Source organism: Ambystoma mexicanum, chromosome 1p, assembly GCF_040938575.1.
Source record: "Ambystoma mexicanum isolate Mex_15411 chromosome 1p, UKY_AmexF1_1, whole genome shotgun sequence".
Classification (NCBI taxonomy): Eukaryota; Metazoa; Chordata; class Amphibia; order Caudata; family Ambystomatidae; genus Ambystoma; species Ambystoma mexicanum.
Genome location: NC_090921.1, coordinates 312,357,724 through 313,393,992, shown reverse-complemented (window position 1 = coordinate 313,393,992; position 1,036,269 = coordinate 312,357,724). Strand labels below are relative to the sequence as shown.

General features: G+C 46.9%; 1 protein-coding gene, 1 long non-coding RNA gene and 1 other non-coding gene across 3 annotated transcripts; 2 read left to right on the top strand and 1 right to left on the bottom strand.

Annotated features, from left to right (window-relative positions):
- Nucleotides 1-62,160: 62,160 nt before the first annotated feature.
- MED16 (mediator complex subunit 16) lies at nt 62,161-882,670 on the bottom strand. Its single transcript, XM_069647616.1, has 15 exons — nt 882,596-882,670; nt 829,876-830,063; nt 805,263-805,370; nt 784,553-784,722; nt 783,771-784,202; nt 736,491-736,596; nt 616,411-616,566; nt 523,315-523,526; nt 506,591-506,797; nt 408,311-408,521; nt 335,397-335,530; nt 270,503-270,695; nt 146,228-146,444; nt 67,764-67,847; nt 62,161-63,569 (listed from the first exon to the last, which is right to left on the bottom strand). The coding sequence occupies exons 2-15, from the start codon at nt 830,009-830,011 to the stop codon at nt 63,443-63,445; spliced, it is 2,493 nt and encodes an 830-aa protein (XP_069503717.1). The 5' UTR covers nt 830,012-830,063; nt 882,596-882,670; the 3' UTR covers nt 62,161-63,442.
- Nucleotides 882,671-882,792: 122 nt separating this feature from the next.
- LOC138569541 (uncharacterized) lies at nt 882,793-921,179 on the top strand. The gene is made up of 4 exons (XR_011303258.1): nt 882,793-882,878; nt 917,921-918,091; nt 918,590-920,612; nt 920,644-921,179. It is a non-coding gene; the product is annotated as an uncharacterized lncRNA (long non-coding RNA).
- An 11,506-nt stretch (nt 921,180-932,685) lies between these two features.
- LOC138461657 (U6 spliceosomal RNA) lies at nt 932,686-932,791 on the top strand. The gene has a single exon (XR_011264270.1). It is a non-coding gene; the product is annotated as a U6 spliceosomal RNA (small nuclear RNA).
- Nucleotides 932,792-1,036,269: the final 103,478 nt, after the last annotated feature.

Here is a 1,036,269-nt window from a genome sequence, read left to right as displayed (position 1 = left end):
TTTTCACAATTGAGGTACAGATAGACGACTTCCAGGCCCTAGTGAAAAGAGATTCCTAGACTTTATCTTCCATTGGCTTGGTGAAGTCCCTATGCCATTTTGCCCTATTATTACAGTCATTTGCAGTAGAAAGCCCCCACAGGGCCCAGTGTATTTTAGCTATAATTCCAATAGCGGACTTCCAGCTTTAGATATTTCAAGACCTTCAGATAATGTAATTTAGTTGGGCTGTGGTGCATCATAAACCCCATGAGAAATCACAAACTACGTAAGGAATCGAGGAGCGTCTGCTTTTACCCGAGGGGGAAGAAGCCAATCTCAAGGTATTGGTTGGTTAGAAATAAAGAAATTACATTGCTTATACAGCCTTATAAGACTTCATTTTGGAGCCTAACCACCTCATTATGGTTCTTTTTTCCCAGCCAATGAGGTATTAGGCCTTTAGTTAGCTCCGCCCCAGGCAGCCAGCTTCAGATTAGATCATAAAGTCAAGTGACGGACTGCCCAACTCGAGTAGCCTCAGAAGGGAGGTGGGAGGGCGCATGTGAATCTATGACATTTATTTATTAATGTGATTTAGTTTAAACATGAAACTTTACACATATTTACATAAAATCCAAATATAAAATATACAAAGTACAATTTTTTACAGGAAGAAAAATAAAATGATTTCTAATCACAAATGATAATGGAATGTGCTATAATAATAATTCATTCACAAATCACCCCATTTCTACATGATGTTAGCACTACCAACAAGATGGTTTTTAATGTTAGTAGTTTTAAGGGACATGAGCCGGTCAAATAGCACAGCGAGTAGAGCGCTCACTTTGGTATAAGTGCAGAGCCTGCTGGCGCAGGTTGGAACCCCGGCAGGGCCAAACTGAGCCTTTCATTCTTCCAAGGTCGATAAATGAGCACCACACACCGTGGGTAATAATAAGCAGCGCTCAGATACCTGAGGGTTTGTAGCGCTATATAAATGCTAAATTATTATTATTATTGTTATTATGAATGGAGAGGTTCAAATGGTGCACACATGAGAAACTTTAAAACAAGATTAAGGTCCTAAACAGGAACCTGAAAAGGAGATTGAGGGAACATGTTAGTGAGTCTCTTTAGAAATTGTATCACCAAAGGTATTTTAAAATAGGACGTTTCCTCAGACACGTGCTGGAAAATGGAAAAACGCTGCCAAATAACCTATAATTACAATTTATATAATTATAATGGTCCCAATCCGGCCTAGATTGATTTTTTGAGTTTTGGTTTATACAGAATACACTTGAATACAAGAAAGTTTATACCTGCGTCCTACAAACTATGAACTCTCATATCCCTAGTTGGGTACAAACAGAGAGCGACTGTGTGGCTCGGTACGGTTATCCATACTTTTGCTAAACAGATTTTTTGAGTCAGAGTGTCTCCTGACTCCTCACAGTCAGCTCCTGAACACTCCAGAGTTAATTTTGAAACAGTTTTTTGATCAACTCTACCATTTTTGAATTCTTTGAAAAGAGATTAACATTGTGGTGCCCATTCATTTTTCGCTTTGCTACTTTTTCTCCCCAATCTGTAACCCCAGACTGGCCAAGTCCAGCAGAATAGATAACACCTCTGGTGTTTTGCATAGCAAAGGGTCCACATTGTTGTCCAGCTGCAGAATTTGTTTCAACGGCAGCGCTACCAAGACTTCGTTGTTGGCCTTCTGGCAAAAGCAAAATCTCCATTATGTCATCCGCGAGTTCCCAATCCTTGTACCTCAGCCTCTCAGAAACCATGCATGAAGGCTGAGTGTCTTGGCCTTTGGATGGAGAACACATCGCTCCTCTTGCTGAAAAGGTCCTCTGTTTGTGGAAGATGTATTGGAGGGCAGATGGACATGTCCAGAAGGTCTGGGTACCATGTCCTCCTGGCCCAATCCGGGGCCATTAGGATCATGGGTTTCCCGAATTTTCTCAACTTCATGATGACTTGCGGAATGAAGGGGACTGGAGGAAACGCATACAGGAGTGGAAACTCCCAGTCCACTACAAATGTGTCTCGTAGAGCTCCTCTTTGGGGAAATGCCCTGGAGCAGTACAGTTCACACTTCTGGTTGACACTGGTCGCAAACAGATCCACTTGAGGGGTTCCCCAAAGGGTGAAGATCTCTTGAAGGACTTCCTGAACTAGTCCCCACTTGTGGGAAACTGTGCTCTGCCTGCTCAGAATGTCAGTCGCTGTGTTCTCCTCCCCGGCTAGGTGAACTGCAGACAGGGAGATTCCTTCTTGAATTGCCCAGTACAAGAGCTGCATTGCCTCTCAGCACAGTGGTAATGACACTAAACAACCTCTCTTATTGAAGTAGTACATGGCCACTGTGTTGTCCATCATTATCAGGACATTCTTTCCCCATACAGAGGGCAGAAAAGCCTTCAGACCAAGTCTGATTGCTATCAGCTCCAAATGATTGATGTGTAGTTTGGAATCTAATGGAGACCAATGATTGTCAGATTGTTGGCGTGGGCCCCCACCCAATGAGTGAGGCATTCGTAACTACTGCTATCTCTAGTCATGGTTGCCAAAAAGGTTCTCCCTTCAGAATGTTGTCCTTGCAGGTCCACCACAGGAGATCCTGTGCGACCCTGTTTGGAACCTGATGTAGGTCTGACATGTTGTTCGAGAATTGAGACCATTGTGTCCTGAGATCTCATTGAAGGGATCTCATTCTCAGGCGAGCCTCTGGCATCAGGAAAACGCAGGATGCCATGAGGCTGAGCAACCTCAAGAAGTCGAAACCCGGGAGACGCTGGGCACTCTGAAATTTGGTGACCATCTACAGAATGTCTTCAGCCCTCACCTCGGGTGGCAAGGTGTTTCCCAAGGATGTATCCAGTACAGCCCCGCCGAACTGGAGCTAATCAGATAGTATCATGTGGGACTTCTTTTATTTGACGGAGAAGCCCAGTCTCTGGAGAGAGTAGCAGGTCACACTGAGATGATCCAGGACTTGTTCGGGAGAACCTGCCCTGATAAGCCAATCGTCCAGGTAGGTGTAGACGTGAATCCCTGCTCTCCCGAGACTCACTGCCACCACCGCCATCAGTTTGGTGAAAACCCTCGGGCGGATGTCAGCCCGAATGGCAGAACTCAAAAGTGAGAATGAGAAGCGCCAACAGCGAACATCAGGTACCATCTGTGCTTGAGATGGATTGTCACTTGAAAATAAGCATCCTGAAGGTCCAATGACACCATCCAATCCTGGAGCTGGAGGGCCTGAAGGATCTGAGAAAGTGTGACCATCTTGAACTTATGCTTCCTGAGGAACTTATTCAAGTATCTCAAGTCCAAATGGGTCTCAGTCCTCCGTCCTTCTTGGAGATTACGAAATATGGAGAATACCATCCTTTGTTCTTCTCCTTTACAGGTACTGGCTCTATAGCACCTTTTTCTAGTAGGGTCAACATTTCCTGCACAAGGAACGGATCTGAAACCTTTAAAAAATGGCTCCCCGGTGGATGTTTCTGAGCCGCAACATGGCTATTTACTCGTGGTGAGAAGATAAGCAGTTCCCAGTGAAGCAGAGATGACTGACACATGCGTTGCCCACCAGAAATTGCAACCTGAAGGCACTCTCTCAGGCTAGGTGATCAGATCAGTGGCAATAATGGGGACACACAGGCCTTCCCATTACCTTGAAAAGGTACATTGAGCGCTGAGAACAGAACAGGTTCCCATGTCTGCGAGGACCCGCTTTAGCAAATGCTCTGATCATGGGGTGGTGTAGAATGTTGCACAGGCCAATGGTCTTCAGGCGATCCTGCAACAATGTAATAGATCGTTTTTTGTTGAACTCTCAGGTGAAGCCACCTGACATGCTAGACCAATGAGGATTCAAATGTATACTGGCTCTATAAGTAATAGACTCAAGCTAACCCATTGGGATATCCCTTAGGTTTTTTGGGATGGAGTTGAGGTGTGTGACGTCAGTAGGGTGCAAAACCGTGTGACACCGGCTCAGGAACTGTGATTGCCGGAGATTTGTGATTTACGGTATGATCCCTGTCTATTGGAAAATAAAACACAGTAAACCTTGCCCCATGGCTGAGTCCTCCGTTATTGCCAGAGGAGGTTCTGATGGGCCTTAGATACTCTGCTGACTTGTTATATCATTTATGCAAGCCCCCATGTTTTAGGGCATACTATACAAAGTGGTAGCAGAGGACGGATAGCTGCCGTCCCAACATCTCAACGAGGTCCTCAGGTACCGCCTTGGAGAATGTCCTGCACACTTTCCGTGGGGCGACCAGCAGACCGGAAAGGCAAAGTGGCAGGTTGTTGGAGAGCCGGTGGCCGAACGACTTCAGCTGATCACGAAGTGTAAGCATAGACTCAGCCATATGGCAATCAGGGGAAGGGATGGACAGATGTTGGTTGCTGGGTGCTGTTGTGCGATTTGGGGGTGGCAAGAAGTGGAGTTGGATGTTATTTGTTTGCGGTTAGGGAATATTTGATCTTGGGGTGATCAGTTTTGGCAGCTGTCCTAGACGATTGGCTTGAGGGTACGGATGGCAGAAGTTATGTAAATGGTGGATTTCCTGTGGGTTGGGCGCTGTAGCTCGAGTCATGGATGATGGTATTCCCATGTATAGGGCTTTGCAGGTGAAACTAGGTTGTATCGCGGAAGGTGTTCTTCTGGTTAAGTCTCGAGGAGGCGTTTTATCTACAAGGCAACGCTGTAGGTACAAATTGAACACAGGGATTATTGGTTTCCCCTGTTAGGAGGCAGAAAGACGGGCATGTACATGTTGTTTGTCCCTGTTGGGGTGTTAGCGCAGTTTGGGAAATGTTTTGGTAAGCACATTGAAGGGGCAAGTATTGGCAATTTGTCTTTTTCTCCAGTCGTCACCAATCAGGTTGTTGTATAGGACTTGGAGTGCGTGAGGGGTGCAGAGATTTTTGGATGGGTGTGAACGGTAATCGAGGCTTGAAAAAGTTGTGCTTTGGGGGCAATGCGCAAAAGGTGCATGCGCAGGACTGTTGGTTGCGCCTTTGAGGCAGCAAATTGCATAGGAGGTGGGGTGCGGAGCAATCCCAGGGTATTGGTTGCGAGCCAGAGAGGCTGGTGATTTTTGTGGCTTTGAGAGCTATTTTGACATTTGGTGTTAAGGTGAAATAAAACAAGTGTATTTGGTAAAGGTGGAAGTGTGGAAAACCTGGGGTCAAGTATTGAGATAATGTATTCAAGTAAAGGTATGAGGGACACAACCCTACAACATGTGTGCAAGCCCCTCCACGCTATAAGGACAAGATTTGTAAATATAGCGTGGAATAGACATGAGGTACAGAGGGCAAACTGTCGAAGCCACGGCCAAGCGAGGGGAGCTTCTCCAAATGTGTGCAGCAACCATTACATGCATATATACACAAGGCTTTCAGTGGAAGAAGTTTAGCAAAAAAATGGCTACATTTGAGTTATGGAAAATGTTTCAGGATGATGAGAGGGAATTGGCGCTGCAACACTGGATGCTGAGGCAGCAAGAGGTTGCAGACGAAAAGCTCTCGGCCCTTCCTCCTCCCCCTAAATGCAAAAGCAAAGGTGCAGCAGCGAGGGCCCAGGGACTATACCCGGCGATGGAATTAAGAGCAGCGGCAGGTTATACCAATCCCATATTTGCATCTCCAGCATATAGCAAAAAGGAGGGGCAAGACGAGAGCGAACAAGCGACTAGGGGAGCGCAAAGCGCAGGCGGCAAAAGCTAGGAGCGCAGCAAGATTCAGGCATGATTGAAAGAAAATGACACAGGGAAAGAGGGAAGCATGGAGGGACAGGAACCCATAGTTCCAAACAAGTGGGTAGGCTGAGAGATATTGCTTAAACTAGATGGGGAGGTAGTGTGAGGAACTCATGGTGGCAACAGTAAAGACAGACACAAGTGATCACAGTTCAAGGGTGTTTATTAAACTGTATGCATGGGTGAGAAAAACGCCCATTATAAACCTAAAGCTAAGAGGTGAGCAAGTTACGACCATCACAGGTTGTCTTGAACCTACTGGTCTGTTTGTCTCTGGAGTCAAGGACGGTACCACAGTAGCTAGCGTGCCTCCCCGCCTGTGTTATCCATGCGGGAGGCCCCCATGCAACGTTGACACCTGTCACACCACCCGCCAGCTGTACTCCCCGGTCTTGTAATTCCTTTATGGAAGGCTTAGCGATTATGAGTTGGCAAGGGCAACTCCCTCCTCGTCGTCCTTTCAGTTCTTGATGCTTTTCTCCCCCTCTTCTACTGCCGGTCTGGAATAGCTGTCCCTTTGTGCGTTTCGGCTTTGCTCGTTATGTGCTCTCGTGCTCCGCCTTTTATCCCTTTGGGGAAGGTAAAGGGTTGTCAGGTGTGTGTGGTTCTGGTCAATTTCCTGACTCTGCCTGATACTTGTGTTGTGCCTGACCCTTGTGTTGGGACATGTCAGTTAAACTGCTCTGGTGTTAGTCCGTTGTCTTTCTCTGTGCAAGAAAGTGTTTGTGTCGGAAAAGGTTGAGTGGGGTGGAGCTTCTCAATGTCCTACCGGGTAGGACGGGGAAAAGGTGTTACAGGGAATGGGGTACTGCATCTCGTCCATCTGTGTCTCACTTCCACTCCCCAAAGGCTCCCCTCCAGGTGATCCTCCCCCCACTAGTCCACCCCCAGGAACTGGATCCAATAGCGATGGCCGTGTCCTGGCCACCTGGATGACAGATCTCTGGGGACTAGCGGGTGAGACACCTTCAGGATTCTCACAGTAGCAGGAGAGACGGGAGGCACTAACAAAGAAGCTGCAGGGTGTAAAGACACAGATGAAGCGAGAAGAATGGGAAGCGATAATCGAAGAAGCAGAAGAGAAGGAAGAGAACGAAAGAGTGCATATGGAGAAGCAGAAAACAGAGGCACGAGAGGAGTGGGAAGCATGGAGACAGAGAGCTTGAGGACATGGCAAGGAGAAGGGAAAGGCAAGTGCAAAAAAAAAAGGACAGGAGAAAGTTGGAGGTAGAGCTGCTGAAAGAGCAATGGAGCACAGAAGAGGATAGGCGTGCTATAAGTGCAAGTAAAGATGGGTTTACCACGTTTTAGTGACGTCGACGAGAGAGAGAGAGAAGCAAGGGAGAGGAGAGCGAGATCGAGGCAGGAAATTCAGCAGGGCTACCCCCAGGATGGACAGAGACAAGATCGCTTCCTCCGTGAGGGGGGAGTGCAGAAGTATAGGTCACTTAGAAGAGAGGCAGCAGGAAGGTGCAGTGTTGAGAAGGTTTAGTTTCCAGGAGAACTTTGACAGCACTGTTGGGGACACAGGATCCGATAATGACTTATTGGGGAATGAGGACGAGGGAGAAGGCAAGCCCTTCCACAGTTCCCGAGGGAAGAGCCCGGACAGAGAGACAATGTGGTGAGACGATAAAAGCATGGGCGGACTAAGGGAGGACAGAGGGAAATATTGCAGCGCTCTAGGGACATATCGCCCAGCACAGACAGCATTACCCCATACACACAAAGGCTTAGAGATCTTCCAGGATAAAGGAAGGGAAAAATTACCAGGGCATTTATTGCCACCAAAGACAAGGGGAGACAAATGGAGAGATAGGACTGACACAGTGCCCACTATTAGAGAAGGGCAACCTCAATATAGATCATGGCAACAGACCGGCAAGGATAATTTGAGGTATAAGTTACCATCATTGAGCTGGGAAGTGGATATATGAGATAGAAAGGTTGATAGCAAGGACGACATTAGCGGTGAGTGACATGAAGAGCTTACTTTCAGCCATTCTTGGGGAGGTTGCAGACGATGTGTGGAAAAGGGATGGTTACCCAGGAGTAACCGCACACAACACGGCACACAATTGTACGCCATTCAACAATTGCTGAGCGGCCATATGGCCCACTCTAAGGGTACAGTATCCAGACACTTCGGACATTAGCACAATTATGGCATGCAAAATGGGGGAAGACAAGAACCCCTTGAATATATTCAGGCTATCCAAGAGAAAGAGACATGGGACGCAGGATCCGTGGGATGAAACAGTGGGATTATTCTATCATATATTATGTCAGGGGTTACCTGAACAGGTGCAAAGACAGCCTAAGAGGTTTGTGGGGATGAAGGCCAAACTGTGCTGCGAAATTCAATTTACTATAGAACACAATTGTAGACTAATTGATTGATTGATTGATTTATTGAGCGCCTTTCACCAAGGCGCTGTACAATGGAACAACAAATACAAAGAAATAATAACAATTAACATTATGAGCCAGATTACAACTTGAATCATTCTACAAAACAGAGCAATTAACTGAGAGAGGGTGGGGGGAGTGGGAATAGGAGTGTTCAGGGGGGCAGGGGAAAAATAGAATAAGTGTATAAGGAAGGGAGAAAGAATGTAATGCGAGAGGGGAGAGAGGAATTAAAAGAAGGGAGAAACAGGGGGGAGTAGAGAGGGTAGGGGGGGCTTCAAGGTGGGGAATGGAGAAGGAGGGATTTAAGGGAAGTGCGAAATGAAGTGAGGGTAGAGGAAGAGCGGATTGGGAGGGGGAGATTCCAGTGCAGAGGAGCAAGAAGGTGGAAGGAGCGGAACCGGGAGGAAGCGCAGGGGGAAGTAGGCACAGTGAGAAGGAAGTGGTCAGCGGAGTGAAGTGAGCGAGAGGGGGAGTAGAAGGAGAGAAGGGAGGAGAGATAAGGAGGAGCAAGACCATGGAGGGATTTGAAAACAAGGCAGAGAAAGTGGAATTTTAGTTGTAGGTGGAAAGGTAGCCAGCCAAGGTGAGAGAGCGAAGAGGAGATGGAGTCCCGTGAGGTAAGGAGACAAAGGGTACTAATGGCAGAGTGGTATATGGTTTTAAGAGGGACAAGCTGAGAAGAGGGAAGTCCGAAGATTAGAGAGGAGCAGTAGAAGAGGCGGGAAAAAATGAGCGAGGAGATTAGTAGTTTGGTAGCGTGGAATGTGAGAGAGGGGCGGATTTTGCGAATATTGTAGAGGTGGTATCGGCAGGTGCGGGAGGTGAGTGAAATGTGTTGCGAGAAGGAGAGAGAGGAGTCAAATAGAATGCCTAGATTGCGAGCATGGGTGGAGATAGGTAGATCGGAGGGAGGAAAGTGGTTAAAAGGGGGAGGGGAGAGAGGGGGGAGAGTATTAGAGGGGAAGAAAAGGACTTCGGTTTTAACGGTGTTGAGGGAAAGAAAGCGGGAGGACATCCAGTTCTTGATGGCTGTGAGACAAGAGGAGAGTTTAAGATGGAGGTCAGGTGTGAAGGAGGAGAAAGAGAGAAAGAGCCGAGTATCATCAGCATAGAGATGATGGGAGAAGCCAAAGGAGGAGATAACAGGGGCGATGAGGGAGGTGTAAAGAGAGAAGAGGAATGGACCAAGTACAGAGCCTTGGGGAACACCGTAATTTAGAGGTAAGGAAGGAGAGGTCTGGCCTCCCCATGAAACAGCAAAGGAACGGGCAGAAAGGTAGGAGGATAGCCATTTTAGAACAGGGCCATAGAACCCAAAGGAGGAGAGAGTGAGGAGCAGGAGTGGGTGATCGACAGTGTCAAAAGCTGCAGAGAGATCAAGGAGAATAAGAATAGAGGATTGCTTAGCGTGACGAGTAGAGAGGAGTGAGTTGAGAATATAGGTGAGAGCAGTTTCAGTGGAATGTTTGGAACGGAAGCCTGATTGGAAAGGAGGAAGGAGAGAGGAAGTAGAGACAAAGGAAGAGAGTTGCAAGTAGGCAAGGCGTTCAAGGAGTTTAGAAAGGAAAGGCAGAAGAGAGATAGGTCTGTAGTTAGCAGTGAGCAGTGGATCAGCAGATGGTTTCTTAAGAATAGGAATAATCGTTGCATGTTTGAAGGCAGAAGGAAAGGTAGATGAGGAGAGGCAGGAGTTGAAGAAAGTGGTAAGGTAAGGGATAATGAGAGGATAAATCTTAGGGAGAGCGGAGGGGAGAGGGTCAGAGGGGAGGACGTGGGGTGGGCTTTGGAAAGAAGAGAGCCGACATCAGAAGGGGAAACAGCTGAGAAAACAGACATGATGGAATAGGGAGGGGAGAGGGGACGAGAGAGGGGAGGAGGAGGAAGGTAGTCAGAGAGGGGGTTAATTTTTTGCCTGAGTGTGATGATTTTGGAGGAAAAGTAGTTGGCCAAATCAGAGTGAGAAAGTGTGGAATTGGATGAGGGATCAGGGGTGCGAGGAGATAGAAGGCGGGAAAGAGTTTGAAAAATCCGACGAGGATGGGAGGCTTGAGATTGAAGAAGGTTAGAATAGTAGGAGGATTTGGCCGTTGCAAGGCAAGAATTGTAAAGTGCGTGGTAGGAGAAGAGTATTGATTTGAAAGCGAGGGAGCTTTGAGCCAGAGTCTCTCTAATCGTCTGAGAAGGCATCGCATAGAGCGGAGATGGGAAGTAAGCCAGGGTTGAGAAGGTTTCTGAGTATGGCGGAAGAGAGAAAGGGGGTAGAGATGGTCAAGGGTAGCGGTGATAGAGGATGAGAGGGAAGAGAGAGCGTCATCAGGAGAGAGTAGTGCAAAGTCTTGGAGAGATGGAAGAGAAGAGCAAGTGTCAGAGAAGAGGGTAGTGTCGAAATCACGCAGGTCGCGACGTGAGTAGATCGGAGGAAAGGGATTAGACTTAGTGGGGGTGAGAGAGGAGAAAGGGAGAACGAGAGTAAGGCATGATCAGAGAGATAAACAGGAAGAGAAGAGACAGGGGAGGAGGGATAGGAGGAGTTAAAGATGAGATCAAGTGTGGAACCAGAGGAGTGCGTCGGGGATGAAGGAAGGGAGGAGAGGAGGTAGGAATCAAGGATGGAGAGGAGGGGAGAAGATTGGGGGGGAGAGGGAAGATGAATATTAAAGTCACCAAGTACAGTTAGAGGAGAGGGGGAGGGAGAAATCAGTGAGAGGAGGTGATCTAGGTCATTAAAGAAGGAGGAGAGAGGACCAGGGGGACGATAGATGATCATGAAGGAAATAGGGTGGGGAGAGGAGAATGACTTGTATAGGAATTCGAAGGAAGGGAAAGAGGGGAGAGTTGGGGAAGAAGAGGAGGAGAATGGAATGGTACAGGAGACCAACGCCACCACCACAGCCAGAGGGACGGGTGGTATGGAGGAAAGAGGAAGAGGAGGTTGTTAAGGAAGCAGGGACAGAGGTGTTATTAGGAGGAATCCAGGTTTCAGTAAGGCAGAGGAAATGAAGGTTGAGACGGAAGAATAGATCAAGGGTAGCCGCTGTTTTGTTACAGATGGATCTGGCGTTCCAGAGAGCAATGTTCATGAGGGCAGCGTAGTAGGTAGTGGGGGGCTAGAGAAGGTAAGGACGGTGATAAGGGGAAGGGGAGAGGCTGGGGGAATGGGGGAGAGGATTGTGAAGGGGACTAGGCATAAGGAGGACAGAGGAGAGTAGAAGGGAGAGGAGGAGGGGGAAGGAGAGGTGGCAGATCGCATAGGGTCAGTCGGAGCAGGTGTAGGGGATTCAAGTTGGGAAGTCCAAATTGGGGATGTCATCCAAGGTGGACTAAAGACAGTGGTGAGAGACAGCTTGGAGAAGTCAAACGAGTCCGAGGGTGTAGGTTCTCTAGATTGTGGTTGGAGGAGTCCAGGTGCTTGAGGCCGGAAATGAGGTGGTAGTTCTGAATTGTAGCAAGGTGGTCACAGGCTCAGAGCTGAGGGATGATCGGCGGGATACAATAGGGTCAGAGGGAGTAGGCATTCAGGTCGTGGCTGGAGGAGGAGAGGCGCCTGAGGTAAGAAAAAGAGTAGCTGATACGGGCCGATGTGCCTGTGAGTGAGCAAACAGGTTACAAGGTTACAAGGTGGTTACAGATCTAGTGCAGAGAGACGATCAGCAGGAGCTCAGAAAGTCAAAGGAGTAGGTACTCCTTTGCAAGAGAACACGAGAAAGAAGCATAAGAAAAGAAAGCAGGTAGATGCGAAGTTAGTGGAGAGGAAATTGTCAAAATATACTATGGCAGGGGCGATGTTAACAAGCGCAGAATGAACATGTGTACCGCATGCGCAGTACAGACAGCAACCCGTGGGAGGAGGCTTCATGCACCAAGAGTTCAGAGGAAGAGGAGGAGCACCTAGGGGAAGAAGTTATGGCCATCAGATGAAGCAGGGCCCAGAGGAATTTTCAAGGGGCTACCAGAGATCAATGGGAGGACCACTTCAGTGTTGGGTGTGTCGACAGATAGGGCACATCTCTCGAGTATGTAGAAGGAGAGCGGGGATACAACAGAATGGGGGAATGCAATACCAATCCACATATCAGGGTGAGCGGACGACTATTATGCTCAAGACCAAACACAGCAGCAGACACAGATTCAAGATTTACACATGCATTCATACCAGCCTATGGCGCAGACACCCCAGGAGCAAGGGCCCACACAGCCATACCCGCTGGCAAATGCCGATGCAGAGTCACATGCAGTCACCCACAAGTGGCACAGCAGAATGTCAGGACACTGACACACGCAGATTTAATGGGAGTAGCTCCCATTCGAAAATTGGGGGGGTGAATGTAGTGGGGGGCAATCCATTCACAGGGAATGGGGTGTCATTGTACCCACAATAGGACAGCCCACAGACGGATCTGTTGTGTTCTATCCTATCGATTACCCCCAGTTCGGCAGAGGAACCACATATAGAGGTGACAATAGGTGACTAGACTTTTTCCTTTCTCGTGGACACAGGGGCGACTACGTCCTGTATCAGGGAGGGAAGATATCCAATGTCAGGCAACACCATGAATGCGCAGGGATTCTCTGGGGCGACGGATTTGGGTCCTTTTACAGACAAACTTCAACTTTCTATATGTGAGCATGACTTAGCTCTACCACTATTGTATTCCCGACAGAGACACCAGTGAGCATGATCGGAAGAGACACCATGAGCAAACCTAATATGACTATTTCATGTACAGACCAAGGGATAGTGTGTTCCACACCTGGGATTCATTTCTTGAACGTAACGGAGATTATTCAGGCCTATTGTGGGCACATGGTACAGAGAGGGATGCCAGTAGATTTAGCAATTTCAATATGGAGTGGAAGTAATGATAACATGGCTCCCGGGGATACAGGGAAAACTATGGTGTCTTCCCAACAAGTACATATTCAGACCAGAACTACCACTAGATGAGCCAGACGGGAAAGTGATCTCATTAGAACTTGAAGCAGTGATAGTGAGAGAGAACAGAATACCATTGCATGGGAGAGATGACACAGGACAAGCTTGGAGGACAGTATTGCAGTGGGTAAGGGTTACAGGTTGACTGACGTGACCGACGAGGAACTGTTCCAGGACAATCTTTCAGATCACAAAATGGTGTTTGACATTAGCATCACATATTGGGTGAGAATACAATACAGGGAAGTACTACAGAGAATGGCAATGATGCTGAAAGCACCACCACCATTTCTCGAGGAAGATTTGGCAGAGGTAGCCAGTGTCTTATGGACAGAGAGCCCCTGTGACGTGGGGCTCCTGAAATGGATAGGGGCAGTGAAGATCAAGCTCAAACTAGGAGCAATTTTATTGAGGGCAAGGCAATATCCTCTGTTGAGAGAAGCAGATGAGGGCATTTATGAGACAATTGTGGCATTAGTGAAACAGGACATTCTGGTACCATCAGAATCGCAATGTAATATTTTGGTATACCCTGTGAAAAAGGCAACAGGGGGATTGTGGCTTTTTATACAGGATTTGTGCCTTTTGAACCATATTGTAGAGGCAGACTATCCTTTAGTTCCAAATCCTGCAACAATTTTATGTAGCATTACCACGGAGGCTACCCATTTCACAGTCATAGACTTAAAGAAAGCTTTTTTCTCCATACCACTTCATCCAGAGTCACAAGACTTAACTTTGTTTCTGTATAGAAATAAAAAGTGGAAACAACTCGGCTACCACAAGGGTACTGTGAGTCCCGTTCCATATTCAAGAAAGTCCTTCAAATGGACCTAGGCAATGTACAATTGGAAAGCGCCATTATACAGTACGTGGACATTTTGATCTGCAGCAAATCAGAAATGTAGTGTAGAAAGGACTCAGTGCACATGTTGATCGTACTAGCAGAGAAGGGATACAAAGTAGACAAAGCCAAATTACAGTATTGCCCGAAAGAGTTGCTATACATTGAACAGTTGGTATTGCAAGGACGATGAAAAGTGACACCAGAAAGGGCAGAGGCAAACCCCAAGACACCCATAACAGTGAGACAAATCCAGCAGTTTTTAGGTCTCTACAATTATTGCAGAGCGTGAATATTTGATTACTACACATACATAAGGCCTTTGATAAGCGCACTGAAAGAAGCGCAAAGAGGGGAGGGCACGCTACAATGGATAGAAGAAACGACTGGTGCATTTGAGGAGCTGAAAACAGCGATATGCAAAGCTCCAGTATTAGGGATCCCAGACTATCAAAACAAATGTTATTTGTTCTCGCACTCCAATGGAGTGGTAATGACCGTGGTTCCCACATAGAAAACAACGATGGGCCAAAGACCATCAGCTTACTATTGCAGGATATTAGATCCAGTCATGAGAGGGCACTACTCTTGTGAATAGGCACTGGCTGCTGCTGCATGTGAGGTAGAGTCAAGCAAGCATTATCATGCGATGCAGCAACACTCTCTTTGTGGAGCAAGCTCTCTTCGTAATACTCGAATGACCCAAGAGCACAATGACCACACAAAGGGCTTTGGGGTACGAGGGGATATTATCAAATCCAGCTATAAAGTTAGTGAGATGCAGCACTGCGAACCCGGCAAAATTCGTCACCAAGCCCATAGAGGAAGGAGACTATGTAGACGATTGCACCACAAAAATAGAAAGTCTTGACGACATTCCGACACGAGACTGAGAGAGAAGCCACTTGAGGGGGGAGAAGTACTATATTGACAGGCCATCACCAATAGACCAGACCACGGGAGAAAGACATACTGGGACAGCACTGGTGAGGCTAAAAGCGGATGGGACAAGTGAAGTAGTAGTAAGCGCCTGCTTACCGTCACATTTCTCAGCACATGCTGCAGAGTTACTGGCTCTTATATGGGCATTGGAGTGGAGTAAGAACCAGGAAGTGACACTGTATTCAGATTCAGCCAACGTGACATCTACAGTCCTCTGCGGGCTAACACCCTGGCTGAGGAGGGGCTTCCGACGTGCTGATGGCACGCCTGGTGCAACGCGCACTCTTATTGTGTAGCCTAATAGAGGCGCTCAGATTCCCAATACGCATAGCAGTCGTGAAGTGCAAGACCCACACGAGGGGGGAGGATCCTGTCTCCAGGGGCAACGAAGTAGCAGACGCAGAGGCGGAACACCCGGCATATTTCGAGGATATCCTGGACATGGATATCCCATCCCCAGCGCATAATTATGCACCGACTATGGTACTAAAGGAAGGGTAAAATGCATTAAGAGTGACACAAATAATGGAGTTGCAAGAGAATACGCCAAGGGAACAAAAGGAGTTAAGGATGAAATGGGGGTGTTCCATATCCCCCCCGGATGCCCTATGGCGACAGGAAAGCACTGGCAAACTAGTCATGCCATTGTCATTATTACAGACTGCACTGAAACAATTGCACCATCCTACCCACATGGGGAAAGATGTACTTGCTGTTCACATTGGAGAAGATTGGTTTTGTCCCAATATGGCGGAACATCTGGCAGAAAGTTTGGCCAATTGCATTGGTTGTAAGAGTTTCACAGCAGGCCATACATTAAGGGTAGTGAGAGGAGCTATAACTCGCCCACTGTGTCCATTCCAACACCTTCATGTTGACTATGTTGTCATGCCCCAAGTATGCCAGGGCTACCGCTACATTATAGTGATTGTGTGCCCATTTTCCTGATTGATCAAATCTGGTCCTTGTCCCCATCCTGATGCCCTTAGAGTGGAAAAATTCCTGGTTAGGGAGATTTTCCCAAGATGGGTGTATGTGAGGTCCTGCGGTCTGACAATGTCCCTCACTTCACCAATGAAATGTTTCAACCTATCGCAACCCTATTAGGGATTTAACACAAGTTCTACTGTGCGTATCACCCGCAAGCGAAACATGTGTGCGAGCGCCTCAACAGGCTGCTTAAGGAGACTATTGCAAAAATAAAAGCAATATTGAACAAAATTTGGCTCCATCGTTTGCTTTTAGCTTTGTTCACATTACGCAATAAACCAAAGTCCAACCTCCACTTAACCCCACATGAGGTGGTAACCGGATGGCGCATACAACTTCCCCTGGCTCCTCCCATTAGGGCATTAACTGATGCAGTCTGTGTCTAATGTATTGGGGAAGGAAATGTATGATTTCACCGCTGCCTTGATGGCTAGTGCGTCTTTTATTTCTCACCAAATGCAGGTACCACGGGAGAGGTCCAAGAAGAACGAAGAAGATAACCACAGATCAGTGAAAATTGTCTCAAGCCACCACAGCTCTACCTAGGCAACATTGTCCTGCTCTGAAATGTTCTCCAGATTTACAGGTGCCAACAATGTAGAGGAAGTGACTGACAGAGCTGCGAAGATACGTGGAAAGAAAGCTTGGAATTTCCAAGGGGATGTGAAACCCTGTCAAGCACGGGCCTCTCCTAGCAGCGATGAGGAGGGGGCAAACGGTGTGCAAAAAGAACAAAGCGCTCAGTAAAGACAATCATAACCCGACAAAGTTCGACCAAGATTCACATGCTCTAAAGCAAAGGAGATAGGGAAAGGACTTCCTACACATCCAGAGTAGAGGCACACTGTCCTTTTTCACACATTGCTATTCATCGTCAAAGTGGCGATTGTGGTTTGTTTTGTGTCCCATGATTCCCAAGGATCCCCAGCCTACAACCAATCAGGGTCAATTTGTTCATTTCATTAGAAGGTCCGAACGAGAAAGAAGACCATCTCCCAGTTTATTATTTCGTGCCTTTTTGATCCACATGGCCAGGGTCGGACTGGGACTAGAAATAGGCCCGGACACACAAAAAAAAGTGGCCCACCCCTCGCCTCAGAAAAGTGGCCCACCCCTCACCTCAAAAAAGTGGCCCTCAAACCATCATCCGTGAATCGCGTCAATTCACAACTTAACAGAAAATGCTACTTATGGAGGGTTCATGTGTCTGTTGCATGCTATGTTTTATGTAAAACGCCTGGGAAAGACTTGCATGCGGTAAACTTGAGTGGCAAACATTACATCTCCTGTTTGAAAGTAATCAGGCCTCAGGAGATGCACAAAGTTCAGCTACGGGTGCGCACAGACTTCCGCTCCAAACTAAACCTACAAAGCTGAGAAGAAACCTACAGTGAACACTCCGGCTTCAAGCCAAAGACCAAGGGCAAAGTGTAATTGCAAGCGAGAGAAATTGCAATTGAATGTAAAGACATGGGTTTCTTTTGCTTTCTAGAAATATGCATTTCCAATGATTTACTGGACTCAGTATTTGGCGCAGCGCTTCGGAAGTCGATAATCGCAATTTGCAAGCTGCGAGGACTGTGCTCTTAAGCGGCCGCCTGGTCTAAGGACTATGGAGTGCTTTCTAACATTCTGGTTATTACAGTAGATGTGTTGTTCGGCTATGAATGAAGGACTGCAGGTACCAGGAAGCATGCAATGGCATCATCACCACAACTGGATGAATTATGTTCACCTCACCGAGGACCTCTTACAATCTCTGAAGATACATAAAGCCTAACTAAAAAATAGTACGTTTGTCGAGGAGAGCAACTACACACGCTCACCCCTCCTGCCAAAATGCCCCCCTCCTTGCAATGTCCATCGTTTCCAAACGTAGCGTGAGAATGATAAGCGCAAAAACAAGCGCAACAATCGTTGTTACGCCTGTTTACAGTTTTGTTTTGCAAAACATATGAATGCCGCGCCTGTCATGTATTATGCAGACGGAAAGCATTGATAATGTATTCCGAATCCTCCCGGCTCTTAGTAGATGCAAAAAGCTGACGGATTACATGGGATTCGTTGTTTTTATACCGGCATAAGATGCCATGCATACAGTCACATAACCAAATGGTTTTGAAGGAATTTAATTGTAAAAGGCAGACGGGCACAATTAGTCTGTGACAGTGACACTGCCCCCCCTTTCAAAAATAAAGAAAATACCCAGTGTGAATTTGAATAATGATGGCCAGCCCAGCCAGGCCCCAGAGCACATTCATTATTGACATTGCTAGAAATTAATCTCTCGCCTGCCTGAATTTCAATAATTCCTGCTGGAATTAATTCTGCTTTCTGCGGAAATAGATTGCTCGTGTCCAGGCAGAAGGAGACACAACAACCCTCTTGGGTGAAGATAAATATGCAATTTGGAAAAGTGGTGCTCCGTACTTTTTTATATAAGAAACAATATACTTGAGATTTGATTAGTTCTGCATTTATCACTCGTACAACACTACATAAGCTTAAAGGTGCAACACGCACTCGCTGATGTTAATGCGATTATTCGACAATCATGTTTTCCCCTGGGCCTGGACCCCCTGTGGAATGGATGATCAATCTTACCTGATTTTTGTCACATCCGTCGTCGAGTAGTGAAGTGTGTAGCTGCAGCGCCGGTCAACAAGTTGCTGCCTGCAGGCTGCAGCCTGGCTCAGGCTGCCTCAGTGACTCTGCTTGTTGCTGCAGACTGCAGGGCTGGTCTGCTCACTCACTTCGGTCACGGACTGTCACTGTCTTCGTGCCGGCCAGGCCCCGGGGCCCGGGCACGCTGCTGCTGCTGCCTGCTGCTGCCCTGCCTGTGGCTTAGTGCTGCGGTGCGTGTTTCCTCCTGTCCTCGTCGTCACTCTCACGTCAGTCTGAGTCTGGCTGCCTGCTGCTGCCTCGTTGTGGTGGGGTCCGGTGGGGAGACAGGTGGCCAAAAAATAATACCAGGGTGAGGAGGGGAGGCCCTCTTTTATCCTCACCCTCAGAGAGAGAGTCACCATGTCCTATCCAGTGTCCACCAATTTCATTGTAGCGGCACGGAGTCTGTGTCGACCCCCACTGCCCCAGGCACAAGTTTCTTTCAACTTTGCAGGGCAACCGCAACAATTATTTGTTGTTGTTAGTTCCTGCAAAGTTGAAAGGAACTTGTGAACTTACTAAGTTCAGCCCGGCGCCCCCAGCCCAGCCCTACAGGCGAGCAGCCTCCCCCAGCCAGCTCTGCAGACTGTAGATAGCCAGCAGCACTAGTGCTGCCAGGCCCAGCGGTGTGCGTATTAACACTTGACTTACTTCAATCAGAATATCACAGGAGCACGCATGCACTCACGGCCACCGCCGGCCTGGCGGCAGCCGCCCGGCCCTATAATGCATCATGCTGATTTATGCATGCATCTGCAATTTGCAATTGCAAATCATCAAAGCAAGGTAACAACGACACATGCGTGTTGTTGTTACCTTGCTCTGATGAATAATTATGCTCCTTCCTCCTCAGGTCAGCAGCCCGAGGCAGCTCATCCAGGCTCCAGCGCCAGCCCCCCTTATCCCCCCCAGAGACAGTGTGTCAGTTTCCTTTCCGGGCTGACGCCTGGCCCCGAACCTCAAGCGAGCTGCTCGGGCTGCGCCCAGGCTCAGCCCCAGAGGCCGCCACGGGCGGCGCACACACACTGTCATGACATCTTCAAAATTACAGTGAGACATCACATCAACTGTACAATTTAATTAACAAGAAAAAAAAAGGCCCAGCTTGGGCCACACGGCACGCCGCAGCAGACACTGTGAGTCGCGCTGCAGCATAGATATGCATATGATATGTATTGTTTACTTAAACATTTTACTGGCAAAAAAAACGGCCCTGGGGTGGCCTCATGAAAAAACTGGCCCCCCAGGTCCTCAAAGGTCATCGGCCACTGGCCGATGGGCCGATGCGGCCAGTCCGAGCCTGCACATGGCCCAAATATATCCACCACTTTGCTGAGGAAGTCTCTCAGTACTTGAAATCCTCTGTGATCCTACAGTGCGCATTTTGTTTTTTTTAATCGCACTCACACCGTATTATACTTGCAGAGCTTGAGGTAATACGTATTAACAACATAATAACGCATTTCTGGTGAATTTCAGGAGGGCTCATCATCATCACACTTGAAACTACACAAGGGTCCGAAGCGGAGTAAATTATGGGTACCAGTATTAAAATTGTGATGGTTTGCGTTTTCTTTTCTCGCTCTAAATGTACTCACATTTTTTGTCAAAGAATCTTTTTCATAGACGGGCAAGCTGTGACCCCCTCCAAAGTGTCCCCAGTTCCAGCAGGTATGGCTACTATGTCTGGTCAGGCGATAAGCACTGCCAAACCAGTAAAGAGAAGTAATGGCAGAGCTGATGTAGATATAGGAAGGGTTGATTCCTATCTAACTGATACAGCCCGGGTCGCTAATAACATGTGGTACAAGCATGTGACCAAAGTATGCAAACAAACCACTGGAGAGAGCTGTTATGTCTGCTCTCTCATCTCCTATGCCATGAGTGCCTCCAGAACGTTTGTGGCAACTGAAATTCCAGCAGCAAGAGCACAGTGGCTCATGTACCTGTCAATGTGCACCAAAAGGGGAAGATTGCAAGAGGAACAATCAACCTTGATTTGGATTTCTAAGACAACCTTTCCATATGAAGACAACTACATAAAGAACCTAGACATGATGGACGATTACGGAAAAATGATCAAGCCATAGGATACATAACTAAAGGCCCACAAAAGCGAGAAACAAGAGCAATAACATTAAAAGAGTGACCCTGTCCCAAGAAAGGACCAGCAGAAATAGGGGGAGAACTGGAATGCTGGGAAAGATCACAGATGCTGGTGTAGGGTCAAGTATACACAGCTGACGGATGGAAAGAAGGTATGGTTGGGAGCAAGGCACATACGCTCCTAACAGTTCCAATTCGTTTAGTACAAGAAGAAAATTACAAATGCTTAAAAGAATGGGAAGCAAGTACGAAGTTACTAATATTGGTAGACAATGAAGCTGGGCCCATGCCCATAGTATCAATCAAAGGGGCAGCATTATGCTTTCAGAACGATGGTCCATTAAAAGTTGGAGAAAACAAAGAATGCAAGCAGACAATGATAGTTCCAGGAATGAAAGTTGGAACATCAGTATTAACGGATCACCCTTGGGCCTGCGGAGCAAAGGCGTATGAGAAGTTACCACCCAACTGGAGAGGAGTGTGCTCACTGGTGCACATCATATTATAACAAAGGGTGTCCTGCCCTGGTGTTTTATACATGCATCAATATTGCATGGTTATGAGTCTAGTGTTTATGGGGTATTTCAATTCTATTTACCTTCCTAGAATGACTCCTAGTTTTTTCTTGTGTGAAGGAATACATTGCAATTTGTGATCCTTCTTTTTGGCCTTTTTTAATTGCCATTATTTTTTATTTTTTTCCAATACATCTGTTGAACATCTCTATATAGGATGCTCAAAATGCTTTCTGATTCGTAGTGCAGTTGATAGCTCAATCTTTGTACATCAACTTACTGTAACAAGACATTGAACAAAAACATTTGTGAACAAAACATTTGTGCAAATAACACTGCAAATAAATCTGAGTGCTATAGCAAATATCGATATAGTTAATTCAATGGTTCCTCTTGTCAAGAGCATTTCTTGACCAATCCTTGGTCGACGTCAGTATTAATAGTATAAAACGTGGAAAGAGATTATGATTTGTCCTAGACCATAGACCATAGTATTAATAGTATTAATAGTATAAAACGTGGAAAGAGATTATGATTTGTCCTAGACCATAGATGTTCCGACTGGTGTCAGCGCCTTCATTTGGGCCTTTGATTGGTTAGCTCTGCGTTAAGAGGAGAGATGAGTTCATACGTATGACCTACCGGCTCACGTATTTGGTGTGCTCATAGTTTTAAAATAAAATGTGTGACCAGGGTTCCTGGTTCTAGAGAGGTTAAAAATTGCTGAGTTTCTTTTTGAGTGCCCTCTTGGTGCCACTAACCTCATCTGTCCTCCCGTGTCTGCGGCTGGGCAGTGTTCAGGGGGAGGGCTGTGTTCTCATCTGGTTGGCATTTTTGAGCACTAGTGGGTCGCATGGTATTGCGTGTACCTTCTGGCTAGAAAGACTTGTAATGGGCTAACATTAGTATTTGGTATATGGGGCTCTGTGGCAAGCAAAACCACCGCAAGCCACCTGTTTTACCTGAATGGAAGCATTTGAGGGCAGATCCGGTCCTTCCTACATTCGCAATTACATAAAGATCATGCAAACTTTGTTCTGCTTTTTATCCCGTCATTTCTGTTGGAGCAAGAGGAGAGCGTCACTTGCAGGTGTTGTACAGACAGGGTATCATATCTCGTGAAAAGGGGGGTACACTTCTGTTAGTCAGTGCATGGGTATATTACGTCTTGCCGTGACTCCTCTGTGCTCGGACATCTCTGTGGCAACACATCTAGTGTTGCTGCTTGGCGCATGCGTATTTGGTGAGTTATCGTTTCCGATGCCGTATAGTTGCGCATACGCGTATAGTGGAAGCGCCTGTGGGCAGAGTTAGTACAGTGTGTTTTGGTTGTCCGGGGAATGTGCTAGGGTTGGTGTTGTGTTTCCATCTCCTTGTCTAAAGTGTCCCTATAGGTATGTACATATGCATTGTTGTGCATGTAGGGAAGAAATATGGATGTTCTAATCTTTGTTGCTGGGCATGGACCTTAATGCACTACAGCATGTCAATGAGCTGCAGAGACCATAGAATGGGTATCCTGCAGATGTAAAAATGCAGAGTCCGAAATAGAATGGGTATCCTGCAGATGTAAAAATGCAGAGTCCGAAATATGGATCACCTGCAAATGTGGGTAGGAGCTTAAGGGTCCTATTGCTCTCTTCGTGCAATGTTAGAATAGTGGCCTTAGCTGGTATATTGATTGCCATTGTATCAAATCTGTGTATGCCGGAGAGGTATTCTTAGAGGCTGGTGGTATTGTTGGATTTAGCGACCTGTGAATGCTTGTATTAGATCATTTAGCCTATTAGTGGTGGTTTGTAGTTTGTGGATCCACCAGGCTTCTTTATGTGATAAAGCATTGCTTGTGTTAGTGTTGTTTCTTACAAGGTCCACTATCCACCACTAGAAGTCATCTGGGCTGTGTTGTAGTTCCATATAGTGTGTAACCATAGGGTCGGTGTGGATTTTACATCTGATACTGGAGCGATGCTCCCCAATTCTTTTGTTCACTGCTCTTGTCGTTTGTCCTAAACATATGAGTCTGCGTGTATATTCGATTATGTAGATTGCATTTTGGGGTTTGCAATTGGAGAAATTCTTCAGTGTCCATTCTTTATCTGCCATTAGGAAGGTTTTGGTCTTTTTTGTAAACCTACAGACTGAACATGTACCGCATGGGTGGTGACCTGCGATTTCTCTTAAATTCCATAGTGAGTTTTGGGTCTCTTTTTTCCGAGTCTGGCATGGGTAAGGTGTTCTTTCAAATTCTTGGCAGGTTTCAGAGCCATCCTGGGCATTGGTTCTCCTGGTGTGCTTAGCTGCACTAGTGGCCAGATTTGCTTAATTATCTTTTTAATTTTGCCATTGTCTGGACCAAATGTAGTTACAAACGTTAATATGTCATCATTTGGTTCTCTTACGTTGGGGCTTAGTAAAGCTTCCCTTGGTGTGTATTTGAGTAGTTTTTTGGGGTATCCCCTCTCAGACAATCTTTGTTCCATGTCTTGAGCATGATGTGTGTATTGCATCAGCTCTGCACAGTTTTGCCAGATATTTACAAATTGTCCATAGGGCAGGTTTTCTTTTAGATTCTTGGGATGGTTGCTCTGGTAGTGGAGTAACATATTCCTGTCAGTTGATTTCTTATAGAGTGTGCATGTTAGTTTACCTTCTTTGTTGGTGATAGTAAGGCCTAGGAAGTTAATCGACCTTGGGCTGCTACATAGAGTGAATCTCTGTAGTTTGATCATTTAGCCACTGGTGGAGTCTCCGTCCCAGATGAAGATGATATCATTAATGTATCACTTCCATTTGCTGATTCTTTGTAAGAAGGGGTTTGTGTCGCTAAACACATAGTTCTTTTCATATTCTGCCATAAAGATTACTGCTAGGGCTAGGTTCAAAGGCCGCTCCCATGGCGGTACCACATGTCTGGAGGTAGTAGGTATATTTGAAAAGGAAGAAATTCCTAGATAGAGCCACTTCCAATAGCTCGACTAAGAAGTTAATTGGTACTCTTTTCTGTGTCATGTCATTTGTGAGGTGGTTCCTTATACGTTCGATTGCTGCTCCTTGTGGGATGCTTGTATAGAGGACTTTAATATACATGGTAACTAATAGCTGGGTTGTAGGATCACATGGTGTATGTTCATATTTATTGTTTGTTGTCATTTCTTTTAGGCATGTTGGTGTTTCTTGACTGAGGTTTTTAGAAATGGTCAATAAATTTGCAGATGGGTTCCAGAACTGATCCACATCCTGATATTATGGGTCTTCCTGGTGGATTTACTCGATCTTTATGAATTTCTGGAAGTGCATATAAGGCTAGAGGTATGCCTTCTGAGTTGTTGAGATATTGCTCTTTGTTGGTGATCCAGCTGAGTTCCAGGGCATATGCTGTTATTTCTTCAATAGCTCTCTTAATTTATGGTGTAGGCTCCTTCCTTAGTTCTTTATAATTTTTGCCATCTTTTAGTAGTTCTGTGGCCATCTTCATATATTGGTCTATACTTTGAACAAGAATACCTCCTCCTTTGACAGACTATTTTATCACTATCTTTTTGTTGTTGGCAAGTTTGGTGAGGGCTTATCATTCTTTGTTGGTCATATTTTATCTCATTCGTTGTTTAGTACCTTCCAGTTTGTTGATCTCTTTCATGACATATTTTTCTAATGATCTTTCTTTGGGTGTTTTGCTCTCATTTGGGCTGAAGGTCGATTTAGGTAGACCTTTATCAGCCTCCTGTTCTGTGTAGTTATTGTGCTGAAAAATGATTTTAGGCAGATTTTACTGAAGAAGTTCTTCATCTCGTTTTCTAGTGAGAACCAGTTAGTTGGATTCAAGGGTACAAAGTTATCCCATTTTCCAGAACTGATTTTCTTTCTTTTATGAAATGGAGATTTGAGAGGATGAAGACTCGCGCCTTGAAACACTTGTGTATAGGCGCATTATACATGCCTTATCATATCATGGCTATTCCTCTGTTGACATCTATCTCCTCTGTGCACATAACACACCAGCACTGGAAGTGCCACAGGAGGACATCAATGTGTGGTGGCTGACTTCTTTCCTCTCTGACCGACCCTCCCAGGTCCAACTTGGGTCCTTCCTCTCTGCTATCTTTTTCTCTCCCTGTGGTGTACCCCAGGGGTCTAAGCTCTCTGCCTGGCTGTTCAACCTATACCTGGCACTTCTTGCCCACCGCATTGCCGCCCTCTGCCCCAACTTTCAGTACTATGCAGATGACACTGAGCTCATTTTCAGGCTACCTTTGGCCACCTCTTCTCCGTCTCTCATCTGACTGTCTGTCTGCTATCCAGGAGTGGTGCACCACCAATGATCTCTGCCTTAATGCCAGTAGTTGACATCTATCTGTAATACCCCCATGATTTAACTGTGGGATTCATATGCAAACAAAGCATTTTGTGTCTGTTTGCACCCCCGTGTTCCATAAGTACTTTTACACCTTGTTTTGTCATAGTGAAACAAAGTTTTTTTAAACAACCTATGTCTTGTTTAATTGTTGAATTGTGTCATGTTGTTTGTAGGGCATTTGTCGCCCCCTGCTTTTATCCACACAAATATTAAAAGTGAATTTATTTTTTCTAATTAAGTGCCTGCATTGGGTTCATGATGTCCTATAGTAGTAAGATGTGATGTTTCTAGATTGTGAGCGTTACGTTGACACATTAGGGCAACGGAAAGAGGGGTAATCGGACCCACTCTCTGTTATTTCTTAATGCCAGTAAGACTGAGATTCTCCTCATCGGCACACCCGCTCCCTCCTTCCCTGTCGCTCTCTGGCTGGCCTCTCTCGGCCCTCCTCCTGCTCCTACCTGTGAGGCTAAAAACCTCAGGGTCATCTTCGACTCCACACTCTCCTTACATCTCTGACGTCTCTAAGAAGTCACACTACCAGCTGCACCTCCTCAGAGGTTTTCTACCTTTCCTCTCCTTCACCCAGAAGCTCACTGTCTCCAGAGCTCTGGTTCTCTCTAGGCTGGACTACTGCAACAGCCTCTTTCTAAATCTGCCTGCCTCTACTCTCCGCCCTCTGCAATACATCCAGAACAGGACTGCAAGACTTGTCCTTGGCCTCAAGCCCAGGGATCGTATCTCTCCAGGACTGAAATCTCTGCACTGGCTCCCAGTGGCTGCGAGGATCAAGTTGAAAACCCTCTGCATTGCCCACAAGGCCTTCTGGGGCCTCAATACCTTCAACCCTCTCTTCCTAAATATCTTCCCTCTCAAGCTCTTCGCTCTTCCGCCTCCAACTCCCTTAGGGGCAGTCGCCTCTCCAAGCAATGAGTTGGTGGTAGATCTCTTTCTTTGGCTGGGGCCTCCCTCTGGAACAGCCTCCCTGAAACTTGAGGAGAACCATCTCCGGTTCCGGAAGCACCTCAAAACCTTTCTCTTTGCTTCTGCCTTTTCTCCTCCTCTCCCCTGCTGACCTCCTGGCTGAAACAATCTGCACCGGTTACCTGGCCACACTCTGTTCTCGGGCCCAGGTCCCTCCCCCGCCAGCCACACACTCCTGCACTACCTGCCTGGCAACCCCCGCACTTGGGGACTGTTTCTGTATCCCTACAGTCCCACTACCAGCACTTGACACCTGATGTCTGCACTTACCTTTGCACTTGCCACCTGCTGGCCGCTACCTTACCTATTGTTATTAGTCTATGCCATGTACTGCACTGCCCCTTCCCTCCTCCCCCTGCACTTTCCCTTCCCCCATCCCATGCACTTGCGCAATCTGAATGACACCTGGCCTGGTAGGATCGTTGTCTGTCATCCCTTTGATCCCCCTCCCTTGCCTGGTCACGCCATAGCACACTTGTGTATAGTGGCGTTATAAATGCCATATCATATCAAGGTGGATGGGTTTCCTAAAATGGAATCTAACAGAAGAAAGAAGAGATCTGTAGAGCTAATAAGCAGGAAAAGAGGAAACTATGTATCATCGATAACAGAGGAATCTCTGTATGCGATACCACCAGGCATAGACAGCTCAGCAGAACAGAAATATTTTTTGCATCCGTTGTTCCTGCAGTGCAGACGAGCACAAACACCAAATCATGAGATGGGAGTTGATGCAGACAATAAATTCAACCGTCAAGTGGTTCAGTGCAATAAAGGAAGAGCTCTGAGCAGTGAGGTTGATGGAGCTCCAGAATAGATATGTTCTGGACCTCCTGGCAGCCATGGAAGGAAGAGTTTGCGATATTCTTGCTGTACATTAGTTCCAACAAATGATGAAGACAATGGGACACCCACTGAAGCAGTTACCAGATTATCAGAGATGCATGCCAAAATGGAAGCAGAGACGAATGCTGCAGGAAAATATAAAGGTTGGTGTTAGGCAGAATCCTGTGCAGTTCCCTTGGGGACCACTGCAAAAAGATTAAGACTACAGGAGTAAGCAGTAAACCCAATTGGTAGCAGTCTGTACCACCCAGATTTACCTGGTAGCTGTGGCTGAGCAGTCAGACTTCTCTCAAGAAGAGTATATAGAGTATACACAATAGGGCTAAAAAAACAGTGGAACAAGCAAACACTGACCAGAGCTTTGTATCAAAAGTATATAATTATTTATTTAACACACACTTTAGAAAGCACACTAGTACTATAAGTCAAAGCAAGTTCAAAACACAATCAGAAAAGTATTTACACCTCCCCTAGCAATTACTAGACAAGTCTAAGTTAAAATACCAATTTTTGTCAAAACCGAGGTGAGCGCGTAACTTAAATGGCACTCCAATAATTAGGTTAAAGGGGGAGAAAAAGGCCGAGCATAAAAATAAAACCGTTCCCAACACTTTTCTAAGGCCAAAGCAAGTCAGTGAAGGCAGTATACACTGTAGAGCCAAAGTTCATAGACCAGGCCCACTTTAAATGGAGCAAAGCGAAATCTGCCCAGGATCACAGGGTTTAAAATGCACTAAAAGTCTTTGCAGAGTGTTCAAAAGAGGATGGGGTGATTCGAGAAGTAAAGTTAGAAGGTCTGGAGCCAACCCAGTTGGAAAGCCAAGGATTTAAGGGTCACCTTTAGCAATCCGAAGAAAGGGAGGCCAGGTGGAACACAGTACCTTAAAGAGAGAGGAAGCTCCAGCGGTGGGAGTTGTTCCTGGCAGTGGATGCAAGTCGTGGATTCGACCAGGGGAAGAGAAGATCTTGTCGAGGAGGAACCTTGTAGTCGTTGCACTGCCCAGGGAAAAGACCAGCCGCGGAGTTCATCAGTAAAAGGTGCGTTCCTTTTATTCGCGGTCAAAGTATTGAAGCTTGGCTATCCGGTCGCCGGGGTGCTTGGCACGGGCGAGTCGACCAAGAGACGTCTTTGGAAGGCAAAGCAGCAAACTGGTTGAGCCCACCAGCTCAGAGGGAGAAGACTCTTCCAGCAGAAGATCTCCTCTCGTCGTCGGGAAAGTGGTGAGGTTGTTGCAGCAGGGCTCCACTGGTGGTGTCGTCGTTGCAGATGGCTCAGCTTCTTACCTCTTCGGATTTCTTAGGTCCTGTGGCGACTTCTGAAGTTCCAGTCCCAAAGGCCCTGCTTTTATGCAGAAAAACCCCCATTCATCAGCCTAGCTGTCACTCACACATGCTAAGTGGTGAGCCGAACGGCTCACCACTGGGCCAATCAGAGTAGAGTGCGACTTGGGTTGCGAAGGCAACGCAGTCCAGGGTGCCAATTCCCCCCTCCACCCTTCCTGTGGAACCCAGACAGAGGGGCACCATTTGGAGGACTTCTGTGGAGAAGCCCGCCTAAATAGTGGAACAAAGGGCTCTACCTTGGTCAGAGTTACAGAGACGGACACAAACGCCATTTTAGAATCGAGTTCTGGCAAAAAGACCCAACCGGTGATTTAATATTAAATAAATAAACCGGCGGTATCTTTAACATTGCACCAAAAAGTGGTGCGTTTAAAATCGATGGGAAAATCCCATAGAGAATATTCCGGTGGAATATTTCGCGTGGTAACCACTGCCACCAGCCAGAAACTCGACGAGGGGGGACGGGACAGTGCCCCCTCGAAAAACAGACCCAGGGGCAATCGAATTACCCCTTACCAGTATTTCCACAATATGATGGTTTGTATTGGTTCTGTTCACAATTTTGGACTAGTAAAGCCACTGGTGACTTTACATGCCCTGGGAGACAGTAGTCGGTCCCAGGGTATGGAGTCTATGTTTGGGGGTCACTGTGAAACCCCTGTGGTACTGCACTGAGGGTGCTGTGTACCACACATACAGAAAAACAGATGATACCATATGGAGTAAAAAGAAACCCCATAGCCCATAAGCACATAACAAGTCGGAGACATACCTCAAATCATGCCTAAGAGTGGGAGTAAAAGAGTCTCACTCTTAGCAGGAGAAAAAAACAAACTCCAAAAATCCAGCAAAGCTGCTGGGGGACTCACTAGGTTTGGGAAATTAGCCTTATAAGAGAATTCCCCCTAACAGTTGGTTATCATACATCTCCTCATGGATACCAACATGGATGGCCAATGAACTGAAAGTGTTAGTTGGAGCATTGGTACTGGTATTGCAGACTCTTTGCGTCATCAGAATATGCATCACACAATGTTGAAAAACAACGGAAAAGACTGTAGGAATGAAAGTACTTGTGAATACGAGTTCAGAGGACGACAATAGTAGCTTGAGAAGCCCACAGAGCCTAAATAACAGATAGTCCTCTGTTCCAGGCTGGGGTAGTGTTCGAAGACCCCACTGAACACCAGAGAGTTTGGGGGAAAATGGGTTTGGTGCAACACTGGAGGAGATTGCTGTTATGTGACACAGAGTTTGGATGACCATGCAAGATTCTATGGACACCTAGGGGGAGTGATGAAGATTTGGCCAGGTCAACCAGTGGGGGGACTCAAGAGAGAGTCCCTGGAATGGCCCTCAAGTATGTAAATGCAAATGTCAACCCACAGAATGAAGGATGAAAGATGTAACTCAGTGTTCAGTTCTGCACCAACTGCACCAATGTATCCTACAAGAGATATTCTCTCAGACGACATTTCAAACCATATCCAATTGACGGCTTTGAGGAGTCAGGTGTCTCATTGATGGATCAAATTGACTGATTACAAATTCCACAACCGTGACGACATCACAACATAGCAGCGTTAGTCATGAAGCAAATGTGAACTCCTCTATGAAGATATGCAGACACACACCAGTATACATGAAGAACATGCTTATACCTTCAGAGGACAGATACATTTACATATTGCCAAAAGCTTTTCTTTTCTTTAGCCAAAGGCAGAAAAGCAAGAAAGCCAAACATATGTGGACCAAGCTTATAACCGCTTTACTGCAATGAATCATAAGGAGCTACGGGAACATATAAGGAACCTATAGGGCACTATTGCGACTAACCTCTAAGAAGATATAGAACACATAGGGAAACTATAGAATGACTGTAGTGAATACACGAGACCACAGGCCTCAAATACATGGGGATGGAGAGATACAGACTCTGCAGCACAAAGCACAGAGACAGTGTTCAGAGCCAAGGACAATGGCGGGTGGAAAATGATTCCCGAGGCAGTGAGCCACCTGCAAGAATTCAGAATAAAATCCTCATAATTGCAGACAGGAGAGCTTCGTTTTGCGGTCATCCCACACGTGACCCAGCAGAGACGAACAATGGCTATTTACTCGTGGTGAGAAGAGAAACAATTTCCAGCAAAGCAGAGAAGACTGACAGATGTGTTGCCCACCAGAAATTGCAACCTGAAGGCACTCTCAGGCTAGGTGATCAGACTAGTGGCAAGAATGGGGACACATAGGCCTTTGTATTGCCTTGAAAAGGTACATCGAGTGCTGAGAACAGAACGGGGTCCCAGGCCTGGGCGAACCCGCTTTAGCCAATCCAGACGCTCTGATCATGGGGTGGTGTAGAATGGTGCACATGCCAATGGTCTTCGTGCGACTTTGCAACAATGTAATAGATTGTTTTTTGTGGAAGTCTCAGGTGAAGCCACCCCGACAAGTACACCATTATCAAGCAGGACAGAACATCTGCGAAAGGCGGGTCGTAGCCTTCAATGAAAAAACCTCCTTAGGCCTTATACATATCCCCACACAAACCGTCCTCTCTGGCAAACTCCTTTCAATCAAGCTACTCATGTCGCCTACGAGAACTTTAATGGTCCACCTTATGTATAGACCTCCAGGCCCACTATCATCCTTTGAGGAATAAATAACCCTGCTCCTCACAGCTAATTCAAAGCGAGGCTCAAAAGTCGTGCTCCTGGAAGACCTCAACCTAGGACTGCACAACCCTAAAGATATCAACGCTTTAGCCATCGCTAACAATATTGCAAGCCTAGGTTTCTCACAACGGGTACTCCAACCCACTCATAATAAAGACAGATTATTAGACTGGATTACAGACATCAAATGTGACATTAATATTCTCTCTAACAAACCCTGTGTCTGATCCAACCATCATACTATTCTCTTTACCATACAAAACGGCAAGCAAACTAACCCTGACATACTCATGGCACCCCCTAGCCTAGCCAGAAATAAGCGGAACATAACTGCCCATAAGCTACTCCTGCTTCTTCAAACCTTCACCAACCTCTCCAGTTCCAATGATGACCCAACCTCTCTTGTGGACCTCTATAACACCACGATTCTCAATGCTATCAATGAGATCACATCACAAAAAATGCGAGAAGCTAAAACTCGTTCACATCCGAACACCTGGTTTACCCCGCCTTTGAGACTCCTACGTAAAAACAAAAGAGCTGCTGAATCCATTTGGAGAAACATACCTTAAACTTCCAACAAAGATAACTTCACAACAGCATCATCCACCTACAAAACAGCAATCTTCCTAGCAAAATGTGATTCCTACAATGACCGGATCACCAAAGCTAAATCCAACACAAAAGAACTATTTAATATATTTAGAGTGTTAGAATACCCTACAGCACCCACTGTATCCTGTATTAAAGACCTCACTTGGTGCAGTAACATTCAGAAAGCTATCTCCGACAAAATGTAACTCCTCCAAACCAAAATAGAAACAAAAAAAATCAGTCTTGACATTAACCCACCGCAACTTGCAACTCAAGTACCCCCACGAGAATAGCAAGAACTATTAAAATTCTCCCCCCTTGACATTAAGGAAGTCGAGGATATAATTCTAAGCCTAAGACCTTCTAGATGTTTGGGCGATGACTGCTCAACGTCAGTTATCAAAGAGACAGCTAAGGATCTTGCAAATTTAATTACTGCAGCAATAAATGCCTCATTTGCTACTAATATAGTACCTACCAACCTCAGAGACGCCTGGGTCTTGCCACTCTTAAAAAAAAACAACTTCTTTTGACTCTAAATCCCGAGCAATTATAGACCCATCACCACAGTACCTTTCCTCTTAAAAATTCTGGACAGGGCTGCCTACCTCCAGATTCTGCACCACCTACAAAGTTAAAACCTACTAGGGCTCCATTTGGAGGACTTCTGTGGAGAAGCCCGCCTAAATAGTGGAACAAAGGGCTCTACCTTGGTCAGAGTTACAGAGACGGACACAAACGCCATTTTAGAATCGAGTTCTGGCAAAAAGACCCAACCGGTGATTTAATATTAAATAAATAAACCGGCGGTATCTTTAACATTGCACCAAAAAGTGGTGCGTTTAAAATCAATGGGAAAATCCCATAGAGAATATTCCGGTGGAATATTTCACGTGGTAACCACTGCCACCAGCCAGAAACTCGACGAGGGGGGACGGGACAGAGCCCCCTCGAAAAACAGACCCAGGGGCAATCGAATGACCCCTTACCAGTATTTCCACAATATGATGGTTTGTACTGGTTCTGTTCACAATTTGGACTAGTAAAGCCACTGGTGACTTTACATGCCCTGGGAGACAGTAGTCAGTCCCAGGGTATGGAGTCTATGTTTGGTGGTCACTGTGACACCCCTGTGGTACTGCACTGAGGGTGCTGTGTGCCACACAGATGATACCCTATGGAGTAAAAAGAAACCCCATAGCCCATAAGCACATAAGTCAAAGACATACCTCAAATCATGCCTAAGAGTGGAAGTAAAAGATTCTCCTCTTAGCAGGAGAAGAAACAAAAAACATCCAGCAAAGCTGCTGGGGGACTCACTAGGTATGGGAAATTAGCCTTATAAGAGAATTCTCCCTAACACTATATAAACAATACAATACAATACAATACAATACCTGACATGCTAGACCAACGAGGATTCAAATGTATACTTGCTCTACAGGAAATAGACTCGAGCTATCTAATTGGGATATCCCTTAGGTTTTTTGGGATGGAGTTCATGTTTGTGACGTCACCAGGGTACAAAACCGGATGACACCGGCTCAGGAGCTGTGATTGCCGGAGATTTGTGAATTCCTGTATGATCCTGGTCTATTGGAAAATAAAAGACAGTAAACTTTGCCTCATGGCTGAATCGTTATTGCAAGGGGAGGTTCTGATGGGCCTTAGATACTCTGCTGACTTGTGACATCATTGATGCAAGCCCCCCCCCCCCCTCCCCCTGACCTCTGGCATACTATACAGGATCTTTCAGAGAAGTTATTAAGAAGTTGTTGATATGTACATAGCCATTTGTCATCTTACCTGCTGGCCGTGGCTCTTTGTGATCTTTTATGGAGGATGTAGTTTTAAAAGATTCCAACACACAGTGTGGGCTCCTACCCAACTCATTTTCACAAGCACTTGATAGATAGGAAAACACAGTCTTGGCAAACACATCAGGGGCAGGATGGGTGCACTGTTGCTCACAAGCTCGCTGCAAGCCCCATCACAGGTATTCCACTAAGTACTAAGGCACCATCAAACCTCTGGATTCCAAATGGGTCAAGTCACAGAATTAGGGCTTTTGCAGGCAGACGTTTCATTGGGGTTCCATCTCCTCATTGCCACTGAAACCTCTATCAGTGTGCACAGAGGCTCTTACAAGCATCCTCTTGCAAACCAGAATAGGGCCCACGAAACTAACACTCCCCCACCCTGCACTGCAGCGAATACAAAGGTCATGTGACGTGTCAGCACGAAGTACAGCTGCTACCATGTTCAGCTCACAGAACAGCTCAGATCAATGTATAGTGTCGGTATATGACTGTCACTGCAGCGCTTCCACAACTGCCATTGGACAGACATTTCTCCCTTTGTACGTGCCACTGTGGGGCACACAACCTGCCGAATTGGAGATCTAAATTTCAGGGCACAAGACATCCACTCTTGTTGCCCCAAGGGGCCGCCAAGGATTTCTCAGCATACGAGCTGATCACAAAACTCCTTTAAAACTGGCGCCTAGAATGCAGGGGCTTGATATCCACTCTGGGCATATTGGCCACGCCACTTCCAAGATGGTAAGATAGCTCAGTGGGCCAGCAGGTAAAGCACTTGCTGTTTGAATCCTAGCAAGGCCTACTCAGCCTTTCATCAATCCAGGGTCACAAATTGAGCACCAATGTTTGTTGGGTAATAAAAGTTGTATATGCAAATACTCCATTTGAAGCAGTTTGCCAAAAGTGCTATATAAATATTTATTATTACTGTAAGGAAGGCATGGTATCAACAGTAAAACACAAGTGACCACAGTTCAAGTGTGTATCGGTCTCCCCAATTCAGCGGCCGTGTTGATTTCAATGACACTGCTTTGTTGTTGGAGCCAAGGACAGTACTAGGGCAGCTAGCGATTCTCATCAGTTTTGTACGATCGGACCGAAAAAAAAGGTCTGACCGTACACAGCAACAGAAAAATGCTACCACCAAAGGTTCGAACACCAAAAGTTCAAAATACTGTGTGGCATAGTGAGCGGGGTGTTGCGGGTGACACCCCTGCAGCACATCCGAGAAAAAAAAATAAGAAAAATGAGGAAAAAAAACCGAGGGCCTACTTTACAGTATAGTGAGCGGGGATTGCGGGGGAAACCCCTGCAGGCACCGTAGTATGTAAGTGTGTTCACATGAGAAAGGTGAAAACTTTTGGTAGTTCGCACCTTTCTCATGCAAACATTCGAGCCGTGGCAAAATCAGCCGTGGTCGGATCACTTAGAATCCTTCTCCCCGTCTTGATTATCGCTGTGGGAGGGCCCCGGGTACCTCTGACACACAATGCACAATTCCTCAGCCTGGTTTCCTGGTCTTATGCATTTTATTCTCGAGGCTTAGTGAAAGTAACGGTTCCTTGTCGAAAAGGTCAAGGGAACTTCCCACCTGGCAAACCCCTTCTGTTTCGGCGTCTTTCTCCTCCTTGTTAAACTGCCATCTTTGAACTTCTGTTTCCTTGTGTGCTTTGCCTCGCTCAAAGTGTACTCTTGTGCACCGCTTTTTATCCAGGGAAGTGTAATGGAAGTCAGGTGTGTGTGATGGTCAGTAATTGCCTGACCATTGTATTGGGACACTTCAGGTATACGGCTCGGGTTTTAGTCTGTTTTCTCTGTCATAGCGGGCTGTCTGCGAGAAAGTGTTTGTGTTATAAAGCTGGGTTGGGGGCCCCCCCCCCCCGAGTTCCTAAATATCCTACCTCGGAGGATGGGGTAGAGGTGTAACAGGGAAGGGGATACTGCTTCTCACCATCCGGTGTCCCACTCCCAAGCACTGAAGACCTCTCACCCTGGTGATTCTCCCGCACTGGTCCACCCCCAGGAACTTGATCCAAAAGCGATGGCCGTGTTTTCGCCACCTGGATGACAGATCCCCGGGGACCAGTGGGTGAGACACCTTCTGATTTCTCATATTACATTATTGTACTGTCAGATGGACTTCTACTGTGGTCTCTGGAGTTGCAAATGCATTTTGATGCGCTTCTTAAGTAGTCCATATTAGTAGTCGCAACACAAGCGCTCTCAGAATTTGTTATATTGGGTTAATCTTCCCACACAAAACATGTTTTCATGAGTAGGCTAGTGCCAACTACATGATACACATTTGGCTAATGATTGGCCATTTTATTTAATGGCTGAGTGTTTGAGTTCGAGAAACGGGTCAAATTGCCATTTTTGCAGATCCTGCTTAAGCACTTGTTTGTGAGTAAGATAAGGTTTACACTAAGTGTGAGTCTTCGGGACTTGCCAGCTGGCCTGTTGCGCCTCTAACTGGGTACCGCACAGGTCTCTACATTGGCTTCTCAGCTCCATGCCACTATTTGGGACACAGATTGCGAAGATAATGCCTTGCGGGGTGCCTTTACCCATACTAGCACCAATTAAATTTGAATGAATTTGAGGGTATGGTGAACCTGACCTACCAGATTCTTGCCCTGACTTTCTGTTCCTTCCACACCCTTATTTCAAGGGCAGTGAAGATATTCGTCTTGCTTCCCGAAGAACAGAAAAAGGAAGGCTTCCTATATCAGCACAAGGAAACACACCTGGAAGTCTGTACTCTCCGTTCCTGTTCTCCATGACATTTATTTTATTGTTTTTTTTATAACACGCATAATACCATACCCGAGTTCGGTTTCTAAGCGCAGATCCGGGATTCAAACCACTGTCGCTCTGCATGGTCTTGCTTCCAAGACCAGTGCATTGCCCCTGTGCTATCCTCCGTTCATCCGACATCTGGGAGGATGGTCTTCTGACAATGACAAACCCCTTCACAGTCTTGCCAAAGAGAGACCCAATTGAAAAGAAATATTTAAGGCACTCGGTACAGCTCCTAAGTGTCTCCATACACAGCCTAGCTCGAATTCTGAGTATCTGCTGTGTCTTGTAAGCACTCCGCTAACCAATCATTCATGTATGGTTCCACCCAATAAGGAGGGGAAACAACTTGACACCTTTTGGAAAGTTATTATATCCATTTTAGCTAAATCGATCGAAGCGGCCATCTCCATGGCGATCCTGTCCTGCTATGACAGTTATGGCATAAGATTGGATCCCTCCTGGATATCTTGCCAGTTCACAAGAAGGAAGAAGCCTTCTAGCTCCTTGAGGAAGGGGAAGCAGCCTCAGAACATGCAATCTCTGGTGTAGTTGATATTGCGGACACTAACTTCTCTCAGATAGGAATGGTGCCGTCATATGCTGTCAAGGGTGGCTGAAAAGGAAAGGAAGAAAAAATGAGCAGAACCCTCTTTTTTTGGGGGCCTGACTCTAGAGGGTTGAGAGGTACAGAGATAAAGGGGAGTAGAGTCAACGGCTACCCAGGCCAAAGGCGTGATAGGGGGGGCCACAATACTCCTTGCAGGAGAGCTAGGAGAGTACTAGCTCGAAAAAGAGATCACCGTAAGGTACAAAAAACAGGAAGGTTTATTTTAACAAGAAGGCATATTTACAGAATTCTTTATGTGCCGTGGCACATAATATATGTATACTGAAGTACATTTATAGTCTGCATATCGGTTGGTTAGTAATAAATAGTGACAAACTATTCCATGTATTGTTTACATTCACAATACATTAACATTGTCGACACATTAATTGGTGTTTCTGGTTCGGTAGGTTGATGGCAAAGGACAGTGGCTGGATGAAATGGAGCAGCGCTGCAAAGTTGTACCGAACTGTCTTCAGGACATAGAGTCGTGGTCGGACTTGGTTAAGTGAGATGGGCGTCATCCTATAGTTTAAGAATGGAGAACGCATTTAGATACGGTGATGCAATAATTGCCAGATAATGAAAGTAGAGCTGCAAGGAGTCGACCTACCATGTGCAAGTAAGTTGACGCCATGGCGGTGGTCTTGTTTTCCCAGTTGTTGAATATTACGGCTGGGGGGGGGCAGTCTGTGGAAGTCAGATGCCAGAATCTAATTGGAAGGGGGTCAAAAATGACAATTTGGTACATGGCGGTGGCACGCCCATCTTACTTAACCACGGCACATAAAGAATTCTGTAAATATGTCTTCTTGTTAAAATTAACCTTCCTGTTTTTTGTAGCTTATGGTGATCTCTTTTTCGAGCTAGTACTCTCCTAGCTCTCCTGCAAGGAGTATTGTGACCCCCTGTCACGCCTTTGGCCTGGGTAGCCGTTGACTCTACTCCCCTTTATAAGGGTAGCTGAAAGCAACCAATTTGGTGCAAGTAAAGGTCATTGATATGCCCTTTGACGGGGATTACCTTTTCGGTAGGAACGTTTATTTATTTATTGTGCATTTGTTAGGCGCTTATACAACAAGTAAATTATGCTTCAAAGGGCCCACAGAGCAACAGGGAGGGAGCATGGGATTATAACAATTCAAACACTGGAGGATTAAGATGGATTTACTAGGTCTTTTGAGCATTCATAGAGTCCATGTGCAGAGAGAGAGGAGGGAAGAGGGAGTGGAGGGTAAGTGCGGAGGTGCCTGGGCTCGTGGGTGAGCAGCATATGTAAGTGCTCAGTGTAGTAAGTGCTAGGGAGCGTTGAGCTACAGTAAGGAAAAATATACTTACCTATAACTATTGTTCTACATGGGTCAGGAATGGATTCCCATGCTCATGAATATTCCCCATCAGGATGGGAATCCTCTGTAAATGAAAAAAAAGTTTCACTTTCAAACTGTCTTTCTCCTTTAAACCAATCACTGTACTCTGGGTCATACTGCCCCCATCCAATGAGAGTCCTCTCCCTAAGTCCCTCCTCTGGCAGCCATCTTCAGATTTGGTAAGCACAGAAAGTAGCAGTATGACCAGAAGAGCCGTAGAGGGGACGGTGGGAGGGTTCGCATGGGAATCCATGCCAGACCCATGCTGTAGAACAATAGTTACATGTAAGTAACTTGTTCCTTCTCCAGCATTAGGTCTGGCATGGATTCACATGCTCATGAATAACGAATACATAGCCATACAACATTACACAACTACAGGAGGTGGCAAGGCTCAACAGAAGCGATTACTCTTAGCTCTGGAACAGACTCGCCTCAAGCGAACTGGTTACTTAGCACTGTTTGGCCGACTCTGGACTTCTTCCTGGAATCCTTGTCGACGCAGTAGAACTTTGTGAAGGGGTGTGTGGACCTCCACGTAGCAGCCCTGCAGATGTACAGAAGGAGCACAGCAGACAGGAACGCATCGATCGCTCTGGTGAGTGGGCTCTCGGATGGCCCGGTAGCGGTCGGTACGCCAACCAATGACAAGGCATGATGCAGCCAGAGAGCCACCTTGAGATGGAAGCCTTGGACAAGGCCATCCCATGGGCCACAGGACAAAAGTTCCCGAACCGTCGTGAAGTCTTCCGAAACCTCTTTGTGCGTGTCACGTCGAACTTTAAGGCACGAGCAACGTCCAGCAAGTGCAAGGCCCTTTCAGCCAGTGACAAAGGTTTCGGGGGAAAAAACAGGTAACACCAAAGGCTTGTTGCGGTGGAATTCCGACGGAACCTTCGGCATGAAAGAGGGGTGTGTGCCCAGCACCACCCTTGATTCATGGAAAGTCAGGTGTGGTTGCTTGCAGGATAGGGCCTGGATCTCACCCACCCTCCTGGCAGAGGTGATGGCCACAAAGAAAGCCGTTTTCCACGAGAGGAACTTGAGAGGAGCCTGATGCATAGGCTCAAAGGGGCCCCCCCATGAGCCTCGTCAGAACCACGTTGAGTTCCCATGCCGGGGCAGGAGCCTTCACCAGCGGGTAAGATCGAAAAGGTCCTTTGAGGAACTCCTTGACGAGATGATGAGTCCACAGTGAAGATCTACCTGGAGACCTGTTGCAGTGCCACCAGATGCACCTTGATAGGAGCGTGTGCCAGGCCGTCCCGGGACAAGGAGAGAAAGTATGGAAGAATGTGCGGGGCCGTGACCCTCTGCGGGGGAATCTTCTCCGACCGGCACCACTTAGCGAAACGCTTCCAATTGTGACCCTAGCACTTTAAAGTAGACGAGGCTGCATAATAGTTCAGCGATCCTAGGTCGTGATGCATGATTGCGCCTCCTTCCCTGGTAAGAAGATCCTGAACTACTGGGGGCAACGCTGACAGACTGATTAGGTCCGGATACCAAATCTGCCTTCCCACAGAAAGGAGAACGCGTGCTCGAGTCTCTGCGGATGGTGTAACCTGCTGGCAAACTTCTTGCACTTGGAGTTCGTCACCTTCGTAAACAGATCTATCTGGGGCAGGCCGCACTCGGCGAACAGGCGGTCAACCTGATCCTGACAAAGCTCCCACTCATGGCAGGAGCGCTGTTCCCTGCTGAGGGAGTCTGCAATGGTGTTCTTGACACCCGCCAGGTGAAGAGGGATGAGGAACATCCCATGTCCGACGGCCCAATGCCACAAGTCCTGCACCTCCTTGGTGAGTGCTGAGGATCGAGTGCCCCCTTGTTTCCTGATGTAAAACATTGTGGTGGTGTTGCCCGTGAAGATCCTTACCACCTTGCCTTACAGGGACAGGAGGAGCGACTTGAGGGCCCAGAACACTGCCCGTAGCTCCAGGATGTTGACATGAAGATCCTTCTCCTCTGGAAACCACAGGCCATTGGCGTAAAGCCGTCCGGTGTGCACTCCCCTTCCGTCTAGGGAGGCATCCGTGGTGACCGTTTCCTGGTATGGCAGGTTCTGGAATCCCGTGCCTTGGGCAATGTTGGAGCGAACGCACCACCATACTATCGGAATTCCGGGAGGGGCTGCATCTGTAACCTGAAGAGCCAGACGAGGTAGATGCAGGACAACATAAGGCCCAGCAACGACTTGATGGCTCACACCGTGGCCGTCCTCATCGACGACAGATACTGCACCTTCCCCAGAATGGCTGCTATCCTCTCCTCCGAGGGAGACCCCAGGCAAGACACCGTATTGAGTCAGGCACCTAGTAACAGCGTGTTCTGCAATGGCGTCAAGCAGGATTTTGGATAGTTGACGGAAAATCCCAGATTTCTTAGTAGCCAGGCAGTCGTCTCCGTGTTTCCTTGGGCCAGCTCCTGCGAGTGGTGCGCGAATCAGCCAGCCATCCAGGTTTCGGTATACGTGTATGCCCTGTAGGCGTAGATGGGCCACCACTGGTGCCAGGCACTTTGTGAACACTCTGGGGACCGACTTCGAGCCGAAAGGTAGGGCCTTGAACTGGTACTGCTGTCCTTGCACTACGAAGCGTAGAAACATTCAATGTTTCCTCTGAACGGGGACATGGAAGTAGGCATCCTCCAGGTCCAGCGAAGTCAAGAAGTCTCCTTTTTCCAGTTGGCAGAGCAAGCGTTGCACGTGACCATCCTGAATTTGTGGGACTTGAGGTATTTGTTCAAACGTCGTAGGTCTAGAATGGGCCTCCAGCCCAGTCTTCTTTATGACCAAAAGGTGTCTGGAATCGACTCCGGAGCCCGAGAGTCGCTGGGAGGCTAGCTCTATCGCCCCTTTTTGCAGCATGGCCCGTACGTCCTCTAGGAGCTGAGGGATGTGCTGCCCCTGACGGGTCACCGGAGGGATCCGAACACCTGTGCTGAAACTCCAGGGCATGTCCTTGGGCGAGAGCGTCCTGCACCCATCTGTCGGTGGTGATCTTTTTACCACAGGCTGATGAAATTCGTCAGCCGGCCTCTCACTGGGGTGCATGGGTGGGGGCCTGACATCCTGGTCAGTTCAGGCTTGCTTTGGCGCTAGCGTCCTGGCCTATGGCAACAGTGATGCTGTCCCCGCTACCGTAGGCCTGGAAACGGCCTCTGTAGGCTTCCCGAGTCATGGATCTGGAAGACTGACGGTATGATGAGGAGAAACCTTTGTAAGACCTGCTCGACTTTTGTCTGGAGGAGCGAAAAGAACAGCAGTGCTGCTGGAGGGTGCCCAGGGAACGGGCCGTCGTCCTATTCGTCGTTCAGAAGGGGTACTGCCATGACTGTCTTCCTCTTGGCCTCGCGCCTCTGGTACAAGAAACCCTCCTTCCTGGTTCCTTCGGGCACAAGCTGGAATAGCTCGGAGGCTCTGGCTATCATTGAATGGAACGATCCCACCTCATCCGGTGGGGAAGCCCTAGGTGGCGTATACAAATGCAGACCTGCCGCCCTCTGCAACGGTATCCTCGTCATCATCCGCCGTGGCCTTATCCGTCCCTGCAACCGTATCTGGGTCTGCTGGGGGAGAGGGAGCCTGACGCGGATGTGAAGGCTGATATGGGGGCGATGGATGACACTTCCTCTTCTTCGCTGGTGGCTGATCAAGGGCATGGGGGACCATTGGTACCGGCCTGGTGGCATCCTCTACTGGATCTCTGACACCAAGGTGTGGAGGGTCGACAGGATGTCCAGAGACACATCCCTTGGCTGAGCTAGCAGGATCGAAACAGTAGGTCCTGCACTGTCGTCGCTGTCCTCCTTTTCCTCGTACTCGTGGACAGTGTGCAAGGACTCCAGGTCCTCGTCGTCTGTGGACGAGACCTCCATGGCTTGGGCCACAGTGTGGGAGGGCTGTTTCAGGGCCTCCTCGCCCACCCCTGAGGGGATGGAACTGGGTACTGAGCCAGTGTTCCCTTTTCCGGTGTGCCAGCAGACTTTGCCAAAGCCACTGCAGCGGTTCTGCACCTAAGGTGCAGGGATACCTTCTGCACTGTGGGGGCTACCTTCACAGGGGCAGCCCCCTTAGCCGTCGTGAGAGCAGCCACCACCAACTCCATCGTCGACAAAGTCTTATCCAGTGCCAATTGGGCCTTCTTGGGCAGTTTGGCATTCTTCTCCTCCGTCCGCGGCTTCTCAGGCTTCTCCCGCAGTTTAGCCGGGTTGGATGATTTCCTTTTCGAGCAGAAACTCGATTGCCAGCTGGCAATGGAGGCGGAGGGTGATGTTGATCGCGCCCTGTCCACCTTGGGACCCGCTTCGGCTGCAAACCCGGTGGACTCGGACTTGCAGTTCTTGGCCTTATCTTGGGCCCACATGGATGAGGCGCCCTCAAAGGATTTGGACGGCCGCTCCTCGGACCGGCCATTAATGAGTGAGGCATGACCCTGCTCGGAGCACAGGGTAGAGACCTTGGCTTTCAGCCACGCCGTCAGTCTACTGTGCCTATCCTTCGTCGTCTTCTTGGAGAACCCGAGGCATATCTTGCACTCCCCTTCCTTGTGGTCTGGATGCAGGCAGTAGAGGCATTGCAGGTGCTTGTCCTCAACAAACACATTCCGTAGCCCGCACTTGGAGTAGAGTTTGAAGAGGGATCTTCCATCCTTCTCCTCTGTCATGGTCAGAGGGCGCGAAATAGGCCTAGCAGCCTTCTGGAATTTTCGATGATCTTCGCCCTTGAGAGGCGCCAAATTCATTGACAACGGATCCCAGTGTCGGAAGATGGAGAAGAGAGCACACAGGTTCTTTCAAAACAAAAATAGAATCTATTTCTGTCGAAAACACAAAAAAATGTAGAAGTAGACTACAGAGTAAACTCGAGGACTCCAACACTGAACCGTGCAGTAAAAATCTGAAAATGGCTGCCAGGGGAGGGGCTTCAGGAGAGGACTGTCATTGGATGGGGGCAGTATGACCCAGAGGACAGTGATTGGTTTAAAGGAGAAAGACAGTTTGTAATTGAAACAGTTTTTTCTTTTACTGAGGATTCCCAGCCTGACGAGGGGGAATATTTATGAGCATGTGAATCCATGCCAGACCCCATGCTGGAGAAGTAGGTAAGTGCAGGCCTACAGTGGCGTAGGCTAGTGAATACAAGGAAAGTGCTGTTTGTAGGCAGAGGCTGAGGTGCTTGGGTGTGGAAGGCCAGGGTCCAGAGGACACATAAGGGCCCTGGTCACCAATCACAGTGACTGTGGGATTAGCAGAGGAGGGAGGAAGGGAAGGAGGAGGTGAACAGTTAAGTCTTGAGGAGTTTCCGGAATTTGAGGAGGTCTGACTCACTCCCAAAGAGGTAGGGGGAGGCTGTTCCATAAGAGGGAGCCAGCTGAAAAAAGAGATCCGCCTCCGGCCCTCTGTTTTGCGAAACGCTTTACACACAGAGAGTTGGTACCAGAGGAACGTAGAGGTCAAGAGGGAGAGTATTTAGTAAGAGCAAGTGGTAGATAGCGTGGACCCTGGCCCCAGACTGCCTTATGGATGATGCAGAGGGATTTGAATTTAATCCTTAAAGCAACCACGAGCCAGTGAAGGGTTTTTAGGGCAGGAGAGATGCGGACCCTGTGCTTGAGGACAAGAATAAGTCCTGCTGCCCTATTCTGGATTAGCTGGAGAGGTCACAGAGAGGAAGAGGGCAGTTTCAAGAGAAGGCTATTGCAGTAGTCAAGCCTAGAGAGAACCAGAGCTCGGTATCATTGAGCTTCTGGGGTAAAGTGAGAAAAGGGAGAATTCCTTTGAGAAGGAAGAGCTGAAAGTGGGACTTCTTGGCAATGTCCTGAATGTGATGGAGGAATGAGAGAGAGAGAGGAGTCGAAGATGACGCCAAGGCTTTTGGATTCAGATGAAGAAGGGGGAGAGCCCATAGCGGATGGCCAGAGTGAGGGGAAAAAAGAGGGAGCAGGGGTCCCAATAGGAAGGATCTCAGTCTTGCTGACATTGAGGCAGAGATTGTTGGAAGTGCACCAGGACTGGATGGCAGATAGGCAATCCGGGATGATGGAACAAGTAAGAGGGTCAGTGGGGAGTTTGAAGAAAAGTTGAGAGTCATCTGCATAACACTGGAAGTTAGAGGTGAAGGTGAAAATGAGGAGTGCCAATAAGGCAAGATAAGTGTCAAAGAGCCAAGGGGAGAGGTTGGAGCCCTGGGGGACAGCACTGCCGGAGAAAGAGGTAGGGGAGGAGAAGGTACCCAGAATAACCTGGGATGGACAGTCACTTAGGAAGATCAGCCAGTCCAGGGCACGCTCCGAGATGCCCAGGGTATCCCAGAGCTATTTTATGAGGATGGAATGGTTGACCTGTCAAAGGGAAAGGAGAGATCAAGTAGGATGAGGACAGCTGGAGAATTAAGAGTGCAGAGATGCAAGCAGTTCTTCACGGGTGTTCAGGAGAGCAGTTTCCACGCCTCTGGATGCTCCGAAATCAAGATTGATGGTTGTGGAGACCATCAATGTGTTCAGCATGAGAACTGAGAAGGGGGAAGGGAAGGCCAGTTCCTATAGGAGTTTCCCGAGGAAGGAGGTGATAGAGATAGGGCGGTAGTTGGTTGGGCAGGTGAGGTCTGCTGAAGGGTGCACAATGGAGTGCTTGAGGGAGAAGGGGAACGATCCAGTTGCAAAGGAGTGGTTGCAGAATTCAGGAAGTGCAGGGGCAAGCAAGCCAATGTTGTCCTTAATGGTTCTAGAGGAGCAGGGGGAAACCTGTTTGGAGGAGACTTTCACGGAGCGGGCAACTCTGGCAACCTCATCAGGTTCTAGCAGTGGTGGAGGAGGAGGAGGAGGAGGAGGAGAAAGAGGAGGGCGGGAGGCCATAGGGGGCAAAGGAGCAGAGGAGGGGTCGGGGGACAGGAACGCAAGGGTGCTCAGGATGTCCTGAGTTTTAGTAGTGAAGTCTGTGGGCAATGGGTTGCAGAAGGCTTGGGAGGGGTGAGGAGGAGACTGCAAATGGGTTTTCTAGTTCCCTGCAGAGTTCAGCCGAGTTGTTGGATGCACCAGAGCCCTTCGTCTGATGTGGGCCCTTTTCTTGGCATGGATGGAAAGTCTGTATTGTCTTTGGAGCTGGCGACAGGCCAGTTTGTCCGAGGGTGAGCCAGAGGACTGCCACTTCCATTCCAAAGCTCTGCACTTTCGTTTCAGAGCTGCAAGTTCAGAGTCGTATCAGGTTTTATGCTTAGAGGCAGGTTTCAGGCAGATCCTCGTGACTCGGCCAAGAATGTCCAAAGTGTTAGCAATGGCCAGATGGAGGTTGCTGAGAACAGAATCATAGGTAGAGTCTGGGGTGGGGGGAGAAGGGGATGAAGGTGGAATCGAAGGCAGGGGCTGACACATTCGTTTTATCGGACAGATGTTTGTGAACAAGGTTGGCATGGCTGGGGGAGAGGGGGTCATGTTGAAATCGCTTAAGAGAAGGAGTTTAGAGGTGGTTGAGAGGAGAGAGGAGCAAAAATTGGCCCATTCAGCGAGAAATAGGGTGGTAGAACCAGGGGGCCTGTAGATAGTGGCAATGGTCAGAGAGGAGGAGGGAGAGATGACCAACTTGCACACCAGGCTCTCACAGGAGGAGTAAGGCTGGGTGGGTATGAGGGAAGAAGGGACCCACTCGGAAAATTAAGGCAACCCCACTGCCAGCACGGTTAGGGAGGGAATTGGAAATGATCTTGTAGCCTTCGGGGAGAAAGGAGTCAAAAGCAGTGACTGAGCTGGCATTGAACCACGTCTCAGTAAGAGTGAAGATGTCAAGGTCAATGTCTCTCCAGGCCATCAAAGGCGATACTGACACAGCTCGCTCTCTAGGCATATTTCAGCAACAATGTCAGTCCTTTTGTTCCGGAAGGTCATGCTTTGCCTCCAAATATCCTGCAACTATATATAGGCCCTCCTATCGGTAAGTTGTACCTTTCCAATATGTACCTAGAGCGGGAAGTACCTAGCCTACAGTGGCAGCCAGCGGTGCTGCGGTTTTTCTCAAAGCTGTGGCCAATCTTCCAAACAGACCTGACCAAGTCTCTATTTTGCACTTCCACATCCACAACCCGGTGGGCGGGCCGTCTCTCCAATTTCATCGACCAGTGGCTCATCATCACCAACGACAAATGGGTGCCCTTGTTGATTTGGCACGGACACAAGTTCATTGATCTGCCAACCAAGGTTCCTCCAAAAAGTGGAAAATATCCTTCTGTTACTACAGCGCAAGCTTTAGTCTCTCCTTGCAAAAGGAGCAATCAAGAAGGTCAACCAGCGATACTTTCTCGAGATGCTTTCTCATACGAAAGAAATTAAACAGCTCTAGGCCAATATTGGACCTACACCCACTCAACAAGTTAATTTGGTCTCAAAGCCTCCAGATGGTTAAACTACAGTACATCCTAAGCCAACTACAGGAAGGGGATTTCCTGTCCTCTCTGAACTCAGAAGATGTGTATTTTCATGTTCCCATTCATCGATTCCACAGAAGGTTCATAACATGGAGGTGCAGCATTATCAGTTCAAGGTATTACCCTTCGGCCTTAAGTTTACACTGAGGGTGTTCACCAAATATCTCGCTCTGGCAGCGGCTCACCTGTTCTGGGATCCACATTTGCATGTACTTCGACAACTGGCTGGATAGAGCCCCCACTCTCGATCCTGCCCTCTGACACACAAACTACAAATGTTAATCCTCCCTAGGATTCTCTGTCAACTATGCAAAGTCCTGCTTAGCCCCTTCCCAGCACTTTCTGTTCTTGGGATCCCATCTAGACACTCTATCCTGCGGCGCTACCCTGCCATATAAGTCCATCCTGGTGAAAACCAACTTGCTTTCTCAGACAACGGTTGCGTCTGTGCCAAACTGAAGTTCTTCTTGGGAATGTCATGCCACCCCCTTGGCCGTCCTCCCTAGGGCCCCACCTCCAACACAACCTTGATGGACAATTGACGCGGATCTGACACAATCACATCAACTCTGTGTCAAAATCCTGCTGTCTACACCTATACATTCTTCAATGTATCTTCCCTTACCTCACATTCCTTGACAGAGTAATGCAATCACGACTATCGTTCTTGCTCACCTAGACTATGCCAACACCCTTTACCTGGGCGCCCCCTACATCTCAACTCTGAAAACTCCAATGGGTCGAAAACACTGCAGCCAGGCTCCTCCTGGCCTTAGGCCCCAGAGAGCACATCACACCCGCCCTCCATGTCTTGCACTGGCTCCCAGTCGGGAGACGGTCCACCTTCAAGGCTATGTACATCACCCACCATGCTCTGCACAGCACAGGCCCAGAATATCTAGAACACAAGCTCACCCCCTACAGACCCAACAGAAACCTGAGATCAGGCACAGCTCTCCTTCTGTCAAATCGACAAGAATAGGGGGAGATCATCCTTCTCCGTCCAAGCACCCACAATATGGAGATATATCCCTTTAGCATCCACAATATAGAGGATCACCTGGCACTTCCTGTCTGCATCACAACTGACTTAATCTGCCTCTTGGCTGAATTTCAAACCCAGACTGGTTGTTGGGGGCACTGATAAGTCACATGAGGAGACTCAGAGATAGTACAGAGCATGCACAAAAAGGATTCATTCATTCATCAGCAGAAGCTGGAGCTCCCCCTCCACTGCAGGGGCAGTGGACTGCCAGAAAGCGCATTAGATATGCACGTGGATCTCTACCTGGCTGCCCGCCTATCTGTGCCACTTCACGAGGAGCGATGCCCGATTCCAGTAAATAGAATCTAAATGTACTGGCTACCATCTACTTCATTTTGCACCCGTCCGGATGCCCTTTACAGTGTGCAGACAGCTCCATAACCAACTGCACTGCTATGCTCTAAGATCTCCCACCACAAGGAAAAAGCCATTTTAAAATGGCCACCTGCATTTGTACCTGATGGTTCTGTTTTGATTTAGTGTACCTAGGCTCACACTCCTTGCCTATTGGCCATCAGCCCTTTTTACACATCCAATTGTGAGCCGGCAGGCTCGAGAGCCGGTCCACACTAAGGCACTCACAAAGGCACAATGCCTGTCGTGAGCCTGGAGGCCACACAGCATTGCCTTCATCAGCAGGAGCTGGAGCTCCCCCACCACTGCAGGAGCAGTGGACCGCCGGAAAGTGCATTAGATATGCACGTGGATCTCTACCTAGATGCCCACCTATCTGTGCCGCTTCACGAGGAGCGATGCCCGATTCCAGTAAATAGAATCTAAATTTACTGGCTACCATATACTTCATTTTGCACCCCTCAGGAGGCCCTTTACAGTGTGCAGACATCTCCATAACCAACTGCACTGATATTCTCCAAGATCTCCCACCATGAGGAAAAAGCCATTTCAAAATGGCCGCCTGCATTTGTGCCTGATGGTTCTGTTTTGATTTAGTGTACTTACCCTCATCCTCCTTACCTATTGGCCATCAGCCCTTTTTACAAATCCAATTTTACACGCCTGTCGTGCGCCGTCTGGCCCCAATGACCGTCACCTATACGGTAAGATTTGCCCTGTCTCAACTACAACAGTAGGCTTGATTGCTCCCAGACTATATCAGACTACTAGCCTACCCGATATATTTTGTATTCCATATCGTATGTACATTTCCTCAAACTACGCAGTCTGTAGTAACGCTGCCTGACAGCCCTTTGAAGGACACTACTCCGCCTGAAAATACGCAGACACCGCCACTCGCTTGTTTAGCAAATTAATTGGAATCCCTTAACAAACATTCACTCACTCGTTGCTTTCGCCAAGAACTCTGTGACCATATATGCTCCTACTCGGCATAGGCTTCAGCTCTACCTAATATCCGCAAAGACTTGGATGCAGTTACTCTGTGCCATAGCCCTAGGTTATCGCACAGACTGTGCTAGTGCCCAATACTTGTGATCTTAACTGCCGTGTACACAACGAATGTCCCCAGCTATCTCTGCCTATGTTATATTAGCTAGTACCTGCTTACCTCCTGTACCATTACTGACTTTGTTGTTCGTCCAGCATTCTCCCCAATACCCATGCCGATCCTAACTGACTTTGTATATACTGTATCTAGTTCCACTACTCTTAGGCGTTTTGCTCCTGCTGATTTGCTGCCTGAACCTTTGTTGATACTGTTGCCCATGCTCTGTTAACCCGTTTTGTAAATCTTACTGCCTGAATCTTCCCAATTTTGCCTGTGCACTGCTAATCAGCTGTGCTAACCTGTTTGCCTGCACCTTTTATTGATTCTTCCGCCTGTGCATTGTTAACTAGCATTGCGCCCACCCCCCAGCACCTAAGTTGATCCTATGGCATATGTCGATGTTACACCTAGCTCCATTGCTCTTAGGCATTTATGCTTCTGTTGATTTGCTACCTGAACTTTTGTTGTTATTGCTGCCTCTGCTCTGTTAACTAGCTCTGTTGATCCTACTGCCTGAACCTATTGTTAATATTGCTACCGGTGTACTGACAACTAGCCGTACAGACCTCTTTGCCTGAACCTTCTGTTGATCTTGCTGCCTATGCACTGCTAACTAGCATTGCGCCCACCCCTTAGCACTCATGCTGATCCTAACGGCCCATGCTTACATCGCACATAAGTATTACTGTTCCTAGCTATGTATACCTGTTGATATCTCTGCCTGTGCCTTTGGTGACTTGCTGCCCTCTCCGCTACTTGAAGTTCAGCCATTGCGCCAGTACAGCCCTAGTCATTTGTGCTCTCTCTATTCGCGTCTTTAGTGCATATCCTGAATCTAGCGACCCCATCCAGCTTGACCCCTGTTGCTTTATTCTACCAACTCTATATGGTACCCACACGTCAGTAGCTAAATACCCACTTACAAACCATATATTTGCCCGCGATCTGCACCATCCTACTGAGGACTATCCTATACTTATTTAACACACTAGAACTTACTATGTTACATACTCTGCTTCCACCAGTGCACGCGACCACCTTTAACATACCCACTAACCACTACAATTTGGTCACACGGCCATGTAACCTTTCCCAGTGAAACCTGAAACTCTGTGCTAGACTACCCAGAATGTATGAACCTCCAGCCAAATCACTTCATCCTATTTCCAATAATGTTCCCCGAAACCTAAAAGACCTTCAGGCCATCACCACAACCTTGCAACATAAAAATCACCAACACCCAGCATCTACTCAAGCTCAACAGCCGTCTCACTCGAGGCCCTACCATTCCCCCGAGAAACTACCACAGCTCCTAAACACCTCCAACTGTGGCCACACAAATTGGTTTAAGAGGAGCCTTAATAAATGCCCGTTCCATGGAGGCACACGCCACAGAAATAGCCGACCTACTACTAGCTGAAAGAATTGACCTCCTCGCCATCACTGAAGCTTGGCTCCATTCAGCAGCTGGCCCAGCGATTATGCTAGCCATCCCTGAGGACTACACCCTCTTAAGAACAGACCGCACCTCATCCCGAGGTGGCGGCCTCGCCATAATTGCCAAAACCTGCCTAGCATTAAGACTTACACCTCCACCTAATGTTGACTCCTGCGAAGCCCTGACTGCCAAACTGACTATTTCGGATACTTAGACCATATCCTTCCACCTCATCTACAGACCCCCAGGTCCTCTAGGATCCTTTGAAGAAGATATCACCAATATCTTATCTAATAACCTTAAAAATGCCACTCCTTGCCTTCTCCTAGGACACCTTAAGCTAGGCTTCAAAGAGCCTACGGATCCTAACGCCTCGTTGATTAATGATTCCCTTGAGGAACTAGGGTTTACCCAAAAGGTACCTGGCGCCACCCACTCCAAAGGTAGAACCCTTGATTGGATAGCGGAGCATAACTGCCAGACCTCCATTACCTCTATAATACCTGTGCCCTGGTCCGACCACCATATGATTTCCTTCTTCTTAGAAGCCACATCCCCCCCAACCTGTCGACAGTAAAGCTCCCGCCATCCCCACTAGAGTCAAAAAGAACATTACAGCCGACAAACTCATTCCTTTAATCCTTCCTACTCTCAATTCTCTCCCTGCCCTTACAGACCCTTTCACACTGATTGAAGAGTACAACAAAGTAATGCTATCAGCTCTTGATACTATTGCACCGCTGAAAATCAGAAAGTGCAAACAGAAGAAACATGTGAATACTTGGTTCTCTCCCCACCAAAAAGCTATTAGATTAGAGAAACGCAAATGTGAACAAATTTGGAGACTGGATCCATCCAATACCAAAAAAATAACCTCACTAAATTAGCCTCACTGTACAAAAAAGAAATAATCCTAGCAAACCAAGAATCCTACAACCTTCGCATCTCCCAAGCTAACTCTAATACCAAAGAACTGTTTACCATTCTGAAAGAAATAGAAACACCTATTCTAGCCCCCGACACCTGCCTCTAAGTCTAAAACTGGTGCACAAGCATTCAGAGCGCCCTAGCTAACAAGATAACCCTTCAAGTGAAAATCAACAACAAAAAAGACTCTCTCCTCCTGGCCTAAAAACCTAATACAATCATCACTTCTACGATCCCAACCCCTTCACCTCCCGCCCATCCTATGCCATCTACACCCCGCTTCAACTTCAAGAAAGTATCCACTTTAGAAGTTGAAAAAGTTATCTTAACTCTCAAACCGTCCAACTGCCATGGAGACCCCTGTCCAGCACAAATCATAAAAGATGCGGCACGGGACCTTTCCCCATTCATCACCAAGCTCATAAATGCTTCCTTCTATACTGGCATCATCCCCGACAACTTGAAACAGTCGTGGGTCCTCCCACTTCTAAAAAAACGAACACTTGACCCAGCCATACCTACTAACTATCGCCCCATTACTACAGTTCCGTTCCTGTTGAAAATTCTAGACAAAGTGGCATATCTACAAATACAACAATACCTGGAACATAACCACCTTCTAGGAGTACGCCAATCAGGCTTTAGACCACAACACGGAACGGAAACCGCACTGATCGACCTTAAAGCACAAATAGACACCCTAAGAGATAACAGTAAAACAACACTCTTACTGCTACTTGACCTCTCAGCGACGATCGATTTGGTCGACCACAAGACTCTCTGCCATCACTTAGACTCCTCAACAACAGAACGATGCAGGTCTTCTCACCCTCTGCAGCTGCCGACCCAATACCCATTACTTGCGGTGTTCCTCAGGGTTCCTGCGTCTCACCCACCCTGTACAATATCTTCACAAAGCCCCTTTTTGATGATCTAGATGGCCTGGGTATCGCCTACACGAACTATGCAGATGATACACAGATCCTCATCCCGCTGACGGGAGACTACAACAAGGATTTGGCCTTTGTGAAAAGAGTGTATCTCATCATCCAGGCATGGATGGCTTCTCATGGTCTATGCCTGAATGATGACAAAACGGAACTCCTTATTGTCGGCACCACGGCTAACCTTAACAAACTGGGCCACCTCTACTCGAATTTCATAATTGACAATAAGAATATCACAGCAGCCAAGGAAGTCAAAACCCTTGGATTCTACTTAGATTCTACTCTCACCTTTAAAAAACAAGTCAACTCCATGGCTTCAGCTACGGCCTATACTTGCAAGCTAATCAGAGCAGCTAAGCCCTTCCTTTCACTTAACAACTGTATTCCCCTAGCAAGAGTCCTTATACTATCGAAATTAGACTACTGCAATGCCTTATATGCAGGGAGCAATAGATACATCACTAATAAGATTAGTATCTTACAAAACAATGCCCTGAGAGCATCCCTAAATATTCCCAAGAAATCCCACATATCTGATCTGAGAAGATCGGTCAATTGGCTTTCCACAAAAGACAAAGGCCCTCATTACGACCCTGGCGGAAAGTGACTGACCGGACCGCCACAGCGTAACTAGCGTTTCCGCCATTGCACGAAGGAGCAAAGTGCGGCCCATTCCGACCCATCGGGCACGAGCACCACGGCATGGCGGAAGTGCAAAGTCCGCGATGGCGGAAATGACCCCAAAACGGCCCACACCGCCGCCGTACGGCGCCCTAGGTGCAATACCGCCACCCATCTCAGCGGACACCGCAGTGTGCGCCTACCGGAAAGTACGGTGACCGGAAATATACGGAAACGGAAGTTAAAACATGGGCCCGGAACGGGAAACATCCCGCCGTACACCCATAAAACCACGAAATCCACACAACCACTATAAACACTACCCTGAGACACACCCGAACCCGTCATCCACCCTAGCGAAACCAAGAAAAATGGGAAAAGTAGCAAAGAAAGCGTGCGACCGCAAGCGGCAGGTCCACTTCTCCCGTGAGGAACTCACCGTGCTAACAGAGACCCTCCAGGAGAATGCCGCCGCCGTCTTCTCCACGCAAATGACCAGGACGGCACTTGCGAACAAGAAGGCCATATGGGCTCTGGTGGCACAGCGGGTAAGTGCGGTGGGGACCGCACCCCGCACCCCACAGCAATGCCGTAAGCGATGGGACGACCTGCGGATACGCGTCCGCAGCGTACTCTCTGCCAACCGCAACATTGCCACAGCCACCGGGGGAGGTCCTGAATCACCCATCAAGTTGACCCCCTGGGAAGAAATCTGTGCCTCCAATATCGGAATGGAGAGCATAGAGGGAGTCGGAGGGATGGAGAAAGGAGTGCAGACATCCGAAGATTCAGGTAGGTGGCCCTAACAAAACAATGCCAAATCCACAATGTCCAATCATGTGAAGTACCATGCGTCCACATAGTGCAACAGAAACACATGTCCAGGAGAACGTCCACACACATCGGCCTGATAGCGCACGTTAAAACCCACAATAAATACATAAATAATTAAAAACCCCTAATACACGCACTACACGTGCAGCAGGCACACCCTAACTGCAGGCTGCCACACAACTGCACCCTCACTCCACACACAAATGAAACCACCTCCAAGGCCCCGACCCAAATCACCCTCAGGTACCACACCAATGCATGTGATACAATGCCATTCCAATTCCCACAGACCCATCAATAACCCTCGCCCTCCTTTACTCCACCACAGGGTCCGATCCAAACGACGAGCTCCAGGACACCCCTACCAGCACACCTGCAAAGAGGGCCAAGACCAACGGCCAAAGACCCTCCACCTCAGCTGCACGCATCAAGACACGGCAGCAGCACAAATCAGGTGGCAGCACACAGGAGGGAACATCAACAGGCACCCCAGCAGCCAGCATGCCCACACCACCACCACCACAGGTCCCCCCAACGGATGCCACAGAAGGCACTGGCTCCGGTGGCAGCAGCACCATAGGTGACACCCCATTGATGGCAGCATGCTCCGACACAGAAGACGGGGATGTCGAAGTCAGATCCATCCATGACCTCTCCCAATCCCCCTGTCTGTCCGATCCCGTACAACCTGAGGATACCACGCAGGGGCACCCACAAGACGACAACCGGCCATCCCCCACAAGCCCTGTGGCAAGGCAACATGAGGACAACAGCCCCTCTGTGACACCCCCGCAAATGGCCATGGCCCAGCAGAGGCAACAGTCGCTCGACCAGTTAATCGTGCAACAGCAGCAACTGGCCACGCTCCTCAAGGATCATGCCGATGAATGTGGGGGCACTAAGGCAGACATAGAAACATCAACTGAGACACTTAGGGCACAAATGGAGAGTAGCACCGAGAGCCTGAGAGTCCAAATGGAGAGTAGCACCGAGAGCCTGAGAGTCCAAATGGAGAGAAGCACCGAGAGCCTGAGGGGGGAACTGCATGAGACGTCCAAAGACGTATGTGCCGAACTAGCCGCAGTGCGCCGTGTGCTCACTGAGCTCTCACAAACCCTTAGGGACATGCATGGACGTGAGCAGGCAGAGACATCATCCGTTGCAAGTTCCGTCCAGGGCAGCCCCCAACGTAGATCTGGGAGGAACCTGCGCTCCACAGGCAGGGGTGCCCCTGATACCCGCAGAGGGGGCTTGCAATAGCGACTGCCCACTGACAATGAGCATCTTTGGACACTGGTGTTCGGGGGGGAGGTAGGAGGGTGGAGGGGGTGTGTTGGGCTCACTTGGGTGGCGGGTCGATAGGGTGTTCAACATGATATCACATATGCCATAAACAGTGCACGATCAACCAATGAGATGTGTGGACATTGATCTTTGTGTACTAGGCCATCATAGGCGTACAGTCCATATTGTGCATGTCCCAGACACACACAGTGCCACGAGTCCCGTGTCCATGTATCAGCCACCAGGCGTGAGTGCTAGAAGCATACATCAATGAGATGCTGACGAATTTCACGGGCCTCCTGTGCCTCGCCGACTCCTTGAGGTGCTGCCACATCCCCACCCTCATCCTGACCATCTTCAGGTGCATGCAGTTCTGCGTCAGGGGGCATGGGCACATTTCTACGTACGCACATGTTGTGGAGCATGACACATGCCATGACCATCTTTGCAACCTTCTCATGGCGGTACAGGAGTGCCCCGCCAGACCTGCTGAGGCAGCGGAAACGACCCTTCAGTAGGCCGAATGCCTGTTCAATGACTACACGGGTACGTGAGTGGGCATGGTTGTAGTCCTCCTCATGCTGGTCCCGTGGGTTCCGGACTGGTGTGAGGAGCCATCTCTTCAGTGGATATCCAGCATCCCCTGTATGTGGATGAGAAACGTATGATGTGGAATGCCATTGCTACGTACGCACACCCCCCCCCTTCCTGCCAGGTCATTGCCGAATCACATAGCCCACATTATCATGCATGTAATGAGACTCACCGAGTAGCCAGGATCTGTTCCCTGCGTGTCGCTCCATGTAGCGTGGTATTGTAGAGTTCCTCAAGACCATAGAATCATGGGTTGATCCAGGGAATCGGGCACAACAATGTGTAATGATCCTGTTGGAGTCACACACCATTTGTACATTCAGGGAATGAAATTGTTTTCGGTTGCGGTACTGGGCCTCCATGGCATGTGGGACGACCAATTCCACATGGGTGCAGTCGATGGCACCAATGCAACCCGGTATGCCGGCAAGTGCATGGAATCCCACTTTTGTGTTCGTAATTTCCTGCTCCGAGCGTGGTAGGGAGATGTAGTCGTCTGCGTGCTGCAGGAGGGCATCGAGCACTTGCAATAGTGTCCGTGAGAACAGTGGCTGAGAAATGCCATGCAACTGTCCGACTGTGTGCTGGTAGGTGCCTGTGGCCAGGAAGTGTAGTACAGACACCACCTTCAGTAGGGGTGGGATGGCGTTTGGGCTATCTATCATGCTGACAAGGTCAGTCTGTGTCATGTCCACAATGGCGGCTATGGTGTCCCGGTCCAGACGGTAGAGGATGTGGATCTGCTCATCAGTGAGGTTGAACGGATGTGCTCGGAGGCGTGGGATTGCGGGCTGCCTGCGTGGTGGTAGTGGCTGTGCTGGCGGCCCTTGCTGGCCCTGCCTTGGCCTCCTCCTCCTCCTGCGTCTCCACCGTGCGGCCGGTTGTAGTTGGTGTTCGTCTTCTTCTTGGAGTTGGAGTACTTGCAGTGCTATCAGGTCCCCCAGGGCCAACATCGCGAGTCCTGCCGGTAGCATTTCGGTGTGGTTGTGGGAGGAGACTGGGTGTGCAATTTATGTGTTTTCAGGCTGTATGGCCTCCACCTGTGGTGATTCATTCCACCTGTGCAAACTGCTCTCCCCTTTGGCCGAGCACGTCCCGCGCACAACGCTGCAATTCGGGGAATGGCATCTTGCTATTGCAATCATGTATTTGTACCCGATGGCCGTGTAACATTGGTTGACATGTTCATTCTGCTGTGGTCCCATTGTTTCACATACTATCTGTGCAGTCGCGAACAGACTTGTGAAGGGTCAGTGGAACGTAGTACTCGAGTAACGGTGGGCCCTCATGCATCACTGTACCGAGTTGCAACGACGGGCGGGGCGTCCCATTTGTGGGTGAAGGCAGTTGCCATTTTCACACACAGCCGCACTCGATGGATTAATTAGTGATTTCAAGCGGCCACAGATGCCTTTTCGCCGTGATGTTGCAAATGAGGAATTCGAAGGGCGGCGCTTTCGGTTATCAGCTAGCGGCGAGGAGATGCCCACAGGTCTGACTGCAAATATAACGTTCTATTGTTCAATGTCCTTGAGACAGGGGCCATGGCGAGGATGCAATGATTGATATGAATAGTTTGGGATGCGCAATAGCGACGTGGGCGATGAGGCCGGCCGTTCCCAAATACATGTTACTTCACAACACTGGAATTACGGGCTGGGGCACTGTGGATTTTGCAGGCTGCATAACGCACAGACTCAATGGATGTTTCTAATGTTATGTGAGTAATTATTCAGGCGTTTTGATCCCGGGATGAGGGAATGATGAATGGATGCATGGGCAGGTGATTTGATACAGAGTTTGCCATGTACAGGGCTTCTTGGGATCTATCCGCCTCCCCTACGCTATGTGATGCAGGGCTGCCATAGTGGGACCATCGTCTATCTGGCCTTGTTGAGCCCTCCCTGTCTCGACGCGCACTCAGACACTTGTGTCCATGCACGTCAAAATTCCCATCTGATGGATTCTGTTTTGACAGACGCATGCACAGGTACACTCGTTTGTGATGGTGTTTGCACCTCGATATAGATGGTTATGAGTCGCTAGTGGTTTTGGGGTGGTGATGATCCTTTGGAGTGGGCTAGCATGCATATGGCTGTGGATTTAGTGTGATCATTGAAGTGAGTTGTTGGAATGTAGTTCTGATGGCCATTCTGTTCTTTTTCTTTTCTTTTGGTTGACAGGTATCTCCTCCCCTTTTGCCACTGCCATCTGTATGTCACTCCTGCAGATGGGTTTTACTCCCGACACCTGCTGCTTCGTGTTAATCAGTGGAGCAGCATTACGATCTTATGGGACGATCGCCAATGGGCCACATGCCCTTACGCAGTACTGGTGGCTCGGAGCAACATTTCGGCCTTTCAGCTGGACTAGTGCCTCCCCATTGGGACGGCCCTGCGGTTCTGTGCGCTTCCATGTTGCCTTTTCGTACGTGAATGTGGCTCTGTGTACCATGAGGGAACAGGGCGTCACACAAGTAGTGGCTGGTCATTTCTTGCGGATGCAGCCCACAATGGTGAAAAGTGTTTTGGAGTTCATGGCCTGATGGCTGTATGGGCTTGGTGATTTTGATGTGCATTAAATTTCTATTCTGATTTGGCCCGTGTAGCGTTCTTCTTTGCAAGTGATGTGGCATATGCCTATTTGGGGGGCGATGTATTGTGAGGAGATCTGCATTGGGTTCCAGCTTCGGAGTTTAGTTGCGTGGTACTGTACTGGGCGCGTTTGCCTACGAAGCCCGTGAGGTCAGGGATGGGGGCTGCCAATATGACAGTTTGAATGTTGTCATGCTCAGGGGCGGGGGATTGGGTTTTGTGTAACAGATGCCGGTCAGCCAGGTGGACTGGTGGAATGATGTGATTCTCGGAATATTGCTGGTCACAGGTGCCTGTGTTTGCGTGCGTTTCTTGGTGGGGGACTGTGGTCATGTCCATTGGGATGGCTTCTGTATTCGTGCCATCTGTGCCCTGCAGCTCCCATTGGCCCCTCTTGTGTTTCTTTTGTTCGTTGCCATGCATGGGTGACTTGTACATTTCAATGGTTGCATTGTGACTTCATTGCACCTACGGGGAGTTGTACTTTGTGGGCAGGGAGCGGTGTACAGGCACTCAGTGGGCCGTTTACGGTTGGTTCGCGATGCCGTACTTCTCACCATGGCGGTATGGTACATTCCGCCATGCTTGATGGCGTTAGGTACATGTCCGCTAGGGTCGGAATTGGCGTACCCTTGCACCATGGTGGTTTTTGCGGTTTGGCATGGCGCGCGCGCGCGTACTTGGTGCAGTTAGCGTTGGCGTTCACTACGGTGTCGCTAATGGCTTCGTACTTTGCGGTGACGGGTCATAATCGCACCGAGCGCTATTCGATGGCGGTCTTGCATTTCCGCCATCGTTTTTCGATTTCCGCCAGGGTCGTAATGAGGGCCAAAATCTTCCTCAAAACAGTCTCCCTAACTCACAAATGCTTACATCAAGCCGCACCACAATACCTTACATCCAGATTTATGAAACAATCCTCCAACCGCCCTTCTAGAACAGCTACAGCTAACCTCCTCATAGTGCCCAGATTCAAACGCATAAAAACAGGTGGAAGTAGTTTCCAGGTCAAAGCCGCTCAGAATTGGAACTCACTCTCACCTTCCTTAAGGGAAGTCCTACCCTACCTACGCTTCAGCTCCAACCTCATCCACTGGATCAAGGGAAACTACATCTAACCCGACTAGTCCCTACCTATGCCTTTTGCTGCTATCTGTTTTTATTGTACATAATGTTCCTGATTATTTTGCCTGATATGTCTAAATTGCATGTATATGACGCCACACAGCTTCATACTCTGACGTATTGTAATGGAATGGAATGTATTTTAACATATACCTTACAGCATTGTAACCTAAGCTGAACAAATGTCTTCTGCGCCCTAATACCTACAGGTCTGGCGTGCATTATAAATAAATAAAACAAACAAACCTGCATTACTGGACCTGCACTCCGTCATCGAAACAAGTAATCGGCCATGACGCACGGGTATGTATCGCGCTCCATCTCAATGGAAGATAGCTGTATCCCTCCCAAGGCATGGCCACCCACCCACACCCATCTGCATTCATCCACTACTTGATCTCATATCGCACATCACCACTGCTACTACAATGCAGCTAAATACCACAATAGAAATTCAGTCAAGCTGGACACAATCTGCCTCCTTGACTCACATTCTCTCCTGACAGCCCATCACAGTACCCATCTACAAGCCAGTTTGCCATAGGCCGCTAGCAGGGACTTAGCCACCCCTACCTACCTTTGTTCTGGCTAAAACACACACACACACATTCTACAATCCTCTTACCAATCACTCATACATCAGGCTTCGGTCCTCCAAGGGCGTTCACCTACAGAGCTTTGAGGGCGTACCAAGCACTAGCTGCTATACAAATGCCATATTACATTAATCACATCACATACCTCAATAAATCTCTGTCTGTGTATGCCTATGGATAATGGAGTTTTGGATGGCTGCCAAAACTTTGAAGGGTGCATGGCTGTGGATTAGTGGGCCGGGATAACACGCCTGCTGCAGACATTGGGCTTTCTGGAGATTTGTGTCCTGAAACTTACATGGAAGGTAGAGGAGCGATGGGAGGAGATATGAGACGCCCCTCAGCAGTCTTGAGACTAGCTGCACTGCCTTACTACTGATCCCCATTCGTGGAACTAAGCCTCTCCACCTTACATCAGATTCTTTTTACTGAAACATCCATCTCTGAAGTCATCTGGTGCTCCCCTGAAGCTTCCGTGACCAGTGATCTGCAATACACCTGAGGTTGGAGTCCCTGATGGTTAATTGGAACTAGAGTAGCTTGGAACTGCAGCACCAAACCTCTCAGCTCCTACAAGAGGCATTCTTGTTCCGACCTCTGCAGCTGCTCCTCATCAAGGGACCATCTTTTGTCCTCACCAGAGAAACATGTCCTACGTTAGATGTCACCATTCGTTTTCTTCACGGTTGCTGTCATGACTTCAACATGTAATTTGCCTTAACAGAGTCCTCAATGTTGCTGATCCAGTTTTCCTCGCACTCCGATAACCCAGGATCTCGATTGCAGACCAGGCACCTGCAACAAAACCAATCCCAACCTTAAAAGCAACCTCTCAACCAGTGAATCCTAGGCTGCCTATACAGCCTGCATCGACCAGACCCGCTGTCCTGGGTCTTCGAACCACCAATCCATTGCTGGACCTCTTCTTCAGGGTCTGAGCTCCATGTGTAATCCTTCTTCAAGCCCCATCTCTTACCAAGGACTTCTGGTCCTGCTTTGCAAGCATCTGTCTCTGGGCCTATGGTCGTCAAATCTTGGTCAATGTCTCTGTTTTGGTGGCAACCTTAAGCCTCTCCAGATTGATGCCTGTGAACTCTTCAACTCGTGTGACTTGCATATCTAACTTTCATTATAACCAGAGACGACCTGCAGACTTTGGCCACTTTTACTCTTTGGACAAACATGTAACTTAGCTTGAAAGTTGTACCTCACATGTGTTTAGTTAGGTAGTTTGTCATTTCTAGGATTAAGTAACTACTATTTTCTAGAGATCTCTGACTATATGACTTTACAATACAGTATATTTTTCTGAAAATATACTGTGTGGACGTACCTTTATAGCCTTCTTATGCGTAATTCCCTGTACCTTAGTACCACCACTCCCTCCTTCTAAGAGTAAGACAGACTGTTCGGACATGTTTACCATTGTGAGTTTGAATTAACTTACAGTGAATCCTGCATACCAACTACAGATTTGTCTTACTTAGCCCTCCCTAGAGGACTTCAGAATAAGCGCTAAAAACTATGAAGAGCATGTGAATCATCAAGAGCCCCAGAAATTCTGTTCCAGTATCACACTCATATATGGAGATATTCATGTGTTTATAATTATTATGGAACATTCCATGAAGGGATACACAACATAACATACATAATTCGACATGTAGAAATACACATTTTCAACCAAAGTCAGTGAAATACCAATATTTAATTCCTAAAAAATAAAAATATTTCTGTACACAGGCCATGAGCCCAGAGATTGCTGCACAGTTTTGGCAGAATGTGCAAAAGGACCAGGGGTCTGCTCAAGCCGTTGCTGCCAGTTTGTCTTGCCTGTATCATCGGAAGAAGAGAAGATTGTTAAAAAGAAAATGGTCAATGGAAAAATACAGACAATGAAATACAGCTGCTTGCAAGTACCCATACCCATAACATTTTGGGACTGGATACATTTGTACTCTCCAACTCCAGACTTGGAATACTTTTTGGGGGAAAGCAATTGTCACTGGAGTTTTGCCAAGCCATGTAGACAAATGTAACTGCATGCTTAGTAAAGGTGAAAAGCACTGAAAGGTTCACATAACATTGGCTTTAACATCATTCGAGTGCAAAGGGAGGGTCATCTTCCTCACCAAGTCAAAGGTGGATACATGCAGCAAGTGCCACACAAATGCCTCTTAAGCACTTGAAGGTTTTCTTCAAGGCTATGCTTCTTCTCAAAATAGTACTTGTATCTATTCAGCCCCATGCAAAATGAGAACAATCATTATTCTCCTAGAGTCTTCTCTGGACAACATCTGCAGTTTCCTCTGCTAGAATATGGAGAAAGCAAGAGTTTACACCCATATTGTTCACTTAACAGGATCTCACATAATACCAAGTGCGCAAGGGCAGGTCTTTCGTATAGTCTTCTTTCCTGGATTAGATATATGAAAAGTCTCTGGATATTTTCCTCAGGTTATTTCCTTTACCAATCCTCAAGAATTGCTAATAGGAGAGCTGTTTCTCTTGTTCAATAATTCCAGGTTAAAATCTCCATAAATCTTTAGCAATGGTGCATACAGGGCAGACTTTTCCTACAGTTCTCACCTGGATAAAATCTCTGTAGACACTTACCCTAGTAAATGTAGAAGAAGAATTTTCCATGATTTTCTCCGATTATTTTTTCTGCAGATTACTGCCCAATGCGCTAAAGGCATGTCTCCTCAAGAACCCTCGAGTATTTCCTTTCCCTGGAGATAAACACAATTTAAAGTATGTCCCTCAATCCTAGCTGAGTATTTTCTTTAGAATGGTGCACAGAAGGAAGGAGATTTAGATCGTCCTGATAAGACCAGATCAGGAGACGCTGCATGGCTCCTACAAAGGCATGTTCCTCCTTTAGAATTAGTGGAGTGGTCTGAAAAATGCATGAAGCGCTCCATTCCCTTTAGGGCACTTCTTCACCTCCGACCTTACCCACCCTGGGAGGTCATGAGTAGCTGAGGGGCATACGCCTCCAAAGCCCGCCGCACAGACAGTTCTTGATCCAGCGCTGCTCCCACTGCTTCACAGCTGTCATCTTGTTGGGAGACTTGAGCATGGTCACACATCCACACCTGCAATAAGGGAAAGATAAAGAGCTTGAAGACCAGAAAGCGATGTGCAAATTAACTCCAGCAATATCAGACTGTCATTCAGCACTCCCCAGATACATTGGAGTAATCAGTACAGCTTTGAATACACAAATTAATGCACACAGCCCAGCACAGTCTAAGTTCCATCTGACACAGTCATTAACCCTTTTATTTACACCTTTGCAAGGTTCTTTCTGATGGATACAACCATTTCTGAGATTAGGACGTGGGAAGAGAAGTACCCTGAGGGCAAGGAAAGAACACCTGCTATGTGAAGTCCCCACCCAACCCCACACCCATATGTTAAAGGTGCCCCATTGCATGAAGGGTTTATTAGAGATTTGACCAAGGGCTTTTAATGTTTCATGCCCTTTTTTTGTCATTTCCAGTGCACCAGCTATTGATTTCTCAAAAAATACTCAATAAAAGTACCTTGTTACCTAGCATGTGCCTTTTAGCACCACAAAGTGCATCAAAACAAGATTGAGAAAAAGACAACGCACGCTTGAACTTGTACAATCAACTAACCTGTGTGGTTTATTCAGTATTAATATAGTTGGGTAACCCACAGTTGGAAATCCTCAAACAGTCCCTCCCCTCTTGTGTTTTTGTAGACAATAATTTCACACAGTGGGCCTCATTACGAGGTTGGGGGGTAGCCATGACGTTATTAGCGCCATGGCTGCCTCCAAAACCCTTCCAACTCCGGTCTGGTGGATGGAGCAATTACCTGTCCATTCCGAGGTCGGCGGGACCGGTAATTCCCCATTCACCAGAGCAATTCCCCATTCCCATTTGAGCCCACATAGGGCTCAATGGGAAGGCGGCAATAACGGTACCGTAAATTGCGGTACCATTATTGACCCCGGTATCCCGGTAAAACCAGGCATTAAGGAAGGACCCGCAAAGGGAACTTGAGTAGGGCGGTAAGGGATTACTGGCACTGGTGCCCTTACCGGTGCCGGTAATCCCTTACCGCCCACCTCGTAATGAGGCCCAGTATGTGTGTCTTCCACGGAAATTTACGGTTGCACTTAGGGCAGAATTTAAAGGGTGTATTTTCCATGACCATGGATCAAGGCAGCTTGACACAGAGTGTAAAAGGTCAGAAAAAGAACAGACATTCTCTAAATGTACAAAAATATGTCCAGCCCACACACTCACTGGTTTGAGGGCAGAAGCCTGATGTAGGCTGTAGCCTGATGTAGGCCACAAGGAGGAAACAGGAGTTCAATCCGCAAGCCGTCGACAGACATGTAGCTGATTACTGAAGAATGTTGAATGTCGATGAGAGCATTGAGTTGCGGTAGCAATTATACAAAGTAATTATAGAGAATATGGCATGATCTCTGCTTTAATGTCAGTAAGATTGAGATCCTCCTCATTGGGACTCCTGCACCTTCCTTATGTCCAACTCTCTGGCCGCCCTCACTGGGCCCCCTCCCTTCACCCTTGTGTGAAGCCAAAAATCTGGGTGTCATCTTCAACTCCTCACTCTCTCTCCTTCCCCTCGTATCACTGACCCTGCCAAGAAGGCCCACTTTCAGAATCACCTCCTCAGAAGCATTCTCCCTTTTCTCACCTTCCCCCCAGAAACTCAATGTCTCCAGAGCGGTTCTAAATGATCCGACCGCGGCTGAATTTGCTGCAGCCGGAACGTTCACATGAGAAAGGTGCGCACTACCAAAGGTTTGCAAACTTCTCATGCGAACACACATACATACACCCACACACACACACAACACGCCCATAACACACACCCCACCCACCCACACCACCAACATAAACAAACCCCACTTACCTTCTTCTTCACGCTGGGTCCATGCAGCGCCAGTTCCCTTTCACTTCCGTGATCGGGAACCGGTGCTGCAAGGTCCTTTTCTTTTCTTTTTTTTACGGAAGGCTGTGGGGGTGTCCCTGGCAAGTATAGTGTAGAATAGAATAAAGTATAGTGAGGGGGGGACACCCACAATGTTTACAATGCTACCACCAAAGGATCAAACTTTTGGTGTTTGAACCTTTGGTGGTAGCATTTTTAGACCTAATGGTTCATGCGAACCATTAGATTCGGTCACACCGACCAATACCTCCAGAGCTCTGGTTCTCTCCAGACTGGATTACTTTAACATCCTCTTCCTTAATCTTCCACTTTCCTCCCTCCGACCTCTTCAACGAATCCAGAATAGGACTGCAAGACCTATCCTTGGTCTCAAGCCCAGGGATTGCATCTCCCCAGCCCTAAAATCTCTCCAATGGCTCCCGGTGGATGCAAGGATCACATCCAAGACCCTCTGCATCATTCACAAGGCTTCTGGGGCCTGGGACCTCGCTACATCCAACTCTCTCTCCCGAAATACCTTCCTGTTCGAGTCCTTTGGTCCTCTAGATCCAACTCCCTGCAGAGATAAACCCTATCATGCTGCAAGTCCCCTCAATACCATTGCACCTATGATATATGTAACGCTGTGCTACAGAACATCCTTCTTATATATGTAATGCTATGTTTCCAAATATGAACCCAACCTGCCTCCGGGCACGGCTCTGATATATGTACGTCATGCTTCGAATATGATTCGAATACTTGCAAACGCTATGTTTTTGAATATGTACTTTATCTGCCCACAGGCCACATGTAACTGGTTTCCACAAACGCCCAGATGCCTGAGGGTTTGTGTGCGCTATACAAATGCAAAAATAAATAAATAAAAGAAATAAATAGATCAGACATTTCTCCAAGCAGAGTGTGCAGGAGCTTCTCTTCGGCAGGAGTCTCCCTCCCTCCGAAACAGCCACCCTGCCACCATCTGACTTGAGCCAGATCTCCTTAAGTTCCGGAAACATCTCAAGACCTTCCTTTTATCCTCCTCTTTTCTTCTCCCCCTCCCTTCCTAGTCTCCACTTGCCGCTGCGACTGGTTGCCTATGTCCCCTATGAGCCTTACTGGGGCAAGGCCCTCGTTTGACCAGTCTTCCCCCTTTTACCAGCACCTGCCCTCGGGCACCCTCCTTTGACTAGCCTATGTAGTCTGGTCCTCCCTTGTCCTCTCACTAGTTGACCCTCACCCATGGATTCCCCATGCACTGGGCCTCCTGGGCTCCCCTTAGCACTTGCCGAGCCTCCCCCCTGCACTTCTCCCTCTTCCCCCTTCCTCAGCCCCAATGTTCCCCCTCCCCGCACTTCTTGTTACGGCACATGCACAATCCGAAAGTCACAAGGCCTCCTAGTAGGACCGTTATTGTTCTCTTTCTCCTCTGTTCCCCTCCACCCCCCTTTGGACCTGTGGTACCAGGAAACACTTTTTGCTGTATAGGTGTCATAAAACTGTTCAATAAATGAATTAAATAAATAAATATTAATCTCACGCTAGCTATAAGCAAACCACTCCACGAAAAGCAACCGACTTGGATGGCTGAAAGAAAACTATCTGGGGACCTCAAAAGCAAGTCATGCAATACTCTGCAGCAACCACTAGATGTCAGCATATGCAAAGCATGTGATTCTAAGAAGCTCCACACGCCTCAAACTTATTTATAAATGACACTGATCATTAAGCTAGAACACTACAAGTTAAGTAAAGCTATACAAACATACACACTATTACAACAATGGTGTACAATTGGGCAGCTACAAAACTTTATATAAAAATACAGTTATTATTACAAATACAAATAAAGAAAATACAAAGTAAGTAATACACTGTTGTAAGGCTGAAGTGGATGTTGGAGAACATCATCAACCTTCTAAATTGATAAGGTACACCAATACTTTAAAAACAAACTTAAGTGGTCCAACACTACCCTACGAACAAATGTTCAACCAGAGTTCAAGTTAAACGGCCAAAAATGATTATGCATCCTCCTGAGATGGCACCTTTCCACACATCAGGCCATTTAAGCCTTGCTCATCCTCAGTGGAAGGGCTCTCACACTTTTGCATAATGTATTTGTATTGCACTACCTGATGCTTTATGGGTGTTTTGTCCAAACAATCAATGCTGACGACGATTAAAAGCAGAGTGAAGGATGGTTACTGCTGTAGATTTGGTGAGGGAGGCAGATCCAAAGTTGAGAGGCAATTACTATTTTTTAATAATATTGTATGAAAGCAGTGGTATGTCAAATGAGCGGAACAAGGACCTAAATAGCTTTTTGTGAATCTCAGTGTGGTGGCACTCACCTGGTACATGATTTGCACTCTTCAGTTGGGAAAGCCCCAATGTGGAGCCGCCGGAGGTGATCTATCTTCGGCTGACCTGGTGCCCTGGATGGGTAGAAAGGGAGAGAATAATCAATGTGATGAAGAAGTCTTATCTACAATGCCAGTCATAGGCAGTTGTAATACTGAACAACACACGATTCACCCTATGCCCTGATGTTAGACACCCTGTATTGTGAAGTGACCCACGCTTGATTTGCTTTTTTCCACCTGTAGCCGATATGCCAAAACACATAAGGTTTTTTATGAGCCTAGAGCAGTGGTCTTCAAACTTTATTTGTCCTGGGCCCCGCGGAGCAAAATGCGGGTAGACGGGGGCCCCCCGCAAAAATGTCAAATGGACAGAAAGTTCAAATGGCTATGAACTATGGCTGCACCCTACTGCCAGTATAGTGCCTGGGCTCCTCCACCTGCTCCCATCAGTCTCTGGTTTCCCTCATCCCTCTCCTAGCTCAGTCTCTGGTCTCTCCCCACCCAACCACAGACCCTGGGCTCTTTCCACCAAAGTCCCTTTGCTCTCCCCACCCTGCTTCCACCACTATGCCATGGCTCACCCCCACCCTGCTCCCACTACAATTCCTGTGTGCCACACCCGGCTCCCAGCATAGTCCCAAGGCCAGTGCGGCTGGTGAATTTTTTAAGTGCAGGGGCATAAATATTTCTCCCAGATATGCCATAGCAACAGAGCATAAGCGAGGAAGCCCGAGCCAACCGACGGGAGTCCAGGGGGGTTCTTCCCCACCTGGGCCATTTTTGAAATAATTGGTTAAAATGTTGCATTGTAGAGCATACTTTTAAAAAACATTGAGTAAAAATCCAAACTGCAATTGTAAAAAGATGCCATCCCTGTCCCCACGCTCACACAATCAATGTGATTATGTGTGTATGTGAGGCGCTGGGGGGCCCAGGGTGCAGGCATGGTATTTTTCACTGGACATCCATGATAGATGTCCAGTAAAAATATATCACCTCTGTCCCCTGGTCCTCACAGAGCCTAACATACGCACAGAATCAAAGCGATTATGTGTGTATGCAAAGCGCTACGGAAGCCAGAGGGAAAGCATGGTATTTTGTACTGGAGATCTAGGACAGATGTCTAGTAAAATAATACTATCCCTGTACCCACAGCGCACCTGAAGGAGAGCTCATTTTGGCAGGTGGGTAGCGGGGTGGTTGTACAACCCCTGCCCTCGCCAACACACACATTCATACAGCAAGCACTCTTTCATTCACATGAGCACCCATCATCATACACTCACTCATAACACAAGCATACACGCATTCATGAAAATAAACTTACCTTCTGTACTGGTCCGGAGGTCCCCCCCCCAGCACTCCAGCTCCTGTATCATGAACAGGAATCGGAAGCAAGAGCTCCCCATAATATTCAACCCTTGCCTGGTCGTCCAGTATTTGTATGTCTGGATCTTCAGCATACGGATGGTAAGGTTGAATAGTGAGTGGGTCTGAAATCAGGCCATGAACTGGAGTCTCAGTACGAGGTCTCTTACTAGGAGGCTGAGGGTCTTTGGATCCAGAAGAAGTAGAGGTAGTAGGGGTATTCTGATAGCTCAAAAAGTGATCAGGATTCTTCTCGTAAAAGTTAGCCAAAATAGACATTCTCCTCATCACTCTGTCAATGTCTTCAGAGCTCCATTCCTTGGAACTGGCAATGACCACCTCTTGTTGAGGTTCATCTTCCATTCCCATATCCTCCGGAGTGGGAGGGACAACCTTAGGCCTAGTGACAGGGTCAGGGGTCTTGGTTTTATCAGAAGATCTACGTTTGTCCTTCTGAACCTGGTGTTCAGATGGTTTTTTCTGTTGTTTGTCCCTCTTACCATGTGTGGAGGCATGTTTCCCTGACTCCTTGGTCTTCCCTGAATCTTTCGACACCTGGCGTCGAGATCCGGAGGTGGGTTCCGTAAGGTCTAGAGGTTTAGAGGGGGGGATGTCGAGATTCAGAGGCAGACGTAGAACGAACTGCCGGAGCCGACTTTGAACGTGCTGCTTGGGGGTGGAGGTCGGTTTCGTCTTCTGACGACCATACCTCCGTGACTTTAGGAAGGGTGGCACATTTAGCAATCGTAGGCAGTTGCTGTGTGTCATGAGGCGATCGAGACCTGGAACGCCCAGAGGACACCGATTCTGCAGACCGCTATCTTTGTGCCTTTTTCTGCCGATCGCTCGACACGCGTGTTGAGTCTCGGGAGGGGTTAGTGTGTTTAGATGTAGGTGTATGGGTAGCGCTCATGCCGCTGGGTGTGGTCCCCATAACTGCCCCGCCGGACAGTCCTCCGAGGTCGGGGGCTCACGCTTGGGTGTCTAACGACACTCCAGTGTCCTCGCCATCCGAAACGGCGGCGTTGCTGCCATCACTGAAGGAACCCACAGCGTCAATGACCTCGAGTTGCCTGGCGGAATGGGCCCAATGTTTGGTGGAACGGTCCTTAAGTGTTTTAGCTTTAAAGAGCTTACATGCTCTGCAATTGGCTTCGGGGTGCTCCCTAGGCAAACTGAGATTACAGGTGTTATGCTTATCTACCCAAGGGAACTTCCGGTTGCACTTGGGGCAGAATTTAAATGGAGTACTCTCCACGTTATAATATGGCAGCGGGCGAGTGTATGCAGGAAATAAACGAGTGTGAGCATATCCACCCCCCACTCTCCCTACTTGCAGGGCCGAGGCCAGAGGCCTTCCGATGCCCAGGCCGAGGCCAGAGGCCTTCCGAGGCCCAAAGTCCGTCGTGCAGTCTCGACGGCTGTTTGTTCTTCAGTACCGGTGTCGATATTCGGAGTCTCGACGTGGGATAAGAGGAACGGGGAATTTTTGAATAATTAATGACAAATGGCTGAAAGCCAGGGAACTCCGCAACTATGCTTCCGACAAGTATGGCAGAAAAAAACAATCTGAGGGTCCTACACGCGTGAGGGATAATGGGTACAGTGGACGTCACACTAGGGATAGTATTACAGGCACGCCCTATGTCGACACCCATTTTCGAGTTTCGAAAAACAAACTGTAATACTCTGCATCTTCCACTAGATGTCGGCCTATGCACAGCATGTGATCTAAGCAGATTCCACAAACCTCAGACATATGTAACAATTGACATTCACAATTCAGCCATTCTCTAAATGGTGGGAGGAATATTCACTGCAGAATTATTTGGACATTGGTCGTGTACCACGTGGTTTACGCATAATGACAATGCCATCTTTTGAGGACCAGGACCCACTTATGCTCCAGGAATGGGGAGAAGGCTGTTCTGCTAATTTTTTAACCATTTTGGTTAAATATGCTAAAACTGATCAGGCAGTGGCACTTGAAGAATTGGAAAAGAAAGAGGCAGAACTTATCAAAGTCCCTTGTACTGAGGAAGGCAATAAATTACGCACTAAAATCAATGAGGGCCTGCTTGCCAATGAAGAAGAAATAAAACGAAAAGCGAAAACACAGAAAGTTGATACGGGACAAATCAGATTATGAGACAGGCCGGGTCTTCACCTTTGCCAAACGATTCGACACCCTGCGCAAAAATCCTGCGACTCAGCCGGTATCCATTATACCCCGTGACTCTGGCGCCATCTCGTCCGAATTGGATGTCTCAGCTTCCGAAAATGAGGAACCTGTAAGTTAGGCTCAATTCTTTAGACAAAATGCGACTACTGTGCCAAGATGGGAAGAACCAAAAACAAGGCAGCAGTCACGGCAAGGGATGAGGAAGAGGACAGAAACAACAAACAGGAACACAATCCGCCGATGCCGACGTGGGAAACAGCTTGGGGGTGCATCAACAGAGCAGATCAATGCGCTCTGGAGCCAAACAGTAACCACCGATACCATGAAGCTGTGTCAAATTATCAATTTGTCCTCACATGTCCTCAACACTCCGTCCTTTCCCTAGGCCTTAATGTTTGCCCCACCAAAACTTTTGACTATGTACAAGCACTTCTTCATTTAGACAAATTTCTTCGCAAGATCAAGCTCAAGAAATTCTTTTCCATCAATTCTATAGCAGTCAAGCCCTCCACACCTCGGACTGGCTGCACTGATCATCTCATTTCTGACATTCCTTCATTAGTGGATTTGGCCTGCCTCGATGATGCCCAGATTGACCCCTCTGATTTCAACTTCAACGATTTTGACATTGAGCCTAATTGGGATGTGTGTACCAAGTTAAAAAATAAATCTAAATTTAATCCACAGTTCCCGGTGGGTGGATGCATCGTGGCCTTTTATGACCTCTGCGTCAGTGACCTGAGAAAACTATGGAGAAAAACCATCAACACCAAACAGAACCTCACTACCACTTAACGTTTGGCTATTGGCGAACTAAAAATGTGCCCAATATTGTCATCAAACAGGCCGATAAAGGCACTAATTTTGTGATTCAAAATAGAACCCACTATGTGGCCGAAGCCAATAGCCAACTACGAGATCGACTGTGCTATGCTAAGTTATCCAAAAATCCATTCTCAGAAATACAGTCTAAATGTACTAGTCTCTGTGCCAAGTGGGCTGACAAGGGACTTATTGAGAATGACCTGGCTAAATTTCTTGTTCCCTCAGGTCATACCATACCCACTTATTTATTTCTTACCCAAGACACATAAATCCCTCACCCATTCCCCGGGGAGGCCCATTGTCACTTTACGTGGTTCCCTATTGGAGCACTTGGCACAGTTCATTGATGAGGTATCGTTTCCTTTTGTTTCTGTTTTACCTTCCTACTTGCGGGATACTAAGGATTTCTTACACCACATTACCAATACACCATGGGAGGATGGTCTTATTCTGGCAACCCTTGATGTGGTTTCGTTGTACACCTCCATTGATCAGGTGAGAGTGGGAGCCTGCAAATATTTCTTGGATACTCGATCTCTCAATCATTTTGGTCACAGTTCTATGATTTTGGACATGTTATCTTTTTGTATGACCAACAATGTTTTTTTATTTGAGGGCTCCATCTACCGGCAAGTGAGAGGTACTGCCATGCGTAGTACCTTTGCCCCGTCGTACGCAAACTTGACGATGGGGTGGTGGGAGGCAACTTTCTTATCCGATTTGCTTCTATTCAGTTTACCCACCCAAATTGTTTCTTGGTGGCGATACATCGACAGTTTTATAATTTGGAAGGGTACAGAAATTGACTGGCAATCATTTGTGAAGAGCATTAATACCAACACGGCCAATCTACGCTTTACAGAATGTCACAGCAGCATTGAAATTATTTACCTAGACGTCGTCGTGACCCTGGAAAGGTCTGGTTTCCATACGGCATTACATAAACAACCCTCCAACACAGGATAACCTTTACATGCAACAAGCTGTCACCCTGTGTCATGTAAAAAAAAGTATTCCCTACAGTGAATTTATTCGCTACCGGAGGAATTGCACTGATCTTGCTTGCTTTGATTATAATTGTGCAAAGGCGGCCACTGACTTTTTGAAACAAGGATATGATAAAAGAACAATAGAAATGGCCTTCACCAGGGCACGTGGATTGTCCAGAGACAAACTTCTGTATGGCGCCAAGTTCGATAAGACTCTCACTAATGATGAATCCAAACTTATTATTTCCTTTGACAATGCCTCGAATGATGTTCGCAAAATTGTTGAACGACATTGGCGTTTTCTCATCTTAGACAGTGATCTATGTCCTCTCTTATCCAATCATCCTACCATCACTTACAAAAGGGCACCATCACTGCGAGATAGGCTAGTTTCCAGCTTTTTGCCTCCCATGGATAAAAGTCCCTCCTTGACCAATTGGCTTTCTGTCTCCCCGATAGGATTCACAAAATGCCTTAAATGTAAAGCTTGTGCCCATGCCACTGTGCTAAAATCTTTCATACATCCTGTCACCAAACTGAATCAGGTTATTAGATGTTCAATGAATTGTGATACCACATTTGTTGTTTATGTTCTCTCATGGCCCTGCACCAAGTGGTACGTTAGAAGTACGACATGTAAACTCAAACTGAGAATTTTGCAGCATCTCAGGGCTATTAAAAACTCTGATCCTGCGTACCCCATGGCCAAGCATTTTAAGCAGGAACATGAAAAAATGTTCATTTGCTCACATTCTTTGCAGTGGCACATATTCCTATCCATCCTAGAGGCGGAGATCGTGTCCTAAAACTGAGACAATTGGAAACAAGGTTTAATTTGGACTTTGACACCAAGTTTCCAAATGGTCATAATTTGGACGAGGAGCTATATACATTTTTGGGCACTTCATTTAGTCATGTTTCCTTTCTCCTCAATGTTTTTCATGTTCTTTAGGTTTTTCATGTTTTGGTTGTTTACTTCATATTTGGGGTATGCCTTTCCTTCAGCTATGTTCCTGGCCTGTTCTGACCCACATTATGCCCTAATTTGATTATTTTCCTTTTGGGTCTATTGTGTTTTTTTTTTGCTTGGCTGTTTTTGTCCAGGACTACATGGGGAATTAGCACCGTGCTATCTATTTTGGTTTTATAGACGTAATCCTCTTTTTTTCATCCTTGGGTATTCTCACCTCATTGTATGCTACTATATAAGGGCGGGAATTATTGTTTCTTGTTTTATTATGTACATTCAGGTTTAGTTACCATTTTTATGGCATTGTTCTTCTCCCATTTCATACCCGTGGTTTTAGGTCCTCTTTAACTGTGATCCATTACAGGATTCTTGGTGCTATCCTTTTGGCTCTGCTAATATGTGGCTACATCTGTCACCATGTCTGCACTTTATCGCTGAGCTGCTTTATCCTGAATGCTATTGCACTTTTCCATCAAATTGGTCCTCAGGAGAACTGCATTTCCTGTTGGCATTGATGCCATCTAGTTATATGCCCTGGTAACTGACCGGTAATCTTAAATTCTAGTAATTGAAATTATTCAAGCCCCTTTATTCCATTGTTGCCATTTCCTGCCACTATGGTCCCACTTTACCTTCAGAGTTGCTACTCTGACCATGTTTACATCTAGATGCTGCTATTTTTGTTTGCATTTGCACTTTAGTCATTTAATGGATTCAGAACCATGTTTACATTCAGATGCTGCTAATTTTGCTTGTACTTGCACTTTAGTCTTTTAATGGATTCAGAACCATTCTATTCTCAGTGGTCTCTGTAGCAGACGCCAGCACTTGTTTAGATAGCATGTTTGCTTTATCTTATTGCATCCTAAGCACCATTGACTTTATCAATTTATTTTTTGATATTTATATTTCCATGTTTTTATGCTGTTTTAAATCTGCAGCCCTGTATGCAATTGTGGAAGTATCTTATTGCCTCAGCTTGCCATCTGCACCTTGCCTTTTACTTTATAATATGGAGAGTGCTACATTTAGCATCATTACTATGCTGTTTTTCCATGCCAGTATTATTGCTGTCATTGATGTGTCTAAGTTTGCATTTCAACCATGTATTTTCCTACGTTGACAGCTCTAGCATATTTTTCTGTTTGTGCACTAGGATTTAGGCATACTGCCAGATGCGCATAGTCTTTCGTATTATTTCTGGTGAACCGATTTATGCATACCAAACTTCCATATAACCTGCACGTCTATATTATGTCATTCATACGCCCTTTATCCATTTGTGCATTCAATGTAACCATTCTATGTGCGATCAATTTGACGTCGGTGTGCAGCATTCGTATTTTGCTTTGTTGGAATGGTCTCATGCTTCTTTTTTTCAACTGGGTGCACTACGCACGCCATGCCTTCGTTGTATTTTGGGGCATCTTGCACGTCTCTACCTCTGTCTCTTGATTGCCCTTCTCCATTCCATCATGGCTGCCACACAGTACACACCGTGACACACACTTGGTGAGTGGTATCAACATAGTAAAAGGACTACACATTGAAGTTTTTGTTTATATAGTGCTTGTATACACTTTCCCCTTACGTGAACAAGCGCTCAGTTGAGCGCAAAACGCGTTGTGTGTCGGTGGCTATGCCCCATGGCGTCCTGCTGCTGTTTTTTGTTGCTGTCCTAACTGTGGCATTTTAATTTAATAAATTGCTTTCACTCGTATCTATTCTAGATGTGAGTACGCGTGTTTTATTATTTTGCTGGAGTTCCATTTGGCCCGCGGAGAGTGTGATTTCTTTTATGTATATATATATATATATGAAAAGACATCACAGATGAGACGAGATGCAGCTGTTATGCCAAGACGGGGAGAATCAAAAACGTGGCAAAGGTCAAGGCAGGGGAAAAGGAAGAGGAAAAGGACAGAAATCGCGAGGAGGAATACAACTCGCCGAGGCCAGCGTGGGAAACGGCTCAGGAGCGCGTCAAGAGAGCAGATCAATGCGCTCTGGAGCCAAAAAGTAACCACCGATACCATGAAGCTGTGTCAAATCATTAATCTGTCCTCTCATGTTCTCAACAAAGCTCAAACTTCGGTCCTCTCCCTTGGCCTCAACTTCTGTCCCACCAAGTCTTTTGACTATGTACAGGCACGTCTAGATCTAGACAAGTTTGTCCGCAAGATCAAACTTAAGAAATTCTTCTCTATAAATCCTACTGCGATCAAGCACTCCGTTTCTCGTACAGCCCGTACTGACCTTCTTATTTCCGATATTCCATCTCTTATGCATTTGGGCTGTCTTGAAGATTTCCAGTTTGATCCCTTAAATGCTGATCTCACTGATTTTGACATCAATCCTAACTGGGACTTTTATACCAAACTCAAGGATAAATCTAAATTTAATCCACAGTTTCCGGTTGGTGGATGTATTGAAGCATTTTATGATTTGTGTGTTAGTGATCTTAGAAAGTTACGGTGGACTGTCTTCAGTAATAAACATAATCTGACCACTTCCCAGCTTATGGCAATTGGTGAACTGCAAAGTCTATCGAATATTGTTATTAAGCAGGCCGATAAGGGGTCGAATATTGCGGTTCAGGACAGGGTCCATTATGTTACCGAGGCTAATCGTCAACTTAAGGATCGACTGTGTTATGCCCAATTATCAAAACATCTTTTTGGTGATATACAGTCTGAACTTAATAGCCTCTGCACTAAGTGGGTTGATATTGGCTTAATTGAGGATGATACAGTTAAATTTCTTGTTCCCTCTTACCACACTGTACCCACCATTTATTTTCTCCCTAAAACCCACAAATCTCTTACTCATCTACCTGGTAGACCTATTGTTACTTTATGTGGTTCTTTGCTTGAGCACCTGGCCCAGTTTATTGATGAAACCTTATTTCCTTTCGTTTATGTTTTGCCTTCTTACTTGCGGAACACTAAGGATTTTTTGCAACACATCACCAATACACCTTGTGAGGATGGTCTTGTTTTGGCAACCCTCGATGTTGTTTCCCTCTACACCTCGATTGATCATCAAGTGGGAATGGGAGCCTGCAAATACTTTTTAGATACCCGCTCATTGAATCATTATGGCCATAGTTCCATGATTTTGGAAATGTTTTTTTGTTTGACCAACAATGTTTTTCGGTTTGAGGGTTCCTTTTTCCGGCAGGTAAGGGGGACTGCTATGGGCTGTACCTTCGCCCCATCATACGCAAACCTGACGATGGGGTGGTGGGAGGCTACTTTTCTCAGTGATTGCTCGCATCCCGTTTTTCCACACAAATTGTCGCCTGGTGGCGCTATATTGACAATGTTTTTGTTATATGGAAGGGTACTGAAGCTGACTGGCAATTGGTTGTGAAATGTATAAATATTAACACGGTCAATCTACGCTTTACCGAATGCCATAGTACCACTGAAATTGTTTATCTTGATGTGGTTGTGACCCTTGAAAGATCTGGTTTTCACACAGCACTACACAAAAAACCCTCTAACACCGGTCTACCTCTGCAGGCCACTAGTTGCCATCCAATGTCATGCAAACGCAGTATTCCTTATGGCGAATTCATTCGCTATGGAAGGAACTGTACAGACCTGGCATCTTTTGATTATCACTGTGCTCAAGCAGCTCTGAACTTTGTGAAACAAGGCTACAAGCGCAGAACTATAGATATGGCCTATACCAAGGCCCATGGACTCTGTAGGGATCAACTATTGTATGGCACTAAGTCCGATCGGACTACTACTGATTATGAACCTAGACTTATTGTCTCGTTTGATAATGCCTCCAACCATGTCCGCAGAATTATTGAACGACATTGGCGTGTTCTCATTTTAGATAAAGATCTATGCCCACTACTTTCTAAACGTCCCACCATCACATACAAAAGAGTACCCTCGCTTAGAGACAAACTAGTATCTAGCTTTCTGTCACCCATTGACAAAAGTTCTTCTCTCACCAATTGGTTGGTGGTCTTCCCCATAGGCTTTACCAAATGTTCTAAATGTAAAGCCTGTGCTCATGCCACTGTATGCAAATCTTTCATACATCCAGTCACCAAATGCAATCAGATCATTAAGCATTCTATGAAATGTGATACTGTTTTTGTAGTCTATGTTCTCATGTCCCAGCATGAAGTGTTATGTTGGGAGGACCACATGCAAGCTTAAATTAAGGATCTTGCAGCACCTTAGGGCGATTAAAAACTTGGATCCCGCATACCCCATGGCCAAACACTTCATGCAGATACATGGAAATGACCTAAATTTGCTCATATTTTTCGCAGATGCACATGCTCCTATCCATCCAAGGGGTGGAGATCGTGTTTTAAAGCTCAGACAATTGGAGGCGAGATTTATTTTGGATTTCGATACCAAGTTCCCCAATGGTCACAACCTTGATGAGGAGTTATATACATTTTTGGGTACTTGAGGTCCACCATTATACCTACATGGGTCTGCCTTCCCCCTTTTTCTTGATATTTCATATCTGATTCCACTGCCTGTTTTGAGTTGTTCTTTCCCCTTCTACTTTTAAAGTGTTTGTTCACTGTTCTATCCTTGGCCATCAAGTATTACTATTTTTCCACCTTATTTCATTGGTGGCTTTACTAGTTCAATTTGTTTGAGACCCGCATTGGTCTCACTTTTCAGCTGCTGCAGTCACAACCTTCTATGAAATTAGCTATTAAATTAGAAATATTACCTGTAGTCCTTGGTTTTTAAAATGTTTATTCATTATTTCATTTCCTTTATTGTGATTTTTTGGTCGAATTTCATTGACAGTGAACCACAGCTCATGCACATTTTTTGAAATTTTGGGTTGTACCTTTGAGATTGCCATTTAATTTTCAGTTGTTCTGTCAGGTTGACCTTTGCTGTTATCTCCAGTTATCATGTATGTACTGTATAGGTAGAGTTGTATTTTGCCTACTTTGCACATGTAGCTATTGCTATTTTGGCTTTGCTTATTTGCACATGTTGCTTTTTTCATGTACTGTACTGTTAAGAGATGCGTTTTGCAATTTTTGCACATGTTTAAGCTGCTATTCTGCTTATTTGCACAAGCTCATGCTGCTAATTCTGGCTTGCACTTTATGCCTTCCATCTCTAGTCCCAGTATGACATATCGCCTGGGTTTTAACTTTTGTATACATGAATCAGCTGTTTTTATCCTGAGATAGATCTGACCCAGTGTGGGCTTTTTTTTTTATACCATCCATGTATTTTATTCTACTCTACGTGCAACCCTCATCTAACTTTTTCAGTGCACTATGTACTTATTGTGTGTGTAATTGTCCTTTGTTCAACCAGGAATTCACAATGGAACTTGGGGTGCATTTGGTTTGGTTCATGTGGCTTAGCCCATTCTTTTGGTCGGCTTCCTTATTATTTAAGGGCTGCCTTTATATTCTGTGCACTTTGCACTTCATTTTTTGGCTTACTTTCCTCATCCCGCATTTCTTGTTTGGCTTCAGTATGGGTTGATTTCTGCCCCCCCATTACAATATGGCTGCCATTGAATCCATGCCTCCGTGCACCCTTCGTTCCATTGACACAGTGAAAGGACTACATGATTTTATAACTATGCTTTGGCCCTTTTTTCCTTTACGTGACCAAGTGCTCAGTTGAGCGTGAAACGCGTTGTCTGCAGGTCGTGCTTACGGGCGTCCTGCCTCTGTTTCTGCTGCTTTCCCAGCTGTGTTTTTTACACACTTTGTGTTTGTTTCATTAAATTCTGTTATGACGTTCCTCGTGTGAGCTGCGCTTTTTTTCTTTTTGGACTATGCCATCGGATCCGCGAGAGTGCGGTCTTCCCTCTCTCCTCTCTTTTCCTTTGAATATATATATATATATATATATATATATATATATATATATATATATATATATATATATATATATGGTTTTGGTGGGGGTTTTTGCGTTCGGTGCGGGTTTGCGTGGGATTTCCCCACACACACGTAACAATTGACATTCACAATTCGGTCAATTGTGAAAACGTCAATTGTCATTCGAGCAATTGTGACTCGAACAATTCGTATACAACTGAAAAATGTAGGATGCCATGAGGCCAAGCAACCTCAAAAAGTCGAAGGCCGGGAGACGCTGGGCACTCTGAAACTTGGAGGCCATCTGCAGAATGTCTTGAGCCCGCACCTCGGGTGGCAAGCTCTTTCCCAAGGATGTATCCAGTACGGCCCTGATTAATTGGAGCTTTTGAAATGGTGTCATATGGGACTTCTTGTAATTGAGGGGAGAAGCCCAGTCTGTGAAAATAGTGGCAGGTGATGTTGAGATGATCCAGGACTTGTTCGGGAGAACACGGCCTGATCAGCCAATCTTCCAGGTAGGGGTAGATGTGAACCCCCCACCCCCTCTCCTGAGACTCGCTGCCACCAGTTTGGTGAAAACCCTTGGGGCGGAGGTCAGCCCGAAAGACAGAACTCTAAATCGATTATGAGATCCGGCAACAGCGAACCGCAGGTATTTCCTGTACTTGAGATGGATTGGCACATGAAAACAATAATCCTGACAGTTATGATATGATATGATATGGCATTTGTAACGCGCCTATACACAAGTGTTTCAAGGCGCGACGAGGCAGGGGGGGGGGGGAACAAGGGGAGACAGACAACAATCCTACTAGGCCAGGTGTCATTCAGAACGCGCAAGTGCAAGGGTAGAGGGGACTGGAAAAAGTGCAAGGGGAAGGGGAGAGGGGGAAAAGTGCTGTACATGGTTAGTAGAATGCAAGATAAATAATAGGGCCAGCTGGTGGCAAGTACAAGGAAAGTGCAGTACATGGTTAGTAGAACACAAGTTAAATATTAGGGCCAGCTGGCGGCAAGTGCAAGGTAAGTGACCCAGAAGCAGATTCAGTGCAGGTTCAGTGATTTTAGCAGGGGAGAGAGGGAGAGAAAGCGGAGGCAAAGAGGAAGACACTATCAATGACACCATCCAATCCTGGAGTTGAGGGCCTGAAGGATCCGAGAAAGTGTGAGCATCTTGAACTTGTCACTCCTGAGGAACTTCTTCAAGTATATCAAGCCCAAAATATAGAGAGTACCATCCTTTGCTACAGGTACCTAGCATGCTATCTAGAATGGCCAAAATTTCCTGCACAAGGAGCGGATCTGGAACCCTCAAAGAATTGTTCCCCGGTGGATGGTTCTGAGGTGTCTGAATGAAGGGACGGCAGGAACCCTGGGCTATGGTTTCTAATACCCAAGCATCCTTAGTAATGTTTCCCCATTCTTTCAGATGCTGTGACAGTCAGCCTCCCACTGGGGTTTCGTGACTCAAGTCCTCAGAGATTTTGAGGCAGCTGAAGCAGTAGCTGTTGGTAAAGATAACACTGCTTGAGCGGGCTTTGCACCTCTCCCTCAACCACCACAAGGGAATCTTCTTTGCGCTCTTCCACAAGCCATTCTTCTTGCTCTTCCAACTGAGGAGTAGTAGCGAAAGGATCTACCCCTCCAGCAAGGGCCACTGGGGCAAAAGAGCGGAGGCTGCCTAATGACCGCACCTAAAGATTTGATTGCCGCCTTCGAGGTCTGCAGCTTCACAAGGCTTTCGTCAGCCTTGTTGCCAAAAAGATGAGACCAGTCAAAAGGCATGTTAGGGAGTCTAGATGGCACATCCGGTGCAAATCCAGGCTTCCTTAACCATGCAAATCTGCAAATTACGGTGCTTGTCACCATGGCTCTGCTGATGCTGTCAGCAGAATCCAGACTCGACTGAAGAGACTCACACATGGCTTCTTTGCCGTCTCTAATAGGCAAGAAACAGTCTCTTTTCTCCCCTTCGGGAATATGCTCAGCCGCCAAAGAGATACAGTCCAATACAGTGAATGAAAACTTTGCTAAGGCACATGTGGAGTTGGCTGACTTAAGAGCCATGCTCCCCGCAGAAAATAATTTCCTTGCCAATGCATCCACTCTTTTGTCATCCCTATCCAGTGGGATGGTTGGATAATCTGCCTGTTTTGAAATTGCAGTAGCTGCCTGCACCACCAGACTTTGAGGGGTGCAGCATTTTGATAAGTAGTTGGGGTCACTACTAGATGGGCGATATTTTCTTGTCAAGTTCTTACTTACTGCCAGACTTGATTCCGGCGTCTACCAATTGGCAGACACTCTTTTTTGAAGTGCAATGGGGAAAGATAAAATGGGATCCTTTTGCAGACCCTTATCAAGGATGTCTGTTAGATCCTCCTGATCGAAGGGTAGGGTAGGCATACTCCATCCCAAGTAATCTAACCTTACACCAACTGCCTATATGATGCATCTGCATTTTCATCAGATTTAGGCTTACCAAATTCTACTCTGGTAAAGTGTCTACTCCACTGGCTGTTTGTAAATGTTCATAAAGATTTTTTAGCCTGGATTCATCTGATATAAAGCTATCAGGGACATTTGGTGTACCATACTGTAACCCAAATGGCACATTGTTATCCACTGGCTCATTGTCCTCATAAATAGTGGTTAGTGACTTGAAATGATCCTTTCTAGGTAAAGGAGTTTTATCTGGTAAGGGCGTCGAAGGTTTTAAAAATGTTTAACCCGACGCTCGAGGAGTTGTCGATATTTTCAAATAAAGTTGTTTTCGACTTTGATGTCATCGATGGTGTTGAAGGCGCCATTGGTGTCGATTGCGCAGCTGCCGTCGTTGGCATGGCTGGTGTCGACAACCTCTACTTTTTCTTTGACTTGCGGCTTGAAGGATCTTTTGATGATTCCTCATCTCGTCGAAACCTCGACGGCTCTCGATGTGGATCTGGCCTTTGTCCGGGGCACGCAGGATTTGGCTCAAGCCCTTTCCTTACCGGCTTTATAAGGCGCAGTAGTAGCATGGCTAGTCGAGGGTTTTTGTGTTACAAAAATGTACAACATTTCTAACCTGAATGCTTCCCATTCGGCATTAGTGCAGGCATTTGTGGGACAAGATATAGTTCTCTCAAGAGAGGAGTCAGATGAAGAAGTTGAAGTGGGCGACTTATGGTACCTCTTCTTTGACTTCTGGACGACGAGGAGGATGGTGGGAGCCACTCCTCAACCTGGACCTTTTCACCTTCTTCCTTCGAGGAGTCGCTTCTCACATGGTCCAAAGAAGGTTTCTTCGACAAAGTAGTCAATGGGGATTTCTTGGGGTTTCTACCTACCGCCAATTTCCCCTTTCGCTCCTTCAGAGCTTTTCCGGTCATCTTTTGGCATTTCGAGCAGGCCATGGTCTTGTGCTCCACACTGTGACACCACAAGCATACTCAATGCGGTTCAGTTATCGACATCTTGGAACCGCAGTCTTGACACTTTTTAAACCCGGTCTTCGGGGTAGTCGTGACGAAGATGAAGACATTTTCGTATTTTGCAAATTAAACTATTTAAGCGTGCCGTGGTTCTCGAAGCATAAGATGACTCGGAAAATCTGAACTGAAGCCAGCAGGCGCTGGGTGTGCTATATATACCTTCAATTACCTCATCCTCGTGACAGGGGCCATCAAGGGACATTGATTCGACTGCATCGACGTACATCGCCCTCTGCCAAAATTATTTTCCGAAGCAGCTGAAGCTGGATATTGAATATCAAAAATGAGGCATACGTGGGAGGACACAATCCATTTGAAATGTCTCCTATGCTCGCTTGTGGCCTAGGTGCATAAATAGAGGGTGTTCTATTATCATTTATATGATTACCAGAAGCTCTGAAGGCAGTATTGGGTAAGGGTGTGGGTACCTTGACATTTTGTATGAACACCTAGCTTTTTATGGCAATAGTTGGTATGCGATAGTAATACATCTAATTTAATGTGACTAATAGAGCAAATAATGGTATATGGAAAAATACACAAAGCCCAAACTAGCTTTGGCGCAGCTTGTTTGTGTTGGTTTTGAAACAGTATAAATGGAAACAGACACGCTAAGAGTGACAATGACCTTGGCAATGAGCTTGCTGTAATACATTACAGGGAAATGTCATTGTCACTATTTACCAGAGTGGATTGTGACAAATGGAGATAGACTGGGGCTCTACTTTCATGTACATTTACAGTAGCAATTAACGTTGTGGCTTGGTTGGCCGAGGGGTTCTCTGCACTGACTTGATAGCTGGAGATGGTCTTTCCATATATATCTAAATGCCCAGGGTGGGTTATAATAATCCATCCAGAGATCAAATAGCACAGGTTGTGGAACCACTTGACAACCAACATCGTTTTTTGGGTAAAATAATATTAATCACAAGGGTGTATCTTTTTTGTGACATCTTTATTTAAATGTGGGCAGAATTTTGAGCTGTCTTTTTTCTTTTCTTACTTTTTTTTTTTAAGTAACCTTATATTTTGAGTTTTGGTGGCTTTGGGATAGAGGCACTTTATCTTCCTGCAGGGCTCTTGATACTGGCTTGGGTCACTTGCAAGGTGTTAACATCCTGCACATATTGAAATGGCATTCTGTTGCTGCCAGGAGTTCAAGGCTGGGAGAGAGGGATGGGGAAGGCCTGTGAAACCTGAGCTGAACAACGCTTTTGAATAAGGTGTTGGAGCGGGAGTTTATCAAGAAGCGTACTGTAGTTTGTTTCTGTTGTGTTGTATGTAGTGCATACTAATACAGTTTGATCCATGCATTCAATTTGTACTGTAATATGTACTGCAAAAGCAAGCAGGGATAAATACTAAACAGGTAAAAACTGCACACCTCAGGCAGTGAATTTTTGAATATTTCTCGTCCTTATTTGTCAGACCCAACTAATTATATTATATAAAACACATGCAAAAAAGGCTCGTTATGAATAAAAGAATTCACAAAAGGTCTGGGAGGCCTTAAAGAGAAGGAACACGGCCAAATAAACTGTTCGCTGGGTAGATGCCCACTCGGGAGGGTCTACAACCTTATTTTAGCACACTGTACCTTTCACAGAGGAGAACTAGCCTGCATATCAGTCTTGCTCACAGTGGTACAGCTTCACTTCACTGATGCGGCCCAACAAGGCTGAAACACATGTCTGGGGTCCCTATTGGAACTCTAGTTCAGAAAGAAATTGCCTAGCATTTCGGTGCTGGACTGCCCAAGTGGGTGGGACCAGACTGATATCCAATTGGATATTTATCCTGCGCGAAAGGTACAGCGAGCTAAGACGTGACTGTAGCCCCTCCCGAGTGGCTACCTTTGCAAAGAGCAGGTTATATGGCTGTGTATGTTCTCGGTAGAGGGGCTCCCAGACCTCTAGTTGTATGACTAAAAGAAAAATTATAAATTATACAGGTGTGAAATGTACATTTTACACAACACTTTAAAAGTAATAATGCTGAGGCAGATTGAATCCAGAAACCACGTTGACGTAGGGGTCACCCAGTTGATGAGGCTCCCACTAGTTCCGAGCGCTGTTCTCAAACTATCACAAGTGCACCAGTTAGGCTGTCAAACCAAGAGCCTTCACTATTACCGATAGTGACAAGCGTTTGAATGCCTATGTGCTTGAAAGTAAGCCTACATCAAACGCACCTCCCATTTGCAATGAGCATCTGCCCATGACCAGCCCACTAAGGTGCTGGTGCTTCCACCCCTGTTGAATGGCATGGAGCCACCTAGTGGTGAAAAGATAACCAGTGTCTCGAAAGGATGAGTAGGACTACTTTCAAAGATACATGGGAAAAAGACAAATGTTGAGATGTTGGCATTAAATAAAGCATTATGTACAAATGTTGCGCTCAGGTATTGCATAGCTTGTCGTGGCAGAGTGTTTCATTGTAATTGTGTTGGCATGGCAAAAGCATGCCAAGCAGCGCTCACAATGAAATGTAAAGGCTGCCTGGAATGCCAGGCAGCATTTACTCACTTTGCACTGCAGAGTGGAAATGTGAAGGGCAAATTCCGACACGCTTAACACCTTTTGACCTTTACATTTGCACCCTGTAGTACAAATAACCAAAATCTGGCATCAGAAACCCGCTTCTGTTACAGTGTAAATGCGACGGGTCCTTGATGTCAAACTACATTACATTTGAAAATTAGCCCCAATAAACCTTCCCTGCCCTATACTTGATCTTGGAAAGGGTAAGTGATAGGCTTAGGAAAAGTGGCATCAAGCTAAATGGTTCCAAAACTGACGTTGTCCTCCTTGGAAGATAATGTTATCAATGACTTGTTATGTGTACAGGGCTTTCGCCAAAGCTCTGTACATAGAAGGAACAAGTTACTTACCTGTAACTGTTGTTCTCCAGCATGGGTCTGGCATGGATTCAGATGCTCATGAATATTCCCCGTCGTCAGGCTGGGAATCCTTGGTAAAGAAAAAATCAGTATCAGTTTTGTTTCTGATCTGTCTTTCTTAGTAATAACCAATCCCTGATCTCTGGGTCATACTGCCACCAGCCAATGACTGCCCTCTCCCTAAACCCCGCCTCCGGCAGCCATCCTCAGATTTGGTAGCACGCCAAGTGGCAACATGACCAAGTGAAGAGCCGCAGAGGGGTAGGTGGGAGGGTTCGCATGTGAATCCATGCCAGACCCATGCTGGAGAACAACAGTTACAGGTAAGTTAACTTGTTCCTTCTCCAGCATGGGGTCTGGCATGGATTCACATGCTCATGAATAAAGAATACATAGCAGTATACACATGCACAACCACGGGAGGTGGCAAAGGCTCAACATTAAGCATTACATCCAAAACTCAACATTAAGCAATTCTTACCTCCTCACCAGGCTCACCTTAGGCAAACAGGTTGCGCAGCACTGCTTGGCCGACCCTGGACTCCTCCCTGGAGTCCCCATCGACGCAGTAGAATCTTGTGAAGGTGTGTGTCGACCTCCACGTAGCAGCCCTGCAGATGTCCAGCAGGGGCACACCAGACAGGAACGCCATGGTAGCAGCGATCGCTCTGGTCGAATGGGCTCTCGGACGGCCGGGCAGCGGTCGGTTGCCAACCGGTGACAGTGCATGATGCAGCCGGAGAGCCATCTGGAAATGGATGTCTTCGAGAGAGCCTTCCCTTGATTCACAGACCCAAAGTTCACAAACAGTTGTGACCTCTTCCGAAAACTCTTCGTGCGGTCCACGTAGAACTTCAGCGCTCTAGCTACATCCAGCGAGTGCAAAGTCTTCTCGGCTGGAGACCAAGGCGACGGGAAGAAAACTGGTAACACCAAGGGCTCGTTGAGGTGGAAGTCTGACGGCACCTTGGGCATAAAGGAGGGGTGCGTCCTCAGCACCACCCTCTTGTCATGAAAAGTCAAATATGGAGGCTTGCAAGATAGGGCCTGGATCTCTCCTACTCGTCATGCGGAGGTGATGGCCACGAGAAAAGCTGTCTTCCATGACAGGAACTTCAAAGGCGCCGAATGCATAGGCTCGAATGGGACCCCCATGAGCCTGGTCAGCACCACATTAAGCTCCCACGCCGGGGCAGGAGCCTTCACCGGCGGGAATGATCGGAATAGTCCCTTCATGAATTCCTTCACCAGGCGACGAGACCACAAGGACGCCCGTCCCGTAGTCCTGGTATATCGGGAGATGGCAGCCAGATGTATTTTGATGGAGGCTTGAGCCAGTCCAGCTTTGGCCAGCGACAGTAGGTACTGCAGTACTTGAGGGGCCGTAATCCACAGAGGGTTAATCTTCTGTGCACGGCACCAGAGAGAGAACCTCTTCCATTTATGACCGTAACACTTGAGAGTTGAGGACGCCCTGGCTTTTGCAAGAAGTTCTCAGCAATCAGCCGGTGTATCATACCCTCCAAACTCTAGCGCCGCAGGAGCCAGGCCTGCAAGTTCAGCGACTGTGGGTCATGATGGAGAATGGCACCTCCTTCCCTGGAGAGAAGATCTGCGTCCGCCAGCAGCTTGATTGGTGGGGACGTTGACAAGTGCAGAAGGTCCGGGAACCAGATCTGCCTCGGCAACGCTGGTGCGACGAGGATCATCCTGCACCTGGACCTCTTGAGCTGGTTGATGAGGCGGAGCAGCAACGGCAACGGAGGGAATGCGTATAGAAACAGGCCGTCCCAGGGGAACGAGAAAGCATCGCCCATGCTCCTCGGGTGTGGGAACCTTCTGGCGAACCTCTGGCACTTGGAGTTCGTTGCCGTCACAAACAGGTCGATCTGGGGTTTGCCCCATCGTTGGAAGAGCCGATCCACTTGATCCTGTCGCAGTTCCCACTCGTGGCACGAGCGCAGCTCCCTGCTGAGTGAGTCGGCAATGGTGTTTTTTATTCCTGCCAAGTGGAAGGGAACCAGAAACATCCCCTGGGCGACGGCCCAGTGCCACAGATCCTGGGCCTCCTTGGATAGGGCTGGGGATCTGGTGCCCCCCTGCTTCCGTATGTAGAACATTGTGGTGGTGTTGTCGGTGAAGATCCTCACCACTTTGTCCTTGAGGGACGGAAGGAACGACTTGAGCGCCCAGAACACTGCTCGGAGCTCCAGGATGTTGATGTGGAGAGACCTCTCCTCCGGGAGCCAAAGGCCTCTTGTGCAGAGATCTCTGTTGTGGGCCCCCCAACCATCCAGAGAGGCGTCCGTCGTCACCGTCTCCTGAAACGCCAGGGTTTGAAAGTCCGTGCCTGCAGTGAGGTGAGCCCGAGTGCCCCACCACAGGATCGCCCGACGGAACTCCTCGTCGAGAGGGATCCTGTCCTCGAAGCAGCCCGTCGCCTAAAACCAGCGGGTGTCGAGGAACTCCTGTAGCGGACGTATCCGAAGTCTGCAAAGGGCTACAAGGTAGATGCATGAGGACATCATCCCGAGAAGGGACTTGATGGACCTCACCCTGGCCACGTCCGTGGCTAACAGGCGCCGCACCTTGCCCAGGATGGTCTTGGTCCTCTCCTCTGAAGGGGAGGCCAATTGCCCCACTGTATCGAGCTTCGCTCCCAGAAACAGCGCTACTTGCTCCCAGGTGGGATTTGGGGTAGTTGATGGCGAACCCCAGCTCCGTGAGTAACCGGATGGTCCTCGCCGTATGTTCGACGGCAAGTTCCCTTGTCCTTGCCCGGATTAGCCAGTCGTCTAAGGTAGGGGTAGATGTGGATCCCCTGCAGGCGCAGCCGCGCCACCGCTGGTGCCAGGCACTTGGTGAAAACCCTGGGTGCCGACTTTAATCTGAACGATAGGGCTCTGAATTGGTAGTGGTGTCCTTGAACCACGAACCTGAGGAACTTCCTGTGCCTTTTTAGAATGGGGATGTGGAAGTAAGCATCCTCCAGCCTTCCTCCAGCTTTTCCAGCACGTGCCTGAGGGTGACCATCCTGAATTTCTGCGCCTTGATGTATTTTTTTAACCGACGCAGGTCCAGGATGGGGCGCCAACCGCCTGTCTTCTTTCTGACGAGGAAGTACCTTGAGTACACTCCGGAGCCCCGGAGCCTCCTGGGGACGAGCTCGATGGCACCTCTCTTGAGTATCTCCTTTACCTCCAACAGCAGTTGAGGGACGTGATTCTCCTTCCTGGCCACAAGAGGAATGCGAGGGCACTTCTTTTCGAATTCCAGCGAGTGCCCGTTGGCCAGGGTGTCCAACACCCAACGATCGGTGGAGATGGACTCCCACACTCTGACGAACTTCGTCAGCCGGCCTCCCACTGGGGTGCTTCGGTGGGGGCGCGACAACCCGGCCGGGTCAGTCTTGCTTGGAGGCGGCCTTGCCGACGACGGCGGGATCCCCCTTGCTTGCCGCAACCTCTGTAGGCCTCCTGGGAAGAGGAGCGGGCTGCCTGGCGGTAAGTGGAGGAGTCACCGCTGGATCCTTTGGAGGCACCCTGTCTGCCTCCGGAGCTCCGAAAGGGCCGTCACTGTTGAAGAACCCCAAAGGCCCGGGCCGTCTCTGAGTCGGTCTTGATGGCCTGTAAAGACCGCCTTACCAAAAAGGTTGTTGCCGTCGAACGGCATGTCCAACACTCTGGTCTGGACGTCCTGGCGAAAGTCTGTCTTTGAGCCATCCTCGTCGTCAGAGGCAAACTCCGTTGCCCAGTTGGCGAAATCAGGTATCGGCAATGTCCGTTGCCACCGTTATGGCGTGATCTGACGCCACCTCGCCTTCCTGCAGAATATCTAGGGCCTCCGCCCTTTTGTCATCAGGCAGGAAATCTAGCAGGGGAGCTATCTTGAACCAGAGCTCCCTGTCGTAGCGGGCCACGATCGCTAAGGCATTGGCCGCCTTAATCGTCGTCGTCGCCGACGAGATGACTCGTTGTCCCATAGAGTCCAACCTCTTGCCCTCGCTGTCCGGCGGGGAAGTGGAAGTCTAAGCCGCCGTGCCCGCTGCCTTCTTCTTAGCTGCTGCCGAGAGGACTGAGTCCGGCGTGGGCTGGGCCCTGAGGCACAAGGGGGCGGCATCGGGGACTCAGTACTTCTTCTCGTACCTGTCCCTCTTGGCGGGAGTCGTGGAAGGGTTCTTGAGGACAGCAAGGCCCCCGTCCCAGATGTCGTCGAGTAAAGGCACTGCGAGGACCGTCTTCCTCTTGGCCTCTCGTCGTTGGTACAGAAACCCCTCCTTTTTCTGTTCTTCAGGGCAGAGCTGGAAGAGCTCGGATGCCCTGGTTATCATGGCGTGGAAAGAACCAACCTCGTCGGCTGGAGAGGCCCGTGGGGGGGTGGGGCGGGGTGACGACAGGATGTCCGCTGTGTCATCGCCGCCGTCATCGTCCATCCCCGTCGCTGTATCCTCTCCGGCGAGGGGGATGAGGGGTCCACCGGTCTCGCAGGCACGAAGTGGGAGCGGGTTGGACTCTGCTCCGCTTGTTCAGAGGGCTTCCCGACAGGCCTGGTTCTGGCTCCTCCGTCGGGGTGCGTGGTAATCTCGTCCTTATCTCGGTGCATAAGTATTGGATTGCCAACAAAATGGCGGCCGAGCTATCCTGGGGCTCGGGCAATGGCTGCGACAGACGGGATGGCCGCTCCACTGGGCCCTGTTCGTCGTCATCGTCGCTATCTTCGATCTCGTCAGCAGGGACCGTCCCCTGGGATCAAACCTTCTCGAACCTCTCGTTGAGGCTTATGAACCTCTCGTTGAGGCCTATGGACCTTTCGTTGAGGCCCTTCTCGGTTTCCACCAGTTCCTCCTCAGAGGCTGATTCCGAGTCTGTAATGGCCACCGGCCCCCCGCCCACTTTTTCAGCCGTGGTCTTCACAGGGGATTTAGCGATGGGCTGGAAAGAGGATTCCCTCCGCGGTGGCAGGGATACTCTGGGCCCACAGGCCATTTCCACTAGCGTAGTCTCAGCCGGCTCCGCCAGGGTCGCAGCAACCACTTCGGTAGAGGCCTTAGCCGGGTGGATCAAAGCCCTCACCACCTTAGGTGCATCCTGGGCCTTTGCCTTGGGGGGGAGGGTCAGCGCCTCGCTCCCCCTTCGAGATCGACCGGGTCCGCTCCAGCGGCTTACCCGGGTTCTCGGACTTCCTCTTCCCAGAACCAGAGTGTTGGCTCGTGGTCGAACGTGCCGGGGAAGTAGCGCCCTGCCTGGCAACTGAAGAGCCCGACCTTTCGGCGCTCCCGGTGCCCGCGGACTCGCGGTGCTTGGCCTTCTGTTGGGCCCCCGTCGCCGGGGTGCCCTCACAGGACTTCGAAGCCCGCTCAGACTTCTTCTTCGCCTTCTCACCTGCTGTGCCCTTCTCCAGCCAGGTGGCGAGGCGGGAACGGCGATCTTGTTTGGATCCAGAAGGCCGTTATTTGATGCTGGGGGGGGAAACTTATGGGCCAATTAGTAACTCTGATTTCAATTTACGCCCCTTACGAGAAACAGGACCACTTTTTACTGAACCTACTACCCAAAGTTGCACAATGGGGAATTGGGAAAATCCTAATAGGAGGCGACTTTAATGGGGTAATGGATGCAACAAGGGACAAAACCCTACCGGCCACCTCCAAAGACCATACATTCAGACAAGCCTTTGCCAAATTTTTAAGGGAACTACACCTACTGGAGTCCTGGCGATTCTTTAATCCACAGGATAGGACATATACCCACTACTCGGCAGTGCACAAGGGGTACTCCCGTATCGATATGATACTCATCTCTGAAACAATTGTTCCACAAGTTACACGTTTAGAAATCGGAGTATGTTGCCTATTGGATCACGCTCCGGTTCTGCTAAAAATAGGATTAAATCCCCCTCAACAACAACCCCACAAACCGTGGCGATTAAATGAGGTAATTCTGAAAGACCTATCGGTCTGGATAAGTATAGAACAAACCCTACAGAACTACTTCTGAGAAAATATGACATAGGGAGTTGACTGGTCGACCATTTGGGACGCCAGCAAAGGGGTAGTACGGGGGGAGTTTATTGCACAAACATCAAATTATATTAAAAGTCGAGAAAGAGTGAGACACAATATGGAAGCCAACATACACAAGGCAGAGGTCGAATATAAGGACAGGGGCTCCCAGAAGGCATGGCGGGAACTAAAAAAGGCTAGAGCAATTTTAGAAACTCACCTAGCAGATGATCCAGCATGCCTACTGGTACAAACTAAACAATTTTACTACATACAAGGGGGGAAAGCTAACCGACTCCTAGCTGCTAAATTAAGACACCAGAAACTCCGGAATCGCATAACCCGACTCCGTAACGATGCTGGGGAAATGGTGCGGGGGGAGAAAGAAATCGAAGAGGTGTTGATCTCATATTACACCAACAACTTAAGAGAAGAGAACTTAGAGGGGGAGTCACTAGTCACATTCCTAAACCAGATAGAATTACCATAAATCAGTGAGGCAGAAAAGCAACAACTGGAAAGCCCTATAACAGCAGAGGAAGTAGGGGAGGCAATAGGAGCACTAAAAGGACACAAAACTCCAGGCCCAGATGGGCTAAGTAATGCCTATTATAAAACGTTCAGGACTATCTTAACAGCCCCTCTAACACACCTATTTAAATTCATTAGGGACAAGGGGCGTACCTCCAGTGATATGGGCACAGCAACCACAATATTGTTGTTGAAACCGGACAGAGACCCAACTGATTGTGCAAGCTATCGCCCGATCTCCTTATTGAATGGGGATGCAAAAATATATTCCATGGTACTGGCCCGAAGACTAGCAAAGGTACTTCCTGAAATAATTCACCCAGACCAAGCAGGCTTTGTGAAAGGACGTCACACATATGACAATATTCGCAGAGCCATAGACACAATAGACTGGGGACGGAGGTCTGGACAAAGATTTTCAGTGGCAGCTCTACACGCTCCCAGAGCCTTCGATAGCCTGCACTGGGGTTTCCTACGTCTAACCCTTGAAAGATTCGGGTGCGGACCAACTTTCATCCGCATGGTGATGGCCAATTTTACAAACCTATCCACAAGACTAATGGTCAATGGAAAACCTACAGGGAATATCCCCATTCAGAAAGGCACAAGGCAGGGGTGTCCATTGTCGCCCCTGATCTTTGCCATGGCTATGGAGCCATTTGCATGTAAGGTCCGCAACCATCTAGGAATCCAGGGGGTTGAAGTAGGCACTGCAGGACCCCAAAAAGTGGCCCTTTACGCGGATGACATTCTTTTGTTCCTAAAGGACACCGCAAGCTCCTTACCAGCAGCTATACAATTGCTGGGGGAATTCGCGAAAGTCTCAGGTTTCCACATTAATTACCACAAATCCAGAATGCTTAATATTAGAACAAATTCCGGAATGGGAGAATCAATATCCCCTGAAATGGGAACTTAAGGCAGTGAAATATCTCGGGGTACAATTGACCCCCAGATATGATAGGCTTTACGGGGCCAATATCCCAGACCGCCTGAAGACATTAGCAAGCGATCTAAAATGATGGCAATTACAGGAACTGTCCTGGCTAGCAGGTATCATATTGGTTAAAATGACTCTTCTCCCTAAGTTCCTATATGTAGTTGGTGCTCTCCCAATAAAAATCCCAGGCCCAGCCATCCAAACACTACAGAAAGAAGTGCTGAATTTTATCTGGGGGGGGAACGAGAATCCCTAAAAAAGTTCTATTCAGACCACAAGCCCTGGGGAGACTGGGGGTTCCTGAATTTCGTAGATACCTATGGGCAGCACAAATAACCCTGATGCTACAATGGACATCTGGAGCAGACCCGAACCAGTGGGTCACATTGGAAAAAACAGTGACCAAAACGCCCCTTAAGAATCTGGGCTTCCTTGCCACACGTCATAGAGAAAAGGGAGGTCAACTACTGGAATCAACCAGAACTACTCTATGGTATTGGGACAGGGTACTGAGAAATAAGAAAATCAAAGGGGGGAAAGGGCCACTTACCCAGATTGCTCATAACCCGGAATTTACCCCAGGAATGCAGGCTAACTTCTGGACACACTGGGGGGGCAGGGAAAATAATATGTTCCTGGGGGATCTCTATGCAGATGGGTCCCCTTTGACGTTTGAGGAATGCAAGGCCAAATTTGTCATACCGGAACGGGAGCGATACCATTATATTCAACTTAGACACTGGGTCTCAAACGCAAAAGTGAAAGAAGAACCAAGTAGGAGCCCCACAGGGCTAGAGCTGACAATACAAGAAGGCCAACTAGATAAGGGAATAACTAGATTATACCGATTAATGGGGGCGACAGACCCTGAAGAGAAACTTACCTACATGCAAAAGTGGGAGACAGATATAGGGGAGCCAATCTCTGGAGATACTTTGGGCCGTATCTGGGTTAGAACTGCCAGGACTTCTAGATGCACCTCAATAAAAGAAGCAGTTTACAAACTCTGCCTTCGCTGGTACATGACGCCTGTGTGAATGCATGCTATCAATCCGGAATATCCTGCTGCTTGCTGGAGGAATTGCGGTCAACCTGGGGATCTTATCCACATGTGGTGGTCCTGCCCACTAGCGGAAACCTATTGGAAAGAGATCTTAAGCCACATTAAAGAAATTACAGGTGTGGGGCTCCCCTCTGATCCACTGGTGGTGCTCCTGGGGGAAGCGGTTGAAGGATATTATGCAACTTCAGGGCCTACAGCCTCGCTCATCACTCACATGCTGAGCGCGGCCAGAATCACGATCGCACAGTCATGGAAGAATAAGGATGGACCAGTAGTGGCCATGTGGTGGGTGAGGCTATGGGGAGTGATAGCCATGAAAAAGTAACAGCAATGGCTCACGGCTCCTACTCAAAATATCTGAACATTTGGCTACCTCTCCATGAATTTACAGACGATAAACAATAGATATACTTTAAACCCAGGTTGCTTCGTGCAATATCCATCATCTGAGAAATACAAACACTAACTGATAAATGACACTACCGGTTGAACTTTTAAAATAAGAATAGAACACTTTTTCATCCACAAGTTGGGAAATGGGTGACGGGGGGGGGGAGTGATAGTTTGACGGTTATTCATATGGTTAATAAACATGAGCAATGGAATTGTAAAGTATTGAAGCCCCAAGATGGGGCAAGAAAGAGTTGGCATGAACAAAACAATGATCATTATTTGTTTATTTGTGAATACATATCTATGTTGCTCAAAAACTTAAATAAAGTTGGTAAAAAAAAAATAATATCTGAGGATGGCTGCCAGAGGCGGGGCTTAGGGAGAGAGCAGTCATTGGCTGGGGGCAGTATGACCCAGAGATCAGTGATTGGTTACTACTAAGAAAGACAGATCAGAAACAAAACTGATACTGATTTTTTCTTTACCGAGGATTCCCAGCCTGACGACGGGGAATATTCATGAGCATGTGAATCCATGCCAGACCCCATGCTGGAGAACATATTTACATACAATCATCACCCAACTGAAGTTGGTACTCATTTATCGAACTGGGAAGGATGAAATGTTGACTTGGACTTGCTGGCCTGCATATCACACACAGATCGCAGCAGAAAGCGTTCAACATGCTGAGCTATATTCACTTATGATTTTTCTGAGTCTTAGGGGTACTTTGTGTCCCCTAAAGTTTTTACTTTCTTTTTGGTGGCTTCCTTGTTTTTTTTTTACTTGATCCTGTGAGCATAGGCACCTGGATGGCTGGTAAAAGCTGATCTTATCCCTCAGATAATCAGGAGTTATTCCATTCAAGCATTTAAATACAAGACATGCCACTTTGAACTTAATACATTCTTCCACGGCCAGCCAGTCGAGGGCTTGGCGGGAGGGAGATACATGGGCCGTTTTACTGAGCCCACAGACCAGTCTAACTGCTGCATTCTGAACCCTTTGAGCCCTCTGAAGCCTATTGAGTTGTTTTGCTGGAATACCCATAAAACAGACTATTACAGTAGTCCAGATGGGCATTAGATAGAGCCCCAACCACCAGAGCATGATCCTCTTCTGGGATATAAGGGAGAACCTGGCATAGAAGTCTCAGTGAGTAAAGAATTGCTTTTACCTTGGCCCCAACCTGGCTTTCACTGCCCAGGTTGTCCTGCCACATACAGCCCAAGTTCTTTACTTTGAAGGCAAAGTTCCGCTCTAAACTGAGAGGCGACAGAGAGGACCCCAGCTTCACACCACATCCCATAGTAACGGGGTCCGAGGTAAAACCTCCAATTCGGACACATTGTTGGCGGTTCTCCAGGAATGATTTAAACAACTTAATGGCATGCTCTGATACTGTGCCAACCGACTTCAGCCGATCAAGCAAGATGGTATGGTTGACCGTATCGAAGGCGGCAGGCAGGTCTAGCATTACTAGAAGTGAAAGTTCACCTTGATCAGCAACCTTCAAAATCTCACCTTGAACCGCCAACAAAGCTGTCTCAGTGCCAAACTTTGGGCAAAACCCAGATTGAAAGGGATCTCGAAGTGAGGCCTGCAACTGCTGGGTGACCATTTTATCCAGGATTTTCCCGAGCCAGGGAAGTCCTGCAATAGGTCGATAATTCTGGAGCACCAAATGATCTAGATTAGATTTTAACAATGGTGTTAGTACTGTGTATTTCAGAATCAGAGGCACTAAGCACCGCCTTGGGGATTTGTTAACAAATACTGTCGAGAAAGGGGAGATTTCGTCAGCCAAGCGCTTTGCTACCACTGCAGGCAGTGGAAATAAGGAATCATTGGTGGGCTTCAATGCTTTAACCAATGAGCATATATAATTTAGGTAAGGGTATTAAGTTCTGTGTAAACCACGGCTTTGAGACCGTCGTCCTCTTGGGTTTCACAGGTGCAAAGTTAGTGCATACGGTATTCATAAACTCAGCCCCAGCAGTGAGAAATTCCTCACTGTGTAAAGTAATGTCGACTGCAGCTAACAGTTCCCTGAACTCTAATCCAGGGATTTTATCTAAATCTTTACCTTAACATGCCAGGAATATATTTGACACATGGATTGTTCCTCAAAGAGGCCATCAAGGTAAATAACTGGACAAAATGGTCTGACCAATGCACAGGCATAGTGTCTATAAGGGTGGTATGATTACCTCTCACAATAAGTACGTCCAAACAATGGCCTTTAGTATGGGTAGGTGAATTTCCCAATGGGCGAAGGTCATTATTTTCTAAAATGTCCCCAAGTTCTTTGGAGCCTGAGTGTTTAGGGTCCTCTAACCAGATGTTCCAGTCTCCCACCAATATAATATCCCTGTATTTGCTACCTGAAGTGGTTAAAAATAGATCTAGGTTTTCTAAGAATGTTCTATGGGGTCGTTTGTGTCTGCATCCCAACACCATATGAACGGCTGAATTTGAAGACAATGCAATGGTCAATTGTCCCACTTGTGTGTCATGATCCCATTCAAGAATATTTAAATGGGAGATTTGCAGTAGATTTTTATAAATGACTGCATTACCCCCCAGCCCCACACGTTTACCAACATGGTTAATGTATTTGTACCAGAATGTTTTCTGGTACCAGGTCATGAAATAAGGCCTGTGAGGTGTCTGAAAACCATGTTTCAGTGATTAGGAGGGCATCTAAATTGCACTCCTCAGTCAGACCTCTGTTGCGTGGGCAAATGCGGATCTAGCATTAATTAATGTTGCCTTAATACTCAGGTGGTTATTTCCACTATGGCTCACCTCATTAGAGCGGTAGATACCTAGATCTCTAGCTTTAAAGTTCTCAATGTAAAAGTCCCCATATTATGGTCCAATGCCCTTAGGGTAGGGCCTTCATAAATGTAGCCTCCCATGACTAATGTTAAAGTTTCCACTATACTGAGCAAGAAGACCCACCTGGTAGACAAAATATTACAATCATGCCGCGGGATATTGCAGGAAGTGGAGTTCAACTCAAATAGTTATGTGCATTCAGCTGCTCGGCTAGTAATGCGCAGGAACTGCTCATATGAGCATACAGATTTAAAAGTGACAATAGAGCACGATGCTAATAAAAATAGAAATTATCCTAGCTGACTGTAAACCACCCCCAAATCAACACACATAAAAATCAAAGATAAAAGCACAATCTGTTTAGGAGCTGTTAAAAATATATAATCAAACAGTCACGCTGTCTGATGGACAGAAAATGCATGGGATGTGCATCCATCAGAAAGAACATTACCGAGAGATAAGGATTTTTTTCTGCTAATGGATTGCTTCCTCCCATGGATTCCTCACATATGATAACCTCCCATTTGGGTAAGCAGATCTGGAGCAGGGAGGCGAGCGAGACGACATCACATATAACAGAAAATCCTGGAGAACGGCTCTGCCGAAGCAAGAATACTGCCCTGATAGGCAATCAAGTAGTCATTTTTGGCAAATTTGTGCAACAAGGCCTACATCGCTGCCTGGCAAAAGCCAGCAACAGGAACCCCTTCTCTGCAGGGCAGAGGTGACAGCCAGCCCTCTGGTTGAATGAATCCTGTGACCCTCAGTCACATTTTCCCAGCTAGATGCAGAGATCCATCTTGGCAGGGTCTGTTTAGTCACAGCTCTGCCAGCACCCCTTGTCTGAGGGGCGTAGTAACAGAGGGCCTGCACTGTTCTTCTGCCTTAGAAGGATGAGGTGGAGCAAATAACGCAGGTAGGTCGATCTTTTGAGAGATGGAAAACAAACTACTTTAGGAAGAAAGGCCTTACTTCTCAACGTCATCTTCTCTTTGGAAAAATCAAATGGGGAGATTTTAGAAGACAAGGCCTGGAGCTCGCTCACCAGTCTCGTGAAAAGATAGATGAGTTTAAGGGTGAGCAATCTTAATGAACATGAATGCAGGGTCTCAAACGGTGAAACAGTGAAATGGCAGCCAAGTATCCCTTCACAGTGCCAATATGCAGGGGTGTTCGGGCCAGAACAAGCAGATAATCGAAAACAGCAGAGGGTGCACAGGTAAAGGAAAACCTTCTCCTCTCCGGAGACCAAGCCGAAAATGTATGCCACCTGCAGGTATAAAATGTTTTTGAGGTCAGCCTCCTAGCTGAAAGTAGTACTGTAGGATGTTGTTTGGCAAATCCAACCATGAAGACTCAGGCTGCTGAGGTTCAGATGGAGCAGCCGCCCCCGCCTGGGAGAACAGGTCCACCCTCGATGGGAGGACAAATATACATGTCCAGAAGATCAAGGTACCTTGTCCTCCTGGACCAGTCTGGAGTGATCAGATTCAACGTTGACACAAAAAGGCATAGTCTCATGAGAACACGGTGTATGACAGGGATCAGCGGGAATGTATAAAACCCAAGGACTTTGCTGTGGTGTGGAAATAGCAATCTCCATGTGTGCACCCACTGCCAGCCTTCAATTGCATTTTTTACTGTGGGTTTTCTGTTTTACCAATGTGTTGCTTGACTTTTCATTTTCTCAAATGTATTTTTCACCTTGTACTGTATGTGACTGTACATTGTGGGGGTTGTGGAACTCTGGGTCCTGCTCCAAGGCCTGGCCAACCAGTTCCATCTGCCCCCTCCCCCCAGAGAACTAAACTTGTTCCTACCCCAGCAAACAGCGGTCAGTATTTAAGGCAAGCATAATCATCTCTTCCTGAGAAACCTCCTCCCCTCGCCAGTGACAGCATCTGTTGTCCCTGCCTGTGTTTGCCCACCTATCCTACACACTTTGAATTCCTGCTCCCTTCCTGTCACTTGGACCCTTGAACAGCTGTGTTCATCATGGAAGTGGGTGTGGGCAGGTTCTGGAGGATGTAAGCTACAGCTGTGGTGAGGGCACCGGTCTCTGAATGGGTCTGCCTACACCCTGTGAATTCCTGCCCCTTTCCTGTCACCTGGATCCTGGGAATAGCTTTGTTAATCGTGGGTGTGCACGGACTCTGGAGGAGGGAGAAACAGCCTTATAAGCGTGTGGAGAGGGGTTCTCTTTTTGGTTGCTGGCCGTGAGGGCAGAGAAGCTGCAGAGGCCCTTCTAGCATATCTCCTTCCCCCTGTCGGGCCGCTGCCACCTTCTTTCCCTCTCCCCCTCTCTCTTTTTCTCTTTCTCGCTCTATCCTTTCTCACTTTCTTTCCCTCTCAATCCTCCTCTCTCTTTCTCTCCTTGTCTTTCCTTTTCTCTCTCTTCACCCCACTGCGTGCCTGTTGCCCGTCTTTAAGCTGTCCTGGGCCCAAGACTATTCCCCCGTCTCTCAGCCATCACCCTCCTTACACGGCCCTTCTCTCCCCTCTCCCACTATATTTCCACTGGCTATTTTCTTCCCTCTCTCTCCGGCTGCCCATTCTTTCTTCTCTTCCATTGTCTCTCACACTTTCTCCTCCTTCCCAGCAGCCTCCCCACTCAAACTTTCCCTCTCCAAATCTTCCCTTCATCTCTTAATGTCCCTTCTCACCCCCTGCATCTAAGGGTACTCCCCATGTCGCTGGGTCTCATGAAAGTAGGTGTGCCTAGCTTGTGCCTGCCATAAATGCTCGGCCTTATGCCCACAGCCCAGTGTGTTCAATGTGCATAACTAACTCTGCTAGCAATAGGTGTACTTCTCTGCCTGTAATAAATCTGTTCTGCAAAGACTTTGTTGCATTTTGTAGTGTTCCCACTTCTCGGTGTAGGCTGCCTCTTATTGCCATAGGGGGGACGCAGTCCATCTGTCTATCCAACGCACCATCACCGGGTTTGTTGATCCCCGGCCCAAGACTGTGCCTGGGTTCTCCCACACAGCCTTCCCATTTTGTTCTGCCTCCCACGTCCACACTGGCCTTGGCTGACAAACATTTACCAGCCCCAAGAGGTTGTGCCCATTAAAAGGCATCTTCAGGAGTTTCGACTGGATGTCTGGTACGGACCAAGAGATCATCATCCACAAGTGCCTTCTGAGGACTGTGCCCGTAGTCATGGCACATGCCACACAGCTGTGTCCAGGCCAGACGATAGGTTCTAACCTCTTTGCCATCCTGGGACATGGGCGTTAATGTCCAGCTCAAACAGATCCTCTGCTTCCGCACAGAATTCCTCTGTGAAATCTTGCAGCTGCCTTGAGTCAAGAGACTTCAACCAAAAAGGAATGGCGTCTCCCTCGTCCAAGCTCGGTGTGTACCATCAAAGCAACTGACGTCGAGGCTAAAGTCACCATCGCCTTGGTAAACATATCTTTACCCCCAAATGTCTCCCATGCCTCCTCAGTGAAGCATTGGGTAGGAAACAATACACGATGGTCCGAATCCCATGAGGAGTCGCTCTTCTTCAAAAAATAATGGTGTATGGAAGAACAGCTCAGGGGATCGAGACATCTTGCAGTGCTGCTGCTTCTCTTCCTTCAGGCCTGTAGACTTGTCTTCCTCCCTGACCCATTTTGCACTTGCCGATGTCGAATGATTCCTCTTATCCTTGTGTGCCATGTTTCGGATGCATGTGTTGACACGATCCACAATACTGCATATCCTATTTCACCCCCAGGCATTTATGACAAATCCTGTGAGGGTCAGAGAGAGAGTCTCTACCAACATGCACAGGGTTTACACCCAAGGCCTTACCTGAGTGGGACATGACAAAAAAGCTAAATATTTAAATGGCGTTCCCAAAGAGTACTCTGTGCGCCGAAAAAGAGAACTGATGTGCGTGACTTGATATATATTGACCCTGACGCCATGTCCCGCTCAGGGTACTTAAAGGTGTCAAGCAAAGTCGACACATAGCTGCACTGTACCTCCAGTTGGCGAAAGAATATCTGATTGACAACTGTGCTGGAGATAGACTATCATAGATGAGGAATCGGTGGGAGTAAGGAATACATTAGAAATTCCAATACCGGCCTCCTAGGGGTGTGTACATGGTGGTCACCTGAGTCTAAAGCTCTGTCTCCCAAGGGTTGTGAATGACGTGAGCCCTCCCGAGTCAGACCCCCCCATACAGGTCACACTGGACCGTCAGGCTGTGAAGGCTTGAAGAGCAATGGGAAGCCCAATTGTGTCGGGCTCCGAAGATAGAGACATACAGAAAGCAGTCTTGGTGAGCGGCATAGCGGAATACGTGCACACTCGTGGTGTCCTCGCAGCACCAGCCTGGGGGAGCCCCTGTGGAGAGGTGCTGCCAAAGCCCTAGTGGTGACTGCAGGGCCGCTACACATTTACATGGAATTCTAGGTCTGCAGGGATCGGCAATCCCACAGACCCGAAACAGCAGAGAGCACCCAGTGAGCTCCGATTTTGAGTCAGAGTCTTCAAAGGAGGAGGAGCGGCACTGCGAATGCCTGGGCCAGTATTGTTATTACATCAACAGACTTGCGTGGAATGAGAGGCAGCGGTGTGACACTTGGTGTGGGGCCGGGGCACTCCCTGGGGCACTGCTCAGAGGCCTTATTAGTGTCTCCCAGGTGACGGTAGGAGTACAGGGGTCCTACGCCGGCTCCTGTGAAATACGAGGATAAAAGCTGCGCTGCAGCGTTAGACTCCCTGAGATAACCAGGAGCGGGGGGTCAGGCCCCTCATAGCAGGAGCCATGTGGGGCTGGCCTAGAGCAAAAGTCCTTCCCCTGGAATTGTCCCTCAGGGTGTGTGGCAGCCCCTGGTGACCCTGCCTTGTAGTCACAGCAGTTTTGATGTCCCACTCCTGGCATGCTGCAAACGATGGATGCAGCAGCTTGGCAACTTGAGTGCCCTGAGAGTAGACAGTGGGTGATCTTTGGTGAAGGACCCACTGTGACAGGGTGCCACCCGGCTTTGATTGCCAGCGAGACCCACCGGGCTGGTTTGGTCTCCTGAGGATGGTGGTGAAGTGGGATTCATGATGACTTGGTGGCCCAAAGAAGGAGCAACTATTTTGGGGCATAGTGGAGGGGCTTGAAGCAGAGTGTCCCTGACCCAGAGCCATCCCTCTGTGTGGAGAGGTTGTGGATACGGTTGGCCTAGCCCTGGAGGGCTCAAGCGTCCTCGTTAACCCCAGTTGATGCATATGGCGGTGGTTGTAGATGGTGCTTGCCTCATGGTGCGATGAGGAGCTCCCTGCAGTAGTGCAGCCCTGACCCCCTGGTGAGGGCGTTGTTGAAAACTGTGCCTGTAAGCCTTTTTTTGCATGTGGAGGTGGACTGTTCCCCGGGGTCTGCAAGTCGGAGTGCAGGGTTTATTCTCTCATGTGCCCCTGTCCTGTATGGACAGTGGGGCTCCCCTATGCTGTAACATTTTCCTGTGGTAAGGAATTGTTGTTATCGCTTGCGGATATTCAGCTGGGTCCTACTCTCGTCTCAATCTGATGGACTGGAAGTCCTACTTGCAGAGGATCCATTTTGGTAGCTCTCCCACACCTGCTCTGGGTGGGTACAGGTTTGGAGAGAATGGCAGAGTCTGTTCTTGACCCAGTTTCCACCAAAAAAGACATTTGCTCAAGGAGATATGTGGTGTTTGTGTTGGTATTGGGATGCGCATCGACACTCTTGGCAAGAGAGTGGACAAAATCGTGACAGATTGCAGAACTTGGGAAACAATCAATACTAAATAGATATGATAGAAATGCACATCTACATGCAGCTCTCTGAACTCGAGAGGCGTGAATTGGATATGACACTCAGAATGGACTATTTTGAGAATCGTGAAAGGCGGAATAACCTGTTTTTTTCGTGATTCAGGAGGAGTGGGAAACAGAGAGAAGTATCAAAAAAGTTATCTACGAGGTGGTAAGGCTCTTGTTTGGTGGAGATTCCACAGCCACACCTACTATTGACAGAGAACACAGGGCGGGAGGTCGGTGCTGGCACGCGTCCACTACTAAAAGAAAATGAGGATTCTTGACAAGGCCAAGGTGCCAGTGTTTTTGGGTGACTCGAAGATGACAGTTTTTCAAGACCTGGCGGTCTTCACACTGGCTAGGCGGTGTATGTATGCCCCCTCACCCAGTGGCTCAATGAGAAAGGGGTCTGGTATCGCTGGGGGGTTTCCTTTCTCCCTCTCATTTCAATATGATAGTCACAAATATAAGTTAATTACGGAAGACAACATTCAAAGTCATGGGTGAGGTGACAGTCCTTCAGGTGAGCAGCATCGAGAGGACGATGGACCCCAGAATGTTAAGGGGGCAGGCAACATACAGTGCCAGGCTCCAGAAAGTTAAAAAAATTGAACACCTCTCGAGGGGCGACTCTTGAAGGATATTCGCCATTAGGGCTTCTGGGTTAAGTGTTTGAGCTGCAGTTGAGGAGCTATTGCACAAGCTGTAGCTGGTTTACATTTTTACACAAAACTAGGGATGGAGTTCATAGGAGAGGCACTATGCACGCTATGCCCTAGATTTGGGCGATTGAGGTAGAGGGGGAATGGGTACATTTCTGACTTTCCGTTTGTATACAGAGTGTTGATTACATGGAGCTGGTTGCTCACTATAAACTGGTAACAGTGTATATAATATGGGACTAATAGACAGTACTGTTGCTTGGGGAGGGTGATTTGTCTCCAGAACTATGTTGCTATAGGTTGATAATGTGGAGACTTGTAGCTCGCCAGGGCGCAGTTGTGTCGTGGCAGCGGGGACGGGGACTCTTCAGAGTTTGAGTGTACTTGGTATGACCCGATGGAACAATCTTTTCCTGGTGGGTCAGTCCGAAGTCAGTGATGGTAACTTGGCTATTGGTTTGGGATAGGGGAGCTTGCAGAGCTCGAGGTTTCGTTCATGTAGAAAGTTTTCTTTTTTCTTTTGGTAAAATGTCAGATGACCAGGTGCAAATGGGGAATGTATTGCTTTATACTGGCTGATGTGAATGTTGATTTGGTGGTGGGGTCACTCAATGTCCGGGTTTAAACTCCTCCACAAAGGGCTCTCTTGTACTCTGTGAATTTAAGAGAGTCAAACTAGACCTGCTTCTCTTACAGGAAACCCACTGGGTTTGGAGGGGTTTGTCAGGGCTGATGTCCAGGGGTATTGGTGGGGGTGTTCCAGGCCTCGGCCACAGCTAAGTAAAGAGGGGTGGCCTTTGTTGTAGCAGCCACGCTTGGACTGTCAGTTTGTGATGTGCTGCATGACCCGGAGAGGAGGTACATCGCAGTCAATGGGTTGCTGAGGGGTAGCCCAATTACTGTGGTGTCAGTCTACGGACCCAATGACGGGCAGATTTTGTTCTGGTCCATCCCCAAAGAGGAATTAAACTGTTTGTTGAGGGGCAGCTGTTAATTGGGAGTGACTTCAATATGGTGGTAGACCCACAGAGGCAAAGGATATGCCCAAAGGGGGAAGAGTGTATCACATGCTGAGCGGTCCCGGGCCAAGAAGTTTCACAGCATTAATGCCGACCTAGGGGTTCTAGACGCCATAACGTTAAATGCAGAAGAGGAGATCCCCTTCACTTTTTATTCACGAGTCCAGGACTCTCATTCCAGAATTTATTTAGTCCTTGTTGATGCAGCCCTGGAGGGATTTGTCAATTCTGTTACCATCTCTCCGGTTCCGTGGTTGGATCACAACTTTTTTCTGAGTCTGTGTTTGGGAAGGGATGGGCCTGCAGGCCCCCTGGGAGTTTGATGTGCAACGATTTGTTGCTGAAGGACAAGGTGCTAGCGCAGACGCTTCAAGCCCACATACAAGAATACTTTGAGTTCAACGATGGAGAGGGGGGGTACCAGTCCACGGTTTGCGTGGGAAGGGGTCAAGGCAACTATTAGGGGGGTGTTGATAGGTTTAGGAGCGCAGAAGAAGTGGGAGAGATGGAGGGAAGAGGCGGATTTGAGACCAAAGATTGAGAATCTTAGTCCGTGGGTACTAGAGCGGGAGGTCAGAACCTGCAAAGGGCAGCACAGCTGCATCTATATAAAACCCGGCAAAGAACCTGCTGATCCAAGATATGGAAAATAAGTTTACCTTTTTGAGGCATAAGTGAAAAAGGCGACAGGGCAGATAGAAGTTTGGTATGGTGCTTACGGGAAGCCCAGAAATGTAAGTTAGTACATAGCATTAACAATCCGGAGGGGAGAGATCTCTTCGATCCGGGAGCAATAGAAGAGGAGTTTTGTATGTTTTACGAGGCCTTGTACTTGTCTGAGTCCTCTGCAGACAGTGGGATGGTGTCCCACTTCCTTGGCTCGCTACAGATCCCGTGTTCGACCGCAGGGAAGTCAGTATAGATAGCCCGAATAATTCGGAGGAGGTAGCCCTCACAATCAAGGGATTAAAGCCAGGCCGGGGGATGACAGATGTTTGGTTAAGTTCCACAAGGCGTTTCGGTCTCTATTGTGCCCCCCACACCTCCTAACTGGTCAAGAGCTTTAACAGGGTGTCAGACGGGGAAGCTCTTCCAGGCTCAATGCTTAGCACCATAATAGTGGTTATCCATAAGCCGGGGAGGGACTCTGGGGAGTGTTCCTTAGATAGGCCTAGATCGCTCCTAAATACTGAAGTGAAGATGCATGCTAGAATTCTGGGACAGAGACTTGAGGTATATCTTCCAACACTGATCTACTGGGATCAGGCTGGCTTTATTCAGGGATGACAGGGATCGGATAACATTAGAAAAACTATCGACCTGGTGCATGTGGTGCAGGGGGCGGACCTAGATGCTGCAGTGATTTCATTGGACCCAGAAAAGGGATTCAACTGCGTTGAATGGCTGTATATGTTCCAGGTGCTCCAGTGGTTTTCGGGTGGGGCCACATATGCGTCAATGGATAGCTGCCCTATATGGCTCCCCGAATGCCCGGGTACTAGTTAATGGAATCCTTACTGCTTCCTTCCCACTGACAAGGGGGACGTGGCATGGATGCCCCCTTTCACCCCTGCTGTATGCTATGTCACTAGAGCCCTTGGCGATTGCAGTCCATGCTAACCCGATAATTAAAGGTATAATTTGTGGGGAAACGTCCTTCAAGCTGTCCTTATTCGCTGATATTTTGTACACTCATCGGTCCCTGAGCTCATGCCTCTTATTACGAATTTTGGACGTTTTTCGGAACTCAAGAACAACATTCACAAATCTTGTAGTACGCCGATTCGACTTGAGAACTCCTAAACACTTACGTACCTGGGGTTCCAGCTTTCCAGAGACCTAACTGCTCAGTTTCCCCTGAACTATATCCCGATGCTTGCGACACAAAGAAAGGATTTGGCGATGTGGGATCCCCGGGTGTTCACGTGGTATGGGAGGATGGTTTCTGTTAAAATTAATGTTCTGCCTGGACTGCTTTATCTCTTCTTGAGTGTGCCCACGGTGGCCCGCGAGGAGTATCTTCGGGAGTTGATGTCCATGCTGGCCCGGCAGAACAGGGTCCCCAGTATTAAACATTCGATTCTAACATGGCATGGAACTGGAGGGGATTTGCTTACCTGACTTTCATATCTATTTTAAGGCAGCTCAGTTGAGGGTAGAGTATTTGAGGGATGACCTGGGCAACTACTGGACCTTCCTCGAAGACACTGCGGCACACCCAAAAAAGGTTAGAGATCATGTATGGGCCCTGTGGTGGAAGATTCCCTTATCGATACAATCTCACCCTAGTTTAGGCATCCTGTGGGCACTATGGAAAGAATCCAAGACTAATTGTCACCTGTTCTCCGGGCTGTCTCTGCTGTCCTTGATGTGGGGGTCCCAAATTGATCTAGAGAAACAGGGTTTTCAACACTACCAGATCTGGTCAGACAGGGGAGTGGAGCGGGTGTGTCAGTTGTTGTCAGAAGGTACCTTCATAGGTTACGAAGCTTTACCCAAGGTTGTACGGAGGGACTATGCCCATTTTTGAATATCTGAGGTTAGAGGGTTGCTCACTGTCAGGAATTGGGAAGGTAACTGGTCTAGGAACTTGACACAATTTGGGTTGGTGATGGCTTCAGCAGAGGGTCGGAAGGGTAACCTTTTGCGACTATATAGGGCTATGATCACGGCATAGACTGGGGAACAGACAAGACTTCAAGCAACAGTCGGAGAACTTGCTGGGGAAGGAAATTCCTGAGGAGACGTGGTCCAGGATTTAAAAAATTGCCTTCCATGGGAACGTCCACAATAGAGCACAATTTTAAAGTTCGCCATGGATGGTATAGGGACCCAGTTAAGCTCTCGAGGATGTTTTGGGGCTCCTCCCCGCTCTGCCCCCGGGCTTGTAGACGCCGGGCCACGTGGTTTCATATGTGGAGGGACTGCCCAGTGATCCATATGTATTTGTCGGAGGTCCTTAGTTGGATAAAGGATGTGTCATGCCTGCCAGGTTTGCTCCAGTTGGTTATTGAAGCTCTGGTTGCTCTTCACCTTCGGCCTGAGCAAATGGCTCCAGCGGCTTTCCATTTCCATTTAGGAAAGCATTTGGCCTTCATTTCCTGTTCGGGAGCCGCAGTGTTCTACCCGCAGCGTGCTCCTATTGTCCTCAGCTGTTCTCTCTGCAGCGCTCTTCGGCTGCACCCTCTAGCAGCGTTCTGCAGCAGCGCGCCTCTGCCTGCAACTACATTGTGTTTCAGCTGATCTATCCGCAGCCGCCCTGGCTGCAACCTCTAACAGCATTACACTCTGCAGCGCGTCGCCTGCAATCTTCACTGATCCCAGCTGTGCTCTCTCGCAGCGCTCTTCGGCTACGTTCTCCAGCTGATGAAAGATCTTCCGTACAGCTACAGTGACAGTTAAAGATTCTTTCCGCTTCAGCTTCACAGCAGCTAAAAGTAACGCACAGCGTTCATGTCATGTAAATATACAGCTGCTCGTTCTCTGTTTCCTCTCTGTTTCTCTGTTTCCTAAATCAACCGCGCCTTCCTGTTGCACTGTGCATGGTCTGCGGATGTTATTGTTAATCCTACTATCCATGGTTTGCTACAACATTACTTGTAAGGACAGAACCAACAGTGAATTCCCACTTCATTCTCCACTCATCAGCGGCTTCTGTTTCTTTCCTTGAACTGGATTCTGCTTTGCTTGAAATCACAGAACACTGGGTTGCCACATATTGGACCGATCTGTGTCTTCACAACGTGACTCAAAAGACGCTTTGCAGAGGAATTGGTGCACCAACCCGGACTCTAGTGCGTCCCTCGTGCGGTGCTGGTTAGAGAACCTTACTAACCTCCCTTCCTTATTTGTTTCCCTGGATGTCTCTCTGGTGATTGAACTTCAGCTACTTCCAGTTAAGGTAGTTGACATTTCCTTGGTTACTAATGCGAAAAGGAAGGTTGTGGGTTAGCTGGCTTAAGCCTTACCTTACTAATTTGGTCCTCCTCTTTTAGGAGAATCAACAATCCTGCTGAATGCACTACCGCCAAATCCTTGCTCTCCCCGTAATAAGTAAGGAACAAGTTACTTACCTGTAACTGTTGTTCTCCAGCATGGGTCTGGCATGGATTCACATGCTCATGAATATTCCCCGTCGTCAGGCTGGGAATCCTCGGTAAAGAAAAAACCAGTATCAGTTTCGTTTCTGATCTGTCTTTCGTAGTAATAACCAATCACTGGTCTCTGCGTCATACTGACCACAGCCAATGACTGCCCTCTACCTAAGCACCGCCTCTGGCAGCCATCTTCAGATTTGGAAGCACGTGAAGTGGCAGTATGACCAAGTGAAGAGCCGCAGAGGGGTAGGCGGGAGGGTTCGCATGTGAATCCATGCCAGACCCATGCTGGAGAACAACAGTTACAGGTAAGTAACTTGTTCCTTCTCCAGCATGGGGTCTGGCATGGATTCACATGCTCATGAATAAAGAATACATAGCAGTACACACATGCACAACCACGGGAGGTGGCAAAGGCTCAACATTAAGCATCACATCAACTCAACATTAAGCATCTTACCTCCTCACCAGGCTCACCTCAGGCGAACAGGTTGCGCAGCACTGCTTGGCCGACCCTGGACTCCTCCCTGGAATCCCGGTCGACGCAGTAGAATTTCGTGAAGGTGTGCGTCGACCTCCACGTAGCAGCCCTGCATATGTCCAGCAGGGGCACACCAGATAGGAACGCCGTGGTAGCTGCGATCGCTCTGGTGGAATGGGCTCTCGGACGGCCAGGCAGCGGTCGGTTTGCCAACCGGTGACAGTACATGATACAGCCGGAGAGCCATCTGGAGATGGAAGCCTTCGAGAGAGCCTTCCCCTGATTGACAGGTCCAAAGTTCACAAAGAGTTGTGACGTCTTCCGAAAACCTTTCGTGCGGTCCACGTAGAACTTCAGCGCTCTAGCTACATCCAGCGAGTGCAAAGTCCTCTCAGCCGGCGACGAAGGCGACGGGAAGAACACAGGTAACACCAAGGGTTCGTTGAGATGAAAGTCCGACGGTACCTTGGGCATGAAGGAGGGGTGCGTCCTGAGCACTACCCTCGTGTCGTGGAAAGTCAAGTACGGGGCCTTGCAGGAAAGGGCCTGGATCTCTCCCACTCGTCGTGCGGAGGTGATGGCCACGAGAAAAGCTGTTTTCCACGATAGAAACTTCAACGGGGCCGAGTGCAGAGGCTCGAACGGAGGTCCCATGAGCTTGGTCAGCACCACGTTGAGCTCCCACGCCGGGGCCGGAGCCTTCACCGGCGGGAACGATCTGAACAGTCCCTTCATGAACTCTTTCACCAGACGATGAGACCACAAGGACGTCCGGCCCGTGGTTCTGGTGTATTGGGAGATCGCAGCAAGATGAATCTTGATGGACGCGTGTGCCAGACCAGCTTTGGCCAGCGTCAGCAGGTACGGCAGTACTTGGGGAGCCGTAATCCGTAGAGGGTTAATCTTCTGTGCGTGGCACCAGACAGAGAACCTCTTCCATTTGTGTCCGTAGCATTTAAGAGTCGAGGACGCCCTGGCCTTTGCAAGAACCTCTCTGCAATCGGCCGGTATGTCGTATCCTCCAAACTCTAGCGCTGCAGGAGCCAGGCCTGCAAGTTCAGCGACTTCGGGTCGTGGTGGAGGATGGCGCCTCCTTCCCTGGAGAGTAGATCCGCGTCCGCCGGCAGCTTGATTGGCGGGGACGCCGACAAGTCCAGAAGGTCCGGGAACCATATCTGCCTCGGCCACACAGGTGCGACGAGGATATCCTGCACCGTGACCTCTTGAGCTGGTTGACGAGCCGGATTAGCAGAGGCAAGGGAGGGAACGCGTAGAGGAACAGGCCCTCCCAGGGGAACGAGAAAGCATCGCCCATGCTCCTCGTCTGGGGAAACCTGCTGGCGAACCTCCGGCACTTGGTGTTCGTCGCCGTCGCGAACAGGTCGATCTGGGGTGTGCCCCACCGTCGAAAGAGGCGATCCACCAGATCCTGCCGTAGTTCCCACTCGTGGCACGAGCGCAGCTCCCTGCTGAGTGAGTCGGCGATGGTGTTTTTTTTTATCCCTGCCAGATGAAACGGCACCAGAAGAATCCCTTGGGCGACGGCCCAATGCCACAGGTCCTGCGCCTCCTTGGACAGCGCTGGGGACCTGGTTCCGCCCTGTTTCCTGATGTAAAACATGGTGGTGGTGTTGTCGGTGAAGATCCTCACCACCTTGCCCTTGAGGGACGGAAGGAAGGACCTGAGGGCCCAAAACACTGCACGGAGCTCCAGGACGTTGATATGCAGGGACTTCTCCATCGGGAGCCAGAGTCCCCTTGCGTGCAGATTTTCGGTGTGCGCTCCCCACCCTTCTAGGGAGGCATCCGTGGTCACAGTCACCTGGTGGGCTGGGGTCTGGAAGTCCATGCCCGCCGTCAGATGCGCGCGGGTGCCCCACCACCGTATCGCTCGTCGGAAACTCTCGTCGAGCTTGATCCTTTCCTCGAAGCTGCCCGTCGTCTGGATCCAGCGCGCATCCAGGAATTCTTGCAACGGGCGCATCCGGAGCCTGCACATGGGAATGAGGTAGATGCAGGAAGACATCATCCCGAGGAGGGACTTGATGGACCTCACCTTGGCCGCGTCGGCCACCAACATCCGTTGCACCTTGCCCAAGATGGTCCTGGTCCTCTCCTCCGACGGGGAGGCCAGAAGGGACACTGTGTCGAGCCTCGCTCCCAGAAACAGTGCGACTTGCGCGGGCACCAGGTGGGATTTGGCGTAGTTCACGGAGAATCCCAGGTCCGTGAGGAGTTGGACGGTCCTTGCCGTATGGACCACGGCGAGCTCCCTCGTCTTGGCGCGGATGAGCCAGTCGTCCAGGTAGGGGTAGACGTGAATCCCCTCGCGGCGCAGCTGCGCCGCCACCGGTGCGAGGCACTTGGTGAAAACCCTGGGTGCCGACCGTAGTCCGAAGGGAAGGGCTTTGAACTGGTAATGACGCCCTTGGACCACGAATCTGAGGAATTTTCGGTGCCCCTTTAGGATGGGAATGTGGAAGTAGGCATCCTCCAAATCCAACGACGATAGGAAGTCTCCTTCCTCCAGCTGACCCAGGACGTGCTGGAGGGTGACCATCCGGAACTTCTGCGCCTTGATGAACTTGTTCAGGCGTCGCAGGTCCAGGATGGGGCGCCATCCTCCCGTCTTCTTCTTCACGAGGAAGTATCGCGAGTAGACTCCGGAGCCCCGAAGCCTCTTTGGGACGAGTTCGATGGCGCCCTTTCTGAGCATCGCCTTTACCTCCAGGAGAAGTTGAGGGACGTGAAGTTCTTTCCTGGCCACGGGGGGGACGCGCGGGCACCTTTTTTGAAATTCGAGCGCGTGGCCCCGGGCCAGGGCGTCCAGCACCCAACGGTCGGTGGAGATGGACTCCCACACGCTGACGAAGCCCGCCAGCCGGCCTCCCACCGGGGTGCTTCGGTGGGGGCCCGACCCCACGGCCGGTTCAATCCTGCTTGGACGCGGCCTTGCCGCCTTGACCTCCTTGGCGACGACGGCGGGGTCCGCTAGACTTGCCTCGTCCTCTGTAGGCCTCTTGCGACGACGAGCGGGCCGCTTGACGGTAGGAAGCGAAACCGCCGCCGGAACCTTTGGAGGCGCCCTTGCCTCCGCCGCTCAGAAAGGGCGTCCGCCGTTGCTGCAGTACTCCAAGGGCCCGGGCCGTCTCAGTATCCGCCTTGATGGCCTGAAGGGAATCGTCCACTGTCTTCCCAAACAGGTTGTTCCCGTCGAAGGGCATGTCCAGGACCCTGGTCTGGACGTCCTGCCGAAAGTCCGTAGCCTTGAGCCATCCACGACGTCGAAGGCAAACGCCGTTGCCCAGCTGGCGGAACCCAGTGTCGGCGATGTCCGTCGCCACGGTGATGGCGTGGTCCGAAGCCACCTCACCTTCCTGCAGGATCTCAAGGGCCTCCGCCCTCTTGTCGTCCGGCAGAAAATCCAGCAGGGGAGCTATCTTGTACCAGAGCTCCCTGTCGTAGCGGGCCACGATAGCCAAGGCGTTGGCCGCTTTAATCGTCGTCGCCGCCGACGAGATGACTCTACGTCTCATAGCATCCAATTTCTTTCCCTCGCCGTCCGGCGGGGAAGTCGACGTGGAGGCCGCACCCCCCCCCGCTTTCTTCCTGGCTGCCGCGGAGACGACGGAGTCCGGGGTAGGCTGCGCCCGGAGGCATAGGGGGGCCGAGTCCGGGACCCGGTACTTTTTCTCGTACCGGTCTCTTTTCGCTGGCGTCGTGGAAGGGTTCTTGAGGAGGGAAAGGCCCTCATCCCAAATGTCGTCCAACAGAGGCACTGCGAGGACCGTCTTCCTCTTGGCCTCGAGCCGTTGGTAAAGGAAGCCTTCCTTTTTCTTCTCCTCAGGGCAGAGTTGGAAAAGCTCGGATGCCCTGGCGATCATTGAGTGGAACGATCCAATCTCGTCGGGCGGAGAAGCCCTGGTGGGAGGCGACGACGGAAAATCCTCGTCGTATGCCTCGTCGTCCGTACCCGTCGCTGCCGTGTCAGTCCCCGTATCATCCCCTCGGGTGGACGGGGAGGAGGGCTGGACGGGGCGCGACGGTTGAAAAGGAGGTGGTGGATGGATCCTTCTTTTCTTGGTAGGGGGAACACCAGAAGGTCCCGGTTCTGGATCCCCCGACGGGAGAGGTTCCTCCGTCGGTAACGGTAGTCTCGTCCTTATCTCGGAGCATAAGGACTGTATAGCCAACAAAATGGCCGCTGAGTTGTCTTGCGGCGCTGGCAGAGGGGAATCCGACGGGCGAGCAGGGGCCCCGTCGGTATCCTCGACGATGTCGTCGTCGTCACCTGCGTCGGGGCCCATTCCGACGGGCTGGTCTTGTTCCACGCCTAGGCCGTGGCTTAAGACCTCGATCAGCTCCTCTTCTGAGGTTGAGGCCGAATCTACGACGACGCCCTGCCCCCCCTTCTTCTTCCCCACGGAGGGTTTCACGGGGGTCCTATCGATGGGCACAAAAGAAGACTCCCTCCGAGGAGGCAGGGAGATTCTGGGCCCCGAGGTCGCCACCACTGGTGCAGCCTCCACAGGCTGGGCCAGGGCCGCCGCGACCGTTTCGATAGAGGGCTTGGTCGGATGGATCAAGGCCTTCACCACCTTAGGTGCGCTCACCGCCTTATCCTTGAGGGAGGGGGCACTGCCACGCTCCTCCTCTGCCTTAGAGCTCGACCGGGGCCTCTCCAGGAGCTTCGCCGGGTGCTCGGCCTTCCTCTTACCCGACCCAGAGCGTTGGCTCGTGGTTGATGGTGCCGGGGAGGGTGCGCCCTGCCTGGCGCCCGTAGAGCCCGACCGTTTGGCGCTCCCGGTGCCAGCGGACTCGCGGTGCTTGGCCTTATGTTGGGCCCCCGTCGCCGGGGCGCCCTCAAAGGTCTTAGAAGACCGCTCGGATTTCTTCTTCTTCTCGCCAGACGGGCTCTTACCCTCCAGCCAGTTGGCGAGACGTTGATGGCGGTCCTTCATGGTCCGTTCCGACATGTTGCCGCAAAACGCACAGTCCTTCTCCACGTGCGTCTTGTCCTCATGAAGGCAGTAAAGGCAGAAAGAGTGTTCGTCCTCCTTGAAGACGTTCTGCAGCTGGCATCCAGGGAGACCCTGAACAGCTTTCCGGGCGTCGAGCTTCCCTTCTCCTGGGCCATCTCCGAGACCGGGCCTGAGAAGCTTCTGGAGTCCTCCGAAGTGTAGCTCGACGAAATCTTCACCCTTGAGGGGCACAGATGAATCCGACACGGGTCCCCGTTGATCGGATGTAGGATCGGTGGAGCTTGAGGCTCTTTTGACCGAAAGAATCGAAGTTTTTGTGAAAAAGCGCGAAAAAATAGCACTAACGCTCGAGAGCAATAGCACGAGGATCCCAACACATGAACGTGCGGTAAAAATCTGAAGATGGCTGCCAGAGGCGGTGCTTAGGTAGAGGGCAGTCATTGGCTGTGGTCAGTATGACGCAGAGACCAGTGATTGGTTATTACTACGAAAGACAGATCAGAAACGAAACTGATACTGGTTTTTTCTTTACCGAGGATTCCCAGCCTGACGACGGGGAATATTCATGAGCATGTGAATCCATGCCAGACCCCATGCTGGAGAACGCTGCTCCCTTTCCGGTGATCCACTGCACTGGCTTTAGGTTCTTTTCAGCCAGCGGAGGAGATTGCTAGGAAGGTTTCCAATCATCATAGGACCTCCCATCACCTCAGGGCCCAGTACTCCGGATAAGTACAAGAGTAGGAGTTCCGGTAAGTTTCTGATTACCGTAACTGGTTGTATTCTGTGTGCCCAGTGTAACAGGATGTCACAGGGATCCCACCAGCTCTAGACCCTCTTCAGCACTTATTGGGAGTCACCACCCCTGGCAGAGGGTGGTAAGACGAGGTTTCCTAGACTATGGAAATCAATGCTACGAGTGGGTAGGATTGCGCTTGCGCAAAAAATGGAAGTCACCGGGAGCCCCCGACATGGCGGTCTGGGAAAACAAACTTAGGGACATCTACATGACGGAGAAGCTATTGCCATTGTGAATGACCAGGTGTGACTGTTTCATGAGAAGTGGGGCCCACTGATTGGTAAATGGGGATTGAGTTAAGAGGCGGGGATTGGGGACCCGGTGAGGGAACACAAGATGGCGGTGTGGGGATTGAGTACTGGTGCCCTTGGGGAGGGTTAGGGGCACGGTTTCACCACCTGAATCACAGAGCTACTTAAATGTATGAGTCACAGGTTTTAAGTTGTAGAGTTGGTTCGCACCTGGTCGCCACGATACAGACATCTGTTTATTGTTAGTCTCATACATTGTATTTTTGGTTGTTTACAGAAGCAAGCATCCCAGGAGTTTTGTGGGGCTGAGGAGTGGGAGGGAGAGACTTTCAGCTGTTTCTGTGGTGGTGTTGTAATGAGTCATATATGCTGTAACTAAAATAATTTGTTGAAATGACAATAACATGTAAGTTAAAACTAAAAAAAGAAATGTCCAATACACATCTTGTGCGGGTGTACCAGAGTGTTCACATATTTCAGGGCCAACCTGATTGGTTAGCCAACACAATGTTTGTGTTTTGGCTCGGTTGTGAATGAAGCCCTGGCTTAAGCCAGCTTCCGTGTTAGTGTGCATATCTAGGGGAGACACTGTGTGTTGCCCAGATGAGTAGATTCTTACCTGAATTCCTGTCGGTCGGAAATAAAGATGTGCTGCTGCATCGGATGATTTTGTGTGGCTGGACCTTGGTTCCTTTGTCCTTGTTCCAGTTTCTTCTTAAATCCTTCAAGTGTTTTTCCTTATTTTCCCTCCAGTCCTTTTTGCTGGCTGGACTCGCTTGACCATTTTAGAACAGATTCTGAGTAGTTGCTGTGCTCCCTCCCCGCAAAAGCTTTTGGTCTCAAGGAAGGGAGTCTCTCTAGCATGGGTGAGTGGTGGCTCACCACTACTCCGCGATTCATTCTTTCTTGGCTACCCTGTATCTCTTCCATCCATTGCCCCCGTTGTGGGACACTCTTATCTGGATTCCCATCCTTGCACCTCTGGCTGTCTGGATCCCTCATGTCAGGTTGTTCCATCGTTTGGTGCCTTCTGTCACTGCTGCTGCTTCTGCCTGGTGAGAGGTCGTCCTGGGTAGACTGGTAGTTCTTCTTTTCCATCTGTCTCGTTTGTTGCTGGTCCAGGGTCAAGTCCCTGGATACTGGATCCTGGACGCAGCCCTGTACAAGAAGACCTTTACTTGCCGGGTTCTCCTGCCGCTACCGAGCCAAATCCTCAGTGGGTGGCAACATGAGTACTTATACCCAGGTTGTGGGGATCAGTTATATTCCTTGGAATAGTCTTCTGGGGTCCCTTTTTGCAGGTAGCATGGGGGATTTTCAGGCCCCTTCTACTGTGTTTTCAATTGACTGCCATTGGATGGAAACCTACTTTGCTTTCATCTTTCTCTAGCTGGCTCGGTCCCAGACCTGGATCTGGAGCTTTTCAAGGCAGTATTGTCTGGCATTTCCTGGGGTTGGATGCCTTTTGGCTGCACCTGTGGGGTAGAACGTGTACTTATTCCATAGCTGTGGCTTGCCTATGTCCCATTATTTCTTCTGGGGAAAACGTCTACAAACTTTTGAATTCCTGTAAAGAGACCAAAAAAGTAAATTACCTAACTTTAGTTTTTTTTCGTGTGTTCTCCAAAGGCCCCTTGAGTTTTTCACTAAAGAATCGAGTTAAAGTACTTACCTGTGATGTAGTAGAAACTTTAAAGTAATAAAGCACTGCATTATACTCCTGTACATTGAAATATGTACTGGAAAACTGTTTCTAAACTTGGTTATTTTGTTTCCAACTATTTCTAGGAGCATACTGAGACCATTAAGGTCTGGCATTATACATTTAATTATTATCTACATTTTTGTACCTGCATTTCTTAAAATTGTTCAACCTCTTCACTCGATCTAGCTACTACAGTTAAGTATAAGGTTTACTCTATGATTTATCTTTTTTTATACGGTTTACTGGAGGTTGTGGAGAATACTGTGACTATTCACCTATTTGCTGTTGTGAGTCCAGGTTACGACAAAGTAATGCATGTTGCCTATTTGAAGGAATCAGTTTTTCACGCCACCCTTAGTGTTATAACACTCTGTGTGCCAGCTGACATAGGCCTGGTATTATCTGTAGGATTGGGAAGAGTCTGACCTACATAAGGCCTTAACTGTTTTATCTACACTGTGCTAATATTTATGTTCTAAATGACAGTACTCATTTGCAATTTGTGACCAGTGTTTAACTATCTAATAAAGTGCATCATTTATAGTGTACCTGTGCAGTCTAATCCCTTGGGTTACCTATTGGGACCAACTGTACCTAGCCACCAGACATATGCTCTCCACAAGTGAAGCCAAGACTGTTCTGCTAGGTGTACCAATAGAGAGTTTGGGCTAATATATGTGGTTACCCTTTCTTTTCCTTAGGAGAGATAGGTTCACAGCCCTAATCAAAGGTTTACTGAAATATCTCCCTTACATATTCCAACATATCTGAAAATCTCTCCCTATATCTTTGGTTTTCACCATACTTTTGTTTATAAAGCCAAGAACCTCAGAGTTTATTAGGAGGCCAGCCTTAGCCTGCACTCCCAGATTAGCGCAGTTGTAACAAGTGTCTTTTTCAAACTCAAGAAAAAAGCCTACTTTCCATCACAGGCGAGGTAATAATAAGTCTGATGTTAGACTAGGCTAACTCTCTGTATGTGGGACTACAACATTAGCATGTACAATGCCTACAAGGTGTGCAAAATGCATCTGTCTAGCTGCTATTACTGTAAAAAGGGCTATTTTTTAATCAATTTAGTAGGCCCCTACAGTGGCTTTTGGTGAATCAATGCACTGTCTTCAAGATCCTTTGCCACTCCCTATTGCCTCCCACAATGTAGCTGGCGCCACCCTGGAAAGGGCTTCGGATGGCTGGAAAATGCAGACGTAAACTGTCGCCCGCATTTCCAGCCACCTGATTGTCTGAGCGCACTTCCCCGGGTGCGAATACTAATTTCATGACTTTCACAAAGCAGTCAAAACATATCAATGCCTGTCTGGCCACCAGGGGGCGCACGGATGAGTTCACCCTCCATGTGAGCTCCACACCTAATGGCCCCAAAAGCGGTCTGAGCCCCTGCTTCTTGAACCCCCAACCAACCGGAGAAACTTGGTGGAGCATGTATGGGAACATGCACCCCTGGAACTGATCCAACATTTTTGAGAAAACGGGACCATGTTTGCCCAGAAAACACGGTTCCCAGTTCCAACGGCAGCAGCCCAGCCTGGCCTACGTCGCTGGCAGAGAGACCGCCACGGGACCCGGAAGCACGCTGAGAGACTAAGGAGGGGCTGTCACCCAAACCAGCTCTGCGGAAACACTCAAGGCTTTGCACAGAGGCACAGAGCTACGGCCGCCCGCCCTGAGAATACCCTAGAAAACCAGGTACTTTGCAAGTGACCCCCATTGTCCCCCGCCACCGACTTGGATCTGAAGTGACCCCAGGTGGGAGCGGAGAGTGTTCCCTCCTCCCGTTAGGAAACTAACGAGAACCCAAGCCCCACCGATCCCATCACCGGCAATCCCTAACCGGCACATATGCCGGCAGAGAACCCACCAGGCCTTGTGGATAGCGGACCAAAGGAATAGAACGCCGTAGCACTGTTTGGCTGGCAGCTCTGTTTTTACGCTACATGCATGGGCCTATGATGATGAGATTGAACCCATCTGGTCACATGGAATGAGTCTCGAATAGTGAGTGGAACGCACCCCACTCAATGAAAGCAACCATCTACCACAGTGCACGGACGGGCTCATTGCCCCGCTAAAGCTCTTTCACCTAATGCCGGTGGCCCGAGGGCACTAGTATGAACTTCAGCGCACCCTAACTTTCATCTAGACGGCGATCCGCACACCATCCAGAAAGCGGCAAGCTCATCACACACTACAGTCCTCCGTGTATGCTGTCAGGAGCGCAGTGGCATCTACAGAGTCCGGGTCTGACTTAACCCAGCAAATTGAAGGTAAAGGACTGCATTATAAGCGATAACCGCCCTCACTGGCGCGCCACAAACTGGACTTTCGAGGGGATTGGGTCCTTCGACGTATTCCATATCTATGACATGTAATCACCACAGCTGTGCTGCTTCGGAAACTTTTTCGGCGTCTGCGTCCTGCGTCGATGACGTCGATGCGCCGCCGTCGAGGACCTCCTCCGACGTCCGACGTCATCCGATGTGATAAGTAGGACGCACGACGCCAGTAGCCTCAGTTCCGTTTTTTCCGCGAACGTGTTGCTTCGTGTTTCTCGGTTCTAGCCTCGACTCTTTGGAGTTCTGTTCTTTCTGGTTCTTCGAACCTGTTCGTTTGTGAATATTCCTTCGACGATGTCTTCCACTTCGTCTTCAACCCCGCGTCCGGGCTTCAAGAAGTGCGGGGAGTGTGGGTCCAAGATGTCGGTGACTGACTCGCACGACGCCTGCCTCTGGTGCCTCGGGGAGGCCCACGACACGGATGACTGTGTCGACTGCCTGTCGCTCACGTCCAAGGCCTTACGCGAACGTAAGAAGAAATTGTCGGTAGGTCGGGTGTCCAAGCCCCGGAAGTCGAAGTCGGCGGGGCTTTCGACGGATGATTCGAGGGGTGACTCTCCGCGTCATCGTCGGAGGTCTCGTCGGTCTTCTTCTAGGAGTCGGTCTCGCCACTCCTCAGCCTCTTCGAGGCATTCTCGGAAGCGCCGTCATCGGTCGCCTTCCAGGTCCTCTTCCGAGGACTCTGCCCGGCACGTCGGTTATCCCACCAGCCGTGCGACGCCGGAGGAATGGGCTTCCTTCGGGAAGAAAATGTTGGCGATTCTTGAGTCGCAGGGTACTCAACCGTCCGCGCCCCCGAGTGGGGTCGGCCGTGTGAGGTCGAGAGACACCGCTCGCAAGAGTGGTCGGCACGAGTCACGGGAGAGGTCCCGTTCGGACAAGGAGGCTCGTTCTCGCCGTACCCGTTCCAGGTCCCGGTCCTCGACGCGTTCGAGACCGTGTGCGCCTGTGCAGTCTTCGAGGAAGACATCGACGTCTGAGGCGTCGAGGGCGTCGACAGGCTTTCTCGTGGCTCCGGCTTCGAGGAAGTCGTCGAAGCCGTCGACGTCCAGGTCGTCGAGGGACACGCTCGGAGCTCCGGCTTCGAGGGCTGTGTCGACGCCGCCATTACTGGAGGCGCTGCATCTGACGTCGACGCCGATTTCGTCGACGCCGATCCTCTCGGCGCCGTTGCCGGTTTTCTCGACGTCGGCGCCGATTCGCTCGACGCCATCGACGCCTTTCGTGTCGGAGGTGCCCCGTGTCTCGGGTGTTCCCCCTAGGAAGGCTCTGGTTAAGAGCATGCACTCTCGGGTGCCTTTCCACCACTTGGATTATATTTCAGAGGCGGATGAGGATTCGGATGGCCTGGTTCCTAGTCAGGTGCCAGATGACATTGTCTCGGGCCATAGTCAATTTGACGATTTGAGGCAGTCGCTGCATGATGCCAGTGGACTGGACACCTCTCCGGAGGTGGAATTTGGTCGGCCTGAGCCTGGCTCCCATGCCGATTCCTCATACCGGCGCCTTATGGCTAGGGTGTCTGAGTATCTGGGATGGTCTGCTCCCCCAGGGGAGTTTGTGCAGGATGATCTGACGGACATCCTTGATGTTGGTCCCCCAACTGACCCGGTACTGCCGTTCCATATGGCTTTACAGCGTAGGGTGGCGGCGGCTTGGACTGCTCCGGAGAGTCTCCCGGCAGTGGGCAGATCCTTGTCGCGAAAATACCGTCCAGCCAGTGGCGACCCCTGCTACTTGACCAGGCACCCCACTCCGGAAAGTTTGGTGGTGCAGGCGGCCACGGCCCCGGCAAAGCAGGCGTCGTACCCTACCATCCCTCCTGATAGGGACGACAAACGTTTTGATGGCTGGGCGAAGAAGGTGTTTTCTTCTGGTGGTATGGCGCTTCAGGCGGCCAACTCCATTTGTGCCTTGTCGCGTTTCACGCACACTCTGTGGAACTGTGTTGCGTTAGCGGCTGAACATATTCCCGAAGGGGACGAACGGGATGGTTTCCTTGCTATGGTCCAGGATGGTAAGGATGCCATGTGTGAGTCCGTTCAGTCGGGTTTGGACTTAGCTGAATGCGTCAGTAGGTCCATGGCGGCGAGCACCGTGATACGCAGGTTTGCGTGGTTGCGGAAGTCGGGGTTTGCTCCTGATGTGCAGTCCCGGCTCCTCAACATGCCCTTTGATGGTGAACATCTTTTTGGCAGCAAGGCTGACGAGAGCCTTGAGAGGTTGCAGACCTCAAAAGCTGCAGCGAAGTCGTTGGGCGCTGCAGTTCGCCAACCTCCGCCTTTTCGTCCTAGGGGACAGCAGTGGAGGGGTGGCTCCTTTCGCTATTACTCGTCCTTTGGTAAAGCAAGAGGAGCTGGCAGTCAAAGGGGCCAACGCAGGGGTACCAGAGGTGGACGACAAGGTACCCGTGGTGCCAAGGCCGCTCGGGCAGTTGCCTCTTTGTCCTCAGGTAACGCCGCAGCCGCTCCTACTCAGTCATGAGGCCATGTCCCATGGTTCGCCGGTTGGGGGAAGGCTGGCGCTGCATCTTGTAGAGTGGCGTGCCATTACTTCAGATGTGTGGGTTCTGGAGATCATAACCCACGGCTACTGTCTTCCCTTTCGGCACAGGCCTCGCGACAATCCACCGGGGAACCTCTCTTTGAAGTGTCCGGATCCGCTCCTTGCGCAGGTAATTCAAGCCCTGCTGGAGAAAGGCGCCATAGAACTGGTGCCTGTAGCGGAGAGGAACGAGGGATGGTATTCCCCTTATTTTTTGATTTCCAAGAAAGACGGGGGATTGAGACCCATCATGGACTTGCGCGGTTTGAACAAACTCCTCAGGAAGGACAAGTTCAAGATGGTTACTCTCTCTCAAGTCCTCCAGGCCCTTCAGCTTCAGGACTGGTTGGTGTCACTCGACCTCAAGGATGCTTACTTCCATGTGCCGATCCATCCCAAGCACAAGAAGTACCTGAGGTTCGCGGTTGGCGACTCGCACTTTCAGTTTCGGGTCCTGCCGTTCGGTTTGACCTCCGCCCCGAGGGTTTTCACCAAGCTCATGGTGGTGGTGGCAGCGCATCTCCGGCAAGGGGGGATTCACGTCTACCCCTACCTGGACGATTGGTTGATCAGGGGGAGCTCTCCCGAGCAAGTCCTGGATCATCTGTCCGTCGCCTGCCACTCCCTTCACAGGCTGGGCTTCTCCCTCAATTTAAAGAAGTCCCATTTGACGCCAACACAGAAGCTCCAGTACATCGGAGCAGTGCTCGACACTTCCCTGGGGCAGTGTTTTCCTCCCCAGGTGAGGGCTCTTCACATTCAGCAGATGGTGCACAAGTTTCAGCATGCCCAGACGCTCCCGGCGTTCGAGTTCTTGAGGTTGCTCGGCCTCATGGCATCCTGCATTCTTCTGGTGCCAGAGGCTCGCCTGCGGATGAGATCTTTGCAGTGGGCACTCAAGATGCAATGGTCGCAGTCCTCCGGCAGGATGTCGGACCCGGTTCAGGTGCCGCCCTCGGTCACCCGGGACCTTCTGTGGTGGGCCGTCGAAGGCAACTTGATGAAGGGGGCTCCATTTTGGCTACCCTGGCCGGAGGTGACGATCGTGATGGATGCATCCCTCACGGGATGGGGAGCTCATGCCAACGGGCTGACAGTCAGCGGTCGTTGGTCTCCGTCGGAGTCCAGACTCCATATCAATCTGTTGGAGCTGAGGGCCGTCAGGCTAGCCCTGAAGGCTTTTCTGCCGACTGTGCGAGGAAAGACTGTCCTGATCATGACGGACAACACTGTGGCCATGCACTACCTCAACAAAAAGGGGGGGGCAGGGTCACTTCCTCTGTGCAGGGAGGCGATGCAGCTCGAGTTCTGGGCCATCCGGCAGGAAGTTTCGATCTCGGCAGTTCATCTGGCCGGAGACGAAAACGTGACGGCGGACGCTCTGAGCAGGCAGAGCGCGATCTCTCACGAGTGGGAGTTGGCTCAGGAGATTCTCCTGGAGATCTTCGCCCTTTGGGGGACCCCTCAAGTGGATCTCTTCGCCTCCAGTGTCAACCGGAAGTGCGAGAGGTTTTGCTCGCGGGAATTTCCTCCGAAAGGAGCCTTAGGAGACGCGTTTGTGGTGGAGTGGTCATTCCCGCTGCTGTACGCGTTTCCTCCAGTCCCCGTCATCCCGCAAGTGCTGCGGAGGTTACGGAAGTTCGGTTCCCGGATGATCCTCATTGCTCCGGCGTGGGCTCGGAGGACGTGGTACCCGGACCTTCTCGACTTGTCCATCTGCCCTCCACGTCGTCTTCCCTACCGAGACGATCTGCTCTCACGGGAGGGGGGTCAGGTTCTCCATCCAGAGGTCGGATCCCTCAACCTTCACGCTTGGCTTCTGAAAGGTTGAGGTATAAGGATTGGGACCTCCCTGAAGACGTGATGGAGGTGTTGCTTTCGGCCCGAAGGCCCGCAACTAAGTCTCTGTACCGTTGCCGTTGGCGTAAGTTCTGCGACTGGTGCAGAGTTCAGAATGTGGATCCTTTTGCATGTGACATCCCCATGGTTCTGTCCTTTTTGCTTTCTTTGGCCCACAGGGGCTTGCAAGTGGGTACCGTTAAAGGTTACCTGGCGGCGCTGTCCATCTTTAAGCGCTCATCTGAAGAATGTTCTTACTTTAAAATCCCTTTAATTTCACAGTTTCTGAAAGGGCTCACTAATGTGTTCCCTCCGTCGCCTTTCCTGGTGCCCGGTTGGGATTTAAACCTTGTTCTTAGGTTTCTTATGGGTGCTCCGTTTGAGCCTTTACATTCTTGCCCTTTGAGGCTGTTGACTTTGAAAACTGTGTTTTTAGTTGCGGTTACTTCCGCTCGCAGAGTGAGTGAGTTACAGGCACTTTCTGTTAAGCCACCCTTCACTGTATTTCACAAGGACAGGGTTGTCCTTCGAGTTCGTCCTTCTTTTCTTCCTAAGGTAGTGACGGAATTTCATTTGGCCCAGAAGATTGTTCTTCCGGCATTCTATCCTCCTCCGCATCCTGGTAAGGAAGAGGAGAGGCTCCATAGGCTTGATCCTAGGAGAGCTTTGAGCTTTTATGTTTCTCGCATGTCCCGGGTCAGAGTGGACGATCAACTCTTTATTGGTTACGCTGGTAAGCGCTTGGGGCAAGCTGTGACGAAACAGACTTTGTCCCGCTGGATTATTTTGGCCATCTCGGAGTGTTACCGCTTGGCGGGTAAGGACCCACCGGCTGGCTTGCGGGCCCATTCTACCAGGGGCATGGCTGCATCTACTGCCCTGCAGAGGGGTGTTCCTATTCGCAACATCTGTGATGCTGCCACCTGGGCTTCAGTACATACATTTGTACGGCATTATTCCCTCGATTCCATCAGAGGGCAGGATCTGGCCTTTGGCAAGGCGGTCCTTTGCTCTGCTATTTGATTGGCTATTCTAAATTTTGTTTCTAAATTCTTTCCCTCCTCCTTGATTTGGTACTGCTTTGGGAGTCTGTCATAGATATGGAATACGTCGGAGGACCCAATCCCCTCGAAGAACAAGTTACTTTCTTACCTGGTAACGTTCTTTCGATGGGATGGTCCGACGACGTATTCCATATCGCTCCCGCCCTGCCTTCCCCGCTGCAGAATTTCTGTTGCGATTGCAGCTTACGTTCCGCAAGGCTTTGTGTCGGACTGGCAGTTGACTACTGTCACACGTTCTGGGGGAAAAAACTACAACTGAGGCTACTGGCGTCGTGCGTCCTACTTATCACATCGGATGACGTCGGACGTCGGAGGAGGTCCTCGACGGCGGCGCATCGACGTCATCGACGCAAGACGCAGACGCCGAAAAAGTTTCCGAAGCAGCACAGCTGTGGTGATTACATGTCATAGATATGGAATACGTCGTCGGACCATCCCATCGAAAGAACGTTACCAGGTAAGAAAGTAACTTGTTCGTTCCCCTGAACCCTGTCAACAGGAGATGGCTGTACAACACTAGTGGCGCGGTTTGTTCCCTCTGTGCTCACAATAACACGCATGCTCCAGTAGCACCCTCCATCTGGCAGACTAGGATATAATCCTGGAATCATTCTGAAATCACAGGACCATAAGAGTGACCCGGATACACAGACTTGTGCCCCTGACGGCCCCTTCCACATCTCAACGAGGTCAGTCGGACACAGGGAAGGTAAAGTGAGAATCCCATTACAATCTACGCAAACTCTTTGGGCCAATAATACAGGGTGCATTGGATAACTGGTGAAGGGAACACGACAGACATTGGCATTTTATGGGATCGACCCATATACCAAAAATAAGGAAACCACACCGCCCCTGACGGATCCTGACCCACCCCCCGGCGCAAAGCAAGGGTGGGATACAGTCCCTTAAAACAGGTGTGGATGATTCCAAGATGGCCGCCGGCGCAGCGAGACGTGAGTGAGACTCGCTCCCGCCGGCCTTTCAGCAGCACCGTAATTAGCTACGTTCCGGAGGGTGGCTGATCCTATACCCGGCACCGAATATCGTCCAAAGACACAGGACGCACACGGAAGACGTCTGCCCGACCCCCGTCATCCAGAGACGCCACAGAGAGGAATCCACCCCTTCCCCCTCCGTGCCAACGATCCATCCGACACGGCCCAGGGCAGGGCCGGAGCGCAACGAGGGAACGGAGAGAGGCGGTTTGCCGTGCAGCACAGAGGAGGCTGGTGACATGGACTGCCCGGGCGGGAGTGAGCCCCAACACAGCAGAATTGACGCCACCAGACACCAGCGAGCGCGCGGAGGGATCGGGGGAGCAGCAAACGAACTCAACCCGATGCCCAGAGGTGAGGGGCGCCAGTAGTAGTCCTCCGCCTGGTGGACTGGAAGGTGAGCCCCCCAACTGCCAGATCTCCCCCCCCCCTGCGCGGACCCTGAGAGCGCTAGGGGGAATCCTGCATCCCCCCCCCACAAGGCAAGAACTGGCGAGAACCGCAGGACACCCTGACCGCGAAGCGCAAAAGGGAGAGTAAATCCCCCCCCCCGAATCACAATCGGCACAACTTGACGCAGTAGGCCCTTCCTAACGCCGCGCAGCCATCAAAGAGAGAGGGACAGTCACGGACAAAATTGCCGGTACTATGTCTAGAGCTAAAGTGAAGGGAGGGGGATCCCAACAGAACCAGCAATCCGCTAAGCAGGACTCCAACCTGGTACAGATGTGGGCGGTGGAGACCCCGGTATCGACGAGAAGCAGGCCTCCGGAGGCCATCCCGTCATTGCCTGCGACGGAAGCGGCCCACATCACCTCCAGCGACCTACCCCCAACTAAAGAAGATATGCAATCCTGGTTTAAAGAATTACAAGACAAGCTCATGTCGACAGTCCAGGACCAATTTGCTGCAATCAAACACGACATGCAGCAGGCTATCCATGATGTTAAACACGACATTGCGAACCTGGAAGAAAGGACAGACACCTTGGAAAAAATACTGCAGAACGCAGAAGAGGAGGCACTGCAAAACAGCGAAACCCAAGAACACCTTGTCCGCTTGACCCACAACCTGGAAATACAGTGCGAGGACCTACAAAATAGGTCCCGCAGATCGAACATTCGCATTAAAAATATGCCAGAATCGGTCTCGGACAGGGATCTACGGAAAGCGGTGCAGGAGGTCTTCAGAGATATCATAGAAGCACAAGACTCAGAGGCAGTGGGGATTGACCGCATCCATAGAGTGGGCCCAAAGCACACTGGAGCACAAGGGGAGAGACCCAGAGACGTGTTGGCAGCTATATCCTCCTACCCGCAAAAAGAACTCATACTATGGAGAGCGAGGCAGTTAGAACAAATCAGGATGAACGGGGTGGAAATTCAGCTGTTTCAAGACCTATCTGCCACAACACTCCAGAAAAGAAGAGAAATGACCCCACTCACTCGAGAATTGGTCAAGAGAGAGATAAAATACAAATGGACATTCCCTTTCGGTCTACTGTTCGACTGGGAGGGTCAGCAAAGGAGGGTGACCACCATGGGAGAGGGGCTGAGCATCATGGACATCCAGATAGATGAACCATCGACCAAATACGAAAATAAAAGGGGGGGAACGGCAAAGCAGACCAGGGGGATGGGAAAGGGTCAGCCAGAAAAGGAAACGGCAAGGAAGGGGAAACGAAGCGTCAAATAAAACAACCGAACGGACGTGAATCCACAGCTCAAGATACTCGGTGCCTCAATGCGGAACAGCACCCGATGATGGAACCCGGACTGAGCAGTATCATTAGGCCCGGTGTGGTACCGGAACGACCTGCATCAAGGCCAAGGGATGACGAGGGGTTTAGGACTCCCCGCACGGTTCGCCTCGAGCCTACAGAGGGCAGGGAGCGACAGGCGGAACGCCAGAGCTACCTTAGGTACCCAGGCCCTCCTCAGGAGCACAAGTTGGACTACAGTTAAAGGTTGGGGACATTCTTACAGTTTGGGGGGGAGGGGTGGGTGGGACGTTCCCGTTCCGGAAGAGAGAGGGGAATGGTCAACTCGGGCGAAAGGAGCACCCAGAAAGGGCATATGAAATGGGGAAGATAAGATTCGTAACCTTAAACGTAAGGGGTCTGAACTCTCAGTGGAGAACATGTTAAGGAAGGAAAAGGCGGAAGTGCTACTGCTCCAGGAGACACATATCAAAGTACAGGATAGGGGGGAAAATTCGCCTCAGAGGCTACGAAATATTGGCACAATCCAACGCAGCGGAGAAGAGAGCGGGAGTGATGATTGCTATTAAGGAGGGTCTGGAAGCAAGACTGATTGACAAACTATCTGACAAAGAAGGCCGGTTCGCCTTTGCCAATATCAAACTCCACAACGCCACACTGACACTGGCCTCAGTATATGCCCCTAACACGGGCCAAGACGGCTTCCTGAGAGACACGATGGGGAGGCTGGAGGAGTACGCGAAAGGTGAAATAATTATAGGAGGGGACTTTAATATGGCCTGGCATCCTCAGATTGACAGGAGCACGGGTGGGCCCCACCACCAAGGCGCCCCGTCGGATCGACTTAGACGACGGATGGAGGGTATGGCATTGTGCAATGCATGGAGAAAACACAAGGGTCAAACCAGGGGATACACATATTACTCGCACGTCCACAACACAATGTCAAGAATTGACTACTTCTGGGTGTCAGTGGGGAAACTGGGTAAAATTCAAAACATGGAACTGGGACCCATCTCTCTGTCAGACCATGCACCCCTTTGGATGGACTTGTCGACCCCAAAGAAGGAGAAAGGAATTTGGAGGTGGCAACTTCCTCAGGAGATACTCTCAGACCCAGTGATGGGAGAATCCATTAGGGACAAGATCACAGAATTCTTCGAAAATAACGATACAGGGGAGATAGCCCTGAGTACGGTGTGGGAGGCGTTCAAGGCGGTAATTAGGGGCCTCTTAATAGCCCTCAAAGCAGCGAGGGATAAACAATCACAACAGTGGGAAACTGAACTGGAAGAGAAGCTGTCAAAAATCCGGGGAGAACTACTGGCGAACCCCACCAGGAGCTTAAAAAGATCACTTAAACACACAGAGGGGCAACTTGACCTCCTCCGTAGTAAGAAAGCCCAGATCCCTCTTATACCTCAAACAGAGATATTATATAAAAGCTAACAAGGCCGACCGATATCTAGCCCGGTTACTCTCGTCAAAGCGGAAAACAATGACCATTCGGAGTATTAAAAATACACAAGCAGATCAGCTGACGCGCACCGAAGATATAGGAGACACATTCAGGGAGTTCTACCAGGGCCTATATGAAACTAAACACACAGATGAGACAGACCAAAACAGATTTCTGACATCGATCCCCTTTCAAAAAATACCAGAAAAGGCCAGAACGGATCTTGAGGCCCAGATAACGGAAAGTGAAGTGAAGAAAGCAATAAAAGATCTCCCTCTCAACAAAGCGCCAGGCCCGGATGGCTTTACTGCCCCATTCTACAAAAAATATGAAGACCCCCTTCCTCACTAGACTACTAAACACCTTTAGAGATAGTGGGAACATTACTCCATCCATGAATGAAGCTAAAATACTGGTATTCCACAAACAAGGGAAAGATCCCACCCTCCCAGGCTCATACAGACCGATCGCCCTGATCAATTTAGACTCAAAAATATACACAAAAATCCTGGCCGCCAGACTATCCCCACTGCTTCCCTCCTTAATAAACCCGGATCAATCGGGATTCATACCAGGGAGGCAGACGCACGACAACACAAGAAGGCTAGTCCATCTAACAGAAAAAATTAACATAACCCGCACCCCTGCAGTCCTATTATCTTTAGATGCAGAAAAAGCATTTGACCGGGTTGAATGGTCAATGCTCTTCAAAACTATGGCACATATGGGATTCGGGACCCAATATATAAATATGATTAAGGCCAACTACTCCTCCCCATCAGCTAGAATAGCGGTAAATGAGGTGGTCACGGAGAGGGTGGGAATCTCTCTATCACCGCTCCTATATGCGCTGTTCCTAGAACCATTACTAATTAAAATTAGAGAATCGGACCAAATCAAGGGAATCGAGATGGCGGGTAAACAACATAAGGTAATAGCCTACGCAGATGACATGTTACTGGCACTCGAACGCCCAGCCCAGTCCATCCCCGCGGCACTCCACCTACTTGAGTCATTCGGGGACGTATCGGGTCTAAAAATAAACAAAAAAAAGTCAGAAATCTTACTCCTAGCCGGGAGCAGGGAATCACTGAATAGAGAAGCAGGGCAGTTTGGCCTAAAAGTTGCAGAGAAAGGTATAAAATATCTGGGTATAACACTCACACAGAAGGTAGAGGCACTATACAAAAGTAACTACCCCCAACTCCTGGCAAGAATACAAAAAGAGCTAGAACGGTGGTGCCCCCTAAATATCTCCTGGTGGGGAAGAATCCAATCGATTAAAATGAACATCCTCCCGAAACTGCTTTATCACTTCCAATCCCTCCCGATCGTAATCCCTGATTCCTTCTTCAAGACACTGACAAAATCAGTCTCATCTTTTATTTGGAATAGAAAACCCCCCAGAGTAGCCAGATCAGTTCTCATGTCCCACACTAAAGAGGGGGGCCTGGCGCTCCCACACTTTAAGAACTATTACCGAGCGGCACAACTATGGATCCTGAAAGAATGGCTGGGAGACAATCAGCGAACGATCTGGGTGACCCAGGACAGAGCGGTCGCAAGAACACCACTGGAGGACTTATTGTGGAAATCAAAACAGCATAGGCACCCGAACCTGCGCATCAGCGAGATCATGAAGGCCACAATGAATGCCTGGGACGAGCAGACACGGAAAGGGCACATTACCACCGCTCCAGCCCCGTTCACTCCAATCTGCAGGAATCCGCAGTTCCCACCAGGAACTGAGCACGGCGCATACGAGAACTGGGAGGAAGCAGGTTGTAGAAAAATTGGGGAAATGTTCGTAGACAAGGAACTGAGATCCTTCGCAGACTGCAAAACACAATGGAACCTCACAAATGCGGATAGATACAAATATGAACAACTAAGACACTGGCTAACACACGCAGCGACGAGGGAGCTTACCGCCTTTGAAAAGTTTCTCCTTACCAACTCAGGAGACAAAAAGCTAGTCTCCACTCTACAAATTCATAAATACACAGGAGGAAGACATAAAGTGGGCATATATTAAAAAATGGGAAAAAACTCTGGGAGAGGACATCACACCACAACAGTGGCAGTCGTTATGGGCCGATATCCCCAAACTAACCCGGGCTGCCCAAACCAGAGAAATGTGGACAAAAATTATTACACAATGGCACTACACCCCAGAGAGGCTACATAGCATGTTCCCACTTTCTTCTAACCAATGCTGGAGGGGCTGCACAGAAATAGGCACATGGAGACACATTTGGTGGGACTGCCCAAAGGTCAAAGGCTTCTGGACAGAATTAATATCAGAACTAAAGAAGATATATCCAGAAGCGGAACATTTTCCAGAAAAACTATGGCTCTGCGGACTTAAAGGGCAACACGCCAAAACACTCACTAAGGCGCAATGGAGGAGTTTTATGGGCCTAGTCATTGCGGCCTGGGCCATGATCGCACAGGGATGGAAGAAGAAAGATCCACCATTGCTATACACATGGATATATAAAGTCTGGTCCCAAATGACCATGGAAAAGATAACTCACAATATCCAAGGAACACAAGGCACCTTCACAAAAGAATGGGGAGGAGTACTAGAATATCTTCAATCAGATTATATGGCACAGTGGTGCCCGCACTATATAAAAATAACAGACTTTTTCACTTCTTAATGGACACCGAGGACATTTGATCATGGACTTCTCTTCCGAACGGGATGGGTGGGGGGGGGGGTGTGGGTTGGGCAAGTTGGGGAATATTCACTTTTGTACTATCTATGAAAACAATAAAATATGTTTTAAAAAAAAAAAAACAGGTGTGGAATCTACTCACGCAACTTATGGACCAACGCTGAGGTATAGACATAAAGTAATCCCACCACAAGTGAGTGGAGAAGCGCAGACCACAAGCCCATAAGCCTGCTGGGTCGCTATCCACGACTACCGCACGCTGCCCTCCCTCAGGGGATAGGCTTAACATTAATACACAATACCTCCTGCGCTCGTGGACACAGAGAACACGACCCGAAGCATAGAGTTAACTGGTACTTATCAATCGCTCAGCGAATAGCCTAGCGAGAAAACCTTGACGCTTGGGCCCTCACAGTTGGGGCGTGCGCCTTCTTCCGGCGTACTCGACATATCAAGACGGCAAGAGGGGGCTCCTGGGGATCTGTAGCAATCGCACACAGAACATATATTCTGAAAGTACCCACCCTCCAGCAGGTGTCATCATATCCTGGGATCCCTTAGGGCCTCTGATCAGGAGATTCTTATACTGGTGTATGAGAAGCTCCTTGGTCCTCCAACTGAGGCAAGCCTAGTTGTGTTCAGAATCTGCCCTGCCTACCATCCTTTCATATTAAGGAATATCATCAACGTGTGCTGAGTGCACGCCGAGGCTGGATCCTGGAACCATTCTCGAACCATCCAACCCGTGATTGCAACCCCATGGGAATAAATAGCACCGGGAAAATTACCACAACTGGAGGCATTGTCCTGGCTTAAGGGAGAATCACCTGAAGGGTTTGGCCCCCAAAACCGGGGCGTGTGCCCTCCTTCGATCTACCTGCAACAACGGATGCCAAGTAGTAGACTACATCGGACTAAGTAGACTCAGGCTGGAGTTCTGGCTCTGGAGATACCCAACTGGCCGACCAAACTCCTACCGGACACGGGACCAAGGCCCTCCATAGCACGGATAACCTCCCACGAATCAATGAATCTCAGCCCTCACCCACGAGAAGGCTGGCCCCCCACTCTTGGGGCATGTGCCCTCTTCTTCAGCTGAGGGGATCACATACCCCTCTTGTCAATACACGGTATGGAGGGAAGAGATACTGTAAAGAGTATACTCAGTTGAAGTTCCCGGTGCTGAGATCGTATGGACATCAGGAAGAAATTTGCACCATACAGGTTCTCTACACAAGGCACTGACACAGCCATCTCCTCAGCTTCCAGCATGACGACTCCAGGGGCAGACGCAGCCGCAACCGCAACCAAAACGGACATTGCAGACCTATTAAACGAAATGAAAAGCATAAGAGCCGACATAGGAGGAAAAGTAGACAAAATAACACAAAGAATAGACAAAATGGAGGAGAGACTTGAGGAGGTTGAGCATTACCAATCCTCTCTTAGCACACTGGAATCTCAAATGCACCAGAGAATCACGGACATCGAAGCTAGGTAAGAGGAGTTCCGCCTAAAAATGGATGATCTAGAGAATCGTGAGCGGCGTAACATATGAATTTTTGCCATTCGAAGGCGAGACTGACCTTGACCTAAAAAGGACATTAAATACGGTCATGAAACTCTTGTTCGAAGAGGACTCTATTGACAAGCCCAAAATAGAATGCATACACAGAGCCGGAGGTGCTGTAGGCGGACCAAAGACAGTACTAGCATGGTTCCACAACTACGCAGATAAAGCCAGGGTCATGGAGAAGGCCAAGCGTAGTGCACAGATCACCTTGGATACAGCGACAGTGTCGATCTATCAAGATCTGTCGGCTCCGACACTAGCAATGAGAAGAAAGTGCATCCCGCTCACTAAATGGTTGCAGGAGAAAGGCGTCCGATATCGCTGGGGGTTCTCCTTTTCACTAATATTAGAATGGGAAGGGAGTACGATTAGACTCAAATCGGAAAGAGATATCCAGAGCTGTACATCCGATCTGCTGGGTAACCAGGGAGAAGAAGCAAACCGTGAAGTAAGAAAGGCGGATAACAAAGAATGGCAGATCAAAGGCCTAAAGCAGAGGCGGATATCAGGATCGGGGAAATTAGGAAGGATGAATGCATCCACCGGATATGGAACACTGAATACTATAGAAGCATATATGCCTGGAGCGCAAGGATTTATGTACACAGATCTGTTTCGACAAACTATCAAGCGACTTCGGGGCACACATGAAACACCGGAGGAGGCGCATCAAGACTGCCGAGGTGCTAGCTCCACGAGTAGAAGAGAACTAACAACAGATGTTTGCAACTTTGTAGGACTCTGTCCAGAGGTCCCGATCTTGAAAGACGAGAGAGGTCGCAGCCCATGGCACTGAGGGTGAGGCATTTTGTATTAGACTCGATTTGTTATGAGACTACTGAAGGGAGGGGGTGGGGGGTACAAAGTTGGGGCTCAAGGTTAAGTTGAACATTATGAGATGGGGCCTTAAGAGGTACGGTCTCCACTGGTGGTCCGAGACTGGACAGGTACTGATGATCCGGTTGGATCAGACGCAGACGGCGAGGGGGGGTGGGAGGGGAAAATTGAGGGGGGAGGATGAAACTGGAACATGCCTCCTCAGAAGTGGGTTGTGGCCAATGAGGAACATCGAAAGTGATAGCGGCATTTGTTCATTTTGTGAAGGGTACACGTGGGGGATAAGAAATGGCAACAACACTTGAACTCTTGAGGAGAGGACCTTTCAGGGTCGGTACGCTCAATGTAAAGGGCCTGAATTCGCCCAGGAAGCGAATGCTGGTCTGCAGGGAGTTCAAGAGGGCACGATCGGATGTGCTCTTTCTCCAAGAGACCAAGTATATACAAGGAGAGGAACGTAGGGTTCTACACTCCAGGGTGGGAACAGAATATTGGGGCTGTGGCGCTCTCCGAAAAAGCGCGGGTGGGAATACTGGTGAAAAAGAGGTTAAAGTTGTACAAAATCAGGATGTGGGCAGACACAGAAGGGAGGGCTCTCGTCGTGGTGGGAAAAGTTTGCAATAGAAAGTGCACATTTGCAATACTCTATGCGTACAATTCCACAGAGAATGTTGGAGGCTACGGGCCACGTAATATTAGGGGGAGAATTTAATCTATGGGTGGATCCTGTGTTGGACAGAAAGTCAGGCAATCCAGAATCAAGCGAACTGGCAGATGGTGGCTGAACAGGGGTGGTGGATATGATGAAAACATATGGATTGCAGGACATTTGGCGAGCATTTCACCCTAACGAGATGGGATACACCTTTTATTCTGCACCCCACTCAACGTTCACCAGAATAGACTATCTATACCTCTCTGAGGGAGTGGTGCAAGTTGCAACTGCTGCCGAGATAGTACCAATCTCATGGTCAGATCACAACATGGTTACTGTCGATATGAACTTACTAACTCTACCACATAGGGGGGTGAAATGGTGCTGTAACGAAACTCTGTGAAAAGATCATGTCTTCCGTGATGAAATTAAGAAAGGGATATAGAGGAATATTTTGAGCTCAAAGATACAGGGGAAGTACCTAGGAGAGTATTGTGGGAGGCTGGTAAGGCAACTTGGAGGGGGATACTGATCAGAGAAGGAGAGAGTAAGAAGCGGGAAAGGGTGCTGATAGAGACTGGGTTAAGGGAGAGGATTACACAATTGGATACCGCCGCCCGCAAATCCAACGAGGAACGTGCAGAGAGGATAGCTGAGGCTAGACAGAAAAGAGAGGAGCTCAGGCTCTTGGAGGAGGCCCAGGTTATTCGCAAATTGCAGTTCCTTAAACAAAAACACTATGAAAAGGGAGACAAAGCAGATGCTCTACTCGCTGCTAGACCAAGACAACAACGTGCAGAATGATTGATTGTTAGCATAGAGGGGCAGAGGGGCGCGTTAACAACAGATCCGAAGGAAATTCCAGAAGTGTAATAGAACAATACTTACAAGGCGTGGACATGCCACGGCTCTGCCACGAGGAAATGGAGCTACTAGATATCCCAATTACAAGCGATGAGATCGAGAAAGCGATAAAGAGGTTACCACTGGGGAAAGCACATGGTAATGACGGATATACAGCCGGCTTTTAAAATATGTTTATATCCTCTCTCCTCCCCTTCATAGTAGACTTATTTAATGACATCCTTTTAACAGGAGCAGTCTTTTAACAGGAGCAGTCCCAGAATCCTTCTCAGAGGCACTCATCACGGTTATCCCCAAGGAAGGCAGGAACCCTAATCAATGTGGGTCCAACCGCCCGATCTCACTACTGAACATCGACGCCAAAATCTACAGTGCTGGCAGCCAGAGGTCCATATGCCCCGATTAATACATTCTGATCAGGTTGGATTCATTTTAGGAAGACAGGGAGCTGACACCATGTGCAAGAAGCTATATTTAATCCATGAGTCTGAGAAAATGGTGGGGGACCCCAGTCTATCAGTGGACGCAGAAAAAGTGTTTGACAGGGTGGAGTGGGGCTTTTTAGAGGCGGTACTAGAAAAAGTGGGGCTGGGTCCTATATTTAGGAAAGGGGTCAGAGTGGTGTACACATCTCCCAAAGCATCAGTAATCGCTAACTCCGAGCACTCGAAGTGGTTCCAGCTGGAAAGAGGTACAAGACAGGGCTGCCCACTCTCAGCAATACTGTTTACACTTTCCCTGGAACCCCTCGCTCAGGTGCTTAGAATGGACCGTCAGGTGGAGGGCCTTCAGGTAAAGGGGAAGGAATACACTGATGATCTCCTCTTACACATAAAGAACCCCATGACATTGATACCAAGGGCTATACAACTAATAGAGAATTACAGAGCGCTTTCAGGTTTTAAAATAATAGATCCAAATCAATATTATTCCCATTACGAGAACCTACCCCTGAAACCACCAATAGATTAGCTACTCTTGGTCTCAAAATTGGTGGCACCACCCTTCGATACCTAGGGATAAATCTAATGCGGGATTTGAACACACTATATGCAGCCAATTACCCCAGTCTCATAGCCAGCTTCCATGCAGATTTAAAGAAGTGGCAGAACCTCACAATATCGTGGATCGGAAGGCTCAATGCAGTCAAGATGGTGTGCCTCCCGAGATTTCTCTACCCATTTCAAATGCTCCCGCTGCGTCTCCCGGAGAGATTCTTTAGAGAAACCAAAAGGGCCATTTCGAGATTCCTGTGGCAGGGGAAAAAGGCAAGTATATTCTACGATACTCTTGTTTTACCCAAGGAAAAGGGAGGAGTAGGTCTCCCCGACCTGAAAACATATTATCAAGCCGTCCAATTAAGGGTTATGGTCTCCCACTTGAGAGGGCTGACGGAGTTGCAGTGGGTGCACATCAATAAAGAGAACCTAGCACCTGCCACAGTCTCAGAGTGGCTATGGGTTCTGAGAGCAAATTGGTCATACAAGTACTCACACTATATATATATATACAGATATATATATATCTGGGCCTGCGATAGCGGCCCAGTAGTTATGGTTAGGTTGCTAAACCCATAGGAAGAGCACTTTTGGGTGGCTTATAACTTCGCTCCCCCTGGACGAATTCTCACCAAACTTTGCAAAAGAAGTAGTTGACCCGCTCTTCATTTTTCTGCCAAGTTCGTTGAGGTTTCGTCAAGGGGGGGCAAAGTTATAGGGTGGTCCCAAATTATTTTTTTCCATAGACGGCATGGGCAAATGTGCGGCAGGAGCGGCGGCTTGGTCCCGAAATCGTGCTTTTGTTAATTTGGTGTAAATCCGTCCATTAGTTTTTTTTTTAACCACCAAAAAGTAAGTCAAAAACATTTGCATTACAGGGTTGGTGAAAAGCAGTTCTTGGATGGCTTATAACTTTGGCGCCACTTAATGAAACAGCATGAAATTATGCAATTATATTCCTGACTTGATGCCAAATCAGTTTTCCAGGTTTGGTGGGATTCTGTCAAGAGGAGGTAAAATTAGAGGGGGGTCCCAAAATAATGTAAAGGCTTATAAATGTGGTGCCATTTACAAATATACACAAAGGTTTGCAAAAAGATTATAGATCTAGGTATAAATGTTTTCGTAAAGTTTGAATGGATTTTGTCAAGTGGGGGCTAGGTTATATGACTATTGTATGTGCATACATTTGACACTATTGAAAAAATAAAACGAGGGTGGATTTCCTGCAAACCTGTGTAAGGAGCATTGGCAAGATCCTGAAAGCATAGTTTTGCAAATGTGCCCGTGTTTTATTTTTTGATAAGTGTCATAATGTAGGTACAAAAAATAGTGATATACTTTGGTGACTGAGGTGTAGCCTGTGGCCATGGGCAGTGGCCAGATTGTCCGAGTCATGGAATAAGGTCATGATCCGGACAATCTGGCTACTGGCCATGACCACGACGGACAACACATGGGTTAAAGTGCCCATGTCTACCTGGGACTGGCTTTGTGGTAAAGATATTCGAAATTGGGATAGGTTTGAAAGGGAAGAAAAATGTGCTTGTGGTAATATGGTCATAGGGTTCTCTTTTCGCCTTCTGCAGGCTGCCATGGCAAGCGAAGAGGGGCCCTTTATGGAACCCCTCCTTCCCTTTCCATGGTAGCCATCTTGGAAAAGGATTTTCCTTCCTACACTGGAACGCCGCAGGAGTCCTGGTGTAGGAAGACAACTCCTGTTTTTTAGCACCCTGGGTTCCCGCTTTGGGAACCGGGGTGCTAATGGCCTTCATCCCCCATTACAGGGGCTGGAATGGGGGGATAATGGTTCGGAGACCTCATTAGCCACCCTTGCTACGCTTGGGCTAATAACTTGGGCTACTGGGCCGATATCCACTGTTCCAGGCCCTGGAACGGGGGATGAACGCCACAATATTCCCATTAGCATAACACAAAATGCAAATGGAAATGTTGGAAAATCTTATTGCGTCTATGTACTTTAGTTAGAAATGTAAAGTAGATGGAGTATATACGTTTTTTGTTTGTTCTATTTTTAGTTCTGAAATGGCGGTAGAAGTTCGCAAAGCCCAGCATGCTTTGTACCCCTTTCAGAGACGTCAGTGAAGGCCAGTTCAGAATGGCATCTACCTTGTGCACGTCCATTCCGATGCCTCTTGGAGTAAGGATAAAACCAAGAAATTCTACTTCGGTGACGTGAAAAAAGCATTTTTCAAGCTTTGCAAACAAGCAATGTTGACAGAGCTTGGTGAGGACCGAACAAACGTGCCTGACATGATCTTGTTCCGAGGTTGAGTATACTAAGATGTCGTCTATGTACACTAAGTCGCACACATCAATTAACTCCCTCAAGACGTCATTCATGAAATACTGGAATGCCGCAGGAGCGTTGCATAACACGAAGGGCATGACTTGATATTCAAACAAGCCGTACTTAGTACGGAAGGCGGTTTTCCATTCATCTCCTTTTCTGACTCGGACCAGGTGGTACGCTCCTCGAAGGTCCAATTGGGTATAAATCTGGGCATCTTTAACTTGGTCTAGCATCTCAGGGATAAGTGGCAAGGGGTAACGATTCTTCACAGTGATGTGGTTCAATGCGCGGTAGTCAATACAGGTTCTCAAGTCTCCTTCCTTTTTCGGTACGAAGAACAAAGGATGGCTGCGGGGGACTTCGAAGGATGGATAAATCCTTTTGCAAGGTACTGGTCTAAATAGGATTTCAGATGAAGGTTTTATGGTTCTGTGAGAGCGTAGATCCTGCCGCAAGGGATTTGTGCACCAGGAACAAGGACGATCTGACAGTCATAGGGCCTGTGCGGCGGCAATGTATTGGCTTGGTCCTTTCGGAAAACATCCTGGAAATCATGGTATTCACTTGGCAAGGTATTAGTTGCTCCCAGGGTTGATACTGTCACTCCGGGAGTCATGGGGATACAGACGTCGGGTTTCTCCTCTTGGTAATAGCAGGCAGGGGAGCAGTCACCGGGGAAGGTACATTTTCGTGCCCGCCAGTCTATCAAAGGGTTGTGAGCCACCAACCATGGCATCCCTAGTATTAGCCTGAACTGAGGTGCCTTGATGAGATCGAATGAAATACACTCCCAATGTCCGTCCTGGCACAGCAAGGTTACCCTGGCTGCGCACTGGGTTACTGATCCGGAAGCTATTTCTGTCCCATCCCATGGTTACCTTGACCATAGTTGGTGTCACATCTCCTAGGTTTCCCATCCCAAAAGTCTCTCCCGCTCACTCACCTGCAGAGGCAACTAAGTCAGTGAAGCCGTGTCGGCGGATGAAAACGCTGCCTGGCAGTCCGGGTGTCTTTCGCCCCTCTGCTTTTTGGCCATTATCATGGAGACTTTTTCGCGGCCGACATCGTCCCCGGCTTTCATCCTGGCACCGTACGGTGAGAGCCCCACAACAACCCTGATGAACTGCATCACGTGACTCGAATCACGTGACATTCCTCACGCCGCACGTTCCAGTGTTTTTTCCTCACGTGACAGCCCTGAATGAGTCATAAGCACTCGAAAACACGGAAGCAGTGCCTTATAGCTGTTTTCACGTGAGGTTTTGGCGTTTCTTGTTGCTCCGGTTGACTTCATCCTTATTTCGACTTCGGACTGCTTCACGGACCTGCCTTTGCTCTCTCCTCGGATTCTGGTACAGCTCTTCAAGACCTCGGATAACTTGACCTCGGACTGCTCAACGGATTTGTTTTTTTTTGGCTTTCTTGGAATTCTAAGTACTATTAGGCAGGGCTTTGGACTGCTCTCTTGGACTCGTTTGGAACTTTCCCTTAACCTGGTATCCTCGGAACTTTGGACCTGTTGCTCCTGTATTTTGCACCTTGTACCTTTGGATCTTCACCATCCTGATCCCGGGTGTTGCCTGCAAGTCAGATTGAACCCTATTCCTGGCCCCCCCGATTCACTACTCCTTCATCATTCCTGTCACCTATTGGGTGGTATGGGGTTCTTCCGGTGTTCCCGGTTCCTGTCTGACGGCTACAATACCTGTGGCCTCAAAGACTGCGCAGGCAGTGAGTTCTTGCCTGTGCGGTACTTGGGGACGGAGGTGCAATAAATCTGCACGACCATCAAGATCAGGACAGATGGCTTAGAACACAAAGGAAGCCCCATCTCTGCTGCCAGTTCTTGATCAATATAATTTCCAACTGCTCCGCTATCGATGTATGCTTCAACGGCATGCATTCTTGATGACTGCTGGTGGTTAATTAAGATCACTGGTATTGCAAAGTGCGAGGTCAGCAACTCTTTCTTCTCACTCGACAAACTGACCTCTACATTTGTCGAGCTTGGTAGTTTTCCGATTCCTTAGCTTCATCCTTCTCTGTGGCCCCAACTGTTCTTCTTGGGGGTTTTACCGGACAGTCCTTCAGGAAATGTCCTGGTTTCCCACAATACAAACAAAGCTGTTGTTGCCTTCTTTTGTCCTGCTCTTGTTTTGTTAATGGAGGCCGTATCCCTCCAATCTGCATGGGTTCTACAGCATTTTCAAGTACACGGGGTGCGCTTTCGCTTGGGTGAACATACACAGTCCGCGGGTCCGTCTTAGACCGGTCTGCTTTTCGGTCCTGCAACCGGTGGTCTAGCTGCACGACCAGATTTATTAATTCTGCACAGTCTCTGGGTGGATCAACCACCTGGGCTAAGACGTCCTTTAATTCGCCTCGTAAGCCTCGATGGAATAACATGGTTATTTTGTTTTCTGGCCACCTAGCTTTGGAAACCAGTCTGTTGAAGGTAGCAATGTACGTTAACAAGTCCTGATTCCCCTGTCGGAGGGACAAGAGTTCATTGTCTACTGCTTGTTCCTGGGTATGGTAAATTGGGGTGTGCATGTATGTGCTCTGTAGGTATAACGCACACAGCGAATCCCCTTCCATTATTTAATTTTTTTACTTATCTAGCGCATATTCACAAGAAACCGGGCAGAGGCTGCATCTGAGCGCAGATGTTACATCAAAAGCGACCTAACAGAAAATAATAATCAAAGACTGTTATTGAAAAAGAAAAGTTTTCAATCACTTTCTGAATTTCCGAGAATGGTTTAATTTCACAAAGGTCAGCAGGGAGCCAAGTCCACGATCGTGGGCTCGCAATAGATAAATATCTGTCGGCCCATTACACGTATTGGGACGGGGTCACCATAAGCAAATTACCATTCATTGAACGAAGAGTACGAGTTGGTTGGTAAAACAAGATTTTTTATGAAAGATAACATGGGACAATCTTGTGAACACACATGAAAACTAGACAGAGGGCTTTGAATAAAACCCTTTGCTGAAATCGAAGCCGGTGAAGACTTCCATGAGCCTGGATTATGGATGTATATCTAGGCAGAAAAAAACGAATCCTAACAGCCACCTTCTGCAGAGCGTGTTGGCACTGCATTTGGTAGATTGGAATGCCATATAAAGAGAGTTACAATAATCCAGCTTTGTATCTTGCTAGGACTTTCGTTGGTTGTTTTAGTCTGACATATTTGGGTGTGGTCAGCATAAGAGTGGTATTGCAGATCAAACTGCAAAACATTTCTATACCAATTCCTTTCTACCTGTGAGACCTACAGCACGTTGTGCTGTACATGTGGACCCTTTTTTCTTTCTCTCCTAAATGAGGGAAGTCTTTTCCCCCCCAATTCATTTTTTTGGCTCATACCAGGGTCCCCTGTTCATTGTGTTTTTACTTTGTTTTATAGAGTCACAGTTTCCTTCATACTTTTTAAAGGCATCTGTGTATCCCTTTAGCAGCACACAGCACCCTTTGTGCAGTGTTGCTATAAGCCTGCAAGAACTTGCAACCTCGGTTGCACTCCATCTTGGAGTCTTCCCTAGAGATTGAGGGTCTCGCGCCAATCTGGACTATAATCCCAAGCAACAGATGGGGTACACCGTGCTCCTACAGCAAGATCGCTCCATGGTCACATGATGCCTTTGGAACGTCACAGACTCCGAGCCGCCTGGAACTAGAAAAGCCGCCGTTCAACACTGTTGAGGGCTTCTCAGCTGTTCTCTTGCGTCACAGCAAGCTGTCTCCTGTGATTCTGTTTTCTGGGTGTTCAACCTTGTGTCCTGTTGCGCTCTTCAGACTGATATGTACCTGGACAGCCTAGCATATTGATTCTGCTTGCCTGTTATTTCCATGAATTCTTGACCCTGCTTCTGTACCTAGACTGCCTTTGGATTATCCTATTTTTGATCTGGTGCTTGCCTTTAGACGCTTGGACTTTTCAGGTCCTTTGAATTTTGGATTATTTCTGCATCCTGAGTTCTTTTTTTTTTACTCAATTTTTCTCCTGTTTTTGGAACTGTGGTTGTGTTTTAGGATTTTTTTTGTGGGTTTTTCTTTTCTTCACCTTGGATTGAGACTTTGCTAACTAGCATCAATACTTTTGTACTCTGGCTTATTTTTTTCCCTTCTTTGGATTTTGTCTGGATTGCTCTGTATCTATTTTTGTGCGTCCTACAAGATTTTGATGTTAAACCGACTATTGCTCCAGGCAACTAGCAACTGCCTATTGGGGATTAAGGCGGTGGCCATAGATATATCCTTTATCTAATTTTGTGCTCTCTCGTTTCAGCCTGGTGCTTCTGATGGTAGTCCTCCACCCTTCCGCTCAAACATTTGGCTAATAAGTGTGCTCTTAATTCTTATTGGCTAGGAGATTGGGAGGAAGGTACTCTTGCTCCACCTGAGATCTGGTAAATGTCATGACAGAGCCCTTTGATTGGATAGCCACCCGCCCCTTTCTTTAAACTCAAGGGAGAGTTTGCAGAGGATGAATGTGAAATCCTGATAAAAGCGAGGATCCTGAGGCAGAAGGCAAGTCGACCACGGGAACAGAAGAGCCAAGGAGGACCAGAGACATCTGAAGCCCCTTCCAGCAACCGTGAAGAGACCACTACTTTCCTGGCCCTGTTTTCAAATAGACAGAAGAGCTCAGAAGAGTACAACTCCTTCCATTTGGCTGATGGAACTAACTAGTCATAAGACGACCTGCAAGACGAGCTATCCCACAACTTGCTGCAACCTTCCTGGGCTGAAAACCGCCAATACCCTGGGACCTGCAACCATATTGCAGTGCAACGTCTTCCTGCGAGTGAATCCTCTCAGAGCTTTGGTGAGCTCCAGTTGGACATGCAGAGACAAGATCACCCTCCTTGAAGTACCCTCACCAGAGTGCACGACCAAAGAAACGAGGCGGACTGACCAGGCAGTAAACGTTCATCCTTGGAGCCTGTGAAAAGTCATCGAAACTGCAGACCGACGTTGGAGAATGTAAAATCCTTTGTGAGAGTTCTTTCTCTCGGCTGCTGCATCCCTTCCAGAGTCCCTCTTTTAGTCACCACAACCAAAGAACAGGAGACCGGGTCCACCGCTGCTGCATCGTGAAAGAATTCAGCTGCATCATCTTCATCGCTCCTAAACTACTGATGGACTTGTGGTAGTACATACCTCAAGTTAGTTTGTTGTTCCTGTGCTGCTGGAGTGCTTCTTCCGGTGTTTGGGTGTTCACCCATACCGTTCTCCCAGGCCTTGTGCACCTATAGGTGCCTTTCCAAGTTCCCCGACACCTTTTTGACCCACCAAAACAGTTTACTAACATGTAACAGAAGAATAATCTGGAACGTTGCCTTTTCTACTGCTGTGCCGTATCTGCTTTACCTCCAATCTGACTTTGAAGACCTCAAAGTTCTTCTGAAAAAGGCGCCGACTGTGAAGCTAAGTCAGGTCAGCCGGCAACACGAAGCAAAACAAAAGGGTCTTTGTGAACTAAAGTGTACCAGAGTTTCGTGGCCAGCATAGCGTTGAGGATCCTCATTGTTCCTTGCAGAAATAAATAACTAGGACTAGTGCAACATTGCTGGATTTTAGCGGTCTTGATGGAATGTAGTGCTGGAATTTAATTCTGAAGGATAGCAAGTCTCTTTAGTGGTAGGAGCGATGGGCGCTGCACAGAGGTTTGAAATGACCTGCAATGCAGTCTCCATTACATTGGGTACTGCTCCAATGACTTTGACAGTCTCGGTTGTGTTTTTGTGACATTACTGCAACATGCTTTCCACATTAGAATAGAAGTCGAAAGCATAAATGGTGACATCTACTAGAATTCATGAATTTATTATCTATGATAATGTGAATTATTTTAATGGGAAGAGATGCTAAAGGAGCTTGACACTTTTTTAGATGATGTAATTAAGGAATGAGTTCCTTACTTATGATTATGTGGATGAATGAGAGTACATCATTTTGGCCTCAGAGGCCGCAACTAGGTTAATATTTAATTATGATAAATTGACAAACATTTTATGAGATGATTTTATGTAGATGTATTTGTACTATTGTGAAAGTTCAACTGAAATAAAAACAACAATAAATAAATAAAAGTCGATACATGTACAGTGAACATACCAGCAGTAAATTGTGCAATGCCTATGCAAGTACAGAGGGAGGGTCTGCAGTACCTTTCGCATTAAAAACATTTGCAGTGTGAACAAAGTTGTGAATAGATGTGTCAACTTTAATGGGTATGTCTACAGTACTCATGACTCTGGGTGTATGTCAGCCCTGCCCATAGCTATGTGACAAAAACTATGTAAATAGTTTGTTGTGCTAGGAGCATGAAACAGTAGTTAAGCAAGGTCATACATCTCTCTTTCTTTCCAACAGAAGTAGGTAAGCATGCCTTCTTCATGGCAGTGGTACGGAGGAAGCTATACATGATTATCATTTTTATCTTAAGACCACGTACCTGGAAAAGACATCAAGCTGTGAAGGCACGACATGGCTCATCAGACCAGGGGACTTGCCAAACTGTAGCCTTAGGACTTGCTTGCTCGGCAATCTGCTGATCAGACCATCGCTGATAGGCAGCCAGTCGATGCTTGGGATGAGGAGCTGGCTGGGTAAGAGGCAGCATTCGTCGATCAGGATGTCATCCGGCTCCATTGGGTGAGTCTCGTCTCGAACTGCGAGAAGGAAATATAATGAGACACGTAGGTTAAAATAGGTCACAGAATGTAGTCCAGCTTTATCGAGCAATACATATAAATCCCTGCAGGCACCTTCTGGAGTCACTACTGTGTGCTTAAGAGCAGAAGAGGTAAATGCTGCTAAGAGGCCAAAAGGTCAAACAGTCACATGTCATCAACTGACTCTGCCCAGCCCAGCTGACCATTCAGGGGGACTACTGTACACCTATGCTCATGGATGTGCCATTGGGAATCATACACATACCACAACAGCAGGAACCCACAAGTATGGATCTTTGGAACATTTCTATTTAAGCAGTCCTACCAAACAAATGTAAAAAGTGAAAGCGCTCACACATTTTGGTAAATGTATTGCCTAGGAGGGATGCCAGATTGATAATAACAACAAATCATATATTAATATGTCAAACATATGGAACAGAAGGTGTGAATGCAGTGCAATAATTTTTTCAAACAAACTATACATACAGTTCCAATGCAAGCTTGGACTACTTCCTAGATACATCAGTAACAGCAATGTCTACAGGACGTGAAGTATCCCTTACACACAGAACAGGTGCTTCACAAACAACAGAAGGGGGCTCAGAGGGCTTTGCTCAGCCTTGTGTGCAGAGGTTAAAAAAAAAAGACCAACATACAACTACATTAGGCAATAGGGTTTCCCTCAGGTCCACCTGACTCACCTAGTGGTACACGTAGCAGAGCAGCCAAGAGCAAACTGTCAGGAGGGAGGCGCGGTGTCAGATTAAAGGTACAGAATGCAAATGCAATATATCATTATTAACTTATCTTCCTCTTACTGTGCAGGAGAAAATGGCAATGCAGGTTGCAGGTAAACAATAATGTAAAATAGAGTTCTTTAAATATATTTTTTACGTGACCCTAACAATAGAGCAGAGAAGTTAATTGTCAACCGGGCCCTAGGGGCTCTGTTAAGATGGATTTACACAACCAACCCTTTACCCTGCCTTATACGCATGAGGCAGAAAACTAACTTAAGCAGTTCTTCCCTATCTGGTAAGTAGGCAATCTCAAGATTTCTCATGCACAAACTTTGGCAAAGTACTCTTTTCTAAGAGCACTATTGTATTAAAAAGGTAAGACTTTTAGGGTTACACTGTCAATCCCATCACACTTGAGCAGGGTTGTCCAACTCCAGGACCGGAATCCAGAAAGGTTTTCAGGATATGTCTCATTAATATTCATTAGACAAAATGTGCATTGATTTAGAATCATTGTTTGCAAATTCATCGGGGTACCCTGAAAATCCGACACGCTTCCATCCCTTAAGGCCTGAAGTTGGAGAACCCTGCATTGGAGGCTGCCCGGGAGGGTCATTTGCTAGAACTCTACTAATTACAGCCGGGTGAGAGTGTTATGGAGTATGCTTTGCACCCATACAGTCCCCATGGCAGTAGGGGGGCATGAAAACAGGTTAGTACACTTTCACCCTTTACTCTGATTTTCTGGGTGACCCCCCCCTAGAATTCTCAGTCGATGAGGACACTTACACTTGCAATAGTCCTGCAGAGGCAGGTCTAGAGGTCACAGGTGCAAAGCCGGACAATGGTGTTGGGTTTGGATTGAGTTACACAGGAGGTTCCAATCACTAATTCTGGGATGGCTCGAACAGACATGTGGCTAGATACCTCAGAACGGCAGAGTCGATGAATGTGAACAGACCTCCAGGACGCAGCAGAAGTAGGGCAGCAGGGTACAAAAATCACATTCGGGTATAAACAGGCAGAAAGAGTGGCTGTGTTCCGGCGTTCCCTCCAGAAAGGCCCCTCCAGGAGTGCAACATCAACACATGATTTTAGACCACAAGCTAACGACCTAAAGAGTCGCAAGATTCAGGTTGGAATGGTGACCAATGCAGCAGAGATGCTTTTGCAGAGTATGGGATGCCCACAAGATGTTGCTCAGACACCTCGGACGTCTTACAATCATAGACTTCAGGTGCAGGGGTCTGGACTGATTGGTCCAAGGATCGAAGCACCAGCGAGGGTCTCCTGTGTTCGTAGCAAGTGCAGAAGGGCTTCACCAAGAGATGACTTTGGCAATGCTGGTTGTCTGCAGTGTTCCTGGTCTTCAGTGCGGGCTTTGTTTTTTGGGGTCTTCACTCCAAGTGGACAAAGAGGAATGGCTGTAGGACTCCCTCCTCTTGTCCAAATTTCGTGCTGATCCAGCCCACCAATGGCAAGGGCCAACACTATTCAAACATGTAAGGCATGTCCAGTCGTGGACAGCCTCTAACCCAAGATCTGACACACAAGAAAAGTCGGTAGAATACAGTTCACTGCAACCAGCCTGTCCAGTGCAAATTCCAAAAGGTAAAAAGATGTTACTGTTAGAATGGATTTCTAATCTCTGCCCTGGTGAACAGATGTTTAGGAGCCTACCCTTGTTAGATGAACAGGGGGGGAACACTTCTGGGAGGATAGCCACACCAATTTACGGTAGCTTGGAGGCCGCTCCAATGAGCACACACAGTGAAACACCAAGAATGACTATTAGACAGTATTATATGAAAATATACTATTTATTATAGTCCCAATAACAATACAAAGGAATCATGAAATGCAATAGTAAAATACCACACATGCGACGCAGTAATATATATACATATATATATATATATATATATATACACACACACTCATGTGAGTTAATTTCTCCAACAATACATGAAAAGGAAAAGGGTGAATACATTTAGTAGCACCAACAGTCTTCAGAGATGGCAACCTTAACTTTATAAGTCGAGCCCTAAGATAAATGTAGCCTTGTGCAAAATGTTCAATGCACGCGTAAAAGCACACAGTCGTGTATAACATTCACAAAGTACTTCTTAGAGGGCAGGAAAAAGTTAGGGGAAGAATTCTGAAGGGGTGAAAGGATTGAAAACGTCAGGTGAGGATCGGCTATGATGAACAAAGCTGTTCCCGACTTTCGGAGGGCCTTAGGGCCGGGAGGATAGCTCAGGGGCAACTTGTTTATCTTCGAAGCAAGACAATGCATAGCAAACCAGGTATGAATCCCACTCTCACGCTAAGAAACTGGTATTAAGCCCGTTATAAAAGAACAATTATTATTATTTTTATAATAGTACCCAAGCCAACAGAAAGGTCAAAAAGAACATTCAATGTGTAAATGCGTTTGGATGAAGAAAGAGGCTCCTGGTAAGTGACTTCACTATTCATCGCCCTTAGCTCGGTTTTGGGCCAGACTTGGCAGGACTGGAGGTGGTCATCACAGGTATAATTTCACACCGTCATTTCCATTTCCAGATGCACAGGTGCTTCTATAAGGGAGGGGATCCCCTCCACAAGTCCTACTTTTCCTTATGTGTTTCAGCCCACCCTAACCCCCTTGGTGCCCATTTATCCCTATACCCCACCTCCTTTTATGTTTCCACAAAAATGTGGTGCTTTTTTCGCTGTTTTTGTTTCGTGATAAATTACCTCTCTGTAATTGTTTTCGCTGTAATCACTGAATACCAGAAACACCAATTCAGCAGGCCTCTGAGCACTGCAAGGAACGTGGGAAAACTGCCTTCAGCTACAGCTACTGCCACTGTTGCTGGGGAGCGTAACTCTTGTGGTATGATGCAGCCTTCTATCTTATGGCCCAAAGGTGCTGGGATGAAGGAAATCGACAGAAGGGTGCATGTTGTATAACCTTGATTCCCCAAATTCTTGGGTTGAAACTCAAAACGGCAACACTTCCTGCACATCAACCAAGGATTCAGCTGGACAGCCTACTGAAAGGCCCAAGGACTCTTCCGAACAGGCTTACTTGCAGGGTTACCAGGAGACGTCGAGAGTGACTGGTCCCACCACAAGGGTTCCTTAACAGGTCTTCTGAGATCGGACACAAAGCAGGGCTCGACCGAGACAATATCGTGATTCGGGTGCCAGTCCTCTTCAAGTGCGTCTCAGGATCTTCCTTTGTTCTGCTTGGCTCCTCAGGCTACTTGACTCTTGCTTCAAATTGTTTCTGATCTGTTGCTAATGTGCTGGAATAAATGTGGGACCCGTCTTCTTAGCAAAAGTCAGGTGAGTGCTCGCACCCAGCCCACCAATGGCAAGATCTGCTCCAGGCATGCACAAATGCAGTGGTGCAGTCAGGGACCACTGGGGTTCTCATGCTCTCATGCACACCAGACACCCTGGCACCAGTAATATGGATTGGGACCAGACATACCAAGACCACTTCCTGGCTACCTACACACTTGACCTGCAAGGAAACCCGAACTAGTGGCACGGCCATTCTAGACAATAGCCACAGTCATGAGCCAAACACGGTAAACAAAGAAGGGCTCAGTAAAGAGTTACCAAAAGACAAGAACATGCTACTGCTGCCACAAGTCTTTTCCAAGGTACATTGTACAATCACCAAATGTTCTTTAGAAGGTGTCTAGGCCATAAAACACAATGACCCGATTGCACAGGTCTGTAAGGTACTTTGTGCATTGATAATAAGTTAACAACAAGCAACAAAGTCGAAAGACTAAGAAAAACAAAGTTTCTCACTACAGACAGCCTGATGGACGTGTTAACAATGAGCTAAAGCCCAGTGGAGTGTGCTGCAGGGTAAAAAGTCACGTTATGATACAGAAACAAATGCAAAATGTTTAGGTGTCCATGGATTATGGAGGAAAAGTTTCTTCCAGAGACATCTATTCTAACCATTACACAAAGTAAAGGACTAAGGGACACAAACGTCCCTTTCAGCATTTTAGTGTAAAGTGATGTGTGCTACATTAAAAACAAAATACAGGACTTACAAAAGGAGACACATCCCTCTGCACTGGTATACAGAAGGGCTGTGCCACAAAATAAATGAGTTTAGCAAGGTAAGTGAATCAAAAATGCTCTACTTATCTAAGGTTAGGGTTAAAGACATCACAAAATAGCTGGGGTTCTATTGATACCACTGGAAGGAAAGTTGCAAAAAGGAAAATACATCTTTCCTAATGAGCACCAATATTGACCAGTTCAGGGTTAGAAATATCTCAAAGCAAATTTTATCTAAATCAAAGAAAGGTTTTCCATACTGTTCAATACGAACGGTAAAATGATAGAAGGCCTACCCTTGATCGCAATTACGAAAGATCAACTGCAAGATGTCACAACTATGCAGGCCCTTTCAGAAATCAAAGTTCACAAGCAGCAAGGACAGTCTCCAGTTTGGAGTTCACAGTTCCAGTGATGAAAACAATGATTTCCACGTATTTAGGTCGACTTTGGAGCTGCAGTAGATGCTGAGTAAGAGTTGAAGTTACTTGATACTCAAGCAATTACAAGTTACTCACCATAGTGACTAACATACTCTCAGTTCATAGTCCCCTTTCCTCCATACTGTATGGGCGTCCCTTCCAAGGGACGGGAGACGGAACCTTTTTCACCAGAAAAAACCTTCTTCCCCTTTCAATTAAGAGGCGCGCTAGGGTGCGGCCTAGGGAGCATGCGCTGCCTGACTCCACCCTCCGGTGTCACACCTCAGTCCCCATTGATGCGTCGACAATATATTTAACATTGCCTAATGACACCAGTATTATTAGGGGGGAGGTTGGTAGGACGTATGGAGGAAAGGGGACTATGGACTAAGAGTATGTTAGTCACTACGGTGAGTAACTTATAATTACTCTTACGTCCAATCGCTATCCTCCATACTGTATGGGCGATTACAAATGATTGTAGCCCCTGGGTGGAGAGGAGACCCTCCTTAAGCAAATAGGTTCCTGAGAACCGCCTGTCCCAAAGCCGCAACAGATCTAGAGCCGGCATCCAAGGGACATGCCGCTGGAATGCGATGGACGTTGCCTTGGCCCTGACTGCGTGGGCATGCATGTTGGCCGGGTGCGGCTTGTGCTGGCCCTCATACGCTTCTTTGATGGCAGAGACCATCCATGCGGGATATGGAAGCCTTAGAGGCCTGATAGCCTGGTCTTGAGCCTCCGAAAGTGACAAACAGGGCGTCCGATTTGCGGAAGCCCTTGGTCCTGTCCAAGTAGAATTTCAGGGCATGCCGGATATCCAGGCAGTGCAGCACTCTCTGTGCTTCGTCCTTGGGATCGGGGAAAAAACATAGGAAGCACTATTTCCTCGTTCAAGTGGAAAGCAGACGGAACCTTGGGCAGAAATGCCGGGTGTATTCGCAGGACTACCTTGTCCTTGTGAAAGGCGGTATATGGCTCCGTGGAGACAGGCGCCAGGATTTTGCTGACGAGCCGAGGTAAGGTCGACCCTAGGCGTCGTTCTTGACGAAGAACTTTCTATGAAGTCCCATGTCTCCAGCATTAAATCTAGCTGCAGTCTTATAAATAAAAGAATAGGCTAAATTCGACCATTCATCTCGGAAGAAAACTGTGCCCTTCTGTCCACTGCACTGATCAATTCTAGATTGGATTATTGCAACAGCCTCCTAGCGGGCACCACAGCCTCCAATATCCAAACATTACAAGTGGCTCAGAACAATGCTGTTCGTAATATCTTCAATCAGTCCCGTCGTACACACATTTCCATCTTTAGGAAAAAACTTCATTGGCTTCCCGTTAAACATCGGATAACGCACAAGATATTGACCACAACCCACAAATGCCTCAGCCTCTGTAGCCCCACTTATTTGTCAGCCCGCATTAGCATTAAATCTAACGCAAGGAACCTTTGTTCATCCTCTGCTACTATTCTCAAGCATCCAAAATACAGGACAGCCAAATTTGGAGGTACCACTCTTGACGCTCAAGGTCCCCTTCTATGGAACAAACTCCCAGCCCAGATGTGGCAGATTCAGGACTACACTGCATTCAAACGTGCTGTAAAAACCCACTACTTCAATCTGGAATAACTCTTTGACACCTCTTTCTTCTTTGCCATATGTGTTTGTTTGTTTGTTCAGTTTTATGTGCGCCCTGAGGCCTACGAGCATGTTGGCGCATTACAAGAATTAAAATAAATAAATAAATAAATGGTGACCAGCCTGATGTCCACAGACGCCATTGGCTCGAACGGTTTGTGCGTCATGTGCACCCAAGACTATGTTAAGGCCCCACACAGGGTGCGGTCCCTTGATGGGCGGATAGAGACTTTGCGAGACCCGTCAGATGTTTGACAATAGGGTTGGAGGAGGAGAAAATGCCCTCCTCTGAGTTCCTGTAAGTCCCAATGGCTGCAAGGTATCCACCTGCACGCCCGAATGAGTGAGGTGCACCGAAAAGAAGAGCACGTCGTCCAAGGTGCACGCCAGGGGCTCGATTCCCTTGGAGTCTGCCCAGTGGCAGAATCTGGTCCATTTACTTTTGTACTGGGTCGTGGTAGCTTTGCTCCTGGCGCCTTATATGATCTCCAGATTGGCCTGTGATAGGCTAAGGTGCCAAAGCATTACCTGCTCAGGTACCACGCTGTGAGGGCTAGTTTCCCTGGTGCAGGGTGGATGACTCTGCCCCCCTGCTTTTCCAGAAGATGTGCTGGGCCTGTCGGGAGGTGAAACGGGGGCACCTCCGAGAGACTGAGCAGCTCCGAAAACCATGGCCTAGCCGGCCACCATGGTGCTATTAGAATGATGAGCAGTTGGCGAGTCTCCTTGATTTTGCAAATTACCCTGTGGATCAGGGGAGTGGGCGGAAAGGCGTAGGCTTTCATGTCGGTCCACTGGAGGTGAAATGCGTCGCCCAGAGAGCCGGGGCCCTGACCTTGCCAGGGTGCAAACTGGGGACACTTCCTGTTGTGCCAGGTGGCAAAGAGATCCACCTGGGGGTGACCCCACCTGTTGAAGATCTCCTGAATAACGAGGTTGTTTGGCCGACACTCGTAATTGTCCGCTCCCAGCCTGCTGAGCCTGTCCACTTCCAGGTTGGATTCCCCCGGGAGGTGGACTGTCCTAAGGTAAATATTGTTTTCCAGTGCCCACTCTCACATGCTGATCGCCAGTCTGCACAGAGGAGGGGATCTGGTGCCTCCCTGCTTGTTGACTTAGTACATGCTGGTCGAGTTGTCCGTCTGGATGAGGACAACCTTGCCCCTGAGAAGTGGTAGGAATGCCCTGAGCGCCCGCCAGATGGCGTTCAGCTCTAGGCAATTGATGTGGCATTCCTGCTCCTGTCGAGTCCAGGTGCTGTGGACCGGTAGATCGTCCAGGGTGGCTCCCCAGCCCTCGAGCGAGAAATCCGTGGTGATGGTGGTCTGCAGAGTGAGCATCTGCATGTTTTAGTCTCTGGACCACCAAGTCAGGTTTAGGAGGAGAGATTGAGGAACGATGATCATCTCGGATTGAGAGCCTGGTTCCTGGTTCCATGAGACCGCAAAGTGGAGCTGAATCTTCCTCTACCTTAGTCTTGTGTGCGGAACGGCTAATAAGACCGCTGCCAGAAGACCAAGGAGATGTTGGTAACACAATGCCGAGGTCACTTCTTTGCTATGGATGTGGGCGGTGGCCCTCTTTATGGCTGAGATTTTGTCCTCCGACGCAAATACCTTCTTGGAGCACGTGTCCCGGATGAGGCCCAAGAATGTCAGAGTCTGTGTAGGCTGCAGCTGTGACTGCTTGAGATTGAGCGTGCAGTGTGCTCATTAGGGCATGGGAAGAGTGGTGGACCGCTTCAGGAGATGTAACCCTGACAAGCCAGTCGTCGAGGTAAGGGTAGATGTGGAGGCCCTGTGCTCTGAGGAGGGCCGCAACGGCATTCATGAGTCTGGTAAAGAACCTGGGGACTGAGTTGAGGCCAAAAGGAAGGACCTTGTATTAAAAATGGTAGCCCATGATCCTGAACCTAAGGAAAGATCGATGGGGCTGCCAAATCGGGACGTGTAGGTACGCATCCTTCAGATCCAGGGAGCACATCCGGTCTCCCTTGTCCAATGTCTCTGCTATAAAAGCTGGCGTAACCATCTTGAATTTTTGCAGTGGTAAGGAGAGGTTGAGGGTGGAAAGGTCCAGCACAACTCTCAGGCCCGCCTGGTTCTTCTTCTGAATGGCAGAAATCCTGGAGTAAAAGCCAAAGACTCGCTGGGAGGCTGGGACTTCCTCCACTGCCTGGCTCTCTACGAGCGACCGGATCTCTGCTAAAAGAGTTGCTGTCCCAACCTGTGGGAGTGGAGGGGTAGAGGGAGGGGAGGCTGGGATAGGAAGGCGATACCCCATTTAAACTACGGATAGGATCCAGGGGTCCGTGAAATTCTGGCACCAGAAATGTGCATGTAGAGCGAGCCTGCCCCCCACCGGAGACACGTGAACCCGAAGGGGTGTGTCAGGCTTTCTTTCCCTATGAGGCTGTCGCTGAGGAGGGGGACTGGAAAAAGCCCTTACTCCCCCACCCCCCTTTTTGTTGCTTGTGCCGGCTCTGAGACGATGAGCAGTCCGGCTGCCTGGATTTGCGTTCCTGGAAGCCGCGGAACCCTCCATATGTACGACCCTCTCTGAGACCTGCTGAGATTGGGTGTACGATTTGAGCTCTTTCTGATGGATAAAGACTTAGCTGTTTGTGAGCTGTTTTTCTTTTTGTCCAGCTCTTCGTCCGTAGAGTAGTGGAAGAGGTCCCCGCCCTTGAACCGTAGATCTAGTATGCGTTCCTGGACATCCGGGTTAAACTTTGTTGCCCGGAGCCAGGCTGTTCTTCTCATGGCCATGGCAATACGAGGACGAGGAGGAGGATCCGGACACGCCATCCTCAGCCAGGGCCTTCCACGAACATCTTGCTGGGCTGGCGGAGTACCTGGGCCTACCCTAACCCGAGGTCGAGCAGCCGGCAGAGGGGGTTCTGGCTGAAGTCCTCACGCGACTCCTCTCTGCCAAATCGGGGATTCCTATGCAGACCGATGTAGTCTCACTGGCCAAGAAGGGCTGGCTCAAACCCCACTCGGCCCAGCCGGTCAATCGACGCCTGGACTCCAAGAACAGGCAGGTAGAGGGGGGATACACTCTTGCTTTCGGCCCATCCTCAGCCACACTCTTCGTGGAAGGCCCTGGCTGAGGATGGCGTGTCCGGATCCTCCTCCTCGTCCGTATCCTGCAGATCAGGAGGATCTTGTGGAGGAGGAGGAGTAAATGGTGCCAGAGGCTGGGGTACAGGGACCGTGGCCAGAGGCTGAGGAGGCGGCAGAGGCTGGTACGGAGCCCCCTGCAGAGTCGGCTGGGGAGCCGGAGGAGGTTGCTGCGCCGGGGCCTAGGCAGAGGCATCTGTGATGCCACTAGCATTGGAGGAAGTACTTCCCTAATGGTGTCTTTGATGATAACCCCCATCTGAGGTGACTTCATGAGGCCGAGGAACTTCTCGAAGAGCACCTCCTCGCTGGACCAAGAGGTGGCAGGGGGTGCCGACAAGGTAGCGGGGAGCTGCTGGAGCCGCTGCGTACCCTGTCCATATGGACGCAAAGAAAATCTGCCCTGCGCAAAAGAGGCCAGTCCCACCTTAAAACTTGTTCTTTGCCGAATTCCTGGAATGGCGTTGGACGGGTGCCTCCGTCTGGCGCAGCAGCCATTTTGTCGAGCATGCCTACCACGTGCCTGCGACGTGTTGCTCGGCCCGCTGGGCCCGGCCTCCTCCAGGACTCTTGCGTGTGGATCACAAGGCATACACTGCTCCTCAAGCCTAGGCCCGGTATGTGTGGCACCCTCGACCCGGGGGTCGGTAGAGCTGCGTTTAGGTGCCCCCTCAGACGTATTGCCGGTATTAGGGCGTAGCCCCTCGGGCATGGTGCCGGTAAAAGGGTGGAGACCCGGTAAAAGAACCTTCCGGTCCCTCAACACTGCGACCAGGAGGATCCAAGGACCCGAAGGCCGATAGCTCAAGCAGCCTTGGTGCACGTGCTGGTAGAAGGAACTGACTGCTCCCCCCCTCGTGGGAGAGTCCCCGGGACGGAGTCTCCCTTGCGGGGTGCGATGGAGAATATCGGCCCTACCTTGGGTCTGGTTCGATGTTTCACGAAGTTCTTGAGATCCTCTGGAGGCGACCTCTGGAAGAGCTCCCTCCACCTGGCTAGTCTGTTCTTCAGAGCCAAACATGAATGCCAACCGTGGTCCGGGCAAGGCGTGGGGGTCTGAAGTTGGGAAGAGCCTGTTGCAGGATGGACACCTGCTGGACCCTGTAAAAGTCGACATGCGCCGGGGAGGAGCGTGACGCCTGAGGACTGAGTACCCGAATGATAAAAAAGACAAAAAAGACAAAGAGAAGAATTATCCGCGCGTGGAATTACATGGCCGAAGCCAAACCCAGTAGCGCTGCTGAATTCGGCCCGTCCCCGGCGACGCAGAAAAAGGGACTGAGGTGTGGCGCCGGAGGGCGGAGTCAGGGCAGTGCATTCTACCTGGCATGCACCCCCGTGCGTGCCTCTAAATTTAAAGCGGAGAAGGTTTTTTCTGGTGAAAAAGGTTCCGTCTCCCGTCCCTTGGAAGGGACGCCCATACAGTATGGAAGAAAGGGGACGGGACGTAAGAGTATGGCGCACATGTATGGTAGCTGACGTTGCAGGTATGGTTACCAGTAGCGGAAGGCACTGGACCAGCAACACAGGTTAACCAAGCCCTGGGTTCATTGGAGTCTCCACAGTTTTTCATGAAAAATCTCTGCTTTGTAGATAAACACAATGGGGCTCTAGCTTAATCCGTTACCAGCCTCAGGTTGTCCACAGCTCACACTTCTTTATGTCAGGGTCACACACGGTCAAGCATCAAAGTCTCTTCTAGGAGCAGGGGGATCCTGGAAGGTGTAAGCCAGATTTGCCTTCCTGGCCTGAGGGATGGTGCACAAGTTCTCTTTTGTCTTGAAAATGTTAGTTCCTACAGATCCCAGCAATGCTTCGCTGGCAAAGCATGATCTTGAACAGATGCAGTAATAGAGCTTCCCCATGGTTCTCTTAGGGTTTCCGTATTGAGTTGTCCATTCGTATTTTAAGGTTTAGGTGCAGATTGATCTATCTTGGAAGCATGCTGGAAGCAGAGTATGAACACTGCTTCCAATCATAATCATGAATCCTTTGGATCTTTTGGCAGTCACCAAATCATTAGGGGCCCACTTTCAAATTTTCGTTGGATTCTTCCCAGGGAAACACAGGATGGGAATTAACCTTTGAGCCCCAGGCATACATTCATACAGGCCAGATACTGTTACTCTTGCTCTGGGGCAAGCCATGGCCTGCGCAATTTATTCTCACATTTGTATTCTTTCTCACAACGGAAACTAAGTTTGATTGTGAAACTCAGACAGGCCTCCACACACAAGAATGCCCCCTTGGGGTTCTCTTTCTGGGAGCAGGCTACTGTTTCCCAAGGTGAGAATGTCGCAAATGCCTTGTAAAACAATATTGCTGCGACCAGAAATACCTCTGGGTAAGGTTACCCACTCAAGAGGAAACAGGGTACCTTTTACAAAGGTACTCTAATGAGGGCCTAGGATGATCTACTTGGTAGCGGAAGGCATGGTCAACCTTAAGTTATTTCTGATTCTCTCAGCGGTAGCTTGCAGAGCAGTGAATGCTTCACTCTCAGATGGGTAGAGTGGTGATACCAAATACAGTTCACACTCACATAAGCACACAACAAAGGTACACAAGACAACAATTCAAACATGTAATAAACATGAATTTGTTGTGTGAGGAATCTGATGGTGTCCTCACTTCTTTCCCCAATATAATCTACTCCCTGGGGGCAAGGGTAAGGCCATCGATCCTGGCCCTGTGGGTGGATATGCAAGGGGGGGGGGGGATTACCTGGGTGTAGGAGCCTTGGGAGTTAGGGATGAGGCACACTTGGGTGAAACGCAGTATCCCACATTTCCATTTTCGAGTGAACCTAATGTGCCAAAGATGTCTGAAGGTTACTGCCAATCCTGTCCCTATTTTTCACCTAAATCCTCTTCCAGCCAACAACAGTCAGATGCTGGGACGAGGAAGAGACATCAGAGTTATACCTCCTATCTTTACTGACTCCTACACACACAAACATCACTTCGGTACTGGGACGTGGAAGGAAGAAGCATCAAACACTGAAGAAAGAATGTTAGTTTACATGAAGCGGTCCAGACTTTTTGAACCTTCAATTGATGCCGGGAACATTAAAATGAGGAAACAATGCAAGACAGAGACTTCGTTTCTCTATGGGAAACATGGCAGGACACGGGACGAGAGGCGGAGACCCGGAGGAGCAGGAACCAGAGAGATGCCAGGTTGAGACTCGTGGGTGAGCCAGAAGAAGCAGTACAGACATTGCGGAATGGTGCAGAGACACCGGGAGCGCAGAGAAGCTCCTTGGGCATTCACAGCTGCCGGACCGCGAGGACAGTGCTTAACAGTGCTCTATGGAATGCAGCAGGTTGAAGCAGAGTCCTTTAAAGGGGCCTGAGGCCGTGGAAGGTGGCATGAAGCAGCGAGAACCAAAGGAGGTTCTCCAGCGCCACACCGAAGCCGACAGACGCGCAACTGGAGGCCGTTGAGTCTACCCAAAGGCAATGTGACCCCAGGGCGTGTCAATTGTTTGAAAGAAAGCTAAGAAGCATTGAGCAGATGAAAAGTCTGAGAACTGGGGACCGTTAAAAGGCAAACGAGCATTGCCAAGAGACAAGTTTGTGATGAACATTGCTAAGAGGTGAATAAGTATTACCAGGAGTCAAGTTTGGGATGAACATTGTCAAGAGGTGAACACGCCTTGCCAAGATTTTAGCAAGCCTTGCCAGATATCAATAAGTGTTATTGAAAGTGTGAGAAACCCGAAAGTGTCTCATCCGCTAGTCCCCAGAGATCTGTCCTCCAGGTGGCCAGGACACGGCCATCACTATTGGATCCAGTCCCTGGGGGTGGACCAGTGGGGAGTGATCACCTGGGCGAGGGGTCTTCGGGGAGTGGAAGTGGGACACTGAGGGTTGGGACACAGTATGCCCTTCCTTGTAATGCCTGTTACCCATCCTACCCTGTAGGATATTTAAAAGCTCTACCTCCCTCTACCCCTTTTCCCATTTTCCCACACAAACAGTTTCTTACACTGTAACAGACCACGGACTAACACCAGAGCCGTTTACCTGATATGTCCCAATAGATGGGTCAGGCAATTGACAATAATCATGCACACCTGATGCCCCTTACCTTCCCCAAAGGGATAAAAGACAGAGCATGAAAGCACACTTCGAGCAAGGCCAAACGCACAAGTAGACAGCTACACCAAACCGGCAGTTCAAACGGAGGAGAAAGGCGGCGAGACCTGGAAGGATGACGAAGGTGGAATTACCCTTGCCCTTTTTCGAATCAGACCTGCAAAGTCTCAGAACGAGAAAGTATAAGATCGGGAGTTTCAGCTGGCGTGCGGAGCAGCAAATGTTGAAGGTACATAGGGGCATCCCGCATTGACATCGCAGGTGGGGAGGCAAGCTGGCTACTGTGGTACTATCCTTGACTCCAGAGATCAGAGAAGTCAATGGGTTCAGCACAGCCGTTGAGTCGGAGGAAGCTGATAGCAAACCGAACTGTGTTGAGCCCAAGGTTGCAAGTAGCAACATTGTGAATGCAAGCAATTCGTAGGAGAAAGAACTTGTGTGTGTTTGAACTTTAAAGAAAGCCCAGTTGAGGTCCAGGTGCAGAGGGGTCCGGTGCCATGTGTTAGGCAGAAACCTGTGCAGTTCCCTTAGAGAACACTGCAAAAGATTTAAGACTACAAGTGTTGGCAGTAAACCCACTTGGTAGCAGTCTGCACCACCCAGATTTACCTGGTAGCTGTGGCTGAGCAGTCAGACTTCCCTCAAGAAGAGTTAGGCAGTATGCAAAGTATACACAATAGGCACTCAGGCACAATAATACAAGCAAACACTGACCAGAGCTTTGGTATTTATTTAAAAACATACTGTTTGAAACACTCCAGCACTCTTATTGTAAAAGATTCTAAACACAGTTACTATTGTAATATATACAACCCCTTTTTCCTTATCATATAAGTCACAGTAAAACACCACTTATTTTCATACAGAGGTGAGCATTTAACTAGATGGCACTCCAATAAGTTTGTGAGAAAGGGAGGGAAAAAGACAGAATATGGAAAGGTACACCACTCTAAGATTCAGGAATACTGTTAGCAAGGCAGAAGAGCAAAAGTCACTGGTGAGCCAAAGTCCAAAGGCTGGGCCCACTCTTAGAGAGAGCAGAGCACAAATGCGCCCAAGATCACACAATTACACTAGGCTTTGAAAGTCTTGCAGAGGGTTCAAAAAGAGTTTAGAGAGGCTTAGGAAAGTTTATCCAGGGTGTCCCAGGCTAACCCAGGTTCGAAAGCCGGGGGCTAAATCTACTCTGTACAGTCGGTGGCAAGGGAAGCCTGGCGGGACACGGTACCTTAAGTGGGAAGGATCCTCCAGCGGTGGCAGTTGTTCCTGGCAGTGGGTGCAAGTCACGTCATCGTCCAGGGGAAGAGAAGATCTCGACTTGGAGGAAAGATGAAGGTCGTTGCACTACCAGGGAAGAAACCAGCCGCGGAGTATTCCGGTTAAAGGTGGTACCTTTGTTCGCGGTCGTGGTAAAACGTGGTATCCCGGTTGCCGGGGTGCTTGGCACAGGCAAGGCGGCCACGAGGTACGTCGGGAAGGCGAAAAGACGGTGAAACTGGTTATCCCCACCAGTCAAAGGAAGAAGACTCTCCGGCGGGAGATCTCCTCTGTCGTTGGGAAAAGTGGTGAGACGGTCCAGCAGGGCTCCACCGGTGGTGGTGTCGTGGCAGGTTGGCTCAGCTTCTCCCTCGTCGGATTCTTAGGTCCTGTGGCGACTTCTGAAGTTCCAGTCCCCAAAGCCCTGCTTTTATGCAGAAAACCCCCATTCACTCAGCCTAGCTGTCACTCAAACATGCTAAGTGGTGAGCCGGCCGGCTCACCACTTGGGCCAATCAGGACGGAGTGCGACATGAGTTGCCTAGGCAACTCAGTCCAGGGTGCCTAAATTCCCCTCCACCGCTCCTAAGTACCCCAGACAGAGTGGCACCACTTTGGAGGGCTTCTGTGGAGAAGCCCGCCAAAAAATGGAACAAAGGGCTCGACTTGGGTTGGAGTCACAGAAGAGAACACAAACGCCATTTTAGAATCAAGTTTTGGCGAAAAATACCAACCGGAGAATTAATATTAATTAAATAAACCGGCGGTATGTTCGAGGCTACCGTAAATAATTAAATAAATAATTAAATAAAGGTAGTAACAATGGGAAATCCCATTGGAAAATATTCGCGGTTGAATATAAAAAGTAGTATCCACTGCCGCCAGCCAAAACTCGATCAGGGGGGACGGAGACGTGCCCCCTCGACTAACAGACCCCGGGGCAATTGAATTGCCCAAGCCAGTACGTCCACAATATGATGGTTTGTACTGGTTCTGTTCAGAATTTAAGACTAGTAAAGTCAATGGTGACTTTACATGCCCTGGGAGACAGTAGTCAGTCCCAGGGTATGGAGTCTATACTGGGGGGTCACTATTACACCCCTGTGTCACTGCACTGAGGGTGCTGTGTAACACACATCACAAAAACACATTAAGCCCTATGGAGTAAAAGACCCCATAGCCCATTAAACACATCTAGATTCAAAGAAACACACTCAAATCATGCCCACGAGTGAGGGTAAAAGAGTCTCACTCTTGGCAGGAGAAAAAAAGAAACCCCAAAAATCCAGCAAAGCTGCTGGGGGCTCACTAGGTTAGGAAATTCAGCCTAAACAGAGAATTCTCCCTAACACCAGGTGAGTGTTCATTCGAAAGACTTTGACCAGGAACTGCTTTTGAAACTGAAAGAACCAGAATGCCCTAGGAAAGGGTGGCATAAGGCGTCAGAGTGTTCCTACAAGTGTCATGTCAAATCCCTTGTACAATTGAAAGTCTCTGACCCGTTGCCAAAGGAAAGCTAGGGGTAGGGTACCCCGCTTTCCAATAAAATTGTGAACTGTGGAATAAGGCAAGTGTGAACCCGACAGAGAGACGCCGAAAGAAAGCTAGGAGGAGGGAACCAACGCTTTCTGATAATACTGGGCAAACGTGAACCCGACAGAGGGATGCCTGCGAGTTGTGGTCAACAGTAATACACCCGTTTGTTTGTCATTTTGAATCAGCGGGCCTTCTAAGGCAAGAGACTTTTGCAGGAAAGAAACTTAGCCTCTGAAGGTTTCGATATTGTTGAACTGGAACTGTGAATCTTGTGCTGTCGAGGCCAAGGAGTGTGCTGTGCTAGGGAGTCGCACCTTGTCCCGTGCTTAAAACGTGGGTAAGGGAGAACCAGCCATAACATCCTGACTTATTATTTTGTGAACACTCTTTCTTTTCTGGTGAACATTATCCCACACTATTTTTGTAATTTAGCAGTAAGGACTGGGAATAGGTATTTTCAGTATAGGCCCTTTTTATTTGACAAGATGCCACTATGGCTGCCTTATTATTATTTGAGGGTCTTAGCTTGCTCCCATCTTAGATTTAGGTTTAGATTTGTCGTTTATCACACCCATTATAAAAGTTGTATACACGAGTAAAGTACAAAAAAACCTGGAAAAAGGGCACCAGATGTTTTGGTCAAAGTGATTTATAGGTTTCCTAGCAGGAGAGTGTACTGGAAAGCTAAAGATGGCGTGTGCAAAATAACTGTAAATGGAACTAAGTTTTCTAGCAGGAGAGTGCACTGGGAAACCTACATGGATGTTTCAAGCAAAGCCACTAAACCAGTGAATGGTGGCAAAATAAAGCATCAAGAGTAGAACTGTGGCTTGAAGCAAACTCAAGTAAGGTGTGTCGGTTGCATGACCTGTAATGGGTGGACCGTGTGGTCCAACAACTGCGCCTAGAACGAGTACACCCACCTAAGGAAAGTCGCTTTGTGATTGAACCAAGAAAAAGGTACATGAACTGAAATAGAGGAACTGAACTTTGATGAGTGGTAACTGAACCTGAAGAGCTGGGAAGTGTCCCACGTAGGTGAGTTATTTTGGAACATTTCAAGACTTGAAGGTTTGGGGAAAGGAACCCGTCTTCGATAAAATGAACTATTTGAACCTAGTGGAAGGGAAACACCTTCTCCATCCAAGAGCTGGAAGAAGCTCTGAACTTTTTGAACAATTTGCATTTGATGCCGACATCCCTACACATTGTATATATTTAGATGTGAGGGCAAGTATAGGTTTTGGACACAGACATTTTACTTTGGACTTCCTGACACAGACTATCATTAGTTTCATTTCCGTAGGGAAATCCTACCTTGGTATATGGCCAGTTAGGTCTTTTTCCAAACCCTTCTTAATTAATAAAGGTTTGCAATCAAAACGCTATTCAGTTGTCTGTGTCTACTTCCTGATGCCTTCCACAGTTGGTAAGTAAAACATTCAGATACTTAAGAATGTTACTTAGGGAGTTCCCAGTTATAGTCTAAAACTGTCAAAAGTTACTAACTTTGGAGAGAAGGCGAACTGGGCAGATGTCACCCCACTAGAGAGAGCGAGACCAAGAGTTGAAAAAGAGGCCCTGTAAACAAGTTTGCACAGGTGGACCAGAGCTCCATCACAGATAAGGTTCAGAATGGAAAAGACTGCAGGTGAAGCCCCTAGGCATTGACAAACTGAACCAGTAACAGATTAGGAGTCAGAAGACCCAAACGTACAATTAACACTGTTCGAATGCGCTGAAGAAGTAAAGGGGATAATAGTGCGCAAGTAAGTTCTGGTAGTAGATTTTCCACTGTCCCAGGTAAGTTGCTGTGCTGGTTCCAGACAGCAGGGTCTGTAACTAGAGCATGTATCAATGGCAAGATGGAGGTAGGTGATGTCAGAGGACCCAACTAACCAACTAACTACAGACCTATCACTACCGTACCCTTCCTACTCAAAATACTTGACAGGGCAGCATACCTGCAGATTCAGAACTACTTGGAAACTAATAACCTTCTTGGCTCAAGACAATCTGGCTTCAGACCCAAGCACGGGACTGAAACAGCTCTTCTTGACCTCAAAATGCAAATTGAGGACCTTAAAGACAACAGCAAACTGGCCCTTTTACTACTACTGGACTTATCCGCTGCCTTCGATTTGGTCAACCACCAAATACTATGTCGGCACCTGAAGTCTGCTGCCCACTTCTCCGACAATGCATCCAACTGGATCAGGTCATTCCTCGACAATAGACACATGAGAGTTTTCTCACCTACCTCATCGGCCGATCCTACACCAGTCCATTGTGGAGTCCCTCAAGGGTCCTGTGTCTCCCCAACTCTCTACAATGTCTTCACCAAACCACTATTTGATGTGCTTGACTATCTGGGCGTCACCTACACAAATTATGCTGATGACACCCAGATACTCATACCTATCACTGGTGACTACATTGTTGACTCCAAAGCCCTTAACAACATCTACCTTGTCATCCAAGCCTGGATGGCCCAGCACGAGCTGTGTCTCAACGATGATAAGACTGAGCTTCTCATCTTAGGTACGCAACAGAGACTTAACAAACTGAGTCCCCTGTTCGGTTCCTTTAATATTGACGGTAATCTAATTAAAGTATCTAAAGATTCCAAAACTCTGGGTATCTACCTTGACTCCTCCCTGACTCTCACTAGACAAACCAATGCAGTGGCCGCTGCGTCTGCTTACACCTGCAAATTGATCTCAGCCTGTCGCCCATTCCTCACTGCGCAGAACTCCATCACCCTGGCCAGGACCTTGGTTATGTCCAAATTGGACTACTGCAATGCATTGTACCAAGGCACTAACCATGGTAATCTCAACAAACTTCAGACTACCCAAAATAATGCCATCAGAGCGGCCCTCAATATCCCCCGATCTGCCCACATCTCAGAAACTAGGAAGAACCTCAATTGGCTTTCAGTCGCCCAAAGGATCTCTCTGAAAGCACTGGCCCTCACATACAAATGTGTAAACCATCAGGCCCCCACATATCTAGCCTCACGATTCACTCAGCACATACCATCGCAAGTACTTAGATCTGCACAATCACAAAGTCTTGCAATCCCTAGATTCAAGCTCCAAACAGCCGGGGGCGCCAGCTTCCCAGTCCTGGCAGCCAAGCTTTGGAACACTGTACCACTATCTATTAGAACTCTACCATCATTTAACCTATTCAAATACAAAGCCAAGCTTTGGTTAGCTACTTCTCACTAACAACCGTTCTTCTATTCTTGACGGGCCACCTTGCACCCTGTTTTGCTATGCTCCTTCACTACTGCTCTGCTTGTTGCCTTGATTTGTAACGTCAATTGTATATTTTGTCTACAATCTGTTGTGACCACTGTGATTATATGTCATACCTGGAACGTTCTACTAAGATATGCGCCTGGTTGCCCTCGGTCCTGGTCTGCGCTATACAAATACAAATACAACTTCAAACCATCCCTCTGCAAAGCAGACATTTGCCCTCCCAAAATCATCAAGGAATGCGCCAATAACCTAGTACCCCTGATTACTGCCTTCATTAATGCATCTTTGCAAACAGGAATTGTCCCAAACAATCTCAAGGAAGCCTGGGTGCGGCCACTCCTAAAAAAGGCCACACTTGACCCAGCGCAACCCAACAACTACAGACCAATAACAACCGTTCCTCTTAAAAATCCTGGACAAAGCAGCTCACATCCAGATCCAATCATACATAGAGGCTAACTCCATACTAGGCAAAAGACAATCGGGCTTCCATGTCGGGCATGGAACAGAATCTGCCTTATTAGATCTAAAAAATCAAATCTCACAGATCATGGAGAAAGGCAAACCTGCCTTGCTCCCCCTACTCGATCTATCAGCTGCTTTTGACCTGACAGATCACCAAACACTCACCACCCACCTCACCCATGCAGCCCATTTCATTAATCAAACAGCATCCTGGATCACTTCCTTCCTTGAAGGAAGAGCCATGAAGGTCTACTCCGACACAGCTAACGCAGATCCTACCACTATATACTGCGGTGTCCCCGAAGGATCTTGTACAGTCCCCAACCTCTATAACCTCTTCACAAAACCCCTCTTCAACCTACTTGACTCCATGGGTGTTGCATATACAACCTATGCAGACGACACTCAAGTACTTATACCCCTATCTGGACTCTATCACCAAGACGCCATGGCCCTTCACAACATCTATGCCACTATCCAAGGTTGGATGGCCTCTGTCTTAACAGGGAGAAGACTGAAATTCTCATCCTGGGCCAGACAAACACATTATCGAAACTAAGCCCCCAATACAACAACTTCAACATAGACAACTCAACCATCTCCGTATCATCCTCTGTCAAGACTCTAGGTTTTCACATTGATGCAAATCTTTCGATGAACAAACAAGTCAGCGCCATAACCTTTGCATCAGCGTTCAGCACCAAACTCATCAATGCCATTAAACCCTACTTATCCACCCCCAACCGCTTGGCCATAGCTAGAGCAACTATAGGAGCCAAACTCGATTATTGGAACGCCCTCCTAGCTGGCACCTCCGCCAAAAACATTCAGACTGCAAACCACACAAAACAATGCCCTCAGAGCCGCCATGAGCATCCCTAAAAGAGACCATATATCCCACGCCAGAGGTGAAGCCCGGTGGCTCCAGGTCAACTCTGAAAATCCTCACCATCACTCACAGATGCATCAACAAAACAGCTCCAGCATACCTATCTGAAGCAATATCAAGGACCACATCCAGTCGCCCCACCAGAGCTCAGTACACCAACCATCTACACATACCACGCATAAAGAGAGCCACAGCGGGAGGTCTAGGCTTCTCCTATATTGCACCGAAACTCTGAAACTCACTCACTGCCACCCTTGGAGCTGAAACTTCCATCTCTGTCTTCCGCAACAACCTCAAGGCCACTCTCCTCAAATAGCAAGTGGAGGACTGCCTCCCCCACTTCTGCCATGTATATTGTAATATAACACAAATGTAATATAACTATATTGCAACCTGTATATATAATGCTAATGACCATGTAACTAAGTAACTAAGCTGTGTATTGTAACAAGTGCCACGATGTCCTCGGCCTGTTGTGCGCTATATAAATATGAATAAAACAAACAAAAACAAACCATCAATCTGTGAATACAGACACAGCAGCATCAGTAGGTTAGTACAATGGTGACCCTTCAGACAGATGATGCTCATGTCAGCACCGTGCACTACAGGACAGGACAATAGAGTTCCCTCGGAGTACGGACAGCAGCACAGTCTCGCTAGATGAGTAAAGATTGAGAACGCACTTAAGGACATCAGAAATAATGTCACCAGCTACAAAAACAGTGCTCCCAATTCTAATAACACATTCAAGATCTTGCGGGGGTTACACAACAGCAGTTGAGAAGGAGGCTCTGCTGGGAGGATAGCTCAGGGTCAATGCACTCTCTTTGGAAGCAAGGTGATGCGGAACACCACAAGTTTGAACCCCGGGTCCACGCTTAGAAACCTCTGGGTAGTAAGCGATGTTATAAATAACCAATTATAAGTATTTACAAGTATACTCGCTGGATTAAGGGAAGATCGTGCCACGGATGTTTCCTTTGGTCTGAGAAGGTTGCTTGTTGCCTTTTGGTGGTCTTCTTTGTGTCCAAACTGCTTGCAAGATCCTATGTGCAGAATTTCTACCTACCCTCACAGGATGCCATTGTCACATTCATCATGTGCGTTACCGGACAAAACATTGGGACTTGGGGAAAATTGTATTTCTCAGGCTGTGGTGCCTCCGAAAAAGTTAATCTGGACTTCTTTGGACTTCTGTTACTTCTAAGAACAGGATATGCAACATCACTGACTGTATTTGTAAACATAGTCTGAAAAGTTACTTACCTTTATGTTTTGTAATTATTTCCTATTTTATGGAAGGCATGTTATCAAACAATGAAGGCAGACACATGTGATCACAGTTCAAGGGTGTTTATTGAACTTCAATAGGTTGGTTGAACACCTATCTAACTTTAAATCTAAAGATGAGAGCAATTTAAGAGCATCAAATAATAAATAACGCAGTCCTAGTGGAGTCTCTGTCAAAGAAAAATGGCCCATACTAAAAAACCTATTGCCAATCCTTACCACTAAGAACAAATAGTATGAAAAAATGATGTATGCAAAAGAAAAGCATTCAAGAAATAATATGTCAGGATAGTTGAGCAGTTAGCTTCCCTTGCCCACGTTTTCAACACGGGGCATGGTGGCACACACACTGGCTTCTCTAACATGAGGATGCAGTTCAGAACATAGATATCCGGGCCTTCTGCACCAAAGTCTCTTTCCCAATAAAAGTCTTTCCTTTCTCATTAGGTTTTTCAAATTCACAAGTTCTCGGGTTTACTGTTCATCACAGGTCTCCCTCAGTGGGCTCGGACCCCCTCAAACACAAGTTCACATCTCCCTCGGCTGGGCTCGGTCCTTGTAATTTCACTTTCCTTGCTTTGCACTCTTTATCAAAAATCGAAGACTTTCGAGTGTGCAATGGATTTTTCTTAAACCGTTGCAGGACCACTTTGATTGACTTTATTCATAAGTTTCACCTTTAAACTTTACTTTCGCTTCTGCCACTTCTTGCTGGAAACCTCAAACAGAGACCTTCAATTGAGCACACCTGCGGTGCCGGACCACTCTGTTACTTTGATTCGTACCTTCTCCAAATCATAATAAAGTTCAAACATCCATCAGCAATTCATCTTTACTCGCGTCTTTCATCACACACGTTAATATTCTTCGCTTTTAATACAGTGTTGCCGCTTGCATCCTTGACTTCAACACATACCGGTCTTGGATCGGTCTCCCCAACTCACCAGCTGTGTAGATTTCTCTGGCACTGTTTTGATCCAGGAGCCAAGGACGGCACTACAGCGGCTGCTGCTCCTCCCCGACTCGGCCAGTCATGCAGGAGGGCCCGTGTATCTCCGACACACAATGCAGGATTCTTCAGCTTGGTTTCCTGGCCTTATGCCTTTTTATCTGCAGGCTTCTGGAAAGTAACGGTTTCTCACAGACAAGGTCAAGGGTATCTCCCTCTTCGTTCTCCCTTCTCGGTTTGCCGCATTTCTCCACTCGTTCAGCTGCTGCCTATAAAACGCTGCTTGCGTATTCGTGTATTTTACCTCGCTCAGAGGGTACTCTCATGCTCCACCTTTTATCTGTGTAGGGAAGCTTAAAGGAAGTTAGGTGTGAGCTGTCAAAAGTAATTGCTTGACTTTGTCTGACCATAACAGTGGGATATGTCAGGTGCATTGCTCGGGTATGAGGCTGTTTTCTCCCAGAGAGGGCTGTCTGTGTGAAAGTTTTCATGTAGGGAAGAGAGGGGTTATGTTCCCACGTATCCTGTTAGGATGGGGTAAAGGTTTTGCAGGGAGGGGGACACCATGTCTCGCCATCACGTGTCCCACTCCCCAAAGTACCTACACACAGGTGATCCTCCCGCACTGGTCCACCTCCAGGGTCTGGATGCAAAGGCGATGGCCGTGCACTGGCCACCTGAGAGAGAGAGAGATACCCGGGACTCATCATTTTTTACAGATATAATGTGCAAACCTTCCTTTATTGTGATAATTAAAAGTAGCTACTACACCTTTTAACCAGCTCATATCTTCTGGAGGTTTGCCTCAATTACTCTGATCACACTACCACTTGAAAAAAAGAATATCACAAAGTAAATACAATGTGACCTAAGTGGGTTGAAACAAGTGGGCCCGAGAAATAGAGCCTAAGAAAGACTTCCCTAACAGGCACAGAGCTCCTTGCTTTACTGATGAAATACAATTCAGGGAGCAGGTTGTTGTTACCTGTAACTATTGTTCTCCAGCATGGGTCTGGCATGGATTTAAACGCACATAAATATTCACCGTCGTCAGGCAGGGAATCCTCTGTAAAAGAAAAAAACATTTTCACTGTCACTTACAAACTCTATTTCTCCTCTAAACCAATTACTGTACTCTGGGTCATACTGCCCCCAGCAAATGACTGCCCTCTCCTTAAGCCCTTCCTCTGGAAGCCATCTTCAGATTTGGTAAGCACGTAAAGTGGCAGTATGACCACGAAGAGCCGCACATGGGTAGGAGGGAGGGGTCGCATGCGAATCCATGCCAGACCCATGCTGGAGAACAATAGTTATAGGTAAGTAACTTGTTCCTTCTCCAGTATGGGGTCTGGCATGGATTCACATGCTCATGAATAAAGAATACAAAGCAGTACCACATTACACAACCACGGGAGGTGGCAAGGCTCAACAGAAGCAATTACTCTTACCTCCGGAACAGGCTCACCTCAAGAGAACAGGTTACGTAGCACTGCTTGGCCGACTCTGGACTCCTCCCTGGAATCCCTGTCGACGCAGTAGAATCTTGTGAAGGTTTGTGTGGACCTCCACGTAGCAGCCCTGCAGATGTCCAGCAGGGACACACCTCACAGGAACGCCATTGTTGCAGCGATTGCTCTGGTGTAGTGGGCTCTCGGACGGCCGGCAGCTGTCGGTTCGCCAACCGATGACAGTGTCTGATGCAGCCGGAGAGCCACCTTGTGAGGGAAGCCTTGGACAGTTCACAAACAGTTGAGATGTCTTCTGAAAAAGCTTTGTGCGTGCCACGTAGAGCTTCAGAGTACGGCAACGTCCAGCGAGTGCAAGGCACTTTCAGCCGGTGATGAAGGTTTCCGGAAAAACACAGGTAACGCCAATGTCTCGTTGAGGTGGAATTCCAACAGAGCCTGCGGCATGAAGGAGGGGTGCGTCTACATCCTCGACTCATGAAAAGCCACATATGGTTGTTTGCAGGATAGGACCTGGATCTCACCCGCCCTCCTGCCAGAGGTGATGGCCACAAGGAAAGACATTTTCCACAAGAGGAACTTGAGAGCGGCCTGATGCATAAGCTCAAAGGGGGCTCCCATGAGCCTCGTCAGCACCACGTTCAGCTCCCATGCCGGGGCAGGGGCCTTCACCAGCGGGAAAGATCGAAACGGTCCTTTGATGAACTCCTTGATGAGACGGTGGGACCACATAGAAGATCTACTTGGAGACCTGGTGCAGTGGGAGATAGCCGCCAGATACAACTTAATAGAGGCGTGCGCCAGCCCTGCCTTAGCCAAGGACAACAGGTATGGAAGAATCTGGGGGGCCGTGACCCTCAAAGGGGTGATCGTCTTATCAGCACCATGTAACGAAACACTTTGACTTGTGACCGTAGCAAGGGTTGATGAAACTCTGGCCTCGGCAAGGACCTCCTTGCAGTCTGCCGGCAACTCATATCCACTAAACTCTAGGGCTGCAGGAGCCAAACCCACAGGTTCAGCGATACTGGGTCGTGATGCAGGATTGCACCTCCTTCTCTGGTTAGCAGATACGTGACCACTGGCAGCTTGACCGAAGGCAACGCTGACAGGCCGAGAAGGTCCGGGTACCAAATCTGCCTCGGACACGTCGGGGGGACGAGCATCATCCTGCATCGGCATGGTTTGAGTTGACTGATGACTCGTAGCGGAGGGAATGCGTACAGAAACAGGCCGTCCCACAGGAAGAACAATGCAAATGAAGTTTGCCAGCAGGGTCCCCATGCTCCTCAGCTGGTGGACCCTGCTGGCAAACTTCTGGCATTTGGAGTTTGCCTCCGTCGCAAACAGATTGTTCTCGGCCTGCCCCACTTGATGAACATGCAGTCCACCTGGTCCTGCCGAAGTTCTCACTCGTGGCAGGAGAGCAACTCCCTGTTGAGGGAGTCGGCGATGGTGTTCTTGACTCCTGCCAGATGAAAGAGGATGAGGAACCTCTCTTGTTCGACAGCCTAGTGCCACAAGTTATGCACTTTTCTGGAAAGCACCGGGGATCACGTGCCCCTGTGCTTCCTGATGTAGAACATCATGGTGATGTTGTCCGTGAAGATCCTCACCACATTGCCCTTAAGGGACGGAAGGAATGACTTGGGGGGGCCCAGAATACTGACTGCAGCTGCAGGATATTGTTGTAAGATCCTTCCCCTCCGGCAGCCACAGGCCTCTGGCGGGCAGACGTCCTGAGTGGACTTCCCATGCCTCCAGAGTAGCATCCATGGCTGTCTCCTGGTATGGGGAGGGGGGATTTAAAACTCTGTGCCCCAGGCGATGTTGGAGCGTACGCCCCACCAGCTCGCCGCCTGATGGAACTCCTCATCGAGTGGGATCCAGTCCGTGAAGTTTCCGGACACTTGATTCCAGCGAGTGTCCAGGAACTCATGAAGGGGTCACATCCGCAAACCTGCAGAGCCTGATTAGGGAGATGCAAGACAACATCATGCCGAGAAGCTACTTGATGGTCCGCACCATGGTGGTCTTCAGTGACAACAGCCATTTTCCCCAGCACGGCTACTATCCTCCAATCCAAGGGCGACGCTAGGCAAGAGACCGTGTTGAGCCTGGCTCCAATAAACAGTGCGCTCTGCGATGGTGTCAAGCAGGACTTCAGATAATTGATGAAGAACCCCAGATCCGTCAGCAGCTGGACGGTCGCCCCTGTGTGTTTGACGGCCACCTCTCTTGAATTGGCCCGGATGAACCAGTTGTCAAGTCATGGGTACATGTGTATCCATCGTAGACGTAGATGTGCCGCCACTGGTGCCAGGCACTTTGTGAACACCTTGTGAGTCGACTTTAGGCCAAAAGGGAGGCCTTTAACTGGTAGTGTCTCCCCTGCACCATGAAGCATAGGAACTTTCGATGTTTCCTGTGAATGGGTACATGGAAGTAGGCATTCTCCAGATCCAACAACCCCAAGAAGTCTCCTTCCTCCAGTTGGCCAAGCACGTGCTGCAACATAACCATCCTACATTTTTGGGACTTGTTGAGACATTGCAGGTCTAGAATGGTCCTCCAGCCCCTGGTCTTCTTTCTTACGAAGAAGTATCTGGAGTAGACAGACTCCGGAGCTCTATCAGCCCTTTTTGTAGCATGGCCCGTAGCTCCTGCAGGAGCAGAGGGATGTGCTGCTCCTGTCGGGTCACCGCAGGGACCCGGGGGCACTTTTGCTGAAACTCCAGGGTATGTCCGTGAGCGAGAGTGTCCAGCACCCATCTGTAAGTGGAGATATTTCCCCACTCATTGACGAATCCCGTCAGCCGGCCTCCCACCGGGGTGCATGGGTGGGGGCCTGACGTCCTGGCTGGTCCTGCTTCGGTGCCTGCATTCTGCCTTGCGGGCGAGGACAGCAGTGACCACCTCCACCGAAAGCCTTGGAACGGCCTCTGTAGGCCTCCTTGGTCGTGGACGGTACGACGAGGAGCCTCCACCAAAACCTTCTATCGATCTGCCTGACTTTCCTCTGGAGGAGCGAAAGGAAGAGAGTTGCTGTCGGAGAGTACCCAGGGAACGAACAGTCTCCATACTCGTCTTGATGGCCTGCAAGGACTCGTCAACTGCCTTCCCAAAGAGGTTATCCCCATCGAAGTACCCTTGTCTGGACCTCCTCACAGAAATTGGTGGCCTTCAGCCAGACTCAACGACGGAGACAGACACCGTTCCCCATCTGTCAGAAACCGGTGTCGGCGATGTCCAGGGCCACCGTGATGGCATGGTCCGAAGCCACCTCACCCTCCTGAAAGAGGACGATCACCTCCAGACGCTTGTCGTCGGGCAGGAACTCCAGAAACGGGGCCAGTTTGTACCACAGTTCCCTGTCGTACCTGGCCAGGATTGCCAGTGCGTTGACTGCCTTCACGATCGATGCCGCGGAGTAGATGACCTTTCTCCCCATGGCGTCAAACTTCTTCCCCTGTCCGGAGTGACTGAGGACGATGAGTTAGACAATCGCTTTTTCGCAGCCGCCGCCGACGGTTGCGACCGTAGGCACTTGGGTGCGTACTACGGCTCTCAGTGCTTTTTCTCCAGCCTATCCCACCTGGCCGGGCAGGATTCTTCAATAGGGCCAGGCCTTCCTCCCACACGTCGTCCAGGAGTGGCACTGCCATGATGGTCTCACGCTTCTGGTATAGACCGTCTTCCTTTTTGGTCTCCTCGTTTGTCAGCTTGAAGAACTTGGAAGCTCTGGCGACCATGGCATGGAACAACCCCACCTCGCCCGGTGGGGATGCCCTCGGCTGTGGCGATCCACTCACTGAGGATGTTGTCATCATCGTCCGTCATCGCCGTGTCTGTCCCAGTGTCCAAATCCCTTGGGGGGGGGGGGGGCACCCGGCATGGATGAGGAGGTTGATGAGGGGGCATTGGATGCCGCTTCCCCTTTTTCGCTGGGGACTAATCCTGGGTCACAGGGGCTAGGGCCTGCGTCCTCCTTTTCTGGATTTCTGACACTGTGTGTAAGGTAGAAAGGATGTTCAGAGATGCATCTCTCGGCTGAGCAGGAGTAGTAGGCATACTATGCCCCGTGCCATGGTCGCTGTTTCTGCTGTCATTATCCTCCACGTCCTCGTGGATCTTGTGCACGGATTCCTGGTCCTCCTCACCCGCGGACGAAACATCTGTATCTTGGGGTACGGACAGTGGCTGGCCTGGGACCTCATCGCCCCCCCCCCCCCTTTGCACCGATGGGTTGGAGCCATGTTCAGTGACTGTATCCTCTTTTCCGGTGTCTTCGCCACCGCTCACGCTGAGGCGTCCCGCCTCGGGGTAGGGAAACGCTGGCTACCTTCACAGGGTCAGTGCCTTTGGCCATTGAGAGAGCGGCTGTTACCATCTCAATCGTCAACGACGATTTGTCCTGTGCCGCCTATGCCTTCTCCTGCAGTTTGGCCGGGATGGGCGATTTCCTTTTTGAGGAGGAGGTCAATCGATGGCTGGAGATGGAGGCAGACGGTGAGGTTGATTGCGTCCTGCCCATTGTGGGACCTGCTTGTGAAGCGATCCTGACGGAAACGGAATCACAGTGCTTGGCCTTGTCTTGGCCACCCATGGATGGAGTGCCCTCAAAGGACTTAGAAACCAGCTCGGAACGCCCGGTCCTGGGTGAGACATGACCCTGCTTCGGGCACGGGCAGAGGCCTTGGAGCTTAGCCACGTCACCAGTCTACTGTGACGATCCTTCATCGTTCTCCTGGAGAACCTGAGGCAAATCTCGCAATCCCCTTCTTTGTGGTCCTGGTGGAGACAGTACATGCATTAAAGGTGTTTGTCCTCCACAAACACTGTTCCACAGTACACCTCTGGAGCAGAGCTTGAAGAGGGAACTTTCCTCCTCCTCTACCACGGTTGGAGGTGCTGAGTAGGCACAATGACCTTCTTGAAACTTTGATGAAAACTCGATGATCCTTGCCCTTGATAGGCGCTGACATTCACTGACAAACGGATCCCCGCTTGTTGGCTGATGAGAAGAAGAGCACACAGGCTGTTATGATAAAAATAGGACATTTTCCGGAGAAAAGCGCAAACAACGTAGTATAGCTCACGGAGCATAATTCAAGGACTCCCAACACTTGAACATGCGGTAAAAATCCTCAGGTCGCTGACAGAGGAGGGGCCTTAGGGAGAGGGCTGTCATTGGCTGGGGACAATATGACCCAGAGTACAGTAATTGGTTTAGAGGAGCAATACTGTTTGTAAGTGAAAGTGAAACTGTTTTTTTCTTTTACTGAGGATTCCCGGCCTGACGACGGAATATTCATGAGCATGTAAATCCATGCTAGACCGCATGCTGGAGAAGGAACAAGTTACTTACCTGTAACTGTTGTTCTCCAGCATGGGTCTGGCATGGATTCACATGCTCATGAATATTCCCCGTCGTCAGGCCAGGAATCCTCAGTATAGAAAAAATCAGTATCAGTTTCGTTTCTGATCTGTCTTTCTTAGTAGTAACCAATCACTGGTCTCTGGGTCATACTGCCCCAGCCAATGACTGCCCTCTCCCTAAGCCCCACCTCTGGCAGCCATCCTCAGATTTGGTAGCACGTAAAGTGGCAGTATGACCAAGTGAAGAGCCGCAGAGGGGTAGGCGGGAGGGTTCGCATGTGAATCCATGCCAGACCCATGCTGGAGAACAACAGTTACAGGTAAGTAACTTGTTCCTTCTCCAGCATGGGGTCTGGCATGGATTCACATGCTCATGAATGTAAGAATACATAGCAGTAGACACATGCACAACCATGGGAGGTGGCAACAGGCTCAACATTAAGCAATACAAAAAACTCAACATTAAATATCTCTTACCTCCTCACCAGGCTCACCTTAAGCAAACAGGTTGCGCAGCACTGCTTGGCTGACTCTGGACTCCTCCCTGGAGTCCCGATCGATGCAGTAGAATCTCGTGAAGGTGTGTGTCGACCTCCACGTCGCAGCCCTGCAGATGTCCAGCAGGGGCACACCAGATAGGAACGCTGTGGTAGCAGCAATCGCTCTGGTTGAGTGGGCTCTCGGACGGCCGGGCAGCGGTCGGTTTGCCAACCGGTGACAGTGCATGATGCAGCCGGAGAGCCATCCGGAAATGGAAGCCTTCGAGAGAAACTTCCCTTGATTCACAGGTCCACAGTTTATAAACAGTTGTGATGTCTTCGTGCGGTCCACGTAGAACTTCAGCGCTCTAGCTACGTCCAGCGAGTGCAGAGTCCTCTCAGTCGGCGACCAAGGCGACGGGAAGAAAACTGGCAACACCAAGGGTTCGTTGAGGTGGAAGTCTTACGGCACCTTGGGCATGAAGGAGGGGTGCGTCCTCAGCACCACCCTCGTGTTGTGAAACGTCAAGTATGGTGGCTTGCAAGATAGGGCCTGGATCTCTCCCACTCGTCGTGCGGAGGTGATGGCCACGAGGAATGCTGTCTTCCACAACAGAAACATCAACGGTGTCGAATCCATAGGCTCAAATGGGGCCCCCATGAGCCTGGTCAGCACCAGGTTGAGCTCCCACGCCGTGGCAGGGGCCTTCACCGGCAGGAATGATCGGAGCAATCCTTTCAAAAATTCCTTCACCAGCCGATGAGACCACAAGGACGCCCGTCCCGTAGTTCTGGTGTATCGTGAGATGGCGGCCAGATGCATCTTGATGGAAGCGTGAGCTAGTCCAGCCTTGGCCAATGACAGTAGGTACGGCAATACTTGAGGGGCCGTAATCCGCAGAGGGTTAATCTTCTGTGCACGGCACCAGACAGAGAACCTCTTCCATTATTGTCTGTAGCACTTGAGAGTTGAGGACGCCCTGACCTTTGCAAGAACCTCTCTGCAGTCGGCTGGGATGTCGTACCCTCCAAACTCTAGTGCTGCAGGAGCCAGGCCTGCAAGTTCAGCGACTCTGGGTTGTGAAGAATGGCGCCTCCTTCTCTGGAGAGAAGATCCGCGTCCGTCTGCAGCTTGACTTGTGTGGACGCAGACAAGTCCAGAAGGTCCGGGAACCAGATCTGTCTCGGCCAAACCGGTGCAACGAGGATCATCCTGCACCGGGACCTCTTGAACTGGTTAATGAGCCGGAGCAGCAACGGCAGCGGAGGGAGCGTATAAAGAAATAGGCCGTCCCAGGGGACCGAGAAAGCATCGCCCATGCTCCTCGGCTGGGGGAAACTGCTGGCGAACCTCCGGCACTTGGAGTTCGTCGCCGTCGCGAAGAGATCGATCTGGGGTTCGCCCCATCGTCGGAAGATTCGATCCACTTGATCCTGGCGTAGTTCCCACTCGTGGCACGAGCGCAACTCTCTGCTGAGTGAGTCGGCGATGGTGTTTTTTATTCCTGCCAGATGAAAAGGCACCAGAAACATCCCTTGGGCAACGGCCCAATGCTACAGATCCTGGGCTTCCTTGGATAGGGCAGGGGATCTGGTTCCGCCCTGCTTCCGGATGTAGAACATCGTGGTGGTGTTGTCAGTGAAGATCCTCACCACCTTGCCCTTGAGGGACGGAAGAAAAGACATGAGGGCCCAGAACACTGCGCGGAGCTCCAAGATGTTGATGTGGAGTGACTTCTCCTCTGGGAGCCAAAGGCCTCTCGCGTGAAGATCTCCAGAGTGCGCTCCCCAAACTTCCAGGGAGGCATCCGTCCTCACCGTCACCTGGTGAGCTGGGGTCTGAAAGTCTGTGCCCGCCGACAGATGAGAGCAGGTACCCCACCACCGGATCGCCTGACGGAACGTCTCATTGAGTGGGATCCTGTCCTCGAAGCTTCCCGTCGACTGGACCCAGCGGGCGTCGAGGAACTCTTGTAAGGGGCGCATCCGAAGCCTGCAAAGGCGCACCGGATAAAAAAATGCAGGAGGACATCATCTCGAGGAAGGACTTGATAGATCTTACCCTGGCCATGTCTGTGGCCAGCAGACGCTGCACCTTGCCCAGGATGGTCCTGGTCCTTTCCTCCGACGGCGAGGCCAGCCGCGCCACTGTGTCGAGCTTGGCTCTCAGAAACAGGGCGACTTGCGACGGGACCAGGTGGGATTTTGGAAAGTTGATGGAGAACCCCAGGTCCATGAGCAGCTGGACGGTCCACGCAGTGTGCTCCAGGGCAAGCTCCCTTCTCCTTGCCTGGATGAGCCAGTCGTCCAGGTAGGGGTAGACGTGTACCCCTGCAGGCGCAGCTGCGCCGCCACCGGTGTGAGGCACTTGGTGAACACCCTGGGTGCCGACTTCAATCCGAACGGGAGGGCCTTGAACTGGTAGTGCCTTTCTCCTGGGCCATGTCTGGGGTAGGCCTCGGAACTTCTGGAATCCTCCAAAAGCGTAACTCGATGAAATCTTCACCCTTGAGGGGCGTAGAAAATTCCGAAATGGGTCCCCGTTGATCGGATGTAGAAACGGTGGAGCTTGAGGCTCTATTTAACTGAAAAATGAGAAAAATCTCCTGAAAAAGCGCGAAAATGCAGCAAAAGCTCGAGAGCTACAGCACGAGGACTCCCAACACTTGAACGTGCGGTAAAAATCTGAGTATGGCTGCCAGAGGCGGGGCTTAGGGAGAGGGCAGTCATTGGCTGGGGGCAGTATGACCCAGAGACCAGTGATTGGTTACTACTAAGAAAGACAGATCAGAAACGAAACTGATTTTTTCTATACCGAGGATTCCCGGCCTGACGACGAGGAATATTCATGAGCATGTGAATCCATGCCAGACCCGATGCTGGAGAAATGGTAATACAACACAGTATCCTCCAAAATGTGCAAAGCTGCAATCCAAAAATTGTTTGGGCGTGAAAACCTACAAAATAGGACACTTTTGTAGTGCCTTTGTCTTAGTAAGTGTTAGGAAAAAATTATTTTTGGGAGATATCCATTCACAGAAATTGAACATAAATGGAACTTTTGCTAGGTCATGAACCCTGTCATGACTTTTGGAGGTAAGCAAAGCCATTTTGCTTTACTATTCTGGCTCAGCGCATCTCTTTTGGTGGTTGCTGGTCACAGCATGAGGCTACAAATGCAGGGGGACTTCCCCTTTGCGAGATTCCTTTGTTGTTTTACTGTGGCAAACATCTCCTTACATTGAGGTGCTGTTTTTCGATGGGTTCATGACGGGCTGGTGGCCACGGATATTTTTCTATCATGTCATTATTTTTACTGTGTGCACCTTTATTTTTTTTACTGCTTGATGCCATTTTCTCAGTTCAGGAAATGCCACATATGGTAAGCCCTTTCTCAGGAAAAACGCTCGAGTTTCCAGGGCAAAGCAGCAGTGTGTGCATACTGGCCTTGTGTGATGTTGGGACTGTCTTGTCACAATCCTCATTCTAGCCAGGGTATGTCTGTTTATAGGCAGATGTGGGGCAAGAAGCTAGTCGTGTATGGATGTCCCTTGCCCGTTTTAATGGTGCAGATATTACCATTGGTGAGCTTGGGTAACCCCCAGCTCGAATTTTGGATAAAAGGAGTAGTCCTGCAGCCATTGAACAGATAGTCGTTTGGAGCCTAGACCCTGACAAACGGGAGCTGTTCGCTGAAGACCTGAGGACTGCCATTGAAGACAACCAGAATTTCTTCTCTGCATCCATCTCTCCAGTAGTCCCTTGTTGATGCTTTGACTCTTGGGCCGATGGGACCAGCCAGTCCGGGCCCTCTGCAGAAAAATCCTGCCATTTGAAGCCTTTTGATGTATCCCTGGACCATCCGGTGGGCTGACCAAATTAATTCAAGGAATCTCTGGAGCTTTGGTCCAATTTCTGAGGTTCCGGCAGTAATTTTGTAGGTTGTCTACTTGTAGCCCAAGACCCATCATCCTGCATTTGCTGCTCTAAAACACGAAGGGGGCCTTCCTGGAGGTGCCTCTTCATTGCCCAAGTGTCTCCTACACATCTCAATCATATCCTAGGAGGTCTCCTGTCATCATGGGATCTGTGGTGGTAATCGACCTGAGGTACATGGCCCTTCCTGCTTCAAGAAATTTGGAACAGTCTTGCTGCAGCGCAGAACTGCCGTCAAGCCGGACCCAATCTGAAAACTACTACTGCACCCCTGGCCCCTGGAGCCCATGCAACCGGACCAACGGCTCTCCCAGTAAATGGGCCTCACAATTCAGATATATGTGGTCCCTCAGAGAATCGGAGTAAGGGGAAGAAACATGCATACCTCTTTCTACCCCATACTTCGCTATAGGGTTTTGTATGGATGTAAAATCCACTCCTTAACTCTCCCTCGCCTGGTCGTGATCGGTGGAGTTCTGGCCAATGATCTACCCCAGGTTAACCCCTAATGGAGTTGGATTTGGAAAGCACCCCTAAACAGATTTACTTACATTCATATTCTTTTTAAGTGATTGGACATTTGCACGCCCGTTGGCGTTGCCAAAACCTCTTTGATGCATATAATCACTTCCAACTTTCTGCAACATGTACTTACCAGGGGCTTTTGACTCTTTCCGAGGTACTAGGCTTACCTAATTAGCAGGAAATGTTTTCTGAAGTAGTAGGGACATTCTTGTAAGGAAGGGTGTATGTTGTAATTGCTTTGCATTGTGTTTCATCTCACTTTACAGCCTACAATCTACTGTTAATCGATTAACTGTTCTACCATTTATAAAAGTGTGGGTGACCTCTAGTAAGATCAACAAGTGTGTGTATGTGTATATATATCACATACAATACTCACCGTAATCGTATTCCTGAAGCTTGCATCTACTTAGATTCACATGCTATGCATGCATAGGCCGACATCTAGTGGTAGTCGCAGAGTATGACATGACTTGTTTTTTAAACTCGAAAAGTGACGCTGAGTGGTCGTGTTTGTAATGCTATCCCTAGTGTGATGTCTACTGTACACATGGTCCTTCACGCATCGAGGTCCCTCAGAATGTTTCATTTCTGACATGAGGGTGCATGAAGTGTTTGCGTGAGTACAAGAAAGGTAAAGATGGAAACATCTGTGCACCTTCAAACTCCATGAAGGGGCTAGGGGGGGTGACTGCATGGGAATCCAAGCAGATACAAGCATCAAAAATATGATTAAAATGCATAACGTATGCCTTCTGAGGCTTGTGAATCTGCTTAGATCACATGCTATGCATAGATTAGCGAGCAGTACCTGGAGAAGGTGAGTTGTGAGAAGGTACTGCAGAAAATAGATGTTTTAATACTGCTTGCCCTACCTGCGAATCTGTTTAAGAGTGTACATCTAGGCAGTAATGCGGAGTCAAAGTATGAATGGAACTCCAAGTAGCAGCTTTGTATATTGCATCTAAAGGAAAATTTGCAATAAGCGCTAAAGTAGCTCCTGTGCCACGTGTAGAGTGCACTCTTGGTGTAAAAGGGTAAAGTCTTTTTCGACAGTGAGTAGTAAAGTTGGATGCATATGCCTATCCATCTGGAGATAGCGTTTTTAGAAATATGATCTCCTTCTCTGCCAACTGCTATGGAAACAGAGTAGATTTTTTTTCCTAATTGGTTTATTTTTGTTTATGTAGTACAAATAAACCCTCCTTACCTCTAGGGTACGGAGGCTTTTTTCTGCTGAATTTGAAGGATTTTGGAAAAAAGTAGGAATTTCAAGAGATTGGTTAACATGGAACGTCGAAAAGAATTTGGGTGAAAACCTAAGATGTGTTCTAAGAACCACCTAGTCTTTGTGGGTGATAGTGAAAGGGTCTTATACTGAAAGTGCTTGTCGTTACTGATTCATCTCATTGAAGTGATAGCCACTATTAAAACAGTTTGTAAGTTAAATGCTTCAGACTGGCTGTGTGCATAAATTCAAAAGATGTACCCAGGTGTTTTGTAAGAATCACATTAAGGGCCCAACCTGGTGGTGGATTTGAAATGGAAGGGTATAGTCTCGACTCCTTCCATGAATGCTTTGATAACTGGTACTTTCCACCCAGATATTTTGTTTTGAGAAGTAGTGTAAGCAGACAGAGCTACTAAGTGTACTTTAATAGAATTGAATACTAAACCTGAGTCTAGTAGGTAAAGCATATAGTGAAGTATGTGTGATGGTGAACACAACTGGATTTATGTTTTGTGATCAGCACGAAAAATGACAAATCATTTCCACTTGTTAAAATAACAGTGTCTAGTGTTAGGCTTTCGTGCTTCTTTAAGAATATCCATACACCTTTGTGGAAGATTTAAATGCCATAATTCTAGGACTTCAGGAGCCAAACTACCAAAGTTCATAGTCTGAGGGTATGGATGGAACAATGTTGTGCACAATTGTGTTGGGACAACATGCTGAATGGGCATGGAAGCTTGACTGGTTTGCACATTGCTAGTTTGAATAGGTGGTGCCCACATTGGAGCTATCGGGATTAGCGTAACCTGTTCCTGGTGAATCATGTGCACTATTTTGTTCAGGAGTGGTGTTGGTGGAAAAGCGTACGGATCAAGTTACTCTCCTGTAACTATTGTTCTCCAGCATGGGTCTGGCATGGATTCACATGCTCATGAATATTCCCTGTCACCAGGCCGGGGTTCCTCAGTAAAAGAAGAAACTGTTTCACTTACACTTAAAACTGTATTTCTCCTCTAAACCAATCACTGAGCCCTGGGTCATACTGCCTCCAGCCAATGAATACCCTCTCCCTAAGCCCCTACTCTGGCAGCCATCTTCAGATTTGGTAGCACGTAAAGTGGTAGTATGACGAAGAGGAGCCTCAGAGGGGCAGGAGGGAGGGTTTGTATGTGAATCCATGCCAGACCCATGCTGGAGAAGAATAGTTACAGGTAAGTAACTTGTTCCTTCTTCAGCATGGGGTCTGTCATGGATTCACATGCTCATGAATAAAGAACACATAGCAGTACATCATTACACAACCACGGGAGGTGGCAAGGCTCAACAGAAGCAATTACTCTTACCTCCGGAACAGGCTCACCTCAGGCGAACAGGTTGCGTAGCACTGCTTCGCCATCAAAGGAGCTCTTATCAATGCACGTTCACTGGCAGTTCATGCACCTGATATTGGAGATCTCATCACCTCTAACCACTTAGACTTCCTTGCCATTACAGAAACCTGGCTGCTTCAAGCAGCAAGTGCAGCCCTCTCTCTAGCGCTCCCAGAAGGCATAACTATCATTCGCTCGGACCAAGACACAGGTAAAGGTGGGAGAGTAGCTTTCATTGCCAAAACTCTCCTTGGCCTCAGAGTAGTACCCCACACCTGCCTATTGAACGCAGAACTCCTATCAGCTAAACTGCCTATTTCAGCTACCCAAACTATCTTATTCCACTTAATCTACCGACCACCGGGTCCCATGTCTCCTCTTTCAAGGAAGGCATTACCTACCTTTTGACCCAAAACACCAATCCAGGCTCTCAAATGATATTGCTAGGAGACCTTAATTTAGGCCTTCACGACCTGAACGCCATTTCTGTCGAAAATTCCATCTCTCAGTTTGGCTTCAAACATTGTATCCTTGAGCCTGTGCGCAATAAGAGTAGAACATTGGACTAGTTGGCAGATTTCAATTGATGCACAACCACCATCCTTCATAACGAGCCTTTTGCCTGGTCAGACCATCACTGTATCGTCTTCTCCATCCAGGGAAGTGCTCCACTGACGGCCAACTCCACCCTTGCCCCACAAACCCTCTCTAGAAACAACCGGAACATAACACTAGAGAACCTCCACCCCTTGATCTACGCTATCCTACACCCACCTAACTCTTTAAACACAGATCCTTCTAACCTGGTTGACCTGTACAACAGCACCTTAGAACAAGCCTTAGACAACATTGCACCGGTCAAACCAAAAAAAGCCAAACCAACAGCGCACCTCAATAAATGGTTCACTGCTGATCTAAAAACTCTCTGTAACCAAAAGAGCCGCTGAAGCCGTTTAGAGAAAATCACCATCCCCTACTAACAAAGAACCATTTGCGTCTGCAGCTGCCTCATACAAAACAGCCATTCTCAACACTAAGAAAGCGACCTTTAATCACAGAATTCTAAATGCAAAGTCAGGTACGAAGGAGCTCGTCTCTCTTCTAAGGGAACTGGAGTCCCCAGTACCACCTACAGCAGCCTGTGCCAAAGATGTAGCTTGGTGTGCCAATATTCGGAAAGCCGTAGCTGACAAAATAGCAATGCTACAATCCAAAATAGAGACGAGAAAGAGCAGCCTCGCCTCTAGCACCAGAGACACTACCGTACCTGATGCTCCCCATTCACCATGCATCCCGTTCTCCTTCTCCGCTGTCACTCCTGTAGAAGTGGATAATATCATCCGTGGTCTCAAACCCTCTAGACAACAGGGAGGTCAGCCAGCAGTTATCAAGGAAGGAGCAAAAGAACTAGCCCCATTCATTGCCGCCCTGATCAACTCCTCTTTCAACAGTAGCTCAGTCCCTAACAACCTCAAGGAGGCTTGGGTCATGCCTCTCCTTAAAAAACAATATAGATCCGACATACCAACAAATTATAAACCTATCACAACAGTCCCCTTCCTCCTAAAAATTCTGGCTAGAGCAGCCTATCTTCAAATCCAGAAACATTTGGAGGACAATAACATCCTAGGTCTTCGCCAATCTGGCTTCCGACCTAGGCATGGTACTGAAACGCCCCTTCTGGATCTTAAAATCCAAATGGATGAAGCCAAAGACAAAGGCAACTTGGCCATCCTTCTCTTATTGGACCTCTCAGCAACGTTCGATCTGGTCGACCACCAGATCCTTACCGAACACCTGACATTCGCCACTGCATTCTCCACAGAAGCCGCAAGCTGGATCCAATCCTTTCTCTCTGACCGAACAACGAGGGTCTTCGCACGTTCAACTTCTGCTCCACCAATCTCCATTCACTGCTGAGTTCCACAGGGTTTGTGCATCTCACCGACTCTTTATAATATTTATATTAAGCTCCTCTTTGATTGTCTTGACAACCTGGGTGTCACCTACACGAATTACGCAGATGACACCCAGGTCCTCATCACGCTCACAGGATGCTACGACAAGGACTCCAAATTGATTAATGAAATCTACCTTGAAATCCAGGCTTGGATGGCTGTCCACAGACTCTGCCTAAATGACGACAAAACGGAGCTCATTATAATCGGTTCACAAGCACGTCTAAACAAACTCGACAAACAGTACAAGACTTTCAACATTGACGGAAATACCATCAAAGTGGCGAATGAGGTAAAAACCATATATGTTGCTTAGTCACCACACTCACACTCAAAAAACAAGTGAACGCCATAGCCTCTATAACAGCCTACACAAATAAATTGATCAACATTTGCAAACCTTACCTGTCCATAAACGTCCGCCTTACATTAGCCAGGGCTCTGATCCTATCGAAGATGGACTATTGTAATACGCTCTTCCTAGGCTCTTCAGAACGGAACCTCAACAAACTCCATGTCCTCCAGAATAATGCCCTGAGATTAGCATTGAACATCCCCTGCTCCCAGCACATCTCAGCCATTAGAAGGGACACCCATTGGCTCCCAGTGCGCGACAGAATCTCCTTGCGCTCTCTTGTCATCACACACAAATGCCTGTCCAATACAGCCCCCAAATACTTGGCGGACAAATTCTCTAGAAACTTACCAACTAGACCTACCAGGTCCTTCTACACTTGCCTTAACATCCCAAAATACATACTAAAAACAGCAAGTGGATCCAGCTCTTGGAAGGACCTCCCTGCAGTCCGCCGGCAACTGGTATCCTCTGAACTCCAAGTAAACCATCAGGTTCAGCGACACTGGGTCGTGATGCAGGATTGTGCCTCCTTCTCTGGTGAGCAGATCCACGACCACCGGCAGCTTGACCAGGGGTGACGTCGACAAGCTGAGAAGGTCTGGGTATCAAATCTGCCTCGGCCATGCCGGTGTGACAAGGATCATCCTGCATCAGCACCGTTTGAGTTGATTGATGACTCACAGGAGGAGCGGCAATGGAGGAAATGCGTACAGGAACAGGCCTTCCTACAGGAAGGAAAATGCGTCCCCCATGCTCCTCGGCTGGTGCAACCTACCGGAATTCGTCGCCGTCGCAAACAGATCGAGATGGGGCCTGCCAGACTTGAAGAAGGGGCGGTCCACCTGATCCTGTTGCCCATTCGTGGCAGGAGCGCAGTACCCTGCTGACGGAGTCGGCGATGGTGTTCTGACTGCCGCCAGGTGAAAGGGGATGAGGAAAATCTATTGGGCAACCGCACAGTGCCACAATTCCTACGCCTCTGGTGCCCCACCACCCCCCCAGGCTTCTTGATGCAGAACATAGTGGTGGTGTCAATGAAGACTCTCACCACTTTGCCCTTGAGGGACGGAAGGAACAACTTTTGGGCCCAGAACACTGCCTGTGGGGGGTGGCGCTAGAGAGCCAGACGAAGATGGCCACCGGCCCGTGAAGCTCTCCCGCACCATAACAATCCGGTTTGTCATCCAGCGGTCCCCGAGGCGGAATCATTGTTCACGCCAAGTGTCTTTTTGCCTGGAGGAATTGCGGTCCTGGAGACGATATTCTCCGTCGAAACTGTGCTGTAGGAGCCGTGATCCGGAGTGGTGGAGCTGAAGCGGCGGGCCGCGCTGCGAGGAGTGGGGGAGGTGCGTCCCCGGCACGTGCCTGGTGCGGCGGGCGCCTATCCCGGTTGCGGGTGCAGGCAGCTGCCCCGTGGGAGTTGTGAGTTGAGGCCCCGAGGAGTGTGTGCCCCTTGTCTGAGGGGCCGTGGTGCGCTGGCGTCACCCAGTGACGGGTGGTGTGCTGGAGGAGACTGAGTCTGTGCCGGCTTGGAGCTGCAGAGAGAGCAGGAGGCTGTGGACTGGCCCGGCGTCTGAGGAAGGAGCGCGCCTTGTGCGGCTGCCCTGCTTGGACGGCTCCTGGGCCCGTTGCCTACCCCTGGAGGTTGGCACGGAGGGGCAGGGGCGCTCCTCCCCTGGAGTGGAGGCTTGTTGGACTGTGGAGACGGCCCTCTGTGGGGGCTGGAAAGGCGGGGCCCTGGAGGGAGGTGCGGGCCCTTGGCAGTGGCTTGGTGGAGGGGACCTGTGGTGGGTTCCGGGTCCCGCAGCGGCCCCTTGGAAACGGGCGCAGTGAGCGGGCGGTGGAGTGACGGCCCGGACGCGGGGATTGCCTGGGGCTGCCTCCTGCGGCAGCTGGTCTCCGGCTTGAAGTGACTGTGTGTGGGCTTAGCAGGAGCTACAGCCGAAATCCTGAACTATGGGTGTTACCTAGCCTCTGGGCGGACTGCGGATACTGCGAGGCAGCGAGGGACCTGCAGCCAGAACTCTGGGATTTGGGGCACTGCCTGGCTCTTTCATATGGGGGCTTTGTGCCCTGGAAGGCGTACGATATCCCCGGAACCTGGGTACACCTCTGGTCACCTGCTGCGTGGGCGGTGGGAGTAGGCCGCTGGGGGTCTGTTTTGGAATCGTTGACGCCTGCTTCTCTGAGTGTAAGGATACTGAGGGCATCTCCCCCCCCCTTGCCTGTGTCAGCTGCAGTGGATCCGGAATTGGCCGCGGGTCTGAGCCGGGTCTTCCCGAGTGGAGTGGGGTGGTCACTACTGGGGCGCAGTTGTTTGGCCCGCTCCATTTGGTGGTTGGCTCGATCCACCCGGGTGTCTCGTGGGCCATGTCTAAGTCGGGCAAGGGTGGTAAGCAGCAGTCGAAGCTGCACTTCGAGATGGCCACTCCAGGCAAAAATAGCGGGACAATGGATGCTACGGTGGTGTCTGAGCCCTGCGTCTGCTTTCCAGGACATAAAGGCCATGTTTACGCAGCTGCAGTCCGGAATACAGTCCCTGGATGGCAAGCTTGATACTTTGACCTGCAAGGTGGACCATATGCAGATCTGCCTGGACAAGCATGGGGAAAGACTGGATGAGGCGGAGGGGTGGATATCCTGAGTCGAGGACATGGCGGCTTCAGTCTCAGGGGAGATGTCTGCGGTTCGGAATGCCCTACGAGAACGTAAGGAGAAGTAGGAAGATCTCGAATCGAGATCTCGAAGAAATAACATCAGGATTGTGGGGCTGCCGGAGTCGGAGGGCCAAAGGAACATTGAGGTCCTGGTGGAGGACATACTGCGTGAAGCGTTGGGGCCTGATTGCTTTTCCTCGATGTGTGTTGTAGAAAGAGCGCACAGAATCCCGAGTGGAAGGAGACCAGTCCCGGGTGCCCCCCCGCGTCTGCTGATTGCCCGGTTACTGAATTATCGGGATAGAGATATGGCGCTCAGTAAGGCTAGAGAGAAGGGGACGGTGTCCTAGAAAGGCGATGTGATCCGGTTCTTTCCGGACTTTTTAGATAAAGTGCAAGCGGCCAGGAAAACATTCTTGGAGGTTAAGAAGAGGTTGCGGGACAGGGACATAAAGTATGCTATGCTATATCCAGCCAAGCTGCGGATTGTGTATGAAGGGAAGTAATTGTTTTTTCAAACCCCGGAAGAGGCTGCCTCTTTTCTTGACACGTTGCCAAAATTTCCCAGGTCAAGAAATAATGATGGTTGAGGTTACCTATGCATGGGTATAACATGTGGGGTGTGATGTCATTGTATAAGGTGAACATATATCTGCGGGACGGAGACGCTCCTGTATGGTGCAAGGGAAGGTCGGGCTCGTAGCCGCCCCTTATGCGGAAGCCAGCTGTTTATATGCTAGAGTTGGTGGGAGAACTGGAGGGTTGGAGTTTCCAGCGAGGGTGGGAGGGGGGTTTTGTTGGGGATGGACAAGGGGGTTGGGTGGATGGGGTGGAAAGTCACCGACAAGTTGGGGTGTTGTTGGTTGGGATGGGGGGGCGCGGTGGGGGGTGGGGAATACCGGTGCCGAAGGTGTGAATATGCAGGGGGGCAGGGGGTGTCGGGTCAGTGTGTAAGACGACGTTCCTTAATGGCGATGTTGAACTTATTGACGTGGGGGCCTTAATTGCCAGCCCAAAGCTCGGAAGTTGCTGCAATATCTGAGGCGGCATCGGTTAGAAGTGGCCTTCCTCCAGGAGACCCATTTGACAGTAATTACAGAATCTAAATTCGGTAAGAGCTGGAGGTGCCATAGGTACTTTTCCTCCTATTCCAGGGGTGTTTGTATTTTGGTACATGGATCAGTGGGGTTTCGACTGACTAAAGTTGTGAGGGATCAGGAAGGCAGGGCTCTGGTGGTGCAAGGGGTTATACGAGGGAAGCTTTACACGTTAATTTGCTATTATGGCCTTAATGTGGATATCACAGACTTGTTGATTGGGTGGAGAGGCAGTTGGCTGAGCTCCCGGAAGGGGAGATTATATGGGCAGGGGATTTTAACTCTGTTTTAGATCCGCTGCAGGACCGTGTGGGCAGTTCAGCACGACTGAGTAGCAAGAGCTCTGAGAAAATCCGGGGCATGCTCACGGTGTGGGGCATTGAAGACATTTGGAGGTTGAGGCACCCGGGGATGTGCCAGTTTACGCATTACTCCACGCCACATAACTCAGCTGCCCGGTTAGATAATTTTTTGGTGTCCCAAGTGGTAATGGGTCGGTCCGCGGCGGTGGATATCATGGCCCGCACTCTCTCGGATCATGCCCCCGTTCTTCTGTCTCTCCGCATGGGGGGGGGGTCAAGGGACGGAGAGGCCTCTGTGGCGATTTAAACGAGACAAACTCCTGGATGGGGTCTTTAGGGAGGAATTAGCGAGGGCTATAGATGGGTATTTTGAGGTCAATGACGGATCGGTGGGGTCGGCTGGCATCTTATGGGAAGGATTCAAATGCGTGATATGGGGGGAGTGCATAGTAAAGGAGTTGGGGATTCTGAAAAAGATACGGAGGGATCTGGCTGTTGTAGAGGGGGAGCTGCGTGCACTGCAAGAGGGCCCCCCCCTCCGTCCAAGGAGCAGCAGGGGGACATTATGCGGAAGTTGCAGGAGTTTCATGGTTTCATGTCCTGGCCCAACGGGAGGTGAAATATATGTGGGACAGGGCAGCCCCCCGGAAGTATGGGGCAGGTCAAGCCCCGGGGAGGTCGCTTGCTAGGGCCACTTTCTTTCTACCCTGTAAGAAAACAGGGTAGCGATGATTACGGATGAGCAAGGGGTGGATCATTTTGAGGAGGGGATAGTTCACGAGTTTCAGAAATTTTACACTCACCTATACGCATCACAGTGCCAGGTGGCGCAGGCTGATATAGAGGGTTATCTTGATCAAGTGGGGCTATACTGGTGCTTGGAGGAACATAGGGAGTGGTTGACGGTAGAGGAGGTGGTTGAGGCTATTAAATCACTGCCGGGTGGGAAGTCCCCAGGTCCAGATGGCTTTACGGCGGAATTGTATATCTGTTGCGAGTATATCAGGAGGCAGTTGCTACGGGTTGGTTACCAGACTCTCTCAGGGAGGCGGTTGTGGTTGTGTTGTTGAAACCGAGAAAGCCGGGGGGAGACTGTTCGTCGTATCAGCCAATACCGCTTATCAATCTCGATAATAAAATCTTAGCTAAAATTCTCGCGGCAAAGCTTGCGCCGCTGATGTCGACTATGGTGAGGGCCGATCAGGCGGGGTTTATCGCTGGTCGGTCGACCTCAATTGGGCTGCGGAGGGTGTTTGGCTTGATGGCGGCATTGCCAAGGGATGATCCTTTGGTGGCTATCATATTGGATGCCACTAAAGCATTTGATTCTATTGAATGGCCGTTTTTGTTCACTGTGCTACGCAGAATGGGAATGGGCAGCTTCTTTCTCTCCTTCGTGGAAATTTTGTACACAAAGGCGGTGGCTAGGGTAAGGGTGAATGGGCGGTTTACCGGGTTGATACCTCTCGAGCAGGGGACACGCCAGGGTTGTCCATTATCCCCTCTGCTATTCGCCCTGGCAATAGATCCTTGGGCTGAAAGGGTGCGGGAGCTGCACCTACACCTGGGGGTCCTGGGGGTCCAATTGTTTACTCAGAGTGGTGATTTCGTTGTATGCGGATGACATGGGCCTCTTTGTTCGCCATCCGGAGGTCAATTTGGACCCAATTATGGAAGATGTTCAGCAGTTCGGTTGATGTGAATACCAGCAAGTCAGTCATATTCCCGTTGACGGGAGGGGTGTGTCAATTTCGGAATTCATGGGGATTCCAGTGGGACCTGGGCAGCACGCGTTATCTGGGGATTATAGTGGCCCGGGAGGAGGAGGTGGTCTTTCAAAGTAATTATGGGGAAGCCCTTGAGGCGGCCAGATTGGCTATGTTGCAATGAGATTCCCTTCCCCTTAATCTATATGGTAGGATCTCGGTAATTAAGATGACCATCCTATCCAGGTTTCTGTATGTGTTTCTTAATGAGCCTATAAGGGTGCCCAAAAAATATTTTCGGGCCCTTCGCTCGCTGGTGACGAAATTTATTTGGGCCGGTAAGGTTGCTCGTGTCTCCTGGGACAAGCTCATTGCGCTGGTTCAAGAGGGGGTTCTTGCATTGCCGGATTTTTAATTATACTACACGGCAGCTCAGGCTAGTTATCTCCGGTATTGGTATGGGATGGCGGCGGAGCGTCGGCATGTGGAGATAGAGAGGGCCATCGCATCGCCGGCGTTGCTGAGGTTGGTTATTCTGACAGCCCCGAGCCGCTTGCGGAGGCCGCAGAACTTAGTGGAATTGACATGCAGGGCCTGGTCGCTCTTGGAGCGTGTACCCATGGGTGGTATTCTCTACTCGCCGGAACTCCCGATTATATTTATCCCTGGTGTTCCCCTGTCTAGCGAGGCAGGATATGTGGCGATAGTAAAGAGGTTGGGTATTACTAGGTTTGGCGACTTGTTCCCGAGTGGAAGGTTTATCTCACTTGACCAATTGCAGGAGAAGGGGGCCCTCTCGGGGTTGGATATATTCTTATACTATAGGATGCGGGTGACATTACAGCAGTTGCTCCCATCCTTTCCTGACTCGCCCCCAGTGGGTGCATTGCTTGATAAAATGATAAGGGGTGGTATGGAGCAGCGAGTCTTATCAGAAGTGGCTGAGAGATAGACTCGGCGCTGCAGCATCATCCCGGGAACTGTGGGAGAGGACATTGGATAGGGAGATTCCAGTCGACATGTGGATCTATTGCTGTGAAATGACAAGGAAGGGAGATGTCAACACTAATTTCAAGCTGATCCATTTTACATCTCTGCATCAGTGTTATTATACTCCGGCTCAGTTGAAAACTTACTTTCCCCATAGGTCGGGTGCCTGTATTCGATGTGGGGTGAGGAGGCGGGGTTTCTGCATGTGGCCTGGAAATGTGGGGAGTTGGAGCGCTTTTGGGCACAGGTGTTTGCGGTTCTTGGTGACATTGTGGGGCACCAGCTCGCGCCTGATCCCATGCTTGCTCTTTTGGGATATACCAAACGAATATCTAGGAGCATCAGGAAGTTGGTGGGCCTCCTCCTGATCTTGGCTAAGCGCTGTGTGGCCATGGGGTGGGGTAGGAAGTGAGGCCCGACATTTGTCCAATGGTCTGAAGATGTCCTGTACTATCATGATATGGAAACGAGATGGGGCACAATGAAAGGGAAGTGCTGGGGTGATAGGCAGATGTGGGATGCTTATACGCTATATCTTCTCAAGAAGCCAAATGGAGGGGACTCCGGGCTCCTACCGTTGCAGGGACTTTGCCCTGATTCCCCCTGTAGGAAATAGCTTGTTTATTAGCTGATGCCCGCTCATGAACCACTGCGGAACCATGTTGAAGCACGGATTTGGGATGCAGCGGAAGTTGAGGTTCGTCTGGGTGATCCTGGAGGTGCCACTTGGGGAATGCTGGACTTGTCGATCACAATGTACTGGTCCTGGTCTGCCGAATGATAGGGTGTGTCCAAGTGTCTCCTCTCTTCCTTGAATTTTATTTATTTATTTATTTTTCTCATAGCTGGAAAGATGTGTTGTGGTATGCTGTCATGCCTTTGTGAAGCACCGGAGGGGGCGTGGGGGGGTGGGAGGGGGGATGGGCAGGTGACGTTTGGTGTTTTTTGTGCTGTTGAAGTAAATTGCCAATAAAGAAAGTTTAAAAAAAAAACAAAAAAAACCACTGCCTGCAGCTCCAGGATATTGATGTGGAGATCCCTTTCCTCTGGTAGTTACAGGCCTTTGGCATGGAGACGTCCGGTGTGGGCTCCCCAGCCCTCCAGGGAAGCATCTGTGGTGACAGTCTCCTGGTACGGGGGGCTCTGAAAACCTATGCCCCCGTATTACTTGACAGAACTCCTCGTCGAGAGCAATCTTGTCTGTGAAGCTTACTGGAATTCCTGAAGGGGTCACATCCGCAAACCCGCAGAGCCAGATCAGGTAGAGGCACAACAACATCATGCCGAGCAGCTACTTAATGTTCCGCACCAAGGCGCTCTTCAGTGAGAACAGTCGTTGCACCTTGTCAAGTAGTGCTGCTATCCTTGCCTCCGAGGGGGGCGCCAGGCAAGAGACTGTGTTGAGCCTGGCTGCCAGGAACATTGCGTTCTGCGATGGTAACAAGCAGCACTTTGGATAATTGACAGAGAACCCCAGATCCCTCAGCAGCCGGACGGTCCTCTCCGTGTGTTCGGCGGCTACTTCCCTTGACCTGGCTCAGATGAGCCAGTCGTCGAGGTACGGGTACACGTGTATCGCCCGCAGACACAGATGGCCCACCACTGGTGCCACGCACTACGTAAACACCTTGGGTGTCGACTTCAGTCCGAAGGTGAGGGCCTTGAATTGGTAGTGCCTTCCCTATACCATGAAGCACAGGAACTTCCAATACTTCTAGTGAATGGGGACGTGGAAGTACGTGTCCTCCAGATCCAGCGACATCAAGAAGTCCCCTTCCTCCAGTTGGCTGAGCACGTGCTGCAACGTAACCATCCTAAATTTCGGGGACTTGCAGTATTTATTGAGATGCTGCAGGTTTAGAATGGGCCTCCAGCCCTACAGTGGTCTTCTTTACCAAGAGGAATCTGGAGTAGACTCCGGAGCCCCGCAGTCACTTTGTAACCAGCTTTATCACCCATTTTCTTATCATGGCCCGTATTTCCTGCAGAAGCTGAGGGATGTGCTGCTCCTTCCGGGCCACCAGTGGTATCCGCAGACACTTCTGCTGGAACGCTAGAGTGTGTCTGTGGGCGAGAGCGTCCAGCACACATTGGTCGGTGGAGATGATCTTCCACTCGCTGACAAAGCCCGCCAGTTGGCTTCCCAGCGGGGTGCATGGGTGGGTGCCCGATGTTCTGACCAGTTCAATCTTGCTTCGGGGCCTGCATGCTGCCACCTCCACCAAAAGCCTCGGGCTCTGTAGGCCTCCAAGGTCATGGGCCGGGAGGGTTGACGTAACGAAGAGGACCCTCCGCTGAAAACCTTTGATGATCTGCCAGACTTTCCGCTGGAGGCACGAAAGGACAGGCGGTGTTGAAGAGTGCCCAAGGCAAAGGCCGTCTCAGTGTCAGTCTTAATGGCCTGCAATGACTCGGCGACTGCCTATCCAAAAGATGTCCCCATCAAGGGCATGTTCAGTACCCTCGTCTGCACCTCCTGATGGAAGTTGGTGGCTTTTAGCCAGCCACGACGACAGAGGCAGACACTGTTCCCCATCTGCCAGAAACCTGTGTCTGGAACGTCCAGGGCCACGTTATGGCATGGTCAGATGCCACCTCCCCCTCCTGGAGGATGGAAAGTGCCTTGACCCACTTGTCGTCGGGTAGGAACTCCAGCAGCAGGGCCATCTTATATCACAGCTCTCTGTCGTATCTGGCCAGGATTGCAAGGCCGTTGGCTGCCTTGACTGTTGATGCTGCTGAGTAGACTACTTTTCTTCCTATGGCATCTAACTTCTTCCCGTCGCTATCCTGAGGGACGCAGGACGAAGACGAGGGGTTAGATGACTTCTTTCTCGCTGCCGCCGAGACCACTCACTCAGGGGAAGGCCGTGAAAGTAAGTCCAGGGAAGGCTGTGAACGTAGGCACTTGGGTGCGGACTCGGGCGCCCAGTATTTTTTATCCAGCCTATCCCTCTAGGCCGTGCCCATGTTTTTCATCAAAGCCAAGCCTTCCTCCCAAATGTCGACCAGGATAGGCACCGTCAAGATGGTCTTCCTCTTGGCCTCGGGTCGTTGATATAGGAAACCTGCCTTCCTGGTTTCTTCTAGTGTTAATTGGAAGAGTTCCGATGCTCTGGCGACCATGGCGCGGAACACCTCATCTGGTGGAGAAGCCCTTGTCTGCAGGGAACCGCCCGCTGTGAGCATGTCGTCGTTTGTGTCCGTAGTCGTCGTTTCTGTCCATGTGTCTTTAGGGGGGAGGGCACATGTGGATGTTGATGTGGTGGTATAGGGTACCACTTCCTCTTTTTCGCCAGAGGATAGTCTGGGGCACCAGGGCAGGTAGTGTTGTAGGCATCCTTTTTTGAATCTACGACACCACGGTGGGCAGCGTCGAAAGGATGTCCAGCGATCCATACCTCGGAGGGGTCGGGCAGTAGTCTTACTGGGCCCCGTGACGTCGGCAGGTCCGCTGTCGTCACCTCCGTCATCATCCCCACTGAGATTTCCGCCTTTAGTGTCGTCGTCGACCCCCACGTCCTCCTGGAGCGTGTCTACGGACGCCTGTTCCTCCACGTCTGAGGAAGACATTTCTGTGCCCTGGAGTGCAGTTGTGTCCCCCCCTTTTTTGCATCCCGAGGGGTCGGTTTCGGGCTGAGGGATGGCATCCTCTTCTCTGGTGTCCTCTCCATCAGCATGGCCAATGCCTCCCATCTTGGGGGCAGGGATACTCGGGGCACTGCCGGGGCTACCTTGGTTGGGTCAGCCCCCTTGTACTCGAGAGTGCGGCAGCCACCAACTTGATTGTCAAATTCACCTGGGCTACCTGCGGTAGGTTGGTCACCTTCTCCTGCGAATTCGTCTTCCCTGGCTTTCCCTGCAGCTTCGCCAGGTTAGCTGATTTCCTCTTCGAGGAGGAGCTGGAGCAATGGCTGGTGATGGAGGTAGATGGTGAGGATGAGCGCGCCCTGCCCATCACGGGACCCGCTTGCGCAGCAACCCCAGATGAAAACGGACTCACAGCACTTGGCCTTGTCTTGGGCCCCCACAAAGGACTTAGCAGCCTACTCTTTGGACCGGCCGGTCCTGGGTGAAGCATGTCCCTGCTTGCTGCACGGGGCAAAGGCCTTGGCGCTCACCAAGCCGCCACCTTTCTGTGACAATCCTTCACGGTTCGTTTGGCGCTTCCCTGTGATCCGGATGCAGACAGTAGAGGCGCTGGAGGTGTTTGTCCTCTACAAACACATTCCGCAGTCTGCAGCTGGAGCAGAGCTTGAAAAGGTAGCTTCCTTACTTCTCTCTCCTCCTGGTGTAGAGTGCACAGTAGGCCCAATGGCCTTCTGGAATCTTCAATGAACTTCGACGTTTCTTGCCCTTGAGGGGCATTGAAATTCACTGACAAAATGTAACTTTTTACTGAAAAAGCGCTAAAAACAGATCAGCTCATGGAGCCAAACACGAGGACTCCCAACACTTGAACCTGCGGTAAAAATCAGAAGATGGCTGCCAGACGAGGGGCTTAGGAAGAGTGCAGTCATTAGCTGGGGGCAGTATGACCCAGAGCTCAGGGACTGGTTTAGAGGAGAAATACAGTTTCAAAGGAGTGGTCAGCTGATTGGTGCTGTCTCTCTGTGTTACTGTGGAGAGACGCTGAGAAGCTGCATTTTTCGCAAATTGGGCTGAACTTTCCTGGGTAGGCGAGCTTCATGATTCTGCTCTCTTTGCCTGGAGGACTTTTGGCACTTTGCCAACTCAGTGACTTGTGTTTGTGTCTTTTGTGTTTGTTTCAGCCCGCCCCTGTCGGAGCCAGCCCCTCCCTCCCACACCAACGCTTCCTTTATCATTACCGCGCGTGCGCGTTCAGGGCGTGCGTTCAGAGGAGTGGTCAGCTGAGTGGTGCTGTCTCGCTGTCTAGCTCTCTAGCGAGCAGCGTGGCCCCTCAGCGTGACCGTTGGCACTCCCCTTGCCATACCTCCACAATACGGACCAAAACAACCTTAATTGGGCTCTATTCGAGCCGAAGATGCAATCCCGGCTCCCCTCTTTGAAAACAGGAATGCCGGCAAACTTACTACCAGTCCACAGCAAAGCTTCCCTAAACACTATCTTGGCAAACTCAGAAGAAACCGTTGCTGGCTTTATGTTTAATGCTGGTAATGGGAAGAGGGTGTAAAGCGTCGAGGGTTGGTCTGAAAGCTCCTCCTCTGCCTGACATTCGTCATTTCTACAAAGACCCTCTCAAAATTAGTCTGTTAAATCCACCCAAAATCATTCCTGTCCCCATAATTGATTTGCATGTGAACTCAATACAGTCCAATTGTGTATCACCTGAAACTGGGAACGAAAGACTTTTGCCACTGCATGATGTTATAATTAACACAATGGACGTTGAAGCAACTGTTAAAACTGTAAAACCGTCTCACTTTGATTCTGTAACCCATGTTTCAGTATCGGATAGTGTGTTGTTGCATAATGTGCCGGCTTCCAATCCTTTAAATGTAGAGATTAGTGTGGAGTCACATGTGCAGTCTGACATTGCAATAATCGACTTGAACTCGAGCAAATCAGGTTTTTCACAACATTTACTCTCTGACAGCTTGCCTCAAAACTTTTCATATTCACCAATAATGTTCTCCGACATCGAACTAAATTGTTCTGCAATTGAGGTGTTGTATCTTGCTCTGACCCCCTGTTGCCCCCAAAGCTCCCCTCTTTTACCTTGTAATCGAGATGCTATGGTGGCCGAAAACATCATAGTCAATACAACTCTGACTACCATGAATGTAGCACTGCAAACTTTATACAACCTTTTTGAATCCTTAAATGATAAATTCTTTGAGCAAACAAGACAACTGGACAAAATTATAGCTTGGCAATCAGATGTAAGCTCAGTACTACAACAAAAAATATTTGGGTTGTCCTCTATTGTTCCAACTCAAAGGACCCCAGTCTCGACTGTGACTCGTGGCGCGCAAACTTTAACAGATGAACAGGTAGTTCAAAACAGTCCAAATGACCACCTTATACCTCTCAAAAGCCCTCTCTAAATTCGGCAGTTCCGCTAATCGAAGGAATCATCAAAAATGATTCAGTTCCACCTACCCACTCTGTGCCAAAAGCTCTTTGTTACCGAATGTTGGTCGGACATGTAAAAAACCCAAAAATGTCTTGTCTGAGCGTTCGATTACTGAGCTACACCGTCTCAAATTCGACGGGCGGTTGACTCCTACATGGCAGGTCATTGTGTGTCCGACAAGAGACCCAGTGATTCATCTAAAGCTGTATTTAATATGGTCGTCCCCTCTAATGCACAACAAAAACAGGCTTTGAAAGCTCCCCAGCTTGTCATTCCTATTGTTGATCAGCCAGGTTTAATAAAAAAGCAAACAAAGCGAAGAAGTCTCTCAACATCACCCGGATCAGGTGATCTCCCGGGAATAAAATCGAGCTTTGCTAGCAGAAGTTGCCCCTGAATTGTTTGAGTTGATACAAGCTGCCTTGCACAAAGATGTTAAACAAGTACTGCCTAACACAACTGTCCCCTCTGTGTCTGGGAAAGGCAAAATTACCACACTCCCTAAAAAAAAACGTCCAGCCAACTATTCCTTAATGTTGAAATGTTGACCTGCTCCAAATATACAATATGTCCTAAACCGCAATTCAATTTTGTCTAGTTTTTCAGATGTGCCTCCATTAGATGACATCAATTCAAATGACCTAGCCTTGGTGGAGTTCTTTAACAAATCAAACCTTCATGCTGTTAGAATCTGGATGCACTCCAGAGTCATCCAGAATACTTTGTGATCCTCAAAAAAACTGCTTTTTGATTTAGGGTTTGAGTTAACACTGGAAGCTGATTTTAATGATCCGGCCCAGTTGCAACAAAAGACTTTCAAGGTGCCCCAAAAAATCACATATGAAAGTCTATCCAATGGTGAGAAATGGAATTGGTTTGCAAACAGCACAAACAATCAACAGTAACTAGTCCTAGCCTCTGCATCAAGAGATTTTGCTCTAATTAGTTGGAACACTAGGGGCCATACTCATTTGTTAAACAACAACAACAGCTCCTTGGGTAGATTCAACCTAATAATGTTACAAGAGACGTGGTTGACATCTGTCCCTATCTGGGATGATCATGATGTTCTTGTAATCCCTGCCGAAAAAAGCCAACGTGGAGACACACTGCAGATCTGCTAATTGCCATTCAAGCAAATGGTAACACCAGTATTATCCCGTGGGCTTCCCCTAATGCTTATATTCAAATGGTTCGTTTGTAACTGCACGTAACAACGTATGCCATTGTAAATGTATATTGGAACCCGGTGGGGATCACAGTCGAATGCTTCTTAAAAGATCTGGGCGAAGTGTTAAATTTAATCCTATTGGATGCTTCAGTAGAATTTTCTTTGATTGCTGGCGATTTGAACCTTGACTGTATCACTACTAGTAGGATTAAAAAAAGGAACCAATTTGTGAAACATCATAATCTGCTCAGATTAAATGGAGCCTTCAAGCCTGATATCCCCCCCATGTTCGACATGGCGGAGAGGTATCTCCTCGTCCATTATCGACTACATGTACACAAAAGCTAATTTCTTTTCTGATTTCATGGATTTTAAAATTGTTGATTCAATTGCGAGTGATCACAAACAACCAACCGCCAAATGGCTGTTCTAAAGTGTTCTTTCCTCGGGGAGAGACAAACTCTCTCAAGGTCATCTCATTTTGAATAATGCGGGTAATAGACTATGATGGTCGGAAAAGACATTGGGCAACTTTTACACGTTTGAATTATGAAGCCTCAAGAATATGTTCTAATACTGGTGCTAGCACAGTTCTTTACACAGACATGATGCAAGCCTTCCAAACAACATTGTATGCCCTTTCCTTAAGAAATGGTAATAGAGCACCAAAAATGCATGTATTTGATCTTGAATTAAAAACATGCAAAAGTCTGTATAGATCGCAGAAGCGAGAAGCGATAAATCTCCGAACCAACATCAGGTACAGAACCCTAATAAACATCAGAACAAGATATACAAATTGGCTCAAGTTTAGGCGTGCTAAACTCTTTCACACAGATGGTCAGCTTCTATTAAACGCTGTCGAAAATAAGAATGTAGCCAAAATTTGGACCTTACTCAATCAAGCTAGTGTTGGTTCTCAAGTAGCGACCCAAGCAAATGAAGTATCAGAATGTGCTTGGATTGAGCACTTCACAAATAGGAACCATCAAAACCCCCTCCAAGTTCCATTTACATTTCGACTTAGAGGACATCAGATTACTTATTAAAACAGCAAGTCAGGCAAGTGCTTGTAGCCCCGATGGGTTGTCTAACAAGATGCTGAAAGAACATTAAGAAATGTGGGCGTAAATCCTGTATAACATTTTTTCCATCATCAACAAGACGCAAACTTTACCACCTACTTGGAAACATTCCATTATAGTCCCCATTTATAAAAAAGGGGACAGGAAAGAGCCCTCTAGTTATAGACCCTGACGTGCCGGGGAAAATATTCTCTCACCTAATTCTCAGAGATTTGAACAAGTGGTCCGCGCAAGCACAGTGTAATGATCCTTTCCATTTGATTCCTTTACTGTGCCTTCCTGCGAAAATGTCTTTTATCTTTAAACCATCTAAATATCTTAGGAAAAGTGGCCAATCATTTGTTGACTCGAAATCAGTTATTCTCTCAAACCTGGTGTAAATTCCCATTGAATTCACTGGCGGATGCCTCGATAGATTTAGAACTGCTTCTAATCAATCAAGGACGTGCCAAAATAAAGATCCATCAACACGATTGGTGCAGTAATTAAACTAAATGCCTAGGGTATAAAGATTTTGACTGCAAATTATTTGGTCACAAGCCATATAGAACAATGGCCGATTATTTGGTTCAATTTCCTTCATTTAAGTTGCAATACAAGTTCCTACGTTTCTGTTTGAATCTATGGCCAACATTCGATGTTTTGGCCCGTAGGAAACAAATATCGAAAGAGCTAAACGAGTGTTGTTTTTGTAAATACCAAATCAAAACGAGATTTTGGAACATTGCATAGTTCACTGCCCTCAATTGAAGTCAACCCGAAAGATCTTTACAAAAACTTTTTTGAGGAACAGAACTTGTATATGCAGACGGATATTTGGCACCAAATTTTTTCATGTCGAACATTAGCCATAAAAGTAGCAATAGTGCAGTTCTTGGACGCCTTATTTCCAGAAACATGATACTACAATTAATTTGTTGCTTATACATTTTTATGATTTTGTGGAGATATGCCAATGGTGTGCCCTACAGCATGTTATATAGGCAAGTAAATTACATTTCATTGTATCTTGTACTTAGTTGAAGTATGACATTTTATATTTTATAGTATTCATTTATTTTTATATCCTTTTGTGTTTTGGAATCTCTCTAACTTTTAATTTAAAATTGTTCGACTAATTGTTTTTGTAACTAACTGTTTTGTAATTTGAAAGGTTGATTTTATCAACTAAACAAATGAAAAAAAAAAAAGAAATACAGTTTGCAAGTGAAAGTGAAACAGTTTTTTCTTTTACCAAGGATTCCCGGTCAAAGACGGGGAATATTCATGAGCATGTGAATCCATGCCAGACCCCATGCTGGAGAAGCAAAATTCCCTGACTAACGCATCCACAGGATGTTCCCCTTGGACCTTGGTTGGAGAAACCTGGATGCAAAGTCTGGGCATTGTGCGTTTTGCTTTGTTGCAAACAAGTCTCAAGGTGGATGTCTTCATAGGGTGAAGATATTGTCTGAGAGATCTTGGTGGATTTGCCACTTGTGTTCGCGGGTAGTTGTAGACTTCGGCTCAGTGTGTCTGCTGGTGAATTGTGATCCCCTGGAACATGTTGTGACACCAGGAACATGTTTCGTTTGAGCGACCACTTCAAAATCTTTTGGAATAACTTGTACAGATTTAGAGAGCGTGTCAATTCCAGTTTGTTTAGATAAAACATGGCAGTGGTGCTGTCTGTGAGGACTGGCACTGTTTGTCCTGCCAGGTGTTTTTGAAAAACTTGCAGGGCTTTTGCTAGCAATTGCTAGCAAATCCAGTAGGTTTGTGTGTTTTTTTGCTATTTTTTACTCCCCATACTGAGAGTGAGGCATCTGTTTTAAGAATGGCTTTTACTGGTGGGTTTGCGAAAAGGTTTCCCTTTTAACATGTTTTCTTTTGTCCACCAGCGTAGAGCCTTTACTAGTGTTGGCAAAACCACCATTCGATCGTCCCTCTGACCGCTTGCCTGAGACAATTGTTTTTCTAGACACTCTTGCATCGAGCGCATGCGCAGCCGTGCGTGTGGATCAAGATAAACGCATGAAGCCATCATCCCTAGTAGGTGCATTGCCTTGCGCACCATTACCGGACGACCAATGATGTACTTGAAATAGCATGTTCTGTACTCTCTCGTTTGAAGGAAAGACTAATTCTTCCGGAGTCTTTATAATTGCTTCCAGGAATTGTTCAATTTGACTGGGGACTAGACTTGATTTCTTCTCATTGATGGAGTACACCAATTCGAACAACAGATTGATTGTCCGTTGGGTTTTGCGTTTGGAAATGTGTGGCATTTACCCTGTTATAAGCCAGTTGTCCAGGTAAGCATACAATGGGATTGATTCTCTGTGTAGGTGCGCTGCTAATACTTTTGTGAACTTCATTGGCGCTGATGCAATGCCAAAGAAGAGGCCTTTGAATTGGTAATGATCTTGTGTAATTTTGAAGGGCAGGTATTTCCTGTGCGCTGGCAACATTGAAATATGAAAGAATGCATCTTTCATATCCAATGTTGCCATGAAATCCCTGTCTTAAAAAAGTCATTACCTCCTGCAGCGTTGTCATGCAAAACTTTTGAGGTCTGACATATGTGTTTGCTGGACACAAGTCTAGTACAGGGCGCATAAAAAAAGTCTTTCTTTAGCACAAGGAAGTACGTTGAATACATACCCTTGTTTACCTGGTCTGCTGGGACAGTTTGATTGCGCCTTTTTACAACAGGGACTTTATTTCCTCTAGAAGAATTTCGTTTTCCTTTTGGCTACATCTTTCGATGTTTTGGAGGATGACTGTTTTTTTTTCTAGAAACTTGATGCATTATCCCCCTGCCACCGTGGATAACACACACTGATCGGAGGTGATCCCCCCTCCCATACATGGGTTATCTGGCGGGTCGGGAGGATAGTTCAGGGGCAACACATTTGTCTTGGAAGCAAGACAAAGCATAGCTGCACAGGTTCGAATCACAGCCTCTCTTAGAAACTGGTCACTGGTATTAAGCATGTTATAAAATAATCATTATTATTATAATAACTAACAAATGCAGCCTCCGACTGGAGTTGCCTGGGAGGGAACCTATATTGGGGCATCATTGTTTAGAGGCAGGGGAGCCACTGGTGGCAAAGGCTCTACCAATGCTTCCAGATCTTTTACACCCTCTTTGAAAGTTGGACTGGTAACCAGTTGACTGACCTGGTGTGTTGCACCAGGATGATGATTGGCCTTGGTTATATCCCACAGATCGTTGCTAACCTTGTCCATGAAAGGAGCGTTGGGTGCTGAACACCCCTCGTTCAACTAAAGGTTTGTTAGTTACATTTTAGAGTCTCATGCTCTTCTTTTGCACTCCTTAGTGCATCATCAACAGCTTTGCCAAATAACATGTTAGGTTCTATAGACATATTTAAGAGTGTGGCCTTGGTTTCCAGCTTGAAACTTGTCATAGCCAAGCGTGCCGTTTGATCAGGGTGCCTTCTGCAATAAGGTGCCCAACAATATCTGCTGCATCTAAATTGTTTTTTAGAATACAGTTGGCAACCTGTTTCTCCTCGCAGATTGTTTTAATGAGCTGAAATTTTAAGGGCTATGGGACAGCATCAATTTGTTGTTGAATTGTATCCCAGACATGGCAGTTATAACTGGCAAGTAGGGTGGTGTTATTGGCAATCCGGGTTTGGCATGCAGGAGAGGATGCTTCCTTCCTGCCTAGAGTATAGATCCTTTTACTCTCCTTGTCTGGAGGGGCCTCTGGGGAAGCTAGCAGTGTGCCAGCCCTCTTTCTGGTTGTAGTTACTACTAAGGAGTCAGAATTTAGTAGATCTCCAATATAAAGGGGGTCTGTTGGAGCCGAATTAAATATGTTTTCAATGCAGGGGTTTACCGCTCTTGTCAGGGTAGGTGTAAGTAGAGATGGTTGAATGCGTCTCTGTACTGACTGGAGAAGTGCGATAAACTGAGTTATAGATTTGTTTTTTTAACCAGTATACAATCCACAAAATCTGTGTTATGTTGGGCCTCCTGTGTATCTTGGATCGGCGTAGTCATAGAACTGATCCTGATTAAATTGGCCACCTTGTGATACTTGGTCCCCTTGGTGGGAAGTGTCAACAATGTACAGGTCATCCGAGGAATCTTGACTGAGAGAAGTAAAGGGTTGGGTTGTGGAAGTGCTGGGCTGTGAAGTGCTAGGGTGTGAACTGTCCAGTATTTGAACTTTTGTAGGTGATTCCCCACTAGTACCCACACTACCCTGTGCACCCAGAGGGTGAGTGAACTCTTTTGGATGCCTATTCATAAAATAGACAAAGCAAGAAATCCTTTTCATTACTTTTTTAACTTTTTCAGTGGTCCACTCAGTGAACTTTTGGAAAGGGTTCTTGGAAAGAAGCCTGTCTCTTGTGATGTAAGGCCTCTCATAAGGTGTCTTCAGAGGGTGTATATAGTCCTTTTCCTGTGATTTGTGTGATTTTGGCATCGAAATTTGCCACGTTTGATGAACATGTTCTTGAATAACTTGCTGCATTTTCCACGTGCCTCAAGAGTGCGTCGAAGATTTCTATTTCGACCTGAACGCGTGCAAAAAGAGGGCCTTTTGAGGCATGGTGTTGGAAATGGGCTTACGCAGGGCCTGTTTGGAGATCCATCATGTGGCAAGGGTGAGGGACCAGAGGACAGAAGGCATTTGGATTTTTCCTTCTCCATCGGCACAGCATGGCCGTGTTTTACCAACGGTGTGGTCGGCGTTCGGCTGGGTGTTACATCTTTAGTGTGTTTGTGAGATTGTATGCTTTTGCCGGTGGGTGTATTCTCCATGACAGGACCGCCAGCCTGCTTATGGGAGTTGGGGGCTCTCACCGGGGGTCTGTAGAACCTTGATCATCCTCTGCGTCACAGTGAGCACCGTATCTGCCTTGGCAGGATTCACCCGCCACGTCGATGGAGGCCACGGCCTGCATTGCGTGTGTGGCCCAACGTTTAGGCCTTAGGTATGAAAAGATTGCAGGATTTGCAATGTTTTTCGCCATGATCCCGTAGGAGATAATGGTTGCACACACAGTGCGTGTCCTTGCAGGGATATTTTCGACCGCAAGAAGTGCAACATTTAAGAAGAGTGTTTTCCATAGTAGTAGGGAAAGGCAGCACAATGATCAACGCGAAGTGATGTGAGGGGGTATAAGAGTTTAAGACCCCCGACCGCCGCTCTCCCTAATGTAAAGGGCCGAAGCCCGACATGGGCCTGTGTAGGCCATAGTCACTGTCTGTTGAACGAGGGTTTCTCTCGAAGCAGTTAACTGGAGCCGTCCGTATGTCATCCCCAAAGATTGCTTAAAAGCAGGAGGCAAAAGAGCGATGGAATAGCAAATATAATATTAAACTTAGTACTAATAAAGGCATATTGCCAGGAATCTCTGCAACATGCAACAGACTATGATGGCGGCAAAAACAATCTGAGCGACCTCGACGCGTGAAGGACCATGAGTACCGTAGACGTCACGCTAGGGATAGTATTACAAACACGCCCAGCCGACGTCACTTTTCGAGTTTTAAACTAAGCAGATCCAAAGCCTCAGAAATATATATATACATATATATATATATTTATATTTATTCACAGAAAAAACATTCGCAAAAATGTAGTTAAGGTGCCGATATTTATCCCAACAAAACCCCTGAAATTCAGGGCATTTGGGAAGTCATGAACGGCTTAACTCAGCAAGCTCCTGTTCATGTCCCCCATAACGTCATGTATGTCATTGTAAATCCCTTCTCCTGTAATACATATGTTTTCACGTGCTTCACAAAAGTGAATGTGCCGAGTTAAGCCGGTCATGAATTTTAGGGGTTTTGTTGTGATAAATCTGTGCACCTTAACTAAACTATAGCAAACGTTTTTCAGTGAATTTGAAGGATTTTGTTACACCATAGATTTTTCCGTGCCAATGGCCACAGCCTTTACAACATTACCAAGCCACTGGCCAGGGCCTTTAGTAGCACCTTCTGTATATTTTACAATACGACAAAGTCACTAGCCATGGTCTTTGGCCACGGCCTTCGACTGTGTCCTTTGCATATTTTTACAACGTTAGCAAGCCACTATCAATGGCCTTTTACCGTGCCCACTGTATGCTTTACAACGCTACCAGGCCACTGACCGTGGCCGGTCACGACCTTGGTTCGTGGTTGCTATACATGTGTATCAGGCTCACTAGCCAGGGCCTTCAGCCATGCCCACTGTATATTTTACAACATTACCAGGCCACAAGCCATGGCCTTTGCTCATGGCCAGTTCCCATGCCTTCCGGGCGTGCCCACTGTATGTTTTACAACACTGCCAGGCCACTAGCCATGACCTTCGGCGAGAACCTTGGGCCATGGCCACTATACATGTGTATCGGGCCCTCTAGCCTAGCTAGTGAGCACAGGCCTTTGGCCATGTCCACTGTATATTTTACAACATTACTAGCCATTACCTTCGGCCTTGCCCACTGTATATTTCACAACATTACCAGTGCACTAGCCATGGCCTTAAAAAAAAAAGATGGCAGCTTTTTCATTTTAGAAAAGCCTGTCTTCTGCAATGCACCATGGAAGATATATCTATAATTTTGGGAGAAAGGGTCCCCCCCTCTTCTCCGTCAAATATTTTAAAAAGTACTGGACACAATAACCCCAGACTACCAAAGGATTGGGAGTCAATGCTTCGTGCCCAAGTCGTTTTGGACCTGGTTCAATTCCGTTCATCGTTTTTCACTGTGAGGTTCCGCAAAAATGGACTTTTATTGTCTATGGGAAAATGAACGGGGACAAGGACGACCAAGCTTTTTTTGTTTTCTTAATATCTTTATTTTCTTTTTTAACGATTCTTTCCCACAATTTCCAGTCTCGAGGTAGGGGGTGTGGTGGGATTTCAGCTAAATTCATAGTACGAGTCAAAAGTTATCAGCAATTCCTTTTTCTGAATTCCTATGGAACTCACCACTCCTTAACTATAGTGTGGCAGAAATATGTGTATAGGATTTCTTTAGAAATAGTTACTTAACTTTCATTTTACCTCTCTAGAATGGCCTAGTATATTGTTGTACTATGAAACTGTACTTTTTGTGAGCGCTCTGTGTGTGGCTCACACTATTACACCACCCCAGCTCCTGATGTCATGCCTTACGCCTCTGCTACACTACCTTCATGTAGTTTGTCTAGACCCAAGAGTCTATTAAACTGCTCCTCAATTAGGGTGGTATCTCAGAATCCTCCCAAGGGCTGGTTCTGAAAATCCATCAAAGCAGTAATCTTACAGGCGTCTAAGGCAGCACAGATAAAATGTGAGCAGTAGTCTACGAGGGGGGCTTTGGATTAAGCCTCATTGGTCTATCACCTATGCCTTATTTGGCAAAGTGGGCTGGGAGCAGGCTATCACAACTAAAAGAATGTCCAATGTAGGTTCTATAGAGAATTTTAATTAAACAATAAAAATGCAATCAAGAATCTAGAAAACACTAGAAAAACGCACCACTGTTAAAAACAAAAAAAACACAGAATGCAGACGTTTGAGAAAAGGCACTCTGGGTAGATGAGCCGGGAGATTCTTGGATGTTGTCACTTCCCGTGAGGGCACAGAGCTGAGGCTGCTACCAGATAGTCGCCCTCAGGGTGGTACTCATGGGGAGGGATTCCCTCTGTGGGAGCAGGGACTTTCTAAGGAGAACGTGGTATCCTACACTCCAACCCCCTCACCTACCCCACTCTTGCCTTGTAACCCCATGTACATGTGTCATGTAGCCAAAATCATAAGTACTGGGACGAGGAAGAACCTAGTCAAACCAAGGGAGAAGTATAATATATATACTGGGACAAGGAAGAGTCTAGTCTTCCCAATGGAGCACCATAGGGTAGGCACTGAGACGAGGAGGCAATGTGGAAGAATGAAGAGCACTCCTGAAATCACCAGTGAACATTCTAGTGGTTCCCGAATTCCTATTGGTCAAGTCACATTCAAAACAGAAGAGGGAAAACCAGAGAGAAAGTTTCAGCCCTGCCTGCAGCAGCAGCCAGGAACCTGGCGGTGCGGTAGAGAAAAGCAAAGCGGATAATATGTGAAGCAGTACAGGTGTGGGACCCACAAGAAGGGAAGTTCATCAATAATCTTCATAGTAACAGTACCTGGCAGGTTAATGAACCAAGTCTGCCACACTAGCAGCAGAGAATCCTAAGGGTCAGGGACCCCACACCCACAAGACTGGCAGCCAAGTGTACGTTGGGGAGAAGCATACAAATCATACAAAGACCCCTGGGGAAGGGAGCCATCCCCCCTGGTGTTATGAACTGTGATGTACGCCTGAGTAAAGGTGAGGGGAAGGGAGACATTCCCTCTGGTGTTGTGCACTTTGAAGTGTGAGACATGCATGGTATCAAGAGAAAGGACACAGCCAACAGAGATATATTCAACCAAAGCATTATTAATAATCAGGATGGTGTAACACCTAACTAACCCTATGCTATTGCGGGATTTCCCTGCCTGAAGAAATTTGTGTCAAAAACCTATGCTTGTTCTCACAACTACAACAAAAATAGTGGGTTGAATGCTCTCAACCAAATAGGGGTGTTCCAAAGTAAATGTTCAATGATTGGTCATTTAAGTTGTTCTAAAGTTGTCCGTCTCAAAATCAATACAGTTCCAATGTAGTTTTGGGCCAATAAGGACTGATCAAGTTCCTAGGTTACCTTCTGCAGATTCACACACATCACAGTTAACATCACTTGCCGGTCTCGGTTTTTCCTTCCCCAAGTTCCAGATGTAACACAGTTCACACCACACTGTGTCCTGGGATTCCCCTCCCCAAGATGAATATTCTCCAAGTTTTGTTCTCAGTGTTACCCTTCCGCAAGATTTACTTTCAACGATGTACTAGTTTCTTCGGCTTACCATTTCACAAAAAGATCATGGAGGGTACTTGACCCTTCCTTTGGTTAACTTCACCAATGATTCACCTCTTTGCTGCTTTCCATTCTTTAGTGGTTTTTGGTCTAGGCGCAGCTGTCGGACCACATGGTCCACCCATCACAGGTCATGCAACCAACAACCAAATGTTCCTTGAGGCTTGATGTTGGAAATGTTTGTACTAGGAACCCTTCTGGTCTAGGGGCAGTTGTCAGACCGCACAGTCCACCCATCGCAACTCACACAACCATAGGTTTCCCAAAGCTGACGCTTTATAGTTCACAAGAAAATGCTTTCACTTCCTTGTATGATTTTAATATGACTTCCAAAGTGTGTTATAACTATGGGACACTTGATTTCCCCAGACTGTTCTTATAGCTTTTTACACTTTGTAGTCTTGTTCAAGTAGCAGCTTTCTTATCACTTAATATATCCAGCATTGCAGCAATCAGTTGGTTTCATCCTCACCATGCTTTCTTTTTATCCAATATTCAAAATGCATAGCTTTGCATTGTGTGAACTCGAATAATCTCTTTCCAAACAATCCAATATTCAATCTATGCACGTTTTAGTTGTATGTGCTCAGCAGTTCCTTTAATCAAGTTTGGCATTCAATATGTGTTACTTTTACTTGTATGTGCTCAACAGCTTGTTTCATCAAGTTCGGCATTCAATATTTCCAAGGTTTACTTATGCAAACTCGACAGCCCCTTTCATTAAGTTAGGTATTCAATATGAGTAAGGTTCAATTACATGGGTTCAACAGCTCCTCGAAGAGCCCCGGAGTTCCAAGTCTCATTGATAGCCTTATCGGGTTACTGCTGCTCCGATCGGCAGCTTTACCCCTCCACACGGGACAAGCAACTTTCCTGGATCTTCAGCGGGTGACTTAGCATCTTGGATTCCAGCCCCTCAGCACGGCACAAACTTGGCTCAGTTATCTTTCTGCTCCTGCACCACCTGCATCTCTCGCACCTCTCATACCTCTCATTAGGCATCCCTGACTTCCACATTTTAAACTTTAATTCATTAATAATGGGTTGTAGGTGAAACAAAGTGTTCCCAATTGCCTGACCTTGTTTAAGCCCATTATTGGGACATGCCTGACCTCTCCTCTTCGTCATTGTTCCAGAGTGGTGTTGAAAATAGGAAATCTGCACTGCTCCTAGTCGCCTCTTCTTCTTCTCATTACTTAAAGGAAAAATACAGGGGATGATAGAATGAGATTGACAATAACCCATAAAGGCTAAGGGAGGAGAGGGTAGGTCAGTATTAGAAAAGGGGGTATACCTTCAGGTACCCTCTCTCCAATCCCCAAATACCTTCCACTCAGGTGATCTTCCCTCGCTTGTCCACCACCCAGGGTCTGGATTCAAAAACAATGGTCCTTCCTTCACCAACTGAGCATAAGATCCAAAGAAAGTAGACATGAGAATAGCTTCAGGTTTCTGACAGAAGTAAGCCTGAGAAAGGCCAGATGAATGGAGTAATTCCCCCTGCTGTTGTGAACTATGAAGTAAGTCTGAGAAAAGGCGAGGGGAAGAGAGACATTCCCCTTCGTTTTGTGAACTGTGAAAGTAAAAGCTAAGAACGTGTGAGAACAAAGCCAACAAAGGCGAGGGGAAGGGAGTCAATCCCCTGGCATTGGGAAAACACAGAGCAAGATACCTGGAGAAGAGAGGCAATTTTTAGGAACCCAATAGTGAAGAAACAACTATGGGCAACAAGGAATGTTGATGTTTGAACTGGAATTTTACTTTTTGAGTTTGAACTGAGGACTTTACTGCTTTTTAGCATGACAAACTGGAACTTTGTTTTGTGCCTTGGAAAAGGATGAAGACCTGGGGAAGGGATTAATTCCCTCAAGTAAATATCCCACCTAACAATCTTCATGCTTTTAATACCTCGCTTTTTGCCTCTTCGTGCTTTGCCAGTCTGTTTTCTTTCCGCGCTCACGCCCGATGAAGCGGCCACTGTCCTTTCTTCTCTCTTGATTCTCCATATCTAGTTTCTTCCTTTTCTCTTTTTCAGAAGCCTCTTCAGCCGTGGCTAACTTCTTATCTTTGCTCGAGGCGTTACGTTTTTTGTCATCTTAAAAGATGCTGGCACAAAACTTTGCTCACTTCAGATCTCCCATCTTTCTCTTCTCACCATGTAATGTACAAAAACGCTCTTCTGGCAGCAAAACGGTCGTACTATTTTGATCTCCTATGCGCACACGGTGCTCATCCTCGGCGCTTGATTCAAACACGTTCTCGTCTTCTTGCTCCTTCCTCGCCAGATTGTTCCCTTAAATCTACCTTATCTGCTTCGGATTTTGCTTCAAAAGCGGCCACTCTTCGAGCTGCCATTGTTCCATCTTCTCTTTCTTCATCTTTCCCCCTTCCCCACTCTATGCCAATTCTAACAATTTCGTCATTCTCACCTATTTCTAACTTTGACACCTTGTCTATCCTAGCCCGTGCCCGCCCCACAGCCTCTCCTTCAGACCCTATTACTTAAGCTTGTCATATGTGTCACACATTTACTCATTATTGATGTTATTATATACCTGTTGATCATTTTTAAACTGTAATCACGTAATGTGTTATACATGGAGTCATAAGCAGGGTTACCATATACCGGTTGATAAAATACACAAATCGATGCGTAGAGTCACATTCACCACACCACAGTGTTTTACAGAGAGCAAACATCAGCTTTAACACATATTAGTAGTTTAAGTAACATGAATTATTCATAGTAACTTCAGAATTGAAGTAGTGTTAAAGTATGATACACACACGTATCTGGACATTAATAAGTAAATAAAATGGTGGGTAAAACTCTGGGTGAGCAGTGAAAATCTATCTTGAAAATCTGTGACCTGTATAGAGAGATTCATTAATGTGACAGTGTCATGTACGGAACTTTAAAATAATCCTACTTTTAAGGTTGAATTGATTAGGAAATCTATCTCCACATACTTGCTTCTAATAACGATCTCCACAGGCTAGAAAGGGATGAAAGATATGTAATAGGAGTAACATTTGAAGTCGACGGCGAATATACGATAGTATACTCTACCGGCATGGCTGACCTTTTTGCCGAGGTTCAGTAACTTACTAGATGATTGTCAATTTAGGAGAGTGGCTGCCTAGCATCACAGTGATGCGGTACAGACCCGCGTCTGCGAATGACGCAGCGTACGAGCTGAGAATTTCAGAGGTGAATGTAAGTAAGATCAGGATACAGAGATTATTTATGGCGATTGCCAAACTAGACAGATACTATTCGGGTGAAAGTAATCACTTATATTACTCTTAACTACACAGATCGAGTGAAGGGCGATATAAGAATGCCGGCAGCTCTTTTTCTAAAAAAACGTTGGGTTATAGATACACAACGGTCACGTTGGAAGCCACTGAATAACTAGATTTTGCCAGTCAAGGTAAGATTGTCAGAGCTTGACATATTTGAATTATAGAAGTTCAAATCCGCTCAAATATTGGGCTCGATTTAACTCAGACAAACATATATTCGCTTTATGACAGATTGTCAATGCATGAGACAAACACAGTCCAGAGCTTACGTCCTGAGCAGGCAACGGAAATATGACTCATGGCAAAGCTATGTGCATTATGCCACAACGTAGTAACTGAAGGTATGTTACAGGAATTAGATAAATCTCAAATTGGAGGTTCACTCAAGACTGTATGAATCTCTAAGAGAATGTTAATTGATTTTGTTGCAGAAACCCGAACAATAAATAAGGGACTCTAACTGCCGCACATAGACATTCAAGTCCTTCGAATCCATATCTGACCAGACTCATACAGATACTGCGAGGTGAGTTTACTATTTAAAAAAATGATTGTACATATAGAGATAAGAAGGAAACAGGTGGTCTCATAGTGGGACACAGCGCGTTTTAGTGAGTTTACCCACACAAGATCACTCCCAAGGCGACACTAAAACATCCTTGTAACAAGAGTGTTTTTGTTCACAGAATTGGCACATGAAGAGTGAATGGCACACATCAGTGGACAGGCCCACTTACAGGTTAGTGCAGTGACACAGAAGGGTCCATTATTGAGAGTATTTCAACATAGAATAGTTGATTAAAACTTTGTTTAGTTTGATTCATACCCACAGAATTCAACTATCCAGATATCTATACCTGAAAAAGAGCATGTAATAGCCAAAAACATGTAGTAGCTGATAGGGATACCTATACACCTCCTATCAAGATATCAGGAATTTATTACTTACGAGTTGGAAAAGTGTGAATGTAACAGAGAATCCAACTAGAATTACGTAATTGTACAGGTCACAGTTGAATATTATCATGAATTATGGATTAATAATGTAATGATGATTAATATTATGTTAAGAGTTTGGATTAAGTAATTGCATTTGAAGAAGAAACACATTTCTCATTTCTATTGACAATTGAAATGTACAGTACATTGATATAAAGGTATCTTTTATGAAAAGTTAATTGAAACAGTGATCATTTGTTTAACTTGTTAGTTATTGTGTGTGCCCCTGCTTGTACCTCGATAGTTTCGAGGTGCACACTCCCTTTCTCACTGTTCTGACACGGAAGCATGGGTCCAATAGGGAGCACCCAGAAGACAGATTCTGATATATTTACCTGCTACTCAAATCCAAATTACTTGATAAAATTGAGTGCCCCTGTCAATGTTCCCTGTAATTATTTTTCCCTAAGTGCGGAAAAGAATGGCCCTTGTGCGCACATTCTTTTCCATGTGCGCAACTGAATAGCGATGTAAGCCACTATGTGAGCATTCATAGTTAGTTAGTGAGGTATCATCTCCTTAGAGTTTTGAAGGACATTTCCCCATCCCAACCACTGCAATTCTTTACAAATCAGTGTAAAATGAGCATCTTACAGCTCTTTTTCCAAACATATAGGCTAAAAAATGATATATTTTATATTTGATTATAAGGAGAGCTCCTCAACCAGTCCAAGACTTCAAGATATGCCAAAAGTACTCCTGCGCAGAGAGAAAAACGTGTGTGCACAAAAAAGCTTTGCATGCTCAGAATAAACAATAGGCTTAGTTGTGGCTATTCATTTGTCTACACTGCGCAGAGACAATGCAGAAAGTGTTTAATGCCATTGGGAAAAAATTCACACATGCAATTTTTGCAAATGGAATAAATGCAACTGAAAGGAATGTGTCAGAAATCATGCCAAAAGGAGTTCATGTGCCACTTTAATGGAGTAATTCAAGGGCAAGGAGAATATGCCTCTCATTTATGAAAGGATGATAATTGCATTTGAATTCCTGGGCATATGCTTACTATACACATTATGTTGTTCTGTTAGTTGTGACATTTACTCAAAACCAGACTTACAGCTAGGAGGCATATACTATTTCACTAAAAACAGGGCAATGTACCGGACAAAAACGGGAATTCATGAACATATATGAATCTACCCCCTGCTTCTACCCACAAAGTTCCACTGATCTCTTTTCGAATCAGTGACCAGCAGAGCAGTGTCATTGGTAGGAACTCGAATAATATTACTGCCTGATCTCAAGAGGAATTTTAAGGGGAAAGAACATATTTTAATAAGCATGAAATATCCCTACTGGCAAAGCCAATTACTTTATTCCCTGAAAAATCTTTTGATTTCAAGTATGGAGTAAAATCGTATCGGAGCCCTCATTGTAACCCTGACATAGGAAGTGAAATTACAGGGCATATAATACAGCCTATAGTTTTGCCTACCCTTGATCACCACAGCATAGACAAAAATCAACAGGGTTTCTTCTGACGCCCCGTTGAAGAAAATCACATATATTTGCCCTTTAAGTCAACAGCAGCAATTCTCACAGTTGCAACATATTGAGTACCTTCTTCTTTAACTAGGGACCCCTCTTCTGAAATTCACTATTATCAGTTGAACAAGATGCATGGGGATGCTAGAAGCAATAAATGCAAACCCATGAATGTATTGAAAAGTCCTCAGCAGCTGAACATAGAAAGAAACAGAAGGTGCCATTTCCTATGCTATAACTATAGTTGCCTATCCTTTCGCAAACAAACATTTCCTTCACTGTACTGTACTGTACTGCCAAAACATTACTGCCAAAACATCTGATTTGTTTTTTGAAAGTTGCTGATTTGTTCGTCACCCCGAAGGAGTGTTCTCCTGTTCCCTTCCACCCGTTCCCCTCCCGGACTCCTGTGCTAGCCTTCAATATTAGTTGACAGGGCTCTGTAAAAAATGGAGGGATTGTAGGAGTAAAACTGTAACTGGGATATTTGCATACCCACAATACTTTGCAAGCAAATACAATTTAAAGCCTCATGATGATATTATGTGCAGTTTAAGAAAATGTCATAAATCTGCATGTGCACAATTACTATGAAGTGCATACACAATTCTTTGAAACATACCCCACCTTTCAATTGTTGAGTAGGTTTCGAGCAGTGCTCAGTGAAACCATTTTTGTATAGGAGCAAGTTAACATATATTTTTTTAAGTTCTATTCCCCATGGAACTCTGAATGTTTTGAGGGAGAGTCCATACCAATTAAACCTTATAGGCCAAGTAAATGATATTGCAATGTTGCCCTACACTCATAGGGTAATGTTAGCAATGCTAAAGTAGGAGACGCTGAGCATGACATTTGACTGCTCAAAATCCTTAGAGGGCAAATGAGTATTTGAGTTTTATAATGCATTAACTTACAAGGGCAGGCTCTTCAAACGGCTTTTGTGACATATGAACAAAGAATAGGAAGCATGGGATGAGGTTAAATATCCTAATAGCCTGCTTACTTACAGTCAGTGCCCGATGTTTGAGCTGACACTCAGGCTACATAATGTGGGTAATGCTTTTACTAAGGCACCATGAGTAACAGAAATTATTGTGCTTGAACGTCATTCATATTATAACCTAAACCATGACTTGTGTATCTAAGTCTGGTAACGTTTTGCTGAGCTAAGGTAGGCAGAGTCAAGGTTGTCTGGTAATCTCTGAATGTGGCCTGTAGCAGACTTCGAGTCATACGGTATAAATAATGTAGGGTCAAGAATAGGATCCTGGGTGATATGATATAGGATATGATATTTTATTTATATCGCTCTCGTACACAAGTGTTTCAGAGCACAACAAGGCAAGGGAGGGGAACATGGGAGAACAAAACAACGATCTTACTAGGCCCAATGACATTGAGAACGCGCAAGTGCATGGGAAAGGGAAAAAGGGGAAAAAGTGCATGGAAGGGGGGAGAAGTGGAAAATGCAGAACAGATGAATAATAAATAAAATAAATTAATAATTAAAGGCGATAAACAGTGGTAGTGCAGCCAGCGAGTTGCACGTGCTGGGTTTAGCAGACAAGGTATATCTGATAAGTGCAGAAGGAAAGCAGGGTGGGGAACTGTATGGTTACAGATACAGACCCCAGTGCAAGGGGATGCCCGGAGGCAGTGCAAGAGGGTGGCAGGGTGAGCAGGTACCTGGGTCCAGGGGACAGAGGGTGGCCAGGTGCACAGTGCCGAGAGAGAAAGCAGATCAGCAGGGGAGAAGGAGGGAAAGGCAGAAGCAAAGAGGAAGGTCTTCAGGTGCTTTCAGTAGGTCAGTAGGTTACACCAGAATATCAAGAATAGTTAGTATAATTTCGCTTTATTTTGAGAGAATATTAGGTACCTGCTGTGGCTTGTGCCTTATTAAATCTTATTTGAATAGGTGGGAATTGTCTGTGTGCTGCTAAAATCCTTCTGAGAGGCAGCCAGAAGGAAGCTGGGCAAGCGCACATGCGCACAGCTTAGAGGGAACATTGGCCCCTGTACACCCTACTAATACCTATTCCTTCCTCACTCATTCCCTCGCTGATTTCCTATCTAACTGCTCTTTTCATTATCTCTCTCTCTGTACATCTACTTTTCCCTCTTCTTTCAAGGATGCTATAATTCTCCCTATTCTGAAAAACACTTAAGTTAGATCCCTCTTTCTTCATTTTTTTTTTAAATTGCTCAAATGTCTTGTTTGTTCTCAGGTTTCTGTCATTGAAAATTCTATCCTCCTTTGTTTACAATCAGGTTTCCGTTCTTTTCATCCTACGGAAACTGCTCTTCTTTCCATTTGCAAGTCGCTTCTTGCTGCTGTCTACTCTAAACATTCTTCTCTTATTTTACTGGATTTATCGACTGCTTTTGACATGGTGGATCATACTCTGCTCATAACTTCTTTCTTCCTTTGATTTTTTTGCATCTGTTCTTTCTTGGTTTTGTCCCTATCTTTCTAATCGCACGTAGTCGGATTTTTGGGCAGGGACATCCTCTAATACTCTACCTCTTCTTCATGGTGTTCCCCAGGGCTCTGTTCTTGGACTCTTTCGCTTCTTTCTTTTATACTGTTGGTGCATATATGCTCACCTTTTGGTATATCCCATCATTATTATACAGATGATAACCAACTTTTTCTGTCTTTCTTCTCTTTCACATCTTCTATTCACAATAACTTACTGCTTGTCTATCAGCCATCAAGGCCTGAATGTCAGATCACTTTCTTGTTCTTAACTCTTGCAAAACTGAAGTTCTTTTTCCTGGCTAATACACTTCCTTTTCCTTCTCCCCCTTACTTTTTTCTCTCCTTCCCGCCCTCCTCTCTTTCTATTGCTGACTCTGCCCATAATCGTGGTCTTTATCTTGACACTGACCTAACTTTTTCTAATCATATCTTGATTGCATCTCGTTCTTGCCAATTTCATCTTTTCAATATCCGGAAAGCGTGTCCTTTTCTCAAGTTTAACGCTACTAAACATTTGATTTCGTCCTTAATTTTCTCATGTCTCTTGTACTGATAGCTACCCTACTATTTGGTCTCCCAGTTTCTCGTCTGACTGCACTAAAATCTGTTTTTAATGCCCCTGTTCGCTCTTTATACCTACCTGTTTTTCTCGTGGCTCTGTTTACTGGCACTAACTTATCTCGGATGATTATCCTTTTATTCACGCCTTAAATGTAACTTTCTTTGTATTATATTTAAATCTCTCTACAGTGTTACCCCGTATCTCTGTTGTCTTTTGTCCTTTTATATGCCTTCCTGTGTATTACGCTCTCAGACTCAATTTTTGCTATCAGCTCAACGACCTTGTTCTCAGTCGCGGTGTCGTTCTTTCTCACTGCTTGTCCTTTTCCACTGAAACTTGCTTCTGCTCCCTCTGCGTTCTATTACTTCTTATTCTCAATTTTGTTCTTCTCTTAAAAGCTATCTTCTTCAGTCCCAAATTGAAATTGTATGTACTATGTTGATTGAAATGCAAGTGTATCATTTTCTAGCGCTTTAGTGTAAAGCTCTATATAAATGACAAATAAAATACAAAAAATACAATTGGAACTGTGATCCATTGCCCAGAAGAAGGGAGCCATTCTCCTGGACCAAGACGATCCACTACCTCTTTAGTTTAGTTAATAGTGTAACGGAGAGAAGTAGGTTTTTGACTCAGGACGGTGTACTCTGATTTACACGGACATCCTGGCCGAATCCTTAGCATTTTAGTTGAGGTAGGGAAACCCCTCTTAGGGTAGGGAGCAATAGGTTTTCTTTTATTTCTAGTATATTAAAAGTTCATGCCAACAGCCATGCCAGCTGCGTGTCAGTCTCCTCCTTCTGCACTCTTACAGTACATTTATTCTTGTTTTTGGAAGCTTGACAGTATTCAGCCAGCTTCTTTGAGCTTTAGCTGTGGTCAAGCTGAGGTTGAGATGTCTCTGGGATCCCAATGACGGTCGGCGTTGAGTTGGTTCCATGGTGCAGGCACCCAAAATGGATGAATCAGCATTTGGGACAGCCAAATAATGTCTTCCAATGTTCCTATATTATGGCAGCGGTCGATTCAGTGGCGAGACAATGGTTTCTGTTAAGTCGAATCAGCCTTCGTGACTGCAAGTTCGATGGCTTTCAGCAGGTCGAGTTGGCACTCAAATAAGTGTGTTCCCACGAAGGTAGTTGTATTGCTTGCGACGATCCATCTCATACCTGCTTGCCTCCCTTGGCCACCCCGCCTCCTCCTTCAACCTGCTCTTCCTTCACCCCGGTCACACCTGTAGAAGTTATCAGAGTTGTCCGCTCTATGAAGGCTTCCTCCGAACATGTTCCCCCCCTGCTCGTCCAGAACTTTCAAGGACAACATTATCTCTTGCCCCACGCACTTGCCCATTTCTGCAACCACTGTTTCACCACTGGCTCTTTACCCTCCTCCCTCAAGCCTTGAGCAGACCCTACCTGTCGATCCAACTATTGCCCCATTTCAATCACCCCTTCTTGGGGAAACTGCTGGAGAAGCTGGCCTTGCCCCAACTCAACTTGAACACTGACCTTGTCGGTGGTCTTCATGATCATCGATCTGGATTCCGAGCATTCAGAGGCACAGAAACTGCTCTTCAGAACACCTGTGAAGAACTGCTCGTATCTCTGGACACCTCTCCCCAGCTACACTCATTCTACTTTATCTCTCCTCTGCCTTTGACAGTGTCAACCATTCCATCCTCATACAAAAGCTCCATACCACCTTTGGTATCTCGGAACGGGCATTGGAATGGCTGGCTTCTTCCCTAACTGACCGCTCCTCACATGTCATCCTGGGCACCTTCCCCTCTCCTACTTCCGTCCCCACCTGTGGTGTGCCCCAGGGATCTATCCTCTCTCCCAGGCTCTTTAACATCCACCTTGGACAACTGGCATGCCTCATCTCCTCCTTTTCCCCTCAACTTCCAGTGTTATGCAGATGACACTCAAATCTGTTTCAGATGCCCTGCTGACTCACTCGATTTTCCATCATCCTTGACTGCTAGTCTGCCATCCAGGCTTGGTGCTCTTCCAACGATCTCTGCCTTAATACCAGCAAAACTGAGTTCCTTCCAGTTGGAGCCCTTGCTCCCTCCTTCTCTCCTTCTCTCTGGCCACCCTACCTGGGCTCTCCCCCTCCCTTCTCCTTTCGAAGCCAGAAACCTTGGAGTCATCTTTGACTCCTCTTTATCCTTCCTCCCTCACACTTAGGACATTGCCAAGCAGTCCCACTTCCAACCCTGTCCCTATCATGTGTGGTGTACCCCCGGCTCTTGTGTCTCCCCCACCCTGTACAACATATTCACCAAACCTTTGTTCGATGATTTGGACCTTCTGGGTATCACCTATACTAATTATACAGATGATACACAAATTCTCCTCCCTCTTTCTGGGGATTATGGCAAGGATTTGGCGCTGGTGAACAGGGTATATCTCATCATCCAGGCATGGATAGCCACACACGGACTATGTCTGAATGAGAAGACAGAATTGATAATCCTGGGTACCCTCTCTAACCTTAACAAATTAGACCATGAATACTCCTCATTTACCATAGATGGAAATACCAAAGTAACCAAGGAGGTAAAAACCCTTGGCTTCTACCTCGATTCAACTATGTCCTTTGACAAACAAGTGAAATTACTGGCTTACAATACCGCTTACACTTACAAGCTTATCAGGGCAGGCAAACCATTCCTCTCCAATGACAGCTGTATGATCCTGGCAAGAGCACTAGTTTTTTCGAGATTAGATTATTGCAATGCTCTATACAGTGGCGCTAATAAAGCTATCATCCAGAGGTTACAAACACTTCAAAATAATGCCCTAAGATCTGCACTAGGCATCAAGAAAAGAGAACATATCTCCGCTACTAGAAGGCAATATAAATGGCTCTCCATCCACAATAAAATCCTGCTAAAAACTGTCTCCTTGACTCACAAAGCATTAAATAATGCTGCCCCAAGTTACCTTTCAGACAGATCGAATAGAAGAATGACCTTCAGACCAACTAGAGTTGGCAATACCAATTGTCTCTTGGTTCCGAGATTTAGACTTACCAAGATAGGCGGTAATAGCTTCCCTGTGAAGGGGGCTAAACTTTGGAATTCCTTGCCACACGAGCTCAGAGCAGACCAACCATATTTACACTTTAGAAAAAACTATATCAACCTGCTCAACTCTACTGATCAATAGTTTGTACTACCTCTAGCTATACTGCATTAGCCTACCTTGTAAATATACTGCTTTCTTGAACTCAACTTGTTATAATATGTACACCTGTCTATACTTCGCTCTGTACTCATACTTGTAATTATAATGTATATTCTGTCTTGACTGTAATACTGTGACCTATTTGTAACCTTGTAAATTGTGTATCTCCCTATTGCTGCGCCCTGTTACCCTCGGGTTTGGTGCGCATTAGAAATTAATAAACAAACTGTACCGTCTCAAAGGAATTCTCCCATTTGTCACTTTCCCCCAGAAGCTCAATGTTTCCTGAGCCCTGGTTCTCTCTAGGCTTGACTATTGCAACAGCCCCCTCCTCAATCTACCTTTGTCCTCTTCAGCTAATCCAGAATAGAGCAGCACGACTTATCCTGTCCCTGAAGCACAGGGACCACATCTCTCCTGCCCTAAAAAGCAGTTGGCTCCCGGTTTCTGCACTGATCAAATTCAAATCCCTCTGCATCATCCACATGGCTGTCTGGGGCCGGGGAGCAACTATCTCTTACCAAGTATTCTCTTTCTAGACCTCTATGCTCCTCTGGCACCAACTCTCTGTGTAAAGCGATTTGCTAAACAGAGAGCAAGAAGACGCTCGCTTTCCTCAACTGGTTCCCTTCTCTGGAACAGCCTCCCGAACACGCTGTGTCTTGAGTGGGACCTTCTGAAGTTCTGAAAACACCTCAAGACTCTCCGCTTTTCCTCCCCCTTCCCCTGCTAATAACACAACTGCTGTGATTGGTGTCTTGGACCCTTGTGCATCCACTGGGCCCGTGACCATTCACACCAAATCGCCATAGCATACGTCTTCCTTCAGCACTTGCCTCGGCTCACATTCTGCACTATAGATTTGCACTTTCCACCCAACGCAGCTCCTGGGGAATAGCACTTATATACCATGCACTTCATCTCTGGCTCACCCTCGTGCACGGACACCTCAGCACCCACCCCACTGCCCTCTTCCTTCCTGCACTTCTGAATACTCATAAGGCATAGTAGGTTTGGCCGTTCCTTCCCCCTCTAGATTTATTGTATTTTTTGTATTGAATTGTACTGCTACCCCATGTCCCCTCACATCTGCCATGTGGGTGCTTTGAAACAGAATGTTATTTCCTGTATAAGCACCTAACAAGCAAACCAATAAATAAATCAATGGCTGAGGCCCAGAGAAGGCACATATATACACTATAACACTTTGGCAACTAACATTTATGAAATGGAGTCCGATTAGCAGACTACCTTCTCAGCAACAGAATTACCTCCACCATCCCTCTGAAGGAGCAGGAACTCCCCTTCTCACACTGCAGGAGCAGTGCCTGCCATTGGAGAAGCTGGCCAGGCACATCCTGATGCAAGGTAAGCCTTAAGGCTGATTGTGCTGGCCAACAGCTCGAAAATCACCAACTACCCCTGAGGCCAAATTTATGCTGAAATCTGCTGCCACAATTGCTCTACCTGCATACAAGAGCTAATTATATCTGGCCATCCGTTTTTACTGGCCTTAACAACTGTTTTCTGCAAGTGAACCTCCATTGATGACCATGAGGCTTCACCTTTCCAAGATGGCCGCCCGTCGAAATTTATGATCACCAGCACTTTTGTCCTCCTGTGCTGAGCCCCACACAGCCACTGATTGGCTGCAGCCCTGCTTCTAAGGGCCAATAGGAAACCGGGAGGCGAGAGCTGGCACTCCCACGAAGGCAGGACCACAAAGGCTTCCTGTCCCAAGCCTGTCCTCAGCCTTCCTCGCGTTCGCCAGGTCCTTTTTGCCCATTTTGCACCGGAACTGTTACCTACACCTGGCATGAATGAACGAAGCCGAGCCTTAACGATCGGCGAAACGATTCCGATACAGTAAGACTATCTGTCATCCATATTCCTTTGCCAGCTGCAAACTTCTATATTGACATTTTAACCATTGCGTGACTTGAGGTTGTCTATAAACTTGAAAGCTTTGCATGCCACGTCGTTTACCGTGCAAGTCTACACTATGCTCCTACCCTTTTGCATGTGCTAAACATGCCGTAACCTTTATGTCACCTTGTATGCCTTCATTATCAGTGCTGCCGACGCATATATAGCATTAGGCGTCTCTTTACTGCTACTCAATCCGTTACTGACCACGCTCCTCACCTCAACGGGTGCATTTAACCTTGCTACAGCCGCCGAGACTGTTACAGTGGCGCTTCGCGACCTGCTGAAGGAACGCACATTGACCTCCCGCACAGTCGCCCACTTAGACCGACTATGCAACCACTCGTTATGCATTTTCTTGTTCTATGCTCATGGCTGCACACCAAGGTTTCGAGCTCCTCCTAGCTCTGCTGCGACCGTATGCAGCACCCTTGTAATTTACTGGGCACTATACTGATTTGTGAACGTTACCCCGTGAACGCTCCATCACATTGTTTGGTCATTTGTTTGCAACACCTACGTGTACCCTTCTTGCACTGTACGGATTGCCCTGTGGCACCACCATGTGAACACCTTACCACGCTGTTTGGTCATTTGTCTGCAACACCTACGTGTACCCTTATTGCACTGTACTGATTTGCCCTGTGGCACCTTTTCCTTCAGGAAACTGTTATCACTCGAACTATCAGCGACTCTACCTCTCTCAAACCAGATGGAACATCTTGAAACTTTCCATAATTCCCAACAACCCAACAAGACACAGATAATGCAATACCCTGAACGACTGCTAGAACCGCGCACCATCACCCCTTTGCAGGCCTACTGTATCCTAACTCCTCATATAGCTGAAAGCACCTCCCCCCAATATGTTACCTCACTGCATCCTGCCTAATAAATATACATCTTGCCCCCTGGAACTGCGTTAGCCTTAAGTGTATTGCCATCACTGCTGCCCATTGTATTCCAGCCTAACAATGTGCCCACATATCCAAATGCTGCACTAATGTTTTTAACAGCTCAGAGTGTACTGCCAATGTTGCTGCCTACTGTATTCTAGCCCTATTGCTTCTAGCAGCTCAGAGTGTACGTCCAATTTTGCTGCCTACTGTATTCTAGCCCTATTGCTTTTAGCAGCTCAGAGTGTACTGCCAATGTTGCTGCCTACAGTACTCTAGCCCCATTGCTTTTAGTAAGCTCAAAGTGTACTGCCAACGCTGTCGCCTATGGTATTCCAGCCTAACAATGCGCGCACACTCCCAATTGCCGCTTTATTGCAGCTCAGCCTAAGTGTAATGCCAACGCTAGTTACTGCCTCACTGCACTTCAGCCCACCAATGCACTCTCAAATCTAGGTACTGCCCCACCACCACCTGCACCCTAACCTAAAGTCCATTGGTCCTACACTGCGCAACCCTGTGACTAGACCATGTTCATCTGGCTCACTCTAACCATGTTCCCCTTTTGTGTCATACAGGAGAATGTTCCCTGTAGTGGCAATGCCTTCATTGCCTTCAAGGATGGCCTAACCAACCTCGGATGCCCCAGACACTACCCCATCCCCTGCCCCACACCGTTCCTACCCTCCTGGCGACCCTTCTCACCGAACGGACTCCATCACCACACCTTAGCCAAAAATAATAGCCCCCCAGCCAACACTATCTCCAACAAAACCTCCAATCACTTCAGACCTAATGTCCTAGGCAGCGTCCCGGACACCACCAAGCCTAACCACACTAAACTCGACACTAAGCCCCCCATCCCAAAGGCTGCCCAAAAAATCCTATGCACCGCTAACCCCAACATCATAGCACGCAACAACAGACTTGCCACAAGACTCCATCCGAAAACCAGCAGGCACTCTGCCAATTACAACTCCACAACCCAGGAGCCACCAAAGACCCTCAACAAGCCTGATCCACGGCCCCTTAAAGGAGCCCTGCTCAATGTCAGATCCCTGGCGGCACACCCCACTAAAGTGGCCGACACCATTTTAACTAATGATCTTGACTTCCTGCCTTAACGGAAACGTAAGTACATGAGGCATCAGGATCATCCCTATCTAGAGCCATCCCTGCCAACTACTTCATCCTCAGAGCTGATAGACCTAACGGTAGGGGAGGTGGCGTAGCATTCATCTCTAAATCACTACTTGGCTGCAGATCAGTCTCCTCCTCATCACTTAAACTGAGTTACTCACAGCCAAGTTACAAACTTCTCCCACAAGTACAATCACACTTCACCTTATCTACAGACCACCAGGCCCACCTGGAGTCTTTGAAGAAGATATCACGTCGCTCATTGCCGAAAACTCCAAGCCGCTAGCACAATCTATTCTCCTCGGCGACTTTAATCTTGGCTACAACGACTCAAACGACGCCCCAGCTACATCACTAGCAAACGCTCTTACCGAGCACGGTTTCACTCAACACAGTACCCAACCCACTCACCAGAAAGGCAGAATTATAGATTGGATGGCAACACTCAACTGCAACACCCCATGCAGCGACCCTCAACCCCTCACATGGTCAGACCATTACCTTATCCATCTCAAAATCAACATCTATCAGGTAGCTCCCAAAAATTGCCCTATGGCACCTGCCTGCACGACCAGAAACGAACGTAACATTACGGCCGAGGTCTTGCTACTACTGGTCCTACCAGCCCTAAACGCACTACCGGCCAATGCTGAACTAAACCTACTGGTTGACACCTTCAACAAGTCCATGGCCAATGCCATTGATACCATTGCCCCCCTGAAACTACGCAAAAGTAAACCAATAGCCCATTTAAATTCGTGGTACACCCCAGAACTTAAACTACTCAGGAAACGGAAAGCTAAACTAGAACTCATATGGAAAACTAACCCATCAGTGGAAAACAAATCCAACCTCAGGAATACATCCGCCCTATACAAAAAAGAGATAATTTGCACCAAAAAAGACGCTTACAACATCAGGATAGATCAGGCAGGCTCTTCCACTAAAGAACTTTTCAAAATTCTAAAGGAACTAGAGAACCCAAATCCACCCGCAGACACCTGCATAAAAGACAAGCCTTGGTGCACCAGCATCCAGAACGCCCTTAACTCCAAAATCATAGGACTCCAAAAGAAAATGGAGGACAAACGCCAACAACTCTTTAGTAGTAAGTATACCAGCCCAAGCACATCCTCACCCACCGATCTTAATACAGGCTTCACCTTTAAAAAAGTCATTACTACAGAAGTCCAAAAAATCATCTCCTCCTTAAAACCATCTAATTGCAAAGAGGACAGCTGCCCCGCCCAGATAATAAAAGATGCAGCCAGAGACCTTTCCCCTTTCATCACTAAACTTATCAATCTCTCGCTCGCTAATAACTCAGTCCCTAGCAACCTAAAACAATCCTGGGTACTCCCCCTGCTAAAAAAACAATCACTCGACCCAGCCATACCAACTAACTATAGACCCATCACAACTGTCCCATTCCTGCTAAAAATATTGGACAAAGTCGCTTACCTCCAAATTCAGGAGGATCTAGAATCCAACCAACTCCTAGGAATACGTCAATCTGGCTTCAGACCTCTACATGGTACAGAAACTGCCCTTGTGGACCTCAAAAGCCAGATTGATGAAATTAAAGACAAAGGCAAGGCAGCTATCCTACTCCTACTAGACCTCTCGGCAGCCTTCGATTTAGTCGATCATGAAATCCTTTGCAGCCACCTATCTAGCGCAGCACATTTCTCCCCCTCCGCCACCTCCTGGATACAATCCTTCCTAGCGAACAGAACCATGAGAGTCTTCTCATCCACATCAGCAGAAGACCCCATCCCCATCACATGCGGAGTCCCACAAGGCTCTTGTGTCTCCCCGACTTTGCACAACATATTTACAAAGCCACTATTCGACAAACTGAACCGTCTGGGTGTCACCTACACTAACTATGCAGACGACACCCAGATACTCCTCATTATCTCAGGCAACTACAACACAGACGCCACCCGAATCAATGAAATCTTCTCCATCATTCAGGCATGGATGGCCACTCACGGCCTCTGTGTAAATGATGAGAAGACAGAGCTTCTCCTAGTCGGCTCTCCCAGCAACCTGTCCAAACTCAGTCCTCACTACAAAAACATTATTATCGACGGTAACACCATCCCCATTGTTAATAGTGTGAAAACCCTAGGCATTTACTTTGGTGCCAACACCAACCTACACCAACCTGGATGTTGGAGGATGAATTAATGCAACTCGCTAGCGGCACGGCACAGGAAGCGACACCGGACTCAAGTTTAACACAGAGCCAACCATTGGAGACCTTGCGACTGACGTAGGGCAAACAAGATTGATCGTCGGCTAAGCTAATTGTCGCGGATGTGCACCATTTAAAGAGACGCCGTGACATGGATATATATAACGACTTATCCATGAAGTCCTTCATGTTTGTGGGAGCCTTGACACGCTACCCACTAGCTGCTTGACACACCAGTGAGGACGCCTATTTTGGGGTACGAGTAGGACACAGCTGCTGAACCTCATTGATTAACGTTCTCCAGATGGATCAATTGTGGAGTCTTCAAACAGGACGGGGAACCACCTGTTGATGCTTTTGTATGATGAATCCAACGTAATCAGACTTTGGGAACCAAGTGAAACTGACACATTGACAGTGTCCATCTGAATTTCTCTTTTTCAGAAAATTTTATGAATTTCTGCATCTATTATATTTTCCCACTTTTGATATTGCCCCTGAAGAATTTCCATGTAGTAAACCCGTAATAGGAAAGAAACATGTTGGTTTGGTTTTTATGCAATGTTGAAATTTAAATGTTGTATGAATGAATGAACAATGTTTCACGAATGAGGATGATGATTGGTATGAATGTCACAAGTGGGTGGGTATTCTAATGAAGAACTAATTCTGGTTGTTTTTCATTATATAGATTTTGATTTGTTTTGAATCTTCTGTGTACTGGTCCAAGCTATGTAATCACACTGTCTTGGCCTCGCACGATGTGGTTGTTCTCGAATGTTTTGTCTATAGCCTTTTAACTATAGAACTATTTCCCTCTATTGATTACATCCATGAGAGATTAATTAACTTTGTTATTGTATCAAACCAATATAATGCAAATGAGTTTGAAATAAAAATCCTTTTAAGTAAATATATATTTAAAAAAGTATTTGTTTGGTATTCCTTTCCATAGGCTGCCCTTAAGTTGGATATGGGTTCATCAACTTAAGATCGATGGTTGGTTCAGGTATACCCTGTTGAAATAACGGTATATTTTTGGAGTCAAAAGCTCTGTTGTTTGCTTGACAAGGGTTCCGACCTTAATGTGAGGGTCTGCTGGCAACTCATCTTTTCCCTCAACCTCTTCGTGTTAGGATATTAGCCAACACCAACCTCACCAAACAAACTAATATGACTGCATCAGCCACCGCCTACACTGGCAAACTGATAAGAGCCTGCAGACCTTTCCTCTCGCCCCATAGCTGCCTCACACTTGCCAGAGCACTCATACAGTCCAAACTGGACTATTGTAACAGCCTATACCTAGGTGCCAACCAATCAATGAAGTAACTCTAAGTTCTCCAGAATAACGCATTGCGTGCAGCACTCAACAGCCCAAGACGAGAGCACATTTCCACAACTACGAAAGCATGCAAATGGCTCTCAATACAACAAAAAATGGGCCTCAAAACCATCTGCCTCACCTACAAAGCCTTAAACAATCTAGCCCCACCATATATCACCAATAAATTCACTATGAAATCCGCTCCCAGAATCACCAGGTCATCCAACTCCTTATGCTTGGTAGTGCCTAGATTCACATTAAATAGAGCAGGCGGCTCCAGTTTCACAGTGGTTACCTCACTTCTCTGGAACTCCCTACCCCTCAATATCAAAACCATTGAGTCCTTCCCAAGCTTTACGAAACAGGTTATTCGCTGGCTACTGAACTAAGAGTAGCAATCACCTCTGACTCTCCAATGAACCTGCTGAAGTTTTGTAAATGATGTAAATTGCTGTCATTTGTAATTTTTGCACCATGTATAATGCATACCGCATTCCTGTAACTGAACTCTCTATGCGCACATCTACCCACGGGTCTGGAGCGCTATACAAATAAAATAAACAAACAAACAAAACCTGCATCATTTTATGTACTAAAACCCCAAAAAGCTCAGGATACCCCAACCCTCACCAAATAGCCATTCTGCCACACGACCCTACAGCCAAAAATGTTGAACACTACTCTTCTAAGGGTCCTGCTCATCCCCATGGCTGAGGGCAACTGCATTGAACAGCTGCGAACCAAGTTTATGCTGGATGTACATATTCAGTCCTTGTTGGTAAATAGCCAAGCAGAACAACCTGGGATTCTCTCCCTGCATAGCCATTAAACACCAAAGAGGCCTGTGGTCCATTTGGGTTGCAAAACGAGACCCAAAGATGTAGGGTTTCAGCTTGCACACGCCTCAAAGTACCTTAAATACCTAATTTTGAATTGTGGCCCAGTTGTACTCTTGGTTTATCAGGTGCCTGATAATGTATGTGTATGGCTGCTCCAAATTTAACTGCGCTGGCACTGCTCCAATTCAAAATTCACAGGCGTCTGTCTAATGATAAATTCCTTCCATAATCAAGGATATTTAGAACAGAAGCCCCGTGCAAACCATCTTTCAAGTCATAAAAAGCTGTTTGACAGGCAGATGTCCAAGTGACCCTCTGTGGCATCGTTTTGGAAGTCAATTCATTCCAGAGAAGAGAAATGGTCCCATAACGATTTGTAAAAGACTGTAGTATTTGTTGAGGCCTAATAGGACGGCATGGGGGTTGGGGGATCTCCCAATCCTTCACTGCTTGATTAGTTGCTTAGAGAGAGGCTGTTTCTAACCATCACCAACTTAGTGTCCTAGGTATGTTACAGTTATTTGCGCTATCTAGCACTTAGAGACCTTGAATTAGAGCCAGCCTTATGCCTGGTTTGAAGCACCTGTTTCTGGTGGGTAGATGGTTTTCTCAGGTGCAGCTGAAGAAAGCAAAGTCACCTAAGTAGGCAATGCTGAACCCAGACAGGATCTAATTCACTCTCCTCAAAGGCGGCAGGGGATATTTTTCAACCCAAAGGGCATGCCAGTAAATGCGCATTGTCCTTCTGGTGTGGAAAATGCAGAACTCTCCTTGCTCTGTCAGTCTGGCCATCTTGCCAGTACCTAGCCAAATGGTCAAAGGTACTCATGTACTTGGCATAGCCAAACTTGTCAATCAGCTCGTCTGCACAAAGGTATAGGGTGATCATCTGTCTTTTTGACAGAAATGAGCCTTCTCGCTTTAAAGGAAACATTTCATAGGGGATTGTTAAAGCAAGCCTGCTGTAAGGGTTCCAAATCCAGGTGCTGAAACAAGTGTCCTTTGCCTTATGACAAACAGAGTACCTTTCCTGTAGGACATGGAGTAGTCAGAAAAAAGAAAGGGCTCAGGGACATCTGATCATGCTAGTCTTCTTGCTGCATTTTTCACAACTTTTTTTAATGGGGTGGCAGTTTCCCATTACCCTGCGCTGTGGTGGATCAGAAGGAGGACACACGCTCTGAAACTCCATATCACTAACAAGTTTATAAAACAAAGGAGAAAATACTTATCTTTCCCTATGCTATGGGGTTTCCCTACCTAACAAAACTAACTAAGGTGCTCGCCAGTTGTCAGTGAAAGTCTTAACAGAACCTGTCCACTATGCAAAATAACCCTTTCTGACTATGCTACTATTATAACAACAAAGGAAAGGAGAATGACTCCCTTCTCCTGATGGCTTGTTTCTCACAAGGTACGATACAGAAGACTATCTTTAGGTAGTTCTTCGTGACCACTTATCAACTCGTACAGTTCTTTTAAAAAGGTATTTAACCTCTGTCTCCTCTGTAATATAGCAAAGTGCCATTCCATTCCTGTTCTTTTCTTGAACTATTTGGCTTATAATGATTCTTCTCTTTTCAAAAGGTAATAGACCAATATTTAGGATTCTCTCTTTTGACTCTATGTATTTCTTGATATGTAATACACAGTCTTTGGTTTCTTTCTGAAACCAGTCTTTATTCTCCTCTTTTATTTTAAGCTTATCTTCAGGTTTCTCTGTCCATTTCTGCTGTTCCTCTCCTTAACCTTCGGTTATCTTGTAGTCTCTTACCTATTTCTCCCTCAGTGGGATGAGTATGTACACTTTCATGATAATTATCATTCATTTGTTATATTTTATCTTGACTGGCACGAGTATGATCAATACAATAATGATACTCATTCACTTCCATGTGTGTCAATTTCTTATCTTGACTGGGACAAGTACAATTATTCAAATAATGATATACCGTCCCCCTACTGGGTCTCCTTTTTTCCCGGTTATCTGTAGTTGTTAGGGATAATGTCACTGTTACCATTCGGTTGATGTCCTTTCTCTGGTCTGTTAGGTTGGCTTCTTGTATTCCTTTTATTCTTTTCTCTTTGTATTGCCACACAGAGTTCTTGTTCAGTACTTCTTTGATAGGTTCGGCTGTTGCAATAGCGAAGTGGTATTGGTGTTGTTCAAAGAACCCCTGGTCCACCACAAGCATGTGGTGGTCATGCCACCACTCTGCCATCTCTCTCTCTCTCTCAGGTTTCGGGCGCTGCGCGTCCGACTTGATTTCACTCTCCTCTTCATGTCCGTCTTGTTAGTTTGCTTTTTTGAAGCCACAGGACACCCCACATCCAGCCTCTCTTCCGAATAAGCAGGCACAATGATTCATAACTCGTGGGCCTCCTCTACATCTCCAGTCTCCTCTCCTATACTGCATAGCCGTGGGACTTCCCAGCACAGTCTCGTATTCCTTTCTCTGTGTTTGTTTCCCATTCTTTGTTCCTCCATAGGTCAGCCTCCTAGTCCCAGTGAGAGGTGTCTTCTTTTCAGGGTTATTTACAGTTTTCAGCTGACAATAACACATGCTGGTAATTTCTTCACATACTTCTTTATTGGATTGAGTTGAAGAGGTCTGGTTGGAAGGTTTTCTAGGGATGTCCTCACAGTGACAGGAGGCCTTGTCTCCAAAGGAGGAGTCTCTCCCGGGTAGGCCCCACTTGCCTTGACCCCTATGGAGAATGTTGTGGAGAAGTCTTGCCTACTTCGCCTCACAGGGGGGAAGGGACTCCCCCTTGGGGAGAAGAGACAAAATCCCACGATTTGTCAGAGCGGCCATGCCCCCAGCACTCACCCACCCAAACATTTAATATCTATTGCCCCTAAAAAACACAGCAGAAAATGCAGCGAATGCAGTGAAACGGCTGTGATAAAATTGAAGGGTACCAAAATTAGAGTACTTTATCAGAGACCAAGATGGTAGGAGGATTCTCTCAGCACACCAGTGCTCCCTAGCTACTGTAATTCCGCCCTTTTCCTATGCCCGCTGACTTCAAAGAGTCTCCAGTGGTCAGCACCCTGGTGTGAGTGTGCCTTTTCTTATGTCAGTTCTGCCTTTGATGCACAGATTCCCAGGAGGCCTCCTGTGAGAAGCTTATCTGCCCTAAGGTAGGCGTTACCCTTCCTACAGGACAATAAAAGGTGGTGCATTTTGGCTATTGTTCCACATGGTTTTAGTGGAGGCAGTCAGACCAGACACCAATGTCATAGCTGTAACAGCTCACAGCAATGTACATGACCTATGCACCTTACCTGTGCCCCTACAGAGCTGAGGCGGAGGTCACCTCAGGAAAAACAAATGTGTGAACTATAATTTTGGCTTGGGGCATTATGAAAGAGGGGTTTGTTTGTTTGTTTATTTTATTTATTTATATAGCGCTCCGGACCCAGGAGTAAAAGGGCGCTTTACAAGAACAGGTTACAGAAATACAATATATGACAGTTTTGCAATTAACAATTATGGGGGTAATATACAGTATATACAACAATGATAGTAGGAGCAGGGGGTTCAACATTTGTGAGGTATGTACAATATATGCAGTTAGTACTGTGCTTAGTCTATCTTGGGGTTGGTTTTATCCAGTAGCCAGGTAATGACTAATTTCCTGAATAGTTGGGAGGATTTGGTCGATTTGATGTTCAACGGCAGGGTGTTCCAAAGTTGAGGGGCAAGGACCGTCAAACTCGAGCCGCCAGCTCTTTTGGAGGTAAATCTGGGCACAGTGAGGCAAAGAGTGTTGGAGGATCTAGTAATTCTGGTGCTCGGCTTTAAAGTGAGTTTGTTAGTGAGATAGCGGGGGGCTAAGTGGTTTAGGGCTTTGTAGGTGAGGCAGAGGGTTTTTAAGTCAATTTTTTGTTGAATGGATAACCATTTGCAGGAGGTTCTTATGTGGGAGATGTGCTCTCGCCTAGGGATGTTTAATGCTGCTCGCAGCGCATAATTTTGGAGGACCTGAAGTTTATTGATTATAGCTTGGTTAGCGTCTAGGTAGAGACTATTGCAGTAGTCAAGTTTCCATTGTATGAGAGCTCTGGCTAGTGTGAGGCAGCTGTTTGTGGATAGGAAAGGTCTGCAGGCCCTGATTAGTTTTCCCGTATAGGCGGTGGCTGAGGCGGTCATGTTGACTTGCTTGGAGAGGTTGGTATTGGCGTCAAGGTAAAAACCTAGAGTTTTCACATTTTTAATAACTGGGATGATGTTACCATCGATGATGAAATTGGAGTAGTCAGGGCTGAGTTTTAGAAGGTTGTTGGGAGATCCGACTAGGAGGAGCTCAGTCTTCTCATCATTCAGGCAGAGGCCGTGTGTGGCATCCATGCCTGAATGATAGAGAAGATTTTGTTGATCCTAGTGGCATCGACATTGTAGTTTCCAGTGATGGTGAGGAGTATCTGGGTGTCATCTGCGTAGTTGGTGTAGGTGACACCGAGATGGTCCAGTTTATCAAAGAGAGGCTTTGTAAAGATGTTATAGAGGGTAGGGGAGACACAAGATCCTTGTGGGACACCACAGGTAATGGGGATGGGGTCTGCTGCGGCCGTGGATGAGAAGACCCTCATGGTTCTATTGGCTAGGAAGGATTGTATCCACATGACAGCGGCGGGGGAAAAGTGGGCAGCTGATGAGAGGTGGTTGCAGAGTATTTTGTGATCAACCAGGTCGAAGGCTGCTGAGAGGTCTAGAAGGAGTAGGATGGCTGCTTTGCCTTTGTCCTTGATATCATAGATCTGACTTTTGAGGTCAACAAGGGCAGTTTCTGTTCCATATTGAGGTCGAAAGCCAGATTGACGCATGCCTAGCAATTGATTGGACCCTAAGTACTCTTGAATTTGCAAGTAGGCCACTCTGTCGAGGATTTTTAAGAGGAAAGGGACCGTGGTGATAGGCCTGTAGTTGGTGGGGATGGCGGGGTCAAGGTATTGTTTTTTTAAAAGTGGGAGAACCCATGATTGTTTCAAGTTGTTAGGTACCGAATTGGATGAGAAGGATAGGTTTATAAGTTTGGCGATGAAGGGGGATCGGTCCCTCGCAGCATCTTTGATGATCTGGGCGGGGCAGCTGTCCCCTTTGCAGTTAGAGATTTTGAGGGATGCTATAATTTTTTGGACTTCGGGTATAGTGACCATTTTGAACGTGAAGCCGGATGTAGTAATGGTGGGGGTGGAAGAGCTAGCGGTGGCGTTACTGTTGGATAGTTGTAATCGTTTGGCCTCGATTTTGGATTGAAGCCCAGTAATTTTGTTGGCCAAGGCATTTTGGATGCTGGTGCACCATGGCTTGTCTTTCACGCAAGTGTCGGTCGGTGGGTTGGGATTTTCTAACTCCTTCAGAATGGTGAAAAGTTCTTTGGCAGATGATTGTGCATTGTTTATTCTAACATTATAGGCTTCCTTTTTGGTGCGGATTATCTCTTTCTTGTAGTTAGAGGAGGTGGTCATGAGGTTGGTTTTGTTTTCCGCTGAGGGGGTTGTTTTCCATAGGGTTTCCATTTTAGCTTTCTCTTTTCTGAGTAATTTGAGTTCAGGTGTGTACCAAGAGTTCAGAAGGGCTCTTGGTTTACCTTTGCGTAGTTTTAGTGGGGCAACGGCGTCAATGGCATTATTCATGGCGTTGTTGTAGGTATTAACTAGAAGGTTGAGGTCAGCAGTGGCTGGGAGCATGTTTAGGAGGGGGAGAACCAGTGGTGTCAGGGAACGGACGGGAATTTCCTCAAATATGCCAGTAGTTCATTTACTTTTTTCCGTTCCCATTAGATGTTGGTACAAAGTTTATTATTACGTTTCAATTCTATGGTTTCTTCACAGTCCTTTTCTTGCAGGGTCTTTTTGACCTTATTGGGGTTTCCTTTTAAAGTTTCAATCTCAATGTTATATGTCTCTAAACATTCTTTACATCGCACTTTCCACCTCAGCAGATTTTTATCCTTTGTTGTCGAGGAGTTCATTAATATCTCAAAGGGTACAGGCAGTGAGTCTAAGACACATTCTGCGAAAGAGAGAGATGGATTTCCACATGACTATTGATGTCCGTGATTTAAGTCTAGGTTCATGGCTTACTATGTTTACTGACATGGAGTTCGGTAACCTCAGAATCTTCCTCCAGAAAAAAGCTTTGCATACTCCCCATATTTTGCAAGAGAGATTTAAGAGTGCCTCAACTCCATACGTTAAGACTGCTACTACCTTCTACTTGTAGAAGGTGAGAGTTGGAATTAAGGAGAAGGCCCCATATCGACGATGCAGCGCTCTCCCCTGGTTGATTAATTTCAGTAACTTTTCCCTGATCAACAGGTAATGGCCTAATTCGTTTGTATTTTTATTAATCCTTATTCCAGGGTAAATTATTGAATCAACCACTTCCAGAGGTTGGTTTTCAATGGTCCATTTAAAGGCTTTTCTGGTTACCACATGCTGATTTCATTATTAAAACCTTTGATTTCTTTATGTTGATCTTCATGTAATTCCCATCTAAGTAGATTTTAAATGCATCCAATCGCCTCTGGAGTCCTATTGCAGTCAAATCAATGAAGACCAGATTGTCTGCGTATATATAGGATCCACGGGATCTCTCCTTCTTCCATCTTTGGTGGAAAGGCCCTGATATTCTTTTGAGATTCATTCATATCTGCCAGGTAGATTACAAACGGGAAAGGTGCCAGGGCGCATCCTTGTTTTACCTCCCAGAAGGTGTGAATCTGTATAGTCATGTCCGTATAAAGGGTGTGTATGGCTTATAAGCAGGTCCACCGGCAACTCCATCGCTTTAATTTAGCCCATAATAGTTTGCGGCTTACGCCATCAAACGCTTGTTCTAAATCTATGAAACCAAGATAGATTTTACCATTGGATTCCAGGGCTCGTTGTTTCAACAGATTCAAAATAAATAAATTCAGGAATGTGCCCACTCCACTTATGAAAGCCGTTTGCAGTTTATCCAAAATGTCCGCCTTCATTGCCCAACCTTTAAGATCTCGTAGAAGGATTGACGCAAAAAGTTTGTCACTAGAATCAAGTAAGGCTATTGCCCTGTAATATCTAGGTTCGCCACGATCCTCCTTTTTAAAAGATCCGGACTATGAATGCGTCCTTCCAAGATGATGATACAGTTCTGGTTTTCTTTACTTGTCTGAATAGTAGATATATCGGATCTGTCCAGCATTCACTATTTTCTTTAAGCATCTGGTTCTAGATGCCATCAGGCACTGCTGCCCTTGAGGAACTGAGTTTTTTAATCATCCATGATATTTGTGCACAGTCAAATTCTATTGACCATGCGTTCAGATTTTTCCTCTTTTCTTGGTTCTTTCTGGCCTCCTTCCCCTAGAATAGGGTTGTATAATAATTGACGCAGCGTTCCTCTAAAACTGCTTGGAAGTCATCCCCCTTATTAATGATATCCCATAAGTTCCTTGGGTTACATGCGTGGACGGCTGCCAGCATTCTTTCCGCATCACACTAGGCTTTTTTTGCCCTAGTGGACCTGAGCCACTTCTTATATTTGTTTGCATCTTCTTATTGCCTCCTCTTTATTGAGACCATCACTCCTTCGCAGTCATAGTAGTTGGGCTCTGTGTTTTTTCCTTTTTCGCAACCAGATCTTTATCATATGCATGTTTCCTACTTACCATTGTAATCTTACTTGGGTCATTTTTTTATTTCAAATTCTTTCAATAGCCATCTGTATTCAAACCCTTGAGGGTTGCAAGCAACATGATTTCCATATTGCCCTACTAATTTCGGGAGGACCTGTTGCTTTATTTTTAATTTATTTTGTCCTCATGTTACTTCAATTGGGGTTATTTTAGTCCTTTCAACCTTCCCTACTAGCCATTCCATTTCAATTTCTAGTAAGGCATGGTCGCTGACTAGTTGTTTTTTTTAATACAAAAGATTTGATCCATTGCAAGGTGTTTCCTGCCACAAAACAGTAGTCTAAACACGCACTGTTTATACCACTGGACCAAGTGTCAGCCCCATGGAGGTCCCCCACAATCGAGCCATTTAGCATCCTCATGGAGAGTATTTACATTTCATTTTTCCATCGCCTCTCTTTATCTCCCAGAAGTACATTCGTCTTTGGCTTCCCTTCTTTATTAAGCAGTTTGATATTGAGGTCACCACAAACAATTATGAGTTGATTTTTGTCTTTCATCATAGACTTAACAATTTCCTTCATGATATAATTTATATATTTTTCCATAGGGCACTTATTTTCACTCCAGTAGGTATTAATTAGGAGGATCGTCACCTCCTGTTTCTCCAAGCATTTCTTGATTTAAAAAATGTGTAAAAAGTGGTTTGGGATGTTGTGCGCCAGTACTTGCAGTTCACTGTTAATTTTTACCATGGTTAGTAGACCCACAAAGGGCCTCCCCTTTTCACCTTTCCTTGCAGGGTTTATATAAACTTTGTATCCATCACACATCGGTTTCTTCCTTACCCATGTCTCTTGCAGGCAAATGATTTCATACTGCCCCAGAAAGTTGTCTTCCCCTGTGTACAGATGTCCTTTGTCGCGGCTAACACTCCGGCTATCCACGACCAATCTGCATCCTTTTGTTCCCTTTGCTGTGCACTTTTTATCACTTTTAATTGCTTTCTAGAATTATCGATCGTAAAACTAATCTTTTTTCCTTCTTCCCTTGATAATGTAACACTTTATGGGACTTCTTCTGTTTCCTTCTGACGCTCTTGTTTGTCTTTTTTTCTTTCTACATTTTCTATCTTTATCAGGCAGAGGTCTTTCCTTGCCATCTCGGGGCTTCTCTTCCGTCCTTCCCATAGATCGATCCCTTTTAATTAGCTTAAATTGGCCTTTTTCCTTCGCAGGATTCAAGGCTTTTTCTAACTTCCTTCCATGGCCTTTGAATTCACTCAGCTCATAACCCAATAAGGCGAGTTAGTTCTTCATCTTCAGTAGAGATTCTTTGATCATTCAGAGTTCTTAAATGCAGGACCACCAGGTCTAGCCTTCTTTCAATGACAAATTCCACAATTTAAATATTATCTGATGAGATGAAGCGCAAGGCAGGAATCTGCCTAAAGAGAGTCATCACTTTTTCACGGTTTAGTAGGACCTTCTTTGAATCCATCAGTAATTTCTGTAACTTCACTTTGTATCCTTTTTCAGCTCTTTTTACCTCTTCCACACGCTCCACCACGTTTCTCGGTGGTATGGGATCAGACCTGTCTTGCCATTTTTTGGCATCAATCTTTTTCTTCATCTCTTTTATATTCGATTTTGATCTCATTTCTTTTTCAGATCCTTTCCTTTACTCTTCTCTTCTAATGTTCTGAAATCTTCAGAATTTTTCCTTTCCTCGTTTCCTACCCGACTTTTACATTGTCCCTTAGGGCCGGTGTTCGTCTTTTTCCCATCGTTATTGCACTTCTTGCTGCTTGTCCAGAGAGGATTCTCACTGTTATATTCTACTGGCAATTCTCATACCCGTTTTTCAATTTCCTGCCATTCTGACACACTGGAGCTATCCCACTCATCTTCATCTTTGTTTTTTTTCCATGACTTCAATGAGATCACTCGGGCAAGCTTCAGAGACCAAAGAGTCATCAGCTTCTGTGCTGTTATTCATCATACAGGATTCATAGAGTGAAAATCTCTTGGGGATTTCTTTCGATTATCATTTCTCTTCTGGACTTCTTGGCATATTGTGTTTCCTCCAATCTTCGTGGTGTTCTTATGTTTCTTAGGAAAGCCCTTCATTCATTTGTCTTCCGATTAGTTACTTGATTTTGAGATTTTTTTTCCCTCGTTTGCCTTCTGAACCAGATGGTTACCATTCTCTCGCTCAGTCGGGGGTTTCCCTGCTAAGTGGGCACCCTGGAAGATCGGGAAGCTTAATTTAGCTAGATCATCAGAGATTTGCTTCGGTATGGATACTGTTTTGTCTTGGTCCTTTGACTTTCCTCTGCAACCACTCCCTATCGGCATGCTAGAATTGCCTTTTACCAGTCGGAGTGGGACACCTTCTGGTCTGCTATCGGTCTGGCTCTGATTTCTCACCTCAGAATTTCTCCCATTGGCCACAGGGTCCCAGGTTTCCTTTTCCCCGGAAATTTCTCCCAATTAGACTCCCGCACTCAGAACTTGGATGCTTCGATCTTTTTCTGTTTTGTATAGACTCCTCATCCACTTACAATCTTCTACCACCGCCTCCATTAAGAGTGATTTGTCATTTCACTCTCTTCTCGCCAGATCACTTAGGCGGTTTTGCCATGTACTCGTTTGTTCTGCTTCTTTATCTGTTCTTTGTTCAATCCTTTTCATGAAGCTTTCCAGCTCCCACATCTGATGCTTAGATTTAACATTGATCGTAAGTACCTCGTGTAGGGAATCATTTATATTTTCATACAGTTTGAGGAAAGGGGTGACCGCTATGGTTAGCGCTGCCATGGCAGTAGTTTGGATGTGAGCTAATTCATCCATCCTATCCTTTCTATACTTTTCCTCTGTTTTCAATGACAAGTCCTCATCTATCAGTATTTCCTTCGACGCTTGAGTAGCTTGATGCTTAACCAAGTTTAGAGTAGGGAAAAATACTTCTCCACTAGGTTTGGCACTCCTTTTTGCATCCCCTGTTTGTAGCGTAGAACTACAGTCTATGTCTAGTGCTGCAATCTTGTCTTTAATCAATGATAGACTTTTCAGTTTCTCTCTGGCTATTTTCCCTGCCCTGTAAGGGCTGAAATATCTTGTATGAGTTTTTCCGCCAGCATTGAATTGCTTAAGTCCTTTTTTTTCTGTCCACAGATCTTATCGACGGATGTATCCACTGTCTTGTTTAGGGGTCGCTCATTTCCACCATTATCCTCACTTCTCGCCTGGCCCGAGTCCCCCAAGACTCCATCTACAGCCACTACCTCTTGTATCCGTTTGTTCATCAAGGTTTGGATTGTGTGGTGGTGAGTCACCTATGATTATACTTTCACCACAGTCTCTCTGTTGTCTTCTCCATTCTCTAGTTCAATAAATTCCAGGTTTCCTGTCAGTGAGTTTTCTTTATCCGGCGCCACAATCCCGTCGGTCACCGACAGGGATTCCTCAAAAACCTCCCAATCGTCAGCATCCTCACAGGTTGAGTTCACCAGGTCCATGGTATTGTCTTCGTGTTCTTCATTTGCTTTTGTGCCTGGGATTGATGCTTGATGGAATTTTTCCTGCTGGTTGCATTTGTGTTGTTCTGTTTCCCTGTCCGAAATTCCCTCAGCAGCTTCTGTTGGATTATATCTTTAGATGTTACCATCAATATAGACTGATTTAAGGACTGCATCGAATGAATTAAGTTGGCAGTTCCTTTTATTGCTTGCATCTGATTAGGCAGAGTCAAAGCATTTCCTGGAGTAAGGGGTAGCATGATTCACTCTTTTACCACTCCCTTCAGATATAACTTGCCTCTTGGATACCTGCAGAGATAGCCCTGCGGAGGCCAAGCAAAGGGGGGATGAGAGGGAAGATCTTCACCATGCCTTGCCGCAGGTTTCATACCTGTCCGGTAGACAACACCATTACCTCCATTACTCACCTCTACAGTTTTCGATTGGTCTCCAGGCTCCCACTCGGGTAACTCCTATGATAGCAGGGCTGCTAGGGTGGGAGACAAGTTGCTAATTGCCCCTTCTTCATTCTCTCCCAGCAGCAACTCAGTTGTACTAACCGAGGAAGGAAGGTCAGTTATTGGGTTGGTACCCGGAAGTAGCGAGGGTAGAAGGTGATCCTCGGTACATTCCTCTGTTCCTCCGACCCCTTGTGTAGTTCCTTCCTCCAGTAGATTAGACGGTACACTTATGGCAGCAAGTTCAGGGGTCCCCACCTCTCTTTTTCCCACACCCTTGTTCGATGACTGCTTTCTGACAGCCCTCATCATATTAACCATGTTCCTCGCTGTATTTTCAAGGGAGGGTGAGTCATTTGCTTTCCTTAGCTTACGGTCTTTTATTAGCCTGGACTTTCCTGTTGGTGAGTTTGATTCCACGGCCAAGCTCCCCTGCTCTCGAACACTAAAAGGAAGGCGCAATTGTCTTAAATTCATACTAACAGTTTGTGAAGGAGATAGTGGAGGGGACAGAGACCTTCGAATGACCACCCACATGGCGCCGGTCCGCTCTGTAGATGGCATCTACCTTGGTTTCAAAAGTTCAGTCACTCCTGCGATATTCAATTACATTTGCGTCGCTCATCACATGCGCCTCTTACTCTGTTCTTTGTAGATTTCTTCATACAATGTTGCCGCTTGCAACCTTGGTTCTAACACAGACCAGTCTGCTATCAGTCTCCCCAACTCACCGGCTGTGCTGACTTTACTGGAGTGGCTTTGTTCTAGGAGCCAAGGACAGTACCATTGCAGAAATCGTTCCTCCCCGCCTCAGCTATCAAGGCGGTAGAACCCCGGGTACCTTCGACACACCATGCACCTTCAGCATTAATTCCCGGTCTTATGTTTCTTATTCTCGAGGGCTTGTGAAAGTAGCGGGTTCCTTCCTCTGAAAAGGCCAAAGGCAATTCCCTCCTTGCAACCCTTTCTGGTCTTGCCATCTTTCTCCTCGTATTAAACTGCCATCCCAGAGTGTGCTTTCGTGCTCCGCCTTTTATCCGTGTGGGGAAGTATGCTGGAAGTCAGGTGTGTGTAATTATCAGTAATTGCCTGACTCTGCCTGACCCTTGTGTTTGGACATGTCAGGAATACGGCTCGGGTGTTTGTCAGTTTTCTTTCACAAAAGCGGTCCTTGGGAAAGTGTTTGTGTCGGGAAAAGGAGTTGGGGGTTGAGTTCCTAGATAGCCTACCTGGTAGGATGAGGAAAAGGTGTTATAGGGGGGGTAGATCTCTGTCTTCGGCTGGGGCCTCCCTTAGGAAATGTTTCCCCGCCACCTTGAAACTTGAGGAGAACCATCTACGGTCCCGGAAGCTCCTCAAGACTTTCCTATTTGCCTCTGCCTTTGCCCCTCTTCTCCCCTGCTGATCTGCTTTCCCCCTCAGCGCTGCTGCACCTGGACACGCTCTGTCCTTCGGGCCCAGGTACCTGCTCACCCTGCCACCTTCCTACACTGCCTCCTGGCCACCCCTTGTACTGGGGCCTGTATCTGTAGCCATACAGTCCCCCCCATTCTTCTTCTGCACTTATCAGATACAACCTATCTGACCAACCTTGCACGTTGCCACTCACAGGCTGCAATAACATTGTTTTTGATCACCTTATTGATGTATTTATTTACTTATTATTTATCTTGTTCTCTTCTATGCTCTGCACTTTCCAATTTCTCCCCCTCTTATGCACTTTCCCCCTTTTCCCTTCCCCATGCACTTGTGTGTTCTCAATGTCACTGGGCCTAGTAAGATCATTGTTTTTGTTTTCTCTCCTGTTCCCCTCGCTTTGCCTGGTCGCGCTCTGAATCACCTGTGTACGAGCGCGATATAAATAAAATATCATATCATGTCATAGGAAAGGGGATACTGCGTCTCACCCTCCAGTGTTCTACTCCCAGAGGACCCCTCATCCAGGTTCTCCTCCAGCAATAGTCTACCCCCAGAAACTGGATACAAAAGCGATGGCCGTGTCCTGACAACCTGGATGATAGATCCCTGGGGACTGGTGCGTGAGATACCTGCAGGTTTCTCACAAACCTATCTTAAAGCACTTGCCACTGCAGTGGACACTGTCACCCCCCTGACACTACACAAGGCCAAAGCGCTCTCCCACACCAACTCCTGTTACACAGTTGAACTTCAAGACCCGAGAGCAAAGAAATGGCAGGCTGGGGCAGCCTGGAAGAAATCTCAAACAGACTCACATAGGGTCCTATTAAGTCCACTACCAGGACCTATAAACAGCCTATCCTTCAAGCCAATGCTTCCTCCTATAACAGAATATCGAATGCCAGCTCCAACACCAAGGAACTATTCAACATTCTTAAAGAACTGAAAGCCACAGCCTCACCTCCCCTAGACATCACCAAAGATGGAACATGGTGTGTAGATATCCCAAAAACCCTACTAAACAAAGTAGCCACCCTACAGGACAAAATAATCTCCAAGCAAGCCTCAATAAAAACCCCTCCTCCATCCCCCAGGACCAAGCCATCTTCCATTTCCATCAGGTATCTTAAACAGAAGTTAGAAGTCAAGAGACTCAAGCCCTCCAGGTGCAAAGGAGACACCTGCCCAGCCCCCATCATCAAGGACTGTGCCGAAGCCCTCATCCCATTCATCACGAGCTTCATTAACGGTTTATTAACGCCTCCTTCTCCTCCAACACAGTCCCCAATCCCCTAAAAGAAGCATGGGTCCTCCACCTCCTAGAAAAAAACAAAAAACACACTAAACCTGCTATGTCAACTAACTACCATCACATCAAGAGGGTCCCATTCTAATCTATTAAAAATCTTAGACAGGGCTGCTTACCTGCAAATTCAGCACTATCTAGTATCTAGAAACCAATCAGATCCTAGGTCTACACCAATCAACTTTAGGCTAGGCCATGGAACAGATTCAGCCGTACTGGTTTTAAAAAACCAACTTGACTCACTCAGAGACAAAGGCAACCCCGGCCTCCTACTCTTACTAGACCTCTCTGCTGCCTTCGATTTGGTTGACCACAGAATTCTGCGCAACCATCTGACTTCAGCAGCAAACTTCTCAAGAGAAGCCACAGCTTGGGTAGCGTCTTTCCTGGCTGAAAGATCAATATGAGTCTTCTCCGAAGTTGCTTGTGCCCCTCCCTCCCCCATCTCATGTTGAGTCCCTCAAGGCTCCTGCATTTCCCCAACACTATAAAATGTATTCACCAAACCCCTTTTTGCCCCTCCCGCCCCCGGACTCCATCGGCATCTCCTACACAAACTATGCTGATGGCTCGCAAATCCTGCTACCCCCCCCCCACCGGCAACTACAAGGAAGACGTGCACGCTCTAAACACGATCTACTCAACCATCCAAGCATGAATGGCAACTAATGGCCTATGTTTAAACGATAACACTGGTCGGCCCCCCGTCAGTCATCAAAAACCATTGCCCACAATATGCTAACTTCTGTATAGACATCCTGCAGATCCATGTCTCTGCATCTGTGAAGACCCTGTGGGTCTACCTAGACTCCTCTCTCTCCCCGATACGCCAAGTGAATGCCATTGCCTCATTAGCCGCATACACTAGAAAACTAATCAACGCCGCTAGCCCATTCGTAGCCCTAGTCAGCTGCCTTACTATTGCCGGAGCCATCATTGGAGCCAGACTGGTCTATTGTAACGTCCTCTTTGCTAGCACATCGGTACAAAACATAAAAAAACTACAAGTAATCCAGAACAATGCTATCTGCGCAGCTTTCCATATTCCCAAAAGCAAGCATGTATCCAAGGCAAGGCAAAACACCCACTGGTTGCCAATCAAGGAAAGGATCATGTTCAAAACACTATTGATCATGTATGACTTCCTGTCCAATGCTACTCCATCATATCGGACGCAATGCTTCATGAAAGCCCAGTCCACCAGACCAATCAGAAGGGCCTACATCCACAGACTTATATTGCCGAAGTCCAAGCAAGCTAAAAGTGGAGGTGCTAGCTTTCCCTACATGGCTGCCAACCAATGGAACTTACTCCCACCCCGTCTAAGATCGGACTTTCGTATTGGGCTTTCAGAAAAGCTCTGAAAACAAATGTGGCTCTTCACATAGACCCTTGACATTGACTGCTCCCATTGTCCCACTGCTGTCACCCCCTTCAAGTTTAAGTGTACCTGGTCGTAACAGTGCCCCGATTCCTGAGGGTTGTGTGTGCTTAATAAATGTAAAATTAAATAAATGCGTTTTTTCGCAGGGAGGGAATGTTAGTAGGTGGAAATGGCCATAGGGATCTGCGTGGCCTTGGGTATTCAATAGGCGGGTACATAACTAAAAAATATCCAGAAGCTGTGTATCTCTCCTCACATCCAATCTCCATTCTAGCTATACCCCAATGCTACAGTGTTGGCTTAAAGCACCACCAAATATAACAGTGTATATCTGTTTCCACAGAGAAGAACAAATGATGTCAGGATTTTCTGGACATTTTCGGTACAACCCGAAATCTGTAAAGCCTACATCTTGTAGGCTTATTCAAGTGAATTGCAGTCAAAAAGAGGCTCACAGGTGACAAAAGTGGGGCAAGAAACAGAAAAAGCCAGCACAAATATCAGGGTTCTCACAGAAGTGAGTTAAAAGGACTTTTCTGTCGCAACATTCAGCATGACATATGCCTACTCAATGCCCAGGGCTGGCCAGCTTGTGGACAACAGAGTTGCTTCCACATTTCTCAACACTTTTGACTTCAAAGCATGTTAGCAAATATCTCTGACAGACGTGTGTCGTTAAAGATCAGGTGGACATCAAATAGTAGTCAAAGGGATAATAACTTCTACGATTTACGACTCGGCTCCTCGCCGGCATTTCCCCCATTATCTAGCTATGCCTAACACAAGGCTACAATCCAAACTTTGCATGGACAGGGATACAGTCCGCTCCTTAGTAGCAGACTTGATATCCACTCCATTACCATACCATGACCAAGTCGATCATGGGGAGAATGGAGAATTCCCCATTAAACCCTGCACCTTGTATACCTTGTACACCGCAGGAATATCAGGGAAGAAGCAGCCGCTTTTCTGAGGTTTTAGCGCTCAGCACTAAAAGGAAGCAGATGCTGCAGAAGGAACAGCGCCTTCTCTCCGAACTCCTTTGTAACACCATGACGCTCAGTACTGATATTAAGAATGGAGCTGAGGTGCTATGATCCTCCGTTACCTCTGCTATGTATGAACAGCCTTCTTCACCAGAGTTTCTGCAAGAACACGGAAGGAGAAAAAAGGGGTATCTGTTGAGAAGAATGACAAGGGATTTCTTACCCCGAAGACCAATCAGAATTGGGCGCCCTATAAGGATCAGTAGATGCAAGACTTGGGTCTTGCTTAAACTTTGAGGATTTCCGGCGCTGAGTGTTATCGGTGGTTCATAAATTCCTCAAGTTCCCCCAGTCTACTGCACAGAATTTAGTCATCTCAGAAGTGAAAAGAAGTGAAAAGTCCTCTCAAACTTCACGTGGCCAGTATGGGCATCACAAAGCCTGCCAAACAACCTCTACGGTACTTAATAATCCGACTCCAGCAGGACAAGATAAATTTATGAGGTTGAAGCTTCATTGGTGGGGTCCTTATCTTCCACCAAGTCCGTTATACTATATTCCACTCACCAGAAGGACATACGACTTAATAAATCAACAATGGCAAAAATCATAGACCCTAACCTTAGGAGTTTCGTTCTGGATAACAGGCATTTTATTATTACAAACGTGGAGAAACCGGACCATTTTGAATCCAAGGAGGCCCTAAAAATCAAAGTTCTTGCTTGGCTTAACCTAAAAGTGGTCCCTAACTGCATCAGTCCACAGGATATTAGGGTCTTCCGGGAAGACTCAAATTGAGAACTGGTGCAGCCTTGACGATACTAATTGCATTGTGGTGGGGTGCGGATCTAGCAGTCTTCCCCAGTTCTTGCATAGATCAACTAATCCGAATATAGTACAACTGCACTCTAAGCTGAACATTGTCGTGAACTAATCTGATTAATCAGACCTTGTTTATTTTTCCTAGTTTTAGAATTCTAATTTTCTTGATTTTAGGTGCCCATTTATGTTTTATGTTGTACTATTCTATGTTTTTGTGTGGCTTGTATGCGCCATCATGCCTGCGGGTCTATTGAGCACGATATAAATAAATGTAAATGTACATAGAAGATCTATCCATAGTTTCATCCTGTAGACTAATCAGATGGGACTTGGAGAAACAGAAGTGATTGCAACACCATTTCATCCACACACACTCATCGCTAATTGATAAAATACTTAATCACGAAGCCATGCATGGGGACTGTTGGGGAGAATTCTCAGAAATGTGCTAAATTCCTTTCTACCTTTGAGACCCCCAGCACTTTTGCTGGAATTTAGGACTTTTCATTTCTAACCTGGAGAGAGTGAGACCTTTCTCCCACTCTCTCATGTATTTTTTCATTGATTTGAACACTGTGTTTCTTTAGATTTTTGGAGTCTCTCTATAGGCATCAACTTTTTACATTGTGTCACACAGCACCCTCAGTGCAGTGACACGGGGAAGTCTTACAGATTTCCCAAAGGTCTAAATACATTCTCTTGGTTAAAATACTGTTTCCGAGAGCAGTAAAGTGAAATTGACTGTACTTACATTGTAACTTTCTAGACCCAGCGTACACTATCTTACAATAGGGTGCTGAAGGGTTTACTTAGTATCCCCTTTGTCTAGTTTCTCATGTAAAATTTTTATATTACCCTTTCTATAATGAATGGCTGGTGGCAGAGGTTTACGTTTTCCTACCATTGTGTGTTTTTACTACGGGCTGCAATTGCAGCTGCAGTAAGATGCCCATGGGAGCCCATTTTGTCAAAATGGCCCGGTCTTCTTTTTTTGTCATTTCTTGTTGGAAAAGTCCTTCTTGAGATTTACTATGCGCGCCAAACCAGGTTTGGTCCCATTGTTTATTTTGTCTTTGCCGGGATTCACTGGTGAAGCCCGCCTCTGGCTCCAGCGTGTCTGGCAGGGCGAAAAGAGGCAGGTGCCCGAAACTCCCTGTGCCTAATCCCTTTGGTTACAGGAATGCACCCTGCTGTGCAGGACAGCCACCCTGCTGTGTGAGTGACAGCTAGGCTGCGAATGAATGGGAAAAACCTGTATAAAAGGTGAGGTTTTTTGCTTGAAAGGCAGAGTCGACCACTGGATGAAGGAATCTGAAGAAGAACTTGGAAGAGACGCTTGCTGCAACTCCTGGACCGTTGGTTTGCCCGGTGAAGCCCTGCTGCACTGCTGAAGCTCCGAATTCGCCTCGACTAGAGAAGCCCTGTAACAGACAACTTCTCCCCTTGGGTTGGTGGGACCAATCAATCCCAAAGCAAACTCGTCTGGACATCCTCTCTGAGAAGCCATGTAACAGACAACTTCTCCCCTTGGGTTGGTGGGACCAATCAATCCCAAAGCAAACTCGTCTGGACATCCTCTCTGAGCTGGCTGCACTTCAATTGCTGCTGCAGGAACCGATTGCCAGGGAGAGGAACACCAGAATCGAGTGTCTCCTTTTTTTTAAAGAATTTTATTTTAAATCAAGGCAGGTTACAAGCATACATCGTAAATAGTAGCAAAGACGTGTTAACCCCTGAACCCCTCCCCTCGGGCCAGTTCCCCCTCTTCCTCCACTCCCCTGCCAGGCATTCACTCTCCGTGCCCTCCTCTCTGCGGCCCCACAGTTTATGTGTCCCCTTCGGGTTCTTCCCAGGGTCTATCGGGCATTGATAGGCTTATAGGTCAGGGCAGGAAATCGCTGGTCATATTCCAGTACCGGGCCCCAAATGTTCTGGAACTGGTGAAGGACCCCGGCCTTCGCCACCGTCACCTTTTCCGCTATCAGTATGTCCCATAGTTTTGTCCACCAATGAGCTAAGCAGAGGCCGTCCGGGGACTTCCAGTGGCAGGCCAGCACCGATTTCCCGGCTAAAAGGCTTGGGTCAACAGTTTCGCCTTGTTCCCGAAGCGTGGGTCGATCGCCGGGACTGGGACCCCCAGCAGAATGGGGCCTGGCTCCAGTGGAATCATTGCCCCTGTGATTTGTGTTATTGTCCCCAGGCATTGTCTCCAAAATCGCTGTATTTTCGGGCACGTCCAAAACATGTGGAAAAAGGAGCCTGGGTGGCCACATCCTCTCCAGCAGGAGGAGTCCACCCTGGGGTTCATGTGATGGAGCCTAAGAGGGGGGTAGTACCATCTCAGCATGATTTTATATGCACATTCCCTATTGGTGACACAGGAGGACGAGGAGTGTGCTCGGGTCCAAATGTCTATCCATGTTTGATCCTCTATCGGGTGTCCCAGGTTGGCCTCCCACTGGGCCATGCAGCGGGTGTGTTTGGTTGTCCGCAGGAGGTCTTCCCCAATGTGTCCTGAGGGGGGCCGGGATGTGTGGCAGGAATCGCAGGGTTAGGGGCAGCCGTGACTGTTCCAGTTCTACCCATCTGGGCCGGTTTGTGAGTGTTTACCATGCGTGAATGTGTGCCAATTGGGCCGCCACTCTGTAGGCCTGCAAGTCCGGGACTCCGAGCCCTCCCATTTTGGAGGCACCCAGTAGAGTTTTGTAAGGAATTCTAGGTTTTTTACCCCTCCATATGAACTTCACCATTTTCTTCTGTAGGTCTCGAAGGGCTAGTGTGGGGATTGCCACTGGGAGGGAGGAGCAGGCATAGAGAAACCTCGGGAGAAGGTTCATTTTGCAGGCTGTTATTCGCCCCATTACGGAGATCTCCTGGGTCGTTCAACGTTTCAGGTCTCCCTCCAGTTCTTTAAATAGCCGGGGAAAGTTGGTCTGGTATGGTTTTTTTTTGGGTTCGCCGGAATGTAGACCCCCCAAGTAGGGGATGGCTCTGTTTTCCCACTTGATCGGGCTCATCTTGATCAGTGTCTCCCGCTCCTCCGGGGGTAGACCAATGCTCAAGGCTGTTGATTTAGCAAAGTTAACTGAAAAGCCGGATACCTCACCGTAGCTGCTTATTTCTGCCAGGGCATGCTTCAGGGAGGAGCAGGGTTCTGAGATCGTTAGCAGGACATCGTCAGCATATAAGGCGATTTTGTTTTGGGAGGGGCCGACCTGCAGGCCTGTGATCTGGGTGTTTTGTCTTATTTACTGGGCAAAGGGCTCCATGGCGAGTGCAAAAAGCAGAGGAGATAATGGGCAGCCCTGCCTCGTACTGCAGGACAGCGAGATCGGACCGAGATGGATCCGTTGGTCCTCAGGAATGTTTTGGGTCCTTTGTAGTTGGCCAGGACCATTGTCTGAAAAGCTGTTCCAAAGCCAAAGTCCACCAGGGTGCGTTTCATGAATGGCCAGTCCACCTTGTGAAATGCCTTGGTGGCATCCAGTGCCATCAATACTAGTTTTTGGGATTTTCGGGTGGCGATGTCCACCAAGTTTAGAGTTCTCCGGATATTGTCCCCTGCCGACCGATTTAGGAAGAAGCCTGCTTGGTCTGGCTGGATTATCTCCGGTAGGATGCGACCCAGACGATTCGGGAGGACTTTGGAATATAGGTTTGCGTCTATGTTCAGTAGTGCTATCGGTCTGTAGGAGGCTTGGTCTCTCGGGTCTTTCCCTGGCTTGGGTAGAAGAACAGTGGTTGATTCCTGCATCAAGGGGGTCACTGAGCCAGAATCTCTAAAGGAGTTGAAGAGAGTTACTAAGGGGGGGTTAGCTAGTGCTTAAATACCTTGTAGTACCTTGTCGAGAATCCATCTTGGCCTGGGGCCCGTGTCTTGAGCGATTTGATGGCTTCCTCGACCTCTTCTTCTGTGATCAGTGCCTCCAGAGATTCCCTTGCCGAGGCGGAGAGTTGGGGCAGTGCTGCGCTCTGCAGGTATTCCTTCTGTTTGAGCCGGTCTCGCGGAGTAGCCGTCATAACATGCGCTAAGTGGGCTACCGCCAGTTGCTGTTTATCAGATTCTGAATATTGGACAACTCCCTGGGGTGGGGGTCGCGCAGGCCGGAGATGGTGTTAGTTGGTTTTATTTTGGCCAGTTTGGCTACCAAGAATTTGTTTGCCTTATTATTCTTTGCGTAGTAGGATTGTTTGGCCTTGGCCATTAATTGTGCGGTCTGTTCTGCGTAGTGGGCCTCCAGCTTCTTTCTGGCCATGCGTATGGCTCGCTGCGTTTTGGGGGACCAGCCTTTTTCTTTGTGGATCTCCTCTGCCGCTTTCAGTTCTTCCTCCAAGGTTGTCCTGGTCTGCCGCCTGTTCCGATGATAGGCTACTCCCTGTGCAATCAGAACGCCTCTGATCACTGCCTTCATAGCTCCCCAGTTATTCGCTGGGGAGGTATCAGAAGCTGGGTTTTCTTCAAGAAAATTCTTGATCGCCTTCGTGATTCTGTCTCTCAACAACATGTCATTGAGGATCGGGTCGTACAATGACCATTTACGGGGAGCGTTAGGGATGGGGTTCTGGGCCCGGATCTCCATGATCACTGGAGCGTGGTCAGATAGAATTCTTGAACCAATAGACACTTCTTTGACGAAGGCGAGAGTTTGAGGGGACGCCAGGAGGAGGATGATCCGTAAAAAGGTTCGGTGGACATAGGAGTGAAAAGAGTAGTCTATTTCAGTGGGGTGTAGGACCCGCCATGAGTCCACTACTTCCAGGGATCTGAATAGGTGCAGGAGGCTCAGAGCCTGGGTGAAGTTGTTCGTAGTTGGAGGGTGTGACTTATCTCTTATTGGGTCTGGTACTCCGTTAAAGTCCCCTCCTATTATCACCTGGCCTTCTATGAAGCGTGAAAGAGACGTGCTCAAAGAGTTGTAAAAGTTTGATTGGCCAGAGTTAGGCGCATATACAGAGACGAAGGTATATAGGTCACCAAGGAGGAGGCATTTGACTGCTATGAACCGGCCTACTGAGCATGTTTTAGTGTCCAGAATTTGAGGGTGTAGGTCTCTCCTGAAGAGGATTGCATTGCCTCCTTTTTTAGACTCTCCCGCGGCAAAGAATTGGAGTGGATACATACGGGAGCGGAGACGCCCAAAGTCTGCTCGTAGCAAGTGGGTCTCCTGCAGCATGGCCACCGCGGCCACCTCATCTTGGAGTTTTTGCAGGATATTCTTCCGTTTGGCGGGAGAGTAAAGCCCACTGACATTGAGAGAGAGGAGGCTTAGGTTTTGGTGATCCGGGGCCAGATTCTCCCCCGTTGACAGAATTGGGGGGAGGGTGGGTCAATGGCGCCTGGGTCAACAGCCATCGCTTGTGAGAGATAAGAAGGGGTCAACCTGCACTTGGGATTTTAACACGAGCTCCCAATGGGGGGGCCGTAACTTTAACTAGCGGGTGGGCCGACATTGTGTGAGTGGTCCCACCCTTGGCCAACGGGTTAACAAGCAATACAGTACTGTGAATTTCCAAGGACTCAAGAGTTGGAACGTTTCTTGGAATGGGCATGCGCCGTGGATATTGCCCGCTGCCGCAGTTAATAGAGCATGTTCCTTACCCCAAAGATGATGGTTCCTTGCGGGGCAGGGCCAAGCGGTTGGTGAGAAATGTGTGGTGAGCGTCTATATCTTCAGTTATCTCTTCCGGTTGTTCCGCTGCACCTTTGACCATGATGGCCGCCTTGGCTTTGGGGGTGAGGGGGCCGGGTCTGGGCCTCCAGTTGGCTCTGAGTTTGGTGAGGCGGATTCTCTAGGTGAGGTTGGGTGCATGATTTTATTCGCATCTTCCAGGTGACTGATATGTCGCACCACGCCTTTGAATGAGAACTGCAAGGCCGTTGGAAATAGCCATTGGTAACGCACCTTTTGTTCTTGAAGAAAGAGTGCCAGGGGTCAGAGCGCCCTTCTTTTCTGGAGGGTGAGCATTGAGAGATCTTGATAAATTTGGAGCGGAGAGCCCTGGAAAGAGAGTTTGTCCCCGGTACGGCTGATCGCCGAGATGGCCTCCTTTTAGTAGAGAAGAAATGGACCATGGTGATGACGTCTGGGGGGAGATCCGAGTCTATTCCCTGGCGTGGGCGCAGTCTATGGGTGCGGTCTAATACGAGTTGGGCTTCATCGAGATCTGGGAGCAAGGACCGAAAGAAGTCTCTGACGTATTCCGCCAGGCTTTTGTCGGGTACAGAAGACGGGATTCCTCGGATCCGGAGGTTGTCCCGACGGGCCCTGTTTTCGAGGTCCTCTTGTTTATACTCTAGGATGTCGTATTTATCTTGTAGGGCTCTGACTGAGCGCTGCACCTCCCCTAGTGCGGTCGTATGTTCTAGTGAGCGATCTTCGACCTCGCCCAGCCTCTGCTCTACCTCAGTCACCCTCTGATTGGTTTGTTCCACTTTGGTGGAGAGTTCTGCTAGGCATGAGCGGAATTCGGACTTGATGTCCGCCATAAAAGCCACCAGGTCTCCCTTGGTAGCGAGGGCTTCTTCTCCTCCTCGGGGTGTTTGCGGGGTAAAACTGGGAGGGTCCTGTTTCTTACCCTTTTCTGTCGTCGTGAACATAGTAGCTATGTCCGAGTTTTTGCCGGCCTTCGTTTGTTTCGTCATGGCGGCTGCGGCGCAGGTTCTGCAGGCAATGAAGTCGGGCAGGGATGTGGGCCGGGGCGCCCCAGGAAACTCACGGGAGGCAGGGCACGGCGGGGTCGGTGGCTTACACCAGCGGTTTCGTTGTACAGCCAGGAGGACCTTATGTGGGGCATGGGTTCTTAGGGTGCTCCCAGTCCACAGGTGTGGGTCTGCAGCTGAGGTTACCGCCCGCTGGAGTGGGGTCCTGGTGTCCTGGTGTCTTCCGGCGAAGTAGGCTGGTGGGGGAGCCCTGGGTTGTCTGTGTCCAGAGTCTTTCTTTTTCGGTGCCCTGCAGCTGTGGGGCAGGCGGCACTCGCCTGCCGGCTCCAAGATGCTTATGGAGTGTGTGCTCGCCGTGGGCTCCGCCACCGCGCGTCACGCCTGGGCGACCGGGGGTGCTCCCGCCGGCTAAAGCTCCGCTGGCCCCCTCACCGTTATGTTAGATCAGGGTCGCGTTGTGCATCCGGCTTCGGGCTGCAGGCTGCACTCGGGCTCTCCTCTGTTTCGAGTCCTGGGTCAGCATAAGATCCGCCTCCATTTCTTGGCTGCGTCTGAGCTCGCGGGTGCGGCCGCCATCTTGCCTCTTCTGAGGGGTGCAGGGCGCTATGTTTCAGACGACGAATTTGGGCGCAGAGCTTCCTCGCAAGTTCTTCATCTTCGGACCGCCTGTGCTCTGGCGGTTCCGCTCCTTATTGCTAATGTCTGCGAGTCATTTCAGCCAAGGGAACCGCATGAATTCTGCTGCGGCAGCGGGCAATCCACGGGCGGCTTCAGCGGAGTGACCACATACGGATGTTGTTGCGCCTGGCGCGCCCTTCGGCCTGCTCAGCTCTGACGTCCAGATTGCCCACCCGTTGCACGAGGGCATGGAGCTCCTTAGCATGCGCGGTACACGCCTCTGTGGTTGGGGCCATCTCCTTCTCCAAGGCCCCTGTGCGCTCCGCAATCATCCGCACATCCTGTCTCAGCAGGTTCACCTCCTCCTGGACCGCTCCGATCTTGAGGTCCAGGCCCTCCTGCAGCTCTTTCATGGCCAGGCCCAACTTTGTCTCCCAGGCCACTTTTAAGTCGGCGATCGCCGCCAGCACCTCCTGGATCGTGCCCGGTGTTCCCGCCGCTACCGCGGGGGTCTCCTTACTTTTGCCCCACTCCGCGCCCGGGGGCGACTTAGTATAGGCCTCCACCGTGGGCTGTTTGTTCCTGGGCCGAACAATCTTGGAGGACATCGTGCACTCGTGTCCTGGTAGAAGCCAGCTGCGTCACCCCACCCTCAGCCGTCCGCGTGTCGTCCGGCCGCTGTTTGCGGGACTATTGCAATCGTGTATAGATGTGCCTTTGTTACTCTTCCCCACCAGGCGTGGGTCACGTTCTTTTAAAAAATCAGTGCTCCCGCAGTCTCGTGTCTCTGGGCTCTCCGTATTCTTTCAGTGTCTCATGGGCATTGTCCACACTTGCTCCTCACTTCCCCGCCACAGTATTCCGCAGGAAGCGAGGCCAGCTAACTCGCAATGTGGCCCAGGATATTATGTACTCACTCCCAATGCGAAGGGGGCCGCTCCGTCCACCAGCCAGGGGCCGACAGTTGCCACAAGTCAGTTCCCCCTTTCCTCTATTTGCTTCCTTAGTTTTATTTTATTATTCCCCCCCCAATTTTAATATTTATTATGGGGGGGCGCAGAGTTAGGCCCTCCACAACCCCCAGTGCCGTGTGGAGGCAGCAAGTTGAAACAGGCTTATTACCGGGCTTATTGTCAAAGATTCAGCACTGGCCGCCTCTTCCTTCCCTGGCAGCCCAGCTGGCAGTGTTATTATTCGTACGGGGCTGCGGTCTGAGCCGCCGTCCGTTCCCCTCCACCAGGATACTTTGTATCCGCTTGTTGTTAGATATACGAGCGGAGCGCTCGTCTGTGTCCCCGCCGGTGCAGAATGTCCCTACACCGTGCGGTCGCGCTGCAACGCTATGCCAGCATCCGCCGGCTGTCGGCTCGTTCTCAGCGGGTCCCGTCAGGCACCCATCCTGGGCGCCCGCTTCGTCTGGGCTCTCCTGTTTGTGAGTCCGACTCGCGGCCCGGGCTGCCTACCTCCTTTCACCGCTCCGCAGCACATCCACTGCTTAGCCGTTGCCTGGAGCAGGATGCAGAAATGGGATTGGGGTCCCACCGGGCCCTCTTTTCGTCGCCGCTGCGGCGCCCCTCTGCTATTCCTTTGTTCTCCCCGCCATCTTGTATCCGTTCCGAGTCAGGGCTCTCAATCTTCAAGGAGCTGCAACTTTGTTTCTGGGCATCCGCCATGCATCAAAAGTTCAGCGAGTGTGCTCGCAATGTTCATAGTTAGGTGCGTTTAATATAAGCGCTGACTGGATTCCGGGCACGCACTTTGCCACAGGATCATAGACGGATCGAGGGAGCCTCTCCGGAGTGCTTCCTCTTACATGGCCGTCCTAGTCACGCCCCCATCTTATCAATATTTGGTTGACGGTTCTTAGGATGTCCCATGTAGAGGTGGTAAGTTCATATATGTGCTAACTAAGCAGATGATACTTTTAATAGCCAGAACACAGCTAGCACTGCAAATCCTGATATCTGCATATGTTGATTATATGGAAAAATATGGATTTTGTAACTAATGTTTCCAAATCAGCCATAATGATCTCAAACCATAACGTCTTATGGTGATGAAGTCATCAACATCTGCTTGTTTTACAAATATTTAAGTTTTACTTTAGCTTCTAGACTAGCGGGCACACAACATATTGATAAGTTGCATAGAAAAATGTTCCAGTGTCTAAGTGGCATCAATAGATTTGCTAGGCAATTCAAAGCCTAGCCGATACGAAACCTACACAGAACGTATACAGCAAAATCCAAGGCTATAGTAAAATATGGGTCTGGTCTATGGGGAGTTTCGAGGGCATCTTGACTACAGGTAGCAGAAAATTCCTATCTTAAAGACCTTGCTTGGGCTACCACCTTCAGATGCAACATACTTGGTACATGAGGAAGTGAGGAAATCGTCAACCCGTGAAACTGGATTAAAATATGGACAAATGTCAAGGCAATTTTATCCCAACTAATTTTAAATCATGTACGTTCATGTGCAAAACATTGTTTATTAATTCTGTGGCTATGTTTTATAAAGAATCACATGGCCGTGATAATAGGAAGTGCACATTTGACAACCAATGGTCAATAACCAGTCCAGTCAGTGCAACTATTATGATAAATGTAAGACAGGTTTTTGTTAAAGAATGTGAACAGAGGGAATGGACAAGGTAATTCAAACTCGTATTACTTTGTCAATAAGATTTCTGATCATTTATTATGGATCAATTTTAAATATGAACGCACACCGATTACTAGGGCAAGGTTTGATGTACGTCCTCTCATGTATGTGACAGGCAGATGGCAGAGAAGTGAGGCACCTAATGTGAGAGATGCAAATTGCCTGCTATCTAATGCAGCTGTTGATGACTTGATGCACTTTATTTTTTTCCTATTTATTGAGGGGGACGACCATCAACTTTATTACCCCTTGTCCAGATTCCACCACCACAGTTAATGCAATAGTGGCTGCAGCATAATGTTAGCAAATTGGGAGCCTGGGAATTTCACAACAGGTATGAAAACCAGCTCTGCGTCCACCGAGCTGGGTCTGGCAGTTCGGCGGTTCAGGTCTCTGTCAGTCACCATTATGATTCTGAAGGGCACCAAGGAGGAAAGAAGGTGCTCTGCTTTTAATCAAGGATGGCACAGAGGAAATAAGCTGTTACGATGAACCTGCAGTGGAGTGATTCTGTAGACATGGTGGCTGTGAATTAAATTTTGCTACGCAGAAGTACAAGGATAAGTAGAGGCTAAAATACCCACTCGGCCCTCACACTTCTCCAAATTAAGAGCCAAGACAATCAAAGTTAAAACAGGCACAATTAGGAAATATACCTTATTCGCCTTTTGTGGGAACGTGGGAAGACGGAAAACGGTGTTCTAAAGAGAGGTGGGAGTGTGATTCAGTAGTGACCCACACAACACAGTAATACAGTCCAAAATAAAGGGAATGTCCAATCAAAGTTCTATAAATATATATATACTTAAATCAACCACACTATCTGCAAGAAAACTAAATAGAAAACACTGTACAAAAGAACAGAGACAATGCAACACATAGGAGAATGTAGCACTCCGATTATGAATACAGGGGTGATAGGCAAATTATTAACTATAAGAAAAGTCTCCAGGTCGCAAAATGGACCAAGGGGGCAGTTATTTGTTGATAGTACCTTCATTCGGGTCTTTGGCGGCAAGCATGACTTCGAGACTTGGATCATGTGGGCCCAAGCAGCAAGCAGGCGACAAGCAGATGCAAATGCACAACCTCTCACCCCAGTGAAGGAGGCTTTCGGCGTTTCAGGTTGGGGTGCTCAGCAGGATCTTTTCAGGGTCGAGCCGGGTTGTAACCTCTATGGAAGGGTCGATAAGTGAAATAGCAGTGGTTCAAGTTGGCAGGCAATATTGTCGAAACGGTATACTGTTGCTCCGATGTGCAGTTTGGCAAAGTGGCAGTTCGAGGGCAAGTCGGGTCAAGTCTTGGCAAAACCCCTGGTTCGAGGCAGCAAGTAACTCTTCAGCGGTTCGAGTCAGGTCCCGGTATTGAGCAGTAGATTCGAGCCTATGAGGTGATGGGCTCAGCAAGAGCACGATGCAGCATGAGCAGGCTCAAGATGCAGGTATTGCAGTTAGAAAGGGTGCCAAGAAGCAGCACCAGCGAGTTACATCAGCTTCGAATGCAGCTGGATGACAATGCAACCGGTGTCGAGGCAGCATCACACTCAAAGTGGTTTGTGCTACAGGACGTGGAGGGGACAGAAAAGGAAAGGTAGAGGCAGAGAGTAACAAAATGGAGAACCGTTCCCCAACTGTACAGACCTCTCCCTGTCTACCCTAACCCGGCTCCCCTCCCTTCCCAATAGGATCAAAGACCCCGTTTGCATGCAACACCCTGGTGTGAGGCTCTCTTTGGGTGTGCTGATTTGATGCCTAGGCCCAGAACAGCTTCCTCTGGCTGCCTCTGTAGGAAGGTGTTAACTACCCTCACAAAGAGATCAATGACGATGCATGGCTATTCAGGTTCCTGTCCTGTCACTTGGCAGGACCAGCTTGTCTGGTTAAAATACAGATAACCTTCCACAGCTGAGTTGCTGACAACTGCAATATCAAATTGGATGTGGCTGAAATGATTATGAGCAGTGCAATGCACCATGCCCTAATTGAGGCATAGTTTATATTAAGAGCTTACTTGAGTTTAGTTTAGTACTACTCATAATCATGATATTTCAGAACAGAAGTGCCACCCCCATGCTGCAGTGACTTTGGCTGTAACTTCCACTGTCAAGAGGGCACCTGTGACCTGAACCTGCTCTGTGCCACTGTAGAGCAGGTGCTGCAATCAGGATACTAATGCAGCAGCGAACAGGTGTGTACTATGCTTTTGGCATGAGATTCTGAAAGGGGAATCTGATCAGAAGATTACCCTTTCATTGATTGAATTAACTGCATCCTTTAATTAAATTAATATAAATAAAAAAAGCCACGGCTATGACTACCGGCGGCCTCCACAATACAATGGAAGTCAGCCATCCAGGAGATGCAGGTATTAGCAATTTTGAAGTAACTGTGAAGAAGTCAGCGAAAGACAAGCATGAGGGGCAAAGGTCCTAAGCAGAGACACTATCCCTGGCACATGCACCAAGGCCCCAAGCTGAGCCACTTCTCCAGACAAATACGTGGTGCAATGAAGTCTGCGAAAGACAAGTCAGGAGAGCAAAGGCCCTAAACTGAGACGCTACTTCTGCTGCATGTGCAGCACGGCGAGAAGCATCTTCAATCAAAATTGCTAATGAAGATCGACGTTGCAGACTCTTTTTTTCGTAACAGTACTTATGGAAATAAAGCAAAAGGAGTTTCTTAAGCAAAGGATTTCTTAAGTAAAACCATAGAAGCAGTACATTGAAGTCAACTGATGTATAAAATTCTTCTTGTTTAGAAGCAGTGGTCGAAGTGTAAGTAAAAAAGTAGCGGAACAATGTTTCCTGCTGGCCTGTCTTCGCTCCCCACAAATCCCATCACCATGCACCCACTCACATGCAATTCAAAGCCCCAAACAAACACAACAGCTGTTTCAGGGAGTGTTCAGTGAAGTGCAAATTTAAACTTGTTCCAGCTTTTTTGTTTGAAAAGCAAACCTTTGCGGGACTATTTAAAAAAAAAAAAAAGTATATGAACAGCTAAACATTTTTTTATTTTTTTATTAAAGTAGAGGAGCACATCTCCCGCCCACTTCGACCACTGTTTAGACTAGCTGTGGTACCAGGCGTTGCCCAGATTGGTATCTCATGTGACCTGGAGGATGTTGCTCTTGTCCTCTGGTCGGCAAGTTTGCCGCTGTTTGTTGCTGTGTTTCAGAAGCTCTTGATGTTGATTTTCGCTTTGCATCAGATGGAGCTTTTCCAAGTGATGTTCATTTTTTATACAGCATGTTTCAATCGCTTAATGGATTCAGCACATTTGAGAAAATGTCCAAGAAATATTGATTGATTGATTGTGCTCTTTTCTCATGAATGAATTTAAGTAAATTGTAACCTTGCCATTTCCCATATTTGGTGTGGCGTGATTAAAAAAAAATATATATCTTTTTTTTAAAACTCCCTTTAAAAACACTTTCGAACTGTATACAGTACTAATACATTTTAAAGGAATCACCAAAATATCTAACATTTTGCTTCAGACACTTCCAAATTTTGCCTCCTTCTAGTACCTACTGTAGTGAATCCGGGTGAGCATCAGTAAATGAGGGTGTCTACGGAGTATATTTTTTGCATCCAAACAGACTACAATCTTGCCCCAGACAAATGAGGAATTCATGCAAAAATTGGTAGACGTGGGTTCAACAATGTGGATTTGTATAGCTGGACAAACATACATTCAACTTTATATATAAAGATAGGGACAGTTAGTATTAGGATACGAGTTACATAAGAACTCAGTTTTCTGAATGCAAGTGCTGCTGAGTTATAAGAAAACCAAAGAAAGTTCAGAAATAGCAGAGAACACACCTTGGTTAATTAAACATCCAAGCTCTTAGAGGAGGTGAACAGATAATGTTTAAACTAGAGAGGGGGAAGATCATAACGAGAGTCAGGAACACTAGAGTGTGCATTCATGTTGTGTTTATTGTTAATTCCTGCCCTGCAGATCTCAAGCGAGCTGAACAAGAGGATCTGTTTATTATTTATTCCACTACCCCTTTCCCTTTCTTGGGGTATTTTACTCAGCTGATATTTATTGAGTTGAGGAAGAGACACACGGACAGAGTTTGTGGGATTCAGCAGCACCTCTGGATTAAGCAACTCCGCCCTGACAGACCTGACAAGCTGTAAACCACAACTCTTCAGAGCTCCAGGACAATGACCTCAGTGGTGCAGAACTCCAAAATGGTTAGGCCCACCAGTACGAAGGAGGGGGGACATAGTGGAAGGTCATCCGTCGATAGAGCAGCAGGGATTCACCTTGCAGTAGGTGGCTTGGGCAATGTTTATTCCAGCAGCAGTCTTCCAGCAACCCTCTGTGCGCTCTTGCTCTTCAGATCCTTGACTTCACATCCTATCCAGAGACACAGACCTTTTCACTGAGTGGACCCTAGACCACCTATTAGGGTACCTGCAACATTCAAACCTATGGCAGCTGTAAAATTAGACCGTCACCTCAGGAACAACCATGACCTCATATTTGTCCAGGATGTGTATTGGGGCCTCTGCAACTCTATACCCAGCGAGGTGTAGTGTTATAATAGACACAAGTGAGACAGGGCTGCCCTGCGCCGGTAACCTTACGGGCTGACTAATGGCCCCTGTAATGGTAGCCTTAAAGCTTGATCACTGCCCCACAAAAGGTGTTCGGTTTAGTCAGGGAGAGTGGTTTAAAATGTCCTCACTCCCAAAAATAAGTTCAGGATTTTTCCTAACACATACAACGTGTGCTGACCATGTATCCAACAGCATGCAAAACCCGTGTAAAGAAACTCCAAAAAACAAAACAAAGAACAGTTCACTCAAGAGTACTGGGCAGGTGCTTTTCAGGCCTGGGGAAAAGGCTGCAAATGTGTGGCCCACCGGTTAGATGGGAGCATGACAAACTCCTTTTGGCAATGCAAAATATAGTTTAGATTAGGGGAAAACAGGATGCTCACTTGTCAATTAAGCAGAATACAGGCTGACCTACTCAGGGACAATACCTAAAGCTTGATCTCTGCTTTGTATCAAATAATGAGGATTGGCTTATCAAAGAATGGTGTATTTGTGGGACAAGTACAGATTATCATTGTTTTTGGGATATGTGATTTCTGTTTTCCTTAGGCTCTTTGTTTTACCTTCTCTCTACCCCTTTTCCTCTCCCAGAAGATGCAAGATGAAGTGACTAGTTGCGATTAGGATTTGAAGATCTAACATGCAAAATTTGACGCTCATAATTCTTTTAAGCTCGAATAAACACACTGAATGAACTAGAAAAAAAAAGATTCAGTCCACCTGCTAATCATTTCTTTTAATAAAGTGTCTTTACATGGACTGTGTGAAAGAAATACCTGGAACACTGTCAACTCAAGTGACTGGCTGACATCTGAGAATTTCTCGGTGAGAATGACTTTGGGCCATGAAACGGCCTTGACCATAAATGTGGTTAGAGTTTTACACAGATAGGTTTTATTTGAAACTAATAAGTTTGTCTATTTATCTGGACTGAAATTGTGAATTGGAAAATGTATTCTGTTTATTTCTTTTGTTGGTTGGTACTTGTGAAAAAAAAAATATGTTCGGTTTATAACACAAAAAAAAAAATTATTAAAAAATAAAGTGTCTTTACACAGTACCTAGATGGGAAGGATCAAGTTACTTACCTGTAACTGTTGTTCTCCAGCATGGGTCTGGCATGGATTCACATGCTCATGAATATTCCCCTTCGTCAGGCTGGGAATCCTCGGTAAAGAAAACATCAGTATCAGTTTCGTTTCTGATCTGTCTTTCTTAGTAGTAACCAATCACTGATCTCTGGGTCATACTGCCCCCAGCCAATGACTGCCCTCTCCCTAGGCCCCGCCTCTGGCAGCCATCCTCAGATTTGGTAGCACGCCAAGTGGCAGTATGACCAAGTGAAGAGCCGCAGAGGGGTAGGTGGGAGGGTTCGCATGTGAATCCATGCCAGTCCCATTCTGGAGAACAACAGTTACAGGTAAGTAACTTGTTCCTTTTCCAGCATGGGGTCTGCCATGGATTCACATGCTCATGAATAAAAGAATACATAGCAGTATACACATGCACAACCACGGGAGGTGGCAACAGGCTCAACATTAAGCAATACAACAACTCAACATTAAGAATCTCTTACCTCCTCACCAGGCTCACCTTAAGCGAACAGGTTGCGCAGCACTGCTTGGCCGACCCTGGACTCCTCACTGGAGTTCCGATCGACGCAGTAGAATCTTGTGAAGGTGTGCGTCGACCTCCATGTAGCAGCCCTGCAGATGTCCAGCAGGGGCACACCAGACAGGAACGCCGTGGTAGCAGCGATCGCTCTGGTCGAATGGGCTCTCGGACGGCTGGGTAGCGGTCGGTTTGCCAAACGGTGACAATGCATGATGCAGCCGGAGAGCCATCTGGAAATGGAAGTCTTCGACAGAGCCTTCCCTTGATTCACAGACCCAAAGTTCACAAACAGTTGTGACGTCTTCCGAAAACTCTTTGTGTGGCCCACGTAGAACTTCAGCGCTCTAGCTACATCCAGCGAGTGCAAGGTCCTCTCGGCCGGCGTCGAAGGCGACGGGAAGAAAACTGGTAACACCAAGGGCTCGTTGAGGTGGAAGTCCGACGGCACCTTGGGCCTGAATCTCTCCCACTCGTCGAGCAGAGGTGATGGCCACGAGGAACGCGGTTTTCCATGACAGGATTTTCAAAGGCGCCGAATGAATAGGCTCGAATGGGGCTCCCATGAGCCTGGTCAGCACCACATTCATTAAGCTCCCACGCCGGGGCAGGGGCCTTCACCGGCGGGAATGATCGGAATAGTCCCTTCATAAATTCCTTTACCAGGCGATGAGACCGCAAGGACGCCCGTCCCGTAGTCCTGGTATATCGGGAGATGGCCGCCAGATGTATTTTTATGGAGGCGTGAGCGTGTCCAGCTTTGGCCAGCGACAGTAGGTACAGCAGCACTTGAGGGGGCGTAATCCGCAGAGGGTTAATCTTCTGTGCACGGCACCAGACAGAGAATCTCTTCCACTTATGACCGTAACACTTGAGACGCCCTGGCCTTTGCAAGAACCTCTCTGCAATCAGCCGGGATATCATACCCTCCAAATTCTAGTGCTGCAGGAGCCAAACCTGCAAGTTCAGCGACTGTGGGTTGTGATGGAGAATGGCGCCTCCTTCTCTGGAGAGGAGATCTGCGTCCGCCGGCAGCTTGACTGGTGGGGACATTGACAAGTCCAGAAGGTCCGGGAACCAGATCTGCCTCGTCCACGCCGGTGCGACGAGGATCATCCTGCATCTGGACTTCTTGAGCTGGTTGATGAGGCGGAGCAGCAACGGCAACGGAGGGAACGCGTATAAAAAAGGCTATCCCAAGGAAACGCGAAAGCATCGCCCATGGGTACCTGCTGGTGAACCTCTGGCACTTGGAGTTCGTCGCCGTCGCGAACAGGTCGATATGGGGTTTGCCCCATCGTTTGAAGAGTCGATCCACTTGGTCCTGGTGCAGTTCCCACTCGAGGCACGAGCGCAGCTCCCTGCTGAGTGAGTCCGCAATGGTGTTTTTTATTCCTGCCAGGTGGAAAGGAACCAGAAACATCCCCTGGGCGATGGCCCAGTGCCACAGATCCTGGGCCTCCTTGGATAGGGCTGGGGATCTGGTGCCTCCTTGCTTCCGTATATAAAACATTGTGGTGGTGTTGTCGGTGAAGATCCTCACCACTTTGCCCTTGAGGGACAGAAGGAACGACTTGAGAGCCCAGAACACTGCTCGGAGCTCCAGAATGTTGATGTGGAGAGACCTCTCCTCCGGGAGCCAAAGGCCTATTGCGTGGAGGTCTCCGGTGTGGGCCCCCCAACCCTCCAGAGAGGCGTCCGTCGTCACCGTCTCCTGAAACGCCGGGATTTGAAATTCCGTGCCTGTCATGAGGTGAGCACGGATGCCCCCCAATAAGATCACCCGACGGAACTCCTCGTCGAGAGGGATCCTGTCCTCGAAACAGCCCCTCGCTTGAAGCCAGCGGGCGTCGAGGAACTCCTGTAGCGGACGCATCCGAAGTCTGCAAAGGGGTACAAGATAGATGCATGAGGGACTTTACCTCACCCTGGCCACGTCCGTGGCTAGCAGGCGCCGCACCTTGCCCAGGATGGTCTTGGGTCCTCTGAGGGGGAGGCCAACTGCCCCACTGTATCGAGCTTCGCTCCCAGAAACAGTGCTATCTGTGATGGAACCAGGGGGGGATTTGGGGTAGTTGATGGCGAACCCCAGCTCCGTGAATAACCGGACGGCCCTTGCCGTGTGTTCGATGGTGAGTTCCCTTGTCCTTGCCCGGATTAGCCAGTCATCCAGGTAGGGGTAAATGTGGATCCCCTGCAGACGCAGCCGTGCCGTCACTGGTGCCAGGCACTTGGTGAAAACCCTGGGTGCCGACTTTAATCCGAACGGTAGGGCCCTGAATTGGTAGTGGCCTCCCTGAACCACGAACCTGAGGAACTTCCTGTGCCTTTTTAGAATAGGGATGTGAAAGTAAGCATCCTCCAGGTCCAAAGACGATAGGAAGTCGCCTTCCTCCAGCTGTCCCAGCACGTGCTGGGGGGGTGACCATCCTGAATTTCTGCGCCTTGATGTACTTGTTTAAGCGACGCAGATCCAGGATGGGGCGCCAACCGCCTGTCTTCTTCTTGACGAGGAAGTACCTTGAGTACACTCCGGAGCCCCGGATCCCTCTGGGGACGAGCTTAATGGCACCTTTCTTGAGCATCGCCTTTACCTCCAACAGTAGTTGAGGGAAGTGATTCTCCTTCCTGGCCACGGGAGGAATGCGAGGGCACTTCTTTTGGAATTCCAGCGAGTGCCCGTTGGCCAGGGTGTCCAACACCCAACGGTCGGTGGAGATGGACTTCCACACGCTGACGAACTTCGTCAGCCGGCCTCCCACCGGGGTGCTTCGGTGGGGGCCCGACAACCCGACCGGGTCAGTCTTGCTTGGAGGCGGCCTTGCCACCTTGGCCTCCTTGGCGACGGCGGCGGGAACCCCCTTGCTTGCCGTGACCTCTGTAGGCCTCCTGGGAAGAGGAGCGGGCCGCCTGGCGGTAAGTGTAAGAGTCACCGCTGGATCCTTTGGAGGCACCCTGTCTGCCTCCGGAGCTCCGAAAGGGCCGTCGTTGTTGAAGCACCCCCAGGGCCCGGGCCGTCTCCGAGTTGGTCTTGATGGCCTGTAGGGACTCATCCACCGCCTTACCAAAAAGGTTGTTGCCGTCGAACGGCATGTCCAACACCCTGGTCTGGACGTCCTGGCGAAAGTCTGTCGCCTTGAGCCATCCTCGTCGTCGGAGGCAAACTCCGATGCCCAGTTGGCGAAATCCGGTATCAGCAATGTCCGTTGCCACCGTTATGGTGTGATCCGACGCCGCCTCGCCTTCCTGCAGAATTTCTAGGGCCTCCACCCTTTTGTCATCAGGAAGAAGTCGAGCAGGGGAGCTATCTTGAACCAGAGCTCCCTGTCGTAGCGGGCCACGATCGCTAAGGCATTGGCCGCCTTAATCGTCGTCGCCGCAGACGAGATGACTCGTCGTCCCATAGAGTCCAACTTCTTGCTCTCGGTGTCCGGCGGGGAAGTTGAAGTTGAAGCCGCCGCACCCGCTGCCTTCTTCTTAGCCGCTGCCGAGACGACAGAGTCCGGCGTGGGCTGGGCCCTGAGGCACAAGAGGGCGGTATCGGGGACTCGGTACTTCTTCTTGTACCTGTTCCTCCTGGCTGGTGTCGTGGAAGGGTTTGTGAGGACAGCAAGCCCCTCGTCCCAGATGTCGTCGAGTAAAGGCACCACGAGGACTGTATTCCTCTTGGCCTCTCGTCGTTGGTACAGAAACCCCTCCTTCTTCTGTTCTTTTGGGCAGAGCTGGAAGAGCTCGAATGCCCTGGTTATCAAGGCGTGGAAAGAGCCAATTTCGTCGGCTGTAGACACCCGGGGGGGGGGGGGGTGAAGACGGGATTTCCGCTGTGTCATCGCCGCCGTCATCGTCCGTCCCCGTATCCGTCGCCGTATCCTCTCTAGGGTCCGGCGAGGGGGATGAGGGGTCCACCGGTCTCGCAGGCACGAAGGGCGGAGCGGGGTGGACTCTCCTCCGCTTGTTCGGAGGGCTTCCTGACGGGCCTGGTTCTGGATCCTCCCTCGGGGTGCGTGGTAATCTCGTCCTTATCTCGGTGCATAAGGACTGGATTGCCAACAAAATGGCCGCCGAGCTATCCTGGTGCTCGGGCAATGGTTGCGACGGACGGGATGGCCGCTCCACTGGGCCCCATTCGTCTTCGCTATCTTCGATCACGTCAGCAGGGACCACCCCCTGGAATCGAACCTTCTCGAACCTCTCGTTGAGGCCTATGAACCTCTCGTTGAGGCCTAAGGACCTCTCGTTGAGGCCTAAGGACCTCTCGTTGAGGCCCTTCTCGGTTTCCACCAGTTCCTCCTCAGAGGCTGATTCCGAGTCTGTAATGGCCACCGGCCCCCCCTCTTTTTCAGCCGGGGGCTTCACGGGGGTCTTAGCAATGGGCTGGAAAGAGGAATCCTCCACTGTGGCAGGGATACTCTGGGCCCGGAGGGCGTTTCCGCAGGCGTAGTCTCAGCCGGCTTCGCCAGGGTCGCAGCGACCACTTCGGTAGAGGCCTTTGCCGGGTGGATCAAAGCCCTCACCACCTTAGGTGCGTCCAGGGCCTTCGCCTTGGGGGGAGGTTCAGCGCTTCGCTCCCCCTTCGAGATCGACCGGGTTCTCGGACTTCCACTTCCCCGAACCAGAGCGCTGGCTCGTGGTCGAACGTGCCGGGGAGGTTGCGCCCTGCTTGGCAACCGAAGAGCCCGACCTTTCGGCGCTCCCGGTGCCCGCGGACTCGCGGTGCTTGGCCTTCTGTTGGGCCCCCGTTGCCGGGGCGCCCTCACAGGACTTAGAAGCCCGCTCAGACTTCTTCTTCGCCTTCTCACCTGCTGTGCCCTTCTCCGGCCAGGCGGCGAGGCGGGAACGACGGTCTTGTTTGGTCCGTTCCGAAAGGTTCTTGCAGAACGCACACTCTTTCTCCACGTGCGTCTTGTCCTCATAAAAGCAGTAGAGACATCGCGAATGCTCGTCCTCCTTGAAAACGTTCTGTAATCCGCATCCAGGGCAGCACCTGAACAGCTTGGATCCGGGCGTCGAGCTTCCCTTGTCCTGGGCCATGTCCGTTGAGGTAGGCCGCAGATCTTCCGGAATCCTCCAAGAAGTATAAACTCGACGAAAACTTCACCCTTGAGGGGCGTAGAGGAATTCCGAAACGGGTCCCCGTTATCGGAAGTAGAAACGGTGAAGCTTGAGGCTCGATTAAACCGAAAAAATGTGAAAATCTCCTGAAAAACATGAAAATACAGTAAAAAAAACTCGAGAGCTAAACACCAGGACTCCCAACACTTGAGCATGCAGTAAAAATCTGAGGATGGCTACCAGAGGCGTGGCTTAGGGAGAGGGCAGTCATTGGCTGGGGGCAGTATGACCCATAGATCAGTGATTGGTTACTACTAAGAAAGACAGATCAGAAACAAAACTGATACTGATTTTTTCTTTACCGAGGATTCCCAGCCTGACGACAGGGAATATTCATGAGCATGTGAATCCATGCCAGACCCCATGCTGGAGAACATCTGGTAACAGTCACAATTCATGAACGACCCCCTAGTTCCTCAAATTGACTAATTTGTTTTCCCCTTTTTGCTGAATATCCATTTTAAAGTGGAAACTTCAAGAGAATGCAGATCCTTACCACATAGCCAGAGCTTGGTGAGCAAACGGAAGAGCAGCGACAGGCTGTCCTGGGTGTCTGATGTGGCCATGTAGATGGGGAGGCAGCTGGGCTTCAACAGGCCCCAGATACGGATTACAACCATCAACTCACGCAGCATGCCCAGCGAAGGGCCATCTCTCAGAAAGCTGCTGCCAGGGCGCATCATGGAACCCTATAGACAAAGAGGAGGCAGACAACAGCATGAGACAGGCACAGACAAAAGAGTCAGTAGAAGCAATAAAAGCAGTGATGAGAAACAGCAGCAGGAGACAAGGCATAGAGAAGGGAGGCATTATTACGTCACACAGCACAGATAAGGGAACTAGCAACCCGAGATGAGGTGTGATTGGGAGTTTGAAAGTCCGAGTCTGTGAAAGTATGCGAGTCCCCCTGATATTTCTGTTTGAAATACTCTTTTTTTTCTTCATAACTCAATCCCGAACCAGTGCCTCATTAGGGATTTAATATGCCACTGGAGTCCCTTTACCTTTTCAGAGAAAAAAAGTATTGTTCCCTACAGATCCCCTTAAAATGTCAACCTGCTTTTCTAGTATGGCGAGATGCCACTACGAGGCTCTGTTTTTCGTGCAAGTAAGAAAACAAATGTGTTATCATATAAGCTCATGGCCTTCCTGAGACTGGAAACCCACAAAAGCCAAGATCAGCTATGGCTAGCTGGATCAATGATGTCTGGGATACACTGCTGTATTCACATCGCTAGTGCTTACCTAGAAAGCTGCACATGAAGGTTTGAATGTGGTGACCATCCCTAATTTGGTGGTCGCCAAATGTTTGAATGGTGGGTCCAGTGAATTTAGGTGGAAGCTGGATGTTCACCCATCTCCCAAAGCAGCACCATACCTTTGTCAATAACTGGGATTTGTCCAACTTAAGAGGAACATTCCTGTGAGACACTTGGAAACCCTGCTATTGCATCGTCCCTGAACCTGCAACAGACTGGGAAGCACTACTAGGCTCTAGGCAGTAAGACCAAGGTCCTGGTTGTGGGTACTACATCTCCCCAACATTTCTGGACCTCGCAATTCTGCCTATCGAGTTTGGGCCCTCTCCCCCTTCCGGTCCAATCAGTCCGGAACCTGGGAGTAAAAATCTCTGCTTCTCTTGCCCTTGATGACCAGGTAACTAGTGTATGTTGGTCCGTGCGTTTCAAACTCTGCATTTTGCGGAAAGTCCTGCCCTTCATTCCCGCCAAATGTCAGGCACCTGTGGTGGCTGCGCTGGTCCTTAGTTCCCTTGAATATTGCAACTCCCTCTATTTGGCCCAAACACGTTATCTGATAAACAGGTTCCAATTATTGCAAAATGCGGATGTCCGCTCTATACTTCGCGCCTCTTTTAGATCCCATCTTTCACCTCTACTGAGGAAACTGCACTGGCTTCCTGTGGTCAGCCGGATCCAGTATAAATCCATGAGCCTGGTGCACCGTGCCTTCTATGGCATGGGTACTGAGTATCTTCAGTCCAAATTTGTTCAATACATCGCAACCTGCTTGTTGAGATCTCAATCTGTGCTTCTAGTAGCTGTCCCTCACTACCGTCTGTCGCGCAAGGGTGGCCGTGCCTTTTCTGTGGTGGCTGCACGGTCTTGGAATGACCTTCCACTTGCTCTACGTGCTACTGCGGATCATCTCGCCTTCCGCCGACTTCTTAAAACTACTCTTTTTTAATACGGTTTTTCAGTCGTGATTATGTTACTGCTCTCCAACCTCACGTCAGCGCCAAGATGCCCTCGGGTGTAGTGCACTTTATTAAGTTTCCTTAACATAACATAACATATGCGATTCTGGATTCTTCAAATGACCCCAGGGAAGAGAACCAGCACTCTCGTCCCTTAACTGCAGGGGACCAGCTGCATTACTTACCCGCAGGACTCCTTGTTCTTGAAAAGCACCTGCAGGACCCTGCACAGCTCATTGTGTGGCCAGAGCAACACATCTCCCAAAAGCACTGGCAATGGGCAGTATCTGCAACCTACAACTGCTCATCTTCTGAAGCTTGGAGGAAACCTTGATCTACATACTTGCAAGCTGCTGAGCCACTACTTGGTCACTGTCCAGGATACCGAACATTCAAACATTTGCAAGTCACCAAATCAGGGATATACCATAGCATCAGTTTTGCCATGCCACACTCCAGCGGAGTCAAACCGGTCTCTGAGTCATCATCGGCCGGGGAACACTGACTCCATACCCTACGTCATCTTTGTTGAATTGGGATTCAACAAAGATGACGTAGGGCACTTGTGATGTGCTCTTTTTGACAGCTATTTTGCCCTACAACAACAAGCCTTTCCATGCATCTTTGTCCCATGGAATAACACTGGGCTCTAGAATGGGAACAATATGTGTTCTAAATGGGACTTGTGCTAGCTCTAGAAGATATAAAGGTAAATTGAAATTTCAACCTGGAACAATAAATGCTGTCCAACAGTAGGATACTAAATAAGAAATACACCATTTGTTTTACAATTCATGTGGAGGACAAAGTTGAAAAGTACATACAATGACAACAAAATATATATACAAATTAAGCGACAAATCATTCAACCTCACACACATTACATCCAGATACACCACATGCACACAATCCACTCGACAATTTACTGCACATATGGACTAACTAAAGCAAACAGGGAGTTATGTAAATGATCGCAACCACAACTGCCTAACTAAACTGGATTAAAGAATTGCCTAACTAAACTGGATTAAAGACAGCTAGATCGGGACAGAAGGAAAGGACTATTAATCAATAGCACCCTGGCCTCCAAATTACACACAAGCACCAATAGACCACCGACAGAAATAGATAGCAAGGGAGTAGGTGACTGCTAATTACAGCACCAATACCAGATGGGAGTGGGGGGACTAGATACACCCCATCCCATTACACTATATTCAAATACAACACAGCTGGGAACGCGCCAGGCCATCTCTCATAACAATTAGATGGACAAGAAAGAAAAGTGGAAATTAAGCCTACATACAGGACAACTGGTTACATAGAACAAGATCTGTAAGAACTAGGATATATAACCCACTAACCCTAAACTAAAATCTCTGCATACCTAATTCAGCCGAAAATCCACACAACCATCTTCCCGCTCAGCAAACCCCACACACTTCACCACACCCCAAAAACAATCAAACACATAAACCACACCAACAGCACACAAGATCTTGCATCGGTCTGATACTCACACCAAAGCTCAGCGCACAGTGAAAACTGAACTGAAGCCGCCAGCAGCACACCACTTCTCTCACTTTCCTGGTCCCTCTTTACCCGACTAACCTAACCCGCTGCCTTCTTTACAGTCCCGCCCTAGCGCATGGGGACCAATTCCGTTGGTGATGGTGCGCGGTATAAATACCTTTAAGATTTAATATTACATTTAAACCAATTAATACATTAATAAAAAAATACATGTAGCCAAAGGGAGGACTTAATTAATAAATTGTTATATATATCCTCCGGCTACTTCCATAACACCATCTGTTTGCGGCGTGATGAATTAAATTCCAGACGTCTTCATCAGGTGTAAGGAACTCATGGTGGCAACAGTAAAGACAGACACAAGTTATCACAGTTCAAGGGCGTTTATTGAACTTTATAATGGGTGCGATAAACGCCTAATCTAAACCTAAATCTAAGATGGGAGCAAGCTACAACCATCAAATAATAAGGCAGTGCTAGTGGCGTCTGGTCAAATAAAAAGGGCCTATAGTAAAAAAAAAACAAAAACACTATTGGCAATCCTTACTGCTAAATTACAAAAAGAGTGTGGGATAATATTCACAAGAAAAGAAAGAAGAAGTGTGCCCCAAAAGAAAAGTCAGGATAGTATGGCTGGTCTCCCCCCACGTTTTAAGCACGGGACAAGGCAAGACTTCTGAGCACAGCACACTCCTAGGCCTCACCAGCACGAGCTTCACAGTTCCATTTCAATGATATCAAAACCTTCAGAGGCTAAGGGGGTCATTATGAGTTGGGCGGTAAGGGATTACCGTCACCGGTAAGGGGACCGGTGCCGGTAATCCCTTACCGCCCAATTCCGAGGTCCCTTAGCGGGAGCCGCAAAGAACGTGTGGTCTGACCAGACGTCCTTTACGGGTCCCGCTAAAGGACCAGGGCGCTAATAACGGGCCTGTTATTCACGGGCCCATTATTAGCGCCTTCCCCATTCCCATTGAGCCCTATGGCGGCTCAAATGGGAATGGGAAATGGTTGGTTCAATGGGGACTTACCGGTTCCTCCAGGGTCGGAATGACCCGGTAAGTCCCCATTGAACCAGACCGGACTCGGACACGGTATTGGAGGCAGCCATGGTGCTAATATCACCATGGCTACCGCCCATCTCGTAATGAGGGCCTAAGTCCCTTTCCTGACAAAGTCTCTTTCCTTAGAAGGCCTGCTGGTTGACAACGACAAACAAACAACATTTCTCTCTGTGACCTTGCACCTTGGGCGATTGCTCTTCGCCCGCAGGATCTCCCTCCGCCGGGCTCGGATCCTCTTTGTAGTTTGTACCTCCTGCTGTTGGGTTCACTAGTTTTCCTTCTCCTAGCTTTCTTTCGGCAACCCTCAGTCGGGATTACACTTGCCTCATTCCACAGTTCACAATCTTATCAGAAAGCGGGGTTCCTTTCCCTCAGCTTTCCTCTGGCAACGGGTCAGAGACTTTCGATTGTACAACGGATTTGACGTGACCCTTGTAGGACCACTCAACGCCTCTCGCCACCCCTTCCTATGGTCTTCTGGTTCTTGTAGTTTCCAAACAGGTCTCGGTCAAAGTCTTCTGAATGACCGCCCATGTGGTGCTGGACCCCTCTGCACCTGGACCTCAACTGTGCTTGCTTTAAAGCTCAAACACACAAGTCCTTTCCATTTCAATTTCCCTGCATTCAAAATGTTGCTAGTTCGGTTTTCTATCAGCGTCCTCCGACTCACCGGATGTGCTGAACCTGTTCGCTTCTTTGATCTCTGGAGTCGAGGATAGTACCATGGTAGCCAGTTTACCTCTCCGCCTGTGTTTTCAATGGTGAGGCCCCCATGTACCGTTGACATCTGCTGCTTCGCATGCCGGCAGTAACTCCCGATCTATCGATTTCCCTTTCGGAGGCTTTGCGGGTTTGAGTTGCAAAGGGCAAGGGTAATTCCCCCCTTTGTCATCCTTCCAGTTCTCACGCCTTTGTTCTCCATTTGAACTGCCGATTTGCTGTAGCTCTATGTATCCTTTGTGCGTTAGGCCTTGTCGAAGTGTGCTTTCATGCTCCACCTTTTATCTCTGTGGGGAAGGAAAAGGGCTGTCAAGTGCATGTGGTTACTGTCAATTGCCTGATCCATGTGTTGGGACATATCAGGTAAACGGGTCTGGTGTTAGTCCATTGTCTGTTACTGTGTAAGAAAGTGTTTATGTGGGAAAAGGGGGAGGGGCGTAGAGCTTCTAAATATCCAACAGGGTAGGATGGGCAAAAGGTGTTACAGGGAAGGGGATACTGTGTGTCAACTCTCGGTATCCCACTTCCACTGCCTGAAGACCCCTCGCCCAGGTGATCCTCCCCCACTATTCACCCCCAGGAACTGGATCCAATAGCGAAGGCCTTCTCCTGGTCACCTGGACGACCAATCTCCTGGGACTGGCGGGTGAGACACCTTCAGGTTTCTCACACAGGGAAACGGATACATCCTGGAAAAAAACATATTGGGGGTGTATAAGTTAAAAGGCTGAGGCCAAGATGCGTTAAGTACTACAAAATATTTCAAGCCATACTCACAGTCAATTGAGGCTGCACAATTCGAAAGGGCCTGTAAATGATCAGGAGACCTGCATTAGTTGGGAAACCTGATCTGAAATGGGGTCATGAAATATTGCTAACATCAGAAAAGAAAGTGTGTATCCTTTTCTGTCAGAGGATTTTGTCTTCCAACAGAATTGGAAATGTAATCAAGGCCAAAACTTTCCAACTGGAAAGAAAACATGGGTTACCGTTTCGGAAACCTCTTCCAGCAACTCAGCAGAAGAATTACATAATTTACCTGGTCCCAGTCACAACCCTCGAGAACAATCTTTTTGAGGTAGAGGCTGCCGACGTTGTCACAGGTCCCTCCAGCAGGCACCAGCTCCACAAGCATCTTTCCAACTAAGGGGACATTTTAGAGATTTCCAAATCTGCAGGATAGCAGACTTAGAGGAGGAATTGGATTATTGCATTTTTGATACATCTCGGCCTCTTAGTAAGGATGGAAGGGTACAGTCCAAAGAAGTGATTCAACATAGTGTTGTACCCAGAACCAGTTTTTTAAGCCACTAGAAATCTACATCCTCCACAATGCCAAAGGTATACCAAAAGAAACGACGAACATTTGACTTCTCCTATCCCATCTGTGTCTAAAAAAGTTGAACCCTATAATTTCTCTTCCAATAACATCAAGGAAGGAAAAACATGTTTAAACTGTTTAAAGAAGTAAGAAAATCAAAATTCTTAAAAATGTACTACATGTCCCAGAATCCCTCACGGACTGTGTAGAACAAAGTTTAATTTTCACAAAAATAGAAATGCACCAGCAAAGCACGCCACTGCCACAGAACGTTCTGGCAAAGTTAGTACGAGCAGTACCTTATGAAGGCACACATGGATATCACTGAAGAAATTACATAAGGTACAAATCCGACTGGCTGGTTGGTGAGACCCTATGCATAGACTATCTGGCTCCATAAGGGATGCCAGGCCATAGGTTACAGCCCCATCTGTAAATCTTCTACCACATGGGTTCCTCCTTTCATGTCATCAGGCATGAATCTATGTCTAATTGGTAATTATGTGAAGAAAAACAATAGATGCTCTAACATAATGTGCACTTGGTACTGCAGACAAGGGTAAAGAGGATACTTTGAAGTCATATCATCCAACACACTATCTAGATTACAGAAACGCCGGCGCACATCCAAAGTGCCCTACTCTCATTTTGGCTATGTTGTTTTGACCCTCCCGGCGGCACCTCACAGCACAAATCACGTGACCTATGGTGAAGGAAACTGGTCCCTGCTTTCTGATCTATTGGAAATGTAACCGTTTTTTGGTCGGTGGTCTGGGACTGACTAGTACCTTGGAATGCCAGAGGTTCTGGGATGGGGGCAACTGGGTGCTATTACTTAGAGCTGGGACAGGGGAGGTTGGAGGTTCGTGCCCTCCTTTTCGTGGGATCGCGTTTCGCAGAGAGCTCTCAACCACCTTGTGGCCTTGCAGTGCGCAGTCCTTCTGGAATACAAATGCTGGAAACATTAGACAATTAAAGGTTTATGAATATCTGCAGCTCACCGGCGCCCATGCTACAACTTATTCCCCATTGTCGCATGCATACACTTTTTTTTCCATGTGTGTGGCTTGGGCTCAATTTCAATATAGCTACTATCTAAAATGGCGTTTACTTCCCAATGTGCGCTGAAGCTAAAACATGTACCACCCTCCCTGAGTCATAGCCCCTGTCGACAACCCTTTCCCGATTTTGTCTCCCCGAACTCCTACTGCTCTACTGCTGTGAGAATCCAGCAGGTGTCTCACCTGCTAGATCCCAGGGATCTTTCTCTCAGGTGGCCAGGGAACGCCATCGCCTTTGGATCTAGACCCTGGGGGTGGACCAGTGCAGGAGGATCACCTGGGTGAGGGGTCTCCAGGGAGTGGGCGTGAGGAAGCCAATGGTGAGACATGATATTCCCCCCTTTTTTGTTGTATTGTATTGTATTGTATTTTATTGATTTATAAAGCGCCTTATGCCAAAGCGCTGTACAAATACCCCATCCTATTTTATAGGATTTTCCGAAGTCCCAACTCCCCCCACCCCATTTTCACAAACACTGGGCTGAGGATGACAGAGCAACCAGGCTAACTCTCTCACATCGTACTGGAGGACATGTCCCGTTAAATGGGTTAGGCAAAGTCAGGCACTTTACACTAAGTGCATACATTTTATACCAGTTAGCACTCCTCACACGACTAAAAGGCAACGATACAATCTGAGGAAGGAGGAAAACAAGCAGAACATCCGGGATGAGGGCACACCTACTGGAGCAGAGCAACAGACCAATGGTTGAGAGCAATGGGCCGGAAACCCCAAGGGTTCACTACTGGAGGTTGTTGCCTCCGACAAGCTGCGAAAGACACGTGGAGAAGGCCAGATCACATAGGTGAAAATTGGATTGTGTTCAAAGGACTCCAGCGAACCTGCCGGGTAAGCGACAGAGTTGGGGAGGCGAGGCAGAGCCTGTGGTACCAACTTTGACCCGTGAATTGAAAATAGCAAAACAAGAAAGAAGCGCACACAGTTGGTGAGTTGGCAAGCGACCTGAGAGACCGGTGTGTGTTAAAGCGAATGAAGTAGCAACATATCACAAGTGAAGGCTGCATGCGTGTGGATGAGATGCAATGAAAGGCAGACCTGTGAATGTACTTTGAAGTAAAAAAACTGCTGTGAGATCAGCGATACTAAGTAACGGAGTGGTCAGGCAAAAGGAAGTAGCCCAGTCTAAAGTCTCTGTGAAAGGTCCATTGTTTTGAAGTTATAAATCAGTCAGTGAAAGCAGGTTTGTGTTGAAAGTAACTGAGTCGAAGTGGCGCTGCGGTGGTCTGGTAAAAGCGAAACGCACATTTGAAAGTCTTCGAAAGGGGTCCCAGCCCGATTGAGGGAGACCCAAAGTACAATAAACTTGGGGAAGGGAGCCCTCTGCAAGTTTGTGTTGAACTGTGATGTGAGAGGTCTCAGCCAGGCAGAGGGAGACCTTTGTGAACTGTGTTGGTAGGAAAGGACAGTGAATGTCCTGTCTGGAACCACTCCTTTCAGAGCAGGGATGTATGTGAATTGAAGGAGACGAAAGTGTGACTGCAACCCCATACTTCAAAGGAGGCCCATGTTGTGGTCAAGCGCTGCATAGGGCTCAGTTAATTAGGGAGACCCTTTGATGTACAGCAGACTAGAAGATTGGTGGGACTTCTGACGTATCTGTTGTCATATTTCCCCTGTCTGTTGCCATGCGCCCTGGTTCTGACCTGAAGCATCACTGAAGATTGTTGGTGGAGACCCAGGATTGGCTCAATTATGTTAGGCTTGGCCAACACCAAATCCTGGGCCCCGTTTGGCTTTAAAAGAGGGCTGAGCCGCTCACTGATCAGATCATCTGAAGACTTTGCAAGGATTGAGAAGGACTCATTTGGACACAAGCTGACGGTACAGTCTACCTTACATCTTCTGCCAGTGAAAGAAGGCCAGAAGTTGCAAGAGACTAGCAAAATCCATCCCTAAACATCTCCCAGGGAACAGAGGGAGAAACCTGACTCAGAGGACCAGTCCAGCAGCTCCAGAACCAAGCCAGCACACACAGTGTCCCGCTATGTTATGACCCCAAGCTTCCTAGGCGGGAAGTGCCGGAGAGTCGCTGGACAAAGGACAAGGCCGTTGTCTGCCAACACCCTCCTGAGCTTTCGGCCAGCCGCCTTGAAAGGACACGAGCCCTGCAAAGAAGCTAAGAGGAGTGCCACATGAGCATCATCCAGAGTCCATCTTTTTAAGGACAATTTCGAGACAGCCGAGTCCTCAAACCGCATCCGGCTGCACCGCTGACTGTGGTCACGCTGCAGTCGCCACAGCCGTCCGAAACGCTCAACCAGCATTCCAGATCCGCCAACCAGCACAGAAACAACAATTCTTGGACCCGAGCCGCAGCGCCGGACAGCCTGCAGACATCCGTCCAGCCTCACTTGCTGAACTGCCTACCGCTTGGTACCCACAGCTGTCTCCTGCCAATAACTCTGTCTCACAGGCTGCAAAGTGCACCAGAACCGCCTCAACGCTGTTGAGCACCAAGAACTTCTTCAGCACCAGGTACATTGTGGTTCTGCCCCCCTAGTCCTTCTCTGAAGGCCCCTAAAGACAGTTATGACCCTTTGCCCCTTTTGTGTTGAAACGAAATAACCTTGAACAGTAAGACTGATTGCTTTACCAACTACCCTCCGTTCAGTATCCAGAGTGCATCCCTTTCCTTTCTGAAACTGTCTGTCCCCTGTGTTCCTTTACAGTGTGGGTTGTAATTGTAGTGTGCTAGAACTGTCTGTTGGAGCAATAATAAAGTAGATATTTTTATACAACTATGACTGGACAGTCCCTTTCATTATTGGGTGATTGTATTTCTGCAGTGTTCCGCCCACATTGCCAAAATTCGACACGAAGGTCTTATAATTCACTAATATTTCAATATATTCGGAACCCTTCTTGTACACTAGAGGTGTGGGATTGACTGATGGTTTAGAAACCGATATTCATCCCTGGACCACTGGTTCCCCCGGAAGTTGATTTGTCACAGGGGAACCTTTATGAACTGTGTGCTGTAAGGTCTGAACCCAGCAGAGGGGGACCTTCGCTAACTTTAGGTTGGAAATATAATTTTGTAAAGTCAATAAAAGGTCTCGTGGAAGGCCAGGCGGGCCTCAATCCACAGTTTGGAACTGCTTAGGAGTGTTATAAACCAAGCCAGAATGTGTCATCCTGCCTACAGGGACAGCCTTACTCTGAGAGGTGTAACGTGAGGAGGAGAGCTGGTTCAACTACCTTTATTCTTTTGAACACTGATTTTTCTTTTTGCATACATTTCTCCTTTTACAATTTTTCTACAAGAGATAAAATAGGGCAAGCATTAGGTTTTGCTAGCATAGGCCATTTTGATTTGACTGATACCACTAGTACTGCTTTGTTTATCGTTTGATGGTCGAGACTACTCCCATCTTAGTTATAGGGCAAATTAGGAGTTTCTCCGACCCCAACATTTTCAATAAATGTTTTACAAATTGTATCCATTGTGTCAGTGTTATACTTGTGATACCATGCCTTCCCTACACTGCATACTCCCTGGCCTTGGTCGCATTCGAAAGCACTTGGGGGTCTGGGATGAACATCCCCCCTGCCCAACATTCCCCCCTTTCGTTAATACTACATTAACAAACTCCTGTGGAATCTGCTCATCTTCCTTTATCCTTCTTTCCCTTTCAAATCTTTCAGCTTCCAAGTATGACAGAGACCCATCCTTTGGTACCCATGCTTTACAGACGGACCGTACACTTTCTCCTGCTTGTGCATATTTCTCGGGAGTACAGGTCATTACACAGCCACAGTAGTGGCTGTGTAGTTATGGTTAAGTTGCTGTTTCCATAGGAAGAACACTTTTTGGGCGGCTTATAACTTCGCTCCCCCTGGACGAATCCTCACCAAACTTTGCAAGCATATGGCCCACTCTGAATTTTTTTGCAAAGTTTGGTGAGGATTCGTCCAGGGGGGAAAAAGTTATAGGGGTGGTCCCAAAACTTTTTTTTTCCCTTAGACTGAATGGGAAAAAACTTTGCGCACGGCTACAGCCCGAACCGCTGGACGGATTTACACCAAATTTACGGCAGGAGCGGCTGCCTGGTCCCTAAAGCGTGCTTTTGTAAATTTGGTGTAAATCCGTCCAGTAGTTTTTTTTAAAATGACCAAAATGTAAGGCAAAAAAATTTGTGATATATGTGTTCGCTTCGCGGACGGACTTCCCTGTTCGCTCCGCGGACAGCACCCCGATTGGCCCATGGCCTTGCGTCATGTCTGCGGACATGCGACGTGTTCGCTGATTGGACGGCCAGGGGCTTGGAGCGCGTCAGATTTTCTGTGGCGCCCGCCATCTTGTATTCGCCGTCGACCGCGTACAGCACAGTGAAACGTGGATAAAAAATTGTATTTAGTGCCGTGTGTTGGTGTGTAAGAGTGTTTGGGGAGGGTGGGGGAGTATGAGATAGGTTCAATGTTTTGTTTTTTTATGTGCTAGACGTTTTTGTTGCATTCGATTTGTCCGCGGAGAACACGGCTGTTCTGACATTTTGTAAATAAACTAAATGGTGGGGTGTTTAGAGGACGGAGTATGTGTCATTTTTGTTCGCAAGGAAGGTAAAAATGAGCTATGAACACTCGCGGTGTACTTAATTGTTCGTAAATACACAAACTGGGGGTGTCCTCAGGACGCTGTCCGTATTGTAATCTGTCTAGTTGAATGTGTTCTAAGAACACTCGCCGTGTCCCGAAATGGTTGCAATTACACAAAATGGGGGTGTTCTGAGAACGTTGTTTGTATTGTTCGTTGTCAGGGTGAAAGTGTTTTAAGACCACTCCTTTTGTCCGCTAATAGTACAATTTCCTATGGGCGTCAACCGACTTTTTGTCCACTAAAGAAACAATAAATCCGGCTGGTGTGCGCCGACATTATGTGATAATCCTATGACTGGCGCTATTGACCTGGCTGACTTGCTTTTGCGACACTAAATCATATCTCCCGCCCCTAAACCTGATATTATCAAAGCATTCATATTCCACGCCTCTCTCCGTGACGTTACAGGGTGCATCATCAAACGCGCCCAGTTCTCTGCAGTCCTAAGTGACTTTACACAGAACCCGGAAGACAACACATATTATGTCACAACACAGCGTGCCACAATTCGGAATATGAAACAGTGATTTAAAAGCAAACAGCAAGATTGTAAATTTTGTAAAGTACATTTATTTGACATCAAATGTTTAGAGAATATTCAGCAATTTGCATTTGTCTTTGTTGTCGATCCGCAAAAGTTCATGTTGAGGCACGCGATGTTCCTTTGCGGTACAGAGGGTGTTAGATCAGCTTACAACTCAGTGCGCCACAATTCGGAATATGAAACTGTGGTTTAAAAGTAAACAGCAGGATTGTACATTTGGTAAAGTACATTTATTTCACATGAAATGTTTAGTGAATATTCAGCGATTTGCTATTGTCTCTGCTGTCGATCAGCAAAAGTTTATTTGGAGCCACGTGTTGTTCCTTTGCGGTAGATAGGCTGGTGGTTTATGATAAAAGCAGTAAATGGTCGCTCTGATAATCGGAAGGTTGCTCCAACAACGAGCCATTAGACCACCCTATTGGTTGGTATGTTGTTTGTAGCCGCTAGTACTGCGTAAGGGCATCCCTGGCGATTGTCCCATAAAATGGTGAGGGTCATGAAGTTGGATATTTGGACCTGCACCTGGCAGTTGAAGACCCCATCCGCTGGAGTCTGTAAATCGTGACATAGGCAAAATGGGGCCACATACCTGTTTTAAAAAACAAATTAGTCTCACCAGCCGATCTTCATTAAAAATTATCATTTTATTTATTAGGGCGTGAAACTATTTGCTATCGAAGATAGTGCAACGGAGTATGTTAATAATAAAATAATAATATTTTCCCATTCATATAGCGCTAAGAACCGTGAGGTATCTAAGCGGTGCTTATTATTAACCACGGTGTGTGGTGCTCATTTATCGACCACGGAAGGATGAAAGGCTGAGTTTGGCCTTGCCGGGATTCGAACTTGCGTTAGCAAGCTGTGCACGGATGTCAAAGCGAGCGTTGTACTCGCTGTGCCACTTGACAGGCTACAGTGAAGTGGCACAGCGAGTAGAGCGCTTGACCGCCTATAGACCAGTTAAATTATTTCTATTAACCCACCCTGTGTCGTCTGCCTTTTTCAGAGCCCTCTAAACGACAGGGGATCAATTTGGCGGTGATAGTGCGCGGTAGAAAACATTATACCACTTTCAACGAACAAGTTCAACTTGAGCGGTCTTTAATGCTACGCTATTGTAATTATATTTGGTATAAAATAATCTAAAGGGTTACTTACAGTACAATTGCAATTTCCATTGTCTACGAGTGGTGCAGTCCCAAAATACGACTCCGCGTGTGCGAACGATCTTTCGCATAGTGATATAATATATAAAAGTGGTTTCGTTTCAGAAATTTCATCTTTATCTTTTCTTACGTTTTAGCAACACTCCTTCAAGAGAAGTCTTTCATCACAATCTCTGTCTGTCGAGGTCAAAACACAATACAACCTTATAGTCCGCTTCGTGAGCCTCTCCGGGGCCCGAGAAAAAAATGGAAGCAGCTGACCTTCACTGTGAACGAGCATAAATTCTTACTTTGCAACATTCTGTGTAAAGCCATCTGTAGAAGTTGGTTTTTGCACGCCATGTTTGTATATTGTTTGCGTGATATTAAAAAAAGTTTGTTTAAGGGACGTTATGGTTCCAAGTACAGCCGAAAGACCTCTGAAAACCGCAAGTTATGGTAAGCATGAAAAATAACTCGCGCCACCACCGTGCACTGCTAAGACTAACACCCAGGAGATAAAAGATGACATCGCAAATGTCATTGATGAAATCACTGATGACATCACATGTGTATGTACTTTTCATGGAATTTGTGTACTAGGGATTTTTATTATAATGTTGCGAAAAAAGTGTCAAGGATATTGCAATAAATATCATACCGTTATTAGTGCTTTGAACAATGCATTGATATAAATAGCATTGTATTATGGGATTCTATCTAGTATACTGAGCTACTAATGGAGAAACATAGCATTGTGTGCAGAGTACAAGATGAAAGTATAATATTTGTAATGTTAATATGTTGAATAATGAAATGATAATTGTCCGGAAATGTTCGAAAATTCACAAAATGGGGGTGTTCTGAGGACGTTATTCGTATTGTGTGATTGCTTAGCTGTATGCAATGAGGGAATGGCACAGAGAGTAAAGTGGACGCCGTCCACGGACACCGCGGATGTTCGTGGACAGGGCGCGCTACATCCAGGTTTTTCCAGGAAATCCAACTTGGAAAGAAGACTGTACGGATCAGCCAATCAGATGTCGAGGTTGTGGATTTGTATTGAAAGAGACTGTGTGGTGAAGATGGCAGAAGTAGAGAAAGTCAGGGTGTTGGTGCTTGGTGATATGTTTGTGTATGGTTTACAACAGTACGCTCAATGCAGGCATGTTGCAAAGAACTTTGATGTGAAAGGAGTGGAGGTGGTTTGGAGCACTTTGCCTGATTGCAATGTACAGGGAATTGTACAAGTTTGTGAGGATATGGCCACGATGAACAGTCCGCATGTGGTAGTTTTGCACTATGGTGCTTTCCATTTGGGCAACGTCAGTGCCCCTACTTTGTTGGCTGATTTGGAACGCTTGGTTCAAGCCGTAATGAAGATCCTTCCAAATGCGAAAGTAATTTTTTCTGGATTACTACCTAAGGCAATATGGGACAATAGTTCAGTTTTTTGTCCTCAGCAAAACATTGCTAGGTGTGTCATCAACCGAGGCATGTGTGCCTTCATGCTTAGAGCTGGTATGTTCTTTTGTAATAATGAGAATATTGATGCCAGTAATGCTGTTAATTTTAAAGAAGATGGCATTTCTTTATCTTTTACGGGAAATGCCTTTCTATTTTGGAATGTAAGGGTTGCTTTGGAGAAGGTGATGTGTAGATTTTAGGAGTAAAGTAAGAAAAAAAACAAGAAAAAAAATACAAAATAACAGGTGTCTGTCAAGCATCTGTAAAAAAAACAAAAAAAACGGCTCTTTTCAGAGCCAAATTCAAAGGGGAAATGGGGCACACTATTTAAATTTACATTCACCACGCTCAGATTTTCGATATGTCCGCGCACATGGCGGTAGTCCGCGGACATGAAAATCACTACGAGGGGGTTAGTATGTTCTATGTTCCATGTATATGAAGTCAGGGATATTATGGTTAAGTTGTGCTACTAAAAACCTATGAAATTCAGTAAAAAAACTTTGTTAAAGGGACGTTATGGTTCAAAGTAAAACCGAAAAACCCCTGAAATTCGGCAGTTATGGTAACATAAGCAACCATAACTCGTGCCACCGTGCACTGCTAACACTAACACCCAGGACATCAAAGATTACATCACAAATGTCATTGATGACATCACTGATGACATCGCATGTGCATTTACTTTTCATAAAAACTCTGTACAAGGGATTCTTATAATGCTGACCAAAAACTGTCAAGGATCATTGGGATAAATATCATGAGCTAATTAGTGCATTAAGCTATGCATTGATATAAATAGCATTCTATTATGAAGTTCTATCCAGTATACTAAGCTACTGATGCAGAAATATAGGCAGTGTGTGCAGCATATATAATGAAGGTGCCATATTCATAATCTTGCCATGTTGAATACTGAAATGATAACTGCTTTCTTATTAGAGTTTTGCGTACTGTGAAACATGTAAAAAGTAGATAATAAAACCCATTTAATACATAATTATTACAGACAAAACACAAAGAGACAACAACACATACAAATATGAGTATATACAGGGACAGCAGAAAGAGTTCATAACCTAACTGATTGTCTTTATACAGAGAAACTATTGCTCTGTTTCAAAGCTGCTACTTACCATATGTGTGTGTATCACATGATGTGACTGCACCCAAAGGAAAGGAGAGTGAGTATAATGTATACAAATATGAACATATACAGGGAAGGTAGAGTAATAAAAATAAAACTATGAGAAAGTGCTGATAACCCTAATGATTATCTTCATGCACAGAAAGGATTGCTCTCTTTGAAGCCTGTGTCTTCCGCTATGTATATGTTTCATATGATGTGACCTGACCCTAAATCTACAGATATAGTACCTTTTCAATTTTTATTTCCTGACTGTTACTGAAGAAAACTATGTGGCTTCGATATGTCAGTAAAGGATAAAAAGGGAGAGCCAGCCATGTGATGTCATCAGTGATGTCATCAATGACATTTGTGATGTCATCTTTGATGTCTTGGGTGTTAGTGTTGGCAGTGCACGGTGGCGCGAGTTATGGTTGCTTATGTTACCATAACTGCCGAATTTCAGGGGTTTTTCGGTTTTACTTTGAACCATAACGTCCCTTTAACAAAGTTTTTTCACTGATTTTCATAGGTTTTTAGTAGCGCAACTTAACCATAACGTCAACCATGCGTGTTTTGTACCACGAGGTGCCTCCTATACCCCAAATGAGACCATCATCACTGCACTGCTAGGCACTGCTTTGGCACAGAATCGAAGCCCCAGCTGGCAGGTGCTGATCACCACCAACACAAACACAATCACAGGAACCAGCATCTTCCCAATAGCCCCCATCTAGGATGGTGCCCAAGAAATAAGGTTGTCAAACCAATCAGTCTCTTTAATGCCAGCTTTTGTTTGCATGCGAGTGCCGAGAATGTGCAGGGTGCCTACTATGTTGGTGAGGGACCTGTTTTCTACATCATTAGGAGGTACGTAGGTGCTACATGAATCGCCAATATTTTTAGAGACCCCTCCTTCCATGGCCGTGAGGAGGTCGAGGACGTAGCGATTCTGCAGCATCATCAGCCTGATTGCGCGCAGTTCTATCTTGATTGCGTCGAGGACTTGTTCTACATCATTGGCCAGCTAGATCACTTCCCAACGCACAATCTGGAGCCATTTGGCATTTGCAGCAGTTTGCACTCCTGGTAATAGTAAAGATGCAAAAAAAGGTTTCTTCTTTGCTGTATAGCCGATATTCGTCTGGTATTTCTTTCAGTAGCTTTGAGGACTCTCGAGACAGATAATTGGACCTTTTCCGCAATTTACCTTTACGTTATCACAGGACATACTAGAATGCCTCTGGGATACTGCGAAGGGCCAAGCATCTTTAACAGAGTGAGACAAATGGACCTGAGCAATTTACAGGTTGCGGGCACAGTGATACAATACATTGAAGACTTAATGTGCAGCAGAACAGAAGAAGGGTGTAGAAAGGACTCTGTGACACTACGGACACTGCTAGCTGACGAATTGCAATACTGTCACAAAGAAGTGGTGTACTTGGGTCAGATTGTGTCGGCAGACGTGAGAGAAATAACACCAGAAAGAGTAGAGGTCATACACAAGTCTCCATGACCAAAAACAGTGTAAGAGGTGCAGCAATTTATGAGCTTCTGAAACTATTGCAGAGCATGGGTTTTTGATCACTCACATACTCTAGGCCATTGTTGCAAGCACTAAAAGAAGCACAGAAAAACAAAACACAAATAAAATGAATGGCCGAAGTGGGCGAGAATTTTGACAAGTTGAAAAATGTTCTAGCGCATGCACCAGTGTTAGCAACTCCCAATTACAAGGAAAAATGTCACCCCTTTTCACATTCAGATGGAAGAGTTATGACAGCAGTACTGACTCAGTAAAAGGGTCAGCAACGCAAGCCACTCGCATATTACAGTGGGTCATTGGATGCAGTTATGCAGGGATAATTACCATGTGAGCAGGCACTTGCAGCAGCTACATTTGCTATTGAAAAGGCTTCCAAAATAACCACGGAGTGCCCAGTAGTTCTGTGCGTGGAACATGCATTATTTGCAATACTGGAGAAAACAAAATCGGACCTGACTACCCAGAGGTCTTCAGGATATGAGGTAATACTAACCAACCCAGCTATAGAAGTGGTGAGGTGCAGAACAATAAACCCAGAAGAGTTCATTGCAGAAAAGTAGAAGGAGACTATGTGCATAACTGTTGTGAGAAACCAAAAGGTGTCTCACCCGCTAGTCCATGTGGATCTCTCTCTCAGGTGGCCAGGGCACAGCCATCGCCTTTGGATCCAGACCCTGGTAGTGGACCAGTGCGGGAGGATCACTTGGGTGAAGGGTGTTCGGGGAGTGGGACACCGGATGGCAAGATGCAGTATTCCTTCCCCGTAACACCTTTACCCCATGCTATGAGGTAGGATACATGGGACACTTACCCTCCACCCCCTTTCCCTTCTTCACCACTTCACACGGACGCTCTGGGAGAAAACAGACTCACGCCTGTGAGAAACCTGAGGCGTTTATCCCAGGTTATTACCAGGGATCCTTTGTTCATGTGTGCCTGGGGAGGGCCATCACTCTTGGATCCCCAACCCTGGGGGCAAACGAGCAATGGAAGATTACCTGGGTAGGGAGTCCTTGGGGATTATGGGAGACACGCTCTTGTGTGAGACATGGTATTCCTCCCGTTCCGATACACCCCTACCCGACATGGGATACTGTTAACAGAGTCCCATCATACCCCAGTACCTTTCTGTAAAGAAAAGGCAAAACCATCAGGGAAAACAAAGACCATCCTTAAATTCCAACATGAGTTTTACCCCTCTTTCCTCAAAACCCACTTTTCAACAACCCTACATTCAAACCCATTTTCCTGACAAAAATCCACAACATCTTTATCCTTTATTTGTAGAACACCATAATTCCCATAATCCCATTACTCTATTGAAATACCCAAGGACTGGGATGAAGAAGAGGCAGATGAGAATCATGAGGATTACCCATAGGAATCCACGGGCAATGGATTCCTATGGCCAGTCTCCATGTTGTCCCGATAATGAGGTCAGGCAGGGAGGGACAACTGCTAACACCTGACTTCAATCAACTCTAGCTGGCAGTATAAAAGCAGCAGCCAGAAACAGCATTTGGAGCGAGCTGGGGATGCTGGAAGGTGCAGAGAAGCCAGAGGAAGACCAAGTGAGTTTCAGAGACCATGGGAGACCTGGAGGAGGAGGAAACCGCCCATACACTGGACCTTTGAACATATGAGGCTGCAGTGTAGAGAGGGAACTGTACCTCCAGGAGGCAAAACCAAGGGCTGCTGGGGTCTCTTGGCGAGCCCAGGTATCTGAGGGGCAGGCGGTGAGATCCTGACCTCAATACACATCCCCATTGAAACTCTTCCAGTTCCCAAAGTCATGGATGGCATTTTGGGGAGCTGTGAAGTGGGAGGAAAATACATAACTATGCATTCTGGAACTCAAAGTCCAAAACTGGTTCTTTGTGGAAACAGAGGGGTCCGAGCCCAGCTGAGGGAGAACCCTAAGAACTTTTGGGGAGAAGTCGCAAACACTGAGACGATGCGGAAAGCCAGAGTGCATAAAAAGAAGCCCTGAGAGACCGAAGAAGAATGCGAAGCCAAGATGCCGATTCAGTGTGAGAGAGAGGCTGTGGCATGTCGAGGGAGATGAATCTCCAGGCAGTCAGTGAGTTGAGAGAACCTGTGCAAGGCCGAGCTGTGGTGAACAAAGGTTGCCAGCGGCGAGTGTGTCACTGATGAAAGATTGGTGAAACCGCGAGTGAGGGGATCCAGATAAAAGTGGAACATTGGGGAAGACAGAAAGAAAGACCCCCTTTTCTACATTGTAGAGTGGTTCGGAACCACGTGGTGCCCAGTTGAAGGATCTCTGCCAGGAAGGTATACTGCAAATATAACTTTTGAAATTGGATAGAAAGATCAAAGTGGCCCTGCAAGGGTTTAAGAAAAATCCCTAGCACAAGTGAAAGTCTTCGATCCCAAGTAATACCCAAGGGTATGTAAGATAGGCCTTGCCCGGTCGAGGGGAGCCTGCGACAGTGACACATCTATTTATTTTATTGTTTGCTTGTTAGGCACTTATACAATAAGAAATACTGTTTCAAAGCGCCCACAGGGCAGGGAGGGAGCAGGAGTGGGAAATACATTAAAAACTCAAAATATAAGGAGCATTGGGTGGGGAAGAGGAAAACGGGACGAACCTACTATGCCCTGTGAGTATTTAGAACATGCAAGTGCAGCAAGTGCAGCAAGGAAGAAGGCAGGGGTCAGTGCTGTGGAGTCTGGGCTCACGGTTGAGCCACAGATGATGTGCTAGTGCTACACGGCCAGGAGCCATGGAGGGGGAAGGGGGGCGGTCTAAGTGCGAGCCACCACGGAAGAGGGTGTAAGTGGAGATAGACAGGAGCTGGGCCGATTGGGTGAGGGAGGTCAGGGCCCTGAAGATGCATAAGGGCCCAGGACACAAATTGCATCAACTGGGGGATTAGCAGGGGAGAGAAAAAGGGAAGGAGGTGGTAAAGAGGAGAGTCTTAAGGAGCTTCTGGAATTTAACAAGATCCTGCTCAAGCTGCAGGGGGAGACTGTTCCATAGGAGGGAGCCAGCTGAGGAAATCGAACGAACACCTGCCCTCTGTTTAGTAAAATGCTTTACACAGAGAGAGTTAGAGCCAGAGGAGCGCAGTGGTACAAACATATAGTCCCGGGAGGATAGCTCAGCGACAACGTGCTAGCCTTGGAAGCAAGACGACACAAAGCAACACAGGTTCGATCCCCGGGTCCGCGCTTAGAAACCTCTTGGTATTTAAGCGCATTATAAATGCGCAACTAAGACAAAAAACAATTACGCAACTAAATTTAAAAGAAAACACAATTCCTGTAACAGCGCCTCGATGCCCGCGGGCTGTGTGAGCGCTTTAAAAATGCAAAATAAATACATAAATAAAATAGTATTGAAGTCACTCAAGTCAAAGGACATTACGATAAGTGAAAGGAAGTTCTGAGCCTGAACGAAGGGGGCCTACTGTGTCTTTGAAAGCGAAGCGAGTCCGAGAACGGCTGAAGGAGACCGCCGGGGTGGATGATCCACTCGGTGTGTGCTACAAGCAAAAGGAAGAGAACTTTAAGTTGTTAGATCTTTTTGAACAAGACTTTCTTCGACCGAGAGACTGTTTGTGCTGTTAAGAGACTCTGGGCCTCATTACGAGTCTGCCGGTCTGGGAACTATGGTAAGGTTAAGCTTGCTGGTACTGTAGTTCCCGGACTGGCAGACTACGAGTTGTGCTTGTGGGTGGCCAATGTGCCCGCCAGGTTAAACCTGGCAGGCACACAGGCACCCGCGAGCAAACACGTCGGGGGCACCGGCACCATTCACGGATGGTGCCGGTGCATCCAGTTTCCCCATTCCCATTGAGACCTATGGGGCTCGAATGGGAATGGGGAAGAATTTTTTCTGACAATCTGGAATGGGCAATTACCGGGTCCACCTGGGTTGTAATACCCCGGTAATTGCCCATTCCAGGGCACCAGAAAAAAACGACTCCGGCGGCAGCCATGCCTGTATACAGGCACAACTACCACCAGGGTCATAATGGGGCCCTCTGTCTTAGATGGTCTTGCCGTGCCTTAGAGACTGCCTCCTCGTGCTAAGAGAAGCAGGAGTGTGCTATAGAGCCCGAGTGCTCTACCTTACCCCATGCTGAAAATGTGTGGAAGGGAACTTTATTGCAGTACCATTCTGACATATTATTTTGGACACTGTTCCTTTTTACATTTCATACCCCTTTCACATTTTGTTGTATTGAGAGGTAAGGTTTGGCAATATTTTATTTTTTAGTATAGGCCCTTTTATATTAACAAGAGACCACTAGGACTGCGTTATTATTTGATGGTAGTAGCCAATGTTCCCTCTAATTATTATTCTCTAGGTGTGGAACCGATTGGCTGTCGTGCACCCATTATTTTCCATGTACGCAACTGACTAATGAGGTAAGCCACTTTGTGAACAAGTGTATATAGTGAACTACCATCAAAGAAGAGAGTTTGGAAAGGAATTTCCTCTTCCCAACCACGCAATTCTTTACAAATCTGTGTAAAATGTGCATTTTCCAAACACATAGGTTAAAAGAAATATGTTATATGTTATAAAGAGAACTCATCAACCAATCCAAGACTTCAACATCTGCCAGAGTAACTTCCAAACGTACTTCTGTGCAGAGAAAAATGTGTGTTTCATGCCACTGGAAAAACAGAACAAGAGATATTTGTTTTTGTAATACACATAACGATCTGGCTGTCAATTAATTCGGACGGAATACAACATTTGCAGATGGATTAAAAAAAAAATGCCAATATGAGTTCCAGTGCCACTTTAATGAAGTAATACAAGTGCCAGGAGAACATGCTGCTAATAATGTGTGTAAGAATGATAATTGCATCAGAATAACTGCACCGCTGAATATGATGATCACAATTCCTGTGCCTTGGCTTACTGTCCACATTATGTTGTCCTGCGAGTTGTGATAACACCAGTCTTACAGCTAAGAGAAATATGCACACTACCCATTTTACCCCTCACCCCAAAAAAGGAAAACGTTACTGTTTAGTGCAGTACAACCGATGTGGGACTACACAAGACTTATCTCCTTGGTATTAGGTAACCCACCTTTTAATGTAAGCCTGTACTACACAAGTTGGTAGAGTGACTGAGCAGACAGGCTTAAGAGGGGTAATGTGAGCTGCAGAGCTGTACAATGAAATCAGTAAATACAAGTATCCAATTAATGGATAGTGTCGGAAGCGGCCTCAGTCGGAATCACTGGAGAGAGGTGCGGCTTGACACACTAACCCGCGCAGACCCACGTACGTGAGGTCCTTTCCTCAGATTCTGGATCCGGGAGTGCCGCGAGTCCTGCGAGCGAGGCGAGAAGTTGTGAGGAGTAAGGAAAATAAGGAAGCTGAGCCGCGATATTTCTCCCGCTGCACCGCTGTACGGCGGCTCCCTGTGGCGCCAGCCCCCTGCGTGGCCGGCTACCGGTGTGCCGTTTCGTGGCGTCCCCCGAGCGAGGAGTCTCCCTAAGGGGCGGGCCTCTGACCGGATAGGCTGAGCAGTGCTTCTGCTTAGAGTAAGCCTGCATTATAGCGTCTGGTACTCACTTGGCTCCCGCATCCCTGCAGGCTTTGTCCCTCAGGAGGGGGAGGCGAGCAGGGAGCAGGAGGGGGGGCGAGTGCCTTGGAGGTGTGGCCCCTGAGCTGGGGATGAGTGTAACACTCTCCGGCCAGGCCTTTTGAGTTGGTGGTGGCCCCGCCAACCTAGCACGGTTCATTGCTTCTGAACCGATCCTGAGCTAACCCTGAGGAGAAGGGGAACCAGTGAGCACATCCCGGAGACTGCGGTCTTCGGCCTTTGATCCGGGCTCGTAGTTCACTGGTCTCCTACATTGGTGTTTGGGGGTGCCGGAAAATGGTGGGAAACCTATTTATCTCCCCAGTGTGGTACATGGGAATAACCATTTCTCCCTATTAACCCCAGTATTTATTAATACATTTGCCTTGGTAGCCCCCCACTATTTGGATTAATAAATAATTGAACGAAAGTGAGCCACAACGTAGATATGCAGCGGGGGAGAAGAGCTCCCCACTCGATCTATAATCTACGAAAAACCAAGTCTCAACCTGTAAAGGAACCTAAGGAGACCCATAAGAAAGGGGGTAAACCCAAGAAGAATCTTAAATATGCTCAACCGGTGGCGCAAGGGGCTATCACTGAGTTCTTCCCTGTGAATCCTCCCCCCCGATACTAATTCCACCATAATCGAGGAAACTGCAGCACCGGTACAAGTGGTGAAAGTAATGAAAATAGCATGAACACTGCTGCGGGGGTGCATAATGCAGTGGGAAGCAGTGGACGCCTATCTGCTTCTCCGAATCTTGCAATGGCGTCGATGGAGGATGAGCCGGATAATGAGATGGAAGATAACATCAGATTACATCCAAGCTCAACTCAGATAACTGAGCTTCAATCATCGGTGGCTGCCCTCCAATTTACCCTTAAGATACTCCTACAGATGTCGGGACGTATCCTGGCAAACACCAACTCTATCACTATGGCGTTAGATCTGAAGGATCTCCCGCGAGAAGCAGAAGCTAATCTATCCGATGCTCTACATATAGCTGAGGAGGTTGAAGAGCAGGAAACCGTGGTGGAGGGGGGTGCGGCGCAATCCGTATCCAACAGCAACATCCTAACTGAGGAAACCCACGTGGAGGCAGATGATCAAGAGCTGGAGCAAAGTCCTAGGGTCCCTCTTTCACAGAAACAACGCAGATTGGCAAAGAAGGCACTTAAAAATAAGCCAGCCGCAACGTGTGCCCAACCACCTACAGCAGGGCTCAGACCTGTACCAGAAACTTGCTAAAAAAAAGCCAGGAAAAGACTGGTGAGAGCAGCCTCACGGGCGGCAATGATAAAAGGCCCTCTAACAGACTGGTTGATACCTGAAGAGAAGTCCACTGGTGTGGACTTAAATGAAACCTCAGTGGTGGACTCAGAACTTGATTTTCAATCCAGTATTCTTACACATCCTGAGCACCTTCCCGGGACACAGGCGATGGATGAACCTGCCGAGCACACACCGCCGGACCAGATGAGGACAGCGAAGGACATAAATACGAATCGTATCTGTTTCATCAAGAATTTGTACCCCAGTGACAAAACTTCCTGGCTGGCACGTTCTGAGTTACAAGCCTCTACCATATACCTCAACTCCGTGTCTTAAAATCTGAGGATTTCATATTCATCGAACCCCTCTCGGGCCCTAACCCCAACGTCTCTGCCGTACGCTGTACTTTTCTGACCACGGCGCAATTGATTAGAAAATATAAAGAAGAACTGAGAGCAGTGGACATTGATATTTACGTGGACCCGCAGGAGAAGGATCTTTCTGCCGATTCAGAGGACACTGTCACACCAGCTCCTCCGGAAAATGAGCTTAAATCTGGGAGAGGAGAAAATCCCACGTTGGCCGAAATACAGCAAGTACTTAAGTCACTGTTGGAATCCCTTCCGCAACAGTTACAGAAACATTGCTGCTTCTCATTACTTTCCTGGAACTGCAGAGGTTTTGCCCATCTCCTGAGGTCGGAGGGCTCTGCAGACTTACTGTCTCAACATAGCTGCATATGTCTTCAAGAGACATGGTCACTGGACCCCCTACTGCTAGATGGCTTTGTTATACACCAATCGCATGCTAAACGGGGCAGCAAGGGTCGCCCCTATGGTGGTTTACTCACGGGGGTAGTTAATACTACCAGGTCTCAAAAAATTCAGTGTAAAGCTGAGGAACAGCTCTTGGCAGTAGAGGTTGAATACCATGATGAAAGTGGCTTAGGTAGGTTTCTTCTTATTAATCTTTACAACCCCCCAGGAGCGGCGGCAAGAGACACATTACAAGAGGCATTACAGGACCTACTGTCTTCTTGGTTGTTAAGAACTGGCAATGTCGCTGTTGTTATTATGGGGGACTTTAATTTCCATATGACAGACGAGGCACTTATTCCCTCCAATTCTGATCTTAGTGCAAGCTGTCTGATGACTCATGGAAAGAGGGAGGACGAAGGACTAGGCTGGCGGCAATTATTTGAATCTTGGGATCTTGCGATGATCAATGGCTGTACCCTGGGAGACCGGCCTTGGAAACACACTTGGTCTAATGGATGATCGTATAGCACATTAGATTATATATTTATGTGCCCCGAGATGCAGACTAGAGTAGTTGATATGTTTGTCAAGCCTAACACATGGAGCGACCATGCGTCGCTGCATTGCACAATCCGCATTCCGATCCCATCCACTCCATCCTTGAATATTGGTAGCATTCAAGCCAACTGCACAGGATCAAGAATAGTGTGGTCTGAGAAGAACATAAGATCGGCCACTGAAGCTCTTAAACATGTTGCCTCAGAAGGCTTTTGTGATTTCAATCTTATGACGGTAAATGAAATAGAAGACTGGATATTGGGATTTTCAGGTCAGCATGCCACGGTCAAAAAGGGACATATGCTAAAAACTGGGGGCACTATTCTCCCTTATAATAGGGAAATTAGGGATGCCAAGAGAGGGTTAAGAACGGAGATTCGAGGCCTGAAATCTCTGAATTTACCTGGAGTCCTTTACTGCGAGAAATTAAGAAAAATGAAAAACCGATATAGAGCTGATATTAAGAACATAAAGACAACAGAGAGAAATAATAGATATCAGCGGCTTGTACAAACTATTTGCTCTAGAAATTCCCGCAGTATCTGGACACTCCTAAATGAGAACAGAGAAAAGGTCAAAGGCCCACTAATTAACCCAATAAGTGAGGAGATATGGGTAAAATTCTTATTAGGCCAAAATTCAGGGGAAGTGGAGACTGAGTAGACTTTCGGAGAAGGCCTCCATCCATCTGCCTTTTGACGTTTCAGCAGAGGCAATATTGAACAAAATAGTTGCCCTTAAGTCCTCTAGAGCCCCCGGCCATAATGGGCTGGCTAATGTAGTGATCAAGAACTACCCTTTATTTTGGGCTGACCTGTTCTCCCTACTCTTCAATAAGATCCTAGCACAGGGGATAATCCCCCGATCCTGGCAAACAGCCATTCTCTTTCCAATATTTAAAAAAGGTAGTCGTACTGACCCTAATAATTATAGGCTTTTGTCCATGCTTGATATCACAGGCAAACTTTTTGCCTCGTTACTGCTCAGTGAGATGCAGAAATGGGTAGAAAACACCAAAATACTCAGTAGATTTCAATGGGGTTTCAGGCGGGACTTTTCCACCTCTCATAATCTATTGGTCATGGATATACTACGTACACAGGCACTTAGTAGGGGGCAGCTCCCATTGTATGCCCTTTATATCGATTTAAAGGCTTCCTTTGATTCCATCCCTCGAGCGAGGCTATGGACTAAGCTTGAAACACTGGGATGTCCGTCAGGTCTATTATACTACCTTAGACTGCTGCACCAAAACACCTCGGCGTGCCTCAGATTAAACCAGGAAGGCAACATGACCAGAAACGTGATCCAAAATAGGGGGGTAAAGCAGGGTTGCGTCACAGCACCCCTCATTTACAAGCTTTATGTGTACGACATCCCTGCAGCATTAGCTGAGGTTGATAATTGCCCTCCTAAAATTGGTGAAGCATCGTGTGCTGTATTAGCATACGTGGATGATTTGGTTGTTTTTGATAATACCATAGGCGGCCTTAGGCGTTCCGCTTCTATCCTATGGGACTATGCCAGGATTAATGGTTTGACCATTAATTTAGATAAGACAAAGGTGCTTACATTTACCAGAAAAAGAGTATCCCGAGTGAATCCGATGGTACAGAAAAACCTCATACTCTATGCTCCATCATATCGCTATTTAGGAGTGGAAATTGAGCCCCATGGCGATTATCTACTTTGCAGACAGGGTCGCATTACTAGGGCAATGCAAGTCACCTCATTAATTTCTTCTTTTAATAATAAGCAGGGTGGCTTCACTCTCTGGGGGACTCGCCATTTATATATTCAAGTGTTTGCTCCCATGATCATCTATGGCCTTGAGTCGCTGCTTACATTGGACCTAGCATGGCTTCAAGTGATGGAGGGCAAGTTTTGGCGACGAATACTGGGGCTACTCCCGGGTGTTCCGATTGCCCTGATCAGACTTGAATTGGGCCTTCCCTCACTGAAAGCGATGGTACTGAAAAGAAGAGCACGGTTCTACCTTAAGATGATGATAAGTAGCTCTCCCAATCCCTTATTGACTGTGAGTCATTAGGAATTGACCAAATAATATACCACTTCGTCCCTACATAAAGACATGACTACATTTTTTATAGACATTGGTTGGACACACAGAGGGGCTACTGTCACTAAGGAAACTCTAAATGCACTCGGAAAAAAGTGGACCTTTGGGATTGGCTTGAGAATTTCTCTCATTTAAGCAGTCTTAAGACCTATCATTTCTTGAAATATAGATTGTATAATTTCATGAAACCTCAAGCCTACCTATACCTCTGTCCCACTAGAAGGCTTAGACGCTTCATCATCTTGTTCCGATTGGAGCAATTGCCTACCCTGCATACTGTAGAAGCTTGGGAAAACATCCCTGCTGAAGGGCGAATATGCCGTCTTTGTAAATCCCCAGAATATCTATAGACAGCCAGACATCTTCTTACTGAATGCCAGACACTGAAGGATACAATCTTACACTATTTGGGTGAATTTGTGCGTGATCCTTTAACTATATGTGAAATGTCATTCTGGCTTTATTGCACCAACACCTGCACTATGCACTTATTCATTGCATTATATAATGTCTGGCAACAGGTTGAACTAGGTCTGGCTCTCTGATTTGAACTATTTTAGCATTGGGGACGTCAAGGATTTGATTGGGCACCTTATTTGTTATAAGAAGTGGTCTTCCATTAATTATACTCATTTCAACTCAGACATAAATTGTCGTATGCAAAAATATTCATGTATGATTGTGTATACATTTTATAAGGAAAGTTGTTGAATTTTTCCTTTTTAGTTGTTTTTTATACTTGCTGTTGATTTATGTTTATGTATATTCATGATTTGATATGAATGTTTGTAAATTGTAATATGTGTAAAGTTTGAATTTATTTTCAACCTATATCACATTAAAGAATTATTATTATTAATTATTAGTATCCAATTAAACACTTAAAGTTATATAACAAAAATGTATTGATTTACACACAAAGATATGGAAAGCATTCTTTAAAAAGCAGTAATTAACTGTAACATTGATCCCAATTTAGGATTCAATTCAAACAGTGAACAATAAAACAGGTGAATAAGTCATTCATATGTTACACATGTTCCAGCACCCAGAGGTGACGTCATTTGGGGTCAGTATACCATTTATATAATATCACCTTTGCAATATTGAGTTTTCAAAGGAAGGAAAGATTAGGGTTAGATCAGAACAGACTGACAGGTTATAAGAACAGTTAGATTATCGCAAAGGGATGCAGGCAGTCAATTATCCTAGCATTCAAGCGTTCAACATTTAAACAAGAAAGTAGGTTTAGAAGGACGCCTTAAGGGAGCCAGGACAGCCAAAGTCAATGGACAAAGTGAAGGTTCTGATGCTCTTCTTCTTAGAAAAATGTTCTTAAATAGTCAATGTTCAAAAGAGAAATCACAGCAACTCAAGGGGATACACCTTTAGAAAGCACTGGCTGTAAAGCCCATGCTGGTAAGTTGAGATCAACTTAGTGTAGGGTTAAATCACAACCCCAAAGATAGGAAACACCCCAAATGGCAAAAGGATAAAATACCCCAAGTCCCACAGCACCTAGAGAGTGTTCTAGCTGGTTGACTTCACGATGCAGTGCAGTAGACCCTTGTTGCTGGTCTTTGGTCATGGGGATGAAAGGAAGGATGTCTGGTGGGCTTCTGCAGCAGCAATTGAAAGAGTGGCTTGGCAGCAATGGATTTCCATAGATTCAGTGGCTATTTGTGGTTTTAGTGCCTTTTTCTCAGCACCAATGAAGAATGAAAAGATCTGTTTAGGATTTCCTTGATCCCTCGATCAGCAGCACCAAAACTCAATCAGTCAAACCTGCTACCAGGACCCACAGGTTAGGGGACCCTGCGACAAACCCAGATCAAGCTCTCTCTACCTCGCTAGAACACCTGTTTGCGCTCTCTCCAAATACATCACTCGTGATTGACCCACAGCAAGAAAGCTCCCCCTCCCCTCCCACCATGAAATCCCCCCAAAGCTGCCAACCACAGCGGCTAAAACACGACATTGCAGAATTATAAACAAAGATTGCATCCTACAAAAGCCCTCAAGAGTGGCTACCTCTGAGCTGAAACTGGAGCATAACATAACAAATGAGTCCGCTGAAAACCTCAAGACAAAAAGGACTCCTGCCACTCAACACAGATCTAGACCCAAAACAAAAATCAACTGAATGGACCCCTTCGCAGCCCAAAGCCCAAAACAAGAGGCTGCGAAACCCACAATGAAAGAATATCACATGTAGAGGCATCTTACTCACTTACCTCAAAGGAAGCCTATCCTCCCTTTCCCCAGGAGGATAGCTCAGCGGCAACGTGTTCACCTTGGAAGCAAGACGACACGAAGCAACACAGGTTTGATCCCCGGGTCCGTGCTTAGAAACCTCTGGGTATTTAAGCGCGTTATAAATACGCAACTAAGACAAAAATAAACAATTACGCAACTAAAAAACAAAAACAATTCCTGTAACAGCGCCTCAATGCCCGCGGGCTGTGTGAGCACTTTAAAAATGCACAGAAATAAAATAAAAAATAAAATAAATAAATGCCAGTCTGACAACTCTAACTCAAACCTCACAACCCCTAGCTATCAACCAGATCTACTTGGGGGAAAGAAGACCTCCCAATTGAAGCAACCAAGGAAATGAACAACCTATCACCAGAGTCACTGGCAGCCCTGCAGGCAACCATCATGGCCGGCCCACCTTTACGATCTCTGTCACTCCGTTCACCAAATTATACAAAGCCCTCTATGATGCCCTAAAAGGCCAAGCGACGCTCCTCGCAATGACCCACACCAAACTGATTGGTCTAGAAGTTTGAATATCCAAAGTATACGAAAGATTGGACAAAGAGGCCGAATTGTCACTGATGTGGCAAAACAGATCAAGCAAACTTGTGCGCCAAGAAGAATATGACAAATCATCACTGATAACTGCTATGTTGGAAAACTGCAAATGGATGCACAAATTCCACCCAATAACAGAGATGACCCCCGATGCTCAAGGTAACCCTGTCGCCTAATCACATGCAGAACCAGGTCTCCAAACCTGCGGAACGCATGATAAAGATGACAAGACTGTCTACCATACCAACCGTCCCCTACCCCCTCGGACCAACACTCAGAGATGAGCCCCTTTGCAACAAGAAGAAACGACAAAGCGGCCCCCAAACAATGCATGAGCCCTACGTAATGAAGGCTCATGCCCAACAATTCCTCTCAGCGATACCACCATTGTACAAGCAAAGGATATAATCACTGCCCCTCTAACACAGTCTTTAATCCAATATGGCCCAGAGAACAACCAATCAGATGCTGTCTGGAAGTCCAAACAATTTGCAATCTTTAGTCGTGAAGCCACAAAGAGTAAGCAACCCTGTGTTCAAACAAATAAAAGGAAAAACGTACCACCAAATAAAAAAAACAAATCATAAGGCTCTCGTGCCTTCCCCAGAAATATCAGAATCCCGCTAACAAAGAGGGCCCTTACAACCTAAGGTGTGCATGTCAACAGATCCAACGGTGGAGACCATCAACTACCCCTTATCTGTGCTACATCCTGAACCAACGAGTCCAATCTTCGATGATTCTATAAATCAAGACATCTTAAGTGACCTAGTCGATGCCAGACATGAACAGGACAAGAGACGGAGATCTCCAAACCAAAATAAACCCCTCGGGAGACTTTTAACTGCCTGACATAAACAATGAATTTATGTACTAACTCTAGCCCAGGAGACTGACTCTAGAAGAAAAGCGCAAGCGCGCAATAAAAACTGGCCTACTCACTCCACCTACGCAAAGACCACAAGACCGGCTGTAAACAACTACACCCACAGAGATACCCACCCAAGGATCAAATCAAACCTAATCAGGGTGGAGCAAATATTCCAAGAAAATAATGCCTTCATCCTAATCGCAGAGCTGTGATGAAACTCCTCGACCTCAGTCCGCACCTGCCAAAGACATCAAAATCGTACAGTTTGCCATGAAACAAGAATGGACTGGGTGATTCTACATCTGCATTCCAGCCTTGTGAAAGAGGCACGCATGGAACGAGCAGAAGATTTCCCCAGACTGGGCTTTGACATCTTAGATCAGAAAGCATCAATACTAAAAACAATCAAAAGCAATCGGAATCACCATCCAAAACCCATCATCATAGAGGAGCCGGACATGTACCTCGCAAGACCGGCACTCAAAGACCCGGGAACATCAAACTACATACCTCTAAGAATCAGCATCATGCAAGCCACGGCCCAACCTATTACACCCCTTGGAACAAAGAACCAACCAGCAAATGAGTACAGGGCCGAAGACTTGTCATGGCTGGCAAAGGCACTTTTGCCAGCACCCCTATCCATCTACTAGAGCCAAACCTGCCAACGAAAGAACTTATTGACAATCGCCTCATGGAACACCGGAGGGTTTGCGCACCTTCTGAATTACCACAAATTGAGGTTAGCAAAATATGATATAATATGCCTACTGGAAAAATGGCTATGATCGACCTCAATATGCGATGGATACGACTGCTACTTAAATCCAGCCATGAAAGGCAATAACGGCAGACCCTACTCCGGTCTGCTGACGCTGGTACAAAGAGACATAGGCCCTCATCATAACTTTGCCGGTCCGGAATTCACAGTGCCGGTAAGCTTACCGACACCGTTGTTTCTGGACCGGCAAAGTACAAGTCTGGTGGGCGGGCCCACAGACTTTCAAGGAAGCACTGGCACCTATATTAATGGTGGCAGTGCTTCCGTGTTCCCCATTCCCATTGAGTCCTGCAGGACTCAATGGGAATGGGGAACAAAAAGTTACCAGCACCTGACTTCCCGGCCGCCGGGATTGTAATGTTGTAATGTTAACGGCAAATCAGGCGCCGGAACTGTTTACGGGGCTTAGACTTTTCAGTTCAAAAGATACAGAGCCCAAACTCCTATGCCCAATTAATATCCTTAGGACAAACATTGAATAACAACTGCAAGCAAACAATGATTTTATGCAGCATAGGCCCCAGTACCAGCTTGCATAATTGCGCCCACGAGATTTTCGGAGCTAATCCTCGCCGTAAGATGGCCGCCATCTACGACGCGCCTGCAGCATCTACATTGGTTGCCTAGCAACCAGCATCACATCCGCATATTATACTGCACGGAAAACCGGAGGCGGAAGCCATCCCAAGTCGCCTAAGGCCTGTGAGCCAAAGGCCCCTTCCTGTCCACACCTGCGCTACGGCGCAGGACAGGTCCGATACTCTGCACACCAACCTCCGCACTATCCCTATTCGTGGAGACTGCGACCCCTCCACACGTCTACCGACATCCAGAGTCGACTAAACATTCATGGATGGACACTTCTACTCGAACACTGCGCCCTCCAATGCTTAAAGCGCGCATAACCCTGCCTGAAGTTACTGACACTGTCCTTTCTACTTTTCGCATACTATATGTCTGAAGGTATGTTAAGCTTTAGTCTGTTGCCAAACTAATCATGCTTAGTGAACAATCTTATGTACTTAATTCATTACTGCTCTACTCTTGTGCATCTGCGCTAGCGCCATGTCATGTTTAGGTTTGTCTACGCCAGCACAGATGATCTGCTGTTTTGCCCTTCACTGCACTTCGCGTCATCTTCCTGTCTTAACTTGCTAAGTCATTTTAGGCACGCTCAACTGTATTTCAGCCACCTGCTTGTAGCTTGTCTCCAGGTGCTGCCCATGTGCATCCTTAATCTCTCACGCTAGTACAGCACGGCTAATGGGTGGTTAGTGCCCCTATCTCTGCCTGCCCTTCTGCTATTGCTTCTGCATGTATCCCAAGCCATTACGATATTGAGTTTGAACCCTACTCCGCTACTTATTTGACTGTGGTTAGCGCCTCCCCTGCCTTGCGTTACGCCTTCTGCCTTGCTACTGCCCAGCCCGAATCTGCTCGTCACACAATTTGTCTGCTGCTCCTCGGCCAGTACCACTCATTTTATGTGGCCTGAGCCCTCTCTGCCACACCCCACCTTCAAGGATTCACCATGACATATTTTGTCGAGGGAGAGCCCAACTCTGCATCGGCCTAGGCCCGAGCACCTGCCCTAGCGTTAGGCCAACCACCCATATATCTAATACATTTGCTATAAGTACTTAGCATGTGTCCCTTGATCACCAGCCTGTTCGCCTGCCTCCTGCTCTTCAAATACCACAGCACTGCTTAGCATGTCACCTCACTCACCTATCACTATGTACTCGACTATGCTTAACATTAAATCACCTAGTAGTTCACCTCTACATATAAATGACTTACAGCCATTGCTACCTACCAGCTTCCCCCGCTCTACCACTGACAGGAATTTAGGACTCAGAGCTAGATTAGCTAAACTTTATGAGCCCCTCGCCCGTTCTATGCCTACTATACAGAGACTAAGAACCACGACTGCCCGGCCTAGCCTAACTACCCTAAAACCTAACTCATCCGAGAACTCCAACCCCACACCTCCACATAGTCCCTCTAATCAGGACAATCCTGAATTAATACAAGACTACCCCCATACTATACCTATCAAAACCACTGCAAGCCCCCAAATCAAGGGAGCCCTGATCAACGCCAGATCGTTAGTAGCTCATGCAACAGAAATTGCAGACTTGATCTTCAAAGAAGACCTCGACCTCCTTGCTATTACGGAGACTTGGCTACATCTGGCAGCAGGCCCTACGCTCATGCTTGCAGTCCCAGATAATTATTCCACCTTGAGACAAGACCGACCCAACTCCAGAGGAGGTGGTGTTGCTATTATCCACAAATGTAGTCTTACCATGAGATTAGCAACCACTATCAACATCCTCTCTTGCGAACTACTCTCAGTTAAAGTCCCTCTTACCAATGCCCAAACTCTCAACATCCACCTGATCTATCGCCCTCCAGGCCCAATAGGCACTTTTGATGAGGACATTAATAATATATTATCCAGCAACCTTAAAAGTTCCACTCAAGTACTCACCCTTGGGGACTTTAATATGGGCTTCAATGACCCGGAAGACCAAATTGCCAGTACTACACTTAATACCCTCTCCGAATTAGGATTTACCCAAAGAAGTATGGAACCCACATATGCTAAAGGCAGAATACTCGATTCGGTGGCTGACTACCACTGTCTAGCTAACATCACCGACATTTCACGATTAGCCTGGACTGACCACCATCTAGTATCGTTCATGCTCTCTACCATCCGACCCCCCACCCCTGCCGATTAGCAGGGCCCCACCCACACTCACGAGAAACAAGAAGAGTATCACTGTGGAGAGACTCATCTCGAACTTACTCCCCACGCTCAACACACTCCCTGACAACTCGGATCCAGAGACTTTGGTTGAAGAATACAATAAAATCATGTCCACCTCGCTGGATCTAATCGCCCCCCTCAAACTCAGACCAAGTAAGCCCAAAACGCATCTGAACAAATGGTATACACCATTCCTCAAAAACTTAAGGCAGCAAAAAAGAAACTGCGAGGCCACCTGGCAAAAACTCCCTTCAGCAGCCAATAAACTCAAACTTACTAAACTAGCTGCCCTCTACAAAAAATAAATCTACCTTGCAAAAAGAACCTCCTTCGACTCCCGTATATCCCAAGCGAAATCAAACATGAAGGAATTATTTTCCATCCTTAAAGAAGTAGAAACCCCTATAACACCACCAAAATGCCTTTGCCAACAAGACTGCTACCCTACAAAACAAAATCTCCCGCAAAAACAGCCTCCTTGAACGACCCTCTCCCTTCCAAACTACCTGAGAAGCTTACTTTAAGAGAAACCACTCGCTCCAATTTCTCTAAAGTCACCACACTTGAAGTAGAAAAAATCATCTTGTCACTGAAACCTTCCAACTGTCAGGGAGATCTGTGCCCTGCACAGCTCATTAAAGATGCTGCCCGTGACCTCTCCCCTTTCATCACAAAATTAATCAACGCTTCCTTCTCCACCGGATCTATCCCCACCAACTTAAAACAATCCTGGGTACTTCCACTACTAAAAAAACCCACACTCGACCCAGCCACGCCTACAAACTATAGACCCATAATGACTGTACCATTCCTTCAAAGTTTTTTGGATAAGGTTGCATACGTACAAATACAGAAGTACTTGGAAGAACATCACCTAATAGGAGCTGGACAATCAGGCTACCGTCCTCAACATGGGACTGAGACTGCTCTCATTGACCTTAAAGTACAGATCGATAAACTTAGAGACAATGGCGAAGCAGCCTTTCTCCTCCTCCTTGACCTCTCTTCAGCATTCAACCTGGTCGATCACTCTGTCCTATGCACATCAGCTCACTTTTCTGTTGAGGCCATCACATGCATTAGATCATTCCTTAACGGCAGAACCATAAGGGTCTTTTCACCTACAGCTGCAGCAGACCCTATACCTATCACCTGTGGTGTGCCACAAGGCTCTTGTGTCTCCCCCACATTGTACAATATGTTTACCAAGCCCCTTTTCGATGATTTGGATCATCTCGGTATCACCTACACGAACTACGCAGATGATACCCAGATCCTCCTTCCGCTTACTGGAGATTATGGGAAGGATTTGGCCATGGTGAATAGTGTACATCATCATCCAGGCATGGATGGCCACACATGGACTATGCCTGAATGATGATAAAACTGAATTTATCATCCTAAGTACTACCACCAGCTTAAAGAAATTAGGCCCTGCCTATTGTTCTTTCACGATCAATGGCAATAGTGTCAAAGTAGGACAAGAGGTTAAAACGGTAGGCTTTTACTTGGATTCTAACTTCTCCTTCAACAGACAGATGAACTCCCTAGCCTCCTCCACGGCTTACACGTGTAAACTGATCCGTGCAAACAAACCCTTTCTGTCCGACAGTAGCTGCTTGACCCTTGCTAGAGCCCTCATACTGTCCCGCCTGGACTATTGCAACGCTCTCTATCTTGGGTCTTCTAAAGCCACCACCAGCAAACTACAAACTCTTCAGAATAACGCTCTTAGAGCGGCATTGGGCATCTCAAGAAGAGAGCATAACACAGTACACAGCCAAAAGAATATTTGGCTCCCTATCAAAGACAACATTTTCCTAAAAACTGCGTCACTCACTCACAAATCTCTCAATAACGCTGCCCCGATTTAATTGATCGACAGATTTCATAGACAGACCTCCCTGAGACCCACAAGAACAGCCTATAAAGACTGCCTTTCTGTCCCCAACTTCAAACGTCTTCCCAGTGAAAGCAGCTAAACTGTGGAGCTCTCTACCACCAACTCTCAGAATGGACTTGCCCTATCAAAACTTCCGATCTAAGGTCGTTTTATGGTTGAAAACGTAGGCCTTCAAACACATCCAGGTGCCAAGTCTTTCATACTCCTGCCATCTGTACATATTGTATTGCCTATTGCCTGTACATATTGTTGCCTATTTGTATATATGCATATAATCCTGCTATTACTTTTACTGTGTGTATGTATATATTTTTGTTGTTGTAACTAAGCTTCGCAAATTCATGTAAATGCTGCGCCCTGTTACCTGAGGGTATGTTCGCGCATTACAAATAATAAAACAAACAAACATCTACAATAATGTTGATAAATTCAACTATGACCAACTCCTCGACGTAATCACAGATTACATTGATACCTCCAGATTAACCAATACCAACACCCATATCCTTGTATGTGGCGACCTGAATATGAGGTTTGTAGATGACCACGGAATAATAATTAATAAAGAGGCTCTATCCAACAACGCCCACAAATGGCTCAGCACTATTACCGCCCATGATCTACATATGCTAAATGGCCAGACGGCTGGAGATATACCAGTGAAACATACCTGGAAAAATGGCCAGCAATCAGCATGCATAGACTATGCCTTCACTTCACTTCACGTTCTGCAAATCATATCCATTTTAGAAATCAAACAAATGCTGGCTAGCGACCACAATCTTCTTGAAATAGCATACAAGATTTCAATGAAGAGACAAATTAACATACTTGTTCCGAAACTCCAGACTGTTACACATTGTGGAAGGTGGTCTCTGTGGGCTCGCAACCGGTTGTGTGGTACTCTTCACTACGCGACTCCCGAGAATCCTTCTCAAGATGACTTCCGTGCTGAAGGTAGCGGTCTAGTCTTTTCACGTCTCTCCGAGACGCTCTTGCCTGCTCACGTGATCCTTTATCAAACACGGAAGCCGACAACTCCTCGCGTCGCTTCTGTTTCAACAGACGCTCCGTGAGTTCGCTTCTAGGAATTCCAATATTTCTGCCTCTCCTAACTGACTTCTCCGACTAACTCTGTAACCTTTTGTCTCTCAAGCTCTCGTCTCCAGACTCCCCCTTCCATTCCGGTCTTCCCTTCTCTCGGGATTTCTCGCCGAGCCCAGATATCCATCGGCGTCACAAATACGCCAACCCTGATTTCGTCTCTTCTGAGATACCCGATAGCCGTAAGTGCCCTTCTACCAGAATTCCTTTCCTTCTCTCCCGATTCTGATTCTGACCTTATTATTTCTTTTAGAGCTCTTGTCTCCCATTCACTTCTCCCTCGAGGCCCTAGATCAATCATCCTATTCTTCACTCCTACCTCTGCTGGTGAGACCTCTTTATTCTGTCATTAAATTATCACTCCCATTCCCTCCTTTACGAACTTACTCTGACGATTTTCCTTTGTGCATCCAGACGAAGCCTTCCTGCCTGCCTTCCACTGCCACTAATAGAAGACATTCATCAGCCATCCGGATCCACGACACTTCCAGATTCTACCAGGGTTTTCTTCCCTATCGAGGGTTTCCCTGGCGACCCTGTTCTTTCCCCTGGTTACTCCCACTCCGGGTCGGAGAGGACAGGGCCGTCGTAGGGGAGCGCTCACTGCTGCACTTGGTTGTTCTCTGGTGGTCTACTCAATCTGTCAAGGTGAGATTATTCACACTTTCTTAATTATTGCGGGAAGCGGTATCGAATTAACAGTCAAAATAACACAGACGACTCGAGGAAAAAACAGACTGTGGATCAGCGCACATGACATTAATATCATGACCCAAACATTAGACAGCAACATTAAACAGGAACTTGCTAATATGGATTACACATTGCTTCTCGAACTATTCACTAGGCGCAGGAAAGAAAGCGTCATCCCTCTTTCTAAACCATGACACTCATACAACCCTCAGGTCATAGAAGCATAACAATAACATCAAGACACAGAGGGCAACAGGAATGTACTAACAAATAAAAGAAAGGAAACAAAAATAAAGAAATAGGTTAATCGCGACTAAAGCGCTTAGAGCTCAACATGATGCAGAGTCAATGTTAAAAGCATTAAGCAACAAAAACACCAGAGGGGACCTACTTAACAACGATGACAACTTCCCACCGGACGCCCAATCTACCAATGTCTCAGAAGAGTCCTGGCTAACACATTTGTGAAACCTTTTTGCCCCTCCTCACTCAGATACTCCAATGACAGCTGCAACAAGGGACAGACCATGGTTTTTCAAATGCTCAATTTCCGACATAGAAACAGCCATCAAACAATTAAACCCTTCCCGCACCCCAGCCCTTATGGGATCACAAACAACATGCTAAAAGCACACTGTAGCGAATGGGCCAATCCCATCTTCACCTTTCCCATCAGATCAAATATCTAAAATGAATTCCCTCATCTTGGAAACGAGCAATGATCATCCGCATTTTCAAAAAAGGAAATTGGGAAGATCCTCGAAACTACTGTCCGAAAGCCCCGTTAGACATCATAGGCAAAATATTCAGAACCATTCTTCTATGCCATCTCACCAAATGGGCGACAGAAAATGAAAAGTTTGATTGGAGGCAAACCGGTTTCATGAAGGGGGGTATGGGTACATCAGTGAACCTTTAAAATAAGGTTAATAAAACCTTTGAATACATTAAAACTTCAAGCCATCACCCAAATAAAATATGACTATCTGGCATTCATCGACCTGGAACAGGCATTTGACTGTGTTAACAGAGAAACTATGGGCTCAATTAGATGCATGTGGCTGCCCACAGGGTCTATTGAACGCAATCACAGCTTTATATTCTAACGCCTCCATTGAAATCAGACCATCGAAAAAGGCGAATTGACAAAAAGTCCCACATACCGAGGCCTTAAACAAGGCTGTCCCATGGCAGCAACACTATTTGATCTATACATATTAGATCTCCAAGACAACCAGAAAAATGTAAGAGCGTTTCCACCAAGAATCCAAGACAAATATGTCCCCTGGTTCCTCTAAGCTGACGACCTGTTTTTTGCAAATAGAACCCCAATAGGTGTACAACGAAAACTAAATAAGTTCCTAGAATATACTACGGCCAACGACTTAATAATAAATGTGCGCAAAACCTTTCTTATGGAAGTGACTAGCCTTGCCAAATAATCACGGACGAATAAAACTGGATTCTCATGGAAACTTGCGGATGAAAGAAATCACCAAAACAAACTTGTTAACATACCTAGGTGTCTTATTCAATAAATCAACAATCGACATACATTGGCAGACCCTACTACGAGTCAAAAACTAAAATATCTGCACAAGCAAAAGTCATTCTCAGCTGTCACAACACTTACACAATAACACCAGCTATCACCTTTTATAAACAAAAGGTAATTCAGATTGTCACATATGGTGCTGAGACAGCCCTAACTCTACCATGGGAAATCTGGACGCGCCTGGAAGGCCTATTTTGGAGAGACCTACTACATCTACTGAATAGCTTACCCATCGCCTTGATCCGCTATGAGTTTGTACTCCGATCATTGGAATCAATCGTCCTATGGAAAGGTCTCTCCCTCTACAGAAAGACCATGATGATTGACCACGTCCCACAATTGGAAATGATCAGAAACGCGAACACCGACCCAATAATTTAAGATTGTTGAAATAAATGTGCGCTCCGTCTTGATACCATCGGAACCAAACTGATCTGTAACCCTGATGCGGTTAAAAAGAAACTAAAAGAACTTGACTGGTTTCTAACTCAGGCAAAAAGATATAAATATAAAATAACAATGCATTACACTTTGGAAAGGAGACTGATCAATTCAGTCCCTGCTTACCTGATTAAATTTCCATCTCGACACTACAGAAACCTATTTCTACGTTTCCGGCTCAACATTCCACCTACAGCTGAAGTCCCCCATCAGAGGAAACAACTTAAAGAATCCTCTCAGAGGTGCCGATTCTGTAATGATGGTTCAACAATTGAATCACTATTTCATTTGATAAAAGAATGTAAAACTCTCTGCAAAAGCCGAACCAAGTACCTCACCAAATTTGTTGAAGAATCGAAATCCCTAAACGCCATAGAGTGATGAGACGTGCTTTGTCTCGGAGCACACGCCCCCAAGATCCTAGCAGCAATGAAGTTTCTAGTAAACCCAGTAAGACCCAGGAATCAGCCTATGTTCTATAGGAAGTGCAGCACACTCCTATATTGTACAGTGTATGATAAATCAACCAATAAAAGCAAAAATAAATAAATGTCTGAGGAGTGTTCAATTCAGTTTAAAAGGCAGCTACTTATTGGTACCAATCTTTGCTGATACCCTTTATATGACAATGCATTACTTACCGTAAAAGCATTTCTGATGGTTGTATCTGCTTAGATTCACATGCTGTGCATAGGTCCGCCATCCAGTGGTCACTGCGGAGTATTGCATTTTGTTTTTCGTAGTCGAAAAGGGGACGTCGACAAGGCGTGTCTGTAACACTATCCCTATAGTGACGTGCGTTGTACCCGCAATCCCTTACGCGTCGAGGTCCCTCTATTTGTATTTTTTCTGCCCTGAGGGAGCCTTCTATACGTGAGCGAGTACAGAAAAGAGAGAGATGTAGAAAGATGTCTATGTTCCTTTCATCCGAGCGGGGAGGAAGGGTGGGCGCATGTGAATCTAAGCAGATACAACCATCAGAAATGCTTTTACGGTAAGTAATGCATTGTCTTGTTAATCTGCTTAGAATCACATGCTGTGCATAGACTAGCGAGCAGTACCCGGAGTTGGCGGTGGGTTATGAGAAGGAACAGTAGAGAAAAGATGTCTTAATACTGCCTGTCCCACCAGGGAGTCAGATCTAGAGTGTGCGTCTAAACAGTAGTGTTTTGTAAAGGTGTGCACCGAACTCCAGGTTGCCGCCTTCCAGATGGACTCAAGGGGAACATTTGCAATGAAAGCTATGGATGCCCCAGTGCCTCGAGTAGAATGTGCTCTTGGCTTGAAGGGTAGTTCTCTCTTAGCAAGAGTGTAACAGAGAGTGATGCATTGAACAATCCATCTAGATATAGTGGACTTTGAAACTGCATCTCCTTCTCTTCCTGCTGCCACCGAGACGAAGAACTGATTAGTCTTTCTCAGTGGTCTGGTTCTTTCCATGTAAAACATGACAGCTCTGCGCACATCGAGTGTATGCAGACTTTTTCCTCCCAGATTTGAAGGGTTTTGAAAGAATGTTGGTAGTTCTTTTGACTGGTTCACATGGAATTTCGAGATGAATTTCGGTGCAAACCTTGGGTGTGTGCGTAGAACCACCTTGTCTTTGTGAACTGTTACGAAGGGGTCTAGAACTGAAAGAGCCTGTAGTTCACTTACTCTCCTAATGGAGGTGATAGCTATTAGGAAAGCAGTCTTAAGAGTGAGGTGCTTAAGAGTTGCCTTGTGCATGAGTTCAAAGGGCGAGCCCATGAGTCTGGTAAGTACCACATTTAGGTCCCATCCGGGAGCTGGGTTAGCTATCGGAGGGTGTATTCTCTTTACCCCCTCCATGAAGGCTTTGATAACTGGGATTTTCCACCACAACACTTTAAGTTGGGAAGTGGTGTATGCAGAAAGTGCCGCTAGGTGGACTTTAATAGAATTGAACACCAGACCTGTGTCCAATAGGTGGGTCAGGTACAGAACAATTTGTGTGGGGGAGCAGTCAACCGGGTTGATGCTTTTCCCTCTACACACCAGATGACAAATCTTTTCCACTTACTAGAATAGCAGTGACGAGTGTTAGGCTTTCTAGCTTCCCTGAGGATGTCCATGCATCTCTGCGGGAGTTCTAGATGTCCAAACTCTATGATCTCAGGAGCCAGGCTGCTCAGTTCATGTTCTGAGGGCATGGATGCAATGTCCTGCCCTTGTTCTGTGACAGCATGTTGTACGGGTAGGTAAGTTTCACTGGGGGAGATAGGGACATCTCCATCAAGTGAGCGAACCATGGCTGCCAGGTCCACATAGGGGCCACTAGTATCATGGTGACTTGTTCCTGGTGCATCTTGTGCACGATCTTGTTGAGAAGGGGAGTCGGGGGGAAAAGCGTAAACAAATCTCCCTGACCATGGAATCGACAGACCGTTCCCCTTGGACTGGTTCTGGGGGTATCTGGAGGCGTAACTTTGGCATTGCGAGTTCTCCAGAGTTGCAAACAGGTCTATTTCTGGGAATCCCCATTGTGTGAAGACGTCGAAAACGATGTCTTCTTGCAACTGCCATTCGTACTCTGAGGGCAGAGGGAAGTCTCTGCTGAGCTCGTCTGCTAGCAGATTGAGTTCCCCGGGTAAATGTCGTGACAGTAGGAACATGTTGTGTCTGAGAGCCCACTTCCATATATTCTGGGACAGCTTGGACAGTCCTGGAGAGTGGGTGCCCCCCTGCTTGTTGATGTAGGACATGGCTGTGGTGCTGTCCGTAAGGACCATCACTGTCTTCCCCTGTAGGCGTTCTTGGAAGGCTTTTAGTGCTTTGAACACCGCCAGTAGCTCCAGTAGGTTTATGTGCTTGGATGCTACGCTCGGAATCCACACTCCGTGAGCAGTCTGATGGGATAGGTGAGCCCCCCATCCTGTGAGGGATGCTTTTGTGGTTAGAGTGGCTGCCACTGCAGGTGTGGCAAAAGGTTTCCCTATTACCAGGTTTTCATTTGTCCACCACCGTAGCGAGAGAACCAAGGCCTGCGAGACCACCACTAGATCGTCCCATTGTCCGCTGGCCTGACACCACTGGCTGTTGAGCCACTCTTGCATTGGGCGCATGCGCAGGCGCGCGTGAGGTACCAAATAAATACACGACGCCATCATTCCCAGCAAGCGCATCGCTTTGCGCACTATCACCTCTCGACCTGCCACATATTGGGGGATCTGAAACAGCATGTTTTGAACCCTCTCGTTGGAGGGGGAAGACGAGGCCGTCCCTTGTTCGAATTAGAGCCCCTAGGAATTGTTTGACTTGGCTGGGGTCTAAGCTGGACTTCTTCTCGTTGATGGAGAAGCCCAGTTGGAACAAAAGGTCTACGGTCTTTTGGGTGTTTAAAAATCCCCTGTTATGAGCCAGTCGTCGAGGTAAGGGTATACTGGGATGGATAACCTGCGCAGGTGGGCCGCTGCCACTGCCAGTACTTTTGTGAATACCCTTGGTGCAGATGCTATGCCGAAGGGTAGCACTCTGAACTGGTAGTGTTTGCCCTCTATCATGAACCTGAGGTATTTTCTGTGCGCTGGCAACATTAAAATATGAAAGTATGCATCTTTCATGTCCAGTGTTGTCATGTAATCTCCCTGTGATAGCAGTGGGATCACTTCCTGTAAGGTCACCATACAAAACTTTTGGGGTTTGACAAACTTGTTCGCTGGGCGCAGATCTAATACAGGGCGCATGGTTAGATCCTTTTTGGGTACAAGGAAGTACACTGAATAAATACCTTCCGTTACCTGAGATAGAGGCACGACCTCTATAGCTCCTTTTTCCAGTAGCTGATCCAGTTCTTGGAGAAGGATGGCGAGGTGTTGTGGTGTCATGCGTCGTCCCCTAGGGGGTCTGTATGTTGGGGAACTGTTGAACTCTATACAGTAGCCGCGGGCTACGGTGGATAGTACCCAGCGGTCTGAAGTTATTCCCTCCCATGCTGGAAGAAAGGATGTTAACCGGCCCCCGACCAGCGATGCATGGGAGGGGACCCGAATCTTCGCGTCACTTGGTGTTGTTGGTGGCCTCTAGGGCTGGAACCCCGGCCTCTCCCCTTGCCATGGCGTTGGCCTCTCTGATTGTACTGGCCACTATTACCTTGGTAGTTGTTGGCAGAATACTGTTGATGCTGATTTTGTTGCTGGCGTTGGCCACGAAAAAAGCGCTTGTTACCAAATCCCCGCCTGTTAGGGGGCTTTGAGATTTGGTCCAAGGTCTTTATGGTGTCAAATTCTTTTTTCGCATTCTCCAGAGCGTCGTCAACTGCCTTACCAAAGAGGTTAGACTCTTCAAAGGGCTTATTAATGAGGGACGCTTGCGTTTCTGCCTTAAACCCAGAATTGCGAAGCCAGACGTGACGCTTCAGCAAAATTCCCTGTACCAAAGTACGGCCAGCCGTCTCTGCTGCATCGAGTGTATTCTTAACGATGCTTTGGTTGACCAGAGAGCCTTCATTAATTGTAGCCAATAATCGAGTTTTAAGGGGTTCAGGGGCCTCTTCGATGTCCTGCTTAAGCTTTCCCCATTGAGCATCTGCATAGCTTGCCAATAATGTATTATTATTGGCAATTCTGGTTGAGAATGCTGCAGAGGGGTTGATTCTCTTGGCCAGGGCATAAAGCTTCTTCCCCTCTTTATCTGGGGGTGCCTCGCTGGTAGACAGTGGGACCCCAGCCCTCTTCCTAGTGTTGGTCACCACTAAGGAGTCCGGGATTGAATGACCCCTAATATATAGTGGGTCTGACTGAGAGGGTGAGAATAATTTCTCAATTCTCGGATTGACCCCTCTCACCAGTGCCGGAGTGGACAGTGAGGGGGTAATACGTCTTTTAACTGAGGCGAGGATGGGAACTGTTTGGCTAGTGGGAGGTTTTTCCTTGATAATCCTTTCCACGAAGTCAGTATCTGGGGTGACCTCCCCAGTTTCGAGTTCGAAATGTGCTGCTGCCTTCTTCAGTAGCGCATTAAAGGTGGGCTGATCATCAACAGGCGAAGGGTTCCTGACTGGTATAGTTTCAGTAGACCTGATGACTATACTGTCTGTTTCTGTAGACCTAGCTGGTGACTGACAGGGATTTGGGTCACCCTCCCCTGTGTCCTCCTCGTACCCCTCCTCACCTATGTTAGTGTCCTCATGAAACCCTTCTTCTTGTTGGACATCATTAATAAACTCATCTTCCTGCTGGAAGTGAGTGTCCTCCTCAGTGATGTCGTAAGAGCCCATGTCTTCGTGTATGGGGTTAACGAACCTTGGGTATTTTAGCATTGGACTCTCCAGGGGTGCCTCCCTTGGTCTCTTGGGTGCCCTATTTTCTGGGATGGCCATGAACCTGTCTATCTTATCCATACAGGACTGGAACTTCTCTAAGGTCCACTGAGGTAGGCCAGAGCGGTCTGGGAATGAAAAAGGATTTTCTTCTCCCTGTAGTTGCCTGGTTCTGTCCCATAACGTCGAAGAAAGTGAACCTTCGCCTTCTGACAGGCTTGGGCTTTCCGTCGACGGCGGGAGCTGTCCTGACCCGTTTTCCTGCGCCTTCGGCATTTCTTTGGCCTTGTGCGCGGTTTTTCGGCGTATCGCTCGCCGTCCGTCTCTGGGCGTCTTTAGTGGATATACGCACAAGGCTTTCGGCGATCATTCTCTCTGCCAAGGGATTGGTCGCCGTCACTCTAGGTAAGGTCGAGTCCTTACTGGTAACGTGAGCACTCTTACGAGGCGCGTTGCCAGAGGATTTGGTGTTAGCGCCCTTATCTTTAGAATGCCCGGACGCCTGTCGCGGAAGCGGTGGCGGGGAGGGCTGACGACCCTTACGGTCGGCGGAAGACGCCTGTGGACCCGACGCCCCCGCTAGCGCTATGGCTGCCTTCGTCTTTGACGAATGCGTGCCAGGGGTATGTATTTTTGTGCTTTTTTGTGTGCATCCTTGTCGCCGGGGTGATCATCCCCATAAGCTGGCCGTGAGCCGGGCTTGTCGGGGCCAGGGACGGACGACGAGGAGTGTGAACGCTCCTTTGAGAGGTCTACAACCTCCGTTACGGGGGCCGTGTAATCACTGTCCTCATCACTTCGGCAGCGGGCGAGGATTCAGGCCTAGACATGGCATAGGCCGCCCACCTTTTGACCTTGCGGCCCTTTAACGTTTTGGGCTTCAGTAACTTACAGGCCACACAGCCGTCCTCCTTGTGATCGAGGGGCAAGCAACGGTTGCACCGTTTGTGCTTGTCTTTCCAGGTATATTTACCCTTGCAAAGCGGGCAAAACCTAAAGGGCGTCCTCTCCATAGCTGAGGGCCAGAAGTGTGATTACGACCTCGGAAGAGAGGGAGGGGAAAGAGAAAGGCATTCTCAAAGAGAAAAGAAAGACCACCCAACCCCACTCTCCCTACTGTGTAAGGCCGGCGAGGCCAGGCCACGTGTTCGGCTGCGCCGAAGGATCTCCTCTGTCGTCCTTCCGTCGAAGATCTTGTTTGGCGGAGAAACAGCTCTGCGTCGAGGGAGGGATCTATGTTATTAATATTAATAATAAACAACCAGAGATCGAAGGAATGATTTGGCAATGTCTCTCGAGGAGCTCCGCATAAAGACGACCAGTAACTGGGCGGAAAAAAACAATCTGAGGGACCTCGACGCGTGAGGGATTGTGGGTACAACGCACGTCACTATAGGGATAGTGTTACAGACACGCCTTGTCGACGTCCCCTTTTCGACTACGAAAAACAAAATGCAATACTCCGCAGTGACCACTGGATGTCGGACCTATGCACAGCATGTGATTCTAAGCAGATTAACAAACATCGGAAATTTGTTTATATATGTCAGACTTGCCTACTATGTTAACTACCTACACTGCTGGACTAGCCTACCATGTTACTCTGACCTACCTTGCCTTGTAGATGCACTCCACCCATATTATGCTGGCCTAGCCAACTGTCAAGTGTTCTAGTTTGCAGTAATTTGCCAAAGCAAGTCTAAACTATACCCCGCTATCCACCCTAATGTCGGATCATCCTACTTTGTCTATGCTTAGAGGTCCCTTTCTATTTGCATTAGCTACTACTAAAATATTTTATCACAACATGCACACCAAAACCCACAGCCTTTACGATGTTAGCACACTACTTATATTTAGCTTCCTAGTGTGCTGCACTTGGCTTCGTCCTTTTGATGCACGAGCCCCCCCTAACCAGACCAAAATGTCAGCATACGACCATCCTATCATCCACTACACTACATCGAGCTTACTCGCAAGCAACACTTGCACCTTAAGCCTCGGGAACTCTAGACTCTGCTCCAGACTGACCAAACCTTTTGAACCCCTTACTAGATTACAGCCCATGACAAACAAGAAATCTAACCTCCCTTTCAGCAATAAGTCTAATAGTGCCAACCCTGTCTCTAGCCCGCCTCGCCGTTATGCCACCACTAAGCACCACACTATGCACAATCCTAATAAAACAGACTCTACCTTGACTAATTCCATCTCTGCCATAGCCACGACCACTGCCCACCCATTTAAAGGAGCTCTAAAAAATGCTAGGTCCTTGGTTGCTCACGCTACAGACATTTATGATCTGATACTGGCTGATAACCTGGATTGTATGGCCATTTCTGAATCATGGTTGCATGAAGCGGCAGGACCAATGCTTTCACTAGCTGTCCCAGACAGCTACACAATACTTAGACAGGATAGAGACAAAACATGAGGCGGAGGCATTGCCATTATAGCAAAATCATACCTCTCGCTGAGACTTGCTCCCTCCCAAATCACTCAATCCTGCTAAGTCCTTACTGCTAAACTCCCTTTAACTAACTCAAAGATCCTTACCATTCACCTAATCTACAGATCCCCCGGCCCACTTGGAAAGTTTGAGGAGGACATCTACACTCTACTCTCGAATAACCTTAAAACTACCTTTCAACTATTATTATTAGACGACTTCAATTTAGGATTCAATGACCCCTAGATAAGCAGGCCATAACCACCGCCAATATTATGTCCGAACTCTGCCTATCCCAAAATATTAGCAAACCCTTCCATAATAAAGGGAGAACCCTAGATTGGGTGGCTGACTACAACTGCACAGCCAAAATCACCTCCATCTACCTGCAACCGTGGACAGACCACTTCCTCGTGTCCTTCACACTTCTTACTACTAGACCACTCCTGCTGGTCACACCAATTGCCCCATCTTGCTTAACAAGGAATAAAAAGATCATCACAGTGGACAAAGTAATCCCTGCCATCCTTCCGACCCTCAACTCGCTTGCTGACAACCTAGATCCAGGTTCATTGGTCAACGAGTACAATACAATTATGTTAACCGCACTCAACAATATTGCCCCACTTAAACTGAGACCTAGCAAGCCTAAATCTCACCTGAACAAGTGGTTCAACCCACAGGTAAAGGAACTACGATTCCTAAAGAGGAGTTGTGAAACTTCTCCCAAGAGAAGTCAACAGACCTAAACTAACTAAAATCTTGTTACAATATAAAAAGGAAATCTGCCTGCCTAAACGCAACTCATACAATGAACGTATATCTCACGCCAACTCTAGTATGAAGGAATTATTCACCATCTTAAAAGAACTTGAGTCTCCCATCCCTACACCCGATATCTGTACTAAAAATAAAACATGGTGTTCAGATATTCAACAAGCACTATCTAACAAAGTAACCACTCTTCAAAATAAAATAGCCCCAAAAAAGAAGAGTCCCTCAACTCTCTATCCCAACCGATTAATATTGACCCCCCCCCCAGCGAAACACTATCTGACTCACCTGCCAGATTCTACTTAACTAAAACATTCATTCTTGAGGTAGAAAAGGTCATTCTCTCTCTTAAGCCTACCAACTGCCAAGGCGACCTTTGCCAAGTCCAGATTATAAAAGGATGCTGCAAGAGATATTGCCCCCTTTATCTCCAAACTGATCAATGCCTCATTTGCATCTGGCATTATCCCCACTAACCTGAAACAATCCTGGGTGCTCCCGCTGTTAAAAAAGCAAACCCTTGATCCACTTATACCCACAAACTAACGTCCTATTACGACAGTTCCCTTCCTGCTGAAAATTCTTGATAAGGTTACATACACTCAGATTCAAAAACATCTGGAACTCCATAAACTCCGAGGAGCGAGACAATCAGGCTTTCGCCCCCAACACGGAACGGAAACCGCCTTCATCGACCTGAAGAGACAGGTTGATGAGCTAAGAGACAAAGGGAAAACAGCCCTCCTCCTACTGCAAGTCCTCTCGGCTGCATTCAACCGTGTGGACCATAAGGTATTATGCAGCCACCGACTCTGCTGTCCACTTCTCCAAAGAGGCCATAATCAGTATAGAGTCTTTCCTGAGAGACAGGACCATGAGGGTCTTCTCCTCCTCAGCAGCGGCTGACCCGATCCCCATCACGTGCAGTGTAACCCAAGGCTCATGTGTCTCCCCCACATTATACAATATATTCACCAAACCCCTGTTCGATGATCTGGACATTCTGGGTATCACCTACACCAATTACGCAGATGATACTCAGATTCTCCTCCCACTTTCCGGGGAATACCACAAGGATTTGGCCATGGGAAATAGAGTGTATCTCATCATCCAGGCATGGATGGCGACCCATGGTCTATGCCTGAATGATGACAAGACTGAGCTCATCATCCTGGGCACCCACACAAACCTCAAGAAACTAGGCCAGGAGTACTCATCCTTCATAATTGATGGAAACCTCATCAAGGTGGCTAAAGAGGTAAAGACCCTAGGCTTCTACCTTGATTCCACCCCCTCCTTCGCCAACAAGTGAATTCCTCTGAAAGTATTTATTGACATATGTAATGTACCTGTGTACTTCTCTCGACATATGCCTGTCATGTATCTGTATTATTCCTGCATATAACCTGTAACCGTGTAACCGTGTAACCTACGCCTTGCATATTCTGTAATTGCTGCGCCCTGATACCCCCCCGGGTCTGGTGCGCATTAGAAATGAATAAACAAACAATTGAGCTGAGAGAATGGTTTGGAACAGAGTGTTTTTGTCCTTGTAATATTAATGTTTTGGCTGACCTTATGCAAAATTTTTCTGTCCTATATCTCATAACCATAGGGCAGTTGGTCAGTAGGTATGATATGGCATTTGTGATATATGATATGATATGGCATTTGTAACGCGCCTATACACAAGTGTTTCACGGTGCGACAAGGCAGGGAGGGGGGAACAAAGGGAAGACAGACAACGATCCTACTAGGCCAGGTGTCTTTCAGATCGCGCAAGTGCATGGGTGGAGGGAAGGGAAAAGTGCAAGGGGAAAGGGGGGGTGGAAAGTGCAGTACAGGGTAAGTAGAACAACAAATAAATACTAGGGCCAGCTGGTGGCAAGTGCAAGGTAAGTGCAGACAAGTGCTGGGAAGAGGAGCTGAAGGGATACATAGACAGTCCCGCAGTGCAGGGGTTGCCAAAGAGGCAGTGCAAGTGGAGAGTGGCTGGGCCAAGGACCGAGATCGGTGAGAGTAGCCCAGTTGCAGATTCAGTGCAGTTTCAGTCAAGAATTTAGCAGGGGAGAGGGGGAGAGAAAGCAGAAGCAAAGAGGAAGGTTTTGAGGTGCTTCCTGAACCAGAGATGGTTCTCCTCAAAGTCGATCTAAGTCACATGGCCTAAGCCCTGCTCAACCGTCAATCACTGCTAATCTGTTGGTGCCCTCTTTCTTTGCCGTCGTTTTTCCCTACTTAAGTAGCCCTCCAGCCTCTTTTCCTTTGCAGGTGGTGAGCAGGTACAAGTGGATCAAAGTCCCGTGGGCTCACCTTCTTAGCCCTGCTTCTTCCTTTCTGCTCTTAACCCTTAGATCAATGGTGTCTCGCACCCGGGTGTCCAAATTGAAGGGCAGCCGAAGAAAGGGCAATTCCAGTGTACCGGGAAGAACCAGGACCAGAACCCCTACCCCTCTTAACATCAGATAAGCTCCCTTGGATAAGTGTTTCATTCCTCTCTCCCAAAAGCCCATTCATACCATCCCCACTCATTGCCAACCACGCCACTCACCAAGAACATCATGGACACCACATCGCAGCAACCTCACCCATGTCACCATACACCCCATCACCACTCCATCATCCACCTCCACCCACACCCTACATGTCCCCAATCCCAACGGCCACAGAATCCTAAAACAAGACCGTTCAAGCAAGATTGGCAGAGGCCTTGCCATCAGGAAACATAATGTCCATGCACCTAACTGGACGTCACCACCACTGGCTCTTAGAAAAATATATCCTGCCACTTCCTGCTCTCCCCAACAGACAGTCACTTTTCATCTCATCTGCAGACCACTGAAGCCCAACACCTCCTTCATCAAAGATGTCACGACCAGGTCTCTCACGCATGCCAACATCTTCCTCTGCAACTTCAACATCCCTAGCAACTCAAAAACCTAATCAATGCAGAAAGATCTTCACTGCCTACTGGACACACTGAAGCTCACATAGCACACAAAAGAACCAACTTACAGGAAAGGTAATATCCTCAACCTCATCATCACCACACCGCCCACCCTTCAACACAGCTATCCTATTCTGCTCGACTGGTCGGACTATCTGGCAAGTCTTTGAGATTAGTCACACCACACCTCTCAAGCAAAGCCATTTGAAACCAAGCAATGAAGCCATCAGATCCTTTAAGAACTTCCCAGCAGCGGCTCTCACAGAAGGCCTCACCAAACTCACCAAATGGGCTGATGCACCTCTGACGAAGCAAGACTGCAACTTGCTTCCCCAAGAACTCTACACCACCGTCACAACATCAACCACCATGCCCAAGTGAAACAGCTCACCCTCAAGTCTAAACATTCAGCACTGTGGTACATTCAAGAACTCAACCTCAACAAATAGCCATTACAAAACAAGGAACTATATGCAGGCGTCTGATTAACACTGCCAAGGCCAACTACTACCAAAACACCATAGCCAAGGCCAACAATTAAAGCAGAGCCCTCCCCTCAAAGACACAAGCACTGCATCAACCCCCTGCCCGACGCACCCGTAGCACACTCCATCGGAAAATCCAATGCCATCAACTCTTTCCTCATCAACAAGATAGGCCAACACATAGACAACACCACCACAACAGATGGCAAACTACACATCCCATCTAGCAAAACCACAACTATCTAGCAAAACCACAACTTTCAAGACAATAACTATGGAAGACCTAACTGCGACCTTAGCATCCCTCAAGGCAACATTGTATGCGGATGACATCCCCTCTGTCTGCTTACGCAAGACCCTTCCGACTGAAGCACTCCTCCCTTACCTGACAATCATCAACAGCTCCCTAACTCAAGGCACCTTCTGCTCGACCCTTAAGACCGGATAAATATTCCCAGTTGTTAAGACACCAAAACTGGACGGTTCCATGTGTTAATATCCAAGCAAAAATATTGCGATACAAAAATATCGCCTTATTTTTGCAGCGATATTGACCCATGGACCCTGCGGGGGACACCCCCGCAACCCTTGCATTATTTTAAAATGTGTGGGGGACACCCCCGTAACCCCCGCTCCCACGAATGATCTCCCTCAAAAATATCGCCTATGGCGAGACAAACAGCCATATGTACGCCAATATTTTTGGTGGGGATATTTTGTAGGGATACCAACTGGACCCTGACAATCTCAGCAACTACCAACCCATTACCCATCTTCCCTTTATAGGTAGGATCCTTGAGAAATACTGCTTTCTACTCCTACTGCCACACAACTCCTCCCACACATCGTAGCCAATAACCTCCTTCAGTCCTACCTAACTGGCTTCAGACCCAGATGCAGCACAGAAATGGCTACCATCAAGGTGATCAACGATGCCCTGAAAATCCTCAATGATGGCCATTCTTGCCTCCTAGTACTCTCAGCAGCCTTTGACACAGTAGACCACCAGACACTCACTGTCAATCTACAACGCTGCATGGGGATCAGCAAGATCGTCCTCAGCTGGTTCAAATGCTACCTTGTTGAACCGCCAACAGTTTGTACAAATTGATTCTTCCAGATCACCAACTCTACCCATGACCTGTGGAGTCCCGAAAGGATCCCTCCTGTCCCCGTGATCTTCAGTGTTTACATGGAACTGCTCGGAACCCTCATCTCACCACACAAGATCCACATTCACCAATATGCAGATGACATGCAGATCTACATCAAGATATCCTCCATCAAAGACATCCACAGGCTCAATGCCAGCGTGACATTGATACAGACCTGGATGACTAGTGCTTACCTGAAGCTCAACCCCTCCAGGATCGAATTCCTACAGCTGACCAAAAACACCAAACACCCCGACATCCAGACCTGGCTCTCTGATATGTGCCAAGTCCCTTGGGTTCAACATCAACAGACACCTCACGTTCAAACAGCACATAGCGAGGAAGACACAAATGGCCTGGTACCAACTTTCTCTCCTTCAGAAAACCAAGCCCACTTCAGATACGATGTCCAAGCTTTGGTCTTCTCCCACCTGGATGGTGGTAATGCCCTTTCGGAAGGCCTTATGGCGACTACCCTAACACTCCTGAAATCGGTGGTGTATTTACAATTAGGCCGACTAGGGCTTAGCCTAGAGTGGCAAATTGCCACTATAGATACATGTTTATGTGCAATTAATTCACTACTTGTCATCTTTTAAATGCAAGGCCATTTTATTTCTTTTGGGAGGCTGATCTACAAGAAACTGTGATGCTTGCAGTGAATGTTTCTTCTCCCAGCATGAGCAGAGCACAGGCAGGAGCCCATTCAGAGAGCCCTCTGCACACAACAGGTCTGCACTGGCTCCAGCTGCCTTCCAAGACACTTGTGATATGATATGATATGGTATTTGTAACGCGCCTATACACAAGTGTGGAGAAGGGAACCCACAGATACTCAGAATACAGCAGGCCCAAATTAAAGTGATTACATAATTTGAATTCATGCCTTCTCGCATCCAAATCATTTGCTTTTTCAAACATATATATTTATAGATATGGCTCATCTTTATAAAAGCCTTATTGTTAGGTTGACTTTTGCAATAAAGAATAAAAAAGGAAATGAGCACAACACCCAGTGTGCATTAGCCGTTAAGTTATTTAGTCAAACAACTCTTAAATCACAGTGATTTGTCAGCTAAAAAGATTACTGGTCATTCTAATGTTGCGAAAATGCTCTTGGTTATGCCAAGCAGTCAGAATGCTCACTGGTTTCATTTACGCCCCTATCCATTCTCAAAACCACACACTATGGTAATCGATAATAATATTCAAGTTCAAGAGTCATCCTGGCATGTTTTTTTTTAAACCATTGTAAAAATCAGTCATTTATCCTCCGAATAATGAAGGTTACAAATGATGTACCATTCAACAATATTAATTGAAGGCTTAGAGGTCCCACAGGTGGGGAGTAAAATGTTGTTTAGAAAGAAGAAATATTTCCCTTCTTGGACCCATATTTCGGAGGTCTGTGGCCTCCCAAAAGGAGAAAGCATGACACAGATTGTGTAGAACTTAAGATGCCGAAGGGAAAATCTAAATGCACAAGAGCATCAAGAAACATGTGAAATGATTTGCAATGCTAACACAACAGCAGTAAAGTCTCAGTAGAAAAATGAGAAAGTGGTTTGTTCTTTAAATCAACATTTTGTTTTAAATTTGCCTTTATCTCCTCATATATTTCATTTGCAAACTTTACATTTGACAAGATCAAATGTAAAAACTGGCAGTTATGCTGTCTGAACAATTCAAATTACAGACCAGCAAATGAGCTTCCTACATGATGGAAGCAGGTGACCTCACTAGGAAGTAGTATTAGCACTGACACTGAAAAGCTACGTTCCAACCTTCCCTTACTTGTGTCCAGTTATTATAGTATACGGCATTTATAACGCGCCTATATACAAGTGTTTCAAGTTGGCAGCCAGCTTATGTTCCAGTCCCTTCCTCTAAAAGAGGATTATCTGACCTAACAAAAAGTAGCTAATTTGGCATTGCACATTGCTCTGGTGTACTCAATAATAGAACACCTCTTAGGCATCAGAGAATTGGAAACACACTTACATTTACTTTCTAATCCCTGCAGCCTTAAAAATGACTTCAATGAGTTATGGAGCCAACCTGTAACAAGATAGGTGTGAAGGGGTATAATTTGTTCGGGGAGGATTCTGGCAAAGGGACAGAGTCTAGTGAAGGTACAGTGTCTGGCAAAGAGATGGCGTAATGTTGAGGGGGGTGGGGGATGCTCTTAGTTGGGCCTAGGGCAGCAGAAGGCCTAAATACACCACTGCCTGAAATGTGCTTTGCATGCTGCAGCAAGACTCATTAAAGGACTCCACAAATTCCACATCACCCTGACCCTCATCGAATTGCACTGACTCCCACTGCAAGCCTGTATCATCTTTAACTCCTTTTTCATCATGTACAAGGCTGTCCTCCCGAAGCCCCAAGCTACCTCAGTGAGAAACTCAGCATCTCCGGAGGCCTGTGATCCACCAGAAGTAAGGAAATGTGCAAACTTGAATTACGATAGTTATTTTGCATTTATATAGCGCCTTATATACCATTGGTATGGTCTGAAGGCGCTGGTAGGTTGAACGCCCTTGGGAACCGAAGTTCAGATCAGTAGAGAGATTAGAGAGAGTCAAAAGGTGCGTGTGAGCACCGTGTATGTGTGCAGCTTGTGCAATATCAATGTAGTAGCTGCTTCTTAGCGGTAGGTGTGGTGATTGAGATCAGGAGAATGTGTTCGTGCAGGCAGGTTTTATCCAGAACGGCTGCAGCTGCGTTAGGCCTGAGGAGAACGCCTGGCTGGGGGGTGTGAGACAAGCAGTATCAACATAGAATGATGTGGAGTGAGCGGCGGATGTTGCTATGAGAACAGTTATACCGAATGGTGTCATAGTATCCCTGTGTTCTAGTTGAGTGGTGATGTAAGGGAGAGGGTAAGCATGGTGGTGTGCTATGATGAGCTGTATGCTCTTTCAAGCGTTCTCTGCATTCTAAACCATACTATATACGTCACGCAATTCGATGCGTTCTAGTCCGTACCGTGGATGGACACCTATCCATTCTATGTACTCCAGTCTGGTCTAATGCACTCTGGTTCGCGGTCTAGTTAACTCTGTGCTTGTGCTCTTGTCCGCCACACGACTGTCCACTTGTCTACCCCACGCATGTACTCTTAATAGCGCCAGGCATGCACTCTTGACAGCGCCAGGCATGCACTCTTGACAGCGCCAGGCATGCACTCTTGCTTGCGCTAGGCATGCACTCCTGATTGCTTCATGCTCTACGCAATTTATTAGTTCAACATACTCATCCATTCTACGCACTCATCAGTACTGGATGTATCAGTGCTCATTCGTTCTACGTACTTTGGCTCTATGCGACGCGTCGGTTCATTCTGAGCACTTGTTCGCTCCAGGCACTCATTCGATCCAGGCACTCATTCGTTCCAGGCACTCGTAAAAAATATTCTTTTTTTTTCTCTCGCGCATGTTATGCATTTTACGAGTTTTACGCACTCACCCCCTCTACGCACTCACCCCCTCTACGCACTCACCCCCTCCACGCACTCATCATCTCTGCATGATGTTTGAATCTGTTTTAATTACTCGTGATTTTCACGCATCCAGCAGTAATATCTTGTTCTATGTAATCATCTCTACACACGCGTGTCATATACCTTTGTTTACTCTGAATATACATCCACTTCATATATTCATCTGTTCCATACGCCTATCCGCTCCATGTTCCCCTCGGCTTCATACACTCAGCCTCTCCATACACACAACCAATGCGTACATTGATCCATTCCATTAACCCATCCGTTCCATACACCCATCCGTTCCATACACCCATCCGCTCCATACGCCCATCCGCTCCATACGCCCATCTGCTCCATACGCCCATCTACTCCATATGCTCGTCCGCACCTTACGCTCGTCCGCTCCATGCTCTCCTCCGCTCCATGCTCTCCTCCGCTCCATGCTCTTATCCGCTCCTTACGCTCATCCGCTCCTTACGCTCATCCGCTCCATACATTCATCCAATCTATACACCTAAGCGCTCCATACATCCACACGTTCCATACACCCACGCGCTCCATACCCCATGCGTTCTATTCACCCATGCGTTTCGTTCCACGGTGCGCTCCAGGCACTCATCGGCTGCATGCACTCATCGGCTGCATGCACTCATCGGCTGCATGCACTCATCCGCTCCAGGCACTCATCCGCTCCATGAGCTTATCCGCTCCATACACCCATGTGCTCCACACATCGATCCACTCCATACACTCCATACACTCCTCCGCTCCCTACACTCATCCACTCCCTACACTCATCCACTACCTACACTCATCCACTCCCTACACTCATCCACTCCCTACACTCATCCACTCCCTACACTCATCCAATCCCTACACTCATCCACTCCCTACACTCCTCCACTCCCTATATTCCTCCGCTCCCTACAATCATCCCCTTCCTACACTCATCCACTTCCTATATTCATCCACTTCCTACCCTCATCCAGTCCATACCCTCATCCGGACCATGCCCTCATCCGCTTCCTACACTCCTTTACACCATACATTCTCCGGGTCTATACAGTCGTCCGCTCAGGCGATAAACACACTCTCCGTTCCGCACTTCCGCGTTCATCAGTTATCCAGACTCGTTGGCTCTACTTACTCATCTGCTCCACATACTTATCTGTTCTACACATTTATCCTGTTTTCGCTTATCAGTTGTGCTCATTCATCCGGCCGGTTTGCGCATTCTTGCATTCTATTCGCTTCTCCTGAAATTTACACGCTCATTCGCGTTACGCACTCACCTCACTATGCACTCACCCACTCTGCGCACACCCCCATCTGCACATCTTCGCAAGGTCTGCAGAGTCGTCCGTTCAGGCAATAAACACACTCTCCAGACTTGTTGGCTCTAATTTAATCATCTGGGATTTACGCGCTCATCCGTGTTACGCACTCACCTCACCTACCCCTCTATGCACTCAACCCCTCTGCGCACACGCACCCTCTCTGCGTGCACAACCCCCTCCGCGCACACACCCCCTCTGCGCATGCATCTCCTCTGCGCACATATACCCCCTCCGCGCACACACCCCCTCCGCGCACACACCCCCTCCAACGTTCTCATCCGCTCCACGAAACTGATCCCTTTTCTGCACTCATCCGCTTTCATTGGGCTGTTGTTAGTCTGTTTTGGGATAGTGTGGTGCGGGTTGGGTTTATGGGAAGAGCCAGGTTTTCAGCAGTTTGCGGAAAGACGTTAAGTCCTCAGTTAGGCGGATGTGGGGTGGGAGTGAATTTCATAGCGTGGGGGCCAAGGCTGAGAATGATGCTCCGCCTAGCCTGACTGAGTTTATCTTTGGTATGATTAGGAGGCCTGCTGAACTCGATCTTAGGGTGCGTGGAGGGTGATAGGGTTTAAGAGTGTCTTGAAGATATTCAGGTCCGGTTTTATGCAGTGCTCGACGGGAGATGCATAAGGTTTTGAAAGTCACCCTTCGGGCTACTGGAAGCCAGTGCAGGGTCTTAAGGGCCAGGGAGATGTGGTCTCTTGGGCCAAGCGCAAGTAGTAATTTGACTGCTGCGTTTTGTGTCCTTTGGAGTTTATTCAGTTGGTACGCGTGGATTCCGAGGTATAGGGGATTTGCGTAGTCCAGTCTTGATATAACGATTGATTGGATGGCAGAGAGTCTGTTGGAAAAGGAGAGATATGTAAAAATGCATCTAATGGTTTTAAGGTGGTAGTGGCAGGATTTTGAGACGTTGTTGACTTGGCGCGAGAGAGTTAGGTTAGAGTCAAGGGTGCACCCAAGATTTTTCACTGATTTGGAAACGGTCAGAGAGTTGCCCATGGTGGATGGCCATGGTAGTGGGTGCGGAAGAAGTTCGGAGTTGCCACATACCATGATTTCTGTTTTGGAGGGGTTTAATAGGAGGTGGCTTTGGGTCATCCAGAGTTCTATGTCGAGGAGACAGGAGGCGAGGTCAGGTCGGAGATTGAGATCTGAGTTCATGAGTTTTAGAATTAGCTGGGTGTCGTTGGCGTAGTTGTAGCACAGGATGTTGTGCGAAGAGATTATCGGTGGGAGGGTGGTCAGGTAGAGGTTGAACAGGAGGGCGGATACGCATGCTCCTTGTGGGACTGCCCTGTCGACTGGTCGGGCTTGGGAGGTATAGGTGGAGAGTATTGTTATTTGGTACCTATCTTTGAGGAATGAAGCAATCCATTTAAGGGCGGTTCCACGAATTCCTAGGGAGTGGAGGCCGTCAAGGAGGATTGCGTGGTTGATCGTGTCAAAGGCGGCAGATGGGTCGAGAAGGATTAGCGCAGCGCATCCCGCGGAGTCTGTCGTTATTTTAAGGTCATCCCAGATTGAGGTTAGGGTGGTTTTGGTTCCTTGACGGGCTCTGAAACCTGATTGGACGGGGTCTAGGAGATTGTTGGCTTCGACAAAGGCATTTAGTTGGGAGTAGGCGGTTCGGTCAATGAGTTTGGCAAGGAACCTGGCGTTTGAGATGGAGCGATAGTTTTTGGGCTCTACGGGCTCGAGCAAGGGTTTTTTAATTAGAGGTTTGACGTGCACCGTTTTGAATGCGTCGGGAAAGATACCAGAGGAAAGGGAGGCATTTATGATGGATCTTGCGTGTTTCCCTGCGCAGGTGGATGCGAAAATTTCTTTGAGGGTTGTGGCTGGGCAAGAGTCGAGCGGCGATCCAGATAGTTTGCGGGCAGATAGAAGTTTGAGAAATTGCTCTGGTGATATTGGGCTAAAGGATTCGAATGTTGGTTGTGTAGAGGTCGCAGCTCGTGGGCTGGCCGTTACGGGTGAGGAGATGCTTGGTGGATGTAAGAGAGCCAGTTTGGTGGTTAGGATTTTTGTTCTTTCGAGAGCCGTGGGGTAAAAGTGGAGGGAGAGTGAGTCGCACAGTGATTGTGAGGCGGTAGGAACGGTCGTGGAGCAGGCCGGATTGGTGAATACGGAGATGATTCTGTGGAGTTCTTTGCTTGGGTTTTTGCAGTTTAGGATTTGTGAGTTGTAATGGGCTTTTTTTGCTTTCCGGTCTCGGCCTTGTACAGATAAAGGTGGCGGGCCAAGGTGGCCCTGTTCTCCTGAGTTTTGTCTTTCTGCCATTTGCGTTCTAGGTGTTTATATAGTTGTTTGGTGATCTTCAACTCAGGAGTGAACCATTTGGGAAAGAGGCCACAGCGGGCTGATGGTTTGCATGGAGGAGTGAGGCGCATTAGAGGTGCGTTGAGCCATGAGTCAAAGACGTCAGGAGTTAGTTGTTTGATGAGAGGGTTGGTAGGTGATGGAGACTGGAGGAGTGCCTCGGCTAGGTCCGGGGTGATTATTCGTTTTTTCCAGAATTTGCCTAGATTCGGAGGTTCAGATTCGAGTACAGGAAGGGGGTCGGGTGAGCGAAAGGTGAACGAGAGAATAATGTGATCAGACCAGATGATAGGGGTGGGTGGTTTTAAATGAATCAGAGTGTTGGAGGTAAAGATGGCATCAAGAGTGTGTCCTTTATAGTGAGTAGGGCCATTTATGAGTGGTTGGAGGTTGATTGCGTCTAAACCGTCAACCAGAGAGTGTGTCATAGGGGTTGTGGGGATGTCGAGCCATATGTTGAAGTCTCCAAGAAGGGTGAGGTTTGGATGGTTTAGTTGAAGGGTTGCAATAGAGTCGCAGAGGTTGTTTGCGAATTGTCCATCGTAGCCAGGAGGCCTGAAGAGTATTAGGAAGCTGTGTGAGAGCGATGGGGAGACGGATAGTTTAACGAGGAGAGATTCGCAGGCAGGAATGGAAGGTTGGTTGTCGATGATTGAGGTGTGGAAGAGAGACTTGAAGACGAATACTATTCCCCTCTCCTCTGCAGGGACGGTTCAGTTGGATGATTGAGTAGTCTGGGGGAAAGGCTTCATTAGCGATTGGGGCGTAGTCGTCAGAGAACCAAGTTTCAGTGATGAAGACAAGGTCTGGTTTGACAGAAGTGAGGAGGTCGAAGATGCAATGTCTGTTTTTTGCAACGGATCGGGCATTAAATAGGATGCAGTTCACATCGGCAGACGCGGTTGGTCTCGGTGCAGGAGCAGTAGGGGGTGGTGGTGGAGAGAGTGCAGGAGGGAGGGGGGTAGGGTGGGATGGGTGGCGCTCGATGGGAATAGAGGGCGAGCAGAAAAATTCAGGTGGGGTTGGGTGGCTGCATGTGTTGGGATGATTGGGTTTGATTCGGAGGAATTGAAGGTGCTGTGTGGGCGGTTAGGAGTTTCAGTTGCGGTTGATGAGAAATCGAGGGAGAGGGGTTTCAGGAAGGGCGAAGCTGCCGGTGAAGGATGTGAATGCGGGAACAAGCTGGTGGGTCGAGACAGGTGAGGCGGAGAGTGCAGAGAGATTGAGGGGGACCAGGAACGTTTCCTCTTTAGTTTTCTTGTTGCGATTGGGGTGTGTGAGAGAGTAGGGGGGCCGGAGGGGGAGAGGGATGCAGCTTCGGTTCTAGCAAGGGCTAGGCGTGCAGTTTTTAGGGAGGGGAAAGGGTGCGGGTGGGAGGGAATGCTGGCAGGGGTGTGAAGGCAAGGCAGGGGGTGGGTGATTGCAGGGAGGGGGGTGCCTGGTGTGATAGTGAGGGGAGCGGGCATGGTTAACGATGGGTGGTCGGTGGTGGTGTTCAAGGGAGGAGAGGTCTTAGGTTGGTTTGCATGCCATTGAGCCCCTCTGGCTTGGTGTTTGGAGAGGGGGATGGCAGGGAGTGCGAAGGAGGGTGAGGTGGCTTGGGAAGGGGGACAGGAGGGAAGGCAGATCGGGAAGTAGGGGCGGTCCACGGGGGTCGCTTCCGACGAGCTCTGGTGACGTGGGTGCACGCATGCTTGGAACACGCTTTTAGGTGGATTTTCGGAGGGCTTTCTAATTGTGGCTCTTAGGTGCACTTCACCTCAAGGTTGAATTGTAAACAGATGATATTATGCTATTAGGTATTAATTAGGTGCACATATAAGTTCACCTGTACATATAGAAGAAATTAAGTCTTCCTCTATATTCAATTTTGCATAGAGGGGATCTTAGATTACTAGGCACATTTGTAAATTTTAGCTTACCCACTTCAAAATGCAGTTTTCACAGAGAAGCTATTGGGAAAGGATTTAAATGAAGCCTTCACAGAGAGGCTATTGGGAACCCTTCTATGTACCACTTTCACAGAGAGGTTATTGGGCGAGTTTCTACATTTGCAGAGAGGCTATTGGGAACACTTCTAAAAGCAGCTTTCACAGAGAGGGTTTTGGGAACACTTCTAAATCCACAGAGGTGTTATTGGGCACGCTTCTAAATTTTACTTTCAGAGAGGCTATTGTGGACACTTTCTAAATGCAACTTGCAGGGAGGCTATTGGGAACACTTCTAAAACCACAGAGGTGCTAATTGGGCACACTTCTAAAATGCGACCTTCACAGAGAGGCTATTGGGAACGCTTCTAAATGCGACTTTCCCAGAGAGGCTATCGGGCACACTCTACATTCACAGAGAGGCTTCTGGGAAGACTTCTAAATGTAACTTTCACAGAGAGGCGATTGGGAATACTTCTAAAAGCAACTGCCACAGAAACATTTTCAAAATGCAACTTTCACTTCTGAATTCAACTTTCAGAGAGGCTATTGGGACCTCTTCTTAAATCACAGAGGTGCTATTGGGCACACTTCTGAAATGCAACTTTCACTGAGAGGCTATTGGGAACACTTTTGAAATCATAGAGAGGCTACTGTGAACATTTCTAAAATATACTTGCACAGAACACTTTCTAACTGCTACTTTCACAGAGAGGCTATTGGGAACACTTCTAAAAGATACTTGCATAGAACACTTTCTAACTGCAACTTTCACAGAGAGGTTATTGGGAACACTTCTAAAAGATACTTGCACAGAACACTTTCTAACTGCTACTTTCACAGAGAGGCTATTGGGAACACTTCTAAATGCAACTTTCACAGAGAGGCTATTGGGAACACTTCTAAATGCTAAATGCAACTTTGCATGTATGGAATACAGTTTCCGAATGTGAATATATTACAGATAAAACAAGTTTACAGTGGCAATGTTTTGTCCCGCCTTTCCCACCCTTACTTATTGTTGGCTTCTTGCTTCTCCTGCGGATACCTGCAGATACTGCTTGAAGCCGTCTCTGTAGGAGCCGTCCTTTGCCTCAGGTCTGAGGGCTGCCCTGGGAGGACTGGCAATGGAGTGGAGTCCTCTCGACTTGGACCAATCGGAGCGAGGGGTGGGCGGGATGGGAGGCGGGAACAAGGGAGGGAAGGCCCGGTGGAATCAGGAAGTGGGGAGCAGGGATCTAGCGCTTTCTAGCGTGGGCACAGGGAGGCCCCGAGCGCTAAATTGAAATTAGGTCTGCCTTGGGTCTGCAGAGATTCTAAAGTGCAGTGCAGGAAGGAAAGAACCAGAAGGCAGGCTTTCTCTGTCTACGCACCAAGATTCCAAAAACTTATGCTACCGGCAGACCAAAGAGGTGGCAGCTGCTGGATATATGTTTTTAGAAGGAACAGTGCTGCTGAATGTGAATCCTCATCGGAACAAAACTGACGTTTCAAAATGTGGGTCTTAGATTAGTATTGTTGTAATCATGTTGTATTTTGCATAATTTATGTTGGTATTATGGGTATTGATCTGAATTATGTCTTTTATGATGGTTTTCAACCTTCGAAATAAAGATTGTTACATGCATTACAAATGTCTCTGCTAGATGGGTGTGCAATGTCAGTTGGGCTTACCTGGTTGGGCAGGCTCGCCAGCAGGAAAAGCACAAAGTCACCCACCCACTGGATCAATTGCTGAAGAGACTGCAGAGTGCCCATCTCCAACACAAACTCTTCTGTCTTCAGGTTAATCATCACCTTGTCTATGTCTATAGAGAGAGAAAAGGTAGAGATGCATTAACTTTGCGGCAGCACGAGGTGCCAAAGGTGTACAAAGATCAGGCTGGTCAAGCACGCATAACCATAAGCAGCAGTAAAAACATGGGTGTGTGACAAGGGCCTCTCCCTCACCCTAAGGGAGGATAATGGAGTAGTGAAGGGGGTCGGGTGTAGCCCTCACTGTGTGATGCTATGCATCGAGGCAATGTCTGAGGATTCCCTGGCTGGCACCACCATGCCACGTGTGGGAAGCAGGGGTCCTTCACATTGAAACACTTGGCATCACTGTCCCTTTAAACCAGATTGTAAGCCCCAAATAAAACTTGACTATCTCTTCCTGGGAAACAATGTTGCCAAAAGTAGTCAGGACTTCTCATCTCAAAGCATGGGTACACAATCACATATTAACATTAGCAATTAATAATATAGAAAATGTAGAAAGCTTATAAGAGTGAAAGCCAGCGCCTAATTGTGCTGTATCCTCACCGTAGCCTAGCATAACAATAAGTCCTTCCATGCAAAGCGAGGAGACATAGTGGATCAAGGGGGAAAGCCATGAACTGCTTTGTGCGATGGAGTTATGAAAAAAGTCCAAGGAGGTGACTGTTAGGATAGGCATCTCTTTGTATATTACACTCTTACAGCCTGTTCTAGGTATTTACATGTCATGAGTGTCAGCCTTTGTAGTGCTAGTATTTACATCACATTGCCTTCTGTCACCCATAGCTACATCAGAACTATCATAACTGTATTGCATGGTGAGGGTTCTGGTGTGCTGGGGGAGATGAGAAGGTTGACTGAAGGAGGACTGTTGTAAGCCTCCTGCTGGGGGTCGTCTCATGTATACAGCTGTACCTTCTTAATAAAGGTCCCTGTGGTAAAACACCAAGTGTCGGCAGTCTACTTGGCATCATAACATTTGGCCACGAGGATGGGATGGGCAAATCAAAAATGGTTGGTGTGGATCTAGAGAGTGTGAAAAGGAAAATGTTTGATTCTGGAGTTAAATCCAAGGAGAGGTATGATCAGAGAAATTGTTGTAGGAAGCTCAAAGTTGAGGAGGGTGACTGGATTAAAGTCAAGCTTCCTACCAAAGTTCGCAAGGGAGCATCTTTGTTTTCTGAACCCAAACAGGTCATGAAGGATTTGGGTTCGTCAGTATTAGTCAGGGGAGGAGGTATTTGGAATAAAGAAAGGGTGGCTCGTTTCAGTCAACCAGGATGAGGGGAGAGGAGAAGCATGGGACCAGGTGAAGGTTCTCACTTCTCACTTGCCGCCCATCAAATATACCTCTCTCATCTCTTCTTACAGCCAATTTTGATTCATTGGTTTCTAATCAAGTTATGGTGGTTGCATGTTTATCTGTATTTTTCCTTGCAGGTTTTAAATTATTGGGCAACTACCCACAGCAGTTACTTGTTCATGTTTAAGGAGGATAGGTGTTATGATAGGCATCTCTTTGTATATTATACTCTTACAGCCTGTTCTAGGTATTTACATGGTTGTTCTAGGTTGACTGAAGGAGGACGGTTGTAAGCCTCCTGCTGGGGGCCGTCTCATGTATACAGCTGTACCTTCTTAATAAAGGTCTTTGTGGTAAAACACCAAGTGTCGGCAGTCTACTTGGCATCATAAAAGTGACCACCATAGGTAACTCCTCTGCCCATGGACACATCTGAGAGGAAGAACGTCACATTTCCGCTTAACCAATCTGGAGATCCCACAGTATAGTCACACAGGTGGGAAAAACTACCCTTGTATGATTATTGGCCAGCCCCTTCAGGGTTATAAAAAGGAGGAGAGAAACGAGGGAAGTGTAGTAGTTTGGAGACATAGCAGAGCGAGAGGCCGGGGAAAGTTTGGGGTCACGAGTGGAGATGAAAGAGCAGGAGGCTTTAGGCAGGGTAGAAGTATTTTGGAAAGTGAAGGAGATTATGCTGGAGGAGGGAAGGAGGTGTGGAATGATTGTGACACAGGGATGGTGGTAGTAAAGGAATTGTGGTGAGGAAGGTGAAATAACAGAGGAAGAAAGGAGATTGGAGGGAGTTCTAAGAAGTAGCAGGAGGTGATAGAAGAAGGGAAGGGAGGAAGGTGAAGGAACAGAGGAATTAAGGAAGTTTGAAGCGGTTTTAAGAAGGCAACAGTGATAAAGAAAATTGGAGGGAGGTGGTGCAAGTACAGTCTAAAGAGGATGAGAAAATAAGGGAATCGTACCATAATGTCGCCACAATCGTGCCAACATTACTACAACTGCGCTGGAACGCGGTATGAAAAACCCAACCACCATTACTGTGCCTAAGCAGAGCGGGGGTTGCGGGGGTGTCTCCCGCTCTCCTTGGACACAGTAACTGGGGTTGGGGGTTGCGGGGGTGTACCATGCTTACTTTTACGGCAAGCAGGGGGCTATTTAAAAATAGAAAAAAGGACCCTGCGACATCAGCACAGCCTCACGTAAGTGGGAACGGCTGACGCTGCAGGGGTACAAAGATGTCGACGGCGCACACAGCAGTGTGCCGCAGTAAAGGTAAGTGGGGGAATTGCAGGCTGGGGCAGGCAGACAGAAGCAATATATCTGATCACTGAATCGAGCCACAATTGCAGTTGTCATTTTTGTCGGCGCAAATAAAGGAGGCGCAGTGATCACATAGATTTGAAATAAGAACAGCGGTAGGAAGTAGATGATACACAAAAATGAAGAACAGGAGTGGGTAGTGGACCCAGCAGAGAGAACATTCCCTATGACAAAGGGAGTAGAGATACGAGCATGCTGCATGGCATCAAGGAGGTGGAAAAGAGATAGGAAGAGGAGAGGAAGAGACGAAATTGAAGCCCCATTAGGACAAGATTGTTGGTTCGTGTTAGGGAAAATGCCTTTTTGCTTCACTTACAAGCTGAACTCGTCCATTGTGGTGGCACTGATCATTGCCTAGGGCTGCCAAAGAAGGAAGACTGCGTCTCCCAATTATGTTGTCGTTTGTGTAACACACACCACCTTAAGTTAAGTGTTAAAGGGGTACTTCATATCTCTTTTTCTCTATTGTCTGGTGTGACCAGTTGCTAAATGAGTCAAAAACAATTCTAATACATTTTCAGTTATTAGAAACATGTACAAAAACAAGTAATTTCTGATTTGCAGTTTAGGTAGGATCCATGTGCCTTTGAGGGGTTCCCATCTCTTTGGCCCAGTATCCCTGCTCCAACAGGTTGCAGGGTAAACACACAAAGTGTGGGGTCTATCCTGATCTATGTTGGTCCTAGAGTAAGGGCATTCTTTCTCTCCGAGGGACTCCTTAGGTGACCTAGCAGGGTAGTTTTTGTCCTGTGGCCCTTTCGCTTCTAAACACAGGTCTCCGAACCTTTTCCTCACTCACCACTCTCTATGCCAGTTGGTGTTCTCGTATTCTCTCTCTCTTCCTGTTCTCCTGCCTCCCCTCTACAGTATTCTCCTGATCTCCTCTTTCTCACTACACTCCATCACTGGTTCTCATCTCTCCAACTTCTCCTGTCTCAACCTTCCACTGCATCCGGATGCTAGCTACTTCTCTGAAAAAGTCACTCCTCCCAAAACGACTCTGCTTATGCCCTCCTTCACCCTACGATCTCTCTCACTTCCCCCTCTTTCTCTCATATACACCTACTCTCATTCCCCTCCACCAACTTATTTATGCTATATAAACTTTTCCATATACAAGATAAAGGTTTAAAAGGTTTAAGGAAAAAGGAAAAAGAAAAAAAATGAAACAAACCAATCAACTCAGTTAAAAAAAAAAAAAACAAAAACAAAGTATTCTCTAACAATAAAACACACTGTTTAAAAGAAATAGTAGCAAATGGCTTAGTCCAGAGTTAATTCATCTCGCGTCCTGTAGAAAAATAAGTAGTTCTCTACTTCGCAAGTTTATCAAGAATGTCCCTTGAAAATGCCAATAATGCCAGTGTCACAGAAATTCTTTTTTCTTGAATCAAGATTTCCCATCCATACTTCTTTGGGTGTCCTACTAGTTAAATCATTTTCCCCAGATGTTTGAATCTTAGTTCACTCAATGCCTGACATATGGAAAGATGGAAAGATCTATGGAAAGATACAATGCTGGAGTAAAACTCCATAGCTGCTTCCTAGTCCATAAACAAAAATCACCTCCCCACACGAACATGCAGTAAAGAATCTGAAGATGGCCGTCAGGGGATGAGCTGAGGGAGGTGTTCATATTGGCTGTGGGCAGTATGACCCAAAAACGACTGTAAATGAGCATAAAAGTGACTGAAAGGTTTTAGTTTAAGTTTAAACGGCTGTATGTTACCGAGGATTCCCAGCCTGAAGACGGAGAATATTCACAGCATGTGTATCTATGGAAAGATCCAATGCTGGAGAACTCCAGAGCTGCTTACTAGTCCATAAACAAAAATGTCTTCACCTGGTGAGTAATCTTCAATTTTGCCAAAATCGAAACTGAAGTAATCCTCCCAGAAACATCAATTCCTTTCTATACTCCAACATCTTCCTACATTTCACTGAAATCTCAATGCACAAATGTAGGAAAAAAAGAGCACACACCAGATTATGCATAATTCTTTGACCGTAGCTGCCTTCTCAAAAATATCATCTGGGTCATGAAGTACCACAACGGCAATGTCCAACCCCACCAGCTTTGAACATCTCACTTTTCTGGACAGCATCAGAAGCAGAATGATGCAGAATGGTTCCTTATCATCCTTCACCACATGCTCATTAACGCAGACTTGCACATTCAGTCGATTCGCCTTCCAGTTTAGGAACTCCCTGGACACGGATATTGCCTACTCTCCGGTAGAGATAGATAGATAGTTCTCATATTTCTCTATTTTCATATGTAGGAGCAAGGTAGCTGGTGGGGTTGGACATTGCCGTTGTGGTACTTCATCACCTTTTTTAAAAGGCATAATAGTATTGAACACCAGCCTCTGTCGTTCCCAGCTTTAATTCCAATTTCTTCACTTGTTGGTGTACAGTCTGTAGACCCATCTCAAGTTTCTTTGACTCAGGTCACCATGGACTCGATTCTGGCCTGCATGGAAGTCAGTGTTCTCTTCACCTTATCTATGTTTTGGTGAACGGGTGAGATCGATCTCCTTAACATCACCAGCTATATCTTCCTGATCAATTCCATAGAACTTTCCATGATCCTGTGTTTTGAGTGAATGTGACTGAGGCTGTGTTAGGGAAGATTTGCTTTTTGCTACTTTCCCTCCATAGACATCAATAGAACACCTCCCTTTTTCTATTGTTTTAAAACGTTCCTACCTTTTGGATGCCAATTTGGGTGCACTGATCAGTCCCTATGGCTTATCAGTGCAGGGGAACTCTGGTCTCCATAGTAAAGTTATTTTCCTTGCACGCATCACCTATTGTGAAGTGCAGTAGGGACACTGTGTCCCGGTAACTAGGCTTTTAGCAACTTTGCGGTTACTTGCATGGTGTGTCCAGGATAGGCTGGTGGCAGCGGATACTTTTACAGTGTTTTCTTTGTGTACTCTCGTGCACTTTTGCATTTTATTGCTTAATGCCAAATAGATTACCATTTACTCTAAAATAGCTGTGTCAAGAAATGTTTGCTTATCTTTTGGCCATCTTATATTTTGACATTGATCCTGCCCTGGAGTGGTTACATTTTCCATATACGGCAAGTCTTTTACTGGGGAAAGCTCCTGCTTTTGAGGGCAAAGTGGCGGACTGTGTGTGTATCTAGATGTTGGGGGCTGGCTTTGTCTGGAACCAGTCCACATCCCTGCTAGATGTTTCTGTTGCAGGGCAGATGCAGTGGCCAGAGGCTGTCCTGAATGAACAGCTGACAGGTTTGAATGGTGAAGATCCTTGCCATTGGTGGGGTGAGGGCCACTCCATATCATTGGAGCCAAAACGAGAGAGAGCCCACATAAAATCCAGGAAGAATATTGATCTGATAAAAAGATTGAAATAACTTTACAAAAATTGGCAACAAGCACGGAAGTCTGCTCAATATCAGATTGATGGCGAGAGAATGATGAGCCAGATTGTAGCCAAATCATCTGGTGCTATATGGTCCCTGCTCAACGAGGCTTCTTCCTCGACCCAAACTGCACTACAAACGAATCCAATTCTTGAAACAAAGTGGTCTGAATATTACGCTGACCTCTATCGGATCCCTTTCCACAAATTGAGCTGAATTGGGCAGCTCCCAAAATGCATCATCACTTTGGCTTTGATACGGATGACATAATGCACTGCATATCAATACTAAGCAGATCCAGAGCGGCCGGCCCCGATGGCCTCCATAATCTAACGATAAAACAAAACCCAATAATGTGGGCATCTTTCTTGCACAAAATCTTCAAACATGTACTGCAAGCAGGTCAGATCCCTCGGTCGTGGAAGAAATCCATAATAGTTCCGATATACAAAAAAGGAATTAGGGCTGATTCTAGATCATACCGACCCATTGCCTTGCTGGATTGTCCTGGCAAGATCTTTGCACATCTGCTACTAACTGCATTTAACATCTGGTTGACTAAAGGAAACTTAAGGGACGAATTCCAAACTGGGTTTATAGCGGGTCTTGGCACGTCAATTAACTTGATCACCCTCAACTCACTCATAGATGCGCACAAACAACGCAAACAGCCAATTTTTGCAGCCTCTATTGACTTTCTGTCATGAATTGTTCCTGAATTGATGCTGTGCCTCGAGAGTTGCTTTTCAAAAAACTCTTGGACAAGAGTTGTCCATGGCCGATTCTAAAATGGATAATCCAGCTGCACAAGCATTCAAGTTCGTTTACGTAGAGATGGATTATTATCCAAAGATATCAAAACAGATCGTGGCTTGAAACAGGGATGCCTACTAGTGTCCGCAGTATTTAATTTCTTAATCTCTGATATAGGTTGCAGCTTCAAGGGTCTGAACACTAATGCACCAAAATTTAAGGGAAAGCCCATAACTTGGCTACTGTATTCCAATGATATGGTCCTCCTATCAAAGACACCACAGGGTCTCAAAATAATGTTTTTATTTTTTATTTAATTTTTTTATTTGTAATGCGCCGGTAACGCGCAATTTTCCGGGCGCAGAAACATGGACACGAAGACAAACAAAAAAGGGACGAGACAATTCCTAATGAAATGAAAGGTTTAGTGGGTCAAGGAAAGCGAGGTCAATTGAAGAGATGCGTTTTCACTAATTTACGAAAGCGTAAGTAGTTGGGTTCTTTCCTTATGCGGACTGGCAGATTGTTCCAGGTAACTGCTGTAATAACTGGGAAGGATTTTCCCAGTCCAGACCTACGTTTGTGTGGCATCACTGCGATCCTGTTTTGATCCGAGGATCTTAAGGCGCGGCTTGGGACATAAGGACGTATTTTAGATTTTAGATAGCCTGGTGCCTTCCCGTGGATGCATCTGTGGGCTATTGTAAGCGCCTTGAAGTGGGTTCTACTCTCCACTTTAAGCCAGTGTAATTCCTTCCTGGATTTACTGATGTGGTCTGATTTAGATTTATTTATTTATTTATTTATTTGCATTTTTAAAGCGCAGCAGCTGCCCTGGGGCATCGTGGCGCTGTTACAAGAAGGTTTACTTGGCATTTTGAATCGGTTACAGGAATGGCTGTGGTTCCAGGGTTACATAGGAACCATAGCCATGATACAGTAGTAATTTACAGACAATATTGCATGCAATACAATTGGAAACTGGGTTTCACTTAAATAGAGTGGTTTTCAAGGCTTTTCTGAAGGCTGTGTGGGATGTTTCCGCTCTTAGCTTGGGCGGAAGGGAGTTCCAAGCCTTTGGCGCTAGGACTTCGAAGCTCGAGCCGCCAGCTTTGACTCTGGTGAAGTTAGGGATTGTAAGTTGGTTGGCATATAGGTCCCTTTTGGGTCTGAGTGATTGGACTGGTTGTATCCGTTCATTGAGGTAGCTAGGGGCGGTTTGGGCTATGCATCTATGTGTGATTGTGAGAGTCTTGAATTGAATGCGCTCTTTAACTGGGAGCCAATGGGCATTTTGTCTTGCTAGGGAGATGTGTTCTCTCTTTGGTATATTGAGGGCTGCTCTCAGGGCATTGTTTTGTGCAATCTGGAGTCTGTTAATGTTTTTGGCCGAGGTACCTAGCAGGAGGACGTTGCAGTAGTCTAGTTTTGCGCCTATAGTCGCTCTGGCGATTTTGAGGCGGTTTGTGGTGGACAGGTGGGGCTTTACTGCATTGATTATCTTGGTTGTAAGGGCTGCTGAGGAGGAGATGTAGCTGACATGTCTGTCCATGGACAGGGTGGAGTCTAGGTATACCCCCAGAGTTTTTACAGCTGGGGATACGGAGATTACTGAGTTCTTGATGAGGAAAGTACTGTATTTCTTGTCTAGCTTGTTGAGGGTTTCTTTAGGGCATACTAGTAGGATCTCTGTCTTGTCTCCGTTGAGACAGAGGCCATTGGCTGCCATCCATGCCTGGATAATGGCATAAGTATTTTGTAGGGTTTTCAGGTCTTGCTCATAGTCACCAGTTAGTGGGAGAAGGATTTGAGTGTCGTCGGCATAGTTGGTGAACGTTATGCCGAATTCTTCTAAGTCGTTGAATAGTGGGAGTGTGAATAGGTTGTAGAGAGTCGGGGAGGTGCAAGACCCTTGTGGAACTCCACAGTTGATTGGCGAGGGGTGGCTGACGCTTGGTCTGAGTAAACTCTCATAGCTCTGCCTTCCAGGAAGGATGAGATCCAAGCTGTGGCATTGGATGAGAAGTAGGCCGTCCTGGTGAGATGTGTACTTAGTGTTTTGTGGTCGACTAAGTCGAACGCGGCTGACAGGTCAAGGAGTAGGAGGATGGCTCATTTGCCTTTATCCATGTTTTTTAGGAGTTGGTTCTTAAGGTCGAGTAGTGCTGACTCTGTGCCATGGCGTGGGCGGAAACCAGACTGTCTCTTACCTAGGATGTTGTGAGATTCAAGGTAAACTTGTTTCTGTAGGTATGCGGCCTTATCGAGGATTTTCAGCAGGAATGGCACTGTTGTGATGGGTCTGTAGTTGTTGGGTCAGTCCGGGTCTAGCGTAGGTTTTTTTAGTAGTGGGCGAACCCAAGCTTCTTTGAGGGAAGAGGGTACTGTGCCGGTGGCGAAAGAGGCATTAATGAAGGTAGCAATGAAGTGGGCTAGGGGTTCAGAGCAGTCTTTGATTATGTTTGCTGGGCAGATGTCCCCTTTGCAGAGTGAAGGTTTGATTTGTTTCATGATGCGTAGGACCTCAAAGGTAGATACATTTCTGAAAGTGAAAGGTGGTGGAGAATTGTTGTGTTTGTTTTGGGGGGAATGCTTGGGGCTGGGGGCAGTTTGTGTTTTGTGTGGAGACTTTGGTAGATTGTCGAGGTTGGCTTTGATTTTCTTTTGGAGTAAGTCAATTTTGTCTAGCATAGCTTTTTGGATGTCATTACACCAGTTCTCATCTTTGATTGTTTGGTGTTTGGAGGCTGGCGGTGTGACTAGTTCATTGAAAATCGCGAATAATTCTTTTGAATGTGATTGGGCATTGTCGATTCTAGTGTTGTATGCGTCAGCTTTGGCTTTGGCTATGGAATTTTTGTATTGCTTGGTAATAGTTGAGTATGAGTCGCGTAGGGGGGTGGAGGGGTGTGATTGCCATTTTTTGAGTGCTTGTCTGTGTTTTTAGGTCACGTAGTTCTTGGTTGAACCATGAGTTAGCGTGGAAGAGTTTTTTTGCTTTTTTTGTTTCTAGTGGGGCAATGGTGTCAATGATCTCTTTAATGGTGGTGTCGTAGAGTGCTACTAGTTCTTTGGGGTCGTTGGAGGTGGATGATGCTAGTGCTGAGACTTCTAAGAGTGGGCACATCCTTTCTTTGGAGAGTAGCTTTTTAGATCTGGCTAGAGCAGCTGGCATAGGAAGGATTTGACTAATGGCTGTCTTCGTTGGGATGTAAAAATGGATAAGGTGGTGATCGGTCCATGGTTGTGGTGTGTTAGAACTGATGTCTACCCTGCAGTTATGGTCGACTAGCCAGTCTAGTATGCGGCCTTTGGTGCGAGTGGCCGAGTCGACTCTCTGGATGAATTGTAGGTCTAGAAGGGCTTTCGCACGGGTTTTGCTGTGTTTGTCTTTTGTGTCATTAAAGCCGAGGTTCAGGTCTCCTAAGAGTAAGGCTTTAGTGTTGGGTTTGAGATTGTTCCCTAGTAGGTGTAGGATGTCGGCTTGGAAGTTCAGGAGTGGGCCTGGGGGTCGGTAGATAATGTGCATTGTAATGGTGTCATTAGGGGAGAGGGAGATTTTTACTGATAGGGCATCGAAGTCGTTCTCGGGTGAGATAGATTTGGTTTGTCTAGCCTTTAGTGTTTCTTTGATTATTAGTGCCACTCCTCCGCCTTTGTGTTTTGGTCTATCTTGCCGGAGGATGGTGTATCCAGGGGGGAGGGCCTGGCATATGGCGGGACCAGAGGCTTCATGTAACCAAGTTTCTGTAATGGCTAGGGCGTCTAGCTCGAGGTCAGAGATTAGGTTGTGTATTTCTGTGGCGTGCGCTTGTAGGGATCTGGCGTTGATGAGGGCTAGCTGAATTGGGGGGGTTGTCTGTGCTTGGCTTGGCAAGGTTGTGATTGTGTTTGGTGGTGTTGGTGTGGAGATTGTTGGAAGGGTGTTGGGGTGAGGTGGGATAAGAGATAGAGGGTTTGGTGTGTGGTTGCGGTGTGAGTTTGTGGTGGTTATTATTGTGAGCTGTGGTGGTGCGGGCTCCTAATCTGGCGTTTCTTGTGTGCACTGGTATCGTATGGGCTGCGCTTCTAGCTGTGGGTATGGGGTTTGGGATAGTGTTAGTGGATGGGTACTGGTTATCCTGGTTGCCTTTGATTATCCTAACTGTGTTATTTTGGATAATCTGGAACTCCTGTAGAACAAGTTACTTTCTTACCTGGTAACGTTCTTTCAATGGGATGGTCCGACGAAGTATTCCATATCTATGACAAGTAATGTCCACAGCTGTGCTGCTTCGGAAACTCTTTGGCGTCTGCGTCCTGCATCGATGGCGTCGATGACGTCGATGCGCCGTCCCCGAGGACCTCCTCCGACGGCCGACGTCACCCGATGTGATAAGTAGGACGCACAACGCCCATAGCCTCAGTTATAGTTTTTCCCAGAACGTGTGCCACCAGTTTTCTGCCAGTCAGACACACAAGGCCTTGCGGAACGCAAGCTGCAATCGCAAAAGAAATTCTGCAGCGGGGAAGGCAGGGAGGGAGCGATATGAAGTACGTCGTCGGACCATCCCATCGAAAGAACGTTACCAGGTAAGAAAGTAACTTGTAATTCGAGGTGATTGGGTCCTCTGACGTATTCTATATCTATGACAGACTCCCAAAGCAGTACCAAGCAAGGAGGTGGGAAAGAATTTAGAACACAAATTTAGCATGCCCAATCAAATTGCGGAATAGAGGGCTGTCTTGCCAAAGGCCAGATCCTGCCCTCTGATGGAATCGAGGGAGTAGTGACAAACAAAAGTATGTACTGAAGCCCAGGTGGCTGCATCACAGATGTGACGAATAGGAACTCCCCTCTGCAGGGCAGTAGACGCAGCCACTCCCCTGGTAGAATGGGCCCGCAAGCCAGCCGGAGGATCCTTACCCGTCAAGCGGTAACACTCGGAGATAGCTAAAATAATCCAACAAGACAAAGTCTGTTTCGTCACAGCTTGTCCCAAACGCTTTCCAGCGTAACCAATGAAAAGTTGATCGTCCACTCTGACCCGGGACATGCGCGAAATATAAAAGCTCAACGCTCTCCTAGGATCAAGCCTATGGAGCCTCTCCTCTTCCTCACCAGGATGTGGAGGAGGATAGAATGCGGAAGAACAATCTTCTGGCTCAAATGAAATTCCGAAACCACCTTCGGAAGAAAAGAAGGACAAACTCTAAGGACAAACCTCTCCTTATGAAACACAGTGAAGGGTGGCTTAACTGAAAGTGCCTGTAACTCACTCACTCTGCGAGCGGAAATAACCGCAACCAAAAACACATTTTTCAGAGTCAACACCCTCAAAGGGCAAGAATGTAAAGGCTCAAACGGAGCACCCATAAGAAACTTAAGAACAAGGTTAAAATCCCAAGCGGGCACCAGAAAAGGTGACGGAGGGAACACATTAGTGAGCCCTTTCAAAAACTGTGAAATTAAAGGAATCTTAAAATAGGAACACTCTTCAGACGAGCGCTTAAATATGGACAGCGCCGCCAGGTAACCTTTAATGGTCCCCACTTGCAAGCCCCTGTGGGCCAAAGAAAGCAAAAAAGACAGAACCATGGGAATGTCACATTCAAAAGGATCCACATTCTTAACTCTGCACCAGTCGCAGAACTTTCTCCAACGGCAACGGTACAGAGACTTTGTTGCCGGCCGCCTGGCCGAGAGCAACACTTCCATCACGTCTTCAGGGAGGTCCCAATCCTTATACCTCAACCTTTCAGAAGCCAAGCGTGAAGGTTGAGGGATCTGACCTCTGGATGGAAAACTTGACCCCCCTCCCGTGAGAGCAGATCGTCTCGGTAGGGAAGACGACATGGAGGGCAGATGGACAAGTCGAGAAGGTCCGGGTACCACGTCCTCCGGGCCCCCGCCGGAGCAATGAGGATCATCCACGAACCGAACCTCCGTAACCTCTGCAGTACTTGCGGGATGACGGGGACTGGAGGAAACGCGTACAGCAGTGGGAATGACCACTCCACCACGAACGCGTCTCCTAAGGCACTGTCATGATCTCTGCTTCCAAAAGGTCAGGGTTTTCCCAACTCCCTTGGAAGCAGATCCATAACCCAGGTTCCGAGTGCCAACCAGTCCCAATTGGGACCTTTTGGACCCAGTCCTGGCGCCAGTGGCACCAGGCTCATAAATATGCCCAGTCCCAGCGCTGGAAGCGCCGGGCTCATAATGCTTGGGTGGACTTACCTGCAGCAGACCATGCTGCTTACTTGCCTGCCAGTTGAGCCTCTGATCCTCTTCTGTTTGGAACTACTTTTCCTGTTGGGTGGGGCAGGAGCCACTCCCTAGATTCAGAACACTGGAACTCTTCTGGAAAGCAGGAACTCTTTTCTTACCTAGGCGTGGCTGTGGAAGGAGACACCTAAGCACTACAGGAGGCTATTTAAACCACACCCGATGGATGAATCTTGCTTTGCGTTATTCTGCATCCTCTGCAGCAGAACGCTCATCGTGTCTTCTGCATCTGATCCTGGGCCTAAGGAAAAAGGCTTTCCATCCTGAATCCAGTCTTCAGCAACACCTATAAAGAAGAAGAAAGAAAGAACAGGTTAGCATTACGGTCTTCAGTGACAGCTGTTCACTTACCTGGTCCATCGGCTGTCACCAACGCCTCGCGCTGCATTCCGGCATCTGAAAGACAAAGGCTTACCTACTCTTCGTGCGCTCCGGAGGTCTTCACACTGCATTCCGGCATCTGAAAGACAAAAGCTTACCAACTCTTCGCACGCTCCGGAGGCCTTCGGCGCTGCATCCCGCATCTGAAAGACAAAACAAGGTGCGTTTAAAGACATTGGGGAACTTTAATACTCACGTGCCATTACTCCTTTCCACATCTAACCCAGTGGGTATTCCGGCACCCTGCAGCCGCTCCGAACTTGTACCTGCAAAATAAAAAGACAGTTAGAGCGCATCGTGAAGCAGGCAACAAGCGCTTACTTACGTGCTTCCAGGCGCTTCTATTCATCACACGGGCTCCATCTTCAACTCACTTCAGCCCGTCATCCGCCATCGCCGGAACCCTGCAAAACAAGAAACATCATTACTAAAGACTTTAAAGACATTAGAATTACTCGAAACTTACAGTTCGTGCAGTAAACGACGGACAGCAGTCCTCTGAAGTCAAGAGGCCTGCTCCCCTTATCCAGTGAAGAAACTGGTTACAGCACCCTGCCCCGAGGCAGATGGAGAGCACGGCGTTCACTTACCTAAGGTGAGAGCGTTAACCTTTGGGGTTCTACAGGAGAAGAGAAAGGGAAGAAGAGAGAGACATTCAATAACCCAGTTCCTTAATCCCATATTTTCTATCTGCAGACATCTTACCCTTCGAGTCAGGCATACAGTGCACAGAGGTCCAGCCCAAAGAGCCAGCCGTGTGTTACACATCACCTTTGAAGATACGGTATACTCCCAGTCAAGACCGGCGCCTCTACGGGAATCAGGTGAGCGTTACAGGCTCCTTTTGGAGGAAATTCCCGCAAGCAAAACCTTTCGCACTTCCGGTTGACACTGGAGGCGAAGAGATCCACATGAGGGGTCCCCCAAAGGGCGAAGATCTCCAGGAGAATCTCCTGAGCCAGCTCCCACTCGTGAGAGATCATGCTCTGCCTGCTCAGAGCGTCCGGCGTCTCATTGTCGTCTCTGGCCAGATGAACAGCCGAGATCGAAACTTCCTGCTGGATGGCCCAGAACTCGAGCTGCATCGCCTCCCTGCACAGCGGAAGTGACCCTGCCCCCCCTTTTTGTTGAAGTAGTGCATGGCAACCGTGTTGTCCGTTAGAATCAGGACACTCTTTCCACGCACAGTCGGCAGAAAAGCCTTCAGGGCTAGCCTGACGGCCCTCAGCTCCAACAGATTGATATGGAGTCTGGACTTAAACGGAGACCAACGACCGCTGACTGTCAACTCGTTGGCACGAGCTCCCCATCCCGTGAGGGATGTGTCCGTCACGATCGTCACCTCCGGCCAGGGCAGCCAAAATGGGGCCCCCTTCATCAGATTGCCTTTGACGGCCCACCACAGAAGGTCCTTGGCTACCGAGGGCGGCACTTGAACAGGGTCCGACAGCCTGCCGGAGGACTGAGACCACTGGAGCTTGGGTGCCCACTGCAAAGATCTCATCCGCAGACGAGCCTCTGGCACCAGAAGAATGCAGGATGCCATGAGGCCGAGCAGTCTCAGGAACTCGGACGCTGGGAGATCCTGGGAAAATTGAAACTTGTTCACCATCTGCTGAATGTGAAGAGCCCTCACCTGGGGAGGAAAACACTGCCCCAGGGAAGTGTCGAGCACTGCTCCGATGTACTGGAGCTGCTGCGTTGGTGTCAAATGGGACTTTTTTAAATTGAGGGAGAAGCCCAGCCTGTGAAGGGAGTGGCAGGTGACGGACAGATGATCCAGGACTTGCTTGGGAGAGCTCCCCTGATCAACCAATCGTCCATGTAGGGGTAGACGTGAATCCCCCCTTTCCTGAGATGCGCTGCCACCACCTCCATGAGCATGGTGAAAACCCTCGGGGCGGAGGTCAATCCGAACGGCAGGACCCGAAACTGAAAGTGCGAGTCGCCAACCGCGAACCTCAGGTACTTCTTGTGCCTGGGATGAATCGGCACATGGAAGTAAGCATCCTTGAGTTCGAGAGACACCAACCAGTCATCAAGTTGAAGGGCCTGGAGGACTTGAGAAAGAGTCACCATCTTGAACTTGTCCTTCCTGAGGAGTTTGTTCAAACCGCGCAAGTCCATGATGGGTCTCAATCCCCCATCTTTCTTCGAAATCAAAAAATAAGGGGAATGCCATCCCTTGTTCCTCTCCGCTACAGGCACCAGTTCTATGGCGCCTTTCTCCAGCAGGGCTTGAATTTCCTGCACAAGGAGCGGATCCGGACTCTTCAAAGAGAGGTTCCCTGGTGGATTGTCGTGAGGCCTCTGCCAAAAAGGAAGACAGTAGCCTTGGGTTATGATCTCCAGAACCCACACATCCGAAGTAATGGCTTGCCACTCTACAAGATGCTGCGCCAGCCTTCCCCCAACCGGCGAACCATGGGACCTGGCCTCATGACTGAGTGGTAGCGGCTGCAGCGTTGCCTGAGGGCAAAGAGGCAACTGCCCGAGCGGCCTTGGCACCTCGAGTACCTCTGTTTCCACCTCTGGCACTCTTACGATGGCCTCTTTGACTGCTAGCTCCCCTCGCTTTACTGAAGGACGAGTAATAGCGAAAGGAACACACCCCTCCATTGCTGTCCCCTGGAACGAAAAGGAGGAGGTTGGCAAACTGCAGCGCCCAACGACTTCGCTGCAGCTTTCGAGGTCTGCAACCTCTCAAGGCTCTCGTCAGCCTTGCTGCCAAAAAGGTGTTCACCGTCAAAGGGCATGTTGAGGAGCCGGGAAGGCACATCAGGAGCAAACCCAGACTTCCTCAACCACGCAAACCTGCCCATTACGGTGCTCGTCGCCATGGACCGGCTGACACAATCTGCCAAGTCCAAACCCGACTGAACGGCCTCATACATGGCATCGTTGCCATCCTGAACCATGGCAAGGAAACCATCCCGTTCGTCCCCTTCGGGAATACGTTCAGCCGCTAATGCAACACAGTTCCACAGAGTGTGTGTGAAACGAGACAAGGCACATATAGAGTTGGGCGCCTGAAGCGCCATACCCCCTGAAGAAAACACTTTCTTTGCCCAGCTGTCAAAACGTTTGTCGTCCCTATCCGGAGGGATGGTAGGATACGATGCCTGCTTTGCCGGGGCAGTAGCCGCCTGCACCACCAAACTCTCCGGAGTGGGGTGCCTAGACAAGTAGCAGGGGTTGCTACTGGCTGGACGGTATTTTTGCGACAAAGACTTGCCCACTGCCGGAAGACTCTCCGGAGCAGTCCAAGCCGCTGCCACCCTTCTCTGCAAAGCCATATGAAATGGCAACACCGGGTCAGTGGGGGGACCAAGATCAAGGATGTCTGTGAGATCATCCTGAACGAACTCCCCTGGGGGAGCAGACCAACCCAAGTACTCGGTGACCCGAGACATAAGGCGCCGATATGAAGAATCGGCATGAGTGCCAGGCTCCGGCCTACAAAACTCCACCTCCGGAGAGATGTCCAGTCCACTGGCATCATGCAGCGACTGCCTCAGGTCATCAAACTGGCTATGGTCCAAGAGAAGCTCATCTGGAACCGTAACCGGAACCAAGCCGTCATCAGAGCCTTCATCACCCTCTGAAATGTACTCCAGGCGGGGAGAGGAAGACCTCTCGGGACCAAAGCAGTGCCTGACCTTAGCCAGAGCCTTCCTAGGGGCTAATCCCGTGCCAGGGGGCCCCTCCGAAACCACCGCCTCGAAAGGCGTCGAGGGTGCTGAACGAGTCGGCGCCGGCGTCGACAGAAAAGGCATTGACGTCGAGCGAATCGGCGTCGACGTCAGCTGCAGCGCCGCCAGCATCGGCGGCGTCGACACAGGCCTCGAAGCCAGAGCTCCGAGCTTGTCTCTTGACGACCTAGGCGCCGACGACCCCCTCGGAGGCGGAGCCTCGAGCGAAATCGTCGACGGCCTCGGCGCCACAGGCGTCGGCGTCTTCTTCGAAGACGGCACAGGATCACGCGGTACAGGATCACGCGGTCTCGAGCACGTCGAGGACCGGGACCTGGAACGGCATGGCGAGAACGGCTACCCTTGTCCGAGCGCGGACAAACCGGTGCACTGCGATTCAAGAATCGCTAGCATCTGCTACCCGAAGGAATCCAATTCCTCCGGTGTCGCTTGCATGGAGGGATAAGCGACCCGCCGATGGGCAGAGTATTCGGAAGAGGACGGGGAAGGTGACCGATGCCGGCGCTTCCGGGAATGCCTCGAAGAGGCGGAGGAGTGGCGAGACCGACTCCTGGAAGGAGACCCACTGGACTTCCGACGATGACGCGGAGAGTCGCCCCTCGAGTCATCCGTCGAAAGCCCCGCAGACCTCAACTTCCGGGGCTTAGACACCCGGCCTACCGACAGCTTCTTCTTGCGTTCCCGCAAGGCCTTTGCCGTGAGCGACTGGCAGTCGACACAGTCGTCCGTATCGTGGGCCTTCCTGAGGCACCAGAGGCAGGCGTTGTGCAAGTCTGTGACCGACATCTTGGACCCACAGTCCCCGCATTTCTTGAAGCCCAGACGCAGGGTTGAAGACGAAGTAGACATCGCCACGAACAGGTCTTCACAAAAAACCGAACAGGTTCAACGAACCGAGAATTGAAAACAGCAAACTCCAAAGAGTCGAGGCGTACCGAGATTCACGAAGCGAACACGTTCGCGGAAAAAACGGAACTGAGGCTATGGTCGTCATGCGTCCTACTTATCACATCGGGTGACGTCGGCCGTCGGAGTAGGTCCTCGGGGACGGCGCATCGACGTCATCGACGCAGGACGCAGACGCCAAAGATTTTCCGAAGCAGCACAGCTGTGGACATTACCTGTCATAGATGTGGAATACGTCGGAGGACCCAATCCCCTCGAATGCTTTTTTTGTTGGGGAGCAGGAGCTCCCTACGCCCACTGCAGGAGCAGTGCCCTGCCAGGAGGCAGCTCCTTACATCAAGGTAGGCAATCTGCCTTGTGCCGATCTGCCTGGAAGCCCGATGCATTTTTTTTAAAAAGTGCCCTTTATTCATCTGAGCCCCTCCACATATTGCCACCATAACTAGCGGGTGCCTAATGACACTCGTTCTACATTGTGCTTGTCTGCAGCACTCCGGAGAGTATCACCGCCATAGCTGACCACGAGGGCTTTTACCATTCAAAAATGGTCGCCCGCCACATCGTTTGGGAGCTTTCACAGGAGGAAACCTGCTGAGCCCAGATCCACACTCCGATTGGCCCACAGCCCCTATTTCTGGCCAATAGCAAGCCGGCAGGCAGTTTAGCCGGCCCACCTCCAAAGGCACACTGCCTAAGGCTTCCCTCTGTCAGGAGCCGGGAAGTTACGAGTGCCAGGACCGCTGCTCCTCTTGAGACCCATCTATAACATCCTGCTCATGCATGCACTTATATTAGGGTAAGCAGTTTACCAGTGCCTATGCTCAAACCCTTACTGAAACCTTTGCTGTGCTGTGTATTTGTCAGACTGCTGTTTACACGGCTGCATGGAACTGTTCAAAAGACACTCTTTTCTGTTGCCCGTACGTGGGTCATTTGCACTTGTGCACTGCTGCCTGACTTTTTGGGGCCTCTCATATCGTATCACGTATGTCAGACTATGTTGAAGCTGTTTCACCACTCTCCACTAGCGAATTATCCACCTGAAAATGATATACCTACACCTATAGTACTAATGCCATGTATATTACAGTAATGCTATATGATTGAGGCGTATTGCTGCTGCTCCCACTTTATTATAGCAATTTTAAGTGACCACTGAAACAATACCACTGCCAGTTGCCTTAGTTCTTAGATGCATAACGCTTCTAGCCTAATCTATAATTGTCATACCTAGACAGACCCTGCTACCACACGGCCTCCTACTTACCTGTATAGTGTTTTTAGCCTAATCTGTGATTGTCATACCTAGACAGACCCTGCTACTACACTGCCTCCCACTTACCTGTATAGTGTTTTTAGCCTAATCTGTGATTGTCATACCTAGACAGACCCTGCTACTACACAGCCTCCCACTTACCTGTATAGTGTTTTAAGCCTAATCTGTGATTGTCACACCTAGACAGACCCTGCTACCATACTGCCTTCCACTTACCTGTATAGTGTTTTTAGCCTAATCTGTGATTGTCATACCCAGACAGACCCTGCTACCATACTGCCTCCTACTTACCTGTATAGTGTTTTTAGCCTAATCTGTGACGGCATTTGACCTTGCCTTTGCATTTCATAGCATAGCTGTACCTGTCTATTCAGCCTATGTCCAGTAACTTGCCCAATCTGCATTTGTCTAGGACTTGGTAGCTCATAGCATAATTGCACGTGCCCAGTCCACCCTACTTCCAGCACACTGTATAAACTACAAAAGTCCATGCAGGGCCAGGTCCTAGCCTAACTTGTACTAACAAACCTAGTTACTCATTGCCCACCACTATAATGAAAACCTCTCAAAAGTATACAGTACACCTTGCATTGAGCCTCCTCACTATCATGGCACTTGCACTCATTGCCTCTTGCCCACCTAAAGATAGAAACATGAGACTAAGGGCCAGACTGTCCTATCTACATGAACCATCATCCTACCACACATTTACATTTAAGGGCTATACCAACCTAACTAACCCAACGAACAAACGTTCACAACACCCCAAGCCTGCTCCTCTCCCTCTAGGTGTCTCACCGTCCAAGCAGATTATATCTCAAGTAGCTACTTCAACCAAAAAGATGCAACCCCCCACTACCATACCAACTGCACCCTTTTGCTAACTGGGTCCCTCATTAATGCTAGATCTATGGTAGCCCATGCCACTGAGATTTCAGACGTCCTAACAAATGATAATCTAGACCTGCTGTTCATAACTGAAACTTGGCTCCATGAGGCTGCTGGCCCTGCTATTATGCTAGCAATACCAGATGGCTACCAACTGCTAAGAGCTGACAGACCTAATACCAAAGGAGGTGGCTTAGCTATCATCCACAAAGCTAACTTGCCTATTAGACTAGTCACCACTACGACATCCCAGTCCTGTGAACTCCTTACTGCCAAACTCCAACTCTCATGCAACCGTACTCTCACCATCTATGTGATCTACAGACCACCTGGCCCACTAGGAACTTTCGAGGACGACCTAACTAGTATCCTGAATAACAATACAAAAGACCATGCGCAAATCCTACTATTAGGAGACTTCAACCTTGGCTTCAATGACCGTAATGATAAACATGCCACATCTGTCGCCACACTACTGCATGATTATGGATTAACGCAAAAAGCCACTACCCCCACACACTCTAAAGGTAGGACCCTAGACTGGGTTGCTGACTTGAACTGTAACATCAGTATCACCAGCATAACTCCTCAAATATGGACAGACCACCATTTAATCTCATTCTCTGCCTCACTCGACCTTACCCACCCTAAACCTATAATTATGGCCCCGCCACTCCCCACTAGAAGTAAAAAAGACATTACAGCAGAACACCTCCTTCGACACCTTCTTCCCACCTTTAGCAACGTAGACAACATCACAGGCCCGACCTTACTTGTGGAAACCTACAATAGCACTATGACCAAGGCGTTAGATCTGATCGCCCCTACCAAAGTCCGTAAAAGTAAACAACTCTCACACCTGAATAACTGGTTCACACCTCAACTGAAAGACCTTAGAACCCAAAAAAGAAAATTGCAATCAATCTGGTGACATTCGCCTACTGAGGAGAACAAAATCAAGTTAGCTACCCATGCCAAACGGTACAAAAAGGAAATTATTAACACTAACAAGAACACTTACAATGACAGAATAGCTAAAGCCAAATCTGATACTAAGGAATTATTCTCCATCCTCCGGGAAATGGAATCACCCATACCGCAAACTGATAATACTCCTAAAAATAAGCTCTGGCGCACTAATATACAAAATACCCTTGCAGGAAAAATTAGCTCTCTTCAAACCAAAATTGCCATCAAAAAAGCTGCATTGCTATCGCCAGTGGAGCCTATTCCTAAGGCACAGCCCTCCCTAAAACAGCCCAATAACACCCCTCACCCCTTTAGTTTCAAACAGATAACCATACTAGAAACAGAAAAAATTATACTCTCCCTAAAGCCTTCTAATTGTAAAGGAGATAATTGCCCCGCCCAAATTATAAAAGATGCTGCGAGAGACCTATCTCCCTTCATTTCCAAACTGATTAACGCCTCCTTCAAGACTAACCTAGTGCCCAATAACCTTAAACAGTCTTGGGTCCTACATTTGCTAAAAAAACAAACCCTCGACCCTTCCATCCCGACAAATTACAGACCCATCACCACTGTCCCATTCCTACTCAAAATCATCGACAGGGTAGCTTACCTGCAAATTTAGGACCATCTTGAAACTAACAACCTTCTGGGCTCACGACAATCCGGCTTCCGCCCCCTTCACGGCACCGAAACAGCCTTGATTGACCTTAAGACTCAAATTGACGAGTTGAAGGACAATGGAAAATCAGCTATGCTACTCCTCCTTGACCTCTCGGCAGCCTTTGACTTGGTAGATCATGCAGTTTTATGCAATCACCTTGGATCCGCTGCCCACTTCTCAAGCGATGCCATAAGCTGGGTACAATCCTTCCTTGCTAACCGGGCAATGAGAGTCTTCTCCCCCCTAGCAGCTGCCGATCCCATACAAGTCTCCTGCGGTGTCCCCCAGGGATCATGTGTATCTACCACTATGTATAACATCTTTACCAAACCTTTGTTTGACAAGTTGGATAGACTGGGTGTCATCTACACTAATTAAGCAGATGACACTCAGATCCTTATCCCCCTTTCGGGTAACTTCTTGGAAGACTCAGCTCTGGTAAACAAGATATATCTCCTCATTCAGGCATGGATGGCATCCCATGGCCTCTGCCTGAATGACGACAAAACGGAGATCCTGATCCTCGGCACAGAGACAGCGATTACAAAACTTGACCCGAACTATGCCTCATTTAACATCGATAACAATGTCATCAAAGTGATGCCTGCAGTTAAAACCCTGGGAGTTTATCTGGACTCAGCACTCACCTTTAAGAAACAACTTAACTCCCTAGCTTCCTCCACCGCCTATACTTGTAAACTGATCCGAGCTTGCAGACCATTCCTAACAGAGGCTAGCTGTATTACCTTAGCTAATGCACTTATCATATCCAGACTGGACTATTGCAATGCTCTATATGCGGGATCCAACAAGTATATCCTTAACAAACTCCAAACACTCCAAAACAATGCTCTTAGAGTAGCCTTAAACATTCCTAACAGAGCCCATGTCTCTACCTCCAGAAGGAATATCCACTGGCTAAAAATAAAGTCAGAATCACCCTCAAAACTCTCTCGCTCACGTCGAAAGGGCTTAACAATATAGCTCCCCCCTACCTAGCAAACAGACTTAACAAGAGAATTTCGAACCGCCCCACAAGAATGACCAACGCTTATACCCTGATGGTGCCTAGATAAAAAAAAGAGTACAGCTGGCGGCGCCAGCTTTTCAGTCATAGCTGCCCAAACCTGGAACAAACTCCCCTTAGAACTTAGAAAGGACCAACCTTATCCAAGTTTCAGGCGTAAGGTTCTTTCAGGGATAGGATCAAATGACATCTAACGGGATCACCCTCTTCTACTAGAACCCCTCGTCCTGAGTGTCACCCCCCGACCATGCCCTTTGTTAACTTGACCTCCTTTAGGGACCCGTCCACCGCTGCCAGCATCTAGGAATTTCACTGGATCCGTCCGAGACTACAAAACTGTGGCTGATTGTTACCTAGCACTGTATGCCTCCGACACATGGCATCATCTGTATACGTATATTCAGACTGTAACACTGCTGAACTGCCCCACTGCCTATTTTTGTGTGTCATTGCATATTTTTGCTTGTCATTGCAACTAAGTTCTCAAGTCTCCTTGCAAATGTTTGCGCCCGGCTACCTGCGGGTTTGGTTTTGCGCTATATCAAATAAACAAACAAACAACAAACAAACATAGTCTAAACAAGAGAGGAAGGTTGCTCTGTCCACTGTGGCGCAGTTGTTCTCTGAAAGATACGGTCTAATGGCTCTGAGGAGTCTCAAGTAATAATTGCATGGTTTTTTTTTATGTACTGTGTCTGGGCTTCTGCTCCTAGGGATGCTTCCATCATCATGCCCAGGGTTTTTACCTTCTCGAGTACTTTGATGTTGACGTCTTTGATCTTAAAGTTTGTGTAGTCATGGGACAGTGAGTTTCTGACTTGGGTGGATACGAAAACCATCAAGTGTTGAAAGCACTTGATGAGTATGCACAAATTAACTGCATATCCATTAATGCGACTAAGACTCAGATCATTCAATTCTGCAACCCGACTCAGAGATGCCGCACATACTCTTGGATACTGCAAAACAGTCTTCTGAGTGTGTTAACAAGTTACTTATATTTGGGTATCGTAATAAATAATCATCCTGCTGATTTACCCTATGAAGAAGCTAAACAAATCAAACTACACACTGCTATATCACAAGCCAGGATTATTAGAACCAAATTCTGTAAATTCTCAATACATCCTTTAATAACCTACTATAAAAAGAAGATGACACCAGTATTATTATGTGGCACAGATACCAAAAAATTCCACCCTTACAATTATTGGGCCAAGATTGAAGGAGCCTATTGGAAAAAAATACTACAACTACCTAAGGCAGAGCCTCTGGCATTGATTCGATATGAGCTAGGCTTAATATCACTACATGGTAGATATAAGTGGCAATGATGTTCGCTATATCACAAGTTGCTATTGGGTGACCTTCAAAATGGCCTAGCTCGATTGATAGCTTCATATGTCGTTCAAGAAATGCATGATGAGTTTATAAGAACATGGAGGCTGAGAGCACTTAAACTGCTTTGCGAAGCAGAAATATCACTTAAATTGTTAATCAATAATCCAAATAAGGCCAAACAAAAAATGTGGGAGCATGACTGGAATTTAACAAATGTCCAATGTACACAATATAAAAAATGCCAAGAGAATCCCTTTGAACTGAAAAAATATGGACAAACAGCACGCTATTTATTAGTGTCTCCCTCCCCCCAGCATCGCCTGGCGTTTTTGCGTTTCAGACTCCATATATGTCTAACTACAGATCTTCTACGTAAACGTAATATGCTGTCTCAAGACCAACCAAAATGCCGTTTCTGTCACATCGGAATTGAGACTCTGAGACATCTATTAGTTGATTGTGTCAATTTATTGGCGCTGAGATGTCAATTCTTTAAGCCTTTTTTTGAAGGACATGTGAATGTCACGCATGAACAACTATGGCTTACCTTATTTCACACGAACAAGAAATCTAAACAATATGCAACAATTAACTATTTAAATGTTCTAAAACTTTAGAAAATTTAACCAGGAAAGACTGCGTAAAGTGACTTTTACTCACGACTTGTAATAATTAAGATCATGAATTTGCATACAGTCATGCTATTATAATGGTAGCCACTCACCTAGAATTCATTTCCAAACGATTTGATGCTTAATATATTAACAAATAACTGAAAGCAGATAATTTAATTTTTGAAAGAAAGTATTTGACTGTTTATTTTTTCATTTTTATTGGTTTTATAAATTCTAAAATGTTGAAAGGTTGGAAAAATTATTTTTCTATAACCAAAACAAAAATAAAATAAATAAAAAAGATTACGATTTACTCTAAAATAGCTGTGTCAAGAAAAGTTTGCTTATCTTTTGGCCATCTTATATTTTGACATTGATCCTGCCCTGGAGTAGTTAAATTTTCCATATACGGCAAGTCTTTTGCTGGGGAAAGCTCCTGCTTTTGAGGGCAAAATGGCAGACTGTGTGTGTATCTAGATGTTGGGGGCTGGCTCTGTCTGGATCCAGTCCACACCCCTGCTAGATGTTTCTGTTGCAGGGCAGATGCAGTGGCCAGAGGCTGTCCTGACTGAAAAGCTGACAAGTTTGAATGGTGCAGTTCTTCATATATCGTTGGAGCCAAAACGAGAGAGAGCCCACTGAAGATCCGGAAATCATTATTAGAATATCTCCAGCAGTCCTTTCTTTACTTGCCCGGCAAAGCCCTGCCTCTCTGCGGATCTCAACCAGACCTTCATCAGTGCTTCTACCCCTGGACTTGTGGGAACAACCAGTCCCAACCTCAGGTCAAATACCCAGTCGCTGCAAGCACACGTTACAGTCCCAGAACTATCCTGTGGGCTAGCCAGATATCCTACTAGACTACTTTGCTGTCCCGTGTTGATCATTGTGAGAAGAACCAGGAATGAGACGCGGACACAGAGGACTTATGGTTGTTACTACAAACTTTTATTTGAATAATAAAGGGGTTGGAAAACGCCTTGCTGTCCCTACTCTCAGTGGTATTTCCCTACCTAAACCAAAACTAAGGGTCTGTCCTTTGTCAAGATGGCCAAAGTAAAAGTGTCCTATACCCGAAATCCTATCCTAGCCCTCTCATTCTAAAAGTAACTCTAAGGTGCTACGGGTATTATCTCTGACTTGAAAAGTGCAGAAAATGTTCAGGTTCCACACAAAGGTATGTATTCAACAAACAGTTCCAAATGGATAATGTTCAGAGTTCCAGGGGTTTCTCTCCCATAAACAAAAGATCAAAAGAATAACCAAGTTCTTTATAGTCCAAGAGGATAACCACCTCCTCTTAGTGTTGCAATTCACTCCAAGGGAATTCTTTCCTTCTCCAGGTCTTTTCCACATTCAATGCAATTGAAAATCCCAAAGGGGATGAGTCTTCCTTGGGATTCTCTTTTCACAATACCACAAAAGAGTGATTTAAAATGCTATGGGTATGGGTCTTCCTTGTGATTCTTCTTTCAGCATAACAACTTGAGTGCGGGACCCAGACCTGCAAAAACGCCGGTGTACTCTCCTGCCAGGTTCTCTGTTCAGCTCTTTAACACACCTTAGGTGAGTGTACCGGACTCACAATTCGCCTGGTGTACTCTCCTGTCAGGACTTATATTTTACTATACATCAACGTTAAGGACAAGGAAGCAAGTTCGCTTCATTACTTGCTTTCAATTATTCTCAAATACTGTGACTGTCAAGATGACACTCAATTCGATTAGAAGTATCTTGCAGGGACGTCATTTCACCAAAATGCCAGGGGTAGCGGAAGTGACATTACATGACCCTTGACCACTGATGACATCACAGGAAGTGATGTAATTTGACCTCACCCTGAAGTCACATCAAGGGGAGCGATGGAACACAACCATTCACCACTTGACAAAACAGGAAGTGGCACCACATAGCATTATTTCTAAGTACCCTATGAAAAATATGGTTATATCACTGTAAAGTGATACACATTTCATACAAATGTATCCACCATATGTATCGTTAATAGCGTGTATAGTCCCATTTACCAAATTACTGTGACTGCAAGCAGACATCCTAGGCCAAACGATAATGATGTGTTATTGCATAGCACTTACGCGTAAGCGCTTCATATACACCAAATATACATACAATATCACCCAACCTGTGTTGGTACTCATTTATCAACTTCAGCAGGATGAAAAGCAGAGTTGATCTTGCTAGGAGCCGAACCAGCAACCTGCAGAGCACACAAACATTTCAGCATCGAGCGCTCAACCCACTGAGCTATCTTACCGGCTATAGCTATCAGAAAAGGAGGCACTCAAGAAGCACAGGCCACAGGCTACATCAAAGAAAAGATGTTTTTGATTTACTTTTTTATAATTTCTTTTTTTTTTTTTAGAGGTAGCAAGAGAGACCACAGGGATAGCAAGGGAGACTTCAGGGGTCGCAGATGCGACCCCTGGCTACACCTAAATGACATCCCTGGTATCTTGCTCCCATCTCTTAATAATTAGTTCACTCTTTTTCAGTCTCTGTAATTCAGTCCGGATTCCCATCCCTCCACCATGGGCTCACCAGTATTTTATTCTTCCATTTTCTGCCGCCGCTCTCATTCGAGTACTCCCCACTGTTTCTGCAGAGCTCGGGAGGCTTCTCCCTGATAGCGGGACTGAATATCCTCACTCTCCATGCCGGAACAAAGCCTGTCTTGGCTTTCCATTCTCGCTGTGTGTCTCTCTCTCTCTGGCAGCTTTGCTGGCTCCGGTGATGCTCTCTCACGTAGCCGGTGCAGAGCCTGTTTCTCCTCTGGCTGGAGCTCCTCTTCGGTCATGGCCTCGAGTCCCTTCTGCTTCTCGGCTCACCCAGCTGGGTCAGAGTGTCTCATTGGCTTCTTCTCACGCCACCACTCCCGAACCCTCAGGATACCGCCCCAAGTTGGGATGCCGACTTCTTCCAGTCCGTCGCTACCGCACTTCTTGTCACGCCTGTCGCCAGCTTCCAAGTCAGTACCTGGAAGAGAACTCCTTTTATTTTCAGCTGTTCCATCTTTAAATTTCCGCTCCAAGGAAGGAAGTTGTACAGAGCAAATCAGCCTCCTCCAAGGACAAGCCTGCTCCTTCCGGTTCAGCCTAGTAATCTTCATTTGGGCAGTCCTCTTTCCCGTCTCAGTATTTATCTTTTGGCTTGCTGCAGAATATTGAAAGATGCTATTAGCAGGCTTTGCGGGTTGTTAAGGGGGCTAATCACAGTATGCCATTAAGGCAGAGAAATGGAGGGGATATCCCTAAAAGGGAAAGGGGGGCTACTGCGTCTCACCTGATGTGTCATCCCTTTGAGGATCACCTCTTCTGTGTGGTGATCCCTCCTATAGCCACCCCCGGGGTCAGGATCAGGTTGAGGCTGCCGTCCCCTGGCCACATAAGGAGAGGCTACCTCCAGGAAAAGAGTGATGCCATCATCAGATTCATCACATACCCATCCCCTAATGCTGACGGTTCTCTCAGGTTCTATTGGGAAACAGGAAAGAAAGTCTACATTTCCCAGATCTCTTCCTTTTCGATGTTCTACCATGAAGCAATAGGGCTGCATCGCTATGATGCAGCAAATTGGTGTCTTTAGGAGGGCTAATCCATCTTAATGGAGAATGATCTGTGATCAGCCTATACTTTCTGCCAGTGAGATAGTATTTTTAAGCATGTAACGGCTCACTTTATGGCTAGGGCCTCAAGCTCAATTGTGGCATAGTTCTTTTCCCTAGGATATAATTTTCGACTAATATAAAGAATCAGATGTTCGAGGACACTGTGATCTTGGAAAAGAACAGCTCCTAACCCCACATGTGACACGTCTGCAAGATAAAAATTCTTTGTTAAAATTACACACTTTTAATACTGGCTCACTGTACAGAATGTGTTTGTCAGAAAATGTTGGTCTTTTGGACCTTCTTAAGCTTATCAGTGAGGCAGGAGGTAATAGAGGAATAACTGGGAATGAACCGTCTATAATTCCCGACCAACCCTAAAAAGGCTCTCAAATCTTTCTTTGTTTTGGGCACTGGGGTTTCTTGCGCAGCCTTCACCTTTGAAAACATTTTCAGGTTTGCAGTGAGACCGGCTTTACTTAAGGCTCTAATGACTAAATAGAGATGGTGCATAGGTTCTTTCCACGTCCTACTATAAATGATAGTATCATTGATATAAACCCCACAGAAAGAGGAGCACGGCCCGCGGACTTGGTCCATTAACCTTTGAAATGTGGCTGGTGCGCCCTACCTCAATTTGGAAGAGTCAAATAGGGAAGGCGGTTTTCTCCTTGTCCTCCGGATTGACGGGTACTTGCCAGTAACCTTTCGTCAGATCAATCATGGAGAGGAAAACAGAGTCTCCCAATCGATCAATTAGATCGTCTATCCTTATCAAAGGATAACTATCGAATTTGGGATACTGCATTCACCTTGCTGAAATTATTTCAGAGTTAAACATCTTGTCCACTTCCTCTAAGACTATTCCTTTTCTTGCTTCAGGGATATGATAAGGTTTTAAATGGACAACGTTCCATGGGGGTGTGCGGATATAGTGAAAAAACTCATTTACTCTTTCTCGTTCATTTTTAAAGACATTTGGAACCTGTTCCAGTAAGTCTTGTAGATCTTGTTTCTGGGTCTGTGGTAGGTGAGAAGTAATCAGGGTGTTTTAATCTGTCTTCTGTTAAGAGACTAGTTAATACCACTGCAGTTGTTTCTACAGGATCCTCTCTCCATTCCATAAGGAGGATAATGGCATACATAACTCACCGTAATCGTATTCCTGGTGCATGCATCCGTTTAGATACACATGCTGTGATATAGTCCGACATCTAGTGGTAATCGCAGAGTATTGCATCTTTTTTACGAAGTATGAAAAGGGATGTCGACCTAGGTGTGTCTGTAACACTATACCTTCTGTGGCGTTTAATGTATCCATGATACTTCACACATCGAAGTCCACCGCGGTTGTTTTTGTGCCACCATGAGGCAGCATGAAGAGAATGCATGAGTGAGTACAGAAGAAAAGAAGGTGTACGTTGTCTATGTTCCTTCAACTGCAATAGGGGAGGAAAGGTGGGTGCATGTGTACTAAGCAGATACAAGCACCAGAAATAAGATTACAGTGAGTAATGTATGTCTTCGATGCTTGTTAATCTGCTTAAAATCACATGCTGTGCATAAACTAGCGAGTAGTACCTGAAGATGGAAGTGGGATGTTTATGTTTTTTTAACACGTCTAATACCGTACCTGAGATCCAGTGCAGATCCAGGATTTGAAACTCTGTTGCTCTGTGTTGTCTTGCTTCCAAGACCAGTGGGTTACCCCTGTGCTATCTCTCGTTCACCGTTTGAAGGAACAGCAAGAAAGTGATGGCTTAACACCGCCTGACTCACCTGAGTATCAGTCTTAGAATGTGTATCTAAGCAGTAATGTTTTGTAACGATGTTAACAGAACTCCAGGCAGCTGCTTTGCAAATAGAATCTAGAGGAATATTTGCAATGAAAGCTATAGTAGCCCCTGTGCCTGGAGGATAATGTGCTCTAGCCATAAAAGGTAAGAGTAACCCATTTGGAAACATTTAACAATCCATTTAGAGGATGCAGACTTAGAGACAAGTCTGCATCCTCTAAATGGATCCCCTTCTCTACCAGTGGCAAAGGAGACAAACAATTGATCAGTCTTATGAAGTGGTTTTGTCTTATTGAGGTAATACATCACTGCTCTCCTAACATCTTATGGAGGCGTCTATCAGCTGAGTTAGTAGGATTCTGAAAGAAAGATGGAAGTTCAATGGTCTAGTTTACATGGAACTTGGAGATTAATTTAGAAGAGTGGATGTGTGCGGTAAACCACTTTGCCCTTATGAATAGTAACAAATGGGTTTTGAACCGAGAGCACCTGCAGTTCATGAACTCTCCTAATGGAAGTACTAGCCACCAGAAAAGCAGTCTCATAGGTCAGAGCCTTAAGACTAGCTGTGAGCATTGCCTCAAAAGGATTACCCATACGTTTAAAAAGGACAACATTTAAGTCCCATTCGGGAGTTGGTTAGAAGTAGGTGAGTGAAGTCTTTTCACCCGTTCCATGAAAGCCTTGATTGACTAAGAATGTCCAGCCATCTTTGAGACAAGTGGAGATGCCTAAACTCTATGACTTCAGGAGCCTTGCTGCTAAATCGAGAGTCTGAGGGCATGGTGCAGCGTTGTCCTCTGATCACGGGACAGCATGCTGTAGGGGCAAGGCAGTTTCACCCGAGGGTAAAGTGACATTCTCATGTGATGCGAGAACCAGAGTTGTCAAGCTCACATTGGTGCTATTAGGATTAGTTTAACTTGTTCCTGGTGCATCTTGTGAATTATCCCGTTGAGGAGTTGGGGGAGGAAGAGGGGGGGTGGACGTAAGCAAATCTCCCTGACCATTTGATCCAGAGACAATTCCCCATGGACATTGTTTGGGGATACCTGTCGGCGCAGTCTGGGCATTGTGCATTCTCCAGTGTTGCAAAAGGTCAGCCCCCTGCAAAGATATTGTGCAAAATGGGTTAGTGTAAATGCCACTAGCGTTCTACTGTAAATATGCATTCGTTTTAGTACTGCAAAGGAGGGTACAGTGTTATATTGATCCATCTGATGACACATGGTCATAAGGCTTCATTAAAGAAGTTTCATTACTGTAAACAGGAAGTTGCCTATTTAGGCTATCTCCTGTCGAAGGAGGGTAGACGCCTGACACCTGAACGTATACAAAGCATCTCTGGCAAGTCTGTTCCAAATACACAGAAAGGGGTCTGAGCTTTTATTGGCATAACTTCTGATTGTAGAAAGTGGATCCCGAATGTTTTTTGATTAAACCAATGTCGGCATTAACAAAGAAAGGATGTTCCTTTGCCTTTGCCCTGGGACACGAATTGTCAGGGCGCTTTTGATCTGCTTAAGGCTGCGCTATGTTCAGCGCCAGTACAAGGCACACCAAATTACGGAAAGGTTTTGTCCTGTTTGTGCATGAAAGAGATGGTTGCGCTATTTTTCCTCCACATTAGACCTTGTTGCATGCACGTTGCCGAAAGTTTTGAAAGCTGTAGCTGCTGCTGCATCTCAGTAAAACAAAGTGAGGGTATGGTTCTTGGTCACTCTTTAACCGTGATGGTACCTCACTCAGTAGATGTTCTGTTAATCAGAACACAGACTCAGCATCTCACATCTGCACAACTCACTACGTAGGTATGAGTTGATTCTATTCGTACCTCACATTCAAATTAAGAGATGCTGTTGCTTGAATGCAGCTGAACTTTTTCCGTCTCCATGCGAGGAGGACTGCACTAATGACTCCTCCCACGATTGCCTTTACGTCACTGAACAAGAGACGAAAGGAAGAGTCGATTTGAGTGATACACCTTTAAAATCTCCTGATGGGGAGCTATTTTGTGATGGTTCGTGTTTCAACCTGATGGCACTTCCACTGTTGCCTATGTAATCACAACCTTAGACAATGTCATAGAGAGCATGCGGATACCGCATAACTCTGCACAAGCAACCGCAATTGTTGCTTTAACTACAGCCTGTGAAATAGCAGAGGGACTTAAAGTAAATATATTCACCGATTGCCAGTACGCCTTTGAAGTAGCTCACAATTTTGGAAGGTTATGGGCGGAAAGGGGCTTTTTAACATCTCATGGTACTAAGATTCAACATTGTCTTTTAATAATAAATGTACTGTCCGCATTAGCACTTGCTACACAACTAGCGATAATGAAAAGCACCGCTCACCAGAGGGTGACTGACGACATAGGAAAAGGGAACACTTTTGCCGATAAGATAGCCAAACAAACTGCCACCGATCCACACTCAAAAATGTATGTATTGTATTGTATTGCATTCGACTAGATGGGTTGCTGAGACTGGGATGATGGCGGAAGGGATTAACAGCATGAAAGAGATTCAGGCTGAGGCAACCGCAGAAGAAATAAAACAATGGGGTGATGGTCCACCGGGTTTGGATAATGAGGGTAGTTGGGTGGACAATGAGAAGCAACAATGGATGCTGCCTAACGCTTATGTGACTGCTGTGGTTATTATGGCACATGGGCCAGCACATATTTGTGCGAAGAGCATTTGCAAACAATTAGACCCTGTATGGTACAATGACAACATTCCAAAGATTGCTGAACGCCTGGTTCAGAATTGTATATGTTTGCAACACAACATTGGAAAGGGAACACCAACACCAAAGGGTAGTTTTGGACCTCCCTCTATGCCTTTTGAAGTGATTCATTTCAACTTCATCGAGATGGAACGTTGTCAGAACTATAAGTATGTATTAGTAGTGATTTGTGCATTTAGTAAACGGGTAGAGGCTTACCCACTGAAAGATAATACTGCTATATCTACCGCTAAAGTGGAGGGAGTATTTTCCAAGAATCGGGTTGCCTAGAGTGATTTGGTCTGACAACAGACCACATTTTGTAGCCGCAGTTCTACTGCAAGTATGCGCAGGATTGCAGATAGACAAACACTTTCATTCAGCGAGACATGCTTAGAGTGCCGGTTTGGTGGAACGCTCTGAATGACACCTGGCCTAGTAGGATTGTTGTCTGTCTTCCCTCTGTTCCCCCTCCCTTGCCTCGTCACACCTTAAAACACATGCTTATAGGAGTGTTATATATGTCATTTCATATATCAAACTAGCAAAGGTGTGTGCACATAGCAAGCTGAAATGGCCTGACGCTTTACCACTAGCATTGCTGTCAATGCGAACAACAGCGCAGACAAAAACAGGACTTTCCCCGTATGAGATCGTAATGGGGAGGCCTGCTAATTTATTTATTTATTTAAATTTGTATAGCGCGCAAGCAGCCCAGGGGCATTGAGGCGCTGTTACTTGCATGAGCTTAGTTACAGGCATGGTATCAGTAAGAGGCAGATTACAGATAGGAACAAGCAAGGTTATCATTACAGCTTATGCGGTTGGTCAATACAACTTAAGCAGTGGGTCCTATGGTTGGTATTCATGCTGCTGCGGGGGACCTTATGAGAAGAGGGTGGTTTTCAATGCTTTGCGGAAGGCTAGGAGGGAGGGCTCACTGCGGATGGTGGGAGGTAGGGCATTCCAGTGAGTGGGTGCGAGATAAGGGAAGCTGGATCCACCTGCTCTGGATCTTTTTACTAGTGGCACAGAGAGCATGTTGGTGTAGGGTGATCTTGTTGGTCTTGTAGAGGCGACGGAGTGGATTCTTTGTGAGAGGTAGTCGGGGGCAGTGATATGGATGCATTTGTGTGTCAGTGTGAGCTCTTTGAAAATTATTCTCTCCTTTATTGGGAGCCAGTGGGCTAGTTTTCTGGCTTCCGAGATGTGGTCCCTTTTGGCAATACCTTGGGCTGCTCGGAGAGCACTATTCTGGATGACTTGTAGCCTCTCCAAGTTTCTTTTTGAGGTTCCTAGGAAGAGTATGTTGCAGTAGTCTAGCCTGGAGCCGGTGATGGCTCTGGCTATGTTTGTACAGTACTTTTTGGTGAGGAAAGGTCTGACTGCGTTGATCAGTTTAGCATGATATGCGGCTGAGGAGGCAATGGCGTTGACTTGTCTGTCCATGGAAAGGTTAGAGTCTAGATAGACTCCAAGAGTTTTGACTGAGTCTGAAACAGCTATTTTGATGGTGTCGATGGTGAAGTGACTGAATTGGGAGTCAAGTTTTTTTAGCTTTTCGGGGGAACCTACCAGTAGGAGTTCTGTCTTGTCAGAGTTGAGGCATAGTCCATTGTCTGCCATCCAGGCTTGGATGGTGTTGTAGAGGTTGTTAAGGGTCATGGAGTCAGTGTCGTAGTTGCCTATGAGGATAAGGAGGAACTGGGTATCGTCCGCGTAGTTAGTGTAGGATATACCCATAGCGTCGAGGATGAGGAAGAAGGGTCGTGTGAAGATGTTGTAGAGTGTGGGGGAGAGGCATGAGCCTTGGGGCACGCCAAAGAGTATGATAGTGGGTGAGGCAGAGGCTAGGTCGGAGAATACTTGCATGGTTCTGTCTTGTAGGAAGGATGTGATCCATGCTGTGGCGTCAGGGGAGAACTTGGCAGTGGAGGAGAGATGATGGCAAAGGACGTCATGATCTACGAGATCGAACGCTGCAGATAAGTCAAGGAGTAGGAGAAGAGCTGGTTTGCCCATGTCTCTGGCATCGTCCATTTGGTTTTTCAGGTCAAGTAGGGCGGTTTCAGTCCCATGTCTAAGGCGAAAGCCAGATTGGCGGAGTCCCAGGAGTTTGTTTTCTTCGATGAAGTGCTGAACCTGCAGATAGGCTGCTTTGTCCAGTATTTTGAGGAGGAAAGGGACAGTGGTGATGGGTCTATAGTTGTTGGGGGAGGTGGGAACGAGAGTTGGTTTTTTTAAGAGGGGGCGGACCCATGCTTCCTTGAGAGAGGTGGGGACTTTCCCTGTTGCGAAGGAGGCATTAACAAATGCTGTCAGGAAGGGAGCAAGCGCTTCAGTGCAGTCCTTGATGAGAGTGGCTGGGCAGGCATCACCTTTACAGTTGGATGCTTTGATGTTCTTCATTATGTTAATGATGTCCTTTTCCTTTATGGATTTGAAGGAGAAGGGTTGGGGAGGGTCTTGGGCTGGTGGTGGGACAGGGATATGAGTATTAGGCAGGGCTTGTTTGGTAGCTAGTATTTTGCTTTGGAGGCAGCTCAGTTTTGTTAGCATTGCCGTTTGAATTTCGTCGCACCAGGCTTTGTCTTTGGTGAAGTTCTGGGGGGTGGGAGTAGGAGTCTCTAGCTCCCTAAAAATTGCAAAGATTTCTTTTGTGCTGGATTGGGCTTCCGAAATTCTGGATTCAAAAGATTTGGATTTTGCCCGGGTGATAGCTTTTTTGTACTCCGTAGAGCAGGCTTTAAAGATCAGCTTGTCTTTGTCAGTGTGGGACGTTTGCCACTGAGTAAGTGCTGCCTTTTTCTCGTTTCGGAGTGCGAGCAAGTCTGGGGTGAACCAGGAGTTAGAGTGGGTGGTGGGTTTGTATTTACGGGGTTTTAGTGGGGCAATGGAGTTGATAGCTGCTTTAATGGCAGCATCGTAGGTTGATGCAAGAGTTTCTGGGTCTGTGGAAAAAGGTGGTCTGAAGGCTGGGCCTTGGAGGAAGGGCAGTAGTCTTTCCTTAGTGAGCTGGCGGGGGCTTCTTGTGAGGCAAGGTGGTAGGGGTTGGGGTGGCGGGGTAGAGGAGCTGGTGGTGAGGATGCTAAATGTGATGATATGGTGGTCAGACCATGGGGTAGGAGTGTTTCCAGTGATGATGAGTGGGCAGTTGTGCTGAGCAATCCAGTCGAGTGTTCTGCCCTGAGTGTGCGTTGGGCTAAAGATAGTGTTCTTATAGCCTAGTGTTGTTAGGGCTGAGTCAAAGGATTTGGCTGCTGGGTCCTTTTTATCCTGGAGGCCTAGGTTGACGTCCCCAAGGAGAATGGCTTTCGAATGTTTTTTGAGGTTGTCAGATAGAAGATGGATGAGGGAGGCTTGGAAGTCTTCTATTGGGCCAGGAGGGCGATAGACAATATGAGCGGTAATGGTACAGTTGGGGGAGAAGATAATTTTGACTTGGCGGTAGTCGTTGTTGCTGTGTAGGGATTTTTCTACCTTTCTAATACTATAGCAGTCCTTAGCGATGATTGCGACACCTCCACCTTTAGAGGGGCGATCTTGTCTGGTGATGGAGTAGCCAGAAGGGAGTGCCAGGGAGAGCGCAGGGCCAGAGGCTTCGTGTAGCCAGGTTTCTGATATCATGAGCAGGTCAAGGTCATGGGTGGTTATGAGGTCGTGGATGTCTAGAGCGTGGGCGCTGATGGATCTAGCATTGATCATGGCGCATTTGAGGTGGGGTTCTGTGACGACTAGGGAGGGGTCTGTGGGAGGAGAGGGTGAGGTGATGGGCATGGTCGATGTGGAGCTGGGGGCTCCAGTGGTGTTGTGGTGGGGGGCAGTAGAGGAATTGCATATCATACATTTAGCACTGGGGGCGCAGTTTTAGAAGTGGTGGGCACATGTGAGATCACATTTGGCACAATAGCATTCACAATGGGGGTAGAAGATTTGCATATCACACATTTTGCACTGGGGGGCGCAGTTTCAGTGGTGGTGGGCACAGGTGAGATCACATTTGGCACAATAGCATTCACAATGGGGGTAGAAGAATTGCATATCACACATTTTGCACTGGGGGGCGCAGTTTCAGTGGTGGTGGGCGCAGGTGAGATCATATTTGGCACAATAGCATTCACAATGGGGGTAGAAGAATTGCATATCACACATTTTGCACTGGGGGGTGCAGTTTCAGTGGTGGTGGGCACAGGTGAGATCACATTTGGCACAATAGCATTCACAATGGGGGTAGAAGAATTGCATATCACACATTTTGCACTGGGGGCGCAGTTTCAGTGGTGGTGGGCACAGGTGAGATCATATTTGGCACAATAGCATTCACAATGGGGGTTGAAGAATTGCATATCACACATTTTGCACTGGGGGGCGCAGTTTCAGTGGTGGTGGGCACAGGTGAGATCATATTTGGCACAATAGCATTCACAATGGGGTAGAAGAATTGCATATCACACATTTTGCACTGGGGGGAGCAGTTTCAGTGGTGGTGGGCACGGATGGGGAGAAATTGCGGGTAGAGGTGGTACAATTTGGGGTGGAGTGTATCATTTGCTACTGTATAGGGGGTAATTGAGAAGGCTTTAGGCTTTGTGGTTAACCGTCAGAGTATGGCCATGTAGGTGGGTGGGGTGGGTTGCGAGATACGGGAGCATAGCCGCGCATTGCGGATGTTAGTGGGAAGGGGATTGGAGCTGATGGTGGGCTCTATAGTGCGAGCACGTAGTCTGGAGCTCCTGGTGGCCAAGTCTTGGTGTAGGAGGAGGCAGTGGGCAAGCTCCTTACCTTTGTGAGGTTGCATAGTATCGTGGCAAATGGCAGACGAGCAGCGAAGAGCTGCAAAGAGGAGTGCAGGCCTTGTCCTCTGGCCTTCTCCTCGTGGCTTCGCCTGGCGGTGAGCCCCGTCTCCCTTTATGGTGGGGGGGGTGGAGCCGGCAGGGCGGGAAGCCGTATCAGGCTGCGGGCTGCGGGCGGGAAGCGGCATCGATTCGGCGGGAGATTCGAAAGATGCTTTTTTAAAAGCATTGTAGGCGGTGATCATGCCTTCCATGGTGGAGGCCTTTGCAATATGCGCGAGACGCGCTGGATCAGCTGGGGCTCCGAAATGAAGATTAAAGTCAGCAGACAGCTGATCGAGCACAGCTGATGGAGGCACTCGCAGCGGAGCTGCAAAGAGGAGTGCAGGCCTTGTCCTCTGGCCTTCTCCTCGCGGCTTTGCCTGGCGGTGAGCCCCGTCTCCCTTTATGGTGGGGGGGGGGTGGAGCCGGCAGGGCGGAAAGCCGTATCAGGCTGTGGGCTGCGGGCAGGAAGCGGCATCGATTCGGCGGGAGATTCGAAAGATGCTTTTTTCCTTTACTTGATTCACTGTCCATTCCATCATGCACGCAGTAAAAGACTGCTCAGTGAACCTTTCTGACACTCCCGTACAGGAATGCACAAACTTCTGAACACATCGTTTGTCTTTCACAGTAAATCTGTAAATTAGGTGCCATCCTGTCAGGCTGTGTTTTTCTCTCCACTGTTAAATGCAATAAAGTACCTCTGAAACGTGCTCCTTTAGAGAAACCGTAGATACAGATAAGTAGCACGAGGAATGTTCCCTTGTACTAGAGAACAAGATATGCTCCCACACTCCGTTTTGCCCTGTTCCCAGACAGTAAATTGTCTGAGACATGATGTGCAGGTTTTAGATATATGTGCTATGGTAGTTGTCCACGTCTATAGATCACGAACCCTAATACATGAAGGGGTAGGACAAGCTTGGTATATGCTATCCGGAAGGTATAATACGGGCCGTTGCCCAGAGTTCTGGGCTCACTCTACGCTATGCCGGTGTACATGCATACCTGAGACTTTCATACGAAATGCAAATAAACGTTGTACTTTGCTCCTCATGACTGGTGTGTTTTCATTCCTTTGTCGTAGCCTCATTTTTGTACTAACACTATGGGTAGCTGAATGTCTCTGCTGAGCACGTCTGCAAGATTATGTTCCCCTGGAACATGTTGTGACAGAAGGAACATGTTGCGTTTGAGTCCCCACTTCCAAATGATTTGTAATCGTTTGGACAGCCCTGGAGAGTGAGTGCCTCCTACTTGTTTATGTAAAACATGGCTGTGGTGCTGTCTGTTAAAACTAGAATGGTCTTCCCTTGGAGTTGTTGCTGAAAATCTTTCACGGCTTTGAACACTGCTATTAGCTCTAAGAGGTTGATTTGTTTGTTCGCTACAGATTGTGACCACGTGCCGTGTGCTGTCTGGTGGAGAATGTGAGCTCCCCACCCTGACAGGTTTGAGTCTGATGTGGAAGTGGCCTCTACTGCGGGGGTGGTAAATGATTTCCCCCTTCAGAAGGTTGTCCTCTGTCCACCACTGCAGTGATAGAACAAAGGCTTTCGAGAGAACCACTAGATCGTCCCACTGACCGCTTGCTTGACACCATTGGCTCAAGAGCAACTCTTGCATAGGATGCATGCGCAGACGGAAACCAGGAAAATGCAGGATGCCATAATTCCTTATAGCCGCATGGCGCTCCGTACAGTCATCTGACGACCGACAATGTTTTAGACACTCTTGTTGGAGGGGAAGACAAGTCCGTCTTCTCTCCGAATTATGGCTCGCAGAAGTTATTGCAATTGACTGGGGACAAGACTTGATTTCTTTTCATTGATAGAGAATCCCAGATGAAATAGTAGGTCTGCAGTATTTTGGGTATTCTCTAGGTACGCCTGGTGCGCGTCTCCTGTTATGAGCCAGTCGTCTAGATAAGGGTGCACCTCAAGTATACGGACTGTCTAAGTATACCCAGAGCACAGTTGGATTTAACTATTTGTTTGTATAATGATCTTATGTTATGCTGCAGATGTTAGGCAAGATTGTATGAGGTAACCCTGCGGGAGACTACACCAGCATTGTCCTCTTGGCAATAGGTAACCCAACTTTTGAAATAGGCCTGTACTACACATGTTGGTAGAGTGACTGAGCAGCCAGGCTTATCTGAAGAGGGGTCAATGTGAGCTGTAGGGTTGCAACATAGAGTTTCACAGTGACAAGTATTCAAATAACACTTATACGCAAGGCTTCTTGATTAAATAATTATTTATTAATTTAACAATCAGTTTTAAAATAAGCCTTCTTTAGAAGGGAGCAATTGGCAACAATAAAAATACACTTCAAAATACACTCCTTCAGTTCAATAAAGTAAGTAGATCCCCTTTTTGGGGAGGCACACAGATTTCCTACACCCTGAGGTGACTTCAATAGTTAGGACACTGTGGACATTAATATGTCACTTTTCACACTTAAATAGTAATACTGAAGTTGTGGCAAAAAGGAAAAGTTAGGGAAGGAAACAATGGTTAACAAGTTTCTCAAACAAGTAAGCACTTTTTAACACCCCCATGCAATGTAGGTTAACCCTTTCCTAGCTATACAAGTAAAGTAACTATGACTTTTTGGAGGGATAGTTAAACACAAAGTCAGAAGTTAAGAAGAGTCTTCACGGACAGCCACTGTCACTTGAGCAAAGTCTAGGGGACCTGTGGCACTCCTTGAAGGTAGGCAACAGTCTTGCACAATGTTTTTTTTTAAAAACACTTTTTATTTGCATTTTTCATAACAGACAAAAAACAAATATGGATTCAACATTTTCCTCCCCCAACCCCTCTTGTTCTGGACAGAGTCCCCTGAGACCTCTTACCCAATCCACCCAGTCGCTTCCTCCCGCCTCCCCCGTCACTTCATAGTAGTCAGCCTTCCATATCGGCTGCCCCACCCCTCCCGAGGATCACCTTTAACCCGGTCATATCCTTGCTCTTCCTTCCCCTTCCCTCATCCTAACCCTTCCTCCTCATCCAGCCCCTCATGGTGATTTCAGGTCATTGGACTTTGCCAGGTCATTGAGCAATTGACCCCAGTCTGCTGTTACTCCATTCCCCTCTACCTCCGCTCCCGCTCCCTCTAGTGCTCCCAATTGGACCATCCCCCATCTACGGGCATCTGCCTGCCACATCCTTATTGCTGGACCGTGTGGGTGTTTCCACGCGATAGCCATTCGGCACTTGGCTAATATCAATAGGAATCGTATCATCCTGTTTCGTGTTTTGTGTCTCTTACCCCCCTGGGAGGGTCCCCCAAATGCATATTCTCATGTTGCATTCCGTTTTGTCCCCTGCAACTCGTTCACCCCTTTGATTACCTTATCCCAGTATACCGCTATAACTCTACAATCCCAAATCATGAAGTCTTGCACAATGTTAAAGAGAGTTTTGTTGTAAGAAGAAATCACTGTTGGGCCACAAGCTGGGAGGCTTGTGAAGGGCAAAGCTGCAAGCAACTCTGCAAAGGGCAGCCAATGCAGGTCTTAACTGAGAGCAAGCAAGCTACACACATAAGAGGTAAGTACCCCTTAGTTCATAGTACCTTAGTCCTGAAGAAATGGTTCCAGCTGGCATCTGTTCCTGTTGTAGTTCCTGCAGATCCTGTTGTTCCTGGGTTTCAGTTGTGAGGACAAGAGGGATGACGTCTGGGGACTCCTGCCCTACAATTTGAAGATCGCCGGCAGCAATGGGCACAATTCAGATCAGCAGCATTTTGAGGTTCCAGCTACTCACAAATAGCACCACCGCAGCTGGACACCTTGTGGACTGTCCTGCTTCTGGGGTCCAGCACTCTGTTGAGGTGGCTCAGGCTTGGTCAGCCCTGCTTCGAGGGAGTTCGGAGGATCTTCCTGGGGCTCGGATCCAGCTTAAAAACGATGCACTCGATTCTGGTGTTTCTTCTCTCCTGGCACTCGGCTCCTGCAGCAGCAATGGAAGTACAGCCAGCAGAGAGAGGGGTTTCAGTCGAGTTCGTCTTGGGGTCGATTGGTCCCAGCAACCCAAGAGGAGAAGTCGCCATTTCCGGGCTTCTCTAGTCAATGTCGAAATAGGAGCTTCAGCATTGCAGCAGGGCTTCACCGGGCAAACCAACGGTCCAAGAGGTGCAGCAAGCTACTCTTCCAATTTCTTTCTTCGGTTCCTTCGTCCAGTGGTCCACTCTGCCTTCCTTTCAAAAGAGCTCGCCTTTTATGCAAGTGTTTCCCATTCATTCGCAGCCTAGCTGTCACTCGCAGCCAGCCAGCCAATCACCTTTGTATGCATTCCTGTTACCAAGGAAACTAAGCACAGGGAGTTTCAGGAACCTCCTGCGCTTCCTGCCCTACCAGACACGCTGGAGCCAGAGGCAGGCTTCACCAGTGAACCCTGCCAAAGACAAAACAAACAAAGGGTCCAAACCTGGTTTGGCGCACAGAGTAAATCTCAAGAAGGACCTTTCCAAAAAGAAATAGCAAAAAAAGAAGACCGGGCCATTTTTACAAAATGGGCACCCATGGGTGCTATACTGCAGCTGTGAACGCAGACCCCAGTAAAAACACACAATGGTAGGAACAAATAGACTACTGTATCATGCATCACCCCAGTACTCACGTGGTCTCTCCACACACCGCCAAAGCACTGTTGCAAGGTCCTCACGCTGGCGCCAGTCAGGATCGCTGACTCCGGGCCCCGCTACCTCTGGGCGGTCAGCATACCAGCGCTGGCCCTCGTGGCTTCTGCTATACGTGCTTCCCGAGTTGCACGTAGAGCGCGATCACAAATGCTTCAAGGAATGCATCTTACAGCTCACGTGATCGCTGCATCATGCTTGAAACGCCTTCATGTGACTCAACACCGGCACCATAAAGAGGCTCCATTCACACAGCACTTCGCTTCTCCGCTTTTGTTTTTTTGCAGCGTTTGGCGTGTTATCCTACTTTTGGACCTGGCTTTGTTTTTTCTGGCTTGTTCTTGGCGATTCCCTTGGATTTGGCGCTCAGTACCGGACTGATCAATTGACCTGCTGTGATTCTGCTAACAGACTCCTGGATTGCCTCTCTCTACATTTTGCTTTGGATTTTGGAATTTGCTGCTCTGGTGTTGAAACCTTTTCTTGCTCCTGGATTGCCTTGTCTGGTTTCTGGACTGTCTTGGACTTCTTGCCTCACCTGGCGTCATCTAAACCACAGTGGCACCCCTATTGTCGTCTTGGTTGGGAGACCACACTGTTATTCTATTCCACTTCATCACCACACCACACAATAAGGCGAAACCGACCAACGACCATTCCTTCTCTGGTTTCTCTGCTGGTAGGTGCCCCCCACATTTAGGAGGGTGTAAAAGTAATTTGTCTATTTATAACTTACCTGCCTTCATTTGCAGTCACCTGGGATCCGGAGTCTTGTTGTTCCTGCCACCTGTGGCCTCAATAATCGCTCAGTGAGTCACTTGATTCGTCTCTTACTGGTGCTTGGGCACAGAGGTATTTTTAATCCACATGGACTTCAGTTCTTGACACACTGCCACCAGGCATTAATTGTAGAAAGGGTAGCATAAAAATGTTACACGAGAAGTTAGACAAAGGGGATACTAAGTAACCCCTCCAGCACCCTATTGTAAAATAGTGTGTGCTGGGTTTATAAAGAGGAAACTGTAAGTAAAGTCAATTTCACTTTACTACTCTTGGAAACAGTAGTTATCCAAGAGAAGGTATGTAAACCTTAACAGAAATCCAAAGGATGTCTCTGTGGCACTGCACTAAGGGTGATGCCTATGGAGTTTGTCATACTCCAAAACCAAAGAAAACACAGAATCCAAATCAGAACAAAACACCTGGGTAAGGGAGAAAAAGGACTCACTCACTCCATGGTTAAAATTTAAAAGTCCTAAAGTCCAGCAAAATAACAGCAGATTAAATCAACACAAGGTGTGGCCCTTCCCCCAGATGTTCGCAGTGGTGAACGTGTGTACAAGCTGACACAGTGACCCGTAAACAGACAGTTTAAACATTAGGGACAATGCAACCGCCATAAGGAGAAGAACAGGTTGCGCCACACAAGTAGGGCACATAGAAGCTTAGAAAAGGTTGCAGCATACCCAGATAGGGTTACACAAAGCAGCACAGACATGAGCATAGTAGATGACAGCATACATGGGCAGGGAATAAAACGTATGGTGCTTGCAACCCACGAAGAACATTAATGGCGGAGAATGAACCAGAGTACCGCCATTTTAGACAGAACTGTGAAAGGCCTTTATAATGAATCGTGACATCAAAACTGCTTTATACACTTTCCGTAGCCACGCAATATACAGACAGACACTTGGGCGTAAAGGCCATGAAGCAAGGGGGAGCCAACAGGGAATCAAAATCACTAGATAACATTTGCCAGAAGTGCACAGCATGCGACTCTAAAAGGTAATTTGTTTCTATTGGTAGCAGTGAGAAAATACAGGATGACCTTAGGAGAAGCCATCAGTTAAAGAATATCCAATAGTAGTAGCATTCGCTAATAGGATGTATTGTCACTATATCTCACTAACCAATGAGGAAGATGCTTTCTTATAACTAACCAGGATCCCATGCATGACGTATTTTGTACTTAAAAACGTTTTTTGCATCTTAACCCCTTTAGTGCCAAGGGCGAGGTATCTCGTCCTTGAAATTGCATAAGCAGTGCCAAGGACGAGATAGCTCCTCCTTTTTGGCACCTTGTTTTGAGCGATCCCTGCAAAGCAGGGATCGCTCAAAACTCTAATCCAACCCCCGGATTACCTTCAGTTTCACGTCGGCGTGCGTAAAGCTAGTCACCAGGGATCCGTTTGTGACGTGGGGGGGGGGCTGCTTACAGTAAGCAGCCCTCTCCCCCCCCCGGCCCCCAAAGCATGGGGACACATATATAATGACTTCTGGGGGCAGACAGGTGACCATAACAAAAAAACAAAAAAAAACAAATAAGTGATGGGAAGGGGGAGGGGGTTTCGGGGCTCTAGCCACCAGGGATTGTTTCGGAAATGGTGTCGTTGGAAAGGGGAGATTCTCCCCTTCCCAATGACACCCTTTGTGACAGCATTGCTGGGATTTTGTTGGCCTCTGAAATGGTGGTGGCCCTCCCCCTACCACACCAATTGGAAAGGGGGGGGGGCAGATTTATGCCCCCAGGCAGGAGTACATGAGGTGGCCCCCGCATCCAATCGGGGGGCGGGGGGAGGACCTCCAGGACCAAGTGTGCAGGCCCCCCAAATGATGGGGCCTGCAGATTAGCTCCCCCCTGGGGGCTGGTGGCTGATCATCTGCCCCCAAGGAAGGGGGCAAAATAAAAAAATAAAAAACAAAAAAACAAAGACAAAAGGGAATTTTGGGTGGGAGTGGGGGAAGCCACTAGCCACCAGGGATATATTTTACAGAAAAGGGCGGTGGCCCTCTCCCCCTAACCCCAAGGGGAAATGGGGGCACCCCTTGTAGCCCTCACTGGGAGCAGATATCTGCTCCTAGGAAGGGGCCTCTGACCCCAGGGAGGGCTGAATGAGATGCCCCCCCTGCATTTGGTGTGGGGGGTAGATGGTCACCCCCCATTACATTACAAAATTACCAGGCGGTTTAGGGTGCCCCTGAGCCGGCCCTAAAGTGTAGTGTACCATTTTCCATTTTTTTCTTTGTTTACGAAACTTGCCTTGGCGCAGAGGGGCCATTTGGTGTGCCAATCTGGCCCCAGGGTGCCAAACCTTACTGCCCCACCCACCGGGGGGTCTGTCCCACACATTTTTGGTGGCCCTCTCCCCCCAACCCCAAATGGAGGGGGATGTGCCTCACGCAGCCGTTTGTAGGAGGCCCAGGGAGGCCTGCATGAGGTGCCCCCGCCACCCATTTGGGGTGAGGGGGGAGATGGCCATCAGAAATTGTGGGACAGGTCCCCCAGTGGGTGGGGCAGTAAGGATGGGGCACCCTGGGGCCAGATTGGCACACCAATGTGCCCCTCTGCGCCAAGGCAAGTTTCATAAAGAAAGAATAAAATGGAAAATGGTGGAACGCATTTTAGGGGGTGCTGTGGGGCACCCCAAAGGGACGGGGAATTTTCTAATGGGACGTGGTGGTGACCCCGTCTCCCCCACTCGCAATGGAGTGGGTGCCATGTCATGCAGTCCTCCCTGGAACCAGATATCTGCTCCTAGGAAAAGACGCCTGAGCCCAGGGAGGAGTGCAGGACAGCCCCCCTTATCTTCCCCCGGGGAGGGCTACATGAGATGCACCGCCCCTCCAATTGGGGTGGGGGTGGAGAGGTGCACCCCCCTTCACATCAGAAAATTCCCCAGTGGTGTAGGGTGCCCTTCAGCCCCCGCCAAAGGGCAGGCTGCCATGTTGAATTATTTTCTTTGTTTACTAAACTTGCCTTGGCGCAGAGGAGCACATTGGTGTGCCAATCTGGCCCCAGGGTGCCAAACCTTACTGCCCCATCCACTGGGGGGCCTGCCCACACATTTTTGGTGGCCCTCTCCCCCAACCCCAAATGGAGGGGGGTGTACCTCACGCAGCCGTTTGTAGGAGACCCAGAGAGGCCTGCATGAGGTGCCCCCGCCATCCATTTGGGATGAGGGGGGAGAGGGCCATCAGAAATTGTGGGACAGGCCCCCCAATGGGTGGGGCAGTAAGGGTGGGGCACCCTGGGGCCAGATTGGCACACCAATGTGCCCCTCTGCGCCAAGGAGAGTTGGGTTACCAAAGGAAAAAAGTGAAAATGGTGGAACGCATTTTAGGGGGTGCTGTGGGGCACCCCAAAGGGATGGGGAATTTTCTAATGAGATGGGGAGTTGGCTCCCCAAGCCCCCACCCGCAATGGAGTGGGTGCCATGTCATGCAGCCCTCCCTCGGACCAGATATCTGCTCCTAGGAGGGGACGCCTGAGCCCAGGGAGGAGTGCAGGACAGCCCCCTCCCACAATTTTTGGGGGCCCTCTCCACCCCACCCCAAATGGAGGGGGGTGTACCTCACGCAGCCATTTGTGATTGGACACAATGTTCGCTTTGTCTGGGGTTTTGAGTAATAAATTCTGGGTCGATTCGCGCAAGTCATACCTCTGCGGATTCCCACGAGTGTCCTCTTTTCGGAAATGCATGGGGTTCTCTGTTTTCCTTGATGGCTTGGACACCCGAGGTCCATATCTGTATGGTGTGCCCGTCTGCCGAAAGTGTGAAATTCAGGTGTCAAAACAGACTTGGGGCTACCTGTGTTTTAGGCTTTCCCATTGGCGCCCAGGTAGGTGCACCCACACATGTGAGGTACCGTTTTCATCGGGACACCTGTGGGAACGCAGGACGGTAGGCCATGTGTTGTTGGCGCAGTGTTTCGATGGGTGAGCCGAGTGAAATGTGCGGAAAATGCATTTCTTTTGCCACATTTCGGACTTTGCGGGGGTGTCTGGGAAATACATTCTGGGCCGATTTGCGCAAATCATTCCTCTGCGGATTCCCACAGCCTTCCGCTTTTCGGAAATGCATGGGGTTCCCTGTTTTCCTTGGTGGCTTGGACACCCGAGGCCCATATCTGTATGGTGTTCCCATCTGCCAAAAGTGTGAAATTCACGTGTCAAAACAGACTTGGTGTTAGCTGTGTTTTAGGCTTTCCCCTTGGCGCCCAGGTAGGTGCACCCACACATGTGAGGTAACGTTTTCATCGGGACACCTGTGGGAATGCGGGAAAGGCATAACATTTGTTGGGTTTGTGTGGTTCTCATAACGTTTTGACCCATTTGCTGGTGCCCTTTGTCACACAAACCTTTAATTTCTCAAATGTGCCCTACATTTAGTCGCTGCTTTAGGCACCATACACTTTTGTAACCTGCACAAGTCACCTACCCTTGAAAAGGTCTGCCTGTGCTCTTTCAAAAAAAGTATGCTTGCCGTTCCTCACCACATTGGTTTTCCTAATTTATACATGCTAAGTGCGTCTGTTCAGGACGCAAGCATAAAACTCCTGTGTACCATGGCTCAGTGTTTGGCTTGTGGTATTGCTTGTTTTGGAAAACACTAGACAAAATGTGCGCTTTCCTAAGTGCAAGGGTCGGGGGAATGTAGCGGAGCATTGCTTTTCTCAAAATTCATAGAAGCCATTGCCGTACCAAGCCAACCATGTCCACCACATATCTTTATTTTTGGTCATTTTCCCGCTTTCCCCCCAATCTATGGCATTTTCCCCTACCTAGTTGTTGCCTGACCTATGCAAATCACTCCTTCCTCAACTTGTAATTTTGCCTACTTTTCAGAAATATATGCCTTTCTGTCCCCCAATTCGGCTTTCCTACCCTTTTCTTCATTCCGTCCATGCATGTCCAATTGGCAAAAAAGGCCAAAATCGCCTATCTCTCACAAAACAGTTGATAACCACATAAAAAAAAAATGTTTTCTTTCCACTCAACCTGTTCTTGAAAGCCAGGAAACTGGGGTATTCAGCACAGCGAACCATTTGTTCCTAGCTCTTATAAGGAAAAAACCAAGATATCTCATGTAACAAAAATGTTAGAAGCCATTGAATGGCCACATAACGAAATCACCAAAAAAGGCCTTGGCACTGGGGGGAAATACCCAAAGCACGTAAATGGTTAAGGTTTGAGAATGTTTTTAAAATGTTCCCAGCCGTTCACATTTGAATAAATCTGGGTGTTCCCGAGCACTTGTAGTTACTCAATTTTCTTGAGTTTTGTTTTATTATTGACTATCAACTATTGATTGGGACAACCTAAACACTTCACAGTTGGATTAACAATTTCACTGCCAGAGAATTGCATATTTTACAGAGCTAGATAAGAGATGGATTTCTCACCATAATAGCATTTCTAATGATTGAATCTGCTTAGATTCACATGCTGTGCATATAGACCGACATCTAGTGGCAATCACTGAGTATTGCATCTCATCTTTCGAGGATCAAAAGGGGACATCGACATGGGCGTGCCTGTAACACTATCCCTAACGTGACGTGTAGTGTACCCAAAATCCCTCACGCATCGAGGTCCCTCTGATTCTTATTTTTTCTGCAATGAGGGGGCCTTATGACTATCGTTAGTGAGCACAAAAAGAGTACAGAAAGAGAGAAGTAGTTGTAAGAGGTCTAAGTTCCTTCAGTCATCGCGGGGAGGAAGGGTGGGTGTATGTGAATCTAAGCAGATAAAATCATCAGAATGCTATTAGGGCGAGTAATGCATGTCTTCTGATGCTTGTGAATCTGCTTCGAATCACATGCTATGCATAGACTCGCTAGCAGTACCCAGCGTTAGAGGAGGGAGGTGAGAAGGAACAGTAGTGAAGCAATGTCTTAATACTGCTTGTCCCACCTGAGAGTCAGACCTAGAGTGAGTATCCACACAGTAGTGTTTTGTAAAGGTGTGTACAGAACTCCAGGTTGCCGCCTTGCAAATGGACTTGAGAGGGACATTTGCAATTAATGCTATGGAAGTCCCAGTGCCCCGAGTAGAGTGTGCTCTAGGCTTGAAGGGCAGATCTCTCTTGACAAGGGTGTAACAGAGTGTGATTGAAAATCCACTTAGAGATGGCTGATTTAGAGACAGAGTCCCCTTCTCTACCAGCCGCCACTGAGACAAAAAACTGGTTGGTCTTTCTCAGTGGTTTAGTCTTTACCAGATAATATATGACTGCCCTGCGCACATCCAGTATGTGTAGGCTTCTTTCTGCCACGTTCGTGAGGTTCTGGAAAAAAGTGGGTAGTTCTATTGATTGGTTGACATGTAACTTTGTAATGCATTTGGGCGCATACCATGGCTGAGAGCGCAGAACCACCTTGTCTTTGTGGATAGTGACAAATGGATCTAGAACTGACAGGGCCTGTAGTTCACTAACTCTTCTTATAGAAGTGACTGCCACCAGGAAGGCGGTCTTGTGAGTGCTTGAAGACTAGCCTTATACATTGGTTTAAAGGGAGATCCCATAAGTCTGGTCAGTACGACATTTAGGTCCCATCCGGGAGCTGGGTTTGAAATGGGGGGGTTGAAGTCTGTTAACCCCTTCGATAAAAGCTTTGATTACTGGAATCTTCCACCAGGGCACCTTCTGCTGGGAGGTGTTATAGGCTGGAAGTCCAGCTAAGTGGACTTTCAGAGAATAATTAAGACCCGAGTCAAGAAGGTGACAATATGAATAGGAGAGCAATCTATGGGATAGATACTCTTGGAATTACACCAGATGATGAAGCATTTCCACCTATTGGAGTAGCAATGTCTGGGGTTAGGCTTTCTTGCTTCTTTAAGTATATCCATGCATCTCTGTGGAAGGTGCAAGTGCCTGATCTCAGGAGCCAGGCCGCTAAGTTGAGAGTTTGCGGGCATGGATGAAGTGTTTCCCCCTTGTCCTGCAATAGCATGTTGTATGGGCAAGGTAGTTTAATCGGGGAGGAGATTGGCATCTCGATCAGATGAGAGAACTAGAACTGGCAGGCCCACATAGGGGCCACCAATATCATGGTAACTGCTTCCTGGTGCATCTTGTGCATTATCCTGTTGAGTAGGGCAGTTGGGGAAAAAGCGTAAACAATTTCCCTGATCATGTTATCCAGAGACCGTTCCCCTTGGAGCGGTTCTGAGGGTACCTTGAGGTGTAATCTGGGCACTGTGAGTTCTCCAGAGTTGCGAACAAGTCGATCTCTGGGAAGCCCCATTCTGCGAAAACGTTGGAGACAATGTCTTCGTGTAGTCGCCATTTGTACTCTGTGGGTAAATGGAAGTCTCTGCTGAGCACGTCTGCCAGAAGATTAAGTTCTCCTGGAACGTGTTGAGACAGGAGGAACATCTCGTGTTTGAGAGCCCACTTCCAAATGTTCTGGGACAGTTTGGATAGCCCTGGAGAGTGTGTGCCCCCATGTTTGTTCAGGTAGTACATGGCCGTGGTGCTCTACGTGAGGACCAGCACTGTCTTTCCCTGCAACTGTGTCTGAAAAGCCTTCAGTGCTTTGAACACCGCTAACAGCTCCATCAGGTTTATGTGGTTGGATGCCACTGCTAGGGACCAAACGCTGTGCGCCGTCTGCTGAAGAAGGTGAGCCACCCACCCCGTGAGAGATGCGTCCATAGTAAGAGTGCATCTACTGCAGGGGTGGTGAAAGTTTCCCCTTTCCAGAGGTTTTCCCTCGACCACCACTGCAGAGAGAGAACGAGGGCTGCCGATACAACCACTAGATCATCCCATTGCCAGCTGGCCTGACACCACTGGCTGCTGAGCCACTCTTGCATGGGGTGCACCATGCGTGAGGGACCAAATAAATGCAGCATGCCATTATTCCTAACAGTCGCATGGATTTGCGTACCATCACCTCTCGACTGGCTACATATTGAGGGATTTGAAGCAGCATGTTTTGAACCTTTTGTTGGAGGGGAAGACGAGGCCGTTTTCTGTCTAATCTAGGGGCCACTAGAAATTGCTTGACTTGGCTGGCGTCTAGGCTGGATTTCTTCTCGTTTATGGAGAATCCCACACTGAAGAGTCGGTCTATCGTCCTTTGGATGTTTGACAGGCATGTTTCGTAAGGATCCCCTGTTCTGAGCCTGTTCTGAGCCATTCGTAGAGGTAAGGATAAACTGTGATGGATTGCCTGCACAGTTGAGTTGCTGCTACTGCCAGTACTTTTGTAAATACCCTTGGGGCTGAGACAATGCCGAAGGGAAGGAGCTTGAGCTGATAGTGTTTGTTCTCTATCATGAACCTTAGGTATTTTCTGTATGCCGGCAATATCGAAATGTGAAATGTCCAGTGTTGCCATGTAATCCACTGTGTTAGTAGAGGGATTACCTCTTGCAGCGTTATCATTCGAAACATTTGTGGTTTGACAAATTTGTTCGCTGGGGGCAAGTCTAGCACAGGGCGCATTGAGAGATCCTTTTTGGGTGCAAGATAGTACACTGAATAAATACCTTGTTTACCTGTAGAACAGTGCCCTTTTGCTGCAGGATTTCGACCTCTTGCAGCAGGATTTTCAGGTGTTCCGATGTCAGACGCCTGATCTTTGGTGGTCTGAATCGAGGTGGCCGGCTGAACTTGATGCAATAACCGTGGGCAACGGTCTTGATCACCCACTGGTCTGTGGTAATCCCCTCCCATGCATGTAAGAATGATGTTATATGTCCCCCGACCGGGGAGGCATGAGAGGGGACCTGGATCTGCGAGTCATTTCTGATTGGAGGCCGGGGATTCTCTAGGGTTAGCTCTGCAACCCCTTCCTTTGCCATGGCGCTGTCCTCTAGGCAGATACTGGTTTGAGGCAGCTGACCCTTGTCCTGAGGACCATGTGCTACCCGTTCTGTATTGGTTATGTGGGGAACGTGGGTAGGATTGTTTGCGAAAGGAGCGACGAGTACTTCCACCTTGCTGTTGAAAGGGCCTTTGAGTTATCGGGTTTAAAGATGTCAAAATCTCATGTTCTTTTTTTGTAATTTCTAGCGCCTCATATACAGCTTTACCAAACAGGTTAGCTTCTTCCACCAGTTTCTTCATGAGAGACGCTTGTGTTTCTGGCTTGAACCCTGAGTTCATTAACTATGCATGCCTCTTCAAAAGGGTACTTTGGCCCAGAGTCCTCCCTGCTGTCTCAGAAGTATCTAGGGCTTTCTTAAGGATATTATTATTTACCTGCCTCCCTTCTGACACAACCGCGAGCAAACGTAACTATATGGTTCGGGGACCTCCTGCAGGCCCTCCTGGAGCAGGTTCCACTGAACATCGCGATAGCTGGTCAACAGAGTGGTATTGTTGGCAATCCTGGTGGAGGAGGCTGCCGCAGTAGTGACACGCTTTCCCAGGGCATACAGTTTTTTGCAGTCCTTTTCTGGCGGTGCCTCACCCGTGGACAAGGGTACCCCTGCTCTTTTTCTAGTTGTAGTAAGATGAGGGAATCTGGGGTGGCATGTCCCCGAATGTAGAGAGGGTCTGTAGGGGCGAAAAAGTTTCTACACCTGTGGGTTCACAGTCCTTGTTTGTGATGGTGTAAGTAAAGAAGGGGAAATACGCCTTTTAATGGAGTTTAGTAAAGGTATAGCCTGACTGGCAGGTGGCTTCCCCTTCAGAATATCCTCCACGAAGTCAAAGTCTTGCACTGCTTCTTGCGTGGCAATTTGGAAATGTTTGGCAATTTTTTTCAGAATGGCTTTAAATGCCATCTGGTCATCTATAGGAGATGCTTGTCTAAGAGGTGGAGATGCGGAAGGATCCATACATATTGTGTCTGGGTCTGGGGTATGGGTAGGTGACAGTCATGGTGGGTTGTCAACTGGTGGCTCATCCCCCTGCAAAAAGTGGTCCTGAGGAATCTCTTCCTGATCCGTCAAATCAAACATCTCCTCATGAAGAGGACAGGAAGTCCTCTGAAATTTTGACACAGTGGGGTAAAGTTCTTCATCACTAGGCCTTTAAGGTGTGGTAAACCTTTCTGAAAAGTCTACGCATTTTGCAAGCCTATTCATACACCCCTCAAACCTATCTCTGGTCCATAAGGAGGGGCCAGAGTGGTCTAGAGGGGGAAAGGGCTCCTCTTGGGGATCTACCTGCTTAGACCGTCAATATTTATCTGAGAAGGGTCTTAGATAGTGGCTGAGGGCACTCAGAATAGTCTTCCTGCCTTTCTCGCGTGTGGACGTGTCTTTCGACCTGTCTTTGGGCATATTGGCCGCCAAAACAATCTTTGCAGGACTCTCCCGGATTTTCGGTGTCTCTGGTAGGGGTTTCGGCTGTTCTAGTGGCTTTGCCGTAGCTTTCTACGTTGCCAGAACTTTTTGCGTCTGCACGCTCTTAAGAGGCATCTCAATGACCTTCTGAATTTTGGTGGCGACACCCTCGTCAGTGGAATACCCAGACGCATGCTGCTTACGCGGTTGCTTTGAGGGTTGCCGGCCATGTGGATTGGCGGGCTCCGTCGAAGAGATCGGCATGCACGCGGGGGTCTTGGAATGTCCCAACGAATCCGTCGAGGCAGTATGGAGGGGTGTGTGTTTAGCCTTGTGTAAAGTGGGTGTGTCCCTGTCGCCGGGTTGTACACTCCCCATAGCAGAGCCGTTGGTCTGCCTGCCGAGGCCAGGAACGTACAACTCAGAGCGTAGTCGCACGGATGATAGGTCGATGGCATCCGTATCGGCGACACGGCCGTCATACAACTCCTCATCACTATTGGCGCCTGTGACGGCGAGAGAGCTACCTTTGGCCTGCATCATGCCGTAGGCCACCCACCATCTAAGTTGACGCACTTTAATCATCTTACGATGCAAGAGTGGACAAGACTGACAGGACGCCTTGTGTCCTCCAAACCCAGCGACGTTAGGAAGTCCACTTCTTCCAGTGGGCCGAGCACGTATTGTAACGTGACCATCCTGGATTTCGGGAACTTGAGGAACTTGTTTAGTCGCCGCAGGTCGAGAATGGGCCTCCAGCCCCCGGTCTTCTATTTTACTAAGTATCTGGAGTAAACTCCAGCGCCCCAGAGTTGCTTTGGAACACGCTCCATCAGTCCTTTCTGTAGCATGTTCCGAATCTCCTGCAGGAGCTGAGGGATGTGCTGCTCCTGCCGGGCCACCAGTGGTATCCGTGGACACTTCTGCTGGAATTCTAGAGTGTGTCTATGGGCGAGAGCATCCAGCACCCATTGGTCGATGGAGATCTTCCACTCACTGACGAAGCCCGCCAGGCGGCTTCCCACTGGGTGCATGGGTGGTGGCCCGATGTCCTCGTCGGTTCAGTCCTGCTTCGGGGCCTGCATGCCGCATTGGGAGCGACGACGGCGGCCACCACCAAAAGCCTTGGAACAACTCCTGTAGGCCTCCTGACTCGTGGAGCGGGAGGGTTGTCGGTACAAGGACGATCCACTGCCGAAACCCTTCCACGATCTTCCAGATTTGCCTCCTGAGGCACGAAAGGAAGGCCGATGTTGTTGCAATGTGCCTAGGGCCCGGGCAGTCTCTGTGTCGGTCTTGATGGCCTGCAACGATTCATCGACAGCCTTCCCAAAGAGATTGTCTCCATCGAATGGCATGGCCAGGACCATCGTCTACACTTCCTACAGAAAGTTGGTGGCTCTCAACCAACCACAACGAAGGAGGCAGACACCGTTCCCCATCTGGTGGAACCCTGTCTCTGCGCTGTCCAGGGCCACGGTGATGGCATGGTCAGATGCCACCTTCCCTCTTGGAGGATCTCCAGAGCATCGACACACCTGTCGGGCAGGAATTCCAGCAACGGGCCATCTTGTACCACAGCTCCATGTCATACCTGGCCAGGATCGCAAGAGCATTTGCCGCCTTGGCTGTCGGTGCTGCTGAGTATATCACCTTTCGGCCCATTGCGTCCAACTTCTTCCCCTCGCTGTCCGGGGGAACGGAGGCTGATGACGATGGATTGGAGGACATCTTACTCACAGCCACCGAGATGATCGAGTCCAGGGGAAGACTGCAATCGCAGGCACTTGGGTGCAGACTCCGGCACCCGGTACTTTTTCTCCAGCCGGTCTCTTTTCGCCCAGGGCTGAGGCAGGAATGTTCACTAGCGCCACGCCCTCATCCCAAACGTCATCCAGGAGAGGCACTGCCAGAATGGTCTTCCTTTTAGCCTCTCGGCACTGGTACAGGAACCCTTCCTTTTTGGTCTATTCTGGCGCCAGCTGGAAGAGCGCAGACGCGAGGGCAACTGTGGAGTGGAAAAATCCCACTTCATCCGGTGGAGACACACCGTCGCTGTCCGTATCTGTCATTGCCATATCCATCCCTGTATCACTAGGAAGGGAGGGTATGTGAGGTGGTTGATGAGGCTGCGTGGGGTGTTGCTTCTTCTTCATTGCTGGCGGTGGGCCTGGTGCCACCGGTGCCGGGGGTGCCGTCGGCATCCTCTTCTGTATCTCCGACACCAGTGTGCGGACAGTAGACAGGATGCCCAGTGATATGTCTCTGAGAGGGGGAGTAGGCTTGCTGGGCCCGGCACCTACGCCTTCTTCATCGTCAGCTCCGCCGTTGTCGTCCCACTTGACGATTTTACCATCTTCGTCGTCTTCCTCAGAGTTTCTGCCGTCGGCGTTCCCCACGTCCTCCATGACCGTGTGAACGGACACCATATCCTTGTCAGCTGATGAAAAAACATCTCTGCCTTGGATAACCGTAGAGTCCTCCAATGACCTCCCCCTGCTTTGTGTCCTGAGGAGTCAGAGACGGGCTAAGGGCTGGCATTTTCTTCTACAGCTTTTTCTCCACAGGTTTGGCCGAAGCCTCCCACCTGGGAGGAAGAGCCACTCTGGACGTAGTCGGGGTCCCCTGGACTGGGTCAGCCCTTTTGCCTTCGAGAGGGCGGACGCCACCAGCTCGATTGACGAGGACGACTTCTCCTGGACCACCTGGGCCTTCAGGGGCAGGTCAGTCACCTTAACCATAGCCTTGGCCTTCTCCAGCTTCTCCTGCAGCTTCCCGGGGTTAGCCGACTTCCTCTTCGAGGAAGAGATGGAGCAATGGCTTGTGATGAGGCAGATGGTGATGTTGAACCGGCCCTGCTAATCGCGGGAACCCGCTTGCGCGGCAACCCCGATGGAAATTGACTCACAGTATGTGGCCTACTCTTGGACCTCCACGGATGGGGCGACCTCAAAGGATTTAGGCCACCAATCTGGTGTGCAGATCCTTCGTGGTGCGCTTGGTGAATACCAGGCAAATTTGGCAATTTGCCTCCTTGTGATCGGATGGAGGCAATAGAGGCACTGGGAGTGTGTGTCCTCCACAAACACATTCCTCAATCTGCAGCTGGAGCAGAGTTTGAAGAGAGAACCTCCATCCTTCTCCGACATGGTCCGGCGTGCAGTGTAGATCCGATGGCCTTCTGGAATCTTTGATGAAAACTCAACGATTCTTGCCCTTGAGGGGTGACGAAAGACGGCAACAAACAGATCCCCACTTGCTGATCAAAAGAACAAAAGCATTCCAAGATGGCCGCCGGCACAGTGTAGACGTGCCGACAGCACTCTCCGGACCTGTCCGATGAAAGGTGCCCACCACCCTGGCTGCGGACCCGCTGTGAGCACTGAATGTTTCCCTGTGGTGTCGCTGGGAGAGGTGTTGAGTGGAAAGACCCACGGCTAGGGTTGAAAACCGTTCCGGAGCATACCCCATCGGGAGCCCCCTGGGTCTGTGGGGCCTTTGTGGTGTGAAGGCGGCCATCGCTCTTGAAGTGTGTGGAGGAGGGGGTGGTGCGCCCGAAAAAGACGGGGTCCTCCGGCGCTGCAATCTCCCTGGGGAAGTGCCTGTCGGCAGCTGCGGACCTCCGCGGAAGGGGGGCCAGCGGAGCAGCGGCGGTTGGTAGCCCGGCTCCCTGCAGGAGCCCTGGTGAGCGCAGCGCCGGGAGAGGTTCAGCGTCGAGCCCGCGGGGGATCGGCTGCGCTGGCAGAGACATCAGCAGCCACAGATTTGATTGTGGCGCACCGCTGGCGATCCCCGCGCGCCAAGGAGCACGGTGGCGGCGGGCCCCCTCCGGGGGGGCTGAGTACCCGGCGATGTTCCGGGGGCGCTATATTACGAATTGTTGGAGGAGCTGAAGAGTGGAGCGGGTCCCGGCAGGCTCTCCTTATTTACATGCTGCATCGAGAGACATCCTGACTGCTGCGTGGGAAGGTACACGGGCAGGGGAGAAGGTGGGTGGCCCCTGAGCGCAGCGTAGTTTACCCGGTGGTACTCTACAGCTACAGAACTGACTTGCACACATCCCTCTGCCCCGAGACTTTGTTGGTGCAGTAGGTAGCCACTGTTTGGGCTGCTGGAGTCCTTTTGGAGCGGAGGGGCTCAATGAGGAAGGAGGAGCAGGCCGGCCCGCGGGACTGGAGGAGCGACACGGGCACCCCTGATCATCGAGGGTGCTCTCCCCCAGGTGCTGGCAGGAGCCATACCGACCCCGCACAGTGGGTCTTTGGAGGAGTAAAACACAGGGGCTCATCCGGTGTGACTGTGGGGTTTGTCAGGGGGAGGGACGCCCCCAGACCTCTAAGAAAAGTGAATAACGCCTGCATCGTGCCCGTTCTCGCCGAGTGCTGAGGAACGTTGGGACGGGGCGAGCAGACTGAGATCCTTCACGTAGAGGAGAAGTAAGCAGTATGGCCACGAAACTTAACGGGAAAGGGGGGAGAGCTCCCACTGTTTGGGAGAAGCACTGGGCACCCTTCAGGCGATGTGGCCGGCTCAGGTGGCGGGAGTAGGCTCCGGAGCCGTCAGAGGGAAGACGGGAGAGGACACCATTCAAGGGGAGGTGGAGGATCTGGCACCCTTGCCCAGACAGGAACTGCACGCCCTACAGGCAAATCTGGCGAAGACCTTTCAGGAACAATTCCAGCTAATGCGCAACGACTTGAATGAAGCCATTGGGGAGATGAAGCAAGAGATGCACCAGCTGGGGGAGAGGACGGATGTGTTGGAGGAAGGCCTGCAGGAGACGGGCAACGATATTTCGGCTAACAGCAAGGCTATAGAAAGGCTGGATGTAGCCACAAGAAATCTTGAGATTCAGATGGAGGACTTGGAGAACAGATCACGCAGGATCAATATAAGAGTGAAATCGCTGCCGGAATCAGTACCAGACAAGACTTTGAAGGCAGTGCTTCAGGGCATCTTCGCTGATATTGTGGGGGAGGATAACCCTGAGGCTGTGGAGCTGGATCGGGTGCATAGAACTGGGCGATTGAACAAAGGCCAGTCAGCGAGACCGAGAGATGTGGTGGCAGCGTTTGCCAGATGCGCCCAGAAGGAGGCGGTCCTCAGGGCAGCAAGACCAAAAGAACCCATAATGTACGAGGGCCAGCAGATTGCTCTTTTTCAGGACCTGGCGGGCATTACACTCGTGAAACGGAAGCATATGGGCCCACTGCTGAAGGTCCTCAATGAAAAACGAGTTGATATAAATGGACCTTTCCGTTTGGCTTGACTTTCGAATGGGAGGGAGCCCAGCGACGGGTTACTTCCTTACAGGAGGGGGCAGACCTCTTGGGATTAGACCTGGAGGAAGCCTCTGCTACCACGAGCCAGAAAAGTGGGCACGGCCGCCCTAGGCCCCGACCATGGGAATGGACAACTGTCGGCGACAAAAAGCGTAGAGGATCAAGACATGGTGAACTGTAGAATAAAGGGAAGTCGGGCTCACCGAGCTGCGAGAATAAGTCAAAGCCCTAATTTGTGCTGGGATTGTTAGAGGTGGTGGGCCTCAAAAAGGAGGATGTAAGCTGGCAGGTTACTAGGGGAGCAAACATGTTGGAAGCTGAAAGGGCGTTGATGCCCGTATTACGAATGGGGAGAGAGTGGGAAGGTGTTATCCTTCGGGGGGTGGGAGGAGGGAGGAGAAGGGGGAAGGGGGTGGAAAGGGGGCGAGAAGGGGGGATTAGTTGTGGGATGCTAACTAGCAGTCGGCTGAAGCGAAGGGCAGGGGAGCACTCCCAGGTAGAGATAACTACCTCTGTTGGGTAACATTTCAAGTGGCTAACACATAATGTGAGGGGGTTGAACACCCCAGTTAGAAGGAAAGAATTAGAGCATTTTACACGGAAAGAAAAACCAGACTTTATGGGGCTCCAGGAGACGAATTTGAAGCGCACAGACCAAGGTAGATTAAAACTGCGCGGCTTCGACCAGATCCTCCATGCCTCCGGCCAAAATAAAACAAAGGAGGTGCTTTGGCTATCAGAAACATGGTGGATTTCAGGGTTTGTGACGTGATTAGAGATAAGGAAGGGAGATATTTAGTAGTCAGGGGGAAATTCCAGGAGGCCCCATATACTTTGGCCGTAGTGTACGCTCCCAACTCCGGTCAAGAGCTATTTCTACAACGGTTCCTAAAAGTGCTGGAGGAGCAAAGTTGGGGTCAGATTGTCTTAATGGGGGATCTTAACATCGGCTGGGACGGGGAGAGGGATAGATCTGGGAGGCGAGGAGGAGGGGGAGGGCAGTGATGTCGGCAGACCTGAAGGAAAGGATTGGCAGGATGGGGCTGCGAGATGTCTGGAGGGAATTGAAAGGGGAGGAGGACGGTTACACTTTCCTGTCGGGAGTTCATGGGTCACAATCCAGGATTGATTACATATGTGGGGCCTTTGTGGTGTGAAGGCAGCCATCGCTCTTGAAGTGTGTGGAGGAGGGGGTGGTGCGCCTGAAAAAGACGGGGTCCTCCGGCGCTGCAATCTCCCTGGGGAAGTGCCTGTCGGCAGCTGCGGACCTCCGCGGAAGGGGGGTCAGCGGAGCAGCGGCAGTTACATATGGGTGTCGGTAAGCTTGTTGGGGAGGATACGGGAGGTCGTCACCGGGCCGATTGGGATAGCAGACCATAAAACGGTCTCCCTGGTGATGGGGCTGGGTCGGAGGGCAAAGGGTTTGTGGGGCTGGAAATTACCAGAAGCCATACTGAGAGACCCAGATGTGCGGGAGAGGGTTGAAGAGAAAATCAAGGTATTTTTTGAGAGTAACAGAAAAGAGGACACCGACGAGGGTATAAGGTGGGATGCGTTCAAGGCCACTCTCAGGGGGGAATTTATAGCTTTATCAGCCCACCGGGTGAAACAGGTAGAGGCTTTGGAAGCGGAGGTGGAGGCAGCTAGACAGACAGCGGGTGACACCCCCTCTCGAAAAGCAATGCGAGAATACAGGAAGCCACTGGGGCAGCTGAACCTCCTGCATACAAAAAAGGTGGAGGGAGCCCTATTAGCCATCAGGCAAAGGTATTATGCTAAGGCCAATAAAGCTGATGCTCTATTGGCACGTCTACTACAGGGCAAAAAGGCGAGAAACGCGATTACAGCATTGAAGACAGGCTTAGGGGCCCGGGTCACAAGGCAAGAGGAGTTACAGGAGACCCTATCGGAGTACTTTGGATCCCTGTACGTTTCACAGCACCCCGATATTGACCTGCAGGAGCAGTTCTTGCGAAGGGTGCATTTGGGGGAAATTAGCAGAGATACGAGGGAGGCCCTAAATCGGGAAATTTCGGAGGAGGAAGTAAGGGGGATAATAAGAGGCCTTCCAGCACATAAAGCCCCTGGTCTGGACGGCTTTACTGCGGTCTTTTGTAAGCTATTCATTTCACTTCTGGTGCCGCATTTGGCTTCATTATTCAACTCCTTCCGCCGATGTGGCAGGATTGCCCCGTCCATGGAAGAGGCTAGGGTCACCCTTATCCTCAAACCAAACAAAAACCCAGAGGAGAGAACGTCTGTCACCCTTATCCTCAAACCAAACAAAAACCCAGAGGAGAGAACGTCTTACCGACCCATTGCCTTGATTAACATTGATGCTAAGGTTTACACTAAGATTCTGGCGAATAGGCTCGACTCTATCCTCCCATGCTTAATACACCCCGAGCAGGCCGGGTTTATTAGGGGAAGGCAAACTGCTGATAACATCTGACGAGTGGCCCATATAATTGAAAAAGTCCAGAAAACAAACACTCCTGCAGTCTTGGTGGCTTTGGACGCGGAGAAGGCTTTTGACCGTGTGGAGTGGACATTTCTGTTTCGGGTTATGGAAAAAATGGGATTTGGTGGGGAGTTTATGACAATGCTGAGGGCCAATTATCAAGCCCCTACGATTAGGGTGATGGTGAATGGAGCTGCCTCTAGGCTAATACAATTGCAGCGGAGAACAAAACAGGGATGCCCGCTTTCCCCAATACTTTATGCAATCTATCTAGACCCTTTATTGCAAGCAATCAGGGACTCCACAGAGATCCGGGGCATTCCTTTTGGGAGGGAGCAACAGAAAGTTGCGGCTTTTGCTGATGACATGCTGCTTATGCTGTCGGCACCGAGGGATTCACTCCTGGCGAGCGTGACTCTACTAGACGCCTTTGGGGCAGCCTCGGGATTAAAAATGAACACTAATAAGTCAGAAATTCTGAACTTAACGGTAAGGGCAGTCGATCGAGAGAGCCTAGGAAAGAACACTTCCTTTCAGTGGAGCCCGGGAGGGATTCGATATCTGGGGGTGAAAATCATGGCAACTTTAGGAGGGTGGTATGCAACGAACTTCCCTCCGCTCCTCAAGGTAATTAAGGGGCACTTTCTACGATGGAGGAACCTGAGGGTGTCATGGATGGGGCGGATAGCCGCGGTTAAGATGGTCACGCTCCCGCGCTTGTTGTATCTTTTTCAGGCGATCCCTCAACCGGTCCCGGCTAGTTTTTTCAAGGAATTGGGTAAGTTGACGAGAGAGTTCAATTGGGAGGGGAAAAGAGCCAGGCTGGGGGCTAGACTGCTGATGGCACCTAGGGATGAGGGGGGGCTGGCATTGCTGGATTTTCGGCAATATTATGAAGCTGCACAATTGCGCATCATAAGAGAGTGGGAGATGAAGGAACGCAAGATAAATTATGGGTGAGGATGGACAGGGCTGTGGCACACCAGAACCTAGCTGAAGTATTGTGGCTCCCTAAGGAGCACAGACCCAGGCATCTCTACCAGAGCACTATTACTAAACTGATGGCCGATATATGGGACAGACTGTCGGGTCCTAGGGGAATCACTACTTTCCCATCCTCTTTAACCCCCATTTTCGGAAATAGGAATTTCACCCTGGGTTTCGAGAGAGGGGCATTTGCAAGGTGGTTGGAAGGTGGCTGCAGGAAATTGTGTGACATGTTCCGGGGTGGGGAAGTGTTATCATTTAGCGATTGTAAGAGGGAATTTACCATACAAGAGAGCGACAGATTCCGATATGCACAGATACGTCACTGGGTATTACACCCGGAGGCCAGATTGGCGGCTTCCCGGGATCCAACCCAATTTGAGAAATTCCTGCTCACTAACGATGGCACGAAAGGGCTCATCTCCAACATTTACAAAATGTTGCATGCAGCAAATGCAGGAACTCCTTGGGCTTGTATGCGGGAATGGGAACGGGTCTTGGGGCGAGAAATAGGTAGGCTGGAATGGGAAGGACTGTGGAGGAGAATACCCAAATTAACCAAAGCTTCCCAATTACAAGAGGCATGGTACAAGATTTTATTTGGGTGGCATTACATCTCTGACAGGCTACATAGGATATGCCCCTCAGTATCGGGGGAGTGCTGGAGGGGATGCGGGATGGCAGGCACGGCGGAGCATATTTGGTGGAAGTGCCCGAAGATTCGAACTTTCTGGGAAGAAGTACGGGAGGCACAGGAACAAGCCTTCGGTCGGAAGGAGGTGGGAACTCCAGTCCAGATCCTCTTGGACATACAGGGTGCCGTGGGGGCATGGGAAACCAGAGGGAGGGAGAAGGCGAAAGCAATCTTGACCTTGGCAGCAATGTTGTTAATTGCGCAAAGATGGAAAGGCCCGGAGGTCCCTAGATGCCAAGACTGGCGCCTGAAGTTCTGAGTAGTAAAAATCTTGTGACAGACAAACATGATAACGAAGCACATACCGACAGTTCCACCTCACTGTCCTAATGATCCATTACATAGAGAACAAGATAATTCGAACCAAGCAATCAGAACCAAGGATTGTTCGCTCTCAACAGAGCATGATGAACCAGGTGCTAACCCACGTACACCTTCACAAGCGAATTGTCAGGCAGTAAGTACAATTGATTTAAGATGCCCAACCAGAATCGTCACAGAGAAAGATGGAAACAACTATTCCATTTTTCAGAAAGGCCAAAGAAAAAAGCAGCCTTTGAAAGAAAGCAAAAATGCACCAAAAAAAAGTTTTTAAAAAAAATCTAAAAACATGGTACAAAGTAAGCAGTCGAAGTCCAATGATTCCCGAAAAGGTCTACGCAACCTAAAGATGAACTGAGCTGAATTGAGGGCAATACCGCTAGAGGAACGAATTATAGCAACAAAATAAATAGAGGATGATCAAGAACCATCGACATCCAAAGATGTCAGACAACCCGCTTCCCAATTTAATACCTCTGAAGAGGACATGATGAACATGACCACACATGATGAAGAAGTATATGAAGAAAAGTGGTCAGCAAGTGGAGTGTGCAAAACCACCAATTAATCCTGAGTGAGATTGCGACACAGCACCATCAGAACAAAGGATGGTAACACAAAAGGAACCTTTACAGATCCCTTGTGAACGATTCATGATACTAGCTGAAAAAACATTGAAAATAGATGTCAAATTTCGTGAAGAGGCCTGCCATAGAGGCTTGACATTTGAGAAGCGTGGATCATATAGAGAACCATCTTTATACGAAGACTGAAGCGGTCAACAAGTAGAGTGTGTAAAATCACCAGCTAACCCTGAGCGAGATTATGACAGATTCATCAGAACAAAGGGTGGTGGTTAACACAAAAGGAACCTTTACAGACCCCTTGTGAAAGATTCATGATACTAGCTGAAAAAAAGTTGAAAATAGATGTCACATTTCACAAAGAGGCTTGCCAGAGGGACTTCACATCTGAGAAGCAGTGTTTACACAGTCAACCATCTTTACAAAATCCCGCTCTCCAACAAACTATTGTGAAAGCAAACAATGTTTTGGAGTTACCTAGACAGTTGGAATGAACCAAGAACGTTACCCAAAGATCAGATAATAGAGCTTGGGTAAGCAATCAACTGCTACTTGAACGCCTTCTATTGATGAACAACAGATTGATATTGAACCGATTCAATGTCTTACGATTGCTTCATCACATCACAACGCTTCGTTTAATCGACTCGGATGACATTGCAGTGGTATCAATGAACAACAATGGGCCTCATTACGAGGCTGGCGGCTACGGAATGAACGGTGCCGGTAAGGGACCGGCAATGTTCATTCCGGGCCGCCACATTACGAGGTCTGCAGCGGGTCCCGCTCTTCACACCTGGTCAGACCAGACGTGCAGAGCGGGACCCGCTAGCAGACCAGAATGCTAAAACGGGCCCGTTTTAGCATTCTCCTCATTCCCCATTCACAGTGAGCCCTATGGGGGCTCAAATGGGAATGGGGATGTACCGGATCCGGGTCCCGAGAATGGGAATTGCCGGGCCCACTACGTCGGCATGGCCCGGTAATTCCCTATTTTTGGGACCTGGACCCGATACCCAGTTTGGGGGTAGCCATGCCGCTAAAAGCATGTCTACCGCCAAACTCCTAATGAGGCCCAATGTGACCGCATACGATTACACATTCAGTCGAGGATGATACTAGATCTATTACTTGACGCTTCTCCTTCCTTACTGCCCTTGGGTTTTCACAGACTGTAAATGCGAGATTACAGATCAAAGTAAGTTCAGGAGAGATATGGGTGTGACACGGATATCGTGATCAGTGAAGGAATCACTTGTCAACTCAAGGGCAGGAGAAAATCATTAGATCTCTGAGATAAGATCTACAAAATCCATACCCAAGCCGAAAATGACTTACCAAATACCTTCCGTAAGAATTGAAAAACTCACACTAAGAACAAGAGAGGATGTCGAGATGAACAAACCGTTAAAGATCACCATCAATTGCGTTAAAAATACTTCCAGGATGATCAAGGAATCTGTGTGAGAAAAGAGCAAGGAACTTAGTCTCATGGTGCAGGTTGGCCGGAGCCCTAGGTACTAAAAATGAAAGATAATGTCAAGACAATACCCAGGGGACGACAACTTTAATGGGCTCCTGCAGCATGAGGGGCTTTGTTCATCAGTTTGCGAATGTAAACTACAATGTTTTGATATCCTGTGTCTTCAGGAAACATGGACACTTAAATCTCCAATTGTAGACAGATATAGTGTCCATCTTAATCCAGGAATAAAAGATGCAAAAGGGCGTCCAACGGCTGGTCTATTAACACTCATAAGAACGGTATAGATCCGACAGTGAAAGAAGTACAAAATCCAACTCTGTACATTCAAGCACTAATAGTAGAAGTTGTCAAACAACCATAAGAAGCTGCACCTTTGCTTTTTATAATAAATCTATAGTGGCAACCGGAAGCTATGGGCACAAGCAAATTTGTGGATGATAGAACACCATTGATCGAGGAGTTTAACAGCAATGGCAGATCCTTTCATCATTTTATGTGGTGACGTGAACATCGATTGCCTGGGATCAAGTCAAGGTGAAGGTAGAGTGCCCAACGGTATAACTTTGGGAAAAGAAAACAGAACACATATATGGCTTTGGGAAATGGACTAAAGAAATGTATTTATCCTGAAGGGACAAACCGTGGAAGACATCCCTGGAAACGCCACATGGTGAAGAGACAAACAACAATCAACATTGAATTACTTCTGTGCCTCAAGAAATATGATTCAAATAGTTATGTCTCTCGTAGTAACCCCATGAACAATAGCCCTCATGCTCACTGAAATGCCAGCTCCCGAATCATTCAAAGAGAGAATTCTGGAGAGAAGAGGCCTTGGTAGAGCCAGGCAGAAATAGGCTCTGTATATCCCCTGCCAATATTTGTGTGTTGACAACAAAATACCAAGTTGCAATTGAGAATCAAATCAGAGGAGTTGCTTATACATTTATGCTCTCTGATTTTACAGAAGTGTGGCAGGGAAATCACAAATCTGGTTTCAAAACAAAACACACTTATGATATTGAAGTATGACCACAGAAAAGAACATTGCGGAAAGCCATTAGAAACATGACTAGTCTATCGACGTCGGAAAAAGCAGAAAAAGCGTACCCAACGTTATAAAAACAGGCTTATGTCTCATAAGAATATCACTCATCAATGTGATGCAGAAACAATGCTGCAAACAGAACAATTTGGCAGACCCTGAATCACATGACCGCTTCTCAACAAGCGTTACAAAGCAACATAGTACCAGAGGCGGAGTGGATAAACTACTATGGTAAACAGTTAAAAGAAAAGGGACAAACTGCTGCCCCGGTAATCCCAAATCAAAATGATTGGAACAATCACTTTGACCGAGAAGATATTCTAATGATGATTCAAAAGGCCAGTAACTCGAGGGCCCGCGGCCCAGATGGACTAACAGTATGTTGAAATCTGCCCCTGAAGGATGGGCCAATTTCTGTATAATTCTGTTCACATAAATATTAAAAACAAAGGAAATACCACATACTTGGAAAACTGCAATTGTGCTACCGAAGGGCTAGAGCACAAACCCGAAGAACTATTGCCCAAGCTAATGACACGATTAAGAGACTGGGCTCAAGAGTTGCAAAATGTGGACTGTCGACAAACAGGCTTTGTCAAGGGTGTCGGATGTAACCTCAACTTATTGTTGCTTAATCTGATAGAGAACAATAAATAATGGAAAAAAGGTCTACATAGAATTTATAGACCCCAAGCCGTTGATAGCATAGACAGAGAACTACTATGGACAAAATTATTGAACTGGAAATGTCCACTAAGTCTTGTCTTAGCTATCAAGGCCCTGCACACTAAAACTTGAATCAAAATACGGCTGAATCAAAATGGAGTCCTATCAAAAACGACAAACACACATAGAGGTCCATAGCATCCCTGTTGTTTAACCTATATATATCAGAGTTAAGAGAGGTGTTGGATAATCTAGACCCATTCTCAGCCAAGATCAATGGCAAACCACTGGCAAACCACTAGGATGGATGTTATACGCTGATGATCTAGCCCTCTTGGAGCCAACCCCCATTGACTTGCAAAGAAAATTAAACATACTACATACATATGTGGAGCGCAATGGGCTTGCAATTAATGTAGCGAAATCCGAGATTTTAATTCTACACACTCTAAAAAGAAAGAAAAAGATGGAAACTGGGAACAGAAATGTTGAGTTGTGAATTAACTCTAGTGCGAATAATGCTCCTTTGGCTTCTAAGATAAAGTGCCTTACTGCTCAGGGTATTGCAATGCACAGAACATTTGGCAAATTCTCACTAGTTCCAATGATAACTTTCTACAAGCAGAAATTAGTCCCCCATCCTACTTTATGGGGCCGAATGCGCATTGAGCGCTTCATGGCAACTTTGGATAACCTTCTAAAGCGTATTCTGGAGAAAAATGTTGCATCTACCAAGTCCGTTCAAACAGTGATCATCAGATATTAACTAGCACTGTTATCAATGAATGCATTTGGTACATGGAGATCTCTATCTCTTTTTAGAAAACTCATGATAGACTCGACATCTATAAAGTTTGAGATACTTCAGACAGAAAAAAAAGATAATGGTGAATGGATCCTAAAGAAGTGGACACACCGATGCAATGACACACTAGAAGAACTTGCAGTATCGATGTATACACTAAAAACAAACCCGGATGCAGTAAAGAAAAAACTGTGGTCCAGAGATTAGATCAGAACCATCAAGCGGAAGCAAAAACACAGGCTCTATGAGCATTTTTTTAAAGAAACAAAATCCTTGAATACACTGACGAAGTACCTGGAAAAATTCCCTAGTCCTTACCATCACAACATAGTCATGAGATTTCACATTCATTTATTCCCTACAAAGGAAATATTAAATAGTCAAAGAAGAAGCATCAATTAACACGAAAATTGCGACAGAAACCCTGAAACTTTTGACTTTATTTTGCCCTGTTTTGAGGAACATGAGAACATGTTACCTAGGAGCCTTTATAAGTGAAACACTACTCCTAAATCAAGAAGATTGATGGCAACTCTTGTGTCGCGGTCACAAACCAAAATACATTTTTGCCTTCACTAAATTTCTGGATGAAATTTGTAAACTATTTGTAAATTAAACACAAATAGAGAGGCCTTGTTTGCTCATTCTTAACAAAGTTATTAAGTTCATATATGATGTGCTTATCTTAAATATGGATGAATGCTTACCGTTTTTTGTAAAAGTTTGTAATAAACTAAAAACAAATAAAAAAATAATAATAAATGCCAACAACATTCCACACATAACCAAAGCAGCAACTTGCCTCTGTCACAAAGCAGACAAATCAATCTTAGAATATGGAAAGAGAGCAGAACCAGAGCAGAAGAATGAAAGCTTTGAAACATTTCATGACAGCACCCATTAATCAATCAACGAGGATGACGGGAGGCACACCTCCCCTTCTCACCAAATGACCCATGACTGTCTTCCTCTCCAGATACCTCCTCAAACAACCAGCGTTGGCAACAAAAAAAACGCTTCACCTACCACATCAGCAACACAGTTCAAGAGGATGTAAGCAGAAACAATAACAACCACACCAATCACCAAAAAGGCACCTCATTTACTACAATATCTACAACCCCCCCCGTCCCAATTTGTAGAAATACCTTACCCCTATGGTCACCACTAATGAAAACCTTCATCACAAACTCACCCCAGAGTAACCCTTTGCTGGAAGCAGGAAGCCCACCCGAATCCCACAAAAACCCTATCAACCTATTCGAGGAGGAAGGCCAACACCAACAGCTCTTGTATGACTCTAGTACAAACAACGCACAAGTCTTCTAATGGGCACTTTCAGCACTAAATCATTTGTGAGCGGTTGGCTCTTAATGTCTCCCCATTAATACATCTCTACAGTAAAGCATCCCGCCGACATCTATGATCTACTAAGCAAGGACGTAATAGGCCTACTCTTTATCGTAGAAACCTGGATGGTCCCTCCATTCTCCATCACTGGAAACATGGATCTCTTAAGAGGGGGCGGAACTGCGACGTTCTATGGATATTACATCAAAGTCACAACTCCAAACCAAAATAACATCCTGGAAGTTGAATCAGTTTTTAACCTGCTCGATCTCACCAACATCTCACCATACTAGGATATATCAACATCTGGCTTGAGAAGGTAGATCTTGCAGCTACAAAATAATACACTGCAAGCCTCTTTTCAAACAAATGGTCGGAGGCCAGAAATCCCTTGGATAGCTTGGACAGTAACGAGAAATCCATCAATTACTTTTCCCCAGCCTAACTACATTTACGGAACATCCTCTCTATCCCATTCACCATCGTCACCGAAGCTCTAGCCTGGGAAAAGCCCCATAAAGAACCCCCAATGTTAACAAGCCCTTGTAAAAAAATAAAAGTGGCTCTCATACTGGAACTCACACCCACTAAACCCTACTTCCTGAATAAACGCCCGACCGCTACATCAGATTACCTACTCAAAGACATTTACAACTAGAGAGACCCAACTCTTAACTGCATAGATCTCATAAAAGTTCAGAACCTTGTAGTAAAAAAGCAAGCTTCCAAATGGTTGACCACCAAGCTCATCTCATAAAAAAAGCAAAGCGAAAAGTCTAAACAAATTGGAGAAGCAACCATCCAACAGACAAACTAGCCTGCCACAATCAACTGCCAAATTACAAAGCAAAATATCTAAATAAGAAAGCAAACTATCTACATTGAACAATACAGCCAAAAGGAAGACTTTAAAGAACCCCATTAGCCGACTGCTAACAGTTAGCAACAGTTAGCAACAAAATTCAACAAAGCCAATACCACACCTCAATAGGCAACGACCAACATTGCCGTACACACACATAGAAGAGACACCTGCAGTCCCAGACATGACGTCATTAACTGCCTTTCCCCTTTTCTCCATTGAAGAACTGCTTTCTGCAATCACCTCCAGTAACCCAGCAGACTGCCAAGAAAACCCATGTCCCTCTGCCCCCCCACCAACTATAAAATGATATCCAAACACCCAGGTTTGGCATCCAATTTCCTACAACTCCTCAACACCTTCACCAAACACGGAACAGTACCACTTGCCTTCAAAACCGCTGTCGTTAAACTCCTACTAAAAAAGAAATTGCAGATGTAAGTGTACTACGGCAACTGCTGCCTGATTTCCGAAATCGCATTCATCAGTAAAATCCAGAATAAATGTATCTGTTTACAGCTTTGTGACCAAGTTGAAAACAACAACCATCTGAATCAGTCAACACGGATGCAAGCCAAAGAGAAGAACAGAATTCACACTCTGGTACATGCTAAAGAACAATGACACAAAGGGTATACTCATCCTACTGGACATCCCAGTGGTTTTTTACACCATTGGTCATGAGATCCTTTAAAAGAAAAGTGTAGGGATTTTGCTCTATCCTATACTTCCCTAGAGGAAGCAAACCACCAATCTACTCCACTGACACGTGCACCTTACCACTGATAATACCGCCTTCCTCCTTATACTTGTGTCCACTACAAAGGTCAACCCCTAACTAACCAACCTCCCCCTAAATCTCAATCTTTTTACAAAACAAAAGAACACACCCCACTGAGGCCATCGTAGGCCTATACAACAATAAAAGCTAAACAAACTATGAACTACACTCCTCTCTTCAACTCTAACCCACTCCCCTACATTGGAGAGCAACAACACCATAAAACATGCTCTACACTTTCAGCCTTTAGGGATAACATACCCCCAATGACTACAACACCTACATAGTAATCGCAACGCCACACAGGAAAAGATTACTTCCAACCTGCACCCATCAACACCATAGATTTCGCATTTGTCTCTCCCGCTTTCCCACTTTTTCTGTTTTGTTTAAGAGCCATGTGCAGCAAGGGCCAGCAAAATGGGTGCTTTACAACACCACTTTGTTAATATTATTTGTTGTATTATGCTCTTTGCATTGTTCAGCGATCAGCTGCTAAGAAAAGAGCTCTATAAAAAATATGTTGTTAAATAATAACCTGGAAGACAGCAGCTATACATGTCACATCCACTTGATCTTTCTATTAGCCTGCACATTCAGCCTATTTGATCTTCCAGGCCCTACTGCAACAAAAGCCTTGCAAATAGAATGAGAAACTTATCTCAAGACCCACACCCCAAAAAAAAAGAAAACAGCAGGCTACCAGCCAGAACAGCTTAAAAAAATTATATTAAGACCTTGAGCCACATGATAGATTTCAAAACCGTCATCCCAGGACAGGTCCTTTCCCACTTGGACAGGACAAGCCCACCCTTGTTGGAAGGAATACCAACCCCTTTCTTGGACCCACTAAAAGCTGCGTAATATGCTGCACTCTGTCTCATCACAGAACTGAAGAAATACAAGGACATCACTGCAAACCTAAGAAATTACAGAGGTTTTCCTTTTAAGCCCACATCACCTTCAAAGTAGCCAGCTCCTCATATAAGGCCACGACCAAAGCAATCCTTTACAGGTAGAGTAATCCTCAAATTGTCTTACTACAGTGGTAGGAATAATTTTGCCTTTCCATTAACTAGTGCACATGCATAGAATACCCCAGAAAATGAATCATTCCTAGGCAAACAAACTGTTTAAATAGCAAAAATCCAAGATAGGATGGACACACAAGACTCCTCTAAAATCACAGTCAGGCTATGAGGCACTCCCTTCTGAAATACCAAAGCACAGACAGGGACTCTCCCCCCGAAATGCTAAGCAGGGACTCCGCCCATGAAATCACAGGCAGGGACTACGCCCATGAAATCCCAGGCAGGGACTCAAGAGCTGATAATTCAAAGCTATGTTGAAAAAGTAATTTGGTGGGATAAAGGGTGAGTAATCAGACTGGATACAGAACTATCTGAAAGACATGCATTCAAAATGTGTCAGAGGTTCTAGTTATGATAAGAGACCGACTCCCCTTACTACCAGTGACTGTTGGTAGGAAGCAACCAGGGAAGTCAAGCTTGCTGGACGAGGCAGGGGACGAGTTGCAGAGAAAGAGACTGCAGTAGAGACAAAGCATAGGCAGGTACATTGTAGAATAAGGGCAGACACTGGAATGGAAAGACATTACAGAGAAACATGCAAAGAGTCAAGGGAGGGTGGAGATAGTGCCTTCGGGCTAAGAGAAGTGTAGTCGTAGAACGGAGAGTGAAGACAGACAATGCACTTTAAGGCAGGTGCAGGAGATCATGCAGAAATAATTCACCGAATGGAAAGTGTAGATGGCTTTGCCAAGTCACCCACATCATATTTTAACAACACTAATGGCTTTGCATGGCTGAAATGGGGAACTATTGTACATTAGCGCCGCTCATGTAAATGCAGAGAAGCACTTTGCAAATCCCACATAAAATAACACTGAATTCTGGAATGGAAGATAGGAGATAAATAGTTGAAAGAACCTTGGAAGAGGGAGAAGTGGAGAAATATTGCCAGCCACCCCTATAATAGCACCAGAGAAAACGTACCTATATCTGTGATTTTGGAGCAGATTTCTGTCAGCCGGTCACCAGGGCTCTTGTCTGGGGTATTCAGGATAGTTGGCCTCAGCAAAGACTTTAGTGTACAGCTGACTGCTATGAGGAAAAGCTTGGCATGGTAGTCGCAGACGCGGGCCACCGTGGCTGGGGACAGTTTGCACAGGGATGCCTTCATTGCTACGATCCGGGTGGACAGAACCTGGGTGAAAAATCAAAAATGGCATAGTAAATTTTAGTCCAACAGATGCCCAAGTTAACCCTACATGACCTGGATAGGAAACCAAAGAGGCAAAGTGAGTATATCCCTACAGATGCAAAGGTGAATCATGTCTGTGAAACCGTCTCCATTAAACCACAGACAACAAGCTGCACCACCACCATTGTTAGACCACCATCTAGTCACCCAATCCACCTGTTAATACATTTTATTTTGCCCAATCCACACACCCAATCCCACTTCTTAACCTAAATACTCACCACCAACACAATAACCCACTCCATTAAACCCATCAACCCATCTAAACTATTTTTAATTTCTGAACTTTCTGTCCTGTAAACATCATTTTCATTGGCCATTAAATCGACTCAAACAAATTACTGTCATCTTGTCATGACCCTGCCTATGTATCTTCCAACATCATTTTTCCACCCTTAATAAGATACTTGATTCTCCTCCGGAGCCATCTCTCCCATACACTGGCAGGTAAGAAATGGTGTGATATGGGTATGGGAAAGATTGAGGTGGAAAGTGGCTTCTTTTTTTATAGTTGGCCAGAATCTTTAAAAATGTAACCCCCATATAAGACATTTAAATTCTCTAGTAAGTCATATTCCCACACTGTTTGATCCATTGCCTGGTTTCCTTGATTAAATCTATGTTTACTCTCCTTTTATCCAATTTCGCTATTTTGTTCAATGTTTCAATCAGTCCTCAAGTTTACTCTGGGCAACTAGTAACCATTAAAATTCAAAGTAGTAAATGAATAAACAGAAGGTACAACTCATAATTATACTATCATGAAAAAATCTTTCATTAATAAATAGCAAATAACTATAACACATCTTACATTTCAAAAATCAACAAATGAAATGGATAAACAAACCATATATACAGACCTATTCACCAAGACTAAAGCCATGGTTACAAAAAGGCAAGCCTCAACAAATGGCAGCAACACCAACAATGTTTCCTTTGCCACAGGGCCCACTTTAAGATGCCAGCCAGAGCCCAACTCGAGGGGACAGAAAAGATGGAAGGATGGTGACATTGTCTAAAATGCATATTTTTTTAAAACCATAACAATTGTTTTTTTTCTAATGGCCTACTGGACAGAAAATTAAAAGGGCATTGTGGATTCTATGGCCTGAGGACTAAAGGGACAAGGGCAAGAATTCAAGGAGTTACTTTCCCAACAACCCATCACTGAATTCGAACAACATAGAATTTGCCCATTGTCAACAAAGGATGATTTTTAAAATACCGGGACCAGATTATATAGGGTTGCACAATGCTAAAATTGAAGAAATTGACTGCCCTGATTCTCCGATTAGAATAACATTTTATAAGCAACAATGCTGCTCCATCCAATGCTAATCTGCTCAATCAGGGCAGTTCCTCCACAAAAAAAGTAACTTGGATCTTCGCTAAATCAAAAATCCTGTGTCTTGCCTGCAGGATTTCTGACCTCTTCAAACTAGCATATAAATCTACCAGAAGAACTTGTGTCAAGACTTGTATTATACCACATTTTATAAAATTAGGCGACAGTGCTATACTTAGCTTACAGTATCTTCTGAATGTGATGGCCTTAGGTTCTTGTAGATCCTAAATGAAGGCCCAAAAGGAGGGAAGGCCTCAACTTGATTTACAAAACTGATTTCAAAACCGATACATTGTCCAAACCCCGAATACATGCTCCATAAAGACCCATGGGCCTCGGTTTTGCCTTATAGGCTCTAATCCGCAGTTCAATGGGCTAGACCTGATACCTAGCTGCAAGCGAGTGGATCCCAATGATCGCTTGAAAAAGGTCAACTGCACTGTTCAAGAGATTATCCATACCTCTTACATTTTTAGACAAATTCACATCCAAGGAATCAATGTGGTCCTTCTAAGAATAATATCACTCACAATAGTGAAAAGGGGAACGTAATACAGTTTACGGGACAAACTGCACAAAAATAGTGTATATTTAGCCATGTTATTCATAGCTTCAGCACCGGCGCTTCTACGACTAGCCGGTCTGCGCCAGACATCGGCGAGAAACTCTGTGCATATTTCTTAAGCCCAGGTCCCTCATAAATGCTGAATAGCTCTCCAAGGAAAGCTGTAATGCAGGTGGGGTCATAGCAATTAAAGCCAGGTCATCGGCATAAGCCAAATTTGGTATGGAAATCACATTAAATATGGGGACATCTGCCTCTATGAGAACCAAAGTACTATAAAGAGCATTACTAAAAAGATTAAGCAACATGTGTGCAAACAAGCAATCTTACTGTACACTGCATTGAATTGACAATAGATGCATGGATAACTATTTCTACCACATAAAACTAACACCATATTATCCAAGTGAAGATCAAATACTGTACAAAGAAAATCGTTGAGTACCCCATATTAAGTAATATTCTCCATAATGTCAATGTTTTTCTTCATTCAGTAAGCTTAATGAATAATATAAATCATACTGTCAGACAACCCACTAATAAAAAAAAACATTTTTCATTTGCAACTGTCTACTTATTTTAATTCTTACCATCCACTGCAATCAGTTATTCACCCGGTTTATTCCTTATGTAAGTCATCAGAAGCTTTCTGAAATTTAGATCCGTCTGCTGCTTTTGGTACTATTGATCACTCTATGCTCCCAGTTTCTCAGTCTTCACTTCACATGAGGTAAGGAACTGTTGGCTCAGATGCTGTCACGCTGCAGCGCCACAATGGAACATTGAAAATATTGTAATTGTAATACTGAACACTGTGAAGCTTTGATCCATTGTTTGTGTTTTGCTAAGTTGTAACATCTTTTTTGTGAATAGAGCTTATATTGTTGAAATTGTTTACATTGCATTATTCCCGGACTCACTATTGTCTTGATTACTTTGACCACAATACTCCAGTTCTAAACGTGTGTAATTATGTGTAACACGAGTGTTAGAGGATCTTTTCAACTCTAGCACTCTGTTGAAGGTAACTTGCTGAATTGAGACCTTTTACTCACTTGGAAGGATTGCTACGCTCTTCCTTGCCGGCAAGCTCTGATTCCCAGGCTTGCACGCATTGGAAGCAGTCTATCCTTCTTGGCAACTACAGTTCCCAGCATTACCAGCATCACACATTAGGAAACTCCAGGCGCTTAACCAAGACTAAACATAGGTATAGGCTATCTAAAGATTTGTTAGCTTTTGACCCCAGTGAAACAACTGCACCAACTATCCTTAGTGAAGCCCTCTATAGATGCTAGGCATGACACACCCAATTCTCCCCAAACATCTAACTCACTTGACCTCCCACCACATCGAACTCCTACTCTCATCACCACAGAGGCGGAACATAATTCAAGCCCCCCCCCAAAATAAGGAAGAAAACATCATAACCACGGAGACACCCGCAATCCTACCGGTTGAGCCTGTGCCAGCTAAACTGGACAATGCTCAAATGAAGGATACATTACTTCCACCAGCTAAATCACTGAAACTTAAAATAGGACTCTTAAATACGAGATCTATGAACAATCATGCACAAGACATCCATGATTACATTATCCAGGACAAATTAGACATATTATGTCTTACGGAAACCTGGTTACAGGAACCCACAGGCCCTACCATTGACATCGCTGTACCAGAGGGTTATAATAACTTCTTTAAAAATAGGGAGATAGGCAAAGGAGGGGGAGTGGCTATAAAAGCCAAACAAGACCTGAACATCGTTGCCTGACCCATACAATGTAATGGATGCAAAATACTTATGCTAAAAATGACAACTATAAAAAACAGCAGTGTCAATCTCATTACCATCTACAGACCACCCTCATTGATCTCCGATTTAATTATGAGCTAACCCACCTATTGAACACCCTAAAGGGACCCAACACAGGGACAGTACTGCTCAGTGACCTCAATGGGTAGAGAGGGAATCCCCAAGACAAGGATGCCATATCCCTTGAGAAAGAACTTAAATCTATAGATTTTCACGTAATAAATACAGAGCCTACATCCAACAAAGGGAATAAACTCGACTGGATTGAAACCACAATGCTCGGTACCAACCCTTGCATATGGTCTGACCACCACAAAATTGAACTAAAGCTTGACCAATTATACAGAGAAACACTGAAAATAGCAAAAAAAGACTACTATAATGAGCAGATCACTACAACCTCCAATTCCACAGGTAAACTGTTCCAGATTCTAAAATCAGTGTAAAAACCAGCAACCCTGTCCACCCCTTTTCAACCTTCACATGGAGACTGTGAGACAGTTAAAACGGCATTCTCTAATAAAATCTTGAAGGCCCGAGAAACTATAAAAGCCGGCACGACAGTCAACCAGCCTCCCCAATCTGACACCACATCTGAGCCTGCTCATCCAGAGAAAACGAAATTTCATTTCACTTCAGTCTCATTAGACGAAATGACTAAAATTCTTCCACCAAATTTACTTCTTATTTGGAAAACATCCTACCCCCAGAGTTCATCCTCGACAATGCTGAGTTGTTTGCCCCTTTTCTCTGTTGAATGGTCAACTTGTCATTCAGAGACCACAAGGCTCCTACATCTATCAAAACCGTAACTGTGACACCCCTAGTTAATAAACCCGGTCTAGACTAACGCGACCCTGTTAACCTTCGCCCCATCACGAATTTCAATTTTATGCTCAAAATTCTGGACAAAGTTGCCACAGGCCAACTGCAAAAATACATTGATAAAAATGACCTACTACATTCCCAACAATGTGGCGTCAGAGGCGCACATGGAACTGAGTCGGCCCTACTGGACCTCCAGACCAAAATGCTACACATAATGGAAAAAGGTAAAGCCGGATTACTGATCTTATTGGACCTCTTGGCAGCATTCCACTTGCTGGACCACCAGAAGCTCCGAGAGGCCCTAGATAAATCAGGTAATTGCTTCCAGGAAACCATCGAATGGATCTCCTCGTTTCTAGGAAATGGGAGTTCCAAGATCCAATGGGGCGACTATTCCTCACCCCCCCCGGCCTTTTGATTGTGATGTGCCCCAAGGAGACAGTTTTTTACCCCTCCCATTTGATATTTACATACGTTGTCTCTGCACCCTCCTGCCCAACATGGGAATATTTTTTACACATTTTGCAGATGACACACAGCTAGTAATGGAATTAACTAGCCTGTCACACCACAGACAACGATAAGCTTGCTCACATTTACAGTTCCATTAATGCATGGATAAAGACCAACTGGATGTGCCTCAATGGAAGCAAGACAGAGCTTATGGTCTTTGGATCTACACAGATCAGAGCCAAACTCGACCCGGTTTATTCGACATTTAACATTAAAAGTTCCATGGTCAAGACATCAGAAAGGTTGAAGACCCTTGGCGTCTACTTACAGGCTTTCCTGGGAGCAGACACCAAGGTTACACACCTAAAGAAAACCTGCCAATACCACCAAAAACTGCTTAGACAAATCAGACCCTACCTAAGTCAGCAAAATAGTTCCATCATTGCTAGAGCCATAATCCTCTCTAGGTTGGATTATGGGAACTCAGTTGTTGGGGGCCAGCAGTAAATGCATTAAACAGTGCCGAATCATACATAATAATGCCATAAGGACAATCACTGGCAACTCTAAAAAGGAACACATCACAAAGAAAAGAAAAGCCCTTGACTGGCTGTCGATAGAAGACCGAATTGCCTTCATGTCAACGTCCCTTGTCCACCACTGTTTATACGGAATTGCTTCCGAGTATATAAAAGAGTATATAAAAAAGCAAATCAGCCCATATGTACCTGGCCGGGCCTAACAGTAAAAAAACCAAGGACCAGTCAAAGCCTCGTACACAAAAAAAGCCAATGGACTCGTTCAGGCTTTTCCCACCAGAGCCACTACCAAATGGAACGAACTTACAGTCCACCGCAGACTAGAACCAACTGTGCTGTTCAAATATGCTAGGAATGGTTAGATTTATCCTGACCTTTGTACTTCCAGACTGTCCTATCCTCACTCTGTTCTATTAGTGTCTATGTGATGCGCTCTGTTGTCTGCGGGCTACGGCGCTATAAAAATAAAAAAATAAATAAAAAAATGTCAGGCATTACCTTAACTTGGGTTTCTTATGATCTTCATATAGTTCTTTTCTGTTTCTTGGAAAGGGTCTACTTCTCGATCTATTTCTCTGCCCTACAGGGCTCAGGATTTGGTTCTCGTCTCTACTTTGTACTTGATTAATTTGGCTTGATTGATACTACCTTTTCAAGCATTTTTTATGCCGATGATTTAATTTTCTTTTTCCTCCTTTATCGATTCTCTTAACCAATGTTTGTCTAATTGGTTAGCTGTTGACTATTTATGCTTCATCCATGGTTACTTATCATTTTTTGTTTTGCTTTCATCATCTTTACATAGCTATTGCCTTTTTGATCCGTAATCAGTGTTATTTTGAATTGCTCTCTTTATCAGGATAACATTTTGTCAGTGACTTTATCTTGCCATGTTCTATTATATAACATTAGACACATCTGTCATTTTCTTCCACTAAATTGTAGCGTGGTTCTTTCACGACTAGATTATCACCTTTTCGAAAGTTTTTACAAATATGCTTTACTTCTATTTGTAGTCCATTATGCATTTCCGAGTCTCTCGAGTAGGTTTTGCATCTCAGGTTTCATCATCTTTGGCTCGTCTTCTAGAGTATCTGATTATTCAAAGATTTGAGCTAAATATTTTATGCATCGCCTTTACTTGTTTTCAGACCCTTGTCCAAATATATCGTTCTGACCATATTTCAGTGCACAAGCCTTCTAGGCAAACACACTCTTCTGCCCAAGTCATACTTTCAGCAACCTCCTTTCACTGTGGCTCATTTCAATTGCTAGCGCGTAAACTATGAACCCTTTACCATTGGCCATACATTGTGTCCTCCTTTAACATGGTTGAAAAATAACGCCCTAAAAAATATTTGTTGTATATTAGATTCCATCTTTGAAAAGAAATTAACCGCTTTGGTGAGGGGTGTGAACAGACCTATCCTGAGTGGAAGAGCAGGGTACTACCAAGTTAGATCAAACCTCTCTCAATGGGTAACATAGCGGAGAAGTCAGGCTTTGCTTTCAGGAGAGAAGGAGCTGGTAGCAAATGTGTCCCATACACAGACACAATAAGCTACACCACACATAAAAAACTGTAAATACACACAAAAATGTATTTAGAATTGCATTATGATTCAAAACACAGTCCAAAAGGTTCCTAGGAACATACACCACAATGCAGCAGTATATGAGAAATTCTACTTTACTTCATTCACTACAGGTCAAACAATATAGTGGTCTAAGCTAACAGGAGAGTACTGTGCCCATAGAAGATATAGGAATGAGGTAAAAAAAGGAGTTAGAATATTTTAGAAAATCTCCGCTTAAGGTCCAACACAATAGAGAGTAACATTAGAATTACTGTAATGGGCCTGAATAGGTACTGAGAAGGACAATGCAGATATTAACAACAGATCGCTAGTCGCAACCCCCTGTATGCCTTCTCCCTCCCCCCCTCTCACTCTCCCTTCCCTCCAGCACCCAGCACCTCGAACATGAAACTATCAACGGTTAGAGCTAGCTTCATTTCCGTTGATTTCCCTCCCCAGTTTGGTCTGTCCATCCAGTTAGCTGCCACATTTAGCAAAACAGGGTAACCACATCTCTCCAACCTTTAACCTTGACTCATTGAGGATATGCATCAAATATTCAATTTCATAAATTCCACTTACCTTCCTCAACCATTCCTTTTCCGTGGGGGTTCTGTTCCGTTTCCAAAATTGTGCCCCAAAAGACCTGGTTGCCACCATCATGGTGCGGGTCATGCGATTTCCCTGGTCTTCCCCTTCATTTTCATCCCAAACCCCGAAACAAGAGCCCCAATGGGGGCAGTTTTCATGAAATCCCATCAATCCCCTTAATCCATGAGAGGACCTCCCCCAATAGATCTGTATGTGGGAACAACCCCACCACATGTGATAGTAATCTGTGCAAGGGTTTCGGCATCTCCAGCTCCATGAATCTGCACCTAGGTACATTTTATCCAGGAGGGTGGGCGGGTGGTGCCACCGATGAAGAATTTTGATTGCCTGCATTCTATATTGGAGGGAGGCCGTGGAGTGTGTAAACCTTTTGCACGTAGGTAACCATAACTCATCAGGTATGGCTCACTAAAAATCCCTGGCCGCTGGACCCTGTGTGGGGTCAGCCCTTAGCAATGCCTTTTCGAGGTTAGCTATAAGACCCATCATGTCTCGGACCTGCAAAAGTAGTAATTCAAATGTTGTGAGAGCCCTCTGCAAATTGTTCCCCTATCTTGTGTCGTGTAGAGCGCCCTTCAGTTGTAAATAGCAAAATGGGGACAGCCACCCTATCTGGAGACAGTTCTCCACTGCCCCATAGTTAGGAACTCCCCCTTCTCCCACATCTGAAACGCACTACTGATGCCCACCTCATACCATTTCTGAAATTGCAGGGGTTCTGCTATCAGGTTCCTTAGTGGGGGGGGGCCCAAATGCAGTACAGCGGGGAGGACCATGTCGTGATCCACCTCTTACTACTTCCCTCCTTCCAAATCGACCACATCACTGCTATTAAGGGATGCTGCAACACCCTATTCGGAATCTCCTTCTGGGGCACCCACAGCCATTCACCCAGGGAGGCCGTGTTGAAAATCGAATTGTCTATGGCCACCCATTGCTTCTTAGATTGGTCAATGGGTATCCGTAGCTGGGCGACTTTATAGTAGGTCTCCAAGTCCGAAAGCCAGACCCCTTCCTTGTCCTTCGTGAGTTTAAGTATCTTATATGGTAGCCTGGGCCTTTTCCCTGCCCACAAGAACTGCAAAAGTATGTGTTTGACCATCTCCAAGAAGGCCGGTTGAACCATTACCGGGGGCATTTGGAACAGGAAGGGAAATTTCGGGAGGACTGCCATTTCCATACAATTAAGTCTAGCCATCCAGGACAGGTTAAGCCTGGACCATCGGTCGAGATCTGTCTTGACTTTATCCCTTAGGGGGGAACCTTTTTACTAAACAGATTACCAAGGTCCCTCTGGATCTCCACCCCTAAGTACCGAAACCCATTGTGTCTAACATTAAACCCCAGTCCCTTTGTGTACTCTCCTGTGTGGTCCCTCTCAGGTCCCACTGGGTGGGCCGCTGATTTATTGATATTCACTTTGAACCCGCATAGTTGCCCATAGACTTCCAGCCTGTGTTATAATCTCGGGAGGGACACCTGGGGGTGTGTTATGTACAGGAGGGCATCATCTGCGAAAAGACTACGTTTATATTCCATCCCACCCACCCGGACCCCATGGATCTGGCTATCCGCCCGAACATTCATCGCCCATGGTTCCATTACCAGCGCGTATAGGAAAGGTGACAAGATGCAGCCCTGTAGAGTGCCTCTCCCAGCCCGGGCAGTCATGTTTCTACCGCATTTACCACCACTTTCGCCCTGGGACTTGAATATAGGGCCGAAAACCAGTTCACCCATTTCTCTCCCATTCCTACCAACGACAAAACCTCCAGCAGGAATGACCAGCTAACGCAGTCAAAGGCCTTTTCGCCATTGAGCGAAAGTATCCATGCTCCTTGTTCCTTGACCGCAGGCGAGTGCAGCACCTGGAGGGTTTTTTAGAGGTTGTCTGTCCACTGCCTGTTCCAGATAAAACCTGTCTGATCGGGGTGGATCAGCTTCGGGAGGTATCTTTCCAACCTTGTTGCCAATATCTGCACGAAGAGCTTGACATCGACACTGAGGAGCGAGATGGGCCTATATGCCCGACAATATGTCGGGTCTTTTCCCGGTTTCGGTACTACTACTTTTCTTGCTTCTAGAAAGAAGGGGAGAACCTTACAGCTATCACTAATGGCATTGAAGACCTTCGCCAGCTGTCCTACCACTAATTTTTGAAATTGCTTATACAAATCTGCAGTATTCCTATCCTCCCCGGGGGCTTTCCTGGCCTTCAATTTCCCTATTGCTCTCACTACATCCTTTGCCATGATCTTGGCTTCCAAAACAGCAATAGCTTCCGTGGAGAGCTTCAGGGTATGACCAGGTATTACCTAACATCTTCCCCTGGATCTGGAACTTTTCTGTATAGTGCCTCATGGTAATGCGCATAACATTCAGGTATCCCTTCCTGCTGTCCCACCAGTCCCCCATCTTTGTCCCTGATTTTTTCCACCAACCTATCCCCTCTACTACCACGGACCCTGATGGCCAGCAGTGACCCCCGGTTCCCTTTTTCATAATACCGTATTTTGGCATCCCTCATTTTCTTGACTACCTCCCCCATTAGCATAGAAAGTAATGACTGTCTCTTGTCTTGAATATCTTGCAATAGGGCTGTCCTGTCACCGGACCTCCCAGTCAGCCTTGCCCCAAGCACCCGTATTTCCTCTCATAATCTGTTTTCAATGAGCCCGCTTTCCTGCTTTTTCCTTGCCCCCTCCGCTATCAGCAGTCCCCTTATTGTAGCCTTGACAGCGTCCCACAACAGGTTGGGGTTGACCTCCACTGTATAATGGGTCTTGAAGAATTAGTGGATCTTCTTCCCCAGAAATTCCCTGAAAACTGCGTGTCTAAGCAGGGCGTTGTTACACCGCCATCCTGGGGGGGGCCTTCTTTTAGTGTCGAACTGCCATAAAGCAATGACCATCTTGTTTTCTGACCACATGGCTGTTTCTGCCTTAGGGGAGGCAATGTCCCTCATCTGCTCTTTTGGGATGAGCAGGAGGTCAATCCTAGTATAGGTCATGTGGGGTGGGGGAGAAAATGTATAGCCATCTGCTTGAGGGTGGGAAGCCCTCCAAACATCAACCCAAAGTGATCTAAGCTCCTATTCTCTTTTGCCACTTGCTTGGTCACACCTCCTCTCACTGACCACCAATTCAACCTTGGATAGGCCACTAGGTTAAAAATACCCCCTTACAAGCATGTGTCCCTACCCCCATTCTTCTAACGTTACTAAGATAATTCTTAAGAAGGGAGGCTGGCCCACGTTTGGTGCGTATACCGTGGCCAAGGTGAACATTACTCCATCTTCCCCCAAAGTTCCTCTTAACCTGGAGCCCTTTCATCTGGAAGGATCTTGCCAATACAATCGCCACCCCTTCCTTTTTATGGTCTTCATTAGAAGCCCAAAACATTTGCCCCACCGCCCCTCTCCTCAATGGCCTCTCCAACCCTTGCCTAAAGTGTGTTTTTTCTGCAGAAACACGACATACAGCTGGAGGCTCCGAAACATGTTATATGTCAGTGACCGTTTGTTTGGGGGGGTTAGACCCTTAAGATTAAACCCTTAACATTAAGGGTTGCCACTTTTAGATCAACCATTTCCTTTCCTTGGAAATTCTTCTATAACAGAAGCCTCCACCCGCTTGGGGAACCCGCTGCTACCCGTGTGTGTGTGCTGGACTCCCCATCCCTAACCCTCCCTTTCTCCCTTCACCCCACCCTTTCCACCCTCCCTATCCATGATAACACTCCCACAATCAAACCATGACAACAGTCCAACTAGGTAGAGACATCTGGATAGCGGTGGGCCTCGCCTCCTCTACCCAGACTAGTTGGCGGGGGGACAACAGTCTTGTTCATGGCCCCTCCATTGAGTCATATTTTCATTGTACCCGTTCATTTTGGAGGTGATAACTGCCGCACCCTGAGCTCCCCTCCTTCCTGTGTTCCTTGGGCTGGTCGAATGCACCCTTGAAAGGCTCCCTCAGCTGGCGTTGATTTTCCCTTTCTGGCTGCACTTCTTCACTCTGCAATTCCTTAAGGAGGTTATCCGCTTCTTCTCCCTGGTGGAAAGACGTAATTCTTCCCCTTCAACTCGAAGCCCAGGGCAAATGAGTAGCACCAGCGATATCTCACCCCCTTTTCCTGAAGCCATCTCGTCAGGGATCTACATTTTCGACGTTGCTCCAGGATATAAACCGATAGGTCTTGATACATTTTTACCTGGGTTCCTTCCCATTCGATTGCGCCCAGCTCGCGCACCAATATTTCTTCCTTGTCGCTATAATAGTGGCACTTTGCCACTACTGAGCGCGGTCCCTCGCCAGACCCAGTGCTCCGGTGGACCCTATCAAATTGGATGTCTCTTGCTGTTGGGGCCCCCAGTAGCTTACGCAGCATCTGCTGTAAGGACTTCTCTAGGTCTTGTGGCATTTCCGTGTCTCTGCCGGGGAGCCCCCAAATGCGCAGGTTGTTCCTCCTTTCACTGTTTTCAACATCACCCTGCACCGGACCGGTGTCCCTACGTTCAAACTCCTTTAGCCTCATCTCTACCTCAACGTCCACAGTGTCTGCTGAGCATTGCATGAGCCCCAGTGCCTCCATGAGGACAGCATGGATATCCTGGTGTATGCCACCCCGGCAACCCCTGCCATGGTGCCCTCTCCAGTGGGGTTTGTATTTTGGCACTTGCCTCCATCTTGCTCTGCCTTGTCAGGTATGCGGGCGTCTTCACTTCTCTGGGTGCCAAGGCCACACCAACCAAGTCTTTTCTGGTGCCCCCCTAGGCGGATTACTCCTCCCTCTCATAAGACCGCTGCAGGCTTCCCAGGGCTTCACAAGGATATGGACGCATTGCCTGGAACTTGGCCCGGTGGGCTATCCCGGTGGAACCGGGCCACTCCTCCCACTCCTCTGGGCTTGGGTCCTGTCTCACCTCTCACAGGCCCCTGTGGGCCCTTGTGCTCGCCTCGGTTCACCCCAAGGTCCATACGTCTTGGTGCAATGTTACTAGGGGCCAGGGCATACTTTCATCTGGTCCGGGCAGCACTCCCCGGTCCTTCTGCAGAGGCCACTACGGGCCGGGGGCCATCACCGGACCTGAGGCGTATCGGGTCTACCACTTTTCTCCTGCCTTCTGCTGCATTGTATTGGGGGGAGGGGAACCCCACCGGGTCCTCTCCCTGTCGCCTCTCTGTCGGGTGCTCAACGGTGCCGGTGCTTCTCATCAGCTAGGCCGGGGGGTTTTCCCTTCCAGCTCCAGTCTTCCCTGCAACACCGCTGCAGGCCTTTCGGTAGGTAGGCCTGCAGGTTACTCTGCTTAGTGGTTCGCACTCCCAAGACTGCGACCTCGTAGTGGTCCGGGCACTTGATCTGTCCCTCAGTGTTCGCACCGCAATTGGGTCTCTAGGGGTGGGGTATCGACACCTCCACACTCCGGGAACCTTCCAGGTGTCCCCCCTAGTTACGTGAGGTCCACAATAATACTTTGTTTCAAGGCCAAGCGTGGAGCTTCTCTCTCACACAGCCATCTTCATCCGCGCCACCTGGTGATCTCCCGACACCTTTCTTTTTGCTATAGTTGCTGACCTGAATTTTTGGAGGGAAGTAAAGCACTCTTCTTTACTTCCTTGGGCTCATTTTAATGCTAATTTCTATATGGAAACTGATCAGTCCCTAAGACTCCAGCACTGGAAGAAGTCTGCCTTAGTGAATTTAGCTTTTATTTTTAAAGCTGCACACTTCACCTTAAAGTGACGTGGGTTTGGAAACTTTAAATCCCTATAACATATCTTTTGTAACTTTATTACAATTACAATGTGTCCATGATGGACTGGTGGCACCGGATATTTTTCTACAGCATTTTTGACTTTTGACTCATGCACGTTTGCATTTTACTGCATAATGCATTAAGTGTACTATACATGCTAAAATAGCTGTGCCACAAGATTTTTGCCTGTCCTTTGGCCATTCTGTTCTTTCGGCCTTCTTCCAGCCCTCTTGGGTCTGGAATTGCCATTCAACTAAAGCCTTTTCGACTGGCAAATCACCTGCTTTACCAGGCAAGGTGGAGATCTGTGTGTGTATGTTGCCGAATGTAGGGGCTGGGACTGTCTGTCCCCAGTCAAGATCTGAGCCACAGTGTCTGTTGTTGGGTGGAATGTTTGGCAAGTGGCTGTCCTTGAGCCAACACCCCAACGAAGAAGTGCAGCCCACTGAAGACCCGAGGACGACCACTGCAACTGACCAACATTGCCTCCAGCCAAGTCTCTGTGAATCCCTGCTCCTCTGTTCTGATCTCAAGAAGGTCTGTGCTTCAACCCCTGGACCAGCGCGAACAACCAGTCTCGACCTCTGCTCCAGGATCTGTGCCTTTTGAGACTTTGAAAGTGTCCCCGAACCACCCGGGGGACTGCCAGCTCTCTCTTTGACTACCTTGCTGCAGCCACAGCTGTTCCAAGTGCATCCTTATAACTTTGAGGACCATCAGCTTATGCTACAACTCGCCTGCTGCTGCATTTTCAGCCTTCCAGTCCCAACAGAAGTCATGCATGGCCTGTTCCTTGTTTTCACCAACAGAATATGACCTGTAGCTGTCTGACCGTGTTGACTCCTGTTAAATCCAATTTTCTTCACTCCCTGGAGGTCTCCTGAGGTCGCCTGCTCCACAGAAGTCTTATTCCTTTCATATCAAGGGTGACCAGCTGGCTAGTTTCTGGAACCGTAATATAGATAACGCGACCGACTAAAACTAAACGAGTACCCATAAAGGACCCTTTGCATGCAGGGCCCTAGAATTAAGTGGGCCCAATGGATTTCGGATCCTCTGAAGAAGTTGCTGGGAAATCGGAGGAAGATGGACCCTGCAGTAGTGCATGCCTTTATATGTCAGTTTCAGTCTTGAGAGGGCAGGAAGATATACAAAATGGTCAAGAAACAGGACAGTCTGTACTAGGCACATCATAAAATCATAACAAATGTTGCCAGACAAAAGAGAAAAAGGGATACCATGTGCACCTGTACTGTAATGTTCTACATAAGTTGGTGTGTATTACAAAATGAAAACACAGGAAAACACAAAAGGACTAGCCAGTGCACCAAAACAAATGAGCTGAGCAAGTCAGTGAAGCTAATAGGGTTCACTTAACTAAAAGAATCTGCCAGGATTCTAGTGGTAGTGGGCTTCAGAAGAATTCCCTATGGTAAAAAAAACTATGGAAGCCAGCAAAACTTTTAATTTACCTAGAAAGTTAGTGAGCGAGAACAGCAAAAATGAAATTCTACCATGGTAATTCTATGAACTTGGATTGATTTAGGTGGATAAACACATCAAGATGGTGTTCAAGAGCATTCAACAAAGAAACGCAGTCCTCTTAAGTATGTATAGTCGCTAATTGCTGTTTGATTTGGCTTGCAGGAATCCACCTAAACAGAATTATGTCCACATGTAAAATGAACAAGTTACTTACCAACTGGTAACGTTCTTTTGACTGGATGTTCCTTCAACGTATTCCAAATCTTTGACATGTAATGTCCACAGCTGTGCACTTCGGAAACTTTTTCAGCAGAGGGCGTCCTGCGTCGATGACGTCGGGTTGATGTCCCTCGAAGGCCTCCGCCGACGGCGACGTCACCGGATGTGATAAATAGGACGCATGGCGCCCGTAGCCTCAGTTTACGTTTTTTCCTCCAGAACGTGTGGCACCAGTCTCATGCCTGCTTGACTGCACATAGTCTTGCGGAAACATAAGTTGCAATCGCATATGAAATTCTCCAGAGGGGCAGGCTGGGAGGGCGATGTGGAATACGTTGGAGGAACATCCAGTCGAAAGAACGTTACCAGTTGGTTAGTAACTTGTTCTTCAAATGGATTGTGTCCTCCAACGTATTCCACATCTTTGAAAGACTCCAAAAGAATTACCAGTAAATGGATGAGGGAAAAGAATTTAGAGTACCCAATTGGATTGCAGAATAAAGAACCGCCTTCCCAAAGGCCATATCCTGACCATGGATTGTACCCAGGGAATACTGTTTTTAAAAAGTGTGGATTGAAGCCCATGTAGCAGCATCACAAACATTCCTAGTAGGAACACCTCGCAGGAGGGCGGTGGAAGTAGCCACGCTCCTAGTGGAATGCGCTCACAACCCTTCAGGAGGTTCCTTACCCGCCAATCGGTAACACTCCGTAATGGGGAGGATAATCCACCTGGACAAGGTCTGCTTCGTAATAGCCTGGCCCAAAAAGTGCCCAGCATATCCTACAAAGAATTGATCGTCCACTCCGACCCTGGACATCCTAGAAATGTAAAAGCTCAGAGCTTTCCTAGGATCCAACCGATGCAGTCTCTCCTCTTCCATACCAGGATGAGGGTAGAAAGAGGGAAGAACCACCTTTTGACTCAAATGATATTCAGATACTACCTTAGGTAGAAAGGCGGGACGTACCCGCAGTACAACCCTGTCCCTGTGAAACACAGTAAAGGGTGGCTTAGATGAAAGTGCCTGCAATTCACTCACTCTGCGAGCGGAAGCAACCGCAACCAAGAACACAGTCTTGAAGGACATTAATCTCAAAGGACAAGAGTGCAAAGGTTCAAACAGGGCACCCATGAGAAATTTCAAAACCAAATTCAAGTCCCAAACTGGCACCTGGAAAGGGGACGGCGTGAATACATTGTTCAGTCCTTTAAGAAACTGAGAAATCAAAGGACTCTTAAAGTAAGAACATTCTTCAGACGAGCGCTTAAAGATAGACAGCGCCGCCAGGTAACCCTTAATGGTACCCACTCTAAGGCCAAAAGAAAGGCCAAAAGAAAGCAAGAAAGACAAAGCATAGGAATGGAGCACTGAAAAGGATCAACATTGTGACCTCTGCACCAGTCGCAGAACTTATGCCAATGGCAACGGTACAGGGATTTTGTTGCAGGCCGCCTGGCCGAAAGCAACACCTCCATCACGTCATCCGGGAGGTCCCAATCCAGATACCAAGTGTGAAGGTTGAGAGTCTTGACCTCTGGATGGAGAACCCAACCCCCCTCGCGCAAGAGTAGATCCTCTCGGCAGGGAAGACGGCGTGGAGGACAGATGGACATTTCTAGAAGGTCCGGGTACCACACTCTCCTGGCCCAATCCGGAGCAAGGAGGATCATGTGGGAACCGAACCTCCGCAACACGTGAGGAATGACGGGGACTGGAGGAAACGCGTACAGCAGTGGGAAGGACCAATCCACCACGAACGCGTCTCCTAGGAAATAAATTCCCTTGAGCAGAATCTCTCGCACTTCCGGTTGACACTGGTGGCGAAGAGATCTACTTTCGGGTTTCCCCAAAGGGCAAAGATCTCCTGACTGACTTCCTGAGCCAACTCCCACTCGTGAGAGATCGTGCTCTGCCTGCTCAGAGTGTCCGCTGCCGTATTTTCATCTCCGGCCAGATGAACCGCTGAGATCGAAATGTCCTGCTGGATGGCCCAGAACCAGAGCTGCATTGCCTCTGTAAGATTAATTAGCGTGTTTTGGGAACACAGAGCACAGCACCAATGCACAGGATCAATGTATAGCATGTTTTTGAAGTGCAGCACCATTGCATGGGTTTGGTGCATTGCTATGATGCAATTGTTTCAAGATATGTGTTGCCAGTGCAACCTATGGACATGTAAATGAAGACAGGCTACACAGGTAAAAAACAAACCATTTTCTCATTTTAAAAGCACACATTTTTCACATTCAAAATGCACACCATTTTATCACCTGAAATTCCTCTGTTGCAAGAGACACATTTGAGAATTAATAAACTACCCTCATTAACAAAACTAACCTGATCTTAACTTCTTAATAATATAATGTGTTCTCCACTGCAAAATGAGGCAGACTCTGAAAGTCATTTTAAACGCGCATCCAGATTTTTTTTTTTCTCTGTGCTGCTTTGTCCACAGTATTTGCAGGAAGCAAAGATTCGAATAAGCAGGAAATCAGTTTTGTTAGAGTTGCTTACTGTAAAAGATTTCTATTGTGTGCAGGAGGAGGATAGGACCTAGGGGATTCTTATTGGACAAGCATCCTATTAGAGGCTGTAACCAAGTTTTCCTGTAGAATCTGGGGGAAGGAGAGAGGCAGAATACATTTTAGACAGCTCGGAGAAAGACCCGACTGGTAGCTGTGGAGTTCCTGATTGAAAAAGCAGATCCCAGCTGCACTGCTCCGGTTTGAGTAACGGCATATGCCTGTTCTCACTCGGGGTGCTTGAAGAGGGAATTGCCACATCCAGAAGGCGACCAGCCGAAGAATTTCACATGCTGAACAGGTTAGGTAATTATACATTGCAAAGTACGGGGCAGTGTGCATGAGTGTGAAACTATTCAGTCAGTGTAGGAGAAAGAATTCCAGTATTTTATCAACAAGTTTAATGTTGTGACTGTTCTCGTCGCTCTCTTCTCATTTTGTTACAGATAATGTTGACTGTGCTATTTCATTTATTTCTGTAAAAAGAGTAAGATCGTGTTTTAATGCAATTTTTATAATACACAAAAATATCTGAAAGCAGACGGGTAGTGTGTTTTATTTTCTCTTTCCTTTGTGCATTTACCATTACAGTGCTGATGATGTGGGGAGATGTTTAGACAGTGCAATTGTCATTTTTAAGGTAGCTAAAAATAAGACTTGGCTGCAGCTGTGTGCACGATTTTATTCAGTATGAGCAATTATAAATAACTGTGTGTGTTATAGCCTACTGAAGGTAAATGAGTCAGCAGAAATAGAGACCCGGGGCATAGTTCACTATTGTATATAATATAGTGAGTGTTGTACCACATGTTAGCTCGCTGTTGTAAATAATTCAGTGAGAATTGCCCATGGTGGCACACTAAAAATGAAAATGTGGTATTTCTGAAATGTAGGCCTGAGGTCTCTCTAGTGATCACACGAACAATCTAAACAAAAATAAGAGGTGCTGGATATTGGGGCCACAAATAAAACAAAGCAATTATGCTCACCAAAAATACCACCAACCACGCATACCAACCATGCATACCAACCACGCATGTCTGTGTACTGAAATAATGCATATCCACCGTGTTATTATTATACCCAACCTAATCTGAGTACGAGTAGTGATTGTTGCCAAATTATTTTGGTGGTAAGAAAATACCGCCAGGCCCCAAATCTACACAAAATACCAAACACCTCTCTGCACAACAGGAGTGACCCTACCCCCCCTTTTTTTGTTGAGGTAATGCATGGCCACTGTGTTATCCGTCATGAATAGGACACTCTTCCCCCTGCCCCCCGAGAGGGCAGAAAAGCCTTCAGAGCCAGCCTGATGGCCCTCAGCTCTAAAAGATTAATGTGGAGTCTGGACTTCGACGGAGACCAACGATCGGTGGTTTTCAAGTCGTTAGCATGAGCGCCCCATCCTGTGAGGGAAGCGTCCCTCGCTACAGTCACCTACGGACGCCAAAACGTTTCCCCCCGCATCAGGTTCCCTTCGTTGGCCCACCACAGAAGATCCTGGGAGACCGAGAGTGGAACCTGAACGAGATCCGACATCTTGCTGCAGAACTGTGACCACTCATCTTGAGGACCCATTGCAGGGATCTCATCCGCAACCTGGCCTCTGGCACCAGAAAAATGCAGGATCCCATGAGGCCGAACAACCTTAAGAATTCGGAAGCCGGGAGACTCAAGGGCATGTTGAAACTTGTCCACCATCTGTACAATGTGATGAGCCCTCACCTTGGGAGGCGAGCACTTCCCCAATGACGTGTCTAACAAAGCCCTGATGTACTGGAGCTGTTGGGAAAGTGTCAGATGCGACTTCTTGAAATTCCGGGAGAAGCCCAGCCTGTGGAGGGTGCGGCAGGTGAGACCGAGGTGATCCAACGCCTGCTCGGGAGAGCGAGCCCGGATCAGCCAGTTGTACAGGTAGGGGTAGACGTGAATCACCCCCTCGCCTGAGGTACTCTGCCACCACCACCATTAGCTTGGTGAAGACACTCGGGGCAGAGGTCAATCCGAATGGCAGGACCCGAAACTGAAAGTGATGGTCGCCAGCCGCAAACCTCAGATACTTTGTGCTTTGGATGAATCAGCACATGAAAGTAAGCATCCTGCAGGTCCAGAGACACCAACCAATCCTGAAGTTGAAGGGCCTGGAGGACTTGAGAAAGAGTGACCATTTGAACTTGTCCTTCCTGAGAAGATTGTTCAACCAACGCAAGTCCATGATGCGTCTCAATCCCTATCTTTCTTCGGAATCTAAAAATAAGGGGAATACCACCGGGGGGTGGATTGTTGTGAGGCCGCCGAAGGAAGGGAAGACAGTAGCCATGGGCAATGGTATCCAGAACCCACGCATCTGAAGTAATGGCTCGCCATTCTTCGAGATGCTGAAACAGTCTGCCCCCAACTGGCGAACCATGGAACATGGCCTCATGACTGTTTGGAAGCGGCTGCGGCAATGCCTGAAGGCAAAGAGGCAGCTACCTGAGCGGCTTTGGCACCATGATTTCCCTGACCAGGACGGGTACCCTTTCGCTGGCCCCTTTGACTGGCGGCCCCTCACATTCTACCAAAAGAGGAGTAGTAACGAAAATAACCTCCCCTCCACTGCTGTCCCCTAGGACGAAAAGGCAAAGGTTGACGCACAGCTGCGCTTAAAGATTTAGCTGCAACTTTCGAGGTATGCAACCTCTGAAGGCTCTCGTCAGCCTTGCTGCCAAACAAGTGTGCGCCATCAAAGGGCATGTTGAGAAGACGGGCCTGCACATCCGGATCAAAACCCGACTTCCGCAAACACGCTAATCTGTGTATAACGGTGCACGCCGCCATGTATCGGCTAACGCTGTCAGCCGTATCCAAACCCGACTGAAGGGATTCGCACATGGCATCCTTGCCGTCTTGCACGAGCAAGGAATCCATCCCTTTCATCCCCCTCGGGAATATGCTCAGCCGCTAGAGAAACACAGTTCCACAGAGTGTGTGAAAACCTTGCCATAGCACAAGTGGAGTTGGCCGATTTCAAGGCCATGCTCCCAGCAGTAAATATGTTCCGGGCCCAACCATCGAAGCACTTGTAATCCCTATCCTGAGGGATGGTAGGGTACGGCGCCTGCCTCGAGGTGGCCGTAGCCGTCTGAACCACCAAATTCTCGCGAGTGGGGTGAGTAGATAAATAGCTGGGGTCGCTAACGGAAGGGCAGTATTCCGTTGTCAAAGATTTATTAACAGCCGGAATAGACTCTGGGGACTGCCAAGCAGCTGCCACCCTTTTCTGCAAGTTGAGTTCAAATGGCAAAACTGGGTCAGAGGACGGACCTTGATCTAAGATGTCCGTTAGATCATCCTGCATAAAGTCTTCAGGAGGACTGGACCAGCCCAGATACTCCGAGAACCTAGCCATGAGTCTCCATTATGAAGACTCTGCATGAGGCTCAGGCCTACCAAATTCCACTTGCGGAGAATTGTCCAACTCACTGGCATCATGGAGGGTCTGCCTCATCTCCTCCAACTGACTGTCTCCAGAAAACATCTGGGCTTCATCAAGTTCACCAGGGTCCTCAAATTCAGACCTTTCTTCCTCTTTATATATGTCAGCCAGAGGGAGTTGAAACCCGGGCCTTGTGACAGGAGAGGGCTTAGAGTCCAAAACTGGCCTCACAGGCTTCGCCGTAGCCTTCGTAGGAGGATCCACCACATCGGGGTACTCCAAAGGCAAATTTCAGGAAAAAATCCCAGAAGGCGCCGATGGCACTGAGAGCGAAGACAACCTCGATGTCGTGAGTGCCGAAGGCTTCGACGTCGACACAGGTGCCGACGGCACCGCGGGCTGATACGACAGCAAAGTGTCAACATCCAAGTCGGACGGACACGGCGCTGACCAAGTTGACACCGGACTCGAGCCCTCAGTAGGTTGCTGCGGTCTTGCTGGGGATGAGGACTGAGACCTAGAAACACGTCTCTTGCGACTTTTCGAATCCTTGTCCGTACGGGACCTCGAATGCTCCCGATGAGAGTCGCGTCGCAGACCCGAGCCCGAAGGCGTGCGAGTCACGGTACAAGACTGATCCTGGCCGGCTTCGGTAGAAGGCGCGACCGGCCCGTGCCCTGCGATTTAAATATTGCTAACATTTGTGCTCTTTAAACGCAGCCCATTCCTCCGGAGTCGAGGACTTCATCGGGCATGCAACCTTCCTCGAGACACCATCCTCCGAGGAGGACGGGGAAGGCGACCGGTGACTGCGCTTCCTAGAGTGCCAGGACGAGGAAGAAGAATGGCGGAACCGGTCCGGGACCAAGAGCCCCGGCACTCTTTCCGACGCGGAGAGTCGCCCCTCGAGTCGTCGGTGGAAACCCCCTTGGACGATTTGGATTTTCGGGACTTAACAGGCTTAGAGCCCCTACCTACCTGGAGCTTCCCCTTCCGCTCCCGCAACGCCTTGGCAGTCAGCAAATGGCATTTCGAGCAGTCGTCGGTGTCGTGCGACTCGCCCAGGCACGACAAACAAATGCGATGCGGGTCAGTGATCGACATTTTGATAACACACGAGGCGTGCCGAGATTGACGCGGAAAAAACGGAACTGAGGCTACGGGCACGTGCGTCTTATTTATAACATCCGGTGACGCCGCCCTCGACGGAAGCCTTTGTAGGACATCGACCCAACATCATCGACGCAGGACACTCTCTGCTGAAAAAGTTTTCAAAGTGCACAGCTGTGAACATTACATGTCAAAGATGTGTAATACGTTGGAGGACACAATCCATTCGAAAAATATTTTCTTCTGAACATTCGTCCTTATTAAGCTTCTGACCAGATAACGTCTGCTCCGCAATTAAGATTTTAAGACTGCCTGGTGGAAAACTGAGAGCGTCACAGCTCAACTCTTCAGGAGAGGTCAAACTCACTGATTGATGGAGGGTATAAGAGGCACCTTCAGTCAAGAAAGCGGACTACTCCCAGAAGCACAGTAAAAGGGAAATGGAGGGGAGGACACAAATACACATTTGCATGAGATCAAGGAACACACATTTATTTTAACCTTTTATTTTGGTTAGGATCATGTACAACTGCTGGCGAGTCCTACTGAGCAGCTGCAGATAAAAGGTGAGAACCATACTCTCCGAATATATCCCTGGCCTCGGTCTACGGATGAGCAACGGGAAACCTTCATATCATCAGAAATCAGTGGGGGAACAGAGGAGTAATTTTGCTAGGGGACTTGTTCAGAGGGAGTATTGAGGGAATTCACAGAGCTGGTGGAAGAACAGGAGTGTTGGCCAGTTCTTGACGTACATACAGATGATAAAAGGGGGCCAGGGCCAGATGGCACTCTTGCAATAATGTATGATCTGTCCGAAGGGGGACATCAGGTGTCGCAATTAGATGGTGAAATGCCAAGCAGACCACAGAAAACAAAACTCAGACTGAAATCAAAATAGGAGGCGGATCTTGGAAGGGAGTTTACGGAGGTGGAGTAGGTCAATGCAATGTTATATACCAGGAGAGTATTGAGGAATGCCAGGTTCAAGCGAATACAATTGTATGTGCTCCACAGAGCATACATGGCACCAGATAGGATAACAAGGTTCAATGTGGCGACACCACATGCCCCATATGTGCATGATGACAAATCGGACATGATACACATGTTTTGGAGGTGCCCGGTGATTCAACGGTTCTGAGCAGGGATTGCAGGAAGGGTGGAAAGGGGGGCATAGTTAAACACGTATGGACCCCAGATGCTTGCTTACTGGGATTGGTCCACTGCCGACGCACAGTGGCACACTCCACTAAGATGATAGATCTGGTCTGCCTACTAGCAAAGCGAAGGCTAACGATAACGTGGGCATCGTCTACAGCCCCATGGATGGAAGCTTAGTGGAGCGACCTGAAGCCTCAGTCTTACATAGTGCTGTGCGCAGAATGATGAGAGAGGTTAGAGAGAACATTAAGGCACTAGAATGCCTTGATGTAAAAAATGTTTGTCTTCTCAGTTGAAATGCCCCTGTGAGGGGAGGACAAATGATAGTATATGTAACGTAACAGGAGGGGACAAGGTTATCAGTTGTGGGGACTGGATGGGCAACACTGTGCAGAGCAGTAGGCAGGAACAGACATGGTGTAACACATCTGGTTGCCTGCACGTAGGGAGTGGCAATAAGATTAGTCGTTATGGCATATGAAAGCAGTTGTTGTACGTTGCGCTTTGTTATACAGTTGGAAAAACAATTGAATTTTCAGATAACATGTAACAGTTTGCATAAGATGTATTGTATTTGCTGCTAAACTGTAGTAAAAATATATTGTTTTAAAATAGTTGTGCGAAACACAAATCATGTCTTGCATAGGAAAAGTGAAGTGCCAAAATTAGGCTTTTATTCCCCATACAAGAATGGATAAAGCAAACCAGAATTAACTACCATGCCAATGGCCCACCTCTTCAGGTGATGCCCCAAAACAAGTATCAAAAGCCAAAAACCTGGGAGCCCGCTTTCACTTTTTTTGTTCCTTGGTCAAGCAAACACCATGACTAGCAGCACATATATCAAAAGGCATATGATCAGTAAAATCAACCCTAAATATAGGTGTAATATATATACTCCTACGCCCTGTCCCCTTGCCTCCATAGGGACGGGAACATAACCTTTTTCACACAAAAAAAAGCATTTCTCCTTTAGATTTAGCTGCACGTGGAGGCGTGGCCACGGGAGCATGCGCTCCCTTGACTCCGCCCTCTGGCGCCACACCTCAGTCCTCTTTTCCGCATTGACGGGAGCTGACCTGCTTCACCTGCGCTGGCAGTTGAGGCCTTTTCCCTCCTAATTCCATGCGCTTCACCTTCCCCTGTGAGCTTGGTCCCTCTATTGTAATTTTCTCTAACCTGTCTTGATATAACCACCATACACCAGCCTTTGGTGCATTCCCTCATCTCGGCACATATTGGTCCCTACAGGCTTCAGTAGATGCCTGTCCTGTGATGGATCCTTTCCGGTGTAGGACCTGTACAAGTTTTGCCTTCAATGTCTTTGTGAAGATCACGGCTGGGGTGGCCTTTTGGCGTGCACCGTACTAACTCCAAGGTCACTTAAGAACCGGCTTGCGAGGTGGTGGGAGCTCTCTGCCCCTAACACATCAAGGAGTGCTTGCGCAGGAAAACTAAGGCCAAGGTAAGTATTCTCTTTTCCAAAGCACACTGCGCTTGTCGGTACAGGACAAAATGGCCGCTCCGACAGACAAGATGGTGCCACTCGCAGAGGCACACCCATTGTAGTAAGAGGAATCCCAGGTGGTACTGCCTCCAGCAACCAGGCACGGCAAGAGTAGAATGATCCCCCATGCTTACACCACAGATACCATGGTGTACCACCTACCTGGTGCCCTTATTGTCTGTGCGTTACACTGAGGCGAGTTACTTTCAGGGCAGGCACGGCACTGGAAGCGCTCTGCCTTCTGCAACGCTACCCCGGCTATGCCCACGGGCCAGGAGCACGTATCTCCACTTCTTTGACAGGTTCCTGACTCTAATGAAGATTCCACAAATGGCGGGCATTTTGAGAGGTATAATAAAGGAGGAGATTCCTCCTGCGCCTCCACAACCTCAGGTGCTCGCAACGGTGCAGGCTCTCACCGGCTCCTGCACAGCCTATCATCACGGCATAGTTTCCACCACTTCCTACTCTGCAGGCCACGTAGATCCCACAGGCAACATCGCCCAGTGATAGTGCAGATCAGGGAAGTGTGAACCCGATGCCAGTGACCAACGGGCCACAGACCAGGTGGAAACCGACGAGGATGAGGATGCAGACATATCATCGGCGAGGGCCTTCAATGACAGGCTAGCAGGATTGACAGAATTTCTCGGCATCCCACAACCTCAGAAGGAGTTGCCAGAGGTGAGGTCCTAACAGAGGCGGTAACCATCCATGCAGCGACCAGATCAGACATTCCTCTGCAGAAGGATGTGGAGGCTGTGGCGAAAAGGGGCTGTACTAAGTCCCACTCCACCCAGCCCACCAACAAGCACCTTGATGCCAAATACAGGCAGGTTGAAGGGGACAAGCTACTGCTATCTGTCCACCCTCAGCCACATTCCTCTGTGATTGCGATGGCTTCCATGCATGTCAAGCTGCAGGCATCCACGTCGTCCGCCTCAGCTGCACCGCTACTGGTGAAAGAGGAGAAAACTCTGGAAGCTTATGGCAAGAAAACGTACTCAAACGCCAGCGTCATCTTCGGCAGGCAAACGTAGACGCTATACTGGCCGCGGCCAATCAAATGCTATGGAGGGAGACTGCAGACCTTCTGACAGATCTACCAGTTCACAAGCAGGCTGTCTTCAAAGCTGGCTTAGCTGAGGCCAAATTGGTGGCACGAGAGGTAATGGAGTTCACTGTGGCCCATATTGACATGGCCGGCAGGACCATTTGCATTGCCACAGATATGAGGACGACGGCTTGGCTTAAGGATACCAGGTACAACCCAGACGTACATGCACGCATCCTTGATTTCCCCTTCGAGGGTGGTGACTTGTTCCATTCATCCACAGACTAATTAAACAAGAAGCAGAACAGCTCTCAGACTGCCAAGTCATTGGCCATCCTGGAAAAGCTCACCTCCAAACCTTATCGTCAGGGGCATGCAAGAAACCCAAAAGTGTCTAAGCCGCTAGTGCGCAGAGATCTGTCGTCCAGGTGGCCAGGACACGACCATCGCTATTGGATCCAGTTCCTTGGGGTGGGCCAGTGGGTGAGGATCACCTAGGCGAGGGGTCTGCTTGGAGTGGAAGTGGGACACCGAGGGTTGAGACGAGGTATCCATTTTCTTGTAACACTGTTCCCCCATCCTACCCTGTAGGATATTTAGAAGCTCTACCCCGTTCCCTTTTCCCACACAAACACTTTCTTACACTGTAACAGACAATGGACTAACACCAGAGCCGTTTACCTAACATGTCCCAACACGCGGGTCAGGCAGGATCAGGCAGTTGACAATAACCATGCACACCTGTCGGCCCTTTGCCTTCCCCAAAGGGATAAAAGGAAGAGCAGGAAAGCACACTTCAAGCAAGGCCGAATGCACGAGGAGACAGCTACACCAAACCGGCAGTTCAAACGGAGGAGAAAGGTGGCGAGACCTGGAAGGACAGCAAAAGGGGAATTACCCTTACCCTTTTCAACTCAGACCTGCAAAGCCTCCGAACAGGAAAGTATAAGACCAGGAGTTTCAGCTGGCGTGCGGAGCAGCAGATGGCGATGGTACAAGGGGGCCTTCCGCATAGATAACAGAGGCGGTGAGGCAAGCTATCTACCGTATTACTATTGTTGATTCTAGAGATCAGAGAAGCCAACGGGTTCAGCACAGCCGGAGAGTCAAAGGAAGCGGATAGCAAACCAAACCTTTTTGAGCCTAACGTTGCAAGTAGCAACATTGTTTACGCAAGGAATTTGTGATAGAAAGAACTTGTGTGTGTGTGTGTGTGTGTTTGAACTTTAAAGAAAGCCCAGTTGAGGTCCAGGTACAGAGTGGTCCGGCACCACATGGGCACTCATTCGAAAGACTCTGACCAGGATCGGCTTTTTTAAACTGCAAGACATAGAGGGCGTCAGAGTGGCCCTACAAGGGTCACGTCAAATCCCTTGTACAATCGAAAGTCTCCGACCCATTGCCAAAGGAAAGCTAGGGGAAGGGAACCCTGCTTTCCAATAAGATTGTGAACTGTGGAATAAGGCAAGTGTGAACCTGACAGAAGGATGCTGAAACAAATCTAGGAGAAGGGAACCAACGCTTACTGATGAAAATGAGTAAAACATGAACTGTGTTGAAAATACATGAACTATATTAAAGAAGGCCGTAGTGAACCCGACGGAGGGAGGCCCATTTTCCAAAGAGGATTGGCCCGACAGAGGGAGATTCTAGGGGCAAAAGGCAATTGCCCAAGGTGCAAGACCACTGAGAGAACTTTTGTTTGTTTGTTGTTTGTGTATCAAGAGTAATACACCTGTGAACATTGTGTCGACAAGAGCGAACCCAGTTGAGGGTTGTCCACAGTGGGAAGTTGTTCAAAAAGACATTTCGAATATCACAAGCAATATTTGAAAGGCCATAGTGAACCCGACAGAGGGCGGCCCAAGTTGCAAGAGGGCTCGGAGCCCGGCGGAGGGAGATCCAAGCGGCAAAGAGCAATCGCCCAAGGTACAGGAGTACCAAAGGAACTGTTTGTTATTTTGAATCAGCAGGCCTTCTAAGAAAAGAGACTTTTGCAGGAAAGAGACTTAGCCTCTGAAGGGTTTGATATTGTTGAACTGGAACTGTAATCCTCGTGCTGACCAAGCCAAGCAGTGTGCTGTGCTTGAGAGTTCCAACTTTTCCTGTGCTTCAAATGTGGGGAAGGGAGACCCAGTCATACCATCCTGAAATGTTTAGTATAGGCCCTTGTTATTTGACAAGACACTAAGACTGTCTTATTATTATTTGATGGTCGTTGTTCTGACTTGAGTGTCGTGTAGACCGATGAAACCTCCGTCCTCAAGTGACGCACGGGGAACTAAAAGAAACCCGCTGTGCGACCTTTGGGGCCACAGGTGGGAGATGTTACTTCCCGGATCCACGGAATCTCTGGAACACTGATGCTGCTGTCAAAAAGAACGAGGTTAAGTACCAGGCAATTACAATATATCACAAGAACCAAAGGATCTGAATAGTCTTACCTATCTGGTGTTTGGAAAACCCAGAAAACCTAGGAAGGAGGTTCGAGACTCAAATGATGCGGTCCCTAGAACAAGAGGACCGCAGACAAGCGTGGATGCAGGATAAGCCACCTGTAGAACTGAAGACGTGACTTGAATCCCAAAAGGGAAATGGCGTAGAAGTTCAACAAGGTACCACAGGATAATCCGAAGACAGGTTAGGGCCGTGTCAGAAATCCAGCAATAGGTAAGCAGTTCCAAGCAAAGGTACAAAAGGGTAATCCGAAGGAGTCCAAGAGAGAGTTCCAAGATCAAGGTAAACCAGTAGTGTAATCCAAACGTAGCGCCAACCAGGGTCTGAAGACAGCTGAGAAGCAATGAGTGTTCCGTGCATCAAGCCTTATATACTGTGCGTTTCGGGGTCATGTGACGTCCACCAAGGTCACGTGGGAAACGCCACTCTGGATCACGTGAGCAAGTGAACGATCGGCGTGGAGGTGTAACGCCGCCCCTTCTGCTGTATGTTCTCCATGGCAACTGCCAGTGCAGGAAGGGCTGCAATCGAGCCCGTAAATCGTACCTGGTACGGAGCTTTCGGTCCTTTGGGAAAACCGAATCACATGAGCCTCGAACCCTGGAGGGAGGTGTTGGGGAAATGTGAGCAGTGTTCTGGTGTGCAGTGGATCGGTGTGCAGAGGATCGCCTAACATAGTCCCCCCCCCCCCAACGGCCCACGACCCCGTGGGCAGGACGGGTGATCCTTATGGAACCGGGCTACCAACCGAGGAGCATCAAGATCCAAAGCGAAAACCCAAGAGCGCTCCTCCGGTCCATAACCCTTCCAATCCACTAAATACTGGAGCCTACCCCTAAACCAACGGGAACCCAAAATGCCGACACTTCAAAAACATCAGGGGAGGCCAGGGACACCGGGGCTGCTGGGGCCCGAAGGCGGGAAGAATCAGGACAAGGCTTGAGGAGAGAGACATGAAAGACAGGGTGGATTCGCCAAGAACTCGGGAGAACCAGACGAAAAGCCACCGGATTCACAACCTGAGAGATCACATACGGGCCAACGAAACGAGGCAGAAGTTTCCGACAACCCACCAGGCGAAGGTGACGGGAAGACAACCACACCCTAGAACCCACCACCAGGGGAGGAGCAGCCAGGCGTTTGCCGTCAACACGAGCTTTCATAGAAGCCTTTGCTTCGGTAAGATGGACCAAAGTACTAGCATGAACAGCAGACAGATCCCTAAAACAAGCCGTGGCCGCAGGATTCAAAGAGACAGAGGCGTCAGGGACAGGCAAGACCTTGGGGTGTTGCCCATAGAGGGCGTAAAAAGGAGAAAAACCTGTAGCAGAATGAGCCACGTTATTGTATGCGAACCCGGCAAGCCGTAAAGCACTCAACCAGGAGGCCTGTTGCTGCAAGATAAGACACCGAAGATACTGCTCCATAGATTGATTCGTCCTTTCAGTCTGCCGATCAGTCTCAGGGTGATAGGCCGAAGAATACCTGGCATCGATGCCAAGTAATTTAGTCAATGATCTCCAAAAACGAGAGGTAAACTGTGACCCCCGATCGGAAATAATGACCGAAGGAAGCCCAAATAACATGAACACATATTCAAAAAACAAGTCTGCCAAGACTGGGGCCGAAGGGATTCCCTTACAAGGAACGAAACGAGCCATTTTTGTGAACGTGTCTACTACCACCCAGATGGTGTCAAAACCTCGTACCTTGGGGAGATCGGTCACGAAATCCATCGTCAATGTATGCCAAGGTCTTGGAGGTACCGGAAGCAGTAGCCCAACTGGACGTCCTCTTCGATGTTTGGCCTGAGCACAAACAGCGCATGAATTGACATAGCATTCCACATCGCGCTTCATAGAGGGCCACCAGCACCAGCGCTTCAGGAGATCCATAGTGCGCTCTTGGCCGGGATGGGCATTAAAGGGAGCATCATGAGACCACTCAAGGGCCAGGTTACGAGTGTCAGGCGTGGGAAGAAACAGACGCTCATGCACGAAAGGCAAACCATCACAATAAACGGGATCCCAATCCCGCAGTTGGTCGGAATGATTGCTCGTCCAGGCTCGTACAGAATCCAACAATGACAGAGAGGGAGTGCAGAGACAAATCACATGACTCCTACCAAGTACAGTATCGGGGAAGGTTGGCAACTCGACCCCACCCGGGGAACGTGACAAGGCGTCCGCCTTTCCATGAGAGTTTCCAGGACGATGCGTAATGTGGAAATCAAAAGCGGAAAAGAAAAGATGCCACCGGACCTGTCTGCTATTGATGCACTTTAAGGAGGCCAGATCCTGTAGATTTCGATGATCTGAGTATACAGTGATTGGATGCTTAGCCCCCAGAAGATGATGGCGCCAGACACGAAAGGCGTCCATGACAGCCAGAAGTTCCTTCTCCGTTACAGTATAATGGATCTCAGTATTGGAAAACTTACGAGAGTGGTATGCCACCGGGTGCAACTTGCCTGTTGTAGGACATGTCTGAGACAACACCGCACCAAGGGCAAAAGAAGAGGCATCCGCCTCAACTATAAATGGAAGATCGGGATTGGGGTGCTGGAGCACCGGTGCGGTGGTGAAAGCGGTTTTCAAAGCCTCAAAGGATTCTTGATGTTCCTTCTGCCGCCGATAGGGTACCTGAGGGCTGGTCAGGGCCTTAAGTGGGGCTACAATCGTGGAAAAGGATGAAATAAAGCGTCTATAAAAGTTGGCGAAGCCCAAAAAGGCCTGCAAGGACTTGAGTGTCTGCTCCATAGATTGATTCGTCCTTTCAGTCTGCCCATCAGTCTCAGGGTGATTGGCCGAAGAATACCTGGCATCGATGCCAAGTAATTTAGTCAATGATCTCCAAAAACGAGAGGTAAACTGTGACCCCCGATCGGAAATAATGACCGAAGGAAGCCCAAATAACATGAACACATATTCAAAAAACAAGTCCGCCAAGACTGGGGCCGAAGGGATTCCCTTACAAGGAACGAAACGAGCCATTTTTGTGAACGTGTCTACTACCACCCAGATGGTGTCAAAACCTCGTACCTTGGGGAGATCGGTCACGAAATCCATCGTCAATGTATGCCAAGGTCTTGGAGGTAGCGGAAGCAGTAGCCCAACTGGACGTCCTCTTCGATGTTTGGCCTGAGCACAAACAGCGCATGAATTGACATAGCATTCCACATCGCGCTTCATAGAGGGCCACCAGCACCAGCGCTTCAGGAGATCCATAGTGCGCTCTTGGCTGGGATGGGCATTAAAGGGAGCATCATGAGACCACTCAAGGGACAGGTTACGAGTGTCAGGCGTGGGAAGAAACAGACGCTCATGCACGAAAGGCAAACCATCACAATAAACGGGATCCCAATCCCGCAATTGGTCGGAATGATTGCTCGTCCAGGCTCGTACAGAATCCAACAATGACAGAGAGGGAGTGCAGAGACAAATCACATGACTCTTACCAAGTACAGTATCGGGGAAGGTTGGCAACTCGACCCCACCCGGGGAACGTGACAAGGCGTCCGCCTTTCCATGAGAGTTTCCAGGACGATGCGTAATGTGGAAATCAAAATCGGAAAAGAAAAGATGCCACCGGACCTGTCTGCTATTGATGCACTTTAAGGAGGCCAGATCCTGTAGATTTCGATGATCTGAGTATACAGTGATTGGATGCTTAGCCCCCAGAAGATGATGGCGCCAGACACGAAAGGCGTCCATGACAGCCAGAAGTTCCTTCTCCGTTACAGTATAATGGATCTCAGTATTGGAAAACATACGAGAGTGGTATGCCACCGGGTGCAACTTGCCTGTTGTAGGACATGTCTGAGACAACACCGCACCAGGTGCAAAAGAAGAGGCATCCGCCTCAACTATAAATGGAAGATCGGGATTGGGGTACTGGAGCACCGGTGCGGTGGTGAAAGCGGTTTTCAAAGCCTCAAAGGATTCTTGATGTTCCTTCTGCCGCCGATAGGGTACCTGAGGGCTGGTCAGGGCCTTAAGTGGGGCTACAATCGTGGAAAAGGATGAAATAAAGCGTCTATAAAAGTTGGCGAAGCCCAAAAAGGCCTGCAAGGACTTGAGTGTCTGAGGAACTGGCCAATCTAGGACTGCTTTAACCTTGGATTCATTCATGGATAGTGCCCCAGGGGTAATGTGGAAGCCCAGAAACTCAACAGACGTTTTATGGAATTGACATTTCTCGGGTTTGGCAAATAGGGTATGTTCCCTCAGACGGGATAAGACTTCCCGGACATGTTTTACATGGTCATCAAGATTCCGTGAAAAGATCAAGATGTCGTCCAAATAAACAACCATGTATACGTCCAGAATGTCCCTGAATATGTCATTCATAAAACGCTGGAATGTTGCCGGGGCGTTGCATAGACCGAAGGGCATGACTAGGTATTCATACAAGCTGTAACGGGTGCAAAAGGCAGTTTTCCACTCATCGCCTTCGCAAACGCGCACTAGGTTGTATGTGCCGCGAAGATCCAGCTTGGTGAAAACAGAGGCATGGGATAAGTGGTCCAGAAGAGGTGTGATCAAAGGAATTGGATACCTATCCTTTTTCGTGATGGCATTAAGACGCCGATAATCTACACAAGGACGAAAGTCCCCCTCTTTCTTAGGTACAAAAAATATGGGACTTGCAGCTGGTGAAGTAGAGGGGTGGATATGTCCTAGTCGTAGGGCGTTCTGTACATACTGTTTCAATGCTTGTTCTTCTGAGGGGGACAGAGAATAAATCCTGCCCGAAGGAATGGTAGCATTCGGGATTAATTCGATCAGGGAGTCATATGGTCTGTGTGGAGGAAGTACCTCGGAAGAACCACGATCGAAAACTGATTTGAATTCTTTATACTCAGATGGAATCCCGGAAACCACCCCTCCAACGGTGTGGGAATTCACAACCTCTGATCCATCATCATTCAGCGTGAGTTGAGCAAGAGCTCCCAAGGCCCAAGAAGGGGTATCTGTTGCTAGATGGGTTGGGAGACAATAGTTCTGACAAATATCAGACTCGAAGAGCACCGTGCCTGATTGCCAATTAATCAAAGGATTGTGTTCACGTAACCATGGTATTCCTAATATGATACCGAATTGAGGTGTAGTGATCAAGTCAAAACTTAGCGTCTCTGTGTGTATATCTTGTATGGTCAATAATAGAGGAGCAGTTTAGTGTCTAACGGGACCAGAGACTAGTGCAGTGCCATCTACGGCCTGAACAGGTTCAGGTCGGGTTTTTACCACTAAAGGTAGATTGAGAGAACGGGCTAAAGCAATGTCTATGTAGTTCCCAGTGGCACCTGAGTCAATGATGATCGTGACTGCATGAGAGATACCTGTAGAGGGACAAAGAGTGGCCTGTACAAAGATGGGCTGGACACGAGCAAAAGCAAGAGTGGTACCCGGAGATGAAGACTGGACACTCGACCTGGTCTCCGGATCTAAGGTCGAGCTGTCCGAAAAACCTGAGACTTCTTGGGACGTCGAGGGCATTCCTTCACATAATGTCCCGTGGTGCCACAATAGAAGCATGCATTATCCACCCTCCTACGTTCTCTCTCAGATGTCATGATAGGACTACGCAAACCTCCTGCTTGCATATGTTCTTCAGTACTAGAAGAAGCAGGGGTACTAACAACTGTAGGATGGGAAGAAACCCCCAACTCAGCTCTGCGCTCTGATCGACGTGCATCTACCTGCAGGGCAAGATCCACTAGTTCCTGATACTGAGTGGGCACGGAAGGAATCACTGCTAAGGCATCTTTCATTGCGTTATTCAACCCCCTATAAAATATAACCGCCCGCTTGCTTTCTGGCCATGATGTCTCGGCGACCAATTGGTTGAACCGTGTGATGTAATCTATCAAGGTTCCTCTGCCCTGGGTTAGTTCTAACAACTCCAAATCCCTAGACTGTGCCTTGTGCTGGTGTCGAAGACTCAAGACATCTCTAAAACTAACAAATCAAAATCAGAGAACCGGGCTATTGTTCTCCAATAAAGGGTTAGCCCAAGCGGCAGCTGTCCCAGCCAGATGGGAAAGGGCAAAGGCGGCTTTAGCAGTGGAATTAGGAAAGGCCAGAGGTCTGCACAAGAAATGTAACTTGCACTGATTGATGAAGGTCCTGAACTTCTTGGGGTCACCTTGATAACGTTCAGGAGCGGCCAAAGGGGAAGGGGTTGGGAGGACCACCGGAGTTGGAGCTGGGGTACTTGCCAATGGAGGAGGTGTGGTTGAAGTGCTAGCATCCCCGAATTCAGGGTCTGCAGGAAGAGAATGCTGAACACTCTGTATGGAATCTAACCTTTGGTGAATCACCGTATTAGCGGCGGCCATATCGGCCCTTAATACTGTAATCGCCTGAACTAAAGCAGCTATGGGTTCTTCCGTGGATCCCTGCATTGTCTATGTCATGATCTCTGCTTCCAAAAGGTCAGGGTTTTCCCAACTCCCTTGGAAGCAGATCCATAACCCAGGTTCCGAGTGCCAACCAGTCCCAATTGGGACCTTTTGGACCCAGTCCTGGCGCCAGTGGCACCAGGCTCATAAATATGCCCAGTCCCAGCGCTGGAAGCGCCGGGCTCATAATGCTTGGGTGGACTTACCTGCAGCAGACCATGCTGCTTACTTGCCTGCCAGTTGAGCCTCTGATCCTCTTCTGTTTGGAACTACTTTTCCTGTTGGGTGGGGCAGGAGCCACTCCCTAGATTCAGAACACTGGAACTCTTCTGGAAAGCAGGAACTCTTTTCTTACCTAGGCGTGGCTGTGGAAGGAGACACCTAAGCACTACAGGAGGCTATTTAAACCCCACCCGATGGATGAATCTTGCTTTGCGTTATTCTGCATCCTCTGCAGCAGAACGCTCATCGTGTCTTCTGCATCTGATCCTGGGCCTAAGGAAAAAGGCTTACCATCCTGAATCCAGTCTTCAGCAACACCTATAAAGACAAGAAAGAACAGGTTAGCATTACGGTCTTCAGTGACAGCTCTTCACTTACCTGGTCCATCGGCTGTCACCAACGCCTCGCGCTGCATTCCGGCATCTGAAAGACAAAAGCTTACCAACTCTTCGTGCGCTCCGGAGGTCTTCACACTGCATTCCGGCATCCGAAAGACAAAAGCTTACCAACTCGTCGCACGCTCCGGAGGCCTTCGGCGCTGCATCCCGCATCTGAAAGACAAAACAAGGTGCGTTTAAAGACATTGGGGAACTTTAATACTCACGTGCCATTACTCCTTTCCACATCTAACCCAGTGGCACCCTGCAGCCGCTCCGAACTTGTACCTGCAAAATAAAAAGACAGTTAGAGCGCATCGTGAAGCAAGCAACAAGCGCTTACTTACGTGCTTCCAGGCGCTTCTATTCATCACACGGGCTCCATCTTCAACTCACTTCAGCCCGTCATCCGCCATCGCCGGAACCCTGCAAAACAAGAAACATCATTACTAAAGACTTTAAAGACATTAGAATTACTCGAAACTTACCGTTCGTGCAGTAAACGACGGACAGCAGTCCTCTGAAGTCAAGAGGCCGGCTCCCCTTATCCAGTGAAGAAACTGGTTACAGCACCCTGCCCCGAGGCAGATGGAGAGCACGGCGTTCACTTACCTAAGGTGAGAGCGTTAACCTTTGGGGTTCTACAGGAGAAGAGAAAGGGAAGAAGAGAGAGACATTCAATAACCCAGTTCCTTAATCCCATATTTTCTATCTGCAGACATCTTACCCTTCGAGTCAGCCATACAGTGCACAGAGGTCCAGCCCAAAGAGCCAGCCGTGTGTTACACATCACCTTTGAAGATACGGTATACGCCCAGTCAAGACCGGCGCCTCTACGGGAATCAGGTGAGCGTTACAGTCTAACACGACTATACGGCTTCTCAGTATGTTCTGACTTGAGTGTCGTGTAGACCGATGAAACCTCTGTCCTCAAGTGACGCACAGGGGAACTAAAAGAAACCGGCTGTGTGACCTTTGGGGCCACAGGTGGGAGATGTTACTTCCCGGATCCACGGAACCTCTGGAACACCGATGCTGCTGTCAAAAAGAACGAGGTTAAGTACCAGGCAATTACAATATATCACAAGAACCAAAGGATCTGAATAGTCTTACCTATCGGGTGTTTGGAAAACCCAGAAAACCTAGGAAGGAGGTTCGAGACACAGATGATGCGGTCCCTAGAACAAGAGGACCGCAGACAAGCGTGGATGCAGGATAAGCCACCTGTAGAACTGAAGACGTGACTTGAATCCCAAAAGGGAAATGGCGTAGAAGTTCAACAAGGTACCAAGGGATAATCCGAAGACAGGTTAGGGCCGTGTCAGAAATCCAGCAATAGGTAAGCAGTTCCAAGCAAAGGTACAAAAGGGTAATCCAAAGGAGTCCAAGAGAGAGTTCCAAGATCAAGGTAAACCAGTAGTGTAATCCAAACGTAGCGCCAACCAGGGTCTGAAGACAGCTGAGAAGCAATGAGTGTTCTGTGCATCAAGCCTTATATACTGTGCGTTTCGGGGTCATGTGACATCCACCAAGGTCACGTGGGAAACGCCACTCTGGATCACGTGAGCAAGTGAACGATTGGCGTGGAGGTGTAACGCCGCCCTTTTGGCTGTATGTTCTCCATGGCAACTGCCAGTGCAGGAAGGGCTGCAATCGAGCCCGTAAATCGTACCTGGTACGGAGCTTTCGGTCCTTTGGGAAAACCGAATCTCATGATGTAACGCTCACCTGACTCCCACGGAGGCGCTGGCCTGGTTTGCGCTGCTGTGACCTCTTCTAAGGTGATGCGCAGGGTTCGGAAGACGGACTGGACCGGGCCCCCAAATCTGGCTTGTCTGGCTCGCAGAAGTATCCTTCTGTAGGCGAAAATAGGGGATTATCTGTCTGCGGGGTAATGCAATCAGCCTCCCACTTTCCCCTCTCACCCTCCTCGAAACCCTTCTGTGATTCCTCGTAGCGTCTCACCTTAGGGTCTGGAAGGACGAGTTCTCCATCCTGCTTCTGATGCAGGGGCGCATTGGTATCCGGTTACTTCACTGGATTTTCGGATTGGTGAGAACCAAACTTGCTTGGCTTCCAAGTAAGTTTTTTGATAAGAGGTTTCCCTTGTGTCCATGCATTAATGTACTAATGCTAGTGTCTTTTTCCCCATAGGGGCCGGGGTACGGAATGCCGGGAACAGGCACCGACCCGAGATGAGAGGTGAAATCCTTGTAGAAATCAGGTAAGTCTTTAATGAGCGTTTTTTGGTAATGTCTTTTCATTCGCTCATTAACGCTAATGTCTCTTTTTTCCCCTTAGGGGCGGGTCCGGAAATTCCAGGATGCGGCGCGGACCCGAAATGAAGAGGGAATGAATCAACAGGTAAGTCTTAACATGGAGATGTAGCTTTCTTTATTCCCTTCTCTCTCTCACCTTTTGTTCTGGTCTTTTTCTCCCTAAGTGCTGGGGCGTGACTGCAAATCCGGATGATCGCTGCTGAACATGGAGGCGCCCTGTAAAGATGAGTGGAATGCGGCGCTGCAGCGATCGACGCGATGAGCTTTTAAATAAAAGTCTTCCTTTTCAGGATTGTCGGCGAGATGTCTCCGGGATGCGGATTTAGCAGGTAAGGACTTTTCCTTCTTCTGTTCACTTCTTCTCTTCCTTTGCAAGTGATCCATGATGCTGGCAGGCGTGGCAGAAGTCAGGATGCAGGAGCAGACACGGTGAGCGTCCAGCTGCTAGATGCAGAACAACGCGAAGCACGTGTGGCTGTTCGGGTGGGGTTTAAATAGCCTTGGAAGAAGTTCCAGGTATGTATCCTTCCTCCAATCAGGTATGTATCCTTCCCCGACCACGCCCGGATGGTAAATTAGTCCCACAGGTAAAGTAGTTCCTTTCAGGCCTCAAGGAGGCCGGGATCCTGCAGCATGGTCTGCATCAGGTAAGTGCACCCAAGCACTTCCATAATGAGCCTGGCGCCTATGACGCCAGGACTGATGTCTTTTATGAGCCTGGCGCCATAGGCGCCAGGACACTGTCAAAGGGCCCCTATATGGGGTTGCTGGGTCCTTCCTTGGGGACTGGATGTCCGCTTTCGGGGACGCAGGGCTTGAACCGGCTCCCCGGGAGCGGGCATCATGACACATGAGCCTCGAACCCTGAAGGGAGGTGTTGGGGAAATGTGAGCAGTGTTCTGGTGTGCAGTGGATCGGTGTGCAGAGGATCGCCTAACAGTCGTAGCTTGCTCCCATCTTCGATTTAGGTTTAGATTAGGCATTTATCTCACCCATTATAAAGTTCAATAAACACCCATAAACTATGATCACTTGTGTCGGTCTTTACAGTTGCCACCATTATTTCCTTACAGGCAGGCACAGTCAGACAGAGGAAGAACGTTCAGGGGTTTCCAGGAGCATAGAGCGTGACAGCCGGACAGATCCCCAGCCTACACAGGCAAAAACAACAAAGTACCTTCCACAAAAGGTTTCTACCATTCCCCCTCCCAGGCACCAGCCTCGGAGGTAAAGAAGCAATGAAGGATGCATCAAAATCCAGTTTTCCAATGTGGGTCAGACTTGCTTACCACATTCAGTCTTGACGAGCGTACTTCATGGGTCCATGAACTTTATCAGTGGTCTCCCGTGAGTTCCGCCTCCCTGTCCCTCCAGCCCCCCCCCCCCCAACCCCAATGTCTCCCCTCACAACCCTCAGATCGGGACACCTACTCTCCTTGCAGAAATCTGTACACTTGTGCTAAGTGGGGCAGTGGCGGAAGTACCCCTCTCCCAGAAAGGCTCAGGATGTTACTTGTGAATTTTCGCAATAAAGAAGAACCACCAGGCAGGCCTGCGAGCGGTTCTCTATCAAGTACAAGATGGTTAGGCCAGATCTGACTGCGGAGTCTCTGAGTGGGGGGACTGGACGTGCTCCCTGGACCTCAAAGATGCATATCTTCACGTCCCAATTTGGCAACCTCACCGGGCCTTCCTACGATTCCGGGTGATGGGTAGCCATTTCCAGTACAAGGTCCTTCCTTTTGGCCTGAACTCGGACCCACAGGTACTCACAAGGCTAATGAACGCTGTGGCCGCAGTGCTTAGGTCGGAGGGCCACCATGTTTACCCGTACCTGGATGATTTGTTTGTCTGGGTGGGCTCCCCAGGGGTGGTTAAAAGTATGTCTAGGAGACCTATGGACTTCCGCTTCATACTGGGTTTCCCCATCAACCAGAGCAAGTCTCAGCTCCAACCGACAAAGATTCCAGTCTTCCTTGGACTGAGGTGGGATACCAAGGAGCAGAGGATTTTCCCCACAGACCAGAGTGTGGGGGAGCTAAAGGCGGCTACTGGACATTTTCTCAGCAGACTGACAACTTAAGCTTGGTGGTTCCAGCATCCGTTGGGCATTATGGCAGCGTGCCTGCTGGCAATCCTTCATACAAGGCTCAAATTGAGGAGGATCGAGCTACACCTAGCAGCCTCCAGGAACCAGGAAACAGACTACCAGGCGGCGTAAGTCGCCATTCCAGTGGAACACCACCAGGATTTACTGCGGTGGAGACAGGAGAGCAATATCACGATGGGCATGATGTTCAGGCAGCCCCTCCATAATTGGACTATCACGACAGACTACTCCCTGGAGGGGTGCAGTGCCACTCTGGGTGACAGTTTGTGGTCGGTGGAGGACAGGGAGCATCATATCAACTTGCCTGAGCTGTCAAGTCCTTCCTACCTGTGTTCAGGGACAGTGCAGTTTGTATTCAGACAAAACAGCTCCACCTGCCTGTACTACATCAACAAGCAAGGGGGCACCATGTCCCCTTCCCTGCGCAGGCTAACGATCAGGATCTGGGAATTGCCATCTCGCACAAAATACGGCTGTCTGCGATCCACCTTCCGGGGAGTCCAATCTAGAGGCGGAAAGAATCAGCATACTGGGGGTGGACAACTAAGAGTGGCAGTTGGACACACAATCAATTCCTACGGGAGATTTTCCAGATGTGGGGCCAACCAGAGATAGACCTAGTTGCCACAGAGCAGAACAGGCGCTGCCATCAGTTTGCCTACTGGATAGGCATGGGCAGAGGTTCTCTGGGCGATGTGCTACACCTGTAATGGGATGGGATTTGGGCTTACGCCTTCCCTGCAACCCCCCCAATACACATGGTCATCTGCAAGATTAGGGAAGCTCGGGGCTACAACTAAATCTGATAGTGCTGCAGTGGTAGGCCAGACCATGGTTTTCAGAGCTGATAAGACTGATGACCCAGGGCCCCGTGCCACTTTCAGTCAAGGGATCCCCACTCCTGTCACAGCAGGGGGATGAGGGGAGGCAGCGGTTCACCTAGCTCCGAAGGAATATGCCCTAAGCGGCCTGGTTCCTGAAAATGTGACCCTGCAGCAGTCTCAGGACAACCTTACGATCATACGGAATGCAAGGCGTGACACTACCAGGAGTCAATACAAGAGCAAATGGTCCAGGTTCGGCTTCTGGGCGAAGAAAATAGGCATGGACGCGTTGGCTTGTAACACTCGATCGGGTGCTTTCTTTCTCGGCACAACTCTCAGTCAGGCGTGCAGGTTGACAAGTGCCGTACCTATCTAACGGCAATAGAAACGTACCAACAGACTGACAAGGTGTTGTTCTCCACCTCCAACCCGGTGGTCAAAAGGCATCTTACAGGGCGGATGAGGTTGTACCCCGCTGTCAAGCGCCAACATCCGGTCTGGGACCTCAATGTGGTGCTGGGCCCCCTTGCCCATAAACCATTTGAGCCCATGGCGATGGCAGACATCAGGCTGGTCACCGGCTCTTCTAGTAGGCCTTACATCAGCCTGCAGGGTTAGCAAGATTCCGGCCCTTGTGGCTTCGGCACCCTCCACCACGCTCCATCAGGACAAGGTGGTGCTATGCACTAATCCTTCGTTTCTAGTGTCTTTGTTTCATCTCAACTGGAAAATAGTCCTGCCGACTTTTTTTCCTGAACCAAAGCCACAGGCAGATAGGGTCTTGCATTGCTTGGACGTCAGAAAGACCCTTAAGTTTTATTTGGACAGGACGAAAGACGTAAATCTGTTGCCTTGTTCATCACCTTTGGTGATTCCAAACCATGATGTCAAGCTACAAAGGCCTTGATAGCTAGATGGATGGTGGCGGCCATTCAGGAGGCCTACAAAGGGCAACACAAAGATTTACCAGCAAATCTTCACGCTTATGCAGTCAGGACCAAGGCCAAAGCGGTCGCGTTCCAGAGGTATGTGCCTAGGCAGATCAGCACGGCAGCAACTTGATCTACCCCCTCCGCATTCTGAAATCATTATTGTCTAGACAGCAGTGCACGTTCAGATGCGGCCTTTGGGCAAGCAGTTCTGAAGAACCTTTTCTCTTAAGGCTATCAACATCTCACCTCCCTAATGGCTTATAATCAGTGGTAATCGCCATGCAGTATGGAGGAAAGGGGACAGGAATTACAAATTACTCACCATAGTAACTGACATTTTCCCACTCACACCGACTACAACACAGCCGTCATGCGAATTCCCCCTTCGCTGGTCACCAAAGGGCATCAAATATCTCGGGGTGCAAGTATCCCTCACCAAGTCTTCACTACTGGCAGGCAATTTCGGGGCTGTAGCGCAGCTTGCCGAAGCTCAACTGTTGAGATGGCGTAACCTCCCGCTCTCCTTGTCGGGCAGGCTGGCTCTAATTAAAATGATAACTGTCCCCAAATTGCTCTACGTCTTCGTCAATGTGCCGATCTGGCCTGGAAGGCGATACTTCAGGAATCTGCGCTCTCTCTGCGCTCAATTTTTGTGGCACTCTGGTGCGGTCCAGAAGAAATGGCAGCATATGACCCGTCCATACGAGGAAGGGGGCTTCACCGCTCCTGACTTCCCAAAATACTGGACTGCTGCACAGGCCCAACACGCCACATACTGGTACACGTTCACTGACCCCCCCCCCCCCCCACATATGAAGCTCGAGAAGCTAGCTGGCGATGGGGTTAACGCCCTCTTTCATACTCCACCGCACATTTCACACTGATGCCCAGGCCGACCCCGTGGCGGCTACAATCATGGCGTTGAAAAAAATACTACACTCACAACCCGGCCTTCACCAGTATTATAAATGGTTGCCCATTTGGCAATTCCCAGGCCTCACCCCCACACATGATAAACTTCTAATGAAACACTGGGAAGACTTGGGATATCGGGCCTTGACCGATTTCTATCCCGATGGGAAGTTCATCACTCCACAAACATGGCGTCGGAGCCACTCTGGTACTGCGCTAGAACTACTGCAATATTTCAGGCTGAGAGCAGCGTTTCGAGCCTACTGGACCTCATACCCTGATGAGCCCCCAGACGCACTGGAGATACACTATATATCTAACTCAGCCGGGGCTAGAAGGATCGTGTCTTCCCTATATATAATGCAGATGACCAACCCCACAGAGCTGCCACGTGCAGCGCACAAGCTATGGAGCGACGAATTGGGACACCCTATCACTGACGCAATATGGAAGAAGATGTGCGTACACACCCGCCCCACTTCCTTTAATGCCAGATACAGATGCATTTAATATAAGCTCCTAAATCGCCTGTACTACACTCCGCACAGACTGGGCAAATTTACACGCACTCAGGCTCACCCCTGCCCTAGATGTAAAGCTTTAGATGCGGATCATATGCACGTTTTGGTCCTGTGATGCATTGGGTCCATACTGGAAGGCCATAATAGACGCCCTCACTGAAATCACAGCGCTCCCCAGAACCGTTAGCTGTATTGTTTGGCCTCTGGGATAGCCCTGAATTGGGGAAAATGTCCAGGTTTCTGAATGTCGCTACTATAGTGGCAAAAAAATGCATATTGCAATGTTGGAAATGCCGCTCCACCCCCTCATTTGAAATGTGGCTGAGGGCCCTCACCTGGACTCAAACGTGCGAAGAGGACTACATCAACACCCTCCCGCAGACCGACCGTCCCAAGAATGTGTGGTCAGAATTTTGTACCTACCTGAACAACAAAGATGATCTAGAACTGTTGTCTCCCCCCACCCCTCCTGGTGAGGTAAACTAGTCCTTCCCTGAGCCGTATATGTCTGCTCGATTGGGCACTTGCCCCCGCTTGTATCTACCATGCAATTTGTGGTTGCTCATGTACCTGCTACCATATTCACCATGTACATTTTGCTGATTGCCTGTTCTTTCGCTATGCCGATAAAGAAAATAAAAAAAAAAAACTAACATACTCCTAGTCCATAGTCCCCTTTCCTACATACGACCCTCCATCCTTCCCCCTAAAAAGAATGTAGTTAGGCAGTATTAACCTGGCTGACATGTAAAAGGGGACTGAAGTGTGGTGCCGGAGGGCAGAGTCAAAGGAGCGCATGCTCCCGTGGCCACGCCTCGCGTGCAGCTAAATTTAAAGGGGCAAGACATTTTTGTGTGAAAAAGGTTCAGTTCCCGTCCCTAGCGAGGGAAGCCCATGCAGTATGGAAGAAAGGGGACTCTGGATTAGGACTACGCTAGTAACTAGGGCGAGTAACTTGTAATTCCTTGGTTCCTTACATAACATAGGACAAGACATACAAATATTTTTGGGAATCTAGCCTAAACCGGCACAATCTAAATAATCTGTTGTCCTTGGCTAATCTGGATCAAAACCCGCATTAAAACTAATAGTGATAGACATAACTGAAATTTAAAGAAAAATGTAAGATATATAGCAGAAAGAATATCCAACAGATATTTCATGGGGGAGAGGATTCCCAATCAGGATAATCCTTCCGGAATGCCTACTAAGTGAATAAACAAGTGAGTTTTTAAAATTCTCATTTACCTTCACACCATATACAATCTGAGTGGTGATTTTAGCCTCTTAGATATTTAACAGAGGGTGGAATGAAAGAGCCCCAACCTTACCCATTCACTTAGCTACTGCCCCCACTCACAGACACTTTAGATTAGATTAGACTCAGATTCTCGTTTTAAATTTACCAACCACAATTTGTATTGGAAAACAAAATGTCTAAATGCCAAAGAGTCTGCAGTCTCAAATTTAGTAGTTACTGCCCATTAAATACATTTTGCACCATGACTACAACCAAAGGTCACGCTCTTTGTCAATGATCTAATAGTTAACAAAGGCAAGACTGTGTTATATTTTCCTAGTACATCAGTTAAATGTTGTAGCTAAATGTTGTAGCTCTATAAGGGCTTAATTTATCTTTGTACGGTCATCAGCATATGTAATTTGCATACCTATTTCTGGCAGAAAACAGCATGCCTTATTTTTTGTTGTAAATGGGGCGGTCCACGTGAGTTTTTAAGAAATCTGGAATCTAGCATAATTAATAGAAGTATCAATTTGTGCAATTATAGCCAATGGGATATCAGCACAGTCTGTAGCAATAAAAGACTGGCATGGATCACCAGAACAATTTGTGTTTTTGAGGCTTCTAAGTAGATTTCTCATGTTTTCATATGTTAATTCCTGAAAAATGAGCGGACCAACAGGCATTGAAATATCAGTTACGGATGGATTCAAATTCAATATCTTGACCATCAGGAACGTTTAGGGGAGGCAGGGGGACCATATATATCAGCAATTTTATCATAGAAAGAAAGTTTTAAAATGTCACACCAAACATCCAAATAATGTAATGGGTGGACCATAGACGAGGGTGTCTTTGTTACCCAGGGACCACAGTTCATATCCTTCCAGAAGTTTAAGATGTTGACGTTTAGTAGGATTAAATGTTTTCAGTGACCTCCAATCGGTTGATTGCTTTTATAGCATTTTTTACTGTTTACTGCTGAAAGTTAGATGGTGGGTTGGGGTCACGCAATAATGAATGGGGAGAGTAAGAGGGAGTGTGCGAGGTCGCTAAATGATTCTGGTAGTAAAAATAAAAGTAAAGAAAGTGTGTTATAAAATTTCAAGCAGTTATGATTCGGTGAAAACACATGTAAATGATTTAGTATTGCATTCAGAGCATAAATAAGCCAACAGGGTAGTCTCTGACTTCACAAGGCAAAGGAGTCCTACATCAGAATGCAGTTCCTGGAAGAATGAGATAAGTTAAGGAGCTCAGACAATCTTCTGACATATTCCTACTAGTTTGATAGCTAACAGCTCAATGTTCTGAAAAAGGGCTTAATTTGAGAGTTTAGCTTACTAAACTGAAAGAACAATCCCCACCCTGCTTCTTGACAAACCATTGTTGAGGGACTCCGGGAAGCTGCCCATTTACACACAAGCTTTTTTTGCCCTTAACAGAACAGAGATATGCAGATAGAACCTTATAAATAGGCTCCTCTTAAAAATCCAAGACATCATAAAATAGCTAACCAGATCTAGTCTTGGCTTCCCTCATCCTCCGTTTCCAAAGCAGGTAGAAGCCATGACCCTGTACTGCTCCATCAGTTTTCTTTCATACAAAGTAAACCCGTTTTAGCTGAGGTGCATCTAGGATTACAGCAAGCTGATTAACAAGGAGCAATTAATTACCTGTAACTCCTGTTCTCCAGCATGGGACTAACATGGATTCACATGCTCGTGAATATTACCAGTCATCAGGCTGGAAATCCTCTTTAATATTAAAGCAGTTTTGCTTTAAACCTACAAGTGCTAGCCGCTCCTATCACCTATTGCTGTCATGTTCGGTCATACTGCATCAGCCAATGACATTCATGCTCCTAAACTCCACCCCTGTTGGCCAACTTCAGATTTGGTCACGCATTTAAAGTGGCAGTATGAACCAAGAAGGGGAAGGAGGAAAGGTTTGCATGTCAATCCATGTAAAACTAATACTGGCAAACAGGAGTTACAGTAACTTGTTCCTTCTCCAGCATGGGGTTTTACATGGATTCACATGCTCATGAATACGATTACACAGCAGTATATATACAGAACCACAGGAGGTGGCAAGGCTCAGAGAAGCAATACACTTATCCCTGGAACTGACTCACCTCATGCAAACAGGTTACGAAGCACTGCTTGGCCGGCCCGGGACTCTTGGCTGGAATCTTTTTCGACACAGAAGAATCTTGTGAAGGTGCGGGGAGACTTCCACGTAATAGCCCTGCCAGACGTTGAGCAGGAGAACACCAGAGGGAAACACTGTAGTTAATGCAATGGCTCTGTTGGAATTCTTCTCCAAACAATACCTTTTTGCCGAGGTTGTGCCAGGGGTCTTCATGACCAATATGCCATCTTCCCAAATGTCATCTAGAAGGGGGACTGACAATAGTACTCTTGGAGGACTCCTGCCGCTCGAAAAGGACACCTTCCTTTTTTATCTCCTCAGTCATAAGGTTGAACAGATTTGGCGTCCCTGAGATCATTGAATGAAACAAATCGAACTCGTCTGGCGTCGAATACCTGGAGGGCACCTCAACGTCAGGCGGCTCCACATCTGCAGGAACGTAGTCATCAAACTCATCAATTTCCTAAGTATCCTAGGTCGTGACAGTATCGGTGTCCGTCTGGGCTGCCTCTTCCAACACAGGAGGTGCAACTGGCAATTGTCAAGCGGTAGCTGTGGCTGGATGAGACAGTGTCAGCCGGGCTCAGGAAGGCTTTGGAGAGCTCCTTGATGGAGCTGGTATGGGTGTAGTCGGTAGACATTGCAGATTTTCTGACACCAGCATACAGAGAGTAGTCAAAATGTCCATTGACATATCCCTTGGTGCTGCAGGAGACCGTGCTGGTCCATGAAGCAAAGGGCTAAGAGGCCGAGATGGCTGGTAAAATGGTTGAGCCTCCTGCAGAGTCACTGCCAAAATGCAATCAGGCTCCCCCTGACCACTATTGTGGTAGGATTAAAAACCTTCTGGCGGGTCCTCCTCAGAAGGACTGGAGGAGTGAAATACTGGAACTGGTGATGACACTCTAGGTGGTCGCAAGGGAGATAGGGTGAAGAGTGTTGCGGACTTGGTGGGTCCAGGGAGAAATGCGAGAGCTTAAGGCATATCTCTCTCCAAATTTGAGCCCCAAGGAAAGGAAGCAATCACCGTAAGGATGATGTTGTTGTTGGTACTGTTGACAGAGGCCTAGATGGCAAGGCCACTCAGGGAGTGGCAATCCTCGTCATGGAAATGGTGACTGTAGAGGACAGGCCTCTCAACGGGATTGAAGTCATCGACAGAAGACTAGTCTTCGTGGACGAAGTCATCTATGGAGCAGTGGCCTTGGCAGATAAGTTCATTGACTGGGTCTGTGACGACAACGAGGTTAGAGGTTGTCGACGGTTAAGCCGCTGATGGGTTCTTTTCATGGAGTCCAATGTCGACAAGGTCATATGCTTGGCATCTGGAATCAGCGATTTTCACGCAGAAGGAACATGGCCACTTGAAAGATAGACTACCCGTTGACGGGGAGAGTGACAATAACCAGTGTGTCTCATACCCGGGTTCCGCAGCCACAGTTACCGTTGGCAAAGAAGTCATCAGAGTGTGCAACGACTTAGCACTTTTCAGTATCTTACCCCGGGAAGTGTCCTCAAAGGATCTCAACCTCTTTTTGTCAGAGAGAGCAAGCCCTTTGGGTATTCTGACCCTGGAAGAGGCATGACTGCACACAGAGGCCGAGTTAGAGGCCTTACCTTCATCAATCCACGCCACTAACCTTCTATGGTGGTCTTTCAGTGTCTTTGTGGAGAAGGCCTGCCATATGCACATCCATCCGGATAGTGTTTGGGATGTAAGCAGTCGATGCACTTGAGGTGCCGATCTTCAATAAAGAGGCTTTTCAGGCCGCAATGTGCGCAGTCCTTGAAGATGCTTTTTCTCATATCATCTGCCGCCATGGTGTGAAGAAGGCCAAAGTCTGGGTGTGCGGCCGCCCACATCTGGCAATGGGTCCTTGCCGCCGGCAGCCACAACATGACTGAAGATGCAGTAAAAATGTAGACTGTTTCTAACAAAAATAGGCAAAAAAGGTATCAATATTTCGAGTAGCGAAACACGAGGACTTCCAACAGGAAAACGTGCACTAACAATCTGAAGATGGCCACTAGGGGGGGAGCTTAGGAGGACGAATGTCATTGGCTGGGGAAGTATAAGTGACAGCAATAGGCTATAGAAGCAACAAACAGTTTTGGCTTTAAGGTCAAACCGCATTAATATCACTGAGGATTCCCAGCCCGACGATGTGGCATATTCAAGAGCATGTGAATCCATGCTGGAGAAAGTTAATTCTGAAATCAACCAATGGACCCGACATTTAACTGTACAAGTATACCTTGTACAGGGAAAAGGTGTTTCTGGGACACCCAAACATTGATAGCCCAAAGGAAGCCTGGGGTACATCACATGGTTGTGTCGCGGATAATGTCATGGATGTGGACTTATCAAGGTAAAAGGCAGCCAGGAAAATTGCAAAATGTATAGAGCCTCTCACCAGAGGTATTGTTGAGGAGTTTCATCCGCACATTGGGACATACTGAAATGAAAACACTGATTCTGAAGCTATTATTTGCTTGCATACTTTGCAAAACCCTACTTTCTAGTGGTGTGGTCAGAAATTGGTCCTCATTGCAACCCTGGAGGTATGGGGTTAACGGCGCCGGTAGAGCTGCCAGCGCCGTTAACCCCATACTGCCTCATTATGAGGTCCGCTCGCAGGACCCGCTCAGGATGCCTGGTTTTACCAGACGTCCTTAGCGGGTTCCGCGAACGCCCCAGCATGCTAACAACGGGCCCGTCATTAACGGGCCCGTTGTTAGCATGCTCCCCATTCCCATTGAGCCCTATGGGAGCTCAAATTGGAATGGGTTCCCTGAATGGGGAAATACCGGTCCCTCCTAGGTCAGAATGGCCCGGTATTTTCCCATTCAGGGAACCCGGACCCGAGTTTGGGGGTAGCCATGCCCTTAATCAGGGCATGGCTACCCCCAAACTCGTAATGAGGCCCGTAGTTTTAAAACTTTAAAATAACCTGCGGGCATCAGGATGTTTAACTAGGTTTTATTGAAGCCAACATGATCCCAATAGTCCTCTGGGATTGAACTCATTTTTCAAATGAGTTTAAGTCATCTCATTAAAAGCAGCTGAATTTGCAACCACTATTTTTGACTCAAAAGTGTGCGACTACAAAAGTGAACATGCATCATATTCAGTGTTAAAAGGTAAGAATCTTTTTGTTTTGCAAAATGAATCCGTTATGAAACCACACAAATAAGCAAGTATTACATTGTAGCAGTGTTGGGACAGAATAAAAGCACATCCAGGATTGGTTCTGGAAAGCAACCTTACCTACTTGCGCACATTGCTGATCACCCGAATTAAACAATAATGCTTTACATTGATGAGCATGAAACGCTAATGTTCCTTTTAGTGCTTTAACTGAAGCTATAAGTAGTTGTATTGTATTTTGGATGCTCTTGGCACTGTCAACGTACATTGGTCCTGACCTAGCATTCAGTACGAGTTCAGTCCACTCATCTAGATGTTGAGGCAGCAGAAAAGCAGACTGGCAAAGAAAAGTATCAGTTGAAATTAACATTTGAAACTACCTCTGGCGAAAAGTAACGATGTAGCCTAGGTACTGTACTGCTGGTGAGAAGAAAAACTCACAGTAAGTAGTATTTATTTGGTTTGACTGTAAAGGGTTCAACAGCACATATGTAATTCAGCAACTCTTTGCGTCTAAGCATTAGTGAGGATGAAAAAAACAGTCCAAGAAAGGAATTTAGGCCACACCTCCAGTAGGTGCAAGTTCAATGAGAGGATCCATTATATTGGACAATACCATATTAAGCTCATGTTCTTGTGTAGGCTAACGCAAAGCAACTAACCTTTCAATCACTACCAAAAGTGTCAATTACTGACACCATAAAAAATGTGTACCGCATTTTTTTCATACACCACAAAATCTGCCAAATGCAATCCAATTAAAAGGGCAAATCACGCAACAAAGGCAAAATGGCCTTTGTCTGAATCAACACAAATGCAGATTTGTGTAAACAACTTCTAGTAATAGGTAACAGCTTCTCATAAGACGTTTACGCAGTTTGGTAAGACAAAACGTCTAAATTATAGGATTCCACGAGCCATGTTATTAAGTGCAGATGATGAATCCTGCCATTCACCTGGTCAAATAGCTGCAGTGTAGCTTCATGAGCAGCCAACTGAAAATCTGTACGAGGTCCACATACCCTGCTTGCCAGGCCTAAGTAGAGTGACTGCAAACAGCAGCGGAGAGGAAACCGCAAATAGTTAAGGTTACCATGTGATTGTTTTCTAGAAACCTTGAGGTTTCCTCTTGCAATTTCATATTTTTGCAGATAGTTCAGAAGACAAAGTGCACATTGCAATTAAGTACATGGCCATTTATGTAACATATTCTGTTTCAGGAATATGCAGTTACACCAACATTACTTTTTAGAATAGTGGGACACAATTCAAAAAGTAAATAACTTTGCAATACTTTTAAGAAGGTCAGTAAGCAACTCAAATATAATGAATAACTTTGTAACGCTTGTTATCATTTCTTCACAGATTACACATTATAGATTAGAGGTTCATCCATAATCTAGGGCATGAGTGGTCTCAGAGGCAGAAGGGGGACACTGGTGGACACACGAATCACCACCCTAGCCACACAGGAGCGACACAAACCTTCGGTATGTTTTACATCAAGCCACACAGTACCTCAGCAGTGAAGATGATGTTGCGGACGGAGGCCTTCACGATGCAGCAGCACAGGACCAGGTCTTTGGATTCTTGGTCACGGTGACAAAAGAAAGGACACTGGATGGGAATGTGCAGCAATTGACAGGAAAGGCTCAATAAAGGATTCTTCATTGCTTCTCATTGATCTGTGGATTTGGGGCCCTTTTCAAGGTACCAGATGATGGAATGTTGTCTGATCGATTCGCCTCATTATCTTGGTCCAGCACTCTGATACTTCTGGGACTTCAAGGAGTGGAATCTTGCTTCTGGAGGTCCAGCAAGAGTCCACCAAAGTTTTATCGATATTCGTTCTTCAGAAGACGATGCACAGCACTCAGGCCCAGGAAGGCTCATCATGAGATGGCTCGAAATGCAGGTCTTATTGAGACTTATTGGTCCCACCTGTCTATGGATTGAGTTGTCTTTGGGACTCCTCTGTTGCAAGGAAGAAGGGGTCAGCACAGGCAGTGGTTACACAGCATGCATCTCCGGTCAATGGAATTAGCTACAGCCGTCTTACATTCTTCATCAGATTCAGGTCCAGTGGTCTTCTTGTCTTCAGCTTCCAGATCCAGGCCATTTATCCAGGAACCACCCAGCCACTCAGCACTCATGCTACATTCAAACTTTGGGGGTTCCAGGCAAGCATGCCAGAAGACAAGGGACTGAGAAGTTGTGAACTCCTTCCCCACTTCCTGCCTTCAGAGACAGTCTAGAGCCTTGGCGAGCGTTTCAAAGAACTCTCTCCGAAGACAAAAGTAAAACCAGGACCTCCTGCATCTAGGATGGCAGGAGAAGGACCAAGAAAAGGACAAGACACAAGAAATGGCAAACAACGAATACAGCCACCATTCTCGATGAATGGTCACCCTAATGTGCATTATCATGGCTGTGAACCCAGCCTGCGAGTAAAAATCACACACAAGTCTGTTGGGTGTCCTGACCCACGTTTGGACTACTATGCTGCAACATTTGGTGCTGTGGGCTTAGGAAATCCAAGAGGGTGGAAAAGCCCACATTTGCGCCAGAATCCTAGAGAACGGTGCAGTTTTGCGCACAGCAAAGTGGTCCCCTGACCTGCCACCCACCAGGGCAATCATGATGGGCCAGGAGTGCCATGAGTGAAATGTGTGCCAAAGGAAAAACAGCAGTGCCTGTTATCTTAAAAGCGCTTTAAAATCACCTTTGTTTCCCTGAATGCAAGCTAAAAATGCCTATTTTAAACATCACAAGCTATTCAAAAATCTCAATGAACACCAGCAGACATTTGGCAGAATGTATTCTTGTGTACATACAAAATCGGGAAAGATGAAGAGCCCAAAACAATGTTTATAACAAAACTGGCTGAGCTGTGGATGTCAGCAGCTTAAGTTAAATGGACAGAAAGCCACTAAAATCGAAATGTTTAAAATACTTTTGAGTGTAACATAGGTTGCAACTGTTAAATGTCATAGTTTTGAACTTAGAATCAGCATTCTAGCTGCATGTGCAAAAATTGTGAGTTTGATTTGATTTGAATGAAGAAAAACTGGGAACTAAAGTGACATTTAGCTGAATTCTGCCTGACAACTACCCCCGACAGTATCCTGCTGCCCCTGCCAAAAGGAGATGACACCTCTCTGATTGAATTAGGGGAGTGGTACCTGGGGACTACAGGAAACTAAACAAAGCACTGTCCCTGGCTCAGGCAAATGTTATATTGGGGGGGGTCGTAAAATGGCTTCCTCTTGGGAGAAACTGGGAGGGGCAGTGCCTGTGAGAGCAAGCTGAGCTTGGGGGAAGTGGATAAACCAGAAATTCCACCATGTGCTTTGGAGAACCACACCCCTTTGGGGCCAGAGCATGATTTTAAAAAGATGGATAATTCACAGTGCGGACTTTTCAAAATTATATAAATAACATCATCATTCTTGTGATTTTTCTGTGCACATTTTAAGAGGTGTTAGGACCCTGTGGTATGTTCTTGGGGATAGTAGAGGAAAAAAACGTTGTTACTCCAAATGTATGCATGTTAAAAATCTGACACTTTATCATCTGAAACCCATTTGCCTGGTGCACACATTTGTGTAAAATCTGAAAAGGTTTAGAGGTCGTTATCTGGATGAAAAGGGGAGAATTCTGTCATAAGTGGACACAACATCTTACAAAGACAGGGATCAGATGGTTTGGTGCTACAGAAAATGTGTTAACTGGACCTATAATATATGAAAAATGGTACATAGATAAATATGTATTTGGGTCAGAAATAGATTTGTGTGCAATTTGACAAGGGGAGGTTCATCTGACCATAAACCTACCTCATCACTCTGACTTACAACCCAGTTCCCCCAATCAAGGGAGAGAGGAAAGCTTGGCCAATGATAAGTGAGAGGGGCAGGCTTAGCTAGGCCCAGGCACACACCCATTTTCAAAACACATAAAAGGAACATTGAAACCCAGAGACACTGACTTTCCACTTTCTTGCGGGACGCTTTGCCGGGAGACTCCAGACTTCAAATCCATCAATCTCCAGAGACCAGAGATCCAGAGAGACCAGAACTGTGCAGTGCTGAGAGCAGAACCAGAGACCAGACCGCTGTGCAGTGCCGCAAGCAGAACCGATAACAGAACCGGAGACCCAGAGACCAGATCGCTGTGAAGAACCGCTAGCAGAAGTCCAGCCAATCCTGACCCGATCGGTGACGAAGTCGCATTCCTGTCCAAAATCTAGTGTGAGTACCCAGCTAGCACTGTGCCAAAACCAATCTCTTAGTTTAAAATAATCTAATCCAAACTATTTTAGCCTATTAGAACTGCCTCCTAGAATCGTGTCATTCTGTCATCTTTAAAACTGAAAACTGTCATCTGTCATTCTGAGCTTTAAAATTTCAAATCCGAAAAACTACCTTTATTAAATCGGCCGTATCTCCGGAACCGTGGAGCGATTTTTAACTGTCATCTTAAAGCTAAGATTCTAAGCTGTCTAACGAGCCTAGAACAGACTTCCTACTCCTTATAGTGCCTCCGTAATTGCGCTCGACGCACGCAAATAAATTTGCCGCGATTTGACATTTTGCTTAATTTCAGCCACGTGTAAAAATTTTTGTCCTTGCTTTCCTTGCTGAAATTCGTGTGCAACCTGACAATCATTCATAGAGCATTGCTAAAGTGATCCTGAACTAATACAAAGTAGCTGTCACCCACCCTGAACCTCTAGAGGGAATTAAAATCATTTTAGCATATTTTTCACTTCTTTGCATCCCACCTTTAAGGTACTTTGGCCCTCATTCCAACCCAGGTGGTAAGTTCCCTACTTTACCACCATGGTGTAAACTCTGTTTACACCATGGTGGATGGCGGATTTACCGCCCCATTCCAAGGTGAGTGGGGCGGTAAATCCCCAATCCCCATTTACCCTTCCCCATTCCCATTTTTGCCCCATAGGGCATAATGGGAGTGGGGAAGGCGCTAATTACGGCACTGTAAATTACGGTGCCGTAATTAGCGCCAAGGACGCTAACGCCTTGGTACTTGACGCCTGCTAAAAGCAGGCGTTAAGGTGGAAATCAGGCGTTAAGGGTTAACGGCGCCGACGGCGCCTTTAAACCATTAACACCTGGGTTGGAATGATGGCCTTTGCCTGTGCTACCAGGGGGGAAAAGTGATTGCATTGTTTTGGTTGAAATCATATCAAGTTTCTTTTCTGTACTGCATTTTCATTCATCATTGCATTGTCCTTGAAGCCATAAAAGCATTCTCAGCTACTTTATCCTCTCTATATCAACTTTTCAGCCATTAAAAAGAGTGTACCACTATAACATTATCCATTGTTGATCAACATCATATTCTCAAGTGTGATGACAAATATTAATTTACTATAAAAGTGTGATAGATATATATTGTTTAATTTTCAAATAAACCTTTTAATTTGCAAAACAAACCTACTTCTTGGCTCAGTGGGGTCAGGGGGATTCTAAGAGAGGGGTGTTATATAAGGGTTGTCATCTAGAGTAAACGAACTGGACATAAAAATATATCAATAAGGGCTTCCATCAGCATCCCAGACTAGGCATTGACTTAGCTGTAGTGTTGAATTGAAGTCGCTTACAAGTCAGTAGAACACATCCACTGCCACCAGCCATAATTGTATGCTTATCACTTTAACAGAAATGTTATAGGAGTGGTGAGAAAGGGATACAGAGTAACCCCCCAGCACTCCACATAAGGTGGGGTGTGCTGAACTCACAAATTAAATATAGAAAATAGATCTTTCTCTACCCTTCAGAACTGTAGTTATAACAAGGTAAGTAATGAACTGTAACAGAAAAGTTGCAGCAACAGTGAGAAATCCTATGTACCTCCTGAGCACTCCACATAAGGTGGGGGTGGGCAGATCTCATAATGGGAATTGTACAAAGGATAAAGCGTATCCATCTACCATTGGGAACAGTAGTCCACACAAGGAACCTAAGAGAAAATAAAAAGGGAAACCCAAGCGGCTCTCCAGAAACAATGCACAGGAAGTGCTGTAAAAACTCTAATGCCACCAATAGTCACGATACCATTAGTCTGAATATACCAGACCCACTGAGTCACATGACACTCTTAGAAAGATAAAGTAACTACAAGTGTCACACAGTGGTAAGATCCATAGGCAGCAGTGTAATGCAAGACTTTACAAATGCATTAGAAATCCATGGTAAATGCAAAATGTGTAGTTTTTGGTCTAAAACCCCCTGCAACCAAGATGGGGAGAATGACAATGTCCAATTATAGTTACGTACCTACAAAGAGACTTGAATTGACTTATGTAGGTTCATACAGTCACCACATGGGACAAACTCAGTAGGCACATCCACGGTTATGGGGATAAAGGAAAGTAATTCCCAGTTCTACCCATACAGTGACGGACAAGACAGAAACCGGTGACGGGGAATGCCATAGTAGACCCTCTTGAAAAGCTCCAGTATCAGGTTGGAGACCCAACATATCCTTCTGTGCTTTTCTTCTTTCTGGAGAACGGCTAATGTAAGTGAATCGCCAAATGCGGTAGAAAGGGACCTGCAGAGGGTAAGTATCTTGAATAAACCACTAGCCCAGGACCCAGAGTGAAGAACTCACAGTGATGGTTAACGAAAACACAGCTTAGCATTGGCAAAACAACCAAATGAGTAAAAGATCTTCTCTAGCAGGTCCATTTATAGGAACTGGTAAAGCAGGGACTTGAATACCGGACTAAAGACGACTCTGGCAGCCCAAAAGAAGAATGATTGGCCTTCCTTGGAAAGGTTCCTACCAGCCAGGAGTGAATACGGCAGACAAAATATGGCTCCAGGACGACGGAAGAACCTGACAAAGCAGGTTCTAGTGGTTCAATGGAGAGAGATCAACTGGTTCAATGGACACATGGGGACAGCCAACCAGTAGACAATGGTCCCACAAAGGAAACAATGGTGAAGACTACAGGAAAGGTGAGGTATTGGTCTCAAACACCCTCTGGATGACGGAAGCTTCCGACCACAAGGCGCACAGCAGTGTTTCTGGAATGCGTCAGTGAATGGCCCAGAGACAGTCCAAGCACAGAAGTTATGGTCCAGGTGAAGGATGACATCAGCCCAGGAAGGATGTTCACCAGCCAAAAATCAAACCGGATTTAAGGGCATGGTGCACAAGTATAGCCAGTATGGTGCACCTTGGTCCCCAAATTGCAGCAGACGCTTCTTGGCAAAAACCTAAGTAATCCTGCATAGTTCAAAAGAACTCCAGCAAAAATACAACCAAACTGCCTTAGGGTCTGGGTCTCCCCTAGATAAATCCATGCACTCATGGGCTGTCTTAAAACTGCCCTCCAATCATAAACAGGGGCACTCAAACAAAGACTTTGACAGCCACCTAATCAGGTGGGCCCCAATACCCGGCAGACAACCGCTCGGGCTAGGGACTGGCCTAAATCACCCCAAACCACTATAGAGAATGCAGGGCTGGCCTCTAAATTACACTCAGGCCATTTCATGTCAGCCTAGTGGTTTCCATGAACAAAGGAATGCCCAAAAACAAAATGGTCAAGATCAGAACTTAATAATATACATTAGTACCAATAAGGAACATTGGACTAAATAATGCAGTAAATGGCTTGGATCACTGGTGTAGCCAAAACGCAAATTATAGCTGGCACCAGCCTACTCTCTAAAACCAATGTCAAGTGAAAACATTGCCCTAGGATAAAAATGGGATGCTTAAAAAGCACCTTGATCTTAGGAGCCATGCTGGCTACCTTAGAATCATATACTCAAAGACTGTTACAGTGGCGGGTGGGACATTAGAAGAAGTCAGACATCCAACAAATCAAATTGAGAAAAAAAGAAAAATATTCTTAGGGGTCAAAATGCACAGAAATACATTTAAAAATTGAATTTGCCTGGAAAATACCCTAATACCAATAAACAAAAATATTGCAGGATCCAATTGACAAGTGACAATTGTAGCCCAATTAAAGTACTGGAAATATTGGTTCCCTCTCTGAGAAATGGAATGGCTTGCAGAGGTACCCTCTCATGAATACCCTGGCACCAAAGACTATGACCTCCATGGGACTGCCAGAAATAGACCATAGTTTGGCTGCATGATGATGCAACACAACTTTGACGTGTTGCTCCTATGGATCGAAGCAGCCTTTCCTTTGATTAGATTAGATGTTTGAATGTCAAAAGCGCTACGGAATATGGTGACACATTCTAGAACTCTTACCTTACACCTTCAGTTTGTTAAAATGTGCCCTACATTGCAAAAAAGGTTAATTATACCCATGAATGCACAAAAGGTTCATTATACACATGAGAGGTAAATTATCGGAAAGTCTTGTTCCTCATCAAGAAAAACCATATATACAGGTTTTATGACCGCACCTATGAATTTCATGGGTTGTAATGTAATCACTTTAATTTGGTAAATGTACTCCAAATCCCAAACCTTTAAGAGAAAGTGTTCTGTTTTGCCTAATGCAAGCATCATTTTCAGTTAGCATCACGTACAGTCAATTCTCCAAGTATGTATCCCTTTGCTCTAAGATTGGTTGCCGCAAAAGCTATGCCTTTGATGAGCACTCTAGAAATTGTGATTATATAACAACTGTCCTAAAAGCACTGCTCTGTGCCAGCGGGGCAGAGAATCTTGTTCAAAACAAGATTTTAAAAAGGTTGGGTTGAATAAACAGGCTTGGTTAAAATGGCAGGTTACAGAGTCATTGCCTTTTTCAAAGGCAGCCCCCGGCTGCCACTTCCCTGACACTAGGACATGAGGTCAGAGAGCCAGGCGGCAAGACATCCACAGGCTGATGTTAAACTCAATGACATTGGTCTTAATGAAAGAAGCTGCCATTGTGAACTCCATGTAGCCTTTACCTTCTTTTGAAATAACCACATACAAATCTCACAATGTTCAAGGGGCACTGAGCAGGTGGTTCATATTTATCTGCATTTGCTATCCTGACTGAGAAGTTAATGCAACACGAAAATGGGTTTGGCTCAATGCCAAAAACCTTGAGGACATCTCCTGAAAAAAGAAATTACTGGGAAATTAAAATCATACTCAACCAATTTTTCGGAAACTGCTTTTTCAGCAGTAAACATGCTATTTTCATAAGCAAAATGTATGTTTTTATCAAAAAAGCTCTGCTGTGATTTCTAGCCAACACTTGATCGTGTACAAGGAAACCTAAACATTCAGTCAAATTCTATTAAAATGCTTCAAAAAGTGCTCTTTCTTTTTCTTTAGCAGAGCAGGCGCGCAAGAATCTCACTTGGGCCCCATAGAGATGTTTACAGTTTTCGGTTTGCGACTTGGCACTGCCTACAGTCTCATTTTGGCCGCAGACTATGCATGCAGTATATAGATGTTGATGAAGCTCTTTTGCTTTTAAGCCATTTATAGGAACTGCACAGGTGTTAAAGCAGTGGTATTGGCTAGTATGAGGGATACACAAGCAATGTTGAATTCTTCAAAACCTCAGTGAGGAGTCGTGAGGCATAAAGCTGCAAAGTTATGTCAGGAGGGTTCTGGAGAGGCTTGTGTTCAAGCTCCCAGATCACTGCCCCGATCTAGCCAAGAAAGTGGTTCCTTCAGATATCCTTTAATCCAATTAGGGTAGCAGTGGTTACGCAGCCAAGACAAATCTCTCAGAAGTGGAGTGAACCAAAAAGAAAAGAAGTAGCACAATTACTGCATTTATTAAAAGGCTGTCCGTGCTAAGTTTAATAAACACAGCAACATTATTGTGCTGATGTCAATTAGGTAAACATGAATTTACTGGCTCTTAGCAGGTACATTAGTCACTTTAAGAAGACTCTAGTGAGAGTAGAAAGGATTTTCAGTGTCCACAGGGTCCATACAACAATTGCCCGCCCAACTATTAAGTGCCCTGGTGTTGGTGCTTAGCATTTGTTACTACCTAATGATTTGCTATAGACACATGCCCTTTGGGCCATCTACAGTTGTGATTCTAGCATCTTCTGGAGCTTCGGTGGCTTCCGACCACAGCCAGACAGTCTCTGGATGCCAAAGTTAACCAAGGTCCCAGTGCCTTCGTATGGGCTGTGGGTTATTGGAGGTGTTTGGCTTCTTCACAGAGATTCAATCTGTTTCTGGCACTCTGCTATTGGGTTACCAAAGGGCAACTGCTGGTGGTTCCAGCAGCTCTGGAGTGGTCTGTAGCGATGGACAGTGATAACTCTGGATGGAGAGAGCTGGAGGACAAAGGGAGGATGAAACACAGCATGATCAATAATTAAAGTCTGCTGATGCTGACAAGGGTTGGAACCAACACATTCCCAAAGAACATATTAGTCTCTGTGATAAGAGTCGGTGGGTCGATATGCCCAAGATGACAACACCTAAGCATTTGTGCCCCTCGAGGCGTCAATTTTGTTTTCTTGGGTCTTTGGCCCTCATTACAAGTTTACCGTTTACTGGCACCTTGTCTGGACTGTCAAACTACAAGCCTGCCAGTAGGGGCTGTGAACTACCAGCAGGCCTGACCTGCTGGTAGTTCTGGCCCTTACCGGCAGATTTTTCACTGAAGTACCACCAACAATAGTGCTTCAATCTTCCCATTCCCATGGAGTCCTCTGGGACTCCATGAGAATGGGAACTTACCATTACGCCGCCTACCGTAATATCCCAGTAGTACCGGGATATCGGGCGGTGGAAACAGTAAGTCTGCTGGTAACCCGCTGGTCGCACCGGCGGACTACCAGCAGACTCATAATGAGGGGCTTTGTCTTGATTGAGTGGCAGAAGTTACAGACCTGAAGTCTGTCCAGTTACTAGTGCATCTGTTGTTCTGTGTCCTTTCCGCAATCTCCATGTTTCTGGCACTGGGACATACACTGCAAGCTGTTGGGGGCAGGGAGAGTAGGAAGTAGCCTAACACACTTCTACCCACATGTCCAGGGTATAAGGCACTGTCACAGAGTGCTTGTCAGGTTAGTCGCAATCTCCAACAGATCTTCACCATTCGGGGGGTCATGCCGACCCTACTCCCACCTAACCAATGTGCTGGTCTAATAGGTTAGCCAAGGTTGTATGCATTTTATGTGGTTGCACCATGGCGCAGTCTTTGCAACATATTATTAGCCTGTGCTCCCGGAACAAGAACAAAATCCCTGCTTTATTTTTAACTTTAACTTCTATGACTTTCTATTGCGTCTGTGGCCCTCCTTGATTGTGCTTCACTATGGGACCAGACATTTTGGTTGCTTTGCCTATGTAAGCTCTCAATCACAGCTCACAAAGGCCCCTTTAAGTGAATGGAATCCAGTTTAACCTGGGTAAGGGTCTGTCAGACACCTTATCCACATCCATTGGTGCCTGCCTGGGAAACCGAGGTGAGGTTGGCCTTCCACTGATTGGATGGCTATGAAATGTTCCAAAGGCTCGTCAGAACTTCCCTCCTTTGTCCCGCCTGCAGTAAAGCAGAGCATCCACAGACCTGTTCTGAAGGGTCAGTATTGGGCTACTGTGCTGCTGCTCTTCAGTCCACTGATGCAAGGGCCACCTACTTTGGGTCCGATGGCCTCAATTGCATCGCTGGTTTTGTTGTTACACGAAGGAGCAGCCCTTCTACCTGGAACCTTAATAGTGCCCTTCAGAAAATCTGACGTCTAAACTTCGATGCACCTTTGGCCCCTGGACCATTTATTCAATTTTCAGCAGTCTTGTCTATATCTTTGTGGTCTTTAGCCTCTTACTCCATCGATAGTTCCCTTCTTCAGTGTCTGGGAGCTTTCCCTGCTGTAATAAATCCTACAGACTCTTCACTAAATTCCGGTCTAAAGACTCCTCCCAGATGGCCAGGGAAAGGCAGAAGCTTTCTGATGTTGACTTTGGGGGTGGTGTTCTGTGCGAGGATCACCTGGTAGGAGAAAAGGTCTAGTGGAATGAGAGGACTCCATGGGATGAGACACTGCATTTGTCTTCTTCTAGGGAGGATGTCTCCTCAATGTCAAAGTATGTAATGGCTTGTTGTAATAACCATTTTTCTGTTCCACAAGATACACATATGAATAGAGGTGAAAACAATCACAAACTTTTAGGCATTGAGAGAAATAAAAACTTCCCCTTCTTAATCTAGTCTGGTGGCTATTCCGTATGAAATTCCTTTAAAGAATATTATAAGGAACAGACTTGGGTTTAAAAGTAAAAATCAAACTCGAAAACCTAAATTTGTCATTAGGGGCTACAAATCCTATAATCCCCTCAAAGTCCCGGCCCTAGCCCAAAACCCCCTCTGGCAAACCCATTGGCCAGGTGGAGTCAGGACTCGAGCCTCTAGAGCCTGGCATCCTCTTCCAAAACCCTCTTGGGGCCAGTCCTGGCACCTATGGCGCCAGGCTCATACACCATGAAAAACAATGTGCTTGGGAACTACTTTATTGTGTTGTCAGCCAACATGGAGGCATCCACATAGCTTGGTTCCTCAGAACCAAGCTATGCAGTCTAGTGTTTTGGGTGTGGCAGCCTAGGGACTACTTTACCTGGACTATTTTGTTGGGCCTATTTAAACCACACCCGAGCAAGGGAACGCGCTTTGCGTTACTTTGCAGCTTGCAACGTGACGCTCACCGTGTCCAGTTATACTCCCGAACCTCGGAGAAGCAGAACCTGCATGGAGACAAAAGGAACATCATTAGCAGCAGCATCTTACCTGCAGTCTTCATCTTTAGTTACTCGCAGCTCCTGAGAACAGCTTTCCTTGGATCTGCATGCCTCCCAGACTGAACGACCTGAAAGAGGAAGATAGAGGCAACATTAAGAAAGCAGAAGAGACATTGCAAATTACGAACTGCTCAAAAGGCTTACCTGGCTGGTCGCCTCTCGGCTGGCACCACTCCGGAAAATTCCACACGCACTGAAGAACACCGCGACCTGCAAGGAAAGAAGACCAAACAGGTTAGCAAAGGCAAGCCATCGCATAGCGCTTACTTACCGCATCATAGCGCTCTTAAAACGCCATCATTTAGCAGCGGGGCTCAACCAAGCCAGTTCGCCGTGCTGAAACTCCGCATAGCTAAGGGAGAAAAAGAGACATTATTAAACGAGAGGCATGCAGGATAGCAACAATACTAAAGAACAGCAATAAGACCTACCTGAACGATATCAAACGGGCCGGCGTCAGTGAAGTAACTGGACCGCACACGCCCACGAAAGACAACGCGCCCCTGCAAGAAGGCAGGATGGAGAGCACGCCTAACTCTACCACAAAGTGAGGAGAGGGCCCCTGAGGGGCTGAAATCATACGGGGGTGGAGGGAGGATACTTACCCCGGTCAGCCAGTCCTAAATACAGTCCTCCTGTATTTTCAGGCAGAACCTTCCCCGCAGACCACATCTGGGCAAAACTAAGAAGCATACCAGCGAGTAACCCGCTGGGTGGCGTCCCTGTGGATACCAGGTGAGCGTAACACTCACCCCCCCACCCATGTACCAGGACAAAGAAGCGGGCTAAAAAAGATACAATGTTGCAGGAGTGGTCAGATCGTTAATTCAGATGACCCACACCTGAGGGAGATAGACGGGCTTAAAAGGCCTCTCATGTGCAGGCCACTGTTGGGCAGATATCAGCTTCCGGTCCAGAGAGGGTTGGTGTCTCCCGAATCCTAAAGTTCAGAGGTCACAAAGAGGGAAGCTTGCCCTCTGGAGACCTTTTCTTCAGAGGCTGCGCAGCGGGAACCGAATGCAAGGGAAGCTTTCCTTCCCAGGAGGCTGTTTCCGGTAGCTGGTGTGCACCTGAGGGCCTTGAGGCCGTCTCCGGTAGCTGGCGTGCACCAGAGGGCCTCAGGTGCAAAAGGAGCTCCTATTGCTGACGGCGCAGGTGACGGCCGACTAAGAGAAACAGTTTGCCAAGTTGTGAGGAGGCACAGAAACAGAACACCTGTGAGTGGCGAGGGGATCGGAAGCACACACCTTACCCGGTAGTGACCCCAGAGCGCTGCGCAACCGCTCGCATGTTCAAGGCAGGCCCAGCCCTCGGGTATGAATGAAAGTGGTTTTCAAAGTAATTTTGTATACCAAACTATAGAAAAGCATCAAAAGCCTTATGTAACAAAACTAAATGACAGGAACATTAAACATGAGAGTCTGTGGAAAACCCAGCAATCTGATGGGGCGATATTGTTAAGAACTAATACCTACATGCATTGCCCAAGCCAAGAGGGACTAAAATCAAGGCAAAAACATTCCAGCAGATATTGCCAACAGCAGAATGGGGCTAATGAAAGATCTATACGTTGTGAAACTTGTTGCCCATTCTTTGTACAACATATGGTAAAAACTGGGATAAACTCACATTGCCAAAGCCAAGGGAGAAGCAGAATAAGACTATATGCTAGTCTGGTTTTTGTTACTTGAACAGTAAGGAAATAAGAGTGGCAAAAAGGCAGCACTTCTGGAAAAGGATATTCAGAAAGAGAGGAGCATTATTTACAGAAGGGTATTAAACAGCACCAATGTGAAACTTGTTTTCTGTGAAGAGTTGTTAAAATATTTGAAGCTGCAAAGTGTTGAATAAAGTGAAGCTGTTGTGAACCTATTTTCTGTTGATCTTAACCACAACAATACTTTTTGTGCCATGCTGTTCAGGCAAGGCAGTATACCCGGATGGTAAACCTCTGGAAGAGTAGACCTGGCATGGGAGTAAACCAGGTGTGCACTGAGGTAGTAGCCCTGGCATGGAAGTAAACTAGGTGGAAGCTCAAGAAGTGCTACAAAGAGGCCAAACTGAGACATTTTATGTTGCTTGTGTTACTAAAGAAAAAACTGTGTTAAGCTGTTACAAAGAAGTTGTATTTTATTAGAACTTAACAGCTGGGGCAAATCATCCAGACCAAGACATTTATTGTTGCTATTGATGAACTTAGAAACTGTCTCCTTTATCTAAGGAGGATAAATCGTACACTTGTTAAAGGAAGAGGAAGAGCCTTCTATGTTCTTTGTTGAATCACTGGGGTGTTGGAATGTTCTGTTGGCAAGCTGAAGTTGCAAAAAACTGTGTTGGAACTTTGTTGCAAACCAGAATTTCCTCATTTTCTTTTCTTGAACTGTGAAGCAGAATCCCGCTGAAAAACTGGGGAAGGGGACTTCGCCCAGGTTATAAGAAGAGACTGTTGTTACAATACGAATTCCATTATTATTGTTTTGAACTGCAATGCATTTCTTGATTTATTTATTGTATCTATACGTGTGAGGGACAGATAGCCTTTGTTAGAGTGTTTCTCTTAGTTTATTTTAGGCAGGGAAATCCTCGGCTTTCATCCAACCTTCTCATTTAATAAAATGGCATTTGTTGAGAAATGTTCACATAGTTGTCCGCTTCACATTGCTGACCCCTCATATTGCAGACCACCTTCCCAGTAACTAGAGATTTTAACCATGTGGTCAACTCTGCAGTCTTCCTTCAAGGGTCTCTTGCTTGTCGGCTTCTGGTCTGTATCTCCTCCGTTAGGATACATCATCGTTGCCACCTCTGCCGCACCCTCTGGAACTTGTAACACTTACTCGTTTTTCCTTATGGGAGCTCCCTATTGACTTTGTCCCCTTTGTTTGCATGTAAAAAACGTTCTATCAAAATGTTCACAAAGCCTTCGTCCTTTGGACCTCGAAAACAGCCTACATTAAAGCCTCTCCTCAATAAACATGGTGGATACCAATAACCCAGTAAACTACTGACCATTCTATAGAAGATTCACCACAAATGTCCTCAAAGGTTATTAACCATCAGCTACAGGAACACATTAAAAAAACAATACTTCTGCATGAATCACGACAATGTTCCAGACCAATGGGGGATACGGATCCACACTATGCTCTATGACACATCCTAAAGAGGAACGCAGACAGAAACGTGCTTAGGGTGCACTCATCTATTCCTACTAGACATAGTTGCCCCTTTTAGTATCCCAGTTACTGGGTCAGTATTGTTCCATACTGTGATTCATGTCTGGGTACTCCCCGAAAACAGCATCCAAACAGGTATCTGACATATAGGTGCGCATACACCAACACCCCTCATCATCCTCTACAAACAGAAACACACAGGAGGGCAGCGGGTATCGCAATTTACTCTAAAACAGCTACTCTGAAAAAATACTACCACCCTACACTGACAAACAATAGAAAGTGTGGCATTAGCAGAACCCAACAAGCACAGCTTACAAGCAACTGGATTATAACTCTTTAAAAAAATCAATCTTACCACAATGCATAGATACAAGAAAGACAAACAGACAAGTAAGGAAAACAGGGCTACAAGTGAAACAGAAACAAGGAAGACAAAATTAATTCTCTTTCAGTTTCACAACACTGCAGGCACAGCTCTAATCAACATCCTTTCAACGATTAAAGCCCTTTTGGAATAACAAGACCAAAAAACATGCACATATACCCGATCTATATATAGTGCAAAAGCTGACAAGAAGGGACTGTGCAGGGGAAAGATTTACAGGAACACACTGCAGGGCAACCCCAAAAAGTAGAGTATACCCCACAACAGAACCTCATATCACAAAATACACACCAGTAAGTGGAGTAGAAAAACGGATCAACTGAACTCTGCCCACTCAGCAAACCCTTCATAACTATCATAACAAGAGACTGGAAAGACAATGCCATGGACCACACAGATGGCGATACTGAAGGTACCGACCCCAAACCCAACTATTGGAACTCTTCAGCAACAAAACAGAGAAGACATCTACAAGTACAAGCGCAACCAGTAATCTCCAGCCACTGGGACCACAAACAGTAAACATCACCACTGCCATTCCACCCCAAGAGCCAAACACAGTGCATGATAAAAAGAGAACAAGATACACTGCCGCCCAATCAAGGCACAGTCAATGGCAAAGCACGAAATGGAAATTCATGAGTTTGAGTGAAGGAGGAACAGATATACAATTCCTCAACAAAACATTGGGGGAAAGATACAATGGGGCACGATATCTGATTGTGGTGGTGTGTCCATTGTCAAGGTGGGTTGAGGCTGGTTCATTTGCCCACCCAGACACCAAGTGTGTCATAAAAGAATTCCTCATACGATAGGTTTTTCCCTGATGGGGGTGTGTGACGTTTTAAAATCTGATAAGGCACCCATTTTTTCAATGAGCTCTTCAAAGAAATAACAGCCCTTGTAAAGCATCGAATGTGTTAAACGTACCACGTGCAAACAAATGGGGTGGTGGTACGAATAAATGGCCTACTTAAGAGCAGACTCTCCAAGTTATGTAACACCCTGAAAAATAATTGGGTGTATTGCTGGCCCCTAGCCCCTTTTCCATTTGCGCACACAGCCCAGTAAGGACCACCACCTTTCCCCCCACAAAATAGTAACTGGCAGACGTATGCAAACATCCATCTCCCCTTTGAGGAGCGCATGAGAGGCCCACAGAGCATCAGCAAATCTGGGGGAAGAATTCAAGCAGTATCTGTCGCAACTGACATGCGCAATAAGATGTATCTCAAAACAAAAGGCTCTGCCAAACAAAGAAGACGCGCAAACATCAACTACCGTGCCAACTGACACAGCACCCGCTCAACTACTGTTGCCGGGGGAGTTGGTCTATGTCAAAAGCTTTGGGCGAAAGTGGAACAATCCCATATTCCATGGGCCCTACGAGGTTGTGTTTTCCACCCGTCTTGCAGTAAAAGTGAAGGGGCTCCGATATTGGACACACCTTTCAGACATTTGCAGGGCCCCATCTGATTCGACACTAGTTGCCCAAACTTAAAAACAACAAATCTACCTCAGTTTATGTAGTTTCATGCTGACCATAGGAGTGCATGTGAAAGAGTTCAAAGTACATGCATTGATGCTAGAGCATGAGCTACTGAAGTAAAACTCTCTCTCTCTTTTTCTTCCTTTTCCCTCCCAACCCTTACCTCGTTTTTCCTCAATTCCCTAACACCCCCTCCCCCCATCCCTCTATTTTACCCGTTTTTCTAACCCACAGGTACTGCTACGATGGAAATGTCCATGCCAAGATGGTTGTCAACTGTGAATAGAAATAGAATTAGTAGCACCAGGATGTAAAGTTATAATTGTGGCCTCCACTTTGTGGCCATTCTGTTCACAATATGAATGTTTCTGTTGGGGATATATTGGGGAATATCTTTTATCTCGGCCATCGAAAAGAATGGGGGAGGGAACAGCACAGGGACTTGGAACACAAGTATACCCTCCAATTTAATCAATTTGATCCCAAGTCCAGATCCGAATGAAAGAATGAATGAGAGTATACGATCTAGTTCAACAGAATCAAACAACATAAGGAGAACCAGGTACAACGTGGCCCCCACAAATAGTACCACCTCCTATATGACTGTATATACAAGTAAAATGTTTGAAATATTACTTCCCAATGTCAAGAACAATTTGTGTAATGAAAGCAGTAGTGTAAATAGTACAGACAGCAGAAGTAGGGTAGAAAAAAGGCACATACTATGCCATAAAAGAATAAAAAGACAAGCATGCAAGTTTAAATATGATACATACCCTGGCTTAGGTCTAGACGCAGTTGAAGATATTCGTCATCTCGGGCAGTTGGCATTCCAACATGAGTACAGTGGGAAGACGAACCACAAATGGGAGTTGCTACGCACGCATCTGGGGCACCCAAGGTTTTAGTACCGCAGGAAGTACCAATGATAGAGGCACAATGCCCAATTCATCTTGTGTTATGTAGGATCAGAGGTACATTCCAGGCATGCAACGTTCACCTAGAACGTATAATCCGGACACCCAGAAATGCAAAATGATTTCAACCAACCCAAACTGTCTGAAAGAACCCTACCTGGTGATAGAAGTGACGAAATAAACCAACAATTGTCAGGGAACAACTCTCACATGCAAAGCTGAAGGACTTTTAGGATTGCCCTAAAAATTGCAGCACTTGTAGAACAGACTTGCGCACCTGCATGGACAGAGAACATCACCAAATTGACCTGGATTGCAGCCATAGAGAATCCAGTAAAAGTGCACCAAAAAAAGACTTATGAACTATGTTTTTACAGCGAAGGAACTGTTTGTCGGGTCCAACGAACGGTATAACAGAACGTTGATAATTCCAGACCTCAAGAAAGGTACTGTAGCACTGATGGACTACTGGGTGCATGGCAAACAAGCGTACTTGCACCTCCCGCCTACTTGGAGGGGCTATTGTTTGCTAGCTACGTTGCACTCAGTCTTGTTAGTAGCCCCCGAAGAACACCTCAAAGGGGGGGACACTGCCTGACAAAGGACCCACAGTGGCCCCAACAATTCAAGCAAAGCACACAATGGCGCCACCAAACCTTCAATATAATCAATATCAATATGATCAACTGAGAAGGAAAAGATAATCGAATTACAGACTCCTCCGAACTGCTCACGCAAATACCGAATGAATACAAGCTCTATAATTCCGTAGAGACATTTTTTGCATCTCTAACACCCAGCATCCAAACGTGAGCCAATGCAAAAATGCTACAAATTGTGATCCAGTTGGCTAATGATACCGAACAAGGGTGGAGCCGAGGGCCCTTAGACTGATGACAATGCAGAACAGGTGCATGCAGGATCTACTAACAACTATGGAAGGAGGTGTTTGAAAAAAGATTGTGAGTTCATGTCACACATTCGTACCTTCCGAAGATGCTGAAAATGGGACATTATTGCGGCAGTGCATGAACTAGGGGTGAAGATGAAAAAAAGAAGCTGGCGTTCAAGAAGAAGACTGGTTTTCCCTGGCCTTCAGCTGGGCCTCAGCGTGGCTTGGAACACTGGTGAAGATGCTGGTGCCCGTCATCGTGTTTGCCTAGGTGATTTTCTGCACGTGCCAATTGGGTCTCCACTGTTGTGCCAAAGCAGTGCCTAATAGCGCAATGATGTTGGTTTGTATTGGCAGTACTAAAATACCTTGTGATACAAAAGAAATAGAAGTACAAACTGACCACCCTGTTCACCACATGGTCCCAATTTCTGTTGGAGATATAGTGGACCGAGTGTACCACACAACCATTGTTCCTGCCCCGACCCTGAAAATTACAAGTAAGTATGGGTTGATCTGACTGGGGATGGGGGTTGCATATACATGACATGTACACCCGGGAAGTATGCACAATCAAGAGAGTTTGAAACATGTATCTAGGGCCTGGATGCCAATAAAAGGAATGCCGCATATGAGGAAGCAGGCGAGAAAACAAGCATAAATATGGAGGAGGAGAATTTGTTACTGTAGAAGTAACAAAGGGGGGAATGTTTGGATGAAAATTAGTATATCCCACTTCCCTAAGTGCTTTAAGGCAAGGCAAATCCCCTATGAAATAGTGTCGTGCACAAGGGGGAAGATTACCACATTATGAGACCCACTGCATATATAATAAAGCGCAAACAGCAGATGCATAACCTTAGAAGGCACATAGAAAGAAACACCATTTTGTAATAATGACAGAGGCACAGGCTTGCATGGTCGCACTACACCAGTCAAGCTTCATGGAAAGATTTAACTGGGCCTAAAATCATCAAGGCAGAATGAGTCAACACCAAAAGTTCTCACAGAAGTTCATTTCACCCTCGTCCCTTCACTGTTGCTAACATTTAGTATCATTGGGAGGAATGCACCCTGCAAGGCCGTGAGACAACACCAGGCTCCTAGCAATGCCGTTTCCTCACAACCAAGCTTCCAGCAGGCCTCTAACCCCCACCAGCCAACCCAGAACCCACACCTCTGACCCCAAACCCCACACCCTCGTATTCCATGATAAGCAAGTGGCCCACCCAGCGCCTAGCATAAACCAAGTGACAATAAAAGATAAGCAAGCCGACCGTTTCACCCCAAAGAATCAAACACATCCATTGTAACATAAGGTACAGGGAGGGATACATTAAAGATCAAAACAAGGGTGGAGGCCTTGGGTAAGAGGGGAGCGGTATCAACAAAGCCTAGAATGTGTGGGTCAGTGTGACTTAATTTCTTCCTCTCTTCCCCCTGGCACCAATCCCCCAAGCCTCCCAGTTGCATGCCATAGTGATGTAGTAGTAGGCTTAGAACGCTAGCATAGTTTTAACAATGTAACTTATGAGAGAACTGACCTTCACTCCTCGAGATGAGCTCAGCTGACCCACGTGGAGCCTGACGGATGGCGGAGACCAGCCAATTGTAGCCTGACATCCCCTATGGAGCAGGAGCATACCAACCAACTGTGTGGGTTTACACCCTATGGTATACATGCATTTCGCCTACCTATTTTTCAACGTGGGACTTTTCATCGTCAGATTTTGCATCGCCAAAAACCCAGTTTTTTCAATTTGTTATTTTGGGGGGTGTTTTGTAGGGGTTGGGGTATGATTATAATAGTAAGGGGGGGTCTGGGAGGGGAACCCCCCATAATAAAAAAAAAAAACAAAACAGGGTTTTTGGCAATGAAAATTCTGACGATGAAAAGTACCACGTTGAAAAATAGGTCGGCGAAATAACGTAGAACCAGACCCTATATGTGATGCCTTCTGTGACGCTGTGGCCTAGTTATCAACATTCAGCCCGAAGGCAGAATGTTCTCGAGCAGCAGAGTCCTTTCTGTACAATTAAACCTTGTTATCCTTGCAAGCTATCTCCTGGCTTATTTCCTTGGAGGGTTGTATTCATTTTGGAGTGTACATAAACAGGGACTTGCCTTCAAAAGTCAAATACCAAAAGCAGATTTCTCTATACAAAGGAACAATGTTAAAGCACAGGAAATATCACTTGATCAAAAGAATCCAAACAGCGGCCACCCACTGAAGGAAATAGTCAAAATCATCAACAAAATTAAAACCCCTGTCTCATGCAACAACAGCCCGTTACCATACTCACTAGCTCTGCATGGACATCTCAGACTATTTCAGAAACACAATAAACAAAATCCGGCAGACAATCGATGTTGCACCACTGACACAATTAACAAGCTCCCAGATACAGAAAACCAGATAGCTCCACCATAGCTCAGTCATTTCAGACCAGTCATCACAGAAAACATTCTCAAACTAGTGAAACAGTAATGAGGCCGCTTCACCCAAAACTTCCTACCTGTAGAAAGTTATCAAAAACCTACTCAGCAAAGAAACCCAAGCTCACTATTTCCAGAAATCGATTAACAGATTATTGTAAACTGGAAGAGCACCAAAGTCCTTTAAACTGCAAAAACCTCTGCTGAAGAATACTGCAGGAAGAGCGGATGACCCGACTAACAACAAGCCCAATAGTCAACTTACCCTACTCAGTCAAAATCACAGGGAGGTACATGTACAAATAAGACCTCACGCATGTGGAATCAAATTGAGTACTGGATCAATCTCAGGTAGGATTTAGATCAATGAGAGGAACAGAATCAGCACTCCATCTGCGGTCACCTAAACATTAACAGGCCGATTAATGTAATTCCTCTCAAAAGTGTCGCACAGCGTGCCCGTGCGAATGTCTGCGCCAGCCGTGTGCGATAAAATCAATTCCCGCGCACAGCGTATTCATAGATTCTCGCCTCCAAAAGCAGACGTGGCGCAGAGTGGCGCAGCGACCCTGCAGCAGCGCCAGTTACACCCCCAAGAACGTCCTCGCGCAAGGAAAAGCCATCAAGATCGCAAAACCATTGCAAAGGGCTGCGCCAACACTGTACCAGTTTACCGGACTGGCAAAAGCGGGGAACGTGTATTACGGGTGTCGGGAACACGCGTGCGCGAGAAGATTCACACGCGATCGGGCCAGGGGGAGCGTGTGTGTGTATTTCAGGGGTGCGTGAGAAGTTCTACACGCGAATGGCCTGGGTGCGTGTATTTCAGGGGTGCGCAAGAAGTTCTACACACGAATGGCCTGGGTGCGTGTATTTCAGGGGTGTGCGGGAAGTTCCACACGCGATTGCCCTGGGCGCGTGTATTTCAGGGGTGCGTGGGAAGTTTCACACGCAATTGCCCTGGGCGCGCGGGAAGTTTCACACGCGATTGCCCTGGGCGCGTGTATTTCAGGGGTGCGCAGGAAGTTCCACACGCGATTGGGCTGCATGTGTGTATTTCAGGGGTGCGCGGGAAGTTTCACACGCGATTGGGCTGCGTGCGTGTATTTCAAGGGTGCGCGGGAAGTTTCACACGCGATTGGGCTGCGTGCGTGTATTTCAGGGGTGCGCGGAAAGTTTCACACGCGATTGGGCTGGGTGCGTGTATTTCAGGGGTGCGCAGGAAGTTTCACACGCGATTGGGCTGCGTGCGTGTATTTCGGGGGTGCGCGAGAAGTTCTACACGCGAATGGCCTGGGTGCGTGTATTTCAGGGTTGCGCGAGAAGTTCTACACGCAAATGGCCTGGGTGCGTGTATTTCAGGGGTGCGCGGGAAGTTCCACACGCGATTGCCCTGGGCGCGTGTATTTCAGGGGTGCGCGGGAAGTTCCACACGCGATTGGCCTGGGCGCGTGTATTTCAGGGGTGTGCGGGAACTCCCACACGCGAATGCCCTGGGCGCGTGTATTTCAGGGGTGCGCGGGAAGTTTCACACGCGATTGCCCTGGGCGCGTGTATTGCACAGAGGTGCGCGGGAAGTTTCACACGCGATTGCCCTGGGTGCGTGTATTACAGGGGTGTGCGGGAAGTTTCACACGCGATTGGGCTGCGTGCGTGTATTTCAGGGGTGCGTGGGAGGTTTTGCACGCGATTGGGCTGCGTGCGCGTATTTCAGGGGTGCGCGGGAAGTTTCACACACGATTGGGCTGCGTGCGTGTATTTCAGGGGTGCGTGGGAAGTTTCACACGCGATTGGGCTGCGTGCGTGTATTTCAGGGGTGCGCGGGAAGTTTCACACGCGATTGGGCTGCGTGCGTGTATATGAAAGCATAGCCAGGTATTTCTTTTCAAGTGCATTTTGGTGCCACCATATGTTGAGGATGCTACAACCACTAACACTAGAGGGAAGGAAAACACACCTGGCAAGAACGTCTTAAGGTAGATAACATGGCCAGAGCAACACGGGGTGCGCGGGAAGTTCCACACGCGATTCCATCAGGGTACGTGTATTACAGGGGTGCGCGTGGAGCACCACACGCAATTTCATCAGGGTACGTGTATTACAGGGGTGCGCGGGGAGCACCACACGTGAATTGCACGTGTGGGTCCTCCCAGGTGTTCCCTCTACACCCTCCATGGCCCCTGCAGGTGGCTCACACCACAGGGGCCTACCCTGCACATGTCCTGCAGGCACCCCATCCACCATGGCCATGCCCCCCAGCAAACCCACATGTCAACTTGCACTACTGCCCACCAACGCATGTCCCCCTGCACCCTCAGCCACCAGGGGCACCCTCCACCAGGCCCCCACCCATGTCTCCCACCCCCCCACCCCCCCAGCACTGCGGGGCACCTGCCAGCAGGCCACCACCCATGTCCAACTCATGTTCCCCACCCCCCCACCCCCCAGCACTGTGGGGCACCTGCCAGCAGGCCCCCACCCATTTCAATTCATGTCTCCCAACCCCCCAGCACTGTGGGGCACCTGCCAGCAGGCCCCCACCCATGTCCAACTCATGTTCCCCACCCCCCACCCCCCAGCAGTGCAGGGGCACCCTCCACCAGGCCCTCGCCCATGTCCCATCCATGCCCCCCTGCACCTGGGTCCCAACAATCCCCAATCATGTCCGTAATGGCCATCCTCCCCTGCCAAAAGGCCCAACCAACTATCACATCCACCCACATATCAAAGGCAATTACATGTTACACACCCAATGTAAATAATGCAAATGAACACATGTCTGTCACACACAATGGCTGCAAGTGAATGTTAAAACACCCAACATGACATGCATGAAAGCAATGAGATGATACGACACATTGAAGGATGAAAATAAAAATGTATTGAAAATCAACTTGAATGGAAATGAAATGAGAAAAACCACAAAGCAAAACAACCAAAAGAAGATGAATGTCCATGAAAAAAATCAAAAACACACAGCACAATCAAAATGAATGGTGTCCAAAGTCACAGTCAGAAAAGTAATCCAAGTGTAAATGATAAACAAAAACCATTGCTCCATGGCGATGAAAAAAATCCAAAAAATAAAAGAATCCATTGAAGAACTATTTACAAGATAATCCCGGGTCCATGAGCCCAACCAAATGAAACCTAACTATGACAACTAACAAAAAACTGAACTATATACAAAAATGTGGCGCATTGTCCAATCGCAACCAAATAAAAATTTGTTTTAAAGGAAACCTAACACTAACTATATAACTATATACAAAGGTGGCGGGCAAGTCCAGCGGCTCACTCCGTGGTGTTTCGGGCCAGGGCATCATCGAACCCCTGTTCGATGTCCCGGAGGCATTCCTGTTCCATGGCCCCGAGGGTCCGCAGGGACGACACCGTCTCCTCCTCCAACCCCCTGCGGATTGCCTCGAGGCACTCGGCCCGCCTCAGGGCCCTCCGCATGGAGTTCTCCGCCCTGACCATTGTGAGCCGCGCCTCTTCCGCCCGCCGCCACTCCTGACCTATATGCTGGCCCAACCGCTGCCACACGGAAGACACTTCCCGTCCTGGGTCCTCCTGCTCTCCGGCCGATGCCTGCCCCTCCGATGTTGATGGCCCCGAGCCATGATGCCTCCCACGTTGACTTCGCTGCTGCCTCCGACGCCACTGCCTCTGCCAGCACGACAGCTTCCAGGCTGATGGAATCCACCGACGCCGTCGTGCACGTGCCCTGCCTAATGATGCCGGCACATCCTCCATCTGCTGGGGTACAGTTGCTGTGGTGTCCACCCCTGCTGGACCTCTGACTCCCGACTGTGGCAGGGATGGGATCCCCACCGAGCTGGCTACATTGGTCAGGGCAGGTCCACAGGGGGCCCTGGTGGCACCTGGGCCGGAAGACGGCAAGGAGAACAACTGGCGTATAGTCTCCACAGAGGGGGAGAGGGCCGCCAGATTGGCCGACACATGCAGGAAACCCCCGAACATGGACGATCCCAATTGGGCCACGTCGGCACGGTGCTCTTCGTGATGACGTGCGTGCTCCTTCTGGGAAGCACGCACGGCATCACGAATCACAGCCGTGCACATCGCGACCCCAATCAGGACCTTCTCCATACGGCCAGGGGTCCCCTCGTCTGCAGGTGGAAGGAGTCAGATGACATGGACATCCCCTCTACCTGCGGACGGGCCTGGGATGGGGCATCCCTGCTGGTACATGGTGGTGCACCCACAGGGTCAGGGACAGCGACATGCACAGGCCCCTCCAAGATGACCTGTGCTGCCTCCTGCCCCCGCCCCTGGACTGCACCACTTGCACCAGCAGGGATGCCCCCACCAGGCCCCATGTGCGCCTCAGTGGTGGCCTCCTCCTCCTCTGTGGAAACCACCAACCTAGATGGCTCCTCACCGTCTTCCGCCATAGCAGGCCCCTGTGGGGGCTCACCCACCCCTTCCGCTGCAGCCGTGGCGGCATCCCCGCCGCCTTGCTCCACAGCGCCGTCTCCGCCCTCTTCTTCACTAGCCGCTGCGTAGAGGGAGACATATAACACAAGCATCAGGGTACTGTACAATGGTCCCCTAGACAGGAAGCAATAGCAGATGAGTGCCACTGTCAAAGTACACTTCCATCATGTCCCTCCACAACACATGTGTCAGTCCAGGCAAAACACACAGTGACAGTCATGGTGCATGCCATGGACATTTCCATACATGTCCAATGGACTCTCGAAACATACAATGTAATGGAACTCACATGCATCATGGGTCATGCCTATCACATGCACACACTTCACCTCAGTCACATCCATCTGGCCCCGTACACCCAAATCACAGTGGATACAAGGATGACTAGGTTGCATCAGTGAATCTGTAAATTGTCACAGACATGTGTCATGCATCAATGGCATTCACAAGTCACAGACACGCAGGTCAGGCACACAGACATGGATACCATATATGTACCTGGCATCATCACCCATCCCTCACCCCCACCCATGTCCAGGAACAGAGACTGCCATGCTCTCATGTGTACAATCTGCATAGGGCTCCCCATGTTGCATTTAAACACATGCAACAACCGTGCGGTTCACACATTACTGTTCGCACATGCATTACCATGATGTCCCTGCACACATACATGCGTACATGGCCTATGTCACACATACAGGCAAGTATCAGACAACCAGCACACTGCAACATGCCCTGTCTCACACAGCAATGCTTGGCCACTTACCGCTCAACTCCAGACGGGTCTCCCTCTCAAGGACCTGGGCGTGGAGCGCTGGGTGTACGCGTTCCAGGACCCTCATCTGGATGGAACTCATGCGGCCCCGGCCCCCCTCCACGAGGCGCTGGGCCTTTATGAGGGTCCTGGACCTCAAGTCCTCCCAGCGCTTCTTGACCTTCTGGATGGTGCGGGTTGCCACCCCCTCCGCGTTGATGGCAACCACACAGTTGGCCCAGATCCTCTCCCGTCCTTCCTTGTTGGCGCGGGACGATCCGAAGAGGGCATCATACTGCCCCAGGACTTGCTCCACCAGGACACCAACTTCGGTGGCAGTGAAGCTGGTGCCCCTCTGCCCCTCTGGCTGGGGGTTGCAAATGGTGCCAGATGTTGATGTGCCCGACATGGCAACCCCAGGGGCAGGAGTGGGTGGGCAACTGGGTCCTGGGGCTGGGCTGTGGAGCAATGTTATCCGAGTCGGGAGTCTTCTGTTCCAGCAGGGGTGGACACAGCAACTGGACCCCTGCAGATGGCTGATGTGCAGGCACCAAATGGCAGGGCACGGTGGCAGCAGGCAGGCAGCAGCAGATGGCACGTGGGAGGCTGCTCGGGGCACTGGGGGGCAGTAATTCGGCCTTCTGGGCAGGAGCGTGGTCTTCCGTGTGTTTTCGCATGGCCAGCTTGATACGGAGTGATTTGGCATGTGAAAATCCTGCACGTCAGTGTGAAATTTGAGGAAAGGGGCTTAGCGCGTAAGCGTGTCAGCACGCGTACACGATTACATTGGACCAAAGGCCCTTACAGCGTAAGCGCGTCTGTGACGTTTCACGCACGGGCGTTGCCCTGGTAGGGCTTGGAGATCCCGCGTACCTTTACACTGCTCTGTACGTGCTTTTCGTGCGGTGCGTGTGTTTTCCATCCTTTGGGGTTCACACGCTATTACTTCACAGCGGGTGTTGGCTACGCGTTCTTCTACACGCAAGGCAGACGGTGAGTGGTACCCCGCTCCCCCCCAGGCCCGATTGTGTGAAAAACTTCACGCGCACCCCTGAAATACACGCACACGCTCCCCCAGGCCAGATCGCGTGTAAAACTTCGCGCGAACCTCTGAAATACCGCACGCAGCCCAATCGCGTGTGAAACTTCACACGCACCCGTGAAATGCCCGCACGCAGCCCAATCGCGCGTGGAACTTCTCGCGCACCTCTGAAATACACGCACACGATCCCCCAGGCCCGATCGCGTGTAAAACTTCGCGCGCACCTCTGAAATACCCGCACGCAGCCCAATCGCGTGTGAAACTTCACGCGCACCCCTGAAATGCCCGCACGCCGCCCAATCGCGTGTGGAACTTCTCGCGCACCTCTAAATACACGCACACGCTCCCCCAGGCCCGATCGCGTGTGAAAACACCCGCGATCCCCTGAAATACACGTACCCCGCTCCCCCAGGCCCGATCTCGTGTAAAAACACCCGCGAGCCCCTGGAATAGACGTACCCCGCTGCCCCAGGCTCGATCGCGTGTGAGAACACCTGCGAGCCCCTGAAATACACGCGCCCAGGCCAATCGCGTGTGAGAAACTTCTCGCGCACCCCTGAAATACACGAGCCCAGGCCAATCGCGTGTGGAACTTCACGCGCACCCCTGAAATACACGCACACGCTCCCCGAGGCCCGATCGTGTGTGGGCCTTCTCGCACATGTTGGACTTTGGCGCACATTTTTTTCCTGCGCAGGGACGCTACCGCCTGCTTTCGTGTGGCGGACATGTATGGGCCGGTGCGCGTCTTTGGCCGTGCGCTGTTTTTCCCTATTCGATTCCATGAATACGTGTTGTAGGCGAGCGTGTGGGCGTTCTGCGCACTTGCCTCTTGTACTTCCCCCGTAACGCCCACATTTTCACGAGTTGTTCCCCATTCTGCGTGTGACGCCCCGTGTTACGCCTACTTTTGTTATGTTCGCCGCGCTATGTGCGAATTCGCTGTGGCCTTATCGCACGGCGTTCGATAACCTGTGCGCCAGCGTGCGCAGCGCACTTTTTCAGCGCACATCCCACATTTTGCGCGTGCACGGACTTCCATGAATTGATGTGCGATGTTTTCTGTGCGATAATCGCACTTGCACTGCGATTTTCGCTATTCCTCTGCGAATCGCACGTTTTCGCACGCGTGCTCCGTTTTTTCGGTGCACATTAATTCCATGAATCGGCCTGTGAAGCTCCAAATAATATTTTCAGCCACCATTCCACGGACATATCGGCAGCTTTTGGCAACATCAGTCCCACCTCCATAATGAAGGGGGCTGCAAAAAACTCTAATTCCTAACTCTGCATTACAATGGATAAAATTCTCACAGATCGAATCAAAAAGAACATAAATACCTCCTTCCACCTTAAGAACGAGAACCATCAAATGTGGTGTCCCACAAGGATCAAGTTTATTAACACTTCTTTTCAGCATACGCATGGCCCCCTTCATAAAACTAATTTAAAAAACAGATGCGCAAACGGAGCACCGTTTTCCTTCTGGTAAGCAGAAAAGCAGAGCTTCACTGTTATGTTTTTCAGAGTGCCAAATGATGCTGGTGCAGAGCTTCCAAGGCAATCCGTGGGGCAGTCATTCCTGGGCACTTCAAGATCAAATCCTAAGAGTTTACAAAGTTTACAAAGTTCTTAATTACGAATGTCAGCATTTATACAGAATAGGAGGGTAGAGGGACCAGTCAGACTCTAGTGGGTTGCAAACTACTGCAGGCCACCACACACAAACATTTACGGGCATGTTCCTGGGGTGCCATAGGGGATATGCAATAGAGAGGAGTTCCACATAGACAGCCACTGAAAGCACAGCCAGGTATTTCTTTTCAAGTGCATTTTGGTGCCACCATATGTTGAGGATGCTACAACCACTAACACTAGAGGGAAGGAAAACACACCTGGCAAGAACGTCTTAAGGTAGATAACATGGCCAGAGCAACACGGCTTAAGTCACAGGGAAGCGTAAGTAGGTTGACAAAGAGGTACCATTTGACCACACACCCATCTCTAGAAAATACACCACTCAGATATACTGAAAAATACACACTTTAATAAAGCCACGCATATAAAACCATCAGTTCAAATGTGCACTTTAGGTAATAATACACAATATTGAAAAGATAGCAGCATATTTTAAAAACAGTACTGCATCTACAAGGATTCTCCTAACCCCAATGCCTACATGTGGGCCTTCTACCAGAGGTGATCACCCAAAATAAAAGAATTGTGGTGTGGAGAGTACCGGGGAACCAAAACACCTACAAAACTGGCAAATGCCCTATGAGCCTGCACAAATAAGTATAGTGTCCAAAAATTACAACCCAGTGTACGTGGAAGGCCTTAGACCAGAGTTTCAGCGTGGCACACATAGGGTAGGGTATGGAATAAAAAGAGAAAAACACTTTAACCAGCAGATAAAATATGATTACAAAAAAGGCCTATAACAATAACTCACAATCATTAGAGCCTCCAAAGCCATGTTAAGATGAATGCAGAAGTACATATATTAGTACATAAGAGTCCAAGTGAGTATGTATAAGCTATAGCCAAAGGCTTTCAAAAATTAATAAAACATTTAAGACACAATTTCCTTCCCGATACCTTGCATGGAAAGAAAAGCACATTGTTACCAGCAGAAATAGAGTGTTGCAAGTACATTCACCATAATAGATATGCAACGTATGAATATAAATCAAAGTTAGATGCAAAAATTACAAAACGTGGTCCCCTATACTCCTTTTGGGCCACAGAAAAACATCCAGGGACAGGTAAGTACACCAGAAGAGCTCCAGAGTGAGTTCAAAGTTCCATAGAATTAATAGGAAAAGTAAAAGGCCCATCCACTTCAATGGATGTCAAGTCTCGTCTAATCCACAGCTGCAGATTCTGTAATGGGAAAACCGCAGAGAAGGCCAGTGGAGACCTGAAGGAATTGATCCAGAGTTTGGAAGATGGACCCAAGGCCACAGAAGAAGAAGTACCGAAACAGGAGGATCAACAATAGAAATATTTAGGAATTGTGGTAAAGACTTGCCTCCAATGAATCTCTAACCCTGGACCAGAGGGAGACCTGAGGGTGAGTTTCTCGAATAATCAACCGCCCGCAGGTCCCAAATGTAAGTACTCGCATTGGATTTTTCGGCCAAAACAGCTCCAGCAAACCTAAACAACCCGGTGAGCAAGAAACATTTCCACAGCTGTGGTTTTGGAGATTCAGTTGCCAAGGCCTCGAAAGCTGAGCCATGACAATCACAGGGATCTAGAAAAGGGAACAAAGGCTTTTCCCAGGACTTGGACCCTCAAGTCTGTATCAGAAATTCTGGTCAGGGGGGCCTCGTAAGACATAGGATTCCGCAAAAAACTGCCCAAACTGCTCAATGAAAAATCAAGGCAGCAACACAGTAGCAAAAGGTCCCAGTACATGGCACCCTCAGACATGCCAAACTGAAGATCTGGAGGAGTGATGAAGTTTCAAGGCCCCTCTGGACTTTATCAGCGACCCACAGCCAAGCATAAGATCCTGGCAGTAAATGGCAGAATGCTGTGGTAAATGGCACAGAAAACAATTCTTGAACAAAACCACTGTGCCCTTTTCCAGCACTATGGCACCCACCCCTTACTAGGTCCTTGCAGCGCTGATTCCAAATCATTGACCTCTACCATCTGGATTAAACACACACTCATGGTTCTCTTGACAAATACCCACCTAGAATCACACTGACACCCAAGACTCTGGTACATGGAAGCAAAAACACCACAGTATGCGCATCTGCCTTGCGGTCTGGTCCATTAACACTACCACTTCCATCTTTTCTTTCAGAGGCACTATCAGCAATGTTGGCAAAATAGCAGCAGGGCACTATGCAAGATCAATTTACATTATATCAACTTGTTTATTTTAGAGACACTGCCGGTCTTTCATTTTTGAGTACTTACCTGCTTGTAAATATTTCTGTTCATGTATTACCTTTCTTTTAGTAAATCTATTGCATGCGGAAAGCGAGAGACCGAGAATGAACGTACGGTAAATCCTGCACATGAACATCCACCACAGCGTTGGTCTTTGTAATTCATCACTAAAAGATGTGTGGAAAACCTTGTTAATATGCTCCTATCAATGAGTTTGCAAGGAGGCCCGTGTTCCGACTCTAGGCTTCTCACTGCGGCATACAACAGTAGTTCACCCACCAGTTACCTGTGCCACGTAGATCGTAAAGCTCTGTGAACTGTGCAGAAGCTTTAATGTGCTACTTTGTGCTGGGGGGGGGAGGCAATGCAGGATTTGCAGTCCTGGGTATGGGTGAACCCTCTATTTAGGCCCAGGATCATTCTTGCTGCCTTGTTATATATCATGTGAAAGTGCATGAGGGTGGATTTTGCCCCCTCTGCATACAAACCACTATAGTAATCCTATCTGAACTTCACCACTGATCGGACTTCCGCCACTTTATAATTGATTTCTAAGAAAGGGAGGATTTTGCATAGTCTGAAGGTGGAAGTGTTCGGTGCTTGAAGCATTATGTGTTCCTAAGAGAATTGCATCTCTGAGCCTAGTTTTCCGCAGGCTAATGACGTAACCTGCACCCTTTCACCCAATAATCTAAATAGAATGAGAAGCAGCAAATGTAGATCAAGTTGATTTCCATACACCAGTGCAGAAATGGGCTAGGATACTAGCATATTATCCTTGTCCCAAAAATGTGTCCCCTAGCACAGAAACCTGGAGTTTTATATAGAGATTTTATAACCCTGCCCTCTGGCCTTGGAGGGCATGACTTACAGCATTCTTCAAGACCCGTACAATTTTGCTCACCTACCGACATTGTACATACCACCTCACCAGCCAGGGCCGGCCTTACTGGTGGCAGCGTCCCGGCTAAAAAAACAATGGGGGCGGGGTGAGAGCGCCAATAATTTTTTTCCTAACTCCCCGTTCTGGCGCCTGCCATGGAGTTAATCACTAGAATAGGGCGCTCATGCTAATGCATGAGCGCCCTATTCCAATGAAAACCGCCCCGCTCCCGCGTCGGAGCGGGGAGTTAATCATCTAAATAGGGTGCTCATGCAAAGCATCACTACCCCAATGTTATTAAACGTGCACCGTCGCAGCGGGTGCATTTAGTGACAAAAGGGAACCCTCTGCGCCGTTCTCGAAGGGGGCCCTTGAAAGACTCCCCCGAGCTGGTGTGGCGGGAGGCTAATGGTACCCTGGGGGGCATGGGCTCCGGGCGGTCGCCCGGCCCCCCCTTGTCCTAAGGTCGGCCTTGTTTCTAGCGGTTCGTTGCTCATAACGCAATGCTGGCTGTCTCAGCAGCTTTCTGCCCACGTGCTTCCCAGGACGTATAAGCCAACACACACAGGTACTATTGGGCTGCTACTGGGCATTCCCAAGCCCTGAACCAAGACGGACATAATAGCCACACTTCCCTTACGGGCTCATGTGTGCATGCCAACCACTAAGCACTCATTCCGCAATCATGGCAGCGGCTCATCGTTCTGTCCAAAAGGTCCCATGTGATAATCTCGATTAAAGACCGCACAGACAAATGACCGATTTGTTTCGGCCGATGTTATTCGTCCTTTAATATTTGAAATACATCAATACCCCCTTGAAATCGGGGGTGTCTCCCCCAAACCTCCCCTTCAACCTCTGTCCCCGCCCCAACCCCACACCTCACATACAAAAACCACTCGCACGCCTTTTCCCAGTCCCCCGCCTCCCATACAAATACACTCAAAAACACACACTGCTTCTCCCCAGGCCCCCTCCCATTTTACCTTAAACCCGTCTTCTCCTGCACGCTCTATCAGCCTGTCAGTTCCTGCGCACACTCGTGTGGTGCAGGGGCGTGACCTTTGTGATTTAGATTACTCCGATCGGTCTTTCTAAATCGTTCATTTTCACTCAATACCGTCCAAAACGATGGCTGTGCATTAGCTCGGTCTCAGGCTCGTGCATGTCCAGGACCCTGCATAATAAAATCCTGTCAACTCTGACTACGCAAATCTGCATCACCCAGCTGCACGGCAAACATAATGTTCAGTGTGGTCCATCGAGAATGTCTCCGCTGTACTGTACACATTGTTTGGCTTAAAAGTCTTTAGTGCAGCTCTGCGTGAACTTGTAATATTAATTTATATCGGGGTCTGGAAACCTGTGGCTCTCCTGATGTTTTGGACTACAACTCTCATTAGCCCTAACCACTGACTCCAGAGATGTGTAGTCCAGAACACCTGAAAAGTGAATCGTTTAAGGACCTCGATATATATATATATTCCAAAAACATGTCAGGAAAGGATGCATGATAACCAGTTTGTGTTACCTCCACCTTTAACCATAACTATGCCCAAGCACTCAAGACCAGTTACTGAGTTTAAAAATGTCTTTATTTATCAAAAGTAGTGCACAAATTCATTAAAAAAGCATACAATACAATGTCTGGTCAGACCAGGCATAAAGCAACACTCACCCCAACGGGTGGAAAAACGCCACGCGTTCCGCTCGACTCGCAAGCTTCTTCAAGCTTATAGTTGATTCCAACTAGTGATTTCTCGTTGTTAAATAGCCTCGCTGGCTGAGTGTTAGGCTCCTCCCATTATTTGCTTGCACGTCATGTGATCACCAGTGAGATGTTTACTATGACAGAACTCTATGGTTCAGTATGATGGCAAATCCACCATTTTGAAGTGTGCCATTATTCAATACAGCTTATAAGTATAAGTTGCTAGAAGCTAGTGTATAACGGCCAACTTAGTAGTTAGCCATAATGTGCATACAGCAAACATGGGAGGGGTCCAATCCCCATGCCCAAACGATAATGCAATGCAGCAACTTCATTCCGAGATTTAGCGCCAGTGCGCTGCTATAATAATCGTTACCTCACCTTGCAAGAAAATAATTTCCTCAGGGTGTGGCAAACAATCCGCATGATGGAATGAGTGCAAAAAAGCGGATGCCGCAGCCCCTTTTAAACCTTAACCGTGTTCGCTCGCACAAAACACAGACTCAATGCAACCCTTTCAGTACATTCCATATCAGCTCACAGTGCTAATTAGTTCTGTAGATTATAGAACTCACCAATTTATGCATGTGCATAACTGGAAAGACAATATATTGTGACACTAGATACAGTGCATTATGGTCCTAGTGGTCTTAGGCATAGTTATGGTTAAAGGTGGAGGTAACACAAACTGGTTATCCTGCATCCTTTCCTGACATGTTTTTGGAATCTATAGAGCCTAGCCCGCTCTAGCCCGACATCACCAGCTCATTAATGAGGCAGAGCGCAGTTTCTAGGCTAACTTTCGTCTTTCTAAGACACATATATATATATGATACATTACTCACCGTAATCGTATTTCTGATGCTTGTATCTGCTTAGATTCACATGCTGTGCATAGGCCGACATCTAGTGGAAGCTGCGGAGTATTACAGTTTGTTTTTCGAAACTCGAAAATGGGCGTCGACACAGGGCGTGCCAGTAATACTATCCCTAGTGTGACGTCCACTGTACCCAAGATCCCTCACGTGTCTAGGATCCTCAGATTGTATTTTTTCTGACATGAGGTAGCATGAGGAGTAGCGTGAGTACAGCTAATCCAAGCAGATAGACAGAAAGGTAAGACTATAAGCAATCATGCGCCTTCTCTCAGAGGGGAGGAAGGGTGGGTCGCATGTGAATCTAAGCAGATACAAGCATCAGAAATACGATTACGGTGAGTAATGTATCCCTTCTGAGGCTTGTGGAATCTGCTTAGATCACATGCTGTGCATAGATTAGCGAGCAGTACCTGAAGAAGGAGGTGGGATGTGAGAAGGGTCATGAGCAAATAAGTGTCTTAGAACCGCTTGTCCCACTTGTGTATCTGCCTTGGAATGGGTGTCAATGCAGTAATGCTGAGTAAAAGTGTGAATAGAGCTCCAAGTAGCTGCTTTGCAAATGGTGTCAAGGGGTACATTTGCAATGAAAGCCAGAGAGGCCCCAATGCCTCTAGTAGAGTGGGCTCTTGGCGTGAAAGGCAGAGTTCTTTCAGAGAGTGAGTAACACAGCTGGATACAGTTAATAATCCACTTCGAGATGGCACCTTTAGAGACGCGATCCCCCCTCTCTGCCTGTAGCTACGGAGACAAACAGTTGATCTGTTTTTCTTAGCGGTCTGGTTTTATTTACATAGTAGAGGACCGCCCTACGCACATCTAGGGTGTGTAGTTTCACCTCAGCCGAGCTTTGTGGGTCCTGGAAGAAAGCCGGAAGCTCGATGGACTGGTTTACATGGAATTTAGATATAAACTTAGGTGAGAACCTAGGGTGTGTGCGTAAAACCAGTTTGTCTTTATGGACAGTAAAGAAGGGATCCTGCACTGACAGAGCCAGAATTTCACTGACCCTTCTTATAGAAGTAATAGCTACTAAGAAGGCCATTTTATAAGTCAGGTGTTTGAGACTGCTTTTATGCATGGGTTCGAAAGGGGGTCCCATGAGCTTGGCTAGCACCACATTAAGGTCCCACCCTGGTGGTGGGTTAGAAAAAGGAGGGTGAAGTCTCTTTACTCCTTCCATGAAGGCTTTAACTACTGGTACTTTCCACCACAAGATCTTGCTATGGGAAGTGGTGTATGCCGACAGGGCTGCCATGTGTACTTTCAGTGAGTTAAAAACCAGTCCTGCATCTAGCAGGTGGAGCATGTATGTAACAATAGTGGAAGGAGTGCAATCAACAGGGTTGATTTGTCTACTCTGGCACCAGATAACGAACCTCTTCCACTTGTCAAAGTAACAGTGCCTTGTGTTTGGTTTCCTAGATTTCTTTAGGATGTCCATACACCTCTGAGGCAAATTGAGATGTCCAAACTCTATGACCTCAGGAGCCATGCTGCCAGGTTCATTGAGTTGGGTTGCTGGTGCACTGTTTGACCTTGGTGCTGGGACAGTAGGTTGTACTAGGCTGGAAGTTTGATGGGTTCGCACACCGCCATCCTGCGTAGGTGTGGGAACCACGGTTGTCTTGCCCACATGGGAGCAACTAGGACGAGCGTCATAGACTCTCTGTTCATCTTGTTCACCACTTTCCTGATGAGAGGAGTTGGTGGAAAAGCCTACGCAAACATCCCTGACCAGTTCATCCACAGGGCGTTCCCCTGGGAGTCTGGTTGGGGGAACCTGGATGCAGATCCTGGGTATTGTCTGTTTTCGCTTGTGGCGAATAAGTCTATAATGGGGAAACCCCAGTGAGAGAAGATATCTTCTACGACCTCTCTGTGTAGAACCCATTCGTGTTCCTCTGGGAGGGAGTCTCTGCTCTGAGCATCCGCTAGGGAATTGAGCTCCCCTGGAACATGTTGTGATGACAGGAAGATGTTCCGTCTGAGTGCCCATATCCATATTCTCTGGGCAAGCTTGGACAGATTTGGCGAACGAGTCCCTCCTTGCTTGTTCAGGCAGATCATGGCTGTTGTGCTGTCCGTCCGGATTTGCACTGACAGGTTTAGTAGGTGGGGCTCGAACGCTTGAAGCGCTCTGAATACTGCCAGAAGCTCTAGCAGATTGATGTGGTTCTTGGCCACTGAGGGAGACCAGAGACCCTGAGCTGTGTGGTGGAGATGGTGAGCTCCCCACCCGTCAGACATGCATCGGTAGTGACTACTGCCTGTACTTCGGGATCGTAAAAGGGTTTCCCCTGTGCGAGATTCTCTCTTGTCCACCAGTGAAGGCTTTGTACTAGTGTTGGCGAAACGACCACTAGATCGTCCCACTGACCACTTGCCTGAGACCACTGTTTCGCCAACCATTCCTGCATGGGACGCATGCGCAGGCGCGCGTGGGGGACCAGGTAAATACATGACGCTATCATGCCCAGTAAACGCATTGCTTTGCATACCGTTATTTGTTGACCGGACTGATAATGCGGAATTTGCAGTAGTATATTCCGAATTCTTTCTTCTGAAGGAAAGGTCAACCCCTCTTGAGTATCTAGGATTGCTCCTAGGAACTGTTTGGAGGTGCTTGGCACTAGGCTTGACTTTTTCTCATTGATTGAGAAGCCTAACTCGTGGAGGAGGGCGATAGTCCTTTGAATGTTTGTCCTGCAAATTCCTGGGGTTTCCCCCGTTATGAGCCAGTCGTCCAGATAAGGGTACACAGGGATTGCCTCCCTGCGTAGGTGTGCAGCCGCCACCGCCAGTACCTTGGTGAATACCCTTGGTGCTGAAGCTATCCCAAAGGGCAGTACCTTGAATTGGTAGTGTCGACTGTCCAGCTTGAAGCGCAAGTACTTTCTGTGCGCTGGGAACATGGAAATATGAAAATAAGCATCTTTCATATCCAAGGATGCCATGTAATCCCCCTTTTTTAGGAGGGGGATTACCTCTTGTAGCGTAGTCATACGAAACCTTTGGGGCTTGACATACATGTTGGCAGGCCGTAAATCCAATACTGGGCGCATTGTCAAATCTTTCTTTGGCACAAGGAAGTAAGTTGAATAAATACCCTTGTTTACCTGGTGTCCTGGGACGAGTTCTATCGCGTCCTTTTCTAGCAGAATGGCGATCTCCTCGAGGAGAATCTTCTGATGTTCTAACGAGTGTACTCTTTGTCGTGGAGGATGGTTCCGGGGACGCTGCAGTAGTTCTATACAGTACCCTGTGGATACTGTTGACAGCACCCATCTGTCTGATGTGATCCCTTCCCAAGCCTGGGTGAAGTTGGAAATGCGTCCCCCTACTGGGGTTGCGTGAGAAGGGACCCTGAACTGAGCGTCACTGCTTTGGTCGAGGCGTGCCGCCTCCCTTGCTGGGGCTGCCTCTGCCTTTACCACGACCTCTCCTATTACCCCTGCCGTAACCTTGGGTAGACTGTTGGCTGTTGTTCCACTGTGTACCCTCCCCCTGGGAATAGTTAGATCCTCTCTGGGAATTTTGGCCGTGTGGGCGACGAAAATTACTATTCCCTCTCTGGTTAGGGGGTTTATTGGTTAACTGGCCAAGGGACTTGAGTGTCTCGTATTCGTCCTTGGCATGCTTCAGTGCGTCTTCGACCGCCTTACCAAACAACAGATCGGCTTCCACCGGTTTGTCCAACAATGATGCCTGGGTTTCTGCCTTAAAACCAGACTGCCGTAACCACGCATGTCTCTTGATAACAGTGCCTTCTGCTATCAATCTACCTGCGTTGTCAGCGGCGTCAAAGGTTGCTTTCAAAATGCAACCAGACACGGCTCTACCCTCTGCGGAAATCCGAGCTAACTGGCCCTTTAAAGGTTCAGGAGCAGAGGCTATGAGTGCTGCGACTTCTTCCCACTGATGGCAGTTGTAGCTGGCCAACAGGGTGGTGGAGTTTGCAATCCTTGCTTGATAGGCGGACGTTGAGGCTACTTTCTGCCGAAACCATATACTTTTTTGCTCTCCTTGTCGGGAGGAGCTTCGGACGATGACAAGGGTGTTCCAGCCCTCTTACGAGTGTTAGTGACAACTAGGGAGTCTGGCTTCAGATGTCCTCTTATATAGAGAGGGTCAGACTGGGCTGCCCTGAACATTTTTTCAACCCTGGGATTGACTGCTCTGGTGAGGTTCGGGTTCACCAGGGACGGGTCTATTCTTCGCTGAATGGACTTAAGGATAGGGATGGTCTGGGCATCTCCTTTCTCCCACTAACTCCTCTGCGAAATCCCTCTCCTCCTGGACACCGTGGGTGTCAATATGGAAATGTTCTGCTGCACGTGCGAGAACCTCGTTTAGGAGGGATTGGTTATCGACTGGGGAGTCGGTAACCGGGGCTTCGTTTTCTACCGGGGAATCTACTCTGTATGTTTCCGGGTCTTCCTCTTCCTCTTCTTGCTCCTCATCATCCCCATAGTAGCCCGTCCCGGTTTGCTCTTCTACCATGCCAAATTCTTGGTCCTCACCAAAGGAGGCCTCTCCTTGATACAGTGAGTATGGTCTTGAGTATGGTTGTACCTCGAAGGGGTCTGTAGACCTCATTGGTGTTTGAAACCGGGGCTTCTTACTCGGGGGGATAGGATCATTAGAGCCGGAGGGTGTCGCCCCTTGTGGATCATACGAAAGGAAATGTTCTGGATTTTTATTGTAAAAATCAGCCAAAGAAGACATCCTTGACATGACCCTATCTATGTCTTCACTCGACCATTTTTTGGAACTAGGAATGACTCTCTCAGCAAGTCTCTGGGATTTATCTTGAGTAGATTTGAAGGTTTTAGACATATCAGCAGACCTGGTTTTGTCTGTCTGTTTAGGGGGAGTGGTGTGTTTCACAGGTGTGGAAGAGTGCAAAGGCTGCTTCTTCTGCTGTTTTCCCCCCTCCCCGTGAGTGGAAAAATGTTTTCCTTGTCCTTTTGTGGCTCCGGAGGTTTTCGCCGCCTGGCGTCGAGGATCGGGGGTAGGGTCCCTGTCCTTCGAGCGTGGGGCCTCGCTGATTTTGACTGCGGGCTCCAACTCCTGGAGCGCGGCCTGGGGGTGGAAGTCGTCTTCGTCTTCCGACAATCGAACTTCTGTTAGCCTAGGGAGCGAGGCACTCTTGGCAAGAGTGGATGATTGCCTGGAGTCATGCGGCTATCTCGATCGAGAGCGCCCAGAGGACACCGAATCGGACCGTTCTGTTTGTGCCTCTTTCCGAGAACTCGACGTCGTCGAGTCTCGGTTGGACTTCGTGTGTTTAGTGTGTGTGGTGTGTGAAGCGCTTGTGTCGCCGGGGGTCTTCCCCATAGCCGCCCTGCCGGACGACCTTCCGAGGTCAGGGACTTGCGCTCGGCTGTCTTTCGACGCCGTAATGCCCTCGCCGTCCAAAAGTACGGCGTCGCTGCCGTCACTGAAGGCGCCCTCCGCCTGCCATGGCCGCCTGCCTGGCGTGGTGGGCCCAACGCTTCGTCGAACGATCCTTAAGTGTCTTAGGTTTAAACCTACTACACGCTCTGCAGTTCGCTTCGGGGTGGTCCCTCGGCAAGCAGAGATTGCACATGGCGTGCCTGTCGACCCAAGGGTATTTGCGATTGCACTTAGGGCAGAATTGAAAAGGGGTACCCTCCATACGCACCTTGAGGCAGCGGGCTGTTAAGTGTAGGTAATGTATAAGGTGTACCTATATACCAAGAGTGTAGAGTATGTACAACCCCCCACTCTCCCTACTTGCAGGGCCGAGGCCAGAGGCCTTCCGAGGCCCGGGCCGAGGCCAGAGGCCTTCCGAGGCCCGGGCCGAGGCCAGAGGCCTTCCGAGGCCCGGGCCGAGGCCAGAGGCCTTCCGAGGCCCAAATCCGTCGTGCAGCAGCCGACGGTCGATTTCTTCTCCAGCCAGCGTCGAGTGTCGAAGTTGGGATGGGGAAGGATGTAAATAAATTAATATTTTAGCAAAAGTATGGCTAAGGCCAGGGGACTCCGCAAAATGCTTCCGACCAGTATGGCGGAAAAAAACAATCTGAGGATCCTAGACGCGTGAGGGATCTTGGGTACAGTGGACGTCACACTAGGGATAGTATTACTGGCACGCCCTGTGTCGACGCCCATTTTCGAGTTTCGAAAAACAAACTGTAATACTCCGCAGCTTCCACTAGATGTCGGCCTATGCACAGCATGTGATCTAAGCAGATTCCACAAGCCTCAGAAGAACAAGTTACTTTCTTACCTGGTAACGTTCTTTCGATGGGATGGTCCGACGACGTATTCCATATCTATGACAGTAATCACCACAGCTGTGCTGCTTCGGAAACTTTTTCGGCGTCTGCGTCCTGCGTCGATGACGTCGATGCGCCGCCGTCGAGGACCTCCTCCGACGTCCGACGTCATCCGATGTGATAAGTAGGACGCACGACGCCAGTAGCCTCAGTTGTAGTTTTTTCCCCCAGAACGTGTGACATTAGTCAACTGCCAGTCCGACACAAAGCCTTGCGGAACGTAAGCTGCAATCGCAACAGAAATTCTGCAGCGGGGAAGGCAGGGCGGGAGCGATATGGAATACGTCGTCGGACCATCCCATCGAAAGAACGTTACCAGGTAAGAAAGTAACTTGTTCTTCGAGGGGATTGGGTCCTCCGACGTATTCCATATCTATGACAGACTCCCAAAGCAGTACCAAATCAAGGAGGAGGGAAAGAATTTAGAAACAAATATAGAATAGCCAATCAAATAGCAGAGCAAAGGACCGCCTTGCCAAAGGCCAGATCCTGCCCTCTGATGGAATCGAGGGAATAATGCCGCACAAAGGTATGTACTGAAGCCCAGGTGGCCGCATCACAGATGTTGCGAATAGGAACACCCCTCTGCAAGGCAGTAGATGCAGCCAAGCCCCTGGTAGAATGGGCCCGCAAGCCAGCCGGTGGGTCCTTGCCCGCCAAGCGGTAACACTCCGAGATGGCCAAAATAATCCAGCGGGACAAAGTCTGTTTCGTCACAGCTTGCCCCAAGCGCTTACCAGCGTAACCAATAAAGAGTTGATCGTCCACTCTGACCCGGGACATGCGAGAAACATAAAAGCTCAAAGCTCTCCTAGGATCAAGCCTATGGAGCCTCTCCTCTTCCTTACCAGGATGCGGAGGAGGATAGAATGCCGGAAGAACAATCTTCTGGGCCAAATGAAATTCCGTCACTACCTTTGGAAGAAAAGAAGGACGAACTCGAAGGACAACCCTGTCCTTGTGAAATACAGTGAAGGGTGGCTTAACAGAAAGTGCCTGTAACTCACTCACTCTGCGAGCGGAAGTAACCGCAACTAAAAACACAGTTTTCAAAGTCAACAGCCTCAAAGGGCAAGAATGCAAAGGCTCAAACGGAGCACCCATAAGAAACCTAAGAACAAGGTTCAAATCCCAACCGGGCACCAGGAAAGGCGACGGAGGGAACACATTAATGAGCCCTTTCAGAAACTGCGAAATTAAAGGGATTTTAAAGAAAGAACATTCTTCAGATGAGCGCTTAAAGATAGACAGCGCCGCCAGGTAACCTTTAATGGTACCCACTTGCAAGCCCCTGTGGGCCAAAGAAAGCAAAAAGGACAGAACCATGGGGATGTCACATGCAAAAGGATCCACATTCTGAACCCTGCACCAGTCGCAGAACTTACGCCAACGGCAACGGTACAGAGACTTAGTTGCGGGCCTTCGGGCCGAAAGCAACACCTCCATCACGTCTTCAGGGAGGTCCCAATCCTTATACCTCAACCTTTCAGAAGCCAAGCGTGAAGGTTGAGGGATCCGACCTCTGGATGGAGAACCTGACCCCCCTCCCGTGAGAGCAGATCGTCTCGGTAGGGAAGACGACGTGGAGGGCAGATGGACAAGTCGAGAAGGTCCGGGTACCACGTCCTCCGAGCCCACGCCGGAGCAATGAGGATCATCCGGGAACCGAACTTCCGTAACCTCCGCAGCACTTGCGGGATGACGGGGACTGGAGGAAACGCGTACAGCAGCGGGAACGACCACTCCACCACGAACGCGTCCCCTAAGGCTCCTCTTGGAGGAAATTCCCGCGAGCAAAACCTCTCGCACTTCCGGTTGACACTGGAGGCAAAGAGATCCACTTGAGGGGTCCCCCAAAGGGCGAAGATCTCCAGGAGAATCTCCTGAGCCAACTCCCACTCGTGAGAGATCGTGCTCTGCCTGCTCAGAGCGTCCGCCGTCACGTTCTCGACTCCGGCCAGATGAACTGCCGAGATCGAAACGTCCTGCTGGATGGCCCAGAACTCGAGCTGCATCGCCTCCCTGCACAGAGGAAGTGACCCTGCCCCCCCCTTTTTGTTGAGGTAGTGCATGGCCACTGTGTTGTCCGTCAGGATCAGGACATTCTTTCCTCGCACAGTCGGCAGAAAAGCCCTCAGGGCTAGCCTGACGGCCCTCAGCTCCAACAGATTGATATGGAGTCTGGACTCCGACGGAGACCAACGACCGCTGACTGTCAGCCCGTCGGCATGAGCTCCCCATCCCGTGAGGGATGCATCCGACACGACCGTCACCTCCGGCCAGGGAAGCCAAAACGGAGCCCCCTTCATCAAGTTGCCATCGACGGCCCACCACAGAAGGTCCCGGGCGACCGAGGGCGGCACCTGAATCGGGTCCGACATCCTGCCGGAGGACTGCGACCATTGCATCTTGAGTGCCCACTGCAAAGACCTCATTCGCAGGCGAGCCTCTGGCACCAGAAGAATGCAGGATGCCATGAGGCCGAGCAACCTCAAGAACTCGAACGCTGGGAGCGTCTGGGCATGCTGAAACTTGCGCACCATCTGCTGAATGTGAAGAGCCCTCACCTGGGGAGGAAAACACTGCCCCAGGGAAGTGTCGAGCACTGCTCCGATGTACTGGAGCCTCTGCGTTGGCGTCAAATGGGACTTCTTTAAATTGAGGGAGAAGCCCAGCCTGTGAAGGGAGTGGCAGGCGACGGACAGATGATCCAGGACCTGCTCGGGAGAGCTCCCCCTGATCAACCAATCGTCCAGGTAGGGGTAGACGTGAATCCCCCCTTGCCTGAGATGCGCTGCCACCACCACCATGAGCTTGGTGAAAACCCTCGGGGCGGAGGTCAAACCGAACGGCAGGACCCGAAACTGAAAGTGCGAGTCGCCAACCGCGAACCTCAGGTACTTCTTGTGCTTGGGATGGATCGGCACATGGAAGTAAGCATCCTTGAGGTCGAGTGACACCAACCAGTCCTGAAGCTGAAGGGCCTGGAGGACTTGAGAGAGAGTAACCATCTTGAACATGTCCTTCCTGAGGAGTTTGTTCAAACCGCGCAAGTCCATGATGGGTCTCAATCCCCCGTCTTTCTTGGAAATCAAAAAATAAGGGGAATACCATCCCTTGTTCCTCTCCGCTACAGGCACCAGTTCTATGGCGCCTTTCTCCAGCAGGGCTTGAATTTCCTGCGCAAGGATCGGATCCGGACACTTCAAAGAGAGGTTCCCCGGTGGAATGTCGCGAGGCCTGTGCCGAAAGGGAAGACAGTAGCCGTGGGTTATGATCTCCAGAACCCACACATCTGAAGTAATGGCACGCCACTCTACAAGATGCTGCGCCAGCCTTCCCCCAACCGGCGAACCATGGGACATGACCTCATGACTGAGTAGGAGCGGCTGCGGCGTTACCTGAGGGCAAAGAGGCAACTGCCCGAGCGGCCTTGGCACCACGGGTACCTTGTCGTCCACCTCTGGTACCCCTGCGTTGGCCCCTTTGACTGCCAGCTCCTCTCGCTCTACCAAAGGACGAGTAATAGCGAAAGGAACCACCCCTCCACTGCTGTCCCCTAGGACGAAAAGGCGGAGGTTGGCGAACTGCAGCGCCCAACGACTTCGCTGCAGCTTTCGAGGTCTGCAACCTCTCAAGGCTCTCGTCAGCCTTGCTGCCAAAAAGATGTTCACCATCAAAGGGCATGTTGAGGAGCCGGGACTGCACATCAGGAGCAAACCCAGACTTCCGCAACCACGCAAACCTGCGTATCACGGTGCACGCCGCCATGGACCTACTGACGCATTCAGCTAAGTCCAAACCCGACTGAACGGACTCACACATGGCATCCTTACCATCCTGGACCAAAGCAAGGAAACCATCCCGTTCGTCCCCTTCGGGAATATGTTCAGCCGCCAACGCAACACAGTTCCACAGAGTGTGCGTGAAACGTGACAAGGCACAAATGGAGTTGGCCGCCTGAAGCGCCATACCACCAGAAGAAAACACCTTCTTCGCCCAGCCATCAAAACGCTTGTCGTCCCTATCAGGAGGGATGGTAGGGTACGACGCCTGCTTTGCCGGGGCCGTGGCCGCCTGCACCACCAAACTTTCCGGAGTGGGGCGCCTGGTCAAGTAGCAGGGGTCGCCACTGGCTGGACGGTATTTCCGCGACAAGGATCTGCCCACTGCCGGGAGACTCTCCGGAGCAGTCCAAGCCGCCGCCACCCTACGCTGTAAAGCCATATGGAATGGCAGTACCGGGTCAGTTGGGGGACCAACATCAAGGATGTCCGTCAGATCATCCTGCACAAACTCCCCTGGGGGAGCAGACCATCCCAGATACTCAGACACCCTAGCCATAAGGCGCCGGTATGAGGAATCGGCATGGGAGCCAGGCTCAGGCCGACCAAATTCCACCTCCGGAGAGGTGTCCAGACCACTAGCATCATGCAGCGACTGCCTCAAATCGTCAAATTGACTATGGCCCGAGACAATGTCATCCGGCACCTGATCAGGAACCAGGCCAACCGAATCCTCATCCGCCTCCGAAATATAATCCAAGTGGCGGAAAGGCACCTGAGAGTGCCTGCTCTTAGCCAGAGCCTTCCTAGGGGGTACACCCGAGACACGGGGCACCTCCGACACGAAAGGCGTCGATGGCGTCGAGCGAATCGGCGCCGCCGTCGAGAAAACCGGCAACGGCGCCGAGAGGATCGGCGTCGACGTCGAGGAAATCGGCGTCGACGTCAGATGCAGCGCCTCCAATATCGGCGGCGTCGACACAGCCCTCGAAGCCGGAGCCCCGAGCGTGTCCCTCGACGACCTGAACGTCGACGGCTTCGACGACTTCCCCGGAGCCGGAGCTTCGAGAAAGCCTGTCGACGCCCTCGACGCCTCAGACGTCGATGTCTTCCTCGAAGACAACACAGGTGCACACGGTCTCGATCGCGTCGAGGACCGGGACCTGGAACGGGTACGGCGAGAACGAGCCTCCTTGTCCGAACGGGACCTCTCCCGTGACTCGTGCCGACCACTCTTGCGAGTGGCGTCTCTCGACCTCACACGGCCGACCCCACTCGGGGGCGCGGACGGTTGAGTACCCTGCGACTCAAGAATCGCCAACATTTTCTTCCCGAAGGAAGCCCATTCCTCCGGCGTCGCACGGCTGGTGGGATAACCGACGTGCCGGGCAGAGTCCTCGGAAGAGGACCTGGAAGGCGACCGGTGACGGCGCTTCCGAGAACGCCTCGAAGAGGCAGAGGAGTGGCGAGACCGACTCCTAGAAGAAGACCGACGAGACTTCCGACGATGACGCGGAGAGTCACCCCTCGAATCATCCGTCGAAAGCCCCGCCGACTTCGACTTCCGGGGCTTGGACACCCGACCTACCGACAATTTCTTCTTACGTTCGCGCAAGGCCTTGGAAGTGAGCGACAGGCAGTCGACACAGACATCCGTGTCGTGGGCCTCCCCGAGGCACCAGAGGCAGGCGTCGTGCGAGTCAGTCACCGACATCTTGGACCCACACACCCCGCACTTCTTGAAGCCCGGACGCGGGGTAGAAGACGAAGTGGAAGACATCGCTGCGAAGGAATATTCACAAACGACCAGGTTCGAAGAACCAGAAGAACAGAACTCCAAAGAGTCGAGGCTAGAACCGAGAAACACGAAGCAACACGTTCGCGGAAAAAACGGAACTGAGGCTACTGGCGTCGTGCGTCCTACTTATCACATCGGATGACGTCGGACGTCGGAGGAGGTCCTCGACGGCGGCGCATCGACGTCATCGACGCAGGACGCAGACGCCGAAAAAGTTTCCGAAGCAGCACAGCTGTGGTGATTACTGTCATAGATATGGAATACGTCGGAGGACCCAATCCCCTCGAAATATATATATATATTTGCACCTCTTCATGGCACATGTGCTCTTAATGGATGTATGTAAGAAACTCGGTGTTTTTTTCTACAGACAACCCAGAATCCGGACACCAGGATTACTTCTTTTCCTGTAATCTTCTCAGCAACTTCCCTGCCACATTTAGTATCTAAAGTAGGGGAGAATCTCACGTGTGCATAGCTCAAAACTGCTTGTAAACATTATGCTTGCTTTTTGGAACTGCTTCTGAAATAAATTCTGTAACGTGCATAATTCCGATCCAATACTTAATTCTAGGGGTTGGGGGGAAAATCCCCCAAACCGTGCGGTGGTGGGGGGGCGGGATCTCTCGCTCCTCTTGCTCATCGAGATTCTACAGTTGGCACACCAAATAATCAACATCTACTTAAATGGTAGCTCGGTCTATACAGCCAGTGGTTGTATTTAAAAACCTTTAGCTCTATTGCAGATTGAACCGCTAGATGGCAGGAGCATGCAACACATACATCTATAATAGAAATAATACTGTCAAAATAAACGTTCGCTTTTCCTCTTACTTTGCTCTTCTATTCTTTGCTCAACACGGTCCAGACTACCTGGAGTGGAAGAGTAGGGCTTCTCTTACCTGCTGCAGAGCGGCGTTCTGGCGCATGTACTCCTCGTGCAGCTTCTCCACCAGGTTCTGCACCATGCCAGACTGCACGTGCAGCAGGATGTCCCACCAGTCGTATCCGGTCACCATGCAGTATTCCAACAGGAAGAGTAGGTGGCAAAGCGAGGTGTTCAAGTCCAGCATGTGGCCCATTGACGGCGAGATCCGCATCATGCTCAGCTGCGGCCGTTTGGTGACCGGGTGTAATGAAGAGGAGAGAGAGGACAGACAGAATGCGTCAAGACGGTACAATAAAAGCGAGGAAGTGGAACACGAGAAATATAGGAAGGCGCAAGAACAAGAAAAAAGAAACCTTTTTCCAATTTTTTTTTTTAAACCAAGAAACGGTTATTAGAAATAAGAACGAACCAAGGGAGGAACAAAATAAAAAATAGAACAAAACAAAAAAAGAAATACTGTATAAAGAATAATAGCTAATGAATAGAAAGAATGCAACAAGTGATAGGATAAAGAAAGACAACCAAGGGAAGAAAAAAATAGGAAAAGTTGGTCTTGGCACTAATACTATCCAAGGTATTGTTTTCATACTTCAACTTCATAGTAAAAGGGAAACTGGGATGACAGAATTGTGCTTGGAGACGAACATTCTGGTTTTCAGTCTGTAGAGACAGCCAGACCCGCATGCCCAGAGTCAGGCTAATTTGCGACAAGTGGGCACCCCTATCACATGAGCTGAGTAATTGTTTAGTCAGGGGTGGTATCTCTGTTATATTACCAACACATAGTCGGGCTGATTTTGAGCAGCCTATATTTATTCTTATAGCGACACGTGTTTCTACCCTCCTGGGTCATTTTCAACGCTAAACTCCCTCTGTGCGTTGTGGTTTGAACATGGAACATGAATTTAACAGATTTTTTGTAATCATGTTTTCTTATAACAAGCTGTATCAACCTCAAATGGAACTGATGCTCTTTATAACTGTGCCAGATATGGGTGTTACGTACCCGTATACTAAACATAACCACGAGCCAATTCACCCAAAAACAGTAAACATACCTACATACACAAATATGTATGTATACCTCTGCTTTTCTGAACTTTAAGACATGTCTGCAATTGTTGTAGGATGTATATATGACCTGTGACATGAAGGAAGAAACCACCACCTCTCAAAATGGGCATCTCTAACAATTGTGCCTACCCTCAATTTGTACCAAGGGACCCCAACTGGTGCTATTCTTACAAGCCACCAGTATATTGGGCCTCGGCAGAAACCCTGCCAGTCAAATTGCTGACCATTAGTTCTGGATGGCCGTCCATCCCCCACGTCTATCAAACCTTAAGCAGGCTCATTAAATATGGTTTATAGTGAAAGGTTCGAATACAAAAGGATCGAATACAATACTTTCGAACCAAAAGGATCTAAAAAAAAAAAAATCGAATGCCCGTTTTGATTTTTCTTTTGGGGGGGTTCTCCCCTCAAACCCCCATTTTTGGGGGGGAAATACCACTAATTTTTCCTATACGAAACCACACAAAAAATACATTAAAAAAAGGCATTCAAACATTTTTATTCGATCCTTTTGTTTCGAACATATTGCATTTCGAAACTTTGTATTCGTAACTTTGACTGGACACCTTAAATATATCTACCAGCGATCGAGCATTATTCACCTGGAGGACAGCACTTAGTTGTACTAGGAGGCCTCCCCCTCCTCGCAATGTAAAATTACACAAGGGTTCTTTGGATTAACATCTAAACTGGTATCATGTTTGTATATGTGCACTACGTTTAAAACAAAATTAAACATCTAAACTGACATGACATACCTTAACTGCATCTCATCATGCAAGGCCCAACAGGGCAGCCTGCTCTGTAATGACAGTGCAAGCCCCTCGGCATTAGGAGAGGGGCCTGCCACAGCCTCACCAAGTACGTTCGTTTATCACGCATACGCAACGCTGCACAATGCGAATTGTAGCTATATACCACACCCTGAGCCCCTCCCGGAACAATTATGTATGTATTAACAGTGCCTGCTACACACTTCGCTAAAATCATTAGACTCCCAAAGGGGCTACTCCCTCGTCGCACTTTCCCAATCTCACAGCTTGTCAACTTGAGTGCTAACGCACACCTTTAATATTGCAACAGTATGCTCGCGGCCACTAGCCTATCCGGCACGCAGATACTTTCGGCCGCAGAATAGAAATGTTTTCCACAATTAGAGAAGTTCGACGCTTTGCATCAAGTGTCCTTGTTAATACCGCATTACTTGACGGGTCACAAGGATCATTAGAAGCCGCGCTCATCTAAGATTGCACGCCGACGTGCCAGCACTTGCCACTCATGTAATGTGGCCCACGCTAGGAACTCTGCCTTTCTAGCCTCTGGGAGAGCCTTCCGCCTCATTCGTGCATGATTCTCACTAGCTATATCTATGCAAGCAAATGCTTCCCAGAAGTATCACAGGTTAACAGGAAGCTGGTTTTGTAATTTGTTGCGTATTGGGAACACCCGATTGAATGCATACAATGTACACCATGTACTGACTGCCTTATGTTCCCATGACGACATGGTTTGCTCCGGTTTGCACAGATTAGAAGTCAGTGCTTTGCGCTATGGTGGACAGCGCCCGCACCCCTATGCACACTGAGTAAGGGTCAACACCAATTAATGACTGGATACCATGCCCCATTGCGCCTGCGTAGATGCCGTCAATGTACAAAGTAATCTAACTCGTGTTATAGGGCAGTCGCCCTCCGACCACACACACTGGGCACCCCACAATTTGTATAAGTGGGCACTTGTCATAACTATAGCATTTGAGCGGATATTGGTTGCTCCTAAGGTTCGCTCTCACTACTTCCTTCACATCCCACAAACTCCAGACCAACCCTCATTTATTTAACGGCGCCATCACCAAGATGGACTGTCCACTCTTATGGACATCACCGCAGCCACGCTCACCGGAAACCTTAACTGGTAAATATACCTTCTTATGAATGCAGGCAACCAGCAGCTATCTCTTCAGCCAGCTCATGCCTTCTTTTATACTGAATTTGTATTATTAATCCAATTAGATTCTTGAGACTCTCCCACCAGCTTCAGAAATTGTGGCCTGCAACTCCATGCATAGAGTACTACACTACACACATGAAATGGTAAGCTTAGTCCTCTATGTCTCCAGAGCTCAACTTAGCACAATGCAACAGGCCCATCTGGCCCAATTATTTTGCACAAACTAATCGTTCTTTCTCTCTCTCCTCTCTCCCTCATTCGCATTGGCCGACCCTGACAAACTATCGCCCCATTAACAACAAAATTCCTACCTGACAAATACACCAGGAAGACCAGCAGCTTTCACTGTAGCACGCCGCAATAAACTCACTCGCCCTCACAGCTCAGACTCTCGCTCCAGAGAGAACACGAATTAGGAGACTAAACCGTCGACACTGGATAAAGATAGCTGCAGCCAAACATTGAAGCCTATGGTACGTATACCTTACACCACATCAGTAGACACAGGCCGCAGGCACGGCCAAACATCCATGCACCGTAGAATGCAGCTACGGCTATGCCCATCCAGTCTAGCACCCACACTGAAATGACGTACCTCAACAACTCTGCCACTAGCATACAGCGACTACCAACGAAAAGAAATCCGGTATAGCTGGACACACACCGATTCTTCAAGAAAAGAACTATCGCAAACCACAAACAGCGCCCACACACCTGCCTAACCTTCTTGTTGGGCTGCTTAGTCGAGCCTAGCCAACCACCTAAGTCCTAGACCGGCGAAAATGCACACATGCATCTCCAAATCTAAAAACCTTAGACTCTTCAGCACATTGACTACGGTCACCTAGGGCGTTCCTACCACAAAGCGCATTGAGGCCATACACATGGGGAAAGAGCGCTATATAAATAATCGAATACAATACAATGTGTACATTATATTGTCCATACATAACATGTCAATGATTTTTCATGATTAAATAATGATTATGATACTCACCATGGGTTTCACATATGAACACACATATTACATACACCATTTGTGAATTGTGATGCATAATAACCCCTCAACACAAACCCCTCCGCTCCACTTTTTTGGGGATGAGTCTTTCTACTTCTGATAAACAACACTATTTTGGGTGAACACCCTCCACATAGATTTCTATCTTAGCCTTGAAAATGACCCAGGAGAGTCGAAACACATGTCGGCTATAAGAATAAATTTAGGCTGCTCAAAATCAACCAGACTATGCAATGTCAATATAACAGACATCCTACCCCTAACTAAACAATTAGCCAGCGCATGTGATAAGGGTTCCTACTTGTCAAATTGTTGAAACCTTATCAGGGACATAAGGGCACGGTCCCACCAGAACCTCAACACACGCAGCAGGGTACCACCAATTTCACCTGATCAAGCGCAGTGATCGCCTCACTCTAGTGCCCCAATAGCTTTTTTTATCTTCAAGGAAGACAGATGCCCAAGGCCAGCAGTGGTCAGCATATTACAAGCACTGCTGCCTGACGTTGATTGGGACTGGGTCAGAGGCTTTGGGAAATTACACCAGGAAATCCAGGGGTTGCAGTCCGGGGCCCAGGGGTCTCAGCTGGAGGCCAATACCCTGCAGACAGAGGTTACAGCAGATATCGAGAGGTCTAAAACAATGAAATGACCAGGGCATGCATTAAGTGGTGTGGGGGTTCAAAATAACCACAAATACAGTGTTGTATGAATGTAGCAGTGTTTTGTTAAAGCATGAAAGGATGCACATAAAATAAATTAATAGTTACTCACTTTAGTGACTAACATACTCTTAGTCCATAGTCCCCTTTCATCCATAATGCATGGAGGTCCCTCGCTAGGGACAGGAGACGGAACCTTTTTCACCAGAAAAATCTTCTTGCCCTTTTAATTTAGAGGCACGCGGGGCGCGGCCCTGGGAGCATGTGCTCGCCTGACTCCACCCACCGGCGCCACTCCTCTGTCCCCATTGACGCGTCAACAATATTTAACATTGCCTAATGACACCAGTATTATTAGGGGGGATGATGGTGGGACATATGGAGGAAAGGGGACTATGGACTAAGAGTATGTTAGTAACTATGGTGAGTAACTATTAATTACTCTTACGTCCCGTCCTATTTCCTCCTTACTGCACGGGCGATTACCACTGAATGTAGCCCCAGGGTGGAGAGGAGACCCTCCTTAAGAAAACAAATTCCTTAGAACCGCCTATCCGAGAGCCGTGTCTGATTTAGAACTGGCATCCAAACAGTAGTGCTTATACAAAGCCAAAGGGTGGCCCAGGTGACTGCCCTGCTGATGACCTACCACTGCACCTGCCGCTGGTAAGCGACCGCCGTGGCCTTTGCTTTGACAGAGTGGCCGTGCATGTTAGTTGGAAGTGATTTGCGCTGCCCCTCGTAGGCCTCCTTGAAGGCCGAAACCATCCACCTTGCTATAGAGGTCTTGGATGCCTGATAACCAGGACTTGACCCCCCCAAAAGTGACAAACAGGGCGTCTGACTTGCAGAAGCTTTTGGTCCTGTCCAGACAGAATTTCAGAGCACGTCTGACATCCAGACAGTTCAAGACCCTCTGAGCCTCATCCTTAGGATCAGCAAAAAACATAGGCAAGACTATCTTCTCGTTCAGATGGAAAGCAGAGACTACCTTAGGTAGGAGCGCGGGGTGCGTTCTCAGGGCCACCTTTCCTTGTGAAAGGTAATTGAATCGGGGAATGAGGCCATGGACTCATAGGCCGAGATGGTTGAACTGGCTGTGTAGGTTGCACAGCTGGCAGTGGGACGCGATCGCCAACACCTTCATCAGGGTTTAGGCAGACGGCCTCTAAATTTTCTTCCTCCTCTTCCTTTTCCAAGAGCGTGAGGGTTGAATTCCCCCCCCCAATGGGTTATGGTTCCCTGGGAGATCTTACAGGGGATGTGATCTTCAGCTGAGGAGCCCTGGTGGGCATTGGCAGAAAAGGGAGTACTGGTGGCAACCCCTTGGCCATGCTGTGGCCTCTCAGGAAACTGACCCTAATAGGAGCAGGTATATCCCTCTCTGCTGACCCACTCAGGGCTGACAGGAGCCTTGGAGGCAATGTCACCCTGGACGCAGTCACTGTAGAGACAGTAACCGTAGTTGTCAAATGCTAGTAGCGCTGGCCGATCCATCAACGTTGTCAGAGTCTTCGTCGACGCTGATGTCTTGTCCGATGACAGCCTTGGGGTCCTCTGCGAGGATTTTGACGATGAGGGCTTCGTTGGTGGGGTCTGCGTCGATGGTGAAGGATCGGCCAAACCCCGACCTTCAGAAGCCTCGTTCCCTTTGTGGCCCTTGCCAGATTAGCTGACAGATGCCGCAGACACCGCGCTCATCGGCGATGAATTTGGAGCGTACAACGACTTTGTCTTTTTGGTGCCTTTCTCTTGGCAGCGTCCTCAAAGAACCTCAACCTCTTGCCAGAAGGAGTGCGCTCTTTGGGCCTGCTATAGCTGCAAGAGGCATGACCGCATACCAACACTGAGTCACAGGCCTTACCTTCCTCAACTCACCCCACCAACCTCCAATGGCGATCCTTCCTCGTCATCAAGGAGAAGGACTGGCAGATGGGACATCTTTCCACATCATGGTCCGGGTCTAGACAGTAGATGCACTTCTGATGTCGGTCCTCCAAGTAGACGTTCTTCTGACCGTATCTTCAAAAGGCCTTGCTTGAAGAAGCACTTCTCATCCTCTGAAATGGCAGGTGCAGTCGGCCCAAAACACAGCTTACGGTCTCTCACGACCTGGAGATCAGACAGAAGGCGGGATCTCACAGGCAACAAATCCCCATTGCTGACAAGTCCCTACGGTGACAGAACAATTTGTGTCAAAAATAGGCAAAATATCTTGAGAAAGTCGAGGACCGAAACTAGAGGACTCCCAACACGAAAACGTGCAGTGAATAACTGAAGATGGCCTCCACGGTTGGAGTTAGGTGTACCAATGTCATTGGCTGGGGCAGTATGACCCACAATGACTGCAATAGGCTATGCAAGCGACAGGCAGACTTCTCTTTATATTACTGAGGATTCCAGCCTGATGACAGGGAATATTCATGGAACGCGATTCCATATAAGACTGCATGCTGGAGAATCTCTAAGGACAACCATGTTGAACAACAAAGGGCAGTTAGGAATTCTGATGTTTTGGAATTGGAACACTGTTTTATAAGTGAACTGAAACTTTCAATCTGGAATTGTGTTGTGCCTTTGAAGGGGATTGCGACCTGGGGAAGGTAGTCATTCCTCAGGAAATAGTCTCTCTAGACCACTGGCACTGTAGTCTGCTCTCCAGAAGAAGGGAGCCATTCTGCAAGACTCAACAATCCTTTAGTTTAGTTACATGTGTAAGGGAAGGAAATAGGTTTCTGATACAGGGCGGTGAACTTTTTATTTTTTTCCTGGACATTCTTCCAGACTCCTAAGTGTTTTTGATTGAGGCAGGAAAACCACTCTTAGAAGGTAGGGAACCATCTTGGTGGACGAAGAGTCCAGCTAAGAATGCTGGGGCTCTGTGCTGCCTGAATCCGTAGGCGGAATCCCGGTGCTGGGGAGCCGAGAGCAAGATGCCAATGAGACCAGATGCAGAGAAGAGGAATCAGGAATCAGGAAACAGAAGACCAGACTGCACGCAGAGACCCACGAGGTTCCCTTGGGTAAAAAGAGGTACCTGGGAGAATGGGAAAGCAAGGAGGCCGCAGGGGCAACATATTAGAAATAAACTTTGCATAGTAAAACATAAGAAAGTCGACCTCAAACAAGCAGAATTGGAGTTCTATAAAGTCAATAGAGTGTGTTAGGAATAAGGCTGCATGGGAAATTTTTATAAAGTGGAAGCAAATACCTGGGGAGGAAGAGAGAAGCCCTCAGGTACAGAGCGCTAAGGAGAGGAGAGAGCCCACCACAAACAGTGTAACAATTGTTATGAAAAGAGACTGTTAAGCAAACAGAATCAAAAAATATACAATGCAGTACCAAGAACCCAAGAAAGGGGAAACCATAGTTGGCATAAAGACATACAAAACCCAGGGAAGATTAACCGCCAAGAATGTAAAGACGCGGTGTGGTCACCAAACACCGGCTGCAGGTCTAACTCTCCAGAGCTCCAGAGTCTGACCGCTAAGATCCTGCTATTATCCTATTATTTGGCCACAAAATGTGAACTGGGACAGCGCATCAGAGATTGGAATAACCCATGTGCCTCATAAGTGCTCTGGTGGGCATCAGACGGGCACAGGTCTCCATCTAGTCTGGATAACTTCTGCGATGAAGGAGCGTGCAAGCAGAGCCAAGATGGACGCCAACTGATCATCCCAACTGCCAGAGACACAGACAGCAGAGAGTTGCTCTAATGCAGGCCAACACTCCGGACCCTACAGGGAGGAGCCCAGTGACACTGCCGATGAGCAGTTTTCACCATGCCAGTGGACAAATATATTGTCGTCGGACTGACGAAGTATATGCTGGCAACAAGAAGTGCATCGCCACGGCGGCGCACTGCAGAGAAGATGGGGCGCTGAACGGTGGATCTACTACCCTGAGCAGTATCTGCACACTGCTGCGGTTGCCAATCAGGGAGCCTTGAGCCCCGGCACGTCTGCCCAGCTGCTTGATGATTACACACAGCAATGCAGTCCCTGTAACCCAGGTATGATGGTCTGAACACAGGGATCCTGCGCTCCCTTCGGCAGGACCCAGTATATACTTGGAGGTGCTGGTCTTCTGTGATAGGAGCATCACAAAAAGGGACACAGTGGGGCCGGAAGCCTGTGGCAGATGGGCACTTTCCCTGCTAGCACTAATATAAAGGGCTGCACATTGTCCCAGGATGACCTTTGCTGGTGGGACGGCAAACTTGTGCGGTGATAGCAGAGCATTGGGAAAGGATCTGAAGTGGCCGTGGCGAGGGGGTAAATCGCCTCCTATCAGAGATCGGTGTGAAGCAGTCGACTCCTCGGCGGCGCTGGTAAGCCCAGCACCATCAATGGAGTTCTGGCATTGAAGACCTCCCAGTTTTATGTGTGAGAGGAAGCTGGGCTGACATGGACAGGCTAGGAAGAAGGCCAAGGACTGCACACCTGGCGAACGTATACAGGTGTAGGCACAAAGTGCTTGCTTCAAGCATTACACAGCAGACACTATGGTGAAGGGCCAACAGAAAATGGAGAGCTATGTAGGCCCTAAATAGAAACCAGCTAAGTTGGGAGGAGGAGACAATGACACAGCTGGGGTAAGTACAGACGCAGGAGAGGCTGATGGCTGCGATTCAGCAACCAAGAAGCTGGAAACTAAAGCGGAGGACACAGATGGCCATTCACTGAGAAACCAAATTCACCTGTTTGGGGTCCCAGAGAGAGGAAGGGCCGAGCGTAAAACTACATGTGAAGAAATTGACTCTGGATATGCTGTGTCTCAAAGGTTTATCAAAGATTTTTACAGTGAAAAGAGCACAGAGTGCCTGGTAGATCCCCGTCACCAGGCGGACAACCCAGAGCAGTAGTGGCTAAATGGCTAAACTTTAGGGACAGGAATACGGTCCTATAGGTGGCAAGGAATGCCACTTCGAGGTCAACAACGGCAGAAAACTCATCTTCCTGGATTTCATGCAGGATGTTCAGAAACAGAAGATCATTCGATTTGGTGAGATGCAGATTGCAAGAGATGAATCTGCGAAATAGGAGACTCTTCCCGGCAAAGCTACGTATGATCGAAGATGGCAAATCCTTTTTCTTCACGACGCCTCAAGAAGCATGGGACTGGCTGGAGAATAGATTGCAGAAAGCGGCCTCACGAGGGAGTACAGGTCACTCTCCGGTAGGGAATGGACGCAGGCTGGACAGTGCGTAGGATGCAATAATGGAGTTGGCTGGATGCTGATTTCTTGAGGTACAGCACTAGACTTGTTGGGATGCTCAGTAAGTAAAGCCAGATGATACGAACAAACAGGGTTGGAGTGGGAGGGAGGAATATTCTAGCCCTGTTACCGGGATCCATTGTCCACACAAGGAGGAAAGTTGGGGGGTGGAGAGCCATCTTGGTCGTTATTGGTTGAGTAGAGTGCGCAGGGGAAGGAGGGAAATGGGGTGCAGGGGGGAGACAAGGGAGGGAGGAGGAACAGTTAGGGCGGCCTGGGGGGAGAAGAGTTGGGGATCAGGGGTGGGGTTGTTGATTGTTGGGAGTTGTTATCACCGGACCAGAACACACAAGAGTTTACTGCATGGGAGGAGCCCAGATCAACTTCATGCAGGTAAATAGGTACGGGCCAACTTAAAATAAGTTCATGGAATGTACAGGGTCTAGGCATCAGCAGGAAATACCTAAAACTGCACGCTATGCAGTTGGTACTGTTGCAAGAAACTCATCTGCAAGGTAAGGAGCTGAAGAAATTGGAATCTAAGTGGGGGGGGCAAGGTGTTTGGCTCCTCATACTCCACATTCTCCAGGGGGTGCTGATATGGGATGTCCCGTGGGTCCCTTTACACATGGAGAGGACAATGGGAGATAAACCATAGTGGTGGTGGGTAAATTGGAGGGGAAGGATATATGCGTGGTTACTTTGTACACTCCTAACACAGATGACATGGAATACTTCCCGTCAGTGCTGAAAATGATGGGAGGCTATAGGTCCGGCTTGTATTGAGGAGATCTGAATTGTTTTCTAAATCAGATAATTGTTTTCTAAATCAGGACCTGGGTCGAACAGAGACCAAACGCCCCTCAAAACAGCAGGCCTCAGAGGCTCTGCACAGAGTTGTAGAACAACTGGACTTGGTGGAGTTGTAGCAGGAATCGCAGGAGGAGGATTATTAATAACATCTGGAGTTCGTGGTTCAGATTGAAGACAAGATTACCTGGTTGAAGGTAGGTAATATTTTCATTGGTTTGCCAACTGAATATCGGGGTAGGGCTCTTTCAGATCACTCCCCGTTAGTGGCAATGCATTCATTCATTCATTTTGTCATTTGTTATGACACCTTTCACCATAATTATGGTCCCAAAGTGCGTTTGGTTGAACGCCCTCAGAGGGATCGGAGTCCAAAAATGTTGCGTTTGGGAGTTGCTATTATTGGTGTATTTCAGCCTTTAAAGTTATGCCAGGATGGCCAAGAACCTGGTAGTCATCAATGACTAAATGATGTGAATGGGTGCAGCAGAGGAATACTAAGGACTAAGGGGGGGATTGTGTTTAAGGAGATAGTTATGTTGGAATCAATACTCCGAATTTTTGTTGTTAAAAGTAGCTTCATTCTTATGGCAGAGGTGCTGTGCAATAGTGTTTGTGTTATATGTCTGTGCAGTGTGAAATACCTGTAGGTATCTCACATAGCGAACCACGAGAAACACTTATTCGGGTGGCCAATGAAGGGCTGATCCGCTTAGATCCCAACTGTAGGGGTAAAAGAGCGAGAAAGGCTCACCGGGATGAGGAAGCCCAGGGTTGTACTCGAGGGAATAGCCCAAGGGAGATGCAGTATTGTACCGGAGGAGAGGATGGTGAGATCCCTGAGATCTTTGTTAGCTGTACCACATCTACCCCCCTCAAACCCTGTTGTATTTAGACACCATCTCTCTCAGAATCCCTGCCTTACGTTTCCCTATCTGAATACTCCCAATCATTCTTCTCCACGTCCATCTGGTCATTCTATCCCGAACACCCTGTCTACTTGGACTAAAAACTACAGTTCCCACAATCCCCCCGGTTCCTTTCACAATAACAATCCCGGTCATTCCTATCATTCTCCCCCTTCTAAGGTCATCAACCCTCCTGATATGAGGGTTGTAATTCCCTCTAACACCTCTTCCCCATCCTACCCTGTAAGATACTCTGACATTCCAACCGTTCCCTTTCTTGACCTAAACACTTATTCACACCATAGAAAACACCGGATTAACCTTAAAGCCGTTTACCTAACATTTCCCAACCACAGCGTCAGGCATAGTCAGGCATTTAACCTGATTCATACACACCCGATGGCTCTTTCCTTTCCCCAAAAGGATAAAAGGTGGAAAAGAGCACAGGACGAGCAAGGCAGACTGCACAACGAGGCAGCTACGCAGAGCCGCCAGTTCAAGAGGAGTAGAATATCGAGAGGCTGGCGAGGAGAGACACGACTTTGCCCTTCTCGACAAAACCCTGCAAACCCCTCCACTGAAAGAATAGTAAGACCGAGGACAATAGCAAAAGTGTGCTGCAGCAGATGTCAACAGTACACAGAGCGTATCAACGCTGATATACCAGAGCGAGGGAGACTCCTGCTTCCGTAGTACTGGCCTTGACTCCACTAAAGAGGAAAGCCAAGAGATTGATCACAGCCGGTGAGTCAAGGGGAGAGCCGATAAGAACTGCCCTGTGGTGAATGAAAGGCGCAAAGTGGCAAAGTGAGAGAAGTTTATAACACTGTAAAGGGGAGACCAGCTGCAAAAGGGAACTGGTACCACGTGGGTGCTGCTCCGAGAAACCCTGGTCAATTCCCGTCTGAGTGAAACTCCAGATACCAGAAGGCCGTAGGAGAGCTGCCAAGATAGGTCAAAGTGGTCATACAGAAGGTCAAGCAAAATCCCTGTACAGTCGAAAGCCTTTGACCTCAGAATGATAACGAAAGCAAGGGAAGTGAATCCCGCCACACGAAAAAGCAAGGGAAGTGAATCCTGTGAACATTGAAAGTAAATGTGAATGTGAAGTTGGCATGAGTGAACCCGGAAGAGGGATGCTGACGAGAAGTGGGCAAGTCTAAACTCCCAAAAAACAGTGTGTTAACAAGGGTGTACCCGGCCGTGGGATGTCCACTGGTACTGTTTAAAAAGACATTAAGAATAGTGAATGCTAGAAAAGCCATAGTGAACCCGGCGGAGGGAGGCTGAAAGCAGAGAGGGGTCTTCACCCGGAAGAGGGGGACCCAGGGATGAATCCTTCATGCCAGAAATACATAGAACAGAACTCTGTGTTTGTTGGTTCTTTCCTTGGTAAACCTATTAGAACCTCGGGACCTGGAAACCACAACCACAAAGGCCTTTATATCAAAAGGAACTATTTGAGGATCCAATCCCAGAAGAGGGGCATCCAGGGAGTGAACAACTATCAGCCAAACACCGCGAGGAACAAGGGTCAGCATCCGGAAGAGGGGGGCCTAGGGGTGAAGAATCCTCACCCTTAGAAAAATCAGGAAACAAACTTTCATTTTGTTGAAGGACTTTTTGTTTGTTATTTGAATACATCAGGCCCTCAAAGGCAAGAGACTTTCAAGGAAAACAAGACTTTTCCAACAACGGCCTTGATAGCTGCAAACAGAACTGTCGGCTCGCGCTGGGAGAGCTCGAGACTGTTCAGTGGTCCAAGATCCCACTTTACCCTGTGCTCTGTGCTCAAAACGTGGGGAAGGGAGACCCAACCAGCCGCATCCGGACATATTATTTGTGAACCCTTCTTTCTTTTTTTGAGAACTAGCCCACACCCTTTTGTATAAGCTGTCATGTTTAGCAATAGGTTTCTTAGTATAGGCCCTTTTTATTTGACACAACGCCACTAGGACTGCCTAATTTTCATTTGATGGTCGACGCTTGCTCCCATCTTAGATTTAGGTTTAGATTAAGCGTTTTTCCAAATTGCATACAGTTAAACCTGAACTGTGATCACTTGTGTCTGTCTTTACTGTTGCCACCATGACTTCCTGAGACTGTGCCTTCCGCTAAGTTGCAAAGGTGTGGTGTGGGAGGGGAGAAATGGGTTAGCTGTACAAACAACAATGTCTATTTCACCTATGTACAAAGAGCAGTGCTGCGTTTCACAGGAGATCCAAGTGGCCGATGAATGCAGAATACCCACCTTCTGAGAGGTTCTGAGAGAGAGAGAGAGAGATTGCCATCCCTAGTTCCTTCTAGTATCAAAACAAGGAGCCCATTTCATGATTACATGCGGCAACATGGCCCATCATTCTGTTCTTTAGAGTTACTTGCCGTGCCAACAATGAGTGAGGTGTCCGAGATGCCTGGTTGCCCGACGGCAAGTGCGATTTTTCCAAAGGTGCACTTTAAGGGTGATACATTGACCTCCTCCAAGCCCATATGGGTGCAGTAACTGGCCCACTGTCAGGATTCGTTCTTGGTGCGAGTTGCTGGAGTGACTACTTGAGTCATTCAGGTGTACTTGGAGTCACATAAGGAAGGTTGGATGGCAGCAGCGGACAGGAAAGAAGCAGATAGTAGCTGACAGATGGGCAGGTGGAGCGAGTGTGTGGGTGGGGGAGGGAGTTGGTGGGGGACTGCTGGATTAAACATGTGTGAGAAAGGTGGAGCGTAGGTACAGAGAGACAGGGGGGTATCATGAAGTCGGGGGAACAGCACAATTCTGAGGGCTTTTCTGAAGGCCAGCTGATCCTCTATGAGGTGATGCGCGAGGGGGAGGGAGTTCCAGAAGTTGGGTGCAAGGACAGAGAAATAGGCACCTTCTAATCTGGAGAAATTGAAAGCATGGACTACCAGGAGGGGTGCGGCGCCTGACCTGAGGATTCTGGTGGGGTGGTAGCGAGTAAGTTCATTTTGGAGGAATTCCGGGCCTTTCTTGTGGATTGCGCTGCGGGTAATGCACATAGCTTTGAAAGAGGCCTGTCGGCTGATGGGCAGCCAGTGGAGTGTTCTGAGTCCGAGTGAGATGTGTTCTCTGGGAGAAGAATGCGAGGAGGAGCCTTGATGCAGAGTTTTGAACCCGTTGGAGCTTTCTCAGTTGGTATGTAGGCAAGCTTAGGTAGAGGGAGTTGGAGTAATCTAGGCGCTCGAGGTTGAAGGGCATGATTGAGGAAACTCTATGGGGGTAGAAAAGATAAGAAAAGATCCGCTTGCAGAGGTGGAAGGTGCACGATCTGGAGACTGCATTTATTTGACGGGCAAGGATCAAGTCTGAGCTAAAGGTGCAGCTAAAGGTGAATCCCAGGTTTATGACCGAGGAGGATGCTGCGTGGGCAGGGCCTCATGAATGAGGCCATGGGTTAGGTTGAGGAAAGAGCTGTTTTGCCGCAGACTGAGAGGACCACTGAGAAGGCCACCATTGTATTGTGGAGACTGGTGTCAGGCACGCTGGAATAAGCAGCTTTCTTACTGACATTAAGAGAGTCCATCTCCTCGTTTTTGAGCTGAACGAAGGGACGGTCGAGGAGGTAGGGACACTATGGGAAGCTTTCAAGGTTACTTTAGGGGGAGATGTATGTCACAGACGATGGGAGTCAGGAAAACCCTGAATGATACATTGACGAGGATGGAGGAGGAGATTCAACGTGTGGACAGGGACTTAAGGGGAATACAAGTGGGGGCGGATTTAGCAAGAATGATGCAGTCTCATCAGGAAGCTCCGATATCACTATCCCAATTTGAACGTAGCCGGTACACTATGAGAATACATGGGGAAGGGTACAAGGCTGGTGCGGGTTGGCTTTTAGCTTGGCTAATAAAACAGCAACATCCCATGGTAAGGAAAATACAGGACACGGCAGGCAACTTGGTTCTGTCGTAACAGGGGATAAATGAGGTGTTTCAAGAATACTATTAGCAGCTTTATTCGACCGAGGGAACTGGCTCGGATTTGGACTCCACAGACTTGATGGAACTTGTGAGACTGCCAAGATTGGAGGAGGAGGCCAGAGAAGGGTTGGAAACACAATCGAAGAGGGGGAAATAATACATGCTATTCAATCCACGCAAACTAATAGAGCTCCAGGAAGTGATGGATTCCCGTTGAGTACGACAATGCATATTGTAAGGGAATATTGCCTGAGACAATGTGAGAGGCGATCATCACTGTGCTCCTCACAAGGATAAGGATCCGAGCCTGTGCGCCTCATACAGGCGTATCTCCTTGTTGAATGTGGACGTGAAAATTCTTGGGAAGGTATAGGCAACCCGGCTGGCTAGCAAAGCGCCACACCTGGGACACCCGGATCAATGCACGTTCATAGGAGGGTGTAACACCAGCATGAATATGCGTCGACTACATCACGTGATGGTTCAAGTAAAGCTTTCTCAGGGAGAAATGGCCCTGCCGCACTGGACGTGGTTAAAGCGTTTGACACGCTTGAATGGACATGGCTGTTCAAAGTTCTGAAGTATTACAAGTTTGGGGATGGGATTATGGGTTGGCTTAGACTCCTGTATAGTAGCCAGATGGCCAGAGTGGAGAAGGGTACATGGGTATCGTTGTGCTCGTCGCTAGAGCAGAGCACCCGACAGGGCTGCCTGTTTTCACCTATTCTATCCTCGATGGCGCTTGAACCCTTGGCAATAACCCCAGAATATAAAATACTGATTGAAAGAGAAAGCAGCTGGAAAGAAGGCAAGAAGAAAACGACACAGAGAAGAAAAACATTCTTATGGCCCCTTGTTATTCACGTAAGCGGTAGGGTGAGGTATAATTAGGTTTTGGACAGGGGACAGTTATTTTTGGACTTCCTGAGGACAGACAAGCACATTAGTTGATTTAGATAGATAGGGGTATCCCTTTTTACCTATAATTTCATTAAAGAGAATGAACATATCCTTAATGTGTCAGATTCCTACTTCCGATCAGCCACAGTACATATATATATATATATATATATATATATATATATATATATATAAAAACACACACATATACGTATATTATAAATACACATACATACAAACATGCTTTGGAATTACCTTTCCATGGTTATCAATGCCGACTAATGCCAGGGACGTCCAAGACATCTGCATTGCCTTAAAATGGACTGAGGGGCCACCTGTACGTTGCCGCTTAACCGCCTGCTCATCTATGGGGCGCTGAGTTGCAGCACCGTAATACACAGCCATGGGCTGCAAAGAGAGGCGGTGCACGATATGGGCGCTGCCATCATGAAACGCTAAGGCTAGGCCTGCAAGACACAAACAAAAAACAGGATGTGAGCTGGACTACTTCTGGAAGATTCCACAGGGCCATTGGTGAACCCTTGCTGGGATACAAGGCAGTCTGGGTTATTTTGACTGTTTCCCCACTCTTATTTTTCTTTTAGTGAAAACATGAGGTGTGGCCAAAAGCTAAATGCACTGCCTGCATTTACTTCTCTCACTCTTTCTAGTAACCCACAAAACATATATTTGTGGATGCTGGTAAGTTCCCCTCATTAAAAAGCATTGCCCGGAAGATCAGACAAATCCTTTTTTTTGGCAATAGCATATACGAGAATTTATGTCATTACATGTGAATTAATTTGGGTGAAAGGGCAAGGATTTGCATTCCTCTACTTGAATTAAGATGGGCTAAATGGCATAAAACCACAGAGATTTGCGCTCTGTTACTACTATATACATTAAACCACTCTTTTTTATTATTGTAAAGTGTGATCTAGTTAAAATACACTTTTCACACTTCTACTGTACAAAATATAAAATGCAAATCACATAAATCACAGAATTTCATGTCACAAAACTAAATATTGTCTTACTTAAAGCCAAGCTTTTCATTCGCTTTTAAAAAAATATGTCTTCAATAACAGTCCACAATGTCATGGTCGCAACGATCGGTGCAAGTTGTTCTCCCTTTAAACATCTCAACCAAAAACATGTTGTTTGAATCCTGTCAGGCGAGTGGGTATAATTAACTCAGAACTTGGTTTCTTTGTGCGTAAACCACTGTTTTCTACTTATCAAGGTCACCAATAGTGAAAGAAGGGTGCTATACAAGACCACTTACCTTACATTACATTAACTGGGAAAATGACCAATATATGCTAAAGGTAAGTCCTGGTGTTCTCCTCGAAGGCCTTAACTACACCTTTTAACCTGCCTGTGCATTGCTAAGTCTCACACCACAAGACACATGCAGACACATTAAGGTATACAGATTGTCACTTTCTCTCCATCCTTTGATTGAATAAAGAGGAGGTACCGTAAGGATCCATGTTTAACTCCACATCTTTTCTTGGAAGAGATAACGTGTAAAATTAGAGTGTTAAGGGGCGCATTACACATCTGCTGCATAATAAAGGTTTCACCGCCCACTTTCCCCAAACAAGTGATTTCCAATTTAAGAGGCAGCATTTGAATGTTGAGTTTACATAGTCTGACATGGTCAAGAGGGGTGGGAAAACCCGCTTTGGATAATGTTGAAGGATTCAAGAGGGGGAATCCGGAGCCAGCCCTGCCCATGAGGTGCCAATCCCTGCCCCCTCTGCCTCATTCAACCAATGCTTGCCACTCTTTCCATTTGTTTAAGAGCCAGCAGTGACTTCCAGATACAACTAATGCAGCAGAAGAACATCAAGCACCATACAACTCCTGACTTGAACAGCAAGAAAATCTAAAAACGCGAGACCAAATAGCAAGCGCAACCCTCCAACAAGAACCGTTACCGGCATTGCCATGATGAATATTGGGATGCAGAAAGGAAGAGAAAACTGCCTAAGCAGCAAGCTGGCAGTGGAAGCTGCGCCAGCCCGACTGCACAGAATGCTGCGCTCCAGAGACTGCACTAAAGTCCCTGGACTACTATTTGGCGGGTTATTAACCCTGAAAAGAACTATGTTTACCATAAGAAGCTTTTGCCACCAGTCCGCTAACATGAACACAAATGCAAGGCTTTCCTGGCCATCATGGCTCCATCACGATGAGCCCACATGGAGAAAGTGGGCCAGGTTGAGACCCATTTTCAAGAGTTTCCCCTACATATACACACCCTAAGGGAGGAAAGAAGAGCACAAATTGGGTAGGGAAAGGCGGCCAATCTCCACACAGGGAAGGGATATTTAAACCGGGAACAGGAATTTGGAAGTGTGGGTTGTTCCGGTAAGGCCATAGGACGTGGAGAACAAAGAAAGGATATTATAGGTTATTTACTTCTATCCTCTAATACCCAGAGGATTCTAACCGCGGACCCGGGGATCGAACCTGTGGTACTCCGTGTCGTCTTGCTTCCAAGGCGAGCACGTTGCCCCTGAGCTATCCTCCCGAGTAGTGTGGGAGCAGGGGTGTAGTAGTGTGGTAGAAGTAGTAGTAGAATGGGAGAAGTAGGAGTACTGTGGGGGAGTAGGAATGTGAGAAGAGTTCAGATCAAAGGGTGGAGGTAGGATACACGAGAAGTGAAATACCTGTAGGACATAAGATTGGCAGGAAGAGGCAATCTTCTGTCCGAAGGAAGTAGGTTATAGGTTAAGTAGTAGGATAAGGTTACAATGGGCACAATGAAACCAGTTGAATCCTGCAGAGCAATTACCAAGCAGGACCCAATTATAACTTTAACCTTTGGTGAGAGTACGAAAAGTTAGGAAGTCAGTGAGCTTGCACTTAGGGAACCATCACTAATCTAAGACAGAACCTAGACAGTAGGAGTCAACAATCAGTAGCACTAACGGGGTGAAGGATGCCCGAGCTCGGTAGGAGGGTCCTTTGGAGAACATAACAATTTTATTAAACACCCTTTAACTGTCCCTCAGACTTTGTGCATTGTATTGGCCATCTGTGACAATATGTTAATTAGGAAACTGAATAAATGAATGCTTCAAAGTCTCATTCGCTGCTGCAACATAAGATAAAGTATCAACACACATATGGCCATATTTGTCCAGCCCAGAGAAATATCTACAAGACTTCCTTTGAGAATAAATAGCTGCAACCAAAACTGTACTTTCAAAAGTACATCATCCAGCAGCTCCTTTGAAGGCGGACTGTTTTTAGATTGCAATTTTTACAAGTTTAGAGAAGCAGTGAACAGTGAGACAAAAGCACAGAATGGTAGGAAAAACAGACCGTGAAATTCAATGTTGGGGAAGCCTTACCACAGCCTTTCAGTGAAGAGTCCAGGCGGTTGTACCAACATGTTCCTAAATGGGGAATAGCTGGAGATTGCACTCTTAGGAGTCGATGGGCTGGCGTCAAAATACAATTAACCCCATAAACAATGAAATACACCATAACATACTGTGCGCGCGCCAACACACACACACAGACACACACGCACGCAATATTGCAGGATGATAAACTACTGTTAAATAAATACTTTAAGACACACAATGCAAGTATACAAAACACGCGGTAAAGGGACAAGGCATAGATGCCACCTCACAGCAAGAAAACCATATAGAAGACTAATTTAACACGGGAGAGTATTAGAAGTTCCTGGAAGGAGGGAGGAAAAGGGTTGCAACATAATAGAAAACGGGTCCAAAAGACCAACGCATAGGAGAACCTCCCCTTCCCCCTTTCCATTTTACCACAGTCAGCCTATGGAGGTTGTCTCATTTTAACCCACAGGTGCAGCAGGAGATGCAATGAGCCAGGAGGTGAGCCGGGCCCCGCCCCGCCCCCAAGGAAGAAATTCAGCACATGAATTGAGAACCAGCAGGCCAGGAAGACATGATTGAAGCAAAACCAAAAGTGGGTGGCTGGAAGGTTTTGAATAAATCATAACCACGGGCACAGCTCCTTGCAATCCTCCAGACCATCGTTTTTCAGCCTGCAAAGCCATTACGGAAGGGGATAGCCCATAAATAAGCAAATGAGGCTTGGTCCCAACCCACAGGGGGCAGTCCAGCCCGAACGTCTAGGTCACATCCTTTCTGCACGAGGCTACAAGCATCCCAGACATGTTTCCGCCTTGAAGGAAGGATGAGATGGTTGCACAGAGAGTACAAGCCCATTACAGGACAGCGTTTTTTTTTTCCAATCAAGATTGTATTTTATTTTTTTAACTTTTTCACATTTCAATGACATTATTGTGAAGGAGAGGCATCCAAGTGGTAGTATGGTACAGCAGGGATGCTGTTGATATTCTTTTAGATAATGTCCTCCTTTAGGGAACCTGCAGAGCTTCAATGGTGCACCCTTTGTCCACCGAGTCAGACGGAAGCACCCCCTTCTTCAAAAAGGGAGTGGAGAAGAGGGGCATCAGAGAGATGAACAAGTTACTTTCTTACCTGGTAACGTTCTTTCGATGGGATGGTCCGACGACGTATTCCATATCTATGACAGGTAATGTCCACAGCTGTGCTGCTTTGGAAAATCTTTGGCGCCTGCGTCCTGCGTCGATGACGTCGACGCGCCGTCCCCGAGGACCTCCTCCGACTGCCAACATCATCCGATGTGATAAGTAGGACGCACGACGCCCATAGCCTCAGTTATAGTTTTTTCCCAGAACGTGTGCCACCAGTTTTCTGCCAGTCAGACACACAAGGCCTTGCGGAACGCAAGCTGCAATCGCAAAAGAAATTCTGCAGCGGGAAAGGCAGGGAGGGAGCGATATGGAATACGTCGTCGGACCATCCCATCAAAAGAACGTTACCAGGTAAGAAAGTAACTTGTTCTTCGAGGGGATTGGGTCCTCTGACGTATTCCATATCTATGACAGACTCCCAAAGCAGTACCAAGCAAGGAGGTGGGAAAGAATTTAGAATACAAATTTAGCATGCCCAATCAAATTGCGGAAAAGAGAACTGCCTTGCCAAATGCCAGATCTTGCCCTCTGATGGAATCGAGGGAATAGTGACGTACAAAAGTATGTACTGAAGCCCAGGTGGCTGCATCACAGATGTGACGAATAGGAACTCCCCTCTGCGGGGCAGTCGACGCAGCCACTCATCTGGTAGAATGGGCCCGCAAGCCAGCCGGAGGGTCCTTACCCGCCAATCGGTAACACTCGGAGATAACTAAAATAATCCAACGAGACAAAGTCTGTTTCGTCACAGCTTGTCCCAAACGCTTTCCAGCGTAACCAATGAAAAGTTGATCGTCCACTCTGACCTGGGACATGCGCGAGATATAAAAGCTCAACGCTCTCCTAGGATCAAGCCTATGGAGCCTCTCCTCTTCCTTACCAGGATGTGGAGGAGGATAGAACGCCGGAAGAACAACCTCCTGGCTCAAATGAAATTCCGAAACCACCTTCGGAAGAAAAGAAGGACGAATTCTAAGGACAACCCCGTCCTTGTGAAACACAGTGAAGGGTGGCTTAACTGAAAGTGCCTGTGACTCACTCACTCTGCGAGCGGAAGTAACCGCAACTAAAAACACAGTTTTCAGAGTTAACAGCCTCAAAGGGCAAGAATGTAAAGGCTCAAACGGAGCACCCATAAGAAACTTAAGAACAAGGTTCAAATCCCAACCTGGCACCAAAAAAGGTGACGGAGGGAAGACATTAGTGAGCCCTTTCAAAAACTGCGAAATTAAAGGAATCTTATAATAGGAACACTCTTCAGACGAGCGCTTAAATATGGACAGCACCGTCAGTAACCTTTAATGGTCCCACTTGCAAGCCCCTGTGGGCCAAAGAAAGCAAAAAAGACAAAACCATGGGAATGTCGCATTCAAAAGGATCCACATTCTGAACTCTTCACCAGTCGCTGAACTTTCTCCAACGGCAACGGTACAGAGACTTAGTTACCGGCCGCCTGGCCGAGAGCAACACCTCCATCACGTCTTCAGGGAGGTCCCAATCCTTATACCTCAACCTTTCAGAAGCCAAGCGTGAAGATTAAGGGATTTGACCTCTGGATGGAGAACCTGTCCCCTCTCCCGTGAGAGCAGATCGTCTCGGTAGGGAAGACGACGTGGAGGGCAGATGGACAAGTCTAGAAAGTCCGGGTACCACGTCCTCCGGGCCCACGCCGGAGCAATGAGGATCATCCGGGAACCGAACCTCCGTAACCTCCGCAACACTTGCGGGATGACGGGGACTGGAGGAAACGCGTACAGCAGTGGGAATGACCACTCCACCACGAACGCGTCTCCTAAGGCTCCTTTTGGAGGAAATTCCCGCGAGCAGAACCGCTCGCACTTCCGGTTGACACTGAAGGCGAAGAGATCCACTTGAGGGGTCCCCCAAAGGGCGAAGCTCTCCAGGAGAATCTCCTGAACCAGCTCCCACTCGTGAGAGATCGTGCTCTGCCTGCTCAGAGCGTCAGCCGTCTCGTTGTCGTCTCCGGCCAGATGAACTGCCAAGATCGAAACTTCCTGCTGGATGGCCCAGAACTCGAGCTGCATCGCCTCCCTGCACAGCGGAAGTGACCCTGCCCCCCCTTTTATTTGTTGAGGTAGTGCATGGCCACCGTGTTGTCCGTTAGAATCAGGACACTCTTCCCACGCACAGTCGGCAGAAAAGTCTTCAGGGCTAGCCTGACGGCCCAAAGCTCCAACAGATTGATATGGAGTCTGGACTCCGACGGAGACCAACGACCGCGGACTGTCAGCTCGTTGGCATGAGCTCCCCATCCCGTGAGGGATGCGTCCGTCACGATCGTCACCTCCGGCCAGGGCAGCCAAAATGGGGCACCCTTCATGAGATTGCCCTCGACGGCCCACCACAGAAGGTCCCGGGCTACCGAGGGCGGCACCTGAACAGGGTCCGACAGCCTGCCGGAGGACTGAGACCAGTGGAGCTTGAGCGCCCACTACAAAGATCTCATCCGCAGACGAGCCTCTGGCACCAGAAGAATGCAGGATGCCATGAGGCCGAGCAGTCTCAAGAACTCAGACGCTGGGAGAGTCTGGGCAAACTGAAACATGTGCACCATCTGCTGAATGTGAAGAGCCCTCACCTGAGGAGGAAAACACTGCCCCAGGGACGTTTCGAGCACTGCTCCGATGTACTGGAGCTGCTGCATTGGTGTCAAATGGGACTTCTTTAAATTGAGGGAGAAGCCCAGCCTGTGAAGGGAGTGGCAGGTGACGGACAGATGATCAAGGACTTGCTTGGGAGAGCTCCCCCTGATCAACCAATCGTCCAGGTAGGGGTATACGTGAATCCCCCCTTTCCTGAGATGCGCTGCCACCACCACCATGAGCTTGGTGAAAACCCTCGGGCGGAGGTCAATCGAAACGGCAGGACCCGAAACAGAAAGTGCGAGTCGCCAACCGCGAACCTCAGGTATTTCTTGTTCTTGGGATGGATCGGCACATGTAAGTAAGCATCCTTGAGGTCGAGAGACACCAACCAGTCCTGAAGTTGAAGGGCCTGGAGGACTTGAGAAAGAGTCACCATCTTGAATTTGGCCTTCCTGAGGAGTTTGTTCAAACCGCGCAAGTCCATGATGGGTCTCCAGCCCCCGTCTTTCTTTGACATCAAAATATAAGGGGAATACCATCCCTTGTTCCTCTCCGCTACAGGCACCAGTTCTATGGCGCCTTTCTCCAGCAGGGCTTGAATTTCCTGCGCAAGGAGCGGATCAAGACTCTCAAAGAGAGGTTCCCTGGAGGATTGTCGTGAGGCCTCTGCCGAAAAGGAAGACAGTAGCCGTGGGTTATGATCTCCAGAACCCACACATCCAAAGTAATGGCTTGCCACTCTACAAGATGCTGCGCCAGCCTTCCACCAACCGGCGAACCATGGGACCGGGCCTCATGACTGAGTGGTAGCGGCTGCGGCGTTGCCTGAGGGCAAAGAGGCAACTGCCTGAGCGGCCTTGGCACCTCGAGTACCTTTGTTTCCACCTCTGGCACTCTTACGATGGCCTCTTTGACTGCTAGCTCCTCTCGCTTTACTGAAGGATGAGTAATAGCGAAAGGAACCTCCCCTCCATTGCTGTCCCCTAGGACGAAAAGGCTGAGGTTGGCGAACTGCAGCGCCCAATGACTTCGCTGCAGCTTTGGAGGTCTGCAACCTATCAAGGCTCTTGTCAGCCTTGCTGCCAAAAAGGTGTTCACCGTCAAAGGGCATGTTGAGGAGCCGGGACTGCACATCAGGAGCGAACCCAGACTTCCTCAACCACGCAAACCTGCGCATTACGGTGCTCACCGCCATGGACCGGCTGACACAATCCGCCAAGTCCAAACCCGACTGAACGGCGTCACACATGGCATCCTTGCCATCCTGAACCATAGCAAGGAAACCATCCCGTTCGTCCCCTTCGGGAATATGATCAGCCGCTAATGCAACACAGTTCCACAGAGTGTGTGTGAAACGAGACAAGGCACACATGGAGTTGGCCGCCTAAGCGCCATACCCCCAGAAGAAAACACTTTCTTCGCCCAGCCGTCAAAACGTTTGTCGTCCCTATCCGGAGGGATGGTAGGATACGACGTCTGCTTTGCCGGGGCCGTAACCGCCTGCACCACCAAACTCTCCGGGGTGGGGTGCCTAGACAAGTAGCAGGGGTCGCTGCTGGCTGGACGGTATTTTCGTGACAAAGACTTGCCCACTGCCGGGAGACTCTCCGGAGCAGCCCAAGCCGCCGCCACCCTTCTCTGCAAAGCCATATGAAAAGGCAAAACTGGGTCAGTGGTTGGACCGAGATCAAGGATGTCCGTGAGATCATCCTGAACGAACTCCCCTGGGGAACTGACCAACCCAAGTACTCGGTAACCCGAGACATAAGGCGCCGATATGACGAATCGGCATGAGTGCCAGGCTCCGGCCGACAAAACTCCACCTCCGGAGAGGTGTCCAGTCCACTGGCATCATGCAGTGACTGCCTCAGGTCATCAAACTGACGATGGCCCGAGATAAGGTCATCCGGAACCGTAACCGGAACCAGGCCGTCATCAGAGCCCTCATCACCCTCTGAAATGTACTCCAGGCGGGGAGAGGAAGACCTCTGCGGACCAAAGCAGTGCCAGACCTTAGCCATAGCCTTTTTAGGGGCAAACCCCGTGCCACGGGGCCCCTCCGACACCACTGCCTCGAAAGGCATCGAGGGCGCCGAGCGAGTCGACGCCGGCGTCGACAGAAAAGGCGTTGAGGGTGCCGAGCGAGTCGGCGCCGGCAGAAAAGGCGTCGACATCGAGCGAATCGGCGTCGACGTCAGCTGCAACGCCTCCAGCATCTGCAGCGTCGACACAGTCCTCGAAGCCGGAGCTCTGAGCGTGTCTCTCGACAACCTGGGCGCCGAAGGCGTCGACGACCCCCTCGAAGACGGAACCTCGAGAGAAATCGACGACCTCGGTGGACAGCGCGTCGAGGACCGGGACCTGGAACGGGCATGGCGAGAACGGCTACCCTTGTCCGAGCGGGACCTCTCCCGCGAGCCGTGCCGACCACCTGAGCCCGAAGGCGTACGGGCGGTGTCTCTCGACCGGTGCCGACCGACCCCACTCGGAGGCGCAGATGGACCGGTGCCCTGCGATTCCAGAATCGCTAGCATCTGCTTCCCGAAGGAAGCCCATTCCTCTGGTGTTGCTTGCATGGAGGGATAAGCGACCCGCCGATGGGCGGAGTCCTCGGAAGAGGACAGGGAAGGCGACCTATGCCGGCGCTTCCTGGAATGCCTAGAAGAGGCGGAGGAGTGGCGAGACCGACACCTGGAAGAAGAACCACCAGACGTCCGACGACGACGCAGAGAGTCACCCCTCGAGTCATCGGTCGAAAGCCCCGCAGACCTCGACTTCCGGGGCTTAGACACCCGACCGACCGACAGTTTCTTCTTGCGTTCTCGCAAGGCCTTCACAAGTGAACGACTGGCAGTCGACACAGTCATCCGTATCGTGGGCCTCCCCGAGGCATCAGAGGCAGGCGTCGTGTGAGTCCATGACCGACATCTTGGACCCACAGTCCCCGCAGTTCTTGAAGCCCGGACGCGGGGTCGAAGATGAAAAAGACATCGCCACAACCAGGTCTTCACACCAACCAAACAGGTTCAACGAACCGAGAAAGAAAACAGCAACTCCAATGAGTCGAGGCGTACCAAGATTCACGAAGCGAACACGTTTGCGGAAAAAACGGAACTGAGGTTATGGGCGTCCTGCGTCCTACTTATCACATTGGGTGACGTCGGCCATCGGAGGAGGTCCTCGGGGACGGCGCATCGATGTCATCGACACAGGACGCAGACGCCAAAGATTTTCCGAAGCAGCACAGCTGGGGACATTACCTGCCATAGATATGGGATACGTCGGAGGACCCAATCCCCTCGAAATATACTGTCTCCCAGGAAATAAAGGCCATGAATACCGGTTTGGTACAGGAGAAATAATTTTTGCGCGGGAGCCCGCCATTACTAGCATTTCTTATTTTTCCAGCTTCAACATTTAAGAAGGGCGCCCAGATAACCCTGAACATTTCAGAGTCCCCTCTGTACTGGTTGATGGCTCTTTCTTTTTTGTTAGGAGGGTCAGCAATTTGTTAATCTACTTGTTAAGATGAATTTCCAAAATCGGACCTGGTGGGAGGGCTTTGAGAGGACGCCCTATTATGGTAAACAGGGCCAAACCCAATCAAGGGGAGATAGCAGAGCGGCAAGGCTTACTCTTAGGAAGGGTCTGAGAGTGGTCTCGGGCTACAATGATCCACATACACACCAGTAATTCCATTTATACGGGTAAGTATACGAAAACATAATTATTTATTAGGCATTTAGCTTACTAAGCAGATAAAAATACTAGGCAAATATTGTCACACAAAATCTTTATAAAGCAGATGTATGGTTGGCCTCCAGGGGGCGCACGGATGGTATCGCTCTCCGTGTAAGCTCCGCGCAAGGGTCTTGAAAAGTGGGTTGAGCCCCCACCACGAGACCCCCATCTGCTACTTCATCGACGAAAACCAACATCGGAAGTGTCCAGGCACCACCCGGAGAAAACCCGAAGCAAAACGGAGCCTTTTTCACGGAGAAAACTCCCCCTGCGCCACGCGCAGCATGAAGGCTGGAGGGGCCTGCGTGTCTTCTCCACACGCGGAGCCATGATACACGCGGCACCGGGGAGAGCGCTCCAACCCACATCGCTGCTGGGGCCCATTTTAAAGTACACGCATATCTCCTCCCGCAGGCCCATCCAGCTGTCCCGCGGCCTCCAGGTTCGTAAACTTGAGGCCCGGACGAGGATCGTCTGGTCGCCGGATCCTGTGCGGCGTTGGATCAGGCCCATGAGACACTCCTGTCCTACGGTGACGCGGTATCACCTCTCTTCACCCCGCTTGCTTGAGCTGTTCCTGTTTCTCGCCGTGTGCGCCGAGCCCCCTTTTGGATTCCAACTTGGCTGATGAATCGACTGGTGAGTGAGGCCTGGGGCTGTTGAGGTGCCCGTGGTGATCCGCCCTCCCCCCAGTGGCATAGGTGGAACGAACGGCAGTGCTCTGAGTACCGGAGATACGGGAGGAGGCCCTGGGCAGGTTTCTCCAGGTAGCAGAGGGCTGAGGGTTGGGCTGCTGTTTCTCAGGGCGTGTGCCCTCCTCGGCCCCCCACTCAAACCCTGAGGCTTACTGAAACTAACTACACTGGGCATTGGGCCTGGGCTGGGCCGCGCACATGAGGGTGGACTGAAGAGGCTGTGCGTGGACTCCTCTCCTTGGGGACCGCCCGGGAACAGAATTGAAGGTAAATACACGGAGCGTACGAGAACATTGGATATTGGATTCTCACACGGCATTCTGCTCTCGCACATATGCTCATACCTTCAAGCGCCCACCCTGGCAGAGCTGACCTCTGACGCATTGTTGAGACATACCCACTTCATCGACGGGGCCCCGCCGCCCATGAACCATAAGGACAGATTGGCAAAATAAAAGTTCACACCAACCCACGAAACTCTGAAGTCCCCTATTGACCTTAAGATGTCGACTGTTGGGTCTGAGGCCGCAGCAACCAAGGCGGATGTCGCTGATCTACTCGCGGAGATGCGAAGCATGAGGGCAGACATAGGCAGCAAAATCACACAGAGAATGGACAAAATGGAGGACAGACTTGAGCAGGTCGAACACAATCAAACCTCCTTGAATACGTTGGAAGCCCAAATGGACCACCGCATTGCGGAAGTAGAACACAAGGAAGAGGCATTACGCCTCAAGGTTGACGATCTTGAAAACAGGGAATGCCATAATAACATACGTGTCTTCGGCATCCCCGAAAAGGAAGGAGAATCTGATTTAGACCTGAAACAGACCCTGCACGCCATCCTGAAGCTCTTTTTTAAGGATGAGACAGTGGATGAACCCAAACTTGATCGCATCCACAGAGCCGGATGCAGGCCAGGAGGTCCGCGTTCGGTCCTGGCTAGGTTTCACAACTATGCGGACAGAGCCAGGATTTTAGATAAAGCCAGACACGCTTCGTTGCTTACTCTCGGCGATGCTACCATCTCGCTTTACCAGGACCTATCATCGCTCACGCTCGCAATGAGGAAGAAATGCTCCCTGATTACGAAAATGCTGAAGGATAAAGGCACCAGGTATCGGTGGGGCTATCCATTCTCACTCACCTTTGAGTGGGAGAGTTCAACAGTGAAATTGGTTTCGGAAAAGGACATTGCAGACTGCATATCTGACATGTTGGGTACCCAGGAGGAGAGCCCCTCCCATGGAGAGTAGAGGAGGGAGGAAGGTGAATGGCACACTAAAGGCCCGCGGCGCAGACGGATCCAAGGCTCCAGGAAATTTCGGAGAATGAACAATTCACAGGACATGGAACAGTAATCTAGCCACCAGACTGGCATGCTAGGTTGCTGGGGGCAAACAAATTCTGTGGTGAGTGACCCGGTTGAAGCTGTTCGAGTGGGCGCTGCCCGTGGCAGAGAGATGCAATGAGGGTGCATCAGACTGAAGGGTTCTTGTATAACATATACCAATGATGTGCCCGATTCTCTGGTCGCACCTTTAGACTCTAATGTGTTACTCATTTCGTGCGAATGGTGAACTTGACCGTGTGTGTTTAGGATGCCCAGAAGGAAACATGAGGTAACGCTTATGTTGGAACAATGTCTTTGGGGGGTCAGAGTTTTTGTTTTTGGTTTGTTGATGAGTTACGAGCACCTAGTTGGGGGCTCAATGTTATTGATGTCTATATTAAGATAGGACCGCTTGTTTCGCGGTCTCCATTGGTGGTCCGAGACCGACTGGGTGATGTTAACCCAGACGGGTCGGGCGCCAAACGTAGGGGGGACCGGGGGGGAGGTGAGGGTTGGGCGGGTGGGAAACACATACTTTGTCACGACACAGACCTGAGGGGCACGAAAACCCTATCTGGACACATAAAGGGACGTTATACGTATTGGATGGGTCAGTTTGTCCTCCGTAGGACTAGCTGTGACCCATTTTGAAGAATACGAACTACACATTGCAACATCAAACATGACACAGGCCATGAAGCAGATGAACTGGCTACATATACACTTAGCCAAAGCTCAAGATGGCAACTACACTCTATAAAGACACGTTACGCATTTGCACACTCAATGTCAAGGGTTTGAACTCCCCCACAAAGAGATCCATGGTCGCCAGGGAATTCAGGAGATCAAATATAGATATTCTATTCCTCCAAGAAACGCGATATCGAAAGGGTGAGGAGAGAGTGATCCCAGCACGGGAGATCGGACCCTCCTTCTGGAGCTCGGGTATCTCAAAAAAAGCGGGAGTGAGGATCTTAATCCGCAAAGGCCTCAGGATGACAATTCTTGACAAATGGATGGACAGGGAGGGGAGGGCTCTCATAGTCGTGGGAAGCATATGGGGCACAACATTTAATCTCGCTACGCTTTATGCGCCTAACCAAGGGCAAAATAGGTTCCTCCACAAAATCAGTGAGAAGGTTTTCGGCATGGCCAGGGGGCACATAGTTCTCGGTGGGGATTTTAAACACGTGGATGGACAGTTCAAAGGATAGACAACTAAAGCTGACGTGGCAGATCCACCCAACACGCAGAACGAAGCATACATTAAACTAACCCTTAATCTTTATGGTCTCGTAGACAGTTGGTGCCACTTGCACCCGACGGACAGAGGCTTCACCTTCCACTCCCTCCCCCACAACACGCTCACGTGTATCAATTACATCTTCATCTCAGATGGCCTCTTGCACACTTTGCAAGCGGCAACTATATACCCCTCTGCTTGGACGGATCATGATATGGTTATGGTGGATATACTTTGGAACGACCTGGCTCCCCGGAATACCAAATGGAGATGTAATGACTCCTTGTGGGCTGACTCGGTCTTCAAGGAAGTTTTGGAAACCGAGATCGAGCAGTTCTTCGCTTCTAATGACACAGGGGAGGTAGGGAAGACATCCGTATGGGAGGCGGATAAGGCAACTTGGAGGGGGGTGCTTATAAGGGAAGGAGCCCAGAAAAACCAAGAATGTGCCTTGATAGAGAAAGGCATTAGGGAAAGGCTGTGTAAGGCCCAGAGCCAGACACAGTCCTCCCCATCTGAAAGACCCAAGTATATTGCAGAAGCTAAACTACTTAGAGAAGAGTTGAAAATACTTATCGCGGGCAAAACTGCCCAGACCCTACAATACCTTAAAGAAAAATATTATGAGAAGGGCGACAAGGCGGATGCCCTTTTGGCGGCTCGTCTCCGTGCACAGAAGGCGGAGAGATGGGTTGAACTTATCGAAAAGACGGATGGCACCCTCATAGACATGACAGTGACTTTGCCCGAGGATGTACAAGAAACATTTGCCTTCTTCTATGAAGATCTATATGTAAGTGTCCCCCCCCTCCTGCGGGAAGCATAGACACGTACCTCAAGGAGGTGCGGATCCCCTCACTCACACTCACGGAGGCCGATTCCCTAGATGTGTCCGTCACAGAGGAGGAAGTTGTAGAAGCCATAAAGCGCTTGAAGACAGGTAAAGCTCCAGGAGATGAGGCATTCACGCCTGGTTTCTATAAGACATTCTCCACTTTCAATGCCCCCTTTCTTGCATCTCTGTTCAACCACATCTTCGACACAGGTCGCGCTCCTCCATCCTTCTCTCAAACCCTCCTTGCAGTCATTCCGAAGGAGGGTAGAGATCCTAAATACTGCAGCTCCCATTGTCCCATTTCTCTCCTCAATATCGAATATTTATGCCACGGTCATAGCGGCCCGGCTTAAAACACACCCCCCTACGTTAATACATTCTGACCAAGTTGGTTTCGTTCTTGGGAGACAGGGCGCGGACACTATGCGAAAAACACTTCACTTACTCCACGAGGCACATGGTGAGGGGACCCATCACTTTTGTCGTTAGACGCCGAGAAGGCCTTTGATAGGGTGTCATGGGAATTTTTGGAAAAGGTATTGGTCACGAACGGGTTAGGGCCAAAACTCTGTCGCGCCATCAAAGCGCTGTACACCTCCCCCACAATTTCAGTAGTGGTGAATGGTGGTTACTCACAATGGTTTCCACTGGAAAGGGGGACGAGGCATGGCTGCCCACTGTCAGCGATATTATTTGTAATGTCCCTTGAACCGTTAGCTCAAAAATTGAGACAAGATAGTAGAGTCAAATGTATCACAGTTGGTGATCAAGAATACAAACTGGGCCTATATGCCGGTGATATCTTATTACACTTAAATGATCCCTTAGATTCGGTCCCGGCCGCGCTTGAAATAATTGAAGAATATGGTCAGCTGGCAGGCCTGAACTGGTATATCGGGCCACCTGGCACTCGAGGCCCACTACAACAACACGCGGGGGACCGTGCTCCGGAACCAGCATCGAAGACACCAAAGACGCCCCCCGGCTTAGCCCGACGCCCCATCCTGACGAACATAACTAGGGCCTGCCCGCCCCCCACGAGTCGGCCCTCGTCTCCGAACAACAAAGCGGGTCGATCCGCAGGCGGATTAACCTGCTGAGGCGCCCCCCCGTGGGCTGCACGGAGAGCAGGCTGGGGAGAGCCACACGACCGGACACTTACAACAGGCAAAGGGGACCAGAGACTCTGTAATGTCTACCTCAAGGGGCAAGGCCAAGAATGCCACTATGGATCCTTTCGTCACCCCGAAACCCCACCCGGGCGCCCAGTCCACGCCTAAAAGTACAGCTCCTTAGACCAGCCCAGAGGAACGCGACAAGGACAACCAGGTACTTGAGGCGATTGCTGCCCTAAGGACATTTATTGACACGAAAATTGGTGAGGTGAAGGCTGACATCCAACTCATAAGACAAGATGCCCGCAATCTGACGGAACGTGTCACCAACATGGAAACCATCCAGAAGGACATTGCCGAGGACACACAAGACCTCAAGGCTGAGGTGGCGGACCTCCGGAGGAAGGTGAGCTACTTGGAGGCAAGATCGGAGGAGGCAGAGGGCCGCGCTAGGCGTAACAATATTAGGATACTGGGTATTCCCGAAGGAGCCGAGACCACGGACCCGACGGCCTACATAGAATCCCTAATACAGCAGGAAATTGGGGCGGAAAAACTCTACCAGGGCTTCGCCATCGAAAGGGCTCACAGATCGCTCCAGAAGAAACCCACCCCCCCGGGCTCCTTTCCTCGCCCCATCATAGCGAAAGTCCTCAATTTCCGGGACCGCAAGGTGATCCTAAAGTTTTCGAGAGAGGGTGGAGAGATAGAGCGGGATAATTCGAAAGTCACCATTTACCCTGATTACACGCAGTCAGTACAGCGAGCAAGGAACTCTTTTGTCCCAATCAAAGCTAGATTGAGAAAAATAAATCTAAAATATATGCTGCTGTATCCCTCCAGACTGAAAGTGATTCATAAGGGGAGAGCGATATTTTTGGAAACTCCAGCCGCCGCCACCATGTGGCTGGAACATAATAACCTGGCGGACGCCCCCCCTGAACCCACCCACGAGAACTGAACCGAAAGCACAAGGGGCGACGGACCGACACCTGGACACCACTGCCCTTGACCCAGCACTGTACACCATCACAAGAGTATACATCACTACCGAGGAAACTACATTGAGGACATCAAGTGACTACGGGGCCCACCCGGCCTCCCGCTCATGGGCGCTCAGCACACACCCACGCAAGACCAGTGCTGGCTAGCTGCCGGCACGAACCTACTCGTGCTAGAAACCCGGACGGGGACAGACAGCACGAGAGCCCCCGAGCACTGCCCCCCCCTTGGCAGTAGCTGGGTGCACCAGTTATGGTTATTTTTGTTCAGTTTTTGTTATGACTGCACTCCTCATGAAGACTGTCCCCCAATTTATGGAGGATCAAAGGCCGGAAACTGGAGCCCACCACCCCACGCAAGCAAATCGAAGCATGACTCCTAGCAGCGGATGCCCAGCCCAGAAAATGGGCGGAGAGCCTCTCCCATCCATGATTAAAACCAATCAATGGCAACACGCTTCAGAATATTTACATGGAACGTCAGAGGGATGGGATCCTACCTGCGGAGAAATCGAATACACTCCTACTTGAAGAGGAAGAAGATATCGTTTGCCCTCTTGCAGGAAACACACCTCATATCCGACACCGCAAACAAATTGGCAGACTACTGGGGCGGCCAGGGCAGCGGCTCCTCTTACTCGAAGTACGCACGCGGCGTATACACGTGGGTGAGCCCTGACACACCCTTTCACCAGATGGGGATGGAGACGGACGAAGAGGGCAGGTATGTGATGATCTGGGGCATGCTTGAAAACTCCCGGCTATGCATAGCCAACTCATACTTCCCGCAACATGGCATACCCTCCCACCTCAGGCAGATATGCGCCAAAATTGCACCCCACAGGGAGGACGCCCTCTTGTGGGGGGGAGACTTTAACTGCGTGATGAACGAAGACACAGACAGATCTTTAACGCCACGTACCCCCAACGGCCCTGCCTCCCGCGCTCTCCGCACAGCGGTCGCAGACTTGTTCCTGGTTGACGCCTGGCGAGTCCTGCATCCTATCGACAGGGCCTACTCATTCTACTCAGCCCCCCACGATTTACACACCAGGATAGACCACCTTTTCGTCGATAACGCACTGATACCGCTGGTTGAGTCGGCGAGCTACCTGGGAAGATCGATTTCGGACCATTCTCGTCTCCTGATACAGCTTCACCTGAGAGGCCCGCGGCCCCCTATCCCAATGTGGCGCATGCCAACCGAAACCTTAACGGACCCTGCATTCAAGGAAACCCTAAGAGAGAAACTAGACGAGTACGTACAGATTAACAAAGGATCGTTCCAGAAGTGGAGCACATTCTGGGAAGCCATGAAGGTGGTAACGAGGGGTGAGATAATAGCTGAGGCCGGTGGCATCAGGAGGCAGCTGAGGAAGGAGCTGGAGGACAAGGAGGATGAGATCAGGCAACTGGAAGATGCTTCGCCTCCGACCGCTGCCAGGGAAGCCAAACTGAAGGACATCAGGGAAGAATGCAGGACAGCCTGGGAGAGGCTGTCCAAGTTCGACTTCTCCACACAGACCCTGAGGGCACACAAGGAAGTGGACAAGCCCGGCAGGATACTTGCCTGGTTATGTAAGAGGGAGAACCCAAGGCAGGCCCTTAAAGAGATTAAAGACGAGGGAGGTACAACACAGAGGACGCAACTAGCAATAAATGAAGTCTTCTCAGGCTATTACGCCAGACTCTACGCCCACAACGAGAGAATCCCCGAGGAAGACATAAGAGACACCCTGGATGAAATCGGACTACCCAAGCTGAGCCAAGAACACCGCGCCAGGCTGGAGGAGGCTATCACATTAGAAGACATATCGGAAGCGATCAGGTCCCTCTCCACCGGCAAGACACCCGGGACGGACGGCCCCACTCCAGAATTCTATAAGGCTTACGAGGAGACCCTAACCCCGATATTACATGAAGTCTATTTGGAGGCTTATGAGACTGGAACCTTGCCGAGCAGTATGAGAGAGACTCTCATAATACCAATGCTCAAGCCGGGCAAACCACCTGATGAGTGCGACTCGTACCGCCCCCTGGCCATGCTGAACTATGATGGAAAAATCCTCACGACTATACTAGCCAAGAGGCTCTCTAGGGTGATAGGGTCCCTAATACATGAAGACCAGAACGGCTTTGTCCCAGGACGCAACACCACCGCCAACCTGAGGAGGCTCCAACATGTTGTGGCACAAACAGCAGAGAGCAGGGAGGACCTAGCGGTACTCTCGCTCGACGCTGTAAAAGCTTTCGATTCGATATATTGGGAATGGCTGATCCTGACCCTGAGAGAGTTTGGCCTAGGGGAACACTTCATCCGATGGGTCGAGATACTCTACAATAACCCGGTGGCCCGGGTGAAGACTGGTGGCATGGTATCAAGCGCATGGCCCATCCAAAGAGGAACCAGGCAAGGGTGCCCTCTATCGCCAATGTTGTACATCCTGGGCCTGGAACCAGTGGCAATCTATTTCAGGAAGCAATTGTTCGACTCTGGTATCAGCATTGGCGGAACATACAACATCATTTCCTTATATGCTGACGATGTCCTTCTATACCTCAGGAACCCCCGAGAAACTGCTCCCACAGCACTGGACGTCCTCGATAATTTCGCCAAATACTCGGGGATAAAATTTAGTAGACAGAAATCATGCTTCTTCCCCCTTGTGGGACTCAGAGGACTGGACACAGAGGAACTACCCGGAATGGGGATCCAGTGGCAGCCGGAGGCCTTCCGCTACTTGGGTTTAACCATCATGCACACGCCAGCCTCCACCCACGAGCGCAACACCGAAGCAGCAATGTGCGGGGTTCGAAGGTCCATTAAATTCTGGTCAAAGCTCCCCCTCTCAATGATGGGTAGAGCTGCAATCTCCAACATGATTATACTCCCAAGATTCCTCTACTATTTCACCAACATCACTCACTACATCCCCCCGCCTTTCTTCAGGAAACTGGAATCTCTGGTCAGGGACTTTCTTTGGGGTCAATCCAGACACAAGCTCGCCCTGAACATCCTCACGCTCCCCCACACTGAGGGCGGCATCCAACTACCCGACTTCCAGTGATACTATCTCGCATCACAACTAACACACGTAACAAAGTGGCTCTCAGATGAACCCTCTGCTGAGACTGGCCTCCTTCGCCTACGCACCCTAAGGAGATAATATGGGGCTCGCAGATGGGCCCTCCTGACCCGCCCATGATAGTAACCCTGGGGAGGCGGGTCTGGAACAGGGTTAGAACACTACTAGGCCTCCATCACCCGTACATGCCCGAAATCCCCATGCTGACAGACGTGTGCAGGACCCCCACCGACCTTCCAGTAATGAGGAACTGGGAGACTTGTGGCCTCTACACATGGGGAGACATGTTTGACGAAGGAGCCTTTAGGGACTTTGATTTGCTGCAACTAAAGGACGGACTCTCTTCGGGACAATTCTTATTTTACCAGAGGGTGAGGCATGTAGCCAAGACCAAATGGAACACATGGCCTGAGGAACCAGAGACCCACCCCCTTGTTCAGGAGATGTATAACTTGAGCGACGGCTGGAAGCCGACATCGAGGCTCTACGCCCAGATAAACGACCGAATTAACCCCAGAAGAGCGCGCCTGAAAGAGAAGTGGGAGACCGACTTGGGGATTGAAATCACGGAGGAGGAATGGGCAAGAGCCCTGTTGTACCCGAAGGAGGTGTCACGGAACGCCAGGTTTAGGATGATCCAGCTGAACGTCCTCTACAGGACCTACATGACCCCGCACAGGATAGCCACCTTCAACAACAAAATCCACTCGACATGCCCGTGGTGCTCCTCCGAACAAGCTGACTTGATCCACATGTTCTGGGCTTGCCCCAGGTCCCAGAAGCTCTGGCTTGCTGCCGAGCGAACCTGCAGGAGAGCTGGACTGGAAAGGTATGAATGGACACCTAAGGAGTGTCTCCTGGGCACCCACCCGAGACTTGGCAAAATCAAACATCTAGTGAAGCTCATGGACATGGCATCCATTCTTGTGAAAAGAACAATAGCGATGGCTTGGAAATCGCCCGCAGGCCCCAGATACGGCCCTTGGATCAGGGAAATGGAAAGATGGACCATGGCCGAAACCAGGGCCTGGGGGGAGGGAAACAACAGAGGCGGGGATGACGTGAGCTCAACACTGGAGTCCTGGAAAGCCCTCATGAGGGACATGATCTTCTTGACCGATTTCAAGCCCCCCTGAACAGCCCAACAGGACACAAATTCCAGGTAAAATACCACGATCAGACTGATGAGCCCGAGTGCGTTCCAAGTGCCGTGCCCTGAAACGGCCACGAAGAGGGGTGGCTCCGGCCCTGGGCCAAACACGCAGAATAAAAACCACGTCACGATTCCATGGGAGTGCACAGTCAAAGTTGTTATTACTGTTAATTTTGTTTGTTAGTTTGTTGTTATTTGTTGTTCTCTTGGCAGACACGACACATGGTCAATAATATAAAGCACACTTCGTGCTCTACTGCTATGTATATGATTGCAAATGCCAATAAAAACACTTAAAAATAAAATTGAATGTAGTTGTCTGTCGAACTTTTACAAAACCAATAAAATGGAAATTTAAAAAAAATAAATAAAGCAGATGTATGCATTCAGAGATAGATTAGCATTTGATACAATGACCAGTGCAACACATGTAAGTAGCTCAGAAGCATAAGAATAGAAAGAACTCTTGGAATCAACACGGAACAGATTCTATACTTCTTATAAAGTCCAACCCTATGATGGTTTGGGGCGCATTGTGCCAAAAGTCACCTGTTCTGAAGCATATAGCTCTTCAGGTAGGTTTTAATAGGAATAGTAGTGCCAGTGGTGATGATTAATAAACGTTTTCAGTAAAGGGTGCAGAAGTAAGACTCTGACTCAGAGTGGTCCTGATGGTTGAGACTTTTACTCAAGCAGAAAAACAAAAAGAAACCCCTATCGTGCCCTAACGCTATAAGGGGTTTACCTGCCTCAACTAAAATAATAATGTCACAGTCAGGGTGTCCAAGCAAAAGTACAAAGTCCCATGTAAGAATTGTATTTCTGTCCCTCACACTTTGTGCTAAACTAAATAAACAAAATACATCTTCCTGTTTCCAGAACAATGTCTACCTTTCTCTGGATAAAATGCAGTTCTTGGTTTGAAAGTTCTAAAAGTTCAATCTCCACTGGGGGGAAATGTCTCCCTTCCCCAGTTTTCCTCAGGGTTATGACACAGTTCCCAATTGGTGGGTTAGTGTCTACTTTCCCCAACGTTCCTTTTGCTGGCTTCTCTCTTCTGTCTCTCTGGATGCCAGACCCCGGATGATAAACCTATTTCCTATTACTACCAGGTACAGCGACGAAGAAGAGTGCTGTGAATGCTTCTCCAAACTGTGGGGAGTCCCTGACCCTGGTTGGCAGACTTGGTTACCTTCTACCAGTCACCTATTCTCAAACAGGGACTTGGTTTACTCGCCTGCAAGTTCTGTGTTTATATGCATTGCTTTCACAGTTCTCTTTAGTCTCTTATTTTCATATGCAGACTTGGTTTAGTTTCCTGCCAAGTAACACGTTCAGAGGAATCACTCACAACATCACACCCTCTTTCTGATATTTGACATCCCTGGATCGCCTTTTCTCCAAGTACTGTCACAAAGAAGATTAGGTAACTGTTACGTGATATGTCCTTCTCCTGTAAGGGTCCCAGACACTACTCTCTTCGTTATAGTGTCTTATTGATATTCATGTTAATGTCCCTTAGGAGTTCCCCCACTTTCCATACACTGTTGTCATTAGGTCTCCTTGCATCCTCTGGGGACCCCCCAACCATAGGCTCAGCCACCCAAATACCTTTAGAGTCTTGGCTGCAGCCCTCCGGTCGGTCGCAGGCTTCCCCATGTTTCACTCCTGCTTGTCAGCGCTTTGAATCTCTTTCCAACGTGCTGCAGTGACTTTGCAGCTTTTGAACATGTTCGGCGTGTCTCTCTCTGCCAGACCACTTGGTCCCGCAGTGCTGCGCTGCTGCCGTTTTCCCCAGCCAGCCTTTCGGTTTTCAGTCTCCTCGCGTGTCCCCGGGACACCTTGGCTTCCAGCATTCTGGTCGCCCCCTTCAGGTCTCCACAGCAAGTGTCTGCCATGCCTCTTGGGTGAGTCAGTTTTAATGTCAGTTTCCAGTACGGTCTGCAGTTAAAAACGAGACCGTTCATGCAAGTTCCTCTGATTGATCCCTGCGGTTCTGCACGTCTTCCTCTTCAAAGATTCTTGGCTTCGATCTAAATGAAAGCCATCCCTATTCTTCCTTGCATCAGTCCGGTCTACTTCTTGCATGTTACAGAAGTATATGGGATATGAGGGTAGGGGTGGAGAGCATGGGAGTGAGGGAGAGGTGTAGATGTTGGGTGTATAGCGCGTTCTCTCATGATAGTCGTCAGTGAATGAGATCCATCCACTTAGTACCACGCCCATGGGAAGGGGCTAACCCCAACGGAAGCAGTGACGGCATTCTGGGATTCATCACAGTTACAAAGCTAGATGAAAGTTCAAGTAAAGTTCAGGTAAGTACTCAACTCAATCCAACACTCTAGGATAGGCCTAGGGAAGGATCGTTAACCCAGATTCCACCACCAAAGGTCAGGTAAGAGTTAGGGCAAGGACTGAACACGCAATGTAACCCTATGGAGGACAGGCGGGGTGGGGGGGGTGTCAGAAACAGGTATGTTAACTTTCTGTGAGAAACCTGAAGGTGTCTGACCAGCTAGTTCCCGGGGATCTGTCATCGAGGTGGCCAGGACCTGGCCATCGCTTTTGGATCCAGTTCCTGGGGGTGGACCAGTGTGAGTGGATCACCTGGAGGAGGGGTCGTCAGGGCGTGGAAGTGGGACACCGTAGGGTGAGACATTGTATCCCCTTCCCATTAACACCTTTTCCCCATCCTACCAGGTAGCATACCTAGGAATTCAACCCTCCCTTTTCTGACACAAACACTTTCTCCGGGACAGTTCTCCATGAGCGACAATGGACTAACACCAGAGCCGCTTACCTGACAAGTCCCAACACCATGGACAGGCAAGGTCAGGCAATTACGGATTATTACACACACCGACTTCTATCACTCTTTCTCACAGAGATAAAAGGTGGAGCATGAAAGCACACTCTGAGCAAGGCAAACCACACAAGCAAACAGCAGTTCCAAGATGGCAGTTTAGTTCAAGGAGAAAGATGGCAAGACCACAGAGAGTCGCAAGGTGGGAAGAACCGTGATCTCTAAAGACTGTTACTTTCATGAGCCTTGGAAAGTAAGAAACCGAAGACCAGGAACTAAGGGTGATCAAACCCGCACAGTGTGTTGGAGGTTCCCGGGGCTCTCCTGCGTTGATAACCAAGGTGGGGAGGAGCGATTACCGCTGTGGTACTGTACTTGGCTCCTACAACAAAGCAGAGCCCGAAAATTATAAGTTACCTACTATACTCCTAGACAATAGTACCCTTTCCTCCATACCGTATGGGCGTCCCTCACTAGGGATGGGAGACAGAACCTATTTCACCAGAAATGTTTTTACTTCCCCTTTAAATTTAGAGGCGCGGTAGGCTGCGACCCTGGGAGCATGAGCTCCCGTGACTCCACCCACCAGTGGCACTCCTCAGTCCCCAATGATGCGTTGACAATATTACCATTGCCTAATGACACCAGTTTTATTAGGGGGAGGATGGTGGGACATGTGGAGGAAAGGGGACTATGGACTAGGAGTATGTTAGTCACTACGGTGAGTAACTTAAAATGACCCCTATGTCCCGTCCTCTTTCCTCCATACTGCATGGGCGATTACAACTGAATGTAGCTCCAGGGTGGAGAGGTGACCTTCCTTAAGAAAACAAGTTTCTTAATGCAGGCAGTCCAAATGCTGCTTCTGACCTAGAGCCAGGATCCAGACAGTAGTGCTTGCAGAAGGCCGACGGAGTGTCCCAAGTGGCTGTCCTGCTGATGATCTGCCAAGGAACATGCCTCTGGAACGTGACTGCCGGGGCCCTGTCTCGGATAACATGTACATGCCCATTTGCCAGAAGTGGCCTGTGCGCCCTTCATAGGCTTCTGTGTTGGCTGCAACTATCCACCTTGGTATGGAGGCTTTAGAAGCCTGATATCCTGAACAAAACCAGAACTGTGTATTGCTACCCAGTAACCCCAAATGCACTCCTAATGGAACTAAAGTTCCTATGTTAATTCGTTAGCTTTCTAAATTTGGCCCGTGGGGGCTCCGATTTGTGCAGATGAATTCATAAATTCTCCTTCTAAATTAGAGTGGTTCTTCCATACAATTTTCAACAAGTCTTTCAATGAACAATGTGTATTTCAATAGATCAAGCATACAAATCAATATCCTGAGGATCATTTCATTTTAATTCTTCAACCTTAAACAATATCAAATTAACAACCTGATTGCCCATTTACATAACACTTCTAACGTAAAGTGAACATGGCAGTAAATACAAAATTATTTAGGTGTTCACAAAGATCATTAGATACATCTGTCTCATAGAATGGTCAACTCCCACCAGAAAAGCCCTTTATGAATTTAACAAATAACCAACGCGTTTCGGATCAAAGATCCATCTTCCGGGTAGGGGCTTCACTGTTCCTATACAAGGTAAGCTTAATGTAGTGGAGAATTTCCTTAATTCTGTACCTGTGGAGAATTCAAATGGACATATATTTTAGTTTTTAGTAATAGCTTAAAGTTTGGCTAAACTGAAGAAAACGGAAAAGGGAGGCAAATGCCACTAACCTCTCCCAGGGGGCTGGTGAGGTCCGAATTTCGACCTATCCAAAATAAATGTGAAAATGAGCAAAGTAAGTACCGTCTGATCTATTTAAAAGCAGCTAAAAAATGAGTAGCATAATATTAATGACACCCGTACACTCACCCAGTCTTCTGGTAGTGGTCACTGGAGACTGCGAGGCGGCATAGCGCGGTCGGCAGAAAACCTAGAAAAAGTAAATAAACTAAGCATATTGTTCATGGGAATCCTCATGGAGATAGCCTTACCTTGGTAAGTGCACCCACTCCTTCATTGTGTAATATTCATGGACTATACGGCACAGGACCAAAGTCCAGTAAATGCCTGGTCATCGGCATATAGTCAAGGAAGTGGTATCTGACCATTATTCAACATGTTCCTCCCCATATTGCAGAGCGCACATTCCTGCACTGTATCTAACCGCATTGTGACTTGCTAATGCTCGGGACACTCACCTACTCGCGGAGCTTCTCAAACCGCACTGACCGCTGCAATGAGCGCGGCACGACTGAACAGCGTTCAAAGTTGTCCCGGCAACATGGCGCATGCGCACGAGGACGTCGGGCGACGGCCATCTTGGTGTGGGCTCTCAGTGAGAGCGGTGTTGTCATGGAGATAACTCTACATGTAAACAAGCATAACGCTTGTGTTTTGGATCTCGCATTCGCCTACAGAAGCACCCTTAGTGCTCTACCATCCATGTAACAGTTCTGGTTCCTAAGGTATCGTGTGTAAATACCCAATAAGGAACTAAGTAGATGAGTTGTGGGTGGTGCGCATGGGGGCACTAGCGCGGTTCAACACAATCCGCGGCGTGCCCCCATGACGCACCAATCTTGAATAATCGTAAAGGTGGGGTTTCTGAAAGGTCGCGCAAAAGCCGCTATAGGGTGGTGACAGGTTTTCTAACCTATTTAATCAAATGGTACATAAATGAAATATTTCACAGAAGCACGTCAGCTATCCAACCTAACCGTGTTAATCATATACATGTCAATTATCCACATTCATAGTGTCACGGGGCCAGAAGGCAATTCCAGCTCAGCAGTGAAGCTTTAGTCAGGTACAGAGAAAAGTCAAGCACACAATCTTAACAGTAAATCAAGCATAAAGTTGAGTGGACAATGGTTAAAGACGATAGTGCATAGATTTTTTATTTTTATTTTTTGCATTTGTAGAGCACGCTACAGCCCACAGGCATAGAGGCGCTGTCAAGGATACTTAAGAAGGCTTACTTGAGGGTTACAATAAGGGGCCCAAAAAGTATATAACGTTGGCTTTGGTTGGTACAGTTACATAACAGTATTATACAGTGTATCATTCAATGCAGGAGCATATGACAGGGATCATACAAAGGGAAGCCCTCTAGACAAAAAGCCTAGTTTTTAGTGCCTTGCGGAAGGCAGCATGGGATTCAATTGTATGAATAGAGTATGAATACAATTTGCAAATGCAAAACACAATAGCTATATGTTGGAATCTCACACAAAATACATTAAATCAAACTCAGTGTTCATGCCTCGGGGGCTCAATGAGTCCAAAAGTGCAATCCATAGGATTTCCCGTTGTGACAGTTTAAGTTGCACATCTCCCCCTCTGCTACCTGATGTTACTTGCTCTAGGATAACACATTTTAACTGTGCAACAGTATGGCATGCTTCAACAAAATGGACTGCAACTGGAGATTTCTGACTCTTGGTGCGGATATTAGACTTGTGTTCAGTCCATCTTGTTTTTGCCTTCCTAGTTGTCATCCCCACGTAATAAGAGTCCACATGGACATTTGATACATGGCCTGATATCCTGGCCTCAGCCTCAGATTTGCAGTAGCTCTTTGTCTATCTTGGTAGACTTTTAGAGCGTACCTAACATCCAGACAGCGCAGGACCCTCTGAGGCTCGTCCTTGGGCTCTGCTAAAAAAGTGGGTAATACTATCTTCATTTAGGAGGAACGAAGAGACTACGTAAGGCAAGAATACGGGATTCGTTCCAAGGACCACCTTGTCCCTATGAAAGGTAGTGTAGGAAACCACAAGAGCTTGGATCTCACTGACACAGCAAGCAGATTTAAGTCCACCAAGAGGACTGTCTTAATGGTGACCAGTCTAATGTCGGGGCGGACGCCATTGGGACAAAAGGTTTATGTACCAAGGTGCCCAACACTATTTTGACATCCCACACAGGGTGTGGCTTGATAGGCAGGTAGAGCCTGGTGGGGCCCGCCAAATGTCTCTTAACAACTGGGTTGGAGGAAGGGAAAACATCCTCCTCCACGTTCTGGTAAGCTCTGATGGCTGCCAGGTATGTGCGGCAGGTGTGTATTTGAACCCCTGAGTGGGCAAGGTGTGCAGAGAAGGACTGCACGTCGTCTAGCGTGCAAGTAAGAGGATCTACCTCCTTAGACTCGGCCCAGTGGCAAAACCTAGACGACTTGCTTTTGTACTGGCTCCTTGTAGCATTGCTCCTAGCACCCTGTATGATGTCTAGGTACGCCTGCGACAGATGCAGATGCTTCAACGTGACATGATCAGCAACCACACTGCGAGGGCTAACTTCTGTGGAGTGGGATGGATGAACCCTACTTTCCTGCTGCGATAGAAGAGGAGCTGCGCCCAATGGAAGGTGGATCAAAGGCTGGTCCGAAAGGCTGAGCAGCTCCGAGAACCATGGTCTCGCCCACCACCACAGCGCTATCAGAATGATAGCTGAGGTGTCAGGACTCCCTTATCTTGCAGACCACCCTGTGGACCGGGGGAGTGGGCGGAAATGCATATACGTTCATGCTGTTCCACTGTAACTGTAAAGCATCGCCCTGGGAGCCTAGGTCTTGTCACTGCCAGGACGCAAACTGGTGGCACTTCCTGTTGTACCAGGTGGCAAAGAGATCCACCTGGGGCGGCCCCCATCTGCTGAACGGTTCCATGTCATTTCATCGCAGGATGTTTTTTCGCAGGGTTTTTACTGTGAATTTTTTAACGGAAAAACCCATCGAATTCTTTTTTACATTATTTTTGGGGGCGTCCCCCCAACCACCCATTCTCTTTCAGTTTTATCTATTCCCAGAGACCCACATCCCATATATATAATTTTCTAACCCACCCCAAAAAAAAAACAATTTGTGGTAAAAAACCCTACGGAAAAAACGTCCCGCTATAAACGGATGTTGTACCCTGTTGAAGATCCCCTGAAGGTTCTGAACGTTCAGTTGCCATTCGTAATTGACTGCCCCCAATCTGCCGAGTCTGTCTGCCTCAAGTTGGACTCACCCAGGAGGTGGATTTCCCCTTAAGTGAACGTTGTTCTCCAGAGCCCACTTCCAAATGCTGACAGCCAGGCTGCATAGGGGAGGAGACCTGGTGCCACCCTGGTTGTTGACGTAATACATGCTGATGGAATTGTCTGTTTTAATGAGGTTCGCCTGGCCACTGATTAGCACTAGGAAGGCCCTGAGAGCGAGCTAGATTGCCTTGAGCTCTAGACAATTAATATGGGCCTCCTGTTCCTGAAGGGACCAGACTCCATTGACGCTGCGTTTGTCCAGGGTAGCCCCCAGCCCTCCAAGAAGTAATTTGTAGTGATGGTAAATTGTGGCGCTGATTGCAGGAAGGGTCTGCCTATCCGCAAGATGCAGTCCGTGCTCCACCAGACAAGGTCCTGGTGGATAAAGGGAGGAATGCTGACGAGTTACACCTGGGAACCCCGCTCCTGACTCCATGAAACTGCAAAGTGCAGCTGTAATCTTCTCATTTTGAGCCTTGTGTAAGGCACTGCCAGTAGACAATACCGTCATGATACCCAAGAGGTGCTGGTACCACCATGCTGAGGTCACCACTCTGCTGAGAACATAACCCGTGGCCCACTTGATAGCAGTGATTTTGTCCTTTGAGAGAAAAACACTCTCGGAGCTTGTGTCCCAATGAGGGCCAGGAAAGCCAGACTCTGCGTCGCCTGCAGTTATGACTTCTTCAGATTGATGGACAATCCCAATTCGTGTAGCGTATTCATGAGGGCGGAGGAGGTGTGATGGACCGCTTCGGGGGAACTCGCCCCGACGAGCCAGTCGTCTAGATACGGGTAGACATGGTGACCCTGGGCCCCGAGAAGGGCTGCCACTTCATTCCTAAGCCTGGTGAAGACCCTAGAGGCTGAATTGAGGCAAAAAGGGTAGAACCTTGTATTGGAAATGGAAGCCCATGATCCTGAACCCCAGGAAGGACCGATGAGGCTGCCAAATCGGGACGTGTAGGTACGCATCCTTCAGATCTAGGGAGCACATCCAATCTCATTTGCACAGTGTCTCTGCAATAAGCGCTGGGGTAACCATCTTCAGCTTTTGAAGAGGGAGGGAACGGTTCAGGGTGGAAAGGTCTAATACAACTCTCCGGCCCGCCTGGTTCTTCTTGTGTATGGTGAAAATCCTGGAGTAGAAACCCAAGCCCCGCTGGGAGGTCGGAACTTCTTCCATTGCTTGGCTCTTTACGAGCAATCTAATTTCTGCCAAAAGAGTAGTTGTCCTAACCTGTGGGAGTGGAGGGGAGGAGAGAGGAGAGGGGTGGTACCTGAAAACAGTAGCCCATGGACACTACGGACAGAATCCAGGGGTCTGCGAACCTCAGGCGCCAATAGGGTGCGTGAAGGGCAAGACTGCCCTTCACGCACCGGAGAAACGTGGACCCGGAGGGAATGCCATGCCTTCTTTCCCTCTGAGGCTGGGGCTGAGGAGGGGGACGGAATGTATCCCTTATTCCCCAATGTGTGCTGTCTGTGGCGGTGCTGTCTTGGAGACCGGTCCGGCTGCCTGGACCTTCATTCCTGGAAGCCCCGGATGCCGCCGAAGACCCGCCCCTTGTCGGAAAGCTGGTGCGTCCGGGTGTATGTCTTGGCCGTGGACTTCGTGAGGATAAATAAGGATTTCGCAGTCTTGGAACTGTTCTTCTTCTTATCAAGTTCCTCATTGGTGGTGGAATGGAAGAGGTCGCTACCCTTGAATTTAAGGTCCAATATGCAATCCTGGACATCCGGGTTAAACTTGGTAGCCTGCAGCCAGGCAGTCCTTCTCATGTCCGTGGCGATGCAGACGGCACAGCCTGAGGTGTCTATATGTGCCACTGTGGACTCCATGATGTCTTGGGCCACCAACTTTGCTTCTGCCAGCCCTGCCTTGAAGCATGCCTAACTGTGTACCGGAGGTTCCGGCAGGGAGTCAGCTATTTCCCACCAAAGCCTCTGGTTAACAGATGCAAGCATGGCATATGCATACGCCTGACGAAGTTGCAGAGAGGCATTGCAGTTTACCTTCTTTCCATACACCTCCAAGATCTTCTCCACCTTGCCTAGCAGGACTGAAGACGAGGTGGCCAATGAAGACTGAGGCTTAGAGTAGATGAGGCTGCAGCAATCACCGAAGGTGGCCGATGAAGACTGAGGCTTAGAGTAGATGAGGTCTCGGCAATCACTGAAAATGGTGGTGGAATGGAAGAGGTTGCTACCCTCGAATGTAAGGTCCAATATGCGCTCCTGGACATCCAAGTTAAACTTGGTAGCCTGCAGCCAGGCAGTCCTTCTCATGTCGGTGGCGATGCAGATGGCACGGCCTGAGGGGTCTATATGCGCCACTGTGGACTCCATGATGTCTTGGGCCACCAACTATGCTTCTGCCAGCCCACCTTGAAGTGTGCCTGACTGTGTACTGGAAGTTCCGGCAGGAAATCAGCTATTTCCCACCAAAGCCTCTGGTTAACGGCTGAAAGCATGGCCTCCGCATTCACCTGACGAAGGTGCAGCGAGGCATTGGAATTGACCGTCTTTCCATATGCCTCCAAGATCTTCTCCTCCTTGCCTAGCAGGGCCGAAGACGAGGTGGCCGATGAAGACTGAGGCTTAGAGTAGAGGAGGCCGTGGCAATCACCAAAGAGTGCGGTGGAGGGTGTGCCGACAGCAAGAGTGTATCCCCCTCCAATTGCCTGTACTTGGCATTGAGGCGTCTCCCCGCCTGTGGTTGTTCAACTTCGGGTTGTGGAAGCCCAAAGTATTCAGCAAGACCTGCAAGTCCATCATGGAAAGCCTTGGCTGAAGACGGCGTGTCTGGGTCTTCCTCCTCGTCTGTGTCCACCAGGGTGTCCGGCTGGTCAGGGACCGTAGGAAGCATACTGGGTGCCGCAGGTTGAGGCGTGGCAACCAGGGCCGCAGGTGGCTGCAAAGGCTGGTATGGAACTGCCTGTGGTGCAGGAGGCAGAGGAGCCAGAACCACGGGGGCCGGCGTGGGCAGCAGAGGCTTTACGAGGGCCCGAGCCGCTGGAGCCAGAGGAGGAATGACTATGGGTGCCGGGGGCAGGACAGGAGGTAGCATGTCCCTGATCACATCATGAAGGATGGTGCCTATAAGCGTGAGGAATTTTTCGAAGAATCTGTCCTCACAGGCCAATGGGGCGCTAGGTGGTGTAGGAGTAGGGCCATGAGGTTGCTGAGGTCTGGGCGTACTCTGCCTTGTTGACTGTGGTGTGTATCTGCCCTGCAACACTGAAGTATATGCAGTAGGCCACGTACCTGGTGAAGGCCAGTCCCACCTTGAAACTTGTTCTCCCACCTGCTCCTCACCAAGGGGCGGTATTGGACGAGCAGCCATCTTGTCTTGCACGGTGGCCATCTTGTCGGGCTGCATGCCACATGCCTGCGCCGTGGTGCTTGCCGTGCTGGGCCCGGCCTCCTCTAAGACACTTGGTGGTGGTGCTTGAGGCCTACCCTGCACCTCAGGACGAGGCCTGGTAGGCATTGTGCCCTAGGCTGTGCTGCTGGTACTGCTGTGTACAGGGGCCCCCTCAAACATCTGTCTGGTATTAGGGCGTAGCCCCTCTGGTGGACACCCAGTAAAAGAACTTTGCGGTCCCTCAGCAATGTCCCCGGTAGGATCTAGTGACCCTTCAGCCTGGCGGCCGGTAGCTGATGCAGCCTTGGTACCCGTGCTGGTGTTAGAATCTGAGTGGTCCCTCCCGCTCTGAGATCTCCTTGGAAAGGAGTCACCTTTGCGGTTGCAGATGAAAAAAGCGGCCCTACCTTGGGCCTCGACTTGTGCCTGACAAAGTCCTTCAAATCCTCTGGAGGCAATCATTCGTAAGAGCTCCCTCCACCTAGCTAACGTGTTTTTCAGAGCGTGCGGTGTAAGCATGTCACATGCGATACAACCCTCCCTGTCGTGATCGGGGCCAAGGCAGCGGAGGCAAAGAGCCTGGGGGGTCAGACGTAGGGAAGAGCCCTTCGCAGGCTGGACACCTGCTGAAGCCCAAGGACGTCGACATGCGCCGGGGAGGAGCGTGGCATCAGAGGACCGAGTACCTGAATAAAGACAAAAGACAGTATACGGGCAAGACTGCGTGGAATGACAAGGCCAAAGCCAAACCCAGGAGCACTGGTGAAAGCGGGCCGCTCCCATCGATGAGGAAATGAGGACTGAGGAGTGGCGCCGGTGGGCGGATTCAGGGTAGCGCATGCACCCAGGGCCGTGCCCCGCACACCTCTAAAGAAGAAGATTTTTTATGGTGAAAAAGGTTCCGTCTCCCGTTCCTATAGAGGGACGCCCGTGCAGAATAGAGGAAAGGGGACGGGACGTAGGAGTAAAACAGCACAGCCGGTGAGTAGGAGAGACTGATACCAAAACAGCTTGTGTTTTGAACCAAGGTTGCAGGAGGCAACATTTTACAAAGAGAACAGTGTGTGAGGCGTTTTCAAAGAGCAACGCCCTTGGAGTGAATTAATAGTTAGATCACAATGAGTAGTTCTATTTTTTTTTTCTTTTTTAAACACATTTATGCTGGATGCTGCCGTCAGAGAACCCTGGCCTTTATGAGTTGGAGACACAGCACTTAAGTATTATGCTACAATGATGTCACATTGAGTAGTCCTCTTTCTATGGCCTGCAATGCGGAAGGCAGGAAGTACAAATAGGACGTGTAGGTGGGGCGTTCTGTTTGGATGCAAGGCTCCAGACACACCACACGTCGATTGCAAGTAAGTGTGCATACTTGGAATTCCAGGCAAAGCATTGTGTAGGAACATGATGAAAATTAGTGATCAAAGGGAAACTAGTGTGACCCTGACACAGGAACCCAGACGCCATAGATGTGTCAGGTTATGTGAATACAGCAGCTGTGTGCCGCGCATGGTTACAATACGCGACCTGAGATAGTTAGATACAGTGGCTATTGGAAGTTTGGCATAGAAATGGCAGACGCCGCGGAATTGTCCGGAATGGAGGGCCGGAAGAATATTTTTGTGTCGCGCACTTTTAAAACTTGCAATTCTAGAGAGTGGCAGACAGGGGCAATTTCATGACATTAGTAGTCTAGAAGATCAGAGTAAGTGAGAAATATGATAAAATCTCCACCAATTAGGAAGTTGAGGTTAGTACAAGTGTACAAGCATTTGTGGCTGTGATAATATAATGTGGTTATGTAAATGAAGCAACAAGGCTGGATTACAAACTAGTGTTTTTATGTTTGTTGTAGCTAGTATGAAAATGTCTAAGTGTTGAAGACATCTTCCACCAATATATAGAAATGAGAGTGAGGACACGTTCACTCTCGGTTTTTGTCCTGATGAAGGTCAAGAAGACATCAGGCCACAGAGGTGGGCTATAACCAACCGAAACATATGTAGACAGATATAGTCTATATGAGAACGCCATTGGACTTATGTGCACATTTTGAAAAGTGAGGGGTGCAAAGAAATAATATATTAGTGGAGTTAAAGTGATAAGAGAGACTGCATTTAGAGCAATTTTTTCTGTTCACTAGAAACACTGGTGAAAGTGTGTATGCATGGTGGTACGAATGGGTATGATGGGTGGGAAAAAGTAGATGTGTGAAATAGAATTGATTCTGTACGGTATTCAAAAATTGTATGATATTTTTTAGAATTACATTTTTGTAAAATACACTTCTGATAAAGAATTTGAACTAGTAGTGAGTTAATCCAGCCTCGTTACCACGGTTCATTGTTTTGATTATATTGGGACCAGACAGTCTTAGGAAATGGATTGCCGTATTCGGGTTTTCTTGATGGTAAACGCAAAGTGCATGAGTCGAACAACACAAAAATAGTGAAAGACACACAGTTGCCACCAGCTTGTTTTAGGCACAAGGTAAGAGTAACCAAAAAGCCATTGTATAAAATGATATAAGGATACAAAGTATCCTGACTGCACTTCACTGTAAGGCAGTGGTCTTCAACCTATGGAGCTTATGCCCCCCTCGGGGTGACCGAATAATGCCCAAGGGTGGGTAGGGGGCACAAGGCTATTCAAAAGGGAAGTACAGTGACAGCTTTCAATAGAAAATAGAAGCGGACATGGCACCTGGTGCGGGGGTTTAATGGGGCAGCAACACAATTTGCACTCTTTGGGGCTTTTTGCTTACTTTCACCATGTGCCTAAGAAAAACTGGATTAATACACACACTTTGCATGGTTTAGAAAGTGTGTGTATCTCTTAGTTAGCAATATACATCGATATATTTTCAAAAAGTGATATAGGATTAGACAATATTATTAACATCGAGATAGATGTATATATATATATATATTACACGGCCTGCGGTAGCGACTGTGTAGTTATGGTTAAGTTGCTAAATCCATATGAAGACCTCTTTTTGGGCAGCTTATAACTTCGCTCCCCCTGGACGAATCCTCACCAAACTTTGCAAAAATAGTATATGGACCACTCTGAATTCTGGCAAGTTTAGTGAGGTTTCTTCAAGCGGGAGGGGGGGGTGCAAAGTTATAGAGGGGGTCCCAATTTTTTTATTTTTTCCATAGACTGAATGGAAAAAATCTTTGCTCACGCCTATAGCTCAAACCGCTGGACGGATGTTCATCAAATTTGTGGCAGGATCAGCGGCTGGGTCCCGAAAGCGTGCTTTTGTAAATTTGTTGAAAATCTGTCCAGTACTTTTTTTTTAAAAGGGCAAAATGTAGGTAAACTTTTTTTGTGATATCTGGGTCCGCTCCACGGCCTCACTTCCCTGTTCGTTCCGTGGACAGGACGTCGATTCGCTAGAAAGACACCGTTATGTCCACGGACATATAACATGCTCGCCGATTGGCTGGAGTAAAGCGTGAGGTGCGTCACATTTTCCTGATGTGCCCGCCATGTTGGATTCGCGGATATCCGCGGACAGCGCGGCATCGAAAAGAGCCGAAATCCAATTTTGGGGAGTGTGTTGGTGTGGAGGAGTGGCTGGAGAGGGTGGGGGAGTTGAAGGTGGGTCAAATGCTATGTTTGTTTAGGAGGAAGAAGGCTGTTCTGTGATCGCGGTGTCTGTGGACACCGCAGCAGTCCTGGACAGAATCACCACTGGGCAGATTGTTGGGTATTTTACTATGTTATGATGTATTGCTTTTGGGTAGTTAGTAGAGTATTGGGTGAAGAGGGCATGCATTGAAAAGTTTGTGCATTGGCTGCAATTACTGTTTTAGTATGTCAAGTGAAGTGGGTAGGGCTTGAGGTGGTTGTGTTATGTTTTGGGTTGTGAGAATGAAGAGTGAAGGTGGGCACTACGGTGTAGCTCATGTATGCATTAATCTGTGTTCTGTATTCATAAGAGTTTTTAGCCTGGGACAACCAGTTATAAAGAGGTCCTATGGCATAGGGACCAAATAGTAGAAAGCGAAAAAATAGAGTTAGTCTACTCTATTAAAAACTGGTGCTCTCAGTTGGCCCTAAAAAGGGCTGCCCTATTGGGTAATCCAGTACGTGAACATATATTAAAGTATTTGCATTGAATTTTCACAATCAAAAATAGTGCTTAAAGGAAATGTTTATTCACATCCCTTTGTGTTGCTTTTGTAGAATATTATCATATCATATTCAATGAGGCCGGGCCAAAATTGGCTAGGATTTCATGTACAGATGCCAATGCATTTCTGTTACAAAACCTTCATCTGGGCGGTGCATTCATTCTATGATGTTCAACATATACAAGTTTATAAATGATTGTAAACCATAAAGTAACCACATTTTAATTTCGAAAAAATATTGAAACACATACCGGTTCCATGTGTCCCAACATGAAGATAACATAAAGATAAAGAGAAAGAAAAACAAACTCATTGTCAATGACTAATCATCCATTTGTAACGCTAATTAGAAAATGAAATAGGAGTAATGGATTGTACCTTGTGTATCTAATGATTCTTCACCTTGTGTGAGAAGCAACTAGCTGCAGTGCGGGCTCCTGTAAAAGCCACAGGAAAGCTAATAAATGGCACGTAGCAGATTCTCATGAGCCAAAAGAACAGAGAGGACTGAGCTTACCTTTCTCTACAGAAAACGCTGTGTCAATGAAAGTCGCATTCGCACGAGCACACGCGCAAATGTCTGTCTCAGTATTTGAGTGTTACCATGGTGACCAAACGGCGTCGTGCCGAAGCTAGTTTTCATTTTCAACACTCCAATGGAATCGCAGTTCAGGAGCACACACTTTCATGGTGATAGTCCCGCCTCCCATGATCTCAGGGGGGTGGGTACCCATGGCGTATGTGCTTGTATATGTTGAACATCATAGAATGAATGTACCGCCCTGATGAAGGTTTTGTAACCTAAATGCATTGGCATCTGTACATGAAATCCTAGCCAATTTTGGCCCGGCCTCATTGAATATGGTATGATAATATTCTACAAAAGCAACATAAAGGGATGTGAATAAACATTTCCTCAAGCACTATTTTTGATTGTGAAAATATATTGCGAATACTTCAATATATGTTCACATGCTGGATTACCCAATAGTGCAGCCCTTTATAGGGCCAACTGAGAGCACCAGTTTTTAATAGAGTAGACTAACTCTATTTTTTCGCTTTATGTTTTTGGGTTGTGGTCAGTGGGCAGGTAGGCTGTAGACCGAAGCCAATGCACCCAACACTATAAGCCCTGGCCAGAACCACCGCAGCATAACACATCCATGCAAGCAAATATTTTGACAGTGGCATGTGAGTTGGATAGGGGGTATGTTCTTAAGAGTTTGTCCACTGGCTGCCAGTAGTGTAATAGTATTTGTAGGGAAGTGGACATGGTGTGTAGTAGTTGGTTTGTTGGACTGTGTTCAGAATGTTGGGTGTATGATATTGTATGGCTAGCTACAACTATCGTACTATAATACAGGGAAAGGGCGCAGGGTGTTGGTGGCCAGCTGTTTCTTCTGTCCCTGGAGGGATGCCGTACCTCTGGCCACGCCCCCTCACCTATTCCTGCCGCGGACCCCAGCCCGAACAGGTGAAGCCAGCGGGGAAAGGGCACAGGGTTTTGGCGGCACGCTGTTTCTTCTGTCCCTGGAGGGACGGCGTACCTTTGGCCACGGCCCCTCACCTATTCCTGCCGTGGACCCCAGCCCGAACGAGTGAAGCCCGCAGGAAAAAGGTGCGAGGTGTTGGCGGCCCGCTCGAGGTGTTAGCGGCTCTGCTGGCCTGAGTTGCTGGACCGGATTGTGAGGTAAGCCACATGCTGCTGTGGGCCTTCAGCGTTGGAGGGTGTAGTGAGCCATCCTGCCACCCCTGGAATCTCCCTGGATTTGGCAACTTTTTGTAACTTTGGAGCGGACTCTTAGGGCCCCCTATTATATAACCCATATGATGGTGGGCCCACTTCAGAGTACAACTTCAGGAGCCTCAGAAGAAGGAGATATTTCTTCCCCTTTCTCCCCTCAGCACCTATCGCAATCCTCCCTTCTTTAGAAACTTCATGGTCCACCGGTCCCAGTGGCTCACCATAAGCCCATCATAGGAAGAAGATCGAGGAGGGGCTCCCTGTGTATGAACCCGGGGGTCGCACAGGGCAATGAACCATGGAACAGAACCCTTGGTGGAAATGGAGTGACTAAGGCCACTGTCTGTGAAGAAGAGAGAGACAAAGAGCGAGTTCCCCACATATCTAGTCTGTCGGCAGGTCCCCTTGGTTCTTGTGGTACTGTGCTGATTCCTCTCTCAACAAACAGCTTGACCAGCCCCTCTTTGGAAGGTTCTGCACACCCTGCCAATTTGCTTAATCCCGGTGGGGGTTTTAATAGGGAGGCTACTGCTGACCTTTTGAATAAAAGGTCAATGGGTGTGAGAGGATCTCTTCGGGCCTCTCAAAGTTGACTGGAGGTTCTGTTTCGCTGGCACAAACCTCTTTTTACCTTGCGCTCCCCTTTTGGAATTGGAATTGGCCCCTACTCATCCATACCTTGGCCTAGACCCAGGCCCCAATACCCAAATCCTGCAGTCGACACTGGATCTTCCTGAAGTCCACTCATTTCCGCCCCCGGTGCATGTGACATTGGATGTTAGAGACGTGGGCATGGTTGGTTTGGGTTTGGACTTGAGAGAAAAGCCCAGTTGTCCACCCAGCAATGGGAGTCTGTTTTTGCCCGGAGTTAGCCCACCACCTCCTCTCAACCCCTGTAGGGCTTCTAATTCCATCACTAAAGGAGAACTTTGTCCATCAGTCCCACCATCCTTAGTTTTCACCAATTCGCTAAGTTGCCCCTGTCATTTCCTGCTCTCTGAGCTGTCCGAGGTTAAAAATCTCTTACTTGCCCTGATTAAGGGGGTGTTGGGCGGCAAGGGGGAAGGAGGAGCGGGGAGGGGAGGAATGTGTTCATCAGGGGGCGGGCCCAGGGGACGGAATCCTGGTATGGCCAAGGGAATAAACCCCTCGCATTCTGAACTATCCCCTGTCTCTGTCGATAGGTCCACCCCCTTTTTGAAGAATGGACCAGAGGCGATCATTCTCCCACTATTATCTGAATGAAGGGAGACCATTGGGCTTACAGGGTCTTTAAATTCGCGGATTGAACCTTCAGCATTGCCAAACTCCAATGGGAAAGCTCAGGGAAACTTGCGCCCAGTGGGGAGGGAGGCTGGTACCCTAATCCCTGGTCTATGTAGGCCTCTGCCTGGGTATCATCCTCGTGAAGGTGGCAGCACCTCCAGGGTGCTTTTCCATGGTGTCCCAAAACTGACATCCTATGCAAGAGAACCAAGAGATGCCCTTCATAACAAATGTCTTCACTGGCTGTGGGCTGTGGGGGAATGCGGGTTTGTCTCCAGGGGCTCTATGTTGGAATGTACCAGACTGTCCAATCCCATAGCAAATACGGACACTGTCAAACTAGTCTTGAGGGATACCCACATGGCAAGGGCCATCTTAGAAAAATGCAATGTCCCTGAGTGGTCAAGGAGAAGTGGCATTACTGTTTGCTCATTTTCCATCATTGCCCCTGTGTGCCACATCGGGGTTCCCCCTAGCAAAAGTGTGCTTTCAGGGGCAAACTTGACTGCCTTGGGACCGAGGCGCCATGGGAAATAGCAGGGTACAGTGGTTGGTGAGAATTAATTTCTGGTTTAGATGTTCTGTCTGGGGGCTTCAATGGAGGGGGTAGTAATTTATAACGCCCTGCTGTTTTTCCGTTGTTGTGCACCTGTAATTATGTATTATAACTGTATTTTTAGCTTCATAACTGTATTGGTAGGGCGTACTTTGATGGACTTTTTCAGCCGAATAAAGTTGTTTGACTGACTTGACTGACCACAGGTATGCACTGAATGTTGTGACTCCAAACATTGTATATTTACTATTTGCATTGTTGAGGCTGTATGAAGTTCTTTGCATGGTGTGGGAAAATGTAGCAGAAATTGTTTTTTCATTGTGATAAAAGAAAAGATCACATTTTCGGGTAGGTAGTTTGTAATGTGTTGTTGCATTTTATAGCAGACATTTGTGTACTTTGTGGACCCTCATATTTAGTACTTTACAAGTACTATGCTTCAACTGTGCAATTTTATCAGTTCCTGTTTTTGTTAGTATAATCATTGGGTCTGGGGGAAAAAAAAACATGCAGGATTAAAAAAAAACTTTCTACCTTTATTTGTTGTAATATGGTACTGTCTTTTTCTTGGGTTGATTGTAGTAGGAGGAATTGAAAAGGTGTATGGTTTTTGGTTTGGAAGTGGTGGTACTATTGTTGCAGTTAGATACCAGTTGGCGTATTCTAATTGTTTATTTCTTGTTGCATTTTAGCAGTATTCATTTATCTGTTTGGTTGTTGATCTTTTGTAAGTACTGTGACATTGCTCAGTAATGTTTCAGAATTTTGGGGCAGTTAGATACATGTTGGTGTATTCTAACTGCTGATAGTTTCAAAGTTGGTGAGGGTATGTTTATACGTAATAAGTGTCGGAAGGGTTTCCTCAGAAAAATGTATATTGCAGTATTATGGTTGTAGTTAAATACCCGTTGGCGTATTCCAACAGTTTTCAGATTTTCACTTCTGCAGGGTATGTTTCCAAGCATGTTTTCTCTTGTTGATGGATGTACATTTTCACTTTTAGATAGCTGTTTCCTTATTCTATTAGTTTGTGGATTTAAAGGCTGAGGACATTTTGTAGACGCTCATACTCAGATTAGTGAATACATTTTGATTTTCAGAATATTAAGTAAGTGTTTACAAGATTGGCTGGTAATCTCTGTTTCAGAGTAATAGAACTATCATTACATTCAAACCACCCACATTTCTTTTTAATGTATGCAGTATAATGACCTGCATTGGTTGTGGCCCCTGCGCGGTAGATTATGCCTACTGTTGTGAATGTTTTTTTGCCAAGTGATACTTGTCCATGTGTGAATCAAGTCAGGTTGCAGTTGTTTTTGGTATCATCTGCATTTTAACGCAAAAGCATTACTATTACGTATTCACCATGTGACTGTATATGTAAGTTGGAATGATTATCAGAATTGCAAGTAGTACATAATATGCCATGGTTTGCATTTTGTAGAAGCTGCTGAAATGGAATGGATTCACAGTTGGGTATGGATACATACACGAAGCGTTCATTAGGGACTTGTTCGTGCATTACATGGCTGCAGAGAGTGCATGTAGGTTTACACATGTATGAAATATGGAAGATTTCATTTATAGGTATGTTTTTGTTTTCCAGTACTTGTAGTAAGTACATTAGAAATTCTTCTGGATCTTCTGGTCTGTTTATAGTGAATCTCACCATTCCTGCACAGTAGTCCAATTACTGCCTTATTCCAGAAACGATGTAAGTGTTGTCAGGATTGTTCGTTGCATTTCTGTGAAGGACTAACATTTGCAACATAATTGGTCTGTGCGGTTTAAGTGAATGTTTTCAACAATTGGTTGCAATTGGAATAGAATATTGATTGCTACATTTGCATAACAATTTACACCAGTTGTACTGGAAAATTTGAATGGACCAGTCAGTTCTGTGTCTAACTCATTTGATTGAAGTGCACGTTGTTTCTTTGAAGAGGTAGTTGGTTTTGTTTGTGCAGTTCGGTATGCATTTTATTTCTCCAGTAGATCCTTCTTTGGTTGTGGTAATTGATGAAGTACCAGCTGCTATTAATTTCTTTGGAGGTATTGTTGTGAGATCATATATAAGTTGAATCTGCACTAGTTTTCTCTTACAATAGTTTCCTTTTTGAGTAACAGGTACATTGTGAGATGGGGTGCGTAGAGTGCACGTAGTCTATTGTACTCCACAATGCAAGGAATATCAGCGTTTACTTTACTTGTATCAAAATTGACTAGAAATAGTCCAAGTGTATGCAGGTGTGACAGTCTTACGTGGCTCATGCCTTCTTTGAACACTGTGGTGCCAATATCCATTAATGCTTGATCTAGGGTAAGACCTTGTGATTTATGAATGATGACTGTGTATGCTAGAGACAGAGACAATTGTTCTCTGCATACATACATGTCTTTGGAAAGAAGGAATCAGGCTGTTGAGCGTCCTATTCTTTTAATTTCTGAAAGTTTGTCAAAGTGAATATTGACAAACTGAAAGTTGTTGTCACCTGGGTATGTTTGAAAGCCAACAACTGTACCAAGTGCTCCACTAACTAATCCTTGGCTTCACATCAAGGTTACGCTTTAGTATCACTCTACAGTTTAAAGACAATGTTAATATTTTCTCTAAACCAGCTGTGTTAGAGATCCAGTTTGTCTGTGGAGTAAATTTGTACCATTGGTTGCATTTCTTTTTTCAGCATTGTTTCATTGAATTGTGCAAAGCTTGCACGAGTTGGCATCAAGGACATACAGTTTAAATTTGTATTTAATGTAGATTGTGCTTCTTTAGATAGTACATCAACCCTAATACTTTTCAAAATGTTGGCACAGGTGAAGTCTGCAGACTGACACACGTTTTCAGTTAGTTCTTTGTATTGGAAATGTTGCCAAAGATTTATATTTCCTATGCTGCCAAGAGTTTTACTGCACAGTTTGTGTCCTAAGGTTTTAAATATAGGCTCACCTTTCACTGGTTTTAATTGAAGAAGATCTCCGAAAACAATAATGTGTTTTCCTCCAAAGAGTTCTTCGTAGTCCGTTTTGAGGATCTCTTGTAATCTGAGGTGAATCAAAGCCAACAGTAGGTTGGAGACCATGCTCACTTCATCTATTAGGAGCATTTTCATTTGTTCGAAAACTCTGCGTAGTTCCATAGCAGCTTCTGCTGAAAGTTTGTAGTAGTCTAATTTGTTTTGGTGTTCTACTGGAAGGAGTAGCAATCGCTGTAAAGTAACACCGCCTATGTTGTAGCCAGCTAAACCTGTGGGGGCAGTTACAACAGCTGACAGTTTGTTGTTTGTCAATTGTTGGATGAACTTGCTGATGATTTTTATTAAGAATGTTTTCCCTGAACCAGCTTGACCACTTACATACAGCAGTATAGGTTTGTAGTCTTGACAGGTACACGTTTTAGTTTCATGCTGCACGCCATGTTCAATTTGTTTAGTTACTTCTAGGAAAATGCTATGCTGTTCTTTGTTTAATTGTGATTCGAGTATAGCAAAGTCTTCTGTAGATTCCTCATACTGGCACATGGTGTTTTCTACTTCAGTCATGGCTAATTCTGCTTCATTTGCTATGAGTAGCTGACCAAGTGGTTCTTGGCTTCCTGTTAGAGAAAGTTGACTGCTGTCAGGAGTGTCTATATTTAGTAGTGCCTGGAATTCTTCTTTTTGTTGGCGTTCATTGTATAACATTGTTTTGTACTGCGTAACATTTATATCTGTTATAGTGATTTCATTTGCTTTGAAAGCATCTTAATAGGAGGCATGGGAATCTAATCAATCTTCTTTTCTCCATGGTTTAAAAAGTTGCAGTAGGTCCACGTAATACAGTTCTTTATGTTGAGGAGTTTTTAATGATAAGTTTCATATGGTTAATGAGGCTGCGTTTGGCAAGTTTAACTAGGCTGCCCTCACAACCTTTGACTATGTCTTTTTTTTCTCATCTGGTTTAATATTGTTTTGTATTTAATAATATCCTAGACAGGGATGTGTGAATGTGTGAATGTGTGTATGATAAGCCATCTAGTAGCTCTCATCAGATTCACATTTGTAGGACTACATTGTCATGTGGATGTCAGGTGTTTGTGGGCACTTGTGTTGTGTGCAAAGGGTCACTCACCTTGAAGGGCGGCATCAGCATACAATGCAGAAAGTCAATATATGTTGCACAGACATGATGCGCAGCCCCATCCTGAAGGGTGGCATCAGCATACAATGCAGAAAGTCAACATATGTGGCACAGACATGATGCACAGCCCCGTCTTGAAGGGTGGCATCAGCATACAATTCAGAAAGTCAACATATGTGAAACAGACATGATGCGCAGCCCCGTCTTGGAGGGTGACATCAGCATACAATTCAGAAAGTCAACATATGTGGCACAGACATGATGCGCAGCTCCATCTTGAAGGGTGGCATCAGCACACAATGCAAAAAAAGTTAATAAATGTGGCACAGACATGATGCACAGCCCTATCTCCAGGAGGGCGGCAGCATCAAATGCCTAGGGATCGTTTTTAGGAGGAATGGGAGGGCAGGTGGGAGGGAAAAGTGGGAAAGGGGGCATATTCAGCACACAGGCAACCAGGGGGAAGGGGAGGAGGGGCATTCAGAACACAGGCAACCAGGGGGAAGGAGAGGGGGGCATTCAGCACACAAGCAACCAGAAGGTAGTGGGGGCATTCAACACACAGGCAAGCAGGGGGAAGGGGAGGGGAGCATTCAGCACACAGGTGACCAGGGGGAAGGGGGGGGGCATTCAGCACACAGGTGTCCAGGGGGAAACATAGGGGGGCATTCAGCACACAGGCGACCAGGGGGAAGGGGCGACCAGAGCATACCTGTAGCGGACAGGTAGCTGACAGGGCCTTACTCAGGGGCTTTAGAGGCAGGCCGGCATTCGCCTGCCGGCTTGCCCGATTGGTTGAAATGAAGATGTGCAGGGCCAATCATAGGCGAGCAAGCTGGAGGCAGAAAACCAACTCGGACATAGAACAAAGCTGGTGGCCATGTTGGAAGGCCAAGCAGCATGTAGCAAGGTACAAAAATGCTACTAGATGACACCAGGAGCAGTCGTGGAGGCGCACATACACAATGCAAATCTTCTTTTTCATTTAAACTGCTTTCAAATGCATTTCTAAAAGATAAGCAGGCGTTCAGTGAGCATCATCTAGCGGCCCGGTGAAGCGCAGAGGACTTACCTTAATTCTTCCGGTCCATCGTGGAAGTGTTCCCAAGGCCTCCAGGCCGTGGGATGAGGGGAGAACCCATCCAATCATGGTAGGAGGCAGACAGAAGAAAGAATGAATGCAGTATGTGTTCTTATATGATTTGCCTTTGACACTGTGTCTAACTGAAGACATGAAGTTGTTCACTTGTCCTGTTGCTGAAACTGGTCTAGGGAAACCAAAGCGCCATTTGGTGTAGTATTTCTCTTTGTTTTTATATTTGCACCGACAATACTTGCCACACTTGTGTCTTTGAAATTGTAAAATGTGTGCATGTAGGTCGCTATGTGTACTTTGTGAAGGGATTTCACAAGTGACATATTTGTGGATGAAATGCAAAACAGTGGAATCAATGTCCTGACCAAATTTAGGAGCATCTTTAATCCACAAAAGCATGTGGATGTGTGGTGCTCCTCTGGTTTGGTATTCTTTTCTCCAAAATAAGTGTTGCGAGGGGAGTAACTGATTTATTACAAATGAAGTGCAGCATGGCAATAAAGCGAAGATGGAAGTACCTTGATACGTTTACAGGATCAAGAGAGCGGGGTTCTGGTGTTTTCATGTATATATTTGCAAATCGTGCAAGTCTTCCCATGCGTACTCTGCACAACTCAATGGCACAAACCATGTGGGTGGGCCAAGGTTTCGTATCATACAGAGTAGATCTGCGTGTCGTCGGAACCAGTATTCTTTTGAACCAAGCATGTTTGCTAAAAGATTTGTAATACTTGACTGTAAAACTTCATCTTTTTCTTTCACCTTTTGAAGTAACTGCATTGCAGACATATTTTGAAAATTGGTACCTGTTTTCAATGTGTGTGCAACTCCGTAACATAGAGTTGCTAGTACATTTTCAAAGAGAAGGTGGAATATGTATTCAATGTTTTGTCTGAATCTGGGGTCTCCAGAATACATTTGTAAAGAGCAGTATTCTGATGCTATTTGTGTGGGTCTTTCATCGTATCTTGCGCCTTTTCCAGTAGGAAAGAGTAGAGGAAAGACTTGTGCTTCTACACTTTTTTCCCATATGCTGATTGGAGATTTTTTGGCTTGCCACAATTTGTATTTCCAGTGCATCATCTATGGTCTCTTTGGAGTGCAGTGGGTGAAATTATAGAATGGTCTAAAATATTGGATGTTGTAGTAGGATCTAGAAGTTGAAATTGGCCAGTTCCTGATGAGTCTTGAATTATTTCAGTGGTTTCCCCTCAGGGTTTCTTCAATGTTTATTTCTTTGTAGTATTCATTGTTGTCTTTTAGATATTGCAGGGCTTCTCTAACGTTATGTAAGTTCACCAGTTGCTGCCAAATTGTTTTGCCTTTTGTAGGTATGCCATTCACTAGGATAATCAAAGATTGATCTATTGGCCGTTGCACTCCCAGAGTGTCTACATTTTCTTTGAGATCTAATGGGAAATAACCAACTTTGCCACAAATGGCTTTCAGTCATTCAGAGGGAGGTCGTTTTGGTTGAAGGCGTATTATTGCTTGAAATGGGTGCACTGTTTGAATTATAATGCTCTCAAACAAATTAAGTTGATGGAGTGGTTTTGGCAGTGGGAATATTTCCCATGTTATTAATTATAGCACGTGAAGGTATTTGGTTGTTGTCAATTTTTGCAGTGCAGTATATGCAAAGTATTGAGGGGTTAGTAATTCCGTATTTGTTTTCTGCTATAAAATAGAGAGCTAATTGGAACCACTTCGATTCCTAATTGTCTTCTATTTTGTACATTATGTCTACAGTTTTTGTGTTCTTTTTATAAAATGTTCTGCAGCAACACACACATGGTTTGGTACTTCAGCAGATGTGCTTTTAAACTTTAGTATTTCTTTTTGTATGTGTGTAATAGAAGGTTGACATCTGCAAGGTTGTTGCTACTCTGCTCTAAAGATATTGAAATGTGTAAGTGGGTTTCACTTCCAACATATTTGCTTTGGATGTGCTGTATTTCTTAGAGCAGTTCTTTGGCTGTGCCATGGAGAAGAATGTTATTTAAATGGTCCAGTGCTAAAGCAGAGCCGTTTGCATAGTACAGTTTATGAACAAGATGTCTTACAGTTCAATGGAGTGTTGCTAACATTTTGATATGGTGAAAGGTGCTTTTGCAAGTAGGTCCAGAAATGCAGGCTAATGAATATCCTTGAAGTCCTGTGTATTTGCGCACTAGACAGGAGTCTATAGTATGTAATAGTTTAATTTTTTTATTTGTCTTTGCCTTTCACATACTGATTGCGGAACTGGCGTAAAGATGTGAAAGATTTTTTGCGCACGATACACATTGATGTGCACGGCCATTTGTAGACTGGACGTATTGGTTCGGTGGAATGAAGAGTTGATGCCAAGTTTGCTGGGATATTTTTGTGAGCAGCGTTTCTTGATCCATGATGGTATTGTTTACCTTTTCATACCCTCGTCCACTGCTATGTATGGCAATTGGGTTTGTTTGCTTTTGTTGTATGCGTCATCATTGAAATATGGCTCTGTGCTGGTGGTATGACTCCACTCACCTGCACAGATGTTTGCAAAGCTATCTTTGTTGATACTGTAAAGCAAAACCTAGGGGTCGTAAGGAGACAGTGCGCTCGTTTATACCGCCAGTAGCTGTAAAGAAGAAATATTGTTGCAAATTAGATCTGCTGCGTCAGTACACTTCCACTGGGGCCCCATAGTAGGTACCAGGACACATGAATTGGAAATTACTGATTGAAGGTAAGTCCAACACACTTATCCTGAGTGTTGTCAATTAACATTAGTCCAAATAATTTAGAACAACTCGCTTATAAAAAAGAATTGCTTCTTTGACATCAGATCTTCAGGCAGAAGTAATCTTTATAATTGTAACAAATGATGCATGGAACCAGCCAACATGTGTTTCGACCCTCTGGGTCATCATCAAGGCTGTGCAGTAATCAAAATCATGTGTCAAAGTAAAATAAGGTCATATTCATAGCATTGGTAACATAAAATAACATGAGTGCCATTAGTAAGGTGATGCATTGAGGAAAAAAAGACATTGTGTCATGGCAAAGTAGACAAAAAATGGGAACAGAATAACATAGTGTTGTAAAAGAAATTGAGTCAAGTTCCATACCATAATTCAGTAGTTGAGTGATGTGAATAAGGCATGAATGGTCATGGCGGCAAACATCAAAACGGAAAAAGCAAAATCATACAATAATGATAAGCACCTTAGTCAGTTTAGGACAAAATTCCACTTGACCAAAAATTAGGAGACTGAAAGCGGTTGAACAGACACAGAAAGAGGAAGTCAGAAAAGGAAAAAGAAAAAAAGAGAGAGGGAACATCTCATGGGCGAGGGATAAATAATATGTTAATGTATGGAGCAACAGTAAGATCAGCACCAAGGAACCTGGAGCAGTGGTGTCACCTGTGTGGAGACAGCAAGTTTAATGTGGCCATAGACAACTTGAGTGAAAAGTATTTATGGAGAAAGGGCTGCACGCTATATGATATATGATATGATACGATATGGCATTTATAACGCGCCTATACACAAGTGTTTCGAGGCACGACGAGGCAAGGGAGGGGGAACAACAGGAAGACAGACAGCGATCTTACTAGGCCAGGTGTCATTCAGATCGCGCAATTGCATGGGAAGGGGAAAGGGAAAAGTGCGAGGGGGAAGTGAGAGGGGAAATTGCAGTACAGGGGGTAGTAAAAAAATAAGATAATAAACAGCCGGAGGTGGCAAGGTAAGTGCAGACATAGTGCTGGTACGGGGAATGAAGGGATGCAGAAAACAGTCCCCAGATGCAGGGGTTGTCAGGGAGGCAGTGAAGGTGTGCAGCTGTCAGTGCCTAGGCCCGAGACCAGGCAGGGTGGCCAGGTAACCAGTGCAGTTTCAGGCAGGAATTCAGCAGGGGAGAGAGGGAGAGAAGGCAGAAGCAAAGCGGAAGGTTTTGAGGTGCTTTCGGAACCGGAGATGGTTCTCCTCAAGTTTCAGGGAGGTAGGAAGGCTGTTCCAGAGGGAGACCCCTGCAAAGACAGAGATCTATCACCAACTCGTTGCTTGGAGAAGCGACTGTCCCTGAAGGAGTTGGAGGTGGATGAGTGAAGGGCTTGGGAAGGAAGCTATTTAGGAAGAGAGAGTTGAAGGTATTGCGGCCCCAGAAGGCCTTGTGGATAATGCCGAGGGTTTCGAACTTAATCCTCGCAGCCACTGGGAGCCAGTGCAGAGATTTCAGTCCTGGAGAGATACGATCCCTGGGCTTGAGGCCAAGGACAAGTCTTGCAGTCCTGTTCTGGAAAAGTTGCAGAGGGCGGAGAGTAGAGGCAGGCAGATTTAGGCTGTTGCAATAGTCCAGTCTAGAGAGAACCAGGGCTCTGGAGACAGTGAGCTTCTGGGGGAAGGAGAGGAAAGGAAGAATACCTCTGAGGAGGTGCAGCTGGTAGTGGGACTCCTTAGAGACGTCAGAGATGTGAGGAGAGAAGGAGGGTGTGGGTCGAAGATGACCCCAAGGTTTTTAGCCTTACAGGTGGGAGCAGGAGGAGGGCCAAGAGAGGCTGCCCAGAGAGCTACAGGGAAGGAGGGAGCTGGTGTACCGATAAGGAGAATCTCAGTCTTGCTGGCATTAAGGCAGAGGTCATTAGGGCACACCACTCCTGTATAGCAGACAGACAGTCAGAGATGAGGGATGGGAGGAGGAGGCAGAGGGAAGCCTGAAAATGAGCTGGGTGTCATCTGCATAGCATTGGAAGTTGGGGCAGAGAGTGGTGATGCGGTGGGAAAGGAGTGCCAGGTATTGGTTGAAAAGCCAGGGGGATAGGTTAGACCCCTGGGGGACACCACAGGTAGAGTAGAAGACAGAGGAGAGGAATAATTAATATAATACAAAAGCAAACATACCGTTTATCCGCTTAAAGTGATATAGATACGATGAAGGGATGGCTGTTAATGTACAAATATAAAGCCACCTAGGGAGAATAGGATGACCATTTCAGAATGGTAGCAATTAAGGAGGTATCCGAAATGAATTGCGAGTTAAATGTGAAGGTGGGTCAACATAAGGATGACTTACCCTGATGCTATGTAATAGATGATGAAGGAAAAATATGTTTCTTCTGGGTTCTGTTTTGTACTTGAGACACCACTGGCTTTGAGGAGTGTGGTCTTCACTGCAATTGCGAAAGAAGGAAATGAGTACGTGTGTGTTAATGTGTCGTAAATCTCCCCCTGTCTCACCTGTGATCAGGATCTCCCTTGTTCGGCCGCAGGACTCTTCCTGTGGATGGTTTGGGTCTTGAATAGGCTCGCCCGAGCCTCATCAGGTTGCAGGACGCGTTCAGAGTTCCGGGAAGTTCGTGGTTCCAGGGTATCCAGGATTAGCGAAGAACGAGTAAGTAGGGGGGGAAATCCGGGAACAGGATAAAGGTAAGGAAGGAAGCAAGAGGATCAAGGAAATCAATGTAGAGAGTAAAATACCAAATGTTGGTAAGAGAGTAAGCACACGTCGGGTCACTACCGAAGATAGCGTTGAGAGGCGCGGACCCGCAGGGGCGTGACCAATTTATTATACGTGCCACGACGTGAAAGCTAGTGCGTAGCACGGAGCTTGGTACGGCCATGTTGGGAGGAAGAAGGAGTACAAGCCCTTCGTGACAATGACCATGAGGTCCAGAAGGGGCAATTTCGCCGGGTCATGACAGTATGCCCCCTCCGAAGACTGGTTCCTCCAGGCTTGCCTGGGTGAATAAGATGGAATCTACTGGTTCCCATGTTCTCTCGCTAGGGGGGTAGCCTTTCCACTCGACCAGATAGTGTAGTCGACCCCTCCCTATACCTGGAATCACATATCCTGGACACCTCATATTCCAACTGGTCGTCCACAACCACAGGTGTGGGTTTGAAGGGTTTTCGAGTAGAACTAACGTAGTGTTTCAACAGGGAAGTATGAAAGACTGGATGTATCTTTTTCCAGGAATCCGGGAGCTTAAGTCGGAAGGAGACAGGATTGATGACCTCCTTTATAGAAAATGGACCATAATAGCGAGGAGCTAATTTGTTTGGTCGTAGATGTCGAGGTAACATTTTCGAGGCTAACCAGACTTGATCGCCAACTGAATAGGAAGGTGATGGTCTTCTCTTAGAGTCCGCGTATCTTTTGGTTCGAGTCTGGGCCTGTTCTAACTGATCCTTTGCCTCTCTTTGTAAATCAATCAGCGTCTGAATCCAAGAGTCAAGGGTAGGTACCGGAGTAGATTCGGCAAGAACTGATGGTAAAACAGACGGGTGATAACCTTGACTGCAATAGAAAGGGCTGATCTTGAGAGCTGAATGATCTGAGTTATTGTAGGAGAATTCGGCTAAGGGTATAAGGAGAGACCAATCGTCTTGAACCTTGGTGGCAAAACAACGAAGATATTGTTCCAGGGTTTGATTTACTCGTTCCGTTCCCCCATTGGTTTGTGGATCATAGCCTGAAGAAAGGGCACGTTGGATTCCTAGAACACGACAGAGATGTTTCCAGAATTGTGAAATATACTGAGGTCCCCAATCTGAAATAATCTTGGAAGGAAGGCCATGAAGACGAAAAATATATTCCAGGAAAATTCCAGCAAGTTCCGAGGAAGATGGTAGTTTATACAATGGTGTAAAATGAGCTAGATGAGCGAACAAGTCAATTGTTACCATAATGGTTGTATATCCTCGGGAAGGTGGTAATTCAACAATAAAGACAGTGGCAATAACTTCACAGGGCCGGGTTGGCAACGTAGGTTGTAGAAGCAGACCCGCCGGCCTCTGATTATCGTACTTGTTCTGACTACAAATAGCACGTCTTGATGTATTGAACTACACTGGACTTCATCCCTGGCCACCAGAACTGTCTTTGTATAAAACGGAAGGTGTTGGTTACTCCTCGATGGCCGGAGTGAAGAGTATCATGGCATAGATTAATTACCTTCTGTTGAAGTTCTTTTGTCGGAATGACCACTGAATTGTTCTTGAATAAATATCCTTCCTTGATTGTCAGACGCCAGGGATTTTTCTTCGATATGTCCTTCCAGAGTTCAGATAATGGAGTCTGTGCTCCGATTTCTTCCAGGAGATTGATCGCTTGAGCTACAAAGATTGTGGGTGGAAACATTTTTGGATAGATCTTATCCTCCAAGGGAACATAGTCGGGACGCCGAGAAAGGGCATCAACAATCAGGTTTTGCGATCCAGGAACATGTGAAATTTGAAATTGATATTGAGCAAAGAAGTAGGCCCATCAAGCTTGTCTACTGTTCCTGCACTCCATGGATTGTAGGACCTGAAGATTTTGGTGATCAGTACGGACTTGAACTGGATATTTAGCACCCAGGAGTAAATGTCTCCATTCAGTGAAGGCATGACGAATAGCCAATAACTCCTTCTGAGTAGTGAGTCTCGCTGGTGGTCATGGTCCGTGAGAGATAAGCAATGGGATGTTCCATCTTATCATCGTATTCTCGTTTTAAAACTGCTCCTATGGCGTAATTGGCGGCATCAGTTTCCACTAGAAAAGGACGATTTATGTCAGGTTGGGCCAGGACGGGGGCCTGGGTGATTTCTTCTTTCAAGCGTTGGAATGCCTTGTCTTGTGGTATAGACCAGTTAAAGGGAACGTCTCTTCAGGAGATTAACAATGGGTTGAACAATCTCGGAAAAGGTGGGAATAAATTTCCGGTAGAAATTGGCAAGCCCCAGGAAGGATTGTATATGCTTAACAGATGTTGGGGCTGGCCAAGCCAGTATGGCCTTCACCTTTGAAGGGTCCATACTAATTCCTTCTGAACTGAGGACAAATCCCAGATAGTGAACTGATGTGACATGAAACCAAACATTTTTCTGGTTTGGCTAAGAGTTGATTTTCACAGAGACGTTGAAGTACTGCCTTTACATGTTCTTCATGTTTCAAGGAGTCCTTGGAGAAGATCAATATGTCATCCAAGTAGACAATAACATTGAGAAATAACATGTCAGAGAACACCCTATCCATAAAACGCTGGAAGACTGCGGGAGCATTGGTCAGACCAAAGGGCATGACTAGGTATTCAAAGTGACCAAAGGGTGTTCTAAAGGCTGTTTTCCATTCGTCTCCTTCCCGGATTCGGATCAAATGGTAAGCACCTCGGAGATCCAGTTTCGTGAATATCGCTGCACCTCTCACAGCTTCAAGGATATCCGAGATCAGGGGTAGAGGGTATCTGTCTTTCAGGGTGTATTGATTTAGGCCCCGATAGTCCAGGCAAGGTCTGAGCTCTTTAGTATCCTTTTTCGGAACAAAGAACAATGAAGCACCAGCTGGTGATTTTGAAGGTCTTATGGTGCCGTTCTCAAGATTAGTGTTTACGTTCTCAAGATTAGTGTTTAGGTATTCCCGGAGGGCTCTCTTTTCGGGTTCTGAAAGGATAAACATCCTGCCAAAGGGAATCACTGCTGAGGGTTCAGTATCTATGGCACAGTCTTCGGGTCTATGTGGAGGTAAGGCTTGAACAATGGCAGTAGAGAATACATCAGCATACCCTTGATAGATCTCTGGAACTTGTACAATATTGGAAACCATGAGTGATGTCTCTGGACACCTTGATAGACTTATAGGAGCTGTGACTGAGGTATCCAGGTTTAAACAATGGTTCATACAGAACTCCGAGCCCAGGAATAAGGATTCGGCCGTCCAGTTAATATATGGATTGTGCCTTTGTAACCAGGGCATGCCCAGAACCAAGGGGTAATGGGCTGATTTTATAATGTCAAACACGATCCTTTCTTGATGATGATTTATGGAAAGATGGATCTCCCTTGTTTGCAGACTTATGGGCCCTGAGGAAAGAGGTCTTCCGTCAATTGCTTCCACTGGCTGTGAAAAACTTCTTGCTTCATATGGAATGTTATGACTTCTTACCCAATCTTGATCAATGAAGACTCCCATTGCTCTGCAATCCACCAACGCCAGTATGGGGTAGACCTTGTCCTTGGATGGCGATAAAAAGGCCTGTAATATCACCAATTTGTTTTGTCCAGGAGAGTTCAAGGATGGAATTGATAAGGAACAAACATCGCTCTACCGAAACCTTGCTCCATTTAGGATCGGGAGCTGGCGTTTCCCGAGCGTCGGGGAGGAGCCAGAGGACACTCTTTAACTAGATGTTTATCTGAGGCACAATACATACATAAGCCTGTGTGTATCCTTCTTAACCTTTCCTGCGGGGAAATTGGTCCACGAAAGGCTCCGAGTTGCATGGGTTCAGAATCAGTGCTCGGATTCTTGGCAGATTCGGTCCTTGTAGTATTCTCTGGGGGGTTTCTTTGAATTGAGACTTTATTCTTTTTCTTTTCAGCCTTTCTTTCTTGGATTCTGAAGTCTATTTGCATAGACAAGTCCAGGAGGGCCTGGAATGAACTAGGACGTGCCACTCTGGCTAATTCGTCCTTAATCTCTTCATTTAGACCTCTGCGAAATAAGGTAAAACTGGCTTCCAGGGGCCAGTCCGCCTCTTTGGCTAGCTGTTTGAATCTGGTAACATAGGTCAACATGTCTTGGGATCCTTGTTGGAAGTCGAGTAACTTCTCTTGAGCACCGTGGACCGGCTCTGGACGTTCGAACATGGTCTTGAGTTCCGCGATGAAGCCTTCATAATCATCCAGGAGAGCATCCCCTGAATTGAGTAAAGGAGTGGCCTAAGTAAGGGCATTACCGGAAAGATGTGATATTATGAAGCCCACCTGAGCCCTAGGAGTTGAGAAATAGTAGGGCTTGAAGGTAAAATGTACAAAACAAGAATCCAGGAATCCACGTAAGGTCTTTGTTGAACCATCGTATTTATCAACCACTCCTCCCAATAGTACGCTGTCCTTGTTCGCGGAGTCACGTGACAAGACAAGCTGTCTTAGCGCCGCATTCTCGGCTTTTAAATTCTGCATCTCTGTAGAAAGTTCTTGCATTCCGCGCATCAGGTCCTGAATAGCATTCTCCATGGTAGAATCCGTATTGATTGTTTGGCGTCTCAAACTGTCGTAAATCTCCCCCCGTCTCACCTGTGATCGGGATCTCCCTTGTTCGGCCGCAGGACTCTTCCTGTGGATGGTTCGGGTCTTGAATAGGCTCGCCCGAGCCTCGTCTGGTTGCAGGATGCGTTCAGAGTTCCGGGAAGTTCGTGGTTCCAGGGTATCCAGGATTAGCGAAGAACGAGTAAGTGGGGGGAAATCCGGGAACAGGATAAAGGTAAGGAAGGAAGCAAGAGGATCAAGGAAATAAATGTAGAGAGTAAGCACACGTCGGGTCACTACCGAAGATAGCGTTGAGACGCGCGGACCCGCAGGGGCGTGACCAATTTATAGTACGTGCCACGACGTGAAAGCTAGTGCGTAGCACGGAGCTTGGTATGGCCATGTTGGGAGGAAGAAGGAGTACAAGCCCTTCGTGACAATGACCATGAGGTCCATAAGGGGTAATTTCGCCGGGTCATGACATAATGGCACAAAAATTTCATTGAAGAATAGATTAGTTACATTTGCAGAAGGATTTCTTTCCAGGAAGAGGCACTGTATGTGTTAAATTGCACAGCTTTGTATGTGAATAGCATCATTGCTAAGGGGGGTTAGTGGAGTATGTATAATTTTGTCCTATGAGGTGCACTTTGGAAAGTGTATGTGTTGCTGTTGCACTATTTAGTGTGGAAATTGATTAGTGGAAGTTGTAGTGGGACAAGCAACAAGATTGGAAAGAGGTACATATTGAAAAGGAGAATGTTTTTGTGTGTGGAATTCCATTAATTTTTCTGTGCATAGATGCTTGCTACATGAGTGGAGGAAACCTTTCAGTTCTTTGATTTATTTATCCACATTTCAAATGGCAATGTTCTGAATGTACACATGTATTGGTTTGTTTTTTCAAGAATGGTAAGTGGCAGGCACTCTGTTGAAATGCATGCAATGTATGTACTTGTAATGCTTTGGTAAGATACAAGTTGGTTTCCTGTTCTGTGTGCATTCTAGGAATTTAATAAAAGTGTGTTAAGGGGGAAGTGGTTGTGAAAATGACAGAAGGAAATAAGAGAATAACAGTTTGCACATTACAATGAGTGATATGGGTAAATGAAAACTTGGAAAGCACACAGATTTGCAAGTGAACTTCATGATTTGCAAGTGAACTTCATGATACGAGATGGGAGAAATGACAGTATGCTTTTTCTGCAGGTTATGCAGGTAAGTGGCAGGTACCCTGTTCACATATATTCATAAAAGAGTTGCAAATGTACTGTACACACAATATTCATACCTGTAGTTTGTGTTGATGCATGTAGATGTGGATGAATCTGGAAGCAGAAATCTTGGAGAGTTTTACAGTAGTTTTTCAAGTAGGTGCTTTGCAATCACAGGAGACTTTTACTCAGAGTGATGAATAGTACATCTAAAGTGCTGAACTGTGATGACAGAGTTAGATGTAGAGTTCTTGGATGTGATTGGTGGATGCTTGTGTGACTGCTTAACCGTAGCCAATGAGGGAGTGGTGCAGAGAGCGAAATGGAAAGAGAAGAAGGGTTTCCCTTGTGTTACGGGGTCCGCGGACACCTCTATAATCCACGGACAGGGCGTGCCACATCCGGGGCTTCTCAGCATGCCTTGCATGGAAATGGGACTGTGAGAATTAGCCAATCAGGTTTTCAGGTTGTGCTTTGCAAGAAGAGAGGGTACTACCTTGTTTCATTGATGTGTGTAGTGAAGATAGCTGTGGTTGGAAGGATGGAGAGAGTGAGTGTGTAGATTGTGGGAGATTGTTTTATGAGAAATCTGCAGATGTATGCACAGATATGTGGCATTTCTGCCAATCTTGGATTGGAGGGAGTGGAGGCTATGTGGTGTGTTGTGCCAGGGAGACATTTGCAAGGTGTATTTACACTTTATAAAAATATTGCTGTTTTCAACATTCCAGATATCTTGGTGATTAATTGTGGAGGAATGTTTTTGGGGTATGTAAGTGCAATAAGTTTGCAGGGTGATCTGAAGCAGTTACTGAAGGCATTAATGCACCTCTTTCCATGTGCATAGATCATCTTTTCCCAAATACCACCTAGGGCTGCATGGATGTGTCGCAGTATCTTCAATCCCCAACAAGACATCGGAAGGCGTCTTCTTAACCAAGGGATATCTTCTTTTAGGTGTGCTGCTGGGATGTCATCATTCCAAAATGAGAACATTTTGGAGGTTGGTGCAAGTTATTTTTTTTGTGATGGTATTACTTTGAAGGATTGTGGTAATACAATCTTTCTTAGTAATATTTAAAAATAAATCAGAAGGTTATTGTGAAGTTATGTAGATTGCATTTAGTAATTGTAGCAGAATAAATCTGAAAAGGTCACAAGAAAAAGGTTCTTTTCAGAGGCACCACCAAAGAGGAAATGTACTCTGGTTGCAATTTCTGTCCCACCCTCACACATTGCACGATATGTCCGCAGAGCGCATGTGTCACATCTGGGGATTTTGAGGCTGCCAGGCATGGAAATGGGACTCTGCGGGCCAGGGGATTGGTCAATACGGTTTACTGGATGTGATGTGTAAGGATACACTTTGGCAGAAGGTCTGTTTGCGGAGAGGAGGGCAGATGGCTTTGGCTGTGTCTTTCAGCAGGCAGAGTGTTTGGATTTTTGGAGACTCGTGGATAAATTGGTTGGAGGTGCATGCATAGCACTGTGGAGTGGCTGCACATCTTCGATTCCATCATGTGGATGGGCACTGGTATGGAGTGCGCAGAGTGAAGTGCCTGGCTTTGGTTCCTCTTTGTGCCACTTTGATGACACACCGTCATCCAGACATTATTATTATTCATTGTGGAGGGAACAGTTTATGACATGTTACTGGAATCTCCTTGAAGTTTACAATGAAAGAGGGACTTGGTAAAGTCATGGACATCTTTCCAAACTCCCAAGTAAATTTTTCTTATATTGCGCAGAGATAAATGTGGCTGCGTTCTCCATTTGGTCCACAAATGGAGAAAGCATAGCGCAATGTCAACAAGGCTGTTTGTGCTTTTTTGAGAGATGTTGGCATGTCCTCTTCCCACAATGAAAATATTATGTTTTGTAGCACAAACATTTTTCGCAGAGATGGGGTCCATCTTACTGATGCTGGCAATCAGATTTTTCTGTGAAATATACAAAATGTAGCGCACCACCCCAAACATTTTGAAAGTCTGCTTCTCACAATGCCCAGGGCCCTGCACCATTTCATTGGCACTTCTACTTCTAAACTGTCAAAGGTGGCTCTGAAAAGAGCCTTTTTGGGTTTGGGGGTTTATTGTTTTGTTTTTTGGGGGGTTTTCTAGACATGACACATAAGGAAAGGAAAGGAAGGTAGGGGAGGGGCACCAACCACAGGGATAAAAAAGGACAAGTGGAGGGAGGAAGATGTTGGGTGGGCCTCTTTCTCATGCTCCCGGACCAAAGCCTCGAAAGCACTCCAAAATTGTTCCCCTCTGCAGAGTACCGCATCACAGTACATACACAATACAGTGACCCTCGAAAGGTAAGGGTCTACTGTGTCACGTAAGGCCTGCGAGGCTGGTTCAAGGATGCGCTGCCCCACAGGAGTGACTCTTGTGGTGGCAGGACAGATACAGAGGATGTTGTAGAGGAACTGAACCTACTACTTTGTTCAAAGGGGACGATCCTCTGAACTGCCGCCTTGTGGTATGACCTCAGGTGTCGCCGCATGGAAGTGGTCCCATAGCTGTACAGACCCGGTTTGCCACGACTGAGCACCATGTTGCACTCAGTGCAGAGCACCTTGTCTTCACGTGCATTGGGTACCCTTCCAACGGTGGTAAAGAGCCTCCACACGCTGGCCGGCAGTAATGGGGACTTCCACTACCTCATCCTTGTCCCCCTCTTCATCCCTCTGGACATCTCCACGCCTATTCCCCTCTCCAGGCCCTTGGGAAGGTGGTGGTGGTGGAGGGGGTAAGGGTGATGCTGAGGCAGAAGTAGCAGCAGGAGCAGCCATGGATGCCATCTGCAAAGGTGTTAGGTTCCACCAGGATGACAGCAAACTGAAGACAGGAAAGAGCAATCCAGCAATGTGGAGCAGTGTCTGTCCTGGAAGTCCAAAAATAGAATGAAGCTCTGGGGTGTGGCCTTTTATAGGGCTGCTGGGGAGTGCTTTTCAGACAGCCGCGATGTCCGCAAACACTTCCAACACAAAAAGGGCTCAAAAAGTACCTGTTAGGCAGAAACCTGTGCAGTTCCCTCTGGGACCACTGCAAAAGATTTAAGACTACAGGTGTTGGCAGTAAACCCACTTGGTAGCAGTCTGCACCGCACAGATTCACTGTGGTAGCTGTGGCTGAGCAGTCAGACTTCCCTCAAGAAGAGTTAGGCAGTATACAGAGGATACATAAAAGGTACAGAGGTACAATAGCACAAGCAAACACTGACCAGAGCTAGGTGTAAAAGTATAAACTTATTTATTAAAGGTACACTCATAAATTACACTAGCACATTAGAAAAGATAAGAAAGTCAAACACAGTTACTATTACTCATATGTACCTCCCTAATCGTTTGTTGGACAATTCTAAGTTAACACCACTTATTTCCAACCAGAGGTGAGCGCTTAACGTTAGATGGTACTCCAACAAGTATTACCAAAAGGGAGGGAAAAGGCAGAAATAAAGAGAGCAGTAAGGTAAAACACTTTTCACATAAGGTTAGCGAAGACAGTCAATGGAGAAACAAGGGGAATTAGTTCGGGGCCCGCTTTAGAGGGAGCCAGGCGAAAAATGTGACCAAGATCACACAATGTCACAAGTCTTTGCAGGTGGGTAAAAAAAAGGTTTTACTACGGTTCTGAAAAGTTTAGTTAGGGTGTCCCAGGCCTACCAAAGGTTCGAGAGCCGAGGGCTAAATCTACCCCGTACAATCGGTGGCAAGGGAGGCCGGGCGGAACACAGTACCTTTAAAAGTGGAAAGATTCCTCCAGCGGTGGTAGTCGTTCCTGGTAGTGGGTGCAAGTCGCGGCGTCGTCCCGAGGAAGAGGTGATCTCGACGGGGAGGAAGGCTGCAGGTCGTTGTACTACCAGGGATGAGGCCAGCCGTGGAGTTCTCCGGTCACAAAGGATTTGTACCCCTCTTTCGCGGTTGAGGTAAAAAGTGGTATCCCGGTTGCCGGGGTGCTTGGCACAGGCAAGGCGGCCACGAGATGCTTCGGGACGGCGAAAAGAAGGCAGCAACTGGTTGTCCCCACCAGTTAAGGGAAGAAGACTCTCCGGCGGGAGATCTCCTCTGTCGTCGGGAAAAGTGGTGAGGCGATTCTGCAGGGCTTCACTGGTGGTGTCGTCTTGGCAGGTCGGCTCGGCTTCTCCCTCTTCGGCTACTTAGGTCCTGTGGCGACTTCTGAAGAACCAGTCCCAAAAATCCTGCTTTTATGCAGCAAACCCCCATTCATACAGCCTAGCTGTCACTCAAACATGCTAAGTGGTGAGCGGGGTGGCTCACCACTTGGGCCAATCACACTAGAGTGAGACCTGAGTTGGCAAGGCAACTCGGTCCAGGGTGCCTAAACCCCCTCCTACACCCCCTGTGGTACCCAGACAGAATGGCACCACTTTGGAGGGCTTCTGTGCAGAAGCCCGCCAAAAGTGGAACAAAGGCTCGACTCGGGTTCAGGGTTACTGAAGTGAACCTAGACGCCATTTTGGCGGCGAATTCCGGCAAAAGATCCCAACCGGTGAATTTATATTAATTAAATAAGCCGGCGGTATCTTTAACATTGCACCAAAAAGTGGTGCATCAAAAACAATGGGAAATCCCATTGGGAAATATTCCGGTGGAATATTTCCGTGGTATCCACTGCCACCAGCCAGAATTCGGCGAGGGGGGACGGGACAGTACCCCCTCGACAACAGACCCAGGGGCAATCTAATTGCCCCTACCAGTACTTCCACAGTAAGATGGTGTGTACTGGTTAAGTTCCTAAGTTAAGACTAGTAAAGTCAATGGTAACTTTACAGACCCAGGGAGACAGTAGTCAGTCCCAGGGTGTGGAGTCTATGTTTGGGGATCTCTAGGACACCCCTGTGCTACTGCACTGAGGGCGCTGTGTAACACACATTCAAAAACCAATGATGGCCTATGGGGAAAATTACCCCCTAGCCCATAAGCACATAGCAAGTCACAGAAAACTCTCTCAAGTCATGCCCAAGAGTGAGGGTAAAAGAGTCTCACTCTTGGCAGGAGAAAAAAATAAACCCCAGAAAATCCAGCAAAGCTGCTGGGGGACTCACTAGGTTAGGAAATTCAGCCTAGACAGAGAATTCTTCCTAACACTCGCCCCCCCGCCCGCTAGACTAAGGGACAGGAGGATTTAAACCACTCTTAGATGAACCTCATACCTCTAGTCGATGACATACATCCTAGAGAGTCCATCAGCATTTTGATGGTGACACCCTGACCTGTGCTCAATGGTGAAATCAAACCCTTGGAGGCAGATTGACCATCTCAATAGATTTGGATTTTCCCCTTTCATTTGCATTAACCATCTCAAGGGTTGGTGGTCAGTCTGAATGACAAAAGTAGAACCATACAAGTATGGCCTAAACTTCTTCAGTGCCCACACAATAGCAAAGCATTCTCTTTCAATTGTTGCCCACCTTGTTTCAGGATCCTTCAGTTTTCTACTGATGAAGCAAATGGGGTGTTCCCTACCCTTCTCATCCAGTTGGCTAAGAACTGCACCGATACCTACATTGGAAGCATCAGTTTGTACAATGAAAGTTTGGTGGTAGTCAGGAGCTCTGAGTACTGGAGCTTGGCAGAGAGCTTTCTTCGGGTTTTCAAAGGCCTGATTGCATTCCTCAGTCCATTTGACCTTCTTAGGGAATTTCGGAGAGGAGATCACATTCAGAGGAGAAGCTATGGTCCCATAGTTCTCAATGAAATTCCTGTAGTACCCAGTGAGGCCTAAGAAGGCTCTCACCTGGGTCTGAGTAGTAGGTGTTGTCCAATTTTGCACAGCTTCAATCTTGCTGAGCAAAGGCCTTATTTCTCCACCTCCTACCTCATGTCCAAGGTAGACCACTTTACTCTGACCAATTTGGCACTTGCTCGCCTTTATGGTCAGATTGGCCTGCTCAAGAGCCTGCAAAACATATCCTAAATGGGTCACATGTTCTTCCCAGGAGTGGCTGAAGACTGCAATGTCATCCAAGTATGCCATGCAGAAGTCCTCCATTCCAGCCAGAACTTGGTTCACCATCCTTTGGAATGTTGCAGGTGCATTTTTCAGTCCAAAAGGCATAACCTTGAATTGGTATAGGCCAACTGGAGTAGAAAATGCAGTTTTCTCCTTGGCATGGTCTGTCAGGGCTATCTGCCAATAGCCTGACGTAAGGTCCAGTGTGCTGAGGTACTTGGCTGCACCAAGTTTATCCACCAACTCATCTGTCCTTGGCAAAGGGTGGGCATCAGTCTTGGTGACTGCATTAAGAGCTCTATAGTCCACACAGAATCTCAACTCTTTGGATCCTGCCTTTGGTACTAACACCACTGGGCTAGACCATGGACTAGTAGAGGGCTCTATTACCCCAAGATCAAGCATCTTCTTGACCTCATCTTTGATGTGGGTTCTGACATGTTCTGACATTCTATATCCTCTGCTTTTGACTGGAAGACAGTCACCAGTGAGTATCTCATGCTGTCCCCAAGGGGTCAAGCCTGGTGAAAGTGAGAACAGGGGGGAAAACTGATTTAATATAGCTTTGCACTCCTCCTGTTGCTCAGGGGTCAGATCTAAAGAGAGCTTAACTCCTTCAACCTTTTCGTCCAAAGGTAAGCCTCTCAGGAGGTCAGGCAGAGCGTCACTCTCCTCCTCCTCCTCCTCCAATGAAGCTAGAAGCAATGCTCCTACTTCTGGTCTAGAGACATAGGCTTTGAGGCGGTTGGTGTGGAAGACTCTGGGAGCTTCCCTGGGTTTGCCCAGATCCACCAGATAGTTGACCTCTCCAAGTTTTCACACAACCTTGAAGGGTCCCATCCATTTGTCTTGCAAGGCCCTCTGCCTTGTTGGGAGCATAACTAGAACTAGCTGGTCTTGAGTAAACTCAACCATGTTAGCCTTCTGATCATGCCAATGTTTGATCAGAGCTTGGCCAGCTTTCAAGTTGTCACTTGCTTCTGCCATCATGTGTGACATTCTCCTTCGGAGACCTATCACGTAGTCAGTCACTCTGACTGGCTTGGGGGAAGGAGCACTCTCCAACCCCTCCTTAATCAGGGCCAAGGGGCCTCTGACGAGATGGCCATAGAGAAGTTCAAAGGGAGAATAACCCACTCCCTCCTGAGGGACTTCCCTATAAGCAAATAGAAGGCATGGCAGTAGAAGGTCCCACTTCTTCTTAAGGGGTTCTTCTAAGGCACCTATCATGCTCTTCATGGTTCTGTTAAATCTTTCTACCAACCCATTTGTCTGAGGGGGGTAGGCGGTTGAGAACTTGTAGGTAACTCCGCAGGTTTTCCACATGGCTTTCATGTAGTTGGACATAAAATTTGTCCCCCTGTCAGAGATCACCTCCTTAGGAAACCCAACCCTGGTAAAGATACCAAGGAGGGCCTTAGCCACAGCCTGAGCCGTAACAGTCCTCATAGGAATTGCCTCAGGGTACCTAGTAGCATGGTCTACTACAACAAGGATAAACCTGTTGCCTGAGGAGGTTGGGGGATAAAGGGGACCAACAATGTCAATCCCTACCCTCTCAAATGGGACTCCCACAACTGGGAGAGGCACTAAAGGTGCACACATTCTTGGAACCAACCTTACCAGAAGTCTGGCAGGTGTGGTAGCTCCTGCAATACCTATCTACTTCAGCCCCCATTTTTGGCCAATAGAAGTAGAGAGAGCGCCTTTCCTTGGTCTTCTTGAAACTCAAGTGACCAGCCAAAGGAATCTCGTGGGCTAGTTGCAAGAACTGTTGTCTGTTCTCTTGGGGCACTACCAGGCGTTGGTATGCTCCAGGTTCAGATTCAGTTGGTTCACTGTAGAGGAGGCCATCTTCCCAGTGTAACCTATACTTCCCAGGCTCTTGCCCATCAGCCCGAGAAGCTGCCTGCTGGCGGAGACCCTCCAGAGTTGGACATTCTCTTTGTCCCTTACGAAAAGCTGTCCTGCTGGGTCCACCTTCTGCCAGTAAAGACTGCAGCTCAGGATGGTCAGCCGGGTCCAGGTCTCCAATAAGTTCTGGACCTCCTTCTAGCTCTTCTTCAGAGTCTAGTTCAACCAAACAGGGTTGTACCTCCCTCTCAGCCTCAGCTGGAGGTGGAGTTACAGGTGTAACTTTGAACAACCTCAGGGAAGTCCTTGTTGGAAGCACTGGAGTGCTTGCTGTAGGTTTTTTTCTAGGAGTCTTGGGTTGCCCCTTTGCTCCTGATCTGGTAGTTACTGCAGTAAGTTGCTCCAGTGGGAGAGGAGTGATTTATGTCATCATCTCCTGAGATAAACCTTGCAGGGTTTTCTCTCTTGCAGACTTGGTGAGCTCCCGTAGCCTTTTACTAGGAGGTCTGGGGGTATGTGACACAACTCCAAGAGCTTTCAGGTCATTTCCCAGCAGAACTCTTCCTGGCACTTCACATTGTATACTGACAGGTATCTTCACAGCCATATCATTACACTGGATGAGGACTGGTAACTGGGGACACATCTGCACAGGCCCTCCAGCTAACTTGGTGAGGCATTTGGGTGCCTTAGCAACATCCTCTGCCTTGAAAAATGATTCATCCACCACAGTTATGCTGGCCCCAGTGTCCCTGATGGCAGAGGTCTCCTGACCATTCACGTGGACACTGTCCTTATAATACTCCTTAGTATTATCTGGGATAGAATTATACACATCTAAATTTTGTTGTTCCCACAACCCCAGAGAGACTAAAGAAACACTGACTGAGACTCCAGTGGGTTCATCAGCCAGTAGTAGAAAGTTTCCACTTGCCATAGTGACTTCCTCCTCTGGAGCGAAGGCTAAGGAGACAAGTTGGACCCCGGAAGGTTTACCCTTACATCTGGGATCTCCTTTCACATGGTCAGTAGCCTTACAAACATAACAGGCCCCAAAGGTCCTTTGGAATGGAGGCTTGTTCTGACCTCCTTCTGGTTTAGCACCAGAAGGTATACTACTCTGCTGTGGTTTCCCTGGTGACTTACCCTTATAGTTTTGTTTGGGGCCCTCTTTGGAATTAGGATTATTAGAATTCTCTTTGGAGTCTTTCTTAGGCTGTCTTCCCTCATCCTTCTTCTGAGTTACCCCAGAATCCTTGTGAGTAGCCCTGTTGGCAACCCACAAGTCAGCAGCCTTAGCTAGTTTCCTAGGATCTAATTCCTGTGAATCAGCCAAGTGCTGTCTGAGCTCAGGAGAGCAGGCATCATAAATTGACTCCATCATTACAAGATTTCTCATTCCTTCATAAGTGTTCACCTTGTAACCCTTAATCCATCCCTCTAAGTTTTTCAACCCTTCACACACCCAGGTAGCCCAAGGGGTACCATCATGCTTTTTGAGGCTCCTAAACCTCTTAAGATACTGGGAAGGGGTCTTCCCAAACCTAGCTATCAAAGCTAATTTCACACATTCATACTCTTTCCTATCCTCCTCCCCCAACTCCATTACCACATCAGTTGCAACCGGGGGAAGCCTAGAGAACAACCAGGTGAGTAACTCATTACCTGTGATGTTCTGGAGCCCATGATTATACTCAAACATAGACAACCAATCCAACACATCCAACTTAGGCTCATACATACCAATCAATTCCTTAGGCATCCGGGGTCTTTTAGGACTGGAACTTCTAGAGGAGCCAGAGAGAGAAGCATTCTCAACAGACAATTTCTTCATTTCTAGCTCATACTTGAGCTCCATTTCCCTTAGCCTTAGTTCTTTGTCAGTTTGAGCATTAAGTTTCTTGTACTCTAATTCAAGTTTCATTTTCTCCAGTTCAAAGTATTGAGGGCTAAATGTGGGACCTGGCAAAGATCCAGTAGGTACAGCTGGTAGAGCAGACAGGGGATCCAGTAGGTACAGCTGGTAGAGCAGACAGGGGCCTAGAGGGACTATCTACAACAGTTTCATCCTCCTCTTCTGGTTCTGACCCAAGATCATCAATACTTTGTTCCATATCAAGATCATTGCTGCTTTCTACATTTGCTGGAGTGATAGGTTCCTCTGGACCATCCTCCAGACTTTGGTTTTCTAACAACCTTTCTATTAGCTCTATTTTCTTTCCTTTTGTCATGAGATTCTTATGCTTACAGAGAAGTCTTAGACAATCAGCAGTTTTTGTAGCAAGGGACTCTTGACTATAACTATCCCTAGTAGACAGGTTAAAAATGACTTTTTCTTTCTTGTGCTTAAGCTTTGTGGTTAGTTGCACTAAGGTATCTCAAAAGTACTCTAAAGTGTATACTCAATACAGATCCCACCGCTGTACACCGGTGTTAGGCAGAAACCTGTGCAGTTCCCTCTGGGACCACTGCAAAAGATTTAAGACTACAGGTGTTGGCAGTAAACCCACTTGGTAGCAGTCTGCACCGCACAGATTCACTGTGGTAGCTGTGGCTGAGCAGTCAGACTTCCCCCAAGAAGAGTTAGGCAGTATACAGAGGATACATAAAAGGTACAGAGGTACAATAGCACAAGCAAACACTGACCAGAGCTAGGTGTAAAAGTATAAACCTATTTATTAAAGGTACACTCATAAATTACACTAGCACATTAGAAAAGATAAGAAAGTCAAACACAGTTACTATTACTCATATGTACCTCCCTAATCATTTGTTGGACAATTCTAAGTTAACACCACTTATTTCCAACCAGAGGTGAGCGCTTAACGTTAGATGGTACTCCAACAAGTATTACCAAAAGGGAGGGAAAAGGCAGAAATAAAGAGAGCAGTAAGGTAAAACACTTTTCACATAAGGTTAGCGAAGACAGTCAATGGAGAAACAAGGGGAATTAGTTCGGGGCCCACTTTAGAGGGAGCCAGGTGAAAAATGTGCCCAAGATCACACAATGTCACAAGTCTTTGCAGGTAAGAGAAAAAGGTTTTACTACGGTTCTGAAAAGTTTAGTTAGGGTGTCCTAGGCCTACCCAGGTTCGAGAGCCGAGGGCTAAATCTACCCCGTACAATCGGTGGCAAGGGAGGCCGGGCGGAACACAGTACCTTTAAAAGTGGAAAGATTCCTCCAGCGGTGGTAGTCGTTCCTGGTAGTGGGTGCAAGTTGCGGCGTCGTCCAGAGGAAGAGGTGATCTCGACGGGGAGGAAGGCTGCAGGTCGTTGTACTACCAGGGATGAGGCCAGCCGTGGAGTTCTCCGGTCACAAAGGATTTGTACCCCTCTTTCGCGGTTGAGGTAAAAAGTGGTATCCCGGTTGCCGGGGTGCTTGGCACAGGCAAGGCGGCCACGAGATGCTTCGGGACGGTGAAAAGAAGGCAGCAACTGGTTGTCCCCACCAGTTAAGGGAAGAAGACTCTCCGGCGGGAGATCTCCTCTGTCGTCGGGAAAAGTGGTGAGGCGATTCTGCAGGGCTTCACCGGTGGTGTCGTCTTGGCAGGTCGGCTCGGCTTCTCCCTCTTCGGCTACTTAGGTCCTGTGGCGACTTCTGAAGAACCAGTCCCAAAAACCCTGCTTTTACACAGCAAACCCCCATTCATACAGCCTAGCTGTCACTCAAACATGCTAAGTGGTGAGCGCGGTGGCTCACCACTTGGGCCAATCACACTAGAGTGTGACCTGAGTTGGCAAGGCAACTCGGTCCAGGGTGCCTAAACCCCTCCCACGCCCCCTGTGGTACCCAGACAGAATGGCACCACTTTGGAGGGCTTCTGTGCAGAAGCCCGCCAAAAGTGGAACAAAGGCTCGACTCGGATTCAGGGTTACTGAAGTGAACCTAGACGCCATTTTGGCGGCGAGTTCCGGCAAAAGATCCCAACCGGTGAATTTATATTAATTAAATAAGCCTGCGGTATCTTTAACATTGCACCAAAAAGTGGTGCATCAAAAACAATGGGAAATCCCATTGGGAAATATTCCGGTGGAATATTTCCGTGGTATCCACTGCCACCAGCCAGAACTCGGCGAGGTGGGACGTGACAGTACCCCCTCGACAACAGACCCAGGGGCAATCTAATTGCCCCTACCAGTACTTCCACAGTAAGATGGTTTGTACTGGTTAAATTCCTACGTTAAGACTAGTAAAGTCAATGGTAACTTTACAGACCCAGGGAGACAGTAGTCAGTCCCAGGGTGTGGAGTCTATGTTTGGGGGTCTCTAGGACACCCCTGTGCTACTGCACTGAGGGTGCTGTGTAACACACATTCAAAAACCAATGATGGCCTACGGGGGAAAATTACCCCCTAGCCCATAAGCACATAGCAAGTCACAGAAAACTCTCTCAAGTCATGCCCAAGAGTGAGGGTAAAAGAGTCTCACTCTTGGCAGGAGAAAAAATAAACCCCAGAAAATCCAGCAAAGCTGCTGGGGGACTCACTAGGTTAGGAAATTCAGCCTAGACAGAGAATTCTTCCTAACAGTACCAGCAAGTATCCAGATCAGTAGGGGCATAGTGTAACGCTCACCTGACTCGCTGGCCTGGTTCGCGCTGCTGTGACCTCTTCTAAGGTGATGCGCAGGGTTCGGAAGACGGACTGGACCGGGCCCCCAAATCTGGCTTGTCTGGCTCGTAGAAGTATCCTTCTGTAGGCGAAAATAGGGGATTAACTGTCTGCGGGGTAATGCAATCGGCCTCCCACTTTCCCCTCTCACCCTCCTCGAAACCCTTCTGTGATTCCTCGTAGCGTCTCACCTTAGGGACTGGAAGGACGAGCTCTCCATCCTGCTTCTGATGCAGGGGCGCGTTGGTATCCAGTTACTTCACTGGATTTTCCGTTTGGTGAGAACCAAACTTGCTTGGCTTCCAGGTAAGTTTTTTGATAAGAGGTTCCCCATGTGTCCATGCATTAATGTACTAATGCTAGTGTCTTTTTCCCCATAGGGGCCGGGGTACGGAATGCCGGGGAACAGGCACCGACCCGAGATGAGAGGTGAAATCCTTGTAGAAATCAGGTAATTCTTTAATGAGCGTATTTTGATAATGTCTTTTCATTCCCTCATTAACGCTGATGTCTCTTTTTCCCCTTAGGGGCCGGGGTCTGGAAATGCCAGGATGCGGCGCGGACCCGTAATGAAGAGGGAATGAATCAACAGGTAAGTCTTAACATGGAGATTTAGCTTTCCTTATTCCCTTCTCTCTCTCACCTTTTGTTCTGGTCTTTTTCTCCCTAGGCGCTGGGGCGTGACTGCGAATCCGGATGATCGCTGCTGAACATGGAGGCGCCCTGTAAAGGTGGGTGGTCGGTCAAAAAAAACGAAAACAAAATATCGAATCACCAAAATCCCGAATCCAAAATCTCGAGAAAAAAAAATCTCGAATTATTTATTTATTTATTTATATGTATTTGTGGGTTCAGGTAAGTATAAAAAAAGGGTAAAATAAAAAAAAAATAATAAAAAAGGGGGGTTGGGGGGGGAACCCCCCCATTTCGAAAAAAAACATATTAAAAAAAAAATTCGAGATTTTTGTTTTCGATATTTTGGATTCGAGATTTTTGTTTTCGAGATTTTGTAATTCGGTCTTTTCACTATAAACCGTAAAGGTGAGTGGAATGCGGCGCTGCAGCGATCGACGCGATGAGCTTTTAAATAAAAGTCTTCCTTTTCAGGATTGTCGGCGAGATGTCTCCGGGATGCGGATTCAGCAGGTAAGGACTTTTCCTTCTTCTGTTCTCTTCTTCTCTTCCTTTGCAGGTGATCCAGGATGCTGGCAGGCGTGGCAGAAGTCAGGATGCAGGAGCAGACACGGTGAGCGTCCAGCTGCTAGATGCAGAACAACGCGAAGCACGTGTGGCTGTTCGGGTGGGGTTTAAATAGCCTTGGAAGAAGTTCCAGGTATGTATCCTTCCTCCAATCAGGAGGAACACTCCCGGATGGTAAATTAGTCCCACAGGTAAAGTAGTTCCTTTCAGGCCTCAAGGAGGCCGGGATCCTGCAGCATGGTCTGCATCAGGTAAGTGCACCCAAGCACTTCCATAATGAGCCTGGCGCCTATGGCGCCAGGACTGATGTCTTTTATGAGCCTGGCGCCATAGGCGCCAGGACACTGTCCAAAGGGCCCCTATATGGGGTTGCTGGGTCCTTCCTTGGGGACTGGATGTCCTCTTTCGGGGACGCAGGGCTTGAACCGGCTCCCCGGGAGCGGGCATCATGACACATAGTCTGGGACTTTTTCAAAGGTGACGTTTCATAGAAAAACATCTTGGATTGCTCAAAAAAATTGTTTTCTCAGTGTCCGGTGGCACAGACAATGTCCGCGGTGAAGGGTCTACGCTCAGCGTGGGTGCGGTCACATGATGACGTTACGGACACGTTTGAGAATGGGACGGCTGTCAGGACACATATTGCGCGGGATCAGTTGATCAGTTGTATGCATGCGTACAAGTGTTCTACGGACAGGATTTGGGTCCCCGAAATAATTAAAAGTGCGACACACATGCGGCCGGACAGGGTCCCAGAACTAATTGAAGGTGCATCACAACTTTGCGGACATGTGGTCAGGGCAGGTGCTCTACGGACACCTCCATTTTGATTGCAGACAGACTGGATAGGTTAAGTGTCCGTAGGACCACCCAATTTTGATTAGTTACGAACATTCCAGACAAACGCCTTGTTCGTAGGACCCCAAAGGTAGTATGCGCATGCAGACAGGTATCTGCCGGACAGGGTTAGGGTCCCCGAACTAATAAAAGGTGTCACAACTCTGAGGACAGGGTATGTGTTCTACGGACACCTCCAGTTTGATTGTGGACAGTACAAACAGGTTAAGTGTCCGAAGGAGACCCCCATTTTGATTAATTGCAGACATTCCAGACAGTTGCGCTGTCCGCAGACTAGCAAACAGGCTTTTAAAAAGAAAATGCAGACACATGTAGCAACAGTATACATATAACTTTATTTATATACATAAATATATTAATTACGAAAGAGAGGGGTAAGCAGAAATGGACACATATACAGGGGAATTGGGGTTTTCTAGAGGTAGGGTGTTAGGGGAGGGAGAGATTGAGGTCTCATCGTAATGTTTTTGGTGATGGGGAATTTGTGAGGATAGTTGACTGGAACAAGGGAGAAGGGGTACAGGTGCACGTGGGGCAGTGATATTTAATATTCTCCATGATATGGATCTGTACAAAATCTTTCAAATCAAGAAAATTGTTTAATAATTGATACTTTTTTCTTCTTAGTGCACTAGATGATTTTCCACAGTGTCAGTTTGTTGTTCCATATGTTGTTGGAGTTCTACGTCATGTACTGTTTTTGGAGCATTGTTGTTATTTTCTGTATGTACTGTTAATTGGCTTACTTTGCAAACTGCAGTCTGTACCAGTAGTATCACTGTCTTCACTCATTTCATCCCAGGGAAAATTTTCTTCAAGCCAATCCAGGGTGCAGGCCATTTCCGTGTAGAAAAAGAGAAATTATTTTTAGTATATCCTACCAAACAAAGTGTGTTGCTAGAGGAATTAATGTAGTGTACTTACCTATTTGTTTTTCAGTTTTGCTGTTAGTGCTTTGTAAGTGTGCTGTTGATATTTGGTGTGCAGTATCTGTATAAAGCAGCAGTGAGGTAATTCTGCTGGAGGCATAGGTTATTTTTGTTTTTGGTATGTTCCATTATGCTGTACATCCTGTGGAACTGCATTGTTGGGTTCTTAAGTATACACTTTGTACTTCTAGTTTATTTTTGTTTGTAATTCATTCATGTGCTGCTCTTTGAACATGGTCAGTGTGTTTGTTGTATGCTACAAGAATGTAAAATACCCCCTGAGCTTTTGGACAGTGTGGATGTTGCCCAGGTCCGCGGGCATCAAATAGACCACAGACCCTACGGCTATTAGCATGGGCAAGGGGGTTCAGTAATTGGTATGGTATATCTACACAAAGTACACGTATACTGGTAAAAACATATGAAATTCAGTGAAAAAACATTGTTAAAGGGACATTATGGTTACAAGTAAAAGCGAAAACACCCAGAAATTTGCCAGTTATGGTAAGATAAGCAACCTTAATTCACGCCACCACCGTGCACTGCTAAGACTAATACCTATGACATCAAAGATGACATCACAAATGTCATTGATAGGTTTTTAGTAGCGCATCTTAACCATAATGTCCCTTTAACAACGTTTTTTCACTGAATATATATTTGTCACCCATTAAATTAAGATGACAAATTAATGACAAAATATCTCTTAATGTCTGCTTCAGTGCATATAGGGATGTGTATCCAACTTTAATTATTTTGTTAATATTGCCATTATTGTTGAGATGATGTCATTTTTAATCAATTGACATGTTAGGATGAGGTTAACTGACAATGGGCCTCATTACGACCCAGGCGGTAAGTTACCGCCTGGGTTGTACCCTTACCACCATGGATTTACCGCCCCATTCCAAGGTGAGTGGGGCGGTAAATCCCCATTTCCCACTTTACCCTTCCCCATTCCCATTTTTGCCCCATAGGGCATAATGGGAGTGGGGAAGGCGCTAATTACACCACCGTAAATTTCGGTGGCGTAATTAGCACCATGGTCCCTTAGCGCCATGGTGAGTTTAACCTCGGAATCAGGCGTTAAGGGTCGGCGCCGTTTACGGCGCTGTTAACCCCTTAAGCCTGATTCGTAATGAGGCCCAATGTGTGTTAGAGTTGTGGTTTGCATCTACTGTTCAGTATTAGTATATTTAGCATCTAACATGTAGAAATGAGCATTTAACCCACATAAACAATATTGAGATATATATTGTATATCGCCATTCAGTCCAGAAATATTGAGATATTACTTTTGGGCCATATCATCCAGCGCCAAGTTTAAGTAGTTGGCACAGCTGTTTGTGGAGGACCCATGTGCCATGTGCATAATCTGCTGATGTAGCGGACCCCGCTGGCGGTACCCAGTTTGACCAAAATATACTTTTTCACCTGACCCTGAAACAAGCAAATGTTGATTCAATGTGAGGCTTGAGGGAAACTGGGTTTAGAGGACTTCACAACCTCACTCTCTTGGATCCATGGAATCAACTACAGAATCAGGACCCCCTCCACCCAGGGAACGCTATAAAAAGCACTGGCTGCAGAGAATTTGGCCAGGAACGACAGATGCATACAGGAGTTTGGGCGTCTGTTTGGTCCGGCTAGTGGTTGTTGAGGGCTCCATTTAGAGGAACTTAAACCCATGACCAGGCAAAGATCTGGATAAAGAATTCCCAGCAAAGAAGACACCTGAAAAAACAAAGCACAAGGAAGAAGACTTGGTATTATCCCAAAACATTGAAGCCAATTCCCGAGAATCACATTACAACACATTTCTTTCATTGAATTTTAACAAATTGATGGAAATTATAGATGGGGGTTGGGTTGGGATATTATTTATGGTGGGGGCTATGGAAGAGGGAAGTTGATTAAATGTGTTAGAATTAGGAAAACAAATTCGACATTATGGGATTCACAGTAAAAGTTCTGCTTTAACGTAGATCGAAGACTTGACAGCGGCAGAAGTATTGAAGAAATCACAAAGGTCTTAGCTCAGAAGAGCAGGCGGGTATAACCAGCCAACAAGGAAATCATGGTCCCAAGTACAGAGGCAATGGTTGCAGGTGACCCAAGATGTCCCATGACAGAGTTCAGCCGGAACAGCAGAAAGACACTCAGATTTCTAAACCAGGAAGACCAGGAGGAATACCCAAGGTTACCAGGGGTTCTGCAACTGCAGGCGTGGAACAAACAGTCCATTCAGCCTAGATTACAGTAAGAAGCAAAGGATGATCCGTGGATAGGGTTCCAACAGCAGGAAAGGAGAGAGGTCAGGGTCCAGCCAGTATGACCAAACTAAGATCTTCAGCAGCATTCCTTCTACCAGCAGTCTTCAGGTAGAATTGCACAGTGTCTCCCACTGATTTGACATTTAACAAGGACCTACCGTTTGCCAAGCCACCAATCACCCTCCCGGCATGCACACACATGTTGTGGCAGATAGCCAATCGGGATGGCTCTAAAAATCACAAAACACAGAGGCAGTAACCCATTGGGTGTTGATTGTGAAGTCTGGGAGACTTTAGACCAGTCCACACCAGTTTAACCTATAACCGGGGTGCCTTTGAGGGTTCAGGATGAGCCAACATCAGCAAAATGGCCATTTATGCCAGAATTGTGTTACACAAAGAAAGGAAAGGGCAAAAATAAAATGGCCAGGACCAGAGCTTAAAAAAAATACAGTAGAGCCTTAACAGCTACCATGTAAGTGCATTAGGCTATTAAAGCGGCAATAGTGGATACAGCCCTGGTTAGACCAAACTAAAGCCATCAGCCTAGTTCAAAACACGTTTTGGGGTAATACAAACACTCTGGGACTAAAATAAGGTGCTTAACAGCACACCTGCCCTTTTAGACACATGGGCTACTACGGACCGTACACCAGAAAATGGTTGGAGTAAGACAGGGACTTCAGTAGTAGCCCCTAAAGTCACATAAGAACATTTAAAATAAAATTTATGGAAGCCAGCAAAAGGTTTAGAGCGCCCAGAAAGGTACTGAGACAAAACCCCAAAAATGAAATTCTGCCCTAACACTGAGACAGAAGATCTTTGAAGAAGCGAAGCAAGGCAGTGAAGCATGTGAGAGGGAATAATGAAGTTTGATGCCAGAGCACATAATGAGGGCAAGAGGAGAGACTAAGATGTAGAAGGATACAAAAATAATTCCAAGACACCAGAGAGTGAGCGTAAAAGAAAGATTTAAGAGAAAATAAAGTGAGACACAAATACAATTCATGCATAACATGGGTCAGTTAGAGTAAGTGTGTGTATTAGGAGAGGAAAAACAAGTCACAATAACAGCAGAAGTAGAAAGGAGGCGCAAATAGGAGTTAGAGACACAAATAGATGGGTGTAGACACAGAAAAGTTAATAGAAACTTCCAAAACCAGTTTCCGTATTGGAAGAGTAAATGTAGCCTTGCACATTGCATCACAGTTTGCTTATCAACTCTGTTGAAGATCAGTGGCAGCCCCTGTTAACAATTTGAAAAGCCCTGAGCTAGTGAGTGTTTTCAATGGTGAACTAAGGTGAAGAGAACATGCATTTAATGCACTTTAGGGAGGATGCCAACTGTTGTAAAAAACATAGCTACTGCATCCAATTATCTCTCATAAGTGGGGGCAGAAATATATTGTTGGAAAATTTAACCAAGTTCTTGTAAATTGGAAGTGGGTATCTAAAGCAGTGCTCCAGATAAGATTTTGAAGTGAGAGTATTTAAAGTTTAGAGTAAAATCATTTTTAATGAGTAAAAAAAGTTGCATTCCAAATGTGACTATTTACTAAGTGAATAAAAATATAAAACTGCAAAACAAAAATATTTTGTAATAAAGTTATTCACGTACATAAAAGTATACATTTTCACTTCTTCAGATTATCATTTCTTTCTGTTGCATATGTACTACTATAGCCTTTTAGACTGTGGGATGGTCATTATAGTGGGATAATGACACGCCACCAAGTTATGTCCTGAAGCGAAGCAGAGGGTCATATGATGGGAGAGGCTCATTATCCCAAGCTGTAATGATCCCTTTATAGGTCTTTTAGGCTATTAGCACTTGGTGGTAGTAGCATAGCAAGTTTTGTAGTTTTGCGGATGATGTCAAACATTTTACTTTAAGAGTAAACTAAATAGATAAACTGAGTTAGTTAGTAAATTAAATGTTTTATTTTGTGATATTTAAATAACTGGCATTTATGATTTTTTTTATTTATGTGTTTTTATTCATTTTTATAGAGAGTGGTTTTTTGATTGGTATACATGCCTGTGCACAGCATTTTATTCATAAGTGTGAGCAGTAATTTTATCCTATCATGTATTGTGTTATTGTATTTTGTATGTGTTTGATGGATCATTTGATCCATATAAACATATTGAAAGACAAAAATGACACATTTGTCGTCATAAGTTATGCATTTTAATTGCAACCTGGTTGAGCTGGAACAGATTTAGCATGGCCATGTAGTAGGTGTCATGTAAAAGTAAATGTTTCTCTATAAGAAAGTGAAAGCATTTTCCAATGTTTTAGCTTTCTCTTTCAAGTGTTTAATAACAAGTTGCTGCAAAAAAGGCCCTTCCTGAGAAGGAGTGACCTATTGAAAATAGAAATTGCATTGTTGTTTCCCCGTCTGTCTGCTTCTGATGACAGAATGTTCAGAATGCAGTCAATACCAGTCGTTTTTGACTGCACTATCAACATTCTGATTGGCTCAGAGGAGGACTATAATGATCTCCATGTGCTAATAGTCCAAGCATATCCATAAAGCTGTGTGGATGAGAGCTGGAAGAAAGGCTCCTCTGGGTCCTATCTTTGTTGGAAGTATTTTACTCCCCATTTATATTTTTCAGAAGTATTTGCCTATTTTTTCATAGGGAGTAAAAGTGGCTTTATCTTTAGGGCTGGTCAAAGGGAATTGAAGAGATTTTAAAATGTATAGAACGGGCTTATATAGACACTGATAGCCTGGTAGCATCTGCAAGGCTGTCAATTATTGTTAGCCAAAGTCTAAGGTTACAGCGCAAAACATAACCTACCCTCTAAAAAAGCATTTCTGAACCGTCATGAACGAAGGATAGCACAGAGGCAACACGCTGGTCTTGGAAGCAAGACCATGTAGAGCAACAGAGGATCGAAGCCCGGATCCGCGTTTAGAAAACAAACCTAGGCATGGTATCAGGCACGTTATAAAAAAAAACAATTAAATAAATAAACAAAATATATGTAAAATGCAGAAAAATGTACTTCGAGTTGCATTGAAAGGACTAGCTGTGGAGGTAGTAGGAAAAATTATGTTACTCACCGTAGTTACTAAAGTACTCTTAGTCCATAGTCCCCTTTCCTCCATACTCTATGGGTGTCCCTTCCAAAGGACAGGAGACAGAACCTTTTTCACCAGAAAAAACCTTCTTCCCCTTTAAATTTAGAGGCGTGCAGGGGTGCGACCCAGGGAGCATGCGCTGCCCTGACCCCTCCCTCCACCGCCACACCTCAGTCCCCATTGATGCGTCGACAATAGATTTAGCATTGCCTAAGGACACCAGTATTATTAGGGGGGAGGTTGGTGGGAAGTATGGAGGAAAGAGGACTATGGACTAAGAGTACATTAGTCACTATGGTGAGTAACTTATAATTACTCTTACTTCCCGTGCCCTTTCCGCCATACTGTATGGGCGATTACAACTGATTTTAGCCCAAGGTTGGAGAGGAGACCCTCCTTACGCAAATAGGTTCTTGAGAACCGCCAGTCTGAAAGCTGCATCCGATCTAGAGCCGGCATCCAAAAAATAATGCTTGCAGAAAGCCGAGAGAGAGGCCCACGTGGCCACCCTGCTTATGACTTGCCAAGGGGCATGGCGCTGGAATGCGATGGCCGTTACCTTGGCCCTGACTGCGTGGGTATGCATGTTGGCCAGGAGCGGCTTGTGCTGGCCTTCATATGTTTTTTTGATGGAAGAGACCATCCAGCGGGATATGGAAGCCTTAGAGGCCTGATAGCCTGGCCTTGAGCCACCGAAAGTGACAAACAGGGCGTCCGATTTACAGAAGCTCTTGGTCCTGTCCAAGTAGAATTTCAGGTCACGCCTGACATCCAGGCAGTGCAACACTCTTGTGCTCCATCCTTGTGATCGGGAAAAAATGTAGGAACGACTATTTCCTCGTTCAAGTGGAAAGCAGACAGAACCTTGGGCAGAAATGCCGGGTGAGGCCGCAAGCCTACTTTGTCCTTGTGAAAGGTAGTATATGGTCCCGAGGCGACGAGCGCCTGCATTTCGCTGACTCTACGAGCCGAGGTGAGGCCGACTAGTAAGGCCGTCTTGATGGTGACCAGCCTGATTTCCACTGACGCAATTGGCTCGAACGGTTTGGGCGCAAGGGCGCCCATGACTATGTTAAGGTCCCACACTGGGTGCGGTCTCTTGATGGGCGGGTAGAGCCTTGCGAGTCCCGTCAGATGCTTTTTGACTATAGGGTTGGAGGAGGAAAAAATGCCCTCCTCCGAGTTCCTGTAATCCCCAATGGCTGCAAGGTATGTGCGGCAGGTGTCCACCTGCAAGCCTGAGTGGGCTAGGTGTGCCAAAAAGGAGAGCATGTCGTCCAGGGTGCATGCCAGAGGGTCGATTCCTTTGGAGTCTGCCCAGTGGCAGAATCTGGTCCATTTGCTTTTGTTCTGGGCCCTGGTAGCTTTGCTCCTGGTGCCCTATATGATCTCCAGATTGGCCTATGAGAGGCTAAGGTGCCAAAGCGTTACCTGCTCAGGTACCACGCTGTGAGGGCTAGTTTCTCTGGAGCAGGGTGGATGACCCTGTCCCCCTGCTGAGCCAGCAGATGTGCTGGGCCCGTCAGGAGATGAATCAGGGGCACTTCCGAGAGGCTGAGGAGCTCCGAAAACCATGGCGTGGCCGGCCACCATGGAGCTACTAGAATGATGAGGATTTGGCGAAACCCCTTGATTTTGTAAACTACCCTGTGAATCAGGGGAGTGGGTGGAAACGCGTAGCCTTTCATGCCAGTCAACTGGAGGTGAAATGCCTCGCCAGAGAGCCGGGGTCCCGCCCTTGCCAGGATGAGAACTGCAGACACTTCTTGTTGCACCAGGTGGCAAATAGTTCCACCTGGGGATGACCCCACCTGTTGAAAATCTCCTGAATAACGAGGTTGTTTAGCTGCCACTCGTAATTGTCCGCTCCCAGTCTGCTGAGCCTGTCCGCTTCCAGGTTGGATTCCCCTGGGAGGTGGACTGCTGTGAGGTAAATGTTGTTTCCCAGGGCCCATTCCCACCTGCTGATATGCAGTCTGCACAGAGGAGGGGATCTGGTACCCCCCTGCTTGTTGACGTAGTACGTGCTGGTCGAGTTGTCCATCTGGATGAGGACAACCTTGCCCCTGAGAAGTGGTAGGAATGCCCCGAGCACCAGCCAGATGGCGTTCAGCTCTAGCCAATTGATGTGGTATTCCTGCTCCTGTCGATTCCAGGTGCCGTGGACCAAGAGATCATCCAAGGTGACTCCCCAGCCCTCAAGCCGAGGAGTCTGTGGTGATGGTGTCCTGCAGTGTGGGCAGCCGGAATGGCTTGCCCGTCCGCAGGTTGCAGTCTCTGGACCACCAAGTCAGGTGGAGAGATGGAGGAACGTCGATCATCTCAGATTGAGAGCCCTGCTCCTGGTTCCATGAGGCCGCAACGCTGAATCCTCCTCATCCTTAGTCTTGTGTGCGGCACAGCGAATAGGACCGCTGCCAGTAGACCCAGGAGATGTTGGTACCACCATGCCAAGGTCAGCTCTCTGCTGAGGAAGTCGGTGGTGGCCCTCTTGTTGGCAAAATTTTGTGCTCCGACGGGAAGACCCTCTCGGAGCACGTGTCCCAGATAAGGCCCAAGAATGTCAGAGTCCGCCTAGGCTGCAGCTGCCACTTCTTGAGATTAAGCGAGAATCCCAGATTGTGCAGTGTGTTCATAAGTGCATGGGAAGAGTGGTGAACCACTTCGGGAGATGTAGTCCTGACGAGCCCGTTGTCGAGGTATGCGTAGATGTGGAGGCCCCGCGCTCTGAGAAGGGCCGCTACCGAATCATGAGCCTGGTAAAGACCCTGGGGGCCGAGTTTAGGCCAAAAGAAAGGACCTTGTATTGATAATGGTAGCCCATGATGCTGAACCGTAGGAAAGAACGATGGGACTGCCAAATCGGGATGTGTATGTACGCGTCCTTCAGATCCAGGGAGCACATCCAGTCTCACTTGTCCAATGTCTCCGCTATAAAAGCTGGCGTAACCATCTTGAATTGAAAGGTCCAGCACAACTCTGAGGCCCGCCTGGTTCTTCTTCAGAATGGTGAACATCCTGGAGTAAAAGCCAAAGCCTTGCCGGGAGGCTGGGACTTCCTCCACTGCCTGGTTCTCTACGAGTGACCGGATCTCTGCCTTTTTGTCATGCCTTCTTTCCCTCTGAGGCTGTCGTTGAGGAGGGGGACTGGAAAAAGCCCTTACTCTTCCCCCCCTTTTTGTTGCTTGTGGCGGCTCCGAGATGGCAAGCGGTCCGGCTGCCTGGATCTGCGTTCCTGGAAGCTGCAGAACCCTCTGTACGTACGCCCCCTTTCTGAGCGCTGCTGAGATTGAGTGTACGATTTAGGCGTGGTCTTTGTAAGGATGGATAAAGACTTTGTGCACTGTTTTTCTTCTTGTCCAGCTCTTCGGCCGTAGAGGAATGGAAGAGGTCCCCCCTGGAACGGTAGATCTAGTGTGCGTTCCTGGACATCAGGGTTGAATTTTGTTGCCCGGAGCCAGGCTGTCCTTCTCATGTCCGTGGCAATACAGATGGCACGGCCATAGGTGTCACTATGGGCCACTGTGGATTCCATAAAGTCATGTGCCACCAGTTTGGCATCGGCTAGCCCCGCCTTAAAACGTGATTGGCTGAGGGTTGGGAGTTCTGGGAGGAAGTCCGCAATTTCATGCCATAATCTTTGGTTGGCAGCTGCCAGCATGGCATCGGATTTGGCCTGAGGCAGATGTAGCAGCGTTGCTTGCCTAGCAGCGCCGCAGAGGAGGAGGTCGAGGACGACTGAGGCTTGGAGTATAGTGATGCCGCAGCGATCACCGAGGAGTGTGGCTGAGGGTGGGCCGAAAGCAGGAGTGTATCCCTCTCCATCTGCCTGTATTTGGCATCCAGGCGTCGATATCCACTTTCGCTGAAGACCTCTCCAACATTCTGGCAGACGACACGAAAACCAACTCCCAAATTATTGTACTAGGTGACTTTAACCTGGGCCTCGCCGACCCCAATGACACTGCTGCCCTGACGATTGACAACCTGCTTACAAACATAGGCTTTACTCAGCATATCAGCACATCCACACATTCCAAGGGTAGAATCCTTGATTGGAAAACGGACTTCAATTGCGAAATCAATGTGGTATCTAACCAACCCTGTGCTTGGACCGACCACCACTTAATCACCTTCAACATCCCCGCAAAAACTCCAGACATTGCACCTGCTATTCCCACACGAAATAAGCGTGACATAACTTGTGACAAACTCCTCCCTCTCATCCTACCAGTCCTGAATGAACAAGCGCTATCAAGCACGGACCCTACTGTCCTGGTTGACACCTTTAACCACACTATGCTAAAAGCCCTTGACCTCATTGCCCCATCTAAACTGAGAAAACCTAAACCACAAGTTCATCTCAACTCTTGGTTTACACCCCAACTCAGATTCCTTTGTAAAGAAAAACAAATCGCTGAATCACATTGGAAGAGTAACCCTACAGAAGTTAATAAATCTAGTATCATCCTAGCTACATTAAATTATAAGGAAGCTATACTCCAGGCGAGAAAAGACACTTAAAACAAACGCATTGAGCAAGCCAAATCCAATACTAAAGAACTCTTCAGAATCTTGAAAGAATTGGAAACCCCTGTCACTGCACCTGACAGCTCCATCAAAGATAGCACCTGGTGCACTAGTATCCAAAACGCTCTCCTTGGTAAGATAGCCACTCTCCAAGTCAAAATTAACGAAAAACAGACTAATCTACAATCTAACTTGCAACCCAACTCTCTCCCAACTATAAACAATTCTATCCCAGAGTTGTTGACTCTGTTCAGCTTCTCACCCCTAAATATCACTAAAGTGGAAAATATTATTAATAGCCTCAAACCTTCCAACTGCCAAGGGGACCTCTGCCCAGCGCCCATCATCAAGGAAGCGGCCCACGAGCTAGCTCCATTCATCACCTCACTCATCAATTCCTCCTTCAGCACGGGGATTTTGATCTCGTCAATCATCAAATACTGTGTTGACACTTTAAACTACATGCTCATTTTTCTGATAAAGCCACAGCTTGGATCAGTTCATTCCTGGACAAAAGATTGATGCGTGTCTTCTCCCCCCTAGCAGGAGCATCACCCGCGCCCGTCACCTGCGGGGTACCACAAGGTTCTTCTGTCTCTCCCACGTTGTACAACATGTTCACAAAACCTCTATTTGATATTTCGGACTATCTGGGTGTCAAATACACTAATTATGCTGACGACACCCAGATACTCATTCCAATCTCAGGAGACTACGCCTCTGACTCTCTCTCTGTCGATGCCATCTACAGTCATCCAAGCCGGATGGAGCAACATGGACTCTGTCTGAATGATAAGAAGACAGAGCTACTCTTTCTCGGCTCCCCTCAAAAACTATTCAAACTGGCCCCTGAGTCAAATCCTTCATCATCGATGTTAACACTATCAATGCCTCCAAGGACACTAAAGCGTTAGGAATTTACATCGACTCTACTCTTTCCTTGGCCAGACAAAAAAATGCAGTATCCTCTTCAGCGGCATACACCTGTAAGCTCATTACAGCTAGCCGCCCCTTCCTGTCACCAGCCAACTGTGTCTCACTTGCTAGGACTCTTGTGCTCAAAAAATGACTATTGTAATGCCCTCTATTTGGGCACCAACAGATGTAACCTAAACAAGTTACAAATCATCCAAAATATTGCTATTAGAGCAGCGCTCAACATCCCTAGGAACCAACACATCTCAGACACCAGACGTAATCTACGCTGGCTTTCGGTCCCTCAACGAAATACACTGAAAACTCTTGCCCTCACTCACAAATGCCTATCCAACCAAGTACCCTCCTATCTAGCCAACAGATTCGCCCTCCACAACACCAACAGACCCCGCAGAACTGCTCAGACTAACTGCCTCTCTATACCATGCTTCAACCTTCAAAGATCTGGCGCAGCCTACTTCCCAGTAATGGCGGCGAAACTCTGGAATTCGCTTCCTAACTTACTAAGATCTTACTAAAGGGTAACCCACTGGTAACCCCAAGCCTTTCGCCACAGCACAATTTCTTCATGTGGGCACCCTACAGATTTGGGCCTAGGGTGTCGAAGCCAGCAAGGAAAACAGGGAACCCCATGCAGTTCTCAAAAGAGGACACCAGTGGGGAGGCACAGAGGTCTGACTTGCGCGAAGTGGCCCAGAATCTACTCCCCAGAACCCTAGCAAATTCCAAACTTGGGGGTAAAAAACACAATTTCCAGACATTTCACTCTGCTCAACCACCGAAACACGCTGTCATCGACAGATTTCATACCTTCCCGCAGGTGTCCCAACGAAAACGGTACCTCACATGTGTGTGTTCACCAATCTAGCCGCAAAGGGAAAAGGCTGACCCACTGATAACCACAAAAGGGTTTGGGGAGATAACCTACAGATTTGGGCATAGGGTGTCCAGGCCACCAAGGAAAACCGGGAACCCCATGCATTTCCCAAAAGAGGACACCCGTGTGAATGCACAGATGTCCAACTTGAGCAAAGAGGACCAGAATGTTTAACCCAGAACCCCTGACAAAGTGAAAAATGTGGGTTTTTTCGGCACATTTCAGACTTTGCCGGGGTTTCTTGGTAATAAATTCTGGGCCGATTTGCACAAATCATACCTCTGTGGATTCCCACGGGTGTCCTCTTTTCGGAAATGCATGGGGTTCCCTGTCTTCCTTGGTGGCTTGGACACACAAGGCCCATATCTGTATGTTGTGCTTGTCTGGAGAGATATCTCATGTAACAAAAAAGGCTTTGAATGGCCACATACCGAAATCACCAAAAAAGGCCCTGGCACGGGGGAGAAATAACCAGGTTACTCACCATAGTGACCACCTTACTTCTAGCCCATAGTCCCCTTTCCTCCATACTTATGGGACATCTTTCTGTCCTGTGGGACGGAACCGGAGCACTTTGTAAAAAGCATCCAAAAAATGTTGCCAAAATTTGTCCTTCCTCTCTTTCTTGCGCCCATCAGTCCTTTTCTATCGCCAGGTCAGAGACCTATTAGCAATAACAGAGGAACCTTATTAGAGGGGACGGCGGGCGGGCGTATGGAGGAAAGTAGGTGGTCACTACGGTGAGTAACCTGGTTATACTCCTACGTCCCGTCCCCTTTCCTCCATACTTATGGGAGATTCCCAAGCACTCCTAACAGGAACTATGGGTGGATGGAAATGCCTCTTGCTGAAAAAGGTTCTTCAGCACAGTCTTACCAAACTGAGCATCAGCTCTTGAGCTCATGTCAAGACAATAATGCTTACAAAAAGCAGATGGGGAGGCCCAAGTAGCTGCCCTAGCGATGGACTCCCAGGGGACATATTTCTGAAAAGCAACCGCGGCTGCCTTGCCCCGCACCAGGTGTGCATGAATACCCTTAGGAGGTTTCAGCCCTTGGACGGTGAAAGACTCTGTGATGCAGGCGGGGATCCACCAAGAAATAGTAGCCTTAGATGCCTGCTTACCCTGAGGGTTACCGAAGGTCACAAAAAGTTGAGAAGAACTCCTAAACCCAGAAGTCCTGTCAAGGTAGAACTTAAGAGCCCTTCTGACATCAAGACAGTGCAGAACCCTTTCAGCCTCTGAGGCAGGGTTCGGAAAAAAGACCAGTAGGGAGATCGACTAGTTCAGATGGAATTCAATTACCACCTTCGGTAGTAAGGCCGGTACGTAGGACTACCTTGTCCTTGTGAAAGACCAAGAATGGATGCTCCACTGACAAGTCCTGGAGCTCGCTCACTCTCCTCGCTGACGTAATGGCGACCAGAAAGGACACTTTCCATGATAGGTACTTGAGGTCCACCGTGGCCATTGGTTCAAAATGTTTATGGCACAGCGCCGTCAGGACTACATTCAGGTCCCACGGCGGGTGCGGACTACGAACCGGAGGGTAGAGGCGTGTCAATCCTGCAAAATGCCTCTTAACCACTGGGTTACTCAGAGAATAAGAGCATTGTTCTGTAGAAAGATAAACGGAAACCGCTGAAAGATAAGTTCTGCATGACAGAACGTGAACACCTAACTGCTAGGGAGGACACGAAGAACAGCACTGTGTCAATCGTAGCCACCCTTGGATCCAACTGCTTTTCTAAACATCAATGTCAGAACCTGAGCCATTTACTCATGTATTGGGATCTGGTCGAGGGTTTCCTGGCTGCCTGGATAATACGCATGTTATCCGAAGACAAGTTAAGATGGTCTAAAGACTTGAACTCAGGCACCATGCCGCCAAGCTGAGGGATTGTGGCGAAGGGTGCCACATCTGCTGCTCCCCTCGGTGGAGAAGATCGGGGGTCACTGGTAACCTGATCGGCGGATACATCGACAAGTGTTGAAGTTCTGAGAACCAAAACCTGGCCGGCCACCACGGGGCTATGAGTAGAAGGGAACAGTTTACCGAGTTCTTCAGCTTCCAAATTGCTCAATGAACTAGAGGCAGAGGCGGGAAGGCATAAACTCTCATGTTATGCCATGGAATCTCGAGAGCATCCCCCAGAGAGGAGGCTCCCAGCCCCCCTCTGGAGGAATAGTGAGGAAGCTTCTTGTTTACTGCCGTAGCGAAGAGGTCCACCTCTGTGTGCCCCAACGCAGGAAAATCCATGAGAGGACATCCGCCTTCAACTCCCACTCGTAGCTGACCACTGTCCGCCGGCTGAGTGCATCCGCTGTGACATTCAGCTGGCCCGGGATTTGTACTGCAAGCAGCCAGACACCATGAAGCACAGCCCCCTCCCATATCTGGATGGACAGGTCCACAAGAGGGGAGGAGGGGAGACTTCATTCCCCCTTGCTTGTTGATGTAATACATTGACACCACATTGTCCGTGCGTATGCAGACAACCTTGTTGGCAATGAGCGGTCTGAATGCCCTGAGCGCTAGGAAGATCGCCAGAAGCTCCAAATGATTATTTGCCTGCTGAACCATGTCAGTCACTGCCTTGTCCACAGGGGACAATGGGGGCAAAGGCGGAAGAGTCAGGGGAGGCACTGTAGGCAAGGGAGGCACCGGCGGGACCACTGGAGGAGCAGGTGGAGCCAGAGGCGCGGGCAGACATATCTCCCTAAAAAGCCCTTTGAAATACTCCCTCATGGGGTCAGTACGCATAAGCGTTTAAAATTTACCGAAAAAGGCTTCCTCCGGGGACTTCTTCGGAACCTGAGGAGGCCTCTCATGAGGTGGACAAATCCAGGGACGTAACAGGGACGGGTGCCATACAGGCCCCTCCATCGACGTATCCACGTAAATCAACGGTTCCGATCCTGCAGGCAGCGAAACATTGTGCGGAAGAGGCATCCGAGCGTTCCAGTCGTAAACTGGCCGATAAGGATGCGCACAACGGACTCTATGTTCACCCAAAGGGCCAAGCCCTACACCTGAGGCTGATGGCGTAGTTGTAGGGGTAGCACCCAAAATGGCCGCCGCGGTGGTGGCGGGACGGGCGCCATTTTGTCCTCATCTGAGGGGAACTGCGGCACGTGAGGAAGTGAGGCAGGGGTCCCCGTCGATGGATCAGGGGTCTTAACTTTAGCCTTAACATAAGGGACCTCGGCAGAGCTGGTACTGAGAGGCCTGGAATGTTTTTGTGACATGCCAACGGCCAAATTAGCCTTCAAAGGAAGGACCTCGGCACTGCCGGTAAAAGAAGAACTTTGCTTCTTTGCCCCCTCAACAGGTCTGGTGTCACCGCAAGAGCGGGAACAGTGAGAAAGAGCTTTCACCGACAAGGCCTTGTCAGGCCTCTCAGAACTGTTGGTAGCTTTAGCCTCTGAACGAGGGACCTAGGACCCAGGTCCGGTAACAGCCTTATCTGCACAGGCCTCGAACATCCGTTCGGTAACAGCAAGCCCACCCCAGTCTTATTTTTGAGGGAAGCCGACAGAACGGCCTCAGAGCAAGCTCCAGTACCCCACGACTCAGTAGAACTGGGTCTACAAACAGCCCCCACAGTAGGGGCCTCGGAGCACACTCCGGTATCTACAGGCCCCTTACGGAGACCCTCGGAGAAAACTCTGGTACAATTATTAGGCCCAATGGGCACCTCAGGGCGAACCCGGTTGCAGAGCGATCAACGCCCCTCCCAGCCCCAGAGGAACTCGGAAAGGTATCCCCCGGCCGGGGGGCTCTGAAAAGTAAAGAACTTACCGGGCGTTTCTGCTTCTCGTCGATGAACGCCTGAAAATGCGAAGGAGGAGTTTGACGGAAAACACCTCCTCCCACCGCTCCAACCGAAGTTGAAGTGCCCGGACCGAAAGGGAGTCGCAGTAAAAACAGGAGTCCCAACAGTGATCTGGACCCAAGCACTCTAAACAAAGAGGATGGGGATCCGCCCTCGCGAAACGACAGTGACACGATGAACAATCTGGAAAATCTAGTTTGAACGACATAGAAAGACCAGCAGACGATCGCTAGCGAGAGCCAGGGAGGAAAAAAGGGAAGAAACTCTTCAGAGGATGCAAGTGCGTCCAGTCTCGAACGAGCGGAGAAAAGGACTGATGGGCGATGCGCAGGGCGGAGCCAAGGTAGGCGGGGTTACGGCCGCGTGCCGGACCCCGCGCAAGAAAGAGAGAAAGGACACATTTTGGGAACATTTTTTGGATGCTTTTTACAAAGTGCTCCTGTCCCGTCCCACAGGAGGGAGAGATGTCCCATAAGTATGGAGGAAAGGGGACAGGACGTAGGAGTATACCCATAGTACTTAAAAGGGTTAATGCAGTGGCAGATGAGAAAGACAAAATTCTTTCTGTTAGGTAATTAACGGACACAATGCTGTCAACATGACTATTAATGTCCCTCTGGTGCACGTTCCGCCAAAAACGTGGGAAAATCACTTTTAGTGTACTGTACACAAGACATATGGAGGGAACTAACAAAATCACACTGGAATTTTAACAGGACATTATTAAGGCTGCCATGGTGGTGCACCTTGTACTACGAGTGAACCAATTTATATATCCATTGTGAGGTGTGGAGGGCAAAGCGGCAATTCAGGCGGTGGCTGCTAATATGATAGCTGGATGAGATTGGGTGCTGGCTGATATGTTTAAAGATATTTCAGGTCTGTGGGCCCTCATTTTGCCTTATGCATTTAATTGTATCTTAGGCTGTGGACAATCCCAAAAGCTGAAAAAATATCATTATATGCCCATCTTTAAGGGAGATGGACGCTGATTAGTTTACTGGACAGTTCAGTAAAAGTGTTGTAAAATACTTCATGCAAGATTAATGAACTGGATACAAGCAGAGGGGGCCCTAACAGATGGCCAAATCTAACAACCTACTAGGACTCCGACAATCTGGTTTCAGACGCCAACATGGCACCGAAACAGCCTTGACTGACCTGAAGATCCAAAGGAAAACCTGCCCTCTTTCTTCTACTGGATCTGTCAGCCGCTTTTGACATAGTTGATCAAAAGGTACTCTGCAAACATCTATCTTCAGCGGCCCATTTCTCAGTATAAGCAGCAAGCTGGATCCAATCTTTCCAATCTTTCCTAAGCAACAGATCCAAGAGAGTTTTTCTAATCTACAGCTGCAGCGGATCCTATCCCCATAACTTGTGGAGTCCCACAAGTATCCTGCGGGTCACCCACCATGAACAATGCATTTACCAAACCACTGTTTGATGACCTAGACTATCTGGGTGTCACTTACACGAACTATGCAGATGACACCCAGATACTTATACCTCTGACTGGCGACTACGAGAGGGACTTAGCTTTGGTTAACAAAATCTATCTCATCATTCAAGCATGGATGGCCACACATGGCCTGTGTCTGAATGATAAGAAGAACGAACTACTACTCCTAGCGTCGCCCCCAACCAGAACAAACTAGGCAACCAATACCTTGCTTTCAACATTGATGGCAACGACATCAAGGTGGCTAAAGAGGTTAAGACCCTGGGCTTCTACCTAGACTCCTCCTTGAGCCTGCGTAAACAAGTTAGTGCCACAGCCTCGGCGACAACCTACACGTGCAAGTTGATCCACGCCTGCAAACCATTTCTCTCTGTAGATTGCTGCATTACATTCGCTAGAGCCCTTATTCTCTCGAAAATCGACTACTATACAAAGGAGCCAACAAATATATCATCAACAAACTCCAGATTCTGCAAAACAATGCTCCCCGAACAGCCCTTGGCGTCTCTAGAAGACAGCACATTTCCATGTTTAGATGAGACAACCACTGGCGATCCATCAAGGACAAAATCATACTAAAAACAGCCTCTCTTACACACAAATGCCTCAATAACGCAGACCCTCAGTACCTCACCACAAAATTCAACAGGAGCAACCCCGCCCGAACTACTAGATCTTCTAACTCAGGATGCCTTAGAGTCCCTAGGTTCAGATTGAAGAAAGCAGGCGGCAGCAGCTTTCCTGTCATGGCCGCCCAACTGTGGCACTGATTACCACCCCCTCTAATATCTGACCAGTCCTTCCTGAAACCTCAAACGCTGGCTCGTATCCAAAGATCTCCCGCCCTGTTAGTTGGCCGAACCTTAGGAACATTTGCAGCACCTCACCTGTTCCCGGCTTACACTCTTTTGGATTGTACTTTAATCTTGTATAGACACTTGTATTATATTGCACTGTCTTCACTCATATATATTTTTGTACTATACTTTTTTGTATTAGCATATATTGTAACAAAGTAATTGCATATTCTTGTAACGCGCCCGGATACCTACGGTTGAGGAGCGCTTTATGAATAAATAAACAAAACAATCAAGATGAAGCGTTTGGGCACTGAATTGCAGTACCTGAAAAATTGCTGGTCAATAATAAATATGTTCTAGGCCACTGATAACAGTTCCACATAGCTTTTATGGGCCAGGCTTTTGCTTTCGACCACATTGACCTGGCAATACTGGTCATCTCTGATGAGGATGTGGACTCCTGACTCTATCCTTTTTCACTAATTGAATTATATACAGGCACTTGTCTGACTGGACTACATGCAGGACTTGAACATTCTTAAAAATCCCACTACCTGCAGGATGAATACCTTAGTTTACATACTTGACCATAAGAGAAAGACCCTTGCCCCAAGGTGACTGGTGACTAAATATTTACCAGTGCTTTTTGTAAAATGGTGCAGGTTGCCATAAGCACAGTTCATATTTGGTGCAGTGCTGTCAAGCATGCACAGTGAAAGGTGTATTTGCCATTTACTGCAAACAAAGTGTGTTTGCAGTAAATGAAAAATATGTTTCTAACATCCCCATACTAGCCAGCAAGGTCGAAAAAACGTGCAAATAGTATTCACCCTTCATAAAAACTACTTGCCAATGCTACTGGGCTAGTAGATTTTGCAGAAGGCCTAACATCCTCAACATTAGGACTCTTTCTGTATAGAAAATAAGGGTTTACATGGGTGTGGGTTTGCTCCTCTTCTTTTTACTCTTTATTTGAATTACCTTACTGAAACCCCAGAGGAAATGTCCCCTGATCTCAAAATATTGCCATAACGTGCCTTTCTGTACTTCTGTATACAGTCATTGCTGTATTGATGGCTCCTTGTTTTTCATTAATTACAGAAGTCGGTTCATTGCTAAACCTCTTATGAAGAGGCAGAGCCTAAGAGTAAATGCATTGAAACCTAATTTAATTAATTTGGCTTCAAGAACAGTATCAGGTATTATAATTATATCTGGTGTGAAGTCATTACCAAAATGTAAAGTGTATAATTATTTAGGTGTATGTTTTACTGTTACTGATAAATTGAAGTGGAAACCCTATTTGAAAAGACAAAGCTCAAGATGTTACGGCCGGTAAAAGGATTCCATGATTGGTTGCAAGATTAAATCATAACCCCACCAACCATATTCTGAAAATATATATTAATTGTTTTGCAGCTATGGTGTGCTATTGTGCGAACATATGAGATAGGTTTACCTCTATGGATTCACTGCTACTAGTAGAGTATGACTTATTTAGGGAAATACCGGATGTCGCAAGCTCAACTTCAATTTATAAACCTGAATATTGAGTGGTTGAATAAGTGGATTTTGAAGAGCCTGCTTGTGACCAAACCCTTGTACTTGTGAATAATGATTTGTCCTATCAAACCTGGTTCAACTATATGTGCCACCATTTGGGAAAATTAAGACTTCAGCTGTGGTATAAAGAACAATGAAGTATTTTTAAAAAAGCTAAGCGTTCTATTAAAATCATTTTTGAGAAAGATATTATGGATTGTGTATTGTCTATTAGCCACTTTTATCCCCGCCGCCCAAAATAGGCAAATAATCCCCAAAAATTAAAAATAGAGTACAATAGTTGAAACAAAAAATAGAATATACACACATTGGAGCCTGGCCCTCTGTCTTGACCCACACATAGCTCCATGGATAGGTTTAGACAAGTAGCACACACAGGAAGACATTCTACTATTATTACTGCCTAATCTGAAGAGGTAAACATGTACCATCTAGTGTGCAAAAGCATTTCTGTTTTACTGTTGACACATTTGTTTTCTCTTATGCTCCCATATTTAATCCCACTTCAAAATCTGTATCACTGATCATACCTTTCCTTTGTTATTTACAATGCTCTACCCTTTATCTACTCTGCGGAACCATTTAAAAGCACAGTGTAATCCTATATAGACTGTTCCTTGGCAAATTACAATGAAAGTGTTGGATGCATTAGACTCTTCCCGATAGAAGTTGGCCTTATGGCTAAAATGATGAAGGATTGCTGCTGCAATTCATATTGTTTTGTCTTTTCGCTAGTTGTAGCAGTGTAGACCAGCACTGTAGCTTTTCATGTTGCTACTGAATGTTTCTGTGTGTTTTCCAGTTCCTGTTTAACCTTTAAGCACTTTAAGAAAACTGACAAATATAAGATAATAATCCCTTTAAACGTTTTGGTTTATTTTTTATAACATGTATAGTATAATTAATTTACATTTTAAGAATGTATTAATTTCTTATCATGTACTTTAGTGGAAACAGTGTGATTTCTGAAATAAAGGATTGATGTACATCGATTGTTCAGGTTACAAAACTGGGACAGCCAGAAAAGGGGCTAGACATGTTTGGCTAACTTAATAAATCTTAAGGCAGCTCTTACGACTGTCAGCTATCCAGTTTCTAAATGCTTGCAGTTATTGCGTTCAGCGAAACAGACACAGCGTTAACTCTCCTTTCAGTCACCCGGACCAGGACCAACGCTACCCACCACAGCTAGGGAATTAGGCTGAAGAAACTGGAGAATACTCTGCTGGTCACACTTCAAATTCCTTCAAAATAATGTATCAGTCATTCAGAATAGTATGCAAGCTAATAAACTGCATATCCAAAGCACACCTCTATAACTACAACTGCTTGTCTGGCCTAGGTAACCTTTAAACACAAAGATTCTAGTCTATTCCTTATAGACGTGCCCATTCAACAGTGTTCCACTAGCTAGGGTGATCTATGCCAAACGTCCACTGAATTCGATGCTACTTTATAAAGACAACTGCTGTTTATCACACCTACGGCATTCCATTTTCTTGCCTACTAATTCAAACGTGTCGCCTGTTGTGGGGATTGAATGTAATAACTCTTTGTCAACACATATAACCTTTGCTCACTGTAGATAAACCGTGCTCTGTTCTAATCTAAAACTAATCATATCAAAGCCTTTCTCGGCTCGAGGCAATACCTTGCCTTGTTCACAGGCATAGTCATCACGAATCGCAGCTGCAGCCAACATTCCTTATAACTAATGTCTTCTCTGGATGGGAGGAAGAGCTGCATACCAAAATGTGCCCTTTAACTAACTACCGTCCCAATTTCATCCCTCACCTTTGGGTCACTTGTAATTTTACACCTTGAACCCCCACCCTGTGAAAGGAGCTTGATCATTGTCCACTATGCGCTGTGCAGGGTAATGGCGCTTCCACACTCACCCAGGCCCGGGTAGAACTTGGTGTCGTTGGCTACTTTCAGGTCCGTGTTGGTCAGGGAGATCGGAAGCTTAGGCAATGCCACAGCCGAGACACGTTCGAGGTCATTAGTAGCTGAGAGGATCCGCCACTTCAAGATCATCGGCTGCTTGTCCCCCACTGAGAAATAAGGAAATGAAAAATTAAAGGACCTGCCTCTGCAGAGTACAGTCATTTATACCATTTTATGAGTTTATAATAAAGCAAGTTGCATCCAAAGAAGCATTTTCTATTCTAAGCAGATCTGTACCAGTAAAAACATTAAAATAAAAAAAAAGGAAAATAATTCTAAATATTTGTTTCCCAGCATCGCAGCACTTCAACTACCATTTATCTCATCTCAGTATGTGGTCAACGTCTCTCAGTTAATATGCGCTTCAACAATATACAAATACTGTGTATGTAACAAATTCTCAATGTACAACAATTTCAACATATACCCGTTATCTGACTAGTTGTAACCTGCCTCCATCACATGTAACCTTATGTATGTAACCCTGTAACCTTATGTATGTAACTTTGCGTAACTAAGTCTGCCACAAGTAACAGTGCCACGATGCCTTTGGGCTGTGTGCGCGCTATGGAACAAGTTACTTACCTGTAACTGTTGTTCTCCAGAATGGGTCTGGCATGGATTCACATGCTCATGAATATTCCCCGTTGTCAGGCTGGGAATCCTCGGTAAAGAAAAAAATCAGTGTCAGTTTCGTTTCTGATCTGTCTTTCTTAGTAGTAACCAATCACTGATCTCTGGGTCATACTGCCCCCAGCCAATGACTGCCCTCTCCCTAAGCCCCGCCTCTGGCAGCCATCCTCAGATTTGGTAGCACGCCAAGTGGCAGTATGACCAAGTGAAGAGCCGCAGAGGGGTAGGCGGGAGGGTTTGCATGTGAATCCATGCCAGACCCATGCTGGAGAACAACAGTTGCAGGTAAGTAACTTGTTCCTTCTCCAGCATGGGGTCTGGCATGGATTCACATGCTCATGAATAAAAGAATACATAGCAGTATACACATGCACAACCACGGGAGGTGGCAACAGGCTCAACATTAAGCAATACAACAACTCAACATTAAGCATCTCTTACCTCCTCACCAGGCTCACCTTAAGCGAACAGGTTGCGCAGCACTGCTTGGCCGACCCTGGACTCTGCCCTGGAGTCCCGATCGACGCAGTAGAATCTTGTGAAGGTGTGCGTCGACCTCCACGTAGCAGCCCTGCAGATGTCCAGCAGGGGCACACCAGACAGGAACGCCGTGGTAGCAGCGATCGCTCTGGTCGAATGGGCTCTCGGCCGGCCGGGAAGCGGTAGGCTTGCCAACCGGTGACAATGCATAATGCAGCCAGAGAGCCATCTGGAAATGGAAGTCTTCGATAAGCCTTCCCTTGATTCACAGACCCAAAGTTCACAAACAGTTGTGACGTCTTCCGAAAACTTTTCGTGTGGTCCACGTAGAACTTCAGCGCTCTAGCTACATCCAGCGAGTGCAAAGTCCTCTCGGCCGGCGTCGAAGGCGACGGGAAGAAAACTGGTAACACCAAGGGCTCGTTGAGGTGGAAGGCCGACGGCACCTTGGGCGTGAAGGAGGGGTGCGTCCTTAGCACCACCCTCGTGTCATGAAAGGTCAAGTATGGAGGCTTGCAAGATAGGGCCTGAATCTCTCCCACTCGTCGTGCAGAGGTGATGGCCACGAGGAACGCTGTCTTCCATGACAGGAACATCAAAGGCGCCGAATGCATAGGCTCGAATGGGGGTCCCATGAGCCGGGTCAGCACCACATTAAGCTCCACACCAGGGCAGGAGCCTTCACCGGCGGGAATGATCGGAATAGTCCCTTCATAAATTCCTTCACCAGGCGATGAGACCACAAGGACGCCCGTCCCGTAGTCCTGGTATATCGGGAGATGGCAGCCAGATGTATTTTTATGGAGGCGTGAGCCAGACCAGCTTTGGCCAGCGACAGTAGGTACGGCAGCACTTGAGGGGCCGTAATCCGCAGAGGGTTAATCTCCTGTGCACGGCACCAGACAGAGAACCTCTTCCATTTATGACCGTAACACTTGAGAGTTGAGGACGCCCTGGCCTTTGCAAGAACCTCTCTGCAATCAGCCAGGATATCGTACCCTCCAAACTCTAGTGCTGCAGGAGCCAGGCCTGCAAGTTCAGAGACTGTGGGTCGTGATGGAGAATGGCGCCTCCTTCTCTGGAGAGGAGATCCGCGTCCGCAGGCAGCCTGACTGGCGGGGACATTGACAAGTCCAGAAGGTCCGGGAACCAGATCTGCCTCGGCCACGCCAGTGCAACGAGGATCATCCTGCACCTGGACTTCTTGAGCTGGTTGATGAGGCGGAGCAGCAACGGCAACGGAGGGAACGCGTACAGAAACAGGCCGTCCCAAGGGAACGAGAAAGCATCGCCCATGCTCCTCGGCTGTGGGAACCTGCTGGCGAACCTCTGGCACTTGGAGTTCGTCGCCGTCGCTAACAGGTCGATCTGGGGTTTGCCCATCGTGGGATCCACTTGATCCTGGCGCAGTTCCCACTCATGGCACGAGCGCAGCTCCCTGCAGAGTGAGTCGGCGATGGTGTTTTTTATTCCTGCCAAGTGGAAGGGAACCAGAAACATCCCCTGGGCGACGGCCCAGTGCCACAGATCCTGGGCCTCCTTGGATAGGCCTGGGGATCTGGTGCCCCCCTGCTTCTGTATGTCGAACATCGTGGTGGTGTTGTCTGTGAAGATCCTCACCACCTTGTCCTTGAGGGACGGGAGGAACGACTTGAGAGCCCAGAACACTGCTCGGAGCTCCAAGATGTTGATGTGAAGAGACCTCTCCTCCGGGAGTCAAAGGCCTCTTGCGTGGAGATCTTCGGTGTGGGCCCCCCAACCCTCCAGAGAGGCGTCCGTAGTCACCGTCTCTTGAAACGCTGGGGTTTGAAAGTCTGTGCCCGTCGTGAGATGAGCCCGGGTGCCCCACCATCGGATCGCCCGACAGAACTCCTCGTCGAGGAGGATCCTGTCCTCGAAGCAACCCCTCGCCTAAAACCAGCGGGCGTCGAGGAACTCCTGTAGCGGACGCATCCGAAGTCTGCACAGGGGCACAAGGTAGATGCATGAGGACATCATCCCGAGAAGGGACTTGATAGACCTCAACCTGGCCACGTCCGTGGCTAACAGGCGCCGCACCTTGCCCAGGATGGTCTTGGTCCTCTCCTCTGAAGTGGAGGCAAATTGCTCCACAGTATCGAGCTTCGCCCCCAAAAACAGAGCTACTTGCGATGGAACCAGGTGGGATTTGGGGTAGTTGATGGCAAACTCCAGCTCCGTGAGCAACCGGACGGTCCTCGCCGTATGATCTACGGCGAGCTCCCTTGACCTTGCCCGGATTAGCCAGTCATCCAGGTAGGGGTAGACATGGATCCCCTGCAGGCGCAGCCGTGCCGCCACTGGTGCCAGGCACTTGGTGAAAACCCTGGGTGCTGACTTTAATCCGAACGGTAGGGCTCTGAATTGGTAGTGGCAACCCTAAACAACAAACCTGAGGAACTTCCTGTGCCTTTTTAGAATGGGGATGTGGAAGTAAGCATCCTCCAGGTCCAACGACGATAGGAAGTCGCCTTCCTCCAGCTGTCCTAGCACGTGCTGGAGGGTGACCATCCTGAATTTCTGCGCCTTGATGTATTTGTTTAACCGACGCAGGTCCAGGATGGGGCGCCAACCGCCGGTCTTCTTTCTGACGAGAAAGTACCTTGAGTACACTCCGGAGCCCCGGAGCCTCCTGGGCACGAGCTCAATGGCACCTTTTTTGAGCATCGCCTTTACTTCCAACAGCAGTTGAGGGACGTGATTCTCGTTCCGGCCACGGGAGGAATGCGAGGGCACTTCTTTTGGAATTCCAACGAGTGCCCGTTGGCCAGGGTGTCCAGCACCCAACGGTCAGTGGAGATGGACTCCCACACGCTGACGAACTTCGTCAGCTGGCCTCCCACCGTGGTGCTTCGGTGGGGGCCCGACGACATGGCTGGGTCAGTCTTGTTTGGAGGAGACCTTGCCGCCTTGGCCTCCTTGACGACGACGGCGGGATCCCCATTGCTTGCCGCAACCTCTGTAGGCCTCCTGGGAAGAGGAGCGGGCCGCCTGGCGCTAAGCGGAGGAGCCACCTCTGGATCCTTTGGAGGGACCCTGTCTGCCTCCGGGGCTCCCAAAGGGCCGACACTACTGAAGCACCCCAAGGGCCCGGGCCGTCTCTGAATCGGTCTTGGTGGCCTGTAGAGACTCATCCACCGCCTTACCAAAGAGGTTGTTGCTGTCGAATGGCATGTCCAACACCCTGGTCTGGACGTGCTGGCGAAAGTCTGTCGCCTTGAGCCATCCCTGTCGTCAGAGGCAAACTCTGTTGCCCAGTTGGCAAAATCCAGTATCGGCGATGTCCGTCGCCACCGTTATGGCGTGATCCGACGCCATCTCGCCCTCCTGCAGAATTTGTAGGGCTCTGCCCTTTTGTTATCAGGCAGGAAGTCTAGCAGGGGAGCTATTTTGAACCAGAGCCCCCTGTCATAGCGGCCCACGATTGCTAAGGCATTGGCCGCCTTAACCGTCGTCGCCGCCGACGAGATGACTCGTTGTTCCATAGAGTCCAACTTCTTACCCTCGCTGTCTGGCGGGGAAGTGGAAGTTCAAGCCGCCGTGCCCGCTGCCCTCTTCTTAGCCGCTGCCGAGACGACCGAGTCCGGCGTGGACTGGGCACTGAGCCACAGGGGGGAGGCATCGGGGACTCGGTACTTCTTTTCGTACCTGTCCCTCTTGGCGGGTGTCGTGGCAGGGTTCTTGAGGACCGCAAGCCCCTCGTCCCAGATATCGTCGAGTAAAGGTACCGCAAGGGCCGTCTTCCTCTTAGCCTCTCGTTGTTGGTACAGAAACCCCTCCTTTTTCTGTTCTTCAGGGCAGAGCTGGAAGAGCTCGGATGCATTGGTTATCATGGCATGGAAAGAGTCAACCTCGGCGGCTGGGGACACCCGTGGGGGGGTGACGACGGGATGTCTGCTGTGTCATCGGCACCGTCATCGTCCGTTCCCATCGCCGTATCCGTCGCCGTATCCTCTCCCGGCGAAGGGGAAGAGGGGTCCACTGGTCTTGCAGGCACGAAGGCCGGAGCAGGGTGGACTCTCCTCCGCTTGTTCGGAGGGCTTCCCGCCGGACCTGGCTCTGGCTCCTCCGTCAGGGTTCGTGGTAATCTCGTCCTCATCTCGGTGCATAAGGATTCGATTGCCAACAAAATGGCCGCTGAGCTATCCTGGGGCTCGGGCAATGGCTGCGACAGACGGGATGGCCCCTCCATTGGACCCTGTTCGTCGTCGCTATCTTCGGTCACGTCAGCAGGGACCGTCCCCTGGGATCGAACCTCTCGTTGAGGTTTCTGAACCTCTCGTTGAGGCCTATGGACCTTTCGTTGAGGCCCTGCTCGGTCTCCACCAGTTCCTCCTCAGAGGCTGATTCCGAGTCTGTAATGGCCACGGCCCCCCCCCCTCTTTTTCGGCCGGGGGCTTCACGGGGGTCTTAGCGATGGGCTGGAAAGAGGATTCCCTTCGAGGCGGCAGGGATACTCTGGGCCCAGAGGCCGTTTCCATTGGCATAGTCTCAGCCAGCTCCGCCAGGGTCGCAGCGACCACTTCGGTAGAGGCCTTAGCCGGGTGGATCAAAGTCCTCACCACCTTAGGTGCGTCCTGGGCCTTCGCCTTGGGGGGCGGATCAGCGCCTCGCTCCCCCTTCGCGATCGACCGGGTCGCGCTGGCTTGTGGTCGAACGTGCCGGGGAAGTAGCGCCCTGCTTGGCAACCGAAAAGCCTGACCTTTCGGTGCTCCCGGAGCCCGCGGACTCGCGGTGCTTGGCATTCTGTTGGGCCCCCGTCACCGGGTGCCCTCAAAGGACTAAAACCCGCTCAGACTTCTTCTTCGCCTTCTCACTTGCTGTGCCTTTCTCCAGCCAGGTGGCAAGGCGGGAACGACGATCTTGTTTGGTCCGTTCCGAAAGGTTCTTGCAGAACGCACAGTCCTTCTCCACGTGCGTCTTGTCCCCATGGAGGCAGTGGAGGCATCGCGAATGCTCGTCCTCCTTGAAAACGTTATATAATACGCCTCCAGGGAAGTTCCTGAACAGCTTGGATCCGGGCGTCGAGTTCCCCTTGTCCTGGGCCATGTCCGTTGAGGTAGGCCGCAGATCTTCTCGAATCCTCCAAGAAGTGTAAACTCGACGAGAACTTCACCCTTGAGGGGCGTAAAAGAATTCCGAAATGGGTCTCCGTTAACAGAAGTAGAAGCGGTGGAGCTTGAGGCTCGATTAAATGGAAAAAATGAGAAATCTCCTGAAAAAGCGTGAAAACGCAGCAAAAAACTCGAGAGCTAAACACGAGGACTCCCAACACTTGAGCGTGCGGTAAAAATCTGAGGATGGCTGTCAGAGGCAGGGCTTAGGGAGAGGGCAGTCATTGGCTGGGGGCAGTATGACCCAGAGATCAGTGATTGGTTACTACTAAGAAAGACAGATCAGAAACGAAACTGATACTGATTTTTTTCTTTACCGAGGATTCCCAGCCTGACGACAGGGAATATTCATGAGCATGTGAATCCATGCCAGACCCCATGCTGGAGAAACAAATGTAAAAAATAAATAAATAAAATAAAAAACCACCTCTCGCTCCTCCCTTTCCAGTACATTTTGCTGGTTTTACTGCAAGCATGAAAACTGATCTAAAGACATTTTTTTTAGAAACAATCAGATATAGATACTACACTGCAGAAAGGAGGATCCACCAATCAAGCATGTTGCACCTTGATCTTGATGACCATGTTTGGCTTCTTGAGGCCAGCTCTGAAGCCCTCACAAAGTTTTGTGTCCATTTATGGACATTTAGGGTGATGTGTCGAGGACTCTAATAATGTGCCCTGTTGTGGATAGCACATTTGCTGGGTTGTACCTAATGAGAAACTAGGACAGAAATGAAGGAGAAGTAAAGGAGGTAATGGAACATTAAATACATGATGCTGTGCAAGGTGAAAAAAGTGGCTGAGTACAGCACAAAGATAGGGAAGGGGCACAAACATAGAAGAATGGATTTGTGAAGACAGCCACAGGTACACAAACAGGGGGGAGCTCAAACACAGATATTAGCATGCAAGATGTATGCGGTGCACCAACACAGGAGCAATTTGCCAAAATGGGGCAGCACTTCAACATATGGCTGGGCACGAAACAATAACAAAGTATAATACATAGAAGGGACATTACATAAATAATGAAGGGCACTGAACAAAAATACAGGTGCTGGTGTCAGATTGGGCCAGTGTACGATCACTATTGTGAACTTTCCTTGCCCTCTGCCACAGGAATCAAAGGACAAGAAGCATCTAGGGATGATCAACAATCCACTGAACATTCCAATTCCATGGGCGCCCTTCCCATTTCAAATCAAAGTGGCAATGTGTCACATGGTAGTGTAGCAAGGTGTCACAAATGATGCCTATAATAATCTTAAGCTAAACTGTTTATTTGATGGTCGTCAAGTTTTTGGACTCCTCAAGGATTGCGTCTAGCCCATGGACCGGTGCTCAGGTCACACGTACAGCTTGACTTCTGCCTAGGTTGGCCATTAACTCCAACCCACTTACAGCCAAACTGAACATCGCCCCACCTACCCAAACGCGGAACAAGAAGGATATCATGGTAGAGAAATTTCTCCCACTGATCCTCCCACTGCTGCACACGGCCTCAACCACCTGCTCTGACCCCACAGTCCTAGTAGATACCTATAATAATGCCATGTTAAAAGCCCTTAATACCATTGCGCCTCTCAAGCTGCGCAAACAAAAACCTCTCCTCCACCTTAATACCTGGTTCACCCCACATCTACGTGACTTGCATAATAAAAAAAGAATTGCCGAGGCACACTGAAAAAGTTTACCATCGCTAGTTAATAAAAACAACCTAACCATTGCCTCCTCTACCTACAAAGAAGCCATACTAGCCGCTAAAAAAGACGTGTACAACAAACGGATACTACAAGCTCAATGAAACACAAAGGAACTCTTTAAGATCCTCAAGGAATTAGAGTCTCCAGTAGCCCCTCTTGATACGTGCACCCCGACACTGCCTGGTGTACCAACATCCAAAAGGCACTCTTAGACAAAATTGCCTTGCTTCAAGCCAAAATCAACGCAAAAAGAAGCCACCTATCTGACTCGGCAGGCAACCCCCCGTCGTACAACATCCCCTTGCCTAAACATTAATTCAAACCATTTAGCTTCGCACCTCTCTATCGAGGAAGTGGAAATTATTATTAAGAAGCTCAAGCCATCCAACTGCCAAGGGGATTCCTGCCCTGCCCCCATCATAAAGGAGGCTGCGCATGATCTCGCCCTCTTCATCACCACCTTCATGAATGCCTCTTTCAAATTGGGTACTGTACCAAATAACCTCAAGGATGTGTGGGTTATCCCATTAATCAAAAAACCTACACTTGACCCGAGTAACCCTTCCAATTACAGGTCCCTCACCATTTTGTCTTACCGACTAAAAATCTTGGACCGGGCGGCTTATCTTCAAATCCAGGACTACCTCGAAAAAAATAATCTATTAGGTCTCAGACAATCAGGCTTCCGACCCAGACATGGGACGGAGACAGCCTTGATTGACTTAAAATCACAAATTGAGGATCTGAAAGACAAGAGCCAGCAGGCAGTCAAGCTTCTTCTTGATCTTTCAGCAGCTTTTGCTTTGGTCCATCATCAAATCCTTTGCCACCACCTTAAAACAGATGCCCACTTCTCAGATGCAGCTGCATCCTGGATCAGCTCCTTCCTGGCTAATATAACCACGAGGGTCTTTTCACCCTCGGCCGCAGCTGAACCAGCACACATCCCGTGTGGAGTCCCACAAGGATCCTGCGTATCTCCCACATTGTACAATGTGTTTACTAAACCGCTCTTTGATATACTTGACTATCTGGGTATCTCTTACACCAACTATGCGGACGACACCCAGATACTCATCCCTATCACAGGCGACTATGTAACCGATTTCAAAGCACTCAATGCAGTCTACACAGTCATCCAGGCCTGGATGGCTCATCATGGGCTTTGACTTAATGATGAAAAAACAGAGTTACTCATTCTAGGCTGCCCCATCAAACTTACCAAACTTGACCCAGAATACAAATCCTTTACTATTGACGGGAACATTATCAAAGTGTCCAATGTCACTAAAACACTTGGCATCTACTTAGACTCTACACTGTCTCTCAACAGACAAACCAATGCGCTTGTTTCAGCTTCATCCTACACCTGCAAACTTATCACCGCCTGCAGACCCTTCCTGACAACCGACAATTGTACGATCCTCGCCAGAACCCTCACTATGTCCAAAACTGATTACTGTAATGCCCTCTACTTATGGACTAACCAAAATAATGTGGACAAGTTACAGGTCACTCAGAACAATGCCATCAGGGATGCCCTTAACGTACCGAGGAGATCACACATCTCTGACACAAGACGCAATCTTCACTGGCTACCTGTTGCACTTCGCATATCTCTCAAAGCCCTCGTTCTAACACACAATGCCCAGAACAACCTGGCATCTGCTTACCTGTCCAGTCGCTTCTTGCGACACACCGCAACCAGACCCCTGAGGTCTGCCCATGTACACACACTGTCTATTCCCAGCTACAACCTTCAGACAGCCGGAGGTTCGAGTTTCCTAGTCCTCTCGGCTAAACTTTGGAAATCCTTGCCCAACACTCTCAGAACAGATCCTTCCGTCCACTCTAAAACAAAACTAATCTTTGGCTCCATGAACTTGATGCTTTGGCCTCATCGCCCTAAACCACGTGGGCCTCCCATGGGAAGGTGCGACTTGCACTTGCACCTCCTATCCTGCCCTACCTAACTGTATCTAGATACTCTTATTGTTGGGCATATTCTGTAGTATACCAAATTCCCAGGATCATCTTTTGTAACTATTTCTACATTGCTGTTGTACTTTTTATCTTGTTCCTTTGCTCTCAAGTTCTGCTTTCTGTATCATTAAGATGTACTCTCTCCCGATGGAAAGTTGTTTTTCAATGTCTGTAACCTTTTTGTAACCACTCCCTTCAAATCATGCGCCCAGATGCCCCAGGGCAAGGTGCGCATTACAAATAAACAAACTGTCATTTAATTTTGGCATCACCATGGGCACATTCCGATTTACTACTGTTAGCTCAATTTACCTTATTGGTGGTCTGTGGGATACCAATGTATTTGTTTAAGTCCTACTCTCTGTCATTTTGTTTGAGGGGCTTCCTTTGTTCAAGGAAACCATGAGTCAGTCCTAAAACAAATGGTGCACACATGGGCTCCGAGTGCCAGCCATGCACCCTCTTGTAGTGGTTTGAAGTGGTGTAAATCAGTTTCTGGGTAGGCCAGATCACATGCTGTGGGGGTGATATTGGGTGAGTGGCAGATTTAGGGGCCAATTAGATTGGATGTCCACCTATCACTGTTTTAGACCCTAATGTGACTGGTAGGTTGGCTTAGGCCACCTCCTGTGTGTGTTGATGTAATAAGGGGTGTACCTGTGCCTACACTCTGTTGTGATCAAATGCTGTTGCTGCATTTTAAGAACCAGATCTGGCCATACTAGCTGGACCCATTGCCATGGGATGATCTCTGGTGGTGATTCTTCGGCTGCTGGACGTACTTCGTTGGACTCTATCCCCTTCTGGCCCCCTAAATTGGTTGGGATAGACCATTCCATGCTGCGACCATCTCCAGGCAATTGTATTGCCAGCTTTCCACTTTACATTCGTGGCCATCCTACCTTGGTGTTGACTGCTGCCATCACCTGGGAATGTGTTGGAACACAAACAACCCACCTAATCATTTCTTCAGGACAGCCCTTGGACGCTACCCATGCGTTATTCGTTATGGGATCATTCGCTATAGCTGGGCTGCCCTTCCTTGTCAGTTGAGCCATGGGAACCTGCTCTGCTGGGATTTTCCAGCCTTTTTGGAGTCATCCATGTTGCTGCTTTTGTTTTTGGATTGAAAATCCCTCTCCTATGTAAGGAGCTTGCTTTTCTTTCCATCATTTGGGCCACAGTTGGCTCTGGTTGAAGTCCCTGGCTGTTAGGATCCTGTAAACTGCTTCTGGATAAACAGCTTTGTACTCACTGGGTTGTTTTGTCTTCTGCAACTGTCTTTTCGGGAACCAACATTGTGGGTACTCACTTGTGGGCCCTAGGGTGGTTTATCTACTACATGAACCCTCAGAAATCCCTTTGGCCCGTGTTTGAGACTTTTCACATCTCGCTGTGCTTCAACTTCTGCTGGTTCTCGAACCAGCCTCTGGAATTCTTCTTTTGGGTCTCTTGTCGCCCACCCATCCCCTGGGGTATTCTGCAACCACACCCATGGGTTAAAACTGTGACTTAACTCTTTTTCTCTATACGCATGGATCTGCCCTTGTCTCCTGGACTTGGGGAACATTTTAGTCACCAGAAACCCAGTGGTTTTGATGGTACTTATCTGCCCCCGGCATTAAGTTTAGATCCAGTAAGTTTTAGGCCAAAGACAAGAATGTTAGCATGCTTTTGTTTCGGTATTTTTTAATACCGCAACAAAAGCATGTCTTCTATTGTCTTCTATTTCTACTCATGTGAATGCCTTATTTCAAGCATTACAAGTGACACTATTTTTCTGTAAGAATTGAAGAATGGGAGAGGGTGCACAGCTTGTTTCTTTTGATTTTGAATAGATTAGTATCTGTTGAGTATGCTTTTAGATTTGCTTCAAAGGGTGCAGCCCATTATACTGTGTCACCGTGTGGGACACTCGTTATGTGCTGAAAGAGAAAGGACCTAGGCTAATTAGCCTTCGGTGTGGGCTGCACACCTAAATTCCCCCAATAGAGTTAGAACATTTGTTTTAGAATATAAATGACAGTAAAGCCATCTTTGATAAAGTTGCTTGAAAGTGCTTTTATTCTGCAAATTGTAATTCAATTCGATTTCTCTTTTAGTTAACGAATGGTTAAACTTCACCAATTCGTTTTGTGCTGATACAATGGCAAAGAAAAATAACTTAAGGCTAATGCATTTCGGAATGGTAACATTCCTTCTTCAGAGCCAGGTTAAATGTACACAAGCATACAAAAAAATCTTTCTGTTAGAATATTTTGAAAAACATCAAATATATATGCATTCAGGAGAACAAGGTACCCACAATTGACAAACAATTGCAATTCCACTTCCGTGTACACAATTGAGGAGTAGCACGCAGTTATGTCGTATGAAGACATCGAGAAATTAACAGAAATAAGAGCAGCGACATTAGGATTTACATCTGAAGAGGCAAATGAAATCCTTGGACTTATAAAGGAAGCCAATATCACTACACAGGACAAAGATCCAAACAAAAAGATCAAACAGTTGGAATATGCCATCAGGAAAAACATCAACCGTAAATTACACGCAGTCACTTTAGGTCGCTACTACAAAGCACAGAGGATTCCACGCGGACTGAGAATTGGCTTAAAACCCACTATATGCAAAGAAAGCAAGGAGTTTGTGACAAAATGGGAACATATTCTCAATAAATGTTCCCTGGATTTAATATTACTGACCATCAAAGAATTATCATCAAACCTATTGGTTCTGGAACAAGAAATCAAGGATCTCACATTAGAAATCACTACACTCACAAGCAAAGATACATTCAATGATATTCTGATTGACATCAACAAGAAATTAGAAGGTTATAAAACAGATTTAGAAGCTAGGAAAATAAGGACATTTCGAAGGGACACCTTTGACTATCTACGGGACGAAGTCTACACCTGGGCAGACAAATACCAAAGCCAACCACAACGACCAAGGAATCCTAACCCTAACTCTGGCAACAGTAGTTCCGATACAGACTTGAGCAGAGAAGGACACATCCCAATAGCAACAACAGCAGAAATAGAAGACGCGACAAGAGGTTCCGCAAGACCAGGCACAAGCGGCACTGTCACTCATCCATCTGCTTTTTTAGACGCAAACCAAAGAGGAAACGAATGAGGAGGGGGCAGAGGAAGAGGCCCCGGAGTACAGACACGCCATCAGTCTCGAATAAATTAGTGGTTAATATTTCTCAACGCATGTTGAGCCAACAGGAAGAGACAGTATTACAAAAAGGTCTAAAATTTGTACCAACCTTTGGTACAAATTTATTCAACACGAAGGTTGAACTTCATAAACTAACTAGAAAACTGAAGTTAAAAGTGTTCTTCGCAGAAATGGAGCATGAATTTAAAGAACGTGATCCTGCAGAGTTTATTGAGTTTAAACCAAATAGCAAATTCATTCCACCCATCAGTGTACCTGCAATTGACATATTCGAGAAAATGGTAATCGCAGATTTGAAAAAAATCAAATATGGAACACCACAAAAGAAGAATTTGAGCAGAGGAGAGAGGTAATGATACGCAATCTATATTCTGATCATAGCATCACCATAAGACCAGCAAATAAGGAGGGAGCATTGGTGATACAGGACACACAAGATTATGAAAAGGAATGCAAAAGACAGTTGGATGACCACACAGTCTATTTAAGAATCGAACATGATCCAACCAAAGATATCAGCAATAACTTGTCAATTCTTTTAGACAAGGCGGAAGAGAGGGAAATGATTACAAAGAAAACAAGAGCATTTCTACAGACATCCAGTCCAACCATCCCACACTTTTATCTTTTACCAAAGATACATAAAGGATTGACAAACCCTCCAGGGAGACCAATAGTGGCGGCCACAGGAGGCATATTACAACCGCTAGGGACTTATATCGATTACTTTCTCAATCCCCTAATACAAAAAACAGAAACTTATGTTAAGGATAGTACACACTTCCTCAATATTTTGGAAAGGATACAACTATCTGAGCAAGACATCCTATTCACCATCGATGTGGCAAGTCTTTATACGAGCATTCCCCATAACATGGGCCAAGAAGCGGTTGAATGGCTCCTTCTACAAGAAGACGATATAGGGGCGGCTAAAGAATTTATTATGTCACTCCTGATTTTCATCTCCACGAATTCTTACTTTAGATACAAGAACGACTACTACATCCAAACTTCTGGCACAGCTATGGGCGCAACCATGGCACCATCGTATGCCAATGCTTTCATGTATCGCTTTGAAATGACAGATATCTTAGAAAAAGCAGAGTGGAAAGACAAACTCAAAGTGTGGGTACGGTATATCGATGATATTTTCGGTATATGGCAGGACACAAGAGAAACATTAAACGAATTTCTACAATACATTAACAGCTTTGACCACCGGATACAATTTACCTCTGAGATAGGGAACCCTGGGATACATTATCTGGACATTTAAGTCAAAGTAACAACCAGCAGATCACCACAACTCTATTTTCTAAACCTACAGACAGAAACAATTTACTGCACAGGATGGCCTTTCACCCTCAAAAAACCTTACGAAATTTACCCTATGGACAAATGCTTCGCCTCAAGAGAATTATCAGCGACCAGAGAGAGTTTGAGCAAGAACTAGCTAAACTAAGTAAGAGGTTGGAAGAGCGTGGATATCCGGAGGAGGATATTAAGATAGCACTAGACAAGGTAGCAACTAAAACAAGAGAAAGCACCCCGACTCCTAAAGATACCAGGACATCACCATCTTTGGTATACGTGTCCAAATTTTCCAGCCAGAGCATGCAAATCAAAAGGTGTATTAACAAGCATTGGCAAATCCTGACTAAAGATGAAACAACCAAAGAATTGTTCACCGATCCACCTACATTTGCTTATCAGAGATCCAATAATCTAAGAGACCGACTCGTCAACACACGCGACGATAAACCAAGAAGAAGTCCAACCAAAGGATTCGGCACGTACCCATGCCTGAATTGCAGTAATTGCAACAATATCATAAAAGGAGCTTTTGTGTTGCATCCGTACACAGGGGAAAAAATTGCAATAAAATGCCACGCCACATGTAACACGGAGAACTGTATATACTGCATACGTTGTCCCTGTGGACAGTACTATGTAGGAGAAACAGGACGAAAAGTACGCATTCGCCTGAATGAACACAAGTCATGCATTCGTAATAAGAACATCAACTCAGTAGTAGCTAAACACTTCAATGAAAAGAAGAACAATATCTCCCAGATCAAATTTCAGGTATTAGAAGTCATTGTAAATACCGGCACGGACACTAAGAAGAAGAGACAACAAAGAGAATCCTTTTGGATTGATAGACTGGAATCATTGTCACCTCGAGGAATGAACGATGAGTTTGATCTGAACTGTTTTCTATAATTGTATCAGTTTTTACAACACATTGAACTTACCTGTGTTTTAGACATGTCACTTTGAGAATGTAAATACCTGGGAACACAGTATCCACCTATGACTATAAACCACACACAAGAACATAATTTGACCCCTAACTATCTCATGTAACGTACAGCCCTATATTTTATTTACTTCACCAATTAGAACAGAGGGCATCCCGGTTCTATTTGGATCATTTGTATAATCCAGCGTGTTTATGCAATCGAGTTACCATACACCAGCATTAACACTGCTTTTAATTGCCCACTCCAGTATGGCTACTTCATGCACCCGCCATCCGCCATCTTGAGATTTACATCACCATGACAACACTACACATATACACGCAGACGTGAGCAAAGCCTTCTTGCTACCCGCAGTCGGAGGTTACTTCGCTCGAGCGAGCTACACACTCACAAGGTAAGCACTCTGCTTTCACACAGACAGGCACGTATTAGAAGCGACCACGAGCGATCGTGACTAAATGCAGCATACTATTTCATTTTGCAGCGTTCTGAGAAGGAACGTTTGAACGGCATGTACTGAAGCCACCCGTTTCAGGTCAGTGATAACATGAAAATGTCCTGCCTTATCCCCCAGAATACTTGACCAGAAGAAATTTAGTGAAATAACCATTAGATCTAATGTAAACCTTGACTGAAGCACTATTTGATTGTCGGATTACAATAGTCTTTTAAAGAACGCATTAATGCAATGTTATGTTTACAAATTACTGGCAATGTTCTTTTCTCTCTGTCTACATGTACGTGTTTAACAATTGTGGGTACCCTGTTCTCCTGAATGCATATATATTTGATGTTTTTCAAAATATTCTAACAGAAAGATTTTTTTGTATGCTCGTGTACATTTAACCTGGCTCTGAAGAAGGAATGTTACCATTCCGAAATGCATTAGCCCTAGGTTATTTTTCTTTGCCATTGTATCAGCACAAAACGAATTGGTGAAGTTTAACCATTCGTTAACTAAAAGAGAAATCGAATTGAATTACAATTTGCAGAATAAAAGCACTTTCAAGCAACTTTATCAAAGATGGCTTTACTGTCATTTATATTCTAAAACAAATGTTCTAACACTATTTTTCTGTAAATCATAATAACATGATGTTATCAAATGTTACCTGAAATGTTTGCACTGTCTAGGCCCTACATTGAATAGGAGTTGAGCATTTGTATTTCCCAAATACTATGGCCTAAAGTTAGAGAAATACTTTGGGTTTGTTGGTTTTGGCGATTTGGATTCAGTTTGACTATTTGTACTGTATGTTTTAATGTCTGGTTCCCTTCTCTCACCCATTTTCCCAAGATAGTGGTCATACAATATGTGTAGGGAGTGTGTTTTGTTTTTTTCCAATTTACTGTGTGTTATATATTATTAAAGTACTTATGAAACCAAGGTATAATGTGTGTAACTTCCTGGAAATTGACCAGACATTTGGGAAATTCTCTATGGCCCCCTGTAGGGAATACTACAAAATGTATTCTCCTGTATCTGAAAGTACTGGAGCATTCTGTGTGGAGAGAGGTCCTCTTCCATCTACCCAAGTGTGTTCCTATTCAACTAATCATTTTGTAAGGTACAAAATGGGCTTACAGTCTATAGCCAGCAGTATGCAATGGAAAAGACTCTGTTGGGAAAATGTCAACTGTCAACTGTCTCCTAATGAAAGTCTTTATAATCTGTTGGGAAAACAAAATACTGTAGGCTTCATTGAAGAGCTACGCACTGAAGGCGCCGCAATCCTATGCAACTTGGGCTCATCCATACAAACTCTAATAGACAATCCTAGGAAAATAAAAAAAAACTCATCATAGGGAATGATTGGCACAAACAGCTTGGAAGCTATGGGATTCAAATTATACTCCCAGGCACTTTACCCTTACAAATGGCTCACGGAAATGGAACAATACCTGATGAAGTATCCTAACAGAGGTGTGCGTAACAACATAATGCGTTTTCGCTTTAACATACACCGCACTAAAGGAATATTATCCAGCAGGCACTTTTTGGTAAGCAGGAATGTTCACTGCAGATTCTGTCAGAATCCGGAGGTAGTGGCATCACCATTTCATTTGTTGCTTGTATGCCCTACTCCATTATCTATCAGATTGCAATATTTAGCTTTGTTTGTGTGCGACACACAACGAGTTTTCAGAGAACAGCTTTGGATGTCCACGTTGCATGGAGATTCTTTGCTGTTAAAGATGAGAGTTCTGTCGTTCGTTACAAACGAATGTAAACTTGTCTCTGGGCAAGGTATGATATATCCAATGACTAAATTACTCAAATTAATCAGGTTCATCTCCCTAAATAAGTCTATGTGAAATTCTCTGAATAATGTGATGTGCTGGAAATATGATTGCCCAATTATAAGAGTGCCTCACTTTCTTACCGATTGGCTAAATGCATATAAAACTATGAGCCAAGCAAAGCTTTACTTATTTTAAAAGTTGTTATGAACGGAGTCTATTAAGAGTCTTATTTTTTACTTCTTAAAGAAATGTGTTTTATTTATCTTTTCGAATAATGTATATACAATGTTTTCAATTGATTGTTTTGTAAAGGTTTTATAAACCAAATACATTTGAAAAAAAACAAAAAAGATTATTGTTTTCAGCATACCAATGTGATTTTTTTCTATGGATAAAGGTGCAGACTAATTGTACCTTTGTGTCTGCTGTGGTGGGTCGGAAGAAGGAATCTGACTCTTTGAGGACATGTTCAAATTCATTTTATTTAAATTATAAGGTAATAGTCTAGCTTTCTCTATCCTAAAGGGTTTCCCTACCTATCTAAATTAACTAAAGCTGCTTGCTGGTCATCAGGAAGTCCCAAAGAAAGAAAACTGCTCTGCAGGCTGGAGAGCGTTGTAGGCTCTTGCGTTTGCTCGCGTGTGCTTTTCTGGTAGAGGGTTTCTCCTTTCTTCTCTTGGTTGGGCCCTTGTCTGTCCTTCTGCCATGTACGGAACGGGCAGTTGGGAAGCTGCTCTCGTTCTCAAGGACTCTCGTTCTTCGTGCTCATCGGTTTCCCATTCTCAGTTTCCCTTACACCATCTATATGCCTTGCTGCTTGGAAGCTGTTCACACTTCCAGTTGCCTTCTCTGATAGTCTTGGCTTGTATGGTTGGGCGACCTGCTCATCACGGTAGAGATGTGGTCTTGCCACCATCTGCAGCAGGACTCTGCTTTCCTACGGTACAACAGTTCTACCGTTGTCAGATACCCTGGGCCTCCATCATCTCAGGCTGGTGTTCAGCCACTCTTCGAAAGTCACGGGCTCCCTGATTGTTCTGTAGTCCACATCCTTCAGGAGTGCTCACGTCAGAGGGCTTCCAAGGCATAGAATACTCTCTGCCTCTCCAGCTTCCTCCATTTGTCACAGTTAAGTATGCATGTTCTCATCCTCATTTCCTTCGTTATGCTGCTAGGTTCTAGCATTACCTTCAGCCAAACAAGTATATGGTACAGAAGTCTGTAGCAATTAGGCCCATGTATGTTGCTACGTTGTGTGGCTAAGGGAGTTCCTCAAAGGCATGGGAGTCCTTGTCCGCTAAGAAGGAGTCTCTCCCAGTGAGGTCCCACTTGCCCAGATCCCTACGGAGGGTCACCTCCCTAGCCTTAAAGGGGGAGGCTTCCCCTTGGGGAGAAGGGACAAATACCTATGATTCGTTCCACATCGCCTACATCCTCTCCCTTGAGTTGAGCCTGGCATCTCAATACTTCCCTTAAGAAAGGTTTGGCATCTCTTTTTGGGTTGGGTGTATGTGCCACACTTTAAAGTAAGCGATTGTAAAGCCGGCGGAGTCTTATACAAAAACTGCCTTAACACTGGATTTTTTTTTCACTCTACCTTCCTCCACGTTACGGAATTTCTATTTTACTACAACTCCATGTACTTTCTAGTTGTTATATCTTTCACTCTGCTTTCCTCAATGTTCCTTGTCTTATAGACCGCTTTCTCCTCACTCCATTGATTGCTCCATCCTCCACTAAACAGTGCGATGAATCCCTTGGTATTGGTCACTGCTTCCATGGGGGGAGCCTCTTGCTGTGAGGCCAGGTAGGTGAGGCCGCTACCCGATAGACCCCCTGGGGGTTGTACTCCGCAGGTGGATCTAACAGTAGGAAAGCCCTCCAAGGGACCAGTGACGATCGCCTTGGGAGAATGCGGTATTCACCCCATTCATTTCTGTCCCGTCCTTCCTTTCACCCCACTCAGTTCCCTGTTGTCCCCCACACCTCTATGTATCTCTTAGAGGATTTCATTCACGAGGAAGAGTGAGGCTTACCCAGGCGGAGTGTGAAAGGTAGCCCAATTTACAGGGGTACCCCTTAAGTATACTGGTACCCCCAATCATGCTCACACCTGATTAAAGTTCACCCCTCTAGGGAATGAAGACCAAGAGTCTTATCTTGCAAGGATAACACATTTAATCTGTACAGAAATGAGGATGGGGCAAAACCTCTGCTCCTGAATGGTATATTCTGTCCCTCAACCGCTCCCAGCTCCTGCAGACTGGTGCCTGGTAGGGAGCTTAAATACTCTTGACTTGGTCACTGGATACTGGCATGGCTCATCCAAAACTGTCCTTCCCTTACAAGGGATGCTGCAGTCTTCCTTCCTGCATGGCCGGGTATCCGTTTGGGACATACCAAACATAATGCTAGTGTATGCAAGAATACATTGAAGCTTCATTTTCAATCATTTTGCTATATTATAAACATTTATATATAAGCACACCTTCCCGCCATACTCTCCAAATTTCACTCTATATACTCATACTTTTATCTGGTCATACAATCTCTTTTAAACCTGGTGTCATAATTCTGTATGTCGTGCATTGAGTCTTAGCGTGCATGGGCTTTTGATAGACAGCCAACAGCTGCTGAGTTACCTCGTGCTCTCTGCCAACATTACTGAACACCACAGCAATGCCTGTAGTCTATTTTTAGCACAGGCTGCATTCCTTGTGGCACAGAGCCTGCTGCTCTTTACTGTGCTTTGAGAAAAACAAAATACAATTTAACATGTTTACAAACTCATTCACTAATAGTCATTCACCTTATATTTAAATACCAACTACCTTAATTTAGTGGCCACCCAGGTCTGTGTGTAATTATATTTGCATGAAAAAGACTTTCTCAGCACTATAGTGCTTAGAAACAGTCAACAGAAGTCTTGCTTAATTGTAAAGCGATTGTGGGGATGTAGGAAGGTGCTAGCTCCTTCCCAACAAGTGCATACTGTCACTGACACGAAGAAGATCAGATAAGGAGGCAAAGGCTCATCGTGGAACCAACATACGCAGTGCAATCTACTAAAGACCACTCCAGCGATAAAAAGCAAGGCAGGACTGTGCTCCTTGTCAAGCTAGCCCTGGAGGAGCGAGGAACCAGACGCTGGTTACTGTGGGGAGAGACCCCAAGGAGAAGAGAACAAGACACTGTTCAGAAGGGACGGGTGTCGCCAGTAGCTCCAGGGCGCGATAACCTGTCCGGTGACGGGAAAGAGGAAACCTGACGAGCAAAGCTAAAGCAAGGGCAAGACATACCGCCGAGAACTTGAGAATCAGCTTGCTGCTGCGGATCCGCTGAGGACAGGACACCAAACACAGAAGCAGTGCAAAAGCCTAACTACTCCCAGGACAGGCCGAGACCACAACATTTCCCGAAGGTAGGGGAAGGGTCGGGCCGGCTGGTGTGACACGCAGGGCACCAAATAAGCTAAAGAGACAAATACCAATATCCCAAGATGCAAAAGGGGAAAACGAAGGAACTGTAAAAGCTTGAATGAACTTTACAAAATATCCTATGTGGAACAGTACCTGGCAGGAGTGTACACCAGATCTGCTCAGTTGGACATTGAGTGAAGCGGGGGTAGAGAACCCGCAAAAACAGCATGCCTGGGTCTGCGACCCATAAGAAGTCGGGTGAGCTCCACAAATGCATAACACACTGGCCAAGGACCCATACCAACCTAAGAAACACACAGTCAAGGGGCTGAGGTCCAGTGCAAGTCGGGTAGAGCCTGAGATAATATGAAGGGGTCTGGGACCCACACAAAAGAGAAAGAAGCTAAAGAACAAGACAGAAACAAGACCCCGAGACAGGCCAGAGGGACCTAGCGCACATATAAGAAAGAGAGGTGCAAGAAGGTAAGACAAGGGGTTGAGGACCCATTGTCAAAAGAAGAGACATTTTCTGGAATTCAAAGATCTATAGTCAAGTCTGGCAGGATAGTGCACCAGACTTGACGCTGCAATTTGAAGCTGGAGAAAGTAGGCCCGTATCTAGTCATAATTCAATAAAAGCCACTTCAGACGGGATTCTGCAAACAGCAAAGGTTTAATTGTAAGCTGACTGGGAGCTGTTACACAAGCCATAAAGTCAGTTAGCCAGACCAGGACTCAAAGCCTGCCCATTTTAAACACAATTTTATAGAAAATACATCCTTACACAACACTTTTATGCTAATCTGAATCTTACATTTTAACATACTCTAATTGGCCATTTTACTTAAAGGTCAAACATCACTTGTATCATATTGGACGTAAACACTTCCTGAAACACATGACTTCTTATGCAAATTAGCATGACTAGGTAATTTCCCAAATTTCACTGATCATCAAGATGTGATGCAACCTTAAACCAAAAAAACTGCTCTGAGTGTGACGCATTTCTTCAGAGTTCTTTAGCACACTGTTTCAAGATAAATAATCTGTCTGGTTTTCTATTGGTTTAATTTCTTTATCTTAACTTTTCATACTGTAAGACAGTTTAGTTTTATTAGTCACACCACTGAGAATTACATATTCTGCTATTTGATTTCTGCCCAACATACTATCTTTTCTGCACACAGCACTCTTCATGTGCTACCGGCCCTTTTTGAACGTTCATGGGATTCTCAGAATGCAGCCATCTGTCATATAATGGTTATCTTTTGCTAACCTATACATCAAAAATCTATATTTTGGGTTAATGTTGTGCGTAATGTAAGCATACTTGTATGTCCTATTGTCAGCACGCCGTCCTATCGTGGGCTTGACCCCCTTGATTCTACATCACCTGTTCCCAAATCACACTCTGCCAAAACTGAGGCTACAAACTCCGGCAGAGGGAAACATCTAATAATACGGAAAGTTCAGTGGCGTTTTCGTTCACGTCTTTTCCCACGAGTACAGAAGGCTCCATTCCTCGCCCGCTATGGGTTACCATGGAAATTAGGGAAGCATGCGTTTCCATGGAAACTAGAGAAGCGTGACCGTCTGCTCCGTCACGTGACTCACGCAAGGAGACGAGTCACGTGATAGGTTTGGACATAAAAAAAGACACCCTCTGCAGAGGAACGGCGCTTCTGAATGAAGTTGCTGGTTTCGTTCCGTGATTTCTAGTTCCGTTTCTATGCTCCATTGTTCAATACCGATTTCTGCTTTTGGACTCCGCATTCAACTTAGCCCTTGTTTGTACCTCGCTCCAGTTTCGGTCTGACCCTTGCCTGCCATACAGACTGTCGCTTTGATTCCCCTCTGCACTGTTACGCCCGCCTGTTGCCAGAAACCTTGCCTGCATACGGACTGCCTTTTTTCTCAACGTTCCACCACAGACTCCACCCGCTCAACAACGCCCTTGCCTGCTTCCACAAACTACGAATTCTACGTCGCTCAAAAGACACCGCCCGCATTGTTTCAACCTTCTGGATTCACGGACTGTTCTAGGGACTCTAAATCCACCGCACAAACTGCTTTCTACTGGGGATTGTTTCTGCCCGAACTAGAGACTCTTAGGCGTCCTCGTTCCCTCGGGGTAGATCTCTTTTTCACAGATATTTCATTCTGTTCCACTTGAAGGATTCCTCTTCCCCTTCAAGGATTTTTGTTCACTTCAAGGACTTCATCCCTCTTTCTGCACTTCCGAATTCCACATCTGTGCCACAACGGGACTCAAACCTGGTAAGGGAATTTCTGTGCTCTGCTGTTCACTGGTCTAGCACCTGTCTAATTCTTGTACTGTGTTGTAGGGGTTTACTCTAACTCCGAAAACACTGATGCAAGTGCACTGTACTGCCTACGTCCTGGTATAATGATCTGCTCTGACTCAGAGGTTAGCCACATTTTCTTATTCAAGTAGTGTCTTGATTGTGTTTACTATTGTAGTACTAACCTTGTGTTTTTGCTTTACAGCCGGTGGGTCGAGGTCGAGTTCCCTGTATTTCCATCAATTGACACCTTGGATTGTCACATTCGAACAACCAAGGGGTACATTGGTAGGAAGAACTTGTCTACGAGTTCTACTGTCTTCTTACAGTTTGGCAGAAGGATCTGTCATCTTGCAGAGAGACTCAAGGGTGGATAGATCCCTAACACCAATGTTGCCCTAAATTGTTGCCCTAAATACGTGTGTTCAGTGTTACCCATTTCCAATGTATTTGTCTTAAATAAAGGCAGCCTAGTTGCCTGAATAGATTATACTCCCGATTTGTACAATGTTAGACTGGAGAGAGGGGTATTGCTCTAACTGCCATATTTATCAATTTGTAATCAAAAAGCGGGCGAGAGGCTGCTCCTCTATATTCCCCCCTCTGGTCGACACAGTCGACCACACACCTATTGTTTACCCTTCCCTGCATGCAGTGTACCTATGCATCTCTATCTCAGTCACCCCCCTCAACATGGGAGGTATCGTGAAACAGACATCTAAAGAACCAATAGTATCTCTAATCATATTGTATTCTCCAAATCTAATGTATATGCACCATTTTTTGTCATAGGTGTGGCATTTACCTTCTTATTTGTTTGTATGTATCCCAAGAGAGTAACATTGTTTACTTTCATCTTTTTCCCACCCCTGTTACCCAATTAAATGTTACTTTACATGCACAGTGAATGACTCTGCCACTATGAGAACCGAACGATGTTGTTAAACGACATTCATATTCCTTCAAGGGAACTATCACCCCATTCATTTTTTTTACTATCACTCCTCTTTCCTCTTCTCTTAACTAGTTCATTAAACATCTTCATGAGCACACATTTTATTTTTTTCGCCCACCCCATAACGTTTCACCAGCTGCTTAAAGTTAATTTCCTTCTCTTGGCAATTATCATCTTGCTTATCTTCCATCGGTGCATCTTCCATCCGATTCTTTGTTGTTCTTTTATTTCAATCCATGTACCTTTCATTAGTCTATTCACCAGTTATTTTTTCTTTTGGCTGCTTTGCAGCAATATCACTTAATTTGTACACAGGCCTTGCTTTAGGACGCATTTTCTTTCTTAAATAAAATAGTCAGTCGCGGGGACATTTGATATTCTGGGGGACACAAGGATGGGGAGTCCATAAAGAGGATCATTGCTTTTTTAGGTTTAGTCACAACTGGGCATAAGGATGGGTCTCTTACACCCTTTTTTATGACAGTTAAGGTCTTTCTCCCTGCTCATAGGCTCGGTTGCTGAGATCACTCAGAGTGAAGGGGCTCCCTGTCCATCTGAAATATCAAAAACTGGGTGAATTTCTTGAAAAATAAGTGCATTTTATCATCCGAACTTCCTCCTAAAATAGAAGCATTACTACTTCAATGCTGCTTTTTTTCTTTAAAGTACTCCTACCTCCTAAAACACTTGCAACTATATGCCTTCTTCTTTAATTTAATTGAATGTCTGATTCTTCCCCCTCTTGTTTATACCTTGGTGTCACATATGTTCATCTGTACTTATACCTGGGTGTGCCTGTGATGTGGGACCAAAAAGCACACACATATCTTTTACCCTTACTTGCCCCACCTTTTCATAGGCTCACACCTCATTTGTGGTGCCGCATTGTAAAATATTAAAAGCAGAAGCAGCAGCAGCAGCCGTCTCAAGATCCATTATGCGGTTTTCTTTTGCTGCTTTTTAACTTGATTACATGTGTGTGCCGCACAAACTCCATTGTGCAACGATTCCTCCATCATGGCCACCCTCTTCCTCGGCCCTGAAGTGCCTCAGAGGGTTGCCTAGGTAACTGTCGCACTGCTCACAATTGGCCTGTGCTCGTGTGAAGTGTTTTATGTGGAGCCAGCAGGTGAGGAGAGGCGGCACCCAGCACCAAGACCAACAAAAAGGCCTCTTTATGTCCCTGTGTGGCGCTGGCATGCGCCCCCCCATGCTGCCGGCACTCTGATCCATCCTTCACAGAACACACTACTGTTTCCTGCATCCATGACCATGGACAATGTGCCACCACCTTGCCCCAGTAAGCACACCGGATCAACTGCCTTGGGCAATAACTCTCCACCTGGCTGCCCACTGCCTCTTGCCTCCCTGGGCTCACAGTCACACTGCTAACAATGTCTTTCTGAAATTTGTAATGGTCATTTACTGTACATCTCCTTTACCTGTTTCTGCTGCCTACTATGCCTAATCCTTTTAATGCTGCACTACCGCTCTTTCCCCAAGTCAAATCTAGGTGTGCTTTTTAAATTGTGGGCTATTTTAAGGCTTTTGTGCAATAATGAAATCTAGGTGTGCATTTTGGACCACTCACGGCTGCTAGGCCGCCGGGTGTGCTGCCTCGTGTCTGTGCAGTATTGACCCCGTCCCACTCCCCTCTCTATCTACATCTATGGCTCTCTCCATCTCTCCTATCTACTCTATCTGCTATGCAGTCACATATCCTCCCTCTCTCAGTAAGTCTGGAAGGAAAAATTTCAAGAGATCTCCTTTCTTGTAATCCTGGATTACCTATCGCAGACACCTACGCCAGTGCCAGGTCCAGACAAATTGTCATGCAGATCCTCTTTTCTGGCCCCGCTCCAGGGCTATGGACTGTCATGGTGCAAGCTCTGAAATCCCTGGAGCTGATGGGCCCATCCCAGTCCCCACCACCCAGAAGAGCTCGTCAGGCCCCAAGGAAGCGCCCGCGAGCCTCATGGACTCAGCCCTTGAAATGGGCTGAACTCATGGAACTATTTAACCTGCCTAGTGAGGCTGGGCCTTGGTATAATCCAGGGAGGGGCAGAGGGACTATTTTTCTTGGGAAGACAGGGTGTGGCAAAGGGACTACTTGCCTGGAACTACTTACAAGGCTATATAAGCCACACCCTGCATGCAGAACACGCTTCGCGTTATTCTGCACTCCTGCAGCGTAACGCTCACTGTGTCTGCTCTGTCCTCAAGCTTCTACAGCCACGCCCGTGAGTGCTTCCATCCATCGGAGCCTGGAAATAGAAAAAGAGAAGAACAGATGTTACTTCAGCAACCAAACTCTTACCTGCAATCCGGTCCATCGGTCGCATCTCCAGCTGGTTTCCTGATCGCCGCCCCTGTTGAAAGGACGTCCACGCAGGTGCCGATACTCACCTAGGATTTCACGTTCCTCCTGGTTTCATTGGAGCGGTTCTTCCATTCTTCATCTAGGGACCGTGCCGCGCCTGCAAAAGGGAACAGGAAAATAACAGCAGGTTAGTCGCGCTCAGTACTGAACGTACATTTATTCCAGTCACTCAGTGCCTTTCATCCGCGTTATACTCACCCGGAGGCAACTATTTAGCATCCTGGGAGAGTCGAACCTTCTACTTGATTTCTGCACCAAAACTGCATCTGCAAGAGAAAACAAATACGTTTAAACATTGGGACAATAAGACTTTGAGCATCTATTCCAAGCTGCTATTGAGGTAGATACTCACCCGATAATCCCAGCATTCCGAAACATACAGTAACAGCACTCTGGAACAGTGAGGTAACTGCGCCCAGAAAAAGACTGTGCCTACCGTGCCCCTGCTGAAGGTTAAGCAGGACGGAGAGCCAGCCTCATCAAACTCAAAGGTGAGGAGGAGAGGAGTCAGGCATCAGGTGGTGGCAACTAGTGGGACCAATCCAACCCACTCATAGCTAACATCTTGTTTCCCCATTGCAGGCTAACGCCTCCTGGGGAGGTTAAAAGGGAGAGGACGCCAACATACCATCAAAACTGCGCCAGTACAGATATCAGTCATACGACTACGTGCTACACCATTGTGGAGACCAGGTGACCGTGACATGGACTCTGCATCTGATTTCTACACCCTCCCCTTTGTCTTCCTCGCCCATTAATGGGGCACTAGATGGGTAGGTCTCTTGGCTGGCTTCTCATCCTCAAGTTGCATCATTAATGTCCATCATAACAGCACTATCATGTCCCTGCTACTTCCTCTCTCTCAGCACCTCCGTCACCACCTCCGACAGGTGTAGCACTCCCCTGTATCCCTCCACGGAAAACCTTAAAGAGTGGTGACCGGCTTTACTTATCCACACTTAATGCTCGTTCTGCGATCAAACATTCTTCTGACATTTGTCAGTTATTCTGCACTCCTGCAGCGTAACTCTCAACGTGTCTGCTCTGTCCTCAAGCTTCTACAGCCACGCCCGTCAGTGCTTCCATCCATCAGAGCCTGGAAATAGAAAAAGAGAAGGGCCTTGGCCATCTGACCAAACCTCCCCAGCTCTGCCAGCCTAGGTTGTGGACATCCGTCTAATAAAGCGAGTGTCAGTTGCCGGTTTCGCTTCCACCTTCATTCCCCAATCCTTTAACTTTTGACTCAACTATTGACTCTGCTCTCAACAATCTAGCTCTCGCTATCACTTACACTCTCAATATTCTTGTCCCTGGCATGAGGATCTGCCTGAAACCTGCCTTCAAGCTTGGTATGATTCTTATCTAGCAGCCCTGAAACGCAAGTGCAGAGCCGCTGAACGGAAGTGGCAGACCGTAAGCTCATCCTCTGATAAAATGGCCTGTCGCCTTCTCCAAAGGCAATATCGTCTCGCCTTTCACTCCAGGAAGAGGGCTCACATCCAGGCCCACATCTCTGGAGCTTCTAACACAGCTTTTAAAATCTGCAACAAACTAGCCAATCCATCTGCAGTCTCTTCCTCGCCTCTTCCTTCCCAGGCCCTCTGCACTGCACTGGCCACCCACTTCAATGCTAAAACGCATGACATCCTGAGTTCTCTTTCATCTTCTACACCACCCCCACCATTCCCCTGCCGTCCTTGGCCCCTCCTCCTCCCTCATCTACACTCTCCTCCTTTTCTCCTATCAGACCGGACGAGGTCACTAGAGTTGAACGCTCTATGAACATCTCTTCCAAGCAGGGCAGGTCTCCCCCTGTTCTTCCAGAACTATTAAGGACAATATCGGTTCTCATGCCCCTGCACTCACAGACTTCTGCAATCCCTCTCTTGCCACTGTGTCTTTCCCCTCTTCCCTCAAGCACTCTCTTGTGCGCCCACTCCTGAAAAAGCCTACTGCCGACCCCTCATGTCCGGCTAACTACTGCCCCATCTCTCTCACTCCCTTCCTCGGGAAACTTCTGGAGAAGTTAGTCTTCCCCCAACTGACCCTGCATACTGAGCTTGTGTGTTGCCTACACAACCATCAATCTGGATTCCGAGCATCCAAAGGCACGAAAACTGCTCTTCTGAACACCTGTGAAGAATTGCTCGTATCTCTTGACTCCAACTCACCTGCTGTTATCATTCTACTTGATCTTTCCTCTGCTTTTAACATGGTTAACCACTCCATTCTCATAAAACAGTTCCACGATTCCCTTGGTATCTCAGAGAGGGCACTGGACTGGCTGACCTCCTTCCCCACTGACCGTTCCACCCAGGTTATCCTGGGTTCTTTCTCCTCACCCACGTCTATCTCCACCTGTGGCGTTCCCCAGCGTTCTATCCTTTCACCCTGGATCTTTAACATCTATCTTTCTCCTCTTGCTCACCTTATCTCCACCTTTTGACCACATTTCCAGTGTTATGCAGACAACACCCATCCATATATATCTCTCTCTGGTTGCCAGTCATTTGGTCGAAAACAATTGGTCGACTGGACAACTGGTCGAATAAATTTGGTCGAAAACCAAATGGTCGAATTTTTTTTTTTTTGGGGGGGGGGACCCCTCCCCAACCCCCTTTTTTTCTTTCTTTTTTTTTTCTAAACGAAAACCCACAAAACACATATATAAATAAAAAATAAAAAAATTCGACCATTTGGTTTTCGACCAAATGACGTCGACCAAATTGCAGTCGACCAGTTTGTAGTCAACCAAATGACTGCACAGCCTCTCTCTCACACTCTGTCTCTCTCTCCCCGCACATCTTGCCAATAAGGCCCATTTCTAGCTCTTCCTCCTCAGGGGCATCCTCACCTTTCCCCAGAAAGTCAATGTTTCCAGAGCTCTGATGCTCTCCAGGCTGGATTGCTACAACAGCCTCTTCCTTAATCTAATTTATTCTATCCGCTCCCTCCAGCCAATCCAGAGACTGTATCTCTTCAGCCCTAAAATCACTCCACTGGCTCCCGGTTGCTGCAAGGATCAAGTTTAAAATCACTCTGCATCATTCATAAGGCTGTCTGGGGCCAGGGACCACGCTATCTGAAACTTGCTCTGACCAATTACTCTCCTTCCAGATCTCTCCAATCCTCCGATTCCAACTCTCTGCTTGCCAAGCACTTCTTTAAGCAGAAAGCTGGTGACCGTTCCCATTCCTCAGCTGGTTTCATCCTTGAACAGCCTCCCCCTTTCTCTCAGTCTTGTGCAGGATCTCCTCAAGTTCCGCCCTCATGACTTTCCTCTTTTCCTCCTCCTTCCCTCTCTCCCTCCAGTGCTAAACCCCACAATAGCTGTGAATGGAGGCCTGGACCCTTATGCCTTCTGTCCGATTGCCCACAGCATCTGCCCTCCCCCTGCACCTGTCTTCGGGTACCACTTGCCTGTGCTGCCTCACGTGCCTGCACTTATTGCATCGGCTTGTGACCCCTCTTCCATCTTGTGGTCACTGCCTGGCACCTACCTGTTGGCACTTACCTGTTGCCTTTGCAACCAGTTTTTGTACTTCCTGTTGCCTTGCAACAGTTTCCCTAGCACTTCACCCCTCTGTGGATCCTCTAGAACTTACTGTCACGAAGCCCGCTCCAGGGGAGCCGGCTCAGGCCCTGCGTCCCCGAAAGCGGACATCAAGTCGTCCCCGGGGAAGGTCCCAGCAAACCCTTATAGGGGCCCTTTGGACAGTGTCCTGGCGCCTATGGCGCCAGGCTCATAGAAAACGTCAGTCCTGGCGCCATAGGCGCCAGGCTCATTATGAAAGTGTTTGGGTGCACTTACCTGATGCAGACCATGCTGCAGAACCCCGGCCTCCTTGAGGCCTGAAAGGAACTACTTTACCTGTGGGACTCATTTACCACCCGGGCGCGGTCGGGGAAGGATACATACCTGATTGGAGGAAGGACACATTCTAGGAACTTCTTCCAAGGCTATTTAAACCACACCCGATCAGCCACACGTGCTTCGCGTTGTTCTGCATCTAGCAGCTGGACGCTCACCATGTCTGCTCCTGCATCTTGACTTCTGCCACACCTGCCAGCATCCTGAATCACCTGCAAAGGAAGGGAACAAGAGAACAGAAGAAGGAAAAGGCCTCACCTGCTAAATTTGCACCCCAGAGACATTTCGCCGACAATCCTGAAAAGGAAGACATTTATTTTTAAAAGCACATTGCATCAATCGCTGCAGCGCCGCATTCTACTCACCTTTACAGGGCGCCTCCATGTTCTGCAGCGACCATCCGGATTCGCAGTCGCGCCCCAGCGCCTAGGGAGAAAAAGACAAGAACAAAGGTGAGAGAAAGAAGGGAAAAGGGAAGCTAAAACTCCATGTCATGACTTACCTGTTGGGTCATTCCCTTTTCATTTCGGGTCCGCGCCGCATCCAGGCATTTTCGGACCCCGGCCCCTAAGGGGAAAAAGACATCAGCGTTAATGAGTGAATGAAAAGACATTACCAAAACACTCATTAAAGACTTACCTGATTTCCACAAGGTTTTCACCGCTCACCTCGGGTCGGTGCCTGTTCCCCGGCATTCCGTACCCCGGCCCCTATGGGGAAAAAGACACTAGCATTAGAACATTAATGCATGGACACAAGGGGAACCACTTATAGAAAACTTACCTGGAAGCCAAGCAAGTTTGGTTCTCACCCATCCAAAAATCCAGTGACGTAACTGGATACCAACGCGCCCCTGCATCAGAAGCAGGATGGAGAGCTCGTCCTTCCAGACCCTAAGGTGAGACGCTACAGGGAAGCACAGAAGGGTTTTGAGGAGGGTGAGAGGGGTAAGTGGGAGGCCGATTGTATTACCCCGCAAACAGTTAACCCCATATTCTCACCTACAGAAGGATACTTCTGCGAGTCAGACAAGCCAGATCTGGGGCCCGGTCCAGTCCGTCTTCCGAACCCTGCGCATCACCTTAGACGAGGACACAGCAGCGCAAACCAGGCCAGCGTCCCCGTGGGAGTCAGGTGAGCGTTACACTTACCCCCCTTGCCCTGTCCCTTCGCTCTCTGAGTACTTGCACATTCCAAATGTTCACAAGGCCTTGTAGGACCGCTTTTTTGGATTTTGCATATTACATTGTCTTACGGTTCCTCTTGCCTTTTGCTCTGTGGGCATTTTGAAACACAATTTACTTGATGTATGACAGCCATATAAATGGCCAATAAAATAAATACAATAGAAATGGTGTCCTTCATAGTGCCGTGCTGAAGTCATCTCCAAACTCCACTTTTAATTGAAAAAGGAAATATTTCTCCATTATTCTTGATAGAGCTCATTGTGACTGGTCATGTCATAGTTCACACTACTGGGGTAAAATTGCACCCTTCTTTATAATGAACAATAATAAAAGACAAAACAGACCACATGACAAATCCAGCAAAACACACAAAATAAAGTTTCTTCTTCAGTCACTCTCCTTTTTTCTTGGTGCATCCGTGGATAAAACTGCCCTTTGCTTCCTGCAGAAACCAAATAGAGGCAACAGCCATGGTAATCAAACAAAGATAACTGTACCTCCCTAAAATAGGCCTTTCTCCCTTCTTCTGCACAGTGGGCACTGGTCTTGTCACTTCTGCATTTCCTTTATGTGATAGTGCTGGGGTCATCTCTTTGTATTCATGGCCAGGTAAAACGCAAACGTATTTCCTTTTAAGTTGAAACGGTGGTGCACTTTGATTCTTTATTATATTTTTGCATAAACATGGTGCGGTGGCAGGCCTGCTGTTAGCTTTCTTTACCCTGTGGAAAATCTTCTCTGTGCTTTTGTAGTCCTTCTTCCGATAGCATAATGCACGAGTTCCTTCATGTACAGTGAAGAAGTGTGTAATACAATGCTATGTATTGCAATGCATTCCTCCATTACCTACTTATTTCATGATAGTTCTTCCAATAATCTTTGATAGTTTTCTGCCACCATTACAATAACAGTCCCTTGTGGAGGTTTCCTATTAAAAGTAAATGCACATGTGATGTCATGAATGAGATTTGTGATCGCATGTTTGATGTCATGTGTGTTAGTCCTTGTAGTGCACAGTAGTGGCACAAGTTATGGTTGCTTAGCTTACCATAACTGTTTAATTTCATGGGTTTTTCGGTTTTACCTGTAACCATAACGTCCCTGTAAGAAGGTTTTTCCATTGAATTTCATCGGTTTTTGCTAGTGCAACTTAACCATAACGTCCCTTTAACAATATTTTTGTTAGTGAATTTCCAAGGTTTTTAGTAGGGTACTGTAAGCAGAATGTTGCTTTATCATACCGGTTTCTGTAAAGAGGATAGGTATTTGGCATGGCAACATAACCATAACGTCCCGTTAACAATTGTTTGTTACTGATTCCTTGCCTGTCCTCATGATGAACGTGTGGAAAGGGCAAATTCTTTAGTGTATGTATCCATTTGCGCTACCCCATTCTTTCCAAATAGTGTTGGTGTATCGTACCAATTACAGATGTACATAGTAAATGTTGTTTAGTGTGTCAGGAGCCTCTCTGTCTGTTAACAGTGCATGATAAATCTGTACTGCACGCTACTGGCCGAGATAACTACAGATGAGCAATATGGACGTTTCCTAGTGACACTGCACCTGGTTGTCGTATATGCAATCACACTGCAGCTATCCATAGGACTCCATTAGTGGCCGCATGTCTGCATCTTCAAATGCACTTTTAAGTAGTTGTGGAAGGGCACATGTTTACGTTCCACACCTAGACCCATGCATATGTCATCCACTGTATGCTGTAACACTGCCCCTGACGCTAGCCCTATGGATTAATGCAGTAGGCTACCGCATTTAAAGTACTGCTGTCAACTTCCTGGGTGGTTCTGCAAAACTACCAATGTGTGGCTAAAGTACTCCTAACTGTATAACGGCCACTGGTAAACAAGGAACATCAACCTGCAGTGTCAAGTGGGCGTGGTAAATGTCGCATTACTTTGATTTATCTGCTGCTTGTCTTTCCATGACTCGTGAAACAGATACATTGTGTCTGCACTCAGCAGTGTGATGGAAAGTATCAAGAGGTCGCCTGCTGGTCGTGCAGTTGAAGAAAACATGTAACTGCAGGTGGGACAGTTTGTACTAAGTCTGCAAAAAGGCAAAGCTGGTGCACCTTCCCCATGCACCTACTAGTGCATGTAAAGGCAAATAAGGAAACAGCAGAATATGCAGAGCGCAAACAACCTTAGTGGTGGTTAGAAAAGCGCTGTAGCTGCATGCGTCGCACACAATAAATGGCTTCCTGCTGCACGTAATGAAGCTGTGTTTCCCGTTGTTGTAAACATTCTTGTATTCCACAATGTATGCATATCTGTGAATGCTACCCCTAACACTAATGGCGTAGCATCAAGTGTTTGTACTGCATGTGACAACAACTGAAATGAATGCACAAGGGACCAGTGGGCAACACTTACGTAGCCTACTTTCATGTACATCATTTCCCACATCTGTGCAGGCAACAAGAGGGCCACTCCTGTAGGGCAGCAGAGCTGTAAAACAACCTTAGCAAACTATGTGCCGCACTTCAGATCCTTACCCGGCAAAAAGCATTGTATTGTACTTGTACTGGAACGCGCTACTGTACAGAGGGAAGGTACTTCAAAGTGCATGGGGACAGTCCTTACGGAAGCATTACAATGACTGGTGCCTATATACGTGAGGGCCACCCAATAATTCTGTCTCCCGGCACGTCCCCTATAGTGTCCAGGTAGGTGCTGCCCCTTCTGTACCGGACCTTTGCTTTCATCCTTTCTGTGGCGTGTGTGAGAACACCATAATAAATGAAAATGAACAGGGAAAGGAACAAAAGGTAAATAAAGAAAGCACCTTTCACATATGAACAACGGAATTGCCAATGCACGCATCAGGGCTGGAGGCGTGGCAGTGTGGTAAATACTGTAGTTGAATCGGTTAGAAGGGGGGGGTCGCTGTACAAATAGGTTTTTTTACGTGTTGTAGAGCGTTTTCAAGAGAGTCGCAGCGCAACACTAACTACAAAAAAAATATGAATACTTTCAAGAAGGACACCAAACTAATGTAGATGGGGTGTACTAAAATCGGGATTTCGGGCATACTAAGATGAACGTTATAGCGGACTAAAAGTATTTGGGCTGTGAAACGTCATATTTCCAAGGGCGAAGTATGTCATTGGCACATGTCGAAGAAAGGCAGAAATACACTTGTTTGCAATGTAATGCGCTGTCTGCATTCACGGACCAAATAGAAAATGACGCTCCCACATGGGTGGCTGCATAATGCGGTAGAAACGTATGCAAGAGATCGGAAACAAACGCATGAACTGGACAAGTGCCTCCTTCATCGCAAACAGCACTGAAACTTGTGTTACATGCTGTGCAATTGTATCTGCTCAATCAACAACAATAATATCGGCATGATTGCTTGTCATCCAAGTGTGGCACAGAAAAACCAAAATCAGGCACTTCATTGTAGCTACTCCATAGCACTACACATGCACATCATAAATTGCAAAATGAGTAGCCACTGCAAAGTGTTTTCCATTCACTTTCAGTCAATGTATGTCAGAATCCCCTAAAACCTCACGCTGTGCCTCGTGAAACACACAGCCACAGCCGCACCCTCTGCATTTCTGTCCACAAATACACTGTGTAGCACAGTCTGTCCGTACACACCACACCCACAAACTTTATTGCCCAATCCTGCAGTCTCTGCAGGCCCATTTCTATGGGCATCATCTACAAAGAGGGTGTATATAACACGCGCCACCCTGCAGCTATCGCGATATTTGCTGACTTTTCATGCTGGGCGTGCGCAGGATTGGGGGAATAACTTTGAACGAGGGGAGCGGATGTCGTTAGTTGTCTTGGCTCTTAAAGAAACCATTTTTTTTTTTTTTAAAAAGGTGCTTCCCTAGAAACACTGTTTTTGACGTTTTCAGACGTCAATGTGTGTTTTCAACGTTAGCTCACATTCTTACAATAGGCTCTTCAGTGCAGTGTGTAGATTGCGAAACAACATTTCATTGCCACTGTACGAAAAAGACCTGCCATTTGCAGTGAAAAGGTGTAGGTATCGCGAACCAATGTTCTCATTCTCACAGTAGAACATCCCGGCCGCACTTAAGAAGTCACACATGCGTCTGTTGATGAGACCCCTTCCATCCTTTGGTGGCGAGAGGAATCATTGGAATACTTCCACACTATTCTCGGGGTATCCATGAGAAAAGCACCTTGGCAGTAGGAAAAATGTGCTGCACTGCTTTCATCATGATCTTCAGTTGACGGAACACACGGGAACAAGGCATGTAACCCATAAAGAAGGCTCCAAAGTGCACGATCACTACATGTACAGTTAACAAAGAGGCCATGTGTCGACATTCTACAAGCAGTCCGCCGAAACAGCACGATTCAACACTACACAAAGCGTCCACTCCCTCCAAACCGAAATTGCGAGAAACAGTCTTCTTGGAGGGCATACACGCACAGATCTTCCACAAAGCCATCACCCACGACGAAAACTGTGCGTCTTGCCATGTTTGCCAGCCGCAGTACACAAAGTAACTGAGAAAGTGAATGCCTCCCTTTCCTGTGACGCACACCCAAAGCACCTGATTGGCAAAAGGCAATAGTCGCATTTCCATTGGCCAGCATGCTGACAAGCGCCAAATGTGGCACATGCCTTTCTCCAAGTACCGGCAGAGCCGTACCCCAGAAAAGCAGGAGGAGTCCTCCTTCCTATTGGCGCCCTTTCCTCGGACGCACACCCTGGTAGGACAATCGCTACAGTACCATTTCCATAGGCCAGCATGGTGAGGAGCATCGAATGTGGCACGTGTGGGTCCTCAAGTACGTCGAGGGCCGGCCCCCAGTGCAGCTGGAGTCCCTTGTCCTATTGCCGCACATCCTAAGCAACTAATTGGACAATCCCCGCAGTTCCATTTTCGTGGCCGCCACCCACAAAATCCCTGTATATGGCTTTCGTGCTGCGTGCAGGCGTGGGGGAATAACTTGCAGGGCAGGGGGAGTTTGTGGAAAGGGGTGACTCTTGAAAGAGTCTATTTTTCTTTGTTTAGATGCTTCAACAGAAACACCTTTTTTGTCTGTTTTTAGTAGCTTTTGTGTTTTCTTCTGCTCACATTAGCATAGTAAACTCTTCACCGCATCCTGTATACGAGCAAACAAAACTGCATTGCCAACGCGAGACAAAAAAATGCTATTTTCTTGGAAAAACTCTGCATTTCCACAAGTAATGAGGTCATTGTTTCGGAAGAACATTCCACGAGAGGACAAAAAAGTGTACATGCTTCGGTTGATGAGACACCTTCCTGCGGCTGGCTCGGAACAACATCCATGAGCAGTGGGCCATACTCTTTGCAGTATTATAAATGAGAATAGCACCTTGGCGGTGGGAAAAAGCATCCTCACGACATCCAGCAACCTCCTCAGTGTATGGAACAAATCTAAGCAAGGCAGGTAACCCATATGCATGCCGCCGTAATGAATGACGATAACATCTACTACTGTAAATGTGGCGAGGTATTTGCAAAGTGCATGCATATCGAAGAAATTGCACTCATACACAGCGTTCAACAATGGGTCCACTCCTTCCAAACCAAAATTGCTGTCAAAGTGTCTTTGCAGGGCATAGTTGTGCACATCTATGACAAAGGGATCACCTACAGTCCACACAATTTGTTTCGCCATGTCAGCCACCTTCAGTGCGCAGACTATAATGTGCAACCGTTTCACCTCCCCTTCCTGTTAACCACACCAACACTACTTGAATGGCTAATCCTCACACTGCCATGGCAATTGGGCAAGGTGGTGTAAAGGTCAGATTTTGGCACGTGCACCTCCCAAAGTAGCGTGTGGGCCCTGTAAAACTGGAGCAGTCCTTCTTCCCTTTGCACTATCCTCTCTGCACCTCTACTTCATTGAGTTACGCGTAAATAGGCACAAACGCATCTACCAATCGCATTGGAGCCGCCATCATCAACAAGGTCACTCCTGTACAACACGTGAAATGTACCATTACACATTTACAGTGCAAACGTCATGTCATTCCAAACCACATCCACTACAAAGTTCAATGAAAGTATGCACGATTTCTCCATCTGCATACATCCACATAGCCACCCAGGATGTGGCACGTGCAATCCTGAAAGTACAGTGTAATCCATTACCTTTTCGTGATACTGAAGTGGGGGTGGTAAACAATATGAAACTGGGTAGGGGATTCAGTCTTCCAGCATAGATGTATAAAGGTTTTTTTTTTTTGTGATGTGCGTGCGAGCAACTTTTTTTGTATTTTTTCTTTATATGGGTTTCTGTTTGCCTCTCCTCACATTTTTAACACAGTCTGGTCAATGCTTCTTGCACACTATAAAAGAAAATGGCATTGCCAATGGCGCTCAAATAAATGCCATTTCTACGGAACCACTGCATATTTTACGACCTCATGATCTCATAGTGGGTGGAGAACATGCTAGCAGTCTGCATAAACTGACGCATAATTCTGTTTATAGCACACCTTCTGACCTCTGGCTGGGGAAAAATTACACCGTCATGAACCCATACTGCTCTTGGTGTTATGCATGAGAAAACTACCTTGGCAGTAGGAAAAATACACATCATTACGGTCAGCAACCTCTTCAGGAGACGGATTAATCATCCACACGACATGTAACCCAAATGTACACTTCCATAGAGCACTACGACAAAGTGCATGTTTGTGATGGGTGCCACACACCTGCAAAGGCGAACCATCCTGCCGAAACTGCAGTGACCCTGACAGGCCGAGAGGGCATCCACTCCTTCCAACCCGAAATTACCGGCAACGCCTCTTTGCACGCAACACCTGTGCAGATGGCGCACAAAGGTATCACCGATGGTAAGCACTGTGCGTCTCTCCATCTCGACCACCCTCACGATACAGAATTAAGACAAAATGGTACCGCCCCTTCCTATGAACCACGCCCTAAACTCCTAATTGCCTATTTCCCACAATTCCACTTCCTTTACCACCCTGCTCATAATGGGAGGATGTGCAAGTGCGCTTTTCCATCTACAGTGTGTGCCACAGTCCAGTAAAGCTCAACATCCCTTTGCACGGTCACTTTTTGCAGCACTCCCCCATTGGGTGCTGTCACATTTTAAAACATGCATGCACCAATCACATACAAAACCTCTGCATTGCACACGGTCATTTGTATACACCACTCCATATTTACCGTTAAACAATCTCAGTACACGTTCCATTTAATTTAAAAAATCCCTCCATCAGAAACTTCTGCTAAAGAATGCACGATTGCAGCATCCACAAACATCCTAAGACGCACCCAGCACACCTTTGGCCATGCACACAACATTGCAACCCTTTACACACCCACCACAACACTATACATCCAAGCAAGCGACCATGCGGGCACCTAACATTATGCACAAACGTAACACTTCTACCCAACTCCCCCACACCATAAAATACCCATTCACGAAAACGTGTCACACTTAGAAGAAGCCACAAACATACTGCAGCCTGCACCACCCCTACGCGTTGCCATTCACAAGCTATTGTGTCACTGCCAACCTATGCACAACAGCTTCACAACATTGGGCCTACTTCAATAAATCTGCACACAGCAGAGTAACCAACCACATACAAGCTGCTCTACAACAATATCCACTTCCATACTCACATTACGTACACACTGCACCCTGTGGCCACACTACACATCTTCTCACTGCACAATCTCCTGCCGCACACCAAATACTGTAGCATTTTCCAACTATCACCACAACCATAGAATGCACAATACACGCTTTGCAACTCACGTGTGCTGCTGTAGCATGTCGACAAAGTGCTCCACACGCATTCTCTAAAGATCACCACCCTGTGCAGTGCAGTGTATGCTGCCAACCCTGCATTGGTCCAGTGGGTGTGCTCCTTGCACACATTCCCCCCACCGTAATGCAACCATACATGTCAGCATGTCACCAACTACCACTATGTACATATGCACCACTGGCACCAGCACTCCTAACCAACCGCCACACTGCAATGGACATGCACATTGTTACATAAAACAGTCACCATACTGTATAAACATTACACTGTCTCTGGCACCCCTACGCCCTTTCATTCACATACTATTGTCTTACCCGCTTCCACTCAGAAAGGATTGTTTCACTGCCAACGTAACCACAAAATGTTTCCAACATTGCCGATACTGCAAGCATTGTGCACACAGCACACTATCCAAGCACATATGAGCTGCCCTTCAACCATACACTGTACCATACTGACAGTATACAACCATTGCACCCAGTGTCCACTGCGTACTTTTCACTGCAGCATCTCCAACTACAGCGCACAGCCATGGAGCTATGCACCAACATAATGCAACAGTTACCATAATGTACAAACAAGATACTCTCTTCCTGCATCCCTGTGCACTTTCAATCACATACTATGGGCGTACCCACTACCATTCACAAAGTATTGTGCCACTGCCAACCTACCCACAATCTGTTTGCGACAGCGACCTATAACGGCATAAATGTGCTCCACACCCATTCCTTACATGTCACCACCCTCTACCTGATGCACTTTGAAAAATTAATTACTGCCGTGGGTGCCCCCAAGGCCTAGGCTCTTGAGTGCATGGCCTACGTCCTACGGCCTTCGGCCATGCACCCAATAGTCTAGGCCTTGAACACACACACTGCAACATAATGCCACCATGCATGTCTCCATATCAACAACTACGACAATCCACATACACACCACTGCCACCAACACTCCTACCCAACCTGAACACCGCCATGGCGCTATGCATCAACAAATTGCAACAGTTAACATAATGGCAATGTGGGCAGATAACATTTTGCACAAACGTGCCACACGTAGGTAGCGGCACTTCACCCCAACTCCCCCACACCATAAAACACCCAATCATGAAAAACAGGTTGCACTTACCAGAATGCACAAACATACCACATCCTCCGCCACCCCTACCCACAGCCATTCAGAAAGTATTGTGTCACTAACCACAACATTTTCACAACACCAGGCTTATTTCAACAAATCTGCACACAGCATAGGCCTTGAACATACCTACAGCAATGTAATGCCACCAAGCATGTCACCATATCACCAACTACGACCATCCACATACACACCAATGCCACCAGCGTCCTACCCAACCTCTGCACCACCATGGAGCTATGCAGCAACAAATTACAACAGCTAACACAATGCACAAACAAAAGACTCTCTCCTGCACCCCTATGCACTTTAATTCACATACTATGGGCATACCCACTCCCATTCACAAAGTACTGTGTCACTGCCAACCTACCCACATTCAGTTTGCAACAGTGACCCTGCTGCAACCAATCTGCTCACACCACACTATGCAAGCACCACCCTGTACCAGATGCAGAGTCATGTTGCAGCCCTACGCTCTTGAGTGCATGCCCTTAAGCCTACGGCCTATGGGCTTCGGCCATGCACCCAATAGTGTAATCCTTCCACAGACCCAGCGCACTTTCAATCACCCATGCATGCCTCCATTTACCCAACTACCGCATTCCATCTGCAGCGCACCGCATCCCGCACTCCCACCCAACCTATGTCATGTGCAATTCACTCCCCATCTGCAATTGACCTGCCACCACTCATCACGAAAAGAGGTTGCCGCAAACAGGTTGCGGGAGAAGCTCTGGGACCGTTATGACAGCTGCCTCCAATCACCACAGAAAATACTCACCTACATATGTCACATGAACCACTTGTCACTCCCCCAGCCGTTCCCCCCCTTATTGCCACCAACGCAATGCGTACGGTACATTTTCCAGACCCTTCCGCTGCCGCACTGTTCTCAGATACACCATGGCGGCTTTCCCAGAAAATGTTGACGCACAGCACGTGTCCCTCCAGCCAACCTCCGGGCGCGTACTAACTTCTCCGACACCACACGGTACCGCGATCCAATAACACTTCTGTCCGTGGAGCGAACAGGGAGCGGACCCAGATATCACTAATTTTTTGGGATGTTCATTTCAGTATTTTGCAAAGAAATTACTGTTTGGATTTCCACCAAACATACAAAAGCACGTTTTCTGACCCAAGCCCACTCTCCTGCCGCAAATTTTGTGAAAATCCGTCCAGCCGTTCGGGCTGTTGCCGTTTCCCCATGAGGAAAAAAAAATGTGGTACCCCCCCTACAACATTGACCTCCATGCACGAAACCTCGCCCAACTTGGCGGGAGAATTCAGGGCCGCCAATATACTTTTTTTTACAAAGTTTAATGAGGATTCCTCCAGGGGGAGCGAAGTTATAAACTGCTGAAAAAGTGCCCTTCCTATGAGTTTAGCAACTTAACCATAAATACAAGCCCTCTACCGCGGAGTGTGCAATACAGCTCTTTTTCAGAGCGTGACCAGGCAAAGGGAGGGAACAGGGGAGAACAAAAACAACAATCTTACTAGGCACAGTGACATTGAGAACGCGCAAGTGCAGGGGGAAGGGAAAAGGGGGGAAGCGCATGGAAGGGGGAAAAATTGGAAAGTGCAGAACAGAATAAATAATAATAAGTAAAAGGCGATAAACAGTGGTAGTGCAGTGGGCAAGTGTCAAATTTGGAAGGATAAGTCGGATAGGGTGTATCTGATAAGTGCAGAAAGAAGAGTGGGGGGACCCTAGGGGTACAGATACAGGCCCCAGTGCAAAGGGTGGCCCCGAGGCAGTGCAGGAGGGTGGCAGGGTGAGCAGGTACCTGGGCCCGAAGGACAGAGCGTGGCCAGGTGCACGGTGCCAAGAGAGAAAGCAAATCAGCAGTGGAGAAGAGGGGCAAAGATGGGCAAAGGCAGAAGCGAAGAGGAAAGTCTTCAGGTGCTTCCGGAACCGGTGATGGTTCTCCTCAAGTTTTAGAGAGGCAGGGAGGCTGTTCCAAAAGGGAGGCCACAGCCGAAGACAAATCTACCAGATCTAAGATTTGTTTCTTTGAAAAACAAATGACCCTGAGGGAGGTAGAGGAGCAAAGGGCTTGAGAGGGGAGGTATTTACGGCGGGAAAGTTGAAGGTATTTTGGACCCAGGCCCCAGAAAGCCTTGTGGACAATGCAGAGGGTTTTAAATGTAATCCTTGCATCCACTAGGAACCAATGAAGGGATTTCAGAGCTGGAGAGATACGATCCCAGGGCTTGAGGCCAAGGACAAGTCTTTCAGCCCTGTTCTGGATTAGTTGTAAAGGGCGGAGAGTGGAGGCAGGTAGATTTAGAAAGAGGCTGCTACAGTAGTCCAACCTAGAGAGAACCAGACCTTGGGAGACACTGAGCTTCTGAGGGAAGGAGAGGAAAGGCAGAGTACCTCTAAGGAGGTGCAGTAAGAAGTTTGACTTTTTGGAGACGTCAGATGTGTGCAGAAAAGGAATGTGTGGAGTCAAAGATGACCCAGAGGTTCTTAGCATCGCAGGTCAGGAGGGCAGGGCAGGAGAGGGCCAAGGGAGGCCGGCCAGAGAGTGAGGGGAAAGGTTGGTGAAGGTGTACCAATGAGGAGGATCTCAGTCTTGTTGGCATTTAAACAAAGATCGTTGGCGGCACACCAATTTCGAATGGCGATTAGGCAATCAGAGATGAGGGAAGGAGAGGAGGTGGCTGAAAGAAGCCTGCAAATGAGTTGGGTGTCATCAGCATAGCACTGGAAATTTGATCAGAAAATGGAGATACAGTAGGCGAGAGTTGGCATGGATTGGTTGAAAAGCCAGGGCGAGAGGTTAGACCCCTGGGAAACACCACAAGTAGACAGGGAGAAAAAAAGATAGGAAGGCCCCAAGTTGTACTTGGGAGGGTTGATCAGAGAGGAAAGAGGTCAGCCAGGCCAGAGCCTGATCTGTTATACGCAAGTGGTCACAGAGACGATTGAGCAGGGTGGTATGGTTGACCGCGTCGAAAGCAGAGGAGAGATCGAGTAGGATGAGGACAAAGGGAATGTTAGAGTCAAGGTTGGAGAGCAGGTCTTCACGGATGTTCAGGAGATAGGTTTCCGTGCTTCTGGCAGCTCTGAGGGTAGGCTGGTGGTCATGGAGAGAGCCAACAGAATCAGAATGAAGGTTACGCTGAGAGATGGCAAGCTTTTCCAGGAGCTTACCCAAAAAGGGAGTAATGGAAATTGGGCGATAGTTAGCCAGACAAGAAGGATCAGCTGTGGGTTTCTTGAGGAGAGGATGCACAAGGGATTGGAGGGTAAAGATCCAGAGGCAAAGGAGAGGTTGCAGAAATCGGCAATGGCCAGTGCGAGGGTATTAATGTGGTCCTTAATGGTTTTAGGGTAACAAGGATGGACCTGTTTTGATAAGGCTTTCATGGATCAGACTTGTCTAACGACCTCATCAGGGGAGAAAAGAAGAAAGGAGGAGAAAGAGGGAGGGGGGGTAGCTGAAGGTGGGTCAGCAAGCAGAGAAGGAAAGGGGAGAGGAGGGGCAGTGGAGGAGAGGGTGGACAAGATGTCCTGAGTTTTAGAGATAAAGTGTGAGGCAGGGTTGGCCATCTCCTTGCAGATTTTAAAGAGCTTGGCCAAGTTTTTAGATGCCACAGAGACAGGCTTGAATGTGGACTCGCTTCTTGGTGCGGACAGAGAGTCGGCATTGCCTTTGGAGTAGGCAGCAGGCTAGTTTGTCAGAGGACAAACAAGAAGCCCTCATTTCCTCTTGGCTGCCCTACACTTACTTACGTTTAAATGTAGCTAGGTCGCAGTCATACCAAGAATTACACGTGGCTTTGGACTTCAAACGATCCTCATGACCGGGACAAGAGCATCAAGAGTAGCAGAAATAGAGGAGCAGAGCAGAGACAGTCAGCTTGGAGTGGAGGATGGGGGAAAGCGAAAACCTCGACTTACACACGCATCATGGGCCGGATGTCCGAGAAGGTGGGTGGCAATCTTTGGGTAGGCTTTGCTTGAGTGGAGGAGATGGAAAGATGAGATGAGAGGAGGCAGTGATCACTCCAGGAGAGAGGAGTGGTCAGGGGGGTAGAGAGGGGGAGGCCAGAGGAGATAAAGACAGCAAGTGTGTGACCAGCAGAGTGAGTCGGGCCAGAGGGGAGGATAGAGAGGGAGAATGAATCGCAGTGGTCGCGAAAGAGCGCAGATGAGGAACAGGGTGAATCAAGATGGATGTTGAGGTCACCAAGGAGGAGGAGTTGAGTGGTAGAGGGAGGAGGAGAGGTCTGCCCAGGGGGCCAGTAGAGAGTAGCAACAGTAAGAGAGTGGCTAGGAGAGAGAGAGAGCCTGCAGACAAGGCATTTGAAAGAGGAGTAAGTCTGATTGGGGTGAACAGAGACAGAAATCCACTCGGGGAAGATCAGGGCTATACCCCCTCTGGGCCCAGTGGATCTGGGGCCGGAGAGGATCTTGTAGCCATCAAAGAGAAGGAGATTGACCTGAGGGTTTTGCACCATGACAATGCCATTAAGGTAGATATTAACGATGACTCTGGAAGAGTCACAGGAATCCATGAGGACTTCCCAGCGGGTGCCACCGTTAATGGGAGAGGAGGAGACAGGACCGAGCACAGAGATCATATGAGGGGTCCAGAGATCTGGCGAAGGAACGCCAAAGAGGATGTCAGTGAGGGTTTGTCTGGCAGAAGCGCTGGAATAGGTATAAGCAATGGGGAGACCTGGGTTGGGGGCCAAGATATCCTTTTTGAATTTCTTCTTACCAGACTTAGTGAGAAGGGAAGGATAGTTGATAGAGAAGCAGTTAGTGTAGATAGGAGAAACAGATAACACAATCGGCAGGTAGAGAGGGGAGGCAGTGGGAGAAATATACAAGTACAGCGGTATGGAACAGTCACTGGATTAGCAGGTTACAATTGAGGGCCAAAGTACAATGAAAAATAAAATAAAACACACACCCAAATTTGCTTACAAAAAGACACCCAAATGTGACTTTCAAAAACACACACATTTGCTTGACTTTCGATGGCAATGCTAAGGCACCATAGGTAAAAAGAAATGAGATATGAGTTAGAGGTAAGTGCTGAAACAAGAGCATCAGAGAGCATAACAAGGAACCAGTTGGAACAGGTAGAGGGGAGAGTGAAGGTGCATGAAGGGAAAAGAAAGGTTAAACAGAAGGAGGGAGCTAAACACAAGGAGAGGGAAGTAAGAGAGTATGGGTAGTCCATTTACATAGCTGAGTGAGCTGGCAGACGCAGGGAGGGTCAGGTCAGGTTGCAGTAGTAGATTCATGTAGTGTCTCGGTAGCAGACAGGGGTAGGAAAAGTGGGCCTTGGTAGATGGTGCCGGCTAAAGCCTGCCGGCCCCTTGTTGGTGTAGAAAAGCAACTCCCCACCCAATCCCTGATCAGGATGGAGGAAGGCAGATGGCAAACACTGCTCAGAAGATGAAGAGGCTCAGGAAGCCATGTTGGAAGCACCGCATGGTGAAAGTAACAATAGTCAAAAACAACACAGGCACAGCTTTCCGTGGTGAAAGGCAGCAGGATAGGAAAGCAGAAGCTGCCCAGAGCGCGATGATGAGGCACTGTTAATTTCAGGCAACAGAGTAGCAAAAAATAAAAATAAATGCTCAAATATATTTTCGTTCTTTTTACAGGAAAGTGCTCAATAATCTTTAGAGGTGCAGGGGGCATGAAGAAATTGCACATACCTCGACAAGATAGCCAATTTGCCCCACTGTCAACACAATCGCCAAGGATGAAGGCAGCCAGGTGAAATGCTGCAGGACCCCGCGCTCCATCGTATTCACAAGAGTGAATGCAGCAAGTCAATGGGCCCTTGTTGGTTCAGGAAAGCAACTCCCCACCCAATCCCTGATCAGAATGGAGGAAAGCAGATGGTAAAACACTGCCTCGGGAGATGAGGCCCGGGCAGCCATGTTGGAAGCACTGCATGGTGCAAGTAACAATAGTCAAAAATAACACATGCACATCTTGTGTAAAGACTGAATGGATTTTGTCAGATGGGGGCTAAGTTATATGACTATTGTATGTACTACATTTTGACACTTTTGAAAAAACAAAACATGGCCATATTTCAAGCAAATCCATGTAAGGAGCATTGGTAAGGACCGTAAAGCATGGTTTTGCAAATGTGGCAGTGTTTTATTTTTTGACAGGTCTCATAATGTAGGTACAAAAAATAGTGATATGCCTTTGGTGACTGAGGGTATAGCCTGTGGCCAGCCATGGGCAGTGGCCATATTGTCCGGGTCATGATATAAGGTCATGACGCAGACAATCTAGCTACTGGCTAAGACCGCGAGGGACGAAAAATTGTGTTATAGTGGCCATGTCCACCTGGGACCGGCTATGTGCTTAAGTTATTCGAAAGTAGGATAGGTTTGAAAGGGGAAAAAAATAAATGTGATTGTGGTAATATGGTCAAAGGGTTCTGCAGGGTGCCATGGAAAGGGAAGAGTGGCTCTGTATCTTCTAAAGATATGGATCAACAGCTTCTTTTATTGCTTGCAAGGTAGCTGTTTGGGATATTGTGTCCTACAGAAGTGGGCTGTGTGGTTACAGTATTGGTTGAGGAAGATGATGTGGAGGAAGACAGCCTACTACTTCCTAAGAAAGGAACAATCTTTCTGAGAGCATTGCGGTAGTTGGATTTGGTGTGGCGGCGCATGGTGGTGGTCCCGTAGGAGTAATATCCAGGTAGTCCATGACTGAGTGCAAAGCACTTAGTGCATTTAACTTTTGTAGCTTTAGCCTTTGGTACATTCCCAACAGTGGTAAAGAGCTGCCACAACCTTGTTTCTCTCTGGGTGCTAGAGGTAGGCACTTCCTCTACGTCATCGTCTTGGTCCTCTTCATTTTCTTTGGAAATACTGTGCTTTTTTTGTTGTGTGTGTCCTTCAGCTGGTGGTGGTAGTGGCTCTTGGGGAGGAAGGATGGCAATAGATGATGCCATTTTTAAGATAAATAGCAGTTTTGCTAATATTCTTCCAAGTATGTGCTTTGTACTAGATTGTTAATGGATAATGAGTAAGAATAGGTATAGGAGCTGTGCAAGGGTACATTTTGAGCCATCAGTAGAAAATGCAGTACCAAACTGTCCTCGAAGCAAGGACACGAACTCGAAGTGCAAACGCGTTCATGGACACGTCATCATGCCGTGCGCAAGCACAGTGTCACGTGGCACTGTCTGGAAGTTCGACAATGACGCCAGATGTTCGAGGACTTCGACGAAGCAAACACAGTGGAAAAAGTATAGAAGTGTTAAAAACGATGCTAGAGGGTGGGAAATGGCAGAGTTTTAAGGTGAAAGGTTGGAAATGGGACAAAAACTTTGCCATAATGGGGTAAGTATGTTATTAGTAGCAAATCCCCCTTGCAGGCCTAGTCAGTGCCCGTACAGAGACCCTGGTGATGTACCAAACACATTGGGAAGGTAAGGGTGTGGCCCAGATCGGGGACTTAAAGCAAGACGGAAAATGGTTGGAATTCCAGATCCTGATGAAAGAGCAGGACATACACAGAGGTCAATTTATATTGTACAACAGCATGGTCCAGAAGATCTGAAGGCGGTGAACAGCATTACCCGAAGGGGCAGACACTGAGGGGGCGCTGGTACGACATGTCAGAAGCGGATCATACAGTATCCAGACTCTACGAACAGCTCCTGGGAAGGAATAACGTGCGAGAGCTCCAGGCTCGGGCAAGATAGGTAGAGGAACGCCATAAAACCTTCACAGACGAGCAATGGTCCAGGGCCTTCCTGTACATGAAGAAAGTCTCTAGGAACGCGAGATTTAGACAAGCACACCTCTTCCTTCCACACAGAGCGTGCCTTACGCGCAGGAGAATGTCCACCATGGGTAACAAGCAAAACCAGGCCTGCCTGCGATGCACGGCAGAGAAAGCAGACATACCTGCACATGTTCTGGTACTTCCTGGTGATAACAAGAATTTGGGACACTCTCAGAGCAAAGCCGGCTGAGGGCGGAATACACATGAAAGCATGATCACCGCAGTCCTATTTACGGGGCCTGTTCACAAGAGGCGGCAAACAAAGGACACAAATAGCAAAAATGAAAGACTTAATGTGCTTACTGACGAAGCTCTGCATAGCAATGGCATGGAACTGAAGCACGGGGACGACTATAGAGACATGGTGGGCTGATCTGAAGAAATGGACGATAGCGGAGACGTCTGTGTGGACTAGAGTGCTGCAAAGGGGAGAAAGTGAGAGTGGAGCCAAGATACTTGCATGGAACTCGCTAATACATGAACTGTTGGAACACACAGAAAAGAATAGCACAAGCGACCCCAGTGGGCCAGGGGACTGTTGATAAGCTGTGAGTGATGTGAGCGGATAATCCTCACTGAGGAAGGAGGGGGCAGAGGTGACCCAGCTCGGACAATGCGAGACCCTGTGGGGACAGCCTGGGTGCGATACAGAACACTGAGGACATGGGCGAGAGTGGCCACGGAAGCGCAGCAAGAAAGCTGAGAATGGAGAGCGGAATCCCAACATGAAGTGCCAGTTTGTGTGTGATGTTTGTTACTGTTGGTTGTTATATTGTAAAACAATAAAAGAGATTTTAAAAAAAAGTATGATATTAGTAAGGTGTAGGAAATTAGCATGCACTGGTAAAAACCCATGGAGTTCTCTGAATAAATCTTTGATAAAGGGACTTTATGCACTAATAAAAACCTATGAAATTCAATGAAAAAACCATCACATATCTGGCCCACTTGTTTTTTGTTCACTGAAATATTTAGGCCAGGTGGTTTTGTTCACTGACAGTCAGAATATAAAATATTTTTCAAAAGATGCTGTATATCTACATGTTAACCTTGTCATATGTTCTGAAAGTACTTTCCTTAGGGTTTGGTCTCAGCTCATGGGCCACATACATGGGGCAATAGGCAGGCCTCAAACACACAATTAATTTGTATACATGAAGATAAACTTGAATGCTATTAACATTTTCTGATGATGCAGTTTCTTTCTTCCTTACTTTAGTTTCCCTGTATGTTCCTCTGATTTGTATGCATTGTGGGTCTTCATATGTATTGTTTGTACTAGTACAAGTGTGTAGTAATTCTTGAATTGTTAGCTAGTTTTTACATGTTTAACATTACACAATCACCCCTGACATTGTTTTTTCATTTAATATATTTGGGATACATTACTCACAGTAATCGATTTCTGATGCTTGTATCTGCTTAGATTCACATGCTGTGCATAGGGCGACATCTAGTGGAAACTTCGGAGTATTACAGTTGCTTTCGAAATGCGTCGTCGACAGGGCGTGCCAGTAATACTATCCCCTACTTTGACGTCCACTGTACTCATGGTCCTTCACGCTCCAAGGTCCCTCAGATTGTTATTTTTCTGGCATGGGGTAGCATGAAGTGTAGCGTGAGTACAGATGTATCCAAGCAGATATGTATCAGACAAGCTCATAAGCATCCATGCGCCTTCTCTCTGAAGGGAGGAAGGGTGGGCGCATGAGAATCTAAGCAAATACAAGCATCAGAAATACGATTACAGTGAGTAATGTATCCCTTCTGAGGCTTGTGGAATCTGCTTAGATCACATGCTGTGCATAGATTAGCGAGCAGTTAGGACAAGGTGGTGGGTTGAGAGAAGGTTCATGGGTGAACAGATGTCTTAGAACCGCTTGTCCCACATGTGTTTCTGTCTTGGAATGTGTGTTAATGCAGTAGTGCTGAGTGAAAGTGCATGCTGTGCTCCATGTAGCTTCTTTGCAAATGCTGTCTAGAGGGACATTTGAATAAATGCCAGAGTAGCTCCCGTGCTCCTTGTGGAGTGAGCTCTTGGCGTGAAAGGCAGTGTCTTGTCTGATAGGGAATAGCACAGTTGTATGCACCTGACTATCCACTTGGAGATGGCATTCTAGGGAAATGCAATCCCCTTCTCTGCCTGGGGCTACGGAGACAAACAGTTGGTCTGTTTTCCTTAGCGGTCTGTCCTTGTTTAGATTGTAAAGGACCACCCTCCTTACATCTAGTTTATGGAGTTTTACCTCAGCTGAGCTTTTTGGGTTCTGGAAGAAAGCCGGAAGCTCAATAGAGTGGTTCACATGAAATTTAGAGATGAAATTAGGAGAGAACCTAGGATGAGTATGTAAAACCGGTTTGTCCTTTTGTATGGCAAAGAAAGGATCCTGCACTGCCAATGCGTGTAATTCACTAACTCTTCTTATGGAAGTAATAGCCACTAAGAAGGCAGTCTTGTAAGTCAGGTGTTTAAGACTTGACTTGTGCATCGGCTCGAAAGGGGGTCCCATGAGCTTAGCGAGTTCTACATCGAGATCATGGCGGCGGGTTTGAAACCAGAGGGTGAAATCTCTTTACTGCCTCCATGAATGCCTTGATGACCGGCACATTCCACCATGATACTTTATTGTGGGAGGTGGTGTAGGCTGACAAGGCCGCCAGGTGGAATGCTAACCCAGAGTCTAGCAAGTGGAGCATGTAATTTAGAATGTGGGATGGGGTACATTCTATGGGGTTAATTTGTTTAGACTGGCACCAAATTACAAATCTCCTCCACTTGTCAAAATAACAGTGTCTAGAGTGAGGCTTTCGTGCTTCCTTCAAGATATCCATACACCTCTGTGGTAGGTTAAGATGTCCGAATGCTATGACTTCAGGAGACATGCTGCCATGTTCATTGAGTGAGGTTGAGGGTGCACTGTTAATCCTCTGTGCTGAGTGAGTAGATTGTTCAGGCACGGGAGCTTGATGGGATCGCACATCGCCAGTTTGCGCAGATGTGGATACCAAGATTGTCTTGCCCACATACGGGCAACTAGGATGAGCGTCACTTGTTCCTTGTGGATCTTGTTCACAACTTTGTTCATGAGAGGAGTCGGGGGGGAAAGCATAAGCAAATTTCCCTGACCATTTCATCCATAGGACATTCCCTTTGGAGCCCGGCTGGGGGAATCTGGATGCAAAAAGTGTGGGCATTGACTGTTTTTGCTTGTAGCAAAGATGTCTATTGTGGGGAAACCCCGTTCAGATAAGAGTTGCTCTACGACCTTTGTGTCTAGTTGCCATTCGTGTTCTTCTGGAAGGGGATTTCTGCTCAGTGAGTCTGCCAGAGAGTCGAGTTCCCCTGGAACGTGCTGTGACGATAGGAATATTTTCCGTCTGAGGGCCCATTTCCAAATTTGTTGCGCTAGCTTGGGCAGATTTGGAGAACGTATGCCCCCGTTTGTTGATGTAAAACATTGCTGTAGTGCTGTCAGTGAGGACTTGCACTGATTGGTTCGCTAGGTGTATCTCGAACGTCTGAAGGGCCTTGAACAACGCCAGAAGATCCAGCAGATTAATGTGGCTCTGCGCCGTAGCATGAGTCCACAGACCTTGTGCTGTGTGATGAAGGCAATGAGCCCCTCACCCAGCGAGCGAGGTATTTTTGTGACAATCGCTTGCACTTCCGGATCCTGCAAGTGTTTTCCCTTCAACAGATTTTGTCTTGTCCAACAGCGAAGGTTTTGTAATGGTGTTGGCGAAACGACCACTAGATCGTAGCACTGACCGCTTGCCTGAGACCACTGTTTCGCCAACCACTCCTGCATGGGTCGCATTCGCAGGCGCGCGTGTGGTAACAGGTAAATGCCATCATGCCTAGCAAACGCATAGCTTTGCGTACGCTCACCTGGCGGCCGGCTTGATAATGAGGAATTTGCAGTAACATGTTTTGGACTCTTTCCTCTGATGGAAAGACCAACCCCTCTTCTGCATTTATTACAGCTCCTAGGAACTGTTTGGTTTTGCTTGGCACTAGGCTTGATTTTTTTCTCGTTTATTGAGAAGCCCAATTGAAAGAGAAGGTTGATAGTTCTTTTAATGTTTTTCCTGCAAACGTGGGGAATCTCCCCTGTAATCAGCCAGTCGTCCAGGTAAGGGTACACTGGGATTGCCTCCCTGTGCAGGTGCGCTGCCACCAGCACCAGTACCTTTGTGAATACCCTTCGTGCGGGTGCTATTCCAAAGGATAGCACTTTGAATTGGTAGTGCTGGTTCGTTATCTTGAAATGCAAGAATCTTATGTGCCCTGGGAACATTGAAATATGATGAAAATAGGCATCGTTCATATCTAATGTTGCCATGTTATCCCCCCGCTTTAGCAGAGGGATTACTTCTTGTAGCGTAGTCATGCAGAACTTTTGTGGCTTGACATTTTTTTTGCAGGGCGTAGGTCTAATACTGGGCGCATTGGTAGATCTTTCTTTGGCACAAGAAAGTAGGTTGAATAAATACCCTTGTTTACCTGGTTGGCCGGGACAAACTCAACGGCGTTCTTTAGAAGAAGGGTGGTGATCTCCTCAAGGAGGATGCACTGGTGCTCCTTCGAATGGGTTTTTTGTTGTGGTGGCTGGTTCTGGGGTTGTTCGAGGAGTTCTATGCATTATCCGCCTGTTACAATGGACAGTACCCATCTATCTGTGGTGATTCCCTCCAATGCACGGGTGAAGTTGGATATGCGCCCTCCGATTGGAGAGGCATGGGAGGGCACCTGAAGCGGATAGTCACTGCTCTTGAGGTGGAGTGCCACCTCGGTAGGAGTTGCCTCTACCGTGTCCGCAGGCTCTGTGCGCTCCTCTTGTAATACTGGGAGGGCTGTCCCCGATTGTTTCCCCAGGTAGTACCTTGGTTTTGTCTACAAGTGGAACCCCTTTGAGAATTTTGGATGTGAAAGCAACGAAAATTCCTGTTTCCCCTCTGGCCAGTGGGTTTATTGGTGATTTGGCCTAGAGACCTGAAAGTCTCGTACTCTTCTTTGGCTGTTTTTATGGCGTCTTCGACAGCCTTGCCAAAGAGCACGTTGGGCTCAACAGGCATGTTGATAAGGGTAGCTTGCGTCTCTGGTTTAAAACCCGATTGGCGCAACTAAGCATGACGCTTGATAATAGTACCCTCTGCTATTATTCCATCTGCATTCTCTGCGGCGTCAAGATTGTTTTTAACAAGCAGCTTGACACTGCTCTGCAGCTACCTGGGCAAGCTGAGACTTAAGTGGGCCGAAGATAGTGAGGCTGAGACCTCATTCAATTTGTGGCAGTTGAAACCTGGCTAAAAGGGTAGAATTAGTTGCAATTCTAGTTTGGAAAGCTGCGGAGGAGGCGACATTTCTGGCCATCGTGTAAATTATCTTGCTTTCCTTGTCAGGCGGGGCCTTAGATGAAACTAGGGGAGTACCAGCCCTTTTCCTTGCTGTAGTTACGACTAATAAATCAGGCTTCAGTTGTCCTCTGATGTATTTTATTTATTTGCATTTTTAAAGCGCTGACACAGTCCGGGGGCATCGAGGCGCTGTTACGGAACATGTCTTAGTTGTGTATTTATAACGCTCTTGATACCCAGAGGTTTCTAAGCGCGGACCCAGGGATCAAACCTGTGTTGCCTCGTGTCGTCTTGCTTCCAAGGCGAGCACGCTGCCGCTAAGCTATCCTCCTGGGACGGCGGGTCAGAAGGGGCAGGTCTAAACGGTTTCTCTATGCAGGGTTTAACTGCCCGTATAGGATTAGGGGTCGCCAGCAATGGCTGTATTTTTCGCTGAATGGATTTGAGGAGTGGGATAAACTGTGTAACAGCCTTCTTATCCCCAAGGATTTCCTCTACAAAATCCTTAGCTTGTTGTACCTCTTGAGGTCTCTAGCTGAAAATGCTCTGCCGCTTTGACTAGCACCTCATTCAGAAGGGGTTGCTTGTCAATTGGTGAGTCTATGTCCGGGGGATCCTGATCCACGAGTGAGTCTATGGGATACGAATTTGCCTCGGGGTCAACCTCAGGGTCTTCATCATCCTCGTAATAAGGGTCTGCTGCCTCTTGAATAGAGAGGTCTTCATGGTCAGAGTCCGGTTCACAGAGATCAATGACTGTGCTTTGCACTGGAATCTCGGGGTGAGACCTTTTAGCAAGGGGTTGAGCAGGTAGAACCGGGATCTGAGAACCAGAGGGTGCTGTAGTGAGGGCAGTGGACCGGAAACTTTGAAAATAGGCAGTGTTAGCACTTCGGCCGCCGGGTGTTGTCCCCATAACAAGGCCACTAGCCTGTCTTCCGGGGTCGGGGGCCTGCGCTTGGGTAGGCGAAGCCACCCCATCGCCTTCGCCGTCAGAAACTGCAGCGTTGCTGTAACGCTCACCTGATTCCTGCAGAGGCGCCGGTCTTGACTGGGTGAATGCCGTATCTTCAAAGGTGATGTGTAACACACGGTTGGCTCTTTGGGCTGGACCTCTGTGCACTGTATGTCTGACTCGAAGAGTAAGATGTCTTAGGTAAGTGAACGCCGAGCTCTCCATCTGCCTCGGGGCAGGGTGCCGTAACCAGTTTCTTCACTGGATAAGGGTGCAGGCCTCTTGACCTCAGAGGACTGCTGTCCGTCGTTAACTGCACGAACGGTAAGTTCTGGGCACTTCAAATGTCTTAAAAGTCGTTTGTAATGATATCTCTTGTTTTGCAGGGTTCCGGCGATGGCGGATGGCGGGCTGATGAGAGTTGAGGATCGAACCCGCGTGAGGAATAGAAGCGCCTGGAAGCACGCAAGTAAGCGCTTGTAGCCTGCTTCACGATGCGCACTAACTGTCCCTTTTATCTTGCAGGTACAAGTTCGGAGCTTTAGAGAAGCTGAAGGGTGCTGGAATACCCACTGGATTTGGCGTGGGAAGGAGTAATGGCACGTGAGTAATAAAGTTGCCCAATGTCTTTAAACACACCTTCTTTTGTTTTTCAGATGCGGGATGCAGCGCCGAAGGCCTCCGGAGCGTGCGAAGAGCTGGTAAGCTTTTGTCTTTCAGATGCCGGAATGCAGTGCGAAGACCTCCGGAGCATGCGAAGAGTAGGTAAGCCTTTGTCTTTCAGATGCCGGAATGCAGCGCGAGGCGTTGGTGACAGCCGATGGACCTGGTAAGAGATGCGCTGCCACTGAAGACCGTAGTGCTAACCTGTTCTTTCTTTGTCTTTACAGGTGCTGCTGAAGACTGGATTCCAGGATGGTAAGCCTTTGTTCCCTTAGGCCCAGGATCAGAAGCAGAAGACACGATGAGCGTCCTGCTGCAGAGAATGCAGAATAACGCAAAGCAAGATTCATCCATCGGGTGTGGTTTAAATAGCCTCCTGTAGTGCTTAGGTGTCTCCTTCCACAGCCACGCCTAGGTAAGAAAAGAGTTCCTGCTTTCCAGAAGAGTTCCAGTGTTCTGAACCTAGGGAGTGGCTCCTGCCCCACCCAACAGGAAAAGTAGTCCCAAACAGAAGAGGATCAGGGGTTCAACTGGCAGGTAAGTAAGCAGCATGGTCTGCTGCAGGTAAGTCCACCCAAGCATTATGAGCCCGGCGCTTCCAGCGCTGGGACTGGGCATCTTTATGAGCCTGGTGCCACTGGCGCCAGGACAGGGTCCAAAAGGTCCCAATTGGGACTGGCTGGCACTCGGAACCGGGGTTATGGGTCTGCTTCCAAGGGAGTCGGGCAAGTCCTGATCTTTTGGAAGCAGAGATCATGACAGCACCCCCCTCAAGGCCCCTCCCAAACCGGGCTTCTCCGGGGGTTTGGGCTTGTTAGGAAATGTTCGATTAAATCTTTTGATTAGACGAGGCGCGTGGACATATTCTGCAGGTTCCCAGGATCTTTCTTGGGGACCGTAGCCTTTCCAGTCAATCAGGTAAAAAAGTTTAGATTTGGAGATCTTGGAATCCAGGATGCGTTTGACTTCAAACTCGAGTTCTCCATCAACTAGAATAGGTTTTGGAGATGTAGTTAGTCGGGTTTGAGGTTGCATGGGTTTTAATAGAGAGATGTGGAAGACCAGATGTATCTTCATGCGAGGGGGCAAGTCCAACTTGACCGCTACTGGATTTACTATGGTAGTGATGGAATAGGGACCAAGGTATCTTGGGTTGAATGTGCGTGGTCCTTTTAGAGGTAGATATTTGGTGGATAACCAGACTTGATCTCCTACTTGATATTGGGGGGCTTCCTTCCGATGTTGGTCTGCTCCTTTCTTGTATTGTTCTTTAGACCTTTGAAGGTGAGAAACAGCTTCCTTAAAGGCTTGGGTGATTGTAGAATGCAGGTGGTCTACTGCTGGTGTTCCAAGATCTTGGAGTGGATCCAACTCCGAGGTTCGAGAGTGACTACCGTATAAAAGAAAAAACTGGGTCTTCCCAGTTCCCGAGTGGACAGAGTTATTGTAGGCATATTCGGCTATCCAAAGGATATCTTTCCAAGTTTTTTCAGTTTGTTGTAGCATGCAGCGCAAATACTGTTCCAGAGTTTGATTGGTCCTCTCGGTTTGTCCGTCGGTTTGAGGGTGGTGGCTGGTCGTAAGTCTATCAATTTGAGCCGACCGACAGCAACTTCGCCAAAAATGAGAAATAAATTGACTACCTCGATCCGAAATTAGAACTGAAGGAAAACCGTGCAGTCGGACGATGTTTTTGAGAAATTCTCGGGCCAGAGTTGCTGCTGTTGGTAAGCCTTTGAGTGGAATGAAATGCGCCATCTAGGAGAATAGGTCCACGATTACTAGGATCGTATTGTATCCGGAGCATGGAGGTAGATCGGTGATGAAGTCCATAGAAAGCGTATGCCAAGGGCGAGGCGGGATGTCAATAGGGCGTAAGAGGCCGGCTGGTTTTTCCTTTTGACTCTTGGTTTGGGCGCATACTCCACAGGACATTATAAAGTCTCTGATATCTTTTTTCCAAGACGGCCACCAGAAGTAGCGCTTGATCTTTTCCGAGGTCTTGGTCATACCGGGATGTCCTTCCATTAAAGAATCGTGATAACAAGAGATTACATTTTTCTGTAAATCTGTGCTGGGCAGGTATTGTCACCACTCACCTGGGTGTGCACAGGGGGTGGTGCAGACCGGCGTATTACCTACAGGACTTGTGCAACAGAATTCCGCCAAGAAGCACCAGTTGGGTGCTAGTAGCCAAAGGAAGGGAATGACTGCTGCAGTTCAAAATGTGTCGGTTATTGCTCCTTCTGCGAGTGTGCCTGAAATACCAAGTACTGCGTCTATCACTCCTATCAGTATGCCAAACGACCCTGCTGTTGTATCCCACGTGCAACAAGGTGGTTACACGACTGTCACCAGGAGTACCAGCCTTGTACAACCCATTGGACTTTCAGGTCTCCAAGGCGTAGAACATGTGCAGTCAAACCTTAGTCACTTTCAACCACAAGCCTTTTCCCAGATGGATGACAGAAGAAAATCTGAACCTCTAACAGGGCTTCTACCATTGTCTAAGGCATGTTGCACCAGCCTGCCTCCCTCCTCAAAGACTTATAAGGGTCCACTCCCAGTGACTGAGCTTCCTGGACCTTCCAACTCTGCTTCAGGTCCTGTAAGTCCTTCATGCCTTTCTTCGAACCATGAGTCTCTTCCTCACCAGAAGCCACCGTTTCCATCAGTACCACCTCCAAAGACAAAGCGCTCCTATCATGGAAGTCCATCTGCCTTTGCCCACAGGCCACCATTTCCATCAGTGCCACCTCCAAAGGAAAAGCACTCCCATCATGGAAAGAAGATGTCTCGTGCGGGTGGCGGGCACCCGAAGACGACCATAGGAGGGGGTATACTGTCACGACTCGCTCCCTTCGCTCCCGTTCCCACCACTTGGGGGCATGATTTGGGGTTTATTCCCTACTGGACTTTTCCTCCGAACCTTATGCTACAGTGCTGTGATGAATTGGGAGCGCTAAATCCCTATTTTCCAAGCTACTTCCCTTCCGGATCCATTCCAGGTTTTTGGCAGCCAGCATGCTTCTTTAACCAAATGACTATGCTTCCCAGAATGCCTGGCCCACTGCTCCACCTCCACCCTTGCAGGACAAGGTTGGGTGGAGGATAGGCAACAGCTGTGGCTGCAGGTGCAGCAATCAGCACACCTGAGGCGTGTGCTCGTTAAGCAGCTTTAAAAGCCTCAGTCTTACTTCAGTCCAGCGCTGGTCATCGTTTGCAGTGTTCCTGTTGTGACTAGTCCCTTGTTCCTTGTTCCTTGCCTTTGTACCTAGTTCCTAGTTCCTGTTTTCTTGTTCCTCCGCCCTGAATCTCGGATTCATGCGCTAATTGATTTCTGCTCCCTTGATTCCCTTTTTGTCTTCCTCTGTTTGCAGGCAGCATTTCTCAGTGCTTTCCCCTTTTAGATGCAGCCCAGTTTGTCTGTGTTCTATTTTCTTTGACTATGTCCTTTGCTGCTGTAAACCCGTATGCCTTAGCCTTCCTCTTAGATTAGCTTCCTGTCTTTTCCTTGGAGGGGTAGGGAGAAGTTTGCATTGGTTATTTCGTTTTTCCCTGCTCCTGATCCTTACTTTCTATTGGGATCCATTCCATGTTTTCCATTGCACTTCTGCATTTATTTCCCATTTGATTATTAGGTGTGGTGTGCGGTTTGTAGCTAGCTCCTGTGTGAATGCTTATGGTTTCCTCACTAATTTGTAGTCACTATTCCAACTTAGGTATTTAGTTTTCCTCCCATTGCTGTTCTAGCCTTTCTGGGTCCCAGTTTCATCAACAGGATTCGTGGGCTAGCTGACATTCAAGAGGTTTATCTCGTCCTCGTGAGTACAGTTCTTTAGTTCCCTTATTTAATACCATCAAGTGTGTTAGTTCACAGATCCTGTCATTGCTTGCCCTCCACGTGGGTTTAGCGCTGTCAGTACCTGTAACAGCAATTGGGGGTAAGGCGCTTGCCGACTTTCCTCGCAGTCAGGTGCTTACCCCACACTCCTTTTCATATATTGGTTTTGTTGTCACACTCTATTTGCACTCCTGGGTTCTAGCATACATGAGTCGTTGTTCCTGTGTGCACGTAGTTTAGTTCAAAGCTATTCACTGTGTGATTTAGTGCTCATTTCCCTTGCCATATTCGCTGCCTTTGTACTCGCCTGACTAATCCTGACAGGTATAACCGTTCTTGGAAATATAATAGGTTGTCCTTCACCGTAAAGTCCTTTCCCTGAAGATGCCAATTCTGTATGTCTGCTGGAGTTACCAGTAGCCTGGCTTTATCCTTAACTTCCTCTATGGATTGTGTGGCGATTACACCTAGAATTCTTTGTTCGGGAATGATAGGTACAGGTTTAGGATTGATCAAATGTTCTTCCACTCCCATCTGAGAAAGGACATCAGCTTTACCGTTTTTTGTACCAGGTCGGTAGGTAATTATTAAGTCAAACTCGGCAAAGAATAGTGCCCAACGGAGTTGCCTAGAGGATTGAGCTTTGCGGTTTTCAAATATTGCAGGTTTCGGTGATCTGTAATCACAGTAACGGTGTGTCGGGCCCCCAGAAGATAATGCCGCCAAGCCTTAAAGGCGGACTTGATAGCTAGAAGTTCCTTATCAGTAATAGTGTAATTGATTTCAGGAGGCGAGAATTTGCGGGACCAAAATGCCACGGGATGCAACTGATTGGTTACTGGGTCCTTTTGTGATAGAACTGCCCCCATGGCAAGGCTCGAAGCATCAGTTTCAACGATGTAGGGGAGTTCTGGGCAGGATGTTTTAAGATCGGTGCAGAGATAAATCTAGTCTTCAAATTCTGGAAAGCTTGTTCCGCCTTGGTAGACCATTCAAAACGTTTGTTTTTCTTTAACAAGGCGGTGATGGGCTGGACTATTCGAGAGAATTCAGGGATAAACCTGCGGTAAAAGTTAGCGAAGCCTAACATGCTTTGAACACCTTTTACGGAGGATGGCGATGGCCATTTGAGAATTGCATCGACCTTCTTTGAATCCATACGCACTCCGCTAGGTGATAATATGAATCCCAAGAATTCAACTTCAGTCACGTTGAAAACACATTTTTCCAACTTAGCGAAAAGTTTGTGTTGACGCAATCTCTCGAGGACCATTTTCATGTGTTTCCGATGTTCAGTTTCCGATGAAGAATAAACAAGGATGTCGTCAATGTAAACAACAACACACACATCTATGAGCTCTCTGAGGACTTCGTTCATATAATATTGAAAGGCGGCCGGGGCATTGCAAAGTCCGAAGGGCATGACCTGATATTCAAATAGCCCATACTTGGTGCGGAAGGCCGTCTTCCATTCATCTACTTCTTTTACTCTTACCAAGTGGTAGGCTCCTCTAAGATCCAGCTTTGTATATATGCATGCTTTTCTGACTTGGTCCAGGAGTTCAGGGATCAAAGGTAACGGATATCTATTCTTAACAGTGATCTGGTTCAGGGCGCGATAATCTATACAAGTTCTAAGGTCCCCTTCTTTTTTTGGAACGAAGAACAAAGCTGAGGAAGCAGGGGACTTGGAAGGACGAATAAACCCATTTGCTAGGTATTGATCCAGGTATTGTCGGAGGTGAAGATTCTCAGGCTCGGTGAGGGCATAAATTCTACTACAAGGAGGAGTAGATCCAGGTATCAGGTTTATCTGGCAGTCATAAGACCTATGAGGAGGTAGAGAGTTAGCCTGATCCTTCCGGAAAACATCTTGGAATTCTAGGTATTCAGGAGGTAACTGGGGAGCCTCCGAGGAAATTGCTGCCAGTGCAACACCAGGTCGAGGGTGACAAGTAGAGACACATTCTGGAAACTGAACCGTTCTTGCTCGCCAATCGATCTGAGGATTGTGCTTCTCTAACCAAGGAATTCCTAGAATAATCTGGAACTGAGGGGCCTTGATCACATCGAACACGATCTTCTCATGGTGTCCATCTTGACTTACTAGCGTCACTTCTTGAGTGGTATGCGTTACTGGTCCGGAGGCTATCTCCGTACCATCCCCGTAGTAATGACGTCCTTTACAGCCTTTGGACAAAGAGTCAGATTCATCCTCAAAACCATTTCATGATCCACATAATTGCCGATGGCACCGCTGTCGACGTAAGCTTCAATCGCATGTAATCGATCCGGATGTTCAGGGCTAATGAGGACCATAGGTATCACGAAATGCGAGGTCACGGAACTGGTTTTAACGCTCGGCAAGAGGACCTCTATTCTTGTCGGGCAAGGTCGTTTCCCTGCTCAGAGTTTGTGACCCTGGTAACTGCAGCTCCTACTGCCTTCTTGGCTGGTTTCACCGGACAGTCTCGAAGAAAGTGCCCCGAGTTTCCGCAACAGAGGCATAATTGCAGCTGTTTTCTCCTTTCCCGCTCCTTTTGTGTTAGTGGTCCTTTCAGGCCCCCTATTTGCATGGGTTCCCCGGAGTCTACTCCTTTGGTAGGAGTTGGTGGTTTGGAAAATACTCGAGCATCAAACTTGGAACGATCGGCCTTCCTGTTCTGCAGTCTGTGGTCAATTTGAACGACTAAGTCAATATAGTCCGAACAGTCTTGCGGGGGATTCACTACTTGGGCTAACACATCTTTGAGCTCTCCACGTAGACCTCTATAAAACAGTGTAATCCTTTTGTCCTCAGGCCATCGAGTTTCCACTATCAGTCTGTTGAAAGACGCAATATAAGCCAAAAGGTCTTGATTACCCTGTCGCAATGAAAGGAGCTCATTGTCCAAGGCCTGCCCCTGTGAATGTCTTGCAAACAGTTTTTCCATACTGAGCTGAAAAGCTTGAAAATCATGGAGAACCGGATCATCTTGATTAACTAGAGGGATCGACCAGTCTGCCGCATTGCCACTAAGGTACGAAAGCACGAAAGCTACCTTAGCTTGATCAGTTGGAAAGGCTGCTGGCCGGCATAAGAAGTGCAACCGGCATTGATTAATAAATACTGCAAACCTCTTTGGGTCCCCAGAAAATCGTTCGGGCGGAGCCAGAGGTACATTCCCAGGTAGGTTGATCTGCACTGGGTTCATAGAGGATGTTGAAGGAAGATTTGCCCCTGATGCGGGTAATGGAGTTTGTCCGGCTTGTGACTGTAGCAATGGTCTAGCGAGATCGTCTGTTCGCTCCTTGGAAATAATCAGTTCCCTTCTTAGAGCATTCGTTTCCTGACGGGCTGCATGCACTTCTGCTCTTAGTTCCCCAAGTAACTGGGCTAGCTGGTCGGTATCCGAGGTTTCCATAGCGCCTGGGTGGGAGTTTTGCGGTAGGCTTTGCGTTCTGTAACGCTCACCTGATTCCTGCAGAGGCGCCGGTCTTGACTGGGTGAATGCCGTATCTTCAAAGGTGATGTGTAACACACGGTTGGCTCTTTGGGCTGGACCTCTGTGCACTGTATGTCTGACTCGAAGAGTAAGATGTCTTAGGTAAGTGAACGCCGAGCTCTCCATCTGCCTCGGGGCAGGGTGCCGTAACCAGTTTCTTCACTGGATAAGGGTGCAGGCCTCTTGACCTCAGAGGACTGCTGTCCGTCGTTAACTGCACGAACGGTAAGTTCTGGGCACTTCAAATGTCTTAAAAGTCTTTTGTAATGATATCTCTTGTTTTGCAGAGTTCCGGCGATGGCGGGCTGATGAGAGTTGAGGATCAAACCCGCGTGAGGAATAGAAGCGCCTGGAAGCACGTAAGTAAGCGCTTGTAGCCTGCTTCACGATGCGCACTAACTGTCCCTTTTATCTTGCAGGTACAAGTTCGGAGCTTTAGAGAAGCTGAAGGGTGCTGGAATACCCACTGGATTCGGCGTGGGAAGGAGTAATGGCACGTGAGTAATAAAGTTGCCCAATGTCTTTAAACGCACCTTCTTTTGTCTTTCAGATGCGGGATGCAGCGCCGAAGGCCTCCAGAGCGTGCGAAGAGCTGGTAAGCTTTTGTCTTTCAGATGCCGGAATGCAGTGCGAAGACCTCCGGAGCATGCGAAGAGTAGGTAAGCCTTTGTCTTTCAGATGCCGGAATGCAGCGCGAGGCGTTGGTGACAGCCGATGGACCAGGTAAGAGATGCGCTGCCACTGAAGACCGTAGTGCTAACCTGTTCTTTCTTTGTCTTTACAGGTGCTGCTGAAGACTGGATTCCAGGATGGTAAGCCTTTGTTCCCTTAGGCCCAGGATCAGAAGCAGAAGACACGATGAGCGTTCTGCTGCAGAGAATGCAGAATAACGCAAAGCAAGATTCATCCATCGGGTGTGGTTTAAATAGCCTCCTGTAGTGCTTAGGTGTCTCCTTCCACAGCCACGCCTAGGTAAGAAAAGAGTTCCTGCTTTCCAGAAGAGTTCCAGTGTTCTGAACCTAGACAGTGGCTCCTGCCCCACCCAACAGGAAAGGTAGTCCCAAACAGAAGAGGATCAGGGGTTCAACTGGCAGGTAAGTAAGCAGCATGGTCTGCTGCAGGTAAGTCCACCCAAGCATTATGAGCCCGGCGCTTCCAGCGCTGGGACTGGGCATCTTTATGAGCCTGGTGCCACCGGCGCCAGGACAGAGTCCAAAAGGTCCCAATTGGGACCGGCTGGCGCTCGGAACCTGGTTTATGGGTCTGCTTCCAAGGGAGTTGGGCAAGTCCTGACCTCTTGGAAGCAGAGATCATGACACGCCAGTTGAGGAGCCGCCAACATATCAAAATATCTCAAGACCCCCAAAAGTGGGTACATCTCCACCATGTTGCTTCCAGCAGATAAAGGGAAGAGGCAAGATACACCAAAATCCCCTCACAAGCCTCGCCTGGTTTGGCTGGACAGCTAGACACCAGGGAAGACATGCAGGCCTTCATGTCGGATATCAAAACGGAAATTCCGCAGCTGTATGACCGAGCTCTCCACCAAGCTGGAGCGAACAGATCAGAAAGTGACTGAGATGGAGCAGAGACTGGGGGAGGTGGAGAACCAGACTCGGGAGCAGTCCGCTTTACTAAGAGGTACAACAGAAGATCCGGGCCCTAGCAGATAAGAATGATATCTTGGAGTACAAGCATGAAGACTTAGAGAACAGGGCCTGAGGAACCTGCGTATAAGGGGGGTGCCCTCCTCAATTCTGGACCAGAACCTTGTAGAGTACATAGGGGACCTGTTTCAGTCCCTTCTGCCACACCTCAAGAAATCCCAACTCCTGCTGGACCATACCCACAGACTACGCTCTCGAAGAGGGCTGGAGACAGAATTCTCCCCAGATGTGATCACCCGAGTCCACTTCTACACGAAGAAAGCAATAATGGTGATAGGCTGCTCTCGAGATGAGTTGACGTTCCAGGGCTCTCCCCTACAAATCTTCCAGGATCTGGTAACTGTAACAATACAGAAACAGAGGACCCTCAGACCACTGACGCTGTTCCTATGTTCCTGCGAGATCAAAAGGTTAGATACCGCTGGCTGTTCCCTAAGGCTGCCCAATTTTCCGACAAGGGGTCTCCCGGACAATTTGATGACTTGAAGATGCAGAAATTATCCTGAATCCCTCCTAGCTGAAAAAGGGGATGGCCCCTTGTGCGACTCTCCTGGGGGACAGAAGTCCCCCACCCATCCCAGACCCTCCCTGACCCCTCTCCCTTCCATCCTCATCTCATCGCCGCTGCCGTCGCCACCACCACCACCACCACCCACCCCTAAGGCGAGGTGAGCGGCCTGGTCAAGAGTTCAGAAAGGCCATGAACATAAGTCAAATATCCTCCCAACCCGGACCCTCGGGAGGCAGATAGCGTCAACAGCTCAAGTATCCTGCGCTCGACACCCAAGTGATTGGTTTAGCAGAAATTTTGGAAACAGGGAACGCGATGGTTGCTACTACGGACTCTGCACGGCCAAAGCTGGAATCCAGGGTGGATGTAACCTGAAAGCCCTTGGAGTGATCTGCCACTGGTTTCCGGCAGCCAAACAGTTAGGAGTCCATGGTTGTTCTGAGTTTCCTTTGTTAAAAATCCAGTTGGAGCACATACACGAGAACTTTCAGGCTTTGAATGGCAACTCCTAAGCTCCTGACCGCCCCACCTAACCCCCAAGTCAACAACGGAGGAGAGGCCAGAGATACCATTCCGGGAGGTGAACTATATCTCTTTAAAAGTTAAAGGCCTCAATTCACCAGTGACAAGGAAATCTATATTGAAGTGACTGAAAGATCTAGAGGGCGCAGTGATATTTCTCCAGGAAACTCACCTTCTCCCGGAGGACTATGTTTGTCACCGGAATAGAGACTTCGCAAAGCAGTTCCTGGCCTCTAGAGGCACCAAAAAGGAGGTATTCAATTCGAGGAGTTAGACACGATTACAGACCTAGGCAGCCAATTCATGGAGGTGATGGGGATACTCCTGGCCCAATTACATTCACTGGTCTCAATCTATGCCCCGAACGAGGGCCAGGAAAGCTTTCTGGCAAACCTGGAAACTGCCCTCCCCACTTTGCTGGAGGGCCAGATCATCATCGGTGGAGACTTCAACGGGATCCTTGAACCGGACAAGGACAAAACGCATTCCCCATTCCCCAAGTACTATAAGATCACGCTGGGGATTCTTCATTTGTTTAGATTGTTGGGTGCGGTGGACACTTGGCGAGACTATAACTTTTTCTCACAAGTCCATCAGACTTCCTCACGTATAGACCTAATCCTGGCTTCGCTCCAACTCCTGTCATTCACGAATAAAGTGTGCATTGCCCCAAAGGTTCTCACGGACCATGCCCCAGTGCTGACGCAAATCAGGTCTGCAGCCTGAATTATATGGCTCTAAGAGACGGGGTAGCAAAGACAATCAAAGACTACTTCAGAGAGAACCCCACAGAATTAACTTCCCTGGCAATAACATGGGACGCCATGAAGGCAGTCATCAGGGGGATTCAGATGGCACACATGGCAGCATACGACAGAAGGAAAAAACAGGCCAGAACCCTCTTGGAGCAAGACATTCGAGACATTGAAAATACAAGAAGGGATGGTCCCTGAAGGTGCATGCTGCCCTAGGGGTGGCCCGCAAAACAAACTAGAGGCCCTGTATGCTGAAGAGATGGCGCAGACTCTGTTAACAGTCAAACAGGGCTACTATGCCAAAAGCAGGCCAACCATCTCTTGACGAGGAAACTGGTGAAAACCAGAAAGCAAAACTTAATTATTGGCCTCCAGAATCAATCCGGGACAACCCTGTATGGAGAGCAGGATAAACTGTTAGCGCAGACCCATTTACTTGAAAACGTAGCCAGTTTGGACAGATCGATAGAGGCTCAGAGGCAATATATTGCAGAGGCATCCCTACCCCAGCTAGCCCAGGAAGACATGGAGGCCCTGGAAGCCCCGATTCAACAAGAGGAAGTAGAGGCAGCAAATAAATCCCTGAAATCCTGTGCCCCGGGCCCTGATGGTTTCTGCCCTAAATTTTATACACTCTTTAGGGGTCAGCTACTCGCTCCCTTAATTTCGAGATGTGGGCAGCTAACTCCTCCATGCAAAGTTCCACCACAATATTGGTATTGAAGTCCGTTAACGACCCTAAGGATTGTGCCTCTTATAGGCCAATCTCGCTTCTGAACATTGATGCCAACATCTATTCAAAGGAGTTGGAAAACCGCCTATCCCGACTCCTTCCACAATTGATTAATGCAGATCAAACGGGTTTCATCCAGAGTAGGAACACAGGGGACAATATAAGGCAGGCGATAATCAGCCTTAAGAGCAATGAGAAGCTGGCCCTCCTAGCCCTGGACGCTACTAAAGAACAAGTTACTTACCAACTGCAACGTTCTTTCGACTGGATTTTCCTCCAACGTATTCCTCATCTTAGATAATCTGCCAGCTTGCTGCTTCTTTCTTCAGAATTTTTTTTTAGCCAGATGCGGCTGTGCTCGAGGCAACGTAGCTTTAGTCCCTCGAGGGACGCCGTCGAGTGTCGACGCCATCCGTCGTATAAAGGGCTCGAGCATGCCCGTTGGTCTCAGTTCTGTTTTTTCGGTGTTAATGGTCGCATCAGTTGTATCAGGCATTGAAGTATGTCAGGCTCTTAAGGAAGTACAAGTACAAAAAGCGTAAAAACTCTACGGAGGGGTAGGTTCGGAGGGTCGATGAGGAATACGTGGGAGGAACATCCAGTCTAAAGAACGTTACAGTTGGTAAGTAACTTGTTCTTCGAATGGATTGTGTCCTCCGACGTATTCCTCATCTAAGATAGACTCCCACATCAGTAGTAATTTGGTAGTGTTCTGAACCTAGGGAGTGGCTCCTGCCCCACCCAACAGGAAAAGTAGTCCCAAACAGAAGAGGATCAGGGGTTCAACTGGCAGGTAAGTAAGCAGCATGGTCTGCTGCAGGTAAGTCCACCCAAGCATTATGAGCCTGGCGCTTCCAGCGCTGGGACTGGGCATCTTTATGAGCCTGGTGCCACTGGCGCCAGGACAGGGTCCAAAAGGTCCCAATTGGGACTGGCTGGCACTCGGAACCTGGGTTATGGGTCTGCTTCCAAGGGAGTCGGGCAAGTCCTGATCTTTTGGAAGCAGAGATCATGACAGTTGCTGCCATCACTGAAAGCGCCTTCTACTTCCATGGCCTCGAGTTGCCTGGGGTTGTGGGCCCAGCTTTGGGTAGATCGGCCCTTCAAAGTCTTGGGCTTGAAGAGCCTACACGCTCGATAAGAACCCTCGACGTGGTCTCTCGGGAGACACAAGTTACAGACTAGGTGTTTATCGACCCAGGGAAATTTCCTATTTCATTTGGGTCAGAATTCAAAGGGGGTCTTGTCCATAACGAAAAGTTGTGGCAGATAGGCGAATGGAGTACAAATAAAGGGGCATATACATTCTATAATGACCACCCCCCTCTCTCCCTACTGCTTGGGCCAAAGCCTGTAGCGGCCTTCCAAGGCCGAACGGATCCATCGTGAAGTCTGTCGACTATCATTTTTCCTCTCCTTCACCGTGTCTGTATGTCGATAGTCAGTGATATAAAGGACAGAAAGAAGGAACTATCGGTAATTAGGTGAACGTAAATAGCTATCAGCTGAAAGTGGAACTCCGCTCTAAGCGTCCGTCTAGAATGTCGGAAAAAAATGATCTGAAGGACCCCGACGCGTGAGGGATCATGGGTACAGTGGACGTCACATTAGGAATAGTATTACTGGCACGCCCTGTCGACGTCCCTTTTTGAGTTTCGAAAACAACAACTGTAATACTCTGCAGCTTCCACTAGATGACAGCCTATGCACAGAATGTGATCTAAGCAGATTCCACAAGCCTCAGAAATATATATATATATATATATATATATATATATATATATACACTCTTTCTTCTGATATCTAAACCAGACATTGAGTTGCACTCTTTGACGTGTTTTCCATAAATAGAGTCTAAATGTAGACAAACTTCCTTTAATGTAGCATCACCAACAATGATTTAAAAGCAGCATATGGCGTTCCCACAATGTTAGTCCTGAAAGTTCGGCAGAATAACGAGTTTCATGACTGTCTCATTGCTTGATCACATCAATTTGCCCATTCAGGTGGACACATTTAAAATAACAGGTGAAAGACGTGGTAAACGTTAAAAGTGGACTGGTACTGCATACCGGATCTATCACCCATGTTGTGTAAGCACGCCTATGTTAGCATTCATGTCAAGTTTGCAACAATCTAAATATTTCACTGGCCGAGTGCTCTTTTTTCATTGTTAAAAAGATTTGCCATAAACAGAGATTAAGTCTGTTCCTAATACATATACCTTTGTAAAGGGCATCATGCTCTGTAACAATTCAAATAATAATAAAGTGCTTAGTGTATTGTCGTATGCGTACCATAACGGCATAAAGTGCATAATGTATAGCAGCAATTGTTTTTCCAAAAAAGTTCTAAGTGCATTTTACCATCAATAACCGCTGAACATTTTTGTCATTGGGCATCATCTGGTGTATGGATAGTGCAACACCAGATATAAAGAATCACGGCATGAAACGAATGGCGGTAGACAACCCATTGTGTGTCAGAAGTTTCTGATACTCTATTCCCTATTTAATTCCTAATGAAATAACGGGCCGTAATACAAAACGTTCATGCCATCAACAGACTGTTTTCCTTAAACCATTCGATATTAAGGTTTCTACAAAGATCGTATGCCAACTATCAATTGCCCAATGAGTAATGCAGTTATAAAGTGCTACGTGCTGTGCAAGAGTCTCACTAAAGAGTGTATGCATAGGAACTTGGTGCCACCACAGCATAACAAGATTTGATCAGGTGCGCAGTGATGTCACTTTGATATATATATTATTCTTTACCTACACCTTGCTACACTCTTCTTGGGAAAAAATGCTATTAGTTTAAAACCACAGCATCCCTCACTACCTTTCACTTGTACTCATCTGGGTCCGCTTTCTCCTAATAATGATCAATGAGGAGATTCACACACTTTTTGTGTCCACTGGTCCTTTCCTCTCTTTATTCCTCCACTAGTACTTACCTTTTCTCATAATAGGTCTTCCAATTGTATCACTATGCTCCACTAAGGCCATATTGACATTCCTCCTGTGCTCCAAAAGGGACACCTTTTCACATGTTACATGTAATCAACATTTTACATACAACCACATTACATGGCCTGCAGTAGCGGCCATGTAGTTTTGGTTAAGTTGCTAAACCCATCGGAAGAGCACTTTTTGGGTGGCTTATAACTTTGCTCCCCCTGGACGAATCATCACCAAACTTTGCAGAAAAAGTATATGGCCCACGCGTAATTATTTTTGCAAAGTTTGGTGAGGTTTGGTCCAGGGGGGCAAAGTCATAGGGGGGTCCCAAAGTTTCTTTTTTTTTCCCATAGACTGAATGCAGAAAAAAACTTTGTTCACGCCTACACCCCAAACCGCTGGATGGATTCACAGAATTTGGGGCAGGAGCGGCGGCTTAGTCGCGAAAGCGTGCTTTTGTAAATTTGGTGAAACGTCCAGTCGTTTTTTTTTAAAACAACCAAAAAGTAGGTGCCAAAAAATGAGTGATATCTATGTCTGCTCTGCGGACACACATCCCTGTTCGCTCCGCGGGCAGGACTCCGATTGGTTTAGAAGGCAACGTGGTGTCGGACGTGCCCACTGATTGGATGGTGAAAAGCGTGAAGTGTGTCAGATTTTTGGAAATGACCGCCATCTTGGATTCGCAGACAGGGACCGCGGTAAAACATTAAAAAACACAACATTGCACCTGTCAAACTTATCAAATAATCTCTGGGGAGGCGAGGTGTGATGAGAATGGGATAGGATATGGCTGCAAGAAGCAAAAAAACAGGCGTTTTTCACAGTCCTGAGAAGTTCGCAGACACCTCAGCATTGCAGGGTTGGTGAAAAACAGTTGCAAATTCTAATTGAAAAATGGCGCTCATTGAATCACCACTGCTCAAACGTTCACTCATGACAGAAAACCAACATTTTCACAAATGTGAACATGGACCTTTAACGGAGGAGCAGGAACGCAAGAAGAAGTGGTTGGCTCCATCTTCACCTGCACACAAAGCTCTTGAGAAGATTGTGCTTGATAAAACTACCAAGAGATCTGAAGGGAATTCTGTCACACAGGAGATTTGGAGGTGTTCCACAATATGTGCCTAAAGTACCGGTCCAAGAGATTGCATTTCCATACATGCCAACATTCTGTGACCAAAAATCTATAGGAATCTTAAAGTTTCAAAAATAGTCAGGTGAGGAGGTAAGGATAGGAATAGGGCACGTCAGAAGCCCATTGTCATTGAATGAGCCCGCTGCCGTGGGTGCATTCAATGACAATGAGGCGCCTGCCACGCCTTCTGCCACCACGCCAGCTCGGGGGAGCCCTTGAAAGACTCCCCCGAATTGGCGTGGTGGGGGGCTAATGGCACCTTTTATGAAAGGCACCTGCGGTGGAGGGGCGCCCCTAGCCCACCCCCTTGGGCGCCTTTTACATCAAAAGCCTGAATGCTGCGCCTTCTCCTGCTCCGCCAGCTCGCGGAACCCCTTGAAAGACTCCCCCGAGCTGGCGTGGTGGGGGCTAATGGCGCCTTTTGTCAAAGGCAACCGCAGCGGAGGGGCGCATTTAGGCCACTGCCGTGGGCGCTTTTAACATCAAAAGCCTGCATGCTGTGCCTTCGCCCACTACGCCAGCTCGGGGGAGCCCTTGAAAGACTCCCCTGAGCTGGCGTGGTGGGGTGCTAATGGCACCTTTTGTCAAAGGCACCCACGGCGTAGGGGTGCATTTAGCCCACTGCCATGGGCGCCTTTTACATCAAAAGCCTGCATGCTGCGCCTTCTCCTGCTACACCAGCTCGGGGAACCCATTGAAAGACTCCCCCGAGCTGGCGTGGTGGGGGGCTAATTGCGCCTTTTGTCAAAGGCACCCATGGCGGAGGGGCGCATTTAGCCCACCACCGTGGGCGCCTTTTACTTCAAAAGCCTGCATGCTGCGCCTTCTCCCGCTACGCCAGCTCTGGGAAGTCCTTGAAAGACTCCCCCGAGCTGGCGTGGTGGGGGGCTAATGGCGCCTTTTGTCAAAGGCACCCGCGGCAGAGGGGCGCATTTAGCCCACCGCCGTGGGTGCTTTTGACATCAAAAGCCTGCATGCCGCGCCTTCTCCCGCTAAGCCAGCTCGGGGAACCCTTGAAAGACTCCCCCTAGCTGGCGTGGTGGGGGGCTAATGGGGCCTTTTGTCAAAGGCACCCATGGCAGAGGGGCACATTTAGCCCACTGCGGTGGGCGCCTTTTACATCAAAAGCCTGCATGCAGCCCCTTCTCCCGCTACGCCAGCTCGGGAAAGCCCTTGAAAGACTCCCCCGAGCTGGCGTGGTGGGGGGCTAATGGCGCCTTTAGTCAAAGGCACCCGCGGCGGAGGGGCGCATTTAGCCCACCGCCGTGGGTGCCTTTGACATCAAAAGCCTGCATGCTGCGCCTCCTCCCGCTACACCAGCCCGGGGAATCCCTAGAAAGACTCCCCCGAGCTGGCGTGGTGGGGGGCTAATGGCGCCTTGTGTCAAAGGCACCCGCGGCAGAGGGGCGCATTTAGCCCACCGCCGTGGGTGCCTTTGACATCAAAAGCCTGCATGCCGCGCCTTCTCCCGCTACGACAGCTCGGGGAACCCTTGAAAGACTCCCCCGAGCTGGCGTGGGCAAAAAAAAAAAAATGTAAAAAAAAAAAATTGGGTATTTGGTGCCAATAAATTGGTAGGCGGTAGGACTGCTTAAAAAGCGGTATCCTACCGCCTAAATCGGTAGGGTTGGCAAGTATGCATTTCGGTATACAGGGTATGGAATCTCGCACACTAATTGCTTTATTAGCGCATAACGAGAACATAGGCAGACAACAATCTAGAACTGCTGGCAAATTTGGGATGCTTCAATACGAAATGGTCTTTGGAAAAAGAACCAAAAAGTGGGTGGTCAAGCCAATATACCAGGAAATGGAATTCAATTTCGTGAAAGATCTGATTTTGACTGTATTGCACATGCATACTCATGGAATCGTTTGTGGTTTGGTTCCTAGGACACAGACATTGCCTCAAAACATTGCAAACGTGCCCTGTCCACCGAAAGCAGAACTCGTGGAACAGTGTGCATCCAGATACACATGGTTATAAGCTATTTGTATGTTCAACAATGTTGATACATTGTACATGACCAATGGAAAACATATGTAAATTGAATTTCAAAGCTATCAAAAATATAAATTGTCCAAATAAAGCGTACAAAAAATGTCTTTCCAGATGTACCCTGTTTGTCAATTTCTTTTGCAAGAGGTGCCCGTTTGAGAACTTATTATTAGGTATATGGGAGGTGATTTTGAGGTGGTGCGGGGGTAGGGTCTGAAGGCGCAAGGTCCTCAAAGTACAAAATATAATAATAATATTTTTACACATCCATAAGAGAATGAGACTAGGGGAGTGGCATTGAGAAGAATAAAGTCTTCATAGAGATTCAGCATACCGATAACTCTGCTGCCTTGTAAAACATTATATCAAGCACATTGCATTCCCAAATGATTGCAGGGGTGGGGGTGGAGGGGTACTGCACTTCAAAGATCTTATGAGTGGAAGCATAACCAATACACTGTTCGAATTACACACTTTGCGGTGGACCACCCGTGACAAATAGCCTAGTCTGACACAGGCACTGGAATAAAAAGGTGGGGGGCAGTCACTGTCACTGTTCAATGTGCGCAGCCTTTGCAACGGTGGGGGCTGTTGGTGCTCCCTGTGCGCGCAGCTCGCTAGCAGAAAACTGGAGACATGCTCAGCTGACAGGTGGATTATGAATTCCAAGTGTTTTCATAAAATGAGTAAATCTCTGGAAACATCGCATGGCATTGGTGTTTGCAAGCAAACAATTTGTTTGTTTTTCATAAATATTCCTAATGCTACAGTTGTGCACATGGGGATCGATGCCGTGGGCCTCAAGGTCAATGCCTTGAGCTATCTACTCCCTCGCGTCCTGCCGAGTTAATTTGTCACTTCCATTTACCAAAAGCAAGCTAGGCATACGCCTGTATTGTGTTTTGTCTTTGGAAATAAAGGGAGGATTCGTAAGGAAAGGAAAGGATTGAGGTGAGGTATTTAAAAACGTCAAACATGATAAGGGTCAGCATTCCAAAACTGGACAAAGTAACATTTCATTTCATTTGATGAAAAATCGTTGATATGAACAGACACTCCGCGTTACGCCAAGAGAATGGAAATGCTGATTATTATGTAAGTTTTACTGTAGACAAATTTGTAGACAAAAGAGTCAAGGTTTCATTTTATGACTGGTATGGATGACTGGCTAACATTGCAATGGCTTGTTGGTTTTGACAATTGGTGAGGAGACTCAGAAACAACCAGTGTGTACTTGTATTTGTCCCATGGCACGTGGGCAGTCCAGCATCGAAATGCATGGAGTCTAAGTCTGTGTTCGCACAGGTTCCACCAACGCCAAATTCTAGGCTAATGTTACGTCAAACATTAACAGAGGCGTCCCGGTGTAGGAAGAAAAATCTCCACCTTGTACTCATTCATTATATGTTGGAAAACCCTTGGGCAAGGCACCTTTCCCTTCTCCAAATTACGCAGGAGAGGCGGGAGGCGGACAGCTCCTCCTCCTAGCCGGGCCGCCACCAGAGTCCCGGGGCCCGGGTGAAGTGCGCAACACAAGCGGGGACATCCCAAGCCCAGGATCCATGCACCGCTTGGGGACTGCAGAGGCTCCCACCGAAAAGGCCCTCATGGGAGGCTATCCCACCACTGGGGTGTGCTAAGGAGCCATCTGACGCACGGAGGCCCATAGCTAACTCCTCCCAGCACAGAGATCCTCCTGGTAGCTCCCCAACTGACCACAAAACCCTGAGACACTAAAATATCACAACAGTCATCCCCACATCCGGGAGATTGGGGTCGGGAGCCCCATGATACGGGGGCGTACACTCTCTGGCCTGGAAAAATACCCAACTGTTATCTTTTAGAGCAACATTGCCTGTACGAACGCCAGTTGAGGAGCCGCCAACATATCAAAATATCTCAAGACCCCCAAAAGTGGGTACATCTCCACCATGTTGCTTCCAGCAGATAAAGGGAAGAGGCAAGATACACCAAAATCCCCTCACAAGCCTCGCCTGGTTTGGCTGGACAGCTAGACACCAGGGAAGACATGCAGGCCTTCATGTCGGATATCAAATCGGAAATTCCGCAGCTGTATGACCGAGCTCTCCACCAAGCTGGAGCGAACAGATCAGAAAGTGACTGAGATGGAGCAGAGACTGGGGGAGGTGGAGAACCAGACTCGGGAGCAGTCCGCTTTACTAAGAGGTACAACAGAAGATCCGGGCCCTAGCAGATAGGAATGATATCTTGGAGTACAAGCAGGAAGACCTAGAAAACAGGGCCTGAAGAACCTGCGTATAAGGGGGGTGCCCTCCTCAATTCTGGACCAGAACCTTGTAGAGTACATAGGGGACCTGTTTCAGTCCCTTCTGCCACACCTCAAGAAATCCCAACTCCTGCTGGACCATACCCACAGACTACGCTCTCGAAGAGGGCTGGAGACAGAATTCTCCCCAGATGTGATCACCCGAGTCCACTTCTACACGAAGAAAGCAATAATGGTGATAGGCTGCTCTCGAGATGAGTTGACGTTCCAGGGCTCTCCCCTACAAATCTTCCAGGATCTGGCAACTGTAACAATACAGAAACAGAGGACCCTCAGACCACTGACGCTGTTCCTGCGAGATCAAAAGGTTAGATACCGCTGGCTGTTCCCTAAGGCTGTCCAATTTTCCGACAAGGGGTCTCCCGGACAATTTGATGACTTGAAGTTGCAGAAATTATCCTGAATCCCTCCTAGCTGAAAAAGGGGATGGCCCCTTGTGCGACTCTCCTGGGGGACAGAAGTCCCCCACCCATCCCAGACCCTCCCTGACCCCTCTCCCTTCCATCCTCATCTCATCACCGCTGCCGTCGCCACCACCACCACCACCACCCACCCCTAAGGCGAGGTGAGCGGCCTGGTCAAGAGTTCAGAAAGGCCATGAACATAAGTCAAATGTCCTCCCAACCCGGACCCTCGGGAGGCAGATAGCATCAACAGCTCAAGTATCCTGCGCTCGACACCCAAGTGATTGGTTTAGCAGAAATTTTGGAAACAGGGAACGCGATGGTTGCTACTACGGGCTCTGCACGGCCAAAGCTGGAATCCAGGGTGGATGTAACCTGAAAGCCCTTGGAGTGATCTGCCACTGGTTTCCGGCAGCCAAACAGTTAGGAGTCCATGGTTGTTCTGAGTTTCCTTTGTTAAAAATCCAGTTGGAGCACATACACGAGAACTTTCAGGCTTTGAATGGCAACTCCTAAGCTCCTGACCGCCCCACCTAACCCTCAAGTCAACAACGGAGGAGAGGCCAGAGATACCATTCCGGGAGGTGAACTATATCTCTTTAAACGTTAAAGGCCTCAATTCACCAGTGACAAGGAAATCTATATTGAAGTGACTGAAAGATCTAGAGGGCGCAGTGATATTTCTCCAGGAAACTCACCTTCTCCCGGAGGACTATGTTTGTCACCGGAATAGAGACTTCGCAAAGCAGTTCCTGGCCTCTAGAGGCACCAAAAAGGAGGTATTCAATTCGAGGAGTTAGACACGATTACAGACCTAGGCAGCCAATTCATGGCGGTGATGGGGATACTCCTGGCCCAATTACATTCACTGGTCTCAATCTATGCCCCGAACGAGGGCCAGGAAAGCTTTCTGGCAAACATGGAAACTGCCCTCCCCCCTTTGCTGGAGGGCCAGATCATCATCAGTGGAGACTTCAACGGGATCCTTGAACCGGACAAGGACAAAACGCATGCCCCATTCCCCAAGTACCATAAGATCACGCTGGGGATTCTTCATTTGTTTAGATTGTTGGGTGCGGTGGACACTTGGCGAGACTATAACTTCTTCTCACAAGTCCATCAGACTTCCTCACGTATAGACCTAATCCTGGTTTCGCCCCAACTCCTGTCATTCACGAATAAAGTGTGCATTGCCCCAAAGGTTCTCACGGACCATGCCCCAGTGCTGACGCAAATCAGGTCTGCAGCCTGAATTATATGGCTCTAAGAGACGGGGTAGCAAAGACAATCAAAGACTACTTCAGAGAGAACCCCACAGAATTAACTTCCCTGGCAATAACACGCCATGAAGGCAGTCATCAGGGGGATTCAGATGGCACACATGGCAGCATACGACATAAGGAAAAAACAGGCCAGAACCCTCTTGGAGCAAGACATTCGAGACATTGAAAATACAAGAAGGGATGGTCCCTGAAGGTGCATGCTGCCCTACGGGTGGCCCGCAAAACAAACTAGAGGCCCTGTATGCTGAAGAGATGGCGCAGACTCTGCTAACAGTCAAACAGGGCTACTATGCCAAAAGCAGGCCAACCATCTCTTGACGAGGAAACTGGTGAAAACCAGAAAGCAAAACTTAATTATTGGCCTCCAGAATCAATCCGGGACAACCCTGTATGGAGAGCAGGATAAACTGTTAGCGCAGACCCATTTACTTGAAAACATAGCCAGTTTGGACAGATCGATAGAGGCTCAGAGGCAATATATTGCAGAGGCATCCCTACCCCAGCTAGCCCAGGAAGACATGGAGGCCCTGGAAGCCCCGATTCAACAAGAGGAAGTAGAGGCAGCAATTAAATCCCTGAAATCCTGTGCCCCGGGCCCTGATGGTTTCTGCCCTAAATTTTATACACACTTTAGGGGTCAGCTACTCGCTCCCTTAATTTCGAGATGTGGGCAGCTAACTCCTCCATGCAAAGTTCCACCACAATATTGGTATTGAAGTCCGTTAACGACCCTAAGGATTGTGCCTCTTATAGGCCAATCTCGCTTCTGAACATTGATGCCAACATCTATTCAAAGGGGTTGGAAAACCGCCTATCCCGACTCCTTCCACAATTGATTAATGCAGATCAAACGGGTTTCATCCAGAGTAGGAACACAGGGGACAATATAAGGCAGGCGATAATCAGCCTTAAGAGCAATGAGAAGCTGGCCCTCCTAGCCCTGGACGCTACTAAAGAACAAGTTACTTACCAACTGCAACGTTCTTTCGACTGGATTTTCCTCCAACGTATTCCTCATCTTAGATAATTTGCCAGCTTGCTGCTTCTTTCTTCAGAATTTTTTTTTAGCCAGATGCGGCTGTGCTCGAGGCAACGTAGCTTTAGTCCCTCGAGGGCCGCCGTCGAGTGTCGACGCCATCCGTCGTATAAAGGGCTTGAGCATGCCCGTTGGTCTCAGTTCTGTTTTTTCGGTGTTAATGGTCGCATCAGTTGTATCAGGCATCGAAGTATGTCAGGCTCTTAAGGAAGTACAAGTGCAAAAAGCGTAAAAACTCTACGGAGGGGTAGGTTCGGAGGGTCGATGAGGAATACGTGGCAGGAACATCCAGTCTAAAGAACGTTACAGTTGGTAAGTAACTTGTTCTTCGAATGGATTGTGTCCTCCGACGTATTCCTCATCTAAGATAGACTCCCACATCAGTAGTAATTTGGTAGTGTTCTGAACCTAGGGAGTGGCTCCTGCCCCACCCAACAGGAAAAGTAGTCCCAAACAGAAGAGGATCAGGGGTTCAACTGGCAGGTAAGTAAGCAGCATGGTCTGCTGCAGGTAAGTCCACCCAAGCATTATGAGCCTGGCGCTTCCAGCGCTGGGACTGGGCATCTTTATGAGCCTGGTGCCACTGGCGCCAGGACAGGGTCCAAAAGGTCCCAATTGGGACTTGCTGGCACTCGGAACCGGGGTTATGGGTCTGCTTCCAAGGGAGTCGGGCAAGTCCTGATCTTTTGGAAGCAGAGATCATGACAGTTGCTGCCATCACTGAAAGCGCCTTCTACTTCCATGGCCTCGAGTTGCCTGGGGTTGTGGGCCCAGCTTTGGGTAGATCGGTCCTTCAAAGTCTTGGGCTTGAAGAGCCTACATGCTCGATAAGAACCCTCGACGTGGTCTCTCGGGAGACACAAGTTACAGACTAGGTGTTTATCGACCCAGGGAAATTTCCTATTGCATTTGGGTCAGAATTCAAAGGGGGTCTTGTCCATAACGAAAAGTTGTGGCAGATAGGCGAATGTAGTACAAATAAAGGGGCATATACATTCTATAATGACCACCCCCCTCTCTCCCTACTGCTTGGGCCAAAGCCTGTAGCGGCCTTCCAAGGCCGAACGGATCCGTCGTGAAGTCTGTCGACTATCATTTTTCCTGTCCTTCACCGTGTCTGTATGTCGATAGTCAGTGATATAAAGGACAGAAAGAAGGAACTATCAGTAATTAGGTGAACGTAAATAGCTATCAGCTGAAAGTGGAACTCCGATCTAAGCGTCCGTCTAGAATGTTGGAAAAAAATGATCTGAAGGACCCCGACGCGTGAGGGATCATGGGTACAGTGGACGTCACATTATGAATAGTATTACTGGCACGCCCTGTCGACATCCCTTTTTGAGTTTCGAAAACAACAACTTTAATACTCTGCAGCTTCCACTAGATGACAGCCTATGCACAGAATGTGATCTAAGCAGATTCCACAAGCCTCAGAAATATATATATATATATATATATATATATATATATATATATATATATATATATATACACTCTTTCTTCTGATATCTAAACCAGACATTGAGTTGCACTCTTTGACGTGTTTTCCATAAATAGAGTCTAAATGTAGACAAACTTCCTTTAATGTAGCATCACCAACAATGATTTAAAAGCAGCATATGGCGTTCCCACAATGTTAGTCCCGAAAGTTCGGCAGAATAACGAGTTTCATGACTGTCTCATTGCTTGATCACATCAATTTGCCCATTCAGGTGGACACATTTAAAATAACAGGTGAAAGACGTGGTAAACGTTAAAAGTGGACTGGTACTGCATACCGGATCTATCACCCATGTTGTGTAAGCACGCCTATGTTAGCATTCATGTCAAGTTTGCAACAATCTAAATATTTCACTGGCCGAGTGCTCTTTTTTCATTGTTAAAAAGATTTGCCATAAAGAGAGATTAAGTCTGTTCCTAATACATATACCTTTGTAAAGGGCATCATGCTCTGTAACAATTCAAATAATAATAAAGTGCTTAGTGTATTGTCGTATGCGTACCATAACGGCATAAAGTGCATAATGTGTAGCAGCAATTGTTTTTCCAAAAAAGTGCTAAGTGCATTTTACCATCAATAACCGCTGAACATTTTTGTCATTGGGCATCATCTGGTGTATGGATAGTGCAACACCAGATATAAAGAATCACGGCATGAAACGAATGGCGGTAGACAACCCATTGTGTGTCAGAAGTTTCTGATACTCTATTCCCTATTTAATTCCTAATGAAATAACGGGCCGTAATACAAAACGTTCATGCCATCAACAGACTGTTTTCCTTAAACCATTCGATATTAAGGTTTCTACAAAGATCGTATGCCAACTATCAATTGCCCAATGAGTAATGCAGTTATAAAGTGCTACGTGCTGTGCAAGAGTCTCACTAAAGAGTGTATGCATAGGAACTTGGTGCCACCACAGCATAACAAGATTTTATCAGGTGCGCAGTGATGTCACTTTGATATATATATTATTCTTTACCTACACCTTGCTACACTTTTCTTGGGAAAAATGCTATTAGTTTAAAACCACAGCATCCCTCACTACCTTTCACTTGTACTCACCTGGGTCCGCTTTCTCCTAATAATGATCAATGAGGAGATTCACACACTTTTTGTGTCCACTGGTCCTTTCCTCTCTTTATTCCTCCACTAGTACTTACCTTTTCTCATAATAGGTCTTCCAATTGTATCACTATGGTCCACTAAGGCCATATAGACATTCCTCCTGTGCTCCAAAAGGGACACCTTTTCACATGTTACATGTAATCAACATTTTACATACACACACATTACATGGCCTGCAGTAGCGGCCATGTAGTTTTGGTTAAGTTGCTAAACCCATCGGAAGAGCACTTTTTGGGTGGCTTATGGCCCACGCGTAATTATTTTTGCAAAGTTTGGTGAGGTTTGGTCCGGGGGGGCAAAGTCATAGGGGGGTCCCAAAGTTTCTTTTTTTTCCCATAGACTGAATGCAGAAAAAAACTTTGTTCACGCCTACACCCCAAACCGCTGGACGGATTCACAGAATTTGCGGCAGGAGCGGCGGCTTGGTCGCGAAAGCATGCTTTTGTAAATTTGGTGAAACGTCCAGTCGTTTTTTTTTAAAACAACCAAAAAGTAGGTGCCAAAAAATGAGTGATATCTATGTCTGCTCTGCGGACACACATCCCTGTTCGCTCCGCGGGCAGGACTCCGATTGGTTTAGAAGGCAACGTGGTGTCGGACGTGCCCACTGATTGGATGGTGAAAAGCGTGAAGTGTGTCAGATTTTTGGAAATGACCGCCATCTTGGATTCGCAGACAGGGACCGCGGTAAAACATTAAAAAACACAACATTGCACCTGTCAAACTTATCAAATAATCTCTGGGGAGGTGAGGTGTGATGAGAATGGGATAGGATATGGCTGCAAGAAGCAAAAAAAACAGGCATTTTTCACAGTCCTGAGAAGTTCGCAGACACCTCAGCATTGCAGGGTTGGTGAAAAACAGTTGCAAATTCTAATTGAAAAATGGCGCTCATTGAATCACCACTGCTCAAACGTTCACTCATGACAGAAAACCAACATTTTCACAAATGTGAACATGGACCTTTAACGGAGGAGCAGGAACGCAAGAAGAAGTGGTTGGCTCCATCTTCACCTGCACACAAAGCTCTTGAGAAGATTGTGCTTGATAAAACTACCAAGAGATCTGAAGGGAATTCTGTCACACAGGAGATTTGGAGGTGTTCCACAATATGTGCCTAAAGTACCGGTCCAAAAGATTGCATTTCCATACATGCCAACATTCTGTGACCAAAAATCTATAGGAATCTTAAAGTTTCAAAAATAGTCAGGTGAGGAGGTAAGGATAGGAATAGGGCACGTCAGAAGCCCATTGTCATTGAATGAGCCCGCTGCCGTGGGTGCATTCAATGACAATGAGGCGCCTGCCACGCCTTCTGCCACCACGCCAGCTCGGGGGAGCCCTTGAAAGACTCCCCCGAATTGGCGTGGTGGGGGGCTAATGGCACCTTTTATGAAAGGCACCTGCGGCGGAGGGGCGCCCCTAGCCCACCCCCTTGGGCGCCTTTTACATCAAAAGCCTGAATGTTGCGCCTTCTCCTGCTCCGCCAGCTCGGGGAACCCATTGAAAGACTCCCCCGAGCTGGCGTGGTGGGGGGCTAATTGCGCCTTTTGTCAAAGGCACCCATGGCGGAGGGGCGCATTTAGCCCACCGCCGTGGGCGCCTTTTACTTCAAAAGCCTGCATGCTGCGCCTTCTCCCGCTATGCCAGCTCAGGGAAGTCCTTGAAAGACTCCCCCGAGCTGGCGTGGTGGGGGGCTAATGGCGCCTTTTGTCAAAGGCACCCGCGGCAGAGGGGAGCATTTAGCCCACCGCCGTGGGTGCTTTTGACATCAAAAGCCTGCATGCCGCGCCTTCTCCCACTACGCCAGCTCGGGGAACCCTTGAAAGACTCCCCCGAGCTGGCGTGGTGGGGGGCTAATGGCGCCTTTTGTCAAAGGCACCCATGGCAGAGGGGCACATTTAGCCCACCGCGGTGGGCGCCTTTTACATCAAAAGCCTGCATGCAGCCCCTTCTCCCGCTACGCCAGCTCGGGGAATCCCTTGAAAGACTCCCCCGAGCTGGCGTGGTGGGGGGCTAATGGCGCCTTTAGTCAAAGGCACCCGCGGTGGAGGGGCGCATTTAGCCCACCGCCGTGGGTGCCTTTGACATCAAAAGCCTGCATGCTGCGCCTTCTCCCGCTACGCCAGCCCGGGTAATCCCTAGAAAAACTCCCCCGGGCTGGCGTGGTGGGGTGCTAATGGCGCCTTTTGTCAAAGGCACCCGCGGCAGAGGGGCGCATTTAGCCCACCGCCGTGGGTGCCTTTGACATCAAAAGCCTGCATGCCGCGCCTTCTCCCGCTACGACAGCTCGGGGAACCCTTGAAAGACTCCCCCGAGCTGGCGTGGGCAAAAAAAAAAAAATGTAAAAAAAAAAAATCGGTATTTGGTGCCAATAAATCAGTAGGCGGTAGGACTGCTTAAAAAGCGGTATCCTACCGCCTAAATCGGTAGGGTTGGCAAGTATGCATTTCGGTATACAGGGTATGGAATCTCGCACACTAATTGCTTTATTAGCGCATAACGAAAACATAGGCAGACAACAATCTAGAACTGCTGGCAAATTTGGGATGCTTCAATACGAAATGGTCTTTGGAAAAAGAACCAAAAAGTGGGTGGTCAAGCCAATATACCAGGAAATGGAATTCAATTTCGTGAAAGATCTGATTTTGACTGTATTGCACATGCATACTCATGGAATCGTTTGTGGTTTGGTTCCTAGGACACAGACATTGCCTCAAAACATTGCAAACGTGCCCTGTCCACCGAAAGCAGAACTCGTGGAACAGTGTGCATCCAGATACACATGGTTATAAGCTATTTGTATGTTCAACAATGTTGATACATTGTACATGACCAATGGAAAACATATGTAAATTGAATTTCAAAGCTATCAAAAATATAAATTGTCCAAATAAAGCGTACAAAAAATGTCTTTCCAGATGTACCCTGTTTGTCAATTTCTTTTGCAAGAGGTGCCCGTTTGAGAACTCTATTATTAGGTATATGGGAGGTGATTTTGAGGTGGTGCGGGGGTAGGGTCTGAAGGCGCAAGGTCCTCAAAATACAAAATATAATAATAATATTTTTACACATCCATAAGAGAATGAGACTAGGGGAGTGGCATTGAGAAGAATAAAGTCTTAATAGAGATTCAGCATACCGATAACTCTGCTGCCTTGTAAAACATTATATCAAGCACATTGCATTTCCAAATGATTGCAGGGGTGGGGGTGCAGGGGTACTGCACTTCAAAGATCTTATGAGTGGAAGCATAACCAATACACTGTTCGAATTACACACTTTGCGGTGGACCACCCGTGACAAATAGCCTAGTCTGACACAGGCACTGGAGGAAAAAGGTGGGGGGCAGTCACTGTCACTGTTCAATGTGCGCAGCCTTTGCAATGGTTGGGGCTGTTGGTGCTCCCTGTGCGCGTAGCTCGCTAGCAGAAAACTGGAGACATGCTCAGCTGACAGGTGGATTATGAATTCCAAGTGTTTTCATAAAATGAGTAAGTCTCTGGAAACATCGCATGGCATTGGTGTTTGCAAGCAAACAATTTGTTTGTTTTTCATAAATATTCCTAATGCTACAGTTGTGCACATGGGGATCGATGCCGTGGGCCTCAAGGTCAATGCCTTGAGCTATCTACTCCCTCGCGTCCTGCCGAGTTAATTTGTCACTTCCATTTACCAAAAGCAAGCTAGGCATACGCCTGTATTGTGTTTTGTCTTTGGAAATAAAGGGAGGATTCGTAAGGAAAGGAAAGGATTGAGGTGAGGTATTTAAAAATGTCAAACATGATAAGGGTCAGCATTCCAAAACTGGACAAAGTAACATTTCATTTCATTTGATGAAAAATCGTTGATATGAACAGACACTCCGCGTTACGCCAAGAGAATGGAAATGCTGATTATTATGTAAGTTTTACTGTAGACAAATTTGTAGACAAAAGAGTCAAGGTTTCATTTTATGACTGGTATGGATGACTGGCTAACATTGCAATGGCTTGTTGGTTTTGACAATTGGTGAGGAGGCTCAGTAACAACCAGTGTGTACTTGTATTTGTCCCATGGCACGTGGGCAGTCCAGCATCAAAATGCATGGAGTCTAAGTCTGTGTTCGCACAGGTTCCACCAACGCCAAATTCTAGGCTAATGTTACGTCAAACATTAACAGAGGCGTCCCGGTGTAGGAAGAAAAATCTACACCTTGTACTCATTCATTATATTTTGGAAAACCCTTGGGCAAGGCACCTTTCCCTTCTCCAAATCACGCAGGAGAGGCGGGAGGCGGACAGCTCCTCCTCCTAGCCGGGCCGCCACCAGAGTCCCGGGGCCCGGGTGAAGTGCGCAACACAAGCGGGGACATCCCAAGCCCAGGATCCATGCACCGCTTGGGGACTGCAGAGGCTCCCACCGAAAAGGCCCTCATGGGAGGCTATCCCACCACTGGGGTGTGCTAAGGAGCCATCTGACGCACGGAGGCCCATAGCTAACTCCTCCCACCACAGAGATCCTCCTGGTAGCTCCCCAACTGACCACAAAACCCTGAGACACTAAAATATCACAACAGTCATCCCCACATCCAGGAGATTGGGGTTGGGAGCCCCATGATACGGGGGCGTACACTCTCGGGCCTGGAAAAATACCCAACTGTTATCTTTAAGAGCAACATTGCCTGTACAAACGCCAGTTGAGGAGCCGCCAACATATCAAAATATCTCAAGACCCCCAAAAGTGGGTGCATCTCCACCATGTTGCTTCCAGCAGATAAAGGGAAGAGGCAAGATACACCAAAATCCCCTCACAAGCATCGCCTGGTTTGGCTGGACAGCTAGACACCAGAGAAGACATGCAGGCCTTCATGTCGGATATCAAATCGGAAATTCCGCAGCTGTATGAACGAGCTCTCCACCAAGCTGGAGCGAACAGATCAGAAAGTGACTGAGATGGAGCAGAGACTGGGAGGTGGAGAACCAGACTCGGGAGCAGTCCGCTTTACTAAGAGGTACAACAGAAGATCCGGGCCCTAGCAGATAGGAATGATATCTTGGAGTACAAGCAGGAAGACCTAGAAAACAGGGCCTGAAGAACCTGCGTATAAGGGGGGTGCTCTCCTCAATTCTGGACCAGAACCTTGTAGAGTACATAGGGGACCTGTTTCAGTCCCTTCTGCCACACCTCAAGAAATCCCAACTCCTGCTGGACCATACCCACAGACTACGCTCTCGAAGAGGGCCGGAGACAGAATTCTCCCCAGATGTGATCACCCGAGTCCACTTCTACACGAAGAAAGCAATAATGTCGATAGGCTGCTCTCGAGATGAGTTGACGTTCCAGGGCTCTCCCCTACAAATCTTCCAGGATCTGGCAACTGTAACAATACAGAAACAGAGGACCCTCAGACCACTGACGCTGTTCCTGCGAGATCAAAAGGTTAGATACCGCTGGCTGTTCCCTAAGGCTGTCCAATTTTCCGACAAGGGGTCTCCCGGACAATTTGATGACTTGAAGATGCAGAAATTATCCTGAATCCCTCCTAGCTGAAAAAGGGGATGGCCCCTTGTGCAACTCTCCTGGGGGACAGAAGTCCCCCACCCATCCCAGACCCTCCCTGACCCCTCTCCCTTCCATCCTCATCTCATCGCCGCTGCCGTCGCCACCACCACCACCACCACCCACCCCTAAGGCGAGGTGAGCGGCCTGGTCAAGAGTTCAGAAAGGCCATGAACATAAGTCAAATGTCCTCGCAACCCGGACCCTCGGGAGGCAGATACCGTCAACAGCTCAAGTATCCTGCGCTCGACACCCAAGTGATTGGTTTAGCAGAAATTTTGGAAACAGGGAACGCGATGGTTGCTACTACGGGTTCTGCATGGCCAAAGCTGGAATCCAGGGTGGATGTAACCTGAAAGCCCTTGGAGTGATCTGCCACTGGTTTCCGGCAGCCAAACAGTTAGGAGTCCATGGTTGTTCTGAGTTTCCTTTGTTAAAAATCCAGTTGGAGCACATACACGAGAACTTTCAGGCTTTGAATGGCAACTCCTAAGCTCCTGACCGCCCCACCTAACCCCCAAGTCAACAACGGAGGAGAGGCCAGAGATACCATTCCGGGAGGTGAACTATATCTCTTTAAACGTTAAAGGCCTCAATTCACCAGTGACAAGGAAATCTATATTGAAGTGACTGAAAGATCTAGAGGGCGCAGTGATATTTCTCCAGGAAACTCACCTTCTCCCGGAGGACTATGTTTGTCACCGGAATAGAGACTTCGCAAAGCAGTTCCTGGCCTCTAGAGGCACCAAAAAGGAGGTATTCAATTCGAGGAGTTAGACACGATTACAGACCTAGGCAGCCAATTCATGGCGGTGATGGGGATACTCCTGGCCCAATTACATTCAGTGGTCTCAATCTATGCCCCGAACGAGGGCCAGGAAAGCTTTCTGGCAAACCTGGAAACTGCCCTCCCCACTTTGCTGGAGGGCCAGATCATCATCGGTGGAGACTTCAACGGGATCCTTGAACCGGACAAGGACTAAACGCATGCCCCATTCCCCAAGTACTATAAGATCACGCTGGGGATTCTTCATTTGTTTAGATTGTTGGGTGCGGTGGACACTTGGCGAGACTATAACTTCTTCTCACAAGTCCACGTATAGACCTAATCCTGGCTTCGCCCCAACTCCTGTCATTCACGAATAAAGTGTGCATTGCCCCAAAGGTTCTCACGGACCATGCCCCAGTGCTGACGCAAATCAGGTCTGCAGCCTGAATTATATGGCTCTAAGAGACGGGGTAGCAAAGACAATCAAAGACTACTTCAGAGAGAACCCCACAGAATTAACTTCCCTGGCAATAACATGGGACGCCATGAAGGCAGTCATCAGGGGGATTCAGATGGCACACATGGCAGCATACGACAGAAGGAAAAAACAGGCCAGAACCCTCTTGGAGCAAGACATTCGAGACATTGAAAATACAAGAAGGGATGGTCCCTGAAGGTGCATGCTGCGCTACAGGTGGCCCGCAAAACAAACTAGAGGCCCTGTATGCTGAAGAGATGGCGCAGACTCTGCTAACAGTCAAACAGGGCTACTATGCCAAAAGCAGGCCAACCATCTCTTGACGAGGAAACTGGTGAAAACCAGAAAGCAAAACTTAATTATTGGCCTCCAGAATCAATCCGGGACAACCCTGTATGGAGAGCAGGATAAACTGTTAGCGCAGACCCATTTACTTGAAAACATAGCCAGTTTGGACAGATCGATAGAGGCTCAGAGGCAATATATTGCAGAGGCATCCCTACCCCAGCTAGCCCAGGAAGACATGGAGGCCCTGGAAGCCCCGATTCAACAACAGGAAGTAGAGGCAGCAATTAAATCCCTGAAATCCTGTGCCCCGGGCCCTGATGGTTTCTGCCCTAAATTTTATACACTCTTTAGGGGTCAGCTACTCGCTCCTTTAATTTCGAGATGTGGGCAGCTAACTCCTCCATGCAAAGTTCCACCACAATATTGGTATTGAAGTCCGTTAACGACCCTAAGGATTGTGCCTCTTATAGGCCAATCTCGCTTCTGAACATTGATGCCAACATCTATTCAAAGGGGTTGGAAAACCGCCTATCCCGACTCCTTCCACAATTGATTAATGCAGATCAAACGGGTTTCATAGAGAGTAGGAACACAGTGGACAATATAAGGCAGGCGATAATCAGCCTTAAGAGCAATGAGAAGCTGGCCCTCCTAGCCCTGGACGCTACTAAAGAACAAGTTACTTACCAACTGCAACGTTCTTTCGACTGGATTTTCCTCCAACGTATTCCTCATCTTAGATAATCTGCCAGCTTGCTGCTTCTTTCTTCAGAATTTTTTTTTAGCCAGATGCGGCTGTGCTCGAGGCAACGTAGCTTTAGTCCCTCGAGGGCCGCCGTCGAGTGTCGACGCCATCCGTCGTATAAAGGGCTCGAGCATGCCCGTGGGTCTCAGTTCTGTTTTTTCGGTGTTAATGGTCGCATCAGTTGTATCAGGCATCGAAGTATGTCAGGCTCTTAAGGAAGTACAAGTGCAAAAAGCGTAAAAACTCTACGGAGGGGTAGGTTCGGAGGGTCGATGAGGAATACGTGGGAGGAACATCCAGTCTAAAGAACGTTACAGTTGGTAAGTAACTTGTTCTTCGAATGGATTGTGTCCTCCGACGTATTCCTCATCTAAGATAGACTCCCACATCAGTAGTAATTTGGATGAGGGAGTACCATAGTTTTTAATTATGTACTGAATGAAGGACGGCTTTCAGAATTGGCTCCTGGTCGATGATCTTGAGGTCTTTGATGAAAAGGAAGGAGGTAACCATGGGTCACTATCTCTAGTGCCCAGGCATCTGACGTAATGCCCCGCCATTCGTTCAGATACCGAGTGATTCTGCCTCCCAGTGGGGTTTTGTGGGTTAAGACCTCAAAGTGGCTTTGCAGCGGCTTCAGCAGTGGCTGAGGAGGTAGTAGCCGCTACTGTGGCTGATCTAGCACCTCTCCCTTTTCCACCACAAAAGGAGGAATAGACGCGAAAAGGGTGACTCTTCCAGGAAGATGAGCCTGCGTAAAAGTGTTGTTGAGGCTGCCTTATAGCGGCGCTGAGTGATTTTTCTGCTGCTTTCGAGGTCTGCAACTTTTCCAAGCTCTCGTCCGCATTGCTGCCGAACAGCCTCAAGCCGTCAAAGGGCATATTGAGTGACCTGGACTGTACATCAGATGCAAAACCTGATTTTCTTAGCCAAGCAAATCTGCGTAAAACCGTGCTAGCTGCCATTGACCTGCTCACACTATCAGCAGTGCCCAGTCCTGACTTGAAGCACTCCTCCATAGCCTCCTTTCCATCTCTTACCATCTCTCCAGCTCTGAAATCTCTTCACTGGCTCCCAGTGGATGCAAGGATTAAATTCAAAACCCTCTGCATTGTCCACAAGGCTTTCTGGGGCCTAGGTCCAAAATACCTTCAGCTATCCCTCCGCAAATACTTCCCCTCTCGAGTTCTTTGCTCCTCTACCTCCAACTCACTCAGGGTCAGTCGTTTTTCTAAGAAACAAGCTGGGGGTAGATCTCTGTCTTCGGCTGGGGCCTCCCCTCTGGAACAGCCTCCCTGCCACTCTAAAACTTGAGGAGAACCATCTCCGGTTCCGGAAGTACCTCAAGACCTTCCTCTTTTCTTCTGCCTTTGCTCCCCCTCTCCCCTGCTGATCTGTTCTCTCTTGGTGCCGTGCACCTGGCCACCCTCTGTCTTTTGGGCCCAGGTACCTGCTCATCCTGTCACCCTCCCGCACTGCCTCCGGGCCACCCCTTGCAGTGGGGTCTGTATCTGTAACCATATAACCCCCCCTTTTTCTTCCTGCACTTATCGGACCTACTCTGTCTGCTGCCTTAAACCTAGCACTTGCAAATTGCCGGCTGCATTACCACTGTTTGTTGCCTTTATTATTTATTTATTGTTATTTATCTGTTTCTCCTCTGCTTCGCACTTTCCACCTCTCCCCCCTTCCATGCACTTTTCCCCTCCCCCCTCTCCCATGCACTTGCGCGTTCTCAATGTCACTGGGCCTAGTAAGATCGCTATTTTGTTCTCCCGTTCCCCTCCCTTGCCTTGTCGCGCTCTGAAACACTTGTGTACGAGCGCAATAAAAATAAAATATCAATCAATCAATCACCAGGAAACCATCCCGTTCCTCACCCTCCGGGATGTAATCAGCCAATGCATTCAAGCAGTCCCACAGGGTGTATGTAAATCTAGCTAATGTACAAGTCACATTAGTAGATTTAAGGGCCATACTGCCCGAAGAGGAACACTTTCCTCGCCCAAGCATCAATCTTTTTATCAACCCTGCCAGGGGGCATGGAGGGATAAATTGATTGCTTATTTGCAGTTGCAGCTTGAATCACCAAGCTCTCAGGTGAGGGATAGACAGATACTCTGGATCTGAAGGTAAAGGTCTGTACTTTCCCACACATTTTTTATTTACAGCTGGTAAAGGTTCTGGGATTTCCCAATTTGCCATAACTCTCTTTTGTAGAGCTTTGTGGAAAGGAAGGATTGGATCCTTCTGATGTCCTTCATCAATAATATCTGTCATGTCATCCTGGTCGTAACTCGGGGACACTGTCTTCCACCCCATGAAGTCGATGACTCTTCCCATGAGGTTCCTATACCCATATTCTGCGTGGTCAGTAGGGTCTGGACTTTCAAATTCTACCACAGGTGAGGTATCTAAGCCACTGGCCGATTGTAGGCAGTCATAAAGGTCGGCCATTTTGGTAGTTAGGTCTATTAATTATTGAGGAACTTCTCTTGTCCCAAATCTAACATCAGCTGATGTAATTTCTTCATCAGAGGATTGTTCTTCAAAAATAGAAGACATAGATTAAAAAAATTCCTGCCTGGGCTGAGAATAGAAGATTTCTTCTGGTAAAGGTGGCGCCATTGACCTAGGTTTACCATAAATGTCGTTTTGGGTATCGGTATTAAAGATTTCCCAGGCAAAGGCGTCGATCGAATAGACGCTGGCTTCGATATGCTCGAAGGAATCCTCGAGGTCATCGAGGAAGGCTTCGATGTCGTTGAGAGAGGCTTCAACACTGTGGTCAAAGGTATCAACGCCATCTTTGGCTTCGACGTAGAAGGACGTGTCGAGTCAATGCCTGACTTCGACGACGGGGACGCCATTTTGTCCTCTGTTAACCTCGATTTGTGCACTAAAGGTTTTTGTCTTGTTTCATGAGGTGCTGGAGAATCATCTTCTGAGGATGCCCTCGACTTTTTGTCAGATTTTGCGTGGACAGTTTTAGATTTCCCTCTGTCACTCTTGGAGTGGACAAGGGCATGCTCTTCATGTGACTTTTTTGAAGCGGTCGGGGCCGCCTTCTCAAAAATCTTTAGCATTGAAGCCCTAAAGGCCTCCAATTGTTTTGGGGAATCATGCTTAGAAGGTCATGAAATAACCTTCTGTCAGGCGAGGAGGAGGAAGAGAAAGAAGATTTGTGACGTTGCTTCTTCGATTTTTTAGATGAAGAGGAAGAAGATTTCCTCGAGCGACTCTTCGACCTCGAGACGAGATTTTCTACTCGACTCTCCCGAGTCTTTTTGTAGACTTAAAAGACTCCTCTCCCACCGCTAGCTTACCTTGGCGTTCCTTAAGTGCCTTATTCGACATTGCCTGACACGAACTTCACTCGTCGACCCGATGGTCAGGGCTGAGGCACGAAAGGCAATTGCGGTGAGGATCCGTAATGGACATCTTCCTTCTGCACTTTAGACACTTTTTAAAACCCGTCTTGGATGTGGTAAGAGTTGAAGATGGAGACATTTTCAATGAAAGAACTGATGCGTCGTTTCGAAACACGAAGCAGAAGCATGGAAAAACGGAACTGAGACCAACTGGTGCGCTCAAGCCCTTTATACGACGGATGACGTTGAAACTCGACGGCGGCCCTCAAGGGCCTAAAGCTACGCGGCCTCGAGCACAGCGTTCTCTGGCGAAAACATTTTTCAGAAGAAAGAAGCAGCAAGCTGGCAGATTATCTATATCTAAGGTGAGGAAAATGTGGGAGGACACAATCCATTCAAAGTGTGTGACAGGGTGGACTGGTCTTTTATGCATTTGACCCTGGAGGCATTAGTTTTTGGACCTCAGTTTAGGAAATTGATAGCCATCAATGACTTCTCTCCGAATACATCACTCCTGGTTAATCGGGAGCATTCGCCTCCAATCCCCCTTATGTGTGGTACACGTCAGGGATGACCACTGTCTCCCCTTCTATTTGCCCACATTATGGAGCCATTGGCCCAATGCATATGTAAAAATGACGCAATACGGGCCCCAATGATACAGGGCTCACCCCATAAGGTTTAATTATATGCTGACAACATTCTTTTATCTATTACTGATGTCGCCTCCTCCATCCTCCGACGGGAACTTCAAGCATTTGGTTGGGTCGCCGTATTTGGCATCAATTATGGGAAATTGGTGGCATTAGTGGTGGGACTATCCTCCCAAGATATCAGTGCCCTTCAAGCTATTTGCCCAATCCGCTGGGACACAGCCTCTATAGCACACTTAGGTGTTCAGCTGATAGCATCCCCGAAGGATCTATACGCGGCCAACTTCCCTCCCCTGGTTAGGATCTTGGAACAGGACCGGGAGAGGTGGCACGACAGGAAATTTCATTAATGGGGCGGATCACGGCAGTCAAAATGAACCTTCTCTTTTGTACTCTTGTTCATCCCTCCCAGTGGAGGTCCCGAAATCCATATTAGAAAGGCTTCAACGCCAACTCTTGGGTTTCATTTGGCAGGGGGAAAAATCCAGAATTCCTAAGAGGGTGATGATGGGGGAGATCTGGGTTAGGAGGTTTGGGGGATCCCAACCTACTGAGATACGCAGAGGCAGCCCAACTCCCCAACTTGTCCACTTGCACAGCCAAAGCTCCCGTGCCTAGGTGGATAGAGATTGAGCAATCACAATGCTCCCTACCCCTTTGTTTTTTGCCTTTTATACCCCACTCATCAGGTAGAGGTTGGCCACATCTTCTCTCATCGACAAAAGCAAATCTAAAGGTGTGGGACAAGGTTCTGAGGAGGAAAAAGATCAGTAGAGGAATGGGCTCGCTCACCCTGGTTTTTGGTAACCCTGCCTTTACCCCGGGCATCTCTCTGGGGACATTTGGGCGATGGAAAGAGGGAGGCCTGTCCACTGTGGGCAACTGCTTCTGGAGGGCAACCGCGTTCATTTGAAGACTATAAAAGGGAGTTTCACCTCACGGAGTTCGATAAGTTTGCATACGTCCAAATCCGTCACTGGATCACTCACCCCGAAGCAAGACAGAAGGCTACCCAGGCCGTGAGCCCTCTGGAGCTCACCATTTGGCAGAGCGTAAACAAGGGTGAGATTTCCAAATTATATAGACTTCTACGAGAGGATCTCCTAACCCCACGCCGCCCCGACTACATGTCCCGTTGGGAAGCTGATGTAGGTCTCAAATTGGATGACGTGGCCTGGTCAGAATTTGGGCCAGAGGCCGTGTCTCGTCGAAATGTGTAACAAACAACGAGTGTGCATTGAAATTGTTGTTTCGCTGGTACTACCCGCCGGTTCAGATTCACCATTTCCAGGCCACACCCCCTCCAACTTGTTGGCAGAACTGCGGAGCTCAGGGCTCCTACTTCCATATGTGGTGGGACTGTCCCCGGATGCGGTCCTTCTGGGATAACATTGTGCAAATTATAAAGGATATTACAGGTAGTCAACTCCTGTTGTGCCCAAAAACCCTGCTGTTGAGGTCTCCATGTGAGGGGGTATATCCAAGGTCGGGAGCCCGAGCAGTGCTGCTGACAAACGTATTGCTGGCAGCGCATATCACCACCACCCGGTGTTGGAAAACAGCAGAAGGATCGGATCTGGGGCGATGGTGGATTAAAGTCTGGGACATTTTGGTGGCGGAAAGGGTTTCAGCCGCAAAGGAAGGAAAGCTCCAGGAAGCTTTCAAACAATCTAGTCACCCCTGCTTGACTATGGCCAAATATTCCCAGCCCTCACTTTCAAACCACGGCAGGCGAGGCTTTATCTGAACCCGAGTGGGAACGGATGAGAGGTGTAGACTGGTTGCCATAACAGATATGGGAAATCAAGGGGCCCAGAGGGCGGTGGAGGGAGGAGCCGGAGGTCTTTGAAACTTGATTGAACTGCATATACTTGGAAGTTGCTGTATTGTCAATTATAATGTTCCTCCAACTGTGAAACTAAAACAAATATATATTTTTTAAAAAATTATCTAGTGGAACCAATTCGATCCATTCAGGTGCAATGAAAAGGGTGCAAATTCTAGTGTGAAAAATGTGCTCAAAATATGATTAGTCATGCATGAATTTTAGCCAATACGAAAAGTATTTAAAAAAAGACCATAACCAAATAAAAAACAGGGGTTTACACACCCCACAATCCTGTATATTCCAATCAAATGCTCCCCAAGCTCATCACTTCAGCATACCATGCATGAATTTCTTCAGCTGGTGTTGTTAGATGAAACTAAAAATGATTTCCTCTACTCAAGAAGAACAAGTTACTTTCTTACCTGGTAACGTTCTTTCGATGGGATGGTCCGACGACGTATTCCATATCTATGGCATGTAATCACCACAGCTGTGCTGCTTCGGAAACTTTTTCGGCGTCTGCGTCCTGCGTCGATGACGTCGATGCGCCGTCGTCGAGGACCTCCTCCGACGTCCGACGTCATCCGATGTGATAAGTAGGACGCACGACGCCCATAGCCTCAGTTGTAGTTTTTTCCCCCAGAACGTGTGACATAAGTCAACTGCAAGTCAGACATAAAGCCTTGCGGAACGTAAGCTGCAATCGCAAAAGAAATTCTGTAGCGGGGAAGGCAGGGCGGGAGCGATATGGAATACGTCGTCAGACCATCCCATCGAAAGAACGTTACCAGGTAAGAAAGTAACTTGTTCTTCGAGGGGATTGGGTCCTCCGACGTATTCCATATCTATGACAGACTCCCAAAGAAGTACTAAAGCAAGGAGGAGGGAAAGAATTTAGAATCAAAATGTAGAATAGCCAATCAAATAGCAGAGCAAAGGACCGCCTTGCCAAAGGCCAGATCCTGTGCTCGGATGGAATCAAGGGAATAGTGACGTACAAATGTATGTACTGAAGCCCAGGTGGCTGCATCACAGATGTTGCGAATAGGAACACCCCTCTGCAGGGCAGTAGACGCAGCCATACCCCTGGTAGAATGGGCCCGCAAGCCAGCCGGTGGGTCCTTACCCGCCATACGGTAGCACTCCGAGATGGCCAAAATAATCCAGCGAGACAAAGTCTGTTTCGTCACAGCTTGCCCCAAACGCTTTCCAGCGTAACCAATAAAGAGTTGATCATCCACTCTGACCCGGGACATGCGTGAAACATAAAAGCTTAAAGCTCTCCTAGGATCAAGCCTATGGAGCCTCTCCTCTTCCTTACCAGGATGCGGAGGAGGATAGAATGCCGGAAGAACAACCTTCTGGGCCAAATGAAATTCTGTCACTACCTTCGGAAGAAAAGAAGGACGAACTCTAAGGACAACCCTGTCCTTGTGAAATACAGTGAAGGGAGGCTTAACTGAAAGTGCCTGTAACTCACTCACTCTGCGAGCGGAAGTAACCGCAACTAAAAACACAGTTTTCAGAGTTAACAGCCTCAAAGGGCAAGAATGTAAAGGCTCAAACGGAGCACCCATAAGAAACTTAAGAACCAGGTTTAGATCCCAACCGGGCACCAGGAAAGGTGACGGAGGGAACACATTAGTGAGCCCTTTCAGGAACTGTGAAATCAAAGGGATTTTAAAGTAAGAACACTCTTCAGACGAGCGCTTAAAGATGGACAGCGCCGCCAGGTAACCCTTAACGGTACCCACTTGCAAGCCCCTGTGGGCCAAAGAAAGTAAAAAGGACAGAACCATGGGGATGTCACATGCAAAAGGATCCACATTCTGAACCCTGCACCAGTCGCAGAACTTACGCCAACGGCAACGGGACAGAGACTTTGTTGCCGGTCTTCGAGCCGAAAGCAACACCTCCATCACGTCCTCAGGGAGGTCCCAATCCTTATTCCTCAACCTTTCAGAAGCCAAGCGTGAAGGTTGAGGGATCTGACCTCTGGATGGAGAACCTGACCCCCCTCCCGTGAGAGCAGATCGTCTCGGTAGGGAAGACGACGTGGAGGGCAGATGGATAAGTCGAGAAGGTCCGGGTACCACGTCCTCCGAGCCCAGGCCGGGGCAATGAGGATCATCCGGGAACCGAACTTCCGTAACCTCCGCAGCACTTGCGGGATGACGGGGACTGGAGGAAACACATAGAGCAGCGGGAATGACCACTCCACCACGAACGCGTCTCCTAAGGCTCCTTCTGGAGGAAATTCCCGCGAGCAAAACCTTTCGCACTTCCGGTTGACACTGGAGGCGAAGAGATCCACTTGAGGGGTCCCCCAAAGGGCGAAGATCTCCAGGAGAATCTCCTGAGCCAACTCCCACTCGTGAGAGATCGCGCTCTGCCTGCTCAGAGCGTCCGCCGTCACTTTTTCGGCTCCGGCCAGATGAACTGCCGAGATCGAAACTTCCTGCTGGATGGCCCAGAACTCGAGCTGCATCGCCTCTCTGCACAGAGGAAGTGACCCTGCCCCCCCCTTTTTGTTGAGGTAGTGCATGGCCACTGTGTTGTCCGTCAGGATCAGGACATTCTTCCCTCGCACAGACGGCAGAAAAGCCTTCAGGGCTAGCCTGACAGCCCTCAGCTCCAACAGATTGATATGGAGTCTGGACTCCGACGGAGACCAACGACCGCTGACTGTCAGCCCGTTGGCATGAGCTCCCCATCCCGTGAGGGATGCATCCGTCACGATCGTCACCTCCGGCCAGGGAAGCCAAAATGGAGCCCCCTTCATCAAGTTGCCTTCGACGGCCCACCACAGAAGGTCCCGGGCGACCGAGGACGGCACCTGAATCGAGTCCGACATCCTGCCGGAGGACTGCGACCATTGCGTCTTGAGTGCCCACTGCAAAGATCTCATCCGCAGGCGAGCCTCTGGCACCAGAAGAATGCAGGATGCCATGAGGCCGAGCAACCTCAAGAACTCGAACGCTGGGAGCGTCTGGGCATGCTGAAACTTGTGCACCATCTGCTGAATGTGAAGAGCCCTCACCTGGGGAGGAAAACACTGCCCCAGGGAAGTGTCGAGCACTGCTCCGATGTACTGGAGCCGCTGTGTTGGCGTCAAATGGGACTTCTTTAAATTGAGGGAGAAGCCCAGCCTGTGAAGGGAGCGACAGGTGATCGATAGATGATCCAGGACTTGCTCGGGAGAGCTCCCCCTGATCAACCAATCGTCCAGGTAGGGGTAGACGTGAATCCCCCTTGCCTGAGATGCGCTGCCACCACCACCATGAGCTTGGTGAAAACCCTCGGGGCGGAGGTCAATCCGAACGGCAGGACCCGAAACTGAAAGTGCGAGTCGCCAACCGCGAACCTCAGGTACTTCTTGTGATGGATCGGCACATGGAAGTAAGCATCCTTGAGGTCGAGTGAACCAACCAGTCCTGAAGCTGAAGGGCCTGGAGGACTTGAGAGAGAGTAACCATCTTGAACTTGTCCTTCCTGAGGAGTTTGTTCAAACCGCGCAAGTCCATGATGGGTCTCAATCCCCCGTCTTTCTTCGAAACCAAAAAATAAGGGGAATACCATCCCTTGTTCCTCTCCGCTACTGGCACCAGTTCTATGGCGCCTTTCTCCAGCAAGGCTTGAATTTCCTGCGCAAGGAGCGGATCCGGACTCTACAAAGAGAGGTTCCCCGGTGGATTGTCGCGAGGCCTGTGCCGAAAAGGAAGACAGTAGCCGTGGGTTATGATCTCCAGAACCCACACATCTGAAGTAATGGCTTGCCACTCTACAAGATGCTGCGCCAGCCTTCCCCCAACCGGCGAACCATGGGACATGGCCTCACGACTGAGTGGGAGCGGCTGCGGCGTTACCTGAGGGCAAAGAGGCAACTGCCCGAGCGGCCTTGGCACCACGGGTACCCTGTCGTCCACCTCTGGTACCCCTGCGTTGGCCTCTTTGACTGCCAGCTCCTCTCGCTTTATTGAAGGAGGAGTAATAGCGAAAGGAACCACCCCTCCACTGCTGTCCCCTAGGACGAAAAGGCGGAGGTTGGCGAACTGCAACGCCCAACGACTTCGCTGCAGCTTTTGAGGTCTGCAACCTCTCAAGGCTCTCGTCAGCCTTGCTGCCAAAAAGGTGTTCACCATCAAAGGGCATGTTGAGGAGCCGGGACTGCACATACGGCGCAAACCCCGACTTCCGCAACCACGCAAACCTGCGTATCACGGTGCTCGCCGCCATGGACCTACTGACGCATTCAGCTAAGTCCAAACCCGACTGAACGGACTCACACATGGCATTGTTACCATCCTGGACCATAGCAAGGAAACCATCCCGTTCATCCCCTTCGGGAACATGTTCAGCGGCTAACGCAACACAGTTCCACAGAGTGTGCGTGAAACGTGACAAGGCACAAATGGAGTTGGCCGCATGAAGCGCCATACCACCAGAAGAAAACACTTTCTTCGCCCAGCCATCAAAACGTTTGTCATCCCTATCAGGAGGGATGGTAGGGTACGACGCCTGCTTCGCCGGGGCCGTGGCCGCCTGCACCACCAAACTCTCCGGAGTGGGGTGCCTGGTCAAGTAGCAGGGGTCGCCACTGGCTGGACGGTATTTTCGCGACAAGGATCTGCCCACCGCCGGGAGACTCTCCGGAGCAGTCCAAGCCGCCACCACCCTTCTCTGTAAAGCCATATGGAACGGCAGAACCGGGTCAGTTGGGGGACCAACATCAAGGATGTCTGTCAGATCATCCTGCACAAACTCCCCTGGGGGAGCAGACCATCCCAAGTACTCAGAAACCCTAGCCATAAGGCGCCGGTACGAGGAATCAGCATCAGAGCCAGGCTCAGGCCTACAAAACTCCACCTCCGGAGAGGTGTCCAGTCCACTGGCATCATGCAGTGACTGTCTCAACTCGTCAAACTGACTATGGCCCGAGACAATGTCATCCGGAACCTGACTAGGAACCAGGCTATCAGAATCCTCATCCGCCTCTGAAATATAGTCCAGGTGGCGAAAAGAAGGCACTCGAGAGTGCTTGCTCTTAACCAGAGCCTTCCTAGGGGGTCCACCAGTGCCCTGGGGTACCTCCGACACGAAAGGCATCGATGGCGTCGAGCGAATCGGCGCCAGCGTCGAGAGAAGCGGCATCGGCGCCGAGAGGATCGGCGTCGACGTCGAGGAAATCGGCGTGGACGTCAGATGCAGCGCCTCCAGAATCGGCGGCGTCGACACAGCCCTCGAGGCCGGAGCCCCGAGCGTGTCCCTCGACGACCTGAGCGTCGACGGCATCGACGACTTCCTCGGAGCCAGAGCCTCGAGAAAGCCTGTCGACGCCCTCGACGCCACAGACGTCGAAGCCTTCTTCGAAGACCTCACAGGTGCACACGGTCTCGAACGCGTCGAGGACCGGGACCTGGAACGGGTACGTCGAGAACGAGTCCCCTTGTCCGAACGGGACCACTCCCGTGACTCGTGCCGACCACTCCTGCGAGGGAGGCGCGGACGGCTGAGTACCCAGCGACTCAAGAATCGCCAACATCTGCTTCCCGAAGGAAGCCCATTCCTCCGGCGTCGCACGGCCCGAGGGGTAAGCGACGTGCCGGACAAAGCCCTCCGAAGAGGACCTGGAAGACGACCGATGTCGGCGCTTCCGAGAATGCCTCGAAGAGGCAGAGGAGTGGCGAGACCGACTCCTAGAAGGAGACCCACGAGACTTCCGACGATGACACGGAGAGTCACCCCTCGAATCATCCGTCGAAAGCCCCGCAGACTTCGACTTCCGGGGCTTGGACACCCGACCTACCGACAACTTCTTCTTACATTCGCGTAAGGTTTTGGACGTGAGCGACTGGCAGTCGATACAGTCATCCGTGTCGTGGGCCTCCCCGAGGCACCAGAGGCAGGCGTCGTGCGAGTCCGTCACCGACATCTTGGACCCACACTCCCCGCACTTCTTGAAACCCGGACGCGGGGTTGAAGACGAAGTAGACATCTCCAGAAGGATTTTCACAAACGAACAGGTTCGAAGAACCGAGAAGAACAGAACTCCAAAGAGTCGAGGCATTTAAACCGAGAAACACGAAGCAACACGTTCGCGGAAAAAACGGAACTGAGGCTATGGGCGTCGTGCGTCCTACTTATCACATCGGATGACGTCGGACGTCGGAGGAGGTCCTCGACGACGGCGCATCGACGTCATCGACGCAGGACGCCGAAAAAGTTTCCGAAGCAGCACAGCTGTGGCGATTACATGTCATAGATATGGAATACGTCGGAGGACCCAATCCCCTCGAAACACCATTACTGATATGTCTCATAAAAACCTTTAAAAATGAAAGTCAATTTAATGAGCCCTGGCTCTTAAATACTTCTTCAATGAGGGTGGCACCGAGCCCCTGCATCACTTAAAGATCTGTATTAAAAATATTGTGTTTCAATAAATATCATCAACACCATTCTAACACTTGCTCTACTAACAATGTTAGTCCCAAAACACTTTGCTATCATACAGAACATTTTCTTTTGGCCCGATATATACAAATTTAAGAAATCCCCAAAAATCTATTTTATTAAAAAATCTACACTTGTGAAACATACATGTATATGTTGGCCCTTATCTAATTCATTCTTTTACATATTAATCCAAAATATCATGTTCTCCCGATGTATTTTCTATTTGCGCATTTCTATTCGCCTCAGATCACACATTTAAAAAGGATTCCCTTTTCTATCTTTAAATTAAATTATTTTTCAGTCCCTTTTTCCTTTTTATATTCACAAAAGATATTTAATACACCTATACACCAACTTCTTCTTACCTCATTGCAAATCCAATATCTATTTATACGCACCCCTGTGTCATTCCCATCATATATGATTTCCTCAAATCATTGTTTCACACTTGCCATCAACCCATAACTGCTACTGTAAAGCAAACTGAGTTATGCTGAAATACAAAGTGAAGAAAAATGCAAGGTGCATCACATAGCTCCTTAATTCAAAGCGCTTTACATGAGTGTTACTGTTGCCCTTGCCCAGTCAAAATTGAAACCAACTCTTCCTTCTGTCTCATACTTCAAAATATTTCTCATACTTTCTCCAAGTTTTCTCCAAAATATTCAACTTGTCAGTTATCTCAACTCTACTGGCATCTCTAACACAAACCTCACAACCAAACTCTTAGCAACCCATACCTTGACCTATTGAGCTACCTTGAATTCTGTGCCCTACACCTTTGTGAGCGCCCACCCTTCGTTGTCTACTGAAGGCAGTAGTGGCCATTGGCCTCTTGTTTGAAGTCTGCACGGCAAAGTAAAATAATGTTCTCTATTTGACAAAGCCATGACTTATGATGCTCTTTAACTGAATTGTTCGCATAGAAAATCCCTTTCCCGCAAACAACGCTATTTTCAGGCTGTGTGTTACTAACTAATCAAAGAAATGCAGCTCTGTTTGCTTTCCCTACCTCTGCTAACGCAGCCCACGACCAGATGCAGGCCGTCTTCCTCCATCGCGCACACAGGAGACAAGCATAGCAGAAAGAAATGCTATTTTTTGCCGTTCTGCTTAACCCGGCTATTTAATTTCAACACAAAAATAAACGCTGTATCTTTCCAAAGCGGTTTCATCTGTAATTTAACTAATTTAAAACGGTTTTTACTGTTTGAAATGTGTTAACTGCACGAAAGAAATGCTATTTCTGTTTAACATGAACATAAACAGTGTGCACTTTGACCAAAAATTCTTGCAATAACAAAACCACTGTAAAAACTAAATGCAGGCCACAGCTCAACGTGGAACAACCTAATTTATTTAAAAATTAAAAAATGAACTATTTATCTCTGCTCTTGACGCAAACTGAACATGACAACGCAAACTATACATCTTCACTGGTAAAAAAAAGGCAGCTATATTTCTATGGCAATTGTAACAAGAAATGCATTCCTTTGTTAAAAAGTAATATAAGGACTCCTTGGCCTATGCAAAAAAACTGGTTTCCTTAATTTCCAACAGACAATGATCCAAAAACGCATACCACATAAAATGAGTTAGTCTTCATGGGCACACAATAAAACATATAACATGACAAATATTATAAATTACTCTATCCTCCATTTGTATGTAGTAAAATGAAGTACAGCTTCATTCACATATACATTTAACACCAGATACTTAAACCACAACAAAAATGTGCACTTTTAAAAATGTATTTTACTGCGTAAGCCTACCTTTACTATCTTAGTAAGTGTATCTCATCTCTTGTTATTATAACTCTGTCTCAGAGTTTGATATGTGCTCTTCTTGTTGGCTCTATGCCTCATAAATCCTTAACACTCCTATATGGAGTTTACATCACGTAACCTTTCCGTCCCTTGCGGGCCCGTGAAAACGAGGTATCTATTTCTATTCTTGATAATCCCCATAAGTGCAGTTACTCTTTATATATGACATGCATTAGTTACCGTAATAGCATTTCTGATTATTGTATCTGCTTAGATTCACATGCTGGGTATATAGTCCGACATCTAGTGGTAACCGCACTGTATTGCATCTTGTCTTTCGAGAATCGAAAGGTGACGTCGACATGGACGTGCCTGTAACAGTATCCCTAACGTGATGTGTAGTGTACCCAAAATACCTCACGTGTCGAGGTCCCTCTGATTGTATTTTTTCTGCCGTGAGGGAGCCTTAGGACTATCGTGAGTTCAGAAAGAGAGAAGAAGAAGTAAGCAGATACAATTAACAGAAATGCTATTACGGTAAGTAATGCATGTCTTCTGATGCTTGTTAATCTGCTTAGAATCACATGCTGTACATAGACTAGCAAGCAGTACCCAGAATTGGTGGTGGGATGTGAGAAGGAACAGAAGTGAAAGGTGTCTTAGTACTGCTTGTCCCAACTGAGAATCAGACCTAGAGTGAGTGTCTAGGCAATAGTGTTTTGTAAAGGTGTCTACAGAACTCCAGGTTGCTGCCTTGCAAATGGACTTGAGAGGGAAATTTGCAATGAACGCTGTGGAAGCCCCAGTGCCCCGAGTAGAGTGTGCCCTTGGCTTGAATGCCAGATCTCTCTTGGCAAAAGTGTAACAGAGTGTGATGCAATTGAAAATCCACCTAGCGATGGCTAATTTAGGGACAGGATCCCCTTCTCTACCAGCTGCCACTGAAACTAAAAACTTGTTAGTTTTCCTCAATGGTTTAGTTCTTTCCAGGTAGTACATGACTGCCCTGTGCACATTCAGTGTGTGCAGGGTTCTTTCTGCAACGTAAGTGGGGATCTGGAAGAACGTAGATATTTCGATTGACTGGTTCACATGGAACTTAGAAATAAATGTGGGCGCAAACAGAGGGTGAGTGCGCAGAACCACCTTCTCTCTGTGAATTGTGACAAAAGGTTCTAGAATAGAAAGGGCCTGCAGTTCACTGACTCTCCTTCTCGAAGTGACTGCCACTAGGAAGGCGGTCTTGTAAGAAAGAGCTTTGAGACTTGCTTTATGCATGGGTTCAAAGGGAGACCACATAAGTCTGGTTAATACCACAATTAGGTCCCATCCGGAAGCCGGGTTAGAAATGGGGGGATTAATTCTCTTAAGCCCTTCCATGAAAGCTTTAATAACTGGGACCTTCCACCACAACACTTAACATTGGGACGTGGTATAGGCTGAGAGTGCAGCTAAGTGAACCTTCAGGGAATTAAAAAACAGACTTTAGTCTAGTAGGTGAGTCAGGTATAACACAATAGGAGTAGGAGAGCAGTCAACTGGATTGATGCTCTTGGAATTACACCAGATGACGTAGCATTTCCATTTAATGGAGTAGCAATGTCTTGTGTTAGGTTTTCTTGCTTACCTCTAAGTACATCCATGCATCTCTGAGGGAGTTATAGATGCCCTAACTCTATGACCTCATGAGCCAGGCTGCTTAGTTCAGAGTCTGCTGGTATGTGTGAAGAGTCTCCCCCTTGTCCTTAGACAGCATGTTGTATGGGCAAGGTAGTTTCATCCGAGGAGAGAGTGACATCTCTATCAGATGGGAGAACTAGGGTTGGCGGGCCACCAATATCATGGTGACTGGTTCCTGGTGCAACTTGTGCATAATCCTGTTGAGTAGGGGAGTCGAGAGAACAACGTAAACAAATTTCCTGGACCATTTGGATTGGTTCTGAGGGTACCTGGAGGCATAATCTGGGCATTGTGAGTTCTCCAGAGTTGCGAACAAGTCGATCGCTGGGAAGCCCCATTCTGCAAAAACATTGGAGACGATGTCTTCGTGTAGTCGCCATTCGTACTCTAAGGGCAACGGGAAGTCTCTGCTGAGCACATCTGCCAGAAAATTGAGTTCTACTGGAACGTGTTGAGACAATAGAAGCATCTTGTGTTTGAGAGCCCATTTCCAAATGTTCTGTTACAAATTGAACAGTGAGGATCAGTACTGTTTTTCCCTGCAACTGTGTCTGAAAGGCCTTCAGTGCTTTGAATACCACTAACAGCTTTAACAGGTTTATGTGGTTGAATGCTACTGCTGGGGACCAAATGCTGTGCACCGTCTGTTGAAGGAGGTGGGCTCCCCACTCCGTGAGAGATGCGTCCGTCGTGAGAGTGGCTTCTACTGCGGGGGTGGTGAAGGTTTTCCCCTTCAAGACGTTTTCCTTCGACCACCACTGCAGACAGAGAACGAGGGCTGCCGAGACAACCACTAGATCGTCCCATTGTCCGCTGGCCTGACACCACTGGCTGTTGAGCCACTCTTGAATGGGGTGCATGCGCAAACGTTCGTGAGGGACCAGGTAAATGCAGGATATCATCATCCCTAACAGTTGCGTGGCCTTGCATACCGTCACCTCTCAACTGGCTACAAACTGAGGGATTTGAAACATCATGTTTTAAACCCTCTCGTTGGAGGGGAAGACAAGGGCATCTTCTGTCCGAATTAGAGCCCCCAGAAACTGCTTGACTTGGCTGGGGTCAATGCTGGATTTCTTCTCGTTTATGGAGAATACCAGCCTGAATAAGAGGTCTATTGTCTTTTGAGTGTTCGACAGGCATGTTCCGTAGGAGTCCCTTGTTATGAGCAGTCGTTGAGGTAAGGTTATACTGGGATGGATTGCCTGCGCAGGTGTGCTGATGCAACCGGCAGTACCTTTGTAAATACCCTTGGGCTGAGGCAATGCTGAAGGGAAGGACTTTGAACTGATAGTGTTTGTCCTCTATCACGAACCTTAGGTATTTACTGTGTGCTGGCAACACTGAAATATGAAAGTATGCATCTTTCATGTCCAATGTTGCCATGTAACCCCCCTGCGTTAGCAAAGGAATTACCTCTTGCAATTTTACCATTCAAAACTTTTGTGGTTTGACAAATTTGTTTGCTGGGCGCAAGTCTAGCACAGGGCATATGGTGAGATCCCTTTTGGGTACAAGGAAGTACACTGAATCAATACCATTGTTTACCTGTAGAACGAGGACGACTTTGGTTGTGCCCTTTTCCTGCAGGATCTCGACCTCTTGCAGCAGGATCTTCAGGTGTTCTGGTGTTAGGCGCCTGGATCTTGGAGGTCTGTATCAAGGTGGTCGGCTGAACTCTATGCAATAACCGTGGGTGACTGTCTTGAGCATCCACTGGTCTGTGGTAATTCCCTCCCATGCGTGCAGGAATGATGTTATACGTCCCTCGACCGGGGAGGCATGGGAGGGAACCTGGATCTAAAAGTAATTTCTGACTGCAGGCCAGGGAGCCTCTGGGAGTGGCGTTGCAACCCCTTCCTTTCCCACAGCGTTGTCCTCTGGGTGGATATGGGTTTGAGGAGGTAGACCCCTGTTCTGAGGACCAATTGTTGCACGAGCCATATTGGTTGTGTGGGGATTGGGAATAGGATTGTCCACGAAAGGAGCAGCGAGAACTTCCTCCCTCTCTGTTGAAAGGGTCTTTGAGGGATCTGATTCAAAGTCTAAGGTCTCGTGTTCCTTCTTGGCCGTTTCCAGTGCCTCATCAATCGCCTTGCCAAATAGGTTTGAGTCTTCCATCGGTTTGTTGATTAACCACGCCTGTGTCTATGGTTTGAAACCCAAGTTTTTCAACCAGCCGTGGCGCTTAAAAAGGGTACCCTGAGCCAAGGTTCTCCCTGCCGTCTCAGCAGCATCCAAAGTGTTCTTAAGGATGTTGTGGTTCACCTGCTTACCCCTGATACGATTGTAAGCAGACGAGAATGCACTGGATCAGGGACCTCCTGTAGGCCCTCCTGCTGCAGGTTCCATTGGACATCAGAAAAACTGGCCAACAGTATGGTGTTCGCTATGTGGGTAGAATATGCTGCCACAGTAGTGATTCTCTTTCCAAGGGCATACAACTTTTTACATTCTTTGTCCGGCGGTGCCTCGCCTTTGGACAAGGGGACCCCTGCACTCTTCCTTGTCGTCATAACCACAAGAGAATCCGTGGTGGCATGACCCCTAATATAGAGGGGGTCAGAAGATGAGGGGTGAAAAAGCTTTTCCACACAAGGGTTCACAGCCCTGGTCTGAGATGGTGTTAATAAGGAAGTGGCGATACGCCTCTTGATGGAATTAAGGAGGCTTTTCCTTTAATATGTCCATCCCAAAATCTGAATCTAACACCACATCCTGCGTGGCTATTTGGTCATCTACAGGTGATGCCTGACGCAGAGATGGGGATGAGGGGGGTCCATACATACAGGGTCTGGGTCACGGGTAGGGGACAGCCAAGGCGTGTCATCCACCTGCTGTTCATCCGCCCAATCCTGGGTCTGATCAGTGGTATCCTCAAAGGTATCATCCTCCTGCAAATAAGGGTCAAGAGGCTCTTCTTGCTCTGTAAGGTCAAAGGCCTCCTCATGAAGAGGGCAAGATGTCTTCTGAAACTTGGTCACTGCAGGATAAAGGTCGTCTTTACTAGGCCTTTTTTGTGGACTTCTCAGAGAAGTCCACAAATTTAGCCAATCTGTCCATACAACCTTCAAATCTTTCTCTGGTCCATGGAGATGAGCCAGAGGGATGCCGAGGGGGAAAGGGCTCCTCCTGGGGATCCCCTTGTCTAGAAAGCCAATATTTGTCAAGGAGAGTTTTAGATAAGGACTGGGGACTCTCAGAATAATCCATCCGCCCTTCCGGGCATTTAGACGTGTCTTTAGACCTGGCTTTCTGTTTACTGGCCCCTGAAAAAATCTAAGCGAGCCTCTCGCTGATATTCGGCATTACTGGGAGGGCTTTAGGCTGTTTAGACAGTTGTGCTATAGACTTCGACGCATCCGGAGCTTTAGGCATCGGCCCGCTCTTAGGAGGCATCTCGACGGCCTTGTGAGATTTAGTGCTGGCGCCCTTACTCGTTAAATGCCCGGACGCATGCCGCTGACGCGGTTGTAGGGAGGGCTGCCGATCACACAAATCAGCGGGTACCGTCGAGGAACTCGACGTACCCGTTGGCGTCTTGGTGCGCTTCGACTGATCTGCCGAGGTGGTACCGGGGGTTGTGTGTTTGGACTTAAGGGTATCATGTGCGTCCCTGTCACCGGGATGTACATTTCCCATAGTTGGACTAACATCATGCCTGGTGGGGCCGTGGACGGACGTCGATCCGATGTGAGGTCTATGGCAGCCGGATCATAGCAATGGCCATTGCTTAGCTCCTCATCACATTTGGTGGCGGCGGGGGAGCTATGCTCGGCCTGCAACATGGCGTAGGCCACCCACCTCTTCACTCGACGCTCCTTGATCATCTTAGGATGTAGAAGTTGGCAGTACTTACAGGATGCATCGTCGCGATTGAGGGGAAGACACTTATTGCACCGACGGTGCTTGTCTTTCCAGGGGTATTTTCCCTTACAGGAAAGGCAAAATTTAAATGGTGTCCTGTCCATAGCTCAGGTGGGAAAGCGATGGCAAAACCAAAAGGGCAGAGAGGGGGGAGAAGGAAAGACATTCTTGAAAAGAATAGAAACCCCCAGATCCCACTCTCCCTACTGAGGGACCTCAACGCATAAGGGATTTTGGGTACACTACACGTCACGTTAGGGATAGTGTTACAGGCACGCCCATGTTGACATCCCCTTTCGATCCTCGAAAGACTAGATGCAATACTCCGCAGTTACCACTAGATGTCGGACTATATGCACACCATGCAATTCTAAGCAGATTAACAAGCATCAGAAATGTATAATTATAATCTAAACACAATACAATCTTCTTTGTTTGCTGTTCTGCACAATCCAATACGTTAACAAAAATCTGACTACTACGTTGTCAAGCATTCTCCTTCTCGAGGTTCTCCGTGCGCTCCGCCAAAGACCTAATGTCTTGCCGTAGCAGATTCACATCCTCTTGCACTGCCCCAACCTGGAGCTCCAGCGCTGTTTTTAGTTCTGTCCCCGCCAGTTCGAGCTTGGTCTCCCAAGCCGCCTTCAGTTCGGCGATCGCCTCAAGGACCTCCTGATTCGCACCCATGGTGGCACTGCTCCCAGCTTGGGCTTTGTCTTTGTTCCTGGCTCCTTCTGGGCCGGGTGGCGTCTTAGTGTATTCCTCTAATGTGGGTTGCTTACTCTTCAATCTTAGGGGTTTATTCGACATGGCGCTGTGTCTATGAGTAGCGGATTAGCCCCGTCACCCGCGGTCTTCAGTCCCAGCAAGAGTGAGTTCTTGCTATCCTCAAAGGGCCGATGATATCTGCTGGTTCCTTCGATCGTCCACGCTGCGCTCCGGGCACTCCACCAGCGTTTCTCCCCTTGCTTTTCTTCCACCTCAGCCACCCGGACTGTGCAATGTGATGATTATTTCGTATCCCTAGTGATCGTCCTCTGAAGTTGTCGAACGGAGACAGCTCCTCCGTCTCAGGGGTGCGCCCCTCGGGATCTCTTTGTTCTCGTCCGCGGCCATTTTGATGTCCCTTCTGCGGCCGGCCTCTCAGTACAAAGTAACAATACGACCGTTCCTCCGCTGTAAATTTGCAGTCAGCTTGCTCATGCTCTGCTCTGTGCCTTCCCACACCTGCACATACTTTTTGGGCTGCCGCTGATCAGAAAAATATGCGTTTCTTGGTCGGATCAAGTTGTCGGATCGCAGAGCTCACAGGGTTTCCAGCCTATTCCATGGCTGCCAAGCCACGCCCCCTTCCCTAAAATGTATTTGTCTTAAATAAGGGCAGCCTAGCTGCCTCAATAGACAATACTCCTGATTTTTACAATGTTAGACAGTTGAGAGGGGTATTGGCCCCAACTACCATATTTACCAGTCTAATCAAAAGGCAGGGGAGAGGCCACTCCTCTACAGACCAAGGGAAAGAGCCCCCCATCCCCGATACATAGGAACTATGTTTTGTGATAAGAAGGTCTACAGTCAAGTCTCGCAGAAATAGTGAACCAGACTTACTACGTTTGTGAACTGAAGAGAAGAACAAGGGAAAGAGACTCCCTCTTGATACTTGCCAATCCCGCACTCCAACAATGCCTCTCCAACACTGCCCCTGAATACCTATCTCAAAAATTCTCCATGGCTCATTCCTCAAGACCTACCAGCACTACCTACTCTCACCAACTCTCCATACCCCACTTCAAGCGCACTGGAGCAGGGGGCTTGAGCTTCCCAGTCACAGCTGCAAAAAACTGGAGCAATCTACTACTATCCTTGAGATCGGAAAAATCTGTCTGAGCCTTCCGGAAACAACTAATGACTCTCGTCTTCTCTGACCATAACAACTCTTTAAAGCCGAAAATTCTTTATGGATTCACCAACAATATCTTTCCCTCTGCTTTTTTACTGTAATATGCAACCAATTGTATTCATATGTAACTAGCTCCTTGATGCCCTTGGGCTTAGCGTGCTTAACAAATGTCAAAATAAATACATTCATACATAGCAGAAAAGATAGGATAGAGGTGAGAGTGGACGCCTGACTCGTCGAGAGTGAGATGCGTGCGCACTTTACCAAGCGAATATCGTTTTTAAATGTAACTGTTTTATAAAGTACTCTCTCGTCACACAAGGTGGAGACAGCAGTTCCCAGTTGTTGAGGAGCTGACATTAGAACATTGAAGTTTTTAGGCTTGGATGGTAGTGGTTTCTGGGGAAGATTTCAGATTACGAGCACTGTAAACTGAAGTTCAAAAAGTTAGTGCTGTATGAATGTATGCATAGGGAATTCTAGAGCACCAATTAACCTAATCCTAGAGTTGGCAAGCAATAAAGCGCGGTATAAGAAAGAAAAGGTAACACTTCATTTGCTTTGGTAAAAAGGAACTGTTCTGGGATCAGATGACACTTGCAAAACATATGTACAGTGCAGGCCGGAATATGGTAGGTTTTCCTGACACACAGAACTGGGTAGGCACAAGCAGTAGCAGAGAAACATTTCCTCACCCAAATAACAGGTACTGCATAGGCAGCACTGGGGCAAACCTCCCTTATACAATGAACATGGCACAGCACTTCTGACTGCTCACACATGCACAAGGTACAGCATAAGAAAATGTAAGAGCTTTGCTGTACAAGACTCAACAAAGAAACGGTTGCACAAAGAGGTAATAAAAATGCAACCCATCGTAAACACCTTACGGAACCATAACGATCAATACACACATACTTTCAGAGAATACGTTTTACAGCTTTTGCAGATCCAGAATCCCCTTTGAATATAATATTTTGTGAGTTTATATTGTGTCTACACCCAAGATCTCCAACCAACAGATCGCTTGAGGCTTCCCAGTAGCTTCTTACATCAGACACAGTGTGTGTTTATTCTGGGGTCTGGAGTCCCTGGGCTTCCTCCTCTGCCCCTCCCTCGCCACTTGCTGCAAAGCAAACAGTCAAAAGATGTATGCAAAGTGAGAAGAGGGGGCTGCATCTGGGCTTGAAGAACGTGAGACAGTGTCTCAGCAAGGGGGTAACTATTAATAACAAAAGTGAACAGGAATTGTGTGTTGTGGCCATTGTCACCAAGAGGTGCAAATGATGTCCGATTAGAATTGGCAGGGCAAATCGGCATGCCACGTGAAACAAATATGGGGCTGTGATAGTTTCCATCTCACTGTGTTTCTTTATATTTATTTTGGTTAGCATTACTTAGCATGCTGGTAAATGTAACTTTAAATCGGAATGGGGAAAATAAAGCTACAGCTTTTTTGGTGTGTGTGTATGTGTGTGTATGTGTGTAAAAGAATTCATATGAGTTCCAGTTCGCAAGAAAAAAAGGTACATCTAGGCTATGTGTTGCTGTAAAATTGTGAATTATTTTTACACACAAATCATGAACATTTTCCCAAAGGAAGCTGTTGGTGATCCTAAACAGTAGATGAACAAAATTCTGCAATGCAAACGCTGTTAGAGGCATCCTTCAAAGCTACTAATTATTTGATGAAAACCAAGTGTACTTTAAAGATGGTTGTGAAGGGTGAGGAGACTCCTGGAGGCTGAGTCTGTTGTAAGAGGTTTTAAAAACTGTCCTAAATGTACGTTTGACTGGTCAGTTGTGTGGTTAGGTGCAAACACTATGGCATGGATGGTATCAGCCAACGTGATTGTCTACCTCAGCAAATATGCCCTTTTCAGACATCAACTCCCTGTAATCAAAGCTTTGATCACCATCTGACAGCATATGACTGCTGAAAATATGCCCTTTTCAGACATGAACTCCCTGTAATCAAAGCTTTGGTCACCATCTGACAGCATATGACTGCTGATGTTGTTTCAAGCTAAACCCCAGATTACTGAGCACTGGTGAATAGCATGCATTGTCAGCCTTCACATTGAAATTCTCAGTAGGTTTCCTACAGTCTGCCATGTTAAGAGACCGCTACTTAAGAAAAAAAGATGTTTTTGAAGTTATTAATATAATGGGAAATGCATGTGTTATTCCTTTTTCATATAAAGAGCAAATACACTGCTAAAAAGAAATCTTGGTACAAATTCCCACCACACCAGTAACTCTCGCCAATACGTCCTGCCTACGTCCTGCCCATTGGCCAATAAGTACACGTAGCTCTTGCTAAATTAAAGGTTGGGGACCCTTTGTATAAAGCGTCAATTTTATACAAAATCAACAACTCAGCAATTTCAAATATACAATGAACAATTGCTCTTTATAACCAGCATTTATTTTTGATCGCCTTATTTCGGATGTTCCCTATTGGCAACATCATATTTATTGTGATGCTATATTTAACACTAATACGGCAGCCAAAATTGGGACTGTATCAAGACCTGTACCACTCCAGTCTTATTGAAACTACTGATTAAATATATTTCACAATGTCTAAGTAATATATTCACAATTCTCTAACTCCTGTCAAAATAAATTGCAGAACAAAGCACACAGTTACAATCATTTACATAATATAATTATATAATAAGAATTGAAAGTCAGGCATACTCGTTTTACACCAATATTGGCACCTATTTTAAACCATCTATCACTTGAGCACCAACCATCATTTGAGCACCAGGTCTCAGGTTTAGTCAAATGACTTTGTATACCTTAAGTACTCTTTGGTAACGAACATTGCTGTATCAACCATGTCCACGTAAGATAGTATCTGAATATTTGACTATAAATATTTTGTGACATTTTCCACAAGCTCCTTTAAATATTTTGGAAACGTTTACTAACCCAAATATTGTGTTTGTAGAGAAAAAGTGGGTAATCTGCCTTTAAAGGGGGGGGGGGACCCTTCCATGTTATAAACTGAAGAAATTCGGGGGTGCCAGTTTTGATTGTTGGGCACCACAATCATGGAATGAACTGCCCTTGGCTCTAAGATCAAGTCTTTGACACTTCAAAAAATAATTGAAAACGCAACTCTTTGATTAAGGAGACGATTTCTAACTGATTGTATCAGTTTGTATGTCTGTTGTGGCTTCCTGTGCACTCTGAGGGCTCCGAAAAAAGTAACATTTTTTTAAAATATTACCAAAGAGGAAATATGCCCAGGATATAATAAAAAACGGGATTTATGTACTAGGTGGCATGCTTTCCTGATGTTTCTTCAATTCCGGGCACCCTGTTTAAAATAAAAAGATTTAAAAAAATATTTTCTGGCCTATTTGGCTCATGTACAATATAGCATGAGCCCAGTCTCAACAGGGTTCTATTATGTTTGTTATTTAGCAATTTCAGCTAATATGTATTATGTTATCAAACATTTTAAATACAAATTAGCAACCACTGGGATATATGTGCACATTTAGCTAATTCTATTTTGTGAATGATTTTCTTTTTTTGTACTAGAGTCTTGATGTTTGCTGTAGACTCCAGTGTGAAACGCTTGTTGGTTCCATTTGCTCTGGCTTGAAATGCTCAGAATAAGCAAGGGTACCAATCTAACTCCATCAAACCTTTGAAAAAGAATGAAGACCACAGAAAGTGTTTTATAACGCACATTGATTTAAAAAAACAATATTGGAAAAAGACCAAACTTACTTTTCAAACTGGAACATTAAATTGAATCTCACCATTGTGTCTACTCTGTCCTTTACATAAATCTTTTAAGGAGTGGCGTGCTGACACTCGGGCACGGTCTTAATCACCTTGAAGTAAAATGCAAAGGGCATAAATTCACCTCTACAAAAAACTGTTTTAAATTCAAATTATAGAAACAGTGCTTTATCTTCTGTGAAAGCAAGTAATGTTGACCAGGTTGGGGTAGATCTTTAACCCCTGCAGGTGCTTCCCGCTGGAACAACCTCCCTGCCCCTTTCCGTCTTGGGCCTGATCTCCTTACATTCCGGAAATTCCTCAAGACCTTCCTCTTCTCCTCCTCTTTCTCTCCTGCTCCCTTGCTAACCTCCTTTCTATTCACTCCTCCTTCTCTTTCCTAACTCGCCTCCGTTTTTGCAGACTGGTCGCCTGGTGCACCTACAGAGCCTCAAAGGGTCCAGGCTCCACAGCCAGTCTTTGCACTTGCCCCCGGGCATCTGCACTTTGCTCACCGCTACTGCACTTCTGGAATGTATTCCATAAGAAAGGTAACCTCTCTGCATTTAACCCAGGGCACTCCTTGACTGAGCGCACTTGTTCCCCTCCCCCTCCCTTTCACTTCCTGTCTGCGCACTTACATTATAGATTAGGGAACTGGATCAAGGTATGCTGTGTATGGGAGGCGCTGGGGCTGCAAGAATGTTTATAGAATTCTCTGTTCTGTCACTCACTGTCTTCTATCAAATTAGCATGTTATGGAGTTGACATATTGCACTTTGGCAAAAATATACTTCAATGTGTGGCACCAGTGCTTACAAACGTTAACTCACCATCTAGTGGATATCGTCATTGAAATATTTTTTTCGTTAAGTTTCATCGGGATGTAGAGCTCATTGTCTGTTCTCCATTTTCTGCTTTCTGTTCTCTTTCTATGTATGAATTATTTGGTGCCACAACTCTGGACTTTGGCTGTTGAACGTCTCATTTGCAATGGTAATGTTTTATTTTTCTAATATGGAATCATATTATGTTTGTTTAATGATCATCATGGGCTAACCCTAATTACACCTCCACATGTACCTTTGTGTTTTTCTTGATGAGTTTCTGGCCCTATACCTTTTGAACTATGTTTGGTGAAAACCCATTGTTTATGTACTTACCATTTGCTATATCATGCGATTTATGTTTGAAATTACTTAGTTTTGCCTTGTCGGCAGTTCTGTTTCACATCTTATCGTAAACTTTCTCAAAACCATTTAGGCTGATGACTTTGACTTCCAACTTGATTTAGACTATTGTTTCTCAGTACTGACATAGATCTGGTACTATTGTATCTGCCTTATCTCATATTTGGGTTGCGCAACGAAACAGAGGTGACACCATTTCCTTTGTTTACATTATAAATTACACTAGGCCTAGTGTGCCTGGCCTAGTACGGTAGTTTTTATGTTCATCTCCTTCTGCCCCAGAACCCCTCCCCCATTGTCCAGATAACAAAAATGGTTGCCAGTATCCGTTGGGTACTGACTGGAATCAATTCAACCAGAGGTCAATTTCTCATAGGAAAGAAAGCAGCAACTTCTGACTGATTGAGCAGAAAGCGTTTGTGATGCTGCAGGACTTCCCAATGTTAAGAATATGGCACAATCACATAGCTGGTATTTGCGCTAGAGAATCTCAGGTGGTACACAAACACTGTACGCCAAAACTTTGAAAGTTGGGAAAGGCGAAGATCACCAGTAGCATCGCTGGTCTACGGTTCTTCATCGATAATTCTGGTGTCAATGGCAAGGTGCTGAAGGAAAACCTTGCAATAGAAGATCCAGTGGTGAAGATGCTGAACCAGAACAAAAAATACCCGTTGATACTATAGAACAGGTAAGCTGTGATGTTGGAAATTGTTACTGTGCTAGTGAGGTCACAGTAAGAAATTGACTCATCTGAGTCGCAGTGATGTTGGAATCACTACATATTATCCCCACCAAAAATATTGCCGTATATATGGTCGTCTGGAACGGCCATAGGCGATATTTTTTGGGGGGATAGTTTTTGGGAGCAGGGGTTGCGGGGTGTCCTCCGCTCTTTTAAAAATAATGCAGTGGTTGCAGGGTTGTCCCACGCAGGTTCCATGCCTTAATATCGCCGCAAAAATATGGCAATATTTTTGTATGGCGATATTTTTGCAGGGATATTAACACATGGAACCGTGATGTTTACAGAGTTCTTAGGTTCTTTAATGACAGACCCCGATTGAGCTTTATTATTACCATTGTGCAGGATTTTGAGGTTCTCCAGTCTATTCATGTTTGATCCGTGCAGGGACCAGTAGCAAGGTTTATTCTGGGAGTGCACAATACTTGAGGTTTTCAACCGATCTGTGGCCACCCAGTTAGAGGAGGGTGAAGCACTCATCCGTCAGTCACCTCTCGTCTCTTGGGAAGTTTGGTGTCTGCAAACTCTGGCTGAGCTTTGCCATCAGAGTGGTCTTGGTAAGATGCAGCTGCTGGAGTTCATCATGGTCAGCCATGGTTTGACACGGTCTTCTCATGTTCAACGTTTTATCCCAGGGTTAAAACAAGTCAGAGTGCACACTCCTATATAGTACCAGAAGGAAAACTCTACTTCGAAGCAGACACGCATATCTATTAGAAAAATTTAGCGCTTTCTGTTATAAGTCAAATTGATTCTCCTTCTTTGTTTAATTTATTTATGAACATTGCTTTTCATAACATTACATTTAATTGGAAAAATGCCACTAATCTTTCGCACAATACCTGGTGGAATTCTATATGCTCCACCCATCGAATGGAACAATGTTATGCTGCTTTATTTGATTATGTACACACACATATATATATATATATACATATATATATAACAGAAAATGGAATAGGTTCATACTGTATTTGAATAATCATGATTAACTAATCTCAACTATTTTATGTTCTGTTATTTTTTTAAATGTATTTATTGTGTTTAGTTCATCAACAGAACCTTTACAAATTACAACGTAATTACAATATATAAATAGAAGATATAAACATTTCATTTACATTCAGAATTTCATTTTGATTGCTAAAACAATTTATGGATATAAGGCTTTTCTTAAAAACAGAAATTTTAAATATTTATGTAGTATTCATCAAACAAAGTTTAGACCGTAACAAGCAATAATTGTTCTTTTAACACTTTGAGAATTTTCGTTCATCTAATAACCAGTACCAATGACTTCCAAATTCCTTTATTCTTAGCAACTCAAAATGGATACAGAACATCACCAGATGTTTCAAGGACTCAACCATTTGTGGTACACAACAAAAACGACATTCACTGCTTCGGATTCCAAACTTTTCCTTATATGCAGTCCATTTAAATATACAATCATTGGTACAAAATTGATTTAATATAAAGCGCAGGTATAAACCCCTTGCAGTCAAACAAGGAAATTGGAGAATATATCTGGGTAAATCGCCCAGTTTCCTTCTAAATAAAGCGTATTCTTTATAAGCTTTATATTTGCCAACCCAATATGACTGGAGACACCAGCTCAACAGTTGGAATTTCCGCTTATTAGATGGTAAGCAAGCTATAAGATCTTATTTAGAAACAGTAGTCGCATCTAAGATTTCATCCATTTTTTTTACATACAAATTTGGATAATACAGGTAGAGATCCTGTAGCAATCATATTGTTCAGGTATTCATAAAGCAAGTTTTTTGAGGGACATAACATCTTACTGTATTTGTTCAACAACCTCCAATTTCGTTTGGCTGAAAGCGGTAAGAGTCCCAGTTCATGGCGAATTATATAATTAGGGATTGAATTTGCTAACCCCCAACACCTTTTTCCAAAGTTTTCCCTGAGCAATATCTAACAGGTCATCGATATCTAAGGTACATATATCAAAAATGGACAAAATGCATGATTAAATTTTTAACAAATAGAATTGAATAATCGAGACTATTGAAAAGGTGCAGTATTTTCGGTACATGATACACATCTGGGCAAACAAGGGCTTCAGTTTTTCCCCCAACAGCTCTTTCCACCAATTTTTTGAGTTCTGATCGGTTCATGTGTAGCCCAAATATCTTATTCCCTTAACTACCTCGAGCTCCACCATACCAATCGACCAATTAAATTTATTTTCCTCTTCCCATCAGAAAAAATTATAATCTGCAATTTTGCCTGGTTTATCTTCAAGTTAAGAGATTCAGCAAATAAATAAAAGGCATTTAATTTATTCTGCAGTCTCGAATGAGTTCTGTCGTACAACAGCAGATCATCCGCAAAACTAATACAATTTAGTATGAGTTGGGCTAGACATGCTGGATAAGTTGTTATATCCTTCCAAATGTAATCTATATCCGAAAGGTATAGATTGAATAATACCGCTGCTAAAGAACAGCCCAATTTCTGTTTGGATATGCTCTGTTAATGTACCAATTTTATTTAAACGGACCCTTTAGTAAGCTGTTGAGTGCAATACTGCAATCAAAGCTACTAAATATACTGGTATCCCACAACGAATCATTATATTCCACAGCATTTCTCTTATTACAGTGTCAAATGCTGTACTAAAATCGAGTGCAGCCATATATACTGCCCCTGAAGCCTTTCGTTTGCTATGACACTGTAAGAGAGATACAATAGTGGCATTCAGTGGACAACCCATAGATTTCCGGAACCCTATTTGATATTTAGACAGGATATTGTTGCTGTAAAGAAAGTCCTGTAGTTCCTTTAGGATTAGTTGCGAAAAGTCCTTAGAGCAGGCATCTGTTAGTGCAATCGGTCTAAAGTTAGAAGGATCATTAACACTGCCCTTTTTATATATGGGGACAATAATTGCAGAGCACCAAGAGCGTGGAATATGTTTGGTGGAAAATATGGTGTCAAATTTAATTTTAAGAATCATTGCCCATAAATACGGATCAATTTTTATTATACAAGAGGGGATCCGATCAGGGCCAGATGCTTTGGAATCCTTTAATTTAGCTATTGCATCAACAATATCCTCCATAGACCAGGGACAGCACTCTAGAATTAATGCTGAATAATCACAAGTGCGTTCCATATAGAATGTTTTTGGAAGTTCAAATTTCTTGGTAATGTATTGTACCCAAGTAGAGGCTAAAATGGCTGGTTCATTATAATTATGGGGGGCATTTAAGGTTCTGATTAGAGTCCAGATGCTTCTTGTGTCATGTGCTAAAATGTTGTACATCATACGCTGATTATCTTTAACAGCAGTAATATGTCTAAATTCTTTAATCTGATTTTTATATAGAAAAAGAATACTTTTTTTTCAATGATATACACGTCCAAAACCAAATTCCATCTGGTCAATTTTCTCCTGTTATTAAGTCTATGTCTCCCCCGGTCTGTCTTATTCATTTGTTTTTTATATCCAATCAAGCTAAATGAAACCTTTTGGCTTAACATGTTTTTGTTAATTATATAATTCTGAAATTGCTAAGTTATTTAGTTCTAACATTAATAGTTATGCAATAGTTTTAAATAACTAACTCTGTTTATATTATTGGCCTTTATTCAATTTGGATAATAAAAATATTTAAACTTAAAAGAAGAATGTAGTGCCCATCCAATCAAACTGCTTCCACGGCAAGCGCACACGATTTAGATTCAGCTATGGTACCCTAGATGGCCTTCTGCTATTCAGCTAGATCTGGCCTTGGCTTCCCTGACCTAACCCTTATGAGGGAAGCAGAATCCATGGATTTATCCATCTTTCACACAAAAGGAACATGCTTTACCTGAGAAACTCTCACATGATTTCTAGCAAGGAGGGGCCACCTACCATCAACTAACTGGCTAACTGTGCAACCTTACGTTGCACAGGGACGAGAGTATTGTTGGGACACCTCAAGCCTGAGTGGCCAAGGATCTCTCAAGTACTACATCAAAGAATCAGATAACAGGTACAGCCAATCATGTCGATTTATGAGGGGAAAGGACTGGTAAACCAGTCAGGAAAAAGTACAAGGCTTCTCGTTACTTACAGTTTAGGACTTGCCTTCACATCTCTTGATCTTTCATTCTTCACATGGATTAATTCCTTACCTACACTCTTTCATGATCATCACCTCCAAGCGCCGATAGGGCATCTCCCTTCTGAACTTCTCAGATGGTCCCTCTCTAGTGTTGCTCAGAACTTGCCTAAGTTATTGCATGCAAGACTCACCCACAGGAGACAACTGCTGGAAGATATTGTTGACTGGAAGGCCTTCCTTGCGTAGAGACCAGCATTCCACAATACTGTTTGTCTGGTTGGAAGCACAGAGCAACACCTGCAGAATAAATGAATAATCCATGATGTAAGGCCAGGTAACAGAAGAAAATTGAGCGGGGGCATGGGACACTGGGCAACATCAGAGCAGAGTGAGGAGTCCGCTAGTTTGTACTTGGAAACAGAAGAGAAATGTTGAGAGGCAGATAGTAAAGTCATCCATAGTTGCTGCCCCTCCTCCGCCTCAATACCGCCCAGGTGAGAAATGTTACTCGCTAAGGCAACCATACCACCCATATCCCATGCAGGTAGAGCAGGAGATAAGCAAAATTTAAACTAAAGATGCCATGAGTAAAACCAAACTAATGTTACGACATCACATGTGCATGCATTAGACACAAAGCAAAGGTACACTAACCACAAGGAACCCGAACACTCGGTAATACATCCATTTATACATGGAGAATATTACATGGCATACATAAGACATAAAGAACACAAACATAAGCAATATATAAGCTGAATGCAACATGGACAACAGGCGTATATAGCTCACTAAGATAGAAACACAACATTAATGGGCAGCCATCTTTCCCAAAATGGATACTGCAACATGCTTCTAATTAAACAGAAAGGCCTCAAGGATTTACAAGAAATCAAAATGCTGAATTTACAGAAATACAGGTCTGTGCAGAGCTCAGACAGTAGCTAAGCTACGATTGCAAAGCAATTAAACCCCATCAATGAGATCTCCTTGTGTGCCTTTGTTGAGGGATTATACTATGATCCCAAAGCTGATTAATTGGAATCCAGAGTTCAGGTGGCACACAGGAACAAACCATCTTTGGGTTTACATAGCATAGATGTGGAGATAATCATTAACAATGTAAAACCGTCTCATGACCCAGGACAGCATGGTGTTCCTAACACTCTTTGTAAATCCAATGCACAGTGCTGGGCAAATCTTCTTTATAAGGTTTTTAGAATTGTTGAAAAAACAGGGGTGATTACGGAGAGTTGGTTAAAATCAATATTGATCCCCGTTTTCAAGAGAGGAGACAGGCTCGAGCCTGCAAATCATAGATTACTTGCGATGATGGACACCTCGCAAAAAGTGTTCGCCTCAATATTGCTCAAGAAATTAACTTATTGGGCAAAGGAAAAGACGGTGTTGCACCCGTTGCAGAAAAGAACATTCAACCCTTAACAACGTATGTGCTATGCAGTATTTGATGGCAGATACACTTCGAAGGCACAAACTATATTGCTGTTATACAGATTATAGCAAAGCTTTCGCCTTAGTCACCAGAGCTTTGCTCTGGAAAAAGCTTGAGCAATGGGGCATAGATTCAAAATGAGTGTATTTTATTAAATCTACACAAACACGTCAGTAACAATACGAATGAGTGCCCTTGGTGAATTCGCAGGTTACAGGCAAACTAATCGCGGCCTTAAACAAAGCTCCATATTAGCACCAATGCTCTATAATTTATATGTTGCAGATATGGAGATTTGTCTCAATGCTGTAAGAAATGTTGCCCCAAAAATCAATGATAGGCCAGTTTCTTTGCTGGCCTATGCAGTTGACACCATACTAATTCAGAACACACTTATAGGTCTCCAACTGTCCATTGCAGCTCTCCTTAGTTTTGTTTTAATTTTTTTTTTTATTGTTTTGGCTGAATAATTCAACCTTTCAAACAGTATATTTTACATCAACAAAAGTTTCATACATTTTAAATCCGATTAAAACTAGTTTTAACAGAAAGGAAAAGATAAAATTGAATATGTACAAATATTTAAAATTTACAAAATCTTGCATTCTTAGCTCAATTGCTCAGGGATCACATAGTTAACAAACTGAACCAACGCAATTTGGACAGAGGAATTCGTACTGGTCAATAGGTAATTCCAAATTTTTTCAATAGGATACTCTATATAAAAATTACATTTTGCATGGAGAAGTTTGTACCTCACACATTTCAGAGCAGGGCACTCAACCACTAACTGGCATAATGTCTCAATTGTTTGGCAGTTAAGGCAGTATCTACAAAAGGTTTGATCTTGAGACACCAGATGTCTCCTTCCCAAGATCTGTCTCGTTATACACAAGTTTACCCGAATGCGCATCAACTGGATTCTCATATAACTTGAAGGACATTTAATTAAGTATGACTCTGGACAACGCATTTTTTTATGCAAATACTTTACCAAGTCGCAATCTACATATTCTAGGCATTGTTGGCGCGTGTTTATCCAGTCATAATGATGCAATTTTAATTTTGCCTTAGTTGGATTCATCAACAATAATTCTATAGAAATGTCAGCCTTAACTAGTATGTCTAGAACGCACTCAGACCATTTCTCCGGAAGTTTCAAATTGGAAGTTATCAAGTGATTAGCCAACACACCCAAAATATTGTGAGAAGGCGCACCAATTAAGCATTTCCGATAAAATGAGCAAAATTTCCATAATACTTGACAATATACGGAAATTAGTCCTAGTTCATAACGAATCATTGGGATTGGGGTCGACTGCGGCAATCTCAAAACACCCTTCCAAAATTGAGATTCAAGACGATCCCAAAAGGCTCTTGGCTTTGGTGCAACAGTCTCTGCTGCATAGGTTAGAATAGGTGTCACTTTTTGTTGGAAAAAAGGCAATTACATGAGTTAGTGTGAAATTGCCGTATTTAAACAGTAAGATTTTGGCTTGCGATTTGGCTCTCCTTAGTTATGCACAAAATAACTGATCATAAACATCTCCAAGACGAAAGTAATGTATTTTGGAGACACCAACAAATATAGAGGGCAACAACAATTTATTTGGACAATTAATGATATTTATCTGCAAACAACTAAGGAATATGTCTATTTGGGCTTTTCTATTTGTGTTAAACCCACTATTACTTATTTCAGAGAGGTTGTTCTTAACAAGATTTGGAAAAAATTGACTGTAAATAAACACCACATAGTTAAGAAAGGGGAATACAATATCGCGGCCCTGTTGGAGATTTACAGAGTCAGTATTATCCTGAGTATATTATACGGTCTGTCTGTCTTGGAGCATAAGCAAGTCCAATGGTTAAGGAAAAACGAGGGAAGAATATTCAGATCAAATCTGCCAAACTCAGTCCTGATTGAAGCTCTCGGATTGGAGTATGGTCTTGTATCATTGGAATCGCTATGGCTAGTTCAAAGAACTCAAAGAAATAATTACTATTTATTGATACTGATTGGCAAAGACTATGAGATGGGTGTTAACAATACATTTTTATTGGATTTGTGTTCTACTGACCTTAACTTTCTTGTGGCATTGGACCTATCCAGCAACGTTACGTATAACTCCCCCGACATAGAAATGAGGAAGTCGAGGGAATGGGACATAGCATCCAATATTGATGAACTTTCAAATAAGAAAAAATACAGGTAATTTGTCACTCAAGGATTCATGCCAAACATCAGTTGTTCTTACTTAACTAAATTGTTCTCATCAGATCTTAAACGCTTTATTTTATATTTAAGATTAAATATTCTTCCTACAGCAGAATATCTGGGCACCATTGGTGGAATACCTTTTGAACAGCGTATTCGTCGCCATTGCAGCAAAGATATTGAATCAAGTTGTCATATTTTAACAATTTAATCCCCCCCCTTTTAGTTTACTATGTTGGGGGCTATAGCTCCATGGTACATTATATTGAGTACATTCAAACAGAACAATTTTGGAGCAATCTATATGCAGCTGAATCTGTAGAAAGGACCTCAGCAGCATCCTCAAATTGGAAAATAGTGCAACGCAATTAAAAATGATTGGCATGAAAAATTGTCATAATTGATCATATTGATATACATTCTATTTAACACATCTTAAAGCTATGATATCTTATTAGATTATATCTTTCTTTTATAGGTGGCAACCTTAGACCAGGTCAAAACATTTTACAATGTAACTGTTTAACTGTTTAACATACATTTTGACATGTATTGTTGTTCTAATGATTTTTCTTTTAATTGATGTACTACTGGATTTGTATTGTAGATTTTATGAATTGATCATTCTAATTGTGTATTGATTAAGGTTTGTTTAGCAGCCAAATGCAAATAAAAAGAAAATACAAAAAAAAGTATCTAAGAAAACCAAGCCAATGTTACTGGAAATTAGGGAGGGTCTCAGAGAGAACACGAGATGCAAGCCAAATGTTCTTACATTAATTAAAAATAAAACCAGTCTTTGTAAGACAGGTACAGGATAATTATAAGCCCAAACACTCCATGGAGAATGGATCAATAGTGTCCCCAGTGGTAGAGAAAATCATAACACTCGCATTAATATTAGCTAAAATCCCAATAAATACAGGGTTAAATAATTCCAAACATAGTCTCATCACACGTGACCCATAATTGAACAACACTGTCTTTTCATTAGCAATGAACACAGATAGGACGCCTGCCTCAGTCCTCACACATATTCCCAGACATTAGGTAATGTACAAGGCCAACTACAGAGGAATCACCCTGGATCAAGGCCTAAGAATAAGGGATGGTATCTTTAACTGAAAGGAAAAGTAGTCCATGGACCTTTTCCCCCCCCTAATCTTTTCTGACGTATGTCTTAACGACCTGTCAGTTGTCCACGGTTGATCAGTAGAAAGCCAACCAATCAAAAACCCTAATGTTAGGCCGCTCAGTGCGTATCAAGCCAACCAATAACCTATTGTAGAGATTAGTATTAACAATTAGGTGATCTCAGGAGGAGCCATCAGGTTGTTGCTACCCAATCTGAAGTTTAACCATTACAAAATGTATATGTAGTCAATCCCCTTAACCGATCCCCTCGTACGGTAGGTTTTGTTAACTGTGAGTGTATGATGATTTTGTTGATGACACATTTGTAGTAAACAAATTGTTTTTGATAAGCACACTGAGATCAACGACTTTTATACTTCTATGCTGTCCCTACCTTATTTGGATATTAATAGAGCTGGGTTTTGCCTTTCACTTCGTCTAGTTGCGTTATCAGGTCTGTTTTTTCTGGATTCTGTTCCTATGTGTAATTTGGGAGTTTTCCCAGGCTATCTTAACAGATGGTTGCAGAGGCGATGGTTTGTTAGAGTTCTTGGATTGTCGAGGGCTCCCCGTCGCGCATTGCCCGAAGACTACCAAGGTGACCTGTGGAGAGGGGACTATCACGTGTATCAGAGCAAGATCGACAAGAGCCACCTTGGAGAAAATTCCTGTCCGGTCCCAGCAGGACACTCCATAGGGCGAAGGTCAGGGGGCTGTTAGGGGAGACTCGATATCGAAGACCCTCAACAGATCTAGGGATGTAAGTACGACAGCAGGCCTGGCCAAATGAGGGAGGGTATTGTTTTGTATATTTGGGGAAGTGTGATGAAGTGAAAAGATTGAAGGTGAAAAGATAGCTTCTGAGAAGGCCCAGTAAAAATCATGTGGTACACCTTGTTACGTAGTAATAATAAAGAGAAGGATAACGTCACCAGCAGTGGAGAAGACGCAAAAGTGTTTTTATCTGTGTAGTAGTTGCTGGTGCCAGACTTGTGTTGTAAGGCAGCTTAGGTTTCGTGAAAAGTTAATATATTTGTGTATATTGTGGAGGACGAGAAGTTGTGGTGTGGACCGAGGAATGTGGTCTGGTGTGGGCCAGCGAGTTGGGGCTGTTCGGAGCAAGTGGCATTTGTGGTGTTGGAGTATTGGGTGACGCGGGAGTCTGGACTCTCAAAAAGGCTCATAAATATTGAGTACAAAGCAAGTATTGTTGAGGAAGGGTGTGAAAAGGGACATAAAAAAGAGGGAGAGCAAGAACTGAGATATAATTGAGTAAATTAAAGTGCAATGTGTTACAATGGGAGACATTCCCATAATTCATCTATGCAAAGCGTTACCCCAGCACAAGGACAAAATCCTCAAGTACCACGCTCAGTGGGCGCGGAGCACTGCGGGTAAAATGTTTATGCCCTGGTCGTAGGAAGGCACGCACTACTGTGACACCTGTGCACATATTTACATGCAGCGCATAAGGGAAAACAGTTGCAGAAATGAGTAGCCATTCTGGAATGATGGAAAATGCACGGCGAGGAGATACAGGAGTCACCCACAAAAGAAGGGATGATGAACCAGCATGACGAAGGGGATCACAGTATCCACAGCTCCTCCTCCCTTCGAAGAGCAGGGATTATATCCATTATGCACGTTAAAAGAAGCAGCATGGTAGACTAATTCAATATATGCGCCCCCCGCACACAGAAGAACAAGCTACTTTCTTACCTGGTAACGTTCTTTCGATGGGATGGTCCGACGACGTATTCTATATCTATGACAGGTAATGTTCACAGCTGTGCTGCTTCGGAAAATCTTTGGCGTCTGCGTCCTGCGTCGATGACGTCGAGGCGCCGTCCCCGAGGACCTCCTCCGACGGCCAACGTCACCCGATGTGATAAGTAGGACGCACGACGCCCGTAGCCTCAGTTATAGTTTTTTCCCAGAACGTGTGCCACCAGTTTTCTGCCAGTCAGACACACAAGGCCTTGCGGAACGCAAGCTGCAATCGCAAAAGAAATTCTGCAGCGGGGAAGGCAGGGAGGGAGCGATATGGAATACGTCGTCGGACCATCCCATCGAAAGAACGTTACCAGGTAAGAAAGTAACTTGTTCTTCGAGGGGATTGGGTCCTCTGACGTATTCCATATCTATGACAGACTCCCAAAGCAGTAAAAGCAAGGAGTTGTGAAAGAATTTAGAATACAAATTTAGCATGCCCAATCAAATTGCGGAATAGAGAACTGCCTTGCCAAAGGCCAGATCTTACCCTCTGATGGAATCGAGGGAGTAGTGACGTACAAAAGTATGTACTGAAGCCCAGGTGGCTGCATCACAGATGTGACGAACTGGAACTCCCCTCTGCAGGGCAGTAGACGCAGCCACTCCCCTGGTAGAATGGGCCCGCAAGCCAGCCGGAGGGTCCTTACCCGCCAAGCGGTAACACTCGGAGATAGCGTAACCAATGAAAAGTTGATCGTCCACTCTGACCCGGGCCATGCGCAAAATATAAAAGCTCAACACTCTCCTAGGATCAAGCCTATGGAGCCTCTCCTCTTCCTTACCAGGATGTGGAGGAGGATAGAACACCGGAAGAACAACCTTCTGGCTCAAATGAAATTCCGAAACCACCTTCGGAAGAAAAGAAGGACAAACTCTAAGGACAACCCTGTCCTTCTGAAACACAGTGAAGGGTGGCTTAACTGAAAGCGCCTGTAACTCACTCACTCTGCGAGCGGAAGTAACCGCAACCAAAAACAAAGTTTACAGAGTCAACAGCCTCAAAGGGCAAGAATGTAAAGGCTCAAACGGAGCACCCATAAGAAACTTAAGAACAAGGTTCAGATCCCAACCGGGCACCAGAAAAGGTGACGGAGGGAACACATTAGTGAGCCCTTTCGAAAACTGCGAAATCAAAGGAATCTTAAAATAGGAACACTCTTCAGACGAGCGCTTAAAGATGGATAGCGCCGCCAGGTAACCTTTAATGGTCCCCACTTGCAAGCCACTGTGGGCCAAAGAAAGCAAAAAAGACAGAACCATGGGAATGTCACATCAGGTAGGTAGGGGTAGACGTGGTCCAGGTAGGGGTAGACGTGAATCCCCCCTTTCCTGAGATGCGCTGCCACCACCACCATGAGCTTGGTGAAAACCCTCAGTGGAGGTCAATCCGAACGGCAGGACCCGAAACTGAAAGTGCAAGTCGCCAACCGCGAACCTCAGGTACTTCTTCTGCTTGGGATGGATCGGCACATGGAAGTAAGCATCCTTGAAGTCGAGAGACACCAACCAGTCCTGAAGTTGAAGGGCCTGGAGGACTTGCGAAAGAGTCACCATCTTGAACTTGTCCTTGTCCTTCCTGAGGAGTTTGTTCAAACCGCGCAAGTCCATGATGGGTCTCAATCCCCCGTCTTTCTTTGAAATCAAAAAATAAGGGGAATACCATCCCTTGTTCCTCTCCGCTACAGGCACCAGTTCTATGGCACCTTTTTCCATCCAGCAGGGCTTGAATTTCCTGCGCAAGGAGCGGATCCGGACACTTCAAAGAGGTTCCCTGGTGGATTGTCGTGAGGCCTCTGCCAAAAAGGAAGACAGTAGCCGTGGGTTATGATCTCCAGAACCCACACATCCGAAGTAATGGCTTGCCACTCTACAAGATGCAGCGCCATCCTTCCCACAACTGGCGAACCATGGGACCTGGCCTCATGACTGAGTGGTAGCGACTGCGGCGTTGCCTGAGGGTAAAGAGGTAACTGCCCGAGCGGCCTTGGCACCTCGAGTACCTTAATTTCCACCTCTGGCACTCTTTCGATGGCCTCTTTGACTGCTAGCTCCCCTCGCTTTACTGAAGGAGGAGTAATAGCAAAAGGAACCTCCCCTCCATTGCTGTCCCCTAGGACGAAAAGGCGGAGGTTGGCGAACTGCAGCGCCCAACGACTTTGCTGCAGCTTTGGAGGTCTGCAACCTCTGAAGGCCCTCGTCAGCCTTGCTGCCAAAAAGGTGTTCACCGTCAAAGGGCATGTTGATGAGCTGGGACTGCACATCAGGAGCGAACCCAGACTTCCGCAACCTTGCAAACCTGCGCATTACGGTGCTCGCCGCCATGGACCGGCTGACACAATCCGCCAAGTCCAAACCCGACTGAACGGCCTCACACATGGCATCCTTGCCATCCTGAACCATAGCAAGTAAACCATCCCGTTCGTCCCCTTCGGGAATATGTTCAGCCGCTAATGCAACACAGTTCCACAGAGTGTGTGTGAAACGAGACAAGGCACATATGGAGTTGGCCGCCTGAAGCGCCATACCCCCAGAAGAAAACACTTTCTTCACCCAGCTGTCAAAACGGTTGTCGTCCCTATCCGGAGGGATAGTAGGATACGACGCCTGCTTTGCCGGGGCCATAGCCGCCTGCACCACCAAACTCTCTGGAGTGGGGTGCCTAGACAAGTAGCAGGGGTCGCTACTGGCTGGACGGTATTTTCGCGACAAAGACTTGCCCACTGCCGGGAGACTCTCCGGAGCAGTCCAAGCCGCCGCCACCCATATGAAAAGGCAAAACCGGGTCAGTGGGGGGACTGAGATCAAGGATGTCCGTGAGATCATCCTGAACGAACTCCCCTGGGGGAGATGACCAACCCAAGTACTCGGTGACCCGAGACATAAGGCGCCGATATGAAGAATCGGCATGAGTGCCAGGCTCCGGCTTACAAAACTCCACCTCCGGAGAGGTGTCCAGTCCATTGGCATCATGCAGCGACTGCCGCAGATCATCAAACTGGCTATGGCCCGAGATAAGGTCATCTGGAACCGTAACCGGAACCAAGCCCCCATCAGAGCCTTCATCACCCTCTGAAATGTACTCCCGGCGGGGAGAGGAAGACCTCTGTGGACCAAAGCAGTGGCTGACCTTAGCCATAGCCTTTCTAGGGGCAAACCCAGTGCCACGGGGCCCCTCCGACACCACCGCCTCGAAAGGCGTTGAGGGCGCCGAACGAGTCGGTGTCAGCGTCGACAGAAAAGGCGTCGACGTCGAGCGAATCAGCGTCAAGGTCAGCTGCAGCGCCACCAGCATCGGCGGCGTCGACACAGGCCTCGAAGCCGGAGCTCCGAGCGTGTCTCTCGACGACCTAGGCGCCGACGACCCCCTCGGAGGCGGAGCCTCGAGAGAAATCGTCAACGTCTTCTTCGAAGACGGCACAGGATCACGCGGTCTCGAGCGCGTCGAGGACCGGGACCTGGAACGGGCATGGCTAGAACGGCTACCCTTGTCCGAGCGGGACCTCTCCCACGAGCCGTGCCGACCACCCGAGCCCGAAGGCGTATGGCTGGTGTCTCTCGACCGGTGCCGACCGACCCCACTCGGAGGCACGGACGGACCGGTGCCCTGCGATTCAAGAATCCCTAGCATCTGCTTCCTGAAGAAAGCCCATTCCTCCGGTGTCACTTGCATGGAGGGATAAGCGACCCGCCGACGGGCAGAGTCCTCAGAAGAGGATGGGGAAGGGGACCTATGCCGGTGCTTCAGGGAATGCCTCGAAGAGGCGGAGGAGTGGCGAGACCAACTCCTGGAAGGAGACACACTGGACTTCCAACCATGACACGGACAGTCACCCCTCGAGTCATCCGTCGAAAGCCCCGCAGACCTCGACTTCCGGGGCTTAGACACCCGGCCTACCGACAGCTTCTTCTTGCGTTCCCGCAAGCCCTTTGCCGTGAGCGACTGGCAGTCGACACAGTCGTCCGTATCGTGGGCCTCCCCGAGGCACCAGAGGCAGGCGTCGTGCGAGTCCGTGACCGACATCTTGGACCCACAGTCCCTGCAGTTCTTAAGCACGGACGCGGGGTTGAAGATGAGAAAGACATTGCCGCGAACAGGTCTTCACAACAACCCGAACAGCTTCAACGAACCGAGAATTGAAAACAGCAAACTCTAACGAGTCGAGGTGTATCAAGATTCACAAAGCAAACACGTTTGTGGAAAAAACGGAACTGAGGCTATGGGCCTCTTGCGTCCTATTTATCACATCGGGTGATGTTGGCCGTCGGAGGAGGTCCTCGGGGACGCCGCATCGACGTCATCGACGCAGGACGCAGACGCCAAGGATTTTCCAAAGCAGCACAGCTGTGGTCATTACCTGTCATAGATATGGAATACGTCGGAGGACCCAATCCCCTCGAAGTGAAGATATTATAAGTGGTGAAAAAAACAAGCAATGACCAGTGTCCACACATGTGGAAGATGAGCACCGCGATTTACAGGCAAAATTAACAGAAGCGAGGAGGAGCTCCAGAGAGAAGGCGGACGGCAGGGCAAGAAGGACGAGACTTTGATTGTGCAGAATGAATTGGTAGGAGGACAAATAATGTTCAAATTAGATGAAAAAGCATGGATATTTTTAAAGAAAGAGAAAGGGTGTTAGAGAAAGTCAAGAGAGAGAAGCGAAAAATGGGCAGGAGGAGAGAGAAAGAGAAGAAGACAGAGAAAGAGAGAATGAAGAAGAAAGAGAGAACAAGTGACAGGCAGACAGAAAGGGAGCGAGACAAGAAGAAGAAAGAAATGGAAAGATGAAAAGCTGCAGAAAGGGAAAAAGAAAGACAAAAAGAGGAAGAAAGAGATAGAGAGTCAACAACAGATCGAAAGAAGCAGAAAAAAAGGTCACAAACATGAATGGTGCGGCTGCGCTTGGACCTGGAGTTGGGTTTACACAGTTTACCTTATTAGAGAAAGAGGGAAGACTGACGCAATATATTCTGTGGGCACAAATGGACAAAAAAAATTTGGTTTGTGAACTGCCAATACTGACATCGGGGGTGGGTATATGGATTCATGAATAAGAGAAAATGAAAGCTGAGATGACCTTAGTAGTAGGTGACACAAAAAGCTTACTTGCTGCCATAAAAGGAGAGCAATCGGAGGACATGTGGATGTGGGAAGGCTATCCTGGAATGACGGCACAAAATACTGACCATGAAGGAGCATTTGATAATTATTTTTTTTTAGCCATTTATATAGCGCACCTAATGAACCAAATTGTATCTGGGCGCGGATTGAATATAAATACACTCAAGCGAACAATGCAAAAAAAAATGTTTCTACAAGATAACAAACATTAATCCTGGGGTGAGCGCCTACATTGACACCATCCAACCACTATTACTTGAACAGGTGGCTGTTTAGGGTTTTAACGGAACACATTTCCAATGGAAGCTTATTCCATAGCTTTGGGCCATATATTGAAAACCTACGATCACCCCTAAAAACACAATTTGAGGGGAGGATTTGCAAAATGCTTTATCACAAGAATGCAGCTAACGAGTTGGTTGGTACGGGAGTATATTTTCTGAAAGATAGCTGGGAGCCAGCATATTCACACATTTAAAAACCAGACAAAGGATTTTAAAATCAATATGAACCTTCACTGTAATCCTGTGTAAAGATCGGTGCAGACTTAAAATTGGGGAAGACAGCCGCATTTTGGGTTTTTTGCAGTCACTGGATTTGTGTGGATGTGATGCCTGCCAGCAACCTATTACAATAATCCAAGTTCACCTTGGCCGGGATAAACGGGAGAGCCTGTCTGAGGAGGCACAAGGTGCTAAAAACAGACTGCACCTTGGCGCTCACCTGCGCTTTGCTCCCCAGATCTTCCTGGCAAATACATCCCACATTTGTTGGGGGTGGGTGGCAATGATAGGTGTGAGCCAAAAATGCAAGGCGGTCCTAGGTGCCTACTACTTCTGTTTTTCCAGCATTCAGGAAGAGCCAATTTGAAGACATCAATCCTTTGACTTCTTGCAAGATCGTCGACCGTCTGAAATGTCTCCTCCACCTTCTAAGGGTATCATCCACGTAAGAATGGAATTTCACTTTGTGCTTCCTCATCAATATGTCCATCAATGCCCTAAGATATACATTGAAGAGAAGGGGGAGAGAGAGGATCCCAGCGGGACTCCACAATCCTGTGGCAGGGAGTTTGAAAGAAACCCACCCAGTCTGACCCGTTGTTCCTGGTCTGACAAAAAGGACTGGAACCAACTCAGTGCCTGGTCATAAATGTTTCCAATCTCCCGATGCTTCCAAACTGAAATGTGAAGCTAACGTATAGCGAGAGCACTAAGGGTTCAATACCCAGACTTGTCAGACATGAGCACTACTATGCCTCGTAAAATGAGAGCGAACGAAGATCCAACAATGTATATTCAGGATATTCAGGAAAAGATAAAAACCTAACTATCTTTTATCACATTTTATGCCAGGGGCTTCCTGAGGAAGTACAAAGACAATTGAAAAAGATTGTGGGAATGGAAAGGAAACCTTGGGCGGAGAGTCAACTGACGATTGTTCACCATTGTCAGTTAAAGCAAGAGAAAAACAGAAAGAAAATTGAGGACAGGAAGATTGAGGAAGTAAGAGTAGTTCCAAAGAAACTGTTGAAATTCTCAGTGGGAGGGGCTGTAGAGGGCCACAGCAGACCCAGCCAGCAGCTAACAGGAATTTTGCAGGAAGTGAAGAGCATAGTTATTTCCTATGGGGGCGAGCGTTCGCACCCATGGGCAGATGATTTGGATTTCAAGTTCCACAAAGAGGAGGGTTTAATGGGGGGGCAATCTAGAAGTGGAGGACAGACACAGCAATGATGGACATGGAAGAAGATGGGGCACATCTCATGCGAATGCAGAAGCAGGGGAGGGAGGAATACGCCAGAAATGGCAAACAGCAGATCCAAGAGGGGGACAGCATACCCCCACCATATAGCGCAGAGTCACATGAATATTATGCCCAAGATCACAAGCAGTATTAGACACAAGTGCCAGTAATACAGCAGACGCAGAAGTGATGCCACCCCAAACAAAAGAAGCACCAATGCATACACAGCGACCCCTGATGCAGTTACAGCAATCACCAATACAGACCAAGGCACGAGCACAACAGAATGCAGTTATACCATGGAATGCAAGCATATTGCTGCAGTCACCCACACCTAGAATAATATAAGGGATGTGGGAGTAGTGGGATGGAATCCTTTCACTGACACAGGATTGGACATGTACCCACAATAGGACAGCCTACAGAAATACTTGATGTGTTCCATCATATTGATTACACCAGACTCACAAGAGGAACCAATACTTGGGGTAGCCATAGGGCAGGAAGCATAAAGGGGCGTACCATCAGACCCGGAAGTATTCCTTTATGGGGTACGCATATTGTAAGCATTGCTTCCAAGAATACACGACAGACTATTGCGGTTACCTACAGAATGTTTGTTTCAAGCAGAAGTACCCATGCATTTGGAGGTAGGGCAGATAAATACAACTGAATTAGAAGCAGCAATTGTGAGGGAATAAGAGAGTATTTTTACACTGAGTTGATGAGGAAGGGGCAAATTGGAGATAAGCCATAGGGCACAGATTGACTGACTTAACCGATGACTTGTTTAAATAGGACTACTCAGATGACGAGGTGATGTTGAACATCCAACGGATTCAAAACTGTGCAGCAAGACTCCTCCTCGCACTCTCCTCTAGAGAACACATCTCCCCCGCACTCAGGACACTTCCATAGCTGCCCATCAGCCAATGAGCCTCTTTCAAAGCCACGTGCATTACCACTGTGCCATCCACAAGAAAGGCCCTGAATTCCTCGAAAACAAGGTTGCATGCAACCGCCCAAACCGAATCCTAAGATCAGGCCCGGCACACCTCCTGGTAGCCCCCCTACAAGTTCTCCTAACTAGAAGGTGTCTGTTTCTCCATCCTCGCACCCACCTTCTGAAACTCCCTCCCCCTCGCTCTGTACCTAATAGAGGATCGCCTGGCCTTAGAAAAACCCTCAAAGCCTGGCTGTTCCCTCCCACATCCTGAGCCCCCCATTACTATGCCCATTGCATGCCCCTCGCACACAAGCTTAACTCAGCAGTCAACCTTTGCATAATACCGTCCCCCCGTCCCTCCCTCAGCTAGCAGTCCCATCTGTTCATCTTCTGTGCTCTGTCACCTCTAACCCGGACTTGGGTGCCGCAAACCCCTTACAGAGGACCCAATAAGGTAATTAGTGTCTTGCTCACGCGAAAAACATTGACAAGTGGGCTGGGTACCGCATTCATATAGGCGCTTGGAGAGTGGACAATGCCACGCACTGAAAATGCTCCTTCAGAAAACTACTTCTGATCAACGAGGAAGATGACATTCAGACTCATCCGATCCCTCCCTCGCAGTCGGCACTGTTCTTAACTCGAATGCACTTGATGAAGGGGGAGACCTGTGCATGAAAACATGAAAGGGGGCCATGTTCGCACAAGAAGGAACTATTGATGGCAATTTATTCACTCCAAGATCCTCTCAGAGGATGGGGATGTTGTATTCTTTTAGCACTTAGATCTGTGCAACGTAGCACTGCTCTATGTACATAGATGGAATCAGGATGTAAACTTTGTTGTTTGTACAGCTAACCCTTTTTTCTCCTCTCGCACACTGCACCTTTGCAATTTAGGGGAAGGCACAGGCTCCCTCCTCACACTCACATTTAACACAAACACTTTTGCACAATACCTCTGCCATAAGGAGGAAGCTATCTTTGACAACAAAAATTCAAATTGTAGCTTCCACATAGCTATCGTCTTAAACACAATCCAACCCTTTAGTTCATAGTATACGTCGGCTGCACCCATCCACACGCCATTCAGACATGGGTGACTAGCAGGGTGTTGGCCACACTCACATAACTGTAATGGCTGAAATGCACCCAGGCATAATAGCAGCTCCCAATTTCGCGCACATTTTTGGGCTCTGGGCTGTCCGAGGACATTCAACCAACAGCGCATAGGGACCATAATAATGGTGGAAGGTGCTATACAAATGATTAAAAAAAATGAATGAATACATCTCACATATCAGCTGAAAACTGAAAATAGGGCGATACCTTTTTCTCTTGTGACATTCAATGAGGTAACGTCTTTTCTCCAGGAAGATTTGGCACAAGTACCAAGCACATTGTGGACGAGCAGCCCATAGGACGTTGGTCTAGTTAAAGGAGATGGGGCAGTCCAAATTAAATTAAAACAAGGAGCCATTTTACCTCGAGTGAGACAATAAACCATGTCGAAAGAAGCTGACTAAGGTATTTATGACACCAGTGCCGAATTGATGCAACAAAGAATATTAGTGACACCAGAATCCCCATGCAACACAGCTGTGTTCCCAGTAAAAAAGGCAACAAAGGGGGGATCATGGAGATTTATTCAGAACGTGCACCCTCTGAACAATACTGTTGAGGCAGAGTTCCCATTGGTTCTGAACTCAGCCACAATATAATGTAACATTGCACCTGAAGCTAAATATTTTACAGTGACTGATTTAAAGAATTCTTTCTTTTCAATCTCCCTGCATGAAGATTCCCAATACTTCACCGCGTTCGCTTACCACAGAATTAAACTAAAACATACTCATCAACTCAGGGGTACTATGAGTCCCCCATGGTCCTAAACCGGGTGCTGCAGATGGACTTGGGAAATGTGCAACTTGATAGTACAGTAACAATATGTAGATGATATCTTAGTGAGCAGAAAAACAGAAGAAGAGTGCTGGAAAAACTCTGGAAAACTGACCACAGTACTGGCAGAGAAGGGATACAAAGTTGACAAAGAGAAAATACAATATTGGCAGTAAGACGTATTATACATAGGTCAGCTAATATCAAATGAAGGAAGGAAAGTTACAGCTAAAACAGCAGAAGCAATAATGAAAACATTGATACCAGAGACAGTGAAAGGATTACAGCAATGTTTAGGCCTTTGCAATTACTGCAGAGCGTGGGTGTTTAACTACAGCACATATGTAAGGCCACTCCTAAAAGGACACAAGGAGACACAGAGCGAAAACAGTGGTATAGCCTGGCCAGGGGAGATGATAGATGCCTTTGATTAATTGAAGTTAGCAATTTGCACAGCTCCTGTGTTAGATATCCCTGATTACAATGCAGAATTATTTTTAATTTCCCCATTCAAATGGAGCAGTGATGACAACTGTCCTCGCCCAGAGAGCTACCATGGGACAAAAGCCTCTAGCATTCTACAGTGGGATTTAGATCCAATAATGAGAGGACATTACCCATGAGAACAATCATTGGCGTTAGCAGCCTTTGAGATTGAGAAATCTTCTAGCATAACCATGGTATGCACAGTTACATTATATGTTGAGAATGCCCCATTTGCCATCCTTGAAAAGCCCAAAAGCACACTGGCCACACAGAAAGCCTCCGGGAATGAAGTAATTATATCCAACCCATCAGTCAAAATTGTTAGGTGTTGAGTGGTTAATCCTGTTAGATTTACAGCACAACCACTAAAGAAAGAAGACAACATGCATGATTGCACTAAGTCCACTACCTATTATGATGAGATACCACATGTCAAAGAAAATGCCCTAGGAGGAGGGACAATTCTCTTCATTGACGGGTCCTCGTCAATAGACCAGAGCACGGGCGAACAGCACAGTGGGACAGCTGTAATAAAAGCAGAACTGAATGATAGCTTTGAGACTTTGATAAGTGTAAGATTACCAGCTCATTTCTCAGCACAAGCAGCACAATTGGTAGTGCTGATTTTGGCGCTTGAAGCACATGAAGATGAGGCAGGAACAGCGTATTTTGACTTTGCATACTTGACATCAACAGTATATGCAGGACTGCCATGTTGGAAGAGGCGCTGCTTTTTATACACAGACGGCACACCAGTGCAGCATGCACCTGTAATACTTTGAGCTAAAATATGGCGCTGGTGCGCAGTGCATTCCGATGCACTCGGAGCCATACGGACATTCGCTCCATCCCTCAGTTAAAACTGCACTTGTGGTGAACTATAAACATATTTTCTGCATCGTTAGCATTATTTCACTGGAAAACATGTTTTCAGCTTTATTCATCGCTTAGAATGGGGTTGCATTGCTCATCCAAGGACACTGTGCACAAAAAGACTGAGATCCGCAGGTACAGGCTAGTACCTGATAAGGTTGCCATGGACATTGTCAAAGTTGAGGATGAGTTACGGAGTTGTTTTTTGCTGCTTTCTTGAGAAAGGGAAGCACTCTGCTCCTTGAGGTTAACCTAGGTCACTCCGGCCAGGGGCATACCGGGAGCCGACAACGAGCAGAGGCGCAGGCCAGAGGTTTCAAGAAAATGCCACCCAGCCTTTGCGGAAGGTTTAAAATGCAGGACTCTGCGAGGGTCAGACACAAAGCCTCATTCGGAAGGGGGGACGCTTTGCTCCGGCCCTATTGACTGCTGTGATCGCTGTACCTGGCTGTTGGGTTTTCCGGCCGCTTCTGGCAAGAGGAGGATGTTCGCTAAAGTTGCACCAACGCTGGTGTATTTTCTTTAGATTACTGTATTTTATGTGATTGTTTTTCTGTTGCAGTTTATTCGTTTATGTGTGTCTTTTGTGAATAAATAGCTGTATAAGAGCTAATTTACCACACAACTGAGTGTGTATGTGTGAATCATTGCTTACCTGCGTTCAAGGAATTTCATTCAGTGTACCGGTGCTAAAAAAGATATATGTTTGAAAAGCAAAACAGCGCTGCTATCGGACAGGCTCCTAGACTCACCCCAATTCGAATCAACCATCAATGTGATGAAGTGCGCAGTGCACACAGAGGTGCAGATTTGATTTCTTGCAGCAACAAGACCACCGACCTTGAAGCAAAAAGAGCAGTATATATTCCTAAAATATCTATATTTGTGACTGCACTGAATAAGTACACACGTGCACACACCATGGTGTTCTTCAGCGCGAGTGGAATGTCCAGAGTGGTGCCAGCCGAGAGGCGACCAGCCAGGTAAGCCTTTTGAGCAGTTCGTAATTTGTAAATGTCTCTACTGCTTTCTTTAATGTTGCCTCTATCTTCCTCTTTCAGGTTGTTCTGTCCAGGAGGCATGCAGATTCGAGGAAGCTGTTCTCAGTAGCTGTGAGTGTTTAAAGATGAAGACTGCAGGTAAGATGCTGCTGCTAATGATGTTCCTTTTGTCTCCTTGCAAGTTCTGCTTCTCCGAGGTTCGAGGGAATAGCTGGACACTGTGAGCGTCACGTTGCAAGCTGGAAAGTAACGCAAAGCGTGTTGTCTTGCTCGGGTGTGGTTTAAATAGCCCCAACAAAATAGTCCAGGTAAAGTAGTCCCTAGGCTACCACACCCAAAACACTAGACCGCATAGCTTGGTTCTTCGGAACCAAGCTATGTGGATGCCTCCATGTTGGCTGACAATACACTAAAGTAGTTCCCAAGCACATTGTTTTTCATGGTGTATAAGCTTGGCGCCATAGGAGCCAGGACTGGCCCCATGAGGGCTTTTGAAGAGGATGCCAGGCTCTAGAGGCCCGAGTCCTGACTCCATCTGGCCAATGGGTTTGCCAGAGGGGGTTTTGGGTGAGGGTTGTGACAGTTATTCCAACAGACCTGCGCTGCATTTGATTCATATTTACCTGCAATTACCTATTATGACCTTCACAGCCCTGCGCTGTACCCGGATTCTACTTCTACCATGTCGCCCTGCGTTACCCATATGCCTGATTATTCCTGTAATGTACCTGCTTTGACCTATTGCCTGTGTGTTTGCTGCAGTCCCTGTAACATGAGGTGAGCTCTGCAAGCTGGCCTAACTGTAATGTAACTTACCTGTTCTGACCATGTAGCTATCCTATATGGCATTGCAGCAGGTGCACTGAATTGCATAATGGCCCACTCTATACCATGTAACCCGACTTGACTTATTAGCACTTGTAACTATTTTAACCACATTTGTAACCATTCTACATAGTAATCTACTGTAGCCATCATCATAAGTACAAGCGCCCAGATACCTCTGGGTTAGGTGCGCTATATAAGTGTCAAAATAAATTAATAAATAACACAAATAGCAGAATTACAGGGAAGAGCACCACCAGACGAGGAAGAGTTATGGAAACAAAGGGGGTGCTCATTGTCCCCCATAGATACAATGTGGTGGCAGGACAGCACTGGGAAAACCAGTAATTCCTTAGGGCTGCTTAAAGTAACATTAGACCAATTGCACCACCCAGCACACTCATCAACAGTGTATCTTGCAGTCGTGATCTCAGCGGAGAGGTTTGTCCCAAATGTGGCAGAACATGTCGCAGATTTCACTGTAAATTGCCTGAGCCAGAAATGTAGGGCTGCCATACCTTGCGAACAGTGAGAGGAGCAATACCTTGTCTTACTGGACCATTTCAGCATTTGCACATAGACTATGTAGATATGCTTCAATTGTTAACGGCTATAGATATATGCTAGTAGACATTTGTCCCTTTTCCCGATAGATCGAAGCAGGTCCATGCACACATCCAGATGCCACATGTGCTGAGAAGCTCCTTGTATGTGAGGTCTTCCCAAGGTGAGGAGTGTGCAAAGTGCTGCGATCTGACAATAGAACGCATTTTGTAAATTAAGTATTTGAGCACATCACTATTCTGTTGGGTATTAGGCATACATTCTCATCCGCTTATCACCCACAATAAAATGGCATTTGTGAACACCTCAACAGCCTTTAAAAAGAAAAGCAAATTGACAAGATAAAAGGTTACACTAAAAAAAGGTGGTCTCCATTGCCTTTCTTTATCCTTATTTGCATTACGGAATCAGCCCAGCTCTACACCATCACATTAACTGATGACAGGTTGCTGAATGCACACACCACTTGCTCCTCTCACGCGAGCTCACACTGATGCAGAGAATGTAGCTACTGTGTTATGTTATGTGATGGCTGTGATGTCAAATTCTACAAAGGAAAGACCTCCCCGCCTGCCAACCCTGATCTTGAAGGTGAAGAAGAGTAGAGAAGAGTCCAGGCCAGGTCCATGAAGACAAGCAATCAGACACAGACACAGACACACACACACTTCAGCAAACATCATTTCAACTATGCAAGCATAAAATACTGATGGGGAGGAATAACAAATTCTTCCGATCATCATTTTTTGTTTTGTCTTCTTTGATTTACACTTATCCCTTTCTACGAGCTTGGAACATAACTCTTGCCTTAAAAATCATAACTGGTTTTCGCAAGGCTCTTTCTTTCAATATTAGCATGATTTTTCCTGTGAACATTTGCTCCTTGAAGAGATTAACAAGGACTTCCTCCTGGTGGAAAGAATGGGGCTGTTTAAGGAGGAATAACATTCCTAGTTATTTGCAACAGCTGGACACATTAGCCATAAGGCTCAGGGCAAACCTTTTTTGCATTTTGTAGTCTTTATTTTATTATTCTTACGGCATTGGGGAGAATTGGTCCTTTACCATAAAGCCAGACCAGTGTAGAGCACTATCACTATTACAGTGACAAGTGAAATAGCAACAAATGAATTCTTTATAGTAAGCACACAGATCAAAAGACTGACAAGAATTGTGCTAGACAACTCCAGAAATCCGAATAAATATATTTCTGATTATGTCCATATCGCTAAAAATGTGTGGTCCCAACACATGAGCAAAGTAGGGAGAGAGACGTCTGATGAGAGTTTATGTGTGTTCCCTCCTACCCCCTGGGCCAAGAGCGCTTCCAGGACATTTGTAGCCACAGCGATACCAGCACATAGAGCACACTGCCTAATACGCCTAGCACTTTACACGACTAATGGGCAATTCCAAGGAAAATGTGCCACCTTGCGATGGATGGAGGTCAAAAAAGGCGTTCCCTTATGAAGATAGCTACATAAAAATGTATGGTACGATGGATGATCCTTGGAGGAAAAACAAGGTGATGCAATACATAAATAAAGGAGAAGTTATAGTAACAGACAAGAAGGCTGTCTGGGTCCTGGGATCGCTCTACATTCAGCTTTCCCTCCTTAAATACCTCCCTTGCTAACGTTCCCTCTGCCGCTGCGACTGGGGCCTGGTCCCTTCAGAGTCATACAGGGGCCAGACCACCACCCCTACCAGTCCCTCCAGCATCCCTTGCCCACGGGGCTCCATTCCCCGGACTAACCCTAACTTGGTCCACCCTGTCCACCGCACTTACACTCCATCCCCTTCCCTTTTTCCCACCCCACCCCCCCTCATTTGAGCACCCGACTCCTGGACTTCTCTCTCTAACCCAACCCCTTCACGTACCACCTTGTCTTGCACTTGCACTGTAGGATTGTCACAACGCCAATATAACCGTTTGTTATTGTTCTACTTTCTTCCATGTTCTCCTCCCCCATCTTGTCTTGTGGCACCTGGAAACACTTGTGTATTGGCGCCATACGGCTGTCCAATAAATAAATAAATAAACACATAACATGCTATTACAATGCATAAATGTCTCAGAGAGAAAGGCCTGGGACACTGGAGTGCTGGGAAAGACCCATTTACTTATATATGGGCATTTATTTACCTCTGATGGTTGGGATGAAGGAATGATGGGGTGCAAGGCACAAGCAATCCAGACTGAACCAGTAGAAGTTGTGGGCTACATTAACCCGCTCAACAGAATTCTTCTCCATAACCAGGCTTTGCTGGCTCCTTTGGGCACCATAGCGTCAAAAACTGTGCCTTGCAGCGACAAAAGGATGGCTGCACCACCTTGCCAAACAAAAATGGGCGAGTAGGAACAGGGAGCACACGGAGAAAGGTGCCATTGTGTTCTGGGGTGCACCCAAAAGAAGCGAATCAAAGCTGCACTGCTCTGCTGCGTGCAAAAACAAAATGTTCTAATTGAAAAAGGGAATATTTCAAATTAAAAAGAATGCTGCTCTGATGCTATTTTCATCAGTTTTTCATCAGATTACTGTTATTAATAAAGCTTTGCCATGCCCATCCATACCCCATTGTGCTTCAGCAGAAGAAAGTATGATCCCTGAATGAAAGGCTCTTTCACGCCAAACCTGGTAATATAAAGAAACTTCATTTTCAGCCGCACGGGAAACGCTTTACTTTTTGAGTGACAAAGTGTCAAAGATCAATAATTCAAAGAAACTCCAGCCCTCTGGACCTATGTCAATTTCAGTGCATCTGTGTTCAAACAAATTGCTGCCTACCACAAACTAACTATGGCTGCAAAACTATATTGGGAAGTCAGATGGAAAAACTGAATTTGGAAGAAAAATGCAAGCTTTCACACGTGTCAAAATGGGTTTTTGCAAACCAACGAAGAAAATGCCAGTTTTTAAAGTACACATGTGGAAAACTAATCCTTGCTAGCAATGTGAAAGGGGATTGTGCTGTGAAATATATCTATGGGAGGTTTTATTCAGCAGGCTTTCTTCTGATTCAGGACAAAAATAAGTAAGATAAGGAATTATAAAGCAATGGCTACATGGGGGAAATCAGCCCAAAACATGTTTCTGCTTGGAGGATGCTAGCAACAGAAGGCCCCTCACAGTAGATTGTCGGACTCACAAGTGCTAAGTGCTACCTTGGCAGACTTCAGTCTGGGCTGAGGCTTCTTACAATGGAAATCTGGGACACGAAGATGTGAAAAAGGAAATCGCACCGCCTCGCGACTTCTGCTGGGAGTTTCAGAGCCAACTCAAGAACAACCTTAGAAGCTATTCCCATATATCTGTGCAACAGGAGTTCGCAGACAATATAAAAGGTTAAGAGTTTAAATGTGATTTTATAGGCTTTAATTTAAGACGTCATAGACTTCACTGCCATGTTGGGAACAGAAGTGGCAAAGAAGTAGATATTCTGAGGAAAGTGTACAGGATTTCACCGTCAAATGTAATACTAATATGCCTAATAATAATCTATACACATGTGTAAAGTTATAGAATTTTAAGTAATATAATTCTCACTGAAAATTGCGAAAAACTAGTAGAAGGGCGAAACGAGGTCCTGCAACCATGAGGATTGGACTGCTATGCTCTACATATCTTGGATTCAATGATGACCAAAACCTTAAAGCAGCTGCCCTTCACCTCGCACTAAAAAGACATGAACTTCAGCCAACTTGTCAATGCTCCCACGCACATCAAGGTCAGAACCCTTGATTGGATCCTCACCCTCAACACCAAAATCACCATAGGTCCAATTACTCCACTTAGCTGGACAGACCATTTCCGCATAGAATTCACTCTCATGAGTGATGATCCCTGCCCTCCCAAGGCCAAAATAATGGACACCATTGAAAGCAGAAATCCCAGGAAGCTCACTGTAGAGAATTTTGACATCACTCTAAACAAAACACTAGAAACTCACTCAATCTTCAGTAACGATCCCACTGCCATTGGCAAGTATTACCACAAATGCCTCTCCATCGCTATCGATGTAGTAGCTCCTATCACAACTAAAACGCGACGTGTCAATTAAAAAGCCAACCTCTGGTTTAACGGAGAACTAGTCGCCCTAAGAAGGAAGGAACGTTCTCTTGAACACGCCCACAGTAAACACCACACCCCTGACTCGGCCAAAGCTTTTAAGGATGCCAACAAAACCTACAAAACAGCCATCATCTCCCACAAAGCTAATTCCTACAATGCCTGCATCAGCAATGCAGCATCAGACTCTAAAGAACTCTTCTCTATCCTTAGAGAACTAGAAAACCCACTAACACCAGTAAGGAATGGTGTACTACCATACAAGTTGCACTTGCCTCCAAAATTGCTGTGCTCCAGAACAAACAAATTACCAAAAGACTACTACTAGCAGATACAAATACCCTCACCTCCAACCCCCCCACCACCAGCGATAACCCTAATCCCTTATTCCATTTCACACCTGTCACCCAAGAACTTTTATTTGACACTATCTCCAAATTAAAAGCCTCTAATTGCAAAGGAGACACTGTCCCAGCCAAATTAGTCAAAGCATGTGCCTCCACCTTGACCCCCACCATCACCAAATTTGTCAACCCCTCCTTCAATTCTAATACAGTTCCAGCCTGCATCAAAGAAGCCTGGGTTACCCAGCTTCTACGAAAAACAAATCTAGACCCCACTATTCCGACTAATTATCACCCCACAACCACAGTCCCATTCCTACTCAAAATCATTGAAAAACTAGCTTACAATCAAATCCAAACTCACCTGGAATCGCATCAGCTCCTTGGCACCAGACAATCCGGCTTTAGGCCGAACCATAGTACAGAAACAGCACTTTTGGACCTAAAAATCCAGATGGATGCTGTTAGAGATTCAGGGAAACTCTGCATCCTCTTGCTGTTGAACCTCTCTGCAACATTTGATCTGGTGGACCTTGATAAACTATGCACCTCACTCACTCGGGACTTCAACTTTTCCAGTGAAGCCACTGCATGGGTGAAATCCTTCTTAACCGATCGCACGTTGAGTGTCCATAGGCAAAGAAGCGGCCAACCCCATCCCAGTTCCCATAGGAGTGCCCCAAGGATCATGTCTCTTCCCCCACTCTGTACAACGCTTACACCAAGCTCCTTTTTTCAGCATTAGACATGGGTGTCATCTACACCAATTTTGCGGATGACACCCAGATCCTCATACCTCTCACAGGTAACTATGACCAGGATACTGCAACCATCAACAAAATATACGTCATCATCCAACACTGGATGGCACTAAATAGTCTCTGCCTCAATGATGAGAAAACAGAAGTCCTCATCGTAGGATCCCCAGCTAAAAAAGCGGCTCTCCACCCAGACTACTCAGCCATCAATATCGATGGCACTCTTATTCCAGCAAGTGAAAACATTAGGAGTCTACCTCGACGCCAGTCTTACTATGACTAAACATATTAATGCACTTGCCTCCTCCACGGCCTATACCTCTAAACTTATTGCTCTCTGTCGACAATTTCTGACCCCAGCAAACAGCCTTAACTTGGCCAGGGCCCTAGTATTATCGAAATTGGATTACTGCAATGTATTACTACTAGGCACATCCAATACCAACCTCTCCAACAAGCAACTACTGCAAAATAAAGTCGTAAGAGCAGCCTTAGGAATAAAAATATCAGACAACATTTCCAAGACAAGGAAGGACGTTCACTGGCTTCCGGTCAAAGAAAGAATTATCTTTAAAACACTATGCATTGCACACAAATGTCTGACCAAAAAAGGCCCAACTAAGAAGTACAGATGGGTGATTTGCCCCAAATGGATGCACACTTAAGAAATAGAAGGTCTCACACCCTAAAGTTACATTTAGAAGTGTACCCAATAGCTGTGAAATGTTGCATTTAGAATTGTGCTCAAGAGCCTCTCTATGAAAAGTTGAATTTAGAAATGTGCCCAATAGCCTCTCTGTGGAAAGTTGAATTTAGAAATGTGCCCAATAGCCTCTCTGTGGAAAGTTGAATTTAGAAGTGTGCCCAATTGCTGTGAAATGTTGCATTTAGAATTGTGCTCAATAGCTTCTCTATGAAAGTTGAATTTAGAAATGTACCCAATAGCCTCTCTGTGGAAAGTTGAATTTAGAAGTGTGCCCAATAGCTGTGAAATGTTGCATTTAGAATTGTGCTCAATAGCCTCTCTATGAAAAGCTGAATTTAGAAATGTGCCCAATAGCCTCCCTGTGGAAAGTTGAATTTAGAAGTGTGCCCAATAGCTGTGAAATGTTGCATTTAGAATTGTGCTCAATAGCCTCTCTATGAAAAGTTGAATTTAGAAATGTGCCCAATAGCCTCTCTGTGAAAAGTAGTATTTAGAAGTGTGCCCAATAACCTCTCTGTGAAAAGTTGAATTTAGAAGTACATTTAGAAGTGTACCCAATAGCTTCTCTGTGGAAAGTTTAATTTAGAAGAGTGCCCAACTGCCTCTCTGTGAAAAGTGGAATTCAGAAGTGTACCCAATAGCTCCTCTGTGGAAAGTTGAATTTAGAAGTGTGCCCAATAGCTGTGAAATGTTGCATTTAGAAATGTACCCAATAGCCTCTCTGTGAAAAGTTGAATTTAGAAGTGTGCCCAATAGCCTCTCTGTGGAAAGTTGAATTTAGAAGTACATCTAGAAGTGTACCCAATAGCTTCTCTGTGGAAAGTCGAATTTAGAAGTGTACCCAACAGCCTCCCTGTGAAAAGTAGAATTTAGAAGAGTGCCCAATAGCTCCTCTGTGGATAGTCGAATTTAGAAATGTGCCCAATAGCCTCTCTGTGAAAAGTTGAAACTAGAAGTACATTTAGAAAGTTGCATTTAGAAGTGTACCCAATAGCTGTGAAATGTTGCATTTAGAATTGTGCTCAATAACCTCTCTATGAAAAGTTGAATTTAGAAATGTGCCCAATAGCCTCTCTGCGAAAAGTTGAATTTAGAAGTACATTTAGAAAGTCGCATTTAGAAGTGTACCCAACAGCTTCTCTGTAGAAAGTTGAATTTAGAAGTTACCCAATAGCTCCTCTGTGAAAAGTTGAATTTAGAAGTGTGCCCAATAGCCTCTCTGTGGAAAGTTGAATTTAGAAGTACATTTAGAAAGTTGAATTCAGAAGTGCACCCAATAGCTGTGAAATGTTGAATTTAGAAATGTGCCCAATAGCCTCTCTATGAAGTTGAATTTAGAAGTGTCCCCAATAACCTCCCTGTGAATTAGAAGTCTCTGAAAGGGCATGAAACCCATCATATCTCACCAACACGCTGACTCTCTCCTTACATCACCACTCAACTAGAACACAGAGATACTATGACACCATTCGGTATAGCTGTTCTCATATCAACATTCGCTGCTCACTCCACATCATTCTAAATAATCACTGCTGGTTACACACCCCCCAGCAAGGCGTTCTCCTCAGGCCTAACGCAGCCACATCCGATCTGGATTAATCCTGCGAGAACGAACACATACTCCTGACCTCTCAACCACCACACCTACCGCTAGAAAGCAGCTATTACACTGATACTGCACGAGCTGTACACATACCTGGTGCTCACACGCACCTTTTTGACTCTCTCTTCTCTCTCTCTACTAATATGAACTTCGGTTCCCAAGGGCGTTCAACCTACCAGCGCCTTCAGACCATACCAATGGTATATAAGGCGCTATATAAATGCAAAATAACAATAACAATAACAATAAAACACAGAAGGAGGGGAAATTATTTCTCAGTCAAATCAGTAGGGGCCTCTCACAATATACCAGATGAGCATAAATTATTCATCAAGACAGCAATGTTCTTTTCGTCAGTATTTATTCCTGGGTTGCAGTCAGCGGCAAATACAAAGTTGATGCAAATAACAAGATGTGAGTTGTTTTAATCAATAAATGCAACCGTGAAAGGCTTTAATGACATTGAAGAGGCAAAACGACTTATGACCATCCAGAACTGGTATGTTCTCTATCTGCTGATGGCCATGGAAGGTGGCATGTGCGCAAAAATGGGGCCTTCTTGCTGCACATATTTATATACCCGCCCAGGATGGGGTGAGTGGAACCCTCACAGAGGTCATAACCACCTTAACAGAATCGCACACAAAAATGGTGGAGGAGATGGAAGAAATTGATATCGATGGCAGGTTTCACTAACTGTTCTCTTGGATAGCTAATGCATTCAAAATATTATTAATACTACTGGCTTTAAACGGTTGCAAAAAGGCTACCACAGAGGCAGTTTGAATGGAAATAGTAATAAACCTGAACTCTCACATACATGAGTATACCCAGACAGAGGACTTGCCTCGTACCCAGGCATTGGAAAGTACTATCACTTCTCCAGTATCAATGTTTACTTGTCCTCAGGACCATCACAATTACACCAAGCACTGGATATATTGTGATTCCAATGGGTAATGCCGCTACATGACCTGCAGTGTGGGCAAACATGTCAGACACAATGGCACCCTGAGGGGGGATGACCAAAGTATGGATGCCCAAGGAGTAGTATGCAGGGGAGGGCATGCAGGAGAGTGTGGTTGAGGACTCGACCAGAGGGGGGAATGTTGAGAGGCAGATGGTTAAGTCATCCATAACTATTGCCCCTCCCCTTAGCCCATTACCGCACAGGTGAGAAATATTACTCACTAAGGCAACTGTACTGCCCTTATCCCAGGCAGGTACAGCAGGAGATTAACACAATTCAAACTAAGGATGGCACAAGTAAAAGCAAATTAACGTTACAACATTACATGTGCATGCATTAGACACAAAGCAAATGTTCACTCACCATGACGAATGTGAACAGTAGGTTATATACGCATTAAAGGTTAAGTTCTCTAAACCATAAAATAAAAGAAATAAAAATATATGCATTTATACATGAGGAATATTAACACGCCATCCATAAGACATGAAGAACACAAACATGAGCTGAATGTAACAAACAACACGTGTATATTTCTCACTACCATAGAAACACAACACTAATGGGCAGTAGTCTTTTCCTAAATGAAGCTGCAAAATGCTTCTAATTAAACAGAAAGACCTCAAAGATTCTCGAGAGCTCAAAATGCTGAATTTACAGAAATACAGATCAATGCAGAGCTCAGACAATAGCTAAGCAAACAAAGCCAAGGTTACTGAGAAATTAGGGAGGGCCTGAACGTCTCAGAGAGAACACGAGATCACGGTTCCCAAGATCCAAGTCATATATTCTTAGATTAATTAAGAGAACAACCAGTCTTTGTAAGCAACATGCAGGATAATTATAAGCCCACATACTCCAAGGGGAATACATCAAGAGTATCCCCAGTGGTAGACAAAAACATAACACTTGCATTCTTAGCTAAAATCCCAATAAAAACAGGGTGAAATAATTCCAAGCGCGGCCTCATCACACGTGACCCATAATTGAAGAACACAGTCTATTCATTAGCAACAAATGCAGATAGGACACTTGCCTAACTCCTCACGGAACTTCCCAGACACCAGACGCTGTAAAAGGCCAACTACAGAAGAATCGCCCTGGCTCATGGCCTACAAATAAGGGATGGTATCTTTTTAATTAAAGGAAAACAATCCATAGACCTCCCTCCCCCTACTCATGTCTTGACAACCTATCAGTTATCCAAGGTTGGTCAGGAGAAAGCCAACCAATCAAAACCCGGATGTTAGTATCATCAATTTAGAGGTGCTCGTAGGAGTATCCATCAGATGGTTTTTACCCAATCAGATGTTTAACCCTTACATAATTTATATGTAGTCAATCCACTTAACCAATCCCCTTGATAACTGTGTGTATGAGGACGCTGTTGATGACACATTCGTAGTATATAAATTGTTGATTTTGATAATCATGCTGAGAGCGACGACCTTTATGCTCGTTTGCTGTCCCTACTTTATTTGTATGTTAATAAAGCTGGATTTTGTCTTTCACTTTTTCCATTTACGTTATAGAGTTTGGTTTTTGTGGTTCGTGAAGCTCTATGTAATTATGGGGTTTCCCAGGGCGTACAGAAGACAGTGTGATGAATCTGATGAGTCATCACTGTTTTTCTGGCGGTGACCTCCTCCCATGTGGCCAGTGGACATCAGCCACTACCTGACCCTGGCCCTGGGGGCGGCTAGATGAGGGAAGATCACATGGGGGGGGGGACAACATCCGGGGAGATGTCACGGCTTCATTGGGTGAGACATTGCGTTCCCCATTTTCTCTTGAGGATAACCCTTGCATACCTAATATCCTCATGGCCTATTGTTATACATCTCCTCATGCTCTATAAAGGGTAGTAAAGACCTTTTTCCAAGACCCATAGGCCAACCTTACAACTCCGATCTGCCTTGTGAAAACGCCTTCTCCAGTTCCACAAACCAATAATCCAGGACTGACTTGCCCTTGAAAAAGAGCGTTTATCCAAGTTTATCATGCACATTTTCAAGAATGGATTTCCTTTCCCAGAATTACCAAAATAATGGGACAAGGTGGAGGAACCAAGCAATGCAGAGCGAAGGAGGCTACAAGCCCAAGGAGCGCTCTAGTTGTTACACATGCATACCTGTGACCAGAAAATGTAAAGAGCAGAAGCAGAGAGTCAAGGTCTGCTCCTGGCGGGAGTGAGCTGCGCCTCTCCGTGCGGATTGAGAGACAAAAAGAAAGAGGCTGCTACGCAAAAGGACACGCTGCGGGAACGCCATGAGCCAACAATAGATTCCTGGGCATTCAAAAGTGTTAGAAAGCCATGTCTAACTCACAAGAGGCAGCCCAGCAGAAGCTGCCAGAGATGGGAAAGCCAAGAGGAAGCGGTTGCGAGAAGGAACCAACCAAAAGACCAGCATCGGCTGACCGTGTGAGAATCCAGGAACGCCAACAAGAACCACCAGGAACACCAACAAGAACCGGTGAGTCCACCCATAGACAGCGGGGACAGCAGGGCGTATCGGCAGCCATTCAAATTACAAGCAATTACAAGCAATTGTAAATACGGAAACCAAGAGAAAGAGAGAGCTTGTTGTTAAAAGGGGAAATTAACTGTGAGTCAACACCTTGCAAATATGTGAAAATATACAAGGCCTCATTACACGGTAAAAAACGGCATTTACCGGCATGGCGCCATTAACGTGTCCGCCTTGGCAAGGCCGCTAATTGCGTACCATTACGAGTACGCGGACACGAGCATAGCGCCATGCCGGTAATGACCCTACCGCCATGCCACTAAAGACCCCAAAAAAAAACCTAAGCAGCACCGACAAAAGCGCTGATAGCACTTCCGACCTCCTGCACCACGCAAATAGCTGTCGCCGTTAAATAGCGGAACCGGAAATAGCGTCATCGCACAGGAACGGGAAAGAGCACAGCGGCCATCTTTAATAACACAATCATTTGCCATCCTCTGCCCCCAGGACCTGTTTCCACACCATCCCAAAGCCTCAAGGATCCCCTCACCATGCCAAAGGCTATATAAAAAACCATAGACCGCCAGAGTAAAGAGAAATTTACGAATGAGGAACTGATAATGCTGACAGAGACCCTTGCAGCAAACTCTGATGTCCTATTTGCCAATGACATGCGGCGGGGAACCCTGATCCAGAAAAAGGCCATCTGGACAGAGGTCGCCCTGAAAGTCAGTGCGGTGGGCACCACCACCCGCACCGTTAGGGAGAGCAGGAAGCAGTGGGACGATCTCCGTCTCCGGGTCCGCAGCATACTGTCTGCGAACCGCAAGCTGGCCATGGCCACAGGAGGTGGCGCTGATTCACCAATTAAACTCAAGGAGTGGGAGGAGACCTGCGCCAGCACGATTGGCGTCGAGTCCATCGAGGGAGTCGGGAGCATGGTGTGGGCACAACATCAGATAGAGGTGAGTGTACACATGAAACAATGCACTGTGAATGGTGAGGCACCCCCCAATGTGAGCCCAGATTCACCTCATGGATGCGGCCACAAACATACATGCACACAACCCTGCCCATGTGAGTGTCACACCCCAACACACACACATGCACGCATCACCACAGACAATTGCCACACAGACCCATGCATGGATGACCCACTCAACAGGCCCATGACCTGAATGCCCACTAACGAAGTCACAATGCACAGAACAGCATGATGAATTGAATCTGCATGAAGCACGTTGAACCATCACCAATGCCATCCCCTTCTTTGTCCTCCACAGGCTCACATACCGACAGCGAAGAACCTGCCAAAGCGACTCAGGCTCCCCCTGCCAAGAAAAAACCCAGGGCACAGGAGACAGGGCACACCCCCAACACATCAAGGGGCACAGGGAGGAGTGAGCACCTGCAGAGGGGCAAACATCACAAGAGCGCCACTGCACCAATACCGCAATCTACGCCAGCAACAATTGCCACACCCACTCATGTGAACCCCCCAACACAGGTTACACCCACGGAGTGCCCACCCCCCGCTGCCACAAGTTCAACTGGTGAGGCAGCTGCCACAGCGCCGCTGTCAGATGTGGAGGACCCCAGTGAGTTCACCATGCAAATGCACACCCCCAGCCGCCAGGAAGCCCAGAAGCAACTCCACGGCCAGCACCAGGATCCAGTATCCATGGCTAGTCTGACGAGGAGAACACAGGAGGGTGCTGGAGCCCACCGGTGGCCTCACCTGATGGCCGGGACATAGGGGAAGGTACAGCAGCCACACCACGAGCTGGCCACAGTGGCCATGACCTGGCCACCGTCAGGCAGCGCCAGGAGGACATTACAGTGCTGGTTGGGCAGCATGTGGAAGAGGCTGCCCGTCTCAGGGTGGGGAGGTCACGGAGACTGCTAAGCTCTCGAGGCTGGCGATGGAAGCCTGTACCAACAGGCTGTGCGAGGAGATTGTCCAACTGAGGCAGGCCCACGCGCGCATAGCGGACGCGATGGACCGCTAGTTCCCACCACCACCACAGAGACAAACAGCCACCTCATCATCTGCGAGTTCAAGGCAGACAAGCCCCCGCCGCCGCCCCATGCGCACCACGAGACGCACACCCTCCCAACCTCGTAATGGTGGTTGTGGCAATAGGAATTAGCGACAGCAGGGTCTAGGTGGCACGTGTGCAGCAGGACACCAACATTGTGCAAGCCACACATGGGGTTGTTGTGGGGGGAGGGAGGAGGCGGGAGAGGGTGTTTTGGGAGTGTTGTGGGAGGGGGAGGGGAGAAAGGGCATTTTGGGAGTGTTGTGGGGGGAGGGGAGAGGATGGAAAGGGTGTTTTGGGAGTGTTGTGAGGGGAGGGGGGAAAGGGTGTTTTGGGAGTGTTGTGGGGGGTGAGGTGGGGTAAAGTGTGGTGGGATAGTTGGGGACATGCACTTTTTCAGCTCATTATACCTTAATACACCGGAAACTAGTTAAAACACAGGCTTGGACTTCGTCATTGTGTATGTGTACTTTATTGGGGACAGGGTCTATTGTGCACTTCACCACAGACAGCAGTGCACTAATACCCATAGCCATCCTACAGAGTTGAACCATGTGTCTCAGAATATTTGGTTGATCAGATGCTGTCGCACATCGCGTCCCTCCTGGGAATCGCCTCTTGCATGACCAGCATCCCCATCCCCTCCGTCCTCATCACCATCATCATCCTCATCAGGTGGTTGCATTTCAACGTCAGGGGGCAGTGGCACATTCCGTCTGATACACATATTGTGCAGCATGACACATGCCATGGTGATCTTGGCCACCTTCTCATGGCCGTACAGGAGAGCCCCACCCGACCTGCTTATGAACCGGAACCGTGTCTTCAAAAGACCAAATGTCTGCTCAATCACGACGCGGGTACGGGTATGTGCAGTATTGTAGTCTTTTTTTTATCTTTATTGAATATAGTTGAATAAACAACTTTTTCAATATATGGACAATATTCATTTACAAATACAAACGAAATTCAGCATTTACTTTAACAAGTGACATTCAATTAATAATGTAATACATTGTAAAAATAGTCCAAATAAGTAAAAATCATATAATATCTAAAACAGTTAGGACTTAATTGTAATAATTTTAGCTAATAAGAAACAATTTGAAAGCAATTTAAAAAAGATTTAAAAAAGAAAATAAAATTTGAAAGAAAAAAGAAAGAAGAAAGGGCCTAACATATTAGGAACTTAACTAAACCAATATGTTTTTAGTTGGAAGACATAAAACATGCCATAATTCCCATAGAACCATTCTGACATTAGTATATAATATGAGACTCATCCTCATTTAGTATGAGATTCTTTTACCAATTGCTAATAGGCCCTTCACAAATTTACTTTGCCAATGCTTACATGCAGCTGCAATTTTGATGGTCGTCATATTTATACCTCTAAGTCACGGTCGACACATCCTTAAGTTTTGACATAATAACTTCCAAAAAATTGTGAGTGGCAATACAAAGACTCATTGAGTTGGTGGACAAAAGTAACGACCAACGGGTTTCAGGGGTTAGTTCACCAAGGTAGGATAAATGAGGTGCAAAAATGTAATTCTAAGTTCAGTTAGCGCTGGACAGGCAGATACAACATGTCGAAGTGTTTCTCTAACTCCCTCAGTCTCACAAAAGGAACAACAATTTTTATTAACCGGCAACAGCTTTCCTCTAGCCAGAACATCACTAGTTCGAAAGAGGTTAAATCGCAGCCGTAAAATAGTTGACCTTAGTTGCACAGAGGGCGATTGTTTTGGGGCTAGAGTTCCACGGGTTTTATGTTCAAAGATTAGCATTTCAAAATCTTTATATGACAGACACTTCGTTCTTGCTTCAATCCAGTCAAATCTGAACATTTTTTCTTTTGCCTTGTTTGGTTGGTCGATGAGCATTTCTAAAGACAAATCAATTTTAGCCAAGATGTTAAATATCTGAGCCATCCATGCTTTTACAAATTGATGATCCGATGTTAACATGTAGAGGGATAAAGAAGCCAGTATAGTGTCAGATTAATCACAGATAAGACATTTCCGAAACAAGGCACATAATCTCCAGTGGTATTCAGCACTCAAGGATGTTAAACCTAGTTCAAATCTTAGCCAGGGACCTGGGACACATTGAGGAAGTTGTAGTACAGCTCGCCAGTATTTTGCCTCCAATTTATGCAAGCTATCTAAACAACCAATTTTTTTTGTTTCAAGGCCATATAGTATAGTTGGAACTACTTTCTGTTTCCAGTATGTTATGGCCGGGCTGATCGTGAATTTTCCGAATTTGTGCAAAATGATTTTGGTCTGAGAAATGGCAGATTTGATCTTATGGTCCAACGTGATTGAGTGTGAATCCACAGGCGAGGATCCATCAAATAAAATTCCCAAGTATAGATATGTTGGGACAACTTCAACAATTCTATTATCTATTCTCCACTCAAAGGGTCTTTTTTTGTGGACCTAGGGGCATAGACGACCACTTGCGTCTTATTTAGATTAATTATCAGCTCATTCAATGTTAAATATTCATAGAGAGCAGACAATAATTTATGGAGGCCTATCAGTGTCTTAGAAACCAACACTAAATCATCGGCGTACCACAAGGCTTTGATAGGTGTGCCACTCATTTTTGGTGAATCTGAAAACACATCAGAAAAAATGTGTTTGACGTCTTGGATGAAGAAATTAAAAATGGCGGAAGCCAGCACACAGCCTTGTTTCAACCCCCGGAAAGTTGGAATTGCCCTTGACAAAAGGCCTGAGATAGTCAGACGAATCATGATTGAAGTCGATGAATGTAAGGCATATATAATGTCACATAAAGTTTTAGGACAATTAGCCAGATGTAATGTATTCATCAGTCTTGTTCTGGATACAGAATTGAAGGCTGTGTGGAGGTCAACAAATGCAAAATACATTGATGTTTAGAGGACTGCGCTTGGGCTTTTAAGGCATTAAGAGTTATTAGGTTGACTGACGTACCCAGACCAGCTACAAAGCCCGTTTGGCAGGGGTCTCGCTGCTGGTGGATCTCTGTCCAACGAGTAAAATCCCGTAAAACAAGGCGAGCAAAGATCTTCCCGGGAGCATCGAGCAGGGCAATAGGTCGATAGCTCGCCGGGGATTCCCTGTCGCCCTTTTTAAAGATTGGAACGAGTAGAGATGTTTGCCATGATGTTGGAATTTTTTTGCAACAGATGATCTGATGAAATATGTTGTTCAAAATCAACGCCCATTCCAAGGTGTTCTGCTTGAACATGAAATTGCTTAGCCCATCTGGCCCTGCAGCACCTGAGGAACATAACTCTTTGATTAAACCCTCAACTATACTGGGTGAGCACTCCAGGTCCCAATGATTCAGTGTAATAGAAATGTAATTAAAGTTTGCATACATCGGATCAGAGTATAATTTCAAAAAGTGCTCAAGCCACTGAACTTCAGTGACTCCGCACAGTTGAAGGTTCAATTGGGTTGGAGACACTGCACTGTTGAGTAAGGACCATATTTGACCTGAATTTTTGTTATTTGCAGCCGCCAGAAAGGCTTCACCATCCTGCTGATATAAAGTAGCCCTTCTAGATCGACACCAGTTTATATACTGACATTTAATTTTCTGTCGATTCACTTGTCGAACATCCATGGGTAGTCCTCTTCATGCCTGTTCTGTGGGTTCCATACAGGGGTAAGGAGCCACCTCTTCTGGGGATAGCCAGCATCACCTGTATGGGTGGAAGAATGGTGTTCTGTTTCTGTTCACCTCAAGTGCGGCCTGTACATATCACACTAATCGACTTTGTATTGAGATTGACATCCACAATTCCCATCATGCATGCAGACGATCTGTGTGACTGCAATGTGCAAAGGTGAGCTCGTCCCTGCAAGTGGACATGCCCCATGCATGCCTCCCATAGTCATTGACATGTCCTGGGTGAGGCCAGGTCTTAGGTGTCCATGGGCCAGGCAAATTTGGTACCACACTGCTAGTGTACTGCCATTCTGACACCGATGCTGCCATGCTGTGAAGCATCACTTCAGTGGTGCTATAGGTGTGTGGTTTAGTGCTATGGCTGGGGTGATCCCTTTGCATGCATTCAAGGGCGCTTTGCTGTATTGATGTTGTGCTGCGCTAATTCTGTATTACAATCTTGACGCCATGTTGCAGATTTGTGTAAAATGCGGTGTGGCATGTGCAATGTGGATGTGGATGGATGTGTCATATTTGGCAACCTGGATTGTTCTCAATGTTGTGCAGCTTCAAATTGCATGTGGGTTCTTCTCAAGTACATTGGCGTACATCTGTATGTCCATTTCTCCTACGGACTAAAGTCAATACCCAGTTGGAGTATGTATCCCCCCCCCCAATCACACTGCCATGTGCTTGCCCTGCTACTCACCAAGTAGCCACGAACGTTGTCTGGGTTGTCGCTCCATGTAGCGTGGTATGGTTGAGTTCCGCAGGATCATTGAATCATGGGTTGATCCGGGATATCGGGCACAACAATGTGTGATTATCTTGTTTGAGTCACATACCATTTGGACATTGATAGAGTGGAATTGCTTTCTGTTTTGGTAGACTACTTCATTGTGATGTGGGACCACCAATTCCACATGGGTACAGTCAATGGCCCCGATGCAACTTGGGATGCCTGCCAGTGAATAGAAGCCAACTTTGGTGTTTGCGATCTCCTGGGCAGTCCGTGGCAGGGATATGTGTTCACGTGCGTGCTTCAGGAGGGCATCGAGAACCTGGTTCAGCGTGCGTGAGAATACTGGTTGTGAGATGCCATTCATCTGCCCTACTGTATGCTGGTAGGTGCCTGTGGCCAGGAAGTGGAACACAGTCACCACCTTCAGTAGCGGGGGGATGGCAGTTCTGATGTCTATGAGGCTCACAATGTCGTCATGTATCATGTCCACGATGCTGGTGATGGTATCCCGGTCCAGACGGTACAGGGTGTGTATCTGCTCAGGGGTTAGGTTAAATGGACTGGCTCGGATCCTGGGGATTGGTGGCTGCCTCTGTGGTATTACTATGTGCCCTGGTGGTGCTTGCTGCACCTGTCTTGCCCTCCTCCTCCTCCTCCTCCTGCATCTCCTCTGTGCTGCCTGTTATTGTTGGTGCTGCACTGCAATTATGTCCTCGAGCCCTGTAATGCTGCTAGTATTGGAACCATCTTGGTGTGGGGAGGGGTGTGTGAAGGGGTGTGGTGTGCTCCTTTTGTGCTGCCAGTGTCCATTGCCTCCACCTGTGCCGATTGTGTCCACCTGTGGCTGGTGGGAACACTGCTCAGTTCTCTTAACGGGTGGTTCGCAATGCCGGTATTAGCGCCTTGCCGGTAAGGGGTTTTTGGGGCTTTACCATGCCGCTATTAGCATGTCCGCATGGCTTGTGATGGTGTTCTATTAGCGCCATGCTGCTATTTACGGGTTGAACGGTTGCGTCCCCAGGGACTGGCCGCTATTAGAGGTACCGTACTGAGCAGTGGCGCTAATATTGGTTGTACGGGTCGTAATTGGCATGGGTATTTAACGATACCGGTATTGCCTTACCGGTAACGTTAATCCCTTACAACACAACGTGTAATGAGGCCCACAGTTCAAGAATATGCAAAACCTGGACAGGACAATATATCAAGCCGCAAACAAAGTAAATGTGCAAGTGTGGGAGAGGGCAGAGAGCCTGTATGAATTCAAGAAGCCCTGGCAGGAGAGTACACCAGGAAATTACAAGTGTGTGAATACAAGAAGCCCTGGCAGGAGAGTATAACAGGCAGTTACAATAAATGTACAAAATAGGTCCTGAGAAGGAATATCAGAACAAGAAAAAAGATTGTCTTAGCCAGGAGTAGAAAGGTCCTAAGAAGGAATATCAGGACTAGAAAAAGGATTGTGTTAACTAGGAAAGAAGGAGCAAAGCCCTGGCAGGAAGGTATGCCAGGTATCCTAAAAGAGACAAAAGCAGAAAACCTGACAGTTGTGTGTTTCTGTGTATTTGCTGGTCAAGAAAGGCAAAAGGAACTGTTACTTGTGAAAATATCAGAAAGTAAAGTGGAATCCAGGGAAAGGCAGCCAGACTCTGGAGACAGGATGTTTATCCTTGAAGAACATTTGTGTTGAAAGAAGAATTTGCTATATAAATAACCATTTGACCATGCGATTAGGTATATAATTTAGCATGGAGTCCTTGCCTCTCTGCACTGTTGTATCATAACATTGGCATGCCATTAGGTAGTAATGCTCCAGGAAATGATGACTTTCACTAAACATCAAAAGACAATTCTGCCAGCAAACCGCAAAACACACAATACAAGTTTGCTTTACTATGTAATTGGCTGGGTTTTGGTGTTTTCAACATTTAAATATATACAGGAGATCAAATGGGCAGAGGCAACCCGCAGTACAATTACCATACATTTAGAAGATAAAAGGGAAGGGGCAGAGTTAGAGTAGCCTGGGAAAACTGCTACAGGCCACTTCAGTTTCCACCATCCTGGAATGTTAGGGCACCCCTGCGTCCTGCCAGACCATCCTGTCCCCCTCCATTTCCTGGAGAGAGAGCCTTCTGGGTATGACATCAAAGTAAAAAGGATACTTGTTACAGCAGCCTGAAATGAACTACTGGCAACAGGCTTTCTTTGGACCAATCAGCTGTAGCAAATTGCCTGTATACAGGGGGAGGGCAAAACTCCCCTTGTTTATGCATCTTAGACTCCAAGAAACATAAAAAGGATTGAAAGGAACTCTGGTCGGAATGCAGTCCATTCCAAAGTCCTATGCCTTTTAGGCGACTACTGAAAGAGGGTCTCACAGCAAAACAGAGGTAAAGGAACAGCTCTATGCCCAGTTTCTTGCATCAAACCGATTTTGGGCTACAACAACATCACCTGTTGTCTCAAGCTTCTTTATGCCACATGCCATTGCTGCTTGTGAACCGAACCATGTGTTGGGCCCAGTCACCCAACTCACTACACTGACGCTGATTCACCACATTAGAAAGCACCTTGATGCCCGGCTTGACACTGTTAAGCCACACAAACATGACAAAAGGTATTTGTAGAGGACCTAACCCCCTAGCCAACCTTTCAGGCCCCTAGTGACTTGTAAGACCCCACTCTCTACTTTTTTCCAAGGAAATTTTTAATGAGTTTGAGGAAGAAGGAAAGAGGAAGGAATGAGGTAAAAGAAGAGAGGAAGAAGAAAAGACGGATGTAGCTTTTTCCAGCGACCAGAGATGTTTTCAGAGTAACCGCTGCCTGTGCTGACCCAATCTTCCATGCGACAGAGGAATCACGAGGATGATGACTCTGACCCTTGGACTGGTGGGACCAATCAATCAGCCTCCTGCATTTCGAGCCATCCCACGATGAGCTATGACCTTCCTGTGCTGCAAACGTCAATAACATGGGACCTCGAGCCCGAGTGCTGTGCATTATCTGAAGAACTAATCTGCTGAAACTTTGGTGGGCTTGTGCTGGTCCTCCAGAAGCAAAATCCCACTTTTTGAAGTTCCCTCACCCGAGTGCTGGACCGAGATAACAAGGTGAATCGATCAGACAACAACTGTTCTTCATCTGGTGTCTTGAAAAGGGTGCCAAATCCACAGAGCCGCAAGAGGCACTGGAGAATCCTTTGTTGGGAGCCTTTCCGCTCAACAGCTGCTGCAATTTCCCGTCCAGTGTCCTTTCATTCATCACCACAACCAAGAATCCAGAGACCGGGTCCTGTGCTGCTGCGTCAGGAAGATGTTGTAACGCTCACCTGATTCTCGCAGAGGCGCCGGTCTTGACTGGGCGACTACCGTATCTTCAAAGGTGATGTGTAGCACCCGGTTGGCTTTGGGCTGGACCTCTGTGCACTGTATGCCTGACGTGTAGAGTAAGATGTCTGCAGATAGAAAATATGGGGTTAATGAACTGGGGTTATTGGGGTGTCCCTATCTCTTTCCTCTTCTCCTCTCCTGTAGACCCCCAAAGGTTAACGCTCTCACCTTAGGTAAGTGAATGCCGAGCTCTCCATCTGCCTCGGGGCAGGGTGCTGTAACCAGTTTCTTCACTGGATAGGTAGCGCAGGCCTCTTGACTTCAGAGGACTGCTGTCCGTCGTTTACTGCACGAACGGTAAGTTTCGAGTCATTCAAATGTCTTTAAAGTCTTTAGTAATGATGTCTCTTGTTTTGCAGGGTTCCGGCGATGGCGGATGACGGGCTGAAGTGAGTTGAAGATGGAGCCCGTGTGATGAATAGAAGCGCCTGGAAGCACGTAAGTAAGCGCTTGTTGCCTGCTTCACGATGCGCTCTAACTGTCTTTTTATTTTGCAGGTACGAGTTCGGAGCGGCTGCAGGGTGCCGAAATACCCACTGGATTAGATGTGGAAAGGAGTAATGGCACGTGAGTATTAAAGTTCCCCAATGTCTTTAAACGCACCTTGTTTTGTCTTTCAGATGCGGGATGCAGCGCCGAAGGCCTCCGGAGCGTGCAAAGAGATGGTAAGCTTTTGTCTTTCAGATGCCGGAATGCAGTGTGAAGACCTCCGGAGCGCACGAAGAGTAGGTAAGCCTTTGCCTTCCTTTGCCTTTCAGATGCCGGAATGCTAACCTGTTCTTTCTTGTCTTTATAGGTGTTGCTGAAGACTGGATTCAGGATGGTAAGCCTTTTTCCTTAGGCCCAGGACCGGATGCAGAAGACACGATGAGCGTTCTGCTGCAGAGGTTGCAGAATAACGCAAAGCAAGATTCATCCACCGGGTGTGGTTTAAATAGCCTCCTGTAGTGCTTAGGTGTCTCCTTCCACAGCCACGCCTAGGTAAGAAAAGGGTTCCTGGTAAGAAAAGAGTTCTTGCCTTCCAGAAGAGTTCCAGTGTTCTGAATCTAGGGAGTGGCTCCAGCCCCACCCAACAGGAAAAGTAGTTCCAAACAGAAGAGGATCAGAGACTCAACTGGCAGGCAAGTAAGCAGCATGGTCTGCTGCAGGTAAGTCCACCCAAGCATTATGAGCCCGGCGCTTCCAGCGCTGGGACTGGGCATATTTATAAGTCTGGTGCCACTGGCGCCAGGACTGGGTCCAAAAGGTCCCAATTGGGACTGGTTGGCACTCGGAACCCGGGTTATGGATCTGCTTCCAAGGGAGTTGGGAAAACCCTGACCTTTTGGAAGCAGAGATCATGACAGATGTCTTGTTTGCAACATCTGCTTCACTGCTGAGGCACTATGTGGCTTGACATAAAATGTACCCTAAGTCTTTGTGTCACTCCTGCGTGCCTAGGGTGGTGATTTGTGTGTTTGGGAGTTCGGCCATAACATCCGCCCAGGCTTAAAGCTGGATGCATTTAGGGAGCCTTATACAAAGTCCCTGAACCCTTTTACTAACTCTAAAGTCTGTTACTTACTTATTCTAAGAACATATCCTCTGGAACTTTGATTTGTTACAGTTGCCGGATCCTGTTCTGCTTACTGCTGGCCACTGGGCCACCAGTGTCCCCTTCTGCCTCTGAGAACACTCATGCCCTAGATTAGGGAAGGACTGCCGCAAGCATTGGGCATCTGTGAAGGAACTCATACACGTGTTATAAAGTACTTATCTGCTATGTGTTGGTGCTGTAACTAGATCATTCTGAAATAGAATAAGATAAAAGTTAAACTTACCTTTGAAGTGCATACTACCATGCTGCAAAGTAATTGTCAAGTTCTTATATACCTTTGAATTCAATTGTGTTACACTATTCTAAAACGTGATGTTGGTAGTATAACTCTATTATTCCTGAGACAGAATATGTGTAATAGGGTAGTGCGTGTGCGAAAATGGAGCTAAACAACATGGCACGTGAAAATGTGAAATCTGCAAACGGTTGCAAGGTCAGGATGATGAGCTAGCGGGAAGGAATGCTTGTTGTCTCGTCCACTGAAGGACGAAACCAGGAGTGAGTGGGGCCCCGCAGGTGCAGCGATAAAGGGTTCTGGGAACGGAGACGAGAGAGAGAAGCTGTTTTTTTCCCACTTCTATCTGGATTTTTCCGCTCTGTGCTCCCAATGCTTGCCGTCTGCCCTTCGGCCTAGGGCAGCTGCAACCATGAAGGGGCGGAAATTTATACCAATAAAGAGCAGAGACATTTCTCAGAGATAGAACTGGACCCCGGGTGATGAAGGCTCGCTGAGAGGAAGGAAGCGCCGCTCCAGCCCCCTTAGCACGAGTGATCTTTCTGCCTCCCTGCGTCTGGGACTAAGCAGTGTTGAGGAGGCTGAGATGAAGGTGTCTTCTGCAACCACTGCCATAGTGATGTTCTTTATTCCTGTTTATATCTAATTCTGTATATGTCCTTTGATTTAGTAATATGTATGTTTATTGGGTGTGAATAAAGGGCCTAACGAGCCGTTTATTCTATCTTTTGAACTAGCAGTCTATGTGTGCTTTATTGCCTCCCTGAGTCCAAATCTTTGCTTTTGGTCGGGGTAAGAGGGTGCAGAAATCTGAGGCCCCTATATGCGCCTCGAAAAGCAAAACATTTAGTTTACTAATCAATTGGGTTCTACCTTGAATTGCATACTGCCATTGTAAATAGTAATTGCCAAGTTCTCGCTTACCTTTGAATTGTGTTCCACTATACTAAAAAGTAATGTTGGTGTAACTGCATATTCCTGAAGTAGAATAAGTTACACAGGTTGCAAAGTACTTACCTGTCCCTGATGGTAGGGTAAATGTATTATTCCTGAAACAGAATAAGTTACAAGAGTGTAATGTACTTGCAATGTTGGTAGTATAACTGAATTATTCCTAAAACAGAATAGGTGACAGTTTACTACAAATAGGGTTTACTTACCTTGAACTGCACACTGCCATTCAAATGGTTTAATAATGTGGTTTTACTCGCCTTGAATTGCATACTGCTATTGGTATGGTAATGATTATTTATGAAGCGCCTATACACAGACAAATGTTTCAAAGCGCTCTAATTTCTGAAAAGCGTGTTATACTTTGGATTTACTTACCAGAAGAATTATTATTTTTGTATTGTATTTATTACTTATAATAGTACTTGCCTTTCTAAAGAATTCTATATCCATGAGTATATATAAATAAACCTTTACTTTTACACATAACAGAAAATAAGTGTTTCTTTGGACCATATGTATGCTACAAGTTCTTTTTACCCTCCTACAGCACTCTCTCCCTCCTAAGATAAGCCTGGCTGCTCTGCAACGTTACCATTATATTGAGTGGTACAGGCCTGTACTAAGAGTTGGAGTTTCTGTATTGCCCAAGGATAGTCTTATAAAGTCTTACATAGGTGGACTTTAGAAGATCTGTCCTAACAAGGATCCAACACCTTGAGGGTGCCATTGCGGTTGTTGCTTTCACTCTTGGCTTGTGGAGTCACCCTCTTGGGATGGCAGATTATTCTTCGTTTGGGTCATAAGGGTCATCAATGGCCCAGGATTTAAGTCCCTGTATGACCAGATTGTTAAGTCCACAAAAAGCCAGGCAGGTAAGTGTTCTAACACTTTATTAAAGTTACACATATTATGAAGCCCTCCTGCAGTAGGTCCTGAAGCTCCATGGGTTCAGTCCTTGATCTCCTTAGATAGAACTCTGGGCCAAGATGCCATCACCCAAGCAACCACAATAACATTCCAGGCTGCCTGGGCATCTAAATACACACGTTAGCATGCAGACTGTTGAAAGGATGCTGTTCTTAAAATACGCTGCACTTACCTATGTAAAGAAGTTGAAACCTATGTACAATTAACACTAAAGTTAAAACACACCTAACACAGATCCTGTAAATCTACCTGAAACAGAAGACTTGCACTTACCAATTTGTTTTACCATTCCTAAACCAGGTCCTTCAAAACACGTGCTGAGAGTTTCCCCTCCTCAACAACTAGGCCTTCACGTTACGCCACCTGACTTGTTAGATGCCGCCCGGTACAGCTGTAACCCTCCTCTGTACTATTTATACTACCCCCGCTGTATATCTGTTCTGTTGTCACCACTGAAAAATGCGCCATTATGCATCTGTAATGCGGTCCGTTATATATCTGTATTGGTGTATACCTCTCTAATGCGCTCCGTTGCTCTTCGAAGCTAGGTCCGCACTCAATAAATACCATAATAATAATTTAAAAAAAAAAAATAATTACCTCTAGGCCCTAGTAGGTTATTCTTACAATCTATCATGGGTTTGGTTTCTGTACGTTGTTCACCATTGTTTTACCTAGGCCTGAATCCTGTTTTATTTCCTTCCTTTATGGGTCTCAAACCTGGGACTACAACACATCAAAAGTGTCACCTATGGCATCCCCTGGGGTTAGTTGGTACCTTCTTTGCACCTCTGGAGTAGGTACTCTGAGCAACCTAATTTTTCCTCATGATCATGGTGCTGCCTACATGAATTTCCATTGGTAACTTCATCTACAAACTATACTTAAGTGATTTTCTAAGGTACTGACCTGAAGATAGATGTTTTTAATGTTCCTGGAGTTTAAGGCCACAAGAACAGATTTTAGCTTGTATTCCTGATTTTATATGTACCTTTAAAACCTCTGCATTACACTACTACCAATGGAAATGTGTGGTGACTGTAGTGAGATCATGGGTCTGTTACTGTGAGACTAATTGGGTCCTAGATTTTCATGGCTTTCTGGGCTTGCTTGCTAAAGTGTATAGTGTACATGTGTATCATTAATGATGCTATATATTAGAGAGGTGAAGGGAATATTGTGACTATTAATGTGTGTCATTTTGGACCTGGTGTATGACTCTGTAAACGTATTTTACTGTTGTCCATGGTTTCCTTTTCCTCCCCACTTCTTAGCCGTATATGTATTGTGCCTACCACCACCAGGTGGTGGGCATACATTTAGCTTTGGCATGTGTAGTGTCCTCTGTGACCCATTATTGTTTTTATAGATACACTGCATTTCAATGTGTCCTTATGTTTACACCAATGTACATATTTGACCTTATACATGTTCTATGTGTGTGTTTGTAAACTGTATACTTAAGCAATAAACCCTGTTGTGGTCAGGGCATTACCAGACAGGTATTGGCCTGGGTCCTGAGTTTATTTCTATTAGCACCCTGGCATACGTTCCGGGGTAAAAATAGTGTTTCTTTAAGCTGATAAATGGCACGTTGGACATAGGGAGAACGGAACTACATGTAGTCCCTTTCCTTATGGGCCATAGCCATGGATGGGCTGAGCCAGAACTGCAAGTTGTCTTGTCTGCAGCGAGGAAAGAGGCAGACGCAGGCAATTGGGGCTGGGGTTGGAGTGGGGAGAGATGTGGGAAGTGGAAATGTTGAGGGGGTGATGTGTAAGGGGGCACAGGCATTGAGGGCTCACCTGTCCGGGAGGGAAGATGGCTGCCTCCCACTTCTGAAGAGGCTTGAAACGTGGGCAATACCATAAGGTATAGCAAACAATGCGAGATTCCCTATTGGCTGGGAGAATCCATACCCCCTTCCTCCTGACTGCTAATTGTCTGTGTGGTGTATTCTCTAGGGGGAACTGTTGGGAATAAATGTACTTCACTACAAGCCTCTCTCTGCCCAGAGTTAAGCCTGATTGATATGATAGAAGTCATTCATAACGTGCCTGAACACAAGGGTTTCTAGGCATGACAAGCCCAGGAGGGGGAAACAGGAGGACAAACAACGATCTTACTAGGCCTTGTGTCATTCAGATCACACAAGTGCGGGCAAGAGGGGAGAAGTGCCAAGGGAAGATGGGGGTGAGGAGAAGTGCAGGTGACTCAATAAGTGCTGCCAGAGGGTGGCTCTTGAGTGCAAAGAGAAGGGACTGTAGGTTTACAGATACTGATCCTGGGCTTGAGGCCAAGGACAAGTCTTGCAGTCCTTGGCCTGCCAGAGCTACCAATAAAGGGGAGTTGGTCTTTTGTTTTTGGTCGTAACCACTCTCTTGCCTTTAGGTTGGATGACTGCCCATCCATTACCACAGCGCTCTGGGAAAATCTACCCAATACCCACAGCCCATTTCTCAGTTCTGAGACCCACACTTAGCTTTGCCAAACACACACCACAACTATGATGTCCAGTGCCCGTTGTCCTTTCTGCCCAGAGACACCCACATCTCTATCATTGCACTTTGAAATATAGACTACATTTTACATAAAGAGAGACACATAGTTCTGTCATTGTAGCTTAATTCTGACTTGCAGCACCCAGATCAAAACCAATACCATCACCCCAGATACATTTCTTTGAATGGACCATAGTCCTACCTTGAATCACTTCCTAGTATTACGTTACTGTACATCCAAAAGGCTCTTCCAATGCATCTTAATTCTGTTTTACAGCACCAGTATCCAGATGATCAGAATTACACACAGCTCAGCAGATAGAAATTGGGTCGGACTTGCAGCGTCACTGGATTTTTCAGAATTAGGGCTACATAAGAGATTAGACAATACACTGCACCAACCAACTGGTGCCAATGTAACCCATTCACAATTTTGCAACGATTGTAGGGGGCTCACCTGCTCAGACATGTCCCTTGCCAGGAACTTGAGGTGTGTGACAGCTGGGTACTTGTCCTTGCGCACTGGATCTGTAGTGCATCGCATGAAGAGGGACGGCAGAATTTCAGTGTCAATTCGACACTTCTCGTTAACGACACCCACACAAACTTTATAGAACTGGACCGGGGAAGTACTGCTGCCATCAGACGTTGCCACCACAATGTTGCCGCCACCAGTAAAGGCAATGTCCGCCATAGCCACGCGGCAGCGCAGACGACAGAGGCTCTCTGTAGAGGTCAGCACCTGTCCATTTGGCTTCAAAAGTGATACAGTGACCAAGCCGCTGATAGTGACTGCAATCCAACCCTCCATAGGCTTTCCTCCAAAGAGCGTGAGGGACGGTGAGAACTTCACCCGGGAGAACTTTTCCCCAAAGCTGGAGGCCCCAGACTAGAATAAAAATAAATGATGCAAGAAACAATAAGTGCTCTGGTGAAGCCTGCAAGTACTATCTGTTGATATAAAATGAGCTACAACATTTCTCTAGCATGTACAACATTAACTACTTCGGTTGAACACATCCAGGGCCTTACACCTTAGAAAGAAGAGCTATCCTTCAATTTCCACATGCAACTGACAGCAGAATGATCACAGGTCACACATATCTTACAATACAAGCTCATATGCTGTACAGCAAAGCCATCTCTTATGTAGGATATCCAGTCTTAGAGGCTCTTCACTTAGGACAGCAGAAATTCCCCTCAATAGATTCCCCACTTGCCACACAACATATTACACACCTTCTCCACATGCAGGGCCAGCTTCACTCCATTGTGAAGCCAAGAAAGTGCCACAATGGGGTCTCCCTCCACCACACTGCCCACAGAGTTCTCCCAGCTATTAGCAAGGTGATCGGTCATGCCCCAGCACTTGATCTGGCCATCAGCATCAGCAGACAGCAACCTGGATCCTGGTGGACAGGACAAAAACATATTACTCACTAACAAAAGCAAAACAAGGAATGTGCAGAAACGAGAAGGCAGCAGAAAAGCAGGCATCACAGGCTCACAGAATTTGAATTCGAGAACAGCAAGCAGAAAAAGCACATCTACTGTTTCGCTTCTCTAACCACATGAATTCATCTCAGCCAGTAATTACACAGGAGCACTTGTCTTGGAAAACCGTATAAGGGAAGGTCACAAGATCCCCGCCTTTACAGGATTCCGTCCACAGGAAAACCTGATACCGGCAGATGACATTGTACTAATGAAACTGACAACCATCAGTAACAAAAGGTTTTGGAAGTGGCAGGCCCTGAGCATCATACATGGGGCATAGCACTGTACTCAAATAGAAGCAACCACCCATCAGCCAATACTCTGTGAAATTATTGTCTCAGACTCTACACTCACATAGGGTAGTGGTCATCTTTCAATAAAAAAGAAAATAACCCTGTTACTTGATGTGGCCAATACGGTCACACATGAGAACTCTGTACACCCATAACCCTTACCCAGGAGTACTCTCAGCGAATACACATTTAGGAGCACTCATTTCAACAATCAGACTAACATAAGCATATCTGAGCTCAGTAAACTCACAAAAGAGCAATAATTTTTGATCCAAAACAGTCTTCCTTCTCAGCCAATACCATAACAAAGGAGGAGCACTTCTCTCAGTCAATACTCACAACTAGAAACACTCATCTTTCATTCAACACATTTTCAAAGCAGCACTTGTCTCATCTAACACACACTTGTCCCTCAGTGAAAATCCCTTGCATAGGATTGGTTATCATTCAGCACATACTTGTGCAGGAGCATTTAGCTCTCAGCCAGTACCATCACACAATATGACTCCGTTGTCAGCCAATACATTATTTCAAGAGCACTAGTATTTTATTCAATGCATTTAAGAAGGAGCATTGGCCGCTCAGCTAACACACACAGTAGGGTAAGAGTCCAGAGCAGTGGCTCAGGGTTATATGTGTGCCCTTGTAGACCCTGCAAACAAGGATGAGACCAGCAACTGGGTGCTTAGCGTCATCTTCAGTTCTGCTGCTGACCACACCACCTCCTTCAACAGCTGTCCCTTGGAACGCTTAACTTGCACCATTCTAAAAACAGTGCACTCTACATGCATCTGTCGCAGATGTAGAATGGCAGGAAGCATGCTAGGAAAGTAACTGTTGAGTAAGATTTGGGGCAGTACCCTTTGGGTGCACTACAACAACCTCGGCCTCCTGGCAATAGGAACCCAACCTTTGGTATAAGTCTGTACAATACAGGTTGGTAGTGTAGCTGAGCAGCCAGGCTTATCTCAAGAGGGGTTAATGTGAGCTTTAGGGTGGTTGCACCGAGATTCACAGTGACAAGTATCCAAATAAACACTTACACTCAAGGTTTCTTGATTAAACAATTATTAATTTATTTGAATAAGCCTTCTTCAGAAGGGGCAATATAATAGTAACACACAAATACACTGCAAAATACACACGCTTCGTTTCTCAAAATCAGCAAGTGGCATACAGACACTTCCTACACCCTCGGTAGACTCAAATAGCTAGGACACTGTGGACATTAATATATCACTGGCACATTTAGAGCAATGCTGAGATGAGTGTTAAAGTAAAGAGATTCCAGAATAAGACAAGAGATCACACAAATATTCTGAAGCAGGTAAGTAGTTTTGAAGCCCCCAATGCAAAGTGCAAAGTAGGTTAACCCTTTCCTGGAAGGAAGGTAAAACGCACATTCAGAGGAGAGAAGAGTCATTCAGGGAGCCAGGCCAACCAATGTCAATTGGGCAAAAGTCTACGTGAGCTGAAGCACTTCTTGCAGGTAAGTAAGTCTTGCACAATGTTTTAGAAGTCTTTGTAGAAAAAGTAGAATCAAAGTAGGTCCACAAGCTGGGAGGCTTGTGAGGTGTAGAAGAAGCAAGCAACTCTACAGGAGCAACCAAGACAAGTCTCAACTGAGAACAAGTAAGGTTACAAGACAAGAGGTAAGTTCTCTTAGACTTTACAGTACCTTTGGTTAGAAGAAATGGTTCCAGCTGGCGTCTGTTCCTGTGTGGCTCTGCAGATAATTTTGTTCCTGGGCCTCAGTCGTGGGGACAAGAGGGAGGACTTCTGGGGACTCCTGCAACACAACGGGACGGTCTGCTACAGCAAAGGGCAAAATTCAATTCAGTGGCACTTCAGAGTTTCAGCTCCTTGCGTCTGACAGCAAATAGCAACACAGCCATTCTCGGACACCACGTCAGACTTTCCTTGCTTCTCGGGTCCAGCACTCTGTTGAGGTGGCTCAGGCTTGGTCAGGCCTGCATCAGGGAAGACCGGAGGATCTTCCTAGCGCTCGGGTCCGACTTAAAAGCGATCCACTCGGTTTGGTGTTCCTCTCCCTAGCACTTTGGTTCCAGCAGCAGCAGAAGTACAGCCAGCTCCGAGAGGATGTCCAAACTAGTTCACTTAAGAGTTGTTTGGTCTCACCAACTCAAGGGGAGAAGTCATCTATGCAGGGCTTCTCTAGTCAAGGTGAATTCGGTGCTTTGATACAGCAGCAGGGCTTCACCGGGCAAACCAACGATCCAGGAGTTGCAGCAGGCGTCTCTTCCAAGTTCTTCTTCGGATTCCTTCGTCCAGTAGTCGACTCTGCCTTCCAAGCCAAAAAACCTTGCTTTTATGCAGGTTTCTCCCATTCCAGCCTAGCTGTCTATCACACAGCAGGGTGGTTGTCCTTGGCTTACAGCCAGCCGGCCAATCACCTTTGGGTGCATTCCTGTAACCAAGGGGATTAAGCACAGGGAGTTTCGGGCACCTCCCTCACTTCCTGCCCCTGCCAGACATACAGGAGCTAGAGGCGGGCTTCACTCATGAATCCCGCCAAAGACAAAACGAACAAAAGGGACCAAACATTGTTTGGCGCGTCAAGTAAATCTCAAGAAGGACCTTTCCAGCAAGAAATGGCGAAAAAAGAAGACCGGGCCATTTTGACAAAATGGGCACCCATGGTGCTTTACTGCAGCTGTGAACGTAGCCCGCGGTAAAGAGTCCCAATGGCAGTTAAAAGTAAACCACTGCCACCAGCCATTAATTGTAGAAAGAATAACAGAAAAATCGTACATGAGAACCTAGACAAAGGGGATACTAAGTAACCACTCCAGCACCCTATGGTAAGATAGTGTGTGCTGGGTCTAGAAAGTTATAATTGCAAGTAAAGTCAATTTCACTTTACTGCTCTTGGAAACATTAGTTTATCCAAGAGAAGGTATTTACACCTTTGGGAAATCGGAAAGACTTCCCTGTGCCACTGCATTGAAGGTGCTATGTGTCACAATGTAAAATGATGATGCCCATGGATTTTGTCAGACTCCAACAACCAAATGAAACACAGAGTTTAAATCATAGTAAAATACATGAGAGAGTGGGACAAAGGTGTCACCCTCTCCAGGTTAAAAATTCAAAAGTCCTAGAGGCCAGCAAAAGTGCTGCGAGTCTCTAAGATAGAGAGGAATTGGCACATTTCTATCTGAGAATTCTCCCCAACAGTAACAACTAAGTTTAACTCCAGGTCCCAACACACCTCCCTCCGCATCGCTTAATGCCATAAGAAAAGAATGGTGGGATTGAAAAAAAAGAGAACACGTTACCTCTTTTTGTATGCTGTTTTATAAAACAATAAAAACGTATTGGCATTGTCACGTGACTTCTTGGTAAAATCGACACACAGTGTTCAAATTCATTCATGTACAGCCTATAGCTATGGACACTGTTGCCATGGAGGCCAGTTTGTGTGTGTATGAGGCAAGCAACATCATTAACACGCCACAGCTAGGTATTACATCACTTGAATGTGGCTGGCTCCAATATCTGGTGCAAGCTACATTGGCTCAATGTTGCTTGCAGAGTCAGTATTATGTCCATGCCTTTATTTATTCATTTCTTTGCTGCATCCCACTTTGAAGAACAGCTGGGGAGGGCAAGCTCTTCGGCTCAATTTCTTCTGAAGGGGGCGATGCAGAGTATCATCTAACATCAAAGCTGTAACATGGGCCCACTCCTTTGGCAGGGGCTGTCAACATCGTTGCCCATATTATCTATGCACCGTGGTAGACACGGCCCACAAACATGCGACAAGTGTCAGCAGTAAAAGGTAAGTTGACTAATGGGTGCTTATCAAATGCCCCACTTCTAAGCACCGCATTTAAACATTGTCCCATAAGACATTCAATATGCACCGCTCTAAGGGCATGAGCCTCATGATCTTTATCCTTGTCTTGAATAGTTCACCAATCTTGTCCCATGCTGAATTTTCATCACAGGCCCCACTCAGTGTGCTCCTCAGAGTACATGTGCCTCCTCAGAGAATGTAAACCTGTCAGAGGGGTGCCTACCTTATATTTTCCTGACCCAGTAACCTAACCTGGTAGCTGTGCGAGCTACAGGAAATGGTAGCGAGGAATCATGGCAAGTCTGCCAAGTAGTTGTCAGACATTTATTTTTAATTAGAGAGCATATCTGCTCTTTGGTAGAGAGATCTTAGGCGGCACTCTTTCATCAGTAATCCTGAAGAAGGGCCCCAGCTTATTATTTTTTTTTATTTAACGATTAGTTTGCAAGCAAACTTTACATTATTTCATTACAGTTAAAACACGAGAAAATGTAATTGTTCAATTCCCATATCATCTTAACTTGGTTTCATTTGCGTGAAAGGAAACAGACGTTGCCATAGTCAGTAGTGCCTACATTGTTCCAGGAAGCCTAAGGCCAGGACAGCCGAGACAGGATCTGGAGAGTATTCGCATGGAAGGTCTGGGTACAGGTCTGAATACACATCTTGTGGGTTTTCCTGGAAGCAAGCGCCTGGGAACGTTTACATTTAGTGGACCCCAATTAGTGGGTGGTCGCCAAATGTTTCAACGGGTATATGGTTTTGGCTAGAGGCTTGGTTTGCCCATAGATTCCAAAAGTCCTACAATATTAGGCAATCTACAACTAATCCTTTTTCCATTGCTGAAACAAGACCCAAGGCACTGAGAGCAACCTGAAACAACCTGTGGAAGCTCTGCTGCATGAAATTCAAAGATTGTACGAAAAGAAAGAGCCGTTGGGATCTGCAGGGTTTCTGCCTTTTTTCTTGACCAGCACAAATTGTGAGTGGCAATGTCTTCCCTTGACCTGATGACAATCAGTTTGATTGAAAGCCTCCTAGACCGCTCTATTGCCAGAAGATGCTTTGGTGCAAGCTCGTCGCTGATCTAAAGATGCACGAGCACTCGATGACTAAGTAACAGGTAGACCCAGCGGCCTACACCTAAAAAAACTCTAAAACTCCATGGACTTCCATGAATCACAAGCCCACCAGATCTACATCATTAGGCTACTGCGTGGCTGTTGTATTAGGTCCCTTACTCTTCGACCGAATGCCCGACACCTCCAACTGGCCATCAGAATTTGCTCTCCACTTAACCTGATTGAGATATTTCTTTGGACAATAGGTTTCATAACTCGTCATCCATTTCAGTAAATGTATGATTCTGTGAATGCACAGCAGGGCATGCATGTGCACATAATTCCATGCATCGGTCAACTCAATCTGAGCCTATGTTGCAGCAGGTAAGACGAGAATCTGGTGCTGTTGTGGGGCATGTTGGGAAAGAAATTCAAGACTGGGGTGCAGATGGAGGAGGCAAGGGAGTGAGCACCTAATGAAGGTGTGGAGGGGGGGCTAGTGTAGGGACCCTTCAACCCCAAAAGAAAAAACAACACAGAAACAAGAAGACCAGTAAGGGGATGATCTTATGAAAATATATATATATATATATATATATATATTTATGGGAAGCGAGCAGAACGTTCCTAAGGAGGCAGGGGGGTGGGTGGGGTTTCAAAAACAATACATTATTTTGCATAAAAGAACATTATTTCAGGTGTATGGAAAGGGCTGGACAGCAAATGCAGGCTGGATTCGACAAGAACATTTAGCATTGGAAAAGTCCTAGAGCAACCTGATCCTGCGGAGCAGTCAACTTGAAGACTAGTATGCAACAAGCAAAAGGGTATTTCATATTTTAAATGCTCATGTCAAACACTATGAAATGGGGATATGCTTTTGGTGACCAGTAGATCCAGTGACCAAATGTGATGCCCATTAGACATACATCCCTGGCGACTGGGCCTGCACTGTCAGCTTCCACACAAATAAGATCAAGCAAAATTATAACAATCCTAGGGAGCTTTTGCATGTTGTTCAGAACGTTCTAAATCCTATTTGTTGGTAGTCCACCGCAACAATTTTCGATGGGACATTAAGTTCCTTCTTTACTTCAAAAATGATGTATATCCAAAAGGACATTGCTAACAGAAATAGCAATATTGAACCACAAATCTAGGTGCAACCCCTTTGTTGTTTCCAACCGTTACAGTCTCCCCAACTGACATTCTGGCATTGTTGAAAGCGCTACAACCTACACGTTGAACATAAAATGTCCTTCCAGCCTTTCCTTGCTTAATATCAGTCTGAAGCAGCCCTAAGGATAAGGGCTTTATCAGGCACTTTTACTCTCTAAGTTTAGACAAATACTCCCAAAAAATGTAAATAGGAAGTGGAAATACTCCCAAGAAAACTTTAGGAAAGAGACAAATAGGATCTTGTGCGCCCCTGCTTTACCCACACACCCATGTATAGGTTTGGACTAGTAATACACATAGTGCCACAGGAAGAATGTACTATGATTACTGCCTGATCCATAGAGGTAGACATGTTCTTTTAATGTGCATGAATTTACAAAAACATTTCCATGCTCCAGGTAAAACATTTTACTCGCTTAATAATACTCCTATTGGGAATTGCACTTACTTTTTTACTCCATAAAAAATCATTTTACTTCCTACTTTAAAAAATAGGGAGTAGAATACTCACACTTCAAAATCTTATCAGTAGAGCTGCTCTGACAATATAGTTATTTCTATTAACAAATGTATCAATCAATTTCTAACAGAACAAATAGTTCCTAAATCTTTGAAAGTGTCAGCAGTCAACCTAATTCAGAAATCTTCTCTTGATCCCACTGTCCTAAATAACTATTCCCCTCTAGCCATCCTGCCATGGCATGGCTACAGGCAATGGATGGCAGTCAAAGATTTTGAAACAGATTGTCACACATCAGCTCCAACAATTTGTTGAGAGCAACTGTGATGAACTGGATTCTTCTCTGCAGGAGTATAAGGAGGAGTGGGGATGAAAATGCCCACTAAGCCCTCACGCTTCTACAAACCAAGAGCCAACGCAATCAAAAAGGTAAAACTGGAACAGTTAAAGGATACACCTCCTTTGTCTTTTGTGGTAAAGCGGGCTGAAAGGAGATTATGCTCTTAAGAGGGGTGTGAATGTAATCCAGTAGTGACACAAACAACACGGGAATGTCCAATAAAAGTTCAATAAAAATATGTATACTTTAATCAAACTCACCATCTGCAAAAGAACGATCTAGAAAACACTGTACAAAACCCACCCTGTGGAAATACAGGGAAAATGCACTGAAAAAGTAGCACTCTCGAGCGTAAATACAGGGGTGATAGGCAAATTAGCAACCACAAAAGGATGTGTCTTTCAGTTAAATTTGAAGTAGTAACTTAACCAGTCTCTAGGGTCTAAGTAGACCAAGGGGCCTGTTGTGGTCAACAGTACCTGTTTCGGTTAATTGGTGGGTTGGCAGTGTCGCACCCAGTTTCGAACGTTGATGTGAGCAGATCGGCCTCAGTTCGGGTATGGTGGATCGGGTGGGCCCAACCTGCAAGCGCTTTATAATTAACTTGTGGCACAACGGTGCTTTATAACTAATTCATAGCGCAACGGCGCCTTATAATTAACTCATGGCACAACGGTGCTTTATAACTGATTCATAGCGCAACGGCGCTGTCTCTTCAACGTATAAACCGTACCGTTTGCTGCTTGGGCCACACTGTACGGGTCTTCTCCCAAACGTGCGGCGCTGTTCCTCCCTCTCTCCTCTCTCATAAACAACAGCGTTATTTCACAGGGTTATGAGCGTCGTCTCCAGGATTCAGCGGCGGTTCTACTCGCTTTTACCCCGTCATCGGCGATAACAATCGCCTCATTAGCTTCTCAGGTTTCCGTTACCTTTTAGGCAGTCTATAAACAGAGCCGCTTCAGAGATCAGCGATGGCTTCATTCACTGCCGTTTCGGGACGGCTTCATTCACTGCCGTTTTGGGACGACAACGTTCGTCAGCGTTTCCTCTCCCTTCCTCCACTTCGACACCAGCCCACGATCAGCTGTGGGGGATCAACTGTTCATCCCTCATTTTCTCCTTCAGTACGCCCCCAGCTAAAAACGTGGGGCTCGACCTCCTCCTGCTCGTAGCTTGTTTCCTAGGATACCAAATACGGTCTTGATTAGAGGAAAGTCCATAAAGGGATCACTTCCTGGTTCTGTATCCAGGCTTTAATAGTGCTCTACTGTACATAGACCAAATGTAGAAACAAAGATGAAGGATCACATTGTCACACTGCCCTAACAAAGAGATCAAATATGAGGCATGGCATTCAGGATCCTGTCCTGTCATTTGGCAGGCTCTACTCATCTGGCTCGGATATACATGCCCTTCCACAGCTGTGTTTGGCTCACAGGAGCCGACAAGTGTGAAATAAAATTGGATGTGGGGGCAACAAGCATATGTAGTGTCATGCACTATGCCTTAACTCAGGCATAGCTTCATTCTTAGAGTTTAGCCTGACACCATCATGGGGTACTTATAATCATCACCGATTTGGTACATTGGGATACATATTAAATACAGCCCCTGCGCTGCAGAGACTTGACTGTCACTGCAGCTGTCATATGGGCAACTGTGACCTCTGAACGTGCTCTGTGCCACTGGTAGAAAGGCATGACACAAATACACACTATGCTTTTTGGCACAGAGTTTATGAAAGGGGAATCTGATCAGCAAATTACCCTTTCAGAGATGGAATTACCTGCATCATTGTATTAATTAATAATAAATGAAAAGCCAGGGCTTTCACACCCTTGCGAGATAGCAATTCCTTACAGAAACAATATCCTACATCCTTCTCAAACAGGATTTCAGCACTGCTGAATCGTGGAAAATTGTCCCTTTTCCCCAAGAGGGAGCCCACCCCCCCCCCCACACCAACTGTGAGGCTAAGGAGGTGAGCCGGCTCGCCAATACCCTCCCTAGGGGTAGAGGTAAGTGTTGCCTCACCGGGAGAGACTCCCCCTGTAGGGACAAGAATTTGTGTTTCTGTGAGGAATTCCCGAAAAACAGCCCAACATTACCTCTTCAGGTATAACCTGCAAAGAGTTATATCAAATAAAGAACAAGTATGTGCTATTGTCTGCAAGGAATTGCTACTACCTCTTTAAATGGAAAACTCCATTTAACTAAGACAAGAAGGGTGGAGCGAGCAGCAGACAGGCCACAGCAGCAGAGAGAAGGAGAGACACGGACGTAGGCAGGAAGGCTGACAGCTATGTAATCCCTGAGAGGGAAGGAGACTGTGAAATTGAAAAAAGCAGTTGCAAAACTGCTCTCAAACCGAAGCCCGAGAGCTGGACTCGCAGTATCCTGTAAGTTGGAGAGAGAGAGGATGATATTCCCACATTTCAACTTCTCTATTGGAGGGAACCCCCGAGAAATATTATATATGTTAAAGGAGATGTGAGAAGAGAGGGAAGACACTATCCTACCAATCTCTCAAGATGCCCAGAAGCTACAATCTCATAAGGCAGCTGTAAGAGAAATTGTGCGGGAACATCTGGGACAAGCCCAAGAACATCAACAGGCTAAGTATAATAAACAGGCTGTACACCGTAACTTCTCAGTCGGACAATCAGTACTGGGAACGTTAGCCACTTCGGAAAATTAGATCTTCTCCAAATGGTTTGGACCCTATACAATACTAGAGAGAAAAGGCCTTCCTAAGCTATCTTGTATCGCAACCAGACTGGAGACAGAAGACCCAGGTGTATCACATTCACATACTCAAGCAGGGAGAGTAGATCAGCGTAAGGACACCACTGTTACTATGGCTGCTCTCCTGATAGACGGAGAAAGAAAGTACCTTAGTTTCCCATTACCTGTCGATCTCCCAACAGGCAGACATTAAGGATTTACTAATTCCATTCCTTGAGTTATTTGTAGAACAACCAGGTGGAGTCAGTGATTTTCTTCATTGCATTAGTACACCACCGGGGAAAGTCATTAATCGGAAACCCTACATAATCCCTGTAGGTAGGAAAACAATCAAAAAGGAGGTAGAGGAAATGCTCAGGACCGATATTATTGAACCCTCCGAAAGTACCTGGTCCTCCGCCATTGTTTAGATCACAGAGCCAGATCAATCATGGCGTTTTTTTGCATTGATTTCAGGAAGCTCATCTCTATATCTATATTTGATAACCATTGTCAAGAATCAACGATCTGATAGAAAAGCTGGGCTCAGCTAAGTACATAAGAACTATAGATCTAACCATGGCTATTGGCAGGTCCTGTTGAATACATCAGACCGAGAGAAAACTGCCTTCTAAACACCATGTTGGGCAAGATTGTATGCAGTACCCTTGGGGTGTACTACAACAACCCTGACCTCCTGGCAATAGGAACCCAACCTTTGGTATACGTCTGTACTACACAGGTTGGTAGCGTGATTGAGCTGCCAGGCTTAGCTCAAGAGGGGTCAATGTGAGCTGCAGGGGAGTTAAACAGAGATTCACAGTGACAAGTATTGAAATAAACTCTTATACACAAAGTTTCTTGATTAAACAATTATTAATTTATTTAACAGTCAGTTAGAGTAAGCCTTCTTCAAAAGGGGAAATATAATAGTAACGCACAAATACACTCCAAAATACACACTCTTAATATTTCTAAATCAGTAAGTACCATTTTGGGATGGCACACAGACACTTCATACACCCTCAGGTGACTTCAGTAACTAGGACACTGTGGAAATGAATATACCACTGTTTATTCAGAATCAGATTAAGGAGTATGTCAAAGGAAAAAGGTTATTAGAACAAAACAAGAGATCGCACAAATATTCTGAAGCAGGTAAGTACTTTTGGTAACCCCCAATGCAAAGTTAGTTAAGCCCTTCCTGGAAGGAAAACCAAACACAATGACAGAGGGAAGAAGAGTCATTCTGGGAGCCAGGCTAGGCCAAAGTCAATTGACCATAAGTCTAGGTGAGCTGAAACCCTTCTTGTAAGTATGTAAAAATCTTGCACAATGTTTTAGAAGTCTCTGTAGAAAAGAAGAAATCAAAGCAGGGCCACAAGCTGATTATGCTTGTGAAGTAAAGAAGCTGTTAGCAACTCTACAGGGTAACCCAGACAAGTCTTACCAGAAAACAAGTAAGGTTATAACAATAAGTAAGTTCTCTTAGACTGTACAGTACCTTTGGTTAGAAGAAAAGGGCTTTGGCTGGCTTCTGTTCCAGTGCAGCTCTGCAGATCCCGTGTTCCTGGGCCTCAGTCGTGGGGACAAGAGGGAGGACGTCTGAAGGACTCCTGCACTGCAACGGGACGGTCGGCTACAGAAAAGGACCAGTGGCATTTCGCGGTTTTAGCTCCTCGAAATTGGAGTTTGATCACAGCGGCAGGGCTTCACTGGGCAAACCAACGGTCCAGGAGTTGCAGCAGGCGCCCTCTTAAGAGTTCTTCTTCGGATTCCTTCGTCCAGTGGTCAACTCTGCCTTCCAAGCCAAAAAGCCTTGCCTTTAATATAGGTTTCTACCATTCATTCCAGCCAGCCGGCCAGTCACCTAAGAGTGCATTCCTGTCTCCTAGGAGACTAAGCATAGGGTGTTTCAGGCACCTCCCTCGCTGCCTGGCACCGCCAGACACCATGGAGTCAGAGGCGGGCTTCACTCGTGAATTCCGCCAAAGACAAAACGAACAAAAGCACCAAACCTGGTTTGGCGCGCGGAGTAAATCTCAAGAAGGACCTTTCCAAAAAGAAATGGCAAAAAAAGAAGACAAGGCCATTTTGACAAAAATGGCACCCTGGGGTGCTTTACTGCAGCTGCGACTGCAGCCCACAGTAAATACACACCTCAGGAGTTACAAGTAAAGCACTGCCACCAGCCATTCATCGAGGAAAGGGTAACATAAAAATGCTACATGAAAAGCTAGACAAAGGGGATACTATGAAACCCCACCAGAACCCTATTGTAAGATAGTTTGTGCTGGGGCTGAAAGCTACAATGTAAGTAAAGTCTTAACTGCTCTTGGAAACAGTAGTTTATCCAAGAGAAGGTAGTTACACCTTGGGGAAATCTGAAAGACTTCCCTGTGTCAATGCACTGAAGGTGTGTGTGGCACAATGTAAAAGACGATGCCTATGGAGTTTGTCAGACTCCACAATCAAAAGAAACACAGAGTTCAAATCACATTAAAAAATACATGAGAGAGTGGGGAAAAAAGGGTCTCACTCTCTCCAGGTATAACGATCAAAGTCTTAGAGTCCAGCAAAAGAGCTGGGGTTCTCTAATGTAGAGAGGAATTAGCATCTTTCTGAGAATTCTCCCTAACACACCACAAGGCCAGTTTCAGTTTAAGGTTTTTCTTTTTGGTCTTCATGTTGCATCCACCACGTTCAAACGCCTTATGGACAAAATGTTAAAACCCTATTCATCCTTTCGTGGAGCGTCCCTTTACGATATTGTCACGCATAGTAATAGTTGAACCGAGCATGTACATCATCTATATGAAGTTACCTGTGCCCTAAGGAGATTTGGTCTGATGGCAAACTCCTGTGGGGTAAGGAAGGTCAAGCAGGTTTTGATGGGCTGAAAACTATCCTCTGTAACAAACCAATTTAAAAGATGCCCGACTTCAATAGAGAATTTATATTACAAACTCACGCTTTGAAAAGAGAACTGAGCGCAGTACTCTCACAAGAGCACGACGGCATCGAACATCCAGTACTGTATGCTGGCAGGAAGCTTTTTTTCCAGGGAACAATCTTATGCAACTGTTGAACTGGAAGCTTTGGCCATCAAATGGGCCATCACCTACATAAGAGCCTATTTGACTGGCAGAAAATGTAGACTAGTTACTGACCATTCTCCCTTAACATGGATTAGCATAAGGGAAGACACCAATGCCAGAATGATGCAGAAGTTATTGAATTTACAACCTTTTTGTTTCATAGTTGAACACCGAAAGGGGACAAGAACAACGGAATGTGGACTTCTGAAGATGCTTTCCAAACAATGGAGAAGGGGAAGCCCCAGAAATAAGGGGAAAGGCATGTGACTAATTGTGGGAATTAGTTCCTTCTCCCCAAGGGGGAGCCCCCGCTGTGAGGATAGGGAGGGGAGCCCACTCAGCAACATGGTCCCTAGGAGTAGATACAAGCAGGACCTCACCAGGAGTGACTCCTCCTTTGGGGACAAGGACTCCCGTTCCGGTGAGGAACTCGCTAAAGAACAGTACCTCTTTAGGTATAACCTGCCAAGATTAATGAAGAAAGAACTAGTATGTGTTATTGTCTGCAACAAACTGAATATCCCTTTAAATGGAAATCTCAATTTTACTGAGACAAGGAGGATAGAGTGAGGAGGCCACAGCAGGCAGAGAAGGAGAGAGACACTGATGCACGCTGTGAGAGGCCCATGGCTACATAATCCTCGAGAGGGTAAGAGATTGTGAAATCGGAAAAGGCCATGAGTTGCAAATCTGCTTGCAGACTGAAATCCGAGTGCTGGATGCACAGCGTCCTGTAAATTGAAGAGAAGAGCTTGTGGTGAACCAGCGGTCCCAGCAACTATGCTAAAACCACTTCGAGGTTGGAACCGCATATAGTCCTGGGAATCTGAAACATCGGATGGCCATCATAGAGGAAGATACAGAGTACAAAATATTGACGGGATAAAGGAAGCCAGACAGGTGGAGTAAACCAATCCTGAACGGAGAAAAACCACAGTGACCTTATCCCTGAGAGTATCAGGTAATGGGGAAATTGGGAGACCTGGGAGGACGAATGAGAATCGTTATGAACTACTTATACTCATCCCAGTCAGGATAACAAAACTATAGCAATTGAAGCAAGAGGAGAAAGAATCGATATAGGACTATTCATACTTGTCACATTATAGATAAGAGGATAACCCTTAAAGCAAGAGAAATGGATGAGTATCATTATAGGAATACTCATACTCATTCCAGTCAAATCCAAGAAAGCATAATCAAGAAAAAAATGAAAGATATAAGAGAAAAGCCTGAAAAGAACGACGTACTGATACATATGTCCAAAGACAGATTCAATAGAAGGAACCAAGGTTGTGAAAGGGAAGAGAGTCTCAAGAGAGAGAATCGCAAAACTCGGATATGGATATCTTGGAAAAAGGAAAGAATAACTCTTTGTAATAAAAGTACAGAAGAAAGGAACATACCAATGGAAACTATTAACAAGGGAGACAAGATCAATCTAAGGTCAAAAGGACCTCCTTATCAGAAGGATAGAAAAGTGTTAAAACAACTGTACGAAAAAGAGGCTATTTGAAAATCAGCTATTGAGCAGAGGTTTACTAGAAAGAAAAACCCAGGAGAAGGGAGTCATTCTCCTGTCTTTAATTGTTAAAATAGTGGTAGGGTCAGTTACGCTTAGCTTGGACAGTGGACAGATTCTTTTAAGATATTCACTGACGACTGAAGAGCACCCTAGCTCTTTGTTTAGGTAGGAAATACCACATAGATGTACTGAGAGATAGGCATTAACCCTTCCTTTAATAAATACACACTTGAAATGTTTTAAAAGAGTCCCCATCCTTCTTCTGACCCGCCACAACAACCCAAATCTGGATTTCGTCCCCCCCATCATGGGACAGAGACAGCTCGATTGTCCAGCTGGGATGATCATACGTTGCTGAGAAGGGATGTGCCACTTTTAGTGATACTTGATACGTCAGCAGCTTTCACAATGTTGGATAATCAAGTTCCCTTATTTCCCTTCATAACCACAGCAAACATTTCAAATAATGCACTTCAATACTTCCTGTCATGGCCAGAGACTCAGGACAATTATCTATCCGCTTCTACCTTGGTGGGATGTGGATTCTCTCCTGTCCCTACTGTTGTTTAAAGGTGCAAAGAGGTGTTTGCTGTAGCTGGACATTCTCTCTTGGAGCACTTTTGTTTCTTTTTCTTTTCTCCTCCTTCCCACTACGAAGTGTGCACAACCTGCTGCAGAAACAACTTGGGAGCAGGCTTTTAAAAGCACCTCCCTCCGCGAAGCGAAGCAGTGCAAAGGGGTGTTTGCTGGTGATGGACATACTCTCTTGGAGCGTGAGTTTCTTTTTGTTTCTTCTCCTTTCCACTACGAAGTGTGGTCAACCTGCTGCAGAAACAACTTGGGAGCAGGCTTTTAAAAGCACCTCCCTCCCATTATATGGCTTCAGTTGAGTCACTGAATGTCATCTCTTGCTTAGAGATAGATCCCATCTTTCCTCCAAGGCTCGAACCAACTATCTAATTTAGAAAGGAATGTAGCTTGAAGGAAGGATTTATCTCCAGGTAGGAAAACGTGTAGTGTTCTTTTTGGTTGCTTTCCCGGTTTTCCTATTTGGTTCTAGTTACGCTACCTGAGAGGAATCAATGTAAAAGTTATCATAGCTGAAAATACCAGGACTTAACTTCCAAAAACCCTTACTGAATGTGAAAATAAATCCAGGTCGATTAGTGACAGGTTGGTGTGGTCAGTGGGCGTTTTCAGTCCCAACACTATCCTAACTCTTATCTTGTTACTGGGTCCTTTTGTAAGAATAAAGAACCCTCTTATCTTGTTACTGGGTCCTTTTGTAAGAATAAAGAACCCTCTTATCTTGTTACTGGGTCCTTTTGTAAGAATAAAGAACCCTCTTATCTTGTTACTGGGTCCTTTTGTAAGAATAAAGAACCCACGGTGGTTAGATCAAATAGTCACTTCAAGGTCACTGAAGATTACGAGCTGCTCTTTCACCAGGCTCCAGTAGTCTCTGGGAGTTCTCAAGATGTAACCTGTTCCTTCTACGTTGGTTGTACGGGGAAGGAAGGATACTGGACTCAGTAGTTGAAAACTAAGCTCTTGATGGGTTTGAGGGCTTGGGGTGGCCTTTATCCTGGAGTGCTTTTAGATGTCATCGTTTTAGGAGGTCCCCTAATGGAAGCAAACATTTTTTGGGGCAGGCTCTAGTTCGGGCATGGAAGGTCCCACTTCTGACACGACCTTTGGTAAGTCAGAATCAGGATATGTATATTGTGTCATTTTGGAAAACCCTATCTGTCCTTATCGGTTCTTGGACCTATCCTTAGAGAAAATAAATAAGCCAAAGGGTGCTTGTCAGAGTGTCCTACGACATAACCTCAGTCCGTCCAGAAAAACTTGTCTTTCCTGATCTCTGTTCCTACTACTAAAACAGAACTGAAAGTAACATAAGCAAAGTTTGGGCCTTTTGCCCCGTGAGTGGTCGATTTCTGGCTCAGTGATATGTCTGTTTCACAAGAGTGCGTTCCTTGACCCCATTGTGCAGTTCTCCCCTGGACATCCTTCAGGCCCCTTTGGGAGGCCATCCCCACAGTTTGAAGACCACTTCCCTACGATGATTCGAACCTGGGTCCTCCCACAGGTCCTATTGTGCTGCAAACATTCTGGACTTGTGCTGGCTCTGCCAAAGGAAAAAGCTACGGCCTTTCCTACGAGGCCCTGCAGCGCCTCTCTGCCAGCATCTCTTCATTTCCACACTGAAGCGCTGAACACGTCACCGTCCCACTTTCTGGCACTCCAGCATGGGCACACTGGGGGTGGATGCCCAGAGGTCCCTCTAGGTGGCTTGAGCGGCACCATTGCTGCTGCCACCTTCCCTGGTGTCCCGCTCCGCTAGGCAGTCATTAGTACATCTATTTTTGGGGGGTGGAGGAGGTTGCAGCACCACGCGTCACCACATACCCCAGAGTAAATTATAGAGTTCCAGAATAAGTTCAAAGTTCTATTGGAATGAATGGGATAAATTAAAGGGTCATTTGCTTACTCGATGATTGGTAAGTCTGATCTACCCCACAGGTGTGGATGCTGCAATGATCCTACAGGGAAGGCCACGGGAGACCTCCCCTCCCAGGAATCTCTACCATGGATCAGGGGGACATCTGGCGAATATCATGAATAAACCGCTCACCACAGGACTCACAGGTAGGTACTCACATCAACAGTTTCAGCAGAAGCGGCTACAGCAACAAAAAACGACTTGGTGAGTAAACAGCCCTTTAACACGGGTACGTTTTTAGGATTTGGTTCTCCAGGACTTGCACCCAAAGGCAAAGAGGATCCCAACAAACAAGTTAAGGAACAAAAGCTCTTCCCGGGACCTTCAAGCCAGAAGTGAAAAGTCCAGCGAGGAGGACTTCAAGAAGACGGAACCCGAGAAGACAGCTCCCAGCAGCTTGTTGTACAAAAGAAGGCAGCAGCACTGTAACAAACAATTCCAGGATGGAGACAATCGCTGGTGGCACCCTCAGACATCCCAAGCAGAGGGAGATCTGTTCGGCAGTTGAGGCATCTACCACCTTATGGACATTAACAGAAACCCACAGCCAACCAACAACGGTCCTGGCGATGAACGCTTGAGTGAACAGATGTCGGAAGAGAGTAGGAGACTTTAGGGGACTTGGACTGGACTGGACCGTCTGATCAAAAAAATCTAAACCGCCATGCACCTTAGCCACAGTACTCAGCCAGGATAGCCAAGACAGGGCTTAAAAGGGCAGATATTGTGGGAATTACAGTCTGCTCAAAAAGGTCAGTGGATCTTCTTCCTCCACATTGCAGAACAGGAAACCAAGAGAGTGAAACGGGCGCATGACAAAGCCTAAATACCTTTGCACAATGCGGATGGTCAAATGCAAGCTAGTCAATCACTAAAAGGAGCTGGATGGTCAGTAGGACTGCCACTCAGCCTTAACTACCCCCACAGGAAGTGAGATGGATAGTCCAGTGACCTATACCGGCCTAAACCCGTTAGGACCAATATGGAGGCTGCCATGATGGGCCCACAGAGGTCACCTAGACAACGGAAAGCCCTGAAACACAAAATGGCTGATAACAGGATTTTAAAAACAAACATTCGTACACCATCAGTTACCAACAAGGTTAATTTGGCCATAAAAGTTGAACAGTGGCTTGTACCGATGGTGAAGTCAAAACTAAAGTATAGCAAGTCAAAACTAAAGTATAGCTGCAACCAGCCTCCTCCCTAAAACCTAGGTTTTAAAATAATTTTATGATTTTAAATCAAGTCATTTGAAAATCACCCTATGACAAAAATGGGTATACTGAGAGGCATCCTGGAACCCGAGACAGTGGTCAGTGTCAAGAGGCTGCGTAAATGGCAGTGCATGTTCATATCCTGGTGCAACATAACACAGCAGGCTCATACAGAAGCAATCATCTCACACCCAATAAACTTGCACAGGACTGCTTGTCTCAGCCCAAACAGCCACACAGAGCGTGCTCGACAAACGTACTTGCAAAGGCCACTCACTGCCAACAAACTCACACGGCTGCAGTGCCCTCTCTGGCAATGCACTCACACAGGATCATTATCTGCCAATAGACCCTCTAAGCAATACTTATTAGGGCCATTTACAACCACACTCACGCACTCATTGCTCCCAATACACTCACTGAAGTGCACTCTGCTTCATCAATACACTTAATGCCAGAGAACCTGCTTTACAGCGAATACACACAGCCAGGACCACTGGTCTGTCAGTAAGTACACAGGGAATCGAAACAGCTGATCAGCAGGCACTAAAACAGCTCTTGGGTAACATATGAAAACAGTGTTCAGAAGCTCCCTCTAGAAAATGCAGAGCTATAGCCGCAAACCTGGCTTTCACATGAGATGCAAATTAGAACTTCTTGTCCACTACATATGACCCATCATGCTTTCAATGCTGATAGCGGTTTCAGGCTGCACCCTTTAAACAAATGCCCAAACACACAGAGTCAAGTTAATGTCAAACAGGTATATGTTTATGGCACCATCTGGTTTAGGGAGTCAAGGCAGCTCCAGAGAAGCAGTTTGCGTTAATCTAAAAAGGCTCTTTTAGGCACAATCAGGACCTCAATAGCGCCCAGAAATAAGAACTGTATACAGTTAGAAGAACATACTTTTTAAAAACAGCATACTCACAGAACTTGTCCCAGTAGACTCACACAGGACCACTAGAAAAAAAACACTCACCGTTGTTTTACCATTATGCTCAAAAGGGAGCTCTAATCTCTCAGTCAATCCATTCCCACAGGATCACTTGTCCATTAGCAATCAAAGCACGGAGTCAATACTCGCACCCAATAATCTTACATTCAATAGACTCACTCAAAAGCGCTAGGGGTCTCATTTTGCTCCTGTTGACAGTGTTGTTCTGTTAGCACTGCAACGTAAACGGCTCCTCGCCGCCCTCATTTTCCTCATTTGCATGGCGGCGTGCAAAAGGCGGTCTACAAGTGCGTATGTCGCCCTTTGCCCTTCACTTTTGTAATCCGCCGTGCAAAGTGAGTAAAGGCTGCTTGACATGCTCGCAAGCAAGTTGGCCAGGGTTTAATTGTAAACAGTGCCCGACAAGAGAGCGTGGCAGCCATCGTGTACAATGGACTCCTATGGGGTGCTGCCTCCTTTATGCACCCTTAGGGATCGCGTGCATTAAAATGCGTGCCGGTGCAAATGCTGGATCATTTGTATGGCGGAGAGGACGGAAGGTGGCTGATCTGCCCCTGCCCTCTGCCATACAAATGATTGAAAATGAGCCATGGCGTGAATGGAAGGCGTCAAAGCCTTACCTCAAGGCTTTTACGCCTTTCATTCATGTTATGGATTATTTGAACATGAGCTGAGTTGTGTCTCAACCAATACAAACAAAGCAGTAGCACATACTTCTCAGCTCAATGCACTAACAGAAGAATTTGTAAGGGAGTCAACACATTCACGAAGGAGGCAATCGTCTCAGCGCCAATACATTCATGGGCCCCTGTCTCTGCTAACAACACCAACAATGTATCTCATATATAACCCAACATGTGATGGGAAGTTTTGAATTAATCTTAACACGCCTCTTTTTTTAGCCCATATGCACCATTTCAGAAGGGTCTGCCATATGCAAATAAGGATTTGAACAGACATCAATGGTATCAGACCCAGACCAAATTGTGAGGCCACGTAACCGGAGCACAGAAAAAATGCTGCTGTAAACATGTATCTGACTTACAGTCGGCCTGCGCTTCTTCCATTGGTGGCAGGACAAAGACTGGTTCACATATGGCTGGTACCCTTCAGCAATGGCACATGCGGGCATGAAAATGATGGTGTGGAAGGGTACCCAGAGCAATGTTAGTGGTTTAGAGTGAATTGTAACCATCTACCCATCGCATTCAGTGGTTTTAGTTTGTCCCCATAAGAAATAGCAGGCTATTTAACAGGGGAATTCTTACCAGACTGATCCCATTCTAAGCAAGAGATAACTTCGTTGTGCCCCGAGTTGATGGAATACACATCCCAGGGGTGTTCCGTGTCCAAGATATGGATCATGTGGGTAAGATCTAAAAGACAAAACACAGAAATAGGCAATTCATTTTTAATTTTTAAAGCATAACATCCACATGCAGAGACGAAGTTCCATTATAGACAGACAGCACATTGAAATCGGTGCTAGGACGGCATATTTCTGCAGGATCACAGCGAGCCATCACAACTCGCCTTCTTCCAGTAAATGCCAGTTTCTGTTGAAAGAGTTCATCCTTATCAGAAGAGCCATGATTATTTTGAAAGGCCATTCTATTAAGCTGTATTATCTTCTTCAGTGCATAACCTATAACATATGATGTAATCTTGGGTACTGGTTTGAAGGCAGCAGGAAGCTTCTAGAAATGAGAGATGGCAGATGAACAGAAAGACGTGGTTTATTCAGGCACATATACGGTCATATTTAGGCCTCACCACCAAACAACCCTTCAGGGACTACCCAGCAACCTCTCCAGGAACTTCGATTGAATCCTGTGAATTCTAAAAGAATGGCATCAGGGAGGGCATAGGAAAGGGGGACAAGATGCCACAACATCTCCAACTTTTTCTGTAATACAAATTGTGGTTGAACACAAAAACATATACACTTTCACTTAGTCTCGGCTCCTGCACAGTCTGGGTCAGTGGCCAGCACAAATTGGGCCTCATTTCGAGTAAGGTGGTAAAGCAGCCGGATTACTACTGAACTCGATTACCGTTAACACCACTTGGTGCAGCGTATTTACTACGAGATTACAAGTGGTGGTAGGGCGGCATCAGTCCCCATTGGGGATTTCGGCAGAATTCCTGCCGGCATTAATTCTCCGGATTTCTGCCAGTAAGGTTGCACCAAACTTGTACTACAGCAGTGCGGTAATGCAGCAGTAACAGAATGAAAGCCGTTTTTACTCACACCAAGCTTGTAATGAGGCCATTATCCCTCAAATATCAAGGGGTCTTGCATGATCTGGGATTACGAATATCCATGCCCCCAAATGTCAGTCAGTTTTAAGTCTTTTCCCTATGTTAAATCCAGGCCTGGAATGCTCCACATTTCCCTTGGTTTACAGCTCTTGGGAAGAGTAGTTGCCACCCTTTCCAAAAACCTTACCATTAGTAGTGAGGATAGAACTATGCAAAACTCTTTCCCCCCTCACTGGAGATTGGGCCATTGCAAATTCCCCCAATGGAGGGGTGCTGGTAGCTCAATTCTGACCAAACTACCCACAGGGAGCACTCACCAAAACACTGCATTCTTACAGTGATACTTGGCTGACATCACAATCCACACTAATCACAAGAGCAGCAATGACAAAGATGAAACTAAAAAGAAATGTTTTATTAAGACAATTAGGCCCCATCATCAAACGAACCTTCATTGATGGCCCAACCACCTCCCTAGGAACTTGAGTAAAACCCTGTGAATTCCATAAGCAGGGGAAAAGGATGCATCTGTGAGAGGGAGATAATATGCAACAAATCTTCACCCCTAAGTCTTCTGCTAAAACGAAGCCATCAGATTTGGAACTAAAACGCCATAGAGAACAGACAACCAAATGAAGACAGTGGGGAACACTATTCGTTCTAAAAATTCGAGTAATAGGTATTTAGTATAAAAACGAATATTAGATTCCTCTGAGAGCCCTTGCAATGCACAACATGGAACAACAAGTAAAATACAATTGCAGAACCCTCTGCAGTACTGGGGGAATCCCTGCGACAAACGCTACTGCAAACTTAATAAGTCGTCCATACTTGTTCAAAATAACCTAGGCTTTATACATACAATTACTACACCCACCCACTCCAAAGGCAGAACGCTGGACTGGGACTCTGACCTTAACTGCTCCATCGCCATCACCCAAAATGAACCTGTTGCATGGTCAGACCATCATCTCATCCTGTTCTCCATCCCTGGACCTCCTTCGACCAAAACCACTCCAGAACCCTTATCGCTATCCAGGAACTGTCGGGACATCACCATAGACAGCCTCCAACCCCTCATTAGCAACCTCCTTAATGAGACTAAATTCCTTAATCTCGACCCGCCAAACTTGGTAGACCTCTACAACAGTGCACTCAAATCTGCTCTAGATACTGTAGCCCCTCTAAAACTCAGGAAAGCCAAACCACTGGCTCACCTCAACAAGTGGTTCGCCCCCGAACTAAGAAGTCTCAGAAATATAAAAAGATCAGCAGAAGCCATCTGGCGCAAAACACCTTCCATATCTAATAAAACTGCTTTCACGTCAGCTTCTGCAATCTACAAAAAGGCCTTCTTTTCTGCTAAAAAAGACACCTACAACTCCAGAATCCAGAACGCCAACTCCAGAACAAAGGAACTTTTCAGCATACTAAAAGAACTCGAATCGCCTGCACCACCTACACAAGACTGCAACAAAAACGCAGAATGGTGCACAAACATCCAACAAGCCCTTGCAAATAAAATTACCTTACTCCAAAATAAAATCAAAGCTAAAAAGGCAAGTCTCAGCACGGACTCCCAATCCCCCGACCACAACCCAGACAGAACCTCCCACCCATGCACCCCTTTCTCCTTTTCGCAAGTAACTCCCAAGGAAGTTGAAGACATCATAAAAAGACTAAAACCATCCTATTGCCAAGGCGATGTCTGTCATGCCACCATCATCAAGGACGGAGCAAATAAATTAGCCCCTTTCATCACCACTTTGATTAATTCATCATTCGCGTCTAACCAGGTACCTAATAACCTCAAGGAAGCCTGGATTATGCCATTACCAAAAACAAAAACAACCTCGACCCGAACGTCCCCACTAACTATAGACCAATAACCACTGTCCCGTTCCTTCTAAAAATTCTGGATCGCGTAGCTTACCTACAAATCCAGAAACACTTAGAGGAGAACAATCTCTTAGAACTTAGACAATCTGGTTTCAGAGCCAGACATGGAACTGAGACATCCCTCCTAGATGTGAAGATGCAAATGGACGAGGCGAAGGACAAAGGCAAATTAGCAATCGTACTATTACTTCACCTATATGCAGCCTTCCACCTCGTCGACCACCAAATCCTCACCAAACACTTGACCACAGCAGCAGCCTTCTCCACTGATGCCTCCGATTGGGTTGAATCCTTCCTTTCAAACCGGACCACTAGAGTCTTCTCACCCTCTGCCTCAGCTGACCCAACTCCAATATTGTGGGGTGGCCCCAAGGGATCCTGTGTCTCACCCATATTATACAATATCTTTACAAAGCCCCTATTCGAGCGCTTGGATAATTTGGGTGTCATCTGCACCAACTATGCCGACAACCCTCAAGTCCTTATTCCCCTCACTGGCTGCTACAACCACGATTCCAAACTGTTTAATAACATCTATTTGGAAATCCAAGCCTGGATGGCCACCAACGGCCTTTGCCTCAATGACGATGAGACCGAGTTAATGATCGTGGGTACTCAGGCACGCCTGAACAAACTCGATACCAGATACTCCTTCTTCGTCATTGATAGCAACATAATCAAAGTATCCAAAGAGATAAAAGCATTGGGGGTTTACATCGACCCAACTCTCTTAAAAAACAGGTCAACAGTGTTGCATCCTCCACGGCCTATACCAACAAACTGATCTATAGCTACAAATCTTTTCTATCCCCAAGTAGTTGCTTAACACTGGCCAGAGCACTTGCGCCTTCGGAAATTGATTACTGCAACACTCTTTTTCTTGGCTCCTCAGAACATAACCTAAACAAACTCCAGGTGCTACAGAATAATTCACTCAGAGCAGCACTCAGTCTCCCTAAATCATGCCACATCTCCACACACAGACATAACGCCAACTGGTTACCCATCCGCGATAGAATAACTCTACGCACCCTGGCCATCACCCATAAATGCCTCACCAACGCAGCCCTGAAATACCTGGCTGACAAAATCTGCTTACACCAACCCACACGCACTACCAGATCATCGCATTCACACAACTTAGTGGTCCCAAGATACAATCTAAAAACAGCAGGGGGGCCAGCTTCCCAGTCCAAGCTGCCAAGCAATGGAACTCTATCCCCATCCCCCTCAGACAGGAACCCTCCTTCCTCACTTTTAAAGCCGGTATAAAAAACTGGTTGAGTAACAAACTTCCCAGTAAGAAGTACTCACTAGACCTGCCATACATTGTCTATACTGGTCCATCGCCTGCTAGCCTACTACTATCCTTTCTGGTCTATGTATTCCTGTTGTTTCTAAACTGTATGCCCATCCATGTCTGTAACCTTAAGTTTTCAAACGCCCAGTTACCTGGGTTAGGCGCGCGATACAATAAATAAATACAAGTCCAAATGTGTTGAATATTTGTTTTTCATATTTGTAGAAAACATACAAAAAAGTATTTGATTAAAGTTGTGCAGTTCCAAATTCATTCCAAGAGGACATATTATGTGTGTTCAATGCATTTCGGATCTGAGAATTGTCAGGTGTCTTGACCCACGTTTGAATTATTATGCTACAACATTTGATGCTGTGGGCTTAGAAAATCCAAGATGGCCAAAAAGCCCACATTTGCGCCAGAATCCAGGAAAACAGCGCAGTTTTGCGCACACCAAAATGGTCGCCTGACTGCCACCCACCAGTGCGAGCGTGATGGGCCAGAAGCGCCATGAGTGAAACGTGGTGCCAAAGGAAAAACAGCAGTGCCTGTTACCTCAAAAAGCGCTTTGAAATCACATTTGTTTCTCTGAAATGCAAGCTCAAAATGCCTATTTCAAACATTGCAAGATATTAAAAAATCTTACTGAACACCAGCAGACGTCTGGTAGAATGAAGTCTTGTGTGCATACAACATCTGGAAAGATGAAGAGCCTAAAATAATGTTCATAACAAAACTGGCTGAGCTGTGGTTGTCAGCAGCTTAAGTGAAATTGGACTTAAAGCCACTAAAATTGAAATGTTTAAAATAAATGAGTGATTTACTTTGGAGTGTCACATAGGTTGCAACTGTTTAAATGTCATAGTAACATTTGGCTGAAGCCTGGCTTAAAGAGATTGAATTCTGCCCAGCAACTACCCCCGACAGGAGTTGAAACTTGCCCAGCAACTGCTTTCACAGGCCTGGCCTGTCTTCTCCTGCCCCCCCCAAAAGGAGATTACACCTCTCTGATTGAATAAGGGGAGGCGTACCTGAGACTGCAGGAAACAGAACAATGAACTTTCCTTGGCTCAGGCAAATGCTAAATCAGGGGGTCGTAAATGGCTTCCTCTTGGAAGGAAATGGGAGGGGCGCTGCCTCTGTGAGCCTGCTGAGCTGGAGGCGGGGACAGACAGAAATTCCCCCATGTGCTTTGGAACCTAAACCACACCCATCTGGGCCAGAGCATAATTTTTAAAAGATGGATAATTCGTAGTACGGAAGTGTCAACATTATGTAAATAATATCATTATTCCTGTGATTTTTCTGTGCACATTTTAAGAGGTGTTAGGACTCTGTGGTATGTTCTGGGGAGTAGTAGCGGAAAATAGGGTGTTACTCCAAGTGTCTGTATGTTAAAAATCTGACACTTCATCACCTGATGCCCATATTCCTTGCGCACATTTGTGTAAATTCTGGAAATGTTTAGAGGTTGTGTTCTGGATGAAAAGGGCAGAATTCTGTCAGAAGTGAACACCGCATCTTACAAAGACAGGGATCGGATGGTTTGGCGCTACAGAAAATATGTTAACTGGACCTAGAATATTAGAGAAATTGTACATAAAATACGCATTCGGATCAAAAATAGATTTGTGTGCAAAGTGACAAGGCGAGTGTGCGTTCTGTATGCCATAAAAATGACACCGGATGACTCACAACTCTGTTCTCCAGTGAGAGCACAGAAAATCCGCTAACCTATCAGGATCTTCAGAGGGTTGGGCATAGAAAGTCAGCCTTCCCACCCACTTTCAAAAGACATAAAAAGAGCCACTGAGACCCAGTTGGAGACATTCACTTTCCACTTCAAACTGATTTCTTGCAAAGCACTTTGCCGGACCAGACAATATCCAGAAGACTCCAGAACCAGAACTTAGAATCCAGACTTCAGAACTTGCAGCAGAGAGGCCTAGTCCAAAAGCTGAATCCTTCTCAGCAGGACTCAGAATCCAACCACCTAACCAAACTATTCAACAGCCAGACAAGCTGTTTGATTCTGGCCTAGAACCCTGTGCCAGAACCCAGAAAGCAGAGCTGTATCCAGACCGCCGTGCAGTGTCGATAGAAGACCAGACCCAGACCAGACCGCTTTGCAGTGCCAGAACTTTTGCCAAAACCAGAGACCCAGACCAGATCGCTGTGAGCAGAACCGGTACCAGAGACCGTCCGTGGCGAGTGAAGCCCAAACATGACCAGATCTTGACGGCCTATTTCAAATTTATATTCTGTGTACCCACAGAACTGTGCATAGTCATCTCTTAGTTTAAAATAATCTAATTCAAACCATTTCCACCTATTTAAAACTGCATCATAGAAATCGTGTGTCCATTCTGTGATTTCAAACCTGTGAAAGTGTCATTTGTCATTCGGAGCTTTACTTTATTTTTGAGAATCTACCTCCACTATATTGTCCGTATCTTTTGAACCGCGTGTGCTAGGAACGAGATTTCCAACAAGCCCTAAACTTTCTACTCCTTATAGTTTTTCCGTAATCGCGCTCGACGCACTCGGAAAAAGTGCCGCGAATTGCAATTTGAATCAAATTTCTCCACCTGTCAAAATCGGTGTCTTTTGCTTGCAACTGCTGAACTCCGTTTTCAACCTGATAATCCCTCATGAATCACTGATGGTGTTGACCTGAACCAATCTTAAGTAGCTATCACCTCCTCTGAATCTCCTATAGCGAATTAAAATCATTTTTAGCATATTTTCACTTCTTTGCAAATCACATTTAAAGTATTTTTGCCTTTGTTTTAAAATCATCCCTGTTGCTCTAAACTTTCTAAGGGGGGAACTGAATTGGTATTGCATTTGATTGTATTCCTGAAAATTGTGTGCTCTCCTTCCATCTCCTTATATTGCATAGGGGGGGAGTGAATTGTTAAAAGAAAAAGTGATCATATTATCTCTTGTGGAAACCATCTCAGTTATTTCTGTGCTGCATTCTTTTCCATCATTGCATTTCCTTGAAACCATAAAGTGTTCTCAGCTACCTTATCTTCTCTATACCAACTCCTAAGTAATTAAATAAGTGTGCTAGTGTAATATTATCCATTGTTGATCAACATTATCTTTATAAGTGTGCCATCAAATATTAATTTATTTATAAAAGTATGATATATATATCTTGTTTAATTTTTCAATAAATATTTAATTTGCAAAACAAACCTACTTCTTGGCTCAGTGAGGTCAGGGGGATTCAAAGAGAGGGGCGTTATACAAGGGTTTATCATTCAGACCTATGAACTTGTCATAAAAATATATAAATAAGGGCGTCCCTTGGACATCCCAGACTAGGCATTGACTCAGTTGGAGTGCTGAATTGAAGTCACTTAACAGAACCATCATAAGGGAAAAATTATAAAAACTTTCCACAGACTTTGATTTCGATGTACGAATGGCTCCATCTCTAAATGTCCATCAAATCAATTTAAGAACATGCCCCTGTTGAATGTTTTAGAGCAACCTACTAAAGCAGAGTTTGTTGCTGTTAAAAAAAGGGCCTGTGATGAATCGATTTATCCGTAGTCCAAATTCTATAACGTATGTTAAACAAACATCTTGTTGCTATCGTAGGACAGATGTTTCCCTGTTGATGTATCTCCGATTCTGAATACATTGGAGAATATAATCAGTCTTCCTAAAATGAGAGCTTTCTGTTGCATTTGCACAGAAAATATACAGTACATTATTGGCCTCCCAGTAAAATCTCACATCAAGTAAAATAAAATCCTCACTAGCATGCATTACTTTGCGGTGGAAAAAGCTCTAGTATCTACTAGATATACTTTAATGTCTCTCTGCTGGCTGAGTCTAGGTTAAGAGTCTTCCTCAAGGCACTTGCAGAGTTTCTTAAAGTCTTGCATTGGCCTGGCCCCAGTAACTCATTCTGAGCATTCTTCACTGATGGCCACATCCTCTTCAGAAGGTCCCACCTACTAGCTGTGCAGACAGAAAACATATGAGCAATGGCTACACACACTGTAAGGGAGGCATGGTATAAAACAGTGAAGACAGACACAAGTGATTACAGTTCAAGGGTGTTTATTGAACTTCAAAAGGGTTGGTTGAACACCTATCTAAGCCTAAAGTTAAGGATGGGGGCAAGCTCTGACCATCAAATAATAATAACACAGTCCTAGTGGAGTCTAGGTCAAAATAAAAAGGGCCGATACTAATAAACCTATTGCCAATCCTTACTTCTAAATACAAATGGTGGGGGACAACAATGTATTCAAAAAGGAAAGTGTTCAAGAAATGATATGTCAGGATAGTTAAGCGGTTGGCTTCCCTTCCCTACGTTTTCATCACGGGACAAGGCAGCACACTAGAGCTTTGCACACACTCTGGCTTCTCTGTCCCGAGGATACAGTTCAAAGCATAGGTATCAGGACCTTCTGCCAAAGTCAATGGTCTCTTATTGCAGAGTGCCTGACCTAACAAACAAGCACCAAAATTCCTTTCTTATAAGGATTATCACATTCACAAGTTCTTGAGTCCACTGTTCACTATGGGTCTCTCTTGTTCAGGCTCAGACCCTCTTTTAACACAATGTTCACAATTGGTCTCCCTCGATCAGGCTCGGACCATGGATCCCCCTAGTTCAGGCTCAGACCCCTTTAGCACAATGTTCACAATTGTTCTTCCGCGTTTGGGGTTCTGTCCCCTTAATATCACTTTCTAAGCTTTCCTCTTTGTATCAAAACTCAAAGACTTTCGATTGTGCAATGGATTTTGCTTAAACCATTGCTGTACCACTTAGATTCACTTAAATACTCATTCTCATCTTTTACTTTCACTTCTGCCACTTCTTGGCTGGATACATCACAGAGACCTTTGTTTGAGCACACTCGCAGTGTCGGACCACCGTCACTGGTATTTTATCTTTCTCTGTTAAAGTTCAAACATTCATCAGCAATTAAGCTTTCCTCGCGTCTTTCATCACACACATTAGCAATCTTAGTTTTTGCGCTCCTTATACAATGTTGCTGCTTGCAACCTTCACTTCAACACAGACAGGTCTTGCATCGGTCTCCCCAACTGACCTGCTGTGTTGATCTCTCTGGCACTGCTTTGATCCTGGAGCCAAGGACGCTACCACGATGGCTGTGGCTCCTCCCTGGCCCGGTCCGCCATGCCGGAGGGCCCCAGCTATCAATGACGCACAATGCAGGATTCTTCAGTCTGGTTTCCTGTCCTTATGCTTTTTATTCTGAAGGATTCTGGAAATTAACTGTTTCTCGCTGGAAAGGTCAAGAGCATCTCCCTCCTTGCGCACCCTTCTTGGTTTGCCGTCTTTCTTCTCTCGGTTCAGCTACTGTCTGGAAAATGCTGTTCTTTTGTGTGCTTTGCCTCACTCGGAGTGTGCTTTCGTGCTGGTGCCTTTTATACATGTGGAGAGGCTTAATGGAAGTCAGGTGCGGGTGGTTGCAAGTAATTGCCTTACCTTGCCCGACCATAGTAGTGGGACATGTCAGGTACAATGCTCGGGTGTGAGTCCGTTTTCTCCCAGAGCAGGTTTTCCATGTGAAAGTGTTTGTGAAGGGAAAGGTGGGGAGGGTAAAGTTCCCAAATATCCTACCGGTAGGTGTTACAGGGAGGGGAATATAGCGTCTCACCATTAGGTGAGCCACTCCTACTGCCCGAAGATCCGTCAGCCAGGTGATGCTCCCGCACTGGTCCACCCAAAGGATCTGGATCCAAAAGCGATGACTGTGTCCTGGCCACCCGGATGAAAGATCCCCGAGGACAAGCGGGTGAGAAACCTTCTAGTTTCTCACAACATCTACCACCTAGGTGGCAAGGTTTAAAACCTGCTCACAAACTAGCTAAACAAACTGAACAACTTTGCCTTGCCTTCCAGAAGGTCAGGAAATCCGGTGAGATCTCTGAAATCATTGTGTAAGCCACTTATCAGGGCCTCGACCTAGAGGCGAGTGAGTTCCTGGAGTGTGTGCCGCACCCAGAGTCATTTCAATGTAATAAAAGGCATCTAGATGGCAGTGCGAGCCGAGGTTCCATAGACATGCTCCCATACACATCCTGGGCTGAGTTTCTACATTCCCCAGATGAGATGTTGTGGTGGGTTTTAGATACAGCTGGCCACGATGTGAACATTGCAAGTACATTGAATCACAAAGAGTGATGGTGGATATATAAATTACAGACCCACATTGTAGGTTTGAATGAGGAACTTGTTTTTGAATGTACTTGTTTCCGAGGTGCTTTTGAAATTCACCTTTCAGCTACGCATAGCTTTATGGTGTTTTCTAGATGTCTCTGGTCTATGGTAAACACTACACTTGCCCACAACAGCCCCTTCATTTCAGCAACTGGGATAAGTACTTATGGTCTGGCAACATGGGTTGCGGCCAGTGGGTTTCACTTCATTTATGATAATCCCAGTTGCTTTTGTCCTCTAAACCAATGCACGAGATCTACTTCAGCTCTGCATAGTATATACAGCCTGTAGGACTGCCCTTTCTTGTTATGATAATCTGAGGTATATACAGTAAACTGAAATGACTAGTGTTTTGCTCCTTAATATGGTGCTCACACTTTCCACTTCTGTCGACCGTGAAGTGACGTTCTAGTGGTTTTTCACTGGAGCACACATGTTTGAGCTCAGTAAAGTGGATGGGACTCCGACTAGCAAATGCAGCGACTCGCTGCTGAACAGTTGCACCATAGGCAGAATGAGGGTTTGCTGAAAGTTGGAATCTCTGCACATGGGTTAGAAGCCTGGCTAGCAACTAGAATAGTTCTGTGTGGCCATGCTTTGAAATCGTTATGGATGATCACATCCTTTGGTGATTTAGCACCCTCACACGCAACCTTTACTTTTATCTGCAGTTCAGCGAGAGATTTACAACCGCCGCGCTACCACGTCAGTTGTACAATTTGAGTTTCACCATATCATACTATCCGGTTCCCAGCATGAGGTAAACCACATATAAGATTATCATCAGACTTGTGGATTCAACACGGGGATGGAGGCAAGCACACTGTTACCAAGAGACTGCTCTCTTTCCTTCCCTTGTGATCACTACACCTTTGGGTTTAAGGTATGCTTTATTCACTTTTTACCTAAGGACAGAACTTCACAGGTGGTGATGGTTTTGACGCATGTCGTTTCTACAGTAATTTTTTACAAATCTGCATGTCGCCTTTTTAGAGCTCAACAATTCTTGTTGAACAAGCAATCAATATACCTACGTTCATGTGAGTGACGACAGAGTTGCGCCAGTAGGGAAGTCGGGAGAATACGAGAAGATCAGCTTTAGTCTGTGTCGCATCTAGTTGCAAGTGTGAATGTTAACATGTGCCACACTTAGATGAAATTCTTAACTTTAGCCTGCGTCACACCTAGATAGGATTGTGGATGTTAGCATGTGCCACACTTAAATGAAACTGTGAATGTTAACAAGTGCCACACTCGGATAGAATCGTGATCACTAGCCTGCCTCAAATCTAGATAGGATATTGAAGATTAGCAAGTGCCACACTCAGATGGAATAGTGAACGATAGCAAGCATCACACCTAGACATAATTGCAAGGACAGCAATGCCAATTAACCAATCCACTACCAATGTCACCCATCTGCATACACCTTTCAAACTCTAACCAAACACAACCACAAGCCTACAACACAACAATCCGCACAAACTTCTCTACACCGCAACAACAAAACAAACCACACACAAACACGCACAACAGCACACGACTACCGACCGTAAAACAACCCAAGTCCAGCCAACGGACACACCGTGATGAGGCTGCCAGCAGCACATCACTGCTCTCTTGCTCTTTTCCAGTCTATTCCCACTCACTCAACCACCCCCCCTTACCTTTTTCAGAGCCGCCAGAGCGCCAGGGGACAACTCCTGTGGTGATAGGGTGCAGTACAAATGTCCTTTAACATTAACATTCAGAAGTTACCATTTTAGTAGTATTAGTACACAATTGATTTTTGATTTTAGTAATAAAAGTACGAAAGTTATTCAGTAATTTGCATATATTTCCTTTCAGGGTATATTAATAAAGTCCTACCCCGAAGAAGGAGGTTCTGAACTATTTGTCGGCCGAAATGCCTCAGGAAGAAGCTCTGCCGTCTTCTTAAATATGGAGTTGTCAGGAGCTTTTCCGCAGTATATTTACATTTGATGGGGGCGTAGGCAGAGGCACCAAATAAATAGGATGGAGACCCTGGTCAGTTCGCATAACCACAGTAGAAAGGAATGCACACGTTGCCAAATACATGACATTAATCAGCGGGGAGGGTCAAAGTGAACAATAGTAGATTGTGGCTCTAGTAGTTGGTTATAAATGAATGTCTTTGAGACCCCCCACAACACCATTGTCATTCCATTAGATTATATTGGACTACTTCAGGCATCTGTAAATCATGTTTTATTGTATTCATGTTGTGCGTGATAATGAATAATACCATATATTTAACATCTTTTTATATATTTTAACATCATTGTTCGTCATTATAACAGTTGCACTTTTTTGCACATGTACTATGGCACTTTATGCATATACATCTGTGTATTATGTACTTCATTCTTCCGTGCAAATAGCGGCTGATGAAAAATGTTAGTCTGAGGTCGTGTAAAGATCATGTACAAATGAACAAGCTTTGTGTATGTATGCACAATTTTGAAGTTTTCTGTATTTATGCATTTGAAAAATGAAGAAATGAAAACCTTAATTATGTGCACTACATTTTGTGTTTTACTGTCATATTAGGCTATACGTTTAAATACTAGGAATGTATTAGTACGCACGAATTATGTCAAAAGCCCCTTTGGTAATGGCCGGTATACATCCTGGCACCAACAGCTGCTGTATCCCCAAGATTCCCAGAGGGCTCAGGGCGCCCACTGAGCTAGCATCCGCCAATGAGGTAACAGTACAAAACAGAGTACTTTACAGCTGTCAACAATAACCCTAAAGCCACACTAAACTAAAATAGCTAGACTTCCCATGTGAAACTTTATAAATGTGCGTGGCTTCCAGTCCCTGGCTCCACCATGAATGGCTGAAGGTGGCAGTAACATGCTACACGCCAATACGGCTAGTATAGACTGAAATACGGCACCAACACTTTGTCCAAAACCCTAACTCAGGCTCAGCATGAAATTAATTGAAGACAACGTGATTTCTTTTCCACTCGCAATCGTTTTCTCTTTTGCCAGATGACTCCACAGCCCCTAGAAATGTAGAGGTTGTACGATGTTGACAGCGCTCAGAATAGCAAATTTACCATGGGGGACAACGTTCTATTCGGCGAGGATAAGACAGGAGGAAAAAGATTATCTGTACAATATGCCTTCCCAAAATAGGGTTATGAAACCTTTGCGTCATTTGTGTGCGCTGGGCTGAGTAATTCCAACATCACTTTTTATGTTCTGCAGTGTTTTCTTTGATATTCACTTGACAGGTTTGTCGGATTCGCAGTCTACACCTTTATGTACTAAATCCATTTCTTCTAAGGGTTTCGCTCCGGCTACAGCATTTTTTTACTTTTCACCAATGGCTCATCTATTTCTGTTCCAGGCTCACTTTTCGGTCGCTCTTTTCTTAGCATCAATCACTTGTCCTTTCACTTGAAGATCTGTTTCTGCGTTCATACAGCCTGCCATATCTCTGTGCTATATTGCTGGTTGCATTGCACATTTACAATTTAAATAAGGTCTGGCTCGCGCAGAGGTTGGGGAAAACTGCATACACAATACGAGATATGAATTTAGAATGACACATTTAAAAACAGTGGGATGCTGAAGAGATTCAAACTAACAAATATAACCGCATGCCAATGCAATACAAAAGTCCCAGGTGTGGAGTGGGTGCAGAAAGAGTAAGCGAGAAAGGTAGAGGCGAGCGAAAAAGAAAGGGAGGGAGGGTTGATTTACAGACTAAGTGAGAAAGTGTAAGGGAAGTAAGAAATAAAGCGGTTGAAAAAGAAAAAGGTGAAGGCAGAGTTGGGGCAGTTTAAGAGACGAAGCAAATAAAGAACGCATGAGGTACAGTGAACATTTTGTGAGAGCTGAGGCGTTATAAACAGCAAGAGACGCAAATATTTTAAAAAGATATTTGGGCGGAAAGCAAAATAAACAGAAAGATGCAGGATCAAACCCACGACCCCATTACTGGTGGAGTTTCCAAGAGATCAAGCCTCATTAAACGGCGGCATAGTAAAGGTGAGTCGGTGACACATAGGAACCCCTCAAAATGTTATTGTTAGTAACCTTTCATTTGAGTAATTGATTTGGCCGAAATTACGAAAGTGATTAAAAAAAGTCTGTGGGGCTCCCCTCTCACCCCCGTTCCCCAAGACTGCTAAGTTTCGTAAAGATTTATTAAAAAGGAAAATAGTTATTAAGCATGCAGCCTATTTCCCATAGACAAAAACTGTCAATTTTTGCCGAAGTGCACAGCCGAAACCACTGGACGGATTTCGACCAGGTCCGAAACAACTTGAGCATGAAGCATTGACTTGCGATCCATGCATGGCTTGGGGTTATTCAGTGCCATAGTTATTTAAACATTTGATGAAGAAGAGGGTGGCCCCTTCCCCAAATATGATAGTTATATCTCCCATGGTGCTTTGCAGGATCATGGTTTTCAGAAATGAAACAATCGCCATCTTATTTTTCTCTCGATGCGAGAGATATTTGCGGTTATAGCTGAGGTTATAGGAAAATGAAATGCAGTAAAAAGCTATTTGCAGGTCAAAAAACATACAAATGCCATCATGGTAGAGATGGGGAATGATTAGAAAGCACTGAGTCAAATTTAGGAGTTGGAGGGGGCCCAGGGACCGAGTTTGCAACACAAAGCTTTCTGTAGCCTCGGCTAAAGCCGTGAATAGCCGCCATCTGAAAGCAAACTGCGTCAAAGAAGCAGCGTGTGCTCTGGGGTGAAAGGGAGATGACAGGGGAGATGTGTAGGCTGTCTGGAGAGTGGGAGGAGCTGGAACTGATGAGGGGGGCACATAAAATCACATTAACGCTGAACACTGCTATCAGAGAACTCTGGCCTCAAGGAGTTAGAGACGCAGCACTTAACCATTATGCAACAATTATGTTATTGTTTCGATTTTCACAAGTTTTATACCTAGCCTTCTATCATTGAATATATTAAATGATAGGCTAAGTGTGAAATATATGGCCCAAGAAGCACCAAGCCATTGGGGCCAGGTGGTTAAACGCTGGGCCTCGAACTCTGGCAGAACAGGGATCAAGGCTGTATGTTTTTTTAAATGTAACTAATTTAATTAAAAGAAAAGAAATACAAGTGGGGGTGGCGAGATTTGTTGCAGTCCAGTCCTGTTCTCTTATATCTCATGAAGTCATTTAGACGTGGCTGCAATGTCAGCCAAGTCCAAACATCCCTTGCAGCAAAATAACAGCGCCGGAATGGCTTTTGCACCGGAAAGGGCGCATCGAAATGGGCGCTGCGGCGGAATGCATGTGCCAAATCGGCCTGCGCCAAAATGATGGCGCCGAAAAGGGGCTACCGTAGAGAACGCTGCTTAACCAAAGTGTGTGCTCCATGGCAAATAATTTAATCTCACTGCGCATTGCCTAAAAATATTGTGAGTGCTCAAAGTTTGAAATATCTCAAAACAAACGGCATCCGCATTTTACGGCATCCGCAACATGCTACTGTCAGTCCTTGAAAGTTTTGCACTCAAGACCATTTCTTTGCCTTTTGCTGAATTGCATTCTAGTATTTGTAGTCTAAAGGTCAAAATGGGGGAATAATGCCACAATTGTACACTTTTGCCTAACATAGTTCTATAAGGATTTATATATTTGAGTGACACTATGGTATGTGTACTTTTGAAGTTAGCTTTATAAAGCAGAGTATTGTTGAAAGACAGACATGGGGGTGAGGAGGGGAAATGATGAGAGGGCAAGTAAGTCATGAGTATTTGCCCACACTATGCCAAGAGTGTTTGCAATCCTGGACACTGGTGCAGTTATTTTCCTCTGATTGTGGTTGCTTTTCAGGGCACCAATAAAGGACACGTGAGTGGATAGCGCAACTTTTTTTTTCAGAGGGTGGTGCAACCAACCCCTTGGGTTTTTTTGAGGTTGGTAAACTTGACTAAGGATTTGGCTACTAGGATTTCACTCAGGTTGTCATGTTCCCAGCTTACCCACAAGACCACAAGCACTTGTTATTTTTCTGGTGTTCATTACTTTTTTTAAACGTCCAATGCTATTTTGTCTTACGCACTTTCTTCTACGGATAAGGTCAAATGTACTACATTTGTATATTTCACCTTAAAATATGTGGCCACTTGCTATGCGTATATTCATGGGTGCCAGCTTTTCATTTTCGCTATGGCTGCAGAAAGTACCAGGGCATATGTTATTCTTGTAGCCAGTCATTTTTTCCCCTTTTCCGTGCTGCTTAAATGTGGTTAGTTGGGGTTGTGCGATGTATCACAACAGTCACTAAGAGACCGGCATAAAACAAGGGGCTTGGAGCACGGGACAGGACATTTTGGCATGACCAGTTAGGTGCACACAGTTATGGGTGACCTTTTCGCTGCAAGTTCTGTTTGGGCGTGCCCAGATAGATGCAGCTAGTTGGGCCAGGGATCTCTCGGCGTAAGGATGTTTTGGCGTAAGAGGTCACAATTGGCGCAGCACCTAACCTGCAAGTACTTTGCATTTTGTAATATGGCTTAAATGTAAAAAATATGTATTTACTGCAACATTATAAAACAGGTGTGTGTGTGTTTGTGCGTCAGTCATCCCACATACCGAACCAGACAGGATCCCATAAGCATGAGGGCCTTTAGAATGGGCACGCCAAAAAGGGGTGTACCGCTTGGAGAACGTGGGCTCAATGGCAAATAATTTAATCTCACTGTGCATTGCCTAAAAACATTGTGAGTTCTCAAAGCCTGCAATCCGAAAGCCATGGCTACTGGTCTGGTAATGTTTTAAAATGGACAGTGGGCACGGCCAAAGGCCATGCCCACGGACCATGGTCAAAGACCATGCTAGTGGTCTGGAAGTCTGGAAGCATTCTTAAATCTAAGGAATGATAAAAACCCTTGAAAATCAAGAATAAAAAAACGTTAGTTGCATAGACGTTAAGGTGAGAACTTAATGCAACACAACCCTGGAAATTCAGCTAAAGTCTCCTTAACTTTGCGCCTCTTGCTGCGCAGACTATGACCACAATGATGACATTACAGATCACTGATAACATGGCTAAACACATTACAACAGTAACAGGCATTAAGCATGGCCTTCAGCCATGGTCAGTGCACATGGCCAAATATATTTTAACTCATGAATATGTACTAGTCATGGTCTTCAGTTATGGACAGTGGTCACAACTTTCCCCCATGTGCACTGACTATTTTAAAACACTAACAAACTACCAACCATAGATTTTGGCCTTTACCAGTGGATGCAACTTTCAACAGTAGCCACTGTATATTACATACAGTGAACAGGCACCAGCCATGGACTTTAGCACAATACTGGCCAGTGGCCACAATCTTTGACTGTGCCCACTATATATTCTATCATAAATGGGAGCCTTTGACTTTGATCAGGTTATACATCTTTTGCCCATGTCTACTGTAAATTTTAAAATAATAAAATGCAGTAAGCGATGGCCTTCAGCCGTGCCCACTGTGGATTACACAACACAACAAATCATGCAAACTGCCCTGCTAAATTCAAGAAGACAAAGGTCACAGCATTATTGTATGCTGATGACCTAGTCCTTGTTGGCCATACTTTCAAGGGCATGAAAGCTATATTAGAAGAGGTGGGCTGTTTTACTAACGAATATAGCATGACTATTAACTTAAAACTAAAAACATGCTGTTTACGTCAAGGAAAGTGAATAGCCCTAAAATAGTATTAAGTTGGGGAATGATTCAATATACCAACGCCTATAAATATCTGGTTGTTGATATGGATAGTAACGAGGGATATCGACCACTGATTGCAAGAAAGACACAACGTGCCAAGCAAATAACTATGCTAGTTCGCAGTTTTGTATTATACTATGCAGGCTATTCACTGAAGGGCATCATGATGCTGTGCACACAGTAGTTTGTTCCAGTGGTGGCTTATGGATTGGAAGCTCTAACCATCAAAAATCTTTCCTGGTTAGATTAAATTGAAGGCCACTTTTGGCGAACCATCTTAAGTCTTCTGCCCACTTGGCCCATCCAATACATCAGAGTTGAATTCGGGTTGACATCTCTCGTCTCGGGAGGATAGCTCAGGGGCAACGTGCTCGCCTAGGAAGCACGACAACACGGAGCAACACAGGTTTGATCACCGGGTCCGCGCTTAGAAACCTCTGGGAATTAAGTGCGTTATAAATAACCTATCATATCATAAAGTCACCATTCAGCAACAAAGAGGACTTTTTCCGTTGAAAGCACTGTGCCAGCCCCCCTTTAAGTCAGATGCTAAGTATTTTGGGGTAAAAAATTATTCGGTTAAATAAAACCAAAACTCATATTACATACGACGCTACATGTATCAACCTATACACTGAATTAAATTGGTCCGTTGATCGTTCTTTTTGTGGGCGGTACAAAGCAGTCAAAATAGCCTTCAAAAAGCGATTACAGAAAAGAGACTGGGAAAACAATTTCCACCATATGAGCAATTTGCATAATTACCATCAGCTTGAAGGTATTGTTCATACCTATTTTACCCCACAAAAGGTACTTAATACACTGCCCTAGCCCAGCATTATGTAGATTTCGACTATTGATAAGTATGAACCAATTGCCAGTGAGACCCACACATGGCACTCAATGGCAATTACCTGTAAATCAACGTTACTGTCGAATCTGCAAAAAAGTGGAGAATCTGGAGACAGACACATTTCAACTGAGTGTCCTATGATTGAGTCTCTACATATGTATGGGCGCTATGTCCATCAATATGCCACTATATCCACCATACATTTTTGACACTATTGTTTAAATTCACCGTCTGAGTCGATCCACATTGCTATGTATAAATATCAATTTTGAACTGTAACATGTGAATCACTGCACACGAAGCACTTAAGCAATCTGCACTTTATGTGACTACCTTTGTCAACCATCATCTCTTGATGTTAGTGATGTTTAGAACCCTGGGATAGCCTATGGCATGCGATAGAATTCAAACAAAATATACTGCCTATAGAGTTTAAGCCCATGTAAATATAATGGAAAGTCTGCCAAGAATTATAGTTAGTTAGGTAGGTAGTTAGTTTATTATTTATAATGCGCTCCAGACCCGAGGGTATTCAGGCGCAAGGCATAAGGATATTCAAAGCTTGGTTACAACATGTAAAATACATTTGTGTGCAGGTGCCGATTGGTTACATGTGGGCACAATAAGGTTACGATATATACAGGCAGGTACATTGAAGGCATGCAAAGTTTTACAAAGTAGTTGGTGCGGTTGGTGCATGCAGTGTAGAGAGAGGTGCCGGGCTAAGTTAGCAAGGTATATGCCTAGATGTCAGCATCTTTGAGCCAACTAGTGATGCTCTGGCGGAACTTGTGATAGGTTTGATCGATTCTTAGAGGGGATGGTAGTGAGTTCCATAGGAGGGCTGCCTTGACCTCGAAGCTGCTGCCTCCGATTTTGGCACGTTTGTATCTGGGGACCCAGAGGTAATTGATGATGGCGAGTCTGGTGATTCTTGTGGTAGGCTTCAAAGTGAATCTGTCGGATAGGTAATAGGGTGCTGCATTGTTCAAGCATTTGTGGGTGAGGGAGGCAGTTTTTAGTTTTATTTTATCATGAGTGGAGAGCCAGTTGTTGGCTCTTTTGGTGTTAGAGATATGTTCTCTCTTGGGGATTCCTAGGGCTGCTCTCAGCGCATTATTTTGTAGGAGTTGGATTTTTTTGATGGTTTGTTTATTGGCTCCTATGTAAAGAGCGTTGCAGTAGTCCAGCCTGGATAAAATGAGGGCTCTGGCTAGGGTGATGCAACTGTCATGTGACAGGAAGGCCTTGCCAGCTCGAATTAACTTGCATGTATATGCTGTGGCCGAGGCCAAGACATGGACCTGCTTGTAGAAGGAGAGAGTGGAGTCCAGATAGAAACCCAGGGTTTTAACCTCCTTGGTGACAGCAATATTATTATTGTCTATGTTGAATGCTGAGTATTCGGGGCTGAGTTTTTTGAGGGTCGAGGGAGTGCCCAGGATGATGATCTCTGTTTTGTCATCATTCAGGCATAGACCGTGGGTGGCCATCCATGCCTGGATGATGAGATATATCCTGTTCACCAAGGCCAAATCCTTGTCGTAATCACCGGTAAGCGGTAGGAGAATCTGTGTGCCATCTGCATAGTTAGTGTAGGTGACACCCAGAAGGTCCAGATTATCAAAAAGGGGCTTGGTAAAGATATTGTAGAGGGTGGGTGAGGGTGGGCGAGACGCAAGATCCCTGGAGCACTCCGCAAGTTATGGGGATGGGGGTGGCTGCTGCCATAGGAGAGAAGACTCTCATAGTCCTGTTGGTTATGAAAGATTGTATCCATGCATTGGCTTCTTTGGAGAAGTGAGCTGCCGAGTCCAGGTGGCTGCATAGGACCCTGTGGTCGACCAGGTCGAAGGCAGCTGATAAGTCCAGGAGTAGAAGGAGGGCCGATTTCCCTTCATCCCGGAGTTCATCTATCTGTGACTTGAGGTTTAAGAGGGCTGTTTCTGTCCCATGTTGGGGCCGGAAGCCTGATTGCCTAGTTCCTAGTAGAGAGTTGGTTTCCAAGTATTTTTGTATCTGGGAGTATGCCATTTTATCTAAGATCTTTAAGAGAAAAGGCACTGTAGTAATCGGACAGTAATTGGTGGGTATTAGTGGGTCAAGGGACTGCTTTTTCAGTAGTGGAAGCACCCATGATTCTTTGAGTTTGGATGGGATGGTGGAGAAGGATGAGTTGATACGTTTCGTGATAAAGGGGGCCAGATCTCTGGCTGCATCCTTTAGAAGTTGAGCATGGCATAGGTCGCCTTGATAGTTGGTGGGTTTGAGAGATAGTATGGTATTTTCTGTTTCTTTTATTGTGACTTTGGAAAACTTAAATCCGGGGTGATTAGTAGAGTTACTTGGTTGCTCTAGGTTGACGCTAATGGGTTTGTTGCCTTCGAGTGTGGCTTTTTTCTTGGCATTTTGTTTGAAGGGTAGTGACTTTGTTGGCTAGAGCTTGTTGTATGTTGGAGCACCAGAGTTGGTCTTTTATGCAGTTGTCTGGCACCGGGATGGGTGCTTCTAGCTCTTTGATGATGACAAAGAGTTATTTCATATTAGAGTTGGCTACGGCAATTCTAGCGTTGTAAGTTTCGCGTTTAGCTAAGATGATTTCTTATGTATAGGGCTGTGATGGAAAAAGTTCTTTGCAAACTAAAATCAACTATAACAATAAAATTACACAACAATATAAAATTACACAACACTAACCAGCCACTAGCTATGGCCTCCGACCGCACCCACTGTATATTATATACACTAACCAGCTGCTAGTCATGGTTTTGAACCCAATACTAGCCCAGTGGCCACAGCCTTTGGCTGTGCCGACTGTATATTCTGACATATTAATGGGCACTAGCTATGGCCTTTAGCCATGGCCACCGACTACAGCTTTCAATGTTGCCCACTACATATTTTAAAACAGTGACAGGCTACTAGGCATGGCTTTTAACCATGCACCTTGGTATTTTTTTTAACACTAACCGACCACTAGCTATGGCCTTTGGTGCTGGCCAGAGACCCCAGCCTTTGTCATGGCCAAGTCCACGGCCTAAATTGTTATTAAGGTAATCAAAGTTTTCATAAGATAACTTATAAATGATGTTATGTCTAACTCCATTATTGATGTAATCAGTTATCTACAATGCAATTGGTGTTGTCACCAGTAATAGCATCAGTGTTGTGATTTGTAATGTCATTAGTGTTCCCATACAACATGTAATTAGTGTTGTGATCTGTGATGTCATCGCTGTGGTCATAGTCTGCGCAATTGGGGACACTAAGTTAAGGTGGCTTTAGCTGAATTTCCAGGGTTTTGTTGCATTAACTTCTCACCTTAACGTCCCTGCAACTAAAGGTTTTTTCTTGGTATAGTAAGAAAGTCCATTTGAGTCAAGTCACACATTCCATCTAGTAGCCTTGTGGGTGTAGAATTTGGACATGTTTTCACAAAACCAAGAAAGTTATGGTAAATGCTCCAACCACAAGGCGGTCAGGACTTTACTGCACAGATGATCCCGAATAAGGGTCAAAACAGGTATGTAGCGGTCCTGGAAGCATTGCAAATGTCTGTCTTGAGTTAATTAGGCTATGTATAACGTATCACTGCCCTCTTAGACAAAGACAATTTCTGGGAGAAAAAGGTTTGCATTTGTGCTAATTTGCATACCCACAATGCCTTGCTGTTGTGGCTCAGATCTGCAGGTGAACTTCCAGCAATGGCCACTAGGTGGTGTTGTAAAGCTACTTGGGTCAAATAGACTTTCCTACTTTCAAATAGCTGAAAGGTTTTATTTTGACTGACACACACACACACACCCACCTACACCCCCTCCCTTCATGAAGTAAATAATTAAAGTCCCACCTCATTGCATCTGAAACACCTCTATCATGGCATTTGAAAATAGGTTACTGCCCTAAACCATCTAGTGATCAAGAATCTAGGCATATTAATTGATAGACTCGTGCAGGAACCCCCAACACAATAGTAAAAAAGTGCTTCTACCATTTACACTCTAACAGATTATGCCCTAACTCTCCTACACACACAAAGCACTGCACATCATCGCCCTGGCTCTGAATCGACCATGCAAATCCAGTTTGCCTATGTATGCCGGGCTACCTAAAAAAAATCTTAAACAGATCCAAAGCATGGCGGCTAGACTAATACTCAGACTCAAAAAGAGGGAACAAATAACACCTCTTCTCCGACCACTCCATTGGTTACTAATCAAAAAAGGATCCAGTTCTAGGTCCACCCCAATGCCCACAGAGCACTTGAAGATCAAGGAGCAGAATTCCTCCAAAACAAGATCTCACTCTACCAACCAACTGGAAACCTAAGAGTGAGAAATTACGTACACATATATCAGATACCGGATGATTTTGCAAAGAAAGACACTGAGGCTCTGCTTTTTCCGCTATAGAGGTCAAATGCAGAAACACACTACAAAGGGAACGCTGAACCCTACAGGACCACCGGACATTCTTATAAAAAAATGATTCTACAATTGTTAGAAAAGCTAGAAAGATTCACCTGCACCCATCAAGCAGGGGAAACTGCACTTGTCAGTAGTTTGACTTTCAGGCACAGACACAACCTAAGGCAGCGGTCCTCAACTTGTGGCTCTTCAGATTTGTTGCATTACAGCTCTCATGATCCCTCATCATACATGTGCTGGCTAAGTATGATTGCAATTGTAGTCCACAAAATCTGGAAAGCCAAAGATTGCAGACTCCTGGCCCAAGGGAGCGCCATACTAGGTCCCGACCGTCCGCTTAGAACACAATGCACAGCACTACGGAAAATAACTAGAAAGCATCACATCAAGGCACTGCCAAAATCCTAAGCTAATGCCTTCCCTGTCTCCTGGAATATCTAAACCACAAGGCAGGACATCAGTACATCTTCATGCAACAACCACTAAAGCCAAACACCTCTCGACATAATGTACCCGACAGCAAGACCAATAATATGAAAGCACCATGTATGGAAACCCCAAAGAACACTCTCCACCTTTGACTAATGCTCATTCTTACTCCACCTTACTCAACACACACAAATGCAAAGCAGCTCCTCGCTTACTTCAAACATCACAAACGTACACTTCTAAACAAACATACTAATCCCATGCCCATCACAGAATCAAACTATAAGCACAAGTATGCCTCTCTAGACACAAAGCCCTTAATGCCGCCAACATTTCACGCCTGGAAAGCTAACGTGCACTGATCTCAAGGTCCTTCCGATCTGCAACATCAACACAAAGCATTGCAATCTTGCCTTTCTCGCTCCTGGTAACCCAAAGCCACCCACTCTCATCCTGATCTGCCAGAGCTCCCGGAGACCATACAAATTGCAGACAAGCAGGGTACAAATCCTAATAACATGGCATAAAATACAGAGACAGCCACATAGGTAAACAGACATGGGAAAGATTCAAAGTGGGGAAGAGGTGAATGTACCTGGGTTGTGGGGGTATACCTATGCAAAACTATAAAGAAAAACTTCACTACGAAAACAATGGCAACACACCTTTACCAATCACTTATGCATGGAAAAACAAATAAGAGGGAAAATAAAAAAGAAAATCACGTTATGGTGTAAGCAGGGTTCAAGACCAGCACATTACCTTTCTCATCCTCATTCTTCAGATCTGTGGTGAACGCGATGAGGTTGCGACAAGACCAGGCACATGCCAGAGGAATAGAGGGGCAATGATTACTCTTGGGCCGCCGGTCCCACTCGCAGACATAGGCCAGGTCCATGGGGATCCCTATATCATCCTAGGCTGCCACAGAGATCACAGGGAGCTGGAATCTGAAAAGAAAAGAGAGTTTTACGTCATACCCATTTTGTCAAGCTTGTCGAATAAAAGTTTAGCAAATGCATTGTATAGTGTCTGCGACACACAAGACCCTTTAGGTACACCGCAGGTCACAGAAACAGGGGGGGGTGGGGGACAGCTAAGGTATCTGAAAAGACCAGCAGCAATAATCATATGAGCAGCAATAATCCTAGAAAGAACTTGCAGAGAAAGTAACGTACCTCACCTGATGCAGGAATGGAACATCGTTGAGTCATGTTTTTTTGGACGGGTCTACTGCAGGTCGGAAACAGCTGACTCACATCTCCAGTACTGTGTACCTTTCTCCATTGACCACCAGGAACCTGGTCAATGGGCCTGGTCTTGGTGTTGGTCTGCATGGGGAAAGGGGCATCTTGTGTTGGTTTAGACAGTGGGATGGGACATACTGGTGTGCAGAGAGGGATGGGACATCTTGGTGTGGTCTGGGAGGGAGGATGAAGCATCATGCTATGGGTCTAAAGGGAGGCATGTGGTGGTTATCTTGCTGAGGGTCTGAAGGGTGGCAAGTGGACATCTTGCTATGTGGAGGGAGGGATGGGGCAAACCAAAAATAGTTGGTAATCAACTAAATTATCCCCCCCTCTACTGCACTCATGGATGGCCCTCAAACAAAACGATTCCCTTCTCTGCTCTTTTGATACTAGGTCTAATCCCCATGCAGGGCCTGCCACCAGCCAGCGTGCATGCCGGCTGGCTCAATGATGAGTAAGGCTCAGGCTTCCAATGTGTAGGACAAACTGCACTTAATGTTGCACTCTCTCATTAGTAGCATAGGAAGCCCTGGCATACCCAACCTCCTATCCAACAGTAATACTGGTCAATAAAAGCGTCTTGCTTTGACTGCGTACTTGTTTCACATCTTCGGTCCGTCATGTTGTTTTTAGGGGATGTTCCAGAAGCGAGCGGGCAACACGGGAAGCCATAATGGCAGCCCCAAGAACATGGGTACATGCTGATACCGGACCGACTCCCCACACCATGTGGTTGCTTCCCCCGATTACTGTGATGCAAACACAGTGTGAGCACTGCCTGGGGAAGCAGAATGTTCTTGCCAGATGATGGAGGTGGAGGATGGTAGCAGGAATCCAAATGAAGCGGCTGCAAACAGGCAACAATGAGCATGTGGAAAGGAGCCAGTAGCAACAGGAAGCATGGAACAATCCAGGACAAGGAAGGAGTAAGAGCACAGTTCGAGCAGGGTGGCAGGAGAGGAGGGAATAGGAGGAGACCAGACGGGAATAGACGAAAAATGGAGATTGGTCAAGGCAAAAGAGAAAGGATAAAAATTAAGGCTTGAATTCACAAAGCAGAAGTCCGGACACTCCAGGCACGGAACTGCCTGAGCACATTAAGACGCGCTCAGCCGAGAGAGAGAGGGTGTTATATACCCATCCCTCTCTGAAAACGAGGCTGGCAGCATGGCATGCATGGTTAAATGATCATGGCAGCGCCCAGGAGAAACTGCGGTCTGTGGGCAGCCAACCTCGTTGGCCCTGCTGGGTGCAGACAATGGTGAGGATAAAGATGCCATGGCAGGCACCACAGCTAATGTCTAGTGAAGGTGTGTGACTGTGTGAAAGAGCTGGAATGAAAGTGGATGTATGCATTCTAGTATGACTGCGGGTGCATGTGGATCTGAATGGAGATGTGTGGGAGTAACCACCACTGCTGGTAACTTCATCGTCAGTCAAATAGTCTATCCAACAGTAAATCAGAGCTACAACGTATTTGTGAATCAGCTCCTACGACTTTAGGAAGTTAACTTATTGAATGCTACTTAAACATAATTTACATAATTTACACAAGCATGTCATCAAAATAACATCTCTTTCAGATGGTGGGGAGGCCTGGCTTGGAAGCCATGTAACGAGACGTGATTCCGAAGCGTCTCCAGAAAAGAAAATGCAACATTACGTGACCCATTACGTCATACAACTATACAGGCGTGCGTGTGAATTATTCGTGCAAAGCCACCAGTGTGGCACTCTGGTGCAGCACAAAGGACCAAACAAAGAGCCACGGGCACGCCGTACTCGCGGAGGTACACAGGGACTGCAGAGCGTTCCGGGCGATCCTTGAGCTAACACGCCTAAAGGACTGAAAACAGCACAACTCTAAGCATGCCCAAACTGCCAGGAAACAACTCGCATGCACAGCATGCATGGTGAACAGGACACCTATGAGAATCTAGAGCCCTAACTCTAAAAAGGTGACAAGAGTCTGGCCCACTTATTTGGGTGAGCACACTGTGGTAGGCTTCTCAGACACAGAGCAAGGAGTACGGTGGGCTCACTTGACATCAAAGCTCCCGTGGGGCGGGCGCAGGAGGGAGGGGCAGCACAACCCTGGATACCAAGATATCTAGATGACAAGCACTACTACGCCAAATCGCCCAGCGACAGGGAAGCGACGCTGAGAGCCACAAGTGACTGATCACTGGATGGCCAGACAGGATTGGACTCATAGCGCCTATGGTGAATGACATTTGAAAAGCACTGGGGCCCACGACACCAAACCACCAAATAACGCCAGGAGGCAGACTATCAGATCTTGACTGGAGGCACAATACCCCAGGACAAGACACACAAGTGCACGCTACTGCAAGCGGGCAACCACACATCATGCCTCCGCACAACAGGTTGTGCAACGACCCGCTATAGCACCACGTTAAACCCACAGGAACTGGGATGCACAGATGAGCTGGATATCCTGACCAGAGCCAGGACAACAAGGCAAATAGAAAGAGCGGCGGCCAAAGACGTGGGATGACAACCCATTCACGTACCGGCCAGCTCATCCTGAATGGACTAAAACGGGAGATTCCCAGCCCCCTGGAGAAGAGATCCAGAAGCATCACAACACCAGGAATGAGGCACCTAGCCGAGGCACAGCACCAGAACGTCCGAACCCCAGTGCTGGACACGATTGCCCCTGCTGTCTAAGACAACGACACAACAAGGGGCCGGCGAACCTCTGCTGTGCACTTGGAGGACGGTGTGGTCCTGGTGTATAGAGCTTGGGTGAATACTGGCACCGACATGACATCCAAACTTCCCAAGTCCAGGGGGAAGCAGTCCACGTTGGAGGACTTCACCAAAACCCCACAACAGATAGAGGGGGCAGACCTAAAGACAAAAACCCACAGGAGGGCACAACCCCAACGCGCGATGACAGGTAGATCCTGGAAGGAATTGCAGACCTGAAGGCCACGTGGGAGAACAAGCAGGAGGCAGCCACAGCTGAACTTAAAGCAGCGCTGGAGCTCAAAGTGGGGGCAGTACAGGTGGAAGTTAATCTACTCAGACAGGACGTACGAAAGATAGCAGAACGCGCTGATGAGCTGGAAAACGAAGTGACCACAAACACGACAGCCCGAACATCTCATGCCTCGGAGATCCACATCCTGAAGCAACAGGTCAGCAATCTAGAAAACAGAGCGGAGGAAGCTGAAGGGCGTGCCCGGAGGAACAATGTACGCATAGTAGGTATTTCGGAAGGGGAAGAAGGTCCTAACCCGACGGACTACGTTGAAAACATGTTGCTGCAGGCAATAGGAGGCGGGGCCCTTACGCAAGGATTTGCGCTGGAGAGAGTGCATAGAGCGCTCACGAGGAGACCTCCCCCAGAAGCCCCCCCACGGCCAATCATTGCTAAAATATTGAACTACCGAGATAGAGAGAAAATATTGGAATATTTCCGGAAAGGGGGCACCAAACAGAGGGCATCTGCTAACATCTCAGCATATCCTGACTATACACTCCAAGTGCAGAGGCGACGACTGAATTACGGGTCAGTGAAGAGAAGATTGTGAGATGCGGGCCTGCGATATATGTTGAAGTACCCAGCAAAGCTGAAAGTGTTCCACAACAATAAAGCTCTGTTCTTTGAGACTCCGGAAGATGCAACAGAATGGTTGGATGCCCAAAATTGTCTGGAGGGTGTGGACAGCCGGAAAGAGGACGGTACGGACAATTGAAGCCTGACCCTGATTACGAGGTGCTGTATATTCTGTGACTTTGAGACTTGGATATAAGATAGAGTAGGATTGTGTTGAAATTAAGGGGCGATGGATTGAGAATATAACACAGAAGGTGCACAATATAATGTGGCAGATAACAGGAGACGCGAAGGATGCACTCTTAAACCCCAATAGATAGGATAGTTAGGTTGCCTATAGGGTAACAACCCCCTGCTGGGTCCTAGTATCGGCATTGCTGAAGAGGTACTAAATGCGGGTAGGCCTGAGATCCAGGTATGGGGTGGGAAAGTGTGGGGAAGGTGTAGAGGGGGTTTTGGGGTGTTTGTAGAAGAGTGGAAGGAAAGTTGGGAGTTGGGAAGTAGGTTGGGGTTGGAAAAGGAGGTGGGAGGGGGGGAGGTAAAGTTTGAGAAAGAGCCTACAGACATGAGCGACGGCCTACGAATAGAATCTGCTCACCCACACAAGGAGGGGCGGGAAGGCATTGGATAATGGGGGACCTTAAGGTATTAACTTGGAATGTTAGGTCGCTCAATAGTTATCTGAAAAGGAATAAGGTTATGATGTACCTGCGTAGACAAAAAATAGACATAGCCCTGATACAAGAGACACACCTTACGAAAGAGAAACTAGAAGTTATCCAGCGGAAATGGAAGGGGACGGTGGTTGGCGCGACATATTCGGCTTATGCCGGGGGGTAATCATCTGGGTGGCGCTGCATGTTCCGTTCCAGCTATTACAATCCACAGTGGAAGCAGACGGGAGGATGGTTGCAGTAAGAGTGATGGTGGAAAATAAAGAAATTAATATTATAAATACTTACGCCCCAAATCAGGACACAGTGGCATACTTTAGGACCCTGTATACCAAACAGAGCACATACTTGGGGGAGGCAGTGATTTTGGGGGGGGGGATTTTAAATGTACGCTAAACCCGAGAATAGACAGATCGGATAACAAAATAGACAAACGTGCCCCGGCTGCTAGGGTACTGCAGACAATGTTAAAAGACTTCGGGTTTGAGGATGCTTGGAGGATACGCCACCTGCAGGACAGACAGTACTCACATTTCTCGGCACCACAAAACTTGCATACTAGGCTAGATTACATGTTTGTCACGCAAGAGCTGATGGCAGAAATAGTACAGATAGAATACAAGACAAGGGTCTTGTCAGACCACTCGCCACTGGCCCTCACATGGCAATATAGACCCCCAAGAGCAAGGATACCGACGTGGAGCCTCAGAGCTGAAGCGTTAAAAGATGTGATGTTTAGGGAGGATTTGAGAGAAGAAATAGTTAGTTACTTTGAGACTAACACTCGCAGTGTTGAGTCGGCGGGTACGCTCTGGGAAGCCTTTAAAGTGGTAATGAGGGGGATAGCCGTAGCTAAGACTAAAGGACTACAAGGACTGATACTAACAGCACTGCAGGAAGCAGAAAGGATGCTGGAGAAAATGATGAGAAGCGAAAGCAATACTATAGAGGACGCTGAAACCATAAGCAGGTTGCAACAAGAATGTGCGGGACACTGGGAGAGACTGTGCAACTTAAATTATAAGAGATATGTAGAAAGACAACATGCGGAAAGAGATAAACCGGGAAGGGTACTAGCATGGTTATATAAAAGTGAGGCCCCAAGACCAACAATCAGGGCAATAGAGAAGGAAGATGGGCAGGTAATGGACACCCATGAGGGTGTGAATAGAGAACTCCTAAAGTACTACCAACAGCTGTATGGGGATGAAGGGGGAAGCGACCACATGGACATAAAGCAAACACTGGAAGATATAGGTACGCCACAAATTAGTGCGGAGGAGCGAGAGGACCTAGACGCCCCGATAACCTTGGATGAACTAGAGGAGGTGGTGGTGAGCTACTCACTTGTAAAACCGCGGGGGCCGACGGTCTCCCTAGTGAATTCTATAAATTGTACAGAAAAGAGGTGCTCCCCCCCCCGCTTTTGCCTATGTTGAATGAGGCATACGAAATAGGAAGATTGCCGGAGTCCTTGAGAGAGGCGATTATCATACCACTCCCAAAACCCAATAAGCCGGGCAAAGATTGCAGATCATTTAGACCGTTGTCAATGCTTAATCAAGATAGTAAAATGATTACGGCGGTACTGGCAAACAGGATGAAACGGATTATAGACAAACAGTACTGGCAAACAGGATGAAACGGATTATAGACAAACTAATACACCCTGACCAGACCGGGTACGTCCCACACAGGAATATAACTAACAATCTCAGGCGACTACACCGAGTTATAGAACACACAAAAGAGGAAATTCAGAAATTGCAATTGTATCGCTAGATGCAATAAAAGCAGTTGACTCAGTGAAATGGCCATGGCTGATAGCAGCCCTGTCCAGTTATGGGATAGGACCTGGGTACCTCAAATGGGTCAAATTGCTGTACAGCGCACCGTTGGCCAGGGTCGAAACAGGAGCAATCATATCGGAAAGGTGGCAACTAAGCAGGGGTACAAGACAAGGATGCCCGAGGTCCCCTATGCTGTATATCTTGGCATTGGCGCCCCTGGTGATATATCTAAGACAACAGTATGACACAATAGGGATAAACATAAATGGAGAATCGCACTTGATTTCTTTATACGCTGACGATATACTGTTGTATATACAATACCCATAAGAAAAACTCCAATATGTTCTGGAAGTAATGGAATGATTTGCAGAGCTGTCAAGCATAGCGGTGAACCCCAGAAAATCATTCATATTCCCTATGGGTAAATATGTCGATAGTCCATGAGAGAAATTGCCAGTTCTACAAATACCGTGGGAGGTTAATACATTTAGATATCTTGGGATAGACATCTACCATTCGGTTGAGGTAGAGCACCAGCATAATACCGAGAAGGCGGTCAAGGGCATAGAAAAAAATAGTATGAGGTTTTGGGTAAAGTTCTGCATTATTTTGGGAATATACCATACCTGATACCAAGAGGATTCTTTGACAAGGTGCACAGCATGTGTAGGGGGTTCCTCTGGCATGGGATGAGGAGCAGGGTAGCCCTTTGGAAATTGCAAAATGCGTATGATAAGGGGGGGCATAACTTGCCAAACTTCGAAATTTATTATCTAGCGAGTCAGCTACAATATGTGGCAAAATGCAGAAGACCCAACCTCAGAATCTAGGCTGCTTAGACAAGATTGTGCCCCATACTTCTTGAAGCAAATCATATGGCTGCCCAAAACAGAAAAGAAAGAGCGCCCAAAGATGATGACACCTGGGTGGAAAATTTGGCGCAAGGCCTGTCAGGTAATGCAAAATCCGGCCCTGTGTTCGCTGCAGGTGCCACTGGTGGTACTGGCAGGGAAAGAGGTGCAGTTAATTAAGATAATTAGGAAACACTGGGAACCGGTTGGGATGGCAACAATGGGAGATATCTGGCAAGAGGGGACGATAAAGGAATTTGGGAAGCTGGTGGAGGAAACAGGGTTGCATACAGGACAATATATCACGTATCACAGGGTGGTCCAGTTGATTAAAGGAAAAGTACTAGTATTAGAAGAACCGGACACCACCATTGAAATAATATACGATATAGCAGAGGGAGGGCATGAGATATCTAGGTTATATGAGCTGGTAATGTCCTAAGTGGGAAAGGAAGTGGTACAACTACGACAGGACTGGGAGGAGGAGGTGGGTGCCCCGATGAGTGATGGAATGTGGGAGTGGGCCCAAGGGTACCACAAGAAAGTGTTATGGAATGCGAGGTTACAGCAAATACAGTTGTACATAACCCACAGGGCGTATATGACACCCAAAAGGATAGCCAAATTCAGTAATGCAGAAAGGCAAACATGCCCCAAATGTAGCGAAGAGAACGCTGGGATAACGCATATGTTCTGGGCGTGCCCGGAAATCGAGAAATTTTGGGGAGAAATAGCTGCATATTGGAGGAAAAGGGGATTAAAATAACAGTTAGGGTAGCATGGGCGTGCCTACTTGGGGCTTTCCCCATATCACGTAAACTGAAACATGTAAGCAAACTAAAGGATTTGGCGTATATACTGGCGAAGCGTAGGATTGCCATGGGATAGAAGGCGTGTCACAGCCCTAGGATTTAAGTATGGTGGAAAGATATCCAGAAATGGGCAGAAGCCGAAACGGTGGTATGGCAGGATGCTAGAAACATGGGGGGGGATGAAGAAGCAGAAACCCTGACTAGCTGGAGACACCTAATAGCTACATTATTTGGGTCAACGCAAGACTGGTCAAGTGACCAAGATCCGGCAGAGGACACGAGTAAGGAAACCCCCTTGCAAACCGTAGAAGTAGATTGTAAAGTGATGTAGGCTTGGGGAGGGGGGAAGGGAACGGGAAAAGCAGTCAATACTGATTGTGTTGTAGAAAATCCAACATATTACAACATGTATTGCAAGTTTAGTTGTTGTTTGATTGATATAAAACCAATAAAAAATTTTTTTTTTTAAACATCTCTTTCAGATGTACAGTTGGACATTAAAGCCAAAGTTTATTGGGTGAAAAAACGAATTTTTATCATGGCACACCCATTATATTAATTAGTGATCTATGCATTTGCTGGTTGCAAATGTCTCCATGGCCATTTAGTAGATGTGACGGGGAGGCCCACCACAAATTACCGCTGTCAGACAGTCCAATGGCATTTATTGGTGATATGTACAACGAATATGTGGTTGAGGATTTATAAAAATTGTCTTTTTACGGTCTACCAGGCTCTTAGGGGATGTTTGGCGCTAGGGCCATCCCTTTCTTGCTATTGCTTCGTCAGCCTTCTCCTCACCTCCATAACACAGGCATCCTTAAATGGATGTTTGTTACTGGCCAAAGGTGGCCGTCATCTGTCTGATGTTCTGACTAATGCTGATGGCAGTCTCCCCAATTTGATGGTTGACTGACTCTTAGGGGCCTTTTAGTCTTCCCCTGGATTGCTCTGCCTAGTGTTCTGGGGAGATAGGGATGGTGCCTTCTTCCGCTCAGTGCCAATTGCTCTCCTTGCACACACAGTCTCACCTAACCCCCTCTACAATGGGTGTCATAATGTCCTCTTCTCACCATGTTCCAATCCCTTGCTCTTCCTTTCCATCTCCAACTTTTGTGATCTTACTTCTCTTCTTACTCTTGTTCTTCTATCAATCTTACCTCAAACTACCTCTCTATGTCTACTGCCACAGATATCTTCACTACCCTCCTTCCTCTCACACTACTTCCTTGCCTCTTGCTATTCTGTTATAATCTCTGGATCTGCTCCTACCACCACTCCTATTTTTCCCACTGCCTGTCACTCCAAAAATTCTCCCTCTACTACTATTCCTAACCGTTATTTACACTATCACTCTACTACCAGTCTTCCCTCTAGTCTTATTCTTCACGGCCGTTACAACTACTACTATCTCCACTCTCAACCACTACTAACTCCTTCTACCAATACTATTCCACATACTCCTTACTCTCTTTGGCGGGCTAGAAGGAGGACGTGGAGACAATGTTAACATTTCCAAAGTATGTTTTATTAAATGATAAGAATAACTCCCATCTATCCCTATTGCTAGGCGGGTGGTACCTGCCTATATAAATAACTAAGGTGCTCGTCCGTCAAAAAGTCTGCTGTCCAAAAAATTCCATCTCAGCCTACCACTATTCCAAAGGAAATTACGCCAGAAGAATGACTCCCTTCTCCCAACTATCTCTTAAATAGTTTCTTCATGACAGCAAAGGCTTTAAATAGGATATTTTTAGATAGGCACTCGTCAACTTCTGTACCCGATCGTGTTACTCCTTCAGTAGGCTCTTTGGTATACTCTCTGTTCCCTGGTCAATGTTCAAATGATCTCTTCTTATTCTCGCTTATCCTTCGATGGAGGCGGCTATGCCTTTTGGACTCTTAAATTGGAGTTTTTTGGTAATTACCGTTGTTCCTCTCCTGAGGTAGCTTACTTGCCTGTTTTTTCTTAGAGGATCTAGTGGCCGTCACTTTGTATTCATATGTTTTCCTTTCAGATTTATTTCACTCTGCACTTGTCTTATGGGAAATGTTCCCATCTTCCCAATGTATTTGTACATAATGCTTATTAATCTCTTACAGATTTACTCAGGATTCTCTTTTTCACAGTGTTAAAGTTCCATTTCATCTCCTTTCTATTCTATATTGTGTCAATTTCACTGGCATCCGTGTTTCGTGATGTATAATGATTCCCTGGTGGCCCCCCGGTTCTCCCATCCGCCCGTTATGTCTGGGTTTGTAGGGGAACATCCCTGGAACCTGCGCTTGATCTTCTCTGGTTCGCTCCCTCTTGCACTCTGCAGGCATCTCACGCTCGGCCTTCGTTTAGCTGCAGGCCACCGGATACTTTGTGGTTTCTCCAACGTGGTGGTGTTGGTGTTGTTGGACGGGCTAACTGCCCACCATGAAACTGGTGGTTACGCCACTACCAGGAGTTGGCTGCCCATCTCCCCAGTTGTCCAATGCATGTAAACAGCAGGCCTCCAACTTTTCAGTCTCGCTTTCGGAATACTTCTGAAAGCCACAGACTCTGCAGCTCTCCTTGGTTCCATCTCCCTCAGCTGTGACGCTGTCAGATACTGCCCCTGCTAATGCTCTCCCTCTGCTTCGCCCACGGTTCGAAATTGAGGGGAGACAGGAGCTATTTAGCTCCTGGTAGTAGCCTAGAAGAGCCTGGTTAGCTTCACATCAACAGTTCCCAGGAGATATGTTTGGCTCCCGAGGCAAATGCTGTCAAATAAACACACCTATGTGAATTTAACTCTGCATGTTTGGGACGATCTATAAATAAAGAGGACATCTATACAACATTTAAAGCATAGTGGTGGTCATATAAAATGTAAAATTACATGTTTACATTTTATGTTGAAGTTAGATTTGCAGAACTCTTATGTAGTAGCTCCTTGTTCGCCAATGGTAGCTCCTGGGTTAATGCTGGATACCCAGGAGCCGCTTTTAGCTCCTGCTTATCTAATCCGAATTTCGGTCCCTGTTCGCCTCTGGTTGGCATGTTCATACCATCCAGCTTATTCATCTCAGTTAAATGAAGGTTTCCCCTTAAAGAGACAGATCCTTTCTTGCTTGTAGACCCAAATTATAGGTTTGTCTATATCCAAGTCTCTGGATTCTATAATGTGCTTTATATCTGACAGTTCCATATACGCCATTAAGGGTAATGACATAGAGAGATCGCAGGAATAGGAGTTCTTGTCCACAAATGGGGGAGTCTCTACTGGTGAGGTCCCACTTGCCCCGATCCCTAGGGATGGTATTGTGGAGCGGGCTAACAATCCTAGCCTCAAGGTGGGGGTGGCTCCCACTTGGCGAGAAAAGAACAATTCACTAGATTCAGCACATCTCACACACAAATACTCCACAGACCCCCCTCTCTCCAACGGCCCCCATACTCGTTTGAGCTTTCACTTTCTCTGGTCTCTCTGAAGTTCTCCTCCACATCCTTTCCCACCCAACTTACCCACACTAAACCACTCACACACCACCATAAATACCCCACTCTCTCCTATGACTGGTAACTTACTGTGGCAAATTACCTACCTTGCTCCAGCAAGTGTATAAGGGGAAAGGCTTGGCGAGGGCTGATTCGGGCTTGAAAGCCCTGTCCCCTTTCTCCAAGCAGTCTTGCAGCATTTCAAACATCTCTGGTGGTATAGTGGGTTAGCATGGCCTCTATGGAGGCCTTTATTTATAATTAATATAGATTGCCTGAGGGGCTACTGGAAGTTTCCATGAGGCAGTTTTAAATGCCTTTATCTATTATCCCTGTTAGTGTTGTGGGATGTATTAGGCCTTTGATCCATATAACTGAATCCCTGGCGAGTTAGTGGTTTGCTTTACCCGCACGGGCTCCAGCTGTCAGCTTGAGTAGTGCTCTCCTTTTCCCAGCTGTGTCATATGTGGTTGCGCTTGCTGCAGCGAAGCACAACCCTCCGCTGGAGACGTCCCATTCCGTGACGTCAGCTTCCTCCCTCTGGTTCCTGGTTCCGGCTCCTCTTTGTGGCAAGGACGCCACCATCTGTTCAGGTAAGCAGGGGGTTTACAGTGATTTGCTCAAAAACATTTCCTCGAAAACATTTTTTTTGACAGGTTGCTTTTGCCGCGTATATATGCTGGGGGAGACCCCCCTCGCAGCCTCACTTAATCACCCTACATTATTTCAATAAACCAACCCCCTAACCCACATATATGGGCAGCAGAATCCGTAGTAAAAAACGTGACAAATTCACCTTTGACTAAAGGTTTTGTGGCAAAAACTCCCATTCCTGGGCAGGGATGGAGCCTGCCCACACCCAGACACCATGAAGGTGTGGTAGGGATTGAGCTCCCTCTCATTCTCCTCCACCTCCTTCCATGACAAGGCCTGAACTTAGGCCTGGTCACATAGACCACAAAGGATTGGTGAAGAAAAAGAACAATACAGGCCACAGAGAAATTAAACACGATTACCGATGAGGCAAATGTTTTGAAGTATAGCAGTTATTGTGTTTAGTAGACAATGCACAATTCTTACTGTCAGTCAAGTCTGTGCTCTGCAAAAATATCACTGTTTCAATTTATACTAGCAATCAATTGAGGCTCCTTTCGCTTTCAACGTTGAAATAACGGATAAAAGGACGTCTGTTTACAATAGTTCAACTACTATTAGGTGACAATTCACTGTTCTTCTTCAAATGTAGCCTTTTTTCCCCTCAGTAGTGCACTTCCTAACTGGACTAGACGCCTTTGCAGGTAATGCTTAGAAAATAGCCCACCACTTGGGTGGACCCTGCACTCAGAATACTGTGCTTTTGCATATCACTGAACATTTGCTCTCGACCTTGAGGGAAGAGGACTACTGTATTGGCACGGTAATGTGGGTCCTTCACTCAAAGAATCCCTGCTTCTGCATTATCACTAAACCCTTGTTCCCCCTATTGAGGGAAAGGTGACTACTGTAATGGCCAAGGGATTAACAGAATACACAAAACTGGTATCCTGATTTACTTGTGTGTTTATTTCGATAACAGCAGAAACAAGGAAGGAGTAAGTTCTTTGTACGGAGTAAAATAAAAGGTGGACTAAACAAAACATGGTAAGGGTTTGGGAGTAAAATAAAAATTAAGTTTCTTGTTGTTTCTCTATTTTCTTACTGGTCGCAGTCTAGTCCGGATCAGGTCTAGGTCATCCTGTGTGGGTTAAACAGTCACGGTTCCTGTGATATCTAAAGTGTTTCCAGTTACTTCTTTTATTTTTTCGCCACTGAGATCTTTCTTTGTCAGGATGTCACTGTGATTCTTCTTGGCCGAAGAGGTGATGATATATGGATTACTTTTCATGGAATTAAAGTGACCAACACTGACAAGGAGTATATTCAGTCTAATGAATGGTTAAATGATAACATAATGAACGTCTGCCAATTTCTGATTTCTCATGAGTTCCCTTCATTTGAAGGTTTGTTGGATACACTGATTTTGGCCAAGAGTACACAAATGCTGTCCAGATTCCCCTTATGGGGGCACATTGGATATGTCATGGAGCATAGAAAAGAAAGTTACTATTTATGACTATTTATGATTCATTGTCAACATCTTCACTCCAGAAGACACTGAAAAAACTATATTGGCTATTAATTACAGGTGAGAAAGACATCCATGAATCCTGACTATTTATGATTCATTGTCAACATCTTCACTCCAGAAGACACTGAAAAAACTATATTGGCTATTAATTACAGGTGAGAAAGACATCCATGAATCCATTATCTTGTGTAATCAAAAACAAGATGGTGTTAATGCAGGGCTCTAATTTGAGGGAAGCTGGGAACCATTTAGCGTATGCTTGAAGCTCAGAACACGCTGGTTAGCATGGCACCAACAGCTTCCAGGAATATAACTTTGGCTCCCCAAACAAACTGATACCAAACAAACATATCTACATTATATTATTTATAAATGAACATTAGGACACATCTAAATAAAATTTAAAGCATAGTTGGTCGCAAATAATGGACAACATGCTAAGCTTGCACCTTAGGTGGAAGTGAGATTTGCAGAACAGTTTGTACAAGCTCCTTGTTCCCCAGTGGGAGCTCCCGACTGGTTAATGCTGGAAACCCAAAAGCTGTTTTTAGCATCTATTTGATTTAATTGCAAATTTATAACGTGCTTAATACCAGCGAGTGGTTTCTAAGTGCGGGATCAGGATTCAAACTTGTATTGAGCCGCATTGTCTTGCTTCCAAGACAAAGTGTTACTTTGTAATGATTGTAGATTCTTTGCCATTGCCAATGCAGTCACAATTGTGAGGATTTATTTTAATTTCAAACAAGAACAAATGCGAAACTACCAAATTTGCTGCCTTCAAGCAGAGGCTATAACAATGTTCCCACATCCAGAATGTATGCATCCACAATATGAAAAGAGCAACAAAAAAAAAATCACATTATTCTGCCATTGCCATGCATACACACCCAAAAGTGGAAATAAATGTATCATTTTGGCTGTGTTGGTACATCAAATAATGATAAATGTGTTAGTAATGAACGGGACATTTGCAAAGAATGCTTGTAGATTTTCAAAGTTCTAATTTCCAGAAATGCTAATTCTTTTGAGTGTTTATGATTTTGAGAAAAGGCATAGACCAGGATGGATTCCAAGACTTCTCGTTATAAATCCTGACAAACCATATCCGAAGAGAGAATTATCTGGGCAGGACGGCTATGCAAAGGAGTTTGAGGAAGCCAACAGGTATTATTGGTGAAATAACCGTTTTGTATTTGTTTCCTTTGTTATTTTGTGACCTCTTAACTGTACCTATAAAATAAAGTTAGATTTAACTTTACCCAAATTTGAACATTCTGAATTATTTATACTGATGAACTGGGGTTCCTTCTCAGCCCTTTAAGATGGGTTAGCAATACCTTAGAGATGGACGGTGGATGCAGAGTTTACTCAAACATCAATAATACAAACAACTCAGAGAATTGGCTAAAGATACTGTTGTATTATGAATTATCTAAAACGGGGAGTACAATGGATATCAACAGACATCCCTCATCATGATCTCTCTCGAGACTTCTCAAAACATTTAATAAAAAATGACATTCTTATAGTAAAAAATCATCATAGGTGGTGTTCAACTTGCGTATTACTAACGTCATCCTAAGTGGCAAACTACTAAAACCTAATGGTGAGTGTGATCGGTTCTAAAAGGATCATCCATATTCGTTTAGGGCAGTGGAAGAAAATGATGTGTTTTCAGATGGAGCAACTAAGCCCTTTCCTTAAAATATGTCACTATGAACGTCACAAAATATACAACGTCTAATTGGCTACAGAACTATAGGACCCTTGATCATGCGGTCCTCTATCATTGGTTACTTTCCAACCTCAGTCAGTACCCTCCCAACCTACGTTGGCGGTACGCAGGCTGAAAGTCCAGGTGCAGATGAACTTGTCTTAACCATAGCTTCCCACCCACTAGCATATCCATCCATCAGCACGGTGTGCAGTGAAAAAGTCGAAAACATTAGGTCGAATGTCAAAAATGTGGAGAAAGAAAATGTCGAAAAAATAAATTTTGAATGTTTTCTTTTCTTTTTATTTACATTTTTTTGGGTTCCGCAGGTAAAAAAAAGGGGTAAAAAAACTATTACAAAAAAAGGGCAGTTGGGGGGAACCCCCCCCTTTCCAACAAAACTCAAACAAAATCAGACATTTGAAAAAAAAAATTCTCGACTTTTTTTTCGACATTATGACTTTCGACATAATGTAATTCGGAAATATCACTATAAACCCATCATCACCTCAGTGGTCCACTGTCAATTAGGTCTTTGAACTCGGCCTTGAACAGGTTCTTTGCTCCGGGGAATTCAAGGGAATGAAGGCACGTTCTGCCTTGTGCGTAGGTGTGACCATCATGCTCTCCCAACTTCTCCTCCCCACGTGACTAAAGACCACGAAATTGGGCTTTCAGTGTATTAAAACACTATTCTTTAATAGCCTTCTGACGTCTTCTTGTTTTTGTCCATGCAGTTTGAACAGGCGCTTCGTTCTTTCACACGATTTGTATACAATGTCAGCTCACCCCGTCTGATATGGCCTTGGCTTCTTGGCTCATCCAACCTCACCTTTCTGAGTTTCACCCTTGATAATTCACTTGTTTTCTAGCTGCGCCACACATCTTCTACTGACTCTAATATTATATATATATATATATATATATATATATATATATATATATATATATATATATATATATATATATATATATATATATATATATTTACATACACACACACATGTTCATGTTGGCGCATGCCGCAATCTATTCACTACTTAGCTAGCCTTTAAGAATACTTCATCTGCTTGCGTTTCTTTGCATGCTTATACGTGTGAAATAGCTTGTTCTCTTCATTATGTCCGGAGCATAAGTTTCTCCATCTTGATCCCAAGATGTCATTTATCTCGATACTTTCTTGATGCCTTATAGAATTGTCTGCATTCTCTAGTCTCTGCATCTCTTCCCTTATACGTCAACTTTGCTCTACATGACGTTGATGGTGATGACGTCACCATTCTGCTTCATCATTCAACCGTCCTGTTTCTTCCGGAATTTCATTCAGACAACCATCATATTGTCTTGTATGCAGGTGTGGTTTCCTCAATGGGTATCTTGCCTCCCAGATTCTCCTTGGCATCGGTATTTTCACTGGTACCGCATGTGTCTCACACTCTGGCATCCAACATACAGGTGCTGTGGGAGAGATGGTTGGGGTGGGGGTACTTAGCTCCTTCTTTTCAGGAATCAGCCCTGTGGGGACATTCTGAAAGGACACCCTATTGTAACGAACAGGGGATAGACTAGCCAAACTATCAAGGTAGGTGACTGCGCAGTAAGGCAGAGACTTGGGAGGATGTGGAGGTGGTGTATTGGTTTATTGAGACACGCACAAAGCACCCTAATAATTTCAGTTAGACGGTGAAAAGAAAAATACAATATTATTATGCCTGATGAAAATGGGCAAGTATTATCACTAAATCCACAAGCAGATTTTTCCATATCCCTCCTACCCCCACAGAGTCTCTGCAATTATGCCCATTATCCTGTTGCGCCTATACTACTCTAATTCCCACTTTCTAGGCTCGCCTGCATCTCAGCTCAGAAAGCTGAAGCAGATCCAAAACTTCCCTTAGAGAATACATCTCCGCAACACCCAGTGTACTTCACTGGGGGCCCGTCAGCCGACAGGCCTCCATCAAAGCCATGTGCATTACCCACTGTGCCGTCCATAAGAAAGGCCAGATTTTCCTTAAACAAACTAACACCCCACCCAAATCCTCAGATCAGGCTTAGCTCACCTCCTGGTAGCCCCCACTTTCAGGTTCTCCAGACTAGGAGGAGCCTTTTTTTCTGTCCTTGCACCCACCTTCTGGAACTCCCTCATAGAGGATAATCTGGCCTTTAGGAAGGCCCTCAAACGTGGCTGTATCCTCCCGCATCCTGAGCCCCAGGCATGTTGAACTTAAGTGGATTGTCGGGGGTATGAACTGTGTCGCACCTATACAGATTGTTGGGGTTAGGAAATGTGTAGAAGGATTTTGGGGATAGGAAACTACACCCAGATGGATTCGGGGGGAGGGAAATGTGCCGCATTTGAATGGAATTTTGGGGGTAGGAAACTCTTTTGGAAGTATTTAGTTTCGACGAGGAGTAAAAATAGTTGCATTTGATTCATATGGAGTTTGGCAATGTGTCATATTCTACTGCATATGAGGGCGGGCTTTGCCGTTGCACAGAGACACTTAAGGTGGGAACTTTATTGCACTAGAAGGACCGGGGATGGGATATCCATCATTCCAAGATCCACGAAGAGGGTGGGTATTTATTGCGCTTAGATCATATGTGAGATTAAGCACTGCTCCTGGCACCTATTTGGAATCCAGGGGGTAAACAATGTTGAATGTATAGCTGACACATTTATTCCCATTGCACTCTTCACCTTCGGAACTTAGCCAAAGGCATGGCCTCACTCCCACATACATCTGCTTTCACATACAACTTACACACTTTTGCACAACACCCCTACCATAAGAATGTAGCTCCCTTTCATGACAAAGATTTTGATCTGTAACTACACACATAACTGTCTATCCTCTCACACACACCATCCCACTTAACTCATAGTATACCTCCTTGCACCCATCTACATGACATTCAGACATGGGAGCCCAGCAGGCTCTTGACAACCCTCTCATAACTTTAATGGCAGAAATGCACACACGAATAATAGCACCTCCCAATTTCCCATACTTTGGACCCTCCAAGGGCGTTCAACCAACAGCGCATTTGGGACCATAATTATGGTGAAAGGCGCTATACTAATAAAGAAAATGAATGAATACATTCAAGATGTTCATTCTGCTTACATGGGTACCTGTTTTCTAAAACTACTGTTACACAACAACAATGTTTATTCTTACTGTCAACTCAGAAACTACTAGTTTTCTATTGTTATTTTTTGCTTGTTCTTTGCACTTAAGTTGGGTCAGTCCACAACATAAGTGTGTTTGTTTAAACATAGTTAATAAATTCAATTGGGTGGAGCACTAAAGAGGTTGGTAGCACTAAGAGAGCTTCCCGAACACATTTCGTTTACATGCCTCTAGTGCACAGCAAATGCACAATTCTTTAAAACAAAAGCGGTTTGCTTGTTCGAAAGATAATGCAAGTTAAACCATACCTTGATATGTGCTTCGTAGATCTTCTGTGAAGGATTAGGATTTTTCTGATTTCCCTCCTTCACCCCAGCCATCTCTGAACAAATTGCAAACTGTCTCACTGCAATTAATCACTGGATGGCTCTTCACTGCTTCATGCTGAACTCTTCAAAAAGTTTTTTCTCCCGGCTTTCAATGCTAACCCCCGACCCCCTCTCATATCTCCTTCCCGTCTGTCCTTGCTCCCTCATGCAAGGCTCGCAATCTTGGGGTCCTCATTACTACCACTGCTTCTGCTGCTTATTAACCTCTTCAACATTTCAAGTATTCAGACTTTTCTTACAAACAATTCTACAAAAACGAATCTCCACTCTTGTGCTCAGCAAACTTGACTAATACTCAAGCCTACTCTGTGGCCTTCTGCTCTACTGCTTCCCCAGTCTAGCCCTGAACTTACCCACACTCTCTACAACCTACCCGGTCCTTCTCCACTGCTACCTACTGACAACATGCTGTGCCGTCTCCTTGCACCCACTCTCTTTTAAAGTTCTTTCTAGTATACAAAGCTATCAATGGTCTTGCACAATACCTATCTCTGTTTATTCAACATCTCATTCCCTTTGATTCCCCTCGATACTGAACCTCACAGTCCCACACACTTACTTTGCCCACTCTCGCTTCCAGTCTTTCTGCATACTTACCGTGCTGCAGTGGAACCCATGACCCATAACAATCAAAGCCAGCCCAACTGTGGGTCTCTTCAAAGTTTGGCTTAAACTTCACTTGCTTGCTAAAGAGAGAGGCACCCACCATGTCCTCTTCTCCCCAACATCCCATGCTCACTAAATGGCCCCACCACTGCCAAAAGTGATGCTTAATAATTTAATTGTGTGTATTTTCTTCATCAACAACAAAGCTTTATTTTGCATTCACCATAGAAACATTTAGAGAAATACACAATATCAAATAAGAAAAATGTACAAAACATAAATACAAATATCATGAGATAATTAAAACATTTAGAATCAAAAAACATTTAGAATCAAAATCAGCCAGCTATAAGATCCAGGATATGACATGATATTTTTTTTTTTTGTATCGCGCTCATTCACAAATTTTTTAGAGCACGACGAGGCAAGGGAGGGGATCAGGGGGGACAAAAAAAACGATCCTACTAGGCCCAGTGACATTGAGAACAGGCAAGTGCAAGGGAGAGGGAATGGGGTAAGTGCAAGGGATGGGGGGAATTGGAAAGTGCTGAGCAAGGGATAACAACAACAACTGGTAGTGCAGCCAGTGAGGTGGCAAGTGTAAGGTTAAGGCACAGACAGGGGTGTCTGATAAGTGCATGTAGGGGGACTGTAGGGTTACAGATACAGACCCAAGTGCAGGGTTGGCAGGAGGCGGTGCTGGTGTGTGGTTGGGTGGGCAGAGACCCGAGCCCGAAATAAACAGGGGGTAACCAGGTACCCGGTGCTGAAGCAGAGCAGAGCAGCAGGGGAGAGGAAGAGCGAAAGCAGAAGCAAAGAGGAAGGTCTTGAGGTGCTTCCGGACCCGAGATGGTTCTCCTCAAGTTTCAGAAAGACAGGAAGGCTGTTCCAGAGTGAGGCCCCAGCGGAGGAAAGAGATCTACCACCAACTCATTGCTTGGAGAAGTGACCGACCCTGAGGGAGTTGGAGGTGGGAGAATGAAGAGCTCGAGTAGGAAGGTATTTACGGAGGGAGAGTTGAAGGTATTGTAGAAGAGATTTCAGAGATGAAGAGATAAGATCCCAGGGCTTGAGGCCAAGGACAAGTCTCGCAGTTCTGTACTGAATGAATTGCAGAGAACGGAGAGTAGAAGCAGGCAGATTTACAAAGAGGCTGTTGCAATAGTCTAGCCTAGAGAGAACCAGAGCTCGAGAGACAGTGAGCTTCTTGGGGAAGGAGAGGAAAGGAAGAATGCCTCTGAGGAGGTGCAGTTGGTAGTTTGACTTCTTAAGAGACGTCAGAGATGTGAGGAGAAAAGGAGAGTGCGTAGTCGAAGATGATCCGGGGTTCTTAGCCTCGCAGGTAGGAGCAGAAAGAGGGCCAAGGGAGGCCGGCCAGAGACAGACGGGAAAGGAGGGTGCAGGTGCGCCGATGAGGAGAATCTCTGTCTTACTAGGATTAACCTCATTTTAAAATAAACATTATTAAAAAGGGGACCCACATTTCTACATTGCTCTTAAAAAGGTCAGATGGGTTCAAATTAGATTTGGGGATCTGCATGAATGTTGTGAGCAGATTGCACTCTCAACTTCAGATGTAGAGAAAACTAGGATATCGTTTGTGCCAGTTAAATACCTTGCTCTCCAGTGGCTATGTCTCTCGAAGGCTTACAGTCTAGATGTAGAGGGGAATTCCTCCATAAAATACAAAGACTGGATGTAGTCGTGCCAGACGTTTGGGAGGTGTGGGGGGTAATAGTTGGTTATACAATAACTTTCTGGTCTCACTCCAGACCTTACATTAAGCCAAAATGATTTGCCGTTATGTGTATTAGCTGCATCTAATGCGGAAAAACAGAGAGCCTTGTTAAACTTAGCTTTCTTTCCACCTGATAGAGTCTTGTGCTCAATTCTTTTATTTGTGACTCTTTTTGGGTTCCTTCCTTCAATTGGGTTCCATGCTTTCTAGGGGGCCAATTTCGTTTTTGTGTGCTGCATTGTGTTTATGTAAATAGTACTCTTTAGTTTTAAGCACTTACCCCCTTAGGTTGAATGTACCTTTGTAAGTCACCCGTTTTCTTATATATAAATATTTGTTCTGTTTTTTTTTCTTTTGTCCCTGGTATATGTGCCACTATTGTTACACCCTCCTAAACTGGCTCACCACTTGTTCTAATCTTTATTCTATTGTACAGGCACCCTTTGTGGGAATGCCTCTGCCATCTGTTATTGTGTTATTTTTTTTTATTTACTTGTATATAATCACTTAGATTTTTACAAGGTCACTTTCTATTGAAAAAGATTCGACAAGTAAAATGATATCCAGGAGTGAGACACGTCGCCTATGTGGCTTTGTTTTCAGCCAGAGGTTGCGGTTGGTTCGAGCGCGATTTGATCTTGTCCATAGCTGTTGCTATTGTCCATCTTGTTTGGGCTCCTGTAATGAGGCGGTTCCACCATGTTTCCTCCTTGTTGTGTTATTGTAAGTCATTTCTGACTGAAATTGACATCCCTGTTCTTCAAATAAATACAAATTAAAGGGACATGGTTGGTGGTATTTTTTTTAAGTTTGGTGTTTTGATGTTTAAAATTACATATTTATTTTGCGGTTTCTGTTCTGCATTGGCTGGCATCCTTACACAGTTTGTTGACTCCATAGGTAGAGGTGTCCCACGCATTGATACCTTAATCTTTTCAGATCATCCTAAATTGTATTTTTTATTTCGTTAAGTCTTGACTAAAGTGATTTGCCTAGGTCAGGGGTTTGCAACCTGCAGCCCTTCTGTTTTGTACTCGGACTCTGAAGGCAATTCCTTCTATACGCACACTCCAGAGTAAATGCAACCCGCTAGGGACACAGTCCAAGAGATATATTTGCGAGGATAACAAGTTTTAATTACACAGAATACAAATGCCAGCCAAGGAGTCTGCTGCTCGCATACTTGGATTTATAAAAACTAAAAATCGTCCCTCGGCCAATAGTCCAAATTGAGGCCACTGATTGGAGGCACCCTATGCATGGGCCTGCTCCATAGGGGATGCCAGGCGGTAATTGGCTGGTTCTTCCACGTCGATCTTGATGCACGTGGGTCAGCTGAGCTCATCCTCGCAGTGAAGGTCAGAGCATTCATAAAAAACAATGGGCCTCATTATGACCCTGCCGGTCCGGAAACAATGGTGGAGGTAAACCCGCCGCCACCGTTGTTTCCGGACCGGCAGATTAAGAGTTTGCAGGCGGGTGGTGTCACTCCCGCCTGCAGACGCAAATGTAAACACTGGCACCGATAATTAGGGTGCCAGTGTTTCAATGGTCCTATCAGACTCCATGGGAATGGGGAGTAACGTTATTCTGCCTCCGGAATTACCGGACCACCGGGGCTGTAATGCCCCGGTAAATCTGGCAAGTCCGGAAGCGAAAATTCATTCCGGGTCCGGCAGGAGTCTGCCGGTTTTCCGGCACGGCTATCGCCGGACTCGTAATGAGGCCCAATGTTTCTAACTAAACTAAACAACTAAGACAGGTTATAAACTCATTATGGCAGGCACCTGGGCGGCACAGGAAAGGGGTGCCAGGGAGAGGGAGAGATAAAATACAGTCATGCTGACCCATACATTCAGGGCTTCCTTGATACTGCAGTTCCTCCATCCATTGTCTCCCCCCTTAGGATTGATCTTTGGTTTACCCTTCCCGGTATCTCATGTTACAGGTGACGTGTTTTAGTGAGAAATACAGACGAGTAGGCTTTTCATCTTTGGTGGAGACTTTATGGAGGTTAGGACCTGGGGGTCGTGTGCTTATCAAGAATGCACCAGTGTGGAGGTCGAGTTAGCGGTGTGAGGTTGGCTTTGGCCTGGCTGGGTGGGGGTTAGAGGCCTGATGGCAGGTAGTGGAGATGAATGGACACAGCGCAGAGCCTGGTGCTGTCTCACACTCTTTGCAGGGCGCATTCCTTGAGGCGATACTAAATATTCGCAACACTGAAGGAACAAGAGGGAAATTGACTTTCATGGGAACAGGGCTCAAGCAGAGCCAGCAGGTTGTGCAGAAATTGGGCTTTGTGAACTAGGAAAGTGAGCAGCGTGAGCCCACAGCCTGTCCCTACTGGGCCTAACACAAATTGGCGCTGCGGGTTGTGGGCATTTCTGGTGCTAAGCACCTACTTCTATGCGCTGCAGGGCCTTTATATGATACCTGGTGATACAGACTGCTCCCCCCTTATAGGTTACATTGCCTCAAATGGGGTTCACCTTATTTGGAAGCGCCTAGGGGGGTGGGATAGGCCCTGGCTACACTCCTTCAAGACACCGCAACTGCGCACTCCACCCATCCATCCATTGTCCCATTCTCTATGTCGGACAGACAGAGCCAGCCGCTACAGCAGCGTCAAATTTCTTCTTCCCCGTGTCACATGCCCAAAAGGTACAAGCACTGTGGGTTGTCTAAAAAGCTTTTTTTCTGCAGACCCCTACATTTAGGGTGATCATATGCATGGCACTCCTGTAACGTGTGTGGGGCTCTCTCGGGATGCACTCTCATTCAGAGGCTTTCACAGTGGGAGGAGTTGGCGAGCCACCTCCATGAGAGGTAGAAGACTTTCATGTCAAAAGCCAAAGAAAGGTCTCGAGTAAGGAATGTATTCATCGATAATTGTGTCACAAACTTCAGGCACTGCTTATCAGCGTGCCCCTGCTGAAGGTGTATAGTTGTGATATCGTTTGAACCCTTTAAAGGAAATATTGCGACAAAAGATTGTTAACATTTGCAATAATATAGTTAACTTTTTCTGTTATCAAATTCTTGCAGCTTTCCATGCAGATATGAGAACAGTTTTTTCCACAAATATTTCACTGCTAGGCTTCTTTCTTCCAATTCCCCCCAGGTAAAGCAGGTGCACGCCATATTCCATATGGTTAAACTAATTCGATCTTTGGTTTTAAAAAAGCAATTGCCTAATGTACTGAGTAATGTAAAGCATCTATCCAGTCTGCACATGTATTGGTACTATTTGTTAAGGAAGAAACAGATACAACACAGTCTTTAGCTGATTCCGGCGCTACTCCTGTGAGCCAATTGAGCGTGTAAAAGCAGCAGGACAAAGGTCCATTACCCTCAGACTGCAGAGAGAAAAAACCTAGCAAGTAAATGAACTAGACCTTATTGTAGTCCGCGCTTGAGCATAGAAAAGACTTTTGTAGTTGGAAAAAAATCTGAAAACAGAATTAAACAAATTCACTCTTGAGTGAGGCAAATGGTATGATTTTCTTAGCCTTGATTATTTGCTTGTTGTTTTGAATAATGTTTTCTATTTGAATTGTACAGTCATTCAAATTCTAGCATTATATTCTTGTGTGAAATTAAAGTTTGGTGTTTTTAAATATATTTAGTGTCCAGCATAGTCCCGACACGTGTTTCCCGACCTGATCTCTGGCGGTTCCTCAGGGGTTTAATCCTCTGGGGTTTAATGGCTAGTAGCTTTCAAACAATTGATATAGATCGCTCTCTTAATTTGTAATCAACAGTTAGGCATTTGTTTCATGTACACTCTGTACGTGATTCAAAATGCCCAAAAAGGTGCCTTCTGATGGAATACATCTGCAAGGGCTTTACCACGCTCCATAGCAAGCTGGATGACATGAATGGCACCACATCCTCCATTAAAGCTCATATCGAGAGGACTGACGGCTGGGTGGCTGATATCGAGACGAGGGTGAGTGCCACCGAAGATGTACCTCTACACCAGAGGTGAAGTCTCCTCACTCTCTTATGGACATCGAATCGCGTTTGAGACGTAACAATCTCCACATTATCGGAGTTCCCGAAGATGGCATCAAGGAACCCATGGAGGACTATGTCGAGCGCACTCTATTAACCCAAAGCTTTCACCACAGTTTGCAATCGAGAGAGCCCATCGTGCCTTAACTGCGAAGCCCAGGCCAGGCGCACCTCCACGCCCCATCATTGCCATGGTCCTAAATTTCTGAGATTGGGACGCCCTCCTCAGGGCAGCAAGAGCCAGAGGTGAACTCCTTCTAGGGGCTGCCAGGATCCATCTGTATTCAGACTTTTCTGTGGCCTTTCAGCGGGAGCGCAAAACTTTCCTGGCAGTTAAGAGGAGACTACGTGACCTGGGGGGCCAAATACTCCATGCTGTACCCTGCCAAGTTAAAAGTCGAACATTCCAACCAGGTGTTCTTTTTCACAATCCCGAAGGAGGCTTGTAAGTTCATTGATGAACACTTCCCCGGCTGACCCTCTTCTGAAACGCCTATGTGCTAGTGTTATGTCTCTTTGTTAAATGCTTATAGGTCGGGACACCTCCTTGTCCCAGAAGTGTGGGTGATCGTCCCTCATGGTCATGAGCAATTTGTTTATCTAATGCGGGACTGTACTGTTCTCTCCTGTGTAGCTCCCGCCTAAGTCACGCACGTCCTATTTTCCAGGCACCAAGTTTTATCCTTAATTGTCCCCAGCTCGGAGCATCGCCGCCAGGCCAGTTCACAGGCCCCCCCGGCGTTGATGCCATTGGTTTGGATTTGGTTTAAAGGGTATGGGGTTATCATTCCTCTGTTTGGGGTAGGAATGTGGGTGGAGGTTGGAGGGGTTGGGTGTTATGTTAAAAAAGGCTTGACGTCCACGGAAGAAGTAGAGCATGTGACAGTACCAGGCCAGTTCTGCACTGGTTGTTCCCTGTCCGTTGCCCTGGGCCTGGGAGCCTCCATTCCACTAGTTCTTAAAGGCTAATGAGTACCTCTACACCATCACACAATGATAACTTAACGTTCAGGAGCTGGAATGTGCGAGGGTTGGGTAACTATAAGAAAATGAGACAATTACAACTTCAAGCCGAGTGTCACTGCGCCAAAATCCTATTTTTACAAGAAATGCATGCCTGCTCTGAACACTGAAAAGTTTGCCAAAATGTGGGGCCACCAAAGGTACTTTACTAGCTATTCTACCCAAAGCCGGGGAGTTATGATCCTAATTCACAGAAGCCTTAAATCAAGCTGTAAATTCTCACAGATTGACCCCCAGGGCAGATATGTGTTGCTCCAGGGCACTCTGCAGAATAAGGAGGTGGTTCTGTTAAATACCTACGGTCCCAATATTGACGGCCCCAAGTTGTACCTACACCTAGCCTCCCTCCTAGGTGGCTTCCCTCTGATACCAATCTTATGGGGGGGTGACTTCAATACAATATTAAACGTTAACCTGGATATATCTGGCTCCAAACCTCGTCAACTCTCCAAAGCAGCTGGGGGCGCTGTTGAACAGCCATCAAGATGACTGCCTAGCTTTTTAGCTCCGCGCACAGCCGCTTTTCATCCGAGGACATCTGCGATCTGAAGTGTCTCTGCGCCTATCTGGTCGACCCCCTGTTCTCCCCATAACTGTGGCTACGTGGCGCTGCGGTCCTGGCGCGGATCGGACCCCGGGAGCCAGAGATCTCCGCAAGCAATATCCTCGAGGCTGCTGTGGCGCGCGGCGGCCCAGCGCGAATTGCTTGCTCAGATCCCTACCACTGAAATATCCCCTGCTGCCCGCGACCAGCTGGACTCCCCGGTAACACTGGATGAGATAGTGACGGCCATCTCGAACCTGCCCAAAGGCAAGGCGCCGGGGCCCGATGGCCTTACGGCCGAGTTTTATCAAGAGCACGTGGCCATACTGGCTCCCAAATTACTCAAGGTCTGGGATGAAGCACTCCGCTTCTCCATCCTCCCCCCGTCCATGCGTGAAGCTGTCATCACGGTCCTGCTCAAATCTGGCAAGCCGGACGATGAGTGCGGGTCCTATAGACCGCTTTCCCTCATGAACCTAGACATGAAAATTATTGCTAAGAGCATAGCGAACCGCTTTCTTCCCATTATGCCATATTTGGTCCATGAGGATCAAGCAGGCTTTGTCCCCGGCAGGTCCACCTCCCATAATATCAGGAGATTGTTCAATGTTATGTCCCGTATAGATCAAGACGCCCAGGCCGTGGCGGTCACTTTGGACGCCCAGAAGGCCTTTGACATGGTCTCTTGGAACTACATGTGGCTGTTGCTGGAGACAATGGGCGTTGGCCCAAACATGATCGGGTTCATTAAACTACTATACGCCTCCCCTGTGGCGCGAGTTAGGGTCAATTCATTGACATCTGACCCTTTCACACTCTTCATGGGTACCCGGCAGGGCTGCCCCTTCTCCCCTATCCTCTTCGCTCTCGCAATTGAGCCAATGGCGGATTATGTCCGTGCTCGCCATGCCCGCAAGGGAATACGGTTGAAGGATGACTCCGAAATCATATCTTTATATGCGGATGACGTGCTACTATACATTAGAGAGCCCACGACCCACATTGACCCCATACTGAGGGACATCACCGACATTGGCACTTACTCTGGCTTCACGATCAATTATTCAAAGTCAGAGATCTTCCCGCTTACTAAATCTACCCAACAACCCACCACTGAGTACCCCCTTCGTTGGTCCCCGAACGGTGTCAGATATCTGGGTGTGCAGATATCCTTAACTAAATCCACTTTGCTCGCAGACAATAACTCTGCCGTGGCACAAACGGTTGAGGCCAAGATATCAAGGTGGCGCTCTCTCCTATTGTCCACGGCTGGTCGGCTCTCTCTCATTAAAATGATCCTGCTCCCCAAGCTTCTTTACACTTTCGGCATCGTTCCTATGTGGCCTGGGAAGGGTTACTTCGCTAAACTGCATACACTATGCGCACAGTTCCTATGGCACTCCGGTGCAGTGCGTAAGAAGTGGACTGACATGGCGCTCCCTTATAAACAAGGGGGGCTCACTGCTCCGGATCTGCTACTCTACTGGACCGCGGCCCAGGCTCAACATGCCACTCACTGGTACCCTGGCTCCCCAACACGCCCGCATGTCAAGTTAGAGCGACTTGCGGCCGCTGATACCAATATGATGTCCCTTATACTACATCATCATTACACACCTGACTCTCCTATTGACCCCGTCGGTGCGATCATTCATGCCTGGAAATGCTTGCTGTATCCAACGGCCGAATCCCCCCCTTACTATAAATGGCTCCCGGTGTGGCGCCTTCCTGGCCTGGAACCCACACATGATAATGCCTTAGCCCGACACTGGGGAGCTCTGGGTTATCAAGCACTGTCCGACTTCTACCCAGAAGGTAGGTTTATTGACCCCCAAACATGGAAACAACGGCACACCAGATCCGCCTTGGAGACCCTTCAATACTATAGACTACGGGCAGCGTTCCGTACTACATGGCCCTAATTTCCGGATGTGCCCCCGGATAACCCGCATGATCGCATACATTGCCAACTCAGGCGGCGCCTTCGGTGTCGTCTCTTCACTATATAAGATCCTTCAGGAGACCATCACAGTCCCAGTGCTTAGGGCGCGTGACGATTGGGCGAATGAATTGGGCCTAGAGATATCCGATGGTGCCTGGGGCGCAATGTGCCTACACACAAAAAGAGTCTCCCTCAATTTCCGTCACCGCGCCATGCAGTACAAACTCCTCAATAGGCTCTACTATACCCCACACAGGACCTCGACATTCACCCGCACCGCGGCGGCCCTGTGCCCTCGTTGTGGGACTGAGTAAGCTGATCACTTGCATATGTTTTGGACCTGTAGGGAGCTATTTGGGTTTTTGGAAAGCGTCTTGAAAACACTCTCTGACATAACTGAAACTGTGGTTGACCCTGACCCCCTGGCGGTTCTGTTTGGGGTCTGGAAAACCGATGAAACCAGACGCCTTTCTAAATTCCTAAATATAAGCTGTATGATTGCCAAAAAGTGTATACTCCAGAGCTGGAAAAGCCTCTCTCCCCCGGTCTTTCAGAAATAGTTGCGTTTACTCACCTGGTCACGAAATTGTGAGGAAGAATACTTGTCTATGCTCCCCGCCCAATCTCGCCCCAGGAATATTTGGGCTGAATTCAACGCTTACCTTAGCATCCAAAGCGAGGGCACTCCCGAATCTGGACTGTCCCGTGCCCCGCCGGGCTCTGATCCCACTGCGTGAGGCCCTACTTTTTTTCGCTCCTTTTCAGGTACCGCTCAGTTGTTACTGTTGTGATTACTGTATCCTTCTTGGTGTGCTGCTCTATGATGTAACTGCTATGCATTTGTCGCCTTATGTGTGCGCCTTGTGTACCTCTGCCGTCAAAAATAAAAGTTTAAATAAAAAAACAAAACTCTCCAAAGCATCTTATTCCATATTAACATCCCTTCCCCGACTTGCGATTGTAGATGCATGGCAGCTCATTTACCCTGACTCCCACTCCTACCACTTCTACTCTTCAGTACACGACTCACACTCAAGAATCGACAGATGGCTAGTATCCAATATACTAATAAGGAGCGTGTCACACTTAACGATACTCCCTAGAACCTTATCCGACCACTCATCGGTGACCATCTCCCTTTTCTGGGGTCTAGATCGGGACTGAATTAAGCAATGGAAAATGAAACCTTACTCTCTCCTTGACACTGCCTTTGGTTCCGAGCTGAAGACTGCCATTGAAGATTTCTTTGAAATCAATACCGGCTCAGTGTCATCGCAGGCCACCCTTTGAGAGTCATTCAAAGTCTACATCAGGGGCATTGCACTATCCAAAGAAAATGGCATCCTGAAAGCATTTCGGGGAGATATTGCAAAAAGTGAAGCTACACTTGCCACCCTTGAATCCTAATATGCGCTACAAACAACCCCTGAAATCCTAGCATCCCTAGGCACGGAACTGACACATTTCACTCCCTAGCGGACCGTGACGTGAAATTCCTCGACAACCCCGGCCTCGCTAGAAAATACGGTGAGGGCCAACGACCAGGCCGCATTCTGGCCAGGCTTCTTCGCCGTGAGTTCCGTTCCCCAAACTTCCCGGCAGTGGAAAGATCTGATGGTACCTTGGCCATTCTACCGCAAGACATCAACTCCGAGTTCCTGGCCTCCTACGGATCTCTCCATGCGAGCACCGAGAGTGTTCTGACAGCGGAGATCGAATCCTACCTAGACAACCTCCCCCTCTCGATCCTTTCCCCTGAAACCATCAGTTCTCTCGAGCGTGCTTATACCCCTGAGGAGTTTTCAGAAGCCGTAGACTCACTATCGTCAGGCAAATCCCCGGGCTCAGATGGCCTCCCAATCGAATTTTACAAACACTTTAAATCTCTCCTACTCCCTCATCTGATGGCCCTATGGGAGGAATCAGTGGAAGTGAGCATGCTCCCCTCCTCTCTCCGTGAGGCCATAATAACGGTCTTACTTAAGCCCGGCAAACCCCCTACCCAATGTGGCTCGTACCGCCCCCTCTCACTCATTAATTGTGACGTGAAAATCTACGCCAAACTGTTAGCCCTGCGCCTAGCCCCCTACATGCCGCACATTATCCACCCGGACCAAGCAGGTTTTATCCCTGGATGCTCCACCTCCCTGAACTTGAGACGGCTCTTCAACATAATAAGTAGAATCAACCCAAATGTGCAAGCAGTAGCCGCCACGCTCGATATGCAAAAAGCATTCGGCTCCGTGTCGTGGAAGTACCTATGGCGGGTCCTCGAAAAATGCAAATTTGGTCCCACCTTCCTCTCCTGGGTTAGGCTGTTATACTCCGATCCAGTAGCTAGGGTCTACACTGAAGACAGATGTTCTCCCCTTTTCCGTATCGCTAGAGGAACAAGACAAGTCTGTCCATTCTCTCCTTTAATCTTCGCCATAGCGATGGAACCGTTTGCGGACATGATGCGTCAATCCCATGCACACAGAGGCCTACGAACTGCCAGCCAATCGGACATCATCTCTCTATATGCTGATGATGCCCTGCTATTCATTCGCTCCCCCGCCACCAATCTAGCTCCGATACTGGAAGATGTAGTCCACTTCGGGCGCATTTCTGGACTCAAAGTAAACTGCTCCAAATCCACTCTCTACCCGCTAACTGACTGTACACGTCCCCCTCCCGACACCATGGGGTTCACATGGGCCCAATCGAAATTTACTTATCTAGGTATAGAGGTGGCTCGCCAGAATGAGCTTGTGTTCGAAGAGAATTATCAGAAATACCTCACGAACTTTGCAGTAAAGGCATCGGGCTGGGCGATACTCCCCATCTCCCTTGCGGGTAGGATAGGGGTGCTAAAGATGGTGGCGCTACCCCGACTCGTATATTGGTTTACTAACATCCCCCAGTGGCCGGGTGAGGGCTTTTTCAGGCGTTAACTCGTACCGTCAACACCTTCTTGTGGCATTCAGGCGCGGTTTGACTTAAGCTTGCGACGTTGACCACCCCTATGGAGTGTGGCTTCGGTGTCCCTGACTTCTTCAGATGCCGGCTGGTGGCGCAGGCCCAATTTGCCTCGCACTGGTTCAATACATTGGATCCCCCACCACACCTCAGGCTCGAGAGATTATCGGTTAGTGATCGAGATATCCGATCTTTGGTTCTCACTCCAATGCCAGTAGCCCTAGACTCACTTGATCCTGTAGTGTGCACATCCCTTGCCCTATCTAAATCCTGGAAACTACTAACCACAGCCCACCCTTTTCATGGTGACCTACCACTGTGGAACTTCCTACCGGAGGTCCCACACGTAACACCACTCACCCTGCAGCGGTGGGCCAAAGCAGGCTATGAACTGCTCCGGGACGTCTTTGAGCAGGGAAGCTTTATTGAATGGCCGGATCTCCCACTATCCCTGTGACGGAAGCCATCCGTGTGGCTCCAATATTTACCCTACGGAAAACTCTTAAACTCAAATACCCCAATGTTCCATCGATACCACCCGACGACCCTGTGGTCGCGGAGCTATCCGCCTCTAACTCCTCGAGGGGCAAGGTGTCTAGACTATATTCCCTGGTACAGACCAGATCTACCCCTGCATTCGCTAAACTGAAACATGCATGGGAGGAGGACCTGGGGGTGGAAATGACTGATGCGCGTTGGGCCCATATGTGTGCACGCACTCACAATGTATCGCTCAACTCCCATTTCAAGCTGATTCAGTTTAAAGTACTGCACGGATATCATTATACCCCGAACAGACTGCACCATATGTCAAACGACCACTCCCCTAGATACCCCAGGTGTGGCTGCGACGGTGCTGGTTACATCCACATGATTTGGTCCTGTCCTCACCTCACACAGTATTGGAAGGAAATATGCTCCACCATGTCAACTATCCTTGATCAGAACATCACCCCGTCTCCAACATGTTTTCTTTTCCATGACTACCCCGAGCTGCCACGTGGCTGGCCTTTGCATGCTACTCGCAGTACGTTGCATTCTATTGTGCTGGCTTCGGCCCACACCACCCACTCACGCGCAGTGGCTCAGGGCGGTCCCATGGGCCTCAGATACCGAAGAATCCTGGGCTAATCAGCAGCTATCTTATTCGAAGCCCAGAGACATCTGGACGAAGTTTGGGTCCTACATGGCCCCCACATGCGCTGATTCGGATGTGGAAACCCCCCCCTTTCCCTCCCCCTACTGACCGTCTCCTGTACGTCTCCTGTAACACCGGCTCCCTGTCCTCTTCCCGATGTTGTGTATAATCCTCATGTTTATTGTCATGACGTATGTTAACAATCTGTACCTGTACTGTATGCAATGTGTATGACCTTTAATTGCCTCATGTGCTGCTCGCTTCTCGTGTGTTGTCAAGCTAAATAAATAAAAGGTTTTTTTAAAAAAAATTGCACTTCGGTCCAATTAAATGGTTATATATTACCTTGAAAATGATCAATATGTAAGAACCATGAACTGATAACGCAAAAAATATAATAATAAAAAAGAAAACAAATACTATTAACAAAATAAATACTTTTATGAAATATGAATGACTAGAAAATATGAAACAGTCAATGAAAAGAACTACATATTAAATACAACAAGGAACTGAGTGAAAGCATAATAGAGAACTCTTACAATCTTTGAAGGGGGACACGTGGGAATGGTGCTAGGGAGACCCTGGGGGGACCCCTACCATCAGAAAGATAATAGTCAATATGTGGTATATGGGGTATTCCCAAGGCGTCTGCCCAATCCACTTTCTCCTTTGCCAGGTACCAGTCTGTAATCCAGGACCTGGTCGAATTTAGAAAAATGAACTACTCCTCATTAGAATGCCAAAAGGTCTGTGGGCATCGTCTTTGAAGCAACTAAAAGTACATTTGACTGCACAGTCTGCAGAATGGACTGTGAAAAAGACATACCCGAGCTTGAGGCTATGCAGTGGAGTTGGCAGATGGAGGCAGAGGGGGTGTTCAAGGTTGGCAGAGTTATGTGCGGCTGCCTACAGAAGGCACCATGGCGAGGTCAGGCATCTGTCATGACAGTGCTGCTTGACTTCAAGATGGCAGCTGACAATTTATAACTGATAAAAACCACTAGATCTGACAAGGAGAAGAGTGTTACTTGGAAGAGCCAATCCCTTTGTCACATCCACACATGGACCCAGGTACAGTCATTCACAGCCTTAGTGTGTCAGTTGCAAAAGAGGCAGGTCTATAAAGAGAAGCTGGGGAGAAGGCATAGAATGGGAGTTTGGAAACAGGCAATCATTGCTGTAAAGAGCAGAGTAAAAGATGACAGGGGACGGAGGAAGGAAAAGGGAGCGGAAGGAGGATAAGACTTCAAGAGAAGTGAATCTAGAAAGGACAAGGGAGAGGAATAAACAGGACAAGGTGAAGAAGGGTGAAAAGAAGGGAAAGGGGAGAACAGCGTGAAGAGGAGAAAAAGTAAAGGAACGAGAGGGCGGAAGGACAGATGTTTGAAAGAGAGACAAGAGGAAAAAGGAAATTACTTGGAGGAAGAGAACATTTTGAAAGGTACAGACTAACGTGGTGTAGGAAGATGAGGGCCACCCATGGAGGAACATTTTGGGAGAGGTACAGAGAAAGAAAAGAGAAGTGGAGGAAGGAATAGGTGCAGAAGGTGGACCCTGAAATAAGGTAAATACTGTAAGAGAAGGTTCAAGGCCTGTATCAGTACAAAGTCATGCTAGCTGGATCCTGGTTGTAAATCTTAACCTGATTACTATCCCATAGGTGGTGAAGTCAAAAGAAGAGTGAGGGAGCAGAAAAGCGGGGAGGAACAAAGTACCCTGGGTAAACCATCGTGGTTTGACTAACACCAAGGAGAGTGGTGCCTCTCTTCAGTTTCTGGCCCTGCCTATGAATCACTGAAAGGGCCTATCTTTGTATTCAAGCCCAAGAGGGTCAGCGCATCTTGAAACCCAGGAGGGACATAGGGCCTTTCTGTCCAGGAGAGCAAACTAATCGTCATGCCTAGCAGGGTCAATGTGTTGTCAATCCTAAGAGGGCCAGCCCATGTTCATATAGAAGAGTGCCAATAATAATGCACCCTGAAGCACTCTAAACCATCATAGAGAGCGAGTAACTGAGCTATTCACACTGGGCAATACAACCAGAGCTGAGTATCATTAGAATACGGAAAGTGGACACAGGAATAAAGTCCTCTAGAATAAAGGGCGCCTCCTCGCAAGTGTTCGGAATGTCAGCAGAGGTAATGTTATGGGTGTGGAATTAGAACAGAGAACACTGGAAGAGAATGCAAGGCAAGTAGTACGGTGGTTGGCGCGAGGGTGAGGACCAGGACAGTTGTTACCGCATAAAGATGAACTTCTTTGGACCTTAACAGGGAGATTACAGACATTTGTCCCTGGGAACGAGGTGACAAATACCAAGGGCACAAACATAGGGAAGCAACAGAAACGAATACAATGATGATGGCAAACAGTCCATGCCCTGGGTTGTTCATAGGTTATTAAATAGATGGAAGGATACATGAAGTATATGCTGGCAGTATTTGGTCCTAATTATTCCAGTTAAAAGAAAGCGGCACTCGAGGTCCAGCAAGACAACTTGAATCCATCGAAATGGGCAACACGACTCAGTTTGATATATGCAAAGCCAAGATGGACAAGCATTACAAGGTGAAGGGGAATAACATTTTGGCTTGCTACCAGACAACAGAAACATTGTGAGACCATTGAGGGGTCTGTTACAGCACAGAGAGTTGGCTATAAAGTGTTGTTTTGGATACTGTCAGACAGAGTACATTCACAACAAGTTGATGATAAACAGGAGAGTAAGAGGTCCTCTAGTCTAACGGGAACTAGCCTATTCACAATGACTCTGCTTATTTTCAGACACATATTCCGCCATCCCAGCTCTTTGCATGCCAAACGCAGCTTTATCGAATAGCATAAAAGTAATCTTCATATAAGAAAAGCACAGCTAAAATGCCAGTACGTGGCGGAAAGACCCTGCTTTGCGCCACCCATTCTACAATATCTGATAAATACATGTTATACAAAAATGGGGGCAGGACACAACCTTGGAAAAAATCCACAATGGATTTTATAGTAAGACCCAAATGGCCATCGCTGTCTAAGCGTAATTGCATGGAGTGTAATTCTGAGAGTGTAATTCCACCAACATTTTAAGAGCACCTACTGGGATCCTCCACCCAAGCAGCTCATTCCCGAAACTCTCACAATCAATTGTATCAAAGGCACTGGCCAAATCAATACTTGCAATATATAGAGGTGGAACATCCTTTTGTATGGATTGGTCTTTTAACACTTTAGTTATTAGCCCATTAAGCAATGTTCCACAGGGATTCACTCTGCTCCTTGTGAGGTGATCTCCTCCTCCCCACCACTGTCCTCTCTATTCCTCTATTTAGCCTAGCAACACAATTTTTCTCTCCCTTCCTTTTCAATTCACCCCAATCTTCAGTTTCTTATCTTCTAATTCAATACTTTGTCCATTTCTCTCTCACCTCCGCTTCCCACTTATTTTACTCTCGGTCTCTCTACTCTTCACTTGTTTTCCTCCTATCCCTCCTTTCTCGCCCAACATAGCATACACCCCCTGGGTGAGAATCCTTTGCCATCACAGTCAAAAGCAGCCACCCAGCACCCTCAGTATCCCTTAGTGGCAAGGGTAAAGCTTGAGACTATTTTGGGCCAAAGTGGAAGCCAGAGGCCTAAACAAAGCATGCACTCCATGGGAGAGAATCCTTTGCCATCCCAGTCAAAAACAGGAACCCAGCACCCTCACAATCCATTGCCATGCTGACTGCACTATTCTATGCCAGTATTCCCCTATATTCATTCACACAGTATTCATGTCTGCTTTGAGCATAATCCAACAATCAACAACCACAACCAAAAGGACCTCCAGGATTAAAAACAAAAACATAAACACACAGGATCCAAAAAGAAAGAACCATTAAACAAACTGAACTACAAAGTCCCATCAACCAAGGTCTCAACTACCCAATACCAGCAACAACAAACCACAAACAGCAACAACTAAGCCTAAAAGACCAGTAAAAACACGAATCGAAAGATGACGACCACTCAAAGGAACACAACCCACACATCATGCCTCACCACAAGAAAGACAAAGAAGCCAGAACAGACAACAGAAATAATATGAAAACCCAAACCACTCGGGCAGGCACAGACCTGCATGATCCCACAACCCCAAAAAACTTTACAATAAACATCCCAGATGGCCCAACAAGACATACAAGTAACAGAGCAAAGACAGGATACATTGCTCGCTACCTGTCCACATACGGCAACATGGTAAACAGAAACGGCACAGCAACAAGCGTCACATATACAGGCCCATCCAGGACACCAAACGGAACACGACAAGTAATAAACCATCCCAACCCGTTCTCCACCATGGACAATACTCCAACCAGAACAAGGGACAAGTTGGAATCCATCACACTATACACCACCTACGTCACCAAGACTGGAACAACAGAGGGTAGCTACCCTATTTACCACCCAGAACGAACCGGAACCAAGCAACCCCACCATAAACCTCGTTGTTCTACTCGACAAAGAGACTGACCAACAAAGACCCACCCCACCCAATAGACTCAACTGGGGAAAACCCACCTGGAACGGAAAGCCAAACAACAACACACTGGTCAGAACAAACAATTCTAACAACAACCCAGAAGGAAAATCAAGCAAATTACACTGCAGCCTCCTCAATGTTAGATCCATGGCAAAACACTGAACAGAAATCCATGACCTCCTAAGCGAATGAAGCGCTGACGTGCTCTTCCTTACAGAAACCTGGCTATCAGACAACTATAAAGCCATCACAAAAGAAGCAATGCACGACAATTATAAATGAATGCACGTCAACAGAGAAATCCTAAGAGGAGGGAGATCGCAATTATACACAAAGGACACGCCTGACATCTCGAATCATTTCAACCAACGCAGAAGCCTTTGAATCCCTGATCATCAAGATAGAACTCAACGACCAATCCAACATAGTGTTCCTCCTAATTTACAGTCCACCTTCTTACAACCCCAACTTTGCAACAAAACTAGCAGACAAGGCCACCATGCGATCAACCCACCACGGCAACCTCGTCATACTGGGAGATTTCAACATATGGTTCGAAAAAGAAAACAAGTACACAGCAAACTCACTCTACGCACTCCTGGAAACCTTGCGTTTCAAGAAAATAGTAAATGGATCCACCCACGACGTTGGACACACCCTGGATGCAATTTATTGCAGGGAAGAACTATGCACATCCACGCCACCTACAACAATGGTGTAGAGTGACCTCTACTTGATACCATTCTAAATCACACCCCAGACACGCATACCGGCCGGGAAGAAAATACTACACACCAGCCAGAAAAGAAACTGGAAGAACTTGGACCTAGAGGCCCTAACAAACCTTCTAGACGCAACTGTCCTAAGCAAAAGAGATGCCACTGATACAAACATAGATACAATAAAAGACACACAACAATTGGATCACCAAGCCCCTTGACCAATTAGCACCAGCTAAAACATTCAAAGCAACACCAAATAAACTTGCAGCAAAACGGTTCAGAGAAGAAGCGAAAAAACTCCAAAGATACAACCTCAAAATGGAAACAAAATGGAGGGAACAATACACCAGACAAGACAAAATAAAATACCAAAGACAATTCAAACTGTTCAAAGAAACGGTCCTCAAAACAAAAAACTACAACACCACAAGAATAGAGTCAGCAAACAATCCACAGTTGAAAATCAGAGGCAAAAAAGCTCTTCCTGGAAATTTTGCAACACGACCCCTACACAAACACTTTGTGACAAAATCACCAACCATCGAAGAGCAAAAATAGACAATACAGGAGACCATCAACCTAGCCGGGGCAAATACAACCGCGACCACTGGACCACACACACCAGACGAAACACAGATTGCAGCAAAACTCATCTGCCTAGAACCAATAACAGAGGAAACATTTGCTACACTGATCAAAGACACCAACCTTGCAGGATCTCCAAGGGACATATGCCCCCTAGACATCTTCAAAGTAATCCTCAACCACAAAAACCCAGCGACACGCTTCCGGAACCTAATGAATCTATCACTCAAAAGAGGAATAGTACCGTCCTCCTTCAAATCAGCGTACATCAAACCACTAATAAAAAAATGTCAGAAAGCGGAGAAGACCCAAGCAACTACACTGATATCCACCCTGCTCTGCCCAGAGAAGATCCTGGAGAACCAGTTCTACAAAATCCATCTTAAACACGTCGAAACAAATGGAATATTCGACCAATCACAAGTTGGCTTCGGGCCGATGAGAGGAAGAAAATCAGCACTTCTATCAATAGGAGACGACCTAAAAATGAACCTAGCTACCACCGTTCACCTCAAACACCAAAAATATATCCTGCAGTCCCACAGAATTTCAGCCTCTCCCCTCTACATGTGCCCACTGATGAAAATCATTTGATCCCACAGACGTACTGCCTACAACTACGCAGATGACACAACTGATCGTGAAAACAGACAGAACACTGGAACAAAATAACAACCTCAACAATTGCCTCACAGACACATACAACTGGATGACAACCAACAACCTCAAACTGAACCCAGCAAAAACAGAAATAATGCTCTCACCCACAGAATTCGACGGAGGGAAGTCACAGTTGGACTGGCAAATCGGCATGGGAACGCAACCAGAGACTACCAACGTAGTAAACAACCTAGGACTACTCATGGACAACTGACTATCACTGGAACCACAAGTCAACACAATTGCCAAAAAATGGTTCTTCCTCCTACCACTACTCAGAGGATTACTCACTAGCTCTCCTTCCCCCACAGAATCCTCACCATCAGTGCAGCCACAATCATATACCTGATACTGATAAGAATTACCTACGCAAACAGCCTCTACATAGGAATGCCAGAAAGACACACCAAGAAACCACAAATGTTGCAAAACACTGCAGTCAGGATCCTACTAAGACTAAACAAAAGAGACCACATCACTCGAGCACTGAAAATCCTACACTGGTAAAAAAGCGCATCAGAATCAAAGCACTCTGCATCGCCCACAAAGCCTTGCACAGACAAGAGAGTGGAATTCCTCCAAAACAAGATTAGCCGATATCGCCCAGGAAGGGAACGAAGATCCAGCAGCGACCTACAAATAGAGGCAAAACACTACGAAAAAAGGAAATTCGGCAGTACAGCGTTCTCAAGTCTAATTGCCAAAACCTGGCTGGAACAACAGGCCCAAAGTAATTAGAACCACCGAAGACCACACCACCTTAAGGAAACTTCTCAAAACCTGGCTATTCAGCAGACAATGACAACCTAGAAGGGACACCGACAACAACAATACCGCAGACAAACAACTAGGGAGGAGTCGAGAGGGGCCAAAGAACTGCAAACGAGATCTTGGCTACATACCATCAAGCTGCATCCAAAAGGGCCGCCCCAGAGAGAGACCACAACAAACTGACAGACTTTACTAACCCTTTTCCCTTCCTGCTGCTCCTACATAACTGATGCCTCCACAGCAGATCTTGGACTAGCCACACGCAAACATACAGAGAACCATTACTATGCCGAGTGAACCACCCACATAGATCAATACCATCTAAAATGCAACAACACACCAAGATGCCGGACTGCCTTACAGCTACGACCACCTTTGACTGTAAATCCCTTATGGACACTAACCAGGGCACACAACCAACCCATCATAACCACACAACACTAACACCAACACCAACACAAAACACTACCACACACCCGAGGCATGGAATCTTACCCATATGGTTACAATGTGCAAGGCCGTTCACAAATGAGCAAATGCAAAACAACACTCAGAAATACTAGTTCCTCCAGGTTCTGAACCTATCCTCTCATCCTTTTCCGCACCAATCATTATTTTTTGCAGAGCCACGCAAGCGCCTGGAAACTGCCCCGGGTGGTAGCGGTGCACGGTACAAATCCACTTCATAACGCCAGTAGTGATACTATAAGAAAACATGCCCACCATGGCTCTGCCACACACTCCTGTCGGCTGAGCCTTTAAAAAGGTCTTGTCACTACAAGAAAAGATGTCCCATGTGGCTGCACAATGCAGCCGGGTCTAGATGCTCATCATGTTTGCTTTACCCTTAATGCCCAGTAAAAAAAGCTACGTCACAGTAAGAAAGGGCTTGACTGGCTGCCCCAAATGCCAGGCTAGACACATAACACGCATCATGCTTGCTCTGTCATAGAATCCCAGTAAAACAAATGTCATGCCACACTAAAGAATGGCTAGACAGGATGCCAAAAAAATGCCAGTGCAGCCAAATGAAAGCACATATCCTTTCTAAAAATAGGATTTTGTACTGGCATCTATGATGGATACCCATTAAAAAGTGCATCGTTATTGGGATTCCAGGATGGCCGCCGAGGGCAGAGCAGCGTGATGATGGAGCTCTCACTCCGCGGGGGCCAAAGACAACCAAGATAGATTAAAAAGAACCTTCCCCGGGTGGGGATTTTTCAATGTAGGTTGCGGTGGTGAAGTGAAGCAGTCCGTATCTCTGGGGGTCTGAGGCGGGTGTGCTGCATTTGTCGCGGCAGAATCCAAGGTGCACATGCACTGCGCCCGCGGCAGACAACGAACAAAAAGAACCGCCCGGAGAGACCCGGGGCAGCCGAGGACCCAGAGCGGCTGAGAGGCGGGGTAGCAGAAAGCAGCTGCCGTCGGACGGCAGAGAACCACGTCAGGAAGGAGCTGCTTACGATATTGTAGGGCCCACCAGGGCTGGATTCATGGAGTGGCTGAGCCGCCCCCGCACCAGAAAAGCAGTGGCTCAGCAGAGAGATCATGAGGATCCGGAGAGGTCATACCCGTTGCCCACTGCTGGGAACTGCACAGCAGAGAAGAGCACCCAGAGCAACCAAGAGGCCCGGCAGGGGATGCACAGCGAATGTCAAGAGACAGGAAGGAGACAACGCAGAGGAGCTTGACTCCCTCTTGGGGAGAACCATCACAGGTCAACGTGCAACCTGGCCCAAGGAAAGGGTGTAAGCAGCCAGAGGATGGCCAGTGCAGACAGTGATCACTAGCTTTGAACCGAGTGAAGGTGAGGAGTGGGGGAGCGTGGCGGGGGGGCCCCATGTCCAAGCTTTGAAGCCAGCACTTTGTAGAGAAGACAAGGGAAGGCCCTGTGGTGTTATAGCCGGGGGGGGGGACTGGAGGCCCATTTGAGGATCATTTTGGATTTTGGACCTGCCTCAGCCAGCGCACCCCCATCCAGAAGCACAACAAGGAAGACAAGGAAGCAAGAGGCGCACCACGCATAGGAGACAGTGATCGGTGGGGCCCTGGCCTCCCCGGGCCAATCCTGAGGCCGAATAGAGGGCTAAAGAGTCCCTCTACGTCTGTGGTGGGCAAGGAAGAATAGGGGAGAGGCCATTTGGTCGGGCTCAAGGCAGAGTGATCCTGGGACCAAGGCCAGGAGGATAGTCATTTGAAACATGAGGAGGAGGACAAACAGTGGTCCACCAGCACACTGTCCAACCACTCCTCCCATGCACAGTCAAGAGCGGACCCACAAAGCGGCAGAGGGAAGAGGTTACCACACCCTGAAAACGTGGACAGAAGAGGTCTGAAGAGTGCAACACAATATCACAGTGAAGAGGCGGGGGCAGGGCTCCCCCCATCAGACCTGCCTACCACAAGAGAGCAATCGGCAGAGACTCTGGTGCAGAGACAGCGAGGTACCGGCTGGGGGAGATCAGGGGTCTGTTGCAGGAGAAGATTTGGGGGACGCTGGCAGGCACCGCAAAAGATTAAGTGGTCACCCAGGAGGTCCTTCACCAATGCTTTCAGGATTTTGGGGACAAGATAGCGAACATCATTCAATTGCATTCGAGCATGATGCGAGCGGAACTGTCCCAATCGTTGCAAGAGGTGAAGGGGAACATAACGAAGTTAGGAGTGGACCGATGCAGCGGAGAGCGCCATACAAGAGGTCAGAGGACACAAGGCAGATCGACGATCTGGTAGAGCAATTAGTAAGGGTCATGCAAATCTCGAGACCAGAGCGAAGACCTTAAAAACCACTCAAGAAGATCTAACTTCAGAATAAAGGGCCTTGCTGAGGCGGTGGCGGACAAGGATCTACGCACAATGGCGCAGCAAGTGTTCGTGGACCTGGTGGAAGACTGCCAGGGATAGAGCTGGACCGCATACACAGAGGGGCCAAAGAGGGGAGAGCCATGAACCAGACCCAGAGATGTAGGGGGGGCCTTACACAAGTACGGGCAGAAGGAGAAGGTGTTGGGGACTGCCAGGAGAGCCTGATCAATTAGCTACAATGGCTCGGAACTTTAGCTATTCCAAGACCTTGCCCAGACCACCCTGGTGAAGAGTACGATGATGGGCCCGGTGGTGCACGCCCTAAGGCGAGCGGACATACACTATAAATAGACTTTTCCATTTGGACTACTGTTCGAATGGGAAGGGAAACAGCATCTGGTCGGAGAGAACTGCTCAAGAGGTAAATGTGAGAGTGGATGAAGTTTTCGACATTGGGATAACCTAAACAGGGCCCAAGGAGACTGGTTTAAGCTCCACATCCACCGACGCAGGGGCAGGAGTGCCCATAGACATAGGAGCACCACGCTGAGAGAAAAGGGTGGTTACAGGAAGGAATGCTGTATCCCGCCTGGGGGAGGTAGTTAGCGGAAAGGTTCCGGGACAGGTGGGTGGTACAGGATATCTTGGTTTATCTACATGGGTCTAGGCAGACCCACACAGGTTTACTCTGGGTTGTTACAACGGCTAAATTCCAGAGATGATGGGTCGGGGGAGCTAGAGGCTGGTTGAGTCTGCCCAGAGGGGGAGGGAGAGTGCAGAGTGGGATTCGGAGGTGGGGAGGTGATCCCAACGGCAGCCATTCTACATTAGTGGGAGCTGCACAATAAGACGACCATGGGAAAGAGGGAGTGCTTCGGATGACCTCTCTAAACGTCAAGGGGCTTAATTCCCAGGTTAAGAGAAGGAATGTGGAACAGTTCTTGGGGCTGGGGAAGACGGGAATCGTAGCCCTCCAAGAGACGCACGTTCGGAGGCGAGACAGGCATAAACTGAAAATCAAGGGGTAACAACCATCTGTTCCAATCCAACACACCAAGGAAGACGGGGCGAGGGGGTTGTTAATCGATATTCAGGCCGTTCCAGGCTTCCAGGTCCTAACTACAGAGAGGAACACAGAGGGTAAATATCTGGCAGCCTCTTTCCAATGGGAGAGGGGGACATATACAGTGGCAGCAATATACGCCCCCAATTCGGGGCAAGATGGGTTCTTGCGGGCTACACTGACCAAATTGGAGACTTTTGCCAAAGGGCAGATAATAATGGTAGGCGACTTATATGGCATGGGACACAAGAGAAGACAGAAGCGCAACAGTGTTCCACAACCAGGTTGCGCCATCTGCCTGCTTGAACGTACTGATGGGGGGGCTACACATTTTAGTCCCACGTTCATAGATCCTTCGCAATGATATATTAGTCCTGAATTTCGAGGCCACTATTGGGTAGGGTCGCAGGGATAGAACTAGGAGTGATCACCCCGTCAGACCATGCATGCACCCATAACAATTACCTTAAACATGGGGCAGAGGGAACCAGGTCAATGGCGGTGGAAGTTCCAAAGCCACATCCTTAAGGATAGAGTCCTATGTGAGGACATAAAGAATAAAATCTTGAATTACTTTGCACTTAACACAACAGGTGGTGTGGGATTCGTTTAAGGCTACATTGAGGGGGGGAGTTCATTGTGATGAAGTGCCAGAGGGACAAACAACTAGATCTCTTACAGGAGGAAATGGAAGCTAAATGTAACAAATAACGGCTCAAATGGCAAATAACACGGGGAGTACGCTGCAATGGGAATATTGGCCGATTAGAGGTTTTGCAGACTAGAGTTATAGGTTTTGCATTGCTCTACCTCAGTATTATTTCAAAGCCAATAAGGCGGATGGCCCGTTAGCAGGGTGGATTAGGAAAAAAGAAGCATCAAAGACAATCCTTAAAATTAAGGGGTGGGGGGAAGAAACCACTGCTCTACCTGACATCATTTTGGTCTTCACTGAATATTATTCCATCAGGAAAGGCCCCAGGCCCAGACAGATTTCCAGTGTGTTTCTACAAAACCTTTAGAGGCACTGCCACTGCACTTAGACCAGCTCTTCAACACTTTTGGGGGGTGGGGTGTATCACCCCAATAATGGAAGAAGACAAGGATGAGCTGCCCCCCCACCCGAGTCCATTATCTCTGTAGATAGCTACTGTTACAAGTTTCTGTGAGTGGCCAGCTCTCTCGCCAGCCATTGTACAGGCCCTTGCACCGTTTGAGAACCCCCCCCTCATAGTTCTAGCCACACCATGAAACTTCAGCCATATCTCTCTCAGCTTCCTGTGAAGGTGCCCTCCCCAAGTGGAGGGAGTACTCACACCAGCAATCTAATTTTCCTCGGGCACCATGCAGCCCGCGAGTCCCGCTGCAGGACAATGTCCCAGTCTGGGAGTAACCTTTGGTGATCCCCTTGTATTGAAATAGGTCACCCACTCCAGTGCCACAAAGTTCCAGATTTTACTAACGCATTCGTGTTCTGTGAGGCAGCTTTTTGTTTCCATTTGTGTGCCACCACAAGCGTTGCCGCCCCTTTCAGGATGACGTATGTCTTTCTTTGAGCTTTCTAGGGTAGATTTTCCAGAACCCCGCCCATTTCCAGGATGGCCATCCCTATGTTGTCCGCCATCTGACTCTCAAAAATACTATTAATTGCTGCACAGATCATTCCCCAATAAGGCTGTATGACTGAGCATTCCCACTAGATATGCTTCCACAATCCCAATTCCCCACATCCCCTCCAGCAGAGCGTTGACGCAGTTAGGTAGAATTTGTTGTTTTTCTGGGGTGCGATGCCATTGGACCATTATCTTAACCCACATCTCCTGAATCTGCATAGCCTGCGTGAGCTTGTGGATATCTGCCTATAACGGAGTCATAACTTCCCCCTCCAGCGGCTGCCCCACTGCAGTTTCCAACTGCTCCAAATAGTACCATGCCTAGCTCTTTCTGCTAAAATCCCATATAACGGTCCTACCAAATGCCTGTGCCCATGTCCATCGTTACTAATCATTCAAAGGGCTTAAGATCCCTAGTGGCCGCTGACCTGACCATTGGGTTCGTAAGCCAGTGCCTCAGTTGAGAGTGGCGATACCTCTCTCCCTCGTCTAGCCTGAAGTCCTGCTTGCACTGTGCAAAGGATTTAATGTCCTGGCCCGAGCAGAAATGAACAATAAAATAAATGCAAAATCAAATGCCACGTAGTTTGCAGCACTCTGCGGCCACCTACCCATTGAAGGCAACCCTTTCCGTACCCGGTGTGAACTGGGGATTCCTAATCAGCGATGTCAAGCAAGGAGAGAAAAGTGGTCAAGTTCACCCTCCGCACCAGCTTATCCCATGAGTCCCCCACTAGGGCCCCTATCCTGCTACGGTACATATTTACAGCTCTATTCCCTGTGGGTCGCCACAACACGTCGTTCAGCGGCGTGCCCACTACCGTTTTGTACACTTAACACCAGACCGCCCGCGATCGCCCCTGAACCAATCCCGGATCACTCTGATTTGAGCGGCAAGGAAATGGAGGCGGAAGTTTGGCACTCACAGCCCTCCCTTGCTTCTGGGAGACATTAATATCTGCATAGGGGAGGAAAGGGGAGGGAGAACAGGACTGGGTGCGTTGTTGGTTGCACGTGTTGGGATCGAGGGGGAGGGTAGAAGGAGGGGGTCGAGAAGGGATGGGGTTACATGTGTTCTTACTGTTGAAAATGCAAATAAATGGTTCCATGTGTTAATATCCCTACAAAAATAACGCCATAAAAAATGATCGCCATATTTTTGCGGCGATATTAAGTCATGGAACCTGCAGGGGACACCCCTGCCACCCCCGGTCCAAATAACCCCGTAAATTATCCCCACTAATAATAATCGCCTATGGCCTTACCCTACGACCATATCAATGGCGATATTATTGGTGGGGATAATATTACCTGATACCCAATAAAATACATTTTAAAAAAAATGAGAGCACACTGTTACTGTGCTGCCTTAACCAGCCAAAATTAGCTCCCTGGCCCACCACAAACACACACTTTTTTGACTCAACATTCACTCGCTTATTCACACACAGCATTCACTCACTCATTGCATGAGAGGGTGAGAAGTGACCTTCCAATAAATTTTATATCCCATGCACCTGTTCCAAATAGGCACAGGGAAATATTTTTCCCCCCTGTGCTTTAAAAAGTGCACCTCTTTCGAAAATCGGGATTTGCTTGAAAATGCCCAGAACCCTCTGCCTTGCACATTTGTGCATTTGGTGGGAAGAGAGCACCTCAATGTTCACAACTATGATGCACACATTTAAATATCCTTTGTGCATGGTGTAACAAAGTGGACCTCCAGTACTTCAGGTAAGTTACAGGTTCCTTTATTGTCCATGTCCAGTACTCTTCCTCAAGACACAGGGATGGTAGGGGACACAAGATGACAAGGGAAAACACCGGGCTCACCCCCACACCCATCTTCTCAGCTCACTCTTCACTCTCACTCCCAACCGTCACTCACAGAACCCTGCACACCAACATTCTACATAAACATTCCAAGTAGGTGATGTCACACACCCACCTAACCTGAAAGCAGATTACTACACTTCTCCCCCCCTTAGAAACACAAAAGCCAACTGCTACGCCAACGCTTCCCAGGGAAGACAAAAAGGAATGACAAGGTAGTGTGACCAGCACGGGACCTTAACACCCCAAGACACCACGCTACCAGAAATTCCACAACACAGCGGCCGCCTATGTGCAGAACCTCTGGCAAAACCAAAAACGGGAATCCAACAAAACGACAGCATTAACTGGACACCAACGGGCCAAGAAGGAAAAGATTGCCAACGGCATACAACCAAAACAAAACAACACCACTCCCTCGGTCACACCTCGAGGCCACAAAAATAAAAAACAGAGCACTTACGCCTGTCCCGAGCTGCCCCTCAGGACCTAGGGCTGCCACCCCTAGCCAAAACTATTGTTAGTGAACCTAACACAACTAACACCTAACCAACCTACCCACCTTAGCACAAATCACCTTCCACTTCGGTCTGCCACCCCAAAGTCTCAGAGCTGCCCCTCCAAGCGCTAATCAACCGCCCCCAAAGGAAGCAACAACAAATGCCCAACAAACCGAGGGACAACTTAAACAACTTTGTCAACAGTATGAGGAAGAACCACAACACCAGGCTGCTACTCTGCACAAAACCGTTGGCCATTCCCTCTATCCACAAAATCCATTTCGAACACACCAGGAGACAGCCTGACATACCAGACTCGGAATCAGGAGGCACACTGGCAAAGCAAAATTGACACCACCTCGTCCAATAGGATAACACTATGGACAGTAAGAAAAACTCCACTCAACTCAGGCATAGCGACCAAAACAGAGATAACGACGCTATGAATCACTACAGCGAACAACTGCCCTGAGAATAAGACTCCGCCAAAAGTGACTTACCCGGATTTAAGCTCAGGCACTAATGACCACAACATAGAGGCCAAAGTGACCAAACCTGAACTATCAGGCACTAATCACCGCAGTAATGAGGGAGATACTAAATCTAAAGTGACCTACCCTGGAAAGACCAGGCACCCAAGAGCATCTAAAGTGACCCACCCTGGACAGACCAGGCACCAAAGTGACCAAACCTGAACTATCAGGCACTAATCACCGCAGTAATGAGGGAGATACTAAATCTAAAGTGACCTACCCTGGAAAGACCAGGCACCCAAGAACATCTAAAGTGACCCACCCTGGACAGACCAGGCACCAAAGACCATAATAACACCTCACTCCAAGACACCTAACCTGAAACCACACAGGTAGATGCAACCAAAGGTCAAGAGATCAACAACACACGCAAACATAGTGACCAACCCTAGCACAACCAATGCCAGGCACTAAGAACCAAATGCAGTTGAAAACACATGACCTCAGATGCGCCAGAACACTTGCACGTACCCATACAGTGCACTCTCGGACCAAACACTGATAACATTAACCATACACGATGACATAGCAATAAGCATTAATGCAGGCATCATAACAATTAGACAATGTCACTGTTGCTTGCTTGAAATCAGTGTTCCCAATGAAAGTTGACACGTGGACCACCACCCTCGAGTCCATGAAAATTCTAGACCCTACACTTTACTTCATAAGAACGCACCCCAATCTACACCACTAGGGGTTAACATTAGTCCCAGTAATGTTCCATCCACCAGGTGAAACATTAATATAGCATTGGCATTTACAATCGCAAAAGTGGTTAATCAGTACACCTCCGAAGAGCATTTAATTACAAACCACCCACACCAACCCTTCAATTGCAAAAAGGGACCACCCCAAGCCCCCTATACTAGGGTACAGATTCCCAACAGGGCCACAACACAGTGACACCAGAGGAAACAAACAACGGCCACCTACACCTAAGTGAGGGAAATCCCCGCTTTGAGACTAATCAAAGGCACTTATATCTCTAAACAAATGGGCCACAACAGATACAACACTCAACCACAGGCACGCGGCCCCACACTAACCTGACAAAAGTCCCATGTCAAGCACCAGGCAAATTCCAAACTTATTGTTGCCCAGTACGGAATCATAGAAAGCTGCAAAAAAAACAAAAAATTGCTCCAACTGCTGCAGTTCCAAAGAAATGACAGGCAATGAACCCGCCCCTCAACAACACCACTCCAACCAGTGGTGAACTCTCGAGGCGTGTTCTGATCCAATGTGCGCTCGTGTTCTGATCCAATGTGCACTCCGTCTGAAACAAGTTCCTTCCTCCTCTCTCCTGGGAACGAGGCTTGCAACGCAGGAAGTAAATGATCCCTGCCACGAGATCAATGACGATGAATTCGCTGCTGCGCACGTGACATTGATGTAGATGCCTCTGACAGTTATGACGTCACCAGATCCGCTTGGCTGTCGACCCGTAAACACCACCCGAAACCGCAAACCTTTATCCTCGGGCGCCGTCAGATTCAGGCCAATCACAGTAAAAGTACAGACCCACAAGTCTCTCGGATCTGTGTCATAAGGCTGCCCTGTGCCCAACGATCTGCGGCACTCACCGTCAGCCTTGAGACGCTGTGCCAAGGATCCACGCACACTCCGACAGCAGACTCCCTGGACCAGATGATGACATGGGCTCCGCCAAGGGCAACAGACAGGCACAAGCACCGCTCCGCTCAGCCGCAGGACATAGACTGGTAGCCGGCTCCACAACGCGGACAAGGCACCAAAAAGACGCATTGCTGGGGAAATCCGGCTGCTGCCTCAGGAATATCATAATCAACTTCAGCAGCCCTCCCACTCCTGTGCTCGCCTGAAACTGCGTTGGAAGCACCTGAAGAAGCCCTGGCTCCGGGTCAAACTGGGACAACGGCCAGGTCCAAGGCACCATCTGCCACCAGGTTGCCCCTCTCTACACATGAGGGGCCACGAACTGCACACGGCAGGCAATTGGACACGGACACGCCTGGGTGTGGGGGAACTCACGGGGGCGGTGTTCCAGGGGTGCTGCACCCCCCCCAGCAGCGCCAAGAAGGCAGTCCACCTACCATCCCATCCTCGTCGCCAGTGTAACAAAGTGGACCTCCAGTACTTCAGGTAAGTTACAGGTTCCTTTATTGTCCATGTCCAGTACTCTTCCTCAAGACACAGGCAAGACACAGGGATGGTAGGGGACACAAGATGACAAGGGAAAACACCGGGCTCACCCCCACACCCATCTTCTCAGCTCACTCTTCACTCTCACTCCCAACCGTCACTCACAGAACCCTGCACACCAACATTCTACATAAACATTCCAAGTAGGTGATGTCACACACCCACCTAACCTGAAAGCAGATTACTACACATGGCTCACCACCTTTTTGGTGCAAGTGAAGTGAGTATCCAATCAGTTACACCAAACACGTTTTGAAAATTGTGGCACGATGGTTTATCCCACTGATCTCTTCTTTATGATGTACATTCATTTCAGAGAGTGTGGTTCGAGGTGTCAGGGGGGAATTAGGAGTGGGAAAGGACACACGAGAAGTAAAGGGCGCAAGGGTTTTTTGCTGTTTCTGCAGTCATCAATGCCAGATTTGTTCATGAGCAGGTATTGTGTTAAATACCATTCGCTCCAGAGTAGATATTGTGACTGGAATCGTTAGCTACAGAGTACGTACTGTGCGTGCCATCATTCAGGTGTAACGTCATATGTAATGGATTAGTAGGTACTGTATCAAACGTGATTAGTTCCTGGGCAGGTACTGTGTCTGGAATCGGTATCCCAGATCCAGTACTGTGTCTGTAATTATTTTCCCCAGGGCAGGCATTGTCAGATGTAGCTGATGAGCAGGTATGTACTGTATGGGAAGCCATTAGCGCTAGAGAAGTAAGTGTCTGCCGATATTCATAGGGGTGTTGATTCTGTGTCTGCAGAGAAAGTACCCGATCTGCAGCCATTATCCCTGGGGAATCATTACTTTCAGAGTAGGCACTGGAGCTGGAACTGGAGACAGTATACATCTGTTTGCAATCACTAGCCCACGTAGATTATATTCACACAGTCCAAGTGGGCTGGGGCCGGCTGGGGCCAGCCGGGGACGGGCCTCAGCGCTCTCCAAAAAGTGGGACTGAGCCAGGACCCTGCCAGGGCCCCCAAGTCCTACCACATCACGGGGACACATTATCCCGCCACGGCCGGAGTTGCGACCGGAGATGCACCCGCCATTGAGTCAGGCAAGCTGACAGAAGTGCCAGCCACCCACAGCAGTCACTGTTATTTCCTCTGGCGACGCCCTTGCCTGAGGGGTCACCAGAGGAAGTTACTGTCCTTTTGTTTCCCCTCCCCAGGTCACTGAGGCATCTTTAACCCTTGGCGAACCAGGTTTATAAAAAATGGCTTGAAAATTATATAACTCAAGCCATCTTTTGAACTGTGTACTGTTCAAACCATCTTTTATAAACCTCAAAATACGTCACATATTTATATATTTAGGTGCGCACCTTACTATGTTTGTGTACTATGCAAGCCATCTTTTATAAACATAGAAATATGCAACATATTTATATATTTATAAAAGATGGCTTGCAAAGTACACAAAACCATAGTAAGGTACGCATACAAATATATAAATGCTTACAAACATTTATATATTTGCGTATCTTACTACGGTTTGTGTACTTTTCAGGCTACGACCATCATTCAAGCCAAGCCCTCAAATGAGCCCCCCCCCTCAATTTCTTATGTCAGTTACACCATACCACGCACGGTCTGTGTAGTACCTGCAGAGCAGTTACTGCCTCTACAGGCATTCCAGAGCCCGAACTGTACCGTAAATGATCTTCGGAGCAGCTACTGTTATGCCAACAAAACCAGATGTTTAGAAAGTCACGTACTTCCAATGTTTAATTTCAACATGTGATAAGTACAATACAACGTATTACAGCTGTAGCCTCTAACTTAAACGTGCATTTCCAGAGGTGGCAAACTGGCTCCTCTTACCAATATTACAACAAAGTTGTGTGAACGATAAAAGCTAATGGATGCTAAAAGAAACGTATATAAAATTCACAACTGGGTCGCTATCACTCACTTGAAGCTGCCGGGAAACTGAAACGGAGCGTTTCGTAAAGGGAAGCCTTGTGTTACTTTCATTATCAATTAAAACACACACATAAAGTCCCTATGTGACCCGATAGCATTGTACGTTTGTTTAAAAATGTGCCACCATTTTAAGAAATGCCTTTAAGGCGGCATGACGTGTTTCCCGAATTTCTGAAATGCCGTTAAGTCGTCGTGACGTTTGCACTTACGTTGTCTACGTGCTTAGGAAGAGAATCATGGAGAAAGGAGAACTGTGTGCCCTGCACCGGCAGGTATTTATTTTTTTATTGTGTATTTACTTGTCCTACATTTTGGACGTATTTCGAAGCGCCAGGTATATATAGGTGTCGGTGGGTTTGTTTTTCTTTTTTTTTTGGTTGCAGCAATGGCATAATTTCAGTAATTTACTGCCTTTACGAGGAGAGGGGTTCTGATTTGAACATTGTAATGTTGTGCCTAATTTTATCGCTGAGTGCTGCCGGGCAATGCTTTGAGCTGTACCACAAGATGTCTTTATTGGTTCCAAACCTCAATCTCTTTCCCCCACCCCCTACGCCCCCCGCATTTCTTCTGCTGTCTGTAAGCTGTATAGGATAGAGGTTCTTCATTTCCCAGCATTGTCTCATTGATTAGATGCCTACGTGTTCATGTATACTATGCTAATGGCCAGTGAAAATGCAGACTCCTACGACGTCTTGGCAGCAAGATAACAATAACAATTGAGGATTTTTTCCTTAAAACTAGCCATACTGTAGGCAGAGGTATTCAATCTGGGGGGCACTGCCACATGCCCCTGCCCCCATGCACATGCTCAGTCAGTGCAACGTTAATGTTAAAGGATATTTGTACTGTGCCCTATCGCCACCAGAGTGGTCCCCTGGTGCTCTGGCGGCTCTGAAAGAGGGGGGTAGGTTGGGTTAGTGGGAGGAAGCAGGAAAAGTGCAAGAGGGTAGTGATGCGCTGTTGGCGGCCTCAGCCCGGTGGGTCCGTTGGCCTGGGATGTTTGCGGCCGGTAGTTGTCGTGTACTGTTGTGCGATCTGTCTCTCTTTTTTGTTTTTTTTTGTTGTTGTAGTGAAGTTTGTGCGGTTTATTGTGCTGTAGGTTTTGGTTGTGTTGGATTGGAATGTGAGAGGTGTATGCAGAGGGGAAATTGTTAGTGCAGTTGGTTAGTTGGCATCTCTATCCTGAATTGAGGCGCTGGGCTTGTGTAGTCTCCCCTGATGGGCCTGTCCTGATCTAGGTCCCTCTGACACTCAAGGTTCCTTACTCCTCTTGTCCCCACCTCTATCAGGCTCTCTCATAGCCACACCTGTCCTCCCTTCATACTCCTGTGGCCAATGTCAACAAGTCAAGGTTGTGTGCTAATTGCCAATATCTCAGCAATTCCACAACACTGTGGTAACTAAGGGGCGGGTGGTGTAGTTGACTCGGTGCGGTTTATTGTGCTGTAGGTTTTGGTTGTGTTGGATTGGAATGTGAGAGGTGTATGCAGAGGGGAAATTGTTAGTGCAGTTGGTTAGTTGGCATCTCTATCCTGAATTGAGGCGCTGGGCTTGTGTAGTCTCCCCTGATGGGCCTGTCCTGATCTAGGTCCCTCTGACACTCAAGGTTCCTTACTCCTCTTGTCCCCACCTCTATCAGGCTCTCTCATAGCCACACCTGTCCTCCCTTCATACTCCTGTGGCCAATGTCAACAAGTCAAGGTTGTGTGCTAATTGCCAATATCTCAGCAATTCCACAACACTGTGGTAACTAAGGGGCGGGTGGTGTAGTTGACTCGGGTCTCTGTGCGTGTCGCCTGAGTTCCAGTCTATCTGGTGTCACCCGTCCATGTGCCGTGCGTGGTCTGGACAACATAACTCGTTGGCATGTGCCCTCCCAGACGCTGCTTTTACCCCTGCCCCGGAACTGCCTACGGCTCAATGTTCAACTGGGGCTTCCAGCTCAAGAGTGAGCCCTTGCCTCCCCCTCTAGTCTGTTGTTCCCCTTGATTTAGATTGAAGGGTCTCCCACCTGGACTGTTTGATGTTAGAACCTCTTCAGACCTCCTCAATGCCATAGTTGGGTTTCAGATGGCATCTATGTAACCCCCTCCCCCTGCCCCGACTGATCTCAACTTCGTTCCACATGGCTGAAATTTCCTCGGCTTCGCTTAGTCTTCGGGTTACGATTAAAACCAACTTAGTCGAAATATTTAAGAGTTCAAATCTGTCACTTCCTGTTTGCTTTGCTTCGCTGGGCTTTTGAGTTTCTCCAACAGTTTCACACTATGGTTGATCCCTTTGATCTCCATAAGGGATCTTTCCTGGCCTGTCTTTGTTGTAAAATAAAACACCTCTTGGGCGATTTCTCTAACCAGTTTTTTAAGGGAACCCCGCCTTGAACACAGTACTCCGAGGTTGATCACCCCCTCCATCCTGGTGTACCACAGAGGACCAGCCTCGCTACGCAACTCGTGCAGCCAGGGGATCCCTTGGTCATGATTGTTTTTTTGCTGCACTCCTTGAGTAATACATTGGAGTCCTCCTCCCCCAGAACATAATGCGGGTTTAACTCGACTCCCGGTAGAATGAGACCCTCTATCGTGTTACCCTCTGTGTCACCTAGCTGGTCATCTAGGGTTTTGCACGTTAAACAATTTTGGTCGACACCCACTTATTCTCCTTCCTCTCCTCAATGCCCTTCCTCTCCTCATTGCCCTTCCGCTTCTTCCTCCGCCTCTTTTGATCATGCCCGTTTGTGAGGAGTTCCTCTCTTCTTGTCCCTCTGGCTGTGTGTCAATTAGGGCTGTCACTTCACTTTTGAGCATCGCTTTACATTTTTCTTTCTTCTGGCCTCGTTTAAGTAGGTTTGTCACTTGGCTCAGTTGGCGCTCCCTCGTCTTCAGTCTCTGCCCTTAGAGCCTACCTTTCCCGCACACTCAGGTTCACTTTGAATCTGCGTGGCTCGCTATCCAAACCATTTGGTGTCTCCCTTTCCACCCCCCCCCCCGTTCGTGCGCAGCATTATGTGTCCAGAGTACCCATACTTGCCCTCTGATCGAATTCCGGGGGAGGTTCGCTTCACCTTAACTTGACTGCAGGTACGGCCCGACAATGTATTCACCACTTCGCGCCCCTCACGCATTACTTTTTCAGCAACTAGTTTGCCCCCATAGCAGTCACATTAGCCTCTGACTCGGGTGCTCAATGTTCCATTATTGGCGACTGTGCTGACGAGCCAAATCCCCAATGCAATTCCTCAAGTAAGTGGGTCTCTGTTATAGCGATCATGCTTAGACTTAAAATCTTGTACCGTTATCATTCAGCTGTGCAATACGTCTTGTGATACTAGTACAAGTGTGAAACCTTGTTTCAGTGCCCATCAGTGGGGATACTGCAACTAGGATCATCAAGGGATTGAACGACATGACCCGTATGGAGAGAGGACAGGACACTTATCCCAACCTTCACCTATGAAGACGGTAAGGAGAGAGACTTTGCTAAAACAAATATATTAAGTGTGGTTTTGAAGACACTCCACACTGTTTAAACGACAAGGGTATAAGTTGTGTTTGCCTTGCAGGGGAGACGCGCGAGGATAAACTGTGAATTGTGAAATCGCTAGAGCAGTACTAATAGTTGCATTTTTCGGCTGAAAGCATAAAGCAGCGATACCACACAGGTAGATTATACATCATCTTGTTACCCTTGGGGTGGAGGGCTGTGTATAGCTAGGTCTATTTAAGACCTCAATTGTGTACCCAACCTTATAGGGCTCCTCAGGAAAACATGGGAGTGGAATCCATCACAAGCCACTTAAATATACACATTCTGCCCCTGATGAATGTCCGGCATCTTTCAGCCCCGGAGGACAGAAACTTATATAAGTTGGGCAAAGAGAATCCTAGTGGAAGATTTGGGGTTAGAGGGCCAACAGTATGAGTAATCGGGTCACAGTGACTTGATTTTCAAGTGTGCCAAGTACATACACAGTATCTTTGTACTAATTGTAGTATTAATTTGTGTACCATCAGGTGTTGAATACTGATTTTTTTTTTTTAAATCATTGTTCCTATAGTATAACGTGGCGACATCACTATTGATGTATTGTATAAGAAACACATTACCCTTTTTTATGTAATATTAGTTTTGATATGTCAAGGAGGCTTGGATTTGTTTCAAGGCTTTTCTCAGAGGGCCATGAGGATTAGACCGGGTAAACAGTTTCACCACCAGCTTTTGAGAAATTCATTTGGTTTATCAAATAGATGGCATCCCTCCAAGTAGGAAGGTCTAAGCACCCAATAGTGGGCTGTGCCCATATGAGAATAGTGTTTCCCTTTCCACCTCCCCTGTTCCTGGACAGAACGTTGTGTCCAGAGTACCCATACTTGGCACCTGATCGAATTCCGGAGAGGTTTGATTCGCCTAAGCTTGACTGCAGATACGGCACGACCACAGAGCCCTTCCCGTATTATTTTTCAGCAACTAGTTTGCCCTCATAGCAGTCGGGTTAGCTTCTGCCTTGTGTGCTCAATGTTCTATTCTTGGCGGGTTTGCTGACAAGCCAAATCCCCAAGGCAATTCCCAAGTTAAATACGAGTTTTACAATTTCTCAATGCCGCGTGTGCTCATTCACTCACGCCTCTTGATTTCTGTACTTCCGCCCTTCGTCAAATAATGGGTTTTCGCAAGTTTGTCATGTTATGGGAGGGGGGGTCACCTAACTTAAAGAACACCCGCCGAACCACCGGAATGGGAAATTTGTAATGGTGAATGCGGGTTCAGCAGCACACAGCTCTTCTTTTCGATTGGAACCGTAAAAAGATTCTAGAAACCCCTACCAAATCATTTGTGCTCAATCCACTCCGTGCTACAGCTTTGTTTATACTCAACATAGTTGAGCCTCATGATTTAAGCCTAGTTCTTGGATGCATCTTTGTTAGCTTCACCTCTCGCCTTTAAGCTCAGACATAGCCTTATTGGGGCATTCATCTTCACAGCATTCTTGCAAAGTGGCGGGGAAAATTAATGCCCGATAGTACCAGTGCTGCCGGAAGAGAGTAGGATATGGGGTGTGCAGAGGGGCTCACATGCCAATCGGGGTGATGTCTTGTTGCTGGCCTTATGCGAGGTAGCTAGTTGTTCACTACGACAGGCCCTACCCGAGTGTTTCAGGCCATTAGTATTGGAGGCCTGGGATTCCCCTTTCGCTTGGATTCAGGATAAAAAGGATCGAATGTCATGGATTCAGGATAAAAAGGATCGAATGTCATTTCTTAGTCAACCTCGGGCTACAAAACATCTGAAGCTAAAGCAACAGTGGATTACTGGAGGGCCGCGGCTGCTTCCAGCATTGATGTTGAATCTACTCTGATATAGGTCTCGAAGAAGAAAATAACTTGCCATGAATCGGGCAGAAAAGCTTAGAGGCATCAATGTTTTCCACGTGAGCTCGACGTACGGTCATTCATTTTGGTGCCAAGACCACCATACAGCGGAAGGCGTTGTGCAGTGAACATGCTAGAGACAGTCTAAAAGTAAACACTTTAACCACTAGTTTGCAAAGTGAAACGGACAAGCTTGGAAAGTTAAAGCTGCACCCTACTGAGACCCCAGAAGTGTGGCAACTGCATACAAACAAGAAAGGGACATTAATCAAGTTCAGCTATGACTGGCCCAGTGGTCTGAAAGAAAAACAACAAATCATAGCTACACAGCAAACATTCCTGAAAGGAAAAGTGCATGGACTTGAACTGCCAAAACATTTGTAATTAAAACCAAGGATACTTTGCATCTGGCTGTCCTTTCCTGCCATAAACCCATTCCGATTCAATTTCCAGGCGAGCCTTCTCACCTTTGGTCATAGTTAGAACACCTTCATCCCATCCTCGTGATGGAGGTGTGGCAACGAAACAGGAAATAAACGCAGTCTGGAATGCACTTTCTTGCATTTGGATTGCATGTCCAGTCTGCGTTCTTGTTCCTGCTGGTGCCGACAACATCTTCTTGCCTGGTAAGGGATGCTGCTTCTCAGCTCATCCTCTTCCCCAAAGGGACTCTCCCCCCAACACTCCATAGTTGGAGGGAGTGCCGCAAAGCGAGCGCTTCAGGCATTTCCTGGCCACTCGGCTCCACTGTCCCCCTCTAGACCCACAAAGATGGATGCGTGGGGGAGGATGCAAGCAGGAGGGCCGGATCACTGCAATGCCGGTCCCCCTGGGCCCCCACCTTGGGTGCCACGGGGGAGAGGATTCAAGCAGGGATGGAAGCATGCATTGCTGGTGTTATATATCTGGCACCCCCACGGCGGATTGCTGGGCTTCAGCAATCTGCTGTGATGTGATATACAACACTGGTCCTCCTGCTTTGGCTGCCCCTCTGCCTCATAACCCCTCTGATCCATGGGCCGGGTCAGAGATCCAGCATCAGATGTCTGGCTGGATCTCGGGACCCGCCCTGACCAGGCTTCACCAAGCCCCCAGCTCCTTTCTGTCACTTGTGCATTTCCTGGCTCTTTTTTGCTCATCACGTTTGTTTTCTTCTGTCCTCAAAGGGACACCACAGGAATCAATGGGCCATGAACATCACTGGTGTTTGGAGGGGGCATCACTGTTGAAAGCAGGCATTCTACTTGCTGGGCACGTTATTGTTCAAATGTGCATTTTACGCGTTCATAGGGTAAAAAGTCATTTCCAAACTCAACACGGCTGAAACTTTCGGTCGCTAGTCTTTGAAATTGGTTATTTTTAATTGTTATTCTTGTCGGAGCACCACACCAATACTCATGTCATTTGTGTGCCCCCCTGCTTTTTATGTCATTTGTGTGCCCCCCTGCTTTTTGTCCCTTGCTTTGTGTTTTATCACAGGTTATATTTATAAATATGTTATGTTTGTCAAACTGGATAATCACAAAGAAATGTTTCCGTTGTGCTGACAGTAGTTATTTAGAAATTAAACTGGGTTTGTGGGTGTCGTCCTTACTTTCTCACTACAGAGGCAGACATACCCCAACCCATCCCCTGGCCAAACACATTTTATAGCACTTCCTTTTTTATAAGTAATTGCACAAAGTTATTTGATTAACAAGTTTTGCATATATAACAGCTCAGTAATGGTCTGTCAATTTGCTGAGCTACCCGGGTAGCCATCTACTATAGAGCGAGTCTATGCATCCCTTGATTTCTTAAAAATCACAGCATTACCAACAGTACTTTGGGTGCACGTATATCTTCCGTCTGTGGGTGCCATGCCTTTGCCTGCATTGGGCACCATATGTTGCAAAGAAGTCGGGGGTGGGGGCGGGCCTCGTGTCTGGGGTGGGATTCGTGTCTGGCACGGAAGCCTCGCCAGAGTCTGCTGCTACTTCGTTGCTGTCACAACTGCAGTAAAAGCTAAATGGCTATTACTCGATGTTTCTGAAAGTTAGCTTGGTGGGTTAAGCACTGCCGTGTCGGATTCTATGTAGATGTATGATTGGAATACCAGCAGGCTGGACTTCTCAAATATTCTAGGCCGGGAATAGAAAGGGTAAAATATAACAAGCTGATGCTCTTTCTCGCGCTCTCTTTCAGGTATGTGCTCTGACTGCTCTGTCAGCTGTGGTGGACTGGCCTATCTGACATTTTGGGGATTTCCCGGTATGTCTCTGCACCCTAGGTCCTTTTCGTGTGCAGGGGGGGATGTACGCTGACTGGCAGTGTAGTGTGCAAATATTGGTACTGTTAATCTGGTACATCTCTAAAATTTCTTTTATTGTACTTTTTCAATTGCAGGAACACAAATTGGCTCTGCCATTCCATCCAAGACAGCAAAGTCCCCAGCAGCAGTGGCACCATCAAAAATCCTCAAAAAAACTTTCAAGAAACAAAGTGTATCCACTAAGTTAAGAGAGGCGCATCTCAGTTTGCCCCAATTTGGTTGCTAATTTTCAGTCACTAATTTATGATATGGAAGTAATAGAGTTCCAATAAATTCTTTTGGCAGGAATTGTTTAATTCACATTCCTATATCGTTTGCCGCCAATGGAAGTTTAATTTTTATACATCACACAATGAGTTCTCATCTCAAATTGCCCATAATACTTTGGTGCCAATGCATTTCGGATACAATCCTTCTTCAGGGCGGTATTATAGCAAAAAGCATAAAAATTAGTTTAACTAGTAACAGTATATGTATATGCAAATATAGTAATTATAACAAATATAACAATTATTGCAGACATTTGTAAAGAGTCATTTCAAAAATCACATACCCATCCACGAGTCATGTTCATTTGGAGAGGAAATAAGCAAAAATAAAACAAAACGGTATGTCAATTAGTTGACTAAAGTAAAAAGACATTCTATCATTTTCTTTTAGCTCTATATATTTGTCATACCTCGGTGAACTCGAGTCGTTGTACGTATACACAATCAGATCTATAAGCAAATTAAACAACAATTTTGAGTCATCCTCAATCTCTTTCATGGGTATATTAGTCCTAATCGGTACTGCTGTACTTACTCAGCTCCTGCCGTGCACGACGTGTAGCTGCAGACTGAGCCGCTTGGAACGCGCTCGTGTAAGTTTACCTTTCATTTTAAAGGTCACCATGGAGACGGTACGAGGCGTCGTGGACCGACCTGGTGCACGTACGCCTCGCGCCCCACCCCCGAGTGTTAGCCCGGGGGCGGGGATGTCTCCATGGTGACCAGCACTCTGTGAGACAGTGCAAGTAATTAACTGTCTACAGCGTCAATTGGCGCCGTAGCCGTGGTAATTGGAAAATTAACAGCGTGTGTCAAATTTGTTAAATTTTTTGTCGTAGTAGTGTTTATATGCAAGACATAAGGTCCGCATTAACAATTGAACATATGGAAGAGATAAACAGTCTAGAGCATTTTCACTCCCGAACATATTTACTGTCGCTACTAAGTCATTAGAGCAATTTGGGGCAAAATAAACAGCGCAATAATACAACTAGGAAATAAATTGTGACAAAAGGATAGCAAATATACAACAGATATTTACATGGCAGGTGTAAATCTTATTTAGATAAAAAATCGAAGAGTAAAGAAATAATTAAGTTGACCAAAATGCTTTTACAAAAAGCACGTAAAGTTTATTTCTTCATTGAGCCCCTTTGGAGAAAGGGAGCTCAGCCGGTCTATCCAAAAGGATTCTCTTTGGTCCATCCTTTTTTGAAAATTCTCGTGGATGTCTCTTTTTGAAACCACCTCTAGGATGACAAAACGGATTTGGACCAAGTTGTGTTTCTTTTCATCCCAATGTCTTGACACTGCTGAGTTTGGATTGTGGTTTCTTATGCACGATCTGTGTTCATTCCACCTAATTTTTGCTACTCGCAATGTCTGACCCACATAGTACAGTCCACACGGACATTTGATAGCATAAATCACGTTGGTTGAATCACATGTAGCAAAATTTCTCAGTCTGATTGTCTCTCCTGTGTGTGAATGTTTTATTGTCTCTCCCCTCATCACATAGCTGCAATTACTGCAACTTAAACACGGAAACGTCCCAATTCTTTCCGTAAGCTTCTTTTTAGGTGCTGGTTTAGTTTGAACCAGTCTATCTTTTAGGTTTTGACTCCGTTGGTAAGCAAATGTGGGTACTTCCTTAAATAGATGTTCAACTCTCTGATCGCATAATAAAGTATTCCAATGTTTTTGAATAATGCACTTAATGCGATTACTTTGTCGTGAGTATCTAGACACAAACACTAATGGTGGAGCTGATTCCTGTCTGGTTTTTGTCTTCAATAGCTCTTCTCTGTTTTGTGTGGCTACTCGTGATTCTGCTGTGTTTATTTCCTCTTCTGTATATCCTCTTTCCAGGAACTTTTTCCCCATCTCACGGATAGCTAGCTTGTAGTCTTCTGGGTCACTTACCAATCTTTTCACCCTGAGCATCTGGCTGTATGGAAGATTTTTTATGAGGCTCGGTTGATGGAAGCTGAGACGTTGTAATAGATTGTTACGATCCGTGGGTTTTCGAAAGATGGTAGTCTGGTATCCTGTGTCAGTAATCTTAATGTCTACATCCAAGAAGTGTATGTTGGTTTGGGAGTGTTCTTGAGTGAATTGGATACGAGCATCTATGCTGTTCAGATGTGCGAAGAACTTTAGGTATTCCTCTTCCGTATCTTTCCATATTCCGAATATATCGTCAATGTACCTGATCCAGAGACTTAATTTCGGGAACCAATGTTCATTCTGTAGTATATGTTCGGATTCGAATTTATGCATGAATGAATTAGCATAAGAGGGGGCCATGGTGGCTCCCATGGCTGTCCCAGCCACTTGGAGAAAGTACTCATTCTTATATCGAAAGTATGAGTTGTTACTAATAAACTCCAGAAGAACCATTATAAATTCTTTCTGAGCCGGTATCTCTTCAGCATTGAGTAGCATCCATTCTACCGCTTCACCCCCTAAATCATGCGGGATCGATGTGTAGAGACTTTTGACATCGATAGTAAAGCATATGTTGTTGCAATTGAATACAGTTTCGTTCAAGAGTTGTAAAAAATGTGTCGAGTCCTTGATATATGTACTGGTTTTTTGAATCAGTGGTTGTAAGAAGTAATCCACATATTTCCCTAAGGGTTCCAGTATGCTGTTAATCCCTGCTACAATTGGTCTTCCAGGGGGTTTGATGAGATCTTTGTGCACCTTCGGAAGGGTATAAAAGTGTGGTATCTTAGGGTGTGTATTAATCAAGAATTTCTTTGTGTGGTGATTAATCCACTCCAATTCCTCCGCCTTATCCAACAAAGTCTTCAAATTCTCTTTAATCTCCAATGTGGGATCTTGTGTCAATCTGGCATAAGTATTACCATCACTAAGTTGTCTTTCACATTCTTCTTCATATTCCCTTGTGTTAAGTAGTACTAAGCCTCCTCCTTTATCCGCAGCCCTTATTGTGATTGTGTGGTCTCCATATAGATCACGTATCAATTTAAGTTCGTGAGGTTTCATGTTTCGAGGTGATTGACTTTTGAACTTAAGTTTCTCTAAGTCTCTTGTAACTTGTTTTTCGAAGATTTCTATTGAAGGTATACTTATTGGAGGAATGAAGGTACTTTTACTTCTGAATTCCTTAAGTTCTGCTTCATCTCTGGCTTCTTGATGTTCTAGTTCGCTGAAAAACACCTTCAGTTTCATCTTCCTAATAAGTTTAAACAGTTCTATTTTGGAATCAAATAGTGTGCTGTCATAGGTAGGAACGAAACTTAGACCTTTCTGTAAGGTTTCGATTTCTTTCCCAGTCAGGACTCTGGATGATAAGTTTATTACTATGTTTTTTTCTGTTGTAGTCTCGTGTTGGGTTTTCCTTTTGGTCTTTCTCCTCCCCCGTCTCGTTCTCTTCTTCCTTTGTCTAAAAAAGAAGAGGTCGCTGTATCTTCTCTTGCTCGCGAAAGGCCTGAAGTACTTGGCGTGCCTGCTACTTCTTGGTTCGGGGGTTCCCTTTCTGTCTCAGTTCCTGAACTTGATGTTTCACTCAAATTCGTAGGCTTTGGTTTCCTTTGTGGAGGAGCATATTTATCCATCCAGTTATAAACTTCATCTTTAAGGTAATCATAGGTGTCTCTTTTGAATTTGCGAATTTTCTTGGATTCTAATTCTGTTTTGTAGTCTCCCAATTTGTCATTTATCTCTTGGAGGATAGAATCAACTTCTTCTCTATTCAGTGTTGTTACCAAAGCTACTTCTATTTCCTTAATTTCTTTGCCTAAATCTGATATGTCCCTTGCCAATTCTTGTATGGTCAGTAATATAAGGTCCAGAGAACATTTGTTAAGTATAGCTTCCCATTTCTTCACAAAGATTTTGTTTTCTTTACACAATGTAGGACGCAACTGGATTCGTAATCCTCTCGGTATCCGTTGACTCTTATGGTATCTGCCTAGGGTTATCGCATGTAGCTTGCGATTTATTTCCTTTCGAATTAGATATTCTAGTTGTTTTATCTGTTGTTTGGGATCTTGTTGTTTGTTATTACTGTTTACAAAGCCGTCAAAAATCCTGACATCTGTAGTATTACGTGCCTAGGGTAAAGATGCCTTTTTTAAAAATAAAAAAAAAACTGTATTTTGCTATGGGTAAAGGTGGGGCAATTTTAAAGATGTAGTTTACAATCAGGGATTTTTGAGGCTTTCTTTCTCATGGCTAGTTTGGTGAGCTACTGAATGTTCACATCTCATGTGGGAGTTGCATTTACAGTACACTGTGTATTCTCTCCTGGTTTCCTGGCATTGGGTCCTGCCTACTAGCTGGTGCCTAACGCCCAAGAGCTGGTTGTAGACCCATGTATCCTTGACTGTTAGTTTTCATTGCAGCAGCATCGCTCCAAGCGTCGGTGTATCAACAAAACCACCTGAGTCCCAACAAAAGCAATCCAGTGAAGCACTTGAGCCAGTCACGCAGGCAGGTTTTCTTTTCCCTGTGCACCATTGTAGTAGAAGTGCTGAAGGTTTATATCAGGCTTGTGCAAAGTGCATCCAGATGGCGACAATCTGTGGCCTAGTCCAGGACCACACTTCCCAAAATAAATTAGAGCTACAACTTCACGATCTGAACAGGGTGTCTTTTGAGACTTGTATCGATGTGGGGTGGTTTTGTTTTTTTTTTTTTTTTTTTTTTTTTTTTACCCAACCAGTATTTCTGACCCACTTTTTGCATGGGTGTTTTTCCCCCCACCTTTTCACTTGGTTCTTTTTAAATCTTTGCATGCAGTGTTTACCATTTTTGAAAATTTTTATTTTTTTAGGCATTTTTTATTTTTGGAAACTTGAAATAGTTTCATGTTTTTTTTTTTTTTTTATTTAAAAAAAAAAAGTGGGGGGTTTGCAGTGTTTTCACAGATTCAGGCTCCTTTTTGAGATGGATTGTTGGTACTAGGAGAAAAAGATCTTTTTCACTGTACCAATGGTTGGGTGGGGGGGGGGTAGTTGGTCTTTCTAAATCAAACTATCCTACTTGAGCGTAAGGCCCTTTGGATAACGTGCATGCATTGGATGGGGATGCATAATAAATCAGACACCAAATAATCGAACCAACTCAGGAAGATGGCAAAGGTTGCTGTTTTATTAACAATTATCTAAAACGGGGAGTTACAACAGACGTTCGCTCAAGCTCTCAAATGTTTCACATAAAAACAGCCTTCTATGAAAAATACGTCATAAGTGACATCTTGCTACGTGACAAATGAGAGAAACCTATGAGGTGTTGTTTTCGTTTCATTGGGAATATTTAAGTATACTTTCTATAAGGGTTGAGATTGTGATTGGATGTCTGTCAGGTGGACATCGTATGCCTACCTCTAAAACATGTCATATTCAACACTATTAAGTGCACAGTATATCATTGCTTCTCAAATATAAGGCCCTTCATTATACTGCCCTCTATAATTGGTTGGCACGCTTGGTCATGTCTGGAACATTCGATTCACTTACCAGCACGTAAGCTCAGACCCAGGTGGGAGGAGGTGGACTTGACTTTACCTCCCCACCCAATTAGGCCATCATCTCTCATTACCCATTCCTTCTGCCTTGAAGATTGTCTTTGAGCTTGGCCTTTCAGAGTATTCTTGCCTCTGGGAATATAGGGGAGTGCAAGCACGCACTATCGTCGTTCTAGAACTCCATGCTCAACTCTATTTGCATCCTTGGCTCACGTGACTGGAGTGCACGATTTGCTCGCAGCATTTCAATGTCTTAAATGACTAAAACTTGGCACACTTGGTGTTCTTTCTTTGCACCTTAACAAGGGATGATTCAGCTTCTCACGTTCACCGCCCCCAAGAATAGATAACCGGCCCTGGCTGCCTCAGCTTTGGTACCAGGCCAGACCATGACCTTGCCATTCGTATCCACAATCTCGGCTAATTCTTTGCTGCAACATAGTTCTCAGCCTTTCCTCTCCATGGGTCCGGGCTTACTAAATTCATGACACTGACGTCTAGTTTCTATACCACAAAGCCACTGCATTTTCCACAGCCCTCAAATGCATTTGACTCGGATCATTAACTCTTCCACTCATTCCAAAGGAGGAATCTTGGACTGGATCTTGACACTGAACTCTAGAATCCATTTCTGAAATCACTTTGTGGGATCACCATCTAATGCTTTGACATCTTGACCACGAGTTCAGGGTCTGCCCCAAACCAGACCACACCCTACCTCACTGAGAAACAGCCGCATACTTATAGTAGCAAATCTTGTACCTATTCTTACTGACGCCCTCAAGACCTACCCAACGTCAAATACCAACCCTGACAGTATCTCCACTTTCTATCATAATTGCCTTAAATCTACCATTGATGTAGTAGCCCCGCTCACGTTAATAATACAGCACAATTCAAAACAAACCAACTATTTGTTTAATGAAAAGTTTACTGTCCTTCGCCGTAACAAAAGAGCACTGGAACATTTACATAAAAAGACCCTGACGACCGCCATAACAAACTCCCTTGTGGTAAACATACAGCTGTAAGCTCATAAAGCCAATTCCCTTGCATAAACAACGCTTCATCTAATGCCAAAGAACTGTTCTCTGTACGTAGAGAACTAGAAGCCCCCATCACCTCTGCCACCCCTAGCAAAGCCTGATGCACTACTATCCAAAATGCCCTAGCGTCTAAAATCCTTACTCTACTAAAGAAAAGGATACTACTGGCTGGTAAACGTATGCCCTCCATTGCCAGAAAAATTGTCCCCCAATTCAAATGTAATACTGTTTCCCAGGTTCAGGACACATCTCTACTCTGAAACCTTCAAATTGTAAAGGTGACAGCTTCCCTGCATGACTAACTTTGTGCCCCTGCCTTAGTACCCATTATTGCCAACTTTATTAATGCTTCCTTCACTACCAAATCTGTCCGTTCCAGCATTAAAGCGGCCTGGGTAACCGTACTGCTTAAAAAAAAAAACCATTACTGGACCCCTCCACAGCCACTAACTACTGACCCATTACACTGTCCCTTTCCTACTGAAACTAGTGGACACAATAGCCTATAGTCAAATTTAAGAGTATCTAGAAAGTAGCCACTTGTTACAAGCCTGACAATCTGGCTTCCGGCCTAAACATTGCACCAAAACAGCACTACTAGACCTTAAAATCCAGATGGACATCATTCGAGACTGGCAACATGTGCTGCATCCTCTTTCTTGATCTGTCTTTGCCGAATTCGACCTGATAGACCATGATTAAACTATGCCTTGCTTTGTCGGCAAATTTGAACTTCTCCTTGTATGCTACTTTATGGGTTGTCATTTTTATCGGAACGCACCAGTTTTTGTTGGTGATGAGGCCGCTGACCCCATCACAGTACCTCATAGGGGTTCCTGCCTATCCTAGGGGTTCCTGCCATCGCCCACCTTATACGGTGCATATACCAAACTTCTATTTGCAGCACTTGACGCTAGAGGAGTTATCTACACTAAATCTGCAATGATGCACAGATCCTTATCCCTGTCACGGGAGGCCACAAACAAAACTCATCACCATCAATAAGATCTATGCCATCCTACAAAATGTATTGGATGGCCACCAACAGCCTGTGTCTTAACGGAGATCCTTATTGGGTTAAAACTGTGGGCGTCTATCCAGATAATGACTAACACATTGGTGGCCTTTCCTCCTCTATTGCCTACACCGCCAAACTCATCTGACTTAGCTGGCAATTCCTCACACAACAGAACTGCCTCACACTAGCTCGAGTACTCATGCTATCAAAACTAGACTATCGCATCATCCTCCTACTAGGAACTAAAAGTACTAACCTGGCTAAATTGCAACTGTTAAAAAAACAAAGCCGTACAGGCAGCCTTTGATCACATCTCTCACATTAGGAGAGAAGTACACTGGCTCACCATCCAAGTTAGAATTCTATTTAAGACTCTGATCACTGCACATGAATGTATTACTAATGATGCCCCTCCCTATCTTAACTGTCTCCCAAAAATGATCAACTAGATCCCTTACATCTGGTTGTAGCACACACTTATTTGTCCCGAGGTTCCAAGAGTTCTAGGGCGGGGGGCTCCAGCTTCTCAGTAGCTGCACCTAAGATTTGGAACACCCTTCCTATGCACATTGGAATGAGCTTTTGCACCAGTGTTTTAAGAGACTCATCAAAACGTGGCTATTTAATAAATTCAACTAGAGTGTCGCAACTATGACCCCAGTGCTCTGGCCAGTCTGACCCACTTAACCTTGTGCGTGTGTGTTTTTTTTTTTTTTTTTTTTTTTTTTAACTACTGTATTCTGAAATGTTTCTGTATTGTAACTTGTAACCGGATAAGTATGCTAAGCAACCTACTACGCTGTGATAACTCTGGGTTTGGGTGGGTAACAAATGCAATAAATAAAATGCAATGGCGGCTTCGCTGTTTTTTTACTACTTATAGCCAGTTTCTATGATCACTTAGTCTACTTGAGTTACAGCATCTGTACAATTATTGAACGGCTTGCGTTTTCTGCAGTGCGTCACGCACATGTAATCTTTTCGCATACGAGATTCTTCGTCATCAGTTTCTATAAGGTCCATGAATTCTCTTCAGTTTGTATTCTCAGGGTGTCACGCTCCTCTGTTGCTCTTTTTCATATTCCTTTGGGGGAGTTCCACCCTCGTCTTATCGGGGAATGCAGTTGGTAAGGCTTTCTCAAAGAGTACCTTCTTTCGAATATTCGCCGTGGTATATTGCAACTGCTGGTGTCCAGCATGGCACAATCTCGGGATTCCAACATACAGGAGTTGGGGGCAGGACTTCCTGCATAGGCATTCAGCTGCTACTCTACATACTTGTCAAACAGCATGCAGGGTCTGACGAGCTGAGTGAGCCTCAGCGGAGCCGTCGCAGGAGGCAGAGGTGAGTTTTGGACTGTGTGTATGTGTCGGTGGCGAGTATGAGTGTTGATGCGGGAATGGAGTGGGGGAATGGGTGAGTTTGAGAGGGTTAAACCCTGCCCAACCCTGATTTAACGAGTGAATGAGCGGGAGAGGGTTGGAGTGGGAAAGGAGGAGGGCAGTATGTGATATTTCCGCATTTTAAAGCCAACACAAAAATGGGTGGAAAACTCTTTTTGTATTCAGGCTTTAAAATGAGGGAATATCACATGGAACCAGTTGTTTCCTGGTGCCCAAAGACGGTAGGAATCTCAAACGAGAAAACCAGAAGGGGGAGGTGGAAACCGACAAAAGAAATACAAAAAAACGTATAAATGTGATCTTATTTGGACTTTGGGTTCATATTGATTGCAGTTGCTGGAGAAGTTAAGCCGCAGTGTGTGGGTTGTGGCGCTACATTAGCATATGACAGCCTGGTGCCAACAACATTAAGGAAGCATTTGGAAACCAAACATGCCGATTTTTAGCAACAACAAAAGGATTTCATTGTATGGCATTTGCAAGACATGACAAAGAAAAGGCACTGTTAAATATGTGGCCTCAGTACCTGCAAATGCTTTGGAAGCTTCTTGCCACTTTGAAAATATCTGCCAAAAACAGAAAGCCCTTTACACATGCTAAGTAAGGGATTCTGCCAACTTCTCGCTGTGAATAGGGTAATGCTTGGTGACTGTGCAGCAGAGAAATGCAAAAGTATCCCTATGTCCGACATCACAATTTTGTTCACTGACCTGTCCTCTGATATCCGTACAGAAATGATATCGTGCTTGAAACCTTCAGTTTGCCTTACAGTTGGATTAGGCCACTGACCTTTCAAAAGAAGCTCATTTGATTGCTTATGTAAGGTACTGCAACGGAAAAGACATTTTTGGAAGGATTTCTTTATTTTATTAACCAATTCAGGGCAGGCCACTGCCTAAAGTGGGAGGCGTGTGTTGCTATTTGCGCGGTTAGTGCGCCTTCAATTTGTGGAAGTGTTGGCCATAGCTCCACATATATTGTGTAAACCCTGCATGATGCACCGGGAAGCTTTTCCTGTGCGCACTATGGGGAATGAACTCGCAGAGGTGCTTTCTGTTGTAAAGATTGTACATTTTATTAGGATGAACCCGACAAGAGCCTGTCTGTTTGCCACATTATATGCAGAAATGGGAGCTGCACATGATGCTTTATTTCACACAGAGGTCAGGTGGCTCTCCAGGGGAAAGGTTTTAAATCTCTTTTATGATCTCCGGAACAGAGTCACACTTGGTTTTAGACCAGACGAAAGAAGAGCCTCTGTGTGATTCATGCTGGTTTGCACTTTTAAACTTACCTTGGGGACATCTTTGAAAAGCTACATTTCGAAACCTCTACCTACAAGACACAGAAACCGCATGATTTGCGTTAGAAAACAAGCTGGAGCTTTGGAGAGGGCGGGGGTGTTGATGTCGGCGTTACCAATGTGTTGCCATTATTTTTTTGATTAAACACTTTTATTGATTTTATTGCATAATACACAAAAAGGAACAATGACCCTGAAGGGGTCCAACAACCAATAACATCACAAAAGGAAATAAGGTCCGTCTTTCAACAACCTAGGGTTATGTTAACAATTGCTTGTACACTCTTGCATTGCAATTACATTCTGGCCACCGGCCTGTGTCATGCAATAGTCTTATTGTGCGTTCTCCCATATTTTCCCCACTTTCCCAGGACATCCTCTGGCCGCATATACTCTTCGCTCCATCGCAATGCATGCATCTACATCATCTATCCATTGTGCATGCTCAGGGGTTACATCCGAACCCCATAGCTTGGCAATGTTGCGCTTGATCAGTGCCGTGGTGGTTGCAAACAGTAGCTTATCAGTGCGAGACATCTCGCCCTCTTCCACGACACCCAGCAACATCAATTTCGGATCTCTGGGCACAGTCTGACCCAGTACCTTACTAAGTGTGTCGCAGCAGCGTTGCCAGTAAAGCGTGATGTGCGGACAGCCCCATATAATGTGGAAAAAGGTGCCCTCTTCCTGGTGGCAGCGCAGGCAATTCGGGTCTGTGGTTTTACCCCATCGGTACAGTGCGACCCTTGGATAGTAGACTCTATGCAGGATTTTGAGCTGGACAAGGCGTAATCTGGCCGAAATGGCAGTTTCCCTCGGGTACATTAGGATTGTTATCCAGTCTTCAGGCAGTATTTCTCCCACATCCCTTTTCCATTTAGATTTTAGACTCGATAGCTCCGGTGTGGCAAACGAGGTGAGAACATTATACATCACCGAGGTGATTTTGGCGTCTATGCTATCTAGGACCAGGTTCCTCTCTATGGGGGTGCAGTCTGCCATGTCCCGCAGGTCAGGCAAGTACTGCTGTAGGGCATGACTTAATTGCATATGCCGGTATCGGTCAGTGACGGGGAGGTTGAACTCCTCCACCAACCTCTCAAATGGCACAATTCCCCCATCCCGGATCACATCCCCCCACTTTTGTTATTCCCGCAGTTATCCAGTTCCGCCATTTTGGGAGAGTGTCCAGCTCAGAGATATGTTTATTTACCCATAGTGGCTGTAACGGTGTGGTTTTCCCTTCCCAGTTTATGTGTTTATGCGCCTCTGCCCAGATTAATGCCGGTGAGCAGCCATTGTTTTGGTGGTGTTGATATTAGTTTTCTGGTATAGGGACTCTAGTGGGGTTATGCTCGCTCCATTCAGGCTATCAGATTTAATGTGAGGTAGCGAGGGGTTGCCGTGTAATAGGTCTTTTATTACTGCCATCTGACTCGCCCAATAGTACGTCTGTATACGCGCCAATCCTATGCCTCCCTCCCAAATGGAGCGCTGCAGGATGTGGAGCGCTATTCTCGGGTGCCCATTGTTCCACAGGAGTTTCCGGAGGATTCTGTCGATTTTGTGAAGCTCCCATCTGGGGATGTGTAACGGGGCATTTTGGAGTATGTACAGGAATCTAGGTAGTGCCATCATCTTAAATAGTGCTGCTCTCCCCAGTATCGTCAGTGGCAGGGCGTTCGTGTTTGACGTCCTCTGCAAAGCGGTTTATGATTGGGTGGAGGTTTTTTTCTACTTAATCATTTAAGTTCGTTGTTATCTGAACCCCCCCCAGTTAGCGATACTGGTCAACTTCTATACGAAAGGGGCAATTCTGTATCCCCACGCTACCCATCTCTCTCAGTGGAAACAGTGTGGATTTCGACCAGTTTACCTTCAAACCACTAAAGGATTTGTATTCCTTCAGTAAGCGTATCACTGCAGGACAGGAGGTTATGGGGTCTGATAGATACAGGAGCAGGTCGTCCGCATACAGTGAGACCTTATCCTCCCAATCATCTGTCCACCGGAAGCCCTTCCACATTTGTGATTCTCTTAGCAGAATTGCCAACGGCTCTATGACCAGCGCAAAGAGCATTGCAGACAAGGGGCAGCCCTGTCGTGTCCCCTTGCCCAATTTAAATGGTTGCGAGAGCCACCCATTTACTCTGGTCATGGCCTCTGGGGACTTGTATAGCAACTGCACCCATCCCAGGAATTGGTCACCGAAACCCATTCGACGCATTATTTCCCACAGTGCTGGCCAGTGCACCGAGTCGAAGGCTTTCTCAAAGTCTATTGCTAAAAGTACCAAGGCACCCCGCAGGAGGGAGGATTTTTCGATTGCAGCGTGCAGTCTGTGTATGTTCATACGCGTAGACCTCTAGGGCATAAAGCCGCACTGGTCTGGATGTATAAGTGACAGGATAACTTTCTGCAGTCGATTTGCTAATGCTTTCGCCAGGATTTTGGTTTCAGTGTTGATTAGCGAAATCGGCCTGTACGAACTACATTTCTCTGGAGGCCTATCTGGTTTGGGGATCACTATTATAGTTGCCCTCCTTAGGTCTGGGGGAGCTGTCCTTGCTCCCTCGAGTGTGTGTACATCTATCTGCAGGAGATATGGGAGTATCGCACTTGGTTCTATCCTTTTCCATGTCTCCACCGGGAAGCCGTCCGGCCCCGGTGTTTTCCCGGGATGTAATTGTAACATGGCCAACCCTAGTTCCTCTGCAGTAATGGTTGCCTCCAGTAGATCTCTGTGTGAGCCCGTTAGGCTAGGAAGTGTGATCCCGTTTAACACAGAGAGGTTAGTGGGGGCTTCCGGTGACCCATAGAGCGTTGCATAGTAAGCTGCAAAGCCTTCTGCAATAGCCTGATCTGTCCACAGCGGTTCCGAATTGTCAGGTTTGATCATCCTGACCTGTTTGTGCCCTTCATCCCTGCGCTCCAGCCAGGCTAACAATTTACCCGCCTTATCTCCAGTCTCATATAGTCTGGCGCGCATCGTGGTGTGCGCCTGTGTAGCGTTGTCTAGGGCTACATTGTGCATTTTTTTTTTTTTTGGGCAAGGACCAGTGCTCGGTTCGTTTCAGGCAGGTCTCGCGCCAGATGTGCGCGCTCTGCACGTTCCACCTGTTCTTCAGCCTCTTTTACTTTTTGCATTTGAGCCTTTTCGTGCGCCCTTGTCCAGGAGATAATCTCTCCCCGCAATACCAGCTTATACGCTTCCCACAACAATCCTGGGTTATCAATTGACCCTGCGTTTTTAGTTCAAAGTAATTGGTTGTGGATTCTTGAATACGCTCTACAAGCTCTGGGAAGCCTAAGTAATAGTTGTTAAGGCGCCATGAAGGTGGAGGGATTGGCCTTGACGTTGATAGTTCTATTAGTAGGGACGAGTGGTCAGAGATGCTGCGTGGAAGTAGGATGTTCTTTGCACCTCTGTGGTTGGAACGAAAAAATAGTCCAGTCTAGAGAGGGATGCATGGACGCCCGAGTGGAAAGAGTATTCTCGCCTCTCTGGGTGAAGGTCATGCCATGCATCCCTCAGTCCCAGTGCTGATGTGAAGGTGGCTAGCATTGTGTGCGTGTCGGGATTCCTGCCCCTTAGGTGTGTACGGTCCATACCCAGGTTCATAACATCATTAAAATTGCCACCAAGGATTAGTGTGTCTGAGGAGTCCTGTACTATCAGGGGAGTTATCTCTTCTATGAGATTTGGCAACAGCGCGGGTGGTGCATAAACAGCTAGTATTGTTATAGTTTGATTCCATAGGGTTCCTGTCATATGCACGAATCTGCCTCCTGCGTCCTGTGACACACTGGAAAGTGTGAGCAGCAGCTTCTTATGGATCAGTATGAGGACCCCTCTGGAGCCTGAAGTAAAACCCGAATGCAGTGCTGTGCGTTAGTTACCACGTTTAAATAGGTTGCATGTGGTGCCCGCCAGGTGTGTTTCTGTGAGCAACGCCACATCCAGCGCTTGCCTGTTTAACGCTTGGGTGACCAGTCTGGGCTTTATCCCACTACCCAGCCCATTGACATTCCATGTCAGGAGACGTAATGATTTTGTATCAGATGTAGCATTCGTCATCTGGTTGGGGGGCGGGTTACTGTTGGGCAGTATATGTAGGATTCCGGGAAGGTGCACGGTCTGTTTCGCCGTGTGATGCGGTTTCGTAGGTGTGAATATTTAGTGTTGTCGGACCATACATGAACAAAAATAAAGACAAAACCCAGAGCAAGAATAAGAACTACCTCTCCCCCAACTCCATCCCTCGTTCCCCTGGAGGCATCTACTGCCCCGGTAGTGTTACCTAACCCCCCCCCCCCCCCCTCCCTATACTCCCACCCAACCTGGAGTATCTGTCGTCTGAAGTTTGAACAGAACAAGTAAACCTTAACTAAGCCACCTTCAGTGGCACATGAACTTCGTAGATTTCACAGCACCTGTCCGTGGTGCTGTCGCTGCTTCTTTGGTTTTAGTCTTAGCTCGTGGGGCGGGTGGCTGTTCGGCCACTGGCCTGGTTGTATTCCGAGCGTGGATCGGCATGGGGGGTGAGGGATTTGTGGTGCTCCTAGGCTTAGTAGCTTTGTCATTCTTCCCAAAACTGCTCCCAATTCATATTTCTTCCCGCAGCGGATTTCCTGGTTGTGGCCGCTGCTGTTGGCCCTGCTCTGGTGGACGTTCTGGGCAAGGACTATTGCGTCTATCTCTCCTTCTTCCCTCTGTGTTCCAGTACCCTTCTATGTGCCTTTCGGCCCAGTTCCACGCCTCTCTGGGGTCAGTGAAATGCACGGTCGTGCCCCCTTGGAAAATCTTGAGTTGGGCAGGGAAGAGCAGTCCATATTTGACTCCCATTGATTGTAGACGTTTCTTGAGCGGGTCAAATGACTGTCGTGCTTTCTGTACCTCCCTGGTGAAATCGGGGAAGAAGGCTATTTTGGATCCGTTGAATGTGACCGTGCCCTTCGATCTTGCCAGTTGGAGTACCGTGTCCCTATCTCTATAGTTCAAAAATTTGGCAATTACTGTGCGTGGTGGGGCTCCTGGTGTCACTTTGCCAGCTGGGATGTGGTGGGCCCGCTCGATAGAGAAGAATTTAGAGAATGCCTCTCCGTCATAGATATTCGTCAACCAGTCCTCAAGGAAGAGTTCCATGCATTCCCCTACGGCTTTTTCCGGCAGGCCGATTATGCGGATATTATTGCACCGGGATCTACCCTCGCTATCGTCCACTCTTGCTTCCAGGGTCTTTATCCGTGCTAGCATACTCGCCACTTGCCGATTTACACCTCGCAGGCCATCCTCGGTTTCAGAGATTCGTGCCTCTCCCGTACGGGAGGTCAGCTTTTGCAGATCATGGCGTAGCAGGGACACGTCTGCACCAATACTGTCCATCTTTTTTTTCCATCGAGGTCCTGGAGTTGGTGATGGTGCTCATAATATCTCTTAGAGAAATATTGTCCACATGATCCGGGTCGACCGACAGTGGGATCTCTGGTGAGCGGGGTGCTGGCATAGCTGCATACTGCTGGATCCTGCTCTGTGTGGATGTTTTCCTGGGCTTCTCCTTACCCATTCTCTGCTTGTTGTGGTACTGTTGCAGTGTGCTGATGTCTGGACCCGGGGGTGGGGAGTCCGGCAGGTGCTGGGGGTAGGCACTATTGGTGGTGCCGGGCCTGTTGCGATCGGCAGGTATTTATGTTTGTGCTAGCTTTACAGTTCCCTTGTCCAAACAATGTCTATTAGCCACACTTTCAGCAGCTCTGTGGGCCAAGACGGTGTGGTGCGTGATATGCAAGTCGGTCAACGCTTTATAGCACCCACTGGGGCCCTGTGGTTCTGTCCCCTGGTAGCGGCCACACGCACTGGGCTGCACGTCGCTGTGAGAGGGGCACCTGTTGTGTCCCAGAAATGAGAAGGGGTTCACAGCCCAAGTTGTCAGCAGGTGCCGGTAGGGATCGCAGCTCTGTCTGGAGGTCCTTCGCCCGTGGGGGGAGGGAAGGCGGTTCGCTAGCGCTCTCTATCCCACCTTCCCCACTCCTTACCACATCGCCAGATGTTCCAGGTCTCGAGTAGCGGGTCCACGTCTCCGGTTGTAGGGCTAGTCGGATCACCAGCCGGTGCGCCGTGCGTCCTCCTCCGTGCCAATACTGACACGCCAAACTTCCCGCTCCGGGCCCTCTTCAGGCCCACGGTTCGAAGGGGTTCTCGCCAGGCGGGCTGGACCTGCGATCGCTGCACCGCCCCACCACCGCGGTCAGGATGTTGACTGCAGAGCCCGGTGCCGCCGGCCGACAGTGCGCGCTCGGAGTTATGGCGGCCATCTTGGGCTCCGCACTTGTCACGGTTCCTGCAACTTCCACTCGATCTGGACGGCGATTCCTTTTACGGATTTGCGTCGGAGCACCGCAATTCGGTGCAGGAGAGTCTCACACACCTCTGGAGTATTTCAGGGTTCAGCTCAGATATATATTTTAGCAGGATAAGGCCACTGGCGCGGGAGCAGCACAGGCTCACGTCCTCATCGGATGGCTGTTTGCCACACCCCCCCGTGTTGCCATTATTAGCAGATGGAGTATGATTTTTCGTGTGTTGATGATCTGCCTCAGAACCAATCTTAAAAGTAATTTCCAAAAGACAATTGTAATGTCAATGACTGGGTGGTTCAGCCTTTCCTAGCGACGTAGGGGCCCACCTCCCAATGCACCTCCAGGAGGAACTAATGGAGCTGCAAAGTAACCGAGAACCATTAAAAAAAATGGTCTTTGGCAAAATGTGGCTGCAGTTTTGTGCAGTCAATGTACTGTTACCTTTCAGCACCTCGTACCTTGGTGAGATTGGATTCTCAGCACTTGCCGCCCTAAAGACTAAATTTTGGTCAACTGCTGGAGGTGGAAGAAAACATGCGGTTGGCCACTGCAAAAGTTTAACCCAATAATTAGACTGGCTGCTGAAAGACAGGCCCACCCTTCACACTAGTTCTCCAAAATGCCACTGTCCAACTTGCAAGTGACTGCATTGATGGTAATCTCAAAGTTGTACTTAAACAAATTGTTACATCAGTTGCATGTCAAACGTAGTGTAGGACAGCAATATTTATTTTGTGGGAAATACACGTCCAACACTACTTTTAGTCAAGTCCTCTGTTTTGTAGCAACACATTCTGAATGCTTGTGTTTACAAATATTTGTCCTCTAATCTAATTTGAGTTATTGCAAGCAATGATTTTCAAAGAATTTAGTATTTGGCACACAAAGCTCAATTTTTGGGGCACCATTCTACACCAGCGCGTGATAACCGATAAACATTTTGGAGTCCATGTGTATAGAGGGGGGGGGGGAGCCCAAGGCAGGTCATTTTTCTTAAGGGGAGGGCCTTGGGGTTTAAAAAGTTTGACTGCTGTAGAGTGACTCTTGTTATCAAAAAAGTTAAAAAAAAAATGTTTTAAAGGGCTTAAAACCTCTATCTTGCTGGCACCGTTTTTGATTGCTAGTTTGGAAGAGCACTTGTCCTCTACCCGATTCCTAGTGGACAGTGCACGTGCAGGCTTGAAGGGCGGTTGTTATGTTATGTTAATGGTTGTTATAGCACCAAAAGCCAGAGGGCATCCAGGCAATGTCACATACAGAGTAGGGGGCGGGTAACGGAACAGTTTATTTCGTGAGACGTTACTTGAATAGTCTGGTCTTCAGCGGTTTCCTGAATGCCAGAGGATTTTCATCCTTGCAAAGAATTTCAGGCAGATGCTGCCAACACTGGGAATGCACAACCATTTCCCCAAGCTCTTTTTTTTTTTTATGCGGTTGACTTCCAGGCAGCAGGCTTTGGCGGATCGGAGGTTTCTTTTAGAGCAATAGATGTTCACCCTTTATTCAAGATACTGCGGTGCATCTCCAAAGACCCATCCTTGACAAACTGTCAACAGCTTGAACATAATCCTTGCAGATTGTACTAAACAAACCTTTGCAACATCCGTGATTGCTTACTTTTTAAAGTGTGCCATTATCTATGTGCTTGTGGTGCCCTTTTGTGTGACATTGCTATGTGTACGGTACGGTGCATGCACGACTCGTACACATGACCACACTTTCATTGGGTACGGGAAAATCATTCCAGTGCTTTACTGTGAAGGAAAGAGTCACCCAGGCCCAGTGATACTGGTCATCTGCTTAAGAACATTGCAGTGTCGCATAGCCCATGAGAGAATGTGATTTTTTTTTTTTTTTTTTTTTTATTTGGTTGAAACAAATCAACCTTTCAAGATGTTACAAAAGAAAAGAAGAAAAACACAACAATAAATATTATACAAAGTAAAAAGGTAAACAGAAATTTGCAAAAAAGATAAAAATTATTATGACAAAGACATGGTATAAAACAAAATACGACATCTAGTCGTATTTAGAAAAGATAACAATTTACCAAGCACATACTTGGTCAACATTTTTTTTTTTTCAAAAATGCACTCATTGGTTCATAGCATAAATCGCAAGACACGATAACAAAAGGCTAGTGGGTAGACCTCAGCAGGTGTGACCAAATGAAAATGCAACTACATCAATGAGTTAACCATTTGAATTTGTCAAGGACAGGCTTTCAATAAATTTAACAACTGCAGTTTGAATAGGCAGGTACGTAGAGTTCAGAATTGTAAGCCATGATGCTTCATAGTCTAGGAAACCTAAATGCCGGCAATGTCGACCCAGGAACTTGAGTCTATGAAGAGTGAGAGCAGGACACTCAATGATAAGATGCTCCAAAGTCTCTGGTTGACAATTGTTCTTACAAAAGCGACAAAAGTTATCACGATCTGTTATTAGCTTGCGTCTGTGAAGAATGGCTTTGGTTGGCCAAATGTTAAAACGTAGACGCATGATTGCAGAGCGAATATTGACTGCTGGGGCTGTGACTAGATAAGGATGGGGTGTTCTCATCTTTTTTGGAGGAAAACGGAGAGCATTACCATCACAATAATATATACACAATTCATTTGTCTTAATCCAGTCAAATTCATATAGCTGACGTTTAGCCTTATCAGGATTGTTAATTAATGTATCAAGGGAGATATCAGCACTACTCCATGCAGAGTAGGCAGTAGTCACCCAAGAGACAAAATTTTTTTGTGTAGTATGAAACATATGAAGAGCAAGTTCTGAAAGTAGAGTGTGATCCCTAGATGCAAGAAGGCATTTTCTGAAAAGCGCACACAGACGCCAAATGTATAGGGTTTCAAGTGAAATTAGGCCTAGTTCATATCTAATCCACGAAATGGGGATACAAGCTGGTAATTGTAGTATCGTTTTCCAGAACTGGCTTTCCCATTTGTGGAAGACAAATTTAGACTGACATGTGAAAGTTTCAAGCCCATACAATATTGACGGCACTGCTTTCTGATTCCAGTAGGCAAGGGCCGGTATGATGGAAAATTTGCCATATCTAGACATAATCAGACTAGCTTGTGACGTGGCCGTTGTCACCTTTTTCAAAATTCCATCTGCTTGAGCATTGAAGGACCCACGCAATTCAAATATCACACCTAAGTAGGTGTATTGCGGCACAATCAACAACTGTGCCTGATTAATGTGCCAGTTGAATGATTTATTTCTTTTGGTTGGTTGATACAGCATTATCTGAGATTTATTAGAGTTAATTTTTAATTCATTACGAATCATATAAGATTCAAAAGCAGTCAGCAGTTTCTGCAAGCCAATTTGAGTTTTTGATAGCAAAACCATGTCGTCAGCATACATTAGGGTTTGTACCTGATGATTATTAATTTTAGGAGAATCTGAATCAAGATTTTGAAATATGAAAGCTATGTCATGGATAAAATAATTAAAAACAGATGATGCCAAAAGACAGCCCTGTTTAAGACCACGAGCCGTGGGTATGGAGGTGGACAGAGCTCCATCAAGGGTTAATCGTACATAAATACACGTGTCAGAGTGGAGATCCAGGATGATATCAAACAGTGTTTGTGGGCAATGATCACGTTCTAATTTGGCAAAGAGCAGGGGGCGAGAAATGGAATCAAAAGCGGAGTGTAGATCAATAAACGCAAGAAATAAAGGTTGTTTCGATTCTTGGCACTGAGCTTTAATAGAGTTCAATGCGAAGAGATTGACCTGGGTGCCCATACCCGCAATGAAATCAGTCTGAAACGGATCTCTAAATGAGTTCTGGAACGTCCACTTATTAAATTCACTCAGAACAAGTTTGGTAAAAATTTTACTCGGGGAGTCTAATAGTGCAATTGGCCGATAGTTCTGGGGTAGACACCTTTCACCTTTTTTGAAAATCGGGATGATGATGGAGGATTTCCAAGATAAAGGGATGGTGCATGTGTGCAATATGTCTTGAAAAATGCCATACAATATACGAGCCAATGTGTCAGGGTTTAGTTTCAGCATGGCGTTGGAAATGCCATCTGGGCCGACGGCTCGGGAGGAGCTAGCTTTTTTGATGACTGATACAATGTCGTCAGTTGTAAAAGCCAGCTTCCAAGTTGGAGTTCTAGTAGAGCGAAAAGTGTCCGGATCAAAGTTGGCATCAGCATATAAGTTTGTAAAATACGAGATCCATTGTGTTTCATTGACTGCGTTTAATTGTGCATCGGCATCTCTAATATATGCATGATTGTGTAACAGATGCCACATTTGGGCCGAGTTTTTGTTGGCAAGTGATTTTAACATTATTTCACTGTCATGTTGGAACATTAATGATTTATGGCCCTTTAACCAGTTTTTGTGTTGTGTTTTCAACTTGGTAAGCACTTGCCAACGATTACAAGAAGAGGAGGATAGAATCTGGCGCTTTAGGCGCCTAAACTCGGTCTTACGGTCTTTAACCAGCTGATCAAAGGAGTGGGTGTGTTTGGATTGAAGTTGCCTGGGGGTCGAAATGGTATGCGCAAACGGTGCAAGTATATCAGTATATTGTACACCCACTGTGTACAAGTTCTTTTGAATTGATTTTTCGAATTCATAAAGTCGGTAATCTGTCCATTTCAGTCTAGATCTGGCCGAGTTGATAACAAAGCCACAGCTAACTGAAGAAGATTTTAACGCAAAAGTTTGCCATGAAAGGGTCAAAAGAAGTAACTTATGATCACTGCCAGGATATGCAGTAATTGAGAGATCCTGACAGAGTTTGAACAGTGGCGAATCCACAAAAATGTAATCAAGTGTGCTTGCACTGTTATTGCGATACCAAGTCGATTGGGAGGGAGAATCACCTTTTGAGGGCCCCATTGATCATGATAAAGTTCTGTTCATTCATAAGTTGGATCCACCGAGAACTAACTGTTGAATATGGATTGTTAACAATACAATTCATATTGAGATCCCCTAATATGATGGTGAAGTTGGTATTATTTGCCATATTTATAATATCCAACAAGGAAATAAGGCCACCATAAAAGTGAGCATCAGAGCAGGCAACAGGATTTCTATACACATTCAACAATGCGAGCGAGGCAGTACCCAGATCAATTTTAACTAGTTGCAGATGAACCCCAAAGGAAGCCCATGCATTTACATGGAGTCCAGCCCTTTGTAGTACAGCAACCAACAAGCCCGAGGTGGGTCTACCTTTAGTTCGAGTGGCCGGTAGTAGAGTGATTTCATACCCGTCCCACACCGGGGGGACTAAAAGCCAGGTCTCCTGTAAGGCAAGGATGTGAGAAGTCACAGGCATAGATTTAATAGAAACCTGTAAATGATTGTGCCCCCTGGTATTCCAACATGCAAGATACAAAGGATTGCCATTTTGACACAATGATGGTTAATTCTGGATGCGGGTCCGAGTATCATACACTTTATTAGTATCACATCTATCAATTTGTTGTCTTTCATAGATGCGTGGCTGTGGGATGGTGACCATAGATTGAATTATGTTATCATGTGGTTCATGAGCCAATAAGAAACCCATGTCAAACAGGGCCATTCTTGCTCGCCAGATCGTGTTGGCAACAATGGTCGATGGTATCCATAGTCTGATGATGGAATTGGAAGAGACAGAGATAAATTCAATTTGTGCTATATCGAGAGTAGAAATATCCCTTAATTCATCAATGTCACTAAAAATGTTTAAGACACTCCTCCTATTCAAATTGTAAACAGGATAAGGACCATCTCGACATTTTAAGATAAATTTGCAAGCCGAGAGGGTGGAAGGGATTTGAGCAGGTTGAGAGAGAGAGGACGCCTTATTTCAGAATTATGAGAATTAGGCAATCTAGATTGGTACGCTTGTTGGGGGGGGCAGATCTTTCAACTCAGTCACTTGAGACTCGAGATTGTACTGCTCAAGACTAGAAAAGTTGGACGTGTCAGAAGGTTTAGAAATGAGTTGAGAGGGGGCTGTCATAGTAGACATGAATTGGGGTCTGGGCGCTGTAGAGAGCCTTTCCTCCAGAAACTTGTCAACAGCTTGTCTCAGGTCATTCAACGGGCCCTGATTCGGTACAGATGTTGAGAAGGAGGGCCGTCTGGTACCTGAAGCAAAAGAGACAGTTTTGATGGGTGGTATGTCGATCACAACTCGTTCGGTACGCTGCTCCAGCGTCTCAAGGGACTCAACCAGAGCGTCCAGAGGGGGTTGGGGGGGGGGTATCTGTGCCGGAATATCAATGGGCACGGGAAGTGCTGCTTCCTTTGTTTGATCAGACGGCTGAAGACTCGCTGGCAGCAGTGCCGGGTTAGGAGTTGCCGAGGGTGTTTTGGGGGAATGACTCTGGGAAGGATCTTTCTGCCCTGCTGCCAAAGACCCACCAATAGCTTTAAAGAAGGCATTCAGAGTATTTTTGTTGCCTCGACGAGGGATCTGTTTTTTTCGTTTTTTTCATTGAGATATGCGAATTTTTTTTTTTTTTTTTAAATCATTGTGGTCCTAGACTTGCCACTGGATGAGACCAGAGATACTGCAACGACGGGGGTTGCCGGAAGGAAACCCTCAGGAAGGGAGAGTATGGGACTAGAAGTAGTAGTTACAACCGGGAGAGGCACCTCAAGAGCAGGCACCAGATCAATGTTGTTTGGGGCTAGCTGAATTTGAGGCACAGAGACAGAAGTTATAGTATTGGGAGGAGCGTCAGCTGCACAAATGACATGGTGAAAATGAGGCAAGGCAGAGGGAACATTTGCGCTTTTCACATGTGAAACACAAATCGCAGGGGGCAGAGCTGTACTTATGTGCCTGTCTAAATTAGTATAGCTACCACAGGTGATAATTGAGGCTTCATTGCTCACCACTGGCCTTTCTAATGGTGAGGTAGGTGAGAGGCACTGCTGATCATGGCGACGACTCCAGTGTAATAATTCCTCCAGTTGTGCACCTTGGGTAGCTATTTTTGTGTGCAGGATATCAAACATTTTGTGCATGCCCAAAATAGAGGTATTGATTGCCTGCAAGGCTGGTTCAACACCAATACTGATGGCTGAAGCAAATATATTGCGAGCAGGCACAACTGGACGAGGTGTGGGAAGAGCAAAGGAGGCGATTGCTGAATCTATTGGTGTGGAGTAAATACCTTGCGGAAAGGGGCAAGATGGAGCCACATCGCAAGAGGATTTCATAGACTGCAAAGTATCATGATGGCTGGCATATAAGGAGATACTCATACTATCAAGGTGTAAGGGCGAATTTGGAGTTATGGGCGAAAGAGTGTGGTTTGAATGCGAGCTGAATTTCCTCCTCACATTCCATGCTTTTAACGATGCAAGAATCGTTTTATCGGAAATACCACGTGTGCGAGAGGGAGTTGATAGCACTATGGAGGGACTGGGAAGCACCATACACGGGACCGTTTGCTGATCCACAGCTGAAAGATGAGATCCCGCAAACCCTTGTATCAAAGAAGGGACAGTCCGGAGTGTATCCGCCAACGGGCCCATGGTGGGGTTGGCAGAAGTGAGGTCAACTGGAGTTCTGGGAGATAGAGTAAACGCTGGAAAGTGCGTTTGAAAGAGCCCAGTACTAGGACAGCCAGGCTTGGGATAGGAAGCCAAGTCTGGCATGTTTGATTTCAATGAGTACGGCACAAAGGTCATTGGAGATAGGGCAACTCTCAAACTACCCCGAAAAACCTGTGAAAGCGCAGTATAGACAATTTGGGAAAAACACCTGCACTAAGAAGCCAGACCGCGACCGCAGAGACGCGGTGAAGCGGTAAAGCGGAACTTAGCCGTGAACTTGCTCGTGCGCGCGCGCTGTGCGCGTAGGGACGTCTTTAGTAGGAAACGGAATAGTAGAGAACACGCCCTTTCCTGGGCAGGGCTATGTCAATCACTAAGGCTGGTGTAACCTGGAAAGCAGTCCGCTTGAGTGCAAAATGAAACACTGTAAAAACAAAACAAACAAACATATATCAAGAAGTTGCTGAGTGCTATGAACTCCCACTAGTGGGCTTACGAGTCCAAGTCCTCCAGCCAAAGCAATCACCTGGCTAGGCAACGGTCCAAAAACACATCCAAGTGCAGAGCGAAGTCCTCACGAGTGGTAAAGCGGAACTTAGCTGTGAACTTGCTCGCGCGCGCTGTGCGCGTAGGGACGTCTTTAGTAGGAAACAGAATAGTAGAGAACACGCCCTTTCCTGGGCAGGGCTATGTCAATCACTAAGGCTGATGTAACCAGGAAAGCAGTCCGCTTGAGTGCAAAATGAAACACTGGCTAGGCAAAGGTCCAAAAACACATCCAAGTGCAGAGCAAAGTCCTCACGAGCGGTAAAGCGGAACTTAGCCGTGAACTTAGTCGTGTGACTATTGTGTATATAAAGGGCACGGTGGCGCTATGCTTGTAATTTTCTGTAAGTTGCCCAGATAGCTGCATGCCGCTGCACAGAGACGCCTGCTGGCATTGATGCCCTTGTGAGGGGATTGTTGATGTATGGCACGTGGGAACTGTGTGCGACTTTCGCAGCATCTTCAATATTGCTTAATTCTGAAGCAGGGTGCCAACGGGCACGGTTTTGTTTGGCTGGCTAGTTTTGAAGTGTGTGGTACACTGTTTGAGCCGCTGTGTGCTGCACACATTGGCAAGTGTAGGTTCAGGCCGGGGATGGTTGAAATGCCCTGATGAATGCGCTCTTTGATACCTGGTTATGGTGGCACAGGATGCTTTGGGGTTTACTTTACAAAAGCTCCAATTTAGATTTATTGTTGTGATTCTGTGCAGAGAATGGTTGCAGAAATTGGCCATCCAAGCTCTCAAGAAGGGAGAAAAAGGTTTCTCTAACCAACAGTGGACAGATGCCCCCCCCCCCATTACTACTAACCTTGCTTGCAGCCTGATCACTAAGTCCTTGCTTTCATCTGTCATTGAACACCAGCCAACTAAAAAAAACACAGAATGATATTCATTAATTGTCCAGCAACTGAAAGATTTGCATTAAAGGAGATTCCTGAACCCCTCCTACCCCCCTAAATTTGATGTCAAAGCACCCTTAAAGAGGTGGGGATCTCCATTTCTCCCCCCGCCCCCATAACAAGCATACTGTCTGGCATTCAGACTTTCATTTTGTATTGTAATGCTTTTGAATATATATTTTGTTTTCATTGCGTATACCTGTGAGGCAGAGCTGTTGTATTGCTTTTTAAGCGATTTATTTTAAAGAACATATAGAGCTTGTTTACCACAGTTGAATTTTTCCTTTGCCTTTTCAATTCACAGTAGAGCGAAGTTGTGCCAGCCTTTGGGTGTGGGGGACAGTGTTCTAATTCCCTCCATAACTCGTATTTAGTTTATGTTCAACACTTTGGAGAAATGGCTACATGATTTAATAAATACAAATTTAAGTTTCAGGGACTCAGACAGATTACTGCATGTTCAAATTATATTTCTGTCCCATTCTCGATATATATAGGTTGAGGTTCCCCCTCCCCCCCAATGTGGTTTGTTTTTTTCCAACCATTGCACCGCAGCAGTAAGATGTTTGCCTGTACACCTTATTTATTGAATGCTTGCCGGGGCTAGTGATCACTATGCCATTAATTTGAAAATATCTTTTTTGATCATTGTTTGATCTGGAGTGAATGCTTTTTAATGGGAGTTTTCTGAACTTGGTGTGAAAGGAGCACTGTTAATTGCTTTGCTATTTGAAAGTGGGAGGTCCCTTTATTCCCTTAGGGCAGTGGTCTTCAATCCTTTTTATACTGAGCCCCCCCACCCCTTTGAGTAAAATTATAGACCCCCCCCCCACCCGACAAGCTTTCATTTTTCTATTAGTCACCATAAACCGGTTTTAAAAGAGCTTTGTGCCTCTCCCAGGCCTCCTTTGTGCCCCCCGGTTTGAAGGCCGCTGCCTTAAGGCACCCTTGCTGTTGAGCATACAGAGGCCCTTCCCAGTTCCACACAAAGACTGTTCTTGTGATCAGTCTGTCTGATCACTTTCAGTCGCCAAGGAGGGGATAAATGCTCCTAGGCTGCCGCTATCTGGCTTTAGTGCTGTTGCTGCTCCAATGCCTCCACAATGTTCCACTTGGTTTACTTTTTTGCAGGATGTTTCCACTGCCCATGAGCACTGCACTAGTTCATCTGTAATGCATAATTTATGGCACAGTAGCAATTTATTGGGGGGATATAGGGAGGATGGGGGAATTCTGACCCTTCTGGAAGTTGGTGCCTGGCTTATATTAGCAAAGGCCTGCTTGCTAAGGTGTAACATTTACTTTTTTGCTTCCCCAGTACAGTTGACTTTGGTCATGGGATCTGTCCCCGCATACCCTATTTCCGGTCCTTATACTTTCCTGTGCATGTTGCTGTCTGCAAGCTGGGACTCAAGTTTATATTTCCATTTAAGAAACTGAATTTGGTGCTTGTCTTTTAAAGGGCACACATACAATGACTCTGCAGCATTTTAGGTGCAAAAGCTCTGTAGTTAAGAATGTATTATTGCCTCACCAGAACACCCACCTCTTTTATTAACAAGCAGATGCAACTAGTTGAAGCCACAATGGTTGGTCTTGGAGGAACTTAACAAGCACCAAGAAGCTTCACTCACAAATAAGGACCCATGAGGCAGGAACATCCATAGCAAGCTCACTATAAATTAATGGTTTTGGGTACAGAAGTTTCACAAATACATATTTTATTTTTCCTGCTTCTTTTAGGCAATAATTCAAATCTGTGCGCTCTGTGTATTTGAAAGGATGGGGAATTTGAGCCTATGGCAGTTCCTGGTGAAGTTCAATGTAAATTCCTGATGGAGGTTCTTGATGAAAGTAGAAGAGAAATACGCAAAGGAAAGTATTTCAAAGCAGTAGTACTTTTCCAGTCAGTAGGTAAGCAATGGATTTTTTTTCTTTTGTTTTTGTTTTTTTGTCCATCTATTTGATGTTTTGGGGAGGAGGGGTACGTCTGACTTCCCTACGCGGAGGCAGTCCCTTTTTTCACACACAGGAGTGTTGAACAAAGTCCACCACTCTTTTGCAGCATCTCTTTCCTCTAGTGTAACTCTCTAAAGTCTAGATGGTCTACCTCATTTCTCTTAAGTTATTAGGCATTTGTAGAGCGTCTTTTACCATTGGTATGATCTCAAAGCGTTATGGGTTGAACGTTCCTTGGGGACCGTAGTCCAGGCTATTGTGTGCTGCTAGACTGAGTTCTGATTAGCTGCATGGGGAGGAGGGAAAGCGCAAGAATAAGCAAAAATGAAACCAAGGGACGGATAGGATTGCGCTTAGGGGGAGTTGCTTAAACCAGTATACAGTTCAAGCAGAAAGTCTGTTGTATTGATAGTCACATTTTGAAGTTTTAACTTGCCTTTTTCATACCCACAGCCAAGAAACAGTGTATTAAGACACAGAAAACATTTGACTTAAAACCTACTGTGATGCAAGAGGGACACATTCAGGCGTTACAAATAAAGGCAGAGGAGAAAAAGCAGCTTCTACTTGTATCTGGGAAGCGCTGGAAAACTGAGTGAACTACAAGAAGATGCAGTGCAAAAAACTAAAGAAAACCAAGAATGATGATGTAAAAGCTAATGGGTGGAAACTGACTATTCCTTAACTTAGTAATGACTTTTGGCAGGGATGGCTGCCTCTGTTACTACACCCGGTACAATTGAAAGACACAGTACATCAGCAAATGTCTGTGTAATGTTGCCGTTCACAAAGATGTAGCTGTGCAATAAATACAAAATATTGGACTATCAAGTAACAGTCAATAGTCTGCCACAAAAGATCTGTGGGACCGATCTAATAAACTGAACTCCATCACCATGTCTTCTCAACAGTGTGTCCTTGTTACAGCATGACTGCCATGCCTGTGTAGACCGTGAAGTGATGCCGGTTGGGGAGAATTTTCATTTATGTGCTAATTCCCTTCCCCTTCAACCTTTCAGACCAGACACATCCCTCCCTCCCTCCCCTCCCCCCCGACCCCACCCCTGCTCTTTTGCTGGACTTAAGACCTTTTAATTGTAACTCCTGGGTGAGTGGGACTTTTATTTCCCCCTCCTCACTCTCCATGTGTGTATTTTTTTTTTTCTTTTTATTTCTTTTCACTTTTTGCAGTCTGACAAACTCCATAAGCATGTGCTTTTTGTATAGTGACACACAGCACCTTCAGTGCAGTGTCGCTGAGAAGTCCCTTGGATTTCTCTTAAGGTTTAAATACCTTTTCTTGGGTGTACTACCGTTCCCAAGAATAGTATGGTGAAATTGATCTTACCATTTTTCTTTTTGTAGGTTCAGCACACACTTGCGTGGAGTGCTTGGTGATGGGGGTTGGTTGCCTAGTAGCTCCTTATCCTACTTTCTCATGTAACATTTTTTTTGTTACCCACACTACTTTAAATGGCTGGTGGCAGTGGTTTAACATTTACTACCATTGTGCTTTTCTACTGCAGGCTGAACCCTCGGCTGCAGTACAGCACCCATGGTTGTGTCCGTTTTGTCAAAATGGCCCCTGTCTCTTTGTTTGTGAGGTCTTTCTTGGCCTTTACTCTGTGCGTTGAGCCCTTTGTGTGTTGCCTTTGGCAGGCTTCATCCCTGAAGCCCGCCCTTGGCTCCAGTGTGTCTGGAAGGACAGGATGTGAGGGAGGGTCCTGAACTCGCCTGTCCTTTAGTCTCTAGGAGTGCCTGAAAGAAACCAGTCCTGATTGGCTGGCTGACAGCCACCCTGCTGTGTGATTGACAGCCTAGGCTGTGCGTGAATGGGGAAAACTTGCTTAAAAGGTGAGGGTCTTGGCACTAGAGGCAGTCGACCCCTCAAAGAGAAGCCTGCTGCAGCCCCCTTGACCTTGAATTTCCCGGAGAATCCCTGCTGACTTCCTGTTTCACCTCGACCGAGAAGCTCTGGACGGAACAACTTCTCCCCTTGAGTTAGTGGGACCAACTGACGTCCGACACAAACTCCACTTGGTGCAATCCCCAAATTGCTCTACCTCTCTGTTGCTGAAGGAGTCTAATTCCAGGGGTCGAGTGTCCATAACCGAGTGCAACATCTGCCACGAAACAAATCCAGCCAAAAGCTCCAGTCCAACTGGAGTTATTCGATCTGCATAGGTGCTGTTTGTGAGGTGCTGAAACTACAAGTGCCGCTGAATCGAAGAGGGCCCGTAGCTGCTGAAGTCCTTCCCGAGTACTGCTACAGGAGCCCTCCAGACGCACGACTGAAGCTCGGGTACCAGGGTCTGCATGGCTGTAGCAAGACGACATCCAGCTGGGCCACTTTTCTTCTAACCATAGGTACTATTTTGGTGTGGGGGTACTTGCCTTCTTGCTTAAGTCATGTTGTCTCATTTGAGATTTGCACTTGCTTGACTTTCTGAGTTGATTTCAACTCCCCTTTGCATAGGCTTAAACAGCTTGTGTTCCTCTTTGCATAGGCTTAAACAGCTTGTGTTCCTCTACAGTGAACTATCTGACTTTTGTCAAACTTTTATCCAAGAAGTGCAGCAGAACTATTGACTTTGTCCAAATGACTTTGGCTCCCTAAAGATACCTTTCTGAATCCATTGACTCTGGCATTGCTTTTCCCCCTCATAGATTGAAATAGTTGCACACTTTTTCTGCTGGGAAAGGCTTGCAGAGATTTCATTGGAGGAGTCAAATTGTTCTCGCGTTAAGTGCATGTTATAACTTATTTTTTCCTAACCCTTAGAGTCTTAAAAAGTATACTGGTGTTATATATTAATGAAATACTATCATTGTTATTGAAGTCACTTCAGGGTGTAGGAGTAAGGTATTCGGATCTCCTTATACTAGCCTAATACTATCCTTGTTATTGAAGTCACGTATTCGAATCAGTATTATTGATTTTGAAAAGTAATTCCAAAGTTTGCTTGACTGTTACAACCAATTGTCTTTTTAAAGAATGCTTTACTAATACTGATGTTAAATAAAGAACTATTTATAACCAAAACCGAGTGTAAGTGTTGATTACTTGTATTTACTGATTTCATTTGTACTGCTCACATTTAACCCACTTGCTCAGTCACACCACCAACTTATGTAGTACAGACCTATTCCAAAAGTTGGATTACCTAATACCAAGCAGATTGTCTTATGTAGTCGCACAAAGTGTGATTACACCAATTCTTACCTTACAATACCTACACGTTCCCGCCCACCTGCTTAATCATTCAGATAACGGTCTTTTAAAAACAATGGAATTGGAACATCCCCCACAACTGAGTTTGGTTGCTACGTCAGCCACTGCTACTAATAAACAACGTAATTGTAACGCCCATGCTGCTGTGTGAAACTGAAGATGCAAGTGCTCTTGTGTGTAGGACCAGTTGATCTGGTGGGTATTGTCTGATTGCTGGTGGGGTCAGCAAGTGTTTTTCTGGGAGTGGTGAATGGTTTAACTAATTGTTGGCTGGTGAATGGTTTAACTAATTGTTAGCTGCTCATAGTGATATTTGGTGAAGTGACTGTAAGCATTCTGTCATGCAAGTAGACTTTTAACAGATTCTGTTTAGGTCCCTGAAAGTGTGTATTTTAATGCAGTGATTTGTAATTGTGGGACTTTATTGGGTGGGGTGCCATGTTAGCTAGAGGTGATAACTGAAATGGCGGGAGTTTACAGGTTGGTACGTGGGGTGGATTTGTAGTTCTGAAATCTTGGTTAACTACATGTGACTGATCTAGCATAGAAGGCAAGTGATGGCTGTGAATTCCTTTTGAAGTTTCCAGTACACTATTCATAAGTCAAGCTAGACTCACCCTATAGTAATACCACCTGTCTTACACATACGGTGTACATCCTGGGGGTAATCAAAACCCTTTCCCTAAATCTTTTTGAAGCATCGTGGAATAACTCCTGAAGTTGTCTGCAATAATCATTCAGAATTCCAAACCTATCCTAAAGTTGTCATAGGACATCCTTTAGTAATCCCCTGCCTCGTCAAAACAGGTTCATCACGGTTTCTCTAAAACCATCAAGGACCACGTTGACCACCTTGCTCCGGGCTGTGCCGATTTTTGCAACCACTTCTTTGCCTCAGGATCGTTCCCCTCCCCTCTGAAGCACTCCCTTGTGCATCCTCTTCTCAAGAGACCCACAGCCGATCCCTCCTGTCTGGCTAACTATTACCCAATTTCCATTACCCCCCCCCCCCCTTTCTGGGCAAACTCATGGAAAAGCTGGCCATCTTTCAGTTTAACCTTCATTCAGATTCTGTTGGCTGTCTCCATGACCACCAGTCTGGCTTCAGAGTAGCCAGGAGCACGGAAACTGCTCTCCTGAACATCTGTGAAGATCTGCTTTCCAACCTGCACTCTAACATTGCCTCTGTCCTCTTCCTTGCTCTCTCTTCCGCCTTCGACACGGTCAACCACACCATCCTGATCAACTGGCTCCGTGATAACCTGGGTATTTTTTTTAATTTTTTTTATTTAAAATAATTTGTTTTTGGTAGCAAAAATTAATTTACACCTTTACAAATCATGCATATCATATCATGTAACATAATTTACATGTAAAATTCATCAAAACAATCATTGGATAAACAAAGGAACATGTTTAAACACTTAAACATATTACCAATCTATATGACAACATGCAACACCACGTACAAGAAAGCAGCCCTCTGCCAACTTTCCAAAATCCCACAGAACTAAAATACAGAATATATACCTAATAATAAACTCAATCACCACAAAATAGAACAAACGCATCAAGGACAATCAAAATGAAGAAGATATTTCACCCTAACAAATTAATTAGAAGAAAAGGAAACCAAAGACTGCCCACACAAGATGGCCCTATTGCGTGGTATCAACCGCTCCTCAATCATTACAACCAATCTGACAGTTGCTAGGATAATGGAATTTGTAGTTCCCTGCATGCATCTAAGCCAAACTAGATGACATGCAAGAGAAGAATAGGAGGACAAAAATGCATCCAAGCAGCATCGCCTATGCTTGAGAAAAAAGTTACAGTACATAAAGAGATGTTCCAAGTCTCGCTCTCAAAAGTATTGAGACAAAATCTACAACCCTCCCACTTCACCAGGTCCCTGTAGCAAGCCCAGTTCCTGATCCGGGCGCCTGTGTGGATCAGGCCCAAACGGAAACGCATATATGAACGTCTTGCATCTTTGTCAGGGAAGCATAATACATAAGGCAGCTGAGGTGTAACTGCATGTCTAAAAGTGGCATAGGTGGTAAAAGAAGAGTAACCTCCGATCTCGTCCGAATTACATGCCCAAGAGTTTTTGAAGAAACGAGTTTTAACTTTAATGGGAGTGTTAATCAGATCCTCCTGCGTCATATTCAGTGATGTTAAGGTGGCATTTATGAGGTCTTTCACTTCAGAAATCGAGCTTGGACATTTGTCGGCATGCATTAACTGAAAGACCTCATAAAGTGAGTTCGGAGGAAGGGAAATCATTTTAGAAAAGGCATTTACCCTCCGCCAGAGATATTTATCCGCTAAAGGATATAAACCTAATTCATGTAGGATGATGGCATTAGGCAAATATCCAGGTAGCCCTAGAGTTGTCTTCCAAAGTTTCCCTTGTAAAAAATTTAAAAGGGGCCCCAATTTCAAAAGGCACATGTCCACTGCATAAAGAAGAATGGGCTCTACTTTCATAGTATAATATTGTATGAGAGGCAGTAGGGAATATCTGCAGTATTTTATAAAGATAATTCTCATTTGGGCCATCAGGGGATTAAACTTTGCGTTCAACACTGTGCGCCATGTACCAATAGACGTCCTATTCGATGGGTGATAACCCAGATAGGTAATCTCTTCTTTCATCAAAATAGGTTGGGCGTTGATAGTAAAAGTAAATATTGATAGATTTTTTTTTTTTGCTGTAAAGACCATTATATGTGATTTAGCTGGATTAATGGTCATATTGTTAAGCATACAATATTCGTGAAATAGATTTAATTTGTCCAAAAGGTACTCTATCGAATAGGATTACGTCATCCACAAATGCCAGCCAGTGGAGCCGCATGGTACCCAGTTTTGCCGGAAATGAGTTTGAGCCCTGCCAGATTTTATCAATGTCGGCAAGATATAAGTTAAATAACACAGCGGCCAGATTACAACCCTGTTTCACGCCTATAAACGTGGGGATGTATTCCGTTAGTAACCCTTCAGCATTAATGCGGACCTGATACGAGGTGTTGCACGGCAATTACCGCTACCAAGGTGGAAGGAATGCCATATGCCAGCGCCGAATACGAAGTACATTGTCAAAAGCAGCTGAAAGATCTAAGGCTGCCATATAGATGGTACCGTTAAATTGGGAGTGTGCAGTACGTAGAAGATGGGCTAGGATCGAGGCATTTAATTGTGTGTCCATTGCCCTCCGAAAACCAACCTGGGCTTTTGAAAGAATATTTAGCACACTTATGTGATTTTCCAACTGTAACAGAATCGGTTGTGCAAAGGTTTTCGCAGCTGTATCTATAAGGGCAATAGGCCTAAAATGTACAGGACTACTTAAAGCGCCCTTTTTGTGTATAGGAGTTATGATAGCCGTAAGCCATGATTTTGGAATAATGCCATATTGGTAGATCAAGTGGTGACGTGGGAGAAGGTACCTTGCCCAAAAGTGTGGGTCATCCTTGAAGATGCAGGGGGGCAACCCATCCGGACCGTTGCTTTGGAAAATTTCAATTGAGAAATTGCCCATATAATGTCTTTTAGTTCCCATGGACAAACCCTAGGAAAGGCCAACTGCATGGGGGCACTTTCTGATTTGGCATGGATGGCTGGCAAAGCATATTTTTGGCAAAAGAATTTCTCCCATTCCGGGCCCAATATTGTAGCCATTGAGCGGGTATCAGCCTTTCCAGCCGCATTTCTTAAAATGGCCCATATCTCCCGAGTTTTATTTTTTACACAGCCAGCCAATCATATATTGATTGGCTAAAGTGTAGGCAGCCTGACGAAGAGATTTTATTTTTTGTTTGAAACGAGCAGCAATATGTTTTTTTTTTTCTCGATGGTACAAGGGCAGGCAGGTGGACTGGTTTCTCAAGATATAAAGCTTGTGATTTTTTTGCTTTTTTAAAATCGCGATCTGCTTTAAATTTTGATGAGTATCCAAGGGATTACCCTTTAAAGGGGAATCTTTCACTAGGGATAACAAATGCATGTGAATCATTTTGATATTGATTTCATTGATTGTTTCCACATTACCCCGCGAGAGGGAATCATCCTGACACACTAGGAGATCCCTATTCACCAGGAACACCAGTTTCCTACAAACTGCGGGATGCCAATTGACAGAGATAGTATTCCTGTCACATTTGGTCAGGGAAGCTGAAGCCGAGGCTATTGTAGGCATCACACCCAATATGAAGTTGCGAAACCAGCATATGATGGTCACTTAACACCAAATCTAAGATTAAGATTGGTTCAAGCAAACCAGAGCACACTCTAGAGGCGAGTAGATAATCAATGAGAGATGAGGCTGTACCTCAACACCATGAGGTACAGATAGTGAGGGGCCAATTGAATTGGGTAAATGCCCCATGTTTCAAAGAAACTAACCAACTGCTGCCCTCTATATGAGGCATGCTGTGCATAGGATGAGGAGGACGCAGAAGAACATAATGAATTTGTAAGTTGCAAATATGAATTCAAATCACCTCCAATCACAATTTCATGGTTAGGACAATGAACAGAGGCATAAGCCAAAATCCGGTCCAAGTCCTCTAAAATCAAATTCAAGGGAACTGCCTTCGGGTTCCAATACATGAACAGTAGGAGCAGGGACTGGACCCTGGAATATTCAAACGACCACTCCACCAAGATGCATGAGTCAGAAGTGGCCAGTATTGAGGCCACTGCATTTAGGCCATTATTAATAAGAACGGTGATACCCCCGGAAGGGAGGCCTGCAAGGATACGACGAGCTGGAACAGAAAAACGGGAGTATCCGTCTAGTACAATATCACTTAGGGCCATCGTTTCCTGAAGGATTAAAATATCTGGTTTCTTGTCAGGCTCAACCCGATTGTGCAATACTGCGAGGTTGTCTAGGCCACAGCAGTTCCATGAGGCAATGGTCAAACTGGCCGATTAGGAGCCAGAAGTGGGCCCCTTAATGGCGACAGCCACCTTTAACAGGGCTCCAGCCAGGATAGACCACTAAGTGCTTGCGTCAGCGAAGCCAGTTGGTTGGAAAGTTGGTTGACGTGGGAATCAGAAAAATCCGTGGCTGGAACTACTGAGCATACTGGCGGGGGGGTGAGGGGGGTAGGAACCCAGTCAAGAAAAGCCCATGCACAGTCCATTTCCCAAAATAAGCTGGATGTAAGACTGATGGATTGAAAGTCATTTGCAAATTCCAAAAGCATTTTAGATATGATTGGCGATTGCACTCTGCAGAGGACTCTATAGTTGTTGTGAGCCGCTAATTTGACCCAGTCGAGGCGCTTGGATAAGAGATTCTTTAAAGCGGGAATTTGAAAAAATGAATTCATCAAGAATGATCTATTTATTTGGGCTGGACCATTTATCTCCGGGTTGCTGGTCCAACCAATAATTAATTTCATGTCCTTAGGCGTTTGCATAAAAGACAAAGCATCGGGAGTAGGCACTCCAGGGGATTTTTGGAGGGAGGGTCCATCCTCCACAATGGAAGGCCGCACCAGTGGCAGAGGAACAAGAATGTCTTCCGGAAGGAGGACAGGAGTGACCCGGTCTGGAGCTACACCAACTACAGATGCCGGGGGCCTAGAATCTATTCCCAGACCACCTGAAATCACTTCCATGGGTAGAGAAACACTTTGTGGACTCACAACATCTGCCACAATGGCGTCGGCTGGCTGCCGAATAGACACTTTTTTGGATTCAATATTAGGAAAGAAACAATGAAGCTGAGATTTCATCTGGGCCAGGGGGGTCCTTAAAGGGCCACGGGGGGCAAGCTGGATATTGCCACCTTTCAAGACTGCAATCTGTAGGTGCTTCCTACTTTCCTCGTCAAGGTCGCCTAAATCCAGTCTGAGATCATCCTCACTGACACTATTGATAAGATTGGGATTGGGCTCAGAAGATAGTTGTACGTTTTTAGAAGTTAGTACTTTGATGGCAACTTTCTTCTGGGTAGCCTTTGTCTGGTTTAAGCGTTTTTGGGCTCTTCAGTAAGACTTCCTTGCTTTTCGAGAAACAAAGTGCCTTCCTTCATGCACTACAGGACCTTCCTCAGAGTCCAGAGGCAAAGCGGCAGCCAGCAATGGCAGACTGGACTGGGCAAGGATGAGGTCGGTCAAAGGAGAGGGGCTGTCTGGCGGGATAGCAGTCCCGTCGACAACTTCACTTCTCTCTCCTAAACATTCTATTGGATCCAAATGCTGCTGGGTGACGGCAAGCTTATATAAAAGATGCTCCACCTGTAGCAGACGCTCGTGCTGGAGTTTGATGATCTCCACCAGATCAGTAGCCTCCCAGTTGCTAGGCTCCAATGGGATCCGCTTATCCCCTTACACAAACTGAGCGTAAGATCTCTGCCGAGGGTCTATCGAGCAATACGCCGGTTCAGTTTGAGAGCCTTGTGAACAAGTCAAGATAATAGTCGGGGAATGCATTGGAATAGGTGGAACATTTACCAGCATTTTTCCAAATTGTGCCAAGAAAAAATGTCTAGATTGTTCTTCTGCTAAGATGAAGCCTTCCAATCTAACCATCTTGTCTTTGATATAAGAGAGTGAAGACTGCATCTCCCTTATTGAGTAGTGTGTCAGCTCATGTCCCTTGTCCAGCAAATTAAGTATGCGCGAGATTACAGGGAAGTTGAGGGGTTCGTTTGGCTGAGTGGTAGAACAGTAGTCTTCGGGGGTAGACCCCGATCTAATATCCCCCTTTGGGGCCGGTACGTCTTCATTTTCCAGAGAGAAAGAGTCCACACCACCTGGCAAAAAGAAACCTACTGGCAATCCCTCATTAGTATGGATATGATCATAAAGAGAGGCAGCGCCTCCTTCCATAACCCTACATGGGGTAGCCATCGGGACGCTCCCCGGACCGGCAAATTTTTTGGAGCTGTTTTCCAAAGGGAGATGGAAATGAAATTGTTCACGAAATGGGAAAGAAGACGAAGCAGGAGACGAGGGGCCCAATGAGAGCCGCACTCTTCTACTTAGACAATTGTGGGTGCCAAGATGGAGTTGTCTGAGATACCGGGAATACCTCGAAGGGCATGCAGAGAGGAACAATTTAATTCATGTGCATGTATGTCAACATCGCCCTCTTCCACAACAATATCATTGGCTTCCTGAATTGAAAAGGTTGAAACTGCCAATGCATTGGGAGTGCCAGGAAGAGATGAAGGCTTGGCAGAAGGTGGTAATACCATAGTGACAAGCTCATGGTTCCCATCTTGAACCAACCCAGCGCCCCTTTTCTCTGATGATCTAGGCATAGACAAAAGCGACTTTGGGATAGAGGGAGACGGGAGGAGCGTAGTGTTTTGGGGATTTTTAACTATCCGTGGAACACTCCTTAATTGGTGAACCAGTTTTGGAACCACTTCTTAAAGTTGAGCTCATAGTCAATAGCTAACAGCCACCCCCTATATAAAAACAGTTACAATACCCCCACACCAAAGGGACAAGAGGAAACCGTACCCTGCGCCACGGATGTACCGCGGCTAAAACGGCCCCCCTGTCCTTTCCAGGACACAGAGGTTATATTTGAAATCGACACACAAGGTATACTAGGATGAATAGAGCCAATGGACAATCACATACACATAACCTACAAAGAAAAAGAACAATACTGTCTCAAATGAGCATGTGCTAGCAATAGAGTTGTACAGCTGATTAGAGAACACAATAAGGTTAACGTACAAAAAAATAATATAACCAGCCTTATACACAGGAAAGGAGGAACCAGGAAAAGGTCGAAGATATGAGATGGAATACACACTACCTTCAATAAAGCCCAAGCCTGGACAAGCACCACCCTTAACCATGCAAGGAACAAAGAAATCTAGGGGGATGTGATCTGCACTGCAGTCACAGGAGCCGGCACAGCAGAAGCTGCAAGGCTCAGGCGAACCGAGAGACAGCCCTGCGCCCACCTCCACACGAACCGCCAACAGTACTTGCAAGTACTTGGCAGGTGCACGGTGCGGGTGCGCGAGGCCTTTATGGAGACTGCCTGGGCGCCACAGAGTAAAATAGGGCGGGGCCTCCAATGAAGAGGAAACCTAGGGGAAGGGAAAAACACAAAGCAGGGGGGTTAGGCACTCCTCCAAGCAGATGAAGGGCAACAAAACAAGGGGCGGGCTTCCCTTCCCTGTGGCCAGTTCGAGGGGATGAAAAGAGTAAAAAGAAAGTCACCTCCTCTATTCCATCAACGAGGGCCAGGCAAGCTGTGTGTAACACAGAGAGACGTCCTCCAACGTTAGAAATGAGTCCCAGCTGAGACAACGGCAACAAAAGGAGAAGGGCACGGTGCAGCGCAAGGCAACGGCAGCGCTGTATTGAAGAGCCAGAATGCAGGACAGTCCAGTCCACAGCCAACAGTACTTGCAAGTAACCTGGGTATTGCTGCTCAGGCTCTGGCCTGGCTGAACTCTTTCCTCTCTGATCGACCCTCCCAGGTCCAACTGGGGTCCTTCCTATCATCTATCTTCCTCTCTACCTGTGGGGTTTCCCTGGTGTCTAACCTCTCACCCTGGCTCTTCAACCAATACCTGGAAACCCTCGCCCACTGCATTGCGATTTTTCTGCTCAAATTTGCAGTGCTACACTGATGCCACTCCACTCATTTTCCGGCTTCCCTTGGCCTCCTCCTCTCCCCCTTGACTGCCTTAGTGCCATTCAAGATTGGTGTGCCACCAATGATCTTTGTCTGAATGCCAGCACGACTGAGATCCTCCTTATCGGCTCACCGTCCTTTTCTCTCACTTTCTGGCCGGCCTCCCTTGGCCCTCCTCCTAACCCTACCTGCGAGGCTAAGAACCTTGGGGTCATCTTTGACTCCACACTTTCCTCCTCTGCCCATATCTCTGAGGTCTCTAAAGTCTAACTTCCTATTGCACCTCCTCAGAGGCACCCTTCCTTTCCTCTTCTTCCCTCAGAAGCTCTGTCTCCCAAGCTCTGGTTCTCTCTAGATTGGACTTTTGTAACAGCCTCTTTCTAAATCTACCTGCCTCTACTCTTCGCCCTCTGCAACTAATCCAGAACAGGACTCCAAGACTTGTCCTTGGCTTCAAGCCCTGGGATCAGATCTCTCCAGCTCTGAAATCTCTCCAGTGGATGCAAGGATTAAACCCTCTGCATTGTCCACAAGGCTTTCTGGGGACTGGGTCCCAAATACCTTCAGCTATCCCTCCGCAAATATCTCCCCTCTCAAGCTCTTCGCTCCTCTAACTACCTCTGGGTAAATCTTTTTTCAAGGAAACGAGCTGCAGGTAGATATCTATCTTCGGCTGGCGCCTCCCTCTGGAACAGCCTCCCTGCCACTCTAAAACTTAAGGAGAACAATCTCCGGTTCCAGAAGCACCTCAAGACCTTCCTCTTAGCTTCTGCCTTCGCTCCCACTCTCCCCTGCTGATCTGCTCTCTTGGCACTGTGCACCTGGCCATCCTCTGTTCCCTGGGCCCAGATACCTGCTTACCCTGCCACCCTCTTGCACTGCCTTCTGGCCACCCTTTGCACTGGAGACCATCTGTACCCATACACCAACCCCCCACCCCCTACACGCACTTTTCTTCTTTTCTGCACTTAACAGACTTACCCAGGATGCTGCCTTAAACACAGCACTTGCTGGCTGCACTACCACTGTTTATTTTATACACATTAAATATCACCTATCCTGGAGTCCCCCTGGAATAATCTCCCACCCATCCTAAAGTTGTCATGGGGGGGTCATCCTGGAGTAATACAAGTAATCAGAACTCATCCTGGAGTAGTTTCTGTGAAGACTCTAAGTCATCTCGTTTAATTATTTCGGCCTATACATGTACTTCAGGGTGGTTTTGGATGATCTCCCTGAACTGGCCACCTAGTCACTAGATGACCAGAATTATTCCAAGAAAATCTTCCTTTTTGAGTGGGATGTAGAGGGTGAGTAAGACGGGAAGCATGGGAGAGCTGCAGGTGTCGGACTGGCGGCGAACATCTCCATCCAAAACATGGTGGGTGTATCCATTTAAGCAGGGTTAATATCTCGGACAACACCACAGACTTCTCAAAACTCGCCCCAACCAGCTTAGATCATGAAACTGTAAAAGAGGTGAGAAAAAAACCAAGGCACCTACAGTGGGGGTGGGGGGAAGCAGGTATAAAAATGGCCTCTCTGGAGGGTCTGTATGTCAAAGCACTGGATGTGTCTGGCGGGCTATATCTTCCGGCATCGTTTGAGTTTTCTATTTAAAATTGGATCTCAAAACAGCCTACTTTAGTGACCTATCCGAATTGTTCCCCATTTGCCCCTGCATCTCAGTCATGTTTTAGACCAGCCAATGCGGGGGATGTCAAGACAAGTGACGAATTGTGGCTGCATAACTAAACAACCCAAACCTGCAATCCACCCCATACAGATGGCAGTTACAACCGGACTGACTGCTTCAGAGAGGTATAAGCTCACCTGAAAGATGTGGTTCCGCACAGACCTATAATAAAAAACAAAAATACAAATGGCAACTGAGTGAAAAGGAAGTCACAAAAAATGTACAGACGTCCCTTGACAAGCTCTCTGACTGGTAGATTGCCCTCAACTCAAGTAAAACCACAGCAACTCTAACACCCAGCAATCCACCTTAATGGAGAGGCAATCACATGGGAAAGCAGCAACTCTTACCTGTGGTAACAATGGATGCAAAACTAAACTGGCAAATTAGTGGCACTTGTATCTTGCTCTGTATTGGCAAAGATCTAAGTCATCCAAGCTATAATCCGTTCCACCTTGACCTACGCCTCTCCAGTCTGGAGTGGCTGCCACGAGTGACATCGGAGCATTCTCCAAAGGGTCCAAAACAAGGCACTATGAATTGCAGTGGGAGCTCACCCCCCACCCACCACCATTAGACAAGGACTCCATAGCAACCAGGGTATGGTAATGCTAGACAAACCGCTTCTAAAACTGAACCAAAAATTCTATGAAAATTTGTATCGGAGAGAAAACCCCTGATCCGGAATCTTGCTGGTATCCCTACAAACCCATTTGACAGCTACCCACAACCAATTGCTGCATTGAACTTGGGAACTACTGCACCCCCACTGCATAGCAATGTAATGCAGACCAAGATGTATTCCTCAACGCAACTTAAAACTTCAACCACCTACATTGGAGTAAAAAGGCGCTTGGTATCCCATAAAAGAGCAAAAAAAGAAGTCAGAGGCACAACTCATTTTCTGATAACACCATTGAATTATTTTTAAATTGTGCTAGTAAGGAAAGCTACAGCTTACTGAGGTTTAAATAGTGCTCGGGTTGGGATCAAGTTGTGCTCTCTTTGGCACCACATATACTAAAATTGGCAGCATACAGAGAAGCTTGTCATGGCCCCTGCAAGAATGACACCCTTGCACATTGACTATCTGTGTATATATTTACTGTGTTGTAATTAATATCCTCATGCTGTTAACTATTATTTTTGTTATTCTGTAATTTGTAACTGTCACTTGTAAGCTTAAAGTATTCTTGACCACGCGCCCTGATACCTTCGGGTCTGGCACACTCTACAAATAAACGAACAAACACCCAAATTGTTTGTGTTCCATGTTTAATTTATCACATTTCTACTTCTTTTTCAGTCATTATCCACAGCTAATTGCAGTTTGTGGAAACTAATAATTTACTAAATCAAGTGTATACTTTTGACTGGACCACATCACACCCGCTCTCAGCTACTCTGGCTCCTGGTCAAAAAGAGAATCTCCTTCAAAACCTTGTGCCTAACGCACAGAGCAGAACGCGCCCAGAGAGCAGACTTCATCCAAATTAATTCTCTGTCTACAAACCAGCCAGATCCCTGAGATCCTGCAACAACGTCCACCTTGAACCCTAACGATAACACAAAGAAAAAGCTGGGTTGTTCAGCTTTCTCATGCTTAGCCGTGAATCTATGGAACTCCCTCTCCAGGGACATTTGAACCCTCAAGGACCATAAAAAATGCAGGAAATTGCTGAAAACCTGGCTGCTCAAATCCGAGCACAACAAAACCGACTGAATGATGCCTGTACACTGTGCAACCTAGCAGCAAGGGGGAAAAAGGAGAAACAACCTGGAAAACAAGTTAGGGTTAAGACCAAAGAGAAGCAATGCAACCACCTCACCCCCCGACCCAATCAGAGAACATCCGGGCACAGTGAAGGTGATCAGCTATAATAGCCAGGGAAGACGTCCCAGGGAAATCCAGGGAGGGGAACCGAGGATCACCACCAGGCATGCCACGAGTAAGGACAAACAAGAGGAAACTAGACCAAGCATCTACCCCATGCCTACCATAAACCTAAGCTCTGCAAGGAATCCAATCAAACAGACAAAGAAACCCCCGCCCACTACTGATCACCCTCAGGGAAGAGAACCATCACCCGGCCAGAAATGGAGCAGGTGGTGGATTTCAGGGTGCCAATGGACCGGCAGCGCATCATTGGTACCCATCGCCTCAGGGGTGACCTCACTGATGCAACTAGAAAGGGCAAACGGAGGATCGAAAGCTACTACTAAGTATACATTTTTTGTTAGCATCAGATCTTGGCTTTTTCCGGTTCCTAACACTCCACCCTCTGCACACACCTCTCACATACTGCAATACAGACAACTACAACTCCTTAGCACAGCAAACTGCACACACTTCACTACACCGCAACCATAAAACATAGCACCCCAAACTTGCCCAACACCATGTGACGGCCACCTCCCGAATCTCGCACCCAGGCTCAGTGAAAGGTCCATCCGAACTGTAGCTGCCACCAGCACATCACAGGTCTCTTGCTTTTTCTCCCGCTCCTCCCACTAACCGTGAAGCCCACTACTTATTTCTTTTGCAGAGCTGCCAGAGCGCTGATAAAGTGGCATCTGTGCGCGGTATAAAAACCTATAACGTCATATAATAACAGTGGTCTCTAGTGTACCAGTGGAGATGTAAGTGGGAAAGGAGCAGAGTTTAATTAGCTTTTATTTTTTACTGTTTTTGTTCCAATCCTTTTTAAGATATTTTCAAAGTCCTGGGACTGTTCTTTTTGCAGTTAAACTCAGAGACAAACCTTAATGGTTAAAGCATGCATTTTCATTTAACTCCATAGGCTCTTTTAAGTGAATCACTTCCCGCGGGTTCCCACTAACCCGGTAAGCAGTAAAGGCAATGGTGGGTGGACTGAGAAGGCTGGTATCCTTTACCACAAACCCCAGAGAAAATATAGGATAACTAAAAGTTTTGATACTTTGCTTTTGTACTGTGCTAAATCACCACGGTATGCGCTCCTGCTGCGACAAGCGACCTTATTCTGCTGAGAAGAGTACCATGAGCAAGGCTGAATGAAGTGAGGGGGCTGGAAATCGAGTTTGCAAAGGCAGGGCTATTTGCATTAATTTGGATGCGTGTTCATCTATTATACATGTACTATCTTCGAGAGAGGTGTCACATATGTGTTGAGCTTAAATATGCACTGGGATTCTGAGACGGGTTTTGAGTATCATACAGGCCTGCATGACCCAGTCCTGATTTTAAACTTGCAGTCTGGGACTTGCTGTCCTACATTTATAATGGAGAAATCAGCAAGTCCCAGAATGCAGGGTGAAAACCAGGACTCGCTAGCATCTCCTGAATGGAATGCGTCATGTTGGCATCTATGGGATATTATAACACAGGTATTGAGTAGTGTTGGGTGAAATAAAGGTCGTTTTTATAAATAAATATTGTTTATTGCAAAAGAAATGAAAAGGGAAAGATTTGAAAGAACGTTGTCAGTGTGTTTTACTGTTCCAATGTTATGTGTAATGCAATGCATTGTTTACCACTTGTCATCAACTTTATCGTCAAAATGAGCTTTAACTGAGACGAGGGATTAAAGGTTTATCTGGCCCCCTTACTAAAAGGAAACTTTCAAGCTTCAGATCAAAAGTAGAATCCTTTAGGGGCTACCCCTTTTCCTGAGATGAAAAGAGCTTTGTTAGAATGGGTGGCACAAATGGATGCTTTTACAGATAAAAAAAAATGTCAGGACATCCACCTATTACCTAAAGAGGATTTAGCGGCTGGGTACAAAATGTTCTAGCCCAGTGGTTAGGGCAGAAAACCCTACCAGATCTTTTGGAGACCCTGGCTTTGGAACAATTTATTAGTGCCCAAAAAGAGGTATATAACAACAACCTCAGCTCTCGCTCGAGACTGCTATTCAGGTTGCCCAAGCCCACTTGGAAGCAGCCAAATATTGAAAACTTCTACGGAAAAAGATAGAAATAAGGAAGGATGTGAGATCATATCCCAAATTCGTATCGATTGAGAAAGGTCAGAGAATCGAGAATATTCCTTCTTGGGAATATCTGGGTAAGGAAGAAACCCCTAGAAGGAACCCTTCTCTCATAATTAACCAATACCTGCATAACTCCTAGAGATGAAATAGAACAAATAAAGACCCCCTACCTAAGTCCCACCTTTGCTGGAAAGGGACATATTGCCAGGATCTGCCCTAAAAAACACCCTGAACAACCTATGGAGATAGGCGGCTGGTTAGCAGCAGAACCATGGGGGCGAGGAGACAAGAGGACAACCCTGTTAGATATTATTCAGCTTCGCAACCTTTTCAGAGTTCTGAAAAGGTACAAATAAATGGAATATGGGCTAAGGCCCTTATAAACTCAGGTAGCAGACATTCTGCAGTCAGAGCTGACCTCATTTGCCTTGATGATATCCAAAACAATCAAGCGGTTAAAATAACCTGCGTGCTTGGGGCCGTAGAGACTTACCATAAGGTCCCTCTACTATTGAGACATCCTGACCTTTGCAGAACTGTTAAATTCTCCTTTGGTCCAGGACACGTAGACCCAGTACTCTGTTAAAATCTTGGGAAACTTCAGTAGAGCTCTTGGATACTCCCTCCTGGAACTTGGGTGAGATCCAATCTCCAGACCCAGACAAGTGGGGGAAAACATGAAAGGTGGACTTTCTCAGTTGATTACATCGATAAATATGGGCAAACCACTCCCTTAAGGGGAGAGGTATGTGATAAAGTTAAGGTATTTGCCCCTTATCCTGAAGTTGTAGCCCCTACCCCCTGAGGCTAGGGAGGAGAGCCTGCTCCGCAAAACCCTCATTAGTTGTTGAGAAAAGTGAGACCTCACTGGGAAAGACTCTCCCTTTGGTGACAAGTACTCCCCTTCCTGTGAGGAACTCACTACACCAACTAATTTAATGGCGTACATTCGACTACCTGATAAGCCTAAGAATGTGGCTGCCTTGTCTTGGCTGAAGGTAATGCAATAGTAAAGCCAATGGCACAAGAAAAGAAGGATGTCTCTTTAATGTGAGACGCATATTTAACTGTGCAGATGCGGAAGAGGAGGGAGAAGCTCAATGCACAGGGGAAGCCCCCTGACATCATTATGCCAGCAGGAGGTGGAACACAAGCAGGAGGCGCAGCACGAGACTTGTGGAGAAGGAGAAAAAGCGAGAATGAGATGTCGGAAAACCAGCATGTGTAAATGCAGGAATAGTCTTGGGTCACTGAGAGAGAAGCAGGCAAATCAGTGGTGGCATGACCACGAGCTGGACGTGGTGGTGGGCAAAATGCAACCACATGCACATGTGAAGGAAGTAAGGTGCACTTCTAACGAGCTGCACCATTGTGAAGCAGGAGTCTGACGCAGGCCCGAGATCATAAAGGTGCAAAGCCGAGAGAGGGAGAGAACAGTCCTGAGTGAGAGCCGAGCCCAACACCGGCCCCTACCAAGTAAGAGGTATCTGGGGGACTGGGAGAAGCGGAAAGCCTGTGGGATATCGCTACCACTCGGAGAAAACTTGTCCCAGGCACACGAACAGGAAAGCAGGACTAAAGTTATGTGATGGGATTTGGAGACAAATAGCGAGAGACCGAGAGAGGGAAGAGAGTTATTACCCTGATGCTGTCACCTCGTCCCAGTACAAAGGACAAACTATCAAATCCGCAACAAAGTATGATTATAGAAGTTTAGAAAGGGGTAGAGGAAAACTCCAACCAAGTACTTCCAGAGGGAAGACCTGGGAAGAAACCAGTGCCTACATCTCTGGTAAGGAGTCCTCTATGTCTCAAGGAGATTTTCCATCTACATCAACCATTGTTTCTAATAGAGGCACACATTCTCGGGAGGATAGCTTAGGGCCAACACGCTTGAATTGGAAGCAATACGACAGAGCAACACAAGTTCGATCCCCGGATCCGCAACCTCTGGGTATTGAGCACATTGTAAATAAACAATTGTATCATTCTGTCCAAGCTACAGTATCTATTTGTTGATGTCCCCTTGTTGTCAGGTGGCTTTTCTTGGCGCTTGAGAGATCTGATCATAGATCTACTGTGGGCCTATATGGCACATGGAGGCTTAACTCTACCCGATCTTGAGCGCTACTATTGGGCGGTACAGGCACAATTCCTCGGGCACTGGTACGCCACATACTTTATGCGACCGCATGTCCAGGTTGAGCGGGCTCAGATGACCCCCAACTTGCTACGAGCAGGAATTGTCGGCAAAGTGCGTCCCGCCAAACACGCTCAATGTGGTCCTGATCACATATGCGATATGGAAAAAGATGGCCAGGAAGAGCGGCATCCCTAGCCTGTACTCACCCCTTGTACCTGCGAAACACCTCCCCAGGCTGCCCATAACGAGTGAGCGGGGATATTTGCAATGGACAGATAAGCTAAGAATAGAGACCTTGGGTGACTTGTTTATAAACGTGGTGTTCCTCACGATTCAACAAGCAAAAGAACAGGGAGCTATCCGGTACTTTCAGCTTCGACACCCCCTTAAGACCTTTTTCCCCTCATTCCCAACACAACCCGCCAGTATGGCAGCTATTACATGAGGTGATCCAGACACAGGTGGAAGGTCGGCTGATCTCACAGATCTATAGTGATCTAAGTATAGACGGGATGGGGACATTGGACATTTCAAGGAAAAGGTGGAAAACGTGCCTCGAAGCTCCCAAAGGAAGAAGACTGGGCCTATATTCTACGTCAGACTCAGGGTTGCCTCAATTCTAAATATAAACGTATCCATTTCAACTTTGTACACAAGGCATATCACACCCCAGCAACATTACACAGACCCTTCCGCACCAGATGCTTGTGTTTGATGTGGCTATGCCCCGGCTGGATGTGGGAGTGCCCGAGGGTCCATCAGTTCTGGTCGGAGGCGCTACCCAAGATTTTTCTGATAGTTGGGGAATCTCTGGAGTTTAACCCGCTCACAGCACTATTAGGATGCACTAGACCCCTGCAGTCAGCTGTGAGGAGACTGGCAGGACTGCTCTTAGTACTGGCACGCAGGAGAGTGACCATAGCATGGGAAAGGGTCGTCTCCCCCCTAGTGCTCAACTATGGCTCCAGGATGTCACCTACTGTCATGACATAGAAACAGCGTTCATCAGGACTCTTCCCTTACATGCACGTCCCCTAGATGTGTGGGTCCCTTATATTCCGTATCGGATAACCGCTGCGTATTGATAAAAAGGTACAAGGTGACAATGTTAAGTAATGCCCTGTATGCTCACCACTGTGACTCATGTGTGCTGTTACATTGTGTACACGTTGGGGATGAGGTGGGCTTGTGGGCTGGGGGGGAAGAGGGGTGGACAGACTCCATGCTAAGTTGTTTGTTGATGTTGATAAAACTAAAAATAAACTATCCAAAAAAAATTACAATATACCTAAATGTTTTGGGTCTACCACTGAAAAGCATAAGGAATAAAATGTGGCATGTCCTCTTGCTTTTACTTTCAGTCCAATGATCAGATGGAGTGGTTAAACAAACCGTGGACCAATACCTCTGCTGTTTTACCCTGGCCTCTTAACCTACCTGGTCGGATTCGCTATCAATTGCAGAATTTGCATACAACAATTCCTTACATTCCACATCAGGACCAGTCCTTTCTATTGTTCTTATGGTTTTCATCTCAGGGTGTTCTGCACTGCTGCTTTTCCCACCTCACATTTACCATCAGCGGCAGAACTCATTGGACCATATGCTGAAAAAAATATCACAAATGAAAGGAGTGCAGAGAATATGCTTTTTTAATTTGTGCTATTTTCAGGAATGCTCAGGTAACCTTATTCACAAAGGTGACCTGAAGATTTCTTGAGGTGCCGGACTATAGAGCAAAGATGCGCTGTCCGGCACCAATGGATACATTAATGTCAGGAGACCGCTCTTTATTGTTGGGAGCACATTTCACCAAGATGGGCTGTTAAAGGTACTTTCTCGGTGAAATGACTGCAAATCAAATCATGACAAGTTCAGAGATAACCCGGCCATGATTTGTGCCTCGCCTGTACCTGTTTTAAAAGCCTTGTTTCTGGGCATTTTAAAGCACATCTCGTTAGTGAATCTGCGATGTGCTTTAAAATGCCCAGGAACACCCACTTATTGGCACTAAAGGAGGGGAAAAGGGCATGCATTTAGATGTGCTCCATGAACGGATTTTTGGCAGAAGATCGAAGCACAAAAAGAACCAAAGAAGGCTAGATAAGAAATCTAGTCAAACAGCCGCTCTCCGTACATACCCTATACGGGTGGTATAGTTTAAACTTAGATTGAAATGTAAGTTCTCTTCTTCTTATGCATAAGTTCAATAAAGAAACACTTGAGCGAAAGTAGTAGTGAGAGTAATATGTTTATCAAAAACATATATTTCGAACAATGAAAAAAAGAGAGAGAAAATCACTAATTCTGTCTTAGTGAGGATACAGCTGCCACTTCTCATATTTTAAATAGACTTTGTGTACCAATGCATTTCGGAGCAAATAACTCCTTCATCAGGGTGAGTCTAATTTAATAACATAGAATTGGAATATATAACACATGACATATAAAATAACGTAAAAAATGGCGCAATATACAATCATAAATCACAATAGAAAAAGAAGGTAATAAATTAAAAATCACATACCAAAAAGTAGATGAGGGTTCAGGTCAAAGTAGAACATGTAATGAAATGAAGTAGACAAAACCAAAAGTCAATAGGTGCAAGTAACGGGGGGAGTATAACCATGTAAATGGAGGGAAAAACAATGTAAATGGACTCACGAGAAGTGTTTGGCCTCGTAGAAACAAAAATCTACAATCACAAGCAGATATGTGATCTGTTGTCGGTAACAGCAGCGTGCAGAGTGCAGCCAAATCGATAAAGCTGTAAGAAGCAAAAGTGTGTTTTAAGCGGAGTCAATGAGGCGCTGTAGCGCTGTGATTAGAAAGAGTCGTCTCCAATGATTACCTGGAAGACAATCAGGGTCTATGCCGGCCAGAAAAACGCCGTTCTGCATCGCTGTAAGCAAGCGTTGCTAATGGTGACGCTGCTATAAATACCCACGTGATCGCATCGCATCAGAAGAGCGGCGCGATGCGGCACATACTTTTGGGAGACTGCATATGAGCTATGTAGGCATATTAGGAGCTAAAAATCCAATTATCAACACTCAGGTGAGATAAAAAGAAAAAATGAGTAAAAGAAAAAAGAATATACAAAAATAATAAACATAGAAAAAATACTGTAGAAAAGTAAACAACAGGGAAAGTAATAGAAACATAGAACTACACAGGCACCAAATGTGGTAGCCCATGTGAAGGTAAGGGATAGTGAACTAGCATCACAGCCGTGGTAGGTGGCACTAGAGGTGTCACCTTGGGTCCCAGACGAGTGTCCGGGAAAGGCTGCAAAGATGCATGCGCACAATGCGTGCAATTAATGTGTCAATTAAGGAAATTAGCAAGTGTTAACATAACGACTCTGAGATCTGGAACACTACGTAAGTATTATCAATGCCTAAGGATACTGGCTTAACAATCAAACCATTATGTATAACATACAAAATCATCAATAACTAATACAAAGAACATTATGTAATGTCACATGAAATCAACATAGATGCATCACATTCAAAGATAACAATGATAATTGATTTCTTCATTTAGGCCATTGGGATACAGGCTCCCCAATCTGTCAATCCAATATGTCTCTCTTTGGTTAAGCCGAAGGCTCAAATCCTCATGTGGATTGACTTTGCTTAGCACTTCAAGAATCAAAAATCTGATTTGAGTCAAATTGTGGCGTTTCTCGTTCCAATGGCGAGCCACTGCCGAGTTGGGATTAAAGTTACGTATACAAGAGCGGTGTTCGTTCCAACGTACTTTAGCTGCTCTCATGGATTGGCCAACATAATATTTCCCACAGGGACACTTTATTCCATAAATGATATTCTCACTATCACAAGTGCCAAATGTCCTCAACAGAATCTTATTGCCTGTGCTGGAATGGTATACAGTGTTGCCTTTGATGACCAGGTTGCAATTAGTACAATGAAGACAAGGATATGTCCCTGTGCGTTGAGTACTGGGTTCTTTCAAGGGAGGTCGTGTGCGTACTAATTCATCGCGTAAATTCTTGCTTCTTTGATAAGCAAATACCGGTAATTGTTCAAACAGTTTCTGTACTCTAACATCATTCTTAAGGATATTCCAATGTTTCTTAATGGAATTCTTTATCTTGTTACTCTGAATGGAGAATCTTGAAACATATACCGGTGTTTGTCGCTCCCTCTTGGGTTTAGTGGTACCGGTAAGGAGTGTATCACGCTCAACAGTTTGTACTCTTTGAGATGCTGAGTTCAGTTCTTCCTCTGTGTAGCCACGGGCTAGGAATTTGTCTTTCATAGCTAGCTGTTGAATTAAGCATTCTTCAGGATCGCTCACTATTTTTTTCACTCGTAAAAGTTGGCTGTATGGTAAATTCTTCAGAAGGCTTGGTTGATGAAAACTTAGACGATGTAAAAGATTATTGCGATCGGTAGTTTTACGAAATAAAGTGGTGTTGTAGCCAGTATCTTTCTTGGCAATACTAACATCAAGAAATGTGATTTGTTCTCTAGATATCTCGCTCGTAAATTGAATGCGTGGATCGATACTGTTAAGATATTCAAAAAAGACCATAAACATGTCATAAGTGCCCGTCCAAATTCCAAATATATCGTCGATATAGCGTAACCATAGGTGAATGTTCTGATTCCACTCTTGTTTTTTAAGTACATGCTCAGATTCAAATTTGTACATGAAGCAGTTAGCATATGATGGTGCCATTGTGGCACCCATCGATGTCCCTGAAGTTTGTAAAAAGAACCTATTGCGATATTGAAAATATGAATTCTCCGCAATGAATTGAAGAAGAGTCAAAATAAATTCTTTCTGTGCACGGATTGGTGGCGATTCTAGTAAAAGCCATTCAACGGATTCAATGCCTAGATCATGCGGAATGGATGTGTACAAACTCTTAACATCGATTGTAAACATGAAGTGCTCTTGATTAAATATTATGTCATTGAGTTTCTGTAGAAAATGCGAAGTATCTCTGATGTAAGTGGAGGTTTTTTGTATCAGAGGTTGGAGAAAAAAGTCGATATAAACTCCGAGTGGTTGGTTAATGCTGTTCATACCAGCGACAATAGGTCTTCCTGGAGGTCTGACTTGATCTTTATGAATTTTAGGTAATGTGTAAAAGTTCGGAATCCTAGGGTGAGTATTAATAAGAAATTTACGAGTATGTTCATTTATCCAGTCAAGTTCGAATGCTTTATCCAGCAGGGTTTCCAAGTTTTGTTTAATGGACACAGTGGGGTCATGGTCCAAGGGTGCATAGACAGTACGATCTTGTAGTTGTCTCATACACTCAGCATCATAATCTGTGGTATTCATGATTACCAATGCTCCTCCTTTGTCCGCTGGGCGGATAGTTATCTCTTTGTCACAATATAGGTCCCGAATTGATTTCATTTCGTGTGGTTTCATGTTCTTGTATGGTGGGATTTTGTAACTAATACGTTCCAGATCCTTGGTAACCATTTTCTGAAAGATATCGATCGATGGAACTGAGATTGGTGGTATAAAACTACTCTTAGTTCGAAACTCTTGAAAGTTTGGGATATCGGTGGTGCTCTCATAAGGTTCAAGTTCCTCGAAGAATACCTTGAGTTTCAATTTTCTAATGAACTTGTAGAGTTCGATCTTGGAATTAAACAAGGTTGTACTATATGTGGGCACAAAGCTTAACCCTTTCTGAAGTGTATTAACTTCAGTTTTGCTCAATGCTCTCTGAGATATGTTGATAACTAGGTTTTCCTCAGTTGTAGTCGTGTTTGTGGCTTGTTTCTGAGGTTTCCTCCTCCCCCTACGGGTTCTTTTGGGCGCGCTCCTAAAAAAGCAGAGCTTGCGGGTGTTTGGATTGAAGGACTGACTGGGCGATTGTCGTCACCCGATGGTCGTTCCGTGTGTACGTCGGTGTCCCTTTGTGTTTCTGAATCAGAGCTAGATGTGGTGTCTGTTGAATATTTATATGGTTTCTTTGAGGCTACTGGTCCGTATTTTTCCATCCACGTATATACTTCTTCGTTAATATAGTCGTAGGTATCTCGTTTAAATTTTTTCACCTTTTTCTGTTCTAACTCAGTTTTATAATCTTCAAGTTTTGTGTTAATTTCTGTTAAGATAATATCATATTCTTCTTTCCCCAGTGACGTCGCAAGCTCTTTCTCTATTTCTTGGATCTCAGAGTTCAGAGAGATTAGATTTTTAGATAGTTCCTGGATGGTTAAAAGAATCAAGTCTAGGGAACACTTGTTCAGAATAGCCTCCCACTTGCGTACAAATTCTTTGCTTTCTTTACAAAGGGTAGGACGGAGTTGGATGCGTAAGCCTCTTGGGATACGTTGATTTTTAAAGTAGCGACCTAGTGTGATCGCATGAAGTTTTCGGTTGATTTCCTTGCGAATTAGATATTCTAGTTGTTTGATGCGTTTCGCCGGATCCTTAGTAGTAGTGGCATGTGTGCCTAAGGTCGTTTCGCTAATCAATTCGAGAATGGCAGCTGCTTCCTCAGTCGAAAACCCTAAGGTTTCTGCACATTTCGATGATAGACCTTCGATGTCTTCAAAGGACATGTTGTTTATGAAAAATATGAAAATTGAAAATACTAAAATAGATGTGATCACTGTGTGCCTCCACTTATGTGTGTCTCAAAAAAGGAGGAATAAGAAGCAAATAATGAAATAAAGTGGGTGCCCACTTTATTTCATTAGAAGATCGAAGCACATCACCTCACATTTGCCCAAAACGTTTTGGGAATCTGTCCCATTGCCTCTGTGCAACAAGAACAATTGAAGACTCGCCACATTTTGTAACTTCACACAAATTCACCAAGACCTATGCTCAGCACCGTCGCTCTGATGCTCCTGATTGCGAAAAAAGTGGATATTGGGCTGGTGATCAATCTGGAGATATTAAAATACTATTGTAGAATAACAGTAAACACCCCTACCAGATTAAACTTGCCAAGAAAGTAGCCCAAGGGATTTTGGAGAGAGCCCTATTCCCAAAAAACAAACACTTGATTCAGGGGATACTGAGAGAGGAAACAAAGGTTTGGGGAAGCTGATGCAGAAACATCTACTGACCCCGTAGTAAAACATGCCCATCTGCAGAAGATGACGCAGAAAATATACCTGATCTATCCTTTCCTCAGCGAAATGACCCAATCCTGGCAGAAGCCCTCCTCAAGGTCATTCCTGCGGAAGAGGGAAGGGCTAAAGGGGGACCCTTTATTTCTGGGTTGTTGTACTGGGGTGATGTTGGATCTGATGGAACTCCCGCTCCAGAATTGTCATACCCCACACTCATAGGAGGATGGTGCTTGAGATTGCATATTCCCACCTCGAGGCTGGACATTTAGGGGCCGCTAAGACTCGAGCCCAAATAATATATCGCTGTTATTGGACTGCAGTATATACAGAGGTTAAGAACTTTGTCCAGACCTGCCCAATCTTCCAAAAAACCAGTAACCATATTCCTCCTCCAGTGCCATTATACCTGCTCCCTATTATTTATATCCCATTCTCCATTGGGATGGATATTGTTGGCACTCTAGATCCCTCCAAACTGGGAAATCGATATATTCTAGCAATTGTAGACTACGCTACCAGGTATCCATACGCTTTTGCCATTAAGTACAAACTCTTTGTACTTCAGTTTATCACCCACAAACTGATGGGTTAGTAGAATGATTTAATAAGACCTTCAAAACAATCCTCAGAAAATGAGTTGAGGCCGATAGGAGAAATTGGGACACTATGGTACAATGGGCACTGTTTGCGGTCCAACAGACCCCCCATGGCATGCCTGGGTTTGCGACCCTTTGAGCTTCTTTATGGAAGAGAGCCTAGAGATGTTCTTGACATGCTGAAGGAAACGTGGGGTGAACGAGAGGAAGCCGCTTTACTCCTTTCCCAAACAGCACAACGGCTGAAAGAACATATGGCCGTAGTTAGATCAATAGTACACCTACATCTTAGTAAATGTCAGGGACATCAACAGACCCACTATGATCTGAGTACTGTTACTCCTTTTCCATTGGTCAGCAAGTGTTGGTGCTTCTCCCACTTTGGAACACAAAATGACCTCCCAGTGGCACGGTCCTTACGAATTCTGGAGCAGACAGGGCCCAGTAATTATCTCGTGCCACAACCAGACCTAAGGGCCAAAACCCACTTTTAAATTTACCACATTAATTTATTGAAGGAGTGGAGGGAAGATGCCATCAATAACACTTCTGTAGTGATGGCCACACTATTAACCGAGTAAACAGATCAAATCAACTTAGTTCCCGTAGATTGATCTACCTAAAGAAGACAGGACTTGCAAAACCTGTTAGTGTTAGACCAATTTCTGAATGTTTTTGACAGTGAACAGGGGAGAGTAAAGTTTTTTTTTCTCCACTATACACGCACCCCTACCGATACAGTTGTCAACCTAAAACCATATGAAATCCCACAAGCCAGAAGGTATATTGTCAAACAAAAAGTGGAGAAAATGTTGGCCTTTTATATAATAAACCATCTCAAAGTCCCTGGTGCTCACCTGTAGTCTTAACCATCAAAACCAGATCAATTGTTGAGATGCTGTATTGACCTTTGAAGTGCTCTATCCCAATTTGATTATTCTATGTCCAGGATAGACAAACCTATCGACTGCTTAGTTCAGCACAATTTCTCTCCATGAGTGATCTGACTAAGGGCATTGGCAAGTACCAGTGAATCCATCAGATGGAGAAAAGGCCACTTTGGATTCCATGGAGCACCAGCAACCTTTCAAACGCACTTTGCTGGGTTTTGCAGGGCCTACTTGGATGATATTGATATTCACAGTAGGACCTGGGAGCAACACCTAAGACACCTTTATGAAGTTAGCCGGGCCTTAAGGGAGGCCAGTCTTACTGTTAACCCCAAAAATTGCCATTTGACCCATCAGCTGTCAGATACTTGGGGTTCTTTGTTGGCAATGGACTCTTACAACCGCAAGTTAAATAAGTTAGAGCAGTACAGGAGGCACCTGTATCTAAAACAAAACAGGATAGAACAGGTTTTCTTGGATTGGTGGGGTATTATAGAAGATTTATCCCAAATTTCTGTTGCATGGCCTCATTTCTCACTGACAACCTCAAGAATGTGGAACCCAAAAACTTAAATGGGACCAAAAAAAAGATCAGGCCTGTTTCAACACATTAAAATCTACACATTTTAGTGCCACAGTCTGGAAAGTACCTCATTTCACCAAAGAATGTATTCTTCAGACTGACGCCTCAAAGATGGGCCCAGGAGCTATTTTGTCCCTGGTATATGAAGGAATGGAACATCGGATATTGTTCGTCAGCCGCAAGCTCTTCCATAGGGAGAAGAATTACTCAACAATTGAATTAGAGTCTATTGCCATAAAATGTGCTGCGGGACATTTAAAATACTATCTCACCGGTAGGAAATTTCAGTTAATTACTGACCATTCACCCCTTAAATGGATGAGCCTATATAAAGATACACACCCCAGAATTATGCGCTGGTTTCTTGATCTCCAACCTTTTTGCTTTTGTGTGGAACACCAGAGGGGCACGGAGCAAGGCAATGTTGACTTACTGCTTCCCAGTTGGAGATGGAGAAAACAGTAGCATAAGGGGCAAGAACTGCTGATGAGTGATTAAAGCAAGTTATAATACCTTTGACAGAGTCGTTTGGCACTGCGTCAGTGCTCAATCGAAGGTGGTTTACACGCATGTGTTAAGAGATGCAAGTGAAGTGATCTGATGAGTGAATGAACTTTAAAACAAGGTACAATACCTTTGACAGCATGGTTTGGCACTGCATCGGTGCTCAATCGAAGGTCTCTATAAGGTGTCCAGCTGAGAAGTGATGAAAGTAGATACATTTGATCTGAGCCCAGCAGAGGGAGATCAATTTAAAGAACGAATACATGTGAATCGAAGTGGTTCTGCGTCAGGTCAAGCAAAATCCTGCAAACAGTCGTAAGTCTTTGATCTTGATAAAATAGAGAATGTTTGGAGAAGTAAATGAATCTGGCCCAAACCCAGCAGAGGGAGACCAATTGAAAGTTCTGGTGTAAAAGTGGGTCTGAGCCCAGCAGAGGGGGACCCGGGGTGAACAGTAAATCACCCAAGAAGTTATATAAGTGAAAATCCTGGGAAGAAAGCAACTTTAATGTTTTGTCGTGTTACATCAGATGAGTGAATGAACTTTAAAACAAGGTCAGGCCCTCTGAAATAAGAGACTTTGGCACAGAAGGCCCTGATGTTGAATTCCTGAACTGAATCCTCTTGCTACAGAAGCCAGAGGGTGTGTTAAGCTAGAGTGTGCTGCCTTGTCCTGTGCTGAAAACTTGGGAAAGGAAAGCCAACGGCTTGAATATCCTGACATATCATTCCTTGAACACTTTCCTTTTGCATAACATTGTTTCCCACACTATCTGCATTTAGAACTAAGGATTGGCAATAGGTTTACTAGGATAGGCCCTTTTATTTTGACAGACTGGAGTAGGACTGCATTATTATTATTTTATGGTCGTAGCTTGCTCCCATCTTTAGATTTAGGATTCAAACCCAATTGAAGTTCAATAAACACCCTTGAACTATGATTACTTGTGTCTATCTTACTGTTTGATACCCTGCCTTCCTTACATATGGTGTCAGCAGTGGGATATGAATCAATTGACACAAACTGAGAATGGCGAAAATAGAATTGTTGAACTCCTCGATTCTGATAGTATATCCACCCTCAAAGAGGTTTTTTTTCCCAGCTTCACTTCCCAACTGGTCAACAAAATGTATTCTTCAAAACACAGCTGTTATTAGATACCCTTCCACTTTCCCACTATAACATCCAATAGTGGGATTAACTTATCTTAAAAATACAACCCACACACATCTTCATTAGACCTAGCACTCTAAATCCAGCTCTTTCTAAACCCTTTCTTTGATGCCAAATCCCCTTCGGTCCCTGGTCCATCAGGTTTAGCAATCAACCTGTCTAAATCTTCTCCACTGTCGGAATCAGACTCGGAGGAATACCCATTTTGTTCTGATTCTGAAAATACGACAGATAGAATTCTTACCCCACCAGAATATATGACCACACTGACAGCCATCATAGCCCAACTGGCCACCCATCAGATTCAGGCCGAAATGCGCCTTCAAGAGAATTTACCGAAATTGCTTGAGTTGCAGGCAAGACCCCTACTAACTCAAGGAATACTACAACCATAACAACAGGGAGAAGACCTGGGGAATTTCTTTTTGAATTTCGAACGATTATCCGACCGAAGAAAATCTAAGAAAATGTTATTTAGGACCTCTGCTGAAAGGTGAGATACGTACCATCTACAGCCTACTTAACCTTGCCCAGCGTGCTACCTTTATATCCATAAAAGAGGTACTTCTAAAAAGGGTAGGGCAAACCTGTAACTTCTATCGACAAAAATCAAGGGCCATTAGACTCAAACCTGGGGAAACCCCCCTTGAATTAGGAGAAAGAATCAAAAATACATTTGACCTCTGGATTAACAACAAAACAATGGAAGAATTGGTAGAAGTGTTTTGATTGCTCTAGAGAAATTCACCAATTCTTTGCCACCCTTTTTGCAAATGGCACTATTACAAATAAATTGACCCATCCTAATCATGCCTATTGAGACTGCACAAAACCACTTGGACGCAGTCAAGCACTTCTACTCGGTACATCGAAGTGAGAATCGGAAGCATCACAATCCTACTTACCGCTCCTAATCGTAGGTGCTAGATAGATGGGAAGGATCTGATGAGTCCAAGGAATGAATACCGAAACAAAGAATGGAAGTTAAAAGAACTCCCCCAAGGGATAGAGAGGAAAGTAAAAGAGAAGTGCCTAAAGGAATCAAACCCTTTCCTCCTATTTGATTTCTTTGCAGATAAACTGGCCATCTGGCCAGAAACTGTTCTAAAAATCTGAAGGAAGAACCCATGGGAATAGGCTGTCTAAGTGTAACGCTCACCTGGTATCCACGGGGACGTCACTCAGCCTGTTCTGACCTCTTACGACCTCGAACCCTTCCCTGGAGGCTATTCGACTGGAGACTGGGCCTGAAACACAGGATTGGTAGAGTTTAACTCCCTATTGTCTCTGTGTGCTTGAACCCCTTTTTCCCCGGGGTCCAACTCTTCCCTTTGATCCACAGCTCACCTTGTTTTGTTGGATAGTGTGCTCTCCGCCCTGCCTTCAGCGCAGGGGCGCGTTGATTGATGCGGGCTCGTTGCTGCCTAGTTACTTCACTGGCAAGAGTCCGACAGGTAAGTATAATGAGTCTTTTGAATAGTTCTCTAACTTTGTTCCTTTCTTTCCATAGATGATGGCCGGCGTCCGGGGATGGCGGCATGCTGCTGAGATGAGTAGCGCTGAAGGTGAGTGAGAGCGTGATGCGCGATGAATCCCTTTCGTATTTGCATTGAACTGAGTTCTTTTTCTGTGTCTTTTAGGTGCCGCAACGTTTTCAGCGTGGATGCCGGTTATGAAGAACAAATGCGGTGGGTAAGTGCGGTATGCAGTGCCTCTAGATGTTTCCACGCTAACCTGCAGTGTCTTTTCCCTCTTGCAGATGGATGAGAAGTTCCAGAGACAGAGTTCCCCCAGAGTGGCTGGGATTCAGGTAAGCGTTTGAAGCTCGTACAGTATTTAAAAATAAGCGAAGATTTGCAGAATGCTTATGAATGCCTTTTTTCTGTTCTTTTCCCTTTTCCTTAGGAAGCGGCGTGCCGGGATGGGAATGACCCCGCCGAAGATGCCCGCAGAACAGAAGGAGCGATGACTGATAGGCAGAAGCGCCGCAAGGTAAGGCTGTTCCTAACTGTGTTCTTGTTCTTGCAGGAGCTGAGCGCAGAAGAAAGATGCAGGCCTACAGGAGACCGATCCGAACATGGTGAGTGTCACGCTGCAGGTGCAGAAAATGCAAAGCATGTTTCTCAGCCTGGGTGTGGCTTAAATAGTGTCTGGGTATCCCAGGTGCCTCTGAGCTGAACCACACCCAAAAGACTAGACCGCACATGCAGTTCTGGGAACTGAAATATGTGGTCCATCTTGTCCCCATCAATGCACTACAAGTCCAATCCCCAATGTTATCCTATGGGAGGGAGTGAGTCTGGTGCCACAAGCGCCAAGTCTGACTCCAAGTGGGTCTTTGGAGGGATGGAGTGGCCCTTCAGGGCCTGTAGGTGATCGTGGCCCGGCTCCAGCCTGACATCTTGGAGGGCTGGGGACATGAGGGGCAGGAATCATGACACTAAGTGGGGAAGAGTGGGACGAACCCGAAGATCTAGGAACCCTTTAGTATATGTTTTATGTCAATCTTCCACCTACTTTACATATGAAAAAGCCATGGTAAGTATTAATCGATTCACGTAGCAAACAGACCGCTATCAGGGCCGATTTGGTTACAACAACAGACCTCAAAAATGCAACCCTAGTTAGAGTTACTTGTGTACACAGGGATAACGAAATATACCCCAAAATACCTGTGCACATTAACATCAGGGGAGAGTCATGTTTGGTATCATCAGCCATCATTTCTGGGCTCCCGAAGTAGTAGTTGTGGGAAGGGACTTCCCTGCGTTCTCCACTCTCTTGCAGGAGCTTTCGATTCCCCATAGGGAATTTGTACCCCAAGACCATTGGCACTCCAACTGTTACTCACAAACCTCTCCTGTATTCGAGTGTATGGAGACAGAACCCCTTGAGCCTACCATTCACAAAAACCCTTCCACGAAAATATGGAGAGCACCTAATTCCAGAGTCAGCCCCTTGATGCAAGTTTATGGGATGCATCCACGAGATACACTGGAACACCTCACCTCTACCAGAGCGAAAGAAAAGTAACTCCTGGACTATGCGAGAGTCCTTGGATATATTTGCCTCTTGTTCCATCCAGGATCTTCAAATCTAAGAACCTAGGAAAGGACCAAGCATATCCACCTCGCATAGGGGAAGGGCATGTGAGAAACCAGAAGGTGTCTCACCCACTAGTCCCCGGGGATCTGTCATCCAGGTGGCCAGGACTCGGCCATCACTTTTGGATCCAGTTCCTGGGGTTGGACCAGTGCGGAAGGATCACCTGGTTTAGGGGTCTCCAGGGAGTGGGAGTGGGATCCCCTTCCCTGTGACAGCTTTACCCCACCCTATCCCGTAGGATATTTCGGAAGTCTACCCTGTGACCCCCTTTTTACTATACAAACACTTTCTCACAGACAGCCCGCTATAAGGAAAAAAACAGACTAACACCTGAGCCGTGTATCTGACATGTTAAAATACTATGGTCAGACGAGATCAGGCAAATATCGACAATCACTCACACCTGACTACCATTACACTTCCCCACATGGATAAAAGGTGGAGCACGAAAGCACACTCAGAGCTAGGCAAAGCACACAAGGAAACAGCAGTTTTGAGGTGGCAGCTGAGGAAGAGAGGAAAGACGGCAAGACCCAAGGGGATTGCAAGGAGGGACATTCCCTTGACCTTCTCAACAAGGAACCATTACTTTCCAAAGACCTAGAGAATAGAAAGCATAAGACCGGGAAACCAGTCTGAAGAATCCTGTATTATGTGTCGGAGATACTCGCGCATCAATAATTAAGGTGGGGAGAATCACCAGCTGCCGTGGTACCTTCCTTGGCTCCAAGAACAAAGCAGCATCAGTGAAGTCAACACAGCCGGTGAGTTGGTGAGACTGATACAAGTCCGGTCTGTGTTGAAGCCAAGGTTGCAAGCAGTAACATTGTATGGTGAGCGCTGGAACAGACATTGTTAAAACACCTGTGATTAGAGACACAAATGAAGTGAAACAGCGGCGAGCGATTGAACTTTAAAGCAAGCTACAATACCTTTGACCGAGTGGTGCAGCACCGCGTAGGTGCTCAATCGAAGTCTCTGTAAGGTATCCAGCTGAGAAGTGACGAAAATAGATAACATTGACCGAAGCGCGGCAGAGGGAGATCAATGGAAAGAGAACAAATAAATGTGAATGGAAGTGGTCCTGCGACGGGTCAAGCAAAATCCTGCGCACAGTTTAAAGTCTGATCTTGATGAGAAAGTTTGGGAAAGTACATGAATCTGGTCCGAGCCCGGCAGAGGGAGACCGATTGAAGGTTCTGGTGTAAAAGTGGGTCTGATGCTGGCACAGGGGGACCAGTGTGAACAGTAAATCACCTGAGCATTTGTTTAAGTGAAAATCCTGAGAAGAAAGTAACTTTAACATGTTGTCATGTTGCATCAGGCCCTCTGAAATAAGAGGCTTTGAATGACAAAGAGACTTTGGCACAGAATGCCCTGATGTTGAATTATTGAACTGCATCCTCATGCTAGAGAAGCCAGAGAGTGTGCTGAGCTCGAGTGTGCTAAGCTTGTGCCGCCTTGTTCCGGTCCAAAAAATGTGGCGAAGGGAACCCAACTACTTAAATGTCCAGACATATAATTTCTTGAACACTTTTCTTTGTTTCCCACACTATTTGTAATTAGAAGTAAGGATTGGCAACAGGTTTATTGTAATAGGCCCTTGTATTTTGACAGACTCGCTTAGGACTGTGTAATTATTTGATGGTCGTAGCTTGGTCCCATCTTTCGATTTAGGATTAGATAGGCGTTTTTTAAACCCAATTGAAGTTGAACTGTGATCACTTGTGTCTGTCTTACTGTTTGATACCATGCCTTCCTTACAAACCCCATGTTGTTGATGAAAGTTAAAGACTTTTTCAAAAAGCAGTATTCTTTGATTAACGTTCCATATTGAGGATCTAAGTGTGGAAAGTCTTAAGCAGTGCAAGCCTCACCACAGAGTACTTTTAGTAGTAGTAGTAGTTTTATCCTGGCAGACGAGTATGCCAGGAAAGGGGCTATTAGTGGTTAGTCCTGGCAGGTTAGTGATCCAGGAAGAAAACTATTCAAAGTACTGCAGTGTGGTGGAAGGCTGTAGTGGAAAGATACTGGCAGGTCCACTAATGTGTTATGATGAAATGTGCTAAAATCATCCTGACAAAACTTAATTGTTTATGAAGAAGAAATGTACAAGTGGTTGTCTTTCAAGAGAAGTTATATTGAATGCTGATAGAAGTTCGAAGACAAAGGGGGTCATTCTGATGTTGGAGGTAAGTAACTGTCCTTAGCGGTATGGCACAAATAGTATGTCTGTGTAGTCAAGAGCCCGCTAATAAAGGACTATTACGACTTCGCGGGCACAAACTTTGCGCCATGCCGGTAAGGGCATTACCGCCATGCCGTTAAAGGCACGAAAAATGCCCTTAGTGGCATCATGCATAGCGCAGATTGCACTACCGGCATGAACCAATGCGGCATTAGCGGCCACCGCTATTAGCGGTGACTGCTAATAACGGTCACCGTAAATAAGCGGAACCGGAAGTAGCGTCATCGCACAGGAACGGGAAGGATCACGGCGGCCATCTTCAAAAACAATCCATTGCCATACTCAGCACACAGTACCTCTGGGACACTGCTGTTCGTGGAAACTCATCCTCCAACACACCACAATGCCAAAGGCTATTAAGAAGGGCGCCTCTTGCCAGTGCAAGGAGCGCTTCAATGAAGACAAGTTGGAGATGCTAGCTGGGACCCTGCAGGAACATGCTGACATTGTGTTTGCCCAGAGCATGAAGAGGGAGGCCATCATTTGCAAAAAAGAGATCTGGGCACTTGTGGCGCAGAAAGTGAGCGCAGTCGGGAACACCCCACGCACCATAAAAGACTGCAGGAAGCGGTGGGACGACTTGCGGCTGCGAGTACGGAACATACTCTCTGCCAACAGGAGCCAGGCAATGGCAACAGGCAGAGGAGCCGGCTCCCCCATCAAGCTGTCCCGATGGGAGGACATCTGTGCCAGCCTGATTGGCATTGAGGACATAGAAGGTGTCGGAGATATGGAGTGTGGCGCCACAACATCGGCGGATGGAGGTGAGTGCCCTAAGAAAACGCTGTAATGAAGAGTCTGATGAAAGTCAACCAATATGTCTGTCCAAAGAGGCAAGCCATGGGCCAACACACACACACACTCCCAACAAAGTTGTTGGACGCATCACAGACACATGCAGATGCCTGGAGTAAGGCAATGCCGTACCTGACACATACCACACAAAATGTAAATGCCATAAGTCACACTGCATGCAGACCCCAACAAATATGCATGTCACATACCATAAGTCTTGCTCAACATGAGTACACCGACGTATGCCTGCATCACCCACCCATGTATCAAACAATGTGTTCATCAAAACACAAATGCCTATTACCCTCGATTGTGTGGATGAGCAATTGTACAAATGTATGTATGATGCCTATCAAAACATCACTAATGCCGTCCCTCTCTTTGACCCCCACAGGCTCAGACCATGACAGCAATGCCCAGGACTCAACCACACAGCAAACCACACCCCGGAAGAGGGCCCGGGATGAGGCCAACCGGCCCTCAACCTCGAAGGGCCAACCCAAGGCCTGCCGTGCACCACCATCGAAGACACCTCAGGTTGGCAGGCCACCGGTGCTGCCAAGGGCCGTTGAGGCGGAAACGCCAACACCTGTTGCACAGCCACAGGAAACAGCAGAGGCTCCACCCTCGGCAGAGTCCAGTCTGGCTGGGGAGGTGACAGCCACAGCACCCCAGGCTGAGGAAGAGGCACAGGAAGAGGTTTGGGTGCCCGTGGAGGACGATTCCTCAGAACTGTCCCGCACGCCCAGTCCACTGCCATCCCCCCAAATCACATCTCTTGAGTCAGACCACAGCACCACCCCGGAGCAGTCTGGGGGGGAGTTAATTCAAGGGGCCAGTAGTCCCATAGTGGAGAGCAGTGAGGCCGAGCATGACACCCAGGCACCGTCCACCTCCACAGGTGCACCCGCAGGGCCGCAGCGTTCTGAGCAGCTGACTGCCCTTGTGCGGCAGTTCATGGAGGACAATGCCCAGTCAAGGCAGGAGTGGGGGGAGAACATAGCCTCTCTAGGCAAGACAATCACAGACAACACCTCCTCCATGGGAAGATATTTGCAGAGCATACTAGCCGCCTGTGCGAGAAGGTTGTCACGACTCTCAGCCCTGATCCCCACTGGCAAGCCCATTGGCCAGGTGGAATCAGGGCTCAGATCACTTATTAGGCCTGGCATCCACTTCTCATGCCCTCTTGGGGCCAGTTCTGGCGCCCTTGGCGCCAGGCTCATCAGTAAGGAAAGACATCTGCTTGAGGAACTACTTTATTTAGGCTTTCAGCCAACATTGATGCATCCACATAGCTTGGTTTCTAGAACAAATCCATCCGGTATTCCTTGTGTACCTCTTAAAACCAGTGTAACCCGCTACACGAATCAAGACACCACATCAACCTATACTAATAGATGGAGAACCAGAATTCGAAGTCAAGGGCATCCTGGACTCTAAGTACTCTAGAGCCAAGTTGTACTATCTCATCGACTGGTAGGGGTTTGGGCCTCAAGATAGATCCTGGGAACCCAGTGAGAACATCCATGCACCACGTCTGATCAAGAAGTTTCATCAGAACTTCCCAACTAAACCTGGACCAGGCAGGAGACACACCTTGGGAGGGGATTTGGGGGGGGTGGGGGAGGAGTGCTGTCACGACTCTCAGCCCTGATCCCCACTGGCAAGCCCATTGGCCAGGTGGAATCAGGGCTGTGATCACTAATAAGGCCTGGCATCCACTTCTCAGGCCCTCTTGGGGCCAGTCCTGGCGCCTTTGGCGCCATGCACATCAGTAAGGACAGACATCTGCTTGAGGAACTACTTTATTTAGGCTTTCAGCCAACATGGATGCATCCACATAGCTTGGTTCCTAGAACCAAGCTATGCTGTCTAGTGTTTTGGGTGTGGTGGCCTAGGGACTACTTTACAGTGGCTATTTAAACCACACCCGAACAACAGAACACGCTTTGCGTTACTTTGCTTCTAGCAACATGACGCTCACCGTGTCCAGCTTTCTCATGAGCCTGGTGAATTCCGGACCTGCAGAAAAACCAAGAACATCGTTAGCAGCAGAATCTTACCTGCAGTCATCATCCTTCACTGCTCGCAGCTCCTGGGCAGCTCTGTTGGTGGAGTTCACCGCCCGGATCGAAGGACCTGAGAAAAGGAGAAAGACATCATTAAAGGAGGTAGTGGAGACATTACAACCACAAAGCGCTTAAAGACTTACCTGGTTGGTTGTTTTTTGGCCGGCATAGCTCCGGAACTCCATCTGCGCTGGGAACTCACCGCGACCTACGAAAAGAGAAAAGCACAGGTCAATGAAGACAAGACATCGCTGCGCTACGCAAAGCGCCTCCTTACTGCATCATAGCGCTATAGTGCACCATCATCTCCCGGTGAGAACCAGCATATACAGTTCTCCAAGTGGACACTCTGCGCTCCTAGGGAGATAAAAAAAGACATTTAGAACAGAGAAAAGGCATGCAAGAATTACGACACCATCAATCGCAATAAGACCTACCTGAAAGACAGTACAAGGGCAGCAGTCAGTGAAGTAACTGGACCGCCCGCACCCACAAACAACAACGTGCCCCTGCTCAGAGAGCAGGACGGAGAGCCCACCGATTCCGACAACCAGGTGGGAAGAGAACCTGAAGGGGCTGCAAACACAAGGGAGGTGGGGGAAAACTTACCTTGGTCACCCAATCCTAATATAGTCTTCATTTCCAGGCGGAATCCCATCGACACCGAGACCACACCAGGGAATCACTGGGAAGGGCACCAACGACCAACTGGCTGGGTGGCATCCCCATGGATACCAGGTGAGCGTAACAGAACACAAAGCCTCACATAAATAATCCACCTGGGCGCCATGGAAACATGAGAAATCTACCAATTGGCCCAATTGTAGGGGGACCTTCGTGCTGAGGTTCTTTCAGCCCGACAAGAGACTAATGCACTCCAGAGAGACCTAATAGTGACCTAAGAGCGCACCTACGAAATCAGCAGACAAGTCTTGCAATCGCAGGCAGGGCAGACCCCTCTGCATGGAGGAAATCCACCGATGCAAAATCCTATCTCACCATTTTATACCCCCACACCAGTACAGATCACGCTGGCTGGAACAGTTCCCCTGGCACCACCAGAAAGGTTTTCGGGCGACCCACAGAAGTATGCAGCATTCATAAATCAGTGTCGCCTTCACTTCCTTTGTCGCCCTAGGGCATTTCAAATGACCAAGCTTGGGTAGCTTTCATCCTATCATACTTGAGTGGAAGTGCAGCGGATTGGTCAGTGCCGTTGGTGACCCATAATGATCCTTTGTTACAGGACTATGGGGAGTTCCAGAGAGAAATGGAAACACTGTTTGCTCGCCATACCCAGGAACAAGCAGTGGATAACAAACTTTTATCCCTCCGGCAGGGGAACCAAGACTTGTTAACATACATTGCGACTTTCAATAGACTGGTTGCTGAAGCCAGGTGGCCAGAAAACAAAAGAACCACGTTATTCCATCGAGCCTTACGAGGCGAATTAAAGGACGTCTTGGCCCAGGTAGTTGATCCCCCCAGAGACTGCACCGAATTTATAAATCTAGTCGTGCAGCTAGACCATCGGTTGCAGGACCGAAAAGCAGACCAGTCCAAAGCAGACTCTCGATTAGTTTATGTTCGGCCTAAAGACAATGCGCCACGGGGGGCAGACAACACCGTAGAGCCCAAGCAGATCGGAGGGATACGACCTCCATTAACAAAACAAGTGCGGGATAAAAGAAGACAACAGCAACTTTGTTTGTATTGTGGAAAACCAGGACATTTTCTGAAAGACTGCCCAATAAAACCCCCAAGGAGGACAGTTGGGGACACAGAAAAGGATGAAGTTAAGGAATCGGAAAACTACCAAGCTCGGCAACCGTAGAGGTCAGTTTGTCGAGTGATGAGAAAGAACCACTGACCTCACACTTTGCGATACCCGTGATCTTAATAAATCACCACCAATCGTCAAAGATGCATGCCATAGAAGCGTACATCAACAGCGGAGCAGTTGGGAACTATATAGATCAAAAATTGGCAGCAGAGATGGGGCTCCCTTTGTGTTCTAAGTCTTCCAGGGACAAGGTGACTAGCGTGGATGGGACAGAAATCGCCCCCAGACCAGTAACCCAGTGCACAGCAGTAGTAACCTTGCTGTGACAGGATGGACATCGGGAAGGCACCTCAATTCCGGTTGATACTAGGGATGCCATGGTTGGTTGCTCAAAACCCTTTGATAGACTGGCGGGCACGGAAATTAACCTTCTCCAGCAACTGCTCCTTGACTTGCTACTCTCCTGACCCGGAACACGACTCCTGTGTTTCCAATACTAGAGCCTCTACTCTGGGAGTAACTAATACTTTTCCAGATGAATATCGTGTCTTTCAGGACGTATTCCAAAAAGACCAGGCTAACCTATTGCCACCGCATAGGCCTTATGATTGTCAAATTGACTTTATTCCTGGGGCACAAATCTCTTGCGGCAGGATCTACGCTCTTACCGAACCAGAAAAGCTTCACCTGAAATCCTATTTGGACCAGTACCTTGCAAACAGTTTTATCCGTCCATCTAAGTCCCCAGCAGCCAATCCTTTGTTCTTCGTACCGAAAAAGGAAGGGGACTTGAGGACCTGTATTGATTACCGCGCAATAAACCAGATAACCGTGAACAACAGCTACCCCTTGCCTCTTATCCCGGAAATGCTAGACCAAGTCAAAGATGCCCAGATCTGTACCAAATTAGATCTTCGGGGAGCACACCACCTGGTCCGGGTCAGAAGCGGAGATGAGGGGAAAACCGCTTTCCGTACCAAATATGGCTTGTTTGAATATCAAGTCATGCCTTTTGGCTTATGTAACGCTCCCGCAGCATTTCAATATTTCATGAATGATGTCTTGAGAGAACTGATTGACGTTTGCGCCTTAGTGTACATTGATAACATCTTGGTCTGCTCAGCCTCAAAACAAGATCATATCAGGCATGTTCGTTCAGTCCTCACCAAGCTCTGCCAACATCGTTTGTATGCAAAGCTGGAGAAATGTTTTTTTTATGTCACCGAAGTACAATTCCTTGGTTTCATCCTGTTGCCGAAAGGCATCAGATTGGACGTTCATAAGGTTGACGCTATTCTAAAATGGTCATCACCAACATCTCTGAAGGGGATACAGAGCATGCTAGGCTTTGCAAACTTTTACCGCCGGTTTATCCCAGACTTCTCTCAGGTTGTGCACCTGATCACAGTACTGCTACGGAAGAGCAATACAAAGTTTGCTTGGACTGAGGAAGCAGAAAGAGCCTTTAAGGAACGGAAAAAAAGCTTCACCTCTGCTCCAATCCTGCGGCACCCGCGTCCAGACCTCCCTTATGTCGTAGAAACTGATGCTTCCAGTATGGCAATGGGAGCGGTCCTTTCACAGAGGGACCCAGAAACTGGCCAGCTGCATCCTGTGGCCTTCTGGTCAAAAAAATTCTCACCCCCGGAAATCAATTATGCTATTACGGACAAAGAACTCCTAGCCATCAAGTCCGCTTTCAAGGCGTGGCGACACTGTCTTCTGGGAGCTAAACACACCATTACAGTGATCACAGACCACTGGAACCTGCAACATCTCAAAACAGAAAAAGCCCAGTCTTCACGCCAGTTACGGTGGGCCCTCTTCTTCGCCGAATATGACTATGTGATCACCTTTCGACCAGGGGTCAAGAATGGGAAAGCTGATGCCTTATCTCGAATGGGCATCGATGAAACTGTGTACAAAACTCCAGACCCATCATACCTGAAGACAAACTCTTGGGTATCACAACAGCATTATCACAAGCCGAAATTACAAAACAAAATTCGACAGTCAATGAATCCGGATGCTTTCCTCACATGGCACACTCAAGGAGAACAATATTACATCAAGGATCAGTTACCTTATTTTAGGGACCGGCTATATGTACCCGAGAAGGAGTTACAACAGCATATCATTTCAGGTTATAACGACTCTCTGATCAAAGGACACCCTGGACCTGGAATCGCTAAAACTTTAGCCAAGGTAAAAAATAACTTTTGGTGGCCTACCTGGCGTAAGGACATTGTCCAGTATGTTCAGTCCTGCGGCATCTGTGCACAAAATAAATTACAGAAACAGAAACCATTGCATCTCCTACAACCACTGGACATCCCTCCCACTCCATGGTACACTCTTTCCCTCGACTTTATCACTGATCTGCCACTGAGTCAAGGCTTTAACACCATTCTTGTAATCGTGGATTTGTTCTCAAAGATGGCACATTTTATTCCTCTCAAGGGCCTCCCGGACGCATCCACCATAGCAGAAGTATTTCTGGAAAACATTGTCAAGCTGCATGGCTTTCCATCAGTTCTGGTCTCCGATCGAGGCAGCCAATTTATATCCAATTTCTGGAGAAAATGTTGCGCAATGGCACAGATTGACGTCCGGCTATCCACCAGTCACCACTCCCAGACAGACGGCCAAACCGAGGACCAACCAGACCCTCGAGCAGTATTTATAGTGCATGCTGCACCATGAATTGAGAGTTTGGAAGGACTTACTGTGGATAGCCGAGTATGCATATAACAACTCCGTACATTCTAGCACGGGCCAAACACCTTTTTACACCTTGTATGGCAGACATCCACATACATCAGAACGTGACCTTCCTGCCAGCTTGGAAATGCCTGCAGTAAAGACTCTTCATACAACCAATCACTCAGGCATTCAGAAAGGCGAAGGAACATCTTATTCATGCTAAAGAAAAACAAAAGCACTTCGCCGACCAGCATCGGAAAAAGGCCCCAGACTACCAAGTAGGAGACCAGGTTTGGTTAGCCGCCAAATACGTACCCATCAAAGGGACCCGGACCTTCCATCCTCGATATTTGGGACCCTATACCATCAAGGCAATTATCAACTCGGCAGCCGTCAAATTGGATTTACCACCTAATCTACAAATCCATCCGGTATTCCTTGTGTACCTCTTAAAACCAGTGTAACCCGCTACACGAATCAAGACACCACATCAACCTATCCTAATAGATGGAGAACCAGAATTCGAAGTCAAGGGCATCCTGGACTCTAAGTACTCTAGAGCCAAGTTGTACTATCTCATCGACTGGTAGGGGTTTGGGCCTCAAGATAGATCCTGGGAACCCAGTGAGAACATCCATGCACCACGTCTGATTAAGAAGTTACATCAGAACTTCCCAACTAAACCTGGACCAGGCAGGAGACACACCTTGGGAGGGGACTTGGGGGCTTGGGGGAGGAGTGCTGTCACGACTCTCAGCCCTGATCCCCACTGGCAAGCCCATTGGCCAGGTGGAATCAGGGCTCTGATCACTAATAAGGCCTGGCATCCACTTCTCAGGCCCTCTTGGGGCCAGTCCTGGCGCCTTTGGCGCCATGCTCATCAGTAAGGACAGACATCTGCTTGAGGAACTACTTTATTTAGGCTTTCAGCCAACATGGATGCATCCACATAGCTTGGTTTCTAGAACCAAGCTATGCGGTCTAGTGTTTTGGGTGTGGTGGCCTAGGGACTACTTTACAGTGGCTATTTAAACCACACCTGAACAAGACAACACGCTTCGCGTTACTTTGCTTCTAGCAATGTGACGCTCACCGTGTCCAGCTTTCTCACGAGCCTGGTGAAAAACCAAGAACATCGTTAGCAGCAGAATCTTACCTGCATTCATCATCCTTCACTGCTCGCAGCTCCTGGGCACTCTGTTGGTGGAGTTCACCGCCCGGATCGAAGGACCTGAGAAAAGGAGAAAGACATCATTAAAGGAGGTAGTGGAGACATTACAACCACAAAGCGCTTAAATATTTACCTGGTTGGTTGCTTTTCGGCCGGCATAGCTCCGGAACTCCATCTACGCTGGGAACTCACCGCGACCTATGAAAAGAGAAAAGCAGAGGTCAGGGAGGACAAAACATTGCTGCACTACGCAAAGCGCCTCCTTACCGCATCATAGCGCTATGGCGCGTCATCATCTCCCGGTGAGAACCACCATATCCAGTTCTCCAAGCGGACACTCCGCCCTCCTAGGGAGATAAAAAAAGAGACATTTAGAACAGAGAAAAGGCATGCAAGAATTAAGACGCCATCAATCGCAATAAGACCTACCTGAAAGACACTACAAGGGCAGCAGTCAGTGAAGTAACTGGACCGCCCGCGCCCACAAAAGACAACATGCCCCTGCCCAGAGAGCAGGACGGAGAGCCCACAGATTCCGACAACCAGATGAGAAGAGAACCTGAAGGGGCTGCAAATACAAGGGAGGTGGGGGAAAATTTACCTTGGTCGCCCAGTCCTAATATAGTCTTCATTTCCAGGCGGAATCCCATCGACACCGAGACTACACCAGGGAATCATTGGCAAGGGCACCAACGACCAACTGGCTGGGTGGCGTCCCTGTGGATACCAGGTGAGCGTAACAGAGGTATCCGCCCTGCGGCAGGTACTCAGCCGCATAGCCAATGCCATAGAGTCAGAACATCCGGCAACCCAATTTGAGCAGGCGTCCACACCATCCTCAACAAGCTCTACCAAGACCAGCCCACTCTGCAGGTCGTCGCGCACCCTGCGCTGGCCATACATGCCACCACCAGGTCCAGGGAGTGCTAAAAAATTGTCTGGCCAGCCTGATGAAGGCATTAGAGACTTGTTGGGACATGTGTGGGGGAGTTGTGGGGAGGAGTGAATGGTTATTGCATCGTTTTCATTGTTAATTTCAATACACCCATTGTGTCAAAAGCAAGACCTGAGTGGACATTCATCATTGCGCATGTGCCATTTATTCATATACAGTGCATAGTGTGCATGTACCCCCACACCCAGTGCCCTCTGTCAAACTATCATGTCACCCTCTGCAGCCATGTGTGTCAGTAATATTGTGCAATCACTGACTGACCCACAGCACATCCCTCCTGTGCATCGGCACCGCAATGATGTGCAGCCACTTCTTCTTCATCCCCTTCAACATCATCAGGTGGTTGCAGTTCAATGTCAGGGGGCAGGGGCACGTTGCGTCGGATATACATGCCGCCAGAATATCGTTGGCCACATGCACATGTCCCTCGTTGTATGCACGCCATTTTTATGCCCTCAATGTGTCCTGTGCCATGGAATAATGCCGTGGGTTGCATCTTCAAGATGATAGACGGTGTGCTCTGCCGTCTTGTTGCTCATGCATTGTGTACGCATACAGCTGTGTCTGTGTCCATTTAGTGATGTTTAGCGTTCTGTAAGATTTTCTGATGGGGAGCGTTGGCAATAGGCTCTGCAATGTTAGGCATTCTGCGCTGATTTTTCCCATGGTGACATGCAGCATTCCTGTGGTAGCTCCGGGATATCGGGCACAACAATGTGTGATGATCTTGCTGGCGTCACATACCATCTGCACCTTGTTGGAGTGGTATTGCTTGCGATTGCGATTAACCACCTTCATGGCATGTAGGGCCACAGACTCCACGTGGGTGCAGTCAAGGGCACCTATACAATTTGGCATGCCTGCCAGTGCATGGGGGCCACCTTTTGTTTCAAGAATCTCCTGGGGAGTCCGTGGTAGGGATATGTATTCCGTTGTGTGCTTGAGGAGGGGAGCCAGCACTTGCTTCAGGATGCAAGTGAATAAGGGTGGTGATATGCCATGCATGTGCCCCACTGTGTGCTGGTAGGTGTCTGTGGAAAGGAAGTGGAGCACCGACACTACCTTCAGTAGAGGGGGATAGCGGTGCATATTTCAATGAGGCTGACAATCGTGTATTATGTCCACCATGGTGTTGATGGTGTCCCGGTCCAGACAGTACAGGGTGTGGTTCTGCTCTGGGGTTGGGTTGGAAGGACTGGCTCTGATATTTGGGATGGGGGGCTTCATGCGTGGTTACGCTGGCTTCACTGGTGGGGCATGCTGGGCCTGTCTCACCCTCCTTCTCCTGCTGCGTCTCCTCTGTGGTGCCTGCTGTTGCTGTTGGTGTTTTTGGTGGTGTTGCAATGCAAGCCTGTCCTTCAGCCGAAGTATTGATGCTACTATTGGATTGATCTTGGTGTAGAAAGGGGTGTGGTGTGTGGGTGTGCTCCTTTTGTACAGGCCCAGACTCCATTGCCTCCACCTGTGCTGATGGTGTGCACCTGTGGCAGTTGGGAACACTGCACATGGCATTTTACGGTTGATCCGCGATGCCGGTAATTATGGCATGCCGGTATCCACTTTTAGCGCCTTCAAGAAGCCGGTATTTACATGTCTGCTTGACTTGTGATGTCCTCCAGTTTAGGGCATGCCGCAATTGCCGGTATGACGGGCCGCGTGCCTGCGCCTATGCCGCTATTAGACGCAGTTATTTATGGTGCCGCTAATAGCTGGTTGGCTGGTTGGAATAGCCCGCAGCGGTAAGCGATGCCGGTAATCCTTTACCGGAATCGTTTTTCCCTTACCTCCAACCTCGGAATGACCCCCAAAGTCTTTTTTGTGTATTAAGCAAGAGCTTATTGAAACCTTGGGCAATCGTGAAGAGTGATAAATCTTGTTTAACAATACGAAAATCTAAGTGCCAAGTGAAAGACTCATGGAGTAAAAGAACTTTGTCTTAAATTCGGAGCAGAACTTAACTATTAAAAAGAACTTTCTTGATTGGAACTTTGGGTTTGGAAAATTATGCGAAGGGGCTCCAACCCTGGTTACAAGGATACATGGTTATGTGATACCTGTATAATTTTGTTGTATATATAAGTGTGAGGGACAGATACCCTTTGATAGTGGAGCATATGTCTTCAAACTGTGGGGTGTGCCCATGAGGTGGCAAAGCCGCTTTCCACGGAGAGGGGGCACGGGCCCCCATCCTGAAAAGTAAAAAAACAAATAAATATTTTTTGGGGAGGAAAGAAAAAGCTGGCCTGGGAGAGCACTGGGCAGGTGCAGCAGGTACAACAAAGGCATTTTAAAAATGCCTTTGTTGCACAACCCTCCTACCCACGTGTCAAAATCGGCTCTCCTTCTGAGACACTGTGGAGCCCTGGGGACAGGGATGATATTCTTTTACTGGACATCTATTATAGATGTCAAACAGAAAATACCATGATTTCCCCCTGGGCACCCCAGCCTTGCATACACACATAATCACTTTCATTGTGTGTGTTTGTTAGGCGCTGTGAGGCCCAGGGAATGGGTAAAAAATACCTTGCTTGCGCTCTGGGCCCCCAGCGCCAATTGCAAAATGTTGGGGTTTTTACCTCATGTTTTTTTAAAGTATGCTGTAAAGAGCAACATTTTAACCCATTATTTTAAAAAAATGAACGGAGTGAGAACCCCCCAAACATCCCTTGATTGGCTTGGGTTCCCTCGCTAAGCTCGGTTGCTGTGGGATATCTGGGAGAAATAATTGTGCCCCTGCACTTAAAAAATTCACCAGCCATACTGGCTCTGGGACTGTGCTGAGAGCATGGTGGGGTGAGCCCAGGCACTGTGGAGGAAGCAGGATGGGGGGGAGCCATGGCATAGTGTTGGGAGCAGGGTGGGAAGAGCTGAGGGACATTGGTGGGACCAGGGTGGGGAGAGCCCAGGGACTGGGTAAGGAATGGGATGAGGGGGCCCACAGACTGATCGGTGCAGGTGGGGGCGCCCAGGGGCTATCCTCGGAGTACGGTGCAGTGACGGCACATTATAGTTCATAGCCATTTGGACTTACTGTCTCCTATTGGCATTTTTGGGGGGCCCCGGCCTGCCCACATTTTGCTAAGGGGGGACCCAGCCAAACAAGTTTGAAGACACATGCATTGGAATGTTTTCTATCAGTCTTAGTTTGACAGGTAGGGAAATCTGTGTTAGGTTAGGGCAAGCAAGGTGTTTATCACACCCTTATTATTTAATAAAATGGCTACAGGTGAAAATTCTCTGTCTCGCATTTCTGACCCCTCACAGAATGATCAGTTTGGCAGGAGAGTAAACCAAGTGAGCCTGAAGTTATATTGTGAGTCTGGGCCTGCACCTGACTAAGGATATCAGGGTCTGGGATCCCAAAGATATTCAGAAATAACAGAGGCTGGAGATCTGCACAAGAAAGAAGGAGAATATATGAAACAACTGGGTTTGGCAGGAGAGTACACCAAGACCCCTCAAGTAGTGCTGGGATTCTCACCCAAATAGAAGGCTGGAACCAAAGGGGTTTAAACCCTAAGACTGAGAAACGTGTTTACTTACTGTTTGGAAGACCACTTTGTATTTCAAGAGAAGAGACTGGAAAGACATTTGTCCTTTCTGAAGTCTAGGCAAAAGGCGCAATCGCCTAATATTGGAACATTGTTTCTTAAACATTGTTTTTGGCTGAGAACACTGGCTGAGAACATTTTGTTGGATTGATGAACACTATTTTCTTTAGAGTGAGATGAACCTTGGACCTTTTTGTTAGTTTATAGAGTGAGGGACAGAAATAGCTTTTGGGGACGTGGCTGGGACAGACTTTTACTTTTGGACATGCTGATGGTTTTCATTAGTTACTTTGAGGCAGAGAAATCCCTCTTATATTTAGGGATAGAGAGGCCTTTTTCCCAACCTTTCTTGGTCAATAAAAGTCTATACCCAAAAACATGCCACCCTTGTGTCTGAGACTTACTTCTGGTACCACACAATCTTTTTAAAGAAATTGTGAAATTAAGAGTCCTATGCTCCAAAGATATCTTACAGGTGGAATTCTTGCTTCAAATTGTGATATCTGTAATCAACCTTCACTTGAGATCTTCAGGAATGCTGAAGTTGTTATCTGAAATAGAAAAGTTTCAGCCGATTGCAGCAGATGTTTACTTAATGGCTCTGTTTCAAAAATCTTTTTTTCAGGAAGTGGCATTGCAACCAGGGAATATCGAGTAGTATTTTCGGCCAATGTTGGGAAGGGAGTGAACCCATCCTACCCCCCCTAGATGCTTTAGGGTGAGGTGAGCCTCATTGGAAGAACTATAATAGACCAGGGAGAGAGGGACATCTTAAAGGTCCTCACACGATCATATAGTATTATACTAAATGTCGATGTTTTAGATATAGAGCATGCACATAAGCAGACACCATTTTGCAGATATTAAGTAACTTTAGTAGAAGCATAGGGCCTGCATGGCCATGCAGTATTTAGTGTGTTAGACACAGGCTGCGTGCTTGAAGGAGAAATCTGAATAGGCCCAAGCGATGATGAGAGAGGCCCACGTTGCAAACTTCCAAAGAAACCCTTCTTTGTTCTAAAGTTATTGCCAATATGTTTGTTCTAGGAAGAATGTGCCCTGCAAAGACACAAGACAGTACAGGGCGCCTTGGTGTACGTGTTATCACAACAAGGCCAGAGCAGGCCTCCGACCCCCTCCCAGTCAACTATGTGTTACAGCCCCTAGAACTGCCCTAGTCCCGAGACCCCTGAATTCCAAGAAACTAGTTGACCACCAACCATATAACAATCAACCACAAAAGATCTAAGAGCAAGGTCGGCCCCACCTTTATTTCATAATGTCATGATTTGTAATGCGAGGATACATTATAGTTCAAAAGTGAGGGAGGAAGCTGTGAGACGCGATTGGGATGAGTGAAGTACATGTGCGTTAGTGTAACCTCGAGACTCCCCCTGTGCCAGCCTTTGAGCATGCCAGGTGCACTGTATAATAATAAAGTAGCACTATTCGCAAATTTAGCCAATTGCTTCTTTGGCCTTGGATCCATGGTGACGATGAGCCCAGCAGACCCAACGTGATGGAATACGGATTGACTCGGCTTGGACCAATGAGCTAGCATACCCTATGGAGCAGGCCGTCCATGTATAGGGTTGCACCAACCAGCCACACGTGTTTCCACTGTATACAACAACGTGACCTATGATGATGTGTCTCCTTTTAAGCTTCGGCTTGTACCCTTTTTCCGCTGAACGTTCCATGGCAGCAGAGTCCTTTGCTGACACACCAATTTGTTTTAGAAATAAACACTTGTTATCCTTGCGAGGGTTTCTTGGACCGTTTTCCCACAGGGGTTGTAATTGTTTCCGGTGTGAGCATTTAGGGGTATGCCTTAATTTCGTGACCCAGCAACCCCCGTGTCTGCACAGGTATCCAGGTCGCTTCTTAGGAGGGGCCGTGCCCACCTAGATCGACCAGTCCCGGAAAATGCGTATTCCTGAGTGTTTTTACAGGAGCCGTCTCTGCAGAATTCCTGTCTGCTCTTTGGAGCAGGCGTGGCTCCGAGGAGAGTGCAGGCTGGTGTTATTACGACCCAGTGACGGAGGAGTTTGGGTGAACATGTAATAACAAGTAGGGGACGGGTACATGGGAAAGTGTGAAAGGTGTGAGCACGTGGAAAGCGAGGTTGTTGGTGTAGCATAGATGTGGTTTGTTTTATTTTTTGGTGTTATTAATTGTTTAAGGAGAATATTAAGAAAAGGAAAACAAAAAGGTAGGGATCCTTCCAAAGTGCAGTGAGAAGGTGGTACAATGTATATTGTGTAACAGAGGAAAAAGGAAACTAGTAGGAGCCCCGCATAATGAGTGGGCTCAGAGATACCAGTCATTTTTATTTTAGCTTGTTTTGTTTGTGTTTTTACTGTTTCTGGTGGAGGGTCGAGGAGGGGCGTTGTGTAAGTAGTAGTGTGTTTTGCATGTGAGAGTTGGGGTGTGCGAAGGAGAGGGTGGGGGTAAGGTGTTGTTGACTGTTTCTTGAGGGGAAGGATGGGATGAAGGACTGACTTTTTTGACGGCATCGGTGTAAAGGCAATGAGGTGCAAGGATCATATAATGGGAGAAGAAACATCTATAGACTATATGTATAAGGCCCTGCCACTATATCGTGACGGAATCGAGAAGTATCACAAGCAATGGGTGGTGGAGACAAGAGGAGGAGGTGCCCCACTCGTGGCCAGAGCAAGGCTCCCGTAAAAGGGTATTGTGGAATACATGTCCATATTTTTGACAGCCAAATATAAGGGGAACAATTACAAAAAAGAAGATAAATATTAGAACTCTGGAAAATGTTTGAAGATACTGAAGGCTCTGAAGGAGGGGGAGAAGTGAAAAAGGATAGCATGGGTGACTGTCCAGGAAAGGAGGTCGGGGCACGAGCGCAGTGTGTGGGGATATATCCATTGACAGCTCACCCCTCATTAGGTTATACTAACCCGACTTATGTATCCACCACGGTGACAGCCCCACTATCCCATATGCATCCCCTCCGGATGTCCCAGCACATGCAGATATCAATAAGAGAGACTTAGAAGTGGCATTGGCAGTGGCACGAACAGAACTAACCAGATTACGGGCAGCACAGAGTGAAGTAAAGAAAGACAAACCAGTGGCGCAAGGATTAGATGGGTTGAAAACAGTAGACTTTTTGTTCAGAATAGATAGCACAGTGATAAAGAACGTGCATATTGAGAAGGAAGGAGAAGGGGTGGGTGGATGGGCAGCCTAGAATACGAGAATTCAGGATCTCGCAGAGGAGAGGAAGGCAGGTGGAGCACAGTTGATGAGTTCAAAGATGAAGAGGAAGAGGAGGCAGAGCAAGAGCCTGAACAAACCAGGTCGAGAGTTTGTGGGATGCTAGGTTAAGGAGCAGGTTTGGCAGGATAGCAATAGCAAGAAAAAAAGGAAGTGGAAAAAGGATTGATAGGGGTAGGGCAAAGATGCAGATGCCCCTTATACATAAAGGAGCCGGCAGGCCGCAATATGTGCCATGGGCACAGATGGATTTAAATAATCTGATCAAGGTGCTCCCACCCCTCACGCGAGTGCAAGTGGATTTATGCATTCGAAAGGTGACAGCCGGTGACATAAGAAGCTTATCGGTAGCGACTATTGGAGACCAGGCTGGGGATGTGTGGGTAAAAGCAGGATACCTGGGAGTGACTTTGTGGAATGATGCACTTGATGGAGCATCGTTTAACAATATTCGGGTACAAATATGGGACACGCAGTGGCAAGCGTTCCCTGACACGCCTGACCTACAATCGATAATGTAATGTACTTTAGGCAATGACGAAGAACCCTCTCAGTTTATTTTTAAGATTTAGGAAATGTGGAGAGCAGAGATGGGTAGCTTGTGGGACCAGTCAATACCATTTTCTAACTTTATCGTTAAAAAGGTCCTGCCCAAAGAGGTTCAAAAGGCACTAGACAAAATCGTGGGCAGCAGGGCAAAGGGATGGATCGAAATACAGAGTATAAAAGTACCGCTTTGAAAGAGGATAAAGGAGCGTGACAAGGAAACGGCACAGAGGCAGCAAACAGAGGAAGCAAAACTGGTACAAAACAAATTAGCTAAAATTACTGTGGAGGCGTCAGTATCGATGCCAGTGCAGACAGAATTGGCAGGAAACTCTCAAGAGTTTACAAATGCTAGAATAGCTGCTGTTCGGTTGGATAGAGGACAAGGACAGTGGAGTGGGGGTCCACAGTACCCCGGCCCTCAGAGGCAACAAGGACAGCAGTCAGTAAGAGGTTGGTTTCGAGGAGCAAAGGGAGGGTTTTTGGAACTGTGGGAAGTGGGGACATTTTTTGAGAGAATGCAGGAGCAGACAAGGGATGGGGTATAGCTACGGCCCATTACCCCAGGGACCCCCACAAGAGTCGGCACCCAGAATGACTTCTGTACCCTATGAGATACACTAGGCCTACACCCAGGTACACCCTCAAATACCTGGTCCACCAGCGCAGCAGCATCAAACAGGGCAACAGCACACACCAAAACACACATTCCAGCAGGTAGGTGGCACAACCCCATTCAACGGAGCACCAAATGGTGTGGTTGTTCCTTTTTGAGGCGCAGCCGTGGTGGAGGGGAATCCCTTTTTGTTTCCCGGGACAAATACATAGCCTGACTAGGACAGCCCACAGACACTCTTGTGTGTACGGGTCTGTCAATGACCCTCAACCCTGAAGAGGAAACCTTGATGGGGGCAGAGATATGAAACAAGCAATTCATTTTTATAGTTGATTCGGGTGCTGCAAAATCATGCATCCGTGAGGGGGACTTCCCATTATCGGGCAAAACTCTTGTCTAATTTTACGGTTCTATATACTAAAGAGCTGAATATAAAGGTGGGAGGGAGGGTGGTGCGTGTTCCCTTATTGTATTAAGAGACCTCTCCTGTTGGGGCGGGACCTGCTCAGCAAGTTGAACATGACAATCTCATTCACAGACCAAGGCATTGTTTGCGCCAAACCAGGAATGTGCGCAATTAGACCAATGGTAGTGAAACATGCAATGGTAAGGGAGGTAGGGGTCCGTGGAATTCCAGTGTACCCAGGCATGTTTATCTACAGAATAACAGTACTTGTGGAGGCAATGCCGCAGATTTCCAAAAACTGTTGGATAGTGCTGAAAGATTTTATCTTTCATCCTGTTGTGTCCCCCGAGTTGGTGGCAGGGCACAATATTGTCCCTAGACTTAAAAGGGTTGTTGGTGTCACTGAAACAAGTGATTGTGCTAGTGTCAGGCTGTGATCTGCAGTGGAAGTCTGCGGAAGCTGCTGAACCCCGACATTCCCCCTAAGGTGTAGCACATCGAGCCTTTTATATACAGCTGAACATGGTACACCCCCGGGGGAAAGGGGAAGTTGATGAAACAAGAAAACACCAGATTTCTTCAGTTGCTGTCTCAAAACCTGCAGAGTGGACCAAAAAGACATAACATTCCCTTAAAAATAAGTTATCTTTAATTACCTGCTTACCTCCCCAACATCCATAACAGTGCTATTCAATTGACCAAACCTGGCACTCCTCTACTGATTGCCCAGAGGAGGAAATCACTTGTAAGACTCTTGGATTTAGGTTGCCACCTTCACTTTAGTACTTTCTGCAGCCTTCTTTGAAAGTCACAACTAAGCTGAGCTGAGAACTAATTCTTTAACTGAAACTCCTGGTTCCCTTGTTGCTGCTTCACCAACCTTTTCTTTTGCAGTATAGCTTCTCTTCTTAAAGAGTTTGTTTTCTAATTGGGAATTGCACAGAAAATATTTTAAAGTATTCACTCCACAGTTCTTTTAGAAGGGTAATGGTTTTCCTTTTGAAATATTCTCTATTTACAATTTTATCAACAACTCTTTACTACTTCCTAAGTGTCAGCCTTTTTTAGGACGTTCCAGTGCAAAAGACTTGTTTGCCTTCTTTAGTTCAAGTAAGAAAAGATCAAACACATGGACCCGCGCACAAGCGCAATAGTCTCCGTATTAGTTTTAGTTATAGTCATCGCGCATGTGCATCTCTTTCCCAAGCGATCCCTTGCCTCTGAACCTGCACACCTTCAGTCAAGAGTTAATTAAACTGTTTCCGTGCCCACGCGCAAAAATCCACAAACCCCGAAGCAGATCAACGTGCACACAAACAGCAACATTCTTTATAAGCTGATTGCTTCTTAAAAACACTTGTGCACTCCTCGCGCCAACCAAACACTAGTCCTTGGTTCTACTAGTGAACAAAATTGAGATGCGCCGCACACCACGACCAACACGGAGCTGCACATTTAGCTGGCACAAGCTCACGCTTAAAAAGAAAGCCGCTGAAAACGTGGACCGCGAGGCCTGCTACGAGCAGCTGACCATAGGCAACAGCTGAGTGAGCCGCCATGCGAGCGTTCTTCACTTAGCAACAATACAACACTCGCAGCGGCAAGTCTTTTATCAACACTACACTAATTGAGCAAGAAGTTCACTACTGAATGTATTACTTTTAACAGTTAAACAACTCCACCTCCACACAATATGGGAGAAAATATATATATTGGTTTCTTTAAGCTTTTCATTAGTTGCTGATAAGATAAAATAAGCTTTTATCAATCATTTAGCTTTTTATCTTCAATATGAACTCCTGATACTTCTTCTGCCACCTGATACGCTCCAATGCTTCCTGAAGTCTGCCTCTGCTTGTGAATTATCCCTGAAGGCCCTCTTAGGCCAAGAAAACTGGCGCTCCAAGAAATATATCCTTTCAGCTGGGCTGTTGACGATGAAAGGCAGTTTAGAATGCCCATTGTCTGCCCTTGTGTCACTTCCAATCAATCAGAATGACTGCTGAGTACCTCCATCTTGGCTTGGGAGGCTCTCCACACACTGCACACGGATAGTTAAAGCTAAGCCAACTACATGGAAAGGTTCTACACACACTCAAAGATACACACACCAAAAGACTAGTGAAACAGAACCTGACAGCTAGGAACAGACAGGCATGTGTGCGAGTGGCATACAGTGCTTTGCATTGACCCCACTGTTCCCTTGAAGGAAGTGACAGATGCAGAATTGTTTGAGAATAATGGCAGTGATGGAGAGATGATGCTGCAGATTTGTGTCCCCTGCATGATTATGGTGCAATATCGAAGAGTGCAATGCCCCTTGATGGCTGTTGTGGCTACGCCCCTTCATTGAAGCAGACTTAGGATATGTGCCTTCGCGATTGTGGACCACCAATCCACATGATGTCTGGCTTTTACAGGACGTGACGCCAGTACACATAACACTGAAACCAAGAGCAGTGCTACCCTGGGTGAAACAGTAGTGGTTCTAAAATGCCTTCTTTTCGATACACTTGCACCCCGAATCACAATACCTGGCAGCCTTTTTGCATGGCGGTATGTGATTCAAACACACTTGTTTACCTCAGGGGTACTGCGAGAGCCCAAGCATTTCTAACAGAATATTGCATGCTGATTTAGGAAACATTCAAGTACCCAGTACGATCATTCAGTACATGTACGATTTGCTTGTTTGTAGTTACAGTGAACAGCACTACCAGAGGGACTCTATCACACTCCTGTAACTACTGGCCCATAAGCGGTACACGTTTGACAAAGCAAAAGTACAGTATTGACAGCAGGAAGTTCTGTATCTAGGACAGTTAATATCAGAAAACAGCAAAAGGATAATACCAGATCGAGCAGCATCTGCACACGCCACCCACCACTGTGAACGACATGCAAACATTCTTAGGATTATGTAACTACTGTGGAGCATGAATTTAAGACTATGCAGCATATACCAGGCCACTCCTGCAGGCCCTCAAAGAAACCCAAAAAAGCAATAACAAAATAGAATAGACAGCAGACATGATAAAAATGGTCAATGATGATTTAAAAGAGAAATAATCTCAATTGCCCCGGTGCTCGCCACCCCAGACTATAAACAGGAATTCTACATATTTTCACAGTCTAACGGTCAACTCATGACTTGCAGTATTTACCCAGATGAGTACAATGGGCTATAAGCCATTGGCCTATTACAGTGGCACTCTAGACTCAGTGATGCAGTGACAGTTTGCGTGCGAGCAAGCACTTGCTGCAGCTGTCAAGAAAAAGTTCCACAATCGTGATGGGATGCTCTGTCACTTTGTATGTGGAACATTCAGTATTCGCCATTCTGGAGAGATCAAAATCTACCCTGACCACTGAGAGAGGCACAGCGTATGATATCATCTTCTCATGTCCAAACATCTATGTTGTACGATGCAAGGCAGTGAACCCTGCCACCTTTTTGACAGAAATATGTACAGAAGAGGACTTAGCAAGCCATGACTGTGTGACATACGAAAGGGAAGAAGATGGCAACCCCAAAGCAAAGGACAGCCCATTGGAGGAGGGAGAGGTTCTCTTTGTTGACGGGTCAGCAACAATTGACCAAGAGATGGGCCAAAGACATACTGGCATCGCAGTAGTGCGCCTCGAGACAGGTGAATGCGAGACACTGATTATGAAAAGATTGCCAGTGCATTACTCGGCCCAAGCAGCGGAGCTGGTAGTGCTCATTGAAGCGCTGCAGGCATCACAGAGGTGCTGCATAATTATATAGAAATATATAATTCTATTCCGATTCAACATACGTCACTACAACACTTCATGCTGGTCTGTCCCAGTGGAAAAGGAGGGGTCTGCCGAAGAGAGGACAGTTCCCCAGTTCAACATGCGCATTGCTAGACATATTGATATCCGCGTTGTCCAACCTTCTGTAGTGGCAATCGTTAAGTGCGCCACCCATACCATAATACAGATGCATTTTCACTGGGAAATGCTGGCGCTGATGCATCGGCTAAAATAGCGGCTTATCTTTTGGTAGCCACACCTGCCGAGTACGTTGTGGCCACGCCTTCAAATAATCAGCAAGCCACCCCATATACAGCCATGCCTATTGCACAGCTTATTGAATTGCAAGGCAAGGTACCAAATGAAGAAAAAGAACTATGGATGACGAGAGGGTGAAAACAATCTTTGAGTGATTTGTTGTTGAGATAGTAGTGCACTGCTAAAGCTGTTATGCCTTAGGCACTATTAACAATAGCTTTTGACCAACTTCACCCCTCCCACAGCTCAAAGCAACACATTGCAGCTGACATACAAGAGGATTGGTTTGTGCACAATATTCAAGAGCACATACTGACATTGTCATACACTACACCACTTGTCAAAGTTTCAGTACAGGCATGGCCCTCCAAACTTTGTGGGGCACCCTACCCCACCGTATTGGGGCATTCTGCAAGCTACACATAGATTACACTAACATGGGTGGGAGAGGCAATGGGCTCCGGTATTTGATTGTTGTAATCTGCCCTTTTTCATGATGGGTTGAGGCAGATCCTTGTACATACCCGGATGCCAAATGTGCAGCCACGTTTCAAGCTCTTTAAAAAGATCACAGCACTATTTGGCATTAAGCACTGCATGTGTTAAATGTATCATCCACAGGCCAACAGCGTTGTGGAGAGGGTCAGCAGCCTACTCAAGAGCAAACTATCTAAACTTTGCACCACATTGAAGAATAACTGGGTGCATTGCTTGCCCTTGGCCCTCATAAGTCTTCAAACACAACCCAGCAAGAACCACCATTTAACACCCCATGAGGTGGTCACTCCTAAAACGTGCAATTAACTGTATCTCCAGACAAATTGCGCCGCCTGATCAGAGAACACATGAGACGCTACAAACATAACTGCAACAGGTTTTGCACCCGCCCAACCACTGCTGCCTGGAGAACTCATTTATGTAAGGAATTTTGTTTGCAAGTGGAATAACCCCAGATTTCATGGCCCCTATGTGGTGGTGTTTGCCACTCCCCTCGCTGTAAAGGTGAAGGGGCGTCGGTATTGGATCAAGCTTTCTGACGTCCGCGGGGCACCCACACAAATTACTCGGATTGGATCAACCTTTCTGACATCCGCAGGCCACCCAAAAAATTACACAAGCACCTCGAGGACCCCTGACACTGCCCATTTACCTAAACAACAAGTATATAGCCAGATAGTGCAGGTTCTTTCCACCCGTGTTCTATTTGTGCACGCACATAGTTTTTCAAACATATATTTTTATAAAATCTCTCCTCTCTCTCTCTCTCTCTCTCTCTTTCTCTCTATCTATCTCTCTCTCTCTCTCTCTCTCTCTACTTCTCTCCATTTGTTTCCATTTTCACCCTCTTACCCGCCCTCTTTTTGTGTGCATTCTTTTTTCTCCTTAGGTGAGAAGAAAATGGAACCGGCAGCTTCAGATACTTCAGTTTATGTTAGAAAACTTGTTAGCTATGAAATCGCTCCTAAATGTACATACTCAATGTGTGCCATGCATTTTACTGCAGCGTCATTGACCATTTTAATGTTTATTTTAGGAATTTATTGGGGAGCTTCTTTTATATGGGAGCTCATATAAAAGAGGGGGGAGGAAAGGGGTGCATTCACAAACATCACCAACATTACTGTAAATATGTATAACAATAGTGATGAGCGTAATAACAGCCTTAACAGTTTGACAAGTATACCTGCACGTATGAGTATGAGTGTTTGTATGATATAAGAAAATGTTTTCTAATCTGTATTTTAAAATGTTTTTCATAACATAAGCATTTATGATGATATTAGTAGTAGAAGTGTTGTGGGCAAATCCAGAGGGCAAAATAAGAGAATTAAAAGAGAAGCACAAAGGGGGGGGGAAGTACAACGCATATAATGGGCTTGGCCTTGATGCTATTGAAGATGTGCAGCACCCAGAGATGACCAACAGTTGGTACATGGATATGAGTGTGGTAGGGAGACAACCAGCAAATGGCAGCTGCTATGTATGTCCACTAATCCTGCAAGGTATTAGTACCACAAGAAGTACCAATTATAGAGGCACAGTGGCTGGTTCTTCTTGCGCTATGTAGGGTTAAAGACACTTTCCAGGCACACAGTGTGTGAATAGATTCATCGTTCCAGATCCCCTGCAATGTAACGATAATCTGAGAGACATTAAATGCCAGCAGCAACCATATTTGGTGATGCAAGGACTTAAATATATAAACAATGAATGCTAAGAGACGACACTCGGCTGCTTGGCAGAGGGCCTTCTGGGATATGAAGAGGAACTCCTGGCTCGAGTGGAAGAAACCTGCGCAAAAATCTGGACAGATCACATTGCAAAGTTGACATGGATTGCGGCAATGGAAAAACAAGGGAAGTGCACTGAGAAGAAACATGTGAACTTTGCTTCCACTGTGAAGGAACTATTTTTATCGGCTCTAACGAATGATGCAACAAGAGGCTCCTGATCTCAGACCTGAAGAGAGGTACAGGTCTGCGGCCAACAAGCATACTTGCACCTTCCGCCATCATCAAGGGGCTAACAAAACTGCACTCAGCTCTATTAGTAATCCCAGAAGAACACTGGCAAAGGGGGCCAAAACCTGATACAGCTCTGACTTTTTCCTCCTGCATTTGAATCTGTTACCACCACCGGAGTTTCACATCCTTCCCGGAAGAGGACAATATGAGAAGTTGCTGATAAAGAAAAGATCAAACACTAAAGACTCAGCCGTGTTGCTTCCGGAAATCCCTGATGAATGCAGACTTTTCAGTTCAGCCGAAACCTTTTTCGCCCCTTAATGCTACCCGGCGTGCAGGCAGAGGTCAATGCAAAATGGCTGCAGATTGTGCGTTGGGAATGGGTTCAGCTGGCAAATGATACCGAGCATGGGTTCAACGTAATAAAGATCGAGCTGCGGGCCCTGAGGCTGATGATGATGCAAAATCGCTACGTCCTAGATATGCTGTCGGCAATGGAAGGAGGCGTGTGCCGATAAATTGAGGATTCATGCTGCACATTCACACCTCCCGCAGATGTGGAGAACAGGTCATCATCTCACATAATTGCAGCCATACATGGTCTGCGAGTTTGCATAAAAAAAGAAGGAGGAATACAAGGAAATTACTAGTTTGACGTTGCAATTGATTGGGCACCGTCCTGGTTAGGCGCCATTGTGAAGATGCTGGTACCCGTCATCGCGTTCATCTTGGTCATCTTCTGCACCTTCCAACTGGGCCTCCAGTGTTGTGCCAAAGCAGTGCCTAGTAGCGCAATGATGATGGTGTCAATTGGGGTTTCAACTGTACCTCGCAATACAAAGATACAAACTGACCACGCCATCCCTCACATGATCCCCATCCACTATGCAGACAAAGCGGACCACTTATATCACACCATTATTGTGCCACCCCAGGACCCTGAGAACTAAGAGGAAGTATGGGTGGATCTGACTGGCGATAGTGAATGTATTTATGTGACATGCATGCCTGAGGAATATGCATGATCAGGGGAAAGCTTATGGTCCGTGGGCAGGGGAAGATACTGTGAGAAAGCAGAGGGTGTCTCACCCGCCAGTCCCTGGGGTTCTCTCTATCAGGTGGCCAGGGCACGGCCATCACCTTTGGATCCAGACCATGGGGGTGTACCAGTGCGGGAGGATCACCTGGGCAAGGGGTCTTCAGGGAGTGGGGCCGATGGTGAGACACAGTATTCCCCCTTTTTTGTTCATTTACACCATCCTATTTTTAGGATACACTGAGAGCCCAACCCTCCCACCCCCTTTTTCACAAACACTGGCCTGAGGAAGAGGGTGACTGAGAGTAACAAGACTAACTTGTTCATCGTACTAGACATATCCCATTAATCGGGTCAGGCGAAGTCAGGCACTTGACTTCAAGTGCACACACCTGATACCAATTAGCTCTCCTCACACTGATAAAAGGAAACACCTAAATACACACTTGGAGCAAGGCAGAACTTCTGGGACAAAGGCTCACCTACTGGAGCAGAGCGGCAGACCAATGGACGAGAGCTGCGGGTAAAAAAAAACAAAGTTCCCTATCATTGCCTAAGACATGCCGCGAAAGACACGTGGAGAAGGCCAGATGCCTCAAATGAAGACAGCATTGTGTTTCAAGGACTCCATCGACCCTCCCGGGAGAATGCCAGAGTTGAGGAGGTGAGGCCAAGACTGTGGCACTAACCTTGACTCGTGAATTTGAATTCGCAAAACCCAGGAAAAGACGCAGACAGCCAGTGACTTGGCAAGCGACCTGAGAGACCAGTGTGTTCAAGTTTGAAATAGAAACATTATATCGCAAGTGAAGGCTGCACGCGTGTAGATGAGACACGAAGAAAGGCAGACCTGTGAGTGAACTTTGATGTAAAGGACAGTTGTGAAATCAGCGATACTAAGTAGAAAGCAGATAAACAGCAAGAGTGAAATAAGGAAGATTAATTGCTAGAGAATGGAAGAGGACAGTAAAACAGAACTTTGAGTCAAAGTGGTCCTGCAGTCGTCTGTAAAGAAAGCCATGCACATTCGAAAGACTTTGACATCCGAAAGTGGTCCTAGCCCGACTAAGGTAGACCCGAAGTATAATAAGCTTGGGGAAGGTCGCCCCCTTGCAACTTTGTGTTTAACTGTAACGTGAGAAGGTTGTGTAAAGGTCTGAGCCCGGCAGAGGGAGCTCTCCATGAATGTTTTGGTTGAAACATTATGTTGGAAGTCAGAGACAGAAACTTTAACGTGGAAGGCCAGGGGGACTTCGTTCCACAGTTTTGAACTGTGTATTATGTTGGAAACCAAGCCAAAATGTCATGTCTTACTTCGTGAGGCCTAACGTGGGGAGGAGAGTTGGTTCAGCCACATTATCATTTGAACACTGATTTTTGCTTTTGCATACATTTCTCCTTTTTACACTTTTTTGTACAAGAGATAGGGCAGGCATTAGGTTTTTGTTAGAATAGTCCATTTTGATTTAACGGACTCCACTAGTACTACGTTCTTTATTATTTGATGGCCGAGACTACTCGCATCTTGGTTATAGAACAGAGTAGGGTTTCCCTAACCCCAACAATTTCAATAAAGGTTTTACAAATGGTAAACATGTAAACAAACGAAAAGATCTTGCGTATATACTAGCCAAACGCAGGATAGCGATGAAGTGGAAAGCGTGCACAAGACCTTCGGCAGATACGTGGTGGCAAGACCTGCAACGTTGGGCGGGAGTGGAAACGGTGATGTGGCAAGAGGCAGCAGGAAGGGGAGAGGGAGGCGGAGGGGAAGAGGCGGTAATATTAACGGCCTGGAAACAATTGGTGGCCACAATAATAACGGCGGAAACTATACCTGAAGAGCAGGCGCTGTTAGGGGAAGTAATAAACAGGAACTCCTGATATGGTATACAAAGGCTATGCAAGAGATACAGTAGGCCAGATGTAGGAAGGAGTTGGGGGGAGGAGCACATAGTTATCAACATTGATAAGAAACTGAGCAGAGGTATATGTTGTGTTGATAAGTACGGGAGACCATGTTGTATGTTTATGTCGTAAAATCCAATAAAAAAGAAATACAAAAATAAAAATAAAAAAGATTGTAGAAATTGTATCAATTGTGTCACTGTCATACTTGTGATACCATGCCTCTCCTACAAATGGTGGCAGGAATGGGATGCGACTCAATTGAGACAAATTGGGGGACCCTAACATTCCAGAAACGTAGTCACAGTGCCTCATACCCCTGTGGGTTGTTATATAAGATTGGCCCCAAAATCTGGCCTGGCCTGGAAATTTGGTCTAGATTTCCTGGCAGGCGTCATAGATCCAGACTTTCGGGGAGACATAACGGTTCTACAGAACCACTGGCGTATCTCCATTTGAAATACACTGTGGGGACAAAAATTGCACAGGGGATTCTGTAGAAGGCTCTTTTTCCCTGTTTTAAGGAAGAAAGTGAACCAAAGGAATCTGAGGGAGGTAGCTTAGGCTTGGAGAGGCTGATGAAACACCTATTACTGAGGCAAAGATGGAAGAAGAACCTACCATCATTCCCGATCTAACCTTCGCCCAGTGAAATGATCTAGCACACACAGAGGATTTCTTAAAAGTGATTCCTGAGGGAGGAGGACAAGAAAAGTGGAGCCCCTTTTTCTTCCTGAAGCAGGGATTACTATATAGAAATGCAACCTCCAGAGAAGGCCTAAGTAAAACTCAGTTATTAATTCCCAAAACCCATTGCAAGATCATACTAGAGATTGCACATTCTCATTTGACAAGGGGACATTTATGACAATCTAAAACCCAAGCTCACATCAGTGGGAAATTCCACTGGGCAGGTATCCATGCTGACATAAAGAACTTCATTCAGACATGTGAAATATGCCAGAAAAACAGTGCACATATTCCCTTACCTGCCCCTCTAAACCTCTTACTGTTAAGTGAAGTCCCTTTCTCCTGAAATTGGGATGGATATCATTGGACAGTTGGAAACCTCTAGACTGGGTAATAAATATGTTCTCATAATCGTTGATTACACAACCCGGTATCCAGTGGCTTTCCCCATGCGGAACAACACAATCCAGCACATTTTAAAACACCTAATTCCATTCCTTTCTAGGGTTCGTTACCCCAAGGAAATTGTAACGGATCAGTGATCCAATTTCATGAGTAAACTTATGGGTGAAGCCAAGGAATTGCTACATATTACCTTAAGAACCTCGGTTTACCACACCCAAACTGACAGATTGGTAGAGAGATTTAACAAAACACTTAAAATGATTTTGAGAAAATTGGTAGATGAGGAAGGGAAGGATTGGGGTTGCCTGATCCCATGGGCCCTATTTGCAGTAAGAAAGAACCCTCAAGGACCCACCAGATTCTCTCCTTTTGAATTACTTTACGTTAGAGAACCAAGAGATGTCTCAGACACGGAGACCTGGGAAGAGAGAGAAGAGTTACCTATTCCCCTCTCACAAACAGCTCCTTGTCTAGAGTCTAGTCCACACTCACATGGAGAAAGCTCAAGCGCTGCAGAGGTCCACCTATGACTAAGATCTTTTTCAGTTGAATAGAAGGTATTAGTCCTCTTACCTACCTCTTAAAACAATTGTCTCAAAGTGGCATGGGCCATATGAGGTGCTAGAGCAAACAGGAACCTGCACCTATAAAATAGCCGAACCTGATAGAAAGCAAAAGACCCACCTTTACCACGTAAATCTCCTAAAGAAGTGGAAGGAAAATCCTTCCGCTGCCACCTCCTCAATATTGTCTTGTTTGGTACCAGAGGAAATAGACAACTCTGAGCTCACTCCCCAAGAACTATCTAGACAGAAACAAGAAGATTTGAACAACCTTATTATGGTATTCCCTGATGTATTCTGTGAAACCAGGGAGAGCACATGGTACTTTATCATTATCATGGTACTTTATCATTATATCAGAACTCCAAAGGAAAAGGTGGTCCATTTGAAACCAAATAGAATCCTAGAAGCATAAAAACAAATAGTGGTTGAGGAAGTGAAAAAAATGGCAGGTATTATTGAGCCCTCTTCAAGTCCATGGTCCTCCCCTATTGTGTTGGTAACTAAACCTGATAATTATTGGAGTTTTTGCATAGACTTCAGGCAGGTCAACACCATCTCCGACTTCAATACCTATCCTATGCCAAGCATCGATGAGTTAATAGATAAACTTGGAAATGCCACATTCCTATCAACTCTAGATTTAACCAAGGGATATTGGCAGGTCCCAGTTCATAGACCTGATAAGGAAAAGACAGCTTTCTCGACACCCATGGGACTATTCCAGTTCAAAGTCTCCCTTTCGGCCTGCATGGGGCCAAGCCACTTTCCAATGACTTATGGACAGGATCTTACAGCCCTACTCTGATTTCTGTGAGGCCTATATTGACGACTTAACTGCCAATCCATCCAAATGTAAGCTGGCTCAATCAGCCGTGAAAAACCTAGCCTTCTTTATAGGAAATGACAGTGTCCAGTCCCAGCAAGAAAAAGTGAAAGCTGCCCCCACGCCTAAGACCAAGAGAGACCTCAGGGCATTCCTAGGATTGATTGATTATTACCATAGGTTTATCCCAAATTTCTCAGATAGAAAAGCCAGGTTAACAGACAAAGGGCCTCACTACGACTCAGGCGGTAAGGGGTTTACGGCGGCGTAAACAGCGCCGACCCTTACCGCCTGATTCCGAGGTCCCTCAGCGCCATGGAGGTTTTAACACCTGCTTTTAGCAGGTGTTAAAATCCATGGCGCTAAGGGACCTTGATGTTAATTACGCCACCGTAATTTACGGTGGCGTAATTAACGCCTTCCCCACTCCCATTATGCCCTATGGGGCAAAAATGGGAATAGGGAAGGGTAAATGGGGATTGGGGACTTACCGCCCCGCCAACCTCGGAATGGGGCGGTAAGTCCGCCAACCACCATGGCGTAAACGTAGTTTACGCCATGGTGGTAAAGGTACGACCCAGGCGGTAACTTACCGCCTGGGTCGTAATGACCCCCAAACTAAGGAATGCTGAACCCCAGAAGATTCATTGGACTGTGAGGATTGGTGGGAAGTGGAGTGCGGGGAGACCCGGGAACTACATTTCTCAGGAGGCTCAACAGCAACGTGCATACAGCAAATGCCACCCGAACTTGAAAAGGCTCATGGGCAGGGTGTGGTATGGTGTGGCAGGAGCGGACGAAGCAAGTGGAGGCGCAAGGCTGGACAGTGTAGGCCTGGAAGTCCCAGGCCATGATGGTGAGCGTGTGAAGTGTTTGTGTCCTCTGGCCGCTGAGGTGACTGGTGCATTGCTTGTAGAGCACTTGATACTGACTACTGCTACTCGCTCTGGATCATCACTCCAAAGCAAAAGATAAGTAAAAACCCTGAATGTATAATGCAGTTTGTGTGTACAGGATATGGTTTGCCTTCAAGTTGGAACGGTTTTGTGAAAAGGAATCCCTGTGAAGGAACAGGGTTAAATCATATGAATGTTTTGGTGAACTTTTCTTTCAATGCTGAGTTGGGTGTCAGAAAAACCTGGCACTGGTTGTTAACTAAATAGCAGGACAATATTGAAGAGCATATGATAACTGGACAGTGCCTTGAGGAAACTCCCAGCGGGGTGGCTCTCAGTGCAAACCTTTCACATCTGACAAGCCAGTAGGGGGAAGTGAGACAAGAACCTTAATGCTGGATCATTCATGTTCATTTGTCTAACATTGTTGACGAGGAGAGGAAATGACTGACGGGCCCATTGGTCAGTATTCACCCTCGAAAACTAGTAATCCAAAATAGCTGCACAATGCGAGGAAAGAGTGCAGGATTCACATACTCCAGCAAGGTTCAATAATCAGGACTCAATAAATTGGCAAAGGGAAGTCCGTTTAATGATACATACATCAGCTTATGGAAATCAGCAGCATCACGAAGACCTGCCTCACCCCGACTTCCCTGAACATTAGTCAAACAGCCTCTTTTATGGGCAAAATCCATCATCATTGAGGTCTAATTCTACAAAAAATCATTATGCAATACAATTGGTTGGGAAAGGTAACTTAAGTATAGGTGCTATATCTGTATATGGAAATAATGCAAGTGGATTGGATAACTCTTATCGGGTGGGCGTCTACGCCCTTCCCTCTACACCACACGTGATTGACGTCACTACAAGTACCACGTCTCATTGGTTACAGTGTCTATAGGACCCTAGATTACATGGTCCCTTGTGATTGGGCAAGTTACACCCCTAAACATAAATCTCCATTTTAATTAGCAGCTTTAGAGAAGACACCCAGGTGCCTAGTGTCCCAAGATTCACCCTTCCTTCCTTCCTTCCATCAATCAGTGTTTTAGGGCTGTGTGTCAATTAGTTGGCTGGGTATGGCCTCAGATCTGTGGTCTCTTATCAGGAAAAGTTATGGCACCCCCTGGTTCTGGATGACATCAGGCGGTGGTACATCTTCGCGCCTGTCTGGTCACGTTTTGGTTCACCGTGAATCTGCTTCAGTTTCCAACCTTTTGTGCATTTAATTCGGTGTGCGCTTGGCCACCTGCATGGGCCTCTCTTATCTTGACCTTCACGGGCGGGCTGGTATTCTCTGTAATTGGAATCTCGTGAGCTCATGCTCACCTCCCCTTCTCTGGTTGACCTCGATCCCCCTGGCATAAGCCTCTCTTTGTTGAGTTTCGATTCCGCTCTTTCTCTGGTCTATGCTGGGTTTCTAAACTCGGCCTGTCAGGCCTTTGGCCGCCTGGGTACATTTCTGCTTTCACAAAATGGAGTCGCATGTGTACATTGTGCAGTATTGAGGTAGATATATGGTTGGCGCTTGCCGCTCTACTCTTCTACTAGGCATTGCAAGCAGTATCGATTTCTTAGCCTCTTGCATTTCAAGCTTATTTACACACATTCAGCAGGGCGGTTGCTTCCATCTTGTCTTATGGCACCATTCTCTTACGTTTTAACAGTGTCTCTCCCCTGCATCCATTATCATTATCCTTGCAGTTACTAGTACTGGCATTCGTTCTTTCAGTAGCCAAGTCTGTTTGTTCTCGGGGCTGCTCGGGCCCTTGGTTTATTTTCATTGGCCTTCCATTAAGGCTTTAGGGGTCTCTTCGTGGACCATGTGCATGTATTCCTCATTTCGTATCAGTGGCTGCTATGGCTGTCTGATAGGGTATCGTGCTGCCCAGGGTTGTCGCTTTATGGCTGCTTCAACTGGTATTGATCTCCTTACGTACCAGGGGCAGAGTCCCAGTGCGGCTCTCTGTTGGTTCATTTGCTCCTCATACGTCACGTACCACAGCGAGTACCTTACTGGCAACTCGCAATGGGGGGCAGGGGTGCAGGTTATATCTGGGACCTCCTCTACACTCCCCCCTCTGGTCGGTTCATCGACCACTTCAGCTTCCTCCTTTATATTCAGTTTCTTTGATTCCTCAGCTACTTGCTCATCGTCTCCTGGGTTTACACAAGAAGGTGTGAAAGTATGCAATTTTGGTGTCCATATCTTTATCACCCCTTTCAAGCTTCCTGCTGTTCTCACATGCTCGTCTTTGTTCCAGGTCATCAACTGGCATTGTCCATTTGGACTGCAGTAAATCCATTTACCTTCGTACCTTCTTCGTTTCATGGGATAAGTGTATTTTGTTCCTTCTGGTGCAAATTCACTGGCTTTCACAAAGTCCTTTATTTCCTCATCTGTCAGGTCTGTGGGCTTCCAGCCTGGCTCGACATCGACCATAATTTTCATCCCAATGGCCTTTTTTGTTGTTTTCTGGCACTGTGTGATGATTATCTTGATAACACAGACTGCTAGCAGAACCATTGCTAGCAAAGCTCCCAGGAACTTGAATATATCTGCCATCCATTGTGGGACCCATGATGTAGGTTCCCAAACCAGCTGTCGTCGTCCACTTCATCTGTCTTATCGGTCATCTGGTTTTTCAGGGTTGTTAACATGTCTATGGCCTCTGTGAGGGTTCCATTTTCTTCATCGTGTGATGGTATAAATGTGCAACATGATTCTCCAATTTTTACGCAAACACCTCCATCCATTGCGGTGATCATGTCAAGCACATATCTGTTCTGGAGGGTCATCAGTCTGACTGCTCTCAGCTCTTCTTTGATCGCATTGAATCCTTTTATTGTGGTGTTGATGGACTGCAATAACTCCCATCTCGTTATCTGCAACCACTCGGTGTTTGCACCAACTTGGATATGCGGCAAGAGTATTGTTGTAAATACTGATGAAGTTAGGCTGAAAAGCCTGTGTTCGTAGGGAATGGCGTAAAATGCGTCTTCTGATTTGGCGGAGAAGTAATTCTCTCTCTTCATCCTTGACATTATTCCCACAGACCTCCTTTTCCTCAGGTGAGCATCCGCTTTCGGGAAACTGTCCAAATTCAGTTCATTTTTTGGAATCACTAGTGCTGGAACGTGAACGTTCACCAGTGTGCATATGCCTCTCCAGTTCCTCAGTAGCCTTATGTATGCCTTGGGTCCACATGCCCAGCAATGGTCCATTAAGACTGCGGATCCTTGCATCATCCCTGGGGCTTCATATATTCGTTCGCAGTTCTGATTCTCCCCAATTTTCCTTGTGCCATTGCTTTTAAAGCATAGTTTCGGGTTTTCAAGTAGTACTATCTGCAAGGGTCCTCCTCTGTCTTCGACCCATGTCAACAGCTTTACCAATTTTGGCCACAATGGTCTGCATAGTCTCTGTGAGTTCTCTATTGCTTCTTTGCAGGCTCCAAGGACCATCCAAGCTCGGCAGATTACTACTCCTTCTTCCCATCCGTCTGGGGAGACTACTGATCCCCAGATCTGCATTTGTCCTCGGTTCTTCCATATTTGAGCTTCTTCTGCCGTTCAGTCATGAGTTTATTTCCCACCTTATTCCTGATCCCTTGACGTCAGGGTTTTCATATCTAATCACATGATTCTTGGTGTGCGCCCTGTTTCTTGTTTTGATGTCCTGGACATATCTGTCTTCATCAGGGCAGTCCTTTTCGTTGGCCCATATCAACGAGGCATCTCTCCCCATGAATTGTCCTCTGGTGTTACACATTGCCACATGTGACATGCTGTTAAGCGGCTTCACTTCAACACTACAGCTAAGTCAATGCATAGTCTGGGATGCTGAGGGAAACCCTTATTGATATATTTTTAATTCCAGTTCATGTACTCTGGATGACAACCCTTAAATAACACCCCTCTCTTAGAATCTCCCTGACCCCACTGAGCCAATAAGAAGGTCTGTTTTGAAAATTTAAAAGGTTTATTTGAGAAATATAACAATATATATCTATCACACTTTTATAATAAATTAATATTGGATATCACACTTAAAATATGACAGTGATCAACAATGGATAATGTTCTACTGGTAAACTGATTTGGTTACTTAGAAGTAGTATAGAGGATGAGGTAGCTGAAATGCTATATGGTTTCAAGGAAATGCAAGGTGGAATAAATGCAGAAAATAAACTGATATGGTTTCACAAGAGATGATATGTTCACTTTTCCCCTGGTGGCAATTCCCCCCCCCCCATGTGCAATGCAAGGAAATGGAAGTAACACACACAGTCTTCAGGAATACAATCAAATACAATACGGAATTCAGTCCCCCCCCCCAGCAAGCTAAGACAACAGGAATGCTTTTTAAAACACAGGCAAGAGTGCTTTGTAATGTGGTGGCAAGGAAGTGAAAAATGCTAAAATTACTTTTAATTCCCTATAGGAGGTTCAGGGTGAGTGGTAGACACTTTAAATCAGTTCAGATCAGCCCTAACAATGGTTCAGGGATGGTTATTAGGTTGCAAACGAATGTTAGCAGTTCAGGCAAAAATGGCTATCTTTTTACAGATGACGAAATCAGGCCAAATCGCAAATCGCTGTAAATTTCGTGAGTGCGTAAATCGCGATTGCGGTAAAAGTATAAGGCGTAGAAGTCGGTTCTAGGCTTGATGGAAAGCTTAGATTCTAAGCTTTCAGAGGGAAGTTAAACGACGTTCTTAGGACAAACGGTTCCGGAGATACAGACGATTTTGTGAAGGTAGTTTTTCAGAAATGAATCACAGTTTCAGAATGACAGTTGACAGCTTGCAGCTGCAGAATTGACAGGTGACAGTTGTGCAGCTTTAAAAATGACAGATGACACGATTTCTAGGAGGCTGTTCTAATTAGGTTAAAATAGTTTGGATTAGATTATTTTAACTAAGAGATTGGGTTCTGCACAGTTCTGGCGGATACTCACTCCTAATTTTGAAATGAATGGGCCTCGTCACGTATCCGGTCAACATGTCCAGCGGCAGTTCTCTCTGCTCGGCGGGTCAATCAGGCACCGGTTCTGCTCACAGCGATCTGGATCTCTTGTTCTGCTCACAGCGGTCTGGGTCTGGTCTGCGGTTCCGGCAAAAGTTCTTGGCAAAGAATTCAAACAGCTCGCCCAGCTGTTAGATAGTTTGGTTAGGTTTGCTGGATTCTTAAGGCCTGCTGAGAATACTTTAGCTTGCAGTGGGCCTTTTTGGTTCAAATTTCTGTAGTCTCTGTTTAGCTTGGAAGTCTAAGTGTTGGATCTCTGGATGTGAAGTCGTCGGTCAGCACGCTCCGCAGCAAATGGAATTGAATGTCTCTACCTGTCCCAGCAGTCTCTTTTTATGTGTTTTGGAAGTGGGTGTGTGCGTGGCATAACTGAGCCTGCCCCTCTCTACTTGTCATTGGCCCAATTCTCCCCTCTCCCATGATTGGGGGAAGGAAATGGATTGTCATCATGATGGGGTCTGTTTATGGGTCAGAGGATCCTCCCCTGGTCAATTTGCCCACAAATCTATATTTGATTCAAATACATATTTCCCAGATACACAATTTGTTGAAATTACATGTACACATTATATATTCCTTATGGTCCATGCTTGTCCGCCTCTGATCTTCCTGGGGGCTTGCATTAAAAAATGACAACATTTTGCGCTTTTTGACTGGTTTACCAATATCGGACATTTACCAAAAATTACACACATGTGCGCAAGGAGTATGGACATTAATTGATGAAGTGTCAGATTTTTAACATGCAGACATTTGGAGTAAGACCCTATTTTCCGCTAGCAACCCCCCAGAATACACCACTGGGTCCTAACACCTCTTAAAACGTGCACAGAAAAATCACCAGAATAATGATATTACTTATATAATTCTGACAAGTCCGTACTATGAATTATCAATCTTTTTTTAAAATTATGCTCTGGCCCAGATGGGTGTGGTTTAGGTTCCAAAGCACATGGGGGAAGCTTCTGTCTGTCCCTGCCTCCAGCTCGGGTGGCTCCCAGAGGCACTTCTCCACTCACTTCTCCCAAGAGGAAGCCATTTTATGGCCCCCCCAATATAACATTTGCCTGAGTCCAGGACAGGGCTTTGTTCAACCTCCTGCAGGTGCCCCTCCCCTAATCTAATCAGAGAGGTGTCATCTCCTTTTGGTGGGGAAGCAGGATGCAGCTAGGCCTGGGAAGAGTGGCTGAGCAGGTTTCTCCTGTTGGGGGTAGTTGTCAGGCAGAATTCAGCTAAATGTCACTTTAGTTCCCAGTGTAAATCAAACTTACAATTTTTACATATACATTAAATAATTACTTCCTTCAAGTCATTTCAGAATATAGTTTTACATTGTATCCACCTCTTAGCAAGTCTTTCCTTGGCCTGGTTTGGGTTCCTCTGTTCAGTTTTACACAAAAGTCTGGTGGTTTTAAAACGCCGGCTTTCTGATAGTGGTGAGTACCGGTATTGCATCCATTTTTGGGATCTGTCTTGAATTACTGCATTTCAATAGAGTGGTCTTTTTCTTGATAGTATAGGACCCTTGCTTAACATTGTTTTGATGGCATCCTTACAGTAGAGTGGTGATTTGGAACCCCCCACAAGAAGGTTGTATCTTTGGAGTGGGTTTGTGCCAACTGCGGAGTTCTCCTGGATTCTGGCGTGAATGGAATGTGGGCGGCGACAGCTCATCCCCACATCCACCCAGTGTCATGATCTCTGCTTCCAAAAGGTCAGGGTTTTCCCAACTCCCTTGGAAGCAGATCCATAACCCAGGTTCCGAGTGCCAACCAGTCCCAATTGGGACCTTTTGGACCCAGTCCTGGCGCCAGTGGCACCAGGCTCATAAATATGCCCAGTCCCAGCGCTGGAAGCGCCAGGCTCATAATGCTTGGGTGGACTTACCTGCAGCAGACCATGCTGCTTACTTGCCTGCCAGTTGAGCCTCTGATCCTCTTCTGTTTGGAACTACTTTTCCTGTTGGGTGGGGCATTAGCCACTCCCTAGATTTAGAACACTGGAACTCTTCTGGAAAGCAGGAATTCTTTTCTTACTAGGCGTGGCTGTGGAAGGAGACACCTAAGCACTACAGAAGGCTATTTAAACCACACCCGATGGATGAATCATGCTTTGCGTTATTCTGCATCCTCTGCAGCAGAACGCTCATCGTGTCTTCTGCATCTGATCCTGGGCCTAAGGAAAAAGGCTTACCATCCTGAATCCAGTCTTCAGCAACACCTATAAAGACAAGAAAGAACAGGTTAGCATTACCGTCTTCAGTGACAGCTCTTCACTTACCTGGTCCATCGGCTGTCACCAACGCCTCGCGGTGCATTCCGGCATCTGAAGGACAAAGGCTTACCTACTCTTCGTGCGCTCCGGAGGTCTTCACACTGCATTCCGGCATCTGAAAGACAAAAGCTTACCAACTCTTCGCACGCTCCGGAGGCCTTCGGCGCTGCATCCCGCATCTGAAAGACAAAACAAGGTGCGTTTAAAGACATTGGGGAACTTTAATACTCACGTGCCATTACTCCTTTCCACATCTAACCCAGTGGGTATTCCGGCACCCGGCAGCCGCTCCGAACTTGTACCTGCAAAATAAAAAGACAGTTAGAGCGCATTGTGAAGCAGGCAACAAGCGCTTACTTACGTGCTTCCAGGCGCTTCTATTCATCACACGGGCTCCATCTTCAACTCACTTCAGCCCGTCATCCGCCATCGCCGGAACCTTGCAAAACAAGAAACATCATTACTAAAGACTTTAAAGACATTAGAGTTACTCGAAACTTACCGTTCGTGCAGTAAACGACGGACAGCAGTCCTCTGAAGTCAAGAGGCCTGCTCCCCTTATCCAGTGAAGAAACTGGTTACAGCACCCTGCCCCGAGGCAGATGGAGAGCACGGCGTTCACTTACCTAAGACATCTCACCCTTCAAGTCAGACATACAGTGCACAGAGGTCCAGCCCAAAGAGCCAGCTGTGTGTTGCACATCACCTTTGAAGATACGGTATACGCCCAGTCAAGACCGGCGCCTCTACGGGAATCAGGTGAGCGTTACACCCAGTCTATTGATTTAGTTTGTTCTGGGATCGAATAATGTGCGGCGACAGCTCATCCCCACATCTACCCAGTCTAAGGATTCAACATGGGTCAAAACCCTTCACAATGCAGTGTGCTATGGGGACATCTATTTCTACAGCCACAAAGATTTTGGACTTGCCCATGCTGCATGGCAGGAGTGCACAGACGAAACATTCTCCTTCTGATTGTCTTCATCCAACTTCCTTCATGTGCTGGTACCATATGTTGTTTCCAAGATGGGCCGTGCTGTCCAAATAATTGTTTAACTCGTTATCGGTTTCATATGGACTTCTCTTGAACGTTAGCGTTTTTCTGTGGTTGGCTATCACTATGTCTCTGAATGCATCTGTACTGCTCTTTCTCAGGCAGACTCTCGGGCGTTATCCTTGGAGGGGCAGGTTTCATTTCCTGCCCTGCAGTAATAGGGGGAGGTTTTGCGCTTCTTTGATATGATATGATATGGCATTTGTAACGCACCTATACACAAGTGTTTCAAGTCGCGACGAGGCAGGGAGGGAGGAACAAAGGGAAGACAGACAACGATCCTACTAGGCCAGGTGTCATTCAGATCGCGCAAGTGCAAGGGTAGGGGGGAAGGGAAAAGTGCAGGGGGAAAGGGAGAGGGGAAAGTGCAGTACAGGGGTAGAAGAATAACAAGATAAATAATAAGGGCCAGCTGGTGGCAAGTGCAAGGTAAGTGCAGACAAGTGCTGGAAAGGGGGGCTGTAGGGATGCAGAGACAGTCCCGCAGTGCAGGGGTTGCCAGGGAGGCAGTGCAAGGGGAGAGTGGCTGGGCCAAGGACCGAGATCGGTGAGAGTGGCCCAGTTGCTCCAGAGGGAGGCCCCTGCCGCAGAGAGAGATCTACCCCCAACTTGTTGCTTGGAGAAGCGGCTGACCCTGAGGGAGTTGGAGGCGGATGAGCGAAGAGCTCGAGAAGGAAGATACTTAGGAAGAGAGAGTTGAAGGTATTTTGGCCCCAGGCCTCAGAAGGCCTTGTGGACAATGCAGAGGGTTTTGAACTTAATCCTCGCAGCCACTGAAAGCCAGTGTAGAGATTTCAGTCCAAGGACAAGTCTTGCAGTCCTGTTCTGGATGAGTTGCAGAGGGCGGAGAGTAGAGGCAGGAAGATTTAGATAGAGGCTGTTACAGTAGTCCAGCTTGGAGAGAACCAGGGCTCTGGAGACAGTGAGCTTCTGGGGGAAGGAGAGGAAAGGAGAATACCTCTGAGGAGTTGCAGCTGGTAGTGTGACTTCTTAGAGATGTCAGATATGTGCAGTGAGAAGGAGAGTGTGGAGTCGAAGATAACCCCTAGGTTTTTTGCCTTGCAGGTAGGAGCAGGAAGCGGGCCAAGAGAGGCTGGCCAGAGAGCTGCAGGGAAGGAGGGAGTGGGTGTGCCGATGAGTAGAATCTCAGTCTTACTGGCATTAAGGCAGAGGTCATTGGTGGCACACCATTCCTGAATAGCAGACAGACAGTCAGAGATGAGGGATGGAGAGGAGGAGGCCGAGGGTAGCCTGAAAATGAGCTGGGTGTCATCCGCATAGCACTGAAAGTTGGGACAGAGAGCGGCAATGCGGTGGGCAAAGAGTGCCAGGTACTGGTTGAACAGCCAGGGAGAGAGGTTAGATCCCTGGGGGATACCACAGGTGGAGAAAAAGATGTCAGAGAGGAAGGACCCCAGTTGGACCTGGGAGGGTCGATTGGAGAGGAAAGAGGTCAGCCACGCCAGAGCCTGACCAGTGATACCCAGGTTATCACGGAGGCGGTTGAGCAGGATGGCATGGTTGACAGTATCAAAGGCAGAAGAGAGATCGAGCAAAATGAGAACACAAGGGGTGTTGGAGTCAAGGTTCGAGAGCAGGTTTTCACGGATGTTCAGGAGAGCAGTTTCCGTGCTTCTGGCAGCTCTGAAGCCAGACTGATTGTCATGAAGACTACCAACAGAATCAGCATGTAGATTAAGCTGGGAGATGGCCAGTTTCTCCAGGAGCTTGCCCAGGAAGGGAGTGATGGAGATTGGGCGATAGTTAGCCGGGCAGGAGGGGTTGGAAGAGGGTTTCTTAAGAAGAGGGTGCACAAGGGAGTGTTTAAGGGGGGAAGGAAAGACTCCAGAGGCAAAGGAGTGATTGCAGGAGTCAGCTAGGGCAGGAGCCAGGGAGTCAATGTGGTCCTTGATAGTTTTTGAGCAACAGGGGTGAACCTGTTTTGACGAGACTTTCATAGATCGGACTTGTCTGGAAACCTCTTCAGCAGAAAAAAGGGGAAAGGAAGAGAAGGAGGGAGGGAGAGGTGGCTGCAGAAGGGACAGAGGAGTAGGGAATGGAGGCAGGGAGGTGATAGGAGGAGAGTGAGGACAGGATGTCCTGAGTTTTTGAAATGAAGTGAGAGGCCAGTGCCGTGCAGAGGGCCTGGGAGGGGACAGGAGAGGTAGAGACTGCAGCAGGGTTGGCCAGTTCCTTGCAGTTTTTAAAGAGTTCAGCCGAGTTGTTAGATGCCGCAGAGATGCGGGCTTGGATAAGGGCTCTCTTGATGAGAACGGAGAGCCGGTATTGCCTTTGGAGCAGGCAGCAGGCCAGTTTGTCAGAGGATGAACATGAAGCACGCCATTTCCTCTCTGCCACCCTGCACTTGCGTTTTAGGGTGACAAGATCCGAGTCATACCAGGAGTTACATTTGGCTTTGGGCTTCAGGCGGATTCTCATGACAGGGGCAAGCATATCAAGAGTATCAGAAATAGCAGAGTGGAGAGTGGAGAGGGCTGTGTCAGGGTGGGAGTCAGCCGAAGGGGGAGGGTGGGATGAGAAGGTGGCGGCGAAAGCCTCAACTGACACGTGCTTCATGGGTCGGAATGAGGGTGGCAGTGATGAAGGTGGCTTTGCATGAGGGGGACGGAGGGTGAGGTGGGAGGATAGGAGAAAGTGATCACTCCAGGAGAGAGGAGTGGAGAGAGGGACAGAGAGGGGTAGGTCAGAAGAGATCAGGGCATCAAGAGTGTGCCCTGCAGAATGAGTCGGCCCAGACGGGAGAATAGAAAGTGAGAGAGAGTCGCAGAGGTCGCAAAATTGTCCAGAGGGGGGACAGGAGGCATCCAGGTGGATGTTGAAATCTCCAAGAAAGAGGAGTTGAGTGGTGGAGAACAGGAGTGAGGAGGAAAGGTCCGCCCACTCGTAGAGGAAGGAGGAAATTTGCCCGGGTGGCCGATAGATAGTAGCCACAGTAAGGGAATGGCTAGGAGAGGGAGAGAGTCGTCAGACAAGGCATTCAAAGGAGGAGTAGGCCTGCGTGAAAGTGGCAGGAATCCACCCAGGGAAGATGAGGGCAACACCCCCACCAGTACGGTTGGGCCTGGGCACAGAGAGGATCTTGTAGCCGTCAGGTAGGAGTCTGTCAAAGCTGGTGACAGAGCTGGCCATGAACCACGTCTCAGTGAGACAGAGGACATCAAGGTCCAGCACCTCAAGAAGGCGACAGATAATCAGAGGAATGTTTGACTGCAGAGCGAGAGTTTAGAGTGGCAATGTAGAGAAGGTTGCCATCCTTGAAGGACTTCCGGGGAGGGGTACAGATCAGAGGTACGCCCTGCGGAGAAGAAGAAGGAGCATGAGGGGGGGCATGGAGGGAGGGGAAAGGCAAGGTAGCTGAGGACAGAGGAGAGGGGACAGCAGGAGAGGAAAGGAAGTTGATGAGGCGTGGGAAGCGTCTGTCAAAGAGGTGAAGGTTGGCCTGAGGGTCTTGGACCAGGACGGTCCCATTAGAGTAGACATTAATGATGGCTTTAGAGGAGTGGAAGGAGGCCAATAGGACATCCCAACGGGTGCCACCATTAATGGGAGAGGAGGAGAATGGAGAGAGCACAGAGACCATATGAAGGGTCCATAGGTCAGGTGAAGGCACGAAAAAGAGGATGTCGGTGAGAGTTTCCTTGGAGGAGGAAATGGTGTAGGTGTCAGCGATAGGGAGGCCTGGGTTTGAGACCAGGATGTCCTTTTTAAGCTTCTTCCTGCCAGATTTAGTGAGGAGAGCAGGATAGTCAATAGAGAAGCAGTTAGAGAAGATAGGAGAGACAGAGAGCACCATAGAGTAGGTGGGAGAGGAGGGTGTGGGGGAGAAACTGTCAGGAAGAAGGCAGACAAGAAGTGAGCGGTAGTTCAAATCTCGGACCAGTTTGAGGCCACCTAAATTTGAGAATCCTGTAAGGGAGAAAAAGGCCTACAAATTCACAGTGCAGGAGTGGGTACTGATACAGTGCGTAATGCAACAACATGCGTGGAACCACGTAAATTTGAGAATCCTGTAGGGGAGAAAAAGGCCTAGAAATTCACAGTGCAGGAGTGGGTACTGATACAGTGCGTAATTCAACAACATGCATGGAACCAGCTAAATTTGAGAATCCTCTAGGGGAGAAAAAGGCCTACAAATTCACAGTGCAGGAGTGGGTACTGATACAGTGCGTAATGCAAAACATGCGTGGAACCACCTAAATTTGAGAATCCTGTAGGGGAGAAAAAGGCCTAAAAATTCAAAGTGCAGGAGTGGGTACTGATACAGTGTGTAATGCAACAACATGCGTGGAACCACCTAAATTTGAGAATCCTGTTGGGAGAAAGAGGCATAAAAATTCACAGTGCAGGAGTGGGTACTGATACAGTGCGTAATGCAACAACATGCGTGGAACCACCTAAATTTGAAAATCCTGTAGGGGAGAAAAAGGCCTAAAAATTCACAGTGCAAGAGTGGGTACTGATACTGTGTTAATTTACATCAGCCTAGGGGACCACCCGGCTGTGTTATGAATCAGTAGGTGGGGGAAGGCCGAGAGGCAAACCCTGATGGGGTTCCCTCCTGCATTCTTTTGTAGACCTCCTCCCACCGCATGTGATTTATCATCCTTCCAACACGTGGCTGTGTCGTAGGCTCGGTAGTTACTTCTGGCATTGGAGCTGGCGTGTTCGCTATCACAGTTATGGTGGTTGTCTTGCTCAGATCCTCCCGTAGCTTCTTTGTTCTAAGTATGAGTGGAAACACATACTCAACTGCTGCATGTGTTTTCTCAGTGAGTTCTTTCTTTGCTTCCTCTGTTCTATTGAGTGATTTTGCTATTTCACTTCGATTCAGTTTCTCATGTTGCTCCCTGCTTTCTGGAGCTGCTTGTTCCACAGGTGATTTCTCTCTTTCAGTTGGTTTGGCCTGCGGTTTCGTAGCCATTGACACTTGCCCTTGTTCGTGTGCACTCATTGTATGGGTGCGTGCCGTGGACAGTGCTATGCTATCATTCATTCCGTGCTGACACTGTCTCCAGCCTTTCTCACCATTCATTACTTCAAGTGTATGCGTGTTAATGCTAATTACATTCAACTGTAAATCGTTTGCTTTATCATCAGTTTTTCTTGGAACAGGGATGACAATATAAGGTCTGGGTGCTTTTGTGGGCCCCAAATGTTCATTACCTGGTGGATGCACAGACATTGGGATGCTTCGTGCACCAATAAATAATGCAGTTCTGATAGTTAGAGACAAAAATACTACAATAATCATTATGCATATACATATAATGGCCTTGAAGGACAGTTTACAGCATATCCTTCCGGGAAACCGGGGGCGCCCTTCCGCTGGTGGCACGACTAGGTTATTGTTTGGGCCTCCATTTCAATCAAGTCCATAGTCCACTATTTATTTCTTTCTTCGTTCTGATCTCGTTGTTCAAAGTTCAGCAAATACTAAAGTGACATGTGCTGTTCAATGTCCCCCCTCTTGCGAGTGATGATGATAGTCTCTGAGTATGGAGTACAGTTCCTTTGCTAGACTATGGGAAAAGGTTAGACTACCGTTTTCAGCACATCACATTCATCCTGCATTTGTTGTGGGAACCGCATTCCCAGGGCACTCTTTCAACTCGTCATGTCCCTGAGGATATGCAGGACAATGTTTGCAGTGACACCATGAAAGGATGGATTCGCTACAAATCATGCAAAAATAAAATATTGAAAAAATAAAAATAAAAATAAAAGTGAACATATGAAAAGGTAGGAAAAAATAAGAAAAATGTTAAAAAAGGTAAACACAGCATTGAAGTTCGTGTCTCTGTTCCTTTCACTTGGTCGTTCGTGGTTGAGTTGATGAACAGTCTCTCTCTCACCCATTTATTCTCCTGCGCGGTAATGATGAACAAATAGAAAACACAAAACAAGAAAAATAAGAACGGATGTAGTTATCCTTGTTTCTGCTCTTTTCGATCTGTCCTATGTTGGAAGCATGAAGAACTGTGTCTTTTGTTTTCTTGCCTTGTCCCTGGCTGGGGATGATGAAAAAGTTTATTTTGGAATGCCCCCTCTTCTTAGATGTGGATGTCCATAGTTGCTTCTGAGTTGTGATGCAGTAGCTCTTAGGAGCCTGTTCAATTGGGCATTCTTTGCTGAATCATTAAGAAAGGCAGGCACATCAATGTTGCGGGGTCTGCCCACTAGTTCTGGAAAGTTTTCAATGAGGTGAAAGAAAACACGAAAAGCATAACGACTGTCCTCAGGTGTTAATGACATTCGTTCTGGTTCTTTGGCTCTAAAGTCGATCTGTCCCTCGTCTAGTCTCACTGAAATCTCCTCAGGAATTCTCGCTGGAAATTGGACAGCTCCACCTGGAGCATGATGCCTTGGAGGAGTGCGCCCATGCTTGGGGTGTTGGCCGGATTCCTAAGAAAGGTGATGACGTCAACATCTGCAGGTCTCCCCACCATTTCCGGATAGTCTGTGACTAATCGAAATAAAACATTGTGTGCCAGCCGTGTATCCTCAGGTGATAGGGACATTTGCCTCGTTTGCTGGGTCCTAATCACAGTCCCTTCTTTTGATGCAAACAAGTTTTGCACTTTCTTGCTGCGTGAATTGCAACCACATGGTTCAGCTTGTACCACACTTGGTTGAGAAAGTAATTGTTTTTTGGATCTCTAATGAATGTCAATGTATCTGTAGTTCTCCCGATAAGTCCTGGACATTATTAGATGATGCGGAAGAACAAAGTATATGTGATCTCGTCAATGATTACTTGTGGTGGAAGCATCTGTGTCTTTTCCGCTGTGTTCGGGTAGTGTAATGAAAGTTTCTGTTATGACAGTCAGTAGTTGTCGGATTATTTTATTGTTTGCAGGGTCTTGAATGAATTCAGTAACGCTGGCTTCTCTGCCTATAAGTGAAGGATAGGACAGTACTACCAGCTGAAAATATGTGAGCACATCCCACTTGAGACTTCTGCCGGGATGAACCATATGTCCATGAACAAAGTCTTGATCTTACTTTTACTTCTTATCAGAGTCTTAGGTTTTCAATACTTTGTGTGGCTTTCAATGTTCATGAGATTAGCGCTTCTGTTGATAGGAGTATGCGATTTTCTTCTTTTACCCTGCACCTTTGGCTGCACAGGGTGTTTGCGTGCTTCTTATTGTCTTTTTTATGCCTAAGTAAAGGTTCAGCGTGGGCAAGATTTTCACAAAAGTTCTTTTGTTGGCTACATTGAATGTTCATTTAATTGTCCTTTTGTCACCTTTCACTTGGTTTGAAGAACTGTCTTGTTTTGAAAGTCTCACTTTTATATATATTTTTTCCTCGTTCTTGTAACTCGTCCTTCTTCCTTGCCATAAATCTTGTCTGCACATGCTGCGGTCCTTCCCCGTTGTCTGTGGATTCCTCGGCAGTAGATGTAGTAGGAGTGCTCTCTCCTATAAAGAATTGTATATCATTCAGGAAGTTCCAGGCTCTTCTGCCTTTGAGCTTGACAGCTGACAGGGTGCAGTCCTCTACGATGAACGGGCCATTAAATCTCGGCTCGTCCCATCTTTTTCTTGTGAAATTCTTCATGAGGATGCGATCCCCAGGGAAGACAAGAGGCACGCATAGGCTATGAGCTGCACCGGCATCAGCACTGTCTGTTGTGGTTTGTGCTGTGTCATCTCTTTTCTGCCTTCGCTACAGCTGGCCTGAAATGACAGTGGAACTGGATGTGAGCCAATCCAGATAGGCCTTCATCTCCTCTCCCAGAACCTCCCTAGCTGACTGGGCATCACATCTAGCTCTGTCTCGGGGGGTAAGAGAGGTCCTCATCCTTCTCCCAGTGACTATTTTGTGCGGCGTTAAATGATGGTCGGAGACTGGCTGGTTCCGAAGAGCATACAATGCCAGTGGTAGGCAGTGCATCCATCCCTTTCCTAATGTGAGCTTCAACTTGGCTATCCTTTCCTTAAGCAAGCCGTTGATCCGTTCACATATCCCGTTTCCCTCTGGGTGATACGCCGATGAGAATTTGTGCTTTATACCAAGCAACAGGCTAATCTGCTCAAATACTGCATTTACAAAATGTGCCCCATTATCAGATCTCATTACCTCGCACACCCCCCATCTAGAGAAAACCTCCCTCACCAGGAATTTAGGAGCACAGGCAGCGCCAGGGTGTGTACAGGGGCCTGCTTCCACCCATCTAGAGAAGGGACACACCACCACAAGTAGATACCTGTACCCATTACACACCTGAATCATATCGACATAATCAATATCTAGGTGCTGGAAAGGTCCAATTGGTCTGAGGATGACTCCTCTCACTACTTTTAATGTGTGCCCAGAAGTGAATTGCTGGCAGACAATGCAGTTTACCATAAAGAATGCAACATGCTCGGCTATATTCGGTATAAACTAGTCTACCACGAGCGTTGCAACAAGATTTTCTTTTGACATATGAATGGGGTAGTGAAGCTGTTCTAGCACTACTTTTAGAAGGGCGACAGGGATTACTGGTTTACCAGTGCTGTCTTGCCTCCACAATCTGTCAGAGGGGTTTAAAGAACACCCTCGACGCTTCCATACATTTTTCTCCTCCTGAGGTGCCTCCCCCTGGAGCTCCATCAATTGAGACTGCCCCATATTGCTATAGGCTTCTGGAGTGGCTCGTGCTACCATCATTGGTTCATGGGTACGTGCCACCTCCACGTCCATGATTGTTTCAGTTTTGGATGCCATACGTTTGGCTTCCGTGTCCGCTTCATAATTTCCACATGACACAAAATCTGTCCCTTTGGTATAAGTGGCGCATTTTACGACCACTATGCCCACTGGAAGCTGTAGTGCTTTTATCAGCCTGGCTGTGTGTTGCACTGGCGTGCCGTCTGCTCGGAGGTAGCCCATCCTCTTCCAGCGTGCTAATCCTGCATGCACTGTTGACGTCACATAGGCAGAGTCGCTGTACACTGTTACTTCCTGGTCTGCATGGTTCTCAATGGCGAGTATCAGTGCCACTAGTTCTGCAGCCTGTGCCGAATAGTGAGATGGTATTCGCGCACTGACAAGTACTCAGAACTCTCCATTCGCCATGTGTTTGATCACGGCCACGCCTGTATACCTTTGCCCGTCTTCTTGGTCGATTCTCGAAGACCCGTCAATAAAGACGATCTTTCCACCTACCAGGGCATTTTCCTTTACCCGGGGGATCTCGTCATAGAATTCCTCATAATTTGCACAGTCCTGCACAGGTTCTCCCTCTTTGACTGGCTCAGCTATAAGCATAGCACGGTTCATAGTTTTGCATCGCACTATTTTGATTGATGGATTAGCGATAATCACCTCGTAGGCTGATGCTCTTTGCGATGTCAGCGTGCCCTTTGGCTTTTCTAGTATGGCCAATAGTGAGTGCTCAACATATAATGTCATGGAGCATCCCATCACAATGGATGACGCCTTCTCAATGGCGAACGCAGCAGCAGCAGCTAGGTTTTATTCGCATGGGAAGTGGCCCTTCGTGACCGGGTCCAGACTCCCGCTGTAATATGCTAGGGGTTTATATCCCAATGAGGTTCGCTCCGCGAGCACTGCTGTCATAAAACTGCCATCGGTATGAGAGAACAGATAGAATTTGTCTGCATAATTAGGAATCCCGAGAACTGGGGCCTTACAAATTGCCCCCTTGAGTTTTGTAAACCCCTTCTCCATTTCTTTATTCAATTCAATTTCTTCTCTTGTTGCCTGGGCCTTTTTAAGGGCCTGTAACAAGGGCTTGGTATATGAGCTGTAGTCAAAGACCCATGCTCTGACATAATTGCACAAGCCTGAGAAGCTTTGCATTTGCTTTATTGCGCACGGCTTGGCTGTGTGCATGATAGCCTCGGCCCTTTCTGGGGTTACCTTTTTCCCCTCATGTGAGATTAGTTGCCCTATGTACAACACCTCCTGTTGGCAGTACTGCAGCTTGTCCTTGTCTACTTTGTATCCTTTCTCAGCCAATATAGTCAATAGCTGGACAGAGTCCTGTCGGCATTGCTCTTCAGTGATGCTGCAGATTAGAATGTCATCTACATACTGGAAAACAACACTGACCACCGCAATATTGCTTAGGTCCATTTGCAGGACTCCGTTGAAAATGGATGGAGACTCGCAATTCCCCTGTGGCAGCCTCGTACTTTTCAGGCGCATTTGTCTGAAAGTAAATGACGTCAGGTCTTGTGAGTCATGGAATCGAGAAAAATGAATTTTTCAGATCGATCACCGTGAAGTATTTTGACTCAGTGGGTATGTTGCACAAAATTGTGCATGAATTAGGGACTAGAGGGAATTCGGCGATTCAGACGTCACAAGGATGCCCTGCTCCATCTTGGCAGAGATTGTCTTTGCGATCCCTTCAACCGCTTCTCTTGACATGGGATACTGTCGTGCCCGTGGCAGAATTGCTCCTAGTTTCAATTTATTTTTTACTTCGCCGGCCCCCTTCAGGAGACCTACATCATAGGCCCCTGTAGTCCATACTTTGGCCGGCACCAGGGCCATGTCGTTATCAAAGTATTCTGGACGTACTTAAGCTAACATCATCCTCTGCGGTACCTCCCGCCTGATCATTTTGACCCAAAATATTAGACTCACTTCCACCCGCGTCTCTTCTAGGTCGGGGTGTTCTTCGAACAGATCGTCATCGGTGACGTCAGTCACTCGATACCCTTCTTCGATGGCGACAATCGCACACCATGGTCTGCCCTCATCGTCACATACCTCAACCAATACCACTTTTCCTCGCACTGCGGCAGAATGTATCATTAAGGGAAATACTTGTCCCTCCTCTTCGTGCATGGGTATTCTTGGTCTGAATAGAAACTCATCCGGAGTTCTCATAGTTTTGTCAGCGAGGCCTGGCAACGCCGCCATAAGCACTCGTACGCCATATGAGAACACTTCTGGTTCCAGTGGTATGGCTCTCATGGCTGCACGTCCGGAGTATGCTCTAATCATTTTGCACACATTTGAATAATGCATTCCTGGGGTGGAGCACACTATGCCATCCTCAGTGAATGAGATGGTCATATTCAACTTTGTCATCAAGTCCTGACCCATGATATTTACTGGGGACTGATGCGAATACAATAAAGGTACATTCATGTTGCACTCTCCCACGGAGACTGGGAGTGCATCAGTAAAGGGAATTCTGCTATGAGCTCCAGTAAAACTCTGGGTATCTATTGCCGCGCCGGACAAGGAGAACTTGCCTTCTCGTATGCACGAGCGTGTTGCACCTGTGTCAACTAAGAAGGAATATTGTTTCCCCCCTATGGTGACATTTACCCTAGGTTCCCTTTTAGGGTCTGGTGTCACTGATTGGATAGAACACATCAGAGGTCCCTGTGAGCCGTCCTATTTCATATACAGGTTCGGTCCATTGTATACCTGTGGGTTTTCCCCCACCTGAATTAGTGCCCTGAGACACTTGCGGCGGGGTCTGCTGGGGGTGCCCTTGTGGTACATTCCCCAGGTTCAGTGGTTGGACCACTTGCTGTGCACCTTGCTGCAAGCCAGCTGCCTGCTGCTGCATGGTATAGTTTTGTGCATTGCCCTGTTGTGGGGTAGCAGGTTGATTCACCATGCTTGTCCCCATCCCATGGTTGTTCTGCCACATGCCTTGGCTTCTGCACATGCACGCCACATGTCCTGTCACTCCACATAGCCAGTACACTGGCGGTGGTCTGGCCATCTGTCCATCTGACATAGTTGGAATGCCCATTGGTGCGCTCTGGATACCACCTTGAACATTTTGAAAACCTCCTTGGTTACCTCTAAAGCCTCCCTGATTGCTCTGCCATCCTCTTCCTCCAAATCCCATTCCTCTCGGGTAATATCCTGCGTTACCCTGATTGGTCTGCGGCGGGTTAGTTGCACGTTGTGCATTTGATTCGGCTGGGCTTGTTAGCATGGCTGCCTCGAGAGCATACTTTGAGAGCTTCCTTTGCCCTAGCTTCGCCTCCTCTCCCTTACGTGTTGCCTCTTTCTTCCGATTCTTTTCTTGCTACAATCTACAATTATGGGCAATTGTCAACTGGATTTCGGCCCATGGTTTTGCTTCTACGCCTACCAATTTTTTGAGCTGTTTCTGCACTGGTTCAGGCAACCCTTGGCACAATATATGGTAGAATACAGGGATAGATTTTGTCCAAGACTCATGCGTTTTGAGTACCCACGCGTCTTGAAAAAAAGCAAAGGATCCTCTGACTCCTTAATTTTTCGAGTCATTATAGCTCCCATATCAGATGTGTCTGGATATAGTGTATGCAGCGCTTTCCACACTGCTGCTCTACAGTTGTTAAATGGAGCTCCGTCATGGGAGGTGTTAGTGATGGTTACTCTTGGGTATCCTGCCCTTTTCCACATGTCGTCTGCTCTTTCACCAAGTATAGTAATTAGAAGACCCTTAATGTCCCCTATGGCTAGAGTGATGCCCCCCGCCATTTTCTCTAGCTCATGTATCCACTTTCCGGCTCCCGAGGTCAGAATTGGAAGCTTATTTTTAAGATTCTCTCGGCCCATGTGTGGCCATGGAATATACTGCGGTCTTGCTCCCCACTTTTCTAATAGTGGGAATTGGAATGCACAATCCTCCTTTTCCTTCTCTATCCCTCCTCGGTCTCTTGCCTTGGCGGCGTTCCCACCTTGCCTCTTCCTGGAAATGCCCTTAGCCTCTCTGTATAGGCAGGTACCGACGCCCCCCTCTGACCGTGGGGTGTCTCTTCATGTCGGCTGGACTGTCCAGCGGACTTTGATGTCCTATCTATGGACCCGCTTGCATCTGACCATCGTATCTCTCGGTATCCAGGGTGCTGATTTTCGCACCGCCTCCCTTCGTCATACGCCACTTCCTCCGCTTCTCCATCGGAGTCTGACTCTGAATACTCCCAGTTTACACAGCTTCTTGCATCGACTTCATTCTGCCCAACTTCTAGTCTATCTAGGGAACGTCCCCTACTCCCACTACTTTGGGTGACATCCTCAGTGTCATATAGCTGAGTGCTCTCTAAGCGCTCATCTTCCCTTCTCTCTTGGGAGATTCGTTCTAGTCCCATCTCATCAAATATTTTATCAATCGCTTCCCTGATGCTTCTGGCGTCGAAGTCATAATCAATAATTGTTTCCGCTTGTACCTGGTACTGCATCGCTTGCAGGGAAGAACTCTTCTATGTCTTCCCAGTCTACAACAGGATTGGGTTCTTTCACTTCCCGTTGCAAATATTCTAAATCTCGCCCCCTTTGCCAGCATTTACGTTCTGCTTCTCATCCATTTCTCTTCGCTTCTTCGCTTCCTTTCTAGCCTTATCAACTTCCCTCATCCGTTCATCTCTATGTTCCTTTGTCCTTCTATTTTCCTCATCTTCTCGCTTTTTTACCTTTCTCTCATGCACTCTCTTCTCTTCCTCTAACCTAAGCATGTTCTGCCTGTACTTTTCATAGGCTGCATAGTTCGGGCGACTGAGCGGTATACCTTGCTCTTCGCGATATAGTTGTTCTTGCCGCAACCTATCCTTCTTTCTTGCCCTTTCGTTTCTTATGCCCACTCTTTTTCCCTTTCCTTTTTTTGCACCTCATCAGACCGTTCACTTGGCCTTGCACCATCACTTCCTTTTCCATCTAACTTCAACAGTATCTGCCCTCCTATCCATTCGTCCTTTGTACATGTTAACTCATCGGTTCCTTTCCGCTTCTTTCCCTCTCTCTCCCTATCTAGAGGTGCACTCGTTTGTGTCTGGTCCTTTCTTTTCTCACCTCGCCTCTCTTTTCCCCATGGGACTGTGGAGGCCGAGTCAATTTCCTGTTCCTTCTCTTTCGTCTCATCACTGCTACACGCAGGTGACTCATATGCAGGGTTGCTATAACCTGTGGCTGCCTTAAGCTCTCTTAGTGGGTAAGGCCCCACCGACTTACTTCCCTCAACAACTGGTTCCAGCGGGGCAGGTGGCGTGGTAGGTGTCTCACCCCCCTCCGTACATACATTTAATATCCAGTCTGCGGGGGGTTCTTCTTTTGCTTGTTCAAACATTTTCCAAAGCTCGAGAACAGCAAGGCATTTTTCGAGCTTCTTCCCGCTATATGTGGCATATAGGAAGGTGGTCATGTGCTGTAAAACAGCCTTTGACAATGACCCAATTTGGGGCCACAGCATAAACATTTTATTTGCGGTGCCCTTAACCCACTCCTGGCTATATTTCTTCAATTTTGTTGTGTGCTTTGGCAACTGCTTGCATAAGTGTGCAAGCGGGGTAACTTCCTCCATTCTTAGTTTTGTCATCAACAATGTTCATACAGTTTTTCAACTTTACGCTATTATGAGCAAGCACCACATACACGAGCTCCAATCCAATTTTCCTGCAAAATTTTATACCAACAGTTTTACTCAAAACACATCAATTCAGTGGCGATTCCCTCTCATTTACAGAATCGCGCAAAGCAAAATTACATTGCCATCAATTAATAACACAATAATTCCACATTCAGCATACACAGGACGTATACAACAGACGCTTGACAGACTAGACGGACACCAGCTGGTCATACGTATACCTGCCTTCTAATTGTTACCCCGTCATGGGATTTGAACTAACCCCTTTATGACGTCTTTAAACGTCATCGTAGCCTAAAGTCCCCCCTCTGTGGGCTCTGGGTTCAAGTTCCTCCTGACCACTCTTTAAAGCGCAGGAACAAGGCGAATTTTACAGTTTTCTCTCGGGTGCCCCCCCGTTATTCCTTACAGTTTTAATCTCAGGTGCCCCCCTGATTTACAGTTTTTCTGTCGGGTGCCCCCCCAGTATTCCTTACGGTTTTAATCTCAGGTGCACCCCTGATTTACAGTTTTTCTCCCGGGTGCCCCCCCGGTATTCCTTACAGTTTTAATCTCAGGTGCCCCCCTGATTTACAGTTTTTCTCTCGGGTGCCCCCCCGGTATCCTTTACGTTGTAATTTCAGGTGCCCCCCTGGTTTACAGTTTTTCTCTGCTTTTAGCTGCTTTATTTGTTCTCTGCTACCCTCTGTTACCTTTCCCCTTCTTACTCTAAGGCCTATAAGACCTTTGCCAGGATAATGTGTTTTCGTTGTTTCACTCATCGATCGCCTCTTTTCCTCTCTGGAGCCCCATTCTCTTCCTGCTTTTAGGGTTTTCGTCCGATCCGCTACCTGTGGGAATGAGAACGGTTGTGCTTGGAAAGGCGGGTTCCTTCAGAAACACTGCAGATTTTTTGGAGTTTTACACTATCATTGTCCACGGGGAGCTTCTCAACTTACTCAGCTGGAATGGCGAAAGGACTTGTGATGTAACCGTAGGCTCAGAGTTACTTCGTGCCGTCAGTTTAACAGTGTCTTATAACTGTATTAATCGATTATCACTAATCGATGGCCGAAACCATCCTCACGCTACCAAGTGTTGACGAGGAGAGGAAATTACTGACGGGCCCATTGGTCAGTACTCACCCTCGAAAACTAGTAATACAAGATAGCTGCACCATGTGAGGACAGTGCAGGATTCACATACTCCAGCAAGGTTCAATAATCAGGACTCAATAGATTGGCAAAGGGGAAGTCAGTTTAATGATACCTACATCAGCTTATGGAAATCAGCAGCATCACGAACACCTGCCTCACCCCGACTTCCCCGAATATTAGTCAAACAGCCTCTTTTATGGGCAAAATCCGTCATCATTGACGTCTAATTCTACAAAAAATCATTATGCAATACAATTGGTTGGGAAAGTAACTTAAGTATAGGTGCTATATCTGTATATGGAAATAATGCAAGTGGATTGGATAACTCTTATCGGGTGGGCGTCTACGCCCTTCCCTCTACACCACACGTGATTGACGTCACTACAAGTACGACGTCTCATTGGTTACAGTGTCTATAGGACCCTAGATTACATGGTCCCTTCTGATTGGGCAAGTTACACCCCTAAACATAAATCTCCATTTTAATTAGCAGCTTTAGAGTAGACACCCAGGTGCCTAGTGCCCAAAGATTCACCCTTCCTCCCTTCCTCCCTTCTATCAATCAATTTTTTAGTGCTGTGTGTCAACTAGTTGGCTGGGTATGGCCTCGGATCTGTAGTCTCTTATCAGGAAAAGTTATGGCACCCCCTGGTTCTGGATGACATCAGACGGTGGTACATCTTCGCGCCTGTCTGGTCACGTGTTGGTTCACCGTGAATCTGCTTCAGTTTCCAACCTTTTGTGCATTTAATTCGGTGTGCGCTTGGCAACCTGCATGGGCCTTTCTTATCCTGACCTTCACGGGCGGGCTGGTATTCTCTGTAGTTGGAGTCTCATGAGCTCATGCTCACCTCCCCTTCTCTGGTTGACCTCGATCTCCCTGCCATAAGCATCTCTTTGTTGAGTTTTGATTCCGCTCCTTCTCTGGTTTATGCTGGGTATCTAAACTCGGCCTGTCAGGCCTTTGGCCGCCTGGGTACATTCTGCTTTCACAAAATGGAGTCACACGTGTACATTGTGCAGTATTGAGGTAGATACATGGTTGGCGCTTGCTGCTCTACTCTTCTACTAGGCATTGCAAGCAGTATCGATTTCTTAGCCTCTTGCCTTTCGAGCTTATTTACACACATTCAGCAAGGCGGTTGCTTCCATCTTGTCTTATGGCACCATTCTCTTACGTTTTAACAGTGTCTCTCCCCTGCATCCATTATCATTATCCTTGCAATTACTAGTACTGGCATTCGTTCTTTCAGTAGCCAAGTCTGTTTGTTCTCGGGGCTGCTCGAGCCCTTGATTTATTTTCATTGGCCTTCCATTAAGGCTTTAGGGGTCTCCTCGTGGACCGTGTGCAGGTATTCCTCATTTCGTATCAGTGGCTGGTATGGCTGTCTGATAGGGTATCGTGCTGCCCAGGGTTGTCGCTTTATGGATGCTTCAACCAGTATTGATCTCCTTACGTACAAGGGGCAGAGTCCCAGTGCAGCTCTCTGTTGGTTCATTTGCTCCTCATACGTCACGTACCACGGCGAGTACCCTACTGGCAACTCGCAATGGGGGGCAGGGGTGCAGGTTATATCTGGGACCTCCTCTACAATGTGAATTATGTGTGATCATGCATGGCTTATGGTAGGAGAGCAGCTCTCCATGTGTGTTATGTGGCTATATCATATCTATTGTATGTGCTTACATGTTTAGGGAAGTCAGGAGCCAGACAGGAAACAGGAAGCAAGTCAGGTTTGTAGGTGTTAGGCATCTGACTCAAGCAATACAGGCTCTAGACTGTTTGGCATTTGCACGTATAAAGTATGGTTTTTCCCTGTGTTCCCCCGTACCCATCCATTCAAGCGTCCCTAACCCTTTTTCTGGTGATCCTAATATCCCCCTACCCATCCCAAACCTCTCTCTAACCCTTTCCTCCCCATTGGCTGTCTCGTGACCTGTTTATACGCATCAGGGACCCGTGCACATTCAAGGTGGGAGAGTTGTACTCCCTTCGGCTTCCTTGGTTAGAGAGGGTTTGCAGATAGCCCTTCAGGTGTGATATAACAATCAGCCCCCATATGGGAAGATTGACCCCTAAGCCAAATGGAGTCCCCCTCCCACCCGTTAGCAGAAATGTTAAAGGCTATACCGGACATGGAGAAAGATTTGGGTGAGTCACGGCAGGAGACAATGGCATTAAATGGGCAGGTGAGTGGGTTAATCCCCCAGGGTACACCTTTACAGGGGGTGGGGGCAGCCTCCTTTTTTACAGAAAGACCATCTACGGTAGTAGTTAATCAACCATTAAATGTACCTCTGGCCACCCTAGAACGGTTCTCGTGACATCTTAGGAAATACATTGCTTTCCTGACTCAGTGCCAACTCAATTTTTTCATGCAAGTCAGCGGCTTTTGATACTACTCAAGCTACAACATCATTTGTCATCTCCTATCTCTTTGGGGACACAATTCCACTAGTTCAGAAGAATGATCCATTATTGTACAATTGGAATCAGTTCACCAAGCAGTTTGGGCGTTTGTTTGATCATAAAAATGTTTCATTAGCCAAAGATAAGGAGCTGCTTGCGTTTCAGTAGGGAACTCGGGACTTAGTGACTTACATCACACAATTTAACGGAAACTCCGAATGTGGGTAAACTGGAATCCCAGTGCGCTAATCACCAACAAAGGTCAAGCTATGTGGCAGCTGCCCGTTTAGTATAGTGGTTATACCCTTCATCACACCAGATAAGCTAACAGATGTAAATACTAGTCACATGCTCTTAGCAAAAAATGTAATTTACAATCTTTTTATTTTTAGAGCAGTCCGTTGGACATGTCAGTCATGAGCAGCCAAATATCAATTCAATTCAACACGTGTTTCGACACATCATCTTTATCAAAGCTGCCAATTGATACAGATTGTACCATAAAACAAATAATTAATTATCATTGAGTCATTGAGAAATACATAAATCGGATCACACAAATTAATTAACATTGATTAACATTGAAAGATATATACATGCGCATTGCCTTCAGTAAATAAAATGATGACACATACCAGAGAGGAGATGGATATGCAGGTGGGTTAACAGACGGAACATGAAAAAATAAAACTCCAAATTATGGAAAATCATCTCCTGATTCTCATGACACATTAAACAAATCACACAATCAGTGTCATCAAGTTGATACGGTAATTGTGCTACTAGGCAAGTAAGGTGATTACTATTGCTGTAGTGCACATAGGGGTACTCAAATGCCAAAACATGCAAGGATTTCAATTCACCTTAGTGAATATTGTAGCCCATGAACTAAGACTAGATCAAACTCCTTACTGGAGTGTTATGTGGGCTAAATACCCATAGCCAATGATCTAACGCGTGCAGAGAGGGGAAACTGATAGATTAAAAAAATACCTGTAAAAACTCACCATTAGGCGAAACTTTATAAATCTGTAATACAGGTTCAATCAATTAAAGGTTGTGTTAATTGCCACCAGAATGATTGGTCAGAAAATTCTCTAATAGGCAAGAATTTAAAATGAATATTATGGTATCTTACTCCATGCGGTGGGTGAGTTCAATCTGCAACACTTTGTTTTGATATTGAGGTGCTGTTGGGGTAATTAATTTTCAAGTATGTTGGGTAAAACTAAACTAGCCAGCTGTTGATTGGTGATAGCATAAGTTTACCTTGTGTATATATAATCTGCGGTATATTGCCAAATGAGCCTTCCAAGACTTGTAACCATGCCTTATTGGCCAACACCATTATAATGCATTGCAAGTAGATCTCCTGAAAGTGACATGATGCAAACTATATATGTATCATAACGATCTCTCGAAATTAATAAGAATAAAACTTGGGGGTGTAAAGGAGTAATTCACGGATCTGAAAAATTGTCCAGAGAGCAAAACTGTGTTGCTTACAAAAGAGTATCAAATTTTATTTGCCATGATAAAAAATAATTATTCAAAAAAGTCAATTAATGACACATTACTTTAGAAAACATCATTATATCACATAACCCAACAACATGGGTAAACATAACACATGGCTAAAATTAGTCCATCATCACAACCATTCATAGTGCAGCATTCAGACCATACATCATACATAGTGACATTCAACCAACCAACAATAGTTAAAAATGGCAAAATTGATTAACAATCGGGAGTGGGATAAGCATTCCCCACATGCCGTCTGGTTATTTTAATGTTTAGAAATTAACATACAACAATAGAAACAATTAAAACCAATCTATCGCAAGGGTGGATCTGAGAAGAGAAGTGTTGTATAGATCACATCCCTGAAGAGTAAACTCAACCGGTTTCGACGTAGAATGTATATTGAACAACGTCTTCATCAGGAGATCCAGGGCGAAAGGCTGCAAGAGAAGAGCATTACTGCATAAATATGCGGCAGTGCCCCATCTCGTAACTGAACCCAACAATTAAAAATTGTGTTTAACCACCATTTGTCACCTGTTACAGACCAATAAAGCTAAAAATGTGTGCTAGAGAAGCCAACCAAAATCGAGAAACGACCCCAGTAGCAGAGTTTTATTTGAAAAATACAGAGGCAAAGAAACCGACCCTGAAAAGTGTGCAAAAGAGCAAAAATTAGGAGCACCATGAAGGCCAAAAAGTCACAAAAATTACTTAAAACCACCATAAAAGGCCGCACACAGCAGAAAGGATAGCGTGGCTATAGGGGAAGCTAAATAGATCCCGGAGAGGAGGGCATGCTAAATGTAGTGAGCAGAACTGGCCTCATATGATTGGCCAAACGCATACACGATGAAAAAGGAAGAGTCAATGGGCTGGACTCTGACCACAAAAGGAACTGCAGCTATACAGACGTGAAAAAAACAGTTAAAGCACAAATGAGCTAAAAGGAAATACTGCGTTGAACAGCAAGAGCCTAACGGGGAAGGTCAAATTGTACCTGCAATGAGAAGAACGCTGCTCTTGGAAGACCCCTGCAGTGGTAAATATGATGGGGGTTGCCGCTTGGAAGGTAGACGCAGCGACGAAAGTCGTGTTAACGGAGAAGTGCCTGGTGAGCTGTGGAGCAAGTAATAATATTGTAAGGCCAAACCACGTCCACAACAGTAAAGCAGAAAGCATGCTACTGTAGCCGTGGGCAATTTAGAAAATGGCAAGTGCAGGGATGCTCCTGCAACAAAAGGCAAGTGCCCCTTTGTGGGCTTATTGAAACAGGAAGGCATGTAATGACCATGCTAACCTGATGGGGCAGTGATGCACGTGAATGTCATAGCCAACAGACACACTGCAGAGGCCATGTGTCTAAAGGCAAAACTGCATGAGGCATGTAGGCTGGCTGGCTGCTATCACGGACCAAGCCAGGGTAAAGTAACCTGCATTGTACTAACATATTGAACCTGCAAGACTGCAAGCTATGTAAATAAATGTGCACAGCAGCTATACCAAATAGCAAACACACGTACTTACTTAAAGGACGATCCGTGGGTGGCATGGGCAGCTGTAGTTAGTTAGAACAGTTCTGCTCACTACATTTAGCATGCCCTCCTCTCTGGGATCTATTTAGCTTCCCCTATGGCCACGCTATCCTTTCTGCTGTGTGCAGGCTTTTATGGTGGTTTTAAGTAATTTTTGGGGCTCCTAATTTTTGCTCTTTTGCACACTTCTCAAGGTCGGTTTCTTTGCCTCTGGTTTTTTCAAATAAAACTCTGCTACTTGGATCGTTTCTCGATTTTGGTTGATTCCCCAGCACACATTTTTAGCTTTATTGATCTGTAACAGGTGGCACATGGTGGTTAAACACAATTTTTAATTGTTGGATTCAGTTTACGAGATGGGGCACTGCTGCATATTTATGCAGTAATGCTCTTCTCTTGCAGCCTTTCGCCCTGTATCTCCTGTATACATTCTACGAAACCGGTTGAGTTTACTCTTCAGGGATGTGACCTATACAACACTTCTCTTCTCAGATCCACCCTTGCGATAGATTGGTTTTAATTGTTTCTATTGTTGTATGTTAATTAATTTCTAAACATTAAAATAACCAGACGGGATGTGGGGAATCCTTATCCCACTCCCTATTGTTAATCAATTTTGTCATTTTTAACTATTGTTGGTTGGTTGAATGTCACTATGTATGATGTATGGTCTGAATGCTGCACTATGAAAGGTTGTGATGATGGGCTAATTTTAGCCATGTGTTATGTTTACCCATGTTGTTGTGTTATGTGATATAATGATGTTTTCTAAAGTAATGTGTCATTAATTGACTTTTTTAAATAATAATGTTTGTATCATGGCAAATAAAATTTGATACTCTTTTGTAAGCAACACAGTTTTGCTCTCTGGACAATTTTTCAGATCCGTGCTTTATAATAATACTCTCGCCAGGGTATAGAGTTTTCCTGCTCCTTTCTGCTTTCAAAGGAGTAATTCACCTACTGTTTATCAGTAAGCAGATGTCCTGTCAGGAATCAAGCGCGCATGTGCCTTACTACCACAAAATTAATGGATTTCCGGATGTACGCGGCCATGTCGTCTGTATGTGTTGCCGTGCGTCGGCAACTAGACTGTTCACTTAGATAGGCGATACCGTGCACAGGACCTACCTTGTGCACATCTAAAGCGTCCGATAAGAACAATCTGTCAATAAATAATGTTAAGCTTGTGGAACCTGTTGGTCGCCGTAATTTAATTGGAATAATTTGGAGTAATGTGAAACTAAATTGTAATCCATGTGTCATATTCCACATCTATCCTTTCCTATTGGGATCTGAATTCAGGGAACTCCACATATGCTGAATTATCAGGTCCTAAATGACTATAGTTCTTGTCTGACTGGCTATCGATTAATATTATTCCATGAAACATGAAACCTATCCATATTAACGTCAAATACAACATTGTAGGTTAGTCATTATACCAAACTCGAATAACAAACATAAATTGTAACATGTTATTTGTAATTAGCAGTCCCCGGCCACGCGTTGCTGTGGCTCACTCTGGTTAAATGGAAAAGAATGAAAAGAGAAAGTGCACGTTTCTAATATGTTTAATTTCACAATGCTTGTGGGTAGTTTTTAATAGCTCTGGGGGTTCTCCAAGTTGAGGCAGTTTAATTTTCCCAGCGGCACAACACATTCCTTTTGTTTCTCCATTAAATTTCAGAGCCTTGCAATAAGGACACACTTCAGTCATGGTGCCGATGAGAACATGCCGGCTGAAACTATAATCATCAGCTGGGTTGTACCGGAATGCAAGGCGATTGTAATTGTGTGATTGCTGAGCACGGAGTTGTGTTTGACGCTGATCTGCTGTTTCTCGTTGACGTCTCTCAGCCACTCTCAGCCTGTCGCGTTCATTCCGTTGAGAATAAAGCAGATCTGAAGCAGCAGAACGTGATCGCCGTGCTCACAACTGTGCATCCTGAAGTCTGGCTGCACATCACTCTGCTGCTTCCTCGGCATGTATTTGAGCCATTCTAAATTAGAAACATTGAAATGGAATCGTAAAATGTTTAGTATAGCATGTGTTGCTTTTACGTCCAACAGATGGCGCAGTTTTTCAGTAAAATAGTTAGTATAGCGTGTGTTGCTTTTATGTCCAACAGATGGCACTGTTTTTCAGAAAAAGCATGTTTTTACCCTGTCACAGGTGTGACATCTATGTATAGTAGGTATATAAAAATATGCGCCTATTCGAATGCAACGTTGTGTCAAAAGGCAGTTGGTGAAGAACCTTTGGAGATTTAGGATTTTGAACAAACAAACATTTACATTTTTATTTATATAGATATTCATTTGCAGAATTAGAAGGGCAAAAAAGAGAGAGAGAATGTGGGCATCAGGCTAGAAAGCCATGCATTTCGTATTCCGAATTCAGTTGTACAACGCAATAAGCATATACAGTTAGATTCTAAACATCTCAGAAAACGTATAACATCCCCTGCACGTTTACTCAGTTTGGCCTGATACAATTCTATTAATCTGATATCAGTCTTGCCATCCATCTGATGACAGGTCTGCCAATGTTGTGAGAGGGGAAGTCTCTTTTCTTGACTTCACATATATTTATTTGCAAATACAAATTATAGCCAATTTACTTGCGGTCACATTGTCTCAGTGCTCAGCATTGAAATCGCCGGCAGTGAGCAAGTGAGAGCCTGATTGCTACGCTGACCACTACTATTATTGATTTTAATTATCTAATTGTATTTTAACATTGTATAACTGCTGACTGCCTCCCTGTTTCCCAAAATGTCCTGTGTGTTTGTTTCTACGTCTGCCTTATTACGGCATTGGGGTGCATGGAAACAGAGTATCTCCTGTACACAGAGACATAGGGCCTCATTTTGAGTCAGCCCGTCCGGAAACAACAGTGGCAGTAAATCCGCCGCCACCATTGTTTCCGGACTGGCTGATTCCGAGTCCTGTAGGCGGGAGGTGTCACTCCCGCCAGGTCTGACATGGCGGAAGTAACACCACCTGCCTGCAGGCGGACATGGAAAAAACGGCTCTGTCATAGACGGAACCAGTGTTTCCATGGTCCCCATCCCCATGTAATCCTATGGGACTCAATGGGAATGGGGATTTACAGAATTTCGCCTCCGGAATTACCGGGTCACCGGGGTTGTAATGCCCCGTGATTCCGGCAATCACGGAGGGGGAATGGTATTACTGGTCGGCGTCAGTCTGCTAGTTTTTCCAGCACGGCTACCGCCGGACTCGTAATAAGGCCCATAGACTTTTTTGTCTTTTTTCAGTGACCGCTTTACTTGCGGTCATGTGGTCTCAGTGCTCGGCATTGAAAATTGCTGGCAGTGAGCAGGTGAGAGCCTGATTGCTACGCTGACCACTACTATTCTTGATTTTAATGATCTAATTGTAATCTAATTGTAATTGTATTTTAACATTGTATTTACTGCTGACTGCCTCCCTGTTTCCCAAGATTTCCTGTGTGTGTGTTTCTACTGCCTTATTACAGCATTGTAGTGCATGGAAATGGAGTATCTACTCTACATGGAGACATTAGACTTTTATTGTTGACCATTCTGACCCCGTCCCAGCCCTTGTTAAACATAGGATTAAGAAGCGGAACTGGCGGGAGGTTGATAATTCAGTTGTGGCTGCTCCTGTTGCTACTGTTTGTAGCATGGCCTCCTCTGCTGATCTTGGGGCTCTGTCAGAAATGTTTTCTACTACAGCAGATTTAGTCACTCCATTGGCTGAGATTTTGGTTTGTAGGTGGCCGTTTGAGTCTTGGTTTAATGAGAACCTCCGGTCCTTTCGCCTCAAGCGTAGGCAAACAGAAAGCTAATTGCGTTCCCTTTATAGGGTTGAAGACCGGATTTCCTTCTGTGCTGCTACCTCCCTATATCATTGTTATGCTCACCTGGTCTCTGCAGGATGTTGGTGCACGGTTGCATCCCTCTCAGGAAGTAGAACCCCCCTGTCTGCTTTCTCCCGCTGCAAATAGGCTGTGGGCTGCTGCGATGAATTGGAACACTGCTCCTGCGTGGATATGGAAGGACGTAAGTTTGCTGGCCTGTGAGTGAATTCCCTCTCAAACCCTTCTTCCCATAGCGTGGTTTCCGTGAGCATGCATCGATCCATTAAGGCTCACCTGTAGATTATTAATAGTGAGCTCTACGTCCTGCTACTTCTGGCAGAGGCGCATTTAGGATGAGGACCTAGTTCCTTCACTGGTCCTTCATACGTGGTGTCCAGTCCAGCTGCTACCATTCCACGCCTTTCTGGTAAGTGTCTTTCAGTTTCTTCTTTGTCTTGAAGTATTTGTATTGTCTTTCTCACAGCCTGTTGTCAGCTTTGTAATAATATCTATCTTTCTTCCAAATAGGTGTGATTGCGGCCCAGCAGAGCTACAGAGCACAAGGCGGCTTCAGATGAGGGGCGGAGGATCCCGTGGTGGTCCGGCAGCAGGTAAGTGAGCTTTTAAGGATAAGCGCAAAGAATTTTGCAAGCGCGACCTCAAACTGAAAGTTCGTAATGTCTAACCTTGCCTTTTGTCCTTTTACAGGGTCCACCTTTGTGGATGAAGAAGATGTTGTGCTGCAGTGCCCAGAGCTGAAGTTCTGCGTTCCGGAGGATGAAGAATGGACTCCAGGCTCAGCAGTGAAGAATGCAGGGGAATGCTGACTCCAGGAGGTAGGCGTATGGGCAGGAGACTGGTTTCCAAAAGGTAAGTGCTGCTTTATCCCAGGCTGCAGTGAGGGTTACGCTGCATGTGAATGCAGATTAACGCGAAGCGTACGCCTTGGGGTTGGGTTGGCTTTTATAGCTGAGCTCTTAAGGCCACACCTATAGTTCTGTTCTGCTTGCCAAACCCTGCCACACCTTGAAGTTGCACGTGCAGCTTATAGATGGGAAGTTGCACATGCAGCTCAAGATGGAAAACCACACCCGGACTGACTGCACACACGTGGAAAGTTCCTGAAAAGCACTCCTGCCCATAACAAAGGGTCTTGCTTATGTGTCTCCATGAGCCTGGCGCCAGAGGTGCCAGGACTGTGTCCAACCGGGCCCCCTGTGTATAAACGTCCCAAAGGGACGTGCATGAACCATGCTTCCCCTAGCTCGCACAACCTGATGGTGCAGATCCTGCGATCCTGGACAAGTGGCCATGACAATCATGCAGCTATCAAACTTGCTAAACGTAATTACTACACTGTCCAAATTGAAAACGCCATCTCCCAGCCTAAAGAGCTTTTTCGGGTAGTTTGTTCCCTCTCTACTCTCTACTAAGGATTCCTCTGACAATGCTATGCCTTCTTCTCAAGAACACTGTGACTCCCTGGCTAAGTTTTTTATGCATTAGATTGTGTATATTCGTGAGTGCATTCGGCTGGACCATGTTCCTTTGGACGCTAAGTCTGGTTCCTTACCTTCTTTAACATTGGGGACTATGACATCTTCTAAAGCCTGCTCAGATTCTTTCCTACTGTTCACTATGGCTGATTTGACTTTAGCAGCTGCAGGTATTAAGTCAGCTTCTCCTACTGACGCCATCCCGTTGTTTGTGATAAAGGATATTTTTCCATTGCTTCTGCCCCACTTTACAGCTGCGGATAATCTTTCTTGTTCCTCTCGGACCATTCCCTCTGTGCTGAAGTGTGCTAAAGTTATTCCCTTGTTGAAAAAACTCTTGACCCACTCCTTCTGCTAATTACCGTCCAATTTCTCTTTTACATTTCTTCATGAAGTTGCTAGAGTCTTTGTTTCTCCCCTACTGGTCATATTTTTCAAGTCCATGGCTGTGCTTGACGTTATCCAGTCTGGCTTTAGATCAGGCCGGGGCACTGAGACTGTCCTGGTCTCGGTGCTTGATGATCTGATGCTTATTGCTGATCAGGGTGGAGAGGCTGCCTTGATCCTTCTGGATCTTTTGACGGGTTTTGATACCATCGACCATGCCATCTTGATCAGCTGTCTGTCAGCTGCTAGTATATCAGGTTATGTTCTCTCATGGTTTTGCTTTTTCTATCTGACCGGTATCAGCAACTCCTCCTCTGACCTTTTCTTTCAGCAGTTGTGGCTTTCCTGTGTGGGGTTCCACAGGGCTGTGCCCTGTCCCCCACTGTCATGATCTCTGCTTCCAAAAGGTCAGGGTTTTCCCAACTCCCTTGGAAGCAGATCCATAACCCAGGTTCCGAGTGCCAACCAGTCCCAATTGGGACCTTTTGGACCCAGTCCTGGCGCCAGTGGCACCAGGCTCATAAATATGCCCAGTCCCAGCGCTGGAAGCGCCGGGCTCATAATGCTTGGGTGGACTTACCTGCAGCAGACCATGCTGCTTACTTGCCTGCCAGTTGAGTCTCTGATCCTCTTCTGTTTGGAACTACTTTTCCTGTTGGGTGGGTCAGGAGCCACTCCCTAGATTCAGAACATTGGAACTCTTCTGGAAAGCAGGAACTCTTTTCTTACCTAGGCGTGGCTGTGGAAGGAGACACCTAAGCACTACAGGAGGCTATTTAAACCACAACCGATGGATGAATCTTGCTTTGCGTTATTCTGCATCCTCAGCAGCAGAACGCTCATCGTGTCTTCTGCATCTGATCCTGGGCCTAAGGAAAAAGGCTTACCATTCTGAATCCAGTCTTCAGCAACACCTATAAAGACAAGAAAGAACAGGTTAGCATTACGGTCTTCAGTGACAGCTCTTCACTTACCTGGTCCATCGGCTGTCACCAACGCCTCGCGCTGCATTCCGGCATCTGAAAGACAAAGGCTTACCTACTCTTCGTGCGCTCCGGTGGTCTTCACACTGCTTTCCGGCATCTGAAAGACAAAAGCTTACCAACTCTTCGCACGCTCCGGAGGCCTTCGGCGCTGCATCCCGCATCTGAAAGACAAAACAAGGTGCGTTTAAAGACATTGGGGAACTTTAATACTCACGTGCCATTACTCCTTTCCACATCCAACCCAGTGGGTATTCCGGCACCCTGCAGCCGCCCCGAACTTGTACCTGCAAAATAAAAAGACAGTTCGAGCGCATCGTGAAGCAGGCAACAAGCGCTTACTTACGTGCTTCCAGGCGCTTCTATTCATCACACGGGCTCCATCTTCAACTCACTTCAGCCCGCCATCCGCCATCGCCGGAACCCTGCAAAACAAGAGACATCATTACTAAAGACTTTAAAGACATTAGAATTACTCGAAACTTACCGTTCGTGCAGTAAACGACGGACAGCAGTCCTCTGAAGTCAAGAGGCCTGCTCCCCTTATCCAGTGAAGAAACAGGTTACAGCACCCTGCCTCGAGGCAGATGGAGAGCACGGCGTTCACTTACCTAAGGTGAGAGCGTTAACCTTTGGGGTTCTACAGGAGAGGAGAAAGGGAAGAAGAGAGAGACATTCAATAACCCAGTTCATTAATCCCACATTTTCTATCTGCAGACATCTTACCCTTCGAGCCAGACATACAGTGCACAGAGGTCCAGCCCAAAGAGCCAGCCGTGTGTTACACATCACCTTTGAAGATACGGTATACGCCCAGTCAAGACCGGCGCCTCTACGGGAATCAGGTGAGTGTTACAGAACGCAAAGCCTACCACAAAACTCCCATCCAGGCGCTATGGAAACCTCGGATACCGACCAGCTAGCCCAGTTACTTGGGGAACTAAGGGCAGAAGTGCATGCAGCCCGTCAGGAAACGAACGCTCTAAGAAGGGAACTGATTATTTCCAAGGAGCGAACAGATGATCTCGCTAGACAATTGCTACAGTCACAAGCCGGACAGACCCCGTTACCCGCATCTGGGGGAAATCTTCCTTATACATCCTCTATGAATCCAGTGCAGATCAACCTACCTGGGAATGTACCTCTGGCTCCGCCCGAACGATTTTCTGGTGACCCAAAGAGGTTTGCAGTATTTATCAATCAGTGCCGGTTGCATTTCTTATGCCGGCCAGCAGCCTTTCCAACTGATCAAGCTAAAGTAGCTTTCGTGCTTTCGTACCTTAGTGGCAATGGGGCAGACTGGTCGATCCCTCTAGTAAATCAAGATGATCCGGTCCTCCATGATTTTCAAGCTTTTCAGCTCAGTATGGAAAAACTGTTCGCAAGACATTCACAGGGGCAGGCCTTGGACAATGAGCTTCTTTCGTTGCGACAAGGTAATCAAGACCTTTTGGCTTATATTGCGTCTTTCAACAGACTGATAGTGGAAACTCACTGGCCTGAGGACAAAAGGATTACGCTGTTTTATAGAGGTCTACGCGGAGAGCTCAAAGATGTGTTAGCCCAAGTAGTGAATCCCCCACAAGATTGTTCGGACTATATAGACTTAGTCGTTCAAATAGATCACAGACTGCAGAACAGGAAGGCCGATCGTTCCAAGTTTGATGCTCGAGTATTTTCCAAACCGCCAACTCCTTCCAAAGGAGTAGACTCCGGGGAACACATGCAAATGGGGGGTCTGAAAGGTCCTCTAACACAAAAGGAGCGGGAAAGGAGAAAACAGTTGCAATTATGCCTCTATTGCGGAAACTCAGGGCACTTTCTTCGAGACTGTCCGGTGAAACCTGCCAAGAAGGCAGTAGGAGCTGCAGTTACCAAAGTTACAAACTCTGAGCAGGGAAACGACCTCGCCCGACAAGAATAGAGGTCCTCTTGCCGAGCGTGAAAACCAGTTCCGTGACCTCGCATTTCGTGATACCTATGGTCCTCATTAGCCCTGATAATCCGGATCGATTACATGCAATTGAAGCTTACGTCGACAGCGGTGCCATCGGCAATTATGTGGATCATGAAATGGTTTTGAGGATGAATCTAACTCTTTGTCCCAAGGCTGTAAAGGACGTCATTACTACGGTCGATGGTACGGAGATAGCCTCCGGGCCAGTAACGCATACCACTCAAGAAGTGACGCTAGTAAGTCAAGATGGACACCATGAGAAGATCGTTTTCGATGTGATCAAGGCCCCTCAGTTTCAGATTATTCTAGGAATACCTTGGTTAGAGAAACACAATCCTCTGATCGATTGGCGAGCAAGAACGGTCCAGTTTCCAGAATGTGTCTCTACTTGTCACCCTCCACCTGGTGTTGCACTGGCAGCAATTTCTTCAGAGACTCCCCAGTTACCTCCCGAATACCTAGAATACCAAGATGTTTTCCGGAAGGATCAGGCTAACTCTCTACCTCCTCATAGGTCTTATGACTGCCAGATCGACCTGATACCTCGATCTACTCCTCCTTGTAGTAGAATGTATGCCCTCACCGAGCCTGAGAACCTTCACCTTCGACAATACCTGGATCAATACCTGGCAAATGGGTTTAATCGTCCTTCCAAGTCCCCTGCTTCTTCAGCTTTGTTCTTCGTTCCAAAAAAGGAAGGAGACCTTAGAACTTGTATAGATTATCGCTCCCTGAACCAGATCACCGTTAAGAATAGATATCCGTTACCTTTGATCCCTGAACTCCTGGACCAAGTCAGAAAAGCATGCATATATACAAAGCTGGATCTTAGAGGAGCTTACCACTTGGTACGAGTAAAAGAGGGCGATGAATGGAAGACGGCCTTCCGCACCAAGTATGGGCTATTTGAATATCAGGTCATGCCCTTCGGACTTTGTAATGCCCCGGCCGCCTTTCAATATTTTATGAATGATGTCCTCAGAGAGCTCATAGATGTGTGTGTTGTTGTTTACATTGACGACATCCTCGTTTATTCTTCATCGGAATCTGAACATCGGAAACACGTGAAAATGGTCCTCGAAAGATTGCGTCAACACAAACTTTTCGCTAAGTTGGAAAAATGTGTTTTCAACGTGACTGAAGTTGAATTCTTGGGATTCATATTATCACCTGGCGGAGTGCGTATGGATTCAAAGAAGGTCGATGCAGTTCTCAAATGGCCATCACCATCCTCCGTAAAAGGTGTGCAAAGCATGTTAGGCTTCGCTAACTTTTACCGCAGGTTTATCCCCGAATTCTCTCGAATAGTCCAGCCCATCACTGCCTTGTTAAAGAAAAACAAACGTTTTGAATGGTCTACCGAGGCGGAACAAGCTTTCCAGGATTTGAAGACTAAATTTATCTCTGCACCAATCTTAAAACACCCTCGCCCCGAACTCCCCTACATCGTGGAAACTGATGCTTCAAGCCTTGCCATGGGGGCAGTTCTATCACAAAAGGACCCGGTAACCAATCAGTTGCATCCCGTGGCATTTTGGTCCCGCAAATTCTCGCCTCCTGAAATCAATTACACGATTACTGACAAGGAACTTCTGGCTATCAAGTCTGCCTTTAAGGCTTGGCGGCATTATCTGCTGGGGGCCCGACACACCGTTACTGTGATTACGGATCACCGAAACCTGCAATATTTGAAAACCGCAAAAGCCCAATCCTCTAGACAACTCCGTTGGGCATTATTCTTTGCCGAGTTTGACTTCATAATTACCTATCGACCTGGTACAAAATACGGTAAAGCTGATGCCCTTTCTCGGATGGGAGTGGAAGAACACTTGGTCAACCCTAAACCTGTACCAATCATTCCCGAACAAAGAATTCTGGGTGTAATCGCCACAGAATCCATAGAGGAAGTTAAGGATAAAGCCAGGCAACTTGTAACTCCAGCAGACATACAGAATTGGCATCTGCAGGGAAAGGACTTTGCAGTAAAGGACAAGTTATTGTATTTCCAAGAACGATTATACCTACCCAGCACAGATTTACAGAAAAAAGTAATCTCTTGTTATCACAATTCTTTAATGGAAGGACATCCCGGTATGGCCAAGACCTCAGAAAAGATCAAGCGCTACTTCTGGTGGCCGTCTTGGAAAAAAGATATCAGAGACTTTATAATGTCCTGTGGAGTATGCGCCCAAAACAAGAGTCAAAAGGAAAGACCAGCAGGCCTCTTACGCCCTATTGACATCCCACCTCGCCCTTGGCATACGCTTTCTATGGACTTCATCACCAATCTACCTCCATGCTCCGGATACAATACGATTCTAGTAATCGTGGACTTATTCTCCAAGATGGCGCATTTCATTCCGCTCAAAGGCTTGCCAACAGCAGCAACTCTGGCCCGAGAATTTCTCGAAAATATCGTCCGACTGCACGGTTTTCCTTCGGTTCTAATTTCAGATCGAGGTAGTCAATTTATTTCTCATTTTTGGCGAAGTTGCTGTCGGTCGGCTCAAATTGATGTGAGACTATCGACCAGTCACCACCCTCAGACCGACGGACAAACCGAGAGGACCAATCAAACTCTGGAACAGTATTTACGCTGCATGCTGCAACAAACTGAAAAAACTTGGAAAGACATCCTTTGGATAGCCGAATATGCCTACAATAACTCTGTCCATTCGGGAACTGGGAAAACCCTGTTTTTTCTTTTGTACGGCAGTCACCCTCGAACCTCGGAGTTGGATCCCCTCCAAGATCTTGAAACACCAGCAGTAGACTACCTGCATTCTACAATCACCCAAGCCTTTAAGGAAGCTGTTTCTCACCTTCAAAGGGCTAAAGAACAATACAAGAAAGGAACAGATCAACATCGGAAGGAAGCCCCTCAATATCAAGTAGGGGATCAAGTCTGGTTATCCACCAAATATCTACCTCTAAAAGGGCCACGCACATTCCACCCAAGATACCTTGGTCCCTATTCCATCACTACCATAGTAAACCCAGTAGCGGTCAAGTTGGACTTGCCCCCGCACATGAAGATACATCCGGTCTTCCACGTCTCTCTATTAAAACCCGTGCAACCTCAAACCCGACTAACCAAATCTCCAAAACCTATCCTAGTTGATGGAGAACTCGAGTTTGAAGTCAAAAGCATTCTGGACTCCAAGATCTCCAAATCTAAACTATTCTACTTATTGACTGGAAAGGCTACGGCCCCCAAGAGAGATCCTGGGAACCTGCTGAATATGTCCACGCTCCTCGCCTAATCAAAAGATTTCACCGAACATTTCCTGACAAGCCAAAACCCCCGGAGAAGCCCGGTTTGGGAGGGGCCTTGAGGGGGGGTACTGTCATGATCTCTGCTTCCAAAAAATCAGGGTTTTCCCAACTCCCTTGGAAGCAGATCCATAACCCAGGTTCCGAGTGCCAACCAGTCCCAATTGGGACCTTTTGGACCCAGTCCTGGCGCCAGTGGCACCAGGCTCATAAATATGCCCAGTCCCAGCGCTGGAAGCGCCGGGCTCATAATGCTTGGGTGGACTTACCTGCAGCAGACCATGCTGCTTACTTGCCTGCCAGTTGAGTCTCTGATCCTCTTCTGTTTGGAACTACTTTTCCTGTTGGGTGGGGCAGGAGCCACTCCCTAGATTCAGAACATTGGAACTCTTCTGGAAAGCAGGAACTCTTTTCTTACCTAGGCGTGGCTGTGGAAGGAGACACCTAAGCACTACAGGAGGCTATTTAAACCACACCCGATGGATGAATCTTGCTTTGCGTTATTCTGCATCCTCAGCAGCAGAACGCTCATCGTGTCTTCTGCATCTGATCCTGGGCCTAAGGAAAAAGGCTTACCATTCTGAATCCAGTCTTCAGCAACACCTATAAAGACAAGAAAGAACAGGTTAGCATTACGGTCTTCAGTGACAGCTCTTCACTTACCTGGTCCATCGGCTGTCACCAACGCCTCGCGCTGCATTCCGGCATCTGAAAGACAAAGGCTTACCTACTCTTCGTGCGCTCCGGAGGTCTTCACACTGCATTCCGGCATCTGAAAGACAAAAGCTTACCAACTCTTCGCACGCTCCGGAGGCCTTCGGCGCTGCATCCCGCATCTGAAAGACAAAACAAGGTGCGTTTAAAGACATTGGGGAACTTTAATACTCACGTGCCATTACTCCTTTCCACATCTAACCCAGTGGGTATTCCGGCACCCTGCAGCCGCCCCGAACTTGTACCTGCAAAATAAAAAGACAGTTCGAGCGCATCGTGATGCAGGCAACAAGCGCTTACTTACGTGCTTCCAGGCGCTTCTATTCATCACACGGGCTCCATCTTCAACTCACTTCAGCCCGCCATCCGCCATCGCCGGAACCCTGCAAAACAAGAGACATCATTACTAAAGACTTTAAAGACATTAGAATTACTCGAAACTTACCGTTCGTGCAGTAAACGACGGACAGCAGTCCTCTGAAGTCAAGAGGCCTGCTCCCCTTATCCAGTGAAGAAACTGGTTACAGCACCCTGCCTCGAGGCAGATGGAGAGCACGGCGTTCACTTACCTAAGGTGAGAGCGTTAACCTTTGGGGTTCTACAGGAGAAGAGAAAGGGAAGAAGAGAGAGACATTCAATAACCCAGTTCATTAATCCCACATTTTCTATCTGCAGACATCTTACCCTTCGAGCCAGACATACAGTGCACAGAGGTCCAGCCCAAAGAGCCAGCCATGTGTTACACATCACCTTTGAAGATACGGTATACGCCCAGTCAAGACCGGCGCCTCTACGGGAATCAGGTGAGCGTTACACCCACACTCTTCAATATTTACATCTAGCCACTCATCGCTCTGATGCGCTCCCGCAGCTTTAGATGATGCTCGTACGCTGATGACACTCAGATCTTGGTTCAGCTTGATCTACTTCATCCTACCAATGCCACTCAACTGCGATATTGCCTCTCAGCAGTGGATGCGTGAAGAGCAAGAACTGGTTAAACCTTAATCAAGATAAAACTGAGGTTATGATTGTGGGTGCTGACACTGCTCCCTCTCTTTGGACACCATCTTTTTGGCCATCTGCGCTGGGTACCTTTCCTGTGGCGGTCTAGACTGTTAAAAATCTAGGGGTAAAACTATCTGCCTCTTTTTCTATGGCCTCTCAGATCGGGTCGTCTGCTAGGCTGGCCATTTTCAATTGAAAATACTCCGGAAAGTCAGGAAAGTCTTGCCCTATATTCCGTATCAACTGCGTGCACCAGTAGTATCTGCCTTGGTCATTAGCAGAATTGACTACTGTAATTGTTTATATCTGGCTCAGCCAGAATACTTAGTCCACAATTTACAGGTACTGAAAAATTCTGCTGCTCGCCTTGTCACTGGCACGCCATATAGGGAGCATATCTCTCCTGTTCTCAAGTGTCTCCATTGGCTCCCAGTGGCTAAGCGCGCGTCCTTCAAGGCCTCTGTTTAGTACATAAGGCCTTTTATGCTACCGGCCTAGAATATTGGCAGTTAAAATTTCGTCCTTATGTCCCTACCCGTGCGCTACGCTATGCGGACCGCTCTTTTTTGGCTGTTCCTAGAGTTTGTCGCGCAAGAATGGGAGGTTGCTCCTTCTCGGTCAGAACTGCCATGCTGTGGAATGCTCTGCCAATTGCCCTTTGGGCTTGTCTGATTCATATCAACTTTAGGAAAGCTCTGAAAACTTTACTTTTCCAGTCCCTCTCACAGTGGTATCTCGGTTTCAATCATAGCGCCAGGTTGTCTTTTGGGTGTTGGTTGCGCTGTACTTCGGTACTAAAACTGTTAACATAACATATAGCGTAAACCACATGTGTGGTTTTGCAATTGATGAAATCTTTAATCTTAATTGTGATGGCTGCTTTGTAGGTGAATTGTTCGGTGTCCTGGTGTGCATGTTGACACATAGTACAGGAAAGAGATATTGGAACAAGTCACAGATACTAAAGAAACTCCTCTGATCTGCCTGACCAAACATTCTACAGAAAGCAACAAAATCAAAAAAATCATCTTGACACATTGGCATTTTTTGTCAGAAGACAGAATTTTGGGAAATCTCTACACAACTCCACCGATATTTGCGAACACCAGAAGTAGAAATATCAGAGATATGTTAATACACAGTGACATTCAGGTTCAAAAGCAAAGACCCAAAAGGAAAGGTACCTATCTATGTTTGAATTGCTCAAACTGCCACATGGTCCAGAAAGGAGACATAGTATTTCACCCAAATTTAGGACAAAAAATCTTTCTGAAGAAATTTGCAACATGCAATACCATGAACGTCATATACAGTATCAAGTGCCCATGAGGCAAATACTATGTGGGTCAAACAACACGCAAGGCCAAAGTAAGGTGGAATGAACACCGGTCTAACATACGTACAGGCAACATTAAATCTCCCGTATCAAGACACTTTAAAGAAGCTAAACATCACATAGCTCAAATGAAATTCCAAATTCTTGATGTGCTAGAAGTAACACAAGGAGTTAATGTGGACATCAACAGACTTTTAAGTCAAAAAGAAACTTTTTGGATAGAAAAGTTGAACTCTTTACATCCAGGTGGTCTTAACAAGGAATGTAATTATGCATGTTTTCTTTAGCTCACTCTATTGTAAATAAGTCAGACATTGTGAAGTAGACAAAGCAATCACATGTATGAGTAATATATTGGAAATGATACTGAAGTATGCACTTTGACATCCATGTGAGAAATGCTGTGATGATTAACCATGAAAGAGCATGTATTTTGCCTTTAATGTTTAGACTTATTCCTCAGTATTAGGTCAATCAATGATTCCTTTTTTTCAAAATATGTTTCTAGACATCTTATTAACATTAACATCAACACGTAAAAATAACAGGTGACATACTCTTATTAATGATTATTAACAGGTTTAATGATACCACTGCACTTTTTATAATGGATAAGTCTCCAACATTGCATGACCAATACATTTTTTACCAGCATCCACTCCACATAAGTATTATTGACACCAGTCTACAACTCAAGTGCTTTTGCCGACCTCAAAGAACGATTTCATAATGGCCGCCGGCACGCGATGACATCATCACGTTGATGACGTCATTGCGTTACGTGCCAACGCCATTTTGCAAGTATAAAAGCAGGGCAACCAGCAATGCGTGCCCATGCAAGCGAGGTGCCCTACTGGATCTCATTCAAACAGGTAAGACTCCCCATTTGGGGAGGCAAGTCCCTAACAGTTAGATGCATCATTGAATTAAGTGCTAGAACTCTACCAAATTACATACTTTCCATCATTTAGATTACCAAACACAAACTGCCACACGAGGAGTATATATGTTATACAGCAGCAAGCAAAAGTGAAAGCGATTAAGGTGACCATACATTTGGGAATTTTTCCACAAGAAAGAATGCCCAAATAAGGCCAAGGTTTTAAAGCAACAATAACACAGGTACATTTTTCAATAGTTACTGCACTGTAAACTTTGAACAATACGGGAAATACATGTTTGGTTTACTTTTGAATTAATATGTTGATTGATATTTTATTTTATTTTTTTCATTGACAATAGTCCCTGAAGAAGGTCTTGAATAGAGCAAAATGCATAGGATGATAAAAAGTTTGCAAGAGGCCTATTAGAGAAAGTAATTGAACAATAAATATACCTACATTTGAACTAATTACGGTTGGTCAAGATTCTTCAACGTATATCAATGCATAATTGAATGAACTCAAGTAATGATTAGTGGGAGTGCCCACACAGGTCCTTCCAGCAGACTGGAATAACCAATCCAGCCACCAGTATATCATTAGTTCTTACCACCCCCGCAAACGGGGAGGCATCTGGCGACAGTACCAAATACTTTTTTCAAATACCAGTAATTTAACAACAAAGCAAAAAAAAACTAGTTGTGCCCACTCATCTCCCTCTGCACATAGTACAGGTGCCACATTTGTGCAACCCTTTAAGCGTCCGCAACCAGTCACTACCACCAGTAGATTGACTACCAGAAAAATCTAGAAATGTGGGGCACAACAGATTATTTATAGTTGGTGCCCTACTATATATAAATCTGGGTTTGTCCGATATATGCAATTTAAGTCCATCAACAGGAGGTGCCAATGTTTCACATTCTTTGGTAAATTGTATATCCTCACTGCAATTCCTGCCCTATAGAATTCACCACCAGGGATATTATGGATATTGGCCCTCTTATGGCAGCTGCTTGCACGCAAAACAGAGTTTACTTCAGTTGGTTTATGGAAAGTATTTGTCTCCATCTTACCATTGTTAATGTAAATATGTAAGTCCAGTAAAAATGTTACTAGGATCACAGTGTCCTGTCAGGGCGATACAATATTGGTTGGGTATCACTACATATTATCCCCACCAAAAATATCGCTGTATATATGGTCGTCTGCAATGGCCGTAGGTGATATTTTTGGGGGGGATAATTTTTGGGGGTTTTGGGAGCAAGTGTTGCGGGGGTGTCCCCCTCACCTTTAAATAATGCATGGGTTGCGGGGATGTCCCCCGCAGCTTCCATTCCTTAATATCGCCACAAAAATATGGTGATATTTTTGTATGCCGATATTTTTGCAGGGATATTAACACATGGAACCATAGGTGGATGTTGTGATAGTCAGTATATTGTTTAAATGTTTCTGGTGTTCCTTGCCAGATGATAAGAATATCATTGATATATCTTTTCCACATAATTATATTGTGGTTGAAAGCATTGTTATTGAGAGCATGAGTCTCTTCAAATTCTTCCATAAAAGATTTGCCAGTCAAGGTGCATATTTTGCCCCCATGCCTACCCCATGCATTTGCATGTAGTAGGTACCATTGCAAATTAATGCATTGTTCTCCAGAGAGAATCTAAGAAAGTATTTAAGCATATCAATGTGGAAAGAGTATGAAGCAGAAAAAACTTTATGGGTATAGTCACTTGCCTTGATGGCCAAAGAGTGGTCAATAGAAGTATATAAAGCAGTGCCATCTAGTGTGCCAAGTAACCAATTATCCTGCCAAACAATATCTGGTAGAAATAGTAAATCCTGGCTGCTGTTTCTTATGTAAGAAGGTAATTTGAATACTTGTTCTTTGAAGGCATTGTCTATATACTCGGACAATCCTTCTGTTGCCCAGCCTATGCCACTAGCAATTGGTCCTACTAGTGGAAGACCTTCAAAAGGTTGTAGAATTCTAGGCAGAAAATAAAGTGTAGGCATAACCGGTTTTGAAATAAACAAAAAGTTCTTTCCATCATCCGTCAGAAGCCCTAATCTGTACCAATCCACAATCAAAACCTCTAAATCTTGTACTGTTTTTTTTTGTTGAATTGGAAAGTAATTTGGTATAACATCCGGGTGTTTCAAGATGTTTGAGACCCATGTTGATGTAGTCAGTCTGTTCATTATCACCACATTGCCTCCTTTGTCAGCTTCCTTAATTACAATGTTAGAGTCATTGGTGAGATCTAGAAGAGCCTTTTGTTCTTTTCTAGAGAGATTGTGAAAGGTATCCTTGTTGTGTTTAGGCTCATGATCTAAGTGAATATGAATATCACTAATAACCGCTTAGTTAAAAGTGTCTATAATATTTTAATTAGCCATCTGCAGAGTAGATTTAGATCTTGGTCTAAGTTCTGTTAATTTCAAACGTCTAGCATGTATATCAAGCTCCGTGTGCATGTCTGCTTTGTTAATCGGTGTTCCAGATGAAAGTGACACCAAAAGATGGGTATTCTCTTTATCTTCTATAGTAAATTTGCTCAAAGGTCTAGCCGGTGGTAATGTTGTTACACTGTGAGATTTATTAGCAAAGAACTTCTTTAACTTAAGTTTCCTGATAGATTTGAACAAGTCAATTTGAAAGTTAACGAAATTGGTGCCCTTTGTGGGGGCAAAGGATAGTCCTTTATTAACGACGGACACCTCTTCTACTGTCAGTTGTCATTCTGACAAATTGTAGACTAGGCTCGAATTGGTCATTATGCTAGTTGTCTTCTCAGAACTGACCTTGTTACTCTGCCCATGTTCCCAGTATTTCCATCTGCGTTTCCTCCTTCCACAATCCTACCCCTGTATTTGTGTTTGTCGTTAACATATGTGATGTTAGTGGATCCTGAAAATGTACTAACCTCTTTGTGTACCACTTCTGTAACATCTGATATCCTCTAAAAAAAGTTCTTTGTATATTTGTATTAGTAACAATACCTCTAGGTTCTGTTGAGGTGGTAGCTCAGGTGTCCCCCTCAGACTCTATATCTGAACTAGCTTGTGATTTATTAGGTGTACTTGCTTTTGATATGGACCGATGACTAACATCAAATTTGGGTTGAGATGTGTACACCCGATCGTCTTAATAATCATGTTCATCACAAAAGTATTTTCTAAACATGCGTATTTCTATTTCATCCTGATACAGTTTCAAAATATCGTACATTTGGTCATATCTTTTTGTTTTGATGCTTGCTAAGCTATCCATTTCAGTAATCTCTTGTCTGAACTTGTCAATTTTGTTTTGTTCTTTTTTTATTTGTATTTGGTTAAATGAAAACATTTTACAAAACTTTTTAATTCAAATTTCCATTTAAAACAATCAAATGATGAAGCAAAGAAAATAAAAATGTTTTCCAAGAGACAGACTTCCTTTTCCAAGTACTAGGCATAGCTATCCGATGCCATGCCTAACCAACAAGATTAAAATAATAAGCTCTTCACAGCTTATATTTTGTTCTGAAATCGCATAGAAATAAAATCGTATAAAAAAATGTAAAAAACAAGCCTGTTTAATATATTGGCTAATACAGAAACAAATATATTGGTCCCTCATAATGTTGGTCCGCTGTCAGCAGTTTTCTTAGGGGTACCAATTTTCCTAAAAAGCCTTTATGATCTTCTTTTTCTTCATAATGTCAAATTTCTTGAGGACTTTTACCACCGCTATTGTTAGAGAGCTTAAATATCCATTTGTTCTTGTATTCAGGTGTGCTCTCTCTTGGAATGCTCTATCAGTAATTCTAACATCACCTTAGAGCTGTTGTTCAGATACTCTTCCCACTTACCAGCTAGACCAATGTCGTCAGTATTTCAAAATTTGAAAAAAAATCAGGATCTTAAGCCTACGTGGTATTTTATTATTCTCCAAATAATTGAGCAAAGATGCTTTCTCCCAATATTGATTAATATCCTTTTTCGACAACCTTTCTAGTCTAACACATTTTTGTCGTGGTGTTCCTGTACCAGTCAGTCTGGTGCAAAAAGCATTGTCAGTACTGCCTTTTGTTGCAAATAGTGCAGCTCTGTCTTCTTCTCTACACAGTAAATACTCTGCCATCTTATCAACCACAAGCGGTGTAGCCAGCAATGAGCCAGTAAAAATAATACAAACTCCAAATGCCGCTAAACTGGAATCCCAGTGCGCTCAACCCCAACCAAAGGTCAATATATGTGCCAGCTGCACGTCTAGTATAGTGGTTCTACCCTTCATCACAGTAGATAAGTTAACAGATGTAAGTACTAGTCACATACGCCTAGCAAAAAATGTGATTTAATATAGTTTTATTTTTAGAGCAGTCCGTTGGACTTGTCAGTCATGAGCGCCAACACGTGTTTGGACACATCGTCTTTATCAAGGCTGCCAATGGATACAGATTGTAATATAAAACAAATAATTAATTATCATTGGGTCATTGAGAAATACATAAATCAGTTCACACAAAATTAATTAGCATTAAAAGATATATACATGTGCATTGCACTCAGTAAATGAATTGATGACACATTCCAGAGAGGAGATGGATATGCAGGTGGGTAACAGACAGAACATGAAAACATTAAATTCCAAATTATGGGAACTAGTATCCTGATTCTCATGACACATTAAACAAATCACATAATCAGTATCATCAAGTTGATACGGTCATTGTGCTACAAGGCAAGTAGGTGATTACTGTTGCTGGAGTGCACATAAGGGCTACCCAAATGCCAAATTCCGGACTAAGTTTGGCTTCTATGAATACCTGGTGATGCCGTTCGGGTTGTGTAAAGCTCTGGCAGCATTCCTGCATTTCATGCAGGATGTATTAAGGGAATATATAAACATTTTTGTGATCGTCTATAGTGACGATATTTTGATCTACTCTGAAACCAGAGAACAGCACGCTCAGCATGTTCAGGCTGTGTTACAATGCTTGAGGGAACACTGGTTCTATGCCAAGTTGATGAAATGTGTTTTTCACGCCTCGTGGGTAGAGTTTTGAGGTTCATTTTTACTCCCCGAGATAGCGAGATGGACAAGAAAAAGGTACAGGCACTTACTGCGTGGCCATCCGCACAGTGTAAAGAAGGTGCAGTCGTTCTCAGGGTTCACCAATTTTTATCACAGGTTTATTGGCCATTTATCTCAGATTATTACACCTGTTACCTGATTGCTCCGAAAGGCAAACCAATTCAGGTGGGACAGGGAGGCGGGGTTAGCCTTTCAGGGGGTGTTAATCAGGGCACCCATTTTACAGCATCCAAACAAAGAGAGGCACTTGCAGGTGAAAACCTGGCGCTGGGGACGGATCTCTCACAGAAGGATCACAAGAGGGTCCTGCACCCAGCCACATTCTTTTCACGCAAATTGACTACCTGTGAACAGAACTATTCCATCACAGATAAGGAGCACTATTTTATGGGGGCGTGGAATTAGGTAACAGTGTTGACTGGTCACAAGAACGAGTGCGAGACAATTAAGATGGGCTCCATTTTTTGAGGAGTTTGACTTTGTCATTACCTACAAGCCAGGGGCAAAGAATGAGAAGGCAGATGACTCGCAAGACAGCAAGCGCCTGAAGCAACAGCATAGGATTTGCGCCCCATAATAAAGGTAGACAGGACTATAGGAGCAGTCACGCAAGGTCTACAAGAAGAGATACAGAATCAGTTCAGGAAGAAAGAGTTGCAGGAGTGGTTGAGAAGAATTCTCTCAGGTACATACATAATGGGTTACCTTACCATGCAGGCCGACTGTTCCTGTCAACGGCACACCTGAGAGACAAAGCCTTGCTATGGTGTCACAAGTCCCCCTTAGCAGGGCATGCAGGGGGACGCAAGACTCGACAGATTTTGAGTAAATACTTTTGGTGGCCAGGTATGAGCACACAACTGCATGGTTACATACAACAGTGTAATCTTTGTATGATAAACAAGGCAGATCATGGGAAAAAATGAGGGTTGCTGCAACCATTTCCTACCCCTGAGGGGCATTGGTCCCATATTTCTATGGATTTTATGTCAGAACTACCCAAGAATAATAAGTTTGACACTATTCTGGAGGTTATTGACTATTTTTCTAAACCAGCGCATTTTATTCCCTATATTGGAATTCTGAGTGCTGATAAATTAGCAGAGTTATTTTTGCACAACATAGTATGACTACATGGGTTACCTCACACAATTGTATCTGATCGAGGTGTGCAATTTACCTCACGATTTTGGGAAGCATTTTGTCAGTTGCTGAGAATCAACTCAGCATTATCCACAAGTTATCACCCACAGACAGATGGACAAATGGAACGGGTGAACCAAACCATGGAACAGTATTTGAGA

Excerpts from the sequence above, each read along its gene's own strand:
- MED16 (XM_069647616.1), bottom strand. The coding sequence starts at position 830,011 with ATGGACCTGGCCTATGTCTGCGAGTGGGACCGGCGGCCCAAGAGTAAT. Across the intron at positions 408,522-506,590 it reads AGAACGCCGCTCTGCAGCAG|GTTCTGTCCACCCGGATCGT; the intron begins GTAAGAGAAGCC and ends TTTTTCACCCAG. Across the intron at positions 270,696-335,396 it reads TGGCGAGCCTGCCCAACCAG|GGTTCCATGATGCGCCCTGG; the intron begins GTAAGCCCAACT and ends CTTTGTCTATAG.